Source organism: Scyliorhinus canicula, chromosome 16 (assembly GCF_902713615.1).
Source record: "Scyliorhinus canicula chromosome 16, sScyCan1.1, whole genome shotgun sequence".
Taxonomy (NCBI): domain Eukaryota; kingdom Metazoa; phylum Chordata; class Chondrichthyes; order Carcharhiniformes; family Scyliorhinidae; genus Scyliorhinus; species Scyliorhinus canicula.
The window spans coordinates 56,111,167-57,189,558 of record NC_052161.1 but is presented as its reverse complement, the minus strand read 5'-3'; the positions used below and the strand labels follow the sequence as shown (position 1 = coordinate 57,189,558).

The 1,078,392-nt window shown below is 46.3% G+C and overlaps 4 protein-coding genes across 8 annotated transcripts; 2 read left to right on the top strand and 2 right to left on the bottom strand.

Moving 5' to 3' along the window:
* Window positions 1–235,405: 235,405 nt before the first annotated feature.
* On the bottom strand, window positions 235,406–238,787 carry LOC119979771 (D(1C) dopamine receptor). The gene is made up of 2 exons (XM_038822404.1): window positions 238,697–238,787; window positions 235,406–237,351 (listed from the first exon to the last, which is right to left on the bottom strand). Exon 2 carries the CDS (start codon window positions 237,097–237,099, stop codon window positions 235,762–235,764), a length of 1,338 nt encoding a protein of 445 aa, XP_038678332.1. The 5' UTR covers window positions 237,100–237,351; window positions 238,697–238,787; the 3' UTR covers window positions 235,406–235,761.
* Window positions 238,788–311,540: 72,753 nt separating this feature from the next.
* tbc1d12b (TBC1 domain family, member 12b) lies at window positions 311,541–415,807 on the top strand. Of its 4 annotated transcripts, XM_038822406.1 has the most exons (14): window positions 311,543–312,221; window positions 362,590–362,713; window positions 369,488–369,544; window positions 377,236–377,351; window positions 386,907–386,989; window positions 388,280–388,397; window positions 388,485–388,591; window positions 389,944–390,024; window positions 392,723–392,817; window positions 395,375–395,446; window positions 404,805–404,933; window positions 406,447–406,556; window positions 406,834–407,092; window positions 413,973–415,807. In XM_038822406.1, exons 1-14 carry the CDS (start codon window positions 311,623–311,625, stop codon window positions 414,039–414,041), a joined length of 2,019 nt encoding a protein of 672 aa, XP_038678334.1. In that variant the 5' UTR covers window positions 311,543–311,622; the 3' UTR covers window positions 414,042–415,807. The 4 variants fall into 4 exon arrangements, with proteins under 4 accessions (XP_038678336.1, XP_038678334.1, XP_038678335.1 ...); XM_038822408.1 differs by lacking the exon at window positions 395,375–395,446 and having other exon boundaries at window positions 311,541–312,221; XM_038822407.1 differs by lacking the exon at window positions 369,488–369,544 and having other exon boundaries at window positions 311,544–312,221.
* Window positions 415,808–426,846: 11,039 nt separating this feature from the next.
* Window positions 426,847–494,844, top strand: noc3l (NOC3-like DNA replication regulator). The gene is made up of 21 exons (XM_038822405.1): window positions 426,847–427,038; window positions 440,742–440,949; window positions 442,272–442,395; window positions 445,660–445,817; window positions 448,657–448,716; window positions 451,175–451,317; window positions 454,028–454,189; window positions 460,430–460,523; window positions 470,831–471,006; window positions 476,286–476,414; window positions 481,548–481,679; window positions 481,907–481,987; window positions 483,171–483,271; window positions 483,449–483,521; window positions 483,641–483,704; window positions 483,874–483,945; window positions 491,232–491,413; window positions 492,706–492,834; window positions 493,314–493,411; window positions 493,765–493,849; window positions 494,247–494,844. The coding sequence occupies exons 1-21, from the start codon at window positions 427,030–427,032 to the stop codon at window positions 494,373–494,375; spliced, it is 2,409 nt and encodes an 802-aa protein (XP_038678333.1). The 5' UTR covers window positions 426,847–427,029; the 3' UTR covers window positions 494,376–494,844.
* Window positions 494,845–496,716: 1,872 nt separating this feature from the next.
* Window positions 496,717–1,022,993, bottom strand: plce1 (phospholipase C, epsilon 1). Of its 2 annotated transcripts, XM_038821511.1 has the most exons (34): window positions 1,022,734–1,022,993; window positions 927,240–928,888; window positions 734,498–734,783; window positions 683,758–684,074; window positions 637,982–638,127; window positions 635,387–635,645; window positions 629,863–630,071; window positions 619,992–620,673; window positions 617,536–617,718; window positions 617,332–617,449; window positions 608,273–608,432; window positions 605,253–605,375; window positions 604,922–605,058; window positions 602,881–603,113; window positions 600,809–600,870; window positions 599,244–599,409; window positions 597,651–597,758; window positions 597,440–597,556; window positions 597,195–597,353; window positions 590,660–590,789; window positions 586,973–587,020; window positions 574,634–574,782; window positions 573,198–573,315; window positions 571,592–571,705; window positions 565,747–566,043; window positions 557,477–557,637; window positions 555,833–556,094; window positions 551,463–551,581; window positions 551,205–551,333; window positions 547,994–548,203; window positions 543,955–544,125; window positions 541,693–541,911; window positions 535,058–535,260; window positions 496,717–499,815 (listed from the first exon to the last, which is right to left on the bottom strand). In XM_038821511.1, exons 2-33 carry the CDS (start codon window positions 928,503–928,505, stop codon window positions 535,093–535,095), a joined length of 7,026 nt encoding a protein of 2,341 aa, XP_038677439.1. In that variant the 5' UTR covers window positions 928,506–928,888; window positions 1,022,734–1,022,993; the 3' UTR covers window positions 496,717–499,815; window positions 535,058–535,092. The 2 variants fall into 2 exon arrangements, with proteins under 2 accessions (XP_038677439.1, XP_038677440.1); XM_038821512.1 differs by lacking the exon at window positions 586,973–587,020.
* Window positions 1,022,994–1,078,392: the final 55,399 nt, after the last annotated feature.

Genomic DNA, 1,078,392 nt, shown 5'->3' with positions numbered 1-1,078,392 from the left:
CCCCCCCCCCCCCCCCCCCCCTTCCCCCCGGGTTGCTGCTGCTGCTGACCTAGTTCCTTATTGTCGAGCCAGAAAGTCGAGGAAAGGCTACCACCTCCTAAAGAATCCCTGTACCGACCCCCTCAGGGCGAATTTGACCCTCTCCAGCTTAATGAATCCCGTCAGGTCATTGATCCAGGTCTCCACGCTCGGAGGTCTCGCATCTTTCCACTGCAACAAGATCCTCCGCCGGGCTACTAGGGATGCAAAGGCCAAAACACCGGCCCCTTTCGCCTCCTGCACTCCCGGCTCCACCCCAACCCCAAATATCGCGAGTCCCCAGCCTGGCTTGACCCTGAACCCTACCGTCCTCGCCACCCCCTGCCAGAATTCCCCGAGTGCTGGGCATGCCCAAAACATATGGGCATGGTTCACTGGGCTCCCCAAACACCTAATGCACCTGTCCTCACCCCCAAAAAACTTGCTCATCCTCGTCCCAGACATATGAGCCCTGTACAGTACCTTGAACTGGATGAGGCTAAGCCTCGCACATGAAGAGGAGGAGTTCACCCTCTCCAGGGCGTCCGCCCATGTCCCCTCCTCAGTCTGTTCCCCCAGCTCCACCGCCCACTTAGCCTCCAGCTCCTCTACCGATGCCTCCTCCACCTCCTGCATCACCTTGTAGATGTCAGACACCTTCCCATCCCCAACCCACACCCCCGAAAGCACCCTATCCCTTACCCCCCGCGGGGCCAGCGAAGGGAACCCCTCCACCTGCTGCCTAGCAAACGCCTTGACCTGAAGGTACCTGAACATATTCCTCGGGGCGAGTTCAAACTTCTCCTCCAGTTCACCCAGGCTCGCAAACCTCCTGTCAATGAACAGGTCTCCCAACTTCCTTATGCCCGCCCTGTGCCACCCCAGGAATCCGCCATCAATGTTCCCTGGGACAAACCGGTGGTTCCCCCACAGCGGGGCCTCCACCGAGCCCCCCACTTCCCCCCCTGTGTCGCCTCCATTGCCCCCAAATTTTGAGGGTAGCCGCCATCACCGGGCTCGTAGTGTACCTCGTTGGAGGGAGCAGCAACGGTGCCGTTACCAGTGCCTCCACAGGACGCCATCTCCATCTGTTTCCATGCTGCCCCCTCCCCATCCATTACCCACTTACGTACCATCGAGACGTTAGCCGCCCAATAGTACCCAGAGAGGTTGGGCAGCGCCAGCCCCCCTCTATCCCTGCCCTGCTCCAAAAAGACGCTCCTTACCCTCGGAGTCCCGTGCGCCCAAACAAATCCCAGAATGCTGCTGTTCACCCTCCTAAAAAAGGCCCTCGGAATGAAAATGGGGAGGCACTGAAACAAAAATAAAAACCTCGGGAGCACCGTCATTTTAACGGACTGTACTCTACCCGCCAACGACAACGGCAGCATGTCCCACCATTTAAACTCTTCCTCCATCTGCTCCACCAACCTGTTCACCAACTCCTAGCCACCTGAACCCCCAGGTACCTAAAACTCCTCACTGCCCTCTTTAGCGGGAGCCTACCAATCCCCTCCTCCTGATCTCCCGGGTGTACAACAGCTCACTCTTGCCCAGGTTCAATTTATAACCCGAGAAACTCCCAAACTCAGCAAGAATCTCCATCACCTCTGGCATTCCCCCCACCGGGTCTGCTACATACAGCAACAAGTCATCTGCATAAAGTGACACTTGGTGCTCCTCCCCACCCCGCACCAGACCCCTCCACCTCCCCGACTCCCTGAGAGCCATGGCCAGAGGCTCAATTGCCAACGCAAAACGCAAGGGGGACAGGGGGCACCCCTGCCTCGTCCCACGGTGGAGCCTGAAGTACTCGGACCTCCTCCCATTTGTTGCTACACTCGCCATCGGGGCCTCGTACAGCAACCTCACCCATTTAATAAACCCCACCCCAAACCCGAACCTCTCTAACACCTCCCACAAGTACCCCCACTCCACCCTATCAAAGGCCTTCTCCGCATCCAATGCCACCACAATCTCCGCCTCTCCTTATGCCGCCGGCATCATGATCACATTTAGCAGCCTTCGCACGTTAGTGTTCAGCTGCCTCCCCTTCACGAAACCCGTCTGATCTTCATGTATCACCCCCGGCACACAGTCCTCTATTCTAGTGGCCAAGATCTTCGCCAGCAACTTGGCGTCCACATTCAGCAGTGAAATTGGCCTATATGATCCGCACTGCAAGGGGTCCTTATCTCGCTTCAGGATCAGGGAAATCAGCGCCCGTGACATCGTCGGGGGCAAAACACCCCCCTCCCATGCCTTGTTAAAGGTCTGGACCAACAGGGGGCCCAACAAGTCCGCGAATTTCTTATAAAATTCCACCGGGAACCCATCCGGTCCCGGCGCCTTCCCCGACTGCATGTGGCTAATCCCTCTGACCAGCTCCTCCAACTCGATCGGTGCCCCCAGTCCCTCCACCTGCTCCTCGTGCACCCTTGGAAATCGCAGCCTGTCCAAAAAGCTCTCCATTCCCCCTCCCACCACCGGCGGCTCCGACCGGTACAGTTCCCTGTAGAGGTCCCTGAAGACCCCATTGACCTCTGCCCCCTGCCGCACCACATTCCCACCCCTATCCTTCACTCCACCAATCTCCCTGGCCGCATCCCGCTTGCGAAGCTGATGCGCCAGCATCCTGCTCGCCTTCTCTCCATACTCGTAAACCGCTCCCTGCGCCTTCCTCCACTGTGTCTCCATCTTTCTGGTGGTCAATAAATCAAACTTGGCCTGCAGGCTTCGCCGCTCCCCCAGCAATCCCTCCTCCGGGGCCTCTGCATACCTCCTATCTACACTCAACAGCTCCCCCACCAGTCTCTCCTCCCTCTCCCCCTCTCCCCATGGGCTCGGATGGAGATCAGCTCCCCCCTATTCATTGCCTTCAGAGCCTCCCACACCATCCCCACCCGGACCTCCACAGTATCATTGACCTCGAGGTACCTCTCGATACATCCCCGGACCCTCCTACACACCTCCTCATCAGCCAACAACCCCACGTCCAGACGCCAAAGCAGGCGCTGGTCCCGCACCTCCCCCATCTCCAGATCCACCCAATGCGGAGCATGGTCCGAAATCGCAATACCGAATATTCGGCCTCCTCCACCAGTCCCCTACTCAGGACAAAGAAATCAATGCCGGAATACACCCTGTGCACATGGGGGAAAAAAAAAAAAAAAAAAAAGAGTACTCCCGAGCCCTCGGCCTCCCAAACCTCCAGGGATCCACTCCTCCCATCTGGTCCATAAACCCCCTCAACACCTTGGCCGACTTCTGGCCTCCTGCCTGTCCTTGAACTAGAATGATCCAGTAGGGGATCCAGCACCGTATTGAAGTCCCCCCCATGATCAGGCCCCCCCACCTCCAGGTCAGGAATGCGGCCCAACATACGCCTCATAAAATCAGCATCATCCCAATTTGGGGCATACACATTAACCAACACCACCCTCTCCCTCTGCAGCTTACCGCTCACCATCACATATCTGCCGCCACTATCAGCCACCACCTCAGACGCCTCAAACGCCACCCTCTTCCCCACCAGGATCACCACCCACCGGTTCTTAGAGTCGAGCCCTGAATGGAAAACCTGCCCCACCCACCCCTTCCTCAGACGGACCTGGTTCGCCACCTTCAGGTGAGTCTCCTGGAGCATAGCCACGTCCGCCTTCAGCCCCTTCAGATGCGAAAACACCCGGGCCCGCTTAACCGGCCCATTCAACCCCCTCACATTCCACTTGATCAGCCGGATCAGGGGGCACACCGCGCCCCCTCCCCCGTCGACTAGCCATGGCCCATCGACTGCTCGCCCCTGGCCAGCACCCATTCGGCCCGTTTCCCACGGTGTTAGGACCCCTCCTAGCCGTGACGCTCCCTCCATAGTACTCCCGTGAGCCAGCTGACTTCTGCTGACCCCGGCAGCTCCCGCCCTAACTCCGACCCCTCCCGATATGAGGTCACCCCTCCCCCCCCCTGCATCAGCTCCTTGGCACCGCTTCAGTGCGGGAAAACGGATCAGAAACCCACGCCCCTTGTCACCAGCTCCACCCCCTCGTTTCCCGCAGCGCGGGAAACCAGAGGAAAGCCCGCGCTTTCACACTGCCCCACCCCACCCCCCAACGCAGCCCCCAAACAGCAGTCCCAACCCATCCACCAACCCCGTACAAACAAAAACAGATCAACCACAAACCCCAATACCCCCCCTAAGACACACAATGGTAACCCACATCATCAGAAAGCGAGAGAAAAAAAAACAAACAGAATAACCAGCAACAGCATAAACAGTGATACAAAAAAAACTTCCCACAGCCCCCAATCTCTAGTTCGAGTCCGACATTTCAGCCTGCACAAAGGCCCACGCCTCCTCCGGGGACTCGAAATAGTAATGCCGGTCCTTGTAGGTGACCCACAGGCGCGCAGGCGGCAGCATGCCGAATTTCACCTGCTTGCTGTGGAGCACCGCCTTCGTCCGGTTAAACCCGGCTCTCCGCTTGGCCACCTCTGCACTCCAGTCCTGGTAGATACACACTACTGAATTCTCCCACTTACTGCTCCTCACCTTCTTGGCCCATCGCAGCACACACTCCCGGTCACTGAACCAATGGAACCGCACCAGCACTGCCCGCGGGGGTTCATTCACCTTAGGCCGCCTGGCCAGTACTCTGTGGGCCCCCTCCAGCTCCAGGGGCAGATGGAAGGATCCTGCCCCCACCAGCGAGTTCAGCATCACGGCCACATAGGCCGGCAGGTCCGACCCCTCCATCCCCTCCTCGAGGCCCAGGATCCGCAAGTTCTTCCTCCTTGATCGAAACTCCATCTCCTCGAAACGATCTTGTCACTTTTTGTGGAGCGCCTCGTGCATCTCCACCTTCCCCACGAGGGCCGAAACCTCATCCTCGCGCTCAGAGGCCTGCTGCTGTAACTCAAGGATCGCTGCACCCTGAGTTGTCTGGGTCTCCAGCAGCTTGCTTGTCGTTAGCTTCAGGGATTCCAGCAACTCTCCTTTCAGCTCCGTAAAATAGCGCAGAAGGGCCGCCTGCTGCTCCTCCGCCCATTGCCTCCACTCCTCAGGGGCTCCACCGGCCGCCATCTTGTCCACCTTCCCCCGCTTTTCCAGGGGAGCTGCTGCTGTTTTTCTCCTTGCCCCACTCCGGGTCAAGCACCATAAATCCCAGGGGGTTTTGCTCCAGACTCCTTTATCCACCGGGAATCGTCGAATCAGCGCCGTTTTGGGCCCTTAAAAGAGCCTACAAGTCCTATTAAAGCGGAAGCTGCCGAACGTGCGGCCTAGCTCCGCATAGCCGCAACCGGAAGTCTGCTATGGCATTTCAAGTGCTCATCTAAATACTTCTTAAATATTGTGAGAGTTTCATTCTCTGCCACCCTTTCAGGCAGTGAGTTCCAGATTCCCAACACCACCTGGGTCAAAAACCTTTTCCCCAAATCCTCTCTAAATCTCCTTCCAAAATCTTAAATCTCTGCCTCCTGGTATTGACCCCTCAACTAAGGGGAAAAGCTCCTTCCTATCTATATCCTTCATAATTTTGTGCACCTCAATCAGGCCCCCCTCTTATCCTTCTGTGCTCTGAAGAGCCAACCCCAGCCTCACTAACTTCTCTACATAGCTGAAATGCTCCAGCCAGACAACATCCCAGGTGAATCTCCTCTGCAGCCTCTCCAGCTCAATCACGTCTTTCCTTTCATGTGGTGACCAGAACTGCATACAGTACTCTAGTTGTGGCCTAACAAGCATTTCATACAGCTCCAACTTCCCTGCTCTTATATTCTATGCCTCGGCTAATAAAAGGCAAGTATTTCATATGCCTTTGCTTTTTAACCATCTTATCCCCCTTGTCCTGCTGCCTTCAGGGACCTATGGACATGCACAGGTACCCCTCTTGGATGCTGCCTGCAGGCACCTGGCTTCCTCTCCCGTCTGACTCCCTCCTCCTCTTCTGAAGAGGTCCCTCCAGCAGAGTAGTCAATCTCCATTTTCTGAAATACAGATCGCAGCACTGAAGGGGCTCTCGGCAAAAAAGCTTCTGAAAATGCTGCTAAATCAATGAGTCCTCCAGAACACAGAGAAAATACAATGAACTATCTGAAAACCATCTGCGACCAACTCACAGCAATACTCCTACCTACTTAACTTGCCAAGATCCTAGTCCCGCTCCGGGCAAAGTTTTAATTAAAAACGTGATGGCCTCCTGGCCAAATGGCCCATGTGCTGAGCATGAAATTGCATAGGTCATGTAAAATCCTGGAGAATTCCCTTTATAATTGGTCTAATTGCCCCTTTAATTGTCAGCATGTGTGCTTCTGACATCCACGTGTACGCAACGACCATAATATTGCGTGACAGTGCAATGACGGCAGGACGCGCCAACCCTCCGTCTTCTTGCAGAAAGAATGAAGCCGCACGCCAGCTCCGTCACTAAAATTCAGGCCCAGGTCTTGGAGTTTCTCAAGGTTACTTTCAGGGGGAAATATTGAATAAATTACAGTTCAATTCGTCAGGAAGAAAAGCTCTGTCTAAACTTCCTCTAAGCCCCAAGGCAACCGCATGAATTTCCAAGATATCAGTCTAACACTGTCAGGTAGCTGCAGGATGTCAATCCAATCTTTCAACCCCCAGGCATCTGTCTAGTACTTTTCTAGTATTTATTGCTTCCTGTAAACAACAGCTCATTAAAACACTAAAGAGTGTAGAAAAGGGACCTGGTATAATTACAAAGGGTAGGAGATAAGCCTACACACTTGCATTTCCAGTCAGGTTTCCTTTGCCCATGTAAGATGAATTTCCTCAGTAAATACTGGTATGAAATGCAATTAATTAAATTAAGTGCCAGTTTTACTGATTCATCTGTTAATACTATTAAACAAGCCTGACATTACTTTTCAACTGAGTGAATTGTTATAGTCCGGGCTTTCTCCTAGCACCTTTGTTCATATAATAAAAGAGTTATTTCCACAAACAGATCCAGCAGCCCCTAAGCCATTTATATAGTCCATTGGGGTAACATTTCATTGCACTAAAATTGCTTTGTAACTATGATATACGCCAGCAGAGTCAATTCTGAAATATCCGAAAAACACATCATTATGCAGGAACTAATAATCAAGCAGAGTGAGGTAGCACCCAGGAGAGACAAGACGAGATTTAAATGTAAAATGAAGCCGCATGAAAGGATTTGAAATCCCCACTGAAATAATTAGAGCAAATTAGGCCACACAAATGTGGAACATGGGGCGGAATTTTCTGATAATGGGGCTATGTCCCCGCGCCCACATGAAAACGGGCACAAATCACTCTGGACTTTTTTTCTAGACGTCCAGAGTGATTCTCCATTTTGAAGCGGGCTAGCCAGGCCCCTTAGTAATCCACCCAGCTCCGGCTGCCGATACGGGGTCCTGTATTTGCGGCCGCAGGGCCGCACATTGGGGAGGCAGCAGCCCCGTGCAACATGGCGGACCCGCAGAGCGGGCCGGCCCCAATAATATAGGCCCCACCCCCAAATTGCACACCTGGAGGCCCCCCCATGTTGGATCTCCCCCCCCCCCCCCCAAAACCAGGGCGGCAGTGGACTGTGTCAGCAGCCGCCACTCCGAGAGCCCGCCGGCTGGAATCATGAGTGACCCATGCCGGCGGGAACTCGGCCACGTTCCTGCAGAGAATCCCCGCGGTGACCTCTTTCAATGGCCCCCGCCTGTGCCGCATCGACCATTCGCGCACGACTGGCGGCGATTCTCCGGTCCGCATTCTCCACCCCCGCGCCAAGAGCAATTTCGGCGGGGAGGCTCGGGAAATCATGCTCTGAAAGTGCCGGAATCATAGGTAGCTGAATCGGTCCAGGTGCGACACCAGTTTGCTGTCGTGGATCTCCACGTGCCCTGCACCAGCGTCAACACTTAATCTCAGAAACAGAGCATTCCGGTGAATTTGTTTTTCCAGCTTGGGGAGATGAGGTCATTACTGGGTGGAGCCAGGGAAAGTAGAGACATTTTGAAAGAATTAGATAGGCAGTTGGTGGAGAAACTTTAGAGAGAGGAGTTGAAATCTAGAGCGGGATTCTTCGATGCCCCGCCGGACGGAGAATCGGCAGAGGTCGGCGGGAATCCCGCCCCTGCCAGCCGCCGAATTCTCCGGCCCCCCCCCCCCATAAATCCCCCGTAAATCACGCCGCCTGCCTCGGAGAATGGCGAGGACCGGCGCAAAGCAATTGTCCCCGGGGCCACCCGAATTCTCCGGCCCACGACGGGCCGAGCAGCCGCTCGTTTTAGGCCCGTCCCGCCAGCGTAACTTAAGGTCGGTTACTTACCAGTGGGACCCGGCTCCGCAGGCGGCCACCGGGGTCCTTGGGGGCGGCGCGGAGGGATCTGACCCTGGGGGTGCCCCCACGGCGGCCTGGCCCGCGATTGGAGCCCACCTATCCGCGGGCGGGCCTGTGCCATGGGGGCACTCTATTCCTGCGCATCGGCTGCTGTGGACCTCCGTGATGGCCGACGCAGAGATGAACCGCCGTGCGCATGCGCTGGGATGAAGCCAACACACGCTGACACTCCCGCGCATGCATCGGTTGGCATGGCGCCAAGCTCCTTCCGCGCCAGCCGGCGCGATGCAAACCACTCCGGCGCGGCCTAGCCCCTGAAGTTGCGGAGGATTCTGCACCTTCAGGGCGGCCCAACGCCGGAGTGGTTCACTTCACTCCTTCGTGCTGGAGTTGCCTGCCCCGCCGGTTCGCGGAGACTCCCGCCCCTAATCTCCCTGAAACTGAGTCCACAATTCTCCCACAGTAATACAGATTGAGATTTATGGGTGGGAATCTCTGATCCTGAGGCTAAGTGTTGACACTGTCGTAAACGCCGTCGCATTTTACGACAGCGTCAACAGGCCCCCAGGATCAGCGATTCTGCCCCTGTAGGCGGCCAGCACGGCACTGGAGCAACTCATGCAGCTCCAGCTGCCGATACCGGCATCAACCAGGCATTGTGGGTCTGTGCATGTGCGCTGCAGCCAGCGTGAATTTGCGCATGCGCGCTATTGGCCTTCTCCCCCGACACAACATGGCGGACAGCTACAGGGGCTCGACGCGGAGGAACACAGGCCCCGACCAGGAGAAGCTGTCACGCCAATCAGTAGTCCCCGATTGCGGGCCAGGCTACAGTGGAGGCCCACCCCAGCGCCGGACCCCCCCCCCACTGGATGAACGCCGAGGTCATGCCACATGTGAAAGGCGCCGGCGGGCCTCGGCCTATCTCGGTGGCCACTCTGCCCACCGCGCACGGAGAATCGCTGTGGGGGACCGTGTAGATCCGCACGGCGCTGACCACACCGGCACCAATGGCGTTGATTCTCCGGTCACCGGAGAAGCGGCAGACCAGCTTCGGAGCGGCGTCGTGTGAATCGCGCCCCCCCCCCCCCCCCCCCCCCCCCCCCCCCCCCCCCCGGCAATTCTCCGACCCAGCCCGGGGTCAAAGAATCCCACCCTATATGTTTATTTTCTTGGTGTTTAATGGGAAATTGAATAGTAGTGTTTAAGGTGTAAATTGCAAGCTGTATTTTTCCAGTGTGAATTTAACAAAGTTTAATATTGTATTCATTATAAAGTTTTGTTTTAAAAATAACCAAGCCTTATTTTTTCATGCAATCTCTCCTGGGATTCATTATTTTTTCTGCACAAGTCTTTCAAATGAATTAAAATATTGGGTTTTCAGTATCCAAATCACTGTTGGGGTCTGGCCTGGGATGAGAATAGGATTCAATACCATTTTGTAAATGTATTTCTTACAGTTACGAAATAGGCTTTTCGTTGAAACAGCCCATTATAGATTTTCAGCAACAAGCTACAAATTAAATAACCACATCTTGTGCATGAACAACCGGCTTTGTGCTTTGGGCCATCGAGGCCAAGTACCAGTTTCAAAAACTAAACTGAATTTTAGATATCATGAAAAGTTTGCAGTTTATTTTGTAAATCCAGAAAATCCATTAATCATTTGTTCAAACACAATGGTAAAAGACAAGTTGATAATTTATACTAATGAGAAGTTGGCTGATACCCAGGTCTTGTTTGTGCTTTAAAACGTTTTGATCTTCTGGGTCAAAACTCTCTTGTTGGTTCAGCAACTTTAAATGTAACATTCATCTGGCACTTTGGCACCTGCCATCAGTTGAAATTAGACCCCTTTCTGGCCGACATGGTTTAGAATCTACAAATTAAATAACCACTGTCTTTTAACAGACTGATAATGTAATTAGTAACTAATTCAGCTTCAGCACCATGTGCAATTTAACCGATCATCAAAATTTGATAAGGTCTGAAAACGGTCAAGGGATCGCAGTGTGCAATTAACCCATGCCTATTGCTTTTGATGCAGGCTGCATGCTAAATTCATATTACCTGATGATTTACATGATTGATGTAGGCAGCCAGTGCTTAACACACTGTTGAGTGGTTACATGCCTCAGCAGAGGATCTAAGTTTTGTGCAACTTTAGCACCACTTAAAACCAGCCTGTACATCTGGCTGGACCAGAAGCTGAAACTGTTTGTGGAAAAGAGAAGAGTCTGAGCAGAAAGAAGAGTGAATTATCACCCAGCAGGGGTAGGAATGTGCTCCAAAGTTCTCTGGTGCAGCACTTGAGGCCTTGGCTGAAGAGGTGCAAAGGAGCAGTTACGTGACAAAGACCCAAGAAAATCCTCTGGGCAAACTGTGCAAAGGCTGTGGCAGTCAATGCCAGGAGACAAGCCCCGACTTGTTTGTAACATTGCAAGAAGCTCAATGAGCTCACAGTTTATGTACCTTTGAATGCCATATCCCAACAATTACACTGTGAGCCTCACCAATTGCTCATTTCACCAATCCCCATCATTCACTTGGCAGCAATTCACACATTTGGCACTGTGAAAACCTCATACCCACATCTCACAACTTGCACACACTGCCAGCGAGTTGACCATGACAGGCACATCACCCAAGTACACTGCACGGCACTCACTGATGCATTCCCCTCTCTTTTATAGGACATAGTGGTGCATAGCCAGAGAGAGCAGGAACTAACAAGCTGGGCATAGGTATAGCTGCATACCTTTGACCCCCATGGAGGTGACAGTGGTCTCATCAATGAAGTGACCATTGCTGAGTCTGTGGCCAGTGGGGGCGGGGGCGTTGAAACAATCAAATGTCACAGTATACTTACACGTATTCCTCCAGAAACCTACTTCTCCATATTCTCATAATCTCTTTGGATTTACAAGTTGCAGATTGTGTAAATACGCACATTTTACTGCCCCCTTCCCCTCACCACACACAACCTTCACAGAATCGCAGAATCACTCCATGCAGAAGAGGCCCTTCAGCCTGTAGAGTCTGCACCGACATGTGAAAAACACCTGGGGCGGGATTCTCCATTGGCTGATGCCGGAATCGGGAAAGACGATTGGGTGGAGAATGGGTTCCGACACCAAAAATGCAGCAGGCGCCGATTTGATGCCAAATCACAATTCTTTATAACCTCAACAGCGGCGTCAATGCGTACCGGAATGCACGTACAGTAGACACTGTTTACATATCATTAGCAGGCGTAACCCGGTATTCTCCGGGGCCTCCGCGATTCTCCTCCTCCAATGGACCGAGTTCACTTGTGCGTTTAAAATTCGTGAAGCCGGCGTTGTGGCTGATGAGGGAGAGAGAGAGGAGGTAGCACCCGGGAGGAGCGACTGCGGGCTGCCGGCCCGGACACAGGCCGTGCTGTCGGGGGTTGGGGGGTGGGGGGGGAGCGCCTGCCAGGGTCTGCGGAGGGGGTGCCCAGTGGGGGAACAGGCCGTGTAGGATTACAGTGTGTGGGCCGGGGTTGGTGTCAGGGAAACACTGCTGCCTACTCACCCTGATCGAACTGAGGAGGTTGTGCAGTTTCTTCTGGCACTGCTGGCCCGTTCAGATGCTGTTGTCCACGGCGATCATGGCCTCTGCCACTTGACCCCAGGCACGCTGAACGCAGTGGTGGCAGCCTCCTTCCCGGGCCGGGTTACAGGATCATCCGCCTCTCCTCCACAGTATCCAACAGAGTCTCCATCTCAGCGTCTGTGTATCTCGGGGCTGCTCTCCCCGCTGCCATCTTATTGACTGGGATGGTGTGTGTGGGGGAAGAATTGTTTATATGCGGCTGCAGTTTGTCAGCCTTTGGGTGTCAATCGCAAAACCGGCAAATCCGGTTGTGAATCGATTGTGTTCCATGTGGCGCCAGTGCTAGCCCCTTAACGGTAGCGGAATCAGTCCAGGACCGGCACCAGTTTTGCTGTCGTGAAAGTCCACAAATTCTGTTTTGGCGTCAACACTTGGGGCTGGATTCTCCGATTTTCAGGCTCTTTCCTGATGCCGGCGTGGGAACGGTGGCGTTTTACAACCGAACATTCGCCACAAAACGGCCACCGATCCTCCACTTGGTGGGGGGCTAGTAGGCAGGCAGTGTCGAGCACCCGGTTCTAGCTACCGATATGGCCGGGGAATTGCCGGGCCCTTGGCCGGCCGCGTGCGGACCTGGCCTGCCAAATAGTGCTCCCCCTTTGGCCGACTCATGACCCCTGGACATCCCCTCAACAATGCCCCAGCCCTTGCCAAAGTCCCCCTGCCCACGTATCGACTCTGTGGTGACCACAATTGTGGACCCAACCATGGAACAGGGTGCCATTGCAGCACAAGTTACAGCTATCCATTGTCTTGACGATCAGACAGGTCAGAATGAGCTTGTTGCCAAGCAATGTCAGACTTGGGCTGTGAATACCTATGTTTGAAGAGAATTTCCAGACTGCCAAAACATCGCAGAACCTTGAAGCATGCTGCCAGTCCTGTTGCATTATTATTCAGTGTTTGTCCTGCTTAGGCTCTCTTTCCCAACCAGTTCCATTACTGTTGCAAACAGAATGTACATCCTCTTTAAGTGATTCTCGCCCGTTTTCCGGCGGGCTTGGGGACTTAGTTCCCAGAAGGGAGAATCCCACCCAGGGTCTTTCTGGTCTCGCTCTGAGACCTCACATTGACATGGCCTGGAAAGAAGGTGTCTTAAAACAAAAAGTGTTAGCTTGCTCATCACATGATTTCCTCTCACATCCTGGCCAGTAACCCAGATACGGTCTTAGCAAGCTAAGATGTCCACTGTTTAAAAAATTATTAAATTATGGCCGGTGGAGTTCTCTTCTCAGCCAGGATCCATTGATCAAAGTGACTGTGCCTAATGTCTTGGCCCACACCCAGCTGAATATGGAGGTTATAACTGGATATAGATATAGAACAGTACAGCACAGAACAGGCCCTTCGGCCCTCAATGTTGTGCCGAGCCATGATCACCCTACTCAAACCCACGTATCCACCCTATACCCGTAACCCAATGACCCCCCCCCTAACCTTACTTTTATTAGGCCACTACGGGCAATTTAGCATGGCCAATCCACCTAACCTGCACATCTTTGGACTGTGGGAGGAAACCGGAGCACCCGGAGGAAACCCACGCACACAAGGGGAGGACGTGCAGACTCCGCACAGACAGTGACCCAGCCGGGAATCGAACCTGGGACCCTGGAGCTGTGAAGCATTTATGCTAACCACCATGCTACCCTGCTGCCCCTGATATATTTTGTGAATGTTTCAGGCGATAGGGTAGTCACACTCATCTGAGCTGATTGTCTCTGGTCAGTTACTTCGGGACTGGCTGATTCTATTCTAATGGCTTTTGAATTGGTAATGAAAACTATGCAAAAGTTTAACTGTCTTAAAAGATGCTACTTTAATTCATTCAGAAATGCGGTGTGCTCAGATATTTATTTGATTCTTTAAGACCATTCAATAAATAAAACATGGGCCGGGATTCCCCCCCTACCCAACGGGGCGGGTGGTCCCGGCGTTTTGGAGTGGCGTGAACCACTCGGACGTCTCCACACCTTTAGGGGCCAAGCTCTCACATTGAAAGACTAGGCCCGGGTCGGAGTGGTTCCCGCTCCGCCGGCTGGCGTGAACGGCCTTAGGCGCCACGCCAGCCGGGGCCGAAAGGACTTCGCCGGCCGGCGTAAGTCCGCGCATGCGCAAGAGCGTCAGTGACTGCTGACATCATCCCAGCACATTCGCAGGGGAGGGGGTCTCTTCTGCCTCCACCATTGTGAAGACCATGGCGAAGGCGGAAGAAAAAGTGTACCCCCACGGCACAGGCCCGCCCGCCGATCGGTGGGCCCTATCGCGGGCCAGGCCACCGTGGGGGCACCCCCGGGGTCAGATCGCATCGCGCCCCCCCCCAAGACCCCGGCACCCGCCCACACCGCCTGCTCCCACCAGTAAGGTAGGTGGTTTGATCCACGCCGGCAGGAGAGGGTTGACAGCGGCGGGACTTCGGCCCATCGCAGGCCGGAGAATCGGTGCGGGGGGCCCGCCGAATCTCTGGTGGCGGAGAATTCAGGACACGGCGGGGGCGGGATTGACGCCAGCACCGGGCGATTCTCCGACCCGGCGGGGGGTCGGAGAATCCCGCCCATGGTTTTTATTACAGCCTCTATTTGTTTTCAAAGACTGAGTGGAAATTTTATTGTGGCATTTGGTGGTCCAGTACATGATCGCAATTATCAAACAGTGTTTGCTGTTGTTTAGCCTGGATACATTGCCGAAAACCTTCCTGAAGGTTTCAGGCATAGAGGGACACTTGAGGACTTGCTGACTTGGGACATACGCACAAGAGTGGTCGTCACAACCTGAACGTTATACGATAAAAAGTTTTGGAAAGAGCCCAAAGCCTGACAACAGTAAAAGTTTTCAGAAGCAGGCGAAGGGGAAAAAGAAACTTCTATTTGGCCAAATGTAGTGACATCAAAGCTTGGATTTAGATGCTCTCCAAGGAGATGTGCAATATTGATGTCATTCTAATCCAGCTGGCTCACTGTTGAATTGAGTAAATGGGACAGTTATTCCACAGGGTAGCTTTAAAATAGGATTATTTAGAATTAGATTTCATGAAAAACGACATGGGGCACATCAAGGAGTAAGTACTTAACATTCAGAGGAGACTTCCATTAAAACCCATCACATGGCAACAGTAAATGAATAATTAAAAATGTTCACATATAGCCTTGGCGAACACTACCCTATAATTAGTGCTATCATTATATTAGCATGTGAATACCTTTCAGAATTCAGTTAATTCTTTAATTTCACTACACCTGTTGTGCAACATCTTAAAACTTTTGCTTTCACACTTTTTTCAGCTCCATGCATACTGGTGCACTTCTTCCCATGGCCATTCACTGTCACAATGTCTGTCTTGAGAGCTGTGAAAATGTAAACAGTTCCATGTCTGAGCTAACAAGCACATGTGTTCCATTCTCACTGAGCATTTTGTGGGGAAATGTCTGAGTACAGACATTGGAAATTCCAAACAAGTGGAAAATTATAATTAATTACTTTTCATCCATGCTTTTGCCCACAAACAAAATACTTGTGTCCTTCTCTCTCTCTCTCTCTCTCATGATTTTTAGCCTGATCTGTAGCATTCTCCAATCTTTATGTCCTCTGCTCTGTTTTTGTTTGCCTCCCTGTCTTTCTACCTCTGTCTCATCCTCCTTTTCATTCTCTCTCTCTTCTGGCGTATTTTAAATGCTGTTTCTATCTCTGGGTTTATTCAACCCCAATAACACTCTTTGAAAAACATCGTTTGAACACTGATTTTTGCTTTCTGTCATGTCACTAACCTTCCATCACTGCTGTCGCATTTTCTTTAATACCACGTGACTAAATTTTATCGACAAGACTCTTATGTGGAGATTGAACAAAATGCTTTTGAAAACCCATTTACACAAGATATGTTGCAGTTCTTTCGTCATTGCACCCCTATTATCTGTTCAAAGGATGCTATTATAACTTGCCTTGTACACATCCACCCTGGCTGTTGACTATTAGAGCAAACCTTTGTAAGCAAATATCAATTTTATCTCATAGCACAGCCTCTAAAATATCTCCCGTCACTGATGTTAAGCCAGCTGATCTACAGAGATTTGAAAAATCTAATTGAATGTTGCAAACTTCCAACTTTATTTATTGTTAGAGACTTGCCAGACATGAAAATAAGAACTCCTTAGTGATAATATTCTGCAAGCACAGCCCGAAAACAAATGGCGTGGGAAGTATCAGTGGGAAACTAGAAAAAACCTGGCACCACTCTAGCCATAAGCCACACAGATAGGGGCAAGTATGTGGTTTCATATAGGGGATGCTAAGATAAACCAGTCGTGTTTTATGGCTGAATATTGGAAGTGTGAGAATGGATGAAAATGTTTGGAGTTTTACAATGAGTTTGGGGAAATCAGGCACCTTTGTACAAAGAATTCACCCAAGTGATTAGTTAGGTAGGGTAAGCTCTAGGATGGAACACAGTGTCACTGGTCTATGCAAGAATTGAGCTAAATGAATTAACATTAACATTTCTTGTCCCATGCTTTATATGTTGTTCTTTTAGTGTTATTGCCTATCTACTCATCATTTTGCGAGGAGGCTTGGGCAGTGTTCATGCTATTTGTACTGGAAAACCTCTTCTGGGGCATGCATTATATACCATATCTTGGGTCTCGAGAATATTATAAAATGTATCCATTTTCATCCTCTGTGCATACAGTTAAGGCAGGGGTGGGTAAACTATGGCCCGCCAAAGGTCTTTATGCGGCCCACCAAGATCAAGTCATAAAAAAAAATTTAAAAAAAAAAAAAATTGTTTAAAAAAAAACATTAAAAAAAAAAAAAATTTTTAAATTTTATTTTAAGGTTAATGGGGGGGCTGTTGGGTTACTGGTATAGGGTGGATACGTTGACTTGAGTAGGGTGATAATTGCTCGGCACAACATGTGTTTCATGTGAAGTTTCTACTTTAAAATATTAATTAATAAAAATTAATTGCTTTTTTTTCTTTAAACTGAGTTACTTTGTTTTTCAAATAAATGTGTTTCATGTAAAGTTTCTACTTTAAAATATTAATTAATAAAAATTAATTGCTTTTTTTTCCTTTAAAAACCTTTTATTTTGGCTATTTTAAATATTAATTATTTTACTTAATATACTATGCGGCCCTTTAAAATTGTGAATTTCTGAATGTGGCCCTTGCACGGAAAAGTTTGCCCACCCCTGAGTTAAGGTCTTCGGAGCAGTGTAATGCTGCACTTTCACAAACTTGGTTAGAAACATAACAAGGATTTATTAATAAGAAGACCTGTACAACAGTACAGCAGCCACACAACTGCAGCTGGGCCCCTACATGTCATGGCCCCTTCTCAATCATGCTCCTCGCCTGAGGTCTGGTGGTCCTCAGGTTAAATCACCACCACTCAGCTCTCCCCCCTCAAAGAGGAAAGCAGCTATGGTAATTTTGGACTATGGTAACTTTACCTTGTCTGAGAGATGACTCCACCCCCTGGGATGATCACCCAATTAGTCCCCCAAGCCAGGTGACCCTTACTCTGCTGTGTTGCCCTTCTGTGCATACAGCCAAGGTCACCATAAGCAGGTACAGTTTGTTTCACAATTATTTACTGTTTTCCCACTTCCTGGGAAATAATTGTCAACAGTACAATTTGCACTCTACTGCCTCAATCCCTGGCATTATTCACTTATTGACATTTGTTTGACTGCAGAGGCATTACAGCAAAGCCTGATTCGCTCTATGTGCATCTACTCATGCATGTTCACATTCAGCATTCAGTCTGCAGATTGAACATCCTCTTCCTAACTCATGTGCTATTATAGTTCCCTTACCAGAGTCATCAGGAAACCAGCTTAACTCAGAAACGATCAGGAGTTATGCTGAGAATCTTACTGAGCTATATTACTCAGATACTGGCTGGTTAAATTGGCTGATCCATTGGAAACCTTGTTTCTCCATTAGTGGCTCAACGGATTATCACCACACCACCATCTCCCCAGCTGACTTGATGAGAGAACAGAGGCCATGCAGAATAGGGAAACCTGTTGGAAGAGGGAGGGGTGAAAGGAGGAATAGTCCTCAATAGGAACTCATAGCCACCCAGGGTATTGAGGTAACGTTTGTCCTACCTGAACTTCAGTGAGGAGCAACATGTGAGACATCTGTACTGTAGTAAGGACGTTGTTATAACCTGCATGAGACCTACGCGATTGGAGCAATCAGTCTCCTCATGAGTTTCGCCAAATACAAGCTCCACTGCTAAGGGGGCGCGAGACCTAGATCATTCATCATTAAGATCTGTATAAAGTCGGCAGGATATGGAATCAACAGAGCAGATCCAGCTGGGATCTGATGTTTATTTTAAGTACAATAGCTCTGTAATAAACCAAGTTTTCTTTTTACTAACTCAGTTCAGACTCAGTGTGGCCTGCAAAATATGTTCTCACTGAAATCTGTCACATATTGTAGCCCCAATTCCAATCATCGAGCAGAATAATGAGCAATGCTAATAGTGTGAAGGTGACCTTGGCAATAGGTTGGAGTTGAAGGTATTTGCAATATCTCACAATTTGCCATTCTCTGACCAACATTCTCAGTTTGGGAGACAATTGTTCTCTTGCCGGAGGTAAATTGGAATTGACTTGCACTCCCGCAGGGAAGTGCAAATCAGGAAGCAATTCAGTATACAATGCCATGCACATTTATGCATGGTGAGGAATACATTGGTTTCCCCTGGGGATCACTCTATCTGGCCGCCATTTTGAACAGGAGGCCTGATAACAAGGCCTCCGCGCTGGTCACGCCCCCCTGCATCACAAAGCCCCCTGCATCGTGGATCAGCACCCACATCCCCGCATTACAAACCAGCCCCCACCAAGCCCCGCACACGATTCATTTCCCACCCCCCCCCCCCATGCCCTGGATTTTCTGGGTCCCCCTCTTCCCCCCAAGTACAGGTGTAACTCAGCCCCCCACCCTGCAGAAACCCCCCCGAATAGGGAGACCCCCCGAATAGGGGGACCCCCACTCCAGAGACTCTTTGAATAGGGGGATGCCCTCAGACTCCCTGGAAATTGGGATCACCCCAGAGATCTCATGGATAGGGGGCCCCCTGAGACCCCTTGGATAAAGAGAACCCCGTGAGACCGCCTGAATAGAGGAACCCTCCAGAGATCTGCTGGATAGGGGGATCCACCAGAGACCCCTTAACTAAAGGAACTCCCCCTCACCCACAGATCCCCCCAGAAAAGAGACCCCTGTCTGGTAGCTACAGAGCAATCCAAACAGAGACAGTGAAAGAAAACTACTGTTGTAACACTCACTTGAAGGTTAGATGGGGTTACTGGGTTACAGGGATAGGGTAGAGGTGTGGGCTTATATAGAGTGATCTTTCCATGGGCCTGTGCAAAGTCGATGGACCGAATGGCATCATTCTGCACTGTAAATTCTCTGGGCTGTGATTGACAGCTTCCACAACACAGCCTTGCTTCATTCATCTTCCTTCATGGATGAGTAACTCTAAGTGCTGCAACTACGATGTTTACAATCATCAACCATATCATAGAGTGTTAATTGCATTCCAATCATACCCTCTTAATGCTTGAGTGATTTTGATGTGCTGAGCTGTAAATTGACAGTTAGAGCACTGTTGCAGTTGGGAGGGCAGGGTTTCAATTTCCCTGCAGAGCACTGTGCCAATTTAATGCTGAACTCCTCCATTTTCCTTGACATTGACCTGCCTTTTCCAGCAGGCCTGCCAATGCATCAAGCATTTTGCTCTACATACACAACAACCTTCCTCTCAACCCTATTGAAATGCTCAACTGAGTTCCCTTCAGCAGAACTCCTGTGTGACCTCGCCCTCCCGCAAACTGGCGGCTGCAGTATGCTTAATCGAATGATGGTGTTGCAGTGATGCATCTTCTTCACCACGCTCTTCTTGTTGTCCGTTCACTTTCTGGCAGTTGGCACGGCTTGGGCATTTGCACGGCACAGGGCCCAAGGATAAGGTTGTGGTTTGTGGAGGAGCAAAAAAGTAAGAGGTACGTGCTTCCATCATCCGAAACTGTTTCTCAAAAGAGAGTGTGGGATGCGGAGATGGCTGAGCGAGGATTAAATGCAAAGATACTGTCTTTATGGTTTCAGCCTGTTCCACTAGCTGCTACCTCAACAACAGGTGTTCCAATAATCAGCACTTTTCTCTTCCATCAGGGTTAACATTGAGCTGTGTGAGCTAGCTTTAACTGGTGCTAGCCACTCACAATGTTGGCTCATTGCTGTGGCATCCAGTCAGCTAGCAGCATGGTTAGCAGTGGATGGACACTGGAATCATTTCAATCAATAGACAGCATGAAGTTGGAATGCTGCCCATATTATACAGTCAATGGGCACTACGATGCGCATCACGATCCCCATGCCCAGATTCGGCAGCTATTGAATTTAACTCCACTGACAACTACTGCTACCGAGGTTCCAATTAGCAGTACAAAAATACACAGTTACATAGATTAGCTAATTACTTTACTTTACATTCAAGCAGTTTTCTTTCACATGCTTCCAGAAGTTGGACAATCCTTTGATTTTTTTTTCACTTGTTAACATTTCGAAGTGAAATTAGTTCAAATGATATGCTAACATAAGTAATTGAATGATTGTGGCAAATAATGAATGCTGCTGAAATGCCAGCAGCACTACCTGTGCCTTTGACAAATTAAGTGTTCATTACAGAGTAATTCCAACAATTCTAACAGCATTTGAACTGACTCACAGACAGACTAAATGTATATCTCTGATCAGAGCTGCCTGAAGCGAAAAAGGACAATTAGGATATTTAAAGTTTCAGCAGGTTAGATGAACAAGCTTATCTACTGTCTAACTGGGAGTGTGGAGGAGAGAGATGAAGGAATGACCTTATTGAAAACAACTGTATTTATGAGGAAAGGAGACAGATATTTGTGCAATCCAGCATGTCTTTCTTTCACGTGAATGGCTTGATGAAGAATTCTGTGACTCAACCACATCCTGTTTGAACTTAAAATGCAAACGGTTTGCTCTCTGCTGCCGTCTGCTTGCACAGCCATTGTCTAACTATTAACCTGGATTGTGGTAAATTGCTTATGAAGAGCTTTTCAATGTCTTCAGTGAGAGTGGATGACGAAAAATCTGACACTATCAGAATATTTAATCTATATGCATTGTACAGATTTACTAACAATAGAAAAATGATCCAGAGAAGCCTAAAGAGTAAATATATTTGAAAAGCGCAATACTTACATGGCAGAACTTAATTCACAAAAATGGGCTTTCATTACAGTGACAGCCATTCTCAACTTCCTGTCCGGGCAGGAAACTGCTGGAACACATTGCTCACCACCCTGGTCCCTGTTTGATCATTTGAATAATTTTCATCCCATCGCAGTAAATGCAACAAACATCTAGTGGGTACTGCACAGGGTGGCTTGAATTAGTAATGAGTGAGTGGGTGCTTGAAAGGATGGGTGGGTACTACACAAGATGAATGGGTTCAGTAATGGGTGAGTGGGTACTGGAAAGGGTGGGTGGGTACTGCACAGGGTGAGTGGGTTCAGTAATGGGTGAGTGGGTACTGGAAAGGGTGGGTGGGTACTGCACAGGGTGAGTGGGTTCAGTAATGGATGAATGGGTATTGGAAAGTGGGTACTGGAAAGGGTGGGTCGGTTGAGTAATGGGTGGGTGGGTATTGTACAGGGTGGTGCTTTCAGCAATGGGGTTGGTGCTGCACAGTGTGGGTGTGTTCAGAAATGGTGGGTGGGCACTGTACAGAGTGGGTGGGTTCAGTAATGGGTGGGTGGACATTGTACAGAGTGTGTAACTTCAGTAATGGGTGAGTGGGTACTGTACAGAGTAGGTGGGTTCAGTAATGGGTGAGTGTTTACTGTACAAGGCGGGTGGGTTCAGTAATGGGTGGGTGGACATTGGACAGAGTGGGTGGGTTCAGTAATGGGTGGGTGGGTACTGTACAGAGTGGGTGGGTTCAGTAATAGGTGAGTGTTTACTGTACAAGGCGGGTGGGTTCAGTAATGGGTGGGTGGACATTGGACAGAGTGGGTGGGTTCAGTAATGGGTGGGTGGACATTGTACAGAGTGGGTGGGTTCAGTAATGGGTGAGTGTTTACTGTACAAGGCGGGTGGGTTCAGTAATGGGTGGGTGGACATTGTACAGAGTGGGTGGGTTCAGTAATGGGTTGGTAGTGTACAGGATAGACGGGTTCAGTAATAGGTGGGTTGGTGCTGTACAGGGTGGATGGGTTCAGTAATGGGTGGGTGCTGTACAGGCAGGGCCGGTTCAGTAATGGGTTGGTGGGCTGAGTAACAGGTGTGTGGGTTCAGTAACAGGTGGGCGGTTTCAGTAACAGGTGTGTGGGTTCAGTAACAGGTGGGCGGTTTCAGTAACAGGTGTGTGGGTTCAGTAACAGGTGTGTGGGTTCAGTAACAGGTGGGTGGGTTCAGTAACAGGTGGGTGGTTCCAGTAACAGGTGGGTGGGTTCAGTAATGGGTGGGTGGACATTGTACAGAGTGTGTAACTTCAGTAATGGGTGAGTGGGTACTGTACAGAGTAGGTGGGTTCAGTAATGGGTGAGTGTTTACTGTACAAGGCGGGTGGGTTCAGTAATGGGTGGGTGGACATTGGACAGAGTGGGTGGGTTCAGTAATGGGTGGGTGGGTACTGTACAGAGTGGGTGGGTTTAGTAATGGGTGAGTGTTTACTGTACAAGGCGGGTGGGTTCAGTAATGGGTGGGTGGACATTGGACAGAGTGGGTGGGTTCAGTAATGGGTGGGTAGACATTGGACAGAGTGGGTGGGTTCAGTAATGGGTGGGTGGGTACTGTACAGAGTGGGTGGGTTTAGTAATGGGTGAGTGTTTACTGTACAAGGCGGGTGGGTTCAGTAATGGGTGGGTGGACATTGGACAGAGTGGGTGGGTTCAGTAATGGGTGGGTAGACATTGGACAGAGTGGGTGGGTTCAGTAATGGGTGGGTGGGTACTGTACAGAGTGGGTGGGTTTAGTAATGGGTGAGTGTTTACTGTACAAGGCGGGTGGGTTCAGTAATGGGTGGGTGGACATTGTACAGAGTGGGTGGGTTCAGTAATGGGTTGGTAGTGTACAGGATAGACGGGTTCAGTAATAGGTGGGTTGGTGCTGTACAGGGTGGATGGGTTCAGTAATGGGTGGGTGCTGTACAGGCAGGGCTGGTTCAGTAATGGGTTGGTGGGCTGAGTAACAGGTGTGTGGGTTCAGTAACAGGTGGGCTGTTTCAGTAACAGGTGTGTGGGTTCAGTAACAGGTGTGTGTGTTCAGTAACAGGTGGGTGGGCTCAGTAACAGGTGTGTGGGTTCAGTAACAGGTGGGTGGGTTCAGTAACAGGTGGGTGGTTTCAGTAACAGGTGTTCAGGTTCAGTAACAGCTCGACCCTTTCAGTAACAGGTGTGTGGGTTCAGTAACAGTGGGTGGTTTCAGTAACAGGTGGGTGGGTTCAGTAACAGGTGGGTGGGTTCAGTAACAGGTGGGTGGGTTCAGTAACAGGTGGGTGGTTTCAGTAACAGGTGGGTGGGTTCAGTAACAGGTGGGTGGGTTCAGTAACAGGTGGGTGGTTTCAGTAACAGGTGGGTGGGTTCAGTAACAGGTGGGTGGTTTCAGTAACAGGTGGGTGGGATCAGTAACAGGTGGGTGGGTTCAGTAACAGGCGTGTGGGTTCAGTAACAGGTGGGTGGGTTCAGTAACAGGTGTGTGGGTTCAGTAACAGGTGGGTGGTTTCAGTAACAGGTGGGTGGGTTCAGTAACAGGTGGGTGGGTTCAGTAACAGGTGTGTGGGTTCAGTAACAGGTGGGTGGTTTCAGTAACAGGTGGGTGGGTTCAGTAACAGTGGGTGGTTTCAGTAACAGGTGTGTGGGTTCAGTAACAGGTGGGTGGGTTCAGTAACAGGTGGGTGGGTTCAGTAACAGGTGTGTGGGTTCAGTAACAGGTGGGTGGTTTCAGTAACAGGTGGGTGGGTTCAGTAACAGTGGGTGGTTTCTGTAGCAGGTGTGTGGGTTCAGTAACAGGTGGGTGGGTTCAGTAACAGGTGTGTGGGTTCAGTAACAGGTGGGTGGTTTCAGTAATAGGTGTTCAGGTTCAGTAACAGCTCGACCCTTTCAGTAACAGGTGAGCGGTTTCATTAACATGTGGGCGGTTTCAGTAACAGGTGGGTGGTTTCAGTAACAGGTGGGTGGGTTCAGTAACGGGTGTGTGTGTGTGTTCAGTATCAGGTGGGTGGGTTCAGTAACAGGTGTGTGTGTTCAGTAACAGGTGGGTGGTTTCAGTAACAGGTGGGCGGTTTCAGTAACAGGTGGGCGGTTTCAGTAACAGGTGGGCGGTTTCAGTAACAGGTGTGTGTGTTCAGTAACAGGTGGGTGGTTTCAGTAACAGGTGTGTGGGTTCAGTAACAGGTGTGTGGTTTCAGTAACAGGTGGGTGGGTTCAGTAACAGGTGTGTGGTTTCAGTAACAGGTGGGTGGGTTCAGTAACAGGTGTGTGGTTTCAGTAACAGGTGGGTGGGTTCAGTAACAGGTGGGTGGTTTCAGTAACAGGTGGGTGGTTTCAGTAACAGGTGGGTGGGTTCAGTAACAGGTGGGCGGTTTCAGTAACAGGTGGGTGGGCTGAATAACAGGTGTGTGGGTTCAGTAACAGGTGTGTGGGTTCAGTAACAGGTGGGTGGGTTCAGAAACAGGTGGGTGGGCTGAGTAACAGGTGTGTGGGTTCAGTAACAGGTGGGTGGGTTCAGTAACAGGTGGGTGGTTTCAGTAACAGGTGGGTGGGTTCAGTAACAGGTGGGTGGGTTCAGTAACAGGTGTGTGATTTCAGTAACAGGTGGGTGGGTTCAGTAACAGGTGGGTGGTTTCAGTAACAGGTGGGCGGGTTCAGTAACAGGTGGGCGGTTTCAGTAACAGGTGGGTGGTTTCAGTAACAGGTGGGTGGTTTCAGTAACAGGTGGGTGGTTTCAGTAACAGGTGGGTGGGTTCAGTAACAGGTGGGTGGGTTCAGTAACAGGTGGGTGGTTTCAGTAACAGGTTGGTGGTTTCTTTAACAGCTGGGTGGGTTCAGTAACAGGTGGGTGGTTTCAGTAACAGGTCTGTGGGTTCAGTAACAGGTGGGTGGTTTCAGTAACAGGTGGGTGGTTTCTTTAACAGGTGGGTGGTTTCAGTAACAGGCGGGTGGGTTCAGTAACAGGTGGGCGGTTTCAGTAACAGGTGGGCGGTTCCAGTAACAGGTGGGTGGGTTCAGTAATGGGTGGGTGGACATTGTACAGAGTGTGTAACTTCAGTAATGGGTGAGTGGGTACTGTACAGAGTAGGTGGGTTCAGTAATGGGTGAGTGTTTACTGTACAAGGCGGGTGGGTTCAGTAATGGGTGGGTGGACATTGGACAGAGTGGGTGGGTTCAGTAATGGGTGGGTGGGTACTGTACAGAGTGGGTGGGTTCAGTAATGGGTGAGTGTTTACTGTACAAGGCGGGTGGGTTCAGTAATGGGTGGGTGGACATTGGACAGAGTGGGTGGGTTCAGTAATGGGTGGGTGGACATTGTACAGAGTGGGTGGGTTCAGTAATGGGTGAGTGTTTACTGTACAAGGCGGGTGGGTTCAGTAATGGGTGGGTGGACATTGTACAGAGTGGGTGGGTTCAGTAATGGGTTGGTAGTGTACAGGATAGACGGGTTCAGTAATAGGTGGGTTGGTGCTGTACAGGGTGGATGGGTTCAGTAATGGGTGGGTGCTGTACAGGCAGGGTCGGTTCAGTAATGGGTTGGTGGGCTGAGTAACAGGTGTGTGGGTTCAGTAACAGGTGGGCGGTTTCAGTAACAGGTGTGTGGGTTCAGTAACAGGTGTGTGGGTTCAGTAACAGGTGGGTGGGTTCAGTAACAGGTGGGTGGGTTCAGTAACAGGTGGGTGGGTTCAGTAGCAGGTGTTCAGGTTCAGTAACAGCTCGACCCTTTCAGTAACAGGTGTGTGGGTTCAGTAACAGGTGTGTGGGTTCAGTAACAGGTGGGTGGGTTCAGTAACAGGTGTGTGGGTTCAGTAACAGGTGGGTGGTTTCAGTAACAGGTGGGTGGGTTCAGTAACAGGTGGGTGGGTTCAGTAACAGGTGGGTGGGTTCAGTAACAGGTGGGTGGGTTCAGTAACAGGTGGGTGGGTTCAGTAACAGGTGGGTGATTTCAGTAACAGGTGGGTGGGTTCAGTAACAGGTGGGTGGTTTCAGTAACAGGTGGGTGGGTTCAGTAACAGGTGGGTGGGTTCAGTAACAGGTGTGTGGGTTCAGTAACAGGTGGGTGGGTTCAGTAACAGGTGTGTGGGTTCAGTAACAGGTGGGTGGTTTCAGTAACAGGTGGGTGGGTTCAGTAACAGGTGGGTGGGTTCAGTAACAGGTGTGTGGGTTCAGTAACAGGTGGGTGGTTTCAGTAACAGGTGGGTGGGTTCAGTAACAGTGAGTGGTTTCAGTAACAGGTGTGTGGGTTCAGTAACAGTTGGGTGGGTTCAGTAACAGGTGGGTGGGTTCAGTAACAGGTGTGTGGGTTCAGTAACAGGTGGGTGGTTTCAGTAACAGGTGGGTGGGTTCAGTAACAGTGGGTGGTTTCAGTAACAGGTGTGTGGGTTCAGTAACAGGTGGGTGGGTTCAGTAACAGGTGTGTGGGTTCAGTAACAGGTGGGTGGTTTCAGTAACAGGTGTTCAGGTTCAGTAACAGCTCGACCCTTTCAGTAACAGGTGAGCGGTTTCAGTAACAGGTGGGCGGTTTCAGTAACAGGTGGGTGGTTTCAGTAACAGGTGGGTGGGTTCAGTAACAGGTGTGTGTGTGTGTGTTCAGTATCAGGTGGGTGGGTTCAGTAACAGGTGTGTGTGTTCAGTAACAGGTGGGTGGTTTCAGTAACAGGTGGGCGGTTTCAGTAACAGGTGGGCGGTTTCAGTAACAGGTGGGCGGTTTCAGTTACAGGTGTGTGTGTTCAGTAACAGGTGGGTGGTTTCAGTAACAGGTGTGTGGGTTCAGTAACAGGTGTGTGGTTTCAGTAACAGGTGGGTGGGTTCAGTAACAGGTGTGTGGTTTCAGTAACAGGTGCGTGGGTTCAGTAACAGGTGGGTGGTTTCAGTAACAGGTGGGTGGGTTCAGTAACAGGTGGGCGGTTTCAGTAACAGGTGTGTGGGTTCAGTAACAGGTGGGTGGGTTCAGTAACAGGTGTGTGGTTTCAGTAACAGGTGGGTGGGTTCAGTAACAGGTGGGTGGGTTCAGTAACAGGTGTGTGGTTTCAGTAACAGGTGGGTGGGTTCAGTAACAGGTGGGTGGTTTCAGTAACAGGTGGGTGGTTTCAGTAACAGGTGGGTGGTTTCAGTAACAGGTGGGCGGTTTCAGTAACAGGTGGGTGGTTTCAGTAACAGGTTGGTGGTTTCTTTAACAGGTGGGTGGGTTCAGTAACAGGTGGGTGGTTTCAGTAACAGGTCTGTGGGTTCAGTAACAGGTGGGTGGTTTCAGTAACAGGTGGGTGGGTTCAGTAACAGGTGGGTGGTTTCAGTAAAAGGTGGGCGGTTCCAGTAACAGGTGGGTGGGTTCAGTAACAGGTGGGTGGGTTCAGTAACAGGTGGGTGGTTTCAGTAACAGGTGGATGGTTTCAGTAACAGGTGGGTGGTTTCAGTAACAGGTGGGTGGTTTCTTTAACAGGTGGGTGGTTTCAGTAACAGGTGGGTGGGTTCAGTAACAGGTGGGTGGTTTCAGTAACAGGTGGGCGGTTCCAGTAACAGGTGGGTGGGTTCAGTAACAGGTGGGTGGGTTCAGTAACAGGTGGGTGGTTTCAGTAATAGATGGATGGTTTCAGTAACAGGTGGGTGGTTTCAGTAACAGGTGGGTGGTTTCTTTAACGGGTGGGTGGTTTCAGTAACAGGTGGGTGGGTTCAGTAACAGGTGGATGGTTTCAGTAACAGGTGGGTGGTTTCAGTAACAGGTGGGCGGTTTCAGTAACAGGTGGGTGGGTTCAGTAACAGGTGGGTGGGTTCAGTAACAGGTGAGTGGTTTCAGTAACAGGTGGGTGGTTTCAGTAACATGTGGGCGGTTTCAGTAACAGGTGGGTGGTTTCAGTAACAGGTGTGTGGGTTCAGTAACAGGTGGGTGGGTTCATTAACAGGTGTGTGGGTTCAGTAACAGGTGTGTGGGTTCAGTAACAGGTGGGCGGTTTCAGTAACAGGTGGGCGGTTTCATTAACAGGTGTGTGGGTTCAGTAACAGGTGGATGGGTTCAGTAACAGGTGGGTGGTTTCAGTAAGGGGCAGGAGGTTTCAGTAACAGGTGGGTGGGTTCAGTAACAGGTGCGTGGGTTTCAGTAACAGGTGTGTGGGTTCAGTAACAGGTGGGTGGTTTCAGTAACAGGTGGGTGGGTTCAGTAACAGGTGGGTTGGTGCAGTAACAGGTGGGTGGTTTCAGTAACAGGTGGGTAGGTTCAGTAACAGGTGTGTGGGTTCAGTAACAGGTGGGTGGGTTCAGTAACAGGTGGGTGGTTTCAGTAACAGGTGAGTGGTTTCATTAACAGGTGGGTGGGTTCAGTAACAGGTGAGTGGTTTCAGTAACAGGTGAGTGGTTTCATTAACAGGTGGGCGGTTTCAGTAACAGGTGGGTGGTTTTAGTAACAGGTGAGTGGTTTCATTAACAGGTGGGCGGTTTCAGTAACAGGTGGGTGGTTTCAGTAACAGGTGGGTGTTTTCATTAACAGGTGAGCAGTTTCATTAACAGGTGAGCGGTTTCATTAACAGGTGGGTGGTTTCAATAACAGGTGGGTGGTTTCATTAACAGGTGAGTGGTTTCAGTAACAGGTGGGTGGTTTCAGTAACAGGTGGGTGGTTTCAGTAACAGGTGGGTGGTTTCATTAACCGGTGAGCGGTTTCATTAACAGGTGGGTGGGTTCAGTAACAGGTGAGCAGTTTCAGTAACAGGTGAATGGTTTCAGTAACAGGTGGGTGGTTTCAGTAACAGGTGAATGGTTTCAGTAACAGGTGGGTGTGTTCAGTATCAGGTGGGTGGGTTCAGTAACAGGTGTGTGGGTTCAGTAACAGGTGGGTGGTTTCAGTAACAGGTGGGTGGGTTCAGTAACAGGTGGGTGGGTTCAGTAACAGATGGGTGGTTTCAGTAACAGGTGGGTGGGTTCAGTAACAGGTGGGCGGTTTCAGTAACAGGTGAATGGTTTCAGTAACAGGTGGGCGGTTTCATTAACAGGTGAGTGGTTTCAGTAACAGGTGGATGGTTTCAGTAACAGGTGTGTGGTTTCAGTAACAGGTGGGTGGTTTCAGTAACAGGTGGGTGGGTTCAGTAACAGGTGGGTGGTTTCAGTAACAGGTGGGTGGTTTCAGTAACAGGTGGGTGGTTTCAGTAACAGGTGGGTGGTTTCAGTAACAGGTGGGTGGTTTCAGTAACAGGTGGGTGGTTTCAGTAACAGGTGGGCGGTTTCATTAACAGGTGAGTGGTTTCAGTAACAGGTGGATGGTTTCAGTAACAGGTGGGTGGTTTCAGTAACAGGTGGGTGGTTTCAGTAACAGGTGGGTGGTTTCAGTAACAGGTGAATGGTTTCAGTAACAGGTGAGTGGTTTCAGTAACAGGTGGGTGGTTTCAGTAACAGGTGGGTGGTTTCAGTAACAGGTGGGTGGGTTCAGTAACAGGTGGGTGGGTTCAGAAACAGGTGGGTGGTTTCAGTAACAGGTGGGTGGTTTCAGTAACAGGTGGGTGGTTTCAGTAACAGGTGAGTGGTTTCAGTAACAGGTGGGTGGTTTCAGTAACAGGTGAATGGTTTCAGTAACAGGTGTGTGGGTTCAGTAACAGGTGAGTGGTTTCAGTAACAGGTGGCTGGGTTCAGTAACAGGTGGGCGGTTTCAGTAACAGGTGGCTGCGTTCAGTATCAGGTCGGTGGGTTCAGTAACAGGTGGGTGGGTTCAGTAACAGGTGGGTGGTTTCAGTAACAGGTGGGTGGTTTCAGTAACAGGTGTTCAGGTTCAGTAACAGCTCGACCCTTTCAGTAACAGGTGGGTGGGTTCAGTAACAGGTGGGTGGTTTCAGTAACAGGTGGGTGGGTTCAGTAACAGGTGTGTTGGTTCAGAAACAGGTTGGTGGGTTCAGTAACAGGTGGGTGGGTTCAGTAACAGGTGGGTGGGTTCAGTAACAGATGGGTACTGTCGTGTTATGTACTCTGGGATAACACAGGCTGCAACTGGATGCAGCTTTAACCAAACGATACTCCAGACATTGAAGTTAGTTCAATCTGTTTTATTGAACCAGTAGCACAGTTTGCACAGTTCTCTATAAGTTCAGCTCTCTGCTAACCTAAGTGTGGTTACTGTCCGACTGAACCAGACTAGCTCTTAGACTGGTGCTGGAGGTGTGATACTGTACATACACACTGACTCACTCTGCAGATGTTCATCGGTGGAAAGAGGCGGAGTGTGAGTGCCTCATGCCTTTCAAAGTGTGATACCACCCCTGAGTGTCCTGCCTGCTTATTGGTTATGTCCTGTTCTCTGTGTTCATTAGCTGCCTGTCTGTGCCTGTCTCTATATCATTATCTGCATGTCTGCATACCATGACATCTCCCCTTTTTTTAATGTTTTGTTGGCACATGGGAACATACTTACATGTGGTTGCATATATTAACATATTTACAAGTGGTGGCATATGTGAACAGATTTACATGTGAAGACAGCTGTCTAATATGAGAAAAGAGAACATAGCAAACAAAACAAATGTTCATAAGTCCAGTCTCTGGGGCTTGCGTCTGATCCTTGTCGGTCGCCGGAGAGGTGGTGGCGGGGACGACGGCGCCTTGACAGGCGGGATGGAAGCCTGACTGGTGGCCTCGTAGTTCGTGGTACGAGGAGGCGGCAAAGCAACGGACGGAAACAATGAAGAAAGCGGTTGCGGGCAGGCAACATTGCACAGTGCCCGTCTGTTTCATCGCACAACAGAACCATCAGCCATACGTACAACATACGAGTGGGGCGCAGCCTGTCGAACAACAACAGCTGGAGCAGACAAGCCACTATCCGGTATCTTGATGCTGACAGTGCTGCCAGGGATAACACGGGCAGATCAGTGACATGAGCATCATAGCCCTGCTTTTGCTGGTTTCGGAGCTGCTGCACCTTCTGCAGCACCGGGAGGTGATCCAGGTTGTGCAAGTGTATGGCTGGAAGTGTCGTCCGCAGGTCCCTGTTCATCAGGAGTTGAGCCGGCGACATGCCAGTGGACAGCGGGGTCGCCCTGTACACAAGCAGCGCGAGGTAGATATCAGAAGCATAATCCACGGCCTTGCAGATGAGCTGTTTCACAATGTGCACCCTTTTTTCTTTATTAAAAAATATTTTTTATTAAAGTTTTGCAAAATTTTTCATAATAAATAGTAATAATCCTAACACAGCAAAATAGAGTGAACATTAACATGGTGCAGAAAGAGAATATACAATAGCAATTAACTAGACATTACCCCACGCGCCTCAGTCTTCCCACCCCCTCCCATCGGGGCACTCACCCCCCCCCCCCCCCCCCCCCCCCCCCCCCCCCTATGGATCACTACTGTTGCTGACGTTTTAATTTCCCCCGAGAAGTCAACGGATGGTATTATGCCCCCGCTCAACAGCAGCAGCTCTGTACACTTGGCAAAGTTATTTACACACATATGTAGGCATCCGTTCGTGTTGTTGTCTCTTGCTTCTCCCGGACGGACTTCGCTGCCGTTGTCATCTTGTGTGCACTTCCACTTCTGCAGCCTTCCCGTCTTCCCCGTTTTCTCTGTTCCTGTGGATGCCAAGTTTGTTAATGTTTCCCTGTCTTCCCCCTCCCCCTCCCTGGCTCTCCTCTATTGTTCCCTGTCTCTTCCCTCTACACCCCCCCCCCCCCCCGCTTCTGCCCCATCCCCCCTCCCCTGCGGTTCGCCTCTTCTTCCTCTTAGATTTAGCTGTCCCTCCCCCCCTCTCCCGGTCTATCTCTCCCTCTCATGCTTTGGCTGCTTTCCGCTGGTTCCTGGCTACCTGGCTATTCTTCTCCTTGTTTGTTGGCCACAAACAGGTCCCGGAACAATTAGGTGAATGGCTCCCAGATTCTGTGGAAGCCGTCGTCTGACCCTCGGATGGCGAATTTGATTTTCTCCATTTGGAGAGATTCCGGGAGGTCGGACAGCCAGTCTGCAGCTCTGGGCGGTGCTGCTGACCGCCAGCCAAACAGGATTCTACGGCGGGCGATCAGGAAGGCAAAGGCAAGGGCGTTGGCTCTCCTCTCCAGGAATAGATCTGGCTGGTCTGAAACCCCGAAGACCGCCACTTTCGGGCATAGCTCCACCCTCACCCCCACCACTTTGGACATTGCCTCGAAGAAGGCTGTCCAGTACTCCACAAGTCTGGGGCAGGACCAGAACATGTGGGCGTGGTTGGCCGGGCCTCCTTGGCACCGTTCACATCTATCCTCCACCTCCGGGAAGAACCTACTCATACGGTTTCTTGTTAAGTGGGCTCCATGTACCACTTTTAGTTGCGTCAGGCTGAGCCTTGCGCACGTGGAGGTGGAGTTGACCCTTTGCAGTGCTTTGTTCCAGAGTCCCCACCCTATCTCCATCCCCAGGTCCTCCTCCCACTTCATTCTTTTCTTTTCTTTTTTATTTTTCGAAATTTAGATTACCCAATTATTTTTTCCAATCAAAGGCAATTTAGCGTGGCCAATCCACCTACTCTGCACATTTTTTGGGTTGTGGGGGCGAAACCCACGCAGACACTGGGAGAATGTGTAAACTCCACACGGACAGTGACCCAGAGCCGGGATCGAACCTGGGACCTCAGCGCCGTGAGGCAGCTGTGCTAACCACTAGGACACCGTGCTGCCCCCCCCCCCCCACCCACAACACTTCATTCTTGCTGCGTCCAGTACGGTGTCAGCCCTTTCTACCAGTCGGTCGTACATGTCGCCACAGTTTCCTTTTCTCTAGTATGCTTGCGTCCAGTAACTGTTCCAGTAATGTCTGTCATGGTGGTTGTGGGTATGTCCTTGTCTCCTTTCATAGGAAGTTTTTTAGTTGCAGGTACCTTAGCTCATTCCCCACGGCTAGCTGGAATTTCTCTGTCAGTTCGCCCAGTGTTGCGATACTGCCATCCGTGTATAGGCCCCTAACTGTCAGTGTCCCTCTGTCCTGTCCCCACCTTTTGAAGGTGTTTCCCCCCTCCCCCCCCCCCCACCCCCCTCCTAATACGAGCGCCATGATTAGTTTGTCTAGTGCTTTGAAAAAGCCCTTGGGGATGATGTAGATCGGCATGGATCTGAATAGGAAGAGGTACCTGGGCAGGATGTTCATTTTTATCATCTGGACTCTCCCCGCGAGATAGAGCGGGAGTGTGTTCCACCTTTGCAGGTCCTTTTTTACTTCCTCTGTCAGACTGGTGAGGTTCCATTTGTGGATCCCTTTCCAGTCATGGGCTATTTGGATCCCCAGGTAGCGGAATTTGTGTCGGGCTTGTTTTAACGGCAGTCCCGTTAGTGCTGCCCCACCTACTTGTGGGTTTGTAGCCCGAGAAGGAGCCAAACTCTTTCAGGAGCACCATGATTCCATCCATGCTGCTTTGTGGGTCCGAGATGTAGAGGAGCAGCTCATCTGCATAGAGTGAGACTCTGTGCTCTCTGCCACCCCCTTTGGATCCCCCTTCCGCTTTTTGACGCTCTGAGCGCAATTGCTAGTGGCTCGATCGCTCGGGCGAACAACAGCGGGGACAGTGGGCATCCTTGTCTGGTGCCCCTGTGCAGCTGGAAATATCGGGAGTTGGTGTTGTTTGTCCGTACACTCGCCATGGGAGCGCTTTACCCAGGAGGTGAATCCTGTTCCAAGCCCGAACCGCTCCAGTACCTCTATGAGGTATTTCCATTTGACTCTGTCGAAGGCCTTTTCTGCATCTAGGAGACGATCACCTCCAGTGTTCTCCCCCAGATGGGGTCATTATCACATTCAGCAGGCGTCTAATGTTCGTAGTAAGCTGTCTACCTTTGACAAAGCCCATTTGGTCCACTGCTACCATCTCTGGCACGCAGTCTTCCAGCCTTTTGGCTAGTACCTTGGCCAATATTTTGGCATCCGCGTTCAGTAGTGAGATTGGTCTGTATGACCCACATTCCGTTGGGTCTTTGTCCTTCTTAGGTGTCAGCGAGATTGAGGCCTGTGCTAGCGTGGGTGGCAGTGTGCCCTTGGCCAGCGAGTCTGTGAACATCTCCCGCAGATGCAGGGCCAGTGCTGTCGCGAATCTTTTGTAGAAGTCCGCCGGGAACCCGTCTGGTCCCGGCGCCTTCCCCGCCTGCATGGAGCTAATGCTGTCCATGATCTCTCCCAGTGCTAGTGGTGCTTCCAGGTCCCGTTTTCTGCCCTCCCCCACGACTGGTATGTCCAGTCCATCAAGGAACCGTTTCATCCGAGACTCTCCCCTTGGGGGCACTGAGGTGTACAGCCCTTGGTAAAAGGCCCTGAAGGCTTTGTTGATCTTTTCTGATTCTGTTTCTAACGTGCCCCGAGTACTCCTGATTTGAGTAATTTCTCTGGTGGCTGCCTGCTTTCTCAGCTGGTGTGCCAGCAGGCGGCTGGCTTTGTTTCCGTGTTTGTATAGGGTCCCACGTGTCTGGTGGATTTGGTGCACTGCTTTCCTGGTGGAGAGTAGATCAAAGTTCCTTTGTAGCTCTTTCCTCTCTGCCAGGAGCTCTACAGTCGGGGCCTCGGAGTATTTGCAGTCTACCTCCAGTATGGAGTCGACCAGCTGCTGCCTAGTCGCCCTTTCCTCCCTATCTCTTCGTGCTTTGAAAACAATGATTTCTCCTCTTATTACAGCCGTTAGCGCTTCCCAGAATGTGGAGGGTGAGACCTCCCCGTTCTGGTTGTTCTCCGTGTACTCTGCTATGGCCCGCGCTATCCTTTCGCTGAAGGCCTTGTCAGCTAGTAGGGCAACATCCAACCTCCATGTGGGGCGTGGGACCCTGCCCGTCACCAGCCTCATGTCCATGTAGTGTGGGGCGTGATCTGATATCACAATTGCGGAATATTCCACTTTGTCTATCCCCGGAAGCACTGTTTTCCCCACCACAAAGAAGTCAATTCTGGTGTATACGTTGCATACTGGGGAGAAGAAGGAGAATTCCTTCTCCCCTGGTTGAGAGAACCTCCAGGGATCCACCACTCCCATCTGTTCCATAAAGTGACCGAGTTCCCTTGCCATCCTAGAGGTTTTCCCCGTTTTGGGGTTTGATCTGTCTGTCTTTGGATCCTGTACACAGTTGAAGTCCCCCCCATGATTAGTCGGTGCGTCGCTATGTCAGTGATTTCTGCGATGGTCTTCTTTATGAAGCTCGTGTCGTCCCAGTTGGGCGCTTACACGTTAGCTCGTACTACCGGTGCCCCATCCAGGGCCCGGCTGACCATGATGTACCGCCCCCCTGGGTCCGTAACCGTCTTTGTCGCCTTAAACATCGTCCATTTGCTGATCAGTATTGCCACCCCCCTGGCCCTCGTCCCATAGCAGGAATGGTAGGTCTGTCCCACCCAGCCCTTTCTTACCCGCAGTCGGTCCTGCTCTCTCAGGTGCATCTCTTGGAGGAAGACTATGTCGGCCTTCATATTTCTTAAGTGGGTGAGGACTCTGGATCTTTTCACTGGGCCGTTGAGTCCCCTTACGTTCCAGATGACTATACTGGTGGGGGGCTACTGTCCCCTCACTCCTGTGGGATTAACCATATTTACCTGGTGGACGCGCCTCTGCCCTCCGGGGTTCCCATTTGTTAGGGGGCCGACCAGGATAGCCGCTGTCGCTGCTCTCTCCATGCAGTCGGGTCCCTGCGCTCCGGGGTTTCCCTTTGTTAGGGGGCCGACCAGGATAGCTGCTGTCGCTGCTCTCTCCATGCAGTCGGGTCCCTGCCCTCCGGGGTTTCCCTTTGTCCAGGGGGCACCCGACATGGCCGCCTACTGTGTGTCTGCCATGCGGGTAGTCCCCTGCACTCTGGGTCTCCCTTCGCCCAGAGACCGTACTGGGTGGGTGCTTGCAGCGGTTCCTTGTTTCTAGCCCTTGTTTGCGGCACTTTGTAGCCCTATTGCTGTTCCTTTTCTTACCTTGTTTGTCCCTCCGTCCCTGTGTTCCACACAACCCGGGTCCCTCCTTTCCTGTGCCCCCTCCCCCACGGTCCCTCACTTCCCCCCCCCCTTCCCCCCCCCCCCCCCCCCCCTCTCCCGTATAATCCCTCCTTTGTCCCTCTTTCCCTATCCCCTTTTGCTCTCCCGCCTCTGTTGAGTGGTCCCCCCCTCCCTGCCTGGCGCCTTCCCCCTGTTGGGGGTGTGCAGCGGTCCTGCTTTGCTGCATGTCCCCAGCGCTAGCTTTCTGACTTGTGTGGTGACCCCCACTCGGGTGTTTTTGTCTCGCTTCTCCTTTGCCCAGCCTCTGCGTTTCTCTGCCTGCTCTTCCCCCATCCTACCCTGCACTCTCCTCGCTTGCTCTCCCTTCTCCGCTGCTCTCGTTCCCTCGTGCTGGGGCCTGGTCTCCCACCTGTGGCGATCTCTCAGGTAGCGGTTTTCTCTTTGTTCAGGGTGCGCTCGCCCTGGTAGGGGTGGGGGGGGGGGCTGGCCTTGCCTCACTCCTCCCCCCTCCTTCGTCAGCGTGCTGTTTCCCCTTACCTGGGGCCCCGTATTTCTACCCTCGCTGATGTTTTTCCAGCCCGTGTTCCTCGATAAACTTGTTTGCTTTGGCGGGGGTGTGAAGAACATAGAACATAGAACATAGAACATAGAACAGTACAGCACAGAACAGGCCCTTCGGCCCTCGATGTTGTGCCGAGCAATGATCACCCTACTTAAACCCACGTAACCCGTATCCCAACATTAACCTTACACTACGGGCAATTTAGCATGGCCAATCCACCTAACCCGCACATCTTTGGACTGTGGGAGGAAACCGGAGCACCCGGAGGAAACCCACGCACACACGGGGAGGACGTGCAGACTCCACACAGACAGTGACCCAGCCGGGAATCGAACCTGGGACCCTGGAGCTGTGAAGCATTGATGCTAACCACCATGCTACCGTGAGGTCTCTTTTTGGTATTGTGGTGAATCATAATAGCGGAATTCACACTGTTATCACACATGTTGTACCATGCCTCTGTAAGCTCAGCACACAAGCAGTTGCGCGGCTCTGCCTCTAGGGGGAGGTGTACTGGGAATGTACGGAAGTTTGTACTGGGCTCCACCCTTGGCTCTGCACATGACTCCTCCCCCCCCACTGGTTGTATAAAGCTTGGCAGTCGGAGCCTGCCTGCCAGTTCATCTAGAGTTCATCTCATCACAGGCAGGCTCTGTTGTAAGACGATTAAAACCACTGTTCACTTCTAATCACGTGTCGCGTGAATTGATGGTCTCATCAATTTAATCGTCTTAAGAAACAGTAAGGAACGACTATGGAATCAGCCCTCAAGCCTGATCGACTGGAACTCGACCCACAGGATGCAGAGGCGAAATAAATCTTTTCACATTGGCTCCGATGTTTTAAGGCCTACCTGGCTGAAGCAAGCACCCCAGAAACGGCGGAGGAGCAGAAACTCAGCCTACTGCACGCAAGGGTGAGTCATCATATATCTATTCAGTTAAACTGTACCGGCTCATATACCGAGGCCCTGGCCCTACTCGACAAAATGTACGTGAGGCCCATCAATGAGGTCTACGCGCGCCACGTTTTTACTACTCGCCGCCAGCGCCCCACAGAATCGCTAGAAGAATTTCTAAGAGACTTAAAAGCCTTATCCCGGGACTGTAATTACCAGGCAGTAAATGCTGCTGAACATAGAGAACTTGCTGTCCACGATGTCTTTGTTGCAGGCCTTAGATCAAATTACGTGCAGCCAGCGACTGCTGGAGAAAGGGGCTCAAAATCTAGAAGAAACTGTTGAACTCGCTACAACTATGGAGGTCTCGTTTCGTAGCCTCACCTCGTTTCCTGCGGACTCCGCGACCCCGTCATGGGCCCCCGACCAGCGACTGCCCCAGGCCTGCGCCGCGCGGCCGCCCTGCCACCATGCTGCCCCAGCCTGCCACTTTTGTGGCCAGTCCCAGCACCCGCGGTAGCACTGCCCGGCCCGCAACGCGACCTGCAGCAGCTGCGGGTGAAAAGGTTGCTACGCCAGAGTGTGTCTGGCAAGGAAGGCCCCAGCCCCTAACCCTCCCGCGGCACAAAGCAACCGCTCTCCGCACTCGCAGGCCCGCAGGCCCCAGAATGCTGCGGCCTATACCCCGACTCCGCCCGCCACGTGCGATCCATGGGGGCCGCCAACTTGGCGGACCCCCACCACGCGGCCGACCACGTGCGACTCAAGGGGGCCGCCATCTTGGACGCCATCTTCCTCGCCGCCCACCACGTGCGATCCACGGGGGCGGCCATCTTGGGCTCCACCTCTCCAAACTCAGAAATTTTGATTGAAGACTGCGACCACCCCAGCGCAGCCGACCGAGCCACCGCCGACCCGCAACTCAACGCAGTCACACTGGACCAATCTCGCCCAAAACATCTCCACAACTCTATGACGACGGTCCAAATCAACGGGTACAGTACACCGTGCCTTTATGACTCCGGGAGCACCGAGAACTTTGTACACCCAGATCTGGTAAGACGCTGTTCGCTCCCTGTTTTTCCTGCACGGCAAACTATCTCCCTTGCTTCGGGTTCCCACTCTGTCCACATCCAAGGACGCACCGTCGCAACTCTAACGATCCAAGGCGCTAGTTACTCTAATTTTCAACTATACGTCCTGCCCGAACTCTGCGCCCCATTCTTACTGGGACTCGATTTTCAGTGCAATCTCAAGAGTCTCACCCTCAGCTTCGGCGGACCTCTACCCCTACTCACTATCTGCAGCCTAGCCACGCTGCGAATCCCCCCCCCCCCCCCCCCCCCCTCCTCTCTTTGCCAATCTCACTCCGGACTGTAAACCCGTAGCCACTCGCAGCAGGCGGTACAGCCTACAGGATAGGGTGTTCATTCGAACCGAGGTCCAGAGGCTCCTACATGAGGGAGTCATAGAGGCCAGTAACAGTCCTTGGAGAGCTCAGGTGGTGGCCGTCAAGACCGGGGAAAAATTCCGCATGGTCGTAGACTATAGTCAGACTATTAATCGGTTTACGCTCCTCGACTCGTACCCCCTCCCCAGGATTGCAGACATGGTGAATCAGATCGCCCAGTATTGGATTTTCTCCACGGTGGATCTGAAGTCTGCATACCACCAACTCCCAATTCGCCCGGAGGACCGCCACTTCACGGCGTTCGAGGCAGATGGCCGCCTCTTCCACTTCCTCCGGGTTCCCTTTGGCGTCACAAATGGGGTCTTGGTGTTCCAACGAGCAATGGACCGAATGGTGGACCAGTACGGGCTGCGGGCCACATTTCCGTACTTGGACAACGTCACCATCTGCGGCTATGACCAGCAGGACCATGATGCCAACCTCAATCGATTCCTCCAGACGGCCCAGAAGCTTAATCTCACGTACAACAAGGAGAAATGCATTTTCCGCACAACCAGACTAGCCATCCTTGGATATGTCGTGGAAAACGGAGTCCTGGGACCTGACCCGGACCGTATGCGTCCCCTCTTAGAACTCCCCCTTCCCCATTGCCCCAAGGCCCTCAAACGGTGCCTGGGGTTCTTTTCATATTATGTCCAGTGGGTCCCTCAATATGCGGACAAAGCCCGCCCACTCTTTAAGGCCACACTTTTTACCCTGTCAGCTGAGGCACGCCAGGCCTACAACTGCATCAAGGAGGACATCGCCAAAGCAGCCATGCAGGCGGTGGATGAATCTGTCTCTTTCCAGGTTGAGAGCGATGCCTCAGAGGTCGCTCTTGCAGCCACATTAAATCAGGCAGGGAGACCAGTCGCATTTTTCTCCCGAACCCTCTCCGTTTCGGAACTTCGATGCTCAGTGTTCACACTGTTATCACACATGTTGTACCATGCCTCTGTAAGCTCGGCACACGAGCAGTTGTGCGGCTCTGCCCCTGAAAATGAAATGAAAATCGCTTATTGTCACGAGTAGGCTTCAATGAAGTTACTGTGAAAAGCCCCTAGTCGCCACATTACGGCGCCTGTCCGGGGAGGCAGGTACGGGAATCGAACCGTGCTGCTGGCCTGCTTAGTCTGCTTTAAAAGCCAGCGATTTAGCTGAGTGAGCTAAACCAGTGGGGGGAGGTGTACTGGGAATGTAGGAAAGTTGGTACTGGGCTCCACCCTTGGCTCTGCACATGACTCCTCCCCCCCCCCACTGGTTGTATAAAGCTTGGCAGTCGGAGCCTGCCTGCCAGTTCATCTAGAGTTCATCTCGTCACAGGCAGGCTCTGTTGTAAGACGATTATACCACTGTTCACTTCTAACCACGTGTCACGTGAATTGATGGTCTCATCAGGTATGTGACCCAGAGTTTCGCTGGGTACAGCATACCGAAACGCACTTTGCTCTTGTGAAGAGCTGCTTTCGCTCTGTTAAATTTGTCCCGTCTCCTGGCTAGGTCTGCCCCAATGTCCTCGTAAATTCTAATGAAGTGTCCTTCCCTTTTGTACGTTCTGTTTTTCCTGGCCCAGCACAGGACTGTTTCCCTGTCTTGGTACCGGTGCAGTTTAGCTATAACTGCCCTCGGGTGGCCCCCACCTTGGGCTTCGGGCGCAGCAACCAGTGTGCTCTGTCCATTTCTGGTGGGTCGGGGAAAGTTTCCCTCCCCACTAAGTTGCCCAGCATCTCAGCCACGTAGGCCGTGGGGTTTCTACCCTCGATCCCCTCTGGTAGGCTCACTATCCTGACATTTTGTCGTCTTGAGCTGTTTTCCTGGTCGTCCACCCTGCCCTTCAGGCTGCCCTGCGTTGTGCCCAGTCTCGCCGCCTCTCTCTCCAGGGCCATCATCCGGTCGCTCATGTCAGTTGCGGCCTTTTCCAGCTCCTTAATAGTTGCCCCTTGGGCTTCCAGTTTCTCCTCTTGGGCTTCCACTTTTTTCTCTTGGGCTTCCAGTTTCTTCTCTGCTCTGCCCAGGGCGAGCTGCACCTCCACGAGGGCCTTGGCCATTGCTGCCAGTACTGCGGCCTCTATGTCTGCTCTAGTCTCTGCCTTGTTTCCCTGCTGATGTTCCCTCAGCGCCTCGGCAAAGGCTGCCTTCCAGTTGCCCTCTGGCCCAGGGGGGAAATACTCCTGTCTGACCAGGTCTTTTTGTTGCAGCATGGCTTTGGATCTCCCGCTTCGTGTGACGGTTGGCTCATCTGAACGGGCTCACATCGTATCGTCCCGTTTGCTTTTGGTGCCTCTTCTCCCTCTGCTCTGGCTCCCTTCTGGCATTTTTTCTAGGGAAATATTTTTTTAAAGTGGTAGAAAAAAAGAAAAAAGATTAAAAAAAGACAAAAAGAAGAAATATTTTCCTCCTCCCTTTAAAGGTTTTCTTTCCAAGTCTTTGTTTTTTTTGGAAGATGGGGGGGGGGGGGGGGAGATCTTCTTTTCCTTTTCCTCTCCTCACTCACCAGGGTCAGGGTCCAATCTTCCCATTGGACTGCGGATAGTGTGGGTTGGAAGTGACATGTTTGAAATGGCATGACTTGGCAAACATAGGCCACTCATGGCTGTTGAAGCACGGGCCATTGTCACTCATGGCAGTGAGTGGCATACCATGCCTGGAGAACAAATCCTTACAGGCCTTGATGACGGTCCGAGATGTGAGGTCTGAGAGCTTCACGACTTCAGCGTAATTGGAGAAATAGTCAATAATCAACACGTAGTCACAACCATTCGCACAAAAGAGGTTGATGCCAACCTTGGACCACGGGGAGGTCTCGACTTCATGCTGCTGGAGCGTTTCCTTGCTCTGCGCTGGCTGGAAGCGTTGACAGGTCGCACAGTTGAGGGCCATGTTCGAGATGTCCTGGCTAATACCGGGCCAGTAGACAGCCTGCCTGGCTCTGCGTCTGCACTTCTCGACGCCTAGGTGTCCCTCATGGATTTGGCAGAGCACCAAACTCTGGAGACTGAGTGGAATGACAATCAGGTCCAGCTTGAGGAGGATACCATCAATCATCATCAGGTCGTCCTATACATTGTAAAGTTGAGGGCACTGCCCTTTCTGCCAGCCATTGGCAAGGTGGTGCATGACACGCTGCAAGATGGGGTCTTTAGCTGTCTCCTCACGGATACGAACTACCTTCTCATCAGACACCGGGAGGGTGCTAGCACACAGCTGCACCTGTGATTCAATCTGCTGGATGATTTCCAGCGGTTTACTGGGCAAGGTGATGGAGCGGGACGATGCATCAGCGATGATGAGCTCCTTGCCAGGCGTGTACACTAAGTCAAAGCCGTACCTTCTGAGTTTGAGGAGGATGCGCTGCAACCGAGGCGTCATGTCGTTCAGGTCCTTGTGGATAATGTGGACCAGAGGCCTATGATCCGTCTCCACAGTGAATGTCGGCAGGCCGTAGACATAGTTGTGAAACTAGAGAATGCCAGTGAGAAGACCCAGGCATTCCTTCTCTATTTGCGCATACCTTGTTTTGGTGGGCGTCGTGGCCCTCGATGCGTAGGCTACCGGTGCCCAGGATGAAGTGTCATCGCGTTGAAGCAGCACCACACCGATGCCATCCTGGCTCGCATCTGTCGAGATTTTCGTTTCCCTGTCTGGGTCGAAAACTGCCAAGACGGGTGCAGTGGTGAGCTTGGCTTTCAGCTCCAACCACTCTGCCTGATGTGATGCCTTCCACTCAAAGGCAGTGGACTTTTTCATCAGATTTCGTAGGGCCGTGTTGTGTGAGGCCAGGTTTGGGATGAACTTGCCCAGAAAATTGACCATGCCTAGGAAGCGCAGCACCGCCTTCTTGTCTTCAGGGACCTTCATGGCTTCGATGGCCTTGACATTGTCTGTGTCGGGGCGCGTGCCCTGCTGGGAGGCCTGCTCACCTAGAAACTTGAGTGTCGACATGCCAAAGCAACATTTGGACCTGTTCAGCTTCAGGCCATTGGCATGGACACGGCGGAATACCTGCTGGAGACGGGAAACATGCTCTTCAGGGGTCGTGGACCATATGATGATATCATCCATGTACACACGAACACCTTCAATGCCCTCCACCATCTGCTTCATGATGCGATGGAAGATCTCCGATGCCGCGACAATGCTAAAGGCATGCGATGAGAGCAGTATCTGCCAAAAGGAGTGTTGAAGGTGCAGAGCCTTCTACTGGACTCATCTCGCTGGATTTGCCAAAATCCATGGGACGCATCTAACTTGGTCAAAAAAACGTGCGTGTGCCATCTCACTGGTGAGTTCCTCCCGCTTCGGGATGGGGTAGTTTTCACGCATTATATTCTTATTGTGATCCTTGGGATCAATGCAGATGCGCATATCTCCCAAAGGCTTTCTAACACATACCATCGAGCTGACCCAGTCAGTCGGTTCGGTTACCTTGGAAATGATGCCCTGTTGCTGAAGATCCTTGAGCTGTGCCTTCAGGCACTCCCTCAACGGAGCCAGGAGGGAGTGGTGCGTGGGCCACTGGCTTGGCATCAGGTCGTAGCAGTGTCTTGTATCAATATGGCAGCGTGCCCATCCCGTCGAACACATCCGGATACTGAGCGAGGATGCCGTTAATGCTGGCCTGAAGATCCACATTGGAGGATGTTGTTGTGTAAAACTGGCTGCTGGAAGGACATTGGGGGGCTTATTGATGCGTTTGAAATCTGTCTGTGAGAGGAAGTTGGCAGAAGCACTTGTGTCCTGGATGGAGCAGTGGTTGACCTGCATCACAGGCCGTGTGCTGCATTAATATGAAGGAAATTGGTGCCAGTGAGGGATAGTTAAGCAAGGTTGTTTAAAAATTTGAACTGATTTTATTGTGGTTGGAATCTAGATGTGTTGGAGCAAAAAGTACAACCAAAGGGAAGGAAGGATCTGTGAGGGTTAATTTCGAATACATGGAGAGAAGGAAAGTCATTCGTCCTCCGAATCCACAGCGAGGATGGGGTTGAATTTGTGATGAATTGGATGTGGCATATTCACATTTGGTAATGATGCCCACACAGTAGGCGGAGTCCAGGCGTTCTTCGTCTGGGTCCGTTGTGCTGCCAGGATCAGAATCCTGTAATCGTTGTTGTACACTCTGAACGCACCGTCGTCGGAATTGGGAGCGCTGGCCCCTGACTGGTGGTGCAGACCTGCACAAGGCTGCATAGTGTCCAGGCTTCCTGCAGTTTAAACATCGCCTGCCTCTTGCAGGGCAGTGTTTCTTTAAGTGGGCGTTGCCACAGTTCGAGCAAGTCATGACATCGGCGTCCTGACGCTCCGCTGTCGTCGCACATGCACAGCGCGGGTGTCGGCCGCTTCGTTATCCTGTTCGCATCTCGCATGCGTGGGGCTCCGGGAAAAGTGCGTGAAATGGCCGCTTTCATCAATGCCGCTGCATCCGGGAGGTGGCCTGCACACTCTCTGCCTCATGGGAGGCAAGTTTCTCATTTTCAGCCAATTTGTACATAGCGATTTTTTGCGTGCTCATGCACTGTGCATGTTTCAATCGCGACTGGCAGGGTCATATGCTTTATTTTCAGTAGCTGCTCTCTCAGAGGATCAGAGTGAATTCCAAAAACGCTTTGATCTTTGATCATGGAGTCAGCAATATCACCAAAGTTACAGGACAGCGCTAGCAGGCGGAGGTTAGTTAAGAAGGAGTTGAAAGATTCATCTTTACCTTGTAGACGCTGTGTGAATATGTCGCGCTCGAAGATTTCATTGGTGTCCACTTCACAGTGACTGTCAAACTTGTCCAGGATGGTCTGAAATTTTGTCTTGTCCTGACCTTCGGTGAAGTGAAAAGAGTTGAATAGTTCAATGGCTTGATCACCCACTGTTGTGAGGAAAAATGCGATCTTCCAGGCATCAGACACACCCATGAGGACTGAAGCTTCGATGTAACAGGTGTGTGTGTGTGTTCAGCAACAGGTGGCCGCTTTCAGTAACTTGTGTGTGTTCAGCAACAGGTGGGTGGTTTCAGTAACATGTGTGTGTTCAGCAACAGGTGGGTGGGTTCAGTAACAGGTGGGTGGGTTCAGTAACAGGTGGGTGGGTTCAGTAACAGGTGGGTGGGTTCAGTAACAGGTGGGTGGTTTCAGTAACAGGTGGGCAGTTTCAATAACAGGTGGGTATGTTCAGCACCAGGTGGGTGGTTTGAGTAATAGGTATGTGTGCTTAACGACAAGTGGGTGGTTTGAGTAACAAGTGTGTGTGTTCAGTAACAGGTGTGTGTGTTCAGTAACAGGTGGGTGGTTTCAGTAACAGGTGGGTGGTTTCAGTAACAGGTGGGTGGTTTCAGTAACAGGTGGGTGGTTTCAGCAACAGGTGGGTGATTTCAGTAACAGGTGTGTGTGTTTAACAACAGGTGGGTGGTTTCAGCAACAGGTGTGTGTGTGTGTGTTCAGCAACAGGTGGCCGCTTTCAGTAACAGGTGGGTGGTTTCAGCAACAGGTGGGTGATTTCAGTAACATGTGTGTGGGTTCAGTAACAGGTGTGTGGGTTCAGTAACAGGTGGGCAGTTTCAATAACAGGTGGGTATGTTCAGCACCAGGTGGGTGGTTTGAGTAATAGGTATGTGTGCTTAACGACAGGTGGGTGGTTTGAGTAACAAGTGTGTGTGTTCAGCAACAGGTGGGTGGTTTCAGTAACAGGTGGGTGGTTTCAGTAACAGGTGGGTGGTTTCAGTAACAGGTGGGTGGTTTCAGTAACAGGTGTGTGTGTTCTGCACCAGGTGGGTGATTTCAGTAACAGGTGTGTGTGTTTAACAACAGGCGGGTGGTCTCAGTAACAGGTGTGTGTGTTTAACAACAGGCGGGTAGTCTCAGTAACAGGTGTGTGTGTTTAACAACAGGCGGGTGGTCTCAGTAACAGGTGTGTGTGTGTGTTCAGCAACAGGTGGCCGCTTTCAGTAACAGGTGTGTGTGTTCAGCAACAGGTGGGTGGTTTCAGCAACAGGTAGGTGTGTGTGTTCAGCAACAGGTGGGTTCTTTCAGTAACAGGTGTGTGTGTTTAACAACAGGCAGGTGGTTTCAGTAATAGGTTCATGTTTAGAAACAGGTGGGAGCTTTCAGTAACAAGTGTGTGTATTCAGCAACAGGTGGGAGATTTCAGTAACAGGTGGGAGGTTTCAGTAACAGGTGGGTGTGGTCAGCACCAGGTGGGCGGTTTCAGTAACAGGTGGGTGGTTTCAGTAACACGTGGCTGCTTTCAGTAACAAGTGTGTGTATTCAGCAACAGGTGGGAGATTTCAGTAACAGGTGGGAGGTTTCAGTAACAGGTGGGTGTGGTCAGCACCAGGTGGGCGGTTTCAGTAACAGGTGGGTGGTTTCAGTAACACGTGGCTGCTTTCAGTAACAAGTGTGTGTATTCAGCAACAGGTGGGAGATTTCAGTAACACGTGTGTGGGTTCAGTAACAGGTGGGTGGGTTCAGTAACAGGTGGGTGTGTTCAGCAACAGGTTGGTACTTTCAGTAACAGGTGGGTGGTTTCAGTAACAGGTGGCTGCTTTCAGTAACAAGTGTGTGTATTCAGCAACAGGTGGGAGATTTCAGTAACAGGTGTGTGTGTTCAGCAACAGGTGGGTGGTTTCAGGACCAGGGAGGTGGTTTTTGTAACAGGTGGGTGGTTTCAGGACCAGGGAGGTGGTTTTAGTAACAGTTGGGTGGTTTCAGGAACAGGTGTGTGTGTTCAGCAACAGGTGGGTAGTTTCTGTAATAGGTGGATGGGTTCGGTAATGGATGGGTGGTCTCAGTAACAGGTGTGTGTGTGTGTGTTCAGCAACAGATGGCCGCTTTCACTAACAGGTGGGTGGTTTCAGCAACAGGTGGGTGATTTCAGTAACAGGTGTGTGTGTTTAACAACAGGTGGGTGGTTTCAGCAACAGGTGCGTGTGAGTGTGTTCAGCAACAGGTGGCCGCTTTCAGTAACAGGTGGGTGGTTTCAGCAACAGGTGGGTGATTTCAGTAACAGGTGTGTGGGTTCAGTAACAGGTGTGTGGGTTCAGTAACAGGTGGGTGGGTTCAGTAACAGGTGTGTGGGTTCAGTAACAGGTGTGCGGGTTCAGTAACAGGTGGGTGCATTCAGTAACAGGTGGAAATATTCAGTAACAGTGGATGGTTCAGTAACAGGTGTGTGGGTTCAGTAACTGGTGTGTGGGTTCAGTAACTGGTGGGTGTGTTCAGCAACAGGTGGGTGGTTTCTGTAATAGGTGGGTGGGTTCAGTAATAGGTGGGTGGGTTCAGTAACAGGTGGGTGGTTTCAGTAACAGGTGGGTGGGTTCAGTAAGGGGCAGGAGGTTTCAGTTTCAGGTGGGTGGGCTCTGTAACAGGTAGGTTATTGTATAGGCTGCTAGTTACTCCCACAATGTGGCACTACGAGGATTCCAGACCAACAACAGCAGCAGCCAGTTTTCCAGCCCCACTTCAGTATTCATTCAATGTGCTAATGTCCCAGGCTGCAATGTTCACCAAGGTAAGAGAGACACCTCTATGGTCAGCAGAGGTTCCACCTTGCCCTTCTCACTTCCTTTCCCATTTTGAAAGCCTGAGCACACTGCATAAATACATGTTGCGAGTCAATGCATGTATATTGTATAATTCAATTAACATTTGGATGAGGCACCTTTTTCTTAGCTGACTCCTGAACAGGAGTTTTCACTGTTCCGCAGTTTATCAGTACTTTGACTCCCTAAGGAGCAGAGTACATTTTGAACCCTGATTAATTGAGATCAAATTCTATTGAAGACAATTTCTACATTTGTTACAGTTATAACAAATTAGAATATAAATATTCACAACATGACCACTGAGACGATGAAAAGAAATTTGACTCAAAATATTGTAGTCGGATTTAAATTTACAATGAAGCAGGTAATACATAGCTAACCCCTTGCCTTCCTGAAGCTTCCCTTTAGCAAAATCCTGTGAAGAATCCCCAGCCTTATTACGACCTGTGAAAAAGAAGGTCTACATTAAAGTGATTAATTGTTGGCACAGCACTTGGCAAACGTAGGATTGTGTGCAACTGATTGTGTTAAAAGTGGAACTGTGACCTATTGGTGTAGCTAGGTTACCGTGTGGATATTTGGCATCACTTTCTGTCACTGGTGGTCACTGTGCTGAGCGTTTACTCTTCTGCACTGCCCAGACCATAATTACTTTAGCTTTATTCAACCCCCTCTGGTATGTTATGGACGTGATCTATCAGCCTTGTCGCGCCCCACTCGGGACACAACAAGGCCGGTAAAATTAAGTCGAAGTGCGGCCTTGGCGGGGCGCCCCTCGCCAAGGCCCTGAAATGAAGCAAAGTCCCGTTTAGTAGCGGGGTCGTTCTCGGCGCTGTAAGCGTCTGGAAAAACCTGGCTAAACTTACCCAAAATGGAACTCGGTTTTATTTCCATTAAATCACGCCCTATATATCCGATGCAGTACGAAAATTCTTTGATTTTCCAAATTCTTTAATCAGGTGAATGTCGAGAATTCAGCAGGGCACGGTTGAGGGTGAGTGATGCTGGCGAGCTTGCAAGTGGAAAATTAATGTTTCAAAGGTTTTCACTGTCTAATTCCCCAGGGCTGTTTTGATATTATTATAGAAACTCATCTCATTAGCACAAACCTAATTTGTAAATTGTTTGTCCTCACAGTCCTGTTTTGACAGGTAATCCAGTATAATTTGGCTTATTGTGAATCACTCCATAACTTTATGCCAATTCCCTTATTGTTACCATGGAGATTCCCTTGAGTTTATTGGTAAAGGACAGATGCTGCATTGATTTACAATCCAGTGATTGGCATCCGCTTGATTTGAAAATTAGATATTGCAATGATTTAGTAATATATTCAAATTAAATCGGTAGTTGTAATCAACAGCCAGTGCAGCAAATGAGTACTGATGAGTAGATCTCTTAAACTTGACCTTGTGTCTCAGAGAAAAAGATGAGAACAGGCCGTTGGGTCTTGACGGAGCTTTTATGAGTAATCACATTTTCTGAAAACAAGAGATCAAAGTAAATGGTGGCAAGCAGGATAATGAGTAGGTGAAATGTTGTAGACATAAGAAAAATAATAGAAAAATAAATCACCATTTTAGTGTGGAGGAATGTAGCTGATAGAAAAATCAAAGCAGAAGGGAGAGAAGATCATCAGAACAAAGAAAAAATGCAGCAAAAACAAAAAAGCTTAAAGATGAAACAGTAGAAAAGACAGAGAGGTAAGCTTTGGGAATGGCATAATGAAATAGTGACAAAAAAGCGGGCCGCAGTTGATTATAAAAAATCTATTTTTATTTGTGATGCCAATTGTATGGACATTAGACAGTGGGAGATCCAAATCATTTTTGTCATCACCAAGCAATGTGCTTGCTCTGCCTGCCTGATGACATTGGTTTATCTACTTCTACACAGCTCACTATTTGGGGGTGACAGGAACGCAGTGAGCCTCTAACTTCTTAAAGTCAATCTCCATCTCGAAAAAGAACTGGTGGTGTCATAAAAGCATATTTGTGAAACTGGAATCTTAATAGGAACATAGGAACAGGAGGAGGCCATTCAGCCCTTCAAACCTGTCCCACCATTCAGCGAGATCATGACTGATCTGTGACCTAACTCCATATACCGGCCTCTGGCCCATTTCCCTTCATATATTTGCATATCTATCTCAGATTTTAAATTAACAACTGATCTGGCTTCAACTGTTGATGGCCAGAGCCATCAATATTGGCGTTGATATTGGCCCCTCGATGTTTAAATACTCTGTGAACTATCTAATTTCATTGTTACTCATTTGTTTGCACTTCTTGTTGGTTGTAATATTGATTTTCTTTGTATACATTAGCATATTATTGTAATATCCATCACTGAAGAAGTGACAGCTGGGATGAAGATTTTGTTCCAATGTGATGCTGGGCAGGAACCACGAAAAATAAATCAGCTTGCTTTGAGAAAGGAGGCTAAGCTGTCCATTGACAGAATCATCACTCTCTGCCTTGTTTATACATTCCTGGATCCTCTTTGCTTTATTAGTCACCTTCTCAACTACCCTGACTACTTTAATTATTTGTGCACAGATGTTCCCAGATCCTGCACCCCTTTCGAATGGTGCCCTTAATTTTACATTCCTTTTGTTCTTGCTACCAAGGTGAATCATTCTCACTCTCTGCATTAAACTTCATCTGCCTTCCGTCCCACCTATTCCACCATCCTACCTACGTCCTCTTGACGTTTCTCTCTGGCCTCCTCACAGTTCATGATTATAAAGATCCAGGAGGCCTGAGAAGGTAAGTTAACTGGAGTTTATTTAAGGTCAAGGAAACTGCCACGATGGCAGCATACAACAGAATAGGTTCCGATCGGGACCACGAGGATGCCGGTCTCTGTCTAGGCCGGCTTTTACAGAGCAAGGTAACGAGCCCCAGATGGGTGGGCCTCCACCCACTAACAGGGAAGCTCACATTCTACGAGGCCAACGGGAAGATCAATTAGTGTATCCCCATGGACCTCGTAAGGGTTATTACAATGATACTTTCAAATTTTGTGTCATATGCAAGTGTTGAAATTGTATGTCTTACACGCATAAGTACAAAGCCAAGCAAATTATGGTGAACCATTACAAAACACTGGTTCAGCATCAACTGGAGTATTGGGTCCACTTTTGTGCACCATAGGCATTCAACAGGGTTCAGAAACAATTCATCAGAAGGGTTCCAGGGCTGAGGAACTTCAGAGATGTGTACAGGTTGGAGAAACAAGGCTGCTCTCATAAGTGAAGGGACAATTAAGAGGTTGGATTGAAGTGTTCAAAATTATGAAGGGTCTGGACAGAGTAGATAGGAGAAACTATTCCCACGAACAGAAGGATCCAGAACTGGAGGACATCGATTTAAGGTGATTGGAAAAAGAAGCGTCAACGGCACGAAGAAGAGATTTTTTATGCAGCAGGTTAGGATCTGGAATGAACTACCTGGAGAGTGTGGTGGAAGCAGATTGTGGAACGAGCTCAATTGTTTTAATGAGGAAAAAATTTCCACTATACCTTACCAGACAGATATTTAAAAACAAAATGCTCAGCAAAGAAGTTTGCATTTGTTCCCCATCAACACTTTGAAAGCTCGAATGATTGATTAGTTTTCGGCCTAAAATGATTAGTTTCATTGAACCACTTCACACCTTTTAAAGGAGCTATATCCATCAGAAAGAAATGCAGGTTGTGAAATTGAGTGGTGCAAGTTCAGAGCAGAGGTCCAGGACATTGACAGCAGAATTATTTCCCAGCTCTTGCTTTGCAAGATTAACGCCCTTGGAACCTTTTCAGATATTATGGATTTTGCAGGTGTAGCGACAGCAAAACTATCGGCGTTCACTGCTATTTTTCTGGAACTCAGTCATTTTTGGCGCCCACACAAATACACTTAAATATGGAAATACAGAAGTTGCTATCAATTATTCTTCACTCTTTTGTGGAGTGCGTAGTTGAAGTCCTTTTAGCTGGAAATCAATGAGAAATCACTGATTTGATGTAAACCTCCAACTTTCACTTGCTGGGCCTTGCTTTAAAAAATCTTGAAAAATTCACATCTTGTGAAATAATGTGTAACTAGATTTTTAGTTAAATCACAATTATTCAATCACAAATCATAAAAATAATTATATATTTGTGGAAAGTCAAATCTCTCCATTCCGTGATACAAATTCCATGAATTTTTTAAATAACAAAGATTCTTTCAGTGTTTATGTAGTTTCAGTTTATACCTTAATTCCATGTGTATGTCCCAATTTTCATTTACCATTCTGTAGCATTGTGAACTAGAAATGATAAATGTAACTGTTCAGTACTTCCTGGTTTGCTGTCTGTGAGAATTATTCAATATGAGTTTGATGGCTTAGCCTGCTTGATGACATAATTGTTTCTGGACACCAGAGATCCCCTATAGCTAGTGCCAGAATTAAATGAACATTGGGGGAGGTGGAATTCATGCCTCAGAAATTGCGAGCCCCTTTTATGGAATCTTTCTTTGAGGTCAGGAGTGAGCACTTGTTTAATGCAAAGTCTCAGTTCATAATTTTTATACGGGTTCTGTCAACTATTTCTCCTTCCAATTTAGTCCTTCAATCTGTTTCATAAGCAGATCTATTAAGTCAATTTCTTTATGAATTTCTTTATAACACACTACATTGAGATACTAATTCAGCTACATAATAATAAGTTGGGAAAATTGCCGTTCAGTCTCATCTTTCTTGTGGTTCTCCACTCTTGTATTTGCATCTTCATAATTCAATTTTATTCTGTAGAATATGTCCTGAGTCAATGAGATTTTAGACTACATAACTGAGATACAAGCATAACACAAGCTCGAACATTGCCTATTCATTTTTGATGTGGAGATGCCGGCGTTGGACTGGGGTGGGCACAGTAAGAAATCTTACATCACCAGATTAAAGTCCAACAGGTCTGTTTGGAGTAACTAGCTTTCGGAGTGCAGCTCCTTCATCAGGTGAGTTATTTTTGATTCACTCCATACATTTCTGATCTATGGAAACAACTGGGTGAAAAATGCAGTTGAATCTTTAAGCATATATTGTTTGGGTTAGCTAAGAAAACCTATAAGAAGTGGAAATTACTGTACACTGTGCATATGCCGTTAACCTGCAAATCACCTTTTTCATATTTCCATGGACAAAATATTTTGTACTGAGCTCATTTGTAGGATGGAGCTGATTTACATGTATAGATGCACCACTGGGTTAATTACTATATTTTTACAGTACTAATTTAAAACTGATCAAATGCAAAACTCACCATCCCAGTGAGCCAAATCAGCAACCCGTAGAAATGTTCACAGCCAGCCTGGCACCTTGACAGTGGCTGACAACCTGGAAGTACCACCTAGGCACCCTGACAGTGCCAAGGCATCTTGGCAGTGCCTGACCACCTGGAAGTGCCACCTGGGCACCCAGACAGTTCCATGGCACCTTGGCAGTGCGATGACAGCCTGGAAGTGCCACCTGGGCACCTTGGCAGTCCTACGGCATCTTGGAAGTGACTGACCACCTGGAAGTGCCACCTGGGCACCCTGACAGTGCCATGGCACCTTGGCAGTGCCTGACCACCTGTAAGTGCCACCTTGACACCCTGACAGTGCCGTGGCACCTTGGCAGTGCCTGACCACCTGTAAGTGCCACCTTGACACCCTGACAGTGCCGTGGCACCTTGGCAGTGCGATGACAGCCTGGAAGTGCCACCTTGACACCCTGCCAGTTCCATGGCACCTTGGCAGTGACTGACAGCCTGGAAGTGCCACCTTGACACTCTGACAGTGCCATGGCACCTTGGCAGTGCGATGACAGCCTGGAAGTGCCACCTGGGCACCCTGACAGTGCCATGGCACCTTGGCAGTGACTGACAGCCTGGAAGTGCCACCTTGACACCCTGACAGTGCCATGGCACCTTGGCAGTGACTGACAGCCTGGAAGTGCCATCTGAGCAGTGCCGGATTTGGTCCCAGGTGTGCCCTGCCGTTATGAGGTGGAGTGCGGGTGGCACGAGGACTCACCAACAGGTAAGTTGGGTCGTGTTGGCGGATTGAGAAACCAAGACACCATTTTTAAATGGCGCCTCAATCTCTTCCTGCACTGACAGGCAGAGCTCCTAAGTGCAGGAAATGAAAGGGTTCCCTGCCGAGGCCCGGGTTATTCCTGGTGCTACAAGTGCCAGGAAATAGCCCACTAAACACCCCCACAATGGGACTCTTTTTCCCGTTAAATCATGCCCTTTGTTCCCAGTAGCAGGTAGAGGCGGAGAAACCAAGGGGATGGAGATTGGGGATTAGTGAGAAGCTCAGCAGCAGAGCAGTGACCAATAGGATGTGGATCCAGTGTCGTAAAACATTCAATGATCTTATCAGATTTGGAAGGTGCTTCAAAAAGGATAACTGAGTGACAGGCCTCTAATTCTGCAACAGTATGTATATATGCGCTGAATAGACTCAATATCGGTACATCTCCTGAACATTATCAGAGCACATGCCAAGTTGAATCACTGAGAAATCAGCCACCCTTACAGGTGAAATTGAGAACGGGACATCACAAGTAACAGCCCTTCTCAATGTCGTGGCGCAATAGATACATGAGGCCAGGAAACTCAGACATTATTCTCTCCTCATCCTGCAAGTAAAGAGAGCTCACACCATTGGGATGGTGGTGTAATGGCCTAATCAACTTGGAACTAATGGAGAAGGTGGTGCTGGACATTATGAGCATGCTATAGTGGCAGACCATCGGCAAAAGCAAGACTGGAAGCCATGAAGAGCATTATCAATGCCTCTTCTCCAGTTAGTCCGAGTTTTCATCACCACCTTCTTGTGTTTCCCATACGCCTGGTGTGGAGTGGGAGAAGAATGCAGCCACCATTCAGTGCCAGCCTTCTCATCAGGGAGAGACATTCCAGACCCATTACACCTACCTCTGCACCAACCAGCGGTGCAGACACACTCACCTCAGTTAGACTTAAATCTAACTTAGAATGGAGATCACTGAGTGAACAGCAGCTCCCTGGTAAGCAAACGAAGGACAGGCTCAACTGTCGGCAGTCCCTCCTCGGAGAATAGAGGAGAAGATCCTCACAAAAAAAGGATGGTCTTACCTAGGCACCAGAGACATGCGCGTTCCTAATTGCTGCAGGTTCTTGAGGCATTGAGGTGGCGCATGTGCACTGTTATGACTCATGGATTTGAGCACCTGAACTCCTCCTTTGAGCGTGTGGCCCATCCTCTTGGAGAATGCTATGCGGCACCACACTGAGTGGATGCAGGAGCAGCACCCTGACATGCACAGAAGGAGTTCAATTCTGCTCAGTGACACAGGTGGCGCAGAGGCTCTTGGAGCCAACTGTGCTACAATCAGTAGCCTCATTCAGTAAGCCAGAATGCCAAGAAGAGGCTGGTGATGGAGACACCACTCGGATGATATTCTCACCTCCTCGGTCCCTTCAGATCAGGACCCATCCCTGCCACAAGGCCTTGTGACAGTGGTTGGCCCTGCAATGATGCAGACTGAGCAATCTGTGGAGGAGTCCCCATGGACATCTATACAACAAAAACTGAAGCCACAGATATAACGGGTGGATACAATGGAGCAGGCTGCCTCTAACACTTCCTCAGTGACAGGGAGATCACCCCTTGGAAGTGGGTGTGAACGCAAGATGCCATTCTGGTAATTATACTTAACGGTCATCTGGGGGAAGCTCTCCATCTCTGTTTCATCATTAATTTCTCATGTGTTGATTGTCTTCACCCTTCCCCTTTGTCCTCCTCTTTCTCTTCTCCTTCCTCTGTCCTCATCCTAGGAAGAGTAGCATTCCTGGACCTTCTATTCATCCAGCTCCAGTACTCTTTGTACAGTCATGTTGTGCAGCACACAGTAAATCTCCAGAGTACCAGACGCTCTGGTTCACTCATACTGGAGTGCACTACTGAAACGGTCATGGCAATGGAAGCAAATATTCAAGATGCCAATCAACTGCTCAATGCAAGCTCATTGTAGTAGATATTGTAGTGCTTCTCCATATCCATGCTTACCCCTCCTTGTCCTCAGGGGATAACCCTTGGTGTCTTGATGCCTACATGGGTGTAATTGGTGACCCCAATCGGGCCTGGGAAAATCTGATCTGTTGTTAGCTGTAAATCTCAATTCCCATTGTGGCACTGGCCCATTTGTTTAAAAATAGATGTATTTCCATGCCCTCTGGAATAGGGCATTCGTGAGCTGCCTGATCCCATGATGAGCACGACTGTGAGATGTCACCCAGGGCAGCAGCAGATCTCCCCAATACTAGATGCATAGAAATTCATGGCAGCAGTGACCTTTATGGCCACAGGTAAGGGATTGCCATGGGGATCAATGTGAATAGGAGTGCAATGATTCATCTACCTGAATAGACGCAGTATGATGCAGCATTGGACTCCATCATTTGCAGGTTGCCGGTTGCTAATACTTGGGCATTACATACACCCAATATCTTGGGTAGCGCCTCCTTCTCCTAACAGCCCCTCGCTGTGTTCCTCCGGCCTCCTCCTGACCAGGACGATGTAGCTGCTGAATCTCTTCCTCCCTACTCTTTCCAATATCGGGGTAGCCTTCTCTCACCTCAATTCCTCCAACTGACATTGGTTTGTTCACCAGGGCTTCATTCGTCAACCTCTGCTACCCAACACATGCCAGCTGTTTCACATGCCTCTCAATGTCCACAAGTACAATCACTCTCAGCTTCAGTGATGGCAATTCTGTGTCGCTGCTTGTGTAGCTGAATGACATCCCCCATTTTTAAAATATGTTGACCATTGTATCCATTAACTCTCATAGCTCAGTGCTGTGTACACGAGAGCTGCACCTTGACATGTTCCTGCCACCACATGTTTACCGTGTCTCCTGACTGAAGTTTGCAAACTACTCCTCTGAGGCCTGTTAATGAGCTCATCAATGAGCTCAACAAATAGTTAATTGGCGGCTTTCAGAATCCCCTCCTCCCGCTCTCCCTTTGTAAATCACACCATGCGGGGACGCAGTTTCCAAATTGCGCCTCCATCTGTCCTCGACCCTGTTGGCTTTTGAAAATCCATCCCTTATATTTAGCTGTAAATGTTGGACAAAAAGTTTGAAGGCAGCCTGGTCTGCTACTTGGAGGATATCACTGCAACGAGACTAGTCATGAGTCACCATAAGACGATGATTTGCACCACGGTGGTCAACATTGTGGTGAGCATCATCCTTCTGGGTTCAGGAGCCCACACTGACATGGCAGTCTCTGCCACATTTGCTTCACTGAAGACAGTGGAACTGAGAAGTTGCACAATTTGTTGGCCTTGGTTTTCTCTGGGCCCTTTTCTCCACAAGCTGAGCTTTAAATTTCTGCTTGCCTTTTCCATAGTCTTCTGAATAGTCAGCCACCAGAGGTCATGGCCATCAACGAACATCTCCCAGTTGTCAATGACATCATCTATCTTGTTTCTGCACTGTAAATTCTATCATTCTATGTTTGCAGGTATCCCTGAAGCAAAAGGTACAAATTTCCAGAAGGTCATGATCCAGAGGTCAATTCACCATACAGAAGCTATATTTTATTGGCTGTAATCCAGCCAATGAACGTGTCTGAATCAGTGCAGATGTCATTGGCTGAGCAATGAGTGTTGCTGATAGAATTAGCATGCTCCAAGACCTCTGAGTTGGTAACCTTCTCCTGCCAGAGATGCCAAAGATAAATCTGTGACTGCGAAAGTGGAAACTGCTCAGCCTTTTCTCCTGCCTAGCACATGTTGTCCAGGTCCCGCCATTGTAGAGGGATGTGTTGAGGTTGCAGGCTTAGTAGACTACAGTTTAGCGGTCTTAGTCAGGTTGCTGTTGTTTTATGCTCTCTTAACTTGGACATTACTGCAGCTTTTGAGATGAGTGTTCTCATTTCAGCATCAAGTGACGGTTTGCTATTGATTCTGGAGCCTGGATCTAAGAAGCTGTCAACATCCTCCAACATCACATTGTCAGTGTTAATAATCAGCAACTTGGCAACATCCCACCAGGATATTTGCCTTTCTGATGCTGATGGTCAAAGCAAACTCTAAACAGGCCTGAGAAAGTTTGTCCGTTTGCCACTACAAGTGTTCCTCAGCATGGAATGATAACAGCATTCTCAGCAAAGAGCTGACAATGATGAGGACTTGGCATACCTTTGTCTTGGATGTCAGCCGAGCAAGGCTGAACAGCTTTCTGACAATTCTAGTATATAAGTAGATACCCTCTGTCGATGACCTGAAGGCATATGTCAGAGTATAGTATTGTATTATTGGGTTAGAGTTGTTTCAATAACTCCCGAAGATTGCCAGCTGCAAACACTAATTTTATTGTAACATGTTTACAGTTATGAGAACATTCCTCCCACTAGCTCTTTTCCATGTCCCAATCTCCTGACTGTCAGATCACCTGAGTATATGTCACTTCCTGCTATAACATCACAGAATATTGCAACCAACCCTTTATGGGACTTAGTTTGTCATCTCTTCCAAATCTCTGTTCACACTTCAACATTCTCTGACATTCCTGGAAACACAATGCTTCAGTCTGCTCGTCAATCTGAATATTTCAACGTTATGAGTCTCAGAGGGAATGTAGCCTCTTTTATTCTTTTAGATAATTGTCATTTTTCTTTCTCTTTCCATGTTCTCTTCCCTCTCCTTCTTCCAGATTTTGAGCTCTCACCTTCTCTTACACCAATACAAATCGTGGTCTTCACTGGTCTACCGTTCCTCATTTTGTTGGTCCTCTGGTTACTGTCGAACAGAATTCAGATTAGTATATGGTTTGTGATCACCTGCTCACTGCTTCTTTTAACTTGTGATGATTGCAACTTCTCTGGTCCCCAATTTTTACTCCATTGCTCAATTGCAATCATCGCTCTTTTCTTTCTTCTTACTGTGTCCTGCAATCTGGACTACATAAGATTTCAGAAGTTGGTGATTTAGCCACTATTCTCCAAATCTCAACTGATTTCTGATCCAAATCTGTTCTCACTGTCGAAGATCTGATAATGTTATTGATCCGTGACAGCTATCTTGGTGTTTCATCTGTTTACCTCAGTACATTTTCTCTCACTGTTCAAATAAATCCATTCCTATGTGTTCCCATGGTCCTGCTGGTGAAGAAGATGACAGGGTGGTTCTCTTGATTTCTGTCAATGAATTATATGTGATAAATTTGGATAACATTTTGCCTCCAATGATTACAAGAGACCCAGCCACCGAACTGAATGCTGTGCTTTGGCCCTGCACTTGGTAATACCTGAATGACCTTAATGTAGGTGTTCTAAGATTTCAAGTCTCAATGTTCTTGGGATTACGATTCAATCATCATATGCCAGTACATCATCAATCACTGCCAGATAGTTTCTTTGCTTAAAAGGCAGAAACAAAACAGCAAACTCCTTGACTTCTTCAACAAATTCAATATCTAATTTTTCTGCATTCTCTGTTTTAATGTACAATAATGCATCTGCTGTGCTCTGTTCCTTGAACGCACGCCGTATGTGTGCTGAACCTCATCAATCTTAATTCAAATGTTTGAACTATTGATTAAATTACTGCAAGCTCTTTTGAATTCACCAGAGTGAGTAAAGGTTTATGGTCTCTTTCTATCATAATGGGAAAACCTAAGATGTAGTCAGCAAGGGCACGATTCTCCGCTCCCCACGCTGGGTGGGAGAATCGCGGGAGGGCCCCCCAACTAATTTCACGACCCCCTGGCACTCCCGGCGATACACCCACCCCCGCTCGGAAGAATCGCCGCTCGCCATTTGTCACGGTGACCGGCGATTCTCTGACCCGGATGGGCCGAACGGCCTACCGTTCACGACCGTTTCTCGACAGCGGCAACCCCACCTGGTCACTGCCATCGTGAAATCGCCGTGAGATGCCCGTTTTGGGGCTTGTAGGGGGCCTGGTGGGGAATGAGAACCACCACTGTGCTCGGGAGGGGACAGGCCCGCGATCGGTGCCCACCAATCGTCGGGCCGGCGTCTCAATCGGATACACTATTTCCCCTCCGCCGCCCCGCAAGATCAAGCCGCCACGTCTTGCAGAGCGGCTGAGGGGAACGACGGCCACCGCGCATGCGCTGCTTTGAGCTGTCAGCCATCGTGACGTCAGCCGCGTATGCGCGGGTTGGAGCCGGCCGACCTGCGCGTTCGCGGCTGACGTCACATCGGCGCCGCCATCGCGTCACTCTCGGCGCGCCGCCCGGCGGCCGAGAGTTACGGAGCGCCGCTCCTAGCCCCTCCGGGAGGGGTAAATAGGGGGAGAGGAGCGGCTCCGAGGCCGTCTTGAAACTCGGCCGAGTTCTCGACGACCCTCCCGATTTTTCCCGGGAGCGGAGAATTCCGCCCCAAATTTATCTCATGCCCACAAGGCTGCCAATGTTTCCTTTTCGATTACTGTGTATCCCTTCTTTATATCTGTTATTGAACATGTTGTATAATAGACTGCTTAGACTGGTCTGCATTTTCCATCTCATTGTACCTGAAAAAGTAATGCAACAATGTTATAGAATGTGGGCGGAATTCTACGCTCCCGGGAAAATTCGGGAGGGCCTTCGTGAACTCGGCCGAGTTTCACGATGGCCTGGGAGGCTGCTCCTCGCCCCCTATTCTCCCCTCCCGGCGGGGCTAGGAGCGACGCTCTGTAACTCTCGGCTGCCGAGGGGTGCGCCGAGAGTGACGCGACGGCGGCGCCGATGTGACGCCAGCCGCGCATGCGCAGGTTGGCCGGCTCCAACCCGCGCATACGCGTCTGACGTCACGATGGCTGACAGCTCGAAGCAGCGCATGCGCGGTGGCCGTCTTTCCCCTCAGCCGCCCCACAAGACATGGCGCCTTGACCTTGCAGGGTGGCGTAGGGGAAATAGTGCGTCCGATTGAGACGCCGGCCCGACGATCGGTGGGCACCAATCGCGGGCCTGTCCCCTCCCGAGCACAGTCGTGGTGCTCATTCCCCACCAGGCCCCCTACAAGCCCCAAAACGGGCATCTCACGGTGCTTTCACGATGGCAGCAACCAGGTGTGGTTGCCACCCTCGTGAAACGGTCGCGTACGGCAGGCCACTTGGCCCATCCGGGTCGGAGAATCGCCGGTCGTCGTGAAAAACGGCGAGCGGCGATTCTTCCGAGCGGGGGGTGGGAGAATCGCGGGGGGCACCAGGGCATCGTGAAATTAGTCGGGGGGGGGGGCTCCCGCAATTCTCCCAACCGGCGTGGGGAGCGGAGAATCGTGCCCTGTGTCTGCTGGTCTTACTGAAAGTGACTCTGGATCATAATGTACTAATATCTCTGATAACACCAACCTCTGCTTGATTTTTTTAGAATGATTGCTAATGTCCTTCGTCCCAACAGTGACATAACAATTGGCCTAGTGGGCCGCTGAACTCTGTTAAGGATTTTAGAAATTTGCCAGTTTTTTCACCAATTCCATGAAACAGTAACTCCATGATGTTCCTTGGAGATGGAAATTGTTTCATGACTCTGGTCTTCAGGTGATCAATCTTTATTTCTGATGCACTCACTATGTGACCAAGAGACCTGATTGCTGGCTGTGAAAACTCTCAGTTACTGTTCAGTGTCAATGGTGCCTCTTGCAGTCGTTTCACTCTCATGTCATGGTCAGCTTGAGTCTACCGTGTATTGTTCATGTGGCAAACAACTCTGTGGAAGGCCTCAAAAAGATTTGTCACTGTTCTTTGAAAGAACGGTGAAGATCAATCAAGAGACTTTGGAACAGAAACTCTACTTCTGTACTCTGGTGCTGATGTTATTCCAAAAGATGTTGTGAAAGTTGTGAGAATGTGGAATCCGCCTCAATTGGTATTTGCCAGAATCCGCTGTTAGCATCTAAATTAGAGAATATTGAACTCTTTCCAAATTTAGATAAGCTCTCATCTACTGATGCCATTGGATGGACTGCACTTTTCACAACTTTATTGAGTTGCGTGAGATCAACACATGTTCGTCTGGAACTATTTAGCTTCAGAATCGGTACCATCCCTGAGCACCAATTTGGTGGCTTTTTACGGGTGAACGGACTCCTTATTTTACCATTCCTTGCCTTTGGAAGTAAAGGACTGGATTAATTTCCTCACATACCTTTCTACTTAAAAGTTAATGATGCTAATCTTGAATTTCGTACAGTATTTCACCCTGTGCTTTCGCCCTGTGCTTTAAAGTAGTTGTTAATTCTACAAGAAACTGCAGCTCTGTTCCTCCTGGCCCAAATGCTGTTGCAGGATTGTTGAACAATTCTCTAGTTTAATCATGGTTCAGCGTCTGAAAGAACTGAAACTGCTGCTCCAGTATCTGGATTAAGGTGTGTGTCTGTGACCCTCAACCAATCACAGTGCAGAAAACGGGACTAAGTGCGGCCTTGTTGGGAGTTCCCCCCGATCTACCCAGATAGGTGTTAGATAGCGGGGTGTTTCTTGGCACTCCAAGCGCCAGGAAAAATCTGGCGCTACGGGCGTCTGTCCCCATTTGGGTAGATCGCGCCCAAGATCTCAATTGAATGTGCTGGAGGTCAACTTGGTGTTCAAAACCAACAAAATGCAGGGTGGCATGGTGGCGCAGTGGTTAGCACTGCTGCCTCAGGGCACTGAGGACCTGGTTCGATCCCGGCCCAGTGTCACTGTCCGTGTTGGGTTTGCACATTCTCCCCATGTCTGCGTGGGTCTCACCCCCACAATCTAAACGACGTGCAGGGTACGTGGATCGGTCATGCTAAATTGCCCCTTATTTGGAAAATAAAATTAAAACCAACAAAATGCAGGGTGGCATGGTGGCGCAGTGGTTAGCACTGCTGCCTCAGGGCACTGAGGACCTGGTTCGATCCCGGCCCAGTGTCACTGTCCGTGTTGGGTTTGCACATTCTCCCCATGTCTGCGTGGGTCTCACCCCCACAATCTAAAAGACGTGCAGGGTACGTGGATTGGCCATGCTAAATTGCCCCTTATTTGGAAAATAAAATAAAAACCAACAAAATGAAAAGCAAACCTGAAGCTGATTTTTCTATGACGTGTATTTCAATTGTCTGACGTTGGAGATTCAAGTTTATATTAATTCAATGAAAACAAACATTAATTTTTTGACCAAAAAAATGATTTGTGTTTTCCCTCCTCAATAGTCTCGCTCTAATGTTAAGATTATATTTCCTTGCTCTTGATTTCTCTCACAGAGAAAATTGGTTCTCTTGATCTAACCTGCCAAATCTGAAAGGAGTAGCAGTCGGGAACATTTTAAACCAGTTGCGTTTGTGAATGAGTCAGCTAGAGCTGAGATAATTTAAACTGTAGAATTTCAGCAACATTAGTGAGCACCACAGAGACACTAGCTCTTATAAATCACTCCATTTGTACCTCAGCTATGAGCTAATGAGACTTATCATAAGTCTAGCTGCCAGACTTCAGTGCCAGACAGCCATAGATTTTGAATCCTTGGCTGTAGTGAGCAGCCTAACTGCTAATTGCCCAGGGACATATTCTGTCCTTGTCATCACAGACAATTGGTGTTTATTTAGAAGCAAAGCATTACTGTGAATCCACAGCTGCCTTCTGAGAATCAAGTTTATAATACATGCAAAACCCACATCTCTCATCTGAAAGCAAACTGTTACGATCCCCATAGAAACTGATAATTTTTTTAAAGATGCACGTTTGGACCCTGCTGAATTTCCAATATGTAAATCCCTTGCTCCTCAGGATTCTCCGCAAATGTCTCCAACTCGAATCGGAGGTTTGAGACTGTAAAAAGCACTTACCTGAATAGTTATCCCGGAAATGTGAGACTTAGGGTGAGAGTTTCTCTGATATCGGCAAGGCTCAAAGTCAGGTGGGAAGAGCAGCGTTGAGCCCCCCAACAGCTATGGTAGTTTTTTCCACCATGTATCATAAAATTTACAATGCAGAAGGAGACCATTTGGCCCAGCGAGTCTGCACTGGCTCTTGGAAAGAGCATCCTACCCAAGCCCACACCATCACTCTATCCACATAACCCAGGAACCCCACATGACCTTTTTGGACGCTAAGGGCAATTTAGCATAGCCAATCCACCTACCCTGCATATCTTTGGACTGTGGGAGGAAACCAGAGCACCCGGGAGAAACCACGCAGACACGGGGAGAACGTGCAGACTCCGCACAGACAGTGACCCAAGCCGGGAATCGAACATGGGACCCTGGAAGCAACTGTGCTAACCACTATGCTAACGTGCTGTAGTGTGGGACTTTGAAGAAAAAGAAGACAGGCTGGGGTTCCACGTTTTCTCACTAATGGGATGCCTCTGAATCGCCGACCCTGCCATCAGCTCAGTGATTCGGTGATCCAGGTGCCATTTTTATAGGCCATCCCAGCACACAGCAAGCAAACCAGGAAGCATTCTTCCTCCAGGTGCACCCTCTGGCACCCTCAGTATCTCCTGGCACCACCATGGCATCAAACTGGCATCAGGCTGGCACTCTGACATTACCATGGAATTATTCTCATACCCCCTGGCATTTCCTGGAACTCCCTGACATTGCCAATGCACCCCCCTGACATTACCATGGCACCCCCTGACATTAGCCTGGCACCCCCTGATATTACTGTGACACAACCCTTTCCTGCCAAACGCTGCGCTCACCTTTGAGATTCATTGGCAGTACTGATCATCAGATGAGACTAGTCGTGCTTCACATAGGTCTGATATCATGGCAACATGGACACATTATTTGGTCTGTGGATGAATCTGATGTATGGGCCACATAATGAGATGCCAATTTATTATAATGAAGCTCTTGACGTTAAACGCCTGGAAACCCAGTCTGGGGGGAGGGGACAATTGCTTCCTGATTTTATGTCGTGTTAGGAGTTTGGGAAATTAACAAGATCAACAGGGAACTTGAGATGAAAACAAAATAACAAACAAGTAGCAAGATTAGCAGGCATCTAGAGGAACAATGAGATGTGATTTGCACAGTAACAAGATTAGCAGGTGTCATGAGACATTGAGATGCAAATGACCATATCAGAAACATTATTTACCAGACATCAGTGAGGCTATACAAATGATAACTTCTAAAGGCAAGGAATTTGAAAGATTAGACAGCCGAATCCACAAGGTGGGATATCAAAGAAACCGAACACTGTAATTGCCAGCACCTCATTTAGGAAGCAGGCCAGATCCATCTATAATCCAAATTATGGAGGACTGTTCCAGCTAACATTTAGAGCCACGTAAGATTGTTGATAATCTCCTCTAAAATATACAGCTTCAGGTTTGCTGAACCAGGAAGAGATGTCACCTAAGAGGTACCGTGTGGTAATTATTAGCTGGATTTGACCCATAGAGTTACTAAAATTGGATGGTTCTTGGAAAAAGGGGTGTCTTAGTGAGTTCAGAGGACGTGAGAATATTTTGTAAACAAGAGGTAATTTCAGATATCACAATGTGTTCAGTTAGTCATTCACGTAAGTGTCATTATGTACATTTGTCTTTTGTCATGTGTTCTTTTCTTTCCTTTACTTAATAAATATTCTTTATTAATTATTTATATAATGACTGGACTGGTTCCTCACTGGATTGTACATTGTTCTTCACATTATTCCAAACAAATAAACACTACTAAGAACCAGTTTTTCAAGTTATCCTTTGAGACATTCTCACAGGTAACATCAATGGGGTTCTTAACAAAATTGGAGGCTTTTGACTGTGGTTATAAAAAGTGTATTTCCTTTTGGGTGCAGGGATTTATGTCATTTTAAACCTAATGAGAGTTAGTAAAACGTGGAACCAAGTGAGAATGTGTTATTTAAAATAAGGAGACTGCAAAGATGGCTCTTGCTCTAGCCTAGGATTATTTGGAAGTGGACAATATAACAAAGAACAAAGAACAATACGGCACAGGAACAGGCCCTTCGGCCCTCCAAGCCTCGACCAGTCATGATACCAACCTTTTCCAAAACCCTCAGCACTTCCTTGTGCCATATCCCTCTATACCCATCCTATCCATGTGTTTGCCAAAATGCCTTTTGAACGCTGTTAATGTATCTGCTTCCACAACCTCCCCTGGAAACGCGTCCCTCACTCACCACCCTCTGCGTAAAAATCCTGCCTCAGATATCTCTAAACTTTGCCCCATGGACCTTAAACCTATGCCCCCTGGTGACTGACATCTCCACCCTGGGAAAGAGTGCCTGCCCATCCACTGTCATCCATGCCCCTCATAATCTTGTAGACCCCGATCAGGTCACCCCTCAACCTCCACCTTCCTAATAAAAACAATCCGAGTCAATTTAGCCTCTCCACATAGCTAACGCCCTCCAGACCAGGCAACTTCCTGGTAAACCGCCTCTGCACCCTCTGCAAAGCCTCCACATCCTTCTGGTAGTGTGGCGACCAGAATTGTGCACAATATTCCAAGTGCGGCCTTACCAAGGTTCTATACAACTGTAGCATGACTTGCCAGTTTTTATACTCAATGCCCCGTCCAATGAAGGCAAGCATTCTGTATGCTTTCTTGACTACCTTGTCCACTTGTGTTGCCACCTTTAAAGTTCTGTGGACCTGCACGCCCAGATCTTTCTGACTTTCGATATTCCTAAGAGTTTTGACATTTACGGTATAAGCAAATTTGAAAGGTGTACCTAAAGTTAAATTGATCGATTTGACAGATAAATTGATATTGGGAGTATCTACAGGGGCTAAGAAAACTGAAGTAATTGAAAGCCTAGCAATCATTTAAATATATCAAGCGGCGTCAGACAGATCCAATATTTCAAGAATGTGGAAGGTGAATTAGCTGATGTTCAATTACAAAGAGAAGTAGAACTGAAGAAATTACAAATGCAAGAAAGAGACAGAGAGCTTTCCAAAGGAAACAAGAAGAAAGAGTGAGAGCTTTCCAAAAAGAATTGGAAATGCAGAAGTTAGCAATAGCAGAAAGAGAAAGGTTTAAGAAAGAGAACATCAAATTAAAATGCAGCGAATTGCAGCCATATTGGCAGGGCTGGTGACCAGACATGAACCCAGTGGGAAACTGTTTAGATCACTTACAAAATTTGATGAACGGGGTGCTGAGGCATTTTTTAATGCCTTTGAAAACATAGCTAAACTGAGGAAATGGTCACAAGATATTTGGACCCTGCTATTACAAAGTAAATTTGCAGGTAGAGATAATGAAATCAGTGTATCTTTGACAGAGGAAAGGTCTGGGAATATGGGATGGTAAAGAGAGCTATACCCAGCACTTGTGTGTTAGCACCGGAAAAACAGTCTGGACAGGCTTATACTGAATTTGAAAGGGTTAAATAAAGTAATTTTGATAGGTGGGTGAGAGCATTAAAAAGAGAAGAAATCTATGATGCCCTTAGAGAAGTGATTCTGTTGGAAGGATTTAAAGACTCGGTGGCTACAATGATGAGGACTCATGTGGAGGAATAATAGTCAAAACTGCAAGACATGCAGCGGAGCCTGTGGACGATTATGAGTTAGTTTACCGGTCAAAGCCTTTCTTTTGACACTCTTTTAAATCTAAAAAAAGATAGAAAATGGGAAGGTGCGAGAAAGGACAATCAGGCAAGAGAGGGAATGTTTGAAAATTCCAAGGACAGTTCACCTCAAAACATAAAAAAAGATAGTGCTGAGGGGATAAGAGAAATTAAGAAAGTTAGATGCTTTCATTGTAATAAACTGGGCCCACACCCAAGCCCATATGCTGGTAATTAAGTGGATAGCTGGTTGGAGTTAGAAAACGAGAAATGTAAAATCAGAGGCTGGAAAACAGGAGAAGCAGGTAGGATTTATGCACAGAGGAAAAGAGCAATTAATAGGAATGGAAATGTGTGCATAAATGGTACAAGGTAGAGTGACTAGTAGGTAGACGATGTGTTTAAGGATTTTCTGTAGATGGTGGCGTTGGACTGGGGTGGGCACAGTAAGAAATCTTACAACACCAGGTTGAAGTCCAACAGGTTTGTTTCGAATCACTAGCTTTTGGAATGCAACTGCTTCCTCAGGTGAGCTGAGGAAGGAGCTGCGCTCCGAAAGCTAGTGATTCAAAACAAACCTGTTGGGCTTTAACCTGCTGTTGTGAGACTTCTTACTTTAAGGATTTTGTAAGCGAAGGTCAAGTATTATTGGTATGGACAGACTAGAATGGGGAAAGATATCAAAATTTTAAGAGATTTAGATGCGAGTCAATCCATAATGCTGTGGAATAAAGATATTTGTTATCCAAGAGGGATATTGAAGGAGGTGGTTCTGATCAGCAGCTTTCCTGGCAAAACAAGGAAAATTCCTCTGGTTAAAAATAAGTGTAAGGAACAGATTGAAGATGGGAGAAGGGGCTGCAGCAATGGTAGATACATTGTCCATTCTGGGAATTCACTTCTTCTAGGGAATGATATAACCGTATCACAGATAGTAGTGCTGTCTACTGTGTTTGAACAATGGATTGAAACCCAGCTATAGAAAAATTGCAAACAGACCATCCACAGGGCTTTCCTGATTGCGTAATGATGAAATTACAGGCTGATTAGACAAGACAGAAGAGGGAGAAATTCTGAGCACTGGATAAGACAAGTGGGATCAGGGCCGGGATTCTCCCATACCTGGCGGGGCGGAGGGTCCCAGTGTGTTGGAGTGGTGTGAACCACTCCGGCGTCGGGCCGCCCCAAAGGTGCGGAAGTCTCCGCACCTTTAGGGGCCAAGCCCTCACATTGAGGGGCTAAGCCCACGCTGGAGTGGTTACCACTCCGCTGGCTGGCGTGAACGGCCTTTGGCACCAAATTGTACTATTTCCTGACTATAGGAGAGAGATTCTAAGGATAGCTCATGAAATTCCATTCGGGGAAATTTCAGAATAAAGAAAACCCAAGCAGAGATCCAAAAACAGTTCTACCGTCTCGGCTTATACAAAGATATACGTAACTTCTGTCAAACATGTCACACTTGTCTAATACTAGGGAAACCACAAGCTGAACTAAAACCAGCACCTTTGATCCCTATTCGAACTTTTGAAGAACCTTTTACAAGAGTTCTAATCGCCTGTGTAGGACTGTTGCTGAGAAAGTGAGGTGGAAATCTGAGGTGGCTCGAGGCAATACAAGGAAGACTTCCAGTATAACTAAACAAGGGTTTATTGGTAACAAGTGAAGGTAAGGGGTAGCATAGTGGTTAGCACTGCTGCTCACAGCACCGAGGACCCTGGTACAATCCCAGCCCTGGGTCATTGTCCATGTGGAGTTTGCACATTCTCCCCATGTTTGAGTGGGTCTCACCCCACAACCCAAAGATGTGCAGTGTAGGTGAATTGGCCACAATAAATTGCCCCTTAATTGAAGTACAAACATGGAATTAGAGGACCACTAAAATTAATCCAAGAAAAATGATTAAGCATGAAGTCGGAGACTACACTTTTAGACTACATCTCGAATTTCAGAGAAAGACTGAATTGGGGTTTGTGAGGTAGCAAGGAAACTTTTAAAGACAGAAGAGCAGGGAATGAAAGAAATGGCTGATAGGAAAGCACAGACTCGTAGTTTCGTCGCAGGGGAAAAAGTGCTCCTGTTATTACTTGTGTCGGGTGTACCACAGACAGCTAGAATTAGTAGGCTGAATCATATCAAGAAAAAGCTGAGCAATGTAAATTATCTGCTGCGCACACCAGATAGAAGTAAATTGCACAGAGTGCGTCATATCAACATGCTTGAGAAGTATTGGGATTAGAGGAGATGAGAACAAGAATGAGGCCTTGATAATAAAGAAACACGGAGGAGTAGGGTTAAAATTCTGATAATGACTTCCCTAAAATTCATTTGGATAACGAGGAAGTCCTGAAAAATGTAAACAACTGGTTAAGTTACCTCAGGGCCGGAATGAATTGAAAGAGTTACTGAGGTCCTATATATGTATTTGTGGGGATAAATTAGGTAGAACTGAAATAGCGATGCATGATGGAGGGGGGAGGGGGGGGGGAAGGGAGACACAGTTCCGATAAAGCAATAGCCATATAGGTTAAATCCAGAAATATTATCACACGTACAGAAGGAAATTGAATATATGCTCCAAAATTACAATATTGAATTGAGTTCTAGTGATTGGAGCTCCTCTATCATACTGGTGCCGAAGCAGGGTGAGCTTTGTGTGAGCTACAGGAGAATGAATACCTTCACAGGAGGGATTTGTTTCCTATACCACATTTGGAAGATTGCTTCAAAAGAGTTGGACAGTCTAAATTCATCAAGAAGGTAGACTTGCTATTGCCTTTTGACTGGGAGGATGAAGGCGATCTCCACATTCATGACGCTAAATGGACTTTATCAATTCAAAGTTATGCAGTTCAGGATGAAGAATGCACCTCCAAATTTTCATTTATTCAAGGTCTGAGTCACCGTCGAGTATACATTGATGATTTAGTGGTGTTCAGTCAATGTTGGGAAAAATATCTGCGCCACATAATGAACTGTTTGACCACTTGAAAGGAGACAATTTCCTCTAGCAAACACCGACACCCCTCACATTACCGTGGCAACCCTGACATTACTGTGGCACTTCTGACATTAGTGTGGCATCATCTTTTCGACCCCGAGCACAGTGCTCACCTCCAATCTCCCTTGGGCGTCCTGCTCGCCAGGTGTATGCCTTCTGAGATCCGCCGTGATTCACATGATTCTCATCACACCGCCATGGACACATTATTTGATGTGGGGGGAATGATTCTGGCATATGGGCCTCATTTTTTAAAAAAAAATCATTATGAGATGTTAATTTATTACAACGAGGTTCTTGACGTTGAACGGTGGGAAACATGGCCCGCCACGGATGGGGAGCCAATCACTTCCTGCTTTTACGTCGTGATAGGAATTTGGAAAATTAAGGAGGTTGACAGTGAACCTGAGATGAAAAAAATAATGACAGACAAGTAACAAGACTAGCAGGTGTCTAGAGGAATGCTGAGATATGATTTGCCCAATTTCAAGATTGGCAGGTGTCTAGAGACATTTAGGTGTGAATGGTCATGTCAGAAATACTGTTTACTGGAGATCAGCAGGGTTATACAAATGATCATTGTTAAAGGCAAGGAGATGTAAACAGGAAAAAGCCCACGGTGGGAAATCAAAGAGACTCAACAGTATAACTGTTCGCAGTGAAGGAGGCTAGTTCATATTCCAACAGTCAGACAAATGGGTTCCATTCATGATCTGAATCATGAAGGCCTGTTCCAGGTAACATTTAGAGTCAATGCAGATTGCAGATATTCTCCTCTAGAAGATACAGAGCTGGATTCTCCAGCCGATCGCTGACGCCGAAATCACGTTCGATGATCGGCTGGAGAATCCATTTTTACGCTGGAATCGGGGGCAGCGCTGCTTTTCCGATGCTCCGCCCCCTCAAAAACAGCGTACGCGGGGAGCACGCCACACGACGTCGGGACAGCCTCAGGAAGTTACCTGAAGCCCTCCCCCGATGGAACGTCCCCGATGGGCCGCGACCCGACGGCGTGGGACACGTATCCTCACAACTTTCAGTGACTTCGCGTGGCAGCTGCGGACTGTGTCCAGCACCATAAGAGTTGTCGGGGAGCCGTTCCCCTGGTTGGGGGGGGGGGGGGGGGGGGGGGACTTTGGTGGGGGCTGGTGGGTGTATGCACAGCAATGGACCTGGTCATTCTCCGGCCGTTTCTGCAGGTAAAGCCGGGCGCTAACCCCACCCCCCACCCCCCACCCCCTGCCGCTGGGTGGAGGATCAGTGTGGGGGTGGCACCGACTTTATGGCCGTAAGACCCGACGGATCCTGAGGGCATAGCCGCAGAATCGGAGAATCCAGCCCACAGTTTCATGCCTTCACAGGACCAGGAAGAAATGTTTTCCCAGACATGGTCACCTGAGTGGTACAGTGTGGTATTATTTGGATTTGACCTATAGAGTTAATAAAATTGGATGTTGCTGAGGAAAAGGGCTGTCTTAGCAAGTTAAGGGAATATGGGTATATTTTGAGAACACAAAGTAATTTCAGGTAACATGGAGGGCGGTATTCACCGCTATCTGGCGGGGCGGGCCGTACCGGTGCTGAGGAGTGGTGTCAACCACTCCGGCGTCGGGCTGTCAGGAAGGTGTGGGTTTGGCAGCCGCGCCAGCCAGCGGCGTAGGGCTTGGCGCCACAAAACCACGCTGAAGGGCCTCCGCCGGCTGGCACGAGTTGGCACATGCGCGGGAGCACCAGCCTGTACTGGTGTCATCCCAGCGCATGCGCAGGGGGTTTCTTCTCCGCGCCGGCCATTGCGGACCGTTACACCGGCCGGCGCAGAGGGAAAGTGTGCCCCCATGACACAGGCCCGCCCGTGGAACGGTGGGCCCCGATCGTGGGTCAGACCACCGTGGGGCCACCCCCCCTCCCAGGGCCAGATCACCCCGTGCCCCCCCGAGGACTCCGCAGGCCGCCTGCAGAGCCAGGTCCCGCCGGTATGGACCTGGTCTAATTTACGCCGACGGGACCGGCCGAAAGTGGGCCGCCACTCGGCCCATCACGGGGCGGAGAATCGCCGGAGAGGGCCGCTGCCAACGGCCCCCAGCCGGTGCGGCGCAATTCCAGCCCTCACCAAAAAACCGACGCCGGAGAATCCAGCAGCCGGCGGCGGGGCAAGATTCACGGCGCCCCCTTGGCGATCCTCAGGCCAGGCGGGGGGTTGGAAAATCCCGCCCTCCAGGGTGTTTAGTTATCAAAATAGTTAAGTGTCATAGTGTATATTTGTCTGTTGTTGTGTGTTCTTTTATTTTAATAACTGATTCCTCACTGGATTGTATGTTGGTCCTCACATTATTCCAAGCAAATATACACCACTAAGAGCCAGTGTTTCAAGTTATCCTTTGAGACCTCTCGCAGGTAACATCAGCAGGGTTCTTAACAGTCGGCATGAAATGTAATTTTGGACTTCTCACGATAATTTCCGCTCTCGCCCCCAAATCTACCCGACGTTAACGAGAGCAGAAAGTCCTCGCCTTACTCTAACTCCGAGATAACTACATAACTGACCACCCAATCGCTCACACTGACCACCCCCTGACGGCAGCCTTTCCTAACCCAACCCGACTACCCCTGACCCACACATGAACTCACCCACCAGCCATCTTACTCACCTGCCACCTCAGCCAAATGCTTCCAAACCCACTTTCCATCTCATCCACCTGCCATTCTACTCACCTGTTGCACTGCCACCCACCACCTCACCCATCTGCCATCTTACCCACCAACCAGCACACTCATCCAACCTATCTGCCACCCATCTACACGCCTTTCTACTCTACCCTTTCTCTCATTCATCCATTCACCTATTTATTAATAATCGCATTGGACACTTAAACTTATTATGTGGTAACTAGAGCCCTACAGAGGGGATTGTGTCCCATCTCTCCCCGACTCTACTATGATGTGGAGGAAGGAGCTGCGCTCCGAAAGCTCGTGTTTGAAACAAACCTGTTGGACTTTAACCTGGTGTTGGAAGACTTCTTACCCGACTCTACTATGATGTGATAGAATGCTCTGAGGGATGCTGAGTTCCGCATTTCTGGGAAACGGCGATACCATAAATTATTCTGAACACTATTAAAACTAATGTTGTTAATCATAAGAATTAATTGTGGAAAAATATTGTCTTAATTCTACACATCCTATGCTAAAGTTTCTTTCAAAAATAAATTTGTTGACAGATTTATCGTTAAAAAAAAATCGATTTTATATGTCTTATTCCCTTTTTATTCAAAGTGGAACTTGTTATAACTCTGCATGGGACTCATCCAGCTGAGGATGATTGTTCCCCAACACTGATTGGACAGTGAGTTAACCAGCACCAGTGTAACAGGTCAGTTGTTGTAATGGCTAACAGAAAGGAGTGAGGACCCTGAGATGTGTAAGTGGATCCTGTGTAAATACTATTGTTATGCTGAATAAACAGCTTCCTTATGAACACTTCAGACTCCCCCTTTGCCATTTACTTCAGAAATGTAACATTTTTCCATTAAATTTATATCGTTCGCATTTTTACAACTTTTTGAACATGCTTTTGCATAATTCATCCAAATTAATGTATAAAATCTGAACATGTACAAACTAGAGATATGAAGAAAATCTAAAAAGAGACCCAAACAAACTTCAAAACGCATTAACTCAGAGTTAGGGCTACTTTTGATTTCAATTTTTTCCATTGATACATATATGTCTTTTATTTACTACATATGAAAATTACACATTCTACCAGGCATACCTGACGGTTTGCCACGTATCTGGTTAAGAAATACCGATCTTCTGTCTTACGGCTCCCACCAGTTTTTATTTTAGACAATCTTTGTAAAGAAAATAAGGCACTTCGGATGAAATTAGTTACCTGTTCTAGAACATTACTGAACATGGAATTTGCTGTTCCCTAGGATGTTTTTTCAATTCAATTTCAGGGGCAATTCTCTATCTTAATGGTGCAGATGAGAGCAATTGAAGAGGCTGGTCCATTAAACATACACATCCAAGCTTTAAAGACGCTTGCATGGTTACCATCACAAGATAGCAAAAATAGCACTTTAGTTTTAATGGTGGTTTAATTAATGGAATTACATGTGTTGGTTCTACAAAATAGCAGACATTATTTCATAATATTCACTACAGCTAATAGTGCACTCAGTTTAATGCAGGATTTTCCAAACATCTATCTGATGATGTATTTAGACTTTCTTTGCAGATGATCATTCCATGCTTCATTTAGGATCTTTTATGAGGCAAATGTCCCACTCCAACCTTTTCCCTTTTTGACTAATTGCTCCAATATTCTCACACTATCTCAATATTAATTTGTTCTAATTTTATTTAAAAGTCTGTCCCTAGTCCCTACTGTAGTATGAAGGATAATGGATGGAATATGCAGATATACGATGTAGAAGATGATGTACCATTATAGAAAGTCAGTCATGTGTTAGATTCTCATGAAAAAGGTTGAAATCATGCCTAAGAGCTATGTGCCAACTATGTAACCTGTTCAGATGAGCACTAATAAACAAGTGTTAAGCAGCTAGAAGAGAATGTCTACTGTCTGTCTAAAAACCAAGTCTCACTCTAGAGTCCAAGGCAAAGTGACCCGACCTTGGAATGCCCACTTGCTTCAGGAATGAGGAGACAGGAGCTAGGACGATGCTTAGCTGGTGAACTTTTATTGACACCTGGGATTTAGTGACACAGAAGACTGAGACCTGAAGGATTGATGAAGAATATAATTTAGAAGTGCTCATGGGGAATGGGGTCTGGGCACTTTGGGATCTGAAGCTTCAAAGCAATGGGTGTGAGATATCATCTGAGACCCACTGCTGAGAGATGCGCATGGCTGAAGGGTATGGCCAGGCAGGGCAATGGAATAGTTGGTGATCAAACAGAGTTTATGGTGGTCACCAGTACAGACGAGGGGCAAAATTATGGACGTGATTTAGCAGGACTGTTAGCCGTGGGCGCAAATCCCGTTATGGTCGATATATCTTGCTAGAGGGCCAAAATTGGATTTGCGCCGTCCAGATCTCAGTTTGAGGTCTTCCCCCATCACCCCACCCCCACCTCTCCAGCCAGTAACATGATCAGATTCACGCTCAGAAAGGGTGTAAACCTGATTTGCGCAATTTTAAATAAATGTTATTATAATTAAACAGCTTTATGCTGTAGCGTCCGGCCACATTGAATGCCCCCCCCCCCCCCCCCCCCCCCCCCACCACCGGCATGACGTCATACTGGCATGAATCCCAACGGGGGAGCACTGAGATCACTGATCCCCCAAAAGATTAAGCAGCACATTCAGTTTACTAAATTGTAGTTCTAGGTGTGGTCTGTTAATTGATGCAGTGCTGAACATCTATTATTGCTCAAGATGGTACTGAAGGTGACAACACTGGTGTGTTCACAACACAGTTAATACATGTTACTGCTCATTTTCTAGCTGTGCTGATGTGGACACTGCCAGAGGGGTAACCCTCCTCCATTCGACGTTTCCTCCTCTTTAACATTATACATTGAATAAGTATCACTTCAATATGCAATGAAAATATTTTTACATTGAATTTCACTCCTGTGGAATCCTTGTAAAGATATTCTGAAATTAAATGACATACTGTGCATTGCCTCATTTGGTGGGTTCTCAAATAGATCGAAATTAAACTGTCATTTTTGAGTTAACGTTGTCAAAGGAATGTCACATAATTAGAGCCATCCATCAGGCTGAAATTGTTATAAAGTCTTGTCTTCAAAATGCTTTGAAACATCATGTTCTACCAGCTGAGATCGAACAACTTCCTCAAATTATGTTCTACACTACCAGCTCATTTCTTTGAACTGCTGACCATTGCTTTGATTTTTACTATTTGATTCTGTTTACTTCAAGGGCAAGCACAGCTAGAAAATGAGTAGTAACATGTATTAACTGTGTTGTGAACACACCAATATTGTCACCTTCAGTACCATCTTGAGCAATAATAGATGTTCAGCACTGCATCAATTAACAGACCACACCGAGAACTACAATTTAGTAAATTGAATGTGCTGCTTAATCTTTTGGGGAATCAGTGATTGTCACTAATTTCTCTGAATTGTTCAAGTTATTTTTATACTCTCACAAACTAAGGAAGAGAAATTGCAATGATAAAATATTTGCAGTTGCATCAAAAATTTCTGTTTCAGAAAGCTAATGCACAAATTATACAGCAACATGTTGTGGATTATTGAACTCAGGCCAATATTTACTTCCTTGTACCATTAGTGGCTGAGTGTCAACCTGTAGGGACCAACCTTCAGGGGGGCTAGTGACATGCAATGAAATTATGCAGGGGAAAATATTGACCAAGACACAAGTGTGGTAAAATGGCCAACGGTCTGAATCTTAGGCCCGATACAGAATTGGACACTTTAAATTAAGAATTGGACACTTTGAACTAAAATCACAAGTCAGAACCACAGAAAGGCCTGATGTGAATTCAAACAGCCAAATTTGAATATACTGGATAGAGACAGACAGCCAGGGCAAGTGTGGGCTTATCCTGTAAACAGGAGATCGGAACCCATTCCAATGGGTTGATTGTTGTGGATTTCCCCAGATGAAGTAGGACTTTCTGGCACATAGATTTCCCGCCACTACCTTATATGGGATAAGGCTACATGAGAACAATGCACCTGGAAATAGACCCCTGGGGGATGTTGCTGGTGTCCTGCAAAGTTACAATTGACAACTCTGTTGAGTGTTGCAACTCCCGTCTAGTGACCTCTTTGACTGAGGGCCAGAGAAACCTCTGGAAGGGCGCGAAGAGAGGGATAAGAAGAGAACACCAAGAGATCGTCCACAGTGAAGACTCAACAAGGGTACAACAGAGAAGTCTCGACGGCAGACCAGAGAATGGACGGAAGAGGTGTGCAAGACCCACCTTCGCAGAAGAGGACCCTGAGACAACTGAGGCTCAGAGGATCATTGAAATTCATTGGGAGTGTTAGCATTAGAATCTTGGGCAGATAATATTTGGGATAATTTGGGAGAATAACTATTTTATTGGGTTTGTGAATAAAATTGGGTTGAATTGTGAACCTGTGTCTATCCTTTATTTATCTTGCAAACAAGGGCACCTGGGTAAAATGCTTTACTAATAAGCTGGTCAAAGTGTCTGATAATTTACAGACAACATAAGTGATCCCTACCCTAATCGTCTTCAAAATAGTACCATGGAATCTTTTACATCTACCTGAGTGGTAAAATCCAGTGCTGGTTTAGCTCAGTGGGCTAGGCAGCTGGTTTGTGACCAGTTCCCGTACCAGCTTACCCGAACAGGCGCTGGAATGTGGTGACTCGGGGCTTTCCACAGTAACGTCATACTTGTGACAATAAAGGGTTATTACTACTATTATTATGATTAACATCTCATCCAAAAGATAGCACATCACAATACGATGCTCTCTCAGAATTACATTAGGCTGTCACCCTTGATATTTGTACTGAAGTGCAGGTGTGGAACTTAAATGCAGGACCTTGGATTCAGAGATGATAATGCTACTAACTTAGCCATGGCTGACATTCCTGTGTTGGGACTTTGCTCTCCCTCCTTGAGCTGCTGTGGCTGATCATGCAACGTTTCTGAGGTGTTTGAAAGCAGGAAATGTGAAAGAGATGATTGTGTCAGGGAAGGGTGCTAAAATGGAATGGTCACATCATCTTTGATTTGCAGATAATACAAGAAAACAGGATGATGGTGTTCTGGAGTTTTCAAAAATCAGGAACATTCCACCATCCTCAATGTTCTCAGCCATGGAGGATGATATGGGCTCTGTCAGAGCCACCCCAAGATGGTGAGAGCTAATACCTCGATAGGACTCAGTAGGTGAAAATTTCCTTGTTCCCTACCAGATCTGCTCTGTTTCCTTCTATTGTGTGCGGGCTTGCCCTGTAAGAGGGAGGTTAAACTGCCATGACTGCACAGCTCTGTGTTTGGGTGATTTTCTTTCTGTTATCGCTGAACCACTAAGATACAGGAGGCATATATGCAGCAAGATCGGGACAATACCCAGGCTTGGGCTGACAAATGGCAAATAACATTCACACCACACAAGTGCCAGCCAATGACCATCTCCAACAAGTGAGGTTCTGAACATCACCCTTTGACAGTCAATGGCATTACCATCACTGAATCCCCCTATTGTGGGTTACCAATACCATTGACCAGAAATTAAACTGGACTAGCCATATAAATACTGTGACTACAAGAGCAAGTCAGAGACTAGGAATCCTGTGGTGAGTAACTTATCTCCTGACTCCCCAAAGTCTGTCCACCATCTAGAAGGCAAAAGTCTGGAGTATGATCTACTTGTCTGGATGAGTGCAGCTCCAATAACACTCGAGGAGCTCAACTCAACCTCAACACTCAAGAAGCTCAACCCTTCCACAAACATTCGATTCCTCCACCACCAATGAACAGTGGCAGCCGTGTGTACCACCTACAAGATGCACTGCAGGACCCCACCAAGGGTTCTTGGGCAGCACCTTCCAAACCCACAACCACTATCATCTAGAACAGTGGTTCTCAACCGGGGTCCACATGGACCCTGGGGGTCCATGTAACATTACTGGGGGTCCACACAAAAAAAATACCGAATTGGGGGTCCACGATGATATTTTAGTGGTCCATAGAGCAATTCTACTTCAGAACAATTGTTATTACTGAGAATCAAGTAGAAGAAAAAAATGTTTGTTTTCATGATGAATATTCACCTTTCTCTCTCTCTCTCTCTCTCTTTAACACAGTAATCACTAGAAACTGTGTATATTTGATATGAATTGGTTATTTTTAGAGTAATTTAATTCAATTTAGTCAGTAAAAAGTTTTTTTCATTACTTTTCATATTAGAATAAGTTTGGCAATGTACGAAAATACCGCTAATCCGTTTCCAACCCTCACGGTAAGGTAGATGGACTTTAGGATTAGTTTACCACGCATATAAGAAGCTTTTTTTTCTGTGGAATGGCTATGGGGGTCCACAAAAAAAAAATTAAGAGGAAAAGGGGTCCATGGGTTACAAAAGGTTGAGAACTCCTGATCTAGAAGGACAAGGGCAGCAGGCACATGAGAACACCACATCCTGGAGGTCCCCCTCCAAGTCAATTACCATCCTGACTTGCAAATATATCGCCATTCCTTCACTGTCGCTGGGTCAAAATATATGAATTGATCCCTAATAGCACTCTGGGTGTACCTACACGTCAGTGACAGCAGCGGTTCAAAAAAGCAGCTCACCACCAACAAATGCTGGCCTGGCCAGCAATGCCCTCATCCCGCAAATGGGAAAATAATTGAAAATGAGAGGTCAATGAGAAGTCAATGAGAGGATAGCATTATTGGTAAATGTGAACGTGAGGTGGAATATCTGGATGTTAGGTTGCAATGTGAATCCTAATTTTCTGGGAGTGTTGCTGAGTGAGTGATGGGATATATTGCACTGAACAGCATGATTGGCTGGTGATGTGGTGGGTGGGAGATATCATGCGAAGACGTATTCAGCAGCCATTTAATTGGGATGAATAGACTTCTTGCAGCACTACTGCCAGGTCCTTGGGTTCAGATGCCAGGAATTGACGTTAGTGATGGAAAGGGATAAGTATACCCCGCAGGGCAAGAGTTATAGCTGGGGGAAGGGCAATTATGATGCCATTAGACATGACATAGGATGTGTTGGTTGGAGAAGTAGGCTGCAAGGGTTGGGCACACTGGATATGTGGAGCTTGTTCAAGGAACAGCTATTGCATGTTCTTGATAAGTACGTACCAGTCAGGCAGGGAGGAAGGGGTCGAGCGAGGGAACCGTGGTTTACCAAAGAAGTGGAATCTCTTGTTAAGAGGAAGAAGGAGGCCTATGTGAAGATGAGGCATGAAGTTTCAGTTGGGGCGCTTGATAGTTACAAGGAAGCGAGGAAGGATCTAAAGAGAGAGCTGAGACGAGCAAGGAGGGGACATGAGAAGTCTTTGGCAGGTAGGATCAAGGAAAACCCAAAAGCTTTCTATAGGTATGTCAGGAATAAAAGAATGACTAGGGTAAGAGTAGGGCCAGTCAAGGACAGTGGTGGGAAGTTGTGTGTGGAGGCTGAGGAGATAAGCGAGATACTAAATGAATACTTTTCGTCAGTATTCACTCAAGAAAAAGATAATATTGTGGAGGAGAATGCTGAGACCCAGGCTATTAAAATAGATGGCATTGAGGTGCGTAGAGAAGAAGTGTTGGCAATTCTGGACAAGGTGAAAATAGATAAGTCCCCGGGGCCGGATGGGATTTATCCTAGGATTCTCTGGGAAGCCAGGGAAGAGATTGCTGAGCCTTTGGCTTTGATTTTTAGGTAATCATTGGCTACAGGAATAGTGCCAGAGGACTGGAGGATAGCAAATGTGGTCCCTTTGTTCAAGAAGGGGAGTAGAGATAACCCCGGTAACTATAGACCGGTGAGCCTAACGTCTGTGGTGGGTAAGGTCTTGGAGAGGATTATAAAAGATACGATTTATAATCATCTAGATAGGAATAATATGATTAGGGATAGTCAGCATGGTTTTGTGAAGGGTAGGTCATGCCTCACAAACCTTATCGAGTTCTTTGAGAAGGTGACTGAACAGGTAGACGAGGGTAGAGCAGTTGATGTGGTGTATATGGATTTCAGTAAAGCGTTTGATAAGGTTCCCCATGGTCGGCTATTGCAGAAAATACGGAGGCTGGGGATTGAGGGTGATTTAGAGATGTGGATCAGAAATTGGCTAGTTGAAAGAAGACAGAGAGTGGTAGTTGATGGGAAATGTTCAGAATGGAGTTCAGTTACGAGTGGCGTACCACAAGGATCTGTTCTGGGGCCGTTGCTGTTTGTCATGTTTATAAATGACCTAGAGGAGGGCGCAGAAGGATGGGTGAGTAAATTTGCAGATGACACTAAAGTTGGTGGAGTTGTAGACAGTGCGGAAGGATGTTGCAGGTTACAGAGGGACATAGATAAGCTGCAGAGCTGGGCTGAGAGGTGGCAAATGGAGTTTAATGTGGAGAAGTGTGAGGTGATTCACTTTGGAAAGAATAACAGGAATGCGGAATATTTGGCTAATGGTAAAATTCTTGGTAGTGAGGATGAGCAGAGGGATCTCGGTGTCCATGTACATAGATCCCTGAAAGTTGCCACCCAGGTTGATAGGGTTGTGAAGAAGGCCTATGGTGTGTTGGCCTTTATTGGTAGAGGGATTGAGTTCCGGAGCCATGAGGTCATGTTGCAGTTGTACAAAACTCTAGTACGGCCGCATTTGGAGTATTGCGTACAGTTCTGGTCGCCTCATTATAGGAAGGACGTGGAAGCTTTGGAACGGGTGCAGAGGAGATTTACCAGGATGTTGCCTGGTATGGAGGGAAAATCTTATGAGGAAAGGCTGATGGACTTGAGGTTGTTTTCGTTAGAGAGAAGAAGGTTAAGAGGTGACTTAATAGAGGCATACAAAATGATCAGAGGGTTAGATAGGGTGGACAGCGAGAGCCTTCTCCCACGGATGGAGGTGGCTAGCATGAGGGGACATCGCCTTAAATTGAGGGGTAATAGATATAGGACAGAGGTCAGAGGTGGGTTTTTTACGCAAAGAGTGGTGAGGCCGTGGAATGCCCTACCTGCAACAGTAGTGAACTCGCCAACATTGAGGGCATTTAAAAATTTATTGGATAAGCATATGGATGATAAGGGCATAGTGTAGGTTAGATGGCCTTTAGTTTTTTTTTTCCATGTCGGTGCAACATCGAGGGCCGAAGGGCCTGTACTGCGCTGTATCGTTCTATGTTCTATGTTCTATGACCTCGCTGGTCACCTGAACCAAGTCACTTCTGTGAAGATGATCCTTGAGGATACAAAGAACAAAGAACAATACAGCACAGGAACAGGCCCTCCGGCCCTCCGAGCCTGTACCAGTCATGATGCCAACCTTTGCCAAAACCCTCAGCACTTCATTGTGTTTGTCCAGATGCCTTTTGAACGCCGTTAATGTATCTGCTTCCATAACCCCCCCCAGGATCTCCTTTTTTTTTAAATAATTTTTATTGAAAGAGTTTTTCCATACAAACATTTACCCCTACTAATTTTTAAATTATATACAACACAATCCCTCTAGGCAAATATCCCTCCCTCGCCCGCCCTCTCGTGCGCACCAGTCCTCCCCCCCCCCCCCCCCAAGCAACAACTTAACAAACAAGGCAGCCTACAGTTTCAGACATGAGCAGCGAGCAGACTTGCCCGCGTTACAGTCGTGCATGTCCCCCCACGACCATTGCTGCCCCCCCCTCCCCTCCCCCCCTCCCCTCCCCCCCTCCCCTCCCTCCCCTCCCTCCCCTCCCCCCCCCCCTCCCTCCCCTCCCCCCCCCCCCCCGGGTTGCTGCTGCCACGACCCCGAACGTCTATCTCTGATCTAAAAAGTCAAGGAAAGGTTGCCACCGCCTGGAGAATCCCTGTACCGACCCTCTCAGGGCAAATTTGATCCTTTCTAGCTGAATAAAGCTAGCCATATCGTTAATCCAAGTTTCAACGCTTGGAGGCCTCGCGTCCTTCCATTGAATTAATATCCTTCGTCGAGCCACTAGGGACGCAAAGGCCAGTATTCCGGCCTCCCTAGCCTCCTGTACCCCCGGTTCTACCCCGACCCCAAAGATCGCAAGCCCCCATCCTGGTTTGACCCTGGACCCCACCACCTTCGACACCGTCCTTGCCACCCCCTTCCAGAACCCTTCCAGCACCGGACATGCCCAGAACATATGCACATGGTTCGCGGGCTTCCCAGACATCTGACACACCTGTCCTCACCCCCAAAGAACCGGCTCATCCTTGTCCCCGTCATGTGAGCTCTATGCAGCACCTTAAATTGAATGAGGCTCAGCCTCGCACACGAGGAGGAAGAATTGACCTTCTCCAGTGCATCCGCCCACGTCCCGTCTTCTATCTGCTCTCCCAGCTCCCCTTCCCACTTGGCTTTCAGCTCCTCCCCTGATGCCTCTTCCGCCTCCTGCATTATCTTGTAGATGTCTGATATCTTCCCCCCTCCGACCCAGACCCCCGAGAGCACCCTATCACTCGCCCCCTTACTGGGGAGCAGGGGGAACCCCTCCACCTGCCATCTAGCAAATGCCTTCACTTGTAAATATCTGAACATGTTTCCCGGGGGGAGCTCAAACTTCTCCTCCAGCCCTCCCAGGCTCGCAAACCTCCCCTCTATAAACAGGTCCTTCAGCTGCCGTATGCCCACCCTGTACCAGCTCTGAAATCCCCCGTCGATGTTCCCCGGGATGAATCTATGGTTCCCTCTTATTGGCGCCGCCAACAGACCTCCCATTTCCCCCCTGTGTCGCCTCCACTGCCCCCATATCTTGAGGGTGGCCGCCACCACCGGGCTCGTGGTGTACCTCGTGGGGGGGAGCGGCCATGGTGCCGTTACTAGGGCCCCCAGGCTTGTGTTGCCACAGGACGCCCTCTCCATTCGTTTCCAAGCTGCCCCCTCCCCTTCCATCATCCACTTGCGCACCATTGACACATTTGCCGCCCAGTAATACCCCGAGAGATTGGGTAGTGCCAGCCCTCCACTGTCCCTACTCCGCTCCAGAAAGACCCTCCTCACCCTTGGGGTGCCGTGCGCCCACACGTAGCTCATGATGCTACTCGTCACCTTTTTGAAGAAGGCCCTAGGGAGGAAGATGGGCAAGCACTAAAAGAAAAACAGGAACCTTGGGAGGACCGTCATTTTGATTGACTGCACCCTCCCCGCCAGCGACAGCGGTACCATGTCCCACCTCTTAAATTCCTCCTCCATCTGTTCCACCAGCCTGGAAAAGTTCAACTTGTGGAGGGTCCCCCAGTTCCTTGCCACCTGCACCCCTAAGTACCTAAAGCTCTTTCCTGCTCGCTTGAAGGGGAGTCTCCCAATACCCGTTCCCTGGTCCCCCGGGTGTATCACAAAAACCTCGCTTTTGCCCAAATTTAGTTTGTACCCTGAAAAGTCCCCAAACTCTGCTAATAGTTCCATTATCTCCGGCATCCCCCCTTCTGGGTCTGCCACGTACAGCAGTAGATCATCCGCATACAGCGATACTCGATGTTCCTCCCCTCCCCTAGTCAGTCCTCTCCACCCCCTGAACCCCTCAGTGCCATCGCCAACGGTTCGACCGCCAGTGCGAAAAGTAGGGGGGATAGGGGACATCCCTGCCTGGTCCCTCGGTGGAGCCCGAAATACTCCGACCTCCTCCCGTTTGTCACTACACTCGCCGTCGGGGCCGAGTAGAGCAACTTCACCCACTTAATAAACCCTTCCCCAAACCCAAACCGTTCCAACGTCTCCCACAGGTACTCCCACTCCACCCTATCGAATGCCTTCTCCGCGTCCAGCGCTACCACTATCTCAGCCTCCCCCTCCACTGCCGGCATCATAATTACATTCAGCAATCTCCGCACGTTCGTGTTGAGCTGCCGCCCCTTCACGAACCCCGTCTGGTCCTCATGGATTACCCCTGGCACACAATCCTCTATTCTAGCTGCCAGGATCTTTGCCAGCAACTTGGCATCCACGTTCAGAAGCGAGATAGGCCTGTAGGACCCGCACTGCACGGGGTCTTTATCCCGCTTCAGTATCAGGGAGATCAGAGCCTGCGACATTGTCGGGGGCAGAACCCCCCCCTCTCGCACCTCATTAAAGGCTCGTACCAGTACCGGTCCCACCAAGTCCACATTTTTCTTGTAGAATTCCACCGGGAACCCATCTGGCCCCGGCGCCTTCCCCGCTTGCATCTGACCTATTCCCTTGACTAGCTCCTCTAGCCCTATTGGCGCCCCCAGCCCTTCTACCAGCCCCTCCTGGACCCTTGGGAACCTCAATTTGTTTAGGAAGTCCTCCATTCCCCCTCTCCTCGTCGGCGGCTCAGACCGATACAACTCCTTGTAAAAATCCCTGAAGACCCCATTCACTTCTTGCCCCTTCTGTACTACCTTCCCGCCCCTCTCCTTCACTCCCCCAATCTCCCTAGCCGCATCTCGTTTGCGAAGCTGGTGTGCCAGCATCCTGCTCGCCTTTTCCCCATACTCATAGACCGCGCCCTGTGCCCTTCTCCACTGCGTCTCTGCCTTCCTGGTGGTCAGCAGGTCGAACTTGACCTGCAGGCTGCGCCGTTCTCCCAGCAGCCCCTCCTCTGGTGCCTCCGCATATCTCCTATCCACTTCCAATATCTCCCCCACCAGCCTCTCCCTCTCCTGCCTCTCCTTTCTTTCTCTGTGTGCCCTTATGGAGATCAGCTCTCCCCTGATCACTGCCTTCAGGGCCTCCCAGACCATCCCCACCTGCACCTCCCCCGTGTCATTCAAGTCCAGATAGCTCTCAATGCTCTTCCGGACCCTTTTACACACCTCGTCGTCCGCTAACAGCCCCACATCCAGCCGCCACAGCGGGCGCTGGTCCCGCGCCTCCCCCATTTCCACATCCACCCAATGTGGTGCATGATCAGAGATCGCAATGGCCGAGTACTCAGCTTCCCGTACCCTCGAGATCAGCCCCCTGCTCAACACGAAGAAATCGATTCTGGAGTACACTCTATGGACGTGGGAGAAAAAGGAATACTCCCTCGCCCTCGGCCTACCAAACCTCCATGGGTCTACTCCTCCCATCTGCTCCATGTACCCCCTCAGCACTTCTGCCGCTGCCGGCCTCCTATTGGTCCTTGAGCTCGATCTGTCTAGCCCGGGGTCCAGCACTGTGTTGAAGTCCCCCCCCATGATCAAGCCCCCTGCCTCCAGTCCCGGAATGAGGCCCAATAGGCGCCTCATAAAACCCGCGTCATCCCAGTTCGGGACATATACGTTGACCATCACCACTTTCTCCCCCTGCAGCTTACCCTTCACCATCACATACCTACCCTCCTTATCCGCCACCACCTCCTCCGCCACGAACGACACCCTCTTTCCCACCAGAATCGCCACCCCCCGGTTCTTTGCGTCCAATCCAGAGTGGAACACCTGTCCCACCCACCCCCTTCTCAGGCGAACCTGGTCCACTACCTTCAAATGGGTCTCCTGTAACATTGCTACATCAGCCTTCAGTCCCTTCAGGTGTGAGAATACCCTTGATCTCTTGACCGGCCCATTCAGCCCCCTCACGTTCCAAGTGATCAGCCGGGTCGCGGAACGACCCGCCCCCTTCCCCTGCCGATTAGCCATGTCCTGTTCCCTGCTCGCCCCGGGTCGACCCTCCCCTTCTGACCCGCTCCCCATGGCGATGGCCCCCTCCCCCCACCTCTCCAGTCCTCCACTTCCCGTTTCTGGTCTTTCCAGCAGCAACCCGGTGTCCCTCCCTAACCCCCCCTCCCCCGCCCCCCCCCCCCCCCCCCCCCCAGGCTAGGACCCCTCCTAGCCGCGATGTACCCTCCATCGTACTCCCGTAAGTCAGCTGGTTTGCGCTGACCCGGCTGCTCCTGCCACACTCCGACTCCCCCCGACTCGGGGGAGGGGCCTCCCCCCCCCCTTGCCACTCCTCCCTGGCCCTGCTCCAACGCGGGAAAGGTCGCCATTGCTAGCCACGCCCCGCACTCCTCCCCTCCCCCCTCCTCTGCCCCGCGCGCGGGAAAACAGAGGAAAGCCCGCGCTTTCGCCCTGCCACACCCCACCCCGCCATCTTCAGTTCCACCCCCGTCCCCGTCCATGCCTGTAAAGAACCCCCCCTAGGAGCCCATATCCCCGATCTGCTCTCCCCCCGTCCCGCCTCCCCAACTTAACATTATAAATAACAGATAGATAACAAATAACAATGTACTTAACAGTCGCCCTCTACCAAACAGTATAAATAACCATAAATAACCATGAATAACCACAATAACAATAACTAAGGGAAGTTGGCAAAGGGGGGGGAAAAAACATCAGAAGAAAAACCCAAAGCAAGAGTTCAAGATCCAAACAAGGAAAGAAGAAAAAAAAAAGGAAACCGTTCCAATAAGAGTTGCCCAGTTCCGACCCAGCCGAAAAAAAAAGAATCGCTTGTTCAGCTGAAAGTACCCGAGCGGCTACGGCCGCCAAGTCCCCCCTGGGTCCAATTCGAGTCCAGTTTCTCTTCCTGTACAAAGGCCCACGCCTCCTCTGGGGACTCAAAATAGTGGTGTTGGTTCCTGTAGGTGACCCACAAGCGCGCTGGCTGCAGCATTCCGAACCTGATCCGTTTTGCATGTAGCACCGCCTTCGTCCGGTTGTACCGGGCCCGCCGCTTAGCCACCTCCGCACTCCAGTCCTGGTAGACCCTCACCGTCGAATTCTCCCACTTGCTGCTCCTTTCCCTCTTGGCCCACTCCAGCACTCTCTCACGATCGCTGAGTCGCTGGAACCGCACCAGCACCGCCCTCGGGGGCTCATTTGCTCTTGGCTTCCTAGCCATGACCCTGTAGGCCTCTTCCAGCTCCCGAATCGACGCCTCTTGGGTCGCCTGGGCTCCCATCATCCTGGTGGTCGTCGCATTCATTGACTCCAAGAGCTCCATTTTCAGCTCCGTAAAGAAGCGCAGGAGAGCGGCCTGCTGCTCCTCCGCCCATTTCCTCCATTCCTCGGGTGCGCCACCGGCCGCCATTTTGGTCTTCTTCCCCCGCTTTTTTTGGGGAGCTGCTTTTGCTTTTTTTACCACCCCACTCCGGGTACCGACCATAAAGTTGGTCTGGTTCTCCTCAGGGAGCCTTCCCCCACCGGGATTTGTCCTTACAGCGCCGTTGGGGCCCTCCAATCGGCCCGAAAACACCTTTGTAGCAGGAGCCGCCAAACGTGCGACTTAGCTGGTCATAGCCGCAACCGGAAGTTCCCCCCCAGGATCTCCTGATATCCCAGAATGCCACAGCATCTCATCTGCCTGACTCCAACGTTAATTTCTCTGATGCCACATCCATGACCTTTGCCTTGACCTGATGTTCCACTTTCCACCATTTAAATTCCATCAATATTATTCAGTGCAGCTTCTCTTTAAGAGATACAGTCTGTATTTAAGAAGAGCAAGCTTGCTCTATGTACCACATGATATTTACACAATGCTACTCGGAGTCTCACTGAGTACAGATGGCAACCAGCAGTATGAAAAGGAAAGAATGACCCATACAGTCACACACTACAATCATACACCAAATGTGTGTGCTCCCCACCTCGATTGTGATCCCCAAGTACGAAAAACTGGGCATGCACATTTCTAGTCCTAGTCTGTCAGAGAGTGTTTGAAGATTTAAGACTAAAGTTCTGTAGAATTATATAGCTTCAGAAAATGGGAATATATACCTCAGGTCTCTGATGTGAAAACTTGCAGATTCTTCGGTGTCTGTTCACATTAGCCCAACCTGTCGATTCTTTCCTCTTCACATTCTAGAAATAGCCTTCTCCTGAAGGCAGACAATGTGCCATTTTTTGGATAGAGTTTAAAGAAAACCAAAACAAAGGTGACCCTTTTAAAAGGTTATTGCATTTATATAGTTTAAAAGAGGGGAGAAATTAACATTTCCTCAGAACTGTCCAGATTAGCATGGAGCTTTTCTATGAACACAAGCAGCAGTAGCAGATGCTGCATTTATAAACTTCATTGATGATTCATTGACTGAGAAGCACTTAAGTGAAATACTAACATCTTCTCCAGCTGAGACCATCCACTTAATTTACAGGCGCAATCTTGTTCCAGCATTAAAGAAAAGGAATCATGCCTGTAAGAATGATTGCACACAAAGACCAAAACATCTAATTCAACACATTTGTTCAAAAGAAATATGGCCCTGAAAATCCATCCAGACCTAAACAATGAACGCACAATGGGCCTTCTGCTACTGACTCTTCGAAAGTTTGTTGGTCAAGAAAAGGTTCCCTTCATTTTGTTGGCATCTGCAGGCAACCACCACAAGAAACATATGAAGGATATCACACGACCGGCTCCCGCCCGACTGTGTCGCCGCTGGACACAGTCCACAGCCGCCATGCTGGGTTCCCGATCGCTGAGACCACGCGCCCCCTGCCCGTCGGGAACTCAGCCCATCATGGCAGAGCATCGGGGGTGGGCCTTAGGTGACGTCCTGAGGCCATCCCAGCGGCGCTCTCCTCAATGATGCTGTTTTTGGGGGGTGGGCGGAGTGTGAGAAAACAGGCATCACCCCTTCATTCCATCGTAAAAGGGGATTCTCCGCCTGATCGGCGATTACGAAATCAGCATCGGAGAACAGAGAATCCCGCCCTACGTTCTCCCGCCAGGAGCTGAATTGCACCAGCTTTACGATTCCTTTGTGGTTGTCAAGCAGGATGCAATTCAATGATGCACGGCATGCAAATTTATGCATGGTGTGGAATACGAGCCAGGGAATCCGGCTATTGGGATGTCATCTTGACCAGGTGGCCCGATAGTGAGGTTCCGCGGCCAGTCGCTCCCCTCCCCCCCCCCCCCCCCCCCCCCCCCCCCCCCCCCCCCCCCCCCACGGCGCCCCCCCCCCTCGGCTTGTGGGACCCCCCTAACACTACCGCCTGTTGGTAACCTCCACCCCCAAGTCTGAGGGTAAACCGACCCCCCCTCTCGGGGACCTATGTAATAGGGGACCCCCCACGGGGACCCTGTATGGGTACCAACACCCTCAGAGACCCATGTTATATGACCCTCCCCCCCCCCCCCCCCCCCCCCCCCCCGGGGACCCCCAGGGACCCAGTAGTAGGAGGACCCCCTCCGCAGGACGCCCTGCCTAAAGGAATCCCTTGCACACACACCCCCTGCACCCCCCCCCCCACACACACACGATTGTCCTCTCCACACAGAGCACCCAGCCAGAAAAGGGAACTCTATCTTGAAGCGAGAGATCAGTCAACGCAGTGGCAGTGGAAAGGTTATGCATGGCGTGGAATACGAGCGATTTCCAGGGAATCCCGCTATCGGGCTGCCATCTTGACCAGGCGGCTCAATAGTGAGGTCCCTTGGCCAGTCCACCCCTCCCCCCACACCGCAAATTGCCCCCCCCCCCACCAGCTGCGCGCAGCCCGTCACCCCCAGATTGCATGCGTACCTCCCCAACCTCCAATTATGGGGGTGGACCGACCCGTCCCCCCCAGGATCCCCTGTAATAGGCGGACCCCCCATAGGGAGCCTGTAATGGGGACCCCCTACAGGGACCCCTCTATTAGGGAAACTCCCTACAGGACCCACTCTAATAAGAGAATTCCCCACATGGACCCCTATAATAGGGCCCCTCCCCCAGCACCCCTATAATAGGGGACCCTCCCAGTGACCCAGTAATAGGGGAAATCCCCCCCACAGGGTCTCCCAACCTAAAGGAACCCCGCCACAGACCCCCACTCACAAACAGACCCTCGCCTCCCACACAGTACCCACCCAGAAAAGGACCCCTGGCTTGAAGCTAGAAAGCAATACAGACAGGGGCAGTGGAAAGCATTATAGCTGCAATACCTACCTTGTAGCTCCACATGTCCATTCCTCGAAGGAGAGCAGCTGCAGCCTGTATAAGCCTTTCCACGACATTTCAAGCCACATCCGGGTCCTCCTGGACATTCCCCCCTGATCCTGCTCATCTGATGAAGCCTGATGATCCTCCTCTTCCTCTTGCATGTCGCCCCGTTGCTGCACCAGGTTCTGCAGCACTCAGCAGGCCATCACAATAAACAAGCCCCTCTGGGGCTGTAATGGAGAGTCCAGCCAGAGTGGCCCAGGCAAATGAAGCACATCTTCAGTAGCCTGATGCACTGCTCAATGATGTTACTTGTTGAATGGGCTTCATTGTATCTGATCTCTGCCTCTGTCTGGGGCCTCCACACAGACGAGGTCAAATCAAAATGACCTCAGCGCGTAAGCCTTGTCACCCACGAGCCATCCACCCACCCAAGGAAGTGCCCTGAAATGCCAGGTACTTCAAAGCTCACCAGAATGAATGCATGGTGCACGCTGCCTGGGTAGCATACACATATGTGCATGATGTGCAGATGGTGATCATATACCAACCGCACATTAATGTCAAGCCGATGCTCAGAGGGCAACATGAGTGCCATCGATAACCCCCTGGACCTGGGCGTGCCAGCGATGGTGGCGAATCATGCAGCCCAGGCATCCTTGTTAAAGGTGATGTAGTTGGAGGCCCGGGCTTATAGGGAATCCATGACATTGCGGATGCAGCAGCCTGTGTGGCGGAGATGTTCACACTGCGCAGGCATATGGCTCCATGTGAAGAGGCTGGGGTGCAGGCACATCTTACAAATTAAAGTCATTCAGGGACGTGTGCCTTTGCTGGAAGGTTTGCAGCAATGTTATGCTGAGCCAAGGATTAACACAGACATTGTGTCAGGAAGGTGTTCAGGTCTCCTGTGAAGTCCCAAATTCATGCACTCAAATTGTGTGACACCAGTGGAACTCGGGAGAAATCAGAGGAGCATTAGGAATGGATTAGCTGAAGCGGCACTGTAGCACAGTGGTTATCACTGCTGCCATGTGATGTTGAGGACACGGGTTCAATTCCAGCCTTGGGTGACTGTTTATGTGGAGTCTGCTTGTTTTCCCCGTGTCTGTATGGGTTTCGTCTGGGTGCTCCAGTTTCCTCCCACAATTCAAAGTCCACCAAGTTAGATGGATTGGCCATGCTAAATTGTCCCTTAGTGTCCAAAGGTTAGGTGGGGTTACTGGGTTCTGGGGATAGGGTGGTGGCCTGACCCTAGGTAAGGCATTCTTTCAGAGAGTCAGTTCTGAATCGATGGGCCAAATGATCTCCTTCTGCACTGTAGAGATTCTATGAGTCAATGAGTTGATTAGCTGATAGCCTAGTGAAGGCTTCACACTGACTGGCGTTGTGTGCCAATTTCAGCTGCCACTGGTGCATGTGTCATTTGTGTGGAGTAAGCTCTGCTGATCCACTGCTCAATCTGCTGTGGATCTGTGCATCTCAGGAGTGCCATGAAGTGTCCCAACACCTAGTGGTCCGATGAGTCACCTTGGCCATGCTCATCCCCTTGATCAGACTGCTGATACAGGAGGGTTTCCAGATGGGCAGGGTGAATGGAAATATACAAGAGCATTGCTGGGAAACTGACAGCATTCAACAGTTTAAACAGCCAGGAACCTGAAACTAAGCTGAGCAGTGAGTTGCTAGTAATTCACAGCAGCAATGGGAAGTTCAGTAATGGCACCTGATCCCGAGGAGAAAACGCCGGTTGCACACCCTTGACAGTAATTCAGTCCCTATTCGCCCAGGTCACCAGACATACAGCCCTCAGCAACCCTGGAAAAAAATTGACAGGCGGATATCTCCTTACTCTCCCTCAAAGGCCAAGGCACCAGAAACCCATTTTAGATACTGGTGCCAAATCACTACTGCATGAATCCCAGCATGGGGGGATGAAGCATACCACAGCGGGTGGAGAATAAGCCTTCTAGCCCACTAATTGCATTCAAATTAATTCATATTAGCTCTTTACATGTTCCCGCTGGCGCGGGGCATGAAACCTGCTTTAGCCAGCAGGATAGGTCCAGACACTCTGCTGCCCGGTGCTGATCCCGTTTTTGGACCAACACTGGGTTCTCTGCCCAATCAACATTCTCGATTTCAGTTGGCGAGTACAAAAATTTCCGTTCCCTCTTCTGCATTGCAGCTGGCTAGATGGTAAAACGGCAGACTGAGATATTTCAATATAGAAAGGCAATATTGCTGAATACACAAGATAGGGGTCCTTGTCAGATGACTCTCACCTCTTGACAGTGTCTTTGACAAAGAGTGTGTATTCCCATCTGGGTGCCCGGAATGGTTAAATGTCTCAACCATTAAGAATTGAAAGGTAGGGGCGAGGTCCTTTGTCCTAGCAGAAAATTGGCCAACATGGGTTGTGAAATACGGATGACCTTTGTCTAGCTCTCTCTTTGAATGTGGTCTATGCAGTGGGATCATTAGGTTTCCTTCGAGGTAACAAGTTTCTTCTATACTGCCAGGTAGCTCTTTTTGTTTGAGGGTCACAGGCAAACATAGCTGTGTTATTTTAAAAGGTCTTTCCCCAGTTTTTAAAATTTTTGAACTAGCCATGAGTATATCGATGTCTATTGCATTAAAGATATAAAGGGTGATTTCTTCGGGTTTCTAGATTTCCACACATAGACTTACTTGGGAGGGTTTCTCTGATCCTACCTCTTGCCCGATTAACCTCCCCCTGTATTGATTAGACTCAGGCCAGTAAGTTATTGAAAAAAAGAATGAATGGTATGGGCAACATGTATTTCAAAATTGTTGTTTATGAGCAGTTAATTGCTGCCTGCAACCTTGTTGAATTCAGTCCTCAACCCATTGTCAATGTCTGTTGTTCCCTCCTCATCAAAGCAGGATTGTCATTTAACAAACAAATCCCTTATCCAGCCATCACTATTACCACAACAGCACTAGAGGCACATCCAGTGTAGCTGTCAGTGTATTAATGTTAGAAAGTCAAGCAGAAGTGGGAAGGAAGTTGCAGAGTATGTTGTGACTCCCTCCCCTCCGATAAGAATGATAATAGGAAGCTTTTCAGACTGTTTTATCTCTCTTCTTTTGGAATACCAAACTACCTTTGTTTCAACATTACAACATCAGTCTGTTTATAAATGAGGCAGATGCCTTGGTCTCATCCAGCCTTCTGTTCCCAGCTGTTGATCGGCTGTGTAAAGCAATACTCCTGAGTCAGCCTTAAATTTATCTTTTCACAACTTCGAGCTTGCTTTCTCTTGTCCTGCTCCCATGGAACAACTGAAAATATTATTTTGGGTTCATTTTTTATTAAACATCTGTAAGGTCCATTGAGTGTTGTCCTTTTGACGTTTAGGGCCCCGAAATGTATTAAAGACATTTCTCAAGCTTTCCCTCTACCAAAGGCAATCAGCTACATTTTCTGATTTGTACTGCCTTCAGCAGCACTACATGACATTATTTTAAGTTAGCTAAAACTAACATCAAATCATGCCTTTTACCTTCAAAACATTCCAAACTACTTTCCAACCAAGTATATGGTTGTAGAACCCGAACGGCACAGACGACAGGAACACACGGTAGGGTAAAGATGAACGGCTCGTTTATTACGGTATACACAAATTCATGAAAACTACTACTGCTCTCCCCAAAGAGTCACCCTCCGCGACCTGCACCCTGGTCAGAGGTTTCATTCAGAGTAGTTTTCCCTTGTTAAGGGGAAACCCGCCCACAATTACCGGGGGAGTTCATACTCAACTGTACAAAGGGGAAATTGAATGGAGCACAATCTTTGGCCCCCATGTACCAACAGCCCCACCCCCCCAGCCCCCAATTCTGGAGAAATGTCCATGCTTTCGGGTTGAAACCCTCTTGTTCCTTTGGGGAGTGGATGGCAACCCGGCATTGTCGGGGCGGATCCAGGACGTGTGTAATGCATCAGTAACCAATGTTTTTGAGGTGGGGGCGGTATGACCGGCAATGGTGCCGGTGTTGGAGGTTGGATGACCATAGCAGACGGGCCTATGTCCATGTCTGAGTCGATGTCAGAGTTTTTTGATGTGGCGTCAGACCTCTCTGCTTCTTGGGCTTCGACGGGCAGAGGCAATGGCGACCTAGTTGGCGATGGGGACTGTGGGCAGACCTGAATTGGTGTATCTGGGAAGGGAATTCTCCCCTACCCGGTGGGGCGGGGGGTCCCAGCGTAGCGGAGTGGCGCCAACCACTCCGGCGTTGGGCCTCCCCAAAGGTGCAGAATTCTCTGCACCTTTAGGGACTAGGCCCGCGCCAGAGTGGCTCCAGCTCCACTGACTGGCATCAACGGCCTTTGGCATCACGCCAACCGGCGTCGGGGCTGGCCGAAAGGCCTTCGCCGGTCGGCGTGAGTCTGCGCTTGCGCCGGAGCGTCAGCGGCCGTTGACGTCACCACCGGCGCATGCACGGTGGAGGGGTCTCTTCCACCTCCGCCATTGGTGGAGGCCGTGGCGGCGGCACTAGAAAAAGTGTGCCCCCCGGCGCAGGCCCGCCCGCCAATCGGTGGGCACCGATCGCGGACCAAGCCATCGTGGGGGCACCCCCGGGTCCGATCGGCCAACGCCCCCCCCAGGATCCCGGGGCCTACTCACACCACCTGCTCCCTCCGGCACAGAGGTGGTTTAAACCACGTCGGCGGGAGAGGCCTGACAGCGGCGGGACTTCGGCCCATCGCGGGCAGGAGAATCACCGCGGGAGGCCCGCCGACCGGCGGGGCGCAATTCCCATCCCCGCCGATTCCCGAGTGGCAGAGAATTCCGGCCACGGCGGGATTTACGAATGCCCCGTGCAATTCCCCGACCCAGCGTGGGGTCGGAGGATTCTGCCCCTGGAGTCTGCTCTGAAGATTCCCGTGTGCGGCAGCGGATGTGGTCCAGGTGGCGGTCGGCTTCGTGTCCCTGTGTCCGGACCAAATAGGAAACCGGACCAGTGGCCATTAGTACCATGCCCGGGAACCACCCCAAAATGGCACAGGTATACCGCCTCCCCCGATTTGAATTTGCACTGCTGCGAGTGACAACCTGTGTCCGTCTCAGAGAGGTCCTGTCACTAGCTAATCCAAGCACCTATGTACGGGATGACCAGGATTATGTGGATCCAGAGCCGGAGCCCCATCAGCAACTCAGCATGGTGGCATGAGGGATTGTCCGGCAACTGAATAGTAAATGGGCCAGTCGCAGCTTCCAAAATCCCGTGGTCAGTTTCCTCATCGCCCTTTTGAAGGTTTGGACCATCGTCTTGGCCAAACCGTTCGAGGCTGGGTGATACGTGGCAGTCCATACATGCCAAATTCCATTTGAGGCAATGAACGTTTCACGTTTCTTGCTGGCGAACACGGCGCCGTTATCCGAAACCAACACTTCGGATATGCCATGGGTGCTGAATGTGTGTCACAGCCTATCTACTATTGTCTTTGTGGTCACGATTTGTACCTTGTGGACCTCAAAGCATTTTGAGTGGGCATCTACCACCATAGGGAATGTCGCTCCCCGAAATGGGTCAGCAAAGTGGAGGCAACACCATGGTTTTCTCAACCATTCCCAAGGGTGTATTGGCACAGCTGGTGGGGCCTTCTAGCTCCCCTGGCACGGGCCGCAGCGATAGCCCACCTTCTCAATGTCTGAGTCTATCCCAGGCCACTGGACATAGCTGCGGGCAAGAATCTTCATCTTGAATATCCCCGGGTGTCCATGGTGGAGGTCTTGTAACAAGAATGCCTGACCAGGTTCCGGGACAACCACCTGTGTCCCCCAATAAGAGACCGCCCTCCATGCTCCGCTCCGGAGCTTTGACATATAGGTCCACAGATCGTCGGGCAAGGCTCTGTGCTGTCCCCTATCCTGGACCGTGTGTCGGATCCACGATTGCTGTGGTTCTGTCTGGGTCCATTATTTTACGCGAGCCGCCTTGACCGGCAAGGAATCCATGAAATGGAGGGCCGCTACTACTTCTGCGGGAGGCGGAAGCCGACGGTCTTGTGGAGAGGGGCAGGTGGCTCAATGCATCGCCAGGTAGAATTTGTGTGCCTGGGCGGTGTTCCAGCGTGTCCTCGTACGCTGCCAGGAATTATGTCCATCGTTGGACCCTGGCAGACGCGATCGGGGGAATCACTTGATTCTCCTTGAATAGCCCAAATAAAGGTTTGTGGTCGGTATAGAGCATACCTGCGTTGCCGTAGACATACTGGTGAGGGCAGCACGGTGGCACAGTGGTTAGCATTGCTGCCTACGGTGCTGAGGACCCGGGTTCGAATCCCGGCCCTGGGTCACTGTCCGTGTGGAGTTTGCACATTCTCCCCGTGTCTGCGTGGGTTTCGCCCCCACAACCCAAAGATGTGCAGGTTAGGTGGATTAGCCACGCTACATTGCCCCTAAAAATTGGAAAAAATAATTGGGTACTCTAAATTTATTTTAAAAAAGACATACTGGTGGAACTTCCTCACACCAAATACAACAGCCAGACTCAATTTGGGCATAGTTCCATTCAGCGTCGGCCAGCCTACAGGAGCAGGGGTGCGTTGTTGCAATTATACAAGGGGCTTGGTGAGGCCACACCTGGAATATTGTGTGCAGATTTGGTCTCCTTCTCTGAGGAAGGATGTTCTTGCTCTCGCGGGATTCCAGGGATGGCGGGACTGTCATATGAGGAGAGATTGACTAGGTTAGAATTGTTCTCGGGAGTTCAGAAGAATGAGGGGGGATCTCAGAGAGACTTATAAAATTCTAACAGGAGTAGACAGGGTAGATGCAGGGAAGCTGTTCCCAATGATGGGTGTGTCCAGAACCAGGGGTCACAGTCTGAGGATTCAGGGTAAACCATTTCGGACAGAGATGAGGAGACATTTCTTCACCTAAAGAGTGGTGAGCCTGTGGAATTCATTATCACAGGAAATGGCTGATATTAAAACATTGAATATATTCAAGAGGCAGCTAGATATAGCACTTGGGGAGAATGGGATCAAAGGTTATGGGGAGAAAGCAGGATTAGGCTATTGAGTTGGATGCTCAGCCATGATCGTGATAAATGGCGGAGCAGGCTCGAAGGGCCAAAAGGCCTCATGCTCCTATCTTCCATGTATCTATGTGCGCGATGCAAAATCTATCGGTCGCTCTAACCGTCAGGCATCCGGTGTGCTGAAAGGCTCTGACGCTGTAGGGGCAAGCGCAGCACAATAGGAGAAGTGATTTCTCTGGGTCGAAGTGGGCAGCATGATGGCACAGAGGTTAGCACTGCTGCCTCACAGCTCCAGGGTCCTGGGTTCAATTTCGGCCTCGGATGACTGTGCAGAGTTTCCACTTTCTCACTGTGTCTACGTGAGTTTTCTCCGGGTGCTCCGGTTTCCCCCCACAATTGAAAGATGTGCAGGTCAGATGTATTGGTTACACAAAATTGCCCCTTATTGTCCAAAAGGTGAGGTGGGGTTACTGGGTTACGGGGATGAGGTGGAGGGTTAAGTAGCGTGCTCTTTCCAAGGGCTGGTGCAGGCTCGATAGTCTGCATGGTCTCCTTCTGCACTGTAAATTCTATAATTCCTTGAATCACGTCAGCAGCTTCTCAGATGGCAACTGCCTTTTTACCGCTTGGAATACCTTCCTGTGTGGGGGACTCTATTCCCACTGGTTTCCTTTGTTTAACAATTGGTGGAGTGGGCTAAACTGCGGTGGTCAAGTTGGGGATAAATTTCCCAAGGTAGTTGATAAATCCTAAAAGCAACAGAGTTCGATTGGGCCTTTAGGGATTGGAGCCTGCCGGATAGCAAACACCTTGTCTTCCACCAGGTGAAGCCCCCTCCTGTCGACCCGATACCCTAAATAGGTGACTTCAGGGGTGTTCCAACACCCTTCTCCCTGCAGAGGCAGCACCGGCTGAAGGCCTTCGCCAGGTTCTTCAAATGTTTTTCTTCCAACGCCCCGGTGATCAGTGTGTCATCCACATATACGCTGTGATGATATGCATGATGTAAGTTTGTACATCATTTTGTGCATGACCTCCGACCACTTGGGGGGGGGGGGGGGGCATTGTAAATTCATCACGTCGCCATGAGATTTTCACAGTAATTTAATTGCAGTGTTAATGGAAGCCTACTTGTGACAATAATAAATATTATTATTATGTGGAGCTTCGTGAATGTTGTTCCACCGCTGAGTTTTGCATACAGGTCCTCAACGCGTGGGACTGGGTAACGGTTATGGTGATAGGTCTGGTTCACCATCATTTTTTAGTCCCCCGCACAGACGTATGACCCATAGGGTTTTAGCACCAGGACCACTGGCAAAGTCCAGTTGGCAAAATGGACGGGCAGATGGTGCCCAAGGGCTTCAAATTATCCAGCTCTGCATCGGACCTTGTGTCGCACTAGGCGGGTACTGAAAATAACAGGGGTTGCGCGCCCTCATCCACACTTATTTTTCCCGCTGCATTTTTTATCGCCCGAGTCCTTCCGTGAAAACGCCTGGAAAGTTGCCAACAACCCTTCTGGGCCCTACAGACATGTTGCCAGTCCAATTTTAAGTGGCGTAGCCAATCATGGCCCAGTAAGCTGGGACCTCCTGTGCTGACTATCACCAAGGGCAAACATGCTATCTGGTCCCCTTATGACATGACCACATGGGTAGTTCCCTCAATGTTCAAAGGCTCTCCAGTGTACGTTGCCAATCAGGTATCTTTGTCCCGAGAAGCCAAGATTTGTGTAGCAGGCTTGAAGATCGTGAATGTCTGGCGGCTGACCATTCACTTTCAATGCCATTCAAATGGGTGCAGCCTGGGGACTGTAATGCAGTGCAACTGCTGGTACACTTCCTTTAGGTCATTTGATTCTCTTTGGGCCTGCGAGGCCATGTGAAAATGGGACCAGCGGATCATTATGTGGGTTTCGATGCGCCTCGACCACGGCCACCAACGTGGTGAAAGGCTTGGAGTCTGGGCTATCTGGGTGTGTGAGGCTCTTGATGAGCACATAGGTGGGTCCTCCGACTGACGGCAGCAGCATAACGGCCTGTCGTTCATCTCCAACAATTCCGTTTGATCAAAGAAAACATTGCACCCGTTCTATGTATTGGGTCGAGTCATCGGTACTTGCTTCGAATTGGCCAAGTTTCCCCGAGGTCGGCATCTCACCATTTGGGGTGGAGGCCTCGGTGAGCCTGAATAAAGCGGTCAATGGTATAATGCATAGCAGCTGCGGCAGCTCCACTTCGCCCTCGTTCCCAGTGTAGAACCTGAACGGGAAAGACAACAGGGACATGCAGAGGTGTAGAAATGAACGACTGGTTTATTACAATATACACAAAATCACGAAAACTACTTCTGCTCTCCCGAAAAGGCCATCCTCCTCAACCTGCACCCAGGTCAGAGTTTTTAGATTGAGTACTTTTCCCTTGTTAAGGGGAAACCCCACCCACAATTGCCGGTGGAGTTCATACTCAGCTGTCTAAGGGGCAATCAAATGGAGCACAGTCCTTAGCCCACAAGAGGGTCAGTCCGCCAGTCATTTTTCTAAGGAATGTATTGCTGTCTGTTGTATGTTCAGTAGACCTCACAAAGAAATATTGAGTTTTGCATATTGATTAGTAGTGTTTCAAGTCGGCTTACATTACACTGCAATGAAGTTACTGGATATAGTTGAACATTAAGTGTTTATTGAGGGACTTCCGGTTGCGGCTATGCGGAGCTAAGCCACACGTTCGGCAGCTCTCGCTATCAAAGGACTTTCGGGCCGGTTTTAGGGCCCCAAACGACGCTGTTTCGCGATTCCCGGTGGGGGAAGGTGTTTGGAGGAACATTCCCCGAAATTTATGGTGCGTACCCGGAGTGGGGCAAAGGAAAAGGCTGCAGCAGCTCCCAGAAAAAGCGGGGGAAGGAGGACAAAATGGCGGCTGGCGGAGCACCCGAGGATTGGTGGAAGTGGGCGCAGGAGCAGCAAGCTGCTCTTCTGCGCTGTTTTGCGGAGCTGAACACTGAGTTGCTGGAATCCTTGAATGCGACTACCAACAAGCTGCTTGAGACCCAGACAGCCCAGGGGGCGGCCATTCAGGAGTTGCAGCGGCAGGCCGCTGAGCGGGAGGAGGAGGCCGTGGTCCTCATGGGGAAGGTGGAGATGCACGAGGCACTTCACAAAAAGTGGCAAGACCGCTTGGAGGAGCTGGACTTTCGCACGAGGCGAAAGAATTTGAGGATCCTGGGCATGGCGGAGGGGCTGGAGGGGTCGGATCTCCCGTCCTATGTGGCCACGATGCTGAATTCGTTGATGGGGGCGGGGTCCTTCCATTTGTCCCTGGAGCTTGAAGGAGCCCACAGAGTACTGGCCAGAAGGCCCAAGACGAATGAACCCCCGCGGGCGGTGCTGGTGCGGTTCCATCGATTCAGTGACCGGGAGTGTGTGCTGCGCTGGGCCAAGAAGGAGAGGAGCAGCAAGTGGGAGAACTCAGTAGTGCGAATCTACCAGGACTTGAGTGCGGAATTGGCTAAGCGGCGGGCCAGGTTTAACCGGACGAAGGCGGTGCTGCATGCCACGCAGGTCAAATTTGGAATGCTGCAGCCTGCGAGTCTGTGGGTAGCATATAAGGACTGACACTACTACTTTGAGTCTCCGGAGGAGGCGTGGGCCTTTGTACAGGCGGAGAAGCTGGACTCGAACTAGGGTCTGGGGGCTGCGGGGTCCTGTGTACTACGGTCGTTGCTGTTTTTGCTGTTGCTGTTTTTGTAATTTTGACATGTGTTTTTTATGCTGGTTCTTGCTCTGTTTCCGGGTGGTTCTGTTGGGTATGGTTTTGTGTTATGTGGGGAATGTTGGGGGTTTGTTTTTTCTTCTGTACGGGGCTGGGTGATGGGATGGAGCTGGAGTTTGGGAGCTGCATCAGAAAGGTGGGGTGGGGCAGCGTGAAAGCGCGGGCTTTCCTCTGGTTTCCCGCGCTGCGGGGCAGGAGGGGTCGAGCTGGCGGTGGGGGCGTGGCCTCTACTGTTTTTTTCCCGCGCTGAAGCGGTGCCAAGGAGGTGTGGCAGGAGGGGGGATGACCCCATGTCGGGAGGGGCCGGGGGTGGGGGTGGGGGGTTGGAATACCGGGTTGCTGCTGGAATGGCCAGGAAGGAGCTGGCATGGGCCAGGGGGTTAGAGGACAGGCGGTATCGTCATGGGGAACGGGTCTGGCGAGGTGTGCTGGCCTGAGGCGAGCAGTCGATGAGCTATGGCTAGCCGGCGGGGGAGGGGGGCGGGGTGCCCTCTGATCCGGCTGATCACCTGGAACGTGAGGGGGCTGAATGGGCCGGTTAAGCGGGCTCGGGTATTTTGTCATTTGAAGGGGCTGAAGGCGGACGTGGCTATGCTCCAGGAGACCCACTTGAAGGTGGCGGACCAGGTTCGTCTGAGGAAGGGGTGGGTGGGGCAGGTTTTCCACTCAGGATTAGACGCGAAGAACCGGGGGGGTGGCGATTCTGGTGGGGAAGAGGGTGGCGTTCGAGGCGTCTGAGGTGGTGGCGGACAAGGAGGGCAGATATATCATGGTGAAGGGTAGGCTGCAGGGAGAGAAGGTGGTACTGGTAAACGTGTATGCCCCGAATTGGGATGATGCTGGCTTTATGAGGCGTATGTTGGGCCGCATTCCGGACCTGGAGGCAGGGGGCCTGATCATGGGGGGAGACTTTAACACGGTGCTGGATCCCCCACTAGACCGGTCCAGTTCAAGGACGGGTAGGAGGCCGGCGGCGGCCAAGGCGCTGAGGGGATTCATGGACCAGATGGGAGGGGTGGATCCCTGGAGGTTTGAGAGGCCGAGGGCACGGGAGTATTCCTTTTTCTCCCATGTGCATAGGGTTTACTCCCGAATAGATTTTTTCGTCCTGAGCAGGGGATTGATCCCGAGGGTGCAGGATGCCGAGTATTCGGCCATAGCAATTTCAGACCATGCTCCGCACTGGGTCGATCTGGAGATGGGGGAGGCGCGGGACCAGCGCCCGCTGTGGCGTCTGGACGTGGGGTGATGAGGAGGTGTGTAGGAGGGTCCGGGGAAGTATTGAGGGGTATCTTGAGACCAACGACACGGGGGAGGTCTGGGTGGGGATGGTTTGGGAGGCTCTGATGGCTGTGATCCGATGGGGAGCTGATTTCCATCCGGGCCCATAGGGAAAGGAGGGAGAGGAGGGAGAGGGAGAGACTGGTGGGGAGCTCTTGGATGTGTATAGGAGATACGCGGAGGCACCGGAGGAGGGGTTGCTGGGGGAACGGCGTAGCTTGCAGGCCAAGTTCGACTTGCTGACCACCAGAAAGGTGGAGACACAGCGGAGGAAGGTGCAAGGCGCGGTTTATGAGTATGGGGAGAAGGCAAGCAGGATGCTGGTGCATCAGCTCCGCAGGCGAGATGCGGCTAGGGAAATTGGTGGAGTGATGGATGAGGGTGGGAATGTGGTGTAGAAGGGGTCTTTAGGGACTTCTACGAGGAACTGTATTGGTCGGAGCCACCGGTGGTGGGGGGGGTTGGATGTAGAGCTTCATGAACAGGCTACGTTTCCCAAATGTGCAGAAGGAGCTGGCAGAGGGGCTGGGGGCGCCGATAGAGTTGGAGGAGCTAGTCAGGGGGATTGGTCAAATGCAGTCAGGAAAGGCGCCGGGGCCGGATGGGTTCCCGGTGGAATTTTATAAAAAGTATGCGGACCTGGTGGGCCCCCTGTTGGTACGAGCCTTCAATGAGGCATGGGAGGGGGGGCTTTGCCCCTGACAATGTCACGGGCGCTGATTTCTTTGATCCTGAAGCGGGATAAGGACCCCTTGCAGTGTGGATCATACAGGCCAATCTCGCTCCTCAATGTGGATGCTAAGTTGCTGGCAAAGATCCTGGCCACCAGGATAGAGGACTGTGTGCCAGGGGTGATACACGAGGATCAGACAGGATTTGTCAAGGGACGGCAGCTCAACACGAATGTGCGGAGATTGTTAAATGTTATTATGATGCCGGCGGTGGAGGGGGAGGCGGAGATAGTGGTGGCGCTAGATGCAGAGAAGGTGTTTGATAGAGTTGTGGGGGTACCTGTGGGAGGTTCTGCAGCCGTTCGGATTTGGGGAGGGGTTCATCAAATGGGTGAGGTTGCTGTATGAGGCCCCAATGGCGAGTGTAGTTACTAATGGAAGGAGATCAGAGTACTTCAGGCTCTACCGTGGGACCAGGCAAGGGTACCCCCTGTCCCCCTTGCTTTTTGCACTGGCGATTGAACCTCTGACTTTGGCGTTGAGGGAGTCAGGGAGGTGGAGGGGTCTGGTGCGGGGCGGGGAGGAACATCGGGTATCGCTGTATGCGGACGACCTGCTGCTGTATGTGGCAGACCCAGAGGGGGGAATGCCGGGGGTGATGGAGCTGTTGGCTGTGTGTGGGGGCTTTTCAGGCTATAAGCTGAATTTGGGCAAGAGTGAGGTATTTGTAGTACACCTGGGTGATCAGGAGGAGGGAATTGGGAGGCTCCTGCTTAAGAGGGCAGTGAGGAGTTTTAGGTACCTGGGGGTGCAGGTGGCCAGGAGTTGGGGGACTCTTCATAAGCTTAATTTTATCACGCTGGTGGAGCAGATGGAGGAGGAATTTAAAAGGTGGGACATGGTGCCGCTATCATTGGAGGGTAGAGTGCAGTCCGTCAAAATGACAATGCTCCCGCGGTTCTTTTTTCTTTTTCAGTGTTTGCCCATCTTTATCCCAAGGGCCTTTTTTAGGAGGGTGACTAGCAGCATCATGAGCTTTGTTTGGGCGCATGGGTGAAGAGGGTCACCCGAGGGTGAAGAGGGTCTTCTTGGAGCGGGGTAGAGATGGTGGGGGGCTGGCGCTACCCAATCTCTCGGAGTATTATTGGGCGGCCAATGTGTCGATGGTGTGCAAGTGGGTGGTGGAGGGGGAGGGGGCAGCATGGAAACGGTTGGAGATGGTGTCCTGTGGAGGCACAAGCCTGGGGGCCTTGGTAACGGCGCCGTTGCCACTCCCTCCTACGAGGTATACCACGAGTGTGGTGGCGGCGGCTACCCTCAAGATTTGGGGGCAGTAGAGGCGACATAGGGGGAAGTGGGGGGCTCGATGGAGGCTCCGCTAAGGGGGAACCATCGGTTAGTCCCGGGAAACATTGATGGGGGGTTTCAGGGTTGGCACAGAGCGGGCATCAGACAGCTGAGGGACCTGTTCATTGATGAGAGGTTTGCGAGCCTGGGATAGTTGGAGGAGAAATTTGAGCTCCCCTCGGGGAACATGTTCAGGTACCTGCAGGTGGAGGGATTCCCTTTGCTTCCAGCGAGGGGGGTGAATGATAGGGTGCTTTCGGGGGTCTGGGTCGGGGATGGTAAGTTATCTGATATCTACAAGGTAATGCAGGAGGTGGAGGAGGCGTCAGTAGAGGAGCTAAAGGCTAAGTGGGAAGGGAACTGGGGGAACAGATTGAAGATGGGACATGGGCTGATGCCCTGGAAAGGGTTAACTCTTCCTCCTCATGTGCGCGGCTTAGCCTCATCCAATTCAAGGTGCTGCACCGGGCCCACATGTCCGGGTCTAGGATGAGTAGGTTCTTTGGGGGAGAAGACAGGTGTGTCAGGTATTCGGAGGGTCCAGCGAACCATGCCCATATGTTCTGGGCATGCCCGGCACTGGAGGAGTTCTGGAAGGGGGTGGCAAGGACGGTGTCGAGGGTGGTAGGATCCAGGGTCAAGCCAGGCTGGGGACTCGCGATTTTTGGGGTTGCGGTGGAGCCGGGAGTGCAGGAGGCGAAAGAGGCCGTTGTTTTGGCCTTTGCGTCCCTAGTAGCCCAGCGGAGGATCTTGCTACAGTGGAAGGATGCGAGGCCCCCAAGCGTGGAGACCTGGATCAATGACATGGCGGGATTTATTAAGCTGGAGAAGGTCAAATTCGCCCTGAGAGGATCGGTACAAGGGTTCTTTAGGCAGTGGCAACCTTTCCTCGACTTTCTGGCTCAGCGATAGGGTACTGGGTCAGCAGCAGCAACCCGGGGGGGGAGGGGGGAGGGGGGGGGGGAAGGGGGGTGGGGGCATTGACTATGTTTATTTAATTTTAATTTATTTTTAAGTTATCTTGTTGTTTACTGGGTTTGGGGGGGTGGGGGGGGGTGTGATACATGCGTTGCTACAGTCTTGGGGGTGTTATACTTATTATGTTGTTTTATTGTTGCTTGCTATTGTTTGTTGTTATATTTTCTGTTAAAAATTTCAATAAAAATTATTTTTTTTAAAAAAGTGTTTACTGAGAACAAATAACTATGTAAACATATAAAGGTATAGTCCAAGCTGTGAGCTAACTCCATTCTTGCTCCCAGTTGTCCATACTTGTCCCGTTGACAACGGTCTCTCGTGCCAGGTCATGTCTTAACATCACACTGTGGGTGATGCTGTTTACAATTCCCACATTAACCCTGTGCCAGATACACTCACACTACACCTCCCCTTCCCAAATCTTTACATTATAATCATGCTACACCTTCTCACCCCTCCCTCACCACATCGTCTCTGATTTTATCAATTCACATTGCTTGGAGGCTTGAGAATTCTTCTATATTTCAATCTGGTCATATTTTCAGGAGCGAGACTCCATTGATTTGGGCAGAATTTGTTGATTTGGAGTTTGAGTGGTACCCTGTGTATCTGGCATTTGGTTGTCTTCTTCTGATATGCTTTTTTCTCTCCTTGGAGTTAAACATTTAAGCCCCCATCTGCTCTGCTTGTGTACCACCAGCTTGTCCCATTCTTTTCGGAGAGCGTGTTTAACCATTCATTCATGGTACGATCCCGGTTTTACTTTTCCGTCCGATCTGCCGTGATCTTTGTGGGGGTCGAAGATGTCTCTCCCTGTTGTTTTGTTTAGCATAGTGGGCTAAGACAGCTGGCTTGTAATGCAGAAGAAGGCCAACAGCATGGGTTCAATTCCAGTTCCAGCCTTCCCGAACATTGCGCCGCAATGTGGCCACTAGGGATTTTTCACAATAGCTTCATTGAAGCCTACTTGTGGCAATAAGTGATTATTATCGTTTGAATGTTCCTCATCAGTGGGCTCACCTTGCAGTTTGGCTCTTTACATTACAATGTGTTCTCCAGTACCACATTAACCTTTGCTATGCCAGATACCCTTATACTACATATATGATAGCCAACCTGCAAAGAATAATAAAAAAACAGAAAGTGCGAGAAACATATAGTCGGCCAGTGAGCAGCTGCAGAGAATAGGCAAATTCATGTTTTGGGTATAGGTCCATCTTCAAAACTCCATGGCATCATCTACATCTGCCTGAACTCACTTGGAAAACCTTTGTAAAACACCACATTTTCAATGGCATCTGCAACAATGCAGCCTTCCACTGAAATGTCAGCCTATGCTTAAGAAAGCTTTTTGATTGAACAATCAGAGTGCTAGCAGCTGAACCCATCTCACATTCTAAAACAAATCAGGCCAGACACCAACATTATTCTTACGTAGAAAATAAATTGAAACGCAGAGATCGAAAACATTGTGTTTCCATCCAAATGGTCAATTTTGTAAAAGTTCATACAGCAGACATTCCTTTTGTGATGTTCTCCTATGCACTCTCACTCTGTTCTGTAAAGGATATGAAAAGATTTAACAAAGCTAATTTTAATTGTGCATGGTGTGATGAATGTCAGAAATGGTTAGAAATTATATTTTATGTTATGCTGTGATAATGGTATTATAAAACCTGGATTCAAATACATACAGATATGTCTGCTAAAGCTGTGATTAAGGAGTCATGAAGGTGAGGTAATGATTGATTTTAACCATTTACTTCTTTATATATGGATGGCTAAAATGAAATATTATTTATAGGAAGGAGATTTCCTGGGGTGTGGATAATTTATGATGAATGGAATTTAGTCCTAGCTAAGCGGGTCATGGGACATCTTAGTGGAATTCAGATGATGTAACTAATGGGTGGAGCCAGGTCTGTCTGTAGATTTTGGTAGTCTTGGCATTGCATCTGAGTCTGATAAGACAGCAGGATTTTCAGGTTGTATGAAAGGGTCTCTCTCCAAAGGTCTGCACAAAGAACAGCAAGTAACCCTGAATGTTAACTTTATTTATAAATGGATTTTGAACTGTTGCTTGTTCGGAATATATATAAAGTGAAGTTGTAGGGCATAATATAAAGTTTATCCTTGTCTTCAAGAACTGTTTACCTGTAAATTGTAAAGTTATTTCTTTGACGATTTATATGGTTAATACTGTGTTTAAATTAACATTTGTTTTAACAGAAAAGATACCTATTGGTCAGAGTTATCACTCCTGAGCTGAAATATTCTTTCCTCACAGTTTTACAAATTGAAAATTGTTACTCGTCCAGTATCCTAACGATGGTTAATTCTCTCAGATTATGAACCTCTCTTGCACTGTGCATGGTCACTTCTCACTTGTACTATTATTTGAATCAGTTTACTTTGTTTTGCACCTTTACACCTTTTGTCATTTAATCTCTCTGTCCACCCTAGTGAATGTATTTTTTTTTTCAATCTCTCACTGTCCTCCCTGCCTGTGTTCTTATTTAAAATCTTTTAATATATATATGTTCACAGGATCTTGGCTTCCCTGGCATTTACTGGCTATGTCTAATTGCTCTTGAGAAAATGGTGGTGAGCCAACTCGAACCACTGCAGTCCATGTGGCACAGGTACCCCACATTGGTGTTCATAGATCATAGAATTTACAGTGCAGAAGGAGGCCATTCGGCCTATCGAGTCTACACCGGCTCTTGGAAAGAGCAACCTGCTTAGACCCACACCTCCACCTTATCCCCGTAACCCAGTAACCCCACCTAACCTTTTTGGATAGTAAGGACAATTTATCATAGCCAATCCACCTAACCTGCACATCTTTTGACTATGGGAGGAAACCGGAGCACCCGGAGGAAACCCACATAGACACGGGGAGAACATGCACAGACAGTGACACAAGCCGGGAACTGAACCTGGGACCCTGGAGCTGTGGAGCAACTGTGCTAACCACTTTGCAACCGTGGTTTATCATAGAATTTATATCATAGAATTTACAGTGCAGAAGGAGGCCATTCAGCCCATCGAGTCTGCACTGGCTCCTGGCTACCCGAGGTCAACACCTCCACCCTATTCCCATAGCCCAGTAACCCCACCCAACACTAAGGGCAATTTTGGACACTAAGGGCAATTTATCATGGCCAATCCACCTAACCTGCACATCTTTGGACTGTGGGAGGAAACCGGAGCACCCGGAGGAAACCCACACACACACAGGGGGAACGTGCAGACTCCGCACAGACAGTGACCCAAGCCGGAATCGAACCTGGGACCCTGGAGCTGTGAAGCAATTGTGCTATCCACAATGCTACCATGCTGCCCCAGGTTAGGGAGCAAGTTCCAGGATTTTGACCAAATGTCTGTGAAGGAACAGCAATATAGTTCCAAATCAAGATGGTATGTGACTCTGAGCGGAGCGTGCAGGTGGTGGTGTTCCCATGCATCTGCTACCCTTGTTCCTCTCAGTGTAGATGTTGTGGATTTGTAAAGTGCTGTTGAAAGAGCATTGGCAAATTGCTGGTACATACTGCTGCCACTTTGGGCTGGTGGGTGGAGAGTTTGGATGTTTAAGGTGGTGGATGGGTTGCTATGTCCTGAAAGGTTTGAACTTCTTGAGTGTTATTAGAGCTGCACTTATTCTGGCAAGTATTTCATCACCTCCTGACTCGTGTCATGTAGATGGTGGACAGGCCTTGAGATGTCAGGAGGTGAGTTACTCGCTGCAGAATTCCCAGCCTCTGGTCTACTCTTGTAGCCACAGTATTTACGGTTGGTCCAGTTAAGTTTCTGGTCAATGGGATTCCCCAGGATGTTGCTGGTAGTGGATTCAGCAACGCTAATTCCATTGAACATCATGGGGAGATTGTTAGATTTTCTCTTTTTGGAGCTGGTCATTGCCTGGCACTTCTGTGGTACTTATCACTTGTAAGTCCAAGTCTGAATGCTGTGCAGGTCTTGTTACACACAGACATGAACTCATTCAGTATATGAATAATTCAGTATCTGCGAGGTTGCCAATAGTACTGAAAACTGTAGGCGCAATCTACCAGCCGCATCCTGTCCCATTTTCGGCAGGTTGTCTCTTCCAGGATTCTCGACGGTCCTTATGCCTTGCGAGACCTAACCAGATCTTGCGAGAGAAGTTTTGGTCTGCTTCAAAGCACTTTTAACTATGCTCACGCTGGATGGAACGGCCAACCGGCATCTAGCGCCTGATCAGAGCGCCATTTAAAAATGGTGTCCCTACCTCTTCCTGTACTGTGGGGTTCCGCTCGACAGAGCACCTCAATGCAGGAAATGACACTAAGTGCAGCCTTGGGGTGGCACCTCCCACCCGGGATAGAAATGGCAACAAAGTACTGTCAGATAGTGGAACCATTCCCACTTATTTTTGGTTAGATCACGCCCTGTGTAATCATCAATGACCATCGCCACCACTGAGCTGTTACATCGTTAACAATTCTGACAAAAGGTCATAAACCTGAAACGTTAACGCTGCTTCTCTCTCCACAAATGCTGCCTAACCTGCTGAGTATTCCAACCATTTTCTGTCTGTACATCACAGGTATTGTACAAGATTATTCCTCATTTGTACCAGACACATGGTTAATGCTTCTTTGAGCGCAATTTACTGGCCTCACCACGCCAGATTTGGTAACGTGACGAGGCCATTGAATCTCGCGCTGTATTCTCCTGGGGTTCAGGAACTAACGGCCTCACCTGGGAGACCTATACAGGGTGCCTTTTGGTACTGGCCCACACAAACAAGGACCAGGAATGACGGTACCTGGGTGGGGTCTCCCAGGCCATTGGAGATGACCCCCTCCCCCGGGTGATCAGAGACAGGGCAGGGTGGTACCCTGGCACTCCTGCTGGCACCTGGGAACCTTGGCATGGCCAGCCTGGCATCTTGACATGCCAGGGAGCCAAAGTGGCCCATGCCAGGGGTCGGACCTGAGGGTGCCTTACCCATAGGTGGGGTGAGGGTGTGCTCGAAACCCCAGAAGAGCTAGGTTGAGTCCAACACCATGGGGTCGCTGAAGGGGCATCAAAAAAATTGGGGCTGACCATAAAAATGGCCCCATATCCGCAGGTGGTCTTCCTGCATTGGCGAGCTGGAAATTACTAAAGTGCGGCCTCGACAGGGTGTTTCTCAGCGAGGCCACATAAAATGGAAAAGTGCCGCTGAATAGTGGGGTCTTTCTCGGCACTGCAGCGCCCGAAAATGGACCTCAAAATGTTTTCATTGAATCGCACCCTTTGTGTTTCTTTTCCAGACTAACAGCCACTCACCCTCCTTTACAAAATTGCTGTCACCAATGCCACCTCAAAAATTCTGATGTTGACTCTTTGGACCTTGTAGAGTACCATCATCCCTAAACATCCTTTCCTGTCTAGATTCCCTGTCCATTTTTCATATAATTACATGTTCAAACTTCTTCAATCAGGTGATTTCCCCCCATCTGTCACCATCAAAACAGTGATAAACAAAGTCACAAATGACAATCTTATCACAGTGACTATGGTGCATTACCTCTCCTCAGCCTCTCTGCAGCCTTTGAGGTGGCTGCCCACACCAACCTTCTCCAATGCCACTCCTCCATTGCTCAGCTTGGTGAAACTGTCCAATAAATTGGCGGGGAACCACTGCTTCCCGGTGCAGTCTTGAGGAGGTTTCCCAATGGTGGACAGGAGGCAGACTGTGAGGCGGCAGGTCGGCTGCCCATTCCGTGGAACCAGCAGCCAATTTGCACAATTAAATGGGGCTGTCATATTTCATCAGTAGCAGTGTGGCAACCTCTCTGCAGCAGCTCTAGGGGCCATCAGAGTCAGAGGCCCAAAAATGGACTAGCAGGCAGGAAACACAGCCCCCACAATCCCCAAAGGTCCCCTCTGATGAGCTGCGTCTTTTGCCCTCAGTAACCCTAGGTTTATTATTTTAATTTATCAGTTAATAAATTCATGAGATATAGGAGCAGAATTAGGTCATTCGGCTCCGCCATTCTATTATGGTTGATATGTTCCTTAATTGTTACCTACAATGCTACAAACCAAGAGTTGGATTGCAAAATCAGCCGAAACATCTCCTCCAAAGAACACATGACCTCGGAGCAGGAGTCGGCAATTTAGCCTCCCAAGCCTAAATACCTTCAATATTATCATGGCTGATCCCATCCTGGCCTCAACTCCACCATCCTGCCCATTCTCCATAACCCTTCAACCCATTACCAATTAAAAATCTGTCTAAAGCCTCCTTAAATTTACTCACTGTCCCTGCATCCACCGCACTCTAGGGAAGCGAATTCCACAGATTCATAACCCTTTGAAATGAAATGAAAACCGCTTATTGTCACGAGTAGGCTTCAATGAAGTTACTGTGAAAAGCCCCTAGTCGCCACATTCCGGCGCCTGTCCGGGGAGGCTGGTACGGGAATCGAACCGTGCTGCTGGCCTGCTTGGTCTGCTTTAAAAGCCAGCGATTTAGCTGAGTGAGCTAAACCAGCCCCTAGTGAGCTAAACCAGCCCCTGGGAGAAGTAGGACGAAATTCTCCGACCCCCCGCAGGGTTGGAGAATCGGCAGGGACCGGCAAAAATCCCGCCCCCACCGTGGCCGGAATTCTCCGCCACCCGGGAATTGGCGGGGGTGGGAATCCCGTGATGGGCCGAAAGTCCCGCCGCTGAGAGGCCTCTCCCACCGTCGTGGTTTGAACCACCTCTGGTGGCAGCGGGATTGGTGGCGCGAGCGGGCCCCCGGGGTCCTGGGAGCGGTGATCGGACCCCGGGGGGTACCCCTGCGGTGGCCAGGCCCGCGATCGGGGCCCACTGATCAGCCGGCAGGCCAGTGACGTGGGGGCACTCTTTTTCTTCTGCTGCCGCCACGGCCTCCACCATGGCGGAGGCGGAGGTGGAAGAGAACCCCCCTACCGCGCATGCGCCGGTGGTCACGTCAGCGCCAGCGAACCGGCGAATGCCTTTCGGCCAGCCCCGACGCTGGGGGGCGGGCGTCAAAGGCCGTTGGCGCCGGTTTTGGTGCCTGTCGGCGTGGCGCCACCCACTCCGGTGCGGGCCTAGCCCCCAAATGTGCGGAGAATTCAGCACCTTTGGGGAGGCCCGACGCCGGAGTGGTTGGCGCCACTCCACTACGCCAGGACCCCCCGCCCCGCCGGGTAGGGGAGAATCCCGGCCGTAGTTTCTCCTCAAATCTGTTTTAAATTTGCTACCTCTTATTCTAAGATTATGACCTCACATTTTAGAATGCCTCACAAGAGGAAGCATCTGCTCCACATCTACTTTATCCATACCTTTTCACATCTTATACAGCTCAATTAAATCTCCCCTCAGTCTTCTAAATTCTAGAGAGTATAGGCCTAAACTGTTCAATCTCTCCTCATACGACAACCCCTCATCTCTGGAATCAATCTAGTGAAGCTCCTCTGAACTCGCTCCAATGCCATCTTTCCTCCCAGCATGGTAGCATAGTGGTTAGCACAATTGTTTCACAGCTCCAGGGTCCAAGGTTTGTTTCCTGGCTTGGGTCACTGTCTGTGCGGAGTCTGTACATTCTCCCCGTGTGCATGGGTGCTCCGGTTTCCTCCCACAGTCCAAAGATGTGCAGGTTAGGTGGATTGGCCATGCTAAAATGCCCTTAGTATTGGGTGGGATTACTGGGTTATGGGGCTAGGGTGGAGGTGTGGGCTTGTGTAGGGTGCTCTTTCCAATAGCCGGTGCTGACTCGATGGGCCAAATGGCCTCCTTCTGCACTGTAAATTTCATGATCTATGATCCTCAAAAAAGGAGACCACAATTGTGCACAATACTCCAGGTGCCGTCTTACCAATGCCCTGAATAGTTGCAATAACACTATACTCAATTCATTTTACTATAAATGCCAACATTCCATTTGCTTTCCTTATTACCTGCTGTACCTGCATGCTAGATTTCAGTTACTCATGCACAAAGACACCCAGATCACTCTGCACCGGAGCATTCCGAAGTCTCTCTCCATTTAGATAATAAGTTGCCTTTCCATTTTTTCGACCAAAATGCATGACCTCACACTTATCCACGTTAAACCCCATCTGCCACTTTTTGATCCACTCTCCTAACCTATCTATATCCATTTGTACGGTTCTTATTTCCTCATTGCAACTTACTTTCCCACCTATGTTTGTGTAATCTGCTAATTTAGCTCGAGACCTTCTATCCCTGTATCCAAATCATTAATATAGAACATAGAACATAGAACATTACAGCGCAGTACAGGCCCTTCGGCCCACTATGTTGCACCGTCCTGTGAAACCCTTCTAAAGTCCCTCTACACTATTCCCTTATCGTCCATATGCCTATCCAATGACCATTTGAATGCGTTTAGTGTTGGCGAGTCCACTACTGTTGCAGGCAGGGCATTCTACGCCCTTACTACTCTCTGAGTAAAGAACCTACCTCTGACATCTGTCCTATATCTATCTCCCCTCAATTTAAAGCTATGTCCCCTCGTGCTGGACATCACCATCCGAGGAAAAAGGCTCTCGATGTCCACCCTATCTAATCCTCTGATCATCTTGTATGCCTCAATTAAGTCCCCTCTTAACCTTCTTCTCTCTAACGAAAACAGCCTCAAGTCCTTCAGCCTTTCCTCATATGATCTTCCCTCCATACCAGGCAACATTCTTGTAAATCTCCTCTGTACCCTTTCCAATGCTTCCACATCCTTCCTATAATGTGGCGACCAGAAATGCACACAATACTCCAAATGCGGCCGCACCAGAGTTTTGTACAACTGCAACATGACTTCATGGTTCCGAAACTCAATTCCTCTACCAATAAAAGCTAACATACCGTACGCCTTCTTAACAACCCTCTCAACCTGGGTGGCAACTTTCAGGGATCTATTGACATGGACACCGAGATCTCTCTGCTCGTCTACACTACCAAGAATCTTACCATTAGCCCAGTACTCTGCATTCCTGTTATTCCTTCCAAAATGAATCACCTCACACTTTTCTGCATTAAACTCCATTTGCCACCTGTCAGCCCAGCTCTGCAGCTTATCTATCTCCCTCTGTAACTTGTAACATCCTTCTGCACTGTCCACAACTCCACCGACTTTAGTGTCATCTGCAAATTTACTCACCCATCCTTCTACGCCCTCCTCCAGGTCATTTATAAAAATGACAAACAGCAACGGCCCCAAAACAGATCCTTGTGGCACACCACTAGTAACTGGACACCAGTCAGAGCATTTCCCATCAACCACCACTCTTTGTCTTCTTTCAGCTAGCCAATTTCTGATCCAAACTGCTAAATCACCCTGAATCCCATGCCTCTGTATTTTCTGCAATAGCCTACCGTGGGGAACCTTATCAAACGCTTTACTGAATCCATATACACCACATCAACTGCTTTACCCTCATCTACCTGTTTGGTCACCTTCTCGAAGAACTCAATGAGGTTTGTGAGGCACGACCTACCCTTCACAAAACCATGTTGACTATCTCTAATCAAATTATTCCTTTCCAGATGATTATACATCCGATCTCTTATAAACCTTTCCAAGACTTTTCCCACAACAAAAGTAAGGCTCACTGGTCTATAGTTACCGGGGTTATCTCTACTCCCCTTCTTGTACAAGGGGACAACATTTTCTATCCTCCAGTCCTCTGGCACTATTCCTGTAGACAAAGATGACTTAAAGATCAAAGCCAAAGGCCCAGCAATCTCCTCCCTAGCTTCCCAGAGAATCCTAGGATAAATCCCATCCGGCCCAGGGGACTTATCTATTTTAACACTTTCCAGAATCGCTAACACCTCCTCCTTATGAACCTCAAGCCCTTCTAGTCTAGTAGCCTGTATCTCAGTATTCTCCTCGACAACTTTGTCTTTTTCCTGTGTGAATACTGACCAAAAATACTCATTTAGCACCTCTCCTATCTCCTTGGACTCTACGCACAACTTCCCACTACTGTCCTTGACTGGCCCTACTCTTACCTTAGTAATTCTTTTATTCCTGACATATCTATAGAAAGCTTTAGGGTTATCCTTGATCCTACCTGTCAAAGACTTCTCATGTCCCCTCCTGGCTCTTGTTAGCGCTCTCTTTAGAGCCTTCCTAGCTAACTATATAGATTGTAAATAGCTGGGGCCCAAGGACCGAACCGTGTGGCACCCCACTAGTTACATCTTGCCATCCAGAAAAAAGTCCATTTATCCCGAGTCCTGTCCATCAGCCAGTCTTCTATCCAAGCTAATAAGTTTCCCCCAATCCCATGTGATCTCACTTTGTGCTTTGACAAAGATTCATCGGACTCGAAATGTTGTTTCTTTTCTCTCCCTACAGATGCTGCCAGACCTGCTGAGATTTTCCAGCAGTTTCTCTTTCGTTGTGAAATAACCTTCTTTATGACACCTTATCAAACATGCTCAAGGTCTGCTACCTGCATCACCCAGCTCTCCCAGGGGATGAAGCTGAGGCTCTGATTCAGCTGGCAGCAGCAGGAGCCTGCCTGTCTTTCCTAGTTCACAATATTGCAGGCCAAAATGCTAAGCCATTGGCAAAAACGGGCTTGGAATTCCCATTTTGTCTCAACATCAAGGTCCCAAAGTAAAATTCAGCTCATGGCCTCAGGTGCATCTGTCATCCTTTTAACCCACTCTGGAATTTCAGATCCCTGAGGAGATTCTTGCTGAACTGTGTCTGCGAGCCCCTTTCTTTCAGGCCCTTTTTAAAACTCACATAACTGACTATGCTTTCAATCACCAATCCTTTTTTTTATTTTTATAAATTTAGAGTACCCAATTCATCTTTTTCCAATTAAGGGGAAATTTAGTGTGGCCAATCCACCTACCCTGCACATCTTTTTTGGGTTGTCGGGGCCAAACCCACGCAAACACGGGGAGAATGTGCAAACTCCACATAGACAGTGACCCAGAGCCAGGATCGAACCTGGGACCTCGGCGCCGTGAGGCCGCAGTGCTAACCACTGCGCCACCATGCTGCCCCCTCAATCCCCACTCCTAATATTCCATTCTTCGGCTTGGTATCCATTATGTTTTGATTACCTTTTTGTGAAACACGTTTGGATGAGTTTCTATGTGCAAAGGTTATTGTTATTGCATTGCTCTGTGCATGTTTATTTAATACTTATTTGTTCTGAATGAATGGTTAATATTCAGGCACTATACATGAGTAAGTCAATATTCACATAATGCTTTGTGAACTTCTTCTTTAATATTCAAACTGCGTTATAATAACTTTTCTTGTTTCATAATTTTAATGATCTTTTGATCGTTTTATTATCAGATTAAAATTAAATCATACATTAAAGCATCCTCTTTTTCCTTCTATAAATCTGGCACACAATGTTTACTTTGCTGTCTTTTATCATGTTTTCCCTGATGCTCTCTGGGACAGGCTGTGTACAATACAAGTATTCAAACTGCTAACAATTGATCTTGCATCAATCATCTGAGCACACCATAATCTTCATTTCGCTTCCCAATCATTTGATTTGCAGATCTAACATCATCATCTCCAAAGCTGTAAATCGTTAAAATGCTTTGTATCTACTGCTTTGTTCTAAAATCCCTTCAATGTTCCTCCTGAAAATGTGACATCATGTATTGAACCACACAATCCGCATCTGCTAGTCATGCAGGTCCACGACATAATCGGCTTCTACACTACAAAGCCCAACCGAACAGGCAATATTTTCCTTATTAGCACGGGATCCTGATGCCAGCCTCAGTTCCAGGTTGGGAACCCAGAAGAGGCCGTGGGAGGGAGTTGGTCACCATCATTTTGGAGCTGGCCAATTATGAAGCCACCTCTGGAGCCTCCGCCAATCAAGGATGGTGCGCAGACCAAAAAGGTGGGAAGCCAATTCTGCAGGACTGCTGGGAAAGGTGAGCAATGCTGGGGGGGGGGGGGGGGGGGGGGCAGGATGCCATGAAGCTGCCTCAAAATGGTAACAATCTTTGTGGAATTTCAAACGGTTTAATCTTATGCATGGCCACAGATGTCAAGCAATCATTGTGGAGGGGAATTCATTCCACAGGATGGCTTGCATGATATCCCAATGGATCCATGTGAGACTCAGTAAGAAAAGGCATTGATGGACCCTTGGCATCTCACTGGGTGGCTATCTCCAGTTCAATTCTGGGCTCCAGCCTCAGTTTGGTGCCTGTCTGCTATTTGTTCTTTTTTAGTTCATTTACGGGATATGGCCATAACTGGCTAGGCCAGCAATATTATTGCCCCTGAGAAAGTGTGATGAATTGCTTTCTTGAATTGTTGCAGTGCATGTGGTGTAAGTAATAATAATAATAATAATCTTTTATTGTCACAAGTATGAAGTTATTGTACACTGTTGCTCGTTATGCTTTCCTTAATTTGCTCTGTTTTAATTACCTTTGCTCAAGAGTCGCCAGGTATCTTTCTGATACCACCACAAGGTTCAAAGCCGAATACTGATCAATGACTCGATCCACCAGTTAGTAAGTTTGAAATCAATGCACATTTATTTACACACACAGTCAATTATTACTCATGCACAAACTCTACTCACTAAGCTACAACTACTACTAAAAGCCTATACTTAGCTTTGGGTGCCCACTCAGTCAGAGGAAGAAAGGCCATTGTCCGATTCTGAGACTGCTGGCATCGAACTGGTATAGAATAGTAGTTAGGAGCGCCTATCTCGTAGCGTGCGTTGACCTTAGACTTACTTGGCTGGTGCTTGGCGGGCCTCTCGTCGCTGAGAGACAAGGCCAAGATGAAGGTGAAGAAGAAGAGAGTGCTCTGACCATGGGGACTCGATTTTATACCCCAAAGGGTTTCGCGCCTTTCTGGGCGGTTCCTGAACTTGGTCCCAATTAATTGGACCATGTCCCAATTATTTGTATCGTTTCTCTCCAATAAAGGGGTCGTTCCTCGATTGCTGGGCGTGCCCTAGGTAACCGTTGGCCTGCCTTTGTTTTAGTCTCCACTGGCGCCGGGGAGTCTGGCCTGGTACCGATTGCTTAAATGTTTCTCTTTTGTCCCCAGAGATAGCTCATTACTATGCTAATGGCTTGTAGTATCAGTTCTGTCTGGGGTCTGCAAGTTCCAACCCACAGGCAAATCTTGCACCTGCTTGTTTTCCTAGTACTGTCCAATTTCCCTGTACTCTTTGCGAGTGCCCATTTTGGAATCGGGACGTGGCCACCCCAGGTGGCTACAACGCTCACTGTGCTGTTAGGGAGGGAGCTCCGGAACATTGACCCAGTGACAGTGAAGGAATGGTGATATATTTGCAAGTCAGGATGGTGAGTGACTTGGAGGAGAACTTCCAGCTGGTGGTGTTCCTTCCCGTGTGTCTGCTTCCCTTTTCCTCCCTATGGCAGCAGTCGTGGGTTTGGAAGGTGCTGCCTAAGGAACCTTGGTGAGTTCCTGCAGTGTATCTTGTAGATGGTTCACGCCGCTGCCACTATTCATTGTTGGTGGAGGGATTCACTGTTTGTGGAAGGGGAAGCAATCAAGCGGGCTGCTTTGTCCTGGGTGGTGTTGAGCCCCTTTGTTGGTGGTTGCATGCATCTAGGCAAGTGGAGACTATTCCATTACACTGCTGACTTGTGCCTTGTAGATTGTGGACAGGCTCTGGGGTGTCAGGAGGTGAGCTAATCACTGAAGCATTCCTAGCCTCTGACCATATTTATATGGCTAGTCCAGTTCAGTTTCTGGTCAATGGTAAGCCCCCCAGGATGTTGATAGGGTGTTGATAACTGCTTCATCAATTACCTCCCTTTCATCATAAGGTCAGAAGTGGGGAAGTTCGTTGATGACTGCACAATGTTCAGCACCATTCACGAGTCCTCAGATAATGAAGCAGTTCATGTCCAAATGCAGCAAGACCTGGACAATATCCAGGCTTGGGCTGACAAGTGGCGCAATACATTTGCACCACAAAGTGCCAGGCAGCACTGATCTACCAATCGCCCTTGACACTTAATGGCATTACCACGACTGAGTCCTCCACAATCAACATCCTGAGAATTACCTTGATCAGGTCTGGACTAGTCATATCAATGCTGTGGAATTCTGCAGTGAGTACCTCATCTCCTGATCCCCAAAGCCTGTCCACCATTTGCAAGGGACAAGTCAGGAGTGTAATGGAATACTGTCCACTTGCCTGGATGAGTGCAGCCGACAACACTCAAGAAGCTCGACACCATCCAGGACAAAGCAGCCTGCTTTGCTACCCATCCCACAAACATTCAAATCCTCCACTACTGACAAACAGTGGCAACTGTGTATACCATCTACAAGATGCACTGCAGTAACTCATCCAAGGTTTTTTGGGCAGCACCTTCCAAGCCCACGACCACCACCATCTAGAAGGACAAGAGCAGCATATACCTGGAACCCCGCCAGCTGATGGTTCCCCTCCAACTCACACACCACCCTGTCTTGGAAATATATCGCTGTTCCTTCACTGCCGCTGGGGCAAAATTCTGAACTCCCTCCCGAACACCTAACAGCACCCTGGGTGTACCTATACTTCAGTGACTGCAGTAGTTCAAGAAGGCAACTCACCATCACCATACGAAGGGCAGTTAGGTATGGGCAATAAATGCTGGCCTAACCAGCGACGCCCACGTAATTGGTTACCCGCCACTGCTGGGCATTAGCATCTGCTTATTTATCCCACCTCCAGCAAAATTACTTGGTAGAGAGAACCCATGAGCTCGCCAACCCTTTATTCTGAATTTGCCAGCTCCTAACCCCATTGCCACAGGACCAGGATCAGCGCTCTGTATTAACTTTTAACATCCAACAGGATTTCATTTGATTGTTGCACGTAGACAGAAATTTATAGAAGTCCCAATTTTTACATCTAGGAACAACCAGAAATGTTAGTAACACATATTGTGCTGAAAACAAATAGTGGCAGGACATGTCTAAATTGAATATTTGTCATGTGAATATTCCCTGTTCTATAGTAGGGCAGGTTGCATTGTTACAGATTCAGTGCTGGCAGAAGAGGTTTACAGAAGCTGCCAGTGAGAATGCTCCGTGGTTGGCAGGCATTTAATGTTAAGCCATAATTCTTATATCATCATTTAATCGATAATGTCCTGAGTGATGAAAACAGTTTCTTCTCCGCTGTTACCAGACTCCTAACTGACCCTACTATGCAGTCTTCTTCAAACTTTTTTTCAGGGATGCATTTTTACTAACCGGCCGACCTTCAGGACCCAACCCGGCCGACCTTCGGGACGCAACGCAGCCGACCTTCGCGACCTGCGCAGGCCAACCTTCGCGACCCACGCCGGCCGACCTGAGCGACCCACATTTTCTCTTACCTTGTTTGCTGCTGATAAAAATGGTGGAAATGGTTTTGGGTCCCTTTAGCCCTCGTACACGCTCCTCCAATGGAACCTGTTAGATGAAGGTGAAGCTTTCCTGTGTCGGAAAGTATGGAGTCTCCAGCTGTCCAAAGTTCTGCATTTTTTTCCTGTAAATTTTATCAAATAAAACCCCTCCGAAATTGTAAAAAAAAATAAAATGAATACAATAAATGAAAAAAAAAATTAAATGAATAAAATAAATGAATAAAACCCCCCCCGAACTTGAAACAAAAAGCTGCGATCGTTTAAAAAAATAGCGGCAGCACTGCGCATGCGCGCCCGATCATCGCCGCGCATTTGCAGTTTTTAAACGGCGGCTGCTGCGCAGGGATTTGCGCAATCAGGAGCGCCACGAAGGACGGCTCCACAACCCTCCCGACACCCGCCCGTGACCCACCCGCGGGTCGCGCCCCCGAGTTTGAAGAACACTGCTCTTATGGACTACACCTCTGTATGCTTTCCCGAAGCTGGCATACCTTGTGTTGCCCTATTATGTATTTTCTTTTTATTTTGTTTTATTTTCATGAACTTAATGATCTGTTTGAGCTGCTCGCAGAAAAATTCTTTTCACTGTACCTCGGTACATGTGACAATAAACAAATCCAATCCAATAATATATTGACACTCCATGGACTGTGTTCATTGTTTTGTTATTTCATGTTTTACATTTTCCAATTTTTGTGATAATGAAAGACCTTTCACTGATTAATCAAGGCATTATTTGTCAAGGGAGCTCCTGCTGAGCCTTGTTGTATCATAGCAACCATCACTGTTAAAAAAGTCACCAGTGAAAACTATTCCAACTTTACCTGTGCTACATGTACAAAGTTTGACATAAATAACAAATAATTTTGATGCTGTGTTTGCAATTAATATTCAATATCAACTGTGGACATTTGGGAATTTAAAACTTCATATTTATTGGAAATAACTTTTGTTGGGATCTTTTACATAATTTCCATCTGGTTTTGGTTTATTTGGCATGGGGTTTATGAGGGAACAAGGATGGGAGCATACTCCCTGTTCTGTAGTAGCCAAGGTTGCTTTGTGGACATTTGGAATGTGAGGGGGGCATGGAGGTGACATGGGACACATGGAGGTTATGAAAGGACATGGATGTGGTTGGAGGGGCTGTGTTGGGGGGGTTGGTGAGGGCAATGATGGTTTGAGGATCTGACGTTCAGCATTACAACTGGGCTGATGTCTCAGAAAACAGAAGTCACTGTTCCAGCCAGCTTCATTGCTGCCTTGGGCCTTCCTCCATTGATGGTGGGCACAATTGCATTCCTCATCCACCTCCCTGATATGACTGTCATGGAAATCATAATAAAAACACATTCCTCGAGGTTCGATTTAAGGAAATTTATTTACACAAATATATTTGTGGAGAGAGAGTGTTCTCTCAAAAGCCAGGGCACCGCACTCTGAGATTCAATTGAAGACAGCATGTTTTTATAATCTGAAGTAAACAGGCATGTTTATATTAAATAGACCTTGGAAAGTACGTACAATGAAATACGTAGTACGTATGTTCTTTCCCTTGGCTTTGTTATCTTTCGGAGGACAATGTGTTTTCCTAATAAAGCTGAAACCAGAATATTTCAGCAGTATTTCATTTATGTTAATTTCCCTTCCACAATTCCCTCCTTGTTGATCTTTTGATTAACACCTTTTAGTAAATTATCGTGTCCTCCGTAGAGAAGGGCGGTTTATAATGTAAGGGGAACGGACGTATGACAGTTCCCTGCCTGTTATGAGACTTGTAGCAAGGAGGCAAGGCGGCTAGGGCTGTTCTCCCATGTTAGTACAATAAAAATATCTTGCACAATATTAAAACTGTAATCATACGACAATCAAGATTACAATGGCGATTATAATCCAGAACACAATCCTCTGTCCCAACGATCCTAACCACCCAAAGCTAAAGTCCCATCCCTCATTTTCATGTAATCTTGTCACCTCTCTACAAATGTGATCCACCAGATTATCAATTTTTCTGAGTTATCAGTGATGTATGTGCAACAGTTATTTGCAATCATCCATTGATGGTGGGCACAATTGCATCCCTCATCCACCTCCCTGATATGACTGTCATGGAAATCATAATAAAGACACATTCATCGAGGTTCGATTTAAGGAAATTTAAGCACAAGTCCCTCCCTTTTCAACTAACAAGAAATCAAGAGCCATTCTATTCTGCAGGGCAACTGCTGTTATAGCAACCATCTCAGTTTCTATCTGGTTAACAGCTTCTCCAGTGTCATTAGCTACCTGCTCAAGGATGTCTCGTAGTTCGCGTAGTTCGTATGCATTAGTGGCTATTCCTAATGGTGGTATCATTATTCCCAGCATTTGTGCCCATGTCAAAACACTTTGTGTTATCCTGTGATGGGGATGGTCCTGCAATTGCTGAATGTGATGCACATAAGGGACTACCTATCCCAAATAGCAGGAGCCTTCCCAATTTTCTGGTATGGACAGAGATAAAATACGTGGCGTTATATGCGGTCAGGTTTCGTTTACTATCAGTCATCATTAGTCTAATCGGATCCCCTTCCCAGGAGCCTCCATTAGTTTGATTTTTAACTCCTGACCAGATGAATAATCCTTTAGCTGTAAGGTTGAACATAGGGGGTTACCAATTCAAGGTCTGATCACACTGACTTGTGCCTACTGAGTGGGTCCAATATGTTTTATGATTCTTAAAGCATATACTTCCTTTTGGAACTCCAGTATAATTGGGAAGGATCAAAGAGGGCAGTTGATGTGTTACATTACACCTTCAACACTTCAGTTGTCTGATTTTCCACTGGCTTATCAACCACATCACTCCCACCTGCGATCCAGCTATATCATTGCCTAAGATAAACTGTATCCCTGGACAAGATAGTTTCTCTATTACTCCTACTATCACTTCACCACTCTTCACTGGACTTTCCAACCTTACCTTATATGATGGAACATTACTCTTCTCACCGTGAATTCCACATAGACATAGACATAGAACAGTACAGCACAGAACAGGCCCTTCGGCCCTCGATGTTGTGCCGAGCCATGATCACCCTACTCAAACCCACGTATCCACCCTATACCCGTAACCCAACAACCCCCCCCCCCCCTTAACCTTACTTTTTAGGACACTACGGGCAATTTAGCATGGCCAATCCACCTAACCCGCACATCTTTGGACTGTGGGAGGAAACCGGAGCACCCGGAGGAAACCCACGCACACACGGGGAGGACGTGCAGACTCCGCACAGACAGTGACCCTGCCGGGAATCGAACCTGGGACCCTGGAGCTGTGAAGCATTTATGCTAACCACCATGCTACCGTGCTGCCCCTAATATTACCACCTTTTCTGGCAACATTCTTCCCAGACTACATAACTCCTCATCTCTTACCATCAAAGATTGACTAGCTCCCGTAGCTCTTAAAATTGTGACTTATTTGCCTGCTCCTCCTGATACACATGAGTAAACTTTACCAACACAAGTAAATTCTTTAAAGAGATCTGGCACCTTCTTATCAATCACCTCTCGATTAGGCTGTACAATCTTTTGCACCTCCTTCCCTTCACTTGGGTTTTCCTTTACCACTTGAGTATTTCTCATGTCTCCAGTTTCTATCCCTCACAGTCTGAAACTGATGTCGGAAACCAAACTTTGATTTATGAACTAATTCATAATTATCTGCCATTTCTGCTGCTAATCTCGCAGTTTTAACCCTCTGCCCTTCCACATGAGTTCTCACTACATGAATTTTTAAACTCCTCCAAAAGTATAATTTCTCTGAGAGCTTCATACGTTTGGTCTATTTTCAAAGCCCTTATCCGCCTATCAAAATTGTCTTGATAGCAACCTGCTTTTAGCCAAGAGCGATGCTCCTGTCGTGCAACTAATAAATTTAATAGGTTGGCCGGAGGAAGTTATAAATCCCCTGTTTTTCCATAATTGGCCAAAATCATGTACTACCCCAAAAGCGGATCGGGAATCAGTATAAATATTGACTGTTTTATTTTTAGCTAGAATACATGCTTTAGTAAGGGCAAACTATTCGGCCGCTTGAGCAGGCGTTCCCGAAGGCAGAGCAAAAGCTTCCACTATCTTGAATGGAGTTACTGTTGCATAGCCGGCCAAGAGGGTCATATCATTTGGTCGGTTTGCTGACCCATTGGTGAAAAAGATGATGTCTGGATTTTCTCGTGGGTGAATCAGGTCGAGGGGTTGTGACGGCTTCAACCAATTGTAAACAGTCATGATCATACACATGCTCTGTTTCCGAGGGCGCGGGCAAGAGTGTTGCAGGGTTGACAGCTGGTGCTGGCATTATAGGTAAAGTTGGTTTAATAGAGGATTACTTCGTACCCAGTGTGTCGAGCAGCAGTAAAATGCTACGTTGCGGATGAATTAAGCAGCTGCAAAACTGATTTTGTTTTCTACTATAGCCGTTGTGGCTGCTACTGCTCTGAAGCAATTTGGCATACCCTTTACCACAGCACATAGGGCCACCGAGTAATAGGCAAGGGGTCTTTTCCCTCCTCAATACTCTTGCACCAGGACCCCTGTTGCAAATCCCCCTGCTTCATTCACATAAAGAGTAAAGGGCTTGCTGAAATTAGGAAGTCCCAAGGCAGGGTCGCTAATCATGGCTTGTTTCAAATTACGAAATGCTTGCTCCCTCTCTGGGATCCAGGTAACAACTGAAGGAGCATCCTGTAGGGTAGCCTTGCGCAGTCCTGCGTCCATCTCTCTATAGTCCGGTATCCACTGCCTGAAATAGCCCACCATTCCGAGGAAGGTAAAGGTTTCCTTTTTCGTGCATGGAGCTGGAACCCTTGCTACAGCCTGTACGCTTTCAGACCCAAGCCTCCGCTGTCCTTGCTGCAGCTGAAATCCTAAATACTGAACTGTCTCCTCACAGAATTGCAGCTTGTCCATTGAGATCCTATGCCCTCTTTCTGCCAGACGTGATTATAACAAAAGGGTATTCTGTTCACAAACTAGTCCTCCCTCTGAGGCTATCAATAAATTGTCATCATATTGAGGGAATGTAGAGCCTGCAGACAACTGGCACTCGTCCAAGTCTCTTTTAATACTGTTAAATCCGATATGTTAAGCAAATAGATGTTGACTTTCCGGGTGTAATGTTATGGAGAAAAAGGCTGAGAAAGTATCCGTTGTTGATGGTACAGAAGACAAAATGACATTTGTGTCCGGCACCAATGTAGCAATAGTGATAATAGTTTTATTGATGGTTCTAAGATCTTGCACAAACCACCACTCATTGGGTCTTCCTACCTTTGGAAAGGGGAGTATACGGGTGTTACAGGGGCTTTGTGTTCTCTTCAGCACCCCTTGCTGTAATAGTGCATTGACCACTCCCCCTGTCCCTTTTTCTGCGTCCGGTGCCAGCCTGTATAGTTTTAAGCAGGGCAGGACAATGTTCTTCTGTAACTGCACCCTATGCGCTGGGGCAGAATTCAGCAATGTACTTTTCCAACATGAATTTTATGTTGGGCCCATAGATGTGCCATTACCTGGGCCAGGATTGAAGGGAGAAAATGATGGCTCTCTCGGGGAGGTTGGTGTCTTTCAAATGTAGCGGGCCATTGCTCCTCTTTCCAGGTCACTTTGCCCTCCTGTTTGCCATAAAATTCTATCAGGCAGTTTTGTCCGTCCTTTTCAATATAAATCCCATGTATTAGTTTTTTCCTTTGGCCTCTTTGATCACTTCTCCTATTTTCTTTGCCTTAGTGGGATGTCTTACGGCCAATGTTAAATATGGTTCTGAAGTTAAACCCATCCAAAAAAGGTCCCTCTGACTATGGGTCAACTGTACTAACATTCCTAATCCCACAACACCGAAAAATAAAAAGGAGTGACATGCAATGATGTCTGGTTTCCTAAGTGACTTTGTGTTTGTTAATTGTATGCGTGCTCATCCTCACAAGCATACCAAGCTGTGCAATGGGTCACTATATTCACTCATCTGGACTCTATCAGGTGTTTTAATAGCTGTGCCCAAGGGTCATTAATCCTGCAGTTTAAAATTTTTTTTAACAGTGGTACTGTAAGGTTTAAAGTTCAGCTGCCAGCATAGAACACAGACACAGAACGATCGGGCGCAGGCTCAGAAGTTATTACATTTTGCAGCTGGTGAGCTCGTATTTGAGACAGTTCTATAAACATTCCATTATCAATGCAATGTATTACCGCTCCTAATTTGCAGAGTGTCTGTCTGCCTAATAGGGTCAGGTGTTGCCAGTTGCGGTACATCCTTCCTGGGGGTTAAATGCTTCTTGGTCCCTTGCATGATAACCTCTTTCCCTCTATTTGCTAACCAGTGTTCGAGGGATTCATTTCCTTCATTCAAATGATTATCATTATTGGGAACCCAGCCCCCATTTATGCCGGGGGGGTCTGCAATCCCAAAGCTTCAAAGCTGGCCAAGATGCACCATAAGAGTATTTTAGAAGCAGCCAAACATCCCCTGGGAGGGTCTATAAATAGTACACATTTAAGTCAATTTCCAATGATTGATTTTATAGGCATTAGCTATTCTTAGAGACGTATATTTTTTCTTTGACAGTTCAGAAAAAAATCAACTTTCTGCTGAAATGGTTAATGATTTCTGCAGAATCTAAGGGGCGGAGAACTTGGCATCATGCCAATTTACATCTTTTCACGTAATCTAAAAACTTATTCATATTCAATTACTTTTATTTGTAAAGGCACTTTCATTCTTTTAAACTGATCGTAATTTCCAATGTTTCAGTTCATTAGAGAAATCTCAACAAAAATCACTTAAATTATAATCTCGGACTCACAATGAAGACGATAATAATACAACCCACTTAGCACTTCATGCTTTGACTAAAATTAATTGGTTAAACAAAACACACAGATTCTCACAGCTCACAAATATCACAGTTAACCGTTAGCCTTATCTCACAAACAAATCTGGATTCCTTTTTCTACAGGAACCCACCTGTTATGCTTTTACCTTAATCTTCTATTTACTTTTACTCCCCTGTTTTTTGTTTCGAGAGGGGGGTCAGCTTCATTAGATTCCTATGTGGGACATATAGGTTTTCCTACCTCATTCCGTTGCTTTACGATTGTTTCTTTTCATTTTCTTACTCATTTTGACTCCCTTATCTGTCCTCTTTACGGAGTTCACCTTCTTTCTCGCTCTGGATGTCTTTATCGAGGCTTCGGGACGACCTGTGAGGGGGTGTCGAGTTTATTGCTCATCGTTCCTTCTGAAAAATACTTTAGAACATATACATAGCAATATCAACGACCGTGGAAATCATTTACAAATACTACAGGGAGCGCACACCGGTGTTTATCCTTTCATGAGCCTCGAAGTCTGTTATTTTAATTTTAGTCCCTAAGGCACCTTTTTCTTCCCATGCAGCTATCATTAATTTAATTAAGATAACTCTCCTAGCATGAGTCACTGGCCAGTAATTATCGCTACCGAGCCGCAGACCCCTCTTTCTGCTGGGGTCGCGCTATGGCTCTCTCCCTTTCAGCTGAGAGAGTCCTGTTTAGAGAATCGTTTCAGGGTTCACGTCCCGTTAAATTAGGGAAAGTGCAACGACTACGCCAATTTGTCGTGGAAATCATAATAAAGATAAATTCCTCGAGGTTCGATTTAAGGAAATTTATTTACACAAATATATTTGCGGAGAGAGAGTGTTCCAGCTGCAAAAGCCAGTGCACTGCACTCTGAGATTCAATTGAAGACAACATGTTTTTATAATCTGAAGTAAACAGGCATGTTTATATTAAATAGACCTTGTAAGGTTCGTATGATGAAATACGTAGTACGTATTGATGCACAATCAATGGACACAAAACGTAGATGAAACCCGAACGATAGGCTTTAATGCACAAGAAGTGTGCCCGGCAGCAGACGTACAGAAGAAAGGCCGACTGCCGGGAAGTACGGGTTCTTATATCCTGCCTCGTAGGCGGAGCTATCTACCTCTCAACCAATCGGCTGAGAGGCACATGACATACCCGGGCCAATGGGCAGCGAGTCCTCTGCACCAATAGCAGTTCACTTCCAGGTATCGTAATACCCCTAGTCATACTACCACATTCACCCCTTGTTGAAAAAGAACCGGGGGGTTGGTGGTGCGGGAAACACGGACATGAGGGGGGAGGCATGTCCCGTGAGTATGTGAGACTGGTAGTATGACTAGAGATGTTTAGGTCGTACCATTGCATTGATGGCTGCCCACTGGCCCACAATTATGTGCAAAATACTATGTACAGTGTATAAAATTGGGGGGGGGAATAGAAAAATGGAGAACAGGCAAGGAAAACAAGAGTCCATTTCACAGGCAAGAGTCCACCAGTAGGTCACATCGATTCAATCAGTCGATTAGGCACCTTTGATGTCCTGCTTGACCTGCGTAGCTGTGCTGGCGACGTCGGAGCGGTGGTTGACCGTGACTCCGGGAGCGATGGTCCTGTTCCGGTGTCCGTACCCCTGGTCAGAGCTAGCAGGGGCCAGGCTGGGGGAGGGGTGTCCTGTCTGCTGGGCCGTGCGGGTGTCTGTGGGGCCGGGGGGGGGGGGGGGGGGGGGGGGTTGCTGGCGGCAGTTGGGGTTCGGGGGGGTGTGCTGGTGCTGGGGGGTGTGGCCGAGATCCAGCGGGTGCCAGGTCCCGAAGGGAGACCGTATCCTGTCGGCCGTCGGGATACTCCACATACGCGTATTGCGGATTTGCGTGGAGTAGCTGGACTCTTTCGACCAACGGGTCCGACTTTTGCGCCCACACGTGCTTCCGGAGCAGGATGGGCCCGGGGGTAGCCAGCCAGGTCGGGAGCGGGGTCCCTGAGGAAGACTTCCTGGGAAAAACAAGAAGGCGTTCGTGAGGCGTTTGGTTAGTGGAGGTACAGAGAAGTGACCAGATAAAATGGAGGGCGTCTGGGAGGACCTCTTGCCAGTGGGAGACTGGGAGATTTCTGGACCGTCGGGCCAGCAGGACGGTCTTCCAGTACCGTTCTCCTTCTCGACCTGTCCGTTACCCCGGGGGTTCTAACTGGTCGTCCTGCTGGAGGCGATGCCCCTGCTGAGCAGGAATTGACGCAGCTCATCACTCATAAATGAGGACCCCCGATCGCTATGGATGTAAGTGGGGCAACCGAACAGGGAGAAGTTGGTGTGTAGGGCTTTGATAATGGTGGTCGTGGTCATGTCGGGGCAGGGGATGGCGAAAGGGAAATGGGAGTACTCGTCATTCACATTGAGGAAGTATGTGTTGTGGTTGTTGGAGGGGAGGGGACCTTTGAAGTCCATGCTGAGACGTTCAAAGGGGTGGGAAGTCTTTATCAGATGCGCTTGTTCAGGGCGGTAGAAGTGCGGCTTGCACTCCGCGCAGATGTGGCATTCCCTGGTCACTGTCCTGACCTCCTCGATGGAGTAGGGCAGGTTGCGGGTCTTTATGAAGTGGAAAAAGCGGGTGACCCCCGGGTGACAGGTCCGCGTGGAGGGTTCAGAGACGGTCCACTTGTGCGTTGGCACAGGTGCCGCGGGACAGGGCATCGGGAGGCTCATTTAGCTTCCCAGAACGATACAAGATGTCGTAGTTGTACGTGGACAACTCAATCCGCCACCGGAAGATCTTATCATTCTTTATCTTGCCCTTCTGTGCATTATTGAAAGCCACTGACCGTTGGTCTGTGAGGAGGGTAAACCTCCTGCCAGCCAGATAGTGCCTCCAATGTCGCACAGCTTCGACTATGGCCTGTGCTTCCTTCTCGACCGAGTAATGGCGGAGTTCAGAAGCGAGGAGGGTATGGGAGAAGAAGGCCACGAGTCTGCCCGCTTGGTTGAGGGTGGCCGCCAGAGCAACATCAGACGCGTCGCTCTCGACTTGGAAGGGGAGGGACTCATCGATAGCGCGCATCGTGGCCTTTGCAATGTCTGCTTTGATGCAGCTAAAGGCCTGGCGGGCCTCCATCGACAGAGGAAAAGTGGTGGACTAGATGAGTGGGCGGGCTTTGTCGGTGTAATTGGGGACCCACTGGGTGTAATATGAAAAGAAGTCCAAACAGCGCTTGAGGGCTTTGAGGGAGTGGGAGAGGGGAAGCTCCATCAGGGGGCGCATGCGTTTGGGGTCGGGGCCTATCACTCCGTTACGCACTATGTAGCCGAGGATGGCTAGACGGTCGGTGCTAAACATGCATTTATCCTTATTGTAGGTCAGATTAAGGAGTTTTGCGGTACAGAGGCATTTTCAGAGGTTGGTGTCGTGGTCCTGCTGGTTGTGGCCGCAGATGATGACATTATCGAGATACGGGAAGGTTGCCCGTAAACCGTATTGGTCAACTATTCGGTCCATCTCCCTTTGGAAGACCGAGACCCTGTTTGTGACACCGAAAGGAACCCTTAAAAAGTGGTAGAGTCGCCCATCCGCTTTGAACGTAGTGTACTTTCGGTCACTCACGCCAATGGGGAGCTGATGGTAGGCAGACATGAGGTCCACCATGGAAAAGACCTTGTACTGTGTGATCCTGTTGACCAGGTTGGAGATACGTGGGAGAGGATACGCATCCAGCTATGTAAACCTGTTGATGTTCTGACTGTAGTCTACGACCATCCTATTTTTCTCCCCGGTCTTGACCACCAGCACTTATGCTCGCCAGGGGCTGTTGCTAGCCTCGATAACCCCTTCCATCAGAAGCCTTTGGACTTCAGACCTGATGAATGTCCGGTCCTGGGCAATGTACCGCCTGCTCCTGGTGGCGACGGGTTTTCAATCCGGGGTGAGGTTTGCAAACAAGGATGGGGGATCGACCTTGAGGGACGCGAGGCTGCAGACAGTAAGGGGGTATAGGGCCGCCGAATTTGAACGTTAAACTCTGGAGGTTGCACTGGAAATCTAACCCCAGGAGTGCTGCCGCGCAGAGGTGGGGAAGGACGAAGAGCTTCTAGTTTTTAAATTCCCTCCCCTGGACCGTGAGGTCCGCTATGCAGCACCCTGTGATCTGGACCGAGTGCGAACCGGAGGCCAGAGCGATTTTTTGTTTTACCGGGTAAACGGGAAGTGCGCAGCGTCTTACCGTGGTGGGGTGGATGAAACTCTCTGTGCTCCCGGAGTCCAGCAGGCAGCTTGTCTCGTGGCCGTTGAGGAGGATCTTCGTGGTTGCCGTGGACAGCGTGCGGGGCCACGACTGGCCAATGTTACAGAGGCGAGTCATGGCAGGAACTCCGAGTCGTCATCTGGCAGAGAGCAGTCGCCTGCGGGGTCATCGGTGCCGATCCAAGATGGCGGCGCCCGTCGGCCGCACGTGGTGGGGGGTGAACAAAATGGCGGTGTCCGGGGATCACACGTGGAGTTGGGGGCCCAAAATGGCAGCGCCCGGGGATCACTCATGGCGATGGGGGGTGTGGGCAGCGAGGTCCACGGGCCACACGGGGAGAGTGGGGGGAGGACCCGCGGTTGCTGCTTGGGACTGCAGCGACCGCTTTGGACTGACAGACGACCGCAAAGTGGCCCTTCTTGCCGCAGCCTTTACAGGTTGCGGTGTGGGCCGGGCAGTGCTGGCGGGGGTGCTTTGCCTGGCCGCAAAAGTAGCAGTGGGGCCCCGTAGATTTATCGGGGCGCCCTGCGGCGCAGGCCTGGGTGGGGGGTCCGAGTCTGCGGAAGTGAGGGGGGTCACGTTCCATGCTGCCTAGGGGGCCGCCACGCGGTCGGGAGCGTGTGCGCGGGCGTTACGATTGGCAACATCTAGGGAGGAGGCCCGTGCTTCGATGAGGCTTAAAGTTTCTTTCGCTAAAAATCTCTGGCGGATCTGCGAAGATTGCATACCCGCAACAAAAGCGTCTCTGATTAAAAGTTTGGTGCGTTCGGCCGCAGAAACTTGTGGGCAGCCGCAGTTCCTCCCCAGAACAAGGAGGGCACGGTAAAATTTGTCTGAAGACTCACCAGGGAATTGCTGCCTCGTGGCCAGTAAGTGCCAAGCGTAGATCTGGTTCAGCGGCCGGATGAAATGTCCTTTAAGCAAGTCCATGGCCGCGTCGTAGTCTGTTGTGTCCTCTATGAGCGTGTACACGGCGGTGCCGATGCACGGGTGGAGGATGTGCAATTTCTGTTCCCTCGTCAGGACATTTTCGGCTGTGCTCAAGTAGCTATTGAAGCAAACCAGCCAGTGTTTAAATGCTGCTGTTGCATTTGCTGCATGCGGGCTGAGTCGAAGGCACTCCTTGATACGAAGCTCCATCCTTTAAAATCTTGTGCATTAAATTGATGCACAATCAATGGACACGAAACGTAGATGAAACCCGAACGATAGGCTTTAATTCACAAGAAGTGTGCCCAGCAGCAGACGTACAGAAGAAAGGCCGACTGCCGGGAAGCACGGGTTCTTATATTCCGCCTCATAGGCGGAGCTACCTACCTCTCAGCCAATCAGCTGAGAGGCACATGACTTACCCGGGCCAATGGGCAGCGAATCCTCTGCACCAATAGCAGCTCACTTCCCCGTACCGTAATACCCCTAGTCATACTACCACTGTATGTTCTTTCCCTCGGCTTTGTTATCTTTCAGAGGACAATGTGTTTTCATAATGAAGCTGAAACCAGAATATTTCAGCAGTATTTCATTTATGTTAATTTCCCTTCCACGATGACAATATGGTGGGCAGTACCTTTCTAAACGAGACAGATCTGCCGAATTGGGACGTTTTCCCAGTCAAGCTTGCTGCCTTAGCACAAATATCTAGCCTAGTTTCTTTCCTAAGAACCAGACAAAAAAAATTGCTGCACAATATCTGAAGAAATATTTTCAAATTCTTTCAGTGGCGAAGAATAGCTTTCCTCCATTTCTACAATTTCAGATTCTTTTGGAACAGTGATCTTCTGACTCGCCGTGAGCAATGTTGCAGGAGATCCGCAAATATTTCAGAATTAGAATTCAGGCATAGATGTAAGATTAAGGAAAGACCATCTGGTATATTTGCTTCTCCTCATCATTTATATTCTCACTGAAGAACCATTCAGGCAACATTCATCTCTTCTTTTGGTACCGATGTCCCTCTCAGCACTATTGAATTAAACATCTATTTTGTTTTCTTAAAATAGGCCAGATTGGTTATTAGATGTAAACTGGAGTGTGAGCTGTAGACTAATTCCAGATCCAAAGAATTCCAGGAATCTGTAACCTCCTATAAATCAGTAAAGCTCAATGCAATTTGTTACATTAAATGCCCGCTGGGTACCTGGATGAAATTGAATGCATTCTGGAATCCCATGACCATTGCAGTAAGTAACGCTGATTAATACAACCTATGTTAGGAGTTCCATAAATACCTGGGAATGGATCAATGGCTTATACAATCATAAAGAAAAAAAGTGAGAGATGAGTTTGGAACTTAGGGCAGAATAATAGGGGGCAGGTCAGTCAAAAAGTCAGGGGAACCCACAATTCGGGATTTGGTCACATGGTTTTGTGTCTCTGATGTCAGTGTTTAGTTCCCCACCCAGAAATGCAACCTGACTGACATGCAGAGAGGTCAGAGGAGTGCTATTGGGGAGAAGGAGTTGACCAGAGAATGGTTTTGGAGAGTGTGATTGGAGGGTTGGCGGGAGGAGGAAGCAGGGAATGTGTGTGTGTCTACCTGTGTGAAGGTGAGGGGGGGGGGGGGGGGTCAGATCCTGAAAAGAAAAGTTTTTGACCTCTTTTTTGGGGGGATTCGTGGCTTGTTGGGGTGGAAGAGCATGCACAAGGGGGTGTGGGGGATTGTGGCACACTGGTGGGGTGGAGATCATTGGGGATGGGGAAAGCCAATTACAAAGGCTCTTCAGGCAGGCATCTGAATCCAAGAGGTCGGTGTGAAAGCATTGAATCCACTTCAGCTTGAGGGAGCTGCTGGATGATCTGATCCTTGGGAAACTTGGTCAACAACAGTAAAAGTTCAGAAGAAGAATGGCAATGAGGTTTAAATCCTCGGATCGGTTGTCTGCCCAACTTACAGCCTCAGTTAATGCCAGAAATGGGTGAGTTAGAGGCAGGTTTAGGTGGCAAAATTGAGGCAATGGCATACGGTATAGTCATTGGACTAGTAATAATAATCGCTTATTGTCACAAGTTGGCTTCAATGACGTTACTGTGAAAAGCCCCTAGTTGCCACATTCTGGCGCCTGTTCGGGGAGGCTGGTACAGGAATTGTACCTACGCTGCTGGCCTTGTTCTGCATTACAAGCCAGTGGTTTGCCCACTCTGCTATAATGTAGAAACTTAGGATAATGCTCTGGGGACCCAAGATCAAATCCCACCATGGCAGATAGTGAAATTCGAATTCAATAAAAATCTGGAATTAAAAGCCTAATGATGACCATGAAACCATTGTTGCAAAGTACCATCTGGTTCACGAACGTCCTTTAGGGTAGGAAATCTGCCATCCTTACCTGGTCTGGCCTACATGTGACTCCAGAACCACACCAATGTGGTTGACTCTTAAAATGTTCCTAGAAATGAATTAGCAACCCATTCATTTCAAGGGTAATTAGGAATGGGCAACAACTGTTGTGGCCCAACCAGCATCCAATGAATAAAAAAAATAGATTTTTGATATTTTGAAACCCACAAGAAAACCGTCCTGTTGTCTTTCAATTAATTTAGCCCTTATAAACCAGTCAGTGTGACAGTGGCAATGGACAATACAATTTCTACATTAATTTATGTGAGATGACTATAGAGACCATAATAGATGGTGAACATTGTTTAGAAGCAAAAGCAACAAGTGGTGCCCCACACATGCTAGAAATCTCTGAGCAGGTGCTATACTTTGCAAAAGTATGTAATAAATTGAGAAACCTAGATGAAAGGTATAGGAAACCAACGAGGCTGAAAAAGATAAGGTGATAAATCCGAAAACTAAGCAGATGGTAGAGTTGAGGACAATAATAATAATAATCTTTGTACTGTCACAAGTAGACTTACATTAACACTGCAATGAAGTCACTGTGGAAAGCCCCCAGTGGCCACATTCCGGCACCTGTTCGGGTACATGGAGGGAGAATTCAGAATTCTCAGCTTGTACGGGAATTGAACCCCCTGTTCAACCCCACTGCTAGCCTTGTTCTGCATCACAAACCAGCTGTCTAGCCGACTGAGCTAAACTATCCCATTTAAGGGGTGCTGCAGCTTAGGTCCCCTGCAGCGGCAGCTTAACAAAATGGGTCTTGATTTAAATACCCAGGATGGTGAAAGCACATATTTTCAGCATATTAGGATGGTGGAAGGAAAGTTCAGAACAACACTGAGTTTAAGTGACAAAAAAAATGAAATGAAAATCGCTTATTGTCATAAGTAGGCTTCAAATGAAGTTACTGTGAAAAGCCCCTAGTGGCCACATTCCGGCGCCTGTTCGGGGAGGCTGGTATGGGAAGCGAACCGCGCTGCTAGCCTGCCTTGGTCTGCTTTAAGAGCCAGCTATTTAGCCTTGTGCAAAAGAGAGAAAGGATATAGATTAATGATGACTGAGAGGCTTTCCCAGGTTTAGATAAATCACATTCTTATGGTCTGTTTCCATGGCTATTTTTTCCTCGGACAGATTAATAGAAGTGTATAGCTTAAGGGTGCCACTCTATCAAGTATGATAATAGTAATAATAGCTTATTGTCACAAGTAGGTTTCAATTAAGTTACTGTGAAAAGCCTTTAGGCGCCACATTCCGGCACCTGTTCGGGGGGGCTGGTAGAGGAATTAAACCCACACAAGCTGGTCTTGTTCTGCATTACAAGCCAGCTGTTTAGCACACTGTGCTAAACCAGCCCCTGACTGACCAGGAGACTCTCCCACTCTTGCCACCTGCCATAGACATATTGGAAGGATTTACAGGTTGATAATGACCCTGTGTTGGCCGCATTATGAACTCAACTTCCATCAAGTCCTAAGCTTCTGGCTTAGAGGCAGGGATTATACCCGCTAGGTCACAAGGCCTCCCCCCCCCCTCAAAAATAATGATGAGAGATGGGTTAAATTAACAATGACAAAGTTTTTATTCATTCCTATCCTGGAAAATGAGAATTTCTGGAAGAGTCCCCCAATATGGGACATTGACTTAAATCTCGGACTACATTATGCACCTTTTCAAACTAAGATCCAAGGATGTTAAGGGACATCAGGGATTGTAAAGGCTATCATATGTCTATTTGCCTGAAATTAGATCTCAGTATTTTGTCACTTACTAGCACATTGGGTACGATTCTCTCAGCCCTGGGCCGGGCCGAAGAATCCCCGCGACCGGACCACGCCGCCCCAGCGCCACACGCGATTCTCCGCCGGAAAGGGCAGAGCGGCCGTCGTGGAAAGGCTGAGTCCCACAGGTGCCATCCACACCTGCTCTCAGCCATCAGGACCTCAGCGTGGAAGGGTCGGGTGGCGGCTTGTTGGGAGGAGAGGGCGGCTCCGACCCCGGGAGGTGGGGGGCCTCCGAGTGGCCTGGTTCGCAATCGGGGCCCACTGATTGGCGGCCGGCCTCTCTGGCTGGGGGACTCATTTCCTACACGCCAGCCCCTGTAGTTATGTGCCATGTTGCGTCAGGGCCGGCGCATTGAAGAAAGCCACTGCGCATGTGCGGATCCTGTGGCGCCCTGTATGGGCCAGAGTTAGTCCTGGGGCATTTACGACGGCATGGACACTCTGCCGCGGGATGGGAGAATCCCACCCATTATGTCTGGTTTTCTACATTAACAAAAAGTTTTTCTGCAACGGCAGTACAGTTTGTCTGGTCAACTGTCTTTTGAAAGTTGGGAAGGGATTTTCATGGGTTTATGTCGACATTTGCAAGGAGGTCCCTGCACTAAAATTTTAAAATCACTGATTTCTTGACAGAAAGTGTGAAAGATACATTTCGGTGAAAAATTTGTCCTCACTGACTTATTGAATGCTTAACGTTCCTGGGGTGTACATGCATACATGTGGAGCAAATCATTCCCAACGCCATTTTTGTGCTGATGCTGGTATGCACACAAAGTAAAGTTCTGACAGAAGTATGTAGAGCAGGAAGATCATCATGACAATAAGTGTTCAACAACCAAAACAAGCTAATCAGCAACTAACGTGTAAGCAATGGAAGGTCCCTTATGATACTGCTCACAGTGGGTCTTTCTTGCTGTTGAACGCGTGTTCAGCTGTGCAAAGCTAAGAGTCAACATTTGCTGAAGCACCAAGCTTAAAAATGGTACTGTTGGCATCTGGAACTCCAGAAATGGAACGCACTGTCAATGAGAAAATCTGACATTAAGATTGCAGGACAGCTAAGCTCTAGAACTGAACTTTCCGGCACTTCCCGCCAGTGGGATTTCCGGTCCCACCAAATGTGACCCCCACCCCCCATAGTGGGACTGCGAGCCACACAAAACATTGTAAACATCAGCAGGACCAGCCGATAGCCAATACCGAGCTGCCTCTTCCACTAGAAAACCCGCCGTGGGCAGCTGGTGGTCAGAAAATCCCCCCCATGCTACGCTTCTATAATCTGTATTCTTTCCTTACTGCAAGAAGCATCTTCCAAAGGCAGGTCTGTACATTCTTTGAACTTTGAATTGAAATTCACATTTACGCATCTTTCAGAGGTAACAGGCTATCCTAGTACTGCTGGGTAACCCACAGTATTGCCCTAACTCGTCTGATGGGTGGTGAAAGGAGCGGGACTCTCCATTTCCCATTGCTGAGATCGGAGGCAGGATTCTCCAATAATGGGGCTATGTCCCCACGCCAGCGTCAAAATGCGAGTGTTTCACGCTGGACTTTCCTTAAAGTCCTGCGTGATTTTACTATCTGCAGGGGGCTAGCAGGGCCCCGCAGTGCTTTTCGCAGCTCTGGCTTCAGCCCTGCACTTCCGGTCGGGAGTCTGTGCATGCACACAGCGGCGGCCACCCCGTGCGACATGGCGAAAGCGCACCACGGAGTGGCACCAGAAATGTAGGCCTCCCAGAGATCGCGCGCGCCAGTGGCTAGGTGCCACCTGATTGCGCCCCTGGCCGTCCATGAGGCCCCCCCAATGAAGGATCCCCCCCGCCCTCCACCAGAGCAGCCGTGGACTGAGTCCACAGTCACCACTGGCCGTTGCTGACAATCACGCCGTCCAGATCTTGACCAGTTACCCTTGGTGAATTGAGGGGGGGTGCCTCTGTCAATGGCCCCCTACCTGCGCTGCGTAGACCGCACGTGTGCGATTCGAGACAATTCTCCTTAGGGACCGGAGAATCGGGGGAGCGGCTTCGAACTGGATTTTGGCGTTGACACCCATTCTCCGCCCCCGCGCTGTTCGTGATTTTGACGCAGAGGCTAGGAGAATCCCGCCCTGGGACTCCCGATCAGGTGGAGAATACCACGTCATGGTAAAAACGAGATCGGCACCAGACGGCAGACTTTTCCCCAGTCTTCAATCCCCTCCTGCTTCCCATAACGGGATCTCAGCCCCCCCCCCCCCCCCCTCACACACCCTATACACCCGTGGGAAGATGCAAACAGCTGATTTGCATTGATTTGTATGAATTAAGAGGCTGGGAGCCCAAATCCCCCCTCACCCAGGATGGAGCTTCTCAGTCTGGACTTCGCCTTCCAGCCCTAGGCAACCTGGAGATCACTCTTGGCATGGTGATCTCAGGCTGCCCTCTGTTCAAGTTGTTCATCCTGGTCTTACCTGGTTAAACTCTGAAGATAGCCTTCTCGTTATGAACTGCTCTATTTGACAGTTGATGAGCAGACCAGACAGTTCAGTGAAGAATCAAGCGAGGAACATTTTCTCTTTCCTTACATCTACTCCCTCAGCCCTATGCCTTTGAAACTGCTGCTTTTTGATGTGTCAGAGCCTTCCTTGAAAACCCACAACACTTGAAAAGGCTTGAAACCCCTGAGATCCTCAACAGTGCAGCACCTTTGGCTTGCCTTTGATTGACAGCTTAATGGTTTAAACAGAGCTGCGAGGTGGTTTGTTTATTTATATTTTCCTTTGTGCTTGAATGCATCTGAAGTACTCTCCATTGATCCTAACTGCAATGTTCATGAACATTCTTGTTATGATTGACAACTGCTGATCTCTTCAAAGGAGCTAAGTCATTTCCCTTCCTCTATTCCAACCACAGAAATCACATAGCAGCATTCAACTCAAAGGTTCAGCCCAATCCCTGTTTGACTACTTCAAACTTGGACAGATGGGTTATTCGAAGTTACGATCAGCCATATGTTTGCCTGTTTCAAAGCTTGGACAGATGGCTGAGCTCTTTGAATTTCAGCTCGTTCACCTTTTTCATTATTTCAAAGCTTTGACATATGTTTGAGATTCTGGGTGACTTCAAAGGCTTTAATACATTCAGGCCTGGTGGTTTTGTTGACAAATTGTTGAATTAAATCTCATTATGAATACGTGTCTGAGTTCCAAACCCACTAATGGATTCAGCCTAGCAGGGATTGCTGGTGCAGCTGTCAAGGGGACTACAACGTTGCTTATTCTGAATGTTTTATGAGTGGTTAAGAGGATAATGGGTTTTTTCCAAGTGAAATTTGAATGACTGTTTAAGTTGACAGCTTTATGAGGCATTAAAAGGATAATATTTTTAAAGTTAATTTTGATTGCTTTATATTTATGTTTACTGTTTTATGAGCTTTGCAGGACTTCCCAATGTAATAATAGGACTTGTGAGTTCTGCATATAATGGATTCTAATTGATTGGGTATGGGAAGAGCTGAGGGAGGCTATGAGAGTAAGGAAGTATGATGGTGAGAGGTTATATGGGATGGTAGTTTTGGGGTGTTATGCGTGTTGGGGTATGAGTGTATGTGGTATGGGGATTGAGGGATGCATGGGGTGAGGGGATATAGAGATGTGAAAGTATGGGAGATACAAGGTGTGGAGGGGGCAGGGGTGTTGAGGGTTAGGGGACTTCTCAGTCATCTCCAGAATTAGAATGGTGTCCCAGCGAAAGGTGGTGGACCCTTTAACCTACATCACTGTTAGGACAAAAGAGAAAATGCTGCAAAATCTAAGCAAGTCTGGCAGCATCTGTAGGGATGCAGCCTCTGTATGCAAAACATTACCCTCCGGCATTTTCGCCACCTCCAGCGTGAAACACATCTTCCCTTCACTCCCTCTGTCAGCATTCCACAGAGACCGTTCCCTCCGAGATAATCTAGTCCACTCCTCTACCATTCCCAGTACCTCTCCCATCACCCTTGGCACCTTCCCATGCAATCGCAGAAGAGTAACATCTGCCCCTTTACCTTTTCCATGCTTAACATCCCAGGCCCAAAACATTCATTCCAGATTAAGCAGCGTTTCACTTCCATCTCTTCCAATTTGGTCTGCTGCATTCGCTGCTCCCAATGTGGTCTCCTCTATATTGGAGAGACCAAACACAGACTGGGCGATCGCTTTGCTGAGCATCTTCAGTCCGTGCGCATTCAGGACCCTGACCTTCCTGTTGCTTGCAATTTTAACAAAAGACCCTGTACCCATGCCCACATGTCTGTTCTTGGCCTGCTGCAATGTTCCAGTGAAGCTCAACGCAAACTGGAGGAACAACATCTCGTCTTCTGGTTAGGCACGCTGCAGCCTTCCGGTCTCAACATTGAACTCAACAACTTCAGATGATTAGCTCTACCCCACCTCAACCCATTTGTTTTCATCCCATTTCATTTTAACTGTCTTTTACCATTTCTTTTTTTCTTAATATATATATACCCCCCCAATCTTATCCACCTTTCCTTAACCTTTCTCCTCTTTGCTTCCCCCTTCCACTCTCCCCACATCTACAGTTCATACTCCAATGTTAGTTTCTCTGCTGTTTAGCCTTTCACATCTTTTGTTCTCTCTAGGGACTGCCATTAACACTCTTTCCCCTTGGTTTCTGTGGCCATTAGCACCCGGTTTCCCTGGGTTTCTGTGGCTATGACTCATCTTTCATTCTCACTCCGCAGTATAAATATTTCCCACTTTCTCTGGTCTGTTAGCTTTGACAAATAGTCATCGGACTCGAAACATTAGCTCTTTTCTCTCCCTACAGATGCTGGCAGGCCTGCTGAGATTTCCAGAATTTTCTCTTTCATTTCAGATTCCAGCATCCACAGTAATTTGCTTTTACCTCACTGTTAGCCTGTCTCCATTTCCACCTGGCACCTGCTACAGGAGGCGATGACACTAACTCCTCCTTGCTTCTGCCACTCCACCATTATGATAGTGAGAGCAGCCACTGCCGAGAAGGAGGCGGGATTGCAATGTCAAGAAATGTCCTGACTCCCGATTCTCACCTGAGAGATAAAAATCCACCCCCACTTGTACATGCCTCAGTGTTCAGTGATATCTATAAATCACAGTGGCTTTGAAATACAGTTAAATCAAGAGATCACAAAACCTATAGTAGATGTTCCAGATGACTTCTTACATTTGAGATTAAAAGAGCCTTTTCCTCTCTTTGAAGAAGGCTCAGATGTTTTCTGACAGGTGATAAAAGAATCAATTATATCTTCCAGTCAGATGAGACTGAACTATACACAATAGTGCTTTGCTGCAGGAAGATTTGCTCTAATATTTAGACTATTCTCTCCATCACCCCAACTGTCAATTCTTTTTATTTGTCTACTATGTACGTACTGTTACGTTCCCTTAGCCGCAGAAAAATACTTTTCACTGTACTTCGGTACAAGCGACAATAAATCAAATCGAATCAAATCAATCAATCAACTTAGCAGAAACAATTTCCCCCAATCTAATCAATCTGTTCCGCTCATTCTTTTGTAAACTTGAATCAAATAACTCCTTCACCTTCTAAATCCCAGGGAATACATACCTAATTTATGTAATCTTTCCTCTTAGCTTAGTTGGAAGTCCAGGTACCATTCTAGTAACTCAAGGCTGCAATCCTTTCAAGATCAACATTTTGTTGATAAGGTATGGTTCGCAGAGCTTCTCACAGTATTCTAGATGTTGTCTAACCACACATTGTATAACTTCTACCCCCTTGTATTCTAGTACTCTGGATGATATTTTGTTGGCATTCTGGAATATCTTCTGTACCTTTTCAAGACAGTTTAACAATCTGTGTATTTGGATCCCCAAGTCCCTTTAAACCACCATCATTTCTACATTTTCACCATTCTATCTTTTTTCGGTCCAAAGTGAATAACCTCATATTTTCCTACATTTAAATCCATTTGCCACAGTTTTGTCCATTCATCTGACCTTTGTAATTTTACACTTCCATCCACATGCTTACAATCTACATACCCTTTATTTTTTTTGGAGTGCACGGACAATTTGTTTGAGTGTGCAATCCCTTTAAAGTTTTGCATAGCCATGCGCATGCAGTGATTTAAGGTGGCTGACATAGGCAAGGCATGTATGTATGGGTATTTCCCGTTGTCGCGCTCAGTTTAGAGAAAATATTGCTACACTACTATCTATCTTTGTGTCATCTGCAAATTTGGATGTGTGGATTCCTATCCCACTATCTAGGTTATGAATGAATCTATTTGAAACCCCAACACAAATCCCTGTGGGACACCAAAAGTCACATTTTATCAATTATAGTACATGCCCATTCTTTCCTACTTTCTGCCTCTTCCCGCTCAACCAATGTTTTAACCAGATTAGTAATTCACCTTCAATTCATTGTACTTCAATTATAGCTATTTGCCTCTTTTGAAGAACTTTAACAAATGTCTTTTGGAAATCCATAGAAATAACATCCATAGACATTCACCTTCCACTATTTCAGTTACTTCTTCTAAAAATTCAATCAGATTTGTCAGCCAACACTTACAAATCCATGCTGGCTCACCCTGATCAGCAGAAAATCACCAAAGTGTACAGATATCCTATCCTTAATTATTGCTTCAGGTTATTTCCTGTCAACAGATGTTAGGCCATTTGGTCTATAATTCCCTTGTTTCCCTCTCTCGGGTGGGATTCTCCGACCCCCCCCGCTAGGCCGGAGAATCGCCAGGGGGGGCAGCGTGAATCCCGTCCCGCTGCCCCGACACCGGCTGCCGGATTCTCCGGAGCCGGTTTTTCGGCGGGGGCGGGAATCGCATCGCACCAGTCGGGGGCCGTTGGCAATGGCCCACCGGCGATGCTCCGCTCCGCGTGGCCGAGTGGCCGCCTGTTTTCAGCCAGTCTCGCCTGCGTAAATCAAACAAGGTCCTTATCGGCAGGACCTGCCTCTGTGGGCTGCCTGCAGAATCCTTGGGCGGGGGGGGGGGGGGCATGGGGGGATCTAGCCCCGGGGTGAGGGGGGGGCAAGTTGGCCTGGCCTGCGATCGAGGCCAACCGATCTGCGGGCGGGCCTGTGCCGTGGGGGCACTCTTTTAACGGTCCGCCATGGCCAGCGTGGAGAAGAACCCCCCTGTGCATGTGCTGCGATCACGCCAGAACACGCTGGCGTTCCCGCGCATGCGCCAACTCGCGCTGACCTGCGGAGGCCCGCCGGCACCGGCCTAGCCCCTGAAGGTGCAGAGGATTCCTCACCTTCCGGGCAGCCTGACGCCGGAGTGATACATGCCACTCCTCGGTGCCGGTATGGCCCGCCCCACCGGATAGCGGAGAATCCCAGCCCTCACCTTTCTTAAAAAGTGACATGATCTCTAAAGTTGGAGATTGTGCCATTCTTGATATTTATGGTTTAATAATTGAAGCATATGAGCAAAGATAAGAGGCGAAGAAAAAATATATTTAATCCACACGAAAAATGTAATTGAATTAAGAAGTCTTAGAACATCAGGTTAAAGTCCAACAGGTTTGTTTTGAATCACTAGCTTTTGGAGCGCAGCTCCTTCCTCAGGTGAATGCATTTGAAACAAACCTGTTGGACTTTAACCTGGTGTTGTAAGAGTTCTTTCTGTGCCCACCCCAGTCCTACACCGATATCTCCACATAATTGAACTAAGAAGTATTGACCCGAATCTGAGAATTCAAGAAATTATAGGGTTATTGTACATTATGTTAAGGGATGCATTTATGGGACTAGTTCCAGATGATTTAACTACATGGTTGCTTGACCAGGAAGGTAAGACTCTCAAGTTGCTGGTTGACCATGTTAATCCTGTCACACCCTTATGAGCACTAATAAAGTATTGGATGGATAGGAAGGCACATGCTGCAGGGTGTCCTACTGGTGAACTGCCCATTGAGCCATGCATTCAGCCTGAATTTGGTGAATTTGTGTCGCTATAGCTAACAGAGCAAAGAGACTGAGGTCAAAGTGAAATGTTAGAGTGCCATCGTCTTCAGAGGTAACTGCACCATATGTGACACCTATAGGCATGCTCCTACTCCTGGGACGACCCATAACATGCACATTGATCTCCTGGAGAGCAGCGTTTTGGCCAGCAAAGAATCTGAATCCAAAAGTGTCTATATCTGGTATTCAAACATGTTGAGGCTATCTTCTGAATACATCTTTAGAAGCAGTGTAAGCATTCTTAAACATGCTCACACTGTGCCTATTATCTGCTACACTCAGCACTAGGCTTAATGTAATTATGTTCTGTTGGATCTCCTGTTGCACATTTGCTATTGTGCATATTTTATGTCAAGCAAGTTAGCCATCAATATTGTGGTCTTAATTAGAAGCTCCACCCAGTTAATACTTGCTTAATGCAGAAGTAGTGATTTCTGGGCATCTGAGTTCATTTTTAATAACCACATGGAAATGCTTAAAATGAAAATAACAACAGAAATTCATAAGCATTAAATCGCAAACTATTTTAGCATTGAATTTATTTTAAATGGGATATTGCCTAAGTTAAGACAAGTAGATGAATATATTAAGCAATTTGACGTTAATTTTGTGCAGTATAATTTCAAGGCTTTACTTCTCACTGTCATTTCAATACTTGATAATGGTGAAAATGATAATGATTTCTTCCAAATTGGTGACTATTTTTAAATTAAAGGAATTGGATTTTTTACTATTCCACTTCTCCAGACTCCAATCTTATTAGAAACATAAGCATGTGAAGATAACTATGCAATTTAGGAATGCTTCTGTAATATAAATTGTTTATAAGTGGGCAAAGAAATGTTTGAAAACTGGTATTTTTTTTCTACTTAAAAATCTACTTCAATGTGCCACACTCATCATTTTTCCTGAGCAAAGAAGATTGTTTATCTTTATTATATCGAGCGCAACATCTAATTTCTAAACACGGGGGTGCAATGTTCCTCCAATCAGCGTCCACAGGGTGAAACGAACTATCAGCAATAGAGTCGTGAAATACGTGGAGTTATTTTTCAAAAGTAATCATCTTTCCAGAATTTTCAATCATACTGAAATGAGTTGCGTCTCAATGTCACCATCCTTTAATGCTTTCAGGCATTATGAGGACTATTACCTATTTCCTCTGAAGTTTCTATAATCATTATGTTCATGTTTTATTAAAATGAGAAATTTGTGTCTCAGTATCTTCAAATTTTTTCGGATGAGATTTGTTGCTGGCTTTAGTAAATTGAATGCTGGAAGGAACGATCACAATGTCACTGTCATTGCAAAGAGTGGCAATGGGGCTACTCTCAATGGACAAGAAGGAACTTCAGATGTACATCTCTCGCCACTGCAAGGGAAAAGCTCTCAGAAACAAATCCCTCCTGGGCAGCATCTTTGCAGGAACCACAGCCTCTTCAGACAATCAAGGCTCCACTGTTCAACCTCATCTCAATGAAGGAGCACCTGGTGGGTGTGGCAGGAAAGTTTTTTTTGAGAAAACATGGGCAAGATTCTCCGTCCCGCCGCACCCGTTTTCTGGTGTGGCGCTCCCCCCGCCGGCAGCTGGGTCCTCCGTCCCGGCAGCCGGCCAATGGCGTTTCCCATTTTGGATACCCCCGCGCCGTCGGGAAATCCGCGGGCGTGAGTGCACTGCCGGCAAAACGGAGGATCACACGGACAGAGAATCCAGACCCAACATGTTTTATTCATAAAGTATCTGACAAAACATTACAAACATTTCAAAATGGCCAACACAAAAAGTGCAACAATATTCAGCCTATCTACATAGACCATGATGCACTCTGAGGTGTTTCAATACAATCGGAAGAACATTACAGACATTTTAATAGGGTCATTACAGCAATTGCAATGGTATCTAAGTTGTCTACATCGATCAAGTTGCACTCTGAGATGCTCCAATACAATTGTGGTAGAATGGAAGTTTTAGCAAGTAGGTTAGCCAACACGAATGGTGGAACTGATGTTAGGAATGTAGTTGTAGATTGGGTTAGTCGATTGTTGATACTTTTTTGTGTGTTTTCCTGTATAATAGTGACAGCGAGTTCATTGAATCCCTACAGAGCAGAAGGCCATGAACGACTACCCCACCTATGCTCAATACCCTGTCCTATCCCTGTAACCCCACCCAACCTTCAGACACTTAGGGGCAATTTAGCATGGCCAATCTACTTAACCTGCCCATCTTTGGACTGCGGGAGGAAAGCTGAGCACCCGGTGGAAACGCACACAGACACAAAGAGAACGGGCAAATTCTACACAGACAGTCACCCGAGATTGGAATTGGACCCGAGTCCTGGCGCTGTGAGGCAACATTGCTTACCACTGTGCCACCATGCCGGCCATCTGCAGATTCTTGTTTTCCTCACAGCTTACATTCCCACCTAGCTTTGTATCAACAGAAAAATTGGACACCTTACATTCAATCCCTTCATGTAAATTGTGAATATGGATTGTCGGTGGCTGAGGCTCACGGGCTAATCCTCACGACACCCCATCAGCCAGCCAACCTGAAAATGACCTGTTTATTCCTACACTCAGTTTTATGTTTGTTAATCAATCCTCTCACCGGGCTAATAAATTTCCCCAACCCCATGATTCCATATCTTGTCTAACCTTGATAGCTTTCGCTGACTGATAGGTTTTCATACCTGCTTCATGTTTCCTTGTTGACAAGTTTCACATCTGTGTTTATTACGCCAGCAGTAAGAGTAATTTCTCTGAAGCATTCTTAGATACCTCTCAGACTTTATGCAAATTCATACCCGTCTGTTTGTATTAAAGACTGTCTCTTTATTTTTCCAGTTGCAATTTGATTTAATTCTAAAACAAATCTGACATTTGAGCCTGCGTGGCACAGAAATCACAACGTTTTAAGTCGATTTCTGGATGTTTTCAGCTTTTGAACATTAAATGATGGCAGGGAAAAACAATATTCCATCTCATGGACGCATTTCGCAGAAGGAGTTCACGTTGAGGTATTCTGTGAGGTGGTAGGCAGGTTTAAATTGGCAAAATACTGTGGATGCTGAAAATCTGGAATAAAAACAGAAAAAGTTGGAATTACATTCGAAGTGGTTCAGAGAAAGTTCACTCAACTCATTCCTGGGATGAGGAGCTTATCTTATGAAGAAATGCTGAACAATTTGGATCTTGACCCATTGGAGTTGAAAAGAATGTGCGATGATGGTATTGGAAAATATAAGGGCAGGGATTCTCCCGCAATCGGCGGGGTGGGCCGTACTGGCGCCAAAGAGTGGCGTGAATCACTCCGGCGCGGGCTGCCCGGAAGTTGCGGAATCCACCACTCTTCCGGGGGCTAGGCCGGCATTGGAGGGGTTGGCACTGGGCCAACCAGCGCTGAAGAGCCTCCGCCGGCTGGCACGAGTTGGCACATGCGCAGGGCTGTTGGCATGTTTCCTGAGCATGCGCAGGGGGTTTATTCTCCGCACCGGCCATCGCGGAGCCTTACACAGGCTGGCGAGGAGGGAAAGAATAAGGGACTGGCCAAAAACGGGTGGCCGCTCGACCCATCGGGGCCCAGAGAATTTCCAGGGGGGCCGCTGCCAATGTCCCCCTACAGGCGCGGCGCAATCCCAACCCCCGCCCAAAAACCGGAGCCGGAGAATTCGGCAACAAGCGTCGGATCAACGGGGCGGGATTCACGCTACTCCCCAGGGATTGGGTTGGAGAATTTCGCCCATGAAATGCTAAATTTGAGCTGAATCTCCAACTAAGTCACTGTCAGATTGCCTTCAATTTTCTGACCATTGGCAGCGGCCCCCCCCCGGCAATTCTCCGGGCCCCGCTGGGCCGAGCGGCAGTCCGTTTTTGGCCAGTACCGCCGGCGTGGGTCACGCATGGTCCCACACGGAGGGACCTGGCAGGTATGTCGGCTGGGACGGTCCTCGGGAGGGGGGGGGGGGGGGGGGGGGGTGGTGGAGGGAATCCAACCTCGGAGGAAGCCCCCACGATAACCTGGCCCATGATCGGGGCCCACCGATTTGCGGGCAGGCCTGTGCCGTGGGGGCATTCCTTCCTTCCGAGCTGGCCCGTGTAGGGCTCCATTATGGCCTGCGCGGAGAAGACAAACCCCTGTGCATGCGCCAAAATATGCTGGCCGGTCTGTGCATGCGAGGAATCACGCTGGCAGTTCCGCGCATACGCTAGATTATGCCAGCTCTTCGGCGCATGCGCAAACTCGCGCAGTCCCTTCGCCGCTAGCTGGAGCAGCGCCAAACCCTCCGGCGACCACGCAGCCCCTGGAAGTGCGGAGAATTCCGCACTTTCGGGGGCTGATGATGCCGGAGTGGTTAGCGCCGGTTCTCCCGTCGGTGTGGGGACTTAGTCCCCAGAAGGGGGAATCCCGCTGCAGATTTGTCACCTTTCATCAGAACTGAGAATAGTTAGAAATATTTTGAGCAAGGTAAAGGGGTGGAAGGATGGGAAGAAGGACAAAATGAAATTTTATTAAAGGTGGAGGGCAGGAGTGATTAAATGACAAAAGGTTTCATGGTACAAAGGGAGTGATAAGGGACAAGTAAAAATAACAAAGGGCACGATTCAACTGGAAAAAACAGAGTCCGTTTTTGTGTGTGTTTAAGCAGAGTTTTTCTCAGCAGTTGCACCCGGGGGTCTCCAACACCCCCCCCCCCCCCCCCCCCCCCCCCTCCCAAGGTGCCGTTAGGCCTGGTTCTTGCTTGCGTGAACTAGTGCTAAACTGCGCCTGGTCAAGTCCTCGCTGGCGAGGTCATTCGTTCCCGAACGCCGGGACAATACAACAGGCGCATATTTAAATTAGCCTATTGGTTCATTTAAATAAGCAAATCTGGATCTCACACAGCCAGAGCGAGATCCAGATCACAATGTCTGAGAGGTTAAGCTGTATCTCAAGCGTCGCGACGTTCAGCTGCCTCATCACGTCACCAAGTCGGGTGCAACAAGATCAGTAAATCCCGCCAAAGGATAAAATTTCATAGTATTCCATAGAATTCCTACAGTGCTGAAGGAGACCGTTTGGCCCATCAAGTCTGCACCCACCATCTGAAAGGGCAACCTACCGAGGCCCATATCCCTGCCCGATCCATGTAATCCTATGACTCCACCTAACTTGCACATCTTTGTAAACTAAGGAGCAATTTAGCATGGCCAATCCATCTAAGCTTCACATGTTGGGACTGTGGGAAGAAACCAGAGCACCCGGAGGAAACCCACGCAGACTCGGAGAGAAAGTGCAAACTCCACACAGACTGCGTTGCGGGGATGGGGTGGAGATGTGGGCTTAGATAGGGTGATCTTTCCAGGGGCCTGTGCAGACTCGATGGGCCAAATGGCCTCCTTCTGCCGGGAATTGAACCCGGGTCCCTGGTGTAGTGAGGTAGTACAGTAAGGTGTGCATGTCTAAATAGCAGCTGTTCAAATACAAAATAAAATAATTTACAAAGAAGCAGGAGGAAATCCAATGCAGGTTAAAAAAAAGAAAACAATATGTGAGCAAAGGTTATGATCAGAAGTTGTTAAACTCAGTGTTGCATCCCGAGAACCCGGGTTCGATCCCAGCCCTGGGTCACTGCGGAGTTTGCTCATTCTCCCCGTGTTTGCATGGGTTTCACCCCCCACAACCCAAAGGTGTGCATGTTAGGTGGATTGGCCATGCTAAATTGCCAATTAATTGGAAAAAAAATAATTGGGTACTCTAAATTAAAACAATTTTAAAACTCAGTGTAGAGTCAAGAACCTGTTTAGTGCTGAATTGACGAATGAGCTGCTGTTCCTCCTCTTTACATTGAACTTCACCGAAACACTGTCGCAGGCCAAGGACAGAAAGGCCAGATTGGGAGAAAGGTAGAGAATTGAAGTGATGGACAATAAGGAGCTGGGGGGCATGCTTGCGGTCTGAATGGAAGTTCTCCACAACGTGGTTACCCAGCCTACGGACTGGAGAGACTATGACATCTCATTATGGTAGCACAGTGGTTAGCACAGTTGCTTCACAGCTCCAGGCTCCCAGCTTAGATTCCCAGCTTGGGTCACTGTCTGTGCAGAGTCTGCATGTTCCCCCCGTTCCAGCGTGGGTTTCCTCCAGGTGCTCCGGTTTCCTCCCTCAGTCCAAAGATGTGTAGGTTAGGTGGATTGGCTATGCTAAATTGCTTTCAGTGTCCAAAAAGGTTAGATGGGGTTACTGCGTTGCAGGGATGGGGTGGAGATGTGGGCTTAGATAGGGTGATCTTTCCAGGGGCCTGTGCAGACTCGATGGGCCGAATGGCCTCCTTCTGCACTGTAAATTCTATTATCTACCTGTGCAGTGAATACAGTATAATAAATTGAAAGAAGTATAAGTTAATCACTGTCTCACAAGTGTTTGTAACGAGCAAGGAGGAGGTAAAGGGCAAAAGCTGCATCTTCTGTGATTCCGTGGAACAGTGCCATCAGGAAGGGAGGGAGTGTTGCGGGTAACTGATGTCATCTCAGACTTCGACAGACAATGCTGTTCTTCTGCTTGAAGTAGACTGCAAGAGATATATTTACCCCCAGGGGCACACAACGTTCTGAGGTATTAAAAAAAACCTTCTTAACTGTACACCCTGGTGAGCTGGTACCTGAGTGAAAAGAAGAAAAAGAAGTCTTCTGTGAAGCCTTGCTTTAAGAGCCTCTTATCATGCCTCTTCCATGACACTGCCTTCCGCTTCATAACAGAGGAATTCTCATTGGAAAATTAAAGTCCACAGTGTAATTTAGCACTTTGAGTAGAACTAAATTAAACTAACAGCAAAATACCAGGAGAGCAGTATACAGACTGGCCTTTAGTAACAAAAAAAACAAAATGACTCCACAATATGGTATCTACCTCAGGGATGCCTTGCTGAAGCACAAACCACCACTTATATATCGGAGGTGATTACTTCAGGATGGGTTTGGGATGGAAATTAGGGAAAGTAGTTTGGGGTTAAGCAGTTCCTCCTGATTCCACTCAAATGCAATGAAGGAGATTGGCAATTTTTCAGGAGGATTAAGCTGGTGCCATTTTTTTTCGCAATGCATTTGAGACAGCAGCCTTTAGGAACTTGCTTCATGTTCCAAAATTGCCTGTAATTCAGAGGGGAATTTGGCTATATTGGTTCCTCTCATGCTCATCCAATCAGGAATTTTTTATCCTTTCGACATGCATCTATTATCTTTTAAAATTGCTGTGTGATTACATTGAATATTCCTGCGCCAGGCTCTGTCAAAGGAAAAGCCCAAAGGAAAAGCTGTCAATTTTTACCTTCTGTAAGCTTGTAAGTGGCGTGGTGATTAGCATTTGTAATCTGAAATGACCTGTCACATATTGTTAGGTGAGTGTCACCCTCCAGCAACCGTACAGGCTATCGATTGGCTGAACAGCTTTTCTAGGCCAAAGATAACAGTTTGCTAATTATAGATTTAAAGTACAGTAATGTAATTACAGTAGAAATGCCTAAAATTAATACTCATCCCCTCGAGATGATGATTCAAATGAAACCCCCTGACCTGGCAACAAATTAGCTGGAACATTTTTGAATTTCACATGGTGATTCTTGACACCAATCACATGGTGACTCTTTTCCTGGTCTGAAACCCACAGAAGTCTATACCGTCCTTTGCCAAGATGCATACCATGGGGTACATCCTCTGCACTGACTCTTGTTAGACACCAGCGTGAAAACCCTCCTCCGACACTGAGGGGAGAACAGAAGCTTCATTTCCCCTATCTCAATCGGAGACAATTTCCTGCCTTGCCCTCTCTCTTGCACTGTGGTGCCCCATGTGTTTGATCGTCTGTTTCTACTGCTATTTCTTCCCTTCCCATCGCTATTGCCGAGCACCCATGGCCCTTTTCTCTTCCAGCTGTTTCCTTTTCCCGCCTCTCTCCTTTTTCTGCTTCTCTATCTCACGGTTCTCAGTAATGTTTTCCAGATCAGCCTCCCTGAAGTCTATTTTCTCCCCCTCCTTGCATGGGCTCTCTTAGCTCTCTGTATTCAAACACTACTTGACTAGAATATTGTTCTGTCAATAAAGACATGACAAGAAATCAAACCTGAACGTATCAAAACATGATTCTTTTTAAAATGGACTACTGCTGAACCGCAAAATGGCTGCTACAGGCCATATGACTCACAGGATTGGCCATCTGTTCCGGAAAGTTCCAACAGAGACTATAAGAACAAAAGAGTTCTTACAGCTCATCATTGTGGAATCTCACACCTAATGGTAAAGGCACATTACTATCGTGAAACTGGAAGTCTGTTATAACCTACCTGCTTACCACTGGCTGGGGACTAATGGCAATCCCACAATCCTTTGGGATTATGAGCTTCCCCAATGAGGGGGGCGGAGAAATCATTAGCAGATTCCCGAGCTGTTAATGTACAACCATTACACCGTTCATCATGGAAGTGCCGTTCTCCGTCTCATTACATTCCGCCCGATCCAGCGCCTCATGCAAATGGTGTCTGACCTGCGGCAAAACGAGTCCGACGCCTTCCTTCGCCAGGGTCTTCGGTGGATTCCTTAGACTTTGGGGGGGGGGGATGTTATAACCTGCCTGCTTACCACTGGCTGGGGACTAATGGCAATTCCACAATTCTTTGGGAGTATGAGCTTCCCCAATGAAGGGTGGGGTGGGGGGGAGAAATCAATATGCAGATTCCCTGCATAAATAAAGCTGGCCAGTTTGGAACCAGCTAGAGGAGAGTGAGCAGCAAGGAAGTTGCTGCTGTTGTGTATATATGTTATTGTAAATAAATTTATTTCTTTCTATCCTTCAACTCGTGCTAGATTCTTTGTGGCCCTCATAAAACTGGCGACGAGGGTTAAAGTGAATAGCTATCTACGCTGCTGAAGCCACCTCCCTGGATTTTTGTTGGATACAGGTTGGAAGTTGTTTTCTATTACACCATGCCTCTGTATGGACGCTTGGATATTTTTGACGCTGCGCTGGGAAGCTGGAAGCAGTACGCACAATGGATGCATTACTATTTCCGGGCAAACAACATCACTGAAAACGAGCGGCAGGTGGTCATATTGCTCACCGCCTGTGGCCCGCATACCTTTGGGGTGATTAGGAGCCTTACGTACTCAGCTGCGCCGGACACCAAAATGTTTGATGGACTTGTGAACTTAGTGGGGCAACATTTTAACCCAACCTCGTCCACGATAGTCCATCATTACCGGTTTAATACCACTGAGAGGATCCCAGGAGAATCGCTTGCCGATTTTCTATCCAGGCTCTGCAGTATGCTGAGTACTGTGACTATGGTGAGACTTAATCAGAAATGTTAAGCGACCGTTTGGTTTGCGGTATTAACAATGCGGTCATCCAGAGAAAGTTGTTAGCTGAAGCAACATTGACTTTTCAGCAGGCCACTCAAATTGTATTGTCCCGAGAGAGCACAGAATGGAGAGTGCAGGAGCTACAGGGAATGGAGGTGCATGCCTTGGGGCACAACCCCTTCCATCCAAAAGCGCCACACCCACTCTCCTGTGGTACCTTGGGCGAGGCGACGTCCGGATCAACGCCAGTGGCCGTCGGACATTCCTCCCCAAAGGGAACCTTCTCCAGAACCAATGAATGAGGAGCCATGTCCGTGCCAGACTTGTAGGCGCTGACCCCTTCACGGATGCTGGTCCTGGGGTCGCCAGCAGCACCGTCGTTCCGACAGAAACTGGGGCCAGCCCAGGGGCCGTACCTTCCATTTGGATGAACCTCTGGCAACTACCCCCGAGAACGTGGAGACGGAGGACGACTTTCTGCAGCTGCATTGTGTGGCAGCTCCCCGTATGGCCCCCATTAAGGTGACAGTTCGGGTCAATGGTCACCCGCTTGAGATGGAGTTGGACACTGGCGCAGCAGTCTCCGTGATCGCCCAGAGGACATTTGACCCCATCAAGCAGGGTATACAGACCCTTACATTAACTGACACACAGGCTAGGTTGGCCACCTACATGGGGGAACCATTGGACATTGTGGGAACTACGATGACACCTGTTGTTTATGGACGCCAGGAGGGGTGTTTCCCACTTATCGTGGTGCGCGGCCAAAGGCTCAGACAATTGGGTCGGGACTGGTTGCACCATTTGCGGCTGCAGTGGCAGCACATCCTCCAAACAGTTTCTGGAGGGTTGACTGAGGTGCTAGGACGGTATCCAGATGTATTCAAGCCCGGTTTGGGGAAAATAAAAGGGGCCGTAGCCCGTATCCAAATCGAACCAGGAGCCACTATTTCCGGGCGCGCCCGGTGCCTTACGCCTTGCTTGGGAAGGTAGAAGGGGAGCACACTCATTTGGAGACTTTGGGTATTATCAAACCCGTCCATTTCGCTGACTGGGCAACACCAGTTGTACCTGTAATGAAGCCAGACGCCAGAGTTTGCTTATGCGGTGACTATAAACTTACAGTGAATACGGCTTTCCGGCTTGACCAATATCCAATGCCTTGCATAGAGGATCTCTACGCGAAGCTTGCAGGTGGACTCTCATTTATGAAACTAGATATGAGTCACGCCTCCCTACAGTTGGAGTTGGACCCTGCCTCCTGGCCATATGTAACGATTAATATACACCGGGGCCTGTATGAATATACATGGTTGCCCTTTGGGGTATCCTCTGCCTGCTCTATTTTTCAACGGGTCATGGAGGGCATTTTGAGACGTTCACCGCGTGTCGCCGTCTACTTAGATGACGTTTTGATTACAGGGACGTTGGAGCAGGAACATTTAGAAAATTTGTAGGCGGTCCTTAGATGCTTTTCGGAGGCCGGAGTCCGTTTATGTCACACAAAGTGCGTCTTTCAGGCGAAGGAAGTAGTATACCTGGGTTATCGGGTGGACCGCGAAGATTTGCACCCCGTCGCAGAGAAGGTGCGCGCAATTCAACAGCCCCCCGCCCTGACTGACTTTGCATCTTTGTTCTTTTCTCGGCCTCGTAAACTATTACGGGAAGTTCCTCACCAATCTGGCAACTACGCTGGCCCCATTGCACCTTCTGCTAAAGAAGAATCACACCTGGGTTTGGGGTCAGCCGCAAGAAACTAATCCACTATGATTCTGGAAAGCCTTTGCTCATCATGTGTGACACATCCCTGTATGGTATTGGGGCCGTCCTGTCCCACAAGATGGAGAACGGGGCCGAGTGGCCAATAGCTGTCGCCTCCCGCACATTGACAGTCGCAGAAAAGAAATACGCGCAGATCGAGAAGGAGGGCCTGGCGGTGGTCTTTGCGGCAAAACGCTTCCACCAGTACGTGTATGTCCACCACTTCGCTATCGTGACTGATCATAAGCCTCTGCTGGGACTTTTCCGAGAGGATAAGCTAATACCGCCCATTGCTTCCGCACGGATCCAGCGCTGGGCTTTGTTGCTCGCTGCCTACGTATATTCTCTGGAGCATAATCCAGGGACCCAGATAGCAAATGCCGACGCACTGAGCCGATTGCCTTTATCGACTGGCCCCATATTGACCCCCACGACTGGTGAGGTGGTTGCAACCCTAAATTCTATGACACTTTGCCTGTCACAGCATCACAGATCCATGAGTGGACCCAGACGGAGCCAGTCCTGTCAACGGTTTGGCACATAGTCCTGTATGGTGGGCAACATAGACAGCTTCCAGGCGAGTTGCTGGCATTTTCCTCCAAACTGTCAGAATCTAGTGTGGAAGACGATGTCCTCTTGTGGGGGACGCGTGTGATTGGCCCGGAAAAAGGACAGGAGCTGATACTAAGAGACTTGCACAATGGGCATCCAGGTGTGACCAAAATTAAAATGTTGGCCCGGAGTTATGTCTGGTGGCCAGGCCTCGACACCGACATTGAGAAGGTGGCCCAAAACTGCTCCATTTGCCAGGAGCACCAGAAGCTTCCGCCAGCCGCACCCCTATATCACTGGGAATGGCCAGGGCGGCCTTGGGCGCTCTTGCATGCGGATTTCGCCGGCCCTTTCCAAGGATCCATGGTCCTTCTATTAATTGATGCCCAGGCTAAATGGTTAGAGGTGCATGAGATAGTAGGCCCAATGTCCTGCGCAACAATCGAGAAGATGCGTTTGTCTTTCAGTACGCATGGCCTCCCCGAGGTGCTGGTCACGGACAATAGCACTCCGTTCACAAGTGAGGAGTTTGCGAGGCTCATGAACATGAACGGCATATGCCATATCCGCACCGCCCCATACCACCCAGCTTCAAATGGGTTGGCGGAGCGCGCAGTGCATTCAGATGAGACCTAAAGAAGCAGTCTTCCGGGTTGATTGACACAAGACTGGCTTGTTTTGTTTTCATATAGGACCACCCCACATGCGTTGACTGGGGTAGCTCCCGCGGAACTCCTAATGGGCCGGAGACTTCGCACCTGTCTCAGCATGGTTTTCCCGGACATTGGCTCAAATGTACGCCATACACAAGAACCCCAGGGACATGGTTTTTCTCGGCATCAGCCGATTCAGCAGTTTGCGCCCGGTGACCCAGTGTTCGTTCGGAATTTTGCTGGTGGTGCCCAGTGGGTCCCTGGCGTAATCTTTCGCCAAACGGGCCCTATCTCTTATCAGGTACAAGCTCAGGGCCGTCTCCAGCGCTAGCATGTAGACCACGTTCAATCCAGAAGACCATCCCTTCCAAAGATTCCCCGCCTCTGGAGCTCATTTCTACAGCCACAGAGACCAGACATAGTGGAAAGTATTCCTCCCAATCTTCCTCTGGTGCCGCACTCAAAGCCTGCGCAGGTCGTTGCAGAAACGCGTGGAGATAGAGACACCGAGATGACGGAGGCAGCGGACTCAGACTCCGAGATGGAGACACAGGATGCCTCAAAGGGGGAATCCTCGGGCCCACGAGCTGTTAATGTACAACCATTACACCGTTCATCATGGAAGTGCCGTTCTCCGTCTCATTACATTCCGCCCGATCCAGCGCCTCATGCAAATGGTGTCTGACCTGCGGCAAAACGAGTCCGACGCCTTCCTTCGCCAGGGTCTTCGGTGGATTCCTTAGACTTTGGGGTGGGGGGGGGATGTTATAACCTGCCTGCTTACCACTGGCTGGGGACTAATGGCAATCCCACAATTCTTTGGGAGTATGAGCTTCCCCAATGAAGGGGGGGGGTGGGGGGGGGAAATCAATATGCAGATTCCCTGCATAAATAAAGCTGGCCAGTTTGGAACCAGATAGAGAGGAGTGACCAGCAAGGGAGTTGCTGCTGCTGTTGTGTATATATGTTATTGTAAATAAATGTTATTTCTTTCTATCCTTCAACTCGTGCTGGATCTTCGTGGCCCTCCACAAAGACAACAGACAAACTGACTCCCCTAGCTGGGAGGACAACAAAGAGAGACATTGAAACCCAAACAATTCAGACAGTTCAGACGGTAGCTTTAGCACCATCAGAAAGAAACTCCTGGCTGACCAGGCCACCAGCCATCATCACTTAACTCCTCAGAGCCTGTTTAGTTTTAAAAGTATCTCATTGTTGCCTGCCAAGTGGCCTCAGCACAGAAATCCAAGTGTGCTGCAGCATCATTCATTTCTAGGATTTGCAGCCTGTTGTCTCCAACCGGGAACTCCTCGGGACTGAACTTCATCACAAACACCCTCTGAACCCAGTCCTACTGCCCATCCCACCCCTCTCCCTGGGTTCTAACAATCCCAGGGCATTGAGGGCCGAAGGGCCTGTTCTGTGCTGTACTGTTCTGTGTTCTGTGTATCTCAGTTAATCATAACCAGGGTTTTCTATGAATAATTATTAAATTGGATCACACAGACTAATTGGGGAAAGTTAAAAATAATTGAAAATCGCCTCTGCTTACGATTAGACAGGAAGAGGATAAAGAAGTTTTGATTCTCTCTCTCTTGTCCATAACAATACCGTGCTACCATGTTTGATCTTGATTTGTTTTAATTTATTCTCGGGATGTGGGAATTGTTGGAAAGGCCAGTATTTATTGCTCGTCCTTAATTTCCCTTGAGAAGGCGGTGGTGAGGTCACGTGGAAGGTGGCAGGGGATAAGTTTGAAATATTACTGTTCCATTTCACAAATAAGTGAACGCTTTGCTATTTAACTGTAAACAATAATATAAAATCACAGTGTCATGTAAAAAATAAGGATGCTTTATGACTTTAAACTGGGTACAGCCTTTTATCTGTGCCTACTAATCATATTATCCCCAGTTTCGAACCTCTCCCATCGAAACACCTTGCTTGTTATTAGCTACCCATGTGGAATGTCACCGGAGAATGATTGGAATTTATTAAATTTAAAATGAAAATCACCAACACTCTCATGGCTGTTCTTATTTTATTAAGAACTTATTTTAAAATGCTTCATTGGATCATTGGTGAGAGCAGTGCTATGAATGGCTATCATTATGGTATAAAATCCCTGCTACCTTCCCGCAGAATATTAATTTTGAAAATTTAATTTACATATCAGCTGTTTCCTCCAAGCACATTTTTCCTCCATGACACAAACAAAAGACAAGCAGAAAATGTTTGATTGCTCAGCAGGTCAGGAATCAATGATAAAGATAAAAGGCAAATTAATATTTCAGTGAAAGACCCTTTATCAGGATGGTTCTGGGAGCTATCCGACAGGGTATCACAGTTTCAGGACTCAACTCTTTGACCTGCAATCTGCTGCACACTTCAGAATCCATCCCCAGAACCCACAGGTATAGTTAATGCTCTACAAGCTTCCTTCTTTAAAATGTAAGAGTCTTGAAGTGTGGAACTGTGGGAGATTTGCATACGTGCAGTGCGGTCAGCGTAAGTTGAAGGTGCACCTGCATCAGTGACCCGAGGAGTTCGACGGAAGTCAAGCATCCAGCAGGGGGCAGCAGAGCAGAGCTTCTGATTGGCTGTTCCGGGGAGATTTGCATACGTGCAGTGCGGTAAGCGTAAGTTGAAGGTGCACCTGCATCAGTGACCCGAGGAGTTCGACGGAAGTCAAGCATCCAGCAGGGGACAGCAGAGCAGAGCTTCTGATTGGCTGTTCCGGGGAGATTTGCATACGTGCAGTGCAGTCAGCGTAAGTTGAAGGTGGTTTGTGAAGGGGCTGTTCTCGAGTGGCAGCTTTACCCGAAACACTACTTACGTAGTGTCTCCCACCCATCCTTCTCCTCTAACCAAAAAAAACGTTCTGTCCGTTGGATTGCTAAGCTAACAAGTTTTTTTTTTCAGTAGTTGGGAAGTTATTTCAGTGGGAATGGAGGCTAGGGCAGTTGAATGTTCCTCCTGCAGAATGTGGGAGGAAAGGGTCACCTCTAGTGTCCCTTCTGACTACATCTGCGGGAAGTGCACCCAACTCCAGCTCCTCGAGAGCCGCGTTAGGGACCTGGAGCTGGAGCTGGATGAACTTCGGATCATTCGGGAGGCAGAGGAGGTTATTGAGAGGAGTTATAGGGAGGTAGTCACACCTCAGGTAAAAGAAGAAGGTAGATGGGTTACCGTCAGGGGAGGGAGAGGGAACCGGCAGGCAGTGCAGGGATCCCCTGTGGTCGTTCCCCTCTATAACAAGTATACCGTTTTGGATACTGTTGCGGGGGACGACTTACCAGGGGTAAGCAATAGGGCACAGGTCTCTGGCACAGAGTCTGTCCCTGTTGCTCAGAAGTGAAGGGAGAAGAGGAACAGAGCACTTGTCATTGGGGACTCCATAGTTAGAGGAACAGACAGGAGGTTCTGTGGGAACGAAAGAGACTCACGGTTGGTGTGTTGCATCCCAGGTGCCAGGGTTCGTGATGTCTCTGATCGTGTTTTTGGGATCCTTAAGGGGGAGGGGGAGCAGCCCCAAGTCGTGGTCCACATAGGTACCAACGACATAGGTAGGAAGAGAGTTGGGGATTTGAGACAGAAATTCAGGGAGCTAGGGTGGAAGCTGAGAGCTAGAACAAACAGAGTTGTTATCTCTGGGTTGTTACCTGCACCACATGCTAGTGAAGTGAGAAATAAGGAGAGAGAGGAGTTGAACACGTGGCTACAGGGATGGTGCAGGAGGGAGGGTTTTGGTTTCCTGGATAATTGGGGCTCATTCTGGGGTAGGTGGGACCTCTACAAACAGGATGGTCTTCACCTGAACCAGAGGGGTACCAATATCCTGGGGGGGAGATTTGCTAGTGCTCTTCGGGGGGGTTTAAACTAATTCAGCAGGGGGATGGGAACCTAAATTGTAGTCCCAGTGTACAGGATGTTGAGAGTAGTGAGGTCAGGGATAGGGTTAAAAGTTCGAAAGAGGGCACCGGCAAGCAGGACGCTGGTTTGAAGTGTGTCTACTTCAACGCCAGGAGCATCCGGAATAAGGTGGGTGAGCTTGCAGCATGGGTTGGTACCTGGGATCTCGATGTTGTGGCGATTTCGGAGACATGGGTAGAGCAGGGACAGGAATGGTTGTTGCAGGTTCCAGGATTTAGATGTTTCTGTAAGAACAGAGAAGATGGTAAAAGAGGGGGGGTGTAGCATTGTTAATCAAGGAAAGTATTACGGCGGTAGAAAGGACGCTTGAGGACTCGTCTACTGAGGTAGTATGGGCCGAGGTTAGGAACAGTAGAGGAGAGGTCACCCTGTTGGGAGTTGTCTATAGACCTCCGAATAGTTCCAGAGATGTAGAGGAAAGGATTGCAAAGATGATTCTCGACAGGAGCGAGAGTAACAGGGTAGTTGTTATGGGGGACTTTAACTTTCCAAATATTGACTGGAAATACTATAGTTTGAGTACTATAGATGGGTCAGTTTTTGTGCAGTGTGTGCAGGAGGGTTTTCTGACACAGTATGTAGACAGGCCAACAAGGGGTGAGGCCACATTGGATTTGGTACTAGGTAATGAACCCGGCCAGGTGTTAGATTTAGATGTAGGTGAGCACTTTGGTGATAGTGATCACAACTCGGTTATGTTTACTTTAGCAATGGGCAGGGATAGGTATATACCGCAAGGCAAGAATTATAGCTGGGGGAAAGGCAATTATGATGCTATTCGGCAAGATTTAGGATGTATAGGATGGGGAAGGAAACTGCAGGGAATGGGTACAATCGAAATGTGGAGCTTTTTCAAGGAACAGCTACTGCGTGTCCTTGATAAGTATGTACCTGTCAGGCAGGGAGGAAGTTGTCGAGCAAGGGAACCGTGGTTTACTAAGGAAGTTGAAGCACTTGTCAAGAGGAAGAAGAAGGCTTATGTTAGGATGAGACATGAAGGCTCAGTTAGGGCATTTGAGAGTTACAAGTTAGCCAGGAAGGACCTAAAGGGAGAGTTAAGAAGAGCGAGAAGAGGACACGAAAAGTCGTTGGCGGATAGGATCAAGGAAAACCCTAAGGCTTTCTATAGGTATATCAGGAACAAAAGAATGACTCGAATAAGATTAGGGCCAATCAAGGATAGTAGTGGAAAGTTGTGTGTGGAATCAGAGGAGATAGGGGAAGCGTTAAATGGATATTTTTCGTGTGTTTACACTGGAGAAAGACAATGTTGTCGAGGAGAACACTCAGGTTCAGTCGACCAAGCTAGATGGAATTGAGGTTCAAAAGGAGGAGGTGTTAGCAATTTTGGAAAATGTCAAAATAGATAAGTCCCCTGGGCCAGATGGGATTTATCCTAGGATTATCTGGGAAGCCAGGGAGGAGATTGCAGAGCCTTTGTCCTTGATCTTTATGTCGTCTTTGTCGACAGGAATAGTGCCGGAAGACTGGAGGATGGCAAATTTTGTCCCCTTGTTCAAGAAGGGGAGTAGAGACAACCCTGGTAATTATAGACCTGTGAGCCTTACTTCGGTTGTGGGTAAAATGTTGGAAAAGGTTATAAGAGATAGGGTTTATAATCATCTTGAAAAGAACAAGTTGATTAGCGATAGTCAACACGGTTTTGTGAAGGGTAGGTCATGCCTCACAAACCTTATTGAGTTTTTTGAGAAGTTGACCAAACAGGTGGATCAGGGTAAAGCTGTTGATGTGGTGTATATGGATTTCAGTAAGGCGTTTGATAAGGTTCCCCACGGTAGGCTATTGCAGAAAATAAGGAAGTATGGAATTGAAGGTGATTTAGCGGTTTGGATCAGTAATTGGCTAGCTGAAAGAAGACAGAGGGTGGTGGTTGATGGCAAATGTTCATCCTGGAGTTCAGTTACTAGTGGTGTACCGCAAGGATCTGTTTTGGGGCCACTGCTGTTTGTCATTTTTATAAATGACCTGGAAGAGGGTGTAGAAGGATGGGTTAGTAAATTTGCAGATGACACGAAGGTCGGTGGAGTTGTGGATAGTGCTGAAGGATGTTATAGGATACAGAGGGACATAGATAAGCTGCAGAGCTGGGCTGAGAGGTGGCAGATGGAGTTTAATGCGGAAAAGTGTGAGGTGGTTCACTTTGGAAGGAGTAACAGGAATGCAGAGTACTGGGCCAATGGCAAGATTCTTGGTAGTGTAGATGAACAGAGAGATCTCGGCATCCAGGTACATAAATCCCTGAAAGTTGCCACCCAGGTTAATAGGGCTGTTAAGAAGGCATATGGTGTGCTAGCCTTTATAAGCAGGAGGATTGAGTTTCGGAACCACAAGGTCATGCCGCAGCTGTACATAACTCTGGTGCGGCCGCACCTGGAGTACTGCGTGCAGTTCTGGTCACCACATTATAGGAAGGATGTGGAAGCTTTGGAAAGGGTTCAGAGGAGATTTACTAGGATGTTGCCTGGTATGGAGGGAAGGTCTTACGAGGAAAGGCTCAGGGAATTGAGGTTGTTTTCGTTAGAGAGGAGAAGGCTGAGAGGTGACTTAATAGAGACATATAAGATAGTCAGAGGGTTAGATAGGGTGGACAGTGTGAGTCTTTTTCCTCGGATGGTGATGATCAACATGAGGGGACATAGCTTTAAATTGAGGGGTGATAGATATAGGACAGATATCAGAGGCAGTTTCTTTACTCAGAGAGTAGTAGGGGTGTGGAACGCCCTGCCTGCAACAGTAGTAGACTCGCCAACTTTAAGGGCATTTAAGTGGTCACTGGATAGACATATGGATGAAAATGGAATAGTGTAGGTCAGATAGGCTTCAGATGGTTTCACAGGTCGGCGCAACATCGAGGGCCGAAGGGCCCGTACTGCGCTGTAGTGTTCTATGTTCTATGTTCTATGTTTATAATCCTAACGACTTTGGAATTATCCCAAATCAGGCATACTTCACAGCTGTTCATTCTCAGTTTAAGATTAAATCCAAAAGATACCGAATAGGTCTGAAGGTCTAACCTAGCTCTTCCCAAAGGAAAGGAACAAGCTGAGAATAATACCAATGAGCTTTTTTAGCAAGTTCCAGCTAGATTTTAATTTCTTGGATATTATAAGGGTCCAGCGATATCTAACACAGGGGGATGTCACCCAGTACCAGGCTGACCTTGATTGCGGTTCTGTGGGACGTGTCTCGCTCTCAGATGGCGATGGCCGATGCGCTGCGGAGCTCGTCCCAGTCGCAGGTGGCCATTGCCAAGGCACTGCAGCACATCACCAAATCACTGAGCAGCATCGCCGAGGGCGTTGACACGATTGTGCAGACCATGGGGAACCGCCAAGACTGGCAGAGCCAGATGATGCAGGGGCAGCTGGGTAGGGGAGGTGGGGAAGGAGGCATGGGAGTTGGGATGGTGGGAGTTGGCACCATTGGGAGCGTGGAGAATTGTTATACACATTAAATACCCTTGCGTACAATCAGTATGACGCCTCGTCACTTTCATCGTGAATGCGATCCGACCTCCAATCCCTTGGCCCATCTCTCCAGGCCCCCCCCCCCCCCCGCCCCCTCCCCCCCCCCCCCCCCCCGCCCCCTCCGGGCACACTGTGTTTAGGTAATGGGTGTGAGCAAGCACTCAGCAGAAAGGCAGGGGGCAGATTATGCCAGCACCCAGCAGACAGGCAGGGGTCAGACTATGGCATAGATTGAGGAACACTGGTGCTCAGCTCTCTGCTGTGGCCTATAAGATACCACACAGGTCCCCACTCGAGCCTTGGAATGATCCCGAGGCATTAAGGTTCAGGGCTGCGGTGACCTTTACGGCCACCCAGTGCAGGTGTCCTACTCCTCCATATGGTGCCAAGCCTGCGAGGACATGGCACAAGTGTCGCACCGTCTCCATGTTGAGGCGGCCCTCCTGCAGTACGCACTGTCCGTCATCCTTTCAAACGCTCAGCGATGCCTGTACACCCTGGGTCATCACAGAATTCATCCACTGAGTTCCTCCCTGGCCTGATTTTTGTCCGGGCCCTCAGGGGTGCGGGGTGGGGTCCGGCCTCGAGCATCTACAGACGCTGCTGCTGCCGCCGTCTCTGTTGTGTGGATGTCCGGCCTAGCAGCAGAACCACTTCTGCGTCCAATATCCCTGCCATAGCATTCAAAATCTGGAAGGAATTGGGAGAGGATGTGAGACTGACAAACAGTAGTGGCTCCCACCCTGGACCCTCCATTCCCCCATTGATTCCCCACCCGGAGAGACCTGCCTGTGCACACTCGGTCGCAGTAGGCCTCCCCTCACTGGCAGGGCCGGCTCAAGGTACCGGCAACTCGGGCAGTCGCCCGGGGCGCCATGTGCTAGGGGGCGCCATCAAGGAGTGCGGGTCCCGCGCATGCGCAGTTGGGCCGGTGCCAACCAGCGCATGCGCGGTGTCCGCCCACCCTCAGGCCGCCCCGCACAAACATGGCGGATGGATCCAGGCTCGCCGGTGGTCACTCCGCCATCCCCTCGGGCCCCCTCCGGCCCCCTCCGCCCCCTCCGGCCGCCGGCCCCCCCCGGCCTCCCCCCTCCGGCCCTCCCCGCCCCGCCTCCGCCCCCTCCCCACCTCCGCCCCCTCCCGGCCCCCCCCCCCCTCCGGCCCCGGCCCCGCCCCCCCCCCGAAGGCCGCCGAAGTTCAGCTTGCCCGGGGTGCCAGCAACCCTTGGGCCGGCGCTGCTCACCGGACCCCAGACTGTGTGCCACGGACACCCACTCATAAAGTAATCTGGACCGGGCGTTGGTTCCCTCCCAGTGGCATTCACCTATTCCCCGGCCTTGGACATGTCCCCAGAGCTGTGTCCCATCCCCTAGATGTTCAGGTGTTGGTTGCTGCGTTTGTGGTGTTGCCTCCCGCAGTGTTCCAGCACAGTGTTCAGGCACCATGATTTGATTGGCAGCTAAGGAGAGATGGACAGAAATGTCATGGACACAAGACAAAGGGAGTGTTAATGGTTGCATCAAAGACTGTAGGAGTCTCTGTCTATCCCCTTATTTTTCCCTTTATTTTATTTTTGCTACAATCATTTTGATCCATGGATGAGTAATGGGTCTGTGACTGTAATGCAGCCTGTATCTTCAACTTGGGCAAAACAGCTTTTAGTTGACCATTTCCTATATATTCAACGGAGGATTGCAGCAGCAGGAGACATCAGTGATGACTCGCTTTGATGGTCTTGGCTGGTGGCCAATGAATTGGTTCAAATGTCTGTGCTGCGCCCGGTGGCCAGTGATGATTGGTTCTAGTGCTACAGACATGTTTCTCAGAGTCACAAGGCTGGTTTTCTTGGTTCACTTTCAATTCCGCAAACTGTGAGAATCGGATAACTCTCTCTCTCTTTCTCCAGAAAAGGCTGTACAAGCAGAATCCAGAATCTGATAACCCACTCTCTGCAGTAAAGAGGCTGAGGTGAAGCAGAAACCAGAATCTGATAGCTCTCTCTGGAAGAAAGAGGTTGCTGTGAAGCCAGAGTCCTGCTGAACTGCAAAGAAGTTCATTACAAACTGTAGACCCGAGACTTTAAAGCACACTCCAACAGTGAAAAGAGTGCACTGAAGGCCACATCATTTGAACCAATGATTTTTACCTTTAGACCTTAATCTTTATTATTTTTCATCCTTTCCCTGTGTCTTGGCCCAATGGCAGGGAAACTGAGACCAGAGGCCAGGCTCTGCTGCAGGACGAGTCTAACAAACGCTCAGCGTCCACCAGGCACCTGCCTGCCTCTCAGTGATGTCATTTTTGAAGTGTGATCTCCTTTGCTCTAGCCGCTACCCCGCAGTCCCGCATCCTCGCAGTCACGCTCCCACTCAGTCCGGCTCCTCTCGCCGCTCCTCTCGCAGTCCCCTCCCTCAAAGTCCCACTCCCCCGCAGTCCCATTCCCTCGCAGTCCCGCTCCCTCACAGTCCCGCTCCTCTCGCCGCTGCCTCGCAGTCCCGCTCCCTCGCAGTCCCGCTCCTCTCGCCGCTCCCTCGCAGTCCTGCTCCCTCGCAGACCCGCTCCTCTCGCCGCTCCCTCGCAGTCCGGCTCCTCTCGCTGTTCCCTCGCAGTCCCGCTCCTCTCGCTGCTCCTTCAGGGTCCTTTCTTGTAAGCCCCATACTGCCTGGCCTTGCACAGGTTGGGTCCCCAGTGCTCTTGCTGCACCCTCATTGCTTTCCGCTCCTCTTGCTGCTTCTACTGAGCCTTTTTTAGTCCCCACACTGTTGGCCTCTGTAGTGATATGCAAGACTGTATGTACACAAGAGGTTAATGTAAATACACCACAACTAAGCAACAACTAGAGGGAGCACCAGAGATGTATATAATAGACAAGACAGGAAGTCAGAGGGACTCTTCACAGGAAAGGCAGCTGGTGAGCGGAAACACAGACAGGCAGCTCAGATGTAACATAGTCTAAGCGCTAGGGAGAACGAACTCACACAAATAAAACATCTACTTCAACTGTAAGACTACGAACTTTATTCAGATACAAGGAATAATACATGGTACCAGGAGACTTCAGAATGCTTATTAGAAGGTTACAGAAAATGCAGACAAAGCAAGATCGAAAACAGAAGAAAACCCGTACGTGGGAGACTTCGCTGAGTCGATGAAACTTGTTAGAACTCCACTGCAGCTGAAAACATCCGGTAATTTAAGTCATAGATGGAAAATTTTTAAACAAATGTTCGAACTATATATTGTAGCTAATGAGTTGAGCACGGCCTCAGAAGAAATGAAAATTGGGCTTCTACTAGCAGGACATGAAGCAAGAGAAATCTATAACTGTTTTAATTACTAGAAAGGTGAAGAAACACCAAATTAGAAGTAATACTTAAAAAATTTGAAGACCACTGTAACACCAGTAACAATGTTGCTTTAAGACACTTAATGCTCAGAGACCAAATTGCACAGGGAATGAGTGTTGCAAAACTCAAACAGTCATCAGAACAGAAAGGTTTAATGCTGGAAATTGCAATTGACAAGTGCAGATTGCAAGAAAAAAATAACTTTAAGTTTTTAACAAGAATAAAACGGTGAGAATGTTCTTTTCCACGGGTCTGAAGAAGTTAAGATGTCGTCTGAGCACATTTTAAACTGCCCGGGGAACAAAAGACGCAAATCCGGGTCTGTGCATGCGCAGGAAACTGCAACCACGCATGTGCAATTGAAAAATGAAGTTTTGGGCACAGATCGTTCTGCGCATCCTTGCGCATGTGCAGTTGAACAAAAAGAGCACACAGCTCGAAGAAGGATCTGCGCATGCACAATCCGCACAAGCGCAGTTTACGAAAAAGCGCACAGTAAAGGAAAATCGATTTGTGCATGTGCAATCAATTCCTACTCTTTACGTCACGAGCGTCATGACGTCGGACAACTCAGACCACGCCCACTTAAAGGGGAAATGCCCGAAAATCACAAACAAGACATTTAAAGGCACAAAACCAACAAATTTAACCTCAAAAGGCACAACAATGCCTGAACTTCGACACAGCAGTTGAAAATAACTTTTGCAGAACCCTGGAACAAGCAGTTTGCATCACCAAAGTGAAGAGCATAATGACAAATCTGAAACCAAAGAAGATGATTTGTTTATTAAACATGAAGAGAACGATAACAACTCCAAAACAAAAAAAGATGATTTGTTTATCGAGAAATACTACCCAGACATGGCTGAGTTATTCGGATATGCTAATCATTGCATCAGTGACAAGGTTGAAAAGCTCAACACGCTCTACTCATGGTAGATGAATCCAATACCATGATGCGATGGCAGATTGTCGATACATTGGATGACAGCAACCTGTCAAATGCCCAAGAAGAAAACAATGCCACACAGCGAGTACTGACCGACTCCATTGAGAGAGCATAGACCAACTCCACAGAGAGAACACTGTATGACTCCACACCGAGAACGATTAAAGATTCCACACAGAGAGCGACGCAAGCCTCCACAGAGTGCTCGTTGACAAACTCCAAAATGGAAGCAACTAAAGACTCCAGAGTGAAGTCCATGCATGATCAAGACCATGAAGCTCTATCAACCTTATCTGGGCAAACAGAAGCAGACTATGAAAGTCTACGAAGCTCACATAATCAACAAGAAGACAATGTAAGTCCACCCACTGTATGTGAGACAAGTGGCGAAGAAGTCACAATTCCCATACAAAATGTGCAAGATCACAGCGAGACTGACAGATCTCAGCTCGTCTGTATAAAAGAACCTGACAATCAAAGCACAACCACTCATGAGTTTAGTGAGACCGCATCAATTGAAACCTCATCTACTCTATACTACGCACAAGAAAATGAAATCTTGAAGGTTTTGACTCCAGAAGAGGAGCACCAAGAAACCAAAGATGATTCAAATGAACCAGAAATGACTCCAGAAGAGGAGCACAAAGAGATCACAGATGAAGCAAATGAGCCATAAATGACCCCAGAAGAGGAGCACCAAGGAAGAAAAGAAGATAGATCAAATCCACCACAAATGACTGATGTCACCAAAATCAATGCAACATCAGATCATTCTCACAATCCTCAAGAAACGCTCAATGAAACATCAGATACCACAAAGGACACTGACACCAATACCACACGGAACGGTCATTGAGCACAACAAGAACAACAATAACCACAAGAAGCACAACAGAAACAAGAACAACAACAGCAACAACAAAAACAACACGAAGCACAACAAGAACAACAACAGAAACTACAAGCACAACAACAAAAGCTACAAGAACAACAACAAAAACAACAACAGAAGCATAACAAAGGCAAAAATAGCAACAACAAGCATGACAACAACAACAAGAACAACAAAAGCAACAAAAACAGAAACAACAAACACGACAAAAACATGAACGACGACAATGAAAACAACAAAGCCAGAAGTGACAGAAACAACAACAATGAGACAACGACCTGTACAACATGGTACAACTCTGCACATGAAGGACAATGCAACAGCACACTCCAAAACAATGACAAGACTACAAACATACCATGGCATGACAACAAACCTCACAAATTCACAATTGCTCCGGAACAAACAAGCACACGAGCTTTCAAGGCAGATGACACACTAAATCCATACCACAAACAGAGAAAAAAGTCCACGTCAGTCAACAACAGTGGTTTGACCATTCAAACACCTTGTGATGATTTGTTGCTACCTTAAAAACAAGAACACTGATGACATTCACAAAGAAATTACAATATCAATTTCACCACGTCAACAACAGGAAAAAAAACTCAACCGAACAAATTCATAAAGTTTGGACTTATAAATTTTTTTTGTTAAGATTGCATCATAAATATTAATCGGGCATTGTATAATCATCAATATAATCACAACTTGTACACATCTTTTATCTACATGTTTTGTACAATTTTCTTCAACAAAGTACAGAAAATATGTAAAAGGAAAAAAGGGGGGTTGTAGTGATATGCATCACTGTATATACACAAGGGGTTAATGTAAATACACCACAACTAAGCAACCACTAGAGGGAGCACCAGAGATGAATATAATAGACAAGACAGGAAGTCAGAGAGACTCTTCACAGGGTCAGCAGCTGGTGAGCAGGACACAGACAGGCGGCTCAGATGTAACATAGTATAAGCGCTGGAGAGAGAACAAACTGATACAAATAAAGGATCTACTTCAACTGTAAGACTACGAGTTTTATTCAGACGCAAGGAATAATACAGCCTCTCTTGGTTTGGGTTATCGGTGCAACCTTGTTACTCCTGCTCCTCTCATTGTTCCTTCTGGGACTTTTGTAAACCCCGCACCATTTGGCCTCAGCCAGGTCAGGTCTCCAGCGTTCTTGCTGCTCCCTCAGTGCACCAAACACATGGAACAGCTGACTGACCTCTTGCACTGGACGAGACAAAAGATTTCTGGTGCGGCACGCCGTCAGGATTCTCCATTTCGTCGGCTGGTCAATGGAAGCCAGGATTCTCCGAAATCCCAGCCAAGCGTTGATGCCGCATCAAAGCCGGCGCGTGCGATGCCGGCGTCAACGGGCCTCCAGGCCCAGTCATTCTCCCCTTCCCCGGGGGCTAGCACAGCACCCGAGTGCTGTGCGCTGCTCCGGTGGCAAGAGGCGGGCCTGCACGGCCGGCTCAGGTCCGCGATTGCACGCAACAGCTGGCGCGAGTCCGCACATGCGCGCCATGGCTGTCTCCGCGTCGGACCCCAGGGCAACATGGCAGAGCCCCAGAGAGGACTGGCACGGAGGAACATAGGCCACCTCCCGGAATAAGGGCGTCTGCCGATCTGTTGCCCCCTATTGCAGGCCTGGCTGCCGTGGAGGCACCCCCCAGGTGTCAGCTCCCCCCCCCCCCACCTGCAACCCTTCCCCCAACCAGGACGGCCCCGCAGCCAGAACGCCGAGGTCCTGCTGGGTAGGACCACACACGAACGACACCGCCAGTACTCGGCGGGCATTTGACCCATCAACCGCGGAGAATCACCGCTCTCAATGGCCCCCAACCAGCGCTGCGGCAACCGCGCCGGCACGATTGGCGCCAATTCTCCGGTTGCTGGAGAATCGGAGGCCCAGCGGGATTTACGCCACCCCCCCCTCCGAACCAGCACGGGCTTCAAGGGGCGGGGGTCCCGGCGTCGGGCCTCCCCAAAGGTGCGGAATTCTCCGCACCTTTGGGGGCAAAGCCCTCACATTGAGGGGCTAGGCCCGCGCCGGAGAGGTTGGCACCATGCCGACTGCCGCCAAAACCGGCACTAGCGGCCTTGGACGCCCGGCGCCAGGGCTGGCCGAAAGGCCTTCGTCGGTTCGCGCATGCGCCGGTGCGGCAGCTGCCGCTGACGTCACCGCCGGCGCATGCACGCTGGGGGATTCTCTTCTGCGTCCGCCATGGTGGAGGCCGTGGTGGCGGCAGAAGGGAAAGAGTGCCCCGACGGTGGACCCGATCGCGGGCCTGGCCACCGTGGTGGCACCCCCCAGTGTCCGATCGCCCCGCCCCCCCAGGACCCCGGGGGCCCGCTCGTGCCGCCGATCCCGCCGCCACCAGAGAGGTGGTTCAAACCTCGGCGGCGGGAGAGGCCTCCCAGCGGCGGGACTTTGGCCCATCTTGGGCCGGAGAATCACCGCAGGGGCTCGCCACTCAGTGCGCGCGTTTCCCGCCCCCGCCAATTCCCGGGTGGCGGAGAATTTCTGCCACGGCGGGGACGGGTTTTTCGGCAGCCCCGGGCGATTCTCCGACCCTGCTGGGGGTCGGAGAATTTCGCCCAAGAATCCCGCCCTGAGTTTCCCATTGTGGGGCAGCCTCACGCCGTCGGGAATCCCCAGGCCGCCGTTAAAATGGAGAGTCCCGATGGCGGAGAATTCAGCCCCGGGTGTTTGACAAATCAATTCCATGCTCATATGCACAGAAACACTGGCCTATTACAACCCAGAGTTACCCACTATAATCACAGTGGACACATTGGCCATTGGCCTGGGGCTGTATTGTTCCAAATTCAGGAGGACAGCTCTGGCAGACCGGGAGATTGCCTTCAGGGCACTGACAGGTACAGAGCAGCATACAGAGTATGCTGTCATTGAAAAGATGATCGCATGGGCTTGTGAAACGTTTTCAAATTACATCCTGGGATGTAATCAAATTAACAATGCAGGTTAATCATAAGAACATAAGAACATAAGAACTAGGAGCAGGTGTAGGCCATCTGGCCCCTCGAGCCTGCTCCGCCATTGAATGAGATCATGGCTGATCTTTTGTGGACTCAGCTCCACTTTCCGGCCTGAACACCATAACCCTTAATCCCTTTTTTCTTCCAAAAACTATCTATCTTTACCTTAAAAACATTTAATGAAGGAGCCTCAACTGCTTCACTGGGCAAGGAAGTCCATAGATTCACAACCCTTTGGGTGAAGAAGTTCCTCCTAAACTCAGTCCTAAATCTACTTCCCCTTATTTTGAGGCTATGTCCCCTAGTTCTGCTTTCACCCGCCAGTGGAAACAACCTGCCCGCATCTATCCTATCTATTCCCTTCATAATTTTAAATGTTTCGATAAGATCCCCCCTCATCCTTCTAAATTCCAATGAGTACAGTCCCAGTCTACTCAACCTCTCCTCATAATCCAACCTCTTCGGCTCTGGGATTAACCTCGTGAATCTCCTCTGCACACCCTCCAGTGCCAGTACGTACTTTCTCAAGTAAGGAGACCAAAACTGAACACAATACTCCAGGTGTGGCCTCACTTAACACCTTATACAATTGCAGCATAACCTCTCTAGTCTTAAACTCCATCTCTCTAGCAATGAAGGACAAAATTCCATTTGCCTTCTTAATCACCTGTTGCACCTGAAAACCAACTTTCTGTGACTCATGCACTAGCACACCCAGGTCTCTCTGAACAGCAGCATGCTTTAATATTTTATTGTTTAAATAATAATCCCGTTTGCTGTTATTCCTACCAGTCATCCTGCTCAACACCAAAGAATTCACAAAGATGTCACTCTGCGTCCAAAGGTTTTGATTATTGCTCATGAGGTTTGATGCCACTCCAGAATATGTCCAGAGCAAACAACAAACCACAGCTGGTACATTGTCCCACATTTCCATGGGAAAGCTGCAGAGAACAATGTGTATTTTGTTGAGGACATGGAGTCCTATGTCTCCTTGTCCACTAAGCTCCTTCCAGCAACCATCCAGAAACTAGGCTAAATTCGAGCAGCCCAGAATGCTGAAGCTGCATGTGAACAGATATGGGAATATTGTGTTACTGAATGGCCTGGTATTTTCAAGCACTACTTTTGACCGCATTGTCACCACAGTCCGGTTAGACACCACAGTCTAATTACTTGTTCATCTATAATGAGAGGAATGTCTTTCCCAGTGTCCTCAGGCTAGACATTCTCCAACGGTTACACCAGGGGTATCACCAATGTAGGGCTAGGGCCCACAATTCAGTCTGGTGACCAGACAACTCCAACCTTATTGAAGACATGGGGCGGGATTCTCCGGTCGGCGCGCCAAAATCAGGCTCGGCTGGAAAATGCCGTTTCCGACCAAATTGGGGCGTCGCCGCTTTCACAATGCTCCGCCCCCTCCAAAGCGGCGTACCAATGGCCTCAGGACGTTGCCTGAGGCCCACCCCCAGTGCTATAACCCCAACCAGCCGAATTCCCAATGGCGTCGGTCACGTGTGCTATCATCCGTAGATACTCAGTCCAGCACCAACTGTCAGGGGAGGGCCGATCCACGGGCAGGGGGGACTTTGTCAGGGGCTGGGAGCACTGTTGGGGAGTGGTTTGGGGCTCACAAACTATTTTACATGCCGGGTCCACACGCGGCCAACGCCATGTTGCACGCGCAGCCGCTGCAGGCCGTCGCCGTGCGCATGCGTGGCCATGGACACGGCAATTCTCCGGACCATATCGGCAGTTGGAGCCGGAGGCTCTACGCTGCTCGGCTGCTAGCCCACCACCAGACAGAGGTTCGGGGGCTGTTTTCCGCCAAATCTTTGGTCATAAAACACAACCGTTCCCAGGCCGGCTTGGGGACCTATCCTCAGAATCGGTGAATCCAGCCCCAGATTTCCATTTGCAGTACCATAGACAGGAACATAAGGAACCACTGATGGCATTTTCTTCCCAGCCCGACCATGGGACTATCTCGGAATGGATCATTTTGGCTTCAAGGATAAAACCTTTCTTATCGCCATTGTTTTAGCACTCTCAGTGAATTGTGGCCAAATGGCTGCATGTGCCCCACTCAAACGCAATTTCAGGGTGGAGGCTCGGAGAATCCATCCGCCAAACTGGCCCAGCCAGGTTTTGAGTTAGTCCATTCTCCCATGCTCCTCTCTTTGAAACACTGTGCATGGCGTCCTCAGGCAGAACAGATCTGATGTCGACCAACAGATGGCCTTTACAGGTCTGACTGAGCAGACAATGCAACCAATTTACCAGATGGCTAACAGGTCACAACCCTCACTCTCTTGAAATGGAAACAAGAACATGATCTGGAAGACTGTTCAAGCCACCATAGCACCATTCCCAATGACTCAGGGATGGGACCCATGTCAGAGGTAAGTGGGGAAGTAGGATGTGAAAATATTTATCAAGAAGTCTTACAACACCAGGTTAAAGTCCAACAGGTTTGATTTGAATCACTAGCTTTTGGAGCACAGCTCCTTCCACAGGTAAATGACTCATCTGAGGAAGGAGCTGCGCTCCGAAAGCTAGTGATTCGAAACAAACCTGTTGGACCTTAACCTGGTGTTGTCAGACTTCTTACTGTGCCCACCCCAGTCCAACGCCCGAATCTCCACATCACAAATATTTAATGAGTAGAATGAAAGGCTTGGGCATGATCAGAGAATCATAGAATTTACGATACAGAAGGAGGCCATTCGGCCCATCGAGTCTGCACCGGCCCTTGGAAAGAGCACCCCACTTAAGCCCACATCCCCCCCCAATCCCTGTAACCCAGTAAACCCATCCAATATTTTTGGACACTAAGGGCAATTTAGTTGGCCAATCCACCTAACCAGCACATCATTGGACAATGGGAGGAAACCGGAGCACCCGGAGGAAACCCACGCAGACACGGGGAGAACGTGCAGACTCCGCACAGATAGACACCTAAGCTGGGAATCGAAACTGCGACTCTGGAGCTGTGAAGCAACAGTGCTACCACTGTGCTACTGTATTGTAGTAGTAAGGTTAATAGCTCTTATGCTTATGCTTGTTTTTGGATGCCTTGTTGCCAGTTGTCTCTGTTAACAGACCTTGGGACTACTTAAGATGATACGTCACATAAGAGGCATTGTCAGAGGTTTTGCCATTATCATGGCTTAATTAGGAGTTTGAATTAAAACAAAAATGTTGAAACAACAATGCTATCTACATTAGCTGCTCAGTTAACTACTGTGGTTAATTTAGTGAATTACACTTTGATGTTTGCACAATGCTAGGGAGACTCATCTGAATAATAGCTTCTGCCACGTGTGAAAGTACTTTATGCAAAGATAAAGTCAGTCAAGCTAATGTGGGATGGTGGATAATTGTGACTTGAATGATCAGTCCTTCTGCCAGTACATTAGTGTCATCAATAAGTTTATTATTATTGCCGCGCACGAAAACTACAGCTCACCTACATACATGGAGAATTGTTCAGCATAAGTAAGTATATTATGTGTTCTAGCTACTCGATAGTCTCATTTAAGGTATTTCAATTATGGAATTACAAAAGAATAATTCTGACACTACTCGGTAATTTTTTCAAATTTATGCATGTTTAAAACTAAGTAAACCATTTTTTGCCATCAGGAGGTGCATATTTGCAACAAATTGATCAATGTTTGCTGTAGTTGGGTACCCTCCAGCTCACAAATGTTTGTACCACAAATCGCTTGAAGTTTGAGTTGCTAATGGGATCAATAGGGCATCAGTGACTGTTTACGCTTACAGCTTTCCCCTTAACCAATGAGTTTGAAAGTTATAGAAAGAAAGGGACTAGAGTTAGTTATATCTGGATTCTGGTCAGAGCAGAAAGCCTCTACAGATGTGTCCTGTACTCAAAAAACAGGACAAATCCAACCCAGCCAATTACCGGGGCTGGTTTAGCACAGGGCTGAATAGCTGGCTTTTAAAGCAGACCATGGCAGGCCAGCAGCGCGGGTTCAATTCCCATACCAGCCTCCCCGAACAGGTGCCGGAATGTGGCGACTAGGGGCTTTTCACAGTAAATTCATTTGAAGCCAACTTGTGACATTAAGCGATTTCCATTTCATTTCATACCGCCCTATTAGTCTACTCTCCATCATCAGCAAAGTGATGGAAGGACTCATCAACAGTGCTATCAAGCGGCACTTACTCAGCAATAACCTTCTCACGGACGCTCAGTTTGGTTTCTGCCAGGGTCACTCAGCTCCTGACCTCATTATAGCCTTGGTTCAAACATGGACAAAAGAGCTGAATGCCAGAGGTGAAGTGAGACTGTTTGCCCTTGACATCAAGGCAGCATTTGACTGAGTATAGCATCATAGAACATAGAACATAGAACGATACAGCGCAGTACAGGCCCTTCGGCCCTCGATGTTGCACCGACATGGAAAAAAAAACTAAAGGCCATCTAACCTACACTATGCCCTTATCATCCATATGCTTATCCAATAAACTTTTAAATGCCCTCAATGTTGGCGAGTTCACTACTGTTGCAGGTAGGGCATTCCACGGCCTCACCACTCTTTGCGTAAAAAACCCACCTCTGACCTCTGTCCTATATCTATTACCCCTCAATTTAAGGCTATGTCCCCTCGTGCTAGCCACCCCCATCCACGGGAGAAGGCTCTCGCTGTCCACCCTATCTAACCCTCTGATCATTTTGTATGCCTCTATTAAGTCACCTCTTAACTTTCTTCTCTCTAACGAAAACAACCTCAAGTCCATCAGCCTTTCCTCATAAGATTTTCCCTCCATACCAGGCAACATCCTGGTAAATCTCCTCTGCACCCGTTCCAAAGCTTCCAAGTCCTTCCTATAATGAGGCGACCAGAACTGTACGCAATACTCCAAATGCGGCCGTACTAGAGTTTTGTACAACTGCAACATGACCTCATGGCTCCGGAACTCAATCCCTCTACCAATAAAGGCCAACACACCATAGGCCTTCTTCACAACCCTATCAACCTGGGTGGCAACTTTCAGGGATCTATGTACATGGACACCGAGATCCCTCTGCTCATCCACACTACCAAGAATTTTACCATTAGCCAAATATTCCGCATTCCTGTTATTCTTTCCAAAGTGAATCACCTCACACTTCTCCACATTAAACTCCATTTGCCACCTCTCAGCCCAGCTCTGCAGCTTATCTATGTCCCTCTGTAACCTGCAACATCCTTCCGCACTGTCTACAACTCCACGGGCATCAAGGAGCCCGAGCTAAACTGGAGTCAATGGGAATCAGGGGGGAAACTCTCCGCTGGTTGGAGGCATACCTGGCACAAAGGAAGATGGTTGTGGTGGCTGGAGGTCAATCATCGCAACTCCAAGACATCACTACAGGAGTTCCTCAGGGTAATGTCCGAGGCCCAATCATCTTCAGCTGCTTTATCAATGACCTCCCTTCCATCATAAGGTCAGAAGTGGGGATGTTTGCGGGTGACGGCACAATGTTCAGCACCATTTTCAACTCCTCAGATAATTAAGAAGTCCATGCCCAAATGCAGCAAGACATGGACAATATTCAGGCTTGGGCTGACAAGTGGTAAGTTACATTTGTGCCACACAAGTGCCAGGTAATGACCATCTCCTACAAGAGAGGATCTAACCACCACCCCTTGACATTCAATAGCATCGCCATCGCTGAATACCCCCACAATCAACATCCTGGGGGTTACCATTGATCAGAAACTGAACTGGACGAGACACATTAATACTGTGGCTATCAGGACAGGTCAAAGACTAGGAATCCCATTGCAAGTAACTCACCTCCTGACCCCTCAAAGCCTGCCCACCATCTACAAGGCACAAGTCAGGAGTGTAATGGAACCAAAAGAGAAAATTCTGGGAAATCTCAACAGGTCTGGCAGCATCTATAAGGAGAGAAAATAGCTAACGTTTTGAGTCCAGATGACCCTTTGTCAAAGTGTAATGGAATATTGTCCAATTGTCTGGATGAGTGCATCTCCAACAACACTCAAGAAGCTCAACACCATCTACGACAAAGCAGCTTGCTTGATTGCTCTCCCCTCAACAAACATTAGCTGACACTAAGTTGACATTGGAGGTATGAGGGCAATGGGGGTGGGTGAGGATATGGATTGGCAGAGATTGCATAGATAGGTTGGGGTTTGAGGGAAGTGAGGAGTGAGAGATAGAAGGATGTTTTTAAAATTTAAATATGAGTGTCAGAGCATGGAGGCCGGCCTTCCACGAAGCCTACCTTTATACCCTATAGCCTCTGCATCATTAGGGGGTTAGAATCATAGAATCCCTACAGTGCAGAAGGAGCCCATTTGGCCCATCAAGTCTGCCTCTGCAAGAGCAACCACCCAGGCACACTCCCCTGCCCTACAGTCAGATTAGGTACAGAAAAGAAATAAAGAGAGAGAAATAAATAATACATGAAGAGGCGGGAGAAAAGAGACAGAAGGAAAGTTTTTTTAAACTAAAATTTCAAAAATCTTTAAGAATAATTTGCAGGAATAAGGCTTGTCAAGTGAGTGTCCCTTTAAGAAAGGCCTTTGGCTTAACAGAAGTAAATAGGTTGTGGCTTCCAGCTTTGGTAACTTAAAAGATATAATTTGCTTTCCGGAAGGAGTTGAATCTGCTGGTTCAGACTAGATCAGAATTTCAGGAAAAAGACCAGCCCCGGTCAAGTGAGAATACAGTATGCTGGGCCACACCCTTGAATAGGGGTGTTTGGTTTGTTGGATTTTGTTATTGAATTGGAACAGTTAAGGGGGAATTCATTAAGTGTTATACATAGATTACTGTAGCTGTGTGGTGTCTTTATGTTTGTAATTGATAAAATAATTCTTTTTTGTTTAATAAATTTTTTAGAGTACCCAATTCATTTTTTTCAATTAAGGGGCAATTTAGTGTGGCCAAACCACCTAGCCTGCACATCTTTGGGTTGTGGAGGTGAAACCCACGCAAACACGGGGAGAATGTGCAAACTCCACACGGACAGTGGCCCAGAGCCGAGATTGAACCTGGGACCTCGGCGCAATGATGCAGCAGCGCCAACTCACTGCGCCACCGTGCTGCCCTTGATAAAATAATTCTTGCTGTGTGTTTATATATATATTCTCCGAGACATCGTGCCGAAATCGCGAAACGTGATCGGCCGGAGAATAGGCTCAGACGCCGAAATCGGCTTTGACGCCGGTTTCTCGTCAAATCCAAATTCACCCGAACTCCCAACGATGGAATCGCGGTGCTCGCCACACGACCCGGAGAATCACCTCAAGTGCCCCAAGGACCGATTCTCCGGGGCCTCAGCATTCAACGGCCTGGATGGGCCGAGTTCCCGACGAGGTGGTTCTAATCACCTATAAAGGTTCGGGAAGCCGGCGTGTTGGCTGAGGTGACTGCGGGAGTAGGTTGGGGTTGGCGCGGGGGGACTGCAGGCTCCCGGAACCGACATCGGCCGTGCTTTCTGCGGAGGGGCATGGGGGGGCCCTGCCAGGGTTGCGGGAGGGGAGAGGAAGGGGGCCATGCATGACCGGCACCACTCCCTGCTCCTGTAGGCAGTTGGACTGTGCCTGTTGGTGCTTGAAGCCGGCCATCATCTTCTCCTCTGGTCCCTGGATCTCTGACTGCACTTAAACTATGAGTGGGACTGGATGCTCCAGGAACCCGGGACCCGTCTGGGTGGCAACTGGTTGCTGGGGCTGGGCTGCCCTCTGACCGTCCGGTCCCTCGGCTGCTCCTACCTCCACCTGCTGTACCAGTACGGCTGTGTGGTGCGCACCAATGAGTGTCCCAGAAGCCTCTCTACTGAATTGCCCAACCGAAGTGATACTCTATGAGATGGTGGATGGTTTAAGAGACAGCAGTGCCGGAAAATCTATGTCCTCATTGGACCCAAAGTCTGAAATCTCCTGCGTCGTGGTGTGCTATGTGTCTGTCCCCTGTGTTTCTGTTCCCTGGGTGGTGGGGTCCTGTGTGTTTGTCCCCTGGGTTGTGGTGTGCTGTGTGTCTGTCCCCTGTGTTTCTGTCCCCTGGGTTGTGGTGTGCTGTGTGTCTGTCCCCTGTGTTTCTGTTCCCTGGGTGGTGGGGTCCTGTGTGTTTGTCCCCTGGGTTGTGGTGTGCTGTGTGTCTGTCCCCTGTGTTTCTGTCCCCTGGGTTGTGGTGTGCTGTGTGTCTGTCCCCTGTGTTTCTGTTCCATGGGTGGTGGGGTCCTGTGTGTTTGTCCCCTGGGTTGTGGTGTGCTGTGTGTCTGTCCCCTGTGTTTCTGGCCCCTGGGTCGTGGTGTGCTGTGTGCTTGTCCCCTGTGTTTTTGACCCCTGGGTCGTGGTGTCCTGGGTAGTCTCGAGCAGAGGGCTGGCGTTCTGGCTGCTCTCGCTGTCTGTGCTTGGGTTCCTGGGGGGCACCGGACCTGGCACTGGCTGGGGGCGGGGGTCCCAGATGGTCCGGGTCCATCGCCGGCTGCACTATCAATTAAGACGAGAAGAGAGTAGAATGTAATCGAGGCTTTATTACACAGAGATGTATTTATACTCAGCCTACTGGGCGGAGCCAGCAGGTAGTATAGGGGCCTTAGCGTAAAACCCATATATACAGTATAATACAACAGTGGTGATGACCACATTCACCCTCTGTTAAAATGAGTCCAGCGGGGTGGTGGGAAACTATATACATACAGATTGCTTTTAAAAATTACAGAGGAGGTTACAAATTTAGATGATCCGGCGCCCTGATCTGTCGTCGAGTGCGCCACAGTGCTGGTGGCGACTCAGGCGTCAGCTTGCCGAAATCCTCGTCATCCCCGGGTGGGAGCAAGGGGAGGACGGATTGTCCTGGAGCGGAGGCTGCGGTGGGGTGCACCGGGGGAAGGGAGGGTGGCGCCGGGGCAGGGGGGGAGGTGTGAGGACCCAGCTGGTGCCAGGTCCCTGAGGGAGACTGTGTCTTGGCGGCCGTCAGGGTACGCTACGTAGGCGTATTGCGGGTTGGCATGGAGTAGCTGTACCCTCTCAACCAACGGGTCTGCTTTGTGGATTCGCACGTATTTACGGAGGAGAACGGGTCCTGGAGCTGCCAGCCACATTGGGAGCGAAACCCCGGAGGTGGACTTCCTGGGGAAGGCAAAGAGACGTTCATGGGGGTCTCGTTAGTCACAGTGCAAAGGAGCGATCGAATGGAATGAAGTGCGTCGGGGAGGACATCCTGCCAGCGGGAGGCCGGGAGATTCCTGGACTGTAGGGCCAGCTGCATGGCCCTCCAGACTGTCCCATTCTCCCGCTCCACCTGCCCGTTTCCCTGGGGTTCGAGCTGGTCATCCTGCTCGAGGCAATGCCCCTGTTGAGCAGGTACTGGCGCAGCTCATCGCTCATTAATGAGGATCCCCGGTCACTGTGGACGTAGGCGGGGAAACCGAACAGAGCGAAGGTGGTGTTGAGGGCTTTGATGACGGTGGCAGACGTCATTTCAGGGCATGGGACAGCAAAGGGGAATAGAGAATATTCGTCGACCACACTAAGAAAGTACGTGTTGCGGTTGGTGGAGGGGAGGGTCCCTTTGAAGTCCACGCTGAGGCATTCAAAGGGGTGGGAGCCTTCACCAGGCGCGGTAGAAGTGCGGTTTACACTCCGCACAGACCTGGCAGTCTCTGGTGATAGCCCTGACTTCCTCGATGGAGTACAAAGAACAAAGAACAAAGAAAAGCACAGCGCAGGAACAGGCCCTTCGGCCCTCCAAGCCCGCCGACCATGCTGCCCGTCGAACTAAAATCTTCTACACTTCCTGGGTCTGTATCCCTCTATTCCCATCATATTCATGTATTTGTCAAGATGCCCCTTAAATGTCACTATCGTCCCTGCTTCCACCACCTCCTCTGGCAGCAAGTTCCAGGCACCCACTACCCTCTGTGTAAAAAACCTGCCTCGTACATCTCCTCTAAACCTTGCACCTCACATCTTAAACCTATGCCCCCTAGTCATTGACCCCTCTACCCTGGGGAAAAGCCTCTGACTATCCACTCTGTCTATGCCCCTCATAATTTTGTAGACCTCTATCAGGTCGCCCCTCAACCTCCATCGTTCCAGTGAGAACAAACCAAGTTTATTCAACCGTTCCTCATAACTAATGCCCTCCATACCAAGCAGCATCCTGGTAAATCTCTTCTGCACCCTCTCTAAAGCCTCCACATCCTTCTGGTAGTGTGGTGACCAGAATTGAACACTATACTCCAAGTGTGGCCTAACTAAGGTTCTATACAGCTGCAACATCACTTGCCAATTCTTATACTCAATGCCCCGTCCAATGAAGGCAAGCATGCCGTATGCCTTCTTGACTACCTTCTCCACCTGTGTTGCCCCTTTCAGTGACCTGTGGACCTATATACCTAGATCTCTCTGACTTTCAATACTCTTGAGGGTTCTACAATTCACAATGTAGGGCAGATTGCGGGCCTTAATGAAGTGGTTAAAAACGAGTGACCCCTGGGTGACAGAGATTGTCGTGCAGGGTCTGGAGTCGGTCCACTTGTGCACTGGCACATGTACCTCAGGACAGGGCATCGCGGGGCTCGTTGAGCTTACTGGGACGATACAAAATCTCGTAATTGTAGGTGGTGAGCTCGATCCTCCATCTCAAGATTTTATAATTTATGTGTGTTGTTAAACATGAAGGCAACCGACCGTTGGTCAGTGAGGAGAGTGAATCTCCTGCCGGCCAGGTAATGCCTCCAATGTCACACAGCTTCAACGATCGTTTGGGTCTCCTTTTCGACGGCGGAGTGCCAAATTTCAGAGGCATGGAGGGTGCGGGAAAAGAATGCCACGGGCCTTCCTACCTGGTTGAGGGTGGTGGCCAGAGTGACGTCTGATGCATCACTCTCGACTTGGAAAGGGGGTGTCTTGTCAACCGCATGTATCGCGGCCTCGGTGATGTCGGCCTTGATACGGTCAAAGGCCTGATGAGCCTCGGCCATCAGCGGGAAAGCGATGGATTGAATGAATGGGCGGGTCTTGTCCGCATAGTTTGGGACCCACTGGGCGTAGTGCGAAAAGTACCCCAGACATCGTTTGAGGGCCTTGGGGCAGTGGGGGAGGGGGAGTTCCATGAGGGGGTGCATGCGATCGGGGTCGGGCCCTAGAACTCCGTTCTGAACCACATAGCCGAGGATGGCTAATCGGTTTGTGCTGGACACACACTTCTCCTTGTTGTAAGTTAGGTTGAGGAGAGTGGCGGTGTGGAGAAATTTGGAAAGGTTAGCGTCGTGGTCCTGCTGGTCATGGCCGCAGATGGTGACGTTGTCCAGGTATGGGAAGGTGGTCCGCAGTCCGTACCGGTCAACCATTCGGTCCACCTCCCGTTGGAAGACTGAGACCCCGTTGGTGACGCCAAAGAGAACCCTAAGGAAAGTGGTAAAGGCGGCCGTCTGCTTCGAACGCAGTGTATGGGCAGTCCGCCTTACGGATGGGAAGCTGGTGGTAGGCAGATTTCAGGTCCACTGTCGAGAAAACCCGGTACTGTGCAATCTGATTGACCATATCAGATATGCGTGGGAGGGGGTACGCGTCGAGCTGCGTGTACCGATTGATGGTCTGACTGTAGTCAACGACCATCCTGTTTTTCTCCCCGGTTTTCACCACTGCCATTTGTGCTCTCCAGGGGCTGTTGCTGGCCTCGATAATACCTTCCCGCAGCAGCCGCTGTACCTCAGACCTGATGAAGGTCCTGTCTTGGGCGCTGTACCGTCTGCTCCTGGTGGCGACGGGTTTGCAATCCGGGGTTAGGTTTGAAAAAAGGGAAGGCGGGTTGACCTTAAGGGTCGCAAGGCTGCAAACACTAAGGGGTGGTAAGGGCCCGCAAAATTTCAGGGTTAGGCTCTGGAGGTTGCACTGGATGTCCAGGCCGAGTAGCAAGGCAGCGCAGAGGTTGGGGAGGACGTAGAGCCGGAAGCCGCTGAACTCTACGCCCTGGACGGTGAGGTGGCGATGCAGTACCCCCGGATCGCCACGGAGTGGGGTCCGGAGGCCAGGGAGATTCTTTGATTCGGAGGAGTACCGCAAGGGAGCAGCACCTTACCGTATCGTGCTCAGTGCTCCCGAACTCCTGAAGGCAGGATATCTCTTGCCCGTTGACCTTCACCTTTGTCGAAGGCTCGCGAGGTTGTGGGGTCGAGACTGGTCGATCGTGACCGAGCCGAGACGCGGCTGGTCGTCAGCGGTTGCAGGCAATGAGCAGCCTGATGAGGTGCCCGATGGGCAGGGGTCCTGAGGCGGGTAAGATGGTGGCACCCACGAGCCGCACGTGTTGTGAGTAGAGCAAGATGGCGGCGCCCACTGGCCGCACGTGGGGGGTGCCGGGACAATAGCGATGATTCAGCGGGCCTGGCACACTGCAGTGAAATGTCCCTTCTTGCCACAGGCCTTGCAGAGCGCGCTCCGTGATGGGCAGTGCTGCCGGGGGTATTTTGTCTGTCCGCAGAAGTAGCATTTGGGTCCCCCAGGGTTGATCGGCTGCCGCGCCGCGCAGGCATGGGGTTGGCTGGGGGCAGTCGCTGATGGGGTCCACGATGGAGTGGCCGCTGGTGGGGTCCATGATGCATGGGGGGGGTGGGCTGTGCGGTCAGGGGCATAAGCCTGTACATTGCGTGAGGCGACCGTAAGCAAGAGCGCTAGTTTCTTGATCACCGCGAGGTCAAGCGTGGCCCCTTCTAAGAGGCGCTGGCAGATGTAATCAGACCCTATGCTCGTAACGAACGCATCTCTCATCAGCAGGTTTGATTGTTCAGTGCCTGAAACGGCCTGGCAGTCACAGTCTCTCACCAGGGCGAGAGGGCACGCCAGAAATCTTCCACAGACTCACCGGGAAGTTGGTGCCGTGTGGACAGGAGGTGCCTGGCCTACATCTTTTTGGTCCGCTGGGCGTAAATCTCCTGCAGTAGCGCCATGGCCTCTGCATAGGTTGGCGCGTCCTGGACGAGGGGAAAAACGCTGGAGCTCAGCCGCGTGTACAGAATCTGTAGCTTCTGTGCTTCTGTGATTGCGTCTGGCGCAGACCCAATGTTCGCTTCAAAGCAAGCTAGCCAATGTTAAAAGTCTTTTTTGGTGTTGTCTGCTTGAGGATGCTGCTGCAAGCGATCCAGCTTGATGCGGAGGTCCATCTCTGAAAAATCTCTGTGTAATAAATTGATGCACTATCAATTACGACGAGACAAGAGTAGAATGTAATCAAGGCTTTATTACACAGAGATGTGGGGCCTCCTACAGCAGCTGACGAAATGGCTGCTGTTTTGGAGAGCGCACATATTTATACTCCGCCTACTGGGCGGAGCCAGCAGGCAGAGATCTACCCCCGTACCTGTAGTACAGGGACCTTACCATAAAACCCATATATACACAACAGTGGTGACTACCACATCCTGCAAGACACAAGACAGCATATATGGTTAGACAGGCCGATGGGGGTGAGGCATGAGGTGGTGCATGTTAAGGAATGGGTTAAGAAATATTCCAATTAGATGTCTCATTGATCCAATAATTGGCACTGATATGTAAAGAGGCTACAGGTGGGCTTGGTGGGTATGTGATGTGATGATAGAGTTTGGTGCTGAGTGTGTTCAAAGGAAAAATAAAGGTGTTTGGGAAAAGAAGCCAAACTCTTGACTCTTTACTGAACAGCAGCTGGAGACTAACAGAGGATGGTTGCTGTGAAAATGTAACGGGTTGAAAGATACTTGTCCAGGGAAAAAAATTGTCATCAACCAAGGACTGAGTGAGAAGGAAAAAGAAAATATGGCTGAACCTAGGATAAAGATGGCAGGAAAAGACTATCCACCATAGTTCCTGGGGAAACATTCAATTCCTATGGCTCTTATGTCACAAATGGGTCAGTCAGCAATAAAGCAGACTATGGAAGATACACGACTGACAGGATGGCGAGATCGTACGACTACAAACAGGTTACGAGAATATGGAAGGAGAGCGGGATCTGGAAATTATGAAGACAGAAACTCATTTAAAACTTATAATTAAAGGAGGGACATGGAGAATGGAAATAGGAAAATGAACCCCAGAAATTCCCGGGGTATGATAAATCGATGTTTTTGGTGTGACTCTCAATATCATTATGCTTTCAACTGTTCAACATGTTATAACAGAGTGTTTGAAGCTACACATGATATCGAAGAGTCGGAAGTGGAAAAAGATAGAGTCCAGAAAGAAGGAAGTGTCCTCTTAACAAGCAGTTTTACTCTGGTAATGAGGGTGTTGGTTGCAGAGTCCTTCAATTGTGCTGTATTGGACAGTGGCTGCACATCTACTGTGTGTGGAATTGATTGGTTAAAATGTTACCTGGACTCTTTGAATGCTGAAAGTCGCAACAAGGTTAAGGAATTTGAAAGTCCCACAAGTTTCAGGTTTGGGGATGATAATACTCTGAAGTCACTGAAAAGAGTGGTTGTAATGAACTCCAATTAGCTTCATTGGTTGGCCAATTGGAGTATGAGCTCCCTCAATGATAGCTCATTGAGGGGGCCCATATAATCACCTGTGTAGGCTTTGTGAGCCAGTCTTAAGTTGACTGGACTGCTAGCAGCACTGTTTGTAGCTGCTCCTGTAATATCGTTATTGTAAATAAATATTGGTGTGGTGACGGAACTCCTGCCTCCCATGGATTACTACAGTGGCGACGAGGTAAACTACGAATTTTGCGGAGACCAGCTGCCGCACTCGGAGGGTAAGCCTTGCCATTTTAAAAATGCCGTTTTTTGGGAGGTTAGAGGCATTCAACCCGGCTATTGAGGACTGGTCCCAGTATGTGGAGATAATGTGTTACTTCTTCCGGGCAAATGATATACTGATGGACGAAAGGAGATGGCTTATCCTGCTGTCGGCTTGCGGACCCTCCGCTTTCGCCATTATACGTAGTCTGACTTATCCCGATGCGCCGGACACAAAAACTTTCCAAGAAGTAACAGAATTGGTGAAAGAGCACTACGAAAAAAAACCATCCCTCATATTGCGTAGATACAGATTCTACACAGCGAAGCGGGAAGACAGGGAGTCAGTCACGAATTTCTTGACCCGCCTGAGAAGGCTGGCGGAAAAATGTGAGTTCGGCCCGACACTAAATGAAAAGCTTCAGGACCGGTTAGTGTGTGGTATAAACAACCTCACAATACAGAAACGCCTGTTGGCGGAAACGGAGCTAGACTGCAGGCAGGCGTTACAGCTCGTACTGTCCCTAGAAAAGGCAGCAAGTGGGGCGCAGGAACTACAGGGCACGCCAATGGAGGTAGATACATGTGAGAGGGACTGCCACAACGGGTCGTGCTACCAGATAGCCGCTTTCAGGAAAAACCTGAGCAATAGAGGGAAAAAGGAAAACCCCAGAATTGCCCGCAAGTCTGCCAGGACTAACTGGAGACAGAGGGAAGTACCAGCTGAGGCTCCCCCAACAGAGAAGGACCGTTTCTGGCACCAGACAGAGTGGGGTAATGACAGAAACCCTAGAAGGAGGTGGCAAAAGAGGAATAGCAGGTGGGGACGCAGGTAAGTACACAACCTAGACACCCCATTCTCCTCCAAAGGGGAACAATTAAATAATATTACAACGAAGAAAGCAGAACCCATTAGGATTACCCCACGGGTGAACGGGCGGCCGACAATAATGGAAATAGACACGGGTGCGGCCGTATCAGTAATGGGAGTGGCAGCATTTAGAAAAATCAAAGATGGACTCCAGCCACTAACCCTAACAAAAACATCGACAAAACTTAAAACCTACACGGGGGAACCCCTGGAAGTTCTAGGCACGACTCATGTACCTCTGGAATATGAGAAACAATTGCTCAGATTACCGTTGACGATAGTAGAGGGCTCCAGACCGAGCTTAATTGGATGGAACTGGCTGAAAGACCTGAAATTAGATTGGATGAAAATTTTCCAGAGTGGAAGCGGGCAGTTGAGTGGAGTACTCCAAAAATACCCAGAGGTCTTCCAGGAAGGTTTGGGGGAAATCATAGGCGCCAAAGCAACTTTGCACGTGGACCCAGAAGCCCTTCCGAAATTTTGTAAGGCCAGGCCGGTACCTTTTGCATTAAGGAAGAAAGTAGATGACAAAATAGAAAGGTTATGGCGCGATGGCATTATCAGACCAGTACAGTTCTCGGAATGGGCAGCGCCGGTGGTACCAATTTTGAAGCCAGACGGCTCGATACGTCTCTGTGGAGATTTCAAACAGACAGTAAACAAATACGCACTGCTGGACAAATACCCAATCACGAAAATAGATGACCTATATGCCAAATTGGCAAGTGGGCTTTTGTTCACGAAACTAGACATGAGCCACGCCTACCTGCAGTTAAAACTGGACAAGGGCTCCCAGAAGTTCGCTACGATCAACACCCTGAGGGCCTTTTTCGTTATACTAGGCTACCTTTTGGAGTGTCATCAGCCAGCGCTATATTCCAGCGTACGATGGAAAATATTCTGCAGGGACTACCGCAGGTGGCGATTTATTTGGACGATGTCTTAATCACGGGAAGGACAAACAGGGAACACTTAAGGAACCTGGAGGAAGTGCTCAGGCATTTCGCAAAGGCAGGCGTACGGCTAAAAAGGGAAAAATGTGTTTTTCTGGCCCCATAAGTGACGTACCTGGGATATAAAGTAGGCGAGTTAGGCTTACATCAATTTGAAGACAGAGTAAGGGCAATAAAAGAAGCCCCAGCTCCCACCACGGTCCAGGAGTTACGATCATTTCTAGGGTTGGTAACCTATTATGGAAAATTTATTGAAAATAGGACATCCATCCTAGAACCCCTCCACCAGCTACTAAAAAAGGGGCAGGAATGGAAATGGTCCACCCGCCAAAACTGAGCATTTAGGGACATTAAGGAACAGCTGTCATCTCTCATCAAATGTTCGAGAGCATTATGACCCAAGAAAGGAGTTGGTGGTCACTTGTGATGCATCCCCCTACGGGGTAGGAGCCGTCTTAGCTCATAGAGGAAGGAATGGGGAAGAACAGCCAATAGCCTATGCTTCGAGGACCTTGGAGATGGCTGAGAGGAAGTACGCCCAAATCGAGAAGGAAGGACTGGCGGTGATATTCACAGTAAAAAAATTTCACCAGTATCTTTATGGGCGGAAATTCACCATAGTGACGGACCATAAGCCGTTATTAGGGTTATTAAAAGAAGACAGGTCAATACCCCCGATTGCATCAGCTAGAATCCAACGCTGGGTGTTGCTACTGGCGGCATATAGATACGTTCTGGAGCACAGACCGGGAACGCGAGTAGCACATGCAGATGCTTTGAGCAGACTTCCCCTCCCGGACACTCCGCCGCAAATACCAAATGAGGAGACAGTAATGACTCTAAATATTTTGGACACCCTACCAGTAGACGCACATCATATTCGGTTGTGGACGCAAAAAGACCCAGTTTTAGCCAAGATGAAGCATTTACTGCGAACAAGGGAACTAGAAAGACCAGTGGAGCCCCAGATGCACCCATACTGGAGCAGAAGGGACCAAATAACCGTAGAAGAGACGATATCCTATTATGGGGAGCCCGGGTAATCGTCCCAGCTCAGGGCCGTCAGGCAACCTTAACTGAGTTACATCACGGACACCCAGGGGTGTCTAAAATGAAGATGCTAGCTCGAAGCTACGTTTGGTGGCCAGGTTTGGACACAGACATAGCAGCCTTGGTACGTCGTTGCCAGGAGTGCCAACAGGGGTGCCATTGCACCCGTGGGAATGGCCAGGCAGACCGTGGACCCGCCTGAATATTGACCACGCCAGCCCTTTCATAGGCTCAATGTTTTTGGTGATAGTGGACGCCCACTCCAAATGGTTGGACGTCCACCGGGTAAACACGGCAAGCACAGCATCGACAATTGAAAAGCTCAGGGCCTCGTTTGCAACACATGGACATCCGGAGGTATTGGTGTCGGACAGCGGAACGGCATTCACAAGTGGGGAATTTGGAAAATTCCAGAAGGAAAACGGAGTCCGTCACATCAAAACAGCCCCTTACCATCCAGCGACCAACGGCCTGGCAGAAAGAGCGATCCAGACACTTAAAGCGGGACTCAAGAAGCAGCCGGCAGCGTCAATAGACACCAAGCTCTCCCGCTGGCTGTTTGATTACAGGACCACACCGCATTCCACAACGGGCATACCGCCAGCTGAACTCTTAATGGGAAGGCGGCTGCGAACGAGGCTGAGTCTTCTTTTCCCAAATTTAACGGGGAAAGTGGACAAACAACAGGAGGCCCAACGCAGGGGGCATGATAATAGTCAGGAGCAGAGACATTTCCAGGTGGGGGCACCGGTTTGGGTCAAGAATTATGGGAATGGACCAACGTGGGTCAACGGCACGGTAGAGTCCCAAACAGGGCCCATATCCTATGAGATTTCAATAGGAGGTAAGGTGCTGAAGAAACACCTAGACCAAATAAGGGCAGCGGAACCACACCTGGAGGTAGGCGAAGCAGGACCGCCTCAAGCTGGGATAGCCCAGACGGAAAGGATACCCACACCCCAGCCCCGAGCAATTTCTCCAGACCCCGTCATCCAGTCATCAGAGTCGGAGATGGACACGCTCGACGAGGCCGCCGCGACACTTCTCCCCGAAGAGGAAGAACAACTTCCAAGGAGGTCGTCAAGGAAAAGACGGGCACCTATAAGGTACACCCCGCCCACTTTGGAGAACGACCCGGCTGGCAGGAATTCCTCGGACCTTGGTGGGGGGGGAGGGGTGTAATGAACGCCAATTGACTTTATTGGTTGGCCAATTGGAGTATGAGCTCCCTCAATTATAGCTCATTGAGGGGGCCCATATAATCACCTGTGTAGGCTTTGTGAGCAGTCTTAAGTTGACTGGACTGCTAGCAGCATTGTTTGTAGCTGTTCCTGTAATATCGTTATTGTAAATAAATATTGGTGTGGTGACGGAACTCCTGCCTCCCGTGGATTGCTACAGTGGTGATCCCTTGCAATATTGCTGGAGTGAATCATTTCATTAGCACAGATGTTGTATCAAGTGATTTTGCTTCTGAGCAGACCGTCAATGAAGGAAGCACACATGAAACTGGATACGGAACAGGATAAGGCAACAATTTTTGGAAAGACGGTAGACTTACAATTTACACAGTCGGGACACTATTGTATTCCATTACTGACAAATAATATTTCAGGTGCAGTTGTTAAGGATATGTTAATGGCAGTTGAAAATGGGACTTTAGCTGATAAAAAGCTTGTTGTATTAAAACTGCATAGGCAATTTGCGCATCCGTCTCCTCGGAGGCTGAAAAATCTATTAAAGGATGCAAGGGTAAGGGATGAAAACTATACAAATCTGATAGAACAGGTTAGTGATTGCTCTGAGGTTTGTAGGAAGTACAGAAGGACACCATCATGACCGATAGTAACCCTACCTTTGGCCACGGATTTTAACGACATTGTGGCCATGGACCTTAAGATCTGGGATAAAGCTAACAATATATTTATTTTGCATTTTGTAGATTTAGCAACCAGATTTAGTCAATCAACCATTGTACGAAGTGAAGAAAAGAGAGTGATCCTGGATCAGATCTTGGAAAAATGGATAGGGACAGGAACGGGCCCACCAGCAAAATTCCTTACAGACCACAGGGAAGAATTTGCTAATGATGAGTTTAGGGATATGTGTGAAAACCTAAATATCCAGTTATGAATACGGCTGTGGAAAGCCCATTTAGTAATGGTGCGTGTGAAAGAAACCATGCAGTAATAGATGACATGCTCCAGAAAATTTTGGCAAATAGACCAAATTACAAGTTAAATTGCAAGCCTTAGCATGGGTGGTACATGCAAAGAATTCTTTGCAGATGGTTGGGGGCTATAGTCCCTATCAATTAGTGTTTGGTAGAAATCCTAAAATTCCATCCATTTTGGATGATCAGCCTCCAGCTTGGGAAGGGACTACAATTAGTGCTCGCTTTGCTGAGCATTTAAATGCATTACATAGCAGTAGAAAAGCTTTTTTGGAGGCAAAAGTCTCTGAAAGAATTTGCAGAGCTTTAAGACATAATGTCCGGCCATCAAATAACGTTTTTCAGCAAGGAGATATAATATACTGTAAGAGAGACAATTTTTATGAATGGAAAGGCCCAGAGAAGATCATATGCATGAATGGCAAAACAATTATTTTGCAACATGGCAATCAGACTGTCAGAGTACATTCATCAAGAATAATGGGTACAGATTACAAATTTTCAAGTTTTATCAGAGAAGACAGACATGATGAGGAACCAGGATCATCTAGTATGCACGTGTTACAGAACTATGAGGACCAGTTAACTGACATAGACAGGTTTTCTGTAGACGAACACAACACTTCTGATGAATTAGAACAGGCCATTTTTGCGAAAGGACAATGTGTTGTTCCTTGTGTCTTAATAAAGTTCGTAGTTGAAGTAGATGCTTTATTGTAAGTTTGTTCTCTCTTCAGTGCTTAACTTAAAGTTACATCGATGCTGCTTGGCTATGTCTTGCTACTAGTTCCCATTCTGTGAAGTGTCCCCTGACTTCCTGTTCACCTGCATTTATATCTCTCCCGTGCTCCCTCTAGTGCTTGCTCAGTTGTATTGCATCTACACAGATATACAATCACCACATCCCCCTTTCTTCTTTACATTTTTTCTGTACATTGTTAAAGAAAATTGTACAAAACAGTTAGATTATTTATGATATGTGTATCTATACAAGTGATGATGATATTGGATATTTTACAAAGCCAATTAATACTTATGAGTCCAATCTTAATAAAACATTAATGAGTCCAAACTTGATTAATTTGTTCATTGTTCGTTGTTGACGTGGTGATATTGATATTGCAACTCCGTTGTGAATGCTGTCGGTGTTCTTGTTTATTTTTGTTTTTTTAAGTAACCAATACGTCATCCCGAGGTGTTTGAATGGTCGAACCACTGATGTTGACTGACATGGAATTTTTCTGTGCTTGTGGTATCGATTTAGTGTGTCATCTGCCTTTAAAGCTGGTGTGCTTGCTTGCTTGTTCTGGAGCAGATGTGAGTTTGTGAGATTCGTTGTCATCCCATGGCATGTTTGTAGTCTTGTCATTGTTTTGCAGTGTGCTGTGGCATTGTCCTTCATGTGCAGAGTTGTACCATTTTGTACAAGTCGTAGTTTCATTGTTGTTGTTTCTGTCTTTGTTGTTTTCGTTGGCTTTCTTGTTGCTGTTTTTGTCGTTTCTGTCTTTGTTGTTTTCATTGTCGTTCTTGTTGTTGTTTTTGTTATGCTTCTTGTTGATTTTGTTCTTCTTGTAGTTTTTGTTGTTATGCTTGTAGTTTTTGTTGTTGTTGTTCTTGTTTCTGCAGTGCTTCTTGCGATTTTTGTTGTTCTTATTCCGCTTCGTGTTGCTTTTGTTCTTGCTATTGTTGTTCTTGTTTCTGCTGTGCTTCTTGTGGTTTTTGTTTTTCTTGTTGTGCTCAATGAGTGTCCCGTGTGGATAATTTAAGTCATTGTCACAGTTATTGGTGCGAGTGTCCTTTGTGGTATCTGTCACATTGAACGTTTTGTCTAGGGAATGGTGAGAATGATCTGATGTTGCATTGATGCTGGTGACATCAGTCATTTGTGGTGGATTTGATTCCTCTTCTTTGCTTCCTTTGTACTTCTCTTCTGGAGTCATTTGTGGTGGATTTAATTCCTCTTCTTTGCTTTCTTGGTGCTCCTCTTCTGGAGTCAAGTTCTTCACGATTTCATTTTCTTGTTGGTCTTGGTGCTCCTCTTCTGGAGTCAAAATCTTCACAATTTCTATTGGCGTGGTCTCTCTGGACTCTTGGTGCTCCTCTTCTGGAGTCAAAAGCTTCATGATTTCTATTGACGTGGCCTCTCTGGACTCTTGGTGCTCCTCTTCTGGAGTCAAAATCTTCAAGATTTCAATTGACGTGGTCTCTCTGGACTCATGAGTGGCCCTACTCTGTGCGTCTGTACAGACGAGCTGAGATCTGTCAGTCTCGCTGTGATCCTTCACCCCCTGTATGTCGAGTATGATCACATTGTCACTGTTTTTGCATGCAGTGGGTAGATTTACATTGTCTTCTTCTTGATTATGTGAGCTTGGTAGACTTTCATAGTCTGCTTGCGGTTGCTCAGATATGGTGGGTTGACCTTCATGGTCTTGTTCATGCATGGTGTTCGCTAGGGAGTGTTTGCTTGCTTCCATTTTGGAGTCTTTCAATGAGCTGTCTCTGGAGGCTCGCGTCACTCTCTTTGTGGAGTCTTTCATCACTCTCTCTGTGGAGCCTGTCATCGCTCTCTCTGTGGAGTCTTTCTGTGCTCTCTGTGTTGCATCGTCTTCATCTTGGGTATTGCTGTCATCCAATGTATTGACGATCTGCCATGGCACCATGGTGTTGGATTCAGCAACCACGAGTAGAGTTGTGTTGAGTTTTGCGACCGTGTTGCTGATGCTGTGATCAGCATATCCGAATAACTCGCCAACATTGTGGGCATTTAAAAATTTATTGGATAAGCATATGGATGATAAGGGCATAGTGTAGGTTAGATGGCCTTTAGATTTTTTCCATGTCGGTGCAACATCGAGGGCCGAAGGGCCTGTACTGCGCTGTATCGTTCTAAGAAATGTCTGAGTAGTATTGTTCGAAAAACAAATCATCTTTTTTTGTTTCGGATTTGGTATCGTTTTCTTCATCTTTTTTTGTTTTGGAATTGTTTTTGTTCTCTTCACTTTGGGTGGTGAGGACTGTTTGTTCCAGGGTGTTGTGAGAGTTATTTTTAACTGCTGGTGTAAGTTCAGGCGTTTTTCTGTCTTTTGAGGTAAGAAAATTGGGTTTTACAGCTTTAAGTTTCTTGTTTTTAATTTTCGGGCATTTCCCTTTTAAGTGGGCGTGGTCCGGGTCTTCAGATGTCATGACACTTGTGACGTCATGCTTAGGAGTCGATTGCGCATGCGCAAATCGGTCTTCCTTTACTGTGCAGTTTTGTGCCCACTGCGCATGCGCAGAACCATCTTCGAATGGTGCACTCGTACCTTTCAACTGGGCATGCGCGTCTTGCGCATGCGTAGAACACAAAACGGCTGATTTTAAATGCGCGTGCGCGGCTTTTGTTTCCTGCGCATGTGCAGACGCAGATTTTCGGCCTTTGTTCCCCAGAGACTGTGAAATGTGTTCAGACGCCATTTTACAGTGGATTTCAGCGTTTCTTTCTAAAAAGTTCAAGTTACTTTTTCCTTTCGATCTGGACTGGATTTCAGCATTTTGTCTTTGTGAGAAGTTCAGGTTACTTTTTCCTTTCGATCTGGACTTTTCACTCGCGATTTCTAGACTGAACCCTTTCTGTTCTGATAGTGATTGTTTGAGTTTTGCATCACTCAGTCCCTGCACAGTTTGGTCTTTGAGCATACAGTACTATTCAAATTTCATACAGTCTCTTCAAATTTTTTTAGTATTATTTCTAATTTGGTGCTGTCTTCAACTTTCAAGTATTTAAAGCAATTATATGTTTCTCTAGCTTCATGTCCTGCAATGAGCAGTGCTATTTTAATTTCTTCTGAGGCTGCTTCTAAATCATTAGCTATGATATATAAATCAAACATTTGTTTAAATCTTTTCCAGGCATTACTTAAATTACCGATTATGTTCAGCTGAGGTGGGGTTCCAACCAATATCATCGAATTAGTGAAGTCTTCCCAAGTCAAATGTCCGGTAGGAGTTTTCCTTGCCATTTTAGTCTTTCTGTGTCTGCAGCTTGTGTAATCTTGTAGTAAGCGTCTGAAGCCACTCTTGGTATCATGTGTTGTTCCTTGTGTTTTAATAAAGCTCGTAGTCTTAAAGTTGAAGTAAATGCTGTATTGTAAGTTCGTTCTCTCTTCGGTGCTTATCTTAAAGTTACATCGATGCTGCCTATCTATGTCTTGCTACCAGTTCCCGTTCTGTGAAGTGTCCCCTGACTTCCTGTTCGTCTGTATTTATATCTCTCCCGTGCTCCCTCTAGTGCTGTTCAGTTGTATTGCATCTACACAGATATACAATCACCACAGACAACTGCCAAAAGTTGGCACAAAAGTGACATACTTGCCTGAAGGGCCTAGTCGATGGAAGGATGCAACTGTTGTTAGTAGAGCAAGGAAGGCATTTGGAAAGTATAAACACTGGTTGAATGTACAGCATTCAGGGGAGGATGTCAAGACAATGGATTGGGAACACAAAGTTCGAAAATGGAGGGCACAGAAACGCAGTGCCAGTTCACATAGTACATCGGATAGTGAACAGGTTCGCAGGAAAAGGTCGAGAACTATTGAAAGGACATCCCACAGCAGAAGGGAAAGATCAAGCAGTAGTTGTACAGAACGAGATACCAGGCGGGATAGGGGACATAGTTGGAAATGAAATGAAAATTTCATGAAATGAAATGAAAATCGCTTATTGTCACAAGTAGGCTTCAAATGAAGTTACTGTGAAAAGCCCCTAGTCACCACATTCCGGCGCCTGTCCGGGGACGCCGCTACGGGAATTGAACCATGCTGCTGGCCTGCCTTGGACTGCTTTAAAAGCCAGCAATTTAGCCCAGTGTGCTAAACCAGCCCCTAGTTTGTCACGGTCTTGGGACGTGGGTAAGAATATGAATGCTACTAGGAGTAGAAGCCCACATGCACGTGAGATTTTGGTGGCCTCCAGCAAATTGGATGAAAAAGTTACCAAAGATGCCAAACAGCAAGAACTGCATAGTTGGAGTGAATTTGGGGTCTGCACTGAAGTACCGGATAGGGGACAAAAAGCTCTATCCCACAGATGGATTTGTACAGAAAAGGTTCTTCCAGATGGAACTTATAAGACAAAGGCCAGGCTTGTGGCAAGGGGATTTGAAGAAAACTTAGAAGATCAGGATTTAAGGGTAGATTTACCTACAGCAGGAAAGGTTATTTTAAAAATCTATTAGCCACAAAAGCATGGGAATGCAAATCTATAAATATAAAAGCTGCCTTTTTGCAGGGGCATCAGCTTCAGAGAGACATTCTGCCATCTTTATGATGCATGTCAAAGATTTTTTGTGGGGTGGGACTAGTGAATTCGAAGCTATTGGAATCTCGGGGTTGAGGAAAGAATTCAGGGTTGAAAGTCGGGCTTCCGGTGCATTCAAATATATTGGACTAGAAATCAGACAGACTAAGTTAGGGGCAACTTTACGTCAACAATCCTATTTGGAGCGCATCAGCCCAATAGCAGTTAGTCGTAGTCGGGTTTCACAAGAAGACGCAGTGGTTTCAAAGATGGAAAAAGAGCAACTGCAAAGTTCAATTGGGTAACTGAATTGGTTAGGTAGACAGACTAGACCGGACGTTAGTTTTGATGTCTTAGAGTTGAGTACAAAAATGAATGATCCTAGAGTGGAAGACATAATGAGGGCAAATAAAGCGTTGGTCAAACTAAAAATGCAGGAGTATGTTTTGAGGTTCCCGGTTTTAGGTGATCTTAGGCACTTGAAACTCATAGTTTATAGTGATGCATCATCCTGTGCAAATTTATGTGATGGGGTTTCAAGCGCAGGAAGTTTTATAATTTTCCTTATGGGGAACAATGGTAAATCTTGCCCCCTTGTGTGGGAAACAAAGAAAATAATGAGAGTGGTCAAAAGTACTTCGGCTGCTGAGACTTTAAACCTTGTAGAGATGGTGGATATGGCCTTTTATATATCTCAGATATCTAGACATTTGGGGATTAGGGGATTTGGGTAACATACCCATTGAATATCAATGAGAAAAGACTAAGGATAGACATCGCAAGTTTGAAGCAGATGTTGGACAGAGCGGAGCTAGCAAAAATTAAATGGGTCGACAGTAGCTATCAATTATCTGACTGTTTAACAAAAAGAGGGGCTAGTTCACAGAAACTTTTGGATATTGTAAATGAAGGGTGTCTGTTTCTGTGACTGTTTGGGGTTTTTTTCCTTCCAAAAAAAAACAAAAAAAAAGAGGGGCATAATTGCGTGTGTTTTTGAGTTTCTTGTAATTTTGGTTTCACCAATTTTTTTTCTCCAAGGAAGGGGAGACTGTTAAGGAATGGGTTAAGAAACATTCCAATTAGATGACTCATTGATCAAGTGATTGGCACTGATATGTAAAGAGGCTTCAGGTGGCCTTGGGGGCATGTGATGTGATGATGGAGTTTGGTGCTGAGTGTGTTCAAAGGAAAAATAAAGGTGTTTTGGAAAAGGAGCAGAACTCTTGACTCTTTACTCAGTAGCAACCTGAGGCTAACAGTGAGAGCTGTTGGTGTGGGGTGAGGGGTCGATGGGTGTAGGTTGTGGGGTGGAGGGGGGTGTGGGGTGAAAGGGTTGTGGTGTGAGGGGGAAGGGGGTGTGGTAGTGTGGGGGTAAGCGTTGTGCACGCATGTGTCGTGAAGACCCACAACTAGGCAGGGGGTCTCACTTAGTGGCGCGCCTCCGACTTCGGTGATCTCCTGGTGGTAAAATGTGGAATTCAGGATGAGAAGAGTAGTGTTCTGTTATATAAGGTGAGGTTGGAGAGTCCAGTGAAGAGTGGTGAAGTGGTAGTAGGAGTAATAGAAAAACTATCTTGTCCAGGAATATAGTTTATCTTGGGTAATGGTTCAGCTGGATCGCAGGTGGGAGTGATGCCTACTGTGGTTGATAAGCCAGTGAAGAGGATGAGGAAGATATTTTTAGTTCAGAAAAGATGTCAGAGTTACAACAGAAAGAAATAGAAAAATAACGGATGTATCAGAAAGCATACATGGAAGATGAATCAGAGTGTATACCAGAATAGTATTACCTTAAAAATTATGTCTTACTGAGAAAATGGAGACCTTTACATATGCAGGCAGATGAAAAGTTGTATTGCAGGGAGGGTACAGAAAGGACGTGTTGCGAGTAGCACATGAGGTAGCAGGACAAAGCCATTTGAGAGTAAGGAAAACTCAAGCTGAAATACAAAAACATTTTTATTGGCCTGAACTACAGAAAGATGTACCGGTAGTTAAATTTTTTTCGATCATGTCACACACGTGATAGGGAAACCTCAAGCGGTGATAAAACCAGCACCCATAATACCCATTCCAGCATTAGAGGAACCTTTTACAAGGATCTTAATTGATTGCATAGGACCGCTTCCTAAAAGGAGAAGCGGAAATCAATATCTTTTGACTATAATGGATGTGTCTACTAGGTTTCCAGAAGCCATTCCAGTATGCAATATTACAGCTAAAAAGATTGTGGAGGAGTTATTTGAATTTTTTTACCAGATATGGACTACCCGCAGAAATACAATCGGATCAAGGATCAAATTTTACCTCAAGGTTATTCAAGGAGATTATGGATAGTTCAGGAATAAAACAATTTAAATCAACTGCATACCACCCAGAATCGCAGGGAGCGTAAGAACGGTGGCATCAGACATTAAAGACAATGTTGAGGTCTTATTGTCAAGATTATTCAGAGGATTGGGATAAAGGATTTTCATTCGCACTTTTTGCAATTAAGGATGCCCCTGATGAGTCAACCAAATTCAGTCCTTTTGAACTAATTTTTGGTCATGAGGTAAGAGGACCACTTGAATTGATTAAGGAGAAATTGGTGAGTGAGAATTCTGAAACTACATTATTGGATTGCGTGTCAATTTTTAGGGAACATTTAAGTAAAGCAGGTGAATTAGCTAGACGATATTTGAAAGTTGCACAGGATGTGATAAAACAGGAAGCAGACAAGAAAGCCAAAATCCGAGTTTTGCTAGTGGAGATAAAGTTTTAGTAATGTTACCAGCGGTAGGTGAACCTTTAAAAGCAAGATTTTGTGGACCTTATCAGATTGAAAGGAAATTGAGTGAGGTGAATTATTTGGTAAGAACTCCAGATAAAAGGAAAATTCACACGAGTGTGTCATGCGAATATGCTAAAAAGGTATTTTGAAAGGGAAGGAGGTTTTATGATTCTAACTCAAAATGAAAAACCAAATCCAGGTGACTGTGAATTTAACATTCCTCAAATTAAATTAGATAAGGAGCATGTTCTTAAAAATTGGGATAAATTATTGAGTTACCTTCCAGAGGAAAAACAAACTGACCTGAAAGTGTTATTAATATCACATGGGCAAGTTTGTGGAAACCAGTTGGGAAGTACTAAAATAATTCTACATGATGTAGATGTGGGAAACGCTGTTCCAATTAAACAACATCCAAATTGACTTAACCTTCTAAAAAGTTCAAAAAGAAATTGAAAGTATGCTTTAAAATTGTATAATTGAAGTGAGTTACAGCAAGTGGGGCTCACCCATAGTGATGGTACCGAAACTGGATGGTACCCAAAGATTGTGTGTGAACTATAGAAAGGTTAATGCAGTTACAAGAACAGACTTATCCTATCCCACGGTTGAAGGACTGCATTGAGAAGGTGGGACAATCAGTTTTTATCTCCAAACTGGATTTACTCAAAGGTTACTGACAGGTACCTTTATCCGAGAGGGCGAAGGAGATTTCAGCTTTTGTGACTCCAAATGGTGTATACCAATTCAAAGTTATGCCATTTGGCATGAAAAACACCCCAACCACATTTCAACAGTTAACTAACAAAGTCAATTCAGGATTACCCAACTGTGCAGTGCACATAGGCGATCTGGTGATTTTTAGTCAGACATGGAAAGAAGCATCTGATGGAGTTATTCAATCGACTTCAGGAGGCGGGTTTGGTGGCAAACGTAGCCAAAAGCGAGTTTCGAAAAGCCCAAGTCACGTTGCTTGGCCGTACAAGTAGACATGGACAAATGGTCCCATGGGATGGGAAAACAAAAGTTATTGGGGAGTTTCCAATACCCTCAAAATGAAGGGAAATAATGAGATATCTTGGCATGAGTGGTTTCTACCGAACATTTGTGCCGAATTTTATCAGCGTGGTTGTTCCACTGACGGACTTCCTGAAGAAGCGTAGAAAATTTCAGAGGACGGGGAGTGTCAACAGGCATTTGACAGCTTGAATGCTATGTTAACCACTGCTCCTGTGTTGGCCACCCAAAATACACAAAACCATTCAAGGTGACTATCAATGTGAGTGATGTGGGTGTCAGTGCATGCTCCTGCAAGAAGACGACAAACGAATAGAGCGGCCTGTTGGGTATTTTTCCAAAACATTAAATCATCATTAGAGGAAGTATTTAACAATTGAAAAGGAGACATTGAGCTTGATGCTGGTATTTTAACACTTATGTCACCAGCAATTCGTCTGAAGCAATTATATATACTGATCATAATCTGTTAACGTGTTTGGAGTGTTAACATGTACTAGATGCTGTGGTATGAAGAGGCCAGAGTTCAGCTCATTTTTCACCAACACACCTTTAATGGTTCAAACTCACACTGCACAGAACTCTACAGATCATCACAAGCTCCAGAGTCCACCTGAAGCCCCTTTACATATCAGAGTCAATCATTGAACGCTTAACATAAATGAGACAATCATTGAACACTTAACATAAATGAGACAACTAATTGCAATGTCTCTTAACCCATTACTTAACAGTCTCCCCTTCCTTGGAGAAAAAAACAATTAGGTAAAAACAAAATTTCAAGACACTGAAATTTCAAGAAACTAAAACACACACCTGATTTCCCCCCTTTTTTTTAGTAGAAGAAAAAAAAACATTCACAGAAACAGGCGCCCTTCATTCACGATATCTAAAAGTTTCTGTGAACTAGCCCCTCTTTTCGTGAAACAGTCTGACAGTTGATAGCTACTGTCAACCCAATTAATTTTTGTTATTTCCTCTCTGTCCAACATCTGCTTTAAACTTGCAATGTCTATCCGTAACCTCTGTTCATTGACACTTTTTGTAGAGTGCACATTTTCCCACAGAGATTTATTGTCAATGTGACAGTCAATAGGTATATTACTTAAATCCTCTAATCCCAAAATTTCTGTCAAAATCTGACTTATATAAAAGGCCGTATCCACTGCTTCCACTAAGCTTAATGTCTCAGCAGCCGAAGTGCTTTTGACCACTCTCCTTATTTTCTTTGTTTCCCACGCAAGAGGGCAACATTTACCATTGTTCCCCAAAAGAAAAATTATAAAACCTCCTGCGCTTGAAACTCCATCACATAAATTTGCATAGGACGCATCACTATAAACTATGAGTTTCAAATGCCTAGGATCACCTAAAACAGGGAACTTCAAAACACACTCCTGCATTTTTAGTTTGGCCAACACTTTATTTGCTCTTATTATGTCTTCCACTTTGGGATCATTCACCTTTGTACTCAACTCTAAAACATCAAAACTCACGTCCGGTCTAGTCTGTCTTCCTAACCAGTTCAGTTGCCCAATTAAACTTTGCAGTTGCTCTTTTTATATCTTCAAAACCATTGCGTCTTTTTGTGAAACCCGGCCACGACTAATTACTATTGGACTGATGCTTTCCAAGTAAGATTGCTGACGTAAAGTTGCCCCTAACTGAGTCTGTCCGATTTCCAAACCAATATCTTTAAATGCACCGGAAGCCTGACTTCCAACCCTGAATTCTTTCCTCAAACCAGAGATTACAATAGCTTCAAAATCCCTAGTCCCACCCCACAAAAAATCATCGACATGCATCATGAAGATGCCAGCAAGATTTCCTTTATAGTGCCAGTAAAACATTGCAGGATCTGCTTTCAACTGGCAACAGCCTAACGTTAACAAGACTGACCTCACCGAAAAGTACCACACTCTAGACGCATCATTTAATCCATATACACATTTGTTCAACTTCCACAGTACCCCTTCTGTGTTAGCTGCTTCTTTAGGAGGACGGAGAAAAATGTCTCTCTGGAGCTGATGCCCCTGCAAAAAGGCAGATTTTATATCTATAGATTTGCAGTCCCATGCCTTTGTGGCTAATAGATCTTTAAAATAACCTTTCTTGCTGTAGGTGAATCTACCCTTAAGTCCTGATCATCTAAGTTTTCTTCAAATCCCCTTGCCACAAGCCTGGCCTTTGCCTTATAAGTTCCATCTGGAAGAACCTTTTCTGTACTAATCCATCTGTGGGATAGAGCTTTTTGTCACCTATCTGGTGCTATGTCTTTTCGTCCGACGTCATTTCGTCCAACGACACTTCGTCCACGTCTTTTCGTCCAACGTCTTTTTGTCCGCCCGTCTTTTGGTCCAACGTCATTTTGTCCGGTGATTTTTTTTCGTCAAAGATTTTTTGTGACTTTTTACGTGTTTTTGCTGGATGATTTTTTTTGTCAAAGACTTTTTGTAACTTGACTTTTAGTAACTTGCTTAGTAGCACCACTCCACTTTAACTTTTGTACATGGAAATCTTCTCTAATGCACATAATATACAATAAAGGATCTTTATTACCGGCCTCTTTCCTTTAACGAGCCTCGTTAAAGGATAGTTATTATCGTTCTCTCGTTAAAGGATAGTTATTATCGTTCTCTCCCCTTTAACGAGCCTCGTTAAAGGATCCCACAGCGAAAATTGATTTCTTGAGGAATGTTGCTCACAATTTACATCAATTTTAAGTAATTTCGGGAATTCATCAGTAGTAAACTTTTAGATCTTTTTAACTGCATTTTTAGATTTTTTAACTTTTTAACTGCATTTTTAAGCTTGTATTTTACTTGAATTTCATCAATTACTTGCATTTTAGCAATTAAATTCACTTGCTGTATTGTGCCTGCTTTCTATCAATTAAATGCTTTTATACGGAGTTGATTTGCAATTGGTTAATTGGACGAAGTGACGTTGGACCAAAAGACGGGCGGACAAAAAGACGTTGGACGAAAAGACGTGGACGAAGTGTCGTTGGACGAAATGACGTCGGACGAAAAGACGCGACACGCTTCCATGTATACCCCAAATTCACTCCAACTATGCAATTCTTGCTGTTTAGCATCTTTGATAACTTTTTCATCTAATTTATTTGAAGCCACCAAAATCTCACGTGCATGTGGGCTTCTACTTCTATTAGTATTCGTAGTCTTACTCAATGTCCTTTCAATAGTTCTCGACCTTTTCCTGTGAACCTGTACACTATCAGATGTACTATCTGAACTAGCACTGCGTTTCTGTGCCCTCCATTTTTGAACTTCGTTTTCCCAATCCATTGTCTTAACTTCCTCCCCGAATGCTGTACGTTCAACCAATGTTTATACTTTCCAGTGGCCTTCCCTGTTCTACTAATAACAGTTGCATCCTTCCCTTCAGACAAGTATGTCACTTTTGTACAAACCTTTGGCAGTTGCCCTTTCGGAAAAATGGCCTGATCTAATTGATCAGAAGTATCGTGTTCCTCTACAGAAACCCTGTCTATATCAGTTAACTGGTCCTCATAGTTCTGTAACACATGCGTACCAGATGACTCTGGTTCCTTGTCTTGTCTGTCTGCTCTGTCTAAATTTGAAAATTTGTAATCGGTACCCATTATCCTTGATGAATGTACCCTAACAATTTGATTACCATGTTGCAAAATAAATGTTTTGCCATTTATGCCTATGATCTTCCCTGGGCCTTTCCATTCATTAGAATTGTCTTTCTTATGGTATACCATTTCTCCTTGTTGAAAAACGGCATCTGATGGCCGTACATTATGTCTTAAAGCTCTGCGAATTCTTTCAGATACTTTGGCTTCCAAAAAAGCTTTTCTACTGCTATGTAACGCGTTTAAATGTTCAGCAAAACCTGAGCTAATTGTAGTCCCTTCCCAAGCTGGAGGCTGGTCAACCAAAATGGAGAGAATTTTAGGATTTCTACCAAACACTAATTGAAAAGGACTATAGCCCCCAACCATCTGCAATTAATTCTTTGCATGTACCGCCCATGCTAAAGCTGAATTTAGCGTGCAGTTTGGTCGATCTCCCAAAATTTTCCGAAGCATGTCATCGATAACAACATGATTTCTTTCACAGACACCATTACTAAACGGGCTTTCGGCAGCCGTGTTCATAACTCTGATATTCATGTTTTCACACATATCACTAAACTCATCATTAACAAATTCTCCCCCATTGTCCGTAAAGAATTTTGCTGGTGGACCCATTCCTGTCCCGATCCATTTTTCCACAATTTTGTCCAAAATTACTCTCTTTTCTTTACTTCGTACAATCGTTGATTGACTAAATCTGGTAGCTAAATCTACAAAATGCAAAATAAATATATTATTTGCTTTATCCCAGATCTTAAGGTCCATGGCCACAATGTCATTAAAATCCCTGGCCAAAGGTAGGGTTACTATCGGTCGTGCTGGTGTCCTTCTGTACTTCCTGCACACTTCACAGCGATCACTAACCTGTTCTATCAGCTTAGAATAGTCATCATCCCTTACCCCTGCATCCTTTAATAAATTTTTCAGCCTCCAAGGAGACGGATGTGCAAATTGCCTATGCAGTTTTACTACAATAAGCTTTTTACCAGCTAAAGTCGCATTATCAACTGTCATTAATACATCCTTAACCACTCTACTTGGAACATTATTTGTCAATAATGGAATACAATAATGTCCCGACTGTAAATTGTAAGTCCACCATCTTTCCAAAAACTGTTGCCTTATCCTGTTCCATATCCAGCTTCATGTGTGCTTTCTTCATCGACGGTCTACTCAGAAGCAAAGGTATCTCACTTGATACAACATCCGTGCTAATAAAATGATTCACTCCAGCAATATTGCAAGGGATCACCACTCTTTTCAGCGACTTCAGAGTATTATCCCTAAACCTGAAACTTGTGGAACTTTTAAATTCCTTAACCTTGTTACGATTTTCAGCATCCAATGAGTCCAGATAACATTTTAACCAGTCAATCCCACACACAGTAGACGTGCAGCCACTGTCCAATACAGCACAGTTAAAAGATTCTGCAACCAACACCCTCATTACCGGCGTAAAACAGCTTGTTAATAGGATAATGCCTTCTTTCTGGTCACTATCGTTTTCCTCTTCTGACTCTTCCGTGTCATGTGTCGCTTCAAATACTCTATCATAACGAGTTGGACAGTTGAAAGCATAATGGTATTGAGAGTCACATCGAAAACATAAATTTATCATGCCCCGTGCATTTCTGGGGTTCATCCTCCTATTGTAGGTTCTAACTGGGTTTCTGAGTTCATAATTTCCTTGTCTCGGTCTTCTTTTATAGTCTTGAGGCCTGTTCGTAGCCATACGATTTCGCCATCCTGTTAGTAGTGTATCTTCCATATTCTGCCTTATAGCATGCTGACCTATTTGGGTCATCAGAGCCATTGGAATCGAATGTTTCCCCAAATTTTTTTTAAAAGCTGCTGTCATCTGTTCGAATAAGGTAACGTTATCCGTAAACTGAACTCCTGTCAAAACCAGGAGCCTATCCATGTTGCTCACTCTAGCACAGTCAAGTAATTTAAAGGCCAACACAGACTGTGGAAATTCCAGCCTGTGCTTCTGCAGCTTTTTATATAGTCTGCCAAATTCCATTAGTCTTCCATTGATAAATCCTCCATTTATACGGACTTAACAAGTCATGTTTCTTATAAATCTTGTCCATATAATCCACATAAAGTAATAAAGTCGCCAGACCTTCTTCTGAGTCTAACTCTTCCAACTCCAGCTCAGAAAGCACTTTGTTTCGGATTTTACTGCCATATGGTAAAGAAAGAGCCAATGCCATACCTTGTTTTCTCTTTCCTAAAGCAGTCACCTTAGTCCACATAACTACTGCACTTCTCCATTGGTCATATGATTCCCTTTCAGAAAATAGGGGAGGATAATCATAACCAGCCATCTTTGTCCTGGGTTCAGCCATGTTTCCCTTTTTTTTTTCACTCCTTGGTTTGATCTGGAAAAATTGTATCTTTCAAGCCTTCACATTTACACAGCAACCATTCTCTGCTACCATTGTTGACATGTACTAGATGCTGTGGTATGAAGAGGCAAGAGTTCAGCTCCTTTTTCACCAACACACCTTTAATGGTTCAAACTCACTCTGCACAGAACTCTACAGATCATCACAAGCTCCAGAGTCCACCTGAAGGCCCTTTACATATCAGAGTCAATCATTGAACACGTAACATAAATGAGACAATCATTGAACACTTAACATAAATGAGACAACTAATTGCAATGTCTCTTAACCCATTACTTAACATGGAAAAATTCAAGAATAATAACGGTGACTGTTTCAATGGAATTTATTATTACAGTCATTTAATTTAAAACTTATACATGTGGCAGGATGAGAAAACGTGATAGCCAATGCTTTGTCATGAATGTGATGAAGAAAAGCAGGTTCAATGGTGAAAGACAAAGAAATAAAATTGACTATATTATTGTAAATGTTTGCCTGTTTTAAAGTTTTAAAATGTTTGTACGTTTATTGTCAAGTGTTAGGAATGAGCAAGTGAAAAGGTGAAAATAACATTTCTTGGGGGGAGGCGTCCTGTGGGTGTGCCTTTGAGAAAGGTGTTTGTCTTATCACATGGCTTCAGTGATGTCACTGCATCGATGGAGCTGAGCTGTGGCTGTGTGATGTGTTTTGATTTCAGTTTCAGTTTGACTGCTGTGGACTCAAGGAGAAAGAAGTGTTCCCTGTCTTTCCATCTTTTCATTTTCAAAACTGTTCTTGGAGTAAACAGGTTGTGGCTTACCTGCTTTGGTAACTTAAAAGATATAGGGCGGGATTCTCCGTTTGCCGGTGCCGAAATCGTGAAACGTGATTGGGCGGAGAACAGCTTCCGACGCCAAAATCGTGGTAGGCGCGGTTTGATGCCAAATCGATATGATCCGGCACACCGAAAATGGCATAAATGCGTTGCTCACTGCGCAGGCTAAAAGTACAGTAGGCATATCATTAGCGGGCCTGACACCCTATGCTTCAGGGCCTCCGCGATTCACCAGCTACGATGGGCCGTGTTCCCGATGGCGTCATTCACTTGTGGCTATAAAGATCGTGAACCTGGTGTCCTGGCTGCTGAGCGAGACAGAGGAGGTAGGAAGCCGCTCAGAGAGGAGGGGGAAGCTGCAGCAGAGGAACTGGCTGCAAAGGAGCGGGCTCCAGAGGGGCAGGTGGCAGTCGCACAGGTTGGAGAGCCGGCCTCCAAACAGGCCGAGGAGGAGGAGGTGTCACGGGGGCGCCACATGAGGCGCCATGTGTACCGCAACCACATGTCATTCGAGGCTCTTCTGGACTGGGCATGCCGACGGAGACTGCGGATGAGCAGAGGGACTGTGAGACACATCTGCCAGATGGTGGCACTGGCACACCTGGCACCGCAGGGATATGGTTGAGGACACCCGCTCCCGGTGACTGTCAAGGCGACGGTCACCCTCAATTTTTATGCAACGGAGTCCTTCCAGTCGCCGAGTGGGGACCTGTCGGGATCTCGCAGGCCTCAACGCACAAGTGCATTTGTCCCGTCATTGACGCCCCATAAGCCCAGGCAGTCCAGCACATCCTCTTCCATGTGGCCCAAGCTCATCAGGATGACCAGGCAGCGGGGTTCGCTGCCATTGCTGAGATGCCCCCGGCCCAGGGAGTATATGTCGCCCTACAGGCAGCGGTGGTAAAAAGCCACTATACACTGACAGAAAGGGGTTTCACTCCATGAACATCCAGCTGGTCTGCGATCAACAGATGCGCATCATGCACGTCTGCGCCCAAAACTCAAGCAGTGTGAACGACTCCTTCATATTGGCACACTCAGTGATCCCCGACATGTTTGAGGTGCACCCTACCCCCAACCGGGCTTGGCTGGTTTGGCGGGGTTGGCTGCTGGGCGACAGGGGTTACCCACTGTGGGCGTGGCTGGTGACACCTATTGGAAGCCACAGACCAACGCGGAGACCCAGTACAATGACACCCTTACAGCAACCAGGGGTGTGGTTGAGCGGTGCTTCGGAGTCCTGAAGATGCGCTTCAGGTGCCTGGACTGCTCTGCAGAGCCCCTCCAGGATGAGGATGTGAGTGTTGCCCGCATCGTGGTGGCCTGCTGTGTCCTCCACAATATAGCCCAGCAGAGGGGCAATGTGGTGGAGGAAGAGGATCAGGAGGAAGGGCAGGCCTCATCCAACAAGGAGGATTCAGGGCAGGGGGACAATAAGCGAGAAATTGGGCCCAGGCAGGCCCAGGAAGCCACACGATGCCACCGCCAGGGCCAACACGTATGGGACACCCTCATTGCAACATGTTTAACCGGCTAGGGGAGGAGGGGGGTTGCTGGCCAGGGCAACAGCCACCACCATCCCAGACCCACACCACGTCGCCTCCGAAACCACCAGACCGCCCGCATGCACACCCCCTCCATGACACATACCTGCGGCGCTATGAGCTGTGGGCTCTGGGTTTGGGGTAACAGCGGGTCTGGTCCACGGGGTGGAGGATGGTGACAACTCGCTCTGCGATGAGCTCCGGTGCTCCACATTGTTTAACAACATCTGACTCATGCCCACAGTAGCACCTTCCACCTGGGTGATCCCTGCATGCGAGCTGGCCAGCCCATCACACAGCACCGTAGATGGACTCCTCCACCTGCACATGCAGGTACTGGAAGCCGGCCATCATCCCCTTCTCTAGTCCCTGGGTCTCTGACTGCATCTGCACCGTGGCTAGGACTGGATGTTCCAGAAGCCCGGGACCCGTCTGGACAGCAGCTGGTTCCGGGGTCCGGCCTGCCCTCCGACCGTCCGGCCCCTCGGCTGTTCCTACCTTCACCTGCTGTACGGGATGTGGTGTGTGGTGCGCACCAGATAGTGTCCCAGAAGACTCTTCACTAAACCGAGGTGATAGTCTCTGAGATGGTGGAGGGTGTTGGAGACAGCAGTGACGGAAAGTCAGTGTCATCCTCTGACGCGAATTCCGGGGTCTCCTGGGTCTCAGGCAGAGGGCTGGTGTTCAGGCTGCTCTTCCTGTCAGTGCTCGGCCGTCTGGGGGGCACTGGCTCCAGCATTGGCTTGGGGGCAGGGGGCCCAGGATGAACTGGCCCCATCTCCTGCAGTTCATGTAAGACACAATGTATGGTTAGAGATTGGGCCGGTGGGGGCATGTGGGGTTAGTAAGGGTGGTTAAGAGGGGTGTGGGGATGAGGGGGTAAATAGGGTAAGGAGTATTGGGGACTGAAGGGGGTGATGGGGGGTGAGGGGATGTGCCCACACATGTGCAACTAAGCAGGGTCTCATTTGCTCACCAGCCACTGACCTCCACGTCAGCGACCTCTCTTTCCTCCGGGCCACCAAACACATCCAGTGACTTCTGCCCAGGCATGGTGAGGGGACGCAGGTCTGGTGGTCCCCCTCCAGTCTTCTCCCGCTCCCGGCGGTTGTGCGCGGCCTTCTCCTGGGGGGGGGGGGGAGGGGGGGGTGTGTGCAAACACCCGGCATGGGTGTTGTCGGGGGTGGGGGTTCGGGGAAGTGGGGGTGGTGGCAGGGGTCCCTCTCGTAGTGTATATGGACTGGAGGGGAGGTGGAGGATTGTTTCAGGGGCATCGGGTCACCATTTAAAAACAGCGTCCCGATCTCTCGCTACATTGCGAAGCTCCCCACTGTACAAAATGGGCCATATGCGACGTCGGCAGCACTTTCCTTGTTCAGACCCCTTATTCAACGCGAGTCGTGTTTCAGTCATTTTTTGGGAGATTCGCATCCATGGCTTCATATTATTGTTGAATATGGGATAGTATACTTGGGCGTGGGGCCGATACAGCTAAGGGACGTATAGCATAAAGGATTAACAGATGGGATATGCTAATCGATGACATAAATGATGATGTAGCACTGGCACCAGTATGTCATGTGTTAACTCTTTCTCTCCAGAACATCTTGCCTAGCAGCAATATGCCTATCATGTGGCCCCTGTTTAAATGTAGTACTATTAAGCAAATGTTAGCCAAGTAACGGAATGTTACCGCAGTCTGCCACTAACCATGTACCACACCTAGTGCCCAAGTTAGAAGAACAGCCGCAGAAGATCCAACCCGCTCACCCAAATCTGCCACTGAAGGCCACTTCTAGTTCACTTGCTGGGTAGTCTCTGCGGTGTTGACCCTGCTTATGATGAGATTGTAGGAACCCATCGGGTGGCCAACCTTACAGTCTATTTTCCAACTTAGCTCCAGGTCCTGCTCCTTAATCCATCACTGCAGGCCTGGGACAATTCAGTCCAGGCTTTCTCTTCCTGACCACCAATTGCTGGATGATAACAACATTTGCATTAAAATTGCAGTTATTTTCCCAGAAAATTCTCAGTTATTGTGCACAAACCTTACATGGGAATAAGGAGTAACCGTGGGCATGTCACATTGTACTGACTTTACACCTCCCATTATGATAAAGGCCAGTTGCAGGCCCTCTCGAAAAAGTGGGTCGATGAAAGCTGCCTCGGGCTAAAAATCAACAAAAAAAAGACTAAATAATTCTTGAAATGCAAATAGGTTATGGCTTCAAACTTACATTAAAGAGCAAATGCAGAAATATCTGGCATGTTAAAATTCAGTGGGTCCCTGAGGGTATTTACAATTCAGTGGGTCCCTGAGAGTATTTACAATTCAGTGGGTCGCTGAGGGTATTTACAATTCAGTGGGTCGCTGAGGGTATTTACAATTCAGTGGGTCCCTGAGGTTATTTACAATTCAGTGGGTCCCTGAGGGTATTTACAATTCAGTGGGTCGCTGAGGGTATTTACTCTTATGTTAACTTGCCCTCTGCCTGCTTTCTAACTGGCAGAAGTTTAAAATTCCACCCTAAAGATGAATAAGATGCATGAGATAATATCCAATCTTTATATGGGACCCAAAAGAATAAAATTCTTAACAGCAGTGTTACAAATTTAGCACCCTTTGGATTCTCAGCTTCAGCAATGTCAGTCACTCCGTCATGCATTTTGAGGTGTTCCTGTACTGTCCATATCTAACAATACAATAACACAATCGAGCAATGGTGCTACATTTAAACAGGGGTCCCAATGTGACCATAGATGTACATTCATGTTCTTCAAATCTTCTTCTATTTCTTGGATTGCAGACTGGGAAAGCGCTTGTTAAGACATGACCACATAAATGTTATTAAATGGCTGTACCTCACAGTGTATGGGCACAAAAGAGCATCAGCATGATTAAATTGCCTAATTCAGTCAACATATCTTGTCTACCCTTTTACACTCTGATCTACTCATAGCACGGGATTCTCCATCAGCTGACACCAGAATCGGGAAACGCGATTGGGTGGAGAATCAGTTTTGACACCGAAATCAAGGCGGTCGCCGGTTTCACGCCAAATCGCAATTCTTTGGTGCCTCACAGAGGCATCAATGCGTTCCAGAACGCACGTACAGTAAATGCTGTTGGCATAACATTCGCGGGGGCTCTCCGCGATGCTCCGCCTTCACTGGGGCGACTTTCCAACGTCGAGGTTCACTTGTCCTTTTATAAATCAGGAAACATGTGCCATGGCTGCTCAGGGAGAAAGAGGGGGTGCGGAAAGTGTCCAACATCGACATAGGTTGCTGACAGACATGCCACTGGCCAGGGGGCTTCTGCTATGGCCAGGGGGAGTAGCAGGTGGTGGCCAGGAGTTTGGCTGTGGAGTAATGTTGGACTGGCACGGAACACCATTGCCACAGCCTGTAAGGCAGCCATGCAGCTGCGCACGCCGCTGACTGTCCACTGTGAACTTAGGGCCACATGTCATATGGATGTCCCCCAGGACAACCCTTGGGTACTCTCTTGTCCCAGCCAAACCATCAGTGGGATGAGCACGCTCCAGCACAACCAGTGCTATATTGTGGCTGGGATGAGTGTGTGTGGAGAGTGCAATATGTATATGTGGCTGCAGCTTGTCAGCCTACTGAGTGTAAATCACGGACCCGGCAAATCCTGCACCAGGTCCAGAGCTGTTGGAAAATTCAAAAAAGAAACAGAGAGTACAAACCCAACATTTTCCCTTTCGGGTGAAATTTCGGAGCAACAGAGAATCCTGAATGTCTAGGAATACTCAGGACTGGATAAAAAAGAAAAGCGAGGCTTTTAGCAGTACAAGATGAGAAAATCAGCGGAAGCCTTCGTGAAGTGTAGAAAGTGCAGGTGGGGAACTTAAGAAAGCAGTAGGAGAACAAAAAGAGGACATGAAAAAGCATTGGTGGGTAACATTAAGGAGAATCCCAAGATATTTAATAAGTATATTAAGGGGAAGAGGATAACCAGCGATAGAGTAGAGCCCATTAGGGACAAAGGGAGCAATCTGTGCATGGAGCCAGAGGGCACTGATAGGGTGTTAAACCAATACTTCACGTATGTCTTCACTCGGCAGGAGGATGCAGGTACAGAATTCGGAAAGAGGGACTGTGAGGTTCTTGAACAATCTGACACAGGGAGTTAGGAGGTATTGGAGGTTTTGGTGGGCTTAAAGGTGGAAAAATCCCCGCATTAGGATGAGTTGTGTCCCAGACGGCTGTGGGAGGCAAGGGAGAAAATTACAGCGGCTCTGGTCCAAATTTTTAATTCCTCTCTGGCCACAGGAGTGATGCCAGAGGTTTGGAGGACAGCTAATGTGGTTCCACTTTGTCAGGAAGGGTGGTAGAGATAAACCAGAAAATTACAGACCAGTGAATCTCACGTCAATGGTAGGGAAACTATTGGAGAAAATTCTTAAGGAGGGAATTAATCTCCACTTGAGAGGCAATTTTGATCAGGGGCAATCATCATGCCTTTGCCAAATGGAGGTCATGCCTAACAAATTTGATTGAATTTTTCGAGGTGATCGGATGTGTAGATAAGTTCAGTTGATATAGTTTATATGGATTTCAGCAAAGCATATTGGATCCAGAGTAACTTGGCAAGTTGGATGAAAAACTGGCTTAGTGGTAGAAGACAGAGGGTGGTGATGGAAGGCTGTTTGTGTGTCTGGCGGCTGGTGTCCAGTAGCGTACTCCACGGATCAGTACTAGGTACCTTATTGTTCATGAAATATAGAAATGATATAAATGAGAATATGGAGAGGATGGTAAGTAAGTTTGCACATGACACTAAGATTGGGAGGATAATGAGGACGGTCTTAGTTTGCAGGAAGATATAGGTGGGTTGGCCAGATGGGCAGGTTAGTGGCAGATGGGATTTAACCCTGAAAAGTGAGAGGTGGTGCACTTTGGAAGGAGACAAGACAAGGGACTACTCAATGAATGGCAGGATACTAGGAAGCTCAGAGGGACAGAAGGTTCTTTGGATGCATGTCCTCAGATCCCTGAAGATGGCAGGACAGGTTAATAGTGTAGTTAGGAAGAAATACAGGACACTTGCCTTTATCAGTCATGACATAGATTATAAGACCAGGGAGGCTATGTTGGAGCTGTAGAAAACTTTGGTTAGCCATCAGCTGGAGTGCAGTTCTGGTCACCTCAATATAGGAAGGATGTGATCGCACTGGAGAGGGTGCAGAGGGGAAGAGGGGATTCCCCAAGATCTTGCCTGGGATGGAGCAGTTTAGCTATGGAGAGAGACCGAATAGGCTCGGGTTGTTTTCTTTTGAGCAGAGAAAGCTGAGGGGGAACCTAATGGAGGTACACAGGATTATGAGGGATACAGACCAGGTGGATTAGGCACAGCTGTTCCTCTTCGGTGAAGGGTCAGTAATGAGGGCGTATAATTTTAAGGTGAGGAGCAGGAAGTTTGGAGGGAACTTGAGGAAAGGGTTTTCCACCCAGTGATGGTGGGAATGCATTATCTGGGAGGGTAGAAGGTGCTGGAAACCTCACAACCTTTAAAAAGCACATGAATAAGCACTTGAAATGTCATAACATTCAAGGCTATGGGCCAAGTGCCGCAAAGTGGGATTAGTGTAGATTTAGTCTAGTTATGTCGAAGCAGACTCGATGGGCCAAAGGACTCTATAAAGGTGACTTTCCCCGCCATATTGTTCAGTGCATGATTGAAGAAAATGAAAGAGCGGATTCCATGATGTTACATGGGCAATAGGGTAGGCTAGTAACTTTGGGCCCCGCCAGCAACTTTGATTGTAAAAGATCGGGGCACCCCGATATGAGAAATTAAAAATAGAAAAATAAATTAAAAATAGAAACCTTCCCCAACTCCAAATCCCCCCCCCCCCCCCCCCCCCCATACATGTGAGAGGAAGCTGAAGATCTTTTCAGTGGATCAAAACCAGCAGCTTGTTGCTCTTCCGGGACTGAAGTAAAAGAACTGATCTATTGTTTTGAAAGCAGTGAGTGTCCAGCATATCCTTTACTGTGAACCTGAAATGATGTTGAACCTGCAGAGAAGCTAGACAAACTTGCCTGAGAAGATCATACCAAGCCTTGAAGTAGAAAACTGGAGGCCTGAGCTTCAGAAAGACATTGACAGAAGTCATCCCTGTGAATCAAAGATCCTCATCCTTTCATTTTATGAATAATTTATTTCCCTTACTGTAAAGTCTCAGGCAAGCGACCACTCGGACGCGTTACCATACACGCCTCCTACGCCAGACCTACACCTGGGCCAGGGCGTTTATATCCCAGCAGTCCGAGGAAAAGGAGGGTTCGCCCCAACCCCTCATCTGGATAGATCGTATTTAGGTCCAGGGACTCTGATGTTGCAGGTCCCTAGGCCTCCTGGAGGATTATAACACCCATTCCCCCCAACCCCCTCCTCCAAGTGCGGTACTTCCTCCATTTCGACGGAAGGGGGGAAATCTTTTGCCCTTTTCGCCAAGGGCTGATTATCCGGCACCCGCTGCTCCGGGACTGGAGGGGTGCACCGTCTCGTGATCCGTAGCTGGTCCTCGGGTATCTGTTCCACCCGGCTCCGGAGATGGTTCACGTGTCTATTCGAGTCCTTCCCTTGTACCAGCAGATGAGACCAGCCCGGAGAGTTTTATGACCGCTCCCAGGATCCATAATGCCCTGTCAGTAAAATTCTGGACGTAAATAGAGCCACCAGCGGCAAATTCTCTCAGAGGCCTGGCTCAAGTCATTCCTGCTGGTCACGGATCCTATTCCTGATACCCTGCGAAATGAGGTTCAACTATGTGTGCACGCGATGACCCATCAAAAGCTCTGTGGGCGTCACCCCGGTGTGGCGTGCAGCGTGATCCTATGGTAGAACAGGAAATGGGTGAGGCAGTTTTCTGGTGAACCCGAGGTCTGTTTTCTCATCCCCAGTTGCAAACCCAATTGAGGATGGGTGATAAAGGCACGGTGCAGACACAATGAACCCCATTTTGCTTCAAACATTCCAGAAACTAAAAACAAGTAAACGCGGTACCATTGTCCGACACGTGTAGATCTGGAAGTCCATGAACACTAAAAGTCTCCCTGAGCCGTTTGATGGTGGCACACAATGAAAGGAAGAATTGAATCTAAATCTACATAAATCATTTTAGCTAATTGTGCAGTAAAATTGTTACTTTTGAATTAATATAAATGGCTGCATAGAAAATGCTGTAATGCCTGTCCAATTATAAAGATAGTTGAATATGTATAATTGCATATGAAAATGCCAGGCCACGAGTGAATCTTGGAAAGCTGTAGGTGATAACTGATGGTTAATGTATATCTAGCTACAAGTTAGTGGCAGTATCTCAAATTGTTGTCTGACATTTCTCTATTCCGACATCATAGAGTCAAGTGAATGCTGCAATTACTGTCACCGTTCTTTGATAACATCATGAAGTATGCATTAGCCAAAAACATGAAATGCCCTGTGTAATTTATTAATGTATTTCAAATCAGTACATGAAATCTTTTCGATCTTTCAGTGGCCTTTCCCAATTTCATTATAATTCAGTACTCACACTCAAGCTATATAAGATTCTGTGTTTTTGCGAAGCACAAAATCAGATAGTAATTTCTCGTTCATAAAAAAATAGCCTAGATGCACTTAAGGGGATTCTAGGTAAATACATGAGGGAAAAAGAAATATGATGACATCCTCATAGGGTTCAGTAAAGAGGAGCGGGGAGAGGTTTGAGTACACCAGAAACATGGACAGAGACCAGTTGGGTTGAATGGCCTGTTTTTGTTCTGTAGGTTCTTTGTAATTTATCCTTTCAAGACCTTTCATCCTATCAATAAAGTCAATCACTTTTCAGTTCCGGTGAACACTGTTGAGTATTTCTTTGTAACTTTGACACTGCATCTCTGGTACCAACCTCGGGCACCTGCTTTGTGCAGGTGAAGGAGATACATCCTGAGTGAGTGAGACACATCCTGAGTGGGAATTGGAACTTGTTAATATGCTGCAGCGAGGTAATCAGGAAAGGTAAGTGGAAAGTCTAATTTTGCTGTTTTTCAGTTAACAGTGCAGTGTGAAAGACCCAACGGAACGTGGGTCATACAGACCCATAGCTCTGCTGAACGCAGACGCCAAAATACTGGCCAAAATCCTAGCCAAAAGGCTAGAAGACTGTGTACCTGAGGTGGTCACAGAGGACCAGACGGGCTTCGTCAAAGGTCGACAGCTTACCTCGAACATCAGGCGCCTGCTGAACGTGATAATGACCCCCTCCGGGGAGAGAACACAAGAGGTGATCGTCTCCCTGGACGCAGAAAAGGCCTTCGACAGAGTCGAATGGAAATACCTCATAGAGGTACTGGAGCGGTTCGGGCTTGGAACAGGGTTCACCGCGTGGGTAAAGCTCCTATACAACGCTCCCATGGCGAGTGTACGGACCAACAATACCAACTCCCAATACTTCCAGCTGCACAGGGGCACCAGACAAGGATGCCCACTGTCCCCGCTGCTGTTCGCACTAGCAATCGAACCGCTAGCAATCGCGCTCAGGGCAGCAAAAAATTGGAGGGAGATCCGAAGGGGAGGCAGAGAGCACAGAGTCTCACTCTATGCAGATGATCTGCTGCTCTATATCTCGGACCCACAAAGCAGCATGGACGGAATCATCACGCTCCTGAAAGAGTTTGGAGCCTTCTCGGGCTACAAACTCAACATGAACAAAAGCGAGATCTTCCCAGTACACCCGCAAGGGGGGGGGGGGGGGGGCAGCACTAAAGGGGCTGCCGTTCAAACAAGCCCGACACAAATTCCGCTACCTGGGGATCCAAATAGCCCATGGCTGGAAAGGGATCCACAAATGGAACCTCACCAGCCTGACGGAGGAAGTAAAAAAGGACCTGCAAAGATGGAACACACTCCCACTCTCCCTCGCGGGGAGAGTCCAGACGATCAAAATGAACGTACTGCCCAGGTTCCTCTTCCTGTTTAGATCCATTCCGATCTACATCCCCAAGGCCTTTTTCAAAGTGCTGGACAAACTTATCATGGCGTTCGTATGGGGGGGGGGGGGGGGTAAAAATGCTAGGATCCCAAAGAAGGTCCTACAAAAAACAAAATCCAGGGGGGGGGGGGGGGGGCTAGCCCTCCCGAATCTACAATTCTACCACTGGGCGGCAACAGCCGAGCGAGTAAGGGGATGGATCCAGGAGCCAGAAGCCGAGTGGGTGCGTGCGGAGGAGGCCTCCTGCATGGGGACCTCCCTCCGGGCCCTCGCCATGGCAGCACTCCCATCCCCACCCAAAAAACACTCCAGCAGCCCAGTGGTGACAGCCACTCTCCAATCCTGGAACCAACTGCGGCAGCAATTTGGCCTGACCAAAATGTCGGACAAGGCTCCCATCTGCAACAACCATAGGTTCACACCAGCACTGACTGACGCCACCTTCAAAAGGTGGAGGCAGGACGGGGGGACACTGACAGTCAGGGACCTATACACGGACGACAGGATCGCAAAACTGACGAACTGACAGAGAAATTTCGACTAGCTGGGGGGAACGAGCTACGGTACCTGCAACTCAAAAACTTCCTACGAAAGGAGTCAAGGACGTACCCACAACCGCCACGACAGACACTACTGGAAGACCTACTGGACGCAAGTATCCTAGAGAAAGGGAACTGTAGCGACATGTATGACCGACTGGTAGAAAGGGACGACACCGTACTGCACGCAACACGAATAAAATGGGAGGACGACCTGGGGATGGAGATAGGGTGGGGACTCTGGAGCGAGGCACTGCATAGGGTCAACTCCACCTCCACGTGCGCAAGGCTCGGCCTGACGCAACTAAAAGTGGTACATAGAGCCCACTTAACAAGAAACCGTATGAGTAGGTTCTTCCCGGAGGTGGAGGACAGATGTGAACGGTGCCAAAGAGGCCCGGCCAACCATGCCCACATGTTCCGGTCTTGCCCCAGACTTGTGGAGTACTGGATGGCCTTCTTCGAGGCTATGTCCAAAGTGGTGGGGGTGAGGGTGGAGCCATGCCCGATAGTGGCAGTCTTCGGGGTTTCAGACCAGCCAGATCTATTCCTGGGGAGGAGGGCGGACGCCCTTGCCTTTGCCTCCCTGATCGCCCGCCGTAGAATCCTGTTTGGCTGGCGGTCAGCAGCACCGCCCAGAGCTGCAGACTGGCTGTCCGACCTCTCGGAATCTCTCCAAATGGAGAAAATCAAATTCGCCATCAGAGGGTCAGACGACGGCTTCCACAGAACGTGGGAGCCATTCATGCAATTGTTCCGGGACCTGTTTGTGGCCAACGAACAAGAGGAAGAATAGTCGGGTGGCCAAGAATCAGGGGAAAATGGACGGGAATCGGGGGAAGGTAGCCGGGGGGGGGTTCGTTATGGGGGTTTGACGGCAAGCTAAGGCCCAAAACCAAACTATAAATAAATGCCTATAAACATGTGCCTCGGCCATATTGGGGAATGTAAAATATGTATGCCGGCTAAAGGGGGCGGCCACAATTGTTATTATGAAGATGCTTACCTGTAAATATACATGTTAATTTTTGCGTGTGTTGGTTTTTTTTCTCTAATAATTTGTAATATGTTGTATATTAAATATGAAAACTCAATAAAAAGACATTTAAAAAAATAAAATAAAATAAAAAGTGCAGTGTGTAGATTGGTGTCTGATTGGCTGAAGCTGCCCCCACCCTAATTGCTGAGAGGGAGTTATCTGTCAGTCACCTGAGGCCTGTTTAATGGCACAAGGGTGTACATTGTATTCTTCTGTTTGAAGCTTAAGTAGTGTGAGTCACCCTGGTTAGCTTAGTTCTGTATAAAAGACAGACAGAAAGTGCACTCAGTTGAAGGAGACAGCCTGAGTGAGTGAGACACATCCAGAGTGGTAATTTGGAGCAGAGTGGGAGAAAGTGCTTTTTCCCCACTGTTTCGTTCTCTTTCTTTTGGCCTATAACTGTTAATTTGCAGGGAGTGAACCAGAGAGCATCTTGTGAAGGTAAGTGATTTTTATTTTTACTGTTGTTACCTTTTCAAATTGGGGGGGGGAACGGGACGGGGACGGGGACTGGGACTGAAGTGATGTCACAATAAAGCCGTGACCTGGGAATCTCTTAAATTTGAAAAAAATAATAATATTGCAAAACAAATCTAATTGATAAACTAGATAGTGGAGTAACTAAACCTGAGGGCAGTAATCAGTATTTAGCATTTAATTTTACAGTAAAAGTCATTGAGTGTCAGGGCCATATAGTTAATTGTAACTTAATCCAACAATAATTCAAGTGGTTATTTTAAATTAATTAATTAGTGCTTAAATGTCACTCAGTGGGGTGCAGTGCTCCAACTGTGAGATGTGGCAGATCTGTGATGCTTCCAGCGTTCCAGTTGACTACATCTGCAGCAAGTGTAACCAATGGCAGCCTCCTCACAGACCATGTGGTTCGGTTGGAGCAGCAATTGGATGCACGTAGGAGCATGCAGGTGGCAGAAAGTGTAATAGATAAGAGTCATAGAGACATGGTCACACTCAAGGTGCAGGCAGAGAGATGGGTGACCACCAGAAGGGGCAGGCAGTCAGTGCAGGAATCCCCTGTGGTTGTCCCTCTCTCAAACAGGTATACTGCTTTGGATACTGTTGCGGGGTATAGCTTATCAGGGGAAAACAGCAGCTGCCAGAGCAGTGGCACCATGGCTGGCTCTGATGTTCAGCAGGAAGGATCAAAGTGTAGAAGAGCAATATTACAGGGGACTCTATAGTCAGGGGCACAGATAGGCACTTCTGTGGATGTGAAAGAGATTCAAGGATGGTATGTTGCCTCCCTGGTTCCAGGGTCCATGATGTCTCAGACAGGTAGCGGGCATCCTGAAGGGGGAGGGCAAACAGGCAGAGGTCATTGTACATGTTGGTACCAATTACATAGGCAGGAAGAGGCATGAGGTCCTGCAGCAGGAGTTCTGGGAGCTAGGCAGAAAGTTAAAAGACAGGACCTCGAGGGTTGTAATCTCGGGATTACTCCATGTGCCAATGAGGCTAGAAATAGGAAGATAGAGCAGCTAAACACATGGCTAAACAGCTGGTGTGGGAGGGTTTCTGTTATCTGGACCATTGGGAGCTCTTCTGGGGCAGGTGTGACATGTATAAGAAGGATGGGTTGCATCTAAACTGCGGAGGCATAAATATCCTGAAGGCAAGGTTTGCTAGTGTCACATGGGAGGGTTTAAACTAGTATGGCAGGGGGGTGGGTACCGGAGCAATAGGTCAGAAGGTGAAAACATTGAGGGAGAACTAAGGAATAGGGCTAGTATGGCTCTGAGGAAGAGCAGACAGAGAGATGATGCTGTAAACAGCGGGTCTGGTGGCCTGAAGTGCATATGTTTTAATGCAAGAAGTATAACAGGTAAGGCAGATGAATTCAGAGCTTGGATTAGTACTTGGAACTATGATGTTGTTGCCATTACAGAGACCTGGTTGAGGGAAGGACAGGATTGGCAGTGAAACGTTCCAGGATTTAGATGATTCAGTCAGGATAGAGGGGGATGTAAAAGGGTTGGCAGAGATTCACTATTGGTTAGGGAGAATATCACAGCTGTACTACAGGAGGACACCTCAGAGGGCAGCGAGGCTATATGGGTAGAGTTAAGGAATAAGAAGGGTGCAGTCACAATGTTGGGGGTTTACTACAGGCCTCCCAACAGCCAGCGGGAGATAGAGGAGCAGATAGGTAGACAGATTTTGGAAAGGAGTAAAAGCAACAGGGCTGTTGTGATGGGAGACTTCAACTTCCCCAATATTGACTGGGACTCACTTAGTGCTGGGGGCTTGGATGGGGCAGAGTTTGAAAGGAGCATCCAGGAGGGCGTCTTAAAACAATATGTAGATAGTCCAACTAGGGAAGGGGCTCGACTGGACCTGGTATTCGGGAATGAGCCTAGCCAGGTGGTAGAAGTTTCGGTAGGGGAGCATTTCGGGAACAGTGACCAAAATTCAGTAAGTTTTAAAGTGTTGGTGGACAAGGATAAGAGTGGTCCTAGGGTGAATGTGCTAAATTGGGGGAAGGCTAATTATGACAATATTAGCGGGAACTGAAGAATCTAGATTGGGGCGGATGTTTGAGGGTAAATCAACATCTGACATGTGGGAGGCTTTCAAATGTCAGTTGAAAGGAATTTAGGACCGACATGTTCCTGTGCGGAAGAAGGATAAATATGGCAAATTTCAGGAACCTTAGATAACGAGAGATATTGTAGGCCTCGTCAAATAGAGGCATTTGTCAGAGATGGAAGGCTGGCAACAAACAAAGCCTGTGTGGAACATAAGGAAAGTAGGAAGGAACTTAAGCAAGGAGGGCTAGAAGGGGTCACGAAAAGTCATTGGCAAATAGGGTTAAGGAAAATCCCAAGGCTTTTTACACGTACAGAAAGGGTTGGCCCACTGAAGCATATGCAAGGGAATCTATGTGTGGAGCCAGAGGAAATGGGCAAGGTACTAAATGAATACTTTGCATCAGTATTCACCAAAGAGAAGGAATTGGTGGATGGTGAGTCTGGAGAAGAGTGTGTAGATAGCCTGGGTTGCATTGAGATCCAAAAAGATGAGGTGTTGGGCGTCTTGAAATATATTAAGGTAGATAAGTCCCCAGGGCCTGATGGGATCGGCCCCAAAATACTGAAGTAGGCTAGAGAGGATGTTGCTGAGACCTTGACAGAAATCTTTAGATCCTCACTGTCTTCAGGTGATGTCCTGGAGGATTGGAGCATAGCCAATGTTGTTCCTTTGTTTAAGAAGGGGAGCAAGGATAATTCAGGGAACTACAGGCCGGTGAGCCTTGCGTCAGAGGTAGGATTCCTGGAGAGAATTCTTTGAGACAGGATCTACTCCCTTTTGGAAGCAAATGGACGTATTAGCGAGAGACAGGACGGTTTTGTGAAGGGGAGGTTGTGTCTCACTAACCTGATAGAGTTTTTCGAAGTGGTCACAAAGATGATTGATGCAGGTAGGGCAGTGTATGTTGTCTATATGGACTTCAGTAAGGCCTTTGACAAGGTCCCTCATGGCAGACTGGTAACAAAAGGTGAAGTCACACGGGATCGGGGTGAGCTGGCAATATGGATACAGAACTGGCTAGGTCATAGAAGGCAGAGAGTAGCAATGGAAGGATGCTTTTCTGATTGGAAGGCTGTGGCTAGTGGTGTTCCGCAGGGATCAGTGCTGGGACCTTTGCTGTTCATAGTATATATAAATGATTTGGAGGAAAATGTAACTGGTCTGATTAGTAAGTTTGCAGGTGACACAAAGGTTGGTGGAATTGCAGATAGAGATGAGGACTGTCAGAAGATACAGCAGGAGTTAGATCATTTGGAGACTTGGGCAGAGAGATGGTAGATGGAGTTTATTCTGGACAAATGTGAGGTAATGCATTTTGGAAGGTCTAATACAGGTAGGGAATATACAGTGAATGGTAGACCCCTCAAGAGTATTGACAGTCAGAGAGATCTAGGCGTACAGGTCCACAGGTCACTGAAAGGGGCAACACAGGTGGAGAAGGTCATCAAGAAGGCATACGGCATGCTTGCCTTCATTAGCCGGGGCATTGAGTATAAGAATTGGCAAGTCATGTTGCAGCTGTATAGAACCTTAGTTGGGCCACACATGGAGTATAGTGTTCAATTCTGGTCGCCACACTACCAGAAGGATGTGGAGGCTTTAGAGAGGGTACAGAAGAGATTTACAAGGATGTTGCCTGGTATGGAGGGCATTAGCTATGAGGAGCGCTTGAATAAACTTGGTTTGTTCTCACTGAAATGACGGAGGTTGAGGGGTGACCTGATAGAGGTCTACAAAATTATGCAGGGCATGGGCAGAGTGGATAGTCAGAGGCTTTTTCCCAGGGTAGAGGGGTCAATTAATAGGGGGCATAAGTTTAAGGTGTGAGGGGCAAGGTTTAGAGGAGATGTACGAGGCAAGTGTTTTATACAGAGGGTAGTGGGTGCCTGGAACTCGCTGCCAGAGGAGGTGGTGGAAGCAGGGACGATAGTGACATTTAAGGGGCCTCTTGACAAATATGTGAATAGGATGGGAATTGAGGGATACGGACCCAGGAACTGTAGAAGATTTTAATTTAGACAGGCAGCATGGTCGGCACAGGCTTGGAGGGCCAAAGGGCCTGTTCCTGTGCTGTAATTTTCTTTGTTCTTTGTTCTTCGATATACCCTCTGGTTAGTCTGAGAAAATAATACAACTTGGATTAATGTGCTGACTGATACAACTAGTCTTTTAAATGGGTATTTGTGGTGCTGAGCTACATTCCTGAACCACTGTCATCAATGAGCTCTAAGTATAGCTACAGTTTTGTCAGGAAGGGAGTTCAAGGATTTTGACCCAGTGACAGTGAAGGAATGGCAATACATCTCTAAGTCAGGATGGTGTGCGGCTTGGAGAGGAATTTGCAGCAAATGATGTTCCCTTGTATCTGCTGGCCTTGTCCTTCTAGGTGTGGCGTTGGAGGTTTGAAAGGTGCTCTAGAACGTGTACATTCTCTACAGCCACAACCAGTAGCTCAGAATTGTGCCACCTGCCCAATGCCAGGGTTAAGGACACCTCCTCATGGATGGGGACAAACAAGGACTGGGAGGGGGAGGATCCAGTTGTTATCATTCACATGGGATTCAATAATGTAGAAGAACATTAGTCCTAGTTCTACCTAAGAGAATTTGAGGAGTTATGGGCCAAATTAAAGCGAAGAATATCAGGGGTAATCGTCTCTGGGCTGTTCTGCAATGTTTACATTTAAATAAATGCTGCTTTTCTGTTCTCCCTGCCAAAGTGGTCACTTTTTTCCACATTATGCTCCGTCTGCTACATTTTATTTTCCACTCGCTTAACCCATTGATATCTCTTCGTCAGAGAAAAGACCCAAGCCTGGTTATGAAGAAGACACTGGGACTAGGATGTTTTGGTAGAGACCGTTAACTACTCACCATAGAGTTTACTTCTCCATTCTAATAAAAATCTCCACAGTGATGGCAGACTTTTCTTTATGTACACATCTAAGTATAATTAACTAATCAATACTTAACACCTATTCATCTTTGTGCTTTAAACATCTATGTGCGGAAAGCACTTAACTGCTTTTGATATGGTCAGGAGCTGTCAATCATAGCTAGATTTTTATAAACATTGCAGTCAGAGTCACAGAAGGCTACTTAAAGATGCATTCAATTGTGAAGGGAAAAGAAAATAAACAATCCAGACGTGTGGCTGTCTGGAGGTTGTCAAATATATCCTTCCAGAAGCTATTTATCTTTGAAGGGAATAGAAGCCTTGCAGATCAAAGGATCTGAGGGGATTTAAAGCCTTGTGATATGGTTTTTGCTTTCTATGAAGTAATAGCTGCTGCTTTCTAGACATCTGGCTGAGGCAGCAGGTGTAAGGGACAGGTGAGTGAAAAAGCAATGTTTGCTTTCACTGTTTCTGTCTTGGCTGCTCTCTAGCTTCCAGACAGGAATGACTGATGGGGCAATCTTTGTTATGAGGGGTCTCTGTTAAGGGTGATCTCTGATATCGGGGGGGGGGGGCGTTCTCTCATATAGGAGGTTCTGTTGTGGGGAAGTTATATGGTGTGAGGTGTGTCTGATATGGGGGTTCTCTGATATGGGAGTTCTCTAATATGGGTAGGCCTCTGGTGAGGAGTCTCTGATTTGGGGGGGGGGGGGGGGGGGGGGAAGAGTCTATGGAAGGGGCAATACCGAATCAGAGCACCTATCAATGCATTTTAAAAATCTACATTAGTCACAAGAGGGACATGTGTGAATTGCTGATTTCCTGTTGTTAGTAATCCTTTAATGTCGGAGTAAACACACATCTCACATCCCCTCATGCCTAAGTTTTCATTATCTGCTGTGGCCATGTCAGCAGTATCTGGATGTTGAGGGAAGATTGAAAATTTTAAGGTGGACAAGAGGGATCTTGTGTCTATGTAAGGAAGTGGATTGAGTGCGGAGATGACAGTGGCAGGACACACACATAACAAATTAATAAAAAGATCATCCAGATGACTCTCCAGCATTTCTGATCTAGTGGCATCACAGACTATCAAAATCTTTGGTGTATTAAGGTATCCCTGGTGTCATGGCCATCCATACAACCATGGGCCTTCAACATGAACATCGCCGTATTCCCTGACCTCATCATCACCTTCACCCTCCGAGGATTGACCCTATCAGGCATTCCCTCATCCTCCAGGACATCTTCTCTTTGGATTGTGAGGTTATGAAATCTGCAGCAAACCATGACCATCAGGGACATACATGAGGGGGGAGTACTCCAAAGCTCCAGGATTGTCCAGGCATCTTAATCTTATCTTCTGGAGACAAATGGTCTGCTCCACTTAGGCCATGGCACTCCCATTGTACATCCTTTCTGTCTCAGTTCAGGGCATCCCCACAGGTGTCAATAGCCAGCTCTTTAATGGATACTCCTCGTCACCTATGAGCCACCGACCCATTAAATCAGGGTCTCTGAGCAGGTTTGGCATCTGAGTTCTGATGGATGAAGAATTGTGTTAACTGCCCGGGTACCTGGCGCACACCTACATCGTCTGTCAATGATAATTGTAAATCACCTGGACATTGTGAGTGGAAGCCCTTCCTGTTGATGATGGAGCCTGACTGTCCAGCAAGAACTTTTATGATGGTGTGAACACAGTCAATGGTTCCCTGCATCCTGGGGAAACCTACAATCGCTGCAAATCCTCGGGATCCATCCAGTTGACTCAAGACATCCTGTGTAAAGGAAATGTTATTCCCCATCCTTTGGGACATTGCATCAGTGAAGATCTTCGAGCAGCTATTTTTAAATGGGTTGGGTGATGCTACTGAGGACTCCACAAGCTGCCTGGAAGGAACCTGTCATGAAGAAGGTGAGCATGACAATCACCTTCAAAGTGACAGGCATTGGGTGTCTCCCTACCAGGTTAGTGGAGAGCTGCCCAGCGAACACGTTACAAAGTGATGTGAACATGGCTCTTGATAGCCTGAATATTATCCTGTATTAAGCTATTTCAATTGCAGATAGCTCAACCTCTCCCTGTAGACTTTGTGCAGTGGCGAGTGTACTTTTAAAATTGAAGATAAATGCTTTGCCTACAAACGTTTGAAATAGGAGCAAGACTAGACCTCTCATGTCTACCATTCAATTAGACCACGGCTGATCTGATTGTAACTTCAAACCCACCTTCCTGTCTACCCCAATAACTTGTCACCCCCTTTTTAATCAAGAATTTATCTAACTATGCATTAAAAAATTTGAGAAATTCCACTGCCTTTTTCCCCAGAAGGAAGTCTTACAACACCAGGTTAAAGTCCAACAGGTTTGTTTCAAAAATGCATAGTTAGATAAATTCTCCCGACCCTCAGAAGACCCTGAGACTCCCGACCCTCAGAAGATTTCTCCTCATCTCCATCTTTAATGAGCAACACCTTATTTTTAAACAGTTACCCTGAGTTCTAGATTCTCCAACAAGCAGAAACATCCTCTCCACATCCACCCTGTCAATACCCCCAGGATCTTAAAGGTTTCAACCAAGTTGCCTCTTACTCTTCTAAACTCTAGTGCATACAAACCTAACCTTTCCTCATAAGACAAACTGGACAATTTCACATCCGTCCACATTATACTCCATTTGCCAGATTTTTTGGCCACTTACTTAACCTATTTGTATCTTTTGAAACCTCTTTATGTCATCTTCACTGCTTACTCTCTCTCCTATTTTTGTGTCTTCGGCAAATTTGGCAACCATCCCTCCAATCCCTTCATCCAAGTCATTTATATAAATTATAAAAAGTTGAGGACCCAGCACTGATCCCTGTGGCACACCACTGGTCACATCTTGCCAACCAGAAAAAGATAGCAAAGGGTTTACTGTGCAGCGCACTATGAAACACCTAACCTAGGGCACTTGATGTTCGCATGGGAAAGTATCCATTGCTAGCATTCACCTCTCTGCCCAAAGAACTCACAAAAGGATTAGGAGAAATCAAAACTAGGCGCCATTTCCCTTTAATTGTCTGAACTTAATTCTGGTGTTAAATGTACTGTAGAATGGATAATTTAATAAGTTCCATATTAATAAATTGTAAGATTACATTTGCTGATGGGGATAGATATATATTCACTTGTTGAAGTCCAACTCACAGATGCATTTAAATGCATGGCGAGAGTGAAGAGATGAAGCCCAAGTGACAAAGGAATAGATTTAGCAACAGTCATCTTACTGCAGGACACATGGAAAATTAGCTCGCAGTTGATTTTAAGTTACAAGATTTATTTCCCTTGGCCCACTCAGGCCCTGACTCCTGAGCAAATCAGCTGGTAAACATTCAGAAGAGTAACTGTCACTCTGTTTCCCTCTAGAATCAGGTTAACCTGACTTCAGATTCAAAGTACAATTTCTCATCAGTAAGACAGGGTATTTAACGTAGCAAAGTCACCAAGGATCCTTTGGAAATTGAGGGGAAATAATGAAATATGCATACTCTTTCAAATGTGGGTCGAGTCCAGTTCATTTCCATTCTTAGCCTCTCCTACTTGTATTTTAGTCATCATCAGCTTGCTTCAAAGCATCAGTGTTGTGCTCTCTCTGCCCGCCTAACATTGAGATAGGTTTGCAGTCCATCACTGAAGGTTTGCTTTTAATATTGACAAATTTGTCAAAGATATTTTAAAGTTAGATTTTGAATCATTGTGAGTGGAGCTGAGCTGAATGCTTGCAGACAGTAGACTGATTTAATAGTTACCAGCTGCTCTTTCAAACTTGATAGAGGCTCAGAGCTCTTTATTCCACTTATTCACACTCGATGCCAGGAACTAAACATTTTCCAACTGTAATGTCGCTGTCTATTAACCAGCAGGAAATCTATTTCCTGCAGCAGGGTAGCATGGTGGTTAGCATAAATGCTTCACAGCTCCAGGGTCCCAGGTTCGATTCCCGGCTGGGTCACTGTCTGTGTGGAGTCTGCACGTCCTCCCCCTGTGTGCGTGGGTTTCCTCCGGGTACTCCGGTTTCCTCCTACAGTCCAAAGATGTGCGGGTTAGGTGGATTGGCCATACTAAATTGCCCGTAGTGTCCTACAAAAAGTAAGGTTAAGGGGGGGTTGTTGGGTTACGGGTATAGGGTGGATACGTGGGTTTGAGTAGGGTGATCATGGCTCGGCACAACATTGAGGGCCGAAGGGCCTGTTCTGTGCTGTACTGTTCTATGTTCTATTTCAGTCTTGTGTAGATGGAGAGAAATGGAATGCAGGTATTTCCCATATTACACCAACTATACTTCGAAAGAACTTAGTTGGCTGCGAAAATTCTTTAGGACATTCCAAGGTGATGGCAGGAGCTATCTAACTGCAAGTCCCTTTATCTTTGAAATTAAAATGATGAGCAGAGAATGTAACTTTCACCTGGCTCTTCGGGAACTCATAAGAATATCCCGACAATAATTTCTGTCAAATGAAAATCAGGCAGAAGATTTACAGGAGGTAGAGGAAAATACATCACAAAAAGGGTTTGTTTTTTAAATTTACCAGCAATAATAGTGAGGTGTAAGTGGGGAAAAAAGAGAAAATAATTTTCCTGGATTTAATGCCATTTAAATCACTGAATACTTTAAACTAAATGGAGTGTCTGGGATGATTTTTGTTTTCCATTTCAGTGAGAGGATCTGACATTTGTACCAGAAGGGGACACGCTTTGATGTTGTGCTCAGATATTTGAGATGGAGTGAGTCAGTCATTCAGGCCCAGGTCTGTAGGACAATAGGATAATCTTCCTACTCCACTGCTTTCACCTGTAGCAGCTTCAACATAAAAAAATATATAATACTGTAAGTAATTGAACAGGGCTTCGTGTTGAGAGAAGATAAGAAAAAAACAAACAAATAAAATCACTTTCATCCTCAGCAAATAATGCAAAGGCTGTAGGGCAAAATTTGTGTATTGCGTGATATAAATATTTGAGAAAAATAGGTTATTTGCATCCAAAATAAGTGAGTGAATAAAATTATTCTACCCATGAGACCTGCATATGTTAGCATCAGTTAGGGGGCAGCTGGTTTGCCTTATTATAGAATTACTTCAGAATGTTTGCTCTTACAGTGATGGGAAAATCAGATTTAAGCTCCAGGTTCTGAACCATCCATGAACAATGAAAGACTAGATTTACTGATGCTCGCAATGAGAGGACAAAAAAACTAAATCAAGAGTATTTAGACTGTCCAGACTATAATGAGACCACAGACTGAGTTGTTTAATGGATTGGCATTTATAAAGGTCAGAATTGTTAACATGCCATGCAAGTTTTTATTGTGTACAATTTAGTCAAAAACTACAGATTCCAGGAATCCTTATTTGTATACATATGAAACATTATCTGGGATTTAAGACACAGGCATCTGACGAGTAATATAGCTGAGTGTCCCTCACTTCAATGTTCCACCTAACCAAGAATGTAGATTATGTACTGTATTGTAAATATAATTTTTGAAATAAATGTGATTTTGCAGCTGTTTTACATATATCCTTGCTGGCTCGCTGATTCTAGTTGTGTCACAAATATTATCATAATTCTTTCCTTAGAAATATTACATTTGCTCCAAAGCTCAGGCCATATAAACATGAAACTCTTTCTAAAACATGCTTCTTGTGAGCTTTTCTATAAAAGCTGCCATCTTCAAAGGCCCACAATTAAATTGGAGCTTATCTACAGGAGTTATTCAATGCTTTAATCCTGTAACTGCTTTCCCTGAATGCAAGCACCACTGGATCTCCACACTAATCAGCATTATGATGCTTGAAAATGGCCCACCTCTACTGTGGGAATACTGTGTCCAGCATTTCTCTTATTTCATCACTGAACTTAGCAACTAGTGCAAATGAATGTTATTATAAAAGTTCATTGCCTTCCCAATCTTTTCATGAAATGAGAAGTTGAAAGTACTTCCAGCTCACAGGGCGCCATTCATTTACAGGAGTACTTTATTCACCCTCAATTTTCAGATCAGCACTGAAGGGTAGGATTCTATAAAATTAGAGGCAATTGAATAGTGTGAGCTACATTTTTCACTATAGTAAGGCCAACTCCATCAGATATCGGGAAAGAACTATCCCCAAGGCACGACACCAATTCGATGCTGACCTCTGACATTTCTCAAGGGTAATTAGGCCATTTCAAGGAATGCTGATGCACTCCCCCCCCCCCCCCCACCCACCCACCAATAAATTATTTTAAAAATCACCGTTACCATGCTGGTGGCAGTATATTGTTATTGCTCTTCATAAGTAAGGAGGAATAGAATTTTAAAACACAGACTGCCTTTGAAACTGAGTACCAAATTTGAAACCACACTCCCCCCTCTACTTCAACTCAATCCTGCCCTTCCAGCAGTGAATTCCTTAGAAATGCCAACCTACCATAATAATAATTAAATTGATCGTGCTGTCAAGGCCATCTTTTTGGGAATCCCACAACATCAAGGAAAAGGCCCCCCTTCTGCAAAGTGGAATATTCAGCCTTGTAACTTCCTCCGAACATCTTAAATTTAAATTTGTCCCTTAAAGAAATGACAGGTAGCAGCTGAAGGCCCACCATGTTTTTATGTTGGTCTATGGCGTTTAGACTTTCCAGTTTTCAGGAGAACCTGATACATCCATATTCCTATGCACCCCCTTCTCCCTTATGATTGACAATTTGAGACCTCAGAGATTGTGCTGCCACCAAAGAAACCTAACGTTATTTCTCTATGTTTGATGTTCCTTCTAATTGTTTATAATTTCGAATAACCCAGGTGATGTTTTTGAGCTTTCTCCACAGTGAAAGAAAAATGACTGCACAAGATCATAGCTGGTTGCCAAACTATATATTTGGGATAACCAGATCTGACCTAGTGAAATGATCTCAAATTAAAACATTTGACCTTTTAAAAAATTTTACTCACAGAAAGCATTGAAAGGCATCAAAAATAACATAGCTATTGAAATGGCCAAAATAAGTACCGACTGTTGGTGGTGAGATTGATGGAGAAATTAATACAGGTAAACATATTAAATGTGTTGACTTTATATAAACGTTCTTGGGAGTATTTCAGACATTGCACTCTAGTTAAAATAGTAAGTTGGTGTTTTATATGTCCTCATAAAACACAAATATTGCAGAAGTGTTATTTTCCAATCTTGAAATAATGGAAAGGAGTGGAGGCAAGAACTGGCCAATCTAGACAATATTTCTACAAAATGTGACCTCGAATTAGATAGACCAAGAATCTATTTAGACCACATACCCAGTGGGTGCCTGAGCGGGAGTCTTAAATGGAAATACACAGTTAGCAGCTAATTAACTGCAGACCTCACAGCCGCTGCAAATCTTCTTGGAGACGGACCGTGTACAACTCAAACAGGATTTTGAGGCTCCCTGAAGCAGCTACATGGAAGCTATTCCCACGTTCATGTAACGCCTTTTTTCTCCGTCACTTTCGACTATCCTGCCTTTTACTTTCAATGTTCGTTGTTAGTTTTTGTCCTTTTTAGTTATATTTCCCATTTTCCTGTTACCCTTATTCCTTTTTAATCAGTCTCAAATGCGATGTTTTCTCTCTGTAGCTCTGTTCTGACTCTCCATTGCATTTTGCCCACCGTGTATTTTTCCTTCAGCTGCCTTCATTTTCCCCCACTTGTCACTTACAAGGGGGTGAGAACTGGAGAGGCCAGGGCAAAGCATAAGGAAATTGGATCAGATGCTTAGGGAGGGATAAAAATGGAACATTTGGCACCAGCACAAAACAACAAGACCCGGGAGGGGACAAGTGGGGCAATGCGGAGTGACTAGAGTTGGTTTAGGAAGAATAGAGTCATTCGTAAACCATAGCCTTTATTTACAGTCTACAAAATACATTGGCAAATGCTTTGCGAGTAAGATGGACGACACTACGAAATACAGCAATTTGCTATCTGCTAATGAAGGAGAATCATAGAATTATACTGCACACAAGGAAGCCACTCGGCCCATTCTCTCTCTCTCCTGGCTCTTTAAAAGAGCTGTGTAATTAGCGCCCCTGTCCTATTCCTGCTCCATAACTCGGCAAATTATTTTTCCAACCAAGCATATCGTCGTCAAAGCTGTTCATTTTCAAGGAAGGGAGGAAATGTCACCGCGAGTTAAGATTTTTGGTATGGTTGAGATTTATTTCTGAATTATTGACTTAATCATAAAAGAAAGCCAATAAGTGGTGAACGTTTTAGTTTAAATGAGGCGGCTGAAGAATAAGCATGATAACCACTTAGATCTCAAAAGTTGTTTGTGTTGCAGTCTTATTAGGCAGGGTTTTTTTATAGAGGCAGAAAAGTGTTGTGCAAAATGATTGGGGAATCAATTTCCTTAAATGCGTCTTCACACACACCTCTTCCCCTTTTTGGGGAATAGTGAGGAGGTGATGGAAGGATTCAGAGACGGATCCTCCGCCGGTGAAATAGCGTCACCGTGGCCCCGAAGTCCCAGGGCTTGAACCCAGAATGTCTGGCCCAGAAGAAGGGATGTTACTGCTGCTACACAAAAGCTCATATTGGTGAATACTGGAAATAGACAATAGCCAGTTAGAAAGGAGAAAGCAGAAACATTACTAAAGAGGAAAAGAAAACTGGCGAGCATTTCCCAATCAGAGGTGGTCCATGCAGATGTGAAGCACATTATTGCCACAATAACCTATCCACATGGACAATGGATACACAATGTGCTGGCCATAGTATTTACTGTAAGAAGTCTTACAACGCCAGGTTAAAGTCCAACAGGTTTGATTCAAACACGAGCTTTCGGAGCACTGCTGCTTCCTCCGGTGAATGGCCTGAGGAAGGAGCTGCCCTCCGAAAGCTCATGTTTGAAACAAACCTGTTGGACTTTAACCTGGTGTTGTAAGACTTCTTACTGTGCTCACCCCAGTCCAACGCCAGCATCTCCACATCATAGTATTTACTGAGGGCGTTTACCGATCTTGGCAGTGTGGATTAAATTACACATCCATCTTAAGTGAGATTTCCCACTGAAGTTCCCTGGGTTAACATTTTGGTCAGTTAGGGAAGAGAAATCCTCACACACCTGATTGGGTTCAGGCCAGTAGAACTGCGGGACCTTGGTGAGAAGTTGCACACACACACTGAATGGTGCCTGAAATGGTTCCAACTCCTCCACAGTTTGGAGCTAGCTGGATCTAGCGGTGCTGTATGGGCCCAATGGGTGTCAGAGCTGCAGGTTTAATATTTGGATCAAGGTGATGGCTGTGCTCCCCCCCGGGTGGATCAGCGGTACAGGGCTGTGATGGTGTCCAGACTGATCTCTGCTTCACACTCGTACTGAACGCCGCCTGGGAGCAGCAGGTTCCTGTTCTCCCTGGGGCTGGGGGCTGACGAGATGTTGGAGACCTTGTCGAAGGGTTCCTCCTGCACCTCGGGCTCGGTGACGGAGTGGGCCAGCTGGTTGGGGAGTCTGGTGGCATTGGTGCCAGCTGCCGGGGGCTCTTTCTGCAGGGTGGTGTCGTGATGGTAGGAGGCCAGCTCGTTGCTGAAGTTCACGGCCTCCACCGCGTTGCTGGGGCAGAAACGGGCGCAGCCCAGGATGGTGGCGAACGCCTTCCTGAAGTCGGCGTTGAAGGCGTAGATGACCGGGTTGAGGGATGAGTTGGCCCAGCCGAACCAGACGAAGATGTTGAAGGTGATGTCGCTGACACAGGGGGGCTCTCCGTCCCGGTAAAGCTGGAGGTCACAGAAAGGCACCATGCAGTTCAATACAAAGAAAGGCAGCCAGCAAAACACGAACACCCCCATGATTATAGAGAGAGTCTTAAGCACCTTGGTCTCCTTCTTGAAGGATGTTTTCAATGCTGCTTCGTGTGGGCAGTCAGCAGTGTGCTCCTGACAGTTCTGGGCGTGTTCCACCGCCCTTTCCAAAGAGGAGATCCTGCGGATTTGGGTCTGGGCGATGCGGTAGATCCTGGTGTAGGTTCCGATCATGATGGCCACTGGGATGTAGAAGCTGATGAGGGAAGAGGAGATTGCATAGGTCCTGTTCAGACTGGAGTCGCAGTTGCCTGTCCTGTTACCCCCCTGGCCCTCCAGCTCTTGTAGCAAGTCCGCCTCTGTCTTGTGCCAGTTGAGTTGGACGGGGATGAAGGAGATGAGGATGGACAGCGTCCAGGCCACCCCGATCATCACAAAAGCCACCCTCTGGGTCATCTTGCGCTCGTACCTGAAGGGGCTTGCGATGGCCCAGTACCTGTCCAGGCTGATGATGCACAGGTTGAGGATGGAGGCGGTCGAGCACATGATGTCAAACGCAATCCAGGTGTCGCAGAAGGAGCCAAAAAGCCAATAGCCAGCCACCTCGCTCAGGGCTTTCCAGGGCATCACCAGCAGGGCCACGAACAGGTCGCTCACCGCCAGCGAGATGACGAAAAAGTTGGTGACCTTGGACCTGAGGTGCCTGAACTTAATGACAGCCAGACACACCAGAGTGTTGCCCAGCAGCGTACAGAGGATAAGGAGGAAGAGCAGGCAGCCAGTAACTGCCCGCACACTCAACTCCGTGCTCACAACCTCACCCACCGCAGAGATGTTCCTCTGGTCCGTTAGCTTTCCCATGAAGATTGGCCCTTTCCCCCCTCTGGAGAATCCACCCTGTGAGTGTGTTTTAAGATGCACACCATTCTAGCGCTCCCCGCTCTCCAGGATCAGCCCACATTTCCTCTCGCATCCTTCTTCCAGGACATGAGACAAGTCACCTCGGCTCCTGGGACGGAATTCCCGTGTCACCTGCTCCGAGTCACCGGGAAGGTTCAATCTGTCCGCTGAAGTATTAGGTTTTACTACCAGCATAGCAATAGTACTGTGTTTCTATAAAGCAAACACATTGAGTTATGGATAACAGAGCTGTTCTTAATACAGTGATTCTCGCATTCATTAAAAGAAGTTGACTCATATATCTAGGTTAAGAGAAACACTTCCCAGCTTTTAGTTGCAAGGACAGTATCCATTAACTATATAACATACACAGTGCATTAACTATATAATTTACAATGTACGTACATTAACTACATTATATACCATATACAGTGCATTTTATAATATACCACACACTGTATATCAACTATATAATATACCATATGCAGTACTTTAACTATATAATATACAGTATATTAACTATATAATATACCATATGCAGTACATTAACAATATAATATACCATATACAGTACATTAACTATATAATGTACCATATGCAGTACATTAACTATATAATATACAGTATATTAACTATATAATATACCATATGCGGTACATTAACTATATAATATACAATATACAATACATTAACTATATAATATATCATATCCAGTATATTAACTATATAAAATGCAGTACATTAACGATATAATATACCATATACAGTACATTATATAATATACCACACACAGTACATTAACTATATAATATACAATATACAGTATATTCACTATATAATACACTATATACAGTACATTATACAATATACCACGCACAGTACATTTACTCCACTGCATCCTATTCATTAACTACATTGAATTCAATATGACACTATAAATTTCCTTATACATAATCCGCACCATATACAAAATCAATTAACTACATTATACGCCAACTCTACTATATATACAAAATTAACACTATATTTTAATGGTACTGTAACTTATATATATATACTGCAGTTCGTGTATAGTGTTTGTATATGGTTCCAACGTTACACTATACCTTAACCACACGGTAAACATGATGCACGTTAACTACACGCAATGTGAAATGAAATGAAAAATAAAAATCGCTTATTGTCACAAGCAGGCTTCAAATGAAGTTACTGTGAAAAGCCCCTGACTACAATATACATTGTGTGCTCTACATATATTCTGCAAGTACTAACACACATACGCTATCCACTGACCTAAAATCATTTACTGTGATGGCCAATTATGCGAACTAAGGATTAAAGCTGTCAAAGTAAATGGACTGTTTCAGCACCATGGACTGCCACTTCCACTGCTGTAATGCAAGAGCAACTTTTACACTGTGGCCACGAAAAACGAGCAGCGGCTCAAACTGACCCTGCAGGTACTGAAGGGCAGGTGAACCAAGAACTATTTTAAATAAATAGCAGCGATTCACTTTGAAGTAAGAATCGGTCGATGAAATAATAATATCAGATTCACCTGTTTGCAGCAGAGGTCCTCTCCATGGCGCGCTGTTACTCCATCTATACACACTCCCTTCTCAGTTAATCATTGATTCATAAGGTAGAAATGAACATGTAGTAGGGTTTTTGTAAATTCTTGCAATGAGTCAGCAGTAGCGAACAACAAGCTAAAAGTGCACCTCCTAACTCCCGAACAGGTCAACTCTGAAACTGAGTCATCGGAGGTGGGGGAGGTGATTCCAGTCCGCTCTACCTCAATCCAGATGAAGTTTGGGCTGGAATATCATCCACGGACTTGAAGCATCAAGGTGGGCAGTTGGAAAATCAGAGAGACAATCCTGGGATTGGGAGTTGCGGTGTAGAGCCACCGCTGGGAGGGAGTCAGCGCGTAGACTCAACTGAAACGGATTATTTCGACCTGGTCTTGCTGTCGAAGCGGGGGAAACATTATCGCTGCCTGTGGTGTGGAAGCACAGGAGCGGCGATGGGCAGGAACATTGCACCGAACAGGTTAGCTGCTCGCTCCTGTTCTCCACACACCAGGATGGAAGCGATGGAGCCGCAAGTCAGCAGCACCGTGACGAGTGTGTGCTTTCAGTCCACACATTATGCTGTGACATCCTGAACCTTCTCCTGTCTGCTCTTGGCTGTCGATTGCCCTGCTGCACATGACCCCCAAGATGATTCGGTGCCTGGAGTCGGAAGGGAACCTCGGGAGGGTTTCTCAAACTGACAGCGGTTAAATAATAGTTTGTAGCTAAGCGGATAGAATATTCTCTTTTCAATGAACAAAAGGAAAACAGTTTTTACCGAGCGTTGGCAAGGTAGATCAACTGCATTGAACAAAACGGAAGTGACCATTATTTGAAGATGTATCTATGGATATCCAAGCACGTTTAGTGTAAGTTATTTTCTGTTACTCTATCGGGGAAATATTTTAGAAACGGTAGCACCTGGAATATTCTGCTCCAAGAGCACATTAACATGCTCCTCATTGTGAGGAGTGTTCTTATAGATTAGTTGCCATAAATCCCTGTTCTAGAATGAGACTTTAGGGTGTGCGGAGAGGTGTGTTTGATGTTGCCTCCACTGATTATTTATTACCCTCCATCTGGCATTTTCTGAGTTTCAATGCCTTCTTATTTTTAATGCAATGTATATAGACCCGTTCTGTAGAAAAATGTGCCACAGTGCTTCAGAACTGCAATCAAGCAAACATTATTGATCCAAAGGAAGTGGATATAAGGAGTAACAAAGAAACTTGAGTAAATTGTTTTTTTCTTTAAGTCTTAAAGGCTGAGAGACAGGCGGGATTATCGAGAGAGAGAACAGTGGCTAAGGGATGATCACAAATGGTGGTGGAGGAAGGGAACTGAGGCACAAGGAGGCAAAAGACAGGGGGAGATAGTTGGGGTCTGTTGGTGTGGGCTGGAGGGTTTTCCAGAGCAAGACCACATGAGCCCACGAATGCATTTGAACACAAGGGTGAGAATTTTGAATTTGGGGATTTTGTGCAGGTTGGAATAAAGACAAAGCGTTTTGGATGAGTTGAAATTTAATGTGTAACCTGGAGGACTGACCAGGATGTGAGCATTATTGGTAAGAACAACATTTGTTGCCCATTGCTAGGTACTGTGAGGGTCTAGGATCTCACTCTAAATCCTTTTTCTAATAAAATATATAGAGATATGTTCATTGCTATCTGGACAAAGACCTAAAATGGCTGAATCTGTACCTGCCTGTCATCCCAAACAAAATAAGCTAGCTGGCAGTATCTGGGAAACTACCACCTCACAATCTCTGAAGAGCCACTAATGACCCCCTGTGGGCTGCATTGAGAAAATTCCAGGAGAACTATACAAAGGCCATCTGCATGTCATACCCCAGGATGGCCAATAGGAGTATGCTCAGCTGCTAATACAGGGTCCCAGAACCTTACTTTAATTTTTTAATGGTTGAGACATTTAATAATCTCATAGACACAGACAAGGGAACACACCCTTTGGCAAAGACAGTGTGGAAAGTTGGGAGTCATGTCATTTTATATGGGCCTCAGGCTTCTGGAACCAGTAATGTAGCCTTGCTGAAATGCGAAGTCTGTCTGCTTTCTTATCATCTGACTAACAGCCTTAAAGACAAGGAAATCTGGCCCAGGAGGAAGACCTGGAACCTATCTCCACCGCTTCTTCTGGAAAACATCATCGAAAAGACTGATTCATCTCTGCATGTCTATCTCATTCTGTGTAGTCAACATCACAGGAAAACTGAGTTATAAAGCATTGTTTTCAGCTCACTGACCTCTATGAAAGAATACCTCATTGGACTTTGATTCTGGGCTCTGGAACCCATATGGAATAATATTTATTTTCGCTGTGGTTGCTGCACTGTAACTCTTTATTCTCTCTCACACTTTTGCTGTATGAATGCAAAGGAGGCATATTATGATCCTCCTCCCACATTTTAAGTGTGTGAGAATAAACTAACCCCTTAAGTTTATCCTATCGAGTTTGCTGTGGGAGTATTGATAGAACATTGGATCACACCAGGGCGAAGGGGTTGAGGAAATATGCAACTGCTTATAAATAGTGAAACAAATCAAAATACCTCTGTTAATGAAGGGTGGTGACAGGAGAAATTAGAGCTGTTTAAATTAACCCCCATCTGTCTGCAACAGTAACCCTAAGAAGGGAGGTGGTAACAGACTTTCTTAAATTACTGTAGTCCATGTGGTTAAGGTACATCTACAGTGCTGTTGGGGCATTCAGAATTTTAACCCAATGACAGAGAAGGTCATGGGTGGGATTCTCCGTCCCACCAGACCTGTTTTCTGGTGTGGCATGCCCCCCCCCCCCCCCCCCCCCCCCCAGCAGCGGGATCCTCCATCCTGGAAGCCGGCCAATGAGATTGCCCACTTTGGCCACCTCCATGTCATCGGGAAATCCATGGGGTGAGGGCACTCCCGGTGAAGCGGAGGATCCCGCCCACGGAGAATCCCACAGCATATATTTCCAAGACAGAATTGTGTGTTTGACCCGGAGAAGAACTTTAAAGTGTTGGTGATCCATGCATCTACTGCCCTCATCCTTCTAGATAGTAGAAGTTTTATTAAAGTAGCCTGAGTAAGTTGCTTTGGTGCATTTTACAGATCGTGCAAACTACAGCCATGTTGGACCGAATGGTAGATGGGGTACCAATCAAGTAAGATAGTTTTACCTGGATGGTGTCAAACTTGTTGTTGGAACTGCATTCCTCTAGGCAAGTACTGCACATTCCATCAAAATATTGGCTTCTGCATTGTAGATGATGGACAGGTTTTGGGTAATCAGCAGACTGATATATGAGGTGAAATTGAGTCGGTTAGGATTATATTAGCTGGAGTTCAGAAAAATGAGGGGGGATCTCACAGAAACTTGTAAAATTCTTACATGACTAGACAGGGTAGATGCAGGAAGGATCTTCCTGGTGGTGGGGGAATCTAGAACCAGGGGTCACAGTCTGAGGATAGAGGGTAGACCATTTAGGATAGAGATGAGGAGAACCTTCTTCACCCACAGAGTGGTGAACCTGTGGAATTCGACCACAGGAAGTAGTTGAGGACCAAACATTATATGTTTTCAAGAAGGAGTTAGATATAGCTCTTGGGTCTAAAGGGATCAAAGGATATGGAGGAACGGTGGAAACAAGCTTTTGAGTTGGATGATCAGCCATGATCAAAATGAATAGCAGAGAAGGCTTGAAGGGCCCAATTCCCTACTCCTTCTCCTATTTTCTATGTCTCTAAGAATTTCTTGCTGAAGAATACCTAACCTCTGATCTGCTCTTGTATCCACAGCATTTATATGGCTGATCCAGTAAAGTTTATAGTCAGTGATGCACTCATGATATTGAAAGTGGGAGATTCACTGATGGTAATGCCACTAAACAAACATCCTAGAGGAACAGTTTGATTCTGTTCTTGGAGATTGTGATTGATTGACATTTTTGTGGCACAAATTTGATTTTCCATTTAACAACACAAGCCTAGATGTTGCCCAATGCTTGCTGCATGTGGATACAGACCACTACATTATCTGAGGAATTAAGAACAAAACCAAACACTGCACAATTATGATGAACATCCTTACTTATGACTTTGTGATACCAGGAAGGTCATTGCTGAAGCAGTAGAAGATGGTTGGGTCTAGGCCATTACTCTGAGGATCCCCTGCAGTAGTGTCTTGGGGCTGAGGTAAATCTTTTTGTCCTTTTGTGCAAGGTATGAGTCCCGCAATTGGTGAGATTTCCTCCCCAGTCCCCATTGTCTTTAGTTTCACAAAGGATCCTTGGTACTGTGCTGAGTCAAATGCGGTCTTGAAGTCAAAGATAGTCACTGTCATCTTACTTCTTGAATTCAGCTTCATTTCCACATTTGGACCAAGGTTGTACTGAGATCTGGAGGGAGAACCCAAACTTAGCATCAGTGAGCAGATTATTAGTGAGTAGGTACCACTCAATAGTACTATTGATGTCATCTTCCATCGCTTTGCTGTTGATTGAAATTGACTGATGAGATGGTCATTGCTGGATTGGATTTGGTCTGATTTTTGTAAACAGGATATAACTGGGTAATTTTTCTAATTGTTCAATAGATGCCACTGGTGTTGCTGTACTAGAACTGCTTGTCTGTAGATATGGCCTGTTTCAGACCACAAGTCTTCAGTACCACGGCCAGGATATTTTCTGAGGCCCTAGCCTTAGCTATATCAGTGCTTGCCTCTAATTTCTTGATATTGGCTGTAATAAATCAAATTGGCTAGATTGGCATTTGTAATGATGGTAATATTTGGAGGAAGCAAAGATGGATCATTCATTCAGCATTTCTGGGTGAAGATGAACATGCTTCAATTTTGACTTTTGCCCTGACATCATCATGGAGGATAAAAATGATCATCTTTCTGTTAATTGTTTAGTTGTTAACCACCATAAGTGAATGTGGCAGGCCTGCAGAGCTTTAATCTGACCCATACGTTATGTGATTGCTTAGCTATGTCTATAGCATGCTGCTTCTTCTGATTAACATGTCGGTTTATGCAGAACCCACTTTGGCACATCATTTTCAGATACACCTAGGGCTGCTTTTATGCATTCCTCATTGACTCAGATTTGGTCACTTCCTTCTCCTTAATGCTATTGGTAGAATGAGGAACCTGATTGTTCCGAGAGATTACAGATTGTGGTGAACCACAGTTCTGCCTCTAATAAACCACAGGCCCCGTGAAGGTCCAATTTTGACCTGTTCTGAATCTATTCCATTTAAATGTTTCTAGTGCCACACAATACAGTGAAGGTGTCCTCAGTGTGAAGATGGGACGTCTCCAAAAGGATTGGCAGGTGGTCACGCATACCAATATTTCCATGGAAAGCTATATCCGTGATAGGTAGATTAATGAGAATAAATTAAGTAAGTTTTCCCTTGTGTTTTCCCTCAACATCTGTACTAGGCTCAATCTGACAAATATGCCCTTAAGGACTCTGCCAGCCTAGTCAATAATGGTGCTACCAAGCTACTTATGGTATTGGACATTGAAGTCCCCCAGTCAGAGGACATGCTGTGTTCTTGCTACATTGTGTTTTTTCCAAAAGATGTTCAACATGGACTAATAATGATTCATCAGATGTGGGAGTGTGGAAGGTGATAATCAGCAGGTGGTTTCCTTGCCCACATTTTGCCTGATACCATGGCACTTCGGGTCTAGAGTCAATGTTGAGGACTCAAAGGGCCATTCTGCCCTGACTGTATACCACACTGTGCCACCACCTCTGATGGGCAGGTTGGTGCTTGACTTGTCTGTGGGACAGATCTCCTAGTTTTGGCACAAGTACCCAGTTGTTAGGTGCACTTTTTAGGTTCACCTGGGCTGGGACTCCTTTGTTCTGTTGGAACCCCACGCCTAGATCAAAGTTAAGTGGTCTATCCATTATTTAAAAATCCTTTTTTACTTCTTTGTAGCAGCTTGACGCAACCGAATAGCTTTCTAAACCATTCCAGCGGGCAGCCGAGGGACAACCACATTATAGTAGTTTTTGAATCACATATAGGAAGTCATCATAAGTTCTGATGTAAGGTCTCAGACCTAAATTGTTACCTCTTGGTCTCTCTCCACAGATGCTGCCTGACCTACTGAATGTTTACATTATTTCCTGATCTTATTTCAGTTTTCCAGGATCTGCAGTACTTTGCTTTTGTCATTATCTTTTGCCATCGTCATTATATTTGTTTCATCATTTTGTTAAATTAAAACTTCACGCAATGACATCTGATTTATTCCAAGTTCAGCATCTGTCTGAGGCCGCAGACACTTGGCATCAACCTTCAATGCGTGAAACATTAATAATAAAATTAGAAAATGCTGGAAATGCACGACTGGGTCTAGCAGCATTCATGGAGGGAGAAACAGAGTTAATGCTTCAGGTCGAGGATCCTTCATCAGGCTGGGAGCACCTAGAGACGGAACAGCTTTTAAGCAAGACAGGAAAATGGAAAGAAGAAGTAAGTCAAATGGAAGGTCTGTGATGGGGTGGATGGCAGGATAGATTGAATGACAAAAGGGATGATGGGGCAAGGCAAGAAAGTAAAGGTGCCTCCAGAGGAGATTAGATGAGAATGCGGACCACCAACAGCTGACAGACAAAAACAAAAAAAAGAGACATGTTATGATCTGACATTGTTGAACTCAGTGTTGAGCTTAGAAGGTTGTAAAGTGGCTCGCCAGAAGATCAGGCACTGTTCCTTAGGCTTATGTTGAGCTTCATTGGAACTGAGTAGGCGGCTAAGATCAGAGAGTTCAGAGTGGGAGTTGGGCGGAGAATTAAAATGACATATGAGTCATTAAATTGCCACTGAATAGTTCGATGTTTCATAGTTAAATTAGGCAATCACCATCCTTAGTTCACCAATTAAGTTTCAGTAGAAAATCAAAATGACAGTTATTACATTTTTTTAAATGTTTACTTTGAAGAAAAAAAGCAGAATTTTATGCTCTCTCTTTCTCTCTCTCTCTCTTTCTATATATATATATATATCGAGAGAGTGAGAGAGAAAGAGAAAGAGAGAGAGAGAGAGTTTTCCTCCGGGTGCTCCGGTTTCCTCCCACAAGTCCCGAAAGAAAAGGTTGTTAGGTTAATTGAACATTCTGAATTCTCCCTCTGTGTACCTGAACAGGCGCTGGAATGTGGTGACTTAGGGCTTTTCATAGTAACATTATTGCAGTGTTAATGTAAGCCTACGTGTGACACTAATACAGATTATTATCATTGTTATTATAATAATGACTGGAGTTCACGGTTGAGGCAATGGAAGGGTGCCCGCTGCTAATCTTGAAGTCAGTCTTGCCAAGAAGTCAAACAATCTCTCCGACAAGAAGTTCACCTCTATCTCCATGTAGTGGTAAAGAAACTGACTGCAGCAGCATTCTGTTCTGCAATTCCCAGTTTTCACAGCAGCAAATCAATTCAAAGATTTTCAGAGGTACACAAACGGGAACAAAAAGCAGCAAAATGAAACCACTCTAAAAGAAGTAAGGAAAATTAAAGACGGAGACATATACTGAGGTGAAGATAAAAGTTAAAATATTCTGGAAGGGCATTTTTAAAAATCTATCAAAAAAAAACTTTAAAATTACAATTTTGTGAATCATTTCTCCATTTAAAAATTCAGTTACACCTGATTGAATAAACTGTAACTTTAGGTGGGATTTCTAATGGTAATCTGGAACTGGGAATGTCAAAATTCTCACTAATTACAGTGGTAGGTAGCTTTTGGGAGGAGCCAAAGGGCAGATGGTGCCAGCAGTCTTGAATGACAGGCTGCAACTTCAAATTTCCATACAAATCTGTGAATGCCCAATTACCTTGAGATTTCTAGTAGTTTCGGAGAGATAAGGACAGCAAATGCTAATACTCTGCAAAATCCAGGCGATTATTTTCAAGACTGCTGTTGTATATTCCACATAAATTTAAAAATATGCTTTTCCCTTGCTACTATGTTGAAATTGAACTGGGCTAGCCATATAAACACTGTGGCTTCAGGAGCAGATCAGATCCTGGGAATCCTGTGGCGAGTAACTCACATCCTGACTCCCCAAAGTCTGTCCACCGTCTTCAGGGCCCAAGTCAGGAGTGTGATGGAATACTCTCCACTTACCAGGATGAGGACAGCTCCAACATCAGTCACAGAGCTTGACACCATAAAGCAGCCCGCTTCATTAGCACCCCAAGCACTACCTTAAATATTTGCTCACTCCCCTCACCAATGCAAAGTGGCAGAAGTGTGCACCATCTACAACAAGGTTTTTCAAACTGTGGGTCACGATACGCAGGTGGGTTGCGGGTGGGTGTCAGGAGGGTCGCAGAGTGACCGGTTTTTAATTTGAGAATGCCAGCCGTAACTGGCTTTTAAATGGAATAATGCCATCTTGCGGCAGCAGAGAGCAGGTCACTCGCCCGGCACATACACTGGCATTACACAACCTTTATCCCCGTGTTTTTGGCACAATATCATGGAGAAGAGATTTCTACATTTTCTAGTTGCAATCAAGCAAGGCAACAGGACTGTGAAGAACTGAAAATTGATTTTTTTAAACAAAGAGAAAAATGAAATCTGGAACAAAGCAGTATAAAGATAATTTCTTGAGGTATGGCTTTGTCAATTGCGCCAATAAATATAAATCAGGATGCAAAGCCCATGTGTGTTATATGCAGGGAAACCCTCAATAGCATTTGAAGACTAATCATGGCAAGTTTGAGGACAAACCTCTTGATTTTTCAAAGCATGAAGCAAGAACTCAAATCATCTGCTGAAGTCCTTAGCAGGACTTGAATGACAAAAGCAGTGAGATCGTGAGGAGCAAATAGGCTCACCTGTTGCATTAAAGGTAAACAAAAATGATGTGTCACAAAGGTTGACTGGTGTGGGTCACGAATGTCGGCCGGCGTGGGTCACAAAGGTCGGCTGGCATGTGTCCCGAAGGTTGGTAAAAGTGGGTCCCTGGAAAAACTGTTTGAAAACCACTGATCTCCAAGCTGCACAACACTGTGGATATTCTTACATCCACATGGACTTCACCTGTTCAAGTGCAATTTGAAATGGGCAACAAATGCTGGTATTGCCAACCACGCTCGCATCCCTAGAACAAATTTAAAAAGCCATCTGGGTATTTATAATAATAATAATCTTTATTGTCACAAGTAGGCTTACATTAACACTGCAATGAAGTTACTGTGAAAAGCCCCGAGACGCCACATTCCGGCGCCTGCTCGGGTACACAGAGGGAGAATTCAGAATGTCCAAATTACCTAAAAGCACGTCTTTCGAGACTTGTGGGAGGAAACCGGAGTACCCGGAGGAAACCCAATAAGAGTCTATAAGGATCTGATCTGATCCTGAGGCTAAGTGTTGACGCCGTCGGAAATGCCGTTGCATTTCCCAACAGCATCAGCACGGCCCCAGGATCAGCAATACTGGCCCCTACACGGGGTTAGCAGGGTGCTGGAGCAGTTCACGCCACTCCAGCTGCTGATCCGGCCCTGGAATGGGCGCCGGGGGATGAGCGCATGCGCAGTGTCTCCCTTGTCCGCGCCGGCCCGACCCAACATGAAGCAGGGGTACAGGCGCCGGCGCAGAAGAAAGGAGGTCGGGAGACAGCGACGCCAGCCCGCCGATCAGTGTGTCCCGATTGCGGGCCAGGCCACATTGGAGGCCCTGTCCCCAGGGTCGGACCCCCCTTCCCCCCACAGGCAGCCCCACGGACCCTTCAGCGCCGAGGTCCACCCCAGCTCAGAGCAGGTTAGAACGGCGCTGGTGGGACTCGTTTTTTTTTTAACGGCTGCTCGGCCCGCGCCGGCCCCAATGGCGCCGATTCTCCGCTCTGCAGAGAATCGCGTCCCGGCGTCGGGGCAGCGACGCAGCCCGCCGGTGATTCTCCGACCCGGCACGGGGTCGGACAATCCCGCCCAGTGACTTTATCAATAGACACACAACTTTATGTCAGCATGACTCATGAGGTTTGTCATGGAGGGGATAAGGAGCAAAGGATGGTGGATGAGTGGCATGGGTTGACATGCGTTGGCATTAAGTTGGTATAGGGGCTATAAAGGTCCATAGTGATATAGGGAGAATAGGGAGTATAAAGGGCCATGCAGGATTGGTAAAGGGGTATGGTTTGGCATGGGAATATGAGGAGCAATGGGGTAGGTGAGGGGCATGTGTTGAGATAAGTTGGCATGGATGGGCATGGGCTGTGTAGGGGGGGGTGAAAGGGGGGTGAGGGCTGCTTTTTGATTTAATCATTATTTTTACTGAATTCAACAATGTGCCAAAGTAAAGAGGCAGGACCTCTGCCCAGCCGCCTGTGCACCTGGCAGTCACCACATTCATTCCAGGGGTGATGGGCTAGACTTCTAATCCAGCCTATCCCCAAGAATGAAAATTGGAACTGCAGGCCACCATTTTTAAAGAATGGGTTAATTCTCCTAACTCTGCACACTTGACCTAGAAGCTGAAAATTTGGGCCTTCCTTTGGAAATTTTCTGGGGCAGTGGCAATTTGAGTGTAATGGGAGAACATTTAAATTGTAACATCTGTGCGATTAATTCTTCCTAAAATGTCAAATCATTGGCAATGACCTTAAATTTTCTGGAATGTCCTTGATAATAAATTGCTTCTGGGGTCTACTTATACACTTTGACACAGGAGTCATTTAATGTCTCGAAAAGCTCAATGAACCAAGACAATTGCTGAAGTAAGCATTTGGGATTTCTTAAATAGCTCCCTCATTGAAAGATGAGACTAATGTATAAGTAATACAAATTCACAATCCATTGACAGTATTTCTGGAGAAAACAAGTCCCACATCTCTACTAAATTTTACATTTTGACATTCCCCTCCTACTGAAGCAGCTCTCACACTGAACTGGCAGATAAATAAAAGCCATTCCATTTTGTTGTATAATATTTTCTTTACAGACAATGAAAATTTGAACATGTTGCTGGGGAGTATATGCACATCTTTAATTATCCATCAGGGCCGCCACTACCACCAGGCTTGTGGAGGACCTGGCCGGAGAGAAATGCAGAGGTTCTGTGGCAATTTATCATGGCCAATCCACCTAACCTGCACATCTTTGGACTGTGGGAGGAAACCAGAGCACCCGGAGGAAACCCACACAGACACTGGGAGAATGGGCAGACTCTGCACAGACAGCGACTCAAGCCGGGAATCCATCCTGGGACCCTGGAGCTGTGAAGCAACAGTGCTACCCACTGTGCTACCATGCCGCGTTGTACCATTTGGTCTGAACAATCTGTTTCTGCGCTGTAAATCATATGTCATTTAGAATTATCCAGGTTCTCATTGAGATGTGTGGTTATTCTCAGAACCATATAATTAACTGAGACCACATCAATTCTTGAAAGACTATTTTAATTAAAGGCTTTTCTTCCTTCAAAGCTTTTGAGGTTTGCAAAAGAACCGAGGTCTGACAATGGTATAAACTGTTCACAGGCTGGACTTTGCCTTAATCCAGGAGTTTCGTCTCCAAAATGCTTGAGGTTTTGAAATGGAAAAGCAAAACTATGGCAGGTAAACAATTCTTCAGCACATCCAGTACCCACTGGGTACATAAATAATTTTATTAATTGCTGAAAACATTCTTTTAAAAATAGAACAATAATTCTGCTCCACAAAAATATTTGTTCTATCTGGAAAACAGTCCTCTGCCAAAGTACAACTTCAAGCCAATCCTATCGCAAAGCTGCAGTCCGTGATCAATGGCAATGTCAACTATGAATAACTGCTTGGGTGAAGGAGGAGCAATAACACCAAGTCACAGTATAACAAAGAAGATTGGTCTGCAAACAGTGCCACATTAACAAAATGAGGAACAACAAATCTATTTAGTCCTCTTAGACACTACTTCCAATGAACCAAACATAGCTTGTACTTTAATCCAGCTATAAACATGGCACCTCGCTGGGGAGTGACAGGAAATTTGAGTTGAAGCCCAAGATCAGCCATCATCATTTTGAAATGCAGAGCAGGCTCGGTGGGCTATGTGGTCCACTCCTGCTCCTAGTCCTTGCGTTCTTATGGGACAAGCTTCGACATGTACGCCAATAACACAGCTCTAAATGTCCACCAACTCCCTTTACCTCTTCAACTACTTCTGTTCTGTCAGTCTATTTGTCCAATATTTAGTCTTGGATTAGCCAGAATTTTCCCAACTAGGTATTAGGAAAATCAGCTTTGAGCCCTGCCACAAACACGATGGGCTGGATTTTCCATTTCAGGGATTATGTTCCCACGCCATCGTGAAAGCTGTGGCCTTTTACGCCAGAAAAACTGGCCACATGATCACAGCCCTGCAGGGGGTTAGCAGGGAGCCGTCGTGAAGCTCGCAATTCAAGCTGCAGATATGGTCCCCTGCACTTTCGGGTCAGAGGCCACGCATGCGGATGGCAGCGGCCTCCAGCGGCCGCGCCAACTCCATGGCGGATTCAGACCGCAGAGCTGGACTGCACAAATAATGCACCCGATCGGCCGCGCGCCCGACCCGGACCACCCGCTCAAAAATACCCATGTCCCCCCCCCCCCTACCCTCCGATTGGATCACGACCATGGTGGCCGTGGGCTGAGTCCACAGCCGCCACGCGAGTATCCCGAATGGCAGGACTATGAGTGATCCACGCCATTGGGACTTCGGCCGATCGGGGGCGGAGAATAACAGGGCGGGCCTCTGGCAATGGCTGCAGGTAGGGGATACTCCCCGAGTACGCCGCTTTTAGGGAGCTGGAGAATCGAGGAACCGGCGCTGGTCCAGATTCCATGCGTGGAACTGGATTCTCCGCCCCAGCATCGGATGCGATTTCAGTGTCGGGATGCGGAGTATTCAGCCCTATAGCTTCACCACCAATGCCCCCCCCCCCCCCCCCCCCCCGGATACTGTCACAGACTGAGCCGGATTGCTTGGAAACTCAGTATCCTGTTTAGCCCCAAGTCACTCCAATCCCATATCCCGTTCATCACAAATATTGGGTGTGATTCAGCAGCCTCGTCGTGCCCGATTTGGTGTTGGGACGAGGCGTTGAATTTCACGAGGTGCTACAATACGTATCTCGCCCTCACTGGGCAAGATCCATACCAGCACATTTAGGCTCATTTAACTATGCGTTATCTGGATTCACCCAGGATTTATCACCTGTGCATGGGAGACCTTGCCAGGGCAGCATTTAGTACTGATCCACATAAATGTGAACCAGGCATAACGGTGCCTGGGAGGTTCTCCTAGGCCATTGCAGACCTCTGGGTAGTTGGGGATAGGACAGCGTGGTACCCCTGGTACTCCTCTGGCACCTGGGTGCACTGGCAGTGCCACCTTGGCATCCTGGTATTGCCAGGGTGCCTGGGTGGCACTGCCAGAATGCCAGGGACACTGCCATGTGCCAAGCTGGCAGTGACAGAGTTCCTAGGTGCCAGCTTGGCACTGTGTAGCCATGCTGGCCACGCAAAATGGACACTGAGCCAAACTAAAATGGAAGACTGCTGGGAAACAGACAGTTTAGCCAGAACAGCAGTCTGCAAAGAGCAGTTTGCATTCTGCAGCAGCAGAAACCAGTTTGGGCTCAGGTGAAAAGACCTTAGCTAGGTGCAAATGGCAAAACGCTTTGCATGCTAATGAGGCCATAAGACTTGAACACCCACACAATAGATACATTTGGTTCTGAATGGACACATTCTAATCAAGACCCAGACATCGAGGCACCAGAAACCTCCAAACAAAAGGACATAAGAAACGCCCCCTCCATCACGGAGACCCCCTCGCATTGGGGAATTAATCCAGTATCGATAAGAAATTGATCCAATAGGTAGAGCCCGCCCGAGAAGAGGGAAGGACAATGGAACCCCTATAAAAGATAGGGACCTCGTGTTGTCCGGTCTGTTAAACCCGTGCTCCGGCTCCGACTGACATCGCGCATCCTGACTCCAGCCGTTGAGCACCAGCCGCCGAAACCGTAAGTTCAACGCTCGCTACGCGATCCAAGCCCACTAGACTCCCAAGTACCAGAACGCTTGCTGAAGGCTGCAGACAAAACCAGGACGAAGGCCTCGTTCTCTGACCTTGCCTGTTCCTGTTAGATAAGTATTCTGTTTGCTTAAGTTTAGTTATAGCTTAGTCTCTTAGTGTGTGCATGAGTATTTATTATAACTGTATAATAAATATTGATCGTTTGAACTTGACTAATCGGTGTATCGTCTTTATTACTTTGAACTTGACCTTGGAATACTTGTGACGTTGCCTATACGGCAACTGGCGACTCCAGAGCTAAATAATTACATAGAACAGAGCCTAGCAGTGTTAAGCACACGTCGAACTCGGAGGCGTGTTAATACACTCCAATAAACGCGTTTTACGCCCATAGTAAAACGTGCAACATTTAGTGGCGACTCCGCCGGGACCCTGTTGTAAGTGGAAATACCACAGTGTCCAGGACCCTGAAATTTGAATTAGAACTCCAAATTGCAGAGAAAGAAAGATATCACAAGTATTCAAGGTGTTCAAAATAATAAGCGAAATTCGGAAGTGTGTTTAGTGCATGCGTACTAACAGGGCTGTAAGGTAAAACTGAAAGCTTTTTGTTGCGACAAACTTTCGGTAGTTTTGTGATCGGAAAATAGCGTAAGCCGTACCCTTTTTTCGAAACACCACCCCAGCAACCCCCTGTTCCAAATTATAAAAAGAGAGTCAGAGGAAATGGCCATGCAGGCAATGGAACGTCTGATGGATCCAGCAAAGTTTGTGGTCGCAGCGACCAGCAGCAGTAGCAGAGTAGGCCAGTGTCCCACGTGGGAGCTGGAACTCCGCAAATATCTGCAGGGAAAGGGATGGCCCCTTTGGAAAGAGTTTTGTGCAAATGAGGAGACAGGTCCCGGAAGTATAGGTCATACTTGGTGGGAGAACCTCTCTCAAATACACAAAAAGAGTTTAGGTAAAGCACGCAAGCCGATGGCGATTGTGTCCTGCTTGGCACAGTTGCGAGGCGCAGAGGAGGTCATCAGGACGCTCCGGGCAGATTTAGAGGAAAGGAACCGAATGAGTAAGGTCGATGTCAGGGACATCGAGAAAGAAAACCTGGAATTAAAAGGGAAGTTGGCAGAGAAGGGTAGAGAGGTGGATGATGCCAAGAGGGCTCACCAGTCTTGTCTAGCTCATCTGAACAGTTCCCAGACCCAGTATGAGAAAGCCTATCAGGACGTGCAACGTGCCGTTCTGATAAGACAGGAATCGGAAAAGCAGGTGGAGGCATTGCAGAGGCAATGTTCCGATCTCAAAGCAGCTTTGAGAGCACTCCACGCTGCAACGACCGAACAAAGACAAAGCACAGTTGACCACGCGAAATGCAGGAAACAGATTGCGGAACTGCAATCTCTGCTTTCGGTGCAGAATGGCTTCCAAAGCACCTTTGGAGCTCAGTTAGATGGGGAAAATGCCCCAGATTGGCAGGAATTAAGCGAGACAGCGCAGCGTTATGTTCAGGGAACATGTGCGCCCGCAGCTCAGCAGAAACGACAGGCACCCCAACCCCCCACAGCTCAGACCATAACCGCACCCATGAATCCCGTAACCACACAGAGAAAAGCCGAATCAGAAGGCGCCCCAGACATAACTTACACCACCCCTTTAACAGTAACCCAGCTAAGGGACGCTTGTGAAAAGATCACTCCGTTCCTCCCCACCGCAGACCCCCACCAGTTTTTCGCTAAAGTAAAACAGCAGGCTACCATGTACGGCCTGGATGAGAGAGAGCAGGTTAAGCTCACCGTGCTGAGCTTAGACCAGAGTGTAATGGCAGCCCTCCCCGACCCACAGAACGTGGCAGGAGGCAGCCTAGAGGAGATGCACACTGCCATTTTAGATGCCATCGGGTACAATAGAGGTGACCCCGTAGAAGGATTGAATAAGTGCAGGCAGAAGAGATCCGAACACCCCACAGCATTCGCAGGAAGGCTGTGGATTCATTTCAGCGCAGTTTTCGGACAGCTAGATAGAGCGCATTTAACCCGCGAAAACATGGTTAAGTGGACGCGCACAATTATCTCACACGCAACAGAAGCAGGACAGAGCGCTTGCAATAGTTACGACCCCTCAGAAGAAGCCCATAACGAAAAATGGGCCCTGAAAAGATTGTCCCGCGCTTGGGAGCAATCGCTTCAGGCAAAAGGAAAGGTTAGATCCCCAGAAGAGGCTCAGGCTGCTGCAGTTATCCAAGCAGTCAGAGAGCACCAGAAGCCCGCATGGGTAAATGAAGGCAAGAGCAGCCCTCAACAGAAAGGACAGGAATGCTATAACTGTGGACAGTTAGGGCATTGGGCAAAAGAATGCCAAGCACCCCAGCGATCTCAGAGAGGCCAGCAGACAGGCACTCTGAACCGCAGTAAGGCAAAACCCATCCACAATGTAGCAGTACAGTCAGGACCCACCAATGTGGACGAGACGAACTGACGGTGTTCGGGCTCCCCCACTTGGGTCTGTGACACACTATGGGACTCATCAGGGAGGCCCGTAGTCACAGCAAAAGTCAAAGGGAAGCCCATAGAGTTACTGTGGGACACAGGAGGATCCCGCACCACCATTAACTCCACAACCACGGCACACGCAGACACGTGGCCGACCACCTCCACCATCACACTTAGCGGGTTCACCGGACACTCGCAGCAGGGACATATCACAGCACCCGTAGCGATCCAGCTAGGGAACATTAGCACAAGACACCCCGTAGTTTTAGTAAATCTTCCCCGGACAGCAGAGCACATCCTGGGGATAGATTTTATGAACGCTCACAGCTTGTCGTTCGACCCAGTGAACCAGTGTGTCTGGCGAATGGCTAGATCAGACAGAGCACCAGCCACCCTCACAGTAGGAGACTACGCTAATCGGATTAGCGCAGTGGGAGAGTACTCATTCGACCTGACTACACTCCACACCGACAGACAAATTAAGGCCCTACTAAACAAACACAGGACAGCATTTGCAAGTCACCGTCATGACTGTGGCAGAATGACTGGACAAGTTCATGTTACCGGACAGGACCCCCGACCGCAAAAGCAGTATAGATTTCCCCTTGAAGCAGAGGTGGAAATAGAAAAAGTTATAGGCAGCTTGTTGGACCAAGGTGTACTGAGAACGGTAGCCTCCACCAACAATGCCCCTATTTGGCCAGTGAGGAAGCCCGATGGATCATGGCGTCTGACCATCGATTATCGGGAACTCAACAAAGTAACCCCCGCAGTAGCCCCAACGGTAGCTACTAGTCCCGAGACCATGCTCAAGCAGGGTCTCAACGCCAAGTACTTCACGGTATTGGACATCAGTAATGGATTCTGGTCAATACCATTGGCAAAAGCGTGCCAATACAAATTCGCATTCACTTTTAAAACTCAGCAGTACACGTGGACATGCCTCCCACAAGGATTCCACAATTCACCCTCCATTTTCCACCGACAGCTGGCAAGTGGATTAGAAAAATTTTCCCGACCCGAATGTCTGGTACAGTATGTAGACGACCTACTACTGCAGACAGACACAAAGGCAGAGCACATTTCGCTTCTGGCCGAACTCCTGGAACTCTTAACTGAAATTGGCTGTAAAGTTAACCCGAAAAAGGCCCAAATATTGGAAAGTAAAGTGATGTATTTGGGATCAGTCATCACGCACGGCAAACGCGAGATCGAATTCAAAAGAATTGATTCGATTGTCAAATTGCCCCTTCCCCAGAATGTATCAGCCCTCCGGTCGTTTTTAGGACTGGTTGGCTATTGTCGGAACCACATAGACGGATTCGCGACAAAAGCCGCCCCACTTTCAGACCTCCTTAAGAAAGGAGCCCCCTGGGAATGGCTTCCGCAGCATACAGGCGCTGTGGAAGAGTTGAAACGAGCCCTTAGTGCAGCACCCGCGCTGCTAGTCCCCGACCAACTTTCACCGTACGCAATAGAGGTAGCGAGCACCGATCTAACCCTCTCGGCCGTGTTGCTTCAGGAACGGCACGAGCAGCTAAGACCAGTGGCTTATGCCTCCCGACTGTTAGACCCAGTAGAACAAGGATTTTCGGCCTGTGAGAGGCACCTCCTTGCTGTCTTCTGGGCAGTGCAGTATTTCTCATACATCACCGGACTCAACCCCATCACCATTCTAACCGAACATACACCCACACAGCTACTACTAGACGGTCGACTGAAGGACGGTTCAGTTAGCCAGATTAGGGCAGCTAGGTGGACCCTACTTTTACAAGGACGGGACATTACAGTGAAACGGACACGCACACACACATACTTAGCAGACAACCTCCAATACCCCGGACAGCCCCATGACTGTGAAATTGTAGCTCCCCTGCATAACACAGGACCCTTTTTAGCAAAAACACCCCCCAGGAAGATAGGGAACCCGAAACAAAGCCCCCAGCCCACAGACACGTGTGGACCCTTGAGGATTTATGTAGACGGTTCCTCCACAGTTTTAAATGGTGAGCGTATCACAGGATGCGGCATCTATGTAGAGGACGCGCAGGGGCGCGCTCTCGAAGAGATAGCTCTTAAGTTACCAGGTCACTTAGGCGCGCAGGCAGCAGAGCTAGCAGCCATAGCGTACATAGTGGACCACCCCGATTCTTTCCCCAGCCCAGCAGACATATATTCAGACAGCTTATATGTCTGCAATAGCCTGACAGATTTTCTGCCCCTGTGGAGGACACGAGGTTTTGTCTCCGCAGACGGAAAACCCCTTCCATCAGCCCCTTTACTCCAGCATATCCTAGAGAAAGCGAAGGACAGGACCTTCGGCATCATAAAAGTTCGCAGCCACCATAGGTCATCACCCCCTGGGAATGTAAAAGCCGACGCGTTGGCTAAGGCAGGTTCTAGGAGAGGACACTTATGGACCCCCCCAGCTAGCGCACCAGCTAGCGCCCCTGTGAGCGCAGTCCAAGTCTCACAGACTGATATTAAAGATCTCGTGGCAGCACAGAAACAGGACGGAGACCTCAGGGAGGTTTTCAAGGGAAACTTTGTGCCTGCTTACGAGCACTTTAAACACGCACTGACCGCACATGAGGGTGTGATCATTAAGGACCAACTTTATGTGGTCCCACAGCAGGACAGGAATCAGATGATTGCCTTGTTCCATGACGGACACGGGCATCAGGGAATTGATGCAACAACGAGGCACCTCAGGCAACTCTGTTGGTGGCCTAATCTCAGGACTGATGTAACGCACTACATAGAGAATTGCCTGATTTGTGCTCAGAATAACCCGGAGAGGTATTCTAAGAAGGCACAACTTCGGCATACTCGCCCAGTTAACGGCCCTTGGACAAACCTCCAGATCGACTTTATAGGTCCATTGCCCCCTTGTCGGAATGGCTATAAATACGTTCTGGTGGTGATAGATACCTTTACCAAATGGGTAGAGGCATTTCCCTCACGAACAAACACAGCTAAGACAGCTGCAAAGATCCTGACCCACCACATCTTCACGAGATGGGGTTTACCCCGAAGTATCGATTCGGACCAGGGATCTCACTTTACAGGACGGGTCATGAGGAACGTCCTGACAATATTCGGAATCAAACAGAACTTCCACATTGCGTATCATCCACAGTCCAGCGGGATTGTGGAGCGCATGAATCGGACCCTAAAAACTACCCTTAGGAAAATGGTTCAAGAGAATAATTCCACATGGGATTCAGTGCTCCCATTTGCACTCATGTTCATAAGGAACACTGTCTCCACATCTACAGGATACACACCACACACACTCATGACCGGACGCCCTATGAAAGGTACAGAATTCCTTTTAGGACTGGACATGACAAGCCCCGAAGTGACGGCCCTCACACATGAAAAGGCAGTTAAAGATCTAGTTGAGACTGTGAGGTCTGCACAGCTCGCAGCCGCAGTCCAGCTAGGGAAACGCCGACAGCAACGTACTGCCTGTTTCAATAAGACCGTACACACCACAGAATTCCAGGTTGGGCAACAGGTAATGTTATCTGTTTATAACCCCAGCAGTTTTTTGGCTCCAAAATATTCCGGTCCCTACTCAATTTCGGACAAAATTAGCCCCTCCGTTTACAGGATAAAGTATCCTAATGGGAAGACCGCGTGGTTCCATATCAACCAGTTAAAGGCATATGGAACACAGGCCAACCATGCTCACCATGTCCTGCTAGATGCAGCAGAACACTTCACCCCGCCCACCAGAGACACTTTTCCACCATCCCCCTCACAGACCAGTTCATCAACGGACTCGCCCACGACTCCGCCCCCAGACCACTACAGACCACGCCCCGACACGCCCACAAGCTGCCACAGCAGAGACAGTAGGACAGACACTGCCTCTGAAGACAGCGACACCACACAGCCATACAGCCCACACTGCACCAACTACGACCCCGACTCCAGTGACCCCATGGAAGTCACCTACCTCAAACATCCAGAACCACCACCCGACCCCGACTACCCCGACAACACACTCGGCGCTACACAATGGCACAGGGACAACTCATACAGACTTGTCCGCAATGACGAGAGTGACCCCCGGTCACACAATTCCAAAATAGCATGCCTGATCCACACAAGGGTGTGGGATCCGGGAGAGCAGGACGACACGGTGTCTGACTCCCGACACGGCAACCCCTTTGTGACCCTGTTCACAGAGGCAGAATCAAAGTGAGGTGTCCAGATGATGTAAGATAGGAATCGTTTGAGGGAAACGATGTCCTTTCTGATGGAACCTGCACGTATGTTTGTCTTCGTTTTATGTTTGTTTGTCTCAGGATTGTACATTGTTCAGCTGGAGGATGGACATCTTCTTTTCAGCTGAAAAGATTGTGACCACCTCACATACACGTTAGTTTGTCCGCAGATACTTTTGAGAACTTCGGTTTGATTGGAGATCCTTTCCAAAGTTGTAAGGCCACACGCCAAATAGTTTGTCCGCAGATACTTCTGAGAACTTCAGTTGTATCCTCTGGTGAACCGACACGGTTCACGACTTGTTCCCTGTTTTCAGAACGGAGCACCTTGGCTCCCTTGGTTTTTTTAGGTGCCCCTCTATTCGGCGAAATAGAGGCTGCAAGTCATGGCAAATACATTCGTACCCGTTTCTTTCCAGGTTACTCAGGCAGTGGACAAACGGCACTGAGGACCCGCCCTGTCTGAGAACCAACCCTTGGTCAGCCAAGCTCGGGTATGGCACAGCACGCCCTACCCGGGGATCCCATCCAACTCGTACCCGTAGCGGCCCATACGCAACTCATTCGGATGTTTATTTCCCAGTTTGTTTTCATTTTACGTTAGGTAGCCCTTCGGCCACCATCCCACATGCTATTTACATCCGGGAACATTCGGATGGTAAATCAGCAAAGCCTGCGAGACGGCTCGCAGAAGGAAGGATTGTTAGGTGTATGCTGGTCTTTAAAATTCGCTTTTTGAAAAAAAAATGAGGGGAGTCACAGGGTGTGACTTAGCCAGTCATTTTAAAGGGTCAATTGGGTTTTGAAAGACAGATGCACTAACAAGTAAAGGTCTTAAACTGTGTATTGACAGATACTGTGCTTGATCCCAAAGGTTTCAAAGGACGAGACAGAGGTCGAAGCCAGGATTGTCAATACCGGAGGAAGAAGGAAGAGAAAGAAGAAGAACAACAAAGATGATGGAAGCCCACTTATTACTGTTTAATGTCATATGTATATGTGTGGAAACAAGACACGTTTCCCCCACAACCCCCACCGTAAATGTTAGTACAACAAACCCCCAGTGCTCAGCTCTGATCAGCGAGGTTCAGACCTGGTGTACTAAATTCATGACGTGGTACTCCATGTCCTACATAATCGAATCACTGTTGGTGATCGCGATCCTCATCATCCTAGTGCAGACCCTCAGGTTGAGGAAATGGAAGAGGAGAGCCTCTCGTTCCAGCACCTCACCCATCTATAGAGTGCAATCCCCCATCTTCGGATTCCACCAAACCCCTCAACCCCTCACTGATTACAACACTCTGTAAATAAAATTCAGCCATGTATTATATTGTTCCATACTCGACTGCCGAGTTGGGAAGTGTGATGTTGTGGTGTGAATGGTTAAGGTTTTAGAGTGATTAAATGTTTAAGTTAAGGTTAAGGTTAATAGTGATAGGTAGAGGTTCCCAGTTGTAGTAATGCATGTCCCTTTGACATAGGGCCAAGTAGAAATGTTAGTTAAAAAATTTTTTCTCTTCTTCCCATAGTTTAGAACAGAGTAGAACAGGAACTGGCAAGAGGTCAGAACACAAGGAAGGCAAAGTACATAGGTGATCCTTCACAATAGTATGATTGTGAGGATCACAAGGAGGGAATGTAGCCATGCTGGCCACGCAAAATGGACACTGAGCCAAACTAAAATGGAAGACTGCTGGGAAACAGACAGTTTAGCCAGAACAGCAGTCTGCAAAGAGCAGTTTGCATTCTGCAGCAGCAGAAACCAGTTTGGGCTCAGGTGAAAAGACCTTAGCTAGGTGCAAATGGCAAAACGCTTTGCATGCTAATGAGGCCATCAGACTTGAACACCCACACAATAGATACATTTGGTTCTGAATGGACACATTCTAATCAAGACCCAGACATCGAGGCACCAGAAACCTCCAAACAAAAGGACATAAGAAACGCCCCCTCCATCACGGAGACCCCCTCGCATTGGGGAATTAATCCAGTATCGATAAGAAATTGATCCAATAGGTAGAGCCCGCCCGAGAAGAGGGAAGGACAATGGAACCCCTATAAAAGATAGGGACCTCGTGTTGTCCGGTCTGTTAAACCCGTGCTCCGGCTCCGACTGACATCGCGCATCCTGACTCCAGCCGTTGAGCACCAGCCGCCGAAACCGTAAGTTCAACGCTCGCTACGCGATCCAAGCCCACTAGACTCCCAAGTACCAGAACGCTTGCTGAAGGCTGCAGACAAAACCAGGACGAAGGCCTCGTTCTCTGACCTTGCCTGTTCCTGTTAGATAAGTATTCTGTTTGCTTAAGTTTAGTTATAGCTTAGTCTCTTAGTGTGTGCATGAGTATTTATTATAACTGTATAATAAATATTGATCGTTTGAACTTGACTAATCGGTGTATCGTCTTTATTACTTTGAACTTGACCTTGGAATACTTGTGACGTTGCCTATACGGCAACTGGCGACTCCAGAGCTAAATAATTACATAGAACAGAGCCTAGCAGTGTTAAGCACACGTCGAACTCGGAGGCGTGTTAATACACTCCAATAAACGCGTTTTACGCCCATAGTAAAACGTGCAACAACTGCCAGGGTTCAATAGTGAAATTCACTATTTGTCCGGTTTCATATATTTAAACTTGATAGTTACATTCTATAGGTTAGATTTTCCTGGACTTAATACAAATGGAAGCATTTTATTCTACTAAGTAAATGAGTATCTTTGTATGCACTCAATCCTGTAATGTTTAACTATCAGAATTGGGTTAGTTCCCGTGTGTGTGTAGGTGAGTCATTTTACAGTGCTCTGGGGAATTCTGAATTCTTTTTCCAAAGTTCAACTCTGTCACTGCTGCATATCTTTTTTTTTGTAAATTTAGAGTACCCAATTATTTTTTTTTTCCAATTAAGGGGCAATTTAGCGTGGCCAATCCATGTACCCTGCACATCTTTGGGTTGTGGGGGTGAAACCCACGCAGACACGAGGAGAATGTGCAAACTCCGCACGGGCAGTGGCCCAGAGCCAGGACTCAAACCCGGGTCCTCAGCGCCGTCGGCAACAATGCGTCACTGCAGCATATCATGAGCAATGCCACAAAAGGTCTCTATTTGTGTGCCTAAATATTTATAATATATTAAAAGCAATCTTGTGTGTGCTCACACACATTCTGCCTGCACAACTTAACCCCATGTGATCATATGTTTTGTGACAATTTCTTCTCATTTATAAATTTTTATGTCCACATTAACAATTGCTCTGCACATGTGAGTTCATTACATGATCTGGCTACTGACTTCCAACAAATAACTGAAATATTTTTCTTAAATTAATCTAATGTGAAATTTTTCTCTGCAATTGAAATCTGTAATGCCTCAACTTAGTTTTAAATAATTGTATTTTTTTGCAATATTTGAACATTTTCTCTATGGAATTTCTTAAAGTTTTTATTTAAAGGCATTAGTTTCCTTGAAAAAGACAGAACTGGATACAATTATCCATGTCTAAGATTCCAGCTGTGGGTGGTGTATTTGAAAAATCCAGTCTGAGCATGTGCAGTATTTCCCAAGATTCATCAGTCCCATTCATTCAGCTGCACAACTGGACCCATTTTCCAAGGCTTTTAGCACGTTATGCTCAGTTGTGTATGTGAATTTCTGTGTAATGAAGCATCTTTCGACATTTTACTACATTAATGATGTTATATAAATACAAGTTTGTGTTGAATCAAGCTAAAGGATCAAGATTCAGATCGAAAACTGAGACTGTATATGTAGAACATAGAACATAGAACAGTACAGCACAGAACAGGCCCTTCGGCCCTCGATGTTGTGCCGAACAATGATCACCCTACTTAAACCCACGTAACCCGTATACCCATAACCCAACAATCCCCCCATTAACCTTACACTACGGGCAATTTAGCATGGCCAATCCACCTAACCCGCACATCTTTGGACTGTGGGAGGAAACCGGAGCACCCGGAGGAAACCCACGCACACACGGGGAGAACGTGCAGACTCCACACAGACAGTGACCCAGCCGGGAATCGAACCTGGGACCCTGGAGCTGTGAAGCATTGATGCTAACCACCATGCTACCGTGAGGCCCCTAAAACATATGTGTATGTTTTGATATTGCTTCAATTTAAAAAAACACACCAGTTCAATTTGAAGTCAACTAATTATATCACCTGTGTTTTCTTGACAAAAAAATTCAATTGAGGCACACTTCAACTTTACGACATTCGAGTTGTGACGAATGGCACTTACGAAATTTAGTTCAGTGTCTGGTTCCCAACCCGATGCGAGAGTGAGGGCGATTGAGCATTGCATTCTTGTTTTAGTCAGTTAGACGTTTGAAACTTGTTTGTTGGCTGCAGTGTGAGAGAAGAAGAGTGGACTGTGTCGCAGTACTTCTATGATGTGCACAATAAAGATCCTTCATCGCTGCATCACTTTTTGTTCTTCTTTCCACAGGTTTGCAGTTGACTGAGGTCGCACAGCCAGTGAGGTGTGAGCAACAAGTGACTGTGAGCATGAGGAGAAAAGGGGAGTAGGACAAAGAGGAGGATTTTCACCTGGTGAGAGAAAGGGCTACATTATCAATAGGATGTCTTCAGCAACAGCTTTAGTTTGTACACCTTGGTCAACTACGATTCTTACTACACTGCAATGAAGGAATTGTATAAATCTGAATGCTGAAGGACAATGGCATTATGGGTACTATCTAGGTGATCTGTATTGACATTCATGACCTGTAGTTGGAAACCACAAAGGAACATCACATTTAAAGAATGGTAATCTCTGCTATAATGTATATTGGGTACCTTCAATGTCACATGGGTTCTGTCGCATGCTGGGGAAGCCTCCCTTTGCCGAGCTGCAGAAATGCTACATTTGATGAACTCAGAGGTTCTATGGAACAGTCATCCATGCCCTGCTCTGGGTTATGTTGGGTATGTCACTGTCCATGCCCTGCTCTGGGTGATGGGTAAGTCACTGTCCATGTCCTGCTCTGTGATGATTGTGGGTATGTCACTGTCCATGTCCTGCTCTGGGTGATGGTGAGGATTTCACTGTCCATGCCCTGCTCTGGGTGATGACGGGCATTTCACTGTCCATGCCCTGCTCTGGGTGAAGGTGGGTATGTCACTGTCCATGTCCTGCTCTGGGTGATGTTGGGTATGTCACTGTCCATGTCCTGCTCTGGGTGATGGTGGGTATGTCACTGTCCATGTCCTGCTCTGGGTGATGACGGGCATTTCACTGTCCATGTTCTGCTCTGGGTGATGACGGGCATTTCACTGTCCATGTCCTGCTCTGGGTGATGACGGGCATTTCACTGTCCATGCCCTGCTCTGGGTGATGGTGGATATGTCACTGTCCATGTCCTGCTCTGGGTGATGGTGAGGATTTCACTGTCCATGCCCTGCTCTGGGTGATGTTGGGTATGTCACTGTCCATGTCCTGCTCTGGGTGATGGTGGGTATGTCACTGTCCATGTCCTGCTCTGGGTGATGGTGGGTATGTCACTGTCCATGTCCTGCTCTGGGTGATGACGGGCATTTCACTGTCCATGCCCTGCTCTGGGTGATGGTGGATATGTCACTGTCCATGTCCTGCTCTGGGTGATGGTGGGTATGTCACTGTCCATGTCCTGCTACGGGTGATGGTGGGTATGTCACTGTCCATGCCCTTCTCTGGGTGATGGTGAGGATTTCACTGTCCATGCCCTGCTCTGGGTGATGACGGGCATTTCACTGTCCATGTCCTGCTCTGGCTGATGGTGGGTGTGTCGCTGTCCATGTCCTGCTCTGGGTGATGGTGGGTATGTCACTGTCCATGCCCTGCTCTGGGTGATGGTGAGGATTTTACTGTCCATGCCCTGCTCTGGGTGATGACGGGCATTTCACTGTCCATGTCCTGCTCTGGGTGATGGTGGATATGTCACTGTCCATGTCCTGCTCTGGGTGATGGTGGGTATGTCACTGTCCATGTCCTGCTCTGGGTGATGGTGGGTATGTCACTGTCCATGTCCTGCTCTGGGTGATGGTGGGTATGTCACTGTCCATGTCCTGCTCTGGGTGATAGTGGGTATGTCACTGTCCATGTCCTGCTCTGGGTGATGTTGGGTATGTCACTGTCCATGTCCTGCTCTGGGTGATGTTGGGTATGTCACTGCCCATGTCCTGCTCTGGGTGATGGTGGGTATGTCACTGTCCATGTCCTGCTCTGGGTGATGGTGGGTATGTCACTGTCCATGTCCTGCTCTGGGTGATGGTGGGTATGTCACTGTCCATGTCCTGCTCTGGGTGATGGTGGGTATGTCACTGTCCATGTCCTGCTCTGGGTGATGGTGGGTATGTCACTGTCCATGTCCTGCTCTGGGTGATGTTGGGTATGTCACTGTCCATGTCCTGCTCTGGGTGATGTTGGGTATGTCACTGTCCATGTCCTGCTCTGGGTGATGGTGGGTATGTCACTGTCCATGTCCTGCTCTGGGTGATGGTGGGTATGTCACTGCCCATGTCCTGCTCTGGGTGATGGTGGGTATGTCACTGTCCATGTCCTGCTCTGGGTGATGGTGGGTATGTCACCAGTGCTGGACTAAATCCAAAGAGCTTGAAGAATGTGCTTATCCTCATGGCAATTACCCAGGCTCTCTGTCTTTCAATCTTGTTTGCTCTTGTGTACTTTCCTGAGGAGTGGAGGGAGAGGCGACCTTTTGTTTTCATAACTATTTTGTTGTGTGGTAAAGGTTTAGACACAGTTTGGGAGATTGCCTAGTTTCCCCAAAGTAATCTGCTCAAGTCTGTAGTCTCTATAGTTGTGCATTTACAGCACGTTTTCACACACTTGGACCTCCACATGAGGTTGAAACCGCTCTTCATTCGAGGTTGAAACCTCTCTTCATTCGAGGTTGAAACCTCTCTTCATTCCAGGTCTCTCTTCTCACTCACGTGATCTGACATTATCAGATCAACATCATGTGTGTTTCTGATGTTAACCCTAAACTCTACCATAATAGTCCAAGTACAGGAGTCCCTAGCTGCTCGCTAGCAACTAACTGATCTAACCATGGCTACAATTACATCATTAGAATCTGACTGTAGGTCCCCTTAACTTTTGACAGGGTTGTCTAATTGTCACCTTACTAAGGTGAAACCACCTAATTCTCACACCTCTTTTGGTACCATCTCCAGGCAGCCTTACTCAGGGTTGGGTAAGAATTTCACCTGACTCGTCTACAGGAATGGTACTTGACTTTGTTATTCCCTGCATTGATCTTGCATTCTATACAGTATGTACAGAAACAGTGGAATCCCAAGCAGGAAAGGAATTATATCCTCCTTTTTAAGTACATGTGGGACTCTTGATATCTAATAAATGTGAAAGTCTGACTCCTGGTTCTCCTAATCTCTGACAATTTACAAAAATGATCCTCAGCTGTATCCAGGTTTAATTAAGTATGCACAAACTTTACGTGCAAGGCATGTTCCCAGCATCAATTCAAACAAGCTCTGACCTTTTGTAGTGAGTTTAGTCTGTATCAAAAATGCCACTGCAGGAACTTGACCTTGGCGAGCCAGATGGTGATATCTCTTTTCTGTACTGCTTATGGGTAAGCAGTGCCTGCCAGGTAACAACGTCAGGATTTTTGTATTTAATTGCACAGGTGTGCTTATGGACGGTTGTTGACTGATTGGTACATAAATACTGGTGAGCACTGTTAGTCACAGTCTGACTTTCACACCAAATTCCAACCCATTCTCCTGTTTACCTGGGGTAACATTCAATTCTGTTTCCCATGTGAGAGAGCAGATTGCTCACCTGTTTTCAATGGGCTGAAATCAGGCCAGTTTTTACAACACAGCCAGGCTACCAGAGCAGGTTGCTTAGTAAGCCTGTGAATAACTAGTTCTCTTTTCCCATTATAAATTTGCTTTCATATTTCAGGCACTGTGTAAGTTTGCCACATAGTAATTACTTTATCACTCGTATTGACACTGTATTTGGCCAATTTTGTGTCTCCCAGTGTAGGAAGAAGTGTTGATCCATGATGGACTGGTCGTTACTTGCTCATTACTTGTATATATTTGCAATAAATTTGAGGCACTGTTTAGTTTATACGGGGAGGGTGGGAAGGGGAGAATCCTCGTCAGAACTATCAACTGGAAGTAAAGTATCAGCTTAGTCAGAAGTGTAGTTATTCCAGGAAACCTGATTGGCCCAGTTTCGCAGCCCAGACTGAGAGTCCCAACTGCCTGGTGCATCGCAGGTGCTATAAAAGTCGAAAAGGTTATGAAGGGTCGGGAGAGCAGGCAATCATTGTGGCTGATAGAGGAGTTGATGATATAGGAATGGAAGGGCCTGACATGCTGCAAAAGGAGTTAGAGGATTAGGAAGAAGATTAAAAGCAGGATCAAGGTAATAATATCTGGATGACTACAACCCAGTCCCAACCATTACTAAAACAGGAATGTTTATGATGATTAGACCAATTTTATAGGATATGATGTATATTCACAGAGTTTAGAAATGATCCTTGGGGTATAATTTGCATGTGTGGTGGTGAGAAATGATATGTGTGATATGATTTATGGCCATGGGATACAAATTACATGCATGAGAGTGCAAACTGATCTATTGAATGTGATTAATACACTCATGGGATTTAGTAATGTTTATTGATGCTATTCAGAAACAAGTATTCCTCCTTATTATGTGAGAGGTATATTCATAACAACATGCAAGTTAGTCTATTTTCAGGCATCTATTTCAGGCATAAATCTTACAAAGCAATGTAGAAAGGCCTCAGGCTATTTATTTCATTTATCAAACATATCTCATTTTAATTGGCTGGTACTGGAAATCAAAATTTGCTTGATATTCTTTTAGAAAGCACAATACCGACATCTGCTGGTGCGAACTTGATAAAACACAAGGCTTTAGACACCAAATGATCAGACAAGAATGTAGCTAACTGCATGCTTCAAAGAAAGAATGCTAATAACATACTTCTCATGTTCACAGGGTGCCCGTGTTTCACAGTAAATCCAGTGATTTGAAACGTGATCATTTGTCATGTGACAAACATGACAGCCTCTTTCCACACAGCGTGCTTCCGCATACAGCAGAGATAAATGACCAGAGAATCTCTTTGGTGGTGTTGTAGGATAAATGTTGACCAAGAGGTTCTCGCTTTTTCATTACAGGGCAGCACGGTAGCACAGTGGTTAGCACTGTTACTTCACAGCTCCAGGGTCCCAGGTTCGATTCCCGGCCTCGGGTCACTGTGCGGAGTCTGCACGTTCTCCCCGTGCCTGTGTGGGTTTCCTCCGGGTGCTCCGGTTTCCTCTCACAGTCCAAAGATGTGCCGGTTAGGTGGATTGGCCATGCTAAATTGTTCTTAGTGTCCAAAAAGGTCAGGTTGGGTTACGGGGGAGGGTGGAGGTGTGGGTTTGGGTAGGTGCTCTTTCCAAGGGCCGGTGCAGACTCGATGGGCCGAATGGCCTCCTTCTGCACTGTACATTCTATGTTTCTTTTTCATTTAGAGTCATGGGTTGTCTCACACAACCTGAGAGGGCAGTTTCCTTTTGTCCTAATTATTATCCAAGAAGTGTGCCTTTAACAGTGCAGTGCTCCCTCAGTTGCTTGGATTAGTGATTCACAAAACTTTAGTGGAAGAACACCTTCAAAATTATAATGTGATTAATACACTCATGGGATTTAGTAATGTTTATTTATGCTACTCAGACTGATAATAAAATATTGTATGTAAAGAATGGTTTTGAGAAAACATGTATTTATTTTCAGATGGCAGTGAGATGAATGCGCCTGCTTCTCATTGCTATGTCTTGCTCGCTATCCTTTGCAACCGTACAAAGAGAGCAGGAGCCCAGAGAACAGAGCTCAGAGAAGCAGAGCACAGGGAAAGTACTAGGGATGCAAGGGGAGAACTGAAGCATTGTGGAAGCACAGAATGGAGAAAGCATAAAAATGGGGAACAGCTCACCAGCAGGAAAGGCGAGTCGGTACAGCATTTTGGAAGGTTACCACATTTCCCCCCCCCACTTTCAGCCCCCCTCCCCCGATTTTGATTGCCCACTTCCCCCCCCGCCCCCAACCTTGGGGGATGAGCCCAGGAACACTCCCTCCAATTGGTAGGCATCCCTCGGCCCTATCCCGAGCAGTGCCAACCAGGCACCTGGGCACTGCCAGCCTGGTACCCTGGCAGTGCCCCTGCCAGCGTGCCAGAGCCACCCTGGCACCCTACCAGTTCCAGGCTGACAGGGCCAAGGTGACTGGGTGCCAGTGGGAGAGCCAGGGTGACACCCTGCCCTGTTACCAACCTTCCAGGGGTCTCCAATGGCCTGGGAGACCCCCCCCCCCCACAGGTGCCATTAGTACTGTACCACGTTTGTGTGGACCAGTACTAAACGGCAACCTGGCGAGGTCTTCCAGGCGCGGCCGTTAGGTCCCAAGCGCCAGGAGTGTCCGGCGAATGCATGCTTAAATGAAATTATGCCAGTAAGGGAGAGGCAGATCCTGATGCCTCACGGGATTCCGTTGGATCCCGTGAGACGTTTCCAGCACCGCAGATTTTGCGAGATTTAACGGGCTCGCTCTGTCACAAAGGTGGCCCTGATGAGGCCACTGAATTGGGCCCTCTGTTTCCTATTATCTAGCCAATCTTCTATCCATGCCAATTTCTTGCCCCCAACACCATGAGCTTTTATTTTCTATAATAACCTTTGGTGTGGCACCTTATCAAATGCCTGCTAGAAATCTCGGTGCAGTACATCCACCCATTCTCCTTTATCCACAGCAAATGTTGGCTGGAATTCTCCGGTTGTTCGTGGCGGTAGGATTCTCTAATCCCACGGGTTTCCCAGTACCATGAGGTGGCTTTGAGAGGAATTCACATCGACAGTGGCAGGAGCAGAGAATCCAGCCACCAAAGAACGGCCCGCTGCCGAGAAACACGCGGCTCAATCCCACTGGTTATTTCTTCAAAGAAATCTCATAAATTGATGGCGGTGTTAATATAAGCCTACTTGTGACAATAATAAATATTATTATTAATAATAACTTCTGACATTTTCCCTGTGACTGATGTTAAGCTAACTGGCCTGTAGTTTCCTACTTTCTACCTCCCTCCCTTTTTGAATAAAGGAGTTACATTTGATATTTTCCAACTAGTGGAACCTTCCCCAAAACTAGGGTATTTTGGAAATTTAAACCAATGCAGAAACTAACTAGCCATTTATTTTAAGACCTGAGAAAGAAGTCCTTGTCAGCCTGCAGCTCCAACAATTTGCTCAGTACCATTTCCCTGGTGATTCCTCCCTCCCTTCCACTTCCTGATTTACAGCTATTTCTGGGATGTTACTTCATAGAATAGAATCCCTACAGTGCAGAAGGCGGCGATTCAGCCCATCGAGTCTGCACCGGCCCTCTGAAAGAGCATGCTACCTGGGTCCCATCCCCATAACACCATCTGTGGAAATTTAGCATAGCCAATCCACCTAGTCTGCACATCTTTGGTCTGTGGGAGGCTACCAGATCACCCGGAGGAAACGGGGAGAATGCCCAAACTCCACACAGACAGTCACCCGAAGTCGGAATCAAACCCGTGTCCCTGGCGCTGTGAGGCAGCACTGTACCATCCTACTTGTATTTTTTAAAGCAGGCTTGTTCAACATGTGGCTCGTGGGCCACTATGTGGCCTTCCAGGCCTTTCAATATTTAAATGCCGCCCCAATCTCTCAAGCCCCGAAACCCCCCAAACCCCAACTCACATTTAAGAGAATCCTCAGGCCAAAGTCGTCACCCCCCCCCCCCCCCCCCCCACCTAGAAACACTTGTGAGCTCTGTTGCCAAGGGTTTATGGTAAAGCAACAGAACCCATTAAATATATTCTTCACCCAGTCCAAATCTCCGCAGTGTGTACACCAGATAATTCCACTCAACCTGATAAAAGACTTTGTCCACATTCAAGGAGATCAGCAACCCATCCATTGCTTCTGGAAGTACGGATTACATTCAACAAACTTTGAACTGGAAAATCTTCCTTTCCCGCACAATCATTGGAAGGATCCCTTCTAACCGCCTCGCCAGTATCTTAGACAACAACTTCAAATCAACATTTAGAAGCAAGGTTGGCCTGTACGAAGCACATTCCTTCTGATCTTTGCCTTGCCTTCAAAATCAGGGAGATGTTAGCTTCCCAGCATATGGGTGGTGGCAAAACTGTCTCAAATGAATGACAGTACATACTAGCCAATGGCTCTATTAACAAATCCTTAAATTCCGTGTAGAACTCACTCCCAATATCATCTAGCCCCGGGGCTTTATCTGGCTGAAGCTCCTTAATGGCAGCAGCAACTCATGCCCATAGATAGGGGCACTAAGGGCCAAACATTGATCCTCCGAAGCTACAGGAAGTCCGAGGGAAGAGAGCACTCTTATGTCATCACGTTGTTGGACTGACCCAACCTATATAACGCAGCATAAAGGTCTCTAACTGCCCCATTAATATACTCAGTCTTCATCAAACCCTTATCAAATGTTTCACAGAGGGAATAGCCCGAGAATTTGCTTTCTTCAAAAAAGCCAAATGCTTGCTCGGTTTATTCCCAAACTTATACAACCTCTGCCTTGCAAACTTTAGACTTCTCTCAACCTGCTGTGTCAATAAGGAATCAAGAGCCACTCTCGCTGCATTAACCTCTTTTAGCAACTGCTTGCTAGGGTTCTTCCTGTACCTCTCCTCCACATCAGCCAAGCAGCCCTCTAGCCGGCAGTGGTTTTCCAGCATTCACTTTCTTTTGTTGACTGAATAAGTGATCACCAGCCTCCGAGCATGAGCCTTATAGGTCTCCCAAAGGATGGAAGGAGAAACACCAGAAGAGGAACTGACTGAGTCGGAAAACTCAAATTCCTTAAAATACTTAGTAAAGGATTAATACTTGAGCAAGGAGATGTCAAATCACCATGACCTAGACCAGGGGGGGGTGAGCCCTCAAGCAAAAATTCAAGGAAAACGGAAGTATGATCAGAGATAACAATATTGCCCATAGTGCAGGTTGATACCAGACATTGGATAGCCCTAGATACAAGAAAGTAATCAATTTGAATGTGACACTGAAAAAAATGTGAAATCTCTATCTCTAGCATGCACGACACTCCACACATCCAAGTATCTAGCTACCTCGCAGACCGAGGCCAGTGCCCTGGCCTGTAGAGTGGGGGGATTTTTTGTAACCGGTAACTTGTCGATCAGTGGGTTCAGATCACAATTGAAGTCTCCACCCACAAAAGAGTTAGCTGAAGCTAGCTCCACAAAGTCCAAAAAACTCTTAGTGACAACCTTCAAGGGGTAACTCAGCAGACCATACACATTAATTAGTGAAGAAAATTCTCCATGTACTGTTCCCTCATGATCACATACCTGCCACAATTATCCTTAACACATTTCTCAATCTTGAAGGTAAAATTCTTATTAGCAAAACTGACACACCTGCTACTCATTGGATAGGAAGCAAAGAAGACCTGCTCCACCCATTCCTGTCTTAGCTTTCAATGCTCCCGGTCATCCAAGTGAGTCTCATGTAGCGGGGCTATGTACATATTCTTGTTTAAGAGAAGCAAGAATTTTTTTCCTTTTGATACAGTAAGAAGTCTTACAACACCAGGTTAAAGTCCAACATGTTTGTTTCGAATCACCAGCTTTCCCACCCCAGTCCAACGCCGGCATCTCCACTTCCTTTTGATAGGATGATTAGTGTCCCGTACATTCCAAGAGCAGCTGAAAATTAGTTACTGCAATTGCATGGACCACCAAAGAAAAAGTAGGATGTATTTATAGAATTTACAGTGCCGAAGGAGGTTATTCGGCCCATCGAGTCTGCACCAGCCCATGGAAAGAGCACCCCACTTAATCCCAGTAACCCCACCTAACATTTTGGACACTACGAGGCAATTTAGTGTGGCCGATCCACCTAACCTGCACATCTTTGGACTGTGGGAGGTGTCATGTGAGAGTACCTTTAAGAGCTGGGTGTTTATCAAATAGCTGTAGTGATGTCAGAGTGTGGGTGGAGCTGGGCTGGCTCTCTTTCACTTTAGTCTTTGAGCAGGCAGCTATAGTGTTTTTTAGTTTAGTTTTCATAACTGGATAGCTGCAGGCACAGCAAGCAGCTGTATAATGATCTCTCTCTACAAGCTACAGACTGTCTTCAGCTCATTTGAGGATTTCAAAGTAATACTTGTTTCTGTAGAGAATTTTTTAAAAAATCTTTAAAAATGGTTTAACATATGGATGTTGTTAGGAAAGTTATGAAGGGTTACTTATAGAACATTGTATCTGTGGGGATTATTGGTGTTGATAATTGTTAAGATGTTTACTGTGCGTTTATAAAGTGTTTACTGGATTTATAGAATAAACTTGGTTTTGTTTTAACAGTACTTTAGATCTCTGTTGCATCACACCTGTAAAGTGGGCCCTTGTGCTCCCCATAACCACAATCTATTAAAAGTCGTGGGTCAGGTGAACTCCATGATACACTTTGGTGTTGTCTAAACCCTGGCCCATAACAAATTGGGGGCTCGAGAGGGATAAAAGTCTATCTATTGGGTTGGCTTTGTGAACTTGAAAGATAGTGAGGGGTGAGCATATTGTGGTTGTTTTTCAGGCATGGTATTCCAGTTTAAGTAGGGAGTGGGTTGTGGACAATGCCTCTTTCAGAGGCTCTGAAGTCTTTGGGGGTGGAGACGGTCATACGCAGCACCTTACGAACAGAGACTAAAAACAGGCTTTCAGATTTTGCAAAAACGTTGTAGTTAACATTACCTGACAGAATACGAAAAGAAGAGGTACTTACAGTGCTAGCTGACCATTTTAAATTGCCTGAAATACAGTCTGACTCATTAGAACTGGCTAAAATTCAGTTACAGATTAAACATCTGGAATATGAGAAATAATTAAAGCAGCTTGAATACGCAATGAGGGACAAAGAAAAAGAGAGAGAGAGGAAAGAGAAAAAGAAGGAGAAAGGGAGCTACAGATCAGGGGAAAAGAAGAGGAGAGAGACGAAAGAAACAAAGAAAGAATAGCCCTATCAGAACGAAAGGAAAAAGAGAGAGAGGAAAGAAAAAGAGTGAGAAAGGGAGCTACAGATCAGGGAAAAAGAAAAGTAGAGAGAAGAAAGAAACAAAGAAAGAATAGCCCTAGCAGAACAAAAAGAAAAAGAAAGGAAGGAAAGGGAAAAAGAGAGAGTGCGCGATTCTCCGGACTCACGACGCGTCGGAGAATAGCGGGCGGCGCAAATTTTTATGGCCACGCTGGTCCGACGCCCTCCCGCTATTCTCCCCCCCCCGCCCCACGGCCGCCCCCGACACGAATCGCTGCTCGCCGTTTTTTTACGGCGAGCAGCGATTCTCCCCTGGCCGATGGGCCGATTCCCAAGGCCTTTACGGCCGTTTTTAAGAACTAAAAACACACCTGCTCTCACCGTTCGTAAAAACGGCCGTAAAGTGCCGTTCTGGGGAACCATGGCACCGATTGGCACGGCCGCACCACGGCCGTGCCAAGGGTGCCATGGGCCCGCGATCGCCGTAAAAAAACGGCGAGCAGCGATTCGTGTCGGGGGTGGCCGTGGGGGGGGGGGGGAGAATAGCGGGAGGGTGTCGGACCAGCGTGGCCGTAAAAATTTGCGCCGCCCGCTATTCTCCAACGCGTCGTGGGCAGCGGGTACTTACCCCGCGCACTCTTTCTTACTCCGCCGCCCCGATGGATCCGTCCGCGGGGCTTCTGAGGGGCATAACAGGCCGCGCATGTGCGGGTTTCACGCATATGCGTGATGACGTCATCCGCGCATGCGCGGGTTGGAGTCGTCCAATCCGCACATGCCCGCGCGGCTGACGTCATCATACGCGTCAGCCATCGCTAACTTTAGCGCGCGGGCTTAGCGAAATTCGTTAAGCCCGCGATGCCGGAGTTCACGGCCGCGCGATGCTAGCCCCGACTGGGGAGCAGAATCGGTTCCCCGTCGGGGGCGCGGAGGCTGCCGTCAAACATGGCCGGTTTCACGGCAGCCTTCACGCCTCTCCGCATTTGCGGAGAATCACACCCAGAGAGTTTGAACTTCAGAAAATGGCCATGAAACATGACAGTCAGTTAAAATTGGCAGATGGAAAGAAAAATCTACGGTCTGAGGATAGTGATGAGGAGAAAGAGAAAGAGCTCACAGTCAAAGGCATTGCCAAGATTTGATGAGAAGGAAGTAGAAGCCTTTTTCATTTCATTTGAGAATGTGGCTAAACAAATGAATTGGCCACTGGACATGTGGGTACTACTAATTCAAACAAAGCTGGTAGGTAGGGTTAGTGAAGTGTTTGCATCACTATCAGAGGAGGTAGCTGGGATGTATGAAGAGGTGAAAAAATCCATTAGGTGCATATGAACTAGTACCTGAAACCTACAGACAAGGGTTTTGAAATTTAAGGAAAGAACCTGGTCAAACATACATGGAGTTTGAAAGGATCAAACAGAGTAATTTTGATAGGTGGATAAGGACTTTGAAAATAGACCAAACGTATGAAGCTCTCAGAGAAATTATACTTTTGGAGGAGATTAAAAATTCAATTCCTGATGTAGTGAGAACTCATGTGGAAGAGCAGAGAGTTAAAACTGCAAGGTTAGCAGCAGAAATGGCAGGTGATTATGAATTAGTTTATAAATCAAAATTTGGTTTCCGACATCAGTTTCAGCCTTTGATGGATAGAAACTGGGGAAAAGAGAAATTCTCAAGTGGTAGAAGTAAAGGTGATCTGATGGGAGATAATCAGGAGAGTGTACCTCAGATTAAAAAAGAAATCCAGGAGGGTGGAAGAGGAATGAAAAGTTTCAAATGTGTTCACTGTAATAAACGAGGCTATACAAAGTCACAGTGTTGGTGGTTGAAGAAAAGCACTGGGGAGGCTGATGTGGCAAAACAGGATAAGACAGTGGGGTTTGTTAAAGTGGTAAAGCCCAAGTGAAGCGAAAGAGGTGCAAAAGATTGTACAGCCTGATGAAGAGATGATTGATAAGAAGGTGCCAGATATCTTTAAAGAATTTACTTGTGTGGGTAAAGTGTACTCGTGTACCAGAAGGAGCAGGTAAAGAAGTCATAATTTTAAGAGATACGGGAGCTAGTTAATCTTCAATGGTAAGAGATGAGGAGTTATGTAGTTTGGGAAGAATATTGCCAGAATTCAGGGTGAGAAAAGTAGTGTTCCATTATATAAGGTAAGGGAAAGTCCAATGAAGAGTGGTGAAGTGGTAGTTGGAGTAATAGAGAAACTATCTTGTCCAGGAATACAGTTTATCTTGGGTAATGATATTGCTGGATCACAGCAGGGAGTGATATCTACTGTGGTTGATAAGCCAGTGGAAACCAGATAACTGAAGGGTTGAAGAACGAATATCCTGGGATTTTTTTGGATTGTGTAGTAACAAGGTCGCAAAGTCACAGGTTAAGAGAAATCAGAGAGTGAAGATAAAGTTGAAGTGCCATTATCAGAAACAGTTTTTGATCAGATGGTTGGAAAAGACCAGGTGGAGGATGAGGCGGATATTTTTAGTTCAAGAAAGTTGGTGGAGTTACAATGAAATTGTAGAAATACATCGGATGTATCAGAAAGTGTACACGGATGAGGAATCTGAGTGTACACCAGAGTGTTCTCACCGTAAAAGTGATGTCTTGATCAGAAAATGGAGACTTTTACATATACAGGCGGATGAAAAATGGGCAGAAGTTCATCAAGTAGTATTGCCAGTCGGGTATAGAAAGGAGGTGTTGTGAATAGCACATGAGGTACCAATGGGAGGTCATTTGGGAGTAAGGAAAACTCAAGCTAAAATCCAAAAACATTTTTTATTGGCCTGGACTATAGTTAAATTTTGTTGATCATGTCACACATGTCAAGTGATCAGGAAACCTCAAGCAGTGATAAAACCAGAGCCCTTCATACCAATTCCAGCATTTGAGGAACCTTTTACAAGGGTCCTAATTGATTGTGTAGAACCGCTTCTGAAAACGAAAAGTGGGAATCAATATCTTTTGACTATAATGGATGTGTTTACTAGGTTTCCAGAGGCCATTCCAGTACGCAATATTACAGCTAAACGGATTGTGGAGGAGTTACTTGAATTCTTTACTAGATATGGACTACCCACAGAAATACAATCGGATCAAGGATCAAATTTTACCTCAAAGTTATTCAAAGAAGTTATGGATAACTTAGGAATAAAACAATTTAAATCAACTGCGTACCATCTAGAATCGCAGGGAGCATTAGAAACGTGGCATCAGACATTAAAGACAATGTTGAGGTCTTATTGTCAAGATTATCCAGAGGATTGGGACAAAGGAATTCCATTCGTACTGTTTGCAATTAGGGATGCACCTAATGAGTCAACCAAATTCAGTCCTTTTGAAGTAATTTTTGGTCATGAAGTAAGAGGATCACTTAAATTGATTAAGGAAAAATTGGTGAGTGAGAAATCGGAACTTACATTATTGGATTACATGTCAAATTTTAGGGAATGATTAAATAGAGCAGGTTTTAAAAATTGCACAACATGTGATGAATTGGGTAGAGGACAGGAAATCCAAAGTTCGTAGTTTTACCAGTGGAGGTAAAGTTTTAGTGTTGTTACCAGTGGTAGGTGGACCTTTAAAAGCAAGGTTTTGTGGACCTTATCAGATTGAAAGGAAATCAAGGGAGGTGAATAATGTGGTAAGAACGCCAGATAGAATGAAAACTCACCGCATGTGTCATGTGAATATGCTTAAAAGGTACATTGAAAGGGAAGGAGAGCAGAAGGAGAAGGTTTTAATAATTCTAACTCAAAGTGACGAACCAAATCCAGATGACTGTGAATTTGACATACCTCAAATTAAATTGGAAAACGAGGATGTTCTTAAAAATTAGGACAAATTGTTGAGTGAAAAATGCCCCAGCCACATTTCAACGGTTAACTAAGAAAGTCGTTTCAGGATTACCCAATTGTGCGGTATACATCGATGATCTTGTAATTTTTAGCCAGACATGGACAGAACATTTAAAGCATCTGATGGACTTATTTGATCGACTTCAGGAGGCAGGTTTGGTGGTAGAGCTAGCCAAAAGTGAATTTGAAAAAGCCCAAGTCACTTTCCTGCGCCATACAATCGGACAGGGTCGAATGGTGCATCGGATGGAGAGGAAAACTGCAGGGGATGGGCACAATGGAAATGTGGAGCATGTTCAAGGAACAGCTACTGTGTGTCCTTGATAAGTATGTACCTGTCAGGCAGGGAGGAAGTGGTCGAGCGAGGGAACCATGGTTTACTAAAGCAGTTGAAACACTTGTCAAGAGGAAGAAGGAGGCTTATGTAATGATGAGACGTGAAGGTTCAGTTAGGGCGCTTGAGAGTTACAAGTTAGCTAGGAAGGATCTAAAGAGGGAGCTAAGAAGAGCCAGGAGGGGACATGAGAAGTCTTTCGCAGGTAGGATCAAAGATAACATAAAGCTTTCTATAGATATGTCAGGAATAAAAGAATGACTAGGGTAAGAGTAGGGCCAGTCAAGGACAGTAGTGGGAAGTTGTGTGTGGAATCCGAGGAGATAGAAGAGGTGCTAAATGAGTATTTTTTGTCAGTATTCACACAGGAAAAAGACAATGTTGTCGAGGAGAATACTGAGATACAGGCTACTAGACTAGAAGGGCTTGAGGTTCATAAGGAGGAGGTGTCAGCGATTCCGGAAAGTGTTAAAATAGATAAGTTCCCTGGACCAGATGGGATTTATCCTAGGATTCTCTGGGAAGCTAGGGAGGAGATTGCTGAGCCTTTGGCTTTGATCTTTAAGTCATCTTTGTCTACAGGAATAGTGCCATAAGACTGGAGGATAGAAAATGTTGTCCCCTTGTTCAAGAAGGGAAGTAGAGATAACCCCGGTAACTATAGACCAGTGAGCCTTACTTCTGTTGTGGGAAAAGTCTTGGAAAGGTTTATAAGAGATCGGATGTATAATCATCTGGAAAGGAATAATTTGATCAGAGATAGTCAACATAGTTTTGTGAAGGTAGGTCGTGCCTCACAAAGCTTATTGAGTTCTTTGAGAAGGTGACCAAACAGGTTGATGAGGGTAAAGCAGTTGATGTGGTGTATATGGATTTCAGTAAAACGTTTGATAAGGTTCCCCACGGTAGGCTATTGCAGAAAATACGGAGGCATGGGATTCAGGATGATTTAGCAGTTTGGATCAGAAATTGGCTAGCTGGAAGAAGACAAAGGGTGGTGGTTGATGGGAAATGTTCAGACTGGAGTCCAGTTACTAGTGGTGTACCACAAGGATCTGTTTTGGAGCCGCTGCTGTTTGTCATTTTTATAAATGACCTGGAGAAGGGCGTAGAAGAATGGGTGAGTAAATTTGCAGATGACACTAAAGTCAGTGGAATTGTGGACAGTGCAGAAGGATGCTACAAGTTACAGAGGGACATAGAGAAGCTGCAGAGCTGGGCTGACAGGTGGCAAATGGAGTTTAATGCAGAAAAGTGTGAGGTGATTCATTTTGGAAGGAATAACAGGAAGACAGTACTGGGCTAATGATAAGATTCTTGGTAGTGTGGATGAGCAGAGAGATCTCGGTGTCCATGTACATAGATCCCTGAAAGTTGCCATCTAGGTTGAGAGGGTTGTTAAGAAGGCGTACAGTGTGTTAGCTTTTATTTGTAGAGGAATTGCGTTTCGGAGCCATGAGGTCATGTTGCAGTTGGACAAAACTCTGGTGCGGCCGCATTTGGAGTATTGCGTGCAGTTCTGGTCGCCGCATTATAGGAAGGATGTGGAAGCATTGGAAAGGGTACAGAGGCGATTTACCAGGATGTTGCCTGGTATGGTGGGAAGAACTTATGAGGAAAGGCTGAGGGACTTGAGGCTGTTTTTGTTAGAGAGAAGAAGGTTAAGAGGTGACTTAATTGAGGCATACAATATGAGCAGAGGATTAGATAGGGTGGACAGTGAGAGCTTTTTTCCTCGGATGGTGATGTCTAGCACGAGGGGACATAGCTTTAAATTGAGGGGAGATAGATATAGGACAGATGTCAGAGGTAGGTTCTTTACTCAGAGAGTAATAAGGGCGTGGAATGCCCTGCCTGCAACAGTAGTGGACTCGCCAACGCTAAACGCATTCAAATGGTCATTGGATAGACATATGAACAATAAGGAAATAGTGTAGATGGGCTTTAGAGGGGTTTCATGGTCGGCGTAACATCGAGGGCCGAAGGGCCTGTACTTACTGTACTGTTATGTTCTATGTTCTATGGTCCCACGGAATGTGAAAACAAAAATTATTGGGGAGTTTCCAATACCCTCGACACAAAGGGAAATAATGCAATTTCTTGGCATGAATAGATTCTACTGGACATTTGTGCCAAATTTTAGCAGTGTGGTTGCTCCACTGACGGACTTGCTTAAGAAGAGTAGCAAATTTAAGTGGATAGTGGAGTGTCAACAGGCATTTGACTGCCTGAAGGCTGTGTTAACCATTGCTCCTGTGTTAGCCATCCCTAATTATACAAAACCATTCAAAGTGGCTATTAATGCAAGTGATGTGGGTGTAGGTGTGGTGCTTCTGCAAGAAGACGATGAAGGATTGGAGTGGCCTATTGGTTATTTTTCAAAGAAATTGAATTCTCACCACAAGAAGTATTCAACGATTGAGTTGGAAACTTTGTGCTTGGTGCTGGCTTTGCAACATTTTCAAATTTATGTGACCAGCAATCCGTCTGACACAAGTATATATACTGATCAATCCATTGGCATCTTTGGAGCGATTCCGGAATAACAATGCAAGACTGTTTCGATGGAGTTTATTGTTACAGCCATTTAATTTAAATATAATACATGTGGCAGAGCAAGAGAACGTGATAGCCGATGCTTTGTCACGAATGTGATGAAGAGAAGCAGGTTCAGTGGAGGAAGAACTAAAATGGACTATGTTATTATAAATGTTTGCGTGTTTTGTTTTGTTAAAAAAAATGTATATTCACTGTCAAGATTTCTTAAAGGAAAGTGAAAAGGTGAAAAATGAAACCATCTTGAAGTTGATAGTTTTTTTTTTCTTGGGGGGACGTGTCATGTGAGAGTACCTTTAAGAACTGGGTGTTTATCAAATAGCTGCAGTGATGTCAGAGTGTGGATGGAGCTGGGCTGGCTCTCTTTCATTTTTGCTTTTGAGCAGGCAGCTACAGTATTTTTTAGTTTCATTTTCAGAGCTGGATAGCTGCAGGCACAGCAAGCAGCTGTATAATGATTTCTCTCTCTAAGCTACAGACTATCTTCAGCTCATTTGAGGATTTCAAAGTTACACCTATTTCTGTAGAGAATTTAAACCTGCTGTCTTTCTTTAAAATCAGTTTAACATATGGATGTTGTTAGGAAAGTTATGAAGGGTTACTTATAGAATATTGTATCTGTGGGGATTATTGGTGTTGATAGTTGTTATGATGTTTACTGGTTTATAAAGTGTTAACTGGATTCATAAATAAACATGGTTTTGTTTTAAAAGTACTTTTGATCTCTGTTGCATCACACCTGTAAAGTAGGTCCTTGTGCTCCCCATAACCACAATCTATTAAAAGTCGTGGGTCGGGTGAACTCCATGATACATTTTGGTGTTCTCTGAACCCTGGCCCATAACAGAGGAAACCGGAGCACCCGAAGGAAACCCACGCAGACATGGGGTGAAAGTCCAAACACCACACAGACAGTCACCCGAGGCCAAATTGCTAGCAATTGTGCCGCAATGCCACCCATAGGATAGGGTTTTCCTGCCACAATCGGGCATGCTCAATAACACCCCTCCCTAATCTCAAAATGAACCAGAGGCACCAGTGTTTCCCTAACATGTCCCTCTCATGGATATAAGACCTGTCTGTACCAATGCAGGATATGGTCAACAACACAGAGACCCCAACATAACAAAAATACTAAAGACTCAGGATCACAATAGTTCTAAGGGGACATTCCTCAACTAGGACTAGCCCTACAGCCATACTATCATTACCATCAAGGGACACCCTAAACAAGGAGGAGAACAAAAGAGCCAACAGGGAATGGGAGTACCCTGAGACTGGGAGTGAGCCACAAAAACACAATTTAACTCTCTCTCACTCAAATGGACACCTTTATTAGTTACTCATTATTTTAAATGATCAATTTAGTACTTTGACATTGTTTTATTTTGGTTCAGTAAGTTGTTTCTTTTCATTCCTCAAAATGTTAATAAAATTCATGTTTAATGTTGCAGCAAACTTTATCTTTCTGAAATTTGCTCATCTGTTCCTTGAGTGAGAAAGAAAAAATGTGCCCCCCCCCCCCCCCCCCCCCCCCCACCCCTGTATGAAAAGGTTGGCTATGCCCACTGTAGGGTAAAGACTGATGGAAGATACCTGTTCCCTTTATCAACTTTTTGGTGACCTTATGCTGGTTTCGAGTGGAAACTTATGCTCTGTTTCATGCTGTAAGGTGAAACCTTCAAGCATCAATAAAGTATTTTATTGTCATTTTACACAATGGATGGCTTCCTCATTATATCCCTCTTTGTATAATTTGATGTGTGACTAGCTTCTAAATAGCATTTTATCCTTTATAACAAAGATCTACTGTCATGGGAATAATAAAACAATTGAAATTTCATGTCGGTAGTTATCTCCGATGAAGTCTGAGGAACATAGGAACAAGAGTAGGCAATGCCCTCGAATAGTATAAAATGTATAATATGTGGAGATTGAATAAGCATGCAGCACAGAGAGAATGGGTTTAATGGGGAACTTTAGCTTTCCTATAAATTAGGATAAACGACTAGCGCATGTCAGAAATGTAATAAATTGCTGGACTGTGTTCACTATTCGATTTTCAGCCACAATATGTCCTATAGTCAGCAAGGGACTATGCCACTTTATGTTTAGTAATAGTTAAAGAATCAGATTTAGGTAACAGGTAATGTTTACCTGGAATCCCTACAGTGCAGAAGGAGGCCATTCTGCCCGTCGAATCTGCCCCAACCCTCTGAAAGAGCACCCTAACTTGGTCAATTCCCCCGTAATCCCACCTAACCTTTGGACACTATGTGGTAAATTAGCATGGTCAATCCAGCTAACCTGTACATCTTTGGATTGCCATCATAATATGATCCTGTTCAACTTAATGTTTGAAGGGGAGAAATGTGAAACAGATACTAGGGTCAGAATTTTCCAGCTCTCCATGGAGTGCTTTCCCCCGGCAGATGTGGCTCATTATCGGCTGCTGGCGGGATCTTCCAGCCCTACTGAAGTCAATGGCAATTTATAGGGGAGGTGGTGGCATAGTGGTGTCACTGGACTAGTAATTCATGGACCAAGAACAATGCTCTGGGTTCTGTGTTCGAATCCCACCATGGCAGATAGTGAAATTTGAATTGAATAAAAATCGCGGGCTGGATTCTCCGATTCTGATGCTATGTCCCCACGCCAGCGTGGGAACGGTGACGTTCTTGCCAGTAAAAATGGCGTAAAACAGCCACCAATTCCCCGTTTTGCTGGGGGCTAGCAGGAAGGCAGCGTAGAGCACCTGGCTCTAGCTGCCGATATGGCCCAGAGAATTGCCGGGTCCGTGGCCGTGCTATGCAAAATGGCGGTGGCCGCCCATGGTCCCGGCCCGGGAAATAGGCCCTCCCTTCGGACAGCTTGCACGCCCCAGACCACCCTCCACAGTGCCCCCAGCCCGTGTTGAAGTCCCCCCTGCTCGCGGATCGCCCTCCTCCAACTGTGACGGCGCTGGACTAGGTCCGCAGCCGCAACACCGAGTTCCCGACGGATGAGACCACATGTGACCCGCGCCATCGGGAACTCGGCCGGTCGGAGGCGGAGCATCGGGAGACGGGCCTCAGGCAATGTCCTGAGGCCGTCGATGCATCGCGCGGCATGGGGGCGGAGCATCGCGAAGTGCCGCCGCATTCGATTTGGTCGGGAACTTTGATTCCCTGGCTGGACGCCGAACGCGATTTCGGCGTCGGTGACCGGAGAATCCAGCCACTGGAATTAAAAATCTAACGATGACCATGAAACTATTGCCAATTGTCGTAAAAACCCATCTGGTCCACTAATATCCTTCAGGGAAGGAAATCTGCCGTCCTTAGCTGGTCTGGCCGACATGGGACTCCAGACCCACTTAAGTGCCCCCCCCCCCCCCCCCACTGAAATAATGGCCCCCCACTCAGTTCAAGGGCAACTAGGGATGGGCAACAAATGCTGGCCTAGCCAACAATGCCCACGTTCCAAGAACAAATTTTTAAAAAATAATTAGCATGGCTTACCTGTCCCGTCACCGGGGAACCTGCAGCTGGATTCAACTTTAGCAGTACTGGAAGATCCGACCAGCAGGAAGGGCTGGAAAATCCCACCCTAGGAGTCTAGATATAGGTACGGTTGCATCAATGGGATGAGCCAGAGATTGTCCAAAGTAAAACAGCCATGGATGACTAATGAGGTACTAAAGCGGTAAAAGATAACATACAAAAAAGAAAAGTAACACAGACTCAGGAAAATGGAAAAAAAATACAAAGAACAGCAATGGGTGACAGAACAGGTAGTAAGAGATATGAAAAGGGACATCAAAAAAATCTTGCAAGAGATATCAAAAATCAACACAAACATCTTTTACCATGATGCAAGCAAAAAGAAATTGGTCAGGAAAAATGTGGGTCAACGAAAACTGCTCGTCAATGAAAATAAGGAAATGGTGGACATGTTGAATAATTTACATTGAACCATTATTTACAGTAGAGGAAGCAGTCAGCATGCCAAACATCTCAAGGACGCTAATATTGAATTAGGGACAGGGCTCACCAAAATTAAGATAAGTTTATCAGTAATTAAGACATGTTTGTTCTTTCTTTTTCAGAGTTACAAAGCCAGAGCTCAGAGTGTGGACGGGGCAAACCCCTAATCCAGCTCCTTGCCTGCTCCAAGAACCAATTCAAATTGAATCCCATTCATGGTCCCCAGAAGAGAGACATACCAGATCCAGGCATTACACCTGACCTCGTGCTCAGCTTAGCCAAAAGGGCAAGAAGCGATGTAATTAAGACAATAATAGCACCAAAGAGTGACAAATACCAAAAGCTAGATTTCGTCGAAGGATTTTATTAAGAATGAAAATGCACTATCTTGATTTGGGAACCATTCCTTTAATAGAAAATTATATATATCAGCAATTTAGGAAAGGTGAGAGACAAAAATAGGGAATTGTTGACTGGTTGTCAGGAAATTATATAAGAGTCAATGATTAATGATAGAATGATTGAATACCTGGAATATTTTCAGCTAATCAGAGAGAAGTATCATGGATTTACAAATTTAGGCCATGCCTGATGAACTTCATTGAGTTTTTTAATGACTAAAATAATGGAGAGTGTAGTATCCATGGATATTATTCATATATAGATTTCCTCTAAGGCTGGGGGGTTAAGAGCTGGAAAGTAGGGTTTGGATGGATAGCTATTAGTCGACCAGTGTGGACAGAACTGGCCAAAGTGTGTCCTTCTGTACTATAGATTTCTGTGGGTGATATTTAGTGGAAGCAACAGGGGCCTGCCAAAATAAGTGTCAATCAGACAATTAACTGAGCAGCAGCCTTTCCCTGGAGTCAAGGATTCTGTTGCGTTCTGTGTTATGACCATGGTAATGATGTACACAGAACATCTCATTCTTTAACTAGAAAGATGATTTATTGGAAAGATAACTAACGAATGATAATACAGATGATGGCAATTAAATTCATTCAGTGAATTCTCCTGGAGCAACTCTGAGTGCAACTATCCTCTTTTACAACTACTACCAATTGGCGGGTGTCTCAAGTCACATGGTAAATCTCTAACACCACCTGCTGGCCTGAGGTCGTACTGATAACTATATACATTGATGAACAACTATATACATTAATGTGTACACGCATATCACCACATACCCCTTCCTTTGGAAGTATTTCCATTGGCATCCTCCCGTCTGACCGTATCACCTGGATGCAGTGGCTGGAACTTCCTTGTGGATCTACCTTAGAACCCTTTCTGCCTCCTCTTTTGAAAAAGGTTTCTGCTCCAGTCCTAGATCCACAGGGTGAGTTGCAGTGGAAAGCAGGGTCATTCGCAGCTGTCTATTCATTAGCAGAAGTTCTGGTGAAAGCCCATTGATAAGTGGAGCCGGACGATAGCTCAGAAGCGCCAGATAGATATCCTCCTGGCTGTCAATGGCTTTTATTAGCAACTGTTTAACAATGTGCACGCCCTTTCCTGCCTTCCCGTTTGACTGGGGATATAGAGGACTTGAAGTGAAGTGCCTAAAATCGTACTGACCGGCAAATTCAGTCAACTCGGAATTTTTGAAACAGGGACCGTTGTCAGACATAACAATGCTTAGTATGCCATGCCGAGCAAAAATCTCTTTAGCATGCTGGATGACACACCGAGCAGTCGAGTTCACCAACTGTGCTACCTCCGGATAATTATAGAAGTAGTCAATAACCAAAAGGTAGTCTTTTTCATTGAAGTGAAAAAGATCCATGCCCACCTTCTGCCACTGACTTGTGATGATTTCACCCATGTGTATCGACTCTTTGCTTTGCTTACAGTGAAATTTCTGACACGTGTCACAATTGTCGACCATGCCTGCAATGTCTTGGGTGATACCTGGCCAATAAATTGTATCCCTGGCCCTGTGCTTGCCCTTCTCAATGCCCAGGTGCCCTTCATGGAACTTCTTGAGCATGAGTGGCCTCAAGGAATGCGGAATCACAGTCCTGTGCTGTTGCAGTAGAAGGCCATTCGCCTCACTCGCCCGCACATTGTAGTAACCCAAGCAGGAGCCCTTAGGCCACCCCTCTTGAAGACACCTGATTACCTTTGTAGGACTATATCATTGGCTGTTTCTTGCTTTATTAGGCGCGGCTTCTCATCAGAGACTGGACGAGACGCAGTGACGGATTGACATGTAGTTGCACACCCTCACCAACAAGGTGTACCTCTTTAATGCTCGTGGCTCGAGAAAGTGTGTCAGTGACAGTAATGTGCTTGCCTGGTGTATAGATTAGGTCAAAATCGTAGCCCTGGAGCTTCAGCATCATGCGCTGGACATTTCGCACAATTTCTTTTGCACAATAGATACGAGTAACTTGTGGTCAGTCGTCACAAGAAACGTCGAACGACCATACACATAATCATGGAACTTGTCCAATCCCGTGACTAACTCAAGGCATTCTTTTTCAATTTGCACATACCTGCAGTCCGTCTCGGACACGCTCTGGATGCATATGCCACAGGCAGCCAGCTGCCGTCTGCACCCTGCTGCAACAACACCGCTCCTAGGCCATCATTAGACACATTTGTCGAAATTTTGGTCTTCTTCAGCGGGTTAAAAAGTGCTAGGACTGGCGCTGTCGTCAGCGAGGTACGTAATATTTGCCACTCCTGCTCATGTCTGAGGGACCATTGGAACAATGCGTCCTTTTATATTGAATCTCGCAATTGAGAAGTTTTAGAGGCCATGTTTGGAATAAACTTGCCAGCAAAGCTGATCATCCCTAATATTCGTAGGAAGCTTTTTCGATCTGTGGAAAACATTGTCAAAATGGCCTTTATCTTCTCATTATCCAGCTGCACACCTTGAGCCGAGAGCCTGTCTCCCAAGAAGGTAATACCATCAACCCCAATTTGACAGTTTGCTTAATTAGACATCAGGCCACTTTTTTTTAATCCATTGTAGGACTCTGAGAAGACTTTGGTCATGCTCTTCGCGTATGGACCCCAGATAATTATATCATTGACATAAACGCGAACGCCTGGTAACCCTTCAACTATGTGCTCCATGGCACAATGAAAATTTTGGACGCCAAAATTATTCCGAATGGCATCCTCAGGAAGCAGTGGCATCTGAAGGGTGTGCAACACGTGCACAACCTTGTGCTCGCTTTGTCCAGCTTGAGTTGCCAGAAGCCTTGCGTCCAACTTGCTGAAACATGTCGCTCCAGCCATCTCGCATGCTATTTCTTCCCTCTTTGGAATTGGGTAGTGCTCCCTTTTGAGGTTAAGGTTCTGGTCTTTGGAGTCCATGCACATCCGGCTCTTTATTCCTTTTTTAACGCACACCATAGAATTAACCCAGTCGGTAGGTTCCTCAATGCATCTGCTGACTCCTAGAGCCAACATTCTATCTAACTCAGCCTTCAGTTTGTCCTTCAGTGGAGCAGGTACACCTCTCGGCGTGTGTAGAACTGGCTTCGCATTCTCCTTCAATTCGATGCGGCACGTAAAAGGCAGAGTGCCAAAGCCTTGAAAGACCTCCGGAAAGCCCTTAATGATAGATTCTACAGATGCATGTTGGTGGGATGCCATGCTTTCAGAGGTGTACACCCGCTCACCGATCCCAAGTTCTTCACATGCTTCCACTCCTATGAGCTATTTGCGCTCTGTCTCCATTATGGGAAATGTGATCATACACGTTCTGTCCTTGACAGTTACTGTGAGTTCACATGCTCCTAACGTTGTGATCTGATGACCATTATAGTCCTTCAGTAGTACTGATCTTCCAACCATTTTTGGTTTGATTTTTAGTCCTTTCAACACTGACAAAGTGATCAGATTGGCCCTCGCTCCCGTGTCGAGCTTACATTTGATTAGCATGCCATTAACCATCAACAGAATCGTCCATCTATCTTCTATGGCTGCAAATGGTGAGGAAGAATTTGCCGGTTTGTTCGTCAGACTATTCGTGTCCTCCATCGAAATCAAGTTCACAGCAGCCAGATCGTCAACACATATCTCATTATCTACACTAACTGTTTGGTCAACAGTTGGACGCGAGACATCACCTAACAAAATGATTTGTTCTGCCATACTTTTAACAGACCTTTCCGTGGGAAATGTCGCATTGCTGGCACAAAATGTCAGATCCAGTCAGCCGCTCAAAAAGATCGCCCGCACTTCGACCATGTTTCTTTTTTGACTGTGTTACAGTACTTATGGCGCTGGCAACTTCTTCCCAATTGGCACCAAAATGTTGCAAGTTGGTGTGCTAATCTGCTGTGCAGCTAGCTCATTTGCATGGCAAATCTTGATGGCATTTTCTAATTTCAGGTCTTCTCTCAATAACCTCTCACATACTTTGTCATTCGATGCGCCAAACACTATCTGGTCACAGATTGTCGATGAGTTTAAAGTACTAAAATTGCACGACCGTGCCTTCAACCGCAAGTCGGATACAAACGAGTCTACAGATTCACCTGCTTTTTGGGTACGCGTACAAGATTATAATGTTCAAACGTTTAATTTTTCTTCAGAGAGCAATGCCAATCAAAATACTGCATTGCTTCATCAAAGCTCTTGCTTTCATCTTCGCTGTCGAAGGCAAAGATATTGTATATTTCTATTGCTTGAGGACCTGCTACCGTGAGCAGCAATGCAATATGCTTCTCATCAGGCTGTGCCTGCAGGCCAAGGACTGCAACATACAGTCTAAATGGCTGCTTGAAAATGTGCCAATTTTCATCTACGTCACCGAGACTTGAAGCTGGTCTTTCCGTGCATTGAGTTCCAGATGGCCATAATTCACCAGGTTAACGGAAGGATTTTCTCTTTTCTTTCTTCAGCCTATTTCGCCCCGTCTTCTCCGTTATCTTTAATTGTTCAGTACTCCTGGTACCAAGTTGTGTTCTGTATTATGACTGTGGTAATGATGTACACAGAACTAGATAGATGATTTATTAGCAAACACATGGACAGATAACTAATGAACTATAACACAGATGATGGCTAATAAATGAATTCAGTGAATTCTCCTGGAGCTACTCTAAGCGCAACTATTCTCTTGTATGACTTATTACCAACTTGCAGGTGTCTCAAGCCACATGGTAGATCTCTATTGCCACCTGCTGGTTGGAGGTCGTCCCGATAACTCTATACATGAAAAAGGAAATGAAATGATTGATGTGTACATGCATATCACCACAGATTCCAGGAGTGGAAATACTGCTCGATAGTGCCACAGGGGTGGTGGTGGCTCTTGCCTGGAACATACCCACCACAGGCCCAGGATTACCATAGATCCAGATGCAGGTGAGTGCTAGCGGTAGGGATCGCGTAAGGGGGTGGTGAATGGTGTCCGCAGCAAGGGCAGCGATGGCTCTCAGAGGACCCATTTGTCCTCATGAGACTTACAGATCTCGTGCATCCATTAACGAGGTACACATGTAAACATTCATTCTCTCACAACACTTTCACATCACCACAATCCCACCTGCCATATTACTCATACTCCATTCTCTGGGTCATTCTGGTGAGGATTTACCTGACTGGATAGCCAGATTGTGAAGGGTACAGCAAACTGATCATGCGGGAAACCCTCTCCGGTACATTTGCAGAGAGCCACCTGTGTGACCCAGGAACTGAATCCCATCTTCATAAGTATGATGGTTTTCTCAAAGAAGGAGCTTGTGGAACTGTGAGCAGCATTGTACCTCAGCAACTGGAGTGCATTGCCTAGACAAGTATCTAGGTGATGCACTAGAGTCATCAGCCAGTGTTTAAGTGGATAGCCCTTATCCCCCAGAAACCATCTCTGCAGATGGTCTGGATTCCGTCTTTATTGTGGTGAACATTCCCATCCTGTGCTTGGACGGATCGCCTGTGAGGTGCCCATGCACATGGACATCCACCTACCCCATCTGAAGTCTGTGCATTCCCTTCCGGTAAATAATTATGGTATCCCTTTGACCCCCTTGTTGTGCAGCCTTGTTAAGGTCACATTCGCTCCCCTGGGCCTTCCCTCTGCCTTCCCTTGTTCATCATCCTCATCCACCTCCTTACCCCTCTGCCTGCTATTGTGCCCCATTGCCCTTCCCTCCCAATCCTTGCGTAGCCCTACATTCACATTGTCCCTTGGCTTCATTAGCCCCATTCCCCTAACCTCGCATCCTCCCCTGGTTGAACTTTAGTCCATTGGAGTGGAGAGTCCATGAGTTCCACAGCAGAGTGCCATCCATCAAGACCAGCTCAGCATGGAGCTGGAGGGCACAAAGGTGTCTGCCCCAGCAAAGTGGCCTTCAGTGCAACAGGAACAGTGCAGTGACACGGTAGGTGTACTATGTATGTTGGACTCACCTCAAAGTCTCGAGAAAACAGAGGTTCACTTTGTGCATGCCACTCTTTTTTAAATGGATTTGAGGCCAATGCAATATCCCACTGGTGTGACGCAAGATTGGAAGGCCTCACGAGATTCTGGCAAGCAGCTTTTTAAATAAGCATTCGTGAGTTGTGAATTAATGCAAATGGTGTTTACACCACCAGGCAGCGGGAGAACCAACCCACCATTAACCCACCATTGGAACAATTTCAAACTGTTTTGATGCCGATGAGTTTCCAACTTTTCAGCTCCCGTTGGATTCTCTGATCCGTCTGCCACTAAATCCGAACTATGATTCTAATTTTTAGGGCATTAAATAAAGTCCCTAATGAGACTGTTTGCTAAGTTTTATACTCAAAGGAATTGAAAGCAAATTATTGACCTCGTTAGGAAATTGATTGGGAAAACAAATAATGGGAAGTTACTGCAATCTGTGGTAAAATGGCCAATGTTTGAATCTTAGACCCGACACAGAATTGGACAGTTTGAATTCAGAATTAGACATTTTTAATTAAACCACAGTCAAGCCTGATGGGAACTCAAACAGTGAAATATAAATATACTAGACAGAGACAGACAAGCCAGAGAATGTCTGGGCTTGTCCTGTGAACAGGCAATTGGAGGTAATCGGCCCCATTCAGGTAGATCAATTGTTGTGGCTTTCCCAGATGCAGCCAGACTTTCTGGCACCTTGATTTCCCGCCATTACCTTATGTGGAATAAAATTACATGTGGACAACGCACCCGAGGATGGACCCCTGGGAAAGTGTTGGGACTCTTATTTTACCTTCCAATGAGAATCGGTAGTCCAGTTGGTTGGAGTTGTCAAAAATACAACTTCATTGCCAATTACTCAAATAAACCTGAATAAGAATTGAATAAAAACTTAGAAACAAAATATAAAACAATACATTAGAAAATCAAGTATATGGCAAAAGCATTAAGTATGCAAAAGAAATCACTTTAAACACAAACAAACAGATAGATGAATCAAGAATTCAGGAACAAAGACCTCAACCACGAGGTCCTATTTTTAATGGAATCCTCATCCCTTCATTTATTTTCATTGGCTTCTAATTCTCAGCTGAGACCTCCTGTGTTTTTCAAATTAATGTCTGTTACTTAGAGGATGATTTGCTAATCATCCTCTAAACATTGGGCATTACTTAAGGTTGACTGGTGTCTATCAAATGTAGCTCAGCGTCTGCGTGTGCAGTCCTAGGAAAATTACTGGATTTGTTTCCCACCCTTCACTATGTTACACAGCTCGGCGGAGACCTTGCTGCAACTGATTAGTTGATTGGACAAAGAACAATACCTTTTTAGTTCTGAATACACTGGAATAAAATGGTTAATTCATTATGTAAAACAATGACTGGATTCCCACAGTCAAGACACTTTAAATAAGTTTACCTCTCAGCTACATGCATTCAACCAGCACCTATATGGATAAAACTGTGAATAAATCAATACTCTATCAGGAGGTGTCCTGCAGAGTTGCAAATGGAAACGCTATTGCATTTTGTGAACCCCGTTCAGTGACTGAATCAGCTGAGGGCCAGAGAAACATCTGGAAGGGCGCGAAGAGGGGGGTTAAGAAGAGGCACCTAGAGACCCTCCCCAGCAAAGACTCGACATGGAGACAACGGAGAAGACTCCACGGCAATCCAAAGAAAGGACGAAAGAGGCGTCTGAGACCCACCTTTGCAGAAGAGGGCCCTGAGATGATTGAGGATCAGGGAATTGGACCCGCAATTCGATCGAGTTCATCGGCACGGGTAGTATTAGAATCTTGGGCAAATAATATTTGGAAGAAAACTATTTTATTGTGTTTGTGAATAAATTTGGGTTGAATTGTGAACCTGTGTTTGTCCTTTGGTCATCTTGTAAATAAATGCTTTACTAATAAACTGGTCAAAGTGTCTGATAATTTACAGACAACAAATCGTAAGATGTAAGTCGTGGTGTCCTGCAAAGATCTGTATTGGAGCCTGAAGTATTCAATTTATTTATCAACAGCTTAGATAACGGACTAGAAAACCATATATCCAAGTTTGTAAATTACATTTTGCTCCAATCTGACCTTTCTATCCCTGCTCTGAGATCCATTGAAATTAAATGAAAATCCAAGGATCAGCACCTCATCCTTCATCTGGGCACTTTACAACTACCTGGACTTGTTGTGTATTCATGGTATATCTAGTGTTTCCTCATCAGCAGCCTTGAAGTGAAACAGGCGGACATCAAGAGACTGTTTACATAACGTAATTCAGCCATTTGCACGGGCAAATGAGCAGTGTAACATAGCAACCTGTCCTGTTACCGTCTTCTAAATAAAGCTCTTCATGTGTTTGAACCTCTGAGGCCTGCAGACATCATTTTAAAACCACCACATAAAACATCCAATGAAGTAGGTGAACAGCGTTTGATGGCACCTGAAAAAAAAGTCGAGTAGCATTTGTAGGCACCCAAAAAGAAAAATAAATATTAAAATCATTGCTACATGAAAGCTGGTGATGAGGGAGCCAAACGATGTTAGCAGCCATTGGAGGAACCGGAAAATCATTGAGGAATCCGGAGAAAAAAACATTGGAAAAAAGCTCGGCACGTGCTCTGCCCGAAACGATCTGTAACAGCACCAGGAGCACCCTGAGTACCAAGTAGCCAGCAACAACAAATTTAGAGCTGGGGCATTGAAGAACAGAAATAGAAAACAAGCTGTGCTCAGGTTTGTCATGTTTGGGGGAAAAAAGGAAGCAAGGTAGTGATAGAAATTTGTGGGACATTGTGCACATACATGTCCTTCCATAGTGAAAAATGGCAGGAGGTTTTAGCTCCATGAGATCATTTGATGAGAATACAGAGCGATGGAGCTCATATAAAGAGAGATTTGACTATATTGTCCAAGCGAATAAGATAGCAGCAGAATTAGCAGTCCTAACTTTCCTGAGCATAATGGGGAAGAAAACATTTAACATCCTGAGGAGTCTGGTACAGCCGGAAGAGCCAGGCACAAAGATAAAATTGTGGAAATATTGCAGGACCACTATTCACCAAAACATTTATGCATCGCAGAAAGGTTTGGGTTTCATCAGCACAACCAAGAAGAAGGTGAATCAATTTCACAGTATGTATCTACCTGAAAATACTGGCTGAACACTTCAAATTTGGGGATGTGTTAAATTATACTATCAGAGATACATTAGTCTGTGGTTTAAGGAGCGAAACTATTCAAAAGTGGTTGTTAACTGAAAGCAACCTGACCTTAAAGAAAGCTACGGCGGTTGCTGTATCCATAGAATCAGCAGCCAAAAAAGCTCAGCAGTTGAATTTGAACACAAGAATTCACAAAATGTCAGCTGAAACCCGAACACAGACTCACACTTGCCATAGGTGTGCAAAACTGGGCACTCAGCAACAGATTGTCGGTGCAAAGGCATCATGTGCAGAAATTGTGGCAGAAAGGGCCACATTAATGTGCCTGTTGGAAAAAGAAACAAACTTCAGGCAAAAGTTGCAAAAATCAAGAGTCAATTAAATCAAATGGGAAACGGAATAAAGGAAAAAGCATCCACGTGATACAAAAAGGATGTGAGAAGAAACTCTATTCACAATCTGAAAATGGACTTTCATTACAAGTATTGTCTATTGCTGGTGCAACAAACCGTTACTGGGTCAGTCCATTACAGGACGGTCAGCCGGTGAAGATGGAGGTGGACACTGGGGCAGTCATCTCGCTGGTAACTGAAACTGTTTCTCAAGAAAACCTCTGACATATTGCTCTGCAACCCTCGAAGATAATGTGAAAACCTTATATTGATGTTTCCATTGAGGAAAGTACAATTAAGTGGACAGATGGCCAATTTGTCCCTGCACATAGACAAAGGAAATTATCCGGAACTAATGGGAAGAACTTAGTTGAAAAGATCAGATTAAATTGGTCCGAGGTAAATCTAATGGCAGATTCTGAATTAACTCTACCCAAAATCTTGAAGAAACATATTATTGTCTTCAACGGTGATATGGAAAACATGAAGGAAATCACAGTAAAGCTGAAGATCAAGGCAGAAAGCCTTGAGATGCTTAAATGGTAGGCAATCAGACCTAAGGTAGAAACAGATTTAAAGCGCCTGGTCAGAGAAGGAGTCCTTAAACCATTAACATGAGTAATTGGGCCACCCAATCGTAACCTTGGTGGAAAAAGACCGATCTGTTTGCATTTGTGGTGATTTTAAAGTCACTATTAATTCTGTACTGTGTGCAGAGCAGAACTCTCTGCCCTTGATTGATGACTTATTCGATGGTTTGGCTGGAGACCTACACTTCAGTAAAATTGACCTCAGTCAAGCATATCTTCAAATGAATGTTGATCAAGATTCACAACAACTCTTGCCGATTGCGCCACACAAAGGGTTATTTTGATTTGAAAGACTATCATTTGGCATCATTTCCACACCAGCATTGTTCCAACGAGCTATGGACCAAATGTTAAGCAGATTAGACGGAGTCCAGTGTTACTTAAAATGACATCTTGGTTTCTGGAAAGAATGAGAAAAAATAACTCCGCAACCTAGATGCCACACTCCAGAAATGAGAAGATTATGGATTAAGAGTCCAAAAAGACAAATGTGAATTTTTCCTATCTTCAATCCAATATCTGGGACATGTAATCGAGGCCCAGGGACTGCATAGGTCACCTTCCAAATTCAAAGCCATTACCGAGGCACCTGCCTTCCTTAGGTTTACTAAATTATTACAGAAGATTTGTCCCTAATCTAGCTACTATTCTAAAACCCTATACAATTTACTGTGTGAAAATAAAAGATGGACATTGGTAGACCAATGTGAGAGAGAATTCATGTAAGCCACAGAGGCATTATTCAAGTCAAACATTCTCACACATTTTGATCCAAATTGACCCCTGCAACTGGCTTGTGATGCATCACCTTATGGGAATGGTGTGGTGGTTTCCCACAGGTGAAGAGATGCCGATAGCCTTTGCGTCCAGGATCTGGAATAAGGCCAAAATCAATTACGCATAGATAGAGAAAGAAGCCATCACATTTTTGGCATATAACAGTGCTGCCAATTCTCATAGGGGAGGAAATTCAGTTTTTTGGGGATATATTTTATCCAAACATGTATAAAAAGAAACAGCAACATATACAAAAACACACTCTACAAACTCATAGTCCACAGCTGGTACACTTTTTCCCCTTTTTCCCCCCTCCCCCGCGATGAACAGTTCCTCAAATATCGTCATGAACAACTCCCATTGCATGTCGAAGCCTTCTGCTGACCCCACTGAACTCAACTCAACCTTAACCTTCTCCCAGCCAGGCCGCCATCCCCAGCAGCTTACCAGTCATGTGTACCACCTTGAACTGAATCAAGCTTATCGTCATCCAGGAGGAGGTTGAATTCACTCTACACATCACCTCACACCAGAGTTCCCAGCCTATCTAGCAACCCCCCCCCCCCCCCCCCCCAAGCCCCCAGCCCCCATCCCCCCTTAGACCTCATACCGGGATTCCACCAACAGCGATGAGCAGAATGCAGGGCTGGGCATTGTTCTTCATAAAATCATAAAATTCCTACAGTGCAGAAGGAGACCATTTGGCCCAACGAGTCTACACCATCCCTCTGAAAGAGCACCCTAACCAGACCCAATCACCCACCCTCTTCCCGTAACTCCACCTAACCTTTGGATACTTAGGGGCAATTTAGCATGGCCAATCCACCGAACCTGCACCTCTTTGGACTGCAGGAGGAAACTGGAGCACCCAAAGGAAACCCATGCAGACATGGGGAGAAAGTACAAACTCCACACAGACAGTCACCCAAGGGCAGAATTGAATCCGGGTCCCTGGCGCTGTGAGGCAACAATGCTAACAACTGTGCTACCATGCCAGCCTCCAAATTCAACTTATTTAATTATCTGTCATATCTGAACACAAATTCTGCATTAGAACTGTTTCGCTTATTCTGAAACCTAGGAAGCCACACCTAAAGTTCTAAACAAATCACCACTGCGATGGCCATCAATCGAAATTGATTCAACTGCTTGGAAGGCAGCCATGATCACCGCTATACCACCATTGCTCAGCATTCTGTCAGCACACACATCCATGATCAAATATCATCAGTCAAGCCTTCATGAGAACGCCGATGGACTCTCCCAACTGCCTTACCAAATGGTTTGTTGACAAGCAGTTCACGTGGAAACATTTTCTACTTCAAGCAAGTAAGCAACACTCCGTAACCACAGAAATGATCCAGTACTGTCAAGAGGTCATGGGCATGGTGTGTCGAGGGAAGACTTCAGGAGCAAAATGCTGAGTTAAAGTTGTATTCCCTCGAAGACATGAATTATCTGTATAGGCAGGTCGTCTCTTCTGAGGAATGAGAGTTATTATTCCACCACAACTAAGAATGTGTGCATTAAATCAATTAGACAAAGGCCACTGTGGTATTATAAGGATGAAGGAGAAGGCCAGAAGCTATTCTTGGTGGACGAGGTTAGATGCTGAAATCGAGGAGAAGGTGGGAATGTGCACAATTGTGGAACCTACTGCCATTAGCCCCATTACACTGGTGGAAATTGTTAGAAGAGGTCTGGCAGCAGATACATATTGATTTGCCAGACTATTTGAGATGGGTAAGTTTCTCATTCTAGTCAATGCTCACTCAAAATGGCCTGTAGTTGCCATCATGAAGACAACGTCTGTGGGGAAAACAATTGAGAGATTGGGTGAAATCTCCAGATTCAGTTCTCCTGAACAATTCGTGATGGGCCGCAGTTCATTCTGCAAGTGTTCGTACACTACTGGAAGGAGTGAAATTCAGCACATCCGCTCCGCTCCTTATCATCCTGCCACTAGTGGGCTGGCAGAATGTTTTGTACAGACTATGAAATATTAGTTGAAGATAACTAGAGAACAAGGTTCATGATCTGAACACTTGAGCCACTTCCTGCTCACATACAGGAATACTGCGCACTCAATAACCCAGGTTTCTCTGGCATTGCGAATGGTTATGTGTCAACTACACACAGTGTTCGATTTTCTAAAACCACCCAAGACAAAATAAATTCTTGAGAAAAAGCAGGAGGATCAGGTCATGTGGCAGAAGAACAAGATGAAATGTTGTGTTTTCGCCAGGGTCAAGAAATTCTGGAAAGGAACTAATCCACAAGTGAAAAGTGAATACCACAGATTTGAGCACAGATAAGATTGGTCTCCTACACCGTACAAACCCGAGATGATATAATATGGAGGAGACATGCGGATCAACTTTTTGCATCAAGAACCAATCTGCTAGAGACAGATCCAACAGAAAGTTCAAATCAAACTGTGCTAAGAGACGACCCGGACCTTCCCGAGAACCTGACACTAATCAAACCAATTGGGGAAAGCAGGATCTCGTGGAGAAACAAACACCGAGTCAACCTCAGAACAGTATGTCAGCTCTGGCTCAGACAACCACAGACAATGTCTGAACCAGGCCAAAGACACCAGAGGTTGCAGCAAGCCCTAAAAGGCAGATGCTTGAGGTTTACTGGCAACCACACAGAGGGTGGCTGCCTCTGAAGTGTCTGACATAATGACTGTTGTTGTTGATTGATTGTTCATGTTACTAATACGGGCAGCGCGGTAACACAGTGGTTAGCACAGTTGCTTCACAGCTCCAGGGTCTCGGGTTCGATTCCCAGTTTGGGTCACTGCCTGTGCAGAGTCTGCACGTTTTCCCCATGTCTGCGTGGGTTTCCTCCGGTGCTCCAGTTTCCTCCCACAGCACAAAGATGTGTAGGTTAGGTGGATTGGCCATGCTAAATTGCCCTTAGTATCCAAAAAGATTAGGTGGGGTTACTGGGTTACGGGGATAGGGTGGATGCGTGGGCTTGGGTGGGTGCTCTTTCCAAGGGTCGGTGCAGATTCGATGGGCCGAATAGCCTCCTTCTGCACTGTAAATTCTACAGTTGATTGTGTTCAGGGACCTTTGATTTAAAGGGGGAGGATAATGTTATGTATTCATGGTATTTCTGGTGTTTCATCATTAGCAGCCTTGCAGTAGGATAGGGGCACTTTAAGAGACCAATCACACAACGTCATCTTGTGAGGGCAAACGGGCAGTGTAACATAATAGCCTGTAGTGTTAACATTTTTTTAAATTGCATGTTTATTGACGCTTTCAGTTTTTTTTACTGAAGTATCAAAACAAAAGAAAAGGAGATTAAAAAGCCATGGATATCAATGCAAGACATATACAACACATAACAGACGTTAACGCTAACATGGGAACAAATAAGGCCAGATGAGTTGGGGGAAAAATCCTCAACATGTTCTTTGCACAAATACAATATTCATCTGCATGAAATAGGACACAGTCAACACACAGGGTTGCATCATACCCACAGCTTTGAACCAAAATAATAGAGAAATAAAAACAAAATCTCGTGAACCACAGAGCTAAGGGGAGGTTACATTAACACCCGCAATGCAATCAAACTCCCTTCCAGGCCCAGGACAGAACAGACAACCATCATATAAGACAATGAAAGGCTGAAGAAATCTGATAGAGTCCCTATAGTGCAGAAATTCGGCCCATCTTGTCTGCATCAACCCTCCGAAAGAGCACTCCACCTAGACCTACTCCCCCGCCCTATCCCCATAACCCATTTGTAACCCTTTGTTATGGGGCAATTTAACTTGGTCAATCCTCCCAACCCTCACATCTTTGGAATGTGGGAGGAAACCGGAGCACCCGGAGGAAACCCACGCAGACGTGGGGAGAACGAGCAAACTCAACACAGACAGTCATCCAAGGTCAGAATCAAACCTGGATCCCTGGCACTGTGAGGCAGCAGTGCTAACCACTGTGCCACCGGCTCAGACCTCAGATCTCAAACCCCGGGTCTCCCATAGAAAATTAAGAAGAGATTAAAATGTAGAAAGAACTGTCAGAACTAATTATTTGGATGATAAAACTGGCTGGGCAACCACCCAAGGTCTGGAATAAAGGACAAGGACTTACCAACTGAGCCAATGGGAAAGGGATACTCAGGGCCACCCTTATCCTCAGAATGGTTCCACAGCAAAAAGTCAGTCAGCGAGGGAGACCCATCTCAGGAGCAAAGACTGACTCAACCCTAATGTTGTAACCCACATAAGAACATTAAAAACATAAGAACTAGGAGCAGGAGTAGGCCATCTGGCCCTTCAAGCCTGCTCCGCATCAAAGGCTAAGGGGGCGGGGAGCCCGAAATCATCCATGGTTAAGTTCTGTATAAAGTCGACCAGGTATGGTACCGATGACACACACCTGGCTGGGATCTGATGTATATTGTACATACTAGTTTGATGTAATAAACCAAGTTTTCTTTACCATTCTTGGTTCGGACTTATTTGTGATCGGCGAAACCTAAGTAGGAGACAGAAACAAATATATCCCAGTCCTCATCGGAATAACAAATAGTCTGCCTGGGGCTAAAAATATAAAGGCACGAGTGCTCTGGATTGGAGGTAAAACAAAGCGAAAAAAGAAAAAAAAAAACAGAACTGGTTAGCTCTAACTGGGCAGGGGAACCTTTCTCGAACATAACGAGGACAAACCAATCCTATCAACTCCCAACCTCCACCCCTCACCCTTCTCTGGCTCTGCTCATCTTCTTTCTAGGGGAGATGGGGGGAGGGGGGAGTCACAAAAGCCTCCCTCCACCAGGGATCGTCAGATCATATAAGACTCAAATACATTTAGGATACAGAATAAAGACAGCGCATAAATTCCATATTCAATTTTCGGCTTAACATGATACGAACTTGTTGATTCCGGATAATTAATGGTACAAACCATCACATTCACACTATTCATTATTCACTCCCCTGTAAACAGAAAAAAATTACATCATTAAGCAGACAACAACATGACCAGCAGGGAACAAAGTCCAGAATAACAAAGTCCGAAATGCAGAAGTAGAGGCAGTCCTTAGCATAAAAGACTTTCTTCTTCAGTGGTGCATGAAGATGATCAAAATCAAGGATGAAGCAGGAAATATGAGCACTCCTCAAGATCTCTCAAGAATTTTGGAGAACAAAGCACGAGATACCATGTCTTCTCACCAGAACCCAGATGGTCAACAACCTAGGCTCAGGCCAGGGGGATGATTCAATCGACTCAGTCACTTTCAAACCTCCAACCCCTCACGAATGACATCCGGAACAGAACAACACTGGACCAGTGGTTAAAAGCCACACCAACCCCAGGCCTAGAACACAGGATTAAATGTGCTCCATCAAATTTAATTTGCCCAGCCTCCAGATGGAGATTCCTGAAACATGGCACCCAATTTTCAAAGTCAACTGGAAACTTCTCCGAAGCCTCAGAAACTGGGCTCAGCAGCAGTCCTCTCCGGTTCTCCTTCTCTGTCCCCGACTCAATCAGAATAGACATCAGGCCATGCAACAGGAACATGACTGTATGGAGGTGGGCTTCCATCAGGGACAGTGGTCTCTCTACCACAAGAACCTTCTTATGTGCAACTATCGCCTCCATGTAAATACACTGCAACTTTTGGAATTGGGCCAAAGTGATCTGTAGCTAAGAGCAAGGACTTTCAGCCAGATTAGCATCATTGTAGGCAGCCATCATCCATCGACGCAGATGACATCGTTAGGGTGGGAGCCCCCTCAAAAGCAACTGCGCCACTAAAGGCAGGACCCACCCCCAACTCCTTCCAGCCACCATGAATAAGCAAGGATTATAATTCGGCACCATTCTGTAGAAACACTGACCAACAATTCTTGAAATTTAGTTCATGTAAACCAAGAAAAGACAAAAAAGGAATTTGCACAAGAATGAAAAGATGGATTAAAAGATGAACAGAGCTGGTGCACGTGAAAACACTGCTGCTACCTCGCTCACATCACTTGAACCCCATGTGAACATCCTCTAAATAAACCTCTTCATTTGTTTGAACCTCTGAGGCCCGCAGACTTGATTTCAAAACTACCCCAGAACTCAACATTGATTGAACAATTTGAAATCATACCTGTACTCCCTGCATCTATTTTGGTTTGTTCGAGAAACTCTGTTTCTCGAACCATGGATATGCTGCCTAACCTGCTGTATATTTCCAGCATTTTCAGTTTTATTATCAGCAGCATTGTTTTTTAAAATAAATTTAGAGTACCCAATTCATTTTCTCCAATTAAGGGGCAATTTAGCGTGACCAATGCACCTAACCGGCACAACTTTGTGTTGTGGGGGGCGAAATCCACACAAACACGGGGGGAATGTGAAAACTCCACATGGACAGTGTCCGAGTCAGGATGGAACCTGGGATCTCGGCGCCGTGAGACAGCAGTGCTAACGACTGCACCACCGTGCTGCCCTAGCAGCATTGTTAATAGGCTACTTGACAGGGGAGACACTGATGGTTGCTTCCCCTTGTTGGTGAGTTTAGGACCAGAGGGCATGATTTCAGAGTTAGGCTTTACCCATTTAAGACAAAGATGAGGAGGGCTTCTTTCTTTCAGAGGCTTGTAAATCTGTGGAATTCTTTGCCGCAGAGAGCTGTCGAGGTTGGGTCGTTAAGTATGTTCAAGGCTGAGATAGACAGCTTTTTAATCAGTAAGGGTATCAAGGGTTATAGGGATATGGTGGGAAAGCGGAGTTGAGGATTATCACATCAGATCAGTCATGGCCGGCACGGTAGCACAGTAGTTAGCATTGTTGTTTCACAGAACCAGGGTCCCAGGTTCAATTCCCGGCTTGGGTCACTGCCTCTGCGTAGCCTGCATATTTCCACCGTGTCTGCGTGGATTACTTATGTGCTCCGGTTTCCTCCCACAAGTCCCGAAAGACGTGCTGTTAGGTGAATTGGACATTTTGAATTCTCCGTCTGTGTACCTGAGCAGGGGCCGGAGTGTGGTGACTATGGGATTTTCACAGTAACTTCATTGCAGTGTTAATGTTAGCCTACTTGTGACAATAATAAAGATTATTATTATTATGATGATGATCTCATTGAACAGCGGAGCAGTCTCGATGGGCTGAATGGACTACTTCTGCTCTTATGTCTTATGATCCTATGGTCAGTGTAGATAACATTACAAAGTAATGTTGCAGATTGAGCGAATGGAGTAAACTGATAAATGAATTTGAATGTAGGCAAATATGAGGTCAACCACTTGGATCTAAAAAGGTTAGAACTTTTTAAATGGTGAAAAGCTAGAAACACTGCAGTTCCAAAGAGATATGGGGTTCGGGGTACATGGATCATTAAAATGCCATGAATAGGTAGAGAAAATAATCAAAAAGGCTAATAGAATGCTGCACATTAGATCTAGAAGAGTACAAGAAATTTAAGTCATACAAGGGCTATCCAAATCCTTGGTTATCCAGACACAAAGCCTTAGAAAGGTTATATTGGCCTTGGAGGTAATGCAACATAGGACTCAATTTAACAGTATGCTGAGGCACTGGCAAAAGATTGGGGGAGACCACTCTATCCTCTCCTCCACTGCACATCACCACCTCCAGCTCGCTGCACAGCCATTTTAGGGGCATTAATCCTTTAAGGTGAGACTTTTGATTCAACCTGGGCAGCATGGTGGCTGAGTGGTTGGCACTTCTGCCTCACAGCACCAGGGACCCAGGTTCAATTACGGCCTTGGGTGACTGCCTGTGTGGAGTTTGCGTGTTCTCCCTGTATCTGCGTGGGTTTTCTCCAGGCTCTCCAGTTTCCTCCGACAGTCCAAGATGTACAGGTTAGCTGGATTGACTAAATTGCCCCTTAGTGTGAATGTTCACTGGTATTATGGGCACAGGGAGGGGAGGTGGGCCTAGGTAGGGTGCTCTTTCGTTGGGTCGGTGCAGACTCGATGGACTGAAAGGCCTCCTTCTGCACTGTAGGGGTTCTATGACTTCTATGTTTCTGAGAGTTGCCAACCAATCAAATGGTCAGCAACTCTCCAGCCCCAGCAATGGAGGATTAATATGCTATTGAGTTTAGAGAACATGACATATGAGAGGAAGTGGAGCACCAGTAAATGGATACAAACTGGTTAAATGAATGGGCACATAATTGGCAAATAGAGTATAATATGGATAAATGTTAACTTGTTCACTTTGTAGGAAGGATAGAGAAGCAGTATACTATTTAACTGGGAAAAGATTGAAGAACTTGGTGGTACAGAGGGAACCAGGTGTCTTGGTTCATGAATTACATAATGTCAGAATGCAGGTACAGTATGTGACTGGGAAGGCAAATGGAATGTTGGTGTTTTTTGAAATGGGAATGGAATATGGAACATTTTGTTACAGCCGCATAAGGCCTCAGTGAGACCACATCTGGAATACTATGGACAGTTTTTACCCCTTATTTTAAAAGAGATATAATCACTTTAGACGCGCTTGAGAGAAGTTTCACTGGATTCATTCCTGGGATGAAGTAGTTGTCTTATGAAGAAAGTTTGAACAGGTTAGACCTAAACCCATTGGAATTTGAAAGAATAAGAGGCGATCTTATTGAAACATCAAAGATCTCGAGGGAACTTGATAGTGTGGATACCTGGATGATGTTTCTTCTTGTGGGGACACTATAACTAGGTAACATCATTTAAAAATAAGAGGTCTCCCTTTTATGACAGAGATGAGGAGAATTTTTGTCTCTCAAAGTGCGTGGAATTCTCTTCCCCAGAAAGTAGTGTAGAAAGTAGTGTAGGCTGGGTCTTTACATTTATTCAAGGCAGAGTTAGGCAGATTTTTGTTCAGCAAGAGAGTTAAGGGTCATGGGGGGGGGGGGGGGGGGGGGGGGACAGACAGGAAAGTGGAGCTGAGACCACACCAGGTCAGCCGTCAACTTATTGATTGGTAGAGCAGGCTTAAATGACCTATTCCTACTCCTATGTTCCTTTGTTCCAACAAGTTTGATGTACATTTTATATCAATTGTATTTTATAGTCAACCAGTAGCATTAACACTGGAAAATAACAGCATTGACTTATATGAGGCAAAGGCACCTGTAAGAAATGTTTTTATTTCACCCAGTTACAAGATGTCTAACAAAAAAGTATCATAGGTTGATAGGATGGTTGCAGCACTGATCAGGTCAATCAGGCTTGGCTCTTTGTAAGAGTGTCTGAGCTATCTCCTCCCCCTCAGCTCTTCTTCCATATCCCTGCATTTTTTTTCTCTTCGGCTTCTTATCCAATTTCAATTGGAAGGCCACGATTGATCTGTTGCACCACACTGCCAAGCAGTGAATTCCAAATCCTGACCCCTAACAGCATAAAAGATCTTTCCTCATGTAGCTATTGGTTCTTTTGCCATTCACCTTGCAGCAGTGCCCTCTGCTTCTCAACCGTTCCAAAGTTTCTCTCTATCTATTCTGTCTAGACCTCTCATGATTTTGAACAGTTCAATCAAATCTCCCCACAAAAGGTGAAAAAAAAACCAGTTGGGACCAGTACTCCCATTTCCCAGTTTTTACTGGTTTTCCATTTTAAGGTATGGGGAGAGCGTCGGAGTATGGCATTGAGATAGGTCAGCCATAACCATATTATTATTATATTATTAATAAATGGCGGAGCAGGCTCGAAGGGCTGAATGTCCTAATTTCCCACATTTACTGTTTTTGTTAAATTTTAAAATGTTAACCTTCGCTTCTCTGAGAATAATGATCCCAGCTTCTCCAATGGATCCATATAATTGAAGTCTCTCACCATGGTGCCATTTTTGTTAACTTTTATCCACCCTCTCTATTCTTAAAAACACCATCTCCTTCCTAGAAGTGTGGATTCACTATCACAAGGCCAAACCAGTATTTTATATAATGGTATATTGTAGCACCCATGGATTTGTACTCTATTCCTTTATTTACAGAATCCTTGTTAATTGTTTCCTCAAGCTGTCCTGCCCCTTTTTAAAATTATTTTTGGGATGTGGGCACCATTAACTAGGCCAACATGGATTACCCATCCCTAATTGCCCTTGGACCAAGTGGCTTGCTAGGCCATTTCAGAGGACATTTGTTTTTTTAAAGAGTCAACCACATTGCTGTGGATCTGGAATCGTGGGCCTGACCAGGTAAGGGTGGCAGATTTTCTTCCCTAAAGGACATTAGTGAACTAGATGGGTTTTATGACAATAGGCAATGGTTTCATGGTCATCATTAGATTTTTAATACCTGATTTATTTATTGAATTCAAATTCCACCAGCTGCTTTGGTGTGGTTCGAACCCCAGTCCCCAGGTTTTTGGATTACTAATCCAGTGACAATACCACTGCCACTGCCTCCCCTTGTGCATTAATTGGCTGGAGATCAGACTTCCTTCCCATCATTAGGGAGTATATCCCCTCTCTGAGAGCTGCCAGTGAATCTGACTGACTAGCATCTCTAAAAGTCCCCAGATGCTGCATACTCGAGCCAGGGTGGAATTAACTGTGTGGGTCCTGCTAGCCCGTTGGGAATGAGCAAGAGCATGGCAGAAAGGCCACCTGGAGAATCTTACAGGCAGGCCCCTACTGTCTGAAAATCCAGTGCCCATATAATTCTGCCCATTGCTTTGTTACAGTTCTGCCTGCCAATCTTTCATTCCAATTTACCTAGATCAGATCAGTTCCCTCCCCACTAAAATTGGCCGTCCTCCAAATAATTATTTTTACTCTAAATTGCACCTTATACTTTTCCATAGCTAACCTAAACCTTATTGTGACGATATTATGGTTGTGTTGTAATTCACCGACTGCCCACTAGGAGTCTCATTGGTATATAAGTGAATGTTAGAGTCAGGTGACCGCAGACTGATTGGAGAGTTGGAAGCGAGAGGTTGCTTGTGCATGTTAATACTGTTTTTCATCAATATTTAGTATATAGTTGATCCACAGTTAATGTTAATAAATCGTTTACAGCTTTAGCTACAAGTGTTCTTGTAATGGGCTGGTTTAGCTCACTGGGCTAAATCGCTGGCTTTTAAAGCAGACCAAGCAGGCCAGCAGCACAGTTCGATTCCCGTACCAGCCTCCCCGGACAGGCACTGGAATGTGGCGACTAGGGGCTTTCCACAGTAACTTCATTGAAGCGTGACAATAAGCGATTTTCATTTCATAATATAAATTAGGCCATCCGACAAGAACATTACACTTATGATACAATGATTCTGTCTCATAATGCTTGGTGTATAATAAAGAAAATTAGTTTCTTCTGGAAATAAGGAACCAACCAACTGACAGTTGGCTTTTAGAATGTGTGTTCTAGTACTGCACTTCATTGGTATTGTAAGTATTCTCAAACAGAATAAGATGCTATTCATATATGTATTAATACAACTCATTTAAATGAATGATAAAATCAGCTAAGAATGTACACTCTGGAAAATTGAGTCAGAAGGTGGTGGAGGCCAGAGAATTCATGCTGTAGATGTCAGGAATGGAATTAGAATTGATATTAGTCAAGTGATTCAAGTGGCATAATAAAATTGCACCACTATTCTGAATATAGTAACTAGTTAACAAATAATGTCTTCAGATATTACACTTGATGGAATTAAAAGCACACATACATATTTAAAAAGTAAAACAGATTAGACAAGACGGGAATAATTATATGCGATGACTGCTGCCTTCTAAATTCACTAATATGTTTGATAAGACTCTGAAAATCATATCTAACAGCCAAGAGCAATGAGCTTGCTCACACTTGCTGGAGTTGCCTGGAAGTGAAGTAGTAGTTGTCATTATGTAAACTATCACCTTTGCTCATCACTTTTGATAACTGCTCATGGATGTGAAACAAATATATTTCAACTCCAACATAAATGTCACACTCCTATTACAGTTGGAATTTTGGCAAAAACATTTACTGTGTGTGTATTTAGCAATATGCCTGTTGAAGTCTGAAACTAGATCATTTCTGTAATGTTGCTGCTTATGTTTGAATCTAACAGAGAATAACCAGTGCAGTAAGAGCAATAGAAATTAGCATCATTTTCCTGACTCAGTGCTATGCGAGCAGTACACGCCTGAACTAGATAAGAGATGAGGATTGTCAGGAACAGGGCCTCTGGCGTTAAGCTGCCAGCTGTAGACAAGTTTCCACAGGCATCAGGTAACTCAGCCCAGAAGAAAAGTCAATTTTGCTTGCTCTGCCTTGTCGACAGTAGCCCTCGGGTAAGTTCTGAGAAGAGGGTTGTTGTAGATAACTGGTTGGGTTGGTGGTGGGAAGGGCAGGGTCGCTGTTAGTCGGGGAAGAATTCTGGGCAGGGCATAATTAATAACTGCCTCACTCATTATTAAGTAATCTTATTGTGGAAAGGGGGTGTCCTTCTAGAGACTTCGATCCTTTTGAATATGTTATTGCAAAGTAGCAAGGTCCTCTAAGATGGGCCCCTTGATAGTGGAACTGGGCAGTCCCACTGCTCACAGGCATGCTTTATATTGCAATGCTCATAATTTTCTATCCTAGTGTACTGAAACTGAGAAATTACTCAAATAGTAGCGACTATCAATAAATCAGACTGCAACCTTTATGTTATAGCGTTGAGTGCACCTGCTTCAACTGGTGATGTATTTTAAACTTTCAGTACTCCAATTTAAAAATCAGTGCAATACAAAAAAAGTCTACATTTTTGGATTATTCCTATCTGGTTTTGAATGTTTTTCTTACAAAGCAAGAAGAATGTGAATATTTGCTTTGAATTAAATCTGCAGTTGCTTGGTGATACAAAGCTTAATGTTGCTGAAAAGGGATGTGTTGTTGAAGCTGTTCATCTTGCACTTATCAGGGCAAATGCAAGAATGCCAAATTTCAAATAGCACAACAAATTATTCTACAGGAGAAAAGGGTGGTAATTGGTTGGCAAGGTGACATTGATTGGCCGAACTATTGCCATGGAGAAAGCAAAAGGAAACTATAGGCTCCCCAAGCTCCCAGATAATTTGTCAAAAGTGTAAGGCTTGAACATATTCCCTTTGTTTGCAGAGAATGGATCCCTGTTTATCATTGCATGTCTCTTCCAGCAACAATTTGTTTGGAACAATGTCATGGAACATATCTTAATGGTGTGTGATTTGGAGGGGAACATAGACTTCCTATGATCTTGCTGCTTTTATCCTTCCCCAGTGGTAGAGATTATGGAACTGGGTATTGCTGTTGAAATAATCTTCATGAGCTGCTTGTGCCTGGGCAGATGATACATACTACTACTATAGTGTAGGAATGATGAAGGCTTGCGTATTCAACCAGTGGCAATGAGGCTGATTGTTGTCAACAAAGCCACTGTCTCTGAACTGGGGCACTGTGTCCTCTTGAAAGATTACCACCCTCAGAGAAGGGGAGAAAGTTAACATAGCAGAATTCTTAGGCTGTACATTGCTAGAAAATACCACTAAAGTGAAAAAAGTTCACACATTTCGGAGAAAAAAGCTAACATTTTGAGTCCAGATGACCCTTTGTCAAAGCTACAAAGCAAAGAAAGTGGGAGATATTTATACTGTGGGGTGAGGAATGAAAGATGAGTCATAGCCAAAGAAACCAAGGGAAAAGACTGCTATTGGCAGTCCCCAGAGAGAATAAAAGGTGCGAAAGGCCTAACAGCAGAGAAACTAAAATCAGAGGGTAAGCTGTGACAGATGTAGGGGGAAGGGAGAAGCAAAGGGGAAAAAAGGTAAGGGGGGCGGATAAGATAGGGGGATAATATATGTGAAGAAAGACAAGAAAGAAATAAAAGGTAAAAGGCAGTTAAAATGAAATGGAATGAAAACAAAGGGGTTGAGGTGGGGTAGAGATAATCATCTGAAGCTGTTGAAGTTGATGTTGAGACCAGACGGCTGCAGCGTGCCTAACCGGAAGATGAGATGCTGTTCCTCTAATTTGCGTTGAGCTTCACTGGAGCATTACAGCAGGCCAAGGGACAGACATGTGGGCATGGGAGCAGGGTCTTGTGTTAAAATGGCAAGCAATGGGAAGGCCAGGGTCCTGAATGCGTAGAGACTGAACATGGCCAGCAAAGCGATCACCCAGTCTGCGTTTGGTCTCTCTGATATAGAGGAGACCACATTGGGAGCAGCGAATGCAATAGACCAAATTGAGAGAGGTGCAAGTGAAACTCTGCTTGACGAGGAATTAATATTTTGGACCTGGGATGTTAAGCATGGAAGAGGTAAAGGGGCAGGTGTTACACCTTCTGCAATTAGATGGGAAGGTGCCATGGGTGATGAGAGAGGTCAGCCTCCTTCAACAGCACCTTCCAACTCTGGGAACTCTACCACCTGGAAGGGCAAGGGCAACAGATGAATGGGAACACCATCACATGAAAATGTGACACACCATCGTGACTTGGAGCTATAGTGCTGTTCCTTCATCATTACTGGATCACAATCCAGGAACTCCCTTTGCAACAGTACTTGACCGAATGCCGTGGGAAGTGATCCTCACTCAGAGTGATAAAGTCACAGAGGTTTACAGCACAGAAAAGGCCCTTTGGCCCATTGCATCTGCAGCGGTCAAAGACAACCAACTGGATTGGATTGGATTGGATTTGTTTATTGTCACGTGTACCGAGGTACAGTGAAAAGTATTTTTCTGCAAGCAGCTCAACAGATCATTCAGTACATTGGAAGAATCCCATTTTCCAGTCTTGGCTCATAGCCTTGTATGCCTTGGCATCACAAGGGCTTCGAAATGCTCCTTAAATCTTGAGGGTCTCCATCTCCGCCACTTCCCTCAGCGCCAGAGGGGGCGCCATGGAGCAGACGGAGAAAGGGGGCGGGGCTCTCGTGGCGGTTCCAGTCACGTGCGACTCCGCCTTGTATCGGAGGGGGGCAGACGCCTCCCCTCTGCGCTTGCGCACGGGCGGAAGGACCCGGCTGTAGCCGAGCCCAGTGCGGGTGGGTGCAGCGGGCGCTCCATGTCGGGAATGATCTATCTCCACAGTAACCATGAGAGCTGCCTGCGGGGCCCCGACACACCGAGAGCGGCCACAGCCTGCTTCCACGGCCGCCCCGAGCCCGCCTTAGGGGACCTCTTCAACGGTTGCTGCTCCATGGGGGAGGCGGCCAAGCGGAGGGAGGCGGCCGCCGCTCCTGCTCTCCAGGCCGGCCCTGCGGCGGCCACCGTGCGGAGCGGGGAGTCGGCTTCCAGCCCGCTGACACCGGACAGCGGCGGCTCGGGCTCCGGAACCCCGAGCGAACCGAACACGAGCACTCCGGTCAGCACTACCTCGGCGCCCGAGGAGCGGGAGGGCGCCTCTCCCACTGCCCCTTCACCGGGGCCCCGGGCTGACGAGTCGGCCAGCAGCCCGGAGCCCGAGGCGGCCCATAGCCCCGCTGACACCCAGCTGCTGGAGTTCATGGACGTCAGCCTGAATTCGAGGAACTCCTTCGAAGTGAGCCGGCGGCAGAGCGCACCCGAGCAGCTGGCGGACGGGCTCGACTCGCCGGCACCCACACCGGGCAGCGAGCAGGGGGCCAAGCCCAAGAAACTGGGCATCGCCGACTACATCAGCAGGTAAATCCGCAGCTTCACACACACACAGACAGGCGGAATGGGGCTCCTTACCATACACCCTCCCTTCCTTCATCCGTCCATCACTCCCTCCATCACTGTAAACCAGTGGGTGAACCTCTTTCTCCCCCCCCCCCCCCTATATCACCAGCCCTGTCAAAGTTAATAACTTGGAGCTTCAGTTAACACTCGCACAACCTCACGTCAGCTGAGCAGCAGTGAGCCATTAAACACCACAACAGATATATGTTACCGAAAACAAGAGACACCTCGATGTTTTGTTCTGGTTATAATGATGCGCCAGCATTTGTTTTCGTTGTACTCCTTGAAAAGGGCAGTCTTGGACCCGACTAGTGCTTTCCTTCTGGAGGTGTCTGATGCTTGTTTGTTTCGGGTTGCTTCAAATGTTCAGTGTTTTTTCTTGTCTGTTCCATAAATGAATCATAGGTTGCAGTTTTGACTGTGGTTAATTGTGACCACGGAGGTCAAGGTGAGGTGCATAGGAATTTCAAACACAAGAGCGTTGTTGACAAGATTGCGTATTTAGTTTTCTCAAATTACGGAAGAGACACCTTTCAGCGCTATTTCAGCCTCATATTTCCACGATATGGAATTTGCATTTTTGCAATGCTGGGTATTGTCTTTTCTTTCCCGTGCTTTTTGGTTACTTCCCTTCCAAAAGTATAAAACTAAATACTGACAATAGTGTACATAAAGCATCATCGCCCCTTCCATCAGTGCGTTTTATGTACTCTGGTTAAAGAAATACGGTTAATAAATGATCCCCTGTGACAATTGTTGAAAATATTCTTATATAGAGTAAGGAAAGGTAATTTTAGTTTTAAAAATAATTTTGAATGTCTACCATATGAATATTATTGAATCAAACTCCCAGGCATTTTATGAACATTAGAATTTAATGTGATATAATTTGGAAGAAAAAAGTAGGAAAGATAATGTGAACTAAATAGTACAATTTTGAAGGATGTGCAGGAACAGATGGTGGGAAGGGTTATATCTGTGCCTGTGTGGCACCTTGGCCTTGTGCAAAGCACCGATGCCTGGAAAAATAGGCACAAGTTTCAATTGATCTTGGGACTTTGGTACCAGTTGTGTTACAGCACCCTTTGTATCCCAAAGCACAAAACTCTACAAACAAGGAGAGCTAATATTTGTACCAAGTGAAATCTACCCAGTTTCAGAACTGGTTAACTCCACCATGATCAAGGGAACTCAGAAGTTCAATTAAGTTCAACCCTGTAGGATGCAGTACAGAAAGGTACTGATGTAACCCTATTCCTTACATGGTTTGTGTCCTCAATGAAGTACTTGAATTTACCACAGTGCCTGTAATTAAGGGATTGTGTATTTGGTTTTTAATTGCAACAGAATTTTACTTTAATGCCTGTTTAATATGCTGCTGAATTTTTCTTGCTTCATGATTGTTACATGTTTGCATGTTTTTAACCTGATTATTGTTCCGTATGTGAATTTTCTTAGTGTAAGCTCCATTGCAATTTGGGTGTTTTGCTGTGAATATGCTTGAATGAAATACCATAAAACACGATGATCATGTACACTTAAATATAATGTAAAGACCTGGGAGAAGTATCCGAGAACAGGGGGTTCTGGTTAGCGGGACTATTCTGCTTAAAATGGTGAAGTAGAGGGGCACAAATTTTTTTCATAGTGTTATGAATTGAGAGGTTTTGATAAGAGTAAATATGGTGAAACTGTTTCTACTGGCAGATGGGTTGATAACTCAAGGATGCCCATTTAAAATAATTAGCAAGATTTCCAGAAGATAATAAATATTTTTTTCAGTGAGTTGTGATGAGGTTTACATTGCGTGAAAGGGTTGGGGGAATGCAGATTCAGTAGGAAATTTTAGATGGGAATTGGATTGTTACTTAAAAGAAAAGATGAGGGATTGTGGGAAAGATTGGGAGGAGGACTAAGATTGAGAGCTTGCACAGGCATGACGGACCAAATGACCACTTCCTGCACTGTTGGATTTAATAAAAGGTTTTCATGTGTGTTTTAGTAAACTGGTTTAAAACTAGCATCCTGACAACTTTGTCAAAGGTTTGAGTTTTTTTTTATTCCTTTGTACAAAACAGCCATTGGGTGAAGTATGCTTGTGTTTTGTTGGGTCACTACAGATGGCTCCCATATGCTCCACCTCATAACTGGAAAAACTGAGGATCATGTCTGGCTGCCGTAAAACATGTCTGATAGCTATGGGATGGTTGTGTAGATGTCCATAACCCAGCTTGCAATCTTTTATTGGTAGCGTAAGGAACTATTTATTAAGTTGAAACTTCTTCCAAATGGGCATTTTCTCAATTAGGGTGCTAAAAGGTGATGCAGTGCATGAGGACCCCACTGTGTGTCTTTTGAGTCGCAGGATTTGGGTGAAAAACCACAATTTCTAACATCAGCTGTGCTGTTGGGAAGATGCTAGGCAATTGTCAGATACATATCTATAGAGGAAATAGAGAAAATTGGACATAGTCACTCAAATCCATACTGGTTTGCCCCTAATACTTGCTTGTAGGACACCAATAGGAGCTGATTCAAGATACATTGCCAACTAATCATCTGGTGACAAAAACATAAAAGGGGAAAATGTCCAAAAGATTAGTGGGCTCATTCTTTGCAAAGAACACTGGTTAAAGGTGTATGTTATGGTGCTGTATGTTTTGTGTGCAAGTGGGAAAGGCTACCTATTTTCAGTGGTGAGAAACTTTGAGAAGCACATCTCTTTAACTTAGACATAATTGGTCATTAAGATGACTTGCCATACTTGGTCTCCAAGTAAATGAGTTCTTAGTGATTTTTCTTTCTTTGTTGAAATCTGTCAGAAGCAGATGTGGGCAAAATTAATTTGTTTGCTAAAGCAAATTCTTATGGCTTTACAGTGAGTACAGTTCAGCTCTTGCTGCCTATTTTACTTCTCTTTTTCAATTGAAAACCAATTGAGCTTTTTTTTTTGAAGCTATCCGACAGATGATTTTAGCTGCCATGCAGAAATAGTAATCTGTTTTATTTGTTTATAGTTTTATGACTGCACATTCCAGTATCCACCCACTCATTAACTACAGTTGTCAAAACACTTATTTTACCATACTACAATGAAAAATAAATCTGTTCCATATCATCGCTTTTGTAAAGCAGCTGACTTGTAATTACAGGACATCACTTTTGATCCACAAAATGTGATAATAGTTGTGCTGTTTCTTCACAAACATCATCGGCTCTCCAAAATAATGGGGGGGGGGGGGGGGGGGGGGGGGAATTGCCTGAAGCTTAATAGTTTGTTCATCAAAGATACCAGACTCTCATTAGCTCATCAATAACATATGGAAAAAATTACCAGAAATGAGTTCTTTACACAGTGTAGTTTAAGTAATTTTGTTACATCAAGTACCTGTTTTCCACTAAATGTTAAACGACTGGAGCGTGACAGTCGTATAATAGTAGAAGCAGAGGATAGAAGGATATTTAGCCTTGCTCCGTATTTGAACAGAGGCGCAAAGCATGATGTTACGGCATGCAATCCTATATCGATTATCAAACATTTAGTAGGCTAAAAGGTACAGCTCCAAATTATTTATAAATTACTGTAATTGGTGTCTGCAAAGCAAAATATTGATCAAAGCTTTGAATTTAAAACGCATGTATTCTCTTATTCTGGGTTACTTTTTATTTGAATGTTCTGGTATGACAAGTTTTCAAAAAACAAGTTCAATCAATTCCCAACTTCGTAACTACCGATTTCTTAACAGTTTTGGATATCTTTACCTAAGCAAATGTCAATTATCAGTGGTTTCTATTGAATTACTCAATATTTTGGAGTTTTATAATGAGCCAGCTTTTTTTTGCTGCACTGTTGACCTCTTTATCAGCTGTCATTTTCACCTGTGAAATATGTATTTCTGTTTTTACTGCTGTCTGTCATTTCACTCTGTAAATCCCTGGATTTGGGCTAAATTGCCCCCAGTCGTGCCAGCAGCTTAAACGTAATCTATTTGAAATCTGTTAATTATATATGGTATACATGTTTTCCTCCCAGTTTTGAATCTACTTTTAAAAAAAGACTGATTTTTACCCATTACAGCTACAAAAGTCTTACTTGAATTGCACTCTCGATCACAATCTAGAGGACATGGCCCACTGAACCAACTGGATCAAAATTAATATTCTTACTCTTACAGGCACTAAGATGGCTCATGTATAAAATATTATGTTTGTGCAGTAAATATGCTCAGACTGTGTTGGGTCATATAGAAGACACATTTCTGTGCACATGGGAAAGTTAATTGTACTAAAATGTAGAGTTGTTTCCTCCAACGTAACCCAAGGTTTTTAATTGAAATATTTACCTACAAAGATTACAATTTTCATAATTTTGAAATAAAACTGATTTTTCTGGCAATTTGTTTTCCTGCAATCTGTCATTAGAAGTCAGCATGCATTGATCTTCTATTTTGCGAAATACACTACTTTTAATTAATTGCTACAAATCATTCTATTCAACTTCATGTTGTACTTCTCAAAAGCTGTCATGATACTGCAAGGGCAAAATCAGTAATTGTTTTAATGTTATTGCATGGAGCCTAGCCGCGATAGGCATTCTATGGAAATGTCATACAATGTGAAATCCTAATATTTAAACTGTGATAAGCTTAAAAATGGGCAGGAGCCGTCTCCTACTTCTCCATTTTCTTTAAATGCAGGTCATTTTTACTATTTAAAATTATGCTCGTCTTGAGTTTTCTTGCTTTAACAAGTTTCAACTGTAAACCTCTCAGTTAAACTGGTGGAGTTGTGCAATAGTTTTGTTCCAAGAAATCAGTGTTTTAGTTTCGCACACATTACTTTTCACTTAAACAATGTAGATTCAATAGTAAGTAAGCAGCGTTATTAAAATTTTAGATGACATGGAACTTGGCAAAGTAGTAGATTAGGGGAAGGGTAGTTAGACTTCAGGATGGTACCATGTGGTAACAAATAATGGTTAGCACTGTAGCTGCACAGCACCAGCATCCCAGGTTCAACTCCCTCTTGAGTCACTGTGCAGAGTTGGCACGTTTTCCCCATGTCAGCGTGGATTTCAGGTTTCCTACCACAAGTCCTAAAAGACGTGCTTGTTAGGTGAATTGGGCATTCTGAATTCTCCCTTGCGTACCCGAACAGGCGCCGGAATGTGGTAACTAGGGGATTTTCACAGTAACTCTATTGCAGTGTTAATGTCAGCCTACTTGTGACAATAATAAAGATTATTATGTGCTGAACTATGCAGAAGAATGGCACATTGAATTCAAGTTAGAGAAATGTGAAGCGATGCACTTCTCTTGGGGCAGCATGGTAGCACAAGTAGCTAGCATTGTGGCTTCACAGCGCCAGGGTCCCAAGTTCGATTCCCCGCTGGATCACTGTCTGTGCGGAGTCTGCACGTTCTCCCTGTGTCTGCGTGGGTTTCCTCCGGGTGCTCAGGTTTCCTCCCACAGTCCAAAGATGTGCAGGTTAGGTGGATTGGCCATGATAAACTGCCCTGAGTGGCCAAAAAGGTTGAGAGGGGTTATTGGGTTACGGGGATAGGGTGGAAGTGAGGGCTTGGGTGAGTCGGTGCAGGTTTGATGGGCCGGGTGACCACCTTCTGCACTGCAAGTTCTATGTTCTTCTGTTTGGAACCCACTCCACAAAGTAGGTAAAGATGTTCACACCTGGAGATTCTGCTGACAGCAGCATTAAGCTCCTCATAGAACTGGTATTTTGCCTCTTTTGGAGCACCGTATTGGAGCATAGATACTTGTGGTTAACTGACCCTGTTTTGAGTTGAAATGTGGATGGAGAGAACATATTCTGAACCATTTGTGAGGGGTCCTGTCTTCGAGAATAGTGAGTTCCATACAGCAAAGTCAACACCATTTACTGTGTCTTCTGAACGCCAGATGAACTTGTAATCTTTCTTTGTGATCCGCTCTCAACAAACCTTTCTTGGAGGGAGTCAGTGTCAATGTTTTGCTTATCAAGTTCCATGTGGATCACAATTGTTTTGCACAAGTTATCAACCGGCTGCAAGTTGTCTATCAGTCCCATGCACATAGTCGTTCCAGTTTGCCATTCCAAGAATTGGCATCTTTTTTCTTTTGGTTTGTTTGCCTGGTGTGATGGATTCGGTTCACTTTCTGAGCAAAGACTCTCATGTTCCAAGCACCCATTAAAGCAGTTGGATGGTGGTGGGTCAGCACCTTACTAGTCAGGGACTGTCCACGCAACAGTCCCTCCCTACATCGGAGACAGCCCCCAGTAACTTCTCCTCCTGTGAAATTGGGCTCGTCCCTCCGTACATCGGAGACTGCCCCTAGTAACTTCTGTGAAATTCGGCTCATCACTCGTACAGCTGTTTTTGGTATTTTTATGCTTTTCAGCGAAACTGGAAAAGCTTGCTGTAAGCCTGGAAACTATTTAGAGACCCGAGGGTGCTCGAGCATCAGAATCTCCCTGACCGCCCCAATTGAGTCCAAAGTAATCCACAAAATACAACATTTGCCACCAGCTTGGATGAAGGAGTAGCCAGAAAGATGACATACTTGGACATCAGTCCACCTTCGGGCTCCACTCCAGACTTTTTGTTGGGGTTTGCTCCCTTGGCATTCCACTTTTCTGAGATACCCATAAGACATTGGAGCTACTTGCCCATAGTTCGCAGTTTGACTCGTGAATGCTAAATATGTCAATGTGCCTGTAGGCCTGCATGTTTAGGGGCCACAGCACATCAGTTATTCAACATTAGCCAGGGGCTCCGAGGCACCCAATTTCCTTGTGTGTACCACAGCATGTGGCGGCACAGCTGATGACTTGCCAATGGCGAGGTTGTGTACTGACAGAGAGACTGATGCACCTGTGTCTCGCTTTTATACTGCTGCTAGCCAGTTGGCTGAGTGAGAAGCAAGCTAGCACACGAGCATGTCAACTCACTTCACCCACATGCGAGACGCATCACATTGACTAACATTCCATAGTGAGAACACCTTCAGTGGCAAATGCATGGGTATTTGTGGCCCAGGACCTTGCCATGCTGCCATCTATTAGTATTGAAAATTTAATGCTGGAGGTTGCTGATAGCTTCACCAGAAATGTCACTTAATGCTGAAATTAACACGCATTGCAAAAGCTGCTGCTGCAGCTGTTATGTCCAAGCTGAGTGACTGAAACAACAGCAGCCTGACTTGAGAAGACTGAACTGCAAGTCAAGCAAGCCTGTGTTCTCCGTGCACTCTTTTGCAGTGGTAAGACCCGGACAGCATCTGATAGGCAAGAGAAAAGACTGAACAGTTTCCACCTTTGCTGTCTCAGACATGCCTTTGGTGTGTCTAGGCAGTTCAAGGTCACTAGCTCAAAAGTCTTGGAATGTGCTAATTACATTGGTATACATTCATTGCTAAGTCAATGATGACTGTGCTAACTCAGCTATTTTCATCACATGCCATGTACCCAAAGACTGGTGAACTGGCCACTTGGTCATGACTTCCTGGGCACCATACCTCCCTTACAAGGAGACCTGCAGACAAGATACGAAGATAGCAGACATTGACACCGACAATTGGGAGATGGCTGCTGACGACCATGACCTCCGGTGGCTGACTGTTTAGAAGGGCATTGGAAAAGGTAAGCAGAAACTAAAAGTTCAGATGGCTGAGTAAAGGAAGAGAGAGAACAGGCTAGTGAATCATGCTCCACCTTCTCAACCCACTGATTTCCTCTATAGCAAATGCGACAGAGACTGCCATGCCAGAGTGGGGCTGTTTGGGCTGCACCAAACAATCCTTAATGCAGTTGACCACCATGGTGCAAACCATCATTTTACAGCAAGACTGCATAAAATAACTAGAGAGATAGAATGTAAAAGTGAAGAGCGCAGGTTAGATCTTTAAGTCATTAGTTAGGTCTCAGCTGGAATATTGTAGACCAGGGGTGGGCAAACTACGGCCCGCGGGCCGCATGCGGCCCGCCAAAGGTATTTCTGCGGCCCACCAAGTCATTAAAAAAAAAGAAAATTAAAAAAAAAAATAAAAAAAAATATTTTTTAATGGTTAATGGGGGGGGGGGGGGGGGGGGCTGTTGGGTTACTTACTGGTATAGGGTGGATACGTTGACTTGAGTAGGGTGATCATTGCTCGGTACAACGTCGAGGGCCGAAGGGCCTGTTCTGTGCTGTACTGTTCTATGTTCTATATGAGGCGCCCAGAATCGTAACCGGGTGAAGTAATTATTTTACTTAATATACTATGCAGCCCTTGTGAATTGTGAATTTCTGAATGTGCCCCTTGCACGGAAAAGTTTGCCCACCCCTGTTGTAGACAATTCTAGTATGACAGAGGTTTTTATATCTTTCCAATGTACCTTGGAGATTTTTGCTCAGGATGAGGGACTGATGAGCAAGTTTGAAAAAAATAGGATTTCCTAGGAACAGAGGTTAAAAGCTGACCTAATAGTGGTTTTCATGATAGAGAAAATAAAGTATTTCCTCTGGTAAATGGATAATCATTGCAAAGTTCCTAATGCAGGCCTGAGGGAAGATGAGAACTTTTTCAATTGATTGTCTGGATCTTGAGATGTTGGAAATGAATTCCATTTAGTTTGGAAAGGGAGTAGGACCGGTGGTACTTAAGGATGAGAGGCTTACAGTTAGACAAAAAATGAAGACGGGGACTAGTATGACTGCTTTTTCAAAGAACACACAAGGCTGAATGACTACCTCCCATGCTCTGTTTGTATAATCCTATGATGTAGATTTCTGACCTTTTTGACTGTTGTGTTTTGAATTGATTAGCATAGAGAAATAAAAGCAACAGGCCCTCATTATGTTGTCTTGTTACAGTAAAATGTCACTCTTTTGTGAGATGCTTTTACAGTCATAAGGTGAAATATTTTCTTGCATTCCAACCAACAACAGCATGTCACTTTCATTTGTGTTTATGGTCAGATGGAGTGCAAATGTCACTATCATTTGAGAGCTTGGTGAAAGACCAGAAAGTATTATGGTGGACGTATAGGAGGTTTTTTTTTCTAACCAGTGAGTTGTTCTGAATTGATGCCAATTAATATTCAAATTGAGTGCTTGTCCTGCTGTTGACTAATGTACAATTGGTAACTACAAAAGCGACTGCCCAGATGCGCACGAATCTCTTGCACTATTGGAAATTTGTCATGAAATCATTTTGTTTTCCTGTGTGCTTTGTAAGCTAGCTTCTGTGGAGATTGTAACATTTTGGGCACAGGATATTCCCATACTTGTTACATTTGTTCCTGCCTAGTAACAAGGGTGGAACCCTTGCAGTGTTTTGGTAAGTCAACCAGGTCAGTTCAAAGGTCTATCTGTTTTAATCAGAGTCAGGAGCAGTAGAAGTTCCATGCAACTAGTGCTGCTGTTAGCCGAGGAGCTAGGTTGACAGGATCCAGGTAGTGAGGACTTTGGAGAAGTCCTGGAGAGCTGAAGAGGCTGGGTGGAAGGTCAGTGACTCTGTGCTGTGAGCCATTGGCGAAAAGATAACCCATTGGGGCAGTGTAGGTGTTGAAGCGTAGGCTTGGGAGACCAGGTTGAAATCCCTGCGAGGTGAGCAATTGTTGATGCAGTCTGAGGCTGAAGGTTTTTGAGGGAATTCTCAGACTTGATCCTCAAGTGAAAAGTTTGGGATCCCTCCTGAGGGAAACATGTTTAACAAGATTGTATAACTTGCAGTGGATACTGACATCTGGGTAGGTTACTGAGAAATCAGTGGGATCTAGATCGCATTTGTTATTAAATGTGTATTGTGCGTGTTCACCCATAGTTTCACAGTTTGCCTTGTTAGTTCACATACTTCATGTTAATTCTGAATGTTAGTATTAAGAGTGTAAGATATTGTTAATTGTTTTACTTTACTGACTTTGTGTCATAAAGTTTATTTGAAGCTTGTGGCTTTTTAGCAAGTACCTGGGATTTCAAAATTTTTGTCCACTGTAAACAAAAGGTCTAACCAGATCGAACCAAAAATTTGGGTTAGTAACATGTCCAAAATATTTCCTTTATCGAGTCCCGGCGTTCGACCACAGGATTAGTGTCTTGTCTTATTCCTCTAGTAACATCTTTAATGTGTAAATGCAAATTGCTATCTGATCTCTTTTTTTTCTGGACTGCAGGTACTATCTTCAGTGGAAAGATTTGTTCTTAAATAAACTTTTCAATGTTTGCAACATGTGCCCTTTAATGTGGCAACATTGCTCTAAGGTAATTGTTTAATTGAAAAACAGCTACTAGCAAAATCTGGCAATTTCAGGGAAGCTTTGCTTCATGGGCTCTTGGGGCTCAACTCCAAAATCAGCACTTTTTTATAAATAGTTTCTTAAACCCAAATTGAAAGATTTGTGAGTTTTCCATGTAAAATAGGAATTAGAGCTGTGTTCATGAGTTGTCTGGGGATAACTCGTCAACTGAACTTATGCTCGCCATTGCCAATCCAGTAGAGTCCAAACGTCTTATCACAGAATCACAATAATACAGCTCAGAAGAGGCCAATCGAGTGCACAGACACATGAAAAACATCTGATCTGCCTACCTAATCCCATTTGCCAGCATTTTGCCCATAGCCGTGAATGTTATGACATGCCAAGTGCTCATCCAGGTACTTCTTAAAGGATGAGGCAACCCGCCTCTACCACCTTCCCAGGCAGTGCATTGCAGACCTCTGGGTAAAAAGGTTTCCCCTCAAATTCCCCCTAAACCTCCTGCCCCGACCTTGAACTTGTGTCTCCTCATAACTTAACCTTCAACTAAGGGGAACAGCTGCTCCCTATCCACCCTCTCCATGCCCCTCATAATCTTGTACACCTTGAACAGGTCACCCCCTCAGTCTCCTCTGCTCCAGTGAAAACAACCCAAACCTATCCAACCTCGCTTCATAACTTAAATGTTCCATCCCAGGAAACATCCTGGCGAATAGCCTCTGCATTCCCTCTTGTGCAATTGCATATTTCCTATAATGGGTGACCAGAATTGCACACAGTACTCCAGCAGTGGCCTCACCAAAGTTCAATACAGTCCAACATGACCTCCCTGCTTTTGTAATCTATGGCTCAATTGATAAAGGCAAGTTTCCCATATGCCTTTTTCACCACCCTATTAACCTGCCCTCTTGCCTTCAAAGATCTATGGACAAACATGCAAAGGTTCTTTGGTTCCTTGGAAATCCCCAGTGTCATGCCATTCATTGATACTTCTGTCATGTTATTCCTTCCAAAGAGAGTCACCTCTCTCTTTTCAAGTTTAAATTCCATCAGCTACTTTTCTGTTCATTTGACCAACCCATCTATATCTTCTGAAACCCAAGACAACCAACCTCACTGTTAACCACCCGGCCAATCTTTGCGTCATCTGCAAATTTATTGATCCTACCCACCCACATAGTCATCTATATGTCATTTATATAAATGGCAAACAATAGGGGACCCAGCACAGATCTCTGTGGTAACTGGACACTTGCTTCCAGTAACTAAAGCAGCCGTCTGCCATCACCCTCTCTCCTACAGCTAAGCCAATTTTGTATCCCATGTACATCTGCCTTCTCTTTATAAGTCTCCCATATGGGACCTTGTCAAAGGCTTTGCTGAAATCCATGTAAACTGCATTAACTACACTACCCTCTTCTACACACTGGTCACATGCTCAAAACATTCAATCAAATTTGTTAGGCATGATCTCTCACTGACAAAGCCATGCTGACTATTCCTGATCAAACCTTGCCTCCAAGTGGAGATAGATTCTCACCTTTAGAACTTTCTCCCATAGTTTCCCTACCACTGTTGAGACTCATTGGTCTGTAGTTCCCTGGTAAACTTTGCACAATATGACATAATTTTAAAGCTATAAGTAGTAGGTAAATCATGCCACTTGTCTTCATAATGTACTTTATAGTTTCAGTCAGAAATTAGATATATTTAATTTTGATTAATGGTGCAGCATGTTCTTTTGATTATTGATTCAGTGCATTTTAAGCTGTGTAAATACTTGTCAGTTGTATGTGATGGATGTAAAACCTTGGGGGATATTTTCTTCAGTTATCGCTCGGAGTGACTACATTTATTATTAAGAGGATAAACTACCTCTTCCTCTGTTCCCCAGGAGAAGCTGCCTTGAGACAGACACTCAAAGTTAGGTCACGCTTCCTGATCTCAAGGTCCACTTAGATTTCTTACCAGCTATCTGGTGCTGAAATCATTACTATTTTTCTCTGTTCTTGCATTGCATGTGAAGAACCCAGAACAAACTGGATCAACGCTAGGCCACGCAAACTCTGGCATGTACGTAAATGCTACACTTGGCATCCTAGAGCAAGGATGCTCATCCTGGCTTTGCACAGCAACAGTCATAGTGTGGGGGACTTAATTGGATACATTATTTTTAGACTTTTGTTTTGACAGGACAGAGTATAAAGGAAGAAATAATGGGAGCTTGTCAGAAAGATATGGCACTAATCATAGGGATTTTAATCTACATATAGATTTAAAAAATAAGATGGGCAAAGGTAGTGTAGATAAGGTGTCCATAATGTTTTTGAGATTTTCTTTGAATAGCATGTTCTGAAGCCAACCAGAGTGAAAATGAAATGAAATGAAAATGAAGTGGAGGTAATAAGAGACCTGGTATTGTGCAATGAGATAGAACCTTTCCCAAATCCTATCAGATTGTAAGACAACAAATGTAAATCTGTTTAAAAAGGGAGACCAAAAGCAGGAAACTACAGGCCAATTAGCCTGCCATCTGTCATAGGGAAATGTTAGAACCCATTGTTAAAGCTACTATGGTAGGAGTGCTTCGAAAAATACAAGGCAATTGAACAGAATCAACATGGTTTTGTGAAAGGGAAATCATGTTCATTAATTGGAGCTTTTGGAAGGAGTCACATGTGCTGTGGATAAAGGGCAACCAGTGCATGTACTGTGTTTAGATTTCCAAATGGCATTTGATAAAATGGCACATCAAAAGTTATTGTGGAAATAAAAGCTCATGGTGTAGGGGGTGACATTGGCATGGGAAGAAGATTGGCTAGCTAACAGGAAACAGTTGGTATAAATGGGACTTTTTCTAGTTGGCAAGATGTGAAAAGTGGTGTGCCACAGGTGTGCTAGGCCCTCAACATTTTACAATTTATATAAATTACTTGGATGAAGGGACCGAAGGTATGGTTACTAAATTTACTGATGATACAAGATGGGTAGTGAATTAAATTGTGAAGATGATGTAAGGTGGCTAAAAAGGAACATGGGTTGTGAATGGGCAACTGTCTGGCAAATGGAGTATAAAGTGTGCAAATGTGAAATTGTCCATTTTAGCAGAAGGATGAAAAAGAAACGTATTACCTAAATGGTGAGAGACTGCAGAGCTCTGATGTGCAGAGGGATCTGGGTGCCCTAGTGCATGATCGCAAAAGGACCGTATACAGGTACAGCAAGTAATTAGGAAAACAATAGAATATTATTGTTTATTGTGAGAAGAGTTGATTACAAAGTAGGGAAGTTATACTTCAATTGTACAGGGCATTGCTGGGACCACATCTGGAGAATTGTTTACAATATTGGTCTCCTTATTTAAAGAATGATGCAAGTGCGTGAGGAGCAGTTCACAAGATGTACTAGACCAATACAGGAATGGACAGGATTGTCTTATGAGGAAATGTTGGAAAGGCTAGGTTTGTATCTAGCCTTTAGAAGAATAAGAGGTGACTTGAACAAAACCTTTAAGATTGAGGGGTATTGATAGGGTGGATGTAGAGAGGATACTTCCTCTGTTGGAGGTTCTAGAACTAGGGGTTGCTGTTAAAAATAAGAGGTCGCTAATTTAAGATGGAGATGAGGAGAAATCTTTTCTGAGGGTCTTCCTCAAAAGGCAGTGAAAGCAGAATCTTTGAATATTTTTAAAGCAGAGCTAGATAGATTGTTGATTAACAAGAGGTTGACAGGTTATCGGGGCTAGTCAGGTGTATGGGGGTGAGTTGCAATCAATTCAGCTATGATCTATTGAATGGTGAAGCAGGCTTGAGTGGCTGAGCACCCTGCTCCTAATTTGTATGTTCGTATGAGTACAGATGCAAAAGATATATTGAATCATTCTTTTATCTTGCGTTTGTTTCTTTTTTCCTTTGCCTAAAAGTATGATGTGATTGTTTGGCAACTTAATCTTTCTGTCTAATATTTTGATAGCATTCATGTGCATTACTAGTTGTTCGTGCATATTGATTCGTATAGCTTGAATATTAGGACTGAAAGTTGCTTATTTATGGAATGGAGCAGTGTGCATGATTGATTTAAGTTTGCTCTTTAATCTTTTAATATCAGCTGCTATACTGATTTATTTACTGAACATGCCTATATTTGTACTTCTCAATTCTACTCCGTTTGGGCTTCACCATAAAAAATAATTTTTATTATTTTGCAGAATATTGCCCTAATTTCAAAAAAATCATAGATACAGTGCAGCAGGGGGCCATTTGGTCCATCGAGTCTGCCGCAACCCTCTGAAAGAGCACCCTACCTAGGTTCACACCCCCCCCCAAAATCCCATAATCTAACCTGTACAACCCTGAGACACTAAGGGGCAATTTATATCATGTTCTGGAAAATATATTGCCCCACCTCCCTGGATATTAGATTTTACTTGTGTTCCTTTTCAGTGTATATTTTTGTTTAAAAATAAATATTCGAGCTATATTCGATGTACCAGATTTTGGTTTAACTTTTGTGCCTTGAAGTCCTGGGTAAACTATTGAAAAAACACTAATTAATTGATAATGGAAAGTTACAGCGGTGAATCCAGTATATCTTTGTAACCTCATGCATAATTGTATAAATAACTTGAATAATGAAACATTCCAATTTGCCTTTTTGGAATAAAATTCTTCTAAGCTTTCTTTTGTTTTAAATCTATCATAAAATTTTGCATGTATACCAGAATGTATATTTTCTCTTTTGTAGCATAGAACTCAATTGTGTTAACTGTGATTTATCAAGATTTATTAGTTGGGATAAAAGAAGTGAAGGTAATTTATTTCCAGCTTATACCATTTTGATATTTGTAGCACGAAGTACAACAAACTAAATAGACGATAAGAACAAAAAAGACATTGATTTAGACGTTAACAAAGTATTGCTTTTTAATGGATGGCTAGTTATTTTAATTTGCTATGTATTACAGTAACTTCTTCTTGCTGAGTTCTTAATTTGTTTCCCTCGAACAGTTTGTAACGAGGTTTGTTCTCATACTGGATATTAACAGATGGAGACTGATGTTATCCTGATCAAGTTATCCTGGGATTTTTATAGATCACTTTCTAGCAAAAGCATGTAAAATTACAGTTTGAATTTATAAAAAAAACAATGAATGTTGGAATTACGCCAGCTTCCATGCACTTATAAAGAGACAAATTACCTATGTCGGAGTGCCACCATTTTTTTCAGTTTCTAGCCTTTTCTCTTTTGTAATTTATAATTGAACAAACTGTGTTTTCCATCTCCATTGATTTTCCTTGTAATATGCTACAAATCTAAATTAGTCCAGGTTTTACTTGAGACATTTCACATGAATTGCCCTATTAATGCAGCTCAAAGTCCAATTTTGGTCGCTATTCTCAGCAGAATCAAGTTAGAGAATGTTTCCCATCTCCCACTATGAGATTATTGTTAAAAGTGCTGTATACTTATTTCAGTCCTCTGCATCCGCACAGTTGGTCAAAATGCCTGACTAAACACATGTACATTATTTTTGCTGAGACAGTGTTCAACATCTTGTCTTCATCAATATGATGAAGTTGATTATTGTTCAAATAAATAAAAGCAAATTTTTGCAGATGTTGGAATCTGAAACAAACAGAAAATGTTGGACTATCTCAGCAGGTTTGATAGCATCGGTGGATAGAGTAGGGAGTTAACGTTTTGAGTCTGGATGACTTTGTCAAAGCTCATTCATTATTGTTCAATCGTTTTGGAATATTTTTCCCTAAAAGGAGGAGAGTAACTGGTGATGATTGTAACAAAGACGATGCTAATGCCAGTAATTGAAAGTGCATTGGTAGCAGGCAACAAATTTACCAAAGCTGTCCACTCTGTCATCAGTACTGGATAGCCGAATGTCAAATTCCGCATTTAATCTCCTGTGTACAAATGACAGGCTTGTGGCTTCTTTAGAAAGTAGATTTATGGGATATAATGGAACTTTTGAAAGGATGCAAAATGTTGATGTGCAGCTGCAGCAGCTTATGTATACTGTACTTTGTATAAATCTGGCAGGCCTGACTTAAATGCTTAAAATTATGATAAATTACTGCTTCAATCAGTTATTATGAGAATTGACAGCATTAGTATGTCCTGGTCTTGTTTGCATGAAAATGCTCCCTAATGAAAGACATGGGAATTTAATACAGCCATTGTGATTTGCTTAGGCCCTGGTTATAACATTGGCCATTTATATTTGAATATGAAGTCCAACAACTTGAGTGTTGGTGATTGAAGGTATTTGGTAACATGGTGAGGAGAAACTGGTTTGCCGGTTTAGCATGTAACGACAAGTATTTAGGCAGTTTATGAAAAGCGCTCTGATTTTAATGTTTTGAGAGTAAGAACCTAATACAATGTGCCAAAACACAACGTTGGATGAATCAAATTTGCTGTTGGGAATGCAAACACAGTACTGCTAGCGAGCCTAGATGACAATTGGCCTATGAGGTAAAGTTTCCCCCTCACTTACATTGCTGGCAACACCTGTCAACATAATCTCTTGTTTGCCACCAGCTCCTCTCCACTGATCAGCTTACCCTATCCTATATACTGCTCTAGATTGTCTCGGTCTAAAACTTTGCCTATTGCTACACACTAGCTGAAGGGTTTTTTCTGAATGCTGCAACCACATGCTCCAGTTAAATCCTCTTTTGGAAAGTGGTGGGCCCTTTTGGTCCTTGATTCTTCATGTCAATGTTACAGCATGATGAGCAGGATAAAATAAAGCCTCCAGCTTTTCAGACAGTACCATGCCATCAATCAAATAATCTCTTTTTATAAATTTTATAAATTTAGATATTCCACTTATTTCCCTTAATCTCGAGGGTTGGTTACAAGCTTCTGTAATACTCATCACCCTCTCTTTTATGCTATTCTCAGCTACTCCCTGATTTGGCCTGAGGTTAATGAATTTTCAAGCTGTTAATTTGGGGGGGGGGGGGGGGGGAAGAAGAGGAGAGACTTCAATACGGTTCTGGACCCGGCACTGGATCGGTCTAGATTGAGATCGGGTAAGAGGCTGGCATCGGCCAAGGTCCTGAGGGGGGTTCATGGACCAGATGGGGGGAGTGGATCCGTGGAGATTTGCCAGGCCAAGGGAGAGGGAGTTTTCCTCATTCTCCCACGTGCACAAGGCATACTCGCGGATTGATTTTTTCGTGGTAAGTAGGGCGCTAATTCAGAGAGTGGAGAGGGTGGAGTATTCGGCCATTGCCATCTCTGACCATGCCCTGCACTGGGTGGAGTTGGGGCTGAGCGAGGAGAGAGGCCAACACCCTCTGCAGAGAATGGATGTGGGAATACTGGCGGATGAGGAGGTCTGTGGGTGGGTCCGGAGGTGTATCCAAAGCTATGTGGAGACCAATGATAACGGGGAGGTTCCGGTGAGTGTGGTCTGGGAGGCGCTGAAGGCAGTTGTCAGAGGGGAGTTAATCTCGGTGAGGGCCCTCAGAGAGAAGAGGGATAGGATGGAGAGGGAGAGATTGGTGGGGGAGGTACTCGGGGTGGACAGGAGGTATGTGGAGTCCCCTGAGGAGGGGTTGCTGAATGAGCGCCTGAGCCTGCAGGCGGAGTTTGACTTGCTTACCACGGGGAAGACTGAGGCTCTGTTAAGGAAGGTACAGGGAGCCGTGTACGAGTATGGGGAAAAGGCAAGTAGGATGCTGGCGCATCAGCTGCGAAAGAGAGGCGGCCAAGGAGATTGGGGGAGTTAGAGACAGGAGGGGTGACACGGTGCTAAGCTCGGCAAGGATGAAAGAGGTCTACAAGAACTTTAATGGCAAACTGTACAAGTCAGAACCCTTGGCGGGTGGGGGGGGGATGAGGCAGTTCCTGGACCAACTTAGGTTTCCACAGGTGGAGGAGGGACAAGTAGAGGGATTGAGATGGAGCAACTGGTGAAGGGGCTAGAGGGCATGCAGGCGGGCAAGGCCCTGGGTCCGGAAGGTATCCCGTAGAGTTTTATAGGAAATTCTCGGAGCTGCTGGGTCCGTTGTTGAGGACTTTTATGAGGCGAAGGAAAAGGGAACCCTTCCCCCAACGATGTCGCAGGCCCTGATCTCGCTTATCCTCAAGCGAGGCAAGGACCCGCTGCAATGTGGCTCCTGTAGGCCGATTTCGCTCCTTAATGTGGATGCAAAGCTGTTGGCCAAGATTTTGGCCACTAGGATTGAGGACTGTGTCCTGGGAGTGATTAAGGAGGATCAGACGGGGTTTGTGAAGGGCAGGCAGTTGAATACGAATGTGCGGAGGCTCCTGAATGTGATCACGATGTCCTCGGAAGGGGGGGGGGGGGGGGGGGGGGGAGAAATGTAGAAGTGGTAGCGGAAATGGACGCGGAGAAAGCCTTCGATGGGTGGAGTGGGAGTACCTGTGGGAAGTGTTAGGCAGATTTGGGTTTGGCGAGGAATTTATAGAATGGGTCAAATTGTTGTATCGGGCCCCGGTAGCGAGTGTGTCGACGAACCGGCTGCGGTCGGGCTACTTCAGATTACATCGAGAGACAAGGCAGGGTTAAGAGACTGTTCTTGGAGCGCAGTCGAGGGGGGGGGTGTTGGCATTGCCGAACCTTTGCAGTTATTACTGGGCAGCGAATATATCTATGATTCAGCAATGGGTAGTGGAGGGAGAGGGGTGGCTTGGAAGCGGCTTCTTGTAAAGATAATAGCTTGGGGGCACTGTTGCCGCCTCCGCCGACGCGGCATACCACAATCCCGGTGGTGGCGGCGACATTGAGGATCTGGGGGCAGTGGAGACGGCACGGGGGAGGTAGGGGCTTCAGTCTGGGCTGCGATATGGAATAATCACCAGTTCGCTCCTGGCAGAATAGACAGGAGGTTCCTAAGTTGGCACAGGGTAGGTATCAGAAAGATGGGGGACTTGTTCATTGATGGGACTTTTGCTAGTCTGGGGGCGCTGGAGGAGAAATTTGGGTTACCCCCGGGGAATATCTTTAGGTACATGCAGGTTCGGGCTTTCGTGAAAAAGCAGGTGGGGGAATTCCTGCTGCTGCCTGCCCGGAGGATACAGGACAGGGTGGTCGCGGGTGTGTGGGTAGGGGATGGCAAGATATCGGAAATATATCAGGAGCTGGAGGAGGCAGAGCAGGAACTGAAGGGCAAGTGGGAGGAGGAGCTGGATGAGGGCCTGCGGACTGATGCCCTGGGCAGGGTCAATTCCTCCTCAACTTGCACCAGGCTTAGCCTGATTCAGTTTAAGGTGGTGCACCAGGCGCATATGACAGTGGCGAGAATGAGAACGTTCTTTGGGGTGGAGGACAGGTGTGTGAGGTGCTCAGGGAGCCCAGCAAACCATGCCCATATGTTCTGGGCATGCCCGGCACTTACAGGATTTTGGAAAGGCTTCGCAAGGGCTATGTCCAAGGTCTTGGACACTCGGGTAAAACCGAGCTGGGGGATAGCGATATTCGGGGCCTCAGATGATCCAGGAGTGCAGGAGTCGAAAGAGGCCGGAGTTCTGGCCTTTGCCGTGTTAATATGAAGGGACGCGAAACCCCCAAGCGTAGAGGCTTGGGTCAGTGATATGGTGGGATTTCTCAAGTTAGAGAGGATAAAGTTTGCCTTGCGAGGGTCCTTGCAGGGGTTCTCTAGGTGGTGACAACTGTTCCTTGACTTTCTCGCGGAACGTTAGGTGGAGGTCAGCAGCAGTCTAGAGGGATGGGGAGGTGGGTGGGGGGTGGCTTGGGTGGTGGATGGATTTCATTTGTAAAGGGTTAAGTTGTTTTCTGTTTTACTGTTAAGTTTTCTTTTTTTTCTTTTTGTAGTGGCTTGTAAAAATTTTTTGAATAAAAATACATTAAAAAAAAAGAAATGGGCTGAAAAACCTGCTCTTAGAAAAAAGGCTGTTTATGTACTTGGTGGACTGACGTTCGAAGATGGCCAATTCCACAGTTGTTATTGGGTGACTGGGCAAGTATAGGTGCAGGGAAGTGCCTTTCAGTGCTCTGGAGTGGCTAGAGAGCACTGCTAATAATATACTTGAATATCCTAATAACCAGGCTATTAATCAAAATTGGGTGGGGAGGGGAGTGGGGGCGGAAGGAAGGAGGAAGAGAGAAAGGAAGCAGGTGCAGAAGTGTATGCTACACTCTAGTTTGCTTGCCCTGCTAAGTCAAAAGACACAGCGTTGTCAGACATTTTGTGTAAGCTTCAGTAGCACGACAATGCTAAGCTATTGGAGATTGCTGAAAGCTACCAGTTGCCCAGTGCGACAATGAGAACATTGGAGAGTTTATAATGGCCTTGAAAAAGATGTTGATTCATTATAATTTTGGAGACTTTCAAAAAAGAGCATTGCGGGACAGATTTGTGTGGTTTTAAAAGTTAATGCATTTGCAGCAGGATGCTGACATTGCCCAAGGTAATTTTCGAATAGCTTGCCAAACTTTGCACATGCAGAACATGACTCGGGAGATGCCAATCACCAGCTGTCTGTTGAAGTAAATAAGCTGCAACTGAGTAAGCCAAAGGCCCCAACGAAGACAATTAGTAGTAGCCGTGGTCCTACCAAGTCCTGTTACTGGTGCTTGGATGAACATTGAGCACAGAATTGTTCATTTCTGAAGGCAGTGTACGACAGCTGAAAGAAGAAAGGTAATTTTGGCAAGACATGTCGGATGAATAAATGGCAAAAACGCTGGCTGGATGAAACAGCGTCAGGGCGAAACAGGTGCATCAGCAAGGGTGATTCCTGAATAGCTGTACCTCAAAGTTGAGTCAACATCAGTTGGAGAAATTGTTATGTTATGAAGTTATGGAGAAGAAAAAATTCCTGTAATTGGAAGTTTCAGTCGCATGAATGTGTAAAATTGCACATCATTATGGCAAAGATTGAAAAACCAGCCTTGTTAGGAGGAAACTGGTTAATAGCACTTAAGATAAATTGGAGCAACTTTCGTTAAAGGAAAATTTGCATGGCAAATACACTCGTGTTTGGTGAAACTGGCAAATAGCTTCAAAGATGGAAGGCTAATATACGTTCAGAGGAGCACAAGACAGGTGTTGCCCAGTACCTGATGCTCCTAATGTCCAACGGTTAGGTGGGGGTTACTGGAGTGTAACAGGGAAGTGGGCCCTTTTGGAATGTCGGTGCAGACTCGATGGATCGAACGGCTGCCTCCTGCGCTGCAGAGATCCTATAATTCTCTGCACTGAACTTCATCTGCCACCTGTCTGTCCATTCTACCAACTTGTCCGTATCCCTTTTGAAGTTGGACACTATTCTCCTCATAGTCCACAATGTTTTCAAGTTTTGTATCGGTCCGCAAACTTCGAAATTGTGCGGTCATGAATATATATCCGAAAAAACAAGGGTCCTAACACTGAACCTCCAGCTGGTAGGGTTTCCAGGTATCTGCCACTCTTGTCCTTCTAGATGGTAGTGGTCATGGGTTTGGAAAGGTACTGTGATCTTTTGTGTTGGATGATGGTGAGGAGAGATTGAATTCATTTTCCTCATGATTCTTCAGTGCCGGTGAGTGAAAACTTGCTCAGAACTTGAAACATTCTTTGATTTTTGGAGATTGGAGTTCCAAGATTTAATAAACATTTGTATGGTTGTAGTTTCAAAATCGAAACTGGGGCGGCACGAGGCGCAATGGCTAGCACTGGGACTACAGCGCTGAGGACCCGGATTCGAATCCCGGCTCTGAGTCACTGTCCGTGTGGAGTTTGCATATTCTCCCCGTGTCTGCGTGGGTTTCGCCCCCACAAGCTAAAGATGTGCAGGTTAGGTGGATTGGCCACGCTAAATTTCCCTTTAATTGGAAAAAAATAATAATTGGGTACTCTTTATATAAAAAAAAAGATTGAAAATGAACAGAAGCCTTTGATGGCTATATGAGATCCAATCTCCATTACCCATTTTTGCTGCAACCCAAATGTAGAAATGGGCTTTCATTTTGTCTGCTTATCAGTACGACATCAAGTACAGACGATTGGAAGATCGTTGTAATACCAATATGATGTCTAGATTGCCATTGGGAATTGGTTAACAGGCAAGAAACAGTGGGAATAAATTATAGGGAAAAGACATGGCAGATGCAGGATAACATGGCTAAGTGTGAAGTTATGAAAATGAAATGAAATGAAAATCGCTTATTGTCACGAGTAGGCTTCAATGAAGTTACTGTGAAAAGCCCCTAGTCGCCACATTCCGGCGCCTGTCCGGGGAGGCTGGTACGGGAATCAAACCGTGCTGCTGGCCTGCTTGGTCTGCTTTAAAAGCCAGCGATTTAGCCCAGTGAGCTAAACCAGCCCCTTTGGTATCCACAGTTATCCACTTTGGTAGGAAGAACAGAATGGTAGAGTATTTGTTAAATGCTGATAGATTGAAAATTTTGATGTATAATGGGACCTGGGGTCCTTGTACACCAATCACTGAAAGCAAGCATGCAGGTTTAGCAAGCAGCTAAGAAGGCAAATGGTATATTGCCCTTCATTCAAGGTTGCTTGAGCATAGGAGCAAGGATGCTGCACAGGCTCTTGGTGAGACCATACCTGGAGTATTGAGTGCAGTTTTGCTCACCATACTTAAGGAAGGATATACTTGTCATAGAGGGAAGGTTCACTTGACTGATTCCTAGGATGACAGGATTATTGTATGAGGAGAGATTGGGTCAATTATTGACTGGAGTTTGGAAGAATGAGAAGATCTCATTGAAATATGTAAACTTCTGAAGGGCTGGACAGACTGGATGCAGGATGATTTCCCTAGCTGGGAAGTGTCCAGAACATGGGTTCTCAGGATCCAGGGTTGACCATTTAGGACTGAGATGAGGAGAAATGCTCTCATTCAGGATGGTCAACTTGTGCAATTCTCAACTGCAGAAAGCTGTAGAGGCCAAGCTACTGAATATATTTAAGAAGGACATAGATTTCATGACTCTAAAGGTGTCCATAGAATCCCTACAGTGCAGAAGATATCCAGTCGGCCCATCAAGTCTGCACCGACCCACTGTAGGAGCACCCTACCTCGGACCCACTTCCTCGCCCTATCCCCGTTATTCCACCTAACCTGCACACTAGAGCTGCAATTTTATCATAGCCATTCCACAAAATCTGCACATCTTTGGACTGTGGGAGGAAACCGGAAAACCCGGAGGAAACCCATGCAGACACACTGAGAATATGCAAACTTCACATAGCCACCCAAGGTGGGAATGGAACCCGGGTCCCTGGCACTGAGGCAGCAGTGCTAACCACTATTTTGCTTAGGTTGTTTGCTGCTTATAGGTTCCCAGGGAAAATTCTGTCGACAAGTTACTCGGTCTTGTTCAGAACAGTTTATGAATTCATGGGAATAAATGGGGTAAAACACAAATTCCACCATATCGTCCTGCTTCAAATAGAGTAGCAGAGCGCAAAGTTTAAGCTGATAAACGTGCTCTTGCAAATAAATGCTAGATACAAATTGAAAGAAATATCAGTTGTCTAGAATCATAAATTGATTAAAAATTAAAAATTAATTTGTTGAAACACAGCATTACCGTCAGAACTCTGGCTGAATTGTTTCTTTAGAATAGTCTAGAATGAGAGCAGTTAGTAGAAGACACACAAGAAATAGAGCCATCATAGGGGATCGAGTGACAGAAGTGTGTCAGAAGTTGAACCAGAAGTTGAAGGTGAAAGATCACAAGTGGTTGAAGTACCTACCAGAAGGAGTAGTGGCCATCGCACAAATTTGGCCAAAATGTTTGGTAGTGTTGAAGTTGGGTTTGTACATGTTGATCATGTTTTATCATCAAGAGGTTCATGAGGAAGGGGAATAATCCAATGGATCTGATTAATGGATAGTTCCAATGCTGGTACCAGTAGTCGCTCCAACACAAGTTGTGCCTGAAACTAGTTCAGACACAAGTCACAGTCAGACAAATAAAGTGAAAAATTCAATTGAAGGTCAAGAGTAAAATGATCTTTGTTTGGGGGTGGGGCGGAAGAAACTTCCCCTGGGAATCTGACACAACATTTATCAAGGTTCTTCCCAGGTTTTGAAAGTTTGGGTCAAAAGAGGTATCCTCTTAAAGATTGGAAGCCAGTAGCTAAGTTGGATTTGTAAATAAATGTTAAACAAGAAATGAAAACAAGTTTTATGAAATTTGAACATTTGTGTAACTTGATCATTGAGGGAGGAGTGTAGTTGAACCCTCTTGTAACTATTTGTGTTTGTATATAAACCAAAACTGAAATAAACCAGTTCAGTGGGGGGCAGGAGGATACTAGAACACCATGTCTAACCAAGATGTCATATTACCTCGACACTCTTTTCTGCTCCTTCAGTGCTAGTTACCACTTTTTTAAAATCAGTTTCCCTCTGCCCTCTAAAACTCATCCTCTTGATCTTACATTACCAACTTGTTTTGATATGGTAAGATTCACCTGAGGAAGGAGCAATGCTCCAAAAGCTAGTGTTTGAAACAAACATGTTGCACTTTAACCTGGTGTTGTAAGACGTCTTACTGTGCTCACCCCAGTCCAATGCTGGCATTTCTACATCTTGTTTTGATATAGTGGTTTTATAATGCTTTATTCCCATTTTCAAAAAGGACCTCAGAACTCTTTAACAAGCCCTTTGTCACCCCTTATTTTTCAGTTTCCCTTTTCTCCAACACTCCCCTCCAGTCATTAGCTCTACATTCTTAATGTTTTTTTCTGTACTTGAGCACTCAAGAAATGTTTCCATGGCTCCTGAGAATAATGGGGGGGGGGGGGAACCAATTATTGACATACAATTGAATATGCCAAGGGATTCGGTTAATGTGCATTTTCAGTTGTCTTATCCGTTTTAGCCTTTTTGGGCGTCTTAAATTATTAGCCCCTTGCATATTGGAAAGAGCATCTTGAGCTCTAATGAAACTTTACATTGAAATCTGTGGATTGTTTGGATTGCATCACATTTTACTAATTTGAAACATGAATCATAATGCTCCTCAAATGTTGCTGAGTTATGTATGTGACTTCTATGTCGCATGTGATTTTCAAAATAATATACTCTCACCTCATAGCGCATCCTGGTTCATTTTAATATCATTTCCCATCCATCTTTTGTTTATGAAGTGAACAGGACTGGATTTTACACTTTATTTTGATGCAAAGCCATATTTCCTTCTGCAGTCTGTACTAAAATGTTGCAACTGTTTGACAACATTGTACACAGACAGCAGTGTAGTTGCAGCTTGTTCAGTGTTTTTTAAATAGACCATTTACCTCCATTAACACTGAGCACTGTTCCTCTTTTTGTCATATTTCATTCGCTCGCTGTCAAACTAAACACAGTATTTATATAGAACTATGCTTGCTTACATCGCAGGTGGCTGTCATTTTACCATTGAGCCCATGCCAACGCTTTGCTTGTGGAGCAGTGCAGAACCACTTCCACTACCCTACTTTTCCCCATGGTCCTGTATTTTCCTCCACTTAAATATTGATCTAATTTTCTCTCTGGCAAAGCATTTCCATCTTCAAACAAGCCTCCATTGTCACTTACTCTCCTCCTGACCATTTTAAATTGATTCAGCTTTGTCACTGACTCCCCAACCAGAGAAAGTAGTTCAGCACTTTCACTATACCAAAACACTTCATAATCTGTAACAAAAACAGAAGATGCTGGACAATCTCAGCAGGTCTGACAACATCTGTGGATGTTGTGCTGCGGGGGGTGGGGGGAGGTCCAGCATTTTCTGTTTTTCTTTCAGATTCCAGCATTTGCAGTAATTTGCTTTTATCCTGTTGACTGTGTTGTATGATATTTATGACTAGTCCATTTTATATTGGGGTATACAATTAAAACTTTATTGTATTCTCTGCTCTTAATTACAAACCTCAAATGCCTTAATGATTTTGTCAACTTGTATTTGAACTTGCAGGGATCCCTATGTGTTTCTGTTCACTGACACCCTTCAGCATCTTCCCTGCCATTCCTTGTAATACACTTCAGAAGGAAAAACCTTGACCGTATCCACACTAAATTACATTTTTCACCTGTTTGTTCATGGCTGCTAACTTGCCTGTCTTCCTGGAATCATTTGCAGCACTTTGCTAAGTGCTCGAGTAATACCACAGAATATTGACTGGTGAATGATATGGGGAGTATTTAGAAATGCATGAGTTGATCAAGGACAACCAGCATGGATTTTGAGATTGTGCTCCCAATGCCTTAGTTCAAATAAATAAATAAAAATGCAAAAGTGGATCAAGCGCTGAATCGTGGGGTACACCATTTCCATTCCGTTGCCACTCTAGTCAGTGCACATTGGCCAAAACATCCAGCCATACTGTAACCTTTTCTCTTACACTATGCACCACAGTGTTTTGAGCAATCCTCCAATGTATCATGCACAGCACAGCTGCATTCACTTTATCTGTCTAATTGGTTGTCTCTCGAACCTTGATTTGCCAAACCAGGCTTGCCTTCAGTAGATTTGTGTTGGTTATTCTTGATTAATCTACGCAGTCTGAATGCTCACTAATTTTATATACCATTTGACCTCCTGTGACGTTTCCTATTTAAGATCCCAAGAACATTTTGGTTCAAATCATTATTTTTCCTTTTGCATTCGCCTTTCAAATATAATAGTTTCCAGATTTTGTTTTTCATCTTTTAAAAAATTTAAATTCTACCTCATCGGTTGCAATACCCAGAGTCCGGATTAAAGTACTGGACAGGTATTCACCTGAACTTGTGGCTGCAATACTCATGAATTTTTTCATGCTAAATTATGCACTCTGCTCAATTTAGATTTGGTGGCTTAAACATGTTAAATTCTGTAAGTTTTCTGAGTTTGGCAGTATACACTCATGATATTCCAGTTTTCAGCCTGTTCCTATGGCATGACAATTCCCCAGATACTTTATTCACAAATGGAGAAAATATCCACAGCAGCTGGAAATTGCAGTTCCAAGCCAAGAGTGGAACTTGCACCATAGATTCCAGGTGGAGAGGCAGGCTGATATGGAGGGAAGATTGGCTATTTATCTCATAAATCTTTGTGGGACTTCTATATACAAGTTGAGAGTTGCATGACAACACTGACGAGTTGTGAAATGCTTTGGGCATTCCAAGGATATTAAAGGCATTATAAAAATAAAAGCACTTCCTCCTTTGTCTTTGTTATCCATTACTGAATGGATAATTTTAGTGGTTTTTGTTTCCCCCCATTAACAGCACAGTTGTCAGAATTACACCTGTTCCAAGCTATCTATCAGCATCCAAAAAGTGCCTACAAAAATCTGACGAGATCATTGTGGATGATGCACTCTACCTGCCCAAACAATAGAAGCAGCAACTCTGGAGATTAAACATTTCCGTGACTGCATTTGATACTTGGTTTGAATGGAGTGAAGGCTAATTAGGATTGTCAGAAATTAACATTCCTTTTGTTCCAGTCATATTATTTCTCTGATATTTACTGGAATAAGATATTTTTCATATAATTCTGCCCAAAATAAAGTCAGGCAGCATGTAGCAATTTGACAGCAATTTTATTTGTAAAATGTTAGTCATCCTGTTGAAGTACAAGTATGAATAATGTTTCTTGATCAGGAAATGTCTATTTCAACACCATGCCCATATTTGTGGTTTTGAAGTATGTTCATTGGAGTGAATTGGCTCGTATTTCAACTGGAACTGTAGAATGATTGGACTTTTGAAATAAATTGAATTTGTGCATGCAGCTTGAATTTAATTAATTTGTATAATCACATATCAATATCCTATGAACAACAGTAATGCATCTCTTTCAGAGAAATTGCTACACAATCTGCAACATACACATTTATTTTTTCTCAGCCTGGTTGAATCCTTTGATATACTCCAGTCGTTTCCTATGTCTGATTTCAAAGCTCACAGAACAGTGTTCCAAATTTCCGATGCCTTTTGTTTTAAGGAGCTTTTTTAGTTTATTTCTTCAGAATAATATTTTTCACTGTGATGTCCACTTTGTTGTGCTATGTACCAGTTCTTAATAGACTTTTACAAATATTGCCCTAAAGCGGAATAGTTGCCTTGTTTGCATGACATCACACATTCCTGTGTGATTCCTTGTACATTCCTTTGAAATTCGTTTTCAATAATACCCTCCTTCTGCACTGTAAGGATTCTATTTGGCCCATCTAGTCTGTACTGTCCTACTGACAGAGCACCCTATCTCGGCCCACTCCCCTGCCCCATCCCTGAACCCCACTTAACCTGCACATCTTTGTGACAATGGGAGAAAAGCAGAGCACCTGGAGGAAACCTATGCAGACATGGGGGAAAACATGTAAACTCCACACAGTCACCAAGGCCGGAATTGAACCAGGCCCCTGGTGCTATGAGACAGCAGTGCTAGCCACTGTGCCATGTTGTATTAGAGGGAGTGCAATAATATTTCATTTGAAATGTGTGCAGTGTGTTCCATCAGAAGCTTGTGATTTTCTGAGATGCCCAAACTTTGAGTGTTTGAGGCTTTTCTGAGTTTTTTATTGTTGTCAGTTTTAAAAGATCCCACACATTTGTAGATAAAAATCCCAGCAGTTTATTGATTAAAAGAAATGATCTTATTGGCTTATAAATTGGTAAATACCTCACTATGGGCAATGATGTTATGGAGGGTCGAGTTCATTTTTGAGTAGAGAAATAGTTTGCACACTAAGGATCACGAGGAGTGTTTATTTACTGTTTCAAAGATTTTCCACCCTCCAGTCACACTCCTTATTCTCTCAGGAAAACTACACTATTTATTCCCAGTAAATACAGACCTTGGTTCAGGTGTTTGGAATCCTTTGGACATCTTGCATTTTCTTTGAGGTTGATATGTGAACATTTTGACCATTTACCACTATATACCACACTCCAGTGCATGAAAGAATTACACCGCTGCAAGAGTTTGAACTTCTCCATGTCATCTGAGGTCCATCACCCGTTTTGGTTTTTTTCTACCTCCTACTCTCATCAGCCACCCTTTAACAACCCCTTTCTGTCACATAGAGGATAGGTGATACATTTGCTATCTTGTAATATACTTTTATGTTTATTCTTCACAATACACAAAATCAGAGAACGGGAGTATTTTTGCATTGTTATGGAGGAAGCTGTATTGGTGAACAAAAGTGAATCCTTTCTCCCTACTGTGCGCACCCTTATTTAATTTGTAACGCTGGAATTAACTGTTGAATTATTGCCTGAATGAAATGGGGGTGGCAGTGTTTTGCATTTTGCTACCTAATTCTCTACTGTATGATTGGACTTGAGACCTGTACTTATTAAAGCAATGCAGTGCATCTATCCAATCTATCAAGATATTACGGCAGAGTGAGATAAACAGCATACGTATTGTGTTGTATAATTTAACTTTTGGCTTCTCAAACAATTCGACATGGATTGATCGGTTTGATCTTGCTGGTGGACGGCAAATAATAGGAGTTGCTGGAGAATATTACTTTTAAATGGTTGACAAAATTAAATGAAGGCCAAAGGTCCAAGTGAAGAACAAACATATTAAGCAGCTTTGATTGGTGCAGACCGACTAGAGTTAAAATTTATAGATTTTAGAAGGAAGCGAGATTGAGATGTATTATGGGCCAGGGTTTAGAGAACACCAAAGTATATCCTGGAGTTCACCTGATGCAGAACTTTGAATAGATTTTGGTTATGATGCAACAGAGATCAAAAGTATTTTAAAAACAAAATCATGTTTATTCTATAAATCCAGTTAACATTTTATTAACGCACAGTAAACATCTTACCAACTACCAACACTGATAATCCCCACAGATACAATACTCTATAGATAACCCTTAATAACTTTCCTAATAACATCCATAAGTCAAAAAACCCTTTTTAACAAACACAGTAGGTTTGAATTCTCTACAGAAACAGGTATTACTTTGAAATCAAGTGATCGGGAGACATTATTTAGAGAGAGAGACGTACACCTTGTTTGAATGCAGCTCTCAAACTGAAAGTGCAACTAAAACAAAGCCAAAAAGAGCTTCCAGCTCAAAACAAAGTTTAAAAAAAAACAGAATTGCATTCCAGCTCCACCCACACAATGACATCACTGCAGCCATTTGATAAAACACACTTCTCTTAAAGGGACATTCTCATGACAGAAGTCATAGAATCCCTGCAGTGCAGAAGGAGGCCATTCGGCCCATCAAGTTCACACCGACCCTCAAAGAGCACCCTCCCTCAACCCACTCCCCAGCCCTATCCCTGTAACCTCACCTAACCATTGGACACTAAGAGACAATTTAGAATGGTCAGTCTACCTAATCTGCACACCTTTGGACTGTGGGTGGAAGCCGGAGCACCCGGAGGAAATCCATGCAAAAACCGGGAGAATGTGCAAACTTAACAAAAGGTCACCTGAGGTTGGGATTGAACCTGTGTCCCTAGCGCTGTGAGACAGCAGTGCTAATCACCGTGCCACTGTGCTGCCCTGAGCTATGGGGTTGGACAGATTTAAGGCCTCGGGAACAAATAAATGTTCTTGATTTCAAACTGTAGGACAGTATTTTGGGATCTGAAGAGGTACAAGAAAGAAACATTGAGAGGGACAATGAGCATAAGTTTTAACTAAAGCAGTTCAACGTGAAAGGTAGTGACTATTGTAAACTTATTTGAACTTGTTCTCCCACAGGAAGCCTTGCAATTCATTGAGGCAATTTGAGCCATCTTTGATACATGCCAAGATCCTAAAAATTGATTTGGCGAATAAGGTACATTTTTGTTCATGCATTTAGGAACTCTGTGGGTTTTCTGAAACATGCCTGAAATTTTTCCCAATATTGTGCATACCACAAATCTCTGCTTTTGTTGGACAAATCTAGAATGTCTGCATATTTATAGATAATTTCTGCCTATGTTGTCAGTGGCTTCACCCAGTCCAGCTGAAGTGAATTAATACTTTTCAGAATAGGCATATAATTGTAAATGAATGGTATAATTTTTATTTAGTGATTGATTTATTTAATTATTTATATCTGAGACACTCTTTTGTAAAGTTAACAACTTGATTTTAAAAAGCTGTCAGAAAACAAATTTGGAACATTCAAGCATCGTTATTGTGCCATTAGAACTTGATTGGTTCTAGAAAACTACAATTTTCCTCTGACTTTCAAGGGTACCCTTTATGTGATAACCCCACACTGTTCCCGCCCTATGTAGGAGCCAAGGATCCGAGTCATAGCTAATTCTTTTATAACCCTGGTTTTACAAAATTTCTTTAAACTAGCATTGTTGCTTTTTGACTTCCAGAGTCAGGTCTGCTGTTTCATTAGCAAAGGTAAGTACTGTTTTTAAGCTATTTTAAGCACTTGTTTATTGTACTTTTACAAGTATTGGCTATCTCCTCCTACCTGGTTCTTTGTGTGCACCCATACTTTGTGTGGGTTTGTATATTCCTTCCTATTCCTCTTGGTTTTGGTGCCTCTTTAAACTAAATGTGAATTGAGCTGTCTATTAGAGGACTAAATCCACTCTGCCAAGTCATTGTTTGTTCATAGAATACCTACAGTGCAGAAGGAGGCTATTTAGCCCATCCAGTCTACACCAACCCTCTGAATACCGACCTTTTGAAAGAGTACCCTACCTAGGCCCAATCCCCCGCCCTATCCCCGTAACTGTGCAACCCAATTAACCCAACTGTGTTGCAGCCTGACCACTTAAAAGAAGAAAGGGCTGTTTATGGTTGCCGTGTACCTTGATGAGAAGCCACTTATAAGGTTCTGTTGCAGTGATATTGCTGCAAACATTCCCAATTTTATTTCCTCCTCCAGTAAAGATGACCCGAGTATACAATAGTTTAGGATCAGATGTTGCGTATACAGGTACCTAGTTTATGACCAACATGTACTTCACTTTAAATCTAGCTTTTTATTTCCACATGTAGTTCGACATTTAGTATGGCTGATTTAAAATGTAAGAAATTTGATGGCTGTCAGTTTTGAAGCTATGGTCCTTTGCCAGCTTCCTGGGTTATAATGTTGGAGAGAATTTGGATGTATCGGTTGCTCCTTCATATAATCCCAGCTCTTCCAATGTGCAGTGCAATTTTCCTTTTTCTCGTAGATACTATTGTGTGTGTGAGGTGTAGAAGCTAAACATTTTCAGCACCATTAGTGATGGTACGGCATTACGCTGCTAAGAGTTTCTTCAAATTTACATTTTGATTGCGATTTGTTTACAAGGTGCTTACAGAGTGGCAAATCAATATTGCTTTATGATATTTTTACCCTTTTTTCGAATTTCATGAATCCAATTTATAAACTGCCTGGAAATTTGGATTTTGTGCATGACATTGCAGCTAAAGTGACCAGAGAGCATGTGATTATGTTTGTAAATGTAACTTTATGATGGAGTTGTATTTTGTCTATTTTAAAGTCGGCATATCAAAGTAAATAAAATATTAAACAAATGTTTCTTGCATGAAGTACTTCAAATTATTCATAATATACTTACTTCAACTGCTCATGCTAAGCTCTGGAATACCTTTTCATCTCTCCTCCTTTAAGATGCTCCTTAAAATATGTGCCTCTTCAACCAAGCTTTTTGTCACCTGGCCTGATTTGGCTTGGTGTCAAGTTTTGCATGATAATGCTCCTGTGAAGTGTTAAAGGTACTGTATAAAGGCAAGTTATTGAAATTGGGTACTTGACTAAAGCTGTTTTCATCATTCATGGTGAGCACCAAAAGAGAGACATTGAGACGATAATAATGAGAGCTATTCTTTTCAAAAATCATCTTGTAGTGTGCTGTTGGTCTCTCCTAGACCTGTGAAAGATCAGTAAATAAACTTGGCTCATTTGCCATTATTTTGCAGCATTGGCATTTCACTACACCACACCAAATTGGCGGTCACTTTACCAAATCATAGTTTGTTACTTTGCTTAATAGTTCTAAATAGACAATGATTATGGGAGTATGGAAGGTGCAGTTAAAGACACAATAGAATCAGCCATTATCTTGATGGGTGCAGAGCAGATTTGAAGGGTTGAATAACCTACTATTTCTCATTTTTGTATGCACAAGCTTTTTCTTCTAAGATATGGGCTGTAACCTCCAAGCTTCTCGCAGTGTAACTGAGGGAGGGGGGGGGAATTCAAATATGTGCTTTCTCCCCTCCCCCGAAGGTTCCCAGGTAAGGTTCGCATAGCAATTAGACAGAAACTGCAAACTTCTGATGAGCAATTGCCCTACAGTGGAAACCATCCGAAAATGTGAGGTAAATCATAAACATCAGATAGTTTGGGGTCTCACGGTAGCATGGTGGTTAGCATCAATGCTTCACAGCTCCAGGGTCCCAGGTTCGATTCCCGGCTGGGTCACTGTCTGTGTGGAGTCTGCACGTCCTCCCCGTGTGTGCGTGGGTTTCCTCCGGGTGCTCCGGTTTCCTCCCACAGTCCAAAAGTCCAAAGATGTGCGGGGTTAGGTGGATTGGCCATGCTAAATTGCCCGTAGTGTAAGGTTAATGGGGGGATTGTTGGGTTACGGGTATACGGGTTACGTGGGTTTAAGTAGGGTGATCATTGCTCGGCACAACATCGAGGGCCGAAGGGCCTGTTCTGTGCTATACTGTTCTATGTTCTATGTTCTGGCTGTCTCACCAATAGTTACCAAAAAAAAAGATAGAATTAAAAGCACCTCCAGCTTCTGGGTAATGATTGTACAAACCCATGCCCCGAACCCCCAGGGACTGAGTAGCCACCATGCCAACTATCCGACCGCCACGCGCACCCCCACTTCCCCTTGCACGATTGTCTGTTGCTCCCTAAATTCTAACCACCCACCTTCTTCCTGGCTAGACCTTTGAATTTAACTGATATACGGCACAAGTTAAAGGGACCATGGCTTCTTTGCCTCCGCGTCAGCGTGCTCGAATGAAGCCCTCAGGGCTGCGTTGTCCTGCACAGTTTTCACCTGATCTTGGTCACAAGGTTGGATGAGACAGGATTGAAAAAATCCCAGGGTAAAAAAAGTAGGAGGAGAGTGGCAGTCTAATTCTAATAACACTGCAAATTTAGATTCAAGCTTTAAAGATGTCTGGATTGATTCTCGGGTATTTCAGTGCCTTGCTGCCAAAAGCCACTTTTATAATGGCAAGACAACATGTGTTGCATGTGTGCCAACTGCATAATAACTAAAAGGAACAAACTCCACCCTGGCCATTCGTAGAACACACAGTATAGAAGGAGGCCATTCAGCCCATCGAGTCTGCACCGACCCATTTAAGCCCTCCCATCCACCCTATCCCGGTAACCCAATAACCCCTCCTAACCATTTTGGTCACCAAGGGCAATTTATCATGGCCAATCCACTTAACCTGAACGTCTTTGGACTGTGGGAGGAAACCGGAGCACCCGGAAGAAACCCACGCAAACACGGGGAGAACGTGCAGACTCTGCACAGACAGTGACTCAGTGGGGAATCGAACCTGGCGCTGTGAAGCCACAGTGCTATCCACTTGTGCTACCATGTTGCCCATTTTCATTGATCCCAAGATAAGCTGTTAAAAACATTGCAAACTCGTTAGGTTTTTGCTGGCCCTTCCATGGATATCATTAAAAAGTGCAACAATATTTTATGCTCACCTACTGTTGCAGGTTTCCAGCATCTGCAGTACTTTTCTTTCATCCTGCTGGATTTTTTTTTTAGTTTATCTGGTATCCAAAATAATTGGCTTGGCACAAATAATAATGGGAGCCCTTTCTGGGGAGTGTTGACATTTTTAATGTGTAGGCAGTTGGTAGTTTTAAAGTCATTAAATGCTGTTGTGTCTTTGCATGGTATTTCTGTATTAATTAGATATTCAGAGAATTTCATAAACTTGGCGATTTGCAATTTTAGCTTACTAATCACATGAACTAAGTGCATCCTCCATTATAATGCCTCAGTCGACTTGTCAACCAATCAGCATCTTTTTCTCATGTATTACAAATTGTTGTTTCCTTTAAAATTTGGCCGCCTTGCATCTGTCCTGAGTGCAAGATGAAGAGCTGTGACAATGTGCGTCTTTGTTCAGCAGCACTCAACTTACTATCTGTTCAGCAAATAACATAGGATAAGAACTAGGAGCAGGCATAGTCAATTGTCCCTTGAGCCTATTCGGCCATTTGAAACAATCCTGGCAGATCACATCTCGGCCTCCACCCCTTTCCTACCTGTTCTCTATAACCCTTCAACCCATTACTAATTCAAAATTGGTCTGTCTCTACACATTTGCTCAATGTCCCGGCATCCACCGCACCCCGGGGTAGTGAATGCCGCAGATTCACGACCTTGACGGAAGTAATTTCTCCTCGTCTGTTTTAAATCTGCTATCCCTTATCCTGAAACTATGATCTCTTGTTCTAGATTGGCCCACAAGAGGAAGCATCCTCAATTAGATCTCCTTATTCTTCTAAACCTATAAGTCTAAACTGCTCAATCTCTGATGAGGCAAACCCAAATGCTTTTATCCTTTACAAACAGAACTAATATTTTATTTACATACATAGCTTACATAGAACATACAGTGCTTTATTTTTATATAATAATGATTTGGGTGTTAATATGTGTGTGTGTATGAGGAGGGGGCGGGGGGGGCAAGATTGGGAAATTTGCAAACGACACACAAATTGGCCATGTAGTGGAGCTGTAAGCTCAAACTATATAGGTGGGTTAGTGGAGTGGGCAGGAAAGTGGCAGATGGAGTTCAACTCTGACTTCCCCAAATGCATTATCTCTCGCTTATCAAACAGTAAAAGGACATACACAATAATTGGGAATATACTGAGAGATAGATTAAGTGCAAGATTTTGTGTGCAAGTGCACAAGCCCCTAAAGGTAGCAGTGCAGGTAGATAAAGTTGTAAAGAAGGCATATGCTTGCCCTCATTGTTAAAGATATAGAATACGAAAGTAGGGATGTAATGATGGAACTGTATAAGACACGGGTGAAGCCACAACTGGACTGTTGTGTGCAGTTCTGGTCACGTAACAGGAAGGGTGTAATTGCTCTGAAGAGAGTGCAGAAAAGATTTACTGTAATGTTGCCAGAACTGGAGAATTATAGCTACAAGGAGAAATTTGAGAATTTGGGGTCGTTTTCCTTGAACACAGAAGGCTGAGGGGTGACATGATTGAGGATACAAAATTGTGAGGGGTAAAGATAGAGTAGACAGGAGAAACCGGTTTCCCTTGGCAGAGAGTTCAAAAACCATAGATTCAAGCTAAGTGGCAGAAGGATTAGAGGGGACATGAGGGGAAACTGTTTTATGTCGAGGGTGGTGGGTGTCTGGAGATCACTGCCTAAGTTGGTGATGAAGGCCGAGACCCTAAACACTTATTAAATAGTACCTCAGTCTGCACCCAAAGTGCTGTAAGCTGAGGAGCTATAAACCTTGTGCAGGAACATGGAATTCAGAAGGGCACCTGGGTGTCTTTGGGTTGACATGTCCAAGATGGGTCGATTGGCCCCCTTCCGTGCTGTAGCATTTCTATGTTTCTATGGTTCTATTTATTGGGCTGCACCAGCTAAGGTCATTCATATCTCTTAATTTCGGCTTAGCCCGGGAGAAAATTATTGTAGATACTTTCTAAACAATATGGGCTGTAAAACACTATTCTTTCAGGGGTGAGGGCATCACTGCTAAGGCCAGCATTTGCTTCCCATCCCTAATTGCTCTTGACATTGCTTTGGGTCTGAAGTCACATGGAACCAGGTAAGGACGGCAGATTTGCAGCCCTAAAGGACATGAGTGAACAAGATAGGTTTTTACAACAACCATTAGAACTAGCGTTTAATTCCCGATTTATTAATTTAATTTAAATTCCATCAGCTGCCTTGGTGGGGTTTGAGACTGTATCCCAGAGCATATTAACCTGGACCTCTGGATTACTGGCTTTACCACTACACTGCTGCCTCCGCTGAAAGCTGAAAAAGCTTTTGAGACTTTGTGGTTTCCTCCCATTTCCATTCCAAAGTACAAAACCATGTTGAAATTGTTGACTAGTCCATCAACAAACTAATGCAAGAAGCTGGTTTTGTGACTTGATTTCCCTCGTATGGCAAGTTCTGAGTCATGGCACTAGCTCAGTGGGTGAGATGGGATGAAAAAAACTGCAATTTAAATGTTTTCTTCCTCGTGGATTTTCAAGTAACAGGTGTAACCAAATAGATTATTGGAGATCACAATTGAGTATCGAATGCCAGGTATTCTGTAGGTAGATCAGGTTTGTCCAGATTTGTTATCATTACTCACCATTCTGACAACAGGCAGCTTTGATCGGTTTATGGTATGGCGTCCGCTTTTAGATCAGCCAATGAAATTGAAAGCAACCTGCTGTTCACATTAGAATTCTGAAGACCTTCAAATCAATTTGCCTAGGTAGACGTTTAGCTGTAGATGCTGAATTTAAATAAAAAATATACATGCAGTGTTGCCTGTCAAGTGCTAACTAAAGACTTTTAGACAACAAATTGAAACCTGAATGACACCGTTGGAAACTGCATAATTTGCTGCATCCATTGAGTCCATTCTGCTGCAAAGCAAGGTAATAATCAGTGGCAGAAAAACTATTAGAATATTGGATCTCCTACGTTGTGTGTTGATTTACTAAAATGAGGTAGCTCTTGTTTCTTATTATCTGCTCCACTGTAGAACGTTTGCACCTCTATATTTGGTTATGCATGCAAAAAGGATTTTGCCCTCAGGGGAGATGCGATTCATTCTATTCACCAAAATAGTAACAATGCTTTTTTTTATAAATACTTTATATTTCATGCATATTTTAAATTTGCCATTTCCATTTTGTAAAATGAGTTATACACAATTGGATGTTGAAGGTATGCCATTTCTTTTGACATTGTGTTTGCTCCCTACATATTCTCCCATTAGTTTGTTTGCGGACATACAAACTAGGAGCAGGAGTAGGCCACCTGGCCATTTGACCCTTCAATGCCATTCAATACTGGCCGATCGGAGTGTCACCTCACCTCCTCATGGTAACCTTTCACCCACTTGTTTATCAAGAAACTATCTACCTCTCCCTTGAAAACATTCAAAGACTCTAATTCCAATGACTTTTGAGGAAGTGATCTTGTATGTTTCAATAAAATCGCCTTTCTCTTCTAAACTCCAGCTGATACAAGCCTAGCCTGTCCAGTCTTTCCTCATAAGGTAACCTGACCATTCCAGTTATTAATTCAGCAACCCTCTCTGAACTGCTAATGCATTTACATCCTTCCTTAACTCTGGAGAGCTGTACTGTATATAGTATTCCAGATGTGGTCTCACCAGTTTGCTGTACAACTGAAGCTTAACTTCCCTGTATTTATCTATAAACTAAAACATTCTATTTGCTTTCCTAATTATTACCTACCTGTATCTTTTTTTTTTGTAATTCCTTGCACTAGGACACCTAAGTCACTCTGAACTTCTGAGCTCTGCAATTTATCATCATTTAGAAGAGTCAAGTGGACTACTCCTAGTTCTTATGTTCATAAAAACTAATGGGAGACTATGAAGGCAGCAAACACAATGTCAAAGGAAATGGCATATTTTTCAACATCCAGTGGTGTGTAGCCCACGTTTTTACAAAAGGGAAATGGAAAAAGCAAAAATATGCATGAAATCTAGAGCATTTATGGGCAATTTCCACATTTGCCCTTATTATACTTCATTTGGCAGATCGCTGGCCTACTAAACCTGTCTGTCCTCCTGTAGCCCCCTAGTGTCCTCTTCACAACTCACTTTTTTAACTATCTTTGTATCATGAGCAAATTTTGCAACCATGCCTTTGATCCCTTCATCCAAGTCATTTATATATTGTAAAAACTTGAGGCCACAGCACTGATTTCCGAAGCACAGCACTAGTTACATCCTGTCAACCAGAAAGAGGCCTATTTATGGTTACACTCTCTGCTCCTTGTTAAGCTAGCCAATCTTCTACCCATGCCGATATGCTGCCCCCTACACAAGTTTTTACTTTCTGCAATAACCTTCGATTTTCTGCAATAACCTAAATGCCTTCTGGAACTCTAAATGCAGTACATACACTAATGCAGATAAATTACACTGATATTTTCGAGCAGGCACCAACAAAAACAAATATGCCAACAAAATCCCCAACGCACTTTCTATTTGGAGCACTGCTGCATGCAATCTGTGGAGAGATTTCTGGGGATTCAAAATCATTGTACAAGGTTGTCCAGAATGATGGGCAGCATTGAAGTAGCTAAAACCACTCTGGAATAAAATAATAATAATAGCAGACAATGCTGGAAATACCTGGGCCAGGCAGTGTCTGTGGAGAACGAAAAACAGTTAACATTTCAGGTTGCTGAACATTTTGTTAAAACTGGAAAAACTTAGATGTAACTGGTTCTAAGCAAATAGAGGCAGTGAGAGGGTAGGGCTAAAGGGACGGTCTCTGGGAGTAGAATGCAGGCAAAATTAAACATCAAAGGATAATGGTGCATGGCAAAAGGAGATAGTAAGCGAATTAAAGAAACTAGATTGATCTAGGCAATGTGTAAATGGGAACAACTGAATCATCAACAGTTGTCGTCAAAATAGATACGGATATTAAGGTTATAACCTGAAACTTTTGAAGCCAGAAGGCGATGAAATGCTGTTACTTGAGCTTAGTTGGAATACTGTATTAGGCAGAAGACAGAGGTGGGAGTGGGACAGAGAATTAAACTAACAACCAGAAGCTTGGAGTCATGCTTGCGGACTAAACTGAGGTGCTCTGCAAAGTGATCACCTGATCTGTGTTTGGCCTCCCCGAGGTAAAGGAAATCACACCGTGAGCCGCTAATACTGTATGCTAAATTGAAAGTACAAACCAATTACTGTTTTATCTGGAAGATGTATTTGGAATTTTGATCAATGGGAAGTTAAAAAGGGTAGGGATGCAGCTCTTGTACTTGTATGGCAAGGTACAGGGGGTGTTGGAGATAATTGAGAATTGCCTGGAGAACAATCCCTTTGGAATGTTGAAAGGGAAGAAGATGCATTTTGTGGTGACAAGGCCTTGGAGGTGGAGAATGACGGGTTAAATGTGGACGCCAGTGGGGCGGACGGTGAGCACAAGGGAAATCGGATTGTGGTTCTAGACAGTTCTGGGACTTGCACTCCATTTGTAGGTGATGTCATCCAAGGCTGATGGGTCTCTGCAAGTCAACTCATTGTCTAATGGTAATTTATAAGAAATGCATATTGCTCTATTTTATAAATTTATGTTTCCAATAGATATCTTCAATAGCATCACTCATTCCCATAGGTGATTTCCAAGTCCCTTGACTGCCAGAATTGATTCATGTGGTCTATTAACTTGTTGTGCAACAATGTAACCTAGCAGGCCCACTTGTTATTTGAACTCGGCAGCTGTGAATTGTGTGTCAGGAAACAGGTAGGTTTCAGTGATCTCTATTTGTATTAAATATTAGGAATACGGTATATATTTAAATGGGTTTAATTTAGTGCTTTTGTGTAAGAAAGGGTACAACTCTAGTTAGAAAGGGTAAAACTCTATGATTATAATGTTCAGTAAAGGTGTTTGCTTGGGGGCTTTGGTTTTAGTTCAAACTGTTTCTATTGTGTTGAGAGAGTCTGCAACAGGAAAAGTAAACATGTGCTTGGGGGAAGAATGTGATGTTCCTTAGCAATCAGGGGCCACTTTGAGAGAGGACCTTTGAATTTGTGTTTTACTGGATCCAGGCAGTTGGTAGGAAGCTAGAAAGGGATAACTCTCAGCTCTGCTATAAGCAGGAAAGCCATATTATGGAGAAATGTTCACCCAAAGCAAGCTCCAGAGGAACTAAAGGACAGTTGGTTCTAGAAACTGGGGAAGCGCGGTAGCACAGTGGGTAGCACTGTTTCTTCACAGCCCCAGGTTCGATTCCTGGCTTTGGTCACTGTTTGTGTTCGAACCCGGGTGTTCAGCACCATAGTCCCACTTGCTAACCACTGCTGCCCTGTGATATCACTAACCTGTGTATGATTTCATGACGAAAGGATGCAAAACTGCAAACCTTTTGGACACTTAACAATGTCTGTGACCTTTTAATGGCTGTGAACACTGGCATTTTCTCTGGTCTTTGGAATACTGGTGATGTACAACCAGCAATAAGCAATTTTAGAAACTGTTAACATTTCCCAAAAAATGAAATGCAAAAAAAGCTGTAAATTTGGAATAAGGACAGGAATTGCTGGAATAGTTGGGGAACAGAGGTTTCAGGGTGAGAACAGTGGGCACTGGTATCTTATTGTGGGACAGGAGAGAGGCAGGCTTTAACTGTATGCTGTTGACGAGAGCACAATGCGGGATGGGAAGGTGGTGATTTTATCAATGATTGATTAACTACTGTAAAGCATATTGTCCATTTACAGTTTAAGTGCTTTCAGCATGGCGACCAAATATATAGCTATTTCGACCTTGTGGCTTTAGCTATTTAAAAAATTGGAGTACCTAAGTTTTTAGTGCACCAACAGCTTCCCTTTATTTTTTGCTTCCTACTCTTGCCTATCATCACCATACTGCCACCACCGCCCTCCAACCAACATGGTGTTCAGAATAAAATGAATCTCTTTAAGGTTGCCATTGTTATTATGTAATTGATTACCAGGGGATGTTGCGCAAATTAAGTTGAAAATTTGTTTCCTCTTCCATCCCAGCTTATAATAAACTTGTAATAAGCAGCACGATATGGCACTTGCGCAATGCCATAATTTCTGTATTGAACTAGGTCTGTGGTAGCAGCTCTGAAATTCAAGCTAATAATTAGAATGTGAGAATTAGGTCTATCAATTAAGTTATTTCCATTCTTATTTTTTTTGCATTGGTTGCAGCAGCATGTTTTGGTCACTTAAATTTTATTGGTATTTGCAGATGAAGAGTATCATATTTTTAAAAAAAGAAATAAAGCCATACAAGCAATTTATATCTCTCCTATGAAACTGGTCGAAGTGTCACATTCTAATATTCTGATTGGTTCATTCGGTGAAACTCAGAGGATAGCTTGAGTATGGTAGTACGATTGACAAAGTTCTGGGTCAACAAGGTTCAGATATTCAACATCTCGGATTGGGCTTTTTAGCCAAAGGAAGTGAACATATCAAGCTCCCCTCTGTAGTTCTTGCCTTGAGTACCTCTAAGCTGAACCCACTCTGCTCCCCAAGCTCGGGCCTTGTACTGCCCACTTGTCTCTGCTTTGTCTTTCTCCTGTTACCTAACTCTCTCTCTTCGCTTATTCAAGTTCTAACTGGCCCAAAATCCTAACAGCGCAGTGAATGTACCTACAGCATATGGACCACAGTGGTTCAAGAAGGTGGCTCACCACCTCCTTCTTCAGGGCAAGTAGGGATGGGTAATAAATACTGGCTTTGTCAGTGGCATTCACATTCCATCAATGACTAAAAACAAATTGAGACCATGAGAAATGTTAAGCCAACCGAATGAAAGATATGGAATGCTGAAACAAAGGCAGAGAGTGATGCAAAGAATTAGAAGCCATTACAAAAGGCATATTTTTCTCTATCGGTAGGATGCAACAGTGATCATACTGTCATGCATAGTCATATCTAAAGCATACATAAGTATATAATGTATAATATATCTATAGGTAGGAATTAGTATACTGTAATTGACACTACTTGCAAGTGAGACACTGGCACTGAATGTAAAACATCAACACTACATTTCCAAGCAACAATGCAGTAAATCAATATGGGAACAAATGAATGATATGATAAACATTTCCTTGATTGAAGGAAATATCGTACTATGCGATACAAATTATTTTTGCATTTTTCTTGTGTGGAAATATTTCAAAAGAGCCAAAAATAAGTATTCTATGTTTATTGCATTTATTTTTTCTAAATGGAAATATTAAATGTGAGGAACATTCTTGACTATCCCCATTACATTTAGAATTGTTATCATGTTATTTTTGGGAGACTTTTCAGTGATGGGGAAGGAAAGATGTTTGCATTTCAGCTCCAAGTTTCAGCTTTACTAGCGGTATATAAAGTTAGAAATCTCCAGTTTAAGATGTAGTTTGACTTGGCTGGAGCAATTCATTTTTAGAAAACCCACTTGGTAGTTTGACTAGTAGGAATTTCCCCTTTTCCAAAGCAATAACCATTATCACATCGAATTCAGATTAAGCAGTTTTTAATGTTGATTTTATTTCTCGTGTGACTTTTACAGCAGCTGGGAAAACTGCAAATGTCAGAAACCTAAAATATGAACACAGAATGTTCACAGTAAACAGCTGGTTTTATTATCTGAAAAGGGAAAAATTGCTTCAAATTCTGTTCTGACCAAGTGTTACCTAAAACCTTGGTTGATGATGCCTACCGATTGGCCTGTTATGTACCATATGTAAACACATGCAAATGTCAGCCTTTGTTTATCAGGGATTGTGAGTTGTGATTATTTATTACTTCATTAAATAATTTAAAGGCACTCACTGGAACCTTTAGATTTTCCTTCCACTAATTCTAGCAACAATCACCCAGCCAATCGACAAGTCTGCGTACTACACAGTCTTTCATAATGCCTTCTAAAAAGAATAGCAAGTACACAGTTCAACTTAAACAGGAGGAACAAAATGGCAAAATGGGAATTTGGACCCAAGAGCCATCCAACTCAATGCATCAGAGAAATGAAGAAAGAAAGAACTCGGGTACATGAAAAGTGACTTAGTATTTGGTCAGGAAATGAAAATTTCACCATATCTGTCATTTCCACCATTTTGTCAGCTGACATTGAGAGCAGAATTCATATTGATTAACCTGTATTGATAATATGGATGAAGCACCGATGAAATTTGACATGCTGGCAAACAAGATCATTACATTACCAAGATTGGTGAAAAATCTGTCCTTGTAAAGATGACTGGCCACAGGAAGATGCAGTTCACAAAGGCTCCAATCTGTATGGCCAATGACACTAAATTAAAGTTGATGGTGATATTTAAGCACGAAGCTCTCCCCAAAGAGAATTTAAAAAAAAAAAATTGAGTGCCCAATTAATTTTATCCAATTAAGGACAATTTAGCATGGCCAATGCACCTACCCTGCACATCTTTGGGTTGTGGGAGTTAAACCCATACAAACGTGGGGAGAACGTGCCAATGGCAGTGACCCAGAGCCGGGATCGAACCTGGGACCTCGGCTCCATGAGGCAGCAGTGCTATCCATCGTGCTGCCCCCCCCCCCCCCCCCCCCCCAAAAGAGAAATTTCGAAAGACGTCATGAAAAAAGCTGGCTGAAGGTGACTGCAAGAAATGGAATTTGAGGCCAGGATGACTTGTGCCAAGAAAAAGCTTGCTCATTTGGGGCTTCTTCAAATCTCACCTTGTTGATGTAGTTTGTGATGTGAGATCAACCAACACCGATGTGGCAATTCAAGACTGTATCTGAAAGTGGAACAACTGGATGTTGAAGGCAAGAAACATTAATGAAGGTGCAAATATGTGAGCAACATTGTTCCAATGGGCAGGGAATAGATTTGTTCCCAAAGGCATTTCTAAAATGTGGAATATCGAATACACTCATCAGCACTCGGGATGATTCCTTGTGGAATGATTATACCGAAGATGCCAGTGAAACCAATGATTAAGATTAGGAAGATCGATATACTGCTATATAGCCAGCCTACAGAGGCAATTGTTTGGTGATTCATTTGGTGTTCAGAGTGATTTCAAAAGACTTCAAGTGAAGTGTTTGTTATATATTTATATTGTGTTTGATGAAATGTACCACATATAGTTTTTAATGGTAGAAAATAAATAAATGTTAGAGAATGAACTCTCTAGTGTTGCTGGTATTTACTTTATTCCTTTGGAATAGTCTTTTTTGGGCCCAAGTCAATCTCAAAAGTATCACCCATGTGAAAGTCAACGCCATGACCGTTGACCTTTAAAATAAAGTGCCATCATAAATTTGTCTGATACACGAGTACCTATGTTATTTCAAACAAGAGAACTTTAATCCATTGATCTGAACTGCTCCAAATCAAGATTCCAAAGGTGAAAAGATAATAGTGCACTGGGCAAATATGCCACACAGACCTTAATACCGCTTTCTTTTGAAATGTCCTACAGAGCAAGTAAGCTGAAATTATATGCCCACCTTGACTTTCACTTGCTGACTCCTGAACCTAGTATGAATATTCATCTTTATATTGAACAAGTTGTATTTGATTAGCTCCATTAATGTAAGAAAATGTCCCATGGTGGAGCATTACGAAACAAAATTTCACACTAAACCATAAGGAACTATTAGGATAGATAATCAAAAGCTTAATCAAAGAGTTAGGTTTGGAAAGTATCTTAAAAGAGGAAAGTCGGGCAGCACGGTGGCCTAGTGGTTAGCACATCCGCCTCACGGCGCTGAGGTCCCAGGTTCGATCCCGGCTCTGGGTCACTGTCCGTGTGGAGTTTGCACATTCTCCCCGTGTCTGCGTGGGTTTCGCCCCCACAACCCAAAAATGTGCACATTAGGTGGATTGGCCATGCTAAATTGCCCCTTAATTGGAAAAAATAATTGGGTAATCTAAATTTTTTTTAAAAAGAGGAAAGTGAGGTGGTGAGGTTTAGGGTGGGTATTCCACGGTAACTTCATTGCAGTGTTGATGTAAGCCTACTTGTGACAATAAAGATTATTATATGTTATATAGTGCTTTAGGTCCATGGCAGCCAAAAGCAATGAACATCAATAGTGGGGCGATTAAAAACAAAGTTAAACATTGCTGCATTGGAATTAAATTATATTTACAACTTCAGTTCTGTACAGAAGCCTGCTACCCAACCTGAGCGCTCCAACTGCCCAGGCTCTTGGGGATTGCGAGTTTGCAATCCTGTGATGTTCTGTAAGCCCCAGTCCCATGGCTGTCAAAATGGGACTGGTTTCCATCCGCTGAAATGTAATTTTGGCAATTAATAAATGTCTGGCTCTACAGCAGGGGGCCCAGTGCTGAGTCCTGCAGATCCCCACTGGAAGCAACCTACCAGTCACAAAAACATCCATCAACAAATTACCCTTTGTTTCCTGCCACTGATCCAATTTTGTATCTAGCTCGCTACATTCCCCTGGATCCCATGGGCTTTTATTTTTTTTAACCAGCCTGCCATGCGGGACATTGTCAAATGCCTTGTGAAAATGTATGTAGACCACATCAATTGCACTACCCTCATCAATCCTCCTTGTTACTTCCTCAAAATTCTCATTCAATTTGGCTAGACATAACTGTTCCATAATAAATCCATGCTGACTGATCTTGATTAATTCATGCCTTTCTAAGTGACAGTTTACCCTGTCCCTCATTTGCCCACTAAAGAGGACAGACTGACTGGCCTGTAATTATTTATTCTGCCCCTCACTCCTCTCTTTTTAAATAAAGGTACAACATTAGCAGAACTTCCATCCTCTCTGGCACCTCACCTGCATCCAGTGAGGATTGGAAAATGGTCAGAACCTCCTCAGTTTCCTCCCTGGTTTCTTTTAACAGCTTGGTGTACGTTTCACCCGGCGCTCATGACTTATTCACTTTAAAGGTTGCTAATCCCCTTTAATAGTTCCAAGTCAGGATGGTGTGTGGGTTGTTTGGGAACCTGAAGGTGGTGGTGTTCCCATGCATCTGTTGCCTTCTAGGTGGTAGAGGTGGGGGTTTGGAACGTGTTGTCGAAGGAAGCTTGGTGTGTTGCTGCCGTGCATCTTATCGATGATGCGCACTTGCCACTGTGTTGGGGTGGAGGGAGTAATTGTTAACGGTGGTGGATGAGATGACAAACCATCAGACTACTTTCTTAAATGACATTGAGCTCCATGAGTGTGGTCAACTATGTCAAAGACTTCAAACTATTCAAGAAGCATAAGGAGGGCTGCATTACCATTACCATGGTAGCATAGAGCCGTCTTTTGATTTGAGAAGTTTTGGCGCTGGGTCAGGATGGATACCCGATTGATGGAATTTAAACAGAGTTTCAGGAAAGATTAGGATTTGGAGAGCAAAGGGAGTAGGAGATTAGTATGTATAGAAATTCCTTTCTGGGAGTGACTTTAAATGTTGAAGTTCTGCAGAGTAATTTGTAGTTTATCTTTAATGTATAATACAATTAAGGAAGTGAGATATGAAGAGATTTTAATTGATGGATTTGAAGAGTGGACCTGCTATTTGCAAATGGAAACCAATCAAAACTGTCAAACATCGATTCTCCGCAAATGTTATTGTACAATTTAATCACTAACAAATAGGGATCATGTTTCCATTTATTGCTTACAGTAGCAATTTCTATTGATACATTATCATTCATTAATTTCTTGTAAGACCATTGTTCACGGTTTCTACTTTTGGGACCTTTAACCCCACTGCCCCCATTTCTTGGGCATGATATAATAGAAATGACCTACCAGCATGTTATCAAATTTGGCAAGTTGCATTTGTTGTGTCAATATGACATGAAAATAAAACCAAAGCTTTATTCCTTTTGTTATTTTGGCACACAGTGGCAACAGTGTACACCAGGGGTGGGCAAACTTTTCCGTGCAAGGGCCACATTCAGAAATTCACAATTTTAAAGGGCCGCATAGGATATTAAGTAAAATAATTACTTCACCCGGTTATGATTCTGGGCGCCTCATATAGAACATAGAAAGAACAGGCCCTTCAGCCCTCGATGTTGTGCCGAGCAATGATCACCCTACTCGAGTCAACGTATCCACCCTATACCAGTAAGTAACCCAACAGCCCCCCCCATTAACCTTAAAAAAAAATTAAAAAAAATTTTTTTTAATTAAAAAAAGAATTTTTTTTTTTTCTTTAATGACTTGGTGGGCCGCATAAAGACCTTTGGCGGGCCGCATGCGGCCCACGGGCCGTAGTTTGCCCACCCCTGGTGTACACCATATACAAGATGCACTATAGCAACCTGCCAAGTGCCCTCCTCCTGAAACATACCTTCATTGTTGCTGGGTCAAAATCTTGAAACTCTCTTCTAACCGATCACATGGGCTGCATGTAGGGGATGAGCAACTAATGATGAGCACATCCCCAAAATGATTGTTGAAAAAAAAAAAATTGCCTCTTCACAATTTTGAGATCATCATTGTAAAATTGGCATCATATACAAGATTACAGCAATTCATCAAGCCTCCTCCTCCTGGACCAGCCAACTGTTTCCACCTAGAAGGACCAGAGCAGCAGACACAAGGGGCAGCACCACCTGTAAATTCTCTTCCAAGCCACATATTATACTGACGGGGAACCATATTGCTATGCCTTCATTGTTGCTGGGCCAAGATCCCAAAACTTTCTTGCTGACCAATCACATGGGCTTCAACGGTGCACCTTCTCAAGTGTCGTTGGGCATGGGCAACAAATGATGAGCACATCCCCAAAATGACTTTTTAATAAATTTGACCTGGGGCATTTTGCCTTTTAACAGTTTTGAGATCATCGTTGTAAAATTGGAAAAGTTAGCACTCATTGTGTATTTATTTTGGCATTTAATTACATTGCTCAACTTGTACATATTAGTTTTTATTCTAATTTTCTCCAATATGATTCCATGTATAATGGCAGCTTGTTCAAGTGACAGTTTGGAGACTGGCGAGTGAAATTATTCAGTGAAGGTAGAGAAATGCTTGTTGCATGTTGTGTTCAAGCCAAATTCAACTATGGCAAAGTGAAACCTTTGTCTCTATTATGCAAATCCATTTTATGCTGTGCATTTTCATAATCCATTTGAGCAGTTCCTTTGAATCTTGAAATGGACATCAAGTAAATAAAATTTAAAATGACTGGCATGTTCTGGACTGTAGCAGAACGTTCTATAATGAGATTGAGAGCTGTACCTCTGGCAGAATGTTTGTATTGTACTGTTTTACATTTGTTGGATGTACTGACAACTACTCCGTATGCTTATTTGGTTTTATTTTCATTCCAGTTCTGTAGAATTCGCATGTACTCGGTTGAAAAGTAACATGTGTTTGAAAGCTGCGGTAGATCTGATTGGCAGATTGGTTGCTTGATATATATTCAAACAATTGCTGGTGCATGTGCATAAAACAAAACTTACATTACCATTAAAAGTAAATGGTAAAGTGAAGCATGTAGACTTCACTGCAAGCATGTTTGTATGTCTTTATGGTAAAATGAATGCACAATGTCATTATGTTTGGACACGATTACAGCACTATTGATACTGAATCTCGTGATTTTATGCTTTACTCATGTAGTTGACCACATTTTGACTTGTGTATTACTGCAACTATATTGAAAGTATTGCGACTCTTCTCCAACTCTGTAGGTCTTCGCCTTCACGGGGTTTACACTCGGTAATATAGCATTGACCCTTTCCTGAAGGATTTCTCCTTTGCGTTTGATTATTCATAGTGCTCAAATCCTGATTACAAACTGAATAGCAATCTCTTAAACTGATGTTCAAATAAATTTACCTTTGTACTTCATTGACACTGGCTATCGACAGTAACGCAAGATTCAAACGCTGCCCTTTGGAGGAGCATCTTATTTGAACAAAATCAATTCTATATTTGATTTTTGTTTTCGTTATGTGACCTGCAACAGTTATCAAAGATTTTGTGCTGTGTTTTGATATGTTTAGATTTCCTTAAAAGTATTGTCAAAGTCATAGCGATATTACATTTCTTTGTATTCATACCATATATGTCTACATGATATATATGTCTGTGGTATATCAGTGGTGCGGTTGAAGATCCATTATTTAAAGAAGCTCTTAAAGGGTACAAAAGGACTGGTTTAGCTCAGTGGGCTAACTGCAGAACAAGGCCAGCTGAGAATTCTGAATTATTCTCCGTGTACCCGAACAGGCACCGGGTGAATGTGACGACTAGGGGCTTTTCACAGTAACTTCATTGCAGTGTTAATGTAAGCCTACTTGTGACAATAAAACTATTATCATGTGCCACAGCTGTGAAAATTTGATTTTGCCTTCTATGTTTGTTAGAGAACAAATCTGAAATGCTTGCCAATATTTTTCTGAAGCAAGTAAAGGCACTGATTGGTATTTCTTTGCTCTTGTTTCTTAGAAGTTTTTTTACCAAGAAGACAAAGGAACCCATTCCTTCTGCTTTTAGTGCTCCTGGATGGAAGTTATTTGGAAAAATCCCACCAAGGGAAAATTCACAGAAGGATTCCAAAACAATACAGCAGGTATACATTTAAAAGAAAATTCAAAGTGTACCAATGTGTCTTGCAGAGTATACCCGTTTAGATCAAAGATGTTCTGTTTGCTGCTTGACCTGTGGTAGGTAGATTTTGGTGGTTAATCTATTGGTTACACTTCCTTTCATTGCCAAATCTGTGATCTTCTATGACAATGACAAATGTAAATAAATGATAAATATTTTGTGTGAATAACATCTGTTAATAACGTTTTGTATTGATCGAAGCATGAAAAGTTTGAAATAGTAGCTTTGATATTTTCTGAAAAATACAATCGCTGGGATAAGGAACAGAGTTATTGATGTAATTGGAGACAAACTGCACATGTACCTAAAAGACCATTACTAAGGAAACAATAGAAATTCAATTCCAATGTGCTGTAACACTTTTTCCACAGTAACCTTGCATTGCACTCGAATACTGGTGTTCTTTCACATGACTGCAAGGGTTGGCTTATCTGAAGTCGGTGGTGCAAGATGGTAGTAGCTGATCTCCTTTCACAATAATGATTCTTCATGTGTGGAATGTGTTAATTCCTATGTTCTAGAATGAGAGTTCACAGATGTAGGTTGAAAGGCGGTAGATTTAACACCGAGATGAGAAGGAACTGCTTGTAGAGAGTGATGAATTTGTAGAACTTGCTGCCCCATAGTGCAGTGGAGTTTGCATCATTAAATGGTTTCAAGAAGGATATAGATATATTTCTGATGGAAAAACTAGTTAAAAAGATATGGGGAGCAGGCAGGGAGATGAATTTGAGACAAGGAAGAGATCAGCCATGATCTGATTGAATGGCGGATCAGGCTTGAAGAGCTGCATTGCCTACTTCACCTAATTCCTATGTTCTGAGTTGGTTCCAGATCACTTATCTTCACCGTTCACTGGATGGAAGGATTGTTAGTGTTATCTCCTTGTTTCTGTTTTATTTGATGATCAATGGCAAAGATTGCAGTTGGGTGCAAAGTCCACCCGTTTGGAGAAGGCTTTCTTGTTCCTACTCATATTCTTTGCTTAGCCACAAATTCAAAATTTACTCTGAATGCATTTTAAAACTTAATTTGAAAAAAGATCCTTCATATTTAATGGCAGTAACTTTGGGGGAGGTGGGAGGCTGAGGTGGGTGGCTAGCTCATGGACAAAACTCTTAAGCATTCAATAGACATAAGGCACCAAACAAAGGAGACTATTAGAAGTTAGTGATATTTCTAATTGTGACTGAGGTTAATGGTAATTATATAACTGAATAAATCTAATCAATTGTTGCAACACAAGACCATGTGGTGCACATAATTTGGTACAGCCTTTAGGAACCCCAAATCCATTGATTTCACTTGAGGTTGATTACTGATTATACTACTTCAATTGTCCAAAAGTATTTTTATCTATAAATTGTAGCACTGAGTTACAGGTACACAGCTTGTCCAAAGCAGCTATTCTAGTGTTTGATGCTCTCAAATCTGTGCCCTTGACAGAGTCAGCAAGAAAGAATGAAAAAATTGTAGCTACATGTATAACTGGGAAGTGATAATTCGGCAGAAATTGGGATCTGAAGGTAAAGGCCCCTCGGCACCCAGAGAATTGTCTCTCCGATAAAGGATGAGTAGGTATATATACAACCTAAATATATGTTGGTAGCTATCTGCATTGTCGAGCTAAGCTTGAATGCTATACTACCTGCCTCTTCACTGACACTGAATCAAATTGCATATTCCAGACACAATGCTGGGTGGCTAATACCCAAGTTTTTTAATTTGTTCATGGAATGTAGGCATTGCTGGCATTCAAGCATTTATCGCCCTTAAGAAGGTGGTGATGAGCCATCACTTTGAACAGCTGCAGTTCATGTGATTTAGGTAGTACAGGAGTTTTGAATTTTGACCCAGTGACAATGAAGGAGCAATGAAATACTTCAAAGTCGGGTTGATATAGGTTTTAGAGGAGAACCTGCAGATAGTAGTGTTCCCATGTGTCTGCTGCCCTTGTTCTTCTAGGTGGTTGAGCTACAATCATTGAATTCAGCTGCTTCATAATGATCATTCTTCATCATAAAGTCAGGGTTGGTAATGTGCGTTAATGACAGCAGTGTTCTGTTGCATTCAGAGCTGAGAAAATGAAACAGTCTATGCACCCAAGCAGAAAGACCTGGACATTCAGACTTGGGCAGTTCAGTGACAAACATTCCTATTATGTAACCACCATCCCCTGGCACTCGATAGCATTTTTGCTGAATCCCCTTCCAACATCTTTGGAGCCAACATTGACCAAAAACCTAACTGGACTCGCCACGTAAATACTGTGGCTACAGGAGCAGGTCAGAGGCTGGGTTGTGATTCAGCTTCCGACACAACCCCAAGAATTTGAGATGCGACCACAATTTTCCAGCCAGTGAGGAGATTTCCCCCCTTGATTGTCATTGACTTGATTTTTCTAAGGTGGCTTCTTGATATGACACCCGGTCAATTGTTGCCTTGATGACGAGGGCAATATTTTTCATTTCAACAACACCTTTCATCACTTTGAGAGTAGACTGATGGGGCAGTGTTTGGTTGGATTGGATTTGACCTGTTTTTTCATGGACAGGACATAACTGGGCAATTTTACACATTGTCTGGTAGATAGTGGTGTAACTATTGGAATGGCTTGGTTGAAAGCGGGGTTAGTTCTGAAGCTCAAGATGGGATTTTGCTGTTGCTGTATCCAGTGTGCTTAGCTATTTCTTTATCAGTTGGAGTGAATTGAATTATCTGAACACTGGCATCTGTGATGTTGTGGACTTCTGGAGGAGATGGAGATGTGTCATCCAGTTGACAGATCTAGCTGAAGACAGTGCAAATGCTTCAGTGTTTTTCACTCTGGTTGACTCCATTGGGAGGTTCATGGAACTCTTTCAACTACCATTGATGGATGTGATAAAACATCAAAATTTTGACCTGATTGTTGATTGTGGAGTCATTTATCATAGAATCATAGAATTTACAGCGCAGAAGGAGGCCGTTCAGCCCATGGGTCTGCACCGGCCCTTGGAAAGAGCAACCTACTTAAGTCCACGCCTCCTCCCTATCCCTGTAACCCAGTAACCTTTTTGGATACTAAGGGGAATTTTAGCATGGCCAATCAACCTGACCTGCACATTTTTGGACTGTGGGAGGAAACCCACGCAGGCATGGGGAGAAAGTGCAAACGCCACACACCACACAGACAGTTACCCGATGCCGGAATTGAACCCGGGACCCTGGAGCTGTGAGGCAGCAGTGCTAACCACTGTGCCACCATGTCACCCCATTTGGCATTGTCTTGTGCATGATGTGTCCGCTGTTAACATGCATGTAGTCCGCATTGTAGCTCCACCTGGTTAATTATCTCTGGCGCTGCCCTGCCATGTTCCTCTGCACTCTTCAGTGAGCAGAGTTGATCTCCCTAGATGGCAATGTGAGGGATATACCAGACCATAATGTTACAGATTGTGGCTGATTACAATACTGTAGATGGCTCCCAATGTCTCTCAGATGCCCAGGTTGAGCTATTCAATATGTTCTGAATCTATTCCATTTAGCATGAAGATCATGCCACTCATGGAGGGCATATTCGGCGTGAAGGCAGGACTTTATCTCCACAAGGACTGTGATACAACTGAGTGACTTGCGAGGCTATTTCAGAAGGCAGTTGAGAGTTGCCCACATTTCCATGTGTCTCAAGTCTCATATAAGCCAGACCATCCAAGGTCACCAGATTTCGTTCCCTAAAAGCCAGGTTTTTTTTAACAACAATCTTGTAATTTGAAAATGAAAAAAATGAAAATCGCTTATTGTCACGAGTAGGCTTCAATGAAGTTACTGTGAAAAGCCCCTAGTCGCCACATTCCGGCGCCTGTCCGGGGAGGCTGTTACGGGAATCGAACCGTGCTGCTGGCCTGCCTTGGTCTGCTTTCAAAGCCAGCAATTTAGCCCAGTGTGCTAAACAGCCCCTCAAGGTCATTGTGAATGTGGTGGAGACAGATTCATCTATAATTTTCAAAAGAGAATCAGATAATTACCTGAAGGGAAGTTTGCAGGCTACAGTAGAACTCAGGAGGGGAATAGCGGAGTTGTTTTTTCAGAGGGCCAGCTTGGACGCAAAGGGCCAGCTTGGACGCAAAGGGCCAAATGTCTATCTTCTGTGCTGACTGTACCTACATCTCTTGCTTCCTATGTACTCTGTACACCTCTGTCTTGTCTGTCTCAAAGTAAATTCCCATTGTCTAGCACTATCCGCTTGGAGTAAATTATCTCCACTGACCAATGAATAAACATAAATCAAACTTTTTTTGATCTGACTTTCCTGCAATGCTCTGAAATATACATTTGTGTTCCTTCCAACTTATTTGACTTACCAGTAGATTGATCATCATTTTATTGTGTACAAAACGTTTCAAAAATCCTTTCTCCCTGAAATATCTGACCATTGCTTCAATCCAGAGTCCTCCCCCTCTCATCCAGGGGCCAGGGTATTACCTCCAACAGTCTCCATACATATCCACATAGTGCCCCCCCTGCACAGGAACTCTCCTCCAACCTCACCCACTCCCCGTACCTGTTCTGCCCAAGCCCCTCAATGGCAAAACTGTAGGTTTGGGAGGGTCAGGCCTCCTTTGTAGGATTTTCTTTTGAATCCTCTGGTTCTTCTCCACCCAGACAAACGCCATGATTGATTTAGGAACTGTGTTGATAAAGATCTTGGGGGTGTAGATCTGAACAAGAAGAGGAACCTGAATTTGTTGTACAGTAAATTCACCCAGTTTGTGAACCCTGACCAGAATTCAAAGTTCTAGTACCTCTAGGAGGTACTTCCATTAGCCTCTGTCAAAGGACATCCTCAGCTGGTGAGCCAGCAGGCAGGTGGCTTTGTCTTCATGCTCATAAAAGGTTCTTCATTTCTGGCGGAGCTGGTGCACCTCTTTCCCAGTAGAGAGCAGGCCAAAGTCCATTTGTAATTTTTTTCCTCCCTACCAGTCATTCCACGATTGAAGCCGTGGAGTACTGCCAGTCCACCTCCAGTATGGAGTCGAGCAGCTGTTGCCTGGCTGCCCCCTCCTTTCCTGTCTTTGCGCACCTTGAATGCAATAATTTCCCCCTTGATCACTGCCTTCAACGTCTCCCAATTCTGGTTGTTAGTAATTCTATGTCTCTGTCCTGTGATATCTGATTGAAAAGCCTTCTCGGCAAGAAGGACCACATCCAGCCTCCATGGGGGAGCGTTGAGCCTGGCCCGTCTCCAACCTCACATCCATGTAGTGTGCAGTGCGGTTGGAAATTACGATTGTAGACTCTTCTGCTTCTCCTACCCTGGAAGCACCAATTTCCCCACTACAAATAAGTTGATCCTAGAGTAGACTCTGTGGACCTGGGAGAAGGAGTCCTCCTTCCTTGGCTGTCCCCCTCTACTCCATGAAGACATTAGGCTCTCACCATGTTTGTTAGTTCCACTGATTTGGGGGTCGATCTGTCCGTCTGTGGTCCTGTATGCAGTTAAAGTGCCCCCCCCATGATGAGTTGGTGTGTTTTTGTGGGGATTTGTGCCACTCTTTTTTTTCATGAATTCTGCGTCGTCCCAGTTGGGAGTGTACACGTTTACAAGGACCACTGGTGACCCTTCCAGGACACCACTAATCATGACATGCCCTCTCTCCCCCCCCCCCCCCCCCCCCCCCCCCCCCCCCCCCCCCCTTGGGTCTGTAACTGTCTTTGTCGCTGTGACGGCTCTAATTACATTTTACTTTCCTTGTGCAATCTGTTCTGGTAACTTGGGAACCAAGGTGCATGCTGCTGAGCCAAAACAGATTTGACAAAAGTAAAAGATGACTAGCTAAACCAGGAAGAAAGGTTAGGAAATGGCAAGTCATAGTTTATTAGCCAGAATGCAAGAAGCAAAACGTGAGGCTATAGTTTATTTGTTCATGGGGTGTGAGCATTGCTGGCAAGACCAGCATTTATTGCCTGTCCCCAATGCCCTTGAGAAGATGGTGGTGGGCCACCTACTTGAAACCTTACAGTCCATGTGGTGCAGGTACATCCACAGTGCCATTAAGAAGGGAATTCCAAGATTTTTGACCCAACAACAGTGAGGGAGCGATGGTAAAATTCCAAGTCAGGACGTTGTGTCGCTTGGCCAAACAAGGGTGTCATTTGTCCCAACTTACTGAATGGCAGTCTCGCAAATTTTTCCCACCGTTAACATCGAGTCATCTGAGACTACCTTAGTCCAGCTTGAAAATCTGTTTCCGATTAGTTAGTGTTTATATTTTGCTTATGTGCTTTAATGAAAAAGGGTTGATTATTATATTTCAAGAATTATAACTTATGCAGAAAGTAGAAATATTTAGTTTGGTGTTGCCATTCTATAATAGAATCGTTGTGTGCGTGATGAAATAAACTAGTTGCTGAAGCCTTTCAAGGACGGCTGCTTGGCTGTGTGCTTCAGAATTGTCATTTTATTTGGGCTGGCTTGGGCACCACTCGAGTGGTTAAAGGTAGAATAAAAACAAAAATGTGAGTAAAACTATTCTAATTTACACATTTATGGCTTTTTCAATTATTTTCTGGACAGTAGGTCATTTTAGATTGATTTATAATGAGTTATCCTGTTGTAAAAAATGTTTTTTAATTTTTGCAGGACTTTAAAAACAGTTGCGCATTTTTAAAGCTACATTTTAATAAAAGTTTGTTTGATTGTCTATTTGTATTTTTGGTGTTGATGACTAAAGTTGGACTCTGTTTCTTTCATCAGGACAGCTATGGTTGCAGTCTTACGTCAGTGTCTGCACCTAACCTGTTCAGTACAGGGGTATGAAATTACTACATTTCCTTCCAGTCAATTTTCAAACCATGCATGACACTACTGTCGATCTGTGTTTGTCTTTCACCTGTACATATCTTTATTTGAGCATGCTGAGCACAATTCATATTACTGTACTGACATTAGAACATTAAATCACCCATTTGAATGCAAAAAGAGAATGCATTTGAACTCACTCATCTTTAATCTCTAAAGCCCATTCATTTAAGCACTTTGCATTTGTAGCCGATTACTACAAAAAATATTCCAATGAGACTATTTTTTTATAAAAACGTTTGTAATTGACCTCAGTTAATCAATGTTGTGAAAGGAGTTAGATTTTTACTGTGATCTGTGACTTGCAAAGCAAATTGAGATAGCCTAAACTCAGTTTCATTCACTGGGCTTATTTGATGCGTTGGTACAGGAAATGTTACATTTAAATCTCTGCACTTAGATGTTCCAATACTTTTGATTAGAAACTTACTCCAGTTTGGAAGGGTGAACCTATAAAGTAATTGGAGTACTCTAGTTTTTCCCCTTCAGTTTAACATGAAAATATCTCCATGTACCATTAGGATTTACTAATATTCTAATGGCAATACAGTGTAGGAACCTCTCTGCCAATAAACTGAGTAAGGAGACTTTCATCCCTTGAGTTTGTGCTGAATATAAACTCAGTTTCCAGAAACGAAAACCCACTGTCTAACCTACCGTGTTGCTCAGTAACCATAAAAGTAACATCACCATAGTCTCAAATGACCATAGGCTGCTTTCCCCCTTTGAGTTGGGCGGGGCAAGGTTGAGAAGGCCTTGAAGGAATTGAACCCGCACTGTTGGCCTCGCTCTGCATCACGAATCAACTGTCCAGCCAACTGAGGTAAATTGGCCCCATAAACTGCTGTCAATTGTAGCCCTTCGATCCCACTTACTCCACTTACTACTTCAGCTTGAAATCACAATTTAATTTATCGAAAGCTATTGTATGATCTTGGATGATGCAGCTTATTCCGAAGTAAAATCTATAAGCTTATGTGTTTTCTTATTCTGTAAAGTTATACTACATCCAAAATTTAACTTCCAAATGAAACTTAATTCTCAAACAATAATCTCCAAAAGTGCAAATTAATACAAGTTAAATTCCTTATCCCTCTATAATTTTATGGCAGACCATTCAACAGAGCGGTTAACAGTGCACAATGGTTCAGGATGTGCCATTTTGACATTTTTTAAGGCAAGCAGATGATTTTTTTTGTTGAAAAGAAATTTGAAATGAGTTCTTGGTGTTTACAACAAATCTTATTAGCTAGGGATTAATGACCATTGGTCTACCAATCTCTATGGTGTATTAATACATATAACATATTTTAATTAGAGGTCATCAATGTTATTTTGTCTTGCTTGTTGCAGATTCAAAATGATGAAGAATATTATAAATGTATTATTACGGTATTTAAATTTTTATATCCATACTTAAAATAGAATACACCAAGCACAAAAGGTTTCAGAAACATCGGTGTGTATCTTTCCTGCCGTGATTATTGTATAAACATTATTGTTCAGGCTATATTGCTGGAATTTCTCCGTTAAGGTTTTAGGAAAGCACAATACTGTGCAACTCTTTCATTGAAATTCTGTTGGAACGATTTCTGGCATTGAATTGGTTTAACCATCCATTACCAGAATCCGCTAGACCGATTCCCCTTTTCATAGAATCATAGAATTTAATGCAGAAGGAAGCTATTTGGCCCATCGAGTCTGCACCAGCCCTTGGAAAGAGCACCCAACTTAAGCTCACTACTCCACCCTATCCCAGTAACCCCACCTAACCTTTTGGACACTAAGGGGCAATTTATCATGGCCAATCCACCTAACATCTTGTGTGTGTGGGTGGAGGTGTCAGGTAGCAGTGATAACCACTGTGCCACCGTGCTGCCTCAAAATCCTCCCACATGAGATATGCAGATCCCCCCCCCCCCCCCCCCCCCCGGCCTCAACCACACCCCTAGCTGCTTCACCCCACAACCACATTTGTCTTTTAAACCTCTTCTCACTACTTCACCCTCCCTTTGAATATAAGGTGCTCCAGGACTTACTCATCACCGATGAATTTTCCTCTGAGACTTTTCCTCTTCCCTGCCCAGTGGACCAGAGCTAAACTAAGATACCTCTAATCCTAGTCTTGGAATTGTAGGTTGCTCACTTATCTCCCATCTCCGTGCATGCCTGCGTCTTGTCCAGGCTCCGCAACCATTAATTTTTTGACATTGGACTTTCCATCCTAGCAGATGTTATAAATGCATCTCTTTTTGGGTACTGTTCCCTTCCCTTTCAAAAATAGCACAATCACGTTCTCTTCAAAACCGTCTATTTCTCGCTCTTTGCAAACCACTGCCACCATCTAAAACCTCCACTTCCTCCCAAACCTTTAAATGTTTTCTCCCCTTCCATCTTTTGTGCTAATTCCATGTTTGAGTATTTTCCATGAGGTGTTTATCTATACCTCATGATTGAAGCAGCCACAAAGGACAGCCTCTGATGTTGACAATGGTACACTACACTTTCTGTAGCCGTTGTCAGGTTCAGTCACTCTGTCCTCTTGTAACCCCTTTCCTCTGGCCAGCTCTGTGGGATTGCCTTCCCTTGGTTCCAACCTTAACTGTCCAGTTGTAGAAGATCATCTCCTGCAATGGCTTTTCTTGTCATCCTTGATTGTTTTCTCTGGAACTAAGGCTCTATCTTTAGTTCTGTCTATTTGACCAAGGTTTTAGTCATCCCTCTAATATCTCCTCCTTTGGCTTGGTTTTGACTGGTTACTCTTCGGTGATGTGCCATGGAGCTTTGTGTCACATCCGCAGACTGATTTTAGAATCTTCACCATTTTGCCATGTATTGTTTCTAAACTTAGACAACTAAAGTCTAGTCACAAATGTTCTTAGATTTCAGATTATGCTGTGCTGGATGGTATTGCTAATTTCCTTGATGTTCAGGAGGATTCTGTTACGAAGTAAATTCCAAAATAGTTGCTCAGCATTGGTCTAAACAATTAAACTTTTTTCAGACATGCCATCTCACTGCTCCTGAAATCGTGCCAGTATGTAAAAACATGATCTTAATTTCCGTTACTGTGCAGTCGTTCCTTGAGAGATGTTTTTTGTACCAAGTAAAATGATTCAAATGGATAATAGACCACAGATGTTCATTGAAATACTGCAGTACCAGCTGTCCAATTGTCACATCCAAGTTGTTTCTCTCCCCTGAATGGTCTTTTGACCTATCTTTAATAGGCTTCAGATCAGTGAACAGTAAAAAGAAGTGTAATTATAAAAGCTGTGGTGTTTTGAATAGAAATGAATAATAACCACCAGCTGTTGGATGAACTAACTAGCACTATGCACAAGGATGTGACTTGGTTATTGTGCTTTTGTCCAGAATGCTGTTAAAATCACATCAAAATCATGAGGGTGTTTTTCTGTTTTCGATTAGTTTCTAAATGCATTATTTTTACTATTTATCTACAATAACTAGCTTTTTTTGAGGTATGCCTGAATACAGAGACAATGCTACTTCATTTTTCTTTCAGTCAGCTTGACTTTTTGTTTGAGTTTACATGTTTATAATATTTAACTGTTTAATATTAATTAATATTTATAATCTGTGTAGACTTAGTTTTTGTATGTCCTGTAAAACAAATGCAAAAGGCATTGCTCCCAGATGCTACATTGGATGATTCAAGCTGTTAATTTTAAACTTTCTCTGATCAGACTTCTAAATTATGTAAAACCAAACCAACTGATGCTCGTGAGCCTTTTGTCATGTATTCTAAATCATTGCATCAGCTGCATTTCTTCAGCTTTTTTTCAGATTTCCAAAGTGGTCAGGAAAACTGTAGATGCACATTAAGAGCGGCAAGTTCTGGGAAGTGCTTTATTATAATTTGTGCTCAGAGGGAAGGTTCTATTGAAAAATCTTGAATATTTAACCTTTTAATAACACCAACAATTGTTGAAGTACGATTTCTATTCAAAAAAGTTCTTTATGGACTTTTGTGGCCTTCAATATAAAAGTCACAATCTAACCAGGTAAATGGTAGAGTTGAGACCTCAGGTTACTGGTGGTTACAGTTTCAGAATAAGGGGAGGTCTATTTTGTTAGGGCTGAGATGAGAAATTTCTTGACTCAAGGAGTTGTGGATCTGTAGAATTTTCTGCCCTATAAGGCTGTGGATGCTCAGGCATTTAATATATTCCTGACCGAGCTTGGATGTTGAGGGATATGGAAAAAGTGCAGAAAGGTAGAGTTGAGGTAGATCAGTTATTATTGTACTGAATAGCGAAGCAGGCTCAAGGGTCTGAATGTCCCATCCCTCCTATTTCTTATGTTCTTGTGTAACTTACTACAGTGCAGCATTACTACTAATAATAATAATTGCTTATTGTCACAAGTAGGCTTCAATGAAGTTACTGTGAAAAGCTCCGAGTTGCCACATTCCGGTGCCTGTTCGGGGAGACCGGTATGGGAATTGAACCCACACTGCTGGCATTGTTCTGCATTGCAAGCCTGCTATTTAGCCCACCGTGCTAAACCAGCCCCTTTTATTTTTATTATTATATTTATATTTTTTATTAATTTATTATTATTACGTGGAAATGGTTTGATAGTGTCATTAATTAAGTTTAATATTTAGTGATTGTCAACACCTTAATAGTTCCTTTGCGCTTCCAAATGAAAAGCATTATTGGGGAGAGTGGAAGAATCTGCAGATTTACTCTGATTCAAATGAAACAAAAACAGTTCCAATTGCTGCAGCCACTACTGTATCTCAACTAGACAAATTATATTGGAATCTGCACAAACTAATGTCGCTGCTGACCGAGATAAAATAGCTTATAATTGCAACTGTCCTGAAGCAAACATAATGTCCTTGATTGACTACCGTCAGAACAAATATCTTAAATGTTAATCCTTTTTTAGTCATCTACGGCTGTTCTTTGTGGGAAGTAGTTCTCTTTTCCCCTTAAGGGTCTAAACTGGTTCTGTATCACCTTATATTCTTTTTTGAACGCCATGCGCCTTGATCTTCTGTCTCAACACAAACACATTGAAGTCAGCTTTATCTAAATCTAAAATCTTCATTTTGCATTTCTTCCTTTCAAACAATACATTGAACTTGAGCATCTTATGATCACTATTGATAAATTTTCATGTAATGGTAGGTTGTTAAATAAATCTGGTTTGTTAAATTAAGTATGGCCTGTCCCTTTGTTCATTCTAGTATGTACGGTTGAAAAAAAACTAACCAGAATACACAAGAAATTCATTACCTTTCTGACATGTACTAGTCTGCTTTACCCAGTCTCTATAGAAAGCTAAAGCCATCCTTTAAATCCATTATGCCATTTTGCCATACTTGTTTAATCTCTATTTATACAGTCTACCATTTCACAGCAACTACCAGGAGGTCTGAACATAATTTCCACTTAAGTGCCTTTCTATTTCTTCAATCTGAGGTTTGCAGCTACTTCTTTAGGCAAGATGAAAATGACCATCTAAACAGTATAACAAAGCAGTGCGTCACATCAGCAATAATTAGGAGGAAGCATGTAATAGGATGTCAGTGATATTACAAAACATGACTGGTATAATTAGTGCAAAAGTCACTACCAATTAACATGGTGCAAAGAGATTTCCACAGACTCATTTGATGTAGACGAGTCAACTAATTCTGACAATCCCAAGTATACTTAAAAGACGCACTGAGCTAGATTCCAACTGTGGAGGCTAGCTCATCCATGTTGTCTAAAAGAAACACTAACCCCAAAGTAATACATTTTTAAAAAAAACTTTTAAAGTTGTGCTCCAAAGGGAAGAGACAGCCTGAATGCCAGGGAAGAGAGCCCCAGCCACGATCAAAAAGAACCTCAAAGCATTATATATGCAACCTGATGGCAGAAATTTCCAAACTGACTGTCCAGATCTTCATTATAAATGCATAGTAATCCAAAGTTATTTTTCATTGTTCAAAATGTGTCAAAAAACAGGTATTTTTGCATTGATTATCTTTTTCCTGCACTAATTATGAGGAATTACTGAATACAGAGTGGTTGTTTCTCCTACTTTAGTAATAAATCTGGCCATGACTTGCACTGCCATCTTCTTGCTGTGAGAGAAGTCTGCAGGCAACCAATAGTCTCTAACTTCTCAGCTGATAGATATGCAATCAAACAATTTTATCCCTTATTAAAATTAGAAGGCAAGTGCCCAGATTGGACAGGGCAAGCCTTTAACCCATCCCATTGCTTGCTCCAAAAATCAATCCAAATTGAATCCAATTCATGGTTTCCACAATAGAGACATAAAGGATCCAAGCTGACAACAAAAGACATTGCACCTCATCTTGGGCTTGATCTGATGCTTGATCTTGGCCAAAAGGCCGAGAATAAAGCCCACAAGTCTATTAGGGTCATTGGAATGGGATCATGGTTATAGCTGTTTTGATGTGGCATAGAATTTGATTACTTCTTCGAACAAATGCAGGATTGTAATTTCCACTTTTTAAAAACATCTTTTGTAAGCTTTTCCTTTAGTATTCTCTCATCAAAAAAAAGTAAATCTGCTACGACTCTAAAAAATGTCTATCCAATGTAGTTTTCTACTAATCTCCAGCACTCTGTTCTCTCTTACCCAGGAAAATGCTTGTGCTTTGTCATTAAGTTTTTGATTGCATGTTTTTCCCCATTGAGTCTGCATATGTATGTTTCCACTTTTCCATTTTTCCTATTGATTTATTTTCCTAAACTTTATGTTATGCAAACGAATATTCGTAATGAAATAACCTGTTGAAGGAATGCCCCAAAACAAAACAAAATCCAAGTTATTTCCTACATATTCCGAGTTCTGTGAGCAGTTTTCTTATGAGTATAACTTCAAGTTGATGGGTTGAAAAATAAATTGCCAATCTGCAAAAAACTGCCTCATTCTTATGAATATCCAATTATAATCTACTCTGGATTGGAACATTTGTACTTAATTCAAATTATCTAATTTATCCAACATAAATAACACAACATAATGGAAGTGCTTAAAAAAAGCACTTGAATAAGAATTAAGAAACCTTAAATTAACAGGTGTATATTTGCAATATAAAAATTGAAGAAGAGCAAAATATTTTATGAAACATGTTGAATGGATCATATTTTCTGTTTTTGAATTATTGCCTTAAAAGACAGTTATTTAGCATCATTAAACTTAGCATGCTCTTGTGACGGTCCAAAACACAATTGTTCTATAATCATGGGAATTAAACTTGACTTAGGGTTGTGCTGCTGAACAAAGAACATATGTGCTATAATTACTGCAGAAAATGTTCAGTTGGGGGTTGCTTCTTGAATTAGATGTTCTGCATTTTCAAATGAATATGCTTTAACGAATGCATCTTGACTATTTATTTGAGGGACCCGTTTTTCTTAAGAAATAGTAACAATATATCCTGTTGTTGAAGGAATGGTATCTTGAGACAACACTACAGAAATGATTATATCCTTTGACTGTGAATGTCAGAAATTACTGATTGAAACTTTGGGCCAATTTTCCCAAGCCTGTGATTGTTTTTGGTTCTTTGGTTTAGAGGGGGCAGTAAATACTTTGAATTGTTAAAGGTATGTCTGCAAATTGTTGATTTCTTCTTTCTGCTGAAATAGGAATATGAAGCCCGAACTGGCCGAATGACCAAAACCCCACTCCAGTCTGCACGGCGACGAAATCTTGAATTTGAGCCACTGTCTACTACAGCATTGATCTTAGAGGATCGGCCTGCGTAAGTAAAGATTGTTATGTAATCTACAAAAATGATTGGTACAATTAATTCACTGTTAGGCAAATATTCCTCAAATGTTGCCACGTATTGTGCGAAGGCTATGCATTTTGGTATCTAATTCTGTTACTATTGCATGTACTTTTACAAGACTATTTTTCTGAGAGGATATCAATTCTTGAAAATCTCAAACTTAACATCACTAAAAATTTGGCTATGTTTTAGCATTTAAGCTATATATAAAGAGCAGATTTCATTTACTATTTGGTTCATGGAACACGCATCATTTTAATATCGATCCGTTTTGTTTTTTTGGCACAATGTGTTTATCTTGTACAACATTCCTAGCAGCTTTGCTTTGCTTTAGCTAGGAACCTCGTTGCAAATCTGCATAATCTTAAAACTTTGAAGACTTTCCATCTTCCTCAGCTCCAGCTACTCAGTGGTAAACCTAACATTTGCTATCTTTTGACTGTGGATCCCTCAGTTCCTTGTTCAGATTGCTTTTCCAAGCTAGTCTGCTAATTGTTTTCAATACCACAAGATCCTGTGGGGACTACAGTAGATTTTTCCACTAATCTCAAACTAGACAATCTGCCACCTCCAGTTCTCTTGCAAAATTGAAACAACATTATGCACAGTGAATTTTAGATTTTTTTTTGTTCTGCTTTAAGTACTGGTCTGTCCAACTGTCACTTACTTTGGCAATCTTCTCTCGGTACACTGTAAACTGAACACCAATTTCAAGCTGCAACTACTACTCTGCACTCTTTTATATGGCCTCATCTGTGTCTGCCCAGAATTTAGGTTTCCAAAGCTCAGGTTCAGTTTTTGTTTCCTAAGTAACTGGGAAGGTTACTTTCCTTTCTGTTTCACTTTTCTGTTCCCTTTTCCATGTGTTTTTTCAGTTAGGTCATGCATTGTTTAAGCTTCTCCTATTTTATAATTCTATCTCTTTTATTCTGACCTTTTTAAGTGTGATAACCTGCCAGCCTGTTTATGTTGCATTGACCCCATTTTCTACAGTTAAATGTCAATTCATAAAACTACAAATTATATTCTCAAACAAAAAGGTGTATTCTAAGACGCATGAACCATAAATTAGATATTTGCAGCAATATAATGCCAAATGGTCTGAATAATTATAACAGATTTGTTCTGTAATTCTACTGTACAAACATGCCTTGGTAATGTCCCAATTAATATGGAAATTTAGTCTTCTGTCTGCATTTATTTTAAAGGACTCCCTCAATGCAAGCTGTACTGGATTTTAGAAGTGCAGAATGGAAGCAGTTTGCTTTAATTTCTGTACTTTTTGATCAAATTAATTTAAAATGAGGGCTTTTTATAGCAGCTTGTTCAAAATACTAGAGTTGCAAAGTCCCATTGGGGCTGGTTTAGCACATTAGGCTAAATAACTGGCTTGTAAAGCAGACCAAGGCCAGCAGCGGGGGTTCAATTCCCGTACCAGCCTCCCCGAACAAACGCCAGAATGTGGCGACTAGGGGCTTCTCGCAGTAACTTCGTTTGAAGCCTACTTGTGACAATAAGCAATTTTCATTTCATTTTTTTCATTTCAATAGCCTACCAGTACTTTAACTCTATTATAAGTTGAACCCTTAAATTATTTAATTATTGCTAGTGATCAGCTCCTAAAGTACTAAACTCATCTTAGAAATGTGATGAATAATGCAACAAGACAATACAGCTTTGATACTTTATCTGTTTAAGCAAACTTGATACCTTCAGAGAAATTAGTGTTTTGAGCTCCATGGCCTCATTTTGTCAGTATTGCTTTTCAAGGCCGAACGAAGAAGCTGCATTTAAAAAAAAATAAATAAATAAAAATAGTCTTGCATTATTTCCATAGAATAAGACTTGACAAAACTGCAGACATTGAATGAAAGTTTAAAACTTGGGGTAAATTATCCTTTATGGACTGTTTCTATATTGTGCTGTATAAAGGTTCAACAATGTATAAGCAAGGGTATTATAAATTTGATTATTTTACTCCACACAGTGGGTCTAGTCTTCATATTTAAACCGTTGCAGTTAAATAGGGTTGCTGCTAACCCAGAGTTATGTAACGTAAGGTGCAGACCATTAGACCACAAAGGGTGGGTTGGTTTATTACTATTGAAAGTGGAATACTTTATAAAAACCCCAAACCGTATAGACAAGTTTAACTTGTACATGGAAAAAGTGTGTCAATCTGATGTCGAAAATGAAGGGCTAATGTGATTACTGATTTATAGCTATGAAGCAGTTTCACTGCATTTTTCCATAACCCTTGGCTTAAACACCTGGCCTATTTCTCTAGATGGGTTTTGCTAGCGATGGCTACTGTATCCAATAAGCCCAAGCTGTTTTCTACAGTTTGTACTGTCCCACTTGTCTGAGAATATATGATTATATGCTTTTGCTAGGGATCGTGAAGGCCATGAGCAAACAAAACACTTGTGCATGTGGCCAGCTGAAGCTCTACTATGTACAAATGTATGTTATTGTAACTTCTCTTTGAGAGATTCTCCAACTTGAATCTTTCCCCTGCATACTTGTAATAACATTTCTGACTTTAATCATCTCTAGACTGAGTGGAATTTTTCCCACAACATAACATATGCATTCACTTTGTGGGAACAATAATAATTTGGCATGTTTTACTAATAATTCAGTCTTGAGCGCTTAATGAACAATGCCGTCAACCAGTAAGACTTGTCTTGTGCGTTTTGACTACCATGATTTTTTTGGCCCAAAGAAGAAAATGCCCGTTTGTTGAATTGATCTGGAGATTTTCATCAACATTGGCTAGATAGAGAAAAAGTGTATTGTTGTTTGGCCATGTTGTGAAGCTTTCAAAAATGTAGGAGATGGGGATGTATGTTTTTCAGTTTTTTTTTAATCACTATTCGTTTAGCGACCTGAACTTTGCTGTCATTGTTGAACCAAGGGTGCTCACCACTGACTTTGGGAGCTGTCGACAAAGATTTGCGGTTTCTATTGTATAGTTTTCCCCATTCCCAATGCCATTTTATGTTTGACACCAATTCAAGAGGTATCTTGGTGAGCAACAGCAGTGATGATCACATTTCATATTCTCACAACAAATTACAAAGTTAAAATTTCTCTTATTTTTAATTTATATTTTCAGCTGGTGAATAAACTATTCATTAAATTAAGACGAATGCTACAATAACATTTTGAAAAATTAAATTTTAATCAAATTTATTGCCCCATTTTGGAGAAATTTGACATTCCACAAAGATAAAATTAGATTTTCAAAACCAGTGAGGATGTTTAGCAGTAATTATGAAGTTGGTATGCTATTAAAAATTCGGTTACATTTCATTCCAAAAGATGTAACTTTTTCAAGGGCTTTTTATAGTGAGACTAACAGCACAAGAGTGGAAGTTCTTATTAAATCAATTAACTTACATTGAATATATTTTGGGAATGCCTTTGGACCTTCCAAAGAAGTATAGGATCGTTGGCTGCAACTCCTGGGTTTCTGTGTTATTCAGCAAAAATGTGAGCAGCAGAAATTGCTGTCAGTTTCAGTGGGAAAAATGACGATGCTGACAGTTTTGCCGTCATTACCACCGTGAAAAGTATCCATTGATTTTGTTGCTTCAACCTTCTAATTTCATTTTGAAATTTACAAAATCAAGATCTGCTTCCATTACAAAATATATCCTAATTTAGTTGTCTTGTTGTATGCAAACCCTAAACTGGTTGAAAATTAGTTCTGACTACACCTGTGCAACAAGGTTTCCCATAGTAACCCCTGTTGTATGTAATGATAGCCTTCTGGCACAGTATCGGAGCCTTAGGTTTTCAACTTCTTTTGCATTTTGTGCCATAAATGACCGGGAAATGGCTCTGCTTGTTCACCTGAAAGTGCAACCCCTCAGGCTCTTGTGAGACATCTAGTTTTAGGAGAATTAGCATAAAGCTCAGAATGCAGATTTGACTCTTCAAACTTTCCTAGCTTAGTTATATAAAAAATAATGTAAAATTAACTGTTGTGACATTCTAGAAGATATTTCTCAAAACGTTTCCACTTTTGATGAGTCCAAATTTAGTGCCATAAATGTATGATTGTCACCAATAAATCCAATAAGAACTTCAGTGGTAATTGCTTTACTCAAGTGGTAAGAATTTGGAACTTTCATCAAAACTACTAAATGTAGTAGCAGTGCATCGTACTGATGTATTCAAGAGGGCAATAAGTACATGTGGGAGAGGGAATTGAAAGTTATGTCGATGCAATGAGGTGAAGTAGGGTCAGAGGAGCTCCTGGAGTACCAGGCACTGGCACAGATTATCTAGGTCAAAAAACCTATCTCTATGTAATGGAAGGAAAATTCACAGAAAATTTGGAATCGATCATCATAGATTTACCCTTATGATCCCAGCTGATGCTACTGGGCAAGCCTGAATCCAGGATGAAACACTGGCTTGATAGATCTAATTTTTTATTTATGTTTTGAAATGTGGAGGGTGGCTACAGAGCTGAGTCAAGGAGACTGTTTATGAACTTCAAAAAAAAACATTTATTAAACAAGAAAAAAGAACACTATTGCACCATTCCACCACAATTATATCTTTACAAACATAAGAATAGCACAAGTACAAAGCCTATCTTGTATACTAATGTTCACAGTCAGTACATTGTCCATGTAAACTAGTAGGCGATCTGTGATCAAAACCCCCTACACACCAGGTAATAGATGTTATCCAAAGCAGGTGCTATGGATCTCTCAACTCCCCAGGATGCTTGTCACACTGAGCCAACGGGTCTCATTGGCCTTCATCCTTCACATGAGATTTTCCACTCAAAAGAATTCACTGTAGGGTTTTCTCCCAAACTCCACTTTCACTTGGACACGTTCGACAAGGATCCACCTCCATAGTTTCAACCTCTCCTGATGTTTCTCTCCCTTGGATCACCACACGCATTCAAGCGTTGCCTTCCATGAACTGCATTCAGATATTCAGCTATACTAACAGAACACTAATGCTTCACCAGTCCGTAGTAAGGAGTCACCAACCTTTGGCTGTCTGCTCAGTCCACTTTGTCTTGGATTCTGTTCCCCGCAGATTTCTCTCTTATTCTAAGCCTTTTCCTCTTCTGCTTGCTTTAACTTCACTGAACAGGATCCTGTTCAGATTCTTGTTCCTTAACTTAATTGTCTTCCTAGGCTTTTTCTTTTGTCCTTCTCCTGGTTTCTGGGATTTTCTTATGTCCTTTTGGGAAATTTGCTTTCTGTCGTTCTCTCTCCTGTGTCCAGCTCCTCCTGGCACTTTAAAGTATTTATATTGTATTGGTAAGCTTTAGAAATGAGGTACAGTATTGTGGGTTTAATTTAATGTTTCCATGATTAGAAGGGTAAAACCTATTGTTAGATTTGTGCTGGACAAAGGTGTTTGTGTCTGTCCGTCCGTCCATGGACCCGGGTTCGATCCCACCCCCGGGTCACTGTCTTTGTGAGCAATGCAGATTCTCCCCGTGTCTGTGTAGGAGGATAGGTGGACTGGTTATGCTAAATTGCCCCTTAATGGAAATTTAATTTAAAAAAAACTATGTCTTTAGTTCATAAGCCCTTACCATTACACCTCTGGCTTTCTGTCTGTGTGGAGTCTGCACGTTCTCCCCGTGTCTGCGTAGGTTTCCTCTGGGTGCTCCGGTTTCCTCCCACAGTCCAAAGATGTGCCGGTTAGGTGGATTGGCGATGCTAAATTGCCCTTGGTGTACAAAAAGGTTTGGAGGTGTTATTGGATTATGGGGATAGGGTGGAAGTGAGGGCTTAAGTGGGTTGGTGCAGACTTGATGGGCCAAATGGCCTCTTCCTGCACTGTATGTTCTAACTATGTAACCTAATCTTCTAATGCTAAACTGATGGTCAGAGTTGTTAACAGGGAGAAACATAATTCTAAACACTGCCAGGAAGAATCTGAGCCAAGTAGTTCATAGTCCACCACCGGTTGCTGCCTGATATGACGGGTATAGTGCGAAATAGTGATCAATTGAACAGTTCATGAATTAATTTGAGGTCAAAAGCGTCCTTCTGAACCCTATGACCCTACCACCTAGAAGAACAAAGGCCACATGTATATTGGTCCACCATTACCTCCAAATTCGCCTCCAATGCCGGGCACCATCCTGACTTGGACATACATTGTCATTCCCTCACGGTTGTTGGCTCAAAATCCTGAAACTCCACCTAAGAGCAATGTGGGACCATATATACTAATAGACTGAGCAGTTGAAGAAGGCCCACCATTTGGAATGTGCAATAGATGCTGGTCTTATCAGGGGTGCCCAAACAACAACAATGCATTTTTTCAAATAACCAAGAAGCTGAAAAATATCACTATCAAACCTAACCCAGCCTTGTTATCTAGGTGTATCCCAACAGTATCTTCTGCAAATGAAATTGAGCTTATCTCAGAGGAGCAGCAAAACCGGTTAAACGGTTACCAAAAAGTTGAAGAAGTTTGTGAAAGTGATGGAACTGATGCAGTTAAAATATTAAAATCATCAACCAAACATTGATGTGCTTATCTGTAGAGCATGTGCAGCCTAACTGATGAGATATGCAAGGTAGGGAATGAACCTGATAAGTATATGATACATTTTTAAACATACCACCTTGAAATGTGGAAATGAGTCCTATTCCAAAAGTGCTCGAGTTTGAGGCAGTAATTTAAAATCCAACTCAATAAATTGCTGTTTATTTTCACCTCTCATATGTGATATGCTGTGTGTAACAGTGCCAGGGTGGGGAACAATCTCCATGTACTTACTTTTAAAATTTATTTACGGGACGTGGGTGTCGCTACCGCCTTACCCATGGATACCAGTCCAAACTCCATCTGAAGTTTCTGTGGCTCCCTAAACAACCCCGCCTCCGAATACCTCCAATCCCCGTGCAGAATCTCATCCACTAACCTCACCATTTCTGTCTGCTCTGTCTTGTCTCTGTGCGCCGGTATTGAAATAAACTCTCCCCTTACCACTGCCTTCAGTGCCTCCCACAGCGCAGCGGCCGAGATCTCACCCGTGTCATTCAACTCCACATATCCCCGAATAGCAGTTCTCAACTGCTCACAAACCTCCTCCTCTGCTAATAGCCCCACATCCAACCTCCATTATGGGCTCTGTCCCAAAATAGTATTCCCGACCATTGTAGGTCACCCAGAGGCAAACCGGGTACAGCATCCCGAACTTCACCTCCTTCTTAAAGAGGGCAGCCTTCACTCTGTTAATGCCCGCTCTCCTCTTGGCGAGCTCCGCACCCAGCGCTCCTGGTATACTCTTAAGTTGCTGCCCTCCCAGGTACACCGTCTGTCTGCCTGGCCCGCCTCAGGATCCTTTCCTTATCCAGAAACTGCTGCAACCGCACCACCATCGCCCTCGGCGGGTGGTTGCTCTGCGGCTTCCTCATCAGCGCCCTGTGCGCCCGGTCCACTTTCAGGGTCTGTTCGAAGACCCCCTCTCCCAGCAACTTCTCCAACATCTTGGCCATAAACAAGCCAGTGTCTGCTCCCTCAATGCCCTCTGGCAACACCATAATCCTCAGATTCTGTCTCAGGGAGCGGTTCTCCAGATCTTCCACCTTCTCCTGAAGCCGCTTCTGCATATTACGCATCACCCCCATCTCGGCTGCCAACAAAATAAGCTGCTCCTCCACCCTTTGGATCGCCTGGCTTTGAGACTCCAGCCTTAGCTCCACATGGTGGATCCCCACCTTGAGCAGATCCACAGTCTCCGCCAGGTCCTCCAGAGACTCCTTTCTCTGCTGGGTGAACTTCTCCTTCAAGAATTCACCAGCAGCTCCATTGACGACTGAGATGATGGGGCTGATCCCTTACCTCCGCCATCTTCCTCTGTCGCAGGCAACTTTTTTTTACTCCGACAGCTCCTTTGGCCTAAAACCACTTCTGGTCCACGAACCCATCCACCACCAGTGGAACAAATTCTTACACCACCACTCCTGCACTTTTTCCCCATTAAAACATCCGTCCATGAATCGGGGGAAAAGCCCCAAATGCACCGCCACAAGCGGGAACTACCAAAAATACGATCACTCATACCATGACCGCCACCGGATGTCTCCACAATACATCTTTATGAATGTGTGAGACTGTTTCATGGAATCTGGTAATTTCATTCACATCTGAAAGACTGAGATATTAAATCTAAATAAATACACTTCCCAATTGTATGCACAACCTGACAAAGGAATGCACTTTAATCTGAAGGTTGAAAATTGGATGCTGATCGGTCTGACAATTAAATTAATTCTTACCTAATCACATCTCATTACATCAGTGTTTAACTATTTTTCTGGGTTAATGTTTGGGCAAAATAGTTGGGTAAAAGAGACTTGTACTATTTTCAGAAGTCCGTTTTGGTGAGTGTATGAGCGATACAGATTGTGCTGTTGGAAAATAACAATTTTGTTTTGTAACTTATTAAGCTAAGTTCTTACCATTTAAATCCTATGTTTTTTTTTAATGTTCAGAAAAAACATTTTTCTGCTGCATATTTTGATTCTAGCCTAGATTTTCTAGTTAATCTAATTTTATTTAATCTTTTATTAGTGTCACAAGTAGGCTTACGTTAACACTTAAGCAATGAAGTTACTGTGAAAATCTCCTAGTCGCCACATCCGGCGCCTGTTCAGGTGCACAGAGAATTTAGAATGTCCAATTCACCTAACAAGCACGTCTTTTGAGACTTTGTGGGAGGAAACCCACGCAGACACTGGGAGAATGTGAAGACTTTGCACAGATAGTGACCCAAGCCAGGAATCGAACCCGGGTCCCTGGTGCTGTGAAGCAACAGTGCTAACCACTGTGCTACCGTGCCACCTGAGTTGGCATTGTTTAATGTTGGTCACAACCAAAATCTAGAAATAATTTTAGGGAGATAATCTTGTTTCTTCACTGATTAGTGATAAAAGCAGCAAACATATTATTAAGCCAATTCAAGCACGTATTTCCAAGTACTTCACAAATTTATTCTACCAGAATTACTAATATTCCATTTTAGAAAGAAAATTCAAGGGAATGTACTCGTGTCTCAATTCCATAACCAGCTCCATGTCCCAGGTGAGAAAATAGTGTTTGAACACAACACATTGTGGCAGCATTTAACTGACTATCTGGAATACAGTTTGCACCCCTTTCCCAGCTGCCATACATAATGGTAACAAAACATGCTTGTGGCAAAGTGCAAACATTATCTTAAATATTTTGCCTTCCGTAAAAAGTTCCATGGATTTGGGGAAAGCATTGTCCCAGTAAAAGCTTGTATAGCTTATACAGCACATAAGAGGAGCAAAATTTGCATACTTGAGGCCAGCTGTTTAGGTCACGGGTAGGTTTTGAATACCAGAGAATTAAAACTCCGAATGAAAGGTGATATTGAAGGAGTTTCTGTTCTCTTATGTAAATGGAGGAAATTAATGTGTTTACATGTGGAGCGCTTTTCGTCCAAGATTTTCAGATTAAAATTTTCACTGGTGTTTATCAGAAACTCTCTTTTTGCAGCCACCTACCTGCAAAGTCTGCGGAGGAGGCTCAACGGCACCGACAAGAATATGATGAGATGGTGGCAGAAGCAAAGAAACGAGGTGCTCCAGTTAATTACTTGATTACTTTACAGAGCAATGAGATATGTGAAATAACCTGAGTTTCATTACCTATGACTAAACGCAAAATACCATGCGAGAGTATTGTTGTAATTTTGGGAGGTTGGTTAGCTCAGTTGGTTGGACGGCTGGTTTGTGATGCCTACAGCACGTGTTCAATTCCTGTACCGGCTGAAGTTACCATGAAGTCCCTGCCTTCTCAACTTTGTTCCTTACCTGAGGTGTGGTGACCATCAGTCAGCTCTCTCTCTCTCTCTCCCCCTCTCTCTCTTTCCCCCCCCCCCCCCTCTCTCTCTCCCTCTCTCTCTCTCTCCCTCTCTCTCTCTCTCCCTCTCTCTCTCTCTCCCTCTCTCTCTCTCCCTCTCTCTCTCTCTCCCTCTCTCTCTCTCTCCCTCTCTCTCTCTCTCCCTCTCTCTCTCTCCCTCTCTCTCTCTCTCTCTCTCTCTCTCTCTCTCTCTCTCTCTCTCTCTCTCTCTTTCCCCCCCCCCCCCCACCCACACCAAAGTATGGAGCAGCATATGGTCCTCTGAGGCTATGGCTACTTTCAATTGTCATTTACGAAATCAGCCTATTTGCACTATTATTGTGTCACCTTAGAATTCTAATCAGCAAATATTTCCATCCAATAAAAATTATGGTCCTTGTTAATTTTGTCGTTGAGCAGAGTGACTGAATGCATCGAGTTATCACAAAATTATATCAATGGATAATTCGCAGGCTGATATCCTGAAGCTTAGCCACAAGCTCAATAAGTCCCAGATCTGGTCCTTGGCCTGTGAATTAGCTCATCGTTTCTCATCCAGAGTACCAGGTTTCCGTTTTCCTGGATTTGGACATGAAAACTGAGAGGAGTTTTCCTCTTTTGGGGGTAACCGACTAATTAAACAGGTTGATACGGAATGTGATCAAAATTGATTATGTGTAAGAACCAACAGAAAAGTGCAATAATCTTGTGACTTTAAATAAATAACTGGAACGCCAATAGTCTGTAACTTGGAAGGATAAAATCAAGATCAGTTCTTGATTTTAGTTGCATTATGCCTGATGGAGACAACTGTCTCCCCATGGTTAGGAGAATGAAAGAGGATGTGGTGTCTTTCCAGGGAGCAGCCTCATTTCTCCTCTTGGATTGTCAAAGATGGAATTGTCAGAGCTCTGAAAGCAAATTGCTTGATCCCTCAAGGTTTTGAATCAATCTAAATTTGTACTTTAATAAATTTCACTTGTGAACAGCAGTAATTGGGAGGTGTTGGGAATTTTGATTTCATTCAGAAATAAAAGAAGCACAGCGAAGGAAAAAAATTATGAAGGAACGATTCAGACAGGAAGAAAGTATCTCTCATGCTATGATAATTTGGAACACGGATATTCTTCCTAACTGGGAGACTATGTAAGTAGGTCACTGTTGAAAACCAACTGCCGTTTGATTGTGATAATTATGCATGTCTATAATACAATTTTTGTTTCTCATACTTAGTCGAAATACACGGAAGGTGCGCGAATTGTGGTGGCAAGGTATTCCGCCTAGTGTTCGAGGAAAAGTATGGAGCTTGGCTGTTGGTAATGAACTGAATATTACTCATGGTATGTGCACTGCCTGAATCTTTGCATGAATTATTTTGTTAGGGGAAAGAAAGGACAATGTTCTGCTTGAGAAACATTATGGCAAATGCACTGTTCTGACAGCCCTTCAGTACCACTTTATGCTTGAGTGAGGTTATCCAAGTCACTGCAATGATTATTTGGGTTGCACAGTGGTTAGCACTGCTGCCTCACAGCGCCAGGGACCCAGGTTCAATTCCAACCATGGGTGACTGTGGAGTTTGCACGTTCTTCCAATGTCTGCGTGGGTTTCCTCCGGGTGCTCCGGTTTCGTCTCATGGTCCAAAGATGTGCAGGTTACATTGGATTGACTGTTAAATTGCCCCTTAGTGTCCAAAGGTTGGGTGGGGTTATGGGGCTAGGAGGATAGGGAGGGGTTGTGGTCCTAGATAGGGTGATTTTTCAAAGGGTTGGTGCAGACTTGATGGGACGAATGGCCTCTTTCTGCACTGTAGGAATTCTGAGCCTAGTTTGTGAGTTTGGCAGGCCAATGGACTGATAGCGACAACAATAGTCTAACTGACTCTGACCTTGCTTTATTCCAGCAGGGCTCTCTGAAGTTAGACCAGGAAAAGGAAGTTTAGCTGATTGTCTTCCCCAATGATTTCAGGGATCTGGAATCGATTGTAATGTTCCTGCCGCCACCCCAATAGAGTTCCTCTATGATGACGCAGATTAAATCTGCAACCTGCTATTTGGCTCGGTCCCAGGGGAGAAGTTATTTATTAATTGTGCTTGTTATAATTAGTGATCATTGAATGAAGTGTCAGTGTTTTGTAAATTATTATCTTGTGCCAATGTTGGGTATTTTACTGTCTGCAGATAACTATGTGCACGATTTATTAAGATGGGAGTAAATGTAGTTTAAATCATATCATGGTGTTTTCAGGATATAGTCGTGCTGCATATAGTGCACAAATCTTTGCAATATACTAGATCTAATTTTAGCTTCATAAATTGTACTGGGAAGTGTTTAGGAAATGCAGCTCCTTCAAATCAAAGTGGATTTAGAAGTGATCTAATACTTCCTTCACAATATTCAGACCTTTTAACTGAAAAGGCAAGCAGAAAAGCAAAAAATTGATGTTTTGTACCCTAATTTCTTCAAGTGACTAATTGCTAATTTCAATGATACTACTGGGGAGATAGTTAATGGAGGGCGATGGTTTCCAGAAGGCAATTCTTCTGGGTCGTAGTCAGACACGCCCTAATGTGGTGTTTTTAGAATTGTTTTGTCAGTTGTCCAGGATCAGGTTAACTCGGTCGGAAGGGGAGAAATTAACTTTTTTTTTTTTAAATACCGTAATTGTTTATAGTGTCTTTCCATTTCATAGAGCTTTATGAAATCTTCCTGTCTAGAGCTAAGGAGCGCTGGAAAAACTTCAGTGAGGTTGGATCAGAGAATGAAACAGAAGGTAAGCAGACTTTTGATGCAGCTCTCGTGGAGCAAATCATTAAACTACCAAAGCAGAAAAGCAAAGCAGTCCTCGTTGCCTCCTTGCATCATTACAGATCTGTCATTCTGACTTTATTCCTCCATAGAGAAACAGTGATGCTGCTACTTTACCATTCCCGGTTTGCTCTTTTGAGTGCACACCATTTTATTTTCCTGCTTTGCTAGGCCTTTGAAATCTGGAGCTGTCATTGCCTTTTTTGAGCTTCAGTGACCAAGCCAACCTCGGTGACTTGTTATACATTTAAAATGGTTGCATACAGATGTTGGAACCTACCACAGCTAGCTATTCGCTTTCACCATGCAATTCTTCAGTACAGAATAAGTATGAGCTTTCAACATGGTTAAAATTGTGTAAAGTGTAGTTTGGTTTTTAATTAACATTTCATTTAGCTAAAACTCCAAATATGGATGCACTCGTGGTCCATATTTTAATTTTCTAAAATACAGTGAAAAAAATGAAGGCTTAAGGTAAAAAACTTGCAAAATTTGGAAAGTAAGCGAACTGTGAGCACTTATGATAACTGAAATTTATAGAGCAACGCAGTGGCTAGCATTGCTGCCTCATGGCGCCGGGGATCCGGGTTTGATCCCAGTCCGGGGTCACTGTTCAAATGGAGTTTGCATTCTCCCCATGTCTGCATCGGTCTCACCCCCACAACCCAAAAAGATGTGCCGGGTAGGTGAATTGGCCAATTGGAAAAAGAATTGAGTATTCTAAATTTATTTTTTAAAAAACAACTGAAATTCATGCACCTTATCTTCAAGTGGTCTGTCATTAGGAAGTATAGACCCGGATGTTTCAATACAGCATGGGCAGGAGTGCATATATAAATATTTCTGACGTGCAACTGAACACGTGGGGAATCCTCACCAAGTGTGCTGAAGCCAACAATGACTGCCTTGTCCTTGCATATATCTTGCCATAGCCTATGAGAAGAGAAACAGTGTTAGAACATAACCAGGCCCTGGCAACTCTGATCTGATTATTAATGATGCTGCTCAGTTGCCCCCTAAAGTTTGAGAACTTCAGATTAGCTGCGTAGGCATTCAAAACCTCAACTCGCAGCTAAAGTCAAGTGGCGGAGAAGATGGGAAACTAGTGGAATGAAGAATCTGATCATGTAGCCCACAGATTACTACTTGGCTTCACCATGCATCATAAAATAGGGGGTCACCGAACCAGATCAGAATTTTATATGGCTGGTGCAGTCAAGTGCTGTATAAAAGGAAGATGAAGTGACATGCAACTGGAAAAGTTATCCAAAACATGGAGCATATTTGGCACCATTGTTTGCTAAGGTACCTGTAAGAATAGTTTCGACTCACTCCTTGGCGCTCGAGGCCATGGAGTGGATAATCAACTTGATGTCAACGTTTAATCTTGCCTTTCGGTCTGCAATACCAAGTCAACTTGCATTGGATCTTTATATTTAAAAATTAAATAGATTTGAAGTGCATTGTAAGTACTAAATTAAATCTGATAAAAGATCGATCATCACATCAAGCATTGTAGTCCAAGCTGTTCAAACTATTGGTACTGCCCCTTTCCCTTTTTTATAATTAAGTAGTGATCGAGAATGATATGTAACATCCATAAAGGTGAGTTATTGTTGCTTCCTCATTGTTTTTATGTACCATTATGTAACATTCTGTTCTTACTATTTCTTGATGTTTTAACCTATTAAGTGTAATCGTAAATTATCATTAAAGGATTTATTGGGTTTTGAAAGCAAAGGATACTTTTGTAAAAGCAAAATACTGTAGATGCTGGAAATTTAAAATAAAACAGAAAATTCTGGATAAGCCGACCAGATCTGGCAGCATCTGTGGCGAGAAACAGAGTTCTTGTTTCGGATTCAAATGACTCCTCTACAGATACTTTTTTATGATTTGGAATTATGGGTGGTGAACCATTATTGCCCTGTCCTTGATTGTGCACAGTATCATGCTGGCTTATTTGGTTGTTCTAATCTTAAATGTGGGCATTTTCTCTGCAGTAGCACGGTCTTGCATCTTCCTCTGGCGCTGGGCAGTAAATGATCACTGTCATCTGTGTTTCTGTTCGCGCTATTGGGTAAATGTAGGCTAATTTTGGAAAATGAAAGTTCTAGTGACAATTCCTCGTAATAGTTCATGTGAGGGTGCCAGGTTTCCATGTAGCAAATGCTGGAACTATGACAAAGCAAATAAATCCCTCCAAGTCAAATAAAAAGCTGTTACTTAAGTAAATGTTTGCTTGCAGCATTATTGTCATAAGAGTATGAAAAAGTAGGCCTGGAAAATTATGCACATTTAGTATTTGATTATGTAATTAAGATAGGCAGTCAACACTTTTTTTTATTATAAATTTAGAGTACCCAATTATTTTGTCCAATTAAGGGGCAATTTAAAGTGTTCAATCTACCTATCCAACACATCTTTGGGTTGTGGGGGCGAAACCCACGCAAACACGGGGAGAATGTGCAAACTCCACACGGACAGTGACCCAGGGCCGGGATTCGAACCCGGGTCCTCAGTGCCGTAGGCAGCAATGCTAACCACTGTGCCACCGTGCTGCCCCCGTCAACACATTTTTGACCAACATCATAATATTGTCAGTTAAAACATAAATAACAATGTCAGCTTGTCAGTAATGATTTGTTACTGCTTATTTCTAGAATCTGGAGCATCGCAGGCTGATCGAGAGGCCAGTCTTGAACTGATAAAGCTGGACATCTCCCGTACATTCCCTTCTCTCTTCATTTTTCAAAAGGTTTGCAATTTTGCTGAGTCTATTAATGACGGAATGACTCTTAAACCAGAATAATTACAAGCCAGTTTGAAATAAGGCAATTTACTGGAAATAGTTTTCTCACTTACCAAGCAGAATGTTCCAGATGTGCGTGGATTTGTCAAGCAGTGGAAAAGCATATAAAGCTTTGTAACTTACGTTGTACGTTCTTAATAGCTTATGGTTAGGGATTTGCAATGAAAATCGACTGCTGGATAATTACATTGACATTAATTTTGAAGAAAACTTTAATGTTTTATTAAAATTCATGTTGAGTAAATTGTCTGAACAAAGTATATGGAAATTAAATTGATTCGTAAAGAATGCATTTGAAGAGAACTACGCACATCAGTCTAATATTGAACTCAGTTTGTTGGACTTTATTTTTAAAATATCTATTTTTAAAAAATTAAATCAGGGAAGGACTTGCACTACAAAACCCTATCTTTGTAATTTTCTGTGATATAATATGTAAATTGAATGAAACATGGATAAATTCATGAATAGAATGTAGAAATTAAATTTCCAGATCATTCTGGCATAGGGATGGTTTGCTTAAATGGGTACCGTTTCATGTGAATGTTTTTGGAAAACCTCTTCATGGTGGAAGAGCTAAAATACTTTCGTCACAAAATGATAAAGAAAGACTTGTATTCCTGTAGCGCATGTTGTAATCTCAGGGCGCCTCAAAGTGATTTACAATCATTAACTACTTTTGAAATGTACTCACTGTTGTAATGTGGGATGTGCGAAAACAGTTTGCGCATAGCAATCTCTCGCAAAGGACAATGTGATAATGCCTGAAAAATCTGATTTTGTGATATTGATTGAGGGATAAATATTGGCCAGACCAAGGCATCTGATATTTAAAGTAGTGCCATGGGAACTTTTACTTCCGTCTTTGCAAGCTGATTGGGTCTCAGTTTGTCGAGTCTGAAAGATTGTACCACTTGTGCGCACCACTCCCTCAGTACTGCACTGGAATATCAGTCTAGATTTTTGTACGCAGAGATGCGAGTGCCACAGCTGAGATACAATTAACTTGGTTTACATTATATATTTTGGTTGAACGGTTAAAGTAGCTCATAAAGATAATTCCTCTTTAAAACAAGGTTAATCATTGATATCCCCCTTTATAAAATCATCAAAATGTCATTATGACGGTGTAAGTTGTCTAGCAGCTTTTTTTCCTGTTGAGGTGTGAATAATAATCCTGTGAAAGAAGACTTTTAATCCCGAGAGAAATGAAAGAGAGGAATACATCCCGTATTGCCAAACTGATTCCAGGTTATTTCAATCCAACGTTAATCAGAATACTTTTGTGATTTTGTTGTCTGAATTTGGATCATGAGCTTCCAGTATCAACAGAAAATGGCAAACGCCAATGTAGCAGTTAAACCATGTTCAAAGAGAGAATTCATGATGGCGAATTAGCACCGGAGGAATGCCCATTTATTAAATCAAAAGAGCAATCACTGTATCAATTGTGGATATCGGGACATAGAAACAGACCATTTGGTCCTGCAAGACATTGGCAGCATTTTTCTCAGCCACCGATCCAAACCTACTTTCCTACACACTTCCCAAGTATAGGATCATAGGAACAGGAATAGGCCTTTCAGTCCCTCAAACCCATCCCACAATTCAATGAGATCATGGCTGATCTGTGACCTAACTCCATATACCTGCCTCCATATACCAAGCAATTTAGTAATTGTATTCAGTTGACCATTGATAAAGTTAAGCTTTGCAAACATTTAGCTTTCATGACTCCAGCAGATTGGCTGAATTTTTCAACATTTATAGCATATTACTGGTCAAATTCCTGCAGCTTCATATGTACATAGTTGAGATTAATTTGAATTATTTTCAGGTCAAGCAGTGGAATGGGGGAAAGGAGGATGGGGCATGGTTGATATAGTCCCAAGTTAGGATGATGTGCAGCTTCTCTTAGGTGATAGAGGTCGCAGGTTTGCAAGATGCTTTTGAAGGAAGTTTGGTGAGTTGGTGAAATGCATATTGAAGATGGCACATGCTGTTACCGCTATATACTGAACTGAATGAAATGAAAATTGCTTATTGTCACGAGTAGGCTTCAATGAAGTTACTGTGAAAAGCCCCTAGTCGCCACATTCCGGCGCCTGTTCGGGGAGGCTGGTACGGGGAGGCTGTGGTGGAGGAAATGAATCTATACTGATGGTGAGTGGAGTGCTGATCATGTGGGCTGCTTTATGCTGAATAGTGTTGAGGAGGAATGGAAGAGAAATGCACAGCAGGGTATGCAGTTCAATATATTGACTCTGACTGAAATGCTTGCAATTCAATTGGACATCAATGACTACCATCGAGTGAGGGGTGAGAAATTAAAATCAGTAATCACAGTTTGCTTCAGGCTTCAGCCTGCCATTGCAGAGGGCAGCGTCAGCCAGATTCAGGGAGGGTGGATGGGAAACTGTTACTGTGAAAAAGGAATTGTGTTCATTGTATTTTTCTGCAATTAATATTAATAAGATCTGAAAGTTTTGTATTATATTTGAAGGGTGGACCATATCACGATCTCTTGCATAGTGTCCTTGGGGCATATACCTGCTACAGGCCTGATGTGGGATATGTAAGTATTTGCGTTTTGCAAAAATCTTATTTTAAAATTTAGTTGACAAGTCAATCTTTGATTTGCATAACAATTCAGAGCAGGAGAAGGCAAATGAGCCCCTCGAGCCCACTCTACCATTCAATACAATTGTGGCTGATGTCACCTCCATATTCCTGCCCGCTCTCATAACCCTTCATCCTGCTACTAATTAAAAACCTATCTATCTTCTCAAATTTGTTAGTGTTCTGGTGTCCACTGCACTCTGGAGTAGAGACTTCCACAAATTCACGACCCTTTGAGTGAAGTACTTCCTCCTCATTTCAGTTTTACATGTGCCACCCCTTAGCCTCAAACTATGGCCTCTTGATCTAGAAGGTTCAACACAGGAGAACATCTGCCCTGTCTACCCTGCCAATCCCTTTTTGCATCTTGTACACCTCAATTAAGTTTACAGCATGAAAACAGGCCCTTCGGTCCAACTTATCCATGCTGCCCACTTTTTAACCACTAAGCTAGTCCCAATTAGCAACATTTGGCCCATATCTCTCTATACCCAAGCTTTCCCATAGAACTGTCTAAATGCTTTTTAAAAGACAAAATTGTACCCGCCTCTACTACTGCGTATGGCAGCTCGTTCCAGACACTCTCCATCCTCTCGTGGAAAAAATTGCTCCTCTGGACTTGTGGTGATATGCATCACTGTAAATACACAAGGGGTTAATGTAAATACATGTAGACTAGCTAGACACTAGAGAGAGCACCAGAGACGTGACACACAGACATTCAACCAATAGGTCAGTAAGCTAGGACACAACCAATGGGCATTCACGATACACACAGAGGTGACACTACCATAGGGGGGCAATACACCAACTCGTATAAAAGGACACAGCACACATGATCTTCCTCTTTCCAGTGGAGACACTCGGTGAGTACACAGGGTTGATTTGAAACACATCACACCCACCACGTAGATTGTAGCAGACTGGTTTGTCAGTCTGAGTAGCTGTAGCAGGATTAACAGGAGAGTCAAATCCAAGTAGGAGAATCGTTAACAGTTTAATAAATGTGTTAAAGCTATCTCCAAGTCTGAACTTTCCTTTATCAGAGTGCACATCAAGGAAGCAGTTTATGCTACGTCAAGAGTATAACAAAACAGGACTCTCACCTTAAACCTATGCCCTCTATTTTTAGACTCCCCTACCTTTGGGAAAAGATGTTGACAACTACCTTATCCATGCCCCTCATTATTTTATAGGGGCTGGTTTAGCAAATAGGCTAAATAACTGGCTACAATACAGAACAATGCCAGCAGCGCGGGTTCAATTCCCGTACCAGTCTCCCCGAACAGGTGCTGGAATGTGGTGACTCGGGGCTTTTCACAGTAACTTCATTGAAGCCTACTTGTGGCAATAAGCGATTATATTATTATTATTGTAGACCTCATTAAGATCGCCCCTAAACCTCCAACGCTCCAGGGACAAAAGTCCCAGTCTATCCAGCGCCTCCTTATAACTCAAACCATCAAGTCCCGATAGCACCCCAGTAAATTGTTTCTGCACTCTTTCTAGTTTAATATTCTTTTCCATAATAGGGTGACCAGACCTGTACACAATATTCCAAGTGTGGCCTTATTAATGTCTTGTACAACTTCAAGACTTCCCAACTCCTGTATTCAATGTTCTGACCAATGAAACCAAGCATGCTGAATGCCTTCTTCACCACCCTGTCTGCCTGTAACACCACTTTCAAGGAGCTATGAACCTGTACCCCTAGGTCTCTTTGTTCTATAACTTCCCAACTCCTTACCATTAACTGAGTAGTTCCTGCCCCAATTCGATCTACCAAAATGCATCACCTCACATTTATCTAACTTGAACTCCATCTGCCATTCATTGGCCCACTGGCCCAATTGATCAAGATCCCGTTGCAATCACTGTCCACTATGCCACTAATCTTGGTGTTATCTGCAAACTTATTAACCATGCCTCCTAAATTCTCATCCAAATCATTAATATAAATAACAAATAACAGTGGACCCAGCACTGATCCCTGAGGCACACCGCACTATACTGTTGCACAGCACTTCCCTGCTCTATTCCATTAGTCATGAATGCAAAGTTCCATTTGCCTTGATACCTGCTACATTTGCATAAATTGTTTCATGTACGAGGACACCCAGATCCCTCTGCACCAAAGCATTTTGAAGTTTCTCTCCAATTAGATAGGTTGTCTTTTTATTCCTCCAACCAGAATGGATAACCTCTTTCATTTCATTTTTTCATTTCATCCACAAATTCCATCTGCCAAACTTTGGCCCACTCGCCTAACGTACCGATATCCATCTGTAAATTTATTACCGTATATACTCGCGTAACATGCGACTTTTGAGCACCTAATTTGAAGCCTAAATTTCGGGGGTCGCATGATACGCGAGGTACAAAAATCGCGGGTGTGAAATGCTGGCCAAGATAAGTCACATAGCATCCAGCTGGCTTTACTAGGGTCGTTCAGCCACTTGCCGTTTCCATCAGAATACTATTCTTCAGATTTTGACCACAGCATTCTGATGGGAAGATGTTCAGCCACTTGAGGTTTCCATTCATGTTTTTATGAATGGAAACGGCAAGTGGCTGAACGATGCTAGTAAAGCCAGCTGGAAAGCTGTTCGAATCGCGAACAGCTTTCACAGCAGAATCAACTCTGCAGAAACCACACACAATGATACCATTTGGAAGTTTTAGTTTCCAAAATTAATTTCCAAAAAAGTTACTCGCATGATACACGAGGTATACCATAAAATCATGTTTTGGGGACGAAAATTTAGGGGTCGGATGATACGCGAGATCGAAGGATACGCGAGTATATACGGTATTTCCTTTCAGCTTGCAGGGCGGCACGGTCGCACCGTGGTTAGCACTGTTGTTTCACAGTGCCAGGGTCCCAGGTTTGATTCCTGGCTTGGATCACTGCATATGTGGTGTCTCCACGTTCCCCCTGTGTCTGTGTGGGTTTCCTCTGGGTGCTCCGGTATCCCCCCACAGGTCCCGAAAGACGTGCTGTTGGGTGAATTGGACATTCTGAATTCTCACTCGGTGTACCCGAACATGCGCGTAAATTTGCTGACTAGGTGCTTTTCACAGTAACTTTAACACAGCAGTGTTAACGTAAGCCTACTTGTGACAAGATTATTAATTATTATTATTGTTATTACTTGTTTTAGTGTCATCAGCAAATTTGGCTATAGTACATTCTATCCCTGCATCCATCTCTTGTCGGTCGGTCTCCTGCTTTTCTGTGTCAGCCTGTTTCTCGCCTACTTGTCTGTGTCAGGCTGTTTCTCGCCTACTTGTCTGTGTCAGGCTGTTTCTCGCCTACTTGTCTGTGTCAGGCTGTTTCTCGCCTACTTGTCTGTGTCAGGCTGTTTCTCGCCTACTTGTCTGTGTCAGGCTGTTTCTCGCCTACTTGTCTGTGTCAGGCTGTTTCTCGCCTACTTGTCTGTGTCAGGCTGTTTCTCGCCTACTTGTCTGTGTCAGGGTCTTGTAGTGCAGTGAACCAGTTATTTTAATATATATATATATATATAGCGTTTAAACTAATTCAGCAGGGGTTTGGGAACCTGATTTGTACCTCCAGTATACTGGAGGTTGAGAGTAGTGAGGTCATGAGTAAGGTTTCAAGGTTGCAGGAGTGTACCGGCAGGCAGGAAGATGGTTTAAAGTATGTCTACTTCAACGGCAGGAGCATCCGGAATAAGGTGGGTGAACTTGCAGCATGGGTTGGTACCTGAGACTTCGATGTTGTGGCATTTCAGAGACATGGATAGAGCAAGGACAGGAGTGGTTGTTGCAGGTTCTGGGGTTTAGATATTTCAGTCAGCTCAGGGAAGGTGGTAAAAGAGTGGGAGGGGTGGCATTGTTTGTCAAGGACGGTATTACGGTGGCAGAAAGGACGTTTGATGAGGACTCGTCTACTGAGGTAGTATGGGCTGAGGTTAGAAACAGGAAAGGGGAGGTCACCCTGTTGGGAGTTTTCTATAGGCCTCCAAAAAGTTCCAGAGATGTTGAGGAAAGGATTGCGAAGATGATTCTGGATAGGAGCAAAAGTAATAGGGTAGTTGTTATGGGGGACTTTAACTTTCCAAATATTGACTGGATATTTTATAGTTCGAGTACTTTAGATGGGTCCGTTGTTGTCCAATGTGTGCAGGAGGGTTTCCTGACACAGTATGTAGATAGGCCAACAAGAGGTGAGGCCACATTGGATTTGGTACTGGGTAATGAACCAGGACAGGTGTTAGATTTGGAGGTAGGTGAGCACTTTGGTGATAGTGACCACAATTCAGTTACGTTTACTTTAGCAATGGAAAGGGATAGGTATATACCGCAGGGCAAGAGTTATAACTGGGGGAAAGGCAATTATGATGCGATGAGGCAAGATGATGCATAGGATGGGGAAGGAAACTGCAGGGGATGGGCACAATTGAAATGTGGAGCTCGTTCAAGGAACAGCTACTGGATTGGATTTGTTTATTGTCACGTGTACCGAGGTACAGTGAAAAGTATTTTTCTGCAAGCAGCTCAACAGATCATTCAGTACATGGAAGAAAAGGGAATTAAACAAAATTCAAGAAAATACATGAGAATACATAATAGGGCAACACAAGATATACAATGTAACTACATAAGCATTGGCATCGGTTGAAGCATACAGGGTGTAGTGTTAATGAGGTCAGTCAATAAGAGGGTCATTTAGGAGTCTGGTGACAGTGGGGAAGAAGCTGTTTCTGAGTCTGTTCGTGCGTGTTCTCAGACTTCTGAATCTCCTGCCCGATGGAAGAAGTTGGAAAAGTGAATAAGCCGGGTGGGAGGGATCCTTGAATATGCTGCCCGCTTTCCCCCGGCAGCGGGAGGTGTAGATGGAATCAATGGATAGGAGGCAGGTTCGTGTGATGGACTGGGCGGTATTCATGACTCTCTGAAGTTCCTTGCGGTCCTGGGCCGAGCAGTTGCCATACCAGGCTGTGATGCAGCCCGATAGGATGCTTTCTATATTGCATCTATACTGCATATCCTTGATAAGTATGTACCTGTCAGGCAGAGAGGAAGTGGTCGAGCGAGGGAACCGTGGTTTACTAAAGTAGTTGAATCACTTGTCAAGAGGAAGAAGGAGGCTTATGTAAAGATGAAACGTGAAGGTTCAGTTAGGGCGCTTGAGAGTTACAAGTTAGCTAGGAAGGACCTAAAGAGAGAGCTAAGAAGAGCCAGGAGGGGACATGAGAAGTCTTTGGCAGGTAGAATCAAGGATCAAGGGCAGCACGGTAGCATTGTGGATAGCACAATCGCTTCACAGCTCCAGGGTCGCAGGTTCGATTCTGGCTTGGGTCACTGTCTGTGTGGAGTCTGCACATCCTCCCCGTGTGTGCGTGGGTTTCCTCCGGGTGCTCCGGTTTCCCCCCACAGTCCAAAGATGTGTAGGTTAGGTGGATTGGCCATGATAAATTGCCCATAGTGTCCAAAATTGCCCTTAGTGTTGGGTGGGGTTAATGGGTTATGGGGATAGGGTGGAGGTGTTGACCTTGGGTAGGGTGCTCTTTCCAAGAGCCGGTGCAGACTCGATGGGCTGAATGGCCTCCTTCTGCACTGTAAATTCTATGATTCTATGATAACCCTAAAGCTGTCTATAGATATGTCAGGAATAAAAGAATGACTTGGGTAAGAGTAGGGCCAGTCAAGGATAGTAGTGGGAAGTTGTGTGGAGTCCGAGGAGATAGGAGAGGTGCTAAATGAATATTTTTCGTCAGTATTCACATAGGAAAAAAACAATGTTGTCGAGGAGAATACTGAGATACAGGCTACTAGAAGGTCTTGAGGTTCATAAGGAGGAGGTGTTAGCAATTCTGGAAAGTGTGAAAATAGATAAGTCCCCTTAGCCGGATGGGATTTATCATAGGATTCTCTGGGGAGCTAGAGAGGAGATTGCTGAGTCTTTGGCTTTGATCTTTATGCGTCATTGTCTACCGGAATAGTGCCAGAAGACTGGAGGATAGCAAATGTTGTCCCCTTGTTCAAGAAGGGGAGTAGAGACAACCCTGGTAACTATAGACCAGTGAGCCTTACTTCTGCTATGGGGCAAAGTCTTGGAAAGAGATAGGATTTATAATTATTTAGAAAGGAATAATTTGATTAGGGATAGTCAACACGGTTTTGTGAAGGGTAGGTCGTGCCTCACAAACCTTATTGTGTTCTTTGAGAAGGTGACCAAACAGGTGGATGAGGGTAAAGCAGTTGATGTGGTGTACATGGATTTCAGTAAAGCGTTTGATAAGGTTTTTATAAATGACCTGGAAGAGGGCGCAGAAGGATGGGTGAGTAAATTTGCAGATGACACTAAAGTCGGTGGAGTTGTGGACAGTGCGGAAGGATGTTGCAGGTTACAGAGGGACATAGATAAGCTGCAGAGCTCGGCTGAGAGGTGGCAAATGGAGTTTAAGGCAGAAAAGTGTGAGGTGATTCATTTTGGAAGAAGTAACAGGAATACAGAGTACTGGGCTAATGGTAAGATTCTTGGTATTGTGGATGAGCAGAGTGATCTCAGTGTCCATGTACATAGATTCCTGAAAGTTGCCAACCCAGGTTGATAGGGTTGTTAAGAAGGCGTACGGTGTGTTAGCTTTTATTGGTAGAGGGATTGAGTTTCGGAGCCATGAGGTCATGTTGCAGTTGTACAAAACTCTGGTGCGGCCGCTTTTGTAGTATTGCGTGCAGTTCTGGTCACCGCATTATAGGAAGGATGTGGAAGCATTGGAAAGGGTGCAGAGGAGATTTACCAGGATGTTGCCTGGTATGGAGGGAAGATCTTATGAGGAAAAGCTGAGGGACTTGAGGCTGTTTTCGTTAGAGAGAAGAAGGTTAAGAGGTGACTTAATAGAGGCATACAAGATGATCAGAGGAATTATATAGGGTGGACAGTGAGAGCCTTTTTCCTCAGATGGTGATGGCTAGCACGAAGGGACATAGCTTTAAATTGAGGAGAGATAGATATAGGACAGATGTCAGAGGTAGGTTCTTTACTCCGAGTAGTAGGGGCGTGGAATGCCCTGCAACAGTAGTGGACTCGCCAAATTAAGGGCATTTAAATGGTCATTGGATAAAGGGAATGATAAGGGAATAGGGATGATAAGGGAATAGTGTAGATGGGCTTTAGAGTGATTTCATAGGTCGGCGCAACATCGAGAGCCGAAGGACCTGTACTGCGCTGTAATATTCTCTATATTAAGGATATAAGCACAATAATAGTGCAAAAGCTGTTTTATAAGTACCTACCTATATACCAACTATTAAATGCAAATGTTTCGATATTTTCGGTCTGTTCTGAAGCTCCATGACCTTTAAAAATCGTTCTCGTATTATAGTTGTTTCCATTCTCTTCCTGCCCCTAGTAGTGTACTAAGGCAAACCGTTGTCCATTTCCATAGCTTGTAATTCCCAGAACAGGTCACTCTGTCACTTTCGGCTTATAGCTTGAGGGGCCCACTCCATATGAAGCATAGCTGCCCAGGAGTCTCTCCCACTCCACCAGCCATTGGTGCGTTTGGAAGGATTTGGTCGTTCACGCTCTTGATCTGTTTGACCATGTCATGAACACACTATACTTGGCCATCACGTCCTGGGAGCCTCGAATTACGGAGCTTCTGGCTCCGAGGAAGGGACACTACCAGCACAAGACCATGGTTTTATAAAGGTTCCTTAATATCTTGTGTATCAAGGTTAGAATTTTGTGAGTAGACCAGTGAGGCTGCTTGTTACAAGTTCATTGTTTACTCGTCCTTCTGTTCAGAAGCACCAGCTGCTCCTTTAAGTAACCTTGGTCAACTTCTTTATAAAGCAACTCTTGAATGTTGCGTTCATGAGTTAACTAACGTCTCCCCATGCAGTAGTATGTATAGGAAATCTTAACAAACTTCTCCCTTGACAAATAAACTTGTCAAGAGTTCCTTTAATCTTTTGAGGCACAACTTTAAGAAGATTGTTTTTTAAATTTAACTGACCCGTTTTTTAGCTTTTCTATTTGCCCTGAGAGAATTGAGGCACAATGTGGGACTGGAATCACATGTAGACCAGACAAGGTGAGGAGTGCAGGTTCTGTTCCCTGAAGGATACACAATAACCTGGCATTTTACGTGGTAATTTTTCTGTTGTGCATCCACAAATTGTCATATTTATTAATTGAAACTGCTAATTTACTGTAGTGGTGATTTAAATTCTCCACCCCGGGTTGCTAGTCCAGTACCATCCATTGGACTGCCATACCTTGAAGATTATTATTGCAAAATTAAGCTGGTGATAAAAAGAAACTGGTTAATTTGGCTGAATGCATGAACAGGAGAACTTTTCCAAGTAATAACTCTTGTAACAAAACAGCAACAAGCATGCTACGATATCCTGAGGGGCAGGTGCAATAGTAAGGTTATAATTTTACTACTTTTCAGGCTAGCAGTAGATTAATTCTTAAATAGAACAAGATCTGTCATTTTCTGCATTTGTTACACCTGACTCTTGGACAGGGGCATGGACAGCAGTTATTTGAAGGGGTGGGCGTAGGTTAGGATAAATGGTCGGCACAACATTGTGGGCCGAAGGGCCTGTACTGTGCTGTACTGTTTCTATGTTCTATGTACTAACTGACCCTAAACATAACTCTGCAATGGCCATTGCTGTTGCTAGATATTTCTCAAAAGGTGCGGAGATATTCTTTGTGACTATGAATGGTGATTCATTCCCTCTGGCCTGTTGCTCCAACCGTGTTCCCAAAGGTAGGAGAAAGCAGACCCATGACTCCCTGTTTGTTGGTGGAACAGATTTTTAAGATAATTTGTAGCAGAAACATAAAGGGAAATGTAGGTGGTAAAATCTCCATTGAAGAACAAAAAGTGATTGCATGGAATTCTACACATTACCCACAATGTGGAAGCCAGATGCTATCTTGTCACAACCTGGCAGTAGAACAAACAGTGCAGAAGGAGGCCATTCGGCCCATCGAGTCTGCACTGACCCACTTAAGCCCTCACTTCCACCCTATCCCCGTAACCCAATAACTCCTAACCTTTTTGGTCATTAAGGGCAATTTAGCATGGCCAATCCACCTAACTTGCACATCTTTGGACTGTGGGAGGAAACCGGAGCACCCGGAGGAAACCCAGGCAGACACGGAGAGAATATGCAGACTCCGCACGGACAGTGACCCAGCGGGGAATTGAACCTGGGACCCCGGAGCTGTGAAGCCACGGTGCTATCCACGTGCTGCCCATATCATAAGATCATAAGTTAATTAATTTTAATGTGACAATTAATCATAAGCATGCTATTTTATGCAGGTCCAAGGAATGTCTTTTGTTGCTGCAGTGCTCATCCTTAATTTGGAAGAAGCAGATGCTTTCATAGCTTTTGCAAACCTATTGAACAAACCTTGTCAACTGGCATTTTTCCGTGTGGACCATAGCATGGTAAGGATATTGCAGGGCACATGCTTGAAACCGGTGACAAGATTACATGCTATTTGTACTGCAAGTGGAAGAACTGATGCAACCTCAGATCAACTGTGGAGCTGCTGGCAACTGGTCTATGGCACCAGAATTGATTTTTGATTCCGAGGTGTTGCAGGAAAGAAACGTTGGCTTAAGCTGTAGAACCTTCATAGATGCAACATGCAAATTGGATCAGTTTAAAATGGCATTTTAAGATCAATATATATCCCATTTCTTAAAGCTACACAATTCCTTGCCTATTTCCATATTTTAAAATGTCTTAAAATAGTTAAATGCGCAAGACCAGCAGACGAATCAATTGATAATTCAGAAGAATTTGTTACATATTATTTGTTACATGTTATTTGTAATACAATTATCTGTTAGAAAAACCTGCCCTACTGTGGAACGACAAGATGGTGTGTGCATGTATTGTCATTTTTCTGCTTCCTGTTCCACCCCTGTGGAAGGAAGGATGCCAATCTCTGACTTATAACTCTTCCTGATGTGATTGGGGATGCACAGCATGGGAATACCCATCTACAAGAACACATGGAAAAGCATGCATTGGACATGTCGCCAAAATATTAATGTATTCATCATTTAAAAACATGCTTTATATGATGTGGAAGAAAGGTAAATTGAATTGCAACAGGACATGTAATGAAAAATTACATGAGGAAAAATCTTTGTAAATTAAGGAATATGGCGTCCCTAAAACTCTTAACTATGCAATATAATGTAGTATTAGTTTTTTTAAGTCCCACTTTATTCTTTGTTTATCCTTAAGTTAGCTGTTTTCCATGGCAAAAATGGGTGTGCTGTAATGACCTGTGCTGGAGGGAATCAAAATTGGGTTTTCTTCCATTTTCTTACTATTTCATGATCTCTCTCCTGGAAAGTCTCTCTCCTGGAAAGTATGTGTGAGAACTTCAGGTGAGATCATATTGGATTTGGCTGTAATCCCTCACAGAAACCAAATAGTCTGACATGCACTCATTGTTTAGGTTCTAATGAAAATTGACCAAGTGTGAAAGAGTACCTCAAAGGTGAACTCCTTCATGGGATAGGAAGAGAAAAAAAAATCAAAGGGACACTGCAACAAACATTTGAACTGAATCACATGAAAATGCATACTTTCCCAATGTGAACTCTATTCATTTAATAAATGAATGTGCCACTGGGTGTACACTATGTCATTATTGTGAATGCTCAGGTCAATTCAGTTTTACAATGAAACTAGAATCCAGCATTCTTGTGTCATTGTATGTTTTTGTTTGCTGTACTCTGGCTATAATCACCCCAATCTTAATTTATTTGGAACCAAAAGCCAATACAGATAATGGTTCAAAGCTTGATTGATGTGAACTAATGTTGAATCAAATCATTGAAAAAACCTTTTTAATCATAAAAATGATAACATTGTTGACAGATTTTTGAAAAATATTGTTTGCTTCAGCTGAAATCCTAAAACAAATATTTTTCTCCTCAGATGCTGAAATATTTTGCATCATTTGAAGTGTTTTTTGAAGAAAATCTTCCTAAACTCTTTGCACATTTTACGAATAATAGTTTGACTCCAGATATTTACCTTATAGACTGGTAAGTGCGCTAATCATTTCTTTGTATTTTGAATTTCCGGTAATAATTTTGCAGTTAGGGTGCATGTGTAGTATTTTTGTTGACATTGATATCCAGAGTAAGGGTTTAACCTTTTGAAATAGTTTAGTGAAAGTAATTGCCAAATTCAATTATATTTCTTGCTTGTCCATATATACAATTTATAATGCATAAAATAGACTTCTTCATACCGTACTTGTTAGAATTGTGAACATAGCAACCACTATATTCACTTTGATTGTACTCTTTTAAATTGTAGGATATTTACACTCTATAGTAAGTCACTGCCTCTGGACCTAGCTTGTCGAGTGTGGGATGTCTTTTGCCGGGATGGCGAAGAGTTCCTTTTTCGGACAGCATTGGGCATCCTCAAGTTGTACGAGGACATTTTAGTGCAAATGGACTTTATTCATATAGCTCAATTCCTTACCAAACTGCCTGAAGACATCACATCAGAAAAACTTTTTGCTTGCATCACTACTGTCCAGATGCACAGTAGTAACAAAAAATGGACACAGGTGAGGAAACTAATAGATAAGTTCCACCCTACCACTTGTGCAGAACACATAATTAACGTGGAAAATGTTTGACATCTGAAGGCCTTTGTTTTGCAGCAATATAGTCTTTGATATATATCAACAGTCACTTACAACATAAACTGTAAGAGCAAAGCTCTTGAATAATTAATTGACATGCACTCAAGTTTAAGATATGTTACTAGTTTGAAATATAAACCAGTGTTGTCTAAATTGTGGATCAAACACTGAAGTTTTGATGCTGTAGTGAGATCTACATAATGTGTTGCTTCACTTCTGTGAACATTAATGAGACAGGCAGTCTTTTATGCTATAAATGTCATGATCCCTCTTAAAGTTTTTGTATCTATGTTCTTCAGATTAACGTATGATATTTTGTAATTCCTTGATAAACTCTGCAATCACTTCTATTAATTGGAGAGGGTGAAATTTAATTTGTCACGAGATAAATGAATTGATAATGCAAATAGAAGTAAATGGGTATATGATATATACATTACAGACATGTGGTTGCAAGCTGACCAACGCTGCAAATTGAATATTCAAGGGTATTTGACATTTTGAAAGAATAGGAAGAAAGGAAAAGAGGTGGATTAGCTCTGTATAAAAAAAAAAGGATGAAATCAATACAGTAGTGGAAATTGACCTTGGCTCGGAAGATCAAGATGTGGAATCAGTTTGGGTGAAGATGAGAAACAGCAAGGGAAAGAAGTCACTGGCGAGTGTAGTTTATAGGCCCCCTCACTGATTTCACTACAGGAAAGATTATAAATTAAAAAATAATTGGGGCTTGTAAGCAAGATATTGTAATAATTGGGGGTGATTTTAAACTTCATATAAATAGAGCAACTCAAGTTGAATAAGGTAGCTTTGAGAATGAATTCATGACAGTTTCTTGGAACAGTATGTTGCAGAACATAGAACAGTACAGCACAGAACAATCCCTTCGGCCCTCGATGTTGTGCCGAGCTATGTCCGAAACCGAGATCAAGCTATCCCACTCCGTCATTCTGGTGTGCTCCATGTGCCTATCCAATAACCCATGAAAGTTCCTAAAGTGTCCGACTCCACTATTACACACCCATTCCACGCCCTAACCACTCTGAGTAAAGAACCTACCTCGGACATCCCTCCTATATCTCCCACCCCAAACCTTGTAGTTATGCCCCCTTGTAACAGCTACATCCACCCGAGGAAATAGTCTCTGAATGTCCACTCTATCTATCCCCCTCATCATGTACCATGTACCACCACATCAATCGGTACGGTATAAAAACACAAATCATCTTCTTGTACAAGGACTGGGTAATCTGACGACAGAAATGCCTTGCATGCTCACGTCCCCCGTCTCCCTCACAGGAACATTTCCCCACCACTCCACAGTCCGATCGGTCTCCATTTTGAGATTGAGTCCACGGCGAAACGCAAAGTCTGCCGTTCCTTCATGACTACCCAATCCTGGGGAATGCCGAACACGGAACCGCCCTCGCAGCTTCAGGGAGGCTTATGGATGACCTCGAGGAGAATCTTGCTCAGAGGGGTTGATGAAGAACCCTCCTCAAAGGGGTTTAAAAAAAATGATTCTGATGAATATCCGAACTGTCAAAATTTGTGGCTAAAGGGACAAATTGTATCAGCATCAGAGAAGCCAGCACAGGCGGGAGGGGAAAAATGGCCTTCAGCTGCGCCATAAGGTTTCTCTGCCTACACCCGTTTACCGGGTCCATGGCCCCTTTTCCCTCTGCATATCCAAGGAGTACACCGCTTCCTTACAATTTCTGTCAAAATTCAGCACCTCACACTGATCTCCCTGGGTGTTCATCCACCAATTTACACACCGGTTCTGAAAGTCGATCCAAATATATTGCATCTACCACATCACCCTTATCCATCCCCCCACACACACACTCTGTTGCTTCTTCAGAGAAAGGTAGTTTCGATTGCTTAATGTTTTCCTCAGAAAGCTTGCAGTAACTGGCAGAATGTCAGGGAAATGGTCCGTCCGGGGTCGCCAATTGAGGGAAGAAAATCTGCCGCCTTTACCCAGTCCGGGCCAGGTGTCACAGCAATGTTAACGCCCCCTCTGAACCTTTGTGGGGGGCAGTTGGGGGTGGGCATTCAACGGCGGCCTCGTCAGCGACACTCAGCAGCTCCGCGGGATGATTACTAAAAAGAAACGTACACATCTAGAAGAGTGCCTGGTATCGAGGGTGGTAGGATCCAGGGTCAATCCAGGCTGGGGACTCGCAATATTTGACTGACTGCACCCTACCCGCCAGAGACAGCGGCAGCATGTCCCACCTCTTAAACTCCTCCTCCATTTGCTCCACCAGCCTTGAAGTTAAGCTTATGCAAGGCCCCCCAGCTCCTGGCCACCTGAACCCCCAAGTACGTGAAGCTCCTCTCCGCCCTTTTCAGTGGGAGCCTCCCAATCCCCCCCCTCCTGGTCCCCCGGGTGTATCACAAACAGCTCGCTTTTCCCAAAGTTAAGCTTATACCCTGAGAAATCCCCAAATTCCCGGAGAATCCCCATCACCACCGGCATTCCCCCCCACCAGGTCCGCCACATACAACAGAAGGTCGTCCGCGTAGAGCGACACTCGATGCTCCTCCCCACCCCGGACCAGCCCCCTCCAATTCCCCCGACTCCCTCAGCGCCATAGCCAGGGGTTCAATTGCCAGCGCAAAAAGTAGGGGGGGGACAGGGGACACCCCTGCCTCGTCCCTCGATTTAATCGAAAATACTCCGAGCTCCTCTTATTCGTGGCCACACTCTCCATCGGGGCCTCATACAACAGCCTCACCCAACTGACAAACCCCTCCCCAAACCCAAACCTTTCCAGCACCTCCCACAAGTACCCCCACTCGACCCTATCAAAGGCCTTCTCCGCATCTAGCACCATCACTATCTCCACCTCCCCTTCTACCGCCGGCATCATTATAACGCTCAAGAACCTCCGTATATTAGTGTTCAGCTGCCTCCCCTTCACAAACCCCATTTGATCCTCGTGGATAACCTGCGGACCTGCGGCACACAGTCCTCTACACTCGTGGCTAAGATCTTCGCCAGCAGCTTGGCATCTACATTTAAGAGTGAGATCGGCCTGTATGACCCACACTACAAGGGATCCTTGTCCCGCTTAAGGATCAAGGAGATCAGCGTCCGAGACATCGTCGGGGGCAAAGCCCCCCCCCTCCCTTGCCTCGTTGAAGGTCCTAACCAACAGGGGCCCAGCAGGTCTGCATACGTCTTGTAAAATTCAACCGGGAACCCATCCGGCCCCGGTGCCTTCCCCAACTGCATGTACCCTATCCCTTTGACCAGCTCAAGCTCAACTGGCGCCCCCAGACCCTCCACCCGTCCCTCCTCCACCCTCGGAAATCTCAGCCGGTCCAAAAAGCGCCCCATCCCTCCCCCCTCCTCCTCCGGAGGTTCGGACCAATATAGTCTCTCATAAAAGTCCCTGAAGATCCCATTAATGTCTACCCCCCTCCACACCACATTTCATCCCCGATCTTTAACACCACCAATCTCCCTGGCCGCATCCCGCTTACAGAGCTGATGTGCCAGCACCCTGCTCGCCTTCTCCCCATACTCGTACACCGCCCCCTGAGCTTTTCTCCATTGGGCCTCCGCCTTTCTGGTGGTCAACAAGTCGAACTCAGCCCGAAGGCTGCGCCGCTCCCTCAGCAATCCCTCTTCCGGGCCTCCGCGTACCTCCAGTCCACTCTCACCATCTCCCCCACCAATCTCTCCCTTTCTCTCTGCTCCCCTCTCTCCCTGTGGGCCCGAATGGAGATCAACTCCCCCCGAACCACCGCCTTCAGCGCCTCCCAGTCCGTCCCCACTCGGACCTCCCCATTATCGTTGGCCTCTAGGTACCTCTCGATACATCCTCGAACCCACCCCCTCACCCCCTCGTCCGCCAGCAGCCCCACCTCCAAGCACCACAATGGGCGCTGGTCCCTCTCTCCCAGCTCGAGATCCTCCCAATGCGGAGCATGGTCCGAAATGGCTATCGCCGAGTACTCGGCGTCTACTACCCTCGCAATCAGCGCCCTACTCGAAACGAAAAAATCGATCCGGAGTAGGCCTTATGCACATGGGAGAAGTATGAAAATTCCCTGGCCCTTGGCCTCGCGAACCTCCATGGATCCACCCCTCCCATCTGGTCCATAAACCCCGATTCAGTGGCGGATCCAGCACTGTGCTGAAATCCACCCCCATTATCAGGCCCCCCGACTCCAAATCTGGAATTCGGCCCAACGTGTGCCGCATGAAACCTGCATCATCCCAATTCGGGGCGTATACATTGACCAGCACCACCCGCTCCCCTTGTAGCTTGCGCTCACCATCACGTACCTCCCGCCGCTGTCTGCCACCACACTCGATGCCTCAAACGACACCCTCTTCCCCACCAGGATCGCCACCCCCTGGTTTTTTGCATCCAGCCCCGAATTAAACACTTGTCCCACCCACCTCAACCTAACCTGATCCGCCACCTTCAGGTGCAACTCCTGAAGCATAGCCACGTCCGCCTTCAGCCCCCTCAGGTGCATGAACACGCGGGACCGTTTGACCGGCCCATTCAGTTCCCTCATTCCAGGTGATCAGCCGAATTGGAGGGCCACCTGCCCCCCTCCCCCGTCGACTAGCCATCACCCTTCCGTAATCCGCCATGTGCCCGCGCCCCCCGCTCAGCCCGTTCCCCACAGCGACAGACCCCTATCCTGACCCCCTCTGCAAGCTCCACCTCCTTCTTGGCCATTTCAGCAGCAACCCGGTAACCCCCCCCCCCCCAAGCTAGGGCCCCCCCCTAGCTGCGTAACTCCAGTCATTGTACTTCCGTAAGTCAGCCGATTCCTGCTGACCCTGGCTGCTCTCGCCACCCCAATTACCCTCCCCAGTGTCTCACACCCATTCCCCCAATGCTGACCCCGCCCCCTGCTTCTCCAGCGCGGGAGAAAAGCCCGCGCCCCCATTCCAAGCCCTGCCCCCGACCCAAAACTCGGGAAGACAGGCACATGACCCAACAGGGCCGCGAACCACACCCAAACCCGCAACCAGTGAAATAATAAAAATCCCAACATGATATGATAAAACACCCAAGTAAACAGATAACAGTCCCGAAAAGCAGAAAAGAAAAAACAGAACAACAAAAAAACATCGTCCAATAGAACCAAAAAAAAGCGAAAGGATATCAAGGAGGACAAAGCCACCGGGCTGCGTACACCGTTCCCCAGCCCCCAGTTCAAGTCCAGCTTCTCTGCCTGGACAAAAGTCCAGGCCTCCTCCGGGGAGTTGAAATAAAGTTGGCGGTCTTTATAGGTGACCCACAGGCGTGCCGGCTGCAACAGGCCAAACTTGACCCCCTTGTGGAGCACTGCCTACGCCCGGTTAAACCCAGCCCTTCTCTTCGCCACCTCCGCACTCCAGTCCTGGTAGATCCTGATCTCCGTATTCTCCCACTTGCTACTCCTCTCCCTCTTCGCCCAACGAAGCACACACTCTCAATCAACCAAGCGTTGAAAGCAGGCCAGCACCGCCCTGGGCGGCCCGTTCGGCCTGGGCTTCCGCAGCAGCACCCGATGGGCACCCTCCAGCTCCAGGGGTCCCCGGAACGACCCCGCGCCCATCAGCGAGTTCAGCATCAGGACCACGTAGGCCCCGAAATCCGAACCTTCCAGCCCCTCCGGGAGGCCCAAAATCCGCAGATTCTTCCGGCGGGAGCGATTCTCCATCTCCTCCATCCTTGCCAACCATTTCTTGTGAAGCGCCACGTGCGACTCCACCTTCACCGCCGGGCCCAGGAGTTCGTCCTCGTTCTCCGAAGCCTTCTGCTGCAGCTCCCGAATCTCCGCAGTCTGAGTCGCCCCGAGCCTGTCCAGCGATACCCTCAACGGCTCCAGGATCTCAGCCTTTAGTTCCTGGAAAGAGCGCAGCAGCAGCTCCTGCTGCTCCCTTTCCCACTGCTGCCACGCTGCCGGTTCCCCGCCCGCCGCCATCTTGTCCTTTCTGCCTCTCACCGTCTTCTGCTGCAAAGTTGATTTTCTGGTCGCTCCACTTCTAGTCCAGCCCATCCACCGGCCGCCAAGCACAGAGGCTGCGTTCCCACCTGGGGAAAAGTCAAAACAGCGCCGTTGCGGGCCCTTAAAATCCAAAATTAAAAGCCCGAAAGTCCAAAAATAGCGGGAGCCACCGAACGTGCGGCTTAGCACTGCATCGCCGCAACCGGAAGTCCAACCCCACAACCTTTTTGGACACTAAGGGCAATTTAGCATGGCCAATCCACCAACCCTCACCCCTATGGACGATGAGAGGCAACCGGAGGAAACCTACGCGCACGGGGAGGACATGCAGACTCCTTAATGACCTCTTTCTCTCTCTCTTTCAATCCCCCACCTGCCCCGGATGTCTTTTTATTCCAGGCCCACCTCCTAATGCGCATAAGCCCAGCTACTTAGGCCTCACCTACCGCTAGTCTGTGCGGTCAGGAGAGCAAGTGAAACCCAGGGAGGGTGGGCGGGGGAAATGTTGGTATCGTATTTTGGGGGGGCGGGGGAGGAGGGGAAGGTCAGGAGGCGGGTCCTGGGCCGTCCCCTCGGCAGTGTGGACTCGCTAGTGTTTGTGGAACCAACCTGGGAATGGGCAACGATATTGTGCATGGCAGACTCTAGCAAGGTTTTTAGGTTCACTATATTGTTTCTGGTTCCGCTAAGTTCAGGATTTGAGTTCTTTGATACATAATTACAGAAATGTTAATGCTGCACTGCAGCTTCATTCTCCATTTTATTTGAAAGTCAGACTCAATTTTGGATAATTTGTAAATGAAACCTCATTCTTTCCTTTTATAATCTGCAGGTGTTTGCTTCACTGATGAAGGAAAACAAGGAAGCTGAGAAAAATCACTATCCTGCCCTGAAAAGTTAATATTCTTTGAGGACATTTGATCTTTGTGACAGTCAGTGAGCAAGAGTTTGTTAGAATTAATGGTGTAGCAATACTTTATGGAAACTTCTTCAGTGCATCTCCTTAAGGTTGATGGCTGTTGGAGTAAAAGGATTGTGAATATTGTTGGACTGCGAATGACCCAAAGATCTGTGTATGTTATCCCCATTGTTGGGAAGAGTGTTACGGTGCAGTTGATCCTTCGTGGCTTACGTCCAACAAAATGAAGAAATGTTTACACTAGCGTCAGTATTAATGGAAAAATCGAGTCCTGTGCAAAGTAGTTCATTTATTAGTGGATTGAACACTTGATGTGTAAAATTTCCAAGCACTTACAGACCAACCACCTTGTTTCTGGTGCACAAAGTATCCCTGAAGCCAGCTGATTCCCAGAAACTACCTAATGTGGACCAAATGGATTTTGGATTATTTTCCTCCATTATGTGTAGCGTTTTAGTGCTAGTCCTGTTTGGGAAATAGCTGGTTTTTACTTTTTAATGTGGTCATTTTGCTTTCTAAGATTCTGAAGTAAAAGGACAAAGCTGAGAGAGTATCAGAATCAGTGTTGTTCTACTTTACGCAACCACCAGTTCTGTTAGCAACCTGGAGATGTTTGGTTTTGAAATATTCCACAGCATTGTCTTTAGTATTTCCAGGCATTCCTATTTCTTGCACACCTGAGAAGGATCTTTTATATTCAATTACTGAACTGTGGCATTTTCTATTCAACTACTGAACTGTACTACAAGTATTTTTATTGACCTTCATTTCAGTAATTTGCTGCTTTTCTGGTGCTTTCAAAAATGGAAATAGGGATGTTGTATCATATCCAGGCCTCCAGGGGGAGCTGCCAAACAGAATGGTAGAATGTCAAAGTTAAACTTCCAAATATTGTTAAACAGTTAAAAGTCAATGTCTCTCAGCTAATGAAGCCTTTGTGATTGTCCTCAGACAGGTGCTGTGGGTTTGACTTCCGTAATTGTGTATGTTTTTATGATGTGCAATACAGAAAACTCCAAAATAGCATAGTGCTTTGCACAAGTCTTGGAATGTAACCATGGTAACATTCAATAACTTTTATTTCAAATCAGGCGATGAAAACTGATGACAGCTACAAACTGTAGCAATGTGTACTTATTACATTGCTCAGGACTGCTGTCTGCTCACAATGGAAAAATAAAGTGAGATTGTTTGTCAGTAATCACAAAAGGGCAGAGGGCTAAATTATCAGGCTTTTTTCGAACCTGACTTGTAATTTCTGCAGTGAATTTGGTGAAACGTTTGTGTAAATTTGAGATTTGTCTTGTGTGCAAATTACAAAGTATACTTTCTTACACTTCTGTTTCTTTTTTATTTGAAAGGATTTGTACTTTATTTTCTTGTATTCTTAGCTAACCAGTTCCTGTATTCCCTGTATTGAAATTATCTTATTGGAATATAAAAATGAATTGTGTAGGAATTTTTACCTTTAGTTTGTTTTGAAGTCTCTATTAAATGAATTGGCATGTTACATAAATAGTGTACTACAAATTGAGTGCGAAATACTTTGAATTATAAGATTTTTTTATTTATATATCCTTTCATTAAGTTGAATGAAATACTTTACCTTGCTTTCTATTGTACAGATTTCATACTGACTACAGATGTAATGTATATGAAAATTAATTGTATATAGAAGGGAAACAGTCCACAGCTAATACCACTAGATACCAGTTTCACATGTAAATAAAGTATGAAGTCAAGTGCCTTCAATTGTGTGCTTTTTCAGTTTTGCATTACTTTCAATCAGGTTATCTTATTTGACCTCCAAAATAGGCATTTTGCATCATGTAGTAAGTGTGCAATTGCACGACAATGTTATAGGGACCCCAGTGCAACAAACGGATCATGCAAAACAATGAAATTAAAGGGAACATTCATTGTCATTCCCTCTTGGAGATATTGCACTGGCATTTCTTCTTGCCTACATCCTTCTCCCTTAACTTTTTTTTGTGTGGGGCTGGTCTATGTTTTCCACAAAATTCAGTTAATGCTATTAAACATCAGTAAAAGTAAGGAAAATTATATTTCTTTAGTGTATCTTCCATCTTTGCAGAGTTTAATAGTGTACTCAATGTCTTATTAAAAACCTGAGGCATTGCACATTTCTTCCATAGGTTTCCATATGAAAGGTCCATTGAATTTTAGTTAACTTTTTGGAAACCTACTATTTGGGTCTCTGGGTACTCTGGCAGGAAGTTGACCAGGTAGCAGAACCATCCAGCTGTTCAGGCCACTACCAATTCCTCTCAATCCAAGGAAGCCCTAAACAAAAAAATATAAACGCTAATCATTCAGGAGCACATAGATATGGTTCTGTATCCTGCCACTCTGGCAAGCCTGCAGGGATGGGGCATCAATTTGCTCTCTCAAAATTAATCTAACAGTCCATGAGGCCTAAAAACAGCATGCTTATTCAGCAAACGTGACCGCTCTAGTGCCCTTCCTCGCATGTTATAACTTGGAACCTTGGACTGCGCATCTATGATGAAAATCTTCTATGTATGTCAATTCAGATACTCTCCTATTAACCTTCTGAAGTGATCATTCTTTCATTGATCTGAAGTTCAAACTGGCACCAATATAGAGATGAGTTCAGGATAGTTGGATATCAATCAAAATAGGGTTGAATGATACAATGTGCTTGACGGTTGTTCCTAATAGGTTTGCACATGTGGAACAAAGTTTCTCTGCTGAACAGCAATCCTGAGCTGTTCCTGGCAGCTTGACCACTACAATCGTGTTCACCACCCTTGTTGCTGCACACAGCTCCTGGCACCCGCCTGCCGTTCCTGTCGCAACCTTGTGACAGCACACTTTTGGTGTCTTGTGTTTGTGCATGCGCACGCACACGTGTGTGGTTGTTTCCGAGGCTCTACTTTACTTATCCCAGCTAGTAATCAATATTATTTGTTCGTGAAATCCTGACTCTTAACACTCATGGAGCCCGCCTCAATCAGGGGTGTCAGATGTACGGCCTGTAGAATCTAGTTTGTGCTGCGTTTAGGATTGCAGCGTTTCCTGAACTGGAATATGAAATCTTGAATACTGCCTTTAAATTTTTCTTAACATCAGCACCAGCAGCTTGGTTGGGTGACCTGTACGACTTCCTGCAATTAGAAAAGATAATGTATGAGTTTAGGGGCTCTTCAGGGGGGTTTGAGGAAACATGGGGGATGTTTGTGACCGTGTTTGAGGGGCTGTTTGTCGCGGGGGAGGGAGGGGGTGAAAAAGAGGAAAATCTGTACAGACTGTATAGTTGATTGTAGGGAAGCATGTTTCCCTGGGTGTTTGTTAGCTGTAACCTGTTTCGACATATGTTTGTAATAAAATACATTTTAAAAGAAACTAGCTGGACTCTTTTTGATGAAGTAACTGGGTTGATGAGGGTAATGTTGATGTGGTGAACATGGACTTCCAAAAGATGTTTGCTAAAATGTCTTGAGCAAAGTTAGAGCTGGATAAAAGGAACAAGACCAATATGGATACAAAATTGGCTGAATGACCAGAAACAAAGTAGACGTTTTACAGACTGGATGTAGGTTTATAGTGGAGTTCTCCAAGGGTCAGTTATGATCCCTATAATTCCCGATGTGTGCTAATAACCTAGATATAAAGGTTACCATTTCAAAATGTGCAGACGATACAAAACTCAGAAATATTGCGAGCTGTGAGGAGGGTGGTGTTGAATTTCAGAAGGATGTAGGCTGGTGAAATGGGCAGAAGAACAGAGAAGACTGATGTGATTCATTTTGCTCGGAAGAACATGGAGAGGGAATATAAAATACAACATTGTTCTAAAGTGGGTGCAGGGAGGAACTTGGATCCCTCTGTGCATTGAAGGTGGCAGGACTGGTTGAAAGAGTGGTTAATCCTACCGCAACCTAGGCTTCATTAAAGGCATGGAGTACAAAAGCAAGGAAGATGTAGAGAACACTGGTTCAGTCTCCACTGCAGTAGTGTCCAGTTGTGGATGCTGCACTTTAGGAAGGAAGTGAAGGCATTAGAGTGCAGAAAAGATTCACTAAAATGGTTCCCCAGGCTTGAGGAACTTCAGTTACGTGGATAAATTGGAGAAAGTGGGACTGTTGTTCTTCATGAAAAGAAGGTTGAGGCGATTTTATAGAGACAGTCAAATTGAGGGATCCATTGGGGAAGGATCGAGAACAAGAAGGCACAGTTTGAAGGTAATTGACAAAAGAAGCAATGGGAAGACGCAGTGAGTAGTTCAAATCTGCCTGTGTGTGGGGTAGTGATAGATTCAATTGAGGCATGCAAGAGAATTCAATTATTTGAAAACAATCTACAGGGAGTGGCATGAGGTAAATAGCTCTTTTTGGAGAACTGGCACAGACACTGGATTAAATGGTATCCTGACCTCCGAGGTTGGCCTGCCATGGGCTTGGGAAGGAGATTAGAGAGGGTGTGGTGGGGAAGATGGGATAGAGGGAATGGCTTTATGTAGATAGTGTTTCCTGCAGAGCCAGGAGCTGCAGTTTGCAAAATTCTGTAGATTCTGGAATAATTTTGGCAGATTGGAAAGTGCAAATGTAACCCTGCTCTTTTTTTTTAAATGAGGGAGAAAACTGAATTTCAGACTGGGTACCCTACCTTTAGTAGAGAAAATGCTAGAGTCTTATAAAGGATGTGATAAAAGAACACTTAGAAAATATCAATGGGATTAGACAAAGTTGATAAGATTTTTGAAAGAGAAATCGTGTTTGACAAACATACTGGTGTTTTTTGAGTACATAACTAGCACAGTAGTAATGGGAGAACCCCGTTATACAGTGGTGTATTTGGATTTTCATAAGGTTTTTGAGAAAATCCTACAAAAGGTCAGCCAAAATTAAAGCACATGGAATTAGAGATAATATATTGGTGTGGATTGAGGATTGGTTAGCAGACAGGAAACCATAAGAATAAATGGGTCTTTTTCTTTTTAACAGTGACTAGTGGGGTACCAGAGGGATCAGTACTGGGGGGGGGGGGGGGGGCAGTTGTTCACAATATACATTGATTATTTTGATAAAGGAACCAAATGTAATATTTCCAAGTTTTCTGCCTGAAACTTGGTGGGAATGTGAGTTGTGAGGAAGATGTTAAGGGGCTTCGAGGCAATTTAGACAAGTTGAGTAAGTGGGAAAATACATGGCAGATGCAGCATAATATGGATAAATGTGAAATTATCCACCTTGGAAGGAGAAACACTGTCAGAATATTATTTCAATGGTGGTAGATTAGGAAATGTTGACTTACAAAAGGACCTGGGTGTACTAGTGCACCACTGAAAACTAACATGGAAGCAGTCAAGGAGGCAAATTATATGTTGACCTTCATTGCAAGATAACTTCAGTACAGGAACAAGGTTGTCTTATTGCAGCTGTAAATTACCTTGGTGAGGCCACAGCTGGAGTATTGTGCGCAGTTTTGGTTACTTGCCGTGGAGGGAATGCAGCAACGGTTCACTGGACTGATTCCTGGGATTGAACGATTGTTCTAGGAGGAGAGATTGGGTGGGCTAGGCCTGTATTCACTGAAATTTAGAAGCTTGAGAGGGGATCTAATTGAAACATAAAATTCCGCCTGGACTGGACAGGCTAGTTGCAAGAATATTGTTTCCTCTGGATGGGGGTCTAGAACCAGGGGTTGCAGTCTCTGAGAAAGCGTGTAGGCCATTCAGGACAGATGAGGAGAAACTTATTCACTCTACCACAGAAGGCAGGGGAGGCCAGGTCACTGAATATATTTTTAAATGAAAATTGCTTATTGTCACAAGTAGGCTTCAAATGAAGTTACTGTGAAAAGGCCCTAGTCGCCACATTCCGGCGCCTGTTCAGGGAGGTTGGTACGGGAATTGAACCCGCGCTGCTGGCCTGCCTTGGTCTGCTTTCAAAGTCAGTGATGTAGCCCTTGAAAGGATATAGTTTTCCAGACTAAAGTGTCAAGGGGTATGGGGAGAGAGGGAATATGGTATTGAGATAGAGAATCAGCCATGATATTGAATAGCCAAGAAGGCTTGAAGTGGCTCATGGCCTCCTATTTTTCTATGTTTCTTTAAACTCCATCGCTCACAGCTGTTAAGGCTGAACCAGGCTTGTTTTGACTCTTGGTATCTTGTACAACCCTGAATGAGATCCGACTGCATATCCAAACCATCACTAAAACCACCTGTAACCACCTCTGTGACATTGCCTGACTCCGCTCCTGCCTCAGCTCATTTAGTACTGATACGCTCATTCATGCCTTTGTCACCTCTACATATGGACACTCCAAGGAAATCCTGGTCAGCCACCCAAATTCTACCCTCCATTAGCAATCATCTAAAACTCTGCCCGAACCTTATCTCTCATCAAGTCCTGAACATCCATCTGGGCTCTCTGACCTACATTGGCTGTCTGTTGAGCAACCCCTTGATTTTGAAATGTTCATCCTTGTTTTGAAACCGCACCATGGCCTCACCCCTCCCTATCTCTTTCAGCCTAATAACCCTAGTTCAGCCTCTTAATCATCCTCAATTTTAATCATATCATTATTGACAGCCAGGCCTTTGGCTGCCTATGCCCTAGGCACTGGGAACTCCCAACTATAAATCTCCCTGGCTTCCTACTTCTTGTTCCTCCTTCAAGACACTTTGAGACCAAGCTTTTGGCCACTCTCAATATGTGGCCCAGTGTCAAATTTTGTCTGATAATACTCCTGGGACATCTTGCTACTTTGAAGGTACCAAATAAATACAAATTGTTGAGAAGGTTTACAAAGTAAGTACATACACAGCAGGCTGAGTTAAAACAATTTGGGCCTAGTAACCCCATAAACTCTGTCTTTGAAGTAGAAATAAAAGCTGAAAATTCAACATGTCCGTGTACAGACTCTGTAATTTGAAAGAAAAACGCTGATTTATCAGTGATTTTGTTTCAACTGCATCATGACTAGCTATGCTCTAGGACTTTCCAACTGGAACAACTGAATAATGTGATGGCAGGGGGGACTGTCTTGGTGACTAGCATTTTTATGGTACAAATCAAAGAATCGGGATGCAGATATATCAATTTATATTCTTATTTTCACCATCTCCTTTACGAATGGCGATGGAAAAATCTAACTATGCAAAGTTTTAATTTAAAAATACAGTAGCTATTTTTCTTCAGCCAAACACGTCCCACTAATTCATTTGACAAACAATTACCGTTAGCTTCAGGACTTTGATCATAAACTCTAGCTTTAATCAAAAGCTAAATTGTATTTGTACTTCCTCTTTTAATCTACCCAAGTTACACGCTATGCTTGGGTAAATTACTAGATCATTTACATGAATTATAAAATTACTTTCCTATTTTGTGGACATGAATTCAAGACTTGATTTATAAGCAACTACAGTACTATGCTGAAAGAACACAGCATTCAAGGAAACAAAGCAAACCATGGTAAGTGATGATTTGTACATTGGAAAATTACATAAAGATAATATTTCTGAGTTAGCGCCATTGTTTAAAAAGCAGATATTTATGCTTTCCATATATATACGTGATGCTGCTATTAAGAAATGCTATGTGATTGTCCATAAAATGGCTTTGATGTTGTGGCAAGAATGGAGACCTAGCTCAAAATGAGTGGGTAGTAAGTGGATACAAGGTGTTCAGAAAAGATGGAAGAAAGAAAAATAGGTGGTGTGGAAGTACTGATTAAGGAGGTAGTTACAGTGCTGGAGACAGTGCCTCGGAATCAAGGACAGAATGTATTCAGTTAGAGCTAAGAAACCAATACAATATAGTGTATTCTATAGATCATCAAGTGGTGGAAAAGAGGAACAAATTTGAAAGGAAAATTCAGAGGGGTGAAAATGGAGGACTTTTATCCAAATGTGGATTGGGATAGTAATAGTGTAGGGCAGGACAAGATCATGAAGTTGGTTGAGGAGAATTTTCCAAATTAGGAAATTTCAGGGCCACCACAGAAGGCATTGCTGATTCTGGTTCTGGGTCTTGAAGTGGGGGAATATTTTTTTTTCATTCATGGCATGAAGTGTCGCTGGCTCGGCCAGTATGTATTGCCCATCCCTAATTTCCTTGGATCAAGTGTCAGGAAGGGAAAGTGATCATAGTATCATCCATCAGGTTTAGATTAGCTATGGAAAAGGTCAAAGAGTGATCTAGAATAAAAATACTTAATAGGAAAAACAGAGATGGAGCGTATTTCTTTAACACTTGTCAATCTGTCACTATTTATGTCAGGAGGGACCTAGGTATCCTTGTTCAAAAGTCACAAAGTAAACTGCATGTACAACAAGCATATGACTTTTATCGCAAGAGGATTTGAGTTCAGGAATAAAGAGATTTTGCTGTAGTTATATAGAGCCTTGGTGAGACTGCACCTGGAGTATTGTGTACAGTTTTGGTCTCTTTTTTTCCAAAGGAAGAATATACTTGCCGTGGAACAGGAGCTCCCCAACTGGGGTCTGCGAAGGGTCATCAGGGGGTCTGCGGAACTGGTGGCTGCCATGTGACTGGCAAATGCCAGTTGGAAAGGAGCAACCAACCAATTTCAAAATTAAATACAGCAATCAAATAAGCCAATCAGAGCAAGGCCTCTTGGAGCACAGCATCAAGTGCTTCAAGAGGCTTTGCTCTGATAGGCCCATTTGACTTATTCCATCTCTCTATTGCTGGGCAGAAATGCCTGCAGCCAACAGCAAAGATTGATTCTGGGAAGGATGCTAGCAGCAAAAAGGAATGGCCAGAAGTGGGGAGAGGCTGCGGAGAAGTGTGTTTGAGAGAACGGGCCAGGTTTGGGCCTTGGAGGTGCACTTTTAATATAACGGGGGAGGGGGGGGTTCAGGCCTTGGAGAGGTACTTGTAAGAGAAGGGGGGGGGGGGGGTTTCTCGGCTCAGAGAAACACTTGAGTGAATAAGGGGTGTGTGTGTGGGAGAGGGGAGGGGTTGAGGTGGGTGCATAATTTCTCCCATTAAAATGACAAACAGTAAGATTTTAAAACCTCCGATAACTTAGTTATATTATTACCAGATTACGCACTCCTAAAGTGGGTATTACTTCCAGGAATTAATGTTAAGAGGCCATAGGAGAGTGACATGGCCAGGTGTTAATAGGAGGGGGCCATGTAGCTGGCGAATGTATTTGTGACTGTGCCTCTTCCTAATATATGGATAGATCATAGCTGGAAAAGACTAGTTTACATTTGATTTCTGTGTTCGCACCTATTGTGTGACAAAATGGGACATCGACCTTATGGGGTTGCCCATTGCATTTGGATTCTGTGTCAGAAATCTTTCCGTAGAGGGATTGCAATGATGTTGCTAGACTCATTTCTGGAATTATGGAGTTGTGCTACAAGGAGAGCTTGAGGAGATTCTCTTGCATTTAGATGAATGAAATGTGATCTCATTTAAGCTTAAGGACTGGCCAGAATGGATACAGGAAAGATGTTTCTCCTGGCTAGGATTGAGATGAGGAGGAGGTTGTTCACTCAGAGGGTGATCATTCCTTTGAGGCTCGAGGTATGTTCAGTCATTGAGTATTTTGATAGATTTCTGGATATTAAAGACATCAAGGGATAAGGGGCTAGTGCCATTTTCCTGCACTGAGGTAGGAGAATAGCCATAATCTGGTTGAATGGTGGGGCAGGTTTGAGGAGCTAAATCATAGAATTTACAGTGCAGAAGGAGGCCATTCGGTACATTGAGTCTGCGTTAGCCCTTGGAAAGAGAACCCCGCCTAAGCCTCCACCCTATCCCTGCAACCCAGTAACCCCACCTAACATTTTGGACACTAAGGGGCAATTTAGCATGGCCAATCCACCTAACCTGCACATCTTGGGATTGTGGGCGGAAACCAGAGCACCCGGAGGAAACCCACGCAGACATGGGGAGAAAGTGCAAACTCCACATCTGGTCACCCGAGGCTAGAATTGAACCCAGGTTCCTGGAGCTGTGAGGCAGCAGTGCTAACTACCGTGCTGCCCTCTAGCCTACTGCTCCTATACCCCTAATTCTGGTACCACACTTTTGGAAGGATGTGATGGCATTAAGAGAGTGTGCAGAAAAGATTCATGAGAATGTTTCTAGGAATGAGAAAATTCAGCTAGATAGATTGGAGAGGTTGGGACGGTTCTACTTGAGGTAGAGATTTTTAAATATATATATTTTTCCAATTAAGAGGCAATTTAGCATGGCCAATCCACCTATCCTGCACATGTTTGGGTTGTGGAGATGGAACCCACGCAGAGATGAGAGAATATGCAAACTCCACACGGACAGTGACCTGGGGCGGGGATCAAACCCAGGTCCTCAACACGACTGCGCCACCATGGTGTCCCTTGGAGAAGAGAAGATTAAGAGGAGATTCAATAGAGATATTCAAAATTGAGCAGTCAGGTCAGAGTAGATGGGGAGGAACTGTGCCCACTGGCGAGAAGGCCAAGAACCAGAGGGCACCAATTCAAGCGAAAAGGCAAAAGTAGCAATGGTGACATGAGGACCATCTTATTTTCCATTGTGCTCAATTAATGTCTATAATGCTCTGCCAGAGAAGGTGGTGGGCACTTTCAACTCTAGCCTTCAAAAGAGAATTGGATTATTAAGGCAAAAAAATGTGTAGGCCTATGGGGAAAAGGCATTAGGTTGCTTTTGCAGAGTGTTGGCACAGACATGCCGAGCTGAATGGTTACAGCACAGAAGGAGGCCATTCTATGACCTTCTGAGGAAAAATCTTTGAACTGCATGCTAAACTGAAGAAATTCAAATGTACACCAAACTCTGGGCCCAAGTGTCCAGCAAAATTGGATCTTGGGTCTCATTTCAACAAAGCTGCGCATCCAACATCTGTCAAACCTCCAGCCGTAACTCGACTGACATTCAGAATCAAATCTGTGTCAGCTGCCTTGCTGATACAGAAATCCTGAAAGGTGACGGTTGAGAAGAATGCAAGGGAGCCCAGAGGCAGTGCCTCAGTAGTGCTGTGAAATACGAGAAGCATTTCTGCTCCTGGCTCCATGTAAGCAGAACCTTTGGACCAAACACCTTCCCCCACTAATCTACAGTAGAACTAGGAAAAAAGTTGGCTTTCATGAAGGTCATTCACTGTTTTTCACACATTTCTCTGGGTTTTGATGCTGGACTTTTCTTTGCCTGTTTAAATTAATCCAACTCTGATTTGCTACCCGGTATAGGTAGAAATATGGATCAATATGGCCCTCACACCTGCACTTCTGCAGATTGCCTGAACCATCTCAACTATTGGCATGGATTGCCAGTTTCATGTCCAATGTGAATTGTACCTTTGTCCAAATGATATGTTTATTTGTCACCAGAAGGATCTGTGAGCAGGACAAGAAATAGATTCAACCAGTGGTGAATTCTCACAAATTCACAAAGAATAAGAAGAATAATCACTTATTGTCACAAGTAGGCTTCAATGAAGTTACTGTTACTGCCACATTCTGACACTAGTTTGGGGAGGCCGCTACAGGAATTGAACCCGGGTTGCTGGCCTTGTTCTGCATTACAAGCCAGCTGTTTAGCCCACTGTGCTAAACCAGCCCCATAACGGCTAAACAAGGAAATACAAATTAGATTTTTATTATGTACAAAAGGCAGAATAAAGATTGGAAAGGTCATATGGGATTAGGAGAGGCAAAATAAACAGTTTTCTTTATTTTTCAAGAAAAACATACAACTTCTTAAGGAATAAGAGATTGGAGAGTCTGGGGTTGTTTTCCTTGGAACAGAGAAGGCTGAGGGGTGACATGATCAACGTGTACAAAATTGTGAGGGGTAAAGATTAAGAGTAGACAAGAGGAACCGGTTTCCCTTGGCAGAGTGTTCAAAAAAATATAGCTGAAAGCTAAGTGGCAGAAGCATTAGAGGGGACAGGAGGAGAAACTTTTTAATGCAGAGGGTGGTGGGTGTCTAGAATTTGGTACCTGAAGTGCTGTAAACTGCAGGGCTATGGCCTGTGTGCAGGAAGGTGGGATTAGAAAGGGCATCTGGTTGGTATAGACAAGATCGACATAATGCCGACCTTCTGTTCTTTATCGTTTCTATGATAAGGGTCCACTTTTGTAAAATTAAATTCCCAGAGCCAGAGCAGTTCACACCGTTGCACTCATTTAGTCTTATCAGAGGGGACTGCAACAGCACCCTGTGAGGGAGCAGGATATTTGATAGCAATTTAGCTCGAGTTTCAAAGCAAATGTTTGGACGCTTGACGTTTGTTGTTAGTCTCATCTTCTTTATCCGTGCAAAAATCCCTCCGAGTAGACGTGATTGTCAGCTATGGACTGCAAAATGCAAGAACCCCTTGTTCTCCTGACATATCACAACAGCACACACCGCCAAAGGGTAAATTCTGCTGTGTGATTCCCACCGCATAGATCAGATCCTGGTGGCAGACTCCACCCGGAGGAGAAAGATGCCATACTGAAGAAGAAAACATTTTTAAAAATTGTTTGGCTCTTATTCTTAAAAACTAACATGAGCTCTGCTAAATTACCCTGGCAGCAGGAGCCAGTTTCACTGAACACCTCTTGAGGCAGTTTTAAACTGGGGGTTAGTTGGCCGGTTGTTTCTTGACGGCTCGAGCCTCTACTGGTAGCTCCTTTCGGTCGCTTTGAAACCGCCACCGAGGCTCTGACAGGGCGGCGGCGAGAGACCCCCCCCCCCCCCCCCCCGGCCAGCGCTGACCGCCGGTCCTCCAACCAGAGACTCTGGTCCTCCCGGCGCGGCGGCTGGCGTTCGGCCGAGCGCCGCTCTTGGGAGGCGCTCGTGATTGTTGGCGTCTCCGTGGAGCTGGCGGCACGTGTGACTGAGATTCCCAACCCGTTTGGGTGAAAGAACCTTCCGGAAGCCGAGAGCCGGGCCGCCGCTGGTTGAAAAGTTCGTCTGTCGGTCGGCTGAGCGAGGAGAGTCGGTGGATCATGGGGCCGGTAAGGGAGCGGCGACTGCTCTTTGACAGAGGGGCCTGGCCCTGGAAGCGGCAGCTTGTCCGAGCAGGTTAAATAAATGAAAGGCGCGCAGTCCCAGCTAACAATGCTGATGGCTCACTCCCTTTAAACAGCAAATGGACAACCTGCCTCGCCCACTTATTACAAACCAGTTACAAACTTGAGGTCATGCATTTTGGGAGGACTAACGGGGGGGGGATACACAATGAACGGTAGGACGCTCGGAAGTACCGAGGGTCAGAGAGACATTGAGGTTCAGCAGGACAGGTAGATAAAGTGGTTAAAAAGGCATATGGATGATACATGCCTTTATTACCCGAGGTATAGAGTATAAAAGCAAGGCGGTTATGTTGGAGCTGTATAAAGCGCTTAAACCAAAGAGAAAATGCTGGAAAATCTCAGCAGGTGTGACAGCATCTGTAGGAACAGAAAAGAGCTGATGTTTCGAGTCCAAATGACCCTTTGTCAAGACCATGGGAAGGATGCGATTGTACCAGAGAGGGTGCAGAGGAGATTCACCAGGGTGTTGCCTGGGCTGGAGCATTTTAGCTATGAAGAAATTAGGTCACTTAAAACAAAGAAGGCTGACAGGGCCCAGGTTGCGGTGTATTATGAGGGACATGGATAGGGCAGAGAGGAAGCGACTTTTCCCCTTAGCGGTGGGGTCAATAACCATGGATTTAAGGTAAGAGGCAGGAGGTTTACATGGAAAATACAGTGCAGAAGGAGGCTATTTGGCCCATCGAGTCTGCACCGACCCATTTAAGCCCTCACTTCCACCCTATCCCCGTAACCCAATAACTCCTAGCCTTTTTGGTCACTAAGGACAATTTATCATGGCCAATCCACCTAACTTGCAAGTCTTTGGACTGTGGGAGGAAACCGGAGCACCCAGATGAAACCCACGCAGACACCGGGAGAACGTGCAGACTCCGCAGACAGTGACCCAGCGGGGAATCGAACCTGGAACCCTGGCACTGTGAAGCCACAGTGCTAACCACTTGTGTTACCGTGCTGCCTAGAGTGGATGTGAGGAAAATATTTTTCACCCAGAGGGTGATTGGAAGCCAGAACTCACTGCCTGAAAGGGTGGTGGAGACGGGAACCTTCACAACGTTTAGAAATATTTAGATGAATGGCGCCGAGGACCCGGGTTCGATCCCAGCCCTGGGTCACTGTCCGTGTGGAGTTTGCACATTCTCCCCTTGTCTGCGTGGGTCTCACTCCCACAACCCAAAAAGATGTGCAGGGTAGGTGGATTGACCATGCTAAATTGCCCCTTAATTGGAAAAAAAGAATTGGGGACTCTAAATGTATTTATTTTTTAAAGCGCCTATACTTCCTCAGGAAACTAAGGAAATTCGGCATGTCCACATTAACCCTCACCAACTTTTACAGATGCACTATAGAAAGCACCCTATCGGGCTGCATCACAGCCTGGTATGGCAACTGCTCAGCCCAGGACCGCAAGGAACTTCAGAGAGTCGTGAATACCGCCCAGTCCATCACACAAACCTGCCTCTCATCCATGGACTCCATCTACACCTCCCGCTGCCGGGGGAAAGTGGGCAGCATAATCAAGTATCCCTCCCACCCGGCTTACTCACTTTTCCAACTTCTTCCATCGGGCAGGAGATACAGAAGTCTGAGAACACGCACGAACAGACTCAGAAACAGCTTCTTCCCCACTGCCACCAGACTCCTAAATGACCCTCTTATTTATTGACTGACCTCATTAACACTACACCCTGGATGTTTCATCCGATGCCAATACTTATGTCGTTACATTGTATATCTTGTGTTGCCCTATTATGTATTTTCTTGAATTGTGTTTAATTCCCTTTTCTTCCATGTACTGAATGATCTGTTGAGCTGCTTGCAGAAAAATACTTTTCACTGTACCTCGGTACACGTGACAATAAACAAATCCAATCCAATCCAAATATTTAAATCAGCACTTGAAATGCCATAGCATACAAGATTATGGTCCAAGTGCTGGAAAATGGGATTTGAATAGATTGGTGCTTGATGGCTGGTGTGAACACAATGGACCGAAGGGCCTCTTTCCATACTGTAAAAACATTTTTTATAACTATATTTCCAGAGAAGAGGAGCCTCTTAATTGGCAGGTATCTAACAAGGATGCTTACATCAGGAAGGTTAAAATTGATTTAAGATGAAGCCTTTTAAAAGTTTAAAATGGTTTTGTTAAAAAGCTAAACACCTTTTAGTAGGTGTTTTCAAACTTTAAATATCAGTTGTTAAAATGATTTATGTGATCGTAATTTCAATGTTCAAATTTTTAGTGGTGTAAAATTAATCATGGCTACTACATTTGGTTTTCCAATGCCTTTCTTTCTGCAGCAGTTGCTTTAAGCAATTTTTGGGGTGCAGTGATGGTGAGCCATGGTCACAGCTGCGTGCTGACATCTGCAGTACATACACAGTGTTGCTGGGTCTCACCTGCTGAATCTGGGAGGGAATTCTACTTTCAATGCAACCAAATTTCTCTCCAAGGGGTTCTCAGTAGGATTCATAGAATCATATTGAATGGTTATAGTATAGAAGGAGGCTAATGTGGCCCATCATGTCTGTGCTGACTATTTGTTTTTAAAATAGTTTTATATAGGCATTTATACATACATGAAGCACAACCACCACAAGAGTAAGAATAAACAGAAAACCTCATAGCAAATAAATAACTACCCAAACACCCCAACCTCCCTGCCCACACCCCTGGCTTCGGTGGCTCCGAGTCCCTCCACTCAGCAAAATCTGTTTCCGGGCTATCAGGGAGGCAAAGGCCAGGACTTTGGCCTCTCTCGCCCCTGGACTCCTGGGCTTCCGACACACCAAATATCGTAATTACTGGACTCTAGTTCACCTTCAGCATCTTGGACATTATGTCCAAGAACCCCTGCCATGTGAACATGGTTCGCGGGCTTCTCTGCACCCCATCCAAACCTATCCTCCACCCCCTCAAAGAACCTACTCATTGTTGCCAGCATCATATGCACCCTATGCACTACCTTAAACTGAATACGGCTAAGCCTAGAACACGACAAAGATGCATTCATCCTCCTCAGAGCCTCCTCCCACAACCCAGCCTCCATTCCCCACCCCCCAGCTCCTGCTCCCACTTTCTTTTGACCTCCTTTCGGGGATCCTTCCCAGTCCATTAGCTCCTTGTAAATGCCGTAGACCTTATCCTCACTCGCTCCTACATTTGATACACCCTATCCTGTAGCCCCAGGGGTGGCAGATCGGGAAAGGACGGCACTTGCTTCCTCAAATAATCCTGCACTTGTGAGTACTGAAACCCATTCCTGATGGGCAGCTCATATTCCTCCTCCTCCAATTCCTCTAAACTCGTAAAGCTGCCCCCCACAAACAGGTCTCCAAACCGCCCGACCCTGCCTGCTACCACCCCCAAGCCCCGCGTCCAACCCCACCCCTCCGGTGAAAATCTACGATTCCCGCAAATCGGTGCCCACACTGAGGTACTTTCCAACCTGAAATGTTGTCACTGTCCCTACACCCTCAGGGCCTCCACAATCACGGCTCGTGGAGTACTTGGCCTGCGAGAAGGGCAGAGACGCCGTCAACAGTGCCCCTAAACTCGTGCCTCTGCAAGAGGCCGTCTCCATCCGTTCCCACGCCTACTGTTCCCCCGACACCCACTTCCTAACCATGGCTATATTCGCTGCCCAGTAATAATTCATTATATTTGGCATGGCCAGACGCGTCCCCGTTCCGACAGCACCTTCTTTACCCGCGGGGACTCCCCTGCCTATACAAATCCCGCGATCAAAGCATTGACTTTCCTGAAAAAGATTTTGGATGACGATTGGGAGTTGGCGGCACGTGGTTAGCACAGTTTATTCACAGCTCCAGGATCCCAGGTTTGATTCCCGGTTTGGGTCACTGTGCGGAGTCTGCACATTCTCCCCGTGTCTGCGTAGGTTTCCGCCGGGTGCTCCGGTTTCCTCCCACAATCCAAAGATATGTAGGTTAGGTGGATTGGCCATGCTAAATTGCCCTTAATGTCCAAAATTGTTAGGCTGCGTCACGGGGACATGGTGAAGATGTGGGCTTTGACGCATGATCTTTCCGAGGTCCGGTGCAGACTCCATGGGTCGAATGGCCTCCTTCTGCACTGTAAATTCAATGATTCTGAAAACACATAAGAGCCTCGGGAGTACTGTCATTTTCACTGTCTGCACCCGCCCGGCGAGTGAAAGCGGGGTGCCCAACCGACCTCTTCAAATCCCCCCTCGTCTATTCCACCAACCATGCCAGATTCAATTTATGAAGTTGTTCCCATCCCCACGCCACCTGGATGCCCAGATATCTAAAGTTCGCCCTCACCATCTTAAACGGCAGCTCTCTCAACTTCCTGTCCTGCCCCCTGGCCTCGATCAGGAAGACATCACTCACCCCATGTTTAACTTACGTCTGGAGAACTGGCCAAACTCCTCTACGATATTCATAATTCCCCCAATGTCTCCCAGTGGGTCCGATATATAAAGCAACAGATTGTCTGCATTTTAGCAAGACCCTGTGCTCCACCGTCCCGTGCACTAACCCTCTCCAACTCCTTGACGCTCTGAAAGAGCCATAGCCAGTGGGTCTATTGCCAGGGCAAAAAGCAACGGCGAGAGTAGGCACCCCTGCCTTGACCCACGGTGGAGCGCAAAGTACCTGAAACTCACCCGATTCATCCATACACCCGCTACCGGCGCCCTCTACAACAAACTTACCCAGTCCACAAACCCATGACCGTACCCAAACTGTCCCACCACAAATACTCCAATTCCACGCGATCGAACGCCTTTGCCTCGTCCATAGCCCCTGCCACCTCCACATCTTGCCCCATCATGGGGCATCATTATCTCATTTAATAATCACCTAACATTGCCGACAGATGCCTCCCCTTTACAAACCCTGTTTGGTCTTTACCTATCACCCCCGGCACACAGTTCACAAGGCCAAGATCTTTGCCAATAATTAAGCGTCCACATTTAGCAACAATATCGGGCGATAGGACACCACTGCTCCGGGTCCTTATCCTTCATCAATATTAAGGATATGGAAGCCTGCTGTAATGTAGGGGGAAGTTCCCCGTTATCCCTTGCCTCGTTATATGCCCTTACGAGCAGGGGCCCCAGGTCCCCGGAAAACTTCTTATAAAATTCTACAGGGAACACTGGGGCCTTCCCTGCCTACATCGCCCCCTGACCCTCCATCACCACCACCAGTCCAGTGGGGGCCCCAGCCCGTCCATCAGGTGATCCTCCACCTTGGGGAACTCCAGCTCATGCATCTATCCCCCCACACCCATCAAGGTCGGAGGCTCTGATTCGTAGAGCCTCTTATAAAAATCAAAAACCCCATTCACCCCCACCCTTCCCGTCTTGTCCTTCACCCTTCCGATCTCCCTCGCCGCCTCCTACTTCCTAGGTTGGTGAGCCAGCATCCGACTTGCCTTCCCCCCCATACTCTTTTTGTTTTTTAAACTTAGAGTACCCAATTCATTTTTTCCAATTGAGGGGCAATTTAGTGTGGCCAATCCACCTAGCTTGCACATTTTTGGGTTGTGGGAGCGAAACCCATGCAAACACGGGGTGAATGTGCAAACTCCACACGGACAGTGACCCAGAGCTGGGATCAAACCTGGGATCTCGGCGCCGTGCGGTCGCAGTGCTAACCCACTTCGCCTCCATGCTGCCCTCTTCCCCGATACTCGTTCACTGCCTCCGCTCCCCTCCCCGTGGACAACAACCCAAACTTCATCTGGAGTTTCTGCCGCTCCTTCAACAACCTTACCTTCAGGGCCTCCGAGTACCTCCTATCCACTCGCAGAATCTCGTCCACTAGTCTCGCCATCTCTGCCCGTTTCGCTTTGTCCCTATGTGTCCAGATCGATATAAGCTATCCCGTGATCACTGTCTTAAGCGCCTCCCATAGCGTGGCGGCTGAGACCTCACTCCTGACGTTCAGTGCCACATGCCCCCGGATGGCGGCCCTCACACACTACCTCATCCGCTAGTAACCCCACATCCAGCCTCCATTGCAGGCGCTGCCCCCCCCCCCCCCCCCCCCCAGTCCACTTGCAAGTCCACCCAGTGTGGCGCGTGGTCAGAGGCCACAGTCGTTGAATATCCCGAGTGAGCAACTCCCGCTAGCAGCGTCTTGTCCACCACAAAATAATCGATCCGCAAGTACACCCTGTGCACGTGGGAGAAGTACGAGAATTCCTTCTCCCTCGGCCTCCCAAACCTCTCTCTCTCTCTCTCTCTCTCTCTCTCTCTCTCTCTCCCCCCCCCCCCCCTCACCCCTCCAATTCGCCCCATGAACCCCTTCAGCTCCTTCGCCACCACTGATGCCACCTTGACTGCGGACTCGACCGGTCCAAACCTGGTTCAATGACCCGTCCACCCTCTTCTCCCCCATAATCAGTCAGTATGGGTCTAGGTCTGGGATCTTCCCCAACATCCGCCTCATTAATTCAACATCGTCCCAGTTTGGGCCATAAACATGTACCAAAACCACTGGCATCCCCTCCAGCTTCCCACTCACCATCATGAGCATCCCCCCCACCGAATCTGCCAATATATTCCCCACTTCAAACGCTACCCCCGCGTCTTCGTATCTAATCCTGAATGGAAGACTTGCCCTACCCACCCTTTTCTCAGACTAGTCTGATCTTCAAGTGCATTTGTTGCAAAAAGACCACGTCCACCTTCAAGCTCCTGAGGTACGCAAACACGCACAACCATTTGACTGACCCATTCAGCCCCCTCGCTTTCCATGTGACCAACCTGGTCAGGGGGCACCCCGCTCCCCCTCCCCTGTCGATCAACCATATCCCTTCTTGGGCCAGCGCCCGGCCCATGTCACGCAACCCTCCAGGCCTATCCTCGAATGTCCACCGTCACTGCCTCCTTTCTTGCTACTCCGCAGCAACCACACCTTTGTCAGGGGCCCCACCCTCCACTTAACAAAATTACACTCCCAGCCCCCTCTGTCGCATTAACCACCAGCTTACCACCCACTGGGCTCCCGTTAACTAGCCGGCCCTGCTAGCTTGGCAGCCCCAGCCCATGTTGTCTTTACCTCCTACCCCAGACTGATAATTCCCACCCCGACCCTCGCTCACACACCTCCATAGTGCAGACAACAAATAAATTAGAAAGAGGTGCACTCACCCTCAACTATCCCCAAACTTCCTGCCACAGAGCCCCGCAAAAGGGAGAGGTTCTCCCTTAACCCACAACCCAAAAATAAAGCGAAAAAGCAGAGAGAACCAACATCTTCTCACACTTCCTGCAGAGTTAACTCTCCCCCTCCTGTCAGTTCATTGTCTCTTACAAACTCCATTCCCTCCTCTGGTGTCCCAAAATAATGCTGTCGGCCATTGTAAGTCACCCAGAGGTGTGCCAGGTAAAGTATCCCAAAGTTGAACCCGGCTCTCTTCTTCGCCAGTTCCGCTCCCAGGTCCTGGTACACCCGGAGCTCATTACCTTCCCAGGTACATCTCCTCGTCTGCCTGGCCCACCGCAGAATCTTCTCCATGTCGAGGAATCGGTGGGCCACATCACCATCGCCCTTGACAGCTCCTTCGCCTCATCAGCACCCTGTACACCCTGTCGATTTCCAGGGGCTGGTTGAAGGCACCCTCCCCCATTAGCTGCTCCAGCATCTTGGCTACATATGATCCAGCAATCTGCTCCCTCGATGTCGTCTGGCATCCCAACAATTCTCAGGTTTTGTCTCCGGGAGCGGATCGCCAGATCCTCCACTTTCTCCTTTAGCTGCTTCTGGGTCTCCCGCATCATCCCGATCTCAGCCGCCAATGAGGTAAGCTGCTCCTTGTGCTTCCCCCAACGCCACCTCCACTTTCTGGATTTCCCAGCCCAGGGTCTTCAGCCTCTGCCCCACCCGATCGATGCCTGCTTTTAGTGGCCCAGGGTCTTCAGCCTCTGCCCCACCCGATCGATGCCTGCTTTTAGTGGCTCTACCACCTTAGCCAGGTCCTGTTGGGTTTCCCTCCTCTGCTGGCTGAATGTCTCATTTAAGAAGTCCACCGGCTGCTCCGTAGACCATTGGACTGGTAGGGCCGACCCTTTCCCCTCGCTATCTTCACCTGTGGCGCACAAAGAATTTCTTGCTCCAACAGCTCCTTCCTTCTCGACCCACTTCTGGTCCATGGGTCCATCCACGAACACCACCAGTAGAGCTTAACTTTCCTTCACCACTTCTACACCTTTTTCCACCAAAACATCCGCCCGGCAAACGGGGAAAAGGACCAAAATAAATGCTTCAAACGGGAGCTGCCAAATGTGCAACCACTCACTCCATGGCTGCCACCGGAAATCCTCTGCTGATTATTTAAAAGAGCATTTTTTTCTCTTGGAGGATTGTAACTTCAACCTCACACTCCGGCCTACCCCTTATAATCTTTCCCCTTGATAATCAAGAGTCTTTCTAGTTCCGTCTTTAAAATATTCAAAAACTCTGCTTTCACTGCCTTTTGAGGAAAAAGTTTCAGAGACTCAATCCTCTGAGAGAGAAAAATTCTTCTCATCTCTTGTTTTTAAATGTGCAACCCCTTATTTTTAAACAGTGACTCCTGGTTCTAGATTCTCCAACAAGAGGAAACATCCTCTCCATATCCATTCTGTCAATATCTCTCAATGTTAAAGTTTTGATCAAGATTTGTCCATAACAAATCATACTAGCTTTCTTTAAAGCATTTATTGTTTCTAGAAGATTCCACCACCAAAGGAGGGCAGCAACGGTGGCGCAGTGGTTAGCATTGCTGCCTCATGGCGCCAAGGTCCCAGGTTCGATCCCGGCTCAGGGTCACTGTCCATGTGGAGTTTGCACATTCTCCCCGTGTTTGCATTGGTTTCGCCCCCACAACCCAAAGATCTCCCGTACCCCAAAACTACAATCCAGGTTCCCATGCCCCTGCTTTAATCTAATTCAGCAGGGGCATGGGAACCTGGATTGTAGTTTTGGGGTACGGGAGATTGAGAGTATAGAGGTCAGGAGCACAGATTTGACTTCGCAGGAGGGTGCCAGTGTTCAGGTAGGTGGTTTGAAGTGTGCCTACTTCAATGCCAGGAGTATACGAAATAAGGTAGGGGAACTGGCAGCATGGGTTGGTACCTGGGACTTCGATGTTGTGGCCATTTAAGACATGGATAGAGCAGGGACAGGAATGGTTGTTGCAAGTTCCGGGGTTTAGGTGTTTTAGTAAGCTCAGAGAAGGGGGCAAAAGAGGGGGAGGTGTGGCGCTGCTAGTCAAGGACAGTATTACGGTGGCGGAAAGGATGCTAGATGGGTAGTATGGGCTGAGGTTAGAAACAGGAAAGGAGAGGTCACCCTGTTGGGAGTTTTCTATAGGCCACCTAATAGTTCTATGGATGTAGAGGAAAGGATGGCGAAGATGATTCTGGAAAAGAGCGAAAGTAACAGGGTAGTTGTTATGGGAGACTTTAACTTTCCAAATATTGACTGGAAAAGATATAGTTCAAGTACATTTGATGGGTCGTTCTTTGTACAATGTGTGCAGGAGGGTTTCCTGACACAATATGTTGACAGGCCAACAAGAGGCGAGGCCACATTGGATTTGGTTTTGGGTAATGAACCAGGCCAGGTGTTAGATCTGGTGGTAGGTGAGCACTTTGGAAACAGTGACCACAATTTGGTGACCTTTACGTTAGTGATGGAAAGGGATAAGTATACCCCGCAGGGCAAGAGTTATAGCTGGGGGAAGGGCAATTATGATGCCATTAGACATGACTTAGGATGTGTAGGTTGGAGAAGTAGGCTGCAAGGGTTGGGCACACTGGATATGTGGAGCTTGTTCAAGGAACAGCTATTGCATGTTCTTGATAAGTACGTACCAGTCAGGCAGGGAGGAAGGGGTCGAGCGAGGGAACCGTGGTTTACCAAAGAAGTGTAATCTCTTGGTAAGAGGAAGAAGGAGGCCTATGTGAAGATGAGGCGTGAAGTTTCAGTTGGGGCGCTTGATAGTTACAAGGAAGCGAGGAAGGATCTAAAGAGAGAGCTAAGACGAGCAAGGAGGGGACATGAGAAGTCTTTGGCAGGTAGGATCAAGGAAAACCCAAAAGCTTTCTATAGGTATGTCAGGAATAAAAGAATGACTAGGGTAAGAGTAGGGCCAGTCAAGGACAGTGGTGGGAAGTTGTGTGTGGAGGCTGAGGAGATAAGCGAGATACTAAATGAATACTTTTCGTCAGTATTCACTCAGGAAAAAGATAATGTTGTGGAGGAGAATGCTGAGACCCAGGCTATTAGAATAGATGGCATTGAGGTGCATAGGGAAGAAGTGTTGGCAATTCTGGACAAGGTGAAAATAGATAAGTCCCCGGGGCCTGATGGGATTTATCCTAGGATTCTCTGGGAAGCCAGGGAAGAGATTGCTGAGCCATTGGCTTTGATTTTTATGTCATCATTGGCTACAGGACTGGAGGATAGCAAATGTGGTCCCTTTGTTCAAGAAGGGGAGTAGAGATAACCCCGGTAACTATAGGCCGGTGAGCCTTACGTCTGTTGTGGGTAAAGTCTTGGAGAGGATTATAAGAGATACGATTTATAATCATCTAGATAGGAATAATATGATTAGGGATAGTCAGCATGGTTTTGTGAAGGGTAGGTCATGCCTCACAAACCTTATCGAGTTCTTTGAGAAGGTGACTGAACAGGTAGACGAGGGTAGAGCAGTTGATGTGGTGTATATGGATTTCAGTAAAGCGTTTGATAAGGTTCCCCACGGTCGGCTATTGCAGAAAATACGGAGGCTGGGGATTAAGGGTGATTTAGAGATGTGGATCAGAAATCGGCTAGTTGAAAGAAGACAGAGGGTGGTGGTTGATGGCAAATGTTCAGAATGAAGTTCAGTTACGAGTGGCGTACCACAAGGATCTGTTCTGGGGCCGTTGCTGTTTGTCATTTTTATAAATGACCTAGAGGAGGGCACAGAAGGTTGGGTGAGTAAATTTGCAGACGACACTAAAGTTGGTGGAGTTGTAGACAGTGTGGAAGGATGTTGCAGGTTACAGAGGGACATAGATAAGCTGCAGAGCTGGTCTGAGAGGTGGCAAATGGAGTTTAATGTAGAGAAGTGTGAGGTGATTCACTTTGGAAAGAATAACAGGAATGCGGAATATTTGGCTAATGGTGTTGGCCTTTATTGGTAGAGGGATTGAGTTCCGGAGCCATGAGGTCATGTTGCAGCTGTACAAAACTCTGGTACGGCCGCATTTGGAGTATTGCGTACAGTTCTGGTCGCCTCATTATAGGAAGGACGTGGAAGCTTTGGAAAGGGTGCAGAGGAGATTTACCAGGATGTTGCCTGGTATGGGCGGAAAATCTTATGAGGAAAGGCTGATGGACTTGAGGTTGTTTTAGTTAGAGAGAAGAAGGTTAAGAGGTGACTTAATAGAGGCATACAAAATGATCAGAGGGGTAGATAGGGTGGACAGTGAGAGCCTTCTCCCGCGGATGGAGGTGGCTAGCACGAGGGGACATAGCCTTAAATTGAGGGGTAATAGATATAGGACAGACGTCAGAGGTAGGTTTTTTACGCAAAGAGTGGTGAGGCCGTGGAATGCCCTACCTGCAACAGTAGTGAACTCGCCAACATTGAGGGCATTTAAAAGTTTCTTGGATAAGCATATGGATGATAATGGCATAGTGTAGGTTAGATGGCCTTTAGTTTTTGACTTCCCATGTCGGTGCAACATCGTGGGCCGAAGGGCCTGTACTGCGCTGTATCGTTCTATGTTCTATGTGCAGGGTAGGTGGATTGGCCACACTAAATTGCCCCTTAATTGAAAAAAAATGAATTGGGTACTCTAAATTTATTGTGGGACGAGGTGGCCGAGTGGTTAAGGTGATGGAGTGCTAATCTATCGGGCAGCACAGTAGCATGTTGGTTAGCATAAATGCTTCACAGCTCCAGGGTCCCAGGTTCGATTCCCGGCTGGGTCACTGTCTGTGCGGAGTCTGCACATCCTCCCCGTGTGTGCGTGGGTTTCCTCCGGGTGCTCCGGTTTCCTCCCACAGTCCAAAGATGTGCGGGTTAGGTGGATTGGCCAGGCTAAATTGCCCTTAGTGTCCTAAAAAATAAGGTTAATGGGGGTTGTTGGGTTACTGGGATAGGAATACGTGGGCTTGAGTAGGGTGATCATTGCTCGGCACAACATCGAGGGCCGAAGGGCCTGTTCTGTGCTGTACTGTTCTAATAAAGTTAAACTTGCTGGCCTGCTGTTGCTTGACGCATTTTTTGCACCTTTTTAAAAACATGGGTATAACATTTGAAATTCTCCAAATCTTCTGGCAGTGTCCCTGAGTCTCAGGAACATTGGAAAATAATGGCCAGTGCTTCCACACCTTCCACTCTCGCATCCTTAGGTATTGTTGGATATATTTCATCCACTCGTGCGTTATCAAGTTTGGGCCATAGCCTGCGGGTTCCAGGGCATTGTATCTTGTAGGTACCCCAAAGGGATGCGGGGAAGCCCCCCCAGAAGTTCCCAGGTAAGGATTGCACAGCAATTTCCCGGGAAATTAAAACTTCTTTGGGATAATTCCTCTGCTCGGGGAACCACATGACTGTAATACAGATAAAAACAGGTCTCCTGTATTGTCGCAATGTAATTTTTCCAAGTGACTATCTGCACCTGCATCTTATTTATCGCACTCTGTTCATTTGCGTACATGCAAAGTAACCCTAATTCAGACTGTATTACCTTCCCCCTTATGCTGAACCTGCCTAATACCTTGATTGTTTTCTATCTACTACTACCTTCTCTCCTAGTATTCTGTGCATCTTGGTATGCCTCTCAAGCAATATTACATTTCTATAATTTATATATTTAACAAATATTTCAATATATGCTAGAACGGGTGATTAAAGCTGTATTAGTGCTAATGTATTGCCTGCATTAATTTATAGTGGCTATTATTTTTTTTAAATTTCATTTTTTTAGAAATTTAGAGTACCCAATTCATTTTTTCTAATTAAGGGGCAATTTAGCGTAGCCAATCCACCTACCCTGCACATCTTTGGGTTGTGGGGGCGAAACCCACACAAACACGGGGAGAATGTGCAAACTCCACACGGACAGTGACCCAGAGCCGGGATCGAACCTGGGACCTCGGCGCCGTGAGACAGCAGGGCTAACCCACTGCACCATCGTGCTGCCCTCATATAGTGGCTGTCAATATTTTGCAAGTGTTTTCCACCCCTTCCTTGCCTGAAGTTTTTGAATCTTTGCTTGGCAGAGTTCCAAGTTGCTATTCTACCACCCTCCAAGTAAGATTACTCGCATGATTCACATATGGACCATTAGCAATGTTGGCAACTGTGACCTCAGCAAGCACCACAACTAAACTTAATCTGTTTCTCAGACGACAACCCACAGGATTCACTGAATAGTGATTAGATACATGAAATCTGTTCCCTTTTCCCTCTGTACCTCAGGCACTTGAGAGAAGTTGTAATATCCCTATTATATCAGCTGTGATAAAGTAATTGCACAAAATAAAAACCTTCCTGTTCTGTAAGATTGAGTGAATAAACTTGCTAAAACATCAGTCTGCATGTCTCATTTTTAATCTTGAAAGTTAACATCTGTCTTCTGTTGCAGAGGAAAAACACAAAGAGAGTTCCCAATTTTCGTAGGCTGCTGAAAACTAGCAGTGTAAAGCTTGCAAACAAATTGAAGAATAAGCAATACAAGCAGCAAAGTGTGGCAAAGAAATACAAGAAAGAACAGAAACAGCTTCGACAAGCTGCTCGAGATGTTTCAGCCAAAACGGGAACACCATTGGATCAGGTGAAAAGGAAAAGACAAGGCAAGTTCCATTGTCCCATGTTGACTTATGATCTCAATGCAGCACAATGTATAGGCAGGACCATGGATTATAGTGGCTGAATAAGTCATATTTCAATGTTATACATGGTACAGGATTTTACTGCAGACCTGGAGATTATATTCCATAATTCCATTCATGTAAAAAAAAGCATGTGTAGAATGACCCTTATCTTTGATCATGTCAATCAAATAGGTATGTTTGTTTAAATTTGTTAATTTCACTCACTTGAGGCTTCAGTTCAAATTAATCCATGCTTTAGTTAATTGGTTAGTAGGCACAACAATATTGTACTTTGGTGTAATGACAGTCCTGATTTCACTTTTACTTTATCACAAAGTAAAAGTGCAGAACACCTATTTAGTATAAATTGAATTATGCAAATTCATTTGTTTGAGAAGTAGTCAATGGATGTTTGTTTTTTAAAATACTGCAATTTGGCATTATATAACCGGTTTCTAGTTCTACGAAAGTTGAAAATAATTTAACAATGAGTTCGGCAAAGAGACTTTAAATTATAATTTTGCACCCTAAGACATAACAAAGAATATAATTTTTGTGTTTTTTATTGGCCTTTTTTAGTGGCAGCTTATTATCATTGGGCATTTGATCCAGCATGTGCCCACTATATGGGATCTGTGGCATGCATGGTCAGAGTAAGCAACTACATGACTCTTCAGTAGGATTGAAGAATCCTCACTGAGACGGAGTCTAAATCCGGAGTAGAAATTTAAATATTTAATTTATTGTAAAATAACGTCCTGAAGGAGGGAGGGAAAATGCAATTAAGAGAGAGAGATAAAGAAATAAAAAGAAATTATCTAATTTTTTAGAATATGCAACGGTAATTAAATTCTGAAGGAACACGACCACAGACGTTAAAAATCATAAATTTTCACTACAGAGAGGTGGTCTGGCAGTTATCAAGACCAACCATGCTTTAAAAAATCGTTTAATATTTGAATTACGAGCCCTAACCTTTTTCTTGAGAATGCTTAGTGGGTAGTTGGTGGCTAACTTGAGCAGCTTAGATTTGACATTGAAATCAAAACAATCAGCAAGGTGAAACAAGTTTCTGTAAGAGCAAGACAAATTGGACAGCAACATCTGGATTTCGGAATTTAACTGCATATGTGCAGACTTTGGAACTTATTGTGTGATTTAACCCATAATGGTGAGTGCTATAGGCCTCACTATTATTGCTACAGAATGCATGGCATTGTCTTGTATGCATAGTTTCTGCAAAAACTATCTTGTATCACTGCAAATTATAAACCTGTTGTGCTGTCCACTTACATAAATAGATGAAGAAGAGGATGAAATGGAAGAGGATGTTCTTCCTTTGGATATGCTTGAGGATGATGACTTAGAGTATATGCAAAGCATGGGTCAGAGGGCATTGTTTCTCAGCAGGAATCTTCATTCAAGGTAAGATTTTACAGTTTAATTTTTCACATTTATTGTACTGAGTCACTATATTTCAGAGGCAATTGTATGAGCTACTATTGTATCATGAAATGGTCATTAAAGTAAACTGAACATATACACCAGAAGGTTTTTGAGTGCTAAGAGGTTGCTAGTCCTACTTGAAATCTAAAAGCACTGTTGTATTTCTACTCTATTTTTCAAGTCTTTTTCAGGAAATTGGAATATTTCATGCATTCTATAAATTGTTCTTTTTATACATCTGGCATTGTGTACTTGAACAATGGAAAGTATCATGTGCTCAGTTGACTTTCCTCTTTTCCTCACATAGCATAGGAAGCATTTTCAAAATTTTTATACCTTTGCAAATAGAATTAGCCCAACATCAGTAGTAGGAAAATGATAGAATCTATAGTAAATAATGATCTGATTGGGTAGAGTTAACATGGATTTATAAAAGAGAAACTTTGTTTAACAAACCTGTTGGAGTTTTTTGAGGATGGAACGAGCAGAATCGATCAGGGGAACAGGTGGATGTGTTTTGTTTAGAGTTTCAAGTTTGCAGATAACACAATTAGGTGGAAATTGTGAGGAGCATGCAAAGATGCTTCAAGGGATTTTGGAGAGGCTAGACAAGCGGCTAAAGTTTGGCAGATGGAAAATGTGGAGAAATGTGTGGTTATCTACTTTGGTAGGAAGAAACAAAGTATTTCTTAAATGGTAAGAGGCTGAGAAGTGTTTGAAATTTAAAGGGACATGAGTCACTGAAAGCTAACATGTAGGTATAGTAAGCAATTCAGAAAGCAAATGACCTTTATTGCAAAAGGGTTTGAATGTATGAATAAATATGCCTTACTGCAATTATATAGAGCTTAGGTGAGACTGCACCAGTATTGTGTGCAGTTTTGGTCTCCTTACCTAAGGAAATCGATCATTAAGGAGGTTAGAAAACTCAAGGTATTCGGGAAGAGTCAACATAGTTTTGTGAAACGGAAAACACGTTTAACCAATTTATTAGAATTTTTTGGTGGAGTTACATGTACTGTAAATAAAGGGGGAGCCTGTAGACATAATCTACTTGGATTTCCAGAAGGCATTTGATAAGATGCCACATAAAAGATAATTGCAAAAAATAAAAGTTCATGATGTCGGATAGAAGATTGGCTGGCTGGCAGAAAGCAGAGAATGTGCATAAATAGGTATTTTTCTGATTGGCAGGATGTGACCAGTGGAGTCATGCAGGGGTCTGTGCTGAAGCCTTTTACAATTTATATCAATAATGTCGATGAGGAGAGTGATGGCATGGTAGCTAAATTTGTAGATGACACAATGTAAGTTGGAAAGTATGTTGTGCAGATGACATAAGAAGTTTGCAGATGGATATAGATAGGTTAAATAAGTGGGCAACAACCTGGCAGATGGAGTATAATGTGGAAAAATATGAAGTTGTTCACTTTAGTAGGAAGAATAAAATAGAGTATTTCCTAAACGGAGAACAGCTGCAGAATTCCAAGGGACAGAGGAATCTAGGTGTTCCAGTGCATGAGTCACAAAATGTTAGTATGCAAGTGCAGCATGTAGTTAAGAAGTATAATGGAATTCTATCCTTTATTATAAGAGGAATTAAACCTAAAAGTATGATATGCTTCAGTTATATAGGATGTTGGTGAGACCACATCTTGAATATTGTGTGTAGTTTTGGCCTCTTTTTAAAGAGGATGTAAATATATTGGAAGTGTTTCAGAGGAAATTTACTAGATTGATTCTTGGAATGAGCGGTTGTTGTAGGAGAAACGGTTGGATAGACTGGGCTTGTTTCCACTGTAGATTAGAAGATCGAGGGGGTAACTTTATTGAAGTATATAAGATCCTCAAAGGCGTTGTAAGAAGTCTTAAAACACCAAGCTGAAGTCCAACAGGTTTGTTTTGAATCACTAGCTTTCGGTGCAACTCCTTCCTCATACCTCCTTCCTCAGGGGCTGGTTTGCACAGGGCTAAATAGCTGGCTTTTAAAGCAGATCCAGTCAGGCCAGCAGCGCGGGTTCATTTCCCGTACCAGCCTCCCCGAACAGGCGCCGGAATGTGGTGACTAGGGGCTTTTCACAGTAACTTCATTTGAAGCCTATTTGTGACAATAAGCGATTTTCATTTCATCTTTTCATTTCATACCTTTTTTATGAACCTCATTGACCTTTGGTTTGGGAAGTCTAATTGTTTGTCTGCACTTTACCGTCCAATTTTTTGAACATGTCAAAGAGACATTTTCTCAGGTACCTGCCTATTATTCATTGATGCATCTTGCATTTCTAGCCATTTTAATCACTTTAGACAATAGCTAGTCTCGGTTTGGGCTATTGAAATGTAAATTTGTATGTGATATCCAAAAACAAAATTATTTGAAATCCAAAATGCAATCAGCCCCGAGTGCTTTTGTGTTTTCTCCACAAAATGCTGATTTCTCTATGCTAAATATTGGGCCTCAGTTAACCTGATTGATGTAATTATTTGTGATATTGCAGTGAACCTATCCATGCCAAAAAACGGAAAAATGAAATGGAAGGATAAAGAATTCTCAAACAGTACTATATGCCTTTATTATTCCTTAGTTCCGACCAAATATATCTTGCCTTTGGTTACATCTTTCTTGAGTTCTAATAGTTTCTTTGATCAGTATTGCCTTGACCCCTACATTATTTTCCTTCCGTATCTTATAGCCAGGAATATTAAGTTCTAAATCCTCCCCTTCTTTGAGTCTAGTCTCTTATTGGCACTATGTCATGGTCCTGTGTACCAACGCTTGTCTGCAGCTTACTAATCTAATTCACCACACTACATACATTCACATACCTCCACTGCAAACCCATCTTGGATTGCTTCACATTTGCCCTTTTCTGAACCTTCCTATTTCTGAATAACTTCTTAGTGCTTTCCATCCCTCCCAGTCCTCTACACTTTGTTTCTCTTTGCTGATGTTTCATCCAGTTGCCCATACCCTACCAAATTAGTTTCAACCTTCCCCCACAGTAGTAGTTAATGAGGCTAATTTTACGTTGGATAATTCAATAAGTTTAGTTTTTCTAAATATAAAACACTGAAATTAATCTTGAGCACTGTCTGTGGAATTACTTTAACTTGATATATTTAGAATATTTAACTTTTTATTGCAAGTGCAGATATTTTGTGTTTTCTCCACAAAATGCTGATCTCTCTACGCTAGATATTGGGCCTCAGTTAACCTGATTGATGTAGTTATTTGTGATATTGCAGTGAACCAATCCATGCCAAAAAACGGAAGAATGAAAATGTGGTGGAACATTATGAGAAGCTGCCAAGGTATTTACAGACTGAACCTGAAAAGGAGCTTATCCACCTATTGCCAATCAAAGACAAACGGGGTATAATTCCTCAATCAATAGAGAGACCAAGTAAGAAAACGCTGTTTTTATTAGTGCTTCTTCAATGCAAACTTGGTAGTGTTACATTTTGTTTTTAATAAATGCACAGGTTCAATATAATGATCACTGGTGACTATAACTCACGACTAACTGTTGATCCCCAACACCCAGATGATAAATAATACTTCACAAAGGAATTAAGATTGATATTGTATGATGCAGTTTAGGTGATACATAATGTTCTTCAAATTAATGGAGAAAAGTCCATTAGTTGTGATGGTATTGCAAGGGAGTATCTTATAAAACCTACTTTAGCTTAGGACTACCAGCTTGATTAATGATAATAAATCATTAATCTTAGTGATTCATGTTTTGATTATAAATTGAATTTATGTTAGTAATGTGAAAAATACTAAGTTTTAAATAGCATTTATATAGATTGTAGCATCATCAATGCTTTAAAAAGGCCCAGTGCACTTAAATTGGACATGAACCAAGGAGTAGAAATTAAGAAGGGTGGCTAAACGCTTGCTCATAAATGGAAAATTAAGGCTGCTCTTAAGCGGGTAAGAGAAGGGACAGACAAAAGGATTTTGCGAGGAAATTTCAGAGCATCAAACCTGAGATGGCTAAAGGCAGCCAATTCTGGGGGAAGAAAGTGGTGGGATGCAGTCCAGATCACACCAAGGGGCACTGAAAGATTATGGTGAGGTGGTTGTAGCTCTGGAGGAGCTGGCAAAAAATGGGGAGAGGTGTGCCATGGTGGGATTTAAATATGAGAAAAGCATTTTGAGGTATTGGGGAACAGGAGCTTGTAGGGCAGGGTGCATTAGGACAATAGGTGAGCAAGGCTTAGCATGGATTGTGATATGGGTAGCAGAGAACAAGATGACGTTTTAGAAATATAGAAGATGGGAGGCAAACCTGGGGGATGGGAGACTTGATGTAATAAGTCTAGTCTAGCAGTATCAAAATTGTTTAAATATTTCAGCAGCAGATAGGCTACAGTAGTTAAAATACGCCTTTTGATGGAAAGGATACAAGATCAGATGCAAAAATTGTCATGGTTGCTATAATTTGTTTCAGTTTGACTGGTTGAGAGGGGAGAAGGATGGAGTTTATAGTCCGGACTGAAAATATTCATTTTCCCAGTTCGATTCCCGGCTTGGGTCACTGTCTGTGCGGATTCTGCACATTCTCCCCATGTGTGCGTGGGTTTCCTCCGGGTGCTCCGGTTTCCTCCAAAGATGTGCGGGTTAGGTGGATTGGCCATGCTAAATTGCCCATAGTGTCCAAAATTGCCCTTAGTGTTGGTGGGGTTACTGAATTATGGGGGTATGGAGGTGTGGACCTTGGGTAGCGTGCTCTTGCCAAGAGCCGGTGCAGGCTTGATGGGCCGAATGGCCTCCTTCTGCACTGTAAATTCTATGATTCTAATTCTATGATGAGGCACGGGGGCCATCAGCAGCAGCACAATTGTATTCATCCACAGTCTGAAACCCCATGGTCTCGTATATCTCCTGCTTTGCCATTACCAGGAGACCAATCTTGGTTCAATTAAAATGAAGGAGAGCATGCCAGGAGCAACATCAGGCACACCGAAAAATGAGGTGTCAACCTGGTAAAGCTACAGCACCTGACTACTTGTCTACCAAATACCATAGGCAGCAAGTAATAGACAGAGCTATGAGAATCCACAGCAAACGCATCAGATCTAAGCTCTGCAGTCCTGCCACACCCATCCGTGAATGGTGGTGGACAATTAAACAACTCATTGGAGGTGGGGGCTCCACAAATATCGCCAATGACGGAACAGCCTAGCACATATATGCAAAAGAGAAGGCTGAGGGATTTGCAACAATCTTCAGCCAGAACTGCCGAGTGGGTGATCCATCTCGGTCCCCTCAGGAGGTCCCCAGCATCTCAGATGTCAGTCTTCAGCTAATACGATTCACTCCACGTGATATCAAGAAACGGCTGAAGGCACTGGATACTGCAAAGGCTATGGGCCTTGACAATATCCCAGCAATAGTACTGGCCTGACAAGTGGCAAGTTACATTAGCGCCACACAAATGTCAGGCAATGACCATCACCTGCAAGAGAGGATCAAATAAGGCCTTGTGACATTCAATGGCATTACCATGGCTGAATTCCCCACAATCAACATCCTGGGGTTACCATTGATCAGAAACTGAATTAGACTAACTATATTAATATTTTGGCTATCAGGCAGGTTAAAGGCTTAGAATCCTATGGCAAGTAATTCCCCTGAACCCCCAAAGCCTGTCTACCATCCACAAGCCACTAGTTAGGAGTGTAATGGAATACTCTGCACTTGCTGGATGAGTGCAGCTCCAACAGCACTCTAGAAGCTCAACACCATTCAAATTCAGGACAAAGCCGCCTTGCTTGATTGCTCCCCCTTCCTCAAACATTCAAACCCGCCACCACGACGAACGGTGGCAGCTATGTGTACCATCTACAAGATACACTGCAGTAACTCACCACGGTTCCTTAGACAGCACCTTCCAATCCCACAACCACTACCATCTAGAAGGACAAGCGCAGCCTGACACATGGGAACCCCACCACCTGGAGGTTTCCATCCAAGTCACTCGCCAACCTGATTTGGAAATATATTGCCTTTCCTGCACTTCCTGGAACTCCTCCCTAAAAGCACAGTAGGTGTACCTACATCAGGGACTGCAGCAGTTCAAGAAGGCAACTCGCCATCACCAGAAAGGCAACTAGGAATGGGCAATAAATGCTGACCTAACCAGCGACGCTCTCATCCTGTAAATGAATAAACATAACCCCGTACCTGCATTGTACCATTGAAGATACTAACTCTTAACATATTTTCTCTAGTTTTAGTGAAAGAAGGAGAAGATGAAGAAATGACTGACGAAAATCAGCAGCATGAGGAAGGTAAAATGATTTTACAAATCTCTCCTTGTGTATAGAAAAGAAGTCCATGGCGCATTTGAACTGCGCAAATGCAAAGTGTGCATAACACTGGCAATTGATTCGCTTGTATCAAATGCCTAAAACAACAATATATCACCAGAAAGGCTTGCCAAGACGAGCAGCGATTCATTTTTATCTTGCATGGATTGGCCAAGAGTTTCTGCTTTGGGAGCAGTTGACAACTGGGGCCTAAATTATGCTCAAAAGTATGATGGCTTTACTCATGTTACTTTCAAACTTATAATAATAATGATCTATATTGTCACAAGCAGGCTTACATTAACACTGCAATGAAGATACTGTGAAAAGCCCCATGTTACCTTTTTTTTAAAGTGAAAGAGATAACCATTTTCTAGTCAATTTCTTAGTAAATTAAAGATGAAAGCCTTTTAAAGGTGACTTACTGAACCTGTACCAAAAAGTGCTTAATTTTAAGAACCCTTTCATAGGCCTGCAAACTGGTGCAATTTGTGGAATCTCGCAATGTTATTAATTCAGTCCAGGGAGATGACCATTTTTTGGGCAAGGCCGGTTGCCAGCACAATGTCTTTTAAACAGGTGCAAAAGATTGTGAAATTACATTTTTGCTGAAATTTCTCAACTTTTGTGCTTGTTTGACGGTTTGGGGTGAACTGCAATGGAAAAACCAGTACAACCTAGCAAGAACTTTAGGTCACTATGTTAAAAGAGAAAAGATTGCATTTGTATATTCCAAAATGTTTCAAATGCAAGTATTTATTTGAAATGTAGTGAGTTATTTTGTAGGCAGTTGCATCAACTGTTTTTGTGCACAGCTAGATCGCACAAACAGTACCAAGACAAATGACTAGTTAAGCTGTTCTTTGGGAATAACCATTGGTCACTGGGAGGACTCGTGACTTTTTGTTCGATTGTGTACGGAATCTTGTGTATGGAATCTTATGTATGGAATTCACGGGCAGCACGGTGGCCTAGTGGTTAGCATAACCGCCTCACGGCGCTGAGGTCCCAGGTTCGATCCCGGCTCTGGGTCACTGTCCGTGTGGAGTTTGCACATTCTCCCCGTGTCTGCGTGGGTTTCGCCCCCACAACCCAAAAATGTGCAGAGTAGGTGGATTGGCCACGCTAAATTGCCCCTTAATAGAAAAAATAATTGGGTAATCTAAATTTATAAAAAAAAAATGTATGGAATTCACCTGAGGAAGGAGCAGTGCTCCAAAAGCTTGTGATTCGAAGCAGACCTGTTGGACTTTAACCTGGTGTTGTAAGACATCTTACTGTGCTCATCCCAGTCCAATGCTGGCATATGGAATCTTTGACATTCAACTGAACCAGGATTTTAAGACGGACAGAACTCCTGTTTCACATCGTATATGAAGAATTTTTAAATACTATATCTTCCTTACCATTATGACTATGAGAGAACTGTTGGCATTAGCGAGAACTGTTGGCATTAGCACAAGAAATATAGCTATAGCACTTAATCTTACCAATTGTACCAGCGGCATTGAAATTGTCATTTGTAGGTCCATCAAGTTTCAAACACCATTGCAATTAAAGTTCTTTAATGCTCTTCTTGTATCCTCCCGACTTCAATTGTTCTGACAGTCAGTTGTCAGCTTAGGTAGTTAAGACTAAGTTTCCTCAATTGGGATTCGGTAACATTTTTTAAAATGGTAATTTGTGCTGAGCTTCAGGATGGAAGCAGTGCATACACTTCTTTGTGACATTCCAGTTGTGTCCTGATTCAGTCTTGTACGTAAAGCTCTTTCCGAATCTGCTATTCCAGGAATGATCCATTTCTGACTTGTCCAAATGCTTTTGTCAAACTTTCATAAATTAAAAATTAAAATTTGTTTGTATATTTAGTTGAAAATGATTTAAAACAAACTTATCTATGTTATAGATATCTGATTGTGTTTTTGTTTGGTATTTTTTTTTCCTTTTTGATACAACATAGTCCTAATTGATTTTTAAAAATTAATTAAGTTGGTCCAGATGACTAATTCAACCTGCTTCTCTCACAAAAGGCAATTCAGTGCTGTTTTGACTCATATACTTTAAAGTAGTTTTATTTTATCAAGTAGCTGAAGCATTGCCACTTGAAAGCAAAATTTATTTCATAATTGTGGATTTTTATAAATGTACGAATGAATATGTACACATTCTCTTCTAAGTCAGAGTTTGTGCTTGTCAATAACATAAAGAGATTGAAACTGGTTTTCTTTCAACTCCAGAAAATGGATGTGGATCCTGCTCAAACTTAACTGTTGAAAAATCATTTCTTGCTGCAAATATTAAGCAGCGTAGAAGGGAGTTGCAACAAAAATTCTGGATTAAACTTAAATTCATTTATCCTAATCAATTTCATGACACGACGAAAGATTGCTGATTTACCAGCTGGGAGAAAAAATTACAATAGAATTTTTACAATGTTTAGGGAAGGAAACAGTTGCTCGAAAGGAGCCTCTTCGAATTCTGACCACTGAGGAGCTGCTACTGCTGAGAAGAAAGACATTGCAAGAGAAAAAGATCCACATAGCCACTTTGGCATCATCCATCTTGACTGAACCAGACAACAATGTAAGAACCTCTGTTTTATGGAGAATAATCTCAATTGTCAGCAGATAAATCTGCTTTTGAAGGTCTGACTGCTATCTCAGGAATGTGGGAGTGTTTTGGACAGAGAGCATAACTAGAAGCCTATGAATATAAATATTTGTTGAGTTTTCTCTAGACATGGTGCTTTTGATGGCATTGTAAATTAGATTCAGCTGCTGTGTAATTGTCCTCTGCAAAAAAGCTGCTATAATTTGGTATTGCCCTTGGGATATTCACAATGTTGAATAGTCTTTGAATGATATCCATGGAAAATACTTAGCGACAAATCTCTGAATGCAAAATTAGTCTTGTGCACAGGAGAACTGACTTGGTAATGAGTTAAATTTTATAATGTCCCTTTTCATGTGACATCTAGTATGAAAATATATTAGAATTATTTGAAATCTAATTTCAAATTAAATAAACTGGGTATACTCCAAGTATCAAGTGTACATTAATACACTTCAAGTCTTGGCCTCCCATAGCGTTTGTTCTGTCATTTTTTGAAGATCGTATAAGTAGGGGCTAAAATTAGGCATAAAGAACAAGTATAACCTCAAAAAAAAAATGAAATTGGTTTCATATTTAACTTGTACAGAATCTTTTATTTATCGCCGCTCTTTCAATTCTCACCTGCAAATGGAAACATCGGGTAGTATTTAGTGCCCTCAGCCGTGGCAAGTTTGATGGCTGGGGAAGCTGGGCTTGATCCTGAGGGTAGGCCTACTGCTCTCTGGTTAAGTGCGTACATGGCACATGATGTGGCCAGACTTCCCTAAAAGTAGCAAGGCGGGGTTCTTGCTGGCTTTCTGGACAGCGGATGAGACCTCCTTTGCCTCTATTAAATAGCACCCATCTCTCCTATCTGCTCCTATCAAATCTTTCCATAATCTTTTCATTGCTGTAAACCTAGAGGAACATGTAGGCCAGACCAGGTAGGGGTTACAGATTTGCAGCTCTAAGGGGCAATAGTGAACCAAATTGGTTTTTATGACAATCGACAATGGTCATCATTAGACTTTTAATTTCAGATTTTTACTTAGTGCAAATTTCACCATCTCTCACGATAGGATTTGAACCTAGTTTCCTCAGAGGGTTACCTTGGGTCTCTGGATTAATAATTCAGTGACAATGCCACTATGCTGCAGCCTCCCCAAACTTGTATTGCTCATTACATATGCAATCTTCAAGTTTATGAATGTCTTTCTGTATTTTGGTGCAGACCTCTTCAATGAACTACACCTCCCCACCCCATTTGATGTCTTTCACAAATTTTGAAATTGTGCGACTATTTCCAAAGTTCCAAGTGGCTTATGTAAATATTGTTCAGCAGTGGTCCCAACACTGATTCTTGTGGAGCACCACTTATCACTCTTTATGCCAGTTTGAGTATTTACCTTTTAACCCAATCTCTATCTTCTGTTTTGTAGCCAGCTTGTCATTCTGCTGTTTGCCTCCTAAATCCACATGTTCTGACCTTAGTCGTGAGTGTGCGACTGTGGTACTTTATCAAAGGATTTTGGGATAAAAGTTGAACATCCCTAATCTGAAATACCAACAACTGAAAAATTCCAAAATCCTCACTTTTTTTTTCAAGCACCAAGAATGGGAAATCCCACAAAGCTCTGGGAAGGTTCCCAGGTGATGCGCATGTCCCAAAACGCCGCACATGCGCAATGTCACATATTCTGAAATGATAAAATTCCAAAATCCAATACACACTTGCCCCCTAGCATTTTGGATAAGAGATGCTCAATCTGTATTGCCTTTAACAACCCTTTTTGTTGCTTCTTCAAATAATTCAATAATATTGGTTAAACAATGCCTTCCTTTTTAGAATCCGGTTAACTGTGCTTTATTATAGTCCGAGTTTCTAGATGTTTTTCCATTAGCGCCATGAGTAAGTATTCCATTATCTTTCTAAGCTAATTATAGTTCTCTAGACTTGTTTTTTTCTCTCTTCCTAGAAGAATCACATTAGTTAACCACTTCAAGATATTAACAGGGAAAGACAGGGTAGGAAAAGATAAACTATTTCCACTAGTTGCCAATTCTAAAACTAAGGGGCATAGTCAAAGGGTGGTAGAGCTTTGGAATGCTCTCCCACAAACAGCAGTTGAAGCTAGATCAGTTGTTAATTTTAAATCTGAGGTAGATAGATTTTTGTTAAACAAAAATATTAAGGGATATGGGCCAACGGCAGATTTATGGAGTTAAGTCACAGATCAGCCCTGATCTCATTGAATGGCGGGGCAGGCCCGAGGGGCTGAATGGCATACTCCTGTTCCTACGTTTTCCTACTATCTTTTCTCATTATTTTCTTGTATATTTGTAAAAGTGCCTCTGCTGTTTCTTCCCTAACTTTAATACGTGCTCATCATCTATAGGTTTGATTAGTCTATCAATTAGCACTCCACATTTTCTATATTAAATAACTTTATTGTTTTTATTCTCATAATGTAATCTTTACCCTGTTGGTCTCAATGTAAATACTGAGGTAAAGTAACATTTAATAATTATACTATATTGTTTTCATTTTTTGAGTTTATTGTGTGTATCTTTTAATGGTCCTCACCCTATCCAAATTTTTCTTATGTTTATTTAAATGATAATATACTTTAAAGCACTGTTTAATTTGGTGGACAAGACACTTGGAAAATTGATTTAAAGCGGTTACTTACTCTCTTCACAGATTAAAAAGCTGAAGGAGCTGCGTTCAATGCTAATGGAAACGGATCCAAATGTTGCAGTAACAGTGAGAAAGCTAGTGATGGTATCTTTGTTGGAGGTCTTCAAAGACATCACACCATGCTACAGGATACGGCCTCTAACTGAAGCTGAGAAAACTGCAAAGGTACTGAATAAATTTGGAGTAAAAGTTCAGATCAGTGCAGTGGAAAATGCTTGATGTTTTTGTAACATTTAGTTAAATCACTATATATTAGTAATTAATGAACTGGTATATAATTAGAATTCTCACATTTTGTTTCAATCAGTTGTGTGTGAAAATGTATGTTGCACGTAAATCTTGCATGCTAAAGCGTGTGTTTATTTGAACCCCATTGGTACAAAAATCATGTTTGTAACAAAAAAAAGGAACTAATCAATGTTAACTAAACAAAGCCAGGATCCATAATGTCCTACCTGTTAAAGGTAGGAAATCTACCTATGGGCAAGCAGGTAGAAAAACGTCCAATGAAGAATTATTAATCATTCATCCATATAGAACTAGAACGTGGGAGAGCAAACCAGTAAATTGTTAGAGATTATTTTGGGAATCTTTTCAGCTGTCATTTTGATCTATTAATCTGAAAATATAATGCTGAAAAATAAGGGTTGTAACAACATGCATAAAAATTTACAAATATTAAAACATACCCTCAGAAAACCTGTTGATGCCTTGTCAAAATCTGTGCCAACACACTTTCTGCCATAGAAACCTTCCATCTTTCATTTGCCAGAGTTTGAACTTTGCTCCTTTTTGGGCGTTTGTCTTGGTCAACTGGAGCATATCCGTTCCAATATTTTTCAAGCATATGCACAAGTTAAATGTTGCACTCTGAAGTTGTTTAAAAGGTGTGTGCTTATTCTGTTCAACTCTCAAAATTCAGCAAACAGCCACTTTTTCTTATTTTAAATGTAACCCTCTACAGTTTCCATTAGCATCCGATGTGCATAGATACTTTTTTTTAAATTCCAGGATAATGTACTTTATTCTTGTCCAAATATTTTTAAGTAAAGTTATTCCAGTACATAAAATGGAAAAGTAGCCTCGGGTGGAAAAACCGTACTCATAATGTCTCTGACAAGTTCTTTATATGATTGTCATTCCAACTATCTATCAACCTATTCTAAAACTTTGCATGTAGTGCACACTTCCTTTAAATTTTATTTAATCTCATGCTCTCTGTCACATTTTGGCTTGGAGCAAAAGAGTAGAAAATCAGAACGCGATTGGTCAAAAAAATAACACGCAAATCAAAAGTAAGGAAATCAGTTAGAAAACTGCCACCCCAAAACTACAGAATTTCTACAAAGTCCTGAATAATCAGTCTGAAAAACCAACCAATAAAAGAAAGACAATATGTTCATATAATATCTTTCACAATCTTGGGGCATCGCAAGATCCTCACCACTAGTGAAGTAATTTTAAAATTTGTCATAATCTAATAATCTTTATTATTGTCACAAGGAGGCTTACATTAACACTGCAATTAAGTTACTGAATAGCCCCTAGTCGCCACATACGGGCGCCCGTTCAGGTACACAGAGGGAGAATTAAGAATGTCCAATTCACCAAACAAGCAGGTCTTTCGGGACTTGTGGGAGGAAACCGGAGCACCTGGCGGAAACCCTTGCAGACACGGAGAGAACGCACAGACTTCGAACAGACAGTCACCCAAGCCAGGAATTGAACCTGGGACCGTGGCGCTGTGGAGCAACAGTGCTCACCACTGTGCTACTGTGCCGCCCATTCCAACACACACCTGGCCAGTCCCCCACTTCTGTAAATTTGAGATCATCCAAAACTCTGTGCTAGTGTTTTAACTTACAGCAAGTCCCACTCTATCACATCCTTGCTCGCTGACCCACATATGTTCCCAAATTCCTATCCCTCTTGTCCGATCTCCTCCTATATCTGTGATCTCCTCCAGCCCTACAATCTTCCAAGATGTTTGTGCTGCTCTGATTCTAGCCTCTTGTGCATTCCCAATTGTAATTGCTCTACCATTGGTTGATGTGCCTTTCTTTGTCCAGGCCACAGCTATGATTTTGCCTCCTTGCACCTCTTTGCCCGTCTATTTTCCATTTCTCCTCTGAACTAGTCCTTCAAATATACCTTTTTGACTAATGTTTTGGTCATCTGACCTAATATCTCCTCCGTGTCATATTTTGTTTTGTACACCTGTATAGATCCTTGGGACATTTTATTTGATAAAGGCATTGTATAAATGTAAATATATAACTGCAATGTTGAGGTGGCACAGTGGTTAGCACTGCTACATCACAGCATCAGGACCAAGTTCGATTCAGGACTTGGGTGACTGCCTGTGTGGACTTTGCGCATTCTACTAGTGTCTGCGTGGGTTTCCAACGAGTGCCGGTCCGGCTTCCTCCCGCAGTCCAAAGATGTGCAGGTTAGGTGGATTGGCCATACTAAATTGTCCCTTAGGGTTATGGGGTTACAGAGATAGGGCAAGGGGAGTGAGTCTAGGCAGGGTGCTCTTTCAGATGGTTGGTGTAGACTCAATGGGCTGAATGGCATCCTTCTGCACTGTAAGGATTCTAAAATGAGTAAGTTGTTGTTGTGACCTAATTTAAAATAAGGAAGTTTATTGGGGCTTTTTTTCCCAGAAAATGTGGACATTCTTGATAAGATCGGCATTAATTGCCCATTCGTATTTGCCCTTGAACCACTGAGGTACAGGTGGTGATGGTACTCCCACAGTGCTGTAGATTTAGGTTTATTGTCACATGTACTGAGGTACAGTGAAAAGTATTGTTCTGGGTACAATCCAGACAGATCATTCATACATGAAAAACATAAGGCATAACGATAAATACACAATGTAAATACATAAACATAGACATTGGGTGAAGCATACGGAGTGTAGTTCTACACAGTAGAGAAGATGCATGGAAAGATGAGTTCAGTCTATAAGAGTGTCATTCAGGAATCTGGTAACAGCGGTGAAGAATCTGTTAGTGCGTGTTCTCAGACTTTTGTATCTTCTGCCTGATGGACGAGATTGGAAGAGAGAATAGCACTGGTAGAAGGGATCTTTGATTATACTGCCTGCTAGGGACGGTTTAGCACAGGGCTAAATAGGTGGCTTTTAAAGCAGACCAAGGCAGGCCAGCAGCACGGTTCAATTCCTGTGCCAGCCTCCCCGAACAAGTGCCGGAATGTGGCGACTAGGGGCTTTTCACAGTAACTTCATTTGAAGCCTAATGGTGAGAATAAGCGATTTTCATTTCATTTCATTTCATCTCCCAAGGCAACAGGACGTGTAGACAGAAAAGGTTCTGTGGGGGGAGAGCTCGCAGAGTTGCCTTTCTAGGATTTTGACCTAACAACTATGAGGAATCGGCAATTGTATTTCAATGTCAGGATGGCGCACAAAAGAAAGAAAGACAGAAAGTGAGGAAGTTGCTGTGATTTCCGAATGAGCAATAAATATTGGCCAGGACATTGGAAATAGCCTTCCTGTTCACGATTGTGTGATTGGATCTGTTAGGTCCACTTGCTAGGATACATTTCATTCAAAATGCAGCACCTCCAAGTGGAGGCTTAAGTGCAGTTGTTGCCGTTCCCTGTGCCCATTGCCCTAGACCTAGGTGAAAGATCAATTTTTGGAAGATGCTGTCAAAGAATAGTAGATACAGAGAAACTTCATCTGAGTGTAATGTTAAAATTTTGAGTTTGGCCATTTTGGAGTGAAACCAGGAAACACTGTTTCACACAAACAGTAGTGGAAATCTGAAACTCATTTGCCTGCTGTGACTGCTAAGTCAGCTGAAATTTTCAAGACTTAAGATAAATAGATTTGTTTGTTAGGTAAGAATAAAGATATGGATCCATCATGGTCTAATGGCTGAATTAAATAGGATCAAGAGCCTGGATAGATTATTTTTACTTGCGTTCCACTATAGAGAATGAAGATTTTATATATTTTTGTTGGGCTTCATTTTTGTTTTCCATTGTGGCAGTTAGAAGGCTCATATCATGGTTTCAAACCAGTTGAAGTTGACTCAAAAAAAAAACTTCAACCGTCATAAACTTCCTGACAGCTTTTTCTATTTAGGAATTCCTCTGACCACCTTATAATGGAATTGACTGTAAACTTGTCATAAAAGCAAAATACTGCAGATGTTGCAAATGTGAAATAAAAAATGAAAGTGCTGGAAAAACTCAGCAGATCTTCCCCCTTCCCACAGCACCTTTTCATGCAATTTCAGATGGTGTCTCACCTGCCCCTTTACCTCCTCACTGTCCAAGGCCTCATACACAGCTTTAAGATGAAGCAGCATTTCACTTGCACCTCCTTTAATTTGGTCTACTGTATTTGTTGCTCCCAATGCCATCTTCTATTCATTGGGGAGACTAAACGTAGACTGGGTGAAGACTTGCGGAACATCATTGCGCAGTCTGCAAGCATGACCCCCAACCATCCTGTCGCTTGCCTTTCCAACTCATCATCTTGCTCCCATGCCCACATGTTCATCCTCGGCTTGCTGCAATGCTCCAGTGAAGCCCAACAGAAACTGGAGGAACAGCACCTCATCTTGTTGGGCACATTACAGAATTGTGGACTCAGCACTTTATTCAACAACTTTAGATTGTGAATTTTCTCCACCATCTTGACTTTTTTAATCCAAAAAGTTTTTGTTCAAAGCCATCGAACACGGTTCCAATCTAAGGGGACATCATTTAAACATTCTAAAACTGCTGCCACTTTCATATTTTGGTGTTAGTTGCAGCATGTGGTTGACATGGAACAATGAACCATTATCTGGGCTTCTAGCCCATGGCCCTGTCCTGATTTTATGGTCACCTGCCATAAGAAAACAAAGAGATGGGAGAAACAGTAAACCAATATGGACTATTGAGCCTGCTCCACCATTCAATACAATCATGGCTGTTCTTGGGCTTCAGATCCACTTTCTTGTCTGCTCCCTTATCATATCTCGTGATTCCCGAAGAGAACAACTGTCTATCCCAGCTTAAGTATAGTCAGTATAGAGAGCTCAAAAGGCATTCAGCCTTTTAAGTGGAGTAATGTTCCCTCATCCCCGTCCAAGATTATCAACAACTTAGCCTGAGACTATGCCACAGATGCAAAGCTTAGCCCTTATCGGCTCAGAGCCACCATTCACCTTCCTAAGCCAAAAGCATTTTTTTTTTTTTTTGAAAGATACAGCCACCGTGAATTGCTGATACTGATGACACCAGCATCAGTATCGGGGGGGGCGGCGTGAATGCCACCCCCGCCGGCTGGCGAATTCTCTGGCGCCGGAGATTTGGCGGGGGCGGGAATCGCGCCGGTCGGCGGCCCCCCGGCGATTCTCTGGGCCGAGTGTCAGCCCGTTCTTTTGCCGATCCCGTCGGTGTAAATTAGAGTAGGTCTTTACTGGCGGCGCGGGCGGCCTCCGGGGTTCTCGGGGAGGGGGGGGCGGGACCTGACCCTGGGAGTTGCCCCCACGGTGGCCTGGCCCACGATCGGGGACCACCGATCCGTGGGCAGGCCTGTGCTGTGGGGGCACTCTATTCCCCCGCATCGGCTGGTGTGGTCCTCTGCCATGGCCGACGCGGTGATGATCTCTCCCCCCCCCCCCCCCCCCCCCCCCCCCAATATGCGCTGGGATAACGCCAGCACATGCTGGCGCTGCCGCGTATGTGGCAACTCGCGGAGGCCCTTCGGCGTCGGTTGGTGTGGCGCCAAGCCCCATCCCTGCCGGCCGGGGCGGCGCAAACCACTCCGGGTCCAGCCTAGCCACTGAAGGTGTGGAGGAGTCCGCACCCTTGGGGCGGCCCGACGCCGGAGTGGTTTCCACCACTCTTCAGCGCTGTGGGGGGATCCCGGCCCCCCCGGCCCCGCCGGGTAGGGGAGAATCCCACCCCTGTTTTCAGATATATTTCTATACGAAACCAATGAAGGTGCTTGGAAATATAATGTCTGTCATTTACTTTATACAGGGTTACACATGTGACTGCCTGATGAGGCATTTTCCTAAAATGGCTTGAAAGGATTGGTATCATAATCATTCACTTTTCTACATTCAATGCTATAAGAGGTCTATTATATATGATGTTGTATGTAACACTCCAAAGTGTCAAATTCTATGCGGGAGTAAAGTAGTTCCCTGTTGTATTTTTCTGATTGCTAATCTACACAGACTCCTCTAATTGGTCCGAGGAGATTCTGTTTGCATGAGTTCCTTCTACAATGCCAGTACGGATCATCTTGCTATTCTCCATTTAGTTTCAACTCTGACCTAATGCAACTGTTGAACTTGAGTCATTCAACTATCGCCCACACTGGAGTGGCTGGGAAAAAGATTTGCAAGCTATAAAATTGTCTTTTATTTTCAGGTTAGAAAAGAAACCCTACAGCTGAGAGGATTTGAAGAAGGATTAGTATGTCAGTACAAGTTTTATCTGGAAAATCTTGAACAGACTGTTAAAGGTATTTAATGCTTACAACACTATGTTGTGTTTCTTAAAAAAAAAATTACATTATTATAATTAGGAGAAAAAGAGCCATGACTTAGTTGAAGCACTCTCAGCTCTGAATCACAAGGTCCCTGGTTCAAGGGCTTGAAACAAAAATCAAGGCAACACTAGTCCAGTACTGAGGGAGCATTCCACTGTCCAAGGTGCCATCTTTTGGATGAGACTTTTGAAGGCAGGCCCCATCTGCCTGCTTGTTAAAGAAGCCCATGGCACTATTTTGAAGAATAGGAGGCAAATTAACAATAAAAAAGATCATCAAGTCATGATCACAGTGCTGTTTGTGGGAGTTTGCCGAGCGCAAATTAGCTGCTTCATTTCCTAAATGACAGCAGTGACTACACTTGAAAAAGTACTTAATTGGCTGAAAAGTGCTTTGAGATGTCCAGTGGTTGTGAAACGCACATAAATGCACGTCTTCTCTTTCAGAGAGAGCTGGCCAGGAAGATACAAAAATATTGTCGTACTTTTAGACTGAGCAGGCCAGAATCTTGCCACTTGGTACAGGGAGTATTTGTGCATCATGTTAAACAAAGCAGAAGCTGAATGAGTTTGGTTCACCTAGAGTTGGCCTACTTTAGTAATAATTGGACCACATGCTATTTTACTGTGATGTGATTGGTCCATTACATCAGTGGTTCTCGAGCTATTTTTGGTTGAAGGACCCCTTTTCGAATAATGGTTCACCCAATCGAAACTATACTCAACAGGAATGTGCTACATGTGGGCAGCACGGTGGCACAGTGGTCAGCACTGGGGCTACGGTGTTGAGGCCCCGGGTTCGATTCCCGGCCCTGGGTCACTGTCCGTGTGGAGTTTGCACATTCTCCGGGCGTGGGTTTCGCCCCCCACAACCCAAAGATGTGAAGGTTAGGTGGATTGCCCACGCTAAAATGGCCCTTAATTGGGTACTCTAAATTTATTTTTTAAAAAGGAATGTGCGACATGTAAAGAGTGTTTTACTAATTCTTTTGAGGAAACTTGTGTTTACTAAAGAGTGCCAATTTGATAAAAGTTTCAGTAATGAGACTTACAAAAATTAAGGATAAGTGTGACTCCACTAACGTTACGGTGCATAACAACTGAATTACTTTATTGTACTTAAATATTTCCTGTTAATGGCATATATACCCAATCAATTCCAAGATCAGATCCAATACAAACAGATGTTGATCAATCCATATTAATTGTAATCGCACCATATTTGGAATTTTAACAGGTTCAAAACAAGTTGCAATTTAAATTTAATATCAGTAACCTCCCATAAGCTGATGACTTTTCGTCCCTCCACTTCTCAATCAATTCAATGCTACAGTCCTGGGAATCTTTTACAGATGTGTGAAAACTCGGGCCAGTTTCTCAGTGCTATTTAATAATTCAAGAAATTTACATTAATGCAACATGGTGGAAGATATAAGTACGGTTAACCTATTGCAGCAATAGCGGATCTCCCATCTTCCCTCCCCTACCGCCAAAATTAATGCAAGACTCACAACTGAAAACCACTGCAGCCAAGATCTCCAATACCATAAAGAAGCCAGTTACTATATAAAAAACCGGCAACATACATTTTTTTCCTACCTTCTCCTTTTCCCCTTTTATATTTTCTCTCTCGCTGTCCAATAGTGGAGATTATTTTGTGGACCACCTGGAAAAACACGCTGAGCCTTCAGCAGTTTGTGTATCTCAGTTTGAGAATAATTGCATACCATGATGTGGGGAATTGAACTCCGTAATAAAAGAGCTTAAGCTGCATTTCCTAGTCCGGAATTCTGGGCACTGATTTTAAAGCGGTTAGAGGTTGAATGTTTATTGCATAACATATACAGTCAATGAGTGGCTGTAGAAAAGCAGTTCTGAATTTTATATTTTGAGTCTTTATTCCAAAAGCGAGAGGGAAAAGGAACAATAGTGATAACTTGTATTTCTGCCATCCCTTTCGTAGAAACATCCTTTGACTCTTCATATCGGAGAGAAAATAAGCACGGAGCAGCAGCTGGAGTGTTTGGAGAGATGGTCCAAAGTGAATAGTTTAATGAATAGTTTTAAGGCTTTTTAGATGAATAAAATATTTCACTTGAACGCCTTTCAAGGCCCAAAGCACTTCACAGCTAATTGGTTACTTTGGAAGTGTAGATATTGTCTTGTAAGCAAACATGGTGGCAAGATACGCCAAACAGCAAATAGATCAATGCCCATTCTGTTTTAAGGGTGTTTAATAATAATAATCTTTATTTTCACAAGTAGGCTTACATTAACACTGTAATGAAGTGTTAATGTAATGAAAAGCCCCTAGTCGCCACATTCCGGCACCTGGTCGGGTACACAGAAGGAGAATTCAGAATGTCCAAATTACCTAAAAGCACGTCTTTCGGGACGAGTGAGAGGAAACCGGAGCACCCGAGGAAACCCATGCAGACACTGGGAGAACATGCAGACCACGCACAGACACGCACTCAGCCGGGAATCGAGCCTGGGACCCTGGTGCTGTAAAGCCATAGTGCTAACCACTATGCTACCTACTTGAGGGATGAATGTTGACCAGGAAGTAAGGACTACACCACCTCTTCAGATTGTAACCTAGCATCTTTATATCCACATTAACAATCGAACAGGGTCACAGTTCAATGTCTCATCCAAAAGATAGAAACTTCGATACATGCAATTCTCCCTCAGCACAGCAGTGAAGTGGGGAGAGAGTGAATAGAACAAAGATTAAAGTGAGAGTTCCTACGAGTGGGCCTTAAGAATTTCCCTATGGAGGGAGTGTTATGTTCTAAAGTCAGATGCTAAGGGATGGGTCATAAGAGCATAAATAGCTTGAGAGATAGGAAGTGGAGTAAGCCACATGACTGTTGATCTTCTACTCCACTTCTCTGTCATAATCATTGATTAGATTAGTGCCCAAACATTTCCTCCATCTTGAATATGCTCATTGACTAGAGTCTCCACATCCGTCTGAGATAGAGGATTTCAAAGATTCATACCGTCTGAGTGAAGAAATCATAGAATTTACAGTGCAGAAGGAGGCCACTCGGCCCATCGAGTCTGCACCGGCGTTTGGAAAGAGCACCCCTCTTAAGCCACACCTCCACCCTATCCCCGTAACCCCATCTAACCTAAGGGCAATTTAGCATGGCCAATCCACCTAACCTGCACATCTTTAGACTGGAAGAAACCGGAGCACCCGGAGAAAACCCACGCATACCCTGGGAGAACGGGCAGACTCCACACAGTGACCCAATCTGAGAATCGAACCTGGGACCCTGGAGCTGTGAAGCAACAGTGCTAATTACTGTGCCTCCCATCTCAGTCCTAAACACTCACTTTAATCTTTGTTCTATTCACTCTCTCCCCACTTCACTGCTGTGCTGAGGGAGAATTGCATGTATCGAAGTTTCTATCTTTTGGATGAGACATTGAACTGTGACCCTGTTCGGTTGTTAAGGTGGATATAAAGATGCTAGGTTACAATCTGAAGAGGTGGTGTAGTCCTGGCTTCCTGGTCAACATTCATCCCTCAAGTAGGTAGCATAGTGGTTAGCACTATGGCTTCACAGCACCAGGGTCCCAGGCTCGATTCCCGGCTGAGTCACTATCTGTGCGTGGTCTGCATGGTCGTCCAGTGACTATGCCCCCTAGATTTAGATTCTCCAGCCAGGGGCAATATCTTTTGGCACCTACTCTGTTAATCCTTCTAAGAATTTTAAACTTTCAGTGAGATCACCTATTATTCTTCTAAACTCTGGAGAATATAAATCCATTTGACTTGGTCTCTCTTTATTGGACAACCCTCTCATTCCAGGAATCAATCTAAAATGAACGTTTGTTGGATCCTCCTTAAGATAAGTACATTCTTCCTTGGGTGAGGAGACCAAAACGGTGCTCTAAATGTAGCCTCACCAAAGCCCTGTACAATGCTGAAAGACTTAAACATATTCCAACTCCTTGCAATAGACATGAACATTCCATTTGCCTTTCTAATTGTTCAACCTATCTACATGTAAATTTTTGTCTTTCGTGTGCAAAGACACCCAAATAAATCCCCCAGCATGCCAACATGTACTAGCCTCTGATTTAATTTTTTAAAGTTATATTTTTCATTCTTCCTATGAAAATGAATAATACTCTATTTATCACCTTGTTGCACAGTTAATCTGCAGGCATCACTTTTTGGCTTCTTTATATCCTTCTGGTGGTTTATTTTCCACTGAGCTTTAAATCATCAGTCATTTGGATACATTATTGGAGCGGCATGGTGGCACAGTGGTTAGCACTGTTGCCACATCACCAGGGTTCAATTCCAATCTTGGGTCACTGTCTGTGTGGAGTTTGTACGTTCTACCCCTGTCTACGTGTTTCTTCCGGTTCCACCGGTTTCCTCCCACAGTCCAAAGATGTGCAGGTTAGGTGGATGGCTAAATCTCCCTTAGTGTCCAAAAGGTTAGGTGGGGTTATGGGGAAAGGGTGGGGCTCCTTCAGAGGGTCGGACTTTAGTCTCTGTCTGTTATTCCCAATCTAAACTATTTTATTACCACCAATCCCACAGGCCCTTATCTTTTCTAATAACCTTATGCAATGAAATGAAAATCGCTTATTGTCACGAGTAGGCTTCAATGAAGTTACTGTGAAAAGCCCCTAGTCGCCACATTCCAGCGCCTGTCCGGGGAGGCTGGTACGTGCTGCTGGCCTGCTTGGTCTGCTTTAAAAGCCAGTGATTTAGCCCAGTGAGCTAAACCAGCCCCTATCGAATGCCTTTTGAACATTCAAATGTACTACAACTTTGTCAAATGGGATTTATTTTTCATTAAACTGTGTGGATTGGATTGGATTGGATTTGTTTATTGTCACGTGTACTGAGGTACAGTGAAAAGTATTTTTCTGCAAGCAGCTCAACAGATCATTCAGTACATGGAAGAAAAGGGAATTAAACAAAATTCAAGAAAATACATGAGAATACATAATAGGGCAACACAAGATATACAATGTAACTACATAAGCACTGGCATCGGTTGAAGCATACAGGGTGTAGTGTTAATGAGGTCAGTCAATAAGAGGGTCATTTAGGAGTCTGGTGACAGTGGGGAAGAAGCTGTTTTTGAGTCTGCTCGTGAGTGTTCTTAGACTTCTGAATCTCCTGCCCGATGGAAGGAGTTGGAAAAGTGAGTAAGCCAGGTGGGAGGGATCTTTGATTATGCTGCCCGCTTTCCCCCGGCAGCGGGAGGTGTAGATGAAATCAATGGATGGGAGGCAGGTTCGTGTGATGGACTGGGCGGTATTCACGACTCTCTGAAAGTTCCTTGCGGTCCTGGGCCGAGCAGTTGCCATACCAGGCTGTGATGCAGCCCGAGAGGATGCTTTCTATAGTGCATCTGTAAATGTTGGTACGGGTTAATGTGGACATGCCGAATTTCCTTAGTTTCCTGAGGAAGTATAGGCGCTGTTGTGCTTTCTTGGTGATAGCGTCGATGTGAGTGGACCAGGATAGATTTTTGGTGATGTGCACCCCTAGGAATTTGAAACTGCTAACCATCTCCACCTCGGCTCCGTTGATGCTGACAGGGGTGTGTACAGTACTTTGCTTCCTGAAGTCGATGACCAGCTCTTTAGTTTTGCTGGCATTGAGGGAGAGATTGTTGTCGTTACACCACTCCACTAGGTTCTCTATCTCCCTCCTGTATTCGGACTCATCGTTATTCGAGATCCGGCCCACAATGGTCGTATCGTCAGCAAACTTGTAGATGGAGTTGGAACCAGGTTTTGCCACGCAGTCGTGTGTGTACAGCGAGTAGAGTAGGGGGCTAAGTACGCAGCCTTGCGGGGCACCGGTATTGGGGACTATTGTGGAGGAGGTGTTGGTGTTCATTCTTACTGACTGTGGTCTGTTGGTAAGAAAGTCAAGGATCCAGTTGCAGAGTGGAGAGCCAAGTCCTAGGTTTTGGAGCTTTGATATCAGCTTGGCTGGGATTATGGTGTTGAAGGCGGAGCTGTAGTCAATAAATAGGAGTCTGATGTAGGAGTCCTTGTTTTTGAGATGCTCTAGGGATGAGTGTAGGGCCAGGGAAATGGCGTCTGATGTGGACCGGTTGCGACGGTATGCGAATTGAAGTGGGTCAAGGCGTTCCGGGAGTATGGAGGTGATGCGCTTCATGATCAGCCTCTCGAAGCACTTCATTACAACTGACGTCAGGGCCACCAGGCGGTAGTCATTGAGGCACGTTGCCTGGTTCTTCTTTGGTACCGGTATGATGGTGGTCTTCTTGAAGCAGGTGGGGACCTCGGAGTGGAGTAGGGATAGGTTAAAGATGTCTGTGAATACCTCTGCCAACTGGTATGCGCAGGCTCTTGAGTGCATGACCAGGGATCCCGTCCGGGCCCATCGCCTTCCGTGGATTCACTTTCAGGAAGGCCGATCTGACTTCGGAAACTGTGATGGTGGGTATGGGTGAATTATGGGCTGCTGGGGCACTCAACAGCGGATTGTTGGTTACCTGCTCAAACCGAGCATAGAATGCATTAAGTTCATCGGGGAGGGGTGCGCTGCTGCCAGAGATACTGCTCGGCTTCGCTTTGTAGCCCGTTATGTTCTTTAGTCCTTGCCACAACCGCCGAGAGTCTGCCTGTGCTCTGGGCTCTGCCTAATAGGATTATATAAGTGCCCTGTTATCACATTCCTAATAGATTCCAACATTTTCTCTACTACTGATGTCAGGCTAATTGACAATATGGCTCCTGGTAAGTGATTAGAGGAATAGGTTGGGCAGGGCACGATTTGTAGATCACATTTTTAATCTATTGCAAGACGTTGTCATTAATCACCATTGCAACCTAAGGAAGAACAGGATGTAGGTGCATTGCATTTTCTGTACGGTGAAGCTCAGTGGATCAGCGGAGAACTCTACAAAGATCTGGCCTTGAATTATCAGAAGATTGGGTAGTAACTCAACAGCAGTGAATGGAGATAACGGGGAGTCACAGACAATTTTGATGATAGACAATGTTGTTAGATTTGAAGCTTGGGCTGAATCAAACAACACAGCCTCAGAATCCTGTTTAACACAACTGAGTGAAGAATGGGGAAGAGGGATATAATTGGAAATAAAGATTTGGAGTTTTTGGCAGGTGCCAAGTAAGAGTACTTTGATCTTCCTAATGATAAATGGAGGAAATTCCAGATAGCCTTGGTATCAGACAGGCATTCTAAGGAAGAGGCCATTATTGGTGATTTTAACATAGTGGTCCTGGGTGAGTGAATCCAAACTAGACAGTGTGTTGTGTACGTTGAGCATATAACTAGGAGTTGAGTAGAATTCAAAAATCTTGTAGTAACATTAATCCTGCTGGTTGGATGTGGAGTGAGTTACACTGATCTTTCCCCTTTTGTGAAATAAGTCTTGCCCTTTCGATGTGTCATGAGTTTGATGATTTCCTAGTGGCTGATAACATTTCCTCAAAAAGTAACACTGAGCAGCCACGAGTAAAGGAAGTTTGAGAAATGGAAAGTTCAAAATGACACTTCTTTGGAGACGAAGAATACTTAATTGTAGATTCCAATCTATATTTTGATGAGAACCAAATGAACAGGTGTTGATTCAAAGCTTCAGCTGCAGAATAATTTTGTGACTAAGTTCTGCATTGCTGTATAATTCAGATCTTAAGACCATAAGGCATAGGAGTGGAAGTAAGGCCATTCGGCCCATCGAGTCCACTCCGCCATTCAATCATGGCTGATGGGCATTTCAACTCCACCTACCAACATTCTCCCCGTAGCCCTTAATTCCTCGCGACATCAAGAATTTATCTATCTCTGCCTTGAAGCCATTTAGCGTCCCGGCCTCCACTGCACTCCGCGGCAATGAATTCCACAGGCCCACCACTCTCTGGCTGAAGAAATGTCTCCGCATTTCTGTTCTGAATTTACCCCTCTAATTCTAAGGCTGTGTCCACGGGTCCTCGTCTCCTCGCCTAACGGAAACAGTTTCTTTGCGTCCACCCTTTCTAAGCCATGTATTATCTTGTAAGTTTCTATTAGATCTCCCCTTAACCTTCTAAACTCCAATGAATACAATCCCAGGATCCTCAGCCGTTCATCATATGTTAGACCCGCCATTCCAGGGATCATCCGTGTGAATCTCCGCTGGACACGCTCCAGTGCCAGTATGTCCTTCCTGAGATGTGGGGCCCAAAACTGGACACAGTACTCCAAATGGGGCCTAACCAGAGCCTTATAAAGGCTCAATAGCACATCGCTGCTTTTATATTCCAACCCTCTTGAGATAAATGACAACATTGCATTCGCTTTCTTAATCACAGATTCAACCTGCATGTTTACCTTTAGGGAATCCTCGACTAGCACTCCCAGATCCCTTTGTACTTTGGCATTATGAATTTTCTCACCGTTTAGAAAGTAGTCTATGCTTGGATTCTTTTTTCCAAAGTGCAAGACCTCACATTTTCTCACGTTGAATTGCATCAGCCATTTCCTGCACCACTCTCCCAAACTGTCTAGATCCTTCTGCAGCCTCCCCACTTCCTCAGCACTACCTGCCTGACCACCTAACTTCGTATCATCGGCAAACTTCGCTAGAATGCCCCCAGTCCCTTCATCCAGATCATTAATATATATGGTGAACAGCTGTGGCCCCAACACTGAACCCTGTGGGACACCGCTGGTCACCGGCTGCCATTCCGAAAAAGAACCTTTTATCCCAACTCTCTGCCTTCTGTCAGACAGCCAATCCTCAACCCATGCCAGTAGCTCACCTCGAACACCATGGGCCCTCACCTTACTCAGCAGCCTCCTGTGTGGCACCTTATCAAAGGCCTTTTGGAAATCCAGATAGACCACATCCACTGGGTTTCCCTGGTCTAACCTACTTGTCACCTCCTCAAAGAATTCTAACAGGTTCGTCAGGCACGACCTCCCCTTACTAAATCCATGTTGACTTGTTCTAATCCGACCCTGCTCTTCCAAGAATTTAGAAATCTCATCCTTAACGATCGATTCTAGAATTTTACCAACAACCGAGGTTAGGCTAATTGGCCTATAATTTTCCATCTTTTGTCTTGATCCTTTCTTGAACAAGGGGGTTACAACAGCGATCTTCCAATCGTCCGGGACTTTCCCTGACTCCAGTGATTTTTGAAAGATCTCAACCAACGCTTCCGCTATTTCTTCAGCCACCTCTCTCAGAACTCTAGGGTGTAGCCCATCGGGGCCAGGAGATTTGTCAATTTTAAGACCTTTTAGCTTTAGCAGTAAGACCTTTAGCAGTAAGAGCTCAATTTAGTAAAGGAAAGGCCTCTCTTTGAACGGCAAGAGTTGATGAATGAGTTACTGTTCGTAAAAGATGCTGTTTTTAAATTGTATCTGGGAATCTGCTTTGGACGGTGATATCGGTTGCTGCTATAGAAATTAGAATAGAGTGAGTAGTAGCATTAATACTCCGGAACGCCTCCACCTCATGTGCGGGGTTGGAGCTAATGCAGCTGAAGGTGGAGTATAGAACGCACCTTACAAGGACAAGGATGAGCCGGCTCTTTGAGGGAGTAGAAGATGTGCATGAACGTTGTGGGGGGGGGGGCACGCAAACCACGTTCATATGTTTTGGTCCTGTCCAAAGCTTGAGGATCACTGGAAGGAGGTGTTTAGGGTCATCGCTAAAGTGGTGCCCGTGAAACTGGACCCTGGACCCGGGCCCTCGGGAGGGGAGGCCATATTCGGGGTGTTGGACCAGTCGGGGTTGGAAACAGAGGCAGATGTTGTAGCCTTCGCCTCGTTGATCGCCCGAAGGCGGATCCTGGCATGGCGGGGGGAACCTGCTGGAATTCTTGGCGTTTGAAAAGGTCAAATTTGAACTGAGGGAAAGGATGGAGGGGTTCTACAATTCATTGACGTTATTCATTATGCACTTTTGAGAATTGGATCACATCGAACATTTGGGGGGGGGAGGGTCGGGGGGAGAGGGACTGAATGTGTTAATGGTGACTATGGGTGATTCCTAATTGCTTTTTGTCATTTGTTTATGTTAACATGCATGCTAATATCTGGGGTTTGGTTGGGGGATGGGATCGTTGTTATTGATATGGGGATTAACATTACATTTGTTACTGATTATTGTTTATTGGGTGCAGATTTGGGAGAAAATGTGAAACGAGAATAAAAAATATTTTTTTAAAAAAAGGTAACCAGCTGATTTTAGCCTTTATTAACATTTAGCCATTTTCAAATTTAAGTGGCCATTTTCCTTTTTCTTCACGCAGATTGGAAGCAGATGAAGAAAAAGAAGAGTGATGTTGTTTCGTTAAAAGCATACAAAGGCCTTGCAGAAGTGGCTGTAAAATGTCTCTGTGAATTGCTAGTGGCCTTGCCACATTTTAACTTTCATAACAACATTGCGGTGATGATTGTGCCACTTATGAATGATGCATCAAGAAAGGTAAAATCAGCTCTGTATGTATATTCATATATTTGGTTCAGTCCAGTGATGCCATCATGTATGATTCATCATGCATGCTGCATAATGATTAAAATAAATTTTAAAAATAGACTATAATATTAAGGAGGTGAATTCCAGTGTGATTCTTACCGATTTGTTGTAACTTCAGAAGAATTATGGAAAGATTGTAACCCAGTAACCCCAGCTAATCGAAGGGCAATTTAGTGTGGCCAATACACCTAAACTGCACATCTTTGGACTGTGGGGGAAACCGTAGAACCCAGAGAGAAACCCCACGCATACACATGAAGAACATGCAGATTCCACACAGACAGTGACCCAAGCCGGGAATCAAACCGGGGTCCTGGGCGCTGTGAGGCAACAGTGCTAACCACTGTGCTGTCGTGATTGATTATGCATGGCACATTGGATGAAAAAAGAATTAGGTTGGGTGTGATGTTTCCCAGGATCAGGTAGTCTGCCCCATTCATTGTCAATGGCCACATATGAAGCATGACAATTAGAAATATAATTGTTTCTTCTAAGCCAAGGGAATTCTTTTTTTAAAGTCTCTCATTCTAACTAGGATGTCTTAGCCATCCACTTTCCCACCACTGGCTGTCATGTAAATCTGATATCAATTAAGCTCAAGTAATACTGTTGAGCTTCTCTTCAGCTATAGTTTCAGAGATGGGCTGAAGTGAGAGGCAAAACAAAAGATTAAGCAAGGGAATGCAGGAGAAATGCAATAAAGGAAGCAAGACAAAGTTATGCAGGGTGTCAACATTAATCTTCATCCTTCTCTTTGCTGCTCAACATCTCCTCTCTCTCCATCAGCGGTCATTCTTTCAGCTATAACTCCTGCCATTTGGAACACTTCAAATCCAATTTGCCTGGCTGCTGTGCTGCTCTTCCATTCTTCAAAAACCTCTTCAATACTTTTCTGTCTTTGCCTTTGGTCCACCGCAGCGTCCAACTCTTCTTTATTCTTTTTCTGCCCCACTTGCAAAACAGATGCTCTGTCGTATAATGAGTGCTACACAAATGTAACGTTGCTGTAAGCAAGACATTGCTTATCAACTGACCCAGTGATTGCATGTGTAGATTGCATATAGGATATTAGGTTTTAGAACATAAAAGCAAGGTAGTAACATGCAACCTACACAAATCATTGATTAAACTGCTGTTAGAATGCCGCACCTTGTTTTAGGCACCAATTGGGAAGATGACAAAGTTGTGGAGGCAATCTTTCTTTTGACAAGAAAGATACCTAGATTGAGAGGCTTTAATTGAGAGTCGAGATATTTCCATTAAGGGGAGATATGGGTATTCAAATTTATTAAACATTTTCAAAGATAAGAAATTACCTTGCATTTATAGAGTACTTTGCCATCTCAAATGCCTCATATTTAATCAAATATTTTGAAGTGCAGTCACTTGTTTAAAAAAATATTTTTATTGAGCTTTTTCAAATATTATACATCATAACAACAACGCACTCCCTAACAAATAATGATGACCCGCTCTTTAAAATGAACGGCTGCCATCTTTGGTAGAACTCTTCTACTGTGCCCCTCATGGTGTATTTAACTTTTTTGGGGCACAAGAATTCCATAAGATCCCCAAGCCACACACAGGCGCTGGGTGGAGAAGCTGACCTCCCTCCTATTTGATTCTGTGTGAGATGATAGGTGCTCAGCAGAGAGCTAAAGACGTTAAGGAAAAAAAAAGCAATGAAGTACTTGCATTTCTGTAGCGCCTTTCAATATCACCCATCAGCACCCGCCTTCGAGCAATCAGTGAGGCGAAGGCCAGAACATCAGTGCCCGGCCCAGTCTGCAGGTCCAGCAGGCCCGATACCCCAAATATGGGGCAAGGCTTCAGTTCAATTTGAAGGATCGGCGAGATGGCGCCAAAGAAGGAGACCCAGAAACCCACGAGCTTAGGACATGACCAGACATATGTACATGGTTAGCTGGGTTCCTCCCACTCATCCTCCATTCCCACAAATAGCCTGCTCATCCTGGACCTGGTCAAATCAGCCCTATGCACTTGGGGTGGCACGATAGCATACTGGTTAGCACCTTGCTTCACAGCTGCAGGGATCCAGGTTCGATTGCCGGCTTGGGTCACTAACTGTGCAGAGACTGCACATTCTCCCTGTGTCTGCGTGGGTTTCCTCCAAGTGCTCCAGTTTCTTCCCACAAGTCCCAAAAGAATTGCTTGTTCGGTGAATTGGACATTCTGAATTCTCCCTCAGTGTACACAAACAGGTGCATAGTGTGGCAAGTCGGGGATTTTCACAGTAACTTCATTGCGATGTTAATATAAGCCTCCTTGTGACACTAATAAAGGTTATTATCTTCAACCTTATCAGCCCTAACCTCGCACGCGATGACGATGCCTTCACCCTACGCAGAATCTTACCACATCCCCTCCTCCAACTTGGACATCAACTCCTCCTCCCACTTGGCCTTCACCTGTTCCAAGGATACTGCCTCCTCTGCTATAAGCCTCCCATGAACCCCTGAGATACTCCCATCCTCATCCCCACTAGTGACAAAACCCTCTCCAACAACAAGGCAAAGGACACTACTGGGAGCATTGGAAGACCTTTGTGAAGTTGTGTACCTGTAAATCTCTAAATACATCAGCCTGTGAGACTCCAAATTTCTCAACCACCTCAAAGCTCCCAAATCAGCCCTCCAAAAACAAACCCTTCATCACAGCAACCCCCTTTTGTTTGTTTTGTTTACTGTCACATGTACCGAGGTACAGTGAAAAGTATTTTTCTGCAAGCAGCTCAGCAGATCATTAAGTACATGAAAAGAAAAAAAAATGCACAATGGGGCCACATAAGGTGCATCATGTGACTACATAACACCGATATCGGGTGAAGCAAACAGGGGTGTAGTTTTAATCAGGTCAGTCCATAAGAGAGATGTTTGGGGGTCTGGTAACAGCGGGGAAGAAGCTGTTTTTGAGTCTGTGCGTGTTCTCAGACTTTGAATCTCCTGCCAGATGGAAGAAGACTTCTCCTTCCATCCACTAAACCTAGCATCCAGCCTCGCTGGCTTGAACATGTGGTTTGCACAAACCGGCACCGGCTTCGATACTGCCCTTAAAGTGCTGCCAAAATTGTCTCCATCTCTTGAATGTGAGGCCACCTGAGTACTTACCCAGAGAGAATAGTAAAGAAGCAATGACCAGCGCTCTTAACCCCGACACGTGCTCGACTCCAACCACACCCATAAAGCCTCTGGATCAGCATTTGCCACCCAATAATACGTTTTGCAACGACAAGCCCACCGACTGCCTTGCTCTCTGCGCACCGTCTTTCTAATCCCACCCAGATCAATGTCCAAATCAGTCTCTCCGCACTTGTAAAAAAGGAATTTTGGGGGGGAAAAACAGACATTGGGAAAAAACAGAAAACACAGTAGGACATTATTTTCACTGACTGAATTTTGGCCACCAGGGAGGCTGTCCCACCTCTAAATCCGCCGTCACCCTATGCACTAGGCTCATAAAATTTCATTTCAGAGCTTGGCCGAATCCTGGGCCACCTGCACTCTTAAGTATCTAAAATGGGAACACATAAGACGGAACGACAACACCCTCAAATTTACCCCCACCCTGGCTGGGTTACAGGAAAACACTTTTCCCAATTCAATTTATATCCTGAAAAGGCCCCAAAATGCTTCAGCAGTGCAATGATATCACCCAATGTGGGGATCAGATCCGTTACGTACAAGAGAAGATCATCTGCGTACAAGGACACCCTATGCTCAACAACAACCCCCCCTCATCCCTCTTCACCTATCTGAAGCTCTCAGGGAAATGGCCAACGGCTCTATTGCCAATGCAAACCAGAGGGGAGGCATAGGACATCCCTGCCTCTTTCCCCTGTGTAACTGGAAATATCTCAAGCTCACATTATTTGTCCGAACACTAGCCTTTAGTGCCTTATATAACTGAACCAATGCCACAAACTTAGGCCCAATCCTGAACCGTTCCAGTACTGAAAACAAATATCCCCATTCTACTCAATCAAAGGCCTTTTCAACATCCAATGACACAATGACCTTCTGCTTCCTCCCCTCCATCGGGAACAACACATTCAAAAGTCACCTCATAATGGATGACAAGTGGCTCCCCTTCACAAACCCGTCTGGTCTTCCCCAATACCTTGTGGGGGACATCCCTCCAGCCTCAAGTGCTAATACCTTAACCAGAATTTTAGCATTGATATTCAGTAGCTGGAACCTGTCCAGCCCCTGCATTTTACCCGTCTGCATTCTCCCAATTGCCATTCTGACCTCCACACCCATAGTGGCCCCTCCATCTCTTTCCGATCCTCCACTTTGGGATACTCCAAACCTTCCAAAGACCTCAGCATATCTGACTCCTCCTCTGGTGGCTCCGATCTATACATAACACTGTAAACGCCCCTTTAACTTTATCCAACGCTGACACTAGTCTGCCACCCAAGTCCCAAATCCATACAATCTCTCGCAAAGCCACCTGTTGCCTCAGCTGATCAGCCAAAAACCTGCTTGCCTTCTCCCCATATTTGTACACAACCCCCATCGAGCGCTGCAACTGTAGCACCGCCTTCTGTGTACTCACTGTTAATCTAAGGAATGCTTCAACCAGTTTAGATATAGGACGAACTCAAGCAATCAGATGAATGAACAGATCATCTGCTCCAGTGATGTTAGGGATACTTACTTTCAGTACACCAGGAAAGCGCTCTGCTCATGTTTTATGCCCACCTAATAGGGCAGGTGAGGCTTCAGTTTTACGTCTCATGTTAGCCGATATTTGATTGGAGTATCAGCCTGGATTAGATGCTCAAGTGTGTAGAGTGAGGTTGAACCCACAACCTCCTACACTGAGGCTAGATTGCTACCAATGACCTACGGCTGCCATCTTGGTAAATGAGGATAAATTATTTCCACTAGTCAATTATTTGGTAACTAGAGGCATATTTTTAAGTCCATCAATAAAACAACAAAATAAAAAGTTTGAGGGGTTTTACTACATATTGTTGGGAAAGAATATGCTGTACTACAGATAGTGTGAAAAGAAAAATCTGTTTGCAAAAGGAAAGTGGATAAATATTTGTAAAATAAAATTTTTTAAAGGTCTCAAAGGCACTGAATTGGACCACTGCGTGATGGAATGTATATCCTGTTTTGTGTTATAAAATTCCATGGTGGGTTGTTTTCTGTTCCTTTGTTATTTTGTTCTGATGTTTAACAGCGATGTCTCTTCAGATTTCAGAAATGTGTTGTGGAGCTGTGGAAACACTTTTTAAGCAGGACAAAATCGGTGTGCCCTCACTTGCTATGGTCAAAATAATTTCTGGTCTTGTTAAAAGCAGAAACTATGAAGTAAAATCTGAGGTAAGTAAAATTCTATTACAATCGGGCAGAGTCAGCATGATTTTGTGAAGGGAAATCATGTTTGATTAATTAGGTACCTGAGCAAGTAATAAGCAAGATGGATAAAGGGGAACCTGTAGATTAAATGTGATGTACTTGAATTTCTAGAAGTTATTTATAAGGTGCCACATGAAAGGTTACTTCACAAATAAGAGTTCACAGTGCAGGGGGTAACATATTTGCATAGATAATGGAATGGTTAGCTATCAGAAAACTGAGTACGGTAAATGGATCATTTTTGGATTGGCAAGCTATAACTAATGGAGTGCACAAGGATCAGTGCTGGGGCCTCAACTATTTGCAATCTGTTTCAATTACTTGGACTGATGCTAATTGTGCTTTGACTTAATTGCTCTGTTTTATAACCTTTGCTCTAGAATCGGCAGGTATCCTTATACCACCACGAGGTTCAAGTGCTGATAAATAACTCAATACATCAGTTAGTAAGGTTCAAATCAAAACACATTTATTATATACACAGTCAATCGCTACTCATGCATAAAATACTACTCACTAGACTGTTTCTAACACTAACAGGCCAATACTTAGCTTTGGAACCTCTCGTTCGATCCTGAGTCTGCAGGCTTCCAGTTGGTATGGACTAAGGGTTAGGAGCGCCTATCTCGTAGCGTGCATTGACTGGACACTTACTTGGCTGGTGCAGCTGCTAGGCAAGTCTCTCCGAGTTGAGAGTCACGGTCAAGAGTTCTTTGAGAGCTGCCAAGAAGCTGTTAGGCCGGTCTCTCCTCGCTGAGAGCCAAGTGCCAAGAAGATCGAACTGAACTTGGGGACTCTATTTTATAGTCCCCAGGGGCTTCGCGCCCTTTTGGGCGGTCCCTGTACCTGGTTCCAATTGATTGGACCATGTTCCAATTTTGTTTTTGCTTTGTTTTGGCTCCCGCTGGCGCCGAGGAATCTGGCTTGGCCTCGATTATCTTAACTGTTTCAATTGTTCCCGGGGATCGCTCATCAATATGTAGATGGTCGTCAGTTTCAGAGCTGTCTGGGTTTCTAAGTTCTAATATACAGGAGATTTTGCACCTGCTTGTTTTCCTGCGTTTGGCCATTTCTCCCTGCATTCTTAGCGAATCTCCATTTTAAAGTCGGGTAGTGGCCAACCCAGGTGGCTACAGGACTGAATGTATGTAGCCATATTTGCTGATGGTGCAAAGTAAGTTGCCAGAGAGCATAGAGTCTACAAAGGGATATAGATAGGTTAAGTGAGTGGGCAAATACTTGGATGGAGTATAATGTAGGAACTTGTCCTCTTTGGCAGGAAGAATAGAAAAGTAGCATATTTAAATTGGGAGAGACTGAAAAGCTCTGTGGTACAGAGGGATACTTAGTCCTGGAACGTGAATCATAAAATATTGATATGCGGGTACAGCAGGTAAATGGAATGTTGACATTTATTACATGGAGAATCGAACATAGAAATAGAGACGGTGGTGCAGTGGTTAGCATTGCTGCCTCACAGCACCGAGGGCCCGGTTTCGATTCCGGCCTGTACCTAATTTTTTGTGTTATTTACAATTGAAATATTGTGGTCGAGATTGAAAGGACATCAACAGAAACATAGGGTTGATTTTTTTTGTTGCCTTTAGGATGGGGAGGGGATTGCAGAATTAGCAGGAAACCACACCAGGATAGCTCAAAATTAAAAACCGGTTAGCAAGTGAGATTGACTCAGGGACTTTTGCACCAACTGCATGGTTCTCTTAGACTGCCTGGCAGTTACCCATTCCGTCCCTGATGGAATGCTCTGAGCACGAGTTTGATTACCTCCTTGATCATTCTATCCACATAGTTTTCCACCTTGTGGGTGCACCACAGTATTCTGAAACCGAGAGCTTCATCTTCTGCAGCTGGTGTCATTTCCTGCAGATGTGTTTGTCGAGGACACATGGTGCATCTGTGACTTTCCACATTCCACTCAGCAGAGCTGTCCTGCCATTCCTTAACTTTTATTCTACATTTAATAGTTTGCACTTCCAGTCACTCGCCATTCCGCTTCTTCACTGTACCAAATACTGGAGGCTGAAAAAGGTGGATCTAGGTGCTGTTGGCTACCTCCTGGTCCTCTTATCACCTGCTCTTCTAGACATTGCTGTCTTCTTCCAGAGATGCTCCTTTCACTGGCATTTCTAGGTGCTGCTGACTGCCTCCAGGTCACTTTTCACCCAGTCTACCTATATGTGGTTCAGGCCTGAAAATCAGTTTCCTACTTGTTATGTAAAACAAAAATGTTTTGGCTTTTAATGCAAATTTAGAATATTTGCTTCCAGATATAAATTAAACCATTTTAAACCTTCAAGTTGCAATTTAACAATAAGAGCAATATTTTATTTTGACTTCTATGCATCAACATTTGGTCCAGAGAAGGTTCACAAGAATGATCCCTGGAATGAAGAGCTTGTATGAGGAACAGTTGAGGATTCTGGGTCTGTACTGGTTGGAGTTTAGAAAGATAAGGGGAGATCTAATTGAAACTTAAAGGATACTGCGAGGCCTGGATAGAGTGGACATGGAGAGGATGTTTCCACTTGTAGGAAAAACTAGAACCAGAGGACACAATGTCAGACTAAAGGGACGATCCTTTAAAACAGAGATGAGGAATTTTTTCAGCAAGAGGGTGGTGAATCTGTGGAACTCTTTGCCACAGAAGGCTGTAGGGCCAAATCACTGAGTGTCCTTAAGACAGAGATAGAAGGGCAGCACGGTGGCCTAGTGGTTAGCACAACTGCCTCACGGCGCTGAGGTCCCAGGTTCGATCTCGGCTCTGGGTCACTGTCCGTGTGGAGTTTGCACATTCTCCCCGTGTCTGGTGGGTTTCGCCCCCACAACCCTAAAAATGTGCAGAGTAGGTGGATTGGCCACGCTAAATTGCCCCTTAATTGGAAAAAATAATTGGGTAATCTAAATTTATTTTAAAAAAGAAAGACAGAGATAGAAAGGTTCTTGATTAATAAGGGGATCAGGGATTATGGGGAGAAGGCAGGAGAATGGGGATGAGAAAAATATCAGCCATGATTGAATCGGCGAGCAGACTCGATGGGGCAAGTGGCGTAATTCTGCACCTCTGTCTTATGGTTTAGCTAATCTTACAGAATGAGATGCGAATAAAAGCGAAGTGTGTATATACCATTAAAGTGATTAATTCTTACTGTATAAAGATTGTTTACTGCAATCCTAATAATGGGCGGAATTCTCCGCTCCTGCGATAAATCGTGAAGGCCGTCGTGAACTCGGCCGAGTTTCACGACGGCCTCGGAAGCCGCTCCTCTCACCTTATTCACCTCCACCCGGGGGCTAGGACTCCGTAACTCTCGGCCGCCAGGCCTTGACTCTTGCATCAAGGCGGTGCACCGAGAATGACGCGACGGCGGCGCCTAAGTGACGTCAGCCGCGTATGCGCAGGTTGGGCGGCTCCAACCCGTGCATGCGCGGCTGACATCACGACGGCTGACAGCTCAAACCCACGCATGCGCGGTTGCCGTCTTCCCCTCCGCTGCCCCGCAAGGCGTGGCGGCTTGAGCTTGCGGGGCGGCGGAGGGGAAAGAGTGCGTCGCTTTGAGACGCCGGCCCGACGATCGGTGGGCACCGATTGCAGGCCAGTCCCCTCCCGAGCACGGCCGTGGTGCTCACTCCCCTCTCCGCCCCCACAAGCCTCAAACCAGCATTTGGCGCCCATGTTCACGACGGCAGCGACCAGGTGTGGTTGCCGCCGTCGTGAACCGGTCGGGAATGGCAGGCCGCTCGGCCCATGCGGGCCGGAGAATCGCCGGTCGCCGTGAAAAACGGCGAGCGCCGATTCTTCCGAGCGGGGGGTGGGAGAATCGCGGGGGGCACCGGGGGGGGCGTATCGTGAGTCGCCCGGCCCTCCCGCAATTCTCCCACCCGGCGTGGGGAGCAGAGAATTCCACCCAATGTCTCCATCACCACTTGTGCCAGAATTACTGTTAGCCTGAGGATTAATATTTTATGTAAAATTCTTCCTCACATCATTTCTGTTCTGTTCTAGTAACACGTGGTTCATTCCCCATTGTTTAGTTTCCCAAACATAACAAAAATTTGTCAATTCAAAATACACTAAGTTATTGCAAGGCATTTATTGGGGGCTTGCGGTGTGAGGAGTGGTGTGCTTATGGATCTTTAGGAGAACGCTCAAATTACTTCTCACTTCTCCATATTTTTCTTCCCTTCACAAAATGTTGAGGGGTTCTCAATTTAGGCTAATGGACACACTGAGCCACAAGGTTACCTGTGGCAGCAACGTGAGCTTAAGGTTACGCCCTTGGATGAAATAATTGGTACTGCTAATTTCCAGAATGGTTCTGTGACTAAAATATTATACATTGTTCCTCGTATCACTTTATGAACAGCTTGCTTTTTATGTTGGGATAATCTGAATACATTATCCAAAAGGTATTCTGAAATTGTAGTAGGGAAATTAAATTTGAAAGAATAAACATAGCATCCAAATTCCAAAGTGTCTTGTTTATCATGATGAGGGATTTATGATTGTATGCATTTTTATTTAGTGCTTGGTTCAAAATATATCTGCATGCCAAAGTGCTTAGTGTAGTTTTGCTGCATCTACTCTGGTCAAAATGAAAATGACATAGTTACCACGGTTGCTCTCACTCTGACTTTGTGTCCAGGAGCAGGTTGCATGTCAATCTCCACAGCCTTAATAGCCATGGGTGGTGTACAAAAACAATTTTATAGAAATAACCTACTAAAGGTGTCTATATATGCATCGTGAAATTCAGTTTATTTGGTGTAGCACGGCATCACAATTGTTGGTATGAAATTGGTTGATTCGCTGGGGAGTAACATGATTCTAAACGGTGCTGAAATTTCAAACGGTCGAACAACATTGTGTTCCTTTACATTTATAAACAAACCTTTTCTTAGCATGTCCTTCCATCCTTCGTTCTACAGAAATCCTTTTAAATTTGCTGTGCCCATTTATACTGTTCACTTTCAATGGTCTTCCCTGGTAACTTACTCCACACCCTGGGATGGAATATATCCACATGAATTTCCAATGGAGTGCATCCTGCCAAAATGTAATTGTATTTCTCTAATCAGGTGCTGAAGACATTCCTTGCCTTGCGGATTAAGGAAGTGGAAGTAAAAAAAGATTCTGAAGCCATCGCCCCGAAAAAAAGATTCATGACATGCAAAGAGAAGAGGAAACATCTTTCCAGAATGCAGCGAAAGGTAATGTTTCCACAATACAAGAGTCATCCAGACTCAACGTGAGCTCCCTTCTCTCTCCACAGATGCTGTCAGATTTCCTGAGATTGCCCAGAATTTTCCATTTTTGATCCAATTCTTGTTGCAGCACCAGGCAAATGTGTGGAAGTGTCCATTTATTCATGTTAAAATTATTGTTCCTAATGATTTAACAAGTAAATCAATTTGTTTTTAAAATGTTTATTTTTTAGTGGAAAAAAGCAGAGGAGAAACTAGAGAAGGAACTTCTTGAAACAGAAGCTTCAGAAAGTAAAGATAAAAAACTAAAACTGGTAAGTGGTTTCTGTGTTTAAGTACTCGGTATATCTATATCCCTGATGTGCTCCTAAATAGCAACAAGTTAAGTAGATCAAAAAAGTACTGAAATTTTAAAAAGTGCTGTCACAGCTGGAGTTCTGCAAGCTATTAATCTGCTGTTCAAATTGCTTGTGAATGGAGGTAATCAGGTCGATTTTAAAAGGTTGTAAAAGAGTGAAATATATACAAAGTATATGATACCACAGTAAAGTGCTGGAATGTTTGTGGTGAAACAGAAAATCCCTGAACTGATGCAAACAAAAAACGACTTAAAACAGGGGTGGGCAAACTTTTCCGTGCAAGGGCCACATTCAGAAATTCACAATTCACAAAGGGCCGCATAGTATATTAAGTAAAATAATTACTTCACCCGGTTATGATTCTGGGCGCCTCATATAGAACATAGAACAGCACAGAACAGGCCCTTCGGCCCTCGACGTTGTGCCGAGCAATGATCACCCTACTCAAGTCAACGTATCCACCCTATACCAGTAAGTAACCCAACAGCCCCCCCGCATTAACCTTAAAAAAAAATTTAAAAAAAAAAAAAAAAAAAAATTTTTAAAAAAAAATTTTTTTTTTTTTTTTTAATGACTTGGTGGGCCGCAGAAATACCTTTGGCGGGCCGCATGCGGCCCGCGGGCCGTAGTTTGCCCACCCCTGACTTAAAACATTAAAACTGAGCTACACGTGACAGGCCAGCAGAAAATATAAATAATCATTTGACATCTCTAGAACTGCGGTTGGGGAAGTTCTGTATGTGGTTTGGGGGAGTAGGATTGTGGGAGGCTGGAGGGGATGGTAATTGGGGGCCTGGCAAGAGCCCGCAGAGGTGGGGGGAGTTACGTGGGTTGGGGGGGGGGGGGGTGCAAGATGTTTCAGTGCAATAGATACTCAAACTAGAAATGGTTTTAGTCCGTCAAGCTTTTTCTGGGTAACAATTGCTGTATGACAAATGCATGATTGGAAGTTCTGCATTGGGGAGGGGGAGCATCTTTGGGGTACACCCCTAGGTTCACGAGTTCAGAAGTTACAGAATTGTTTATAGTTAGTTGTGATCATGAAATTCCTTTTACAAAGTTTGTTGAGCTTCCTTAATGGATTTTAATTTTAATTAGTCCAAAGTAAGATTTTAACAATTTTCTCTCTTAATGACAGCACACTGACATCCTTAACATTGTGTTTCTGACGTACTTCAGAATCCTAAAGAAAGCACAAAAATCATTACTTCTTCCGGGTGTTCTGGAAGGCCTTGCCAAGTAAGAGAACACATTTATTTTTATATTGCAGGGACACTGTTCAAACTGAGAATTCCAGCATTGGTGTTGAAGTTTGTGATTTTATCTCTTGCAATTGCCTAACAAACCACCTCCGATCGAATGTATTTTCAGTGTTCTTTCCAAATATGGAAACTAACCTTATCAATGTTCCCTCAGATTTGCTCACCTCATTAATGTGGAATTCTTTGATGACCTTCTGGTAGTTCTGTATTCTTTGATTGACTCTGGGGTGAGTGCAAGTTACTCCAATATATGATGGATTTTATCTTGTATATCAGTGGGTCAGACAGTTTGCTCTTGTATTGATTGCTTCGTGCCTTTAGTCTGAACTTCCCTTTCTTGTTACAGACTCTTAATTACAGGGAATGCTTTCATTGTATTCAAGCTGCCTTTCATGTACTTTCTGGTCAAGGTAGGCCCCTTTGAGTAGATTTTGAGCTGTATTAAATTGTAAACTAAATATTTCACAATGGATCTGATCATCATTCGCTTCTCTTTTTCTTAAACTATTTGGGATTAAACTTATTCACAATTCTGCATCTACAAATTCAATTCTTTCAACTTTTCATTCTGTCCTTCAGGTGATGTGCTGAATATTGATCCAATGAAATTTTACACTCACCTTTATAAGATGTTGTTTGCGCTACATGCTGGTAAGTTAAAGTTTCAGTCATTTAAAAACAATAATAATAATTAACAAAAAGCAATGATGTGACAGGTGAAGTGCTGCATTTCAATCCAACCAGAATTTTGAGTTTCATTCCCCAAGAACGGAATTCGAAGTAAAGTGATTCATACCTCTTGAATTTAACTCATTGCACAACATTGGAAATAATTTTTCCAAATTCCTAGAGATTGTGCCATAAGCAAATGAAAGGTTTGTATGTAAATTTTGGAAGCTAATTAATGTACGATGGCTATTTAGTCTTATATGGTTTAGCTTTCAGGGGGAAAAAATGTCCCAAAATTGAGAATGTATGGAGATGAGAACATCATTGTCGGTGAATATTTGGAAGGTAGGAAATAGGACATGGATAACACTTTATTCTCTTATTAGTGGGATAACACAGGTGGTGTTCCACAGGGAATCTGTATTAGGCCCTTAGTTTTTCTCTGTATATATTAATGACTAGGATGAAGAAAAAATATTAATTATATATCTTAGTCTGCAGGTGGAGCTTAAGTTAGCAGGATTTTGCAAAGGATATGCAAGTGGATGACTAAGTGAGGAAGCAAAGCAATGGAGTTCCATGTATAGAGGTGTGAGTTCAGTCACTTTGGATCTAAGAAAGCGAAACTGGATTATTTTCTTAGTGGTCAGGGCCTAGGACCTGTGGGAGGACAGAAGCATGTTGATGTCCATGTACACAACTCACTAAAAGTATAGTACAAAAAGTAATCAAAAGTACCTCGGCTCCGGCTGTGACCAGATCACATCAGGAATCAGTTTTGGGCACAAAGGCTCAGGCTAGCCACTACGTTTGGAAAGTATATAGCATGGATTCACCAGAATGGTATTGGGGCCTTATAATAAACTTGGTTTGCATACCATTGGGTTTAGACAGTGGTGGGATGATGATTGAGACTTTTAAATTAATTATTGATCAGCAAGACCATTTAGTGTTGTCGGTGAAAATTCTAATTCGGACATTTAGCAGTGAAATTGGGAGTCATTCTTTTACAGAGAGGGTAGAGGAAATCTCCCACAAAAGACTCTGGATACTGGGTCAAATCAAATTTTGAAAGAGTTTTGTTCAGTAAGGATATCAAAAGATACGTGGCAAAAGTAGGCAAATAGATTGTTGTACAGACCAGTCAACATCTGGTTGAATGGTGAAACAGCCCTAAAGAATTATTATTTCTATGCCATTATGAAGAACAAAAATATCAGTGAATATTTTGTTGGAATCTGCTAGTTCCTCCCATTACAATGGTTTGAAAGATCATTAGTTTGAGTTGACTCACTTACAAAATTCTTTCTTTGATTCCAGGTTTTATACCAACCTGCTTCATTGTCTTTCTAAATTAAGTTGTCAGTTTGTTAAATTGAGTGATTTGTGCTATGAGTCATGTCTAATATCAACTAGACTGAGAATGCTGATGCTTATTTATTGGTGGACCCTGCAACAAGATCAAGATCACTTTACCCAATCTAGCACAAATGAAGAGACAGTTTGGTACTTCTCAGCTTCTCTTCCTTGACTTTTCACTATCATCTTTGGGAACGGTGGACTTCGGGTTGCGCTATGCCTCGGTAGGCCGCGCGGTCGGCAGCTCCCACCGATAACGGACTTTCGGGCCCTTTTAAGGAGCTCAGGCAGCATTTGGTCGACGAATCCCGGTGTGGGAAGGAAGCAGTGAGGGACCCCCAGCACTGTATGGAGTGGACCAGGAGCGGTGCGGTCAAAAAAGTGGCTTTAGGGAATAGAGGAGAGCGGGCGTGAAAAAACAAGATGGCGGCGGGCAGGGATCAGACAGCGTATCCCAGTGGTCTTGGGAGCAGCAGGAGATTTTAAGAAGCTGCTTTGCTGACTTGAAGGCGGAGATGTTGGCCTCTATGAAGGCATCGATTGAAAGGTTGGTGGAGACCCAGAAGATGCAGGGGACGGCGATCAAGGAGGTGCAGCAGAAGGCCTTTGACAATGAGGACGAGATTCTGGGCCTGGCGATCAGAGTGGAAGCGCACAAGGCGCTGCACAAAAAATGGCAGGAGAAGCTGGAGAACAGGTCGAGGAGGCAGAACCTGTGGATTCTGGGTCTCCCTGAAGGTGTGGAGGGGTCGGATGCTGGGGCGTATGTGGCCACGATGCGGAGTACGGTGATAGGCGCGGGTGCCTTCCCGAGGCCCCTGGAGCTGGATGGGGCGCACAGAGTCCTGGCCAGGAGGCTGAGGGCGATGGTGGTGGGGTTCCACCGCTTCACCGACAGGGAGTGTGTCCTGCGATGGGCAAAGAAGGAGCGGAGCAGCAGGTGGGAGAATACCGAGATCCGTATTTATCAGGACTGGAGTGCAGAGCTGGCCAAGAAGCGGGCAGGATTCAACCGGGCTAAGGCGGTCCTCCACGGGATGGGGGTGAAGTTCGGGCTGTTACAGCTGGCGAGGCTGTGGTCACATACCAGGACCGACACCACTATTTTGATACACCGGATGAGGCGTGAACTTTCATCAAAAACGAGAAGTTGGACTTGAATTAATGGCTTGCGGTATGTTATGGGGGATGTTGGTGAGGGAGAGGGGGCGATGTTTGTTTGGGTGGGTTTTTTCCCCACGTTTTCTTGGGACTGTGTGGGCCCGGGGCCCTCGGGGATTGGTGAGGTCGCAGTTGAGAGGAGCTGCGCCACAGGGGGTGGGGTCGGCCCAGGCAGGGAGCGTGGCTTTTTTCCACAAAATGGTGGGGGCGGTGCCCGAAGAGGGGGGGTGGTATTGTGTTCGATGTCCGCATTGGCTAATATGGAGTGGAGGGGGGGGACTTTCTTTACCCCACTTTGGTGAGGGGAGGGCTGGAGATTTGGATGGGAAATCCAAAGGAGGATTGGAGGCAGTGGCGGGAGCGGCCGGGGTCAGCATGAGTCAGCTGACGTACGGGAGTGCAATGGGTGGGGTAGGGGGGTTAAGTAGTTGCTTGGCCGGGGGTTGGCGGGGGCACTGGGTTGCTGCTGTGCTGATTGAGGGGGAGTTGATGGTAAGAGGGAGAGTCGGGGTGCGGAGCCTCTGCCTGGGAGGCTGGAGACTGCAGGAGGTGCGGGCACATGGCTGGCCTAAAAAAAGGAGATGGCTAGTCGGCGCGGGGGCAGATAGCCCCCCGATCTGGCTGATCACGTGGAACGTGAGAGGCTTGAATGGGCCGGTCAAGAGGGCCCGGGTGTTTTCGCACTTAAAGGGGCTGAAGGCAGACGTAGCCATGCTGCAGGAAACACACCTGAAGATCGTGGATCAAACCAGGCTGAGGAAGGGATGGCTGACAGGTTTTTCACTCTGGGCTGGATGCAAAAAGCAGGGGGGATCGCAATCCTGGTAAGCGGGTTGCATTTGAGGCGGTGGGTATTGTGGCGGATAAGGGGGGGTCGATATGTTATGGTGAGTGGCAGGCTGCAGGGGGCCCGAGTGGTGCTGGTGAATGTGTATGCCCCAAACTGGGGCGATGCAGGGTTCATGAAGTGGATGTTAAGTCGGATCCTAGATCTGGAGGCAGGTAGTTTGATAATGGGGGGGGACTTCAATACGGTTCTGCCCCCGGCACTGGATCGGTCTAGATCGAGGTAGGGTAAGAGGCCGGCAGCGGCTAAGGTCCTGAGGGGGTTCACGGACCAGATGGGGGGGAGTGGATCCGTGGAGATTTGCCAGGCCAAGGGCGAGGGAGTTTTCCTTCTTCTCCCATGTGAACAAGGCGAACTCTCGGATAGATTGTTTTCGTGGTAAGCAGGGCGCTAATCCCGAGTAGAGGGGGCGGAATATTCGGCCATTGCGATCTCTGGCCATCCATGCACCGCACTGGGTGGACCTGGAGATGGGGGAGGAGAGAGGCCAACGCCCCGCTGTGGTGAATGGATGTGGGACTACTGGCGGACGAGGAGGTCTGTGGGTTGGTCCGGGGGTGCATTCAAAGATATGTGAGGCCAATGATAATGGGGAGGTGTCGGTGAGTGTGGTCTGGGAGACACTGAAGGCAGTGGTCAGGGGGAGTTAATCTCAATCAGGGCCCACAGAGAGAAGAGGGAGAGGATGGATGGGAGAGATTGGTGGGGGAGATACTAAGGGTGGATAGGAGATATGCGGAATCCCCTGCAGAGGGGTTGCTGAAGGAGCACCGGAGCCTCCAAACGGAGTTTGACTTGCTAACCACGGGGAAGGCTGAGGCCCAGTTAAGGAAGGTACAGGGAGCATTGTATGAATATGGGGAGAAGGCAAGTCGGATGTTGGAGAATCAGCTGCGGAAGAGGGAGGCGACTAGGGAGATTGGGGGAATTAGGGATGGGGGGGGGGGAAACACGGTGCGCAGTCCAGCTAAAATAATCAAGGTTTCTAAGGACTTTTATGGTAAATTGTACGAGTCAGAACCCCCGGAGGGGGGTGGGGGAGGGGATGCGACAGTTCCTGGACCAACTTCGGTTTCCAAAGGTGGAGGAAGGGCGGTTAGAGGGATTGGGGGCCCCGATTGAGATGGAGGAGCTAGTTAAGGGGTTGGGGAGTATGCAGGTGGTCTGGATGAGTTCCCCATTGAGTTCTACAGGAAGTACTTGGAGCTGTTGGGCCCGCTGTTGCTGAGAACCTTTAACGATGCGAAGGAAAAGGGAATCCTTCCCCCAACAATGTTGCAGGCTTTGATCTCGCTTATCCTCAAGCGTGATAAGGACTCATTGCAATAGGGCTCCTATAGACCGATTTTGCTTCTCAATGTGGATGCCAAGCTGTTGGCCAAGATCCTGGCCACTAGGATTGAGGATTATGTCCCGGGAGTGATTCGTGAGGATCAGACGGGGTTTGTGAAGGACAGGCAGTTGAATACAAATGTGCGGAGGCTCCTGAATGTGATCATGATGCCCTCGGAGGGGGGAGACGCAGAAGTGGTAGCGGCAATGGACGCGGAGAAGGCTTTTGATCGGCTGGAGTGGGAGTACCTGCGGTAGGTGTTAGGCGGATTTGGGTTTGGGGAGGAATTCATGGGGTGGGTCAAATTGTTGTACCAGGCCCCGGTAGCGAGCGTTTCGACGAACCGGCTGCGGTCAGAGTATTTTAGGTTATATCGTGGAACGAGGCAGGGGTGCCCTTTGTACACCCTGCTGTTTGCCCTTGCGATTGAGCCGCTGGCCATGGCATTGAGGGAGTCCAGAAACTGGAGGGGGTTGGTTCGGGGAGGGGTAAGAGCATCGTGTCTCACTATATGCAGATGACCTGCTTTTGTACATTGCGGATCCGGTGGAGGGGATGGGGGAGGTCATGCAGGTTCTTTGGGATTTTGGAGACTTCTCGGGATACAAGCTAAATGTGGGAAAAGTGAGCTTTTTGTGGTGCATGCAAGGGGCCAGGAAAAGAGGCTGGGGGAGCTACCGCTCAAGATGGTGGAGAGGAGCTTTTGGTACTTGGGTATCCAGGTGGCCAAGAGTTGGGGGGGTCTTGCACAAGCTCAATTTAACGCGGCTGGTGGAGCAGATGGAGGGGGACTTTAGGAGGTGGCGCATGTTGCCACTCTCCCTGGCGGGCACGGTGCAGTCCGTAAAGATGACAGTTCTCCCTAGGTTTCTTGTCGTTTTCCAGTGCCTGCCCATTCTGATCCCCAAGTCCTTCTTTAAGCAGTAAGCAGGTAACAGGAGTATTACGGGATTTGTGTGGGCAAATAAGACCCCGCGGGTTAAGAGACTGTTTTTGGAGCGCAGTCGGGGTGGGGGGTTGGCGCTGCCGAACTTGTGCAGCTATTACCGCGCAGCCAATGTGTCTATGATTCGGAAATGGGTAATGGAGGCAGAGGGGGCGGCGTGGAAGCAGCGTCCTTTATAGATACTAGCTTGGGGGCACTGGTGATGGCACCGTTGCCACTTCCGCCGACGCGGTATACCACGAGCCTGGTGGTTGCGGCGACGCTGAGAATTTGGGGGCAGTGGAGACGGCATAGGGGGGAGGTAGGGGCCTCAGTCTGGACTCCAATCCTCCAGAGGTTCGTTCCAGGTAGGATGGATGGTGGGTTCCTAAGGTGGCATATAGGCGGGAATCAAAAGGATGGGGGACTTGTTTATCAATGGGACCTTTGCCCGTGTGAGGACGCTGGAGGAGAAATTTGGGTTACCCTCGGGGAATACCTTTAGGTACATGCAGGTTCGGGCGTTCGTGAAAAAGCAGGTGGGGGAATTCCTACTGCTGCCTGCCCGAAGGATACAGGACAGGGTGGTCTCGGGCGCGTGGGTAGGGGATGGCAAGATATCTGAAATATACCAGGAGCTGCAGGAGGCAGAGGAGGCCTCGGTGGAAGAGCTGAAGGGCAAGTGGGAGGGGGAGCTGGGCGAGGAGCTGGATGAGGGCCTGTGGGCTGACGCCCTGGGCAAGGTCAATTCCTCACCTTGCGCCAGGCTTAGCCTGATTCAGTTTAAAGTGGTGCACCGGGCGCATATGACAGGGGCGAGAATGAGTAAGTTTTTTGGGGTAGAGGGCAGGTGTGTGAGGTGCTCGGGGAGCCCAGCAAATCATGCCCATATGTTCTGGACATGCCCGGCACTTACGGAATTTTGGAAGGGCTTTGCAAAGGCTATGTCCAGGGTCTTGGATACGCGGGTAAAACCGAGCTGGGGGATAGCAATATTTGGGGTATCGAATGATCTGGGAGTGCAGGAGTCGAAAGAGGCCGGAGTTCTGGCCTTTGCCTCCTTGGTAGCCCGGAGAAGGCTCTTGTTAATGTGGAGGGACGCGAATCCCCCAAGCTTGGGTCAGTAACATGGCAAGGTTTCTCAGGTTGGAGAAGATAACGTTTGCCTTGCGAAAGTCTTTGCAGGGGTTCTCCAGGCGGTTGCAACCGTTCCTTGACTTTCTCGCGGAACGTTAGGTGGAGGTCAGCAGCAACCCAGAGGGGGGAGGGGGGGGGGGGGTGTGGGTGGGTGGATGGATTAATTTCATGTTATTTATAAGGGGCGGTTGCCCCACTTTGCTTTGTTTGTTAAATTTTTAGTTGGTTAGATGGTTAAGTTGTTTTTGTTGATATATTGCTTTGTATTCTTTGCATTATTTTCTCTTTTGTAGTGTTGTAAAACTTATTGAAAAATTTGGAAAACATTTTATAAAAAATCTTTGGGAATGGTGATTAGTAATTACTAATGCAGTGCGTGCAAAGATGTTGAACATCAAATTGAGTAATTTTGGTCCTCCTGTCCTATGTGAATATCGCAATCTTAAAGTTGTTCTCAAAAAATACTGCTTTGAAAGTTGCTTGAACATTATTGATCTGTTTTTCAGGAGATACAAATGAAGATGTTTTGATTATGCTGCAATGTATAGATGTGATGCTGACAAAGCGCCGAAAACAAGTTTCTTTACAGCGTGCTATTGCTTATGTTAAGCGTCTGACTATTCTAGCACTTAATGTTCTACCCAATTCAACAATCGGTATCTTGGCAACAAATAGAGTGTTAATGAATGTAAGTACTTTCTTACTGGGAGTAAATGTGCTATTATAACTGAGTTGAGTTTACGACCTGTGAGCACCTAACATCTTGTCCATACCTTTGCCACATTCGGACGATTCCATTGTTTCTGACTTGCCCTTTATCCTGCACCCTCTTAAAGCTTTGGCTTATCCAAAACTCTTGTTTCACAATATCCTGTTGGAATCAAATCTTATTCACCCACCATGTCTGACTTTACTGACCTCCATTGGCCTCTGGTTCCCCATGGTTATTTTTATTTAAAATGTTCAGCCTTGTGTTGACATAATTTTATGGATTCGATCCTTTCTGTCTCCATAATTTTGGGGGCTGGTTTAACACAGGGCTAAATAGCTGGCTTTTAAAGCAGGCCAGAAGCACGATTCAATTCCCGTACCGGCCTCCCCGAACTGGTGCCGTAATGTGGCGACGAGGGGCTTTTCACAGTAACTTCATTTGAAGCCTACTTGTGACAATAAGCGATTTTCATTTTTCATTTTCATTTCTCTTGTTCGCCCTTCTCTCTCCCTCTGACTCTGGTGGTTCATTCATCTCCCCACCCTCCGTTCACACCTACCATCGACACCGAGTCTTTTGTTGTTGTCTCCACGTTTTAGAATTCCCTAGTAAATCCCGTTCGCCTCTCCAAATCCCTTCTTAAAACCTACTACTTCAATTATGGTTTCAATAATCCCTTAATATTTTCCACTGACTTTGCAGTCACTTTTCCTTTCCCTGCTGTGAAATGCCTTCGGATGAATTTTCTTAGCTTTGAAAGTACTATAAATAAGTGTATATTGTTATTGCTATTATGATATCGATTCTTGAAAATGCAATTCTCAATTTAACAACATATGTACATTATTTTGAATTTTTTTGATGTCTGGCATTGCTCAGTGAAGGTTTTTGTAGTTCCTCAAGTTCTAAAATTAGCCACGCTGGTAGGATTATGACGAGTCCTCTTGACATGTCACCTTTCTCTATGGCAGGATTTGCTGATAAAACTTGCATCTCTATTCTCAAAAAAATGTAATTGCACAAAGTCGGAGTTAGAAGAATCCCATTGTGTGATAATGAAAACAAGTAATTGTTAATGAGAAACCAAATTACATACTAGTGGTTACCGTTGATTGAACTTGTGTGTGTTTGTGTGTGTGTATATATATATATATATATATATATATACAAGTGTAACTATTTATAGCCTGAGAAACTGCTTCCTTACAGGAGGATTGAAGTTGAATTGAGCCACATACAACATACAATTTTTTTTTTTTTTTCTCCAGTCATTTCCTAAAACAGATATTTTGCTCGACAATGAATCCCACGGTAGTGGACTTTATCTCCCAGAGCTTGATGAACCTGAATACTGCAATGCACAGAATACTGTATTGTGGGAGTTACATTACCTCCAGGTAAACTCATTTTGCATTATATCTCTTATCAGATGTTTAGCTCTGTTGCTACCACACAGGTAACCGTAAAATGGAAATATTCTGAAAAATGCTGAGTGTAAAGGCAAGTAGAAATCTACGGAAGTCATCTGGGAAAAATCAGATGAAAACTTTTCTTCGATGTAATTTAGCAAAGGAAATTCCATACAGTATTTAATTAACACCTTAATCTTATGAAATATTTGTTATTATTTGTGTTGTTTAATTCCACCACAGATAGATTTCCTTTATTAAAATTTGCATGACCATATCTGATGTGTTAATTGATAAAATTGTTGATTTAAACATGCCTGTAAAGTTTTAGGTTAATACTGGAATAGTGTTGCAGGCAAATTATCTATAATCAGTTTCTTAGTCTCAGAATTCCATTGCATTCAATGCAACCAGATTCCAAGGTCACCATAAGATTTTAATAGACCTGCACCTTTTTTCTATTGCAGAGACATTTTCATCCTGTAGTACGGAGGTTTGCAGCACATATTAGCGTTGGTGCTCCATCTGAAGGCTCTGGAGCCTTGAGGGCAGAACTAAGCAGAAAGTAAGGGATTTTACATCAACAAAATACATTGGCAATGTTACAAATTCTGGGATGCCCAACGTCCGCTTTGAAAATTGTGGTTTGTAATTAATAGTTAATTTCTCAAATTAAGTACTTTTCCTAATGATCAAATCCTTGAAGATGATAAGTTGTACATTGGTTGCCAGTTTTGCTTATGTAACTACATTTTAAAATGAGTCCATTGGCCATAAAGTGCTGTGGGTTACCCTGACGATGCGATAAGTGTTATACAATTTACATGTTTATTTGTTCTTTACTCTTGTTATTGGGAATCTTTGTACTGAATTTTTAAGTCTGGCTAGAAACTGAATTATTTTCTTTGTTCAATCCAGGCATGCTACAGAGCTTTTTGAAGAGTTCAGCATGAAAGAGATGACTTTTAATCCTCCAATCACATCTTCTGGACCAAGCAAAAAGGTAGACAAACTATTAATGCGTTTGTTCTACTGTATTAAGTTTGTAGCTCTACGTTTATATTAGTTGATATATCAATAAATAGCATTTTGGTAGGTTAAACACATATTAAGGTGATAACTGTTTGCAATAGGGTGAAAGATTTTACACACTGCTTCTCCTGCCTGTGGAACTTTTGTCTTTTACCTGTTGCCAAACATTTGTTATTATTAGTATCTTGATACAGTTTCTGCTAAATTTGCCTATGGTTGTAAAAATTGTTAAGATTATTTTCCTGTTGCCACTTTGTAAAGTAAAGTGCTTTTAGAATTGGTGTGGAGTATTTATTAAAGTCTGCTTAATGAGAGTAAGGTCTTATAAGAATCGATTGTCACTCTTAAGCTTAATGCTGTAATTTCAGAAGTCTGCAATGCAGAGTGCATTCCTTGATTCAGATCTACAACGTCAGATAAATCGGCTCCTTGAGATTCCCTCCATCACTGCTGATCTCAAATTTGCTGAAGATTTCAAAGTAGAATCACACACATGATTGAACAGTGGGAGGTTGTTCATTATGCAGGATAGTTCTCAAACAGAACAACATTTCTAAACAGAACAATTGTTTAACTGAGTATTGGATCGCCTGTATTAATTCATTACTTTTGTGGTTTACTTTACTCATGGTATCCATGGTGAATGTGTGTGTATGTATGTAAACACTAGTGGATTACCCATGGCCTTGCTCACAATGATAGGAAATAGTAAGAATAATGGGTTGGAATATTGTTTTCTAGATGCCGTAGCACAATCCTGTTTAAAAAATATCAGGCTGTTACCAACTAATGTTCTTGGGTGAGCTTAACAACTATGACAAAACATTGAGTTTTTAAATATAAATAGGTATTTATATAAAACATCAACTGAAAATTTACTATAGGAAGAAAACGTCCAACCTTTTAAACATTGTAACGCTTCAAATTGTTGACTAGTTATTTTTGAATAATAAATATTTGACCAAACCTTTTTTGATTTGTTTCTTGGCTTTGATGAGCTTTGACATCCTGAGGATATGTAAGGCAGAATACAAATGCTAGTTTATTCTTTAAAAGTTACACATAGGAATATTAAATGTTGCTCTTGGGACACAAGTTAGGTAGGTATAACACAGTCCAAATGGATTTGAAAAGCATACTGATAACAAACCTATCACATTCTTTATATATTTATTTTCCAATAATAAGAAACAGTTAGCTGCTGAATATTTTCCTTGGTTTTTATTATGTAATCAACATTCCAGAATGGAAAAACTTTATTTTATTCTCATTGCCGGCCTGGATTTTTGTGGAGCTAGGTCAATTCCAGAGGCCTATAAAAATGGGGGAAGAGGTCCCAATTCCAGGATTCCCACCCTATTCCCAGTTCCTAGAGCTGGCAATTTTCACAGGCACGGTATGAAGGTGAGTGTAACAAAATTGCACTCCCTGCCTAGTCAGTTCCATTGCAGGGGGTACGCAATATCTTGCCCTCCCAGAACCCAATTTTCATGGAGTTGAGCCAGCCTCTCAAGGACTTTGTGGTTTCTAGCCCCTCAGAGCAGCTGTAAACCACAGTTTGAAACCTTTAGAAAGATAAGATGAATAGCTTTTGCCCCTACACATCATCTACGCCCCTTCCATATGGCTTTCAATACCCCTATATGCCTGGTCCACATGAACTCACACATAGAATTAATGAGTCATATAATGCCAATGGTAAGTACTGATAATTAACCAAATAATTTGAAAGAGATTGTAAATGGTAGTTTTATCCAGCTGGTGGTGCTGTGCACCATATAGACTGATTTGTGTTTTACCAGCGTCTGTCCAATTGAGAACATTGTATTAACCCTGTCTTTCCATTTAATTTTTACTTTTCCTTCTGTTGTATATCCTAAATGGTAAAGACGATACACACAATGTTGTTTAATACCCAGTAATATCTGGCATCATCTCCCTTTGGCTAGCTATTTATCTTATTCAAAAGCAGTGCAAGAGACCTAGCTGATTTCCCCTCTTTTTAGTTTTGCACTCGACAGAAGAGGTATTGAGCATTGAGATAAAAGTAATAAGTACAATAAATAGGTGGGTAAGTTTTCCATCGTTCAGGATCCAACATTATTTTGTAGCAGCCCACAGTTTATCAGGTTTGTAAACATTCAGAAAACACTGGGCCAAGTCTTCTGAGGAGTGGCTATTGTCAGCTTTTTTTGATATTAAGATGTGGCTCTGCATTTATGAGCTGGACGTCCGAACCTGGTCTCTTCAAAAATATGGAGCATACCTGTTCTTGGAGTCTTCCATCATAGTGCAGGATTGTCGGGGGAAGCCAAACCACCCCTTTTTACAGCAATAGCTGCTGTGTTTTTGTAAGTCTTCAGTCACTAATGCACTGAAAAGCTTTGAAACGTTGAGATAGCTTTTCAGTATGTGAGTGAATGTGTGAGGTTAAGTGGATAGGATGCGTGTTGTGGTGGCGGGGTGAGGGTGGCTCAAAGGGGGCTGGGTGGGAAGTCAATTGTTTAGTTAGCCAGGAGTTAGACATGGTTGCAGAACCTTCCGAAATCTCCGACTTGTGAAGTGGGAGATATTCCGTACCCGTCAGAAGTTGAAACTTCATGAGCAATTCCCATGGAGTCCTTTCATTGAGAGGTTCCCCAAAGCATCCTCTGGCATACGTCCAGCACAAGCCTGGAAGATCTGAGCCATTGTGGTTTATCTAAAGATTGAAAAGGCTGAATGCAATTTTGATGAAAGTTAGATAGAGAAATGTACTAAACTGTTTGTGAAACCATCGTTGATTTTGTGCTGCAACGTTTCAGTCTGATCTCTACTGATCAAGTAAACTCAGACACCTTGTTCTTAAACATGATCCAATTTGATATTTATTCTGGTGAATTCAACATTAATACACATATTCAAAGTAAGTTTATAGATATAAATACATCCAACATTAATTCACAACACAATTCATATACAATCTGAAAACATGATTTGTATTAAAAAAATGACATTTGGCACAATGTTTCAACTCTTAAAAACAGAATTCTCAGAATACCAACACCTTCAGTAATCATGACATGTTCTTTGCATATCGATAGAACTAAATAAAGTAAAGTTAATAGGTGAATTGTGGATTTCATGGACACAATTGCTGACGATAGTAATTTACTTTCGTATTTACCCAATAGTTGAATCTGATAAATAAAACATTCGCTGCAAAGAAAAGGCATTACACAGTTCAACTGTAGTATTTACAAAACTTTAAGACCATATACTTACCAGCCTTTTTAAGTAAATGCCCAGTGAATGTACTCTGACGTCACCTGGAATGAGCCTGAAATCAATTCGGGGCACAAATATTTGTGTCACATACATGGGCTCTATTAGATGTGTATGTTCATAAGTACAAGTGGCTAAAAGTGTGCCATTTAAACTTGTTTCAACTGGCTTTCACTGACCTTATGAAAATATACATTTAAAACAGGCTTGAGGAAAAAGGTTAATTAATAAACACCGTAAAAAAACATAGTTAATACGGGGGGGGAAACTAATCCATGATGTAAGAAGCACAAAACTTCTGTTGAGACCGAGCAGCGATCAGTAAGGGAAACAAAACATAAATCCTATAGACAGAGAACATGTGTTGGTCACATGAAACCAAGTAAAATTCCACCGTTCAATACCAGTAAGGAACATTCATTAAACAATGCTGTCCATTGAGTTAATCCGGAATCTTATATGTTTGTGATTTTAACAAAAATTCAAAGGAAAGTAAATAAATAATTACAGAAATCTGTCTGAGGAAATGCAAAATCAAACCAACTGAACTAGCTGCAGCAAATGGTTTTTTTTTCAAAAAAAATAAATCAACCTCCAAGGAACATAAGAGAGGACGGTAGATGAGCGAGTTATATTAAAAATACAATGAACTGCATTGAGTGGTGGCTATATGGCATATCTAGCAACTATACTGATGTGTTGGCAACACCGTAAAAGGTTCAACTAAAACTGGGCCATTTTCATCTACACCAGTAATTATTAATTAGACAAGTCCGTTTCCAACTGGGTCTTCTAGCAGAGTTTGAGATAATCTAGAGAAGAAATATTAATAATTTTCAGTAAAATGGGAATATTAGTTCTTCCCTTAAGCTTTCTTAGGCTTTTAATAATCTTTATTGTCACAAGTAGGCTTACATTAACACTGCAATGAAGTCACTGTGAAAAGTCGCCACATGCCGGTGCCTGCTCGTGTACACAGAGGGAGAATTCAGAATGTCCAAATTACCTAACAGGTAATGGAGGAAACCCATGCAGAACGTGCAGACTCCGCACAGACAGTGATTCAAGCTGGGAATCAAACCTGGGACCCTGGCTCTGTTAAGTAACAGTTCTAACCACTGTGCTACCGTGTTGTAGTTTATAATATATGGATGAAAATGCAGAAAAAAATTAAAACCCTTTAAGAGGCAAGTTCAGACTAAATGTTGAAACAGCTAAAGGCTGTTTCTAGATTTTATTCTTAAACATCTCACCAATTTACTTAACGCATTACCAGTTTAATAAGTTACTGTCATACTCTCTTGTTGGAGCTGCAGAGTTGATGATTTGTTATTGCCCAGTCAGGCACATGAAAAAATAAACTCCAAAATGACAGCTTCCGGTACTGTAAGAAGAGGAACTTCTTTCTATCAGCATCTGTTGCTATTTGGGTAGGTTAGGTTAGGTGTTTTACACTTAAACCATAGTGGGTCACATGGTCAACTTATTAATGTGTCATTGCTGTAGCTCTATTGTGTTTCAAAGTCACAACTGATTTAGTTAAGCATTTAGACACCACAGCTGCTTAACCACCCCATTACAGGTAATGTAGGAACACAAGTTGCCAAAACACTTGCATTTTTTTGCACATTTCGATTTTTTTTTTGTCCTCAGCACATAATACATTAAAGTACATGGTCAGCAATTAAGGGGAAAAAATCCATAGGGAAATTCTTTTTCCTGTTTGATTTCATTTTTCACAAGAAAAATTCAAATACACACATATATATATAAACACAGTTGTCAGATATGTGCGTGAAAGTAGGCAATTGTAAATAAAAATAATTAAAAGTTGTGTTCTATATAGTATCAAAATAAGCTTACCACTTGGAACTTAAACATGAGAATATATAACTGCGAAGTGTTAAATCTCTGCTTAAATAAATAATTCGATCTAATAATTATTTTAATACAAACAGCACAGTGTTTTATATACCTAGAATTTACATGATTTTCTACTGCAGTAAAATTACATCATTAGCTTCTGTACGAACACTGCTTTTCATCAGATATTATGTATGGATCCAGCACATTTTATCATACCTATCTCAAATGTAACTTATCTTGTAAACATCAACAAAAAGAAGTATGTTTGTGGGACAATTCAGCTTAATGTTACTACCAAAGCTGGCTTCTAGCATGATCCCGGTACCAAAAGCATATAGGTACCTTGAAAATCTATAAATCCTTCAAATACATAATTAGAAAAGTGCACATGTATTACAACTCACAACTTGACACGTTCTTAGGGTTGTATCTGCATATCTCCATACCTAGTCAAACTGAAGACAACATCCCGCTCATGTCTGAAAGGTCCGACAGTATTGGTGGTTGTTTGCTCACATGCCCTCTCGTTAAAATAAAGTACATCGTAATGAGCCCAGCTTGTCTGGAATGCTGACCCATTTTTCTGTGTGTCACCTGTGTCAGTTGATCTGTTTCATTCCAATGACTGGATTTTGTTTCTTAGAAAATTTATTTGTGCAGTTTCCAGTTTTTCAGAAGAGCAGAATACCAGTAGACTGGGAGGACTGATGTTACAGTGTTTCTAGTTTTCTCCAGCATTGTCTACAAGTTCCTGTGCTTCATTTTGGCACAGTACTACAGAATTATTGAGGTCCATTTTACAACAACCTGTGAGAAAAGGGATATTTTTAAAATTTTAGACCACAAATAAGGTTTGAGAACCATAAAGAATTGTCAATGCAAATTGTCATAATATGTAAAAAAAAATACAACTGATAACGTACAATGTGGTTTTCTTTTTTATCCCAAATTTGTACTTTATGATACATTTGTAGCACAAGATATTTCAGATCAATTTTTTCTAAATAAGGTGCTAATTTACAATATCTAATATGAGTCACTGATGGGAGAAATGGTCTGATTACTGATTTGCGGATCCTGAGGTGGGTATATGGATGCTAACCATCTTCTAAATAGCTGAATAATAAATACATCAATAAAATTTTTAGCTTAGGACTCCAGCAGTATTTTTCTGAGTTGTGGTCCTCAAAAACTATGGTAGGAATCTGTAAGAGGAGAGCAACAGAGGCATAAATGCTTTTAATTAGAATATGTGCTACAATCTAAAGATTGGAAACCTATTTTTTGGTATTACACAGATAGGAAGAAGTATTGAAAATATCACTCGTGTAAGCTATAATTTCCATTTGTCAGGAATGTGCAAAAGAATAAATTCAGTGATAGTCAAAAGGTATTTAAGGTTGTAAAATAAACTAACATGACCTTGACATAGTTACCACGCCATCCTCCCTCAATGTCTTTCCCCTGCCACGCAGCTGGATGGCACTGCTCTCACTCCATTCCACACTTCTCTATCTAATCATAGTCAATTGGAATGGTTTCTCTTCCTGTTCCTGCACTGTTATCTCTGGTGATGCACAAGGATCGATCCTCAGGCCCTTCCTATGTGCTGCCTGCACATAGATAAGAAATAATTCAAGTGCTCAGTGTTTTCACATATAGTTTTCACGCCAAGTTTCACCTCACCGCCACCTGGCTCGACTCTATTGATATTAAAGTATCAGACATCGGATATGCAGTGCAGAAATGGGCCAGTCAACGCATCTAGTCCATGCTGGTCTAAGCTTCACACAAGCTTCCTTGCATTTTTTGTCTTCTAAATCTACCATAGTAACCCTCTATTTCCTTTTCCCTCATATGCCTGTATAGTTTCCCCTTAAAAGCAGCCACACAATTAGCTTCAATCACATTTTCACCAATCTGGGTAAAGGCCGTTCTACTGAATTAATATAATAATCACTAATGCCCCCTATTTCCACATCGATAATATTGCAGTTTCACTCCTGTATCAGCCCATCTTCTGCTGAAACGCTCATTCAACTGGTCGACTCAACTATTGTCATGTGAGAGTACCTTTAAGAAATGAATGTTTAAGCAATGTACCTTTAAGAAATGGAGCAGCTCATATTACTGAAGTGATGTCAGATGGGGGAGCTGTGCTGAGATCACTTCTGCTTTTAGTTTCATTTTGAGAAAGCAGCTGAAAAGTGCCTGGCTGGTTTGCTGTGAGCTGTTTTGAAAGGATAAAGCCAGTTTGAGAGAGAGCAGCTGAAAAGTGCCTGGCTGGTTTGCCGCGAGCTGTTTTGAAAGGAGAAAGCCAGTTTGGGAAAACAGCTGAAAAGTGCCTGGCTGGTTTGCTGTGAGCTGTTTTGAAAGGAGAAAGCCAGTATGGAGGAAAAAAGCTTGGGTGTGTCTGTGTTTTGCAGGGAGCTGGGTTTGCTGTGATCTCTGCCATGAACGACTATCTCTGAATCATTTGGGTGATTTAAACTCAGTAGTAATGTCTTTAAACTGATGTGTTTCTGTTTAAAGGTGTTAAGTCTTTTGGAGGTTTGAAGGAACATTTTGAGGAATTATTTAGTATTGTATTATTTTAAGTAAGGGGTGTTAAGGGATCCAATGGTTATTTAAAAAGGTTAAGTTGAATTCATGAATAAACATTGTTTTGTGTTTAAAAACCTACGTGTCCATAATTGTAGTACCACACCTGGAGACCAAGCCGTGTGCTTCAAAAGCAATAATACATTAAAGGGAGAGGTTGGTTGAACTCCATGATACATTTTGGGGTTCTGAAAACACCGCTCCCATAACACTATTCCAACACACTCGTGGCTAGTCTCCCACATTCTACCCTCTGTAAACTTGACTTAATTCAAAACTTCATCTCCTTACTTGCAATAAGTTATTCCCCCATCACCCCTGGGCTCGCTGACCTACACCAATCCCAGTTGAGCAACATTGTGATTTTAAAAATGTTATCCTCATTTCCAAATACCTCCATGATCTCACCCTACCCTATCTCTTCAACCTCCTCCAGCCTGCACAATCCTCTGAGATATCTGCGCTTCTTTAATTCTGGCCTCTGGAGCATCGAGAGGTTTAAATGTCATTGGTGATCATTGCCTTTAGCTGTCAAAGCTCCATACTCAGTAATTCCCTGTCTGTGCCTCTCTATTCTTCTTTGAGGACGCTTAATTGGGGACAGTGACCGAGTCCCCACACCAAACCCTCTAGCCCGACTAAAAAGATAACAGCCATACAAACATTTACAAAATAAATGTATTTCAGGTATCTTATGCAAACGCTGAAACAGTCTTTGTAGTTTCTTTTTTTAAATTATGCCAGTGGTACTTAAAATGGCATTTCATTGGAAAGTCACTTTCATTCATAGCTGGGAGGCTGTATCATTTCAATTTGTAAAGCAAAAGTTATGAACATTTGACTCAAAAAAAAAGGAATCATTGAAGTGCAACTGCCATCCTATTGGGTGGGGAGTGAATACTCCCTGTCTACATCATTGAAGGTTAAGCCAGCAGAATCGGCTCATGCACTATGTCTATGACAAAGCATTTACCTTGTGATTAAAAACGCTAAAGAAACACCTCAGGCTGGATTCTCCGATTTTGAGGCTATGTCAGAGAACATGTCTGGTTTTATAATGGAAAACATGGTGCCACCCCCATACCAATGCCCTGCCCAGTGGGGGGCTAGCAGATGTGCCATGTAAAACTCCCGGCGTTCCTGACCTAAACGGCCAGAGAATGGCCGGTTCTGAGGCTGCATATGCGCACGGCAACAACCTGCAGCGGTCGCGCCATATAACGTGGTTCCAGCCGTACCTGCCAAATAGTGTCCTTCTGGACACCCCCTGCACATCCCCACCAGTCCCCCCAGCCGTCGCCGAAACCCCCTTTGCCAGCAGCATGGCTGCGCCCCGCCCTGACTCTGGCGGTGCAGGACACAGTCCTCAGTCACCACGCTGCGTTTATGAAAACTCAGACCACACACGACCTCCGCGGTTAGGAACTCAGTCCATCGGGGGAGAGTCTTAAAGCAACGCGCTAACGGCGTCACAACACTGTGTGGCACGCGCCTTGATGACACCGATTTGGAGGGGGCGGAGCATCCGAAAACCACCACCGACCCCGATTTGGTCGCAATTGGTGATTCTCTGCCCGATCACCAAATACAATTTCGGCATCGGACAATGGAGAATCCTGCCATTTAGTTTTCTTCAAGAGCATTTTGAAAAATAGATGCCATGCCACCGAAGGAAAGGCGACTGAGGTATCGGAAATCTCGATCAAAGAGGTTGGTTTTTGGAAGGCTCAAGTAAGAAGATGGAAGTGAAGAGCTAGAGGGGTGTAGAGAGTAGGATCAAGGTGTGTTGAATACATGGTGCACAGAGGCAGCTTAGGAGACAAAAAGATAGAATTGATGGTGCAGAAGGAGGCTATTCAACCCATCGAGTCTGCACCAGCTCTTGGAAAGAGCACCCAAGCCCATGCCTCCACCCTATACCAGTAACCCCACCTAACCTTTTTAGGAAACTAAGGGCAATTTATCATGGCCAATCCACCTAACCACATCTTTGGACTGTGGGAGGAAACGCAGGCAGACATGGGGAGAACATGCAGACTCCGCACAGATAGTGACCCAAGCCGGGAATTGAACCTGGAGCTGTGAAGCAACTGTGCTAACCACTGTGTTACCGTGCTGCCCCATGGTGTAGATGTGAGAGCTGGGTCACATCAGCGTACAGATGTCAGATGGAATTGGCTTGGGTCAGCGAGTAGAGGAGGGAGACTCTGAATGCATTCGAGCAGCATACCAGAAGTGAAGTACAGGGAGAAAAGATGTTCAGGCTTTGATCACAAGTCATTTTCACCACATTGAGAAGAGTGGTGAAGAAATGCTGTGATCAACCATGTCAAAGGATGCAATGAGGCTGAGGAGGAACACTATTAGCGGCACAGAGTTGGGAGGGTTTGGGACCGTATCTGTGCTGTGAGAGAGGTGAAAACCTAACTGACATGATTCAAAAGGGAAATGCAGGAGAGATGGGCTTACATCTGAGGTAACAGCATTCAAAGACTTAAGAGAAAAAGGAACTATTGCAAATGTAACAGATAAATAATAAACAACCTGTGAATGAATGGAACTGTTGGAACAAACAATTCTACGGATACGTGCTTGTAGGATTAGAATAGCGGTTTTAATATACTTACAACAGAGCCAGCCTGTTAGCCTTTGAACTTTCGGTGAACTGGCCGGCTGACCCTGTGGCACTGATCTTTATACAGCAGCTCCCGGGGGAGGAGTCCTGGGCGGAGCCAAGGGAGAAGTCCCGTATAACTCTCGAGCATTCCCAAAGCTACTCCCCCTGGAGGTCAGGTAGTGCATCTGCACTTACAATATAGACACATGTATATATAGGTTATAATCCGGTGAGAATCACATTCACCCCCTGTGAAACAAATCGAGTCCAGCGGGGGTGGTGGCTCACAGAGTTAGTCTGTCCAGTGGACGAATTGTTCTTTTCGATCTGCGGAGCACCGGGGTTGCAGCCTCTTGTGGTGGCTGGGTGGGTGTTGAGAGCTGGGGAACGATGGCAGACTCCGGGGTGGGTCTCGTCCCCGACCAGAGACTGGGGGCGGGCTGGTGCTGGCGTGTGGAAACGGTGGGGTGAGTTTGCGGAATCGGGGGCGGCCGCATAGGGAACAGGGTAAGGGGTTCCTCAGTGGGGGGGGGCTGGATCCAGCGGGTGCCAGGTCCCGAAGGGATACTGTGTCCTGGCGACTGTCCGGGAACTCCGCAAATGCATACTGGGGGTTGGAATGGAGGAGGCGCATCATTTCAACAAGGGGGTCAGTTTTGTGCCCCATGACGTGCTTCCTCAGGAGGACCGGGCCTGGTGTCCTCAGCCATGGCTGAAGTGAGACTCCCATGCCCCTAGAAAAAATGAAGAGTCGCTCGTGAGGGGTTTGATTTGTAGCTGTACAGAGGAGGGATCTGATAGCGTGGAGCGGGTCTGGGAGGATTTCTTGCCACTGGGAGACTTGGCGTTTTCTCGACCGGAGGGTCAGCAGGACGGTCTTCCAGACCGTCACGTTCTCCCTCTCCACCTGTCCGTTCCCCCTGGGGTTGTAGCTGGTAGCTCTGCTCGAGGCGATGCCCTTGTCGAGCAGGTACTGACGCAGCTCGTCGCTCATAAAGGACGAACCCCGGTCGCTGTGCACGTATCTGGGGAAACCGAACAGGGTGAAGACACTATGCAGGGCCCTAATGACTGTATGGAGGTCATATCAGGGCATGGAATGGCAAAAGGGAATCAGTAGAACTCGTCGATGATGTTGAGGAAATAGATGTTCTTGTTAGTGGAGGGGAGTGGCCCTTGGAAATCGATCGTAAGGCGTTCAAAGGGCCTAGAAGCCTTGACCAGGTAGGCCCTGTCTATAGAAGTGCGATTTGCACTCCGCACAGATCGGGCAGTCCCTGGTGACCGCTTTTACCTCCTTGGTGGAGAAAGGCAGGTTTTGGGCTCTGATGTAGTGGGCGAGCCGGGTGACCACTGGATGGCAGAGGTCTGCGTGGATGGCTTTCAGACGGCTGATCTGCGCGCTGGCGCATGTCCCGCGGGATAGGGCATCCGAGGGCTCGTTGAGCTTCCCCGGTCGATACTTAATATCGTAGCTATAGGTGGAGAGTTCGATCCTCCACCGCAGGATTTTATCGTTTTTAATCTTGCCCCTTTGCGAGTTGTCAAACATAAAGGCAACCGATCATTGGTCGGTGATGAGGGTGAACCTCCTACCTGCGAGGTAGTGCCTCCAGTGACGAACAGCCTCCACGATGGCTTGCGCTTCCTTCTCGACTGAGGAGTGTCGGAGTTCTGAAGCAGATAGGGTACGGGAGAAAAATGCAACGGGCCTCCCTGCCTGATTTAAAGTGGCTGCTGGAGCTACCTCTGAGGCGTCGCTCTCAACCTGAAAGGGAGTGGATTCATCTACCGCCCGCATGGCTGCTTTGCCGATGTCCTCCTTGATGCAGCTGAAGGCCGGGTGCGCCTCAGCAGACAGGGGAAACCGTGTGGCCTTAAAGAGTGGGCGGGCTTTGTCCGCATATTGAGAGACCCACTGGGCGTAGTATGAAAAGAACCCCAAGCACCGTTTGAGGGCCTTGGGGCAATGAGGGAGGGGGAGTTCTAAGAGGGGGCGCATGCAGTCCGGGTCTGGGCCCAGGACTCCGTTCTCCACGACGTAGCCGAGGATGGCCAGTCTGTTTGTGCGGAAAACGCATTTCTCCTTGTTATAAGTGAGATTTAATTTCTGTGCTGTTTGGAGAAAATGGTGGAGGTTGGCGTCGTGGTCCTGCTGGTCATAGCCGCAGATGGTAACATTGTCCAGATACGGAAACGTGGCCTGCAGCCCGTACTGGTCTACCATTCGGTCCATTGCTCGTTGGAACACCGAAACCACGTTAGTGACACCGAAGGGAACCCGGAGGAAATGGAAGAGGCGGCCATCGGCCTCGAACGCCGTGTAGTGGCGGTCCTCCGGGTGGATTGGGAGCTGGTGGTATGCAGACTTCAGATCAAAATAGCCGATATTGGGCGATCTGATTAACCATGTCTGCAATTCTGGGGAGGGGATTCGCGTCTAGGAACGTAAAGCGATTTATGGTCTGGCTTTCGTCAACGACCATGCAAAATTTTTCCCCGGTCTTGACGACCACCACCTGAGCTCTCCAGGGACTATTACTGGCCTCTATGATCCCCTCACTGAGCAGCCGTCAGACCTCCGATCGGATAAAGACCCTATCCTGTAGGCTGTATCGCCTGCTGCGAGTAGCTACTGGTTTGCAATCTGGAGTGAGATTGGCGAAGAGCGGAGGGGGGGAGATGCGCAGCGTGGTTAGGCTGCAGATAGTGAGTGGGGGCAGGGGCCCGCCAAAGCTGAGGGTGAGGCTCTTGAGGTTGCACTGGAAATCCAGGCCTAATAAGAGTGGCGCGCAGAGGTCGGGCAGAACATAAAGTTTAAATTTAGAATAACTAGCGCCTCGAATTGTGAGCGTAGCGACGGTGCGTCCTTGGATTTGGACTGAGTGGGAGACCGAAGCGAGGGCGATAGTTTGGCTCACCGGAACAATAGAAAGCGAACAGCGTCTTACCAGTTCTGGATGTATAAAGCTCTCGGTGCTCCCGGAGTCAAAGAGGCATGGCGTGCTTTACCAGTTGACCTGGACCTCCGCCATCGAACTTCGTAGGTGCTTGGCGCGGGATTGATCCAGGGTGACCGCGTTGAGTTGTGGGCCGCGTGGTGAGTGCCCGGGGAAGTCGTATTCTTCAGATGAGGTTTCTGAGCATGCCGATGCAGATGGGGCCCGTGGATCGCACGTGATGAGCGGCGAGGAAGATGGCGGCCCCCATGAGTCGCATGTGGCCGGCCGCATGGTGGGGGTTTGCCAAGATGGCGGCCCCCATGGATCGCCTGTGGTGGGAGGGGGCGGAGTCGGGGTGTAGGCCGCAGCGTTTCGGGCCCCGCGGGCCCGCTGGTGTTAGGAGCGATTTGTTCTCTCTGCAGGGGAGTTAAAAACTGGGGCCCTTTTCGCGAGGCACACTCTGGCATAGTGGCCTTTCTTCCCGCAGCTGCTGCAGGTCGCGGATCGGGCTGGGCAGTGCTGCCGCGGGTGCTGGCTTTGGCCACAGAAATGGCAGGTTGGAGCAGCTGAGTAACTGGCTTTGGCAGCGCGGTAGCTGGGGGCCGTGCGGCACAGGCCTGGGGGGACTGTTGGTCAGGGGTCCACGATGAGGTCGCGGGGTCCGCGGGAAACGACGTGAGGCTGCGGAAGGAAACTTCCATAGTGGTAGCAGCCTCCACAGTAGTGTCTAAGTCCTGGGCCCCCTTTTCTTGCAGTCTTTGGCGCACATAGTTAGACCTAAGGCCCGCTACGAAAACGTCCCGCACAGCAAGCTCTCTATGTTCAGCCGCGGTAACGGCTTGATAATTCCAGTCATTGGAAAGATTGTTCAATTCCCTTACAAACTCGGCAAGCGTTTCTGTAGGCCGCTGACGGCGAGTCGTAAACACGTGGCGTGCATAAACCTCGTTAATGAGCCTAACGTACATTTTGTCCAATATTGCCAGCGCTGCGGTGTAAGAACCGGCCGGATTCAGCTGTGTGGAGATTCTGTGGCTTACCCTCGCGCGCAGTAGGCTGAGTTTTTGTTCCTCCGTTGTTCCGGCGGTGTTGGCTTCTGCCAGGTAGGCTTTAAAACATCTCAGCCAGTGAGAAAAAATTTCCTTAGCCTCTGCATCCTGTGGGTCGAGTTCTAGGCGTCCTTGCTTGAGGGCTGCTTCCATGATTTCTTCGACTGTTCCCTAAGTATATTAAATTGTTGGAACCAACAATTCTACGGACACGTGCTTGTTGGATTAGAATAGCGGTTTTAATATACTTACAACAGAGCCAGCCTGTTAGCCGTTGAACTTTCGGTGAACTGGCCGGCTGACCCTGTGGCACTGATCTTTATACAGCAGCTCCCGGGGGAGGAGTCCTGGGCGGAGCAAAGGGAGAAGTCCTGTACAACTCTCAAGCATTCCCAGAGCTACTCTCCCTGGAGGTCAGGTAGTGCATCTGCACTTACAATATGGACACATGTATATACAGGTTATAATCCGGTGTGAATCACATTCACCACAGGAACAATGTCCCTAAGTGTTGCATTTAGCAGGAAAAGCGGTGAGTAGCCTGCTGCTCCACTGACGTGTTTTTCCGCTATATTTTTCAAAACTTGAAAAAAATACAGGAGGCGGGTCCCAAGCCAAACCTTGCCCCATCAGCAACCTCTGCCTTCAAGAGAAATAAAACAAAAAGAATGGCTGTGTCACCACCCCCCCCCCCCCCCCCACCATGGAACTCCCCGAAGGAACCCACCCCCAGCACTGCCCTCCTCGTGCCACAGAGCAGTGCCCAGCCAATGCCCGTGTACTCCCCAGGCATGACCCTCTCCACCCTGGGGGCTGTACTAACCTCTGCGCCCCCAGCAAGTCGTGTTCACCAGGTTCCCATTTAACAAAAGCTGTTGGAAACCCCGCCGGCATGACGATGGGAAATCCTAACGTGGGTGGGGGACGGGAATAATAGAGTGGGGAAGGCTACAAATCATATTAAAATGTATTCAAATCGGGGTTCCTGTCATCATGGTGGGAATCCTGTTTCGTCATTGATGGGGACAATCCAGCAAGGAAATCCTGCTGCCCCCATTCCCATCTGCAAAAATGGGGCTGAAAATCCTTGCCCTAGAATCTAATTGAGCCATGAGTTCCTATGAATATAAATAAAGAATACAAATCCACTTTTTCTGTAAGATGGTAAGAGTCCCAAATTCAATGCGTACAGGACGAAAAGCTTCAACAGCCTGTGTCTTTCTGCAGCAATACTTAATACACTTTGGAGCCCATGCACTCAGATCTAATTTAGACTTTAGAAATTAATTCAGCATGAGTTCCTGTAAACTCAAACATTGGTCACATAACAAAGTGACATAAATAGGTTAAGTGAGTGGGCAAAACATTTTGCAGATGGGAGTATAATGTGGGAAATGTGAACTTGTCCACTTTAACAGGAAGAATAGAAAAGCAGCAAATTATCTAAATGGAGAGATTGCATAAGTGTGAGACACAGAGTGATCTCACTGTCCTGGCAAACCAATAACAAACGGTTAGTACACTGTATGCAAATACAGCAAATAATAGGAAGGCATGTGCAATGTTGGTATTTATTGTAAGGGGAATGGAATATAAAAGCAGGGGGGCGGTATTCTCCCCCACCCCACACCAGGTGGGTGAATCGCCCAGGCGCTGCGCGAGTCGCGCCACGCCACTCCAACACCCACACGCGATTCTCCCACCACACCCCACCCCCCCGGAAACCAGCAGCGCAAGAATCGCGCCGGGCCGCTCGGATGATCGCCGCAAACAATGAGCGGCGATTCTCTGGCCCAGATGGGCCGAGCGGCCGCTCCGACACGACAGGTTCCCGCCGGCGCTATCCACCCCTGGTCGCTGCGAGCGGGAACTGTGCAGGAACGCTGGGGAGGGCGGCCTGCGGGGGGGGGGGTGGGCTCCGATGGGGTCTGGCCCGCGATCGAGGCCCACGGATTGGCGGGCCGGCCTCTCCGCCCGCGGGCCTACCTCCTTCCGCGGCTGGCCCCAGAACACCGGGGCCATGTTGGTGAGACGCCGGCATGTAAGAAGTTCCCTGCACATGCGCAGGATGGCACGGCCCAATTGCGCATGCGCGAGTTGGCACGGCGCCCATTTGGCACCGCGTAAGGAGGCTGGAGTGGCGTGAACCGCTCCAGCGCCATGCTGGCCCCCTGTGGGGGCCAGAATAGGTCGTGCCCGGGCCCTGTTTGTGCCGTTGTGAAACGCGACGGCGTTCACAACGGAGCGGGAACTTAGTCCCGGGAGCGGAGAATACCACCCAGGATGTATTGCCACAGCTGTACAGTGAATTGGTGAGACCAGATCGAGAGCACTGTGCACAGTTTTGGTCTCCATATATAAGAAAGGATGTAACTGCATTAGAAGAATTCAGAGAAGGTTCACTCAACTGATTACTGGGGTGAGGGTGGGTTATCTTATGAGAAAAAGATGCACAGGTTGGGCCTGTACCGATTGGAGTTTAGAGAAGGATGAGAGAGAGATCCTATTAAAACATACCGGGCACAACTTAACAGATATATTTTGAAGTGTAATTGGTGGGGGTTTTTTCTACAGACACGGGCATAATCACAGCCCGTATTTAACGGCACTTACTGCTGAAAATGAGCCCACGAGCTTCTTGCCAATACTGGCTGCCCTGCCGTCTGATTGTCCAGACTCGCACCTCAGCAACTCACCGCTAACAAAGAGGAGCTGCTTTAAAACGCTCCCTCACCACTCCTCCCAGTCAATACCCAAGCATGGCAGCGCACAGCCCTGCTCCTCGCTTTGGGGATGCCAATCTGGACAGGCTTCTCGACTGGAGAGATGGTTAATTCCTGGGAGGGAATTCAACTTCAATGTTGCTAATGAGATGGAAATTAATGCAAATTGGGGTCAATGATATTTGGGTGAGATCCGGAACTCGCCATTGGGAGCGAGCCGGTTAGATGGCAAACTGATTCACGTCCTTGATTTTGGCCATTCCCACTATTTAACGGGCGGGCCCAGATTTGCGCCGGGTGCAAGGTGGTGGTTGAATCGTGCCCATTGACCCTGAAGGGGTTTGACAGTGTGAATTCTGAAAACATACTTTCCCCTGTTAGAGACAGCAGAACTAGGGCACACAGGTTAAAATAAGGGGTCTTCCATTTAAGCCCAAGACAAGGAGAATTGTTTTGTCTCAGATGGTCCTGAATGTGTGGACCTTTCTTTCCCAGAGAGCTGTAGAGGCAGCGTCATTGAATAGTTTTGAGGCAAAAGTAGATAGATTCTTGACTAACAAGCAATTCAGAGGGTATCTGGGATAGGTAGGGTAGCGGCATTAAGGCCACAATCATAGTAACCATGATCTTATTGAATGGTGGAGCAGTCAAAAGGTCTACTTCTGCTCCTAATTCATATGTCCATAAACAAGGTAAAGCATTATTATCCATTGAGCTTGAGCTATAGTTGACCTTGTAATATCTTGCTGACGTTGGGTTAAAATATGGGTAATTAGCCCATTGCGGGCACCATTATCTTCAAAGATCGATTAGAAGCGCATTAGCTATGAAATGTGCATTCTAAAGAGGGCCTGTTTTCATTCGAAAGTGTTTGGTAAACTTTGACAGAGGTGTAGCCATCTAAGATGGACACTGGGCTACAAAATGGAGAACTGCTAAGGCTGCAGGGAAAAACAGTCGTAGCAAGGACAAGCAGTTTGCAGAAGACTAATTAGCATTCTGCACGTACAGAAACCAGTTTTTGGCCAGGTGCAGAGTTTCAGCCAAAGGTGTAAATGGCAACAAGATCTACATAGTAATGAGGTGATCCAGATCCAGACCCCGCACAATAGAAACATTTAAGTATCAATGGATACTTTTGAGTAGACGCCCAGACAGAACGGCACCACAGTATCCAACACAAAGAACCATAGGGACCGCCCCACCCATCGAGGAACGACCCTCAGATTGGGGGGTTTAGAAGATATCGATTGGGAAAGGCCCAATCGATACATGGCAGGTAAAAGGCCCGTCCCACGGGGGCACGGACTTCTAAGTTCGGTCTGCTTTGGCTCCGGCTCTGACTGCTGTTTGGCTCCGGCTCTGACTGTTTTGTCGCTCCGGCTCTGCTTTGCTGATACATCGCATCCTGACTCCAGTTCCATCACCTGCCGTTGAGCCATCAGCCATCGAACTGTAAGTGCCAATACAACTATCGCTACGTGATCCAGACCTTGCTAGATCCTGACAACTTTAAGTACCTGAGAGTTGCAGACCAAGAACGGGACGAAGGCCTTGCTCCCTGACCTTGCCTGTTCCTGTCTAGATAAGTATTTTAGTTGTTTAGTATTAGAAGTAAGTTAGTCTCTTTAGCGTATGCATGTGTATTTATTATATTTGTCATAATAAATATCAATCGTTTGGAATTACTAATCGGTGTACAGATTTATTACTTTGAACCTGCCCTTGATATACTTGTGAGGTGTCTAAATACGGCACCTGGCGACTCCTGAGCATAATTACATACACAGAGCCATAGTAGTGTTAAGCACACGGCCTTTAAACGGAGGCGTGTTAATACACTCCAGTAAAACGAGCAACAGAGGGAGGACCAGAGCCAAAACAGCTGTGTTTTGTTTTATTCATACCACTCTCATGTTAGAAATTTATAAATGGACAAAATAGTGTAAAAACAATTTTTCACACGCATTCTGTAATTTAGAACATAGAACATTACAGCGCAGTACAGGCTCTTCGGCTCTCGATGTTGCGCCGACCTGTGAAACCACTCTAAAGCCCATCTACACTATTCCCTCATCATCCATATGTTTATCCAATGACCATTTAAATGCCCTTAATGTTGGCGAGTCCACTACTGTTGCAGGCAGGGCATCCCACGCCCTTACTACTCTCTGAGTAAAGAACCCACCTCTGACATCTGTCCTATATCTATCTCTCCTCAATTTAAAGCTATGTCCCTTTGTGCTAGCCATCACCATCCGAGGAAAAAGGCTCTCAATGTCCACCCTATCTAATCCTCTGATCATCTTGTATGCCTCAATTAAGTCACCTCTTAACCTTCTTCTCTCTAACTAAAACAGCCTTAAGTCCTTCAGCCTTTCCTCATAAGATCTTCCCTCCATACCAGGCAACATCCTGGTAAATCTCCTCTGTACCCTTTCTAATGCTTCCACATCCTTCCTATAATGTGTCGACCAGAACGGCACGCAATACTCCAAATGTGGCCGCACCAGAGTTTTGTACAGCTGCAACATGACCTCATGGCTCCGAAACTCAATCCCTCTACCAGTAAAAGCTAACACACCGTACGCCTTCTTAACAACCCTATCAACCTGGGTGACAATTTTCAGGGATCTATGTACATGGACACCAAGATCTCTCTGCTCATCCACACTACCAAGAATCTTACCATTAGCCCAGTACTCTGTCTTCCTGTTACTCCTTCCAAAATGAATCTCCTCACACTTTTCTGCATTAAACTCCATTTGCCACCTGTCAGCCCAGCTCTGCAGCTTATCTATGTCCCTCTGTAACCTGCAACATCCTTTTGCACTGTCCACAACTCCACTGACTTTAGTGTCATCTGCAAATTTACTCACCAATCCTTCTACGCCCTCCTCCAGGTCATTTATAAAAATGGCAAACAGCAGTGGCCCCAAAACAGATCCTTATGGTACACCACTAGTAACTGAACTCCAGGCTGAACATTTCCCATCAACCACCACCCTCTGTCTTCTTACAGCGAGCCAATTTCTGATCCAAACTGCTGAATCACCCTGAATCCCATGCCTCTGTATTTTCTGCAATAGCCTACCGTGGGGAATCTTATCAAACGCTTTACTGAAATCCATATACACCACATCAACTGCTTTACCCTCGTCCACCTGTTTGGTCACCTTCTCAAAGAACTCAATAAGGTTTGTGAGGCACGACCTATCCTTCACAAAACCATGTTGACTATCCCTAATCAAATTATTCCTTGATTATAAATCCTATTTATTATAAACCTTTCCAAGACTTTGCCCACAACAGAAGTAATTTCTTTACATATTTTCTATTACCAGTATACAAGTTCTTCTAATCAACCTGAATTGAGCTTTTTAAAGAAACCAATCAATTGTTACCAGCAGAGGGCAGCAGAGCAGAGCTACTGATCAGCTGTTCTGGGGAAATTTGCATACGTGCAGTGTGGTCACCCTAAGTTGAAGGTGGTTTGTGGAGGGGCTGTTGGCAAGTGACAGTTAAACCGGAAACACTTGGTGAGTGTTTCCCACCCTACCTCCTCCTCTAACCAACCCCCCCACCCCACGGTGGTTGGGAAGCGGGAGCAGGGGCCTGTCGTGAAGGTAAGTGAGTGCCTTTAAATTTGCTTACCTTTCAGCGGGATCAGGGTTTGAGGTAATATCAGGTAAGCTCTTCCTTTCTTTTTCTTTTTCTTGTTTTTTTTTAATCTAGAGGGGATGTCAGGGAAGGCAGTACAATGCTCCTCCTGCAGAATGTTTGAGGTGAGGGACACCGTCAGTGTCCCTGCTGATTTCATCTGTGGGAAGTGCACCCAACTCCAGCTCCTCAAAAACCGTGTTAGGGACCTGGAGCTTGAGCTGGATGAACTTCGGATCATTCGGGAGGCAGAGGGGGTCATAGATAGGAGCTTCAGGGAAGTAGTTACACCAAAGACTGGAGATAGATGGGTAACTGTAAGAGGGACTGGGAAGAAGCAGTCAGTGCAGGGACCCCCTGCGGTCGTTCCCCTGAGTAACAAGTATACCGTTTTGGATACTTGTGGGGGGGACGACTTACCAGGGGTAAGCCATGGGGTACGGGCCTCTGGCACGGAGTCTGTCCCTGTTGCTCAGAAGGGAAGGGGGGAAAGGAGTAGAACATTAGTAATTGGGGACTCAATAGTCAGGGGCACAGATAGGAGATTTTGTGGGAGCGAGAGAGACTCACGTTTGGTATGTTGCCTCCCAGGTGCAAGGGTAAGTGATGTCTCGGATCGTGTTTTCCGGGTCCTTAAGGGGGAGGGGGAGCAGCCCCAAGTCGTAGTCCACATTGGCACTAACGACATAGGTAGGAAAGGGGACAAGGATGTCAGGCAGGCCTTTAGGGAGCTAGGATGGAAGCTCAGAGCGAGAACAAACAGAGTTGTTATCTCTGGGTTGTTGCCCGTGCCACGTGATAGTGAGATGAGGAATAGGGAGAGAGAGCAATTAAACACGTGGCTACAGGGATGGTGCAGGCGGGAGGGATTCAGATTTCTGGATAACTGGGGCTCTTTCTGGGGAAGGTGGGACCTCTATAGACAGGATGGTCTACATCTGAACCTGAGGGGCACCAATATCCTGGGGGGGAGATTTGTTAGTGCTCTTTGGGGGGGTTTAAACTAATTCAGCAGGGGCATGGGAACCTGGATTATAGTTTTGGGGTGCGAGAGATTGAGAGTAGAGAGGTCAGGAGCACAGATTTGACTTCGCAGGAGGGTGCCAGTGTTCAGGTAGGTGGTTTGAAGTGTGTCTACTTCAATGCCAGGAGTATACGAAATAAGGTAGGGGAACTGGCAGCATGGGTTGGTACCTGGGACTTCGACGTTGTGGCCATTTCAGAGACATGGATAGAGCAGGGACAGGAATGGTTGTTGCAGGTTCCGGGGTTTAGGTGTTTTAGTAAGGTCAGAGAAGGGGGCAAAAGAGGGGGAGGGTGTGGCGCTGCTAGTCAAGGACAGTATTACGGTGGCGGAAAGGATGCTAGATGGGGACTCTTCTTCTGAGGTAGTATGGGCTGAGGTTAGAAACAGGAAAGGAGAGGTCACCCTGTTGGGAGTTTCTATAGGCCACCTAATAGTTCTAGAGATGTAGAGGAAAGGATGGCGAAGATGATTCTGGAAAAGAGCGAAAGTAACAGGGTAGTTGTTATGGGAGACTTTAACTTTCCAAATATTGACTGGAAAAGATATAGTTCGAGTACATTGGATGGGTCGTTCTTTGTACAATGTGTGCAGGAGGGTTTTCTGACACAATATGTTGACAGGCCAACAAGAGGTGAGGCCACTTTGGATTTGGTTTTGGGTAATGAACCAGGCCAGGTGTTAGATCTGGAGGTAGGTGAACACTTTGGAGACAGTGACCACAATTCGGTGACCTTTACGTTAGTGATGGAAAGGGATAAGTATACCCCGCAGGGCAAGAGTTATAGCTGGGGGAAGGGCAATTATGATGCCATTAGACATGACTTAGGATGTGTTGGTTGGAGAAGTAGGCTGCAAGGGTTGGGCACACTGGATATGTGGAGCTTGTTCAAGGAACAGCTATTGCATGTTCTTGATAAGTACGTACCAGTCAGGCAGGGAGGAAGGGGTCGAGCGAAGGAACCGTGGTTTACCAAAGAAGTGGAATCTCTTGTTAAGAGGAAGAAGGAGGCCTATGTGAAGATGAGGCGTGAAGTTTCAGTTGGGGCGCTTGATAGTTACAAGGAAGCGAGGAAGGATCTAAAGAGAGAGCTGAGACGAGCAAGGAGGGGACATGAGAAGTCTTTGGCAGGTAGGATCAAGGAAAACCCAAAAGCTTTCTATAGGTATGTCAGGAATAAAAGAATGACTAGGGTAAGAGTAGGGCCAGTCAAGGACAGTGGTGGGAAGTTGTGTGTGGAGGCTGAGGAGATAAGCAAGATACTAAATGAATACTTTTCGTCAGTATTCACTCAAGAAAAAGATAATATTGTGGAGGAGAATGCTGAGACCCAGGCTATTAGAATAGATGGCATTGAGGTGTGTAGGGAAGAAGTGTTGGCAATTCTGGACAAGGTGAAAATAGATAAGTCCCCGGGGCCGGATGGGATTTATCCTAGGATTCTCTGGGAAGCCAGGGAAGAGATTGCTGAGCCTTTGGCTTTGATTTTTAGGTCATCATTGGCTACAGGAATAGTGCCAGAGGACTGGAGGATAGCAAATGTGGTCCCTTTGTTCAAGAAGGGGAGTAGAGATAACCCCGGTAACTATAGGCCGGTGAGCCTAACGTCTGTGGTGGGTAAAGCCTTGGAGAGGATTATAAAAGATACGATTTATAATCATCTAGATAGGAATAATATGATTAGGGATAGTCAGCATGGTTTTGTGAAGGGTAGGTCATGCCTCACAAACCTTATCGAGTTCTTTGAGAAGGTGACTGAACAGGTAGACGAGTGTAGAGCAGTTGATGTGGTGTATATGGATTTCAGTAAAGCCTTTGATAAGGTTCCCCACGGTCGGCTATTGCAGAAAATACGGAGGCTGGGGATTGAGGGTGATTTAGAGATGTGGATCAGAAATTGGCTAGTTGAAAGAAGACAGAGAGTGGTAGTTGATGGGAAATGTTCAGAATGGAGTTCAGTTACGAGTGGCGTACCACAAGGATCTGTTCTGGGGCCGTTGCTGTTTGTCATTTTTATAAATGACCTAGAGGAGGGCGCAGAAGGATGGGTGAGTAAATTTGCAGACGACACTAAAGTCGGTGGAGTTGTAGACAGTGCGGAAGGATGTTGCAGGTTACAGAGGGACATAGATAAGCTGCAGAGCTGGGCTGAGAGGTGGCAAATGGAGTTTAATGTGGAGAAGTGTGAGGTGATTCACTTTGGAAAGAATAACAGGAATGCGGAATATTTGGCTAATGGTAAAATTTCTTGGTAGTGTGGATGAGCAGAGGGATCTCGGTGTCCATGTACATAGATCCCTGAAAGTTGCCACCCAGGTTGATAGGGTTGTGAAGAAGGCCTATGGTGTGTTGGCCTTTATTGGTAGAGGAATTGAGTTCCGGAGCCATGAGGTCATGATGCAGCTGTACCAAACTCTGGTACGGCCGCATTTGGAGTATTGCGTACAGTTCTGGTCGCCTCATTATAGCAAGGACGTGGAAGCTTTGGAACGGGTGCAGAGGAGATTTACCAGGATGTTGCCTGGTATGGAGGGAAAATCTTATGAGGAAAGGCTGATGGACTTGAGGTTGTTTTCGTTAGAGAGAAGAAGGTTAAGAGGTGACTTAATAGAGGCATACAAAATGATCAGAGGGTTAGATAGGGTGGACAGCGAGAGCCTTCTCCCGCGGGTGGAGGTGGCTAGCATGAGGGGACATAGCCTTAAATTGAGGGGTAATAGATATAGGACAGAGGTCAGAGGTGGGTTTTTTACGCAAAGAGTGGTGAGGCCGTGGAATGCCCTACCTGCAACAGTAGTGAACTCGCCAACATTGAGGGCATTTAAAAATTTATTGGATAAGCATATGGATGATAAGGGCATAGTGTAGGTTAGATGGCCTTTAGTTTTTTTTTTTCCATGTCGGTGCAACATCGAGGGCCGAAGGGCCTGTACTGCGCTGTATCGTTCTATGTTCTATGTTCTATGTACATAAATGCCAAAAAGGACTTCGCTCAGGGAAGCAAGAAAGAATTTTTCATTTAACATCTCACAATAAAGGAAAAATATTTGAAATACACTATCTAAATAAGCTGAACCAAGTAAACAGCACAAATTTTATTTAGATTAAAAATACTGTTCTAAAACTAAAGGATAATGAATTAATGTCTAATATGATAGATTAAATTAAAATCAAATGGCATTTAGCATTAGCATGGTTAATAAAAATATGAGTCAAGAACAGATGGAGTAAGGACGAACAGGAATCACGACAGCCATTCATTGAAAGGAAGATGTCTCCCATTTTTACACAATATGAAAGCCCTATTTGGCTTTTCCTCATCTGGTCTCCTTGACCTTGTATGTTAAAAAATGCTAAATATAACATATTAAATTCTTTATTATATGCAAAAGAGTTTTTCCCTGGAACCATTAATAATAAACAGCTTTCTGGATTATGCAGGTTAGTCAGATACAAACAGCAGCAAATTCTACATTTGCTCTGTGCTTCTGACTGATCTGCCATCAACAAGCAACTTCATGTCCAAAGTACTTTGCTGAGTGCACACCTCTCTTCCTGTATTGTCCAAACCAGACTTTGTTAAATTGGTGTATCCAATTTTGGATTTCAAATAAACATAAAATGTCGAAAGACTGCACAGTATCTTCTCAAAAGAGTGCAGTGGTGCAAAATAAACGACATGATCACAACTCACAAAAGGACTGAATTTCAGAAATTATACAGTGAGTGGGTGGGATCTATTTCAATTTAGTGTTTCAGTTCAAAAGTTTAATTCATGGTTTTAATTTTCCCCTGCTGTTTTTGATTTATTCTATAATGCAATCACATGAAATTCTCCTCATGCTATTTTTTGTTTTTCAGTCTCTTATTTTAAATGTGTGTTACAAGTTGGGTTTATTTTAGATATTCTATCAGATACAACATTTTCAGCCATTTATATTTCGGGTATTTTGTCCAATATCTGACAGTAGACTAATATAATGGAGGGATGCAATAATAATACCTGCTTATGATCTGAACTAATAACTTACGTCTTCAGAATTAACAAAGGTGAGCCATGAAAAGCATTTGGTGAGTTGAGACCCAATTTAAATTGCTAAGCTCCTTTATTTCACAGAGCATGGAAGTACATGGGATAACTGAATTCATTTAGTTGAGCTTGAATATGTTCAAACAAAATAAACGGCCTATATTTACCCATATCTGTGTGTTACCTTACTTAAAATGACTCGTAACTATTCACCTTAATGGTGAATCTCTATGCTTGCCAAAGTTTGCCTTTGGTAATATCCATTTTAGAAAATGGACTCACAGCGTTTGCTGGACTGTCTGTCAGTCAGGCTTTGTTTTCAAATCACCCTGCCTGCGTGGCTTTAAAGGATTATAAATTTTCTAATGCAGTGGATATTAGGTGTTTATTGATTTAAAGACAACTTACCAATTGCAAACTATTAACCGTCAATGGGAAGGTGCATCAACATTTAGTTCATTAGCATTTTGACCAACTGTTTTCTCTGTGCATATTTACAAAAAAAGACTTTTAAAACCCAATATTTAAAGGTGCTTTTTCCATATCCTTTCTGTGGGTGAAATGGTGAAACAAAATCACAAAATGTGACAATTGATTAATTACTGTTAACGTAGAGGAGCCAGAAATGTCACAAGGACACTCTAAAAGTGTGCTAAAAGGTGCAGAGAAAGTTTCACTGACCACATGCTCTGCCAAATGTTGACATATTGAGCGTTAACAGCACTGTATTATGTAAACATCCCTTCAAAATAAGTTTACATACCTATATATCCCAAGCAACTATACATGGGAACCTAGAAATCTGACAGGCTAACAAACAGCTAAAAAGGAAAGTTGATATAGCTTTCCAAAAAAAATGCTGACAGCTCCAAAAAAAATCAATTGTGGCGCATAAAGACTGATTGATAGATTTTTCATAATTAAGCTGCAGGTCCTTAATTTCAGTCTGGAATTTGCAGTACTGGCAACATTAGGAAACAAGGGAAGATGAAACTGCTGTTGATGGGAGATTCATTTCTTTGGGAGAGGGTTGGTCGATAGTATTATGTGTATAAATTTCAGTGTAATTTTTAATTACACCTAAAGTTCATCATTATTCCAACCACACACATTTTTATTCCTATTTGGCAATTAAGCAAGTGAAACAACACGAAGGCTCAAATAAGGAAGGTGGATGTATTCATACCCAGGATATCATCCTTATCACCGAAACCCACTTGAAGTAATACTTCGAATAAGACAATGGGCAATAAAATCTCTGAAAATTGTATTTTTTTAAATTACATTTTAGCAGCTCATGTATTTTACACAAGCTATTTTGAGACGAATGTTAAAGCACAATGCCCATTCTCAGAACCATTATTTCATTTACAAAAATCTGCTTTAACGTTAAATAAAAGCAAAATACAGCAGATACTGGAAATCTGAAACAAAAATGAAAAATGCTGGAAAAACTCAGCAAATCAGGCAGTGCCTGCGGAGAGAGAAGCAGTTAATGTTTCACATGGGCTCGGAACATTAACTCTGTTTTCTCTCTTCACAGACGCTGCCAGACCTGCTGCGTTTTTCTAGCATTTTCAGCTTTTGCTGCGATGTGTGGGGCCATCACTGGGAGAAACTGAAAGTTCAAAATGATTGATTTGGAATAAAATCTGAAACAAAAAACAGGAAATGTTCAAAAAATTCAGCATGTCGGTACACATGTTTGCACTGAGTGCTGAGGTTTGCACTGAGTGCTGAGCTTGTTGCATTTGAGTGCTACAGTGAGAGTTTGGTGACTGAGGGAGTATAAGGGTTCATTTTTATTTAAAGTCTAGTATTTCTTTTATTTAGTTAATTAACTTAAAGTTGCTGTTTGGTCTATAAGAAGGTGAATTTTGAATCAGCTTTAAACAAGGTTCTACTTGTACTTACTTGCAGCTGGAGCTTGTTAATTAGTTAATTGCATTAGGCCAGTTTTCAGAGGCTAGAGTCACAGTATAAATAGGAGACTTTGTTTGCACTGAGTGCTGAGCTTGTTGCATTTGAGTGCTACAGTGAGAGTTTGGTGACTGAGGGAGTAAGGTGCTCCTTACATTTCATTTCCTATATTTATCAAAGAGCGTGAAGGGAGCCAGGAGTTTAGAGTACAGCTGACTGGAAGCAGAGTCGGAGGGCGGAGGTCCAGTTGGTCTACGGGGCAGCTAATTCTGTAAAGTAAGAGGGGATGGAGGCTAGGGCAGTTGCATGCTCCTCCTTTAGGATGTGGGTGGTGAGGGATACCACTGGTGTCCCTGCTGACTATACCTGCGGGAAGTGCACCCAACTCCAGCTCCTCAGAGACCGTGTTAAGGAACTGGAGCTGGAGCTGGATGAACTTTGGATCATTCGGGAGGCAGAGGGGGTTATCGAGAAAAGTTACAGGGAGGTAGCCACACCCAAGGTACTGGACAAGAGTAGCTGGGTTACAGTCAGGGGAAAGAAAACCAACAGGCAGACAGTGCAGGGATCCCTCGTGGCCATTCCCCTTCAAAACAAGTATACTGTTTTGGATGCTGTTGGGGGGGATGCCCTACCGGGGGAAGGCCCCAGCGGCCAGGTCTCTGGCACTGAGTCTGGCTCTGGGGCTCAGAAGGGAAGGGGGGAGCATAGAAAAACAATAGTAATAGGAGATTCAATGGTTAGGGGAATAGATAGGAGATTCTGTGGTCACGAGCGAGACTCCCGAAAGGTATGTTGCCTCCCGGGTGCCAGGGCCAGGGATGTCTCGGATCGTGTCTTCAGGATCCTGAAGGGGGAGGGTGAGCAGCCAGAAGTCGTGGTGCACATTGGTACCAACGATGTAGGTAGGAAAAAGTGTGTGGTGGTAATAAACAAGTTTAGGGAGTTAGGCTGGAAGTTAAAGGCCAGGACAGAGTTGTCATCTCTGGTTTGTTGCCGGTGCCACGTGATAGCGAGGCTAGGAATAGGGAGAGAGTGCAGTTGAACACGTGGCTGCAGGAATGGTGTAGGAGGGAGGGCTTCATGTATTTGGATAATTGGAGCGCATTCTGGGGAAGGTGGGACCTGTACAAGCAGGACGGGTTGCATCTGAACCAGAGGGGCACCAATATCCTGGGGGGGAGGTTTTCTAGTACTCTTCGGGAGGGTTTAAACTAATTTGGCAGTGGAATGGGAACCGGATTTGTAGTCCAGCAACTAAGGAAGCCGATATTCAGGACGCCAAAGCACATAGTGATGCAGTGGGGAAGGTAACACTGACAAAGGAGAGTATTTGCAGACACGGAGATGGGTTGAAATGTGTATACTTTAATGCAAGAAGCATCAGGAATAAAGTGGGTGAACTTAAGGCATGGATCGGTACTTGGGACTACGATGTGGTGGTCATCACGGGAACTTGGATAGAAGAGGGGCAGAAATGGTTGTTGGAGGTCCCTGGTTATAAATGTTTCAACAAGATTAGGGAGGATGGTAAAAGAGGTGTGGGGGGGGGGGGGGTGGCATTGTTAATTAGAGATAGTATAACAGCTGCAGAAAGGCAGTTCGAGGGGGATCTGCCTACTGAGGTAATATGGGTTGAAGTCAGAAATAGGAAAGGAGCAGTCACCCTATTGGGAGTTTTCTATAGGCCCCCCAATAGCAGCAGAGTAGTGGAGGAACAGATTGGGAAACAGATTTTGGAAAGGTGCAGAAGTCACGGGGTAGTAGTCATGGGTGACTTCAACTTCACAAACATTGAGTGGAAACTCTTTAGATCAAATAGTTTGGATGGGGTAGTGTTTGTGCAGTGTGTCCAGGAAGCTTTTCTAACACAGTATGTAGATTGTCCGACCAGAGGGGAGGCAATATTGGGTTAAGTACTTGGTAATGAACCAGGTCAGGTGATAGATTTGTTAGTGGGGGAGCATTTTGGAGGTAGTGACCACAATTCTGTGACTTTCACTTTAGTTATGGAGAGGGATAGGTGCGTGCAACATGGCAAGGTTTACAATTGGGGGAAGGGTAAATACAATGCTGTCAGACAAGAATTGAAGTGCAGAAGTTGGGAACATAGGCTGTCAGGGAAGGACAAAAGTGAAAAGTGGAACTTGTTCAAGGAACAGGTACTGTGTGTCTTTGATATGTATGTCCCTGTCAGGCAGGGAAGAGATGGTCGAGTGAGGGAACCATGTTTGACAAGAGAGGTTGAATGTCTTGTTAAGAGGAAGAAGGAGACTTATGTAAGGCTGAAGAAACAAGGTTCAGACACGGCGCTGGAGGGATACAAGATAGCCAGGAGGGAACTGAAGAAAGGGATTAGGAGAGCTAAGAGAGGGCATGAAAAATCTTTGGCAGGTAGGATCAAGGAAAACCCCAAGGCCTTTTACACATATGTGAGAAATATGAGAATGACTAGAGCGAGGGTAGGTCCGATCAAGGACAGTAGTGGGAGATTGTGTATTGAGTCTGAAGAGATAGGAGAGGTCTTGAACAAGTATTTTTCTTCAGTATTTACAAACGAGAGGGGCCATATTGTTGGAGAGGACAGTGTGAAATAGACTGATAAGCTCGAGGAGATACTTGTCAGGAAGGAAGATGTGTTGTGCGTTTTGAAAATCCTGAAGATAGACAAGTCTCCCGGGCCTGACGGGATATATCCAAGGATTCTATGGGAAGCAAGAAATGAAATTGCAGAGCCGTTGGCAATGATCTTTTCGTCCTCGCTGTCAACAGGGGTGGTACCAGAGGATTGGAGAGTGGCGAATGTCGTGCCCCTCTTCAAAAAAGGGAATAGGGATAACCCTGGGAATTACAGGCCAGTTAGTCTTACTTCGGTAGTAGGCAAAGTAATGGAAAGGGTACTGAGGGATAGGATTTCTGAGCATCTGGAAAGACACTGCTTGATTAGGGATAGTCAGCACGGATTTGTGAGGGGTAGGTCTTGCCTTACAGTCTTATTGACTTCTTTGAGGAGGTGACCAAGCATGTGGATGAAGGTAAAGCAGTGGATGTAGTGTACATGGATTTTAGTAAGGCATTTGATAAGGTCCCCCATTGTAGGCTTATGCAGAAAGTAAGGAGGCATGGGATAGTGGGAAATTTGGCCAGTTGGATAACAAACTGGCTAACTGATAGAAGACAGAGAGTGGTGGTGGATGGCAAATATTCAGCCTGGAGCCCAGTTATCAGTGGTGTACCGCAGGGATCAGTTCTGGGTCCTCTGCTGTTTGTGATTTTCATTAACGACTTGGATGAGGGAGTTGAAGGGTGGGTCAGTAAATTTGCAGATGATACGAAGATTGGTGGAGTTGTGGATAGTGAGGAGGGCTGTTGTCGGCTTCAAAGAGACATAGATAGGATGCAGAGCTGGGCTGAGAAGTGGCAGATGGAGTTTAACTCTGACAAGTGTGAGGTTGTCCATTTTGGAAGGACAAATATGAATGCGGAATACAGGGTTAATGGTAGGGTTCTTGGCAATGTGGAGGAGCAGAGAGATCTTGGGGTCTATGTTCATAGATCTTTGAAAGTTGCCACTCAAGTGGATAGAGCGGTGAAGAAAGCCTATGGTGTGCTAGCGTTCATTAGCAGAGGGATTGAATTTAAGAGCCGTGAGGTGATGATGCAGCTGTACAGGACCTTGGTCAGGCCACATTTGGAGTACTGTGTGCAGTTCTGGTCGCCTCATTTTAGGAAGGATGTGGAAGCTTTGGAAAAGGTGCAAAGGAGATTTACCAGGATGTTGCCTGGAATGGAGAGTAGGTCATACGAGGAAAGGTTCAGGGTGCAAGGCCTTTTCTCATTAGAATAGAGAAGGATGAGGGGTGACTTGATAGAGGTTTATAAGATGATCAGGGGAATAGATAGAGTAGACAGTCAGAGACTTTTTCCCCGGATGGAACACACCATTACAAGGGGACATAAATTTAAGATAAATGGTGGAAGATATAGAGGGGATGTCAGAGGTAGGTTCTTTACCCAGAGAGTAGTGGGGGGCATGGAATGCACTGCCTGTGGAAGTAGTTGTGTCGGAAACGTTAGGGACCTTCAAGCGGCTATTGGATAGGTACATGGATTAGGGTAGACTAATGGAGTGTAGATTAACTTCTTCTGGGCAGCACGGTAGCATTGTGGATAGCACAATTGCTTCACAGCTCCAGGGTCCCAGGTTCGATTCCCGGCTGGGTCACTGTCTGTGCGGAGTCTGCACATCCTCCCCGTGTGTGCGTGGGTTTCCTCCGGGTGCTCCGGTTTCCTCCCACAGTCCAAAGATGTGCAGATTGGGTGGATTGGCCATGAAAAATTGCCCTTAGTGTCCAAAATTCTATGATTAACCTAGGACAAAAGTTCGGCACAACATCGTGGGCCGAAGGGCCTGTTCTGTGCTGTATTTCTCTATAACTCTATAACACCTGTAGAGAGAAACAGGCCAGATTTTCAAAGCAAAGTCGAGAGGCCCACATCCAGTGGGAATCTATCTCGCCGCTATACCCAGAACTGATCCCTGCGGTACACCACTTTGGTGTCCTCCCACCCCCCCCCCCCCCCCCCCCCCCCCCCTACACACACACTTTTCATATATGTTCTTTTTCCACGCTCCCCCCATGTCACCTGCTAAAAATCTGCAACATTTCTAACTCTTCTCAGTTCTGATGAAAGGTTGCCAACCTAAATTGTCAACGCTGTTTTTCTCTCCACAAACACAGCTTGACTTGCTGAGTATTTACTGCACTTTCTGAAACTTGGTAACAATTTGATTTAGGTTTACAAATGTAATTAAAATATTCAAAATGTTAATTATGAACCAGTTAACAGGTTAAGTAAACACCACTCTTTTAGATTGCTTGTGGAGGCGGTGGCATAGTGGTATTGTCACTGGACTGGTGATCCAGAGAGCCAGGGTAATACCCTAGGGACCCAGGTTCGAATCCCGCCAAGGCAGGTGGTGGACTATATTGTCCATCATCAAGAGTGGCTCGGCCGATTGGTACTTTCCACCACAAACCGAGCTGGCTGAGATCTAAAGGACAAAACTGCGAGACTGGACTGCGACACGTGGTGAGTGGACCAACAAGGGGCAAAAACATACTTGACCTGATCCACATAAGTGCCAGGTAACAACCATCTCTAATAAGAGAGAGTCAAGCCATCGCCCCTTGACATTCAATGGCATTATCATGACTGAATCACCAATGGTTGCCATTGATCAGCTGAACTGGACCAGCCATATAAATACTATGGCTACAACAGCAGGTCAGAGGCGAGGAATCCTGTGGTGAGTAACTCACCTCCTGACTCCCCAAAGCCTGTCCATCACCTACAAGGCACAAGTCAGGAGTGTCGTGGAATACTCTCCATTTATCTGGATGAATGCAGCTCCAACAACACCCAAGAAACTCAACACCATGGGGCTACCCTCGACCTCGCGGTGACCAAGAAACTCGCAACCTCACTAACGGTTGCCTCCCGTAATGTACAAGCGTGCGCCCCCCCCCCCCTTCCTGGACATTGTCGACCGCCCCATTGTGGACCCCACCAGCGACCGCCCCACCGTGGACTCTACCAGCGATTGCCCCCCAGCCAACCCCAAGCCTGCGCCGCGCGGCAGCCAGCCAACCCTGGGTGGCCCCCAAGTGCTATTTCTGCGGGCAGACAAAGCACCCCAGGCAGCGCTGCCTGGCGCGGAGCGCACTCTGCAAGACCTGCGGGAAGAAAGGACATTTTGCTGCGGTGTGCCAGGCCTGGTCGATCGCCGCTGTAACCAGGCCCATTGTTCCTGCACCACCCACATGCGACCTGTGGGCGCTGCCATTTTCATCCCTGCAACCCACGTGCGGCGCGTGGGCGCCACCATCTTCCTTGCCTCATCGGGCACCTCATCGGGCCGCTCATCACCTGCAACCGCTGCTGACCAGCCCTGGGCCTACCAACACCGGCTACAGCTCACCTCCATCACGATCGACCAGTCCCGGCCGCACAACCTCGTAACCGCGTCAGCGACGGTAAAGGTCGATGGGCACAAGACATCCTGTCTTCTTGACTCCGGGAGCACAGAGAGCTTCATCCACCCCGATACGGTAAGGTGCTGCTCACTCACGGTACATCCCATTACACAACGAATCTCTCTAGCCTCCGGATCCCACTCCGTGGAGATCCGCGGGTACTGCACTGCCACCCTCACCATCCAGGGTGTAGAGTTCAGCGACTTACGGCTCTACACACCCCCCATCTCTGCGCTGCCCTGCTACTCGGCATGGACTTCCAGTGCAACCTTCAAAGTCTAACCCTGAAATTCGGCGGGCCCCTACCACCCCTTACTGTATGCAGCCTCACGACCCTTAAGGCCGACCCACCTTCATTGTTTGCAAACCTCACCCCGGATTGCAAACCCGTCGCCACCAAGAGCAGACGGTACAGTGCCGAAGACAGGACCTTCATCAGGTCTGAGGTCCAGCGGCTACTGTGGGAAGGCATCATCGAGGCCAGCAACAGCCCCTGGAAAGCCCAAGTGATAGTTGTGAAGACTGGGGAGAAACACAGGATGGTCGCTGACTACAGTCAGACCATCAATCAGTACATGCAGCTCGACGCGTACCCCCTCCCACGCATATCTGATATAGTCAATCAGATTGTACAGTACCGGGTCTTCTCGACAGTGGACCTGAAATCTGCCTACCACCAGCTCCCCATCCGCAAGGCGGACCACCCATCCACTGCGTTCGAAGCAGATGGCCGCCTCTACCACTTCCTTAGGGTTCCCTTCGGCGTCACTAATGGGGTCTCGATCTTCCAACGGGAGATGGACCGAATGGTTGACCGGAACGGACTGCGGGCCACCTTCCCGTACCTGGATAATGTCACCATCTGCGGCCTCGACCAGCAGGACCACGACGCAAACCTTTCCAAATTCATCCACACCGCCAAACTCCTGACTCTTACGTATAACAAGAAGTGCGTGTTCAGCACCAACCGCTTAGCCATCCTTGGCTATGTGGTGCAAAATGGAGTTCTAGGGCTCGATCCCAATCGCATGTGCCCCCTCAAGGAACTCCCACTCCCCCACTGCCCCAAGGCCCTCAAACGACGCCTGGGGTTCTTCTCACACTACGCCCAGTGGGTCCCTAACTATGCGGACAAGGCCCGCCCACTCATTCACTCCACCGCTTTCCCCCTGACAGCCGGGGCTCACCAGGCCTTCAACCGTATCAAGGCCGACATCGCCAAGGCCGCGATGCACGTGGTCGATGAGACACTTCCCTTTCAAGTCGAGAGCGATGCATCAGACGTCGCTCTGACCGCCACCCTCAACCAGGCAGGCAGACCCGTGGCATTCTTTTCACGCACCCTCCATGCCTCCGAAATTCGGCACTCCTCCGTCGAGAAGGAGGCCCAAGCCATCGTGGAAGCTGTGCGGCATTGGAGGCATTACCTGGCCGGCAGGAGATTCACTCTCCTCACTGACCAACGATCGGTTGCCTTCATGTTCAATAACACGCAGCGGGGCAAGATCAAAAATGATAAAATCTTGAGGTGGAGGATCGAGCGCTCCACCTACAATTACGAGATTTTGTATTGCCCCGGTAAGCTCAATGAGCCCCCTGATGCCCTATCCTGAGGTACATGTGCCAGCACACAAGTGGACCAGCTCCGGGCCCTACATAACGCTCTCTGTCACCCAGGGGTCACCCAGTTCTTTCACTTCATAAAGGCCCGCAATCTGCCCTACTCCATCGAGGAAGTCAGGGCTATCACCAGAGACTACCAGGTCTATGTGGAGTGCAAACCGCACTTCTATCGGCCAGACCGAGCGCACCTGGTGAAGACCTCTCGTCCCCTTGAACGCCTCAGCGTGGATATCAAAGGGCCCCTCCCTTCCACCGACCGCAACATGTACTTCCTTAACGTGGTTGACGAATACTCCAGATTCCCCTTCGCTGTCCCATGCCCCGATGATATGATATGCCCCACAGTCATCAAAGCACTCAACACCATCTTGGCCCTGTTCGGTGTCCCTGCGTACATTCACAGCGACCGGGGATCCTCCTTCAAGAGTGATGAGCTGTGTCAGTACCGGCTCAGCAAGGGCATTGCCTCGAGCAGGACGACCAGCTACAACCCCCGGGGAAACGGGTAAGTGGAGAGGGAGAACGGAACGGTTTGGAAGGCCGTCCAGCTGGCCTTACGGTCCAAAACTCTCCCGGTCCCCGCTGGCAGGAAGTCCTCCCCGACGCCCTTCACTCCATCCGATCGCTACTTAGCACGGCGACTACCAAAACCCCCCATGAACGTCTCCTAGCCTTCCACAGAAAGTCCACGTTGGGGGTTTCACTCCCAACGTGGCTGGCAGCTCCACGACCCATTCTCCGCAAGCACGTGCGGCTCCACAAGGCGGACCCATTGGTCGAGAGGGTACAGCTACTCCATGCAAACCCGCAGTATGCCTACGTGGCGTACCCCGACGGCCGCCAAGACACAATGTCCCTCAGGGATCTGGCAGCTGCTGGTTCCCCACTCCACCCCCATCTGCCCTGGCGCCACCCATTCTCCCCCCAGCGCACCTCACCACAGCCCCCGCTCCAGGACGCTCCGTCCTCCCCTTGGTCCAACCCGGGGATGAAGATGAGGTCTACACGCTCCCAGAGTCGCTGGCGACCGAGCCGGAGCCTGCATTGCCACCGGGACTGCGGCGCTCACAACGGAGGATCAAGGCACCTGACCGGCTCAATTTGTGAACTTTCCCCAAAAATACTCACATACATGTAACTAGTTTTCCACCACCCCCACTAGACTCTTTTTTTTAGCAGGGGGTGAATGTGGTCGCCTCCACTGTTTGTATTTATCACATATATGAGATGTAATACGGTAAGGCTCCTGTACTACAGGTACGGGATAGATCCCTGCCTGCTGGCTCCGCCCAGTAGGCGGAGTATCATCATAGAATTTACAGTGCAGAAGGAGGCCACTCGGCCCATCGAGTCTGCACCGGCTCTTGGAAAGAGCACCCTACCCAAGGCCAACACCTCCACCCTATCCCCATAACCCCACCCAACACTAAGGGCAATTTTGGACACTAAGGGCAATTTATCATGGCCAATCCACCTAACCTGCACATCTTTGGACTGTGGGAGGAAACCGGAGCACCCGGAGGAAACCCACGCACACACGGGGAGAATGTGCAGACTCCGCACAGACAGTGACCCAAGCTGGAATCGAACCTGGGACCCTGGAGCTGTGAAGCAATTATGCTATCCACAATGCTACCGTGCTGCCCCGTGCTGTATAAATGTGTGTCCTCACTGAGCTGCAGCCATTTCGGCAGCAGCTGCAGGAGGCTACACATCTCTGCTTAATGAAGCCTCGATTATTCTCTACTCTCATCTCAAAGTACTCGCTAATACATCAGGAATTAAACCTGGGACCCTGGCGCTGTGAAGTAACAATGCTAACCACTGTGCTACATACCGTACTACCTACACCACATGGACTGCAGCGGTTCAAGAAGGCAGCTCACCACTTCCTTCTCAGGGGAAATTCAGGTTGGGCAACAAATGCTTGCCTAGTCAGCAAAGCCCACATCCCATAAAAATAACTTAAAACAAAGTATAAGCTGAAACTGGCATATCCGTTCACACTGAGCTCGTTCAAAATTTCTATGGTGCTAAAGACCAAGAACAACTAGGAATCCAAACAGCTGTATATTACTAGAAACATTTATGTCTGTTTTATACAGTGATTCAAAATAACAAGGATTCAGGTGGAAGTTGGTTCTCCTCACTAGGTTGCAAAATGGAGGATGGGAGCTAGGTTATCAGTGGAAACCACTCTTTGTTCTTAGTACAAATTAAATTGCACCTTGTCACTTCATCTGGGGTCAGGAAAATGAGGTGAAACAAAAGACATGGGGTACAATTTAATGGCCACACTGCGCCGGAAAAGCAGCTCACCGCGGCGCAATGTGGCTGCCGGGAGACCCTGCACTGCCAGGATGCGATCAGGCTGGGGGTGTCCTACGCGGGTGTTGGGGAGGGGGACCCTCCCATAGTGAGTTGGGGCTGGAGGTCGATTCGGGAAATCGGGACGTTATTTAGAAATGGCGTCATTATCTCCCGTTACACTGATGAGTAACGCTTGCCGGAACTCCTCAGTGTACAAAATGGGGCTATGTGTGGTCTTGGCTGCGTTTTCCCCGTTGAGGCCCATTATTAAACGCGAGTCGTGTTTTAAAGCCTTGTGTGGCTTAACGCTGCGAGAGCTGGGAAACACATGGCTAAACGCGCTTGCTATGGTACTTTGTTCCCATTTTGTTAAATTGCGCCCATGAACCTGAAACAAGAAGTCATTTCCTTAGAATTACCATAGTTTGTGCCTAAGGTTCTAGCACATGACGAGTCAGGAGTCACAGAATCACAGAACCACTACAGTGCAGAAGGAGACCATTTGGCTCATTACGTCTGCACCAACTCTCTGAAAGAGCACCCTACCTTGGCCATCCCCCGCCCTATCTCCGTAACCCTATAACCCAACCAAACCTGCACCTCTTAAACACTAATGGGAAATTTAATATGGCCAATCCACCTAACCTGCACATTTTTGGACTGTGGGAAGAAACCGGTGCACCCGGAAGAAACCCACACAGACACGGGGAGAAAGTGCAAACTCCACACAGTGACCCAAGGCTGAAATTAAACCCGGGTCCCTGTTGCTGTGAGACAGCAGTCCTAACCATGTGTCACCGTGCCTCAAAGCAAGTCAATGAGTCCATGCCAATCATATTCTTCGTGGTGGTGCTAAATTAATTTTTTTTACTCCATAAAATCCCTAACGGAAAATTACTTATTTCAGGTAAATAAACATTTGCAAGAACATCTTTCTTCTTAATTGTTGCAGGGTTCTGTGGAGGTTTCTTTCAGTTCCTGGTTGAATTTGAGGCAGTGTGCTGTCATTCCAGGTGAATGAAGGGTGTTTTATTGTTTTAAGAGATTTTTTTCGTGATTTGGAACATTTCCCCTTTAAATGGGCCTGGTCCGGGGCCTCTGACTTCATGACGCATGTGACGTCAGACGTAGGAAGCGTTTGCACATGCGCATATCGCTGTTCCTGTACTGTGGCCGTTTCCGCAATTGCGCATGCGCGGTTTCTCGCGCAACTGCACATGTGCAGTACCTTTACCAAGATGGCCGCCTATCAAAATTGTTCTCTGCTCCGGGATTTCGGCTTTGTGGTGAGTACTGGCGCTTCTCTTACCATTTTCTGCTGGTTGGAGTGTGTTTTCCTCACAGTATTTACCGAATTTGTCCAGGACTGCCTGGAAGTTGCTCCTGTTTTGCCTTTTGGAGAACTTGAATTTTAGATTTCTTCTGCTCTGGCACCGGCGATGGTGAGCAGAAGCTCTGTTTTTTCAGCATCAGCCACGTCTTGTAGGTCGGCTGCTACCAGGAAGATTTCAAACCTTTGCCGGAATACCCGCCAGTTTTCGCGGAGATCGCCATGGCACTGGAGCCACTGCAGATCCGGGATTTAGAACATCTTGGCTGGGTATTGTTGCTGGTTATCACTGAACGCTGAGTTATAGCTATATGGATTGAAACAGTTCACTCTGGTACCATGTCTTGTTATGCTCTAAGCGTAGCATAAGCGGCTTCCTTGTGGTGCACTTGACAAAGGAAGGTTCAGACATGGAGATCACTTCAACACGTTTATTAAACTATTTACACTTCTATTACTCGTGTCCGCCACTACTGTTAATCCTTCTGTAGCTACTCAGACTGACTAACCAGTCTGCTACAATCCACGTGGTGGGAGTGATATTGAATCAACTCTGTGTCTCTACTCACTGACTGTCTCCACTGGAAAGAGGAAGATCATGTGTGTTGTGTCCTTTATATATGGGTTTGTGTAATGCCCTCCTGTGGTCGTGTCCCTCTGTGTGTATCGAGAATGGCCATTGGTCGTGTCCTATCTTACTGTTCTATTGGTTGAGTGTCTGTGTGTCATGTCTCTGGTGCTCCCTCTAGTGTCTAGCTAGTCTACATGTATTTACATTAACCCCTTGTGTATTTACAGTGATGCATATCACCACAGTCACGTACCAACCGACTCAAGAACAACTTCTACCCTGCTGCCATCAGACTTTTGAATGGACCTACCTCGTATTAAGTTGATGTTTTATCTACACCCTAGCTATGACTGTAACATTATATTCTGCAGTCTCTCCTTCCTTCCCTATGTACGGTCTGCGTTGTCTGTATAGCAGGCAAGAAACAATACTTTTCACTGTATACTAATACATGTGACAATAATAAATCAAATCAAATAATTTCCAAGTACTGGTACCATCAGCATATTGTCAAGTGAATAATACTATTTACATTGTGATTGTGCATTTATGTTACAAAATGTTGCAATACAACTGCAGCTCCTGTTACTGATCAGCAGGTTAATTTCTAATGTGCAGCCATTTCTTCAGCTGGCAAATCACATGCAGATAATTTAACCCCAGTATTTTTGATTAAGTGTCTCGATCTTCCCCAATGGTTTATAGTCAAAAAGCCAATGGGAGACTGTTGAACTATCAGAGACAGTTCTATCGCCGGATGTGCATACCATATTCAGCCTTCCTCTACGTACACCATTCACTTTGGGAGACGGTTGCTGACTTCAGGGTTAATATCAGCAGTGAAGCACAAATGGAGAGGGAACAGCACCATATTAACTTTACAGCATAACACATAACACAGCAAAGGTGGTCAGCCATCAAATACCACTAATTAAGTCAGGGATCTTAAATGATAAGAACTCTGTGACTCGTTTTCTGAACTTAATTAAAGAGCACACATATCTTAACTTCCACAGCCTTTTTTTTTAGCAAAACTGCTTGATCCATCTCATTTCAATTGCATATTAGAATCTTTGTTATCTCAGAGTTTATTAAACATGATCACTCACAAGAGTCCTGTGGAAATCTGTTGTAAACAACAGCTTAGCAATGCTTTACGTTGCAAGCGTTTGGAGGATAATATTATAGGCTTATCCAACACTGCAAGGGTTCACTCCCAAAAACAGCCCCAATGAACAGAAGCACAGGTCATAGGATTGGCCCTATAGTGTTCAGACCTGCCCCTGTCTAGTTAGGTTCCACAAAGAGTGATGCACTACAAATTAGTCCTTACAACTCTGCTTTTCCTTTTGGGTCAGCAGAGGCGAGAGCTCTTGCTTCACAGCAAGAATCTGTCTCATTCAGTTTTGATGATCAGTTGTTAATTTTGGCCAAGTCCTGTGCACTGGCAGGAGTGGGGAAGATTTCGTATCCAGCATAAATGTGCCTCCTACTGTTGCTCTGTTGGCTGACCATAGAGAAAACATCTCTGACTCACTAATTTGGCAACTAAGTGTGTACTATGAACTGACGTGGTCACAATGAACGAGAAGTGAAGTGCTAAGCCATACCTGGGCAGTCACATACTGCAATCATGTAAAAGGGTTTACTCAGTGATCTCAGCAGTACATCCAGCCTTTTCATCCTTACTCTGGGTGCTTTCTGGCGGGCTTGCCTGAAGTGGGATGGAAAAGCTCCGACTCTGCTTACTCGATTTTGTGAACCTCTTCAGTTCATTAGCAAATGAAAGGCCTTTCTTTTTCTCCTGCGCAGCCTGCCAACACATTCCAGAATTTATTGATCATGCCGAGCAATTGGGAACAGCACGGGGAAGAAATTAGTTATATAAATATACACTGTGACATCTGGAGAAGGTCAACGGTTGTGTTATTTAAATAAAAGTTAAATAGAATTCTTTTCAGCTTTTTTTGGCATGAAAACAAAGAAACAATAGTTATCCAGGCTGCATTTGCGGATGGTACTATTTCTAAATTATCTTAAAAGTTATAGAATGGGATTTAACATATTGCAGTTTCCTGGGAAAATATTACACATAATGCTGAACACATGTAATGTCCTCTCTATTTCTGCGATATACACAGAGTACGTTAATCCTTCTGTATATTCTGAAATACAAATCCTTTATCTCGGCTGTTTTGGTTCTCTTTCGTCTGCTTTTGTTCCTTTGCCATTATTAATACGAGCTAAGCAGGCATTTCCTCCCTTGTCCAGACCCTTAATTAAGTGAACACTTTTATTTTAAAAACTCATCAACAAATCAAACATATTTTCAAATTTGGATTTTCTTAGGATTTGGGTGATGCAGGCAATTATTGCCCGTCCCTAGTTGTCTCAGAAGTTATTTCTGGGCCTTCTTCTTGGGCCTTCTACAGTCTTGCTATTGGTCATGCCCCACACAACAATGTGGTGTTGAGCTTCCGGAATATTCACCCAGCAATGGAGAAGGGACATATTGATCAAGCTGAGCAATTTGATAACGATACAAGGCAGATGATGGAACCATCAATTCTAAGGACACGTGCTTGTAGGATTAGAATAGCTGTTATAATATACTTACAACAGAGCCAGCCTGTTAGCCGTTGAACTTTCCGTGAACTGGCTGGCTGACTCTGTGGCACGGATCTTTATACAGCAGCTCCAGGGGGGGAGTTCTGTGCGGGGCCAAGGGGGGAGCCCAGTACAAACTCTCGAGTACTCCCAGAGCTACTCCCCTGGTGGTCAGGTAGTGCAACTGCACTTACAATATCAGTACATATATATACTGGGAACAGAGTGACATTGGTAACTTATAATACCGTGTGAATCTCATTCACCACATTCACCCCCTGTGAAAAAAAATCAAGTCCGGCGGGGGTGGTGGCTCACAGAGTTAGTCTGTCCGGTGGGCGAATTGTTCGTTGCAATCTGCGGAGCACCGGGGTTGCAGCCTCTTGCGGTGGCTGGGTGGGTGTTGAGAGCTGGGGTACGATGGCAGACTCCGGGGTGGGTCTCGTCCAAACTTCATACACCTCTGGCTCGACCAGAGACTGGGGGCGCTGGGGGCAGGCTGGTTCTGGCGCATGGAACCGGTGGGGCGAGCTTGCGGAATCGGGGGCGCGAGGGGGCGGCAGCATAGGGAACGGGGTAAGGGGTTCCGCAGTGGGGGTAGGGGGGGGGGCTGGATCCAGCGGGTGCCAGGTCCCGAAAGGATACGGTGTCCTGGCGACCGTCCGGGAACTCCACAAATGCGTACTGGGGGTTGGAATGGAGCAGGCGCACCTTTTCAACAAGGGGGTCAGTTTTGTGCCCCCTGACGTGCTTCCTCAGGAGAACCGGGCCTGGTGTCCTCAGCCACGCCAGAAGTGAGACCCTGCGGTAGTGCCCCTAGAAAAAATGAAGAGCCGCTTGTAAGGGGTTTGATTTGTCGCTGTACAAAGGAGGGATCTAATTGCATGGAGCGCGTCTGGGAGGACGTCTTGCCATTGGGAGACTTGGAGTTTTCTAGACCGGAGGGTCAGTAAGACGGTCTTCCAGACCGTTGCGTTCTCCCTCTCCACCTGCCCGTTCCCCCTGGGGTTGTAGCTGGTAGTCCTGCTCGAGGCAATGCCCTTGTCGAGCAGGTACTGACGCAGCTCGTCGCTCATAAAGGACGAACCCCGGTCGCTGTGCACGTATCTGGGGAAACCGAACAGGGTGAAGACACTATGCAGGGCCCTAATGACTGTGTGGGAGGTCATGTCGGGGCACGGAATGGCAAAAGGCAATCGGGAGAACTCATCTATGATGTTGAGGAAATAAATGTTCTTGTTAGTGGAGGGGAGTGGCCCTTTGAAATCGATCGCAAGGCGTTCAAAGGGCCTAGAAGCCTTGACCAGGTGGGCCCTGTCTGGTCTATAGAAGTGCAGTTTGCACTCTGCACAGATCGGGCAGTCTCTGGTGACCGCTTTTACCTCCTCGTTGGAGAAAGGCAGGTTTCGGGCTCTGATGTAGTGGGCGAGCCGGGTGGCCCCTGGATGGCAGAGGTCAATGTGGATGGCTTTCAGACGGCTGATCTGCGCGCTGGCGCATGTCCCGCGGGATAGGGCATCCAAGGACTCGTTGAGCTTCCCCGGTCGATATTTAATATCGTAACTATAGGTGGAGAGTTCGATCCTCCACCGAAGGATTTTATCGTTTTTCATTTTGCCCCTTTGCGAGTTGTCAAGCATAAAGGCAACCGATCGTTGGTCGGTGATGAGGGTGAACCTCCTACCTGCGAGGTAGTGCCTCCAGTGACGAACAGCCTCCACGATGGCTTGTGCTTACTTCTCGACAGAGGAGTGTCGGAGTTCTGAAGCGGATAGGGTACGGGAGAAAAATGCAACGGGCCTCCCTGCCTGATTTAAAGTGGCTGCGAGAGCTACCCCTGAGGCGTCGCTCTCTACCTGAAAGGGAGTGGATTCATCCACTGCCCGCATGGCTGCTTTGGCGATGTCCTCCTTGATGCAGCTGAAGGCCTGGCGCGCCTCAGCTGACAGGGGAAATCAGGTGGCCTTATAGAATGGGCGGGCTTTGTCAGCATATTGAGAGACCCACTGGGCATTGTATGAAAAGAACCCCAAGCACGTTTGAGGGCCTTGGGGCAATGAGGGAGGGGGAGTTCTAAGAGGTCCGGGTCTGGGCCCAGGACTCCGTTCTCCACGGCGTAGCCGAGGATGGCCAGTCTGTTTGTGCGGAAAACGCATTTCTCCTTGTTATAAGTGAGGTTTAATTTCTGTGCCGTCTGGAGAAAACGGTGGAGGTTGGCGTCGTGGTCCTGCTGGTCATAGCCGCAGGTGGTAACATTGTCCAGATACGGAAACGTGGCCCGCAGCCCGTACTGGTCTACCATTCGGTCCATTGCTCGTTGGAACACCGAAACCACGTTAGTGACGCCGAAGGGAACCCAGAGGAAATGGAAGAGGCGGCCATCGGCCTCGAACGCCGTGTAGTGGTAGTCCTCCGGGCGGATTGGGAGCTGGTGGTATGCAGACTGCAGATCCACCGTCGAAAATAGCCGATATTGGGCGATCTGGTTAACCATGTCTGCAATTCTGGGGAGGGGATACGCGTCTAGGAGCGTAAAGCGATTTATGGTCTGACTATAGTCGACGACCGTTCAAACTTTTTCTCTGGTCTTGACGACCACCACCTGAGCTCTCCAGGGACTATTACTGGCCTCTATGATCCCCTCACTGAGCAGCTGTCGGACCTCCAATCGGATAAAGACCCTATCCTGTAGGCTGTATCGCCTGCTGCGAGTAGCTACTGGTTTGCAATCTGGAGTGAGATTGGCGAATAGAGGAGGGGGGGAGATGCGCAGCGTGGCTAGGCTGCAGATAGTGAGTGGGGGCAGGCGCCCGCCGAAGCTGAGGGTGAGGCTCTCGAGGTTGCACTGGAAATCCAGGCCTAATAAGAGTGGTGCGCAAAGGTCAGGCAGGACATAAAGTTTAAATTTAGAATAACTAGCGCCTCGAATTGTGAGCGTAGCGACGGTGCGTCCTTGGATTTGGACTGAGTGGGAGCCCGAAGCGAGGGCGATAGTTTGGCTCACAGGAAAAATAGGAAGCGAACAGCGTCTTACCAGCTCTGGGTGTATGAAGCTCTCGGTGCTCCCGGAGTCAAAGAGGCATGTCGTGCTGTACCCGTTGATCTGGACCTCCGCCATCGAACTTCGTAGGTGCTTGGGGCGGGATTGATCTAGGGTGACCGCGTTGAGTTGCGGGCTGCGTGATGAGTGCCCCGGGAAAGTCGTAGTCTTCCGAGTGGGCGTCCAGTCGAGTAGATGGCGGTACGTTCTGGCGAGCTTGATGCAGGATCGCTGCGCTGAGTTGCGGGCCGCGTGATGAGTGCCCGGGGAAGTCGTAGTCTTCAGATGAGCTATCTGAGCATGGAGATGCAGATAGGGCCCGTGGATCGCACGTGGTGAGCGGCGAGGAAGATGGCGTCCAAGATGGCGGCCCCCATGAGTCGCACGTGGCCGGCCGCATGGTGGGGGTTTGCCAAGATGGCGGCCCCCATGGATCACACGTGGCAGGAGGGGGCGGAGTCGGGGCGTAGGCCGCAGCGTTTCGGGCCCCGCGGGCCCGCTGGTGCTGGGAGCGATTTTTTCTCTCTACTGGGAAGTTAGAAACTGGGGCCCTTTTCGCGAGGCACACTCTGGCATAGTGGCCTTTCTTCCCGCAGCTGCTGCAGGTCGCGGATCGGGCTGGGCAGTGCTGCCGTGGGTGCTGGCTTTGGCCACAGAAATGGCAGGCTGGGGCAGCTGAGTAGCTGGCTGGAGCAGCTGAGTAGCTGGCTGGGGCAGCAGAGTAACTGGCTTTGGCAGCGCGGTAGCTGTGGGGCCGTGCGGCACAGGCCTGGGGGGATTGTTGGTCGGGGGTCCACGCTGAGGTCGCGGGGTCCGCGGGAAACGAGGTGAGGCTGCGGAAGGAGACTTCCATAGTGGTAGCAGCCTCCACAGTAGTATCTAAGTCCTGGTGCCCCTTTTCTAGCAGTCTTTGGCGCACATAGTTCGATCTAAGGCCCGCTACGAAAACGTCCCGCACAGCAAGCTCCCTATGTTCAGCCGCGGCTTGATAATTACAGTCATTAGAAAGATTGTTCAGTTCCCGTACAAATTCGGCTAGCGTTTCTGTAGGCTGCTGACGGCGAGTCGTAAACACGTGGCGTGCATAAACCTCGTTAATGAGCCTAACGTACATTTTGTCCAATATTGCCAGCGCTGCGGTGTTAGAACCGGCCGGATTTAGCTGTGTGGAGATTCTGTGGCTTACCCTCGCATGCAGTAGGCTGAGTTTTTGTTCCTCCGTTGTTCCAGCGGTGCTTCTGCCAGGTAGGCCTTAAAACATCTCAGCCAGTGGGGAAAAATTTCTTTAGCCTCTGCATCCTGCGGGTCGAGTTCTAGGCGTCCGGGCTTGAGGGCTGCTTCCATGATTTACTTCGACTGTTTCGTAAGTATATTAAATTGATGGAACCATCAATTCTACGGACGCGTGCTTGTAGGATTAGAATAGCGGTTTTAATATACTTACAACAGAGCCAGCCTGTTAGCCGTTGAACTTTCGGTGAACTGGCTGGCTGACTCTGTGGCACGGATCTTTATACAGCAGCTCCAGGGGGAGGAGTTCTGGGCGGAACCAAGGGGGGAGCACAGTACAAACTCTCGAGTACGCCCAGAGATACTCCCCTTGGTGGTCAGGTAGTGCAACTGCACTTACAATATTGGTACATATATATATACTGGGAACAGAGTGACATTGGTAACTTATAATACCGTGTGAATCTCATTCACCTCAGCAGAAATTAGCAATTTAAATACAAGCTGGAGAAGGTTATACAAATGTTTGAGATGATACACCAATAGGTTCAAAAACAGCTTCTTCCCTGCTGTTACCAGACTCCTGGATGGCCCTCTTACGGACTGAACTGATTTTTCTATGCATCTTCTCTACAGGTGTAGCTCTATATTCTGTATGCATCACCTGGTGTCTCTGTTTATGTATTTACATTGTGTATTTATCATATGTTCTATGTTTTCATATATGGATCGATCTGCCTGGACTGTACGCAGAACAATATATACCTCGATACACATGACAATAAATCTAAATCGAAATCTAAAATCTGAATGTAAACTCGAATGCGTAAAACCCGGCATTGGTCGACAGTGGGATTTTCTGGTCCAGCTGATGTCTACATGGGTTTGCATGCCCCGCCACCCACCATTGGGGAATGTGCCATGGGAGCTTTGCCATTTGCGGGACCGGAAGATCCTGCCGGCAGGAATTATGGGAAACGTTTGGCCAAGGCCGTGGAATACTTTGGAATGCATGTGTGCGTACGTACAAAGTGTCAACTATGGCTGAGTAGTAGCGTTCCCCTTTGAGTCAGAAGGCTATGGGTTCAAACCACACTCCGGACACTTGAGCTCACATTCCAGGTCAGCATTTCAGTAAAATACTGAACTGCACTGTCCAATCATCTGCCTTCTGTAAACGATCCGACAGCACTATTCAAAAAAAGAACTGAGGCGTTCTCCTGCCATCTTGGGCAACAGTTATCGCTCAACCAACACCAAAATATTTATTTATGTGGGATTGCTGGTTGTTGTGCTTCCCAATTGCAGTACTGGCTACATTTTTATAATATTTTATTGGTTGTAGAGTAATAATTGTTGGCTAATTACCTGCACTTGCTCTTTCAGCTTGAGGATGAATTTCCCTGCGCCTTTCCACCTGCTCTGAGCTACAAACACACTTTCATGTTCAGAAAGGATCCGAACAGCAGGCTTCGCCATTGAGGATTTCTTGTTCAGTGGCTCTTTGGTCACCTCCTCCACAAGGACATAGTCGCTGGGATTTGGGTTGCTCAGGATGCTGTAGGAATATTTGGCCTTACTTAATGCCTGCAGAGCAATCCAAAACAAATTATTTGTATTAGTAACGCTGAATAAATATTCCTTGTTGTCGACATGCTGATCCTAAACAGGTTCAACCACAGTCTCCAGTCCTGACTGTATCTAGTGTAAGCATAGAATACATCGTCCCCTAGCAAACCCACCCATGCTCAATATTGCTTTATATCTGGCCATATAATGCTAAAGTCACTTCAAATATTATTTCTAATATTGGATTCTATGGTAAAATCGACCAGTCAGAAATACTTCAAAACAGCTGGGCTAAATTTTAAAATATAAAAACAGGCTACTTTAGTTGGTTGGAGAGGTTACCTCCATGGGGTGGCAATCACAGTCAGATTGCCAATCTGTTCCTTCGTATGGTTGCACAATTCTTGCCTGGACTTCCATTCTGAGTCCAGGAAGAAAGGTGCAGCGTTCCGGGTTCCCGAATCCTGTCCATGCAGGCCATTGATGTTGAGAAAAAGGTGCGATAAACTGGGTAAGTTTAATGGGGTTCAGGGGCAGGTGATCAGGGTTGTCGAGGTGACAGGGGTTGGGGAGATTAGTCAGCATAGTGGGGGGGGGGGGGGGGGGGGGGGGGGTCAGTCGGAGGGGCAGTTGGGAGGGGAGTCGGTGGAAGGGGGAGGAAGTTGGGAGATCAGAAGGGTAGTCAGAGGGTTGAGTGGTTAGTCAGGGGTTGGGGAGGCAGTTGAGGGGTAGTAGCAGGGCAGCAGTGGCCAAGACTGAGACTACAAGCAGTCCCTAGATTCGAGGTCCCAGAATCCAGAACCAGGTGAGTGCGGGTGGTCACATAGTGGGGTGGGGAGGTGAGGCCCAGAGAGGTGGGGTAAGAGGGGTGGTGAACTTGATGGAGGATCAGATTGAGAGGAAATGTACCCATGGGAGGCAGACCCTGTGGGATGGGGGTGGGGTGCCCAATGTAGAAAGAAGGACATCAAAGGAGACACACCATACCACGACCCTTCCTGTCCAGCAGGTTGAATTCCTGAACACCACCCTCCTGCCTCAAAATTGAGGCCGGGTGGGAAATGACCCTTAAGTAGTCATTAATTGCCCACTTTAAGGCCTCAATTGGCAGCAAGGGTGGGCAGGCCACCAGAAAATTACAGATTAGGGCAGGAATGGAGGAGGTTGTGAGGGAAAGTCATCCAGTGCATTTTATGGGTTACACCCCCCAACACCTGGGAGCATAACACCGTGTCCTACATCTAGTCTGAAAAATATTAGCTTACTGAGGGTTAGTCACACAGATGCATATTTAGATGGCAATAACATAACAACAGTAACTTATATTTATGTAGCATCTTTGATCTAATAAATAATGCCTAGATGCTTCATAGGATCATTATATAAAAAAAAGCACTGAGCCACGTAAGGGAATGTTTAATCATATGACCAAAAGCAAAGAGTTAGGTTTTAAGGATTGACTTTAGGGCAGAATGAGAGTGAGAGAATTCCAGAGCTAAGATCGAGTGACGGTCTAGCCACCAATGAGGGAGGGATTAATACTGGAGATGCTCAAGAGGCCAGAATTAGACGAGAGCCGAAATCTCAGAGGGTTGTTGGGCTGGAAAGGATGAGAGATTGGGAGGGTCGAGGCCAAGGAGGGTTTTTAAAGCAAGAATGAGAATTTTTAAATGGAGGCATTGCTTGACCAGCAGCCGACTGAGGGGGGGGATGGGTGAATGCAACTTGGTACGAGTCGGGACAAAGGCAGCAGAATTTTGGATGACCTCAGGTTTATGGAGAATGTGGGAGGCCAGCCCGGAATGTGTTGGAATATTCAAGCCGAAAGGCATGGATGATGGTTTCAGCAGCAGGTGAGCCGAGACAGGGGTGAAGTCGGACAATGTTACCAAGGTGGAAATAGGCTGTCTAATACTGTATGACACAAATGTATGGTTGGAAGTTCATCCTGGGGTCAAATATGGCAGCAACGCTGTGAACAGTCCAGCATAGCCAGAGACTGCATGCTATACCTCAAACTCACCCCAGCCCATCATTATTCTTTTGTAGAATTTGACCAACCTGCAGTATAATGTCTTGCGCTGTGCTGAACTTTGAAGCCCTGATGACTGTACGCGGCTGTTCTGGGGAAACATCATGCACCTGAACCAAGAAACTATCACCTTCTGTGGGAGTGCTGTTGTAACTCAGATCATCATGTTCTTCATTCATGGTGTTCCTTTGATTCAGCTCCTGCAACAGATGTTGAATATCAGCCGACTCTCTGATACATGTTCTTACTCCACAAAAACTAGAATTATTCGTCGGTGCTGCGTCCCCTCTCAGTTTCGAAATGCAAAAGAAGAGATGTCACCAATCCATATTCAGAACCAGTTTCCACAGCAACTCTCACGGAAAATGTTCAGAACTGGTTTTCCTGTACGTCCAAGTTCTAGCTTTTTTCTTTAAACAGCTTTGGCCTTTGGGCCTAATTCATTCTGAGTTACGTATCTGTGTGCGAGCACACATCTGAGCGCTATTAGGTCGTTGAGTTATTGGCTTGGATTTTCAATCCGGGGTTGGGAACTCGATACCTGGATCATTTCCGGATCCCAAACTTTGCTATTTTAACATGTAATGCTCCGAACCTGGCCGGAGGTGAACTTGGTGCCCAATTAGTGACAGTGGGTGCTGTCCTGAGGCAGGAACTGGGTCGGGTGTGTGATGCTCAAAGGCAGATGGCAGTCATGACTGGGCTTGCGGACTGGAGAGCAGAGGGCCAGCAGCCTCATGGTGCATACAAGTAGCCAAACGGGCAACTACAAGGCACTTGACCTGCGCTGCTGAAGCAATACCAACGTTGTGCCCTTTTCTGAGCATCTCAGATTTCCTTGACACTTATTTCAGCAGTAACATCAGATTATGGCTCCCCGCAGAGCTCCAGACGGTTTGATCTTTCCTCTCACCACTTCTGGCTTTCTCAAGGCCACTGACAAACTCTTCAACGAGATTAATTGGCAGTTAATTGGAGGTTTTTGTCTCCAACCCGCGCACTTCCTTAAAAAACTGCAGTGTGTGACAGAACACTGGCACATTACCTGAGGGGGTGCTCACGCTTCCTGGGGGTGGAGTTACTCATGCCACCTGAGGGGCGGGGAGTTCTCATGTTTCCAAGTAGAGGGGGGGGGGGGGGGGGGTGTTCACCACACTACCAGGGAGGCGCTATTTTCAAATACAACACTCACTTGACCTCACTCTGATGATAATTCAAAAATCTGCCCATTGTCTGTTTTGTTGCTTTACTCCTCCCAGACACTAACTACAGCCGAGAGGCCAGTTCCCTGCATGACCTTTGTGAACACCACTCTGAATTAGAGATCCAGGAGGCTGGGCCACAATTCAAAAAGTATATTTAATTTTTGTTTCTAAAAAGCTACGTACACGTGTTGTTAAGTGTGGGGTTGCAAACTCTTCCGTCCCAATCCTCCCATATGCATTCTGAAATGATGACCCCAATTAAACTCTCCCGATATGACCGGATGTTTGAGGTTCCTTTTCTGGATATGTAGGGGCTGAAAATCTATCCCTGGTACCCAGCAGATGGAGCAGAAAAGTGGCTCAGAGTACCGGATTTAGACTTGTCCCCAGTTTCCTGATGAGGTTCTACTGGTGTCACATGTGACTTATGGTCCAATGGCACAGACCCCAAGACAGCATTTCTTGTCTGGGTGGCAAGGGTGTCTCTTCATAATGTTGTAAAAATCTGGTTCATAATTTGTATGCTTTACAACATGGACTTTAATTCCTAAAACTAAAAGTTAAGATAACTGAAAAAGCCTGGTTAATAAACTGAGGAACAACCCTAATGTAAAAGTAAATTAAATAAACCTATGCTTAGGTATACAAACTGACCTTGTACCTGCACCACAGGACACCTCCCACACTCCGGACCCTCACCCCTCAATTAACCACCTCCTCAGGATATTCCCAACCCCATCCCTAAACCCTTTCATGGATCTCTCCCACCCCCCAAATCCGCAGGCCCGACTCTAAGTCGGTGTTTTATTCATGAAGGCCCTCTCTTCTCAACCATGCCCTTTGTCTGAGGTACGGTGATCCTCAGGTTAAATCATCAGTCAGCTAGCCCCCTCAAAGGGGGAAGCAGCCTATGGTCTTCTGGGACCAAGACAACTTTACCCCCTTACACCACATGGGCAGCAGTGGTTCAAGAATTCAGCTCACCAACACCTTCTCAAGGACAATTAGGGGTGGGTAACAAATGCTGTCCTAGCTATTCCCAAATCCGATGAATGAATTTAAAAAACACATCTTTCCCGTGTCCTCCCCGTGTGTGCGTGGGTTTCCTCCGGGTGCTCCGGTTTCCTCCCACAGTCCAAAGATGTGCGGGTTAGGTGGATTGGCCATGATAAATTGCCCGTAGTGTCCTAAAAAGTAAGGTTAAGGGGGGGTTGTTTGGGTTACGGGTATAGGGTGGATACGTGGGTTTGAGTAGGGTGATCATTGCTCAGCACAATACCGAGGGCCGAAGGGCCTGTTCTGTGCTGTACTGTTCTATGTTCTATGTTAGAGATGACGGTGGAAAAAGAACAATTGGTAACCCATTTCTGGACCACTTTTAAAGACAAAGTTCCTATTGTTATCTCCATGTAAGAAGCTAAAAGCAGGGTTGGGAATGGGGTGGCTGGAGTTGTCGGGGAGTATTGGGAGGTTGGGGGTCAGTCAGCAGGAGGTGGGCGTCGGTTCATGAGGGCGGCCGGGTCGATGGGGTAGTTCAAGTCCGTTTGGGTTCAGGCCTTGAGGGGTCAAGTTGGTGTGGTGGATGGGAATGGGACGGTCGAGAGGGTGATGGTCAGGTTGGGAGTGGGGGGTGTCAGGTCGGGACTAGTCGGGATGGGTCAGGAGTGGTCAGTGGGGTGCATGGCTTGGGTTAGTTCAGGTCGGGGAGGTGGACATGGTCGGGTTGGGTTGGGTCTAGTTAGGAGGGGTTGGGGCCGGGCCATGGGGGGGTATGTGGGAAAGAGGAGGGTTGAGTTGGATTGGGTCAGTCCAGTGCAGGTTGGTTGGGGAGATCAGGAGGGTGGGAGTAGGGGGGGTCGGGTTGGGAGTGAGCTGCTTGGCTGGGTTGGGTCAGGTTAGAGAGTTCGGGCAGGGGCCAAAGGTTGGGCTGTGTTGGTTCGAGGGTTGGGTCAGGTCAGAGGATGTGGAGGATTGGGTTGGGGGGTTCACGTTTGGCAAGTTCACGTCAGGGAGGTTGGTCAGGTCAGTGGGGCACTTAGCATCGGGCCTGCAGGTTTGGATGGATGGGCGAGTCCCGTGAAGGGGTTAGGGGTGGGGTTGGAAATATCCTGGCGAGGCGATTCATTGTAGGACGGGGGGGGGTACAGAGTGTGGGGTTAGCCTGTCTGGGGCTTGGTCTGGTTGTTTAGAATAGTTATACTGAAGTTAGAACTGGTTTTAAAGGAATATTGACAGAGTCATCATTAATGATTGAACTCACATTGTCGGATGGTTCCCTGAATAGTGCAATTGTCCATGAGAAGTTAGCACTTCTGGACAATTTCCATCTATACCCTTATCTGGGAACGTCAAGGGCGATTCCCCACCACATCTTTGGAGTACTCCCCAAATCCGACGCTGAGGAAACAGCAATATACGGGCCATTATATACACTGTGTGCATGTGCATGGGGCTCTCAGTTTGGATTTTGTGAGGGACAAGCAGCTAGAAGGTTTGCTCCAGCATGCAGCTAGTGGAAGAAATATACAGTAGTCCTCACTGAGTCTTGTGGCAGAAAGTAGTCAGCAGAATTAGCTTGGAAGGTGTGAGAAGGTAGTCGGTTATCTGCCGGAAACCAGGACAAGGAGTTGAGATGAACAGTTGTGAGGTATTAAATAAAAGTTGTTCGGTCATTTAGCAAAAAAAGCTTATGGAGGGAGCCCCATAAGTATTACCCCACGGAATGACTGGAACCCTAAGGAGAAGGAACATTAAAGTGAATTCTGGAAGGCTGTGGTGTTACAAAGTAGACACACACAAGAAAATCAGGATAATCAATAGCACATTTCATAAAATGATGAATGGGTAAGCAAACTTGACATACCTCCTCTTTGGTTTTGAAGACAATTTTTCCAACAAATCCATCCTCTGGGAACCAACACTGTGGAATTTTCAAGATCTCTTCCTCCGGACTAATGACTCTCTGGAATGGGGGCTTTTTACATTCATTCTTGTCTTTAGAAAGGGGAGTTTTCTCTTCCAGAAGGAAATAGTCAGCAGTGTCCGCCCTTGAGCCACCCAAAATGCCTAAAATCTGCAAGGATCAATTAGAGTAATTCAATCTCCAATTTCTTCTTCAGAAGAACGGCTATCACTAAAAATATAAGCAACTTTAATCCAGTTTTAATTTCCAAGTGGATGCTGCTATAATCCAATGTTCAGTTTAGCTAGTTTCCTGTTTAAATGTTCCTTCGGTTGCAAATCATTCATTATGCTCAAATCTTGTTAAGTTGTCTTTGGGCTCCAGGTATAATTGCTAAACTGTTCTCAATTGGCCACTGTCCCAGCTTATACAATATACAATAACTTAAGCGAAACAAACATGGCTCAAAGGTTTCCTCCATGTTACTATAACTATTCCATAAGACCATAAGACATAGGAGCGGAATTAGGCCATTCGGCACATCAAGTTTTATCCATCATTCAATCATGGCTGATTCAGCCCTGCTTTCTCCCCATCAACCCCTGATTCCCTTATTAATCAATAATCTATCACTCAGTTCCAGTTTCAAAAAGCATTTGGGAAAGTTGCACTGGCTGTATTCTGTTCAATTAACCATGGGTGACATCTAGCGGCCCTGTTTGCCGTGGGTGCAAATACCGTTGTGGCCACTAAATCTTCCGAGAGGGCCAAAATGGGATCTGCGCTAGCGAGATCTTCCCCACCCCCTGTCAGTGATGGCCAGCGAGGGCGTGAGTCTGATTTCCATGATTTTGAATAAATTTCAATATAATTAAAGGGCTAGGCGCCGTAACGTCTGCCCACAACGTATCCCCCCCCCCCCCTTCCCGGCGGCATGATGTCATGACAGCGCAAAGAGCTACTGGTTTCCAAATGTTGCGGTGGAAAGGGTGCCTCGATGTGGGTGAGTCCTGATCCCCGTGGGGGGAGCGGGGGCCTTATATGTAATTATGGGGTTGGGACGCCCTTGTGATCTCAGAATCCCGGCTTTGCTGATGTGTTTAGACCCCCCCCCCCCCAAAAGCTGGTTACGTCTTCCTCGCCAATTCTTTGAAATTACACCCAGCGTGTTCAACCAGGTGAGTAAAAGCATCTGTGAAGCCAACGAGTTTCCTGCAGCTTTTCCCACCTGCTCCAGCAATCTGTAGTGATTTTGGGAACATTCCACCCCATGTTGGGAACATTCCACCCCAAGTTTCTGGTCTGTGGACTTGTTGGATAACTTCCATTGGATTTCTTTCCCCATGGGATAATGCCTAACACAGCTTCACATCTGCCAGTGCTATATAGTTTTTAAAAAAACAACTAAGACAACGTGTTTTGTCCAGTATGCTCCCAGAATGTTCTGGGTCCAAGTAGATGCAATTTTTGTGCATCTTGGGAATTCAACAGGAAATCGCGTGTGACTTTATCACTTTTGGCGTTTTTATAAATCAGATCCATGCTGTGCATTTTTTGTTTAAACTGGCATCTGCAAAGTCAAGTCAGTTTATCTGAACATCTTTCATGTTTCGAGATGTAACCAAAGTCTGACTGGGATGGAACGGTACATTACAACACTGCCCCTGCCTCTAGTGTTCGAGCACAGAACAGGCTTTTATGAAACTTGTTCCTCTCTGTCAACTTTAAAGGATCTTTGTAATGGATGGAAAATGCACCCAATATAGCTCAGAGAGGGATGGTTTGGGAAGCACAGCGGAGACCATTCTCTTGACAGCGGAGCAAAAGCACACCTGGGTGAGAGGAGAGAAATTTTCATTGTACATTTGACCACTCTACTGCTGACTTTTAAAGCAGACCAAGGCAGGCCAGCAGCGTGGGTTCAATTCCCGTACCAGCCTCCCCGAACAGGTGCCGGAATGTGGCGACTAGGGGCTTTTCACAGTAACTTCATTTGAAGCCTACTTGTGACAATAAGCGATTTTCATTTCATTTTGATTTTCATTTCATTACTTCTGATTCAGGAATATTTGGTTAATAAATGCACTGGAAAGCCCAAGTTTTTAATCTCTAGCATTGATTTCCCACCTTGCTGGGAAACAAAGAGAGAGTATGAAAAATGACTGGCAGCCAATATAAATGTGAACCGAAATGTCTTCTGTAGGAGTACAAATAGTAAAAGCAGGAGTGGGGTATGAAGGATGGGGGAATGGCAGAGGTTCGATATGAGAAATACATCTATCTGTCTTCACCGAGAAAGAAGATGCTACCGAAGTAATAGTGAAATAGGAAGGAGTTAACATACCAGATGAGCTAAAAATTGATAAAGAGGAGGTATTAGAAAGGCCTGCTCTATTTGTTGATAAATCACCAGGATTGATGAGTTGCATTCTAAGATACTGAGGTAAGTAAGGGCGAAAATTGCAGAGGCTATGATCTTCCAATCCTGCTTAGATACGAGTGCCAGAGGACTGGAGAATTGCAAAGAGGTGTTAAAAATCATGAATAGATAGGGAGAAACTGTTCCCATTTTTGGAAGAATCAAGAACCAGGGTACCCCGAGTTAAGGAGTTGCCAAAAAAAAAAACAATCGTTCCTTGTGGAAAAACTATTTTATGCAGCACGTGTTTAGGATCTGTATTGCACTGCCCACGGGTGTAGTGGAGACAGATTCAATCCTGGCTTTCAGAAGAGAATTTGACATTTATCTGAAGAGAAAAAAATTGCAGGGCAAGAATAAGGGAGTGGATCTAGATGAACTGCTCTTACAGAGAGCAGCATGGACACAATGGCCTCTGTGTATGGTGTTAACCATTCTTTGATAAAATAACACAAGAATATAAGCTTGAGAGGTGACCACTGTCTTTTCCTGCAGTAAGAACACAACACTACAACTTCCATGAATAGTTACCTGGTTTGGTCAATTTGAATCATACCCCTTGATAATACTTCAAATTAACGTTTTTATGGAATTACGTTTCAGGATGCTGTTTATTGTTTTAAATTCCTAAATAAATGAACAAGAACACAAATGGCTGCCCAGCAAACTGTCCATGCTAATTTTCTGTTATTAGGCATAACTTTCTATTGATCCCCTTAACCTTTTGGATGAGTTGGCGATATAGTGACTCACTTTGTTCACCAACTGCCCGGCTGTGGTCTTCTCACTGATGGCAAAAACAGTGAATGGTTCAGGGCCTGGCACCCCATGAATCGTAACTTGGCAACTGACTCCAGGTCTGTGGTCCTCGCTGTTAAACAACTGTTCAGAGTAAAAATATTGTTAGTTCTGCCTGGATATATTTCATAATTAAATTGTTCAACTGGATTCCATTTAGGTTCTATCGTTCATGAAGTGATCATTTCTAAGGAATTGGTTCTTTCAAATTACCACTGATGAAGGGATGAGGTTTCCAGAGTTTTTTTCCTCCAGTCTTCGGCTGTAAATGAAGAGGCTGGATATCTCCAGAGATTCATTGTGAGAATTCTTTAGTTGTAGATGCCTGTACCCTGGGAAAAATAAAATAGTGACAAAGTTAAATACTTCAGGTATTAGATTTCGGTCTTCGTCATTGAATTATTTTCATCAGAATCGATGACTGGTCCTTTACGAGATGAAAACAACAGTCAAATAACCTTCGCGTGGAGCCATTCAATCCTTTCTTGAATCTCTTTAATCCTTGGCTGAAAAGCTGGACACATAACCGCAGGCCTTGGTTGAAGCCATACTGAAGTTTACTATTAGAAGAATGGATCTGCATGACCGCGTCCTCCTATCAGTGTATCTCAGTAGCAGCTCTTTAAAGTTTTAATACACTAAATAACGCTAATTATTTTCATTTAACACAGTTCGAGGGGAATTCTGAAGAAATCTAGCCATCAAGGCCTCGCTGGCATTCCTGTCACTGTAATTTGTAGCCCAACAATGGCACATGCAACCAATCGTAAGGGAGATTAACACATTATTCTATTGCCACTTTGGTCAGTCTGAAACGAGGGCTTTGGCCAGTCTGAAATAATCATAGCCTGATTCATATTGCACACCACCTGCTGCCCTCAAAGGTTTCACTCAATCTTAAGGAGAAACTCAACAAACAAACCACTTTTCCCTAATTCAGCAAGGCAGGGTAGGTCAATATTGGGCCCAATTTTAACTGTATTAAATGTTGAATGAGTTTTGTGTGAATTAAAATTATGCCAAATGTCTCAAAATAAGCAAATAATTAAATAATCTTTATTACCCTTCCTGCACCCACTCAGGGGAAAAAATATCCATCACATGATTAGATGACTTGAACAACACACAGTGTTCCAAATGGGATCTGATTATATGAGGTAAAACTTTTCACATAGCAAGTGGTTAAGGTCTGGAATTTACTTCCTGAGAGTGTACTGGAGGCAGTCAATAGGGAGCTAGACTTTTGTTTGAAAACGAAGAATGTGCAGCATTATGGGGAAGAAGGTAGGAGAATGGCTCATTCAGAGAGCTGGTGCAGACAGGATGGGCTGAATGGCTTCCTTCTGTGCAGTACAAATTCTGTGATCAGCGACAATGCATCTTCACATGAATGAAAATCATGGGCAGGAAAGACCAACTGGTCCAAGCAATCCCGCCCACACATATTCCTTAGGTTTGTAATCTCACCCTTTTTTGAGGTGGCCCAATACACTGTCCAGTTAACTTCCAACAGATTAGTTTATCAATACATGTTTTTATCTTTCATAAATGGTTGTCCAATTTCTCCCTCCCAGTGACATTAACAGAAAATATTTAAGCTCGAGTTAACTGAAATATGAACTGCTGATCCTACATGAGGCATTACATATATAACTACAGCTAACACTGCCAGCATCATGCAGTTGTATTTTGATTCACAGACACATAATGACCACGGTCAATACCACCATTGCAATACAGCAGAACCCAGGATTCTAATTTAAATTTGAAATGTGAAGGCAGCTTGAAAATCATAGCCGAGTCTGCCTTTTCTACTTGTTCTGCAACCAAAATATTCCATTTAACCACTCCTCAGCTGGTGAGCACAGCATGCGCTATAAGGGGCCACCGTTCCCATGAACATGTCTTGCACTTATTGGTATCAGAGTATGTTTAAACCCGACTGGTCTGGTACCAGTTGAATCTGGAGTGGAATGGATAGAGGGCCGCAGTGGTTTTAAGGCGAGGCTTTGAAGACCATGTGGTAGAAGTGAAATATTTTGTCCCATTGAAACCAATTCTACTGTCTGCTTTAAACCATAGCTCTTACATCAATTCAGTAACCAGTGATGTTGCTCTGTGACTTTCTCCATTATACTTCCATCCAATCCAATCACAGACTGTGTCATCTTAATATTCCAGTTAAAGCTAAGGTAGTTTTTGCTAATAATTTCATAGATTTATGCACTAGAACTTCCACATCCCTTTCCATAATCAGCATCTATTTAGCACATAATAAGAAAAGTTGCCATAGTCCCAGAGGACCATAGGCTGCTTTTCCCTTTGAGGGTGAGAGATGAATGGCGGTGATTTAACCTGAGGGTCAGCACACCTCAGGCAAGATTGACAAGGCAGGGCCTTCATGAATAACCTCAGCTGGTACGGGGATTGAACCCACACTGCTGGCTTCACTCTGCATCACGAACCAGCTGTCCAGCCGACTGAGCTATCCGGCCCCCGTTTAGCATATATGGGTGGCACGGTAGCACAGTGATTAGCACAGATGCTTCACAACTCCAGGGTCCCAGGTTCGATTCCCGGCTTGGGGAGTTTGCACTTTCTCCCTGTGTCTGCGTGGGTTTCCTCCAGGTGCTCCGGTTTCCTCCCACAGTTTAAAGATGTGCAGGTCAGGCGGATTGGCCATGCTCAATTGCCCTTAGTGTCAAAACATTTAGGTGGGAATACTGGGTTGCAGGGATAGGGTGGAGGTGTGGGGAAGGTAGGGTGTTCATTCCAAGGGCCAGTGCAGACTCGATGAGCCGAATGGCCTCCTTCTGCACTGTAAATTCTATGATTCTACGATTTACCTTTTATATATCTTAACTTAGTCATCTTGGACTAATTTCCGTTGAGTAACCTGTCACTAATTGGCTCAATTATGTAAAAACTTAAAATCCTTCTAAATCTGGTTACATTATTTTTCATTATTTGCTCTGACCTTATTTAAGTATCATTTGCAAACGTGAACATTGTGTTTATAATTAATCCCTCATCCAAGTCATTATTGCATGACAATAATAGAAAAGTTCCCAATGCTGATCCTTGGAGTGCCCTTATAGACTTAAAATTCTCATTTGTGATTAGCTACTGTTTCCTGTTGCCAAACTAATTTTCTATCCAGCCCCTTTTGTTTTGTAATTCTTTCATTTACCCATTAATTGCCGATACAGAATGTTGCCAACAGCTTTCTGAATATCAAAGTGTTTAATATCAGCTGAGTTCCTCCGTGCAACATGCCAAGAATTTCTTTGAATTTGCAGGTTAATTAATGACATTTCTCTCCTGATCCCCAACTAACGCTCCTGTCACAATTTATGCTTTTCCAAGAGTCCTCTTGCCAGAACTCTCAAGAGCGTTTCAAAGATGTTTCCTGCAACAAAGGATTGTCTTTTGGCACTTGCTTTTTTCACAAAAACAATTCTGGTTAAGTTAGTTACTTTCAAATATTCAGTAATTCCTCCTGAATTTTACTGAATTTACCAAAGAGTAATCAATGAGCTTTAATAATTACAGGCACCACATCCTGTATGACTCAACAGTGAAATGTTATCCAGATGAGATATTTTGTCTATATTAGATAATAAAGTAACATTTTTGTTTTCATACTATCAAGCTCCAGTTTTTATTCCTGGAAATGTGTTGTAATGTCCTTCATTTTCCTGGGAAAAGATGTATATGTTGTGGCTAGCTATTAATTGTGCTATTTCTTTTTCTCTAGATTCCAACTTCCCACTTTTAACTGGAAATACTTTTTTCACTTTTTGTTTGTTTGTAACTTGAAAAACACTGAAGGAGAAACTGGTCTTGGGCAGTAACACAAAATGGATGAGAACAAGTTGACAGCCCAAACCTTCTGCCTATCAAAGTTGTTTAACCATTTGAAATCACGATGCTTATTGTTAAAAATTGGTCACCACTATTCTTCACACGTTCTGATTTGGTTGAAGCTTTGAACGTAACCTTGTTTGCTTCAATAATTCCAACTTTCTGCAGCGGATCACCCAAACACTATCCAACTTTTTATTTTATTTTGCATTCCTTTGAAGTCTACTCTTCTTAACGACTGTTTATAAATGACTGTAAATAGTTACAATATTGTTCTTTTATAAAACACAGGGCAGGATTTTCTGCCCCCCCCCCCCCCCCCCCCCCGGTGGTGTGTTTTGCAGAGGTGAACCTGCTATTCGCTGGCAGCGGGATGTTCCGGTCTTGCTACTGTTTGACCCTGCTCCACCATTCAATAAGGTAATGACTGATTTCAATGTGGTTTCAATTTCACTTTGCCATCTGCATTTCCTCCCCCCACCCAAGTAATCCTCGACTCCCTCATCTATCAAACATCTGTCCAACTCTGCCTTCAGTAAGTTCAATGAGCCAGCCTCCACTGCTTTCTGGAGAGAATTATGAGAGATTTGTGCAGTTTTAAAATGTTACTATCATAAACATTTATTTCACTCATCATTTAACACTCAACATGCCCTTGGCCCATTCATACATCTCAAAGCAGAGGATGAAGGAACGAGGTGAGCGGAAAGGGCCCTTACCTGCTTTAAGTGCTTTTAATTGGATCACTCTTTGTGCTGTTACAGTGGAGCTGTTATTCTCCACCACCACAAAGCGTAAAAAAACGAGGTCTTCAAAGTAAACGTGGAAGAAGAACTGCTCGTTCCACATTGGGTTCAGGGTGTTGCGATGAATTGGCTTGGTGCGAAAGTGGCAGCTGTCCTGTGGTATACCAAGCACGTCAATCTCAATGCATGGACTCCCTGATGTATTGCTGGGACAAACATACTGTCCAGAAATGATCTAGGAGAAAACAAAATAATAAGAGGAAAAGAGCTTGAGCTTCAGAATGGAATAGGAATGAGGTGCTTTCTAATTAACTTCAGATTACTGTTAACACACAAAGGGTTGAAACTTGGAACTCAAATTAAGTGTCTGTCTAATGTGAGTTATTTATGGAACACATCCACATATTTTATCATGGATCTATCAAAGTCCCCACATGCTTTCTATTGCACAAATAGTGGATTGGCAAAAGGGTACTAGTACCTTAATAATTAAAATCTATAGAACTTGCAGTTGTTTTGTGAGATTCCCTGAGTTGATAGTAGGTCTAATCTGACACATTAGACGAGACAAATCAGAGCAATTCTTTACAACGCAATGGAAGCGAGTACTTTTGCTGGCCCAAGCACACAGGAAAGATCTGGCTCAAGGAGATCTGACATTATTTTAATCAGCTTTGTTCCAGCTGCCATGAGGAACTGTCCAGCTCACCATGAGCCACTGATATATCACAGGAAAACTCTGGTCATTTCTATCCAAATATTTTATCTGGTTGTCGCTCACTAACCAACATTACAATCTCCTCAAATAGAAAACGGAAATGAATATTGGGGAGCTAGAGAGCAGCTTGATTCGTTAATTCAAAACATTACACCGACATTTTCAATCGGTTGACTTTGGGAATGAGTTGACCTATATTTGTGCGACTGGGAAGGAAGATCCCAATTCGGGTGGTTATAACCGAAAACATGCATGGTGTGGTTCTTAAAATTTAGTCCAAATTCTCTCTGCTCACCCATACTTTTCAAAATCATTCCATTCATGTTATTCTGCCTTTTCATAATCGTTCCCCAAAGTGCATCACTTTGCACTTCTCTGCACTGCCGTTTTACCAGAGGTGGTCTCAGTGGTCTGTGTCCAATGCAACCACACTCGGCTGAGATCCGTGCCGCTGGCCGGGGCGGGCTTCTGGGGAGACTGGTGGTGGGTGGCCAGGGGGTGGCCTGTGGGGTCGCGGATGGCAGGTCGGGTCCGTGCAAGGCCGGCACCATGTTGTACGGCTGGACCACGGCAGGTCACCGCCGTGTGCATGCGCGGCCAGGGTCCCGGCCATTCTCCAGCTGTTCTCGGTGTGGGAGCCGGGAGTTTCACACGGCACCACTGCTAGCCCCTCACCGGTCCCAGAATCGGTGAGGGTTTTGCGCCGATTTTGGCGTCGTAAAACGCCCGCAAATTCTCCGTTCAAGTCGGCACTTAGCTGCTGAAACGGAGAATCCAGCCCAATGTCTCCTAAATTCAGAGTTATTCAATACACACTTTAACAACAAGAGGAAGAGACAGCAAAATGACTCAACCCCTGCCTCAGCACCTCTCCGCGGGGCACATCTCTCTTCACTTACTGTTAGACAATGTAGGGATGGGTTCATACTCTCTATTCGTTCCAGAGGAGAAAACTGATTGTGCATTCGACAGTTTTTATCCCACAAGACTGGTGACTTTAAGACATAGCCACATCCACCATTGGCTTCAAACATGGCTGCGTTCAGATGCATTGGGAGATCTAAGAAGAGGTAAGACAGCACATTGTAATCTGAATGATTTATTTGTATATTGTGGCTGAGCCTGCAGTAGCTCCATCACTTCATTAAAATCTATTCCTTTCATTTCAGTAATTGGTGATTTGCTGTGTGAGATCATCTTTTATTTAATGTCCAATGATCAAATGAAACTCATCAAGACAGCCCACTGATAATCGGAGGAAATGGATTCATTCATATTTCTATTACCGTCAATCATTTACCAAACTGATTACTGAGAAATTATGAAGAACTCTCAGAAGCTAGTCATAAATTTCAGCCTATGATTATTTAATAATACAGCTCGTGTCATTATAATCAGGCTTTACATTTATTAAACAGTCGATTAATGTAGCCAATTCTTCACCACTGAGATAGTTATTATCCTTGAAATTCTCCAATAAACATTGTCCTTAAAAACATGTCCTCACCTTGTGTTTCAGCTTCTAATGTGGCCTGTTTGTGGAATGATATATATTTGTTGTAAACCTTAGGGAAAGTGTAGCTTAATGAGCCAGTCAGTCTGCTTGTGTCAGCACTTCCACTGCTAATTATTTCAAAGTGGATTGTTCTGTTTATTGCAGACAGGTAGAATACCGCGGATCCGGCTACCTGAAAACCAGCCGTGTCCATAAACCGGGCACGTTCTTCCGGCACTCTGAAAGGTTTGGCAAGCCTTGACCCCACCCGACCCAGAGAGAAGAGAGATCATATTGGGCGCGATTCTCCGGCCTCATTATGCTCTCGATCGAGCAAAACTAGGCTGTAAATAGCGGGAGAGGCCAAAACGAGATCTGTGCCGGGCCCCAAACAGTTTGCAATGCAACCGATACTCTCTCGTACACGAAACCGGGATCTCGCCGTAGCGTGCCGAGAAATCAATTATCACCACAAGCCTAATTTCCATACAATTAACTAGAATAACCCCATATCCAATGGCCTCCCCAGCAATTGCTCATGCTGGCGCCGATTAGTACTTCTTTTGAAAAATGTGAACCTGGCGGAAGGGCTTCTGTGGGGAGCTAAGGAAGTCAGTAGCCATCTTTGATCACAGGCAAAGAGATGGTGGTCGCTGGGTTTGCCACACCAGTGCTTGGCGGTGGATGGGGGACTCTCAGTTGGGGGTGGTGGACCCTCTGCCGGGATGGGTCGCCATGGGGCCGTAAGGGGCTGAGGCGCTGGGGGAGGCAACTGGGGGCAACCTCTCGCAGCACTGCCGTGCCAATCCTGGATTGTGTTTACTCATTCCTATGAGGCAACACTTGTCCCAGCCCGTCTGCTGGAGCCTCTGGCTGCGTAACTGAAGGCAATTGCAGATAGGGAATTAGCAATCATGGTTGAGTCAGCACTTCACACATGCCAAGTTGATTCCCTTGGATGGGCGTACCATGTAGCTGGTGCCTGGACACAGTGCTTGAACACTGCTAGTGGCAACACCACACACGCAACATGCAAACACGCAGGGGATGGGACACAGCTCCAGGACGGCCGAAGGATGGGTGAGTGCCACGGAGAGAGGGTGGATGCTGGAAAGATGGGCAAAGGGTCCGGGTGTCAGCCCGCATTGCGGAAGAAAGTATCAGAGGTATCATAAAGGTTGTGCAAAAAGGAGTTTAATGTGCTGTACAATACCGCAAACCCAGTGGTGCTGCCCCACCCCCACCCAACCCCACCATGCTCTCAGTGATCCTCAACGTGCTAGCCCTTCCTAGCCATATCACTACGTCTAGGTATTTCCCCAGGATGCACATCTGAGGTGGAGGCAGCTAGCTGCTTACCTCATCCCGTGGCCCTCGATGCCTCAGGCAGGCATCCTCTTTGGGCTCTGACAGAGTCTCGCCCATACCCATCTGCGTGTAGGACATGCCCCGCAGAACATCATCAAGGTCAGCCTGACACTGGGCTACATCACCCAGCGAGGTGGTCATTCTGCCGAGACCCTCAGCCATGGCCATCATCGACTGCGCGATACTTTGGACACCTTCACTCATGGTGCCGACATTGTTCACCAGTCTTCTCACTGTGGTTGCCACAGCAGATCCAGCGACTATGGATCTGCTGTAGCGATGCTGACAACTTCCCCTGAACGTCCCGGCTGCTCCCAATCATCTCCAACAGCCCCGGGTAACCCACTGCCAGAGGCTCAGCATCAGGCTGGGAACCAGCTGGGTCCTGGGATCCAGCAGCCCTCCAACTGCTGTCTCGCCTGGGGGTTTCTGCTTCCACCAGGTGTGCATCATCAGCGGTGTGTTGGTCGCTAGATTGTGCCCCAGACGCCTGACCACTAGTATTTCCCACCAAGGTGTGTGAATCTGCGCTGGTTGAGGGTGGGTTGACAGCTGTGCTGTGACTATAACAGTTGCGTTCTCCTCGGAGTCAGGAGAGGGGGCCACCTGGGATGGGCCGGCTCTGTCAGCTGGAGGGCCTGCGTAAAAAGGGACATGTGGTCAGTGGGAGGGCTGGTCAGTCAGTAAGGCAATCACAACTTACGTTTGACAGGTCCTCCGGGTGGAGCCCGGTGGTTCCTCACCTCTGCGGCATCCACCAGCCTCCGTGTTGGTGACCGCCCTGTCCTCGGCAACACCAGTCACCTCCAGGGCACGCTCCTCGAAGGAGTGAGGATTCTGATGTCTGGCACCCCATCGCCAGTCTGGGCCCTCTCCCATCAATTGTCGGAGAGCTTTCCTGAGGAGACACAGAGAAGGCATCATTAGCCACATGGGTGGCTCTCTGTAGTGGGAGAGGAGGTGTAAAGGTGGGGTTAGGGGAGGGAGGGCGGGCTGGTGGTCACCTGGTGGCTCACCCTCTGGGACCCTTGGAGGAACAGGACGTCCCTCCTGACCCCCACAGCGTCCCGGAGTCTCCCTAGATCAGCGTCCTCAAAACTTAGGATGGTCTCCTCAGCGCCATTGTTGCGAGCTGGCTGGGGTTGGCTGAGCAAGTGCTGCTTGAACTTGTTAGCGGGTGGTTGGCGAGCGCGGTGCCGGCGAATCAGTTGGTGAGCTGGCATTTGCGGCGAGAAGCCCATGAGGCCTTGTTACGTGGACCAATTAACGTTGAATTGCTTTGCCGGCCTCAGTGGGCCGAGTGCCGGGAAGCTGGCGGCAACTCCTGCTCGCTACTACATTTAGAAATTTTTCCGGAGAATCACGCCCAATTGTGATCACTGAATTGATGCATTCTGATCTTTTTGTTCCAAAATTGGCAAGTTCCAAAATCTGGCATTGGACTTGGTCCTGAAGTTGCCGGATCTGAGGTATTTTACCTGTATTTCCAATAATTGCAAAACTGCAACGAACTTTACTATAACAATCCTAACTAAGTCCCAAAACAAGGACCGCTGTGACAGTTTTTACACATTCTGGTGACAATAAATAGAACATAGAGAACATAGAACAGTACAGCACAGAACAGGCCCTTCGGCCCTCGATGTTGTGCCGAGCAAATGATCACCCTACTCAAACCCACGTATCCACCCTATACCCGTAATCCAACAACCCCCCCCCTTAACCTTACTTTTTTTAGGACACTACGGGCAATTTAGCATAGCCAATCCACCTAACCCGCACATCTTTGGACTGTGGGAGGAAACCGGAGCACCCGGAGGAAACCCACGCACACACGGGGAGAACGTGCAGACTCCGCACAGACAGTGACCCAAGCCGGAATCGAACCTGGGACCCTGGAGCTGTGAAGCATTTATGCTAACCACCATGCTACCGTGCTGCCCATATACTGCATCTTGTTGTTGGCAGGTGTCTTTGTGTTCTACTAATCATTGAAGAGTCCAAAGATGTGCAAGTTAGGTGGATTGGACATGATAAATTGCCCTTAGTGTCCAAAATTGCCCGTAGTGTTGGGTGGGGTTACTGGGTAATGGGGATATGGTGGAGGTGTTAACCTTGGGTAGGGTGCTCTTTCCAGGAGCAGGTGCAGACTCGATGGGCCGAATGGCCTCCTTCTGCACTGTAAATTCTATGACCTATGATCTAAGAGAAGCTTTTTAAGAGGTCGGAATTTTTCCAATGACAGCCTCTCTGTCGCTGTGAAAATGATGGCAGAGGCTGAAATCCGGATGTTCCCGCCCCCGGTAATTGCACCTGAAGTTTTGCAGGAGAGGGAATGTGCTCCGATCATGATTTACATATGTGCATTTCACAGAAGCAGCTGAATACATAACCAGCAACCTTTTCCAGTCATGTCTAATTTTACTTAGTCAAGAGTAGGAGACACAATATCAGCAGATTAGTCGGAGCAGGTCTAAAATTTGGAGAGGTGGAGCACTCTCTTGAAGAGATAGAGTATGCCCTTGTATATAACCTTGGGACACCTTTGGGAGATGCAAGTTCGCCTTTGGGAGAAATGGGGCGAAATTCTCCGACCCCCAGCAGGGTCAGAGAATCGCCTGAGGCCGCCGAAAATCCCGCCCCCGCCGTGGCAGAGATTCTCTGCCACGCCGGGAAGTGGCGGTGGCGGGAATCTCGCCATTCCGATCGGCGAGGCCCCTGCGGTGATTCTCCGGCCCGAATGGGCCGAAGTCCCGCCGTTGGGAGGCCTCTCCCGCCGCCGAGGTTTGAACCACCTCTGGAACGGCGGGATCAGCGGCGCGAGCAGGCCCCGGGGTCCTGGGGGGGGGCGGGGGGCGATCGAACCCCGGGGGATGCCCCCACGGTGGCCTGGCCCGCGATCGGGGCCCCCCGCTCAGACTCCGGGCCAGTGCCCTGGCTGCACTATTTTACGCCATGGCAGAGGCGGAAGAGAACCACACATCGCGCATGCGCCGGCAGTGACGTCAGCGGCCAGCTGCCGCTGACGTCACTGCCGGCGCATGCGCCGACCGGCGTAAGCCTTTCGGCCAGCCCTGCTGCCGGGGGCGCCGGTTTTTTGCGCCAGTCTTCTGGTGCAAACCGCTCCGGCGCGGGTCTGGCCCCCAAAGGTGGGGAGAAGTCCCCACCTTTGGGGAGGCCCGACCCCTGAGTGGTTGGTGCCACTCCCCTACTCCGGGACCCTCCGTCACGCCGGGTAGGGGAGAATGCCGCCCATGAGCTGTCCTTTGGGATTGTTAAAAGTGGACAAGAAAATGTGCGTAAAATGATCATAAACATATTGGAACTGTCAAGAAAGTTGTGAAAGGCAACTATCAAGTGGAACTGCCAAAACTGTCAAAAGCAACAATTGAGCTATCAAGGTATTTAAAAGACTTGTCCCTTAAATCTTTGAAAAAAACTGTGGAGTATAGGGCGCGATTCTCCGCTGCCCACGACGGGTCGAAGAATAGCGGGAGGGCCTTCCCAACAATTTTCACGCCCTCCTGCTATTCTCCCCCCCCCCCCCCCCCCCCACAACACAAATCGCTGCTCGCCGTTTTTTACGGCGAGCAGCGATTCTCCCCAGGCTGATGGGCCGAGTTCCCAGGCCTTTGCGGCCGTTTTCACGAACAATCACACCTGCTCTCACCGTTCGTGAAAACGGCCACAAAGTTCCGTCCCGGACAACCATGGCACCGATTGGCACGGCCGGTGGCATGGGCCTGCGATCGGTGGGCACCGATCGCGGGCAGCGGGTCCGATACCCACGCACTATTTGTTCTTCCGCTGCCCCGCAGGATCAGTCCGCGGGGCGGCTGAGGGGCATGACGGCCCGTGCATGCGCGGGTTGGAGCCGTCCAACCCGCGCATGCGCAGCTGATGTCATTGTGCGCGTTAGCCGCCGTGACGCTTGGCGCGCGGACTTAGCGACGGTTGCTAAGCCCGCGATGCCATGCTTCATGGGGCCGCGCTGCTAGCCCCGCCCGGGGGGAAGAATCGGGTCCTGGGAGGGGGCGCGGAGGTAGCAGTGAAACACGTCCAGTTTCACGGCAGCCTTTACGACTCGCCGCATTTGCGGAGAATCGCGCCCATAATTTCTTGCTATTTCACTCTGTTGACATAAGCCTGAGCATTATCATGACTGAGTTGTACTATATGAATGATTTCACAACATTATATTATCACAGTTGGTTGCCTTCCATTATCACAGTTTAATTAACAGCTCAAAGTGGTTGTATAATCTTTGAAGTGGATCCATGCATCACAATGTTTGTTTTTATAAGAGATTATGTAATTGAGATAATGTAAATCCAGGGAATGGGTTTTCATGAATGAGGCCATTTTTCTTTTAAATAACTATTTTATTTCATCGTGGTTCCCAAGTGTGCCCATGGTGGATACTGGGTGAGTTGGCATGGCATGTGCAATGGCAAATGAAGGTGGGTGGGAAATCATAGATTGTAACTAAATTGGCATAGAGGGTATGAGGGGCCATGGGGACTGGGAAGAGGACATGAGGTGGCATGGATCAGGCATAGAGAGTGTATGGGGATGAGGGCTGGTGGATTGTTTGGTATTTTAAAAAATTTTTTAAATTGAGGAAATGCCAGTGTACTGAGGAGGCCTTCCACCCAATCCGCCTTTGCACCTGGCAGCCTCCGCACTCATTTCAGGTCCCGGCAGCCTCCACACTTATTCCAGGTTGCCCAGTCCGACTCCTAGAGATCCCTGGAACAAAAATCCCAATTTCTGGGAACTTTCCCCTGGGTCGGGCTTGTGGAGTCGAGAAATATTCTGACTCTGCACTCCAGACGAGAAAACAAAAATTCAAGCCAGCGCTCCACAGTGCAGCAGGATTACTCCCCCTCCCCAAAATGCCGTACATGGAGGCTCGTTATATAACATACATTATGTGGGCAAATTAACTCCAGCTTTTGACAACAGTGTGGCCTCCAAGTGTGACTCTCAGGGGAATTGCTCAATCATCTCCATTCTGGTCAGGATTTGTGGTGTAACTATACATAGCCTTTTGAGAATCAACACAGACACCTACAACTAAGGGCAGACATGAGGAAGAATTGGCCTGAGCCCCAGTTGTTAGGGCAGGTAGCAGATATAGCAGGCAGCCTAGTGAGGGGGCCCTCCTGCTCGGATCCCCTCCTGTGTCCAATGGAGGGGCATTATGGTGGCAAGGGCTGCCCCACAGGAAGAGCCCTTCGCCAGGACTCTTTCCCTTCACACCAACTCCACCTCTACAAGGCCTGCCTTCAACTGATCTCATCCCACGAACCTGTGATCCGGAGCTCTAGTGATGACTTTCCTCTCAGGCCTATTGCATTACTGTCAGTGGCCATCGCTCCCAGCGATGCCGCCAGTGCAGGAGAGCTGCTGTCCTCTGATTGACCAGCAGGTCTCAGAGGCGTAAAATCCACCCTGCCGGAGCTATGATCCCCAATGGCAGCCAGCAGGCTTGACTGATTGGGACTGAATCCTGTTGGGGCTTCCGGAAATGGCTGCTGCATTGGACCCATATACCGGCAGGAGAGTCCATTGAATTCTGCACAGTATGTGTATGGAGATTGTACCAAGTGGCTAGTATCATACCTGAGTTTTATACGCTTTCTCTACTCTGGAAATAAGATTTTATGAACTAAGCCAAATAAAACCTTGCCAAACAAAACAAAGTCTCATCCAATGTTACCTCAGCCAGCTTTGGCAGGATTAAAGGAGTACACTTGCTGAAGACAGATTCAGTTCAAATTACAGAGGAGTTTCGTTGTTATACTCCCAGGTTCCACTGCAGTGCTGGCAGATACAGGGCAGTGCACAGTGCATTAAAAAAGCAGGCAGCCAAACCATTTAAGAGAGTGAGTGACAGCATTGAAACAAAGCCAGAATTGTGGAAGCCCTGAATTTTTAGAGCACTCAACCAATCTCTCCCTGCCCAATGCTTGTGGCTACTTTCACGAGGAAGACACATATGTCAGCTCCTGGCTTCCTCGACTGCATTGGTTCGAATGTTGAAACTGAAGCCCAGAAGGAAAAACAGTAAAAACTGTGAAATAAGAATACTGGTCCGGAGCTGCCAATTAGATTCCAGTGTTCAAAAATTAGATGCAAATAGAGTGGTTCGTTTGAAATTTCGAAAATCTCTAAAAACAATTTCTGAAGCCTTCAGATTGTATTTGAACTTAACTCTCGCTGATGTACTTGAAGGATCCTCCAGTGAGCACTTCTAAGCAAATTTTGTTTTTGCACAAGGCTTCGAAAAATCTAGTCACTCACCATCTGTTTGGTAATTGAGAGCTACCAACTGTATCCCGTGGAGCCAGAACATGAGAGGCGATGGGTTGGAGGAGTCGATCCTCGTAGCAGCAGGGTACGTTCGGAGCAGCTGGCACACTGTATGTTGGATCAATTCCTGGGAATAACGCCTGCATAGCCGCTTGGCAGTGTTCTCATTCACTGACGAAATGTGATAACACTTGGGTGTCCTGATGATAGCGCTGATGGAGGTGGTTGGATTAAACGGAGGGGAAGATGGTTCTTCACAGCTCTTTCTTATACCTTCAAAAGAGGTTGCTATGTAAAAATAAAATCATTAGGTTACCCACAGGAATCACACTTTTCTAAATACTGCAAGCAGAAATCCTAAATGTCTAAATCTTAACAGTGGAGATTTAAAAAACATGCTTTCATCCACAATTCAAGTTGATTTTGAGTCGATAATTGTTATTTTGACTGAACAATGCACTGTTACTTCAATAAACATCATCAAGATGCCAAGCCTATTGCTGAAGTTCAACTGTAAAGGTCCAAAGCCATCTGGAAATAAATGCAACATCTCCACTATCCAGGACATTTACTGACCATCTGCAAAATGGCTCTGGAGTTTCGATTTGTTTGAGCCATTTAGGCTCGACTAGATAATTGAGGGAGTGTTCAATTGTTTGGTGTACGATTATGCGTGTCTGTTGGCTTCTCTGTTCTGTGTGCCGCGTGTCAAGCCTGGGTGTGGGTACTGAGAAGGAGAAATTAAATGGAAAACAAGAAGCTGTAAGCATGAGAGAGCAGATGTTTTAAAAGTACAACTCCTGCTCAGACATAGGGGGCGCGATTCTCCCATGCCGCGCCATTTTTTCCCGCGGCGCTGGTCCAACGCCGTTCCACCATTCTCCCAGATGGGAAGAACGGCGTCATCGAGGTTGGCGCCGCGCCTGCCAGAGAATCGCCCGAGGTACCAAGTACGCCGATTCTCCGGGTCCCCCGCTATTTAGCGGCCCGGATGGGCTGAAGTCCCGACGGCGTGTGCCCAGGTAAATAGATTCGTCAGCCAGTCGTGCTGGCTGTCGATGTGGAGGAAGGTGGCCGGTCTCACCGTCGGCAGCAGGAGGTGGCGTCCACGGACGGTGCTGGGGGTAAGGTGGGAGGGCCCTTGGAGTAGGATGCCACAGTGGCCCGGGGGGGGGGGGGGGGGGGGGGTGTTTGGAGATGGATGCTGCAATGCCTGGGGTGGGGTGGGGCCTGGAGGATGGGTTGGAAGTAGGAGGAGGGAGTGGAGGTAGGAGGAGAGGGTGGAGGTAGGAGGAGGGGGTGGAGGTAGGAGGAGGGAGTGGCGGAAGGAGGAGGGGCTGGAGGAAGGAGGAGGGGTGGGGTTAGGAGAAGAGGTGGAGGAAGGAGGAGGGGGTGGAGGAAGGAGGAGGGGGTGGAGGAAGGAGGAAGAGGTGGAGGTAGGAGGAGGGGGTGGAGGAAGGAGGAGGGGTGGAGGTAGGAGGGGGTGGAGGTAGAAGGAGGGGGTGGAGGTAGGAGGGGTTGGGGGAAGGAGGAGGGGGTGGAGGTAGGAGGAGGGTGGAGGTAGGAGGAGAGGGTGGAGGTAGGAGGAGGGGGTGGAAGAAGGAGGAGGGGCTGGAGGAAGGAGGCGGGGTGGGGTTAGGAGAAGGGGGTGGAGGAAGGATGAGGGGGTGGAGGAAGGAGGAGGGGTGGAGGAAGGAGGAAGAGGGTGGAGGTAGGAGGAGGGGGTGGAGGAAGGAGGAGGGGGTGGAGGAAGGAGGAGGGGGTGGAGGAAGGAGGAAGAGGGTGGAGGTAGGAGGAGGGGGTGGAGGAAGGAGGAGGGGGTGGAGGTAGAAGGGGGGGTGGAGGTAGGAGGAGGGGGTAGAGGTAGGAGGGGGTGGGGGAAGGAGGAGGGGGTGGGGGTAGGAGGAGGGGGTGGAGGAAATGATGGCGCCATGCTGTCGGGGGGGGGGGTGGTCGGGCACAATTACCCCCGGGAGCGACATGCCAGCCGGCCTTCCATGGCAGGATGGTGGCAAAGACACGCCTCCAAGTCCTGGTCACGCTGATGGGCCGAGGCAAGTGGCGCCTCAATGAGGAGGGACGGGGTTAAGTGCGCGGTGGACGGAGACTGTGGGCAGGGCGAAGGTTCCATGTGTGTCTGCAGTGGTACAGGGCAGCCGGGGCACCCATGTATCCCATGGGCCGTGGCTGTCGAGGTGTCAAAGCGCCATCGTTGAACATGTCGTTGTTGTCTCTCCCTCCCAACACCCCCCCCCCTCCATTCGTGGAGGACGTTATGTTCGCGCACCATCCAGCAATGTTTGCTGCTGTGGCGGGAGCGGCTGGCCTGCAGATATCCATTCTTTGCCTCCGCCGAAGGCGGCTCAGAGCAGCTGCTGCAGCGGTGGCTGCAGCAGAGGGACTGGCTGCAGAGGGCCCCGTGCCAGCCGCTCATGCTGCAGGCCCTCCCGCCCAACAGATGCATGAGGAGGCGGAGGGTGACAATGGCCACCACATCGTCGGGCATGCGGAGGACTCTGAATCGGATCCTGATGAGGCGCAGGGGGAGGAGCAGGAGCAGGTGGTGGTGCCAAGGCGTCGGAGGCGCCCGATGCTGCCTCGAGTGTATCGGGACCGCATGTCGTTCCAGGAGTTTCCGGATACGGCATGCAGGAGGAGACTGCGATTGAGTCGGGAGACCGTGGCACATATGCCATCTCATGGCGCACCTGGCACCACGTGGAATGGGGGGAGGACATGCTATCCCGGTGGCCGTCAAGGTGACGGCTGCCCTTAATTTCTTCGCAACAGGGTCCCTCCAGGCGCCGAGTGGGGACCTCTCTGCAATCTCGCAGGCAGCGGTGCACCGGTGCATCTGGGCCGTCACCGTCGCCCTGTATGACATCGCGGACAGATACATTAATTTTCCAGAGGATCACGCACACCAGGCTGACCGGGCAGCGGGATTAGCCTCCGTGGCCGGGATGCCGATGGTCCAGGGGGTGATTGATGGGGTGCACGTTGGCATGCATCCACCCTCGGACGACAGGGACGGTTTCCTGAACAGAAAGGGCAACTACTCTATGAACATTCAGGTGGTTTGCGACCATTGCATGAAGATTATGCACGTGTGCGCCCAATACCCTGACAGCGTGCATGATGCCTTCATACTCGCTCATTCGTTCATCCCCGCTATTTTCGAGCCCCCCCCCCCCCCCCCCCCCCCCCCCCGAGGGGCTGGTTGCTGGGCGACAGGGGTTACCCGTTGTGGTCATGGCTGATGACGCCGATACGGAGGTCACACTCCGATGCAGAGACCCACTACAATGAGGCCCATGCAGCAACCAGGGGTGTTGTGGGGAGTCGCTTTGGCCTTCTGAAGATGAGGTTTCGGTGCCTGGACCACTCTGGAGGGCTCCTGCAGCATAAATCAGAGAACTGGAGCTGTTAATCAAGCAATATTTCCCCTGGGGCTTGGGTGTTTTAGCACAAGTATGGATGTCTGGCTCTCAGCCAAGTATCATTCAGTATTTTTGGTTGAAAGCCAGGGAATCCATTAACTTGTTAAATATCTGAGACTCTGGGAAAAAAAACATGACAGCTCTGGCTCTTGGATCCATGCAGCCAATTGAAAATAATTATTTACACAAGATAGGTTTCAAATGCTTTCAGTTTCTGCTATTGATACTTTAAAGAGTCAGGATAGTTTTCAGTAGTAAATATGAGTTTTTAAAAATAAAATGGAAAGTTACTGATAAATGACTATTTTAAAAAAGTTTTTCTTTAACCACATTGTTTTATCACTGTTTTGTCACTTACGGTTCATTGATTCTATACAGTGTATAGTTGTGGAATGGACATGTTAGTGCCATAGCTTGGCATGGGCACAAGAGGGCATGGTGGAAGCCAAGGGCATACTTTGGCTTGGGGAGCATGAAGGCAGTGGATTGAGAGGGGGGCATGTTTGGGGCATGGGGAATATGTGGTAGGTTAGGGGGTGTGAGGGTTGAGGGACAGAGGACCTTACTTTTCTTCATCATAACTGGAATGCGTTTGAGAGTCTGCTGGGGATTGTGGGGGGTTAGGATGGCACCGGACCCTATGGTGGCGAATTTTGGGGTGTCAGAGATGAATTTCATAGAATTTACAGTGCAGAAGAAGACCATTCGGCCCATCGAGTCTGCACCGGCTCTTTGAAAGAGCACCCTACCCAAGCCCAAATCCCCACCCTATCCCCATAACCCAGTAACCCCACCCAACACTAAGGGCAGTTTTGAACACTAAGGGTAATTTAGTATGGCCAATCCACCTACCCTGCACATCTTTGGACTGTGAGAGGAAACCGGAGCACCCGGTGGAAACCCACGCACACACGGGGAGAATGTGCAGACTCCACACAGACAATGAACCACGCCGGGAATCAAACCTGGGACCCTGGATCTGTGAAGAAATTGGGCTAACCACCATGCTACCGTGCTGCCTGGTGTACAGGAGAGGAAAGGGACCAATATTGTGGCCTTCGCCTCCCTGATTGCTCAGCGACGGATTTTGCTAAATTGGAAGTCGGCTACAACACCAGGGGTCGCGGCGTGGTTGGGGGACTTACAGGAGTTTTTCAGGTTGGAGAAAATCAAGTTTGCCTTTGGGGTTTGGAGGAGAGGTTTTGCATATGCTGGGGGTTGGTTCTGTCCATGTATGAGTATTTGTTTGTCGTGGGGGTGGGGTGGGGGGGGGGGGGGTTGGGGATAAAAAGGGGGAAACACATTTGTTGTTTGGATGTGTTTAGTGTTAAACATATTTTTAAAAAATAACTAGAGCAAAGTCCCACAGCACCGAGGTGGACCTTAAAAGGCCTTTAAAAACAACACCGCTTCAGCACCTGGCAGGCCCAATGGCTGCCTTGAAACACTTTCCCCAGTTCTGCTACCTGACTGCAGCCCACTGTTATGGGCCAGGGTTTAGAGAACCCCAAAGTGTATCATGGAGTTCACCTCACCCACAACTTTTAATAGGTTGTGGTATGGGGAGCACACAGCCCATTCTACAAGTATGGTACAGCAGAAATGGAAAAGTATTTTTTAAAAGCAAAACAATGTTTATTCTATGAACTCAAGTTAACCTTTTTAAAACATACAGTGAACATCTTAGCAACCATCAATTCAAATACAACCCCCAAAAAATACAACACTAAGTATTCCTTAATAACTTCCCAAACAACATCCAGAAGACAAAAGAAACACCTTTTAACAGAAGCACATTAGGTTTACATTCACTACTGAGAACATTTATAATTCTGAATTCACCAAATGATCACGAGATAGTCTTTTCATAGCAGAGAGATCAACAGTATACCTGCTCTGTCTGGCTTCAGCTCCAACACTGAAAACGAAACTAAAACACAACCTTCAACAAGCAGCCTAAAACAAAAGTAAAAAGCTGACAGACAGCCCAGCTCCACCCACACTCTGACATCACTGCAGTAATATGAGCAGCCAAACATTTCTTGAAGCAACATTCTCATGATCTCATGACACCACCCACTCACCCCCACCACGGCATTGAAAATCCCATCTCTGCAGGCACCCTCGCCCAAGGCAGGCGGGCCTTGAGAATGCAAATCCGGCCCATTATTTTCCAGCTGTTACAAAACAAGCTGCTCAACATCAGCAAGATTTTTAAAGGTTCAACCTGAATTGCTTGTGTGCCTGATCAATATGTGAGCAATAGATTTAAGAATGGGAATTCACCAATAATGGTTTCTTGTACATATACTTGCAACCAAATCGGATGATACTGAACCAATGTTTTGTGACTAGATCCATGTTTGTTGTGGGAAACAGTGAACTGTGCCGGTTACCTCGTCCAGATGCCTTAATTGATGTCATTGACTCCCCAGGGCTCATTCTGTTTGACTTCCTGTTGGATTTCACTTTGCCTCTGCTTGATCCCGTTGCATTTAAGGTCGAAAGGCCTATTCCCATTAAAAAGAGGAAAGGGTCAACACTAAAGAGTTCACATTTTTCCAAAAGATTATTTTTGATATATATTTTAAACTCCATGCACCATTGCCTAGCTGCCTATGTGAAAATGTTGCTTTCTGACTGTGTTTCTTTATGGAATACTGCTGCATCATTGACTGGTACAGGAAAACCACTGCAAGAAACATTCACGTTCACCATTTCTCCACCGCCAAAACGAAGTGACTTTGCCATAATGGCAAGGTTCACATTCTGCACCAGCACCGCATTTGAATGACAAAAACAGTGCAACAAAATCTCCAGTGACATTACAGACAGGGTTAGGACATTAAGGGGCAATTTAGCATGGCTAATCCACCTAACTACACACCTTTGGACTGTGGGGGGAAACCGGAGCACCCGGAGGAAACCCACGCACACACGGGGAGAATGTGCAAACTCTACCCAAAGTCGGACTCGAACCCAGCTCCCTGGCGCTGTGAGGCAGCATTGCTAACCACTGTGCCACCGTGCCACCCTCTTGAATTGAAAAAAGCTAATTTCAGTAATGGTGACTGTGAAGCTATTGTCAGTTAATGTAAAAATCCATCTGGTTCGCTAATTTCCTCTAGGGAAGGAAATCTGCCATCCTTACCTGATCTGGTCCGTGACTCCAGACCCACACAAAGTGGTTGTCTTTTAACTGCCTTCTGACGGCCTGGCAAGTCACTCAGTTGAAGGGCAATTAATTAGGGAGGGGCAACAAAAGCTGGCCCTGCCGGCAATGGCTGCGTCCCATGGAAAAATAAAGATTCAACAGCAACCTTGGGGGAGAGCGCATGGTCAGTCCCCTGCACCAGAGCTTGGGAACTATAGTTATCAAACATTTCAGTGTATTTCTTTTAAACTCACAACTTTCTCATGCAGATTATTATGTAAATCCCATCTGATCTTTCAGAAAAAAATCATTAGCAATCTTCTTTATATTGGGTCATTTGGGGAATTTGCTCAGAACTAATACACCTGCTCAACCTCCCACACATCCCTAGCTTCCTTCACCCTGCTGTTTTATGTATTGTACAATAGTGGTTAGCATTGCTGCATCATGGAGTCAAGGTCCCAGGTTCGATCCCAGCTCTGGGTCACTGTCTGTGTGGAGTTTGCACATTCTCCCCGTGTTTGTGTGGGTTTCACCTCACAACCCAAAGATGTGCAGGCTAGGTGGATTGGCCATGCTAAATTGCCCCTTAATTGGAAATAATTAATTGGGTATTCTAATATTTTTTTTAATTAAATTTTTTTTAAATGTATTGTACAATAAACCTTCCCTTATCACAATCTAAGTGACTCACACTTTTATATTTGCCACCTGTTCAGTTCGAGAACTGGTAAGTCCTAATGATACCAGGAATAATGCCACCAGCGACGAAGGTTACTGTGTAGACCAAACGTTTAACATGCTGCCTATAAGGAGTCCCGAAGTAAGAAGCACCAAGGTGTACTAACCTGCAAATTTAATAGCCTGGCAATAAATAATGAGATCAGAGAGTTCGGGTGCTATCTGTCTGCTCTCCTTTTTGTTTTGAGGCAGGTAGAACTCTTCACCCAGCTCCATGTCGTAAACCTGGGAATTGAGCAAGCAACAAATACGACATGAGACACAGCACACCACTGTGATCCAAGTATGCTAACATCGCCTCATTTGAATATTTAGGAGGATGCATTCTGGCTGTGTGTTATTGGGAGCAAATGCCACTGATACTACTGTAACTGCACCATCAATCATCAATGGAGCCTCAGTAGGGTGGGTTTGCCAAAGTCAGACAGAGGGCTGGATTCTCCGATTTGAAGACTAAGTGCTGATGCCAGCGTGGGAACAGTGGTGTTTTACGGCAAAAAAATGGCTCAAAAGCTGCACCGATCCTCCATCTAGTAGGGAGCTAGCAGGCACGCTACTTAGGCTTTACCTGTGGATATGACCGGAGAATTGCCGGGTCCGTGGCCGCGTATGCGCACAGCGGCAGCTTGCAGCGGCCGCGACGTGCAACATGGCTCCGGCCACGTGCGGACCCGGCCTGCCACATACTGTCTCCCAGTAACCCCTTCACCACCCCCTGACCATCCCCTATCAGGGCCCCAGCTCCCGCCAAAGCCCCCCCCTGCCCACAGAACGGCTCCCCCCCCACGACTGTGACGGCGCTGGACTCAGTCCACAGCCGCCACATCGGGTTCACGGAAAAAAGTAGCATGAATGGCACACACCGTCGGGGGCTTGGCCAATCGGGGGCGGAGCATCGGGGGAGGGCCTCAGGTGACGCCTCCAATTTCGGCACAAGACGAGATTCTCCGGCGTTCACCGAATGCGATTTTACCATTGACGACCGGAGAATCCCGCCCAGAGGCTCTTCCGAACGGTGGGGCGGGGGGGTGAGTGGGTGTGATTGGGTCAATTTAAAGGGCGGGGGCAGGGGAAAGGAAGATGATTTCAAGGCGGGTTATGGTTTTACTACAGATCCCTCTTAAAGGCCTCAATTGGTCTTCAGACAAGAAGGCTGTCCTAGAGCCTTCCCACCCTGACTTTAATCAGAGGGAGGTAGTAGGACTTGAACTTGACACAGAGGCAAGTGTGCTACCCCATAAACAGATGACACTTAATGCATCTGTATGATATCTGCCTGTCAGCTATTTACCAATTTAAAACAAATGTGTTAATTTGAAAATGGTAGGTAATGCAGAGCCATTAAGCACTTTTTACTGTGAGTAATTTCTACCTTTGGTTTCATTTGCTTCAGGCCCCATTAAACCTCACCAGAGCCTAGCAACTCCTGCACAATGTTATTGCCTTCTTACGTTGTTGGGCAGTTGTTTTCCTCAGCAGGAGAGATAAGTGCATCATTAAATGTGGTTTCTAATTATAGAAATATAAATGTGTAATTTCTCACAATAAATCTTTTCTGCTTTGTCTTTCCCTTGCTGTGTAACATTGTGTCAGTCGATATTTTCTTAATTCGCCGAGGAGTTTCTTCTGTGTACTCAAAATGGTATTTATCACTTGATGGCTTGTTTTCAGGCCTGTCATCAAGGATATTATCTAGAGAGGAAAGAACAGGCACGAGTGGGACAATTTTACATCACTTACTCAGCAGCAGTACTCCTCAGCACAAAATAGGCAATGATATTTGCAAGCCTATGGCAATGGATGTGAAGATACTCTTTGAAAGTTGAGTTTATCTTGGACACCTGTTCTCAGTCCACCAGTGGACGAGCAAATATATTGACAACAGTTGTGCAGTATATATTTTATGGAAGTAAAATAGTTATTTATCATTATTATACTTAAGAACATTGTAATGCAGCCTGACAGAATATATGAAAACATGTTTTTTGTTCTTTCACTGGATGGACTTGGCTGGCTAGAACAGCATCTGTTGACGACCCGTAATTGCCCTTGAGAAGGTGGTGGTGAGCTGCCTTCATGAACCGCTGCAGTCCATGTGGTGTAGGTACATCCACAGTGCTGTTAGGAAGGGAGTTCCAGGAGTTTGACCCAGTGACAACGAAGGAACGACAATATAGTTCCAAGTGGTGTGTGGCTTAGAGGGGAACCTCCAGGTAGAGTTGTTCCCATGCATCTGCTGCTCTTATCCTTCTAGGTGGTAGGGGTCATGGGGTTGGAAGATGTTGTCTCAGTGAGTTCCTGAATCTTGTACAAGGTACACACTGCTGCTACTCTGTGTCAATGATGGAGGGAGTGAATGGTTAAGGTGGTGGAATGGGTGCCAGTCTAGTGGACTGGATGGTGTTCACAGAATCACAGAATCTTTACATTGCCATCTAGCTTAGTGAGTCTTCACTGGCTTTCTGAAAGGGCATTCTACCTAGTCCCACTCCCCTGCCTTACCCCATAACCCTGTAGATTTTTTTCAGTTATCAATCCAACTCCCTTTTGAATATCTCAATCAAACTTATGTCCACCACCCTCTCAGGAAGTTTGTTCCAGACTTCAAGCACCCTCTGGGTGAAAACAGTTTTCTTCACGTTTACTCCTTTTGTCAATTAATGTCAATCCATGCCTGTTATTCTTGGTGCTCTCGAGTGGGAATAGTTTCTCACTATTGCCCCTGCCCATACCCCCAGGATCCTGAATACCTCTATCAATTCTCCTCTCAGTCTTCTTTTCTCCAAGGCAAACAGACCCAACCTCTCCAATCTATCCTCACATCCCTGGAATCATTCTTGTGAATCTCCTGTCCTCTCTCCAATGCCTTCACATCCTTCCTCGCGCATGGCGTCCAGGACTGGATGCAGACCTCTAGATGAAGCCTAACTAGTGTTTGTACAAGTTCAACATGACCTCCTTACTTTAGTACTCCATGCCACACCCCCACCCCCCACCCCCAGGGTATTGATAGTGTGGATTCAGCGACGGATGTATTTAAATTAAAAATAAAGGGATGACAATCTTGCATTTGATGAGTCAGGGTAGTGGTCGGGAGATGCTGCTCAGCAGACTACTGTTGTACATTCCCACTCCCCTGTAGTTGACCCCATTTCCAGGCATCTCAAGATCACAGGGCACCTACATATGGGTTGTAGCGGTTCAAGAAGGCAGCTCACCACCATCTTCTCAGAGGCAATTAGTACAGGGTCGGGAGAGATAAATGTGCTATCTCATCTATCGTATTTTGGCAAAGGTACAATTGGCTCAACTCAGCACACAAAACATTCCTTCAAAGCATTGTTTCGTTCAACCCGAGACTTCATTCCCAGACAAAATCCATCACAAGTTTCCGATTTAGATACAGTGTAAAGTAATACATAAGCTGTTAAGAACTGCAGTAAAACTGTTGGGACACAACAGCTGTCTTTTTGTTCTGTGTTGGTAATCTCGCAATGTGCTGCATTAAACTTTGAAGTGTTGGACAATGTTAACGTTATTATTCCAATTGTTTATATCATGCCTGCCACATAATGGCAATAAAAAGTATTTTCTGTTTCAAAACAAATGATTCCATACCGAGCCGAAAGGATTACTAATGTTTCACAGTGAGAATTATCACCACCAACTTTGCTCAGGATGTTCAGTCAAGTAGGGTTCCTTCAGTCGCATGTCCTGTGTGAGTCTAGATAATGAGTTCTGTCAACAATTCGTCAACTTGAAGTATTGATTTTGTTTCTCTCGCCACTGATGCTGCCTGGCTTGCTGAGTGTTTCCAGTATTTTCCCTTTATATTTTAAGTTTTCTGCATTCATAGCATTTTGCTTTTGTTCCAGTTTTTTGCAGACTATTTGACTATAGGAATATCACAGCCCCAGTCCAATGCAGCCTCACTCAATGCCCGTACACAGACATTCCTCAGGAAAGGTACATTGTATATCTCGTCCTCCAGAGCATAAACTTGCTTGGTCAGCACATCATCAGGTCTACTTTACTGAGTCTGTCTGGTACCTACCCAACCTCCTATACCTCCTTTATTGTATGAGTCCAATGCTTTGTGCCTTTTGAACGGCTTTCTCCATCTATCCTGCTACCTTCAGCCATATGTGCACATAAACACCCGGTCCCTCTTTTCCTGCACCCTTTAAAATTAAGCCCTTTATTTTGTATTCTCTCTCTTTGTTTTCCTGAACAAAATATATCACTTCATGGGGAGGCCTGTTTAGCTCAGTTGGCTGAACAACTGGTTCATGATGCAGAGCGGCACCAACAGTATAAGTTCAATTCTTATCCCTTGCCTGAGGTATGGTGACCCTCAGGTTAAATTACCACCAATCAGCTCTCCCCCTCAAAGGGGAAAGCTTATGGTCTTCATAGAATTTTACAGTGCAGAAGGAGGCCATTCGGCTCATCGAGTCTGCACCGGCTCTTGGAAAGAGCACCCCATCCAAGGTTAACACCTCCACCCTATCCCCATAACCCAGTAACCCCACCCAACACTAAGGGCAATTTTGGACACTAAGGGCAATTTATCATGGCCAATCCACCTAACCTGCATATCTTTGGACTGTGGGAGGAAACCGGAGCACCCGGAGGAAACCCACGCACACACGGGGAGGATGTGCAGACTCCACACAGACAGTGACCCAAGCCGGGAATCGAACCTGGACCCTGGAGCTGTGAAGCTATTGTGCTATCCACAATGCTACCGTGCATTATGGGACTATGTCGACTTTACTAACCCTTCATACTGCTCGGTATTAAATATGATTTGCCAAATATCTGTCTGTTCCAGCAGCCTCTCTGAAGTCTATCGTATTTTCCTACTAGCTTAAAATACTTCTAAATTTGGTATCATTTACAAATTTTGAAATTGTGCCCAGTGCGTCCAAATCTAGGACATTAGCTTATATCAGGAAAAGCACTTGTCCTAATTTCACTATATACATACTTGCAGTCCAAATGAAAACATTCACCACTACTCACTATTTCCAACTTCATACCTATGTGTCCACCTGTGACATTATGTGAAATATTCAGAATACAAAGGGTTAATGTCATATGTTAATGACTGGCACCTCCTTAGTGCAAATGGTTTGGATGGAGCAGATTTTGTCAGGTGTGTACAGGAAGGATTCCTGACTCAATATGTAGATAGGCCGACTCGGGGGAGGTCATATTGGACTTGGTGCTCGGCAACAAACCAGGCCAGGTGTCAGATGTCTCGGTGGGAGAGCATTTTGTGACAGTGACCTTTACTCCTTGACCTTTACCATAGTCATGGAGAGGGATAGGAACACACAGTATGGGAAGGTATTTAATTGGGGGAGGGGAAATTATACTGCTATTAGACAGGAGCTAAGGAGCATAAAGTGGGAACAATTGTTCTTGGGAAAATGCACAACAGTAATGTGGGGATTGTTTAAGGAGCACATGCTGTGAGCGCTGAATTGTTTTGTCCCATTGAGACGAGGAAGGAATGGTAAGGTAAAGGAGCCTTGGATGTCAAGAGAAGTGGAGCTTCTAGTCAAGAGGAAGAAGGAAGCTTACCTAAGGTTGAGGAAATAAGGATCTAACTCGGCTCTAGAGGGTTACAAGGTAGCCAGAAAGGAACTCAAAAATGGACTGAGGAGAGCTAGAAGGGGCATGAAAAAGCCCTGGCAGGAAGGATTAGGGAAAACTCCAAGGCATTCTACACTTATGTGAGAAATAAGAGGATGATCAGAGTGAGAGTAGGGCCAATCAGGGATAGTGAAGGGAACTTGTGCCCAGAGTCTGAAGAGATGGGGGAGGCCCTAAATGAATACTTTGCTTCAGTATTCACCAGAGAGAGGGACTTTGTTGCACATGAGAACAGTGTGAACCAGGTTAATAGACTCAAATAGGTTGATATTAAGAAGGAGGATGTGCTGGAAATTTTGAAAAGCATCAGGATAGATAAGTCCCCTGGGCCTGACGGGATATACCCAAGGTTACTACGCGAAGCGAGGGAGAGATTGCTGCGCTGTTGGCGATGATCTCTGCGTCTTCACTCTCCACTGGAGCAGTACCGGATGATTGGAGGGAGGCGAATGTTGTTCCCCTGGATACATAATTTGCTGGCCGAAAGAAGACAGTGAGTGGCAGTGGATGGAAAGTATTCCGCCTGGAGGTCGGTGACCAGTGGTGTCCCGCAAGGATCTGTTCTGGGACCTCTGCTCTTTGTGGTTTTTATAAATGACTTGGATGAGGAAGTGGAACGGTGGGTTAGTAAGTTTGCCGATGACAAAAAGGTTGGTGGAGTTGTAGATAGTGTTGAGGGTTATTGCAGGTTACAACAGGACATTGACAGGATGCAGAGCTGGACTGAGATGTGGCAGATGGAATTCAACCTTGATAAATGTGAAGTGATTCATTTTGGAAGGTCGAATTTGAATGCTGAATACGGGATTAAAGGCAGCATTCTTGGAAGTGTGCAGGAACATAGGGATCTTGGGGTCCACGTACATAGATCCCTCAAAGTTGCCACCCAGGTTGATAGGGTTGTTAAGAAGGTGTATGGTGTGTTGGCTTTCATTAACAGGGGGATTGAGTTTAAGAGCTGCAAGGTTTTGCTGCAGCTTTATAAAACTCTATTTAGACCATACTTGGAATATTGTGTCTAGTTCTGGTCGCCTCATTATAGGAAGGATGTAGATGCTTTGGAGAGGGTACAGAGGAGATTTACCAGGATGCTGCCTGGACTGGAGGGCATGTCTTATGAATAAAGGTTGAGGGAGCGAGAGCTTTTCTCACTAGAGCGAAGAAGGCAGAGAAGTGACTTGATAGAGGTATACAAGGTGATGAGAGGCGTGGATAAAGGGATAACCAGAGACTTTTCCCCAGGGTGGAAATGACTGTCACGAGGGGACATAATTTTAAGGTGATTGGAGGAAGGTATCGTGGGAGATGTCAGAGGTAGGTTCGACCAGAGAGTGGTGGGTGTGTGGAATGCAATGACAGCACAGGTGGTGGAGTCAGAGTCCTGAGGGACATTTAAGCGACTCTTGAACAGGCACATGGACAGCAGTAAATTGAGGGGGTGTAGGATAGGTTGATTTTAGATTAGGATAAATGGTCGGCACAACATTGTGGGCTGAAGGGCCTGTACTGTGCTGTATTATTCGATGTTCTGTATCATAATTTACCATTAGATGGAGCTAGATGCAGAACTATGTAAAGCACTGACTCACAGGCTTCTAAGAGAAGGCTGCAGAGAGTGCAAAGGGGAGGTCTAGAGAGCGTAGAGTACAGTTATAGATAGAGTGTCGTTACTAATGTTAGTAGAGTGTAGATTACTAGATTATTGTTTACTATAGGATTAAGTGGTCGAGCTTTAATAAATAGTGTAAATAAAAATTAGCTTTGTTAATGAATTTAGCTTATGTGGTCTTTGTGAACACTACAACATCCATCCTGATAATAGAATCACAAAGAACACCACACCACCGTCCATTTTATTTCATGAGCTTCAAATTTGCTGGCAAGTGTATTATGTGGCACCTTTGGAAATCCTTTTAACCTATATTACCCTTAACAACTGTCTCTGATAGCTCACTAAAATACTCTAAAATGTGTTTGCCCTTAATTAATAATTTTTGTATTGCCTTAATTAATGCACCCTTGTCCTGGTGATTTTGTCCCTGATTATCATTTCTAAAAGTCCTCCCCACACTGAGGTTAAACTATCCATCTGTAAATGCTTGGTTTATCCTTACACCCTATTTTGAACAGGCATGTAACACTCCCAATTCCCCAGTCCTCTGGAATCACCCCTGCACCTGAGGAAGATTGGATGATTATGACCAATGCCTCTGCAATGTGGCACTTAATTCCCTCAGTATTCTTAGACACATCCTCAGTCTTTCTTATGCTTCCTCTTTATTAACGTTTCTGTTTCCAGTATCTCAACTGCCTCCTCTTTCACTTTTACTTTGGCTACACCTTCTTACTTGGTAAAGACAGATGGAAAGGACTTAATTAGTATCTATGCCTCGATGAAGAGAATCCTTTTTATGGTCCCCAATTGGCTCGAACTCTCCTCTCGCTAATGTTTTACTTTTTACCTGTTTAAAGGAAATTTTTGATTCCCTTCATTAGCTGCCAATTACTCCTATACTCTCCTTTTGCCTCGCATTTCCTTTTTTCACTTTCCCTCTGCTTTTTCTACACTCAGCCGACTTCCCATTTGTATTATCAACTTGATATCATAGAATTTACAGTGCAGAAGGAGGCCATTCGGCCCATCGAGTCTGCACCGGCTCTTGGAAAGAGAACCCTACCCAAGTTCAACACCTCCACCCTATCCCAATAACCCAATAACCCCACCCAACACTAAGGGCAATTTTGGACACTAAGGGCAATTTATCATGGCCAATCCACCTAACCTGCACATCTTTGGACTGTGGGAGGAAACCGGAGCACCCGGAGGAAACCCACGCACACACGGGGAGGATGTGCAGACTCCGCACAGACAGTGACCCAAGCCGGAATCGAACCTGGGACCCTGGAGCTGTGAAGCCATTGTGCTATCCACAATGCTACCGTGCTGCCATACTTATCCCTTTTCAGTTTCATCTTACTCTCTATTCCGCAGGAAACTCTGGCTTTGCTTGACCTACCTTGTTTCCTTGTGTGAATGTTCCTTGACTGAACCCAAACCATATCCTCTCTAAAGGCAGCCCACTGTTCTATTATAGTTTTGCCTCCAATTTATCTGGGACATATCAATTCTCATCCCATTGAAATTGGTCCTCTTACAATTAATTGGTTTTATGCTAGATTGCCCCCTGTTCTTATCCATAACTAACCTAAACTTAAGATACTGCGATCACTATTTACCTACTGCCACTTGATCCACTTAGTCAACCTAATTTCCAGTACCAGATCCCAGCAATTCCTCCTTCCTCTTTAAGCTGAAAACATACTGGTCAAAAAAAATTTATTTCACACACATTAGAAGCTCTTTCCCTCTCTCTCCCGTTTACTTGATCATTATCCTGGTCTATAATGTAATAATGGAGAATTTCAACTGTATGTAATTTCCCTGCAAGTTTGCTTCTCTGCATTTTTCATGCATGAGTTTAGACTTCTCACAGTGTTTTCTATGAGAGATTTCTGCCAAAGTTACAGGCATTTCAGGCACTGAAATATTACTTGAAAGCTTAAATTCATTTATTCGAAATGTGGTCAGCTTTACCGCATTCCTTACTCTTATTTCCTCCTGCAAATGTTCTGCTTAATTGGAGAAAGTCAGATGGCAGCTAATTGGACTTTCACAAAATATATGGAACAGTTTGAAAGGCTTGCCTTTTTTCAATGGTAGCACTTCCTTACTGCCCATGTGTGGTTCTCAAAGACCTAAATTCAACAGTATCCACTACCAGGCAAGCAATGATTGCACTGAACTCACAAAGCAGAACACAGAGGCAAAAAACTATCATCAATTAAGATAGATCCAGTGAGATGTGGGTGCCAATTAGCACTCTTCAAATTAAAAAAAATGTATTATTTCATCGGATGTAGACTTCGCTGGCCAGGACAGCAGTTATTGCTCATCCCTAATTACTGATAAGAAGCTAGTGATGAGCTGCGTCCTCGAACCGCCAGAGTTCATGTGAGCGGGTATATGCACACTGCACGTGAGTGGGTAGGGAGTTCCAGGAATTTGACCCAGTGACAGTTAAGGAACAGTGATATAGTTCCAACTCGGGATGGTGTGAGGCTTGAAGGGGAACTTCGGGGTGGAGCTGTTCCCATGTATCAGCTACCAACGTCCTTCTAAGTGCCAGATGTCTCAGGTTTGCAGGTTTGAAGGAGCCTTGCAGTACATCTCATAGATGGTACACACTTTTGCCACTGTGCGTTGGTGGTGGAGGGAGTGATCGTTTAAGGTGCTGTATAGACTGTCAATCAAGCCAGATGATTTGTTCTCGATCATGTTGAACTTCTTGAGTGTTGTTGGAGCCACACTCATTCGGGCAAGGGGAGACTATTCCATCACACTCCTGACTTGTACCTTGTAGATGGTTGGCAGGCTGTGGGGAGGCAGGAAGTGAGTTACCCACCATAGGATTCAAAGCTTCTGATCTGCTTTTGTAGCCACAGTATTTATATGGTTACTCCAGTTCAGTTCCTGGCCAATACTAACCACCAGGATGTTGATCGTGGGGCAATGCCATTGAATGTCATGGGAAGATGGTTAGATTCTCTCTTGTTGGACATGGTCATTGTCTGGAAGTTTTGTGGCACAGATGCTACTTGCCACTTATCAGTCCAAGCCTGAATGTAGTCCAGGTATGGCTGCATGTGGATTTGGACTAGCATTTGAGGAGTCGCGAATGGCGCTGAACACTGTGCTGTCATCAGTGAACATCCTGACTTCTGAGCTATGATGGAGGGAACGTCATTGGTGAAGCAGTTGAAGATGGTTGGGTCTGATGTCCTGGAATTGAGACGATTGACCTCAAACAAACATGTTCCTTTGTGCAAGGTATGACTCCAATCAGTGGAGAGTTTTCTGCTGATTCCCATTGACTCCAGTTTTGCTCGGGTTCCTCGATCTCAAACCCGTTGCCTTGATTTCAAGAGCAATCATCCTCATCTCACGAGTTCAGCTCTTTTGTCCATGCCTGGACCATGGCTGTAAAGAGGTCAGGAGATGAATGGCCCAAGTAGAAACCAAACTCAGCATTAGTGAGCAGGTTATTGCTGAGTAAGTGCCGCTTAATGACACTCAGTAAGGCTGGCTGTGGGGGAGACAAATGGAGGGGGTGTTGTGTGCAGGCTGGCAGCGTCCAGAGAGTTCCTTCTGGCTATACATTCAGGACCACTGGATACCCCACTTCAGAGCCTGATAAAATGGGAGTTTCTGCAGCGTAACTAGTATTAATGTGTTTCCTGGAAATGGGTGCAGAACTCTCTTATTAATATTGAAAAGTGACTTGCACTAATTTCAGGCAGATGCCACAGCCCCCTGATAAATTTTGCGGTGGCCAAAACACATGGGCACATCTGGCACAGGTCTTACTCTGCCAAATTCAAGACAACTACACTCTCAGTCCCCCTGTGAAACAGTGATGTTGAATTTTGGCTCCTTCATATTTATTTAATTCCATCATTGCTCGTTTTTATTCCTGCTTGTTGCATGACTGATTCCTAACCCATTAAACATGATCTGCTGCTGTTTTAGCAACATGCAATTTGAGTGAATCACGCACACAGCTCTGCCACGTGCTTTGCAGCTGAAACTTGGCACCTATGATACGGACAGGATACAATCCCTGAAGGGCAAAACGACAAAGTCAAATCCTTGGCTTCCCCATGTAACTTAAGTGATGAGCTGGTTTGCAACGAAGGAAATGACATACCAGCTAATGCACAACATGTTACTTAGCCAAGGGGCAGCAGTACTCCTTTTAAGCATTCACAGTCTTAATTGTCGGGAAGTAAACACAGACTGACACGATCATGTTGCTTTGTCAGGAAATTTTGCGGACTGGAATGTGCTTCTTCAGTATTCAACAGCAGTTCAGGGGCAGCCAGCAGTCTGCGTCCGTAACAAAGTATGGCATCTGGAATGCGATGTTTGGATGTGCTTAACCTACTGTTTTAAAAGGGTTTTTTTTGGCAAATATTGTGGGTAAGAGCAACCTATTCATCTGAGGGAAAAACATTTGGAAAACTGTTATAATGGAAAACTTCCTTCGCTGGCACTGCTGGTGACAGAATGATTAATGTTGTGGATATACTGCCAACAATGTGCCAACTGAAATATTTATGTACAGTGGCTACATTATTCTGAGTCTGATTCAGTAAAATCCATTTCAGTATCATTTCTGGTCCAAACATGTGGCGAGCAAAGAGGAGCTCAACATCTGTCACTGACTTCAGGTGAAAAACAGACGTAGAAAATAGTCAGCTGAACATAAAATAAAGAAAATTAGAACTTATGTTGATCAGACAGGTTTTTTTTTTGAAATCTGAAAACATCAGTAAAGTAATCATGGAAAGGAAGATATTAATAATCTGCTTGCATGACATTCACACTCAAACTGGGCAGATTTGCAATAATTATGCCACTATCATTAACTATTTGGACAGAACATTATGAAATTCTAATCACATAGGTCGATCACTAAATAAATAAACCAACAACATTTGGCATTACAAAAATATTAGATGATATATAATGGTTTCCCCAGATTAAATCCACCTTGCAATGTAGGCAAGCTGAGAAGATAACTGTCTGATAATCACTCTTACACAGTCATTCTTATTTTCTACATCAGTGAAATATCAGTCAATCAAAAGTTTCAAGATGATCAGCACTTTTGCAACTCGACACAATTTAAAGTACGAGTAAAGCCATTCAGACTGCCATTGTTTATACTGTATCAGTGTACACACAGCCTCCCCTTACTTCCAAGGTGAGATGCGACGCAGGTACTGTTGTGGGAGGAATCACGTGTCACAAATAAAAACAGAAATTGCTGGAAATACTCAGCAGGTCAGGCAGCATCTGCGGAGAGAAATTTTCCTGGCCTCTGGTAGGGACCTGCATCAGCAGCCCACACAATGGAGAGCCAATTACTCTGTCTAAGGCCTTGAATTTGAAGTGTTTGGATGGTGAAGTGGAAGATGGTAAAAGGGCAGGTGTTACTTTTCCTGTGTTTGATTGGGAAGCACTCGTGGGAAGGGAAGGGGGCTGGGGTGATTGAGGAGCAGGCAATGGTGTTGTGGAGGGAGTGGTTCCTTCAGATTTCTGAAAGGAGAGAGGGAGCTGTGTTTAGTGGTGGCATCACGCTGGAGGCGGAGGAAGTGATGGAGAATGACCCCTCCAAGGCCCCAAACGTTTTGTTCGGATGAAAATTTGCACATACTTCTTTCAATTTAGTATGCGGTATTCGCTGCTCACAATGCGGGCCTGCTCTACAATGGGGAGACCAAATGTATTTTGGGTGACGACTTTGCTGAACACTCCATAATTGTGATACTGAGCTCCCGGTGACCTGTCATTTTAATGTTCCACCTTACTCTCACATGCTGATCAATCTGTCCTTGGTGTCCTGCAGTATTCCAATTAAGTTCAACGTAAATTCAAGGAACAGCACTTCAGCTTTTGATTTGGCACATTACAGCCTTCCAAACTCACCATTCAGTTCAATAATTTCTGACTGTAACCTCTGCCCCCCTTTTAGGTTCACTTCGCTCGTTAGGTTTTAGTTTTACTCTCTTGATTTTCTCCTAGGTTTCCTGCAACTCGTACCTCGTCTAGATTGACCGTTTGTCCCCCATTACCATTCCCTTTGGCTTGCACCACCAATACTGTTGTCGATTAATCTCTCCCATCTTCAGCCCTACCACCGACCTTCCTTTTCCTCTTATACCAACTTTTCCCCTCCTCTTTCACCGGCTCAAAATCTGTACCGTTTCTAACTCTTCCCTACTCCCCCGATGAAAGCTCACAGATCTGCGACATCAACCCCGTTTCTCTCTCCACAGTTGCAGCATCTCCTGCTGAGTATTTCCAGCATTTTCTGTTTTTATTTCAGATTGCCAGCGCCCGCAGTACTTTGCTTTTGAATCAGGTCCGGCGAAGCCGAAGAGAGGCTGGACTGGAGGGTCGATTCCTCATCGCCTTGAAAATGGGAAAGCATCTCCAAAATGGGAAAGACTGCATTAAGTTTGAATTTGATCATACAAAAATGTTAATGATAATATTGATGACAAACGCACCTCCCATTCGCCTTCCCTTCCCAACCCCCCTCAGTGCATCACTTGGAATATCTTTGACATTAATTAGTGGCAAAACGGGGGCTTTTACCTTCTTGGTCATTCGCAGCAGGACAGAAGGAAGCAGTAAGGGCATCAGCTACAGAAGAACATAAGACAGGAAGGGAGTGAAAGCAAAGAATAAGAAATTAGTTGGCACAGTGAGTTTAAGAAAGATTAAATATTAGTCAAACTGCAGAAAAATGAGGAACTGCTGAAGAAAAGCAACAACATCTTGTATTTATATAGCGCTTTTTACCTGGTCAACGGTCCCAACAACTCACCACAGGAATGTCAACAAACAAAATTTGACAGCTAGTGAGCACCATATTAGGGCGGATGACCAAAAGTTTTATCAAAGGTTAGGTATTAATGAATGTCTTAAAAGTTGGAAAAGAGGCAGAAAGGTTTAGGGAAGGAATTTCAGAGCTTAGGGCCTTAGCAGCTCAAAGCAAGGTCGCCAAGGGTGGAGCGAGTAAAATGACGGATGATCAAGAGGCCACAATTGGACGAGGGAAGATTTGTCAGAGGGTTTTGGAGCTGGAGAAGATTACGGAAATTGTAGGCAGTGGACAGAAGGAGGAAATGAAATGAAATGAAAATCGCTTATTGTCACAAGTAGGCTTCAAATTAAGTTACTGTGAGGGGGTGGGAGAAGGTTATGGAGGGATTTGAAAACAGGGACGGGAGTTTTAAAATTAAGACGCTGCTTCCCTGTGAAGTTTGCACATTCTCCCTGTGTCTGCGAGGGTCTCACCCCCAAACCCAAAAGATGTGCAGGGTAGGTGGATTAGCCACGCAAAATTGACCCTTAATTGGAAAAAAATGTATTAAAAAAAAGAAAATCAGATTAAGATGCTGCTTAATTGGGACCCAATAGAGAGGGAACACAGCTGATGGGCGAATGGGATTCAATTGAAGTTAGGACAATGACATCAGGAGTTTTGGATGACCCCAGGTATCAGGAGGGCACCGGAGTGGAGACCAGCCTGGAGCGGAGTAGTAGAACTTAGAGATAAAAGAGTTTCAGCGGTAGACGAGCTGAGGCAGCTGCGAAGTCGAGCAGTTTTATGCAGGCGGAAGTAGTTTTAGTGATAGTGCTTGGATGCTCACTTTGGGGTCAAATATGACACCAAGATTGCAAACAGTTTGGTTCAGTCTCAGACAGCCTTGAACAAGAGTCAGTGGCTAGGGAATGGAGTTTGTGGGTGACGCAGAATGCCGGAGTAACACTCAAATAGTGACAGGATGCTTTGAATGTACAACATAGGCGGCACAGTAGCACGGTGGTTAGCGCCAGAGACCCGGTTCAATTCCCGGCTTGGGTCACTATCTGTGCGGAATCTGCACATTCTGCCTGTGTCTGCATGGGTTTCCTTCGGGTGCTCCAGTTTCCTCCCACCAAGTATCGAAAAGATGTGTTGTTAGGTGAATTGGACATTCTGAATTTTTCCTCAGTGTACCTGAACAGCTGCTGGAATGTGGCGACTAGGGGCTTTTCACAGTAACTTCACTGTACTATTATTGTAAGCCTACTTTTGACACTAATAAAGATTATTATTACATAGGCAAAATGTGATTCAATTAAAATATCCAATAACTCAATAAATCTATAGTCTCACAACTCTGCTTTCTGATAGCTAGTACACCGAGCAATAGGAAGAAAACACAGAAGTAAAATGTTTTTAAAAATAGGGTGTCAGCAATCCGATATTCTACTTGCAATTTTATCAGAACTGTTCTTTTAGTAAGCTGACAACTGCAATCATCAGGAGTGTGATTGAAAGAGCAGAATGTGTAGTGATTACAGTCAAATTCACTAATGGTTTCAGCTTGTAGGGGAGGTGGACTCACTATCTGTACATAAATGGCGGGACTGTCATTGCTAACACTGTGCACTGAATTTTCACCTCATAAAGGTGTGAATAGGCTCGCAAAATGCAGGAAAAAATGTTTGGTTAAAATGTTGGCTTGAGGAGTGAGTGGTATTGCTCCATGCAGCCTTTAAGGGTGTCGGAAGCAGAGATGATCAATGAACTATCATGAACTATCTCAATGGTTTCAAGAGGAAATTTAAAGGTGCTGGAGGGAAATAACCTTGCCGGGCTCCAGGACTAGAGTGGGAGAATGGCGCTGATTGGATTGCTCTACAGTGAGCCAGCATGGATTTGATGGGCCAAGTAGCCCCCTACTGTGCCATTATAACTCTAGGGTACTGGCGGCCATGTCTCCAGTTGCCTATGCCCTAAGCTGTGGAATTCCCTCTCAACCCTCTCTGAGATTCTACCTCGCTCTTCCCTTTCAAAACTATTCAAACTTACCTGTTTCACAAAGCTTTCCCTCACCTCTCCTAATATGACCACTGTGACAATATTTGTCCAATTTCCACCCGTGAAGCATGTACCAATTTCTTAAACTAAAGATGCTATATAAATGCTAATTTTTGTTGTACATTAAATTTTACAAGGAGAGTGGAAAAGTAAATAATACTCCCTAGTATGGGTACATTCTCATTGCTCTTTTCACTGAATCAAGAATGGGGTAATGTGGGGAGCGGAAAGCCAACCATTGCTAATATCCCTCAGAAACGAGAAGAGGGAAGGTACGAGATTTTACATACCCTGACTTCATGTGGGGATGATTCGTCTATCTATGGTCCTAACTGACAACTAATAGTGCAGTTGAGGTTGGGAAAGAATATGTGGACATCAATAAGCATCCATTTTCTAGCACTACAGGCCACCAGGCAGTGTGCACTGTGGCGAAGAATCAAGCTCTACTCACACAGCTCACAGTCACATTCATTCTGCATTGTGAACTTTCTAAAGCACCAATAATTCTCCCACTTTACTTGATTCTGTGGGTAGTTTTATCATGAACTATCTCAAAATGGGAGATTATTATAACATATCAATATAATACACGTAATTCCAAAGAATGTTACTCTGAACAAGTAATAAGCCCTCAGTTATGTAGGGCTCCCTCCACCACCCCTTGCATCCTTGAAGGTAGGATGGGCACAGCCCACCACCTTCCTACCCACCCTCGACCTGTTCCTCATATTCTATGGGGCAGATGAGGCAGCCCACCTTAGCTTTATTGGCGTCCTTAAGTAGCCAATTAATCACCACTTAAGGACCTCATTCCCCATCTGCCGCAATAGTACGTGTGGCTGGGAAAGCCAAAAAGCCCTGCAGGTTTAACTGCACGAGCTAAAGGCAGGCAGGAAGGTGTGGGGGTGGTATCTCCTTTGGAGTACCCTGTGCCCATTGATGGTACCTCCCGTCTTTGTCTCCCCCGTGTCCCTAAAACCTGACACCCAACCCCTCTCTCCCCCTCCTCACCGGGGTCACAAAATCATCCCCAACCCGAATGCTCAGATTTACCGGAAGTCCAGTATCCATCTTCAGTTCCTGTAGTCTCAAAATTGGCCACTGCTCTGTTCTGATGCTGTTAGGACTTCAGAGCAGCCAACCAATATGATTGGTCAGCAGCTCTCGTGGGCAGGACCTCCTGTCCCTGAGGGGCAGAAGTCCCACTCTTGCCTCGTTAAGGATGCCCCTCATGTATTACAGCTGCAGGGCATCCAAATTTAAAGTTGGCATGTTGCTGACTGATTTTCCAACGGGGGAGTGGGCAGAGGACTACGTCACTCTATCACCCGCCCTCCCCCACTGTGTAAAATTCACCCATAGTTTAAAATTGTGAATAAAAGGATCCAACATAACATGTTTTGTACCATCGGAGAGAGATTCATAGTCGTAGTCATAGTCATCATCTTCATCATCTTCTTCATCATTGTTGGGGGTAGTTGAGCCAGTTGTGCCACCATTACTGGCCTGCGCCTGCAGGTTTGCTAGCTGGTGCGCCTGCAGGATATAACACATCTGTCAGTATAGCAGTATCTGCACACCAGCTTATATAACAAGAAGTCAAGCATAAAATGCCAGGAAATGGAAACCTGGAACCTTCTCTCCCAAAAGGCTGCGTGAGGCCAGAATCAACAAAAAATTTCAAAATGAAGATTGCTAAATTATTGTTAGGTAAGGTTATTAAGACTCAAGATGGGTAGACTTTAAGATACAGATCAGCCATGACTTAACTGAATAACGCAAAAGATTCAGGGACTGATGGGGCTACTTACTATGTTGGGAAAAAAAGGCTTCAAATAATGTCTCTTTCAGAATTTTGATGAACTGAGAGAAACACCAGAAATCATGTAAAATCAGCATTCCCACAATCTCAGTAAGGTAGCCGAGCCCAAAAGGAGATGTGTGTCGGAGATTCATCAACAATATTCAGAATGATTGAACTTGCTTTAGGGTTCTTCCTTATTAGTCATTCTGCGTTTATTTCAAGTTCGATGGCAATAAGGGAAAAGCGGCACAATATTAAGGATATAAGGATTAGGAGCAGAACATTGAGCCCCTTCAGCCTGCCCTATCATTCAATACAATCATATGGCTTACCTTCTGCCTCAGCTCGACTTCCCCACCCGATCCCCCTATCCCTTGATTTCCTCAGACACCAAAAATCTATCCATCTCAGCCTTCAAAATACTCAGTGATGGAACATTCATAACCCTCTGAGGTAGAGAATTCCAAAGACAGATAGCCCGCTGAGTGAAGAAATGTCTCCTTATAGAACATAGAACATAGAACAGTACAGCACAGAACAGGCCCTTCGGCCCTCAATGTTGTGCCGAGCCATGATCACCCTACTCAAACCCACGTATCCACCCTATACCCGTAACCCAACAACCCCCCCCCTCAACCTTACCCTTATTAGGCCACTACGGGCAATTTAGCATGGCCAATCCACCTAACCCGCACATCTTTGGACTGTGGGAGGAAACCGGAGCACCCGGAGGAAACCCACGCACACAGAGGGAGGACGTACAGACTCCACACAGACAGTGACCCAGCCGGGAATCGAACCTGGGACCCTGGAGCTGTGAAGCATTTATGCTAACCACCATGCTACCCTGCTGCCCCTAATCTATGTCCTAAATGGTCAGCACAATTACTAAACTGTAACCTAATAGTTTTAGACTTCCCAACTAGTCAAGCCCCGAATTAGAACATCTGTTATGCTTCTATACTCCAGAGAGTAAGGTCCAATTTAGTCAGCGTTTCATCATAGGACAATCCTCTGATCCCAGGGGTCAATCTAGCAAAGTTTTACTTTATTGCCTCCAATGCAAGTATATCTTTAGATATAGAGCCAAAGCTGTGTGCAGTGTGTGGTCTCACTAAAGCCACATACAATTGTAACAAGACTTCTTTCCTTTTGTACTCTGACTTCTTTGCAATAAAAGTCAACATGCCATTTGGCATCCTGTATCTGCATACTAATTGTGGTAGTATGACTAGGGTGATTACAGTACCTCAGAGCAGTGCTGCCATTGGTGCAGAAGACTCGCTGCCCATTGGCTCAGGCAGGTCATGAGCCTCTCTGCCAATTGGCTGAGGCTAGTCATGTGACTGCTCACCGATTGGCCGAGAGGCTGGTAGCTCCGCCTACGAGGTGGGGTATAAGAACCCGTACCAGCTGGCAGTTGGCCTTTCTCTGTAGGTCGACTGCCGGGCACACATCTAGTATATTAAAGCCTGTTGTTTGGAACTTCTTCACGACTCCAGTCCAATTGATGGTGCATCACTAATTTTCAGTGTTTGTTGTATAAGTACATCCAAGTCTCTCAACCTCAACATTTAGAAATTCTACTCTTTTTAAAACATTTCCTGATTTTCTATCCTTACCACAGCATAGCCTCACCCTGTCACACATCAAATTCCTTCTGTTACCCTTTTGTCCACTCACTTGACATGCCTATATCCGTTTGGAGCCCCTTTGTGTCCTCCTCACAGCTTACTTTCCCACCTATATTTGTGCCAGCAGCAAACTTGGTATGTTACTCTCGGTCTGTCATTAATAAGGATTACAAATAGTTGAGTAACCAGTACTGCGGCATTCTATTGTTACAGCCTATCAATGTGAAAAATGACCTGGTTACTTCTGTCTCCTGACCATACTACAGCCAACTCCATACTCTTTTCCTTCTATTAACCTATATGCGACACCTGATCAAATGCTTTTGGGAAATTCAAGTACATCACAAATACTGACATCTCCTTGGGGTGTGATTCTCCCAAAAGGGAACAAAGTGCCCTCGCAAGTTGAGACGTGTGTTTCCCAGCGCTTACACTACCAAGAAAAACAAGGCTATTCGACGGGACTCACGCTGTATAAGGGGCCTGAACGTAGAACACGTGGCTGAGGCTGTACATAGCCTCGTTTCGGACAGTGGGGAGTTCCGCTCGCTAGAGCTCCCAGTGTTGCGAGAGATTGGGACACCATTTATAATGGCATCCTGATCTCCGAGTCCCCCGAAATGATTCCCAACTCTCCCCCGGCCCGATCGCAGTATGGCAGGGTCCCCCGCTCCCCCAGCATCCATGCTGTGGACACCCGGCCCTATTGCACATACACAAAAAATGCCAGTTTGGCATCTTGGTAGTGCCAACCTGGCACCGTCCATACCAGCTGCTAATGTCACCTGGACACATTGCCAGTGGCAGGCTGGCACCCAGGTGGTGCTGCCAGGGTGCCCAGGTGGCATCAGCATGCCAATATACCACCCTGCCCAAGGGCACACAGCTGGGGTCCTCCGATCCCCTGGGGATTGTTTGTGCAGACCAGTACTGAACAGCGCTCACCCGAGGTCTTTGAGGCAAAGGGGATGAATCCCAAAGCCTCAGGTACCTCGGGAATCTGCACATTAAAGTGAGGCTAGCCACCTCGCTCTAACATACAGATTTGCCAAAAAGTGATTTCATCCACAGCGGGCGGGATTTACTTCTCAATGTCTTGCGTTGCGAGCCAGATCCCGGGAGCGAGGTAGATCCCAGGAGCAGGGTCTCCTGGTTTTTATTGGCCATTTTGCACACAGTGAGTTGTTTTTCTGACGCAGCGTGAGCATTAGATCACGCCCTTTATCAACCCTACTCACTACCACCTTCTCAAGGACAATTAAGGATGGGAAATAAATGCTGGTCTAACTAGCATCCCATGAACAAATAAAGTAAAAAAATTTTGATCTTCAAAAGACTCTAATAATTTTGCCAAGCATATCTTTTCATGAAACCATGCTGACTCTGAATGATCATGCAGTGATTTTCTAAGTGCATTGTAAAGAATTAATTAATAACAGATTTCAGCATTTTGGAGGATTTTTGGGAAGGTCACTGCACTAGCAATCCTCAGGCCCCAGGCTAATGATCTGGGATATGGGTAGAAATCCCACTACAGCTACAGTTCACCTACCGCTGCAACAGGTCCACAGCAGACACCATCTCCATGGCCCCGCACTCTACACTGGAACACCTAGATAACAAAGACACCTCTGTCAGACTCCTATTTGCCGACTACAGCTCAGCCTTAACCACCATCATTCCGACGAAACTCATCTTCAAACTCCTTTGCCTTGGCCTCGGCTCCTCCCTCTGCGACTGGATCCTGAACTTTCTAACCCACAGGCCACAATCAGTAAGGATAGGCAACAACACCTCCTCCACGATCATCCTCAACACCGGTACCCCACAAGGCTGTGTCTTCAGACCCCTACTATACTCCTTATACACCTATGGCTGTATAGCCAAATTCCCCTCCAACTCGATTTTCAAATTTGCTGATGACATCACTGTAGTGGGTCGGATTTCAAACAATGACGAGACAGAGTACAGGAATGATATAGAGAATCTGGTGAACTGGTGTAACGACAACAATCTCTCCCTCAATGTCAACAAAACGAAGGAGATTATCATCGACTTCAGGAAGCGTAGTGGAGAACATGCCCCTGTCTATATCAATGGGAACGAAGTAGAAAGGGTCAAGTGCTTCAAGGTTTAGGTGTGCAGATCACCAACAGCCTGTCCTGGTCCCCCCATGCTGACACTATAGTTAAGAAAGTCCACCAACGACTCTACTTTCTCAGAAGACTAAGGAAATTTGGCATGCCAGCTATAACCCTCACCAACTTCTACAGATGCACCATAGAAAGCATTCTTTCTGGTTGTATCACAGCTTGGTATGGAGCCTGCTCTGTCCAAGACCGCAGGAAACTACAAAAGGTTGTGCATGTAGCCCAGTCCATCACGCAAACCAGCCTCCCATCCATTGACTCTATCTATAATTCCCGCTGCCTCAGAAAGGCAGCCAGCATAATTAAGGACCCCATGCACCCCGGACTACTCTGTTCCACCTTCTTCCGTCAGGAAAAAGATACCAAAGTTTGAGGTCATGTACCAACCAACTCAAGAACAGCTTCTTCCCTACTGCCATCAGACATTTGAATGGACCTACCTTGTATTAAGTTGATCTTTTCTCTACACCTTGCTATAACTGTAACATTATATTCTGCAGTCTCTCCTTCCTTCCCTATGTACAGTATGCATTGTTTGTACAGCATGTAAGAAACAATACTTTTCACTGTATAGTAATCTATGTGACAATAATAAACCAAATCAAATCAAATCAAAAGCTGCCAGTGGAATTTACATTCAGTTAATAAATGAAAAAAAAAACATCTAAGAGTGGAAGCTGGTCTCAATAATGGTGCCTTTAAATTATCATCGATTGTTGTAAAAACTCATCGGGGTCCTTTAGGGAAGGAAATCTGCCATCCTTACCCGGTCTGGCCTACATAAGAAGTGGGATCAGGAGTGGGAAATTCAGCCCCTCGAGTCCGCTACGCAATTCAATACGATCATGGCTGATTTCATCTCGGACTCAATTCTTTTTCCCTGCCCATTCTCCATAATCCTTCAACCCATTACTAATTAAAAATCTGTCCATCTCCTACTTAAACTTACTCAATGTCCCAGCATCCACCACACTCTGGGGTTGTGAATTCTTGCATGTGGCCCCAAATCAATGTGGTTGACTCTTAATGGCAATTAGAGATGGGCAAGTGTTGGCCTTACCAGAAATGCCCATATCTCATGAAAGAATATAAAAGAGAGGATTAGGCTGTGTGTTTATGCTCAATAAGGTGTGAGCACTGGATTTGGAACACCTTTTTTATTTTGGTCCTTGAGAAGCTGCATCAAGCAACTTTCAAATCAGAAATAAACTATCTACAGAGTAAATATATTCTTCCTGTGACCCCTAATGTCCTAAGCACTCCTAAAGACACCAGTGTGAGATTTTTCACCTCCTTTAAAGGCCTACCATCGGAGATTTCCTGCTCTATTAGGAGGTTTAGATTGTGGACCCAAACTCATTAGGTGGTACTGAGTTGCTCAAATGTACCAACAGGAACACTGACCACCCTGAGAATTTTCTTCAATCCCAGCTGCTTGAAATGGAATTTTCAGTCAGGAAACAGTGAGATCGATTTTCCTGTTCCTTTGTCGGACAGCATTGGATTACCTGGACCTGGAGCATGGGTTAAAATCAATGGAGGAAGCTTTGGTTTACTGATCTTTGGACTATTTCAATGAGTGGGCAGAAAATAATAAGGACTAACATATACTGATGTGCACTCCTGATTTTCCTCGATGTGTTGTGCCTAAGTAATTCAACACATTCAAGTTCAGAAACAGGGAAATCTGTCCTGTTATCTTCAGACACACTGAGCCAGCAATTCATCCATAATGGCATAAGGCACGTGTTTAGCGCCAAACCGATATTCAGCTCCATTAACCTGCCTTGCACTACTGCTCAAGTCAAGTCTCTCCTCCTCCAATTCCTCATCTGATCACCCTGTAGGGCGTTTATTAGCACTTTTGTGGTTTATAGAACATAGAACATAGAACAGTACAGCACAGAACAGGCCCTTCGGCCCTCGATGTTGTGCCGAACAATGATCAACCTACTTTAAACCCACGTAACCCGTATACCCGTAACCCAACAATCCCCCCATTAACCTTACACTACGGGCAATTTAGCATGGCCAATCCACCTAACCCGCACATCTTTGGACTGTGGGAGGAAACCGGAGCACCCGGAGGAAACCCACGCACACACAGGGAGGACGTGCAGACTCCACACAGACAGTGACCCAGCCGGGAATCGAACCTGGGACCCTGGAGCTGTGAAGCATTGATGCTAACCACCATGCTACCGTGAGGCCCCAACCGTGAGGTCCGGTTTCATCCGGACTTGTGTAATATTATCTGATATCAATAGCTATAAAATACACTTATCAGTACACTTATCATATAAACTACACATTTATCATGATGATCCATCTGGAACTTTTACACAAAGCTTACCTTTTGTTTAAGTATATCCACTGGAGTCTGATGGGCCTTCAGCTTCTTGTTTTTCAGGAGGATCTTTCCTTTGAGTTGACATACTGATGGGAGCATTGGGTTATCCGCAAAGTCACTCTCAAACAAAAATTTTGTCACCAGCTTGTCCCCGAATACGTTCTAAAGAAACAGATAGCTCTGTGAATGGAGGTTTAGGCTTGGCCAGCAGTCCCTTTACAGGGGGGATTGAGAGATGTCTTACTTACTTTAACTATTTCTGCCATCTTCCTCTGCTGCGGCAGTGAGCAGTGATTTTCTATCGATAGAATAACTGGCATCTCAGAGTTTACAAAGGCACTGCGATTGATTGATTCGACAACATCCTGCGAGGGACAATATCAAATTTGACTACCGCTAATCATTGATCTATAGTCATTTTTAACAGGCAAGCCAAAAGAAACACAAATCAAACTGCACCTTAAATGGGATCTTTGTGGTGAGAGTGTGCCCATGATATATGATAGGCGCGCCATCATCTCCATCCCAACAGTCCAACTCTACACTCCGACATCCCTGCAGCAGTACCTGAATATGGGAAATAGATACAAATTTACTGGAGCGGTAATGGAGTTTTCGTGAACCATGTGCAAATTGAGAGAGAAAAAGTGAGCGAGTGAGAGGGGATGAGAGAAATAGAGAAAAAAAAGCAAAGAACATAGCGAGCCAAAGAGCAAAGGGGTAAATTTTATGGCCTTGGGGCATATACTCACAAATGTACTGACTTTAAAAAAGGGCACACCTGCAATGAAGGATATTAAGCTACGGGCAGCCTGAACAAGCTCAGCATGGACCTCCACCTCCCAGTGAAGAGAAGGCCTACCCTCGAGAATGGTTGGCCAATCAGATTGGCCAGCATTTCCTCCAGTTCCAATAGTGACAGATCTCAGTAGTGGACGCTCCCGCGACTGCAAGCAGTCCCAAAAAGAAGGAAGGCAGCATAGATTCTGGACTCAGGCAAGTCTGGGCTTTTTGGGTGGGGAGGGATCGAGCACCTAAGGAGGGAGGGGGTGAAAGGTGGGGTTGGGGGGTCAGGATTGGAGGCCAGGCAAGGAATGCGCCATCTTGAGGAGTGTCCCCCTTCCTTTCTGTTCTTTCACCAAAGTTGGTGAAAAAATCAACCTATCCACTCTCATCCACCTTCCCAGCACCGCTTTCTGGTGGTGGAGGTGGGATGAAGCCTTTAATTTCCCCTTAATTGTGCAGTTAAGGGTCTAATAAGCTGAAGGGTAGGCAGACTAGTGTGTGTCTTACCCACCCACTGTATTATGGGGAATGGGTTGCAGTATGCAGGAAGGTGGTGGGCTAGTGATCCATCTTGCCCCCACATCAAAAACATGCCCAGCAAAGGGGAAAGTAATATTCAACCTAAAAGAGAGACACTGACAGAGGGAGACAGACAGAGGGAGGCAGACAGAGGGAGACAGACAGAGGGAGACAGACAGAGGGAGACAGACAGAGGGAGACAGACAGAGGGAGACAGACAGAGGGAAGCAGACAGAGGGAGGCAGACAGAGGGAGGCAGACAGAGGGAGGCAGACAGAGGGAGACAGACAGAGGGAGACAGACAGAGGGAAGCAGACAGAGGGAGGCAGACAGAGGGAGGCAGACGGGGAGGCAGACAAGGGGAGGCAGACAGAGGGAGGCAGACAGAGGGAGGCAGACAGAGGGAGGCAGACAGAGGGAGGCAGACAGAGGGAGGCAGACAGAGAGAGAGAGGGAGGCAGACAGAGAGAGGCAGACAGAGGGAGGGAGGCAGACAGAGGGAGGCAGACAGAGGGAGACAGACAGAGGGAGGCAGACAGAGGGAGGCAGACAGAGGGAGGCAGACAGAGGGAGGCAGACAGAGGGAGGCAGACAGAGGGAGGCAGACAGAGGGTCACAAGCACGGACACATGCAAAAGGACAAACGCAGAGAAAGCCAAAAAAGAGATAAGCAGATGAAAAAAAAAATGAAGTGGGAACAGATATTGATACACACGAGGAAGAGGGAGGTGGACTAAAATCTGATACCTGGCTGTAAAGTTCCACTGAAGATTCTCCTTTAAGCTGATGTCCAGTGAGATAAGTATTATGGGATGATTCGATGTAATAATACGAAAGTGGATACTGTAAATCCTCAATATTGACTTGGGATTCATCATTCTTTGAAGCAACGTTCTCCTTGTCCATTAGAAACCTGAATGTAGTATTTTGTAAAATATATGAAATGAAAATCGCTTATTGTCACGAGTAGGCTTCAATGAAGTTACTGTGAAAAGCCCCTAGTCGCCACATTCCGGCGCCTGTCCGGGGAGGCTGGTACATAGATATACATCTATATATTTATATTTCTTTTAAAACCCAGTAAATAAAAATTACAGAGTTCCTTCAAGAGAAACAGAATAAAGTTGTTTTCAGATTTTACGAACGTTAGAAACTGTATGTAAGCATTACCAGTCCCCTGTTTCCCTTTCTACATTACTTTCCACTTAATCCTCTTCTACTTCATGCATCATTCTCTGTTCTGGAGGAAAAATCTATGAACATTGGGAAAATCCTGCACATAAATTATGAATTGGCAGTGGCCCATGCCTGCCAAGGGGCGGGATTCTCCGACACCCCGCCGGGTCGGAGAATTGCCAGGGGCCGGCGTCAATCCCGCCCCCGCCGTGTCCCGAATTCTCCGGCACCGGAGATTCGGCGGGGGCGGGAATCGTTCTGCGCCGGGCCTCCCCCCGGTGATTCTCCGGCCCGCGATGGGCCGAAGTCCTGCCGCTGTCAAGCCTCTCCCGCCGGCGTGGATCAAACCACCTACCTTACTGGCGGGAGCAAGCGCCGTGGGTGGGCTCCGGGATCCTGGGGGGGGGGTGCAGGGAGATCTGGCCCCCGTGGATGCCCCTACGGTGGGGCCCACCAATCGGCGGGCGGGCCTGTGCCGTGGGGGCACTCTTTTTCTTCCGCCTTCGCCATAGTCTTCACCATGGTGGAGGCGGAAGTGACCCCCCTCCCCTGTGCATGCACGGGGATGATGTCAGCAGCCGCTGACGCTCCGGCTCATGCGCGGACTTCCGCCGGCCGGTGAAGTCCCTTCGGCCCCGGCTGGCGTGGCGCCAAAGGCCATCCACGCCAGCTGGCGGTGCGGCAACCACTCCGACACGGGCCTAGCCCCTCAATGTTAGGGCTTGGCCCCTAAAGGTGCGGAGACGTCCGTACCTTTGGGGCGGCCCGACGCCGGAGTGGTTCACGCCACTCCATCACGCATGGACCCCCCGCCCCGCCGTGTAGGGGAGAATCCCGGCCAAGGTGTGGGGCAGTACTGACCTCCTCAAATCTGAAAGGGATGGTATTTGGTGGGGGTGGATGTGCTAATTTTGGAGTAGTTCTTAACCAGGGATCAACGTTTAATTCATTTGCAGACAGCAGGTGAAAAGACAAGCCTTCAAGATGAAAAAAATGACCAGATTGAAAGCATGATTGGCAATCAATGATAAGATACTGAATAGTGCACATGTCTGGAACGAGCCAAAGGACACAGCCAAGTGTGTATGGGTTTGATGGCCTTTTCGCTTACAGCAGTCTAACAAACCATGAATTACCTTGCAAAGCCCTCAAATGACATCAATCCCTGTTGGCGCATGTTGACTGATGGCTCAAATTTCTAGGAGGGAATGAATATATTATTTTTCCAATATGTAGCACTGTTGCTTTGATCCAAAGAGTTACATCAAGTTTATACACTGCAGTTTTCTACATAAATCATCAAATGCATAATTTCATTGAATTAATTGTCATGTCTACTATTACTACTGAGTACTGTAAAAGATTAGTGCTGGCTTTTTGCCTCTGGGCTCCACTGATGTGCAATATGGAGCATAACTGATCTTTTACTGATAGTTCTTGGTATTCTGATTTAGGAATCAACAAACTTGTGAATTAAAAAAATGGGTAGAAGAAGATTAAGTTGCCTGGATCTCTAGGGTCTGATTGGCAGTGCTTAGAGGCTTCAGGTTGGCTGCAGGTTATTATTTGGATAACCCAAGGTTCACACAACATCCTCTTTCTTGTAGGGTCTGCCTGATAGGGTGAAAGGATCTTTTCTGTCATGAGTCCCACGTGCAATTAGTTGGCAATTTTGAGTCAACTGCCACATGGAATAGATCTAGAGAACAAAACTGTCTTCAGGTGAAGTGCGATTTGTGCTATCTGCCAATGTCAATGTGATCGGCATAATGACTGACTGAATGGAAAATAGGCAGCATCCATTGGCACAACAGTAGATGCTCCTCTGTAGTCGCCTTGACTAAATGGTGAGGGTAATTCTGGAAAATTTTGCGTTACCTTTTAAGCATCTTATGCTGCCAATTAATGCAATATGAAAAAGGGGACACTCATCTCACTGATGGTTAACAAGGGATGAAAAGTGCCCCCAGGGTTTCTATTGTAACATTCCTGTAAGCATTTGACCACTTAATATGGGGAAAGTACATAAATAGGTAGATATCGACCATCAGGAGCCAAACACAGAAGATAGGAAGATAACAACAGCCAATGTAGTAATCAGTACATTTTCATTCATTACATTTTGGAGACACACCTTAAACCTGTGTCACGTCAGTGGGCGGCGGCAAAGAGGCACAGTGGTCACTGCTGCCTCATAGCGCCAGAGACCCAGGTTCAATTGAAGCCTTGGATGATTGTGTGGAGTTTGCACATTCTCCTCGTGTTTGCGTGGGTTTCCTCCGGGTGCTCCAGTTTCCGGGTGGGTGCTGGGTGGGTGGACTGATCATGCTAAATTTCCCCACAGTGTCAACAGATGTGTAGGTTAGTTGGGGTTACGGGAGTAGGGCGGGACAGTGGGCCTACGTAGGGTGCTTTTACAGTGGATTGGTGTAGACTCAATGGGCTGAATGGCCTCCTTCTGCACTGTTGGGTTCTATGGATATCTCCATTTCACTCTGTGGCTATGTCTCAAACTGGGGTGAATATCCAGTTCAGATATGCATTCCTGTTTTACACACTTTGCTGAGGTATGAATAGGAGCAAGAGTAAGCCATTCAACCCTAGAACTTGCTCTGTCTTTCAGTAAGGTAATGGCTGGTCTTTTACCTCAACTCCACCTTCCCGCACTATCCTCGTAACTCTTAATTTCCATGGCACCCAGAAATCTATCAACTTGTCTTGAATATACTCAATGACTGAACATCCAGAGCCGGGTAATAATTCCTAAAGTTCACCACCCTTGGCACAAAGATATTGCTCCTCATTGCAGTCCTAAATGCCCAACACTGTATTCTGAGACTGGGATCCTACCGATCCCGAGCCCCTCAGTTAGGAAAAACATCTTTCCAGCAACCTGGCAAGACCCTTCAAAATGTAATACATTTCAATGTGGTCATCTTTCATTCTTCAAAACTCCAGGAAATATAGGCTTATCTCTACTCAAGCTCTCCTCAGAGGATTATCTCGATCCCATCCTTAGAATTAATTATTGCTTTCCCTCTAAGGCAGATATATCCTCCTTTGGTAAGAAGAGTAAAACTGTACACAGTGCTCCAGACACAGATTCAGCAAAAACCTCTGCAGTAAGATTTTTTTACTCTTATACAGTACTCCAGTTATACCATTTGATTTCTCAATTGTTTGCTTTAGATCAACAAATCTCTCAAACCTGGATAATGCTGAGGATTTCATCATATGTGTGGTTCTCTCCTTGACAGTTCACCAGGAAGTCATTCAGTTGCTGAATTCCCATTCCGCTCTCTCCCAGGGAAGCAATTTCCACTCGATTGGTCACAATGCTAGTAGCAGCAATGTAATCAGAGATCTGTCTCTGATTGTCTGATATTTGATGTCGACTCTTTATAAACAGACCAAGGTCAGATACATTTCTTGTCAAGAGGTCTAGACAGAAACAATTAAAATTGATTATTCTTTGTTATTAATTATATCTCATTGCTGGCCACCAAACAAATATGGTTTAAACTGCTTTTCGATAAGGACCTGAACATTAATTAGAATAAATTCTTGTTAACATTTTTGTGAATTTTCTTCCTTAAGGTACGAATGAAATTACCATAATTAACTTAATTAATATTATTTTTATAATTACTCTTCCAAGTAACTGAGAAGGATGTAGACCTCAGTACAAAATGACATGAATTTAAAATTAAAAGTACAGAATAATAATTGGCAGTAATGTCAATACAGGAACTTTTAGTTACTCATACCAATTTGCTCTTTCTACTCTGTTAACAGAGGCTTTATCTGTTAAAAATAGACAGATCAAAATCACTATTAAACACCAGAGGGACAAACTTGATACCATTGGGATAAGTGTTTGAGAATAACATTACTACTGGCTGCTTCCATTTCCATTTTAAAATCATTCTGAAGTTCAACATTTTCTCTTCTTCTTTCTCTTACTGCACCTAATGGTCACTAAGGCAGATTGCCGTCTGCTTCCATAGCTAGCAATTCCCAGAACAGGGTACTCGTCTGTCGACAGGCGTTTATAGGCCAAGCGTGGCTGACCAGGAGTCTCTCCCGCTCTTACTGCCAGCTATTGGTGTGTTTGGACGGATTTTGCAGGTTGACTGCATGTTTGACCGCATTATGAACGCACCTTCCTTGGCCATCACGTCCTTGGGTGGGACTGGAATCCGGAGCTTCCGGCTCAGAGGTAGGGATGCTACCCATTGCGTCACAGGAAATCTGTTTTATCAACATTTAATTGTTTCTAATTATTGAGTCTTCTGTCCACCACCTATGCCATCCCCTCTCTTTGTATTTGTCTATCCTGCTCCTTCTTTCTCTGCATGTTTCTTTGCTATTGTGTACATGTTGGCCCTGCTCCTCCTTTCTGTCCCTCCTCATTCCATGTATGTATCATTGCCGTGAAATAATAGAGGGGTATGCGAGAAGAACACTTTTCTGAAGACAATTGCTAGGATATTAAATATCCCATCACGAGCAACGCTAGAAACAGAAAATCCACAACAGCTTTCAACAAGATTAAATATTTGGAAAAGGAAAGAGCTAAAGAGTGTCATGAAGATTGCGCTCCCTCTCCCAAAACCAGTGATGCTGACGCCAACTGCTGGTCCCAGCCCCATCGCCACCCCCTCAGGCATACCCAGCCAGCATGTGTAGAATTTTACCGCCTCTCCCGCCAGCGGAATCTTTCGGTCCCGCCAAAGTCAATGGAGAATTGAAAGGCTCACCGCATTTTCCGAGCCCCGCCTTCTCCACGACAGGGGTGTAACATCCCTCCCCAGGGTGCAGATCCTTGCGGATTGCAGCACTGCAGGCTGCATTTAACCACAATGCCAAGAAGGGAGATTAACATGTTCACTAGGAAGGAAAATAATAGTCGGGCCATTCTCCCAGAAACTCAGTCCGTTGAATAGTGAAACAGGTATTTCTTGAGATTCACACCCGCAACATTACAGCCGCCTCCTAATGTAATTCCCCTTTAGTAAGTAAGCCTCATTTAAGAGTAAGAGCTGGAAGATTCCCACATCATTTTTGCACATCTGACACAGATGATGCACCAATGTGGAATTTAACTCACCGTTTACTGTCTTATTAAACAAACAAATAATCGGAACACTTCTGCCACAGAAAGCTGTCTCTTTAACATTACAAACTCCAATCTAGAGTCTAAATGCACCAAGTAAATGAATAAAGTAACATTGCTGGAGATCACTGACCTAGGTCAGGCTGCAGCCCACTGATCTTGTCATCGATCGTTAGGTTTGTGTACAGTGGGGTGGATTCCGAGCCAGAACGGTTACATGATACAGAGTAAATGTCAAAGAGATCCTTCAAATCCTTTCGACTTCGTACACTAATTCCACAAACAAAAAACAGTGAATGTCCTGTTCTACATGCACGCACACACACACGAAGCATGAATTAATAATCCACTCGGATAAGAACATTTTTCAAACAGTTGGGTTTTAAGCCCAGTTTCAATATCTGCTTTCCAGGATTAATGACCTTACTGGAAATTTTTTAGTCTTGCAGGGCGATTATATTTACCTGAATGATTTGAAAAGTTCAACAAATTCAATGAAGCTCATGTTGCTATCAGAGACCATGAAGTCTTGGAATCCTTTCAGCCCCCCTTTCACACGTCCATGCCAGCTATTACTCCCTCTCGTGCTGCAAGGGGTCCAATTAAACAGTATTAGATAACAAACATAAAACAATTGGGACAACAGGAAATGAATAGTGATCGTCTCAAGTGTAAAATTCCAAATATCTTGGACTCCAGGCAGCATGCCATGCTCAATGTCCGTTATTAATAATAGATAATAGAATTTACAGTGCAGAAGGAGGCCATTCGGCCCATCGTGTCTGCACCAGCTCTTGGAAAGAGCACCATACCCAAGCCCACACCTCCACACTATCCCCATAACCCAGTAACCCCGCCCAACACTAAGGGCAATTTTGGACACTAAGGGCAATTTATCATGGCCAATCCACCTAACCTGCACATCTTTGGACTGTGGGAGGATCCCAGAGCACCCGGAGGACACCCACGCACACACGGGGAGAACATGCAGACTTCGCACAGACAGTGACCCAAGCCGGGAATCAAACCTGGGACCCTAGAAATTTGAAGCAATTGTGCTAACCACTATGCTACCGTGCTGCCCAATTAGTGTAAGATATGCCATCAGTTAACTGTTGTAATGTCATTTCGAGTAGGACCGGAAAGAATTCACCACTGTGAAGTCATCTGAAACTGATAACACTTAAATGCTTCAACAAGATGAATGGAATTAGGCGAAGTTATTCATTGTAAAAACTTTGGAGCCAAATTTGGCAAGGTCATTTGTGAAACCACAAAATTTTAATAACCTGTCTCCCACCCCTGTTTATTATTGTCCTATTACAATACATTTTCCATTGCATATAGTGGAAGGGTTTACACCAATAGGATTTTCCACTGTATGCAATGGTTGGTATAACGGGATGGCGTGAAGACACTTAGGCTGGGATTTTCCGGTCCCACTGCCAATGGAGCCGGAAATTCTGCCTGAAAGTCAATGGGCATTTTTCCACCTCCACCGGAAAATGCCAGCCTTAAAATCTATTTCAAGACGCAGAGGCCAGTGAACCCTGTCAATCAGGATCCGGAGAGAGACAGAAAATGGTTTTGCACAGGAAATCCGTAACTGCATTTAATCATTCCTCAAGATCGCGTTATTGTCTGAATTCCTTTATCGCAGGACGCGGGGTGCATTTTCTGTGTGTGTTACTCCGATGCTTTACTGAAGGCTACCTTCTGCCCTCTTGAGAGGACGTACAGAGAGAGACAGTAGCCATGGCTTGGGGCTGCCAGTCTTCCATGTGAAAGACACTATGAGGCCTGCCCTTCTTTCAAGCCAATGCTGTGTTATGAGTCACAGAACGGAGCAAAGAATAAAAAGAAAAGTCTGGGATAGGACAGAAACAAAGAGAGACTAAAGAACAGTGATAACCCTCACGAGGCCCCCGGGCATTCCCTAAAGAAATCGATCTCCCCTGAGACTCATGGAATAGGAAATTTCCCGCTAGTGGGTGGAGGCTTGCCCAGATGGTGCATGTTACCGTTCTATGTGAAAGCCAGCCTAGACAGGGACCGGCATTCTGGTACTCCCAACTGGGACCTGTTGTGTTGTACGCCACCGTATTCACCGTTTCCTTGGTTCAAATAAACTTTTATTTTGTCACTAGTCTCGGGCCTTCTGGATCTTCATAATGACAAAAGAGATGATTTGTACTTTATCAAAACCTGTTACACCTTCAATTTTTCCCAATTCTAATGAAAGATCAAACTGAAACACTGGGGCGATATTCAGCCCACCTTCGCCATTAGTGAAAATGGCAATGTGGCCCAAAAACCCACCAGAGTTGGAAAACAACATTCTTGCCGGCGAGATCTCATTTCCCAATTCTCCCCCCCCGCCGGCCATGTAACAAGTGGGAACCTCATGTCAATAAATTTTGAACCATTTATATGTTATCAAAGGTCTTTCCAGGCATATGATACCCCCTCACTAAATATTCAGCTATATAACAACGGGAATCAGTTGAGGGGAACCCACTGGGTGAGCCAGGGTATGTATAGCCCCTAATCTACCAACCTTCCAAATCTTTGGGTTGTGTGGGTGAGGCCCATGCGGACACGGGGAGAATGTGCAAACTCCACACGGACAGTGACCCGGGGCTGGGATTGAGCCCGGGTTCTTGGTGCCGTGAGGCAGCTGTGCTAACCACTGCGCCACCGTGCCACCCTTCATCATAGAACTGAACTACACTAGATAAATTCATCACCCTCTTCCTGCATGCCAAGTAGCTGCTATTTCTCAGATATATGAAAGTATTGTGAACTTTACAAAATGAAATACAGATGATTTTGAGTTTTGTTTGTGCCTGATGCACAACTTATGGAGTCCTTTATCTGTTGGCAGACACTGTAATCATTTAACTGTGTAAATTACAGCACAGAAGGCATCTATTAGCTCATCATATCTTGATAAGGTCCTCCCACTGCAATCCTGCATTATATTTGGCTTCAAATGTTTATCTACTTTCCCATTAAAAGAAGATAAGTTCCATGCCAGTGGGTAATTGCCTGCGGTAAAGAAAGCTATTCTTAAATAATTCTCAGCATAAAGCAACTTCTCCCAACTTCATACTGCTCTTTGTAACTTACACCACTGCTCCTTCAACACTGACACTCAAAGGAGACAGTGATTCCTATTTGCCCTTACAAACCATTTTATGATTTTCAAAATCTCGGTGTAAATCTTCTCTTAGCCTTGGCTGCACCCATGTACGCACTCTTAATATCTCAAATCTCTCCTCATAATGCTAGCCTCTGAATAGCTAGTGGATAAACATTAGCAAGTAAACAAATGACTTTGCAACACAATTGTTTTAAACTGCTCTGGCTTTCTCCACATTTTTAAACTTGCTTCTACACATGAACCATTTAATCTTATTAAGATATGTGTTGCATTAATAGAAAGATGTGTGCGAATATCTGGGATCATTTATTTTTCTCTTACCTAGGTTTGGTCTTGCTGACAGTTGATAGGATTGGAGAGGAGGCAGGCCTCACTGGAGTTGATGTCGGAGGGCCTAATGTGGTGGAACATGGGGTGGTGAGCGAACGAGCTCTTGTAGGGAGTGCACAGGAGCCGGGAGAACCCATTGTGATGCTCAAGTCTAAAAAAGGCATTGAAGGAACAAACGTGTCAAATAGATTCAATAGATAACACTTAATTCCTCGTTCTGTAGCTCGTATTATTTGCTGTCTTCAAATTCCAGTGTTAAGCATCACAAAATACGACACATTTTGGGAAACCTGATCAGCTTTGTTCATTTTCTGAAGCTACATGACTTAATGCCATTGTTAAAAATATAAAAGAGAAGTTTGGTTTAAGAATATCATTGTAATCATTGTAATCAAATGTTGCAATTTATCGTTGAAATGTAACATTGCATTTCTACACTGAGCCCTCTTACTGTACCCATTGCTGACCAACAACAGCACTGGAACCATTGTCATAGAGTCATAGAGTTTTTCAGCACAGAAAGAGGCTCTTCAGCCTATCATATCTGTACTGGACATCAGGCACCTCTCGATTCTAATTTCATTGACCAGCACTTCACCAGTAGCCTTGTATGCTATGATTTCCACAAATTGATCATTACTGCCAATCCCATAATCATCAGCCATTTGTCCAATTCCTTTTTAAAGAACTTGATCAGAATAGTTTTAATACCCAGTGATGGAAACTAACTCCACATCCATCTTTCCCTCCACATAATACGATATTCAGGAGGCAAGGTAAAGAGTTGAGCACAGTGTGAAGAATTTAAACTATAACGGGGGGAAGTAGACTAGCAGAGTTGGTACTCGAGCATTTCCCAGGATCTGATGGAAATGGAGATAGAGGAATTAGATCTGTTTGTTGATAGCAGAATAAAACATGATAAAAATAAGGCCTGAGTTTTGGGATACAGAAAATGGAATAAAAGATCCATAAAAGAAGTATTTGCACTGCGTGGTCATTGATTTCTAATTAGACAGAATGCATGTAAAATGAGGCTATCACTCCAAATTCCCAAACAACAGGTTTACCTGTTTTGTAGTGATGTATTTCCATTCCGTGGAGAACTTTCATTAGCCCTCCGGTTCCAGCCTCCACACACAGCAAACAGATGGCAAATCATTCGCCACAGTTCGGGGAGACAGGTTTTTGCCAGGATTTCAGGCAGCTCGATGCAATAAATAGGCAGGTGCATCAAGTAACAGACAGTGACGACTGGAGAGCTGTGAGGGTTAATAGTATTAACTCCAGCTTTGAATGGTTTACGCAATCTCCCCTCTTTGATGTATTCAAGTGCAACGTTGACCCCTTCTCTTTTTAATGCTTTAACATACAACATTGATCCTCCCCTTGTTTGATAGGCTAATACACAATATTAACCTGTGCCTTGTCGAAAAGTGTAAGAGCAGCATTTTTTAAATTAAAAAAAACAGGTTTAAGAGAACAGTATTTTATCTAGGGGCTGTCAGTCGTGGCTCAGTTAAGTTTGGACTAATATTTGCTTCTGAATCACAATGCTTTGGATCAAGTCCTGCTTGAGGGCCTGAACACAAAAAAAAAATCAATGTTGATCCTCCAGTGCAGTAGAGGGAGTGCTTCACTGACAGGAGTGCAATCTTCCAAATCAGTTATTAAACTGAGGCCCATCTCCCTGCTCGGTGGATGTAAAAGATCCCACTGCTTTCTGAGGAGAAGAGGAGTTTTCCCTACTTCTGGCCAATATTGACTCCTCAACCAACAACCTTAAAGCAGGTGATCTGGCCATTACTACATTGCAGTTTGTGGAAGTTTGCTGTGTGCAATTTTGGCTGCTGCGTTTCCTACATTACAACTGTGACTACATTTCAAAAAGGTGCTTCATGGGCTGTAAAGCATGTCTGACAGTTGTGAAAATAACTATATAAATGCAAGTCGTCCATATTAGCTTACAGACTTTGAGATGGCAGCTTACACAGAGAGTAGAACTGATGTGCTGAATGCAGGCGCATCAACACCTAGAACAACTACTCAGAAACATCTTGGCACAGCCAATCATTCTCAGCCTCCTGCAACAGCCAACCATTCAAACATAGCCTGACAAAACCAATTAGCCAATCACACCCCCCCCCCCCTAACATAATCAGCCAATCACAGCACACAACCAGCCAACCAAAGCAACGCTTTTGCTGAATTAACTGCTAATATTTACATCTTTCAACCACAGGCCCTTCTTTTTTTAAGTTTCTTAAAGGTTAAGATGGGCTTTCTCCCTGACTTTCTTTAATTGTGCAAGGCATGAGCTGGTTCATAAGCCCCATGGTGTAGTGTGTTGCAAGATCGGAGCATTTTGCTATAGTGTCCTCTATGCTGTCCTCTCTTGTTGGGGAAGTGTGAGTGAGGTTAAGTCAATTATGGCTGCCTGCTGTGAATTCACACAGCGAGTTTTTCTCAGTGTAATGCACAACAGAAAGATGGCAATTAGGATAGGACAGATTTTGATTTTAACATTTAATTTCAGAAATTAAGAATTGAAGTGATTCAATGGGCGTGATTCTCTCATCCTGCGACAGTGTCCACGCCGTCGTAAACGCCGTTGCGTTTTACGACGGCGTGAACGGGCCGCTGCCAGGACTAATTGTGGCCCCTACAGGGGGCCAGCAAGGCACTGGAGCGGTTCGCGCCGCTCCAGCTGTCGATGCCAGCGTGAACTGGGCACCGCGGGATCCACACACACATCCACATCAACTCGAACATGCACAGTGGTGCCGGCGCCAACGCGCACATGTGCAGTGGCCTCCTTCAATGCGCCGGCCCCGACGCAACATGGCGCAGGACTACAGAGGCCGGAGAAATTGCGCCATTGGCGCCAGCGTGTTTGGCGCGGCGCCGGTCACGGGCCGCTCTAAGTGGCCGGCCCGCCGATTCTCAGGCTGGGATGAGCCGAGCGGCCATCGTGGAAACGCTGAGTCCCGCCGGCGCTTTTCTAACCTGCTCTCAGCCGGTGGGACCTCAGAGTGGAAGGGTCGGGTGTGACCTGGGTGGGGGGGGGACCGACCGGGCCTCCTCCGATACGGCCTGACCCGCGATCAGGGCCCATTGATTGGCAGGGCCGGCCTCTCTGGCTGGGGGCCTCCTTTCCTACGCGCCAGCCCCTGTAGTCCTGCGCCATGATGCGTCGGGGCCGGCGCATTGAAGGAGGCCGCTGCGCATGTGCGCGTTGGCGCCACTGCGCATGCGCGGATCTCGCGTGCTGGGATCGGCAGCTGGAGTGGCGCTAACTGCTCCAGCGTTGTGCTGGCTCTCTGTAGGGGCCAGAATTAGTCCCGGCAGCAGCCCGTTCATGGCGTTATAAAACACGACGGCGTTTATGACGACGTGGACACTCTGCTGCTGGATGAGAGAATCCCGCCCATTGTGTCACACTTCTGAACACTCCTTTAAAAAATTTTTTTCCCAATTATGGGGCAATTTAGCATGGCTGATCCACCTACCCTGCACATTTTTGGGTTGTGCAGGTGAATGTGAAAACTCCACACGGACAGTGACCCGGGGCCGGAATCGAACCTGGGTCCTTGGCGCCGTGAGGCAGCAGTGCTCGTCACTGTGCTATCATGCCGCCCTACTTCTTAACACTCCTAACGTTGACTTTGATAGGTTGGAATGATTTGAAAGTTTGGTCTGTGCACACATTATGTTCAGGCGTAGAGTGAGTCAGCACAGTACGTGACTGAAAAAATGGCACTGGAGGTATATTTGGGGACAATCAGGAAATTCAACCTTAACTAAGTGGACTGGCCTAATTACAAACAAAGGTTACACATTTGGCTGAAAGTGAATAAAATAGGACACAAGAATAAAATAAATGTTTCCTCACCATGAGGAGGGTGGGGGGCAGATACCTTTAGCTATTGTCTAATCCAATGTTGCCCACAAGACCTCAGTGCTATGCACTATTCTGAAATTATGAGGTTCTGGACACGTATTATGGTTCGACTAAGAATGAGAACATCCTGAGTGTTACCTTCCATTGAAGGAAGCAGTTGACAAGTGAGACTGTTGCTGATTACATTCTTGGATTAAAGAAACTCTCTTGTCACTGTGGTTATGGCACAATCTTAGAATTCAGCCTTGGAGAGTTTGGAGGTGGCCTAAAGAACCATAAAATTCTGGCCAAGCTTGTGAGCAAAGGCAATAAACTCATGCGGAAAGAGGCCTGAAATGAGGTCACTGCCATGGAAATGGCAGAAAGAGATAGTTGCAGGTGAGTTCCTTTCCTGAACCTGATTTCCGTGAGACCCAGGCCATAGCAGCCAAGCTCATAGTCTCCAAGTCAGAATTTTAGATGCTACTGTTGTTGTGTCAGCCAACAACCATTTAAATGCGTCCATTCTAGTCAATGTGCTATGCCTGTGGGAAAGGAAGTCATATCCAGGCCATGTGCAGAAGTAGTGGAAACTGTAATACTCAAGGTCATGGTAAAGCTTCAAGTCACAACGATGCACCAGATCAAGGTCACAGGTAGATCTAAAACTATTTCAGTAGTTTGGAAATCCTGAAGTGTACATAGGATAGACAAGGAAACAGAAGTTGATGTTATTGAGCAGGAAGATCAAGAGTTGTACTCATGTCAGTGGGCAAGAAAAATAGCACATGAAAGGTGAGAGTGAAACGGCTCAAGATATACTCCCAACACTAACAGCAGAAAGGAGTTGGAGATACAGCTACAGCCATGTTTCTTATCTCCAGAGAGTATAAGAAGTCCCTAAGTCACATTCCCTTACACAAAACTGATGTGTAACTAACTAGTCATTCCAATAACAGTATTCCAGGAGTAGGTTAAGTTAGTGTTATAGTCGGATACCATGGTGCATTCTATTATTTGTCATTGGGAGTAGCAGTAAGGAACTATACTCGCTGACGGGAAGAAATCACCTGACGAAACATAGAAACTAGCAAGAGGAGTAGGCCATTCGACCCCTCGAAATCTGCTCCACCATTCAATATGATCAGGGCAGATCCTCGATCTCAATGCCATGTTCCTGCTGGCTCCCCATATTCCTTGATGCCATTAAAATCGGTAGTAAAATAGAGAAGAAGCACATTGTAACGTTGAACAAAGTCTGAGACTGACTTCAAGAGAATGACATCAAAGCAAAATAACACAAGTTTTGCTTCATGATGTCAAATGTGACCTACTGGGGTCACCAGATAGATTGTGAAGGTATCCACCTAACGCAGCAAAAGATTGAGGGGATTTTGAAAGCAAAGAAACCAGAGAACAAAGACGAACTTAGAACATTCATAGTTGATAGTTTTGTATTGTTCAAAGTTCATCCCGACTTAGCTAATAAATTTGCTACACTGCATCAACTGAGTAAAGATGGAATCAATTGGGACTGCTCTGTAGAGCATCAGAACGCATTTGAAAAACTGAAGAAAATAGCAGCTAGTGATCCTATTTTGGCCGACCATGAACTAAAAAAAAATGGTTTTAGGATGCGATGACTCACCACAGGGAATGGTGTGATGTTATCTCACACGGTGGCACAGTGGTTAGCGTTGCTGTCTCACAGTGCCAGGGACCCAGGTTCAATTCTGACCTCAAGTGACTGTCTGGAGTTTGCACGTTCTCCCTGTGTTTGTGTAGGTTTCCTCCAGCTCCTCCGGTTTCCTCCCACAGTCCAAAGATTTGCAAGTTAGGTGGATTAGCCGTGCTAAATTGCCTCTTAACGCCCAACGATTAGATGTTGGTGAAAAGTTGCAAAGTGTGTCTCAGAATGAGAAATGACCCAACCAAGTTTCTTTCGTTCCATGGTCAAACAGAAGAAAACCATGGAAATGAGCACTGTTGATTTCTTTGAAGTGAAAGGGAAAGAGTATGTTGTGTTACATCAGGGGTGGGCAAACTACGGCCCACGGGCCGCATGCGGCCCGCCAAAGGTCTTTATGCGGCCCACCAAGTCATTAAAAAAAAAAAAAATTTAAAAAACAATTTATTTTTAAAAAATTTTTAATTATTTTTTTTTTAAGGTTAATGGGGGGGGGGCTGTTGGGTTACTTACTGGTATAGGGTGGATACGTTGACTTGAGTAGGGTGATCATTGCTCGGCACAACGTCGAGGGCCGAAGGGCCTGTTCTGTGCTGTACTGTTCTATGTTCTATATGAGGCGCCCAGAATCATAACCGGGTGAAGTAATTATTTTACTTAATATACTATGCGGCCCTTTTAAAATTGTGAATTTCTGAATGTGGCCCTTGCACGGAAAAGTTTGCCCACCCCTGTGTTACGTGGTAGCCATAGCAAGTGGACAAATGCTGCTTCCATTGCCAATGCCACAAGTGGCAAAGCTATTGAGGTTTTGAGAAGTCAGCTTGCAATTTATGGGTTGCCACAGTTTGAAATATTTCTGAGTAAGAATGGAGATGGAGTTAAACACACTGTCATAACACCATGGGCTGGATTCTCCAACCCGCCACTTTTCATCCTCGACCCGTCGGCGGGATTCTCCGTTACGCCGGCTGGTCAATGGGGTTTCCCACTGTGGGACAGCCCCACGGAGTCGGGAAATCCCCGGGCGCCTGAAAAACGGAGAATCACGCTGGGGGAGAATCCCACCCCTGATCACCCAGCAGGAATGGTGCTTTACGGGTTGGAAGAGGTCTTTGCAGAATTAGTTGCTAGATGACAAGCTAGGCAGCAATTCCCTCTTCAACACAGGCTAGACCATTTTTTGTTCTCTTACAGAATAACCCCAGAGTCTACAACAGATTGCTTACATTATGCAACAATGTTTAAACGTGCTCTTAGGACAAGATTTAGTTTGCAGGAAACTTACAGAGTTCATTGTTGGTCAGAAGATCATAGTGAAAAAACTAGCGAGGCAATAATGCAATTGAAGTTATTGTAAAGAGACTAGATGCATTTACATATCCAGTGAAGATTAGAGAAAGATTCCATCAGTGTCATGTAGATCATTTGCTTGAAAGAGGAAATCTGACAAAACGAGAGCATGAGAAACTTCCTACAGTCCAAATTCCTCCTATACTTCAAAAGTTTCAAAACGAAACAGAAAGTTTACTAGTATCACAGGATCACCAGTGGAGCAAAGTGAGTTAGGGGGTGATATTCTCCCCTACCCGGCGGGGCAGGGGATCCCGGCGTAGCGGAGTGGCGCCAACCACTCCGGCATCGGGCCTCCGCAAAGGTGCGGAATTCCGGGGCTGGACCTGCGCCGGAATGGCTCCCGCTCCGCCGATGGCGCCAAAACTGACGCCAATGGCCTTTGGCGCTATGCCACCCGGCGTCGGGGCTGGCTGAAAGGCCTTCGCCGGTCCACGCATGCGCCGGAACGTTAGTGGCCGCTGACGTCACCACCGGCGCATGCGCGGTGGAGGGGGTCTCTTCCGCCTCTGCCATGGTGGAGGCCGTGGCGGAAGAACAAGAGTGCCCCCACGGCACTGGCCCGCCCGCCGATCGGTGGGCCCCGATCGCGGGCCAGGCCACTGTGTGCCCGTTCGCGCCGCCAATCCCGCTGGCTACAGAGGTGTTTTAAACAAAGTCGCCGGGATTGACCCGTCAGTGGCGGGACTTCGGCCCATCGCGGGCTGGAGAATCGCTGCGGGGGCACGCCAATCGGTGGGGTGTAATTCCCGCTCCCGCCGGTTCCCGGGTGGCGAAGAATTCCGGCCACGGCGGGGGCGGGAGTTACGCCGGCCCAGGACGATTTCCCGACCCTGCGGGGGGTCAGAGAATTCCGCCCAGGGTCTTTGATTAAGACATATCAATCAATGTTACAGTCCCAACCATGAAGTGGAGTTGGTAGTCAAAGTTAAAGTTCAGGATTGAAACAGTCAAAGATGTTCAGGGAACAGAGTCAAGTTGATGGAAATGGAAGGAGATACCGAGACAGAAGAGAAAGGTGTCAGATAGGTTAGTTGAAAGCATGTAACGGTATAATAAATAAGTTGTTCTTTTCAAGAATTATGATCATATGATATTTTTGTTAAACATATATTGGTATTTACGAACATACTGGTTTTGAAACACTGGCCGGAGAATCGCCGGGTCGGGTGCGAATCGCGCGACACAAGTCCGCTGATTCTCCGGAGAGCGGAGAATCGGCGCTGGTGCGGTTGGCACGGTGCCGGTTGGGAGCCGCTCTATGCGCCCCCCCCCCCCCCCCCCCCGGGCAATTCTCCTCCCGGGATGGGTTGAGTGGCCCGGAAAAAATCCAAGTTCCACCGGCGCAGTCCACGTGTGGTCTTACCCGGCGGGACCTCGGCATGCATCCTTCCTGGTGGGGGGTGAGGGGGGTCTGGCCCCCGGAGGGGGGGGGGGGGAACTCCGCTGTGGCCTGGTCTTCCATCAGGACCTACCGACCGGCGGGCCGGCCTCTCGGGCTGGGGGCCTCTTTTGCTCCGCAGCGGCCCCTGTAGCGCTATGCCATGTTGTGCCGGGGCCAGCGCGGAGAAGGAAGCCACACTGCGCCTGTACGCATTGGCGCCAGTCGCAGCGCACATGCGCAGACCCGTGGCGCCCATTTGATGTCGGTATCAGCAGCTGGAGCGGCGTGGGTCGCTCCAGTGCCGTGCTGGCCTCCTGTAGGACTTGGAATAGCTGCTCCTGGGGTCCTGTTGAAGCTGTCGTGAAACTCGTGGAACTAGCCTCAGGATCAGAGAATCCCACCCATTGCTTTTATCATGTGGATTACTCTGGCAGTATTAGACATGTGTTTTTTGGTTGTGTTTACAGTATAAATAACTATGCAATACAACCTGTTACATTGCAGATATTGTTGATGTTGGTTTAATCATGATGTAGTTTGGGAAATTAAGTATGTCTACAATTTTACATTTTAATGTATAAGTTTTTTTTAAGTGTGGAGGGAGTGCAGTATATTGCAAGATCTGAATATTTTGTTACACTACCCTCTCTGTTGAGGTGTAAATAAATTTAGGTTAACAATGGCTGCCCGCTGTGAGTTTTCCTCAGTGCAACATGCAACAGATATTGATTGTAGAAGTGTTTTACCTGGTTCTTCTTGTTCATCAAAGTCTGCGGGATCAGAACCACTTCTGCTTCGAGATTCTTTATAGCTTCTGGCCTTACGTGCGGAGATCTCCTCGTCAGTGATGTCCCCGCTCTCTCCCTGCGTAATGCAAAAGGCAAGTTTTACAGTTAGAGTAAATCTGTCCCCCAGCAGAAACACTGACTTTGAGCGTGGCTGCCTCTTACCCTTATTAATGATTTCTTTATCTTTTTGGCTGTGCTCATGCCCAGTGTGTTGTTACGCTGTAGGCTGGATTTTTCAGTGTTTCTGCTCAGAGTTGCTGTAGTTGTGTTTCTGCTGATCCATCGCCTGCCTCCAAAAAGCTCAATAACCTGAGCCAGTGTTGGTCCTTCAAACTTGCCGTCCTCCTAAATGGAACAAATCCGTTGAATTTTACAGCAGAGAGAAATAATTTGCTACAAATTTAATTAAATCTGGAATTGAAAGCTAGTCTTAGTAATGGTGACCATGAAACTATAATTAATGATCATAAAAACCCATATGTCCTTCAGGGAAGGAAATCTGTTGCCCTTACCTCGTCTGGCCAACTCCAGATGACAGCACTTTTAACTGCCCTCTGAAATGGCTGAGAAGGCCACTCATTTCAAGGGCAATTAGGAATGGGCAATAAATGCTGGCCTCGCTAGTAAAGTCCAAAGCTCAAAACAAAATTAATCCTTCTTTTCCCTCATCTAGCTTTCCATTAATATTCAATTTTCATGTTGCTCATATACTTTGTAGTTCCACAGGTGAAGGTTAACTACAGGTAACTAAGAGAGAAAATTGGCTTCCACTCGCAGAAAAATTATGCAAATCAATCTACAAAACGACGTTGGAGCTATAGCTGTTTGAAAATGGTTATTCATTTATATAACTTTATACGGAATTTTACTTGCAATCAATAAAACTGTCAGACTCAGGGGGTGGGATTCTCCCTTCACGCCGGCGGGAAAACTAGCGCCAACCACTCTGGCATCAACAGCCCCCCGAAAGTGAGGAATTCTCTGAACTTTTGGGGGCTAGGTTGCCACCGGAGTCATTGACGCCGCTCCAGCCGGCGGCGAAGGGCCGGTGCGAGTTTGTGCATGCGCTAACTTAATTTGTTTCTGGTGAACCCAGATGAAAAGCTTGTTGCTTTTTCTTTGTAACATCTTTGCTACTTCCTCTGATGTCATTCATTGTCCCTTTCTTTTCAGCCATCTTTGGATGTAGCTGCTTATTTTCAGTCATAGGTACCTGAAGAAGGGCAGGTACCAAAATAGGACTCTCAACTGCCCCACTCAACAACGCCCCTAATTGTAACCTTTCTGATCTACCCCTTTATTCCCTCCTCTTAGCTAATTACTCATTCACAGCTGTTCTCTTTTCAACTCACTGACTTTGTTTGTAAAGGAGCTTATTTTCAGTCAGTCCTCCAGTGGGTTGAAAGCCGAACAGTGAATCAGCCTTATATATGATTGTGGTGATGTAACCACTGTAGTGATGTGTACTTGCAGTAGGGGGATGTATGCCTGTATCTGTAATACAGGTTCCTCCGATAAGCCCTTGCTGGCTAGCTCCGCCCACAGGGAGCTTGTGTATAAATATGCGTGTGAGTCACTCAGACCCTAGTCTACAGTTGCAGATGGAGGAATAGCATCGTACAGCAATAAAGCCTCTATTGTACTTGTCTCTCGTCTTTGAGTATAATTGATAGCGCCACAATGATCAAAGTCCCCCTTTTCTTATCAGAGCTTTGTCTCTTCACACCATAATGCGAAGGCTTCTGATTGTTCAAAGTAAGGGAATATGAAGAATATTACAAAGAGTTAGATGTCACACTGTTCAGCTTCTTTACCGTTAAATTCTATCACCATGAATAGTCTGCAACACCCGTCTCTGCCAAAATGCAAGATTGAACACGATTGCATTTAGTTCAACATTTTCGTTCAGTGATTAGAGTTTTCTTTTTCTTCTTGTTGTACATTTGATGCTGGGACATTACAATGAATAAATGTGCATATATACAAACTTACGAGTTAGGAGGAGAAGACCATTCAGCCCCTCGAGCCTGTCCAGCCATTGAATAAGATCATGGCTGATCTGATTGTAGCCTCAATTCCACATTCTACCTACCCGCACTCCCCTCCCCCACACCATAACCTTTGACTCCCTTGTTTGTCAAGAATCTATCTACTTCTGCCTTAAAAATACTCGATGGCCCTGCCTCCACTGCACTCTGGGGAAGAGAGTTCCAAAGTCTCATAACCCTCTGAGGGAAGGAAATTCTTTTCATCTCTGTCTTAAATGGAGACCCCTTATTTTTAAGGTGTGTTCCCCTAGTTCTAGTCCGTCCCACAAGAGGAAACATCCTCTCAGCATCTCCCCTGTCAAAACTTGTTGATAAAGAAAGATATTTTGAACTCCTAATGTTAAAGTCCAGAATATTTATGTATAAATGCAAAGTGAGTTTGACAATATTATTAAACAAATGTTCTGTGAATGACATTCCTTAATCCATTATTTAAAGTGAGCAGGCTAACACCAGCATCATATGAATATTCCAAGTGTTTTCCCACATTTATCACCAACAGGAATTTCTAAGTCTACTTTATTTGACATTGATATAAAGATGAGACGCACGTGATTGTTGTCCATGTACCTGATATAAGCTGACATACTGTTTCCTCAACCACTGCAGTCTCTGATCAGGAAACTTCCTCATTTTTCTCACAGCCGACATTAACTCCTGTAATCCATCATGCACCATCTTAGCAGTGTACTTGGGAGCCACAAAGTGCAGCAGTCGATTATCAGTTGTATGGACCCCGTACAGTAGCGTCACGCAGTTGTCCTCCAAAGTCATATGGCATAGTTTGTTTTGAATGCATACAGTGTTCAGATCAATTCCTGTATGTCCCATATAGACAGCTTTCACTGCAGACATGTCCAGGAAACCTTCCACTAGTCCATTTAGTGCTATGTGCCCATACAGCTGAAATTTGCTGTTACAAACGTCCAAGCTATTACCCAACACCATGCTCTTTACCTTGGCATTGGCTGGGCTGGCTGTAGGTGGTTTTGACCAGGTTAAAGTACAGTTGTCAGGTTGCAGTTTGAGAAAACAGCGTGCCGAAAGATGAGCCTCCTGGTCATAATGTATGAGAGTGGCCCCTTGCAGGAGAAACTGGTGGATGTCAGCTCTGATGGACAGCACATACCAAGGAATAAGCTCCGTCTCATGACAGAATGCCTTTTGCTGATCCTCCGCCCCGCTCAGATCCCACTCACTGGTCTGCTCTAAGGAATCGCTTTCTGAGTCCGACAGGTCTCCAACAATGAACCTGCACAATTAATGAGAAGAGAATTGAGAGTTGCATGGTAGTTTCCTTTGCTGGCTTTGATCAAGACTCTCACGGGCTCCTGCGACTGGGAACGGAGCCAGTGAGCTGTGGATTTTCAGTACAAGCACCAATCCATGCCCTGCTTACAGGATCCAAACATACAGTGCTGGAACTTGTTCCATTTACAGTTTTTGGCAGACACAAAGGCCACACAGGGTTATTATTTATTAAACAGCAATTCAAGTTTCATAATTAGTGTATATATGGATGCAATGTAAAAATGCAATAGTATAGAGGAGTGGTGTTAAGTTTTTACTTGAAACCAGCCTGGCTTAGTTCCTTACTCATTACCTCATAAATACTAGCGATGGCAGGAATTCATATTGATCCTCACATTTCTCTCAAAATAATGAACAGCAACTTACTACCTTTGTGCTGAAAGTCACCTTCAGGGACTGAGCATAACCAATTGCTTAAAGCTGTTGAATCCACCTGACAAAACACTGAAACTGGAAGCTCTTAATCTAAACAGAATGATGCAAAATAATATTTAATTCAATTTTGGACCAGGTTGGTCTTTTCTGCTTACTCCTGTCATTTTCTGCATACTCCTGTAATAGGTTTAATAATAATAATACTCTGGCGCCTGTTCGGGTACACAGAGGGAGAATTCAGAATGTCCAATTCACCTAACAAGCATGACTTTCGGGACTTGTGGGAGGAAACCGGAGCCCCGGAGAAAACCCAGGCAGACACGGGGAGAACGTGAAGACTCCACACAAACGGTGACCCAAGCCGGAAATCAAACCTGGAACCCTGGTGCTGTGATGCAACAGTGCTAACCACTGTGCTGCTGTGCTGTCACTTCTGACAGGTTCTGTCACAAGTGAACCTGTAGGGTCAGATATTAGATGAGGGCCTGGATATGCTAGGCCCAAGCCCAACAGTGGAAGTTCCTGTTCAACCTCCACCTACCTCCAAGCAAGGACAATTGTGCAGGTGGGGTGGGCTGGAGGTGGAGACTTCCAACACTGCATTCCAAGCTTTGGAAATGCCAGCAATGGAATCAGAAGGCAAAATGTTCAGCAGAATGAGGTTTAGTACACTCTCGAATAGTGATTGTGGGTCTCCTTTTAGGGCTTCAGGTCTGGTATACTTTTGAACACTACATTTTAGTCAGCAATTGTACTACTGTACAGCAATACCCTTTCTAAAATAGAAATTACTGCCACCGCCAGAAATCAAGGCCTTCCCTGTGTCCTTGTCCACCATGCAAGCTCCAGTCCATATTCTGCTTGATGGGTCAATCAAAATGTTCTCTGCTGGGATTCAGCAATTTCCTATTTCAGTTGGGCACAACACACATAGATCAACAGTTACAACAAATGTGTCATCCGACATGCTAAAAGGGACGTGTTAAATTATTATTATGGCCAGTACATTAGGTAGATTTTTAATCACTTAATTTTGCTACCACTTTACTAATTTCAATTAAAAACTGACATATTTCCAATGTAGAAATTTTTGCCTGTCTGTGACTTTTATTCTGCAATAATTCTCAAGCCAACAGAAGATCTTCGAAAACCAAAGTAGATAGAAGTAACAATATTGAGTGTAGTTGAAATGTCATTGTGAGTGCGTTCAAGCCTTGGTTTTAACTCGGGGCAATTTGCAACAGGGTTCGAATGGCAGCCGAGAGTTCATGTTCTGGTGCTGAAAGATTGAAACTCCTCCGCTTCATTTCAATGTTGTAGGCGAGGCTCCTGCCTCAACCTCACGGTAATGACTAATTTGACAGCTGGCGCGAGTAAGATTTCGGGAGGTTGGAGGCTACCACTGGGGTTTCTGGGAATGGTGGCCCCGCCAGAAACCACTCCCACCATGTCTTGGCGACAGCCTCCTGCTGCCTGAAAGTTAGGCATTAAATTGGTGGCAGACAGGAGTGCAACGTGAGTGGGGAAATAAATATTCCACTTCCATTTTAAACCCTCTTGATCCCCATATACATTGGGTGTTAAAATCAAGGCTTCAGAATGAGTACATCCAGCCCATTGGGTATAGAAACATCATAAATGCAAATGCTATGGCAGGTGGTTAAAAATGTTTGAAAACATAGCTTCACACTAAGGTGTTAGTTTGTTTTTTCTGCTTGTGACAATGCAGATAGGCAACTTACAACACTCGACTTGATTCTGAAGATTTCTTCACTCTTGTTGTTGTGCTTCAGAAATAAAAGTATGGGAGAAGATAAGGTTCAGAAAGAGAAGACCACTAGGATATTGATGAAAGAGGAGTCAGTTAGTCAGCCAATGAAGGTAAATAGGTGCTGGGTGAAGGGCTGTAATATGCCAAATAGCACTGAATAACCAAAAACTTTCAGAATTAAAACAAAAACCTCCCAAGCTTTTGGACAAGTATGTTTTACACTGACCTTTTTATTGAATGCCTGGATTCAATTTGTGTCCAGCTGCATATGATTCCCAATCATCTGGCCAGAGCTGCGCGCGACATGAAATAATGCTTGTTTAGAATAGTTTAATACTAATAGCCTTGTAGTCCAACGCCTTCATGTTTCAGAGCTTTCCTTGGTGATCATATTGTTGGACCAAACAGATTTCTGTTTTATTGCATAAATCCCTAGAGACTGTCTGACATTTTAAAATCTTCTCCTTTCCTTTGTCAAGAAGCATGTACTTGCATTTATTCAGTCCTTTTCATGACCTTGAGATATCCCAAAGTGTTTTACAGCCAGTTAAGTACTTTTGAAGTGCAGTTACTGTTACAATGTAGGAAACACAGCAGCCAAACTGCACGCGGCAAGTTCCCAAAAGAGCAGTGAGGTAATGATCAGCTCATCTGTTTTTAATGTTGGTTGAGGGATATATATTGCCCATGCCTCCGAGGTGAATTTGCCTATTCCTCTTCAAATGCTAAGGTAGGCGGGGATTCAGTTTAATGTTTCACGCACAACTGCTGAACTGACTGCCAGCCCAGGTTATGCGCTCAAGTCTCAGGTGTGGGATTTGAAACAACTGCCTACCAAGCCACAGTCGGAGCTCTGCATTTACAGGCAAAAGAGAAATGCTGTTGTTTCTCACCAGAATCAGAACACAAACAACTCACAGGGGGAACAATATTAGCTTGCGAGTTAAGAGATTAAAAAAAGTCCCCATTATAAACAAATCTAACACGGCCAATAAAGTATGCTGGATACAGCTATCAGAAGGAAAAGCTGTGTCAAATCAGTGGGAGGCATTCCGGGGGCATTCCAAGGAAACATTCTACAAGCACAGTGCAGACATGTCCCCACAACGAAAAAAGGAGACACTGCCAAATCTAGGGCCCCTGGTTATTCAGAAGCATACAGGCCAGGATGAAGCCAAATAAGAACGCTTATGGCAGTCACAAAAGACTTAATATTGTTGGGGGCCGGGTCAGCTCAGTTGGCTAGATAGCTGTTACATGATATAGAGCGAGGCCAGCAGCGAGGATACCGCCTTCTCAACCTTGCCCTTCACCTGAGGTGTGGTGACCCTCAGGTTAAATCACCACCAGTCAGCTTGCCCCCTCAAAGGGGCAGCCTATGGTCATCTGGGACTATGGTGACTTTATACTTACAGTACTGTAGAAAGCCTAGGGGAATATAGAAAGCACAGGGCTGAAGTAAAAGTGGAAATTAGGAAAAGCAATGAAGGATACAAGAAATATTGGCAGGTAAAATCAAAAAGAAGTCTAAGATGTTTTATCAATACATTAAAAGCAAAAGAATAAGTAAGGGAAAGGTAGAGTCTATCAGAGATGTACATGGTAACTTGTGGGTTGATTGAGAAGATTTGGGCTAGGTTCTTAATAAGCGCTAAGTCTTCACTAAGCAGAGGGAAGATTAAGACATTGTAGTTAAAGAAGAGCAATGTGAAATATTAGATATAATAAGAAGAGTGAGAGAGTGGAGGGGTGGCATCCTTGAAGTTGGATAAATGGTCAGGGTCAGATGGGTTGTATCCCAGGATGCTGAAGGAAGCCGGGAAGGAAATAGTAGATGCTCTGAGGATCATTTTCTAATCCTCGCAAAATACAAGTGGGATCCCCAGAAGATTGGAGATCTGTGAATGTTACACCATTAATTAAAAAGGGTCTGAGGGATAGGTCTGAAAACTATAGGCTGGTCAGTCTGGCTTCGATGGTGGGAAAACTATTGGAAACAATTCTGAGAGGCAGGATAAACTGGCACTTGGAAAGCCACGGATTGGTCAGGGATAATCAGCATCTTTTGTTAGGGGATGATCGCGTCTTACTAACTTAATAATACATTGGGAACAAAGTCCCATAGTGAGCATGTTTAGCTGTGTGCTTTCCGGCGCTTGTAACGCCGTGAAACACATGGCTATAAAACTGGAGACATATAAGGGACTTCAGTGGGAAACGCAAGACCAAGGCCACAAATAGCCCTGTTTTGTACACGGAGGCGCTCCGCTCGCCGGAACTCCCCACTGTGTTGCGAGAGAGCCAGATGCCATTTTTAAATGGTGTCCCAATCTCCGAGGCCCCTGGCCCTCCTCATGCTCTATGAGAGGGTCCCTGCCAACACCCACACCACCCCCCACCCTTAACATCCATGCAGGACACCCCCAGCTGATCGCACACGTGTACAAATGCCAGCTTAGCATCTTTGCAGTGCCACCTTGGTAATGGTTGCAGTGCCAGCTGGCCATGCCACCTGGGCACCTTCACAGTACCAGGCTATCACCCAGGTGACACTGCCAAGGTGCCAGGATGGCACTTCCAGGGTTCCCAGGTGGCACCAGCAGTGCCAGGGAACGACCCTGCCCAAAGGGCATGCAGCTTGGAGACCCCCAGGATTGCCGTTTGTGGGAACCAGTGTTGAATGGGGCGGACCGAGGTCTCCAAGGCGAAGAGGTTGAGTCCCAAAGCCTCAGGTACCTTGGGAATCTGCACATTAGAATGAGACTGATCTCATTCTCCAATACGCAGATTTTCCAAAACGTCTTGCGAGATCACGTTGGATCTCATGAGGTGTTGCGAGCCGGATAGCTCCCGGGATCTCTCAGCTTTTATTGGCCACGCTGCGCCGTGCCGAGCTGTTTGTCGGCCACAGCGTGGCCATTGGATCGCACCCAAAATTGTTTTGAGGAAGTAACAAGTAGGATTGATGAGGGTTGTGCAATGGATGTGGTCTACATGGATTTCAGTTAGGCACTTGACAAGATCCCACATGGCAGACTAGTCAGAATAGTGAGATCTCATGCGATACAGTGGAAGGTAGTAGGTTGGATCTAAAATTGGCTCAGTGACAGATAACGAAGTGTAATAGGCGATGGAAATTATTTTGAATGGAAAGCGGTTCCCAATGGTGCTTTACAGGGCTCAGTCTTGGGCCCTTGCTGTTTGTTGTATATATTAATTATTTAGACTTAAATGTGGGAAGCATGACAGGGAAATTTACGGATGACACAAAAATGGGTCATGTAGTTGATAGTAAAGAGAATAACCGTCGACTCCAGAAATTGTTTTTAAAAAATAAATTTAGAGTACCCAATTCTTGTTTTCCAATTAAGGGGCCAATTCACCTACCCTGCACATCTTTGGGTTGTGGGGATGAGGCCCACACAAACACGGGGAGATTGTGCAAACTTCACACCGACAGTGACTCCAGAATGATATCAAAGGTTTAGTTGAGTGGGCGGAGAAGCGGCAAATGGAATTCAATCCAGAAATGTGTGACGTAATGCATTTGGGGAGGGCAAAAAAAGCAAGTGAGTACTCGATAAACAAGAGCATATTGAGAGGGGTTAAGGAAGTGAGACTTCGGAGTGTAAATCCACAGGTCTTTGAAGGTGATAGGTGGACGAGGTGGTCAAAAAAGCATATGGAATACTTTCCTTTATTGGGCAAGGTATCAAATCAAAAGCAGGATTTAATATGGAACTGTTTAAGATGCTGGCTAGGCTACAGCTGCAAATTTGTGTCCAGTTCTGGTCACATTACAAGAAGGACATAATTGCTGGAGAGAATGCAGAGGAGATTTACAAAAATATTGCCTGGGCTTGAAAATCACAGCCATGAGGAAAGATTGGATAGACTACGTTTTTTTTCCTAAGAACAGAGGAGGCTAAGAGGTGTCCTAATTGCAGTGTGCAAAATTATGAGGGACCTAGATAGGGTGAACAGGAAAGACCTGTTTTCCCCTACCTGAGAAGTCAATTACCAGGGGGCGCAGATTTAAAGTGATTGGTAGAAAGATTAGAGGGAACAGGAGGAAAAATGTTTTCACTCAGAGGGTTTTGGGGGTCTGGAATTCACTGCCTAAGTTCGTGGTTGAGGCTGAAACACTCAACTCATTTAAAATGTCCCTGGATCTGCATCTGAAGTGCTGGAACCTGCAAGGCTACGGACCAGGTGCTTGAATGTGGGATCAAAATGAGCGGCTAGTTTCTTTTTCCCTCCTTTGGACAGCACAAATACGATGGGTTGAATGGCCTCTTCCTGCACCATAACCTATCTGTGGTTCTATGGATTCTGTTGGAATGTCTGGAAGCTTGAACTATTTCAGGTTCAATTATCTAAAAGCTATATTTTATTCACCCCTCCCGAAAAATGACACAAACGTTCAAGTTTTAGAAAAAGATGCAGGAACTCCTAAATTTGCTTTAGTTTAATACATGCAATGACCCAGTTATTCTAATGCCAGTGGTAACCCTCTTATTTTAAAACCAGTGGTAACCATGTTATTATGAACCTTGATTAATCCTGTTATTTTAAGCAGGTTTCTGCTGCCTTCATAACAGTAATGGTAATTGTTAAAGTCCAACTGTGTATGAATGCATTTTTAAAAAATGAGTTTTAACATTGATGATTTGGGGCCAGAATATTGTTGGCTCAAACTAGAGTGTTTGCATATTCCCCACATAGTTGTCCCAGTGCCAGGTTAAAGAACATTTGCTTCTGAAGGTTGTGGGTTCAAGTCCAATGCCAGAAACTTGTGCTCAAAATCTAGGCTAGCACTTCAGTGCAGTGCTGTGAGAGACACCATTCGGTTAGAACAGGTCTCATTCATTTGCCCCGATGAACATAAAGATCCCAAAGAGTGATTGACTTCAGAACCTCTGCAAATTTATCCCTGAAACAAACTGTGATACAATGGCCGTAACTGGGACGGGACGGGGCCACGGTAGATCCTGGGAGAGGCCTCTCCCAGGATTCCAGATGATCGTTATGCCTTGTGAGATCTAACGAGATCTCGCGAGATGTCATAATGTAGATCCCGCCGGACCCAGACTCTCATAGTTAAAAGCTCACTTAGCTAAGCCGCCACCAATCAAATGGCTACCCGGCATCTACTGTCCTCGCTGAGGAGACCCAGCCGAGCACTGTTTAGCACTGGTAGCCACAAATGGGGACTGGGCAGAATACCACTTTTGGGGGTCTCCAAGGTGATCGGAGGCCCCTGGACGGTTGGCCTCTGGCCAGATTGGCACCCTGGCACTGCTGGTGCTTTGGGCACTTCGGCGCTGCCAACCTGGCACCCTTCCACTGCCATCCTGGCACTGTCACCTCGGCACCCTTGCAGGGGGCACTGCCAGATTGACAGTCGGGGTGTAAGGCTGGCAGTGCCATCGTGCCCAGGTGGAATGTGGTGGTGTGGGGGGGGGGGCTCGAGGACCCCCCAACAGATGAGTTGGGACGTTAGTTGGGGGGGGGGGGGGGGGTCCAGGGGTCGGGGGGGGGGGGGGGTGGTTGAGAGATCGGGGCACCATCAATCTCTTGCTGCATTGAGGACCCCGCTCGTTAGAGCTCCTCAGCTTTGTAAAGGCCACTAAAATGGAATAAGAGCAATGATGACACAAAATTATTTCTAGTTGCCCAATAATCAGGATGGCAGAAAATGAAGGATGTGCACAACTCCTTTGGTGACAATTTCATTTTCTGGAAGCAGTACAAAGATAGAGAACCCCCTTCTCAAAGTAAAAATCTCACTTCAATGGAATAAAGCTGCTCCCAGAAATCAATTTGCTGTGACTCGACACTGGACTTTAAGACTAGAACTAATATGTCCCAACATCCAAATCCAAAGACCAAGTTCCCCAACCCTAACTCAGGATGTCTTTTTCCTGGCTGTACAAGATCCCTGCTTCAGTTGTTCCGGCATCCCAGACTAACATCTGTATTCCACCAATATAAGTATGGGTAATACCAGCTAAACCAGGGATGAGCTGTTCAAATGGGAGACCTGATAATGAAAACTAAAGATGGGCCTTCAAAATTTCAAGTGATGGAGCTGTGACTATTTCCTTTTTCGGCTTGTTCCATTGTGGGACATTGTTGGGGGGAAACAGGATTGATACCCCGCCTTGGAAACAAATGGTCTTCGTCGTTGGTGTGGATGGCTACCTGGTGCTTTGCCATTATCGAAGGGGACCAGGTACTTGTTCCTGTCAATTTCCACCTCATTTGCTACTGATTCCCATTCAAAATATTTGACCAAGGGTAAGGCACTGATGTATTACCACCAGGAGCAATAGTTGGCACAGTGGTTAGCACTGCTGCCTCACAGCACCGGGGATCTGGGGTTGATTCCAGCCTTGGCTGACCGTGTGGAGTTTGTACTTCTCCCCGTGTCTACGTGGTTTCCTCCGGGTGCTCTGGCTTCCTCCCACAGTCCAAAGATGTGCTAGTTAAGTGGAGTGGCCATGCTAAAATTGTCCCTTAGTGTTCAAAGATGTGCTGGTCAGGTGTATTGGCCATGCTAGATTGACCCTTAGCATTCAAGGTTGTGCAGGTCATGGGGAGAGTTCAGGGGAGTGGACCCGGGTAAGGTGCTCTTACAGAGGGCCAGTGCAGATCTGATGGGTTGAATGGCCTCCTTCTCCATGGATTCTACGGAAAGCTAAAGGTTGTGGCAATAAAGGTTGCCAGGAATGATGCAAACTGGAACAGAATGGCAGAATGGTGCGATGGCTCGGCTCACAGTCATTGCAGAACTTTGTGAGGTCCAACAGTCAATGAAAATCTACTAAGCAAATGAGATACCTGTACCAAACGTAACATAGTGTGCTTCGTCAAACCTTTATCTGTTGTTGAGTAATGACATTTTTTGTTTGAGTTGTTTCGTTGAACTGTCTTCACAGGAGTATTCCATACATTGCAATTAGGGAACTGTCCAATACTTACTGATATTTGCCTCTGTCTTTGAACGAATTCTTCCGTGAAGTGCAACTATCACTGGTACCTTCTTCTCCTTCATCGCACTCTAGGCTTCTGTTACAGCTTCGAATAGTCTGGAGAATGTTGTTTACTGTGGACTCTTTCTCTGTGTTGTTTAGACCATCTTTTCCGAGCCTTTGTAAGAAATGATCCTGGCCACTGTAGTCTGCAACAAACTGGGAACAACCTTTAGTGAGTGTCTATTGCTGAAAGCCTCGATGTTAAGTCCAAAGTAAATCTGGAAGTGACATCTCAGAAGAACTGAATACCAGATAAATACCAAGTTCAGTTAGCAATCTCCCCATTAGCGCATGTTAAAGCCTGCGTGTTTAGAGCAGCGAGTGTGCTGCTGTCTGTAAACAGTTGATCACTTTACATTCCTGTTTTGGAAAATTCGCGATCTGATCGTGAATTTTCCAAAAACACACCACCAGTGGAATCCTATTATTGACACATTGCTTAAGAACATCATGGGTTACCATAGAACATTTATAGAACATAGAACATACAGTGCAGAAGGAGGCCATTCGGCCCATTGAGTCTGCATCGAGTCTCCACATAAGCCCTCACTTCCACCCTATCCCCGTAACCCAATAAACCCTCCTAACCTTTTTTGGTTACTAAGGGCAATTTATCATGGCCAATCCATCTAACCTGCACGTCTTTGGGCTGTAGGAGGAAACCGGAGCACCTGGAGGAAACCCACGCAGACACGGGGAGAACGTGCAGACTCCACACAGACACTGATCCAGCGGAGAATCGAACCTGGGACCCTGGCGCTGTGAAGCCACAGTGCTAACCATTTGTGCTACTGTGCTGCCCAAATCTTATACAGACTTAACCATTCAGCCATACTGTATATTACTACATGTAAGGAGCAATGGCAAAGAAAAATTAAAACAACCATTCCAGTAACATCTTCCTTATCGTTCCTCCTGAAACCTTGAGCTGGATTTTAGGAAGGTGGCGGAGAATTAGAGAATGGGCACTCATGCTTAATGTGTCAGTTGCCCAATCTATAGCTGCCTCTGTGCGATCTTTCTGGAGGTGGCTTCTGAGGGAGGAATGGCCCCCTGCTCAATAGCGGTGTACGGGTAATTATGCCAGTGAAAGAGGCTTTCGAGAAGTACTTGAATAAAGAATTGTGATTTTACCGGGGTATGTCGGGACCCACTGCCCCAGGTCTAAGCAGATGAGGCAGCTCCTCAGTGGGAAACCCTCGACTGAAGTGGCAGACATTTCAAAATACGTCCAATAGGAGGAATCGTTAAGCATAAGCTCAAGCACACTCAGTAAACTGTTGTTCTTGGAGCAGAGTTGTACGATTGAGATTGGCGAGAGAGAGTGTAATGACTTGCACAGGACACACCCAGCTGGGGATGATAGTTCCCCGTGCTCATTGTATGAAAGGCAGGCTGTTGTGGAGCCAGCCAAATAAGGAGTGAGGACCCCGTGAAATGTAACTGGGCCCTGTCTGTGTATGTCAGGCTGTTGCTGAAATGAAGGACTTTTAAGTAACTCGTTACACTCGTTGGACTCTCCTCGCTTTATGACAGAGAGTCTTGGTGAATGTCTCTCAAACGAGCAGGGGAGGTTTGGCAGCTCAAGTTTTTGCGGCTGACACTCTCTCCGATAATGGGGGCCATTCCCTGGCCACAAAGGCAGTCAAATGGATTCAGAGATGTTGGTGGAGGGGCAGGTAAAGATGATATCCATGGAGTTGAGTGTGCTGCAAGAAGACCAGCTTCCTGAGCATGCTGGAACAACAGCATTTTGGAGGCAGATGTTGGCCGAGGTATACACACTCATGGAGGCCGACCTAATGCCTCAAAGCTCAGGGGGGATCCATATGCAAATAGATATCAAGTTGCCAGTGATCTTGAACTTTCTAGCTTCAGGCTCTTTTCAGGGGTCAGCAGCTGACCTCTGTGGATTCTCCTGATCCCTCAGCTGCAAATTTCAAGTGATGGTGACACTTTTCTTTTTGAGGGTATCTGACTTTGTTGACTTCCATGTAGATGCAGCCAATCAGGAACCGAGGGCCGCGGGTTTTGTTGTAATAGCAGGATTCCTTTAGGCTGTGATCGACTCCACTCAAACTGCCATCAAAGCTCCCATCGTCTCAGGCTGCAGAATTCATCCACCAGGTGGGTTTCCACTCAATAAAAACTTAGTTCAGGTTTGCAGCTGTTAGGACTCATTCATCCTGAGGCAATCACATGTGCCACAGCTGCTCATTCTATTGGTCAGTCTCTCAGATGGCCCCTGGTGGATAAGGGGTACCCAGTGAAGACATGACTGTTGACCCCTATGTGAAACCCCATAACTGAGGCAGCAGGAGCAATATAGCCATCGTAACATCATTGAGGCCATCATTGAGCAGTGCCTTGACCAATCAGGCATGGGGGAGCCCTGCGGTACATCCCTCAAAGGTTGCCTGTATTATTGTGGTGTGCTGCATCCTGCACAACATGGCCATCCAGAGAGGAGTGGAACTGGAGGCGGTCCAGGGGAAGAAGGCACTGCTTAGTCAGAGACTGAGAATCTTGAAGATGATCGACTGGAGGCATGCCAAGGAAACTCCGAGATCAGAATCCTGTGGAGAAATATTTACCATGATTGCAGCGAACTCAGGAATACCCTGATCCAGGGACCAGTCACCTGGGTACGGCAATGGAAAACCCTAAATCAGACTGCCAATTTTATGTATAGCAACCCCTTTCTAGATTGAAGACAAGAACAGATCCACTCTTCATGGGGTTTAGAAACCATGATCTGGCGAGACATCTAAAGGGGTACATAGCATTCTCAGAGTTCACACATAGACAGGACCTTGTAATGGTATCACTATCTCCCATAACAAACAACATGACAAATATGAGAGGCCTAGATAAAGTGGACGTGGAGAAGATGTTTCCACTAGAACCTGAGGACACAGCCTCAGACTTAACGGATGATCCTTTTTTAAAACTGAGGTGAGGGGGAATTTCTTCAGCCAGACGTTGTGAATCTGTGGAACTCATTGTCACAGAAGGCTGTGGAGGCCAAGTCACCGAGTGTCTTTCAGACAGATAGATAGGATCTTGATCACGGGGAGAAGGCAGGAGTATGGGGGTGAGAAACATATCAGCGATGATCAAATGGTGGAGCAGCCTCGATGGGCTGAATGGCCTAATTCTGCTCCTATATCTTGTGGTCTAATGACTTTGAACACAGCTATTTTACACAAGTCAAGGTGTGTGCATTTTAAAAAAGGTTCATAATGTCTCCCCACGTGAACCCCTTTGTGATGTCTCTTCCTGCCCTCCTGCGAGAGCGCCTACATGGTACCTCCCTGTGGCTGGAGCAGATATGGAGGCAGATATGAGAGGGTATCCTGGTGGCTGCGATTTCATAGAATCATAGCATTTACAGTGCAGAAGGAGGCCATTCGGCACATTGAGTCTGCACCTGCTCTTTTTTGAAAGAGTACCCTACCCAAGCCCACACTCCACCCTATCCCCATAACCCAGTAACCCCACCCAACACTAAGGGCAATTTTGGACACTAAGGGCAATTTAGCATGGCCAATCCACCTAACCCGCACATCTTTGGACTGTGGGAGGAAATTCACGCACACAAGAGGAGAACGTGCAGACTCCGCACAGACAGTGACCCAAGCCGGGAATCGAACCTGGGATCCTGGAGCTGTGAAGCAATTGTGCTAACCACCATGCTACCGTGCTGCCATGACATCCTTCCTCCGAGTCTGCAGCAGCTGTATTTGTGCCTAGACAGCCTCTGACATAGGGGCATTCGGCTTTTCATGTGTCTGAATAAGAAGAGGGGGAAGGAGGGGGTGGCTTCAGAGGGAGCTCCATTCGGCGGTGGCACTACCAACTCCACCCTGCCTCACTCCTCACACGGTGGTCTGCACGTATGCATTTACTAGGCGTGAGAGAACATCTGATTGGGCATGCATGTGCATCCATCACCATCAATGAAACTAGCTGTCAATGACACAGAATGCATCATACAATCTGCTCATGCCAGTCTGCTGTTCCTGCATCCATTCAATGGACACATCATGTGACTCTCCCTGAGGGTGGCCGCTCTTTCAATGCAGGAGTCCATGCTGTTCTTATTCCTGACACATTACGGTGCTCACATCATGAATTTTCAATATTTTCATCATGAGGAACCAGACATCTTCAGGGAACTCTGCTAGACAGAAAACATCTCCCATTGCTGTTCCACTAATAGCCGCTGGGTGCATAGATACCTCCTCCTTCCAAGGGGATAAGAGGTTATGGGGAGTAGGCAGGCAAATGGGGATGAGAAAAATATCAGCCGTGATTGAATGACAGAGCAGACTCAATGAGCCTAGTGGCCTAATTCTGCTCCTGTGTCTTATGGTCATTAGCAACCAGATTGTCAAGTTGGTCCTCTATCTCCGAATGAATTTTCTTGCAGGCATTCAGCTACACTGACCCCCCCCCCCCCCCTTTCTCATCTTGACCCACTATCAGAAGTGATGCTCCCATCATTCCATTTGCCCAGAGCTGAATGACAATCGTCAAATCGACATGGCTTTGTTCGCTTTCCTCAGATAAGGGTTGTCAATGGACAGTAATCTCGTGCCTTGAAGCTGTTCTGCTCAGCAATGTTCCATCTCTATGAGGCACTCATGGCCGACAGCTTGGCTTTGGTCTATCCTTTGGAAAAGATTATTGAAGCACTTCCCGGACTGCTAGTCGCTGACCTCACTGGCAACCTCCAGCCAAGCCTTCTGTGTTTGGCTGGCATACCTCTTTCTCCTACTTCCTGGAAACAGTATGGTCCCCAAGGCTTGAACCACCTCCATCCTCACCTGCAGGAAGCATGGGTGAAACATGGGACTGTCCTGCCATGATGGATTATGATGTCACTACTCTGATAGGCTGTTCCTACAGGGCTGATTCTCTCTGGATGATTGAATTCTGAAACCAGATCAAAACCCTTTAAATGGGGCCCACTACTTCTGACTTCTGCCTCCTACCATCCGTCATTGGACGAGTATTGGCGAAGCAAAATTTGGCATGCGTTGACCTGAAAATAGTGCCACCAAGATCGGGAAAATCTAGCCCCTCATCTCTGCCAACACCCAAATGTCCCAGGTTAATTAACTTAATTAGGTGGCTGCACGACCAAAAAGTCCCAAGTATTCAAGAAGTGGAGATGCACAAATACTCTTGACTCATTAAACAAAGTAAGAAATGCCGATTTTTGCCAATAACATTTTTCAGTCAAAAGTTATATGACAGAACAAAATCAACGTTCCTTTTCATATTTTATTCATTAATACCTCATAGATTCTCCATTTCCGATTGGTATTTATTGCCGCTGTTGGTTACCTGCCATTCCAATTGGAAATTGTCTTCAGAACCTGTCAGGATAAATCCTGCAGTTGCAGGAAGGAAACTGATCAGCAGAAACCACTTTTGTTTTCGTTATCGATGCAGAGAATGCTTACCTCGATGGTGTCTTCCTGAGAATCACAGTGTGAGTGAAATTTCATTATAGTGGCTGCACCGTCCAGGGCATCACATAACTCCTTCAGGAACACTCCACAGAAGGGGACCACTTTACAGCCGGGGATATTCAGAGCACGGCTGACTACTTTCCGGTATTCAGAAGACGATTCGTGCTGTGCCATCGCATCTTTCAGGCTTCTCATGGTTTCAATGTCAGATTGGTCCATGAATTGCCACATCTTCAGAACCTTCCTGGACCTGAAATTGAAAGACTAACAAATTGTATCAAGTGATATGAAATAACATTCTATTGCTGGAATGCCCCAGAATTCTGGTGAGCACAAAGATCTGCATATTTGCTCCTTTGGAAAGTTATTACCACAGGCATGAATTAATGCTGGAAGTAGAAAGTAATAATTCGCAGCATTATCACAATGATCTCACTTTATCATTCATATGTTTTTGGAGTATAACTTTCAGGTTGAGGATTGAAATTTATAAATGTTGGTTAAATAAAAGTGCCTGGTTTGAGAAGCTGGGAAACAAACGTAAAGTCATTCCAAATCAAAGGGTGGCCTGCATTTGTTTAGTGGATCACAGAGGGAAGTATTGGAAGCTAAATAACCTCTCTGAGCTTCTTGGTGGAGGTGGGGTGTCTCACTAAGGGGTTATATTATTCATATGGTTTCCCAGAACAAAGGGGAGGTTTGGGAATTGGAGATATTGGTTTAAATCTCTTTCTGGGTCAGCTTGGAATGCCATATTGTAGTGGGGATAATGTGTAAGGAGGTAATTTTGTTTGGAGGTGGTTTACCTGGGTGATTTTCTCACTGAAACAAGCAGTTAAAAATTGGGTCAGGAGCTGGAACTAGTAACAGAGGGCAATCGGAAACCTGGGTTTATTTTTTTGATTGATTTGGATTTCTAAGCAAGAATGCAGTGAGCTACGCTGGGGGCGGGGATTCCACTGTCATGAGATGTTGAAGGATAGCAGTAAGGATTGCCTATACAGATGCTAGTGAAAGGATCCAAAACAATCTCATGCTTTGGAGAATTACAGAGACACTGAGCAGAATCAAAGTGAATTTCTGAGAGCTGTGGCACCCTTGATTTTAGTTCCATAAGTGATGGAACCCTGTGAAGTATAGGGGAACCATTGCCTGGAAATAAAAGTAGACCAAGGAGTGTGTTGTTGAGAATTTCAGGTTTACAGTAAACTGTTTATGGAATATCGTGTTAAGTTAATAGCAGTTGCTTTGTTTAACTCTTGTACAGGAAAGGTTTTTGTTTAAAATGTGGAACCTTGTGTTCTTAATTCTTTCGGTTAATAACCAGAAGTTCAAATTTATTTTTAAAATTTTCTGTCTCTACTGAGATTATAACAGTATGCCTGAGTTCAACTCCATATTCAATAAACAACCTTGTACACAATCAACTTTGGTACAACTTAGGAGAATTAGAAAACTGTCAAAGTCCTCTGAACGTTTCAGTGACATTTTCCCCAATGAACAATACAGACAAGAAGGTCACGACATTACATATACGACTATACTCAATCAGGGGTGGGATGGGTATGAATTGGTCTAGGATGGGGATGAGTCTGTATTTAAACTTTATAGCATAGATTGGTATTTGTATAAAAAGACGTCTTCGTTGCCACTAAAATGATTGTGACATTGCCATCAATATGACTGATCGCCTTATCAGGATGAAATTGGTCTTTAGATGCTGCAAACTGTGCACTATAGCCAACCACCACCCTTCTATACACCCTGCTAAACATTCTTTGGCCATGATTGGTTTTCACCTGCCTTACTTTATTGCCCAAGGCCAATTTAACGATCAAAGTGATAATAATTTGTTAGAGCCTGTTTTCAGGCCCATTTTTGCAGCTTTGCGACCGGTGGACCAATAGGCTCAAGGTTCAAACAAAATTGCACCTCAGGCTTCAGGCCTCAACAACGTGGTTAGCCAGCAGGTATTCAGCTTCTCATTTACAGATTCAAGGTTTAACCTTTGATACGCTTAAAACAAAACTGGCCACATGCAGAATGGGCACAGCTTGGCCATCCAGCTGCTAACTGAAGAACAGATGCCACATCCTGGCCCCATTATCCTTAATCTTCCTCAGTCTTGGTGGTGTCCTCCACAATTATGAAGGTTCCTCTAAAGAGAGCTCAACCAAATCAAAGATAATCAAAAATGATTTCTAAAACAGGGGGAAGTTACTGAACTCAGAAAGTAAGGACTACACAGTGGAAACATAGAGGAAGTTCCTTCCTGCACATGGTGTAATATTTGATTTGATGGTAAAATTGTTTGGCTGTCACAGAAAACTGTTCCCTTTAATGCAAAATTATGGAGCAATCTGTTAATTCTCCTAAATTATTCTTTCATCTTCTGTCAAACAACTGGAGCTGATTGGACCTAACTTATCTGAAGCGATGTTTGAACAAGTGCCAAAGCAGACTCATGATCAAAGTGGCTTGCATATAATATGGAAAAATGCATCTTGATCTTAACTTTGAACCTACTTCAGCAGAGGAATGAATCAACATTGAACCTACTTCAGTGGAGGAATGTATCAACAGTACCTGAGGCCAGCCAGGAATTCCATCACTGCATTGTAATTGCCCATGTTCCAGCAACACTTGGCTACATGAACCAAATAAGAGAATACTTCCCTCTTCTCCTCCATGGAGCCGGCAGTCAGGATCAACCATGTCACCCAGGAGCTCACCTGAAACAATGAGTTTGCTTTTAGTGAGGTGCTGAACACCTAACCTGTTCCTTCCATTATCACATTTACTAATTAGGCCACATATACATATCAACATATACACTTGATTTGTGCATTATTCTGGTGCGGTCACACAATTCAGCCGGCAGTGTCTAACATCCCCGTTATCCAGAAATGGAGCCCTTCAGAAAGTTTGTGCTCAACATTGTGAGGAATGGTGGTACTGGGGAATAGAACACTTTGCATTTAGGACACCTATTGTCAACACGCTCATGTGGAGCAAAATTAAATCTGACTGCACTTTGCCCTCAGCAACTCCGCAAGAACAGCTCTCACTCCGCTGATTCCCTTAATAGCCATTTCCAAAATGATGTTTGCAATTTAATGTTGTACAGCATAGGCTGACTGGAAATCATGTTAATGTCGCACAGCCTTCTTCACATTGGCCAACTGTATGCAGCAAACAGAAACATTTTCACTCAGCAACTGAGGTAAATTTAAAACTCATGTCCCACCAGTCTAAACCAGTACACTGCCCATTATCCTCCTATTTAAATAGTGATTGGGAAATATATTGTGTGAAGAATAATAGGAACACAGTTAGAATAAAATAACCACATATTTGTGGCAATATTATCTGGTTGTATGTGGGAGTAATTTCCTTCCTTAAAGAACATTAGTGAATCAGTTGGGTTTTTATGATGGTCCAATGTGATCACAATTACTGATACCAGCTTTTCATTTCCACATTTTATTTTATTAAACAAAATTCAAATCAAATATGGAAGGTTATGAGTTACTTTCAGATTGGAGGATCATAAAAGCAGCAGTCATAATTCGGGACCATATCCCCTCCTCCTAGGGGCTGCATTGTGAGGCTGGGATGCAACTAACTGGAGTTTTTCAGAGGAACCCCCTTGCCAGAATATTGCATACACCCATTCCAAATTTGGTGCCAGTGGTCGTCACACCAATACTCATCCAGGGCATGACTATGCTCACAAAAAGCACAGTGCCTGATCATGCTATGGAGCATTATTGTAGATAACCAGCTCTCACCATTTGGGACACACATATCACCTGCCATGGTTTTCCCATCATATGCCAATTTCTATGTAATTATAAGACCATAAGACATAGGAGCAGAATTAGACCATTGAGTCTGCTCGGCCATTCAATCATGGCTGATATTTTTCTCATCCCCATTCTCCTGCCTTTTCCCCATAACCCTGATCCATTTATTAATCAAGAACCTATCTATCTCTGTCTTAAAGACACTCAGTGATTTGGCCTCCACAGCCTTCTGCGGCAAAGAGTTCCACAGATTCACCACCCTCTGGCTATAGAAACTCCTCCTCATCTCTGTTTAATGGATTGTTCTTTTAGTCTGAGATAGTGTACTCTGGCTCTAGTTTTTCCTACAAGTGGAAACATTCTCTCCACGTCCACTCTATCCAGGCCTCGCAGTATCCTGTAAGTTTCAATAAGATCCCCCCACATCCTTCGAAACCCCAACAGACCCAGAGTCCTCAACCGTTCCCCATACGACAAGCTCTTCATTCCAGGCTCATTTTTGTGAACCTCCTCTGGATCCTTTCCAAGGGCGGGATTTCTCGGCTGTTCACACCGCTGGGATATTCCGATCCCACGCCCTCCCGGCGAAGAGGGGTGAAGTGAATGGGAAATCCTGTTGACAACGGTGGGTCCAGCAAATCAGACTGATGGACCGCCTGCACCACCGAAAAACACGCGGAGGGTTGGTCAGTAAAATCCGCCCTATATGTGAAACATTTCTTTCCTAAGTTGAATAGGTACACAGTATGTTTTCTGAAATACAATAGTAGATTGTGAGTTTCCTAAGGCGGATATGGCAACATTGTGTGTTTCTGGGTGTGAACAAGTACAGAGGGAGTTTCTGCGTGTGAAAAAGCACACAGGGAGATTCTGGGGGTCAACAGGTACACACGGAGTTTCTGGGTGTGAACAGGTACACAGGGAGATTCTGGGTGTGAACGGGTACACAAGGAGTTTCTGGGTGTGAACGGGTACACAAGGAGTTTCTGGGTGTGAATGAGTACAAAGGGGGTTTCTGGGGGTGAACGAGTACACAGGGATTTTCTGGGTGTGAACAGGTACACAGGGAGTTTCTGGGGGTGAACAAATACACACGGAGTTTCTGGGTGTGAACAGATACACACAACGTTTCTGGGTGTGAACGGGTACACAGGGAGTACACAGGGCGTGGACATTCTGTCCCGCGATCGGAGAATCGTGCCCAGGGAGTTTCTGTGGGTGAACAGGTACACAGGGAGTTTCTGGGGGTGAATGGGTACACAGTGAGTTTCTGGGGGTGAATGGGTACACAGTGAGTTTCTGGGGGTGAACGGGTGCACAGTGAGTTTCTGGGGGTGAATGGGTACACAGTGAGTTTCTGGGGGTGAACAGGTACACAGTGGGTTTCTGGGGGTGAACAGGTACACAGTGGGTTTCTGGGGGTGAATGGGTACACAGGGGGTTTCTGGGGTGAACGAGTACACAGGGAGTTTCTGGGGGTGAATGGGTACACAGTGAGTTTCTGGGGGTGAATGGGTACACAGGGAGTTTCTGGGGGTGAATGGGTACACAGGGAGTTTCTGGGGGTGAATGGGTACACAGGGAGTTTCTGGGGGTGAATGGGTACACAGTGAGTTTCTGGGGGTGAATGGGTACACAGGGAGTTTCTGGGGGTGAATGGGTACACAGGGAGTTTCTGGGGGTGAATGGGTACACAGTGAGTTTCTGGGGGTGATCTGCATCGGCGATTTCGGAAATCGGATCGCCATTTAAAAATGGCGAAACGATTTCTCGGTACACTGAGGAGTTCCAGCCAGCAGAGCTCCTCGGTGTAGAAAACGGGGTTATGTGTGGCCACGACCACGAGTTCCCCACTGAGGCCCCCCTTTTAATATAAAGACGTTGTTTTGCCATGTTTCTTCCCATTTAGTTGAATCGCACCCAAGGTTTCTGGGGGTGAACGAGTGCACCACAGATTTCTGGGGGTGAATGAGTACACAGTGAGTTTCTGGGGGTGAACGCGTACAAAGTGAGTATTCATTCACACCCAGAAACTCACTGTGTACTTGTTCACCCCAGAAACTCCCTGTGTACCTATTCACACCCAGAAACTTCCTGTGTACTTGTTCACCCCCAGAAACCCACTGTGTACTTGTTCACCCCCAGAAACTCACTGTGTACTCGTTCACCCCCAGAAACCCACTGTGTACTTGTTCACCCCCAGAAACTCACTGTGTACTCGTTCACCCCCAGAAACTCACTGTGTACTTGTTCACCCCCAGAAACTCACTGTGTACTCGTTCACCCCCAGAAACCCACTGTGTACTCGTTCACCCCCAGAAACTCACTGTGTACTCGTTCACCCCAGAAACTCCCTGTGTACTCGTTCACCCCAGAAACTCGCTGTGCACCTATTCACACCCAGAAACTCACTGTGTACTCGTTCACCCCCAGAAACTCCCTGTGTACCTATTCACCCCCAGAAACTCCCTGTGTACCTATTCACCCCCAGAAACTCCCTGTGTATTCCTTCGCCCCCAGAAACCTGTAGTGTACTTGTTTCTGGGGGTGAACGAGTACACAATAGGTTTCTGGGAGTGAATGAGTACACAGGGAGTTTCTGGGGGTGAACGAGTACACAGTGAGTTTCTGGGAGTGAACGAATACACAGTGAGTTTCTGGGTGTGAATGAGTACGCAGTGGGTTTCTGGGGGTGAACGAGTACACAGGGAGTTTCTGGGGGTGAACGAGTACACAGTGAGTTTCTGGGGGTGAAGAAGTACACAGGAAGATTTCAGTGCATGTTGAATATTGAGATATTACCAAACAATTAGTGGAAAAATTGTAGATTAGCATTTAGGAGGAGGCACGGAAATGGTGACACAGAAGGAATTAAATGCCGCACAACTCAAAGTTAAAGGAAGCTTACCCACATTAGTGCAAACATTGTTGAACAGGCTGCGGTGATAACAACAGGAGAAACATTAGATTTTGAGGAGCTGTTGTGCATAAATATGGAAATGCTAAAGAGTCGTACGAACCCGAAACGTTAACTCTGTCTCTCTCTCCACGGCTGCTGCCAGACCTGCTGAGTTTTCTCAGTATTTTCTGTTTTTATTTCAGATTTCCAGCATCTGCAGTATTTTATTCTTATTACAACAGGTGGGTATTTAATTGATACAAATCTTGCAGAGGCTCCATAATCTAGCAGTCCCCGAACACATGGCAGCCCACCGCATTTATACAGCTCCCACATTCACCAGGGACACCACAGGGGTTTGAAAAGGAGATGTGACCCAGGATACCAATTCAGGGGTAGCTCTACTGCATGACTTATCACTGTAAGGACTAAAGTGGTGTTTATTTTGCTCTTGTTCCTGGTTCCTCGCAACTGTTGTATGGTTCCTTTTCCAGTCTGGGTCTTGCTGGCTGCCATTCAGGATAACGTTGTGAATTTGATTCATCGGGCAAAGAGCCATTTCTAATCATCTCTGCGGGTGACCTTCTGATGTCATGTCGATGATGTGACCACTCCATGGGGCCAAAAAGTAACCCTCAGTCCCCAAGCAAAGGGGCCTCAAGGTCACTCCCATTACGACCAGCCCATTTTCGGGCGACTGGCAAAAGTTGCAACTGAAATATGGGAAGCCCTGTCCTAGAATCAAGGCCGCAAGAGAAAAGCAGTTAAGAAGGTCGCATATGTACTTTCAAAAGCTGACTATATGAGCAGCAGTCACCGTATTTCATCTTAATTGAATGTAAGAGGCTGGCAGTCACTCAGTTTAATCAGACAGTACTCATTCCATAGGATCAGATATGCAACTCCACCATTTCGTATCGTCAAAGTATTTATCCACCACTATCAACTTACAGGATTGGGTAACGGAGCAAACTATTCGAGACACATGCTTGATTAATACATATCAAAAATGCTGAAACCGGTCAGTTTTTAAGAGAACAGCTAATTAATGTTATGAACTTTCTTTTATTTTTTGTTTAGGTTTGATTTAGGGTAGTTGGAAACTGGGAAGTCAACTGTAGAAGGAATTTAACCACATATTATCTTCAGAAGGCCTAAAAGTAGTTCACTTGGAGAGTGGAGACAGTTGGTCTCGGCAGCATTTCAAACTGGCTCATTAAAAGTGACAGGGTACAGACTAAACTCACTGTGTATCTTTTCACATCAGGAAACTCACCCTGTACATAGAACATACAGTGCAGGAGGAGGCCATTCGGCCCATCGAGTCTGCACCGATCCATTTAAATCCTCACTTCCACCCTATCTCCGTAACCCAATAACCCCTCCCTGTACTCGCTAACCCTCAGGAAACTCACTCTATTCTCGTACACCCCCAGAAATTTGATGTGTACACATTTGTGTTGTTCCTCGTGTCTTAATAAAGCTCGTAGTCTCAAGTGTGGAGAAGATGCTTTATTGTGGGTTCGTTCAGTTTCCAGAGCTCGACCTAGAACTACCTTCCAGTGCTAACTACCAGCTTTGCTTGCTGTGTGTCCTGCTTACCAGCCCCCCTGCTGTGAAGAGTGTGTCCTCACTTCCTGTCCTGATCTATTTATATGGCTCTCCCGTGCTCCCTCTAGTGGTCGCTCAGTTGTGTTGCATCTGGTTAACTTGTGATCACCACATCCCCCTTTTTCTCTTAACATATTTTCTGAACATCGTTAAAGAAAATTGTACATCCTGTCCCAGTGTATTTATAGCTCTCCCGCTCGTGTTTGCTCTGTTGTTTTTGTATCTGGTCAATCTACGATCACCACATCCCCCTCTTTCTCATTACATAGTTTCTGTACATCATTAAGGAAAATTATACAAAACAGTAACTTATGATATGCGTATCTATACAAGTGATGATGCTATTGCCTTGGTTAACAAAGCCAATGTATTTATATGTCCAAACTTAATAAACACATTTATGAGTCCAAACTTGATGAATTTGTTCAGAGCTTTTTTTTTTTTTTTTTTCTTTTTGTTGTTGATGACGTGGTGATATTGATATTGCAAGTCCGCTGTGAATGTTGTTGGTGTTCCTTGTTATCTTAAGTACCCAATGCGTCATCCCGAGGTGTTTGCATGGTCACATCACTGATGTTGACTGGCATGGACTTTTTTTTTGTGCTTGTGGTGTTGATTTATTGTCTCATCCGCCTTGGATGCTGGTGTGCTTGCTTGTTCTGGAGCAGACGTGAGTTTGTGCGATTCGTTGTCATCCCATGACATGTTTGTAGTCTTGTTATCGTTTTGCAGTGTGCTGTGGCATCGTCCATCATGTGCCAAGTAGTGCCATTGTGTACAAGTCGTTGTTTCATTGCTGTTGTTTCTGTCGTTCCTGTTTTTGTTGTTTCCGTTGCCGTACTTGTCGCTGTTTTTGTCGTTTGCGTCTTTGTTGTTGTCGCTATCTTTGCTCCTGACGTTGTTGTTTGTCTTGTTGCGCTTCATGTTGCTTTTATTCTTGCTGTTGTCGTTCTCGTTTCTGCTGTGCTTCTTGCTATTGTTGTTTGTCTTGTCGCGCTTCATGGTGCTTTTCTTCTTGCTGTTGTCGTTCTCGTTTCTGCTGTGCTTCTTGCTATTGTTGTTGGTCTTGTTGCGCTTCATGTTGTTTTTGTTCTTGCTGTGTTTCTTTTGACTTTTGTTTTTCTTGTTATACTCTATGAGTGTCCCGAGTGGATAATTTGAGTCATTGAGCATTCCGTCTCGCGAGTGGTGCGAATGATCTGATGTTGCATCGGTGCAGGTGACATCAATCAGTTGTGGAGAATTGGATTCCGCATCTTTGCTTTCTTGGTGCTCGTCTTCCGGAGTCAAAGTCTTCTTGATTACATTTGACGCGGTGTCTGTGGACTCTCGGCGCTCCTCTTCTGGAGTCCAAATCTGCATGATTTCAGTTGACGTGGTTTCTCTAGACTCTTGGTGCTCCGCTTCTGGAGTTAAAATCTTCATGATTTCTGTTGATGTTATCTCACTGGACTCCAGGTGCTCCTCTTCTGGAGTCAAAATCTGCATGGTTTCTTTTTGTTTGATGTCTCTGGACTCCAGGTGCTCCTCTTCTGGAGTCAGAATCTGCATGGTTTCTTTCGGCATTGTCTCTGTGGACTCCAGGTGCTCCTCTTCTGGAGTCAAAATCTGCATGTTTTCTTTTGGCGTTGTCTCTCTGGGCTCCAGGTGCTCCTCTTCTGGAGTCAAAATCTGCATGTTTTCTTTCGGCATCGTCTCTCTGGACTGTTGGGTGGCCTGACTCTGTGCTTCTGTACAGACAAGCTGAGAACTGTCAGTCTCACTGTGATCCTGTACGTCGAGTGCGAGCACCTTGTCACTGTTTTCGCTCTGTGCTTCGGTACAGACAAGCTGAGAACTGTCAGTCTCACTGTGATCCTGTACGTCGGGTGCGAGCACCTTGTCACTGTTTTCGCTCTGTGCTTCGGTACAGACAAGCTGAGAACTGTCAGTCTCACTGTGATCCTGTACGTTGAGTGTGATCACCTTGTCACTGTCTTCGCATGCAGTGGGCAGAGGTGCATTGTCTTCTTCTTGTTCCTGTGAGCGTGTTGGACTTTCATAGTCCGCTCTTTCTTCTTGTTCCTGTGAGCGTGTTGGACTTTCATAGTCTGCTCTTGCTTCTTGTTTCTGTGAGCGTGTTGGACTTTCATAGTCTGCTCTTGCTTCTTGTTCCTGTGAGCGTGTTGGACTTTCATAGTCCGCTCTTTCTTCTTGTTCCTGTGAGCTTGGTAGACTTTCATAGTCTGCTTGCGGTTGCTCAGGTACAGCGGGTTTACCTTCATGGTCTTGTTCATGCTTGGTGTCCGCCCGGGAGTGTTTGCTTGCATCCCTGTTGGCGTCTTTCATCACTCGCACTGTGGAGCCTGTCATCGCTCGCTCCGTGGAGTCTTCCTGTGCTCTCTGTGTGGCGTCGTCTTCGTCTTGGGTATTGCTGTCATCCAATGTATCGACGAGCTGCCATGGCACCATGGTGTTGGATTCATCCACCATGAGTAGAGTCGTGTTGAGCTTTGCAACGGTGTCGCTGATGCTGTGATCAGCATGTCCAAATAACTCCTCCATGTCTGAGTAGTATTCTTTGAAACCCATTTCATCTTCGTTGGCTTCTTCTACCACGAGTTGATTCGTGTTGAACTTTGCGACCGTGTCGCTGATGCTGTGATAAGCATATCCGACTGACTCAGCTGTGTCTGAGTAGTATTCTTCGAAAACCAAATCATCCTGGTTGGATTCTTCTACCACGAGTTGATTCGTGTTGAACTTTGCGACCGTGTCGCTGATGCTGTGATAAGCATATCCGACTGACTCAGCCATGTCTGAGTAGTATTCTTCGAAAACCAAAGCATTTTGGTTGGATTCATCTACCACGAGTTGGTTCGTGTTGTACTTTGCGACCGTGTCGCTGATGCTGTGATAAGCATATCCGACTGACCCAGTCAGGTCTGAGAGGTAATCGTCGAAAAACAAATCATCTTTTGTTGTTTCGGAATTCTTTTTGTTCGCTTCACTGTGTGTGGTGAAGGCAGCTTTTTCCAAGGTTTTGTGCAAGTTGTTTTTCACTGTTGGTTTAAGTTCAGGCGTTTTTCTGTGTTCTGAGGCAAGTAAATTTGGTTTTACCACTTTAAGTGTCTTGTTTTCAATTTTCGGGCATTTCCCTTTTAAGTGGGCGTGGTCAGGATTCTCAGACGTCATGACGTCACGCGTAGGAACGACTTGCACATGCGCAAATCGGCTTTCTTTCCTTGTGCGGTTCGGTGTCCATTGCGCATGCGCGGCTTGCGCATGCGCATGACGGTCCGCGATGAAGACTTTTTTTGACTGCGCATGCGCGGCTTGCGCATGCGCATAACGATCCGCGACGCGATCTTTTGTAAACTGCGCATGCGCGACTTCCGGTTCCGGCGCATGCGCGACTTCCGGTTCCGGCGCATGCGCAACTTCCGGTTCCGGCGCATGCGCAGACGCGATTTGTAGTTCTTTGCTTACCAGAGACTGCAAAATGTGCTCCGACGCCATTTTATCGCGGATTTCAGCGTTTTTTCTTTCTAAAAGTTGTAAGTTACCTTTTCTTTCCGATCTGGACTGGATTTCAGCGTTTTGGCTTTGTGAAAAATTCATGTTATTTCTTCTTTTTGATCTGTACTGTGCATTCGCGATTTCCTGATCTTTTTGTGATTTTTTAAGTCTTGCATCACTCAGTCTCTGTGCAGGTTGGACTGTGAGCATGCCTTGCTGTTCAAATTTCTCACAGTACTCTTCAAATTTGTTTAGTAACGTTTGTAAGCTGTTCCTGTCTTCACCTTTTGAGTGTTTAAATCCATTATACACTTTCCTATTGACAGGCCCTTCGATGAGAATTGCTATTTTAATTTTGTCTGAGGCTTCTGCAACATCATTAGCTATGAGATAAAAATCGAACATTTGTTTAAACCTTTTCCAGACATTTCTTACATTACCAGTCGTGTCCAGCTGAGGTGGGTATCCATGCCACATCCTCGAATTAGCGATGTCTTCCCCAGTCAAATGTCCAGTATGAGATTTCCATGCCATTTTGTGCTTTCTGTATCTGCAGCTGAGTTGTCCTGTCATAAGCGTCTGAAATCACTCCTGGGTACCATGTGTTGTTCCTCGTGTCTTAATAAAGCTCGTAGTCTCAAGTGTGGAGAAGATGCTTTATTGTGGGTTCGTTCAGTTTCCAGAGCTCGACCTAGAACTACCTTCCAGTGCTAACTACCAGCTTTGCTTGCTGTGTGTCCTGCTTACCAGCCCCCCTGCTGTGAAGAGTGTGTCCTCACTTCCTGTCCTGATCTATTTATATGGCTCTCCCGTGCTCCCTCTAGTGGTCGCTCAGTTGTGTTGCATCTGGTTAACTTGTGATCACCACAACATTCACCCCAGCAATTCACTGTGCACTCCTGTTCACCTGAGTACACTCATTGTGTACTCATTCATGCCAAGAAACTTATGTGTACTTGTTCACACTCAGCAACTCACTGTGTACTCAGTCACCTCAGGAAACTCATTGTGTACTCATTCACTTCCAGAAACTTACTGTGTACCCATTCACCTGAGGAAACTCACTGTGTACTCATTCACATCCAGAAACTCACTGTGTACTCATTCACTTCCAGAAACTTACTGTGTACCCATTCACCTGAGGAAACTCACTGTGTACTCGTTCACATCCAGAAACTCACTGTGTACTCATTCACTTCCAGAAACTTACTGTGTACCCATTCACCTGAGGAAACTCACTGTGTACTCATTCACCTTAGGAAACTCACTGTGTACTCGTTCACATCCAGAAACTCACTGTGTAACATTCACCTCGTGTTTCTGCGCATGCGCACCAAGGAGTGGGCATGCATGCGCAATGCGGCGTATTTTTTTATATGGTCACAACTGTCATTTTGAAGGCCGCTCGCCGCCGGCATTGTTAACAGCTGGCTGTTGCGTGCAAATTTGCGGGGGAAAAAATTGAATGTGATGTTCCTGCCTGAAGGGTGGCAGAGAGCAGCCCCCCCCCCCCCCTCCGCCCAAAGTCGATGTCACGTGCTTTGGGCGCGATTGCGATTCCTCCATTTTTGTCAGCAGCAAAAAAGAGTGGCTCAGGTAAATATTGGTCCTTTAGAGGATGAGAAGGGAGTTTTAATAATGGGAGATGAGGAAATGGCTGAGGAACTGAACAGGTTTTTTGGGTCGGTCTTCACAGTGGAAGACACAAATAACATGCCAGTGACTGATAGAAATGAGGCTATGACAGATGAGGACTTTGAGAGGATTGTTATCACTACGTCACTACGGAGGTAGTGATGGGCAAGCTAATGGGGCTAAAGGTAGACTAGTCTCCTGGCCCTGATGGAATGCATCCCAGAGTACTAAAAGAGATGGCTAGGGAAATTGTAAATGCACTAGTGATGATTTACCAAAATTCACTAGACTCTGGGGTGGTCCCGGCGGATTGGAAATTAGCAAACGTGACACCACTGTTTAAAAAAGGAGGTAGGCAGAGAGCGGGTAATTATTGGCCAGTGAGCTTAACTTTGGTAGTAGGGAAGATTCTGGAATCTATCATCAAGGAAGAAATAGCGAGGCATCTGGATAGAAATTGTCCCATTGGGCAGACGCAGCATGGGTTCATAAAGGGCAGGTCGTGCCTAACTAATTTAGTGGAATTTTTTGAGGACATTACCAGTGCAGTAGATAACGGGGAGCCAATGGATGTGGTAAATCTGGATTTCCAGAAAGCCTTTGACAAGGTGCCACACAAAAGGTTGCTGCATAAGATAAAGATAGATAGATAGATAGAGAAATACAGCACAGAACAGGCCCTTCGGCCCACGATGTTGTGCCGAACTTTTGTCCTAGGTTAATCATAGAATTTTGGACACTAAGGGCAATTTATCATGACCAATCCACCCAACCTGCACATCTCTGGACTGTGGGAGGAAACCGGAGTACCCAGAGGAAACCCACGCACACACAGGGAGGATGTGCAGACTCCATACAGACAGTGACCCAAGTCAAAATCGAACTTGGGACCCTGGAGCTGTGAAGCAATTGTGCTATCCACAATGCTACCATGCTGCCCTTAAAGATGCATGGCATTAAAGGTAAAGTAGTAGCATGGATAGAGGATTGGTTAATTAATAGAAAGCAAAGAATGGGGATTAATGGGTGTTTCTCTGGTTGGCAATCAGTAGCTAGTGGTGTCCCTCAGGGATCCGTGTTGGGCCCACAATTGTTCACAATTTACACAGATGATTTGGAGTTGGGGACCAAGGGCAATGTGCCAAGTTTGCAGGCAACACTAAGATGAGTGGTAAAGCAAAAAGTGCAGAGGATGCCGGAAGTCTACAGAGGGATTTGGATAGGTTAAGTGACTGAGCTAGGGTCTGGCAGATGGAATACAATGTTGACAAATGTGACATTATCCATTTTGGTAGGAATAACAGCAAAATGAATTATTATTTAAATGATAAAATATTAAAACATGCTGCTGTGCAGAGAGACTTGGGTGTGCTAGTGCATGAGTCACAAAAAGTTGGTTTACAGGTGCAAAAGGTGATTAAGAAGGCAAATGGAATTTTGTCCTTCATTGCTAGAGGGATGGAGTTTAAGACTAGGGAAGTTATGCTGCAACTGTACAAGGTGTTAGTGAGGCCACACCTGGAGTATTGTGTTCAGTTTTGGTCTCCTTACTTGAGAAAGGACGTACTGGCACTGGAGGGTGTGCAGAGGAGATTCACTAGGTTACTCCCAGAGCTGAAGGGGTTGGATTATGAGGAGAGGTTGAGTAGACTGGGACTGTACTTGTTGGAATTTAGAAGGATGAGGGGGGATCTTATAGAAACATATAAAATTATGAAGGGAATAGATAGGATAGATGCGGGCAGGTTGTTTCCACTGGTGGGTGAAAGCAGAACTAGGGGGCATAGCCTCAAAATAAGGGGAAGTAGATTTAGAACTGGGTTTAGGAGGAACTTCTTCACCCAAAGGGTTGTGAATCTATGGAATTCCTTGCCCAGTGAAGCAGTAGAGGCTCCTTCATTAAATGTTTTTAAGATAAAGATAGATAGTTTTTTGAAGAATAAAGGGATTAAGGGTTATGGTGTTCAGGCCAGAAAGTGGAGCTGAGTCCACAAAAGATCAGACATGATCTCATTGAATGACGGAGCAGGCTCGAGGGGCCAGATGGCCTACTCCTGCAACTAGTTCTTATGGAACCCACCATGTACTCATTCACCTCAGGAAACTCACCTTGTACTCATTCACTTCGGGAACCTCACCATGTACACATTCACCTCAGGAAACTCACCTTGTACTCATTCCCCTCGGGAACCTCACCATGTACACATTCACCTCAGGAAACTCACCTTGTACTCATTCACATCAGGAACCTCACCTTGTACTCATTCCCCTCGGGAAACTCATTGTGTACTCATACCCCTCAGGAAACTCACCATGTACTCATTCACCTCAGGAAACTCACCATGTACTCATTCCCCTCGGGAAACTCATTGTGTACTCATACCCCTCAGGAAACTCACCATGTACTCATTCACCTCAAGAACCTCACCTTGGACTCATTCACCTCGGGAAACTCACCATGTACTCATTCCCGTCAGGAAACTCACCATGTACTCATTCCTCTCGAGAAACTCATTGTCTACTCATTCCTCTCAGGAAACTCACTGTGTACTCATACCCCTCAGGAAACTCACCATGTACTCATTCCCCTCGGGAAACTCATTGTGTACTCATATCCCTCAGGAAACTCACCATGTACTCATTCACCTCAGGAAACTCACCATGTACTCATTCACCTCGGGAAACTCACCATGTACTCATTCACCTCAGGAAACTCACCATGTACTCATTCCCCTCGGGAAACTCATTGTGTACTCATACCCCTCAGGAAACTCACCATGTACTCATTCACCTCAAGAACCTCACCTTGGACTCATTCACCTCGGGAAACTCACCATGTACTCATTCCCGTCAGGAAACTCACCATGTACTCATTCCTCTCGAGAAACTCATTGTCTACTCATTCCTCTCAGGAAACTCACTGTGTACTCATACCCCTCAGGAAACTCACCATGTACTCATTCCCCTCGGGAAACTCATTGTGTACTCATATCCCTCAGGAAACTCACCATGTACTCATTCACCTCAGGAAACTCACCATGTACTCATTCACCTCGGGAAACTCACCATGTACTCATTCACCTCGGGAAACTCACCATGTACTCATTCACCTCGGGAAACTCACCATGTACTCATTCTCATCAGGAAACTCATTGTGTACTCATACCCCTCAGGAAACTCACCATGTACTCATTCACCTCAGGAAACTCACCTTGTACTCATTCACATCAGGAACCTCACCTTGTACTCATTCCCCTCGGGAAACTCATTGTGTACTCATACCCCTCAGGAAACTCACCATGTACTCATTCACCTCAGGAAACTCACCATGTACTCATTCCCCTCGGGAAACTCATTGTGTACTCATACCCCTCAGGAAACTCACCATGTACTCATTCACCTCAAGAACCTCACCTTGGACTCATTCACCTCGGGAAACTCACCATGTACTCATTCCCGTCAGGAAACTCACCATGTACTCATTCCTCTCGAGAAACTCATTGTCTACTCATTCCTCTCAGGAAACTCACTGTGTACTCATACCCCTCAGGAAACTCACCATGTACTCATTCCCCTCGGGAAACTCATTGTGTACTCATATCCCTCAGGAAACTCACCATGTACTCATTCACCTCAGGAAACTCACCATGTACTCATTCACCTCGGGAAACTCACCATGTACTCATTCACCTCAGGAAACTCACCATGTACTCATTCCCCTCGGGAAACTCATTGTGTACTCATACCCCTCAGGAAACTCACCATGTACTCATTCACCTCAAGAACCTCACCTTGGACTCATTCACCTCGGGAAACTCACCATGTACTCATTCCCGTCAGGAAACTCACCATGTACTCATTCCTCTCGAGAAACTCATTGTCTACTCATTCCTCTCAGGAAACTCACTGTGTACTCATACCCCTCAGGAAACTCACCATGTACTCATTCCCCTCGGGAAACTCATTGTGTACTCATATCCCTCAGGAAACTCACCATGTACTCATTCACCTCAGGAAACTCACCATGTACTCATTCACCTCGGGAAACTCACCATGTACTCATTCACCTCGGGAAACTCACCATGTACTCATTCACCTCGGGAAACTCACCATGTACTCATTCTCATCAGGAAACTCATTGTGTACTCATACCCCTCAGGAAACTCACCATGTACTCATTCACCTCAGGAAACTCACCATGTACTCATTCACCTCGGGAAACTCACCATGTACTCATTCCCGTCAGGAAACTCGCCATGTACTCATTTCCCTCGGGAACTTCACCATGCACTCATTCCCTTGGGAAACTCACCATGTACTCATTCACCTCGGGAAACTCACCATGTACTCATTCCCGTCAGGAAACTCGCCTTGTATTCATTCCCCTCAGCAAACTCACCATGTACTCATTACTTCAGGAGACTCACCATGTACTCATTCACCTCAGCAAACTCACCATGTACTCATTTCCCTCGGGAACTTCACCATGCACTCATTCCCTCGGAAAACTCACCATGTACTCATTCACCTCGGAAAACTCACCATGTACTCATTCCCGTCAGGAAACTCGCCTTGTATTCATTCCCCTCAGCAAACTCACCATGTATTCATTCCCGTCAGGAAACTCGCCTTGTATTCATTCCCCCCAGCAAACTCACCATGTACTCATTCCCCTCAGCAAACTCACCATGTATTCATTACTTCAGGAGACTCACCATGTACTCATTTCCCTTGGGAACTTCACCATGCACTCATTCCCTCGGGAAATTCACTGTGTACTCATTCACATCCAGAAAGTCACCGTGATCTCATTCACCTCGGGAAATTCACTGTGCACTCATTCACCTCGGGAAATTCACTGTGTACTCATTCACCTCGGGAAATTCACCATGCACTCATGCACCTCCGGAAACCCACTTTGTACTCATTCATCTCTGGAAACTCACGGTGTACTCATTCATCTCTGGAAACTCACGGTGTACTCATTCACCTCGGGAAACTCACGGTGTACTCATTCACCTCGGGGAACTCACGGTGTACTCATTCACCTCCGGAAACTCACCACGTACTCAGGGGTATGAGTACACAATGAGTTTCCCGAGGGGAATGAGTACATGGTGAGTTTCCTGAGGGGTATGAGTACACAGTGAGTTTCCTGAGAGGAATGAATACAGTCACCTCTGGAGACTTATCATGTTGCCATATTCGTCTCAGGAATATCTACCCATTTCATCTCAGAAACGTACTGTGTACCTATTCAACTTAGGATAGAATGGTTTCACATATAATTGCATGGAAATTGGTCGACATTCCTTTGTGGACATAGTGGTAAAACCATGGCAGGTGGTTGGTGACCCCAAGCAGGAATGGTGAGGCACAAGGCTCTCCAGACATTGGTCCTAGGGACATTGTATACATTGAGTAGACTACACCATGTCAATAAAATTGCATGGTTGTCAAAAGGAATAGTACCAGCCATATACATACTTTGGCTGAAAGAGTGGGTCAGAGTCTAGGAATCCTGCAGCAAATAACTCAACTCCTGACTTCCCAAAGCCTGTCGACAATCTCCAAGGCACAAGTCAGGAGTGGAATGGAATACTCTCCACTTGCCTGAATGAGTGCAGCTCCAAAAACACAAGAGGCTCGACACCGTCCAGTAGCAGCAGTTTGTACCATCTAAAAGATGCACTGTGGGAACTCAACAAGACTCTTCAGATAACACCTTCCAAACCCACAACCACTACCACTTAGAAATATAAAGGCAGCAGATACCTGGGAACACCACCACCTGGAGGTTCCCATCCAAGCCACTCACTATCCTGACTTGGAAATACAACGCCGTTCCTTCACTATCGCTGGGTCAAAATCCTGCAACTCCCTGTTTCAAAGCACTGTGGAAGCACCGACACCACATGGACTGCAATGGCTCAAGAAGGCAGCTCACCATCACCTTCTCAAGGGCAATTAGGGATGGGCAATAGATGCTGGCCTAGCTACCGATGCCCACATCCCATGAACATTTTTTTTTAAAAATCAGCTAAACATGCTGTGGTGATCTGCATCACTGTAAATACACAAAGGGTTAATGTAAATACACGTAAACTAGCTAGACACTAGAGGGAGCACCAGAGACATGACACACAGACATTCAACCAATAGGCCAGTAAGATAGGACACGACCAATGGGCATTCAAGATACACACAGTGGTGACACTACCACAGGAGGGCATTACACCAACCCATATAAAAGGACACAGCACACATGATCTTCCTCTTTCCAGTGGAGACACTCAGTGAGTACACAGGGTTGATTGAAACACATCACACCCACCACGTAGATTGTAGCAGACTGGTTCGTCAGTCTGAGTAGCTATAGCAGGATTAACAGGAGAGTCGAATCCAAGTAGGAGAATTGTTAACAATTTTATAAACGTGTTAAATCACCAAGTCTGAACCTTCCTTTGTCAGAGTGTACATCAAGGAAGCAGCTTATGCTACGTTAAGAGCATAACAAAACACATGCTGCTCTGCTTTACTCTTACATTTTTATATAATCACCGGTGAAGGTTGGTACCTTATTTTCACAAACAGCTCCCCATTCCCCATGAAAGCTTTTTTCAGAGTTCCGGCAACATTCTCTACGTTACTGGCAGCAGTCCAGCCTTTTTGTACATAAAGTCAGAACACTTACTTGGAGTGGCCACTGGTGCCACAAATTACATTCCTACAGGCAGCTATCACGGAGTAGTCTGTAGAGCAGTAACTTAGTACAGCAGCTGAACAGACCCACAGAGGAGCAGCAGTAACGGGGCACATGGAAATAAATCCACCTCACATTTCATACCAAAATAGTTACAACCTTAATTGCAGGAAATAAATAGGTTTACCACTATGCATTAGGTAACGAAAGTACATGGGCCATAGAGAGAAACAAAATGAATCAAAATCAAGCATGGTACAATGCCGGAGCATGCAAAATCCAAAATTACAATACAGCCTGTAAACCCCTTGACACAGTGAACTCCACTATAGTTCACAGCTCTTTGTTCAGACAACCAAACTAATGCTGGGTATATAGGTGAGCTCGTCCAACTGGTAAAAGTAGTCGTGCAGACTTTAAAGCGACATCTGGCAATGATGAGGCCATTTTCAATTATTAATGAAATAAATTGCTGCTCCTTGCAATTTTGGCATTTATGGCTTCTGTTGTTGAGGATTAAAGTCCCAAAAATGCTGAAATTATTTCATCTCTGATACATAAGTCAGCTGTTTTGATAATCAGCTTGGCAGCTCACCCTGGAATAGATTTTAGTCTCGGTACACAGCCTTTGATTACTTCAAGCATATTTTCCATCCTGCCATCACACGCAGGTTGTGCAGTGCAGCAGCCTACAGAATTCACCCTTTTGGGCCATATGATTCTCTCATTCCATGCTTGCCGTATTCATCTCTTTCTTACAAGTCAGAAAGCCAAACCTTTGGTCCGAATGTACAGAGCAAAGCTGTGTGGACCTCAGCATCCAACTGCACTTCTCATTACTGCTTTCCGCTCCTCATTAATCTCTTTCTCAAGGCAGAAACCCCTGCTGAGGGCTGAGGTCCCGATCCATGGCTGCGGGCTCTTTGATTCAGAAAAGCACCTCAAGGTGCTTGACGGAGGTGGAATTTTAAATAAAATATGTATTGATGTAAGGAAGGAGATATTAGGATGGGCAGCCAAATGTTCAGTAAGAGTTGGGTTTTAACGAAGATCTTAAAGGAAGGGAAGGAGATGGAAATAAGGCGAAGAGGTAAAGGGATGGAATTCCAAAGTTCAAAGCAGCTGCGGGTGCAACCAACAGACATGGAGAAAGGGCAGGGTATGCACAAGGAGTCCAGAATTAGAAGAGCGGACAGTTTATGGGAGGGGGTTGTAGAACTCGAGGAGGTTACAAAGGTAGTGAAGGGTGAGGCCATCTTATTTAGGTGATGGCCGATACTGGCACTGCCCACCCAACTTGCGGAATTTTGATTACATAGTATTTACTGCACTCAAACAGGCCACTCGGCCCATTAGATCTGGGCTGGTGTTTATGTTCCAAACGAGCCTTATCCCACCATACCTGACCGCATCTCACCCTTTCTATTTCTTCACCCCTCGTACTTAACTGGAAGATGACCGAATCTTATTAAGCTGATAACTTATTATACTTTGACCAGGCATACTCCAATGTTGTTTCATTCTAGCAGGTTTTTTAAGTGTCACCTCAGTAGTTGTCAATTCCTCTTTGAATGTCAGCGGGGATTTTGTTAAATTCCAAAAGCCCACACATACCGGATCTTAGACATAAATCACAAGCTCAACGAGCAGTTGAAGCCATTTTCTATCCATCCATTCATCCATCCATCATTCTTTCTTCAAATTGCTATCCAACCAATGTTTATGCAGACAGATTTTGGTTTCTTGCTTTTCGCTCCCCATTAATTTCTTTCTGAAGGCCGCAACTCTGCTGAGGGCCTGATCCATGGCTACTGGCTCTTCTGTTGTATGTGGTACAATGATGAATCTGGGCACATTCCTCTAACTCAGGGGCATCACAATTGAGTCTGATCTTGCCCTCATCTGATAACCAGGTACACTGTAGAGGCCACCAAATCCCAGTGAGGAGCAGGAATCCCGATCTCACTATTCCCCCATTTTAGTTGGAAATGTTTTTATTCTGTTTTCATATTTTATATCTAACAGATTATAAATTATATATCATCAGAAAAAAACTGCAAAAACCAACATGTACATTTACAAGCGAGCATCTTCATAATAACAACAGTGGCCATCACCCCACCTTTAACCAGCATACATATTTTACATTCCCCAATATGACCGAGAAACGTATTTACAGGCATTTATATATAATTTGACTTGGGCATAGCTTGACATTGGACCGGTCCTTTGTGACTTTGTCACTGCTGCTTGTACCTTTTTGTTTGCCTTCACCTGCCCCCACCCCTCTGCCCCGTGGCTCGCCTGTGTTATCTCCCGCTCCATACCCCCCCCCCCCCCCCCCCCCCCAACCCCTCCAACCCCTCCTTGATCTACAGCCGTTGGTTCAGCGTGGCTGGTTTGATACCAAACTTTTGGGCATGGTTCCACCCTCACTCCCACAACGTGGGCAGCACGGTAGCATGGTGGTTAGCATAAATGCTTCACAGCTCCAGGGTCCCAGGTTCAGTTCCCGGCTGGGTCACTGTCTGTGCGGAGTCTGCACGTCCTCCCCGTGTGTGCGTGGGTTTCCTCCGGGTTCTCCGGTTTCCTCCCACAGTCCAAAGATGTGCGGGTTAGGTGGATTGGCCATGCTAAATTGCCCGTAGTGTCCTAAAAAAGTAAGGTTATGGGGGAGGGGGGGGGGGGTTGTTGGGTTACGGGTATAGGGTGGATACGTGAGTTTGAGTAGGGCGATCATTACTCGGCACAACATCGAGGGCTGAAGGGCCTGTTCTGTGCTGTACTGTTCTATGTTCTATGTTCTATAACCCTGGATATGGCTTCGTAGAGGAACATCCAAGACCCGACAAGTCTGGGGCAAGCCCAGAACATGTGGATGTGGTTGGCCAAGCCTACTTGCATCATTCGCATTTGTCCTCCACCTCCGGGAAGAACCTGCTCATTCGGTGTCTGGTTAGGTGCTCTTCGTGCACGACCTTTAGCTGTGTTCGGCTCAGCCCTGCTCACTTGAAGGTGAAGTTCACCCTGTGCAATGCTTTGATTCAGAGTCCTCACCCTATCTTTATGCCTTGTTCCTCCTCCCATTTTTCTTTGTCTCATCCCAGGTCAGCATACCTCCTCCAGCAGTCACCCATACATGCCCCCACAGTTCACCTCCCCTAAGCCGCTCATGTTCAGCAGTCTTTCTACGAGTGAGTGTCCTGGTGTCTGGTGGGACATCATTGTTTCTTTACGGAGGAAGCTCTTGACTTGAGGTCATTCCTTCTTGGTAGTTGGAGCCTCTCCGTGAATTCTGCCAGGGTTGCTACTCTTTCGTCCATGTACATGTCCTTAACCATCAGAGTCTCCTCGTCATGTCTCCACCTTTTGAAGGTGACGTCCATCATTGCGGGAGTGAATCTATGGTTGTTGAAGATGAGGGCCATGGTGGACATTTTGGTTAGGCCGAAGTGTTGCCTTATTTGGTACCAAGTTTGGAGTGTGGCTACTACTACTGGGCTCCTCGAGTGTTTGACCGGGGCGGGGGGGGGGTGGAATGGGTGATGGGCGTGTGGTTATGACTACACCTTAGAGGGATGTCCCCATGCAGGAAATCTCCTCCATCCTTGCCCACTATGCTCCTGTTTCCTTGATCCATTCCCGTACTCTTTCTGCAGTGGCCGCCCAGTGGTACTGTAAGTTTGAATGGGCCAGGCCTCCCACATTTCTCCTCCTTTGCAGAGCCTTCTTTTGGATCCTCGGGCCCTTTCCCCCCTCCCCCCCTTCATGATTAGCATATTAACTGTGTGGAAAAAGGCCTTGGGAATGTAGATCGAGCGGGATCTGAACAAGAAGAGGCACCTGGGCAGCACATTCATTTTCATTGTCTTTATCCTCCCGGAGAGGTGGAGTGAGCCCCATTACTGCAGGTTCCTTTTAAACTTCCTCTACCAGACTTGTCAGGTTCCATTTATGGATCCACGTCCAGTCGTGGGCTACTTGGATAATAACAATAAGTGACCCAAGCAGGAATCGAACTTGGGTACCTGATGCTGTGAAGTAACACTGACCACTGTGCTACCAGTCCGCCCTGTCTCCCCAGGTAGGGCCAGTTTAAACGGCAGTACCCCTAGTGGGTTCACAGGGAAGATCTCGCTGTTACTCAGGTTAAGCTTGTAGCTTGAGAAGGCTCCAATCTCCTTCAGGAGTTTCATTATCCCTTCCATGCTGCTCCGGGAATTCAAGATATAGGGGAGCAGGCCATCCGCAGAGAGAGTGAGACTCTATGCTTCTGTTTCCCCTTTGGATATCTCTCCACCCCTTCACCACTCTGAGAGCGATCGCCAGTGGCTCAATTGCCAGGGCAAATAACAGCAAGGATAGCAGGCATCCCTGCCTCATGCCTCTCTGCAGCAGAAAGTTTCTAGAACTGCTGGTGTTTGTCCATACGCTCGTCTCTTTGCTCTACATGCAGCGGAATTTTTGACACAAGTCAAGATAGATCGTCTCCCTGGCCCTGCGCTTGCACTTCTCAATGTCAAGGTCCCTTCATGAAGTTTCTTAAGCATGAGCGGCCTCAAAGAATGCGGGATGCCAATTCTGTGCTGCCACAGGAGAAGACCATTCGCCTCACTGAGTTCTGATCGTACATTGTAGTATTCAGAGCAGGAACGTTTAGGTCAACCTTCTCTGAGATATTTGATGACCTTTTGCAGGACTATGTTCTTGGCTGTTTCTGCCTTTATCAGGCACGATATCTCATCGGAGACCCGAAGCAACGCCACGACGAGATTGGCATGAAGTTCTGTGCAGCTCGGCCTTCAGTTTGTCCTTCAGCAGAACAGGTACACGTCATCAACCCGGCGAACCTCGAGAGTGCGTGCCAGCATACTTGCCTGGCATATAAATAAGGTCATAATTGTAGCGCTGGAGCTTCTTAGGGGCTGGTTTAGCTCACTGGGCTAAATCGCTGGCTTTTAAAGCAGACCAAGCAGGCCAGCAGCACGGTTCGATTCCCGTACCAGCCTCCCTGGACAGGCGCCGGAATGTGGCGACTAGGGGCTTTTCACAGTAACTTAATTGGAGCCTACTCGTGACAAGCGATTTTCATTTTCATTTCATTTCATAATTATGCGTTGTATTCTCGGGGACATTTGACTCAAATTAATTTGCATCTTGGAAACAAGTGGCCTGTGGTCTGTCTTCACCAGAAACATGTGCAGCCCATACTCATAATCAAGAAATTTTTTTAGACCGGTGACTAGCCCAAAGAATTCCTTTTTAATTTGCGCATACCTGCTCCCTGTTTTGGTCATGGCTCTCAACGCGTATGCCACAGGCAGCCAGCTGTCGTCTGCACACTGCTGCAGAAGTATGGCTCCCAGGCCATCCTGGGATACATCAGTTGAAATCTTCGTCTTCTTTGTCGGGTCAAAGAAGGCAAGGACTGGAGTTGTCATCAGAGAAATGTGCAGCGCTTGCCACTCCTGCTCTTCTTTGGGAGACCACCGTAAAACAACGTCCTTTTTTACTGATTCCCGTGGCTGGGACGTTCTGGAGGCCAGGTTAGGAATAAACTTGCCCATAAAGTTGATCATCCCAAGTATGCGTAAGACGCCTTTTTTATCTGTGCATCATGGCGTCGTTAGAATGGCTTTAATCTTTTTGTTTTCCGGCTGCACACCTTTTGCCGAGAGCCTGTCCCCCAAAACAGTGATGGTATCAACTCCAATTTGGCATTTTGTCTGGTTGAGCTTGAAGCCATTTTGTCTTACTCTGTGTAGGACTTGAAGAAGCTTTTCATTATACTCCTCACGCGTGGACCCCCAGATTATGATTTATCTACATAAATGTGGACACCTGGTAATCCTTCCACTACATCAGGGGTGGGCAAGCATGCGGCCCGCCAAAGGTCTTTATGCGGCCCACCAAGTCATTAAAAAAAAAACGTTTTTGAATTTTTAAAAAAAAAATTATTATTATTTTTTTAAGGTTAATCGGGGGGGGGGCTGTTGGGTTTCGTACTGGTATAGGGTGGATACGTTGACTTGAGTAGGGTGATCATTGCTCGGCACAACGTCGAGGGCCGAATGTTCAGGTTGAGATCCTTGGGGTCCATACATATCCTCAGGTCTCCAGTCATCTTTTTTTTACACACACCATGGAGTTGACCCAGATGGTGGGCTCCTCAATGCGCCTGATTACTCCCAGAGCCGTCATTCTGTGTAGCTCGACCTTCAGTTTGGCCTTCACCAGAACAGGTACACATCTGGGTGCATGCACGACCGGCTTTGCACTCTCCTTCCGCTGAATACAATTTGTAAAGGATAGAGTGACAAATCCTTAAAACACCTCCGGATAGTCCTTCATGATTGATTCATGGAATAGATATCAGCGGGGTGCCATGCTTCCTGCAGTGTACACCCGCTTGACGAGCCCAAGCTCTTCACACGCCTCCACTCTAATGAGTGAATTGCGCTCTGTCTCCACTATGGAGAATATCATCCTGCACGTTCTGTCCTTGACAGTGACTTTGAGCTCACATGCTCCTAAGGTCATGATCTGATGACCATTTTTGGCTTGCATTTTCGTCATCCCACCGCTGACAATGGGATCAGTTGGTCCTTGCTCCCGTATCGAGCTTACAGTTGATTGGCATGCCATTAACCATTAGTGGGATTGTCCATTTGTCGTCTATTGTCCCTGCCTTCGCCTCACTGTGGCTGCAAATTTTGAGAGAAAATGTTTTGCTTTGGCTGGCCAAACCATTTGTGTTCTTTTCCGAGATCATGCTCACATCAGCCCGGTCATCAATGCATTTATCCTTATCAGCACTCATTGATTCTGTTCGGTCAACTGTTGGACGCAAGGTGCATCGCCTAGCAAAATGACCCAGTCTGCCACACTCGTGACAATCTTTTTCAAGTGCAAGACACCGTTGTGGCAGAAGTCTTTTGCTGTATTTCTGGCACAAAATGGTGGATCCGGTCGGTCACCCAAAATGGCAGATCGCATTGAGACCACGTTTGTTTTGAGGATGCGTAACGGTGCGCTCAAAATGGCTGCCCCTACTGAGACCACGTCTCTTTTTCGACTGCGTCACAGTGCTTACGGCGCCTGCGTCTTCTCTGAAATTGGTGTCAACATTTTTTAAGCTGTGCATCCTGATCTGCTGTGCAGCCAACTCACTTGCCTGGCAGATCTTGATGGCATTTTCTAATGTAAGGTTGTCTTCCCACAATAACCTCTCGGAGTCTACCATCTGGGCCTTCAACCTCAGGTTTGTCGCAAAGCTATTGAATGATTCATCTGCTATTTTGGTATACGTACAAAATAGGTATCTTGCAAATGTTTCATTTTTTTGGAGAGCAGTGCAGATCGAAGTAATTTATCTTTTCATCGTAGCTCCTGCTTTCCTCTTTGCTATCAAAAGCGAAGGTATTGTAGATTTCGAGTCAAAGGCTATACCATAGGTTAGGCCATAGCGTCCAAACTGTTGTTTGAAAATGCACCGGTTTCTGTCTACGTTACCTGAGACTTGAAGCTGGTGCCTTTAAACCTTCCATCTCTAACTTCACTGTTCGTTCCGTTGAGTTGTAAATAGCCGTAGTTCACCAGGCCGGCGGAGAAATTTCTTTTTTCGGTCTTCGACCTAATTTGCCTCATATCTTCTGTTGTTACCTTTAAATGTTCTGCTCTCCTGGTACCATGTTGTGTTCTGTTGTTCCACCATTGACAAAGATACACACAGAACATAGACATAGAACATAGAACAGTACAGCACAGAACAGGCCCTTCGGCCCTCAATGTTGTGCCGAGCCATGATCACCCTACTCAAACCCACGTATCCACCCTATACCCGTAACCCAACAACCCCCCCCCCTTAACCTTACTTTTATTAGGACACTACGGGCAATTTAGCATAGCCAATCCACCTAACCCGCACATCTTTGGACTGTGGGAGGAAACCGGAGCACCCGGAGGAAACCCACGCACACAGGGGGAGGACGTGCAGACTCCACACAGACAGTGACCCAGCCGGGAATCGAACCTGGGACCCTGGAGCTGTGAAGCATTTATGCTAACCACCATGCTACCCTGCTGCCCCTTTTCACAGATCCTCACCGCCCTCTAAACCTCCTAGTCCTTCCCTAAATATCTGCCCCCTTTTACATGTATCCCTCAACCAAAGGGAATGGATCTTCCTATCCAATCTATTTAGAACATAGAACATAGAACAGTACAGCACAGAACAGGCCCTTCGGCCCTCAATGTTGTGCCGAGCCATGAAACATGTATATGTTTAACTGGAATGATGATTTATTGTCAAACATGTGGAAAGATAACTAACAGATTTAGATGCAGTCAAAATTACTTGACTTCCTCGGGATCTACTCTAAGTGCGACTAGCCTGGTATGTCCTACTACCAACTGGCGGGTCACTCCAGTAACGTGATGGATGTCTGATGCCACCTGCTGGCCAAAGGTCATACCAATGAATACATGTACGGATATGCAACTTCATACATTTATACAACTATATACATTTATGTGTGCATGCATATCACCATATGTCTGACCCACCCAGCTCTTCCTTATCCGCAGTCAGTCCTTCTCCCTCAGTTGTGTCTCCTGGAGGAAGACAACATCCGCCCTCAGACTATACAGATAGGCGAAGACTCTGGATCTTTTCACTGAGCTGTTAAGCACCCTGGCGTTCCATGTGACTTTCCTGTTGGGGGCTCTATCAACAATTCTTTCCTTGTGGATGTTCCCCTGCACTCCAGGGTTTACCTTTGTTTTGGGGGCCATCCAAGATGGCCACGATCACCATACTTTGTCCAGGGGCCATTCAGGATGGTCGTCCTTGCCAGTCACTCCATGTGTCTGGGCTCCTGCACTCCAGGATTTCCCTTTGTTTTGGGATCCAGCAAGATGACTGCTCTTGGTCCTGCTGTTTTCGCTGCTACCATGTGCGACCTATTGGAGCCAGCATTTTGCCCACAGACCCTCCTCTATTTGGGTCTGACCTCCCCTCCTGTCTTTCTCCCTGTTGTATTATATTACTACACCTGGTAGTATGTTATATTACTTGGAGTAATATATGTTACTCATTTGTTTATGCCAAGATGCTCTTAAACGTGATGTTGATAAATGCCCATAGTCATACATAGAATTTACAGTGCAGGAGGCCATTCGGCCCATCGAGTCTGCACCGGCTCTTGGAAAGAGCACCCTACCCAAGGTCAACAACTCCACCCTATCCCCAAAACCCAGTAACCCCACCTAAGGGCAATTTTGGACACCAAGGGCAATTTATCATGGCCAATGCACCTAACCTGCACATCTTTGGACTGTGGGAAGAAACCGGAGCACCCGGAGGAAACCCACGCACACACGGGGAGGATGTGCAGACTCCGCACAGACCGTGACCCAAGCCTGGGAATCGAAGCTGGGACCCTGGAGCTGTGAAGCAATTATGCTATCCACAATGCTACCATGTTACCCCCACAAGGCTACCGTGCTGCCCATCCAATGAAAGCAAATAATTTGTTGAGTAACTAAACAATTAACTTGTGAGTTCAATTCTTTAATACTTTTGCTAGCTATGAAATTAAACAAGATAGAACTAGAATAAACTATGATTAATTATATTTGCACTCTGAGCTAACTCTACACCTCTGGTCTCTAGTCACAATGCACACGAAGAGGCGGGAACTCGGCTTCAGTCTGTCTTATATACCCCTTGTTAGTGCTGCCATCTAGTGATCACTTAGCTGTAATGACTCTACATTACCCCTTGTGTACATACAGATATGCAGATCACTACACTCTCTCTTCCCTCCATTTACTAGTGCTGTCTCCCACCATTTGCCAGACACCCTCCCTGTCGGGAGCTCTGTCGCAGCCGCCTCTTTGCCGTACTTCCCTGCACTAATTAGCTCACTAGCCCCCCCCCCCTCCCCCCCCCCCCCCCCCCCCCCCCCTGAATGATCCCTGTCTTCTCCTACCTGTTATGTTCTTCCCCATCCCCTCTCTCCGCCTCCACCTATTACTGCACCTCTCCGCTCTCACCCCCCCCCCCCCCCCCCCCCCCCCCCCCCTTTCCTGGTACTTAAAGCTAGGTTGAAAGCGAGGCAGTTCTGTCCCGCGCAAATGTCTTTCGTTTTAAAATGAGTATGTCGTAACTGTTGCTGCTGCTGTTGCTCCTTCCCAGCTTGTGTCTGCGCACAAACCCATCCGCTTCTGCCGATGCGGTGAAGTAGAATTCCTTCCCCTGCAAGGATATCCACAGTTTGGCTGGGTGCAGCATCCCAAGACTTGTACAAGGCCGCCTTGGCTGTATTAAATTCAGCATGGCGCTTGGCCAGGTCTGCCCCAATGTCTTGGTAAACTTGGATTGAATGACGTCCCCACTGGCAAGATTGAGTCAGTCAAGCCCAGTTCAGAATCTTCTCCCGATCCTGATATCAGCGCAGTTTTGCCATTATGGCTCTTGGCTGCTTCCCCTATTTAGGTTTTGGCCGGAGTGACCTGTGGGCTCTGTCCATCTCGGGAGCTTGAACAAGCTTTCCCTTCCAAGCAGGTTACCCAGCATCTGGGCCATATATTCTGTGGATTCCTGCCCTCGATGCCCTCCGATAGGTCCACGATATGGATATTCTGGCGGCGCGACCAGTTCTCCTCATCCTCGACCTTCCGAGTTAGTGCCCTTGCGTTGCAACCAATCTTACCATTTCTGTTTCCAGGGAGGCCATTCAGTCACTTTGGTCGATCGTCGCTTTTTCTTGGACCCTAATTGTTGCGCCCTGTGGTTCCAGTCAGTGCTCTGCTTTCTCCAACGTCACCGTGAAGGGAGCCAGGACGTCCCCGACTGCTGCCTTCACTGTCGCTATAATTTCCAGTTTGATGGCATCTCTGTGTTTCTGCAGCTCGTGAGACATGAGGTCCATCCACTCGCTCATCGGTGGACAGACCGCCGTGCATCCCAGCGGCTCAGACCGATCGGGAGTGGCCGGCTCCGACTCGCTCCTCGAGTTCGCCGTCGTCCCTTTCCTCCTCTCCAAGCTTTGGCTGACTCTGGAGTTATTGCCGGTTATTTCTCAGTGGTTGTGGCTGTCTTGTGAGCCTATTATCCCACCTTGATAGACAAGGAGTACCTCAGTTAATCATAGCGTCTCACCTACTGCATATCACGTACCACTGACCAGGGATAGAAGCTGGGAAATACTGGGTCTGCATTGTCTCAGTATCGCCACACTGGAGCTGGCTATATACCCATTGGGAGGTCATTTAGTCTGGTGTACTGTTTCTGTAGCTACAAGCCTTCAGACTCTAAGCTGGTTTCTGTATGCCGCTGTTTATTTAAACACAATCTTTTGGTTTCCCCAGTTAAAAAAAACGAATTACGTGGTGAAATTTAACTTTAACTTTCTTTGGATTTCAACTGACAGTCTGCTTTCCAAGCAATGAAGTCACACAAGTTATGTGTTGTGTCTTTCTGTTTTATGACTTTTTTTTATCTGTGTTTGGGATCTTTCGTTAACATTTCTGAGTAACCAAGATGTAAACAGGATCTAAAGTGCTTTGACTGCAAAAACAAATCTGTTTCGGCCATTTTTTTAAAGGGACTCTGCACAGAATTATAACATTTGTGTTCGGAATGCAGCCCGGATTCTCACATCGACCAGAGCCTCTCTATCGCACTGAATAAAATGAAATTGATCAAAAAAATTGTAAGTCCCACACTTCTGATTTTCATGTGAGTGGGAAAGGGTGGGAGGTGCGCTTCACAAATGCACATTTTACAGAGACAGCTAGCCATTTAAATCACCATCCGCCTCTACTCTAGTTGGAGCTTGGTAGCCCGGGGAGTGCAGCACCCAAAGGTGCAGCGCATCGGAGCTCTAAACTTGGTACATTTCTTTTGATAGCCCCTTCGGAAAGGTAGCACTTCCCTCTGTAATTTGCTTAAAAATGTTTCTCGCAGCCTCAGAAGTGGCACAAATAAATGTTATTCCCAGCCTCATGTTATGAATACCAAGTTTACCTTGGGGTTAAGAATGGAGGTTGGGAGCCCCAAGTTCCGACAGGTCTCAGTGTTTCCCCACGTTCGCAGACCGGGAGTGGGCTGCACATGTGCAGTTCAGCATTTGGAGTTCTTTGAGCCGTGGATTGGCCCAGTGCACCTGAGCAGATAGGAAAAACCTAGCAAAAGCCCGGATCATGTGATTGGGAGCGGAGAGACACTGAAAAACAAGAATCCTAGGAAGTGGACAATGAGATGTCCTAAAAGAAGTGGCAGACATGAAACAAGGACACAAAGCGCTCCCAGTTAACGAGAGGAACAGAGAATAAAGAACAAAGAAAGTGGCTCCAAGTTGAAAAAGGGGCTGCAGTTAGCGGGTGTTAAATTAAGAGGATTTGGGAGAAGCTTTGAAAATCCAAGTAGGCAGCATAAGATTGGTAACTCCATGCTGTGGGCATCAGTGCTCAAAGAGTTGAAGTTGAGTTTCAGAATTGATGCTTGAGTGCAGGTTCGGGGATCCAGAGGAACAGAATCTCGAGAGATGAGATTGAAACCCAAGGCTACCGATTTGCAGAGAGAATTCCAAGGTAAAATCTTCGAAGGTGAAGATGAAATTCCTTGTGAGACAGTTTCAGTAAGGTTGGCTGACTCGCAATTTTTACTTATGGGTGATTTGTCGCGAAATCCGTGGACTCTCTCGAGGTCGCATATTCCATTATACTTTTGTTTTGAGGTGTGTGCAGTGAGCTGTGTCCGCCTACTGTTTTCTCACTAATTCATATGTACCTCGTATTAATCCTGAATGTGAGAGAATAAGATAGATATTTTAAATTATTATATATTTCTCACTTTTCTTTTTATTTGTTCAAAACCTGTGCAATCTTGTGGCTTTATTCACTGAACAAATGTTATGAATCTCAAAATTTATCAACTTTTTTTTTTTTTTTTTAATTTAGTGTACCCAATCATTTTTCCAATTAAGGGGCAATTTAGAGTGGCCAATCCACCTACTCTGCACATCTTTGGGTTGTGGGGGCGAAACCCACGCAAACACGGGGAGAATGTGCAAACTCCACACGGACAGTGACCCAGGGCCGGGATTCGAACCTGGGACCTCAGCGCCGTGAGGCCGCAGTGCTAACCCACTGCGCCACCGTGCTGCCGAAATTTATCAACTTTAACAAAAGGTCTCGAACTTTAGGTGCAGAACTTCCAGAAGTCTCAGAAGTGGCACAAAGCTTATTCCAACAGTCTGCCCTTAACCAAGGCAGGAGGAGTGTGAACTCCTGATAGCATAGGACAATTATTTTTGCCCCAACTATCTATTGCACCCAAGTGTCAGAGAAATGTTTGTGTTGGAGAAAGGCTATAGCACTCTGTGCGGATGAACATGGAAGACAGACATGGTACCCTCGCACAAAGAGGTCACAGAAGACAGAAACCATGAGCAGCTGAAGGCCAGAGGGAGAGCGGAAGGTCAGGAGGAAGCGGCTGCTGTCCGTGCACCAGGAGGAGGAAAGGGGCAACAAGCAGCTACTGCCCCCTGGAGCTGTGTACAGGCCGATGACAATATAAGGGAGAGCCAGTGTTGAAGGGGACTGAGGCTAGGCAGGGAGGAGGTGACTGACACATGTCACATGGTCCAACAACAACTCCAGCCACAACCATCAATTCCCCTGTCCTGCCAGTGGCTGTGAAGGTAGCCATCGCTCTCAACTTCTAAACCCCAGGATCTTTCCAGGGATCATCAGGAAACCTGTCTTGTGTATCCCAGTCAGCAACACACAGCTGCATTCAGGCTGTAACCAATGCCCTGTTTGCTCATGTGGAGGAATCACTTAATTTCCCAGAAAACCATGGTTTTTTGCACAATTATCATGGTATTATTGGTTGCATCCATGTTGCCATAAACAACATGTGGACACATTTATCAACTGGAAGTCCTTCCAATCTGTCATGTTCCTGCCCACTGGAGCATCATTGCGACTTTTTTCCTTCCTTTGAGGGGGCACTGTCTCGGACTCTGATAACTCCCTCTGCACTCTAGTACAGTGACATTCACCCTGTGCCACCATCTACACTTGCGCATCCATCTCTCCAATGCGCCCGTATCTGAGTTGGCAGAGTGCGGATGGACAGATGCCTCCTCGCTTATATAATAATAATCTTTATTGTCACAAGTAGGCTTACATTAACACTGCAATGAAGTTATTGTGAAAAGCCCCTAGTTGCCTGTTCGGGTACACAGAGGGAGAATTCAGAATGTCCAAATGACCTAACAGCACGTCTTTTGGGGCTTGTGGGCGGAAACTGGGGCACCCGGAGGAAACCCACGCAGACGCAGGGAGAACATGAAGACTCCACACAGACAGGACCCAAGCCGTGAATCGAACCTGGGACCTTGGAGCTGTGAAGCAACAGTCCTAGCCACTGTGATACCGTGCTGCTCCTTGATGTCCGAGGGATGATCTGACCTGGACTGGGGTGAGGGAGTGAAGCTGGGACCTGTGTGAAATACAAAAGGAGTTATTCAGTTATAGCCCTTCCCATTGTGAAGGAATGCTTTGATGCCTTAAACATACTCGCATTGTCCGTAAGACACAACCCCCAACCTTACATTCACTCTCATGCTAACATTACCCTGTGCTCAGTGAAGTGAGGTCATGAACCATTACCACTGTGGGCCAAGGTGATGTTAACACCACGTTTATCACCCACTACCGGCGGTTCACCATCACCAACAGATAGCTGTTCAGGCACACTAGAAACCTCCATAGACCTCTGTTCAACAGACCATATGGCTCTCAATCAGGCTGATCCACACACAGTACGGGCCATCTCCGGAACAGTCTTTGCCCTTTTCGTCTGCAATGACAACATAAATTTATGCTTGCCTGATACATAATGCTTGGAGGGATACTGTTCTTCACTGTGTCTGTGCATCACAATGTTCGCCTACATGAGCCATGTTCACATACAAGCCTCAATGCTGAAATAGGGATGTGTGCCATTCTCGTACCACAGCATCAACTTGCAGATATGATCCTTCCCTCTGTCTGGAGCTCTATCTGGATGAGCCAAGCTGCTCACCTTGCTGATATGCAGCAGGTCATTGAACCTTTTCCTACACTGAATCCAGGAACTCTGATGGTCTCCGGCTGTGCTCACCGCAGCTGCTATTTGAATTCAGGCCTTTCTGATTGTGGCAGGCGGATTGCGATGACCAGCAGGGTAGATGATGGGTTCCTCCCCTGGACCTCTTCCACTAACTCCTGAAATTCCTGATCAGGGAAGCAGGGGACAATTAGACCCATCCCTTCCCCCCACGTCTCCTCCGTGTGACATTTTTCCAACTAAGGGTCAATTTAGTGTGGCCAATCCATCTACCCTGCACATCTTTGGGTTGTGGGGGTGAGACCTACGGAGACAAGGGGAGAAAGTGCAAACTCCAAACGGACAGTGACCTGGGGCCGGAATCGAACATGGGTCCTCGGCATTGTGAGGCAACAGTGCTAACTACTGTGCAGCCGTGCCGCCATAATCAAACTGATTTCCTTCCTTCGTCACACTGTTATGCTGCGGCAGTGTGCAGCTGTGAGGATGCTGGTCAAGTGTGGGCACATCCTGATAGATGGGTGACATGAGGGCAAGTGGCTAGGATAATGAGCATTGCAACGTTCCTCATTCATCCACCTACTGAATCCTGGCAACTACCTATATATCTGTGCATAATATCCGTGGCAGGTAGTGGTGGCAAGATGATGGCATCTCCATGGCTGTGTCTTGAGAATCCACACAGTGGTTCAGTAGAGTACACATTGATGGGTCAACAATAATGACAATTATCCCACAAAGAAAGCCCAAGATGGGCCATCCATTCCAGGATCTGTTAACAGTTGGACAACATTTACAGCTTGGACACTCACTTGACAAGGCAATGGCATCTGCTCTGAGGCACAGGGAGTTCACCATTGATGTCCTACCTCTCAAATGGGGCTTGATGAAGTCCAAGTTGCCCAAACTGTTCCTGGCCCTTCTGCAAGGTCTGACAACTTTCAGGGTTACTGCCCTGATTCCTGTTCTAGCTGGACAACCCCAGACCAAAATTAGAAGTTTGGCAACCATTTTTTATGGTTGCGAAGCCGGAAATTCTCCCATCTCTGCACTCCTGACCAGGGGGAGAGAATCTAGTCTGTTTAGATTATCTTCTGGAACTGATAAGGTGAATTGCAGAGCAGTAAGATAAATCACCTGGTAAACGTGTTTCTGGTACGGTTGATTGAAGGGTAAGTAACATTCCATACAAGTACCAGGCAATGACCATCTCCAATAAGAGAGAATCAAACCATTGCCCTTTGACATTCAATGGCATACAATCACTGAAACACCCACAATCAATATCCTGACCACAAACTGAACTGGACAATCCATATAAAAACTGTGGCTACAAGAGCAGATCCAAGGTGAGGAATCCTGCAGTGAGTAACTTCCCTTGTGACCCCCCAAAGCTTGTCTACGACATGCGCACAAGTCAGGAGAGTGATGGAGTACCTGCCACTTGCCTGGATGACTGCAGCTCCAACAACACTCAAGAAGCTTGACACCATCCAGGACAAAATGACCCGCTTGATTGGCACCCCTTCCACAAACATTCACTCCCTGCACCACCGACACACAGTAGCAGCTGTGTATAGCATTTACAAGATGCAATACAGGGACACAGCAAGACTCCTTACGCAACACCTTGCAAACTGACAACCACTACCATCTAGAAGGACAAGGGCAGCAGACACATGGGAACACAACATAGAACATACAGCGCAGAAGGAAGCCATTCGACCCATCGAGTCTGCACCGACCCACTTAAGCTCTCACTTCCACCCTATCCCCTGGGTCAAGATCCTGGAATTCCCTCCCTAAAAGAACAATGGATGTACCTACACCACATGAACTGCAGCGGTTTAAGAAGGCAACTCACCAGCACCTTCTCAAGGGCGATTAGGAATGGGTAACAAATGCTGGCCTGCCAGTGAGGTCCACATCCAGTAAAGTTGAATTTAAATGAAAGAGTTAACCAGGACTCCTGTGCTCATCTTTGAACAATGCCCAGGGGACCTTCTACATCCACTCAAACAGTTAACCAAGTGAAAGATCTCATCTAAAAGGGGGCACTTATGGCATGTGTGTTATTCCCTCAGTACTGCACTAAAATGTCAGCCTGAGATCAGATGCTCAAGTGGCCTTAAATTCAGAGTCTTTCTAGCTCAGAAGCAGACATGCACCAACTGGGTCAAGCTGAGGTAGTACATATTGAGACCAGGAAGGAAATGCTTGCCCTAGGATATGTGAACTGGAATAACAACTGAATGATTTCTATACGCAGCATTGCTGACGCTAATCCCAGCTGCTAATCTACTGGAGCTCTGGGAAGATTGCTCATCTACTGGAGCTCTCGGAAAACTGCTAATCGACTGGAATTCTAGGAAGACTGTTAATCTACTGGAGCTCAGGGAAGACTGTTAATCGACTGGAATGCTGGGAAGACTGCCCGTCTTCTGGAACTCTAGGAAGACTGCCCATCTATTGGAGCACTGGGAAGACTGCCTATCCACTGGAGCTCTGGGACGACTGTTAATCTACTGGAGCTCTGGGAAGACTGCTCATTCCCACTTTCAGGATAGTGTATTGGGAACATTGGGTGGGAACCTCTCACCTTTGGTTTATGAGACTGACAGGATATTTTCGAGTTGGAAACCTGACTCACTGATTTTCCACCCAGCAATGAACCTTTCCCATGGTGAACAAATTATTCTCTCACCTCCAGGCTCCTGACTAATTCAGGAGGATGGGTGGTAAGATGTATCCATCTGTCAAGGGATTGGTCTCTAATTAAAGTGGGACCATAATGTGGGGTACCAGGGCTCACCAGCACCTTTAAGGCCACAAATGGGGAGGAGGCCTGAGATGGCTGCCCTCTCGCCTCTCACTCTAACCTGGAGATCTTGGTGTGGGATCTGAGGGGCTGCTTGAAGCGAGCTCTCCCAACCAAGCTGGCAAAGAAGTCAACAGCAACAATGTGGAAGACGTCGGGGGTGATTCTCCTCTCCCCACCGCCGGGTGGGAGAATCGCGGGAGGGACGGGCAACTCACAACACGCCACCCTGCCCCCCCCCACCCCCCCCCCCCCCCCCCCCCCCCCCCCCCCCCCCCCCCCCCACTCGCAGAATTGCCGCTCGCCGTTTTTCACGGCGACCGGCGATTCTCCGGCCCGGATGGGCCGAGCGGCCTGCTGTTCCCGACCGGTTTACGACGGCGGTAACCACACCTGGTCGCTGCCGTAGTGAACATGGGCGCCAGACGCTCGTTTGAGAGGGGAGTGAGCACCACGGCCATGCTCGGGAGGGGACTGGCCCACGATCAGTGCCCGCCGATCGTCGGGCCGGCGTCTCAAAGGGACACACTCTTTCCCCTCCACCGCCCCGCAAGATCAAGCCGCAGGTCTTGCGGGGCAGCAGAGGGGAAGAAGGCAACCGTGCATGCGTGGGTTGAAGCCGTCAGCCGTCGTGATGACAGCCGCGCATACGCAGGTTGGAGCCGGCCAACCTGCGCATGCGCAGCTGACGTCACTTAGGTGCCGCCGTTGCGTCATTCTCGGCGCGCCGCCTTGACGCAAGCATCAAGGCCCGGCGGCCAAGAATAATGGAGCGCTGCTCCTAGCCCCCCGGGTGGGGGTGAATAAGGTGCGAGGAGCGGCCTCGGAGGCTGTCGTGAAACTCGGCCGAGTTCACGACGGCCTTCCTGATTCATCGCGAGAGCGGAGAATTCCGCCCGTCAACTTTAATGTGGGAGAGAAGGAATTCACGGTTTAAAAGGTTCCTAATTGCCTTTTTAATCACCTCAGTTGCTTTACCATCAGAGCCTGTGTAGATTGCCTACAGGTGCTCCGGCTTACTCCCACAGCCCAAAGTTGTGCATGTTATGTGGATTGGCCATGCTAAATTTCTCCTTAGTGTCCAGGAATGTACAATTCGGTGACGGGGTTAGGGCGGTTGGGTGCGCCTGTGTAGGGTGCTCTTTCACAGGGTCATGCAGGCTCAATGGGCTGAATGGCCTCCTTCTGCATTGCAGGAATTATAATTCTATGGTTCTAATGAAACAAAACTGGGTGGAGATGTAAGCTGTGAGGACAACCTGAGAAGCTGCAAAGAGATATAGACAGATTAAGTGAGTGAGCAACAGGATGGCAGATAGAATATAATGTGGGGAAGTGTAAAGTTCTCCCCTTTCGTTTTGTTGTTTGTTGTCTAATTCTTCTCTAGCCTTTTGCATGGAGACTTTTTCTTGAAAACCTGTGAAATTGGAAGTTTACCTCAGGCACATGTTCCCAAGATGGCTAACTCTTCTGCACAGAAGGTATTCTGCCATGTTTCCAGGACACTGTTCATGTCTAAGGGTCTTTTTGGTACCACAAGGTTTTATGGAATCTGTACTTTTCCCCAAAAGTATACCTTCTTTTCTGATACTTCCCTTATATTCCTGAGCTTAAGGAACTGTATGGTCACTGGACGTTTCCTGAGCCAAGCTTTTACTTCACCATTCTCTACTACCCTGTTGCTTTTACAGAACTCTGTCTGTCTCACCAGCTGTATTGCCTTTTCTAAATTGATGTCTTTGCGAGATTGCAATAAGTCTGATAGGGATTAATCAGTAACACCGACTACAATGTGATCATATTAGTTCTGTTTTTACGTCTGTACTCTCATCCTTCAATCAGCCTGTGAAGGTTATTAATAAAAACATTTACTAGTTCACCTGGTTTCTAGACTCTTTTGATAAATTTGGCCTTTTCCAGAAGGGGCGGGATTCTCCCAATGGGCAGCTAAGTGCCGACGCCGGAGTAAAAACAGGAGTGTTTTACTCCGGCGTCGGCGCCCGTTCCAGGACCCAATTCTGCAGCCCACAGGGGGCTAGGACGGCGCTGGAGCGGCCTCTGCCGCCCCAGCTGCCGATCCCGGCCTGAACTCAGTGCAGCGAGGTCCGCGCATGCGCAGTTGGGCCGGCGGCAACTAGCGCATGCGCAGTGGCCTTCTTCCCCGCGGCGGCCCCGATGCCAAATGGCGCAGGGCTACAGGAGCCAGCGCGGAGGAAAGGAGGCCGGGGGGCAGAGAGGCCTGCCCGCTAATCGGTGGGCTCCGATCGTGGGCCAGGCCACTACAGGCCCGAATATTACAGGTCATAGGAATAGAAAAGCAGAATATGTTTTAAAAGGCGACAATTTGAAAATGTTGATGTTCAGAGAGGCTTGAGCCTATTCATACAAGGAATACAGAATTAGAATGCATCGTAAGCAGTTAGGAAGGCAAATGGCATGCCTTTCATGAAGAATCTGGAACCCAGGAAGCACAGTTTCAGGATAAGGGTTCAATCATTTAGGACTGAGTTGAGGAGAATTTCTTCAAAAAGTTGTGAATCTTTGGAGCTCTCAAACCCAGAGAGTTGTGGATGTTCCTTCATCGAACATATTAATGACTGAGATAGGCAGATTTCTGGTACATGATAATCATGGGCTACACTCTTCATATAGATGGAACAAATCAAATTAGCTTTGAGGGCAACATCATACAGTTTGTTTTAGAACAATGCGTTGTGGAACCAACCTTGTGTCTTAAAAGAAGTGGTGGCAGAGATGGTAGATGCATTGTTTGTAATTGTCCAAAATTCCCTAGATTTTGGAAATGTCCCATTTGAATGCAAAACCTCAAATGTAAGGTCCCGCTAAAGAAAGAGTGGAGACAGAAAGCAGGAAACTATAGACTGGTTTGCCTAACATCTGTCATCGGGAAAAGCTATTACTAAGGAAGTAGTATCAGGACTTAGTAAATCATAATATAATCGAGCGGAGTCAACACAGTTCCATGAAAAATAAATCATACCAGAAGACTTCTGTGAGTATTGTTAGAGGGGGATTCGGATTATTTGCAAATTGTGTTAAAGGCCACAATCAATAGACTCCTAATCTCAGCCACAGAAGCTGAAACACGTAAAAAAAGTACAACATGCGCAAGTACAGGTGACTAAATATGAATATTAATTCAATCAGTGGCACAGCTTAGGGACAAGTGTTGCTATTGCATTCAAATTAAACAAATGCAATGTTCAGCAGCATTGGCTCGTACACAGAAACCGCTAAAGCTACATAAAAAATGAGAGCTGTGGATCTTCTCAGAATTCTTTAATATCCTTTTTGTTCTGCTTGCACTCCTGTAAAGATGAGGGAGTACAGAAACCATCAAAGGATCCATTTGAATTATAGCCAGCTGTGCTGGAATGCAGAATCCTGAACCTTACACCAATAATTGGTGTCACAGTCCATGAGATGAAGTCAGGACATTTTGTTTATGGGATTTGGATTGGAGTCCAGCTGAGACAGATAGAAACAAAAAGCTCTATTCTCAATTCAGTACACAAGAAAGGCCATTTATCCTACCTTTGTTAATTTCTGTAGCATAGTGGTTAGCACAGCTGCTTCACAGCGCCAGCGACCGGGTTCGATTCCCGGCTTGGGTCACTGTCTGTGTGGAGTCTGCATGTTCTCCCTGTGTCTGGGATTTCCTCCGGGTGCTCCTGTTTCCTCCCACAAGTCCCGTGCTGTTAGGTGAATTGGACATTCCGAATTCTCCCTCTGTGTATCCGAACAGGTGCCGGTGTGTGGTGACCAGGGGCTTTTCACAATAACTTCATTGCAGTTTTAATGTAAGCCTACTTGTGGACACTAATAAAGATTATTATTAAAACCCCTAAAGTCCACCCAGTTGCAACTGTTTCTCAAAGTAAATTTTGTCTGCACTAAAAATCCATTCCAAATCTTCCACTCTTTCAGGAAAGAATTGCCTTCTAGTGTCAGCCTTAAATTAATCTTTTTTAACCTGTGTCCTCTTGACCTACACTGGTAATTTGGCCTGAAGTATGTTAAAGGAACCGATTGGTTATGAGACTGGACTGAGTTTGAATCCCACCATGATGATTACAATAACAGCCACAACTTGCATTTGTATAGCGCCTTCAGCATAGTAAGATGTTGCACTGCACTCCACAGAAGCATTGTCAATCAAATTTCGGCACCAACCCACATAAGGCGGTTTCCGGGGCGCTGAACAAAAGCTTGGTCAAAGGGTTGTAAGGTTCCAAAGAGCATGTTCAAGGAGGAGGGGGGTGGGGGAGAGGGTAAGGCAATGGAGAGATTTAGCTAGGAAAATGCAAACAGCTTCAAAAGAAGGCACAAGTAAAGAACAGTCCTGAATATTGGCTCACCATCGCAGTTACACTGGACGTGCAGCAAGACCTTGACTCATTGCTACTTCAAATATGTGCCCGTTCTTACAAGGTCTTACAGTTGCATCATATTGTGCAGTTACAAAAGGTATGGCACATGCTCAGTGGTGAATCGTGTGAACATGGCAGCACCTCAAACAATGCTGCGAGAGATTTTTTTTCCCTCTGACATGTTGATGGATGGTGGATTACAATAGTACTATAAAAATATAGGAGCAATTCCTCTAGAAATGACTGAAGACGGCATTGCCATGACCTTCAACTGCAAGAAAATAATGAGGTGAATAGGTGTCGTGTCTTTGAACAGCTTGCTGGAGGCTTCACGTATGTTAAAAGGAGCAGCAATGAGGTAAAAGCTAAAGGATGAACTAATTATTATTGTTCAATTGTAGCAAACCTGAAAAGGACTGATAATAGCAAAGACAGCAAGTCCTATGCCTCATTTTATTCCAAAATTTAACCGACGTTTCGCAGTCAAAATTAGATGAATTGTGTATATCAGACCTTTTCCAGTTTGAACTAAACTAACCGCAGGAGTGGTGCCGACTTTGATACATACCAATGTTTAAGATCTGACTAGATCTGTTATTATTGCTGTCATTGCTTTCCTTACTTCCCCAGTATTTTTCCAGAGAAGGCTATAAAAATCTTTTTACTTGTATCTCTGCATTACAATAATATGACCTCAGAGTTATAATATTGAAACATACACGCACACACAAACATACACATGCACACAAATACACGCGTACATGTACACAAACACATGCCCACTCACATGGGCACGCACACAAACGCGCAAACATATGCATTCAGAAACAAGGATACAAACATGCACAAACACACATGCACAGACAAACATGCACACAAACACATGCACACACATGCAAACACACGCACATGCACACACGTGCACGCACACACGTGCGCAGAAACATGCAGATCAGAGTCTAACTGCATCAGCAGGCTCCAACTGCTATTTTAATCGGGCCTGAGCAGGAATATTCCTTTTCAACTTTCCTTTGTGGGGAATCATGAGGAACATTTAGGTCTCCCCTTCCCCCAAGTTTCCACCCTTCCCTTACTGGGCGATATTGCCTGGAAAGCCCAAATCCACACACTTAGCTGATGGCTGAGGGCCACCCGAATTTCTTTGGCTGGCAGCCTCTCCCTGCTCAGTTCCTGCCTACTCTGGGTGGGAAGTCAGCCGGTGACATGTTAACAAAAGCCTGTGGGATCCCAGTGGGAAAACCGCTGGCAGTTATAATCTCAACACTAGCAAAAATAATATTTGATTTAGGCTCATCACAGCAATGTTAAAAATACTCTTCTCTCCGATGTTTAGGTGAAATTGAGGTGTTAAAGATGTAATGTGCAGCTGCTGAGATAGGTCTACCTCCTAGAAATTTGTTTATAGAAGACTTCCAAATCGTGCATTTCTCTTGGCATGAGTTTTGGTTTGGAGAGCCAAAGCAGAGTTCTAACTGAACAGGCTTTGCTCAACCTTGAAACAGTTAATCTTTTCCGCCTTTCCCTTTCGAGTGCTATTTAATTGTTGAAATTTATAAAATGCTGATAAGACTTGAAAACGGGCCATGAAGAAAAGAGTGGAGGATACAATATATACATTGACTTCCAGCCTGCAATTATCTAGGATAACCGTGGAGACTAAACAGATGTTAACTGTGTATTTCTTCAGAGAACGGAGTGTACTCCTTGACAGCTTCTTGGTGTTGCCGATTCATTTCATGTTTTTTTTAAAGGCTCTTGACTCAACTTTTGACAGCAGGAGAATGATAAAGGTGACCATTTGAATAATCTATTGTGTTTTGTGTTCTTAGAGGCCAGTATGAGGTAACTGTGTTTAGGAAATCCAACTCGGGAACAAAACACACCCAGGGCTGTATCACTTAAATCACTATCTGTCCTGCAGGAGAGATGGGGAGATACTAAAAGCTTGATTTTATTTACTGGGAGCGTGGAAAGAAATGAGAAGAGACTTTGTGCTCCTTTACTAACGGAATTGTAAGTGTTGGGAGGGAGTGGAACGAGTCCATGAGAGAATCACCCAGCATTGACCCCCCAAGCTTGATGGGTTAACAGAACCTTTTCTTGCTCGAGGCTTTATGTTCCGAATTAAAGTGAAGAGTTATGAAACAAGTCAATGGGCTGGATTCTTCTGCCCCAGCCGCCGAAGGACCGTCACTGGCGGGAAGCAGACAATGGGAAAGGCGGGGTTCACCCGTCGCTAGGCGGGCGGGGCCGGAGAATCCTGCTCAATGTTTACGTAATGAAGGGAGTTGTGAGAAAAAATTCTAATTCAGTCAGGTGATGCTTCGTTATCCATAAATTCCCAATTTTGTTGCGTTTGCCCATGAGAACAGTTAAGTCTTATAAAAAATTGTTAGAAAAACAAAATGAAAATCCTGACCACTCCTGCCCTTCAGATAACATTAACATTAATTACAGTTGGATATTATAGACTGATGAAATCACATTGAGTTTGAGTCATGCCGACCCCCCAACTGAGTGCGGTCGTTCAAGGGTTTGTAGCAAGAGTGACCTCATGTCACACAACAGGAAATTTTAATCCTTCCAGAAAAACACAGGACTTTACTTTGCAAACTTCGTCAAAGGGCCAAACATTCTCCCACTTTTAGTTACGGGCATCAAAGATTGACCTGATCACATTGCTACATTTAGCACTTAAAATCCAGATTTCAATCACTTCAAAATAAAAGTGTTTTTTTTTAAAGAAACGATCTACCACTTCCCAATCGGGCAGCAATAAATGAAAGCAAAGAATGACAAGTTCAGGTCTCAGGAAGGTTTTACACTCCATCTGAATTTACACTTCATTGACTTTGATAAAAGAATAAACTCGATGATGTCTCAAACAGGTATGGGGCCAGAACCATTCTCCTCCATTCTTGCTCGGAGAGCAAGGTTGAGTTAAAATCATGGCTTGGTTTTGTATTAGAAAAAAGTACAGAATAAAATTATACTAATAAATTAAAGTGAAAAAATAAAATCAAGACTAAAGTCAAGGAGAGATGACACAATAGTTAGAGCAGAATTCAACATTTAAAAAAAAAATTGTATTTAGGTGGTCATATTACGACAATGAAGCTACGCCTGATATTTGAGTAGTTTCTTTCCTTTAATATTAGTCTTTTGCTGTCATAGGAACCGTTCCGAAAACATACAAACTCATAGGAAACACAGGATTTTTCCCAGGTTCGATAGCAGTTTTAAGTTGAAACCAATTATTTGGCCAAAGATATGTATTTTGACATGAAAATGTAATTAGCAACCCCTCAATGTTTATATTTTCCAATCGCTGCAATTGTACTGCAGGCGCCAACTAGAGTTACTTGAAATGAAAAAAATGAAAATCGCTTATTGTCACGAGTAGGCTTCAATGAAGTTACTGTGAAAAGCCCCTAGTCGCCACATTCCGGCGCCTGTCCGGGGAGGCTGGTACGGGAATCGAACCTTGCTGCTGGCCTGCTTGGTCTGCTTTAAAAGCCAGCGATTTAGCCCAGTGAGCTAAACCAGCCCCTTTATACCACTTTTGTGGTGTAGCACAAAATAAGTTCAAGGAGAAGATACACAGCTCACCTGGAACTTGCAACTATGGCACATAACAACTGCCAAGAAATTGGTAATTAGAAATTCATTACCAAATGTTAGCGTAGTAAAGCAAACAGCAGTAAATCTACAATTTTCCCTTTTGCGAAGCCTCCTCTGTTGTAATTTCAGCAGGAACACTTGTATGGTGCAAGGTACCATTATGAGTCTGACAAACCTTAACTATAAAATATAAACCAAGATTACGGCAAAGTCTAATGATAACAGAGGACAGTAAAGCACAATCTACGATGTTTCAGGGCATCTCTGTTTAAATGAAATATAGACAGGGCAGCACGGTGGCACAGTGGTTAGCATTGCTGCCTACGGCGCTGAGGACCCGGGTTCGAATCCTAGCCCTGGGTCACTGTCCGTGTGGAGTTTGCACGTTCTCCCCGTGCCTGCGTGGGTTTCACCCCCACAACCCAAAGATGTGCAGGTTAGGTAGATTGGCCACGCTAAATTGCCCCTTAATTGGAAAAACATAATTGGATACGCTACATTTTTTTAAAAAAATGAAATATAGACAAGAGCTCTTCAATAGACATTAAGACAACCCAGTTGATCGCCATCACAACAGTCAGTAGGCAACAAGTTTAGCCTCACTCTTTCCTACCAGCTACTGCTCAAAAAGGTAATTGATAAGTGAATGTACTGGCAACTAGCACAGAAAGAAAGTCTTTCAAAAGAAGAGGGATTTGAAAGTCGATCAAAGAAATGTAAGTGAATGCAGCTAAAATACAGGACAAATAATTGACCTATAGTAACTATCAGGAATGTGAAAGATAAATTGAATGGTTAAGGAAAAGCACTAGAAAATTAAAAGAAGAAACAAAATGGCCACAGAATCACGGAATTGTTATGGCACAGAAGGAGTCCATTTGGCCCATCATGTCTGCACCGGCTCTCTAAATGAGCATTATGATTTAGTACCATTCCCCAGCGATACCTTTTCTTCACCCTGGCTTTTCTTTACTTTTTCCTACATGCCCTTCCTTCCAATTAAACCTTCCTTCTGTGTCCTTTATCCTCCATTGTCTTTGCTTAGAAAAATAAATCACCACCTATTTTTAATTCGAGACTTTACTTGGAAAGCATTTGCGTTCAAAGTTGTGGACATTTACTACTATTCATCACTGTGACTTAGGGAAGTAGTAAATGAAGTATGAAAGTACATAGCGTTTTGCTTAGTAGAGTACAGCAGGAAGATACCAAATGCATACCTTAACAAAACAGTATTATCATGCCATTCTCTTAATCCCCTGGGCACATCGTATCCAAGCAGACATCACCAGGAATAATGAAATGAAAATCGCTTATTGTCACAAGTAGGCTTCAAATGAAGTTACTGTGAAAAGCCCCTAGTCGCCACATTTCGGTGCCTGTTCGGTGAGGCTGGTACGGGAATCGAACCGTGCTGCTGGCCTGTCTTGGTCTGCTTTAAAAGCCAGCTCTTTAGCTCAGTGTGCTAAACCAGCCCCTAGTGCAGCAGCATGAGTACAGGGTAAAGACAAAGTCCTCAGAAGCAGCTCAAAATACACATCAAACCAACAGAACATTCTATCTACGCCCCTCCTGACGTTCTTTTCCAGTGAAGGCCAATTACACATCTTGAGTGTTTTCAACTTGTCTTACGTTTTCACTTTACTCGTCAGTAACTCGTCGTGAGTCCATGTTGGCAGACATTTGTAGATGGGATAAGCCTTTCCCTTACTCCCAAAAATCTACCAACACTCACACATCAATAACAGACACTTTGGCAAGGTGCAGCGGTTAACGCTCACTGATGGAAGAAGCCAGTTACATTGAGATTGGGTGAAAAAGAAACAATTGCCGAGAGAAGTATTGAAAAAAGTAAACCCACCATTTATTACGCTTCTAAGTTTTTACATTCTTTATATGTATATAGCATGCAAACAATGTTAGTTTCTTTTTCATTCATAATGATGATTAAATGTTTTTGAGAGAAAATAATTATCACAAAATGTGCTATGACTTGGAATTTCTGGAAAGCTACACCACCTTGGCTTTACTGAACGAGCATTTGAGACCCAATCACCAGCATCAATGGAGACTCCATCACAACCAAGAAAATGTTTTTGAGGTGGAATGGAAGCACTTGCAAGGAAATCCCAGGTCCTTCAAGTGCTGAAACTTTCAACAGCAGTAAGTCAAATTTGATCAATTGGCCTCAGCCAGCTGGACCTCTGTTGATGTAAAAGTTCAGCATCAACTTACCTCATTAAATCTTGCCGCCAGATCTTCAATCGCATTGTGATCCCCATTTTTGTTGCTGAGTACAGGTGCCGATGAGGAGGTCTTGAGCGGGGGCGACCTGCTGGCACAACTTGGATTTGCCAAATCCCTGGTCAGAAAACAGAGGTAGTCAAGTGGTAAAACCTTGCGATAGAGTTCCTGCTCCTGCTCGGTGAGAATACTGGCAATCTCTTCAGGGAATTGGATCAGGTGTCGCAGGTCTGCCAGCTCCTTGCTGATGCCAGCCACATTGGATGGCAGGGTGCTTGTGCCAGCCATGGTGATGCAGAGTTGCCGCTCTAGAAAATAAATAAAGTTTGCGTTGAACTCCATCATCTGGATATACGGTACAGAACAATAAACACCTGAAGCGTCCATTCAACCTCAATCGTAAGGTATTAAATATCGCTCAAGCGAAAAATCACTCAATGTGGCCTGAAATCTAACAGTGTATTGTGAAGCAGAAAAGAGTGTGAATACACATTCAAACACACACAATGCAGTAATTATACAGTTTAGCTACCTTCCCCCTCCAAGGTCTAACAAACATCGAGACACTTTATAACAATTCAAGTATGGCAATATATGTAAAGTACCTCAACATCAAGGTGAAACATTTCAAATTAAATATCAATGCAGAAATACAGCAACATAGTGGTTACGTTGCTGAGCTAGCAATCCAGACGCATGGCCTAGTCATCTGAAAATTGATTTCAAATCGCACCATGGCAACTGGACGAATTTGAATTCAGTTAATTAAGTGAGGTCTGGAATAAAATGTTAGTATCAGTAATAGGAACAGTGAAGCTACATATAGTTAGAAAGAAAATACACCAGCATATTAATATCCTTTAGGAAATGAAATCTGCCATCCTCACCCAGTTCCATCTATGTGTGACTCCAGACCCTGATGTGGGTGACTCTTAACCTCCCTCGAAAATAGCCGACAAACCAGGTTGTATTCACGAAGGTTGCTCACCTCTACCTTCAAGGACAATTAGGGATGGGTATTGATTGCTGGCCATGCTAACAACTCCCACAAATCATGTGAATGCATTTAAAAAAAAATAGCAATCAAATTTGTGCAATTTAATCTTTCTGTGCTCCCAATAGCCACCTGGGATGAACAAATAAAGTAACTCCACATTATTACAAAGTTAGCTACCAAAATAACCTGTTCGGTGATGTCAGATGACCCCAAAGTGAAGTGAGGAGAGCGAGGCCTCTTCACAAGAGAGGTCTGATTTCAAAGCCCAGGGTGTGGTCTGAACAGAGGCTTTAATACACTTACAATAGAGCCAGCCTATTCGTCGTTGAACTTCAGGTGCACTGGCAGGCTGGCTCTAAGGCACTGATCTTTATACATTGGTCCCAGGGGGAGGAGTCCTGGGCGGAGCCCAGGGAGGAGCCCAGTAGAAACTCTCGCGTACTCCCAGAGCGACTCCCCCTGGTGGTCGGATAGTGCAACTGCACTTACAATGGGTAGATAACGAACATATATACATGGAGTGATATTGGCAACTATATATAGTGTGAATCACATTCACCACACTTTTGTCATCTCAAATGTAAAGAGTTCTAAAGATCAGGCCCAAAGCGTTCTTGCTTCAGAGCAAAATGCACAAACTGTACTACCAACTGAAACCTCCCATCTAGAGGGTGATCTTCACGGTTCTGCCGGCGATGTCAGATTCTTTTCTGGAGGATTTGTAATTCTTTTTGAGATAATGAGATACCAGTGTGTGGGCTTTCATCCGGCCGCGTTGCACCCAGCGCACATCCCGCTAAATGAGATTCGTGCTGTGCACCGAACGGAGCATGATCCTCTTCGCCTGACTCAATGTGAGGGCATGCACCAGATTAGCATATTTAAATAAGCATTAAAATATGCTTGCTCAGTGTAAAGCTGGATTCTCTCGGTAAACCCCAATCCCGCTCTCCCCCCCTCCCCTTACTGGCACAGCTGAGGCCGGCGGGTTTCACTACCGGAAACCAGATGCAATGACCACGCTGGCACGCGCGGAGGCCATTGGAGCCCCCAAGTGGTCGGGAAATAGCACTGCCAGGGTGCTAGGTTGGCACTGCTCATGTGCAGGGGATACTGCCAGGGGGGCAGAGCCAGAGGGAGACACTGCCTGAAGGGGGTGGCATGAAAGGGAAGTGCATGAAGTATGGGGTATTTGGCGACCCCATAGCACGGTGTCGCTCACCTGGTTGGCAGAGTGGGGGGGGAGGGGGGGGGCTGCACTAGTGCTGGCAACTTAGGGGGTTGGGTCTGATGCCGGCTAGAGGTGGAGTGGCGGATCTTTGCCGGCAAGAAGGGGGTGAGGCTTGAAAGGAGACCCTATGTAGGGCCCCGATGCCAGCGAGCGCAATGAGGGGGTTGATGCTGGCGAGGATGGTGGGTGTGGGGTGGCGAGGGTGGGCACTGAGGCTCAGATGCCTGCAATGCTGGGCTTGCTAGTGCCTTCGGGTCCCACACAAAATTTTTTCAGCGGGTTTCACTCCTGGTGCCAAAACAATTACTTAAGTGTGGGACAATTGCAATGGGAATCATAGCAGAATAGACCCCAATTTAGAAAGCCAAAAGTGTTGCTGGTATTTTGCACTATATGCTTGCATTTTATTGGCTGTTCTGGGCATTGTTTTGGTCCCAAAATAGTATCCATGATGCATGTGCGCCTTTCTGGTACAGTCTGTGCCAGATGCCATTTTGATGAGGACATTAGTACAGATGTCAACAATGTGCACTGGATCTTGCTGGGTGGCAGTAGTCCCATACTGGACCGGGGGAAACCCTCCCTCAGCTGTTTGGGGAAGCACTGGCTAGATCCTATGGCAATCTAGTAGTTAACAAGCTGTCGTTGGGACTCCTGTCCCTTTAAGGGACGCGGTTGTGCCTTCAAGAGCTATCAGCTGACTGGACGATTGGCGAGCTGGCAACTCTTAGGTCCCAGCAGCACCACCAGGAGTGGTGGTCACCAAGGGAGTGCATTTAGCTGCAGAATTCATCAATGAATGTCCGCCTCCTAGCAAGGTAGGTAGGGTCGAGGGGTCACGAGTACAAGATCTGCATGCCCTGCCACAGGAGCTAGGGTTAGTGACCAGGGATGTACAGGTTAGGTTGTGGGTTAGAGCGGGGGAGTGGGCCAAGGTAGGGTACTCTTTCAGAGGGTCGGTGGAGACTCGATCGGTCGAATGCCCTCCTTCTGCACTGTAGGAATTCTATTCCATTAGCTGCTTGCATTCGAACAAATGGGCTTGGGTTAATCGCACATTGTGATTCGCCTGACCGTTTTTGAGCCCTATCCAATTTTTCTCTCTCTCGGTTTGAATCCCGAGACTTTTCTGTTGCCCCAAATCTCCTGCACTTTTGCATTCAATTTCTACTCCCATTTCTCAGTGTGCCTCCCAAAATACGTTTCCACACACCTTCCCCACATTAACTTTTATCTGCAACCTGAATATGTCAAATTCTACTAAATTTACTATATTGTTAATTGACAAATTACCTACATCTATATCACTGGCAAGAATCAACATTGCTCTTTGTATGGCCTAGTCCAGATAATCGGAATATCTTGAGAAAAATAATGAACCAACTGTGATTACTGCCCTGGGTGTACAACATGCTCAACTCTTTCTTTCTGGTTTCTATACGAGTCCGCCTGATATTTTCAGGGAGCATTTTGGAGCAGGATGCAGGGTCCAATCCATGACATTGAGACAGGACTTTATCCCAGGAATGTCCCATTCCTGACCCCAAGGTGAAGTGAGGAGAGAGCGAGGCCTCTTCACAAGGGAGGTCTGATTTCAAAGCCCAGGGTGTGGTCTGTTCTGTGGTCCCGTGGACAGTGTGGCTGATCCAGGAGCCTTTATGTGGGGGTCGTGGGCTGATGGTGGGAAGCTTGGGGGAGCACGGGGGTTGGTATAGGAGGGGAAGCCCTCCTACTCTTCATGGCCCACCTTACCTTCTCCCCAAAGGTGTGCTCACCTTTGTTCAAGTTTCCAGAGGCTAGGGAAACCCGCTCAGACACTCTAAAACCAATGAAGCAGGTTAAGTCAGAGGCTGCCAGGGGCTGTTCACCCACTCCTAGCCCCGGCACTATAAAAAACAGAAATGGGGGGATTGAGATCAGGGCTTAGATGTTTAACCTTTTAACTTCTGACCCAAAACCAGCCCATGGATACTAAAATTCTCCCTATAAAGAAGGATGCGATTAGGTAGAAAAGTTTACTTTAGATTCTTCTGTCATCTCAAATGTAAAGAATTCTAAAAATCAGGCCCAAAGCGTTCTTGCCTAAGAGTAAAATGCACAAACTGTACTATCAATTGAAACCTCCAATCTAGAGGGTGGTCTTCACGGTTCTGTTCAATCTGCCGTGCTAATTACTGTTCTGCAGCAGTGTGACAACGGCCCCTCAGTCATCTCTGTCATCCATACCAACCAACGGCTCAATAGCAGAGTGCTTGTTTGTGACAACACTCAGTTATTCTGCCACAAAGCAAACCTGTTATCTATTGTGTGGCGTGCACTGTGGAAATAAATACGGAAATGCAAAGCTGCATTCACGAGTAAGGGTAAAATATTTGGGACAGAAAGGCTAAGCTAGGCATAAAAATGAAAATAATTAGCTTGTAAAGCGTTGTTCAGAGATGAAAGTCTATTTTATGAAAAAAACAATTTGTTTAGGAATTAAAGTGCTTTAAATGAGATCAAGGTATAAACGTGTGCGAGAAACTGAGTGGAATACCAGAGAATCAGTACTTCAATTCCCCTCATTCGGCTTCCAATTTATGTCAATTGGATTCAACTTAATTCAATGCAAAGTGATTAATTTCACAGATGATTAAAAAAATGCAACGGGGTGGGGTACACTTTTGGGTGCTGGAGTTTGTTGGGGCCGGGGAAAGAGGCATAGGCACAAATAGAGTTTGAATCAGGAAGCAGCCAGGAATCTTTTACCTATAATATCGGCAGATGGTGGGGGCTAATGGTACTTGAAGTGACTACAAACAGATGCACATTGGATTAAAAAATTGCAATCTACATACATAAATGGCTAAAAATGAGGTTGGAATCGCGGAGCGTGAATGGACTCAGAACTTAACAAGCTAGCTTTTTTTCTGTTTCCACCTATTAAATGAACCGAGTGCAAACTGCAAGATGGCAACTATCAGCTCGCATCAAGCTACAGTCACATCAGCTCCTAAAACCTGTCACAGTAATGAGAGAAGAGGAGTCTACCAGTGATTGGTTAGTATACAATGCAGCGGTTAAGTGGCCTGGTCACCTCCAGAAAATGTCACATGCTTGGCAGGATAAGCGCCTGGAGGACGTGACTGAAACCCGTAATGGAGAGCACTAAATTATGTTGCCAAATCAGTGGACCATTTGGTGGACCAACACACTTGGCTGAAGCTGTATACTGCTCTAGTTAGACCAGAGGTCAGAGGCCCCATTTCCCATGCAGGTACAGGAAAAACTTTCAAGTTGAACAGTACTGAGGCCGGAGCGTTCCAGCCCTCGCAAGGTGGAGGCGGCTCGCCATTGGCCATCAGCGGGATCTTCCAGTCCCGCTGAAGTCTACGAAGTCCACCGGAAGATCCCACCTGTGGGAAGGGCCTGAAAATCCCTGCCCTGAAGGTCAGTTGTAAAAGATCTGGAGATTTTTAGCCTTGAAATAAGAAATATAAATTCAGAGGGACTTTTTCAAATTTATACGATACTCCTTATGGGGAATTAACGGTCAAGAGGATAGAATGGTAAAGTGCAGTCAATGTAGAAGATCAGTCATTATCATGTTGAATAGCAGAACAGGTTTGAGGGGGTTATATGGTGGACTTCTGCCTCTATTCCTTATGTTCTGCTGACAAGTTATTCAGAATAGTGGATTATAAAATCAAGGCTGAAGTTCAAAAGAATCCCTTCACAGGGGAATCAATTAACGATATTTCCAGGCAGAACAGTGGAAGCAAAAACCTTAAAAGGGTTGTTGGATGATGCGATGGGTCAGCTCCGTATTTTCTTTTTGAACAGATGATTTAAAATGAGCCACACAGTCTTATGAAAATGAAATGAAATGAAAATCGCTTATTGTCACGAGGAAGCTTCAATGAAGTTACTGTGAAAAGCCCCTAGTCGCCACATTCCGGCGCCTGTCCGGGGAGGCTGGTACGGGAATTGAACCGTGCTGCTGGCCTGCTTGGTCTGCTTTAAAAGCCAGAAATTTAGCTTGGTGAGCTAAACCAGCCCCTATCATGTCATGTGAGGCATAAGCTGTTTTCAACAGTTTTATTGCTTCTCTAAATGGCTCACAATGGCAAAGCGACCTGCTTTGAAAAACAAACAGAGCCACATCACCTCACTGCCAGCAACGGCAGCACCTCCAGCCATGTAATACAGCCTCAATGCTGGACCAGCCTACCGCAGCTGCTGAGCCATTAGCTCAATGACGATTAATGAATCATTGCAGTTTCAACAACGGCACAAACTTGGCGTTTTAAGGCACTGATGAGGGACAATTTTTTGTTGCTCAACTTTAAAATATGGGGCTAGATTCTCCGATTCTGAGGCGATGTCCTCAAGCTGGTGTGGGAACGGTGGCGTTTATAACTGAACATTCGGCGCAAAATGGCCATCGATCCTCCGTTTGGCTGGGGGCTAGCAGGCACGCTGCATAAAGCACCCGGAACTAGCTGCCGATACGGTCCAAAGAATTGCTGTTGCCTTGGCTGTGCATGTGCATCGTGGCTGCCTGTAGCGGCTGCGCAACGTGGCACTGGCCATGCGCGGACCCAGCCTGCAAAATAGTGCCGCTCCTTTGGCCGGCTCGCGAGCGCTGGACCGCCCCCCTGACAGTGCCCCCAGCCCCCTGACAAAGTTCCCCCTGTCCGTGGATTGGCCCTCTCCCGACGGTGGCGGCACTGGACTGAGTCCGCAGCCTCCACGCAGAGTTCCTGACGGATGATAGCACACGCGAGCGACGCCATCGGGAACTCAGCCTGTCGGGGGCAGAACATCAGAGGGTGGGCCTCAGGCAACATCCTGAGGCTGTTGATACTGTGCGGCGTACAAGTACGCTGCTTTGGAGCGGGCAGCGGGTCCGATTCCCGCGCACTCTTTCTCCCTCCGCTGCCCCGCAGGATAAGTCTACGGGGCGGCTGAGGGGCATTACGGACCGCGCATGCGTGGGTCTGACGCATATGCGCGGATGACGACATCCGCGCATGCGCGGGTTGGAGTCGTCCAATCCGCGCATGTGCGGCTGACATCATCATATGCGTCAGCCGTTGCTAACTTTGGCACGCGGGCTTAGCGAAATTCGTTAAGACCGCGATGCTGTAGGTCACGGGGCCGCGATGCTAGCCCCAACCGGGGAGCAGAATTGGGTCCCGGGAGGGGGTGCGGAGGCTGCCGTGAAACACGGCTGTTTTCGTGGCAGCCTTCACGACTCTCCGCCTTTGCGGAGAATCGCGCCCAGTGTGTATGCTTTGAAAGTAAATTCCCACCAATCCCAGTATACTTGCTTAGCATAACTAGAGAACATCATTGCACAAAACTAACATATTTATCTACGGAATAAAAAATATTGAGTTGTGTATTACTGTGACAGGGCTATAGCCCATGGCCAATCAAATGTTAAACTCCCCTATATAGATAAAATATAAACAGATTAATAATTACAAATGTGGAAGAAGAGAATATTAACTTGCTGGTGACTAGGTTGAGTATATAAAAAGAATCCTTGTTCATTTTGTCCACACAAATATTGAACCACTGACTCTTATAAAACTCTTTGTAGGAGTCTGAAGAACACCATAGAAAGAGGGGAACAATTGGAATTTAGCTTTTAAGAACTTAAACATTCACATTAGGGATACATTTGACAGAAAACTCCTTTAGTGCAGGAGAAGATAGTGGCAACTTTCTTTTGCAAGTTGTTTATCATGCAAGTTGTTTTCACTGTAAGTAAAAACAACTTAAGCACACAACGAGATCTAATCTATTTTTGAGAATACTGTCAAGATTAGCAGGCAACCTCTCGCAACAGAATGAAACAGCCTTTATCCATTTTGTTAAAAGAAACAGAGAGACATTGGCAGAGTGAATAGGTGTGACGAGTGCAATTGATAATACTGAGCTATCCAGATCGCCGCTTGAAATCTGTCTCGGCTGATAGTAATTGTTTTTCTGTATTGTAGAAACACAGAGGGAATGCTACAGAACACAAAATGTGCAGGACTCCAATGATAATTTTAAAAAACTTGAAGAATTAAAATGTTTATAAAAAGAAATAAAAGATTAAACTTAAATACACAAACCTTACAAAGTAACCCCCATAATGCTTTATTAACGGTGCACAATTTATCTATCTTTTTGGTGACAGTTCTTATGGATTTGGGAAACAGTACCCAAAGTGAGAAATTGCTTTCACTTTAACAGAAGTACAAGCTGTGACTTCCCAGAACAAATCCATGCTGATGTTGTTTCCCGTTGGGAGATGTTCAAAAACCTTTCTCGGGACAAATATTCTCCTGGGCCAAATTTGAATTGCTTTCTTCAATTAAAAGATCACACAGCTTTGTCGCACATTTCAAAACCCAGGAGCTGCCCTGACAGCAATGAACAACAGCTAAAAACCCACTTTCATAAATAGCTTTTCACCCTCTTCATCTTAGTTCGCCACTTTCTTTAAATATCCCTTTGAAAACTCAGAAGACTCTTTCATGTTACTATTTTACCTCTATTTCGGGTCAATAAAGTTTAAAATGCCTGCCCGAGACTCCTTTGAAATGTAACAGCTATAAATCAATTTCAAAACTTATCCTCAAATGCAAATTTCAGACCTACTCTGTTTCCTTCTATGTTAAGACCCACCATAAGGCCTCAATGCAAAATGCAAGAAGATAACACCTTTAGCCTTTGATGCCTTAGAATCTACAGACAACCTGCCTCCGACAACCTCACCCTGAGCACCCACGGACACAGCTTACCCTTACCTACAGAGTATACATAAACACAGAAATATAACATGTACACATATCATCACAATAGGGAATTACAATGTGAATTTCAGATCAGACCAAAATATTGCTGCTGAAACAGCTAAGTGGGCACATCTGCCTATATTGCATAGGGAATGATGTTTCTGGAGCTATTGATGCAATGATGTAATTATCTTTATATGCATGTCAGATTCAATCTGTGGAACAGGAAAAGGGATAAACATTGCATTTATAATTTAATTGCATGCAGAAGAATCTCTCCGACCCATTTTCCACCCAGATCAGTTTGAGTCTCAGAGCTGTCTGACACTTTTAGAACAATTTCTACAGGTGGAATTTTCTGCCCCTCGCAGCGTATTTTCGGGCGGCGAACGGCCATTGACTGGCAACGGGATCTTCCAGTCCTGTCGTGCATTCCCCGCACTCCATGCTGCGGGGAGGGGAAGGGGGCGTCCGCCATCAACGGGACTGGAAGATCCCACCAGCAGGAAGGACTGGAAGATCCTGCAGTTTGTTTTCTTTCCTTTCTCAATGTCCATTATGAATGCCTATGACTATATGTGTAATGGAGCGTGCCTGTATAAACTTGACAAATAAGCAATTGCAAACTCGTATTGTGGTGGTGCTCACAGACATATTAAATGGGCCAGAAACTGCTGCAAGAGCAAAGGTGAGCTTCAAGCACATGTGGTTCTCAACATGCAAATCGTCTAGTAACTTCTGGCAAGGAAGTGATATCCTGAGAATTGTGAAACGCTGCCAATCGCTGGCCACTTTGCACCCCTTCACAGTTAAAATTAGGCTTGTACTTACCAGTTTGAATGCATTAAAATGACAAGAGATACGTTCTTGTTATACTATTCAACCTCTTTGGACCAGAAAGGAAACAATTGGAGCACTGGCTCTCATTCTGGTGGATAATAAATTGCATAGATCTTTAAAAGTTTTAAATTTTCTTATTTTTGCTTTCCATTTCCTTTTCTCTCTGAGTGGATGAGAAAGAAAAGCAATGGACGCATGATTTTCCAAATTGGGCTTGCAGCTTGTGAGATAGCTCACCACAAGAGAGAAAACTCTGAAGATTTACACTTAAACCTGTGTCCATACCTACGTAATTTGTACCAATGAAAAATAAGGGGCAGGTTTCTCCGTTTCAGCAGCTAAGTGCTGACGCCAGCGGAGCATGTGTGGTCTATTCCGACTCAAAATTCTGCATGAAACCCTCACCAATTCTGGGAATGGTGAGGGGCTAGCACCGGCGCCAGGTGAAACTCCCGTCTCTCGCACTGAAAACTGCCAGAGAATGGCTGGGTCCCTGGCCACACATGCACTCGGCTAATAACCTGCAGCGGTCGCATCGTAGAACATGGTGCTGGCCGTGCGCAGACCTAACCTGCCAACCACGACCCCACAGCGTACCCCTGGCCACCCCGCACCAGTCCCCAGCCCTCGCAGGAGCTCCCCGTTCGGCGGCACAGACCCTGGCCGGGTGTGGCTGTGATGGACACAGTCCGCAGGCTGCCACGCTGGGTTCTCACATGGCTGTTTCCCACGCCATCGGAAAGTTGGCCCATCGGGAGCGGAGCATCGCGGGAGGGCCGGCCAATGATGTGCCAATGGCGTGCGACACGTTGATGCCACTTCGGAGGGGACGGGGATTGGCTGACCAGTGTCAAACCGGTGCCGGCCCCGATTTCGGCGTCGGAGTCGATACACCACCCGACCGCTCCCAACCAAGGAACGGGACTCTCCATCCCACCGCACCCATTTTCCAGTGCGCCTCGTCCCCGCCGGCAGTGGGCTCATCTGTCCCAACAGCCAATCATTGTGGGCACCCCCACGGCGTTGAAAAATCCAATGGCGTGAATGCGCTGCCGGTGAAACGGGGGATCCTGCCGATGGAAAATCCAGCCAAAGAACAAAGGAGGGTTATTGCAGGCTTGGAATCTTTACTAGCTGTTCAATTAGCTCATGGCTGATCTGTGAGTCCACTCCAATTTACCTGATTTATATTAATGCGCTCACTTTAAAAAAATACAAGTCAATTAATCAGAGTTTTGAATATTTCAATTAACCTAGTCTTACAGGCCTTCTGGGGAGTCCATTCTTGGTTTCCCCAGTCTCTGTGGGGAAAAACGTGCTTCCCAATTTCACTGCTAAATGGCCCAGACGTTATTTTAAGATTATGCCCCCTTGATCTAGATTCCCCAACCAGAGGAAATAGCTCTTCTGTATTTATCCGATTGAATTCCTTATTTTTAAATACCTCAATTAGATCAAACTCAAGGGACCACAGGCAAAACTGTGTGACCTGTCCTCATATTTTAACTCTTTCTGCACAGCACTACAACCAAGTCAGAAGGTCTAATAAATTTATTTGATCATTTTCTATTCCCTTTTATAAACAATGCATTTAAAATGGAAGCATAAAATGCTATCTGTAGAATTAATCAATCACTTAGATAGGTGTATCTTTATATTTCTGATAGAAAACAGTCGCTGGCAGCTCCATGTTACAGTAAGAAGGTTTCACTGCTGAGGGCTTTATAAATCATTCGGGAATGTCAAAGTTTGTTGATCTAGAGCAGCACGTTACAGTCCCTGAGTTCACAAACCGCAGGACTAAATCACCAATGTCATACAAACCTTGAATGAATGAAATACGTTACAAGGAATTAACAAGTGGCTTGTAGTCAGGCTGTGAATATGTACCACTGAAATATCAAATGGGGTCTGGTTAACATTTCCTCCTCCTCTGTTATTCTCCTTCAACGAATTGAATAAAGCGCGTCAATTGGTGAATTTGTACAATGTGGTTTTTCAGGCTTGAACAAAAGTCAAATTGCTGGGGGGTGTAATTTTCACACAGTGTCAATCTGGTGGGAGGTGGACGGAGAATGGTGGTCAGAGTGTGAAGGGCAGTGAGGGTGGCAGGTGAGATGGATGGCATGGAGCGAGGAACAGTGGGTAGTGGGTCGAGAGAAGTGGACGATGGGCTTCTCCCCAATGGGAAGCACCCCCCGCCTCCCAATTACACAATTAGATTTAATATAAGTGCAACTTTTGAGTTGTCAGCACTGATTGTGGACGCTGATTGGGAAGGTGAGAATTTCAGCAAGGCGGTGCTACATCCAGCAGTCTTCATATTTTCAAGAAGGCAGGATATTCTGGAGCATCAGATGGTCAAAGCTTTACTGGAGTCCGAAGCGTTGGGTGCAATTTTCCAGCCAACACTTCTTGCTGGCAGGATCTTAGGGTCCCGCCGTGAGCTCCCTGCTCGTGGGATGGGCGAGACATGCAAATTGCCTTTGGCATTGGCGGGCCAATGGTCAGCTGCCTCTGCTGTGGGAAAACCCACCACGAGAGGGGAACTGGAGAATTCCGGCGCCGAGAAACACTCTGAGGGACCAGGGATTCCTGTCCATTAAGTCAGATGACCAAAGCTTGGTCAGTGGTAGGTTTTAAAGAGCATCTGAAAGGATACAGATGAGGTAAGGAGGGAATTCCTGAATTTTGGGTCTTGGCAGCCAGAGGCACAGTGACCAAAGATGGAGCAATTAAAAATGGCGATGCACAAGCAACCATAATTCAAGGAGAGCCGGGTTGTGGGGCAGGAGGAGATTAAAGAGATAGGGAAGAGTGAGACAATGGAAGCACTGAAAAACAAGGATGAGAATTTTAAAATTAAGTCATAGGTTGGCCAAGGACCGATGTAGGGCAGTGATAGGGAACGGGATTGGCTGAGAGTTAAGCCACTGGCAGCAGAATCTTGGATGACCTCACGTTTACGGAGGTAGAATATGGGGCACTGGCCAGATGTGTACTGGAATAGTTGAGTCGAGAGTTAATGAAGGTATGAACTAGGTTTCAGCAGCAGATGAGCTGTGATGGTGCATGGTTTCAGTGGTGGAAATAGGCAGTCTTAGTGGATGGTGCTAATATGAGATTGGGAGCTCATCCTGCAATCAGATGTCATCAGACTAGCTTAACCTCAGTCGGCAGGCAGCGCGATGGAGTCAGTGGTTTTGGAATAGAGCTTGGAGCTGGGACTGTAAACAATGGCATGAAAGAATAACGCCACAAATGCTGCCAGGCCTGCTGAGCATTTTCTGCATTTCTATGTTTACTTTAAAAATGTGACTAATTTGTCAAAGGGATCATTTAACTGGCATACAAGCCCCTAATTTATGTATTCAAGGTGTTTGCTAATTGACACATTCAATTCTGTAATCCACCCCCATTATGTATCCTAGGAAAATGCATGGGAATGGAAAAGCTTCCCTGAACTAGAAAGATGGACATTTCAGAAAACAGTAGCTGTTCCATCAAGGAAGATGATTAATTTATACGCCTGATCTGTATTATGTGAAAAACACTGTAGTAAAACAAGAGGAGACAGTTTGAAGTATAACAAATGTTGCCTGATTTTACTGCAGTGTAATCAAGTTATGTCACTGTCACCAGACAAATCCATATTCCTGCTTGACTGCAACTTCTCTGCAATCGAGAACCCGAACAGCAACGGAAGCCGTTTTTGGTTAATGAAACGTTGCTGATAAAATGAAAAACAAAACCTTGGCAGAAAACCGACAAAACAAAATGCCCATCCTTCAGCACCAGGAAACTTAATATCCGGAGCAAAATACAGCCACACAGACCAGAAAGTGCGAAAAATAAATACTATTTTTATTTGAATATAAGGTGGCCTTTAGGAGCATGCTTGAAGAGAACATGCTCCAGGACTCTCAATGTGCTCAGTTTAACCAGGTGAGCAGCAAGTTGTTCATTAACCGCAGCATTGAATTGTGGCAAGGATCTTAATTCTCATTAATATTCAATGTAAGTGAGGCCCACACTGTCTGATAGCATGTTCTTTAGTTAACATGTGTCTTTCCATTCAGTCCACCAGCATGACCCCAAGCCTCTGGTCGTCTGCCATTTTAATTTTCCACCTTGCTCTCACGCTGACCTCTCTGGACTCGTCCTCCTGCAGTGTTCCAGTGAAGCTCAGCACAAGCTCGAGGAACAGCATTTCATCTTTCGATGAGGCGCTTTACAGCCTTCTGGAATCAAAACTAAGTCCAACAATTTTGGACCACAGCCTCTGTCCTGATTCTGATTCCTTTGTCTTTGCAGGTTTTTTTTTACTGCCCCGTCTTTCTTTGCTTTTAGGATCATCTGTTCATCATTCTTCCATTCACACCTCCTCTAGGCTTATCTTTAGTTTCTTTACCTTTGCTTTTAGCCGTGCTCCAACAATCCCATTGTCATTTAATCTCTCCTGTCTCACCAACTTTCCCTTTCGTTCTTCTTCCACTTTCCCCCATTTCACTTGCTTAAAAAGGTAAAACATTTTGAACTGATCTCTATTCTGACGAAACATTATTGACCTGAAACATTGGCTGGGATTCTCCCCTACCCGGCGGGGCGGAGGGTCCCGGCGTGATGGAGTGGCGTGAACCACTCCGGCATCGGGACGCCCCAAAGGTGCGGAAGTCTCCACACCTTTAGGAGTCAAGCCCTAACATTGAGGGGCTAGGCCCGCGCCGGAGTAGTTGGCGCTCACCGGCTGGCGGGAACGGCCTTTGGTGCCACACCAGCCGGAGCCGAAGGGACTTCGCCGGCCGGCGGAAGTCTGCGCATGCGCCGGAGCGTCAGCGGCTGCTGACGTCATCCCCGTGCATGCGCAGGGGAGGGGGGTAACTTGCGCCTCCGCCATGATGAAGACAATGGCGAATGCAGAAGGAAAAGAGTGCCCCCACGGCACAGGCCTGCCCGCCAATCGGTGTGTCCTGATCGCGGGCCAGGCCACCGTGAAGGCACCCCCCCGGGGCCAGATAGCCCCGCGCCCACCCCCCAGGACCCCGGAGCCCGGCTGCGCCGCCTGCTCCCGCTGGGAAGGTAGGTGGTTTGATCCACGCCGGCGGGAGAGGCTTGACAGCGGCGGGACTTCGGGCCATCGCGGGCCGGAGAATCGCGGGGAGGGGGGCCTGCCAACCGACGGGGAGCGATTCCCGCCCCCGCCAAATCTACAGTGGCGGAGAATTCGGGACACGGTGGGGGCGAGATTGACGCCGGCCCCCGGCGATTCTCCGACCCGGCGGGCGGTCGGAGAATCCCGCCCATTAACTCTATCTCTCTCCACAGATGCTGACTGATCAACTGAGTATTTCCAGCATTTTCTGTTTTTATTTGTGTATGTGTGTCCCTATCCCCTACATGGACTTCTGCCTAAAGGAACTCCCTTAACATCCCCCCCGCCCACCACACACAGACTACCCCTTGCCCCCTCTAGAAAAGGAAGCTAGAGAGCAGTCCAGAAAGTGACAGTGGTAAGCATTATAACTATAATACTTACTTTGCAGCTCCACATGTCCATTCCTCAAAGGAGAGCAGCGATGCCCATGTCTGTTTCCCACAGATCCATTGTCTGCAATCCATTCATAGCTTTTGAGTAGTCTGTGATTGACAGTTCGTACAAACCATCTGCAGCTTTGGTCCATTGGTATCCCTTTACGGGTTGGTGGCCTTAGTGGTGGACCCCCAATTGATGTAAACATTGACCACACCAGAGAGGTAAATGCAGTGAAACCGCACGATGAGTGATTAGAAGGCACTTATTTCGTAGAATGCACTCGCATTACAGTTCCCCCTTGGGCCATGTGAGGTCCACAATGCCAGAGCCATGCTGGTAAATGCCACAAGTGATCCGCGCCTATGTGATTCACCGGCCACGGGGGCTAGAGCATCATGGGAGGCCAGAGCATGGGGTGTCAGGCTCACTAAATGGATGCACCTGGCTCATTTCGACCCATTTACATTTATTTACATCCTCCCACTGCTGCACATTGTGGGCATCATTCACGCCGCCACCGGGCAGCACGGTGGCACAGTGGGTTAGCTACTGCTGCCTCACGGCGCCAAGGTCCTAGGTTCGATCCCGGCTCTGGGTCACTGTCCGTGTGGAGTTTGCACATTTGCCCCGTGTCTAGGTGGGGGGGGGGGGGGGGGGTGGGGGGGGGGTCGGAGCATCATGTTCGGGCACTGATCACGATTTTCCCCCAATTTCCGATTCTTCGTCCAATCGGGTAACGCATTCTGGGCGTCCTGGGATGGAAATTCCCACCCGATATGTTTGGTGGTGGCATTAGGCAGGAGGTGGCAGGCATGGCTGAGGATGGTGAAATGGAAACGGAAGCTGGTGGATGGAATGCGGGGGCAAGAGCAACCCTGTCGCGTTTCTGGATGGGAGGGGAAGCGCTGAGAGCAGAGGTGCACCAGATGGCACAGGCTTAGTCGAGGGCCATTGTCCACCATGATGTGGGGGTGGAGGGTGAGAGTCCTCAGTTGTGAAAAAGGAAGATATAACAGAAGTGCTGCTGCGGAAAATTGCATCATTAGAGACTGAGGCAGAGACACTGAGAGGATGGAACGGAGCTCTAACAGGAAGCAGGGTAGGATGAAGTGCAATCAAGGCAGCTGTGGGAGTCCATGGGCTTATAAAAATTATTAACAGATAGCTTGATTCATCAGGACCCACTTACAGAAATTGGTCTGCTTACAAAAAAGGCCATTTTATTCATACAGGCATCACAACAAGAATGCACTTAGCAGCATTGTTCTGGTTAACCTTGAACCAGCTCTTTAAACAGTTGGATCTCCAGCACTCCAACTGGTTGGCAGCAAACAATCTACATTTCTCCGAATTATAAGGATTCTTTTCCGTAGCCAATCACAAACAAATGCAGTCCAGGTTCTTGAATGTGGGAAAAAAGTGCACAAATAGGGCGGGGTTCTCTGATCCTGAGGCTAAGTGTTGACACCGTCGTAAACGCCGTTGTGTTTCACAACGGCGTCAACAGACCCCCAGGAGCAGCTACTCCAAGCCCTACAGGAGGCCAACATGGCACTGGAGCGACCCACACCGCTCCAGCTGCCGATACCGACATCAAATGGGCGCCACGGGTCTGCGCATGAGCGCTGCGACCGGTGTGAATGCGCGCATGCAACTGCGAGCGGCACGGGTGCGTGCATGCGCGGTGGCTTTCTTGTGCACGCCGTCCCCGACGCAACCTGGCCTAGGTCTACAGGGGCCGCCGTGGAGCAGAAGAGGCCCCCAGCCCGAGAGGCCGGCCTGCCGATTAGTAGGCCCTGATCGCGGGCCAGGCCACAGCGGAGCCCCCCCCCCCCCCCCCCCGCCCCCGGGATCGGACAACGCCCACCCCCCTCCCCACTAGGCCGCCCTCGAAAGTCCCGACACGTGGACGGAGCCGACGGGCCTTGGATTTGTTTTTGCTGCCACTCGGCCCACCCCGGGCTGAGACCCAATGGTGGCCATTCACCGCTCACCGGAGAATCAGCGGACCGGCATCGGGGCGTCATCGCGCGATCCGCACCCGGCTCGGCAATTCTCTGGCCCGGCTTGGGCTGAGAGAATCCCCCCCCCCCCGCCCCCCGTGACCACTGTGCAAGTGAATGCTTAGCATTTTGCCCCACTGCTTTGCTACAGCCTGACAACACGTTCGCAGGTATCGCTTTGCGTGGACAGCGGTTTTGATTCAAATTATTGAAGAATTCGGTACTCTAAATTTATTTAAAAGGATAAATATGGAAGAATGTGAACTCGCTGTAAAATGGCTGCCTATCCAGTTCTCAAATGGATCACTACCAGCCTTTTCTGATGGAAAGCTGAGAACAGTTGCCCTGCGTCTGTATTTGGTCTGTTAATCACCTCCTTGAACATGCTTCAAAATGAAAGCAAAAAACTGCGGATGCTGGAAATCTGGCGCTCGATTCTCCCAAAAGTGAACAATGTCCCCGAGTGAGTGCGTTTAGCCGTGTGTTTCCCGGCACTCTGTGACTCACATTGAATAAGGGGCCTGAATGGAGAACGGGCAGCCGGGGTCACACATAGCCCCGTTTCTTTACAGTGGGAACTCGGTGCTTTAGAATTCCCCATTGTAGTGAGAGATTAGGGCGCCATTTAAAAATGGCACCCTAATCTCCTAGGCCCCAAAAAGAATCCCTGACACCCCTGTCCCCCCCGCAGCCCTAATGCAATATGGGAGGTTCCCTGGCTCCCCCGCACCCTCCCAATACCCACGCCTGAGAGTGGCACCTTCGCATGCCAGGCTAGCACCCAGATGGTGTTGCTAAGGTACCCAGGTGGCACCAGTAGTGCCAGGGCACCACCCTGGCCAAAGGGCATGCAGCTGGGGGTCTCCAATCTCCTTGAATCTGTACATTAGAGTAAGGCTTACTGGCTCACACTAATATGCAGATTTACTAAAAAGTGATGGGTGGGATTCACATCACAACATATCACAAGATTGCATTGAATGTCGCGAGGTCTTGCGACCTGGGTAGAAGCTGGGAGCTGGCCCTACGGCTTTCAACGGCCACGCTGAGCCACGTCAAACTGTTTTTCCGGAGCAGGGTGGCTGGAGGATTGCGCCCCGAAACAAAAACTGAACATGTTGGAAAAACTCAGCAGGTTTGGCAGCATCTGTGGAGGGTGAAACACAGTTTATGTTTCGAGCCCCTATGACTCTTCTTCAGAGCTTCAAAATGATGCTGACTCAATCCCCCTCCCTGTCCATTTTTATTACTCTTATTCAGACAACAGAGATAAGGGGGGGGATTCTCCGATCCCCTGGGGCCAAAGGCCGTTCACGCCAGCCGGCAAAGTGGGAACCACTCCTGCGTGGGCCTAGCCTCTCAATGTGAGGGCTTGACCCCTAAAGGTGTGGAGAATTCCGCACCTTTGGGGCGGCCTGATGCCAGAGTGGTTCACGCCACTCCGACACGCCGGGACCCCCCGCCCCGCCGGGTTGGGGAGAATCCCAGCCCTGATAACTGCCTCTGATTTGTATATAAAGCCGAAATGAAGATTGCATTTCGCCATTGGAATCTACAATTAAGTGCTGCCTCACCATCTCTAGCAAAATTCATGCTGTACTCGTCACATGCAAAGTCTTTGTCCATGGTGTTTAATTGTTGTTCAATAAAATTGTTCTTAAGGGTTGGGCTAATTAAACAGAAAGAAACCAAAACAGAAAAGATAAATAATTCAGTTGTCATTAAAATGTGACTTCAGAAAGATTCATTGTGGTCCTTAATAAACAGGAGACAGTCTCGCCATATTCTCCAAAAGGAGGTTAATTTAATATGTTGTCCATTTATTGATTACATTTAATCATTTTGTTTATCCCCTGCAGGCTTTAAATTAGCCGAAAGAAATAAGCAAGACATCCAGTATACATTACATTGAAGACTGATTAAAGCTTCTATAGCAGCCGTTATTGTTCTCCAAACTACTATTCATACTGTCCCTACAGTGCAGAAGGGGGCCATTCAGCCCATTGAGTCTACATCTCCTTCCGAAAGAGCACCCTACCTATACCCACTCCCTGCCTGATTCCCATAACCCTGTAACCCCACCTAACCTTTGAACACTAAGGGGCAATTTAACATGGCCAATACACCTAACCTGCACATCTTTGGACTGTGGGAGGAATCGGAATCACCCAGAGGAAACCCACACAGACACGGCAAGACCGTACAGACTCCACACAGTCACTCAAGGTTGGAATTGAATCCAGGTCCCTGGCACTGTGAGGCAGCAGTGCTAACCACCGTGCTGCCCAAGAGACACTTTTATGTAGGATTCATACAAATCAAGTGATGAGAATTGTTATTAAATGGAGGATCAATGGAACAACATGGATATGTGTACAACTGTATGTTGCATTACGTTCAGACAGGGACACATTTGAAAAGCAAATATTGCTACATATGCCAAAGCAGGTTACTAAAAATATGGGAATGCAGGACAATTTAGAATCTGACTTTGAGTTTTAACTTATCTAATTCGTCATGTACTTGGCTTCAGAACAAACAGTGTTTTAGCCAAAACTACTTGCATATGTTACAGTGGTGCTCAAAGAATTGCTGCAAGCCGCAACGTACATCAAACAAAATTATACCTTTTTCTTCCTCAAGTCTGGGCCAATAAGATCAAATTAAATATGGATTCACTTAATGCTGGAATTAATATTTTAGAAAGATAGTGGACCAAGTTTTTAATAAATCTGCAAACTGATGACAGCTGCTTTATGCTGGGAGTGAGGTATCATGACTTGTTCTTTGTTTTTAAATGTTAAAGAACATTTTAGATTATGAATTTAACTTCATTTTAGGAATTTCTTTTTTAAAATAAATTTAGAGTACCCAATTCATTTTTTCCAATTAAGGGGCAATTTAGCGTGGCCAATCTACCCAGCCTGCACATCTTTTGGATTGTGAGGGCGAAACCCACGCAAAGATGGGGACAATGTGCAAACACCACACGGACAGTAACTCAGAGCCGGGATTGAACCTGGGACTCGGTGCCGTAAGACAACTGTGCTAACCACGGTGCCACCGTCTGCCCATTTTTCTTTATTGCAATTTCACACTTGTGTCCAGAATCATTATTAAAATCCACTGCAGTAAAGAATCAAACATTGGTTGTCTGCAGGTCAATGAAGAGAAAGTTTGGAGAAAACAAAAATACATTTGGTCTAACAAATCAGTTTGGATAAATAACCTCCACTTACTATTGGCAAATAAGTTGATCGTCCTGCTGCCAGTGTTGATTTTTGTGTTGCAGTTTTACAGACCGTCCCTGCTATTTTACAAGTTGCTTGAGAGAAACACATTGAAAAACAATGCTTTGTAACGAGCTGTCGTGTGGGTACATAATAGGCAGTCACAGTGGAGTAGATTGTCTAATGGAGGGTTAAAAATGTGTTGTGAGGGATCAGTAATCACAATATTGCAGCCTCCTGCCATTTATATATCTTAAACCCTCTACTTATCATTTTCTCATTTGTTACTCAGCACAACAGTCACCATGTGGTCTAATTATTACAAGTCTGACACCCTGTTACTGTACAAAGCTGAGCACCAATATGAATTCCAGACATTAAGTCATACAAAATGAGGGCAGCACAGTGGGTTAGCCCTGCTGCCTCACGGCGCTGAGGTCCCAGGTTCGATCCCGGCTTTGGGTCACTGTCCGTGTGGAGTTTGCACATTCTCCCTGTGTTTGCGTGGGTTTCGCCAAAACAACCCAAAGATGTGCAGGCTAGGTCGATTGGCCACACTAAATTGCTCCTTAATTGGAAAAAATTAATTGGGTACTCTAAAGTTATTTTTTTTTAAATTAAGTCATACAAAATAGGTCATTATTTTGGTTCTACGTGAATAGATCTAAATTTGGCAAACTGAGATTACTTCAGGTTCAGGTTTACTTGAGAGCGGGAACCAGGCAAGGTATAAAGGTACAATAAAATCCTTCTGCAACTGTGAGCTATTATTTATGTTCCACAGAATCCCAACAGTGCAGACGGAGACCACTCAGCCCATTGAGTCTGAACCGGCCCTCCAAAAGAACACCCCATCCAGGCCCACTCCCCTGCCCTATCCCCATAAGACCACCTGACCTTTTAATAATAATAATAACCGCTTATTGTCACAAGTAGGCTTCAATGAAGTTACTGTGAAAAGCCCCTAGTCGCTACATTCCGATGCCTGTTCGGGGAGGCCGGTACGGTGAACACAAAGGGACAATCTAGCATGGCCAATCCACCTAACCTGCACATCTTTGGAGTGTGGGAGGAAACTGGAGCACCCGGAGGAAACCCACGCAGAAACAGGAAGAACAAACGCCACACAGCCACCCAAGGCCGGAATTTAACTTGGTTCCCCGGAGCTGTGATACAGCAGTGCTAACCATTGTGCCACCCCCATTGCTTCTTCGTGGTCTAACCTCTCACGTGTCTTTTTAAGTGGTCAGTTAAAGAGATGTTGACAAAGGTCTGGGGATAGGGTAAAGAGCACAATGAATGGCACAGGGCAGGTCACCAGTTAGCTCAGGGTATAAGAAATGGCATGGCCCATTTGCATCTGGGCTACGAGTGACTGAATAGATACCATCTTTCCCCTACTACAGGGACTGCATATAGTTCTTTATTCACGACCACTACCGATTGAGTGACTGTGATGCTTCTGTTCTCCACTTAGAATGATAATCAACATACACGGTCTCACATCGCCAGATGAAGACTGAATGATAATGATCTCCCGATTGGATGGGAAGCAATTAACATACCCACCAAAATCATTGAGCTACTGGGTGCTGCCTGAATTATGCTCCCGTTATGAGAGGATCTCCTCTCCATTGCAGTACAAATTATAAGAATCATATCCATTGTGAAACCTACCCCTGTTGCTATGCTTACCACTTTAGATCAGGCCCATCTCTTGCTAGCAAGTAGAGAGTGATCTGGGCACAAAACAGATGTTGCGGCTGAAGGAGAGGATGTTTCAAAGGAATATGTACCAGACATTAATGTTCCCAAATCGGAATCTTGCGCTGAAATACTACATTCAGAAGGAAGAAATCTTAAATTCAAATTGAAATTCACCATTCTCACACCCAAGGACATATGGCTGAAATGGTTTCGGGTTTAGACTTTGGAATGTCTGACAGCAGGCCACGAATAGTTAAATTGATAAAAAAAAGCTTGTGATTACTAATCAGGTGAAAGCGTCTACTGCTGGCTTTCCTGAAATTGTGGCCAGCTCCCACACTCTTTCTTCTCTCCTCCCTCTGTCTCAGTCATTCTCAAGGACCCTGCTTTCTCTTGTAGGAGTGGAACTACTAATCCAGTTACATATTGAGGTAGTGAAGTTAAATGACATTTGGTGCTTCGGCCTAAGTGCTTTGTCAGTCACTGGCAGTGCCCGTCGCAATGTCAGTCACCTCCCTTATGCCTACATCAGGTGGTGCTGCACATCAGAAGAAAATAAAGCAACAGTCTTTTCAAAACCACCTGTTAGGGCCAACATTTCTTATTGAAAATACAAAGCGTTTGGAAAATGGACCCACACTGGTTGGCATTAACTGTCTCATTCAGAAACTGTCTCATACTCGCCTCCAAAATATAAAAGAAGGATGTGCAAAGCGTGTTTGATGAAGTAGGGTGATAGGAGGTTTGTGGAGTATAAATGCCAAATGGTCAATTTGCCTGTTTCTGTACAATTCAATGCAGCATACACACAATACATTTTTAAAAAGTATGTGATAGTCTCAATGGCTAGTAATAGTATATCCATCTGTGATCCCACACTTTTTATTCATTAATTTTACCTTTGGAGTTGGTCACCCCTTCAATGTTAACTTTATATTCAGGAGATGCTTCCTACTATAGCTGCACCTTTCCCTTTCTACACAGTTTATTCGCCCAGCATTGTGAACAGTTTGAGTTTCTCTACATTGTCAAACTCAATCTTGTTATATTAATTATTAGAAGGTTATCACTGAAACTTGTATGCGGGGGTTATGGGAGAAACTTTAACTTTTCTGAACTTAAAAAGGTTTTCTCCAATAGTCAGAAGAGCTAAACTCCCAAAAATCATTTCTCAAGAGGAATGATCAAATTGATATGAAGAGCTTGATGAATTGCATTTCATTGTAATGGCAATACTGCTGTCATACTATTCCTTAACAAAGTAGGATGGTGTCACGGTATCAGTGCACCAGATAAAGGAGGTTGAAGAAAGTAAGGGAGAGCTGCATTAGCGCAGCAAAGTCACAATTAGTCATGGGTTCAAGCTCACTCTGACAGGTTATGAATTTCCAGCTGAAAGGATTACATTTCTGCTCGGACTAAACAGGCCAATGTGATGGAAAAACATCAATCAAAGAGAGTTTTCGAAAAGAAGCCACATTTGTCACAAGCCTCATTGTATTTTACAAAGAGGGATTTCTCCCTTTCAACAGAGCATGGAACCAAATCACAATTTGTTAGTGAAACGTTTCCTTTTACAGAGCAGTGCTGCGGTTTTGTCAATCGAGCATCAGATTAAAAATACCCGAAAGGAGGCTTTCAATGAAAATCATAATCAACTCACTTATGAAGGAATCGTCCATCCTGTTCACGTGGCGAAATCACTGCAAGTCACCGTAAAACCACCCAGTGGCAGGTACTTCCAAGTCACAGAATGACAACACAGTACGCTTGTCTACATTAGCTGTCATGCTGCAGCTGCTTCGATCAGTGCATCACACTGTGACAAAAACACATATCTAACGTGCTTCATGCAAGCTATGAAGGAGACAGGCATTCAGATGCCCTAAAGTAGATCAGGTTACCACCACGTACAGATAAGAGTACAGATTGGGTGACTCCAAAAGAGGATATCACACATCTCCACGCTGACTCATGTCCTACTTAAGCCAGTGTTCGGTATTGCAAGCTCTAATACATTACATTATAGTTTAGGCGATGCGTCACAGTTTGCAACTGATGTGCAGTCTGGTTAATTCATAATAAGCCGAGCCCATTTCTTTTTGCCATGCTGTTCTCTTCCCAACACCGATTCCTGCCCCTAAGACTCACCCCCACAAAGTTGAGCATTAGGTTTCCCTCTGCTCTCTAATTTTTAAAAACTGAAACACTCCAAAGGATGTTGATATGACTTGGCCTCTCCTGTTGTGCCATTATTGTTTTAAACAGTTCCTGGGATGAGGCTGGAAATGGCTGACTCTGGCTGTAATTTTCCATCTCTTTTTATAGAAAGGCCTGTCCAGATTGTTTATATTTTGGATTTCGTATATTCTGACTGAATATTTCTCTCGAGACCAAAGGCAAAAGTTTACACCAAAATAATGATTACAACAAGATGCCATTATTTCACTTATTCAAAGAAACCTTACAAAGGCATTTCGGGCTTTCTGTTTAATAAAAACACAAATAGAAAATTTATAATTAAAATTAATTTAAAATTTAAATATAACTTTAACATTTTTTTTTAGACATTTCTTTTCCAATTAAGGAGCAATTTGGCGTGGCCAATCCACCTACCCTGCACATCATTTTGGGTTGTGGGGGTGAGACCCACGTAGACACGGGGAGAATGTGCAAACTCCACACGGACACTGACCCAGAGCCGGGATCAAACCCAGACCTCAGCGCCGTGAGGCAGCAGTGCTAACTACTGCGCCACCGTGCTGCCCTATAATCTGGGACACAATTGTGCTGCTGACATCTTTTCCTGCACTAAACTCCCTTATTTAATTTCCCAAATATGCAACTCCACATTCGGGGCTGGATTCGGGCCCCATGCTCCGGTCCCTCTCCAGCGGTGAAAACACTGTCCAGCAGCGGGGACCAACTTGATGGCGAATCCATGGACTCGGGTTGCCTCCCTCGGGATCAGGGGTGGCTCAGACCACCATTGCTGCAGTCTGTCTTTTAAATACACCCCTTTGGTGCTCCTCACTGTCCACTGGCTGAATGCTGCCTGTATCCTGTGAATGTTCAGAGAGCTTCTGGTCATCTGAGAGCCCATCCAGGCTGCCCTTCTGGGCACCCTCATACCCCAGCTGTATCATCAAAGGGATGGACGTGAACAAGCTCAATCAGTTGGCACTCCTCAGAAGTGCTGTCACATTGCAGAGGAAGCAGGGGATCAGCAGATCTCACCCCAACCAGAGGACAATTGCGCTGTGACCTTTAGAGCCCTGTCTAGTTCTGCCTTTCTCAGAGCAGAGGCCTCACTAGCGACCCCCACCCCTCTGAATCACCAGCTGTCACCTCCTGATGAGACTGGCAGTGCTGACTGCCTCTGTCACCAACCCCCAGGCAATATTCAGGAAAGGAGGCTTGAGTTCGCAGCCAACGTTGGGCAATGGGGTGTTCCTCCGCTCCTCAATGACATGGAGTTATGTGTCCACGTCAGACCTCAGAGGAGGAGGGGAGGGCAGGTCTTCTGTGAGCCACCTTAGTGACTGCAGTGTGTGTTGTTAGCACTTAAAACCAGCTCCAGCGGCCAAGCTGTTTAGCGCTAACACCGGCCCTAGTGGTTAGAACGTCCGGTGGGCCAGGAATTGCTCGGAATTCGTGCCAGCAGAGTGTTGTCCCATTTGCATGTCCTGACTCTCTTACCGTATAGCGCCCCCAAAGGGAACAGTAACTGCAAGCAGTTCAGTCTGGGCGTCAGTCTCCCAAAAGAGAATCCTGCTCTACCTCTGCAAACTCCTTCAAGCACATTCCTCTTCACACCTGCTGGTCTTCCAATCCTGTAGCTGCAGATGTTATAGCTGCTACAACCCTGCACTGCAGAATTCTCCTCCTTAAACCCCTCTAAGCTCACAATCTTTGACCACAACGTCTGGCCATTCCACATAATCTACAAATTTCAATGCCAAACCTTCACCTTTGGGGCAAAACAGCAGAGATGAACTGGATGGACAATTGCGTTTGGTGAATTCTCAGCCACTTCAAGCATTGCTCCCAACCCCACTCCCATCATCGCTCCAAACATCGATCCCAATACCACTCCCAACATCAATCCCAATACAGCTCCCAACACCGGTCCCAATCCTGTTCCCAACGTCAATGCCACTCCCAGCACCAATCTCAGTGACAGCAACACCCCCACACTAAAGCAATGAAGCTGACTCTGTGGGGATTGTATGTCATGCTGGTTAACAATTTTAAAAGCTCACAAATTAATTACTCGTGCTTCAATTATGGAAACTATTTCAGGAGTCCATACATTTCAGAATTCAGAATTAAGGGCAGCACGGTAGCATAGTGGTTAGCATCAATGCTTCACAGCTCCAGGGTCCCAGGTTCGGTTCCCGGCTGGGTCACTGTCTGTGCGGAGTCTGCACGTCCTCCCCGTGTGTGCGTGGGTTTCCTCCGGGTGCTCCGGTTTCCTCCCACAGTCCAAAGATGTGCGGGTTAGGTGGATTGGCCATGCTAAATTGCCCGTAGTGTCCTAAAAAGTAAGGTTAAGGGGGAGTTGTTGGGTTACGGGTATAGGGTGGATACGTGAGTTTGAGTAGGGTGATCATTGCTCGGCACAACATCGAGGGCCAAAGGGCCTGTTCTGTGCTGTACTGTTCTAAATTCTAAAACCTGAGGCAAAATTCTCCGACCCCCCGCAGGGTCGGAGAATCGCCCAGGGCCACCGAAAATCCCTCCCCCGCCAATTCCCGGGTGGCTGAGAATTTCTGCCACGGCGGGGATGGGATTTCCGGCGGCCCCAGGCGATTACATCATAGAATTTACATCATAGAATTTACACCACCCGTCGATCGGCGAGCCCCCTGTGGCGATTCTCCGGCCCGCGATGGGCCGAAGTCCCGCCGCTGGGAGGCCTCTCCTGCCGCCGTGGTTTGAACCACCTCTGGTGGCGGCTGGATCGGCAGTGCGAGCGGCCCCCGGGGTCCTGGGGGGGGCACGGGGTGATCGGACCCTGGGGGGTGCCCCCATGGTGACCTGGCCCACGATCGGGGCCCACTGATCGGCGGGCGGGCCAGTGCTGTGGGGGCACTCTTTTTCTTCCGCTGCCGCCACGGCCTCCACCATGGCAGAGGCAGAAGAGAATCCCCCAGTGCGCATGAGCCGGTGGTGACATCAGCGGCAGCTGATGCACCGGCGCATGCGCGAACCGGCGAAGATCTTTCGGCCAGCGCCGGGCATCAACGGCCGCTGGAGCCAGTTTGGGCACCAGTCGGTGTGGTGCCAACTGCTCTGGCACGGGCCTAGCCCCTCAATGTGAGGGCTTGGCCCCTAAAGGTGCAGAGAATTCCGCACCTTTGGGGAGGCCCGACGCCGGAGTGCTTAGCGCCACTCCGCTACACCGGGACCCCCCGCCTCGCCGGGTAGGGGAGAATCCCGCCCCTGATTTTAGAATAATGAAAGACATTTCGTGCAAGATTACATCGTAGAATTTACATCATAGAATTTACAGTGCAGAAGGAGGCCATTCAGCCCAACGAGTCTGCACCGGCTCTTGGAAAGAGCACCCGACCCAAGCCCACACCTCCACCCTATCCCCATAACCTAGTAACCACACCCAACACTAAGGGCAATTTTGGACACAAAGGGCAATTTTGGACACTAAGGGCAATTTAGCACGGCCAATCCACCTAACCCGCACATCTTTGGACTGTGGGAGGAAACCGGAGCACCCGGAGGAAACCCACGCACACACGGGGAGAACATGCAGACTCCGCACAGACAGTGACCCAAGCCGGGAATCGAACCTGGGACCCTGGGGCTGTGAGGCAATTGTGCTAACTACTGTACTACCGTGTTTTACAGAAACCTTTTGCAAGAGACTAAGATTAAAGTCAGCAGAGTTTGAACCCCCATTTTTAAAAAAAGTCCTACTGGGCAGAAGTCCTGAAGAATGACTGTCACCTATTCCTTCCATAGCATTGGGGAAATCTCCTCAAGCAATCATGTTAATATGACACGCCAACTGCTTTCCTGTCTATTTTGGGCAGTCAATATTAGCACCATACACTGGGAGGTTGGGTACAGCATGCCCAGATAGCAAAGAAAAGACAGTTCCCTCTATTGGGAGGGGGGGGGGGGGAGAATCCAAACTCATTTAAGGAGGCCCCTTAGAGCTTGAAGGGAGGGAGGAGGGGGGGGGGGGGGGGGGGGGGGGAGATCCAAACTAATTTAAGGAGGCCCCTTAGAGCTTGAAGGGAGAAAGACGGACTTGTATTTATAGGATACCATTCACAACGTCCCAAAGTATTCCACAGCCAATCAAGTATTTTTGAATGACAGTTTTAATGTAGGAAAATGTGGTAGCTAACATAAGTACAGCAAGATCCCAGAAACTGCCATGATGGAACGGTTAGATAATCTCTTTTAGTGATGCTGGCTGAAGGGTAAGCATTGATCAGGACAACGGTCAAATACTGCCATGGGATCTTTACATCCACCTGAGAGGCTAGCCCACCTGAAAGATGGCACCTATGACAGCGTGGGTCTCCCTCAGTACTGCAGTGGTGTGTCGGCCGACGTTTCTGCAGTTGAACATCAAACCTACCATCTTCTGACTCAGAAGTGAGATTGCTACCACCTTTACCTCATCACTTTTGTTGGGTCGACAGTCAGAGGTAACAGAACAATGGGGTGACTCTCAGATGGCCTCCTGCCCACTTGTCAACTGAACAATGAGAAACCAGCAGAGCCAAAGTAGGTGGGGATGTTGGACACATGTCGACACCCTTGTTGAATTTTCTGTCAGGCTTCTACACGGACAGATGGTAAGCCCACCAAAAACATGCAGGCGGCTGTTTAAATCAGTGCCCATCGATAGGTGTGGGAGCCCAATTGCAATTCTCAAGCACAAAACATCAGGGCTGTGTGCACCAGGCAACGTTGAACGAGGCATTGAGCAGCCCCACCAGCTGACCTTAATCAGGTCAGCAAATGGCCACTCTAATAGTGGGTTGGGATTTTTGGGGATGGGTGCAGAATTTGGTGGGGCTCAAGAGGAGCAGAAGGGCTTCCCTTGGGGCCACAGAAACAAAAGAGAATTTTGGAAACAGTGAGCCTTGGACAAACAATTCCCTGGTGCTTGCAGCTCGGCTATTAAATTGAAATGAGGCCCAAACCCTGGAGATGACCTGCTGATAGTGGCTGTGGACAGGTGCCAAACGCATACCAATTTTGGACCAAAGTTAATAGTCACCCCCAACATATCAAACTGCCCCCTCCACATTGACAAACAAACCTCGCTTAATTCGGATTGTATGTATTGTTCAAACAGATGCAGACACTTGGGGCGGGATTCTCCGACCCCCCGCCGGGTCGGAGACTCCCCCAGGGGGGTGAGCGAATCCCGTCCCGCCGCACCAACGCCAGCTGCCATATGCTCCGGCGCCGGTTTTCAGGCTGGTCGGGGGCCATTGGCAGCGGCCCTCGGCAATTCTCCAGGCCCCGATGAGCCGAGCGTCCGTCCGTTTCTGGCCAGTCCCGCCGACGTGGATTAGGCATGGTGGGACCGGGCAGGTTAGTCGACTGGGGAGGTCCGGAGGGGGGGAGATCCGACCCCGGGGTGGGGCCCCCATGGTGGCCTGATCCGCAATCGGGGCCCACCGATCTGTGGGTGTGCCTATGCCGTGGGGGCACTTCTTCCTTCCGCGTCAGCCCCTGTAGGGCTCTGCCATGTCCGGCGCGGAGAAGACAGCCCCCTGTGCATGCGCCAGAATACGCCGGCGGTTCCGCGCATGTGCGGGATCACGCCGGCCCTTTGGCGCCGACTGGTGCGGCGCCAACCCCTCCGGCATCCACCTGGCTCCCGGGAGTGCGGAGAATTCCGTTACTTCCCGTTGGCCCGACGCCGGAGGTGTTCGCGCTGTTTTTGACACCGGAGTCGGACCATTGTGTGATTGCAGAGAATGCCACTTAAAGACTGTTCTAGGGAGAACAGCAGGTTCAGGGAGGAATTAGCAAAGCTACCATCATTCTGAGCAGCTTTGACATGCTCATTTTATTAATTTATATCACAAGATGTTGGGCTGAATTATATTTCAGATTACTGTGACTGCCTAATTCAGTTAATTTACCTCAACACCACTGGACACCGCTTCGACTATTTTATTAAGTGCTGCCCAATTCTGTGCCATTCTGTTCCACAAAATGAATGTTAACTGTGTTACTGCTATTTTAAGCACAGCTTCATATTAGTGAGCTAGCACCCTGTAGTGGAAATGGAGGAAGCAGCGATACATTGACACTCAACACCCACAAGGGTTAGATTCTCCTTGGCACCAGAAAAGCAAGCACAGAATCTGCAGAGGAAAAAATAAAATGCATATAGTTATGCTGTTTGCATTGTTTAAAATTAACGTGTTTTTTTCCCTCATAGTTTCTGTGTTTTACTTACTGTTCCAAAAGGTTCACATTCGAGAAATTAGCCTCTGTTTTTCTAAAATATCCATTCAGCAGTTTTAAGCAATTGCGGTGCCAAAGATTTCTTGCAATGCCTCTTTCATACATTGCAAGGCATCTCATCCTGCACTTGAACTTGAACAAAACATATCCTGTCTTGCACTATTCCCCTGATCTGCATCGCCACCCTCTCCTCCAACACATCCAGTTTAAAGCCGTTGCTTTTAAGTCACTCTCCAGCTTTGCCCCAGCCTATCTTTGCAACCTCTTCTTTACACTCCTCCCACACCTTTCAGTCCTCTGACTCTAGCCTCTTGCACATTCCCTTCATTCCAACTATGGCAATTTAGACTTTATTTATTGCCTTGGCCCAAATTCCTGCAATTTGCTCTCTGACTTCATCCACCTTCCATCATTTCTTCAAACCGTCTTAAAATTCAAACCAAGCTGTTGATCTGCTTTGCTGCCTCTTGTAGCATTGTTGCTGCTACTTTCATCTCTGACATCTCAATTCCTCCCCGCCCCTTCTCATCGATGTACTATGGCAGCTTTTGCACCAAGGACCCCACACAATCTCATATTGTTGTTGAAAGACCTTCTGCATATTTCCTGCTTCAGTGTTTTTATTTCAGTTAATAAGCTGGCAGTAAATCTGGAGTGTGTTCGCAACCAGCAGGAAATAAATTCCCCATCTGTTAGCTGGAAGAGAATTGGAATACTGCATTTTCATAATTACTGTTGCGCACAGGTTTGCTACGAAGGATTTGCTATGGGTGTTTGACAATGTGACGGACATCAGAACAAATAGACAGACAGCAGAGTGGGTTAGAGAGGGAGAGGCTACAGTGGGTCACAGACACGAGAGAGAGAGAGAGAGAAAACTGCATCAGAGAGAGGGAAAGTCAGGCAGAGTGGGTCAGAGAGAGAAGGAAAAACTACAGTGGGTCACAGAAAGAAAGGAAGAGAGAGGAAATTGTGAGTCAGAGAGAGAGAGACAGACAGGCAGAGTGGGTCAGAGAGAACGAGAGAGCAGAGTGGGTCAGAGAGAACGAGAGAGCAGAGTGGGTCAGAGAGAAATAACGAGAGAGCAGAGTGGGTCATAGAGAACGAGAGAGCAGAGTGGGTCAGAGAGAGAGAGAGAAAGAGAGAGATAATTTAATAATCTATATTAGTGTCACAATTAACACTGCAATGAAGTTACTGTGAAAATCCCCTAGTCACCACTATCCAGTGCCTGTTCGGGTACATAAAAACATAAGAACTAGGAGCAGGAGTAGGCCATCTGGCCCCTCGAGCCTGCTCCGCCATTCAATGAGATCATGGCTGATCTTTTATGGACTCAGCTCCACTTTCCGGCCCGAACACCATAACCCTTTATCCCTTTATTCTTCAAAAAACTATCTATCTTTACCTTAAAAACATGTAATGAAGGAGCCTCAACTGCTTCACTGGGCAAGGAATTCTATAGATTCACAACCCTTTGGGTGAAGAAGTTCCTCCTAAACTCAGTCCTAAATCTACTTCCCCTTGTTTTGAGGCTATGTCCCCTAGTTGTGCTTTCACCAGCCAGTGGAAACAACCTGCCCGCATCTATCCTATCTATTCCCTTCATAATTTTAAATGTTTCTACAAGATCCCCCCTCATCCTTCTAAATTCCAACGAGTACAGTCCCAGTCTACTCAACCTCTCCTCATAATCCAACCCCTTCAGCTTTGGGATTAACCTAGTGAATCTCCTCTGCACACCCTCCAGTGCCAGTACGTCCTTTCTCAAGTAAGGAGACCAAAACTGAACACAATACTCCAGGTGTGGCCTCACCAACACCTTATACAATTGCAACATAACCTCCCTAGTCTTAAACTCCATCCCCCTAGCAATGAAGGACAAAATTCCATTTGCCTTCTTAATCACCTGTTGCACCTGTAAACCAACCTTCTGTGACTCATGCACTAGCACACCCAAGTCTCTCTGCACAGTGGCATGCTTTAATATTTTATTGTTTAAATAATAATCCCGTTTGCTGTTATTCCTACCAAAATGGATAACCTCACATTTGTCAACATTGTATTCCATCTGCCAGACCCTAGCCCATTCACTTAACCTATCCAAATCCCTCTGCAGACTTCCAGTATCCTCTGCACTTTTCACTTTACCACTCATCTTAGTGTCATCTGCAAACTTGGACACATTGTCCTTGGTCCCCAACTCCAAATCATCTATGTAAATTGTGAACAATTGTGGGCCCAACACGGATCCCTGAGGGACACCACTAGCTACTGATTGACAACCAGAGAAACACCCATTAATCCCCACTCTTTGCTTTCTATTAATTAACCAATCCTCTATCCATGCTACTACTTTACCCTTAATGCCATGCATCTTTATCTTATGCAGCAACCTTTTGTGTGGCACCTTGTCAAAGGCTTTCTGGAAATCCAGATATACCACATCCATCGGCCCCCCGTTATCTACTGAGGGAGAATTCAGAATGTCCAATTCACCTAACAAGCATGCCTAGCATGTCTTTCAGGACTTGTGGAAGGAAACCGGCGAAAACCCACACAGACACAGGGGAACGTGCAAACTGTGCACAGACAGTGACCCAAGCCAGGAATTGAACCCAGGTCCCTGCAGCTGTGAAGCAACAGGCAGAATGGGAGAGAGAAAGAGAGAGGCAGGTTCTTTGCCTTAACCCCAGGGTAGGAGATATGGCAGAAGGTCCCAGGCAGCAGGAAATCAACCCATTGGAAGTTTAAACTTTCTGGGATACTCCCACTTATGTGTCTCTGCATCAGAATGTCTGCAGGTTCCATACAGGCATCTCCAAACCTCTGTCCCACCTCCAACAATACAAAGTGTGGAAGATTTGGGCCATATATCAAATATTTGTCTTTTCAGAGGTAGTCCATGCACCTTTCTCAGTTATTACTGGTGCGATCTTCCCAAAAGGGAATAAAGTCCCCGAGCAAGTGTGTTTAGGCTCGTGTTTCCCAGCACTGACAGTGCTGAAAAACACATGGCAAATCAACGTGAATTGTGTTGAATAAGGGGCCTGAACGGGGAACGCGAGGCCGAGGCCACACATAGCCCCGTGTTTTACAATGGGGAGCTGCACGTTGCAGCAAGAGGCCCCCAACAGAATAACCCGACCTCCCCTCCAGCTCAAACACAATATGGGAGGGTTTCCCGCCCCCTCCTGCACCTACCAACACCCACACCAGGCAATCCTGGCCTGATCGCGCGGGTGCAAAGAATGCCAGCTTGGCAGTGCCACCCTGGCAGTGCCCCTGCCTGATGGCAGTGCCAGGGCACCACCCTGCCCAAAGGGCACGCAGCTTGGGGCTTCCGATCCACTTGGAGACCCCCATGAGTGCCGTTCCGTCTGGTCCCCGTTTGTGGGGACCAGTGCCAAACGGCGCTCCTCCGAGGGGACCCCAGGCAAAGGGATTGAATCCCAAAGCCTCAGGCACTTTGGAAATTTTCACATTAGAGCAAGGCTTACTGCCTCGCTCTAATATGCAGATTTGTCAAAAGGTGATCCCAGCCATTGTAGACGGGATTCACCTTGCAACGTCGCATGAGATTGCGTTGAACTTCCCGAGGCATTGCGAACCAGATAGATCTCTGGCGCAATGTCTCCCAGCTTTCAACAGCTACGAGCTGCTTTTCCGGTGCTGCGTGGCTGGAGGATCACACCCTACCTCTGAGTTATCATAACCGGGTCAGATAGCTTACAATTAATTATACAAGTTTCTGTATATTTTCAAAGACTTCAGATGTGAAACTTCCTCGGTTATCTATTTGAAAGCCCTCATCTGCTATTGTAGATATTCTTTCAAAAAATTCCAGTAGATTTATCAAACATGAGTGATTGTGTTGCTTCTAAATCCATGCAGATACTTCTTGCAACCTCTGCTTTCAGATGATCTGTAAAGAACCTGTATAACTTCTTTTAGGATTTCTGCCACCATTAATACAAAGTTTACTGGCCCCCGACTCACTGAAATAAAGCAGAACGGAAGATGAGGCAACACCTGTGGGGGGAAATAGTCTCTCGAGATGCTGCCTGATGTGCTGCATTTTTCCAGCATTTTCTTCCTTTTTTCAGTTTTCCGATACGTTAAGGTTATCAGGATTGTATCCTCTAACTTCTAGTTTTCCACACTTGCTTATTTACTTCAAGATTTGAGAATTTGGTGCAAGTGCCTTTTAAATACTTGGTATGGATCCTGTTCTGCCCAAGATCGCAGGATTGTATCCTCTAACTACAAAAGATCATGAATGTAGCCATGTCCATCACGCAAACCAACCTCCCATCCATGGACTCTGTCTACAATTCCCACTGCCTCAGCTAGCATAATTAAGGACCCCACGCACCCTGGACATACTCTCTTCCAACATCTTACGTCAGGAAAAAGATACAAAACTTTGAGGTCACGTACCAACCAACTCAAGAACAGCTTCTTCCCTGCTGCCATCAGACTTTTGAATGGACCTACCTCGTATTAAGTTGATCTTTTCTCTACACCCTGGGCGCGATTCTCCGTTGCCCACGACGGGTCGGAGAATAGCAGGAGGGCATCCCCGACATTTTTCACGCCCTCCCGCTATTCTCCCACCCCCCCCCCCCCCCCCCGCCCACTCCACGACACGAATCGCTGCTCGCCATTTTTTACGGCGAACAGCGATTCTCCCTAGGCCGATGGGCCGAGTTCCCAGGCCTTTACGGCCGTTTTTACGGCAGCAAACACACCTGCTTGCTGCCGTCGTAAAAACGGCCGCAACATGCCCGTTCTGGGCATCCACGGCCCCGATTGGCACGGCAGTACCACGACCGTGCCAAGGGGGGCATGGGCCCGCGATCGTAACGGACGCACTCTTTCTCCCTCCGCCGCCCCGCAGGATCAGTCCGCGGGGCGGCCGAGGGAGGTGACGGCCCCGCGCATGCGCGGGTTGGAGCCGTCCAATCCGCGCATGCGTGGCTGACGTCATCGTGCGCATCAGCCGGCGTGACGCTTGCCGCGCGGACTTAGCGACGATCGCTAAGGCCGCGATGCCGTGCTTCACGGGGCCCCGCTGCTATCCCCGCCCGGGGGGGAGAATCGGGTCCCGGGAGGGGGCGCGGAGGCTGCCGTGAAACACGGCCAGTTTCACGGCAGCCTTTACGACTTGCCGCATTTGCGGAGAATCGTGCCCCCTAGCTATGACTGTGTGGTAGTCACCACTGATGTATATATTGTATATAGAGGATGTCGGTGTAGGTGTTTTGTGGTAAGGCCCTGTACTACAGGTATGGGAGTAGTTCCCTGCCTGCTGGCTCTGCCCAGTAGGCGGAGTGTAAATATGTGTGCTCCCAGTACAGCAGCCATTTTGCCAGCTGCTGTAGGAGGCCACACATCTTAGTGTATTAAAGCCTCGATTGCATCCAACTCTCGTCTTTGTGTAATTGATCGTGCATCAGACTGTAACATTACATTCTGCAGTCTCACCTTCCTCCCCGACGTGCGGTATGCGTTGTTTGTACAGCATGCAAGAAACAATACTTTTCACTGTATACTGATTCATGTGACAATAATAAATCAAATCAAATACATTGTAGTTTAATTTCTTTGTCACACAGATTGTAGCCATACTGGATATTTTGATGTTTGAATCTTGCTCGAGGGCGGAATATTTCCAAATGAATCCTAAGTGCTGCTGCTCTTTCTGCTGTCCCAGGCAAGGCTGAATGCGGAGATGCTGGCGCTGGACTGGGGTGGGCACAGTAAGAAGTCTCACAACACCAAGTTAAAGTCCAACAGGTTTATTAAATCACAAGCTTTCGGAGAGCTGCTCCTTCATCAGATGAAGTGGAGGCAGATTCACAATCACAGCACATATAGGAGATAGTGTCTCTCTCCAATACCACTATTCCAGTGCCTCAGGATCAATTAAAAATGATCAATCATAATAACTGATAAGCCACCACGACTGGATCAATTGCATCCAAGTGAACTGAGGAATAAAAGGGGAGAAGTTGGAGAGGCACAAACTATGTAGACACATGGGTGGTGCCAGAACACTGGAGAGCTAAATATTTTACAGCCTTGTTCAAAAAAGGATGTAAGGATAAACTTAGTAACTCCAGGGAAGTCAGCTTAACCCCGGTACCGGGAAAACATTTGGAAATGGTAGCCTGTGACAAAATTAAAACTCACTTGCACAAATGTGGCTTAATTAAGGAAAGACAGCATGCTTCTTCCCAAGGTAAATTATGTTCACTTAACTTGATTGAGTTTTTTTGCAGGGGCAGCAAGGTGGCGCAGTGGTTAGCACTGCTGCCTCATGGTGCTGAGGACCCGGGTTCAATCCAGGCCCCGGGTCACATTCGATTTGGAGTTTGCCCATTCCCCCCTTGTCTGCGTGGGTCTCACTCCCACAACCCAAAAAGATGTGCAGCGTTGATGGATTTGCCACGCTAAATTGCCCCTTAATTTTTTTTAAATCATGCTTTTTGCTAAGGTAATAGGGAGAGAGTTGTTGATGGTGGTGTGGTTGATGTAATGTGGATGATAAAGTGCTACACAATAGACTGGCCAACAGAGTTATAGTTCATGAAACAAAAAGGACGGTGGCAGCACAGATATGAAGTTGGCTGTGTGACAGGAAACAAAGTGTGACTGGATGCATAGTGGGGATCCCCAAGGAGCAGTCTTCGGACCACTGTTTTTCTGATCTATATTGATAATCTAGACTTGGATGTGCAAGGTACAATTTTAAAATTTGAGAAAGTGGTTAATAAGGCATTAAGGATCCTGAGCTTTACAAATGGAGGTACGAGTAACAATGGTGAGAAAGTTGTGCTGAACCTTTCTAGAACCCTGGTTTGGCATCAGTTGCCGTATTTTGTCCAAGTTTTTGTGGACCACAATTTATGAAGGATGCAAAGGCATCAGAGAGGGTGAAGTAAAGATTTGTGAAATTTTGGTTGCAGTGATGAGGGTAGATTGAAGAAGGTGGGAGACAAGATGGTTGACTGGAAATCTGATGGAGCTGTTCAAAATCATGAGACACCTCCACAGAGTAAATGAGGAAAATCGATTCCCATTTGCTGACGGGTCGAGAACTAGAAGACACCAATTTAAGGTGAATGACGAAATTGGATAATAACCTGAAGAGAAAAGAATTGCAGGGCTAGAGAGAAACGGCAGGGGTGTGGGATTATCTAATGTGCTCTGGCGGAGAGCCAGTACAAAGATGGTGGGCCAGATGCCCTTTCTTCTATGCTTAACCATTCTCGAACTATTTGAATCATTATTACTGATTTAATTGAAATATGCGCTATTGTGTAATCTTTAAATGACTTTCTGCAACCTTTAACACTGGAGTTATTGCTCACTTTCATTAATCTATCCTGGTCACGTAGCAACTGTAGCATGAACCTAATGGCACTGGACGCACTATGCTTCATTCTACATCCACTGCCTGCTGTCATCATGTCAACCAACATGTCAGGGGCTGATTTAGCTCATTGGGCTAAATCGCTGGCTTTTAAAGCAGACCAAGCAGGCCAGCAGCACGGTTCGATTCCCGTACCAGCCTCCCCGGACAGGCGCCGGAATGTGGCGACTAGGGGCTTTTCACAGTAACTTAATTGAAGCCTACTCGTGACAATAAGCGATTTTCATTTTTCACCAATTAAATGGAACGACAAATCCATGAATGATGTGCTCTGAACTTTGGCGAGCAACATTTTCTAAAGTTGTGAGAAAATTCATGCTAAAATAATGGCAAAGTTTATGTCATTTCATTAAAAAATACTCTATGTTAATTAAAAATATACACTATTTATATTTACAGAGTTGTTATGAGGAGGGGGAGGGATCATTAGCTGGCATTTGCTATGGGTAAAAATGGCAGCGCCGGTGGAAAATCCCGTGAGACCACGGCAGCTGGAATCTCATTGGAGTTTCCTTATCCTACACTGGTGATGCAATGAGATTCCCGCCTATTCTGGATGGGAACCTCCTTTAAATAAATTTAAGGGCGTGATTCAGCCACGGTGTTGCGTCCAGCATGGAGCTCATTTAAATACGCTATGCATCTAGTGCCTGGGGGTCAACAGCCATGCCTGCAAGACTCAACCAGTCAAAGGTTAGCACTAATTTCAACAAGCGTGGACCAGGTGTGATGGCACCTGGGGAGGTCTCGCAGGCCATTAGAGACCCCGGGTAGTTGGGGACAGGGCAGGGTAGGGACAGGGCAGAGTAGTATCTTGGCACTCTCCTGTCACCTGGGCACCAGGGTCACTGCCAGGGTTCCAGGCTAGCGAAGGCGCCAAGGCGCCCAGGTACCAGGCTGACCCTGCAAGAGCTTGGTCCTGAGCCCAGGGGGGCATTGCCCACTGGTGGGGGCGGGGGTAAAGGGGGGCTTGAGGGGCTAAGAAAAGGTTGCGGGTTAAAGGGGGAGGTCCTGAAAGCGTGTGGGGGGAACTAAAAGGGGGCTCCCTGAGGTCCAAAAGACCGAAAAGTGCGGGGGGGGGTGAATCTCGGTCCGGCAGCCACCGAGAAACACCCCGTCAACTCTGCCTGAAAGTGGACTTAGATTTGTTTCTGCGGAATCGCACCCTAAATGTATTTAAAGGGCTTCGCCACCATATTCTCCTCTGCAGTAGGGCAATTCCCCCTCACCAACAAATTTACAATGGCATCTGCAAAAATCTAAAGCTGTCAAGGGGAACCCACCAAGGGCGCAAAGAGCGGTGCAGTCCCCGGGGGAGAGGGACATAGTGAGCTGTGACCTGGCACTGCCCCCAGCAGTGCAAACATGGCAGTGCCACGGTGGCAATGCCAAGGTGGCAGTGCCAGGAGCCTGTGTCAGGTGTGGGACTTCAATGTGACCCAATGTGTGGGCAGGTAGGGAATACCCCAATGCTTGGAGGGAGGGAGTAGGGGAGTGCCCAGGTGCATGTTGGGGTGTGGATGTACCCCGATGGCTGTGCGGGAGGGGAGGGTGGTGTTGCGGACCTGATGCCTCTATGGTGGGGGATGCCGACTTGATGCTTATGGGCGGTCCTCTGTGTCCGTGGGGGTTGGGGGGAGGGGGGGGCGGGGGGGGGGTGTTATTTTTAACACAGATCGGGACACCTTTCAATGATGATGACCCGATCTTTATGAGGTCTCTGCCCTGCCAGTGTAATGGTGGAAATCATTGCCCCAGAATGTCAGTGCACAGAGTGCCAGAAAATCCAGAGAGAAAATTCCACTGTGCAGTTGGGAAGCTACACATTGGTTTCGTCGCTGGAACCAGCATTCTTGAGAAATTATGGGGAGATTCTGCCCATGGTGTGTGAGATAAATCTCATATTTACCACCAGGGAATCTATTACCTTATGCTGATTTAATTCCTTCTCAGAAGATTTTGTAAATGAAACTGGGCTTGTTTGGGTTTGCTTATGAAGCAAATTAGCTTTAATTTTAAAGTAAATCTGCGCCAGAATATTTTGCTTGTGAAGCCGATTTTGAACATACTAAATGGCCATAAAAATATTGCCGAGCTGCAGCTAGTTTTATGGCCAGTTGTGGGCAGCTCCATATAAAGTCTGATAGGTGATCTGAAGCAAGATTGCACAAGTAATCAATCACTCTCAATGCGCAGTTGAATAGATGCAAACATTAATCAACGAACTCCGCCAGCAACAAAACCACCATGAGGCCCGCTTTTGAAAATGTACAGAAAGAGTGCTGCTCGACAGCTAATCACATTCCAGTTCACAGGAATTAAAAGACAAAGGCCGGTGAGACTGGTCACACACCATAGAGTTCCACAGCATAGAAAAGGCCCTTCGGCCCATCGCGTCGGCACATCTGGAAAACTGAGTGCAGTTTCAGCCTCCACCTTTACGAAAGGAAATACTTACATTTGAGGCGGTACAGCGAAGGTTCACAAAATTAGTCCCCGGGTTGAGGCCTTTGTCCTGTGTCGAGAGGCTGAGAACATTGTGTCTATTTTCTTTGGAGGTTAGAAGAATGAGTGCCGATCTCATTGAAACGTATGAGGTATCCTTTATTACAAGAGGAATTGAACATAAAATAAGGATGTTGTACTTCAGTGATACAGGCTTTGGTGAAGCCACATCTCGAATACTGTGTGTAGTTTTGGTGTCCTTATTAAAGGAAGGATATAAATGTGCTGGAGGTGGTTCAGAGGAGGTTTACTAAATTGATGCCTGGAATGAGTGGTTTGTCTTATGAGGAAAGGTCAGACACACTGGGGTGACTTGATTGAAGTATATAAGATCCTGAATGGTCTTGACAAGGCGGATGCAGAAATAGTGGGTGGAATTTTCCATTTGCTTGTCGAAGTGCTGGCTCAGGTGAGAAAGTGGTGTGCAGCATGATGGCTATACAACTGGCCTTTCTCACCATATTTTCCAACACTTAGACAAATGAAGTGCTGGAGGCATGCTGGAACCTGTCACCCCAAAGACACAGGGAACCCCACACCATACACCCCCACGGAGCTCCCCAGAGGAAGACCCTCTGAAAGTGCCCCCTGGCACTGCAGTGCCAGGGGCCATTGCCACGGTACTACCCAGACATGTCCCTCTCCCCGCCCCGGGGGCTGTACTTAACTGTGCACCCCGGCATGCTCTCTTCGTCTGGTTCACGTCTGGTTCAAATCTGATGTAAACCTCACCAATGTGTGGAGGGAAATCCCAACGCGGGAGGATGATACAGCGGGGAAGCCCACCAATGGCATTTAAGTGTACTTGAATGAAATTCACAAACTTCCTGGGCAGGAAACCCATTACATCAATGGGGGGGCGGGGTGTGGCGACTATGCTGCGAGATAGCACCAGCACGATTCTTGCATTTGGCCTCTCTTTGGATTTTGTGCCAATGTCACCATTTGAGTCCATGGCAAACATGGAATCCCGTCCGACATTCCTTCTTGTGGGTGAGTCCAGAACTAGGGGGCACCGCTTTAAAATTAGGGGTGGCCCTTGTAGGACAGGGATGAGGAGCGTCATTCAGCCACCGTGTTGCGCCCAATGCAGAGCCAGGTGCAATGGGTGAATCCCACAAGAGCTCCAAATCGGGCTCCACGTGAGGCCGATCGCAAGTCACCTGACTCGCTCTACCCGGCGTGATTTGGATCTCATCTTCGCTGGGTATGATCCAGGTCAGCATATTTAAATGAATCATTAGGCTCATTTAAATACCCGGAAGCCGGTAATAATAGCTTCATTGAAAATCTGGAGGCCGTTTTGCCAACACTTCGGGTTGGGGGCAGGGTCAAGGGAAAATGCTGATTCGGGGGAAGCACAGATTTGAGCCAGGGAGGTGGGATGGAAATTTCCGGAAAGGGGAAGAGAAGGGGATTAAGACGCTAAAAGATTTGTTTCTTAGGGGTCAGTTTGCAGGATTGAAGGAGCTGGATGCGAAGTATGGGCTGGAGCAGGGAGAAATGTTTAGATACTTGCAGGTTCTGGATTTTGCCATAAAGGAAATACAGAGCTTCCCGGAGGAACCGGCCTCCACATTGCTGGAGGAGGTGCTTACGGCAAGGGGACTGGAGAAGGGGGTAGTGTCAGCGGTGTACGGAGCTATTTTGGGAGAGGATAAGTGATCAAAGACAAGTGGGAGGAAGAGTTGGGAGAGGTTATAGAGGAGTCGGTCTGGTGTGATGTGCTCTGGAGAGTAAATGCCTCCACCTCATGTGCGAGGTTGGGGTATACAGAGCACACCTCACAAGGGCGAGGTTGAGCCAATTCTTTGAAGGAGTAGAAGATGTGTGTGAGCATTGCGGGGGGGGACCTCGCTAATTACGTTCATATGTTTTGGTCCTGTCCAAAGCTAGAGGATTACTGGAAGGAGGTTTTTAGGGTAATCTCCAAGTTGGTGCATGTGAAACTGGACCCGGGTCCCCAGGAGGCCATATTCGGGGTGTCGGACCAGCCAGGGTTGGAAAAGGGTGTGGAGGCAGATATCGTAGTCTTCGCCTCGTTGATCGCCCGAAGGCGGATCCTGTTGGGATGGCGAGCAGCCTCTCCACCCTGTGCCCTGGCGTGATGGGGGGGACCTGTTGGAATTCTTGACTCTTGAGAAGGTTAAGTTTGAACTGAGGGGAAGGACGGAGGGGCTCTACAAGTCATGAGCATTATTTATTATGCACTTTCAAGAACTGGATAACATCGAACATTAGTTGGGGGGAATGAGTGGGAGGGTTGGGGGGGGAGGGGGGCTGTGTGTATTAAGGGTGACTATGGGTAATCCTTGATTCCTTTTTGTCAGTAAATATGCCGGCTAACATTTGGGAGTTGGTGGGAGGATGGGATCGTTGTTATTGTTATGGGGATTTACATATTTGTTGCTGATTATTGTTTATTGTTGGTGGGTGTAAATTTGGGAGAAAATGTGAAAAAGGAGGAAAATAAAAATATTAAAAAAAAAAAAAATACCCGGAAGCCATATGCACCCGGCATCCGGAAGCCAACATCTGAACTTGTGAGACCTCGACTGGGTGCTGTTTGGCACTGGTTTCCACAAATGTGGATCTGGCACAATGGCACCTTGTGAGGTCTTGCCGGCCCTTAGAGACCTCTGGGTGGTTGGGGACAGGCTGGGGTGGTACCCTGGCACTCCCAGGCACCGTGGCTCTGTCAGCCTAGGACCTTGGCATGGCCACCTGAGCCCCCTGGATGCCTGAGTGGCACTGCCAAGGTGCCTGTGGCACTGCCAGTGTGCCCAGGTGGCATTGACAGGGTGTCGGGGCACCTCATAATGCCAATGTGCCCAGGTGCCAGGTTGACATTGCCAGGGGTCAGGGCCGGGTCTTGCCCATTAGAGGGGGGGTGACAGGGGTGGGTGAGGGGTTTCCAGGAGCAACAAGAAGGTTAGGGGTGTGGAGGGAACCAATCCAGAGGAGGCTGAAAGCGGACAGGCAGAGATCAGGGCTACCGATCAAATGGCGCCCCAATCTGCGAGGCGCAGGTCTCGCGAAAGTGTTGCACCGACAAGGCCCAAAAAACCGGCAGTGCTGGTGAATAGTGGGATGGATGTCGGTGCTGCCGCCATCGAGAAGCACCCCGCCAAACGCACCCGAAACCTGACTTAGTTTTAAGTCTGCTGAATTGCGCCGAGGACATTTTTCCTCTCTCAGAGGGTTGTGCGACTTTGAAACTTTCTGCCTCAGAAGGCGACGGCGGCGGTGGGGTGACTGAATATTTTTACAGCGGAAGTAGAAAGATTCTTGTTAGGCAAGGGAATCAAAGGTATTCGGGGTAGATGGGAATGTGGAACTAGAAGCACAAACAGATCAACCACAATCTTATTGAATGGCAGAGCAAGTTCGAAAGGCCAAATGGCCTACATCTACTCCTAATTTGTATGTCTGTACGTCTGGGTCCTTTCTCAGGGAAATTAAAATTGCATATATTCAAAGGCAAGATCCCTTTAGGGAGCTAACGGTTCAGTTTAGTAGCTGCTGACTTTAATATGTAAATATTACAGTGTTCAGGTGTTGTAGCTTCCCGGGATGTCACAGAACAATACCCTGGCGATAGTATCCTTCAATACAGCAGCTCCTCCATGGTTGCCAACTCATAATTTCAAAGGGAATTTTATTTTTCCCAACTTTCTAAGAATTATGAAACAGGTTGCACAACATCAGGGGTCAAGATTTACTGCTGTGTAGATGACAGCAATATAAAGCTTAGCCAGAAAACAAAAATGATCAATTTCCTGACAAGCTGTGTTGGCACGATGGAGGAGATGGCCGACCAGCACACATTTGTGATTGCTTACTGCTCCAGGTTATTCTGCTGCTTAAAGTACTGCACATGCAGCCAAATAAGGTAAAGATCGGGGCTGGTTACACGAGGCCTCAAACCCTCTGTTCAGAGACATTTTAAAATGTGAGACCTTTAATAGGAGAATTGGACTTCAAACCCAATCCAAAAGAGATCAGTAAGATATTTCAATCTTTTGAAGGTATAATATTTATACGGCAATGCCTTCAATGGATGAAAGGGCACAGGTTGGGAGTCAACGATTTAATATGCGTTCCCATGTCTGCCAGGGAGTGACACTGGGATTTTAACCTCAAATTTCCAAACTGAAGAGGAAAGGAATTGCAGGCATGGGGTGGGGGGGTGTAAAGAGGTTGTAGATTTGACTAAGTATAATAAAAGGATCTACATATACAGTTATTAGCAGCATTCATGGCCTGGATTTATTCAGGAGGTAAAGTCAGTCTAGGAGCAGACATTTAAGGGGTAATCATACGTTCCTGGCAGGGAGCCACACTGGGAGAGAATATGAGCTGTCATTCCTATTCTCTAACCCAGTGTTTTTAACACTTTTTTCCCCGGACCCATTTTTACCAACCGATCGACCTTCGTGACCCACGCAGGTCAACCTTTCCAACTCATACCTGCTGATCTTCATGACACACCATTTATGCTTACCTTTAATGCAACAGGTGAGCCTGCTTTGTCCTCACGATCTCACTTGCTTTGTCATTCAATGGTACATTTCTGCTAAGGATTTCAGCTGATGATTTAAGTTCTCGCTGAGTCCTTGGAAAAAAATCAAGAGGTCCTCGAACTCGCCATGCAAAAACCTCGCCATGAATACTCGTCTTCAAATACCTTTGAAGTTTTGAGGATTTTAAACTCTCATTTGTCAGTACTTCCCTGTACATAACACACAGAGGACGGAATTCTCCCAAAGGCCCCACGCCGTCGCGAAACCCGGAGAGGTTCATGATGGCGTCGGAGACCTCTCCTGGCCCCCTATTCTCCCCCCGCCGGGGGGCTCGGAGGGCCGTGCCGGGAGACTCGGCCGCCGGGCCTTGTCGCTGGCGTCAGGCCCGGCGCGCCGAGAATGACGTGGCCGACGTACCTAATGATGTCAGCTGCGCATGCGCAGGTTGGCCGGCGCCAACCCGCGCATACGCGGTTGCTGTCTTCTCCTCCGCCGCCCCGCAAGACGTGGTGGCTTGATCTTGCGGGCGGTGGAGGGGAAAGAGAACGTCCCATTGAGACGCCGGCCCGACGATCGGTGGGCACCGATCGCGGGCCTGTCCCCTCCCGAGCACGGTCGTGGTGCTCAGTCCCCTCTAGGCCCCACACAAGCCCCAAACGGGCATCTCACGCCGGCAGCGACCAGGTGTGGGTGCCGCCGTCATGAAACGGTCGTGAACGGCAGGCCGCTCGACCCATCCCGGTCAGAGAATCGCGGGCCACCATGAAAAATGGTGGGCCGCGATTCTCCGAGCGGCAAACGCGACACGCCATTTTGGGGGGGTGGGAGAATCGCGGGAGGTACGAGAGCGGACCTCCTGCGATTCTCCCACCCGGAGTGAGGAGCGGAGAATTCCGCCCATAGGCTTTGCAATCTGGGGCAAAATTCTCCGACCCCCAGCAGGGTCGGAGAATCGCCTGGGGCCGCCTAAAATCCCGCCCCCGCCATGGCAGAGATTCTCCACCACCCGGGAAGCGGCGGCGGCGGAATCTCGCCACTCCAATCGGAGAGGCCCCTGCGGTGATTCTCCAGCCCGGATAGCCTGAAGTCCCGCCGCTGGGAGGCCTCTCCCATCGCCGAGGTTTGAACCACCTCTGGAACGGCGGGATCAGCGGCGCGAGCGAGCCCCCGGGTCCTGGGGGGGGGGGGGGGGCGGGGGGCGATCGAACCCCGGGGGGTGCCCCCACGGTGGCCTGGCCCGCGATCGGGGCCCCCCGCTCAGACTCCGGGCCAGTGCCCTGGCTGCACTATTTTCTTCCGCGGCCGCCACGGCCTTTGCCATGGCGGAAGCAGAAGAGAACCCCCACATCGCGCATGCGCCGGCAGTGACGTCAGCGGCCAGCTGCCGCTGACGTCACTGCCGGCGCATGCGCTGACTGGCAAAAGCCTTTCGGCCAGCCCCGCTGCCGGGAGCGCCGGTTTTTTGCGCCAGTCTTCTGGTGCAAACCGCTCCGGCGCGGGGCTGGCCCCCAAACGTGGGGAGAATGCCCCACCTTTGGGAAGGCCCGACCCCTGAGTGGTTGGCGCTACTCCCCTACGCCAGCACCCTCCGTCATGCCGGGTGGGGGAGAATGCCGCCCCTGATTTGCCTATGGCACAATTAACAAAGCCATACCTCAAGAAACCACTTTTATACTGCTTTGATCCCAATTTCATTTTTTTCTTTGTTGGCTATTTACCAGAGGCCTTGAAGCTCTGTACAGAGCTAACACTGGCACTGCTCTGTCCTGCCATGGACTCTCCTGTGCAGCTCAGTTGTTAGTTCCTGGCCAGGAGGTTACACTGCCTGTTTGTGTCTCTGGCCCTCTCTTACTTATAACAAAATGATCCATTTTCAGTTCTTCACAGATCCTTGCCTTTTCTTTCTCACAGCTAGAAAATGGAGGAATAGGCAGCATGCCAATACAGTGGTCAGCACTGCTGCCTCACAACACCGAGGACCCGGTTCAATCCCAGCTCTGAATCACTGTCCATGAGGCGTTTGCAAATGCTTCCCCTGTCTGCATAGGTCTCAACCCCACAACCCAAAGATGTACGGGATAGGTGGATTGGCCATGTTAAAATTTACCTTTAATTGGAAAAAATATAAAAAATTGAAAAATAAAATGGAGGAATCTCCCCTCTGGGATTTCGCACCAAAATCACGGAAGTACAGGGCGCATGACACTTCTGGTCGAAAGACTGCATTGTCCATTTAAAAACCGGCCCTGGCCAAAATACTCAATTTAAAAAACCAGTCACATCTCCCATGATTGAGATTGGCACAACCGTTGCTCCGCGACACTCCCAACACCTGCCCACGACCACCCACGGTAAGACCGCAGTTCGAGAAACCCTGCTCTAACCCAGGCATTGTCAAACTCGGGGGCGTGACCCGCGGGTGTCGGGAGGTTCGCGGAGCCGTCCGTCATGGCGCTCCAAATCGCGCAAAACTGCATGCGCACAGATGATCGGGCACACATGCGCAGTGCGGCCGTTTTTTTAAAAAATGGGCGCAGCTTTTGGTTTTACAAGTTTGGGAAGGTTTTATTCATTTTATTTTTATTTTTTTCATTCATTTTATTTTTCTTTTGTTTTACAAGTTCGGGGGGTTTATTTGATACAATTTTACAGGTACAAAATGCAGAACTTTGGACAGATGGAGACTCCATACTTTCTGACACTGGAAAGCTTCACCTTCTTCCAACAGGTTCCATTGGAGGAGCGTGTACGAGGGTCAAAACCATTTCCTCCATTTGTCAGCAACAAACAAGGTAAGAGAAAATGGTGGGTCATGCAGGTCGGCCAGCGTGCATTGCGAAGGTTGACCGGCGCGGGTCGTGAAGGTCGGCCGGGTTGGGTCCCAAAGGTTGGCCGGTTGGTAAAAATGGGTCGCCGGAAAAATAGTTTGAAGAACACTGCTCTAACCCATGCACTTCATGAGTATACTTCACCACCTGGGCGCCAGGGACCAAGGAATTACCCAAACGTTTCCCTCCCAAGGCACCATAATCACCAACTGTGAATGGAGACAGCAGATTGTGGATGGATTTCCCCATTCATGACTCTGTCGAAATGCTTGCTCTACAGATGCTCCAGAGAGTTTAAAATGTGACCTTTATACAGCGATTAAAATTCTTCTCAAACTCCTTTTTGTAAAGAGTGATGGATTCCTCCCAGCATTTCAGAACTGAAAACATTTAAAAACTGAGCTTCCACACAACTTCCTGTCATCAGCGGTCCTGCATCAAAACTTGGTCAGTAAACTGTGTTTACAGTTCAAATTACTCATGCTCCCCCCTTTCATATGAATTTAAGCACATCGGAATTATTTTCTGTGTTAAAGGGATTATGTAAATGTAAACTGTTATTGAACAGTTACAACATCGTCAGCAGGGGTAATTAACTTAGAATATAACAGAAAATACTTGATTAGGCATTTTGAAATATTTGAACTAAAGGCATACTAAACTATATCATTCCCACCTTATTCAATGCATTAAAAAAAAATCAGTTTGAGGTTTCTGTGAAACCCTCTCTCAGAAACAAAAGCTGAAAGAAACTGCCGCCCATCCCTTGACCTTCCCTCAATACTGTTCCTCCCGGCGTTGGTATTTTGTGTGGAACCCCATGTCCTTTTTGGCACATTAGGTGAGCTCACCTCTGCCTGGTGTATCGACACGGCATTTTGCCATATCCTAAATGGTCAAGTTTAATCTGAGAAATTCTTTGTTGGAAATTTTCCACCTTTTCTGGTGGCAGTCAGCCGCCGTGTGCTTGATGACGAGACAGAATCCAACCTTTTGATGAGGCTCCTCTCCCACCACCCTCATGAACTGGCCCACACATACACCTTCATGTCGGCACACTGGTGACAATTGGCAGAAATTCCAGTGGTAACATAATTTTGCACACCTTGCTTCTTTCCGAGTCAGGAGACAATGCAACACCCGTTCGCTTTGGACCCAAATTTTGGAAAAAGGAAACAAAATAAAATGTCCTTAAAGCCGGGGTAACCAGTAGCTGAAATACATTCCCAACCCATTCAGACAACAGTAGCTGTGTCACAGAATTTCAGCTCACTGAGCCATTCCCATGCCAGGTGGCATACGGGTAGGCCTTTAATTGGAAAAAATAAACAAATAAAAAATATACATCCCTTACCATCTCATGCCACAATACCAACCCACACACACATGACACTGCGCTAAATGCAAACACCATTGTGTCAGGCGATCAATGTCAATGAAGGTTTGCAGAAATGTGACACCAGCAATGGAAGACAAAATGAAAATGTAGAATGAAGAAAGGGTTGATTTGAAGGCATTGCGAGTGTTCACCTCAGGTGGCTGAAAGAAGATTGTCTTACCTCATCAAATTAAAGGGAAAAGACAAGCTCCATCCTTGCACAGGGATACTGCTTGTGGATTTATTCAACAAGTCCATCGAAAACAATGTTATCAAATCCAGCTTGGAGTGCCTTTCTCTGTTGCACAGTGTGGCCAAGATGGAAAGAGCTCTGCTGAAGGAATTATTAGCACCTTCTAATGAACTAACTGCTTGAGCTGGCACTTGGCGCATTAAAAAAACATAAAACCTCAAAGGTCACATGAATATCTTCTGCTGGGAAACAGGGAAAGGTTCAGTCTAATCCATCTAGGTTTGTAATAAGTGACAAGCCACCCCTTTTTACATCTCATTGTGTTTCCCCTTGCAAATACCGATATCAGCCTTACTGATTCATCCGCAGGCAGCATGCAGCCTGAAGTACTTCACTATTCCATTGATCCATTTAATGTTTCACAACACACAGAGTACAGCCAATCATTAACCCCTGCACAGCTGAAATACTTTTGAAGCCTTTAACATTTTGATCACAGCATTTTCAGAAGATGAACGTATCAGCATTTGCAAACGTTGATGCAAATCTCTTTTTTTTTAAACTAGCAAATGGAACAGGACAGAGTCCATCTGTCATTTCATTAATAGAATTAAAGGCTTCTTAGCTCCGTATAGCACTGCATCTTTCGCAGAATTCCGCAATAACGCCCAGAAACACTGTCAGCAACTTTGATCAACCTACCAGTCAAACGGTTTCTGCAGCAATCCACTGAGAATAAGCTGGAAAATCTAACTAGCAAATCAGAAATAAAAACCATGAAGGGGGTCACTTCATTCTTCAGAAAGAAAACATTCAACATGAACAAAAAAATCATTCCAGCAACAAGGAACATGTCAGGATTATGCTGTTCAATCTCAATCTATGAGCAATAAGAGCTCATTTAAATGCCTGCTGTATTAAAATGCAGAAATTCAGAACTATTTCAGAATGCAGAACAGCATTTAATGAAGTCAGAAATTGAAATGTTTGCTTGAGCTGAGTTAGATCCAACGAGACAGACTTCTCTACTACCCTCAGTGCTCACATTCTGTATCGGGGAAACAGCACAGTTTGTTCAGATACACTTACCTTTCAGCATCGCTCTTCCAGGCGGTGCCCCTAAAGGACTCGGAAGCGCACTCCTTGCCCCGGTGGCTGTGGTTGCTTCTAGCAGAGCACCAGCCACGTGGTCAGAAACAGCAGTCCTGTGTAAGGTGGCACGGAGCTCAGGCACAGCATCATGGACACATAGTTTTATGCAAGTCCCACCTCCACAGCCTCTGTAGATGACTGTCGAAGCCAAGATCTTTCTCGATGGATGCAGGAGGTAGTCGAGTGACTCTGCTGTCCCCGCTCCTCTCAGTGCATTATGAACCTGCAAACAATTGGATCGACAGGTCATTGCAGAATGTTAATGGAAAAATTGATCATTAAATAAAACTGAAGACGCTGTGAAGCAGATACTCGCGCCATAAAGAATTAAAAATACTAAAATGGTACGAAGAATCTTGAATTAATTTACCTGACTGAGGTCCAATTTATAGATCCTCAAGAGAAGTGTGACATATATTTTTCTGTCACTTGTTCCTTAACAATTACATGTCCGCTTTCCACTATTTAACACTCTATTTTCTGTGATTCCCTCAGTTCTTCTCTGATTTTAACTTAGACTCTTGGAACCTTAAGGGGGAGAGTGCACAGACACTCCAAACTGGAGGATAGGGGATTCTCCACAGTAGAAATGCTTTGTAGTAGATCTCCACTAATCAGTTCCCACAAAGTGTTGAAGGGTTACTCTCCCTCTCCAGTGCAGAGTGACCCAGACTCTTGGTATTTTTCAATGACATTCCTAACTAATTGGGTCAAGATTGAACAATCCAAACCCTTGTCTTTTTATTCCTCTGTGCAGCTTTGTGTGGTAACATTCTTGTGTCACATCCAAAGAATAAAAGCAAAAAATCCAAGTAATTTGTTTACACAAAATATATATATTTTTTAAGTGCCAAGTCATACATTTGGTCTAAACAAAGTGTTTTGTAACCATTTGAGTTAGCACTGTGGCTAACATAAGGAGAAGGGTTACGACGAGAGGGCACAGCTCATGCTACAGCAAGTGTACACGTGACCTGAATGTACAAGTTAGCCAGCAATGTGAAACTGAGTGGAAAGTTCTCAAAATATCTTTGTTTTATTGTTAACGTTCTCCATACATTTCATTAGTATTTCTTTTTTAGAAATCTGAAAGCACATCTTGTGAAAAATAACACGGTGATAGGAGGTTTCCTCCATTACGATGCTGAAACAAAGTGATGAGCAAATTGTTCTGTTGGGAAATTGAGTACACAAGAGTAGTTCCCAAACATTTTATTACAGGGCTTCCCGAACTGGGGGTCATGGGGCAGGCAATACGAGACTCTGGGCTCGCGGGTTCCGAGGCAGCATTGGCTGCTGTAGGGCTCTGACCCAATTCCTAACAGCTATCACCATTTCAACCCTCACTTTTGTTTTGAACTGGTGCAAATATCCGGTGTTTGAGGCCTGATTCCTGTTCCTAAAAGCCAGTGAAAAAGGTAAGTTATTAAAAACCCCTGAAGATTAAACACTTTGTGCCCCTCCACAGGTCTCTTCTCCTCCACCATCACCAGTACCACTACTCCCTGCCCCCACACACACTCAGAGGTCTCAGTGAGGGGTCATGGCAATTTTTAGGCCTCAAAATGGAATCACACTGGAACAAATTTGGGAAGCACTGTTGTACAACCATGCACCTTAAATTCCACAAGAATTTCATCCCTGCCTGTGGCCTTACATTCTTCTCTCTTCTGTGTTATTCATCTTTAGAATATTTCAATAGCAGGTGGGTTAGCATACTGTGTTGGATGGCAGAACCGGGTAGAATTCTGTCCTATTACTTCTGGGAATTGTTTAATCCAGCCTGGATTGCTGGAATAAAAGCCTCCCCAGTCCCAGATGTGCACACCACAAGTGGAATGGTCTTAGAAGGTCTCACCTCCTAAACTACCCATCGCATATCGGCCCTTGGAGGAAACTAGTGTCGTAAGTGTCCGGGGGGGGGGGGGGGGGGGGGGGGGGGGGGAGTTACAGGCAAGACAGCGCAAAAACAGATTCACTCTGCATCCGACCAGCGGCACACTCAAAACTGACATTTGTCCCAAAAACGGGAAAGTTGATGCATTTTCCAACAGCCACAATCCACAACTTGATCAGAGGAAAAATGCACCTCTAAATAAAACAAATTGCTTCAAGTCTGCCTTTAACCATCTCCAAAAAAGCAGTAAATGCTATGTGTATTAAAAATTTCAAACAATCTTGCATAGGGAGGTGCTCAGCACCACCTGTCTGGTGTATTGTTGACAGCTGTTAACTAATAATTACTTTCTCTACATTCTCATTTAGAACTGCACTCAGGGAAGGAAATGCTATTAACTCCTGCAAAACCTGCCATTGTCTTAATCTCACACTGAGCTAGCAGCATCCAAAATGAGACCAACAATGACTCAACCACCTTAAAACCAAAGACAATTTTGAAAATCCTAGCAACATTTCCTTAACGTACAGAGCAATTAAATTGTACTAAATTAGCAAGCTGCCTTAATTGAGTTGAGGTCAATAAAATCAGAACACTGAGATCGTACCACTAACAAACTGGCAAATACACATATATATTTACATTTAGTGCAAATTTATACTTAACCAGAGATAGGAACCTGCGAAATGCAATGGATGTACGACACTGCCCTTCCCTACTGATTCAAGTACTGACAAGAATGGTGGGATGTACCATTCTCTTTGTTTGCTTGCTACAAGGGTCCCACCTGCCTGATTGTCTCACATTATTGTTCAGTGGTTAGAAAGACCAAAGTCGAGACGTCATTCCTACTTTACCATTAACTGAATTATGTTGACAATCTAAATCAGTAAGAAGTCTTACAACACCAGGTTAAAGTCCAACAGGTTTGTTTCAAACACGAGCTTTCGGAGCACTGCTCCTTCCTCAGGTGAATGGAGAGGTATGTTCCAGAAACATTTATATAGACAAAGTCAGAGATGCCAGACAATGCTTGGAATGCGAGCATTTGCGGGTAATCAAATCTTTACAGATCCAGAGAGAGGGGTAACCCCAGGTTAAAGAGGTGTGAATTTGCCATTTGCCTGCTTTGCCATTCACACCTCTTTAACCTGGATCTCTCTGGATCTGTAAAGATTTGATTACCCGCAAATGCTCGCATTCCAAGCATTGTCTGGCATCTCTGACTTTGTCTATATAAATGTTTCTGGAACATACCTCTCCATTCACCTGAGGAAGGAGCAGTGCTCCGAAAGCTTGTGTTTGAAACAAACCTGTTGGACTTTAACCTGGTGTTGTAAGACTTCTTACTGTGCTCCCCCCAGTCCAACGCCGACATCTCCACATCAATCTAAATCAGAGCTGCCAAAAAAGTAAAATACTGCAGAAGCTCGGAATCTTTAAAAAAAGGGAGAAAATGCTGGAAATATTCAGCAACTCTGGCAGCAGTTCATGTTTCAGCTCAATGGACTGTTGTCAGAACTAGGAAAAGTTACAGATGGAACAAGTTTTAAGCAGAAGTCAAAGTAGGCCAGAGGCGGGAAGTTGGCGGGAAGGAAAAAAACGGGTCTGCGATAGAGAGAAAGGTAGGGGAGGTTAAATGACAAAGGGGATGTTGGTACAAGACAAAAGGAGATAGTAACAGGCCAAGAGAAGAAGATGTGTCAATAGAGATAGAGGAGGTGTGAATGGCAAAGCAGAATCCCCACTAATAGCTGCCGGTGAAGGATGGGAGTAAGGGAAAAGGGTGCTGGCATGTTAGGCATGAGTTGGCACAAAGGTGGCATAAAACTGTAAAGAGCCTTGGGGATGTGGGAATATGGGATTATGAAAGGCCATGGTGGCTGGGTAGAAGAGCATTGGTTGGCACAGAGGGTATGCAGGGCCATGCGTAGAATGGAATGGGTTGGTATGGGGGTATGAGAGATCATGTGCATGGGTAGAGGGGTAGCACAGTGGCGCAAGTGGTTAGCACAGTTGCCTCACAGCGCCGAGGTCCCAGGTTCGATCCTGGCTCTGGGTCACTATCTGTGTGGAGTTTGCACATTCTCCCTGTGTTTTCGTGTGTTTCGCCCCGACAACCCAAAAGATGTGCAGGACAGGTGCATTGGCCATGCTAAATTGTCCCTTAATTGGAAGAAATGAATTGGATACCATAAATTTAGCTTTAAAAAAATGAGGGTAGGTAGAGAGACATAGATTGACAAAGTGAGTATTGGAGACCATGTGGAGTGACGGGACAGCATGCACTGGCATAGGTTGACATTGAGAGGGCATGGAGAGTGTGTGTGGGAGGGGGACAGTGAGGGCCTTCTTTTAATAATTTTAATTCAAGGAGCACAGAGGCAGGCCTTCTGCCCAGCGAACCTCTGCACTTGTTCCGAGGGCGATGGACCTGACTTCCAATCCAGTCCTCCATCCTGTTACCCCACCCCCGCCACACACACACCCTAGAACACAAATCTGACCAGCGAGCTCTCATTTTTAAAAGTCGGGTTCACAGAGCCAGGAATTCTCCCATCTCCGTGCACCCGATCAAGGTGTGAAAATTTTGATCCTAATCTGCGCTTGGTCCCCCTTATGTAGAACGGAATCACATCATGAGAAGCAAATATGGTGTACAAAATTGAAAAATAAATTTCTATTTCACCCCAAGGAAATGTTTGCGGTCCTGAAGTCTTGGAAGGGCATCCTCCACATTTTATACGTTACAACACTTCAAAAAAAGGTACTTACTTGGCTGTAAAATGACTTGAGACATTTTGTGATCACGAAAATTAATATATGAATGCAAATCTTTCATTTATCTTGCATTGGGATGGTGCCAGCAGAAAGAAGCTGGTGTTGGGTTGCAATGAAGGAGTCGACTAGGATATATTACAAAAGAAATGGTCTCTTTTGAATGGTGAAAGGGGAAGATATATTTGGACGTGGCAGAATGTCAAAGGGTGATCTATGGAATGTGCACGCTTGTTGGGTGGAAGCTGAGGACAAGGCAAATGCTATTGTGATTCTGTGAGTGGGGAGAAAGGGGTTAGAGCAGAAATGCAGGAAATAGATGGGACACCAGTTAACCGTGGCGTAAGTTGTTTAGGTCATCAGAAGAGTTGTGCTTGTAAATAAGAAGAGACCGGACAAAGGGGAGAAAATAATTCAAGAAAGGAAGAAATAATTTCTGTTGGGCAAGACCAGTTAGGTTTGAGGTGCAGGTGGCACTTTCCATTGCTTCATGGTACAATACAGCATCTACTATCAGGAGAGTATTATATAAAGCTGCTTACTATGTAACACTGAGTCCCATTTTCTCCTCATCTAGGGTGTTATATATTATATTATTTGTAAATATCTGTAAAAGAGCTAGGAACTAATTAATAAGGAACTAATTGTTATGTGCAAGTGTTCCGGGGTGGCATATTTTATAGCAGTACTTGGTTCTGATGTGATGTGTAACAGAACCAGGTCAAACCAGTCCTTCTATTGTATGAGGCAGCATGGCAGGATAAAAAGTTCTGGGGCTGGATTCCCCGGTCTCCCAGCCATGCGTTTCTTGACGGCACACCGTTCACTGGTGCCAGGATTCTCTCTTCCCGCAACTTGTTGATGGGATTTCCCATACCACCATGCCAACCCAAACCACTCTACCCATGGCCCTGCATACTCTCTGTACCAACCAATGCTCTTCTACCCAGCTACCATGGCCCCTCATAAACCCATATCCAGCTCTTTCCTGGCCTTTGCTGGCGGCGGGATTCTCTCTTCCCACAGCTTGTCGACGGGATTTCCCATTGAAGCCACTCCACACTGGCGGGAAACCGCAGGCGGTGGTGTGCTGCCTATGGGAAAAGGGAATTGCAACAGCCGGAGAATTCCGGGGATAGGATGTGGTGAAGGTTGGTGGGGGGCTGGATGGAGTGCTCTTTCGGAGGGTCTGTGCAGACTCATTGGGCCGAATGGCCTCTTTCTGCACTGTAGTGATTCTATCATTCTATTCCATGCTTAAAGTGTGATTATTATCAACATCTGGAAACCAAAAGATGGTAGAATTGTGACAGTGAGTGTCTGTCAGTCAACCTAAAATAAAGTAAACCTGATTTAATATTGGTTTGGAAAATTGACCCACATTACTGCAAGAGGAAGGGGCAGCACGGTGGCACAGTGGTTAGCCACGTAGGCATTGCTGCCTACGGCGCTGAGGACCCGGATCGAATCCCGGCCCTTGGTCACTGTCTGTGTGGAGTTTGCACGTTCTCCCCGTGTCTGCGTGGGTTTCACCCCCACAACCCAAAGATGTGCAGGTTAGGTGGATTGGCCATGCTAAATTGCCCCTTAATTGGAAAATAAAAAAAATAAAAATAATTGGATACTCTAAATTTTTGTTTTTTAAATTACTGCAAGAGGAAAGTCTCAGTGAATTGTGTGAAAACGAAAAACCAATGTTGATTGGCACAGCAAAAAGAATCACAGTTACAGCCCACAAAAGACAGTAAGAACCCACAGCATAAGGTATTTGTATAATACTTTCTTCAAGTTAATCAACATTTCATGACAGTAATTGTCGGCCTCTTCAGCAAACTTGAAGTAATCCAAGCCTTTAATTTAATCTTGCCATGATATTATTTGAAAACGTATTATTGCTGTGCAAATTTGAAAGTACACAAGCTTCACTTTCAATTTTCCAAGCTTTACGAAATCCCGTTGAGCCATTTAAAGAGCATTTAAACCAGGAACAAAACACATAGTTGCATAGCAATGAAGGGGTCTGTACATTTTGGAAATTAAGGTAAAAAGGCTGCCACTGGTACAATTTATCTGAAATAAAAGGAAACTTTTTGATTAATATGCTGAAGTAAAGCACTTCCGAGTGGGAATTCTTTTCTCCTCCCGGCCAGAAATTTAATCAACAGATATGCATTAACATAAAGGGAAGTTGTATAATCAATTGAGATTCATTGCTGAAAAATCTTTTCTAAATATAATAGGAGCCCTTTCACATATCAAATAATTGTGCTGCATCAGTTCTAAAGGAATATCATTTTGAGGTTAAAACGTCATTGGCCGAAATCTTCCGCCCTCGTTTATGATTGGGATTTCCGGTGCCGCCAACAGTGAATGACGTTTTGGCTGGAATGTCAAATTTTCTGTTCTCGCTCGCCACACAGAACTGTTCTCAAATTATTTCCGCCACCCCCCCCCCGGCCCTTGTCCAGTCTCTTCACATCTACAAACATAACACTTCTGGGGCTGTATTCTCCCCTACCCGATGGGGCGGGGGTCCCTGCATAGCGGAGTGGCGCCTACCACTCCGGCGGCGGGCTTCCCAAAAGGTGCGGAATTCTCCGCACTTTTAGGAACTAGGTCCACGCCGGAGTGGCTCCCGCCAACGGCCTTTGGCGCCACGCCGACCGGCGTCGGGGCTGGCCGAAAGGCCTTTGCTGGTCGGCGTGAGTCTGTGCATGTGCTGGAGCGTTAGCAGCCGCTGACGTCACCACTGGTGCATGCGCAGTGGAGGGGGTTGATTCCGCCTCCGCAATGGTGGAGGCCGTGGCGGCAGCGGAAGAAAAAGAGTGCCCCCACGGCACAGGCCCGCCCGCCGATTGGTGGGCCCCGATCGCTGGCCAGGACACCGTGGGGGCACCCCCCGGGGTCCAATCGCCCCGCGCCCCCCCCAGGACCCCGGGGCCCGCTCGCGCCGCCTACTCCCACCGGCACAGAAGCGGTTCAAACCGCGTCGGCGGGAGAGGCCTGACAGCGGCGGGACTTCGGGCCATCGCGGGCCGGAGAATCGCCGCAGGGGGCCCGCCGACCGGCGGGGCGTGATTCCCGCCCCCGCCGATTCCTGGGTGGCGGAGAATTCCAGCCACGGCGGGGGCCGGATTTACAAAGGCCCCGGGTGATTCCCCGACCCTGTGGGGGGTCAGAGAATTCCGCCCTTGATGTCCGAAACAACGTTGAACAATTTCCAGTTTCCTCACCCAACAAAAGTCCAGTCCCTCAGCACCTTGCACCAGGAAGGTGGGAGGACCCTTGCCTGTGCTGTCACCATTAGAGAGTTGATGCATGATTCTTCCATCTAAAACAAAAAGGTACCCAAATACTGGGCGTGATTCTCCCAAATAAATTCTAAGTTAATTTGTGGCGGGTTTTTCAAGGAGTTTTTCGTCGGCTCTGCCGGCAAGTTCCCCACCCCTATTCAATGACACTTAGTCACTTTTCTGGGCCTGTGGAGTTTCTCACCGGTTTAGCCCACACTTAGGGTGGCACTGCTGGGGGGTGGTCCAGGGCGCACGAGCCGGCCAAAGGTGGGGGGGGGCACTATTTTGCAGGCCATCGGCGTGCGTATGTGCGACTACGCACCCGGCAATTTTCCGGGCCATATCGGCAGCTATAGCTAGGTGCTCCACGCTGGCGGCATGCTAGCCCCCGACGGAGGATCGGTGGCCATTTTGCGCCGAATGTTCGGGCATAAAACGCCACCGTTTCCATGCTGGCATGAGGACATAGCCTTACAGTTGGAGAATCCAGCTCCTAGAATTTTGTTTAGCACTAGGAAGGTGAACTCAGAGATATGGCCGCCATTTTGAAAGGGTGCCCCGATCTCTAGCTGAGCTTGTGGGTCCCCCACAGCCCCCACCCACGGGCAATGTCACCCCTGCAAACACATGGACACTGCCCCAGACTTCCCAAGTGAGGACACCCCGTTGTGGGGGTCCTTCCCACTCAAGTGTCAAGATAAAATGAAGCTGGGTGTTTAACAGATAGCAAATTAGCATTTCCACCTAGCTACAAGGCCAGTGTGAGTCACATTGCCATGGAGAATTCACCCTAGTGAAACACATGTTGATTTATCCAGTTGGGATTGTAATAGGAGTTTGGACAATTGACATGAATTGAATGTGAGAAACATTTGCAGCTTATTCTCTGTGGATGTGTAAGAAGAAGAAAATGAATTCCCAGGTATTGGCAGTACATGTGCTGAAACAACTTATTGTCACAGGAGTAACGTGTGCAATTGTTTTATTTTTTAATTATTTTGTCCCATTAACTTTCTTCCCATATTCCTCAGGATGCTTATTAATATTGGCATACTGCTCCCTATGCTATCTAATACTCCACGTAAGTGATCAGTTTTCACCAACGTCGAGTATTAATGTGCCTTTTACATTCTGGAACTTCAACTTTAAGCCATAGTTGCCACCTAATTCCACCAGATAGTCACTGAGGGCAGTAATTTGGATGAGTTATTTCCCTTCCTAGTTCAGAGAAGCTCACTGTTGTTCAGTGGTAGCTCTCTTGTCCCTGAGTTGGTAGATTGGGTGTTCATGCCCCCCTCCAAGGACTCGAGCATGGAAAATCCAAGATGACACTTCAGGCTGGCACTGTCAATGGTGGGATATCTTTTGGAACAGATGCTAAAGCAAGTGCATCCACTCTCTCTGGTGGGCATAAAAGGTCTCACAGCACTATTTTGAAGACGCTCAGGAGAGTTCCACCCAGTGCTCTAGTCAATATTTATCCCTCATCCAACATTGCTAAACATATTACATGATCATTATTATATGCCATGCGCATATTCTTTTGAAGGTAATGAACCAGGGAGGACATGAAGAAACTTTTTTCGAATTTATTTATGGATCTGGAATGCGCTGCTTGAAAATCTGGCAGAAGCAGGTTCAATAGTAACTTTCAAGAGGGACTTGAGGAAATGCATTTGCAGGGCCATGGGGAATTAATGGGGTAGTGGGACTATGAGCATTGTTTCAAGAAGTCAACATAGGCACAACGGGCTAAATGGCTTTTCTGATCTGCATCCTCCTATCGTTACTGAGGGAGCCATGTTGGGAAATTAAACTAGAGACCTTCCTAATCCAGAGACGCAGGGCAAGATCTTGAAACCCAGGTTCAAATCCCGTCGTGGAAGATGGTGCAATTTGAATTCAATAAAAATCTGGACTTAAAAATCTAATGATGACCATGAGTCATTGATTGCCGTAAAAACTCATTTGGTTTAGGCAAGGAAATCTGCTATCCTTACTTGGCCTGCCCTCCAGGTCCACAGCAATGTGGCTGGCTCTCAAATATCCTCTGAAGTAGAGAGCAGTTAAGGACAGGCATTAAATGCTGGCCCAGCCAGCGACGCTCACATCCCATGAAAATAAATTTTTAAAAAACTCTACACTGAGCAGTGAATTGCCAACTGAAACACTGGGGAGTCTTAGTTCCGTCATCTCAAAGACTGTTGGAAATAATGGGGGATCGTGGTCTAACAAGACTGAAGAACCTAAATTAATTAATATCAGGACAGAGGAAGTATTGGAGAACTTAATGGGACTGAAAGGTGACAAATCTCTGCACCTGACAGCCCATCCAAATGTTCTGAAATAGGTGGCCGCAGGGATAGTGAATGCTTTGATCGTGATTTTTCAAAATTCCCAATATTCTGGAATGATTCCACTGGTTGAAAAGTGCCAAATGCAACTTTACTATCCAAGAAAGGAGAGAGAGAGAGAAAATAGGGATCTACATGCCAGTTAACCTGACATCAGTCCTCAGGAAAGTGCTGGAATCCATTATTCAGGAAGGGGTAACAGGCTCATTAGAAAATATTGCACGAATGTCAACATGGTTTTACTAATGGGAAATCATGTTTGTCAAATATATTAGGATTTTCTGAGTAGGTAACTAGCAGTGTAGATAAGAGGGAACCAATGGATGTAGTATTTTGACTTTTCAATAGGCATTCAATAATGTGTCAAACAAAAGGTTGCATGAGGTAAGGGTTCATCAGGCTGGGAGCAACAAAGTAGCATGAATAGAGGCTTGGTTCAAAGACTGTAAACAGAGAGTAGGAATGAATAGGTTATTTTTGGGTGAGTGGATCGAGTACCACATGGATCAGTGCTGGGGCCTCAGTTATTTACAATCTATATTAATGACTTAGATGAAAGGACCGAGTGTAGTTCCCGATGATACAAAGCTAAGTGGGAAAGTAAACTGAGGAGCACACAAAGAGTCCACAAGGGGATACTGATAGGTTACATTAAGTGAGCAAGAAGATGGGAGATGGGGTATAATGTAGAAAAAATGTGAGGTTATTCATTCTGGTCGGAAGAATGAAAAATTTGAATATGTTTTAAATGGTGAGAAGCTATTAAGTTTTGATGTTGAGAGGGCTTTATGTGTTCTTGTACAAGAAACATGTTAACATGCAGGCACAAGCAATAAGGCAAATGGCATGTTGGTTCTTACTACAATGGGTTTGGAGTATAAGAATGCAAACTTCTTGCTGCATTTGTAGAGCGTTTTTGAGATATTACATCTGTAACTACGTACAGCTTTGGTCTCCAAGTCTACAGAAGTATACAACAAAGTTTCTTCAGATTAATTCCTGGGATGGGAAGATTGTCCTGTGAGGAACGATTAGTGCAGAATTGGTCCACAGTTTGGGATTCTGAATAATAGAAGGGGTCTCAATAAAACATAGGTTTGAGAATATTTGACAGGGTAGTTCTGAGAGGTTGTTTTCCCCTGGTTGCAGAGTCTAGGACTCTATGTCTCAGAGTAAAGGGGATCACTGTTTTGGACTGAGAAAGGAGAGATTTCTACACTTGGGGGATTGGGAATTTTGAATAGGGATTGGGAATGGCTGTGGATGCTAGTTGTTGAGTATCGATAGATTTTTGGACTCGAATAAATGAAGTGACATGGGAACTGGGCGGGAAAGTGGAGTTGAGGTGGAAGAGTAGCCAATGATCTTATTAAAAGTTGGAGCAGGCCTGTGGGGGCCACATGGCCTAATCCTGTTTCTATTTCTTATATTCTTACACTAATCCCATCTGGCCAGTGATCCACTTACCCGCATTTATCTTCATTAGAACTCATGAGCACAAATCAATTCATGGAAAGGGCGCTTACAATTCCAATTTAGTGCTTCCATAAAAGGCATAATTATTTTTTAAAGCCTTTTTTCTTTAAACAATCCATCCAAGCCAAAAGTTTTTACCTAATTCTTCCATCAACATTATACATCTACTCGAGCCAGACACGTTTTAAGTTAATCAGTGTTGAAATGTTAATTATAGTTTTTTGAAACTTGGTGTTTTGAAAAGAATTAAACATGGCATTTCGTGGCAGTGATTACAAACAAGAAAAATGTAATGGTTCTGTACCATGCGCTAAGCCAGGCAGTGCATGGAACTTTATCTTATTGTTTACAGGCATTCTAAAATATGAACTGATATTGATCATCTTTAGAAGATAAACAAGAATAAACAGTGGTTTGGGCAGCACGGTAGCATTGTGGATAGCACAATTGTTTCACAGCTCCAGGGTCCCAGGTTCGATTCGGGCTTGGGTCACTGTCTGTGCGGAGTCTGCACATCCTCCCCGTGTTTGCGTGGGTTTCCTCCTACACTCCAAAGATGTGCAGGTTAGGTGGATTGGCCATGATAAATTGGCCTTAGTGTCCAAAATTGCCCTTAGTGTTGGGTGGGGTTACTGGGTTATGGAGATAGGACGGAGGTGTTGATCTTGGGTAGGGTGCTCTTTCCAAGATCCGGTGTGGACTCGATGGGCCGAGTGGCCTCCTTCTGCACTGTAAATTCTATGATAATCTATGATTTACAGAGAACGAATGATGGAGTGTAATTGAGAAGCAGCAAGCGCACAACCACTGCCTCTGATGGTTGAATGGGTTGCTTGGTCCGTTACATCATGCGTTGCCCATTTTTTGGTAAATTGCCCCACAGAAGGAATTTAACAGTTTATGAAATGCACCAATGGAAATTGGAACAACATTACCAAAGTGGAAGGAAGACAATGGTGCTTCTGCTCTCACCATAGTGATAAGAATTGGATCCCTAAAAACGTATGTAGCATTCAGAAAACAGAACGAGAGACTTGCATTTATACAGCACCCTTCATGAACTTAGGATGCTCCAATGTGCTTTACAGTCAGTGAAGTACTTTTGAAATGTAATCACAATTGTAATGTATGAACCACAGCAGCCAAATAGTGCATAGTAATTCCCACAAATATGATAATAACTAAATCATCAGTTGGAGAGTGTTGTTTGAATGATAGTTCTTGGGCCTTTCTTTGCATACCACCATGAAGTCTTTTAAGTCCATCTGAGAGGGCAAACATGGGCTGGAATTCTTTGGCCGTTGGCATTCACTGTCCCCACCGGCAGAGCACTCCCGCACGTGGGTTTCCCATTGGCGTGAGGTGGCTTCAATGGGGAAATTGATAAACGGCAGGAAGAGAGAATTCCACTGCCAGCAAACGGCATTACCACCGGGAAACATGGGGGAACGGAGAACCCAGACCAGGGTCTTCTTTTAGAGTCTCATCTGAAAGACAGTGGGCGGGATTCTCCGGTTCTCCTGCCGCGTGTTTCACGGCAGCACGCTGTTCGCTGGCGGCGGGATTTTGTCTTCCTGCCGCTTGGCAGTGAGATTTCCCATTGTAACTTCCCCAAGCCACCGGGGGTGCGCTGCCAGAGGGAAAAGTGCAACACAACAGCCAGAGAATTCTGGCCAATACCTCTGAAATTGCACCACCCCTTGAGTACTGTACAAAAGCACCAGCCCAAATGTTGTGCTCAGACCTCTGGAGTGGGGCAAGAACCCGTAACCTACTGACTCAGAGGTCAGCCACAGCTGACAACCTAAATTAAGTTCAAACAAAATAACAGTCACATGTAAAGAATAAGATCTAAAGAACTAAGTTCAATCACTTTAATGTTTCAACAACATTTTAAAAAAAATACCTCAACTTATTGTCTGGGGCTCTCTTTGTGTTGTCATAAGGATTGTCTTTATTTCCAAAATCTGCTTCACAGCTCCAGTGCACATCTCCTTTTGCACAATTATATCTTGGCACACAACCAAGCAGTTAATTTCCTTAGTAGTCCAGCAGACAACCTTCTAACCATTTGTTTTTGTTGGCCTTTTGAAATGAAATGAAAATGAAAATCGCTTATTGTCACGAGTAGGCTTCAATGAAGTTACTGTGAAAAGCCCCTAGTCGCCACATTCCGGCGCCTGTTGGGGGAGGCTGTTACGGGAATCAAACCGTGCTGCTGGCCTGCCTTGGTCTGCTTTCAAAGCCAGCGATTTAGCCTAGTGTGCTAACCAGCCTCTGTTCCCGCATGTTAAGATATCACCTCTAATTGGGAGTTTTACATTTTAATTTCCAATTGAAATCTCTGTGCTGTTCCAATATCTGTTTCCTGAAGAATTTCATTACCTAAAATCTGTTGTCTTTTTCTTCAAGTACTTAACAGATAATCTCAGCAATTTTCCATAATCTGGCACTTCATACCTAAAATGGAAACATTTAGGGCGGGATTCTCCGGCCGCGTTTGCCCGGCGACCGGAGAATCCCGCCCGAGTCAATGCATTTTTCCTTGGCGACATCTCGCCAGTGGCGTTCTTGCTGTGGGCGAGGCAGGAGAATCCAGCTCTGTCAGTTTAGAGGTGGGGTTAAATGACAGAATTAGGATTAATGCACTTTAATTGAAAAATAGTGACATTTTATTGACTTTTGCAATTCTCATGTACTCTTAAAACCTTCCTTCTAATGTCCAACATTAAACTGATAGCAGGGAGAGTGGAATTTGCATTAGGTTAACATTGAATCCCGAGCATGGGATTGAATCCATTCCGTGGCACTGACTCCTCAATCTGTCAGCTATAAGGAGTCCTATCAATCGTGGTGTGGAGGGGCTGGTTTAGCTCACTGGGCTAAATCGCTGGCTTTGAAAGCAGACCAAGGCAGGCCAGCAGCACGGTTCAATTCCCGTAACAGCCTCCCCGAACAGGCGCTGGAATGTGGCGACTAGGGGCTTTTCACAGTAACTTCATTGAAGCCTACTCGTGACAATAAGCGATTTTCATTTCATTTAGCATCGATAATGACAGAGTAGACTTTTTGCATTGGTTGCAGCTGGAACTGCATGGTACAGGCTCACCATCAACCTGAGTGAAAACATGACTAAACTCTGATGTATCTTTGTGAATCACCCCAATTAGACCGGGGCAGAGTAAACTCGCGGCATATATAATTCAACAGTCTTTGCCGACTGATTGATCGTATTAGAATTAAGTCAGCTGTGTCTATAGATAACAGGAGATAATGGGTGGGATTCTGCGGTCCCCAACCGCTTGTTTCTCGGCCGTCCTCCGTTCGTTGACGGCGGGATTCTATCTTAGTTCTGGGAGGCCGTTAGATTGGACTCGCTTTCCGCTAATGAGATGGGGAGATTGGTCGTAATTGGTGTCAATCACTGTCTCACCACGTTTGGGTGGGATCCTGAACCCGCCACCGGGAGGGGGCCGGTTAGATCGCACACCGCTTCCGCCTGGTGCGGGTGCTGATTTTGGCCTCTCCCACTGTTTAACCGGCTCGCCCGTATCTGCGCTGGGCACAATGCGGCCGTTAAATCTTGCCCGATATCTTTACTGCGATGATATCATAAAATGTCACTGTCCCCAATGAACAGTGCTTTTTAGCCTAACATAAAAGAATGATTACACAGAGCAATTACTAATTGCACAATTCAATAGATTGACACAGTTATTGCTAATAATTTGTCACCAAGATATATTAAGTCACTCCATGTTCAAAGTTAAATACTGGGGCATAAAATAGGTGATATTAACATAATTATTAAGTGTTCTTAATCTAGAAAGATCCTGATTTCCACTTCACTTGGTTATAGTATGACTGGAGTTAACCCACTCACTGCGTGATGTCTCTCTTCTGTTCTATGTTACGGAAATTGCAGACATATCAGGCAGCAGTGATCAGATGTGTGAGAAAGGGTGAGATTGTGATTAGTGGCTAAAATCATGTGAAATAATTTAAATAGTTGATTGAAAACAACAAATGGAAGAGACAATCAAAAGAAAAAAGTAATGGCCGCTGACAGGTGGTGAGAGGAGATTACAGCAGCTCAAATAATTGTTCTTGTTTGGCAACATGAGACAGAACACATCCCCTCACACTGCTTCAGAACATTTTAGTCCCACAGAAAATGCAAATCAATTGCCTCAGTTCGCAACAAACTTCTCAGCGTGAGAAATGGCAAAAATATTCAGAACGAGAATAGGCAGAATGACATTTTCAGGTATGGGCGCACAATCACCAAGGAAAACATTTTTAGCAATGCCCAAAACTGTTGCCATGGCATCTTTGAATGATTCACAGCAAGATCATTTGGATTTATTTTAAAGCATATGCCTACCTATTTGTCTTAATGAAAGTAGAGAGCAGGACTGGGAAAATGAGCCATTGACAGAGGAATATAGAAACAGCAATAAAAGAAAATTCAGTTAGTGGATTTAGTTGCTGTATTTGTATGAACTTTATTCATATGTGCTTATGAACTGTAGTTAACCTTGAAATCACTACCATTGTCTAATGGCTCAGTACTTGTAGAGTTAGCTCTGTAGTTATTACTAACACAAAAAGGTATGCTTATCAAATGCTGTCCAGTATTTCAGGCTGAACACAGATTAAGTCAGTGATCTTGAACATAGCACAAGTTATATAATCTGATTTCACCATATTATAACAGCATTTATAATGAGATGTCACAGAATCATAGAATGGCAACAGCACAGAAGGAGGCATCAAGATACAGACGAAGGGAAATACCTGACTCAGTAAACCAGCAGTGGTAAATTAACCACTTCTCACTGACATCAATATGGCTGAGGTTTTTCTCACTCAAACGGTTTGACTATCATCAATCGCAGGAAAATCCCACAGGAGTTAGGCTGGAGATATATATGTCTCACAGTACAAGACCGTATTTTATCAGCATCATTCAATGTAAAATACCTTCACCAAACCCAGGGTTGTCAAACAGTGGTAGGATTAATATAAATTACCAATTTGTAAAACAAATCTTTTGTTTCATTGACATTTTCTGCAAAATGGTTTGTATATTAACTTGGATGACGTGCAAGGTAAATGTCCCTTAAAACGGAGGTTGTTAATAATATTCCTTAAATATTTAGTCTGATTCTCCAGAACCTCACTCTCCAAATTTACAATAATATATTTTCTATAAGAGAAAGAAGATGACATTATGTTGCTCTTTGGAATAAGACTGTGCTGATTATGCCCAACGAGACAAATTTAAATAAGATCAACTTCTACCAAAGTTGTTTTCATGGCCTTTCCAAACTCCCTTTAAGCATTATGAGCACCTGTTTAAACCAAAAACCTTTTACACAAAGAATCCAAAAAAATAATGGTTGGGATCTTCCATTGCCCGACGCTGATATCGCAATCATCGATCGGGCGGAGAATTGACTCCGAATTCGGACGCCAGTCAGCCATGCTCCGCCCCCTCTGAAATGGCGTCATCATGTTGCAACGGCATTGGCGCGTCACGCCCAGCCCTCCCACGATGCTCCGTCCCCAATCGGCCGAGTTCCTGACGGTATGGGACAAATGTGGTCTCAGCCATATGGGAACCTGGTGCACCACACTTGGCTAGGATCCGTGCCGCTGGCCGTGGGGGTGGGGGCTTCTGAGAGAGCTGGGGGCACTGGCGAGGGGTGGCCAGGGGGTTGGCTGTGGGTCCGCGGATGATAGGTTGGGTCTGCGCACGGCCGATGCCATGTTGTACGGCGCAACCGCTGCAAGCCATCAGCGGTGCGCATGCGCGGCCTGAGATCCACCCATTCTCCGGCCGCTTTTGCCGCGGGTGACGTGAGTTTCATCTGACGCCGGTGCTAGCCCCTCACCGGTCCCGGAATCGGTGAGGGCTTCACATAGATTTTTTTGGTCGTAAAAGACCACACATGCTCCGCTGGAGTCAGCACTTAGCTGCTGATACGGAGAATCCAGCCCAATGGTCTTTGTGATGGCCCTCTTGAGGTAACTGGCTAGAGATGATGTTGAAAAATTATCCTATCGTATTCTGCTGAAAACATTCTCCAGAAAGGCCATTATCTGCAAGAGAAATGCCATTATGTCGAAACAATTGCTCAGACAATACTTAACTGATTTTTCGAGGTCAAGAGAGTTGGATGATTAGCCATGATCATAATGAATGGCGGGGCAGGGTCGAAGGGATGATTGGCTGCCTCCTGCTCTATTCTATGTTTCTAAGAGGAACATGGGGTAGGACTCTCTGACCCCCTGCCGGGTCGGAGAATCGCCGGGGGCCGGCGTGAATCCCGCCCCCGCCGTCTCCCGAAGTCTCCGGCACCAGAGTTTCAGCAGGGGCAGGAATCGCGCCGCGGTTGTCGCCCCCCCCCCCCCCCCCCCCCTCCCCGGCGATTCTACGGCCCACGAAGGGCCGAAGTCCCGCTGCTGTCAGGTCGGTCCCGCCGGCGGGAATCAAACCACCTACCTTACCGGCGGGACCAGGTGGCGCGGGTGGGCTCTGGGGGGGGGGCGATCTGGCCCCAGGGGGTGCCCCCACAGTTGCCTGGCCCACGATCGGGGCCCACCGATTGGCGGGCGGGCCTGTGCCGTGGGGGCACTCTTTTCCTTCCGCGTTCGCCATAGTCTTCACGATGGCGGACGCGGAAGTGACCCCTTCCCCTGCGCTTGCACGGGGATGACGTCACCAGTCGCTGACGCTCCGGCACATCTGCGGACTTCCGCCGGCCGGCGAAGTCCATTCAGCCCTGGCTGGCGTGGTGCCAAAGGCCTTTCCTGCCGGCCGGCAGGGCACCAACCACTCCGGCGCGGGCCTAGCCCCTCAAGGTTAGGGCTTGGCCCCTAAAGGTGCGGAGAAATCCGCACCTTTGGGGCGGCCCAACGCTGGAGTGGTTCACGCCACTCCATCCCGCCGGGACCCCCCGTCTCGCCGGGTTAGGGAGAATCCCGGCCATGATCCTGACAGATGCAGGTTTTTCCAAAAGACTTAAGCAGCCGTAAGTGGGTCACACGTTCAGGCAACCCTGCCACTCAAAATTCTCTAGTTCTAGCTCGGATCGAGGAATTAAGGGCTATGGGGAGAGAGCGGGTAAATGGAGTTGAAATCAACCATGATTGAATGGTGGAGTGGACTCGATGGGCCGAATGGCCTTACTTCCGCTCCTATGTCTTATGGTCTTATGGTCTTATATGTAGACAGAAGTTTGAATTTTCAACAGAGGGGATTGTTTACTTTATGGCTGGAGTTCGAAGGATGCCTTTCAGAAGGAAATGGTTATTTCCGTCTTTGACCGTAAAGGCCTTGAGGTGCGGGGGGGGGGGGGTTGTTAATGAAGGGGCAATTTTAGCATGGCCAATGCACCTAACCTACAGCAGACATGGAACTGCTCAACTATGAACACAATACGAGGACATTCAAATTCTCTGAAAACAGGGGAGCGGATCGGGTTTGGCTAAAAGACCAAACCTGCCCCATACGAACATAACAACTAGGAACAAGAGTAGGTGATCTGGCCCATCAAGCCTGCTCCGCCATTCAATGAGCTCATGGCTGATCTTTTGTGGACTCAGCTCCTTGTACCGCCCACTCACCTCTTATTGCTTTGCTGTTCAAAAATCTATCTACTGTCTGAAAAACATTTAACGAGGTAGCCTCAACTGCAGGGAATTCCACAAATTAACAACTCGTTGGACCTCAGTCCTAAATCTGCTCCCCCTTATTTTGCGGCTATGACCCCTAGTTCTAGTTTTGCCAGTGAAAACAACCTCCCTGCTTCTATCCAATCCATTCCATTCATAATTTTATATGTTTCTATAAGATCCCCCCCTCATTCTTCTAAATTCCAATGAGTATAGTCCCAGTATACATAGCCTCTCTTCATAAATTAATCCTCTCAACTCCGGAATCAACCTAGTGAATCTCCTCTGCACCCCCTCCAGTGCCAGTACGTCCTTTCTCAAGTAAGGAGAAGTTTGTGATGGCGCAAGCATTATGACAAGGCACTTTATAATCCCCCACCTCTCCCCCAGATCATGTAATTCCTTGAGAGAAGGAGAAAAAAAAACAGGAACATAATACAGGGTCAATAAATGTCAGGAATGATCAGAGCTGCTCTTAAATTAGAAGTGTATTAGTGCCCGGAGTTGCTCTTTGAATGTTTCTGGGATTTCATTTTTTGATCTGTATATCTACCTGCAGTAGGATGTGTTCTAGCAGTCTAGTTCGTTGTTCATTAGAATAGGCTTCAGCCAGATGCCTCTGCAAGCTATTAAAAAAATAATTGCATCGAAAATGTCTTCCTGATTCAACATGCACCATAGCAGCAGAAGGCAATGGTAAATGTTTGGATTTCTGAGTATTCTTGAAACCGTAGATCACAACAAGAGGTTTCAATCTGTGTACACCCAGCAATTAACTTCACAAATAATCAGTAGCTACTGGTCGCTGAACTATTTGCCAGAATGGCTGTATTTGCATAGCAAGTGGAAATGTGGGAAGAGAACTGTCAAATCTATCTTGTCAACAATTTTTATATGGAAAAGCCCAGTTATACATGAACATCTCTTAGCCACGGCTGGTTGACTGGCACAGCAAAGTACAGAAAGTAAAGACTATACAATCCACATCCGTAAAGGTGGAACGTAATGACTGGAAGAAAGGAAATGACAAACCGCAGCCTTACATTGCCCTTAAGTAGCTAACTGTAACAGGCAAGTCCCCAGAGTTTCCCTTCTCAGGACCACACGCGCACACATATGGAGTCTCTCCCAGCAATTCCCACACAGCCCGAGCTCCTGCTGCACCATCTACTACCAGTCCCCACACAGCCTGATCAAATGCAAACTCTCAGCACTGCCACACAGCCTTTTTTGCTGTCGTCCACATGCTCACAGCTCCCATGTGGCCTCTCAATGTTCCGTAAACAACAAATTAATTCTGGACCAACCAGGATTTCAACTGACCAGATTTGGGAAAAGGCAGTAGTTACATCTCAAGTCACAGGGAAGAATTTCTCAGGCATCAACCCACCTATTGTAACCTCAATATGCCTTTTTGAGTTAATTTAAACCACTCATATCACTGGGGCGCTAATATTCCTGTTGGCAAAACATTCGCCCAAGCCTTGCCCATGTCCGTGACTTCAGCTTATTTCCTACAATCAATGTTATTTATAGAGTGGAGACGAGGAGCATTTATCGCTTATACAGACAAATCTGCTTTCTCAGGAGCAATGTGAGGCTTACTCCTAATTTGGATTAGATATCCACACATATATGACAGGGCTTCGCGAATATGATCGGGAACCCATAGCCTTGATATATTTTTCCCCTCCCTAATCCAGGGTGCTGGGAGGGCAGCACGGTGGCGCAGTGGGTCGCTGCTACCTCATAGCGCCGAGGTCCCAGGTTTGATACCGGCTCTGGGTCAGTATCCGTGTGGGGTTTGCACATTCTCCCCCTGTTTGCATGGATTTCGCCCCCACAATCCAAAAGATGTGCAGGGTAATTATCGATTTACTTGTCATGGGTAAAGCTCCAACCAAGTGTTGATGATATACTGCCTGAAGTCATCAAGCACGGGAAACCAACACTCCTGCACCATCTGTATGAACTGCTCTGTCTCTGCTGGAGAGAGAGGGGGCAGTGCCCTCGGATATGCGTGATGCAAAGATTGTGATCTTGTACAAGAACAAGGACGACTGGAGTAATTACAACAATTATCAAGGCATCTCCCGGCTGAGCATTGTGGGGAAATTATTTGCCCATGTTGCCCTTGGCAGACTGCAGATCCTGGCTGAATGCATCTACACCAAGTCCAAGTGCGGTTTCAGAACTGGGGGATCTACAAAATCCACATGGGGCGCGATTCTCCGACCCCCACGCCGGGTGGGAGAATCGCGGGAGTGCCGGGCGATTCCCACCACGCCGCCCTGGCACACGCACGCGATTCTCCCACCCCTCCCAAAATGGCGTGCCGCGTTTCACGACAGGCCGCTCGGAGAAACGCCGCTCGCCATTTCTAACAGGCGACCGCCGATTATCCGGCCTAGATGGGCCGAGCGGCCTGCCCAATCCGATTGGTTCACGCAGGCGCCAACCACACCTGGTCGCTGCTGGCATGAACAGTGCGCGATCGCTGCGTGTGCGGCCTGTGGGTGGGGAGGGGGTGTGGGGGGGGGGGGGGGGTGGGGGAGGGAAGATCGAGCACCAGGGTGGTGCTCAGTAGGGGTCTGGCCCGCGATCGATGCCCACCGATCGGCGGGCCGGCGTCTCTAAAGGACGCGCTCTTTTTCCTCCGCCGCCCCGCAAGATCAATCCTCCATGTCTTGCGGGGCGCCCGTGGGCCGTGGGAAATTGACGCGGCGCCGCTCCTAGCCCCCTGGGGGTGGGAGAATAGGGGGCGAGGAGCGGCCTCCGACGCCGGAGTGAAACACTCCGGTTTTCACTCCAGCGTAGGCACATAGGGCGGAATTCTCTGCAAGGCCCGACGCCGTCGTGAAACCCGGAGAGGTTCACGACGGCATCGGAGACCGCTCCTGGCCCCCTATTCTCCCCCCCCCCCCTGGGGGGGGGCTAGGAGGGCCGTGCCATAAATCTCAGCCGCCGGGCCTTGTCACTGGCATCAAGGCCTGGCGCACCGAGAATGACGCGGCCGGCGCACCTAATGACGTCAGCCGCGCATGCGCAGGTTGGCCGGCTCCAACCCGCGTATGCGCGGCTGACGTCACAACAGCTCAAACCCACGCATGCGTGGTTGCTGTCTTCCCCTCCGCTGCCCCGCAAGACGTGGCGGCTTGATCTTGCGGGGCGGCAGAGGGGAAAGAGTGCGTCCCGTTGAGATGCCGGCCCTACGATCAGTGGGCACCGATCGCGGGCCAGTCCCCTCCCGAGCACGGTCGTGATGCTCATTCCCTTCTCCGCCCCCCACAAGCCACAAAACAGCTGCTGGCGCCATGTTCACGCCGGCAGCGACCAGGTGTGGTTGCTGCCAGCGTGAACCGGTTGGGAACGGCCGGCCGCTCGGCCCATCCGGGTCGGAGAATCGCGGGTCGCCATGAAAAACGGCGGGCCACGATTCTCTGAGCGGCGTGTCGCAAAACGCGACACGCAATTTTGGGGGGGGGGGGTGGGAGAATCGCGGGAGGGTGCCAGAGCGGCCCTCCCACGATTCTCCCACCCGGCGTGGGAGCGGAGAATCGCGCCTTTGGCCGGAATTGAGAATAATGCCCTAAGTCTCCCGTTGGGAGAATTGCGCCCATGATCGTTGCCATGTCCTCTTCAGAGTTGCTCTATGCTGACGATGTCAACTAACATTCCATACCGAGGAACACCTTCAGCGGCAAATGGACAGAATCTATTGTGACTGAAAAGACTTTTGTCTTCCTTTTTTGCTGATGGTCAAACCAATGTCATGGTCCAGAATGCTACCATACTGACATCTATCAGCATTGGCAATTTAACACTGGAGGTTGCTGATACCTTCACATATCTAGACTTCAGAATCACCAGCAATCTGGCACTTGATGCTGAAACTCTCATCAAAAAACCTGCAGTTGTTATGTTCAAGTTGAGTAAGGGAACGTGAAACACGAGCAACCTGACTGAGAACACTAACTGCAAGTCTACCGTGCCTTTGTTCTCAATGCAGCCCTCTAAAGTGCAGAGAGAGACTTAGACAACATATGCTATGGCAGGAGAAAAAGCTGAACATGTAAATGATGTTTCCTCTGACAGATTTCCATGAAACAGAGTATTGTGTCAGACACCAGGAGATAAAGGGAGGCATCATGCGACAACAGCAATGATTAATTTGCCATTGGCATGTTTTAGCATCTTCCTTTTGCAGATTTCCATCTGGATTTTAAATCAGAATTGTTGTACAAGTTAATACCCAGAAGCCTAATTTTAAATGGTCATATTTTATTTCTCCTCTGCTAGTGTAATAATCTTTCCCCCCTTCTGCTCTTTTGGCAGGACCACTGAAAACTAATGGTTCTGCTGTGATTCACACCATATGTCATACTTGGCGTAATTTACAGTATTTGAGCAAAATTAACTTTGTTTAAAAACTCTCAATGATTCCCCTACCATGTAGAACATTGTTTAGGAGTACTGTCACATTCGTACTGTTTTGTTTGAGTTAACAGTACATCTGTTTCAATGTTCTGGTAACAGATCACACTGCAATACAAGCAAACAAGAGTTTGAAACTGCATACTCAGCTCAACGGACGTGGTATATAATGACATTCTGAAGATTCAGGTAGTACTGAGGTGTTTACAATAACTGATTCAGATACTACTGAGTTTAACTCATTCGATTTATCGTTCCTAGATCAAGGGCAACATGTCCAAGAGGAAAATTGTGGGTCACTGAAATATAAGAGTAGGTGAAACTGGTTTATGGCAGCATTTCAAAATTGGAAACAGTCAATCAATAGCCCATTTTCCACCATGATGGTTTTTCTTTTGTTGGCTTCAAGGAAGGCTGCAAAATAAACTATCAATTCACTCACTGCCCATTTTGCACTGCTGCCAAAGAGTGACTTTGGGGACACCTGATTGGGATCGTCATAAACAGCTTGAAAGCCTTTGGAACAGTTTCAGAACTATCTCAACCTATCAGCAGACTTTGCAATGCAATACAGGCACTAAGAAGCAATAGTAATAAGTAATGTAAAGATTGACCTTTATCCAGGCTTGGTGTCATAGCTCACAAGTTCTGTCGGCATCTGTGTCAACCCCATTGTAGAATGAAACTAGGGCACCATGTCATCCCGTAGAGAGAAGATTCATTATAGAACTTAATTAAACTGTTCTTCTTAGAAGCAAGAGTATTAGTGTTAGGGGCAACAGTGCAATCAGCAGTTCTCGTTTTCAAGTTGGCCCATTTTTAATATTTTCACATTTGGAATAAATATAATCATCAAGTTACCTGCATGTCAATATTGGAGTAAGGCAACAGAGGGAGACAATCTAAGGCTACAAGAGACTATGATTTTCTTGGATAATTAACACAACGTGAGTTTATATACATTTGTTCTTTATGTTACATAGCCGAAGAAGAATGAAACCATTCATAAATGCATAAAACGCAATTAGATGCTCTAAGAAAATATAACTTCACAACAGACATGCAGCTGTTTATACTGCATCCGTAACTAATTCCCCCAAAATTAAAACTTCTGATATCTTTGAAATCTCAATGAAAATGAATTCCCTTCAAAGTACCGCTGGATGAGCTAGACAGCTCACATCAACCTTATCGATTTCTTTTTTGAAATTTTTGATGCAACGCTAAATCCTCAACAGCTTTTTTGAGACTAAGGGACGCTTTTCTACTTGTGGTCATAACATTTAAAAAAAAAATACTGTGCATTTTGCTTGTGGGCAGCAGGGTGGCACAGTGGTTGGCACTGCTGTCTCATAGTGCCAAGGACCCGGGTTCAATTCCAACCTCAGGTGACTGTGTAGAGTTTGCACGTTCTCCCCATGTCTGTGTGTGTTTCCTCCGGGTACTCCGGCTTCTTCTCACAGCCACAGTGCAGGTTAGGTGGAGTGGCCATGCTAAATTGCTCCTTAGTATTGAAAGGTTAGGTGGGGTCATAGGGATAGGGCGGGGGAGTGGGCTGCTCTTTCAGACGGTCAGTGCAGACTCAATGGGCCCAATGGCTACCTTCTGCACTGTAGGGGTTTTATGATTCTATGACTTTAATATTTATATGAAGGTCTCGCACATTAGTTATTGCATGATATTTTGTGCAGCCAAAATGCTGTCTGGAATATCATATACTGCCCACCAGGCAAAGTGGAGATTCGGATTTTCACCGGAATTCCCAGTCTCCGCTTGTTTGTCTCCACACCGGCAACAGTGCCTATTTGGAACAAAGGATTTTGTCATAAAGCATTTAACAAAGGAATGTTTTCATTTTCTCTAAAGCCTTTTGTGTAATGCAACAACGGTAATTGTTACATTAAATTCATAAGGTAGCACAAATCTGGGACCTATTTAAAATGTTTTTGGAAGAACATGGAAATCTTCCAAATCTAGATCTTTTTACTCGTGCTGCAACTTTCTCAAAGGATTGACTCTGAGACGACAAGCGTCAGGGTCCTTGAAACACACTCACTGAGGCCGCTCTTCATGATCATAACTCTTATAAAGGTTCACACACAGCACATCTACTGACTCCTTGCCCGACGACTGAAGTATTTCAATTCAAATATATTCCGAGTGTCAGCGAGTCATTTCAATGTCAACATAGTGCTGCTTTGACTAAAATGAGCATGAAAGGATATTAGGAAAAGTTCCCTGGCTCAACAAAGCCTTCACTTAACATGACAATGCAGCAAACATGTGCAAGCTTTTAGTCTTTTAATTAGAACATTGATGCTGCAATCATGGGGGATCTGTAATCGTGGTTTGCAAATTAAAATTGAGTTCCAGCTGTAAGAACAGCAGCCATTGTTTTAATAAGGATTATATTGATGGTAAAGGCATGTTATGCTGTGGTGGCCATCGCATTAAGCAAGGCAGACCGTCTCTCCTGACTTCTAGATGGGTCCTATGTACATGTCAGTCCACCCAATTTTTAAATGTACCTAATGTGAAAAGAGATGGCTTGAGACAATCATTATCAATTTAGCTATATTTTATTGGTAAAATTCATTTAACAATATTAGATGAGAGACTGTGGACATGATTTAATGGGACAGAGAGTGCTGTTTTGGGTGTGTTTGGCGGGGTGTTTCCCTGCTCCTGCAACACCGACAATGACATCACTATTTAACAGCACTTTGCTGTTTTTACAGCATAGCTAATCCACCTAACCTACACACCTTTGGACTGAAACAGGAACACTCGGAAGAAAGACACGCAGACACGGGGAGAACGTGCAGACTCCACTCAGACAGTGATCCAAACTGGGAATCGAACCTGGGACCCTGCAGCTGTGAAGGAACTGTGCTAACCACTATGCTACCATGCTTGGAGGGGGGGGGGGGGGGGGGGGGGACGAAAGGGAGGCAGGAGAAACAGGGATGGAAGAGAGATAGGAGGAAGGAAAGAAAGGGAGAGAAGAGAGAAAGGGAGGGAGGAGAGAAAGGGAGGGAGGAGAGTAAAGGGGAAAGAATGAGGGAGTGGGGTAGAAGAAGAGAGCTAGAGAGAGGGAGGGGGAGATGAAGAGATAGGAAGACAATGCGAGGGAGGGAGAGTAAAGGAGATAGCACGAGGGAAGGGGGCGAATAAGGTAAAAGCAGCAAATGTCTTCAGTTCGTTCCAAATATTCAATATTCCCAATTTTGAAATTATGTGTAATCAGCACATGGCTCCATGTAGTAGCCAGTGCCTGACCAACATATTGAACAATATTTAATGGAGGTGATGAAGGTCTACCGTTCCACTGGAAATCTGGCGAGAGGCCCACATAGCCTCCGTTCAGGCAGGCATGCCAAATTAACTGCCCTTCAGGCACTAAACTAGGCAGCAGCGGGTCATCCCTGGGATTGTGGTGATATGCATCACTGTAAATACACAAAGGGTTAATGTAAATACACGTAGACTAGTTAGACGCGAGAGGGAGCACCAGAGACATGAAAAATGAAAATCGCTTATTGTCACGAGTAGGCTTCAATGAAGTTACTGTGAAAAGCCCCTAGTCACCACATTCCGGAGCCTGTCCGGGGAGGCTGGTACGGGAATTGAACCGTGCTGCTGGCCTGCTTGGTCTGCTTTAAAAGCCAGCGATTTAGCCTGGTGAGCTAAACCCAGCCCCTGACACACAGACATTCAACCAATAGGTCAGTAAGAAAGATAGGACATGACCAATGGGCATTTAGACACACACACACAGAGGTGACACTACCACAGGGGGGCATTACACCAACCCATATAAAAGGACACAGCACACATGATCTTTCTCTTTCCAGGGGAGACACTCAGTGAGTACACAGGGTTGATTTGAAACACATCGTACCCACCACCTGGATTGTAGCAGACTGGTTCGTCAGTCTGAGTAGCTATAGCAGGATTAACAGGAGTGTCGAATTCAAGTAGGAGAATCGTTAACAGTTTAATAAATGTGTTGAAGCTATCTCCAAGTCTGAACCTTCCTTTGGCAGAGTGCACATCAAGGAAGCAGCTTGTGCTACGTCAAGAGCATAACCAAACAGGGATCAAGGACCTCAAGGTGGAATTCCTGCCCACCGAGAGCTGCCAGTTAATCAGAGGCTAGCAGCTCTACATTGCACAGTAGCGCCACATGACGTGCAGTGGCAGATGTAGTATTGCACCTTCTGGACCATCAAGGAACCGAGGCCACAGGTCAGTGATTCAGGATGGGGCTCGCAGGGTGGGATTCATGGGTAAGGAACGAGCAGCAAAGGAGGAAAAATGGCTCTTAGCAGGTTCCCCACTTCTGATAGCAGGTCCCTCCGTCAGACACTGAGTACCTTTGAATGAGGGACTCCATTTGGAAGACTGCAGACAACTCTAATAGGTTTGATTTTCAGGAAGGCAGCAAAGTGCCCCACCAGCCACTGTCTTGTCCAGTTAAATGGCACCCACCATTAAACACATCTCAGAGGAGGTATTAAATGATGCCATATGGGAAATCTATAAACATTTGCTCTGTAGGTCTTGAGATGAACATTATTGTGAATAATGGCTCTGAAGGTATTATTTCAGATCCTTATGGATTGACCTAATTTTACTTTCTATGTAGTTAACGGCACTTTAACCTTATTTGTATGACCTTATTTGTAAATGAATGGGTCTATAAGTCTTAACCTGAACATAATGGTCTGATAGTGGTCTTACCTATGGCCTGTTGGGGCAAACAGAAGAATGTAGCATCTCACATTCTTCTCTGATGTGTTATACCATATAAAAATTAAGACCAGTCATGTGTCATGTATTCCTATTCATGCACATGTAAGGCATTCAATTACTTGGCCAACTTGTAGAAAGTGACTTGCTGGTCTATATCAACACATCAAAAATATTGGGAGAAAACTGTTACCATTGGAGCGGATTAGGTCATCAGGTCTCATTCTGTGGTGTGTTAGTAAGAGAAGACTAATTGATGCAAATTCATAAAATGTAGCCACTGCTGATGTCGATAAATGCATTTGCCTGTTTGTACGAGCCAGGGTGCCCCAGGCAACGATGAGATAAATGACCAATTTTTAAAGGTGTTAATTGAAGAATAAATCAAAGGAAGGAGATTGGAAAAGAAAGAAATTGCCTTTATATTTCTCTTTGACAAGTGTGGAAAATAACTGCGCAAACCAATCAGTGAACCTTTTGCAAATCACTCCATATTGCATAACGTTAATTAGGCTTAAACCCAAACCTCCAACTAAAACTAATGTATATTGAGAAATATCTGGCAAATATAAAGAAGCAGATTGTCCAAAATAAATGTTGCAACATTTAATGATGTTAACCAGGTGTTTGAATATAAATGATATGGTTTGCTCATATGAGAGCACTTTTGCTTCCTTCATTCTTTTTGTAGTTACCTATTGTTTATTTCTTCATGTAGTAATCCAGGAGATGCGTAGAAGAAGGCTAACAGGTTTATTTTAACTCAAAAGATAAAGCCGCTAGTGCGGCGCACAACACAAATATCCCAACCTGGGATTATCAGAACTATCGGTCCGGGTCTGGGAGCGATGTTTAAAGGCCTCACTAATGAGTCCAAGCTGTATGGGCCTCCTCCGTTACCATGGGAATTTGTACACTCAGTGTTCCATGGGGAGATCAATTAGTGATCCTCATGAGTGTTCCATAGAATCCCTACAGTGCAGGAGGCCATTCAGAGTGTGCACCAACCCGCTGAAAGAGCACCCTACCTCAACCCAATCCCCACCCTATCTCCGTAACCCCACTTAACCCGCACATCTTTAGACACTAAGGGGAAATTTTAACATGGACAATCCACCTAAACAGCGCATCTTTGGACTATGGGAGGAAACCGGAGCACCCGGAGGAAACCCACGCAGACACGAGGAGAACATGAAAACTCCACGCCAACAGTCACCCAAGGCCGGAATTGAACCCCGGTCCCTGGAGCTGAGGTAGCAGTGCTAACCAATGTGGCACCGTATCGCCCACTTCACACTTCATTTTATAAAAGCACAGCTGTAGCGGTGACAGAGTTTTCTTGCCCGATGTTCCTGTTAAACCTTCTGTAGCCACCTGGGTTGGCCACTTCCCTAGTTTAAAATGAAGATTCACAAAGAACGCAGGGAAAAATGGACATGCTCAGAGAAGCAAGCAGTTTGCAAAGTTTTCCTGTATATTCGACTCGCAGAAAGCAGACAGCATTGAAACCAGCAATCTGAATATTAATGAGCGATTCCCGGGCACAATGGTAACAATCGAGAACGGTCAAAACAAGTCAGACTCCTCGGCGCCAGCAGGAGTCCAAGACAAAAGAGACTAACGAGCACCCAAGGAACGCACAGCGATCAGGGAATAGCCCCAGTATTGGGGGAATTCAAACCGATCGATTGGTACGTGATCTAATCGATTGGAGGCAGGAACGGGGTCCGCCCAAAAGGGCGCGAAGCCCCTGGGGCCTATGAAAGACAGGTCCCAAGTTCAATTCACTCTCTTAGCTGGCCCTCCCAGCAGAACATCTTAACAGCTTGGAAGAACTCTTGACCATGAAAAGGAGAGGCCTAGCTAACAGCTACACCGACAAGTAAGTGTCCAGTCAACGCACGCTACGAGATAGACGCTCCTGACCCTTATGTGTACCAGTTGAAAGCCCGCAGCCCCAGGATTAAGCAAGAGGCCATAGTTCCCTGACCCAGTGGGTTCTTTTCCAAAGATAAGTATTGGCTTGTAGTGGTAGAGATAGTCTAGTTTTGTAGTGTTTATTCATGAGTAGCGGTTAACTGTGTATATAATAAACATGTTTTGATTTGAACCTTACTAACTGGTGTATTGAGTTATTGATCAGCACTTGAACTTGAACCACATGGTGGTATCATAAAGATACCTGGCGACTCTAGAGCAAGGTAATAAAACAGAGCCAATTGAGTGTGAAGCACACTCACCAGAACGAGCAACACTTCCCACTTAGCTGCCTCACTCATAAGCATGGGCTCTCAACGTTTCAGAAAGTACACTAAACAATTAGTGGGATTAGTGTAGATTTAGAGAAGTTTTTTTGGGTGCAGGGTTGATGCGCTGTAGGGGCACTTCTGTACTGTATGATTCAATGATTCTAATTAGTACATTTCATCAGAGGGTGGCACTACCCATGGAATTGCCAAAAATGCATTCAGTATTGAAAAGTCAGCAGAGGACACTAATTTGTATATGAAAGTAGACTCCTGTCTGTTTTGGTCAGGAAGGCTGTTTGCCTGTTTGCTGGTCCACTGTCGCAGGTGGGAGGAATAACAGCAACAATGGGGTGGTAATAGTTACACTGTGGCTTTGGGCCTGCTACTGTCCAGTCCCATCTGAAAACAGGACCAGAAATGTAAAAAATCTTACAGGATATAGGAATCGCTGGCTAGGCCAGCAGTCATTGCTCATTCCTGGTTGCCCTACAGAAAGTGGTGGTGAACTGCCTTCTTGAACTGCTGCAGTCCCTGAGATGTAGGTACACCGTCAGTACTGTTAGGGAGGAAATTCCAGGATTTTATTCAGTGACAGTGAAGGAATGGCGATATATTTCCAAGTCAGGAAGGTGAGTGACTTGGAAGGGAACCTCCAGGTGACGGTGTTCCCATGTATCTGCTGCTCTTGTCCTTCTAGATGGTAATGGTCGTAGATTTGGAAGGTATTGCCAAAGGAACCTTGGTGAGTTCCTGCAGTGCATCTGTAGATAGTACATGTGACTGCCATTGTTGTCGATGGAAGAATTGAATGTTTGTGGAAGAGGTATCAATCAAGTGGGCTGCTTTGTCCTGGATGGTGCTGAGCTACTTGAGTTTTCTGGGACTGCATTCATCCAGGCAAGGGGAGAGTATTCTATTACACTCCTGACTTGTGCTTGTCGATGGTGGGCAGGTTTTGGTGAGTCAGAAGGTAAGTTACTCGCCACAGGACTCCAAGCCTTTGACCTGTTTTGAAAGCCACAGTATTTATAAGGCCAATCCAGTTCTGTTTCTGATCAATGGTAATCGCCAGGATGTTGATAGTGAGAGATTCAGTGATGGTAACGCCATTTAACTAATATAATTTATATCTTTAGTGTTTCCATGGTCTTTAACCTATTAATATAGAGTTAAAACTGCTGCAACAATAAGAAACAAAATGGAACTGGGCAGCACATTGCTGAACTTCCTAATTTGGAAATGTTTGTTGATAAAAAGTAAGCAGGTCTCTGGACTACTGCGGAAGAAGTGGTGGAATTACATTTGGAATAACGACTTTCTTTTGGTCACGTCAGGCCAATTGATTAAAGCAGCAAGAAGCAATTACAAGCAAGAGAAACATACAGCTTCAAAGCCTTTTAATGAAACAAGTATTTTCCATTAACTCCCAAACCAATTAAACAGATCCACAGACCAAATAACTGGAAATAGAAAAAAAACACAGTCAGACTTTTCTTTCGGGAAGTGAGTGGGGAATTTCCTAGTTACAGACAATATAAACCTGGTTTTCAGACAATCTCATAAGTAATTCATCAGTCTGTAGAATATTTGACCAATATATCCATGAACGGTTAGTTACGTTATTTGGAAATTATTTTCATTTTCACATCATCACTTGTCATTAAACATTTGGGGCAGGAATCAGGAAGCACGAGTTGGGCCACTTTGCAACGTCGCTTTCCTGGCTTCTGAAAGTCAGCCCATTCATGCGGAATTTTCATCTTCCAAAGTCGAAAGCATGCCCACCACCTCCCGAAGCAGGTACAAGGTGGGAGGATGACGAGCGCAGCAGGTTATAAAGCCTGCCTGTTCACAAGGATACTGACCCAGTTCTCTACATGGTTAAGACCCCTAGCCCTCACCCCTTACCCACTCCATATCTCCCGTTAACCCTCCATAACCCCTCATGTCCTTCAAAAACCTTTTCCATGATGCCCATGCACTCTCCATGCATCCCATGCCCCTTCTATGCCCCTTAGATATCCATAAAGCACCCCCCCCCCACCCGATGTCTCCTCTATGCTCATGCATCCTCTAGATTCCTGTGCCTTCCGGAATCTTCCAAACACCCCATGCACCCTCTATATATATTCATTCAGCATCCGCTGTGTATGGGACTCGAGAGCTATATAATAACACTGGGAAGTCACTGGAATGCTCATGAAATATATTTTTAAAATAATGGGCTGGATTCTCCGTAGCCCTTCGTAACGCGGGTTGCCTGCGAAAAAAATCGGTGTTAATCACTCCGGCGTCGGGGCCTTCTTTAAGGCCGCTATTCTCCGTTCCCGGAGGGGCCAGCAGCTGACTGACGCTATACGCGTCAGTTTCTCCAGCTGCGGAAGTGGTGAGACCCGGCGTATTTTGGAGGAGGAGGAGGAGGAGAGAGACTGACCCGGCATTTGGGGGGGTGGGTGTGTTCCGGCATTGGGGGGGGTGGTGTGTTCCGGCATTTTGGGGGGGTTGGTGGTGTGTTCCGGCATTTTGGGGGGGGGGGGGTTGGTGGTGTGTTCCAGCATTTGGGGGGGGGGGGGGGTTGGTGGTGTGTTCCGGCATTTGGGGGGGGGAGGGTTGGTAGTGTGTTCCGGCATTTTGGGGGGGAGGGTGTGTTCCGGCATGGGGGGGGTGTGTTCCGGCATTGGGGGGGGGGGGGGGTGTGTTCCGGCATTGGGGGGGGGGGTGTGTTCCGGCATTGGGGGGGGGGTGTGTTCCGGCATTTGGGGGGGGGGGGTGTTCCGGCATTGGGGGGGGGGTGTGTGTTCCGGCATTTGGGGGGGGGGGAGGGTTGGGGGTGTGTTCCGGCATTTGGGGGGGGGGGGGTGTTCCGGCATTTGGGGGGGGGGGTGTGTTCCGGCATTGGGGGGGGGGCTGTTCCGGCATTGGTGGGGGGGTGTGTTCCGGCATTTGGGGGGGGGGGTGTGTTCCGGCATTGGAGGGGGGGTGTGTTCCGGCATTGGGGGGGGGGGGTGTGTTCCGGCATTGGGGGGGGGGGTGTGTTCCGGCATTGGGGGGGGGGTGTGTTACGGCATTTGGGGGGGGGTGTGTTCCGGCATTGGGGGGGGGGTGTGTTCCGGTATTTGGGGGGGGGGGGGGGAGGGTTGGTGGTGTGTTCCGGCATTTGGGGGGGGGGGTGTTCCGGCATTTGGGGGGGGGTGTGGTTCCGGCAATTGGGGGGGGGGCTGTTCCGGCATTGGGGGGGGGGGTGTGTTCCGGCATTTGGGGGGGGGGGGTGTGTTCCGGCATTGGAGGGGGGGTGTGTTCCGGCATTGGGGGGGGGGGGTGTTCCGGCATTTGGGGGGGGGTGTGTTCCGGCATTTGGGGGGGGGGGGGGGGCAGCGGCGGGCAGAGGGGGGGGGCGACGGATGCCCGGGGCCAACGCACCGTCGCCCCCCCCTCTGTACGCCGCTGCCCCCTACCTCAACCCCCCCCTCACCACCCCTACCTCAACCCCCCCCCCCTCACCACCCCTACCTCCCTCCCCACCACCCCTACCTCCTGCCCCACCACACCTACCCCCCTCCAACGCCGGGTCCCCCCCCCCCCCCCAACGCCGGGTCCCCCCCCCTCCCCCAACGCCGGTCCCCCCCCTCAACGCCGGATCCCCCCCCCCTCAACGCCGGTACCCACACCCCGTCCCCCTCCCTCTGAAGGCCGGTACCCACACCCCCCCTCTCTCCTCCTCCCCCCCCTCTCTCTCCTCCTCCCCCCCCTCCCTCCCTTCTCCCCCCCTTCCTTCCTCCGTTAGTGGGGGGGGGTGTGGCGTTGGAGGGGGGTAGGGGTGATGAAGGGGGTAGGGGTGGTGAGGGGAGGGGGTTGGGGTAGGGGCAGCTGCGTGCAGAGGGGGGGCGACGGTGCGTTGGCCCCGGGCATCCGTCGCCCCCCTCATCTGCACGCCGCTGCCCCTACCCCAACCCCCTCCCCTCACCACCCCTACCCCCTTCACCACCCCTACCCCCCTCCAACGCCGCACCCCCCCACCCCCCACCCCCCACTAACGCCGCACCCCCCCCACTAACGGAGGAAGGAAGGGGGGGAGGAAGGAAGGGGGGGGACGGAGGAAGGAAGGGGGAGGACGGAGGAAGGAGGGGGGGGGAGGAGGAAGGAGGGGGGGAGGAGGAAGGAGGGGGGGAGGAGGAAGGAGGGGGGGAAGGAGGAGAGAGGGGGGGGTGTGGGTACCGGCCTTCAGAGGGAGGGGGACGGGGTGTGGGTACCGGCGTTAAGGGGGGGGGGACCCGGCGTTAAGGGGGGGGGAACCGGCATTAAGGGGGGAGGGACCCGGCGTTAAGGGGGGGGGGGAACCGGCGTTAAGGGGGGGGGGGTTGCGGCGTTGCGAGAGATGGGGGCGGCGTTGGAGGAGGGTAGGGGTGGTGGGGAGGGGGGTAGGGGTGGTGGGGAGGGGGGTAGGGGCGTTGGAGGGAGGTAGGGGTGGTGAGGGGGGGGTGGTTGGGGTAGGGGGGGTGGTTGGGGTAGGGGGCAGCGGCGTACAGAGGGGGAGGGCGACGGTGCGTTGGCCCCGGGCATCCGTCGCCCCCCCTCTCTGCACGCCGCTGCCCCCAAACCCCCCCAATGCCGCAACCCACCCCCCCGATGCCCCCCCATGCCGCAACCCCTCGATGCCGCAACCCACCCCCCCGATGCCGCAACCCACTCCCCCGATGCCCCCCCCGATGCCGCAACCCCACCCCCCCGATGCCGCAAACCCACTCCCCCGATGCCCCCCCGATGCCGCAACCCACCCCCCCGATGCCGCAACCCACTCCCCCGATGCCGCAACCCACTCCCCCGATGCCCCCCCGATGCCGCAACCCCCCGATGCCGCAACCCACCCCCCCGATGCCGCAACCTACTCCCCGATGCCGCAACCCACTCCCCCAATGCCCCCCCATGCCGCAACCCCCGATGCCGCAACCCACCCCCCCGATGCCGCAACCCACTCCCCCGATGCCGCAACCCACTCCCCCGATGCCGCAACCCCCCGATGCCCGCCACCCACCCCCCCATGCCCCCCCCCATGCCGCAACCCAACCCCCCGATGCCACAACCCACTCCCCCGATGCCGCAACCCACCCCCCCGATGCCGCAACCCACCCCCCATCCCCCCCGATGCCGCAACCCACTCCCCCGATGCCGCAACCCACCCCCCCGATGCCGCAACCCACCCCCGACACTGAACGGCGTCAACCATCATCAATGGTTGACGCCGTTTTAAATCAACTGTGATTTTCGCCGACGTGACCCGTGGCCACGTCGGCGGGACTTGGGCCCATCCGGGCCGGAGATTTAAGGTCAGTGCAAAAAAATGAAATCCCGCCGGCGCCAGCTGTTTTCACAGGCTGCCGGCGGGATTTGCACAACGCCGGTTTTTTACCGGCGGGAGAATTCGAAAACCTGCGGGAGCGGAAATAACGCCGCTTCCCGCCAATTCTCCGACCCTGCGTGGGGTCGGAGAATTTCGCCCAATGCATTCAAACACAGTTGAAAAAGCTTGCACCTTTAGAAGCTCATAAAACTATGAATCAAACACAATCATTGAGACTCCCATTGAAACAACATTATCTCCTCTCAAGTGCTCATTAATCTGTCAAAATAAATAACCAGCTATTCAAAAATCCCATCAAAATATTTAGTCCTATTATCTGTCCAGAAAATCATAAATCAAACAAAACACACAATCCTCTCCACATAAGTGTTAACAACCCTGCAGAGCTATATTCATTACTGGCATTTGAAACTCTACTAATTTCTCCTTCTTCGGCACAGTGTCTATTTTAATCCGATAATGGTCGGGATTCTCCATTCCAGGACCCCCGGCTTGCGTTCCCCGATGGGACAGAGAATTGGGCGTCAGGCAAAAATCGGGATCGTCGATGAGCGCCAACCCAATCGCGATGCTCCAACCCACTACTGGCGGCGGGACGTCGCTATCACGCTGCCCACTCCAGATGGCAGCCCGATAGAGGCATTCCCTGGGAATCCCTCGTATTCCACACCATCCCCAGGGGGATTGTAAACCCGTTGCAATTCAGCTCCGGTGGGAGTACATAGGGCATAATTCTCCATTACCCGACGCCAAAACCATAATCGGCAATTTAGAGTCTCCACCCCCTCGAAAAACGGCGTCATCGCATCGCTCACCGTTGGAATGGTGTTGCTGCATCATCGGATGGCCCTCCCCCGATGCTCCGCCCCCAATGGGCCGAGTTCCCAACCCATGCAGTTGACATGTGGTTTGAGCGGTCGGGAACCCGGCGTGCCGACAGTGTCCAGCGGCGCCACTGTCGGCTGGGAGCTGTACCACTGGCCAGGGGGGCTTCTGCGAGGGCTGAGGGGACTGGTGGGGGTGGCCAGGGGTTGTCCTGTGGGGCCGTATTTGGCAGATCGGGTCCGCGCACAGCCGGTGCCATGTTGTGCGGCGCGACTGCTGCAAGTCATCGCCATGTGCATGCGCGGCCACGGACCCAGCCATTTTGTGCTGCAGGAGCTTTACCCAGCACCACTGCTAGCTCTTCACCGGTCCTGGAATCGTTGAGGGTTCGGCGCCGATTTTGGTGTCGTAAAACGTCACAGTTCCCATGACGGCACCGGCACTTAGCTGCAGAATCGGAGAATCCAGCCCATAGTCTCCCAAACAGAGAATCTTGCACAACAGCTCTGTGAAATGTTTTGGGATATTAAAGGGTCGATCTAAATGCATATAGGTCGTTGCGTTTCCTGAAGGAGGATGTTAGATCATAGAACTATGTGACTAGCTTTACATTGAGATAAAGTTCTCAAATGCTGATCCAAGCATGGGCACTACTGAATCCTATTTCCTGGCCTCACTTCCCTGCACTGGATCCTCGACACAGCTGTTTCAATATTCGTAAAATTCAGTTTTTTTGCCACCATCAATCAAAATACCAGAAAATGTGATTTTCCCCAACTTCATTCATTTTTTTACCCTAATGTTTCTGTCCAGATTTCTCCAGTAAGTTCAGCCACAGTTATATTCAAAGAGCTTCCAAGTGTTATGTAGCTCCCTCCTTCCTAGTCACTCACTTACTCACTCAGACACAAAGGCCAGGATTGTCCGAGCCCTTGCCGGGTCGGAGAATCGGCAGGGGGGGGCATGAATCGCACCACGCTGCTCCGACGCCGGGCAGCCAATTCTCTAGTGATTGGATAATTGGTGGCAATCGCGCCCGCACGGTCGCTGTCACCCCGCCCCGATTCTCCACGCTTGACGGGCCAAATGCCCGCCGAGTTCCGCCGAGTCCTGCCAGCGTGGGTTACGGATGTTCCCACCCGGGGGACCTCGGGTTTCTGGCTGCGGCGGCCGTCCTGGTGGGGGGCAGGGGTTATCGGTCTCCGGCGGGGGAGGGGGGGATCAGGGCCTACCGATCAGCGGACGGCCAATTCCGGGGGGGGGCCTATGTTCCTCTGCGCCGGGCCCCTGTAAGGCTCCGCCATATTGCCCGAGGGCCGGCGCAGAGACGGGAACCCACGCGCATGCACAGAACCGCGCTGGCTGTGGCACACATGCGCGGACCCGCGCCGGCCGTGGCGCGCCGGCTTTCGAGCGCATAGCACTCAGATGCCGTTCTAGCCCCCGAACAAGGGGGGGATGCCTGGGCCTGGAGGTGGGTTAACCCCGGTGTTGCTCGCGCCGGTTTCGTCAACACATGCGTCCTGAAAGCAGGAAAAATCAAAGCGATGTTATTTTAATATAAAGCCCCCACTTTACCCTCTAAAGTATTCCAATAAACTGAGAACAGTCTATGTAAATACTCAGTTCTGAACGTAGCCTTGCCCAGTGTTGTCACTGGAAAACTGGATACATGAATATTTGAACTCACTGTACTGTGGGTGTTTCTGTGCAATTGGATTTCCACAAGCCATTAGTTTTCACACTGTGTAGATGATACAAAACCCATCTCACTGTACAGTTTTGGATTCAATACGCATTACGTATTGGTCCAGATCGTCCAGTCTCCAGATTGTCAGAGACCGGACGTAAGAGTCCCAACGTACAGACTCTGTGGGAATTGTCCAGGAAGGTGAATATCTGAAGGGCAAGTGTCCAACTCTGAGTTAGGTTCAAAGATTTCAGATCAGTGCTGGGAAACCTAGGCTAGTGAGTGGACCGCATGAGTGGCCCTCCTTCACCTTACCATGACCCCATGAATAAAATTAAATGCATTTAATACACTGAATATTTCACGACTTAGAGACAATGCTTGATCATTTACATATTAAGAGAACTGTCACCAACTTCAATTGGTAGAAACAAAATAAATATTCACACTTTGGACAAAGAGGGAGCGCATGGCTCTCACAGTCAATGTTGTGTGTAATCAGCAGGCACCTCACTTCACTTGCCCTTGCTTTACGTGCGGATCACCTCAGTCATACCGGAACAAAAAACTACGCAGACAGAAATCAGCACAATGTGGCAACCTTGCATGTGGACAACAGTCAACAAAATGTCTCATGGGCCACACTCAGAACCCCGAAGGGCCGCATGTGGCCCTCAGGCTGCAGATTGCCCACCACTGCTTCAGATGGATCCAACTTATTGAACTGGATAGTTATCCAGGAAACGTTAAGCAGAATAAAACAGTCTAGCTCCTGGGTAACTACATAACTGACACCAAAATTACTCACACTGAACACCGCCCCCCGACACGCTTCCAACGGACACCCCTATTGATGCCCAAACTCTCCATCCTGATCCTGACCCTGTTTCCCTCTGAGCTTCGATGTCCTCAACTTGACCTGACCCCAGCACCTGACTCTCTCTTAACCCCTGACACCTCCCAAGCGACTCCATCACACAATACCTCCCGGACCACCTGACTCCCCCATGACCCAACCTGATTATCCCCCTCCAACCGACTCTTGCCCTGGCTCCCTTCCAACTCTACCTAACTAGCCCCAACCTGACAAACCCTCCTGACCCGACCACCCCCAACCCACTTATCCATTTACATAACTGCCAGTATACCGACCTATCACCCTACCACCTCACCTACCTGCCACACTATTCACCAGTCGTCCTATTCACCTATCACCCTACCTACCTGAATAACAGAATTTGAGGGGTGGGTGGACCAGAGTTTGGGAGGGAAATTGGAGATGGGGGGGGGGGGGAATTGGATGTGGGGGGAATTAGATATCGGGGGAATTAGAGTTCGGGAGAATCAGACTTTGGGAAGTTAAGGGGGTCAGACTTCAGTGGGATGGGGGAGGCCTTGGTCATTGGTGGAGTGGGGATCAGGCCCCTGGGGGTTGGGAAGGGTCGGTCCTCGATGGGGGGGGGCTGGTGTATGTCGTGTCGGACCTGCAGGAGGAGGGGTGGGGCTGTCAGGTCAGTGATGAGGTGGGGGGGGGGGGAGGAGAGGGAAGAGTCCAATGGGGCTTTCAGTAAGAATCTTTACAATAATTACCCAGATGTTGGAAGAGGTTTTAATTATTTTAACTTTTCTGGTAAAAACCTGTGTAGAACAATCGGAACCATCTGACGTTTGCGATTTAAACCACATTTATGGATGGTTCCCAATGGAGGGCAATTGCCCAGAGGAAGTTTGCACTTCTGGGCAATTGGCATGCAAGCCCTTACTTGTGAAGTTCCGAGAGGGATTCCCCAGACCATTTTTGGGGTATCCTCCCTATCCAACACTGGGGAGCTCGGAAGTTACATCCCATCAACATGCTCCAACTTGCTTGTCACACGTTACTCGAGGTACAATGGGGTTTGTGGGGGACGGTATTGAGACTTACAGTCATTGAGAAAAGGAGAATTCTTTGATTTGAAACACTCTACATGGCCGACACAAATGGTGGGGATGAATGACTAGACTCGCATGGGACAGATATGCTTGGAAACATATACATTGCAGCTATCTTTTTTAACTTGTCACAGTGATACCTGCACATTCTTTGTCCTTAAAATTGAAGGTTGTAAAGAAGTTGCCAGAGCACATACAGTAACTAATCTCGTCAGTGTACACCCAGCTCTTTGAAAACATTTTGTATCTGTTCTCAGTTTGTGAGGTAAGGCCTCACTTATTGTCCACTATGGTCGCCCTCAGGAAATGCTGAGATTTCTCTTTGATGTGCGGCTGCCTTTAAAGTGCTGGTGTTGTCCCCTCTCATATGGAATTTAGTTTTAGTTAGAAAGACTTATACATGGCTAGAATCACATCACTTAATTCAGATTAGTTTGAACTTGATCAACAGTATTGTTACCTCAAGCAACCACCAGTGCAGCAACACAGTACTGACCTTCTTGGTATTGTTCCAATTTTAGTGCATGTGGTGCTCATCTCTGTCTCCAGAATGAAACCACAGATAGCAGGGAATGCAGAAAGGATGATGAATGGCAAACAGCTGTTCAAGTGCACATGAGAAATGGACATTTTCTGCGTGTCAGGAGGAAGACAGTATTATTGCCGATCAGCCATAGACTTTCCCGGGACCGTGGGTCTGGAGTCAGGAGGGGCCAGGAAAGAGCAGCACGTTATGGCAGGGATTAGCTGCATATAGGTGAACAGCCAATTATCATATTTAAGGCCCTTCACTCACTCTGCCGCCAATTAGGGGCAATATTATCAGCTTGCCAGCATTTTGTCCATGGGGGAGCTGCCTCACTCTCCAAAGCGGATGGAAGCCACAAACCATGGAGACTGCCTCCCTGCAGCAGTCTGGGGCAGGGGTATCAGCAGAGCCAGAGGCTCCATCCTCTAAAGAGGGGACTATAGGCAGGAAAGAGAGTGTCCGTGTCCCCAGTGAGCCAGTTGGAGGGGTTTCCCCTCAGTCTGAGGGGTATGCTGCTATAGGATGTTGATTACAGTTTAGGAAGTCTGAAGAAGTCTTTATAGTCATACGTATGTTAATTGTAAGTCCTTATTAAGTCATAAAAACTATTTACAAATATACAGTAAAAAGTACAAGCTAGGAGCTCTCACCATGCTTGCTGGTTCACTAGTCTCTGTTCAACCCTAAGCTAACCCTGGGTGTGGGTCATGTACTCTCTTACAACACTGTGTGAGTGGTACTGTACTCAGTCCCACATTAACCCTATATGTGCCAGACCCTTATAGTACATCTCCCCCAAGGCTTTATCCAAATTATTTGAAATGATTACAGTTTACCGCGCACCTTACGTTGTTATTATTAGCATACATTTACATTGTCATTACTACATTCTCACCTACCCATTTCCCCCCTTCAAGTCCTTGAATTCAAAGGTCCAGGTGGTCTGGACGCTATATAATTATATCTTATTCGCACTGTCTATGGAATGGTAGGCTCTGTCGCTGCTGGTTCTTTCTTTAGGTTTGGAGGTTGTTCTGGCATCTAAGTATGTTTTAATCCTTTTCCTCCAACCTTTCATATTGGACTTAATTTGGTCAGTAAGTCCTCTTTCAAGCACTCTACTTCCTGTGAGTGGCAACCAGTTTCCTCTTCAACCCTTATTTTTGCTTTAAAAACTCACGTGAAAATGGGTTCACTATGATAATCAGTTTTGCGTTAGTAGAGAATAATTCTTCTACATTATCCTTCCAGCTCAGATTGTGTAATTGCACTTCTACCAATTGTTTCTGTAATGTGTCACGTTCTTTTGTGAGCAGTTTTATTTGCTCTTGTCATTTTAGGTTCTGAATTTTCAGCTCTTCATATATATTTTTGGAGATGAAATTTTTTCCCATTTTTCTTCCAAATGTCCAAACATTTTCCTCAGCTCTGTAGTCTCTTTCCAGTTCCTCTTGTCTTCCTCCCAGGATGTAGACCAATCCTTTTGTTTTAAAATTTAGAGTACCCAATTAATTTTTTCCACTTAAGGGGCAATTTAGCATGGCCAATCCACCTAGCCTGCACATCTTTGGGTTGTGGGGGCGAAACCCACACAAACAAGGGGAGAATGTGCAAACTCCACACGGACAGTGACCCAGAGCCAGGATCGAACCTGGGACCTTTGCGCCGTGAGGCAGCAGGGCTAACCCACTGAGCCACCGTGCTGCCCTGATATAGAACAATCCTGATTCTTCTTTGCCAACTGTTGCAATTGCATAGGGTGTTGGTGAGACCACATCTGGAGTACTGTGACCAGTTTTGGTCTCCTTGTTTGAGGAAGGATGTGGTGGCATTGGAGGCAGTTCAAAGGAAGGTCATCAGATTGACTCCAGGGATGGAAGGGTTGACGTCAGAGGAGACATTAAACAGTTTGGACTTACACTGGCTGGAGTTTAGAAGAATTAGAGGGGATCTGATCGAGGTATAAAATATTAAGAGGATTGATCAAATAAATGTAGGCCAAATGTTCCCCTTGTGGGGCAATATAGAATGAGAGGTCACAGATATGGGTTGAGAGGTGATAGATTTAAAACTGAGATAAGGAGGAATTACATCTCGCAGAAGATGGTGAAGTTGTGGAACTCACTGCCCCATAGTGCGGTGGAGTGTGAATCATTAAATGGTTTCAAGAAGGAGATAGACATATTTCTGATTTTAAAATGGGTTAAAGGGATATGGGGAACAGGCAAGGAGGTGGATTTGAAACCAGGAAGAGATCAGCCATGATCTGATTGAGTGCAGCAAACGCAGGCTCGGGATTGCCATTTGGAGCAGACGGTGGACTGTCAAAGCCCACGGGAAAATTCAGCCAAGTGAGTCCAATTCAGGCCATGGACAGTTATTTGTTTAAGGAAACGTCTGACTTTTGTAGGTCTCAGCTGGTTACATTCCCGTCCATCCCACATCTCAAGTTATTAATTTTTTCATACCCAAAAGAATGTACACTACATTAAGTAGGGGCTTTACGTGCGATTTGTCATCTTAACTGTCTGATGATGTCACCGCTAAACTTTGGGAATCAGTAAATAAACAAAAATACTTGAGACATCAGCACTAGAAACGATGAAAAAAAGACATGAGAATAAATTTCTAGACATCAGTGCACATTGAGATCAAATAACCGACTGCAACTTGGCCTAACTGGGTTAGGCTGAGAAAAGTGTTGCATTAATAAATCATCGAGTCATTACAACACAAGAGTCCCATTTGACCCATTGTGTACCCGCCAGCACTCGGTCGAGCAGGGTTTCCCAAACCTTTGAGACGCAGAACCGCTAGTGACCTCCCAACATTCATCAGGAAACCCCAAACATTCACATAATGTCGAGGTCTCTTTTTTTGCCTTGAAGTACGTATGCGAACACAGAAATTATGCAGGGGAGACAAGTGTGTGTGTGTGTGGGCGAGAGGGCAACGTGTGTACGTGAAAGAGGGAGACTGTGAGAGAGAGGGAAACATACGCATGTTTGTGGGAGAGAGGCAGGTGTGTGGGAGAAAGAGAGAGACAGGTGTGTTTGCATGGGTGTGTGTGAGAGAGAGAGAGACGCATGTGTGTGAGAGGGATAGAGACATGAGTATGTCTGAGATGGAGGCATTTGTGTGTGTGTGTGTGTGAGAGAGAGAAAGAGAGAAAGACCAAGACGCTTGTGTGAGTGTGTGTGGTGAATCACAGTCCGTGTTATTCACACTGTTATTATATATGATGTACTGTGTCTGTGTAAGCTCGGTATATGAGCAGTTGCGCGGCTCTGCCCCTAGGGGGAGATGAGGAGTTGGTACTGGGCTCCACCCTTGGCTCCGCCCATGGCTCTGCCCATGGCTCCTCCCACTAACTGAAAGTATAAAGACTGGAAGTCTGAGCCTGCCTGCCAGTTCATCTCGTCGCAGGCAGGCTCCGTTGTAAGATCATTAAAACCACTGTTCACTTCCAACTACGTGTCGTGTGAATTGATGGTCACATCGGTGTGAGAGACAGAGAGAGAGACGAGTGTGTATGTGTGAGGGGTAGATATGTGAGTGAGGGTAAAGGAGATATGTCTGTGTATGAGAGCCAGGGAGATGTGTATGTGTGCGAGAGAGAGGGAGATATATGTGTGAGAGAGGGAGGTGTGTGTGTGAGAGAGCAGGAGATGTATGTGCATGAGAGCGGGAGATGTGTGTCTGTGAGTGAGAGAAACGTTTGTGTCTGAAAGAGAGGGAGACGTGTGTGAGAGAGATTTGTGTGAGAGAGAGAGGGACACGTGTGTGTTGAGAGAGGGAAACATGTGTGAATGAATGAGGTGTATTTTTGTGTGTGTGCGATGTGTCTGTGCGCGTGAGTTTGAGATAAATGTGCATGCGTGAGAAAGGGAGATGCGTATGTTTGAGAGGGAGATGTGTATGTGTGTGAGAGAGGGAGATGTGTATGTGTGTGAGAGAGGGGGAGATGTGTGTGTGAGAAAGAGGAAGATGTGTGTGTGTGAGAGGGAGGTAGATGTGTGTGAGAGAGTAAGAAACCTGGAGATATGTGTGTGAGAGAGAGAGGGAGGGAGATGTGCGTGTGTGTGTATGGGCATGTTTGTGAGTGAGATAGAGGGAGATCGTGTGTGTGAGAGAGAGGGTGACATATGTGTGTAAGAGAAACCTGTGTTTGTGAGAGAGAGGGTGTGTGTGAGAGAGAGGGAGATGTATTTGTGTGAGAGGTGTGTGCATGTGTGTGTGAGGGAGAGAGAGAGTGAGAGGGAGAGGTCTGAGGAGAGAGAGAGAGATGGATGTGTGTGTGAGAAAGGGAGGTGTGTGAGAGAGAGAGGGAGATGTGTTTGTGTGAAAGAGAGAGAGGTGTGTGTGAGAGTGAGAAAGAGAGAAGAGGAGACTGACTTGTGTGTTTGTGAGACAGACATGTGTGTGAGGGAGGGAAATATGTCTCTCTCTCTCTCACACACACACAGGTCTCTCCCTGTATCACACATACACTCACACACACTTACACATCTCCCTCTCTCACAAACACACACACGTCTCCCTCTCACACACATCGCCCTCTCTCTCACACACACACATCTCCCTCTCTCACACACACACACACACATCTACCTCTCTCTCACACACACACATATCTCCCTCTCTCTCACACACACACTCACATCTCCCTCTCTCACACACACATCTCCCTCTCTCTCACAAACACACACATCTCCCTCTCTCTCACACACACATCTCTCTCACACACACACGCATCTCTCACACACACATCTTCCTCTCACACACACACATCTCTCTCACATACACACATCTCCCTCTCTCTCACACACACACATCCCCCTTTCTCTCACAAACACACACTCCTCCCTCTCTCACACACACATCTCCCTCACTCTCACACACAAATCTCTCTCACACACACATCTCACTCTCTCACACACATCTCCCTCTCCCTCTCCCTCACTCTTCCCCCTCTCTCTCACACACACAAACACACATCTCTCTTACACACACACACACACATTTCCCTCTCTCTCACACACACACAAATACACATCTCCCTCTCCACATCTCCCTCTCTCTCTCTCACACACAAATACACACATTTCCCACTCACACATGCACACATCTTCCTGCAGAATTTTTGAAATTTTTCAAATGTGCCTCCCTTGTTCAGACCCTCTGGGAGCTGTGGACCCAGTTTGGAAACTCCTACTGTAGAGCAATCCAATTGGTCTCATTAGCCTATGTTATTCCCTTAACTCTGTAAAGTTATTTCCTTCAAGTGCCTATCTAACTTTCTTTTGAAATTATTGATCGTCTCCACTGCCACCACCTTACAGGCCGTGTGTTCCAGGCCATTACCATTCATGGAAAAATGTTATTCCACACATCTCCCCTGTAGCTCTTGCACAAAACATGACACCTGTGTCTACTTGTCCCTGTACCATCTGTTAATGGAAACAGTTTTTCTTTATCCACCTTTTTAAAATCTGGGGCGGAATTCTCCGACCCCCCCGCAGGGTCGGGGAATCGCCCGGGCCTGGCGTAAATCCCGCCCCGACTGTGGCTGGAATTCTCTGCCACCCAGGAATCCGCGGGGGCGGGAATCGCGCCTCCCCCCCCCGCCGGTCGGCGTGCCCCCTGCGCTGATCGGCGGACCCCCCTTGGCGATTCTCCGGCCCGTGATGGGCCGAAGTCCAGCCGCTGTCAGGCCTCTCCCGCCGACGTGGTTTAAACCACCTCTGGTGGCGGCGGGGAGCGGGCCCCTGGGGAGGGGGTGCGGGGCGATCGGACCCCGGGTGGTGACCCCACGGTGGCATGGCCCGATCGGGGCCCAGCGATCGGCGGGCGGATCTGTGCCGTGGGGGCACTCCTTTTCTTCCGCCGCCGCCACGGCTTCCACCATAGCGCAGGCGGAAGAGACCCCCTCCACCGCGCATGCGCTGATGGTGACGTCAGCGGCCGCTGACGCTCCGGCGCATGCACAGACTCACGCCGACCGGCGAAGGCCTTTCGGCCAGCCCCGACGCCGGTTGGTGTAGCGCCAAAGACCGTTGGCGCCAGTCGGCGGAGCGGGAGCCACTCCGGCGCGGGCCTAGCCCATAAAGGTGCGGAGAATTCCGCACCTTCAGGGAGGCCCAGCATCGGAGTGGTTGGCGCCACTCCGCTACGCCGGGATCCCCCCGCCCCGCCGGGTAGGGGAGAATTTCACCCCTGTACACCTCTATCAGATCTCCCTTTGCTCCAGGAAGAATAACCCCCAATTTCTCCAACCTAACTTTGTCTCTGAATTCTCTCATCCCTGGAATCATTCTGGTAAATCTCTGTCGCCTCTCAAGTGTGATGACCAGAGCTGGTGTTTGTCTAATGAAAACTTTATAAAGTTTAAGCATAAGGCCGAAACATTTTGTACAACCTTTAGCCAAAAGTGCCGATTGGATGATCTATCTTGGCCCCACTGGAGACCCCCCAGGATCACAGATGCCAGCCTTCAGCCAATTCGATTCACACCATATCGAGAAAGGACTGAAGGCACTGGATAATGCAAAGGCTATGGGTCCTGACGATATTCCGGCAATAGAACTGAAGAACTTGATGCGCCCGAAAGCCAAGATGTTCCAGTACAGCTCTAACACTGGCATCGACTCAGCAATGTGGAAAACTGCCCAGGTGTGTCCTGTCCATAAAAATCAGGACAAATCCAACCACCAATTACCACCCCATCAGTCTCAGTCTACTCAGGATCATCAGTAAAGTGATGGAAGGGACCAGCAATAGGGCAATCAAGTGCCACTTGCTTAGCAATAACCTGTGACACTTAGCTTGAGCTCCGCCAGCGCCACTCAACTCTTGACCTAATCATGACAGCCTTGGTTCAAACATGGACAAAGATCTAAACTCCAGAGGTGAGGTGATGGTGACTGCCCTAGACATCAAGGCAGCATTTTAACGAATATAGCATCAAGGAGCCCCAGCAAAACTGGAGTCACTGAGAATCAGGGGAAAACTCTCCATTGGTTGAAGTCATACCTCGCACAAAGGAAGGTGGTTGTGATTGTTGGTTAATCATCTCCGCTCTAGGTCATCACTGCATAGGTTCTAGTTCGTACCATCTTCAGCTGATTCATCAATGACCTTCGTTCCATTATAAGGTTAGAAGTGGAGATATTCGCTGATGATTGCACAATGTTCAGTACCATTCACGACTCCTCAGACACTGAAGCAATCCATGTTAAAATGCAACAATCCCTGTACAAATCCAGGCTTGGCTGACAAGTGGCAAGTAACATTCATACCACACAAGTGCCAGGCAATGGCCATCTCCAACAAGAGAGGATCTAACCATCACCCCGTGATATTCAATGGCATTACTATAATTGAATCCCCCACTATCAACATCCTGGGGGAATACCATTGAGCAGAAACTGAACTGGAGCAGAAAACTTAATACTGTGGCTACAAGAGTACGTCAGAGGCTAGGAATTCTGGGCTAGATTCTCTGCACCCTATCGCTGAAATCGCGTTCGGTGACAGGGTGGAGAATCCGTTTTCCCGCACAAAATCGGCACCGGCGCCAGTTCCGCTATTCTCTGCCCCCGAAAAGCGGTATACTCACGGAGTATGCCGCGCTGAGTATTCACTGCCTCAGGCCGTTGCCTGAGGTTCGTCCCGCTTTTCTCTCTTCCTGACCGGCCGAATTCCCGACAGCGTGGTTCTAATCTTGTCTTGCCGTTCGGGAAACTCGCGAGGCGGCTGCGGACTCAGTCTGGGGCCGCTGGAGGCCGCCGCCGTGCGCATGCGCCGCCTCTGACCCGGAAGTGCGGGAGGCCATATCGGCAGCTGGAGCTGCGAGCTCCATGACAGCTGCCTGTAAGCCCCCTGCAAGATGGTGAATCTGTGGTCTTCTGATGCCAGTTTGTCTGGCGTAAAAGACCACAGTTTGCACGACGGCTTGGGGACATTAAATGAAAATCGCTTATTGTCACAAGTAGGCTTCAAATGAAGTTACTGTGAAAAGTCCCTCGTTGCCACATTCCGGCACCTGTTCGAGGAGGCTGGTACGGGAATTGAACCCGCGCTGCTTGGTCTGCTTTAAAAGCCAGCTATTTAGCCCTGTGCTACATAGTCCCAAAAATGGAGAATCCAGTCCCGAGTCCACAAAGCCTGTCCAACATCTATAAGGCATAAGTGCAAAGTGTGATGGAATACGCCCAACTGCCTGGGTGAGTGCAGCTCCAACAACACTCAAGAAGCTCCACACAATCCAGGACAAAGCAGCTCACATGATTGGATTCCATCTCACAAACATTCGCTCCCTCCGTCACCAACGTACAGTAGCAGCCTTGTTTACCATCCACAAGATGCACTGCAAGAACTCACCAAGGTTCATGCGGCAGCACCTTTCAAACCCACGATCACTAGTATCTTGAAGGATAAGGGCAACAGAGTCATGTCATCACCACCACCTGGAAGCTCCCCTCCAAGCCACTCACCAACCTGATTTGTAAATATATAATTTGTTCACCGTCTCTGGGTCAAAATCCTGGAACTCCCTCCCTAACAGCACTGTGGGTGTACCTACACCTCAGGGACTGCAGCGGTTCAAGAACTTCGAAGATGAAAACTGGATTTTCTCATGAGGGAGACAGAGTTTCACTGAGATTTGCTGACTCAGATTTTACTGACATGGAGTTGGGTCGCTGACAAATTTATGGAATCTGTCTTGGGCACATATGCCATTTATTGTGCAGTGTAATGTGTTCAATGATAGTTTACCTATCAGTTCACATGTACCTCATTTATTCATGAATGTTAGAGTAAAAGCTAAACCTTGTCATTTGTTTTACTTTTCTGACCTTGTGTAGAAAAGTTTATTTTGTCGGTTCAAAAACCGTGGAATTCTCTTGGATCTCAAAGTTCTACTTTAACAAAGGTTACCTGTCCCTAACCAGATTGTACCGGACATTTGGGAGATCATAACACACCTTATCCTCAGTGCCCCGCAGAATCCTTTACTCCCATACATCATCCCCACCTAACCCCACCTTGGTCCCCAGGCCTCCCATATCCCCCCCCCCCCATGAACTGATATACCCTCCAAATTCCCCAAATTCCTGTGCCCCTGCATCACAATGTACCTTAACCCTTCACCTCTCCCAGCCCACTCACCTAGCCCACACCTCAGCACTCCCAAGCCCATTCACTCAATATCCACTATATACAGAACTATTCGTCAATAATAACATTGGGGAGTCTTTGAGATGCTTATAAAACTGTCAAAATAAACAAAACGGCATGTAGAAATAACTTCCAGATGCCTATCAAGGTAAACAAACTTACAGTCCCCTTGATAGATGAATCAAGAGCCCCTCCTGAACTGAATCCATTTATGGCGTTTGGTGCTCAGCCAAATATTCATCAAGGGATTGCATTGCACAATCTCCAGAGTTGAATACACACAAGCCTTTTTCGTTATTGAAAGAGTTCAACCTCAGTTCAAGCTTTAAAACAGTGGATTAGATGACTGAGCTGTCAATCAAAGAGCTCACTCATTTCAACCTTACAGCAGTGGAACCGATGTCTGAGTGACATTCATAAATAAATTAAATCACAGAGGGCAGCTGACACAGACGAATCTAAATGTCACCATTGTACAAAGCTGAAAAGCACTATATCCACTGGATAATGTGCTCTAATACATTTGAACACTTTTCCACTTTCACAATGCTAGTCAATTTAATAGTCATTTACCTTTAAGGAACAAAGCCCTATTCGTATTACTGTATTAAAAACATATTTTATTTACCAAGCTGCATTACATGAAGGTAAGGGAAGATGTGAATTTACCTGTCAAAAAGTTCCTCATTCCATTCTAGCATTCCCCCATTGCTCACCATACTCTGAGCTAGCGTGAACCACCTTGCCTTCAGAAGCTGGCCCCACTCCATCAAAATTGGGAAGGGGGAGTAGGGGTCTAAAATGCGAACACCCACAATGGGACTCAGCAAGGTCACGACTGCTGCTTGCAGCTTGTGACCTCTCCTGTTTCCCACATTATTCAAAATTTACAGTGAAAGGAATGTGGGCAGGATTTCCACTTGCGGGACCCACCTGCCTCTTTTCTTGGTTGACATGGATAAGAAACTTCTGCCCACTGTCTTTTGGACAATACTTTAAACTGAACCTCTTTCTGTCTGCTCTGATGTATTGTTATGATCCTTGGCTAGATTGCCGGCAAGATCCGCTGAGGGACCAACAATGTTTTGTGTAAATGGACAGATTCTGATATTCAGGTCACTTGCTAATAAGATAAAGCTACAAGATTTCACTGGTTTTGAACAAACCAAAATAAACTTTACTATACGAAGTCAGAAAGACAAAACAATTTATAATATCTATTTAATACTCTAACATTCAGGGCTAATATGAGATGCATGTGAATTAACAAGCCAACTGTGATCGAACACATGACACTACACAATAAACTACAGATGCAACCAGAACAGAATCCGTGGTGTTCTCAACAACCTACCCGGACGTTAGTCACACTGAGAATCAACCAATCGCATAAAAATTATGGGCGCGATTCTCTGATCGCGGGACAGAATGTCGCGCCGCCGTGAACGCCACGCGTTTCACGACGGTGCAAAACGGGCATGGCACTAGCGATGCACGGCGCTGGAGCGATTCACGCCGCTCAAGCCTCATTTCCTGGTGCGCACTAGGGGTGGCACCAACCCACGTATGCGTAGTGGCGACGCGCCAACCCACGCATGCACGGTGGCTTTACGGAACGTGCCAGCCCTGACGCAACGTGGCACGGGGGTTCTGGGGCCGGACGCGCAACAAAGTAGGCCCGGGGGGGAGAGGCCAGCCCACCGATCGGTGGGCCCTGATCGCGGGCCAGACCCCATCGGAGCCCCCCCCAGGGACGGAGCCCCCATCCCCCCCCCTACAGGCCGCCCCCCCCCGACACAGAGTTCCCGCTGGCAGCGACCAGGTGTGGATGGCGCCGGCGGGTCTCTGCTTTTTCCGAACGGCCGGCGGCCCGGCCTCGTACAGCGGCCCACGAACGGTGTCGCGCCAAACGCACCAGCGCAAATGACGCCGATTCTCACCAGGGCAGCGTGGAGCGCTTGCGCCGATTCATCGTACCCTATGTCTGTCTCACAAGTGTTTCTAACCTTCATGTTTGAAGATCTCACTTTGGAATTCTTTCCAAACTTGGATGTCTTCAATGGTGGCCTGCCTCATAAGAGTTTCAGTCATCTCCCAAGCTGCGCATTCGCAGAAAATCCGAAGACGGCATGTGTTCCGGATGAGCAAGTAAGTGTGGCTTTCAAAAACAGAACGAAAAAGACCTCATGGCATTACTTCAAAGAAAAATTGTGAAGTTCTTGTCTGTGTCCGAGACAATATTTATCCACAAATCAACATCACCAAAATCAATTATCTGGTTATTATCACATTGCTGTTTATGGGATGTTTGTGTGGACAGACAAGCGGCAGACTTCCTACATTATACCTGTGAGTACACTTTAAAAATACTTTCATTACTTGTTAAGCGTTTTGGGGCATCCTGAGGTTGTGAAAGGCACTATAAATGTAAGTCTATTAGTTCTTTCAATGACGCACAAACAGGAATCCTTGAGGGCCAGCGGATTCATTCCGATGCCTTCTCGAGGAGCATTAACTCAGCACAGACCAGGGGTGAAACTTTGCATCCTTCTCGATTATAAGGATTAGAACTGAAACTCATGCAGTCATTAGGCACTGCACTTTAAGGAAATTATTCAATTGTATTCAAATTATGGTACTATCAACATGCCCCCACCCCATGTGACTGATAAAATTGAGATATTAGTTCCACGAAACACATTATACAAATAGCAGTGTTTTCAGTTCAGTTTAACAAAGTTTACTTCTTGACCCGAAAATCTGTTTTTCTCTCCAGAGATGCTGCCAGACATGCCAAGTATTTCCAGAATTTTCTGGCTTTTATTTATTCCTCGAGTGCTGGTCTTGTGTTGTAGAAATTTGACTATGTCAAATAACTGCGATGAAAATAGAGATGAAAAGTAACAGCACTTGGTTATCCTTTTGCGTGTCTCACCCCAGGCTACTTTCCACAGTATATTTAAAACATAAATCAGAAAGTTAAGTAAAACACTGAACCATTAATGCCAGAGTGAAAAGGTTTATTTATTTGTGAAAAAGCCCACTGCAAATCCCATGGACCTTTGGGTCATTATTTCTGACATGTGAAAGTAGCTTCCACAATGCACGATCAACGAGGCAATATGTGACATTACTTTGTGGGACCAGCTATGCACAACCACCTACTCTCTCAATCATCTCATTAGCTTCTATGTTTACAATTCCACAAAGATGACAAAAGAAACACTGCTAATAACACCAAGGATGCGGGTTCGAGCCCCGTACTGGTTTACCCTGTACTGTAGCGTGGAGACGTGATAGTATTGTCAGTTAAATTCACTAATCTTTGCTGTGTTTCTGCAGTGTAGTGTTTATCGCATTCACCTCACACGCTAAAGGTTGTCACTTCGAAATCAGGTAGAAGCATTTCCACTAGGACTGTACCCCCCAGTGTCTTGTATCACAGTATCCAACACTCAATGAGTATACTGACCGCCATGAGCATGTTGGAACCCAGTCTCAACTAAGGATTTGGATCACCCAGTGCCTGGGGTCGCAGCCTCTGCTTCCATATCTTAATCATCAGTTGCCATGTAAGGCAATCAAGGCAATCAAGAACTTCCTGACAAATTAGAGATTGGGTATTTACCTTTTCTTTATTCCAATGGCCTCCCAGCAGACATACTGACTGGAACCTTGAATAGTTTCAAGGCTTTGATATATTACAAGAAGTGTGTAAAATAGGGAAGACTCCAGAGCAGAAATAAGCATGAAAGGTTGTGATCAAGACTAGAACAGGGCCAACAAGACCAAAGTTGTGCCATAGCGTGAGGCGTCCAAAAAGCAATTAGTCATCCGTCTCACTGAAGTTACCTTGTCAAAACAGAAAAACTGTTCCAGTACATTATTCTGTAACGTTTCTAATCTCATTAACGAGCTGTCCAACCAAAACACATTTACCCAACAAGGCTGAGATCTGATCCCACACCTCAATAGCCTGACTTCAAAGAGTGCGCATCCATTAAACTCCTAATAGCCAGTTGGTAAAGGGTGAAAGCAGAGCCAATCTTTATTCAGTTTAGATTTATTCACAGAGTGAAACATTACATGTATACATCGTCTAACTCAATCCTCACCCAAATGTAGGTAAGTGCATCTTTACTTGTGCTCAAGTAACAATCCAATCAATGTCCTTCACCTGCATATGGTTAACCATAATTGATATAAATTAACAGCAAGAATAGCTCATAGTGGCAGAAGAAATCATTTACAAAATGTTGCAGCTGATTTCTCAATGTGCCCTCCTTAAGGACAAGACTGAGTCAGAATCATGATTCTGTAAAATTAAGAGAAATGTCTCGCTCTTGACTGATTGCCTCACTAACAACCTGACAAAAATCGGTCGGCTTCTATATTTTTACATTTGTTTTAAGAAGTGAGCAACTCTGTAAAGATGGGCATGTGGTACCCATTTCTAATTTTCCTGAGGAGATAATGGTAGGCCTGTTATTGTACTGATTCTGCTCTAGTACTGACAGTGTTCCCACATTGGTTTGAAGTAAGAAAATTTTGTATATTAATTCATGAAGCATAGGAACACATGTCTAAGTCAGAATGCTGCATAACCTGAATTTGACCTTGCAGATAAAGGTATTTCAACAACTTTCTGCTTTTCTTCCTGGAGTAATGGTGTACAGGGCCATTTGAAGCAGTTAAAGTAAGTTGAGAAGATGTAGTGGTAACTACTACAACCACAATCGGTCAATGGTTAAGGGAGTAGATATTTAGACTGGTGGAAGGAGCATCAATGATTTAAGGTTTCACAAGTGCTGGTGCAGCTGCTTGATTGAGCCGTGTAGATGAATCATCTTTGAAAGGTGAAGTGAGGTGTTTATCTCTGAGTATGTAGCCGCTCCCTGTTCCTATCCATATTGTTCATTCGGCTGGCCCAGTTAAGACTCTGGTCAATGGTTACCCACAGGATGTTGGTGGTGCCGTTGAAAGCAAGAGGGAGATGGCTGGAACTTTTCTTGTTGACTAAGATCATTATCTAGTACTTGGGTTAGGTGAAGGTGACCTGCCTCTTGTCAGCTCAACTTTGAATCCTGGGTGCTGCTAGGCCGGCACTGACATCTTCACTATTGGATGAGAACTGATTGGAATGAAACACTGCAGAATCATCAATGAACATGTTCACTTCTGACCTAGCGATAGAGGGAAAAACATGGAGGAAGCAGTTGAAGAGGATTGGCCTGAGGTCTCCGCCCTGAGAAATCCCTGCATTGATGTCCTGGTCACCTTAGCAGCTCAGTAGCATAGTGGTTAGCACTATGGCTTCACAGCTCCAGGGTCCCAGGTTCGATTCCCGGCTTGGGTCACTGTCTGTGTGGAGTCTGCACGTTCTCCCTGTGTCTGCGCCGGTTTCTGGTTCCTCCCACAAGTCCCGAAAGACGTGCTGTTAGGTAATTTGGACATTTTGAATTCTCCCTATGTGTACCCGAACAGGCGCCAGAATGTGGCAACTAGAGGATTTTCACAGTAACTTCATTGTAGTGTTAATGTAAGCCTACTTGTGACAATAAAGATTATTATTATGTCAGCAGTGGCTCACTCTTGCCTCAGTCAAAAATGGCAAGTTCAAGTCACACAGAACTTGAGGACAAAATCTTAGGCGGAGTATAATATTGAGGGAGTGCTGCAGTGTTGGAGGCGCTGTCTATTGGATAAGACCTTAAATTAAGGCCCACTTGTCTTCTCAAATGGATGTAAAGTAATAATAATCTTTATTAGTGTCACAAGTAGGCTTACTGCAATGAAGTTACTGTGAAAATCGCCTAGTTGCCACACACCGGTGCCTGTTCAGATACACATGGTACTAATTTGAAGAAGATCAGGAGAGTTATCCCCAGTGTCCTGACCAATATTTATTCCTCAATCCACATCACTAAAACAGATTATCTGGTCATTATTATATTGCTGTTATTGGGAGTTTGCTGTGTATAAATTGGCTGTTACATTTCCTACATTATAACAGTGACTACTTTTTAAAAGTATTTCATTGACAGTGAAGCACTTGATACTTCCTCTGGTCAGGAGAGGAGCTGTCTAATTGCAAGGTAGTTTAACAATACAAAGACTGACCTTCAACTGTCTCAATCTTCCTTTATGTTGAGTCTGAAGTTAGACATCGGAAGGGATGTCTTTTGACCTTTTGATCTCAATTTTGCTAGAGCTCCATTGTCCCATAAGTAGACAAATACAGTACTGCCATGAGATTGTGGACAATTCCTTTCATTTCTCCTCTAGTATTCAGTTCACACCCATGAGCTAAGGACGATGGTGGCAAGTTTTGTGCATAAGTGGGAATGGCAGGAGGCCATTCAGCCCCTCAAACCTGTTCAACAAGTCTAATAGAATACAGTTGATCTGAACCTTGACTCCATTTATCCAACTTTCCTCAATAAGCCTTGATACACATACCTAACTTAAAATCCCCATGAAGACTATGGGGGGGGGGGGGGTGGCGGATTGTAGCCGTGCAGTTCGTGGAGCACGAGTTCCCGTATTGAGTGGGCAGAGGCCCATCCGATAGTGGCTCACTACCGGGAGTTTAAATACTATAACCCAGACCCGACCAGCAGTTCCCGATGGTCCCATGCAGGTACAAGAGCCTTGTTCCCCGATGCTGCGGCTTTATTGTTGTTCAGAATTAAACCTTTGTTTTGCCTGGCCTGGCCTCCCCTGGAGTTATTACACTAACAAAACCTCAGTCTTGAAAATTCCCATTTTCTTTACTCAAGAGATGTGGGTGTCACTGGCTAGGCCAACATTTATTGCCCATTCCTAATTGCCTTGGAAGGTGGTGAGCTGCCTTCTTGAACTGCTGCAGTCCTGTGGTGCAGGTGCACCCACAGTGCTGTTAGGAAAGGAGTTTCTGCCCTTTGACCTAATGACAGTGAAGGAATGGTGATATATTTCTAAGTCAGGATTGTGAGTGGCCTGGAGGAGAACTTCAGGTGGTGGTGTTCCCATGGGTATGCTGCCCTTGTTCTTCTAGGTGGTAGCAGTCGTGGGTTTGTAAGGTGCCGCTTAAGGGGCCTTGATAAATTTGCGTAGCGTATCTTATAGATGATACTGTAACGGCTCTTCCTGATGATTCCCTTATTTTCCCTTTCTTTATTTTTGCCATTATCATTTTTGATCCATGGATGCTTTATGGACATGAATCTTTAAGGCAAGCAGCAGAGAGAATGAGGAATTCATGAAGTTGCAACATAGTATATGGTGCTGCTAGCTTTGGACGGCAGAGCCCAGACTTTGTGGCACCTGAGAGATAGGGTCGGACTCAGTTCGATTGGTTGGCTGGTGGCCAATGAATTGGCTGAAATGCTTTATTCTGCCCGGTAACAGGTGGTGATTGGATCCTGTCTGAGTAGAATGATTTCCAGAGACCTAAGGAAAGCAGAATTGAGTCTCACTGTCTCTCTCTCCCCCGCTAGCTCTCTGTTTTCTTTTACTTATTATTTTCACCCCTCTCCTCCCCCCTGTGTTTGTCTCCCTTGTGTGTATATGTATCTGTGTATATATAGAGGGTGGATGCAAGTTAAGTGCGGGGGTAAGGAATTAGATGATAGTTAACCAGTTGTACTTGCTACATATTTCATTCTAGTTCTTGGTATAAATAAAAAATAATTATGTTTAAACTTACAAACCTGGTGACTGCAATTAATGGGTAGCCAAGGGCCAAAGACGTCAGGTATTTTCCTAAGAATGATTTGTTAATTTAATTGTGTCGTCACTCTGAGTCAAGGGGGGTTGGAATTGACCGCAACCTAGCCCAGGGTGTCATAGCAATACACACTGCAGCCACTGTGTGTCAGTGGTGGAAGGAGTGACTATTTGTGCCTGGGGTGCTAATTCGTTGAAGCTGCAACTGGGGAGTATTCTATCACACTCCTGACTTGTGCCTTGTAGTTGATGAACAGGCTTTGGGGAGTCAGGAGGTGCGTTATTTGCTGCAGGATCCCTAACCTCTGACCTGCTCTGTTAGCTACAATATATAGATGGTTAGTCGAGTTCAGTTTTTGGTCAATGGTAACACCCAGGATGTTGTTAGTGGGAGATTCAGCAATGGAACTGCCATTGATTGTCATAGAGTTATTGAGGTCTGCAGCACAGAAAAGGCTCTTCGGCCCATCGCGTCTGTGCCGGTCAGAAACAACCACCTAATTATTCAAATCCCATTTTTCAGCACTTGTTCTCATAACCTTGTATACCTTAGCATCACAAGGGCACATCTAAATACTTCTTAAATTTTATGAGGGTCTCTGCCTCCAGCACCTTTTCAGGCAGTGAGTTCCACACTCCCACCACCCTATGGGTAAAAAAGGTTTTCCTCACATCCCCTCTATACCTTCTGTCCCTTACCTTCTCTATGTCCCCTCCCTCCACCAAGAGGAAATGTTTTTTCATGTCTACTCTATGTATGCCCCTCATAATTTTATCTTCGCAATCATGTCCCCCCCCCCACCTTTATCTCCTCTTCTCCAAGGAAAGCAAGCGCAGTCTATCCAATCTCTCTTCACAGCTAAACATCTCCAGCCCATCCTGATAAATCCCCTCTGCACCCTTTCCAGTGTTATCACATCCCTCCTATAATATGGATTCCAGAACTGTGTGCAGTGTCAACTTTTGTCAAAGGCTGAAAGTTAGAACCTTGCTTGTTGGAGATGGTCATTGCCTGGCACTTGTGTGGCACAAATATTACTTGCCATTTGTCGGCTCAAGAGATTGTCCAGGTCTTGCAGTATTTAGACATGGACTGTTTCCATTGACCCAGAATCCAAATGTTAGCAGTTAATGGTACAGTACTATTACCATACATTGCACCAGCATGATTTGGAATGCCATCCTCAAAGTAGCCCCTTGCCCACCATAACAAAATTCTTCACAAAATATCAACGCAATTACAACCATGACAAAAGTACAAAATTGAATAGATGTCTTGAGGTTATGAAAGGCACAATATTAATGTGAATTTTGTCTTTAGACTTCCCCATCTTCAATCTTCCTTTCCTCTCAAGTCTTTGAACATGTTGCCACCTCCCAAATCCTTACCCATCTTTCCCAGAATTCCTTGTTTGGCTCCCCCCCCAATCAAGTTTCAGTCTCTGCCACAGTATTGAATCAGCTCTCGCACGTGTCACAAATGACACCCTCTGACTGTGACAAGAGCAACAGCTTCATTCTTACAAACATTTAAACTGAGACAATTTCTGTCATTCAGTGCTGGGTATCAGACAAGCAGTCCCGTCAATTTAAAGGCAGTGAGGAGTTGAAAGAGGTGCACGCGAGGTAGGACATGGTGGCGATACTGTATGTGTGAAAATGAATGCTATCTATTCAGATGAAATTCCTGAGGGGTACCATGTAGATGCAAAATAGCAGACACACCATGACACCTTGGGTGGCACCAGAGTAACAGAGCAGGAGGAAGGAGATGAGCCATAGCAAGTGATACTCTGGCTACAATTAGATAGAGAAGAATGGAACCTAATGACTTTAGTCTCAGCTGGATGACGGTTTAGTGGCATGGGAGAAGGATAGTGTGCAAAACCATGTCAAAGATTGCAGGCAGGTCAAGAAGGATAATGAAGGAAAGTTTACTTTTGCCAGAGACAGGGGATGTCATTTGATACGACAGGTATTGTGGACAGGGGCAGAAACTTGGTTTGAAGGAATCAAACCTGGAGTTCTGGGAAATATGAGATGGATTTGAGAGGTGACAGCATGTTCAGTGACTTAGAAGAAATAGGATTAGTGCTGGGAAGGTAATTTCTAAAGTCAAACTGAAACTGTGCCCTGAGGCACACTAAATTACTGGGGAACAATCACATTGAAACACACCAAATGATTGGGGAACCATCACACTGAGACACACTAAGGAAATTAGAAACTTTGGTGAACACCACTAGTGGTATATTATATGTATTACGGCACTGCCCGTATATTAGAGGTACAATGGTAAATCCCTGCCTGCTGGCTCCGCCCAGCAGGCTGCGTATAAAAGTGTGTGCTCTCCTGCGCTGCAGCCATTCTGGTTCCAGCTACAGGAGGCACAACATTTTATTCAATAAAGCCTCGATTGTTCCACCATTCTCGTCTTGTGGTAATTGACGGTGCATCAGAAACCAATAGACTAAGACATACTGAAGGACTAGGGAACCATCACACAAACATACTAATGGATTGGTGAGCTGTCATAAGGAACTGGGGAACTATCACACTAAAATTCACTAATGCATTGGGGAACCATCACACTGACATTTGAAGTGTGGAATTGTAAAGTGGTTGATAATAAAAGAACTTGAATTATTTTATTTTCCATTTAATTTTCTCAAGTTTTATGTTAGTCAGCAAAGCTACAGGCAGACCAGCTACAGTCAATGGAATCACACAATCACATTTTCTAATTATGAATAGTATAAATACCACACATGAAATGCTGCAGTGTAAACAATAAAGGTTTTAAAAAGATTTTCTTCCTAAAAAATTAGCACTGTTCATTAGTGTTTTGTGTGATAGTTCCCCAGTCCTTTGGTGTGTTTGTGTGATAGTTCCCCAGACCTTTGGTGTGTCTGTGTGATGGTTCCTTCGTCCTTTGGTGTGTCTCAGTGTGATAGTTCCCCAGTCATTTGATGTGTCTTAGTGCGATAGTTCCCCAGTCATTTGGTGTGTATCAGAGTGATGGTTCCCCGGTCCCTTGGTGTGTCTCAGTGTGATAGTTCCTCAGTCCTTTGGTGTGTCTCAGTGTGATAGTTCCCTAGTCATTTGGTGTGTAAATGCCAGCAACCCACATCCACAGTAGCTCCTCAGTTATAACAGGCCCAACTGTGAAAATCTTCACAGACAAATGTCATAGAATTGATACAGAGTAGTCCTCTATTAGGGAAGGCTCATATCCTACCTACCTACTGCTCAACTCCTCCCTGCAATGTTGAGTGACAAACTTACTTATTAGATTGCAGGGATTGCATGGCTGAATTCTGTACCATTATAGCTGCTGTTTGGTTTCTCTTCATAATAAACACAAGAAAATTCTATCTAAATATTATTTGCAACCATATTGCTGTAGTGAAACCACAGTTCTTTAAAGACTGATTAGTTTTAAGGAATTAAAAAAGTTAAACTTCATTTTCATCAAGATCAAATAAAAATACAAATTTTCTTGTTTAATAAGCTGATTTATGCTGCAGGCTCTTGTGTGGCAAGAGGCATTATTTTCACCTGAAAGGGATATTATCTCCAGAAAAAATATTTGGGAAGGAGCCTGGAAAAGTCATACATGATTTCCGTAATAATCAGATCACATGCAACCGTGTTGCATTTCAGTGTGACATATTCTACTGCACCATCAAGCTAAACAAATGTAAAAGGTTCGCAAATGCATTCTCTCTTCAAAGCAGCACCTCTCAAGAATGCGCTGGGATGCAAACTGCCACAAAAATGACCGTTTGAACTTATTTCCAACAAATGTGAACCCTTTTAGTGCGGTGTACGGCCAAACTAAAAAGGAACATACTCAGAAGATTAGAGCTGAGTTTACAATTTGCCTTTGAACAATCCAGAGCCAAAAGGGAGCTGTAAGTTTTTTTAAAAAAAGAAGTGATCACTCTCAGGCTAAATACCCCAAATGTGATTAAGCAAAGTGCCCCATGCAGAATCATCAGCATAAACCACACAACCTTCGGGTAATCGTTCTACTCAAAAGGGACTGCTAGAAAGTAATCACGTACTTACATCCAACATGACTGCTATGTGAAAAGTCAGTTTGGTGAACTCAGCCTGACTTAGTACAAATACTAATTTGCAACAAAAACTGATGTTTAACCCAAATGATTTATGCACCAGCAAAATAAAACCCTACATACTAATAGGACCAGCTTTCTGTCAAGTATATCAAGAGACAGTTGTGGGGGGTGGTGAATGCATTACATTACCAGTGTTAAGTCTCATTGAACTGTTTAATAGAACCAACTTTAAACATCTCAGTCACTACTCCAAAGCATGCCCAGTGTCGCATTAGAGTTTAATTACCTCTTCAAAATAGCTTTCAATTTGATTTTCAACAGCAGAAGATGCCCTTAAAGCCATATTTACCTTAGCTGTTTCATCCTTGGTGTTTGAATCAGAAAGTGACTGAATACTCTGTTCTGAAAGCCAGTACCTTCCTGGTTTAAACTTTACTCTGGTTTGGGAGAGAGGCAGTGGGAACAGCCTATCTCTCCAGTCTCAAACATCTGCAAACAATCAACCACAGCACAGCTGTCCAAAAACACCCCTCCTCCAGCCCACAAATAATTCAACTTGCTGCTTTTCTGATTTTGCATGAAATAGCACATCCATTAAACCTGCAGCAAATAAATTAGGACATTACAGTCAAGATATACAGTAAAGTCCAAAGGCTCACAACCCCAAAATAAATGAGTAAAAGGTTTCTAGTGCATGCTTACACAAAGGAAAAAGACCCTATACTTTATATAGCAAAAGCATTCAGGACTATAACTGAGCATCAGTAATGAACGTTTACGCTTTACATTTACATTCCACCCGTTAAATAGGAATGGTGGAGGTTGGGGCGGGACGGTGGGGGGGGGGGGGGGGGTGAAAGGGTGGGGGAGAAATTGACGGGTAAAAGCTCATCCTTTTGATTGGGATGGCGTGCAGTGCAGATAAGCTCAAGATCACCGTAAAAAATGTGGCAGCTTTTCCATCTGAGCTCAGAGTAAGCTCAAAACGTCAATTCGCTCCTGACCTCCTTCTATTTGGAACATTGACAGATGAAATGAAACACATAAATTGAAAAGTATGTTCAGGATTGGGGGGCAGGGGGCCAGAGAGAATGACAAAATACTGGAAGTGTGCTTGAATCATTTCTCAATGACCTTTCACAGAAGCAAAATCACAGGAGTAATACAATTAATTACACGCAGTGGCTAATGAGTTGACTAAAATATTCAGATTGGTTTTAGATTGCCCACCAAGGAAAATCTAGAAATCACAAAGTCCAACAGAATAATCTTGACATAAAGACCGGAATTCTCCGGTCGTTGCGATTCTCTTTTCCTGCCAGCAGTGCGCCCCTGCCGGTGGGTTTTGAGGTGGCATGGGATGGTTACAATGGGAAATCCCATTGACAAGTGGCGGGAGGATAGAATCCCACCACCAGCGAACGGCGCACCGCTGGGAAACACGTGGCTGAGTAATCCAGCCCAAGGTGTTTTGTGGGGATAAAGTTCCCTTTTAGTCCAGGTTCTATAAATGGAATAGTGTAGGTCAGATAGGCTTCAGATGGTTTCACAGGTCGGCTCAACATTGAGGGCCGAAGGGCCCGTACTGCACTGTAGTGTTCTATGTAGTGTTCTATGTTCTAAAGTTACTGTTCAAAATTCCTCAAATAAAGAGTGCACTTTACTTTACTCAAATGTGTCATTCCCTTCTGACAGCCCATAGTTTACAAGTCTACTCTGGCCACCTATTGTCTCCTAATGGTAATCGGCGTTACATGTTGTTTTATAGCGCTCTTTGGTTAGATATAAACATAAATTGTGCATATGAGGAAAGGTCATCAGGACAACACTTCACAGCCAGTGAATTGCTTTGAATTGCAGTCAGTATTGTTTTCTTTCCCAACAAAAGAGCAAATATGGACATAGCCAGGTCTCGGAAACAGCACATGAGATCAATGACCAAAGATCTGTTTTGATGGTGTTGACTTTGGGTGAAATGTTGACCTGGTTACCAGAAAAGCCTGCTTTTCAATTCAATCTGAACAGACTAGGCTTGACAGGATCTGAAAGTTTTAAACACAAATGAAGAAAAACAACTGTAACACTGAAGATTCAAACCTGAACATTGAAATTAAGAAACTTGAAAAGTACAGTAGCACCTCCTTTGCCCAAACGTTCAATTTGAATGTGGAATGAATATTATACCGATCGAACCTCAAGATATCAGCCTACGAGGTCAAGAGAGGGTTACAGATGCCAAGCAAGTCTTCACTTCCTAAATCCATATCTAGGCGAGGGCTACTCACATGACTCTACACAATGAAACACTTTTGCCACTCACTAACACATTCCCAGCATCTGAAGGTGATAGCAGGTGAATGCTGGAGTGGACAAAGCTTACTCATCCTACATCGAACACCCTTTGCCCTCATTAGGCTGCTCCACTAATGACGATGGTTTCAAAATTGGATGATCAGACCTAGTTATTTAGCAAACACTTTTTGCTGGCCCCGACACTGGCGCACATTGTTGTGGGCAGGACAGGAGAATTTGGAAAGCTGTTGACTTTTAACAGCGGTCGACATTTTCCCGTCCCACTCGTGACTTGCCTGCCAGTGTCGGGACTGGACAATCCCATCCTTAGTGCAAGCAGCCATGAAAATGGTAAAATATCTTAAATGCAAGGTCGTCTCACTGACGGTGTAAGTAGGTGACATCCATATCAAATAGAATAACAACATGCAGATCTCTTGAAGAGTCACTCGTGAGTCGCACCATTCACCTTAAGCTTCTTTATTTGAGTTTCTCAAATAAGAGCAGACTATTTGGCAAAAAACTGAAATATGTGTGAAAATATTCCAATTTAATTTCCTTTACATTCCACTACCTGCATGAGCTAAGGACAACCATCACTTTCTGATGACAACTGCCGACAGCTGACAGTCTCTGACTTTACAATTATTACGTGATTAAAAACATATTTATTTCTGTGTTAACCAATGAAGATAGGTTGTTTCCCAAATCCTGTAAAACAGAGCATTTTGGGATCAGTCTGGCAAATTGGACCGAGACAAGTAGAAACAATTGCCCTGAAAGCAACAGCAGGTAAAAAAAATAGGAACCATTTATGGGAATAGGATGGAGGGACATATAAAAATAGCTTAGGAAGGAACTGTCAGAGTGAATTTAGTAGGAAAGTATCTGGCCTGAGAAGCCTCCTCGAATTACCTGCTCAAGTTAACAGACATCGTGTGGTTTATTGGGACTTTTAGAACAATTTTGCCAAACTTCAGCATGCAGTTAAAAGTTGCCGGGATCCGGGGATGGCACATGGCTCAGTGGTTAGCACTGGGACTACGGCGCTGAGGACCCGGGTTCGAATCCCGGACCTGGGTTACTGTCTGCGTGAGTTTCACCCCACAACCCAAAGATGTGCCGGTTAGGTGGATTGGCCATGCTAAATTGCCCCTTAACTGCAAAATAATAATAACTGGGTATTCTAAATTTATTTTTAAAAATTGCCATGATCCAAGATGGATCATGGGCTGCGATAGAGGTGTAATCATGAGAGGTAAAATGCAGACTAGGCAGGTAATCAACTAAATGGACAGATATCCGTCTTTGTCCCATTATTCATGAAAAGTGACATTATCGACCTTGATGGTAATTTGCTAATAGTAAAGCTTGGAAGTTTAGAGAGACAGAGCATTGAACAAAATATTTTACAATCATATGCATTAGAGCAGGAGGACGGCATTTGGCCCCCGAGCCTGCTCCACCATTCAGTAAGATCGTGGCTGATCTGACCTTGACCTCAACTCCACATTCCCACCTGCTCTACAATAACCTTTGACTCTCGTTAGTCAAGAATCTATCCACCTATGCTTTAAAAACATGAATTGATCTTGGCTCTACTGATCTCTGGAGAAGAGAGTTCCAAGACACACCACCCTCAGGGAAGACAATTTTCCTCATATCCATGTAAATTTAAAAAAATTGTACCCCCTAGTTCCAGGGATGGATTCTCCATTGTCCGATGCCAGCAGTGGTTTCCAGAATTGGGCAGAGAATGGTGTCTGAGCCGAAAAATGGGATCAGGACCGGATGCCAATCCCAATCCGATGTTCCACCAGTCTCTCACCAGCGGTGGCAATGTGCTACATGCCCCACACTGGCAGGAGGATACAAATTGGATTACTAGGCTGAAATTCCGAATCTCTAGCCCCCGTGTAATGCAGTGACCTCCATAGCGGGAAATCCTCCCAGCGGGAGTTGATGCAAGTTATTCCAAGCATGGTCCTGCAGTGGGTCAAGGGGGTCAGTGCATAACTGAGGTGCTCCCCCCGAAAGTCCATCAAAAGGCCCCACCCCTTTCCCTGACTTTGGAAATCATATAGCAAATCACATGCATTAGCCAGTGATTGACAGTTTTATTACTCCAGAAACAGGTGCTTGGTGGATTGTTGATCTATCTTTCCCTTCACATTTGTATGCCTCTCAAGTACCCTGCTTTGATGCTAACCACGATGTTTATAAACACTCTTGCTATGAATGACAGTTCCTTACCACATCAAAAACAGCTAAGTGCTTCGACTCCTTTTTCACAGCAAAAAACCTGCTTTTGAATTGTGAATTTGAATGGAAGGTTTTCATTTCCAAGGATGTCAAGGGATTTGAAGCCCTTTGAAGTGTACCTGGTTTTAGAGGAAGCCTCTGACACCTGTTAGAGCTGCTGTTTTAAATTCCTTTGGCTGACTTGGCAGATGTTAGGGAAGGGTAAGTGAAAATCAATGATTTTTCACTGTACTCTGGGCTGCTCTTCAATTTTCAGGCAGGAGAGTCTGATGGCGGTCTCTGTGTTTCTGATAGAGGGGGTTCCATTAGAGTCTCTGGGGTCGTTGGGGGTTGGGTCACCCTCATGCATGCATTCTGTGGGGAGGGGTGACCCGTTAGTCCCATGTGTGTGGGGGGGAGGGGGGAGGGAGAAGGATACGTCTACTTATCAGCAGTGGGGGTGGAGGATTTGTGTTGTGGGGGGGGGGAGCACTGTCAGAATTCGGTATCGGGCTACCCGCTCAAAATGGCAGCCCAATACCAGAATTTGGATGGAATCCAGCAAGCTCTCCTCCATGCATAGATTAACAAGGTAAAGGAGAGGGAATCGCACCTGGGGACCTCACCTAGCGCCAGCGGAGACCAGTAGCGAGTCTCTGCTGGTGAGAGCACTTAGTCTCCAGAATGAAGCATCCAGTCCCTAGTCTCTTCCACAAGGCGGAACATCCTCTCAGCATCCACTCTGTCAATTCCCTCAGGATCTTAAATGTTTGAATTTGGTCATTTCGCATTCTTCTAAACTCAAATGGATGCAGGCCCGACCTGTCCAAACCTTCCTTAAAAGATAACCCCTGCCATCCCACTTTTTCAGAGTGATTTTGATCAGTTAAGCTATTCAATAGACAAATGGCAAATGTAAAACGCATTTGTGAATCGTTTAAAAGATGCATCACAAGTACGAAATGAACATAGGAACATAGAAATTAGGTGCAGAAGTAGGCAATTCAGCCCTCCGAGCCTGCTCCACTAGCTAAAACAGTATTGTGAAAATGTTTGTCATAAATACAGAAGCGAGACAGTAACTCCCCAGAGGGGGGTCGCCACACTAGCAAGAAAGCTAGCACCGTGGACATGCAAAAAAGCAGGGCCGCAGCACGCCCCCAACAGAGGGGACGGTGTCAGGCAGAGGGCGGGTGGGACCAATCAACAGAGGCGGGAGGGCAAATGGGGACAGGAGCAGGGGAAAGAGGGACAACGGAGGGATATACGGGAGAGGGGGAGAAAGGGGGAGGAAAGGGAGGGGCTGGGGGGCGGAACTCAGGGATGGAGGGACAAACAAGGCTAGAAAAGGGCCAGCAATAGGGACAAAGTGCCGCAACCAAGGGCTCGTAACAAGGAAGTGCTGCAAGCATCCACCCAGTACGGCCTCTGGGCGAAGGGAAACCCCAAAGTGAAGGGGGGTACCTGCGTGGCGGCCGCACAGCGGGTGACCATGGCGGGGGCCCCTTGGACGGAGGGAAGCCCCGGAGCGTAGCGGCCGACCACATGGAGAGAGCAGTGACAATGACCATCCAGGACGGCCCCCTAACAAGGGGAACCCCGGAGGGCAGGGGCACATCCACCAGGTGAATATGGTTCATCCCACAGGAGCGAGGGGACAGAAGCCCCCCCACCAGGATAGTCACCTGGAATGTAAGGGGACTCAACGGCCCAGTGAAAAGATCCAGAGTCCTTAACCACCTAAGAAACATGAAGGCAGGCATAGTCTTCCTCCAAGAGATGCACCTGAGAGAGCAGGACCGCCTGCGGGTAAGAAAGGGCTGGATGGGTTGGGAGAGGGGGGGTTCTCCTTCTTCTCCCCAGTACATAACGTATACACCAGAATTGTCTTCTTTGTGGTGGGGAAAACAGTGCTTCCGGGGATAGACAAAGTGAAATACTCCGCAATTGGGATATCAGACCATGCTCCACACTACATGGACGTGAGGCTGGTAACGGGCAGGACCCAACACCTCACATGGAGGTTGGATGTTGCCCTAGTAGCTGACAAGGCCTTCAACGAAAAGATATCGCGGGCCATAGCAGAATACATGAGGAACAATCAGAACGGGGAGGACTCACTCTCCACGTTCTCGGAAGCGCTAAAGGCTGTGCTAAGGGGAAATCATCGCTTTCAAAGCGCGAAGAGATAGGGAGGAAAAGGCGGCTAGGCAGCAGCTGGTCGACATACTGGAGGTAGACCGTAAATACTCCGAGGCCCCGACCGTAGAACTCCTGGCGGAGAGGAAAGAGTTACAAACGAACTTTGATCTGCTCTCCACCAGGAAAGCAGTGCTTCAACTCCACCAAGCACGTGGGACCCTATACGAACACGGAGACAAAGCCAGCTGCCTGTTGGCACACCAGCTGCGAAAGCAGGCAGCCACCAGAGAAATTGCGCAAATCAGGGATACTAGAGGCGCATTACAAACAGAGCCAGAAAAGATCAACAAGGCATTCAGGGCCTTTCACCAAGGGCTGTACACTCAGAGCCCTCAACGGGGGAGTCCGGGATGAAACAGTTCCTTGATGGACTGGACATACCAGTCGTGGGGGAGGGCAGAAAACGGGGCCTAGAAGCACCACTAGATCTGGGAGAGATCATGGACAGCTCCATGCAGGCGGGGAAGGCGCCGGGACCAGACAGATTCCTCGTGGACTTCGACAACAAATTCCCGACAGCGCTGTCCCCGCACCTGCGGGAGATGTTCACAGACTCGCTGGCCAAGGGCACACTGCCACCCACGCTAGCACAGGCCTCAATCTTGCTGATACCTGAGAAAGATAAAGACTCAATGGAATGTGGGTCATACAGACCCATCTCACTGCTGAATACAGATGCCAAAATACTGGTCAAGATTCTAGCCAAAAGGCTAGAAGACTGCGTGCCAGTGGTGGTCACAGAAGACCAGACGGGCTTTGTCAAGGGTAGACAGCTTACCTCGAACATCCGGCGCCTGCTGAACGTGAGAATGACCCACTCCCCGGGGAGAGAACACCAGAGGTGATCGTCTCCCTAGACGCAGAAAAGGCCTTTGACAGAGTCAAATGGAAATACCTCAGGCTTGGAACAGGATTCACCTCCTGGATAAAACGCTCCCATGGCGAGCGTACAGACAAAAAACACCAACTCCCGATACTTCCAGCTGCACAGGGGCACCAGACAAGGATGCCCACTGTCCCCGCTGCTGTTCGCCCTAGCGATCGAGCCATTAGCAATTGTGCTCAGAGCGGCAAAAAGCTGGAGGGGGATCTGAAGAGGTGGTAGAGGGCACAGAGTCTCACTCTATGCAGATGACCTGCTCCTCTACATCTCGGACCCACAAAGCAGCATGGACGGAATCATCGCGCTCCTGAAAGAGTTTGGCGCCTTCTCGGGCTACAAACTCAACATGAGCAAAATCGAGATCTTCCCGGTACACCCGCAAGGAGGGGGGGGGGGCAGCACTAAAGGGGCTGCCGTTTAAACAAGCCCAACTCAAATTCCACTACCTGGGATCCAAATAGCCCACGACTGGAAAGGGATCCACAAATGGAACCTCACCAGTCTGACAGAGGAAGTAAAAAAGGACCTGCAAATATGGAACACACTCCCACTCTCCTTTGCGGGGAGAATCCAGACGATCAAAATGAACGTGCTGCCCAGGTACCTCTTCCTATTTAGAGCCATCCCGATCTTCATCCCAAGGCCTTTTTCCAAGCACTAGACAAACTAATCATGGCGTTTGTATGGGGGGGAGGGGGAGAAGAATGCTAAGATCACAAAGAAGGTCTTACAAAAAACAAAATCAAGGGGAGGGCTAGCCCTCCCAAACCTACAATACTACCACTGGGCGGCGATGACCGAGCAAGTAAGGGGATGGATCAAGGAGCCAGAAGCCGAGTGGGTGCGCGCGGAGGAGGCCCCCTGTAAGAGGACCTCTCCCCAGTCCCTCGACACGGCGGCACTCCCATCCCCACCCAAAAAACACTCCAGCAGCCCGGTGGTGATAGCCACCCTCCAATCCTGGAACCAGCTACGGCAGCAATTTGGCCTGACCAAAATGTCGGACAAGGCTCCCATCTGCAACAACCATAGGTTCACACCAGCACTGACTGACGCCACCTTCAAAAGGTGGAGGCAGGACGGAGGGACACTGACAGTCAGGGACCTATACACCGACGGCAGGGTTGCGACACTGGATGAACTGACGGAGAAATTCCAGCTGATCAGGGGGAGCGAGCTAAGGTACCTGCAGCTCAGAAACTTCCTACGAAAGGAGACAAGGACGTACCCACAACCGCCACGACAGACATTAATGGAAGAGTTACTGGACGCAAGCATATTAGAGAGAGGAAACTGTAGCGACATGTATGATCGACTGGTAGAAGGGGCTGACAACGTACTGGACGCAACAAGAAGGAAATGGAAGGAGGACCTGGGGATCGAGATAGGGTGGGGACTCTGGAGCGAAGCACTGCATAGGGTCAACTCCATCTCCACCTGTGCAAGGCTCAGCCTGACGCAACTAAAAGTGGTACATAGAGCCCACTTAACAAGAACCTGTATGAGTAAGTTCTTCCCGGAGGTGGAGGACAGATATGAACGGTGCCAAGGGGGCCCGGCCAACAACGCCCATTTGTTCTGGTCCTGTCCCAGACTTGTACTGGACTGCCTTCTTCGAGGCAATGTCCAAAGTGGTGGGGGCGAGGGTGGAGCCATGCCCGAAAATGGCAGTCTTCGGGGTCTCACACCAGCCAGATCTATTCCTGGAGAGGAGAGCAGACGCCCTTGCCTTTGCCTCCCTGATCGCCTGACGTAGAATCCTGTTCGGCTGGCGGTCAGCAGCACCACCCAAATCAAATTCACCATCCGAGGGTTCAGACGACGGCTTCCACAGAACGTGGGAGCCATTCACCCGATTGTTCCAGGACCTGTTTGTGGCCAACAAACAAGGAGAAGAATAGCCAGGTAGCCAGGAACCAGCGAAAAGCAGCCAAAGCATGATAGAGGGACATAGAATGGGAGAAGGCGGGTGGTGACAACTCACTCTAAGAGGAAGGAAAGGCATACCGCGGGGGGGGGGGGGGGGGGGGGGGGGGGGGGGGGGGGGGGAGGGGGAGAGACAGGGAACAATAGAGGAGATCCAGGGAGGTGGGAGGCAGGGAAACGTTAACCAACCTGACATCCACAGGAACAGAGAAAAAGGAGAACACAGGCGGAGGACGGGAGGGAATGCTGAAGCGGCAGCGTGCACGAGAAGACAACGGCGGCGAAATCCGACCGGGAGAAGCGAGGGGCAACACCGGCACCAGACCCACTCGAGGTTTGCCCTCCGGAAGTGCCTCACTGGCACAAACGGATGCCTACTTACATATATATATAGATATATCATATCCTGTGTACATAATGGCAAAATATACTCTGTGCAAAAATCCAATAAAAACATTTTTTTTTTTAAATACAGAATTAATACAATCGAATTATTATAGCATTTTAGAAATGGCACTTGAAAATACAGACCCATCAACATCTAGATGGTGTAATATCTTATTAAAATTAATAGTAGAATGCTAAGATGTATATCTAATCCGATAGAATTAAAATCTTCATAAATTATTCTAAGGCTTGCATTGTTGCATTGAGCTCTAATTATCACACCAAAAAGAAAACAATCTACATCTGTGTTGGAAAAGATTTGCCAGAGAATGTGCCAAAGGAATTTATTCAGGTCTCAAGGGGATGGTCTTTGTGGGAAGATGAGCTAAAATCAGGTTTTAAAGTTAGGCGTGAAGCTGTTTGAAGAGCAAGGGACATAATTGGATATTAAAAAGGGATAGTTAAGATTAAATCTCCAAATTATTTCAAAACCAATGAGGAAACTAGAACTCCAAAATGTAAAATAGATATCATGAAAATATACTTGAAATGACCTGCTAGTACGGTTCTGGAGACAAAACCTTGTTCAGGTTTAAAATGCGGTTAGATTCTGTTATGAGACAATTATGGACTTCAAGGGGGAAAATTGACTTTTCTGCGCTCAACATTTTTCATCCATGAATCCAAGCATTGACATTTATTTAGAACATGTTATAAATGGCACATGGCACTGACTTTTAAATGGATGTGATTTCTATTTGCCAATTGGGCAATATTTTCTTTCAAAGTTGTTCATCAGCTATGTTCCTCTCAAGACCAGATTCCAAATTTAGGCCAGCAGCAGCTGATATTCTTATAGGATTGCCTACAACAAGAGGTGTGAGGCCAGTGGAAATTGGGCTGTAGTTAGAAAATAAAAGGAAATATAACAAGCAGGAATGATTGATAGGCCACCCGCACTCATTTTAAGAGACTACGCAGGGAGCATTAAAGAGGATAATGAATTATACATGCTTCTTACTGATGCGGGTTAGCGGATTGGCCATGCTAAATTGCTGTTAGTGTTCAAAAAGGTTAAGTGCGGTTATTGGGTTACGGGGATAGGGTGGAGGTGTGGGCTTGGGTAGGGTGCTCTTTCCAAGAGCCGGTACAGACTCGATGGGCTGAATGGCTTTCTTCAGCACTGTGAATTCTATGATTCTATGAAATACTGCCTCCTTTTATTGTATACTAATTGTATTTAATGGTATGCAGGTGGTGTCATGAACTGGCAATTCACTTGCACCTCTATAAATAGGAGCAGACTGAAATTGTGGCTGTTAGGGTTTGGAGGTATATGCTTGATAAATCCATTCCTTGTAAATAAATGTTTATAAAAGTGTGGAAAGATTGGCTCCAGTTCTATCCTTCACTACCTAGCTTTCTGGGTTATAACACTCCCATCAATATATGGACTTTGATTCTCCATTTCTTCACACCAGCGGGATTCTCTGTTTCCGCTGCAGTGAATAGAGATTTGGCTGGCAAGGCAGACTCACAACAAAAATTCCTGCCCCATGGTATAGTACACTTTTTCTTATCTGATCTAATTACATCTAGGCTGTAAAAGAACTGACTTTTAAAGGTTTTGACGTTACTTTAATATTTAAATACCCTCGTTTACCATATTAAATATTTGCAGTGATTTTATTCAGCCAACTACAATTAATTGTTTTGCTGTGATATGGATGCACCCAAACGCTTTACTTCATGAAAGTGATGCTAATGAGCAGATGGAAATAGTTCAGAATGACAGTAAATGTCATGAAAACTGCAGACTGAAGGTAAAGTTTAGAACCAATCTCTTTATGAGGCTTAAGTTTTGACATTAATTGGGTGAGGATTTACTCAATGACTTATCACATTGATGCAGAGTCACACAGAAGAGGGAGAAAATATAAAGGCAGATCCAACACATGGCAACAAGGAAATATACACACAAGGAACAAAATATATCTTAAAAACATTTTAAAAATGCAACAAAAATTCACTTGAAAACCATTTCCAAATCAGGCCAAGAATTGTATTTGCTTGAAAGAACCACATGAATTCTGCAAATCTATTCATCATGGCAACTCTGCTGGTTGTAGTTTCCCTTAACTGGATGGCACCACAGCACCCAGTGGGTGGCACTTCAGAAGTCAATATTTCCAGGACTTGTCTATCCGCGAGTGAGATAAATAAGGTTGTGCGAGATGTTAAAATGATTTGGTGCTCAGATGTGGCGTGTACTAAAGTATTGCATGTTTGGCATCCCGCGGAATGTCAAGCATGTTGACTGTAGCTCAATTAAAACAGTTAGTTACTCTGTCACCTGGGACCAACCACTGCAGAAACACTCACACACAAAAAAGAATTTGTTAATACAGTCAGTCCAATCTCTGTTGGTATCCGGTGACTTGCCAATGACCCTTTGTTAGCTTTGGGGCACACTTAGACCGAAAGCCCTGAAATGCTGACCTGACAGAAATAGCTAGGGGATTCAATATTACAGGCAAATATAGGGGAAACCTCCACTGGATTGTGCTGGCTTTTAGTGTGAACATAAATGAAGAACCGGCACCTTATTTATTCTTCACAGATTGGGAAGTTGTTACTTTTGCTTCTGTTAATAGCACATCTAGCATCCAATATTAATATATAGAAATTAATTTGTTGTCTGTGTCATTCATGTGCTGCAACAGGAAGTGCAAGAAAATAGTGTCAAATCTGTCATTTTGACCTTTTTGTTGCAAGTCAGGTAGCCTCAAAATAATCAAAAAATGATTGACCAATAGCAAAAATTAACTGCACTAATGCGGCAATGCCAACTTTTGAAACCAACGGGAATGGTTTAATAAAAGCAGCGACAGTACTGGAGAAGAGAACTGAAATCTACAGTTTTATTAAATCAAAAAAAAGTGACTGTCACTGGAAAAGGACAATGTGAATATTTATGCATGCAAATGTAAGTCTTTCAGTGACCTGTGTGGCTCCAGATTGGAACTGCTGTCACATTTGTATATTTATAGAGACTGATAGATACATACACACAGTTACAGGACAGTAATCTGCTCGGAGGGCTTCAAATGGCTTTCGTGAAGATAAACAGCAGTGGTTGATTTGAACCTCAAGATCGGGTTACTGCCTTTAAATCGTTCCCAGGGTTTCAGAATATGTACGGCTTTCACTATCCAACGTAGTTTGATTCAGCTTGAGGTCTGTTGCAGTGGTTATTGTTATTAACGCCATCTCCCACCCCCACGCTGTGGATGCACAGTATCTGGCCCAGGGATTCAGTCTGCCAGTTCTTCCCTGTGGAATTTCATTGTTTGCTCCCAGAACAAACTTGTTCATTTCAAATTTTCCCACAACATCATTGCATTACCAAATTGATTCACCACAGCTGCCACTACCTAAACCCATCCAGCTGTGGGGAAACAGAGTCATAAGTGGAATATCGCCATTCAAATCAATGTTGGCTCTGCCTGAGAACTTCCTACTGACAGTTATGACCAAAACCACAGGACTCTCATTGCAAAATACCAACAAAGTCAGCTTCCTTTAAGAGCATCGGATGCACTTTTATCGCTTTGAAAACATTGCGTGGACTAAAGATTCACTTTGAATATATATCAGGTTGAAAGGCAATTACAAATCCTAATTACTGGAAAGGAAAATTTTACAGAAAAGCCCATCAGTGTGCTGTAATTCCTAATAAATGCCCTTGCATTGATTTTACTTCTCTAACTATAGGGAGCCCAGTGAAAATTCTGATTGAGTAAAAATGATCATTTTGGCCAATTGCAGCTTATTTAGCTGAAGATGTCCTTCTGCCCTGTGCTCAAACTGCCGCAGAACTGAAGGTCCTGGAGTCACACAGCAGCGTCTTATATTCTGAGATGCAACATGTTCGAAGAATATTGATCTGATCCAGAAGCTAAACAGCCATCCGCCGCAGAGGCTGAGTTCACATTAATTGTTGTCTGAGTGCACTGAACAAACTTGGGAAACAATACAAGAAAAGTATTCATAACCAGAAAGCAATGAGTTCCACTAAGAATGACACAAACTCAATACAAATATGGTTCAATTAAAATGTTTGCGAAATCCAGGCTTGATTGTTTAACGGATTTGACATTGCTTGCACCCACCGCCGCCCAAATAGCAGCTTGAATCCAGGCAGAAAGTTAGACTTCACAATCTACTGGATTTCTTTCTGCAAATCCTTCCCTATGTTCGCCAAAACCAGCAAGGTTCACTACAGATATTTTAATAACTTTGTTTTTAACATACTATATTATAAAGACTTAACTATTTTTACAAACTGCAAGCATACAACATTATGAAACCATTAAAAAGAGGATTGTGCTGTGAGCAATAGAGAAATGAAACATGTTCTGTGGAGACTTTGTTCAGTCTGCACCGGTACATATTTATGGTGAGATAATGTACAAGGAATAGGCCAGCTCACTGTAGTAGAAAAAACAACAGTTCCTGACACCTGTCACTTACCTGCCCCGTCCACACTGGAGTAACTGGATATTTCTGTTGGACAAGCAATCTTCTGGAGATTATTTGGGAGGCTCACAGATATTCTACGCTGCAATACAACACAAAGGCAGTGATCTTACTCTCTCTGCAGAGGCAGTTCTAGCAGCCTAGAGGGAAGTGAATTTCCTGCCAAGTTTTAATTCCATGCTGAATTTCACAGAGTGCTGCCTCACCTCTTAAGTCACTGTGAAAAAATAATAATTTCTCCCCATTAGGAGTTATAATGGAAACTTGAGGAAGAGGAGACCATCAGGACACCACCAATCGGACAGGGGTCCACAGCACCATTTCTTCAGATTGCACTCATTTAATGCACCTTTGGAAATGTAAGTCAGTGTTGCCAAAACAATCATTAACTGCATGTGATCGTGTCGTAAAAGCCTGTCATCGTCTTGGAATCAAACGAACCGTAATCATTGTAAACAACGAGAGTGAAGCCACGTACGTGCCTCTGGAGGCAGGGGAGAAAGAAAGTTACCAGGAAAGCTGGGCAAAGAGACCACAAGATTTACAAAGACTAAACCTCATTCTGGAAACAACTTTCTCAAAGGTAAATGAACCCAGCTGCCGCAAGCCAAGACCATGCATAAATCGCAACGTGTAAAATAAAACAAGAATTAGATGCAAAAATGAGAATCGGTGCAATCAGGCCCGGAGCAGTTCTTTCTTTCTCAGAAAATCAAATAACTAATTGTGGCTTTCATCACTTATTTATGGATTGCCATTCCACAAGGGATTATGTACTGCACTGAGCACCTGATTATCCATGGCTCAAATTAGGACCGGTTCACTTAACAGAGAACATTGGAATAATAATAATAACCACAGAGCAGTAGATTCCATGGTTAATTCATATTCTCTGCCCTGCTACCATCTACATGAAAAATAACAGGCTGGATTCTCCGTTTCAGAGACAAAGTGTTAACGCCAATGGAGTATCCGTGGACTTTCACGACAGAGAATCGGTGCCAAACCTGCACTGTTTCCGCTACTATAAATGGACTAGCACCAGGACCAGATTGAACACAACCAATTCTAATGAAAAACGGCACGGGACACTGGGCTGTGATTGACACAGGGCTCATCACAGAGCGGGTTGTCATCACTCTCCATCCCATGACCCAGACCCGCTGTTACTGCTAACCCAGGGCCCCCACCCATAGTGTTGCATGTATGTGTCAATGAGGGGGTGCAGGCAGGGGGTTGGCCGGGATGGGAAGTGAGGGGGTGTGGGGTTGGGATGTGGTGTTCGTGCCCCTGGCCAGACCGCCTTCCTAGCCAGTGAACCTGGAGGCGCTCAGAGCATCATGTGCGCGTTGGCCCTAGCGCACGCGTTGTGTGGCCTCCCGTGTCTGCCTGGGCCCCATGTCCTGCCCATTCTCCCCTTCTCACGCATCTTCCTCGTCGGATGAGGCCTACCCTTCCTCCTCCTCCTCCTCCTCCAACACGTCGCCCTTCTGCTGTGTGATGTTGTGAGGGATTCAACAGGCCGCCACAATGAGGGCGACTCTCTCAGCATCAGACAGGAGGGCCCCTCCAGAACAGTCCAGGCCATATCTTCAGGAGGCCGAAGCACTGCTCGATCACACTCCTGGTTGCTGTATGGCCATCGTTGTAGCGGGTCTCCCTGTCGGTCTTTGGCCTCCGGATAGTTGTCATTAGCCACGGCCGCAGCAGGTGACCAGGAGCCGACCCCTCAGCCGGGGGAGGGGGGGGCGCTTGTGAACATGTCAGGAATCGGCAAGTGTGCCAGGATGAAGGCGCCCATATGGCCAGTGTAACTGTGCAGAACCAGGGGCCAAGGTGGGTGATCAGTGGGTGTGCATTGAGCGGTAGGTACCCTGTTCGGTTGGCCTATAGCGGCCTGTTATTCTCAGGTAACAGTAGGGCAACATGCATCCTGTCGATCACCCCCTGGACCTGGGACATCCCAGCGATGGCAGTGTACCCCGCTGCGTAAACGTTCAGGGCAACTGTCACCTTAAGGGACACCAGTAGTGGGTGTCCTCCCTCATAGCACCGCGGTGCCAGGTGTGCCATGATCCAGCAGATATGTCACACTGCCTCCCTGCTCAGCCGGAGTCTTCGACAGCATGCCCAGTCCGGCAGGTCCTTGAATGTCAGGCGGTGCCAGTATACACGAGGCCTCATGCGCCGCCTCATTAGCATCTCCTCCCCTTATAATAATAATCTTTATTGTCACAAGTAGGTTTAATTTGCAATGAAGTTACTGTGAAAAGCCCCTAGTCGCCACATTTCCAGCGCCTGTTTGGGTACACTGAGGGAGAATTCAGAATGTCCAAATTACCTAACAGCACGTCTTTCGAGACTTGTGGGAGGATGCAGGAGCACCCGGAGGAAACCCACGCAGACGCGGGGAGAACGTGCAGACTCCTCACGGACAGTGACCCAGCCGCGAATCGAATCTGGACCCTGTAGCTGTGAAGCTACAGTGCTGACCACTGTGCTACCTTGCTCCCCTCGGCCTGTTGTGCAGCCAGCTCTCCAGCCTGGGTGGCTACCAGTTTCTCCACTGTTGGTCAAACTCCATGGCACACTTTACCCCCAGTTACTCAATGTAATTTATATTTAGCAGGGAGAAATGCTGAGGGATATAGTTATTTTGCATGGTTAATGTGAAATATAATATGCATAAATACAGAAAATTCTGTCTCTTTGTGCACCTTGATGGAGACAATAATCCCCCATCACAGAGTCTATGGGCCAAGGGTCAGCTTCCTCAATCTCTCTGAACAGCAGTGCCTCCAAAGCTCAGACTCTCGATCTCTGCAACCTCTTGGAACAGGAGCTGCACCCATGAGAAGTAGGTGGCCACCCACTGACCATGGCTGCCACCTAGAAGTACACGAGAGCAGATGCATGATTGCACTGCCACCTGTAAGCTACCTTGGAATTATATCGCCACTCCTTTACTGTCACTGGGTCAACAACCTAGAACTCTGTTCTAAACAATAATGTGGGTGTACATCCTTGTAGCGGATCAAGAAGGTGACTCAGCGCCTGTTAAAGGACAATTCGGAATGGACAGTAAATGGGGACTTGATCAACGACACTGGCATCCAAAGAACAAATTAAATAAGCACTGTTTCACAATGGAACTTGAATATTTAATATTGCCTTCACAGTAGTTGGTTCTAATGGATCAGTAAGCAGGCACTGTGAATGTGACAATATTCGCAGCAGTCACCCACATGCAAAACTATTTTTGACCCCTAATCACTGATGCAGATTCAGACATGAGCAGTGACTGTGCAGCAGGGCAGATTGTACCTGGGAGGTTTGTTAGTGTTGTCAAGACATTAGCTGGAACACACAAAAAGATTGGAGGATAAAATGGGAATATCAACTGACAAAAATGTACTTTTTCATTCAACACTTGTGATTCCCGGAAATTAACGAAATAGTGAACATGGCATTCTCACAGAACCTTTGGTTCTTGAAGAGTGCAAATATGTGTGAGAACAGGAGGGACATGAATGTGGCATCACAAAGATAGCAGCTCCCCAGAGATCCTGCCAGTATGGTTTCTTCAAAACCAGTTCTGTAACTTTTTTGATAGCTGTTATATCCCGCATGGGTCTCACGGGGTAGGGATGATCCGCTACCTCATGGAGCTTGCAGAATATGAGCTCCCCAATAAGCGGGTGGGAGAACCTTAACACAGTTCATGTGCCTTTTATAAATAGGGTCGGCCAGTCAGGCACTGACTAGAGAAGACCCAGTGGGGAACTGCAAGGGCTGTACATAACTTACTTTATTTAACACGTTAACTATTTTGTTTTTCTCTTATTATGGACTTCATTTGTTGTCCCTGACAAAAATAGCATGCAGTCTCCAAATGACACCCATCTTCATAGCATTTAGCTCCTGTTAACCAGTTACCGCTCATTCAATTGATACGCATATTTGACCATGTGGCCTAATTATTGCACATATTCTCTCCACTTCACTTCTTAGAGGATCAATTTTGTCACTATCAGAAATCAACATAAAGACCTCATTTACGGTAATTGTCTCATTGTGTGAGTGAGAATGTGGGATGATGAGAAGATACTTTTATTCTGGAGTGACCCTTGAGTCATTTTGAGAAACAGCAAAGAACAAGGTCAGAAGCAATATCTGTGAGAATGCCATGTTCGCTACTGTTGCATGATGGGTCTTTTGGACAGAATCCAAACGTGGCCAGTCATCTAAGCACAGCAGCATGACAGTGTGTTCTAATGAAGTGTAGGGTTCCAAATTTCCCAGGATTGAAGCAACTGGTGGGGGGAGGGGTGGGGGTGGGGGGTTGGTGCAGCGGCAGTCTTTGGCACATTGCCAGGTCAGAAAACACAACACATGTCTGATCTCTCAGCCAACTCAGATTCTAGGAGATGTGGAAAGATTGTCACTATTTGATTATCAGACAAGCCTTTTTGTTCAGGATAATTTGACTGCTCCACATACAGTCAGGTGAAACCTGGTTTAATGCCCAACATAGGTGACAATAACAATTTGTCTTTTAACTTTGGAAAACTTCCCAAAGCACTTCACAGGCATATAATCAGAAAATAACTGACAGAGAATATTAGATCGGAACAGTCAACTAAAAGCTTGATCAAAGGCATAGCATGGAATTGTCCCATCTGGGACTAGGTCCCGTGGTGGTAGTGGGAACGGGGAGTGTTTCCTGCTGCCGAGGGTGGCGGGCAACAGCATCATATCTTCCAGCCCCAACCACATTTAATTGTCCATCCGGGGGGGTTTAGTGCCATGCTCAATGGCAGGGTGAGCATGATGGTGTGCGTCCCGCCATTATATCTAGGTTCGATATTGAAAAGGCCCAGCATCACTGACCCACCATTGAAAAAAAAGATGGATCTCCAGGGACATTCTGAGGTTGGAAAATGGACATCTCCGCTGACAATGAATCTGGAAGATTAACCTGTAGGTGCTCCCACCCCATCCACTGCTGTCGTGTTCCTAGATTCAGGATGGTTGGCGGTCTCCATCTCGAACTCCAGAGGCAGCCCCCGCCATTATTCAGGTGTGCCCAGACTTCTGCACACCAAGTTGTTCCAGATGTGTTCTGTCCCAGCATGTTTTCCCGCTGGCGTCGTGGAGAAACGGGCATGGGTGAAGATTCTATTTGGATATTCATCTGCATCCCAATAGCAGGATGCAAATCAATTTCACGCCGCCCACCAGCAGGTTCTCCGATCTGCCATGGCAGACACCAGTGGAAGTTCCTGCCGGGAATACATGCTTCCGTAAAAACGATTTTTGGACTTACGCTAAATTTTCCCCCTTCCCACCCAGCATTGAACCAGCCAGCAGGGGGGCATGGGAGAATACCACTCAGAGATTTCAAGGAGCATCTTCAAGCAGGAGGGAGCAGAATGGTTTAGGGAGGAAATTCCAGAGCTTAGGGCCTAAACAACTGAAGGCACGGCTGCCAATTATAAGATAAAGGAAGTTGGAAGATGCCCAAAAAGCCAGAATTGGAGGCAAGCAGAGTTTTTGGAGGATTGTGAGGTTTGAGGAGGTTACAGAGATTGAGAGGGACAAGTTGAGAAGTTGATTAGAAGACCATTACTGCAAAAGTAACAAAACTGTGGATGAAGATTTTAGTACCAGATACATTGCAAGCATGCTCCAGCTGGACCTCATTTTGGGAATGCAGACAAGCTGACATTCCTTTCAAACCTTTGACCAAAACTGGAATATAAATTTAGACCTTCTGCCTTGATGGAAATGGCCTTAAGTTAAATGCCACTGGAGGAGAGTAAAAAGAGGGTTTCAATCACATGCCAGTAGCAGCCATCTGGCATGCTCTGGAGCAAAGAGGAACACTAATTCCACAAGAAGGCAAGTTGAAAAAGGACTCTTACTGATTTGGTGGCGGCAGCTTTAACGATGGCAATCCTGTTTAAATAAAAGAGAAGCAACCCTGCCCTGCTTGGTGCTGATCAATGTTCTGGTGTGGTCCTTAAACAGGCATCAGGCCTCTCTTCAATGTACTCTAATCATTATTTCTGGGCAGAATTGGCAGTATTGCCTTGGGTTTCTTTGTTGCTTGCTTGTTTTTTTCCATTGTCATTAAGTATTTACTGAAACATTTTAAACGTCAGCAGAAAATGAAGTAAACACATTAAGAGACCTATCAGACAGACTGCAGCATTCAAGAGTGGATGGATGCCAAGAATACTCTCCTCCACGGAGATGGAGGATGCAGAGGATTTCACAGAGGAGCTTTGAAAACACAAATATTTATCCATGTAACTTCCCAAAAACATACCCTACAAGAAATCACCATGAGCTGGGTTTTCCAATTCCCTTTTGCTTACTCCTGTGCTAAAGTGTGGAGGTTTTTGTGGAGTCAATATAATCCTGGAGGGAATTTCCTCCGTGGTTCTCCCAGGCCATCTGGAGACGAAAGGGAGGTGCTTAGGATATCCAAAATCACTTTGTGTACTAATCTGTTGTAATGTAGGAAATATGGCAGCCAGTTACACACTACAAGGTCCCACAAACCACAATGAGATAATAACTAGATCAGTAGTGGGCAAACTGTAGTCTGGGAGGGGGCATGCGGCCCATCAAAGTTCTGAGTGTGGCCCATGAGACATTTTGTTGACTATTGCCCATGCGCAGGGTTGTCACATTCTGCCGGTTTTCATCCACGCACCTTTTTTCCTACCAGATTAACTGAAGAGAAACTCATGTAAATCAAGGGCAAGTGAGGTGAGGTGCGTGCTGATTGATCACAATGTTGCTTTTGAGAGCGGTGCATTCCCTCTGCTTCGAATCACAGCGTAAATATTTATTTTGCTTTAATCTCTTGGAAGTTGATGGAGGTGGGGGTGGGGGCAAACTCACTCGCTCTTTTCTGAATCATGCCACAGAATGTTTCACATCCACCCAAGAGAGCAGTCAATTTCATGTCTCGTATGAAAGACAACACCTTTGACAGTGCAGCGCTCCCTCAGCACTGCATTACCGTCTCAGCCCAGATGGTGCACGCAAGACTCTCGAGTGATGCATAAACTGATGACCTGATTCCGAGACAAGAGTGCAATCCACTGAGCCATGGCAGACATGGTGTATAGACATTAACGACGGTTTGTGCCAAATGTTCACCATTTAAAAAAAAAAATTTAGAGTACCCAATTATTTTTTCCAATTAAGGGGCAATTTAGAGTGGCCAATCTACCTATCCTGCACATCTTTGGGTTGTGGGGGTGAAACCCACGCAGACACGGGGAGAATGTGCAAACTCCACACGGACAGTGACCCAGGGCCGGGATTCGAACCCAGGTCCTCAGCGCCATAGGCAGCAATGCTAACCACTGCGCCACCGTGCTGCCCTCAAATGTTCATCATTGAGGTGGAGCAGGGAAATGCCTGACGAAATTCACCCATAGAGAATCTAACAGCACAAGACGGCCATCAAACTATTACCCCTTAATTCCATTCAACTGCCCCTCCCCCAGACCATTTAATTAAAATGTATCCACTTGGCTGTTAAAATTATTGTGGATTGTATTTGCAACATTGTTTCTTGTTGAGTAACTTGCAATCTAATAAGACCACCCAATAAAAATTTGTTCATCTGTCAATTCATTATTTTACTCACAAAATTACATTTATCCCCCTAGTGGATTCAGTGACCAATGGAAATATTTTATTTCCCCTATTCACTTTATCAGAGCCCCTAACACTTTGGAAAACCTCAATCAGATCTCCTCTTAACTCGTTTCTCTGTTCCAGTGACAATGTCAGAAAAGCCTGTTTTAATGTTACGACACCCTGGACTATTGTGCGGTCAATTCCAGCCCCACAGGTCCCTGAGTCCCAACACAAGTGAATTAACCAATTATTCATAGAAAGTTTCCGAGATCTTTGCCCCTTGATTACTCCAATGACTTACAGGCACCTGATTGTAAGTGAAATACAACAATTTTTTATTTATAACAACTATAGAGAAAAGGCATACAATAATCACAATAGAATAATGGTCAGCTAATCTACTAATCCCCCCTTTTATCATATCACCCTCTACCTAAACACACAAAAGACATACACATGCAGAGGGAGGGGAAAATAAAAAATGATTAACATGAGATGGAAGATGAGTGCCCTTTCTTCAGTTGGTGAAGTTGTTTTTCAGTTGTCCGTATCTTTTCCAGGATGCGGAGTGATTGAGAATCACTGATTGGATGGCTAATGAAGATCTTCTGGCTGGAACATTCAGTCCGAATCCCCAGACTGTGGGATTCCCTCTGGGGGAGTCACTTTCACCTCTATTAACCTGGGCCTTCACTCAGATGATCCACCTCAAGCCTGTGTAATTCGTATTTGTTTCCGACTCTGCCAGAATGTCTTCTAACTTTACTGTAGAAAGCAGAGATCCCCTTACAAGATTTTAAAGAGGGTTCTTTAAACAATTGACACTGCCTGCAGCTGCTGCTGCACTGAACCACTTTGCAGTTCAATCTGACTGTAGAGAAAGGTCTTCACTTTGAACCTTCAGAGAGAGTCCATCAGATAAGAGAGCGATCAGGACTTTCCCCTCCACCTTCTTGATCAAAATGAAACACTCACAAGCAGAACAGAGAGGAAAAGCTGTCTGCTCCATTTACCTAGAGTGAGCTCCAGCCGAGGAGCTCTATCCTTTTAGGGAGAAAGAAAACTCCAAAGAGCTTCATTCAGTTCGCAATTCACAGTGAAACTAAAACTCCAGATTCAGCCTTCTTTTCTTTGGCAGGACATTCCAGAACGGTTAACACCAATCATCATAGACTTTTAACTAAAGGCCCAGCAAAGGAAACAGCTCAGTGGCTGACAGCCAAGTCCATCAATATGAGTCATCACTGATGTCAGTAGATCCAGCTGGATCCCTTTTTTTTAAATTGAAGGTAAAGTCCATCTTAAAGGCATAGGCAAATTTTTGTCCAGGTACAAAAATTATAAAAGCCAAAACATAAGAAAATAAAGGGAATACCCAGGAAAAACAAGGTTTAAACAGAAGGATCCTTACATTAACTGGTAAAACCTCTAAGTTTGCCTCATTCTTGCAGGTTCTCACACATACACCAATCTGGGTGAGATCCTGATCAGCATATTTATGGCTCATTTAAATATGTCCGCGCTGTATTCGGCTGGGGCCTGGGAAGGAACAGCTTGTCGTGGGAGACTTCACTAGGGCGTCATTTAGCAGTGGACCAGGTGAAATGCCCCAGCGGGGGAGGTCTCCCAGGCCATAGAGACCCCCGGGTGATCAGCCTCTGTGCATGGACGTACCCTGGCACTTCTGCTGGCACCAGGGTGCCTGCTGGCAGTGCCAAGATGTCAGGTTGCCTGTGTCAGAAGTAAGACCCAGGGTCCGTGAGAGGTTGGCTTGGTGGGGCGGGGGAGGCTCAAAGACCCCAGTTGGGGGGGGGGGGGGGGGAGGGTTCGGACCCTGCAGTGCAGTAGCTGAGGGGGGGGGGGTCAAAAGATTGGGGGAGCCTTTAAAAATGGCATCCCGATCCATGAGTCTTTTTCCTGCACTGGCGAACTGAAAAGTGCAGGAAATGATGTAATGCAGCCACGGCAGAGCATTCCCATTGTTGCACAGCGTGGTCTTTTCCGGTGCTACAGGCGCTGAGAAACTCCCCACTCAACGCGCCCAAGACGGGACTGTGTTTTTGTCCCGTTGAATCACGCCATTGCATTTGGCAATCCTAGGATCCTTTTCATCTTTAGTTTTGTTCATTTGTCCTCACACTTTTAAAGGTTAAAGAAGTGAGAATGATAAGAGTTAATTGCTAGATTACAAATCAAACTCTGAGTATAAATATTTATAAAATAACTAAATTTCCATAGAGAATGAATTAAAAGGAGTTTTGGCCTCTAACTGGGGATTTGATAGTGAACAAAAGTAACACCAACACTCAGCATTCTGGAGGCCTCCAAGGTCACTGACATCATCCCAGCCAAGTAGTTTACAATGATGTAACCTTTACAATGGCATGGAACACAGCATTTAAAATAGTGATGCTGAAGAGATTAGTGCTAATCTGCATACTGTAAACTGCTGTCTGTGCAATTGTTATGCTCAAGAACTTTTGACTTGCAAAACAGATATCGTGGGCACGGTCAAGTCACTGTTCTACAGTGACTGAATAAATCCAATTCTATCTTAATCACGTTGGTGTTCGAGATTTTACAGCATTTTCGTGAATACATCCCATGACTTTGTCCTTTTTGAATTCGGTCCACTGTTTTATGGGCGACTGACTCAATCAAATATCTTTTTTTTGGCTACTTTTCACCTTGGCCTAGATTTTTCAGTCAGTGGCGAGGGAACATTGGTCTCTGTTCGCTTCACTGATCGCTGCCCACAGAATCTTTAAACAACAACCTAAGTAATGAACAAGTCATTTTAGCATCATGCCCTTTACAGAGGATCTAGGACCTGGGAACCTATTCAATCTATCACATGGACGAATCCTTACAAACACACCCAAAAGTACAAATTTGAACATTTAATGTAAAGTCATGTAGAGAGAGGAAATAAAGAGAGGGAATAACAGATGGGATTGAAAGGGGAAGATAAAGAGACAGAAAGAAAAAGTTTTCAAATTTAAATTTTTAATAAAATCTCCAACATTAATTAAATTCTGAAGGAAAGAGAATCAACATTTGAGAAGGTTAATTTTCACTGCCATGGAGGTTGTTTGGCAATAATTAAGACTTATCACTGTATTAAAAATTCAATTGCACGTGAAAGGATAAACTGAGGCATTTTCTGCTGCGTTTAGTAGCTATCTATCTCCTATGTACCACAGCAACATACCCTTCATGTAATTCAATGCTGAGTCTCCCAGTGTATGGAGATAGACATAGAACAGTACAGCACAGAACAGGCTCTTCGGCCCTCAATGTTGTGCCGAGCCATGATCACCCTACTCAAACCCACGTATCCACCCTATACCCGTAACCCAACAACCTTACTTTTATTAGGACACTACGGGCAATTTAGCATGGCCAATCCACCTAACCCGCACATCTTTGGACTGTGGGAGGAAACCGGAGCACCCGGAGGAAACCCACGCACACAGGGGGAGGACGTGCAGACTCCACACAGACAGTAACCCAGCCGGGAATCGAACCTGGGACCCTGGAGCTGTGAAGCATTTATGCTAACCACCATGCTACCCTGCTGCCCCATGGTGTTGGCCCTGGGCTGGGGTGGGCACAGTAAGAAGTCTCACAACACCAGGTTAAAGCCTAATGAGTTTATTTGAAATCCCACAAGCTTTCGGAGCACTGCTCCTTTATCAGGTGAAGTGGAGGCAGGTTCACAAACACAGCATATATAGGAGAGATAACTACGATTGGAATGTGAAGAATGGTTGGAATGCAGGTACAAACAATGTGAGTGGAGTGAGGGACAATCACAGGTAATCTGGTTGTGAATTGTCTCAAGCCAGGACAATTGTCTCAAGTAGGATTCTGCAAACCCGGGCAGTAAGGTTGGCGGGGGGGGGGGGGGGGGGGGGGGGGGGGGGGGGGGTGGTGGTGGTGGTGGTTACATGTAATATAACATGAACCTGAGATCCCAATTGAGGTCATCCTCATGCATGTTGAACCTGGCTACCAGTCTCTGCTCGGTGTTTCTGCATTGTCACATGTCTTGACGACGGCCTTGGAGAACATTTAGCCGAAGATCGGAGGCTGAATGTCCTTGACTGCTGAAGTGTTCCCAGACTGGAAGGGGACACTCCTGCCCGGCAATTGTTGCGCGGTGTCCGTTCATCCTTTGTTGTAGCACCTGCGTAGTCTCGCCAATATACCACGCCTTGGTCCATCCTTTACTGCAGCGTATGAAGTAGACATCCCTTCACGCTTGAGTGATTTTGAAGTGCAAGCTGGAATTTGACAGCACTTGACTCTCTTTGATGTGTTTGATGAATGGAGTGCAGCAAAAGGATGTGTAGGGTTTAAGCACAGGTCACAGCTGTTCACTTTCTAGAAATGGACACTCAGTGCTTCCAGCTGAGTGTTACAACTGCAATTTCTTTCAGTGCCTCTATCTGGACTACTTCCAGACAGGGGTCTCTTTTCTGGCCGGGTCTGTGTGAGGGTCCCTTTAGTTAGGGGATCCCTGGGGGTGTCTCTTTAGTTAGGAGATCTCTGAGGGGTTCTTTTAGAAGGAGGTGTCCTCTTTAGTTAGGAGGTGCCCGAGGTAGTCCCTGTGGGGGATCACTTTAGTTGTAGATCTTTGGGGGGGGGATTCCATTAGTTAGGGGATCCCTGGGTGGTGTCCCTATTCAGGAGATTACTGTGAGGGTCTCCCATTTTAGGGGTTCTCTGTGGGGGGGGGTTCCTTTAGTTAGAGGATCCCTGGGGGGTCTCCCATTTTAGGGGCTCTCACATGAGGGTGGGGGTTCTGTAGGGAGGGGTGGGCAGATAGTGCATTGTGCAGTGGGTGGTCCTCGGCTGGACATTGGGGTCATTTCCATTAAGGAGTCATCTCTTTGGCCCAAAGTGAGGTCCACCACGTCAGGCTAACTTTTGGTGATACCTGTAGTAAATCCCACCCATGGGATACCCTGTCTAGAGGACTAGAGAAACTCATAGGCCTGTAATTCTGGTGCCGGGCCCGCTAAGTGGATGCAAATGGGTCATTAAGACCCATTTGTATCCATTCGCATTCTGCCGCTGGTACGTAGGCATGTACACCAATCCCACCGCCAACAGGGAGCATGATGATAAATTTCTTTCAGAAGAATCATAAGAAATAGAAGCAAGAGTAAGCCCATTGGTCCATCAAGCTTACTCAACCATACAATTAAATAGTGGCTGTTGTAATTAGATGCCTGGTCAACTCTCAACAGTGGCTACAAGACTGGATCAGAACCATCACCTTTTAAATGTTTTATGGCAATGCAGAAATATTGATTTGTGCCAGGAGTGATATCATAAGAAATAGGGCTTGGTTATTTTTATAAACAAGCTTTATTAAAAAAGAACAATATTCAAACTTTTAACTTCAACCCTAATGAAAACAGATTATGTAATTTCTTAACCTTAACACACAAGTTCCCATTAAACACACTTAAAATGAACATACAGCTCTCATTCCACTTACATAAACAGGCTAAGATGAGATGATATTTGCATTTATGAAGCAATTTTCTGCTGTTAACCAAGTTCCTTTAGAACCCTTTTCGAAAGCCTATCTCTGGAACAGTATTTTTCATGTCCTCTCTTGGTCGCTTTTCAAATCCTTCTCCTGTTCAAAACAGGATTCTTTCTCTCACTTTCTGAACTCCCTCCAACCCCTCAAACAAAGGTTCTCTCCTGGAGTGTCCAGACTTGAACCCATCAGCATTACCTTGGCTGTTTGAGTTCCGACTCCCGTTTATACAAAAGAACAGGGTGGCATGGTGACACAGTTGTTAGCACTGCTGCCTACGGCGCTGAGGACCCGGGTTCGATCCCAGTCCCGGATCACTGACCATGTGGAGTTTGCACACTCTCCCAGTGTCTGCGTTGGTTTCACCCCCACAACCCAAAGATGTGCAGGTTAAGTGGATTGGCAACACTAAATTGCCCCTTAATTAGGAAAAAAATAACTGGGTACCCTAAATTTATAAAGGAAAAAGCAGAACAGAGCCATGCTATTGACATGCAACTAACCTCCCATTGATGGACAAGCAGGCTATTAGACTCTGTAATGGGCTAATTACTGGGAAGAAAGGAGTGTCCCGAAAGACAATGCACCCCAAGTGTATCACCGTTGCTGAACAGGGGCACCCAGTGTATTCCCACTGACATGTTTCAGTCTGAATGAGACAATGTTACTCAGGCCAGGTGTGAGCGTATCTCTGACATTTTTCCCCAGTCTGTTGAACCCCTAAATTGCCTGATACATCTTTGATCCCATTTCTGGAGATATTGTCCTAATATCTCCGTCACGTAAAATAAATGTGGCCTTAACGCCACTTTTCTGCCTGTCCCCATAAACCTTGATTCCCTTGTAGATCATAAATCTATCTAACCCAGCCATGAATATATTCAATGATCCAGATGCCACAGCCTCCTGGGGAAGGGAATTTCAAAAATCAATGACTCCCTGGAGAACAAATTCCTACTCATGTCCATCTTAAATGGGAGACCTCTTATTTTTAAATTATGAGGGGAAAATCCTCTTGGCCTAACCCTGTCAAACCCCCTCAGAATATTTTATGTTTCATTAAAATAACTTCTCGTTCTTCGAAAGTCCAACTAGTATAGACCCAATCGCCTCAACCTTTCCTCATGAGACAACCACTTCATCCCAGAAATGATGCAGTGAACTGTCTCAGAACTACTTTCAATGCAATTATATCCTTCCTTGTATAAGGAGGCCAGAACTATGCACAGTACTCTAGCTACAGTCTCATGAATGCAGTTGGAGGAAGTCTTCACTACTTTTATACTTCATACCTGTACTCCTTGCAATGAAGATCTTTCCTCCTCATGAGGAGTCAAGAGCAGCAACTATGGGCAATTCCCAAACCTCATCATGCCTCCAATGGGAATCTAGTGGAACATGCCGGAAAATAGGATTGACCAAGGAAGGGATCTCTGGCTCTCCCTTATGTAATCAGGGGTATTGGACAATATTCTGAAAGAGTTAATGAGTTTCCTGATTATGATATCATTCGGTTCCAAGAAATGCCCATGTGGCATTAAATTGTCAAGAAGATGAACAGCTAAGAGCAAAGGGTTAATAGAAAGCAAACTGCATTTCAGCCTGAGTTTTCTGTTTGGCAGGTCAGTGCACAGAGGGTATTTGCATGAGAGAGAATAAGTAATGTTCTCTCCAAGTGGAGGTGCTTTCTGTTTGGCAGTTTTTGAAGATTCTTGTGGTGATGCAGGTCTCTGAGGTTGAGTTACTGTGTATGTCAGACTGCAGGTAGGAAGGGCAAGCAATTTAGGTTAGTCGAGGCTCATTGCTGCTGTTTCAGTGTTGCCGGAGCCAATTAAAATGTTAAAGGGTTCAGAGAAGGGAGTCTCTGGGATTCTGTGCCATCAGGATTGCCATGACCAGATTGAGAGAGGGTTCTTCGGCGATGATAACTGTGTTTGAGGATTCCCGATAGAATACAGCTACTGGTGAATGCAATTCAAGGGTTGAAATGACAGAGTGGGAAGTGAGGACCTTGCACAGTGAAGGCTGCGTTGGAAAGAATGTGAGGTTACACGAGGAAAAAAGACATGCTTGGTCATGGACATCTTTGTTATGAGTCCCTCTTGGTCTGAATGAGGGCTGAGAGAACACAGAATGGGATTAACTGCTGCAGGGGGGAGGGCCAAGAGTGTGAGGAGAGTGAGGAGGCATCTTTCCCCCTCCCCTGCAGATACAGGACATCCCTCCTCTTCTGGAACTCCTCCATTAGATTCACCAGGACCGTATCTGAGAAACTGTGCACCCCTGCCCTCGATTCCTGAGAAATCCTGTCCTTGATTCCTGAGAAATCCTGCAAGGTGCTGCTGTGTGTAAACCAGACCACCCCACAAATACTGTTCCAGGAAATTCCATCTAATCAGCATTTGAGTGTTAAACCTGTAGGTGTAGCACCTCTAGGCAAGTTCAAATGATGGCATTGGCAATTGGGGCCCAAATTGTGTGCGGAAACTAAACTTGCAAATCTTTTCCGCCCAACATTGCCCCTTTTCATCCATTCACCGAAATAACACTTTACAGAATTTAGGGGACAGTGTTTATTTCAAAACCGAGAAAGTCTCTTTATAATCTCAAAACGAATCTCTGAAACAGCAAAGTAGCAACATCCAAAGCCTTTCTCAATTTTTGCATTAGCCCTTATTATTAATGGGCTGTTTGAAATCGCTAAAGGCAACACACTATAATTCGGCAGAGTTTTGTGAATTTTGTGAGTTGAGTGAAAACTAAAAGTGTCGTGGACCCAATGTGATGGAGGTATGCAACAGGGCAGATTGTGGAATGCAGAGTTAGGAGCTGACAAGAACATGAGTAGGCCATTTCACTCTTCAAGTCTGGTCAGCTATTCAAGTGGATCATCGTTGACCTCTATCCTCATCCCCTGTATCCACCTTGGTTTGGTGTGCCATCACAAATCCATCTGCTTTGGATTTCAAGTCTTTTTATTGTCTCCACACCTACAGTTTTTCTGAGGACAGGGTTCCAGATGTCCACTGCTCTTTGTAGATCTGTACCTGGGTCCCATAACCTAATATTGATACTACTGAGCACTGATCTCAATAGGCCAGTCTTCACAGCCAATGGAGCAGCAGCGGCGCTCACCACAGCCATCACATAAATCCCAGCTCCAATCCACTGGAATCTTCATGTCAGAATTTTGGCCTGAAAATCCCACCCCCTGGGGACGATTTAACTAAAATGTTTGTGTGTGTGGAACTGCAGCCAGATTGGACTGGCTATGCTGTCACTGCTATAAAACATTAATTGGTCCAAGTAATGAGGCCCCGCAGGCTTCATGTCATAACTGATGGTCCTGCCGGCTGATTCCCCAGGACCGCGCTCACCAGACCCCAGCATTTAAACCGATCCTGCAGTGCCAACCCCACTCAGCTCATAGCCATGCCACCGAGGAGACCAGCCCCACGATTCGGGGATGCTATCCTGGGCAGTTGTTGGATGCGGTCAAGGCCGGAGGGAATGTGCTGTTGCCCTAACTGCTGCCTGGGAAGAAGTCACAGCAGCCATCAGCTCCAAGAGCTTCACCAGGAGGCCCAGCGCCCAGTGCTGTAAGAAGATCACCGATCTCCACCAGGCCACAAGGGTGGGTTAGCACCGGACCCCCGACACACTTCTCCCCAAGGATGCGCCTGGCACCACCCCTGCCCAGCACCGCTCCATGCCCCAGCCGGGCCATGACCAGCAGTGCTGCCCACACCCCATATCTCTCATCCACCCCATCCCCCGTACTCGTTCCCCCCGCATAGGCCTCATCTACCCTCCCACCCAAACCGCTGGTGGATTGGCTGGCACAGTGGGCAACCGGGGGTGTGACCCATGCGGTCCATGGTCCTAAGTTCACAGTGGGCTGTCAGTGGCGTGCGCAGCAGCATGGCTGCCTTTCTGATTGTGGAAATGGTGTTCCGTGTCCGTCCACCCTGTACTCACAGCCCACCCCCTGGCCACACCCCACTACCCCCAACCCACCCACCCTGGCAAGCGGCACACCTGTCAGCAAATAATGGCGATGTTGGGACACTTTCTGTACCCCCTCTCTCTCCCTCAGCAGCCATCATCCATGATGCCGGTTTCACAGTTTTTAATGGCACACATGAACTGCACTATCGGCAACTCGGCTCATCGGTGGAGGAGAATCGCGGAGGCCCCGGAGAATACCGTGTTGCGCCCGCTAATGATATGCAAACAGTATTTACTGTATGTGCGTTCCAGAATGCATTGGCGCCGCTGTCGAAATGATGGAGAATCACGATTTGGCGGCAAATTGGCTTGCTGCAATTTCGGCGCGGAATCGATTCGCTGCCCAATTGAGTTTTGTGATTGCGGTGTTGGCCAATGGGGAATCCCACCCATTATCTTTTTCAAATATTTATTCACCTTGCCTTTATTTCCCGTACCGGCCTCCTCGAACAGGTGCCGGAATGAGGCGACTCGGGGCTCTTCACAGTAACTTCACTGAAGCCTACTTGTGACAATAAGTGATTATTATACATGTATTGGTTAGTCTCCCATATTACTGCAGCCTTTCTGTCTCTCTTTAGCTAATAGAAGGCACATTTGCAAAGTGAAATTACCGGTTTGATTTCAGACTACAACCTTCTGTTTAGGCACTGAATAGTACAGGGCCTGTTTACACTTGAAATTGCAGCTAGGATACATTGCCGCCTGATTGGATGCTGCGTTTGCCCTGAATTCTGCTGCGTGATTTGCTGGGCCCCCTGTTATACAAAAGGAATTAGGCTTTTCCTGTTATTATGTCTGGGCCTTCGGAAACCTGCTCCCGGTCTCGACTTCGTAGCTGTTAGTGCCAACCCAAACTCATTCGCGTTATCAAAAGCAAGGCCTCCCTAGCCTTAATTTTCTCCCTCAACCAGCCACAGTCCACTTCCAAGCCAGGCGTCAGGGTAGAAGAGAGACATTTAGCTACAAGACCAACGATTACGATCTAGAGTTTAAAAAGAAATCGGGATTAAGGGAGCTCTAAACCCGAGAGATTTTGACATGGCCCACAACTTTAAATAAGGATCATAAAAGTGCTCATTCTCTTTTTTTCTAAAAAAAGTAATGTTGCGTTTATGCAATGCAGAGGGGAAATCCCTTTACTGCCAGTGAATGAAGAGGAGCCCAGGCAGCGGCCTATTGATACAATGTCCACGTGGGTGGAATTAAGCTAATCCCAAAAGCTTGCCAACACATTCAGGGCATGGAACTGGCATTGAAGTAACATTATGAGCTTAATGGAGGAATTAGATTGAGATCAGGTCGGCATGCACAATAAGCTTTATTCCAGTTTATATGTTATTATGGTTTAAAATAGAAGCAGACACAGACACAGTAACGGCGACAGCCATGTTGGCAGACTGTTGGTTGTGGCTGCTAGGCTGTCATGTTTGGATGGAGGAGTGCCATGCTTTGGTGAGAGGTATGGTAGTTTAAAGATTACGTTACTGAACTAGTAATTCTGTGCTAGTTACTAGCTGCCTGGACAAAGGAACCAGAGATGCGAATTTGAATCCCACTGCAGCAGCTGGGGAATTTAACTTGAATCAATTGAATAAACGTTATTAGATTACTCAAGTTATTTAAATAAATAGAAAGGTAGTGTAAGTAATGGATACAGCGAGCCACCAGATCAATGTAAAAAATTTATCAATCTGGTTCACTAATGCCCTTTAGAGAAGGAAATCTGCAGTCCTTTTCCACAGCCATACTCCAGAACCATGACAATGTGGTTCACTGTCAATTGATCTTTGAGATCATCTGGCAACTAAGTTATAATAATCTATAGTGGCAATGTTATAACTGTCTCAGTTGAGACTTAATTTAAGGGTGAAGAATGTAGAGTTTTTGTTTCAGGTTAAGGTGAATTAATATATCACTGTGTTTATAAACCATTCATGAACTTTTGACCCAGCTGAGAGGTTTTTAGAAGCAAGAAAGCTCTAATGTTGCTATGGAGAGAATTGCTGAGGGTGAAGCTCTGCTCTAAAAGTAAAAATGGGTTTTGGTGTATTTTAAAAGAAATAAGTGTACAAGAAGCTGACCTGGAGGCTGCAGGCATCCAGTTATTGTGTTTAATCAGAGAGCTCATTTATTTATGTTTATAGAGGAAATGAGAGAGTTCTGGAGAACTGGATAGGGCCGAGTAGTTATGTAAAGAGAGGGGAAGTCCAGCTGTGTAATAGATGCCATGAGAGTATTTATGCGTGTCTGGTGGGTTGTGGCGTGTGACCATGTGCAATGCCTATACTTGGACCACAAGGTTGCATTGGTAGGAATATACCACAGGCCTGAGCTGTGACCTGTACAGCCAGACCCATGGAAAAGCAACTGCCTTCTAGAATATGAGAGTGAAAGCCATAGATAAAAGATTAAAAGCAAATCATTGAGGATGCTGAAATCTGAAACAAAAACAGAAAATATTGGGCATCTCAGCAGATCTGACAGTATCTGTAGAGAGGGAAGGGAGCTAATGTTTCAAGTCTGGATGACGCTTTGACAAAGCCAAAAGCTAGGTGAAGTATGTTGGATTGAGCTTTAGGAACTCATATTCTTCAGATTTGTCATCTTATTTGTTCAGTGTACCCATTTAGTCATTATTTCTTGTGTTTGTTTTGTTCAAGTTTGTATAGTAAAGAATTTTTTCGGTGTTTCAATTGAATCTTGGAGTCCTGCCACATATATCCTTACCTGTGCTTCTTCTTCGCATTATATTCTTTAAATGATTATGATCAGGTCAGATACTAACAAGTGTCCGCTTGTCCAGTATTATCCTAACTGGGATCATAACAATAATAAAACTGAAGAGACCATGTAGCATCAACCTAGGCATCCTGATTTGAACACAAGACGACACACCTGGCCCTGTCATCTCTGCAGAGTCCTGCTAACTAATATCTGGAGATTTGTGCCTAAACTGGGGAGAGCCAACCCACAGGCAAGTTAAGCAACCGCCTCACGTGGGCATATTCACAGAATCAAATCTTTCAGCCAACAAACTAGATTCCTCCATCGCCGTCTCCATCCCACTGGAAGGATAGGTAAATCAGAAGTGATAGAACAATGGTGTACAATGAGGGGGGAGTGTGCCTGGGGGCTAGCATTGACTCTGGAGCCCACAAAGTTGCATGGAATCAGGTCAGAAATGGACAAGCAAACCATTTTGGATTACCACCTACTGCCTGTCCTCAGCTGCTGAATCAGTACTCCTCCATGTTGTGCACCACTTGAAAGAGATAGTGAGAATAGCAAGGGCACAGAATGTAAACTGGGGGACTTCAATGTCCACCACCACGAGTGGCTCAGTATTACCACTACTGACTGAGCTGGACAAGTCCTGAAGGATGTAGCTGCTAAGGTGGGCCTGTGCTGGGTGGTGAGAGAACCAGCACAAGGGGAAAAAAAGTATTTGACCTCCCACAAAGGCAGCTGTCTATTATAGTATTGATAAGAGAGATCACAACATATACCTTGTGGAGATTAAAACCGATCTTCACACTGAGATCACTCTCCATCATGCTGTGTCTCACTACCACTCAGCTAAATGGGATAAATTAACAGCTCAAAATCAATAAGGCCCTGTGGGACATGAGTAGCAAAATTTCATTCAAACAAAATCTGTAACCCCATGGCCTGGCCTATTCCCCAATCTACCATTAACCTGAGGGCCAACCTTGGTTTAATGATGAATGCAGCATAGTTTATCAGGAGCAGCATCAAGTGCTGAGGTGCCATCCTGTCTGAGGTTCCACAGGACCACAGGCACGTTAAACTGCAGAAACAGTATGCTACAGACAGAGCTAAACAATACCACAACCAATTATCAGATCGAACTCTGGAAACCTGCCACATCCAGTGATGGATAATTAAATAACAAACCAGAGGAGGAGGTGGTTCCATAAACATCCGCATCCTCAATGATGGTGTGGTCTAAAACCAGAGTGCAAAAAGTGAGGCAGAAGTACTCACAACCATCTTTAACCAGAGGTGTTAAGTGGATGATGCCACACAAGTGGCAGGTAATAACCATCTCCAACAAAGAGAGAGTCTAATACTTCCCCTTTATATTGTGACATTCAACAGCATTACCATTAACTAATCCCCTATCAACAATATCTTGGGGGTCACGATTGACCAGAAACTGAACAAGATCAGCCATAAATACTGTGTCTACAAGAGCAGGTCAAAGGTTAGGTATTCTGCTGAAAATTACTCGCTTCTTCACTCTCCAAAGCCACCATCTGCTAGGCAATAATCAGAAATGTGATGGAATACTCTCCAATTTCCTTGATTAGTGGGGCTCTAATGACACTCAAGAAGAGCAACATTCTTCAGGATAAAACAGTCTGTTTGCTTCGCAGCACACCCAGCATCTTAAGCATTCACTCCCTGCACCAGCAGTGCCCAGTGAGTGCAGTGTGTACCGTCTGCAGAAACTCACCAACACTTCTTTAACAGCTCTTCCCAAACCCACAAACTCTCCCACCTAGAGGGATAAGGACAGCAGCTGCAAGAGAACGTCACCACCTCAGGTCACACATTATCTTGACTCAAAAAATATATTGCTATTGCTTCATAGTCACTGGGTCAAAATCCCAAACTGCAGTGGGAGCATTTTCAGCACATGGACTCAATAAAGCAACTCACCACCACCTTCCCCAGGGCGATTAGGGATCGGCAGCACATGCAGGCCACAGCCCACGAATGAATAAAAAGAAAGGGCGCAATGTTTGGTGAAGCAAGAGCATTGTTGGGTAGAAAACAAATAAACTGAAGGATAGAAGGGTCCTTCAAAAGAAACGGGAGAGAAGAGGCACTGAATGGCTATGCTTCACTCCAACCTTCAATGAAGTCCTTATAGTATGGTTGCCTCACATTTTATCAACTGTGATGTTTTCACTGACAGCAATAAATAGATAAAGCGCACCTCTTCCTGTCAGTGTTGATCCATGCAGCACAATTGAAGGCCCCCTTGCCTGTACTGGCTCCTTGAAATACTTATCCATTGGCCTCATTTCCCTACTTTTTTCCCCATAGCCATGCAATCTCTCCCCCTAAAATATTTATTCGATTCCATTTTGAAAGTTCTTTTCATCAAGCACCCTTGCAGGCAATAGCATCACTATGCAAAGAAAATCAAATCCCACTGCCCCTCTGTTTTAATTCACAATTTATTTGAATCAATGGTCTCTGGGTGCCTCTCTTGTTGCCAACAGAAGCTTTTTAAAATGTTTTGCACCAAAATATTCAAATGATCTCTCAATTTGGGCGTGAATTTTTGCAGGGACAGAGAGGGTCTTCAACTTAGCCAATATAGTGCATAAGCCCCAATTCAAGAAGGCCCCCTCCCGGAAACTGACACCCACCATTTTTATCGAGGGGGAAGGGGGGAATGGGAGCGGGAGCAGGTTATATTTTCCATATCCCATGTTTCAAAATGGCAGCTGCACATGTAAAAGTGCAGCCAGATAGAATTTCATCACCCATGAGTCAGAAATATGATGTGTGGGCTTTACACTTCTGAGGAGAACGTTTAAACCTATCGAAATTTTGTGGAGACACAGGGTATCCTTTTGGACAGATAAGGAACCCTTTTGGATAGGCCCAGGAATGCCTTTGGAAGAGATAAAGTGCTCATTGGGATTGTTAATAGTAGACGTGAATGTGCATGAAAAGTGAATAAACTCATTAGAACGGTCAAGCTATCAAGGAGTTTAAATCTCCAGCCCTTTACATTACAAAGTCTGCAGTTTAAAAACAAATCAGTTCTTGCTATTACATTCTGTCCATTGACATAAACCTGAGGGTTGTCATTATAGGATTTGTGCTCCATGACTGATTTCTAGATTAACACAGTGGGGTGCTTGTCAGTTCATCCATGTGCTCATAAAGTCTTTTCTGTGGGTTTATGAATACAAATGCTTGTTTGGAAGAGATTTAGTACTTGAATGAAATGTTTGCTTTTATAAGGGATTAAGTAGTTGAAAGAATTTAAACAACGTGTATGGGTTTTTAATCAATAAGATATTTTTCTTAAAAGTGTGAAGTTATCAGTAGAAACTTAAAACTTAATTTTATTTCATCTCAGCATGGCTCCTGTGGTCTGGCCACAGTGGATACTAGATGAGTTGGCATTGAGGGTGTAAAGGAAAATGGTGGTGGGTGGGATGACATGTGTTGCCACTAAGTTTTCATGGGGCTATAAAGGGCCATGAGGATAAGTAGGGGGCATATGATGGCATGGAAGGTATGAGGAATGGCGGAAGGCTGGGAAGGGGGTATGAGGTGGTATGGATGGGATGTTGGGATTTTTGCAGACCGTACTCTTGACTTGAGTGAAAATGTAGCCCTTGGTCACAGTTGTGACTATGCTTTTGCCTTTTCAAATGTTATCTAATTGTTGGAGAGATCTGGCACTGTCACGATGAGCCAAATTGCCTCTTTCTGTGCTATAAGCATCCTGTCATTCTTTGGAATAATGAATTGTAATCCAGAGTTATACTGCTGGCTATAGCTCTGCACAAGTCTGAATGACAGAGAGGCTCCTTGCATGTGCTTTAGGCATGTTCAGCTTTTGGGGCAGCTTCTATGTTACATCGGAGCAGGCAGAAGTGTTTCATCGTTTAAAAAGGTTTGTGCCTCAATTCCAATGGTGCCCAGCATTATGTACGGCACCTATTAGTATTGCAGGCAGCATCGGCAGCACCACTGGTGCTGCTGAGAAGTATTGGTTTTCTATTCTGTTTTTGTATCTCGAGTTGTTTCTCTCTGTCTTGATTGAGGATTATGTAACTTGTTTATTCTTAGATATGGTGATAACCCCAGGCAGTGTTCATAGACCGCATTAAACAGTACAATTCGGTAATGTTTGACTTATCAACTTTGATCTACACAGTGAAACAATTATCAGTGAAATCAGGCATTACAATGTTGTGTGGAATGAATATTTTCAAGTACAAGTAACATTTCAAGTATGCATGTTAACACAAGCACAACAGAATGAAGGACAGCCATGCCTACTACACAATATGAAAGGCATGCTATCTCCTCGGTAATTCATCAGCTTGAACTGATGTCACTGCACGAACTTCAAATATTCCCATCTGGCAAATAGTAGGTAAGCGGCTTAGGACAGAGCTGACTAGTCAGATTAAGGGTCAGGCGCGCTCTGAATGTGGAAATGTTTCTCCTTATCTCACGCACTCTGATATTCTGTGACTTCCACGGTATCCCACCTTGTTTATCACATGCCAAGGAATCAAGACAAGAGCCATACATTTCAAAACACAGTTGTATTATTTTAGTGTCAGACATGTTAGAAGTCATGTTAGTCTTACAAACGGAGGGACAGAATGATGATTTTCAGCCCTCGTTAGTCATCTGAGAATGTTTAGATTGGATTGGATTTGTTTATTGTCACGTGTACCGAGGTGCAGTGAAAAGAATTTTTCTGCGAGCAGCTCAACAGGTCATTAAGTACATGGGAAGAAAAGGGAATAAAAGAAAATACATAATTGGGCAACACAAGGTATACAATGTAACTACATAAGCACCGGCATCAGATGAAGCATACAGGGTGTAGTGTTAATGAGGTCAGTCCATAAGAGGGTCATCTAGGAGTCTGGTAATAGCAGGGGAGAAGCTGTTTTTGCATCTGTTTGTGCGTGTTCTCAGACTTCTGTATCTCCTGCCCGATGGATGAAGTTGGAAGAGTGAGTAAGCCGGGTGGGAGGGATCCTTGATTATGCTGCCCGCTTTCCCCAGGCAGCGGGAGGTGTAAAAGGAGTCAATGGATGGGAGGCAGGTTCGTGTAATGGACTGGGAGTTGTTCACGACTCTGAAGTTTCTTGCGGTCCTGGGCCGAGTAGTTGCCATACCAGGCTATGATGCCGCCAGATAGGATGCTTTCTATGGTGCATCTGTAAAAGTTGGTAAGGGTTAATGTGGTCATGCCAAATTTCCTTAGTTTTCTGAGGAAGTATAGGCACTGTTGTGCTTTATGGTGGTAGCGTCAACGTGGGTGGACCAGGACAGATATTTGGAAACGTGCACCCCTAGGAATTTGAAACTGCTAACCATCTCCACCTCGGCCCCATTGATGCTGACAGGGGTGTGTACAGTACTTTGCTTCCTGAAGTCAATGACCAGCTCTTTAGTTTTGCTGGCATTGAGGGAGAGATTGTTGTCGCTGCACCACTCCACTATGTTCTCTATCTCCCTCCTGTATTCTGTCTCGTCGTTATTCAAGATCCGGCCCATTATGGACGTATCGTCAGCAAACTTGTAGATGGAGTTCGAACCAAATTTTGCCATGCAGTCGTGTGTGTACAGGGAGTAGAATAGGGGGCTAAGTACGCAGCCTCTCGGGGCCCCGGTATTGATTGGATTGGATTGGATTGGATTTGTTTATTGTCACGTGTACCGAGGTATAGTGAAAAGTATTTTTCTGCAAGCAGCTCAACAGATCATTCAGTACATGGGAAGAAAAGGGAATTGAACAGAATTCAAGAAAATACATGAGAATACATAATAGGGCAACACAAGAGGACTATTGTGGAGGAGGTGTTGTTCATTCTTACTGATTGTGATCTGTTGGTCAGAAAACCGAGGATCCTGTTGCAGAGTGGGGAGCCAAGTCCTCGGTTTTGGAGCTTTGATATGAGCTTGGTTGGGATTATGGTGTTGAAAACGGAGCTGTAGTCAATAAATAGAAGTCTGATGTAGGAGTCCTTGTTGTCGAGATGCTCTGGGGATGAGTGTAGGGCCAGGGAAATGGCGTCCGCTGTGGACCGGTTGCGACGGTATGCGAATTGCAGTGGATCAAGGTGTTCTGGGAATATGGAGGTGATGCGCTTCATGATCAACCTCTCAAAGCACTTCATTACGACTGAAGTCAGGGCCACCGGACGGTAGTCATTGAGGCATGTTGCCTGGTTCTTCTTGGCACCGATATAATGGTGGTCTTCTTGAAGCAGGTGGGGACCTTGGAGTGGAGTAGGGACAGGTTAAAGATGTCCGCGAATACCTCTGCCAGCTGGTCCGCACAGGCTCTGACTGCACGACCAGGGATCCCGTCCGGGCCCATTGCCTTCCGAGGATTCACTTTCAGGAAGGCCGATCTGACTTCAGAAGCTGTGTTGGTGGGTATGGTGAGTTATGGGCTGCTGGGGCACTCGACAGTGGATTGTTGGTTACCTGCTTGAACCGAGCATAGAATGCATTAAGTTCATCGGGGAGGGGTGCGCTGCTGCCAGAGATACTGCTTGGCTTCACTTTGTAGCCCATTATGTTGTTTAGTCCTTGCCACAATTGCCGAGAATCTGTCTGTGACTCTAGCTTGGTTTGAATGTTGACCGAGGCGCAAAATACGGTCAGAAAGTGGAAACGGGAATTCCCATCGGCGAGATTGTGTTTTTCATTTTTCCAGACCCTCACCGGTGATATAACGAGAACCCGCGACAAATTATCAGCAACCTAATTTGAATACATTAGCATTTTATTGGCGAGCCCTCCCATCTGGACATCCATCCCCCCACCTCACTGAATATTCATTGGGTGCCAGTGTCTGTCACACCGGCGCAATTTACAGCAGCTCTATAAACACGAGACCCTGACGACCCTCTTCCGACGGGGATATCAGAGGTGAGCGCTCAGTTCACCATCACTCTCCAGGGTGCTGATTGCAAAAGGGCACCCCAGAGGACACGGGGAACCCAGATAAGTGCAACTCAGGGCTGGGGTGGTCAGAGGGGAGGGGTGGTTCAATCTCAACATCTCAGGGGGTGGACTCGTTGCAGGCCACAGTGGCCCTTCATGACAGTGAACCACTAGGTTTAAAGGGGATTGGCGTTGGTTTGCGGGAAATGCTTCCCATATCCTTGCTGGGCTTGTGGGGGTATCACCCCTGAGGGATTTCCCTTCTAAGTGGCAGCTGGTACGTCGGTGGGTGCAAGTGAACCCACAGGGTCAGCACTGGGAGTGACTGAGAGGTCCCTGGATGGGGTCCCGTGAGATGCCAGGCTACACGGGCAGTGGGGGGACTCTGACAAGGGGTGATTCCCAGCCTCATTCAGACCTTCACACAGTGGGGAGGATGGGTGCAGTCAGGATTCTCTTTGAGAAGTCTCAGGATATGAGCTATCCGGAGGTTCAGGGCCATTGGTAATGGAGGCCAGACTGTCAGGGGCTAGTGTCTGGGTGGCTGGCTGTTCAAGTTGAAAAGCTCCTTTAATTTGCAGCCCATGAGAGCTGGGGAAATGAGGGTGCCCTCTAAGGATGAAGCTGATTACAAACTGCAGTCTTCACATGAATCAGGTGTGCCTTGCCTGCCACAAGGGTAAGCCAGTTGCCTAATCAGCTCCCTGACCTTTCCTGAATGAATCAATTGTGTCAATTGTGTCAGCATTGCAATGCATGAGTGTGCCACTGAGTGGCGCCCAATTGTTAACTCTTTGCAGTTTTGTTTGCACTTTAGCCCCACGCTCCTAATCTACGGGCACCTGGTGTGGAGAGGGGCAGAGAAGGAGGTGGGCCTCCTCGTGAATCTGCTCCTGGGCCTGGCCAAACTTGCCATCAACAGGTCCAGGCAGCAGGCGATTGAGGGGAGTCATCTGACCCGACTGTCTGCCCCTCCACCGTGGCTACATTCGTGGCCAACTGTCCCTGGAGAGACAGCTTGCAGTGTCCATTGGGACCCCCAAGACCTTCAGTGCCCGTTGGTGCTGAAGGGGCTTATTGATCCCTCTTCTCACATTTTGGTTTTATGTTTTAAGTCTCATTTGTGATTTGGCTTTTGTTTAAGGCAGTTTCCCTTTAAGGGACTGTCCCTTTAATTTGTCCCTCAGTTTATTTGATTTAGTTTACTTGGTTACTTATATTGATCAAAACAATTGTAAGCCTAGCCCCTCAGCATTGAACTCCAAGGCTCATTCTCACGTCTCCAGAACAGAGCGGTAACACAGATGTGGTCCCAAATGCAAGGCTTTATGATGAAGACACACATTGGTAAACTCATTCAGGAGATGATGGGTAGCAGCATCTTCTTCCCCCAGGAGGTTAAGTCCATTGAATGCACTCAACTGCGCTTGCTCCTTGCCAGCGGCTCAATTCAGGGCTGCACAGGTGAGCTGTGGGGCATGTTGTTTTTATTTGTTCATGGGATGTGGGCGTCGCTGGTGGAACTAACATTTGTTGCCCATCCCTGAGGGCACTTAAGAGTCAACCACATTGCTGTGGGTCTGGAGTCACATGTAGGCCAGACCGGGTAAGGACGACAGATTTCCTTCCCTAAAATTAGTGAACCATATGGGTTTTTGGACAATCGACAATAGTTTTATGGTCACCTTTTAGACTTTTGTAATTTCAGATTTTTTATTGAATTCAAATTTCACCATCTGCCACGCCGGGATTAGAACCTGGGTCCTCCAGATCATGACTCTGGGTCTCTGGATTACTAGTATCAGTGTGAGTAGTATCAGCGATAATACCACTAAGCCATTGCCTCCCAGTCAGTCACACACAAGTGCATAAGGGAGGTTATTGAGGCGCTATTTGCCAAGGCCCACATGTACATCAACTTGGGCCAGGTGAGCTAGGACCCGAGGGCCATGGGCTTCCTCTACACAGCAGGCATGCCTCAGGTGCAGCATGTAATTGACTGCACCCATGTGGCTCTGTGCTCCTGCATGGGGCACCATTTGTGAACTGCAAGGGTTCCCACTCCTTCAATGTTCATCTCGCCTGTGATTACACAATGTAAATCATGCAGGTGTGTGTCTGTTTCCCAGGGAGCGTCCATGATAGTTACATCTTGGGACAGTCGCAGACCCCAGCCATTTTTGAAAGAGCAGGGGCTAGAGGGGTGGCTCCTCGGGGACAAAGAGTGTCCCCTCAGCAGATGACTGATGGCGCCACTGCGGACGTCGCAAACACCCTCTGTGTCTCGCTACGATGGGGTTTATGCAGCAACGCATGTGCTGGTCGAGCAGACAATTGGACTGCGAAGGATGCAGTTCCGGTGTCTGCACTTGTCAGGTGGTGTCTCCAATACACCCCCCAGAAGGTGTCCCCCATCATAGTGGCCTATTGTGTTCTTGGCAACGCAGCACTACAGCTGGACCAGGAGGAGATGGAGGAGCACCACATCCCCTCGAATGAATAGGATGGCAAGGAGGGGCAAACCGCAGAGGAGGAGGAGGAGGAAGGAACTTGGGCGATGGCTGGAGTCTGTATGGGGCGCAGGGCTAGGGATGCTCTCATAGCCTCTCAGTTTTGTGATGACCAGGACTAGGGTTTGAAGAGCTCTCCCACCATGGGGTCTGACATCCACCCACTACTGTGGTGCCTATGGGAGGTCATCATGATGGTGACAACATTCATGGGCAGACAGCTAAAGCAATTGGCCAAATGCTGCAGGCAAATGATAATGACTTACAGTGAGGACAGAATAATGCTCCTCTCGTCCGCTGCAAAATGTGTGACTCCTGCCTGATGGAGAGCTGAACGTGACCTGCCAATAAACAGGCTTATCTTGGGGTCCCGAGAGGCTGAATGGCACACCTCAGCTGTTACTGCCTCCTCCACGGTCAGGGGGCCCAGTGTTATTCCCCACCTGCTGACAGTGGACAGGCTATAATACACGTTTTATGCCCATTACTAGAGAATGCTGCCAGATATGAGAGAACTGAGCATTGCTGTAGCAGGAACATTCCATGGATGGGGGTTGGGGTGGGTGAGGCTGGGCGGCCCACGTTGGGAGTGGTGACACTTATTACATCGCCAGTGTGGGAGGTGGGAGAGGCATAGTGCTACCATTCTCACACTACACAGGGAAGAAGGGCCAAGTTTGTGAGGGGGTTTGCGGAGCATGGTGCCATGACACAACATTGTGGAGGTTCCATATGGGTCCACTAAGTGCTATTAAAATGGTGACCCACTAGGTGCCTATCGTTTTACTCTTCCTCACCCTTCCGCTGGACTTCTCTGTGTATCCCCAGGATCCACAGCTGATGTTGAGCTGGCCTGATGCCTTCCATACCCTATTGCCTGAGATGACCTTGGTGGGCAGCCCCTGGGGGATCGTGGCCTTGATGGTCTCGGCCTACATTTGGGCTGCATGGGTGATAGTGCTGCCTTCCTCGGTGTGCAGGGCTAGAGGTGTGTCGTTTACAGGGAAGGGCTGTCAGATGGGTTGGACACCTCCAGGGTTCCCTGGGTGGTAGGCTCTGGGCTGTGCTCCTGCCAATCCTCTTCCCTTTGTGTGCCCAGGGCCCCTGGGCTCCTCCATGAGATAGAGGGGCAGTTGACGCTGACACTGATGGATTCTCACTCATGCCTGCACCATGCAGTTGAAGCTGTGCACCGTAGAGCTCATGAACTGAACCATGGAGCAGACATCCCCCGTATTGGAATGCGCTTCCTGCACCAATGGCTCTACTATGGATACAGTGTTGGCCTTGTTGTGTTGGATTGACGGTACCATCTCCTTGTACAGAAGGTGATGGGACTCCTCCAGTCAGCCTTGCAGTCCGAGGAAGGATGCTGATATCTCTTTTAAATGCTCATGACTCTGTCTTTGTACCTCCAGCAGCTCTGCGATGGCTATACCCAGGGGTATGCCATTGGCATGGGACTCAGCAGAGTCCTGGGCTCCGGCATGGCTTCGAGAGCTGGGCCCTGGGACATTTCTTCCTTCACCTGCTGTGGATCTTCAGCTGTGAGGTGCTCATCAGTGAGTGACTCAGAAGCCTGCCAACTAGTTATTCCCACCGAGTTTGAGTATCTGAGCTGGTGGAGGGTGCTGTGACGTCTCCTCGATGCTTGTCTCCCAGATGACTCCCTCGGAGCTGCTTGGGTCTCTGGTCTCCCGAGAGCATGAGGGTGGTCTGGACTGGTTGACCTGCATGGAAAGCGAGATGGCATTAGTGGATCACAGGGACAGATTGATGAGATAATGTTGACTACATGGCACCGTGGCTGCATGTCATGAGGGTTCTCACTTTCATCTCTGGCTGCCACCTCGCCTCTGCACAGGTGCGGTCCTGCTCATCACCTGCCAGCTGAAGAGCTCTCTCCTCAAAGGGCATTAGGGTTCTCAGCTCAGACATGACTCCGGCAGACTCCACTCACACCGATTGTATCACTGGCATGAGACAGATAGGGAGAGTGTAGGTCGGAGTCCTGCCAGGTTAGATGGTGATGGTGCCTGGCATGTACGGGACATGAGTGGGAGCAGAAATGCAAGGAGCACATTATTTTCTGGGGAGAACATGGGGAGTGGGTGGGGTGGAGACGGGGCAGTATGGGAAGGGCAGCATGACAATTGTTGGGACCTTATGTGGTGGCTGGGAGAGAGATCACCCTGGAGGTGTGAAGTGTGTTAAGGGGTGCAGCAGGAAACATGAGGAGGCAGACTTACCCTGGCTGCATGAAGGTCATTCATCTACTTTCGGCATTATAGCCCCGTCCACTTATGGAGCGAGCTGGCACTCACTATCGTGGCCACAGCCTACCAGACGGGGCTGGTGACCCTGCCTGCTGGACGTCTGGCCAATCACAGGTACAGGATGTCACGCCTCTGCTCCACAGTATCCAGGGGTTTGGTGAGGGCTCCCTCAATGAAACGTGATGCTGCCTTCCTGCCAGCCATTCCCTGGACTGGAGTTGGAACAAGTACAGGGGAGTCTTGGGGAGACATTTGAAAGGAGTGCCCCACTGATTACAGAGATTAAGCTTTCCCAGAGTGAGGGAAAGTGAGGCAAGCTACCACAAGGCCGCCATGAATCACATAAAAAAATAATTGTTAGAGGCTGAATATAAGGCAAGTTTTCCCACCTTTTGTGCCGACAGGTTTTCCCCCTAGTTTTCTCGCCGGGACTGACACTTTGAAAAATAATGGCAAAATTCCGTCCAATGTATTGATATCCTGTAGGACATCCCCCTGCCCCCCGTAACATTTTCATCCAACAAAACCCCATTGGTCCATTTTGTCTGCCAGCAAATCATACTGTTGTAGGCCTAGGTCTGCCTGTAAATATATCCTCATCAACCTCAGGCCATTTCGAACTGGGACAAAATCTGGCAATGAGTAATTGCCAGAATGGGAGACAAATCTTGGCAGTTTTCCGCTGCGCCCTCAGTGTTTAAATTTCAGAAAGCCTAAACTTTAATGCTGTTTCGAAGCATGATTGTCCTCCCAGCAGAAACAAGAGAATTCAAATATGAATCCATTCCAGCTTGTTGCCTCCCTCTGCAGGTTGCAACTACACCAAATAAGAATGGCTTGCTCAATATTCTTTTAACAACAGGTCTGAAATAAAAGCCAAAATGTTTGAACAGTTGTTACCACATCAATAAAACAATTTAGTGTTTTGTGAAATTATCATTTCAAAACTCTGCATCGCCGGATTTGAAGAGATTTCGTACCTCAAGCAGACATTTACGGTACAGACAATGCTGATTGAACGACAAGGTTTAAATAATATATGTGGTAGACTGGTCCAGTGGTTAGCACTGCTGCCTTACGGCACCGAGGACCCGGGATCGATCCCGGCCCCGGGTCACTGTCCATGTAGGGTTTGCATATTCTCCCCGTGTTTGCATGGGTCTCACCCCCACAACCCAAAGATGTGCAGGCTAGATGGATTGGCCATGCTACAATCCTCCTTAATTGGGGGAAAAAAAAAACAAATTGCACTGAAATGTTGCTTGGGAGGGTTGGTATCATCAATTACATCATTTAAATCTCAAAATGTCACTGCCCGCTTACATTCCAGAGGTGATAGAGGAATTTGAAAAAATGATGAGAATTCCCAAAATGGCTTGACTTTAACCAATGTCGGTCAGTGGGCACAGGGGCATCGTGATCAGGACTTGGCTGAAGTTAGTCACGGGCAGCAAATGTTTGGTTGATCTCACGTTTACGGAGGGTTGAATGTGAAGAGATTATCCAGCAGCGGAGCTGAGGCAGGAGTCAGGTTGGGCAAGGTTCACTCAGGGGGAAATAGAGACAGTGTAAAAATGTAGTTGGAAGCTTCAACCCATCAAGGTTGTAAAACAGACCTGTTTAATCTCAGACTTTTGCCAGGGAGAGCGATGGAGCCGGTGTCACAGTGTTTAACACTGCTGCCTCATAGCTCCAGGGAACCCGATTTGATTCCGATCTCGGGTGACTGACTGTGGAGTTTGCTCTTTCTCCCCATGTCTGCGTGGGTTTCCTCCGGGTGCTCCGGTTTCCTCCCACAGTCCAAAGATTTGAAGGTTAGTTGATTGGCCACGCATTCCCGTTAAGGTGGGGTTGCAGGAATAGTGAGGGGGATTGGACATAGGTAGGGTGACCTTTCAAAGGGTTGGTACAGACACTGGGCAAATGGCCTCCTGCTGCATTGTCGGGATTCTATGAAATTCTATGAAAGGAGTTTAGAACAATGGCTTCAGTTCTCCCAATATTGAATTACAACAAATTTCTGTCCATCCATGTTGGATGAGCAATATTGCAGGAGTCGAGAGCGATGGTGTTGCGGTAGGGCTGGCTATGAAAACTAAGACCCTGCTTTCAAATAATGCTGCCAAGGGACAGCATGCAGCTGAGAAATAAGAAGGGGATTGGCTAAGGATAGATCCTTGGGGGAGACCAGAGGAGATGCTGTATGAGCAAGAAGAGAAGACATTGTTGGCGATTCTCTGGATCTGATTAGATACATAAGAATGGAAGCATGCGATAGGCGTTCCACCCAGTTACAAAAGTAATTGGAAAGGATGGTGTGGTCAACTATGTATGACAGCTCGAGAAGGAGTAGAAGGGCAGGTTTAACTGCCAGTCATATGGGATGTTATCTGTGGCTTTGATAAGTGCCGTTTTTAGTGTGGCCGTGAGGGAAATCTGGAGGGATTCAAAAGTGGAGTTCTACAAAAGGTGAGCAAGGGTTTGAGAGGCAACAACACATTCATGAACCTTGGGATGTGAAACGAAGGTTGAAGATGTGATGATGTTTTGCAAGGATGGTGAGGTCAAGGGCTGTTTTCTCAGGAGAGGGGCTGTGATGGCAAATTTGAAGAAGAGAGGGAGACTGTCTAAAGAATTAACAATATTGACGAACATGGAGGCCAGGAGGGGAAGTTGGATGGTCAGCATTTTAGTGGGAATAGGGTCAAGGGAGCAGAAGGCGGGTCTCAGAGACACGATGAGCTCATACCGAGAGGGTGTCGGGGGGGGGGGGGGGGGGGGGGGGGGGGGGAGGACAAGGGAAAATTAGAGAGAGGTGCACATTCAGGAATAGGCAAGGGGATCTTCAGAGGACGTTAGGCCTAGTGGGCTAGTGAAAGGGACGAACATGACACGAGCAGTTGATCGGATAGTTTTTATCTTAGTGCAAAGGTGTCCATGAGCTTCTCATGCTTATTGTTGGAGCTGAAGGGGCGGGGACAGGGGCTTAAGACGGTTTGCAGTAGAGAAAGGAAGCCAGAGGCTGCCTTTGCATTCCAGAATGATCCTGGAACAGTGAGCAGGTTGAGCCAATGAGAGCAGGATCGATCCTGTTTTATGTGATCCAACCAAATATGGCTGAACCTGTTATCCACCATATATTTTTAAGATGGGCTTTAAATATCTAATGGAAGCCACAGAGTGAATCTGATTGCCATGTGAGCCTGAAAAGCTTTGGTTAGGATTGGTGGATTGGGTGGGGGAGAACGGCTTTACTTACTGAGGTGATGAATAATGTTTCTGAAGAAAGTTAAATCTTTTCAACTTGTTGCTTCTCATGTTACTGTCAAGCATTCCATGTCATGGGTTATACTCAAATAAAGCTACTGCTGCATTCCTTAAAATCCCTTAAACAGAATGCTAAAATCAATACTGCCACGTCTTTATGTTCCACATCAGCAACATTTTGTTGGTTTCACTGTGAGATTGCAGCCAGTTGGGGCAGCGATGCTGGGAAGTATTATGCTGGGAACTAAATAGCAACCAAGTTCATTTGTTCTTCAACACAGTCTGGACTTCGCCAACCCTGAGATCAAAGGACAACGTTCATGGCACTGTGCCACCCACTCCTCCTCCTTCTAGAGTCATCCTCTGCATCTTTGTTAAATATGGCTGCAAAGGGGGCTGGGTGAAGTGGAGATGAATAGATGAATGTGGACATGGAGGAGATCAATGAACACGGAACGGGTCAGCAGGAACTTTGTGGGAGTTATGTGAGGAAGCTCCGAGTAACTGCAGAGATACACTGGGCACCCTCGGCCCGCTCACAGTGTGAAACGGGCAATTCAGTGCCACAATTCAACAAGTGAGAAACCCAAAGGCCACAGATCAAAACAAACCTCCAACAAATGCTTATTCACATAAATCTCTGGCTCCATCTAGAGGCTTAAGGTCCCTTTTTCTCTATATAAATATTTTATCCCTTTCTGCTTCCATAGCAACAAAGGCCAATAGACAATTTCTTCAAACAACAAGAATTGCTGTAAACTCATTGACTTGAAAACTAAACCTGGTAACTTACAAACAACTTAAGAATAATCTAGCCTGTGCGACATTTCTCCAAACAAGAATCCATTTTAGTTAAATGGTGAATTAAACACAAGAATCTCAAAACGCCTCTACCGTGAACAATTAAACTTATAGCTAAGATTAGGAAATTTGGCAACAAGCTTTGGATTCGTATGGATGATTCACCTTAACTTTGTCAAACAAATTCAGGCTAGTCAACATGGGAAGAAAACATTTCTGGATGTTTATTGCCCTTCTTGACCCCGTGGTTTTTTAACCTTTCCGAGGAGACTACATGGCTGCAGGGGTTTAGTAACTGATGCTTCAGCCATTACAAATACTTGAAGATCAGCTAGCCTTTATCACATCACCATTTTCACATGTTCAGCTGTATCTAAGCCAAATCTAAATTTGAGGTGTTTTAACGTGATTCCACCAAATCATTATCCACCTGCTCAGAAAGTGAACCCTCCATGTTCTGCTTATTCAGTGCCCATTGGGTGGTGGCACTGATATTTGGACTATGGAAGGCTATTATAGGAGTGTGAAACAGTGTAGGGGTTGGTCGCAAAACTTTGGCATTGAATAAACTATCAACTCTCACCCACTATGTCACTGGCACATAGCCAGCAACACCTGTTTTTCTAACTGTTCTTAATATTGCAATGCCACTTTGCATCATGTCACAAATACCAAGCATTAGCGATCTCATGGAGCTACTGTGTCACGGCACTGAATGGTTCCACAGAAAGAATGATTATTTCCAGCTCAGTAACTTTACCCAACGCTGGTTCAGCTAATCGCCTGCTGAGACCTGCATCTCAGTGCTTTTTTTCTTCTATACTTGATCATTCCAGTGCATTCATATCTGGCTTCCCTCGTTCCACTGTGTGTCGATTTTAGGTCTTTCAAAGCTCAAAAGTCATTGAAGGTCCCATTCACTCATCACTCCCACGTTCACTACATTGGCTGCCGATTAAAGAATGCCTCACTTTTAAAACTCTCATCCTTCTTTCCAAAAGCCTCCATTGCCTTGCCCCTCCCCATTTCTGTAACCTTTGTCATAATATACACACAGGTATATGATGGTGCACAGACTGGCAGTGATTGACACACAGGATGACCAGTGATTGACACATAGGATGACCAGTGATTGACACACAGGATGACCAGTGAACACACAGAGCACAGCAACCAATCACCAGACAGGACACGATCACTATAAAGCCAGGGGGCACTAGTTTTCCCGCTCTCTTCGGATCCAGCCTCTGAGACAGTCAGAGCCAATGAGCAACAACTAGAACATACACCATGTGGTAGTAAGATAGTCTGGTCAGGTTAGCCTCAGGTCTCCAGTCAACTCAGCATAGTGTCAACCCACAGTTAAAGTATGTATGATAGTTAAGAGTTCAGTAAAATCGAGTTGCATTTCTTCAAGTGTTGGAAGCCTGTCTCTCTCACCACTGCAGTAAACGCAGTCCTCGCAGAACCAGCTTACCCAAAACATCATGGTACCAGTGAGTTATGCTCGCGTTTGACAGACCTACCTTGAGATAGTCTGCCTTTGACCAGCGATCAGCCATCCGGTAACATGGACAGTGTCCGCCCTCCCCCGCAGCTCCGCATCGCCGGCAACCTCGGTGCTAACTGGAAGATTTTCAGGCAAAAGTTCCAGCTGTATCTTGAAGCCACCGACCTCGAAGCCGCATACCACACCTGTGGTTCATGCACGACGTAGGGTGCCGGCATCCCTTAAGGATCACCTCAAGCAGCAGCTGCAAGACCTCCAGGACCAGGGCGTCATTTCTAAGGTCACGGAACCCACGGACTGGGTTAGCTCCATGGTTTGTGTCACAAAACCGTCAGGGGAACTTTGCATTTGTATCGACCCCAAAGATTTGGGTGCTATGTCTTTTCGTCCGACGTCATTTCGTCCAACGACACTTCGTCCACGTCTTTTGGTCCAACGTCTTTTTGTCCGCCCGTCTTTTGGTCCAACGTCACTTCGTCCAATTATCCAATTACAAATAGTTTAATTTAGTTTTTCAATGTTACTGCTCAAGGATCCTCTCCACCTATTTCGCCTCTTGAGGTTGAGTTCTGCATTTGTGCTGCTTGATCTCCAGACATTATTAAGATAAGCTGCAGGATATTCACCCATGTATGCTCCAGCGTGATGAGAGCCATTGTATCTGATGGAATATTTGATCATTCGGGAATTTACAATTTACATCAATTTTAAGTAATTTCGGGAATTTTAAGTAATTAGTAAACTTTTAGATTTTTTAACTGCATTTTTAGATTTTTTAACTTTTTAACTGCATTTTTCAACTTGCATTTTACTTGCATTTTATCAATTACTTGCATTTTAGCAATTAAATTCACTTGCTGTATTGTACTTGCATTTTATCAATTAAATGGTTTTATACGGAGTTAATTTGTAATTGGATAATTGGACGAAGTGACGTTGGACCAAAAGACGGGCGGACAAAAAGACGTTGGACCAAAAGACGTGGACGAAGTGTCGTTGGACGAAGTGACGTCGGACGAAAAGACGCGACACGAAGATTTGAACCGTAACATCATGAGGGAATACTGCCCTATTCCTAAACGAGAAGAGCTAACCAGCGAAATGGCTCACACCAAGTTTTTCACGAAGCTGGACGCCTCCAAGGGGTTTTGGCAAATACAGCTGGACGCGTCCAGTCGAAAGCTGTGCACATTTAACACCCCGTTCGGTCACTACTGTTACAACCGGATGCCCTTTGGCATCATCTCCGCCTCAGAGGTGTTCCACCGAATAATGGAGCAAATAATAGAGGGCATCGAGGTGGTGCGAGTGTACATCGATGATATCATGATCTGGTCCACAACTCCTCAGGAGCACATCGATCGCCTCAAGCGAGTCCCAGGTTCGGTTCCCGGCTGGGTCACTGTCTGTGCGGAGTCTGCACGTCCTCCCTGTGTGTGCGTGGGTTTTCTCCGGGTGCTCCGGTTTCCTCCCACAGTCCAAATATGTGCGGGTTAGGTGGATTGGCCATGCTAAATTGCCCGTAGTGTCCTAAAAAGTAGGGTTGGGGGGGGGGGGGGGGGGGGGGGGGGGGGGGGGGGGGGGGGGGGGGGTGGTTTGTTGGGTTACGGGTTTTAGGGTGGATACGTGGGTTTGAGTAGGGTGATCATTGCTCGGCACAACATCGAGGGCTGAAGGGCCTGTTCTGTGCTGTACTGTTCTATGTTCTATGCTCTATGAGTGTTCCACAGGATCCACGAGCATGGCCTCCGACTCAACAGAGCCAAATGCACGTTCGGTCAAGCAGAAAAAAGTTCCTTGGCGACTATATTTTGCAGTTCGGTGTGCAGCCAGATGCAGACAAGGTGTCGGCGATCAACGCCATGAAGACCCCGGAGGACAAGAAGGCGGTCCTCCACTTCCTGGAGATGGTCAACTTCCTTGGGAAGTTTATCCCCAACCTTGCATCACATACCACAGCTCTCCGCAATCTCTTTAAAAAGACTACCGACTTCCAGTGGCTCCCTGCTCATGAGCAAGAGTGGCGTGAGCTCAGGGCGAAACTCACCAAGGCCCCGGTACTGGCGTTTTTTGACCCCGCCAAGGAGACAAAGATCTCCAGCGACGCGAGCCAGGCTGGCATTGGGGCAGTTCTCCTCCAGTGGGACGAATCCTCCTCCTGGGCCCCAGTTGCATATGCATCCAGAGCCATGACACCTACTGAGCAACGATACGCTCAGATTGAAAAAGAATGACTGGGCCTCCTCACAGGGATTGACAAATTCCATGATTACGTGTATGGACTCCCCAAATTCACGGTCAAGACGGACCACAGGCCATTGGTTCACATAATCCAAAAAGACTTCAATGATATGACGCCACGGCTACAACGCATCCTCCTCAAACTCCGCCGCTATGATTTCGACCTGATCTACACCCTGGGCAAGGAGCTCATTGTGGCCGACGCACTCGCTAGATCCATCACCACGCCGTGTGAGCAGTCAGACTTTATCTGTCAGATAGACGCTCAGGTGAAGTTTTGTGCATCCAACTTTCCAGCCACTGATGAAAGGGTCGTGCAAATTCGTCAGGAGATGGCCAGGGATCCTTTACTCCAGCGGGTCATGCGACATCTCACGGATGGTTGGCAAAAGAGGCAGTGCCCATGGTTTTATAATGTAAAGGACGATCTAGCGGTAGTGGACAGCATACTAATGAAGCTGGACAGGATAGTAATCCCACAGAGCATGCGAGAGCTGGTTCTCGGCCAAATCCATGAGGGTTACCTGGAGGTCGAAAAGTGTCGCCGTCAAGCCCGAGAGGCAGTATATTGGCCAGGCATCAGTCAAAATATCGCCAACACAGTCCTCAATTGCCCAACGTGTCAAAGGTTGCAGCTGGCTCAGCCGAAAGAGACTCTGCAGACGCATGAACTGGTGTCCTCCCCATGGTCCAATGTTGTATTGACCTCTTTCATGCAAAGGGCCGAGACTATGTCCTCCTCGTGGACTATTTTTCTAACTACCGCGAGGTGGTCAGACTGACTGACCTCACATCAGCAACAGTCATCAAGGCATGCAAGGAGACTTTTGCCCATCACGGCATTCCACTTAGAGTTATGACTGATAATGGCCCGTGCTTCTTCAGCCAGGAGTGGACGGATTTTGCCCGGTTGTACAATTTTAGGCACATCACTTCAAGCCCCCACTATCCCCAGTCGAATGGGAAGGCTGAAAAGGGGGTCCACATTGTTAAAAGACTATTGTGCAAAGCTGCTGACTCGGGTTTGGACTTTAACCTGGCGCTGTTAGCCTACAGGGCGACTCCTTTGTCCGCTGGCCTGTCCCCATCACAGCTGCTAATGAACCGCACACTACGGACGACGGTGCCAGTTATCCACATCCTGGACCTTGACAATTTTCCGGTCCTGCAGAGGATGCAACAGTCTCGGGCCCAATGCAAGTTGGCGTACGAAGCCCACGCCACAGATCTACCTGCTCTGGTCCCTGCTGACCGAGTTCGTGTTCAGTTACCTGACGGTGGCTGGTCTGCCACAACTGTGGTGGTTAAGCAAGTGGCCCCGAGATCATTCCTCGTTCGCAGCATGATGGCTCCTTTATTCGGCGTAATAGGCGGGCACTGCGGCTACTTCCACGCTCGCCACCGTGATGTCCCGCCTCGCATGCTGGTTCCTCAGGACGCGCCCTTCCACGAGGCCACCGATCTGCCAGTTCTTTTACCGACCTCTGCATTGGAGGCAGTTCCGCCAGTTCAAGTGCAGGCGGCCCCTGACCCACCCTTGAGACGGTCAACCAGAATTCGTCGCCCACCACAGAGACTGAATTTAGAGACTGAATTTTTTGGACTGAATGTTGCATTACCTTGTGATCCGTTTACACATCTGTACATATTGTTTCTTTCTAATTTTTTATCTGCCCTCTATCTGCAGTAGGCACCTTCCCATGTAAATATGTTAACATACTCTGTATATAGTCAGGCTCCTGTACACACACACCCATTATTTATTGACCTACACCCATTTTTTTGAAAAGTAAAAAAAAAGGGGGGGCAGATGTCATACTCTACACACAGGTATATGATGGTGCACAGACAGGCAGTGATTGACACACAGGATGACCAGTGAACACACAGAACACAGCAACCAATCACCAGACAGGACACGATCACTATAAAGCCAGGGGGCACTAGTTTTCCCGCTCTCTTCGGATCCAGCCTCTGAGACAGTCAGAGCCAATGAGCAACAACTAGAACATACACCATGTGGTAGTAAGATAGTCTGGTCAGGTTAGCCTCAGGTCTCCAGTCAACTCAGCATAGTGTCAACCCACAGTTAAAGTATGTATGATAGTTAAGAGTTCAATAAAATCGAGTTGCATTTCTTCAAGTGTTGGAAGCCTGTCTCTCTCACCACTGCAGTAAACGCAGTCCTCGCAGAACCAGCTTACCCAACACATCGTGGTACCTGTGAGTCATGCTCGAATTTGACGGACCTACCTTGAGATAGTCTGCCTTTGACCAGCGATCAGCCATCCGGTAACATGGACAGTGTCCGCCCTCCCCCGCAGCTCCACATCGCCGGCAACCTCGGTGCTAACTGGAAGATTTTCAGGCAAAAGTTCCAGCTGTATCTTGAAGCCACCGACCTCGAAGCCGCATACCACACCTGTGGTTCATGCACGACGTAGGGTGCCGGCATCCCTTAAGGATCACCTCAAGCAGCAGCTGCAAGACCTCCAGGACCAGGGCGTCATTTCTAAGGTCACGGAACCCACGGACTGGGTTAACTCCATGGTTTGTGTCAAAAAACCGTCAGGGGAACTTTGCATTTGTATCGACCCCAAAGATTTGAACCGTAACATCATGAGGGAACACGACCCTATACCTAAACGAGAAGAGCTAACCAGCGAAATGGCTCACACCAAGTTTTTCACGAAGCTGGACGCCTCCAAGGGGTTTTGGCAAATACAGCTGGACGCGTCCAGTCGAAAGCTGTGCACATTTAACACCCCGTTCGGTCACTACTGTTACAACCGGATGCCAAATCTCCGCCTCGGAGGTGTTCCACCGAATAATGGAGCAAATAATAGAGGGCATTGAGGTGGTGCGAGTGTACATCGATGGTATCATGATCTGGTCCACAACTCCTCAGGAGCACATCGATCGCCTCAAGCGAGTCCCAGGTTCGGTTCCCGGCTGGGTCACTGTCTGTGCGGAGTCTGCACGTCCTCCCTGTGTGTGCGTGGGTTTTCTCCGGGTGCTCCGGTTTCCTCCCACAGTCCAAAGATGTGCAGGTTAGGTGGATTGGCCATGCTAAATTGCCCGTAGTGTCCTAAAAAGTAAGGTTGGGGGGGGGGGGGGGGGGGGGGTTTGTTGGGTTACGGGTTATAGGGTGGATACGTGGGTTTGAGTAGGGTGATCATTGCTCGGCACAACATCGAGGGCTGAAGGGCCTGTTCTGTGCTGTACTGTTCTATGTTCTATGCTCTATGAGTGTTCCACAGGATCCACGAGCATGGCCTCCGACTCAAAGAGCCAAATGCACATTCGGTCAAGCAGAAAAAAGTTCCTTGGCGACTATATTTTGCAGTTCAGTGTGCAGCCAGATGCAGACAAGGTGTCGGCGATCAATGCCATGAATACCCCGGAGGACAAGAAGGCGGTCCTCCACTTCCTGGAGATGGTCAACTTCCTTGGGAAGTTTATCCCCAACCTTGCATCACATACCACAGCTCTCCGCAATCTCTTTAAAAAGACTACCGACTTCCAGTGGCTCCCCGCTCATGAGCGAGAGTGGCGTGAGCTCAGGGCGAAACTCACCAAGGCCCCGGTACTGGCGTTTTTTGACCCCGCCAAGGAGACAAAGATCTCCAGCGACGCGAGCCAGGCTGGCATTGGGGCAGTGCTCCTCCAGTGGGACGAATCCTCCTCCTGGGCCCCAGTTGCATATGCATCCAGAGCCATGACACCTACTGAGCAACGATACGCTCAGATTGAAAAAGAATGATTGGGCCTCCTCACAGGGATTGACAAATTCCATGATTACGTGTATGGACTCCCCAAATTCACGGTCAAGACGGACCACAGGCCATTGGTTCACATAATCCAAAAAGACTTCAATGATATGACGCCACGGCTACAACACATCCTCCTCAAACTGCGCCGCTATGATTTCGACCTGGTCTACACTCCGGGCAAAGAGCTCATTGTGGCCGATGCACTCGCTAGATCCATCACCACGCCGTGTGAGCAGTCAGACTTTATCTGTCAGATAGACGCTCAGGTGAAGTTTTGTGCATCCAATTTTCCAGCCACTGATGAAAGGGTTGTGCAAATTCGTCAGGAGATGGCCAGGGATCCTTTACTCCAGCGGGTCATGCGACATCTCACGGATGGTTGGCAAAAGAGGCAGTGCCCACGGTTTTATAATGTAAAGGACGATCTAGCGGTAGTGGACAGCATACTAATGAAGCTGGACAGGATAGTAATCCCACAGAGCATGCGAGAGCTGGTTCTCGGCCAAATCCATGAGGGTTACCTGGAGGTCGAAAAGTGTCGCCGTCAAGCCCGAGAGGCAGTATATTGGCCAGGCATCAGTCAAAATATCGCCAACACAGTCCTCAATTGCCCAACGTGTCAAAGGTTGCAGCTGGCTCAGCCGAAAGAGACTCTGCAGATGCATGAACTGGTGTCCTCCCCATGGTCCAATGTTGTATTGACCTCTTTCATGCAAAGGGCCGAGACTATGTCCTCCTCGTGGACTATTTTTCTAACTACCGCGAGGTGGTCAGACTGACTGACCTCACATCAGCAACAGTCATCAAGGCATGCAAGGAGACTTTTGCCCATCATGGCATTCCACTTAGAGTTATGACTGATAATGGCCCGTGCTTCTTCAGCCAGGAGTGGACGGATTTTGCCCGGTTCTACAATTTTAGGCACATCACTTCAAGCCCCCACTATCCCCAGTCGAATGGGAAGGCTGAAAAGGGGGTCCACATTGTTAAAAGACTATTGTGCAAAGCTGCTGACTCGGGTTTGGACTTTAACCTGGCGCTGTTAGCCTACAGGGCGACTCCTTTGTCCGCTGGCCTGTCCCCAGCACAGCTGCTAATGAACCGCACACTACGGACGACGGTGCCAGTTATCCACATCCTGGACCTTGACAATTTTCCGGTCCTGCAGAGGATGCAACAGTCTCGGGCCCAATGCAAGTTGGCGTACGATGCCCACGCCACAGATCTACCTGCTCTGGTCCCTGCTGACCGAGTTCGTGTTCAGTTACCTGACGGTGGCTGGTCTGCCACAACTGTGGTGGTTAAGCAAGTGGCCCCGAGATCATTCCTCGTTCGCAGCATGATGGCTCCTTTATTCGGCGTAATAGGCGGGCACTGCGGCTACTTCCACGCTCGCCACCGTGATGTCCCGCCTCGCATGCTGGTTCCTCAGGACGCGCCCTTCCACGAGGCCACCGATCTGCCAGTTCTTTTACCGACCTCTGCATTGGAGGCAGTTCCGCCAGTTCAAGTGCAGGCGGCCCCTGACCCACCCTTGAGACGGTCAACCAGAATTCGTCGCCCACCATAGAGACTGAATTTAGAGACTGAATTTTTTGGACTGAATGTTGCATTACCTTGTGATCCGTTTACACATCTGTACATATTGTTTCTTTCTAATTTTTTATCTCTATCTGCAGTAGGCACCTTCCCATGTAAATATGTTAACATACTCTGTATATAGTCAGGCTCCTGTACACACACACCCACTATTTATTGACCTACACACATTTTTTTGAAAAGTAAAAAAAAGGGGGGGGGCAGATGTCATACTATACACACAGGTATATGATGGTGCACAGACAGGCAGTGATTGACACACAGGATGACCAGTGAACACACAGAACACAGCAGCCAATCACCAGACAGGACATAACCACTATAAAGCCAGGGGGCACTAGTTTTCCCGCTCTCTTGGGATCCAGCCTCTGAGACAGTCAGAGCCCGTGAGCAACAACTAGATCATACACCATGTGGTAGTAAGATAGTCTGGTCAGGTTAGCTTCAGGTCTCCAGTCAACTCAGCATAGTGTCAACCCACAGTTAAAAGTATGTATGATAGTTAAGAGTTCAATAAAATCAAGTTGCATTTCTTCAAGTGTCGGAAGCCTGTCTCTCTTTCTGCTGCAGTTAACGCAGTGCTCGCAGACCCAGCTTACCCAACACATCAACCTCCGCCAGTCCTACAATGCTCGAGGATCTCCGTGTTCTTCAAGTGTGCCCTTTTGAACACCTCCAATTTCAATTGCTCCACAATCGGCGGCTGTGTCATCAGCTGCCAAGGCTGTAAACTTTGGGATTCCCTCTGCAAACCTCTCTGCCTCGCTATCTCTTTTCTCCTTTAAGGTGCCCCTTCTTAAAATCTATCTCTTTACTAAGCTTTTTGTTATCAATCAGATTTTGTTGAATGACACTCCTGTGAAGCCCCTTTGAGCACTTGAGTATGTTAATGGCACTTTATAAATATAAATTGTTGTAGTTGCTGCAATTTAAAAATAACAATGAGTGTGGATTGAGGTGGTTTATCGCTTGTTCCTAAATCAGGGATTGAATAATTATTAAAAATGTCTCCTCCTATGAGTTTTATCCTAATGCACATGCCCGGCTTTGACTCTCCATTTTGAAGCAGCATTATGAGTTACTTTACCAAGATACAAGAAGCACTTTGATTTTAATAAAAGTAAAATACTGCAGGTGCTGGAAATCTGAAATGAAAAAACAGAAAATGCTGGAAAAAAATCTCAGCAGGTGTGGCAGCATCTGAAGAAGAGTCATACGGACTTGAAACGTTAACTCTGGTTTCTCTCTCCACAGATGCTACCATAACATTTTGATTTTAATTTGTTTTTTGTTATCTATTAGGCTGCAAGTAAGGATGCTTGAATCTGCTTAACGTTTTGCTAGCTCTCCCCCAAAGTGAGTCAAGGAATTGAAAATCAATCATTTTTTGCATTCAAACTCAGAGCCCACTGACTGAGAGTCAGTTTGCAAGAATTGATAAAGTGCAGGTAGTTAAATAGAAGGCCAAGAGCAGATCCTACCTGTTACAGTTACTGGCTGCACACCATAAAAATTAGCTGTTCACTTGACAGTCAAATTACATACAAGCATTTAAAAAAATAAAATGGATTCACTACAACTTTGTTTGGACACGTGCTTCCATACAAGTGATCATGCTCTCATTTACCTGTAACATTTTTCTTCCTACAATGGCTTGCTTTGAGCTACTGTTGCTGTTGTTACAAGTGTGGCAACAACATTGAAATGAGTGGCCACTTTCGAATATCCATATTATTAGTGGTATTGGTTAAGAGATGAGCTTCAGCCAGGACCCTGTGAGTACTCCCAGTTTGTCTTTAAAAGTAGTACCATGGAATCTTTCACAGTTTGCCTTTGATCATTCCTGACATTCCCAGAAACTGAACTGGACCAGCCACGTAAGTAGAAAAGCAAAATACTGTGGATCCAGCCAAGTGGGGCGTATTCCATTACACTCCTGACTATAGAGAACACATCAGGAGTGTGACGGAATACACCTCACTTGGCTGGATGAATGCAACTCCAGCAATACTGAAGAGGTTCAACACAACCCAGGGCAAAAGATCTCACTCCCTCCACCATTGGCACACCGTGGCGGTAATGTGTAACATCCATAAGTTTTAACAACTTATTAAACCTCCCTTAACAGCACCTTCCAAACTCACAAGCTATATTGCTTAGAAGGACAGAGGCAACAGAAGCTATTGGATCAACGCCAGAAACAAGCCAAAGAGCTTCTCTTTATTGAGGCAGTTGACTTGTTCAATCTCGCTCAACCCAGTGTTCCAGCTATTATCTATTTATATGATGTTCAAAGACAAGCGCCACCAACTGCAAGCCACACACCATCCTGACTTGGAGTCAAGAGTTTGATTTTTGCAGAGTTATGGACACCCTGGAACCTTTAGAAATGGCGGGCGAGATCTGGATGTGGAGGATTTCCATACCCCCCCATCCCTCCCCCCACCTCCCATTTTCAACAGATTCCATTTTTGCCAAGGAGGGAGTGAGGGGAAATGGGATGGGACATGTGGGAAACCCAAACTCAGCAGTGCCATTTGAACTGACAGACCCCAGAGTGAGGGAGTTACAGATCTTTAGAGCATTCCTAAATGTTCGTGACGAGTGAAAAACATCTGCAGAATTGTGAAACTGTCAAGTTATTTAAATGGCCAATCATTTAAAGATTGAAAAAAAAACTACCTGTCTGCATCCATGAGAGTTGGAAAAGATCTGCTCAATGACTGTTTATGTAAAGTACTATCACTATCTGCATTATTTATGGCTGGCTGCTTTCCATAACACAATAAGGTGGGGGAGGGCTATAGATTCAGTGTTTGACAACTCAAAGAGATTATTAAATGATTCACTGCCTTTGATGTGGTGTTATGAATATAAATGAATGTTTTTATAAAGGATTAAGTATTTGTGGGGATATAAATCTATTAAATGTTCTTTTATGAATGAGACTGTCTTTTTATTAACTGGAGTGAACCCCAGTTAAGACATTTATTGTGATTCATCTCAGCATCGCTCCTTCGGATTGCCGATGATGGATACTGGGTTGGTGGGCATGGAGGGTGTAAGGGCAAAGGGTAGTAGGTAGGGTCATGGGTTGGCATAAATATGAACTAAACTGGCACAGGGGTTATAAGTGGTCATGGGGTGGGTGAGGGGTCATGGGTTTACATGGGTTGGCTCTACATTGGCAAAGGGGTAAAAGAGAAGGTGAGGGGAGGTGGAAGGCATAGAATCCCTACAGTGTAGAAGGAGGCCATTTGGCCCAGTGAGTCTGCATCAACCCTCTGAAAGTGCACCCTACATAGGCTCCCGCCCCCACTCCATCCCCATTACCCCACCTAACCTGCACATCTTTGGGCACTAAGGGGCAATTTAACATGGCCAATCCATCCAATGTGCACATCTTTGAATTGTGGGAGGAAACTGGAGCACCCAGAATAAACCCACGCAGACACGGGGTGAATGTGTAAACTCCATCCATCCAGTCACGCAAGGCCAGAATTGAACCCGTGTCCCTGGCGCTATGAGGCAACAATTCTAACCACTTTGCCACCATGCCACCCATAATGAGTTAACGTGGAGGAGATGGGGTCATTACAGATGGGTGGGTGACATGGGATGGTATGGAGTGAATGAGAGGCCATTGGGTGTGGGCATGAAGGGTGTGGGTTGGCATGACCTGACATGTATGTGCATGGGGATTGGCTGAGGGATGATGCATAAGGAAACAACTGGGATAAAGCGCCAGAGAAGCGAGCAGGATGTTTTAAACAGCCTGCCTCAGCACTCAGTAGCTCCGATGGTCATCTCCAATTTGCAATCATGGGCATTGGGCCCAAAGCTTTTCCACTCCCACCACCTTCCACCCCTTCCCCATCCACAAATCGTACCATTTGGGCCACTTCTTCTCAAACATGATGCCACACTGGGAAATTTCCCAACTCCTGCTACATGACTCAAGCACAATGTTGTGGTTCTTTCACTGTCGCCAGCACTGTGGGTGTACGAACAAGACATGGACTGCAGCAATTCAAGAAGGTGACTCACCATCACCTTCTCAGGGGAAAATAGAGATGGACAACAAATGCTGGCCTATCCAAGTGACACTCAACTCTAGTGAACAGGGGGGCAGCACGGTGGCCTAGTGGTTAGCACAACCGCCTCACGGCACTGAGGTCCCAGGTTCGATCCCGGCTCTGGGTCACTGTCCGTGTGGAGTTTGCACATTCTCCACGTGTCTGCGTGGGTTTCGCCCCCACAACCCAAAAATGTGCAGAGTAGGTGGATTGGCCACGCTAAATTGCCCCTTAACTGGAAAAAATAATTGGGTAATCTAAATTTTAAAAAAAACTCTAGTGAACAGATACTATAAATATTCCTATCTGTCACAATCATAGAATTAAGAATTTACAGTGCAAAAGGAGACCATTGGGCCCGACGAGTCTGCACCGGCTCTTGGAAAGAGCACCCCACCCAAGCCCACACTTTCACCCTATCGCCGTAACCCAGCAACCCCACCCAACCTTTATGGATACTAAGGGCAATTTTAGCATGGTCAATCTACCTAACCTGCACAGCTTTGGACTGTGGGAGGAAACCGGAGCACCCGGAGGAAACCCAGGCAGACACGGGGAGAACAAACAGACTCTGCAGACAATCACCCAAGCTGGGAATCGAGCCTCGAACCCTGAAGCTGTGAAGCAACTGTGCTAACATGCTGCCCATATTGTGGAGTTAGCACTTTTTTTCTGAGGCTCAACTACCTCAACCTGATTAATTAATTACATTTGCTGAAAAAGACAGCTGAATGGAACCATGAAAACTCCTTTGAAACAATTGAAGACAATCTGGGCTCTTGTTGAAAGTCCAACTAACAGTTTTGATTTGTTCGCGATTTGGTTTGAATCAGTGTTGCTCATCAACAAGGGAAAAAAGGGCGTGGGAAGGAGAGCTTCGCAGACAGGTTGGCTATGGGCCAATGGGTTTTCTGTAGGACCTGGAGCAGCATAGTATGCAGTCTACCATTAATACCTCTAACCTTACATTGGAATCCTGCAACTGGCACAGGAACAGCATGTTACTTGTATGCTCCCCCTCAACCAGGAATCCATGCATGTTATGCAGTTCCGCAATGGGCGCAGCTGGAAGCAACAACTGGATAGTAAATGACGCAACGGCATTTTGACCTTAAACATGCAGTTCAGGCCGAGGCCTCCTGCCCACCAGAATTCCACGGATACGCGTTCAGTACAACCGAGAATTAGGAAATGAAGCAGTGCTAAGCTTCGGCCCCCTTTTTTAAATGTCGTACTGACCGTCTGCCACGGTCCGAAGTGAAAAATGCAATGGGGCCCAAAGCCAACAGGAATTCGGCAGGGCTGACGTATGCCGGATTTGGTGGCTAACACCCCCATAGCGCCTGAAACTGGCAACACCAGAACTGAACAAACCAAGGGCGGCACGGCGGCACAGTGGTCAACATTGCTGCCACAACGCCGAGGACCCTGATTCGATCCCAGCCCCAGGTCACTGACCGTGTGGAGTTTGCACATTCTCCCAGTGTCTGCGTGGGTCTCACCCCCACAACCCAAAAATATGTGCCGGGTAGGTGAATTGACCACACTTAATTGCCCCTTAATTGGAAAAAGAAACTGGTAAATTTCTTTAAAAACTGAACAAACCTGCTGAGTTACTTATATAAAGAACTCAGCACTCAATCCTATTTAAACTGCTACTCTATAATTCAGCTCTGGAGCATGTTGCCCAACCTGTTAACTTTGTATTATGTTCTGATATTCATTGCACAATTCAAAGTGTTATTTGTAACTATTTTTTAAATATGCCACAGTTAGTATTTGACGTTGCTTCGAGTTGTTCCAATATTGTTGAAACTAGTGGTCAGCCTTTTGCCACTTTTTTGGGTTGATTGTGTGAAGTGTCCCCTTAACCGTCACAGTTTACAGCCATGCCAAACCTCAGGGCCTCCCAAGAAACCTTAACATGGGAGATAGTGCTAGAATCTCTTATTTCACACCCATCTCTCTGGGAACGAGCATCCTCAACCGTTCCTTTCTGTTTACTAGCCCTTGAACGAACTTCCATCTCAATCACCTACATGAACCTCATTACTACAAAGTCAGATATTCACTATCACTGACTGTCAAGAGCCCCAAATAAGTCTCACATAGCTTTAATCTGTGAAAACAGAGTGCATCAGGCAGAATTGAAGCAAGCTAAACATGCCTTCATTATCTGTTCCCAGCACGTCTGTGCGTAGCATTTCACCTACAGAGCGAAGGAACAAGGTCAGTGCTTTCAATTTACTGGCAAAGGTGTGCAATGCATCAATATCCCAGATGCACATTACCTCTGTAGCTTGTGAAGATTATTTTTGAATTTTAAATGATGAATGAAATATTGCTTTATTAAAAACAGTGAAATTTATATCAATCCTCTGGAGATTACACTGCCTTCAACTCCAAATGATGTATAGTTTAATGTTAGTAACACCAGGTACTTTTAAGTGCATGTCAATAAACAGAAATCTGAATTGCAATGTGTGTCCATTAATCATGACATTGGTATACAGTTGGCTGTGGTGAAGTTTCACAGAGTTTCAGTATGTTTATTCTCCACAGTTAGAACTGAAATCGACCCTCGAGTGGGTGTCACATTAGACAAAAGATAGCAATGTGGCCGTAATAAACTGCTCATTCTCACATCTCTGCTTCTATAATATAGGTTACCCCCCTCAGCCCATGGCGAGGTCCACCACATCAGGGCCACACTGGTAAATACCAGTATGATCCCCACCTGCCTGATTTCCGGCCCAGAGGACTAGAGAATCACACGGGCCTGTACATTCTGGTTCCCGGCCCACTAAATGGATGCAAATGGATCCTAATGATCCATTTACATCTGTTTGCTTCCACCCACTGGCGCAAACCCCAATCCCGACAGCAGCAGGGGGCTGGAGCATGTCAAACGGATTGGTGCCCAGCGCCGATTCTGTTTTTATCCCAGACACTCGATTCTCCGTCACATTGGGAACCCTGCTACCGGCGGCGGAGAATCCAGCCCATTGTATTGCTGGACATAATTAATGAACGTAACTCAGGGTAGTTGTGCATCTATGTTATTAATTCCTTTTTTTATAACACATTTAGGATCTGATCATTTAATTTTATTCACCTTAACTTCAAGTAGTTATCACCTAACTTTGGAATTTGCTGTTGTGCTGTATTGGAAGATTAACTGAGGATACTTTGGTTTTTAGAATTACAAAGACAGCCATTTCCAGCCTTCGAGCTAAAATGTGGGTTTTAACTCAGCAGACCCGCTAATGAAAAGGATGAGCCTATCATTTACAAAGACCGTAATTCTCCAGCTGCTGGGATCTCTGTTCCCGCCAGCAGCACAACCCCGCCTGTGGGTTTCTCAGCAGCATGAGGTGGCTTCAATGGTGTAATAACCCCCAGGAGACCCATGGGGGAAACCATAATTGATCTACCCATGGGGCTTGTGGAATAGCCCATGCTGACCCCTCCGTCATCTCCACTGTCTGTGAATCGCCCATCTCCACCAGTGGCGGATAAAGTTGTGGCGACTAAACTTTAGACATTCTGCCGGTGATAGTCGTACAGATAAGTGCATGGATGCAGAAAGATCCCAAGTTGGCAAAGCTCCATTACATGTTGTTGTATGGTGGATTGCAGGGGAACCACCCCCACCTTCCCCCCCCCCCCCCCCCCTTCCCCCCCCCCCCCCCCCCCCCTCCTCCCCCCCCCCCCCCCCCCCCCCCCCCCAGCAGCCCTATGTCCAAAAGCAACAGGAATTGAGCGTGGAAGATGTCATCCTGCTAGGGGGAGCTCACCTGGCCATTCCACCTCCAGGCCAAGAATTGATTCTGAAGGACTTACACAGTGGTTACTGGGGGGAGGGGGGCTTCGGAAATGAAGAAGCTGGCTCGAAACTACGTTTGTGACACTAATAAAGATTATTATTATTCATATTTAATTATAGTTCTTGTTATCAATAAAATTAATTGTGTGTTTAAATTTACAAACCTGGTGACTGCAGTTATTGGACAGCCAAGCTCCAAAGACTTTGGGTGTTTTTCTAATAATTATTTATTCATTTCAATTGTGTTGTGACTCTGGCACAAGTGGGGCTGGAATTGACTATACACTCGCCCAGGGGGTCATAACAATTACATAATAAAGGAGCAGGCAATACATCAATCACGGGTGCAGGGCCTGTGATTCTTTGACTGCCAGTCCTTGCAGAGACCAACCCTTCAATTAGATTATTGACTGAGAACCATTCCTATGTGTTATTGGTCTATGCAATATTACATACGTAGAAGACACATAGGAACAATAACACAAGACTCACTGCTAACTGACAATGATGAGTTTGCTAAACATTTTTTTCTCCTTAGTATTTCAATAAATTGACAGTACAATGGGCTGAATTAATCCCTGCCCTTACACATCCCGATGCTGTTTAAACCTTTGAGCTTGACTAGGGCAAGAGCTGCACATTGCTCGCTTCTACTCGTCTTCATTCCTTTAAATAACCTATAAAGTTTCATTGTCCATATTTCATGGCAGTTATTGTTTTATTCATTGGATGTGGACATCACCGGATGGGCCAGCATTTAAAAATGAATATGAAAATTGCTTATTGTCACGAGTAGGCTTCAATGAAGTTACTGTGAAAAGCCCCTAGTCGCCACATTCCGGCACCTGTCCGGGGAGGCTGGTACGGGAATCAAACCATGCTGCTGGCCTGCTTGGTCTGCTTTAAAAGCCAGCAATTTAGCCTGGTGAGCTAAACCAGCCCTGAGGGCATTTAAGAGTCAACCACATTGCTGTGGGTCTGGAGTCACATGTAGGCCAGACCGGGTAAGGATGACAGATATCCTTCCCCAAAGGATATTAGTGAACCAAATGGATATTTACAACAATCAATAATGGTTTCATGGTCATCTTCTGACTTTTAATTCCAGTGTTCTTTTTTCAATATTGAATTCAAATTTCACCATCTACAGGATTCAAACCAGGGTCTCCAGAGCATGGCTCTGGGTCTCAGGAATACAATTCTAGTGACAATAGCACTACACCACTGCCTCTTTGTACCAAATGGCATTTGTCAAGAGATTAGTGACTGCAATTTTTATTCTCGGTTTATTTTTCACTGCCGGTGTGTTTGCATGCTGCCCTGAAATAACTACAAATTGGACACCTTAACACCAACAAGCATAAGATCTTGCCACTTGCATCACAGAATAGTGAAAACTCTTTGGAATGCAGCAGTAGTGTTACTTAAACCGGCTCATTCAGTCCCCAGGCATTCCATATTACCAGCTTTACCGGAGACTTACCCCGCCTCCAATCGTAGTGTTACTTAAAATGAATGGGTTTCGTACATAACCACAAGCCTTGCAGGCAACCATGGGTCGAACCGTTCGACAGCTTTCTACAGCCTAGTTATGTTGCCATGCCAGTTTGTACTATTCGATATACACAGTATTGAGGTAATAACAGACATAACGGCTGACTTTGGCTTTTCGCTGACATGGAGCATTCATCAATACCTATCACTGTGAATTTATGAATACAATGGCAACAGGAAAATTGCATTCTGGTAACACTGAGTTTCACTAATAACCACATTGATCGCTACACTCAACGCTGGTGATTTACTGCACCAATATTTTCAACGCTGTTTCTGGACGGCCATTTCTAAGCATTTTGTCCTGTGCATGCTCCAGCTCACTTTGTCAGATTCCCATCCCTTTTATTTATTTATTTAATAAATTTAGAGTACCCAATTCATCTTTTCCAATTAAGGGGAAATTTAGTGTGGCCAATCCACCTACCCTGCACATCTTTGGGTTGTGGGGGCAAAACCCACGCAAACACGGGGAGAATGTGCAAACTCCACATGGACAGTGACCCAGAGCCAGGGTCGAACCTGGGACCTCAGCATCGTGAGGCAGCAGGGCTAACTCACTGCGCCACCGTGCTGCCTTTATTTCTTTTACTGAAACAGAAAATCATGTGTTCAACACAAATGTATGTGAATTCTCCGAGATTCAGAATTCAGCTCACAGTGAAACCATTGTTAGCCTTCTGAATCAAGTTACTATGCATTAACTGGTTTATGTCCTTGGGAAAAATTATGCTACCATTAATTTTTTGAAACTGAAGTATAATTCTTACACTATAAGAAAAAGGAGGCCTTAATTGGGTTCCACAGCCATTGATATAATTATGTTCTTTGTATGGATTAAATTTTTTTTCATTATATTCCTGGTTAATCATCTGTTCCAAATTACTCCGGAAACTAAGGAATGAAGGAGAGATATGAATGGCTGTTGTGCCTCACCATACAATATTTAGTATTTAGAAGACAGGTCCTTGGATAGTGACTGTATTTGTGAATTTCATCCATTACTAAGAGTCCAAACATATTATGGAGGAAAAGGAGCATCACAGCAAGACGCTAATGATTATTTGTTTACGATCCATGAAATTTGAATGACATGCCAAGCCAATCAATAATAAAGACGTGCCAGTGGCAATCAATCCACTCTGATCTACAAAAGGGCCTGAGTGTTACAGAGGATGAAAGATTTGCAAGTGTATTAGGCAAGTCCAAGTAAGCGCTTCACCTCTATGGAATTCATTTCATTAAATTTGAACACCCTCCTAACATATTACACTTCAGTATGTCTTACTACCATGGTAAGAGTGCCTGGTTTTTTGCTTGTCCCTACCACCCCAGTGACCTGATTGTACCACACAGTGAGTCATTACTGATCAAAATAACAATGGAAATGGTGTGTTTGGGCCTCATTCTCCCCAAGGTGGGGAAGTGCATAAAATGTGCTAAAGTGCAAGTATATAGGTGGTAGGAAAGGATCGGTAAAAGCTAAAATAAGAGCAAATTACTGCGGATGCTGGAATCTGAAACAAAAACAGAAAATGCTGGACAATCTCAGCAGGTCTGACAGCATCTGTGGAGAGAGAAAGGAGCTAATGTTTCGAGCCTGGGTGGTTCTTTGTCAAAGTGGACAGAGTTGGGTTTAGCGAAAATGGCTTCCATAATTGGATTGCAGAGCATTGCTCACTAACCAAACTATCAATTGGGAAATGACCATTTCCACCCCCCCCCAAATTTTTTTTGTAAAGTAGTTGCCCCACCCCTGCGACACAGTGGGCGGGATTCTCCGTTGGCTGCTGCCGAAATCACGAAATATGATTGGGCGGAAGTCAGCCCCATAGGTGCCCTCTGGTCCCAGCTGACCCAAGGGCATGCTCCAGCACAACATCTGTCATCTGTCATTTTGTTGTCTGGGAAGTGTGTGTGTGGGAATTGTAATGTGTGATGTAATGTGTATATGCGGCTGCAGCTTGTCAGTCTCCGGAGTGTCAATCGCGGACCCCATGAATCCCGCACCATTTTTCATTGAAATCGATTGTTTTCTACGTGGCGCCAGTGCTAGCCCCTCACAGTTGCTGAATCAATACAGATTCGGTGGCAGTTTTGCTGTTGTGAAAGTCCACAAAATCTCCCTCGGCGTCAACAATGGGGGCTGGATTGTCCGATTTTGCGGCTATGTCGGCGCCGGCCCCGTGCCGATGCTCCGCCCGGGGGGGGGGGGGGGGGGGGGGGGGGGTCTAGCAGTCTCACCACATAAGACCCCGGCTTTACCTACAGATCCAGAAGCAGAATGGCCAGGTCCATGGCCACACATGTGCACAGCGACGGCCGCGACGTACAACATTGCGCCGGCCGTGTGGTCCAGGCCTACCAGATAGTGCCCACCTGTAACCCCCCTCGCCATCCCCGGACCAGCAGGGTTTTCCACTCCTGCCAGTTAATTTACTTTTGAATGGCTGGTTGCTGAAGAGGCCATAAGCTTCAGCTCATCATCTCCTCCAAGTGAGGAGGTAGAGAATAAAACCAGTGGGTAGGATTTTCCAGGCCTTCCCGCTGGCAGGATCCTCCAATCGTAGAATCATAGAATTTACAGTGCAGAAGGAGGCCATTCAGCCCATCGAGTCTGCACCAGCCCTTGGAAAGAGCACCCTACCTAATCCCAGACATCTACCGTATCCCCGCAACCCAGTAACCCCACCTAATCGTTTTGGACACTAAGGCCAATTTAGCATGGCCAATCCACCTGACCTGCACATCTTTGGACTGTGGGAGGAAACCCACCCAGAAACTGGGAGAACATGCAGACTCCGCACAAACAGTGACCCAAGCCGGGACTCGAACCTGGGACACTGGGGCTGTGAACCAACTGTGCTAACCACTGTGCTACCGTTCTGCCCCCAATGGTGACCCCCACAGCGGGTTCCCCGGCGGCACAGCTGGCGGGCAATGGAAATGGCCATCGACTTTGGCGGGAACAGGAGATCCCACTGGTGACCAATGGCGAGCAGCCTCCACCACTGGAAAACACACTGTCGGGGGGAGGGGGGAATCCTGGTCTGTGTTCCTTCCTCAGGCTCATTCTCTAACTCCTGTTCATATATAAATGTTTTTAAGCTTCTTTATATTTTTCCAACTCTGCTACAGAACATACCGCAATTAGTCTTCCAATGTTCAGAAGTTTAAAATCTAATTACGAGAACATAGACCATAGACCATACAATGCAAAAGGAGGCAATTCGGCCCATCGAGTCTGCACTGACCCACTTAAGCCCTCACTTATATCCTATCTCCATAACCCAATAACCTTTTTAGACACTAAGGGTAATTTAACATGGGCAATCCGCCTAACCTGCACATCTTTGGACTGTGGGAAGAAACCGGAGCACCCGGAGGACACCCACGCAGACACAGGGAGAACGGCAGACTCCGCACAGACAGTGACCCAGCCGGGAATCGAACCTGGGACCCTGGCGCTGTGAAGCAATTGTGCTAACCACTTGTGCTACCATGCTGCCCAAATGTTCAAATTCTTCTTTGAAATTAAAAGTGGAGTGCTTTTAGTTAATGTCAACCATTTCAGTTATTGGTGCACTTTTCATCATAATAACAAGACTGGACCTGACCCTGCAATAACTTCAGTTTGGATAAATTGGGTACGCTGAATTTTGTTCTTCGTATTTAATCTGCCCCAATTACTGAAGGCATCTTCTCTTGCCGGACCTTGTTACATGAGCACCAGGAACCCTCTGGAGCACATCTTATTACATCCTTCAATACATTACAGTATTACTGGGTCATGAAAGGGAGTCAGAGTTTCAAGCATTCTGGGGTCTAGTTCTGCCTCAGTTGAATTTGGTGAGCTCAGCATAGACCGGGATATCAGTAATTGAGTATGAACCTCTCAGCAGTATGGCAGGTTAAGTGGGGTTACGGTGATTGGTCAGGGAAGTGGGCCTAGCTGGGGTGCTATTTCAGAGGGTCGGCGCAGACTTGATAGGCCGAATGACCTCCTTCTGCACTGCAGGGATTCTATAACCTAGTTCTGTACCAGTTGCTGGCAAGAATATCATTGGCATAAGTTTATCATTAATTGTAATATGCAATCATCTTTTCTTATCTTTCTGCTGATTGGTTACAATGAACACTGAAGAAATCAAGGAGGGGTCCAACTGTGTGGAGGGTCTATCAATGGAGTTCTTTCACAGGTTCACTACCTCAACTGGTGTTATGACTGTTTGACATAATCTTTTCCTAAATCATGCATTTTTTAAAAAAGTTAGAATTAATGAAAATTCTTTATAATCAATGAAAATTCTTTATAATCCTTTGAGTCTGATGAGGGGTTATTTAATTACACGGTGACAGTAACTCTTGGACATTTATATATTTCATGCAATTGAATAAACACAAAGCAAAATCAGATCTTGTCAAAGGGACAGCACCATTCTAATGCACAATTTGCCTTTCGTGCCACTTACAAAAGGCACTGCAATTTGAAAGCGTTTGGCTGGATGAATATAGAGTTTGTAATGCCTTACTCGGCACAGTACATCTGTATCATGTTCACACATTTGGCACCACACAAAGAATTATGGACCATGCCGAGGAATATTACTATGAATGGGCCATTTATATGGACAGAACGTTAATTAAAGCCAGATTCTAAGTGATTTCGAACTAGCAGCTGGAAGGGCGCATGTATTTTTTTTCCTGATTTATGTTTGAATTATTCAGCACCGTTTTCCGAGCGTAGGTTTCTCGAAGGCGGCTGGTTGCAGAATCCAACTGACCAGCTTTCCGGAGCCTAACTGTGAGAGAGACGTGACGGTGGCTGTAGTTTGTCCAAACAGCACACACACACACACACACACACACACCATTCTGGAATGTTTTAAATCCTCAAGGGGAAAAAAAAAATCGTAATTGGTACCATTTCTGACACACCAAGGGAAAAGTTATATATTAATCTGCCAACAACTAATAGAAACTATCCAGATGGGGCGGGGGGAAACGCCAAACCAGTGGTGTCCGCGAGATATCAATTCTGAAGAAAAGCCCTCGAGCGGAGCTTAAAGCAACATGACCACGAGAAGGTCAGCTCTCACCACGGTAATTTGTCTCTAAACATGCAAAATACACCAGAGGGGAAAACAAGGCTGCCCACCCCCCCCCCCTCCTCCCCTCCTCCCCTCATCTCCAAAAACAGGCCAATTAACCTCTTTTAAATCACAATGCAAAGAGGAGACCCAAGATTAGATTGCCACATGCATTCACTTTGCTATATTCTGGAAACATATAATTTTGAATGTATTCTGCTCAGTAAAGGATTTATTTAAAATATAATTTCTTTATCCGAATTTAATGTTTATTTTACTTTACGATGATTCGGTGCATCCTTTGCAAACAATAATAGTCCTTCAGACAAAGCTCAGGCAACACTTTCGCTCAAGCCTCTCCTGCTCGGAGTATGCATCACAAACAATTATTTCAACTCAGATATCAGCTTATCTGCGAAACAGCTGCTGCTTGCTAGTTAAATGTCACCATCTGGGGTGGGTGGAGCTTTGATTTAAATTGGCATAAAGCCTCAGGATTCAATTAAAAGGATCTGAAAGCACTTTTAAACCCAAGAAAAGGCTTCCTACCTGTTAATCAATCATGTTTACTGACACCTTCTGCCGGCGCAGGTCTTTGGGTTGAGGACTGTGTTGCGGTCTGAATAACCAGGGCTGAGTGGGGTTTTGTATAAACATGAACACTGCAGGTGCACACCCTGGGATGGGTGACGTATGATCAGGAACAACAGACACTGCGTTAGACAGTGACACAGGGTGCACATATAGAGTGATGCAAAATTCAAACTGCCGTCCAATGCTGATTATTTCAGAGGGGGGCATCACATGTTCAGAATAGGACAAAAAAGAAGTCAATAATTTAAAAGAAGGCATTATTTAGTTCCATGACATTTATTAATATTGCAAGATGTTGAAGAAAGAGTGTCCTTCTAGTAGAGGCCTGGATTGGGCGGTGTGTTCAGGGCCAGTGATAACTGGGAGGAGTGGAAAAAATGCAAAAAAAATAACCTAGTGTGACACTTCTGGAATGATCACAATCGGACTGTAGTAAAGAATAAAGCAATGGTCGGACTTATAGGTTAGATAACGTTCACAGAAAAAACACCCCAAACCAACACTAAAGGGCAGCACGGTAGCACAAGTGGATAGCACTGTGGCTTCACAGCGCCAGGGTCCCAGGTTCAATTTCCCGCTGGGTCACAGTCGGTGCGGAGTCTGCACGTCTCTCCGTGTCTGCGTGGGTTTCCTCCGGGTGCTCTGGTTTCCTCCCACAGTCCAAAGATGTGCAGGTTAGGTGGATTGGCCATGATAAATTGCCCTTAGTGTCCAAAAAAAGGTTAGGAGGGGTTATTGGGTTACGGGGATAGGATGGAAGTGAGGGCTTAAGTGGGTCGGTGCAGACTCAATGGGCCGAATGGCCTCCTGCACTGTATGTTCTATGGACAGGCAAGAAGACAACGACCAGAGTTCTCTAGTCATTACGATTCAATTTTCGCGCTGACGGCCCACCCACACCAGCAGGTTTTGCGACGGCGTGGAGTGGTTACAATGGAAAATCCCATTGACAATCGGAGTGAAGATAGAATCCCACAGCCAGAAAACGGCGCGCGGCTGAGAAACACGCTGACAAAGATCACGAGGGAGTAAAATGAAAGGGTTAGCATTGTTGCCTCACGGCGCCAAGGTCCAGGTTTGATCCCGGCTCTGGGTCACTGTCCGTGTGGAGTTTGCACATTCTCGTGTATACGTGGGTTTCGCCTCCACAACACAAAGATGTGCAGGGTTGTTGGACTGGCCACTCTAAATTGCCCCTTAATTGGAAAAAATGAATTGGGTACTCTAAATTTAGGAAAAAAGCAAGACAGACAAGAAGAGAGAGGGAGAGGGAGAAAGAGAGAGACACTGGTAGAAATTATTGAAGACAGGTTAACATTTTTCTCGCTGCCCGATTTATTTTTCTAGCAACAAGGTTCGGTTGCTCATAATTAATCTTCTCTGAAAACTGAATGATTTACTAGGATAGGAAATGGGGTTGTTTGGTTTCCATGCACAATTTGAGCTTTCCTAACTGCTGGTTGACATTCTTGATGGACACAGTATGCACTGAAGCTGAAGAATTGTAATCTTTTCAGCTGCGTTTCATTTATTTGGACAGTTTCAGATGGTGAGGGGAACAGCAGTATTCAATAGACCCCCAGTGAACACCAGGGAAGCAGGTCACAAAGATCTACTGGAAGTCGACAGAGTTAGGAGTGTTCTACATTTGCCTAAAAGTTCTTTTCACATGGCTATCTTGTCTTCAGGATTTTCCATTGACTGCTATATCTGTCGTTCGTAAGGTCTCATTAAAAAGAGTCTAAAGCAGCGATTGGCAGCCTCGGCTGCTGAGTGGGCCGCATGAGTGGTCCTCCTTCATCTCAGTGGGCTGCAAGATTGAAATCGGGCTTGATCACTAACTACAACCCTTGAATAAGATGGAATACATTTAAAACATGCTGAATATTTCATAAGTTACAGAAAATGCTGAACCATTCATATACTAAAAAGACTGTAATTAACTTCAAGTTATATTTACGCTTTGATTGGATGCAGAGGAAGCTCACGGTTCTCATGGTCAATGTTGCAAACAATCTGCACACACCTCACCTCACTTGCTCTGGCGTTACATGAGTTTCACTTCAGTTATAAAAGTTGGAAAATAGCTACGTAGATGGATATCAGCGGAATGTGGCAAACCTATGCGTGGGCAGCAGTCAACAAAATGTCTCATGGGCTGCACTCAGAACCCTGATGGGTTGCATGTGGCACCCAGGTTGCCCACTATTAGTCTAAGGAAATGTATGACTACTGAAAATATAATTTGGAATCATAAAGTGTTATTTTCACCTTCACCAGCTGGACAGGAAATTGCCCGTTAATCCTACTGATTTCAATTGGGTTTCTATTGTGTTCTACAATAGAGGACAAGTTTGCCCAATCAGGTAAAAATTATACTCATTGGGCTGGGTTCTCCGTTTCAGAGACTAAGCGCTGACGCCGGGGCTGAATCGTGTGACTTCTACGGCCCCGAAAGTGTCGCCTGTCCTGGAGCGATTCAAAGGGCAGGATTCTCCAAACCTCCCACCGGGTCGGAGAATCCCCGGGGGGCGGTATGAATCCCGCCCTGCCGCCCTGATGCCAGCTGCCTTATTCTCTGCCGCCTATTTTTCAGGCAGGGATCACACCGCGCCATTTGGGGGCCGTTGTCACCGGCCCCGACCGGTAATTCTCCGGGCCCCTATGGGCCAAGCGGCCGTTGGTTTCTGGCCAGTCCCGCCAGTGTGGGTTGGACATGGTCCCACATGGCGGGACCTGGCTGATAGGCCAGTTGGTCCGCTCCTCGGGAGGGGGGGGGGGGTCATAGGGGGGGATCCAGCCCCAGGGGAGGGGGGGGGTGCCTGTGCCGTGGGGGATTCCCTTCCGCGCCGGCCTCTGTAAGGCTCCTCCATGGCCGGCGCAGAGGAGACACCCTCCCTGCACATGCGCTAGAATACAACGGCCGGTCTGAACATGCACGGAACCATGCCGCCGGTTCTGCGCATGCGCTAACTCATGTCGGCCCTTCGGCATTGGTTGGCGCGGCGCCAACCCCTCCGGCTGTGGATGGCAAAGGAGCTGAGAGGATTTATGGAAAGGATGGGTATGGTGGATTTGTGGAGGTTTAATAACCTGGGAGAGAGGGAGTACTCCTCCTTCTTGCATGTGTACAAAGTATACTCCAGAATCAATTTTTTCGTGGTGAGCCATGAGGTGTTGGTGAGGGTGGTGGGGGCAGAATATGCGCGGATAGTAATCTCAAACCTTGCACTGCACTGGTTGGATGCCCAACTTAGTTTGGGACAGGAGCAGAGGCCGGGATGGATGTTAGACACGGAGCTGTTAGCGGATAGGGAGTTCTGCGATAAAGTTCAGTCGGTGATTAAGGACTACGTGGAGTTGGGGAGGTATTGGCGGCCACATTCCGGGAGGCATTGAAGGTTGTGGTTCGGGGGGGAGATTATCTTGTTCAAGGCGCGCAAAGATAGGAAAAGGTGAGAGGAGTACGAATAATTATTGGGCGAGATAGTCGAGGTGAACAGAATGTATTCGAGGGCCCCCACCGTGGAGGGATTGGTGAAGGGAAAGAAGTCACGGGGCAGTTTGAAAGGCTGACGGCAGGAAGGGCTGTTGGGAGCTATGGAGGGCAAGGAGGGTGCAGTATGAATATGGAGAAAAGGCAAGCCGTATGCTAATCTATCAGCTACGGAGGCAGGCCAGGGAAATCTTGAGGGTATGGACAGGGAAGGTGGAGGTAATGTCGGAGCCAGTGAAGATAAATGAGGCATTCAGGGAATATTGTGAGGAATTGTACAGGGCAGATCCGGAGGTGAGGATGCAGAAACGGGGCGGTTCTTAGATGGGTTAGAATTTCCATGGCTGGATGAGGAGAGGAGGCAGGCGCTAGAGGAGCCTTTAGGGCTGAGGGAGGTAATGGAAAGCATAAGCGGGTTGAACGGTCACTGTATGTGTGGAGTTTGCACATTCTCCCCGTGTCTGTGTGGGTTTCACCTCCCACAACCCAAAGATGTGCAGGTTATGTGGATTGGCCACACTAAATTACCCCTTAATTGGAAAAGAAATAATTGGGTACTATAACTTAATATAAAAAAGAGAGCGATGAAGTCAGGGAAGTGCCCGGGGCTGGACGGTTACCAGGCGGAATTTTATAAGGAGTTTGCAGCGGAACTGGCACCACACCTACTGGGGGCATTTAGCGAGGCGCTGGAGCAGAGGGAGCTGCCAGAGATAATGACACAGCTGACGATTACGTGAATACCAATGAAGGGAGGGACCCTTGGAATGTGAGTCATACAGGCCCATATCACTGTTGAATACAGACGTGAAAGTGTTGGCTAAGTTAATGCGGGGAGGATGGACGGATGCGTTCCAGGGGCGGTTGCAGAGGATCAAATGGGCTTCGTGAAGGGCAAGTAACTCTCGAGTAATATAAGGCAACTATTGAATGTGATCATGACCCTGTTGAGAGGACGGGCACCGGAGGAAGTGGTGTCTCTGGATGTGGAGAAAGCCTTTGATCGGGAGGAGTGGCAATATCTCTTCAAGGTCCTAGGAATGTTTGGGTTTGGCCAAGGTTTGTGGCATGGGTGCGCCTGCTGTACATGTGGTGTCGAGTGTACGGACCAATGAGATGAGCTCATGGCATTTTGGGTTGCATAGGGGAACAAGGCAGGAGTGTCCGCTGTCGCCGCAGCTGTTTGCGCTAGCAATAGAGCCCTTGGCGATGGCCCTTCGGGGCTCAGCAGAGTGGCAGGAGATTAGTAGGGGGAGTAGGGAGCACTGGGTGTCGCAGTATGCGGACAACCTGCTGTTATAGTGTCGGACCTGCTGGAGTGTATGGGGAGCATTATGAGCCTACTAGAGAGGTTTGGGGCTTCTTCGGGTTGCACGTTGAATGTGGGGGAAAGCGAGGTGTTCCCGGTGAATGAGTCGGGTCAGGAACTAATTGAGGGGGGGATTGCCATTAAGGGTAGCCAAGGATATGTTTAGGTATCTGGGGATCCAAGTCACGGGGGAGTGGGCAACATTGCATAAGTGGAACTTAAAGTTGGTGGAGGAGATAAAGGAGGACTTTAAGAGTTTGGATACACTGCACCATATGCAGGCGGGGAGGGTTCAAATGATTAAAATGAATGTCCTGCCAAGGTTCTTATTTATATTCCAGATGCTTCTGATTTTCAATCCAAAGGCCTTTTTTTGGAAGTTGGACACAGTCGTTTCAGAGTTTGTATGGGCGGCGAAGGTGCCAAGGGTGAACAGGGCCCTGCTGCAGAGGCCGAAAGAGGGGGTTGGCGTTACCAAATGTGTTGCCCAACTATTGGGCAGCGAATGTGGAGGAAGTGAGGCGGTGGTGGGAAGGAGAGGGGTAGAATGGCTTAGGATGGGGTAAGAGTCCTGTCGGGGGTCCAGCCTGAGGGCAATGGTGACGGCGGCACTACCGCTGGCACCAAGGAGATATACAGAGAGCCCGGTGGTACAGTCCACAATAAAGATATGGAACCAGCTAAGGAGACATTTTAGGATGGAGGGGATGTCGCTGTTAACACCGTTGTGTGAGAATCACGAGATTAATCCGGGGGAGGCGGATGGTATGTACAGCAAGGATTTGATTCTGGAAGAGAGTTTTGCAAGCTTAGAGGAGCTGCGGTAAAGGGTAGAGCTCCCGGAGGGAAGTGAATTTAGGTATTTACAAGTAGGGGACTTTGCATGGAAGGTGTGGAAAGGGTTTCCCAAGGCTGCGGAAATATGCCCTATTGGAACGGTTGCTGCTCCGGACGTGGAAGGGGAGGGTAGGATTGGGGACATATCTAGGTGGATGTGAGAGCAGGTGGGTACGTAAATTGTGAGGATCAAGAAGAAATGGGAGGAGTTGGGGTGGGGATAGGTTGGGAGCGTAGAGTGAGGCACTGCGTAGGGTGAATTTGGCCTCCTCGTGTGCGAGGATGAGTTTAATACAGTTTAAGGTGGTACACAGGGTCCACATGACTCAGGCGAGGATGAGCGGGTTCTTCCAGGGAGTGGCAGATATGTTCTGGGGGTGCGAGAAGCAAGAGAGATACCGGCGTTTTCGGGATGCTAGCAAAGATTGTGGGGGTTGACGTTGGGCCAGACCCAATGGTGGCGATTTTTGCAATATCGGAAAAGCTGGAGCTGATGGCGTGGAGGAAGGCTGATGTCATGATCTTCGCCTCTCTGGTGGCCCGGTGAAGAATTTTGCTGGAATAGCGGTCGACAATGCCGCCGCCGGTGGGGGGGGGGAATAGCTGTCTTATGCCGCGTACTTGGTTATTAATGCATGTCAAAACAGCACTGACCTATGGATCTCCTTTCTGTATCTGCAATGGGTAAGATGCACAAACATTTTCTAGAATTGGACGCTTGTAAAATAATTTGTTTCATGTTGATGAAATGACAAAAACTCCTTTACTTGGTATCCTTAAGCAAAATTATTGTGTGAATCGTCCTAATCCAACCCCTAGTGACGGCTCCCATTCCAGCTCCCAGTGACATCCCCCACTCCGGTTCCCAGTGACAGCCCCATTCCAGCTCCGAGTGACAGCCCCATTCCTGATCCCAGTGACGGCCCCATTCCAGCTCCCAGTGACAGCCCCATTCCAGCTCCCAGTGACGGCCCCATTCCAGCTCCCAGTGACAGCCCCATTCCTGATCCCAGTGACGGCCCCATTCCTGATCCCAGTGACGGCCCCATTCCAGCTCCCAGTGACGGCCCCATTCCAGCTCCCAGTGACGGCCCCATTCCTGATCCCAGTGACGGCCCCATTCCTGATCCCAGTGACAGCCCTATTCCAGCTCCCAGTGACGGCCCCATTCCAGCTCCCAGTGACGGCCCCATTCCAGCTCCCAGTGACGGCCCCATTCCTGATCCCAGTGACGGCCCCATTCCTGATCCCAGTGACGGCCCCATTCCTGATCCCAGTGACGGCCCCATTCCAGCTCCCAGTGACGGCCCCATTCCAGCTCCCAGTGACAGCCCCATTCCTGATCCCAGTGACGGCCCCATTCCTGATCCCAGTGACAGCCCTATTCCAGCTCCCAGTGACGGCCCCATTCCAGCTCCCAGTGACGGCCCCATTCCAGCTCCCAGTGACAGCCCCATTCCTGATCCCAGTGACGGCCCCATTCCTGATCCCAGTGACGGCCCCATTCCAGCTCCCAGTGACGGCCCCATTCCAGCTCCCAGTGACAGCCCCATTCCTGATCCCAGTGACAGCCCCATTCCTGATCCCAGTGACGGCCCCATTCCAGCTCCCAGTGACGGCCCCATTCCTGATCCCAGTGACGGCCCCATTCCTGATCCCAGTGACGGCCCCATTCCTGATCCCAGTGACAGCCCTATTCCAGCTCCCAGTGATGGCCCCATTGCAGCTCCCAGTGACGGCCCCACTCCAGCTCCCAGTGACAGCCCCATTCCTGATCCCAGTGACGGCCCCATTCCTGATCCCAGTGACAGCCCTATTCCAGCTCCCAGTGACGGCCCCATTCCAGCTCCCAGTGACGGCCCCATTCCAGCTCCCAGTGACAGCCCCATTCCTGATCCCAGTGACAGCCCCATTCCTGATCCCAGTGACGGCCCCATTCCTGATCCCAGTGATGGCCCCATTCCGGCTCCCAGTGACGGCCCCATTCCTGATCCCAGTGACAGCCCCATTCCTGATCCCAGTGACGGCCTCATTCCTGATCCCAGTGATGGCCCCACTCCAGCTCCCAGTGACAGCCCCCAATCCTGATCCCAGTGACAGCTCCACTCTTGGTTCCGCCCACGACTCCTCCCCCTCCTGCAGCTGGATAAATACCCGTGTCCAGAGTCAGCCTGGGTCACTATGAGTTCATCGACAGGTAACAGGTTGGCTCTGAAGTAAGTCGATTAAAGCCTAGATTCACATCGGAAACACGTGTCTGGTGAATTGATGGTTCCATCAGAGTCCACTTCAGATATGCTCTCTTTAAATTAAATGCTGCTTGAATAAAAATGGGCCGGATTCTCCAATCCCGCGCCGGGTCAGAGAATCGCCTGGAGGGGCACGAGAATCACGCCACACTGCTCCAACGCCGGGCCGCCGATTCTCCGGCGACCGGAGAATCGGTGTCAATCGAGCCCGCGGGGTCGCTGCCGTGCCGGTTGGGGGCCTTTGAAAGCGATACTCCACGCCTCCTTCCCCACCCTTAGCCACACAGTAGTTCAGGAGTGCCTGCTGAGTTCGGTCAAGTCCCGCCGGCGTGAGTTATGCATGGTCCTACCCAGTGGGGCCTCGGAGTTCCGGCTGCGGGGGTTGTCCTGGTTGGGGGGGGGGGGGGGGGGGGGGGGGGGGGAGGACCCGACTCCACGGTGGCCAGGATCGCAATCGGGGCCAACCGATCGGCGGGCGGGCTAATTCCGACGAGGGCCTATGTTCCTCTGCGCGAGCCCCTGTAGGGCTCCGCCATATTGCCTGGTGGCTGGCGTGGAGATGGCAACCCATGTGCATGCGCAGACCCGTGCCGGCCGTGGCGTGCCGGCTTTCAAACCCCGGAGCAGCGGACACCACTCCGGCATCATACTAGCCCCTAGGAAGGGGTGAATGCCCAGGCCTGGAGGCCCTTTGACTCCTGAGTTGCTCGCGCCGCTTTTGTCGCCGGCGTCAGAACGTGGCCACGGGATGGGAGAATCCCGGCCGTGGTGTCCCAATTCACTACAATATCATTTACCTTTCAGTGGCGACCTCCACACAATGAAATCATTATTTCAACGGACAGTGTGCATCATCTTTACCCTAGGATTATTAAGCATGTGCTGGTTTCATTTCACATAACATTTTAACATTTCCTTTCTCGGTTATTTGTGATAAATTATATATAATATTAATTTAGTAGCCTCTTTGTTTTCAGCAAGTGGTCACCATACCTTGTACAGCATTGGCAAAATTACCAGCCAAATTTTTCATGAGATATATTTTTACATCCAGTGAATGTACTGTAGTACTCCCTTTAAATTGCACTGTTGGGGATGTGGGGGAGGTTGTTGGCTCAGTGAGCTAAATGGCAAGTGTGTGGATCAGTATATTGCCAAAAGCATTGATTTAATTCCATTCTAGCTGAGATGAACTTGGGATCTGCTCGTTCCATGTTTGGTGGGGGTGGTGCTACTCATATTTAAAATAATCAATAACCAATGAAACAAAACAAAATGAACCGAGGGACAAATTAATGGAGTAGCCCCTGAAAGGGATACTGTGTTAACTAGAAGACAAATCACGAAACAAAGTTGAAATGTTAAATCAAAATATGGTTCAGGGGGTCGATAAAGCACCCCAGTTCCCGTGGTGCCCATTGGGCACATAAGGCTTTGATGGTGCCAGTAGATACTGCGTGCTCTCTCTCGGGATATCTGGCTGGGAATATAACTGCGGTAGAGGGGCAGGCAGTCAGGTCGGACGACCCCCTCGGTCACCCGCTGCCTGGACCTGTTCATGGAAAGTTTAGCCAAGTCCAGGAGCGAGTTCATGAAGAGATCCTCCTCCTTCCCCACCCATATCCACACAGTAGATCAGGAGGGAGATCTATTCAAGCCACATAACCAATTATCTCTCTGATAGAGAGATACACCCAAGATCCCGAATGGACCACGACTAATTACCTTCCAACCTATTGCACTGAAGTGCCAGCCTGACTAATGTGTTCAAGACTTTGGATTGTGCTTGAAGCCACAACAGTCTGCCTGAGGACTCAGGGGTCAGTGTTCTGACAACTTGACCGATTAATTCAATACCAAATATTAAAATGTTTTCCTGAGCTATTAAATTGATGAGATAGATGGAAGGGATAGAATCTTTAAGAACATCGTCCCATTAGGTAGATGGACAGAATAAAATCTCTCTGGGTTCTGGCATTTCTTCTGCAGAAGAAATGGCCTCACTTTAGTTCCATGTTTTATCTTTTCAAACTGGAAATGGACTTCCAAGCTCCTGTCCCTAATTTAAGGAATGCTTTGGTATCCTCTCCACAAGCTGAGTTACAGGTGGGTAGAATTCAACTACAGGGAATTTGCATCTGAGAGTCAGGCATTCTATAGGAATTAGGCAAGAACTCATGCTTGATGCTTCAGTGCTTAATTCCAGATGAGGCTGTTGTGTTAAGTACTCTGGGATAACACAGGCTGCAACTCGATGCAGCTTTGTCCAAAAGATATTCCAGACTTTGAAGTAAGTTCAATGTGATTTATTGAACCATTAGCACAGTTCTCTATGAGTTTGACTCTCCTGCTAATATTGCTATAGTAACTCAGTGTAACTAACCAGTCTGCTCTAAGCCACGTGGTGGGTGTGATGCTTCTGATCTGCCCCTGTCCTAGTCTCTAAGTGTCGCCTGCGGAAAGAGACAGAGCATGTGTGCCTGTCCTTTTATGTGGGTTGTGTAATGCCACCTTGTGGTAATGTCACCTCTGGATGTCTTGACTGCTCATTGGTTGTGTCCTATTCTATGTGTTCATTAGCTGTATGTCTGCATGTCATGACGTCTATGGTGCTCCCTCTAGTGTTTACTTAGTTGTAGTGTATTTACATTAACCCCTTGTCTATTTACAGTGATGCATATCACCACAGAGGCTTTTATAATTCAAATTATAATAACAATGAAACTAAGCTAAATAATCCTTGGCATCCATGTACTGCTAAATGGAACATCTCACCAAATGATAAACTCAAGATGGAAAGATCTGTAAACAATATATCCACTTTGGTAAACTAACAGTTAGCTTCTTCCATGTGAGTGAACTAAGACATTGGCAGGATCTGTGTAGAAAATGAAGAACATGCACATTTCATTCAGTGCGAGTGAAATTCTATGCATCATCTCTGCCCCACACTTTCTCCCTTAATTTTGGATTCTGAGCAGGCGTTTGATGATGTGCCATGCCTAACATCAATTAAACCAATTCAGAAACTATGGTTAAGCTATGGTATGATTGCCTTCCAAGGAATTAGTTCAAGGTTTCAATTCTTAGGAGTCTAGCTTCAGACATTTTGTCATCCCTACTGTGCCAACTTTTCCCCCATTTCAAAGTAGTTTGTGAGAGCATGGGTAGGGGAGCCCAGCTCCTTTATTCCCTTTTGATGTTATAACTTGATTATTTTAATCAGCCTACTTTAACTTCTGCAGGTGGGCTGAGACCAGGTACCAACATCTGCTGTTAATCCTGATTACTGGATAGTGTTTTACAGCTGGTGCCTTTGTTAAAGATCTGCGGAATGCTAATGTTGCTTATTTCACTTCAGGACTGTGCACCATAGGAGTGTACCTGGATCTGGCCCTCTTCTCACTCAAGTATCGATTTTGGGTAGTGAAGTCACCAGTAAACCTGAATAAAATCACTCACTAATCAGATTGCTAGTTTGCTATTTGATATGAACCCCACTTTTGCAACCTACAGGTGAATATAATTTTTTGGAGAACATGTACCATCTGTGATCACTTTCACATTCCCTATGTCTTAGCCAATTGCTCCTTTACCTGGCTCAATCTTAATAATTTCCCCTTAGGGCGCGATTCTCTCAAAAGGGAACAAAGTCCCATAGTGAGCACGTTTAGCCGCTTGTTTCTCGCCGCTCGCAGTGCTGAGAACCATATGGCAGTTCAACGCGATTCATATAGTATAAGGGCCCTGAATGGAGAACGTCTGGCTGAGGCCACACATTGCCCCTTTTCTACATTTTGTAGCAAGAGATCGGGACACCATTTTTAAATGCCGTCCCAATCTCCGAGGCCCCCAAAACATTCCCGACCTTCCCCCTCCTGCCCAAATGCACTCACAGAAACAGAGAATGCCGGAAAAACCTGGCAATTCTGTCAGCGTCTGCAGAGAGAAAAAAATAGAGTTAATGCCTCGGGTTCGTTTGACTCCAGGCTCGAAACGTTAACTATTTTCTTTTCCTACAGATGCTGCCACACCGGCTGTGTTTTTCCCAGCATTCTCTGTTTTGTAAGGAAATTTGGCATGTCAGCTACGACCCTCACCAACTTCTACAGATGCACCATAGAAAGCATTCTTTCTGGTTGTATCACAGCTTGGTATGGAGCCTGCTCTGCCCAAGACCGCAGGAAACTACAAAAGGTCGTGAATGTAGCCCAGTCCATCACGCAAACCAGCCTCCCATCCATGGACTCTATCTATAATTCCCGCTGCCTCAGAAAGGCAGCTAGCATAATTAAGGATCCCACGCACACCGGACATACTCTCTTCCACCTTCTTCCGTCAGGAAAAAGATACCAAAGTTTGAGGTCACGTACCAACCGACTCAAGAACAGCTTCTTCCCTACTGCCATCAGACGTTTGAATGAACCTACCTCGTATTAAGTTGATCTTTTCTCTACACCTTGCTATAACTGTAACATTATATTCTGCAGTATCTCCTTCCTTCCCTATGTATGGTATGCATTGTTTGTACAGCATGCAAGAAACAATACTTTTCACTGTATACTAATACATGTGACAATAATAAATCAAATCAAATCAAAGATTCCATCATCTGAGCTATTTTGCTTTTATTGCAGAACTATTGACTGATCAATCAGAATATTTTGCTGTTAGACTGCTATGCCTCTGCAATCCAGCAAAATTACGCTAAATAGCCCAATTAGAAACAATCATCTTGTGAGGAAAGAGAATATTCAGGTTACGGTCAATATGGTTCTGTTTCTGTAGTCCCTTGAAGTTATGGATGGCCCTTGTTTTATTGTGACCCACCCAGTTCCAGGCTTATTATTAATTGTAGTTCTTGATTTGATTTGCGTTTTTCCCCCGTCAGACTCTTCATCCCACTTGTCTCCTTTCTTCCCTGAGATTCTGAGTCTCTTTTCCCCTTCAACTCACTTCATCCCCTCAGTTTCCCAGAACTTATATGATTCCCGCAGTACTCTGCACTATTCCTGATTCATCAAGACTTCTCCCAATTTTGGATATCCAGTTGTACGTATCTGTTTTTTTCACTACGAAATGTTAATGTGCTGCCGGCTTTCCTCTTTGGTTTGGAAGTTATTTGCTAAAAGATAGACTTATTTTTCAACTCTACTTATTAAAATATTTCTAAGGTTTGTATAACAATTATCAACAGCATTTATGTGAAAAGGTACAATACTTAATCTTAAGAAAGATCAAGTCATTATCCGTATGAAAACTGCTTATCAGGGAAGACATAACCTTAGTCAAGCAGCGTACAGATTTTCTTCTTAACTGATCAAAGTTTTTCAGGTCGCAACTTATGTCAAGATCAACATGAACAATTTGCCGGTTATTAAGAAAGTATGAGTGCCTCTGTATAATCCCGAATATAATTTGATCTCACCAGACCGTCTCTTTTTCAACCATGAGGGCAGGTAATCTACGCCGGGATCTCGGATCGCTGTCCCAGCCGATTACTGGGAAGTGTGTAAGCAACTAGCATTCAGCATCCTCTTCATTTTCTCCAATCTTATGGGGGGGGGGCTGCCTCTGGGTTTCATCTTGCAGCTTGCCAAAGCCCAGCGTTCACCGAAATGGGGACATCAAACATGTGGTTCTGTGCGTTGGTGTTCAAGCCAGCTGTGCCCATTAATCCACCCTAAATTGTTGATAACTTTGCAGATTATGATAGCTCTTGCACCTTGGTAGTTCGGGTATCTGTGACTGTGCCAAACAGGAACAATAGCAAATGCAAGAGCCAGTGAAGAATTCAGGCCTAATTTAGTGACACACTCTAGTCCAGCAGGGATCAGCTGTTCTTGCCTAACTCTACCAGAGAACAGTATGTATAAAGCTTCGCAGATAAGCAACAATCTGTTCAATCATCTGAACATATTGGTTGAAGACAAACACATTTCCACAGAACATGACACAAATGTTCTGTAACCTCTGCTTGACTGTTAAGGGTTGGAAAACAAATCAGCACTTTGCTCAATCAAAGCTGTACACACAACAATTCAATCACAGAAACTGGCAGTTTAATAATAAAGTAACATAATACCTATAGCACCATACAGCAGGCTAGATCTGTGACCTCTTTTTACAATGCTGTGGACTCAGGAATAGTGTGATAATATCAGTAGTTTCCCATTTCCTCAGAACTGTTTTCAATACTTGGCATGCTATCATACTGTAACTATTGCTTTTCATTTTATTGCCAATTCTTGCGACTGTAAGTAAACTTAGATTTAGATTTATTGTCACAGTGAAAAGTAATGTTCTGCATACAATCCAGGCAGATCCTTCCATGCATGAAAAAATAGGACATACGATAAACACACAATGTAAATATATAGACATGACCAGCGGATGAAACATATGGAGTATAGTACTAACAACAGTAGAGAAGAACTTACCAAGAAAGGAAAGTAGGTGATGGAATTCATGCTTGATGCCAGCGCAAAACGGCACTAACTAATCTGGAGCCTGCCTTATACTCCAGTCAATGAAGCCCAGGGAAATGAAAATTGTACAGTGGTTGCTGATTCACTGTTTTGTTGCATAGCCAAGCAAGACATATTTCATCCTCATTGTTTATCTAATCTCAGTAAATTCTGTATATTAAAATAATAATTGCACTCAATAAATTGCTGCAACAATCATATAACTTGGAATGATAAGCAAAAATCGTCTCGCACAAGCCGCATATGACAATCATAATCCAATACAGCAGCTTGCCAGCTGCATGTACCACAATCATAATTATCAGAAATAGGAAGCAAAATACTGCAGATGTGGCATCTGTAACACTAGGAAAACCTGGAAATAATGTTGCAATACCAAAATAATTAAACTAGTTCAGAATGCAAATGTAGACTCACTGGTGGAACTCATTCTGATGACATGTCCAAACCTGACACATTAACTTGCTTATTCGCTCTTCAGAAGCTGACTACCTGCTGACTATTTAGAACCATAGAATTGCTAAAGTGCAGAAGGACGCCAATCAGCCTCGATCCTCTGAAAGAGCCTGCCCTATCCCCGTAAACTCATAACCCCACCTAACCTGCACCTCAGGGGCAATTTTAGCATGACCAATCTATCTAACCTGCACATCTTTGGACTGTGGCAGGAAACTGGAGCACCCGGAGGAAATCCACGCAGACAGATCGAGAACATTCAAACTCCACACAGAATGTTACCCAAGGCCGGAATTGAACTGGGTCGCTGGCACTCTAAGGCAACAGTTCTAACCACTGTGCCACCGTGCCACCCCAATTTCTTGTAGCCTCTGCTTTTGGTTCATTCTCAACCATGTGTGTGATCATAAGTTAGCTCTCTTTACTTCTTCATTTTTAAATATTTTTAAAGTTTATTATGGGACATCCATTTTTATACACAGACTGCAAATCCATGACGTGATATCAAATTTAAAGAATTGACAAACCCAACACTCCTAGCTTATATTGGACTTGCGTTAGTCAAAGCCTTGTCTGGTATCCTGCCTGCAATCTGGAGGTTGCTGGTAGCTGAGCTTTTTCATTGTTCTAATGTAATTTGCAGTGATGGAGGAGCACATTATAATGTCTGAGAGCAGCACACGTGCTCTGCACTTTTATCTCAAAAATGCACGTTCAGTAGGTTTAGAGCATCTTCAATTAGTATTTAAAACAGGACAGCAGTCAATCTGAAATGTATTATGACCATATAAGAGTTGCAATTAGAAAAATTACTGGCATCATCTATTTTCATTGAAAAATCAAAATTGCAATTTTCCCATCATGATTTATGCTTTTATGCTAATGAAGTGGGAATCCTCAACACATCATCAGGGAACACAAAGCTAGCAACATAAGGAAGCTTTTGTTACACTTTTTCTCAATTCCTTTTTACCTAATTTTATCCTCTCACAATATGTTGGGCTGATTTTCCTGTCCTGGGGGGTGGGGGAGGACTGTTAACTGCAGTCAAGTTCCACATGAATAAGACATCTCCCATTCTATCCCACCCACATGAATTAAGAGACCACCCTTGAAATGGAAGCATGGTCAGTGACTGCCGTTGTGGTGTTATGGCTGCCAAGTACAATTCCATTCTCACCCATTGGGGGTATGTTGCACTCCCGTTTTTGGGAGTGGGAGTGGAAACAGCAGGGCGAGGCGGAGAATAGCGTGGGAGTCCAAAACTGCTTTTACACCGGTGCAATTCCCCATTGTGTTTGTCCCCACCCCATTTGCATAATTCAAGTATCACCATCAGATACCCCCCAGGTTAAGTTGTCCATTCATAGGAGGTCAGGCGATGTGAACACAGGAGCGGCTGTATCTTTGCGAGCTCTGGCTGTGCTCATTTTTTAGAACAAAGAACAAAGAAAAGTACAGCACAGGATCAGGCCCTTCGGCCTTCCAAGCCTGTGCCGACCATGATGCCCATCTAAACTAAAACCTTCTGCACTTCCGGGGTCCGTATCCCTCAATTCCCATCCTATTCATGTATTTGTCAAGATGCCCCTTAAACGTCACTATCGTCCCTGCTTCCACCACCTCCTCCGGCAACGAGTTCCAGGCACCCACTACCCTCTGTGTAAAAACACTTGCCTCGTGCATCTCCTCTAAACCTTGCCCCTCGCACCTTAAACCTATGCCTCCTAGTAATTAACCCCTCTACCCTGGGAAAAAGCCTCTGACTATCCACTCTGTCTATGCCTCTCATAATTGTGTAGACCTCTATCAGGTCGCCCCTCAACCTCCATCATTCCAGTGAGAACAAACTGAGTTTATTCAACCTCTCCTCATAGCTAATGCCCTCCATACCAGGCAACGTCCTGGTAAATCTCTTCTGCACCCTCTCTAAAACCTCCACATCCTTCTGGTAGTGTGGTGACCAGAATTGAACACTATACTGCAAGTGTGGCCTAACTAATGTTCTATACAGCTGCAGCATGACTTGCCAATTTTTATACTCAATGCCCCGGCCAATGGAGGCAAGCATGCCGTATGCCTTCTTGACAACCTTCTCCACCTGTGTTGCCCTTTTCAGTGACCTGTGGGCCTGTACACCTAGATCTCTCTGACTGTCTTTACTCTTGAGGGTTCTACCAGTGACTGTATATTCCCTACCTGCATTAGACCTTCCAAAATGCATTACCTCACATTTGTCTGGATTAAATTCCATCTGCATCTCTCTGCCCAAGTCTCCAAACAATCTAAATCCTGCTGGATCCTCTGACAGTCCTCATCGCTATCCGCAATTCCACCAACCTTTGTGTCGTCTGCAAACTTACTAATCAGACCAGTTACATTTTCCTCCAAATCATTTATATATACTACGAACAGCAAAGGTCCCAGCACTGATCCCTGCGGAACATCACTAGTCACAGCCCTCCAATCAGAAAAGCACCCTTCCATTGCTACTTTCTGCCTTTAATCCTTCTTTCCATCCTGGTGCACGTTTCGTATTTATTTGCCTTTTCTTGGGGTGCATGGCTTATGCTACATCCCAAGACGTGTTTGGTCGATGTTCTTTCAAGAAAGGACCAAGATAAAATGCTGAAATCCTCGTTTATTCGTGGTGGCGAGAGTGGTCTGTGGTCAGCCCTGCCTGGAGTGCCACAGTTGCTATTGAGCGGCCCTCGCCTTAGCGGTGTGCTGTGCATTGGAAGATGGCTGCTAATGGAGATGTCCTCCTGCCTGAAAATCTCGGCTCTGTGGTGCAGGTCGTCAGGGCTCACTTCCAAGAATTTTGGGGTACTTTTGTGGAGGCAATGGAGGTGCAGGAGGTGGTTCTTGCACTTGAGAGAGCACTTTTCCTGGTGGGGGACAATCTCTGTTCTGTTGTGATCCTGCTGCATGGTCAGTCGTCCATCCTGACGGGTTTGGGAGCAGGGGAAAGGTACTGAGAGAGCATACCACTGAGCTCTTATATGGAAGGCTAGTTTTGGTAACGCAGGTCTCTTCTCTTTTTTACTGCTTCCATGGGAGACCCTGGGCCCCAAGAAGAACTTGAACCTGTTGCTGCCAGTCCTTTCTTTATAATTTCCTGATTATAAGATTGATATTGGTTCTGTTCTGGGCCTGAATAGGGGTGCGATTGCGTGGTAGGGAACGTGCTGGGCCTGAATAGGGGTTCAATTGCATGGTGGGGTATGTATGTAATTTTCCCTTAGAGCGGGGGCTCCTGTGGATTTTCTTTTGTATTTTCTGTAGTGCTGGGTCTCCTGTCCCATTCTGTTCCCCTTTATGTTGTGTTTCTCTTCATTTTTCATTATGCATTTTTTGTGTGTTTCCAATGTGTAAAATCCTAATAAATGCACTTTTTAAAAAAACGTCCATTGACGCTGATGTGAATCACGTCAGGTCCCCCACGATGTGCACCTGGTGAGCACAGCTTCCGAAGGAGTGGGCCATAGCCCAGCAGTACCATGGAACTGCACCCAGGCACTGCCCCCTGGTCCCGTTGGGGTGTTTCACTTTTCATTCACTGACATCGGGGCTACCGTTAAAATCAGCGCATGGACTATTTAAAATCCTAAATTGGCAGCGCAGACTCAATCAAAGCACCCGCCACCCACAAGGTGTCAAAAATCATGGTGGGTAAAACCGACATCGCAGCCCTCTGCGCTTCTTGCCCAAGGTGACACTTTGGCAAAACAATTTCAAAATTCTGCCCATTATTCCCACACTCTTCACCTGATAATGGTCCAGTCCAGAGGCTTCGCTGAATTATAGAGGGGGATTCTCCGACCCCCGCCGGATCGGAGAATCGCCGGGGGGCGGCGTGAATCCCGCCGCGCTGGCCGGTGGGCGCCCTCCCGGCGATTCTCCGGCCCACAATAGGCCGAAGTCCCACCCGTTCTATGCAGCTCCGGCGTAAATTGTAGTTGGTCCCTTACCAGCGGGACCTGGTGGTGCGGGCGGGCTCCGGGGTCCTCGGGGGGGGGGGGGGGATCTGGCCACGGGTGTTGCCCCCACGGTGGCCTGGCCCACGATAGGGGCCCACCGATCCGCGGGCAGGCCTGTGCCGTGGGAGCACTCTATTCCTACGTGCCGGCCGTGTGAGCCTCCGCGATGGCCGGCGCAAAGGTGAACCCCCCCCCCGGGCATGCGCGGGGTGACGTTAGCAGCCGCTGACGCTCCCGCGCATGCGCGGACCCGCGCCGGCCGGCGGAGTCCCTTCGGCCCCGGCTGGCGCAGCACGAAAGGCCTTCCACGCCGGCCGGGGGGGGGGGGGGGGGGGGGGGGGGCGCAAACCACTCCGGCGCCAGCCTGGCCCCTGAAGGTGAGGAGGATTCCGCATCTTTGGGGCGGCCCGACGCTGGAGTGGTTCCCGCCACTCCACTGCACCGTTTCTACCCGGCCCGCTGATTCCCGGAGAATCCCGCCCATCATCTCTGCAGCCTAGGGGTGGAGGGGGGAGGGGCAAGGTAAATTGTAACTACCTTCTGTCCAGGAACTGCAAGGTGGTCATGGCAAGCAATGAACCTGAACTTTCAAATTACTTTCATTTAACATCACAGTGCATGGGTTTTTCATTGCAGTGAATCACTGAGGGAAACGAGACAGCTCAGCTTAATCTGACCAAACAGATAGCTCTTTTTTGTTTACAAAATACTGTTTATCACTCAATTGTATGTCATACCCAGCCGTAAGATTCTATAATTCTTCCTATAAGGGCTGTCAGATACAATTCATTCAGACTTTGATTGGTGAATCAATCAAAATGCACTTTCAAAAGGTGATCACTGACCCCCTTTGTCACAAGTACGTTGCAATGCTGAATTCTATGATGGTGCCTAGCAGATTAAAACTTCACACAAACTGGTAGCTGAGCGGCACAGTAGCACAGTGGTTAGCACTGTTGCTTCACAGCACCAGGGACTTGGGTTCAATTTCCAGCTTGGGTCACTGTCTGTGCGGATACTGCATGTTCTCCTCGTGTCTGCGTGGGTTTCCTTCGGGTGCCCTGGTTCCTTCCCACAAGTCCCAAAAGACGTGCTTGTTATGTGAATTGGACCTTCTGAATTCCCCCTCAGTGTACCGAATAGGTGCCAGAATGTGGCGACTAGGGGATTTTCACAGTAACTTTATTGGAGTGTTAATGTAACCTACATGTGACACTAATAAAGATTATTATTAAGGCGAGGCGGTGGTGTAATGATATTGTCACTGGGCTAGCAATCCAAAGACCCGAGGTAATGCTCTGGGGTCCTGGGGTCGAATCCCACCATGGCAGATAGTTAAATTTCAATTGAATAAAAATCTGGAATTAAAAATCTAATGCTGACCATGAACCGATTGCCAATTGTCGTAAAACCCATCTGGTTCACATCCGACATCCCAAAGAATGAATTTTTAAAAAGTTAATGCCAGCACTGAGTCAGTGACAGATCCAATGGTTCTTCGTCCCAGGACAAAGACAAAAATACACTAACTAAAAATAATACGGACTGGATAATCAAGGCATTGTACCACCTTCTCACGTGGATTTCTTTAATTGTCTTGCCATGGCGAATGACTTTAAGCGAGGGTTCCGACATATTCGGGTTCCGGGCAGCACGGTAGCTTTGTGGATAGCACAATTGCTTCACAGCTCCAGGGTCCCAGGTTCGATTCCGGCTTGGGTCACTGTCTGTGTGGAGTCTGCACATCCTCCCCGTGTGTGCGTGGGTTTCCTCCTGGTGCTCCGGTTTCCTCCCACAGTCCAAAGATGTGCAGGTTAGGTGGATTGGCCATGATAAATTGCCCTTAGTGTCCAAAATTGCCCTTAGTGTTGGGTGGGGTTACTGGGTTATGGGGATAGGGTGGAGGTGTTGACCTTGGGTAGGGTGCTCTTTCCAAGGGCAGGTGCAGACCCAATGGGCCGAATGGTCTTCTTCTGCACTGTAAGTTCTATGATTCTATATGCATGGTGGAGCACATCTTAAATAATGCCTGAGTGGTGAACTAAATTGGACAAACGCCCAAGAAATCTGGGAGAGTATCCTTTGCTCTCCCTTTCTCTAAATCCCACTGAATGTCACTGGAGAGCGGCATCTCTGGACTCTATGGCATGTATCTGAAGTGGAACCAAAAAATCACGGAGTAATTTTAAATGCGATCAAAGTATCTCCCACCAATATAATGTAACTTTTTTGTTGGCAGATTCAGTCATAGAGGAGAACCACTACAGTGCAGAAGGAGGCCATTTGGCCCATTCTGCACCAACCCTCTGAAAGAGCACCCACCCTGCCTCGGCCCACTCCCCCTCAACCCAGTAACTCCATCTATCCTTTTGGAGACTACAGGACCATTTAGCATGGCCAATCCACTTAACCTGCACATCTTTGGACTGTGATCCAAGGTCGGAGTTTAACCCAGGTCCCTTCTGCTGTGAGGCAACAGTGATAATGCCCAAGGCAATATAATAATTTTTTCACCAAAAAGGTCCAGAATACCATATACATGGATAAATGGTGATGAGTGGGCTGGTTCAATTCCATTTTACTAATAAGCACGGGTCTGTCTAAATGTCTCAGTTAAAGAATGAATTACTCAAGCTGCAGTCATTACAACACCCACACATTTATTGAACAGCTTGATTCCTGCTAACCCTGTTCTTCACAGTGGCCCTGAATGAATGAGACGTCATGTTGTTTGAACAAGAAAAGCTGAAAGAGAAAAAAATACAACCCACAACTTGAATCAGAAAATTATTGAATTGCTGTTGCCTTGTACAATTCCCATCTTTAGAGAGAGCAGAATGATCAAGGGCAACTGAATGCTTGGACTGCACAGTCATTGAGGCCTGCGAGACAAATTACTTGGAAAAGCAATTTTTGGCAGGAAATAAATACAATGGAAAGTGAAGCTCACACAGGATGGAAGAAAATTGTCCAAAGATGTTCAGGTTAGGTGAATACTAAATTTCCCTTAGTGCCCAAACATTAGGAGTGGGTGCGGGGATAGGGCGGGGTTTGGGCCTAGCTCTTTTGGAAGGTCGGTGCAGACCTGATGGGCCAATTGGCCTCCTGCATTGTAAGGATGCCATGATTCTATGAAAATATAAAAAAAATATCAGAAATACTCGGCGACCAAGGGATTTGTGAAACTGAGCAACTAAAAGAAATTAGTATTAGTAAAGAGGTAGTTAGATTGAAGGTTGATAAATCCCCTGGACCAGATGAGCTTCATCCCAGATTGTTGAAGGAACTGGCTGAAGAGATGTGGATCCATTGATGGTTATTTTCCAAAATTATATAGATTCTGAATGGGTTCCTGAAGAATGGAAAGTAGCAAATGTAACCCACTACTTAAGAAAATTAAAATGAAATGAAATGAAAATCACTTGTCACAAGTAGGCTTCAATGAAGTTACTGTGAAAAGCCCCTAATCGCCACATTCCGGCGCCTGTCCGGGGAGGCTGGTACGGGAAGGAGGAAAGGAGGAAGAGGGATAATGGAGAACTACTGACCTGTTAGTTTGATGTCCATAGCAGGGAAATGTTGAAATCTCTTATAAAGGATGTGATAACTATGCGTGGGCGTGGCCAGGAGGTGGCCGTGGGGTCAGGGTGGATGGACACGGAACACCATTGCCGCAGCCAGCAAGGCAGCCGTGCAGCTGTGCACACCGCTGACAGCCCACTTTGAACCTAGTACTATGGGTCGTATAGGTGTCCACCCAGGGCACCCCTCTGGGTGCCCTCTATCCCCAGCCGACCCATCAGCTGTATGGGCATGCTCCAGCACAACCAGTGCCATCTTGTTGTCTGGGATAAGTGTGTTTAGGGAGTGTAATGTGTATGTGCGGCTGCAGCTTGTCAGCCTCCCGAGTGTCGATAACGGACTCGGCGAATCCGCACCGTTTTTCATTGGAATCAATTGTGTTCCATGTGGCGCCGGTGCTAGCCCCTCAACAGTAGCAGAATCTGTCCAGGTGTGCCGCCGGTTTTTCTGTCCTAAAAGTCCACGGATTCTGCATTGGCTTCTGTGGTAATCACCACTGTTGTATATATCGAGATGTAATATGGTAAGTCTCCTGTACTACAGGTATGGGGGTAGACCCCCTGCCTACTGTCTCCGCCCAGTAGGCGGAGTATAAATGTGTGCGCTCACCGAGCTGCAGCCATTTCGGCAGCAGCTGCAGGAGGCTACACATCTCTGCTTAATAAAGCCTCAATTACACACTACTCTTGTCTCGTTGTAATTGATAGTGCATCAATTTATTAAGCAGAGATTTTACAACAATAGACCTCCGCATCAAGCCAGATCGCCTGCAGCTGCACGCTCAAGCAGACCAAGTCGGCCTTCGCCCACTGGCTAGCTTGCTTTGAAGCCTACATCGGATCTGTGACAGAACCACCCACAGAGGCACACAAGCTCCAGATCCTGTATACACGGCTGAGCTCCGATATCTTTCCCCTCATCCGGGACGCGCTTACCTATGCTGAGGCCATGGCGCTTCTGAAAGATAACTACACCCAGTAGGCAGGGATCAACCCCAGTACCTGTAGTACAGGAGCCTGACCGTTTTACATCTCGTATGTGATATATACAACAGTGTTACTACCACAGCGTCAACACTTTGTCTCAGAAACAGAATCCAGCCCTTCGTCTCAAAATGGAGAATTCCGCACTAAATGTTAGCAAACGTGTGCAGCAACAATTGGGAAGGGAAATGGTATGTTGCCCATCACCTTGAGGGGAATTGAGTGCAGGAGTAAAGGTGTCATGCTGCAGTTATATAGTAATGTGTACAGTTTTGGTCCTGTTATCGAAGGAAGGATATATTTGCCATAGAGGGGCTGCAACAGAAGTTGGGATCATGGGATGTCAGGATTGTCTTATGAGGGGAAATTGGGGCGACTGAGTCTGTATTCCCTCGAGTTCCAAAGATTGAGGGGTGACCTAACACATAATCTCTTCAAAATAATGAAACTGAATTAAAGAGAGGTTCCGCAGCGAGGAGTTGGTTGCTTTAGGAGTCCTTCCCTTCATTTTACTGTGAAAAATAATTTTGAAATAACATTCTTGCTTTATCTTTAATTTTTTCGTTCATTCATTGGATGTGGGCATATCTGACTGGGGCAGCAGTTATGGCTCTTTCCAAATTGCCCTTGAACTGAGTGCCTTGCCAGCACATTTCAGAGGGCAGTTAATTGCTATGGGTCTGGAATCACATACAGGACAGACTTCCTTCCCTAAAGGGTATCAGTGATCCAGATGGCTTTTTACAACAATGGCTTCATGGTCATCATTAGATTTATTGAACTCAAATTTTACCATCTATCGGGGTGAATGGTCTCCAGAGTATTATCCTCGGCCTCTTGATTACAAGTCCAGCGACAATGGAATAATGTCACTGCCTCCACAATGTAACTGCTTCCAAATCTCCCAAGCAGGTGCTTAGTCAATAAAAATTTGCTTTTTGTCTCCTCCGCAAACCATTGAATGCCTCCAGTGCAGAAGGAGGCCATTCATCCCATCGAGTCTGCACCGACTCTCCGAAAGAGCACCTACCTAGGCCCAATCCCCCGCCCGATCCACTGTAAGCGCACCTGACCTAACATTAAGGGGTAATTTATGGCTAATCCATAAGACCACAAGACATAGCAGCAGAATTAGGCCACTCGGCCCATCGAGTCTGCTCCACCATTCAATCATGGCTGATATTTTTCTCATCCCCATTCTCCTACCTTTTCCCCACCTAACCTGCACATCTTTCGAGTGTGGGAGGAAATTAGAGGACCCAAAGGAGAAGATGTTGGTCACATATTTGAAAGCATGATTGTAGCACAGCATATTCACGCCAATGCCACTTTTTATTTGGAGAAGAAGCCACATAATTCCTGAGAGAGTACCAGGACCCAAAGGTGGTCAACCCAACACGGCCATTCTCATCTCCAAAGTGGAGGGAGTGATGGAGCTCTCTACAAATCAATGGAATCAAACCATTGGACAAAGTGAGGTTGGAGGAAGGCCCGGGTTGGCGAGATTCCATAACTCCCTCCTGCAAACCGTGTTGAAGGGAGTGAGCAGGGGCTGGTTTAGCACAGTGGGCTAAATCGCTAGCTTGTAATACAGAACAATGCCAGCAGCGCGGGTTCAATTCCCCAAACAGCCTCCCTGAACAGGTGCCAGAATGTGGCGATTAGGGACTTTTCACAGTAACTTCGTTGAAGCCTACTCGCGACAATAAGCAATTATTATTATTATTATTAAACCAGAGAATGTGGTGGGAAGGTAGCATTGATGGTTTTTGATGTAAAGGTTCGCAGAATTCAGAGAGGAACCAATATCTCAAAGCTGAAGGGCCTAAGGTTCAAACACTAGTTACCAGCACAGGTACACGCATCTTGTTTGGGATGGAAGAGTTGGTGTGCGAGCACATCACAGTCTCGAGACCAGCAGTCAGAGACTGAGATAGTGTAGGCCTCCGTCACTTGGATGAGTGTTGCAAGTGATCGGGATGCTGAGTCCCAGGCTGATGGCGAACCTCTGGAGTTTGCAGTAAGGTGACCAATACTGGACATACAGTGTGGAGTATGTGGAGATGTGACAGAGATTCCAGCGAGGTTGTGCATATTTACACAGGCGGTGTCTATGCAGGTCATGAGCACTGTGATGACCTATTCTCAAGACTTCTTCCATTGAAAGACTGGCAAGGGTCAAACCCAGCAGCTCACTGATGCAATAATGCAGGAGAGTGATGAGGAGCTGGAGTCATATCCAGGTCCAGGTTCCTCTCAGGAAAACAGGAAGGCTCAAATGAACCTCAGGGCAGCAGCTAAGCAGCTGCAGATGCCATTTTGGCTGCACCTCTTGAGGTGATTCTGATGGGGACAGTCTCTCCTCCACCCCTCTGCCATTAACACAAACGCTGACTGGCACCTCAGCGACAGCTTGGCCTCCTGCCTAAGTGCAGGAGTCTCCCACCAAGTCAGGGCCTTCCTGGCCTCAGGCAACCAGAGACAGCCATCAAAGCCATCCCAAACTAAGGAGCATAAGGGTCTGTCTCCAGAGTAGCTGGCAGTGAGGAGGGGAGATCCATGCCATAGCACATGTACACCAATTTAAAAAAAACACCACAGTCATCACTTAAGGGACAACGTAAATTATTCTGTGGGATTTTCAGTTATGTGAAAAGCCACATGGCGGATGTTTTTTATAATTTAAAGTGTAAGGTGCCTCCGAAATAGTGGCTAGCCTGTTCAGTTTGTTTATTACCTTGAAATCTTGTCATGGGATTCTTCCAGCCAGTCAAAATTCAAATCATTGAATTCATAAAATTTACAGTGCAGAAGGAGGCCATTCGGCCCATCGAGTCTGCACCGGCTCTTGGAAAGAGCACCCTACCCAAGCCCACAGCTCCACCCTATCCCCATAACCCAGTAACCCCACCCAACATGAAGGGAAATTTTGGACACTGAGGGCAATTTAGCATGGCCAATCCACCTTACCTGCACATCTTTGGACTGTGGGAGGAAACCGGAGCACCCAAAGGAAACCTACGTACACGGGGAGAACGTACAGACTCCGCACAGACAGTGACCCAAGCTGGAATTGAACCTGGGACCCTGGAGCTGTGAAGCAATTGTGCTAACCACAATGCTACCGTGCTGCCCTAATATAGCTTTAAAAGTTTGTTGCCTCTGTGGGAATCAAGACAAATAATTTCCTCTTGCTCAAGTAAACTACTGAACTCCCAGGAAACTCAACTACAGCTCTGTGATAAAGTTCAAGAAGAGAAAGGATCTGCCTAAATACCTGCCCTTCCCATGAAGACACGCACCAAATGCTCCACGCTAAACCAGAAGTCACATTGTGTCTGATCTGCCAAGATTGCAAAGCTAATAGATTCATTGATAGGTCATGGTGCCTGAGATGTACATGCCCCACAGTCCCAGAGGATCATAGGTCATGGTGCCCGAGATGTACATACCCCACAGTCCCAGAGGATCATAGGTCATGGTGCCTGAGATGTACATGCCCCACAGTCCCAGAGGATCATAGGTCATGGTGCCCGAGATGTACATACCCCACAGTCCCAGAGGATCATAGGTCATGGTGCCCGAGATGTCCATGCCCCACAGTCCCAGAGGATCATAGGTCATGGTGCCCGAGATGTACATGCCCCACAGTCCCAGAGGATCATAGGTCATGGTGCCTGAGATGTACATGCCCCACAGTCCCAGAGGATCATAGGTTTCTCTCCTCTTTTGAGAGACAGTGGCCCGGTGGTGATTTAACCCTGAGGGTCACCACACCTCAGGCAAGGGGCAAGGTTGAGAAGGCCTTCATGAATAACCTCAATAATTTTTTTCAAAAAAAAAAATGAATAACCTCAACTGGTACAGGAATTGAACTCATGCTGTTGGCATTGCTCCGCATCATGAACCAGCCTGTTCACACAGGTCTTAGAGCCCTCGTAGAGGGTACTGCTCCATTTGTATGTTCGGCTGACAGTAAGTTACCATATAAAGCTCATCTGGGAAAACGCAAGTGTGATGAAGGCTCCAATCGTTCCCTGCTCACAGCAAAATCCAAACCAGAAGCCTTTTGAAAAGATAGAGGAATTTTTTAGAAGCTCGGGTGAGATTGATGAACAATAAAGGCCTTTGGAGGTAAATCTCTGAAGTAGAAAAGGTGTTGAGAATAAAAATTGAAAGGGTAAACTTTGAATCTGACAAATGCCTCTTGACAGCTCAAGGCTTTGAACCGAGAGTTAAAAGCAAAATAATAATAGAGAGAAGCACGTCCTTCAAGCTTATTCAAGCTATGATGATAAGACAACAACTGAAGAAAGAAGATAACGACATCACAGGTCTTGAAGGAGATCACTCCACAGGAAAGCAGGATAGCCAATCTGCTAGGCAGGCAAAGTTGTGTAACTGTGCCCATGTGACAGTTGGTTAGCCTGAATATTCAAAGTTGAATATTTACCAGTGATCTGTTAAGTACCAATTTTTGGGTTACCTTGCTGAACTGCCAGTAATTTTATGAATTGGAAATTATTTAATGATTCTGGAATTAACAGAGGAGAGCTAACACTGAGATATTGTAATACATTTATGTTGCAATTGTGTCTAAAACGACCTGGGGCTGGATTCTCCGTTTGCCGACGCTAAAATTGCACACGGCGATCAGAGTTCCCAACCAAATCATAGGCGGAGACGCTTTCGCGATGCTCCGCCCTTTCCAAAGCGATGTACTCGGACAGTATGCCGCGCCACGTATTAACGGCCTCAGGATATTGCCTGAGGCCTGCCCCCCGATTTTCCGCCCCCGACAAGCCAAGTTCCCGACGGTGTGGGTCCCATCCTGTCGGGAACTCGGCGTGACGGCTGGGGACTTAGTTCAGTCAGGGCAGGGCCGATCTGCGGGCGGGGGATCTTTATTAGAGGCTGGGGCACTGTGGGAGATGGTCCGGGGTGTGCAAGACGGCTAAAGGGGGGCATTATTTTGTGGGCCCGGTCCTCGAGTGGCCTCCGCCGTGTAACACGGCACGGCTGCTGAAGCCGCCACCATGCGCAAGCGCGGCCATGGACACGGGCCGTATTGGCAGCTAGAGCCGGTGCTCTATGCTGCCGGCATTCTAGCCCCCAGCAAAACGGGGAATCGGTGGCCGTTTTTTCTGGCGTAAAACATCACCGTTCCCACATAGCGTGGGGACATAGCCCCAGAATCGGAGAATCCAGCCCCTGGTCTCCATTATTTAAAAAATAAACTTAACCTTATACTGGTCTTAGCTATGCATCATGGATGTTGTTAAATCACGTGCCATGTGGCTTCGCGGTGTCTGATTTTTACTTAATTCTGATGATGATAACAAGATTCTAAATACAAACCATGACAATTAGGAAAAGACCTACTCGTTGACCCATCCACACAACTTTGATGCCTGCTGCATTACAATAGATACACTCTCCAACCCATCAAAAGGTATGAAATCAGCTGGGAGAGGCGACAGTCAGCATTCAAAACCTTTCGGCCTATTAGGCGGCAAATATCTGGGAAATTCCTCTCTAACCCCCTCAGGTGGTCATACTAGACCAAATCACCAGTCTGCCCAAGATTAATGTTACGCGGCATTAGCCTTTTGTTCAAGGTGATCCCTGTAGCAGCCAAAAAGCAATTCGGTTCTCGTATGAAGAAGTTCAGTGAATCAGGGGTTCAACAAGATTAACCGACTTAATTCAATGTTGTCTTGATTTGCGGTGTGATAGAACCGGCTTTCATACAAATAATATCATTTGGACTGGGTAGTAAAAGATGGTATGCTCGTTTAACTATCATATAAATGTTCAGTTTGAATGGTGAATGTAGTTTTTCCCCACAGCTGCATATTTTTAAAAAGTGGAACAATATCGGTCTAAAACCTTTCATGTATACAGATTATATGTTGGAAGTTAAAATAATATATTTATTGTGTGTTGGAAAGAATTAAGTGTTCAAGGAATCTTAAAAAAAGGGCATTACAGAATGTTGAGTATTGCGACTGTGGGTGAATCAGGTGAGAACCAGGTAAACCACTGTAAAGCAGTGCTGGTATATTTCTCAATCTAACTACAGTTTAAGGACACAGTAGATCTCAAGCATTCTTTGGCAGCGACTCAGCTAAAGGCAGCTCATCCAGAAGCTTAAAGTCAACAGATTGCAGTTACTGAAATATAATTCCTCAGCTTCAAATACCATTGAAGCTTAGGTTATAAAAATCAGGGACGTGATTATTCCCGACCCGCCGAGGTGGGCGTCCCGGCGCTGAGGAGTGGCGTGAACCACTCCGACGTCGGGCCGCCCTGAAGGAGCGGAATCCTCCTCACCTTCAGGGACTAGGCCGGCGCCGGAATGGTTTGCGCCCCGCCGGCCGGCGCAGAAGGGGCTTGGCGCCACACCAACCGGCGCCGAAGGGCCTCCGCTGGCCGCCGCGAGTTGGCACATGCGTGGGAGTGCTAGCGTATGCTGGCGTCATCCCAGCGCATGCGCAGGGGGGGGTCATCTCTGCGTTGGCCATGGCGGAGGACCACAGCAGCCGACGTGGAGTAGAGTGCACCCAAAGCACAGGCCCTCCTCCGGATCAGTGGGTCCCGATTGCGGGCCAGGCCAACGTGGGGGCACACACTGGGGCCAGATCCCCGTATGCACCCCCCCCACCCCCCCGAGGACCCCGGAGGTCGCCCGCCGGTAAGTACCTACTCTAATGTACGCCCGCGGGACCGACCGAAAACGGGCGGCCACGTGGCCCATCGCGGCTGGAGAATCGCCGGGGGGGGGAGGGGGGGAGGGGGTCGCTGCCAGTGGCCGGCGACCGGCACGGTGCGATTCCCAACAATGCCAAATCCCCGGCGCCGGAGAATATGGCAGCCGGCCCCGGCGATTCTCCGACCAGGCTGGGGATCGGAGAATCCCGTCCCAGGTTCCTGTTAAATTTGCAAACAGTCTTCCAAAAAACAAAAGGCTGAGCCAAGGGATTACTCATCTAGGTTTCCTCTCTTTTCATTTACAACTTATTTCTGAGCCAGGAGTTTGTTTTGGCCTGAATTCTATGTCTCTGTATCATGCTAATTGTAGGACTGAGGCTCAAATGTTTGCAGGATTATTTAGACGGCATTTCAGTCACATTTCAGATTGGCTCACTGAACTGCCATACCTTAGAGCAAAAGAATAACCTCAAATCGCCAGCGTTTTAAAGAGATGAATTTTCTCCCCATTCAAGGGTCACTCTGGAATACAAACATCCCCCCTTCCCCCCAGGTGTTCATGGACTTCTTTGTCTGTAACATTGAGGTCATCTAATTGGTTGCCACTTCCCTTTTTCTCCATTAGCCCACCAGGCTAAACTTCCCCTAAAGGCACCTTGCTAGCCCTAGTCCTGAACTCACATCATTCTCTGGTTTCTCTCCCATCTCTTGGCCCCATTGAGCTCATCTGAACCATGAGACCCACCTCCTGCTCCCTTGACACTATTTCCATTGAACTGCTGGCCTCTCAACTTCCCTTCCTGGTTCCCATGCTACCTGACATGATTACCTCTTTTCTTCCATCAGGTACTGTCCCTCTCTCTCTCTTTCAAACCTGCTATATTGTTAACCCTCTCTTCAATAAGCCAACCCTTGACCTACTCCTATTCCTATGTTCCTATGGGTTATGGGGATAATGGGTGTAAAATACATTGAAGTGTCTGATCAGCCATGGTTGTATTAACTGGTGGAGCAGGTTTGATGAGCTGAGTGGTCTATTCCTGTTCTTATGTTCTGTTTTGTATCTGGGACTATATTCTTGCTGGTTCTGCATCATGTGATGTGTAATAACGTCAGCAGAGTGTTTGCGCAGGTTTTGGGCACATCACCATCTTGATTGTATGAGTATTCATGGTAGGTTGATAAGGAGCGGAGCGGATGTGTTGAATTCCGTGCTCCTTCCAGGAGTGCACAAACTTTTGCAAAATCAACTGCAGCCCATTATCACTCACAGGCTGTTCAGGATAACCAGATCTGCTGACAATTCCACCCAATCTCTATTGTTTTCACCAGCGACATGTTTTCATGATGACAACTTCAGGCCATCTCAAGTGAACAAAGAACAAAGAAAAATTACAGCACAGGAACAGGCCCTTCGGCCCTCCAAACCTGCGCTGATCTAGACACTCTATCTAAAACTGTTGCCTATTTTCTAAGGATCTGTATCCCTCTGCTCCCTGCCCATTCATGTATCTGTCTAGATACATCATAAATGACACCTCCGTGCCCACCCTCTACCACCTCTGCACATCGAATGAGAAACATACGCCCTCAAACAGCCTGGCATAGATTATCATAGAATTTACAGTGCAGAAGGAGGCCATTCGGCCCATCGAGTCTGCACCGGCTCTTGGAAAGAGCACCCTACCCAAGGTCAACACCTCCACCCTATCCCATAACCCAGTACCCCACCCAAAACTAAGGACAATTTTGTACACTAAGGGAAATTTATCATGCTCAATCCACCTAACCTGCACATCTTTGGACTGTGGGAGGAAACCGGAGCACCCGGAGGAAACCCACGCACACACGGGGAGGATGTGCAGACTCCGCTCAGACAGTGAACCAAGTAGGAATCGAACCTGGAACCCTGGAGCTGTGAAGCAATTGTGCTATCCACAATGCTACCGTGCTGCCCTTAATCAGTATGTACCCGTTGCCAGGCTTCGTCTGGTCATTCCCATGGGTGTAATGGAGCTGATGGCGGCAGATTCCACAATTTTGTGCAAAACCAATTAATTCCCACCTTGTCCTCGATTTCAGCATCTAGCTCCGCCCACCCAAAATAGCTTCTGGCCATCTCCTTCATCCTTATAATACAGTGGCCTTTGTGTAATTGATTTAGTACACACTTTCTTAGTAGTGGTTGAGTGATGACTCTCATTTCCCAGAGGAGACAATCTGCCTGTAACGATAATTCAAGTCTTCAAATGGAATATGGCTTTAACTCAGGGTTTGCTCCTGAAGTCTTTCCTCGAAGCACCATGTTCGTGACCTCTGGATTTGGATTTTTGTTTATTGACATGTGTACCAAGGTACAGAGAAAAGTGTGTTTCTGCGAGCAGCTCAACAGATCATTAAGTACATGAAAAGAAAAGGAAATAAAAGAAAATACAGAATAAGGCAACGTAAGGTGCACAATGTAACTACATAAACACCGGCTTCGGATGAAGCATACAGGGTGTAGTGTTAATGAGGTCAGTCCTTAAGAGGGTCATTTAGGAGTCTGGTGACAGTGGGGAAGAAGCTGTTTTTGAGTCTGTTCGTGCGTGTTCTCAGACTTTTGGCTCTCCTGCCCAATGGAAGAAGTTGGAAGAGTGAGTAAGCCGGGTGGGAGGGGTCTTTGATTCTGACAGTACTGAATCAGTTCTTTTTTAAAAAATATTTTTTATTCTCCTCCTTTTTCACATTTTCTCCCAAATTTACACCCACCAACAATAAACAATAATCAGTAACAAATATGTCAATCCGCATGTCAATAACAACGATCCCATCCTCCCACCAAACTCCAAACATGAGCCCGCAAGTTCACACAAACAAATGACAAAAAGGAATTAGGGATCACCCATAGTCGCCATTAACACACATAGCCCCCCTCCCCCCAACCCTCCCACCCACACGGCCCAACTAATGTTCGATGTTATCTAGTTCTTGAAAGTGCATAATGAATAATGCACATGAATTGCAGAACCCCTCTATCCTTTCCCTCAGTTCAAACATAACCTTCTCAAGAGTCAAGGATTCCAACAGGTCCCACACCACGCCAGGGCACAGGGTGGAAAGGTTGCCCTCCAACCTATCAGGAGCTGTCTTCGGGCGATCAACGAGGCGAAGGCTACAACGTCTGCCTCCGCACCTGTTTCCAACCGTGGCTGGTCCGACATCCCGAATATGGTCCCGGGGGGCCCGGGTCCAGTTTCACATGCACCACTTTAGAAATTACCCTAAAAACCTCCTTCCAGTAATCCTCTAGCTTTGGACAGGACCAAAACATATGAACATGATTAGCGGGGCCACCCTGCAACGCTCACACACATCTTCTACCCCTTCAAGGAATTGGCTTATCCTCGCCCTCGTGAGGTGTGCTCTGTATACCACCTTCAGCTGTATCAGCCCCAACTTCACCCACGAGGTGGAGGCATTCACTCTCCGGAGCACCTCACACCAGAACCCCTCCTCCATACCCTCTCCCAACTCTTCCTCCGACTTTGCTTTGATCCCTTCCAGTGGTGCCTTCTCCTCTTCCAAAATAGCTCCATAAACCGCTGACACTACCCCCTTCTCCAGTCCCCCTGGCGTCAGCAACTCCTCCAGCAATGTGGAGTCCAGCCCCACCGGGATGCTCTGTATCTCCTTTCTGGCAAAATCTCGAACCTGCATGCATCTAAACATTTCCCCCTGCTCCAGCCCATACTTCGCTTCCAGTTCCTTCAATCCTGCAAACCGATCCCTAAGAAACAAATATTTTAGTGTCTTAATCCCCTTCTCTTCCCATTTCCAAAAACTTCCATCCCACCTCCCTGGCTCAAATCTATGATTCCCCCGAATCGGCATTTCCCTTGGCCCTGCCCCCAACGAAACTGCCTCCAAATTCTCAATTAAGCTATTATTACCGGACTCCCTGAGTATTTCCCCGGGGCTATCGGGAGCGGCGCAGTTGCTAGTGCTTTCAATCCCGACCCCCTGCACAAACTCTCCTCCATTCTGACCCACTGGGAATCAACCCCTCTGACCCAGCTCCGTATCTTCTCCATATTCGCCGCCCAGTAGCAGTACATCAGGTTCGGAAGACCCAAACCCCCTGCCTGCCTTCCCCTCTGTAGCAGCACCTTTCTCACTCTGGCCACCTTCACTCCCCCTATGAACGAGGTAATCCTTCCCAAAATCTCCCTGAAAAAAGCCTTTGGCAGGAAAATCGGCAGGCATTGAAAAATAAACAGAAATCATGGCAACACGTTCATTTTAACCGCCTGTACCCGACCCGCCAGTGACAGAGGGAGACCGTCCCACCTTGCCAGATCAGCTTTCACTCTCCCCACCAAACTAGAAATGTTGTACCTGCAGAGCCCCCCCACTCCCGGGCAACCTGCACCCTCAGGTACCTAAAGTGAGTCCCTGCCCTACGGAATGGCAGCCCCCCCACCCCTGCCCCCACCCCTGGCCGAGACACCACAAATTAATCACTCTTGTCTAGATTTAGTTTGTACCCCGAGAAAGCCCCAAATACTCACAGTAGCTCCAATATTCCCCCTATCGACACACTCGGTTCCAACATGTATAACAGCAAGTCATCGGCATGTAAGGACACCCTCTGCTCTACCTCCCCCCGCACTATTCCTTTCCATACCTCCGAACTTCTTAATGAGATGGCCAATGGCTCAATCTCGAGTGCAAACAGCAGGGGTGACATAGGACATCCCTGCCTCGTCCCACGGTGGAGAGAACAGTATCTCGAGCTGATATTGTTTGTGCGGACACTCGACCTCGGCTCCTTATATAATAGCTTTACCCAGTTCACAAATCTTGGTCCAATCCCAAACCGCTCCAGAACTGCCATCAAGTACCCCCATTCTACCCGATCAAACGCCTTCTCAGCGTCCAATGCCACAACCACCTCTGTTTCCTTCCCCTCTGCCGGTGCCATAACGACGTTCAACACCCTTCTAACGTTTGAAAAGAGCTGCCTCCCTCTCACAAACCCAGTCTGATCTTCACCTATCAACTTCGGGAGGTATTCCTCCAGCCTACCCGCCTGTACCTTCGCCAATACTTTTGCGTCCACATTCAGAAGTGATATGGGCCTATACGACCCACACTCCGGCAGATCCTTATTTTTTTTAGCAATAGGGAAATCGATGCCTGCCCCAAGGTTTGTGGCAACAGCCACTTCCCTATCGCCTCTTCAAACAGCCCCACCATCAGGGGTGCCAGCTTATCCTTGAATTTTTTATAATATTCCACCGGAAACCCATCCGGCCCTACCACCTTCCCCGACTGCATCCTCGCAATTGCATCCTTTATCTCCTGCTCCACTATCGCTCCTTCCAATTTAGCCCTGTCTCCCTCCCCTAACCTCGGGTACTCCAACCCATCTAGAAATTCCTGCATCTCACAGTCTCCCCCATGTGGCTCTGACCTGCACAACCTCTCATAAAATTCCTCATAAACCTTGTTAATCAGATCCGGAGCCACCACCAACTTCCCTGCCCTATGAAAATGAAAATCGCTTATTGTCACGAGTAGGCTTCAATGAAGTTACTGCAAAAAGCCCCTAGTCGCCACATTCCGGCGCCTGTTCGGGGAGGCTGTTACGGGAATCGAACCGTGCTGCTGGTCTGCTTTCAAAGCCAGTGATTTAGTCCAGTGTGCTAAACAGCCCCTATCCCTCACCTGAACAATTTCCCTTACCGCTGCCTCCCTCCGGAGCTGACCTGCTAACATGCTTATCTCCATGTTCGTAAACTGCACCCCTTGCTCATCTCAGTTGGCGCATCGCCTTCCTGGTAGATAGTCGGTCAAAGCTCGTCTGTAGTTCCTTCCTCTTTTCCAGCTTTGCTGGGTCCCCAACTTCTGCATAACTGCTATCTGCCTCCAACATCTCATCTATTACCCCCTGCCACTTCAACCTCTCATCTTTGTCCACCCTGGTCTTAAACAAAATCACCTCACCACCGCCTTTAGAGCCTACCAGACAACAGCTTTCGACACCTCACCCGTACAGTTGAAACCTACATATTCCTCAATTACCTTTTCAATTTTGCCACAGAACCCCTGGTCCCCCAAAAGTCCCACATCTAATTTCCACCCAGGCCTCTGTGCTACCCCCTTCTCCAGCACCATATCCACCCAATGCGGAGCATGATCTGACACTGCAATTGCCGAGTATTCCGACCCCTTAACCACAGCCAGCAAAGTCTTCCCCACCACGAAAAAAGTCGATCCGCGTGTATACCTTATGGACTGCTGAGAAAAATGAGTACTCCTGTTCCCTCGGGTGCAGAAACCTCCAAGGGTCCACCCCTCCTGTTTCCACCATTAGCCCAGCCAGTGCCTTCGCCCCCCCCCCCCCCCTGATGGGACCAGCGAGCGCGGCCGTGACCTGTCCAACCTTGGCTCCTGCACCAAGTTCCAGTTCCCCCCCCACAATCAGCTCATGTGTGTCCAAGTCGGGGATGGCCCCAAACACCTTCTTTGTGAATCCCACATCGTCCCAATTGGGACTGTATACACTTAACAGTGCCACTGACCTCCCCTCCTGCACCCCTGTCACAATCACATATCTACCCCCCTGATCTGCCACCACATTCTCCATCTGGAAGCGTACTCTTTTGCTGACCATTACCGCTACCCCGCGAGCCCTTCCGTCAAATCCAGAGTGAAACACCTGACTAACCCAGCCCTTTTAAGTCTCACCTGGTCCTTCACCCTCAAGTGAGTCTCCTGCAGCATTGCTACATCGGCTTTCAAACTTTTAAGATGCGCAAGCACCATTAACCTCTTGACCGGACCTCCTAACACCCTCACGTTCCACGTGACTATCCTAACTGGAGGTCTCTCCCCCCCCACCCTTCTTATCCACCATCATCATACCGCCGGGCCCTGCCCCATGAGCCGAACCCGCCCCTATCCATTATGAACATCGAACCCCTCCCCCCCCCCTACATTTCCTCTCAAAAAAAAATCTCCCTTCAGCATCAATCCCTCCCCCCCCCCACCCCTCACTCGCCTCGTAAGCCCATCGAAACCTGCTACCCAGGCTCCAATGTCCGCAGCCCTCCTCTCACCTCACCTCCATTCACTAGCCGACTTTAGTTAGCTAGCTCGGGTGGCTCCCCCCGCCAAGGTACACCTTCCCCTCCCACCCAGTCCCAGAGAAAGAAAAAACAAAAACAACAATCCAACACATACAATTCACTAAAATAAGATATAACCGTCGCAACACAGAACACCAATCAACTCAACCATTAACTTGAACTCTGTAACAATGTGAAGAGAAGTAAATTACAATACACATCAGTAAAAAGAAAGTTATAGCATTTATACATTTTCCAGCTCCCCAATCACAGTCCACAGTCTCTCTTCCAGCTCCGCTCCTCACGTTTGTTCCAAGCCTTCTGCCCTCACGAACGCCTCAACCGCCTCCGCTATCTTGAAATAAAAGTCTTTGGCATTATATATCACCCTCAGCTTCGCCGGGTACACCATACGAAATCGCACTCCCTTTTTGTACAGTGCCGCCTTCACTCGCCCGGACGCCACTCAACTTTTTGCCAACTCCACCGTCAAGTCCTGGTAGATCCGAACTCCAGCACCATCCCACTGCACCTAGCGCTTCTGCTTCGCCCAGCTTAACACCTTCTCCATCATGCAGTACTTATGGAAGCAGATAATTACTGCTCTTGGCGGCTCGTTCACTTTGGGCTTCGGCCTTAATGACCTAAGAGCTCAGTCCAGCTCGTACCGGGAGGGTTTCTCACCCTCCCCCATCAATTCCACCAACTTCTCAGCGAAGTACCTGTTCGCCTTGGGGCCCTCTGTCCCTTCGGGAAAGTGCACAATTCTCAGATTGTGCCGCCTCGAGCGGTTCTCCAAGTCCTCGAGCTTTGCTCGGAGTCCTCTGTTGACCTCCAGCACCCTCTGCAGTTTGTCCCCCATCGAGGTGAACTGGTCGCTGTGCTGCGACACGGCCTCCTCCACTTCCTTCATCTTCACGCCCTGCTCTCTCACCTCGGCTTATGTCTTTGCCACAGCTCAAAGTTGTGAGAGCGAAGAATTGGGGAAACCCCCGAAAGTGCTGCAAATCGTGGCCACCGGCGGGAGCTCCTCTCGATGCACGCCTCTGTCTCACTCTTATGCTGCCTGTCTCCTACTGAATCGTTCTGGTATGTTCTCAACTTGTCCTACAGTTACAGCATTGGTGGTATTTACTTGCTTGAAGTAGAAAATGTTTCCACACAAACTACTTATCAACGAACTACTGGGTCAGGGTAGTCGGGAAAGCCCATCAGCATTCCCATGAAGGCTTAATTAAGGATACTTGATCGGATATGTGTACTGAGACGAGCAATGCCCAGCTCTGCATCTTGCTCGCTGCCTTTGAGGTCCAAGAATCATTGTTAGTGGATCATGAAGTTAATTTCTTCCCATACAGGAATTGGTAAAAACATTTTATGCCAAAATTCATTCCGAGGGCTTCTTCCTCTATCTGCGTGTAATCAATTTTGGCCTTATTCAAGATCCTGGATGCGAAAGCTATCGGCTTCTCTTCACCTTTGGGCATTATGTGGCAAACCACCAACCCGACCCCATTAGTTGATGCGTCATATACCAGTTGCATGGGGTAAATTTGGATCAAAATAGTCAGAATTTCTGACTTGAATAGCGCCTCTTAGGCTTGTACGAATGCTCTCACACATTAATCCACCGTGTCCACTTTTTGTTTTCATAGAAATCACAGAATTTACAGTGCAGAAAGAGGCCATTCGGCCCATCGAATCTGCACCGGCTCTTGGAAAGAACACCCTACCCAAGGTCAACACCTCCACCCTATCCACATAAACCAGAAACCCCACCCAACACTAAGGGCAATTTTGGACACTAAGGGCAATTTATCATGGCCAATCCACCTAACCTGCACATCTTTGGACTGTGGGAGGAAACCGGAGCATCCGGAGGAAACCCACGCACACACGGGGAGGATGTGCAGACTCCGCACAGACAGTGACCCAAGCCGGAATCGAACCTGGGACCCTGGAGCTGTGAAGCATTTGTGCTATCCATGATGTTACCGTGCTGCCTACTGTTTTGACACAGTAAGGGTTTTAGAATAGAAGTTAGTTTAGGACAAACCTTCTTAGTAAGTCGAAGAAAGATTGAAGTTGGTTGACATTCTGAGATGCGGTGCTTGGGTAATGACATTGACTTTCAAAAGTGACTTATGCAATCTTTTGGCATCAATGACATGACCCAGATATTCAATTGTAGATTGTAAAAATTCACATTTGTCTTTTCGGACTCTTAATCCATAATCATCTAATCTCTGGAGTGTGGCATCTAGGTTGCGGAGATGTTTTTCTTCATTCTTTCCAGTCATCAAGATGCCATTTAAATAACATTGGGTTTCATCTAATCTGCTTAAAACGTGGTCCGTAGCTCATTGGAACAATGCTGGTGCGGAAATGATGCCAAACGGTAGGCTTTCATATCAAAATGTGTGGCACAATCAACGAACAAGATAGCACAGATATAAATGTCCCAACTTCCCTAAGAATAATGGGGGAGGGGGAGCATTTAACCTCCTGAAGAGACTCATACAGCCATAAAAGCAATAGACGAAAACCAAATATGAAACAGTGGAAATATTGAAGATATGCAGTGATTGCTAAATATGGTTCTTGTCGCATCTGACGGGCCCGACCCAGAGGTAATCGCCTCGTTAGATGCCGAAAAGGCGTTTGACAGGGTAGAATGAGGGTATCTTTTGTGGTTTTGGAGAAGTTCAGGTTGTGGCCCAAGTTTGTGTCATGGCCTGTTGCACAAGAATCCATCAGCTAGTGTTCGGACCAACACCATGAGCTTGGAGTACTTTCACTTAAATAGGGGAATGAGATGGGGGGGGGCTTTGTGGCCCTCCTTATTTGCACTGCTGATAAAGCCTTTGGCCATTGCTTTCAGGGCTTTGGGTAAGTGAAAGGGTATAATTAGGGGAGGAGTGGAGCATGGGGTGCCCCTGAATGCTGATGATGTTTTACTTTATGTGACGGTCCCAGTCCCCACAATAGGTGATATAATGGAACAACTGAGGTGCTTTAGCTCCTTTTCTGGATATAAATTAAATCTGGAAAGAAGTTTTGTGGTGAGCCCCCCAGGGAGGGGAGCCAACCTGGGAGAGCTTCCATTTCACTTGGCCGGGGGGGGGGGGGGTAACTTTTGGGCCTAGCTTCGTAAACTTAATTATACTAGCCTGGTGAGAGTCAAGACCAATCTGCAAATGTGGGATAACCTTCTCCTGTCCTTGGCGGACAGGGTCCAGTCGATCAAGATAAACATTCTACCACAATTTTCTTTTTCAGTGTCTGATGGTTTTTCTTCCTATTTTTTTTGGGAGGGTTGAGAATTTGATATCGTCCTTTATATAGGTGGACACAATCCCGAGGATTCGCAGGGCGGTCCTTCAAAGGGACAGTTGGGGGGGCCTGGCACTGCAGAACCTGATATTTTATTACTGGGCAGCTACAGAGAAGGTGTTAAGTTGATGTGGTGATCTAGGGGCTACGTGGGTGCAGATGGAATCGAGGTCATTTAGTGGGTCTGGTCTGGAGGCATCAGTGACGGAATTGCTCCCGTTCTTACCGACAAAGTATTCGTCAAATCCAGTGGTTGTTTACACTTTAAAGATATGGAGACAATTTTAACAACATTTTAAACTGGGATCAGTGTCGAAACTGGCTTCCATCATTGCTAATCATCTGTTCGAGCCTGTGAAATTAAATGCCATGTTCAGGGGAGGGCAGGGGGGGGAAGTGAAGGGGCTGGAGAGAGTGAGCGATTTGTTCCTATGTGGTAGTTTCCCAGTCAAGAGGAATTGACGGAAAGGTTTGGACTCTCAAGTTCAAATTCATTCAGATATCTCCAAATTCGCAACTTTGAGAGACAGATTTTCCCGCCGTTCCCCTTGACACCATCAATGTCTCAAATGGAGAGGGTCCTTTCGCTCACGGGGTCGGAGGAAGGAGGAACTGCCGGTATTTATGGATGGAGTATGTCGGAAAATTCAGTGTCAATAGAAGGGATCAAGGCTAGGTGGGAGTAGGAGGCCCATATGGGATGGTGAAGTGTGGAATGAGGCCCTTCGCAGGGTCAACTCCATATCCTCGTACACAAGGCTCATACAACTTCAGGTCGTTTTTAGGGCGCACCTGTCCGAGTCTAGAATGAGTCGCTTCTTTTTAGGGCTGGAGGACAGGTTTGAGCGTTGTTCAGGAGGTCTGGCATATGTTCTGGTCCTGTCCCAAGCTTGTAGCATTTTGGGTCTCCTTCTCCAGCACCATGTCGGCTATCCTGAAGACTGAGCTGGAACCCTGTCCTTTCGTGGCCATATTTGGGGTGTCAGACCCGCTGGAGCTGCTGCCGGCACGTGGGCTGATATCCTGGCCTTCGCCTCCCTCGTCATATGGAGGTGAGTACTGCTGGGGTCTCCATGTGTCTCGGTGTGGCTGGGATATTTGATGGAGCTCCAATACCTCAGGAAAGTCAAATACACTGTGAAGGCCAATTGAGGGGTTCTATCAGAGATGGCAGCCCTTTATTGTTTATTTCAAGGAACTGATCACCGTTAATTGTTAAGGGAGGGAGGGGGTGATGGGGGGTTAGGTGTTGTGAGGGGTTGTTCTATTTTTCTGTTTTTTATTATTTTATTTTTCTATTCTGATTTTATAAATTGAAAAATGTTAATAAAAATATTTTAAAAAAAAGAAATGTCACTTCAATCTTCAGTGTTACAAGGCACAGAGCAGATGGCACGATGGTGCCAGGGTCTTAAATGTAACGTACAATGCAGCAAAGACTAAAACCTCAACAAGAATCAAAGGCCCAGGATATTGCCAAATGATGCTTGGTTCAATAATTTAAATTAAATGCAAAAGAGATATTCACTAGCAAGTTGTAAAAAAGTGAAAGAGCAGTTAGGTTTCTGGTGCTGATTACTTACCAACATGACAATGTGTTGTCTTTTTTCAGTTTCGCAAATATTGAAAAGGTCTGAACTTCTCATCTTGTGCTGCATGCGTACTTCAATCACTTTAGTCCAATTCAAGTAACCTACTACTCCGGGAAGAGTTTTGGGGTTGCTTTTAAACGTTTCCATCCTTAAGAGTCTCGGAGCTGCAAACGCACAGCGACCCAGCACAGAAATGAAATTGTGATCTGAAAATTTGCAACGTTTTGCAGTGAAGTATTCCTCCAAATCAAGTGACTGCAGACTGCCTGGAGACACCATTCTGGGACTGTGTTGCAACTGTGTCTGGGCACAAAATGCTTTTTTTTTGCAACTGGCAGCTGGAAAATATTATGAACCTAACCAGAAATCCTTTTCAGTGAGAGGGGCTCCATTTATGATTCAGAGCTTAGCCAACAGGCTTTCTTCCAGATCCAAATGGAAGTACAAAAGGGTGTTCAGTTTTTTCCTGGAGAAATAGCCTTCATTGCTGTTCATCATTACGGTTATGCCGTTGTGCGACTATAGACAAAATTTCCAGACACATTATTGTTCCATTCAACAACTTTCTTTCATTGGCTCGGATCCCACACAGCCTGTTACTTTGTGTGAGTGTGTTTGAGGGCGCGAGGGGCGGGGGGGGGGGGGGGGGGGGGGGGGGGGGAAACAATCTATGTTGTAAAGTTTACAACATAAGGTGATCCACAATCAATGAAATGACTGTATTTGTCAGGAGGTAGAGGCGAGGCTTCATATCTCGCTTCTCAAGACTGGGCGTGACACCAGCAGTTCTGGCTAGCTCATTAGTCCTTTAAACTGTGCCTTTTCAAAAGGCAGCACGGTGGCATTGTGGTTAGTGCTGCTGCCTCACGGCGGCGAGGTCCCAGGTTACTATCCTGGCTCTGGGTCACTGTCCATGTGGAGTTTGCATTCTCCCCGTGTTTGCATGGGTTTCACCCCCACAACCCAAAAGATGTGCAGGGTAGGTGAATTAGCCATGCTAAATTGCCCCTTAATTGGAAAAAATGAATTGGGCACTCTAAGTTTATTTTTAAAATAAATAAACTGTCCCTTTTCTCATTTAGCATGTTGATATATGCTACGATTGCTGGCGTGTGGGCCAAATGTGCGCGTTTCTGACAGTGCAATTGGAAGTAGGTTAAAGGGAAAAGGCGGGCTTTGACGGATACGAAACCTAACATCAGAAATGCCTCCAGCAAGGTCTCAGATCAATGCATGACTGCCCTCATCCATTTCACCAGCTTGCCCATCCCATTGCATCTTCTTCCGACAATTTATTGCGTTTCAAATAGAGTGACATCACGTAAGCAGATTGACCTGCAGCTGTGCGATATTACTTTCCACAAAGTCTTGGCCCCGAAAAGAATAATAAATATTATTTTTAATTTAGGAGCCAGAGTTCTGTGGAAAGTTATGTAGCACCATTACAGAAAACAAGGCTGCCACTGTGATCTCTCAGACTTGCACAGCAGAATGGAGCAGAGGTCTCAAGCAGGGAGAATGTTTTAGACTTAGAGAATCTTTGTACACTCGACTAAGCAAACATGTAACTTTTTTATCACTTCCTTTCCAATCCCCCCATTTTTTAACATTACATTTCCTTCTCTTGATTTCAATTGTGCCCTACATCATTCAATGAGAGTCTGCACGTTCTCCCCGTGTCTGCGTGGGTTTCCCCCGGGTGCTCCGGTTTCCTCCCACAGTGCAAAGATATGCAGGTTAGGTGGATTGGCCATGTTAAATTGCCCTTGGTTTCTAAAAAGGTGAGGTGGGGTTGCTGGGTTCAGGGGATAGGGTTGAGGTGTGGGCTTAAGTAGGGTGCTCTTTCCAAGAGCCGGTGCAGACTTGATGGGCCGAATGGCCTGTAAATTCTATGAGAGCAAATGATCTGCACGATGCAATAGAGTACCATTGAGCATGAAGCAATGCTGCCTATTTTGGTGCAAGCAATTTATCAGGATTCAGATATCTCAAACACCACAGTGGGGGTGGAATTTAAACTCAATAAAATATCTGAAATTAAAAGTCTAAAAAGTGGTGTGGCACAGGTTCAATTCCAACCTTGGCTGACTGTCTATGCGGAGTTTGCACTTTCTCCCCATGTCTGTGTGGGTTTCCTTCAGGTGCTCCTATTTCCTCCCACAGTCCAAAGATGCGCAGGTTAGGTGGATTGGCGATGCTTAATTGTCCTGAGTATCCATAGGTTATGGGAATAGGGTGGGGGAATAGGCCGAGGTAGTGTGCTCTTTCAGAGGGTCAGGCAGACCTGATGGGCCGAATGGTCTCCTTCTGCACTGTAGGGATTATATGATTCCATGAAAATAATTGTTTAAATGATTGAGCTAAATGTTCCCAGTTTAACACAATCCATTTACTGTATAACCCAGTACAAGTAAATATTTTCTTCCCAAGAGAACGTATGAGCTAAATTTACTCTGAGACGAGAAAGGGAAGAAATGAGAGAAAGACAGAAACCCTGAGGTGTGTTTCCCACTGTCACCACCAATTCCCCAACCATCTCATTGTCATGGTCAATTCTCACTCCCTAGGCCCCATCTGCATGCTGCTAGTCAGTTGCCTGTCCGAAAGACAGTCGGCCATCCAAGCACTTCTCAAGGGCTGAATGGCAGGAGATGATAGGCACAATAGTTGCAAGGTTAAGGTGGCCACTATCTCTTTGCAGCTCCAGCTCCTGGCATGGAGCCAGCTCTGGATGGTCCTCTTGCACAAATTGATTTCACCTCCCGCATTCCATCAGTGCCTAGCGAGAGGACCAATATCCTGGTATGTGCTCCTCTTCTGAGATAGCAGGATCATGCAGCAGTATCAGATAACTCATCTGGTTCTAATCAACCATCATCCCCGTGTGTGCCCATTGTTATGCCAGATTTGACAGAAAGGAAAGTAAAAGATAAGAATATGAGCAGCACGGTGGCGCAGTGGATAGCACTATCTCCTCACGGCGCCGAGGACCCGGGTTCGATCCTGGTCCTGGGCCACTGTCTGTGTGGAGTTTGCACATTCTCCCAGTGTCTGCATAGATCTCAGCCCCACAACCCAAAAAGATGTCCAGGGTAGTTGAAATGGCCATGCTAAATTGCCCCTTAATTGGAAATAAAGAATTGGGTACTCTACATTTATATATATATATAAAAAAAAAATTTTAATTAGTAAATATACAAAGAAAAGGATGGAGATTTTTGGCTGTATAGGACTTTGTAGGGTCACCTAGGTGACAGAATTTGAATCTGAGGTTTGTAGGTTCAAATCCCACTCCTGAGACCTAAGCACATGATTGCGCTGAAAGAATGCTGCAGGGTCAGGAGTGCCAACTTTCAAATGAGGCATCAGGCCTGTGTATTCTCAGGTGAACGTGACAGCTCGACAGCCCAGATCTCCGCTGCTTTGGATCCACTCTGGAATTTTGTCACTCAATTGTCTCCCCTCTCCATTTCTCCCTCATCTTCGAATGCATCTATTTAACTATATTTTAGTTCCACTATAATTCATCTCGCTTGGGTAGCATAAATGTCTACATATTTTCCATCTGTAAAGAGTTTGGGAGGTTTTTCTCCGTGAAACAGGTTCTGTGAAAGCAGGCTGCCATTTTTTGTTCTTTAGTGTGCATGCAGTCACACTCTGATGTTTTACTTTATTGCTTGCATTACCATCAGAGAGCTGACAAAGTTACTGCGGTTTTAAGTAATTCCCGCACTAGGATCAGTTTCAGAGAAAAATATAATTTCAGCCCACTGAGTCTGCACCAGCTCTTCAGAAGAGCAATCCAGTCATTCCCACACCCTCTCGTTTTCCCCGTTTCCCTGCAATGGTTTCTTCTTTGAAATATTTATCCAGTTTCCTTTGCAAGGTTACTAATGAAACACTGTCCAGCATACCAACGAGGCAGCACATTCCAAAACCTAACTACTCGTTGCAGAAAAATTGTTCTTCATCTTGCCTCTGGTTCTTTCGCTAATCACCTGAAACCTGTGACCTCTAGTTATTGATCCATCAGCCACTGGAAACAGTTTATCTTTATTCATTCTATCTAAACCCTTCATCATTTTAAACACATGTATCAAATTTCCCCTGAGCCTCCTCCGTGTCTTATGGAGCACATTCTCTAGTCTATCTACAGGACTGTAATATCTCTTTGGAACAACTTGGCAAATCTCTTCTCTACCATCTCCAAAGTCTTCCCTTCGTTCCTAAAGTGTGATGCCCAGATTTGGGCACAATGAACTGAATCTGAACAGGGCAAGCTGCTTAGGCTAGAGTTTGTGTTCTCCACATGATAGTTTGATAGTCAAGTGCTAGTCACCCCACCAATAATCAATGCTGCAATATCGGTTTGAAAGTACCAATTATCTCCACAAGATGCACGGCGGTAACTCTCCCATGTTCCTTTGAAAACACCTTGCAAACACACAGCCGTCACTGCATAGAAGAACAAGAGCAGCAGTCACATGGGAACACATCCCCTCCATCTCTCACAACATCCTGACTTGGAATTGTATCACCTTTGCCTTGGGTCAAATCTAGAACTCTCTCCCTAACAGCACTGCGGGTGTCCCCCCACTAAATGGACAGCAGTGGTTCAAGAAGGCAGCTCATCAACCCCTTCTCAAGGGCAATTAGGGATGAGCTACCCTGGCCTTGCCAGTAACACTCACGCCCAGTGAACAAATAAAGAAACTTTCAGTGGATTTCTACACTGCTTACCTCTTCCTACCCCTCCAGGTGGCCACCCTGAACTCTCATTGTCTGTGGTGTGACTCCCTTTTACAAATTAAGATCCAGGAAACATTCAGCCACCTGTGTCTTCTGCAGTGAATTCAGCTGCCTTTCAAACTCAGAAACCCTCACCTTGAGTTCATGCAGTTCCTGCACAAGTAGGTCTTCAGGACTAGTGGAGCATCCTGAATCCCACGCGTCGCAGGAATGGTAGTCTTCAGGTCACAGCTAACTTACTAATTAGGATTGAGAGGCAAAATAAACTGCTTAGATAAAAGGTGATTTATATCATTGTTGTTCATTAGGTCTATCTATTTTAATGTACTAAATTACAATAATTAGTTTTCAATTCTACAATTATAAAGTGAATAACTCAAAGAATAATTATTCGCTCAAGTTACAAACAAATCTTAAGCTTGTCGATGGGTGACTGACATTTTGAAGAAACAAGTACAGATAGGTTGCATAAAGTTGAACCTGAGAAGCATAAATGAGGCGTTATAGCCTATTCCCTCTAATCAATGAGGATCAAAGAAATGTTTTGTTGAGAAATTTCCATTTTATGGGTCAGAAAAGTAATTTACAGATTTCCATTCTTCCCCTTGAAACAAAAAGAAAACTGGACATTTGAGCACATCATAATGCATTCCCTATTGCTGCTCCCAGTGATGCAACGATGTGGAATATTTAGAGCTTTTAATGCAAAGTTCAAAATCCTAATGAACTTTGATTTTGAGAGTTTCATGGACTGCATGTTCACAGTAGTTACCTGACATTTTGGGGAAACATGTGGCAGATTATTTGCATAAAATTAACCTCAGATAAGTTGTGGGGCTTCATAATAATAATGTGGAGATGGGGTGTTGGACTGGGGTGGGCACAGTAAGTAGTCTTACAACACCAGGTTAATGTCCAACAGGTTTGTTTCAAATCACTAGCTTTTGGAGTGCAGCTCCTTCCTCAGGTGAATCCTGTGCTCCGAAAGCTAGTGATTCGAAACAAACCTGTTGGACTTTAACCTGGTGTTGTAAGATCACTTACTGTTCATAATAATAGCTATTGTGATTGTGGACTCCAGTATTAGATACTATACAGTACACACGGCACTACTTGGAGTCACCTAATCCAAGAGCTGACAGTCTGATATCCCAATCTTCTTTGACATGTGCTAACGCTTCGGATGCATTGCAGGTGCGTGTTCAGAAAATATGTTATAGACTTCTTGGGCTTCTTCCCCCGCTACATGAGGAGAGAGGTGGAGGATTGCTCCTGTGGGTCTGTCTTATCACTGCTCAGTGCGGTGAGGTACAGCTCGAACGACTGCGGCAATTTCTTCCAGTTTCCCGCAAGATTTCCCTGAGTTCTGTTGGTGGTTTTGTTTAGTTTACTTCTGACACCATGGGCGGGATTCTCTGACCCCCCCGCCGGGTCAGAGAATCGCTCGGGGCCGGCGTCAAGGCCGCCCCCGCCATGTCCTGAATTCTCCACCCCCCCTCCGAGATTCGGCGGGGGCAGGAATCGCGCCGCGCGGTCGGCGGGCCCCCCCGCGGAGATTCTCCGGCCTGCGATGGGCCGAAATCCCGCCGCTCACTAGCCTCTCCCGCCGGCTTGGATGAAACCACATCTCTTACCAGCGGGATTGGCGGCGCGGGCGGACGCTGGGGTCCTGGGGGGGTGCGGGCCGATCTGACCCCAGGGGGTGCCCCCACGGTGGCCTGGCCTGCGATCGGGGCCCACCAATCGGCGGGCGGGCCTGTGCCGTGGGGGCACTCTTTTTCTTCCACCTTAGCCATGTCTTCACCATAGCGGAAGCGGAAGAGACGCCCTCCCCTGCGCATGCGCCGGTATGATGTCAGAAGCCGCTGACGCTCCGGCGCATGCGCGGACTTACGCCGGCCCATGAAGTCCTTTCGGCTCCGTCTGGTGTGGCGCCAAAGGCTGTTCACGCCAGCCGGCGGAGCGGGGACCACTCCGGCGCGGGCCTAGCCCCTCAATGTGAGGGCTTGGCCCCTAAAGGTGCGGAGACTTCCGCAACTTTGGGGCGGCCCGACGCCGGAGTGGTTCACGCCACTCCAACACGCCGGGACCCCCCGCCCCACCGGGTAGGGGAGAATCCCGGCCCATGTCTTGTTTTAATGAGGCACGCTGACCAACAGAATTCTTGTTAGACTAAATTTATTGCCAACGCATTTTCCTCACATGAACTCACATTTTCAATGCATCTGAAATCTTATCCCGACCATCTCTAACATGCAGCATATCCACAAAGCATTTGAATCCAAGGATCTTTCAATGCACTGCATTAATCAGTTCACGTAAAATTCCTGCATTTTCTCGTGGAATTCAACATCTGGAAGGGACACCTGGATGGATAACAATCTCCAGAGTGTAAAATTGTTTGACGGAGAACAATTATACATGAAGTACCAGCTCAAGGACCTCAAGAAGATTAACATCACATTCTAAATTAGAGGACAAAGCTTTTTGGTTTAACGTAATTTAGCTGCATAATGAATTATTACAATATGATATGGGAAAGGTAATATTATATATTGGATGTTTTTAATATCCTGACCATTGAGGGCAATCTGACGACAGGTTGTTTGTTAGCTGGAAATGAATTTTGAAAGCCAGTTCACTAACTCTGCACACATCCCAGATGTTTCCTGGAAAGAAGACATTTTCAATTGTCTTTTATTATTTACTGATGTTAATCCCATGCTATACCAAAGAGGCCTCACAGAAAGGTATTTATTGACAAGAGGTGGTATCCAGGAATGTGGGAATGGATCGAATAACAATTCTTCCTGCTCTTTAAATTTCCACAACACTTTTGTCAGATTCATTAAGAGGGCTTAACATTAAGAAACAATAGATATCCTATGGCTTATTTCAAATGATCGTCACTGCACACAAGCACCCACTGTACAGAGAAAAGACCATGCAGGGACTGAAAGGTAGCGGACTGATCTTTGCTCCACGCTCTCCCACACACATACACACAATTGCCAGTGATATTTAATCATTTATATTGCTTTGCTTGTGATTTTAATTGAAAACAATTCAAAATGCAGGTCACATGAAAGAATGACAAAAGCCTATTTGCGCAACACACAATAAGCAGTCTATTTGTTAATAAATGGCAGCGCTTACTCACTTAGATTCTAAATTCTTACATTTTGATACTAACATACATCAACAATAACAAAAGATGAATGTTCCTTTGGTTTTGGAAACCTGGGATACGGCAACGGCAAACAGCTTCATCTAAAAGGCTCAAATAATTAGTCTAAGTGAACAAAGAGCTTTGTGCCAGCATTCAAATATGATTAGAGACTTTGCTTCGGGAGGAAAACAATGTTTCTGTCACAGAGTAAGGGCAGGTCTTCGTTAATTGCTGGATAGTGACAGCATTAAATTAGTTGTATCTCTAAAGGTCTTGGTGAGCAAAGCAGGCCATAAACACTGGTATTAGGAGCGAGGCTGGCAAAGTGGTTGAGAAAGAGTTTGACACCATTTAGAAAGGAAGAAAATCTATTTATACATTGCCTTTCTGGACTTTAGGGTATCGAGAGTGCCCACCAGTCAATGAGGTATTTTTGAATTGTCGTCACTCTCATAAGGTTGAATTTTTTCGATTTTTCTACTTCCTCAGGCGGGTAAAGGGTGGGCAGCCCACGGGCAACAGCCTTGCTGGGTTTTTCCGCCGTATTTTTAAATACTTAGAAAAAATAATTGAAGGGGCAGGTCCCACAAAATCATGCTGGCGGGTGGGCTCAGCAAAGACCCAAAGCAAAGAAGAGCAGCACCGAAGTAGGAGCATGGAATCCGCGCTATCATTTTGAACCATTTTGGAGTACTGAAGGCTTGCAACAGGTGCAAAATTGAGGCAACTGGAGAATGGAGTGTACAAGGTACAGAACCGCTTCTCGTTTACACTAAAAATATCACAAAGATCGGGTCAGGACATTATTTTATGCAGTTGGATCTATTGCTGGTGATGTGATAGCAAGGCAAAGGGTTGATTGAACTTCAATTTCTTATGAAGACGTTTTCAATTCATATTTCAACATCCGTTGGAACGTAACAATTAAAGATAATCTATAAAAAGGATGCGGTTGCTGATGAGCATTACAGCATTGCATTCAGGAATGAGTTTCCAAAATTATTTATTGGCCAAAGGGAGTTAAAGACCAAGTTCCATTTCACCCTCCAAGCTACGTTAAACCAATTTGCCCCTTTACACTGAGGAATTTCCCTCACCCACTCTTGGACAAAGTCAAGGGCGAAATTGAGAAGGTGCTGCAGTGAGGAATGACCTCACTGGTCATCATCCCCATGGTTCGATTGGCCACTGTCCCAAAGCCAAATGGCTCCATTAGAATCTGCGTGGAATTGACTCAGCTAAACCTATCAGATGTTAAGATCAGTGGAATGTGGGATCTACCCAATGGCCTCAGTTGATCAGAATCTTCCTAAACTAGCCAAGACTACACCAGCCACCAAATTAAATGTGAACAGTGGATTTTGGCAGTTGCCTCTGGGCAAAGGATCCAGACTGCTTGACCACATTCATAATGTTTGTCAGTCGCTATTGTTTCAATAGATCACCATTCGGAATTGCGAGCACACCGGAAAGTGTCCAGAGAACAATGTCTCAAACCCTAGAGGCATGGAAGGAGTAATATTCCATATGGACGACCAACCTGTACTTGTATCCACGAGATAAGTGCATGATCGCAGGCTTAGAGCAGCCCTGAGAGTCTTCCAGGATGCAGGCTTAAAACTGAATGAAAAATGTGAGTTCACCAAGCCGGTCATCAAATTTCTAGGTCACATTGTGCAAGCCTCTGGAATAACAGTCGACCCACAAAAAAACAATAATAGTCAGAGAGCTCCTACAACCTAGGAACATTATTGAGCTTCAGAGATTCCTCGGGATGAACAACCAAGTGGACAAGTTCCTACTAAATTTGGCAGAGGCCAATGAGCCTTTGAGCTGTTGAGCCAGAGTCAACAGTGGTTCTAGAACATATTAAAATCAGCCACAAGATCTTAACATCTCGGTGCTGTGTAGTATGTAGTACAACTGTAAGGAAATTGTGGGCAAATGTTTAAAAAGTGGCATCAAACAATAAACTTACCCAAGTAAAAAATGACGTAGGATATTTTTGAAATAAAAATAAACATTTCAATTTCTATTTTTGTAAGAACATGGCAGCTTTCATGCTAGCTGTATCACATAATTGCATTTTGACCACATAATGAGGCCCACTCAGATAACTACACTCAAACGTTGCATGGAGACCACAAGAAGCAGCAAGCAAAGGGGAAAAAGAGATAAAGGTTCATTGAGTTCCTGCTGCACTCATCCTAAAAGCAGTTATCTCAAAGCTGTCAATTCTGTCCTCACTCCATCATGTAGGCCTTTGAAATAGTCACATAACGTGTGTTTACATCCCACGAACCAGAATACAATGTATTGTTCTTATCATTATTAAAAATAGATTCCAACAAATGGAACAGAGGCAAGAAACATAAACAGGCTGCTTCAAACTAGAAACAAACTTGATTTGTTCAGTGACATGAGGAATGCAGAGAGAAGGACAGTGTATTTACATTCCACTAACTTTTATACAATGTATTGTTCTTGTTTTAAAAAGAAAATAGATTCCAAAAATGGACCAAAGAGGCAAGAAACTTAAACACAGTAAAGCTCAAAGTAGAAACAAAGTGACATTAGGAATGCAGAGTGACGAGGAGCCTCAATCTGCTTATAAGGCCAAATTATTGGTATCATTCTACAGCTGCCTCTATGCATACATTACAATGTTGTATGCATCCCATTGAATCAATATATATCGTGTTGAGCTTTGTGGAAGACATTTGCCCCTTCAGGCAAGAATAGTTCTCCATTAATGTAATAGGCTAAAATGAACAAAATCTAATTTTGTTTTACCCAATAATTTTACTTGATGGGCGCTATTTACCAGCCGCGTCCTGCCAGAAGCGGGGCAAGGCACGGCTAGTAGATCCCAGGAGAGGCCTCCCCCGGGATTCCCAATGGCTGTTATGCCTTGCACGATCTAACCAGATCGTGCAAGATGTCAGAATCTGTGGGCGGGACCCAGACTCACATGGTTCATTGAGTTTAAAAACAGGGCAGCACGCGGCGCAGTGGTTAGCACTGGGACTACGGCGTTGAGGACCCGGGTTCGAATCCCGGCTCTGGGTCACTGTCCGTGTGGAGTTTGCACATTCTCCTCGTGTCTGCATGGGTTGCACCCCAACAACCCAAAGATGTGCAGGTTAGGTGGATTGGCCACGCTAAATTGCCCCTTAGTTGGGAAAAAAATAATAACTGGGTACTCTAAATTTATTTTTAAAAAGTGAGTTTAAAAACCTACTTAGCAGTGCTGATGCTGGATCAACCGGCCACCCAGGATCGAGCAGCCGAGCCGAGGAAACCACTGCTGAGCGCCGATTAGTATTTGTTCCCCACAAACGGGGACCAGGCTTACCGGAACTTGGGGGGGGGGGGTCTCCCAAGTGGTTGGCGTCTGGCCAGGCTGGTACCCTGGCACTGCTGGTGGCTCCCAGGCACCATGGCACTTCCAGCCTGGCACCTTGGCAGTGCCACATGGGTGCCAGCCTGGAACTTCCAGGGTGCCCAGGTGCCACTCCCAGGCTGGCAGAGGCACTGGCAGAATGGCAGTGAGTGCCAAGGTGCCAAGCTTGCATTTTGCCTGTGCCAGCTTCAGGCCCGGGATTGCCTTGCCGGTGTGTGGTAAGATGCAGGGAGGTTCGAGGATGCACCAACAGGTGAGTTGGGGCATTGGCAGGAGGTCCGGGGGGTCACGTCGGGGGGAGGGGGGGGGGGGGTGTCAAGTGATCTGGCGCCTTTTGAAAATTTGCACTGAGAAGCTCTGCTTGTCGGACCTCCTCAGCGCAGGAAATGATGCTATGAGCAGCCTCGTCACAGGGGAAGGGGGGGTCGGCATTCCCCGCCAGGGCGGAAATAGCAACAGAGTGCCATTAGATAGCGGGGTCATTTCTGGAGAAATGTACTCTTGATTTCTTTAGGTTACATCGCGCCAGCTCAGGCTGCCAGAAAGAACACTTTCCATCTCGATACCCATTGACAATATTGAAAGATCCATGATGCAATGCAGTATGGTTATAATTTTATCTATAGCTACCTCAAGAGTATCTCTTCACCTGGGAGTTTCCACTGCTGGCTAGCATATTATACATTACGTTTCCTGATTATGGTCTTTCTGTGTGGCATCGACCAGGTTTGACCAACAGGTATCTCTCTCACTTTTGGGTCAGCAGGCTTGGAATTCAGGACATAGGTGTGTGCGATCCAGATTAATCACCTTGTCACTTTAACTAGATAGACTTTGTGCTAAGAATGGAATAGAATCCAGACTGGTAAACTTTGGATAGGATGCAAACTCCTGCTTGTGCAATTCTGTTCAAATGACCCATTCTCATGGTTGGATCAGTTCTTCAATGATTTATGTTTGTTTCTGCCATAAAAATAACCAAAGTGTGCAGCATTTTAAATTTGTTCAGAAACCCCTCACCATCCTGCAAAGTCCTTGTGGATACTTGAAGTCAAAGTGGAATGTGGCTAAACTACACAAACACTGTTTGGCGCATTTGTCTTCTATTTCTACAAATCTGAGACAGTTCTTCCAAAACAAAAGCAATCCTCCAAGACAAGTAGCCCTGTGTGCAAATATGGATGTGTACATTGATGTAATCACCTCTCATATGCTGCTCAGCATAGTTATTGAGCTAATATCAAAGAAAATTACTGCGGATGCTGGAATCTGAAACAAAAACAGAAAATACTGGGCCATTTCAGCAGGTCTGACAGCATCTGTGGAGAGAGAAGGGAGTCAGGCTCAAAACGTTAGCTCCCTTCTCTCTCACCACAGATGCTGTCAGACCTGCTGAGATTGTCCAGCATATTCTGTCTTAGTTACTGTGCTAGTTCAGGCGGGATACAATCTGAAAAAAACACCAATAGCAAAGCTAAAAAAAACAGTAGCACGCATCCTCTGTGGAGAGCAAATTTCAGACAATTCCAGGAATTCATTCAATGTGGGCGTCGCTGACTGGGCCAGCATTTATTCCCCGCCAAATTGACCTTGAACTGAGAGGCCTGCTCAGCCACTTCAGAGGACAATTAAGAGTCAACCACATAGCTGTGGCCAGGCCAGCTGAGGACAGTATTCCAGTGAGAATACCACTATACCACTGCCTCCCCTATCAAGTATTAGGCATTTGAGAATACTTTAGGACAAAAAGTTAAACTATTAACTAAGTTTTGATGCACTTGGAGAAAGGTGTTAAACCCAATTTCAGAAGGAACATGCCCGGTCTGTGATCTGATGTAGAATGATTCCCTTCATCACCCACTCTCCCCACTACTAATTCATTCAGTTATTTTGATACCTTACTCACGCTACCATGAAATAATCCTTATGTACTACACACAGCACATTTTACTTGAATAAAGAAATAATGGTTGGGAAAGTCACAAGACAAGTTTTCATGATACATGGAACTGATTCAACATTCCTTCAGACCTAAGCCTAGAATAAACAATCGCTGTAGGTTTAATATTCCTGGATAGTTACTGCTGAGGTGTCCACATGCATTTTACATTAACTCCCAATTTATCTCAGTATTTACACAAGTGTTTATGTTAAAATGCGGCTATTTTATAAGCACTGTATTTAGTATGTTTTTATTAATCTGTGTTCAAGCCTGGATGAAGATTTTTTTATTTGAGCTGTCTGGTACATATATTGTGTTCTACGACCGATTCAGGCATGAAACTTCTGAAGAGTAAGCTGACATTTTTTTCTCCATTCCTGCATTAGAATTGATTTATATGGCCAAGGAGAAGCATCTTAAAGCCAATAAGGCTCATCAACATCACTACCAAGCATTGACTCCTCAAACCTTTCACAGTAACTCCTCAATGTCTAATTCCTTGCATCCCTTCTTAAACACAACAAAACATGGCAAATGTAAGCACCACTGTATGCAGCTTACCTCACACCTGCTCCAGGAATGATCCCAGTCACCTCTCACCAACATAGCTTGACATATCATCAACTTCTCATTGCGAACCTTAGGAAATTTGACATCAAGGTGAATGGTTTTCCTTTGACTGATGGCCTTCCTGGCCTTTGCACCTATATGCCCCAATGGTAATGTTCTCGTCCGTGCCCTGGATCCAGTATAGACTGATTTCTTCACTTCTCGGTTATTCTTATTGTAGCGTCTAAACAACAAAGTGGAGCGTTCCTTTTTGTTTCGTTCAAACTCATCTCCGGTCTCTTCTCCACAGCTGTTGCCAGATTCTTCAGAGTAGCTAATGGAAGGCTTCAGGAAAAATCGGTTCATTGAATGACCCCCCAAAGACCTATCAATTGAGGTTGTCACCTTTAGCTTTTTCTGGAGTCTGACAAATCTAACCTTTGTGGCACGCAAGCCTGGACAATCATCATTAATGTTATGCATTCTTTCAGCAATGTAGCCCTTTTGAAATTGTCGTAATGCTTTTGATGTACAACTAAAGGGTGGGGATCGATAGTTATGTTCTACATTGCAAATTGAAGTCCCCTGTGAGCAATGACCGGGACAAAATTCATGATGCATTTTATTCTCACTGCTGGCATGGTGTGTTATCTTCAAACCACTATGTGGATAATTGTCTTCCATTCCAATTTGGTTGCATAATGATGGCAGCTCCATTGAAGACCTTTCGTCTGTTAAACGTTTCTCCTTTCCTTTGACGCCTCCTGTCAAAAATGGGAAATCCTTGGACTTCCAATGCATGTCTTCATCTGTTTGCAAATGCCATGATTTATTAAGTTCCTCTGATGATTGGTCTGAAAGCAGACTGGAGTCACAATTTTCCTGGCTAGACTTGCAGTTGTTTACATTGTAGCATCCCACTTTTGAGCTGGAAGCCCCCATTTCACGATCCTCAATTTCTCTTGCACTCTCAGCATTGTATTTTGCAGTCTGTCGCACTGCAGACATCACTGGCCGTGTGCCCTGCAACTCTAAAGGAGCCTCTGGCAGGCCCTGAATGATTGACACTGGATCCATATCCAGAATTCCCTCGTCGACAACATGCCTTATTTTAACATCACAGCCTGAATTACTCAGCCTATTTTCATCTTCAGCTGACTGGGTTGATATCATCTTTCTTGGCCCTGTGGTGGTAAACACAGAAGCAGCTATTTCTTCAGAGGTCAACTTGAAACAGCAACACTCAATATTCTTCTGATTCTTCTCCTTGACTGTCATAGCATTGCCTGAACAGTGAGGGTTGTCTGGAAATTTCCTTGGGGAAGTTCTGTAAAAGGGAATAAAGCTGAACTCTTCAGTGAGCTTTTCCGTTTACAAATGTCTTACTTCAGGACAGAAAAAAACTTTACCACTGATAAAGCCCAACAGAGAATAATGATGTCTAGTGCATGAGCAGCTGGAGCCTCAAATATTGGCTGATAGAAGGAATGTTTTGCTCAGCACATTAGGGATCCTTTACTGCGAGTAAGCAGTTGTTTATTCAGCTCATCACTTCATCTAAGGCGAATGTTACAAATAATTTGGAGAAAAATATTTTGTTGCTTTATGACATAAGAAAATGGTTCATTCCAGATCAGTCTCCAAATTCAGATTACATTTCTCTGTAAAACAAGAAGAAAAAGGATTAAGGTGAAGAGTTACAGACATTATCCAGGAAGTTTACATCTTCCAAAACAGAATGGCACAAGGAACATTGTACAATACGAGGGAGAGTTTCCACTTCAGGCGCAATCGACAATCCAGGCACAAATTGTGGCAGTTTTCGGAATTGAACTTTTGCTAACGTTTACTCAAATCATTGCCACATTGTCAAATACAGAAGGGGTGATTTTCCGACTGTGTTTTGCCCAGTGCAATCCCTCTGTCGGGAGAATTCCGTGAGAAACCTGAAATGGGATTTGGCCAGGCACCAAAGAGCTATGTTCCCAGGCCAGCCAGGCAGACTGAATCAGGATGACATCCAGGCGTGAACCTGATTACCATACATTAAAATGGATTTACAAATTCAAAATTGGTTCAGCGGTGAATCTTCCGGGAACGTGTAATGTTCCCACCTGTCGGCGTGACGTGGCACTGGCGGTAATCTTGACTGGTTTCCACAAATGGAGACCAGACGTGATGACTATGCCAGGGGGCACAGAGGTCATTGTAATTCCTTGATGGTCGGGGACACAGCAGGGGCACTGCCCCCTGGCACCATCAGCCTGCCAGGTTGGCACTTCCAGGGTGCCAGGTGGCACTGCAGGGTTGGCACTGAAAGGGTGCCAGGGACAGTGCTAGGTTGGCATTGCCAAGGGGCGGGGCCTGAGGGGATCCTAAAGTGGTGGGGTCTTTGACTACCCAATAGTGGAGTGTCTCTCTTTGGGGGTGGGGGCCTGATGCCAGCAATTGGAGGGAGGGTGGGGACTGATAACAGCAAGGATGGGGGAGCACTTCTGATGAATGTTGAAATGTCAGATATGGGCAGAACGGTGGTGCCTCACGGTGCCGAGTCCCAGGTTCGATCCCGGCTCTGGGTCACTGTCGATGTGGAGTTTGCACATTCTCCCTGTGTTTGTTTGGGTTTCGGCCCCACAACCCAAAGATGTGCAGGGCAGGTGGATTGGCCACGTCAAATTGACCCTTAATTGGAAAAAATGAATTGGGTACACTAAATTTATTTTAAAAAAAGGAATGTCAGATAAATTGGGGAAAATCCTCCACCACCTGCTGCCAGTAGAAAGGTTCCCAATGCGGCGGAGAATCTGGCGTCGGGGAAAAAATGGGATTGGCGTTTCAGATGCTCTGATTACCAGGGATTGCGGTTCGCGCCCGTGAGTCAGATGGGAGGATGCAAACAGATCATTAAAAACCATTTGCATCCACTTAGCAAGCTGGACAATATATTCTCAGGGCTTGCTTGCTTCTCCAGTCTCGCAAGATCTTGTTTTCAATTTCTTCAATTAAGGGGCAATTTTAGCCCGGCCAATCCACCTACCTCTACCCTGCACGAGATCTCATGAGAGGGTGCAACCTAGATCTCACCCTCACTGGGCGGGATCTTGATTTGCATATTTAAGTGAGCAGTTAGCTTCACTTAAATATGTCTATGCCAGAGTCTCCCAAGGCCTGGGACTGAATGTCCGGGCCTGGGAGACCTCACCATAGCGCCGTTTCTATCAAACATAGACCAGGCATAATGACAATGGCTCTGGGCAGGGTGATATCCTGCCAGCTGGGCACCTTGGCACTGGCAGCCCAGCACCTTGGCACTGCCATCTGGGCACCCTGGCATTGCCAGGTGGGGTGATGGGGGCTCGAGGACCCCCTAATCAGTAAGTCGGGGCATGGGGAGTGGAATGGAAAATTGTGTGTTGGGGGGGGGGGGGGGGGGGGGAGAATTAAGCCCATAATCTTCCATGAACCATCACGATTGGACAGTAGCTTAGAACAGATTTTTTTCTAAATATTTCACATTGCTTGAAAAGCTATTCCACGATGTATTGTATATACCTGTGTAAAAGTCACATTTCTGAGGCCAGTTTTACTGGCAAAAAAATCAAGGGTCGACATTTACACAAGTAATATTTTTAAGGGTTTTTTGTGCTTAATTTGGGATCCCCATAGTATCCCGCACATGGATTGGCTATCTAGATGGGTCCTACTGATAGGTCAGGTGCACCCTGGCCTGTTGCTATGACGTGGCTGGGTGTACCCTGGCAGGGTCTGCTCTGTCACTGCTGGACAGGTTTTGCTGTTTAATTTCAAGCCCAGGTGCGGCAGAGGTGAGGTGGAAAGATGGTTCAGCTGCTGTTGGCTTGGGGAGCCTAGAAAATTGGATTGTTTGTGATGACAATGGTTCAAGCTGTTCTTGGCAGAGAAGTAGATCAATCAAAGGACTTTCCTGAACAGCATCTCATCCCTGTTATATTTTTTCATTGCGCGCTTGAAGGAGTCCTGGGCAGAGTGGAGAGGGGTAGGGAGCAGACCAGTCAATGGCTTTAATCGTTGAAAAACTACAGTCAAATTTTGCATGAGATGTGTGACAAATTACAAACTTTTAAGCCACAAATCATGCGTTGACTTTTATATGGGTACAGGGTATTTAAGAGTGGTAATCTGTAACATTTTAATAATAGTTAAAAATAGTTTTATTATCAAAAGAAAAACATATTTTATCGGTCTAGTTCACCTTCTCTAATTGACCTGATTTTAAATAATGGATAATGGCTTTAATTAAAATGAAACATGTAATGATTACTATGAGTGCAGTCAGTTTAAGTAAATTAAATATTTTTTTAATATTGAAAGCTTTAAAGAGGTCCCTATTAGGGTCCTTGCAACTAAAATAACCACTTTAATTTTAAGAGCTTCCTAAAAGGCCCTCAAATGGGCACAATTAGCAAATACTGACTTTGGTGATTAATTTAATCTGGGGCATGGACAATTTTGTGCGCAGGATGAGCATCCAGCAGGAGTTTTAAGGCAGTGTAAAACAGAACGGATGCACAGTTTGTCCTGCATGTCATGCTGGAAATACCTTGATTGTTTGTGCTGGTCTGGCCAATTTTAGGTGAATAATACAGCAATCTAGTGAAAATTCAGGCAGATGCACTTTATGAAATTGCCCACTGGTTGGTGAACTAACATTTATATTTACAGAATTGAAGGAGTGTACTTGATGGAATGCAAACTTTCTTGTTTCAGAGATTTTCTCAAGTCTTTTTCATGTGTAGTTAATCCTCTTTTGTGGCCACTCTTCTGCCATCAAAATGCATGAAAACAGACATTAAGATTTGAATTTTTACCGGCACAGTCAACTTTGCTGTCCCCAAGGCTCCAAAGGCCTTTTCCCTTTCCCTGGACTGGCTTATTACCGGAAGAGGCTACTCAATCTACATCATTAATGTCCCATTTGTGGACTGACCATTGGAATCTTCTCAGGAATGGACTGGCCTCCCACCGAGTTCCAAGCCCAGCATGTGCCTGGGGTGATCTGGGGGTCTGGGATGCCTCCAATATTCTCCTACAAGTAGCAGCGGCGATCAGCAGGCCGTCTGTGCTGTAGATGGGTTTCCTCTCCACAAGGAGAGCTGTGGCCGTCAGACATTTTAGTAAATTCTACCCTCTTCAGAGACACATCGAGATGGAGTTGCCCTTGCGTTCTGCCTCGGACAATGGCAGCCCCCATTCGTGGCAGTGCTGCTGTCTCTCCAAAGCTGCATTGGTACTTGCCTACCATCCTTAATTGGATGGTCAACCCAGGGTGGCATCTTAATTAACTATCACCAGGAAAGTCTCCCAGGCAGGCCCTTTATAGCCAGCGCAGGATCAAGATCAATTTTGATAATTTTTCAGAGCTTTCAAGATTCACTGATTGGTTACTGTTTTCCATCTATTACAACAGAGACTAGATTTCCAAAAAATACATGGTGGGCTATGAAGTACTTCAGGATATCCTGAGGTCATGAAAGGTGACATATAAATGAAAGTTATTTTGTCTTTTTACTTTAAAAGTAAAATCAGAACCATCTTTCTGCAAAGTTATTCCTTTATTTTGGAAGCAAAAACATCAGCCAGATTTTCATCCTCAGAGCTATGTTCCAATGTCAAGATACCACCTCCTCCCCAGCTATTCAACCCCCCTCCCCCAGCATCCCCTGCAGCCCCCCCCCCCCCCATATGAAAATACTGTTTCATCACCAGGTGCTACGGACAGATTGGAGTCATGGCTGCTGCCTCCCGAGCATCCACAGGACTGACAACTGTTGAGGTCAGCAGGTTGGAAGTCCCACCTCCATTCTGGCATATTGCCCCAGATCTGCCTAGCCCTCATCCCTCACAACCCCCACCCACCCCATGAATTCTCCACACTCCACATTGCCTCTTATATTACCCTGCCCCCTCATATTTCCCATGCCAACTCACCCAGAATCCACAATGGACAGAACTCAAACCATATAACAACACTGAGAAGTCTTTGAGATGCTCATAAAACTGTCAGGATAAATAAACCAGTCTTTCAAAATCTTCTTAATAAAACACATTCATCGTCTTGGATGTTCGTGGAACCTTCTAACACACAGCTATTCAACTCCACTTGAAAAATAAGGTAATCCTCTTAAGTGCTCCTGAAACTGTCAAAATAAACAGACATTCAAAAACCTAATCAAAAAACCTCAATCATATTACCTGCTGTATCTGAATTGACCTGAGGAAGGAGCTGCACTCCAAAAATGAGTGATTCCAAACAAACCTGTTGGACTTTAACCTTGTGTTGTACGACTTCATACTGTGCCCACCCCAGGGTGTAGTAAGACTTCATACTGTGCCCACCCCAGTCCAACGCCAGCATCTCCACATCATATTACCAGCTCATAAACCTATCAGTCAAAACACAGTTCACAATCCCTTTAAAAGCTGTTCAACCATCCCAGCTGAGTTCAATTCATTAGTGGGGATGGAGCACAGCCTACTATCCATAATCGGATTCCAAAGCATAGCTATGTCAACAAAGTGTCTAGAATAAATTAATGTCCTTTGAAGCAGTGGAACAGATGCTCCTTTGCTCAACTACTTCAAAGGCTGAACAGGTGATTGGACTGTCAATTTAAGAAAAGATTAAGTCACAGTGAAAAATCAACATGTTAAAATATTAATCTCAATACTCTTGAATGCAGAAGAGAATTTTATCCATTGGATAAAGTAAATGTATCATAACATTTTCAGAATGCTGGCCAAATTAATGGTCACTTAACTTTTTTTTAAAAAATGAAGCTGTATCATTAATCAGAGTGAAAAACATATTTAACCTATCATATGGTTAGTATGTGAAGTTGTCAATAGCTTTTGAATATATGTCAAAAGAGACCCAACTCCGCACTAGGCTCCCTCATAGTTCACAATTCCTTTCGCATGCTGTGAACCACGTCTCCCACCAAAACAGCTTTAAGTCCATCGAAATAGAAGGACGTCTAAATTGAGCCACCCCTGGAATAGGCAGAGTGGGACTGCTCGCCACCTGCACCTTTATTCAGGGGTTATAAAAAAGCCCAAATGATGGGAATGGGGCAGAATCTTGGGCTGGATTCTCCGCGGCGGGATGCTCCATTTTGCCGGCAGCCCGGGGGTTTCCCGACAGTGTGGGGCTGCCCAACAATGGGAAACCCCATTGACCAGGCGGCGTAACAGAGCAACCCGCCGGCATGTTGAACCAGAAATGTGGCGCAGCGGGACAGAAAATCCAGCCCCAGGTCTCTCCTGCCATTTTAAAATCCCAACCGCCTTTGTTCCAACATGGGTGGAGACATGAAAATCTAGATGATTGTGATGGAGCTCTTAAATGACCTCAGACTCCTTAAAGGCACCTGGCAAAGGTCATGAACTTCCATTAATGCCAAAAAAGACCTTCCACATCCAACCCAATAAACTTTACCACGGTAATAAAGTTATTCACATGCAAACACATTCAGCAAGGATGGTTCCAAACGAATGCAAATCCAACCCTTGAAACACAACAACTTCTTAATAAATGCTTCTGCACAGCTCTCAACCAGAACAGAAGAATGCAGATCAACATATGAAATCTTTCTTACCAGAGGGTTTACCTGTTCCAAAAAGACTCAATTGAGTCTCACCTTTGCACACTGATCATAATCTGTAGCTGCGTGGAGTGAGTCGGAGAATTGTTTCAAATGATCTATATGACACTGCAAAGCTTACAAAGCAAGCAGGTTGTTTTACATACTTGTGGCGAAGAATGCAATGTTTAATATGCATTACCGTTTTAAGATTTCCTTTGCGCAACCCAAAGAAGATTAACTTCTGTTTTTTAATCCACGTGGGCATAAACAGATAATTAACTGATTGATTGGAAACTTTTTCAGCAATGTGACCTGTGTGCGAGGTAAAAGCCTCTGTAACTAAACTCCCAAAAGATGCAAGTGTGCTGAAAGGTTCACTAATCACCTGAGAGGCAAAGGTTTTCACAACATAAAAGCAAGTGTGGTAAACTAGCTTTGGAGCTGATAAGCAATTTTGCAACCATCGATTTAATCAGGTGGTTTGGTAACTATTAAAAACCTCGCCCATGTTGGGAATATGACAGAGTCACAGGCCTGGATTTTAAAAGCCACACAGTTTCCGGGAGTAGGCAGGCCTGGAATTTTGCACTGCCGGCTCTCCTGCGTGTTGAGCACCACAATCCTGAGCCCAAGCCATTTTCAAAATGGCCAGGTACAAGTTGGATAGATTGGAACGGCTACCTGTCCGCAAGCAGAGAGCAGCCATTTGGGGCAAACTAAGGGCCCGATGAAGGCCTCTTTCCTGTGCCAACTGCGAATTTGAGGTCAACATACAAACAATGCACCGTAGCTGAAACTAGACCAGTGCAATGAGGCTATCTTATAGTCTCATGGTCAGGGTGCGGGGTGGGGAGGAGGGAGGAGAATGCTGCACTCATGATGGACACCTCAACTCCCAGCCACGCTGTCATGGCTGCTGGACCAAACTGAGGCCGTTCGCCATCTCTTGGAGGGGTTGCCCTATCACGGCCAAGCAGCTGATGTTTATTTTCAATTAAAAAGAAAACCTTACCTTATCTTTGGAGAGCGCTTCCATGTTGAGGTGTCTTTCTCTTGATCTGCAATGGCAGCTCCCACCTTAACCAGTTGAGTTACCGATGAGTGACTCGCAAATCTGTATGCAGCCCAGTGACGGTGATATTAATTTATCCTCTGTCAACTCAATAGGCTGATTGGCTTATTGATGCAGTATCCCAAATATGTGACCTAATTTTCCTGGAAGATGCACATGTCCCTTTTCAGGCTAACATCCATGTTGGAAATCCGTCAAAGGATCTCTTCTGGGTTGCCTATGTGTTCCTTCTCAGTGGCTCCTGTGATAAATACACCGTCCAGGTAGCCAGCCACCCTTGGAGGATGTTTTCCATCACTCGCTGGAAAATTGTGCACGCCAATAAAACACCGAATGGAAGCTGGGTGTACTCGAACAGCCCCCTGTGGGTGTAGACACTGCGCCTACCTCCAGCTTGAGGTACACGTGGCTTCTATCCGGTTTTGTGAAAGAGTGGCCCCCAGCTAACTTGGCGTACAGGTACTCTACTTGTGGCATGAGGTACCTGTCTAGATGGGAGGCCTTGTTGACGTTCATCTTTTAGTTGCCACACAGGTGTAGGGGATGGATTAATTCCACTTGCTAGGAGGATACTTCCAGGGCCAGGATGTTTACTGGAACATGGGGCACGAGGGGCGGGATTTCTGACCCCCGCCAGGTCAGAGAATCCCCGGAGGCGGCGTGAATCCTGTCCCGCGGCTCCGACGCCGGCTGCCATATTCTCCGGTGCCGGTTTTTGGGTGGGGGCAGGGTTTACGCCACGCCGGTCGGGGGCCGTTGGCAGCGGCTACCCCAGCAATTCTCCGGGCCCCGATGGGCCGAGCGGCCGTCATTTCTTGGCCAGTCCCGCCGGCGTGAAATGGACATGGTCGCACACAGCAGTGGCTTGGCCCGTGATCGGGGCCCACTGATCTGCGGGCGGGCCTGTACCGTGGGGGCACTCCTTCCTTTTGCGCGGGCCTCTGTAGGGCTCCACAATGGACGGCGCGGAGAAGAACCCCCCTGCTCATGCGCAGGAAATATTCCGGCAGGTCTGCGCATGTGCGGAACCACGGCGGCGGTTCTGCGCATGCGCCAACTCGCGCCGGCCGTTCGCTCCCGATTGGCACAGCGCCAACCTCTCCGGCGCCGGCCTAGTCCCTGGAAGTGCAGAGAATTTCGCAACTTCTGGTTGGCCTGACACCGGAGTGGTTCGCGCTGTTCTTGGCGTCGGCGTCAGGCCATCCCGCCAATTGTGGGAGATTCCCGCCCCAGATGTCCAGACTCAGCATTCTCATGTATCTTCCTGACTTTCCTAACTGCTTATCTATTAGACTTATTTCCTTCGCTGTATAAATGCGTTGCTCATTCATTGGACTTCACCTCGGGCCCGAGTCGGGACAGGTGCCAGGAACTGAATCTCGAAGCCGCTGTCAAACCAGAGGTCCCCGACGAGCAGATGGGTGTGGGGTTCTTGTTTTATATCCTTATTTGTATTATTCTTCTATTTTATTCATATTTGTATTATTTTTGCTAATAAAATAGAGTAGAAAAACTTCTGTCGTTGTTCTCTTTATTACATTGTGTCCGAATCATAAAGAACCCTTTGGGTGATCCAATTCATATTTGACATCATGAACAGCATTTGGTAGCAATGTTTAAGAAAACGGGGCAGACATCTAAGGAGCCTGAACCTAAGACCTACTGTGCTCCAAGATAGAATGCGGTGGACTCAAGTTTTGGCTGAATAGCTAAATTTGTTGACACAGGTCACTGTCCTTATAGGTAGAACAACAAAAGCTAACGTTAACGGCCGCGAAGGCAGCTCAGGAAAGAGTGGATTGGCAGTAGTGGGGTGACAGAACCTGTGACCGTGACTCCAGAGCTCTCTGCACAACATGATCTGCAACCAGCAGGCCCGAGGATGAGAAATACTATTTGCGAGTAGAAATTTGCTGGAAAACCCTTGAAAGATGTTAAAAGGGTCTGGGAATTGAAAATACTAGGCAAACAGATCCTGACAGGAGAAATACCAGTTTGAACATAGAACATACAGTGCAGAAGGAGGCCATTTGGCCCATCAAGTCTGCACCGACCCACTTAAGCCCTCACTTCCACCCTACCCACATAACCCAATAACCCCTCCTCACCTTTTTGGTCACTAAGAACAATTTATCATGACGAATCCACCTAACCTGCATGTCTATGGACTGTGGGAGGAAACCGGAGCACCCGGAAGAAACCCACGCAGACACGGGGAGAACGTGCAGATTCCGCACAGACAGTGACCCAGCGGGGAATCGAACCTGGGACTCTGGCGCTGTGAAGCCACAGTGCTATCTGCTTGTGCTACTGTGCTGCCCATGTTTGGGTCTGGTCAAGATCAGGATGCAGTTAGGCAGTGATTCAATTTGAATTCTCCCAAAATAACTTACAAGTGCAATGTTAGATCTCTTTATAGGAAAATAAAATTGGAGCACAGAAGTTAACTATTTTGGCAGGCAATTAATTGAGTTTTAAATTGCCCAAAAAATGTGTCTAAGTGTTGAGATATAGGAGCTTAATGATGGCAGTTAAAAGCAGAAATGATTAACTGTTTGAACTTTACAAGCAATGAATATGTGAGTGTGTAGAGTCACGTTATTGTTAAGGTTTGTATGTTTCACTGCTTACGTGTGAATGAGATTCATGTGTGGCTGTTTCAGGTTTTCATGTTTTCTGTCAAAATTGTAATTTTTTTGAGCAAACAGCGAACAAAACCAGGAGTCGTTTTTCTGTCCATCATTCCAGGATATCTTTAATCAACATGTGAGAATTTTAATCCGGATACAAGGTCACACATGTAAGAGTGAGATCATTTTACTTTAATAGGATTGATTGGAGTTTGAGATATCCAAATTGATTATAGCCAATCCTGTGTTGGATTGATCTGGAGTTAAAACTTTTTGTCAGGTTCAAAAAAATTATTCCCAACACAACTGACACAAGAAAGACAAAATTCTGAGATTGGAGTGTAAAGTAATGATCATTAAAGAAAACTGGTCCCCGATCATGTTTTCTCCTAAGTCAAAACAAGTTACCGGCCGGCATGGTAGCACAGTGGTTAGCACTGTTGTTTCACGGCTCCAGGGTCCCAGGTTCGATTCCCAGCTTGGGTCACGGTCTGTGGGGAATGTGCACGTTCTCCCCGTGTCTGCGTGGGTTTCCTCTGGATGCTCCGGTTTCCTCCCACAAGTCCCGAAAAACGTGTTTTTGGGTAATTTGGACATTCTGAATTCTCCCTCCGTCTACCGGAACAGACGCCGGAATGTGGCGACTAGGGGATTTTCACAGTAACTTCATTGCAGTGTTAATGTAAGCCTACTTGTGACAATAAGATTATTATTATTAAATAGGGAATCCATATAGAACACCCCTTAGTGCAGATTTTGAACATGGGAAGATTGAAAATGATCTCAAATGCTTGAAGAGCTAATTGGGAGTGTCTATTACTTAACTGGGCGGGTTACAGTAGTTAAGGATGAGAGGAACAACCAAGTGGGAAGTATGAACATTGAGGAAAAGAATATGTATGTGCCAATTGGAGTTGAGGAAGTGAGTAGGGTAGGAGAAGAACGATTAGAGGAGGCCATCCATGGTGGCCCCATTTGTCGACTAGATACGGCAGAGTGAATGAAAAGCCAAGGACAGGATGGGCGGAGTTGAACAAGGCAGGACAAAACTAAAAGTGGAATCTATTTGACGGGTAACGAGAACGACAATGATGAGGGGAAAGTAAAAAACTAACATTTAAAGGGATTTTAAGAAGACAATAAAAACAAACACAAACACAGTTTAGGTGATGTCAATGGACATATGGACAAGGCCTCTTTTGAAGAAGAGATGAGCATTAATAAAAATCTGAAAGCCAACCTGTTGTTTAAATGTGGGATAATTCTGGAATGTAGAAAAGCAATGTAATTTAGCAAGTTACGCTACAAAAGTTGTAATTTAAGACAAAGAGTGAGCAATCAAAATGTTACTGCCTGGAATCGAATGGAAATGTTTGATTTCTGTTTTGAACATGAAGATATTTTATTGGACTGCAAGATTTATCCAGGACTCATGGTTGGGTTAAGATTAAGTAACTAAGGGTAGACAATTGAGCCAGGAAATCAAAACAGGAAATGGGAATTGGAATATTGGGTGCAATTCAATGGAATATTTCAATCTGGCATTAATATGAGTCTAGAGGAGGCTAGTAAATTAATAAACTTCCTCTTGGTAATGCTGGTGTCCTTGTCTACGCTTTTATTTAAGAAGAACAAAGTTTGATACTCTGGCCACCACCCAAGGCACCTAGACCATACATGGAGAGATAAGCAACAACTATGAGATCTTTTGATCGGATCACAAAAAGTTCAAGAATGTGTGGTATGTCTTTGGGGACACTGAGTGCATGTGCAGATTAATTACTTGTGAAGTAACTAATAGGCCGGCTTGCCATTATGCATTGAGGAGCAGGCGCCATGCATGCACACTACTTGACAACAGCATGGCCAGAAATGGTCAATGGGGCCAGTGGACTGAAACAACATCATTAAATGATCAAGGCACTGACACATATTCTATACAGAAACTGACTTTCAAATAATTGGGTTAGAATCAAACACACCGAAACCTGTCGAAATGAGCACAATTGAAGTCAATTGTGTAAATCATTGGCATAAGAACACATAAGGGCCTGGTAGCAAGTAACCTGGTGAGGAATATCGGCAAGATTGATTCAGACAATTTGGAGAGCTGGAAAAGATTTTAAGTCCATGCATGACGTTATTTTGAATAATATTTCAGTGAGATGATTTGCAAATGGGGAGTGTCAGAGAGAAAGCGGTATCAATCCAATTATTCAGAGATCACATTCAAGTTTCCATTGATTATGGAATAAACTAGAATCATATACAAAAACAAAGAAGTAAATTTTCTCCCTGCACAGATCACCCCACTCAAGGGCTAGAGAAAGAAAGTGACCCAGTATAATAATGAGATAAGGGGTGGGAGAGTAAGATCTCGACTTCCGGTGGCGACCATGGAGTGAGCAGTCGCACATTTGGCAGCTCCCGCTCATGTGCAGTCCACCTCGATAGTGTCGAGGGCTGTTGCAGGTTACAACAGGACACTGACAGAATGCAGACCTGGGCTGAGAAGTGGCAGATGGAGTTCAACCTAGATAAATGTGAAGTGATTCATTTTGGAAGGTCGAATTTGAATGTTGAATACGGGATTAAAGGCAGGATACTTGGAAGTGTGGAAGAACAGAGGGATCTTGGGGTCCACGTACATAGATCCCTCAAAGTTGCCACCTAGGTTGATAGGGTTATTAAGAAGGCGAATGGTGTGTTGGCTTTCATTAACACGGGGATTGAGTTTAAGAGCCGAGAGGTTTTGCTGCAGCTTTCTAAAATCCTGGTTAGACCACACTTGGAATATTATGTCCAGTTTTGGTCACCTCATTATAGGAAGGATGTGGATGCTTTGGAGAGGGTGCAGAGGAGGTTTACCAGGATGATGCCTGGACTGGAGGGCAAGTCTTATGAAGAAAGGTTGAGGGAGCTAAGGCTTTTCTCACTGGAGCGAAGAAGGGAGAGAGGTGACTTGATAGATGTGTATAAGGTGATGAGAGGCATGGATGGAGTGGATAGCCAGAGACTTTTCCCCAGGGCGGAAATGGCTGTCACGAGGGGACATAATTTTAACGTGTTTGGAGGAAGATATACAGGAGATGTCAGAGGTAGGTTCTTTACACAGAGGGTGGTGGGTGTGTGGAATGCACTGCCAGCAGAGGTGGTGGAGTCAATGGGGACATTTAAGCGACTCTTGGACAGGCGCATGGACAGCAGTAAATTGAAGGGGGTGTAGGTTAGGTTGATCTTAGATTAGGATAAATGGTCGGCACAACATCGTGGGCCGAAGGGACTGTACTGTGATGTACTGTTCTATGTTCTACGGTGATATGTTCAATGGTCAATCACTGCCTGTATGCACTCCATTATATACATGGATGTATATTATGACAAGGAGGGCAAGGTTTAGTAAGGTCAAGTCGGCCCTATACAAGAAGGGCATAAAGTTTGGTCTACTGTACCCGGCTCACCTATAGGTGACCTATGGAGACTGCGAGTTGTACTTTGACTCGGCGGAGGAGGCAGCAGACTTTATGAAGGAGAATAGACTGGCAGGAGAAGGAAGACCTTGAACCTTGACTGAGGAGAACTGAACTATGATCTGCAAATACTTTGGGCTTGCATTGTTCGGATTTATTTCAGGGGTTTTGTTTGATTTTGTGATATGTTTTCGGCCCTATTTGGGGTTAGGCTGATATGTAGTTCTTTGTTAAGGGAGGAGGGGTGGGTCTTTGGGTTCGGACCTTGGGAGGGATGGTTTGTTTGTTTTTATTTCTTGCCTTTGTTTTGATTGTTTTGCATGTTTGCACTAAGAGCAGGGGGAGGGGGACCAGTGGGGGGTAGGATGCTAGGTGCCATGGGCGGGTGCTGCCAGGCTAGCTGGGTGGGCTAGTTCACGGAAGCAAAGTGGGGGGTGAGCTGAAGATCGATGTGGGGGTAGGGGAGAAAGTGGACTGCTGGCGGGGAGGGGACTTTCAAGGTGGAGGAGGGTTGATGACGGTGGTTGCCCGAGGGCGGGCCAGGGGCGGTGCGGGTCATTGGCCGAAGACTGGCCCAGGGGTGGTTTTGGTTGATCAGTAGGGGAGGGGGTGCGGGGTGCCCCCCCCCCCTTGACCACGCTAATCAGGTGGAACGTTCGGGGACTGAATGGGCCAGTCAAAAGGGCCCTTGTGTTTGCGCACTTGTGGCAACTGAAGGCGGATGTGGCAATGTTATGGGAGACACATCTGAAGGTGGGGGACCAGGTTAGGTTGAGGAAGGGATGAGTCGGGCAGGTGTTCCATTCGGGATTAGACTTTAAAATGAGGGGGTTGGCAATCCTGGTCAATAAGCAAGTGGCATTCGAGGTGGGGAATATAGAGGCGGAGCCGGAGGGTTAGATATATTATGGTTAGTGTGAAATTGGAGGGAATGGTCGTGCTATTGGTAAATATATAGGCCCCAAACTGGGACGACGTTGAGTTTGTTAGACGGGTACTGGGGAAGATCCCAGACCTATACTCACATCGATTGATTATGGGGGGAGATTTCAACATGGTCCTGGATCTAAGGCTGGTTCGGTCGAGTGCCAAGTCTGGGAAGGTATCTGCTATGTCAAAGGAGCTTTGGAGGTTTATGGAGCGCATGGGGGGGTTGGTCAGTGGAGATTTGGGAGGCCAAGGCCTAAGGAGTTTTCATTCTACTGTGCACAAGGTATATTCCCGGATAGACATCTTTGTGTTGGACAAAACGCTGCTGGCTGAGGTGGAAGATGCTGAATATTCAGCAATTGTGGTGTCAGACCATGCCCCACACTGGGTAGACCTGCAAGTCAACAAAGTAAAGGCCCAGCGGCCGCAATGGAGGTTAGATGTATGGCTGTGAGTGGAGGAGGAGGTGGGCTAGCGGGCGAGGGAGGCCATTCGGGGATAGATAAGTGGCACAGGTGAGGTTTCAGCTGCGGTGGTGCGGGAGGCACTGAAGGCGGTTATTGGGGGGGAACTCATCTTAATTCGGGCATATAAGGAGAAGGCTGAATGGGTGGTGTTAGACAGGCTGGTAGGCAAACTTTTACAGGTGGACAGGAGGTATGCAGAGTCTCCGGATGATGGGCTCCTGAAGGAACAGCAGGTAAGGCGGAGGGACAGCTGAGGAGGGTGAATGGGGCGGTCTATGAATATGGGGGTAAAAGCCAGCAGGATGCTGGCGCTTCAGCTTAGGAAACAGGAGGCGGCGAGAGAGATTGGGAAAGTAAGAGATACAAGAGGGAAGGTGGTTTTGGATCTGTGGGGGTGAATGATGTGTTTTGGGAATTTTATAATGGATTGTATAAATCGGAACCCAGCTGGGAAGGAGGGTATGAAGCAATTTCTGGGGGGGGGGGCTGGAGTTTGAGGATAAATGAGGTGTTGGTGGAGGGTTTGGGAGCCCCAATTGGGCTGGGGGCGGTTATAGACGGATTGGGGACAATGCAATCGGGTAAGGCCCTGGGACCTGGCGGATACCCGGCTGAGTTTAATAAAAAGGTTTCTGGGCTGTTGGGGCCGCTCCTGGGAAAGGCTTTTAATGAGTCAAAGAAGCTGAGCCAACTTTATTGCAGGTATCGATCTCCCTTATTTTGAAGAGGGATAAGGATCCAAAGAGTTGTGGGTCGTATAGGCCAATCTCCCTGTTGAATGTGGATACGAAATTGCTGGCAAAGATCTTGGCCACATGCATAGAGGTTTGTGTTCCAGGGGTAATCGGGGAGGACCAGATGGGATTTGTGAAGGGACGACACCTGGCGTCCAACATTAGGCAGCTCCTAAATATAATAATGATGCCTATGGAGGGGCGCGAGGTCGAGGTGGTGATGGCCATGGACAGAGAAAAGGCCTTTGATCGGGTGGAGTGGAAGTACCTGTGGGATGTCTTGGGAAGGTTTGGGCAGGGATTTGTGGATTGGGTCCGGGTGCTACATCAGACACCGGTGGTGAATGTCAGGACCAACCGGGTTCGATCAGAGTATTTTAGTCTGTGCAGGGGAACAAAGCAGGGGTGTCCACTCTCCCCACTACTGTTTGCCCTGGCCATAGAGCCTTTGGCAATGGCGCTGAGGGCATCGAGCATTTGGCGGGGGATAGTGAGAGGGGAGGTGGAACATAGGGTCTTACTCTACGCGGATGATTTACTCCTTTACATAACAGATGCATTGGGGGATCGCAGGAATTATGGGAATACTGGAGGAATTTGGCCGGTTCTCAGGTTACAAGCTGAATATGGACAAGAGTAAAGTTTTTGCGATCCAGGCAAGGCAGGCAGGAGAGGAGACTGAGTGATTCAGGTGGCAAGGGAATGAGGTCAGCCACGTAAACTAAATTTGGGCAGGGTGATTGAGCAAATAAAAGGGGACTAACATAGGTGTGACCAGCTCCCGCTGTCATTGGCGGGGAGGGTACTGATTGTGAAGATGTCAGACCTCCCAAGATTGCTATTCATGTTTCAGTATCTCCCAATCTTCATGCCCAATGCATTTTTTAGGAAGATGAGCGTGGCAATCTCGGGTTTTATATGGGTTGGGAAAGCCCTGAGGGTGACGAAGGTCCTTCTTGAGCGGGGGCACGGTGAGGGGGCTTGGCCCTTCTGAACTTTATTAACTATTACTGGGCGGCTAATATTTTGATTAGGAAATGGGTAGTGGGGGAGGTGTCAGTGTGGGAGCGAGTTCAGGTGGCATCTTGCAAGGGCACGAATCTGAAGGCTCTGTTAACGGCCATTCTTGCCGTCTCATTACGCCACAAGTCCAGTGGTAGTGGCAGCCCTGACAGTGTGGGGGCAATGGAGGCAACACATGAGACTGGAGGTTGGTATGGTCATCGATCTGTGATAATCACAGGTTTGCTCCGGGAGGGCTGGATAGGGGCTTTAGGATGTGGCAGCGGGCAGGGACTGAGAGATTTGGGGATCTCTTCCTTGAGGAGGGCTCCCCAAGCCTGGAGGAGCTAGAGCAGGAGGTTGAGTTACCGGGTGGAAACGGATTACGGTACCTGCAGGTATGTGATTTTGTCCGGAAGCAAGTTCCAAGCTTCCCTCGCCTCCCTTTAAGGGGACTACAGGATAAGGTGATGTCGAAAACAGGGGTTGGGGAGGGGAGGGTCTCATAAATATATAAGGAACTGATGGAGTGGGAAGGGGTCCCAATCGGGGAGGTGAAGAGGAAGTGGGAGGAAGAGTTGGGAGGGGGGTTGGAAGTCGGGCTATGGGAGAAGGCCCTGAGGAGAGACAAAGCATCTTCATCGTGTTCCAGGCTTAGCCTGATCCAGTTCAAGGTGGTCCACAGGGCTCATATGACGGTGGCCCGGATGAGTAGGTTTTTTGAGGAGGTGGAGGACAGATGTGGGCGGTGCGGGGGAAATCCGGTGAATCATTTACATATGTTGTGGGTTTATCTGAAGCTGAAGGGATTTTGGCAGCGATTCTCAGAAGTCATGTCAAAGGTCCTGGAAGGGAGGGTACTCCAAGTCCAGAGATGGCAATATTTGGGGTGTCGGAGGATCTGGGGGCCCAGGAGGGGAGCCGGCGTTTTGGCCTTTGCCTCCCTGGTGGCCCGGCGATGGATTTTGCTGGGATTGATGGAACCTCCAAAGTTGGAGATATGGGTCAGTGACATGGCAGGGTTTCTTAGGCTGGAGAAGACTAACGGTGGGAGTCTCCGACTCCCTGCTGGGTTGGAGAATCGCTGGGGGTCGGCATGAATCCCGCCCCCGACGTCCTCCAAATTCTCCGGGCCCCCAAAAATCGGCCCGTCGTGAGTCGCGTCGCCTGCCTCGGAGAATGGCAGGGTCCGGCACGACTCAACGGGCCCCGGGGATGCCCGGATTCTCCAGCCCGCGATGGGCTGAAGTCCCGTCCATCTTTTGCCGGTCTCACTGGCGTAAATTGGAGTAGGTCCCTTACCGGCGGGACCTGGCAGCAAGGGCAGCCTCCGGGGTTCTTGGGGGGGGGGGGGGGGCACGTGGGGATCTGGCCCCGGGAGGTGCCCCCACGGTGGCCTGGCCCGCGATCGGGGCCCACCAATCCGCGGGCGGGCCTGTGCCGTGGCGGCACTCTATCCTTCCGCACTGTCAGCCATGTACCGTTCCACCATTCCCAGTGCGGAAGCGAAGCCCTCTGCGCATCCATGGGGATGAGGCCAGCATGCGCTGGCACTCCCGCGCACGCGCCAACTTGGCCGGCGGAGGCCCTTCGCCGCTGGTTGGCGTGGCGCCAAGCCCCTTTCCCGCCGGCCTGCGGGGCGCAAACCACTCCGGGGCGAATTCCACACCTTTAAGGCGGCCCGATGCCGGAGTGGTTCACGCCGGGACCCGGGACCCGCCCCCGCCCCGCCAGGTAGGGGAGAATCCCGCCCTATGTTCGCTTAAGGGGTTCATTACAGGGGTTTTCTCGGAGGTGGCAGCCGGTCATCGACTTCTTTAAGGAAAACTGACCATCAGCAGGAGGCGGGGGGGGGGGGGGGAGAGGAGGAGTGGGTGCATGGAAGTGAAGAATAAGGGCAGGCAACCTAATATATGGGTAGCTAAGAGTTAGGGCGGGGGAAAGTTGGGTATGTTATTGTGAGGTTTTTGCGTGTGTTGCACCGTTCTGTTGTTTAGAATGTTAAAACATTAAAATTATAAATGCCTCAATAAAATATTTTCTAACAAAAAAAGAGTATGATCCCACCCTGTGAAAACTGGAACTGTATTGTAATTTAGTCACAAGTTGAAATGGCTTTATGTTAGTTCATTTAACACATAATCTATGTATCCTATATATATATCTTGTATTTTTGACAAATAAATGCATATGTAAAAGGATGTCAAGAGGCCTAGAAACAGCAATACTGTTACAGGATATGAGAGGCTCTTACTATTAACTCTTTGCCACAAACGTTTATTTTTGCTAACTCTAAATGCTTATGACACTTTTATTTAAGAAGCACCCATTCTTGTGTTGAAAGTTGTTCCTAAACAATGGGACCATCAAAGAAAACTGTGAATGCTCCCAAGTATCCTTGGGTGGAATGCAAGGGATGGGTTATTTCTACTCACTATGAGGATACTTGGCGGCCTTCCAGGGTCAGGATATTTACTGGAACATGAGGTACCAGATGTCCAGGTACAGGCGTTCCCATATCTTTGCATCTTTCTGACTTTCCTAACTGCTTACATATTGGACTTATTTACTTCACTGTATAAATATCAGGCCCCCTTGCTCGTTCGTTGAACTTCACCTCAGACCTGAGTCGCTACAGGTGCCAGAAACCGCCGTTGACCCAGGGGCCCCGACTAGCAGATGGGCATGAGATTCTTGTTTTATATTCTTGTTTTATATTCTTATTTGTATTATTTTTGCTAATAAAGTAGAGTAGATGAGCTTCTGCCGTTGTTATCTTTATTACATTGTGTCTAAATCACAAAGAACCCTTAGAGTAATCGAAGGCAACAGACAAATGGACTTGACTGGTTTCAGCACTGGGACCTCTGGTGCTGCCCACTCGGAGATCTGACTGGGGCATATGAAGCCCGGGGTCTCCAAGTGGCTCAGCTCGTTACTTCACCTTCAACAGTTTGGGACCGGACGCTCCCAAAATATTTGGGCTGGGTCTCTAGGCCAATGTAGATTTTAGCTGTAACCCCCTTAATCTTTCCCAGGCTGTCCTGGAAAACTTCCGGGTACTTTCCGAAGACTTCTTACATGAACAGGGGAGCTTGTTCTGCCCAAGCCCCATGGCGAGATCAATTGGGGTGTTCCCATGGGTCTCATGAGGTTTATTAGAGTTGATTTTAATTTATTTTCTTTTTTAAATACTGACAAATGAAATCAATGAATTCCAGTTCATGGTTAGACAGGGCTTGATGAAGATCTTCCTCCTTGGCCACCGGTGCCATATTTTTACTGCCAGAAGATTGAAAATAATAACCGCACATTCACAAGACTCTCGTTTACCAAGAGTTTCACAGCACAGAAACACAGCTATTTGAGAACCTCCCCCTTGCCTTACTTCGTCTCACCCCATCAATATACCTGGGGCGGGATTCTCAGACCCCCCGCCGGGCCGGAGAATCGCCGGAGGCGGCGTGAATCCCGCGCCGCCGCCCCGATGCCTGCTGCCAAATTCTCTGGCATCGGTTTTTGGCGGGGGCGGGAATTGCACCGCGCCGGTTGGGAGCCGTTGGCAGTGGGCCCCCCCGGCGATTCTCCGCTCCGCAATGGGCCGAGCGGCCGCCCGTTTTCAGACAGTCCCGCCGGCGTAAATTACACAAGGTTCTTACCGGCGGGTCCTGGCTCTGCGGGCGGCCTGTGTAGTCCTCGGGGGGGCGCGGGGGTATCTGGCCACGGTGGCCTGACCCGCGATCGGGGCCCACTGATCTGTGGGCGGGCCTGTGCAATGGGGGGGGGCACTCTTTCCCACCACGCATGCGCAGGAATCACGGCAGCGGTTCTGGGAACACGTTGGGGCTCCTGCGCATGTGCCAACTCACGCCGGCTGGCAGAGGCCCTTCGACGCCGGCTGGTGCGGCGCCAATCACGCCAGCGCCAGTCTAGCCCCCGAAGGTGCTGAGGATTCCGCACCTTCCGGGCGGCCCGCACCAGAATGGTTCACGCCACTCTTTGGCGCCGGTATGGCCTGCCCACCAGATACCGGAGAATCCCGCCCCTGTATCTTATCCGATATATTCCTTTCTCCCTCCTGTACTCAGCTACTTTCCTCTCAAATGCTTCCACCCTATTCACTCTCCTTTTCAAATGCTTCCACCCTATTCACTCAACCACTTTCAGATGGTAGTGAGCTCCATGTTATAACTACTTCCTGGCTAAAAAAATAAAATTTCTCTTGACTATCTTATTGGATTATTAGTGACCATTTCATAATTATGAGCCATAGTTTTGGACAGCCCCACCTACCTATCGAACCCCTTAATAAATTTAAAGATCTCTCTTAGGTAATGTTTCAGTCCACTCTTTTCTAGTTAGGCCTTTTAGGAAAAGGGAGTTGGTGTTTTCTGGGTTGTGTGAACAAGTCTGTGCATAGGAAAGACTGGCCCCAGATTCCTCCTTCGATAGGTGAATGATAACAGACCGAGTCGATGGGTTTTCTCATTAGGAAGGTCCACACTATCAAATGCTTCTCAGCATTCTATACTGGGGAATTGCCTGAAGTGAAGTCTGGCGGCACGGAGTGCTGGCAAGGCACTACACACTGTAAAAAAAGCATCTCGAACAGACAAAGCCGACTTATTTTCCACGGATCGGTGGGCAGCACGTTTTGAAGCCGAGGCCGACTGGGGACCTATAAACTTTACACCTTAGCTTCAGAACATTTGGTCAGTTTTAGAATCACAGGCCCGTATTTCACCCCAATGGACAACCTCTCCAAATTGGCACGGAGCTACCTGAAGACCAAGTGCTGCCGCCAAACACGGCACTTCCGATTTTCATACGAGGGTGGGAATAGGGTGAGGGAGCATTTTGCGATTAATGGTTCACAGAGGCAGCTAAACATTTAAATTATCAGCTGCTTCCACTCAGGTTGGATTGTTGTATCCCCTGGAGTGTGAAAGCTGAAGTGTGCAGGCTGGCTGATAGTAGGTCTGAACTGGGTGAATTTGTGCGGATAGCCAGGATAGCCTTTGAAAAGAGAAGATACCCTCTGATCTTCACTGCCCCAGAATTGGCACAAAATCAATACCTGCACTTAATCCAAGGTGGTAGGAGGGTGGGGCTCCTGGTCTCGCAGGACTATTTGCTTCATCCTACTCCTGTTACTGGGAGAGTTTGACTCAGAATTCCTTGGTTTCTTATTCTTCAAGGCATCTTGCACGAGATAATGGTCTTTCGCTCAAAATACCTTTTATTTATATCACAAACTATTTACAACTTTAAAAAAAAATTTAGAGTACCTAATTATTTTTTTTCCAATTAATGAGCAATTTAACGTGGCCAATCCACCTAACCTACACATCTTTGGGTTGTGGGGGTGAAACCCACGCAGACACGGGGAGAATGTGCAAACTCCACACGGACTCTATTTACAAATTGATAGAAAATCGGGACATAGCTACCTCTTTAAGGTCTCACAGCTCCAGGAACCTGGCTTCAATTCCAGCCTCGGGTGATGGTCTGTGTGTAATTTCCACTTTCACACAGTGACTGTGTGGGTTTCCACCGGGTGTTCCGGTTTCCTCCCACAGTCGAAAAAATGCGCAGGTTAGGTGGATTGGCCATACTAAATTGCTCCTTAGTGGTGGCGTGGGCTTAAGTAGGGTGCTCTTTCTAAGGGATGGTGCAGACTCTTTGGGCCGAATGGCCTCCTTCTGCACTGTAAATTCTGATTCCGCATTGCTGCATGGGCTGCCATGGTCATATGCAGTAGGCAAGGGCTCTGAGGAGGGGCTGGAGAGGTGGAGGAAGTTGAGGGTGCTGAGGAACTCTCATGCCTTCACTCACCTCCGTGTCCTGCACAACCTTCGTTTAGCCTTCTGCTGGGGCCAATGAGGCTGGCTACTGGTGAACACCAATCATCCATTCCAGAAACTTCTGTGCCAACAGTGGGATCATCCTGTTATGGGTACGCAACTCCTCATGCATTCCCCGGATGTCAGTGTCCATACCCTGAGTGGACTAATACTGGCTACCGATGAGAGTCTTATATCCTTTCCTGGTCGAGATGCTACTGGTGCATCCACTCCAATTGCTGCTGCATGTGTGCCTCCATGAGATCTGTCCATCTTTCATGGTCAGAGCTCATGTTGTTGGACCCCTGGGACAATGTATAGCTCATGACAGCAATGGAATCCTCCATTGACTGTCCTGGTGCACCCACTGCCGCAGGGAACCGCGCCACATGTCCACATATCTGCTGTTGATTATCTAAGTACGGTACCCCAAAAGATGACTCCCGAGGTGCCATGTTCCTGCTCACTGGGGCATCATTCTGACTTTCTTCCCTGCTCCAAGGGGGACTGTGCACAGATGTCTCCGACTCGACAACTCCTCCCGCACACAACTGGAGTGACTTTCACCCTGTGCCACCGACTCTGCATGTGTGTTACATCCCTCCAAGGTGCTAGTATCTGAGTTGGTAGTGTGTGGGGCTAATAAGACGTGATGCTGTCCTCTTGAACATCACTTCCTTCTCTTGATGCATGAGGGATAATGTGGCCCGGGGTTGTGGGGATGGAGGGGGCGGCGGGATTGTTCATGGTATTGAGGGAGAGGAGCTGGTGGGACCTGTTGTGAGGCACAAAAGGGGTTATTTAGTTATAACCCTTCTCATTGTGAGAATGCACGCTCTGATGGACATTATTGCCTTAACCATGCTCGTATTGTCCGTAAATCACAACCCCCAACTTTACATTCACTCTCATGCGAACATTGCCTTGTGCTCAGTCAAGTGAGGTCATGAACCATTACCACCATGTGCCAAAGTTATTTTAACACCACCTTTGTCATCCACTACCGGCGGTTCACCATCACCAACAGATAGCTGTCAGTGTTCAGGCACCCTGGAAATCTCCATAGACCTTTGTTAAACAGAACGTATGGTTCTCAGTCAGGCTGACCCACACACAGTTCGGGCCATCTCCGGGATATTCTTCGCCCTTTTCGTCCAAACAACACTATACATTTATGCTTGCCTGATACATAATGCTTGGAGGGATACTGTTCTTCACTGTGTCTGTGCATCACAATGTTTGCCTGCATGAGCTGTGTTCACATACAAGCCTCAATGCTGAAATAGGGATGTGTGCCATTCTCGTACTACAGCATTAACTTGCAGATATGATCCTTCCCTCTGTCTGGAGCTCTATCTGGATGAGCCAAGCTGCTCACCTTGCTGATATGCAGCAGGTCATTGAACCTTTTCCTACACTGAATCCAGGAACTCTGATGGTCTCCGGCTGTGCTCACCGCAGCTGCTATTTGAATTCAGGCCTTTGTGATTGTGGCAGGTGGATTGCGATGACCAGCAGGGTAGATGATGGGTTCCTCCCCTGGACCTCTTCCACTAACTCCTGAAATTCCTGATCAGGGAAGCACGGGACAATTAGACCCATCCCTTCCCCCCACGTCTCCTCTGTGTGACATTTTACCATTAAGGCACAAAGTACCGTGAGCCATTCAGATTACAATGCTCTCATTCACTTATGTGAGTTTACATGCAAAAACCATTTTCACATATCATCAATGATTACTGGTAAGGTTTGGTGGAGAGAATGGCTCTGTGCAAATATGTGGCACCTGTGAATCCAAGGTAGAATGTTTTGCTCCACAAGCACCGACAATCCAAATGATTTTCTTCCTCTTTCTCACACTGTTATGCAGCGGCAGTGTGCAGCTATGAGGAACCTGGTCAAGGGTTGACAGTGTGGGTACATCCTGATAGATGGGTGGCAAGAGGGCAAGTGGATGGAATAATGAGCATTGCAATGTTCATCATTCATCCACCTACTGAATCCTGGCAACTACCTATATATCTGTGCATAATATCTGTGCTAGGTAGCGGTGGCAAGACGATGGCAACTCCATAGGCTGTGTCTTGTGAATCCGCACCAAGCTTTCAGTGGTTCAGTAGAGTACACATTGATTGAGCAGCAGCAATGACAATTATCCCACAGGGAAAGCCCATGATGGACCATCCATTCCAGGATCAGCTAACAGGTGTACACGATTTTACAGTTTGGACACTCACTTGACAAGGCAATAACAGCCCCTCCAGGCTCAAATTTACCATTGAAGATAAACCTCTGCAACCTTTCTGAAGACCTGCTTTATGTACCTGGGTCACCTAGGGCCTGCCTCAAACCCCTTACTACTTTTGGAGTCACCCACCCCACCTTCTCATCTAGCCCATGAGCTATATTACTTGCATTATTGCCTCTTGGGTGAACGTTTGGTCAGCTTGTGTTCGCCGATGATGGAGGGAGGGAGTGTATTGTGAGGGTGATGGATGGGGTGATAATCATAGAACAGTACAGCACAGAACAGGCCCTTCGGCCCTCGATGTTGTGCCGAGCCATGATCACCCTACTCAAACCCACGTATCCATCCTATACCCCCAACAACCCCCCCCCCCCCTCCCCCCCTCCTTAACCTTACTTTTTTAGGACACTACGGGCAATTTAGCATGGCCAATCCACCTAACCCGCACATCTTTGGACTGTGGGAGGAAACCGGAGCACCCGGATTAAACCCACGCACACACGGGGAGGACGTGCAGACTCCGCACAGACAGTGACCCAGCCGGGAATCGAACCTGGGACCCTGGAGCTGTGAAGCATTTATGCTAACCACCATGCTACCGTGCTGCCCAAATGGGGTGCTTTGTCCTACATCGGCATTCATGCTTGTGGAATATCCGAGTTATCCTGCAGATTTGACAAAGGCATTTAATTTTCCTCAGTCATCCTGGTTTAGGGACAAATTTTCCTCACTCATTTCCTTTTCCTACCCAGTCTTCTGTTTTAAAATGACTAACTGTCTCTGAAAAGAAAAAAAACCCAGAATATGTCCATCCAAAACGTCATTCGCCTCAAACCTGTTCTATACCAATGCAAACATGGAAACAGTTCAATTTATGTTGACTGCATTGTGTCCTGATCAGAAAGGCGGCCTGTGTTTCAAAATCGAATCTGAAGGGGCAGAGTTTGCAAAGCAAATAACTTGTTTCTGATGGGGCACAAGATTTGATGCAGCTTAAATAAAAGCAAATTACTGCGGATGCTGGAATCTGAAACCGAAAGAGAAAATGCTGGAAAATCTCAGCAGGTCTGGCAGCATCTGTAAGGAGAGAAAAGAACTAACGTTTCGAGTCCAGATGACCCTTTGTCAAAGCCCATCTGGACTCGAAACGTTAGCTCTTTTCTCTCCTTACAGATGCTGCCAGACCTGCTAAGATTTTCCAGCATTTTCTCTCTTGAAGCAGCTTCCACGGTTGACTTTTGAAATGTTAAGCTTTTTAGAAATATATCGTTCAACTTAACTTTGAATGTTTGTTTTGGGCTAATCTGTGACTAAGGACCAATAGCATGTTGCTCTGTGCCTCTTGGGTCCATGGTCAGTTTAGTACTCTGGTCCATGAAATGCTGTACAAACTCCCTGCAGGAAATCTGGGTGGTCTAAATGGATCAAAGAGTCTTAATCCCAAGTTGATCTGACATGCTTTGCTAGAATTAACTGTGAGTTCCTTTGACTTATGCTTCACTGTGCTAGGTCACTTCAATAATCGTGGAAGAAGCATTAGAACTGCTGAGCATGTCCACTTTTGTTAAAAGATGTACCACCTCTTCCTCTCTCCCCGCCCCCCCAAACTTCAGGAGTTGTTACCTCAACAGAATTCTCCTCATAGCCGTTGCAGAGTATTTACAAAGACATATGGGAACCATGCTCTTTAATGTGTTGTAGCCTTATGTTCATAGTGCCATGTTGTACTTTTATCACATCAACGTATTTGAAACTAGTGCGCTATGTCTCTCATTTACCACTGGACATACTGCTCAAATGTAACCAAAACACAATTTTCCATGTATTCATGTTGTTCCCAGATGGAATAGGCTCATTTTAAGGGTCCAATCACGTGACATATTGATGGCACCATCAGCCGCTTGCACAGGCAAACTATCGATACAGCCTGTTGAGTAAACACCTTTTCAATAAAGCTCTTATTTGTTTGTACCTTCATGGTCTGCAAGCCTATTGTTTTAAAAATGCCTTAAAGAAAATTGGCAATGTGGAGGTTGGAACCACACTGGCAGACTCCCGGAGAATCAAAAGATAGACAGAAAACCCATCGATCTGTGCGCAGACATCCAACATCCGAAAAGGATTAAGAAGCTAAAAGATTCTACAGAGAAACATGCAAGTGTTAATACACCTACCTGTGCAATGACAATATCTCAAAACCCATTAATGGGATTGTTTGGCTCGTAAACATAGGCCATTACTTCATTCTCAGTTCTGCGAAATATCTTCCCATGGGGGTCTCCAGGTTCCACAGCAAGTTCTTGAAATTCCATCCAGTCTGAAGCTAAACGTTACAACTAAAAGTTCCTCTGAAGAGTTTGGGCCTCTGATGGAAACATATTGCCATCAACACACATCATTGAAGATTTTTGCTGGGAGTTTGAGGCCATAGTTCAATCAGCCATGGTTGTATTGGTTGGCAGAGCAAGCCCTCGATGCCAAAGTGCCGATATTTGGGCACTTGCAAGTTGCCCTGCAGAACCTTTAGGCCACAATGTCACCAAGGCATCCTCAGCGGAGTGGGGTGATGGGGGGGGGGGGTTAAAGGATTGTCACGTGCAACAGTCCCTATTTGGAAATGCTGTTTATTTCTACTTGTGTAACTTAAATGTAAGTTGTTGATATTGGTGTAGTATAAGGTAATACAGACCAAGAAATGGGCATCCATAGTGGTTGAGATGGTTTGGAGGACCCTATTGCAATTGGTGTTTTGGGTCATTGTTAATGAATTGGGGGATGGTAGCGCCTGGTTACAGAACTTCCTGTACAAAGCTGGCATATTTTTACTGTCTCCAATGGTAGTTCACCGGGGACATCCGAATCCTCGTCAATTTAGTCTGTTTAGTGATAGCTGTCAAACTGATTCAAAGAAATTATGTGGTGTATGCACCTTGATAACAAACATCTCAAACTAAGCATCGTGACTCAGTGGATATTGGAGATGACACAAGCTCAAAGTATAGACAGCGCAAGTTATTGTAAATGTTAAAGTTTGTAGAATTATCTCACCAATGCAGCCACCTAGTCATAAAGTCTAGTGAATGGTGCAGAGTAGCACACCTCTTCTCCACTTGCAATTGATTAGTTTGGACAGTAAATGGCGACTGCAGCGCTAAGAAACATCTCGCTATTCAATGGCACTTTGCTGTTTTTTTTTCGCCTTGGTGAGATTCTCTCGGCCAAGGTTGTACTCACAGTGATTTCTTGCTGGTGAGCTGAAGCTGGATCACGCCCCTAATTGAAACAGGTTCTGTTTCAAATACAATGATTCATTGCCTAAACTGGGCCAGGTTTATATCAAGCTAGGAATTGTTTAGACATTCAAGAGACACAAATGCTTCTTCAACCAAAAATGTCAACGAGTGAGATTTTTTCAGAAATCGGCAAAGACCGATGGCGGGTGCGAAAAGCAGTGTTGAGCCCATGGCAATGGCCATTTGTGTTGCTTGTCAGCTGGGCTGTCGGGAAACCCGCGGCGTGAAGGGTTCACTTCAGGGGAATCCAAAAATCCCGCTGGTGGAAGGTCCGGAACATCTCAGCCACAAATGTCAATAGATGATGGACTACACGGGACTATAATAGTGATAAAGTTTGAAGGATTTAAAGTGATAGGATTTTCAATGCCACAATGGGCATGGAAAGGGACAAGATGTAACCATTCAACCATGTACTTCAAGTGGATTGGAAGTGGTATACAGCGAGGGGGAGTGATCTGAAGGAAGTTGACTAATGTAGAATAAAAACATCAGAAAGAGTAAGTAGATGAATGAGTGGACAAGGTCACTGATATGAGAAAAGAACTGAGTGAGAGCCAGGATCAATGTCTGGGAGACTCTGGAATTAATCAGGAAAAAAACAACCACAACACACAGAGTAATTTGAAAGAAGTTCTAATCATGAACATTACTTTGGCATTCAAAAGCTTTGGTCATTACCATTTAAATGATTGATGATCCATTTCACTTACTTCTGTCTTTGTAATCCATCTCATCATTATTAATGATGTGGAGATGCTGGCGTTGGACTGGGGTGGGCACAGTAAGAAGCTGGCGTTGGACTGGGGTGGGCACAGTAAGAAGCTGGCGTTGGACTGGGGTGGGCACAGTAAGAAGTCTTACAACACCAGGTTAAAGTCCAACAGGTTTGTTTTGAATCACTAACTTTCGAAGCACAGCTCCTTCCTCAGGTGCCTTCCTCACTTTTAATAATTGCTTTGCCAGATGTTTAGGTAATTTGACTTTACTTTACGAAAATGGACTTTATTTATTAAACCTTATTAAATTAGCTTCTTAAATAAAGAGTTGTGCAATTACTTCCCCTGGAAAGGTGCATCTAAGAGTAAATCTTCCAGCGATTTTACTAAAAGTGAACAAAGTCCCTAAGCGAGCGTGTTTAACCGCATGTTTCCCAGCGCTCACAATGCCAAGAAACACATGGCTATAAAATGCCACTCGCGTTAGATAAGGCGCCTTACAGGGGAACATGCGACCGAGGCCGTGCTTAGCCTCGTTTTGCGCACTGGAGAGCTCTGCACGCCGGAACTCCTCAGTATAGCGAGCGATCGGGACGCCATTTTTAAATGGTGTCCCAATCTTCAAGGCCACAGACACGACCCCCGAACCCCCCAAACACTATGGGAGGGTCCCAGATGGCACTGCCAGGGTGCCAGGCTGGCACATCCAGGGTGCCCCGGTGGCATCAGCAGTGCTAGGATGCCAAAGGGTAAGTCGGGAATCTGCACATCGCTAAAAAGTGATCCCGGCCACAATGGGTGGGATTTACATCGCAATGTGTTGCGAGCCAGGTTGATTCTGGAAGCGGGGTTTCCCAGCTTCTATCGACCATGCTGCGCCACGGCGAACTTCTTTTTAGGCACAGGGCGGCCATTCGATCACACCTAATAAATCAGCTCTTTTCTAAGCAGTTTACAAGGCTGCCATTTCTCATGCTTTTTTCACCACTTTTTCCTTGTCTCAATGGCCTTCAGAGTCTGTCCTCTCTCTAGACAGGTGAATGAATGGGAACTAAAGGAACCTAGTAGAAAACATAAACATTGATACCAAAAGCTTCTTTAAGTATTTAAAGACTAAGAAATAGCTAAAGCAAATGTTGACTCTTTAGAGGACGATACAGGTGAGGTAGTAATGGGGAACACAAAAGTGGCAGAGGTACTGAGCCTAATCTTTTGCCTCTGTCTTCACGGTAGAGGATAATAAAATTTTCCATGCAGAGGAACCTGGTGCAATAACCATCACTCGGGAGATGGGATTAAAGGCAGATAAGTCTCTGAGACCTGATGGCCAGCACCTAGGGTATTAAGGAAGGTGGCAGTGGCTATAGTGGATGCATTGATTATGATGTTTCAGAGTCTCCTGGATTCTGGAAGAGTCCCGGTGGATTGGAAACACACTAATGTGATGCCCCCATTCAAAAAAGGAGAGAGGCAAAAAGTAGGAAACTATAGACCGGTCAGCTTGACTTCTGGGTGGGGAAGTTGCTGGAATCAATCATTAAGGAGGAGATGACTGAACATTTGGAAAGACAAAGCTCAATCCATCATTGTCTGCATGGCTTTGTGAGGGGTAAGTCAGCTTGACAATTGAGTTCTTTGAGGACGTAACCAACAAGGTAGATAATGGAGAACCTGTGGATGTGGTATATCTAGACTTCTAGAAGATGTTTAACAAGGTGTTGCATAAAAGATGGTGAGATGGCAGGGGATTGGGTGTAGAGTACTAAATTGATTGAGGATTGGCTGACTGAAAGAAATCAGAGGGTCGGGATAAATGGGTCCTTCTCTGGCTGGCGAATGTAAATCGTGGGTGCCGCAGGGGTCAGTCCTCTGACCTCAACTTTTTACAATCTATATAAATGATCTGCAAGCAGGGACAAAGTGTAACATAGCAAAATTTGCGGATGATATGAAAGTAGGTGGGAAAGTTGGCAGTGAAAAGGAGATAAAGATTTTACAGATGGATATAGATAGGCTAAGAGATTGGGCAGATGGAGTTAATGTGGGTAAGTGTGAGGTCAATCATTTTGGCTGAAAAATAGAAAGGCAAATTATCAAAATGGAAAGCCGATTCAACATGCACCTGGACAGAGAGGTCAGGGTGCCTTTGTTCATGAGTCGCAGAAAGTCGGTATGCAGGTACAAAATGTAATTCAAAAGGCAAATGGAATGCACGTGTTTATTGCAAAAGGACTGGAGTATCAAAGGAGAGAAGCATCGTTGTATTAGGTGTTGGTGAGAACACATCTGGAGTATTGTGTCCAGTTTTGGTGTCCTTATTTGAGGAAGGCTGTGGTGGCATTGGAGGTGGTTCAGAGGAGATTCACCAGATTGATTCCAGGAGAGATTAAAAACAGTTTGGCCTTATACTCAATGGAGTTTATAAGGATGAGAGGGGATCTGATCAAGGTATATAAAATATTAAAATGGATTGATAAAGTAAACATAGACCAAATATTCCCCCTTGTGGTGCAATATAGGATGAGAGGTCACATATGTAGGTTAACAGGCAGTAGATTTAGAACTGAGGTGAGGAGAAACTACTTCTCGCAGAGGCTGGTGAATTTGTGGAACTCGCTAACCCATAGTGCGGTGGTGTCGGAGTCATTAAATGGTTTCAAGAAGGAGATGGATGTATTTTGGATTTTTTAAAAAACAGGTTAAAAGAATATGGGGAACAGGTAGGGAGGTGGATTTGAGACCAGGAAGAGATCAGCCATGATCTGATTGAATGGTGGAGCACGTTCGAGGAGCTGAATTGCCTACATCCGACTCCTAATTCCTATGTTCCAATGTTGTCTTAGCTACTAGCTGGCCTAGTGCCACTGCTGATGCACTGTGAGAAAATGGCAAAGGTGTATATTTCTGCAAGACGAGATCCGCCAGTACTTTTATATGCTCTTCCTCCATTTTCACAACTGCCAAGATGTTCAAACTAGAACATGAGGCAAAAACTGACAGCATTCATCTAATTTGACCAACCATTCGATGAGAGCTGACAAAAAGAGTCAAACACCGGTGCAAGTTGAATATCCGAAAATTATTGTTTTCCCAATCTGACTCGATTGTCAAATTCTGAGATCACCCAGTTATTCTCTGTCTTAAACACAAGGGGTCCAGCCACCATGCTCACAGTAGCTTCTTGCAGAATCTGACTGATTACATTACAAATTCTTTTAGCCGCAGCAACTCCAGGACAATATCTGTAACTGTTGTGAAAACTTACAAACTAGAATGTGACATGTGACAGTTGTGTACAACATAGGCAGGACATGTATTCATTAAAATGCTTGGATGATCCATCATGAAAGAAAAATGCTTCCTTTTTTAAAAAATAAAATGAAGTGTGATTAATACAGAGTAGTGCCGCTGGGTCAAAATTCTAGCAGCATTGTGGGTGCACCTTCACCACACATGGATCGCGGCAATTCAAGGTGGCAGCCCACTACCACCTTCTCAAGGGTAATTAGGGATGGGCCGAGCCAGCCATGATCACATCCCGTGAAATTGTTAATCAAGCTTTAGACAGCAAAGCTGACAGTGCGACTCAGCTATAAACACTTTGGACAGGATTTTCCAGTTGTCCCCACAGCCGGACCTGTCGAAGGCAGGACGGAAAACTGTGTGAACTGGCAAAAGTCCACTGACTTTCAGTGGGACTTTCAGGCCGCGGAAAATTCCGACTTTTATAACGTTTATTTCAATCCTAAAATCATACGGGTGTAGTGTTATTCCAAAGTGGTTTCAGTTTGAATCTTCCAACCTCTTAGCTCACCCGATGACATAGTGGCCGCCACTGACGATTGCTTCTCTCCCAACACCGGACAATTAGAATCAATTATTCATTCCCCAGCATATCAATGAATTAGCTCAAGCCAACAGCTTTGATTTCTATCTATATAGCACCTTTACCTGCTAGCATATCAGGTAGATGATCAGTCGAGAGGAATCTCTCAATCTGCCGATTGTACAACAGACCTTTTTTTTTGCACTCTCGATTATTAGTTCTAAATTGTCCTTGTGTTGATGGAGTCAGGCTGTTTCTCCACGTTTAGTATCCATTGGAGTCCAAGTCAGATAAACAACCAATTTTCTCTTCTATGGCAAGCTTGCTAAAGTTTAAAATGTACAACAACTGCAATAGCCACTACACTCTTATCATAACAAAGTATATAAGTCATATGACAATTGCTGTATGACTGATTCTTGGGCCCAATATTTCTTCATTTACTGGAGGATGTAAAATCCTACGTTCCATTAAAGATGGTCGTGGCTCAGAGCAATACAATATAATCATTTTGATTTTCATATAGCAGTGATGCTAAACCAGTATGAAGAATTGGGCAGCTGATGCGGATCTTCTTGTCCTGTCAATGTCTCTGGCATTTTGTGTGGCTCGCCTGCCCTGCCGCTGGGGAGCCCGTCACGAGGGGGAGGTGGTCAGAAGATCCAGCAGGAAAGATCGGAAAATTCCACCCATTGTGCCCAATTTGGGGTATCACATGTTAGGAAGGAGGTGAAGGTTTGGAGAAGGTACACCAAATGGTTCTAAGAATGAGGGATAGCAGGTAAACGGAAATGTTGAGAAACTGGAATTGTTCTCCTTAGAGCTCAGCAGGTTAGGAGGAAATTTGATCGAGGTGTTTAAAATCATGAAGGATTTACATAAAGTAAATAAAGAAAAGCTGGTTTCTTGTGGTTGAAGGCACAATAACCAAATCGCACAGATGTAAGGCGAGTGATAAAGGACCGGGGCGGGATTCCCCATTTCGGAGACTACAGGCGGGATTCTCCGACCCCTTGCCGGGGTCCGAATTCTCCGGCCCGCGATGGGCCGAAGTCCCGCTGTTTTTTTGCCGGTCCCGCCGGCTTGGATCAGACTAGGTCCCTTACCGGCGGGACCTGGCGGCGTGGGTGGGCTCCGGGGTCCTGGGGGGGGGGGGGGCACGGGGCGATCAGGGCCCACCGAACTGTGGGCGGACCTGTGGCTGGGGGCACTCTTTTCCTACGTGTCGATCATGTCAGCCTCCGCGATGGCCGACGCGTAGGTGAACCTCCCCTACGCGGGGATGACGTCAGCAGCCGCAGAGTCCCTTCGGCCCGGCTGGCGTGGCGCCAAAGGCCTTCCACGCCAGTCGGCGGGGCGCAAACCACTCCGGTGCCGGCCTAGCCCCTGAAGGTGCAGAGGATTCCGCACCTTTGGGGCAGGCCAACGCCGGAGTGGTTCACGCCACCCCGTCCCGCCGGGACCCCACGCCCCGCCGGGTACGGGAGAATCCTGCCCTAGGTGCTGACGCCGGGACATAACCGGAGAACTTCTACAAAATTGGTGCCCCTGCCAGAGCAAATCAACAACTGTGAATAGTCTAGCATCGGCACCAGATAGAACACGACTGATTCCCAATGAAAAACAATGCGGGATTTGTCGGGGTCGGGATTAGCACTCGAGAGGCTGACAAGCTGCAGCTGCATATTAGCACTCCACTCCTCACACTCAACCCAGCCAACAAGATGGCACTGATTATGCTGGAGTGCGCCCATCCCGTTGATGGGTTAGCTGGGGCCAGAGGATACCTAGGGGGATGGTCTGGGAGGAAACCCATACGACCTGTGGCACTATGTTCACTGTGGCAGTCAGTGTCGTGCGCAACAGCATGGCGATCTTGCCGGCTGGGACGATGGTGTTCCGAGCCCATCCACCTTGACCCCATGGCCCACCCCCTGGCCGCTGACCATTAACTCTCCTCTGGCCATGGCAGATCCCCCAGTCGTGCGGCCCAACTGTCAGCACACTATGGTGATGCTGGACACTTTCCGTACCCCCTCTTTCTATCTCAGCAGCCATGGCGCCTGTTTCCCGATTTTTTAAACCACAAGTGAACTTCGGCGTCGGTAATTACTCCTGGCGAAGGCGGAACATCGCGGAGGTCCCAGAAAATATCAGGTCAGGCCTGCTAATGATATTTGAATGGGCGTTTACTGTACATGTGGAGTAGAACGCATTGACGCCGCTGTCAAGGCACCAGAGTATCGTATTCTGGTGGGCGCATGGTGGCGGCCACAAATTTAGCCTCACAACCAATTCTCCGCCCAATCACCTTTCCCAATTTTGGTGTTGCCTGATGGAGAATCCCGCTCCAGAGGTGACAGGAGTAATGACCTTTTAATGCAACAAGTGATTGAAATTTAAATTGCACTGCCGGATTGGTTGGTGATGTGATGGAAAAAGGCTAAATGGTAGTGTTCAAAAAGGAATTGGATAAATATTTAGGTACATGTTGAAAGGGAATAGGATTAATTGGATTACTCTTTGGAAGAGCTTGCACAGGCTTAATGGGCCAAATGATCTTATTCTATGCTGTACTATTCTATAATTCCATGCCCACGTTCATGCTTATATGGTGCCCTCAGAATTATCAGCAGCAAATGCATAAGCATTTTCTATCTTTTTCATTTTGATTTTCGATCACATGATCATAGAAACTTACGACCCTTACGACAGAAGCCATTCCGTCCATTGTGTCTGTATTAGCCCTTTGAAAGAGCAGTCATACTTCGGCCTACACCTTCATCTTCTGTCATGAACTCCACATCCTTAACTACTTGTCCCAGCAGTCCTCCTTTAAGTTTGCTTATTGAAATCAACCTTGGATCCCAACAATTGTCTTCAGTGAAAAGAAATTTTTCTCCACATCTTTTGCCAATGATTTTGGAATCTAAGGCCTCTGGTTATTATTCTCTCTAGCGAGTTGATTAATAGCCATTTTCTCACTTTACTGGAAAGCCTCTGTTAGGTCAATCTAAACATTCACTGTTCTGAGGCAAAAAACCCTCACATTTCCAAACTCTCTTCATTACATAAGCCCCTCATTCTTGGTAGCATCCTTTCTAATTCAGGCTTTCAGAACGGTGGTGCCTAGAGATGCCCACAATACTTGCAGCAATCATTTTATCTTTCTTTGGAACAGAAACAAAGAAACAGAATGCATCATTAGGGAGAGAGATCGTATTTGAAAAGGAAACTGTGTGAATCTCATCATTGACCCCAAAGGCAATTTTACTGCAACATTTTAAAATGATTTTTGTGCTGCCTAAATGATGCTCAAATGTTCCGGACACATTGCCCCAACAAAACATTAGAACACACTAACCTTATTTCAGTAAATAAATAAGAAAAAAAAAACGAGAATTAGTGCATTCTCAATATACAAAATACGTATTGGAGAGTAATCAAGCCAGTTTTTAACCAGTGTTGGTGCGTGTGTGGAATGGAATCCTCATCCACCCTATTCCCAGGTCACAGACCAGTCCAAATCCTGGGGATGGGGTCATTTGTCCTTGCTGCACCTGTAAGGATGCATCAGTGACACCTGCCCAGAATCCAGCACAGAAACACATCGCTGCTTCGACAGTGGCAGGGAAGCTCAGTGAGACCCTGAAGCCATTCGTCTACCTCAGACTTTCTGCTCCCATCGGAGCAGATTGGCCACTTTGCAAAGGCAACTGATGTTCTCAGGGCTCTATTGCTTTCCCCCAGCAAAGGATAGCAGCCTCTTTACAGCTCAACTCCATGGACGTGTCCAAGGAAGATGTAAAAGGTCAGCCTTCCCCAGTCCCTTGGCAGGTTCCATGTAAATGCAAATTGTTTTTGTTGGCTGAAAATCACCTCTGACCCTTTCAAATCAGTTTGGACTCTCAATCTGTGCTCAGCTAGCTGGTTTTAAACACGGTGCTGTTGGGTTTGATACAGTCAGCCTCACTGCTATCAGGTTGTGTAGATTACAGTATGCAAGCTTACCAGGATTTCTGCTCGTGATCACTACCCAGTGTTGGGTCAGAACTAGGTCAGGCTAGGCATCGATATATATTCACGCTAAATAACTGCATGGTTTCATTAACCAAATTAACTATCATGATCAATACAATTTATGACAAAGACATTGAAATAAAATATCCATTCATCCCTAGATATTCACAACTTCATCAGTGTCTCTAAAGTTTTATTTCTGAATGTTATGGTGACAAGTTTCAAGAGAACATCAGAATGAATGCGATGTAGACCAACTCATTGCTTTCCTTCCCTCACTTATCCTGTCTTCTTCTTGCAGTAATTTCTATTTTGTACTTTGGAGCCGAATCTTGTGACTGTGAAAATGGATTGGAGTACAGTTTAAGACTGGAAAGCTTTGAAAATTTTATCAGAAATTCAACTCTCAGTTGTGTGCCACAAGAGGTGTGGATGTTGGCCATTTCATTTCAAAGACCTCAGATAGGATCAGTCATAGGCACAACTTCTTAAGCCAAATTCATTAATATAGATTTAATGCAGACATCCATGAAAAAAGGTGTCAATAATGCCTGATCTATCCATAAGTTGATATCATTTGATAAATCTGCCTCCTATCATACAACGATAATTGTACAAAATAGGATTGCCTTATTTTGTTAGCAGAATGCTTGGCTTATAGGAGGAATTATGTGCTGATACAGTACAACCATGTTCCTCAAACACTGAGCTTATTGCTGATGAGCATAAAAAAGAAACAAAAGGGCAGGATTCTCTCAGCCCGGGGCCGGGCCGGAGAATCCCCACGACCCGCGCGAATCGCGCCACGCCGCCCGAACATGATTCTCCACAGAGTGGAGAATCGGCACTATAGGCGCCTGCATGGTTGGTGCAGCACCGGTCGTGGGTCGCTCTACGCAGCCAGCCCGCCGATTCTTGGCCTGGGGTGGGCCGAGCGGCCGTCGTGAAAACCAAGTCATGCCGGCGCCGTCCACACCTGCTCTCAGCCGGCGGGAACTCGGCATGGAAGGGTCGGGTGGCGGCCTATGGGTGGGGTGGAGGGGGGGAGGGGGGGTGGGGGGGGAAGAGAAGGGATGTCCGACCCCGGGGCGGGCCTCTGATGTGGCCTAGCCCACAATCGGCAGGGCGGCCTCTCGGGCTGGAGCCTCCTTTCCTACGCACCATCCCCTGTACTCCTGCGCCATGTTGCATCAGGGCTGGCACGTTGAAGGAAGCCACCTAGCATGCGCACGTTGGTGCCGGCGCCACTGCGCATGCACGGATCCTGCGGCGCCCAGTCCGCGCCTGGATCAGCAGCTGTGGTGGCGTGAACCACTCTAGTGCCGTGCTGGCCCCAGATAGGGGCCAGAATTAGTCGTGGGGTTGGCCCGTTCGCCCGGTCATAAAACATGACGGCGTTTACGACGGCGTGGCACTCTGCCGCGGGATTAGAGAATCCTGCCCAAAATCTGTTTTCTCTCATCCCACACCCTGATTAAAACAAAGCTGGATTCTCTTTTTTAAAATTGGCAAGGCCGTTGCATTATTTAGACACTTTTTTGAAAAAAACGTCATAAGTTGTTGCACTGTCGGCATGCATGCCTTTTCCAAGCAATCACCTAACCAGCATGGTACATGAGGATGAGAGATATTTGCTTATTTGGACAGGAATTACTTTAATGGGTGGGGGGAAAAACTGCTTTAAAGGCAGAGGCCCTAGTGATTTACTGGAAATCACCTGACAAAGTTGAGCTTTATGTTTTGAATTAAAATTCAGTTGGGACGAACAGAGGAGGAAAGCTGCCCAACTCACGCTTTCCTGATCTTAAGACCATAAGACATAGGAGCAGAATTAGGCCACTCGGGTCTGCTCTGCCATTCAATCATGGCTGATATTTTCTCATCCCCGTTCTCCTGCCTTCTCCCCATAATCCCTGATTCCTTTATTAATAAAGAACCTATCTATCTCTGTCTTAAATACACTCAGTGATTTGGCCTCCACAGCCTTCTGCGGCAAAGAGTTCCACAGGTTCACCACCCTCTAGCTGAAGAAATTCTTTCTCATCTCTGTTTCAAAGGATCGTCCCTTTAGTCTGAGATTGTGTGCTTTGGTTCAAGTTTTTCCTGCAAGTGGAAATATCCTCTCCACCACCTCTATCCAGGCCTCACAGTATCCTGTAAGTTTCAGTAACCCCCCCGACCCTTCTAAACTCCAACAAGTACAGACCCAGAGTCCTCAACCGTTCCTCATAAGACAAGCTCTTCATTCCAGGGATCATTCTTGTGAACCTCCCCTGGGCCCTTTCCAAGGCCAGCACATCCTTCCTTAGATATGGGGCCCAAAACTGCTCACAATACTCCAAAAGTGGTCTCACCAGAGCCTTAGAAGTACATCTCTGCTCTTGAATTCTAGCCCTCTTGACATGAATCCTAACATTGTATTTGCCTTCCTAACTGCTGACTGAACCTGCACGTTAACCTTAAGAGAATCGTGAACAAGGACTCCCAAGTCCCTTTGTGCTTCTGAATTTCTAAGCATTTCCCCATTTAGAAAATAGTCTATGCCTCCATTCCTCCTTCCAATGTCTTGTCTGAAACAATGTGGTTATCTGCATCCAGCTAGGAATCCTCATCTTCAGAGAGGCTGAGGCAAAAAGGATTGATTGAGCTCTGTGCTCCTCAATGCCAAATTTCCATTGGTGAGAACATCCAGGCATTCAGATTAAGGGAGCTCCATGTTGACAGCATTGAAACCCTGCAAAGTTTATCCTTTGTTTTATAAAGTCTCTCCGTCCGTCTCTGCAGAGATTCTATTTGTTCATGTGTGTGTCCTGGGGTATTTTGAAAAGGATAGATATTTGCAGATGTCAAATTGTGTGTTAACCAGTTCTTGAAACAAAAGTTTCATAATAAATGTATCATTTGGAGTTTATTGAAAGAAGCCTGGCTCAAGTCTCTTTTATTCTAGGTCCAAAGTAGCCAAGGTAAATAATTGCCCATTTTGGTGAGTGAATTAAACATTTACATTAATGCTGCGACCTGTAGGGCGAGATCAGCAGCACACTCTCATTCCAGTCTTAATAAAAGCTTGAATTTTCAAATTAGTTAAGGACAGGGGATACCAGGCAAAACTTTAGAAAATGTTGAAGAGAAAAGGATGACTATTGACTAGAGCAGATTTATATTGGGGATAGAACACTTAACTTACATTTACTTCCGCCTTTCTCACATCCAAGGCACCATCCAGGTAAAACAGTAATTTACTTGTACTTATTTTAATTTAGTATACTTTGTTCACTGCTCACAATACAGACGCCTTGGCGGGAATTCTCCAGCCATTGGGATTCACTTTTCCCGCCAGCAGCACACCCAGTTTCCCAGGAGCATGGTTTGGCTTCAATGAGCCGTGGAAGTAAAGAATCCTGCCGACAGTGAACGACACGCCACCGAAAAACACGCAGCTGTGGGACTGGAGAATCCAGCCCCTTGGGGAGGCCAAAAGTAGATTAGGCGAGCGCTTTTCCATACAACTCTGTTTGATCCATAAACGTGATCCCGAGCGCTTCCTGCGGCCTTTCAATTCTCCGCCTTGCTCACACTCTCTCCCTGGACTTTCCCCAGGGTCCCAGTGAAGCTCAATGTAAGCTAGAGGAGCTGCGCCTTCCAATTGGGCACTTTACAACTTAACAGGCTCAACAATTTCACATCATAGCCTTTTCCTCCATTTTGTTTCCTTTTGCTTCGCTAGTTTTGGTTGATCGCTCATGTTTTTCTCCTTTTCAGGTAGCAATTGTTCATCATTCTGCCAGTCACACCTCACCTGGACACATTTATTTGTTCCTTTACTTGTCCCATTGCCACTCCCTTTGACGCTTTTAGTTATTTAAATCTCTCCTACCATACCCAGCTTTTGTTCTACCCCTTCCCCCCTCCTCCTTAAAGCCTACCACATCGCTATTTTTTTCTAGAGCTGATGAAAGGTCACAACCTTGATATGTTAACTCTGTTTCTGTATGATCGTGCCACCTCTGTTGACTATTTTCAGCATTTTCCATTTTGGCGCTCATCAGAGAAGATGGGAAGTAGAGTGGAAGCTGATGGGAGTAAAGTGAGGGCATTAAAATATAGCTACGAGAGAAGGCGAAGGAGGCCGAAGATATATTATTAAACTCAAAGTCAATGTGGAGCAACAACCAACAAAACAAATTAAAAATGGAACTAGCTAAAAAAAATAAAATAGCAGTCGGAAGAAGCCATAGTCAAACATAAAGTTTGATATACATTTTATCTTTATATTTTGATAAGAACACGGAAAGTCCACACCTCGTAGAAATAAGAACAAAGTTTTATTTACAAACAATGTATATATGCACTTCCTACTTCCTGGTGCACCCCTACCGGGTTCCTTTCTGGTTGGGGCCTTACTGGTTGACCTTACATACAATTGAGACACCCCGTCCCTAACGGGGGAGCTTGCACTCTGCAAGGAGCACAAGGAAGACAAGCATTTCCGCCCCATAGGTGCCGTGAGAGATATTACATATGTTATAGTTCACAATTTGTAGTCTAGTATATTTTAATACATTTAACTTCCAGTACAGTCTCAATCACTGGAAGCAGTGCAGAGAAAAACAAAAAGGCTGATCCCAATTGTGGAAGTCTGATTAATGACATGATTTTGGGAGAACTACAGGCTTTTCAAACATGAAAGCAGACATGTAAGAGGAGATTTCAGAGGAATATAGAAATAATATGGAAATGGTTCATCTGGAAAATAACTTCAAATTAAAGTACAAAAAGGACAAGGAAGTCCCGGTAAACTTACAAAATATAACTTTTGGACTGTTATTAGGAAGTCCTACACAGAGTATTTGGAGCATTGAAACATCATAATGGGGGATCGATGGGTAATGAAGTGGTACTGTCACTGGACTAGTAATCCAGAGACCCAGGATAATGTTCTGGGGACTAGGGTTCAAATCCCACCACGGCATATACTCAATAAAAATCTGAGATTAAAACTCTGACCATGAAACGATTGTCGTAAAAAAAAAAACATCTGATTCACTAATTCCCTTCAGGGACGCAAATCTGCATTCCTTACCTGGTCTGGCCTACATGTGGCTCCAAATCCACAGCAATGTGGTTGACTCTTTTATAATAATAATAATACTGATAATCTATATTATTGTCACAAGTATGCTTACATTAGCACTGCAATTAAGTTAATTGAAAATCCCCGAGTCGCCACACTCCAGCACCTGATCGGGTACACTGAGGGCGAATTCAGAATGTCCAATTCACCTAACAGCGGATCTTCCTTGGGACATCTTTCGGGAAATGGTAATTAGGGATGGGGAATAAATGCTGGCCCAGCCAGCGGTGCCCACTTCCCATGAATGAATTTAAAACAGAAAACTTAGATAGAAGAGCGGAGGTGAAAACCTACAGATGTTGCTGAAATAATTGGACGATGAAATGGGAGAAGGGGACATGTCCTTCCTTATCATTATTTGTCTTATTTGAGAGCTCTATAGGCACTAATTTAGTCTTGATAGGGACAAACATTCCACGGTGGAAGTTAAGTTACCTGCTTAGCCATCCATAAATTTGATCTTTCACGTTTTGGCGGTTTAGATTCCAAAGGGACACATTAGATTACAATCATTTTTGTACCCGATTCATTATTCTTGATGGTATTTTTTGTAGCCTTATTGCTATAACATGAAATATTACAAGCATAGAATATTTGATCTATTGTTTTAACGTTTTTGGAGGGTTTCTGTTGGAGTGGGAACACTGGTGCACTGTGTTCTGTAAATAATACTTCCCATAGCAACAACTCACAACACATTCCAAGTCCCAACAATGGGCCGCAGTTCACACAGCAGTAATCACAAGTCAGATGACTCGTCCAGCTGTGTTCTGCAATAACTTGTCACGGGCAAATTCATCAATTGCACCGCTGCTGGAGTTTATTAACTGGTTGATTGTTTCTGTGACAACACTCCATTCATCAGGGCCCACTCTAACATTATGCAAGAATCTGAATTGCGGCCAATAACCTTTATTTGCCAGATTTTACGGCCCATCATTCGACTGGGAGATAAACACCAACAAAAATCACATCGCTGACCACATGACTCAGCATTTCTTAAGTTACTACTTAGTGAAATGGCCTACTCTCTATTTAGTGAACGACTGCCAGTGAGGATCTTGGATTGTCCATGCAACTGACTCACGGAAAAAGAATAAAGAAAGAGTTAGCATGTTAAAATTGTTTGTACAGTGCAATATTTTAGACTAAGTGTAGGTACAACAGCAGTGAATACAAAAACATAGGGTGCGATTCAACAGAAAAAAAACCCATGTCCATTTTGGGCACATTTTGTGGGGTGTTTCTCAGTGGCTGCAGTGCCAGGAAACACGTCGCTATTCAACAGCACTTGGCCCGGTTTTTTCGCTTTGAGAGTTTCTTTAGGAAAGGCTCCTTGCAGACGGGGGCGCCATTTTGTCTGGCTTCCCAATCATCCCCCCCTTGTTTTCAGCCCTCCCCCCCCCCCCCCCCCCCCCCCCCCAACACCCTCTCACCACCCCTCCCACCTGGTGAAGCCCTCCGGGCCCGAATTCTAGTGTGTCAACCTAGTGCCCAGTGCCACTCTGCCCTATCCCTGGCCACCCGGGTCTCCAATAGCTTGTGAGACCCCCCCCCCAGGTGCCATTACAACTGGTCCACATTTGTAGAAACTAGTACTAAATGACACCCTGGCCAGGTCTTCCAGGCGCAGCCATTAGGTCCCGGATGCCAGAAGAATTCAGAAAATGCATATTTAAGTAAACCTCATGGTTCATTTAAATATGTAGTTCTGGATCATGCCCAGTGAGGGTGAACTCCAGATCGCGAAACCTTTCAAGAGGCCTTTCTCGAGATTCAATGGCCTCGTCCCGACGCCAAATCGGACGCGACGAGGTCTTTGAAACGCACCCAAATAGATTAGTGACTCAGGACTTGAAAACAGCCTAATTATAGTGCTCACTTCTAATTTTATTATTAGCACCTCAATCGATGACCAGCTTTGAACTCCTAAATCTGTTTTGAATCTTTTCCATTTAGCATGACAATAGTGTCACATGACACCATGGAGGTTGACCTCATTGTGATGGTGGGACTTTCTTTCCACAAGGACAGTGCAGTAGTCATTGCTGTATATACCCATATGCCTGAGGATGAAGTCAGGTAGATTTCTCCCTTACGTTGGTTCTCTTACACCTGCAGTCGGCTCACTCTGGCAGCTATGTCCATCAGGAGTCAGCCAACTAGCTCCTTACTGGTGCTACAACCCTTGAGGTTCGCATTGAAGTCCCCCATTTTATATGACACATTCTGTGTCTTTGCTACCCTCAATACTTCTTTCAAGTGATTTTAAACATGGAGAAGACCCAATTCATCGGTGGAAGGAGGGCAGTAGATTGTAATCAGCAAGCGTTTTCCTTGTCCATGTTTGGCATGATGCCATGAGACACAGACCGGAACTGAAGGGCAAAAGCCAAGGATAAGATACTCACCCCAACTCACTGACATGCAATCCAGGACATTTTACACTTTGGTCTCATTTCTACCCACCAGGCTCAACTCCAGGCCTAGCCCAGTGGTTACAAAGTCAGGTGGAATTGGACACGTACAATCAGGAACAATCCCCAGCAGTTGGGTAAAGGGTGAAGGGAGTTAGACATTGGGTTTCTGTGGTGAGAGGTCAATAACCTCTTGTGGGTCCTGGAGGAGCTCCTTCAGGCACACAAGCAAACATTCTCAGAAAATATATATTTTTTATGTTCTTTGCCCTCTCCAAACTGAGCCGCTGATAGTGAAAATAACATTATAGTCTGAGTGAGTCCAATTCTTAAAATTCCACAAGGCAATGCCCACCTGTGGCGAGGGTCTTGCTGACTGGTCAGAATGGGCAGTTAAATTGGACCACAGTACGAGGTCAATCAATTAATATGCCAATTCCCACTTCCACCTTCCTGTGTGCTCTAATCACTTCAGGTATGGTGGGTGCGATTTGAACAAGGTTCATTTATTTACTTTAATATTACAAATTATCAGTTGAATAAAGGAAGTTGCCTATCTTTCCCATTGATATAAAACCAATTTTAGATTCAACTATTGGGACCTCTTCTTCTTGACATCTGTTGAAGCAGGCTTGGGGCATGCCATCCAGTTACAGCTCAAAATTGCACTGCGGTCCTCAGTCTGTCATCGGGCATTCCTTTGTATAGATTCAATTAACAAGTTTCCCAGCCAATTCAGGCTGGAGGTAAAATCGTGGAGGAGCAGGAAGGGTAGTAAATTGACTACCCTAATTTGAACTCTACTGCAACCTCATTTCCATTAGGCAGAGAAAAGTTAAAATTGCTCCGAATGAATGTTCAACACTGTTTTATACGTGTGATCGAAAATCAAGGTTGATTCACCTTGGATGGGGACAGATGGGAGGACAGGTGATGTGCCATGCTGTAACATGCAGGAGTGTATGGATACCGGTATGATCCAGAGAAAACACATCTGTAGTAAACGTCTGTGGCTTGAGGAGCTTTGGCTCAGAATCATTGAGTTGGAGGCTGAGCTGCAGACACTGCAACACCTTAGGATAGGATATTCTGTTTTGGAAAGTGATGAGGAACAGGAGTGTATGACTGCACCTGCGACAGAGAAGGGGACCCGGGGGCAGGAGTGCAGTATCATTAACACCTGCAAATGTCCAACAGATTTGACATTCTTTCAGCTTGTTTGGATGAGATTGGGAACTACAGGGTGGATGAGCTGACTGACTTTGGAACCCATGATATAGAAAGCCATTCAAGTGGGGGCAGCAAAATGGAATGGACTGGTAGTCAGGGGCAGTACAGCGAGGGAAATTGACACTGTCCTCTGCAGCAAAGAGCGAAAGTCCAGGCCACTGTGTTGCCTTCCCATTGCCAGGAATTTGGATCGTTGCCCAGGGTTGGTGAGAAACTTACAGTAGGAAGGGCAGAATCCAGTTGTCGAGGTCCACATAGGTACTAACAACATAGCTAGGATGAGGGAGGATGTTCTACATCGTCAGTACGAGGAACTAAGCACCAAATTAAGAAGCAGAACTTCAAAGGTAAAAATAAAATCTGGATTACTACCTGAGCCACATGCAAATTGGCATAGGACAAATAAGATTAGAGAGATGAATGCATGGATCAAAGACTGGTGTGGGAGAAGGGGATTCCAATTTGTGGGACACTGGCATCCGTATGGGGGAAAAATGGCAACTCTACTGTGGGATGATCTACACCTGTACCATGCTGGGGCTGGTGTTCCTGTCATCCTGACTAGGGAGGTGCAGAGGGTTTAAACTAAATAGTGGGGGCAAGGGATCGAATTTGGAAAGGTGTAGCAAACCAAAGAGTAAAGACAAGGCAAGAGAGAAAGGTACTAATATGGGAAATGATAAACAGACCATGACAGAGACAAAGAGTACAAATCTGAGAGTAAATCAGCAGACAGGGCGACAAAGATGCAGCATGTGGAAGTGTATGGATACCGGTATCATCCAGGGAAAACACATCTGTATTAATGTCTGTGGCTTGAGGAACTTTGGCTCAGAATCATTGAATTGGAAAGGACAAAACTAAGGACTCCAAATCTGAATGTAGATAGCATTCAAAACAAAACAGACAAATTAATAGCACAAATAGAATTAAATAAATAAGTACAATCTGATAGCTATTATAGAGACATGGCTACAGGATGATATAGATTGGGACCTGAATATGGACGGGTGCATGACTTTTAGGAAGGACAGGAAACGAGGAAAAGGTGGAGGGGTGGCTTTGTAAATTAATGATGGTATTCACACATTGGAGAGCGATAATCGGAGTTCAGGAAATCAGGATATAGAAGTAGTTTGGGTTGAGGGGAGGAATGGTAAAGGCAAAAAGTCACGTATGAGAGTGGTGTACCAGCCCCCGAATTGTAACTACATGGTAGGACAGAGTATAAAAGAGACAACAGGAGATTGTCAGCAAGTAACGGTAATGAGCATGGAAGATTTCAATCTACATATAGACTGGAAAAATCAGGTGGGCAAAGGTAGTGTAGCTGATGGGTTTATAGAATGTTATCTAGGTAGTTTCGTAGATCAGCAGATACTGGAGCCAACCAGAGAGTAGGCTAAACTAGACCTGGGCCGGGATTCTCCCCTACCCTGCGGGGCGGGGGGTCCTGGCGGGACGGAGTGGCTTGAACCACTCCGGCGTCGGGCCTCCCCAAAGGTGCGGAGTTCTCCACACCTTTAGGGGCTAGGCCCGTGCCAGAGTGGTTCCCGCTCCGCCGGCCGGCGCCAACGGCCTTCCACGCGCCGGCAGCCGGGGCCGAAAGGCCTTCGCCGGCAGGCGGAAATCCACGCATGTGCCGGACCGTCAGCGGCTGCTGACGTCATACCGGCACATGCGCAGGGGAGGGGGTCTCTTCCGCCCCCGCCATGGTGAAGGCCATGGCGGGGGCAGAAGAAAAAGAGTGCCCCTACGGCACAGGCCCACCCGCCGATCGGTGGGCCTCAATCGTGGGCCAGGCCACCGTGGGGGCACCCCCCAGGGCCAGATCGGCCCACGCGCCCCCCCCCCCCTCCCCCCCAGGACCCCAGAGGCCCACCCACGCCACCAATCCCAACGGTACCAGAGGTGGTACCAGAGGGGCCGGAGAATCACCACGGGAGGCACGCCGACCGGCACGGCGCAATTCCCGCCCCCGCCGAATCTCGGGGGGCGGAGAATTCGGGACACTGCAGGGGCGGGATTGACGCTGGCCCCGGGCGATTAATTGCTAACCTCATGCTGAAGGCACTCCTAGGGAGTCGCTATCATAACCTGATTGAATTTTACATTCAGTTTGAGGGAGAAATGAGTGGGTCCATGACCAGTATTTTAAACTTAAATAAGAGCAATCAGGAGGGCACAAAAGCAGAGTGAGCTGAAGTGAACAAGTAAATGAGGTTAAGGGATATGTTATCAGAGATGCAGTGGCAGGCATTGAAAAGGATATTTCAGAATACATAGAATAGATACATTCCAACACGAAAGAAACATTTCAAGGACGGATCCATCGTTAACTAAAAACGTTAAAAGATAGTATAAAACTTAAAGAAAAAGCATGTAATGGCGCAAAGGTGGGTCGCGGGTCAGAAGATTGGACAGAATATAAAGATTGGCAAAGAATGACTAAAAGATTAATAAGCAAGGAAAATTAGAGTACAAGAGAGAGCTAACAAAATATAAAGATGGATAGTAAGAGTTTCTATGGATATTTAAATAAGGCAAAGTGAATGCTGTTCCTATAGAAAGTGATCCTGGGGAATTAAGAATGGAAAATAAGGAGATGGCTGATGAATTGAACAGGTATTTTGTATTAGTCTTCACTCTAGAGGATACAAGTAACATCACAGAAGTAGCTTTATAAATGGAAGAGAGGGAAGAACTCAGGAAAATTACAATCATCAGGGAAGAAAGTGGTACTGAGCAAATTGTTTGGGCTGCGGGCTGACAAATCCCGATGTCAACCGAGGGTCTTGAAAAAGTGATTAGCGAGATAGTTGATGCATTGGTTTTAATTTTCCAAAATTCCCTAGATTTGGGAAAGGTTCTATTAGATTAAAAAATAGTAAATCTAACTCTACTTAGATTTCCTGAAGGCATTTGATAAGGTGTCACATCAAAGGTTATTACAGAAAATAAAAGAGAGATATTGGCATGGGTGGAAGATTGGTTAGCTAGGGACCAGAGATTTGGCACAAATGGGTCTTTTTCTGGTTGGCAGGTTGTGACAAATGGTGTGCCACATGGATCAGCGCTGGAGCCTTAATTGCTTTACAATTTATACAAATGACTTGGATGAAGGGACTGAAGGTCTAAGGGCCAATTTTGCCCCCACGTTAGCCTCGAGCATAAATTGTGAAGTGGGTGCAAGATCCTGTAGGAGTCGGGAAAGAAGATTCTCGCTAACACGATCTTGTTTCCTGATTTTCCCTGCCCCTCACTAGTGATGCAATGAGGTACTCTGGCCTTCAATTAAAAGGCTTTTAATAAATTTGAATATTATTAATGGGCCTCCCCGATGCGTGATCCCACCTCACTAAATATTCAAACCTCACCAACGAGGTTTACAACAGCTTCAGAAGAATGGGACTCAATCGACGGGAACCTGCCTGGGGTGTTAAGGTAAGTATAATCCCAGGGGGAAGAGGGGTATCCCTGCCCCATGGCACTGCCCCAGCACTCGTTGGCACTTCCCCCGGCACAGATTGCAGCCAGGGGTGGGCCCTCTGGGGAGACCAATTGGGGCAGGGGTTCATGTTATGTGTGGAGGGAGAAGGAGTCAATGTCTTTGAAGGGGGAGGGAGAGCTTGCAGTGCTGGGAGGGGGATTTCCCTGCCCGGGGGGGGGGGGTGCTCCGATACTGCCACAATAGTGGTGGAGCAGGCAGGGGAAAGAGAGCCCCTGATAATTGTGCGGTTGGGACTGGAGAGGCTGCGATATATGTGTGGTAGGGTGGAGGGGGGTCCCCCAATATCTTTGTGATGGGGAGCCACCCTGTTGCTTGTGGGGAGGGATGCTCCGTGTTCATGGGGAGGGGGGTGGTGGTAGGGAGAGTTTAACTTGCTGGCTCTATCAGACCCCGTCCCGCCAGACTGACGGCGTAAACCACACCCCCAGAGTGGCTGATGGCCTGGTCCGAAAACTCGGCTGTGCATCTGGAGAGATAAACATGTCGGTTTTCAGTCAGAGCATGACACTCTGGCAAAGCATGAGAAGACTCTGCCCCATAGTCGCTACATTTGTTGATGATTAAAAAATTGGTAGGAAACTAAGTTGTGAAGAGGACATAAAGGGCATAGACAGGTTAAGTGAGTTGGCAAAGATCTAGCAAATGTGAAATTGCCCATTTTGACAGGAACATTAAAAGCACGTTATCTAAATTTTGAGAGAAAGAAAAGCTCTGAGATTCAGAGGGATCTGGGTGTCCGAGCACATGAATCACAAAATACTAGTAAGCAGATACAGCAAGTAATTAGGAAAGTTAATAGAATGTTATCATTTATTGCAAGGGGAATTTAATTGAACAGTGAGACCACACCTTGAATACTGTGTACAGTATTGGCCTCCTTATTTAAGGAAGTACGTAAATGCATTAGAGGAAGTGACAGAAGGTTTGCTCGACTAATACCAGGAATGGTATTGTGAGGAACGGTCGGACTAAGCTTGATCTTGATGTGGAGAGGATGTTTCCTCTTGTGCGAGAATCTAAAACTAGAAGTCATGAGTTAAAAAAATAAGGGGTCGTTCATCAAGACAGATGTGGAGAATTTTTTTCTCTCTGAGGATTGGGGGACTCTGGAACTCTTTTCCTCAAAAGACAGTGGAAACAGAGTTTTTGAATATTTTTGAGGCAGAGGTATAGCTTATTGATAAGCAAGGGGGTGAAAGCTTATCTCATGTGGGCGGGAACGAGGAGTTGAGGTTACAATCTGGTCAACCATGATCTTGTTGAATGGCAGAGCAGGCTCGAGGGGTCGAGTGGCCTACTCCTGCCCCTAATTTGTATATTCAACACCACAAACCATTTTCGGAAAAACATATTGGGCCCGATCTAATGGCTGCACCGCGCCTGACTCAGGGTGTTCTCACGAAGTTACCCGGCTCGCCACACCTCACGAAATCTAACAGGATCACGCAAGACGCCGCAATCTGGATCCCGCCCATTTTAGGGGATGTGGACATCACTGGCTAGGCCAGCATTTAATGCCCATCCCTAGTTGTCCTTGAGAAGGCGGTGGTGAGCAGCTTTCTTGACCTGCTGCAGTCCCTGAGGTGTAAGTACACCTACCGTGCTGTTAGGGAGGGAACATCAGGAGTTTGATCCAGCAAGGGCAAAGGAATGGCGATATCTTTCCAAGTCAGGGTGGTGACTGGCTTGGAGGGAACCTCCAGGTGATGGTGTTCCAGTGTGTCTGCTGCCCTTTGTCTTTCTAGATTAGGGTTTTTCAAACTGCGAGGGTCGTGGAACAATGGGTTGCGGTGTTCCCAATCCCGGGAGAAGCAGCCAACGCCCGTGACCGGTTTTTAAATTGAGAATGGCGGCAGTGACCGGCTTTTAAATGGAACTATACAGTCTTCCAGCCAGAAGTGGCAGCAGAGAGCAGATCATGGGCCCGCTGCATACATTGATGTCACACGCACGCTTTTGGCACGACAGCGTGGAGGAGAGACTCCTCCATTCTTTTAATATAAATTTGGAGTACCCATTTCTTTTTTTCCCAATTAAGGGACAATTTAGCATGGCCAATTCACCTACCTTGCATGTCTTTTTTTGATTGTGGGGGTGAGACCCACGCAGACACTGGGAGAATGTGCAAACCCCACATGGACAGTGATGGGGGACCAGGATCGAACCTCAGTCCTTGGCGCTTGAGGCAGCAGTGCTAACCACTCTACCACCGTGCTGACCTCGATTCCTCCATTTCCAAGCTGCAAGCAAGCAAGGAAACAGGACTGCGAAGAACTGAAAGTGGATTGTTTTAAACAAAGAAAAAACTGAAATCGGGAACAAAGCAGTATACAGATCATTTCCTGAAGGTATGGTTTAGGTTAATTGTGCCAATGCAAATCAGTATGCAAAGTCCATGTGCATTATATACAGAGAAGTACTGGCTAATAAGAGCTTAAAACCCTCAAAACTTCAAAGGCATTTGAAGACTAAAAATGACGAGTTCAAGGACAACACTCCTGTTTTTTTTGGAAGGTTGCAGTGAGAACTTAAATCATCAGCTGAAGTCCTTGGCAGGAATTGAATGACAAAGCAAGTGAGATTATTGAGATCATGAGGACCAAGCAGGCAGACCTATCACATTAAAGATAAGTGAAAATGGTGTGTCGTGAAGGTAGGTAGGCCTGAGTCCATAAGATCAGCTGGTTGGCAAAAGTGGGTTCCGGGGAAACAAAGTTTGAAAAACACTGTTCTAGATAGTATTGGTCGTTGGTTTGGAAGGATTAAATAGGAGGTATGATCTTGGAGTGGTACCTCTGATGGATGTGGGGGACCCCCCCCCCCCCCCCCCGCCGATTGTTAGGGTGTGGGGTTAGGAACTTGGCTCTGAATAGATAATAGCATTTCTGAAATTCTACACATACCGATAGGTATCATACTGGTAGGCCTAATAAATAAAGATAAACACTGTATTATAATCGCTCAGATATGTACCACACCCAAAGCTCAATGTTTACTCCCAACTCGTCAAGCTTGTAAAGTAACTTGTATGTTAGGTTAATGCTAAACCTAAATCAGAACTAAATGACCTTATTTGACATTGGATAAGCTCACCAAATGATTTAAGTCTTCCTTTTATGGCAGGTGAGTTATTCTATATTTGTAAAGAATGGTTCCATCTACTTTAAGGAATGCAAGAAAGAGCTATCACGGACTGGATTCTCCGATTCTGCGGCTAAGTGCCGATGCCGGAGTGGGAACAGTGAGGGACTAGCAGCCCCGCCAGGTAAAACTCCCGGCTCCTGAACCAAAAACTGGAGAATGGCTGGGTCAGTGGTTGTGCATGCGCACGACAACAACCTGCAGTGGTTGCGCTGTACAACATTGTGCTGGTTGTGCGCAGACCCAAACTGCCAAATATGGCCCCGCAGGACAACTCCTACCCCCCCATGCCCCCCCCCCCACACACCCCTCCCCCCTCCCCACACACCCCTCCCCCCTCCCCACCAGTCCCCCCAGCCCTTGTGGAAGGCCCCCTGGCCAGCGGCACGGTGCCAGCCAACTGTGGCGGCACTGGACACAGTCTGCAGCTGCTATGTCGGGTTCAAGACCGTTCAGACCACACATCAACCGCGCGGTCAGGAACTCAGCCCATTGGGGGCAGGGCATCAGGGGAGGGTCTTCAGATGACGTCGGTTTCGAAGGGGCTTCAAACAAGCACCGTCCCGGATTTGGGCATCGGAAGGGATTCTTCGCCCAATCGCCGATTACGATATCGGTGTCGAGGATTGGAGAATCCCACCCCACAGCTTTCAGAATATACGTTGCCAACCAAAAGTTGACATTTCTACTTTCAGCCCTATCAAAGCACAGTCATTCTTAAGGTTATACTCAGATAATCACCCTTGCTAAGCAGAAAATATGATCTCGGTGAAACACAAAGTAAAAAAACAAGTAAGATAGTTAAATTAACCTTCCACATTTTAATACTGGGTTTACTCCAACAAAATCAAAAACAACATAGGGTGCGATCCAACAGCCATGCTGCGCCTGAAAAGCAGCTCGCTGTGACACAGCGTGACCACTGAAAGCTGGAAGACCCCGCTCCCGGGATCTATCCGGCTCACAGCTCCTTGCGGGATTCAACGCAATCTTGCGAGACATTGTGATGTGAATCCTGCTCACACAGGATTAACTTTTAGCAAATCTGCATGTCAGGGCGAGGCAGTAAGCCTCACTTTAATGTGCAGATTCCCAAGGTACCTGAGGCTTTTGGATTCAACCTCTTTGCCTCAGAGCCCTTGGGCAATCGCCATTCAGCAATGGACCCCACAAAGGAGGACCAGATGGAACAGCACTCTCAGGGGTCCCCAGGGGTTTGGAGGCATCCAGATGCATGCCCTTTGGGCAGGGTGGTGCCCTGGCATTGCTGGTGCAACCTGGGTACCCTGGTAGTGCCACCCTGACACACTGGCAGTGCCTGTGTGACAGTGCCATTTGGGTGCTAGCCTGGCACTGCCAAGGTGCCCAGGTGGTGCTGACAGATGGCAGGAGTGGTGCCAGGTTGGAATTTCTTTGCGTGTATGCGGGCCAGGGGACCCTCCCATGGTGCTTTCTGGTTGGGGGGTATATTAGGCATTGTTTTGGGTGCCTTGGAGATCGGGACACCATTTTAAAATTATGTCCCGTTCTCTCGCTACAATGTGGAGTCCCGGCAACTGGAGCTCCCCCCTCTACAAAACAGGGTTATCAGCAGCCTCAGCCGCCCGTTCCTCATACAGGCTCCTTATTCAATGCGAGCCGCGTTGAATGCCCATATCCTCCTTGGCACTGCAAGTGTTGGGAAACACGTGGTTAAACGCATTCACTCGGGTACTTTGTTTTCTTTTGGGAGAATCACGCCCACAGTAACCAAATGAATGGGTTCCAAACTAACGCAGGAGAACAGAATTCACTATTTAAAGATAATCATTTACAGGAATATTATTTTCTGATCACTAGCTTTGAGTGATTCATTAACCTAGGTGGGGTCACCTCTGCCACAACCCCATAGTACTATTTGTAAAACAGGAGGCGAGAACTCAGTGTTCTTGCCAATATTTATCCCTCCATGAACAAGTGAAAGCAGATGACCTGGCCACCTATCACAGGTTGTTTGTGTGACCTTATTGTATGCAAAATGACCTATATTTCCCTATATTACAACAAGGGCTACACTTCAAACAACATCATTGACTATGAAGCATTAGGGACACCTTCCGAAAGCTCGATATATAAATGCAAGGGGCGGGACTCTCCACCGGCGGGATGCTCCATTTTGCCGACGCCCGGGGGGGGGGGGTTCCCCGACAGCGTGGGGCTGCCCCACAATGGGAAACCCTATTGACCAGCCGGCGTAACGGAGCATCCCACTGGCATGGTGAGGCAGGAATGTGGCGGGGAGGAGCATCCCGCCCGTGATCTTTCTTTCTCTGAAAGGAAGATCAGAGTTAGGGGAATGCGTACATAAACCAATAGACACAGGGTTGCCCCAGCATCAAATTTTAAAAAGGCTCCATCTTTAGAGGGATACAACTGATAAAGAACTAAAAGATGAAGAAAAGGCAATGGAAACTTATGAACTTAAATAATATTAACATTTGTTTGAAGGTTTCCATTATGAGCTTGGTAATGTTGATTAAGGTGACTTTATGGATATATCATGTAAAATTTGTTCTGAAAAGAGCAGTGATTACCTTAAAAGATTTCCTTAGAAAAATTTGTAGGCCTCGATATTTCAGGCAGCATACCCTTCCCAACTTCTGAAGGAACAAAAAGGTGAAAGGTAGATGTATATCTTTATATTTTAGAGGATATGAACCATGGGCATTATATTATCACCATGATCCAGCCTCTAGCCTCTCTGGTGCCCACTGATCTCAGAAGGTCTCAAACCAATACCAGGCACGCCTTCTGAATGGCAGCCACTCAAGAATATACAAGGCTAGGGAAGAGAGCCAGACAGCCAGAGCACTCCAACCAACCATGTCCAACTTGGACTTTTGGATGGGCAGCCTGGACACCCCCAGGAGCAGATCCGCAAAGACGCTCTCCAACGTAACTGCATCGCTGCCCTTCCCCTTCCCACTGGCCCTGCTCTCTCTCCTCATCAAGTGGCGAAAGGTCGTGTTAATATAAGCCTACTTGTGACAATAAAGGTTATTATTATTATTATTATTTATTATAAGGTCTGGAGTGTGGGACTGAGAAGTGGAGCCAGAAATTGTGGGCCTCAAACTCCCCCGGCACTGGGTGATCTGCAACCACCCCAACCTGAGCACATTGCCAAATCACAAAAAACATTAAAGTCTGTCAGGAACAACAGAGCGAACCAAACACACAAAATAAATTCAATGATCAAAGGTTCTAAACAATGCCAGTTAAGCCCATCAATAAGGACATTAACATAATGAGGAAAATCCACAATGAAGCCATGATCAAAGTCACTTGAGATCAAAAAGAGCAGCCGCAAGCAATACAAATGAAAACACTGCAACCATGTTTTGGGCAATATGCCCCCTGTCAATAAAAGCTGCCATATGTGCCAACACCATCCTCCCCTCCTCCTCACTTCATTTTATTATTTTATTATGAGTGGTTTCTTCGTTTTTTCTGTGTCAGTTGTAAAGGGCCCCATCTGAAATTATTTTCCTTTCATACTTTGACTTTCTTGTCCAGCTTCTCCAGCACTTCCTGTGTTCTTTTATTTATAGGGCAGGATTCTCTGAGCATCCCCGCCAAAATCTCGCTCGGGTCCAACGCCGCTCCCGAGACTTTCCAGGAATCGCCGCCAATCGTGCGCATGCGGTCGACGCGGCGCCAGTCGGGGGCCACTGAAAGAGGGCCCCATGGCGATTCACTGAGTGCAGCTGGCCGAGTTCGCGCCAGCATGGTTCTCTCATGGTTCCACCTGGCAAAATCTCGGCGTGATGGCTCTGTCCGCGGCCGCCCTGCTGAGGGGCGGGGGGATCATTCACCGGGGGGTTCTCCAGGATGGTCAGGCTACCGATCAGGGGCTACCGATCCGCAAGCGGGCGCAATCTGGGGGGGGGGCCTACCTTCTTGGTGCCAGTCCGTGGTGTGGGTCGGCCACGTCGCGCGGGGCGGCTGACAGGCCGGCGCATGCGCGGACCCCCGACCGGAGGTGCACAGCCGCGTATTGGCAGCCGGAGCTGCGAGGAGCACTCCGGGGCCCTGCTAGCCCCCTGCAAATCGGAGATTCACTCTGGGCTTTCTCCCGATAAGTCCAGAATGTTTCCCGTGCGTTTTCTCGCGGGAGTGGGGATATAGCCCCATTATTGGAGAATCCCGCCTACAGTTTTCTTATCAGAGGTGAATAGCTCCCTCTTATCAGTTTACAACTTCTCATTATGCAGCAGTGAAGAACATGCAAGTCCACACCAATTTCACCATTAAAATGGAAATCCTCGAGCGCGATTTAATGGAAAAAAATTCTAAGTGTCGTTTCATGAGCGATTGATTGCACGTTTCTTGATGACCACATTGGTGAACAAACTGGGAACCCCTGGGCCCTACGACAACTGTCAGGGAGGAGGAAACACTGGAGGCCAACCTGGGGCCTGCCACCAGGGAGATGGCAGCAGTCGCCAGTTATTTTGAATCCCCCTCCTGACACAGGCTCAAAGGGCAGCGGGCAGAACAGGGTGGCATGGGTCACCTGTGTCAGTGATATGTTGGTCAGGGCCCTCCGCCTCCAGGGCCTCCAGGGGACGTCCGCCAAAGGCATCAGCTCAGTGCCCTTGAGCTGCATGTCCGAAAATGGAAATGGCTACTAACCGCCTCAGGTCCCCTCAGCAGCCATTGTGTCAGCTCCATATTTTTTAAAATAAATTTGAGTACCCAATTCAATTTTTCCAATTGAGGGGCAATTTAGCGTGTTCAATCCACCTACCCTGCACATCTTTGGGTTGTGGGGACGAAACCCAAGCAAACACAGGGAGAATGTGCAAACTCCACACGGACAGTGACACAGAGCCGGGATCGAACCTGGGACCTCGACGCCGGGAGAGGCAGTGCTACCACTGCGCCACCGTGCTGCCCTCCTTTAAAAAGGAGTACTTAACGACGGCAGCGCAAGTTCTCACTGGGGAGCCAGTTAACTCCCGGGAGACCGTTATATTTGACTTCAATCTCGCTAATGAGGTTGAAATTGTGGTTTATGAAATTCCTGCCATCTTTGGGCGGGATAGGGAACTCGCCAATAGGGAAAGGGCCTGTTCAATACCAAACTGAAATTGCGTTCGGACAATGGTCGTCAAACTATAAATTTGGACCGGCGCCGTTCCCGTGATTCTTCGGTCCCTGGAGAATCGCGCGAGAATCGCGTGCGTGCGAACTACGTGGTGCGGGTAGGGGGCCATTGACAGAGGCCCCACCCCCACCCCACCGATTCTCCGCGCGCAACTGGCCAAGTTCCCAATGGCATGGTTCTAACCACCTATCGGCTGTCAGGAAGGTCGGGTGGGGGGATCGTTCACCGGGAGCGGCCTCATGGACGGCCAGGGAAGCGATCAGGCACACACGATCTAGGGGAGGGCCTACATTTTTGGTGCCGCTCCACAGTCTGAGTCCGCCATGTCGCATGGGGTGGCCGCTGCAGGCCGCCGCCGTGCGCGTGCGCGGACACCCGACCGGAAGTGTGGGGTCCCGTATCCGCAGCCAGAGTTCTGAGAACCACTCTGGGGTCCTGCCAGCCCCCTGCAGATGGGAGAATCACTCAGGACTTTCTCAAGGAATATCCAGAGTGAAACGCCAGCGTTTTTACACTGGCGTGGGGACATAGCCCCATTATTGGAGAATCCAGATCCCAATCTTTGTTGTTTAAAAGTGATTGAATATGTAAAGAAATAGTCAGAAATGTCCTTTTCCAGGATTGAGAGCGTAGAAGGAGAGAGAACATGGGAGATGACAAGGTTGAGTGGGTGATTGCTCATTAAGGTAAGAGGAGTTATATGACGTGTGAGGTTTTGGGCAGTCTTGAGGGCACAATATTCAGAGGAGAGAGGGCAGTCTAGAGACTGAAATCACCAGAGATGGGGAGTTTTTCTGTGTAGAGACTGAAGGAAGGATAACTCAGATATTTCCTGGAAACAGGAGACAAGGATTTCAATGGAGAGGTGGAAAGGGGGATGTTGAAGAAGAGAAAGGTTAAGGACATAGCTGTGACTTTGGTTATGAAGGCCACACCAACATTACATTGTGGCATGGTAGGTGGTGGAAAGTGCAGCTGGACAGGAATCTTTTAGTGAGGCAAGAGATTCACTGCAGTCATCCATAATAAAGTCATGGATGGTTAAGGGCCTTATTCATCAAGTCCATCTTGGCCTTCTCCTGAGCACTCTAGGATCACAGAGCCAGCCCTCAAGAAATTCAATACACTCCCCATGTCTACAAGATATAGCTGAAGCTTTGGACCCTGACAACATCCTGGCTTTGTGCTGCACATGTGTGCTCCAGAACTAACCACTTTCCTCGCCAAGTTGTTCCAGTACCGGTAAAACACAGGCACCTGCCTGACTATGTGAAAAATTGTCAAGATATGCCCTGGCTACAAAAGTCCAATCCAGCCAATTACTGCCCCATCAGTCCACTCTCGATCATCAGCAACGTGAAGGTGTCAACAACATTAATTGCCACCAAACAGCTCTTGCCCAGCAGAAGGCCCTTCCACTAAGGTGCAGTTTGTGTTCCACAAGGGTCATTTGGCTCCAAACCTCATTACAGCTTGGGTCCGAACACAGACAAAAGAACTGAATTTCAGAGGTAAGGTGAGAGTGACTACACTTGACATCAAAGCAGCTTTTGACTGAGTATGGCACCAAGGCGCCCTAGCAAAATTGAAGACAACGGCAATCAGGGGCTGCCACTAGCCAGAGTCATACAAAGGAAGATGGAGGTCGTTGTTGGAGGTCAATCATCTCAATCCCAGGGCATTGCTGCAGGAATTCCTGAGCACAGCGTTCTAGACCCAACCATTTTCAGCTACATCATCGATGACCTTCCCTTCACTATAGCGTCAGAAGAAGTGGGGATGTTTAGCACCATTTATGACTCCCGGGATTTTGAGGCAGGAGTGTGATGGAATACTCTTAATCTGCCCTGATGAGAGCGGCTCCAACAACACACTAGAAGCTTGACACATATCCAGGACAAAGCAGTCCAATATTCTCATGCACTGGTGCAGGATTTGGAAGCTCTTAAAATAAAAAACAATTCACCAGGTTTGAGAATTTGTGCCCACTGGGGGAAGCCTGCAGAGGAGTCTGGAACATTTTGAGTAATCGTGTGTCCTCTAACTTAGTAGAATATTTTGAGGATTGATGCAAGTAGTGCAGTGGATGTTGTCTGCATGAATTTCAGTAATGCATTTGACCAAGTCACACACGGCAGATGGGTCAGAAAAGTGAGATCTCTTGGGATACAGGGGAAGGTGACAGGTTGGATTCAAAATTGACTCAGTGACAGGAAAAAAAGGGTAATGGTCGAAGGATGTTTTTGTGAATGGAAAAAGATTTCCAGTGGTGTTCAACAGTGCCCTGTCCTGGGCCCTTGCTGTTTGTTGTATATAATAATTTAGACTTAAATATAGGAGGCATGATTCGAAAATTTGCAGATGACACACAAATTGGCTATTTGGTCGATATTGAAGAGGATATTTGTCAACTTCAGAATGATATCAATGGTTAGATGTGTGGGCAGAGAAGTGGCAAATGAATTCACTCAAGAAAAATGTGACATAATGCATTTGGGGAGGGCAAGTAAACAAAGGGAGTACTCGATAAACAAGATCATATTGAAAGGGGTTGAGAAAGTGGGAGATCTAGAAGTGCATGTCGACAGGTCCTTGAAGGTAACAGGACAGGTGGGCACGGTGGTCAGGAAAGCATGTGGAATGCTTCCGTTATTGGACAAGGTATTGAATACAAAAGGATGTAATGATGGAACTGGATAAAGCGCTGGTTAGACCATAGCTGAAATTTTGTATACAGTTTTGGCCACGACATTGTAAGAAGGACATAATTGCTCTGGAGGAAGTGCAGAGGAGATGTTGCCTTGGCTTGAAAATTGCGGCTGTGAGAAGAGATTGGATAGACTACAGTTGTTTTCTTTAGAACCGGGGAGGCTAAGAGGTGACCTAATTGAGGTGTACAAAATTATGAGGGGCCTAGATAGGCTGGACAGGAAAGACTTGTTTCCCCTTGGTCAGTTACCAAGGGGCATAGATTTAAGATGACCGGTAGAAGGTTTAGAAGAGTCACGAGGAAGCACTTTTAGAGGGTGTTAGACATCTGGAAATAAAGTCAAAATTGGTGGTTGAGCCTGTAACACACAACTCATTTAAAAGTTTCTTGGATCTGCATCTGAAATCCTTAGACCAGCAAGGCCATGCTGCAAAATGGAGTTATAATGAGACGCTAGATTCTTTTTCCAATTTTTTTAGCCAGCGCAGATTCGGCGAGCTGGATTACCTTCTTCTGCACCATAAATTTTCTTTGATTCTCTGGTAAATTTAAAATGTTTTGACACCTTCAAATGGCACTGTCATATGCTGGATTGTAAAGTAGAAATGCTTTAACTGCAATAATCCATCACAGTCTCTGTCCTGCAGTGGTAAATTTAACCATTACATTGCCCACCATTGTGTAATTATTGACATGCATTGCAGTACTTTTCCCAATTACAAAAATGTGCCGGGAAAATCTCCTATCATGTTTTGGACTGAAGTTTAAATGTCCAGCCATCTTTAGCTTTGAAAACAAATGGCACCTGGTACATTCCATTGACAGGCAATCTGTTTTAAAATAGAAATGAGGTGCCAGCTTCCACTAAAAAAAAGGGCTTGCATCCAATCTTCAAGGATCCCAATGTTGACATCTCCCAGAAATTATTTTGACAGCTCGGACTATAATGACTGTATGGCTGCATTTAAAAGATCCAGAATCACTTATGGGGATATGTTCACATTTTTGATTGATGGTTTTAAGAGGTATTAAAAGATTTTCTTTCTCCAACGCTACAAAGGGATAAGTGTTTGTTTTTACGACAGATTGACCACTTAAGGTAATTTACATTTTGTTGTGAATGAGTTTTATGATTTTTTACAGTATGAAGTGTCTTTGAGTATGAAACTCTTTTTGAGTGATCGATACTTTTTTATAAGTCCATTTCAAAGTTATCCTGAGATCTGTCCATAGTGGATATTGGATGTATGGTTGTTTTTTTAAATTTATTTTTTTATAAATTTAGATTATCCAATTATTTTTTCCAATTAAGGGGGCAATTTATTGTGCCAATCCACCTACTCTGCACATTTTTGGGTTGTGGGGGCAAAACCCACGCAGACATGGGGAGAATGTGCAAACTCCACACGGACAGTGACCAGAGCCGGGATCGAACCTGGGACCACAGCGCCGTGAGACAGCTGTGCTAACCACTAGGCCACCGTACTGCCCTGGTTGTATGGTTATTGAGGATACAAGCGAGGCATGGAGGGAACGAGGGGCATATAAAGGTACGCGTGGACTATGAGGGGCATCGGGGTTGGATAGGAAGATAAGGGGAGTGAGGGAAGAACGAGCTGAAGGGTGAGGGTTCGGGGACATAAGGACGGTGTTGGAAGGTTGGACCAATGTCCCAGCAAGCCAAGGTGGGCTTTCTAACTGGTACCCGCCAGCCTCCCACACTGCTTCACAACTCGGAAAACCTGAACACTACCTGCTCATATCTCCAGAAGGAGATGGAAATATGGCAGGTGTGGGCAGAAGTGACAAAGCCGGGTTTCTGGGCTCAGGAAATGGCCTGACTTGCATTTCACAAAGCCAACACAAAAAACCCAGCCCATCAGCAGATACTGCTGAGTGTTTTCAGGATTTTCTGTTCTTTTTTCAAATATCTGGCATCCACAGTATTTTGCTTTTGCCTTCCTGATTTATATGACCCGAGTGCCACATAATATTATAGGTTTCTGTAGTTTGCCATTTTTAGTAAATTCACAAACTTCTTTTTTGCCTAGAAGAGAGTAAGTTTTGTGATTACAAAAACAGAACTCTTTTGACACAACGTGGGCTTGGCGATACTTCATTCCAGACAAAGCAGCCCCGTACTTCAGACGCTCCCGATTCTATTCCAAGATTCAGAACTCGAAAGAGTGGAGCAGGTATTTTCAGACAATAGTATGCTCCAAACTGCTGTACGGAAACAGCAGACCCGCAGGTTAACTTCCAGCTCAGGGCTTCCTGCTAATCCCTTAACAGAAAAGCTGCAATAGTCATCAAAATAGGTGCAGTGGAGAAAGTCTGCGTTTACATGCCACATCATCAGTTTTAACTTCACTTTAGCTATTCACACCTCCGGTACCACAAGGACTGCAGCGATTCAAGGAGGCAGTTCACCACCACCTTCTGAAGAACAATAAGGGATGAGCAATAAGTGTTTACCTCGCCAATAATGTCTGCACCCCATGCATGAATTTTTAAAAAGGGTTCCGATATTCCATAACCCTCTGTCCACCACCCCTCTCCACCCCCCCCCCCACCCCTCTCCACCCCCCCCCCCCCCCCCCCCCCACCACCCCTGCAACCCCCACCAGAGTTTGTGGGGTTATAAAGAGGGTACTTGATTTGCACAAGGCTGGAGGATGCACTTTGGTCACAGGTTTGGCATCTTCCCTGTCCAGTGTGCCTTAGACTCTCAGGTGCCTCTGTCCCCCACTGCCCTATCCCCAGGCAAGGTCGTGAATATTTATTGTGAAAAATATTTATTTTAAAATGCCCTCTTCAGGGTGTCCAGGCCTTGACCTCATCTGGCCTGGAGAGCTCACGTGTGTTTTGTGAAGACCATGATGTGGAGATGCCGGCGTTGGACTGGGGTGAGCACAGTAAGAAGTCTTACAACACCAGGTTAAAGTCCAACAGGTTTGTTTCAAACACGAGCTTTCGGAGCACGGCTCCTTCTTCAGGTGAAGAAGGAGCCGTGCTCCGAAAGCTCGTGTTTGAAACAAACCTGTTGGACTTTAACCTGGTGTTGTAAGACTTCTTATTGTGAAGACCAGTAAGCCCCATCTCACTATGTGTCCCAACCAGATTTCCTTTCATTGTCTGGTGTGGGAATCCCTGGCTGAGGTGATTCCCAAGCCCAGCTCCATCCCAACCTGTCTGGAGAGATGGAGACTCGCAAGTTGCTTCAAAAACTCAGAAATGGTGGAAACCCTCTCCCCCCCCCCGCCCCCCCTTTTTTGTTGCTGCGATTCCTCTGGTGACCTGCCATAGATTCAGCAGAGACATAGAAGGCTGAAGGAATTTCAAAGCCAAAAATCAGTGGCTTGCGCTAACTAGGCACAGGGAATAATTGCAGCACCGTACTTCGTGTGCCTGAGGCCCACTCAATATGGTGGCACCAGCCTGGCCTTCTTGGCAGCTTGCAGGCAAAGTCAATGCAACATTACGGCCACTGCACCTCTGGCAGCTGCCTTCAGGTGTCTCCTGTGAAGGGATGGATTGAGGTGGACTGGGGTGAAAACAAACTGAATGAGGCCAAGCAGCTGGTAGCAATGGTCCTCAGGAAACTGTTGTGGTAAACCACTGTTAGTGTATTATATGTATTGTGGTAAACCACTGCCTGATAGCTCCGCCTGTGGCTCCTCCCCTCATGCACGGTACAAAGGTCAGCTGACCTCCAGCCCTCCCCAGTTCGGGATCAGTGGCCAGGAGGCTTTCTGTTTAGCTTATTAAAGCCACAGTTTTGTTCACTACTCGTCTTGTGTTAATTGATGGCACATCAATTTAGAAGCTAAACTTTTAGGATGAATTCATCACTCAACTGGATCGCCTGGAGTTGGACCCACAAGCAGCCGACGCCACTGTGACATTCGAGCACTGACTAAGCTGCTTCAAAGCTTACCTTGGATCCTTCACCGATGATGTCACCGACCTCCAAAAGCTTCAGATACTCAAAGTACGGGGGAGCCCGCAGGTTTTCCTTCTTATCAGAGACGCTCCCTTGTATACGGACGCGATAATGCTGCTGAAGGAACAGTGTGTAAAGGCAGTAAACGAGGTGTACACCAGGCACCTCTGTTGATAGTTAAATTCTTCACCCGGTAGTCTGGCTCAATAAAATGAGAGATGGATTTGTAGGTATAGTATCATTTAATAATAAGCAACTTACAAGGCTGGCTTACTCGTAGGACCTCAGAACACACACACAGCCGTCTTCTGGGAGCCCAGAGCAAGAGAGACCGAGGACAAAGGGTCTCTGCAGATATATTCAAAAGCACATTAAGATTCACATATAAGCTTCCCATTGGTCATTCTATACACCTCCTGACCTGGCCATATATCCTAATTGGGTCACTTTGCATTTCTCAATCCTGGGCCCGCTTGTTACCCAGCATCCTTTTCACCATTCTCTCCATGAGGCTACCCTCCCCCTTATCTAGCCAGGCTTTGCTGAATTCCTTTGTCCTTTGTCTGTGAGCTCACTACCATTGGACCGGCCCTATTATCTATACTATTTTAACTAATAATCCTATTTTATATCACATTCATTTGTTCAATTCCTCACCTCCTTGCCATGAGGCGACAATGCCCCGGAGAATCACAAGCCGAATTCCTGTGTGCCTTGCAGGTACTCAGCCGGAACAGTGCTTGCCAGGCGGTATCGGCTGTCCAACACATGGAGCTGCTGATCAGGGACGTCTACGTCGCGGGCATTAAATCCAATTACATCCGCCAGCGCTTGCTAGAAGGGGGTACACTCGGCCTCCCAGAGACAGTGCAGCTCTCAAACTCGCAGGAAGTGGTTTTCCAGAACATGGAGGACTACACCTCCGACCATGAGGCACCCTCATGGGCGTCGTGGGCGCCGCCATCACCCAACTCGAGTGCGGCGCAAGCCTGTGCCGTGCAGCAGCCCGCCAACTCCGGAAGCCCGAAATGCTACTTTTGCGGCCAGGGTAAGCACCCCAGACAATGCTGCCCTGCACAGAATGCAATTTGCAACAGGTGTGGGAGGAAGGGCTACCTCGCCAAAGTCCGCCATGCCCGACCTGTCCCTAAAGTTCCTAGGCTCAGCAGCGCTGCCTGTTGCCTGTCGGGATCGCCACCATCTGCCGCGCCACCCGCCATGTGGACCTATGGGCGCCGCCATCTTCGTCGCCACCTGCCATGTGTGACCCGTGGGGGCCGCCATCTTGTATTCCACCCACCACATGCGACCCATGGGGAGGCCATTTTGGAACAATTCGGCCACGTACCGGGGCGCCTGCTGACCCGGTCGTACACTGGCCACCGCTACCTCCGACCGGCCCACCCACCATCTTCCGAAGCTCGCCTCCATCACACTCGACTAGTCTCGACCTCATCATCTCACAAAATCCACGATGACCGTCCGGATCAACGGGAACGAGACAGCCTGCCTCTTTGACTCCGGGAGCACAGACAGCTTTATCCACCCAGGTACGGTAAGGCGCTGCTAGCTCCCAATTTTACCCGCAACCCAGAAAATCTCCCTGGCTTCCGAATCACATTCCGTAGTATTCCGGTGGTACTGTGTCGCAACCCTTTCAGTACAGGGTGTAGAGTACACTAACGTTAAGCTCTACGTCCTCCCCCATCTCTGCGCTGTTCTATCACTGGGGCTCAACTTTCAGTGCCACCTCCAAAGCCTTACTTAAAGTTCAGTGGACCCCTGCCCCCTGCCCCCCCCCCCCCCCCCCCGCACCCCACCACCGTCTGTAGCCTCGCGATCCTTAAGGTCGCCACACCCTCGCTCTTCGCTAGCCTCACCCTGGACTGTAAGCCCCTTGCTACTAGGAGCAGACAATACAGTGCCCGGGACAGGGCCTTTATCAGGTCGGAGGTCCAGCGACTCCTATGAGAGGGAATCATTGAGGCTAGTACCGGCCCCTGGAGAAGCCAAGTGGTGGTCGTCAAGACTGGGGAGAAGCATGGATGGTCATCGATTACAGTCAGATGATCAACCGGTACACGCAGCTTGATGCGTACCCCCACCCCTGCAGATCTGACATGGTCAATCAGATTGCGCAGTATCGAGTCTTCTCCACAGTTGACTTGAAGTCCGCATACCACCAGCTCTCTATCCGCCCGGAGGTCCGCCAATACACTCTCTTCGAGGCAAATGGCCGCCTCTACCACTTCCTCAGGGTTCCCTTCAGCGTCACCAATGGGGTCTCGGTCTTCCAGCGAGAAATGGACAGAATCGTTGACCAGTACGGGCTGCGGGCCACGTTCCCGTACCTAGATAATGTCACCATCTGCGGCCATGACCAGCAGGACCATGACACAAACCTCCGGCATTTCCTCCACACTGCTAAGCTCCTTAACCTCACATGCAATAAGGAGAAATGCATTTTCTGCACAACCCGCCTAGCCATTCTTGGCTACATTGTGGAAAACAGAGTTCTAGGGCCTGACCCCGACCGCATGCGCCCCCTCCTGGAACTTCCCCTCCCCCATTGCCCCAGGGCCCTGAAGAGATGCCTGGAGTTCTTTTATTATGCCCAGTGGGTCCCCAATTATGCGGACTACTAAATCCACTCATTAAATCCACTATTTTCTCCCTGATGGCTGAAGCCCGCCTGGCCTTCAACCGCATCAAAGCAGATATTGACAAAGCCGCGATGCACACTGTGGACAAATCCATTCCATTCCAGGTGGAGAGCGATGCGTCGGACTTTGCCCTGGCCACTACCCTCAACCAGGTGGGAAGGCCCGTGGCTTTCTTCTCCCGTACCCTCCATGCCTCTGATATTCGGCACTCCTCCGCCAAAAAGGAAGCCCAAGCCATTGTGGAAGCTGTGCGACATTGGAGGCATCACCTGACCGGCAGGCGATTCACTCTCCTCACTGAACAACAGTCGGTTGCCTTCATGTTTAACAATACACAGTGGGGCAAGATCAAGAACGACAAGATTCTGAGGTGGAGGATCGAACTCTCCACCTACAGCTATGATATCTTGTACCGACCTGGGAAGCTCAATGAGCCCGCAGATGCCCTATCCCGTGGTACATGTGCCAGCGCACAAGTAGACCGACTTCGAGCCCTCCACAATGACCTCAATCACCCGGGGGTCACCTGTTTTTTTCATTTCATCAAGGCTCGCAACCTGCCTTACTCCATCGAGGTCAGGACCATGACCAGGGACTGCAAGGTCTGCGCGGAGTGCAAACCACACTTCTATCGGCCTGACAGAGCACACCTGGTAAAGGCCTCCTGCCTCTTTGAGTGCCTCAGCATCGACTTGAAAGGGCCCCTCCCCTCCACTGACCGTAACGTGTACTGCCTCAACGTTGACGAGTACTCACGATTCCCTGCACAGTCTCTTCATCACCTACATCCATAGCGATTGGGGTTCCTCCTTCATGAGCGATGAGTTGCATCAGTTCCTGCTTAGCAAGGGCATCGCCTCAAGTGGGACGACCAGCTCCAACCCCCGGGTAAACAGACAGGTGGAGGGAGAACGCTGGAAGGCCGTCCTTCTGGCCCTACGGTCTAGAAGTCTCCCAGTCTCCCGCTGGCAGGAGGTCTTTCCCGATGAGCTCCACTCCATCCGGTCGCTCCTGTGCACTGCCACCAATGAGACCCCTCTCGAACGTATGTTTGCCTTCCCTGGGAAGTCCACCTCAGGGGTCTCACTCCCATCCTGGCTGACAATCCCAGGGCCCGTCCTCCTCCGGAAGCATGCAAGGGGTTATAAATCGGATCTCCTCGTCGAGAAGGTCCTGCTCCTCCATGCCAACACACAATATGCCTGCATGGCACATCATGACGGGCGCAGGACACAGTCTCCCTCTGGGATTTGGCACCTGGAGGTTCCCCAGCAACCATCACCACCACCCCCGACCCTACACCGTCTCCCTCCACCACTACCCGGCTACTTCAAGATTTGGCTCCCGCAGGCCCCCCAACTACCATCACCACCACCCCCACCCCTGCACTGCCCCCCTCCCCCGACTCAACTACTGGGCGAAGAAGACGACAACACGCTCCCGGATGCGCAGGTCTTGACACCAGTGCACACACCACAGCCGGGACTGAGGCGATCACGGCAGAAGGTCAAAGCCCCTGACAGACTCGACCTTTAAGTCAACTTCACCCCCGCTAGACTCTTTTTTTAAACAAGGTGAATGTGGTAAACCACTGTTAGTACATTATATGTATTGTGGTAAACTATTACTGTACTACACGTATTGTGGTAAACCACGGCATGATGGCTCCGTCTGTGGCTCCTCCCCTCAGGCTCGGGATAAAGGTAGCTGACCTCCGGCCATCCCCAGTTCGGGATCAGTGGCCAGGAGGCTTTCTGTTTAGCTTATTAAAGCCACAGTTTCGTTCACTACTCGTCTTGTGTTAATTGATGGCACATCAACTGTTCCATCTTTTCCCAGCCCCACATTCAGGAAAGTATTTTAAGGCAATACTTGGCCCAGCCAGTTAAGCTACAGGGCCAACTGCATTGAAGGCAACCCAATTTCAGAAAGGGGTACAGAAATCAGGCTCCCTGTTTGAACACATGAACCTTTGCCAGGCAAAGGCCTTGGGTGCCAATACCTTAGGCTTTATCAATGTGCTGAGCAGTCTACCTTCAAGCAAAATACACGTACAGGCACTATCCACCACATTGGAGGTTGAAGCACTCATTTTACAACTGTAAAACAGGTGTGACACCAATGGAATTTTAGACCATTGTTTCTTCCTGGTCCACAAGCCAAGACCAAGATTGAACAGAACCAGCAAGTTCAGACTAAGCTGAATAACAAGTATGACTAAGCTTAACATTAAGGTCAAATTGACACACAAATAGCAAATCAAACAAGTCCAGGCCAAGACTTAATGTAAAAGGTAATACCTCATAACCCAGTTCCACTGTTCTAAAATTGGCTTCAATTTTTCTTTTCATTGATCGATTTGCAGCCAAGCCTCCTCACAGTTCTGGAAGGTCACAACTTACCACACAGATTGTACAAATCCACAAATTAATGGGACATGGGCATAATTCATCAAGAGGTTTACTGCAATAAGAAGCATTTCCACTTTTATTAATTTTCTAAAGTGTAATTTACGTCCATCTCAAGTAATGCTCAGGTTGCCCCTCGCCAAGGAAGCCACAGATTAATAATATCATCGCTTAGAACCAAAGCTGGATCTGAAGAGCAAAATCAGCACCACATTAAATGGAAATATGACAACAGTCTCAATATGCCAAGGTGCATTTAATTCAAGTTATTGCCGTTGCTGTTTAACTATGTTAACTGTGCTCTACTCAGCTGATGTTTTTGTTCTAGGGTCCCCGATGGCATTGACAGAAGATTTGATGAGATCAGCTGTTGCTCAAAGAGCAGCCAACTTTTTCATAAATTCACCCCCACTGTGCTCATCATCCTTTATAGTGACACATGTCCCTACCAAGTGATCTCCATTTTGTAGCTGTAGATGAGGGGAGAGTGACTGCCCTTGACATCATGGCAACATTTGACCGAGTGTGGCATCAATGAGTCCGAGCGAAACTGGAGTCAATTCAGGGGGTAACTCTCCACTGGTTGGAGTCATACCTGGCACAAAGGAAAATGGTTGTGGTGGTTGGAGGTCAATTATCTCAGCTCCAGAATATCACTGCAGGAGTTCCTCAGGGTAGTGTCCTAGACCCAACCATCTTCAGCTGCTTCGTCAATGACCTTTATCCATCATAAGGTCAGAATTTGAAATGTTCACTGATGACTGCACAAAATCTCAGCACCGTTCGGAACTCCTCAGATACTGAAGCAATCCATGCCCAAGACCTGAACAATATCCAGGTTTGGGCTGAAAAGTGGAAAGTTACATTCATGCCATACAAGTGCCAGGCAATGACCTTCTCCAACAAGAGAATCTATCCATGCCCGTTGACATTCAAGGGCATTACCGTCGCTGAATTCCCCACAATCAACATCCTGGTTACCAATGACCAGAAACAGAACTGTAACAGTCGTATAAATACTGTTGCTACAGGAGCTAGGAATCTTTCGGCTCGTAACTCACCTCCTGAACCGCCCAAAGCCTGTCCACCATCAACAAGTCAAGAGTGTGATGGAATACTCTCCATTTGCCTGGATGAGTACAACTCCAACACACTGAAGAAGCTCAACACCATCCAGGACAAAGCAGCCCATTTGATTCACAAACATTCATTCCCTCCAACAATCCACAGTGGCAGCAGTGTGTGCCATCTACAAGATACACTGCAGTAACTCACTAAGGCTCCTTAGGCAGCACTTTCAAACCCACTATCACTACCATCTAGAAAGACAAAGGCAGCCGATACATGGGAACACCACCACCTGGAAGTTCCCCTCCACTCACCATCCCGACTTGGAAATATATTGCTGTTCCTACACGGTGACTGGGTCAAAATCCTGGAACTCCCTCGAGTTGTGGGTTCACCTTCACCACATGGACTGCAGCAGTTCAAGAAGACAACTCATCACCACCTTCTCAATGTCAATTAGGGATGGGCAATAAATAAGTGGGAGGAAGAATTGGGGAAGGAGTTAGAGGCGGGGTTGTGGGAGGATGCCCCAAATAGAGTCAACTCGTCCTCGTCGTGTGCCAGGCTCAGCCTGATACAATTCAAGATGGTCCACAGGGCACATATGACTGTGGCCGATATGAACAGGTTCTTTGAAGGGGTGGAGGGTAGGTGTGGGTGGCGTGCGGGAGGGCCCGTAAGTCATGTCCACATGTTTTAGGCATGTCCGAGGCTTAGGGGTTTTGGCAGGGATTTGCCGATGTAAACAGTATTGAAGGCACGGGTGTTCCGAGTCCAGAGGTGCCGATTTTTGGTGTGTTGGAAGGCCCGGGGGGGGGCGGGAGAGGCTGGTGTTTTGGCCTTTGCCTCCCTGGTAGCCTGGAGATGGATCTTATTGGTGTGGAGGGACTCAGAACCCGCGAAATCGGGGGTATGGGTCAGTGACATGGCAGGGTTTCTCAGGCTTGAGTAAATTAAGTTCGCCCCGAGCGGAGCGGTACTAGGGTTCGCCCAGGGGTGGCAGGGGTCATCGACTTCTTTGGGGAAAATTTAGCTGTCAGCAGATATGGGTGAGGGGGTGCTAAAGGGAAAGAGGGGGGCATGGGGGGGGGGGGGCTGGTTGAGGTGGGAAATAGTAGTGGGAAAAGGGGATTGGGGAAATGTGTATTTAAGCCATGTTGGCTGGATTTGGTTGTTGGTTGGGTGGGTGTTATTTGTTCTGTTCTTTTATCCTCTTGAAAATTGTTAAAATTATATATGCCTTAATAAAATATTTTCCAAAAAAAAAGGATGGGCAATAAATGCTGGCCTAGCCAGCGATGCCTACAACCCCTGAATGTATTAAAAAAAAGACTCCATGCAGCCAGAATCACAAAATGACACTCTGCTTAGTAGCAGCCTACATTTCTTTCTTGCCCTGCCTTTGTCATACGCATGAGCAAGTTTATGTTACTTCAGTGTAAGTGGTTGTGTTTTGGTCTAATAATAAAAATAGTATCTGGAATGGGGGCTATGAAACTACTAGATCACTGTGAAAACCCAATTGCTTCACTAATATTATTCAGAAAAGGAAATCTGTTATCATAACCTTTGGTACACATATGTGACTCCAGGCTCATTCTTAATTTGATTCTTAACTGCCCCTTGGACTGACCTAGCAAGCCAATCAGTTGTAGCCAGAATCATGGCTCACCACCACCTTCTCAAGGGCGATACCCACATTCATGAATGAATATTTAAAGAAAACCTGAAAACATGTCTTCCAAAATCACGGACACTATATTTGGGTTGATGTGCTTCAAGCCTTGAATATATATTGCTTACAGTGGGGAGGCTCAATTTCTGAAAAACAGTTATGGCAAAACAGTATGGAATAATCATTACACAAACCTTGAACATATGAGTTTCTTGTGGTCTTGACCTGCTGAACTCTTGTCTCTGACTGCTGTCTGTGCCTTTTATTATAGGCAGCCATTTGCTCTTCAGTAAGAGAATAAATGTTTTATGCTGTGGGTTTTAGTTTTGTAGCTTTTGACATAACCTGAATGTAAAGTGGAACATTGTGGAACATTGAACATAGAGGAACATTGTTGTGATGTTTTAGTCCAGTGTAATTTTTAGATGATTTGATATATTTTGGTCAATAATTTTTTCAGGTGTATTATTTGGTGTTTCAAAGTACTTACAAATGAGGGAGATCATTCAACTCATCCTAATTTATTCATCTACAACAGCCAGACTTTCCACCGTTACGGCATCCAATTGTTTTGTAAATGATTTCAGTGTTTAGTACTCGGCTGTGAAGGATATTGGAGGCAGTTCACTAGATTGACACCTGGAATGAGCGGGTTGTCTTGTGAGGACAGGTTGGAGCGGCTGAGCTGGTTTCCACTGGAGTTTAGAAAAACGAGCGGTGACTTTATTGAATTATACAAGATCCTGAATGACATTGGCAAGGTGGACATTGAAACGATATTTCCTCTTGTGGGAGAGTCCAGATTAGGGGTCACCCTTACAGGTCAGAGATGAGGAGAATTGCTTTCTCTTGGGGGTTGTGCAGCTTTGGAACTCTCTGCCTCTGAAGGCAATGGAGGTAGAGTCTTTGAATATTTTTAAGATGGAGGTAGATCGATTATTGCTCGGCAAGGAAATCAAAGGTTATCGGGGTGGATGGGGAATGTGGAACTCGACACAAACAGATCAGCTATGATGTTATTGAATGGTGGAGCAGACATGAGGAGTTGAAAGACCCACTCCTGCTCCTATTTCATATATATATAGATGGGGAATGGAGGACATCTCGGTTAAACCAAAATGTTTTCTCATTTGGTTCATTGTCCTCAACGTAGCTACCATGACTGGGCTGGATGTGTATCTTTCCGGAGGGGGGTGGGAGCTCTGCCGTGGCGAGGGCTCGGAGGGTCATTCCCTTGCAGGAGGACTCCTCCAGCCTCACCCATTCCATGTGTCGGTTCTCGTATCCATCCCCTCACCCTCCCGGCTGTGGCTGCCCAGTGGTAGTATTGCAGGTTCGGAAGGGCCAGGCCGCCCATGTTTCCTCTCCTTTGCAGTGTAGATTTCAGGATCCTTGTTGTTTCTCCCCCCCCCCCCACAAACCCCCAGGGTTGTTTTGTCTATCCCTTGGAAAAATAATTCAACTGAGTCAATGAGGTACTGGGGCGGTTTGGGCTAGGGACGGGGTTCACCTCATGGGTGAAACTCCTGTACAATGCCCTCAAGGCAAGCGTTTGGACCAACACCACCAGCTCTGAATATTTCCAACTGCACAAGGCTCAAGGGAAACTTCTCTCCGTGTTCATAGAAGGTCCCCCGTATTTGGCAGAGTTGGTGTACTGCTTTCCTGGTGGATAGCAGGTTAAAGTCCATTTGTAGGTTTTTACTCTCCACCAGAAGCTCAGAGCCTTACAGTACTATTTTGTATCTATGCCAAAATGTTGATCATACTCTGCATGAAGAATAACTTATACATATATCAATGTGTAGTTGTGCACTCCATGGCTCTGTTCCTCTATACTTCCCACTATACTACTATTTACTGTTTTTCCCTTGCCTTGTTTACCCTCAGGATTACTTCACACTTCTCCAGACCAAATTCCATTCACGCAACTTGACCTATCCATTGTTTCTTCCTGCAGTCTGGAGTATTCTTTCTCACTGTCAATCACAAGCCCAATTTTTGTATCGTTCGAAGACCTCTTAATACTATCCTTTGCATTGAAAACTAAACCATTGATATATACCACAAAAAGCAAGAGGCACAAGATTGAGGCCTGTGGAATGCCTCTGGAAAAAGTCTTCCATCCACAAAAGCACTTAACCGTTAATCTTTGTTTCCTGCACTGCTCCAATTTTGGATCTAACTTGCCACTTTCCCTTGGATCCCATGGTCTTTCATATTCTGACCAGTCTGCCATGTGGGACCTTGTCAAAAATCTTTGCTAAAATCCAGGATCTGCGATTTTCATCAACCTTCCTTGTTACTTAAAAATCAAATTCGTCGGACACGACTTTCCCTTAACAAATCCCCATTGCCTGTTCTTGATGAAGCTGTGTCTTACTAAATGACAATACCATTTATCAGATTTTGTTCGAAACATCTTGCCCATCAATGAGGTTGGGCTGACTGAGTTGTAATTCTTTGATCTATTTCCTTCTCTCTTTTTAAACAACATCAGCAATCCTCCAGTTCTTTACCTCAGGCCTCTGGCCAACAAAGAATGAAATTGAAGGTCAGAGCCTCCGCTATGTTTTTCCTTGCTCCACTTAACATCCTTGGATGCATTTCATCCAGCTCTCCCAGGAATAATGCAGGATTTTCCACCGGTGGAGTTCCCCCACTCAGTTGCCTGAAGTGTCAGCAGGGAATACATCCCACCAGTATCAGCTGCCCCACAGCCATTTAATGTTTGGTCGCGTGTTAATTGGCTAATTGGGTGTTAATTCTGCCCTCACCTGGGGAGGAAGTCTCAGTTTAAAAATCTGCCAGCTAATCAGATGGCTGGAGGTTTTTTTAGTCTCAACAGTGCCAGATTCAAGCAGTGGCCACTGCTGGGATTACAGCTAGTCACCCAAAGAAGAGGTGCTAATGGAGTCCAGACTGAAGGCAAGTCCAGGGTATTGTCAGATCCTGGTTAGCTGGCTCCAGCTAGCTTGGGGTGTAAGGGGTTTGTGAACCGGGTTTGGGAGTTCAGGTAGGGATGGTTAAAGGAAGTATGACCTCAGAGGGTGTGCATCTAATAGGCATAGCAGGCCTCCAGTGGAGATATGCTCCCTGCCCTAATTCGACACTAGTCTATGCAACCAAAGCTGCTGGGCTACACACTTGGTGTGGACCTCCCCCTGCTTTGGGTAGAATATTGGCTGGGAGGGAGGAGACATTGATTCACCATTCATTGGCCACTTTAGGGCCTCAATTGGGCCAAGGACAAGTGACCCACCCGACATCTCCACTACGGTCCATAAAAAGAGATAGGTCGATGGTTGGGGAGGTAGATGACGGCCATGCCACATGCTACATTTTATGAGCTCCCTGCTTTGAAACCTGCCAGTGGAGATGTAAATTTTCACTCTGTGTTAGTTCTGAGCTGTCCCTTCTTAGTTGTCATCATCAATTGGCATTGGGTTTTTAGTCATTGATATAAATTAGAAATAGCAGTGATTCCCAATCCAAAACTCCGGAAAGCCCATTTGGAGCATTCCGCCCTACCACCCTCTCCTGTACCCCACCCCAACCTTGACATTACCCCTTCAACTAGTGTCTATTTCACCCTACCCTGGAGGCATTAATCCATTCCATCATAGAATTCACACAGCTTTGAGCTTAATTAGCAATATTTTGGGTGGACTTTTTTGAGAGGAAGAGCAATTGTGGAACTTGAAGTAAACAATTACGGGGAATTTTTCTAAACTTATTCAAGGGATATGGCCTTCGCTGGCATTTATTTCTCATCCCTAATTCCCCTTGGTAAGGTGGTGGTGAACTGTCTTCTTCAACTACAGTGACTTGGGTTATCGCTTCTTCAGAAAAAATCAGGTTGTTCAGTCATCACATTTTCCATCACCTTAAAATTGACCAATTTGGCCAAACCTCTTGAGTAATTCATTTTATTCAGTGTCAGTTTTAGTCTCATTATGCTTGGTGCTATATAAATGCAAGTTGTTGTTGTAAACATGTTGACTCACTTACTAGATTAGTATTCACAGCCGATCTTCAGGTTTATTCTTGACAAATGATTGTCAATTTATGTAGAATTGAGAAAAGGATTAAGAATTACTGGGATTACCTTTCTAAATGTGGGTGACACATGTTAGAAGCGCCTATTTTCAATCTACTAGTACCTATCCGGTATCCATTACTGCCCTCATGGCAATAATTACAAATCTCCTTGCAAGTATCACTTAATAATAACATAAACAGCATCTTACTCGGGGGAAATATTTGTTATGAACCATTTTAGATGAAAGAATCATAGAATTTACAGTGCAGAAGGAGGCCATTCGGCCCCTGAATGAGCCACCCTATTGAAGCCCACACCTCCACCCCATCCCAGCAACCCAACCCAACCTTTGGACACTAAGGGGCAATTTAGTATGACCAATCCACCTAACCTGCACATCTTTTATTGTGGGTTGAAACTGGAGCACCCAGAGGAAACCCACACAGACACGGGGGGGGGGGAAAGTGCAAACTCCACACAGTCACCCAAAGCCGGAATTGAATTTGGGTCCCTGGAGCTGTGAGGCAGCAGTGCTAACCACTGTGCCACCATGCCACCCCAGAGCCTGGAGTTTCATTTATGTTGAAGTGCTGAAATTTGCCTTGATACTTTGAGGGGAGACATCCATTAATATCTTTCCTTGTGAATACCTGGAGGAAATAAATGCCATGGCACTCTCAATGATAACTTTTGTAGAAACCACATTGCAATCCTCATCTGGGCCTCTCAATGTCAGCTCTTTATTCGTGAAAGGAGGTAATATTTATCATCTACAAGTTATCCATTGACATGACTGTCTTCCCTGAAGAAGCCTGGGAATATTGAATAGCTAAGAAGGAATTAATTGTGACAATTTTTTGCTCTGGTAAGCAGGATGCTTTGCATGTTGCTATGTACAATCTGTATATTCAGGGAGTGAAGAAAAAGCCCGCATTTACACCCTGACCTTCATGCAACCAGGTGCTACCTTGTTGTGATACCAAATGTGATGAATTCCCCAGCTCTATTGTGAGGTACACAAAGCACCTGACAAGTTATAGCCTGCACTTTATCCTGCCTGATTTTAGTGTCGACCTGAATTGAAGCCTGTGGTATAATGTTGACTGCAGCCGTCACCTTCAGGGCCACAGCGAGGACAGCTGGGCATGGCTGCAGTACAGGGTAACAGGACTGACTGAAAATGAAGCAGGCTTGTTGCATCGGGGGCCTGCTTAAAAGTGTTTTCTCCCCACCGAATATTTTTTTGGCCTTTAGGGCCGAAGTTAGTACCCGAGGTTAGGGGAGGGGGACAGGGCTACATTAGAAGGGGCGATAGCGGAGCAAGAGATATAAGGTGCGCTTGGAAGGATAAGCTGGCACCGCTGATGGTGGGGGTGTTTGAGGAGGCGATAGGGAAGGGGGTGTTACCACAAACTTTGGGGCAGGCATCGATTTCCCTGTTGCTCAAGAAGATAACGGTGGGATTCTCCGACTCTCCGCTCCGGCATGATAGCCCTACCATGATTCTCCGCGGACCGGCCAGTCCCGCGCACGCGGTCGACACGGCGTCGGTCGGGGGCCGTTGGAACAGGCCCCCACGGCAATTCTCCGCGGTCGACCAGCCGAACTCCCGCTGGCATGATTTACATGTAGTACCACCCGGCGGGAGCTGGGACCCGCAGTGGCGGTCCTGGTGGAGGGGCGGGGGTATCTGACTCCAGGGGGGGCCTCAGCAGTGGCCAGGACCGCGATCGGGGGCCACCGATCGGTGGGCCATCGCGCTCTGGGAGGGACCTACCTTCTTCCGTATGGTCCCACTTTGTGGCTCCACCATGTTGCTGGCACCTGCACCGAGGTGGGCCGCTACACGCAGGGGCGGATGCGTTTGCAGCCGCCATGCGAATGCGTGGCCGCGCGATCTGGTTAGCAGGGCCCCGCCGGCAGCCAGAGCTGCAGGACGCATGCCGGGGCTCTGCTAGCCCCCTGGAAAACAATCATCCCGGACTTCAAGGAAAAAAGTCCGGAGTGGGGCAGGGAAAAAAGCGGCAGCAGCTCCCCGAAAAAAGCGGGGGAAGAAACCCAAAATGGCGGCCGGCGGCGCACCCGAGGACTGGAGGAAATGGGCGGAGGAGCAGCAGGCCGTTCTCCTGCGCTTCTTCACGGAGCTGAAAGTGGAGCTGCTGGAGTCGATGAACGCGACGACCACCAGGCTGATGGGAGCCCAGGCGACCCAAGAGGCGTCAATTCGGGAGCTGCAGCAGGAGATGGCTGTGAGGGAGGAGGAGGCCACGGTCCTCGTGGGAAAGGTGGAGGTGCACGAGGCACTCCACCTGAAATGGCAAAACCGACTGGAGGAGATGGATACCCGCATGAGGCGGAAAAACCTGAGGATCCTGGGCCTGGCAGAAGGGCTGGAGGGGTCGGACCTCCCGAGGTATGTGGCAGAAATGCTGGGCTCACTGATGGGGGCAGGGGCCGTCCCTTCGCCCCTGGAACTGGAGGAGGCCTACAGAGTAATGGCCAGGAAGCCAAGAGCAAACGAACCCCCGAGGGCGGTGCTGGTTCGGTTCCAGCGATTCAGTGACCGGGAGAGGGTGCTGAGGTGGGCCAAGAGAGAGAGGAGCAGCAAATGGGAGAACTCGACGGTGAGGATCTACCAGGACTGGAGTGCGGAGGTGGCAAAGCGGCGGGCCCGGTTCAACCGGACGAAGGCGGTGCTGCATGCCAAGAGAATCAGATTCGGGATGCTGCAGCCAGCGCGCTTGTGGGTGACCTATAAGGACCAGCACCACTATTTCGAGTCCCCGGAGGAGGCGTGGGCCTTTGTCCAGGAAGAAAAGCTGGACTCGAACTAGAACCAGGGGATACTTGGCGGTCGTTGCCGCTCTGGTACTTTAAGCTGGACACGTGGCTTTCTTTTGGTTGGATTTTCACTTGGCTGTATTTTTGGACCCTTTTTTTTCTCTCTACCAGTTTTTGTCTTTTTTCTGTTATTTATAATGTTATGTTGGGGGGGCGGGGTGGGGGGGGGAGTGCCGGGGGTATGTGTTTCTTGTGGGGTTTTTTTTTTATCGGTGTGGGATCGGGGACGGGGGTGGAACTGAAGATGGAGGGGTGGGGAGTGGCAGGGCGAAAGCGCGGGCTTTCCTCTGGTTTCCCGCGCACGGGGCAGAGGAGGGAGGAGGGTGGGAGGAAGGGGCGTGGTCAGCAATGGCTCCCTTTCCCGCGCTGGAGCGGGATCAAGGAGGGGTGGTAAGGGGGGGGATGTCCCCCATGCCGGGAGGAGTCGGATTGTGGCAGGGGCAGCCGGGTCAGCGTAAACCAGCTGACTTACGGAAGTACTATGGAGGGTGCATCGCGGCTAGGAAGGGTCCTAGCCTGGGGGGGGAGGGGGGTGGGGGGGGGGGGGGGGGGGGGGGGGGGGGGAGGGGGAGGGGGAGGGGGAGGGGGGAAGGGGGGGGGCTACCGGGTTGCTGCTGAAAAGGCCAGGGAGGAGAAGTTGAGGACCGGAGGGGTTGGGGGAGGGCGCCATCGCCATGGGGAGCGGGTCAGAAGGGGAGGGCTGACTCGGGGCGAGCAGGTGACAGGATATGGCTAGTCGGCAGGGGAGAGGGGCGGGCTGCCCTTCGACCCGGCTGATCACTTGGAATGTGAGGGGGCTGAATGGGCCGGTCAAGAGAACGAGAGTAATCTCGCATTTGAAGGGACTGAAGGCGGATGTAGCAATGCTACAAGAGACCCATTTGAAGGTGGCAGACCAGGTCCGCCTGAGAAGGGGGTGGGTGGGACAGGTGTTCCACTCAGGACTGGACGCAAAGAACCGGGGGGTGGCGATCCTGGTAGGGAAGAGGGTGTCGTTCGTGGCGGCGGAGGTGGTGGTGGATAAAGAGGGTAGATATGTCATGGTGAAGGGTAGGCTACAGGGGGAGAAAGTGGTGATGGTTAATGTGTATGCCCCGAATTGGGACGACGCTGGCTTCATGAGGCGCCTACTGGGCCTCATTCCGGACCTGGAGGCAGGGGGCCTGATCATGGGGGGGACTTCAACACAGTGCTGGACCCCGTGCTGGACAGATCGAGTTCAAGGACGAGTAGGAGGCCGGCAGCGGCAGAAGTGTTAAAGGGGTTTATGGAGCAGATGGGAGGGGTAGATCCCTGGAGGTTTGGGAGGCCGAGGGCGAGGGAGTATTCCTTTTTCTCCCATGTCCACAGAGTCTATTCTAGAATTGACTTTTTTGTATTGAGCAGGGGACTGATCCCGAAAGTACGGGAAGTGGAGTACTCGGCCATAGCGGTCTCAGACCATGCGCCACACTGGGTAGATTTGGAAATGGGGGAGGCGCGAGACCAGCGTCCGCTGTGGCGCCTGGATGTGGGGTTGCTGGCGGATGAGGAGGTGTGTAAGAGGGTCCGGAAGAGCATTGAAAGATATCTGGACACTAATGACACGGGGGAGGTGCAGGTGGGGATGGTCTGGGAGGCCCTGAAGGCGGTGATCCGGGGGGAGCTGATCTCCATACGGGCACATAGGGAAAGGAGGGAGAGACAGGAGAGGGAGAGGCTGGTGGGGGAGCTTTTGGACGTAGATAGGAGATATGCGGAGGCACCAGAGGAGGGGCTGTTGGGGGAACGGCGCAGTTTGCAGGCTAAGTTCGACCTGTTGACCACCAGAAAGGCAGAGACACAGTGGAGAAGGGCGCAGGGCGCGATTTATGAATATGGGGAGAAGGCGAGTAGGATGTTGGCGCATCAGCTCCGCAAGCGGGATGCGGCTAGAGAAATTGGGGGAGTGAGGGAGAGGGGTGGGAACATAGTGCAGAAGGGGCCAGAAGTAAATGGGGTCTTCAGAGACTTCTATAAGGAGCTGTATCGGTCAGAGCCGCCGACGAGGGGAGGGGGGATGGAGGGCTTCTTGAACAAATTGAGGTTCCCCAAGGTCCAAGAGGAGCTGGTAGAGGGGCTGGGGGCGCCGATAGGGTTAGAGGAGCTAGTCAAGGGGATTGGGCATATGCAGACGGGGAAGGCGCCGGGGCCAGACGGGTTCCCGGTGGAATTTTACAAAAAATATGCGGATTTGGTGGGCCCTGTGCTGGTACGAGCCTTCAACGAGGCATGGGAGGGGGGGGCTCTGCCCCGACAATGTCGCAGGCACTGATCTCTCTGATCTTGAAGCGGGACAAGGACCCCGTGCAGTGTGGGTCATATAGGCCTATCTCGCTCCTGAATGTGGACGCCAAGTTGCTGGCAAAGATCCTGGCTACCAGGATAGAGGATTGTGTGCCAGGGGTGATACACGAGGACCAGACGGGTTTTGTGAAAGGGCGGCAGCTTAATACGAACGTGCGGAGACTGCTAAACGTCATCATGATGCCGGCAGTGGAGGGTGAGGCGGAGATAGTGGTGGCATTGGACGCGGAGAAAGCATTTGATAGGGTGGAGTGGAAGTACCTGTGGGAGACGCTGGAACGGTTTGGATTTGGGGAGGGATTTATTAAATGGGTGAAGCTGCTCTATTCGGCCCCGACGGCAAGTGTAGTGACGAATGGTAGGAGATCGGAGTATTTTGGGCTCCACCGGGGGACCAGACAGGGGTGCCCCTTGTCCCCCCTGCTCTTCGCACTGGCAATTGAACCGTTGGCGATGGCACTGAGTGGCTCAGGGGGGTGGAGAGGGCTGACAAGGGGCGGGGAGGAGCACCGGGTATCGCTATACGCGGACGACCTGCTGCTATACGTGGCAGACCCAGAAGGGGGAATGCCGGAGGTGATGGAACTGCTAGCAGAATTTGGGGACTTTTCGGGGTACAAGCTAAACTTGGGCAAGAGTGAGGTATTTGTGATACACCCAGGGGACCAGGAAGAGGGAATCGGGAGACTCCCGTTTAAGAGAGCAGGAAAGAGTTTTAGATATTTAGGGGTGCAGGTGGCAAGGAACTGGGGGACTCTCCACAAGCTGAACTTCTCCAGGCTGGTGGAACAGATGGAGGAGGAATTTAAAAGGTGGGACATGGTGCCGCTGTCGCTGGCGGGTAGAGTGCAGTCCGTTAAAATGACGGTCCTCCCGAGGTTTTTGTTTTTATTTCAGTGCTTGCCCATCTTCCTCCCTAGGGCCTTCTTCAAAAAGGTGACGAGTAGCATCATGAGCTATGTGTGGACGCACGGCACCCCAAGGGTGAGGAGGGTCTTCTTGGAGCGGAGTAGGGACAGTGGAGGGCTGGCACTACCCAATCTCTCGGGGTATTACTGGGCGGCAAATGTGTCAATGGTGCGCAAGTGGATGATGGAAGGGGAGGGGGCAGCTTGGAAACGAATGGAGAGGGCGTCCTGTTGCAACATAAGCCTGGGGGCCCTAGTAACGGCGCCATGGCCGCTCCCTCCCACGAGGTACACCACGAGCCCGGTGGTGGCGGCCACCCTCAAGATCTGGGGGCAGTGGAGGCGACACAGGGGGGAAGTGGGAGGTCTGATGGAGGCACCGTTAAGAGGGAACCATAGATTCATCCCGGGGAACATGGACGGGGGATTTCAGAGCTGGCACAGGGTGGGCATCAGGCAGCTGAAGGATCTGTTTGTAGATGGGAGGTTTGCGAGCCTGAGAGAGCTGGAGGAGAAATTCGGGCTCCCCCCGGGAAACATGTTTAGACATTTGCAGGTGAAGACATTTGCTAGACGCCAGGTGGAAGGGTTTCCCTTGCTCCCCAGTAGGGGGGCGAGTGATAGGGTGCTCTCGGGGGTCTGGGTCGGAGGGGGGAGGATATCGGACATCTACAAAGTAATGCAGGAGGCGGAGGAGGCATCAGTAGAGGAGCTGAAAGCCAAGTGGGAGGGGGAGCTGGGAGAACAGATAGAGGATGGGACATGGGCTGATGCCCTGGAGAGGGTTAATTCTTCCTCCTCGTGTGCGAGGCTTAGCCTCATTCAATTTAAGGTGCTACATAGAGCCCATATGACGGGGACAAGGATGAGTCGGTTCTTTGGGGGTGAGGACAGATGTGTCAGGTGTTCGGGAAGTCCAGCGAACCATGTCCATATGTTTTGGGCATGTCCGGCACTGGAGGAGTTCTGGAAGGGGGTGGCAAGGACGGTGTCGAGGGTGGTGGGATCCAGGGTCAAACCAGGATGGGGACTCGCGATCTTTGGGGTTGGGGTGGAGCCGGGGGTACAGGAGGCGAGAGAGGCCGGAGTACTGGCCTTAGCGTCCCTAGTTGCTCGAAGAAGGATACTAATACAGTGGAAGGACGCGAGGCCTCCAAGCGTGGAAACTTGGATTAATGACATGGCAAGCTTTATTCAGTTGGAAAGGGTCAAATTCGCCCTGAGAGGGTCGGTACAAGGGTTCTTCAGGCGGTGGCAGCCTTTCCTCGACTTTTTGGCTCAGAGATAGGGTACAGAGGTCGCAGCAGCAGCAACCCGGGGGGGAGGGGAGGGGGGAGGGGGGGGTGGCAACAACGGTTGTGGTGGGTTATTTACGGTTGAAATGCGGGCAAATTTGCTCGCAGTTCATGTTTGATGTTGATTGTTGCTTCGTTTGTTTTTGGGGGAGGGGGGGAGGGGGGGGAGGGACAACGCGCGCGCGAGTTCGGGCGGGGGGGATATTTGTTAAGAGGGAATATTTTGTAATATTCTATAGTTAGTTGGGGTAAATATCTTCATGTAAAAAATTCTTTCAATAAAAATTATTTAAAAAAAAAAAGATGTGCAGGGTAGGTGGATTGGCCATGCTCAATTGCCCCTTAATTGGAAAAAAATGAAAAAAAGAAAAAGAAAAAAATTTAAAAAGGTAAGAAAGCACATTCTTAATTGTCCCCTACAGCTTTCAAAACATGTGCACTTTTTATGACTGTAAAATTGAGAATCAGTTTTTGCAATTTTATACATTGGTGGGATCTTCCCGATTGGGAACAGAGTCATGGAATGCGTGCGATTAGCCAGGTGTTTCCCCGCGCTTGGTGCACCAAGAAACACCATCAAACTGCCATTCGGATAGACTTAGTCCTGTTTTCTGCTCGGAGGAGCTCTGCTTGCCAGACCTCCTCAGTGCAGGATGAGATCCGGAAGCCATTTTTAAATGGCATCCCGATCGCTCGACCACCCCCCCCCCCCCCCCCCCCCCCACCCCCCCGTAGTGACCCCCGAACCCATCCAAGTCCAAACTCATTTATGAGGGGGTCCCGGGCATCCCCAAAACCTCACAGAGTACCCCCGGGACCGGGACAATCTGCAGCTCAGGTAAAATGCCAACTGCAAATGCCACCTGGACAGTAACTGGCAGGCAGTGCCAGGCTGCCACCCTGCCACGTGGGCAAGCACCTGGGGGTCTCCAATCCAATGGAAGACCCCAACAAGTGCTATTCCGTCTGGTCCCCATTTGTGGAACCAGCACTGAACAGCGTGAACCCAAGATCTCCAAGGTGAGGGTATTAGATCTCACGCCTTGGGTAGATCGTGGGAATGCATATTGGAGTGAGACTACAAGTCTCACTCTAATATGCAGATTTTCTAAAAGGTTATCCAGCGCACAATGGGCAGGATTCTCATTGTGGCATTTTGCGAGATCGCATCTGATCTCACAAGGCGTGGCAAGCCATGTGGATCCCAGAAGAGGGAACTCCCAGCATCTACCAGCTGTGCCACATTGCCTTTCGGGCGTAACGTGGTCGGTTGATCTTGCCCAAAGTTTTTCTTAACTGTCCAGTTCTAGCCAGTATCTTGCCAAGAGTGTGACTAACTCTTCTATATTAAGAGATGAATGCCAATACCTCCAGAAAGATTTGAAAGTGTGCAGGGAGTTATGCTTTATCCTTGGAAGTGAAATATTCATCTTTCAGCTATCTATTGTCAAACTGCTGTCCAGGCATGGGACGCACCAATAAACCTGTTGCCCAAAATGTTTTCACAATTTCCACACAGTATCGTTGCAGGAAGTTTCCTAGGGCGCACATCACCAAAAATCTACCCTGGTCCACCCACATTGACGCTACGACCAAGAAAGCACAACTCAGGAAACTAAGGAAATTGGGCATGTCCACATTGACTCTTGCCAACTTTTACAGGTGCACCCTACGAAAGCATCCTATCTGGCTGCATCACAGCCTGGTATGGCAACTGCTTGGCCCAAGACCGCAAGAAACTACAGAAAGTCGTGAACACTGCCCAGTCCATCACACAAACCTGCCTCCCATCCATTGACTCCTACACCTCCTGCTTCCTTGGAAAAGTGGGCATCATAATCAAAGACCCCTCCCACCCGGCTTACTCACTCTTCCAACTTCTTCCATCGGGTAGGGGATACTAAAGTCTGAGAACACGCACGAACAGATTCAAAAATAGCGGGCGCGATTCTCCGGACTCACGACGGTTCGGCGAATAGGGGCGTCGGAAATTTTTACGGCGACGCTGTTCCGACGCCCTCCCGCTATTCTCCGAACCCCGCAAAATGTCGGAGTCGCGTTTCCCGACAAACGCCTCCTTCCCGCCCCTGACACGACCAGAATCGCCACTGATAGCCCCCCCGCTATTCACCGGCCCGGATGGGCCGAAGTCCCGACGTCATGGCGCCCTGTTTGGACGTCGTGAAACACACCTGCTTTTTAAATTCGTCAACCAGTCGGCCTGGCTGACGACTGCTTGGAGGAGGTCAGGGCACCACTCTGCGCACCGCTCAGCGCGCCGCTCAGCGCACCGCTCGAGTCTGGCCACAACGGGGAAGGCATCCCTGGGAACGGGAGGGGGTCCAGAGCGGGGGCAGTGGGGGGGGAGACGGAGGGGGCAGTGGGGGGGAGACGGGGGAGGCAGTGGGGGTCGACGGAGGGGGGGGGGTTAGGTAGAGAGTGAGCCGTCCAACCCCGTAACAAAATGTCTGCCAGCATGCCATGGTGTGCCGGTGACGAGGACATGGCCGCTGGTTCCCCTGTGGCTTCCGGCCACAGGCCACTGACGCACCCGTGAGGAGGCCATAGTTTACTGGCCGTTGGATGCAGAAAGTGACCAGGGGTTAGGCTGACCGCGTGTCAGCAGCGCGACCAGGCCACCGGGACACACTGGTATCCCATGGCTGGCGGCTGCCGAGGTGTCGACTAACGTCCGTCTAACATGTCCCGTTTCTCTGCCTCCCACCACCCTTCTGTAGGTTAGCACGATGCATGGGAACAGAACGGCTATGTTCTGCGCAGTGGTTGGGGCCGCTCTACTGGATTTGGAGATGCAGCAGCATCCACACCCACAACCCGCAGTGGCTGCAGGGCCAGCTGCAGCAGCAGAGGGAAGGGCCGAGGAGTTGCCAGTCGTCGAGCAGCATGGGAGGGGGGAGGAGGAGGAGGAGGAGGAGGAAGAGGAAGAGGAGAGTGTGAGGGTGCAGCCACGGCGTCAGAGGCGACGACCAAAGCCGAGGGTGTACCGTGTCCGGGTCTCTTTCCTAACAATGCCGGACATCACCTGCAGGAGAAGACTCCGGCTGAGTAGGCAGACGGTGATACATATCTGCGAACTACTGTCGCACCTCGCCCCACGTGGAACGGGGGGAGGACACGCGATCCCGGTAGCCATCAAGGTGACGGTCGCTCTGAACTTCTATGCTACCGGCTCCTTCCAGTCTCCGAGCGGGGACGTCTCTGGGATCTCCCAGTCATCGGTGCACAGGTGCATCCGGGATGTGACCGACGCCCTCTATGCCATCGCGGACCGCTACATCACCTTTCCCGAGGACCAAGCAAGTCAAGACTCACGAGCCCGTGGATTTGCCAGTGTGGCCGGGATACCGAGGGTTCAGGGGTCAATCGACTGTGTTCACGTCCCCATGCGCCCGCCTGCTGTGGACAAGGAAGTGTTCACAAACAGGAGGGGGACATACTCCATTAATGTCCAGGTGGTATGCGACCCCCACATGAGGTTCATGAACGTCTGTGCAAGGTTCCCAGGGAGTGTGCATGACTCCTACATACTGGCGCAGTCGTTCATCCCTGCGATGTTTGAGGGACGTCCCCCCCGGCTGAGGGGCTGGTTGCTAGGTGACAGGGGTTATCCGCTGAGGTCTTGGCTGATGACGCCTATACGGAGGCCTCAGACCAATGCGGAAACACGATACAACGAGGCTCATGCAGCAACCAGGGGTGTGGTGGAGCGCTGCCTTGGCCTCCTGAAGATGAGATTCAGGTGCCTGGACCGCTCCGGAGGGGCCCTGCAGTACCAGGCCGACAGGGTCGCTCGCATTGTAGTGGTCTGCTGTGCGCTGCACAACATGGCGATGCAGAGGGGAGATGACCTGTTGCAGGAGGCGGAGGGAGAAGCTAGTGGCAGTGGTGCCAGCACAGAGGAGGAGGAGGAGGAGGAGGAGGAGGACGCTGGCGGAGTGGCGGGCGCAGCACGCAGACACGACCCAGGTGCTGGTGATGTCCAGGAGGCGGCACGACGGACCCGGCAAGGACGGCGGGCACGCGACGCCCTGGTGGCAGCACGGTTCACGCATCGCATGCGACGTCCCCGATGAACACCAAACCACCACCTGCATCGCTAGTCATGCAGAGGGTCACCACACAACTGCCACCACCACAACCCCCCCCCCCCCCCCCCCCCCCCCCCCTCAGTGTACACTGCTCCACTTCGACATGACGCTTATCACTGGGTCCAGACGGTATGGCACAACATTGATGGCTGTGTCAGCGGGTGTGATCAGTGCCATGTGGAATGATGACAGCCCGCTCTGCGAAGAGCTGTGAGCTCAGAATCGTTAGAGAGAGTCTGACCCATGGCAATAGCTGAACCATCCACCTTGGTGGCCGCTGAGTTCGTCACTGACACTCCATCACGTGCCCGCGTGGGCTAGCTGTGGGAGGGGGGTAGGGGCAGGGACTGCACACCCGGCACCGAGGTTTCACCACCCGTCACCCCCAGCGACACTCGGTCACCATCACGATTCCTGTGGCTGTGGAACAATCACACGGTATTACAAGTAAGGTGGAACAGTGCGTTTAATATTAACAATTATTTACAGGTGCCCTAGCCCCTACAACTAAACTGTGCCCTTCGCCCGTGCCAACTTACTCAGTGTCTATCTTAGTTGCCTTACGGGCCCTACCACTACGTCTAAGTGAATCCCCAGATGATACAGCAGGAGTGGAGGAGGATTGCTGCGAATCGCCCCCCTCGACTCGTTTCTCCTTGGCTATGCGTTTCCTGGGGCGACCCGGCCTTGATGGGCCAGGCTGCTCTGCGGGCGTCTCGGGTGACATTGTGCCACCCTGCTCTGCCTGCTGCCCACCCGATGCACCAGGGATGGGACGGGGGGAGGCCGAGAATTCCGGGACGTCCCGTGATGGAGTTAATGGGACGGGCCCCGAAACCTCCTCCTCCCTCGGGGAGCCCGGTGGCCCCCGGGCCTCACTTTGGGACAGAGGTGCAAGCGGGGAGGTTCCCCGTCGCACCACCGACACCTGGCGCTGCCAGTCCTGGAGGCCTGCAACGGTATCCACCAGGATCCGAAGGTTTGCAGAGACGGAGTCCAGGGAGTTAGACATTCCCGCCAGGGACTGTGCGATCTCAACCTGTGTGTGCACGACGCCATCCAGCACATGTGTCAGGCGGTTGATGGTCTCCGCGACCGACTGCTGCGACTGTGCTATCGACTGCTGGGACTGTGCCATGGCCCGCAGGGCGCCGGCAATGTCGGTTTGGCTCTGGCACATTGCTGCCTGTGAGAGGGCAACCCTGTCCAGGGCCGAGGATGACGCGTGCACATTAACCCCAACGTCTTGCATAACCTGACCCATTGCCTCCACCGCGGATGCCACCCGTGCGGTGTCGGACTGGGTCTCTGCCATGAGCGGCACCACTCCCTGCTCTTGGACGCGGTTCGACTCCTCTAACAGCGTCTGCAGAGCCAGGAAGGCTGCCCTCCTCCCGCCATTGTTTCCCTGGGTTTCCTGAGGCATCGGCTGTGCGGGTGGGTTGATAAACTCCAGGAACTCTGAAAACGTCTGGGAGCCAGCTGCATCCTGGGCCTGGTCTGGCCTCCGCGAGTCCGGGCCCTCTGTTGCTCCGACCTCCACCTGCTGTACCTGCTCAGCTGTGATGTGCCAACCAGACTGTGCCCCAGGAGACTCATCACTAAATAGGCCCGCCGGGGCGTGTGTCTCTGGGATGATGGATGTGGTGGGAGAAAGCAGTGCCGCAAGCCCGACGCTCTCAATGCTTAGGGCCTCGTCCATGGTGTGGGGCTGCTCAGCGACAGGAGGGTTGTCCCTGGCCATTTCTGGTGGTGGTGGTGGACTTCGAACCCTCTGTGCGTCCTGGTCCGCAGATTGGGTTGGGGCGGATAGGGCTGCCCGCTGATCGGGCACCCTCTGTTGTGAGGCCCCGGGTGAGGTGGCGGCAGATTCCTGTCTCCGTCTGGAGGCAGACGGCCCTGGTCGTTCGGCATCACGTCCTAGGGAAGAGAATGAGACGGGTTATTTCGATTTGCTCGGCAGGCCGCTGGACGGTCCCAGTGGGCAGGGTGTGTGAAGGGACAGAGGATGGGGGAGGTGTCCCAGTGGGCAGGGTTTGTGAAGGGACAGAGGATGGGGGAGGTGTCCCAGTGGGCAGGGTTTGTGAAGGGACAGAGGATGGGGGAGGTGTCCCAGTGGGCAGGGTTTGTGAAGGGACAGAGGATGGGGGAGGGGTGAGTGTTTGTCAGGGAAGGTTGGCTCACTTGCTGCAGTTCCGCCAACCTCGCATTGCGCGATATCGCGGGTGGCAGACCCCCCAACAAGGTCCAGTGCCCTCTGTTCAAAGGTGCTGAGGGGGTGCATGTTGGGCGAACCCCCTCCAGTCTTGTGCCGCTCACAGTGGTTATGAGCGGCCTTGGCCTGTTGGGGGAGGGAACATAGGTAGATCATTACAAAACGGTAGGTATCAGCAGTCCGTTCAGATACTGGCACAGTTTGGGGGGGGCAAGTTGTCATCAGACGATTGCATCTCTCCTCGGGGCCAGAGCGCTGGGTCTGTGACAACTTTGTGAACCACCCTCAAATAACTCTGCCCCAATCCCTCTCCCCCCCCCCCCCCCCCCGGGCAGTTAAGGGGGAGGGATGGTTGTGACTAGGGGGCACCCTCATGGCACTTACCCTGGCAGACCTGGTGAGGTCGTGTAGCTTCTTCCTACATTGCTCTGCTGAGCGAGGGGTCTGCCCCACAGCACTGACGGCAGCAGCCACGTCACGCCAGGCCTGGCGTACCGTGCTGGCAGGTTGGCGATGCCCTCTCCGCGGGCGGATGATGCCCCTCCTCTGCTCCACGGCATCGAGCAGCGCCTCGACGTCTGCATCTACAAAGCGAGGAGCAGCTCTCCTCGGCTCCGACATCCTGCCCGACAGATTCTGTGGTCGCCCGCGCCTTTTTACGGCGTCGGACGGCGTCACATGGGCGGGTTCGTGTCGTCGTCGCGTTCCGTCGTCATCACGCACGTAATTGACGCGGCCGCGCTACTAGCCCATTTCCAGGAAGTGAATCCGTCGGGAAATGAAGCCTTCGCGACCGTCGTAAAACGGTCCCGATTTTTACGACGGTTTTGCGACTTTCCGCGGGTGCGGAGAATTTCGCCCAGCTTCTTCACCGCTGTTACCAGACTCCTAACCAACCCTCTTAAAGAGTGACCTGATTAATACTACACTCCTGTATGCTTCACCCAATGCCGGTTTCTAGGTATTTACATTGTGTACCTTGTGTTGCCCTATTACTAATTTATTTTCATGTACTAAATGATCTGTTGAGCTGCTCGTAGAAAAATACTTTTCACTGTACCTCGGTACACGTGACAATAAACAAATCCAATCCAATTCAAACGATCCATTTACAAAATCAAATGGTCCAGACGGCATTGGTGCCACGCTATTTATTAAAGTGCCTTATCTCTGCTTAATTGTGTGGGGCACTCACACAAGCAGCAATAACTTATCTGCCATGTGGGCATAGTGTGTTGAAAGGTGCAGGTCAGCGACAAATTACTCAACTAATAGCCTCATGAGTTTAACCATGATCAGTGAAAGGGGTCAAATAAGCAGCTCCGAAACAATATCAATCCCTAAAACAGCTGATAAAATAAAACATTTAAACAGGTACCATTACAGCCAGGATTGAGATACATTTACAATGAAGACAATAGGTTATTTTCTCACAGCGAATCAAAAGAAAATGCTGCTTCTGTTTAAGAAAATTTAAAATGTGTTTATAGCAACACTGTAAATATTAGCTCCTGCACACTAGGCACGCACTTTGACTTTAGTGTAGTCCATCAATCTCAAAGGAAAAGCCATATTTCAGTTTTTGTTTAATCCATTGTGTGTTACACGGGGATATTATCTGGGCAGAACCATTTAAAATCCCTTCTGGGTAAATGCAGCAGGATAAAGTTACGAAAAGACTTTATCTGAGGGCAAGGCACTGCAAAACGTTCGCCTCAATCCCTGAAAGCCACAGTTTAACACAGAGTATCGTCAGTGACATGTCAGCAATGAATAGCGGCGAGGAATGGTTTGAAATCTGCTGCAACTGCACAGAGGCTAAATACTGCTGAACTCTGTGTGGGCTTAAACAATAGCACATGACACATTTGGGAGAGTTAGCGACAGTGGTGCCTCCAACTTTACATTCCAGACTCCGATTAGGCTGCATTATTTATTGTAAGCCCTTTTATCAGGACGGTCTGTTCCATTAGCTAACTGGCTGGGTATCTATTGGGGACAAAACTCTTTCACATTGACAAGCGAACTCTTGAGGGAAGCAGACTGACAACCAGGGTGAAAAAATGTTAAAACTCCTCCTGGAGAATTTCCAAAAAAATGTACACTTTTCATTAGAAAGTACAGAAGGAAGAAGCCAGCTTGATGTGCCGATGCCAGGTTTTTGATCGAACTGTCCAAATAGTTTCAGTCCCCTGCCCCACAAATTTTCCTTTTCAATTATATATCCAGTTCTCCTCTGGAAGTTCCCATTAGAGCTGCTTCCGCCTGCCTTTCAGGCAGTGCACTGCAGACCATAACTCTACTTTAAAAACAATCCTGTTCTGTTACCAATTATTTCAAACCTGTAAATCTTGAGTCTATATCTTCTCACCTTCTAATGTGAGATCAGAGATTGCTTACCTTACTGGATGAAAGCATTATCTCACTGCGCATCAATTGCAAGCCCTCACAGACACACACACTGCCTTCCTTTGCAGAAATATAATACGCACGGCAAGGTGTCACATTCACAAATGGAACAGAAAGTGAAAGCTGGGAAACTCGGTGAGGTTGTGTGCTATCACCTCCTGCCTCAGGGGAATCCAGTCCAACAACTAACTACAGTACTCACTACAATCACATTCCAGTCAATTTGCTGTAAAAGATAAACCAATTAGGTGCAGAACAAGTATTACGCTTAAAGGGGCACTGCCTTCATTAAAATCATTTAAATATTGTTTTGTTTTGAGTGAGAACACCAGATAGGTGCAGAACAAATATAACGCTTAAAGGGGCACTGCCTTCATTAAAATCATTTTAATATTCTTTGCTTGAGAGAAATCACCAGATGAAATCATAGAATCACGATAGTACTGAAAGAGGCCATTCGGCTCATCGGGTCTGCACCAACCCTCCGGAAGAGCACCCTACCTAGTCCCTCCCCCTATCCCTGTAACTCTCCCTGGACACCAAGGAGCAATTCAGCACGGCCACCTAGCCTGCACATCTTCGGACTGTGGGAGGAAACCGGAGCACCTGGAGGAAACCCACGCAGACAGGGGAGAAAGTGCAAACTCACACAGGGAGTCACCCAAGGATGGAATTGAACCCAGGTCCCTGGTGCTGTGAGGCAGCAGTGCTAATCGCTGTGCCACTCGTGATCAGCAGTGTTTCTTCTTCACAGTGGCATCTCACGCAAATGGCGTTTTTACATCATTGTGCTGAGTGTTTGTAAGAACTGACGAGACTGTTCAGACAGTGCCCTTTAAGAATTGAGATGAATCGACAATGAGTGAGTTCTTTCAGGGGGTAGCAGATGAGTGTGAGATGTGGGCGGGAGTCAGCGAATCACGTGCACATGTTTTGGGTTTGCAAAAAATTGGGATGGTTCTGGGCGGGAGCGTTCGTGGTCTTAGCCAGGATAGTGGAGGATGAGGTCAACCCGGACCCTTTGGTGGCGATATTTGGGATTTCAGAGAAGCCAGAGAGGAAGGCTGATGTCATGGCCTTCGCCTCCCTGATTGCACAGCGACACATTTTGTTGGAGTGGCGGTCAGCATCGCCACCGGGGGTAGCAGCATGGTTGGGTGACCTGTGCGACTTCCTGCGGTTAGAGAAGATAAAGTAAGGGGCTCAGCAGGGGAGTTTGAGAAAAGGTGGGGGATGTTTGTGACCGTGTTTGAGGAGCTATTCATCGCAGGGGGTTGGGGGGGGGGGGGGGGTGATGGGGAGAGTGGGGAGGGGGTGAAAAAGGGGAGAAATCTGTACAGACTGTTGATCTATACAATTTGCACAGATAGTTGATTGTTGGGAAGTATGTTTCCCAGGGTGTTTACTTGCTGTAACCTGCTTTGATACAAATTTGTAATAAAATACGTTTTTAAAAAAAAGGAAGAATTGACATGAATCCCCCAGATATATATCTGCAAAGTATCAATAAAATTAAGTGCGCAATAACTGGCTCATAACAGGTAAGCAACATCAAAGCTGCCAATATGAAAACATTGCTTGTCTGGACATTACAAATACTTCCTGCAAATGCCATAAAAGTCGAGGAGGAATGTGAATGCATCTAGTGAATACTCTTTGCAACTTATTCTGCAAAAGTTTCAACTTTTCCCTATGAACTGTTTCTTTCAACTTCCATTTTTCCCTTTCTGTGGTGCGGTATTCTACCTTCCCCTCCACACCCCACACATGCAAAAAAATAATCCGTTTTGTATTGCTCCTGTAGTCAACCAGATAAAATGGGGTGGGGGGGGTCAATAATTACATTGGACATTTTTCACACGCCCTTGAAAATACTGCAAAGTCATTCCAAGTAATATTGCGGGTTAGATAGGAATAGCAAGCGGAAGATCTGCACTTGTGGTTAAAAGTATTATTGACAGTTACAAAAGTACTATAAAACATTCAGTTGTGCTGCTGCTAAAGTTGTAAGTAATGTGCTGAGAGATACAGAAGAATGCTGTCTGAATACTAATTTAAAAGTATTGGTACTAAAAGCATATTGCCTGGGGTGAAGTTTCTAGGTAATTGCCTGTCGAACTATTGCTGTTCAAAAAAATTGTACAACTGATATTAGGTAGTATGAACATCGTAATTTTGCAGTTCTTTGACCACTTCACATTGATGAATCAGAAGCCTAAGTAATTGTGTTCCTTTGATTTAAAAAAAAGTAAGATCCAGAAATCCTTATCATGTATATCAGTCTAGTTTGATATATTTTGCACCTTAGCCCCCTGTTTGCCCACCAAAACAAACAAGCAACAGGTCCAGAAGCTGTGAACAATGCAAAAATCCATCTCGAGCCGCCTTATTTATCCACAGTCCATTCAGCCTCATTGTGCATGAGCCTCTCTCTTACCTTCAATTTCACACAAAGTGCTGCTGTGTCCCTCTGTCCAGGGCTGACTGCTCTGCTCTTCACAAACGGTACAGTGCAGACTGAGCTGCAGCCATTGTACTAGAGTGAGTGAAAGTTCAGTGGCAGATTCAGCATGTGAAATACCAGGCCAACCTCAGATAAGCTGCGAAGCAGAGTTCCCTGGGCTGTGTCAGAACTTTGGAATGTCTGAGCTAACTGCACTTGCGAGGGGCTTTGAATAGTGATCTGCATTGGGCTGCCGATACTTTATTCACATCGTATTCACTTCCAGTACTCTGCCAGCAGCAGCAGCACAACAAGGTGCCTTTTTACGCCCTACTCCCCCTGTCCAGTGAAAAATGTAGGATATCTCAAGAAAACAATGCCTCAATTCAAGAGTTTCCTCAGAAGTGTAACACTGCAACCTCTACTCCGCTTAGGGTTGCCAACCGTTCTCTCCTGACAGAAAGGCTTTTGGTTTAGGGAGAAAATAGAGGCGGGGGGGGGGGGGGGGGGGGGGGGGGGGGGGGGGGGGTGGAGTCTTCTGAATTAGGAAACAATTCGCTCAATTCCACACTTTTTTTAAACTAGCACTTACAAAGAAAAACAGAATTTAAATGAGCCTAGCTGTTGCAGTTAGGTTTACAGAGCTTCACAGCATCAAGTACATTTTTACTGCTTTTAGTTGAAGAATGAGGTCTATCTGCCCCGCACAATAGGTTCATTGTCAGTAACTTTGGAAATGGTACCCTGTAAATCTGTTCTCAGCAGAAAGATATCAGAAATTCTGCACCTGTATTTGAAGTAGGGAGAATCTCCTCTCTATGTGCAGACTGTTTAGCAGGCCCGCTGTATCAATACCAACATTGTTTTCAGTCAGGAATGTTGCACACACTATGTTTTCATTATGAATCCATCAAAGATAATCGCTTCAGAAAAATTTGTTGTGTCTGGTCTCAGCTTTAAAATAAATTAGAACAAATTACTTCAGTGAGTAGCTGTTTCAGATGCGTCCATTTTGTGCAGGAATAAAACTGGCTAATGGTTTGCTGGTCAATTGACCTTAAAAACTAAACAGGGACGGCACGGTAACACAGCGGTTAGCACTGCTGCCTCACAGCTCCAGGGTCCCAGGTTCAAATCCGGTCTCGGGTAACTGTCTGTGTGGAGTTTGTACTTTCTCCCCGTGTCTGCGTGGGTTTCCTCTGGGTGCTCCGGTTTCCTCTCACAGTCCAAAGATGTGCAGGTTAGGTGGATTGGCCATGCTAAATTGCCCCTTAGTTTCCAAAAAAGGTGAGGTGGGGCTACGGGGATAGGGTGGAGGCATAGGGTGCTCTTTCCAAGGGCCGTGCAGGCCCGATGGGCTGAATTGCCTCCTTCTGTACTGTAAATTCTAGGAATTCTATGATTCTGGAAAATAAAGTAGCAAATGTTATTCACGCTGGATAAATCAGGAGACGAAAAGAAAATCAATTGGTGTCGAGATTGGGTAACGCAGGAGATTATGGAGATCATATCACAATATCAGGACTGGGGTAATCTGCAATTTTTGGCATTCAATCTTGAGGCAGCGTCAAGACTGATAAGTGAGGACAGGAGTGAGCAATAGACAAGATTAAACAGTGCCATTATTAGAGTTGGAGTGTTGAACATAGAAAGATTCAAAAAGTTGCCATGAGCACTCACTAACCCACAAATCTGAAGGAAGCATGATCGTATCATCTCTGGGATAATCCATCAGATAGAAGTGAATCTAATTTACATGTTGGCATCAGAATTGGCTCGTCCGTAGTGAAATATAGTTCATTGAGTGGTGTCAGCACCAAGACGGCAGAAATAGGAAGTTCCCAGTGACTGCATAAAACATAGATTAGCAATTTAAATCAGCAAGAGTAAATGAGAACTGACTTGATGTTGCAACTCTATCCAATGACAAATGGAAATGGCTGATTCAATTGCATTTCCCGAACTGCTGTATTTCCCATTCTATTTCCGCTCAGTTAATTACATTGCCTTAGTTTCTTGGTAAGGTTAAGTCGCTATAATCCCAGATGACAATAGGTTACTTTCCCCTTTGATGGGGAGAGCTGACGGTGGTGGTTTAGCATGAGGATCACAACACCTCAGGCGAGGGGCAAGGTTGAGAAGGCAGGGCCTTGATGAATAACCTCAACCGGAACTGGAATTGAACCCGCGCTGCTAGCTTCATTCTGCTTCATGAACCAGCTGTCTAGCCAACTGAGCTAAACCTTTTGGGTGGGATGCCGCAATCAAACTGATTTGTCCTGTATGGTGTCGAGCTCTGTGAGTGTTGTTGGAGCTCATCCAGGCAGTTCTAGGCATTCACGTTCATACAGTGCCGTACATGTCCACATGCTTTCCAACAATTTCCATTATATAGTGCCTTTAACGTGGGGAAACATCCCAAGACACTTCTGAGCGGCATGATCAGACAAAGACTGACACAAAGCTAAAGGAGGTGGAATTAGAATGCATAACTAAAAGATGGGTAGGTGTTACAGGGAGATCTGAAGATAGAGAGAGAGTGGAAGAGGCATACAGGGGGAATTCCAGAACTGAGGGGTTAAATGGTTGAAAGCATGGGTTTCAGTGACAGGGCAAAGAAACTGGGAGATGCACAATAGAACACAAAGAAAAGTACAGCACAGGAACAGGCCCTTCGGCATTCCGGGCCCTCCAAGCCCGTGCTGACCATGCTGCCCATCTAAACTAAAATCTTCTACACTTCCAGGGTCCGTATCCCTCTGTTACCATCCTATTCATGTATTTGTAAAGATGCCCCTTAAATGTCACTTTCGTCCCTGATTCCACCACCTCCTCCGGCAGCGAATTCCAGGCAACCACTACCCTCTGTGTAAAAAAACTTGCCTCGTACATCTCCTCTAAACCTTGCCCCTCGCACCTTAAACCAATGCCCCCTAGTAATTGACCCCTCTACCCTGGAGAAAAGCATCTGACTATCTACTCTGTCTATGCCCTTCATTGAATTCTCTCCAGTAATTTGCCTACCACTAATGTAAGGCTCACCGGCCTGTAGTTCCCTGGATTATCCTTGCTACCCTTCTTAAACAAAATAAACAAAATTGGCTATTCTCCAGTCCTCCATGACATCACCTGAAGACAGTGAGGATCCAAAGATTTCTGTCAAGGCCTCAGCAATTTCCTCTCTAGCCTCCTTCAGTATTCTGGGGACTAGAGTGAAAAATACCACAGAATTCTTGGAAGGTTGTAAAGCTCGAAGAGAGATTGATCACAGAGGTTAGGAAGGGTGAGTCTGTCGATGGGATTAATTACAAGGATGTGCCTCTCAGTGTTGGTAAACCAGAGCCAATACAGATCAATGAGCACAGAGGTAATTGCTGCTAGTTAGATTGTTTAGGATTACATTTTAGAACAGTCTGTACTCAGAAGAGATGTACCTACTCTGTAGCCTATCTTGTAAATAGTGTAAATAAAGTTGTTTGAAGTAACTTACCTGAGTAAGTTACTCATATAAGAGGGAAACCTTCCCAGTGCAGATTTGGGCGCAAGACAATGCAGTGTATACTACAAGCTTACTCATAATAGTGCAGCCTGTATCTAAAGTCCCCCCCGATAACCTGTTGAAATAGTCATTTTTATTTAACCAGGCCTGATAAATAACCGTTTGTTCTGTACTCTAAGTGACCCAATTTCATGCTAAAACAATGCTGATCTCTGTAGTACCATTCCAGTCTGAAAATAGTTGACCAGTTTTTTTTTCTCTTTATTCGTTCTTGGGATGCGGCCGTTGCATGCAAGGCCGCATTTGTTGCCTGTCCCTAATTGCCCTCGCATTTTAAGAGTCAACCACATTACTGTGGATCTGGAGTCACATGTAGACCAGACCAGGTCAGGAATCATAGAATTATAGAATCATAGAATTTACAGTGCAAAAGGAGGCCATTCAGCCCATCGAGTCTGCAACGGCACTTGGAAAGAGCAACACACTTAAGCCCATGCCTCCACCCTATCCTCGTAACCCAGTAACCCCAGATAACCTTTTTGGACACTAAGGGTAATTTATCAACAAAGAACAAAGAAAAGTACAGCACAGGAACAGGCCCTTCGCCCCTCCAAGCCCGTGCCGACCATACTGCCCGTCTAAACTAAAATCTTCCACACTTTCTGGGTCCATATCCCTCTATTCCCATCCTATTCATGTATTTGTCAAGATGCCCCTTAAATGTCAGTATCGTCCCTGCTTCCACCACCTCCTCCGGCAGCGAGTTCCAGGCACCCACTACCCTCTGTGTAAAAAACTTGCCTCGTACATCTCCTCTAAACCTTGCCCCTCGCACCTTAAACCTATGCCCCCTAGTAATTGACCCCTCTACCCTGGGGAAAAGCCTCTGACTATCCACTCTGTCTATGCCCCTCATAATTTTGTAGACCTCTATCAGGTCGCCCCTCAACCTCCGTCGTTCCAGTGAGAACAAACCGAGTTTATTCAACCACTCCTCATAGCTAATACCCTCCATACCAGGCAACATCCTGGTAAATCTCTTCTGCACCCTCTCTAAAGCCTCCACATCCTTCTGGTAGTGTGGCGACCAGAATTGAACACTATACTCCAAGTGTGGCCTAACTAAGGTTCTATACAACTGCAACATGACTTGCCAATTCTTATACTCAATGCCCCGGCCAATGAAGGCAAGCATGCCGTATGCGTTCTTGACTACCTTCTCCACCTGTGTTGCTCCTTTCAGTGACCAGTGGACCTGTATGCCTAGATCTCTCTGACTGTCAATACCCTTGAGGGTTCTACAATTCACTGTATATTCCCGACCTGCATTAGACCTTCCAAAATGCATTACCTCACATTTGTCCGGATTAAACTCCATCTGCCATCTCTCCGCCCAAGTCTCCAAACAATCTAAATCCTGCTGTATCCTCTATAGTCCTCATCGCTATCCGTAATGCCACTTAACTTTGTGTCATCTGCAAACTTACTAATCAGACCAGTTACATTTTCCTCCAAATCATTTATATATACTACGAACGGCAAAGGTCCCAGCACTGATCCCTGTGGAACACCACTAGTCACAGCCCTCCAATTAGAAAAGCACCCTTCCATTGCTACTCTTTGCCTTCTATGACCTAGCTAGTTCTGTATCCACCTTGCCAGCTCACCCCTGATCCCGTGTGACTTCACCTTTTGTACCAGTCTACCATGAGGGACCTTGTCAAAGGCCTTACTGAAATCCATATAGACAACATCCACTGCCCCACCTGCATTAATCACCTTTGTGACCTCTTCGAGAAACTCTATCAAGTTAGTGAGACACGACCTCCCCTTCACAAAACCATGCTGCCTCTCACTAATACGTCCATTTGCTTCCAAATGGGAGTAGATCCTGTCCCGAAGAATTCTCTCCAGTAATTTCCCTACCACTGACGTAAGGCTCACCGGCCTGTAGTTCCCTGGGTTATCCTTGCTGCCCTACTTAAACAAAGGAACAACATTGGCTAACAGTGGGGATCCAAAGATTTCTGTCAAGGCCTCAGCAATTTCCTCTCTAGCATCCTTCAGTATTCTGGGGTAGATCCCATCCGGCCCTGGAGACATATCTACCTTAATATTTTTCAAGACGCCCAACACCTCGTCTTTTTGGATCTCAATGTGTCCCAGGCTATCTACACACCCTTCTCCATACTCAACATTCACCAATTCCTTCTCTTTGGTGAATACTGATGCAAAGTATTCATTTAGTACCTCGCCCATTTCCTCTGGCTCCATACATAGATGACTTTGCCTATCCTTCAGTGGGCCAGCCCTTTCCCTGGCTACCCTCTTGCTTTTTATGTATGTGTAAAAAGCCTTGGGATCTTCCTTAACCCTATTTGCCAATGACTTTTCGTGACCTCTTCTAGCCCTCCTGACTCCTTGCTTAAGTTCCTTCCTACTTTCCTTATATTCCACACAGGCTTCGTCTGTTCCCAGCCTTCTAGCCCTGACAAATGCCTTCTTTTTCTTTTTGACGAGGCCTACAATATCTCTCGTTATCCAAGGTTCCCGAAATTTGCCGTATTTATCCTTCTTCCGCACAGGAACATGCCGGTCCTGAATTCCTTTCAACTGACAACATGTCAGATGTTGATTTACCCTCAAACATCCTCCCCCAATCTAGGTTCTTCAGTTCTCGCCTAATATTGTTATAATTAGCCTTCCCCCAATTTAGCACATTCACCCTAGGACCACTCTTATCCTTGTCCACCAGCATTTTAAAACTTACTGAATTGTGGTCACTGTCCCAGAAATGCTTCCCTACTGAAACTTCTACCACCTGGCCGGGCTAGGTGGATATGAGCGAACCAGATGGGTTTATACGATAATCGGCAAAGTTTTCAAGGTCATCATTAGACTTTTAATTTCAGATTTTTTATTGAATTCAAATTTCACCATCTACCATGGTGAGATTCAAACCGAGGTCCCCAGAGTAATACCCTGGATTACTAGTCTGGATTACTAGTCCAGTGACAATACCACTATGCCACCACCTAAACTGAGTCTGTGTTTTATTGAATAATAAAACAAAAGATAACCTGTTCCTCGAACCACACTGTTATGGGCAGGAGAGGTTATATTAAACAGCCCTGATTATTCTCTTACTACAGTACAGGACAGTATTACGGTGGTAGAAAGGATGCAAGATGGGGACTCTTCTTCCGAGGTAGTATGGGCTGAGGTTAGAAACAGGAAAGGAGAGGTCACCCTGTTGGGAGTTTTCTATAGGCCACCTAATAGTTCTAGAGATGTAGAGGAAAGGATGGCGAAGATGATTCTGGAAAAGAGCGAAAGTAACAGGGTAGTTGTTATGGGAGACTTTAACTTTCCTAATATTGACTGGAAAAGATATAGTTCGAGTACATTGGATGGGTTGTTCTTTGTACAATGTGTGCAGGAGGGTTTTCTGACACAATATGTTGACAGGCCAACAAGAGGTGAGGCCACTTTGGATTTGGTTTTGGGTAATGAACCAGGCCAGGTGTTAGATCTGGAGGTAGGTGAACACTTTGGAGACAGTGACCACAATTCGGTGACCTTTACGTTAGTGATGGAAAGGGATAAGTATACCCCGCAGGGCAAGAGTTATAGCTGGGGGAAGGGCAATTATGATGCCATTAGACATGACTTAGGATGTGTTGGTTGGAGAAGTAGGCTGCAAGGGTTGGGCACACTGGATATGTGGAGCTTGTTCAAGGAACAGCTATTGCATGTTCTTGATAAGTACGTACCAGTCAGGCAGGGAGGAAGGGGTCGAGCGAGGGAACCGTGGTTTACCAAAGAAGTGGAATCTCTTGTTAAGAGGAAGAAGGAGGCCTATGTGAAGATGAGGCGTGAAGTTTCAGTTGGGGCGCTTGATAGTTACAAGGAAGCGAGGAAGGATCTAAAGAGAGAGCTGAGACGAGCAAGGAGGGGACATGAGAAGTCTTTGGCAGGTAGGATCAAGGAAAACCCAAAAGCTTTCTATAGGTATGTCAGGAATAAAAGAATGACTAAGGTAAGAGTAGGGCCAGTCAAGGACAGTGGTGGGAAGTTGTGTGTGGAGGCTGAGGAGATAAGCGAGATACTAAATGAATACTTTTCGTCAGTATTCACTCAAGAAAAAGATAATATTGTGGAGGAGAATGCTGAGACCCAGGCTATTAGAATAGATGGCATTGAGGTGCGTAGGGAAGAAGTGTTGGCAATTCTGGACAAGGTGAAAATAGATAAGTCCCCGGGGCCGGATGGGATTTATCCTAGGATTCTCTGGGAAGCCAGGGAAGAGATTGCTGAGCCTTTGGCTTTGATTTTTAGGTCATCATTGGCTACAGGAATAGTGCCAGAGGACTGGAGGATAGCAAATGTGGTCCCTTTGTTCAAGAAGGGGAGTAGAGATAACCCCGGTAACTATAGGCCGGTGAGCCTAACGTCTGTGGTGGGTAAAGTCTTGGAGAGGATTATAAAAGATACGATTTATAATCATCTAGATAGGAATAATATGATTAGGGATAGTCAGCATGGTTTTGTGAAGGGTAGGTCATGCCTCACAAACCTTATCGAGTTCTTTGAGAAGGTGACTGAACAGGTAGACGAGGGTAGAGCAGTTGATGTGGTGTATATGGACTTCAGTAAAGCGTTTGATAAGGTTCCCCACGGTCGGCTATTGCAGAAAATACGGAGGCTGGGGATTGAGGGTGATTTAGAGATGTGGATCAGAAATTGGCTAGTTGAAAGAAGACAGAGAGTGGTAGTTGATGGGAAATGTTCAGAATGGAGTTCAGTTACGAGTGGCGTACCACAAGGATCTGTTCTGGGGCCGTTGCTGTTTGTCATTTTTATAAATGACCTAGAGGAGGGCGCAGAAGGATGGGTGAGTAAATTTGCAGACGACACTAAAGTCGGTGGAGTTGTAGACAGTGCGGAAGGATGTTGCAGGTTACAGAGGGACATAGATAAGCTGCAGAGCTGGGCTGAGAGGTGGCAAATGGAGTTTAATGTGGAGAAGTGTGAGGTGATTCACTTTGGAAAGAATAACAGGAATGCGGAATATTTGGCTAATGGTAAAATTCTTGGTAGTGTGGATGAGCAGAGGGATCTCGGTGTCCATGTACATAGATCCCTGAAAGTTGCCACCCAGGTTGATAGGGTTGTGAAGAAGGCCTATGGTGTGTTGGCCTTTATTGGTAGAGGGATTGAGTTCCGGAGCCATGAGGTCATGATGCAGCTGTACCAAACTCTGGTACGGCCGCATTTGGAGTATTGCGTACAGTTCTGGTCGCCTCATTATAGGAAGGACGTGGAAGCTTTGGAACGGGTGCAGAGGAGATTTACCAGGATGTTGCCTGGTATGGAGGGAAAATCTTATGAGGAAAGGCTGATGGACTTGAGGTTGTTTTCGTTAGAGAGAAGAAGGTTAAGAGGTGACTTAATAGAGGCATACAAAATGATCAGAGGGTTAGATAGGGTGGACAGCGAGAGCCTTCTCCCGCGGATGGAGGTGGCTAGCACGAGGGGACATAGCCTTAAATTGAGGGGTAATAGATATAGGACAGAGGTCAGAGGTGGGTTTTTTACGCAAAGAGTGGTGAGGCCGTGGAATGCCCTACCTGCAACAGTAGTGAACTCGCCAACATTGAGGGCATTTAAACATTTATTGGATAAGCATATGGATGATAAGGGCATAGTGTAGGTTAGATGGCCTTTAGTTTTTTTTTTTTTCCATGTCGGTGCAACATCGAGGGCCGAAGGGCCTGTACTGCGCTGTATCGTTCTATGTTCTATGTTCTATGTACCCATCCATAAACAGAAAAGGTGTTTTGATTTTGATTTCCCCCTTTATAAAAGGTGATGTATTGCCTCCAATCTTTACATTTGCCCAATCTTTACATTTGGAGTGTTTTAATCCTCTATTAACAATATTGAGGTGGCAGTGGCGTAGTGGTATTGCCACTCGATCAATAATCTAGAGGTCGCGAGTAATGCTCAAGGGACCCGGGTTAAAATTCCACCAGAGCAGATGGTGAAATTTGAATTCAATAAAAATCTGAAATTAAAAGTCTAATGATGACCATAAAATTATTGTCATAAAAACCCATCTGGTTCACTAATGTCCTTTAGGGAAGGAAATCTGCCATCCTCACCGGGTCTGGGCGATATGCGATTCCAGGCCCACAGCAGTGCGGTTGACTCTAAAATTCCCTAAGGGATGGGCAATAAATGCTGACCCAGTGACGCCCACATCCCATGAATGAATAAAGAAAAAAATATTTGCACAGCAAGCTGGAGGCAAGATAAAATATAAGGGGTTGGTTTATTTTCAGACACACACACCCATACACACAGGAGGTTCAGGGTCTGACCACAGTAAAATACAAGTTAGGGTTTTATGTGTGTCCAGAATGCAGAATTAAATGTCTAATGGAATGTTTCTTCAGAGGGAAGGTTGACTGTTGTGGGGTGATCCCAAAATTAGACTTCCATGATGGGAGAAGGCAAATAGGATTGAAGTAGGCTTGAAGGCACAAGTTCCAATGTTTCAGATGTTTGCAGTTTTAATAAGAACCAGAGTTCTTTCTGCAGCCACCTTCTTGATGGTAGACAGCACAGGCTGTTTTTCTGGTATGACAACAACCGTAACCTGCTTCTGTGATGTTGGTTGAGAGATAGATAGTGACCAGGACACAACACACTAGCTCTTCTTCAAACAGTGCCATGGGGTCTTTTGCATCAACCCAAGAGGAAAGGTTTAACACTTAATCTGAAAGTTGGCACTTCTGACAGGGCAGCACTCCCTCAATATGGCTCTGAAACGTCAGCTTAGGTTTTATTTTCAAAACCTGAATTGGGACTTGAACCCACAAACATTTGCCTCAGGACTGAGATTCATATCAGTGAGGCACAGTGATACCAAAACTGTAAAATAAAATTAAGCACAATCACTTCAAGAAGTCTATTATCAGTATGACTGGGCGAGATTTTCTAGCCCTTCTAACCACCAGTGGAATCTTCTGGCCTTGCCAAATGTGACCCCTCCAGTGGCGGGTTCCACAGCGGTGGGACAGGAGAGCCATGCACAATGTTGTAGACTTTGTCGATATTGGAAGATCCCACTGGCAGCTTATGGCAAGCCACCTCCGCCACGTGCAGCCTGCCTGTGCACACTTTACTGATCCTAAATAGTCTGTAAGTTGGGGAGAGATTCTGTGAATTGTGTAAAGGACGCTTTATGAACAAATGAATGTAGGGTCCAACCCCTAGGTTAGAGACATAGAAGTTGTGATTTAATTCAACCCAGCATGGGCTGATCGGCCAGATGGTTAAAATGGCGGGTGCAAATTTAGACTGTGATCCTGACACGTTCCTTCCCCTATGTTATTTTAATCAAGGACTCTTCAGGCACAGGAGGGCTGCACCACTCTAGGCAGGCAGAGGGCCTAGTTAACATGGAAGTTGCTAAAACTGTGACTGGAGAGGCACCAATCCTGTCAGAAAAACCTGGTGGGACAACAGAATGAGCAGAAGAGGTGAAAATAAATAATTTTGATAATTTTTGATGAGGTGTTCTTCAAGGCCTGAAGGAACAGGACCATTAGCAAATCTCTAGGTTGGAATTTGTTCCTTACATCATAGCATTGGACTCTTGTACAATCCTGCTCTTACTGCATCTGGCAGGATGATAAACCTGACAAAAGCAAATAAGGCCCCAAGATTAAAGAGGACCCAGGCCTCACATTCAACTCACGATAGGAGTTTGCCTTCAACCTTGCATCCCGAGTAAAATCAGGGCTTGAGAGCGGTGAGAGTGAATGAGAGTAACTGGGGAGTTGAGTGAGAGACTGACAGCAAGCGAATGGAGGGAGAAGGACCAATATATACAGAAGGCAGTGTGAAAAGCAGAGAACATCTAGGAGCGGAACAAGGAATCCAGAACCACCTGGAATTGTTTCAAGGATCTAAAAAAACAGTTGAATTGGATTAGATAAATCAACTTATTTTGTGTGAAGACTAATTAAGGAATCAGCCCAAATAACTCCAGCCACTTTTCCAGTGAAAGGCTGGTAGCTTCATAAAGTTTTCTATAATCTTATCACCATACCTTTGATAAAGATACTCTGGTGGAACAATAGGTTAGTGCTTTCATATGCTGTGAAAATATATCAGGCTGAGCTCAGTGGTAGCAGTCCTACCTGTGAAGGGTGGACGTTAAAGTCCTACTCCAGAAACCTAGCTTGACTCTTAAGGGCGGTAACGAGGAAATTCCACGCTGCTACAGCTGCCGTCTTTTGGATGCAACAATAAATGGAAGCCCTCTCTGCTCAGGTGAAAGTTAAAGATCCAATGGCACTATTCAGAGCAGGACATTAGCCTGGTTAATAGTTACTTCATGACCAACATCACCAAAACATTTGATTAGTTGGCTATTTATATCATTGCTGTTTGTAGGGTCTTGCTGTGCAAATTGGTTGCTCTTTGTGCTTACATTGTAACAGTTGCTACATATTAAAAATAATTGTTCGACTATTAAGCAGTTGCGGATAGGAAAGCCAAACCCATGACGACTAGCATCTCGAAGGACAATGGCAGCAGATACATGGGAACACCATCACTGAGACGGTTTCCTCCACGTCACTCACCATGCCAACTTGGAAATATATCTCTGTTCTTTCACTGTCGTTGTGTCAAAATCCTGAAATTCCCTCCCTTACAGCACTATGAGTGTACCTACACCTCATGACTGCAGCGGTTCCAGAAGGCAGCTGACCATCACCTTCTCAAGGGCAATTAGGTATGGGCAATAAATGCTAGAGTAGCCAGCGATGCCCACATCCCTTGAATGAATAAAAATCAATTATGCAAATACTAGTTTTATATTTTCTCTCTTTTTTCACTGGTGGTAAAGAGGGGGGAAAGATTAATCAGGGGACAGACTATACAGTCCTTTTATTAGCCTGGAAATGTGGTGCTTTCTCGTCTTCTCCAAAGGGAAATTTCATGTTAGGTAATTCAAGGAATGGCGATAATGGTAATTACGAGCCAGTGGGGAGGTAGAAACAACAATTAAAGTAATTAAAGTAAGAAAGAAGACTGTTTCAGCAGCGATCGTGGAGTAATTTGTTGAACAAGACCTTGAACTCTGTACAAAAATGTGTGAGGAACTCACAAAGCAAAGCCCACAGTCAACACATTCACGGACAAAAGACTGCAGACCTTGGTTAGGCTATGTGTCTGTACAGTACAGTTACTTTTAACCTAATCCCCATACATCCCCGCACTACATTTCTGTAAATAATTGCCTTGGGCAATGCAGACAAGGTTATATTGCCCATCCTTAGTTGGCCTGAGAAGCTGGTGGTGGTGAACCTCCTTTATTTGCCTGCGGTCTTTGTACTGAAGGTGTTCCTTCCCACTCGATTTCTGGTAGGAATCCTAGAACTTGATGCATTGACAATCAAACAACAATATAAATCCAAGTCAGAACGATGTGTGACTTGAAGATGATGGTGATGCTACAACATTGTCGGTGATGTATGGTGCAGTAAGATTGGTCACGGAAGGGGTGTTTTTGAAATGAACTTAGTGATTTGTTGCATACTTTAGAAAGTCCACAGTGTAGTCACACTGCATCTGGTACCAAGTCAAATAGTAAGAATTCTGATCAATCAGACTGCTCTGTGCAGGTTGGTGTCGAGCTTCTTTTGTTGTTGTGGTCACATCCAATAGGCGATAGGAGATGAGGTAATAATTGTTCCTCTTTAGTCTTGCTTTGAGATTTGCCCTGCAGCTTTTCCGTTCTAGCTCTGCATCTTTCGTTTGTTTCTCTCCTATCTTCCCTCATGCCCTCTCCGAGATTACCTTGCCCTGCTGTTTTACCCGATTTACACAAAATTGTTGATCATCCAACTTCCCTTTCTGGCCTCCATGTTAGTTGATCACTGCTTTCCCTCTTCAGGTTCTCTCATCCTTCCCTTCAAATCTGCCACCATAACGCCTTGCTTCCAAAAATCCACCTCTGGCTCCTCTGTCAATACAAGCTCGCCCCCCCCCCCCCCCCTCCCCCCCCTCCCCCCCCCCCCCCCCACCCTGCCTTTCCTCTCCAAAGTCCTTGAATATATTGTGGCCTCTCAAATACAAGCCTATCTTTCCCGTCATTTCATATTTGAACCCCCCAAAACATGGTTCTGTCCCTGCACCGTGTTGAAAATGGTTCAACAAAGTCACAAATGGCGTCCTATATGACTGTGATAAACTATCCCTCATCATCGTTCTTGACCTGCGGTTCTTCTCCGTGGACCTTGCAGAATTTGAGCTCCACTGTTTAGGGGGCAGGGGACCTCTAAACAACAGATAATTGTTGGGTATATAAAGCTGGCCAGTTAGGCACCTCCAAGGTAGATCCAGTTGGGATCTACTGTGTGATGTATATAATAGTATTTGTAAATAAACTACGTTTCTTTGAACTACTTGGTGTGGACTTCTTCATGGCCTTAAAAAACGAACTGTCTTGTAAAGCAGCTTGGGACATCTTAATATATTGAAGGTCTGATATAAATGAAAGCTACTGTTGTGGTTGGTGGACTGGCTTTGAGGGATCAATATAGTCGCATATCATGCCAGTGTGATGAAGTGCACAAGCTGAAGAATACAGAGGAGAGCAAAGACATGGTTGAGAAAACAGCCAAAATGCTTAAAAAGAGAGCTTTTTGAAAATGCTGACACATTGCCCAAACTGCAATAGCAAATGACAGTATAGGAGCGAGTAGATTGCTGTGAATAAAGGAAAGCTATTGAATGTAACCAAAAGGAACAAACCCTAAAAAAAAGAAGCTAATCCACAGGCCTGTGTATGTATCAAAGTTAAAATGGAAGCATTCAGCTAGAAATACAGCCAGGCACATGAGCAGACAGAAAAGGTACTCAAAAAAGCCACTCCTCTAAACGACTCTTTGAAGAATCAATACATGTCCCTGTAAAAAAAAAAATTTAAAAAGGAGGTTGAATACTACTTTTAAAAAAGCTGCATCAGAGCTATCAGTAGAGACAAAGCAATGCACAAAAGTCCAGTGTGAGTTGGCAAGACGTCAACAAGAAAATAAATACGAAAGAACATCTGATTATCATTCAAGATCAAATACAAAAGGGGTACATCATCCGTTCGCAGCATAATGAAATTAAGACTGCCTTGAACAACAGTACATAGTTGAAGTGATTGTTGAATTACAAGAAAACTCAAGGTGAAGCAATTGAGCTTTGCAAAGTAAAAGGAATATCTGTTGAAGGACCTTCACATGCTACAGTGATCCCTCAGGTCAAAGATTGTTCCACTGGAAAATTATGAAGAGAAGCAAAATCAATTTGATGTCACTCTGAACAAACTGAAGAACCAGTTGGCAGAGAAGATACAGCAATATTCAATATCCCAGGAAGAAGTCAAAAGCTTCAAGAAACAGACTAAAGAACTGTAGAACTAGCTGAATGGACAAGTGGAGACATTGAAAGGAAAAGCCCCTGTATAACTTTTCAAGCTGCGACCGGATAGAATCATAGAATCATTGAATTTACAGTCCAGAAGGAGGCCATTCGGCCCATCACATCTGCACAGGTCCTTGGAAAGAGCACCCTATCCAAGCCCACACCTCCACCTTATCCCCGTAACCCTACCCAACCTTTGTGGACACTAAGGGCAATTTAGCATGGCTAATCCACCTAACCTGCACATTTTGGGACTGTGAGAGGAAACCGGAGCACCCGGAGAAAACCCACGCAGGCACGGGGAGAACATGCAGACTCCGCACAGACAGTGACCCAAGCCAGGAATCGAACCTGGGACCCTGGAGCTGTGAAGGAACTGTGGTAACCACTGTGCCCCCGTGCTGCCCTCATGAAGCCTTGTAGAATGGTTAAGAACTGAAGCAAGTTAAGCCTCATCAGGGATGTGGTTAACAGTGAAACCAAAAGGAAGGATAAGGACAACACTCTGCTGTAGATCAAGAAAGAAAAAACAAAAATAAGGAAATGTACATCTGTGGTGAAGAGCAAGGATAAATGGGAAGCGGAGTTGGGAGGGGAGATCAATTAGGGAGTATGGAGTGAGGTACTGTGTAGAATAAATGGTACCTCCTCATGTGCAAGGATGAGCCTGATACAGTTTAAGATGGTGCACAGCGTGCATATGACTCGGGTGAGAATGGGTGGCTTCTTTTAGGGGGTAGCAGATGAGTGTGAGGTGTGGATGGGGGCCAGCAAATCACGTGCACATGTTTTTGGGTTGCGAAAAATTGGGAAGATTCTGGGCAAGAGTGTTCACGGTCTTAGCCAGGATAGTGGAGGAGGAGGTGGACCCGGACCTTTTGGTGGCGATATTTGGGGTTTCAGAGAAGCCAGAGATCATGGAGAGGAGGAAGGCCGATGTCTTGGCCTTTGCCTCTCAGATTGCACGGTGGCGAATTTTGCTGGAGTGGCGGTCGGCATCGCCACCGGGGGTAGCGGCTTAGTTGGGTGATCTATGTGATTTCCTGCGATTAAAGTATGAGTTAAGGAGCTCTTCAGGGGGATTGAGGAAAGGTGGGGGATGTTTGTGACCATGTTTGAGGGGCTGTTCGTCGCGTGGGAGGGGGGGGGTGATAAAGTGGAAAAATCTGTAGAGACTGTATAGCTGATTGTAGGGAAGCATGTTTCCCGGGGTGTTGGTTCGCTGTAACCTGTTCTGATACATGTTTGTAATAAAATACATTTAAAAAATGGAAAATATACATCTGATGTTGAAGCTCAAGGAACTAGAAGAAAATCACTGGATGCCTCAAATGTATTGAGAACCACTAAAATGGCTGAAGTGAAAGTCAAGAACCTAGAATGTCAAGAGAAAACAGTTGCAAGAGAAAGTAGAAATTCTCACAAAAGATTGTGAAAAGTCTCAGAAACAACTAGCAGAAATAAAATTAAAAACGGATAACGAAAGGAAAAATCAGAAATTCCGAGGTTCAAGCTAACATGAACAGCATGCAGTTGATTCTGGAAAGGGGAAAACAATAGCCGATGACAAGGAATAGAATGCAGAATTAACAACTAAAACTGACGACATTCTTGAATTTCGATTCAATCTGAAAAACATAATAGGTGAGATGCACAGTGTGGAAGAGATAATCCAGACTTTAAAAGTAGATTTTTAAAAATGTAAGAAATAAATTGAGGATCCAACAACTGAATTTCACAAGTCTAAGAAACAGTCAATGACCATAGAAGAAAAATTACAGAAGGAACTGAATGACCATTTAGTGAAGTTGTTAAACGTATATATAAGGCTTTCATTGATAACTCTGAAACAAAGACAAACGAACTCATTAGAGTAGTTGCTGGGCTGACAAGATTCATCAGCTTAAAAAATTGGCAAATAAGAGAGTAAACAAACATTTGGGTGAAATTGTGAAAGGTGGAACTGAAGATTCCATTGTTGAGTTGTAAACCTCCTGAAAAAGCATGCACATCTCGTGGAAAAAGAAAGCCCGACTCTGCTCTATGAATGAGTAGAGAGAACATTTCCTTCAGAAGGTTCAGGGTAAGCTAATGGTATTCAATCAAAGAAGACGGATTGTCGATAAAGAGAAACACCATTCGAAGGAGTGCAAAAAGTGAAGCAAATGGTGACACAAAAGTACTGGAAGCATACAATTTCAAATCTTGAATTCGCAAAATGAGCCTGTTATAACCCACACGGGTCTTATAGGGTGGAAATGATTAACTACACCATGAGGCGCAATTCTCTGGCCTCGTTTCACCTCGCTCAAGCAAAATGAGGCTGGTGAATAGCGGGAGAGGCCAAACCGAGATCCGCGCCAGGCGCCAAACTGTTTGTGATGCAAACCGGCCCACTCCCCTAAGCGAAATTGGGAACTCATCATAGAGTAGCGAGAAACCAAATATCACCACTTAAGCCCAATTTCCATACAATTAATGAGAGCCACCCCATATCGTGCCCAAACTGTATGTTGGGAGAATTGGTGTCCCATAGGAACAAAACTATTTTCATCACAAGATTTGCCTGTCAAGTGATCAGTAAAGCATTTGAACTCAAAGCCTTTAGAGCAGGATTTGACAGAAATATTTACATGGCACCTTATGACAAATCTTAAGCTTCACATACAATGAGGCTTGAAATGCAGTGGCTGTTGTTACATTGGGAGCACACACAATATATTTTTTGCCAGTAAAATCTCAGAGCCACGGATGTTTTGTGTTGGTGGAGCTCGTTCAGAGAGGAACGTAGGCCAGGACACCTACCTGTTCTTCAAGGATCTTTAATGACTACCTGAATCACTGAAACAAGCAGACAAGGCTCCAAGTTAACAGCTTGCCCAAAGAATGACACCTCTAACAAAGAACAAAGAAAATTACAGCACAGGGACAGGCCCTTCGGCCCTCCCAGCCTGCGCTGATCCAGATCTTTTATCTAAACCTGTTGCCTATTTTCCAAGGTCTACTTCTCTCTGTTCCCCACCCGTTCATCTGTCCAGATGCATTTACGTGATGCTATCGTACCCGCCTCTACCACCTCCGCTGGCAAAGCATTCCAGGCACCCACCACCCTCTGTGTAAAAAACTTTCCACGCACATCTCTTTTAAACTTTTCCCCTCTCACCTTGAAATCGTGACCCCTTGTAATTGACACACCCACTCTTGGAAAAAGCTTGTTGCTATCCACCCTGTCCATACCTCTCATAATTCTGTAGACCTCAATCAGGTCTTCCCTCAACCTCCGTCTTTCCAATGAAAACAATCCTAATCTACTCAACCTTTCTTCATAGCTAGCACCCTCCATACCAGGCAACATCCTGGTGAACCTCCTCTGCACCCTCTCTAAAGCATCCACATCCTTCTGGTAATGTGGCGACCAGAACTGCACGCAGTATTGCAAATGTGGCCTAACCAAAGTCCGATACAACTGTAACATGACCTGCCGACTCTTGTACTCAATACCCCGTCCGATGAAGGCAAGCATGCTGTATGCCTTCTTGACCACTCTATCGACCTGCGTTGCCACCTTCAGGGTACAATGGACCTGAACTCCCAGATCTCTCTGGACATCAATTTTCCCCAGGACTCTTCCATTGACCATATAGTCTGTCTTGAGTTAGATCTTCCAAAATGCATCACCTCGCATTTGCCTGGATTGAACTCCATCTGCCATTTCTCTGCCCAACTCTCCAATCTATCTATATTTTTCTGTATTCTCTGACAGTCCGCCTCGCTATCTGCAACTCCACCAATCTTAGTATCATCTGTAAACTTGCTCATCAGACCACTTATACCTTCGTCCAGATCATTTATGTATATCACAAACAACAGTGGTCCGAGCACAAATCCCTGTGGAACACCACTAGTCACCTTTCTCCATTTTGAGACACTCCCTTCCACCACTACTCTGTCTCCTGTTGCCCAGCCAGTTCTTTATCCATCTAGCTAGTACACCCTGAACCCCATACAACTTCACTTTTTCCATCAACCTGCCATGGGAAACTTTATCAAATGCTTTACTGAAGTCCATGTATATGACATCTACATAACAGTAGAGCACAACACTGCACAGTTTCAGTCTGGATTCCCTGCTAAAGTCCCCAAATGGGGAGTGAACCTGTAAACTATTGGCTGGGAGCCAACTGCTACCAATTGATGAAAGTTGATGAGGGTAGTTTTCTGAGGGTGTGATGCTGGTGGGAAGCTTCACCCATGGGCACTTTGTAATGGGAAATCACAATAATACTGCTCACAATTTCCTGCCTGTTAATTTTGGTGAATGAAAGGCACACACTCAGTGATTTCCCTCTATGTAAATTTCCCACTGCTCAGAAAATCTGTTACAAGAATTGCTAGAAAACAAAGGACAAAGTCTATCTCGTTTGCCTTCTACTATCCTGATGGATGCAAGATACAATGGTAGTGGAGTTGTAGAATAATAATGGTAATCAATCTCCAATGATTAGTGTACAACAGACTCAGAAATTACACCAGGGACTCAGAAAATCACTGGGGTTCTGTTTAAACAGAAGCAGCTAGCAGTGAAAGCATATGCTAAAAAAAAACAAACATTCTGAAAAGTCTGCATTTATTTGTGCATCCTTCACGTTAGTTTTGATTTTCTTAATTTCTCTCACGATTAATGTACTGTTTTGTTTAGAAAAACATCGATAAAATGCTTATTAATTTATTTCGGTTCTCCAGAAGCAGTGGCCATAGGTCTTTAAAAGAGAAAAATGAAATACTTTTCCGCTTTTTAGACAGACACTGGCTATTTTGCCATGAGTAAAAATTGTGAAGAAAAGAACATTTTCTGGCATGGTTTTATGGTATAATGCAAAATAGAATATTTGTCGCTTGGAAACGGAGATGAAAAGCTTTTATCTGCATAAATGAATTACTCAAGAATGTGTGTGGGTGTACAGAATAATTAATTTTGCTGAAAATGCCAAAATGAAATCGCAATTTTCAGCACCCCCAAGCATCCCATCTCTTCAAAGCCAGTGTTACACGTCTGACTATCCCGTACACCATTTAGCAGACAACGATATATCAACCAGATTCTTCAATAAATCCCTTAAAATCAACCTTTTGGTTGTTTTGGATGAAAATAGCAACAGAATGCCAAACTTTAAAGCTCTTTGTCTGCTGGACACTCACTCGCAATGACTCGAGGCATAATGAAAGAGCTTTTCTTTATATTTTTTCTTTTCAGATGACCGTTAAGAACATAACTTTTTTATTGTAAGTGTCTAATTGAAGCTGGCTGAACACTGGAGCGGCTGTTTCACCGAGGGTTATATTCGAATCAGAATTTTCGAGGGAAAGAAATGATGGAACGAGCCAATTTGTACTTGCCAATGGAATCTAATCAAAAATAATGAGAATGCAATGCCAAAGCCTATGCAGGGAAGTGATTGGAATCATTGAATATTGTCACCTTATTTAAGTGAAGTGGATTCATTTCAATTACCTCGATGAGTAGTGATAATCACACCATTGTCTGCTTGGATCAAGATTTGATATTCAGCTGTTTTGCTGAATGAATTGAAGAATTTAGAGGCAAGATAGGAATAGGAAGAAGCTTCACTTGTTTAGAGTTTGATATGGGAAGCCCATTGGTCTTAGAGATTCGACATGTGAATAAAACTACACTTATATTATTTACCTTAAGTTAATTATTGATGGTAGATTGAGAGAAATGTAAGTGTGAGACGGTTTCTTCGTCAATATGATTACTTTCCGACTGACACGTCTTTCATTTTTCACAAATAGAAGCTACAAAGAAATTCTTTGCAAAGTGCACACAAGATAAAACAGGTGTGCCTGCCAGGAAAGAGGATGGAAAATAAATGTATTTTTAACCCGCCCCAGAAAATGCTGGATAAACTCAGCAGGTCTGGCAGCATCAATCCGCATCAATTTGGCTACTCTAGAAATTATTCTTTTTTATTTTATAAATGGACACAGCTTTACCCTGACCAGCCATGACTCATGCCAGAGGAATTTCTAATCTTCAGAAACCTTCTTCTTTTAAAAGAGGTGATAATGGGCACGATTCTCCAGAAACATTTCCAAGTGCTGTAGCGGGTGGGAATTGCCATGGGTTTCCCAGCGCTTGGCCCAGCGAGGCCGGCAACACTATTCAACATTAATTGGTCCACTAACCAAGGCCTCACGGGCTTGCCGCCCCGAATACCAGCTCACCAGTTGATTCACTGGGACCGCGCTCGCCAGGCCCGCTAACAAAAGCTGCTGGATTCCAGGATCAAGCTGGGTCCCAGCCTGATGCTGATCCTCTGGAACACAGTTACCCGGAGCTGATGGTAACAATAGGGATTGGAGGAGTCCCAGAGGCTATGGGCGCGATTCTCCGCTCCCCACGCTGGGTGGGAGAATCGCGGGAGGGCTGCTCTGGCATCCCCCGTGATTCTCCCCCCCCCCCCCCCCCCCAAATGGTGTGTCGCGTTTTGCGACACGCCGCTCGGAGAATCGCCGCTTGCCGTTTTTCCCGGCGACCGGCGATTCTCCGGCCCGGATGGGCCGAGCGTCCTGACAACTCCGACGGGTTCACGCCGGCGGCAACCACACCTGGTTGCTGCCGGCGTGAACAGCGCGCGACAGGTAAGTGTGGGGCCTGTGGGGGGCGGAGAGGGGATCGAGCGTCTGTAAACGACATACTCTTTGCCCTCCGCTGCACCGCAAAATCAAGCCGCCATGTCTTGCGGGGCAGCGGAGGGGAAGATGGCGACCACGCACGCGCGGGTTGGAGCCGGCCAACCTGCGCATGCGCGGCTGATGTCACTTAGGCGCCGCCGGCCGCTTCATTCTCGGCGCGCCGCTGTGACGCAAGCGTCCAGGCCGAGTTTCCCGCAACGCCGCTCCTAGCCTCCCCCCTCCCCCCGCCAGGGGAGGGGGGGAAGAATAGGGGGCGAGGAGCGGTCTCCGACGTCTGAGTGAAACACTCCGGGTTTCACTCCGGCGTCGGCCGTTGCGGAGAATTTCGCCCTATGGGTGCAGGAGATGGCACCGGCAATGAGTGGCACCAAGGCCAACACTGCTAGGGTGGCAACCCCAGAGGAGAGCCTGGTGCTCAACGTCACCAGCATGAGTGAAGGTGTCCAAGGCGCCTTGCAGTCGGTGACACCCATGGCTGAGGGTCTCGGCAGAATGTCTGCCTTACTGGGGGATGTCACCCAGGACCAGGCCGACCTTGATGGATTCTGCAGGGCACCTTCCACTGGGGACCTTGTCCCAGTCTCATGTGGACAATGCTGAGGCACTGCAGAACATGGCTGTGGGGAACCACCAGGGCAGGCAGAACCAGATGATGCAGAGGCAGCCAGGGCACGAACCAGCTTCCCCTCCATCCCAAGGTGAACAAAGGGCGGAGGGGCCAAGCCGGACTCGTCCCATGGGGCGGCGACCACCAGCTCTCCTCGGTTCCACCCCTTTGATGAGGCCACATCCCGGTGTCAGCACACAGAACAGGGCGGGACGGCTATGCACGTGCCGCCGACAAGTGAACCGGAGTCCTACGGCCCTAGAGCCCCCAGAGTGCATCCACCAGGGGCATCAAGCAGCTGGCTGCCTCCACCACTAACGTGTATCCTGAGGAAACACCAAGACGTAGTGGTAGAGCTAGGATGGCCAAAAACATTGAGGATCACTGAGGGCACCTGGGGAGGGGGTGGGTAGTTGGGGGGAACGGCGCCATCGGGAGTGAGGTTTGTAAAACACAATAAACACCTTTTCGCACAACCATTATGATGCCTTTGACACTTCCTTCTGCAATGCGGGCTGACCCCTGGACCCTTTGCCCATCTCTCCAGGCAACCCGCCCCTCAGTCTGTGGGGCTTGTAGTTTTATCGGCCGGGATTCTCCAAACCCGCGGCCAAGTTCTGACATTCCCCCCTTTGTCCTCTACTTTCCCAATCTCCCTTGCCACCTCCCGCTTCCTCAGCTGGTGTGCTAGCATCCTGCTAACCTTCTCCCCATATTCGTAGGCCGTCCCTCTCACCCCTCTGAGCTGCCCCACCGCCTTCCCCGTAGATAGCAACCCAAATTCCATCTGCACTTCTGCCGCTCTTTCAACAGCCCCACCTCTGGGGCTTCCGAATACCTCCAGTCCATCTGGAGAATCTCTCCCACTAACCTATCCATCTCCGCCCCCTCCGCCTTCTCCCTGTATGCCCATATAGAAATAAACTCCCCTCTCACCACTGCCTTCAATGCCTCCCATACCGTAGCTGCTGACCCCCCCCCCCCCCCGTATCGCTTATCTCCACATACCTCCGAATGGCCTCCCTCACCCGCTCACACACCTCTTCCTCCTCTAACAGCTACATCTAACCTCCATTGCGGGTGTTCCCCCCCCCCCCCCCCTACTCACCTGCAAGTCAACCCAGTGCGGGCCTGATCAGACCCCACAATCGGCGAGTACTCAACGTCAACCATCCCCGCCAGCAATGTCCTATCCATAATAAAGAAGTCAATTCGGGAGTACACTTTGTGCACATTGGAGAAGAATGAGCACTCTTTTGCTCTCGGCTGCCTAAACCTCCACCCCCCCCCACCCCCCATGTGTTCCATAAACCCCCTTAGCTCCTTCGCTGCCACTGACACCCTCCCCGACCTCAAGCTCGACCGATCAAGCCTTGGATCTGTAACCGTGTTAAAGTCCTCCCCTCATAATCAGCCGTGCGAGTCTAGATCAGGGATCTTCCCCAGTGCCCATCTTATGAACTCTACGTAATCCCAGTTCGGAGCATAAATGCTCACTAGTACCACCGACATCCCCTCCAGCTTCCCACTTTGCTGTGGGATTATGAATGGAGGATTGGATCACTCCAACCTGAAGGGTTGGGAAAACATGCCACCAATTCTAAAGGGAAATCAGAAATCCAAATATCTGTCCTTTCATGGGTGGATAGTGAGAGGAGAGATCAGGACTGTTTAAATCACTCCTCCTCCTGTCCATAACACAGGTTTAATTTGCAGTTGTACAAGTCTGCCTAGCTATACTTGACCAACAATTGGATCGTAGTTGAAAAACTGTAGAATGGATTTTCTGGGACCCTTAACAAAATCTACTGAAAATCTACGTCAGGAAGTGTGTAACTTCTTGATATGTTTGTTCCTCTCAGGGCATTTGTTCCTCTCGGCCCGCGTGCTTTTAAAATATGTCTCCCGGTGTTGCAGACAGTTGAGGCAAAGTGACTGCATCAGGGTTCAGTGGATTCACCAGGCAGGGAACTTCACACTTCCATGTGTGGAAGATGAGTCCTGCAAAATATCAACTTAAATTTAATGGGAAAAAAGTCGCACAACTGGTCAGTTCACCCTGACCCAAAGTAAATGCAGTCTCTGCAGAATGAGGAACCGCACATCAATCAGTGCTTGAAGGATAAGGCAAAACAATCTGATATTAAAGAACAGGAACAGCGACACAGCCTTGGACATTGTATATTCCATTAAAGGAATTTGAATTTGAATGCAGGAGTTTTGACAGCAAAACCCCTTCCCTTCTTTTCTTGCTGAGCCTGGCGTGACTTTACCTCAAATTTCAAATTCTCCTAATTGTCTTCAAGTCTCTTTATGGCCTGGCCTTTGCTTATCTCTGTAATCTCCAGTCGATGAAGTCTTTGATAGTTCTGTGCTCTTCCAATTCTGATCTCCTGAGCACTCCTGGTTTTAATCACTTCACCACTGGCAGGCGTGCTTTCCACTGCAAGGCCCTAAACTCTAATGTTCTCATACTCACACAATCCCTAAATTACATTCCTGGCCAAGTGTCAGGAGTGACTAATCTTTTCATACGAGGGGGCACAGTTCAATTTTTTTTTCACTCAAGGGGCAAAGAGCAAATTTTTGATAGGTAAGGTTTGCACAACATGAACATAAATTGTAAAAGAAAGAAATAGATCATTTTAAAAAAGGAATGAATAAGAATGACCATTAAAAAGTGGCAAGTAGTAGAGTTCACGAATAAAACTTTTTTATCTTAAGAAGCAGGGCTATAGAGAGATAGACAAGGTCCCAAGTCCTGATCACGAGCAAAGGATTTGGGTTTAGTTTTCACTGACCATGTATTTGCCTCTGGTGATGAACATTCCAAACTGACCTTAGCAGAATTCATATGAAAGTGAGGTTCAGGGAGACTTCCGGTGGCAGCATGTAAGGACATGTGTCACACATGAGATGGCTCCCACCAGGGTACTTTATATTTGGCCCTTTTTACCCAGTTTCTGGGAATATTTTTGCGTGAAATTCCATCTGATCGATGACATAAGGTGCCTACATTAGGGAACTGCCAAGGACCAGGGCAAAGAAAATTGCAGATAGAAATTCGTCGACAGATTTGGAGGCTTCTTGAGGCTCTTTGGCGGGGAAAATGGCAGAGGCTCCTCCTGAAACTTCAGCCACTCCAGTAACGGCTGAGATGCTTGCTGGCATCTTGGTGCTGGTATTTGAGTTAACAAATTAATAGCCTCTTTTATTTGGGCAGGCAAGACCCTGAGGATCCGAAGGGCATTTCTCCAGAGGGTGGCAGGGTGGTTACCGACAGCTCCACAAAAGTGGCAAACCTATCTGTAGTAATCATCTGTGTGCTAACCCTAACCCTAACCCTAAAAACCCTAACCCTAACCCTAATTTTTTTAAATTTAAGAACAAAACAAACACGCACTCATTCACACATGCACACAACAAACACGCACACATTCCCACACACACGGAAACAAACACGCACACATTCACACACACAAAACAAACACGCACTCATTCCCACACGTACAAAACAAACACGCACACATTCCCACACACACGTAAAACAAACACGCACATATTCACACACACACGTGAAACAAACACGCACACATTCACGCACACACACAAAACAAACACGCCCTCATTCCCACACGCACAAAACAAACACGCACACATTCCCACACACACGTGAAACAAACACGCACTCATTCACACACACACGTAAAACAAATACGCACACATTCACACACAAAACAAACACGCACATATTCACACACACACAGGTGAAACAAACACGCACACATTCACGCACACACAAAACAAACACGCCCTCATTCCCACACGCACAAAACAAACACGCACACATTCCCACACACACGTAAAACAAACACGCACTCATTCACACACACACGTAAAACAAATACGCACACATTCACACACACACGTAAAACAAATACGCACACATTCACACACACAAAACAAACACGCACACATTCACTCATACAAAACAAACACGCACACATTCACACACACACAAAACAAACACGCACACATTCACACACACGTAAAACAAACATGCCCTCATTCCCACACACACGTAAAACAAACACGCACTCATTCCCACACACAAATAACAAACATGCACTCATTCATACATGCAGACAACAAACACGCACACATTCACACACAGGCAAAACAAACACGCACACATTCACACACACGTAAAACAAACGTGCCCTCATTCCCACACGCATAAAACAAACACACACATTCCCACACACACGTAAAACAAACACGCACACATTCACACACACACGTAAAACAAACACGCACACATTCACACACACACGTTAAAACAAACACGCACACATTCACACACACACGTAAAACAAACACGCACACATTCACAAACACACGTAAAACAAACAGGCACATATTCACACACACACACAAAACAAACACGCACATATTCACACACACACGTAAAACAAACACGCACACATTCACACACACACGTAAAACAAACAGGCACATATTCACACACACACACAAAACAAACACGCACATATTCACACACACACGTAAAACAAACACGCACACATTCACACACACACAAAACAAACACGTACACATTCAAACACACACAAAACAAACACGCACACATTCACACACACATGTGAAACAAACATGCACACATTCACACACATATGTAAAACAAACACACACACATTCACACACACATTTCACACATAAACATGCACACTTTAAATACCAATACTGTAATAGAGAGAAGCATCTGCAATAAGTCGATTTGACGAGGTTGGGTATGGTTTCTCCTTCTTGTTTTTTCCCTTACTACCTGCTGCAGACTCAGCCTGGCAGATGTGTACTTTAGGACCTGGTCAGCTCAGTGAGTAGTTATACTGCTGAGCCACTGCTGCTGATGGACATTGAAGCCCTCCACCCAGACTATATTCTGTGCCCTTGCCTCCCTCAGTGCTCCCTCCAAGTGCTGTTCAACATGAGGAATATTGATTGATCAGCTGAGGGAAGGTAGTAAGGTGGTAATCAGCAGAAGGTTTTGTTGCCCATGTTTGACCTGATTCCCAGAGGCTTCACGGGGTCCAGGGTTGATACTGAGGAGTCCTGAGGCACCAAGCTTCCGACTGCTATGTTGGTCCCTCTGCTAGGGTCTGTCCTGCTGGACACGGGGATTGTGACGGTGATGACCGGGACATTGGCTGTAAGAGAAGGTGGGATTCAGTGAGTGTAACTATGTCAGGCTGCTGGTACCCCATTTTGGCAGAGTTAGTAAGGAGAGATTTGGCAGGCCTGACAGGGCTGGGTGTACCGAATTGTCATGTTGATGCTATGTTAATGCTGGGTGGTCCATCTGGTTTTATTCCTTTTGGACCTTTCCATAATGGCTTGATACAACTGAATGACTTGCTCTGCCATTTCCCTATTTGTAAGGGAATTAATGTATCTGCAAAGAAAATAGGCAATAAATACATGAATCTCACCTCAACCTCTATTACTTCCACTGCAACAATCTCAATGGTTCTGTCTTCATAAGAAATGAGCTTTGGTGAATCTTCTCCTGTCCAAACATACTGACGTCCTCTTATTGTGTAGTTACCCCACTACAACCAGGATGTGGAGGGTTATGAGATGTACTGTTTCGAAGAGGAACCTTCTCATGTGAATGCTTGGCCATGGAGCTGGAGGGAACCTTGAGTCAGCAACTACTTGGTACTTGACGCACGTGGTAGCCAACATAAGCAGCGCCACGGCTTGGCCAAGTGAAGTAGAAAATAATGACCATGCTTTCATAAAGAGCAGCCGCTGGAAAACGTGCCCAGCATTCTTCACTTTCTGGTGCTGTACCTAGTTTACAGCAATGGGCAAAAAACAAGCTTGTCGCATGTGAGCTTACTTACCTTGGCACTCTTGTGTTGGTCACAAAAGCTATTATACAATTGCATCCAGTTTCAGGCTTTGCCACCTTCATCCATGCTGCCCTGGGTGAACTCATGCGCTGGGTGGCTCCCCCTACTATAGGGCTACAAAGAGCTGTACAGGAAATCTAGCAGAATGGTACCACTGTGCGCCAGGCATTTTCAGTGGTTCAATAAGAATTATAAGACAGCCAGCAGCTCTTTAAGAGAGTCTGGTGTGAGAAACCCTGGGCTGCATTCTCCCAAAATGAGGCTAAGTGTTGACGCCATCATGAAAACCGTGGAGTTTCACGATGGCGTCATCAGGCCCCCAGCTGAAGCGATTCAACCACTCGCAAGGAGCTAGCATGGGCGGATCACGAAACGCTGAATGGACTGGCCGCCGATTTGCCAGTTTCGTGATCAACGCGACTCTGTGGCTGCACTTAATCATTCTCCCCCCCACACACACAGCGTCGCAGGCAAGATGGCCACCAGGAGAGCAGCGCCGCGATTCCAGGATAGTGAATCCGAGAGCCTCCTGGATGCTGTGGAGAAGAGGAGGCTGGTGTTGCACCCCGGGGTGGGCTGGAGGTCAGCAGGCGCCATTCTTTGCCGTGCCTGGGCATAGGTGGCCCACTCCCTGTGATCCATGGGCGCTAACTTTCAGACCCTTGTCGATACCAGAGCGGGCATCCAGGACTGGCAGCACCAGGTATTGGGGGGGGGCGGGGGTTGGCTCCATTCGCATCCCCAGCCCATGGAGAAGCCCAGGGGCAATGGGGCACCCCGAGGGGGGAGGAGGTGTTGGGGCACATGCCGGTGACTCCTGCGGGGGAGGTCCCGGAAGACCGCAGCACCTCGGACTCCACCCCCCCCCCCATTCTGTCCCTGATGCATCTGGAGGGCAGCGGGCATAACAGGGCAGCACCACACCAGCCGGGATGCCCGAGGAGCAGCCGGGTCCACCCAGGCCAGGCCGCCCCAGGAGATGTGCGCTAACGGGAACGCTCGTCACAGGGCAGGGGCCACAGCAGTCCACCTCCACCCCTGCTGTACTGTCTGGGGAACCACCAAGCGTAGTGTTAAGGCCTGTAAGGCCAAAAGGTTAGACACCAGTTAAGTCGGCACGGGTGCAGGACACAGTTTAGTTGTAGGGGCTCGGGCACAGACTGTATATAGCTCTTCACATTAAACACCTATTAAAACTGTTGAAACCTGCCTCTGTGCTCTGTCTGATGGGTGTGGGGGAGGGTGGACAAGTGAGGCCCAGTGGGTGGACCGCGCAGACCCCCCCCACTCCTCCGCCGACCGGTCCCATCACTCCGCCCCAGCTATTCAACAGAACCGTGTAATGAACTGGCCAGCCCTCATGCAGAGACCACCCAGATGGGAGGTGCTACTATGGGCATGTGTCTAACGATGTGGAGCTTGGAGCTCATAGCAGAGTGGGCTGTCATCATCCTCCATCCCATGCACCAGACCCACTGTCCCTGCCAACCCAGTGCCCCCAGCTCATTGTGCCGCAGGTATATATAATGGGGGGGGGGGGGTGTGCATGCAGCTGGTTCGGTGGTGGGGAAGGTGAGGGAGTTCGGTGGTGGGGAAGGTGAGGGTGTTCGGTGGTGGGGGAGGTGAGGGTGTTCGGTGGTGGGGAAGGTGAGGGTGTTCGGTGGTGGGGAAGGTGAGGGTGTTCGGTGGTGTGCGAGGTGAGGGTGTTCGGTAGTGGGAGAGGTGAGGGAGTTCGGTAGTGGGAGAGGTGAGGGTGTTCGGTGGTGGGGGAGGTGAAGGTGTTCGGTAGTGGGGGAGGTGAGGGTGGTTCGGTGGTGAAGGGGTGTGGTATTATGTTATTGTGGTGCCAGTGACCTGCCCAGCAACCCCCCTCTAGTTGGTGAAACGTGTGTCGATTAAAGCGTCCCGCGCTCACTGGCCCTGCCGATAGCGTACTGCGGCCTCCCGTGCATGGCCAGCCTCCATGTCCTGCCCATTGTCCCCCTCCCCCTCATCCTCCTCGAAAATGCCAGGGATCACAGATTGTGCCAACACGAACGACTCATGCACACTGCCTGGGTATCAGGTGCAGACGTGCAGGATCCTCATCTGATGGCCACAGACCACTTGAATGTTCATGGAGTGGTACCCCTTGCGGTTGGTGAACAGCAGCCTGTTATCCGCCGGTGGCCCTAGGGCGACATGCACCCCATTGATGACCCCCTGGGCCTGGGGCACCCCGGCAACGGCAGCGAAATCCACTGCCCGGGCATCCTAGTGAGTGCGGTTCACAAGGTACTGAATGTCTCGGTCCGCCTAGGCATACAGGGCATCTGGCATGGCACGGATGCACCTGTGCGCCAATGCCTGGGAGATGCCGGATAGGTCCCCACTTGGCGACTGGAACAACCCCGTCGCGTAAAAGTTCATGGCGACCGTCAACTTGATGGCTTCCAGTAGTGGGTGTCCTCCCCCAGTTCCACGCGGTGACAGGTGTGCCATCATGTGGCAGATGTGTCTGACAGACTCCCGGCTCATCTGCAGTCTCTTCCTGTATGCCTGGTCCGGGAGCTCCTCAAAGTACATGCGGTGCCGGTATACGCGGGGCCTCATCCAGCGCCTCCATGGCACCACCGCCACCTCCTCCTGCTTCTCGTCTTCTTCCTCCTCCCCCTCCTCGGCCTGTTTGGTGGGCAGCCCTCCAGTCTGAGTGGCTGCCCCTGCCCCTCTGCGTCCCGCTCCTCTGCTGCAGCCTCCGCCTCCTCTCTGCGCCTCCTCCGATGATGCTGCCACAGGCTGCATGCAGGGCTGGTTGGTGACCAAACATGATAATCTGCAAGGGATGAGGGGATAAAATGTTATCATGGCGCATACACCCATGCACAACCAGGTGTCATGTGCTACACGGTTGCCCTGGTTCGCAGTGCGCTGCAGCCACGCATACTCCTCACCCCCGCCCCATCGGTGTCCCCGCTCCTGCCACCTGTCCATGCTGCCAGGGCCACAGTTTCATGGCACTGCCCTCAGTGTAGCTCTGGATGTTCCTGCCCGGTGGGTGTCGCCTGTTGAGTGGGGTGGCTGGGGAGGAGGGCTGCACCCACCCGTATGGCCATTAACCCTTCGTTCACCTAGTGCCCAGAGTGGGCGTCCAACAAGATGGCCGCCGTAATGGGGCTCAGTGCATGGGAACCGGCCTGTCATGTCTGGGGCTCCCCGACTGCTTGGCCTATCGTCTCCCCTTCCCCTCCCTCCCCTCCCCGGTCCTGGCAGGCCCCCGTCCCCTGAGAAAGCACGGTCCGTGTCCGTTAGGGAGCCCGTAGTCCCCCCCCACACAACTCCTTCCTCTTCTTGCAGCCACCTCAGCCAACATGCTGGTATCGCGATTTTTTTTTTAGATGGTTAGAACCACGCCTCGAGAACTCGGCCCATCCGGCCCGCTTAATCGCTGAGGTCCTGGAGAATCGGTCATCTCGGCAGATAATGAGATGTGTACTGTACTTCCAGGCTGCACGGCGGGCACTGTGACTTCATCGGGTTGGGGGATCCGAAGAATCCAAAATCGGCGCAAAACCGGCGTCAGACCCGATTTCAGCATCGGAGCCGATTCTCCGCCCGATCGCGTTTCCCGATTTCGGCGCGCTGTCTCGGATTATCCAGCCCCCTGCCTGTGACTTTGGTGTATTACAAGTACGTTGTATATTACAAGCATTGTCAACCTCTGCAGCTGGGCGAACGTTGCACGATTGGATGAGACGCGCTGCCAGCTCTACCGGCATTGCACAGGGGACAGAATAACAATCACAATGCGTACTGTTGGAGTATGGTTTCAGCAAACCATTTTTATTAACCTCTTATAATAAAGTTGTTTTTAATATGTCTCAAGTACAGTATTTAATGATTGATGTGTCCACAAGATAAAATCAATGACAGCCAGTGAGGTCCGCAGACCATTATTCAGATCTGTAGACAATGATGGATAGCAACTGCTTCGGTCTGACTGGGTCAGTGGGGAGCCAGTTGCCACCTGCAGGAACAGCATTGCTGTTGGGTGGTCAAGTCAGACTGCTCACAGCTGTGACCCACTCCTGGTTGCCACTGCAATCCCAGCTAACATGTCACTCAGACGTGCATCAAACAGGCAAACTAATGTATTGGTCAGCGTAATGAGTGCTGTCCTCTCCTTTCCCTCTGAGCTCCCCTCTCCTTTCCCTCTGAATGGTGAGGCAAGGTTGCCCATCTTAATCGCACTGATACAATTTTTGCAAGTCCCAAGGATCGCTGATCATAGACACTTCTGGGTATCAGAAAGTGAACATATCTGAATTGCAGTGGTTTGATATAGGATACACTGAAAGATGTGATCATTGCAAACTTTCCATTGTACATTGCAGTAATCTTGGCACACATTTCAGAAACTACAGCCTAGATTTTCCACTGGCGTTACACACAGAAATGTCTTCAGGGGCTGCCCTGTCAGTTTCTTGGTTTCTACTGCTACCTCTGGCAACTTTCACAAGAAATTATGCCAGGCATGTAAATCTTCCCAGATATGTGTGGATGCATCACAATGAGATGATAGGATTTTGGCATATGGCCTATTTGTTGCTTTAGCAATGTGGGTGCAAGGGACTCTAATGCTGTGAAGACAAATTTAAAAACTAAAAAGCTGAAAGAGAATCTAAATTGCTTTATTAACTTAATTGCAATCTGCAGCCCTTTTTGTCTGTCCATTAAAATTAATGGAATGATAAACAGCGCAGGCCAATGCTTTGCTAACCTATACTTCCTTTGACTTCACATTTGGAGTGCCCAAACAAGGAGTCAACCTTGAATTGTCTTTGAAACCAAAGCTTAAGTCTTTATTCTCTGTTGGACATGGGTTGGCGTAAGAAAATGAAAATGAAATCGCTTATTGTCACAAGTAGGCTTCAAATGAAGTTACTGTGAAAAGCCCCTAGTCGCCACATTCTGGCGCCTGTTCGGGGAGGCTGGTACGGGAAGACAAGTCTATCTACAATGCACAAAACTACAATAAATTGCATTGCGGACAATCGGCGTTAATGCTATCGCTATCTCATGAGATTATTAGAATATACTGCCAGGCTATGTAGAGTACTTGTCTAGAGTTATTAACAGTTTAAAAAAAAATCAAAGCAAAATAACATGGTATTGTTGGTACCTGGGATGGGAGGCTTGTCCTCTCATGAAAGGCTGAGCAAACTGGATCTATTTTCTCTGGAGTTTGGAAGTGTTATAATCCTCATGAGAATCATGAGAAAACTAATTATTGATCTTCCACAATACGAGCTTCCCAAATAGGGGGCTGGAGACCCACCACCTGGGCACCTGGGGCTCGTCAAACCAGAGGATGAAAGCAGACCCAGGTCAGGGCCTAGTCAGACCTATCCTCCTAGTAGGGTCCACACTGAGAGGTGACTATGTCAAATTTAACTTGTATATATGTAAATATGATTATGACAATTTCCTTCGGAGTTGTTATAGGAATAATGAGAGGTGATCCCATTGAAATATGTAAGATTCTGAAGGGGCTTGACAGGATGGATGCTGGTTGTTTGCGCTGGGTGGGGAATCTAAAACACAGGGCCACAGCCTCAGTATGCAGGGCCGATCGTTTGGGACTGAGATGAGGAGAAATTATTCTACTCAAAGAATTGTGGGTCTTTAAGATTCTTTGCCCTGGCGGGTTATAGATGCTCCATTGTTGAACACATTTAAGGCTGGAATAGATAGAATTTGATCTCTCAGGGAATCAAGGGATATGGGAAATGGGGAGGAAAGTAGAGCTGAAGCCCCAAAATCATTCATTTTTAGAACTATTTTTATCCAAGGCTTTTTACATATGATACATCAGAAAACAAAACATCAACATGAACAGAAACCACAAATCCCCAACCTCCCCTGACACCAGCACCCAAAATCTGTCATGATCATACTGAATGGCAGAGCACGCTTGACGCATTGCTTGTGTGTGCTAATTCATACCAAAACTGTCCAAATCACTATCTGGCTCAATGGTTTATAACAGAAAGACAGAATTCAGAATTCTTCCTCAAGTTCCAGTCCACACAATTCCACGGTTGTTTTAAATTAAATAATTGCATGTAGAACTCCTATACTGAAGAGTCAGTTAGCTCAGTTTGGTGGACGGCTGGTTCACGATGCGGAGTGACGCCAACAGGCTGGCTGAAGTTATCCATGAAGGCCCCACCTTGTCAATCTTGCCCCTTGCCTGAGGTGTAATGACAATCAGGTTAAATCACCACCAGTCAGCTCTTTCTCTCAAAGGGGAAAGCAGCCTATGGTCCTCAGGAACTGTGGCGACTTTGATTTCATACCAAGACTGAATAATTTAAAGATGAGAGACAATTATTGTAAGAGTGATTGTATTATTCTAAGGGCAGCACTTCTGCTCATCTCTCTGTGCCTTGTGCTCTTGCTCTTGTTATTAATAATAATAATACTCTTTATTAGTATCGCAAGTAGGCTTACATTAATATTGCAGTGAAGTTACTGTGAAAAGCCCCTAGTCGCCACACTCCGGCGCATGTTCGGGTACATTGAGGGAGAATTCAGAATGTCCAATTCACCTAACAGCACGGGCGGAATTCTCCGCTCCCCATGTGGCGTGGGAGAATCATGGGAGGGCCTCCTGACATTTTTTACACCCCCCCTGGCACCCCCAGCGATTCTCCCCCCCCCCCCACTGGCTCGGAAAAAGCGCCGCTCGCCGTTTTTTACGGCGACCGGCGATTCTCTGAGCCCGATGGGCCGAGCGGCCGGCCCTTCACGCCCGTTTCACCATGGCAGCTGGTCGCTGCATTCGTGAAATGGGCGGCAGGTGCCCGTTTGGGGCATCTAGGGGCCCGATTGGCACGGGAGCACCACGACTGTGCTCAGGAGGGGACAGGCCCGCGATCGGTGCCCACCGATCGTCGGGCCAGTGTCCAAAACGGACGCACTCTTTCCCCTCCGTCGCCCGTCAAGATGAAGCCGCCACGTCTTGCCGGGCGGCTGAGAAGAAAGACGGCCACCGTGCATGCGCGGTTCGTGCCGTCTGCGCGATGGAGTCATCCGCGCATGCGCGGGTTGGAACCGGCAACCCGCGCATGTGCGGATGAACTCACAAATGCACCGTTTTGCACATCATTTCCGGCGGACGAGGTCCCGGCCGGTAAAGACGGAGGCCTGCTCCTAGCCCCCCCTCCCCCCCCCCCCCCGGGTGGGAGTGAATTAGGTGCGGGGAGCGGGCCCCGAGGCCGTCGTGAACCTCGGCCGATTTCACGACAGCCATCCCGATTTTTATCAGGAGTGGAGAATACCGCCCCACATCTTTTGGGACTTGTGGGAGGAAATCGGAGCACCCGGAGGAAACCTACGCAGACACTGGGAGAAAGTGCAGACTCCACACGGACAGTGACCGAAGTCGGGAATCAAACCTGGCACCCTGACATTGTGAAGCAACAGTGCTAACCACTATTAACATAATGGTCTCTCATTGCCTTCTCGTGTGCTTAAGGGAAAATCAAAACCCCCTTCTCGAAGCATCTCCTCTAATCTGCCATTATCCTTCGTGGTTCTAGCTCTTCCACCATGAGCTCTGAAAATTTATTCCGACAAACTCATCGTAGCTCTGAGCATGGGAACCTTATCTGGGCCTGAGGTGACTTGCAAAAGGGCAAACGAACCATCCCGAGATACCAAATCACCCTGCTACCTCCCTTACATTCTAGCCCTTTCACAGCAATGGACAGAGTATCAGGCCATTAGCCTATTGACAGCAATGGATAGAGGAGGAGTGCAGTCTAGTCCATTGACAGAAATGGACAGAGTAGCAGAGAACTAGCCCATTGACAGAAATGGACAGAATAGCAGAGAACTAGCTCAATGACAGAAATGGATAGAGTAGCAGAGAACTAGCCCATTGACAGAAATGAACAGAGTAGCAGAGAACTAGCCCATTGACAGAAATGGACAGAGTAGCAGAGAACTAGCCCATTGACAGAAATGGACAGAGTAGCAGTGCAGCCTAGTCCATTGACTGTAATGGACAGAGGAGCAGTGCACTGGTCCATTGACTGCAATGGACAGAGTCATGTTATGGAAGCTGGTCCACTTTCAATAGTGGCTAAGATACTGGACCAGAACCAATACGTTTTTAAATTTTAAGGCGGTGCGGAAAGATTGATTCATTCCAGGAGTGATAACATGCAAAATAGGTCTTGGTTATTTTACAAACAAACTTTATTAAAACAAAAGGAAAACATTTTTTTAACTGAAGAGGGAAATTTTGGCATCTTTAGGTATTAGAACCAGTTTAAAACCTACAGTTCTAATATTTACTGGGGAAGTGAATATCTTCACTACTGACTATGAGAACTGCTAATTGTAAAGAACATTAAAAGGTCTTCGGGCAGAGAAACTGCAAATGTTGAGTCCAAGGTCTATTCTACAAGATCTATCCTACAATGCGTAACAGGGTACCATTGTGATGGCCTCTGTATGTATGCTGATAACAAGGGGGGGGGGGGGAGCTGATTGATGGCTCTGACATATCTACCTCATCTCACTACTCCCTGCCAAGAGACCAGCAGTATCTAGCAGTGATAGAAAGATGTAAAGGTTATCGAAAGGAAACCTTGTGTGAATTTGGGGCGTCTGCCTTGTCTGTCGTTTCTCCAAGGCAGAGCGTCTCACTCCCCCCACTGCTCTAGAGAGGAGCAGTACGTCACTCCCTTGATGTCCCTCTAATTTCTCTAGACGGACCACCAATATCACGAATTGCAAGACGTATCTTTGTAATGATTGGATAGTTTTAATTAAACATGTGGACTTTTAATGTGATTGGTTAATTATTTCCATATACTATGCATGATGAAACCGTAATTGATAGTCATGATTGGACATAATTAGTAACATATGATTGCATGATGCTAATTTCTTGTAATCGAACCTTGAAGTATAACTGTCTGTACTATCATTAAATCTGGGTGTTTTTGGTGTCCCACTTGGAATGCCAGGTGCCCTCGCTATAGCTTGAATAAACTGGATCCTTTAGTCCAAGAGTTTTCATCTGGTTTCTCATGAGTGAGATCCAATAGTGGTATTTTTCTCCGCAACAGTTTGGTAGCAGAGAATGGTTGCCCTGGCTGTGTGTAGGGACAGGACGTCAGTTTAGTGAGTATTATCTTTGATTATACTGTACTCCTGACTGGGTACTGGCATGTAATTTAGCCAATTGACAGCAGATCCAAACTCAGATTAAACCAGACCAGATTAAGGGAGTATGATTAAGGGACTGAATCCTTCCAGACAGCTAACACTGTCAATGTTATAACAAAAGAGAGAGGCGTATCGCCCTTGCGAGACCCAAGGGAGCTATGTACTGCTCCTCTCAAGAATGGTGGGGGAAGTGATACACCCTGTCTAGAGAAATTAGAGGGACATCAAGGGAGTGACGTACTGCTCCTCTCTAGAGCAGTGGGGGGAATGAGACGCTCTGCCTTGGAGAAACGACAGACAAGGCAGACGCCCCAAAATCGCACAAGATTTCCTTTCGATAACCTTTACATCTTTCTATCACTGCTAGATACTGCTGGTCTCTTGGCAGGGAGTAGTGAGATGAGGTAGATATGTCAGAGGCAGGGAAAGCAAAGTCCGGAAAAGCAGAACTAAAGTTCATTGAAGAATGGGGAGGGGAAGGCACAATGTTCCTTTTCCTTGCCCAAAAGCGTCCTAATTGATACATTGATCATTGCTTTAAAACAGAGTGAATTTAACAGACATTCTACTGTGAAAAAAGGGCTGCAAAGCTCAAATAAGCCCTTTCAGGAATATTTGGGCATGACAGTACCCTTTCCTGCAGGTCACCGCAGCTGACTGATTCCTCCCAGACAGCTAACACTGAATGTTTAACAAAATTGATAAAATAAAGAATTAGTTAAGTTGTAAACAAAATACAGGCTTGTGTTAAACAATTCTTAAATTCAGTTCTGCGTCAAGGTCAGATAGCTTGCAGTTTGCCAGTAATCCAATTTGAGCGTTTCAACATTTGAAAGAAAGCTGTTGGGGCAGCATGGTAGCATTGTGGATAGCACAACTGCTTCACAGCTCCAGGGTCCCAGGTTCGATTCCGGCTTGGGTCACTGTGCGGAGTCTGCACATCATCCCCGTGTGTGGGTGGGTTTCCTCCGGGTGCTCCGGTTTCCTCCCATAGTCCAAAGATGTGCAGGAATCATGGATTGGCCATGATAAATTGCCCTTAGTGTCCAAAATTGCCCTTAGTGTTGGGTAGGGTATTGGGTTATGGGGATAGGGTGGAGGTGTGGGCTTGGGTAGGGTGCTCTTTCCAAGAGCCAGTGCAGACTCGATGGGCTGAATGGCCTCCTTCTGCACTGTAAATTCTATGATGGTAAATTCCATGAATTCTATGAAACTTCTTTCAAACTTGGTTAAGTGATGAAGTTGAAATTGGTTTAAAGATGAAATAAGGATAAAAAATGTTTGTGAAAAGTTAACTATTTCAGCAGGCAACTGATTTGTTTCTAAATGCGTGTGGTGGCCGTCTCCACGCTGGCGCGGGAAATGTGGTGGAGGCCTACAGCGGACCCGCGCGGAAGGAGGTAGGCCTCCACCAGATCGCGGGCCTGGACACCGTGGTGGCCTCCTCCGAGTCTGATCCCCCCCCCCTCCCAAACCAGGACAGCCACCGCGGCCGCAGGTCTCAGCTCCCGCCGGATGGTACCAGGTTGGAACCACACTGGCGGGACTCGGCGGAACTCAGCGGGAATTCGGCCAGTTGACCGTGGAGAAACGCCACGGGTGTCTCTTTCAGTGGCGAGAGCGATTGGCACTGATTCTTCGGTCGCCGGAGAATCGTGTCCCGGCGTCAGAGTGGCGTGGTGGGAATTTCCCGCGTCACTGGCGATTCTCCGACCCGGCGCGAGCTCGGAGAATCCCGGTCAAGAAATATAAATTTAACAAAGAATAGGCAATGCCTATGAAATCAGTTGTTGGAAATTTGCTTAAATGGAACAAAAAAAAAGTAATTTATATTTATTTTATTTATTTATTTATTTATTTATAATTTAGATTAGCCAATTATTTTTTCCAATTAAGGGGCAATTTAGCGTGGCCAATCCACCTACTCTGCACATTTTTGGGTTGTGGGGGCGAAACCCACGCAGACACGGGGAGAACATGCAAACTCCACACGGACAGTGACCCAGAGCCGGGATCGAACCTGGGACCTCAGCGCCATGAGGCGGTTGTGCTAACCATTAGGCCACCATGCTGCCCTTGTAATTTATATTTATAACAAAGAAGACTGGGAGATATTGTTTATTATTTTAACCAAGCGATTGTGAGCTTGAAGTGCTCTGTCTCTTTAATAATCTGTAGCTGTGAGAGAAGGCTGATGTTTAACTGTTTGAAATTTACGAGCAGTGAGAATCTGTGTGCTTCATTTGTTTTATGTGGATGTTTGTATATTTGTGCTACCATTGTTTTGGACTACGTTGGTTAAGGTTCATCTTTCTGGGGAATTAACCTTGTCTGGAGCTTTTAATTATAGGCACTCTGGAATTTACAACAGAACCACAAGGAAGCTTAAGTAATTAATTTTGGTCATTGTTGCTTTAAAGCACTTGATATGTTTCGCTGCTTGTGGATGAATTATATTTGTGTGTTGTCTGTTCCAAGATTGAATGTTTCCTGTCTGATATGGTGATTTTGAAATCGTAGCTTAAGTGATTTAATTCAAAAAGCTCACAAAGCGAGATGTAGTTAACCAATTTTTAAAATTAAGTTCTCAACCTGGAGTTATCCTTCTGGCCAACAGCATGATCCCAGGATATATTTTGATGAACATTGAGAATTTAAAACGGGATAAAAATTCACCTATGTAAGAATGAGATCATTTTAATTCAATAGGGTTGATTGTAATTTTGAATATTTGAAATGATTATGGTCAATCCTGTGTTGGATTGATCTTGCGCTAAAACTTCTTGTCAGGTTCAAAAAGGATTTTTCTGACACAACTGGCACAACGGAAAACAAAAGAAATTCTAGATTGAAAAATCCAAGGGTGTAAAGTGTATATTATTAAATAAAATGGGTCCCTGATTGCGTCTCTGGTTCGGTCGAAACAAAGAGGGATGGTGACAGAATGACGTCCAGTAGAAAACTTTTACCCCACCCCTTTTCAAACTTGCAAAGGATTAACCCTTTCCTACCTGTTGCCTATGGTGCTGAGGACCCGGGTTCGATCCCGGCAACGGGTCACTGTCTGTGTGAAGTTTGCACATTCTCCCCGTGTCTGCATGGGTTTCGCCTCCATAACCCAAAGATGTGCAGGTTAGGAGGATTGGCCACGCTAAATTATCCCTCAGCTGGAAAAAGATAATTGGGTCCTCTAAATTTATTTTTTAAAAGAATCAACCCTTGCCTGTTAACAGCTAAAGATGTATTTATATTTTACAGGAACTGGAAAATACAAAATTTTAAGTTTAAATTATCAGATATGTTCACATTAATTAACTGATTTTCCCCCAAGCAGAACAGTTCTTTTATGTTTACTTTACAGGTAACTGCAAGTGGAACAAGATTTGCAGTAGCTTCAAAAATGTTAGAATTTATTTGTAGTCTTTGAATAGTGCAGCAATAGTCTGCCCAATTTAAATTCTAGTGAAAGGGGGGCAGTCATCTAGTGAGAAGTTACAACAGAGAGAATAGATGGAGGAGTGCGAGGTCACATTCACCAGTCTTGCACAAGTCCGAGCAATAGCGCTGGTGTTAGGGTTGCTAGATTTGACTTGCCCCCTTTCACATAAACGATCATATTAATGGGGATTAATACATTGCCGTAGTGATCCAATAATATGAAAATTATAAGCACCCTGTAGCTTATTACTCTACAAGGAATCAGCAATTGCTGTGGGATAAATGGGGCGGGATTCCCAAATAATGGGGCTATGTCCCCACCCCAGCAGGTAAACGCGGGCGTATCACTTTGGATTTTCTTCATTCTTCGACCTGGAGGGGGCTAGCAGGGCCCTGGAGTAGCCCTCGCAGCTCTGGCTGCCGATACGGGGTCCTGCACTCCCGGTCGGGGGTCGGCACATGCACACGGCGGCGGCCTGCATGAGCCGCCCGGTGCGACATGGCGGACCCATACCGCGGACCAGCACCAGAAAGATAGACCCCCCCCCCCCCGCCCGAGATCACATGCGCCCGTGGATCGGTGGCCCCCGATCAATAGCCTGGCCATCTGTGAGGCCCCCCGTGGAGAAGGATCCCCCCACCCCCACCAGGGCGACCACGGACTGAGTCTGCAGCCGCCACGCCGAGTTCCCGACGGGTGGGATCATGAGAGAACCACGGAAATTCAGCCAGTTACACTTGGAGAAACGCCGCGGGGGCCTCTGTCAATGGCCCCTATCTGTGCCACGTACAAGGCGCGTGCGTGATTTGCACGGATTCTCCGGGCAGGAGTCACACCGGATTTTGGCGTAGACACCCATTCTCCACCCCCGCTCCAATCGCGATTTTGGCGCGAAGGCGCCCATTAAATCCATATAGAACACCCCTTGATACAGATCCTGAACATGAGAAGATTGAAAATGATCTCAGATGCTGCAAGGGTTCAAGTGGAGTGTCTATTGCTTCAATGGGTGGACGACAGTAGTTAAGGACCAGAGAAACATAGGATATATGAACATTGAGGAAAGAAATATGTACATGATGTGCAGATGGGAGTTGAGGATGTGAATAGAATAGGAGAAGAGCCATTGATGGAAGCTATTCTTTCTTAAAAATAAATTTAAAGTACCCAATTAATTTTACCAATTAAGGGGCAATTTAGCGTGGCCAATCCACCTAACCTGCACATCTTTGGGTTGTGGGGGTGAAACCCACGGGGAGAATGGGCAAACTCCACACGGACAGTCTCCTGGGGCCCAGATCGAACCTGGGTCCTCAGCGCCGTAGGCAGCAGTGCTAACCACCGCGCCACCATGCCACACGTAGTGGAGGCTATTATGACTCTGTTTGTCGACAGGTTACAGCAGAGCGAATGAAGAGCCAAGAACAGGAAGGGCAATAGTTGAACAAGGCAGGATGAAATTAAAAGTGGAAACTATTTAATGGGTAATAAGAACGACGATGGAAACAAAAAACTGACATTCAAAGGGATTCCAAGAAGACAATTACAAAAGCATACACAGTTTAGGTGGTTTCCATGGATGTAAGGACAAAACATATTTTTAGGAAGAGATGAAATAGACATTAATGGAAATCTGAAAGCCAACAACACTGTTGTTTGAATTTGGGACAATTCTCAGATATGAAAAAACAATGTAATTTTGCAAGTTACCTCAGGCAAAATATGTTACAGCCTGGAATTCTTGTCTATGTTTTCAGTTAAGCGAACAAAGTTTGATTCTCTGGCCACTACCCAAGACATCTGAACCATACATGGAGAGATAAGCAACAACTTTGAGATATTTTGATAAGATCACAAGAAGTTCAAGAATGTGTGACATGACATTTGGGGCACTTCACATGTGTGCAGATGAGTTACATGTGAAGTAACTAATAGGCAGGAAACCAATTCAAAATAGACACTTTCAAGGGTTTGAAATTCCTTTCCATTATGCATTGAAGAGCAGGTTCCATGCATGCATGCTACTTGACAAACAGCATGGCATGAAATGGTTAATGGGGCCAATAGAGCGAAACAACACCTTTCAATTATCAAGGCACTGACGCATACTTCATAGAGAAATTGGCTTTAAAACAAGTGAGATAGAGTTAAGCACACCATCATCTGTGGAGAAAGAGTAACATTCACGTGAAATGGTAAATGATTTGGATAGGAACAATTAAGGGCCGGGTAGCAAATAAATCTGGTGAAAAGTATCCACAAGATGGATACAGATGATTAGAGAGCTGGAGAATATTTTAGGTCCATGCATGATGTTATATGAATGATATTGAGTGAGGTGATCTACAAGTGGGGAGAGAGAAAGGGGTCAACTCAAAGTATGTCAACTCAATGAGACAAGGGGTGAAAGAGAAGATCTCACCCTGTGAAAACTTTGACTCTCAAGTATAAATGACGTTAAATCCACATAGGCAGCAAATAAGTAAATTAATAACATAGCAATCGATCAAATTTTGTTTGTTTTAAATGATTTGTGAGTTACAATGACATGGGCAAAGTCGGTCTTGTCCCCACACTTACAGGAGGAAACACAATAAGATACACAGCAGTGGAGTTAAGTGGGGCATCTAATAGCCTGCCAATCCCATCCTCAAGGTAGCGATGTTACATTCTTTATTTTAGTTTAGTTAACACATATCTAAGTATGTCAACTCAATATGATCTTACACTGAATTATGGGACACAAATTCATTCCATGACTTGGTTTTGGCATCATATACAAAATTGACAAGGGAGGAAAAAAAAAACACATGATCTTAAGGCAGCGATGCGAGATGCCATGATGGGTTCAAGATATCAATCATGGAGACATCAAAATATTCATTTATCTCAAGTAACAGCAACAAACTTTAACAAAGGGAATGGTCCCACAAGTAATTGACACCTCAGAAGGCCAATCAAATGGATCCCTGAGCTTGATTAGATTTAGCGGACCAAGGGAAATGATATCAATAAATGACCAACACTCTCGAGAAACAAATTGGAAATAGATAATACCTATCTAGGCTAATAAAACGATTGGTCTGTAGGTTGTGGCTCCCAATAATATACAGCAGCTTTCACTGACTAAGTTGCACACTGACTATGGAACTGAAGGCTTGTTTTTAATGCCGTTCAAAAAAAATAACAATTGATCTGTTTGGGTAAAACTAAGGTCCAAACAGGAGGGACTGAAGAGGGAAATTTGGACATCTTTAGACATTAGAACCAGTTTAAAACATAGAGTTCCATTATTTACTGGGAAGTAAAATCTTCAGTTTTGACTGTGGGAACTGCTAATTTTAATGGATATCACAAGGATATACTCTGTCTCTGAGAGTCCAGCTCAGGCAGAAAAACTACAGGTGTTAGCATCCAAGGTCTAGCCTACAATGGGTAACAGATTGCCATTGTGATGGCTCCAATATGTATATTGACTGCAGTGGGGGGAGGGGGGAGCTGATTGTTAGCAATATCCCACATATCGGACCACCGATATCACTAATTCCAATGACAACATATGTGCCTTTGTAATGATTAATAGTTTAATTAAGCATGCAGACTTTTAATGTGATTGTTTATTATTTTCATATACCGTAATCAATAGTCATGAATGGACATAGATAATTAGTAACAATTGATTGGTATATGCATATTGCTTATAATTTAATCGCAAAGTATAGCTGTCTGTACTATAATTAAATCTGGGCTTCTCGGCTGTCCCACTTGGAATGCCAGAAGCCCTCATTATCGCCTGAATAAACTGGATCCTTTATTCCAAGAGACTTTGTCTGGTTTCTCACAAATGGGTGAGTGATCGAAAAGCTGTACTTTTCTGTACAACAAAACCTTTAAACCTCAACCCTAACAATAACAGATTAGTTAACTTCAACACGAGTTCCCATTGAACAGCACTTCAAATGAACATACAGCTCTCGTTCCATTTGCACAGTCGGAGAGAGTTGATACTTGCATTTAAGAAGCAATTTTCCGTGTTGGTGAAGTTCCTTCAGAACTCTTTTTGAAAGCCTGTTTCTGGAATATGTTTCCATTACCTGGTTTTGGTGGCTTTTCAAATCCATCTCCTCACCTGTTCAAAAACGGGATTCTTTCACTCTCTGTCTCGCTCTCTGAGCTCAGCCTAGCCCATCAAACAAAGGTTCTCTCCTGGGGTGTCCATATTTTAACCCATCATTGTTATGTTGGCTGTTTGATTTCCCACTCCCAGTTATATAAAAGAACAGATTCATGCTATTGAAATGCAACTAGCCCCATCAATTATGGGAAAAAAGGACCATCAGAATGTGTAATGGCTAGTCAAACAAGAGTGTCCCGAAGGACAATGGGTCTTCCAAGAATCGCCCTAGCTGAACACAGGCATCCCGAGAATTCCCACTAATGGGTTTAAGTCTGAAATAGACAATGTAACTCAGGCTAGGTATGGGTGTATCCCTCTGACTCTGTGCTAACTGTTTTCCCCTCAGTCTGTTTAACGTATAAATTGCGTACTACATCTCCGATCCCATTTCTGGACCCAAGTTCCTAATATCTCCCATTTGTTACAGTAGCAGAGAACTAGCCCATTGACAGCAATGTACAGAGCAGCAGTGAAGTTGAGACCATTGGCAGCAAAGGACAGAGTACAGGTGCATTTTAGCCCATTGATAGCAATGGACCAAGTAATAGTGCACTAGCCTATTGACAGCAATGAAATAAAATGAAATGAAAATCGCTTATTGTCACAAAAGGCTTCAAATGAAGTTACTGTGAAAAGACCCTGGTTGCCACATTCTGGCGCCTGTTCAGGGAGGCTGGAACAGGAATTAAACCGCGCTACTGGCCTGCCTTGGTCTGCTTTAAAAGCCAGCGATTTAGCCATAGAACATAGAACACTACAGCGCAGTACGGGCCCTTCGGCCCTCGATGTTGTGCCAACCTGTGAAACCATCTGAAGCCTATCTGACCTACACTATTCCATTTTCATCCATATGTCTATCCAGTGACCACTTAAATGCCCTTAAAGTTGGCGAGTCTACTACTGTTGCAGGCAGGGCGTTCCACACCCCTACTACTCTCTGAGTAAAGATACTGCCTCTGATATCTGTCCTATATCTATCACCCCTCAATTTAAAGCTATGTCCCCTCATGTTGGTCATCACCATCCGAGGAAAAAAACTCTCACTGTCCACCCTATCCCTCTGACTATCTTATATGTCTCTATTAAGTCACCTCTCAGCCTTCTCCTCTCTAACGAAAACAACCTCAATTCCCTGAGCCTTTCCTCGTAAGACCTTCCCTCCATACCAGGCAACATCCTAGTAAATCTCCTCTGAACCCTTTCCAAAGCTTCCACATCCTTCCTATAATGTGGTGACCAGAACTGCACGCAGTACTCCAGGTGCGGCCGCACCAGAGTTATGTACAGCTGCAGCATGACCTTGTGGCTCCGAAACTCAATCCCCCTGCTTATAAAGGCTAGCACACCATATGCCTTCTTAACAGCCCTATTAACCTGGATGGCAACTTTCAGGGATTTATGTACCTGGATGCCGAGATCTCTCTGTTCATCTACACTACCAAGAATCTTGCCATTAGCCCAGTACTCTGCATTCCTGTTACTCCTTCCAAAGTGAACCTCCTCACACTTTTCCGCATTAAACTCCATCTGCCACCTCTCAGCCCAGCTCTGCAGCTTATCTATGCTACATGTGCTACACCAGCCCATAATAGGCAGAGGAGCAGAGCAGTAGGTCATTGACAGTAATGGACAGAGTAGCAGTGCAGTCTAGATCATTGACAGCAATGGACAGAGTAGCAGAGAAGTAGCTCAATGACAGCAATGGACAGAGTAGCAGAGAACTAGCTCAATAACAGCAATGGACAGAGTAGCAGAGAACTAGCTCAATGATAAAAATGGACAGAGTAGCAGAGAACTAGCTCAATGACAGTAATGGACAGATTAGCAGAGAACTAGCTCAATGACAGTAATGGACAGAGTAGCAGAGAACTAGCTCAATGACAGTAATGGACAGAGCAGCAGGGAACTAGCTCAATACCAGCAATGGACAGACTAGCAGAGAGCTAGCTCAATGACAGCAATGGACAGAGTAGCAGAGGACTAGCTCAATGACAGCAATGGACAGAGTAGAAGAGAACTAGCTCAATGATAGTAATGGACAGAGTAGCAGGGAACTAGCTCAATGACAGTAATGGACAGAGCAGCAGGGAACTAGCTCAATACCAGCAATGGACAGACTAGCAGAGAGCTAGCTCAATGACAGCAATGGACAGAGTAGCAGAGGACTAGCTCAATGACAGCAATGGACAGAGTAGAAGAGAACTAGCTCAATGATAGTAACGGACAGAGTAGCAGAGAACTAGCTCAATACCAGCAATGGACAGAATAGCAGAGGACTAGCTCAATGACAGTAATGGCCAGAGTAGCAGAGAACTAGCTCAATAACAGCAATGGACAGACTAGCAGAGAACTAGCTCAATGACAGTAATGGACAGAGTAGGAGTAGCAGGGAACTAGCTCAATGACAGTAATGTACAGAGTAGCAGAGAACTAGCTCAATGACAGTAATGGACAGAGTAGCAGAGAACTAGCTCAATGACAGTAATGGACAGAGTAGCAGAGAACTAGCTCAATGACAGTAATGGACAGAGTAGGAGTAGCAGGGAACTAGCTCAATGACAGTAATGTACAGAGTAGCAGAGAACTAGCTCAATGACAGTAATGGACAGAGTAGCAGAGAACTAGCTCAATTACAGTAATGGACAGAGTAGCAGAGAACTAACTCAATGATAAAAATGGACAGAGTAGCAGAGAACTAGCTCAATGACAGCAATGGACAGAGTAGCAGAGAAGTAGCTCAATGACAGTAATGGACAGAGTAATAGAGAACTAGCTCAATGAAAGTAATGGACAGAGTAATAGAGGACTAGCCCAATGATAGTAATGGACAGAGTAATAGAGAACAAGCTCAATGATAGTAATGGACAGAGTAGCAGGGAAATAGCTCAATGACAGTAATGGACAGAGTAATAGAGAACTAGCTCAATGACAGTAATGGACAGAGTAGCAGAGAACTAGCTCAATGAAAGTAATGGACAGAGTAATAGAGAACTAGCCCAATGACAGCAATGGCCAGAGTAGGAGAGAACTAGCTCAATGATAGTAATAGACAGAGTAGCAGAGAACCAGCTCAATGACAGTAATGGACAGAGTAGCAGAGAACTAGCTGAATGACAGCAATGGACAGAGTAACAGTGCAGTCCAGACCTAGCTTTACTGAATGAAACAGAGTTTCCCTCACAAGATTTTAAATAGCATTCTTTAAACAACTGGCCCTGCCAGCAGCTGCTGCTGGACTGAACGTCCTTGTAGAGAGCATCAGGTAAGAGAAAGATCAGGGCTTTTAACCACCAGCTTCCTAATCAAAACTAAACACCCATAGACTGGACAGGGAGGAAAAGCTTGCTGCCCCATTTGTCTGGAGTGAACACCGGCCAAGGAAGTTTGAGAGAGTTCTACGCTTATTAGGGAGAGAGAAAACTCCAAAGAGTTTCCTTCAGCTCCGAGTTCAAACCAAAACTAAAAACTCCTGATGCAGCCTTCGTGTCTTTGGCAGAGCATTCTAGAATGCTCAACACCAATCAGCATAGACTATTAGCTAAATGTCCGGCAAAGTAAACAACTTATTGGCTGACAGCCAAGTCCATCAAGATGAGGCATCACCAATGTCAGAACTTCCAGCTGGCTTCCTTTTTTAAATTAAAGGTGAAATCCATCTTAAAGGCATAGGCAATTTTTTTGTCTAGGTACAAAATCAATTAAAGCCAAAATAATCAAAAACAAAGGGAATACAGAGGGAAAACATGTTTAAACAGAAAGATACTTACACAGTGCCCATTGACAGCAATGGACTGGGCAACAGTGCAATTTAGCCCATTGACAGCAATAGACCGAGCAGCAATGCAGTCTGGCCCATTGGCAGTAATGGACCGGGCAGCAGTGCAGTCTGGCCCATTGGCAGCAATGGACCGGGCAGCAGTGCAGTCTGGCCCATTGGCAGTAATGGACCGGGCAGCAGTGTAGTCTGGCCCATTGACAGTAATGGACCGGGCAGCAGTGCAGTCTGGCCCATTGGCAGCAATGGACCGGGCAGCAGTGCAGTCTGGCCCATTGGCAGCAATGGACCGGGCAGCAGTGCAGTCTGGCCCATTGACAGCAATGGACCGGGCAGCAGGGCAGTCTGGCACATTGACAGCAATGAACCGGGCAGCAGTGCAGTCTAGCCCATTGACAGTAATTGACCGGGCAGCAGTGCAGTCTGGCCCATTGACAGTAATTGACCGGGCAGCAATGCAGTCTGGCCCATTGACAGTAATTGACCGGGCAGCAGTGCAGTCTGGCCCATTGACAGTAATGGACCGGGCAGCAGGGCAGTCTGGCCCATTGACAGTAATTGACCGGGCAGCAGTGCAGTCTGGCCCATTGGCAGTAATGGACCGGGCAGCAGTGTAGTCTGGCCCATTGACAGTAATGGACCGGGCAGCAGTGCAGTCTGGCCCATTGGCAGCAATGGACCGGGCAGCAGTGCAGTCTGGCCCATTGGCAGCAATGGACCGGGCAGCAGTGCAGTCTGGCCCATTGACAGCAATGGACCGGGCAGCAGTGCAGTCTGGCCCATTGGCAGTAATGGACCGGGCTGCATTGCAGTCTGGCACATTGACAGCAATGGACCGGGCTGCATTGCAGTCTGGCACATTGACAGTAATGGACCGGGCTGCATTGCAGTCTGGCACATTGACAGCAATGGACCGGGCTGCATTGCAGTCTGGCACATTGACAGCAATGGACCGGGCAGCAGTGCAGTCTGGCCCATTGACAGTAATGGACCGGGCAGCAGTGCAGTCTGACCCATTGGCAGCAATGGACCGGGCAGCAATGCAGTCTGGCCCATTGACAGTAATTGACCGGGCAGCAGTGCAGTCTGGCCCATTGGCAGAAATGGACCGGGCAGCAGGGCAGTCTGGCACATTGGCAGCAATGGACCGGGCTGCATTGCAGTCTGGCCCATTGACAGTAATGGACCCGGCTGCATTGCAGTCTGGACCATTGACAGTAATTGACCGGGCAGCAGTGCAGTCTGGCCCATTGGCAGCAATGGACCGGGCAGCAGGGCAGTCTGGCCCATTGGCACAAACAATATATTTTGTGTACTCCAAAAGGAAAACACAGTCTCATTAAATTTGGTTCAAGGATCTGCTCGTAATGGTCACCCACAGACTAAGCGCCACAGGACAAAGGAAGGTTTAATACTAGCATCCCAGAGCCAAAGCCACTGCAGCCACTTTAGTCTGAGCAGTTCAATTCACAAAAGGTAAAGACTGAAGATTGCGTCGAATAACCCTGAAAGCCCGGACATCTAGCTTTATTTTCCGGAAGATTTAACTCAGGGTGGAAACAACCATGGTAATACTGTGGCGCTGTGCATAGAGCTGCTTAAAATTCCATGAATATCTATTGTTGATTCATACAATTGGCCTCATTTAAAAGAGATCTATAAATCACAGCTACAACAACTCATTAATGTTTTCATACTTAGAAAAGTGAAAGGAAAATGTTGTAGATTATTAAGAGTGGAAGTGGCTGTTTAGAATGAGTTATTCTTGCTCTGCTGCATTACGTCCTCTCAATACTTGATTTAATATTATTGCTTGGCCTTACATAGCCTGCTAAACATGTTGTATTTCTTAAAAGCGAAAGCAGGCTGCACCATTTTTTTGCCTTGGGCCTTCCCAACTGTTAACGGTTTACCTGGTTCCGTACTTGCATTATTTGAGCAATGGCACCGGTGACGTCCTGACAACATCACATCCACACACGGTGAATCTCTGTGGAAATAAGAAAAATCCAAAGGTTATCTTTTTCTGTCAGTTTTCTGGACTATTCAAGAAGATTGGTATTTCACTTCTGTTGATTCTCCGGCCTCATTACGCTCTCGCTCAAGCCTAACGAGGCCGATGAATAGCGGGAGAGGCCAAAAATGTGAACCATGCCAGGCGGCAAACAGTTTGCGATGCAATCGGCCCGCTCCAGTGGGTGAAATCAGGATCTTGTCGTAGTGTCACAAGAACCCAATTATCACCAATTAAGCCCTATTCCTACACAATTAACGTGGACAACCCCGTGTTCAACGGGCTCCTCTCATTCAGCGGCCTCCTCAGCTGGTGCTGATTAGTAATCCTTTTGAAAAACGTGAACCTGGCGGAAAGGCTTCCGTGGGGAGCCGAGAGGTGAGCAGCCATCTTTGGTCACAGACAAAGAACCCAGGGGTGCTGGGATTGCCACCCTAGTGCTCAGAAGGGATTGGGGGACCCTATGTTCGGGGTGGGAGAATCACCACAGGGGTAGGTCACCGTAGGAGGATGGGGGGCCACCGCTCGCGGCACCACAATGCCAACCCCTGGATTATTTGTATCCGATCCTGGGGCAACTCTTGTCCCTGCCCGTCTACCCCAACGACCACACATAACCTCTGCCGACTGCCGAGACATCTGGCCATGCAGTTGAAGGCTATTGCTAATAGGGAATTGGCAATCATGGTTAAGTGAGCACTTCACACAGCCCAAGTGGATTCCCATGGATGGACGGGTCATGTTTTCCTTTAAAACACTCTCAGCTAATAGTTTCCTGCACCAAAAACGGAAACCGCGCCAGGTGCCAAACAGTTTCCATCGGCAAATTCGGAATCTTGTCTCAGCGTGGCGAGGAACCAATTATCACCACTTAAGCCCCATTTTCATACAATTAACGTGAGCCTCCTGTCATCCAACGGCGTCCTGTCATGCACCGGCCTCCCCAGCAAGTGCTCACGCTGGCACCAATTGGTATTCCTTTTTAAAAACGTGGCTATGACGGAAGGGCTTCTGTGGCGAGCCGAGGAGAGGTGTAGCAATCTTTACTCACAAGCAGAGACCGGGGGTGCTGGCCTTGCTCGGCGGGGTCTGGGGGACCCTCTGCAGGGGTGGGCCGCCATGGGAGGTTGGGGGGGAGGCGTTGGGGGGGGGGGCAACTGGGGGAGCAATCTCTCAAGGCACCACCATGCTAACCCTTGGATCCCAACCCTATATCCGGGGCAATCCCTGCCCCTGCCCATCTGCTGGAGGAAGGAGCAGTGCTCCGAAAGCTAGTGTTTGAAACAAACCTATTGGACTTTAACCTGGTGTTGTAAGACTTCTTACTGTGGTCACCCCAGTCCAAAGCCGGCATCTCCACATTGTGTGCTGCATTGATTACAAATTTCCCAACATGGCATCAAGCTGCAAAGGTTTTTTAAACTATTGTCATTTAGCATGTGGGGATTCCTCGTCAGTGGCTGCTGTCTGCCGAGACCCTTAATAACTCCACCATGTAGAACGTGCCCTGTGGAGACCGCAGATCATCCATCAGCTGATGTCCAGGACACATGTCCAGTCAGAGATGTGTGACCGAAGGTTTCACTGCTCAGTAATAATTTGATATTTTGATTTGTTTCTGGCCCGTAAAGTTTTCCTCCAGGCTCTGTCATTTAATTCTCTCAAATATGTAGCCAATTGTATAATTTTTCGTTCTTTCCATTGAGTAATTTTATTTCAACATTTGCAACATAAGTTTTGACCTAATTTAAAAATTCCCGATTTCCAGAGCAATGCAGCGACTATTACTCCTACTTGTGGTTTTGTTTTGTAACGCATTTCCTATCTTAACTTGCCCTTTCTCGGAGTCCCATTGAGTATCATTAGTTTTCCCCAGATACTATCTAAAAATCTTTAATTTATCTGATAAGTTTAGTACGTATCCCAGGCTGCTTGTAAGTACTCCCCACATTTTAACCCATCTATCCTACTCTAGTCCTAGCTTTTTCCCTTCCTTCTGGTGTGCTAGCCTTTATCAGTAGGGGGATTGAGTTTCGGAGCCACAAGGTCATGCTGCAGCTGTACATAACTCTGGTGCGGCCACTCCTGGAGTACTGCGTGCAGTTCTGGTCACCACATTATAGGAAGGATGTGGAAGCTTTGGAAAGGGTTCAGAGGAGATTTACTAGGATGTTGCCTGGTATGGAGGGAAGGTCTTACGAGGAAAGGCTCAGGGACTTGAGGTTGTTTTCATTAGAGAGGAGAAGGCTGAGAGGTGACTTAATAGAGACATATAAGATAGTCAGAGGGTTAGATAGGGAGAGTCTCTTTCCTCGGATGGTGATGACCAACACGAGGGGACATAGCTTTAAATTGAGGGGTGGTAGATATAGGACAGATATCAGAGGCAGTTTCTTTACTCAGAGAGTAGTAGGGGTGTGGAACGCCCTGCCTGCAATAGTAGTAGACTCGCCAACTTTAAGGGCATTTAAGTGGTCACTGGATAAACATATGGATGAAAATGGAATAGTGTAGGTCAGATAGGCTTCAGATGGTTTCACAGGTCGGTGCAACATCGAGGGCCGAAGGGCCCGTACTGCGCTGTAATGTTCTATGTTCTTCAAACTTGATCCTTATTTTTCTCTGGAGTATAGTGCTCTTTCTTTGTCCGAACAAGTATGTCTGTATTATTTTTTCCAACTGAAAAATCAAACAGGTCATGGTTGGAGAGGGCCCTATTCTTTAATTTGTATTTTCTATTTTTGTTTGGATACTCCGGAAGTGCCCTCTCCAGAACTTCCGGATTTTCTTTGCCACCAATTCTTTCTTTTTTAACTGGGTTTGTTTTCCTTATCATTTATGTACATCATACAATTAAGGCCCGTTAAGCCTCCTCCTTCTATCATTGCACCCCTGAGTGAGAGTCAAAGAATCTCAAACGCCTCCTCTTTTGCTCGTTCAGTGGTCCAATCTGGTCGAAACTTACACTGAAACATTTCGAGTATTGCTACTGCTTTTACTTCAATTTCTTAATTTTCTATTATGATTGGATTTTTATGAAAGGTAAGTTCCGAACATGACATTTTAACTTTATCATCTGTCCTATCAATGCTGCTAACAGGTTTTAATTCACTGTCTTCCCACTCTATTCCATCACATACTAGTAAATGTAGTAATCCCTGACACTGATAAACAAACATTCCTTTCCCTCGAAAGCCTGTCTATCGTCCGGGGTTTTCAATCTGTCCACAGAACCCCCTTCCCTGTCTCGGGGTTTATTTTGGTTCATATTTTTTCCAAATCCATATCCCGGGTCAATCATTAATCTCGTACTACATTCCCTTTTCCCTTGTCCAATTGGTTTGGGGGTATGATCCATCCTGTGGCACGGCATCATTGCGGTGATTTAGTCTCTAAACACTGTTAAGCTAATTTTACATCCCCGGGTCATCCTAACATCTTTTAAACTATGTACTCCCTCAGTAATTGGGACTATAAGTTTGTCACTTCTCCACAATCCTGCACATCCTTTCAGAATTACATGGTCCTCTGCAGTAATTGCAGTTTGTCATTATCATACCATCCCAAATATAATTACACCTCCCAGGGTTAAAATCTATCTCGTGGTCACAAACTTTAATCATTAATGTTGCCTGATATTTTACAAAACAATAGTGGCAAAACTGAATTCCCCAAATTTCCCTGGGAGCTGCAGCATTTCCCCATCGTTGTCGTTTTAAATGCAATATCAAATCGCCTGAATACTCTGTATCATTCTCCTGGGCTTCATATGGTTACTCCCTGTCCAAACAATTGGGCTACAAAATGCACCACATCCTTGACATGTTGTTTCCTGATGTTCACAATGAATCATTTTAAACCGAGGTTCATTGATAACAGCCCTTGATCTATCATCCCATATTCTCAATTCCTTGCTGATTACATTTCTTCGTTTGCTGCTGATAGGTTGCCTATGGATTATCATAATGCCTCTGATATTATTTAATTGGGTCAGATGTTTCAGCTCTGATACAATTTCTTTTGCTCCAGACACCATGCTTCTCTAATTCAACTGTATGTTTACCCAAATCTTGAACAATTGTGTCTTTAACTTTTACAGCTTCACTGATTACTTTGCCTGTGGTTTTAGTTGGTAGCTTCACCCAAACTTCCTCTGTATTATCAATTGGTTTTAATATCTTAATTTTTCTTGCATCTAATTTTATTAAATCTTTCTCTATCATCAGATTCACATTTCTTGATACTGCAAGTAATTCTCCTAATCTAACTTTTGGTCTAATATCTTTATTCCCTAAAGTTCCATGTACAATGGGCGCGATTCTCCGATGTCACGCCGGTTGGGAGAATAGCGGGGCGCGCCGTTTTTTCCCGTGACGCCGGTCCGACGCGTTCCCGCTATTCTCCCAACCGGCCAAATTTGTGTCATCGTGTTTCGCGCACAAAAAAACGGAGAATCGCCCGATGCAGACAAAATGCCGATTCTCCGGCACCCCCGCTATTCTTCGGGCCGAAGTCTCAACGTCACGACGCCAGGTCACGCCGTCGCCGTCCACACCTGCTTTTTAAAGTCGCCAGCCAGTCATGCTGGCTGATGAGGAGTGAGGAGGTGAGCGGACCGTCCCGGGGTCTCCGCAAACTGGGGAAGGCTTCCCCAAGAACGCAGCAGCCAGTGGGGGGGGGGGGGGGGGGGGGGTGGGGGGGAGAAGTGGGGGGAGAGAAAAGTGGGGGAGAGAGAAGTGGGGGGGGGAGAGAGAAGTGGGGAGAGGGAGAGTGGGGGGAG

Coding starts and splice junctions, on each gene's coding strand:
- LOC119979771 (XM_038822404.1), bottom strand. CDS start 237,099: ATGGGAAAGCTAACGGACCAGAGGAACATCTCTGCGGTGGGTGAGGTT.
- tbc1d12b (XM_038822406.1), top strand. CDS start 311,623: ATGTCGGGAATGATCTATCTCCACAGTAACCATGAGAGCTGCCTGCGG. Junction 392,818..395,374: donor CTCTCTTCATTTTTCAAAAG/GTTTGCAATTTT, acceptor TTATATTTGAAG/GGTGGACCATATCACGATCT. Junction 395,447..404,804: donor ACAGGCCTGATGTGGGATAT/GTAAGTATTTGC, acceptor TATTTTATGCAG/GTCCAAGGAATGTCTTTTGT.
- noc3l (XM_038822405.1), top strand. Junction 483,272..483,448: donor GTTCTGGAAGGCCTTGCCAA/GTAAGAGAACAC, acceptor ATGTTCCCTCAG/ATTTGCTCACCTCATTAATG. Junction 491,414..492,705: donor CAAATAGAGTGTTAATGAAT/GTAAGTACTTTC, acceptor TTTTTTCTCCAG/TCATTTCCTAAAACAGATAT.
- plce1 (XM_038821511.1), bottom strand. CDS start 928,505: ATGACAGTCAAGGAGAAGAATCAGAAGAATATTGAGTGTTGCTGTTTC. Junction 638,128..683,757: donor TGGCGGCAAGATTTAATGAG/GTAAGTTGATGC, acceptor TCATTGTTTCAG/GTGAGCTCCTGGGTGACATG. Junction 574,783..586,972: donor TGCTGCGAATGACCAAGAAG/GTAAAAGCCCCC, acceptor TTTCCTCTCTAG/ATAATATCCTTGATGACAGG.